Source organism: Mauremys mutica, chromosome 1, assembly GCF_020497125.1.
Source record: "Mauremys mutica isolate MM-2020 ecotype Southern chromosome 1, ASM2049712v1, whole genome shotgun sequence".
Lineage (NCBI taxonomy): Eukaryota > Metazoa > Chordata > Testudines > Geoemydidae > Mauremys > Mauremys mutica.
Window position 1 is genome coordinate 165,463,178 of NC_059072.1, and position 1,133,078 is coordinate 166,596,255.

General features: G+C 42.5%; 17 protein-coding genes and 3 long non-coding RNA genes across 60 annotated transcripts; 12 read left to right on the plus strand and 8 right to left on the minus strand.

Moving 5' to 3' along the window:
* The first annotated feature begins 4,184 nt into the window (after nucleotides 1–4,184).
* TBC1D23 (TBC1 domain family member 23) lies at nucleotides 4,185–56,487 on the plus strand. 2 transcript variants are annotated; one of them, XM_045001746.1, is made up of 19 exons: nucleotides 4,185–4,322; nucleotides 17,023–17,134; nucleotides 17,407–17,512; nucleotides 22,420–22,624; nucleotides 25,608–25,731; nucleotides 29,626–29,750; nucleotides 29,857–29,903; nucleotides 31,040–31,143; nucleotides 31,837–31,959; nucleotides 33,005–33,097; nucleotides 40,903–41,073; nucleotides 42,935–42,977; nucleotides 43,795–43,904; nucleotides 45,095–45,237; nucleotides 46,517–46,561; nucleotides 49,478–49,566; nucleotides 51,449–51,584; nucleotides 52,763–52,957; nucleotides 54,706–56,487. In XM_045001746.1, exons 1-19 carry the CDS (start codon nucleotides 4,288–4,290, stop codon nucleotides 54,785–54,787), a joined length of 2,088 nt encoding a protein of 695 aa, XP_044857681.1. In that variant the 5' UTR covers nucleotides 4,185–4,287; the 3' UTR covers nucleotides 54,788–56,487. The 2 variants fall into 2 exon arrangements, with proteins under 2 accessions (XP_044857681.1, XP_044857682.1); XM_045001747.1 differs by lacking the exon at nucleotides 46,517–46,561.
* Nucleotides 56,488–60,668: 4,181 nt separating this feature from the next.
* On the plus strand, nucleotides 60,669–82,494 carry NIT2 (nitrilase family member 2). Of its 4 annotated transcripts, none has more exons than XM_045001752.1 (12): nucleotides 60,834–60,921; nucleotides 61,761–61,826; nucleotides 65,019–65,068; nucleotides 65,205–65,323; nucleotides 69,162–69,282; nucleotides 69,425–69,513; nucleotides 72,141–72,234; nucleotides 73,751–73,825; nucleotides 76,008–76,086; nucleotides 76,945–77,043; nucleotides 79,566–79,621; nucleotides 81,522–82,494. In XM_045001752.1, exons 2-12 carry the CDS (start codon nucleotides 61,765–61,767, stop codon nucleotides 81,611–81,613), a joined length of 936 nt encoding a protein of 311 aa, XP_044857687.1. In that variant the 5' UTR covers nucleotides 60,834–60,921; nucleotides 61,761–61,764; the 3' UTR covers nucleotides 81,614–82,494. The 4 variants fall into 4 exon arrangements, with proteins under 4 accessions (XP_044857689.1, XP_044857687.1, XP_044857688.1 ...); XM_045001753.1 differs by having other exon boundaries at nucleotides 60,870–60,913; XM_045001754.1 differs by lacking the exons at nucleotides 60,834–60,921; nucleotides 61,761–61,826; nucleotides 65,019–65,068 and adding an exon at nucleotides 60,669–60,783.
* Nucleotides 82,495–83,237: 743 nt separating this feature from the next.
* TOMM70 (translocase of outer mitochondrial membrane 70) lies at nucleotides 83,238–115,155 on the minus strand. 3 transcript variants are annotated; one of them, XM_045001748.1, is made up of 12 exons: nucleotides 114,838–115,155; nucleotides 108,699–108,872; nucleotides 107,776–107,902; nucleotides 99,899–100,008; nucleotides 97,799–97,947; nucleotides 96,209–96,416; nucleotides 92,839–92,973; nucleotides 91,818–91,925; nucleotides 90,980–91,096; nucleotides 89,943–90,040; nucleotides 89,172–89,294; nucleotides 83,238–87,104 (listed from the first exon to the last, which is right to left on the minus strand). In XM_045001748.1, exons 1-12 carry the CDS (start codon nucleotides 115,105–115,107, stop codon nucleotides 86,951–86,953), a joined length of 1,773 nt encoding a protein of 590 aa, XP_044857683.1. In that variant the 5' UTR covers nucleotides 115,108–115,155; the 3' UTR covers nucleotides 83,238–86,950. The 3 variants fall into 3 exon arrangements, with proteins under 3 accessions (XP_044857683.1, XP_044857685.1, XP_044857684.1); XM_045001750.1 differs by lacking the exon at nucleotides 114,838–115,155 and adding an exon at nucleotides 114,251–114,399; XM_045001749.1 differs by lacking the exon at nucleotides 114,838–115,155 and adding an exon at nucleotides 110,509–110,529.
* A 29-nt stretch (nucleotides 115,156–115,184) lies between these two features.
* On the plus strand, nucleotides 115,185–156,067 carry LNP1 (leukemia NUP98 fusion partner 1). The gene is made up of 4 exons (XM_044992222.1): nucleotides 115,185–115,280; nucleotides 146,076–146,321; nucleotides 153,041–153,133; nucleotides 155,763–156,067. Exons 1-4 carry the CDS (start codon nucleotides 115,185–115,187, stop codon nucleotides 155,859–155,861), a joined length of 534 nt encoding a protein of 177 aa, XP_044848157.1. The 3' UTR covers nucleotides 155,862–156,067.
* A 21,048-nt stretch (nucleotides 156,068–177,115) lies between these two features.
* Nucleotides 177,116–198,255, plus strand: TMEM45A (transmembrane protein 45A). The gene is made up of 6 exons (XM_045002211.1): nucleotides 177,116–177,154; nucleotides 189,709–189,919; nucleotides 192,462–192,674; nucleotides 193,494–193,678; nucleotides 196,767–196,912; nucleotides 198,095–198,255. The coding sequence occupies exons 2-6, from the start codon at nucleotides 189,730–189,732 to the stop codon at nucleotides 198,186–198,188; spliced, it is 828 nt and encodes a 275-aa protein (XP_044858146.1). The 5' UTR covers nucleotides 177,116–177,154; nucleotides 189,709–189,729; the 3' UTR covers nucleotides 198,189–198,255.
* Nucleotides 198,256–211,024: 12,769 nt separating this feature from the next.
* LOC123361686 lies at nucleotides 211,025–243,484 on the plus strand. Its single transcript, XR_006576192.1, has 4 exons — nucleotides 211,025–211,120; nucleotides 225,199–225,303; nucleotides 242,393–242,512; nucleotides 243,441–243,484. It is a non-coding gene; the product is annotated as an uncharacterized LOC123361686 (long non-coding RNA).
* A 2,932-nt stretch (nucleotides 243,485–246,416) lies between these two features.
* ADGRG7 (adhesion G protein-coupled receptor G7) lies at nucleotides 246,417–276,133 on the plus strand. Its single transcript, XM_045001760.1, has 12 exons — nucleotides 246,417–246,552; nucleotides 247,439–247,495; nucleotides 248,341–248,459; nucleotides 248,559–248,669; nucleotides 255,551–255,711; nucleotides 261,736–261,888; nucleotides 264,985–265,097; nucleotides 267,025–267,353; nucleotides 268,475–268,556; nucleotides 269,757–269,918; nucleotides 271,493–271,649; nucleotides 275,595–276,133. Exons 1-12 carry the CDS (start codon nucleotides 246,542–246,544, stop codon nucleotides 275,826–275,828), a joined length of 1,689 nt encoding a protein of 562 aa, XP_044857695.1. The 5' UTR covers nucleotides 246,417–246,541; the 3' UTR covers nucleotides 275,829–276,133.
* Nucleotides 276,134–279,586: 3,453 nt separating this feature from the next.
* On the plus strand, nucleotides 279,587–318,012 carry TFG (trafficking from ER to golgi regulator). 2 transcript variants are annotated; one of them, XM_045001763.1, is made up of 9 exons: nucleotides 279,587–279,744; nucleotides 283,551–283,679; nucleotides 285,062–285,270; nucleotides 292,463–292,546; nucleotides 298,875–299,021; nucleotides 300,405–300,482; nucleotides 307,381–307,521; nucleotides 314,257–314,346; nucleotides 317,255–318,012. In XM_045001763.1, the coding sequence occupies exons 3-9, from the start codon at nucleotides 285,087–285,089 to the stop codon at nucleotides 317,605–317,607; spliced, it is 1,077 nt and encodes a 358-aa protein (XP_044857698.1). In that variant the 5' UTR covers nucleotides 279,587–279,744; nucleotides 283,551–283,679; nucleotides 285,062–285,086; the 3' UTR covers nucleotides 317,608–318,012. The 2 variants fall into 2 exon arrangements, with proteins under 2 accessions (XP_044857698.1, XP_044857696.1); XM_045001761.1 differs by having other exon boundaries at nucleotides 279,588–279,744; nucleotides 300,405–300,572.
* Nucleotides 318,013–318,707: 695 nt separating this feature from the next.
* Nucleotides 318,708–728,620, minus strand: LOC123361683 (ABI family member 3 binding protein). The gene is made up of 56 exons (XM_045001759.1): nucleotides 728,593–728,620; nucleotides 555,949–556,128; nucleotides 518,676–518,744; nucleotides 514,982–515,114; nucleotides 492,921–493,102; nucleotides 486,345–486,409; nucleotides 475,148–475,199; nucleotides 466,689–466,760; nucleotides 465,219–465,314; nucleotides 464,759–464,836; nucleotides 453,206–453,280; nucleotides 451,949–452,023; nucleotides 445,443–445,523; nucleotides 443,418–443,492; nucleotides 439,790–439,855; nucleotides 439,319–439,393; nucleotides 438,167–438,223; nucleotides 431,598–431,672; nucleotides 429,314–429,388; nucleotides 428,252–428,326; nucleotides 427,228–427,305; nucleotides 426,624–426,698; nucleotides 425,787–425,861; nucleotides 424,288–424,362; nucleotides 423,200–423,274; nucleotides 420,449–420,523; nucleotides 418,196–418,291; nucleotides 415,627–415,707; nucleotides 414,066–414,140; nucleotides 412,808–412,882; nucleotides 411,229–411,276; nucleotides 410,635–410,709; nucleotides 408,768–408,815; nucleotides 408,219–408,293; nucleotides 407,285–407,359; nucleotides 403,821–403,895; nucleotides 399,474–399,548; nucleotides 396,458–396,535; nucleotides 391,570–391,644; nucleotides 390,665–390,739; nucleotides 390,106–390,180; nucleotides 387,813–387,887; nucleotides 384,003–384,077; nucleotides 383,434–383,499; nucleotides 381,860–381,934; nucleotides 372,432–372,515; nucleotides 370,707–370,817; nucleotides 363,578–363,709; nucleotides 362,201–362,269; nucleotides 357,024–357,236; nucleotides 348,770–348,878; nucleotides 334,964–335,043; nucleotides 332,787–332,816; nucleotides 330,706–330,867; nucleotides 323,075–323,197; nucleotides 318,708–320,152 (listed from the first exon to the last, which is right to left on the minus strand). Exons 2-56 carry the CDS (start codon nucleotides 556,073–556,075, stop codon nucleotides 320,037–320,039), a joined length of 4,677 nt encoding a protein of 1,558 aa, XP_044857694.1. The 5' UTR covers nucleotides 556,076–556,128; nucleotides 728,593–728,620; the 3' UTR covers nucleotides 318,708–320,036.
* LOC123361688 lies at nucleotides 690,438–696,666 on the plus strand. Its single transcript, XR_006576194.1, has 3 exons — nucleotides 690,438–690,469; nucleotides 692,461–692,599; nucleotides 696,620–696,666. It is a non-coding gene; the product is annotated as an uncharacterized LOC123361688 (long non-coding RNA).
* Nucleotides 728,621–729,946: 1,326 nt separating the features above from the next.
* Nucleotides 729,947–736,411, minus strand: LOC123361687. The gene is made up of 3 exons (XR_006576193.1): nucleotides 736,353–736,411; nucleotides 731,854–732,045; nucleotides 729,947–730,599 (listed from the first exon to the last, which is right to left on the minus strand). It is a non-coding gene; the product is annotated as an uncharacterized LOC123361687 (long non-coding RNA).
* A 79,432-nt stretch (nucleotides 736,412–815,843) lies between these two features.
* On the minus strand, nucleotides 815,844–907,527 carry IMPG2 (interphotoreceptor matrix proteoglycan 2). The gene is made up of 20 exons (XM_044992612.1): nucleotides 907,515–907,527; nucleotides 904,804–905,064; nucleotides 886,712–886,878; nucleotides 867,422–867,453; nucleotides 867,296–867,319; nucleotides 851,264–851,313; nucleotides 850,689–850,780; nucleotides 847,492–847,653; nucleotides 844,405–844,463; nucleotides 841,433–841,450; nucleotides 839,014–839,258; nucleotides 837,929–838,014; nucleotides 832,392–832,708; nucleotides 830,207–831,941; nucleotides 828,972–829,191; nucleotides 827,058–827,268; nucleotides 823,743–823,931; nucleotides 822,586–822,784; nucleotides 820,930–821,009; nucleotides 815,844–818,609 (listed from the first exon to the last, which is right to left on the minus strand). The coding sequence occupies exons 1-20, from the start codon at nucleotides 907,525–907,527 to the stop codon at nucleotides 818,597–818,599; spliced, it is 4,173 nt and encodes a 1,390-aa protein (XP_044848547.1). The 3' UTR covers nucleotides 815,844–818,596.
* A 3,732-nt stretch (nucleotides 907,528–911,259) lies between these two features.
* Nucleotides 911,260–999,025, minus strand: SENP7 (SUMO specific peptidase 7). 13 transcript variants are annotated; one of them, XM_045001770.1, is made up of 24 exons: nucleotides 998,982–999,019; nucleotides 993,114–993,166; nucleotides 992,143–992,250; nucleotides 986,934–987,031; nucleotides 974,948–975,145; nucleotides 973,212–973,409; nucleotides 956,630–956,748; nucleotides 954,076–954,245; nucleotides 947,948–948,269; nucleotides 945,542–945,714; nucleotides 944,705–944,851; nucleotides 943,423–943,456; nucleotides 942,282–942,464; nucleotides 936,456–936,745; nucleotides 935,276–935,409; nucleotides 932,454–932,570; nucleotides 930,616–930,735; nucleotides 926,104–926,196; nucleotides 922,125–922,342; nucleotides 921,553–921,602; nucleotides 918,930–918,970; nucleotides 918,596–918,664; nucleotides 915,128–915,278; nucleotides 911,260–913,639 (listed from the first exon to the last, which is right to left on the minus strand). In XM_045001770.1, exons 2-24 carry the CDS (start codon nucleotides 993,153–993,155, stop codon nucleotides 913,502–913,504), a joined length of 3,213 nt encoding a protein of 1,070 aa, XP_044857705.1. In that variant the 5' UTR covers nucleotides 993,156–993,166; nucleotides 998,982–999,019; the 3' UTR covers nucleotides 911,260–913,501. The 13 variants fall into 13 exon arrangements, with proteins under 13 accessions (XP_044857705.1, XP_044857699.1, XP_044857702.1 ...); XM_045001764.1 differs by having other exon boundaries at nucleotides 935,276–935,412; XM_045001767.1 differs by lacking the exon at nucleotides 998,982–999,019 and adding an exon at nucleotides 998,742–998,808 and having other exon boundaries at nucleotides 935,276–935,412.
* LOC123361692 (putative protein FAM172B) lies at nucleotides 998,493–1,005,276 on the plus strand. 10 transcript variants are annotated; one of them, XM_045001786.1, is made up of 4 exons: nucleotides 998,493–999,264; nucleotides 999,881–999,976; nucleotides 1,000,609–1,000,674; nucleotides 1,002,916–1,004,347. In XM_045001786.1, exons 2-4 carry the CDS (start codon nucleotides 999,971–999,973, stop codon nucleotides 1,003,975–1,003,977), a joined length of 1,134 nt encoding a protein of 377 aa, XP_044857721.1. In that variant the 5' UTR covers nucleotides 998,493–999,264; nucleotides 999,881–999,970; the 3' UTR covers nucleotides 1,003,978–1,004,347. The 10 variants fall into 10 exon arrangements, with proteins under 10 accessions (XP_044857721.1, XP_044857719.1, XP_044857720.1 ...); XM_045001784.1 differs by having other exon boundaries at nucleotides 998,496–999,264; nucleotides 1,000,606–1,000,674; nucleotides 1,002,916–1,004,342; XM_045001785.1 differs by lacking the exon at nucleotides 998,493–999,264 and adding an exon at nucleotides 999,310–999,332 and having other exon boundaries at nucleotides 1,000,606–1,000,674; nucleotides 1,002,916–1,004,342.
* Nucleotides 1,005,277–1,005,542: 266 nt separating this feature from the next.
* TXNL4B (thioredoxin like 4B) lies at nucleotides 1,005,543–1,010,315 on the minus strand. 3 transcript variants are annotated; one of them, XM_045001791.1, is made up of 4 exons: nucleotides 1,010,172–1,010,315; nucleotides 1,007,987–1,008,155; nucleotides 1,006,338–1,006,489; nucleotides 1,005,543–1,005,827 (listed from the first exon to the last, which is right to left on the minus strand). In XM_045001791.1, exons 2-4 carry the CDS (start codon nucleotides 1,008,116–1,008,118, stop codon nucleotides 1,005,662–1,005,664), a joined length of 450 nt encoding a protein of 149 aa, XP_044857726.1. In that variant the 5' UTR covers nucleotides 1,008,119–1,008,155; nucleotides 1,010,172–1,010,315; the 3' UTR covers nucleotides 1,005,543–1,005,661. The 3 variants fall into 3 exon arrangements, with proteins under 3 accessions (XP_044857726.1, XP_044857727.1, XP_044857728.1); XM_045001792.1 differs by lacking the exon at nucleotides 1,010,172–1,010,315 and adding an exon at nucleotides 1,009,916–1,010,080; XM_045001793.1 differs by lacking the exon at nucleotides 1,010,172–1,010,315 and adding an exon at nucleotides 1,009,715–1,009,860.
* TRMT10C (tRNA methyltransferase 10C, mitochondrial RNase P subunit) lies at nucleotides 1,010,296–1,014,725 on the plus strand. 4 transcript variants are annotated; one of them, XM_045001778.1, is made up of 2 exons: nucleotides 1,010,296–1,010,439; nucleotides 1,012,610–1,014,725. In XM_045001778.1, the coding sequence occupies exon 2, from the start codon at nucleotides 1,012,641–1,012,643 to the stop codon at nucleotides 1,013,940–1,013,942; it is 1,302 nt and encodes a 433-aa protein (XP_044857713.1). In that variant the 5' UTR covers nucleotides 1,010,296–1,010,439; nucleotides 1,012,610–1,012,640; the 3' UTR covers nucleotides 1,013,943–1,014,725. The 4 variants fall into 4 exon arrangements, with proteins under 4 accessions (XP_044857713.1, XP_044857712.1, XP_044857715.1 ...); XM_045001777.1 differs by having other exon boundaries at nucleotides 1,010,302–1,010,481; XM_045001780.1 differs by lacking the exon at nucleotides 1,010,296–1,010,439 and adding an exon at nucleotides 1,010,756–1,010,773.
* A 1,978-nt stretch (nucleotides 1,014,726–1,016,703) lies between these two features.
* On the plus strand, nucleotides 1,016,704–1,032,222 carry LOC123361695 (PEST proteolytic signal containing nuclear protein). Of its 6 annotated transcripts, none has more exons than XM_045001795.1 (6): nucleotides 1,016,704–1,016,974; nucleotides 1,021,818–1,021,877; nucleotides 1,024,574–1,024,742; nucleotides 1,026,989–1,027,063; nucleotides 1,029,600–1,029,655; nucleotides 1,030,377–1,032,222. In XM_045001795.1, exons 1-6 carry the CDS (start codon nucleotides 1,016,886–1,016,888, stop codon nucleotides 1,030,501–1,030,503), a joined length of 576 nt encoding a protein of 191 aa, XP_044857730.1. In that variant the 5' UTR covers nucleotides 1,016,704–1,016,885; the 3' UTR covers nucleotides 1,030,504–1,032,222. The 6 variants fall into 6 exon arrangements, with proteins under 6 accessions (XP_044857730.1, XP_044857732.1, XP_044857729.1 ...); XM_045001794.1 differs by having other exon boundaries at nucleotides 1,016,706–1,016,974; nucleotides 1,024,522–1,024,742; XM_045001799.1 differs by lacking the exon at nucleotides 1,016,704–1,016,974 and adding an exon at nucleotides 1,017,110–1,017,247.
* A 9,081-nt stretch (nucleotides 1,032,223–1,041,303) lies between these two features.
* ZBTB11 (zinc finger and BTB domain containing 11) lies at nucleotides 1,041,304–1,078,928 on the minus strand. Its single transcript, XM_045001800.1, has 11 exons — nucleotides 1,078,144–1,078,928; nucleotides 1,073,965–1,074,200; nucleotides 1,069,172–1,069,403; nucleotides 1,067,156–1,067,988; nucleotides 1,062,048–1,062,227; nucleotides 1,061,399–1,061,635; nucleotides 1,060,224–1,060,368; nucleotides 1,056,179–1,056,296; nucleotides 1,048,767–1,048,925; nucleotides 1,044,568–1,044,743; nucleotides 1,041,304–1,042,106 (listed from the first exon to the last, which is right to left on the minus strand). Exons 1-11 carry the CDS (start codon nucleotides 1,078,451–1,078,453, stop codon nucleotides 1,041,589–1,041,591), a joined length of 3,144 nt encoding a protein of 1,047 aa, XP_044857735.1. The 5' UTR covers nucleotides 1,078,454–1,078,928; the 3' UTR covers nucleotides 1,041,304–1,041,588.
* Nucleotides 1,078,929–1,088,161: 9,233 nt separating this feature from the next.
* On the minus strand, nucleotides 1,088,162–1,093,603 carry RPL24 (ribosomal protein L24). The gene is made up of 6 exons (XM_045001805.1): nucleotides 1,093,477–1,093,603; nucleotides 1,093,285–1,093,360; nucleotides 1,091,920–1,092,030; nucleotides 1,089,619–1,089,755; nucleotides 1,088,918–1,088,981; nucleotides 1,088,162–1,088,292 (listed from the first exon to the last, which is right to left on the minus strand). The coding sequence occupies exons 1-6, from the start codon at nucleotides 1,093,479–1,093,481 to the stop codon at nucleotides 1,088,212–1,088,214; spliced, it is 474 nt and encodes a 157-aa protein (XP_044857740.1). The 5' UTR covers nucleotides 1,093,482–1,093,603; the 3' UTR covers nucleotides 1,088,162–1,088,211.
* Nucleotides 1,093,575–1,111,330, plus strand: CEP97 (centrosomal protein 97). Of its 3 annotated transcripts, none has more exons than XM_045001803.1 (11): nucleotides 1,093,575–1,093,875; nucleotides 1,095,746–1,095,888; nucleotides 1,098,423–1,098,581; nucleotides 1,099,038–1,099,139; nucleotides 1,100,077–1,100,190; nucleotides 1,101,275–1,101,441; nucleotides 1,102,208–1,102,372; nucleotides 1,102,693–1,102,826; nucleotides 1,103,386–1,104,166; nucleotides 1,105,697–1,105,772; nucleotides 1,106,736–1,111,330. In XM_045001803.1, the coding sequence occupies exons 1-11, from the start codon at nucleotides 1,093,824–1,093,826 to the stop codon at nucleotides 1,107,459–1,107,461; spliced, it is 2,619 nt and encodes an 872-aa protein (XP_044857738.1). In that variant the 5' UTR covers nucleotides 1,093,575–1,093,823; the 3' UTR covers nucleotides 1,107,462–1,111,330. The 3 variants fall into 3 exon arrangements, with proteins under 3 accessions (XP_044857738.1, XP_044857736.1, XP_044857739.1); XM_045001801.1 differs by lacking the exon at nucleotides 1,093,575–1,093,875 and adding an exon at nucleotides 1,094,287–1,094,458; XM_045001804.1 differs by lacking the exon at nucleotides 1,093,575–1,093,875 and adding an exon at nucleotides 1,095,231–1,095,279.
* The last annotated feature ends 21,748 nt before the right edge of the window (nucleotides 1,111,331–1,133,078 follow it).

Genomic DNA, 1,133,078 nt, shown 5'->3' on the forward strand with positions numbered 1-1,133,078 from the left:
AATGTAACTGGCTATGAAAAGTATTTTGAGACATTTACATTTACACAAAAGTTGCAATACATATATTGTTATGTAATAAATACTTTATAAAAATAAAAATCATATTTATGCAATAATTCAGTAGCAATTGCTTTGAAACTATTGTCTTCTCTCATGATATGTAATACTATTTGGTCCTTTATTTGAGTGTAAATCTTCAAATATCTTGGAAGCGTACAGAACAGCATAATCTTGCAATGTATTTACGATCTCTGGAATCAATTCAAAGCCCCATTGTTAGTAAAGGAAAAGTGGCCTCAGTCTGAAGATTTAACAATTCTACTTTAAGGCAGTGAAATATTAGCAACAGGTATTAATTAACATATTAATGAGAATTAAAGGCCTGGTCCAGCAAACACTTATGTATGGGCTTAACTTTACTACTGCAAGTAGTCTTGTTGATATCAGTGGAACTATTCACAGTAGTAAAGTTAAGTACATATGGGTTTTCAAGTTTGTGGCCAAAGATCATGCTAATAAACTCAAGGAAACATTGTTCACTTAGTCTGAGTGAAGCACAATGTTTATAAGCAGACCCTTCATTTTAAATAATAATATATGTATAGTCTATTGTTTGCAAAAGCAATTAAAGTACACAAATAACAAAAGAGCAGATAAATACAATGATCAGATGCAACAAATGAATATGCTGTAAAAAGAAGGTTTCAGAGTAGCAGCCGTGTTAGTCTGTATCCGCAAAAAGAACAGGAGTACTTGTAGCACCGTAGAGACTAATTAATTTATTTGAGCATAAGCTTTCGTGGGCTACAGCGAAGAAGTGGGCTGTAGCCCATGAAAGCTTATGCTCAAATAAATTTGTTAGTCTCTAAGGTGCTACAAGTACTCCTGATCTTTCTGTAAAAAGAAGCCACACACTTATCATCAGATCTATAATACATTTATATACATGGAATACATGAAATATAGCCTAAGGCAGGGGTTCTCAACCTTTTTCTTTCTGAGACCCCCCTCCCCCCGCCACACACACACATGTTGTAAAAACTCCATGGCCCACCTGTGCCACAAAAAGTGTTTTTCTGCATATAAAAGACAGGGCCAGCGTTAGGGGGTAGCAAGCAGGGCAACTGCCTGGGGCCCCAGCAAGTCTAATGCCAGCTTGGTAAATCCCCGGAAACCTGCTCATGCCCCTCAGGGGGCCTTGGGCCTGTGGTTGAGAACCACTGGCCCAAGGCAATAGTGTGAAAGAATATATATGTGTAGTTACCTTAAATAATCAGGGGATGGCACAATTGCTCCATAGAAATTAATCTAACCCTGTTCGTTAACACTCGGGGCCTGTTACCAAACTCTTTTTGTGGAGAGGAGAGAGAGTGTGTGCATTTCAAGGCTACAGGGGAATTACACGTAAGCTTAATCATTATTATTATGGAGGGCAAGTATTATGATATAATACAAGTAGCTCATTATGTAAGTTGCAATTTTAACCTCTGCACTGTGTATTGGAGTTATGTAAAAATGACTACAGATGGAGATAGGCACTTAATAGAAGTAAGTATAAATAATAAATCAGTCCATTAGATTAGAAGATACAAATAAAGTCATCTTTCACTTAAGTAAAACTTACCTGGGAAACGATATCTTCCTAAATTCAGACCCATTTTGTCTTCCTACATCTTTTGGAGGGGAATTTCTTTGGAACTATTTGTTTACATCTGTTATTTATAGAGTGTTTTTTCCTCATTCGTTCTTTTACTTTTATTTCTCTCCTGCCATTCTGCTCTTTCCATGACTACCACTGACCTCTGAATTCTGTAAATTACTTTTTGCATGTAATCACATCAAATCTGAGCTCTGAGTCTTCACCTTTTGAGGCACCACATATTCTTGGCCCTGCTTGCATCTCTGCTATCATATCCCTCTATTCCTCCAGGCTTTTTCTAATTCTCCTGCTTTACTGCCCCTTTGACACTCTTGGCTTTGTGGCTCTCACCATATTTCTTCTCCCTTATGTTTGGAACAGCCCCCCCCCCCCCCCACACACACACACACACTTTCTTGTTTAGCAAGGCAATTAACTGAACTAACAAAATCTAACTAGATAAACAAACTACACAAGTCTTTCAATCAGTGTGACTACTTAATGTATTTCTTTGGTATATGTTCAAAATAATTAAATAAGCAGATGACACAGAAGCAAACCATGAAGCAGAAGAACATGTAACCTGGAGAGATTAAATAGCAGGGGCTGCGGGGAACAAGTGGCTATTCGATCCTAATAAATGTAAAGTCTACACAGTAAGAAGAAATAAATAGCACAGATACAAAAATATTTTAACACCAAACAGCTGCACAATAATATAATATTAAAGTTAATTTATTTCCATCATTTTCATGCAATGAAGCCCTGTGGTTGAGGCACGGAAGGTAGAAGAACAGGATTGGAAGGGACAGTGTCCACAACAGGTCCTCTAGCTTAAAAATTGGTCCATGCTACTAGCAAGTATGGATACCTTCCAAGGAGCAGTTTAGGGGTCGAGGCTGCCTGATAAGACAACTGCTTAAATGTACAGAATCATAGAACATCAGGGTTGGAAGGGACCTTGGGAGGTCATGTAGTCCTACCCTCTGCTCAAAGCAGGACCAATCCCCAACTAAATCATACAGGTGGGGGTCAGGAGCATCTTTGACCCCTAAAAACCTGACAGCCAGGGGAACCAGGAAGAAATTACTTCCTTAAGAGAGACAGATGTCCATGTTGTAGGGGGAGACTGGAGGAGGATTTATGCCCTCCCTTGCAGAAAGCACCTGGCAGCCTGGAGGGAGGGTGTTGTATGTATTAGGAAGTAACATGATTCCTTCCCTCCAAAAAAAAAAGAAAAAAGGAGGGAATGCGTTGCATTGGAGCTCCACTGCTCCTCACCACTCCCTCTGGTTGCTGTCCTACAGCTGAGTGGCCTTTAGATACGCAACCAAGAGGAAGAGGAGAGATCAGAAAGTGGTCTCTGTATCCCCTCCACTCTCGGGCACTCAGCATGGGTGATCTATACCTCTTACCCTTAAATAGTGGAGAAAAAGGTCTGAACGTGGATGGGATATTCCTCTTCTGTCCCTCACAGGCAGCAGATCAAATGGCAATAGGTCACTTTGCATAAAATTATGATGGGATCATGGGTAGCTCAGTGCAGTGGTCCTTCGTAGCATTTTCCTCTACACAGCCTCCATCTCACTCACTAGAGGAGGAATACTCCTTTCCAGCCCCTACCCAGACTTCCAGATTCTTTCTTGGGGAAGTGACACACAGGTTTCTCTGGCCTCCATGTTTGTACATGGCAACTTTACAAGAAGTTACAGGGAAGCCTGAAGTTTCTCTGTAACACAAGAATAGGAGATTTTTTTTCTGCTGGTGCTCCTTTGTAAACTGTTGTGGGTTTTAAGTAAAGCAAAGTTGCCCATTCAGTTATTGTGCTTTTATTTCACACTTCCACATCACACATGCACACCTGTTGTTCTTGGGAAGGGTTTTTCATAGCCTCCAAATATCAGTTGTAGCACAGTTGCTGATCTCTGCTATGCACATGCGGTAGCTACAGTCCTGTGTTGACTTCAGGTAACTTTTGCTGCTTCCACCCCTGACTCCTCTTAATAACATTGCTCAGGGATTCTCAAATCTTTCCATCATGTGGATCATAATTTAGATTATTCTTGCGAATCAACTCCCCCCTCCTCCACTCGCATAACAGAGCCCTGTGAGTGACAACTACATCATTGGCTCACGAAAATATGTTTGTAACTGCGCTTAGAGCAACACTTTGCCTTTCCGAAGAAAACAAGGTAATCAACACACAGTCTCCTTCAGCTCTTCGGTTCAGCCCCCCGCCCCCTGCAACAAATCCCACACTGGGCCACGGGGTGGGGCAATGCTCCCCCCTCCCCAGCTCCCCATTACTATGATTTATGTTGATGGCGGTTGCACCGAGCTGCCCCCGCCCCGGAGCAGACCCTGCGCGCGCTGCCCGCACGCAGCGCTAAAGCTGAGGCGGCGCGTGGGCTCCAGCAGATGCCACCATATCCCGAGCCGCGCAGCGCCTTCCAACGCGTTCCAAAGGGGCGGGTCTAAAAGAAGCTCGCGTGCGTCACATCCCGACGACTCCCAAGTGCCTCACGTCACCGGCTGCCATCTCCGCGCTTTACGGCCAGCCTGGTCTTTACGACAGCGCCGCGGGATGTTTTCTCCGGCTGTCGAAAATAGACCGCGATTGACGGCAAAGCGAGGGCACGTCAACAGCTATGGCGGAAGGGGAAGAGGCGCTGCCGAGCGGCTGGTGAGCGAGCGAGCGCCCGTCACCCCCTCGCGCGAGCCCGGGGCCCGATCCCCTTCTCCGCCCCTGGCCGGGACAGGGGAGCCCCCGCGGCTGCGCCTCCCCCGGGCGGGGACGGGGGGAGCCGGCCCGGGGCAGCCTCGGCGGGGGCGGGGGGGGGCTCTTGTCTGGGCCGGCCCGGGGCAGCGGCAGCGGGTCCGCCCGGCTCCCGGGAGCTGGTGTCGCCCGGTGAAAAGGCTTTGCCCGGCGAGAGCCGCCGGCGCTGCCTTCGGGTTAGTTCCGTCTCCTCCTCCCCTGAGCGGGGGCCCATCTCACGGGCTTTCCCTCGCGATCCCCCTGGACAGGGCCGTGCCCCTGGAGAAGCCCCGAGGGAGGGAAAGCCCCGCCGCGCCTTCAGAGCCCGTCCCCTTGGGTGGCCTTAGGGATGGGAATCTGGGCAGCGGGCGCCCCGTAGCTTCTCCACGTGCCATGTTTGCTGCCTGCCTGGCTTCTCAGGGTCCCTTGAGACTAAATCTTGCTCCGTGCGGTGTTGAATACCAAGGTTAAACACTTGAACTATTTCCCTTCCTTTTTATTCCTCTCCTTGTATCTCTCTCTTGCATGTGACCTCTCTCCTCTGCTGCCTCCTTGCTCTTTGTCCCTTCCACGTACACACCTACAAACTTCCTTTGGTTCCCTTGTGTGCAGCCACCTATGCAGTTGCCCCACTCATTGTGATCTTCCAATTCCCAATCACCTGTTTTGGCCCACTTGTCTTACCGTCTGTGTATTTAGAGTCTACATTTAGTACAGTACTCTAGGTATGCTTTCTATTGATCAGTCTAGCTCTAACGTAAAGGAACTGTATTTGATGTGAATGTTGGTGTAACTAAGCCCTGGTCTACATGATCTAAAACATGAACAATGTAGTAAAGTTAACCTGACTCCCACTGTAGATGCAGCTAGGTCAGGGGTGGGCAAACTTTTTGGCCTGAGGGCCACATCTGGGTGGGAAAATTGTATGCAGGGCCATGAATGTAGGGCTAGGGCATGGGGTTGGGGTGTGAGAGGGAGTGCAGGACATGGGAGTGGGTGCGGTGTGCATGAAGGGACTCAGGGGAAAGGGTTGGGGTGCAGGAGGAGTGTGTGGTGTATGAGGGGGCTCAGGGCAGGGGGTTGGGGTGCAGGGAGGGGTGCAGAGTCTGGCATGGGACTCAGGCCAGGGGGTTGGGGGCTCAGGGCAGGGGGTTGAGGTGCTGGAGGGGTGCAGCGGGGGTTGGGGTGTGGCAGGGGGCTCAGGACAGGGGGTTGGGATGCAGGAGGGGTTCGGGGTGTGGGCTCCAGCCCAGCAACGCTTACCTTGAGCGGCTCCAGGGTGGCAGGGGTGCACAGCGGGGAACCGCAGTCAATGGGAGCTTCAGGGGAGGTACCCTCAGATGAGGGCAGCGCACAGAGTCCTTTGCCTCCCCCTCTTCCCCCAGGGGCCACAGGGACGTGGTGCTAGCTACTTCTGGGAGCAGCACGGGGCCAGGGCAGGCAGGGAGCCTGCCTTAGTCCCGCGGCGCCACAGGGGTGGCAATCTGGATCTGGCCCACGGGCCGTAGGTTGCCCACCCCTGCCCACCTCAAGTGAAGGAAAGCTGCACTTCCCCTGGGGGTGGATTTACTATACTGACAGAAAAAACCCTGCCATAGCTACTGCCTGCTACTGCAGCTGTGCCATTTGTAGTATAGACATCTAACTACTCAGTTTTGTTAATTTGCAATTGTAAACTGACTGCATTCTTCTGATTACAGAAAAGTTAATAAAGTACAGTGTTCATTAATTAAGAGTTATGAAGCACATTTTACAGGTAAAGCGCTGCATAAATGCTAAGTGTTGTCAATTCTAAATAAAGATCTACTCATGTGGATATATAATTATGCCCTAGAGCAGTGGTTCTCAACTGTTTCAGGGGTCTGCCAAGCAGGGCTGAGATTAGACTTGCTGGGGCCCAGGTAGAAAGCCAAACCGCCACAGCTTGGGGCTGAAGCCCAGGGCCCCAAGCCCTGCCACCTGCAGTTGAAGGTCCATCAATGGCTTTTAGCCAAGATGGACGGGGATACTGTCCCTAGCCTCTGTTTGTCAGAAGCTGGGCATGGGTGACAGGGGATGGATCACTTTGTGATTACCTGTTCTGTTCATTCGCTCTAGGGCACCTGGCATTGGCCACTGTGAGAAGACTGGATACTGGGCTAGGTGGACCTTTGATCTGACCCAGTATGGCCGTTCCTATAAAGCCAAAGCCTGAGCAACTTAGCTTCACAGGGCCCCTTGTGGCGTGGGGACCCAGGCAATTGCCCTGCTTGCTATCCCCTAACACTGGTCCTGGCTTTTATATGCAGAAAAACAGTTGTTGTGGCACAGGTGGGCTGTGGAGTTTTTATAGCATGTTGGGGGGAGAGGCTCAGAAAGAAAAAGGTTGAGAACCCCTGCACTAGAGCACCCACTTGCAAAACTGTTGGGCTTGGAACATTAAAGCATAATCCTTGAGATGAAATCTGAATCATGTTAAAGAATCTTTGAAAAAATACTCCAGTCCTACCAGTTCCAGTATTAATTGCTGAGAGTACATGCAACCTTCAAGATCTCAAAACATTGCTAAAACGCTTTTGAAAAAACTAAAATAGTGAGTTCTGCATGAGCAATGTTGGTTCTATACAGATTCACTGCAAAAATGTGAAGATTTTACCATGTGTGGCCTGTATTTATACCATGCTGAATAGTAACATTCAGTTGTAATTGGAATAAACTAAACAGGGATGGTATTATTTGAATGGGAGAGCTTCCCAGTGAAAACTTTGGCATTGTAGGGAGTTGTGGGGATGATTTTTCTTTCAGAATCGAAAACTACATTATGATGTCAAGTGTCACCGTGTTGCTAGCAGTGTATCTTTTGGGTGAGATGTAAAACTGAGATCCTGATTGTTTGACTACAGATGTCATGTTGTTGTTTTTTCTCTTTCAAGAATTTATGGTCTGGCCCAAATTTCAATTGATGTAATTACCCTTTTGCCTGTCCCCACTACATTCCATCTGCTTTTTAATTTAATTTATTGTGTTTTGTATATAATGTTTCAATGTGCTGTTAAGTACCTGCTTTGCTCAAGAGGTAGTTGTAATTTAAGGGGTGAATGAAGTGTTGTCTCTGGATAGTATGCAAAGAAATTTGGTATATTTCTTGATGTAAAACTCCATGTTAATGTAAGATTTGAGAGCATAACACTGTATTTGGCATTGCTGGTTGAAACATTCATATCAAGGTGTAGACACCGTTTTGTTTTCCTCTTCATCCCAACTGGTCCTGGATTCAGATCTCATGGGTAGATCTCCACTGGAGTCAGAGGCTCCATGTTGATGCAAGGATTCACCTATACAGATCTGATTACAGGATCAGAGCTTGTGATAATATCCTGAATTTGTAGGATCTAGCAACATTTAATGACACATACTGCCCTTAATCCTTTCACAAAACGTGTAGGTTTGTGCATATAGATCAGTGATGAGGCATGGCTCTTCGGACAAATGACCTGGATCAGTTAAAAGCCAGCAAAAAGTTGTAGATCCCGAAGATCCCAGATTGAATGCTTGATATGCTTTTTTTAAAATAAAAATGAAGAAAAATCACCTGTCACCAGATAGTATGCTTTAAAAATATCAACATGTTGTGGAGAGACGCTGGGGGAGAGGCGAGTCATTTTGTCTCACTAGTTCCAGAGAAGTTTAAGGACAAAATACTTGATTTCTACAAATACAGAGAAACTCAGTGAAACCAAGTCATTTGGATCCGAGCACAAGGAAAATTACACTTTTGTCATAGGAGAACATAGTAGAAAAAGTACCTTAAAACTATTTACTGAAGAAATTCTGTAGGAAACCTACAGCCTTCTGTGGTGTAATAGTCCAGTTTATTTTTCTCTTCAGTGGTTAATTGTAAATATCTGTTGGAATCCACAGTTCTTCCTTATTTCTTGAAGAACAGATTTATGAAAATTTGAGGCATGTTGGGTAAGAGAACTCTATTTTAGCTCATAAATGGAGGAAAACAATAAAATTGTTTTCTAACTTTAAAAGAAACAAATTGTAAATTTTAGAGTGATGTTTAGGGTATATAGTCAACAGATAATAACCAGAAGTCTTTGTTTTGATATTGGGATATACTTTGAAACAATGTGCTACATTGCTATGATCCACTTCATGGGAGTTTTATTTGTTTTGACTGGTTTTTTTTAGTAGGAAGTATTTATTTAATATGTGGTTGCAAAATAAGTCATTTTAGCTAATTTGCCACTTTTGGGTAAACATGATGTGTGAATTCAGCAATATCATTACTTTTGTTTGAGGCAAGAATAGTTGTCAACATCTAACCCTAAATGCATTGTGAAATAGACAATGAGTGGAAACACTTAAATGAAACAAATAGTTTGTGTTCCTTTTTTTTAGCATATTTTTGGTATGTCTCTTCTTGTGCGCATACACATTTTCTCATTGAAATTAAGTGTAATTTAAAAGTTTGAAACATCAGTTGAGAAGGAGATAAAATACATCCTGTTTAGTTTCCCTTACATCAGGATTACATTTAAAACTATAGTGATATGATGCAAACATAGTTATGAACCTAACAGTTGAGAAAATCTACTAGCAGGTGCTCAATATATTTACCCTCTTATTTAGTTTTCAAGCCTCACACAAGTGGATGCAACAGCATTTTTTTTGTTAAACAACATCAGCAGTTTAACAGTCTCAAGACCTACTTTAGCTGGAAAACCGAATGGTGCTTTCATTGTGGATGTAATCACTACTTATGCTTCCAAATTTCACCATTGGGTTCCTGAACCATAATTAAACTGTTTGAGACAGTGTAATGCGACATAAAATAGTATTGCAATGGTAAATAGTTTTTGATGCTCATGACACTACTTCCTAAATCTGCGAAACCTCAAGGTTAAATGTGATACTGTAACACATTTAGGGGGAAAATACCCTTTTTTGAGTTATTCAAAATGGTGCCGCATTTGGGGCATGTTTCACTGCACCTCTTTTTTAAAAGTTGAAGACCTTTTTTATTTACATCAATACAAAATAGCTTTTGTTGGAACTTTTCCATTCCAGTGAGAGGATCATTAATTAAAAACAGGAACCAGAGGGTAACTTAGGTTACAAAACATTTGGGGGTGGGGGGGAGAGAGATTTCTGGAGGGTAGAAAAATATATATAGATTGAAGTTTTTATAGTGGAAAGCTTTTCTTTAAAAAAGATTTGCAAGATATAATAGTATGAACCCTATTGCCTCTGACAGTTTGTTCTACTGTTGGTCACTCAGCCAGAAGGTTTTGTTTTGTTTTTTATTTACTGTATGTTAGTTTATGATGTGTATTATCAAATATTTTTTAACTGATGCAAAACATGACCTTAAGTGTGTACTCTTTTCAGCCAATTGGTATAGCTAGAAGTGGTTTCTGCAAGAAACATTTCATAAATCCAGCATTGCTGGTTTAACTTTTCCTCCTTAATTTGAATAGTGTGATGAGACTGAAATAAAAGAGCTAGAGACGCACGAGGTGTGTTATCTGGTTCTGTACATGACTTCATGGGACTCCACAAAATAACTTCTTTGATGAAAGTAAATTTGAACTGTATCTATTTTCTGTTCTGAGTGAGAGAGTACTATTTTCTTAATAGATCTCTGCTAGCAGCCCTGCTTGTGCTAGCATGGATCTCCATGCATATTCCCCATATCTCCTGTGACAACAGCAATGCCATATATGCTCCTGCTTTCTCCTTTTTCTGCCCATGTTCCTGATAATGCCAAGATGTAAAGCATTTAAAGGGGCAGGTTCCAATGCCATGGTGCCAGCAGATGAAACAGTGGTAGGGACTCAAAATTCAGGTCCTGTTTAGACTTGTTACATTTCTCAACTTATTTGTTTTTTTTTATTAATTGCTTTAAGGTTAAATTAAAAGTGACCAATAAGGTAGTAGGAGCTAGGTGTGTGCATGGATAGGATGGGAGTGTGACAGGGTGTACTGATGGCAGCCTTGTTTCTGTCCCCGGAAGTACAGGGAGCATGAATGTTAATCATACCTAACAAATACATGCTTACAGTACTGCTTGCTACCATGAAGATGGGCAGTATATTAAAGCAAATAATGAGTGGTATGATACTAGGCTGTCATCTAAGGAGGGTGGATACAAGTAATGAGAGCATCTTTTCAAGTATAGTAGCACAAACAGATCTACGAACAGTATATGGCTAAGCAATGTAGCAATCTGGGTGGAGATAATTGTTTATAAGGTTTGTACAGACTAATGAATGAGTGTGATGGTTTACCAGAAGGATATGTATTACTGATTGACTGTAAACAAGAATAGATGAAAGAATCTAATTTTGGATTAGCCTGTGGATGCCACATGGATTTAAGCTAAATAGGGGAGAAAAGTAACATAGTACACTTCTACCCCGATATAACGTGACCCAATATAACACAAATTCGGATATAACGCAGTAAAGCAGTGCTCCGGGGTGGGAGGTGGGGCTGCACACGCTAGCAGATCAAACCAAGTTCGATATAACGTGGTTTCAACTATAACACGGTAAGATTTTTTGTCTCCCAAGGACAGCATTATATCGGGGTAGAGGTGTAATTTCTTATTGTAAGATATCTAAGTGTCTTTCTCGGAATAAAAAATGTAAGCGGTACGTTTTCAAAGCATCATCCAAGTGATGGTCTTTGATCTACGCTAGCTGTGCAGCTGCATAAAGGGTTGCTGTACTGCCAAATATGTGAAAGTAATAGTTCCTCAGTAGTTTTGCCTCTCTGTTCAGCCTCTCCTCTGTCTGTGATCTGGTTCCAGAAATATTTTTCTGCTGTGTCTCTTTCCTGCTTGTTTACCTCACAACAGCTTCCAGTCTGATTTGGCAGCTTTGTCATGTGTATGCCAAGGTTATGGAGCTGCTTCCCAGGTGTGGAAGGGGCTGACTGCAACCTATACAGAAATATTAGGTCTGGTTTTACCATGCAGGTCCTATCAACATTATTTGAAAGTGCTCATCTTAACTCTCTGAAATTGAAAGGTTAAGAATGAAATATCTTTAATTTAGCTTTTACATTTTAATTGTGGTCTAATTTGGTGACTGTCTTCCTATTAAGAACTTTCCAGGAACTCAACGCACTCAGTAATTTATGTGAACTTCCATAAAGACTAACAGGAGTCAGGATTAGAGGTAGGTAGAGATGGAAAATGCCTACTAGATGCTTGAATTTATCCCACTACAAGAGCAAGATATAGTCCCAGATGCACTCAGGTAGAGATCATATTGATGTTATGCTTGATCTTGTATAAAAGGCCAAGAAAAAGTGCATTCGCGCGCGCTCTCTTTCTCTGTCTAGATATATAGAATCATTTGTATTGTGAGGAGCATGTGGATTCCTTTTGTTTAGACGTTTAGCTTAGTTTTATTTATGATGACCAAAAAAACCACCTTGTTTATCAGAAGTAGTGTGCTGTTTCGTCAAAGTTTCCTGAATGGTTTATATTCAGCATTACAAACTAATTCAGTAAACCACATGATTACTAGATACTTTCAATGTATTGTTATAATATTTACAAACTTAGACATGCAAAATTTGCATAACTAATTTGCTAAAAGAAAATAATTTTCAACCATAGACGTGATGAAATGTCACTACAGTGAAACCTGCCTTACATAACCAATCAGCCACCCAGGGCACTTGCTAAAATAGGTCCTTAATAAAAGTGAGTGTTTATGAACATTGAATTCAAATTGCACTAGAAATTGAGGAAGCTTCAGACTAGTTTCTGGTGGTTTTTAGAGATTAAAGGTAAAAAGCCTCAGCTTCCTTTGTTTATTCTAATTGGAAAAGTTGGGGAAAAGAAACTGTACTGCAAAGTAATGACTTATGTATCTCGTGAAAAGCAGCATTCTGTAACTGTGCTTCCCAATTCCATCCAAGGTAGTACTGGTGGGTAGGAAAGTTCTGCTTTTGTAATTATTCATTTAGTAATATTTATTGGTTGTCATTACCAAGCACCTTGGTGCCTTACATACATAAAATAAACATTACATAAAAAGTACAAGTCTTTAAACATAAAAGGACCAACAGAAGACTGACTTCTCTTCATCCCAACCTCCTCCCCAAGTTTTAAAAGCCTTGGTCAAACAAGTCTTGCTGTATATCCTGAAGTTTGCTGAACTTGGGTTCTAATAGACTGATGGGGGAGTGTATTTCAGAGGCAACGGCCCTCTACTGAGAGAGACCTGCTGTTAGCTGTAAAGAGGCTAATTCCAGGCATCAGCGATGGTATGCCTTGTGCAAGATAATTGGTTTTTCAGATAAATGGTCCAGCTACAATCAGGACGTTATAGACTGTAACCAAAACTTTGAATTGTACCCAGATAAAAGCAGAGAAGCCAGCACAGAATGTAAACCAAAGCTATTAAGGGCTCTTAGCTTGCCTTGTTCAAGAGATGAGATGCTGTATCCTTCCCAAAGGAGGTATAATAAATGTAGTTAGTAATGGACTGACTTTTGTGCAGGCCTTCACCAGTCATATGAAGGACAGGAGCCCAGCTCATTTGCAGTTTGCTCTTGTAGTTTCTTGCTGTAATATCACTTTCATAAGTAACATTAAAATCAGTCTGAATCTGATTGTTTTTTTTTATTTGGAGGAAAATCAAAACAAAACCGAAAGCTCCTATTAGCAATTGAGACTCTGCTCTCTTACCAAGCCATGATAAACTCAGTTGATTACATCACACACCATTCTGAACAGTTTTTGTAGGTGTGATAGAAGAAAAGAGTGTCTGATTGTCATAGCCACAGCAGAGTAATATAAACAACTTCTGTGTTGCAGTCCATCTAATGTAAGGTGATAACACCTCTGTAGTGATAAACCATGCTATCAGTTCAGTACTCTTCAAGGTCAGGCAGTAGACCAGTGCTATCCCTCTTTTTTGCTCTGCAGGGCACAAAGTACAGATGATGGAATTTCTGGGGAATGACTGTTTTAAGCTGGCATTATACTGTTGGGTATTTCCCCCCCTCCCCCGTGTGATTGTTTCCATTTACGTTATGGCAAAAGCCAATTTTGATACAAGTACAAATACACAGCTCTTTAATCTGTAAATACCAGGTATTGGTAGCTGCAGAATTAAAACTAGTGGGTCCATTAGAAATTCTCTTCCAGGTGTGTTTGTAATTAGTCTGCTTAATTATTTCCAGAATAGTTGTTCCGTAGGTATGTTCGTCTTTAATTACATTCTCTCCAATACATGTTGAAACATGGTTTATATATATTACAGCCTGAGGCTCTAGCTACACTATGACTTTTAACCAGTTAATTATGTAGCTGGTGGTAACCATGGTTTGTTTCCACACACATGGTTAATACTTGGATAGTAAACTGTAGCCGCTAACCATATTTTACCCATGCTATAGGCCTAATCTGGCACTTGATTGTCTCTCTAATCAGTTTGACAAACTAGAGCTTTACAATACCATGGGACCTCCTAATTGTGCCTGCTTAACAGGACTGGTGGCTTCTCCTTCATCTCACTCCTCTGTGCACCTGGATATCCCAGAGTGCAGTGCCCACATGCTGCTGTTTCTGATCTGTGTGTATGTCCTCCAGGTGCTTTATCTTCTAATATGGAAGAATGGGTTCGCTGCCCACATTTTCCAGAATGCGCTGGTACAAATATAGTTAGACAGTTTAGGGGTGTCTGAACAAACAGGATTGCATATTTTTGCCCAACTGTGTGTCGGTATGTGGACACCACTCAACCATGTTTGTCCTGTGTGTTAAGGAATGCTAATTTATTTTGCCTTGCTGGGTTAATGCCTAAATTGCAGGCATTAAAACCGTAGAGCATATTGTGCTGATGATAAACGCTGGGTAGTGCTGTGCTGTGTGTAATGTCTGGTGTTTGTCAAATGAAGTTTGACCCTGTGTTTGCCACCTGTCAAACTGGACTTCTGAACAGAACATTAATTTCAGCTAGGTACAGGTTATATTATTGTGCTAATAACAGATTGCACAAGAGGAAGCATATGAAAAAGAAATCAAGTGGCTAGTGTGGCCATTTTATAAATACATGAGAACCACAAAACACAGCCCTCACTAAATTTTTTAGTTGTTTTTATTTTATCTCTAGTTCTATATGGATCAGGCTTTCTAAAGTCTTAAAACACAGAAAGGATTTGTTCACCACTCAAATGAATTGAGGTTTGCAAATATTTTGGTTGTTTTATTTTCTCATTTGGTTTGTATTCATCAATGAGGATCTCTTCTATTTGGGAGATTATTCAAGTGAGCAGCTTGGCTTTCCTCATGTCTTTGTTAGATGGGAGTGAAAAGTTATAACTGAATTGCTCTAATGAATAATGTTATTAGCTATTTATTAAGGGTGTAAGTAGGAAGCATTATACTACAATAGATAAAACATTAAGCTTTGCAGCTACTGCTGGTTCTTTAGACTCCCCAATTTAGAATCATAACCCTCTCGACATAACCGTACTGGTAAGACGGTCATTTATTGCACAGCAATGAAGACAACTTTGCTGTCTCTCATCTAAAATCAGAAACTGCTCTAACATGAACATGCATAATAGCTTTGGGAAGGTGTGGGGGGGTTTCCTCTCCAACAAATATGTACCTGTAATCTATTTCAAGCGTTCTGGGGAGCTGCTTATTAAACTCTAATAACTTTTAATTACAGAGTAACTTGTAAGGGCAGGTATCTTGCCTGACCAAAGCCTTAGACTGTAAACTCTTTGTACGTGTACAGTGCCTAGAACAATGAAGTCCTGATCTGGTTTGGGGCTTCTAAACACTTCCGCTATACAAATAATAGATTAATAATAAAAAAAAAAAACTAGAAAAGTAAACCTCTTCTTACAAAGTCTTACTACATTTTCATCCAAACTGGGTGTGAATATGTTGGCTTTCACACAATCTACATATAAAATCTGATATAAAGCACTTATGCTTATAAGCCTATTGGAAAAAGACACAACCAATTGTGCAGGTACTTAACTTTAACATCTAGCATCCTGTGTAGTTTTCAATGGAACACATGGATGCTTAAAGTTAAACATGTGCATAAATGTTTACAGGTTTGGGTCTTTGCCTTTTTTTGAAATATAGAGATTAATCTTTAGAAAATCAGATTTTTGTGTGTGTGTCTTTTAAGAGACTAGAGTTGATATGTCTTGATCAAGGAATTCCATTGAGAGTGGGTAGTTAAACATTAAAAGTAGCATACTAAACTCAGCATCTGACTTGCTATATCCATTACAGGAATAGGAACTGTAGCTACTGAAGACCATGGGCAGATACATACCATAAGAAAAGTGCCCAAATATGAGGCATTTTATTGGGTCTGCTATAGAATGTTCTAATTTAATGTCAGCCAGTACCACAATTCTTCCTTATGAAACATACCTTTTTAAAGAACAGCAAAGTTCACTAAGTAGAACGTGGTGTGGCATCAGTAGTTACTAACAGATGGCTTGTACTGACAACTCTTTAGTACCCACATGTGCAAGTATATAAATTGATTCACAAGATATACATCTCTGTATTTTGGGGTAGAATCATTCTGTACTTAATATATGGCAAGTATGTCATGCTCCACTCACTCTGTAGACAAACTGTTTAACTGGCATTTCTGCTACTCCCTTGCACCTGCCATTTTGCCATCACTGTAACTTTACATGAAATTGTAGGAGGTAGCTCAGCAGGTGCATTCAGTCTGCAAGTGTGTGAAATGTTCAACTGCAGCCATCAAGAAGATATTTATCTGTTGAAAATACATGCAAAGTTTTCACTTTCTGAATAATCACCTGTTTTGTCTACATTTAAACATTTTTGGTGAGACATTAAAAAAATTCTTACAACTAGAATATCTTGAGTATTCCGTTATATGCTAACTTATTAGATTGCGGTATTAGTGTTAAAAGCTTTTTGATATTTCAATCCATCGATTTGTTGGGGTTTTTTTGTTTTCTTTCACGTTTGTCACACTAATTATGCCAGATAAAACTGAAGACTAGGTTAATTAATTGGCTAGCATCCCATGACATGAACGCATCTGAAAAAGGAAATACGGGTTAAGAGATAACTATTGATAAACTTCTGGAAAAATATTTTCCAGTATCTAGGTCATCTAATGATTTATTTAATGAGACATTACCACCTAATTTAGGTCTCGAATTTGCATTTGAATGTGTAATGTGTGGGTGAAAAAAATGCTTCCTTAGACTCTCTAACATATCAATGAAAATAGTGCAGCTCCTTAGGTTTAAACATTCTTCTGCAATGTTAGACCAATTTTGTAGTAATGTGCATGAGAATCAAAAAATGAAATAATTCATTTTCATTATTTAAGCTGAGTGGAATTCGAAGTCAAGCAGACCACACACACTGAAAAATAAATCAGGTTTTACAGTATTTGGTTTCAATAATCTAAGTTTTTATAAACAGGTCAGGAAACTTATTTTTAATTTTTTTGGGGGAAGGAGGAGGGGTTGATGGCATCCTCCAGCTTGGAGGGCTCTTTAGCAGATATCACATGTGTATACATACAGGATGATGCTGAATAGTCAAAACATTTTTTCTGTTTAAAGTACTTTTAAATGTATTTTTTTTAAAATTCTGTAGGGAAAAAGACCTTGAAGAAGCTCTAGAAGAAGGAGGTTGTGACCTTGAAACAGTAAGAAACATAATTCGAGGGAGACCACTGCCTGCTGATTCGAGAGCCAAAGTCTGGAAGGTAACTATGACTTTAAAGAAAGAGGATAATACTTGCAGATATATTTTTATTTGAAGCTGATGGCTTCAGTATCATGAATAATTATAAAATGATTACACACACCCCCAATTTGTGGGTGCATGTGTGCCATACAGAACTCTGAAATGTATGTTAATTCAGTTTTGAAATGTTTACTCTCCTTTGAGCTTAAATCTGTAGAGTTCATTGAGTGCAGTAACTAGATTTCTGTAGAGGTACAGCTAGTAATGCGTTGAAGAACTGTTTGTTTTCAGATTGCACTGAATGTTGTAGGAAAAGGGGACAGTCTGGCATCCTGGGATGGTTGTTTAGATCTACCAGAACAGAGCATAATTCACAAGGATTGCCAAGAGCTAATTGGTAAGTTTGATAACTACATTTCTGTAATGCCTGCTCTCTTAGCGTCATGTTGTTTAACATAATTACCTTCACTAGTATTTAAACTGTGAAGGGGATTTTAGATGGGGAAGGTAAAAGCTTAGCACAGAATAATAATTGAATATCTCTGATGTGCAAGCAGAACTTTATCTTTGAAAGGAAGACACGAAGGAAGTGCAAAGTATTATCTATTATGTGATAAACTGCATAATCCAAACACAATCCAATGGAAAAAGGGCTGTGATTGAGACTGTTGAAAAATGTAAATTACCACTTTCAGAAAAGTTGGTCTATTGCGTTTGATGTTTTTTATATAATGCCCTTCAGGTTTTGAACTTTGGGATGTGTTGCCAGCTTATGCCAAAGAGCGACACAGTGCCTCCTAACACAATGCTAAAACATTGAGTCAATGCTGACTCTCGGTTCATTTAATCATCAATACCACTTCCTATTATCCAATAATATTTTTATATTGTTTTTGTATTTATATATTTGCTATTGAGAAGAAAAAGCTGTTCCCTGTGTGAATTCCTCTTCCGTTTCACTTCTGAAAAAGATATCACTTAAGTAAATAGAAAAAAAAATCTAAACCCCCACTATTAATATTATTAAGTTACTTAGCTTTTCAGGAGTACAGTAAAATGGCACAATCAATTTTAATGTTGTATTGGACTATGGCACATTACATCTGTAAAGTCACTACTCCTTGTGGTTCCCCCCCCCTTTTTTTTCTCAGTCAGGCCAAAAGAAAACTTTAATACAACTAGTTTTGTGACTGTACTAAAGTAATAAATCTAATCAGTGTAACATGGTATTAAGGTTATATCTAAGACTTGCTTTTAAAGCAGGATTAAAAATCCACTATTTCACACTTTAGTGAGGTATTGCATCTGCACATTTATACAGCTCTTCAGATGACACTTGCATTTTCTTTTATATATTATAAAAAATATTTCTCAACTTTTGCGAAGGAACCCTTTTAAAATGCTTCCTTCGTAGATAATTTTTACCGTCAGTTATGGGTCATGGGGTCCCTGTGGCACAATAACTTGTCACCACAAACTTCATCTGGACACACTTATATTATAGCATCTTAAATATAGGTTGCCTTTCAATTTTTTTTAATTAAACACAGTCAATCATTCCCCTTTTTTTGTCATTACCCAATTCAGCTACATAAAAAGGAGATGACTGAACTTGGGGGGGGGGGGAGAGGAAGGGAATGTGTGAAAAGCCTGTTCAAAATTAAACTTTTATTTGTGACAACCTATGTTAAGATCTAGACTTACTATAAGCAAGTAAAATAATTAAAATGAAAAATATACTGAATCAATGCGCTCTCCTTATAAATTGTAAATGTTGAGTTAAAGGCTGCTTTTTTACATAGAATAAGTGTGAAAACATTTAATTTAGAGGTCAAGCTTTATAAATAGGTCATGATGTCAAGTTCTTCATTAAGTATCATTTCCACTCTTCACAGTGGAGTGAATGCTGGTATTTTTTTTCCAAATGTCAATACTTTCAGTCTCTGCAGGAGAGCTTTGCAGAAATACTTTTTCACTTTATGTATGCAACTCATTTCAGGTAATGGTCAATAAAAATTATTTTAAAATGTTAGTTTTTCACATTTTTAATTGAATTTGAAACAAGGCTTTGGAGCTGTGCTCTGGCTCCACTACAGCTCCAGGCAAAAACCTGCAGCTCCACTGCTCTGGAGCTGCTCTGCACTACAGCTCCGGGCTCTGCTCCAAAGCCCTGATTTGAATTTCCATTCAAATGCATCTTGACACAAATCGTGAATAAAAAGTTAATTACTTGTAAATAAGAAATACATTTTCTAACAATGAAAACGTAGAAATCTCAATAAATATGCTAAGCTACATATTTGCTGGAATAAATGGGTATGTTTATAGTATATCCCTCCTGGTTAGCAAAAATTACCACATCTAGTTTAAAAGCTTTATTTAGTTGTAAATAGTCAAATCAATATGTTTTAATGGTTATACCAGGGTTTCTCAAACAGAGGTCGCCGCTTCTGTAGGGAAAGCGCCAGGCGGGCCAGGCCGGTGTATTTACCTGCCCCATCCGCAGGTCCAGCCGATCGCGGCTCCCACTGGCCGCGGATCGCTGCTCTGGGCCAATGGGAGCCGCTGGAAGCGGCGCAGGCCGAGGGACGTACTGGCCGCCGCTTCCAGCAGATCCCATTGGCCCGGAGCAGCGATCCGCGGCCAGTGGGAGCTGCGATCAGCCGGATCTGCGGACAGGGCAGGTAAACACACTGGTCTGGCCTGCCAGGGGCTTTCCCTACAGAAGCAGCAACCCCTGTTTGAGAAACCCTGAGTTATACCAACTAGCAAGAATGAACCTCTCTTTAGGAAGATACCTAAAAAGTATAACTGGAAAACATGATTAAAATTGATAATTTAAATCAGTAAGTGAAAATCAAGGATTTCAACTCGTGGTTAAAAGTTGTGTTTTTAAATCAATCCACTCTGGATAGAACTGTCAAAGTCTGCCAGTTATATCCCTTTTCCAGGGCTGCCAGCTTGCCTACCTGATTTAACAGCTGTGCTTTTTGTATACACCACCATCACCTCGGACTTTGGGAAGGTAGTAACACAGGCTAATCAAGTGGCTTCCAGCCTAGATGCTTTCTTGTTCCTCAACCATGGTCTTTATCCATCCCAGGAGGGGAGACTTGCAACTTTATTGGGCTAACAAGCACAGCTTGCACCTCTACAGCAGAGGAGACATGTACTTTGTGTATGACAACTCTATAATTTTGCCATCAGAAGATCTGCTCTGATATTTTAATCTCTCTGAGATCAGAATTCGTGCTCTGTATGTAAGTGGGTTTTTGAGGAATTGGAGATATGCATTATGGATTAGTCTGTTGAATTAAAAATCCCTTTTGACTTGTGGAGCTGAGGAGACTGTGTTATGTGCTGAGTGCTCCAAATTGGAATAAAAGAGGGGCATTTAGCACATTTTAAATCTACCTCTTTTTGTTTCATGTAGGCTAGAAAATCCAGTCTCCTCTGTTCCCACTTCATTGTGACATCCCAGCTTGCTTTGAACATTTAGGCCAATGCCTTTTTCTTAAAACTAGGGCAGTCGATTAATCACAGTTAACTTTCACAATTAACTCAAAAAAATAAATCGCCATTAATCGCACTGTTAGACAATAGAAAACCAACTGAAATTTATTAAATATTTTGAATGTTTTTCTACATTTTCAAATATATCTATTTCAATTACAACACACAATTCAAAGCGTACAGTGCTCATTTTATGTTATTTTTATTACAAATATTTGCACTGTAAAATGATAAAAGAAATAGTATTTTTCAGTTCACCTCATACAAGTACTGAAGTGCAATCTCTTTATCATGAAAGTGCAACTTACAAATGTAGGGTTTTTTGTTACATAACTGCACTCAAAAACAAAACAGCGTAAAACTTTAGAGTCTACAATTGTAGTCCTCTGAGTCCTACTTCTTGTTTAGCCAATCATTGAAGAAACAAGTTTGTTTACATTTACGGGAGATAATGCTGCCCACTTCTTAATTACAATGTCACCTGAAAGTGAGAACAGGCATTCGCATGGGACTGTTGTAACCGGCGTCACAAGATATTTATGTGCAGATGCGCTAAAGATTCATATGCCTCTTCATGCTTCGGCCATCGTTCTAGAGGACATGCTTCCATGCTTATGACTCTTGTTAAAAAAATAAGGCATTAATTAAATTTGTGACTGAACTCCTTGGGGGAGAATTGTACGTCTCCTGCTCTGTTTTACCCGCATTCTGCCATATATTTCATGTTATAGTAGTCTCAGACAATGATCCAGCACATCTTATTTGTTTTAAGAACACTTTCGCTGCAAATTTGACAAAATGCAAAGATACCAATGTGAAATTTCTAAAGATAGCTACAGCACTCAACCCAAGATTTAAGAATCTGAAGTGCCTTCCAAAATCTGCAAGGGATGAGGTGTGAGGAGTATGCTTTCAGAAGTCTTACAAGAGCAACACTCTGATGCGGAAACTACAGAATGCGAACCACTAAAAAAGAAAATCAACCTCCTGCTGGTGGCATCTGACAACTCATGATGATGAAAATGAACATGTCGGCCTACACTGCTTTGAATGGTTATCAAGCAGAACCCATCATTAGCATGGACGCATGTCCTCTGGAATGGTGGTTGAAGCATGAAGGGCCATATGAATCTTTAGTGCATCTGGCATGTAAATATCTTGTGATACTGGCTACAACAGTGCCATGCGAATGCCTGTTCTCACTTTCAGGTGACACTGTAAACAAGAAGCAGGCAGCATTATCTTCTGCAAATGTAAACAAACTTGTTTGTCTGAGCAGTAGGGTGAACAAGAAGTAGGACTTATTGGACTCGTAGGCTCTAAAGTTTTACATTGTTTTATGTTTGAATGCAGTTATTTTTTGTACATAATTATACATTTTGTAAGTTCAACTTTCATAATAAAGAAATTGCACTACAATACTTGTTAGTATTTTTCAATTAACCTATTTCTTTCGTATTTTACAGTGCAAATATTTGTAATAAAAAATAATGAGCACGGTACACTTTGTATTCTGTGTTGTAATTGAAATCAGTATATTTGAAAATGTAGAAAACATCCAAAAATATTTAAATAAATGGTATTCTATTGTTGTGTAACAGCGTGATTAATTGCGATTAATTTTTTAAATCGCTTGACAGCCCTACTTAAAACCTGTTTTCACACCATCACTTAAAAACCTGATTCAAACTAATGTATCTGCAGTCAGTTACAGTTCTGTATATGAGTGTAACTGCCATATGAAACTATTCCGTAACTGCCTCTGAAGTATTTGTTATACTTTATTTCCAGAACAGCTGTCAGTGCCAGAAGAAGAGAAGTCAGTATTACTTTTGGATATTGAATCCGTTACTACCTTTTACTGTAAATCACGTAATGTTAAATACAGTTCCTGCCTCGGTTGGATACATCTATTGAAGCCACTGGTGCATCTTCGAATTCCACGCAGTGATTTGTACAACTGTTTTTATGCTATCATGAACAAGTATATTCCTAGGTAAAGTGTGTGTGTGTGAGAGAGAGAGAGAGAAAACGAACTACTGTTGCTGGCATCGAATGTGTAAATTTTTCAGAACTAGTTTCTCAAAAGATACATTATGGTGGTTTTGGCAAATGGTATAGAGATTTGTGCAGTAATAAAGGAGTAGCATTGTTTGTAGCAAAACTGCCACATTCCCTCACATTATTGTAAAATTGGAAGTGTACATGAAAATGTAACTAATGTAAATGCTACAGACATGTTAGATATGATTCCAGAAAATGACTACCAAAGTTTTCATGATTTAACTAATTCACATGTAACTGGCACGCATTCCCTAAACCTTTTAAAAAACACATTATCACCTCATGCAATATCGGAAGTACTTGTTTAGAAACTGTTCTGCCTATATGTTCTGTAAGATGAACTTTCTCTTCCCTTATTAGCATTTTGCATATCTATGATGCCTGCCTTCCAGTGACGTCAAAGCACTTCACAAACACTAAGTTTCTCAACATCCCCATAAAGGAAGTAGATACTATTGTCCCCATGTTATGGGTGGGTAAACCGAGGCACAGAAAGGTCTGATTTCCCAAGCTACACAGTAGGTAATCATCAATTTGGAAATAAAACTCAGGAATCCTTAAGCAGCACCTGCTGTTTTAACCACTACATTTACTCCCTCATATTAAAATTAATATTACTTGTACTACAGTAGTGCTTGTAGACTCCAAATGTGCAAACTGCTGTACATATACATACTAATGGACAGTCTCTGCTCAAAGATCTTAGTCTAGATGAGACAAAGGGTGTGAGAGGAAGTATTATTCCCATTTTACAAATGAGAAATGAAGAGATTTAAATAATGTGGCTAACATTTCGCACGCAGTCTGTAAGAGTTGGGAACAGAACCCAGATCTTTTGTGTTCAAGTCCAGTGTTTTAACTATAGGATTATCCTTATACTTTTTACTCACTCACTCACTTGTTAATAATTTACCTGTTGTTGATACTTACCTGCAATCCTAATTGTAAGCAGGTTGTTTTAACAGAACATTGACATCAGGTGGGGATATGTGCAGAAAGAGCAGATGAACTGTTAAACCATAGCCAGTTTCTCTTGAAAAGAGCTTATTTAACAAAGCAAGGGAAGGAAGACACTATGTATAAAATTAATAGAATTTTTCTTAGAGAATGATTTTCAAACCTTTGCTACATGTGGTACCTGTTCTCGAAAGTTTATTTATTTATTGTAATAATAAGGACGTTCTCTTCTCCCTGCAGCTAGCTATATTTCCCTCCTTATCCTGTAGAATAGTAATGATTCGAGTAGCTGGACAGAGTAAATTAACTGCTTACATGAAAATGTCAAGCCATTAATATTGACACATCTGTTTTTAATAAAGGGTTATTTCTTTACCCCTCACCAGAAGAAAATGAAAACAGATGAGCACACATTTATCACATCATGCAAAGATAGGCATTAGCACAAAATGTGTTTTAGTATATGATCTGAAATAGTGATAAACAACCTAGAAAGTTGGTGAATGGTTGATAGTAGAGTCTACAGGATTTCCCATCCTCATTTGATAATGCTGGCAGGTGTTAGGTTGAGAATTGTGTTTTCCCATGCTAACATTCCCTCTAGTGAGGGGTGAAAAACAGATTCCTCTTCAGGTGGTCAACTCTCTTCTTTCTTTGGCTAGAGAGTGATACTTAAATCAGCATCTCGAACACTTTTTTTTTTCTTTTTGTATCGTTCTGCCTTTTCATCCCTCCAGTGAGTGAGGAGGTAGGTATTTGAACTCGTTGCTCTTGAGAGGCAGTGAGTTGCATTTCAATTAGAGCAGTGGTTCTCAAACTTTTGTACTGGTGACCCCTTTCACATAGCAAACCTCTGAGTGCGACCCCCCCTTATAAATTAAAAATACTTTTTTAATATATTTTACGCTATTATAAATGCTAGAGGCAAAGCAGGGTTTGGGGTGGAGGTTGAAAGCTCACGACCCCCCCCCATGTAATAACCTTGTGACCCCCTGTGGAGGGGCCACCCCCAGTTTGAGAACCCCAAGAACTAGACATCTGGACAGGCCACTACAGTAGTAGGGAGCAATTTATTCAGCAGAGCAATTTAAGAAAAATCCTACTATGCCTGAAATGGAGTTTTTATTACAATTGTAAGCTAAAACTAATTCTCTAAATTCTGAAAGAGTTTTAGTCCATTTTGAATATTGGTAGCTGGTAAAGTGTGAGTGACTTGAACTCTTCTATTAACCATTCAGGTTTAAATTAATTTTTTAGACTAAATTGTTATGCAAAAAATAAGACAATGTAATGTCTTTCTTCATTTTTTTACCATTACACTGTTAACTGAATGGGAAAGCAGAAATATTTTAATAACTAAAATAACACATTAAATTGGTGGAATGTTTCACTTGAAACGTCAACATACAGTAATAGAATTGCTAACATAAGAGACACTCAAGTGAACTACATTGAGTGGGAGAGCTGTGTATTGAGTGGACTTAACTTACAAGAAAGATGTGTCTTTACTGTCTTCCAAATTTATTTTGTCCTACTCCATACCATAATTTGCCTCTCTCCCCTCCCCACTAGTTGCTTAATGTGAAATTTTTATTCAGGTGTACATGGAGATGTTTTAAAATCACTTTGGTCAGTTCTATTAGAATAGTTAACAATTTTCTCTGTTTAGATTGAGGCATACTCCTGCCCAAAGTGCCTTTCACAAAATAATGTTTAAACTTTATTTTGATATTTAAATGTAGTGGCTTAAATTGTTTAAAAATGTTAAAGTATTTGTTAATTCTCCGTACCATCTAATCAGCTTTGATGTGGCCAGTTGTATGAGTGAAGGGATTACATGTTTCCTCTTAATACACATGAAGTTATATTTTCTTCTTAGCTAAGAATTGCCAAAATAAGCCTAATGACTGGAGTATTAGAGTGTTTTCATAAACATTGTCTTGCTACTTGCTTTTTAGGGATTGTTTCCAGAAGGGAAGACCATTTCATCTATTTAGGCTTCTCCTCCAGTATCATGAGCCTGAACTCTGCTCCTTTCTTGATACTAAGAAGATGACACCGGACTCGTATGCACTCAACTGGGTAATAAAGTGAAAGTAGGGAAACATAATGAAAAATAAATTTCTGTAGAAACTTTTAAGTACAAACTGCTGAGCTATGGAATAGTGATGCAAAAGGAATTTGGAGGGTTTTTTTAATCACTTCCAAAGTGTTCTGAAATAGAGGAAGAACACAAAGGTGTATGTTTTTTAGTATGTCACTTTTATAGTCTCTAGCCTTTCCATTCCAAATAGAAGGTGAGATCTTGTGAACATTAGACTCTTACTGTAGAAATAAAACCTAAGCTATTGATACAAGGGATTGGAAGTGGTTCATATTAAGTATGAGTGGCGGTGTCTGAATTGACTGCTACTTCCAAAAGGTGGTTAAATAGTACTGCATACCACTTCCCCACATCAATACCGGATTTACAATGGCGCCAGGCCCACGGTCGAAAGGGGCCCTGGCCTGCTCTTCTCCGCCTCCCACTCTCTCCTGTGGGGTCAGATGCTTGATGCTGCCGGCTGCTGCAGCTCCGTGGCAGCCTCTGCTGGCAGCAGCCTGGCTCCTCCCCCACCTCCTTCCCCAGCATGCTACATTCCCGATTTTTTTTTTTTAATGGCAGGTTGCGGGTCCCGGCTGCCGCTGAGCCTGCTGCCGACCTAGGATTCTGTTCACTCAGCCGGCAGAGGGCTGAGCAGGGCCAGCAATGGGCCGGCTCCTGCCAGCTGGGGTCCCGGCCGCCAGCCCTGCTCAGCCCACTGATGATCTGGGGTTCCAGCTGCCAGCCCCGCTCAGCCTCCTGCCAGCCTGGGTGAACGGCAGGAGGCTGAGTGGAGTCGCCGGCTGGGACCCCGTCTGGCAGCTGAGTGAACAGAACCCCAGGCTGGCAGCAGGCTCAGCGGTGGCTGGGACCCGCAGCCTGCCTTAAAAAAAAATCAGCTCGCGTGCCACCTTTGGCACGTGTGCCGTAGGTTGAGGACCCTTGTTCTAGTGTATACTGTAGTTTATGGTAATTTTCACTATATGCGATTTTCCTCTTATGCGCTGACCTTAGAACCTAACCCCCGCATGTAAGATGTGACTCCACTGGATTCATTTTTTAAAATTTATAATAAGCAATGCTCGGGGGGGGGCACAAGGCGGAAGTTTCATTTAGGGTGCAAAATATCCTTGCACTGGCCCTGGATACTGTGTCATTTGATCCCCACAGTCTCCAACCTACCTGGGCAGTACAGCAGACATGGCCCTGCCCACTAGCTCCTCTCCACTCCCTAGCCCACCCACCACTTGCCTCCCCCCGCTTAAGGCTTAGCCCTCTTACTTTTAAAAATGATTGCTTGCCCCTCTCCCTCCCTCAGGTTTTTCTGGCAGCCCTGTTGCCAGGTGTCCAGTTTTAGACTGGAAACTCCAGTAGAAAATGGGACCTGAGCGTCCGGTTAGCAGTGCTGACTGGAAACTAAATGTCCGGTTATAGGAGTAACCACATTAGCCTCCGCTCCTTCCACTCCCAACACCCATCCCAGAGGGCTGGAAGAGAACCTGTCCTGCTGCTGTGGGAAGAGGGGCAGCTCAGTGCAGAGAGAGACAAAGAGAATGGGCTAGAACCTGGTAGGTACCCGCTCTGTGTGGGTGGGGGGGATCCTGTTTACCCTCTCGCCAGCCCTGCTGCCCTTGCAGTTTACCCCGACCCCTCCCTTGCTCCAGAGATCAACCCTAGCTTCTGCCCCACTGTGCTTTTACCCCCGACCCCTTTTACAATCATTCCCCAGGGGGCCCACAAATATGTTTGGTGCCGGGCCCACAAAAAGTTAATCCGGCCCTGCCCCACATATTCAGTTGTTTTGCATATGCACATTAGTTCAGAGATTATGGATTACAATAGGGCTAACTCTGTTTATAAATTCAAGTTGTTGTCTGTTTTTTTAAATTCCTCCCTCACGTAACTAAAATATTTGAATTGACAGAACTAATACTAAAATAATTCTTTACAGGATTGCAGCCCAAGACTATGTATCACTGTCTCTTAAAGAATTGGCTCCCCCCCCACCTTTAATTTGCTAATTAATATGACCTGGCACTTGTTTTGTAGTCACACATCATATTGAAGTCAACGTGAATGTGCATCAAAAGACTGGAAGATCAAACTCGAGAGTAGTGTAGGAAATCAAAATCCAAATTGTTTCTGGGACAATTTTCTTAAATTACATTTTGCAAGAGAAGTCTGTAAAATGTATATATAGTAAAGACACTGGTGGTGACCATGAAACATACACCCTGACTGCTAGGATCTATTTTTGCATTCTTGGGCTCTACCAAGTTTTTCAAAGGTTCTTCACTTCAAGCTAGAGGAATAAAAAACCATAAAACTGGGTATAAAGTAGCTCCTCTTTTAATTAGAGCTTTCTGTGCTGCTACCAACTTAATACTAAACTGCAGCAGGTAAAATCTAATATTCATATACACACACACACACACACAAATAAATAAAATCTAACTTTGGCCAGTCAACATCTAAAGCAGCAGTCAGATTTGGCTGTAGTCTGTCTAGTATATCTGAATATTACTCCCTAGTGAAAGTATGTTTCAATAACTATTATATAAAAGATGTCAAAATCAAATTTTAGGGGAAAAAACACATTTTAGCTCAGTGTTTTTTCCTTGGCTCCTTCAGAATTGTTGTTGCACTCAATATCCTACTTGTAGCTGTACTAGCTAAGAGGCTACTCTTAGATTTTCACCTTATTTTAAAAGGCTAAACTAGGATGACTTCTCTTTCTAATTTCTGTATATTATTATATTTTGAGGGATTGGGAGTGGGGATTCAAACACACAAAAGTTTGTAAGAAACACCATTTATATCTGTCAGTGCACCATTGTCCTTCAAAGAGAGACCGTTTTCAACAGAGCGTGACTGAAAATTGTTCAAACCTTCCGACCCTTATTACAATAGCAAATTGGGAGGTGTTAAATGCTCTCAAGATAGCTTTTAAAAGTAGGTGAAGTGCTATTGAAAGCCATGACTGTAGCCATCCCATCTGGGGCACAACAGAAGGCTCAGCAAGCCCCTAAATCAGCCATGTACTATGCCGTTCAGTTAAGTATCATTACAAATGTTGTCACATGGAAGGAAATTCACAGCTTGTTTTCTTTCATCCACTTTGCACTTTCTGTGTAGTGGAAAGGATGCATTTTTTAAAAGTATGTGTGCCCAAAGATTACTTTTTTTATAATGGTAATAAAACATGCCATTCCTGGCAGATAGATAGTAACTCAGTTGTCAGCTTAATGATTTAAAACTTAGGAGGTGTGTCTCACTGCCAAACTAGTGTGTGACCCTCTTTAAGTTGAAGTCTGGTTCAACTGTGAAAAGTGGCCATGAAAAAATGGTACCACCTTAATAAGTATTCACTGTTTCACAGTGTGTGTTCAAAGTCATGTCTGCTTGCTCTACTGACTAGGATAAGTTCTTTCACTACTTTTTGTTAAGATTAGCCCTGCAGAGCCAACAAAACAGTAGGGAATTAATTCTATTATGGCTTACGCTTCATCAGAATTATTAACTAAGTTAAATTTCAAAACCTGTATTGCTGAGGCAGATGAGCCAGAAATAAGCCCAGCCAAACTTTCAGATCACAAATTAAGTTTGCAGGGCTGGCAGTAAAAAAAACAAAAAACAAACAACAAAAACCCCTTCAGCTGTGAAGTGAGCATATGTAAAAATAGAGAAACCATCTGGATCCCCACTATGTAACTTTTTCAAAAGTAATTTTTAAGGGTAGAATTACTCTTCAGTGCACAGTGCAGATGTACAATTTCAAGTGACTTCAGTGTTTTTCTTTTAGCTAGCTTGTCTATCTGTTAGCAGTATTGTAGTCCTGCTAAAGTTGTTCCTGACTCTTTTGCTTTCTCTCACGCTATTCCCCAACTTTTCAGCTTGGAAGCCTCTTTTCATATTACTGCTCAGCTGAAGTCACTCAGGCAATATGGGATGGATACCTACAACAAGCAGATCCATTTTTTATTTATTTCTTAATGTTAATCATCCTTGTCAATGCAAAGTGAGTACATAGTTGTTAATATGAATTCGTTGGTCTCACAGCTTTGTCCATATTTGGTGTTTATTTTTACTGACTTAATCCATACTTGTGTTTCGACTATTTTCAGAGATGTTATTTTACAACAAGAATCAGACAGCAGAGAAGAAATGATAAGTACGTACTGCTCTTGTAATGCTGCTGCTAAAATAATCTTCCCCATTTGCCAGTCTGATTCCATCACTCCCTCAGCAAATCCCCTCACTAGCTGTTTCTTTTCATAATGTTCCTGATTGTCACCTTCAAATCTCTGCATTGCAACACTGTTTCTGCCCGTATTCTGCTTTCATTTCTTCCTTTGCTCCCCTGTCACTTTTTGCATCCTACCCATTCTTTTCTTGCGTTTCCCTTTCCTTCTCCCACACTTGGCAGCATGCCTTTCTTCATGTGCTTGAAACAACCTCTCTTTATTCATGATCCAGTCCCCTCACTAACTCTTTCTCTCAGATGCTGTATGCACCCATTTTTGTGTTTGTTCTTTCCCTCTTGTCTTCATTTATATGAATTAGACTGTAGGTTCCTTGGGTAGGGATCTCATCTATTATATTTCTAAAGTTGGGTTCACATCAATGAAAATGCTGGTCCATGAATTATTAAATCTTAAAAAAAAATGTTTTTAATAAATCCAGGAATACACAATAAAGTTGTTTTGGTTTTTTTGCCATATTGGCGTACACTGCTGAGTTGCACCCTTTCATCGTGATGGATGGATAAGTGTCCAATAGTCACTCAGATTTTTTGGTGCTTTCCCCAGATCTTCCTGAGCTCTCTCTTTACTAGATGAAGTATTGATTGAGGGCTAAACTCTAAATTTAGATAGAAATGCACTAAACATGAGCAATTCTGAGGTTGAAGCTCAGACATCTAGCAAATAACATGCATGTGTGTGGTGTGTTTCTGAGGTTCAGAAACATTTAAGGGGATAACAAATATTACATGCATTTTCTGGCTCCACCAGTCTGTAACTAATGAGATTTGAATAGCAGTCCCATCCCATCACTCAACAATAGAGGCAGCTTAAGAAGCCAGCGCTATATTCACAAATGTACTGGTAAATACCACATATTTTGAATATGTAACTTCCAAAACAACTATGTTCCTGAATGAGAGGATAAATTAACATGCAGGTTAGTTGAAAAAATTAATTGTGTTGTGCTTTATTAAAGAAAGTATATTTTACTGTTTGAAAAGGCCACATGCAATGTTTTATTTAAATATTTGAAGTATTAATTTCCATATGTTGCATGTTACAGGATTCCTAGAAACTTCCCCAGCCAGTTTGGATATAGAAGATATAGAAGACCTTTTCTCTTTGGCACAATATTATTATAGTAAAACTCCAGCTTCTTTCAGAAAGGTAATACCCAAGCAGTTGAGGAAATTACTTTATAACTTGGTGATTGATTTTTTTGAACACTGAGCAATTCAGACAGGCCAAACTGAGACAGTAGTTCTCTGGCAGGGATCAGATCGCAGTCTTGGATGGAATTTTGAGAAAGTGAGCAGAAAAAGCTATTGAGATGAAGGATAAATAGGACTCTTAGTATAGTGGATAGTCCTGCACTTCCTACTGTCACAAGTAGTCCCACTGACTCCAGTGCAACTAATAACTTGTAACTAGTATTCATGACTTGTGGCTTACTTGTGCTTTCTTCTGAGCATGGTGTACAGATGTTTTGTGGTAGATAAGTAATGGGGATAATCAAAGGGGCAGGATTTCCTCAACACCAACTTTTGTTTGTTGAGATGGAAAAAATGGGTTTTTTTAACCATGTTGACACAACCGTAGAGATATTGGGCCATCAAACTATTATTTTGACAAACTTGAATGAAAGGGAAGTCTGGCTATTTTATTGATTTTCAGAAATTCTCTGATGGGAAAAACTCATGTGACCAAGATATGGTTGACTCTTACTTTTAACTTGTCTATAGAGTCCAACGTACACCTGTAACATTGTAGAAGTAACAATCTTAGATTGGAGTCTGATTTTTTTTTAAAGTAGAATAACTGCAATTAATGTTAAAGGTATTTTGTGTCTTACCATAATAGAACAACCACAGTCTCTTTGGCAGCAGCTTGTTGGGACTCAAGGATGACGACACAGACTTGAGCCAAGCTCTCTGTCTAGCAGTTTCAGTATCTGAGATTCTTCAAGCAAATCAGCAACAAGGGGTCAGTAACTAGACGTACTACGTTACTGTTTTCCAAAAGGAGAGGCAAAATCTTTTATTTCCCCATCTAGGTGAAATATTTTCCAGGAGCTGAAAATACAAGTTACTGTTTGCTAATTTAGAAATAATTTCGGGCCTTGAGATTCTAGCTTCCTTGTAAAGGATTTCCTGGCCACAGTGCAGCCTTGCTATCAGAGGCAATGATTTTTCCCCCCATCAAAAATAGCAAGCCTTTCATGGGAGGTGAGGAGCCTAGTGTGACATTCCCTTAATTAGATATCCTGAAATAGGGATGCAGACTTAAAAACAACCAAACAAAACACACACTTGTGTGCACACACACTATTCCTGTGGAAGATCAACTGTGACTAAAATACTACTAAAAGAGAATCCTGCCTTTGGGTTGTAAAGTGTTAATTTGTGCTAAGGATCTAAGTATTTGTGTAATAGTTTGTAAGACAAATATACAAGCATGCAGAGACTTTATTCTCAATATTTTAGTATAATACATGGATAATGTTGTAGTTTAATGTAAGCCCAATGTTTTGTCTTTTAAAAGGTACCTGTCTTTTTAATAACAGCTTTCTGGCCTCAATTCAGTAAAGCATTGAACATATGCTTACATTTATCCCTTTTGAACTAAGCACTTAATCACATGCTTAGCTTTAATTTAATGTTGGTTCTCACTGTGCATTGTTGTGTGCTATTAATTAGGGGCTGCATTTCTTCCCAGTGATAGGTAAAATGATTTCATTGTGCATATAGCACTTGGAGTCTGTTGGAAATGAAAACTGCTATATTAATGTAAGATCACTGTTGGGGCATTCTTGGTGTTATTGCTATACTGCTCTAGCTGGGCACTCCCACACTGAACATAGATTTTTTGATAACTAGTAAGTCACATCAGGAGACCCATCCCTATAGCATAGGAGTTCTTACTAAAAAGTGATTGCATAACAAATCCATTTGAATGGTATGACTTTCCCATTTAATTATTTTAAACTTTAAATTAGTAAATCGCAACAGGTAAAATGTTTTTCTTTCAGGAAGGAGTAAGGTTCTTTGTAGTGGATTGTCGTCCTGCGGAACAATACAATGCTGGGCATTTATCAACAGCATTTCACCTTGACTCAGACTTGGTTAGTATGCTTTATGTTTTCAACAAAAGCTATTCTTTAACTTCCTTAGTTAAAACAAAACTGAGAGAGATGTGTCGAGTTTCACAAACCACTGGTTCTCAAATTCTAGTCAGTGGAGCACTTGGTGGTGGTCTTCAGTTTATACTCCCATGTTTCAGAAGTGAGCTTTTTCTAAAAGTCCTAGGGTTTTTTAAGTTTCCACCCATTTTGCCCCAGATATTTTCCCCTGAAATGTTATATTGGCAAATAGTATTCCTTAAAACTTAGTATATATTTTATCTAAAACTAAATGTGTATTTACATTGTTGAGTTTACTGCTTGTATAAGCCATCTTGCTGACAAATTTAATCTTTTGTGACACCAGGAGAAAGCCAACATAAGCAAAATCCTGGTGTCACAAAATTTCATCTTGCTTGGATGAGAACTCAGAATAATTGAGTAGGTGTCACTCTTCTTTGTCAGTACAAAAGCAAGACCACATTGTGGCTTTATGGGGCACTGTGCTGCTGGCTCTCATGGCACTATGAGAGAAGGTATGAGAGAAGCTGAAATGTTATACTGAGATCCTGTTAATTTAATTACAGATCCCACTGGAATTACTGTACAAGTATGGGTGTGAACTCTTTTTACACATTTTTGCCTTCTTGAAATTGTCTCTGCCATTTCAGTTGGGTGCCATAAAGTTATTCGCTTATTGTCTTAAACTGTCTTGAAGTGCAGTTTTTTCACCTCGGCAATGGCTGTTTTTTGTTGCTCAGTGAAGTGAATACCATAAATGTAGCTCAAAAAGTGCTTTTTGATCATTGTTCATTCTGATCACAGAAGTGGGTGACTAGGCAACAAAATGGTAGATGAAATGTAATGTTGCTATGTGCAAAGTAACATACATTGGCAAACTATCCCAACTATACATACAAAATGATAGGATCTAAACTAGTGTTACCACTCAAGAAAGAGATCTTAGGGTTTCTACTACTCTACACTACCAGAGTAGTTCGATTCTACTTAAATCGAATTTGTGGAACCGATATTACAAAGTCAAACGTGTGCATCCACACTAAGGACAGTAATTCGACTTTGTGAGTCCACACTAACGGGGCAAGCGTCGACATTGGAAGCAGTGCACTGTGGGCAGCTATCCCACAGTTCCCGCAGTCCCCGCTGCCCATTAGAATTCTGGGTCGAGCCCCCAATGCCTGCTGGGGGAAAAAATGTGTCGAGGGTGGTTTTGGGTAACTATCGTCATTCAACCGTCACTCCCGCCCGCCCTCCCTGAAAGCGCCGGCGGGCAATCAGTTGGCGCACTTTTCTGGTGAGTGACAGCGCGGATGCCACAGCACTGCGAGCATGGAGCCCGCTGCGATCATCGCTGCAGTTATGGCCGTTGTCAACTCCTCGCACCTTATCGTCCACCTTTTTCACAGTCAGATGCTGAGAAATCGGGCGAGGAGGCTACGGCAGCGCGGTGAGGACATGAAGTCTGAGAGTGGCACAGACGTCTCACAAAGCACGGGACCCCGCGCCGTGGACATCATGGTGGCAATGGGTCATGTTCATGCTGTGGAACGGTGATTCTGGGCCCGGGAAACAAGCACGGACTGGTTGGGACCACATAGTGCTGCAGGTCTGGGATGAATCACAGTGGCTGCGAAACTTTAGGATGCATAAGGGAACTTTCCTTGAACTGTGTGAGTTGCTGTCCCCTGCCCTGAAGCGCAAGGACACCTGGATGCGAGCAGCCCTGACTGTGCAGGAGCGAGTGGCCATAGCCCTCTGGAAACTTGCAACACCAGACAGCTACCGGTCAGTAGCGAACCACTTTGGCATGGGCAAATCTACCGTAGGGGTTGCTGTGATGCAAATATCCAACACAATCGTTGAGCTACTGCTCTCAAAGTAGTGACCCTGGGAAACGTTCAGGTCATCATAGATGGCTTCGCCGCGATGGGATTCCCAAACTGCGGTGGGGCTATAGATGGAACTCGCATCCCTATCCTGGGACCGGACCACCAGGCCAGCCAGTATATTAACCGAAAGGGCTACTTTTCAATGGTGCTGCAAGCACTGGTGGACCATAGGGGACTTTTTACCAACATCAACGTCGGATGGCCGGGCAAGGTTCATGACGCGCATGTTTTCAGGAACTCTGGTCTGTTTAGACGCCTGCAGGAAGGTATTTTCTTCCCGGACCACAAAATAACTGTTGGGGATGTGGAGATGCCTATAGTGATCCTCGGGGACCCAGCCTACCCGCTAATGCCCTGGCTCATGAAGCCCTATACAGGTGCCCTGGACAGTGACAAAGAACTCTTCAACTACCGGCTGAGCAAGTGCAGAATGGTGGTGGAGTGTGCTTTTGGACGTCTCAAGGGGAGATGGAGAAGCTTACTGACTCGCTCAGATCTCAGCGAAACCAATATCCCCATTGTTATTGCAGCTTGCTGTGTGCTCCACAATCTCTGTGAGAGCAAGGGGGAGACCTTTATGGCGGGATGGGAGGTTGAGGCAAATAGCCCGGCTGCTGATTACGCCCAGCCAGACAGCCGTGTGATTAGAAGAGCCCAGCGGGAAGTGATGTGCATCCGGGAGGCTTTGAAAGCTAGGTTCCTCAGTGAGCAGGGTAACCTGTGACTATTAAGTTTGTTTACAGAGAAGCTGAACCTGCCCCCGTTTCTTTGTCCAGCTAATGTTGACTATGCTCTGCAGTTACATACCCCGTTCACCCCGTTCCCCCCCTTCCAACGCACGCTTAAAAATAAAATACATGGAACTTTGTTAATTAACACCGTTTTCTTTATTACTGATTTCGCGGTAAAGGGTTGAAACTGGGACGCAGACTGTGGTGGGTAGGGTGTGTAGTGATGTAAAGACCGCTTCTAAACTCGAGGAATGACAGGCTCCTGCTCCTAGAGCGGTCCGCAGTGGCGGACTGATTGTTTCAACGGAGCCTGCCACCTCTCCTTTTCGGGACTCTGTGTGTGGGGGCTATGTGACTTTGTGGCGGAGGAGGACGGTTACAGATACCCTGCTGCGTGGCTCTGTGATCGAGGATAAGGACCGCTGCATAAGATCTCTAACCGCCCTCCCCCGCCACAAAGTCACATAGTCACAGAACATGAAAACCACCTCCCAGACTGACCAGGGTGCCTAGTGACTGCACTGTGTGTGTGACCTGCTGCTGAACCTGCCCCCGTGTCTGTACCCTGGTAAAGTTGACTGTCCTGTCCAATTACCAACCCCCTCCCCCCCCCCCTCAAACACAGTCTCCTCTAAAAGAACATGACGGAAACAGTAATTAACAGAAAAGTATTTTTTATTTTCAGCTAGACAGTTAGGGGATGAAACTGGGATGGGGGCTTGGGTGAGGAGGGAAGGAAAGGACTTATCAAAATTTTGGGAATGAGAGCCTGCTTGTAATTGAGCACTCTGCAGGGGTGGAGTGACAGTTTTCACGGCCCCTGCCACCCCTCCTTCTTGGTACTTTGGGTGAGGGGGTTATGGGACTTTATGGCGGGGGAGGGCGGTTAGAGAGAGACTGCAGTTGGGGCTCTGTCCTCCTGCCTCCGGTCCTGCAGAACATCCACAAGGCGCCGGAGCATGTCCGTTTGCTCCCTCATTAGTCCAAGCAGCGTTTGAGTCGCCTGCTGGTCTTCCTGCCGCCACCTGTCCTCCCGTTCGCTGTGTGAGCGCTGCTGCTGAGAGAGGGTCTCCCTCCACTGGCTCTGCTGGGCCGCCTCGGCTCTGGAGCAGGCCATCAGTTCCGCGAACATCTCGTCCTGAGTCTTTTTCTTTCGCTGCCTAATCTGCGCCAGCCTCTGTGAGGGGGATGCTGGGGTAGGTCAGGAGACAGTCGCAGCTGTGTGATGGGAAAAAGGGAGTGAATTCCTTACAAAGATAGATTTTTGCGAACAATGAACATAGTCTAGTCTGTCTCTGTGAACAAGACCATGCACAGCACCTATCTCATGCGCACTCAGGACAAGGTCGACTTTTCGGCCTTCGCATTCAGTGCCTGGGGTCTTGCAGTGGAGATCAGACAAGCGGAGCAGCACAGCAGAATTTGAGTAGCAGGCAGACATGGTAAGCCGTAGACTTTTGGCTGCTTAAAACGTAATTTATAGCAGTGCCCTCCTTTCACGGTCAAAGCAATGCTCCTAGCGTTGGCCTGTTCCTGCTGCCGGCAATCCAGAAAGCATGAACTCTGCCCCTGTCCCACCCCCTCGCGGCTGTCCCCGGGAAAGATCCCTGTATGCTGCCCCTGTCCCGCCTCCACCACGTGGCTGTAAACCGCCGGTTATAGTTATGTAAAGGAACTGGCAAGCAGTCCCAATACTAACATTCCCCTAATTCAAAGCAGGCCACCATGAGCGAGATCACCCTGCTGAGGATCAGTGACACAGATAAAGACCGCATGTTGCGTGAAAGCCATCAAAAACCAGGGCCCTATGCCGCCATGCTCGTCAGGGCAATGATACCAGACTACCTGATGATAGCCTGGCACGGAAAAGTGTGCTACCACGGAGGACGCAATAAGGCCGCTCTCCCCAGGAACCTCATGCGGAGGATTTTCAATTACCTCCAGGAGAGCTTCGTGGAGATCTCCCATGAGGATTTCTGTTCCATTCCCGTATATATTGACCTTCTTTTCGCATAGTTAATATTCCTGTTCTGTTAAAAATAAATGTTTACATGTTTAAAGCACTTACCAACTGATCCTTCCCCTGATTCAGGGTCCGGGATAACGGCTGGGGAGGGTTGGTTAGGGGATCTCCGTGAGGATGATGAAGAGATCCTGGCTGTCGGGGAAATCAGCGTTGTAAGCGCTGTCGACTGCCTCGTCCTCCTCATCTCCTTCCTCATCTTCCCCGTCCGCGAACATCTCCGAGGAACCGGCCGTCGACACTATCCCATCCTCAGAGTCCACGGTCAGTGGTCGGGTAGTGGTGGCGGCCGCACCTAGAATGGAATGCAGTTCCTCGTAGAAATGGCATGTCTGGGGCTGGGATCCCGAGCGTCCATTTGCCACTTTGGTCTTCTGGTAGCCTTGTCTCAGCTCCTTGATTTTTCACGCGGCAGTGCGTTGCATCCCGGCTGTATCCTCTCTCTGTCATGGCTTTGGATATCTTCTCGTAGATCTTCGCATTCTGTTTTTTGGAGCGCAGCTCCGAAAGCACAGACTCATCGCCCCACACAGCGATCAGATCCAAGACTTCCCGATCAGTCCATGCTGGGGCCCTCTTTCTATTCTGAGATTGCATGGACACCTCTGCTGGAGAGCTCTGCATCGTTGCCAGTGCTGCTGAGCTCGCCACGATGTCCAAACAGGAAGTGAGATTCAAACTGGCCAGACAGGAAAAGGAATTCAAATGTTCCTGGGGCTTTTCCTGTGTGGCTGGTCAGAGCATCCGAGCTCGGACTGCTGTCCAGAGCGTCAACAGAGTGGTGCACTGTGGGATAGCTCCCGGAGCTATTAGCGTCAAATTCCATCCACACCTACCCTAATTCGACATGGCCATGTCGAATTTAGCGCTACTCCCCTCTTCGGGGAGAAGTACAGAAATCGAACTAAAGAGACCTGTATGTCGAACTAAATAGCTTCGTTGTGCTAAATTCAACATAACCTCCTAGTGTAGACCAGGCCTTAGAGTGATCATGGATAGTTCTTCGAAAACATTTGCTCAATGTGCAGCAAGAGTCAAAAAAGCTAACAATGTTAGGAACCATTAGGAAAAGGATAGATAATGAAACAGAAAATATCATAATGCCACTATATAAATCCATGATATGCCCACACCTTGAATACTGTGTGCAGTTCTGGTCACCCCATCTCAAAAAAGATATGTTAGCATTGGAAAAAGTACAGAGAAGAGCAACAAAAATGATCTCTCCTTGTTTGGAACAGCATCCAAACAAGGAGAGATTAAAAAGACTGATACTGTTTAGCTTAGAAAAGAGACGACTTAGTGGGCATATGATAGTGGCCTCTAAAATCATGAAGGCTGTGGAGAAAGTGAATAGGGAGGTGTTTATCCCTTTGCATAGCACAAGAATCAGGAGTCACCCAATTATATTTATAGGCCGCAGGTTTAAAACAAACATAAGGAAATACTTCTTCCCTCAGTGCACAGTCAATCTGTGGAACTTTTGGGATGTTGTGAGGGCCAAAATTATAAATGGGTTAAAAAAAGAATTAGATACATTCATGGAAGATAGGTCTATCAGGGGCTATTAGCCAAGAGGGTCAGGGACACAACCCCATACTCTGGATGTTCCTAAACCTCTGATTGCCAGAAGCTGGGACTGAATGACAGAATATGCATCATTCAATAATTGTTCTGTTCTGTTCATTCCCTTTAAAGCTTCTGGCACTGGCCACTTTAGGAAGACAGGATACCAGATGGCCCACTGGTCTGACCCCTGTATGGCTGTTCTTATGTTGTTATGAGTGAAAGTTTTAATGTCTTTCATTTATATCACTAGTTTTCATGTTTCTGTAATATTGTTTTAATAATCAGAAGACAGTTAATACTGAATATTTAAATACAATTATTGTCTGTATAGTTAAGTTCTTTTTGCAAGTAAACCAATATTTATGTAGGAAAGAAATTTACATATTTTCCTCTTGATGCTTGTGGATAATAACTCCATTAGCCTTAATGGAATGTTTCTGTTCATTGAGGTAGAAATAGGCCCCTTTAACTGCTTAATGTTATAGAATAATACGTTTTATTAATCAAAATTATGTCCTTCAAACTGCTGTCCTCCCTTTTCAATGTACTGGACATATTAAAATTGTCAGGCATTTAAATTAGATATAAACTGGGATTAATTGCTGCAGTTTTACAGTTGACTGGCTATAATTGCCCTTACTTGAATAAATAAGACAAACTGTCATATAACTGATGAAAACACGTTCAATTAATAAAAATAACCTGTTGCAGTTCTATTTGTGTGTGGGGGGGTACATTGTGGAGGATTTAATGTAAGAAGCAGCATGTTCAAACAATTGCTGATTGAAAATAAAAGCTATTCAGGTAACCTTAATGCATTTTATTCACATGTACCAAGTACAGTACTTTCACCGGGGGAATAAGTATTTGACTCCATGTAATGGCTTTAATGGCAGGAAGTAGTGGGGTTTAACCAGTAATTAATAATTACAGCATTTGGCTGTAAGAGGATCCTGGTTCTAATTTAGGTTGAACTATTGACTTGCTGTGTCACCTTGATGTTAGATCTTTGTGCCTCATTATTCAGTCCAACTAGAAAACTGGACTTTAAAAAAAATAAAAAATCTTAAAACCTGTTGTGTAAGCTGAATTTTTCTGATGGTCTTAATTAAGTTTCCCTTCTTAAGCCCCTGCTCCTTGAGGGGGGGAGAAAAGTGTCATTGGGTTTGGGAAGTCCACTTTTCTTCCCCTTTTTGACAGGCTGCTCATGTTGTTGTTGGTATGATAAATCTGGCCTGTAATGTATTCTGGTCTGTAGTCTAGAGGCTAACACAGTTTTAGCTTTTGAAGTGAACTGAGAACCCTTTCATCCATCTGGATATCTTAAGCCTGTCAGTTTGTTAATAAAAGTCAAGAGTATTCTGAGGATTTTTACTCAAAAAGTCTTCTGTGTGGGTCTTTGTTAGCTAATATGACCTCTGGGACACAGACTGTCTTTAATTTGCCTTGTAAAGTGCTGAGCACACAGTGCTTAGCGAATAACAAATAAATGAGAACCCTGATGTCTTTGTGTGTGTGTGCTGACAAGTTGTATGCAAAGTAAATAGTTAACATTCTGTTTATTTTATTCTGTAGATGCTCCAGAACCCATCAGAGTTTGCACAGTCTGTAAAATCCTTGTTAGAAGCACAGAAGCAATCCATTGAGTCTGGCTCCATAGCTAGTGGGGAGCACCTCTGTTTCATGGGAAGTGGCAGGGAAGAGGAGGACATGTATATGAACATGGTGTTGGCACACTTTTTACAGGTACAGCTAGGATATTGGAATTATTGTTTGAACTGAAGAATTATGTTCTTTCACACATCAGTAAAAAGTGACAAAATAGACTTTCTTTACACATTAACTGTTCTTATAACTACAAATGTTTTGAGCAGTCATTTAATGACAACCAAAATTAGTTGTTCACTTCAACCCAGATCTTGCCTTCCTTTAAACAAATACACAGTAGAGGATCTTGGCATCAGGAAAATTCTGCAAGGGTGCACTTGCACAGTTCTCTCCATATTATTCTATGTCAAGGTAAGATTCATTCTTGCCCTTCCCTTCTGCTCTTTCTTCTCCTCCCCTGAGAAGATGCAGTGATCAGGCCTCCAGATACCTGGGATCCATCACAGAGCTAGGGACGTAGATATGGAGGTGTTATGCCTTCACCCGGTTTGACTTAGCCCTCCAGAATCCCTGGCTTAACTGGAACCACACTGTCAGAGTCCCTTCTCTACAGTCTGCTTCTAGGCTCTTATAAGGATTAGTCTCATATCTCAAGAAGCTCTGGAGGAAAGTTTAATGCAGTCTGAAGTTGAAGTATCTGACCTGAGCATTCCCCATAGAAATCCTCCAAAGCTATTGCCACCAGTTCTGTGATTTCACAGCTACCATGGAGCCAATCTGTAGAGATTCAGATAAGTGATTGGGGTTATAATGATATGGTTTGGAATAGTATTTAGGGATTATAAATTCGTGTTGCAATAATGCTTCAGAATGGCTGTAACTGTACCATCTCCAGTTCTCTGTAAAAGCTGTGCATCATGGGCCTCACTATGGTCATTCATACTTTCATTACATCCTGGCTAAAATTATTGTAATTAGCTCATACTTAATTTTCTTTTTAATTGATTCAGAAGCTGCCACAATTACAAAATTTTACTCCTGTAAAGAACATTTGTAATGCCAGCCTTTTGCAGTCTGTCATGAATTCAATTCAAAGTGTAGCTGATGGCATCTTCAGAAATCAAATTCCAAGGGAAATGACTTCTCTCTCCTACATCTCTCCAAAACTATTACGACTGAATACATACTGATCTTAATTTCTTTTGGTGTCCTAGAGGAGTGCCAAATGGAAGGTTTTTCCACTAGTCAGTTCACCTTAACAATTTTTACTTCCCTTTATACCAGCTTTTCTTTTTGGATTTTTCCTCCACCTCATCCCCCATTGTTGGTGAGTGTGTCTGACTTTTCTAGGCCATCCCTTTTTTAATGTAGGTATTGTTTTAATTTGTAGAGTGACTTAGATTCTTGAAGATGGAATTTACACAAGCTGAGATGTAATAAATATATTTTTAAAAAGCTTTTCAGAACCATGCCATTAGCTAAAAATAAAATAATGATTGGCCTTCATGGAGTCAGTTATGCATTGTGATAGCTGTGAAAACCATATATGGTACATACTGGGGCATTACGATGAAGAAGACGGAGCTGACTGCAACTTTGTGATGTGGAGGAAAGTCGAAAAGCAAGCAACAAATATATATATGCTCTGGTACTTGCAGCATGCTTCTCTGCAGAATCAGGGCCTGAGTATCCCAAATAGTAAACACTCACACATGCTTAACTTTACTCCATGAGTAGTCCCATTGGTTTCAGTAAGAGTATTCCAATGATTAAAGGTAAGCCCATGTACAAGCTTGTGCAGGAATAAGGCATTAGACCATAACTTTATCACTCTCATTTTTAAAAATAAGACTTCCTTGGTTCAAAGAAACTCCAAATTTATCAAGTAAAGTATGCTACGCATATGTCACACCCTTGGAATAGGGACCTATTTTTCTGCCTTAAGTTTGAAAATCCATGAGTGTCACAAATATGATTTCCAGTGTTTTTCTTGTTGCAGAAAAACAAGGAATATGTAAGCATTGCCAAAGGCGGATTCATGGGTAAGTTTTTGATTTAATAATGTCTTTTACATTCACTCTTGGCCTGACAAAGCTTTGAATATGTTTTTTAATGCTGTTAGGATTACTGTTGGTAGTTGTTTGGCAATCAGTTAAATGGATGGCAAACATAGTTTATTCACTAGCTTTTTGTCATGTGCTGTTTGAACACTGTGCAATTGCATGTTCATTCTTAATTAGCTTTACGATTGTCACAGTGTATCCTGAATTCTGAATTAATCATGAATGGCTGGGAAGCTTCCCTCCCAATATCTTTATCCTCCCTAGTGTTGTTTCTATGTATGTAAAAACAACTACAATGTTTCCTAATAATACTTGTTAACAGTGCTGTAATTTTTCACTACTTTGTTTTCTTAAACATCAGTAACTTGGTTCCCAATGCTGCAATTTACAATGCATGGGCAGACCACAATTGAAGTCAGTGAGGCTCTGCGTGAGTGTAGGGGTCCACTCATGTGCTAAATTGTAGGATCAGGCACTAACAGCTTATACTTTGACTAATAGCACTATTTTGACACGCTCTCCATCTGTTCAAAAATGAAGCTGCCAATTATTTCCTGGTGCTTCTATGTTTTACATAATGTTTTTTTTCTGTCTTTTATTTCATTACAATAAGTTTGTGTAGAGGCTCTGTAGTACTGAAAGGAGAAAGCAGTAGCAGGAGTAGCATTTGCACTCATCTGCGTTTTTGTAAATCATCTAGAGTAAATGTTGACATCAGCAGTCTGAAGTGAGACATGATCAAATGACTCATTCAAATGTGGCTCCGAACTTCTTTTAAAAATGCTCTTTCTAACAGCACTCCAGCAGCACTTAGCAGACATCAATGTGGAAGGACCTGAAAATGGATATGGCCACTGGATTGCTAGTACCTCAGGCTCAAGAAGTAGCATAAACTCCTCTGTTGATGTAAGTGTATTTATAGATCAGGTGGTACATTTGAAAATGACAAGAAGTAGTGATTTTTTTTGTGCGTATTCCGTAGTGCCTTTCTATTCTATAAACTCAAAGTGCATGTTTTTATTAATTTAGGCCCCAATCTTGCAATTGGATCTGTGTGGAGATTGTTGCGCTTGTGTGACACCTGTGTATATCTGATAGAAGGATCCGGGACATAATTTATTGCTCTGTCCAATAGATGTAGATAAGATGGGTCCTAGATGGCCTAAATCTACCCTTCTCTTACCTCAAGTCTACTCTGCAGAATGTATTGCTACAGATTATAATTGTTCTTAGATGTATATTTAATTGCAGATAACTATCTTATATCCTTCTGGAAGTAGCCAGAAGTCATCTTGCCTTAGAAGAGAGGATCTTTAGAGGAAATCTCACATTGGTTGCATTTCAATAAAATATATGGAATAGATACCATTCTTAGATCTTCCTCATTTTGGGGTATATACAATACATAAGGCTGAACATGGGATGATAAGAAATCCTTTTGGAATTTCTCAACCAGTTATTTACCAAGTCAGTGGCTGGTCCTTCCAAAACTGTTTCATAATCCCACATCAGGTCTATTACATATCTAATGCCACTTATTTCAGAAAGAGAGGTTGTTCAGGTCTAATGGGTTAGTGAAAGCCAGTAACAACATGACTTCAGTATGAGGTTGACCAGCCATCTCTAAGAAATGGTGCACTGGGAGGCTCCTTTATATATGCATCTGAGAGATCCATAGGGTATAGAAGCTACTTTCATGGCACTTCTAATTCCTTCCTTCCTTGGAATATTCCAAGAAACTTCCCTGAATCTTCTGTGCCCCTTCTAGTGGTAGGTAGAATATGGCTTTTAATTTTTATATACATTTACATTTTTACATGGTTAGAACTGTTTCCTCTCAGTGGATTTTCAGAGCATGGTTCTAAGTAATGGGGCTTGATAGCTTATTTTTTAAATGGTCTTTACTTTAGTCCTGTATGGCTGCCGTTCTTTTTAAATCCTATTTCCACGATAAACAATATTAATTGTCTATAGAACTTTCCTGTAAACAGTAGCAAGTGATCGTGCTCAGTATGTTGTAGCTTTCCATTCTTAACAAATTACTGATAGTAAAAATGTTGTGTTACAATTAATTCTTAGAGCACTTACTTTTATAGGGTGATTCTCCTAATGGTTCAAGTGATGGAAAAGGAGTCAAGTCCTTGGTAAATAAAATGACTGTTGCTTTGAAGACTAAATCTGTGAATGTGAAAGAAAAAGTTATTAGTTTTATTGAAAATACATCTACTCCTGTGGACAGGTGGGTTATTTATATGTGATTGTGATTATCAGTGATGAATGCCTCCCCATTTCAACTGGATGTTTTTGCAAGTATGAAGATTAGACTAAATAATAAGAATCAAGAGACGATAGCTTTCAATTTATCATCCTTTGAGTGTGTTTTATTTGTCTTCTCTCGCCCCTCCCCCCCCCTTTTTTTTGAATTTCCTTCACCAGCATTTGCAGTATATCATTGTCTTAAAGTGTGACTAGGTTGCTGGCTCATAATTCCAAGGCCAGCATCTGCACCCTCATCTCTGGATGATATTTCAGCAAATTGCCACTATATCACTGGACAGGTTTCTTTGTTGTAAACTTATTAAAGGCATTTAGAATGGGTTTTTCAAAGGTGTTTGTTAGACTCCCATTGACTTGAGTATGAGCAGAGTTAAATCAACACTGAATACTCTTGAAAATCCCACCCTAAATCTCTATCTTAAAGAGTTTTGCTCATTTCACATGCATTTGCTTAAAGGGGAGGAGCTGAAACAAAGAGAAATATAAAAAGTGCTTGTCCTGACTTCGTGGCTTGAACTCAGAACTGAGATCCATGAACTCCTGGATTCTAAGCACAGTTCTGGCATAGACTTCCCCTTTCAGCCAGAGAGGTTTTAAGAGTCTTGTTTCCCCAACAATAAAACAGAACCCGTTGTGAAATCAATATTCCTGTGACAGTTTTAGTTTTAAAGTAGAAGATGTTTTCTAAATATTTGTGACTAAGTCTAAATTTGGTAGCCTATTTTACAACTCTTCTTAAAAATTACTATAAGTCTTAATAGTTGCAAGGTTGTGAAAGATGGATGCTATTGAGTACCCTTTACAGCACTGAGATATATTTACTTATTAGTGGGGCTCAGGATGGCTGCTATAGTGAACAATGGTTCTCAAATCCTCACCTGCTTAATTTTTAGTTCAACTAAAAGGGTTGTTTACAGCTTGGTTTCTCTGTAGCAATGATGCGATTACCACTTACTTCTGCCCTAAACTATGCTGTATCTTGTAATAAAAATACCCTTTTGTTTCTGTTGCACTAAGCATTCAAATACGACTCATATATAAATCACATCTAATGTAGAAATGCCTCTTAAAAGAATTTCTTCTAAGCTTCCTGTGGTCCCTGGCTAGGTCTGGTGAAATATTTGTTGGGTTTGAGGATATGTAGGGGAAAATTGCTGATACAGAGCACTTCATTTTTTTTATACTAGGTTTTTTATTTTTTGTAATTATTTTGTTTTGTCCTCTGCCCCAATTTGCTATAGAATGTCTTTCAGTCTTCCCTGGCCAGACAGAGCAAGCATGGAGCGGTAAGCCAATGAGTAGACCAATCTGACTAAAAACACCTTTGTCCTTTTTAGCATGACTTCACAATGTAAGCATTGGTCACACTGACATCTCTGAAATTCTATATATCAACTTTAAAAAGCTATGCTTTGCATCAAAGTGTTAACTTTTTCAAGTGCTATTCTGCAGGTAGGGGAAGAAAAGGGCGATATTTGCAGTGCTTGCTTATTCTCTTGGCTTTTATTCAGTCTTTAAGTTTCCTTCCTTTTTATTTTAAACCTTTTTTTTTTAAATCAAGTCACTTCAGTTTTTATTAATTATTTGTTGTAGGGAATGGTGGCAGAAGCCTTTATTTAGCAGGCTTCGATTTTGAGCTTCAGAAGGAGAGACTTCAGCTTCAAAGGAGACCTATTACAAGCTGTTCAAAAAGTGTCTTTAGAGCTCAGGATGGTCTAAGACTGTTAACGCTCTCTTGGAATTTTGTGAGCAAATTTAAAAGTACTGCATGGTGGGTGAGGTAATATCTTATTGCACCAACTTCTGTTGGTGAGCGAGATGAGCTTTTGAGCTTTCACAGAACTTTTCTTCAGGTTAGCTGGAAATCTTCTCTCTCTCACCAACAGAAGTTGGTCCAATACAAAATATTACCTCACCCCACCTTCTCTCTCTAATGTCTGGGGACTGACATGTCTACAACAATACTGCGTATTCCAAGCACATTCTTAGCATGTAGTGATGGAATGTGTTAGTCAGAATGGAGATGCTCACACTGTGGGACCAGCAAACAGAGCCAGAAAAACGGGCATACCTCTCAACTGTCCCTCGTTTCATTCCCAGAGTTAACTATGTTCCACACAAATTTAGTATCCTTTCACTTTTAATGTTATGATTATTTCTGATGTAAATGTTGAAACTGTGGTTATAAAAAGTTACTTATGTGAAACGAAGGAATCCACAGCATTTCCTGCACAAAAAATACTTTGGTCTCCCTAATTTTTGGGTCTTTGTCACACATTGCGTCCCACATTTGAGTCTTGGCAGGTTGCACTGTATGGAAGTGGGTGCTGAAAAAGTCATAGATTTTTTTTTTTTTAAATCAGTTCTGTTTTTAAGGATTTTTTATTCACTTTTTTCTAGTAGATTTGCCCATTCTCTGAGAATGGGGGAACATCATGCTGGCTATTCTAGGTCATCCAACGTTACCAGAGAAGGGAGATGGTATAGGGTGAGCAAAAACAATAGTTACTCTTAAGGGTATCCTTGTAGTCCTTGGAAAGAAACAGAAATGTCCCAGTAAAACTGAGACACATGGTTATTTCAGGATTTATAAAGCTACTTAAAAAAAAATAAAAATAAAAACCTCTTAGGAAACATTAACATTAAACTATAAAATTGTTTCTTTGCAGCTTTTTAATGTTGTACTTAAGGTGATTTATAACTGACAGACCATCCTACCTTCTGTTTGTTATGAAGAAATATTGCTGCATTGAGTTTGTACTTGTCCCTTAAAGGAATATTGCTCCCCTACAGTCAAATCATTTTTTTTTCCACTGGAAAGTTGTATTGACAATATTAACTAGTTAGAACCAAGGATAAATTAATGTACTAAGACTAAGCTTTTCTTAAAATTCCAGCTGTATAAAGTGGAAAGAAACCTTTTTGTCTCATTAATTCAGTCAATTGTATCTTTACTAGCAAAAACTGTCTGATTTTCCAGGTTATCAACTGAATGGAATTAGATTAAATGATACCTGTACCACAAACTGGTCTCATTTAGCGCTGTTTAACAGTAATTCCTGTAGAGTTCCCCATTTCTAGTTTAATATGGTGCAAAATTTTATATAGTAGGCCTTTCTTTTTTGCTTTGGCTAACCTTACTCTGTTAATGCAAATATGACCTCTTTTAAACCCTAGCTATGAATTTCAATTAACACTATAAATATATAATCTTATTAAACATAACCTCCTCTTACCAAATCAGTAATCTACAGTATTCTTCCTCATTCTTTTTTCTTAAAATTCTATATGCACAAAAGTCTAGCTAAATAATAAAATAGAATCACTGCCCTCTTGGATTGTCAGTGTCATTGATGCTTATTGTCTTAAGTCACTAATGAGCACATTTTTATATTGCTTTTTTTGTATAGCATATTTGTTTTTTCTCAATTAACAATTAGTTTTTCCATGTTCTTTCTCATTCGGTAACTTCTAATCAAATAGTCCTAGAAGATGTAGCAACCTGTTAGACTTTCACGGATAGATAAATATCGGCTTTCTTCAATATAGTCCTAAAGGCACAGGTACCCGCTTGGACCCAGTTCAATAGATGTGCATAAATGAGTGTGCATCAATATATTCGCTCAAAACAGGAACAGAGCTTTATAGATGTTTAACTGAAGCAGATTTGTTTCCTTTTTGTATCTACACAGTGTTATCCTTTTGGGAAAATCTCTCCCAGAGTGACCCTCTTGCCAGTCCAGCGAACTGTCAAATATACTTCTTCATATTCTCCATCTTTTCCCTCCACCCCAATTTACAATCCTTCCAGAGCCATACAGAATGTTAAAATGTAATTCAGACAAACACTAGAGTGCTCTGCTGGGTATTTCAAAGCACCTCCTTAAATGTTTTGGAATTTTAGTATGTTTTTGCTGTTCGAGAGAACGGTTAGAAGCTGTATGCAAGATGCAGGACTACCTGGTTTTCAGTTACAGTGCTTTAAAGTGTTCAATCTGGCAAATAACCCCATGATCTGCTTTTACTAATCTGGTGCTTTCTGGGCCACTCCCAGCTTTCTTGTAGTAGACTTTGAGCCTGTGGATTCCTCTCTGGTTGCACAGATATGGTCACATTTCGCTATTGCATGCTGCTATAGGAAATGTTGTACCATTAGATCTGAAAATATTTTTCCTCCTCCTGCCCTCTTCCCATGCCAACAGACATGTTAGCAGCAGTGACCGATTGGGAAAACCCTACCGTGGTGTAAAACCGGTATTCAGCATTGGAGACGAAGAAGAATATGATACTGGTACAGTAGGAAACTCTATTCTTATTTGAAGTCCCCTTAATTTAGACACATACCATGACCTCTTTCCTATTTGACTGTCACAGGGTACCATTCTTGTCCATCATTAACTACAAATTAAATATTTTCTATTTACAAAAATATTTTAAAATAATGATTCTTGCTATTGATCAGATTAGAGGGGCTTAATGACCAAGCAAGAACAGGGCCCCATTGTGCTGGGCATTGTACAAACACAGAACAGTAGACAATCGCTACCCTGAAGAGTGGTTCTCCCCCCCCCCACCCCCCTTTAACTGCCAACTCTGCAAATTCACCTTGGGGATCTGACAGTCAAACTGCATTCTCTTTTTCACTCATTGTTCTAAAGGTCTTGCAAGCCGACATCTGTCATCACTTACACCCATGCAAAACTGTTAACCTCCACTGAGGTTAAACACTTTGGCCTGCAGTACCTTTTATAACTGGGGATAATGAGCAAGAAGAAAAAAATCCGATCTGATTGTCAGATCCTAGGTTGTCTGTTTGGCCAGCAGTTAGGCTGTGTGTATACTGCTCTGCAGTTTGGACTAGGGTGTGAATAGCAGTGCACACCGGAGTGCTGTGCTGTAACTCCTCTATGTGGACACTTCAGGCACAAACTAAAAGGTTTATAGTTCACATTAATGGCTATTCAACCAGGACTACATGCTCCTTAGATGCGTACCGACTGTATCACTGATTGATTGTCATTGAGTGCTGTAATCACATAGCTGCCATCAGGATGGGCACAAGCTTTTCCACTGTCAGTTCAGTAAATTCTGTCAGTGTGTTCTTGTCCCGCAGAAAAACCTCTTTCCACACGTAACTTTCACAAGTTGTTTGCAAATATTTCTGCCATTTCCATTTGAGGATGCGATGTTACTGACTAGGGTGTATACAATGGATATGATCAGGTAATTTAGGTCCACAATAAGGCTTTGTCTATAGTACTTACGTATTTTTTAATAAAAAGTGTTTAACAATTAGCTTTTTGGATTTTTTTAAATTTAACATTCTTTTTTTAAAACAAATACTGCAGTATGAGCAAAACCAACATTGCACAAATATATTGTGCTAGTGCAGAAGAACAAAAAAAGTGAAACTATTTTCAGTGCAGTTACACTGGATTTACAACGGTGTAATTGACAGGGGCGGCTCCAGGCCCCAGCATGCCAAGCGCTTACTTGGGGCGGCATGCCGCGGGAGGCGCTTTGCCGGTCGCCGGGAGGGCAGCAGGCGGCTCCGGTGGACCTCCCACAGGCATTCCTGCGGAGGGTCCGCTGGTCCCGCGGGTCCAGTGGAGCATCCACAGGCACGCCTGCGGGAGGTCCACCGGAGCCGCGGGACCAGCGGACCCTCTGCAGGCATGTCTCGGGAGGTCCACCGGAGCCACGGGACCGGCGACCGGCAGAGCGCCCCCCGCGGCGTGCCGCCCTGCTTGGGGCGACAAAATGCCTAGAGCCGCCCCTGGTAATTGAGAGCAGAATTTGTCCCATGGCTTCTAACTTCAGTGTCCCTTCTTAAAATATTACCTTTTTAGATGTGGATGTGCATAGCTACAACTCAGAATGTTTATTTCAAAGCAATTTAAACTAGAGCATGCAAAAATAGCTTTGAAAAGGGAGTAATTAAAAAAATGGAGGTGAGAACTCAAATGTGGATGCAAGATGGTTGGATTTAGTAGATAATGGGTTCCCGGCACTTTTGTGGTTTACATCAAACATACTGTTTGGAATTCTTCAGTGTTCTAATTGGGATATGAAACTTAATTATTTTTATTTTTAATAAGCAGAAACATTGTAAACATTGAAGAGTTGACAGATGTTCTGTCTGTGTAAAAGTTATTTTTTCCTCTTCCATATAGATGAAATTGATAGTGCCTCGATGTCGGATGATGACCGAAAAGAGGTAGTCAACATTCATACATGGATAAATAAACCAGATGTGAAGCATCATTTCCCCTGTAATGAAGTGAAAGAAAATGGACACATGTTTCCTAGGTACTAAAGTATTGTTTATTCTTGAGTATGAAGAGCTATATGAAAAAGCTAGTGGTGGTGTTATTGTGTCTGGATATTGTCTATAATGAACAATAAGCGTCTGAGCCACTAAGTAACTAAGAGCTGTAGTATTTATTATTTGTATTGTCACAGTGCCTAGGAGCCCTAATCATTGTGCTAGGTGCTGTACAAATATGCTCCTTGACTATTTCTACAGCATGTGTACAGAATTTTACTGCTAGAAATAATAGTACTAACTCCTTTGCAAAACAAGTTGTTTCAGAAAATACTCTCAATAAGTTTGGGTTTATTTTCAGCATCAGGGCCCCAAACGTCCAAAGTGTGGCTGCACTCTTTCCTTGTCAATATCCGCACAAGAATGTATTGCAGAGGCACTTCTACCTCTAAATCAGGACACAATTGCAGTGACCTTTTTATCTGGTCAGTAGGAGGTACTGGAGCATGATGCATAGTGCATCTTCCCGTAGTTGACCCGAAGCGTGTGACTGTAGGGACCTAACAAACTTGGGCTGTAGTGTAAAGCATGGTGTCCTTTGCTCAAAACATTAAGTTGCTTAAAGTTGTGTTTTGCTCTTATTTAGAGAGACAGACAGAAAACTATTTTATATTTTTATTAAAAAGAATCTGGTGGAAGATAAAACTTTAGAATTTGACCAGAGACTGCAGTCAGTGTTTCACTGTTGCATTTGATCATAGTTCCAAAGAACTAAACACTTACATCACTGGAAAAGCTCATCCAGGAAAAACAACAACATGCTTTTCTAAAAATTTTACCTAGGATGATAAAGCCCGAAAGCTGCAAATACTTGTGCATGTATGTAGGATGCAGGATCAGGACCTTTGAGTTGGCTCCCTGTGAGATATACATGTTAGCTATTAATTCCTGTGCAGTGTCAGTGTTCTTGACAAGCTATATGGTTTTGCTATGTGCTATTAAACAGCTGCCATGTTTGACTTCGGAAGTGCTTGCATTTCAGTTCTGAGAGAAGTTTGTAAAGTGTTTAGGAATTCTGAATTAAATGTGCTGCATAAATATAAAACTGTTGGCATTTGAAAACGTTGTGTTAGCTAGCTCAGAGTGAGAGTTATCTTTAATATTAAACTTTCTGTATATTTGACCTTTACTTCATTTGTTGGTAAATTTTCTCTTTTTAAAGTCATCTCTTAGTAACTGCAACACACATGTACTGTTTGAGGGAGATTCCATCACGAAGGGGATTGGCTTACATACAGTCTCGTCAGGCCCTAAACTCTGTAGTTAAAATTACATCCAAGAAGAAACACCCAGAACTAATCACCTTTAAATATGGAAACAGCAGTACTTCGGGCATAGAAATTTTGGCAGTTGAAAGGTAAGAATGTTTCTCAAATACGAACTGATCACAAAACAAAGGGCCTCATCCTGCAAGGTAGAGTGTGCCACTACTTCCTTTGATATCAGTTGATATCAGAGGCACTTGGCACTTCCGGAATCAGGCCCAAAGCTAACACTTTATTTTTAATAGCTGTAATGTCCTGACATGAATCAGGATAGACAGCAGATCTGCAGTCTCTCTCAAGGAATACTGAGTTTGTGGATTTTAGAGGGGAAAAAAGTACTTATTGTAGCCTGATTTGGTCTAATAATTTGTAAGATCATTTGTGTAGAGAAATGTCGTCTTCTCCACCCGTAACTCTGTATAAATGCCTCTGAAATAGTTTTTAAGTTAGCTTTTTATTTTTGAGATAACTCTTTTTGGTAACCATTTTACTGGAAAGTGTCCTCTTAGTAATGGGTCTATGTAAGAGGTTATATGCAAGTTTCTATCCTGCTACAAGAGCCCCAAATGTATCATCTGGAAAGGCAGCACTAAGATGTTGGTTTATCATTTTGAGAGAGGGCAGGGAGGGCTTAGCCTCCAAAGCAAGAGAAGTATTTTGGGCTTTGGGCTTGCTGCTTTTTTTCACTACAGTGTATAGTTTCTCTTAGATTTCTGTGCGCGTGTGTGTGTGAAACGCCAGTTTTTAAAGGCATTAAGGTGAAGGATTTTTTTTGTTTTTGTTTTAATAAAGAAGGCTCATGCTTAACAAACAGATGTTACCTGGTGATGTAAATAATGGATTCCAGATTCTTGAACGTCTGATTTTTCCCAACCATAAAGAGTCCGATCCAAAGTCTGTTGACTTCAGTGGACTTGGGATCAGACCCAAAATAATTGTCTTGAGAATAAAATTAACCTAAGGCTATCTGTAAAGTCTGTGTTCTACAAGACATGCAGTTGAGAGTTATAAATATATTTTAAAAACTGGTCCCTAGGGGATTGGACAGCTGAGAATTAAGTAATATGATATATAGCCTTTAACCTGAAGATTGCTGGTGAAAATCTGTTCTATATCAATTCTTATAGTGGACTCATCATTTTAATACAAAGCGCCTTCCAATAGTGCATTAAGTAACTTGACTAACATATGTCACAGGTTAGTTGTTCTCTCATCCTCTCCCTGGGAGAGAAGCATGTGCAGTGAAGCATCTTGTTTTGGAAGGGTTTTTTACCCAGATCAGTAGTGTCTAAAAGATATTATCATCTGATGCCTGTTTGGGTGTCCTGTGGGAAATGCATTTGGTGGTATTGGTCCAGTTCCCAGCAGTAAGTTGTCCATACCACAAAAAACGCCACCACACATGGCACTAATTCACTACTTCATTGGCAGTTTCCATATAGTGAGCAAGAACTGAATGGTAAGCATGGAAAACGAACTGTTCTCTTGTCCATAGAAGTCTCTCCAGATTAGGATTGGTATGCATTGATGGAGTAATGTATGGAGAAATCTTGCCCTGCTGTTGCCCATTCTGTACCTTTCTATGAATAAATCAAGGTCTTCAGTCCCCAGGGTTCTCAACCGAATACTTTTTCATCAGCATTGAATTCACATGAAGAAAATTTTCTTTTATTCCAACTGTGAAGGATATTACTGTTTACCCAATAGTTTTACATTTTAAAGGGGGATTTTCCCCAAATGTTACTGAGACAAAGCTAGAGGATGAATTCAGACATCAGTTTTTATGAGTGGCATGGAAAGTTGGCACAATGTATTAATGATGGTCCTTTCTCTTTTAAAGGTATTTGATTCCAAATGCAGGTGATGCTACCAAAGCCATAAAACAACAGATCATGAAAGTTCTGGACGCGTTGGAGAACTAATAACAAAAAACTTTTAAGATAATGATTTAAAAAGAAAAGAGGCAACCAAGATACTGTATGTGGACACAAAATGACTGCTTTCCAACTGAATACTAACCTAAGAGAACATCTCTGTTTGCTGATGGGAATGCCTGAGTAGCAGGCTTAAAATAGGGTAAATTATTAATTTCTCAGCAGGATTTCAATTTTTTTTTTAACAATTTTGTTTTTTGCAAAGGTTGTTTATTATAAAGGTCAGGTTTTTTTAAAAGCAGCTTTAATGTAGCAGTTCAGTTGTGTAGAACTATATGAAGGAAATGCAGCTCTTTCAGGTATGGAAAAATAGTTGAAGTGTCGTAAGTAAACTTGAGAATTAGAAGTCAAAAATGTCTAAAGCCTAATGCCTGTAAATTTGATTTTGCCTACTGGTAGTATCAAGTATTGTTATCAATTCTTAGGTTTGTAAACAGAAGAGACAAAAGCTCAGTAATACAACTTACTCCTCTCAAAATGATTGGAACCCAGTTCAATCAATCTTCAACTCCAGGGGATTGAAAAATGCAAACCATACTGTGGAGGGGGAAAAAAAGTTGTTGGTTTTTTTTTTTAAAAACCTAGTATACACTATCAGGTAAAATAATTTGAATGGTTAAATGACTGTTTTTAAATACTAGACTGAACTGTATACAATAAGAACAAAAATTACCATTTTGTAATTATGCAAATTAAATGTTTCCTGGGTTGAGGCAGTGTTACTATTGTAGTACAAATGTGTGAGTGCTTTTGAGCAAATGAAATTGGAATTCATGCTTCACATGACATATTACCAGGTGAAAGTGATTTGTCTGCCTCCATCAAAAGTGAAATATCTAATAAAATATATTATTTGGTTTGTCATTTCAAAGCCCTTCAGTTCAGCGCAGATGGATTTGTACTAACTTGAAGGTGTGTTCTGCCTCAAGACTAATGCACGCAAATAAAGCAAAGTGGTCAAAGCACTGAATATCTGTGATAACTATTTGTTACTTTCAAGGCCATATGGATTTTTCCTTTGAATAACATTTTACATTCTTTAATGCCAGAGAACTGACAACTATTCTAGCAGCTTTCAGATTTGATCTAAAATAGCTTTCACTAATCTGCAGCTTTCAGAACTGATCTAAATTTGGTTCTCAAGTTAGCAAGCCAATCCAGGAATGCACTTATGGCCATGGAATAGTTTCTGTGCATGCTGATGCTGAAATTAACAAAAACTTTGGAATGATGATTATGGGAATCAGCTGTACTGTGTGGAAACCACTTAGTATTTACAGTTAATAAAATGTAAAATTGATGTATCATAAAGAAATAAATGAAACTGACCTTTATAAAAATCAGCTATTTTAAGTTATTTTAGTAGGAATCAAGCTAAGGCACCTTAATTCTGGAACAAATTCCCTTTTTATAAATATCTGAATAAACACCAATAGAACTTGAACTATTGAAAGTATTTGCATGAAATTGCACCTGGCCCAATGCTCCTGTATTTATAGTTCTGCCCTGCAGCTGTTGTATTACATTCCCCCCTTCCTAGCCTTTGAAGAGCCTCTGACTCTGTGTCTACTTCAGCAATGAGATTTTTTTTTCATAATGTTAATGTAAAGATGTTTGTGTTACTGTTTATAACTACAATTGTAAATAAACCAGAACAATTTGAACATAACTTGTTCTAACAGAAGGCATTTAATTTTGCACTGTTTGATTTCTGTTGGCCTAACTATAGTTTTTCTAAAAGGTGTGTGTGTGTGTGTGTGTGAAATAGATACTTAAAGTGAGAAAAGTAGTTGGCTACAGTTCACAGGCAGCTGGTCTGAATTTTTTTTAAAGTGCTTATGTTTGCTTTTCATTTTGAAACACTTTCATAGGTCAAATGAAATATAACAGTAGAAAATAGACAAAGCTCCATTTTGTCAGTAATATACTTACAAATATATGGTTCACCTATCATTAAAATTCATTCTGTTAATTTTATTGGCTGACCATGGTCAACATTGCAGGGATCAGAGCTTATGTTTTGAACTTTGCTGTTTATAAATGAACAAATGGTAGAATAATTCAAAAGCTGATTACAAAGCATTCCTAATTCTGTCATATTTTTGTTACGAAAAATATTGACGGCATATTAATATATAACAATTTTTGCTCACTATTAGTGGGAGGAGGGGAAAAACAATTTTGCATTATATTACTGACTTGGGAAGTCAGGGTATAATTGTTTCACAAGTAGCTGAAGTATTTCTAATATCTTGAAGAATCCAGCTATTCGTAGTGAAAATCACATTCTATTTTAAAATAACAATTAGCCATGCTTATCTCAAACATAGGAGGAAGGTAATATACACTGCTTCGTTATCAACAATATATGTCCTTTTAGCTAACTGGTACAGTAACTCTGCATTAAAACTTACGTTTATCTCTGTAGGTTAAACATCACCAATATTATGGAATTCATAATTTATGCCACCAAAAGGGATGATAAAAAACTAACCATTTCTGAGATAATTCATAGGTTGCTTGCAGGCCTCTTATCCTACAGAATTATATAAGACAATCTATGAAAAACATTTTCAGTATTTGTTTATTTTTTTGTATCTCACAAAGTAATTATCCACAATTGGAGGAGGAGACTGTTTGCAATTCATATTACTAGGCTGCATTTTTTTAATATGAAGTAGCTACACAGCAGTTTTTTGCTAAACAACTAATCCAATTACAGTGTAGAGTGCACTATAAATAGGAAGGATATATTAGAAGATTCAGAATGTTACCTATTTATCTTCCCTCTCTATCTTCCTCTTATTTCTCTTTATTATTCATTAGAAGCTTACAGGGTCCTGAATTACTGGAAAAGATGTTTGTGTGTTGCCCTCAGTGTTTCTGGATGTAAAATGGAAGCTGCTACCTCTATTTTTGAGGAATTCTTTCTCTGTTTAATTTAACTCTTTGGATAATGGTCTAAGGTCTCCAGCCCAATCCTGAATGTCTACACCACAGTTAAACAGCCTCTTATCCCAAGCCCCATGAGCCAGAGTCAACTGACATGGGCCAGCTGTGGGATTTTAGTTGTAGAGTAGACATTAAGTATCAGAGGGGTAGCCGTGTTAGTCTGGATCTGTAAAAGCAGCAAAGAGTCCTGTGGCACCTTATAGACTAACAGACGTATTGGAGCATAAGCTTTCGTGAGTGAATACCCATTTCGTCGGATTCACCCACGAAAGCTCATGCTCCAATACTTCTGTTAGTCTATAAGGTGCCACAGGACTCTTTGCTGCTTTTAGAGTAGATATTGTAAGCACACGTTTCCATTTCTTAATTAAGAAACCAATGGGACTAATTATATGTAAACTGAAGCATGTGCATAAGTATTTGCATGATTGGGGCCTTTATTGCTAATTCTTAGTTCTAATGTCTTATCTGTGGAGATACCTTGTTAATTGCATTATCCTCTTTAGATTTAATAAGTTATTTCCTGCTCTTTCAGTTTAGCTTCTGTTATGAGCAAATACCATTCCACTACTGTAACCTGCTCCTCAACAGTATTGATTTTTACCAACTATGATTTTAAAATTTGTTTTCCGAAGTACTGAGACACACATGTAACTTACCTGTTTTAGTATAGAGATTCTATTAAATTGCATAGAGAATTTGCCCTTTAAAAATATTCCTTCTATGTACCACTAACTTGTGCTGTTGTGGAAAATAGTACCCAAAAAACAGCCTTCAAGCCTTGTGAGTTCAACTTTTAAAAGACTATTTTCAGTTTTTCTGGCATTGAAATATTACAAAACTATAACTTCCAAAACTTACTGAATTTTGGATCTATAGATTTGACTATTTTTAGTGTTTTTCTAGGAGTCTTCCTAACAGGTATGTTTCCCATGCCACCAAGCCTCCCACTTCTCTTTGCTGAGGCTCTCTCTCCAATATTTCTACTTCAAGCTCTTCAAGTCTGAGCTGTGGCACCATCTCTTTTTCATACCAGGTTGCCAACTCTGCTGAATTATGGGGTGCTTTTGTGAGCTGAATAAATGTCATGAGGATGAAAATCAAACATCTTTTCCATTTACACCATGTCTAGGTTAGCAGGAGTTAAAGGCATATTTGTACTTTAACATACTGCACCATACATGCCCCCATTCAAATGCATCTTTAGTAGGTTTGTAGTTTTTAGAGAAAGTGATAAGTACGAGAGTTAAGTAAATCATTATTTATGCAAAATAACTGTAGTGCATCTAAATATCTAAACAAGGGTGTTGCATACTTTTTAGTTGGTGTAGGCCAAGCTTATTGCACAGAATAGTGCTCCATGTATCATTAATAGTTTGTTCTTTAAAGAAATGGTAGGCAACAGACACCAACCTTTTAAGTGTTTGCTATAATTGGAACCTTGACTGAAATTATCCAGATGGAAGAAACACTTCTAACAAATATTAAGAATAAGAAATATGGAAATGAAGGGGCATGAGTCATGCAAAGTTGAACTCTGAGTGTTAAGGTCGACCAAAACAATCTAGTTGGCAGTCTGTAGAACCAAATCATTAGAAAACTATATTTAGGGGAAGTCCTTCTTTGTAAAGGAAGAATGGAATATGGTGATGTTTATGGACATCACTAGACATCACTGTTCACTAGAACCTGGCTATATAAGATCTGATCTCCAGTGAATAAGCCTTAACCAGTCCATGGTGGGTACCTGGAGCTGCAACTGTAAAGTCACAATACACAGACTATCACAGCAGAGAGCTAAGGGCCCAGATTCACAGCTACCATGCGTGAGGTGACTTTGGCCTGAGTTGTTTCCTCAGATCCTCATCTGCCTGATTGGTGTATTTTAAACATGAAGAGCAAGTAAATCAAGGAGTTTAATAGTTTTGGTGCACATTTGTTTAATTATATTAAAATAAACTGAAAGCCAAACTGTATTATATAAGAAAATAGCATTTTAAGCTTTCCATTCTCTTAAGTATCAGAGATGGTCATATGGACTCCCTTGTGGGGCCAGTGCTGCTTCCTCAGTTTTAGGGTGACCAGATAACTTCAAAATATCGGGACTGCCGCAGGGGAGCGCCTTTTCAATTCTTATACTCACTGCATCCGGGTCTTCGGCAGCGGATAATAAATCTTGCTGCCAAAGAAAGAAGTACCCGCCGCTGAAATGCAGCTGAAGACCTTCAGCGACTGAAGGACCCGCCTGCCGAAGACATGGATGTGCCAGGTAAGTGTAACAATTGAAAAGGCACTCCTCCGATCTCTCACCGCTGCCTAAGCAGAAAAAATAAAAACGGGCTGCTGTGCCCAAAACAAAATATCAGGACAAATGGCATCCTGACCATGCTTCGGTCAGGATGCAGGACAAACTGCTTAATAGCGGGACAGTCCCGATTTTATCAGGACTGCTAGTCACCCTACCCGTGCTTGGCTCTATCATAGCAGTGCTATGAGGGCCTGAACTAATCTCTCTCTGCCTTAGAGTCCCAAATGGCCAGGGATAGTTCTCTACACTCTGTCTGGAACATTTCAAAGTGCTTGTTACTCTACAGTGCCTCTTCTATGGCTACTTCCCATGTGGTTGATTTCATATTTGAAGGTGGGAATAGGCAGCAGTCCAGGCTGGCTGCAGGTTAGGGGTGTGAAGTGAGGTAGCTTCCAGGAGGTCAGTGTGTTGGGGGAGAGCATGCTGCTCTTGTCCTTGCCCTCGCGGAAGGATGTGCCTGCGCTCACAGGTGCCCTGCCCTGCCCTAACTCCCCAGCCCCATGAGGCGCACAGAACAGGGCAGCCTCACACCCCGCTTCTTTGCCCGCAACTTCTCCTGTCCAGAGCAGAGCACGTGGCTGCGCTCAACAGAACTACAATTCCCAGCAGGCCCATGTGCGGTCGCTTCCATTGCGCATGCGCCCTGCCCTCCCCCCGTGGGTCTGTCCGCTGAGGCCGCGTTGGCCGGGGGCTGAGATGCTGCCGGCGCGAGCAGCCATGGCCAGTGAGTGACTCTGCCTCGTGCGGCCTGGGGGCGGGCTGCGCCGCGCCGCGCCGCGCCGGAGTGCGCGTGCGCGGGGAGAGGGGGTCTCCCAGAGCAACTCCCACCCCGGAGGTGTCCGGGGGCTTCCAGCGTGAGCCTGTAATAGCCACTGCCCTTCCCCGCCCCCCGCCCCGCGGGCTGGGCTGCCGCTGGAGGGGGGTACATGTAAATCTGCCTGCTGCCCCCTGGCTCCTGCCCCCCATGGGGCTCCCTGCTCCCCCCACAGCCCCTCTGCCTGCTGCCCCCTGGCTCCTGCCCCCCATGGGGCTCCCTGCTCCCCCCACAGCCCCTCTGCCTGCTGCCCCCTGGCTCCTGCCCCCCATGGGGCTCCCTGCTCCCCCCCCAGCCCCTCTGCCTGCTGCCCCCTGGCTCCTGCCCCCCATGGGGCTCCCTGCTCCCCCCACCGCACCTCCCCCTCTGCCTGCTGCCCCCTGGCTCCTGCCCCCCGTGGGGCTCCCTGCTCCCCCCACAGCCCCTCTGCCTGCTGCCCCCTGGCTCCTGCCCCCCGTGGGGCTCCCTGCTCCCCCCACAGCACCTCCCCCCTCTGCCTGCTGCCCCCCAGCCTCCTTCCCCCCATGGGGCTCCCTGCTCCCCCCATAGCACCTCCCCCCTCTGCCTGCTGCCCCCCAACCTCCTTCCCCCTGGGGGCTCCTGGCTTCCTGCTTTCCCCATGGCACTTCCCCCCCCCCCCAGCCTGCTGCCCCCAACCTTCTTTCTCCTCCTTCCTCCCCGGCCATGTGGCTCCTGTTTTCCTACTCCAGCACCTGCCCCCTCTGTCTCCAGCCTGCCACCTTTGGTACTTTTTCCTCTCCTCTCCCCTGGTAGACCACAGTCAACTACGTGGTGGGAAGGGGAAAATGGGTCTGTGAGTCTATAGTCTACCTGAATCTTACTGTGTTCTCTTCCTTTCACACCAAGTTCTTATACTTTACTTTCAGTTGTATGGGATGTTGGATGCTGCGAAAGGCAGGTTCCCGACCTAGATCGTCTGATAATCTGATCAGGTGTGTTAGATGTTGATAATTTTAAGCCTTCAAACCATTTCACAGACTGTTAAACTAAGGTTTGTGAAATATTAAAGGCACACAGGATTAAGCAGGCTTGTGCATTCTGCACTTAGCAACAGCGGTAGAAGGTTATTGAGCGCTATATTGGTAGTTCTGAACATGATGTGTTTTCAAAGACTTGATCTCAAATTTGTTTAGCTTCTGATCTTTCATAAAGCTCAAGGATGCTTTGTAGTGATGCAAAGATGAAGTAGTGTTGGCTTTTGCCATCCGCTGAGCAGTCTGCGTGCCTGGAGACCTGAATCCATCCCTAATGATTTCTTGCGGTGTATTTTCTGTAAATGCCAGGACATACTAAAAGCAGACCTAGAAAATTAATATAATTCTCTGTCCTTCTATTAGTTTACCATCTAAAGATCTTAGTATGCTTAAGAACATTAATTTATTAAGTCTCATAACTCTTAGTGATGTGGGTAAGCTTTATTATCCCTGTTTCACAGTTTGGCATTTAAACACCATGCCAGGCTATTCAATTCTGCACTGTGCGCACTCTCTCTTGCGTGCTCTTGCTCTCTCTGTTATTCTGTCTGAATAATTGAGATTATGTTCAGGTATAAAGTCTGTTTTTATTTCAGTGAGCAAATTTTCTAAAATTGTTCTCTGAGTTTTCAGAGGAAGGGAGAGTTTAGAACACCACAAATTCTTGCCATTGTTAAACAGACTCTGAGATTGGATGCTTTCATGTCTGTTTAAAATTTCAGTGAAGTTTTATTTACTTAGTAAACCAAATATTAAAACAGTCTCCAGTGTGACTGTGGCATTGTGAGGATTTTATCATTTGCTTGACCTTTAGCACTCATGAGCTCGGCTACTAATGGGTGACTAAAGGTGGAAGAAGGTCTTTGACTGAAAATATGTTACATTACAAGCAGCACAGCTGCAGCTCTGCCATGGTAGCATAGACACTTTCTGCAATGACAGGGTTTTTCTGTTGCTGTAGTAAATCCACCCCCTCAAGAACTGGTAGTGAAGTCAATGAGTGGGTATGTCTATACTACAAGTGCTTCAGCGGCAGCACTGCCTGAGCTCTGCCACGGTAGCATAGACACTTACTATAGCAACAAAAGAGGTTTTTCCATTGCGGTAACAAATCCCCCTCTCCAAGAGACAGCAACTAGGTCAATGGAAGAGTTCTTGGTCAACCTCGCTGCATCTACAGTGGTGATTTGTTTGACCTAAGATTTAGTTGGGGATTGGTCCTGCTTTGAGCAGGGGTTTGGACTAGATACCTCCTGAGGTCCCTTCCAACCCTGATATTCTATGATTCTAAGTAAGGCCATCTCTACACTTACAAGCTTACAGTGGTACCGATATAGCTGTGCCGTGGTAAGAGCGCTTAAGTAGCCATGTTATGCTGATGAGAGAGACATGACATAACACGAGCTCAACGAGAGTGTCTCCTGCCGACATAGCACTGTGCACACATGTGCTTATTCTGGCAAAACTTATGTCACTCATGGGGGTGTTTTTCACCCCTGAGCGACAAAAGTTTTGCTGACATAAGCGCTCGTGTAGACATGGCCTATGTGGCGCAGGGGCCAGAGTGTTTTAGCTAGGTCAGCCTAAGTTTTAGGTGTAGACCAGGCCAGTATTTATACCAGGGCTCAGATCAGCGTAACTGTGTCTTTCAGGGGTGTGAATTTTTCACATTTCTGAGCAACGTAGCTAGGGTGACCTAAGTTTTAGGTGTAGACCAGGCCTGACTCTTCTTGGCCCAGTCCTCTCTTCTCTGGGACCAGTTTTTGCTCTCTCTCTCACCTTTGTGAAGTGAGGTTTATCTTTGCTCTTTCCTGACCCTGTACTTATCTCCCACAATGGAGGAGGTCGGGGACATTTTTCCACTATGGAGGGGGTATTTTTCTTCTCCTGGTTCTGGTCTGTTTCCTTGCAATGTTTGTGGGCATTTTTATTGTTGGTAGGCTGGACAAACGTTTTTCTGAAGCCTGGGTTGTTCTGACACTCAAGCTAATGGTAGAAGGAGTTCTAAAGGAAGCTAATGAACTCTGCATAACACGTGATTAAGGACTGGCTTTGCGGAGTGTCTGCTGGACTAGAAAAAAGCACAGTAAATAAAGTCGTCTAGCCCACATAATTCAGAGAACTCTGCCAAGGTAGCATGTAGTAGAAGTTCAAACAAGCACAGTTCTGCTTGCCCACTATACAAACTGACATTGCTGTGTAACTCCTGGGTCAATCTGTCTTGATAGGGGTATAACTGAATTGTAAATGTGTTATCTTTACTGTTAGATATGTTTTTGCATTCATTTTGCCAGGGATGAGAGGGGGGAAAGAGAGCCATTAATTTTGTGTAAGACTTTGTGTTTAGCCCAAAATAATGGTTCACTATCACTGTCCTGTGGTATGCAATGCGAGTTTAGCTGACGTGTTCCCAAAAGGTAATTCAGAGAAGGTAGGAGGTAGGTTGAGGGGGAAGAAGCAGACTCAGAAGAGACCAATGGTTGTGAAATGGATAGAAAAGACAAGAAAAACACCATTAGGATTGGTGTCTGGCCACTGTTAAATTGAAATAGACAAGGCAGGTGAGGTAATATCTTTTATTGGACCAACTTCTATTGGTGAGAGAGACAAGGTTTCAGACTCCACTGAGCTTTTCTTCAGGTCTGGGAAAGGTACTCCGTGTGTCAGAGCTTGTTACAGATTGTTACGCATGAGGAGTTAACACATGTTGCAAGAAACAATTGCCCACTTCATTATGAATGATTTATTGCGATATGTGTAACTTTACTGTACCTGAAGAAGAGCTCTGTGGAGCTTAAAAGCTTGTCTCTTTCACCAGCAGAAGTTGGTCCAATAAAAGATATTTCCTCACCCACCTTGTCTCTCTCATCCTGGGACTGACACAGCTATAGCAACACTGCAAACACTATTAAACTGTCGTTTTTGGACTCATGCACTTAAAAGCTCCCCATTCCTTATATAGGATTTTGCTTGAGAACTTGGACAGAGAGTGGTACAGTGTTGAGTGGGTTTCTTTCCTACAGGTCTGCCCACTTTGAATTAGCATTTGAGTTTATGATTGTTAAACTGACAGAAGTCTTGGTGCTGTGCAGCTCCTACCTATTGGAAGAGCTGGCTATCACTCACATGCATGTACTCCTCTTGGTACAGTGGTTCTCCAGAGGCAGCTGCAGGATCCTCCCTGCACTTATTTGGAAATGGTATGTGTAGTAATTAAGTACATATATAAGTATGCGTGCAAATTTTATTATTTGTTCAACTCCTTTTAAAAAGCTCTAATTTAGAAGTGTTTTAGCAAAGCTGCATTGACTAATTATTTGTCTTCTCTGTCTTTAGACTTCCGTCTAGCGCTAATCCAGCTTCATGTATCTGCTGTCAAATCAGATAATCTGAACAAAGCTTGTGGATTGATAAGAAAAGCAACAGCACAAGGAGCAAAAGTTGTGGCTCTGCCTGTGAGTATTGACCAAATCTCCTCAAACTACTATGCGGCACACACCCACAGAAATCTGTTTTCTTGGGCCAACCCTGCACCCAGCTATGTTGCTATGGGGTGTGAAAAATCCGCCCCCTTGAGCAACGTAGTTAAGGTGACCTAATCCCCAGTGTAGACAGAAGAATTCTCCCATCATTGTAGCTGCAGCCTCTCGGGGAGATGGATTAACTTCAGCAATAGGAGAACCCCTCCTGTCACTGTAGTGTCCACACTTAAGCACTATAGTGGTGCAGCTGCAGCGGCTTAAGTGTAAACATAGCCTTGTATTGGTCAAGTACTAATTTCTGTCTCATTCCTGGTATGCTAAGGTTCTCTGACATAATAGAGTTAAATAATAATGAGCCTTGTTAGGGGTTAATGTCACTTGTAAGAAACTTAAGCGTACAACGAGAGTTGGCTGGAACTAGCAGGTCTTCTTTACATGGGGCCAGATTCTGATCTCTGTTAAACTGATTTAAATCCAGAGTGACTCCATTAAATCAGTTTACTATGGATGGATAATGGTGTAGTCAAGATGAGAACCTGGGCCTTATTGTCCTTTTTCTTTTCTGTTTTTCTTTTTGTCACTCTGCTACTTCTGCTGGTGCACGCTCAGAATGAAGAAGTGAAACCAAATGGATTCAGATCTTTCCTGTGGCTCCTTAATTGCAGAATTTCCTGGCCCTAACATTTGTACAAAAAATGCCTTTTAAAACATGAAAGCTGTGTTTGCTCCCAGGAAGAATATACAGTTGAAAATAGGTTTTGAGACTTGCATCCAGCTAGTGAAATGTGTTCTGATCCAGATATTTCACCTTCCTATTCTTGAACTTTTTTTTTCTTATTGATCTAATGGCTTCTGATCTTTCTAATTTGTATCTTCTTACCTGTTCTTTTGCCTTCTTTTGTTCTCCTCCTAAGGCCATGTCTATATGTACAGCGCTGTATGTGTACAGCTGCGCCGCTGCAGCATGTCTGGTGAAGATGCTCGGAGCTGATGGGGGAGAACTCTTCTGTTGGCATAAAAAAACCCATCCCTTTGAGCGGCAGAAGCTATGTCAGTAGGAGAAGCTCTCCTACTGACAGCACTGTTCACACAAACGTTTACATCAGTGTAACTTATGTTGCTCGGGGGGTGGTTTATTCACACCCCTGATCGACATAAGTTATGCCCACGTAGGCTGTAGTATGGATATAGCCTAAGTGACTGCACTTGCAGAGGTGACTTTTCTAATGCATCTATGAGCTTTTTTCTCTTACAAGGCCTATTTGTTAATCCTCTGCTGTGCAATGCATGAGTCAACAGTACAAAGTTCTTGGCAGAGTGGACTCTAAATCTAACTTTTTAATTATTGGGAGAGTAAGTGTTACAGGCAAACTTCCCTGCTCAGTTGTGCCAAAGCAGCTCTCTCATAACAAATATGACCTTTGATTTTGCTGTATTTGGCCTCCTACATATGTGCAAATGCCAAGACCACCAGATGAACTTTTTTAAAATGAATATGTAAGAGAGCATAGCTCTCTGTGGGCTTGTCTTCCCGTACAGCGCTATAGCAGTGTAGCTACATTGGTGCAGCTGAACTGCTATAGCACTATATGTGAAAATGCTACTATGTCGACGGGAGAGCATCTTCTATCGACGTAGTTAATCCACCTCCCCGAAAGGCAGTAGCTGTGTCGATGGGAGAAGCTCTGCTGTCCACATACCGGTGTCTATATGCGGGGGTTAGGTCAATATCACTATGTTGCTCAAGTGTGTGGATTTTTTACAGTCCTGAGCAATATAGTTATACCGATATAGATCTGTAGTGTAGACCTGGTCTTAATTGCTCATCGGTTGTGACTGACAAGCTCAAAGCACTGTACTAATGTAAGTGAATTAAGCCTCACAGTACCGCTGGGAAGTAGGCAAGATGTATTATTCCACCCTGTTTGTTTGTTTAAACAGGTGGGGAAACTGGTACACAGAGAGGACTGTCTCAAGTTCACATAGTAATTCTGTGCAGAGCTGGGCAGGGAACTGATGGCTGACTCCCAGGCTCGTGCTTACACACACAGACCACTTTCATTAGTCCTACACCCCTTCTAGTGGACTTTAGTGCTGCATTGGGGTGTTTGCCACATGGCATACGTTTGACTTTGTGGGGAGAGGGACACTGTTCTCATTACACATTTACTACTTGTTAACTTTTTTCCCTTTCAGTCCTGAACAGAGAAATGTCAAGGCCAAAATCAAGTAATAATATTTATAAATAAATATTAAAAAATTAAATACAGCTGCAATTTTGTTACAGCATTGATTTATTGTTTAACTCCATAAACCTGTGCCATAGTCCCTGGTATAACTTTTCCCATTCTGATTGGTATGTAGTTCCTGTTACACTCAGCTCATCATGCTGGTGCTTTGATTCTTGTTGCCCTAGTAGCACTAGATGGGTTGATGATATTAATATAATAGAAAAGATCTGCTATCCAAGGAGGAGTCCGCAGTGAGGAAAAAAGGGGTTGGGTTGTATAACAATTAGTCCAGTGTTGACTCATTGGTTATAAGGCTGGAAGTGACCACTGTGATCATCTAGTCACCCAATTTGGAAAACACCGATCAGGAGTGGAGCATGGACAAACATTTGAATTGTTCTCAACTTTTTTTTTAAAAAGTTAGTCTTTAGAATCACAGATTGTTAAGGCCAAAAGAGACCATTATCTTCATCTAGTCTGACCATCAACATAGACATAGAACTTCACACAGTGATTCCTGCCTCAAGCTACGTAATGTGTGGATTTTCTAAGCTGATGACTTCAGCATTCATATATGTGACAAAATTTTAGAATGACGTTCCAATCTTTACTTGAGGAACTCAAGTGCTGGAGAATCTAGCACAATCCTTGGGAAGCTTTCCCAGTGATGAATTTACTCTAAGTGTTAAGAATTTGTACTTGTTTCCAATTTGAATTTTTCTAGTTTCAGTTGCGGGGAGGGACAGCTCAGTGGTTTGAGCATTGGCCTGCTAAACCCAGGGTTGTGAGTTCAATCCTTGAGGGGGCCACTTAGGGATCTGGGGCAAAATCAGTCTTGCTAGTGAAGGCAGGGGGCTGGACTCAATGACCTTTCAAGGTCCCTTCCAGTTCTAGGAGATTGGTATATCTCCAATTATTATTATTATTATTCCAGTCATTGGAAGTCAAAGGAGAGCAGAAACTTGATTCAGCTAACCAAAGGGTATATACCCCTCTCTCTGGCTGACAGTAAATCTTAGCGATGGATTAGGGATGGAAGACACAGCTTGCTGAGCAAATAATATTTAACAGATTGCTTTGGAAGGCCTAGAGGAAGGAAAAACACCTTAGAAAATAACTTGTGTTTGAAAAAGCACTCTTTAGATCATGGGCTATGCATAGCCACGAATTCCACAGTGCTGATGGGGTCTTCAACCATAACTTTTCAAACCAGCCTTTGGGGGGACCAGATAGCTCAGAGTAACAGGAGATGGATATTTCAACTCAAGGTTGCTGATTCAAATTGTTACCAGATTGATAAATAAGCAGAAATTGTTACCATCTGTTTGGCCTTTGTTAAATGAGCGGGTGGTATCTCCTCAGTTTCCAGTGCAAAATTGTTCACATTAAACGACTATCAGAGTTGGTGCCAATTGTTAGTCTTCCTCTGGCCTGTCTATTAGCTTATGAGTAACCTCGTAGGTTCTCAGCTATTATGTTGATGAGGGCCATTTAGGTACCTAGATAGAGAGGTTTCAAAGGCCACGCCTTCCAGTGGTGCTTTCAGATTTTAATTTTGTTTCTTTGTTTTCCACTTCTAGGAATGCTTTAACTCTCCCTATGGTACTAAATATTTTTGTGAATATGCAGAGAAAATCCCTGGAGAATCCACACAGAAGCTCTCAGAAGTTGCAAAAGAGTGTGGCATCTATCTCATTGGAGGTAGCTTTTTTGTTAGTGTTTGTCTTCTGAGTTTGAATCCAGGTCTTAGTTTGAGAGCAGCACAAGCATTGTTTCCTTATTTATGTAGCTGGATCATCACTATATGTAATTGTTGGAAATCTGTCTTCTCTTCCTAATAAAGGATCCATTCCAGAGGAGGATGCTGGGAAGTTGTATAACACATGTACTGTTTTTGGACCTGATGGTGCTATGTTGGCTAAGCACAGAAAGGTGAGAAAAGATAGTCATTTTGTTATCAGTGGATTTCTCTTGATGTGGGTGTGACTGATATTTGGCTGTGTTGTGCAGAAGTGATAGCTGCTTTCTTTTTAAGTCTACATCTAGGTTTCTAATAGGAACCCAACATCCACAGACTTCAAAATTGAATATGAGGAACAAAAGAGGTGGTAGTTATGAGAATATGTTGTGCTATAGTTTCGTTGTTATATATAATGTAGAATCGAAAAGAACTTTAAAGGGGAGGGGCAGATGAGGTAGGTGAGGGGCAGAAAGGTTAATTAGCTTGTCCAGTGTGCCATGGCAAATCAGTGTTAGAACTGGGGTTCACACTGAAGTCAATGGCAAAATTTCCATTGATTTCAGTTGGGTCAGGATTTTACCCTATGTCTCCTGCCTCTCATTCCATCGCTCTGTCTACAAACCCATGTTGTTACTATTTTTGCTGTTACTATAACAATTTGTTATAAATAACTTTTTGGATTAATTTAGCTTTTTTGTGTTCATAGAAGTTTGGATTTTTATGTTCTTATTCACTATTTGGTGAACAATTACAAAGAGTTTGTCAACAAATTTGATCTGCTGGGTTGTTCACAAGCTGTTTGCTTCCACTCTCTGCTGTCTGTGGTGAGCGATGGGTCACTCAAGTCATACTTGTGTATTGTCTGCTCCCTGATTGGATGGTAGAAACTTTCTATACAGGACAATAGCAAATAATAGATCCCCTTGCTTGCACACAAACACCCCAGCTCCCATGAGAATACACATGTTTGTCTGAAAAACACCGGTTGACCAAACACTTGTGTGAAGAATATTATTTTCTTATGAATAGTGAATAACAAGAGGCTTGTACTGGGCCATTATTTTATTATTATTTAATATTTATGTAACATAGCACCGAGGCCCATCTCAAGGTTGGACCAACCCCACTTTTGCTAGGTAGAAGCAGAGCCGGTTTAAGCTTTTTGAGGCAAAATCCCCAGTCCTGCAATCACTTGTGCATATGACTAGTCAGAATGAGTTTTTGGTGGAACTTCTTGACTGTGGAAAGTTACTTGCCTGGGTAAGTTTTGCAGGATTGGGGTTAAGACCATGTTATCAGAAAGATAATTATCTTTGAACTAAGGTCTCAGATTTTACTTACAACTTCAATGTTGGGGTAATTTAAGTGTCCCTTAATATGTACATATTCCTTTGGAAGGTAGCTCATCTAATCTAATCTAGTATAAATGAGTGAGGACAGAAACTAGTAAGGATAGTTAAATAGAGGAACAAGTTGCCTAGGGAGGTTATGGAATCCCCATCTTTGAAGATTTTTAAGAATAAGTTAGACATACACTTGTCAGGGATGGCCTAGGTCAGCGGTTCTCAAACTGTCGGTCGGGACCCCAAAGTGGGTCCCGACCGCCTTTGAATGAGGTTGCCAGGACTGGCTTAGACTTGCTGGGATCCGGGGCTGAAGCCTGAGTCCCCCTGTCCAGGGCCAAAGCCAAAGCCTGATGGCTCCCGCCCTGGGTGGTGGAGCTCAGGTTGCAGGCCCTCGGCCTGGGGCTGGAGCCCTTGAGCTTCAGCTTTGGCCCCCGTGTCTGGAGCGGTGGGGCTCAGGCTCCCTCCCCACCCATGGCAGTGGGGCTCCTGGGGTCATGTAGTAATTTTTGTTCTGAGAAGGGGGTCGTGGTGCAATGAAGTTTGAGAACCCCTGGCCTAGGTATAATTAATCCTGCCTCAGCATGGAGGGATGGACTAGATGGCCTGTTGTCCTTTCTAGCCCTACATTTCTATGATGAACAGAGTATATAAAATCCTCTTGCTATTTCTGAATGACTCTTTTCATGAACAAGTTCGAGAGCCCCAATAGGAGTTCTTTATTATTCGTTATGTCTTTAGCTAGTTTTACATACTTTCTATTACTGCATCACACCAAAGACTTTTCATTTTATCTAGTAAGCAGTATAAAAAATGGGCATATGGATTAACTGGTGCACATTATTTAAAAGGCACAGATATTTTTTCAAATAGTTTAGGCAACTTGTACACAAATCCAGGACAGACTTTTGAGCTAAAAAATCTTGCCACAGTCCCCAAATACTAATCACGTCTAAAAGAATATTTGATTGTGATTCTGATAAGGCACTGGTCTAAGATAATAAAAGGAGGTACGCAGGGGTCTTCCAGGGGGTACTTCAACTCCTCTAGATATTTGCCTAGTTTTACAACAGGCTACCTAAAAAGCACTAGCGAAGTCAGTACAAACTAAAATTTCATACAATGACTTGTTTATACTGCTCTATATACTATATGCTGAAATGTAAGTACAATATTTATATTCCAATTGATTTATTTTATAATTATATGGTAAACATGAGAAAATAAGCATTTTTTCAGTAATAGAGTGCTATGACACCTTTATAAGCAAGTAGATTTTAAGGGAGGTGAAGCTTGGGGGTACACAAGAGAAATCAGAATCCTGAAAGGGGTACAATCATCTGGAAAGTTTGAGAGAGACTGGGCTAGAGGATCCATAAGTTTAACATAGGCTCATACACAGTAGGGAGAAATCCTTGTTAATATCATTGTGCTGAATAATTTGTAAGGAGTGTCTTGGGTTATTTTTGAAACAGATTCATTTATTTGACATTAACGTTCCTGGGAAAATCCGGTTCCAGGAATCAGAAACTCTGAGCCCAGGGGACAGTTTCTCCATGTTTGATACTCGTGAGTATAAGAGAATCAGTTACATTTCTAATGGGCCCTAATAAAATGACAGCAAGCACCATCTTGACACTGACATAAATACTAGTACTATGGTGGAAAAAACAAAGCGTGCTACGCATTTGACAAACAGAGGAAGTTAGAGAGTGCAAAGCACCAAAGTCCTGTTATCAAGTGAAGGAGCCTATCTCATTGGGAGTCAGTGGCTCCTAAATCTCCCAGACACTTCTTGAAAAGTTTACCCATAGTCAAATCTATGATTTGAAAAGACAAAGACAGAGGGTGGTGGAAAGAGATGCAACATCCAAACAAAATGATCTGGGCAGCGATAGACCTGTATCATGTTGGTTCCATTCATTAAAGATGGTGGTTGTAAGTTTGTATAACTAGAAGTCTTATACTTTAGTCGAACAGAAGGGTGAGTTCTATTTTTGTAGGGCCTGCTTTGGAGTGTTACACATACCATGAGCTGTATTTATAAATAGCAGTGGTATCTCACAGGAGTGATGTTGGTTTTGTGGCGCCCTGGCATTGCTCTTGTGGTTTGGAGTTCTGGTTCCATAATTCCCAGTTGCCTGTTCACAGATCGTGCCTAGGCTACTGTAAGATTTCCTGTCAAACTAGAATGGAAAGAATGGGAAAAGCAATTACTGAAGCAGCTTTTTTGTGAGGGTTCAGTATTCCCATAGCACATGCTGGCAGTTTACAAAATTCGTTTGAACAATGGAATCATTTTATTTAGGTCATTTATGTGGGCCTCATTACACCCGAAAGTTGGCTTGGAAAAGAATAAACAAAGTGTTGAACTAGACCTGACAAATTATATCCTATGAGGATGGCATGGTAGTGGAGATTTAAAATTTTCAGCTAACATAGCAGAATGTCCCATGTGATTTGTTTTTATATCCACTCCCAAGACGACTTGCTCCCGTAAGTGACGCTTGCACTTGCTATAATCCCCACCAAAATTACCGTGTCCTATTAACTGAGCTCTCGCCAAATTAACAAATATCCCTTGGGCTGTGGTCATCTCCTTCTTGCAACACAATGGTTGTGTATCGGAGAAATCTCTTAGCAACAATTGTTATTATCTCAGTGCATGTAGTTTGTGGTTTTTCTTTCCCATCTGTGCGCTTCATTGAGAAGTTGATCAATAATTTTTGAGACGATACCTATAAAACCAAAGACATAACATGACAAGCTTTTAAAGGATATAGCTGCTTGATAAGGCAGTTGTGACAGGGACCTCTTTCTACTCCATAGAATAGCTAACAATATCCACATTTAAAAAAAGAAAATTCTCAGAGTGGTGCAGTTTCTTGGGTAACACTTGCTGAAATTCACTGCAGGTACAGTGGTTGCAGATAAGAAAGCACATGTCTAAAATCAGTGCTTGTTTCTTGTGGTGGAAAGTATTGTACAAGAGCTTTCACGATTGGTGGATGGAGACCTGAGATTCCCTTCCTGCATTCAGCATGACAGTGACTTCTGCTTTGTGTCTCTTCTGTTTTGGGAACAGCATACTGTAAAGTGGGACTGGGGATCTGCTATGACATCCGATTTGCTGAGCTTGCTCAAATCTACACACAGAAAGGTGAGGATGTGTTGCTAAGTAAACTTGTCCAGACTTTGTACAACAGGGACTTGCCATTAATTGAGAGGTGACCCATCCATACAGAACTGCTTCAGAAAAAGAGCGTCTTGCTTTTCAATCCACAGCTGCATACATGTGGTCAGACCCCATGATTATCCACAAACTGCATAGATAGCATCAGGAATAGAGCTCATGAGCTTCTGGTCCAAAAATACAGCTATCTGCTTGGCTAATCAAAGGAGCAGCGCCTCTCATTGAGACAGTAGGGAGGTGCTGGTCCTACATGACTAGATCAGAATATCAAAGACTGATGCATGCACCTGTTCCTGTGAGCCAGTGCACGAAAGTATTCCCTGTGGTTTACTTGGTATAAGTGCGTATACATACCCTTTGTGGAGGTTTTGCATATTCTAACCAGTTATGGATACTGATGTCTTTAAGTAAATACATTCAAAGGAATTTCTTCTCCTCCCCTCCCTCTCCCCCCGTTCCCTTAATCCCAGCCACGCAGTTTTTCTGCCCCTGCTGTGTGCCAGAATTGATTCCCAGGCACTCAGCTATTGGGGAGGATGGAAAGTTCCTGGCTTAGGGGAAGCAGGGCAAATCAGGACTTTACCTCCCCACATGCTGCAAACCACCCTCCAAAAGCCAGATTGGGGGAAGGGGAGTGAAAGGATTGCATGACTCATGACATAAAAGGGATGATGCAGATCTTCATAGCCTCTCTTCCCTTTCTTGTTGCATGCTTTGATGAGCAGTGAAATAGTTAATAACGTTGCCATTTTAAAATGTCAGTGTTGGGTTTCAGAATCATCGACCCGTTGAGATAAATCAGGCAGTTCACGTCTCCTGACTGTCGCTTTAGGCTGTCTGCAGAGTCCAAGCGCCTGATAATATTTGCTGCACAATGTGAAGGTTTTCTTCACAACCTTAAGGGGAAGAGAACTTAGATTCTGGAGCACAAGATGGCAGCTGTGACAGAAAGATACCAGTTCACTGAGTCACAGTGAACTGGACTAATTCCTCCCTGGCCTGTCTTTTGAAAGGAGTGTAGAGGAAATAGGTCACATGAAGAGGTGACTATAAAGAGGAATAGTCCTGGATCTTGAGGTTGCCAGGGAGGGGAGGCACTGAGTTAGTTGAGAGGACCCCGTACAGGAAATCTGAAGATGACCATATTCTATCCTTGGAGGAAGGCACATCTGTTATAACATCTGGGGCATGCTCCCGGAGAATGATAGACAGCAAGTCTGCTGCCAGGCAGCTATGACGAGCCAATACCTCCTACGCTTCCCCACGGTCACATGGCTTGTCCTGTCCTTAATTAGACTCATGCAACTTACAAACTTTAGACAATGTAGAAGTTAAAGGCCAGTGACCTACAAAGCATTTTAAAAATGAGAAAATACATCACTCCACGGTTACTGCAGCTGATGGAAGAATGTTGGGCCTTGTGCTACATACAGGAGAGGACTGGGTTTAACAACTCATGACAGCTGGGATCAGCCCTAGTAGTCCAGGTTTCTTAGTGCCTTCCCTCTGAGGGTCTCCAGATACTTTCAAAATATTGATTTGATTTAGCCTCACAACACACCTGAAAGGATGTATTGTCTACAGATGGGTTAACTGTACATTAACTTACTTGCCCAAGGCCACGCAGGAAGCCTTTAGCTAAGCTAGGACTAAAGCCCAGATTGCCTGTCGCTCAGACCATCCATCCCTGCCTGTAAATATAGCACTGAGCAGCATTGTTTTTGAGTGTCTAAACACCAGCTGCCCTCTTTTATTGGAGGGTGGGCCAAGTTTGGAAGGGACCTCAGGAGATCATCTAGTCCAACCCCCTGCTCGAAGCAGGACCAATCCCCAACTAAATCCCCAAATGGCCCCCCTCAAGGATTGAGCTCACAACTTTGGGTTTAGCAGGCCAATGCTCAAACCACTGAGCTATCCCTCCCCCTTAGTTTTAACAGCTAAGTACAAGTCAGCTTCGTGGTGATCAAAGTGTTCAGGTAGCCTGTGCTGGCTGTCTCCTAAAGCCACCACAATCTTTGACACAACTTACCTGATTGGGTGTATTTCAGCAGTGCAGGGATACTGCAGCTCTGAACTGCAATAACATGCTTCCTCCATGACAACTTCTTTTGTTATCTTATAATACCGAGGCATTTCTTTTTTAACCAAGGTTGCCAGCTGCTAGTGTATCCAGGGGCTTTTAATATGACAACTGGACCAGCCCACTGGGAACTGCTGCAAAGAGGACGGTAAGAACTAAGCAACAGCCTTTCCTTCCTCCGCCTGAAAGGGATTTTAGCTTGTTGAACTGACTCAGAATTTTATTTTTAAACTGTATTATTTAATACACAACTGGGCTTTGGTGTCAGGATAGAAAGAATCATGTAACTCCCTTATATCTTATAGGCCATACACAACACCAAATAATTCCCACCATCAATAGGAAAACTCTAATACTTCAGTCGTGATATAAACACCTTTGTGCCAATTTCTCCGATCCCAAGCTCTGAGAAAGCACTTTTCATCTGTACACCTCTGGGTGCTTTACACAGAGAGGTAACACACATGGGGTAGCTTGAGGCACTGAGAGGGAGAAGGGGGTTAATTCTAAGAGTTGCTCGTTGTGATTTTTCCCAAGATCATGCTGAGTCAGTGAAAGTCAAGAACAGAACCCAGATCTCCTGAATCCCGGCACTGCTTAGTCACTTAGTTGGCATGTTTGCTCCTGTGTTACTGTCTGGATCCTGAAATGTAGGCAGTGGTTGGGATTCAGACTGAGTGTGATTCAACCAGTCATCCCTATTGAGCAAAGGACTTAACTTGGCATTAATGGGAGCTTAAGTGCTTTGGACCATTAAATCTGGTCCACTTGGCATATAGAGATTTCTCCTTTCCTGAGTCTCTGGATTTTTGCCTTGCTGACCTTCACATTATTTATGGCTTTGGCTATTTTGAATCTCCTAAAATGCAGCAAGATGGAAAATCCAGATCACCTCTTTGGCATAATTTTTCCTTCCCTTCTGTTTGTTGTTTTTCTCAAATGCAGCTAATCTGCGGTGTATAAAGATGTGGACAGTAATTTTTTTCTTGTCCTTCTTTGAATACAGAGCGGTTGATAACCAAGTCTATGTGGCTACTGCATCTCCTGCTAGGGACGAGAAAGCATCTTACGTTGCCTGGGGACACAGCACTGTAGTAAACCCATGGTAAATGGAGAAGAATAATTGAATTTTTCTGCTAACCAAGCTTTAAGGGACACTGTCACACTTCTCTCTGAAAATGTTTCTACCTACTCTTAAAAGTATCACCTAAGATTCCTTTAACTGAAAATGACATACAGTTCTCTACTCTAGTTTTACAATTCACTTATGCTTCTGACAGCACCTTATGTATAGCCACTTTGCTCTTTTTGTGGGTTTTTCACATAGCAAGAAGAAACAGAACCTTAGATAAAATGTGGTTCAAAAAACACAGAAATTGTCTGAAGAATTCAGAGGTAGGTGTAGCAACTGGGATTACTTCACCACTTAAAAAAAAATAGGCTAGATTTCAAGTTGTTATAGTGTCCATCTAAGAAAATCTTCTTTCATTAGCTTAGTTCCTTAAGCTAATACCCAGCAGAATTGTGAAAAAGCCATTAAATGAGGAAAGTAAGAATATTTAACTTCCTGTGGGCTTGTGCATCCCCTTTCTAACAAAGGGAAAATATTACTTGGCTATCAGTTAAAGTGCAACAAAAAGACTAAAAAAAAAATAATTACTGCTCGGTAGAAATATTTTAAAGCTAAAGGGAAGCAAACCTTTTACTGCAATGTGATCAGGGCTGCTTGGACCAAACAAACTGGGTTTGGGTGAATGATCAATATCCAAATAACAAATGGGTTTAAAGTTTTCCTCTGAATATAATTGGAGTTGAAGTTGACGCTTTGAAAGCTTTTTACCTGGATTAAAAACTAATGCCAGTGTATTGAACCCTGCATCATCCACTCTCTAACTAGCTTGATATTTTTAATTTTGTTTAAAGATCAGACATAAAGATCCAGTTAAAAAACAATTGAGTATATACCATAGTCTTGGGAAGGATAAAACAATACATTCAAGTTGAGTTCTCATCACATTCCACAAGATATCTACTCATTTACATGACGCTTACCAGAATTATCTGCATGAGAGAGAGTATTAAAAACCAAACCAGCATTCAGAAAAGTCAGTGTATTATGTGGTTAATTGCAAAGCTGAATCACCTTGGGAGCTGTCTGCTAGAAACTCCTTAACTAGAGCTTTACAGGCTTTGGCATCATAATCGAAGAATAAAACGAACTTGATCTTTGAGACAGAATTAGCGGGGCATAGACCAGATAGGTCAGAGTGTATTCCATGAGTAGCAGTAATTTTCATCGATGAGCCTGAGTAGCTTTGGATAAATCAGGAAAAATATGTAACCAAGAACCTTTCTAGGCAATAATTACCTTTTTTCTTCCAAATAATTAACTCCATTCATGTTACTAATCAGTTAGAAAACTGCACTCGAAGTTCTCGTGTAAAGCTCAAACCTGTTTATCTGATTGTTGGTGCCTTTCACTTAGCAAAGAGTAATGCCATTGCAGTGAACAGCAGAGATGGTGAAAAAGAAGTGTGTAGGCTCAATAATGTTTGTTTGTTAATCCTGACTTTAAAATAGACCCCTCTATGCCTGCCTGATTCCTTGCAATAACACACAAGTAGAATCTGAGATGGGACGGACTTACTAGCTAGTCATCCTCCAGGATGGGCAGTATGCTGGAGAATATCTGATGCTAAACTGATTCTACAGATAAACTTTGCCTGTGCAGCAAAGACATTTTTTCTCCATATAAAGTAGTTTTAGATTTATAGATTCAGTGCTGGTTTGTCTACAGAGGATCACTTCTTAACAAGAGCTATATGCAGCCTTATGTCTACTAGAGAACTTGAACCTTTGAAATGTGAACTCTTTTTTACTTCAGGTTGAAGTGGTGCAATGCATTCATGCTAGCCGGCCTGGTTTGGTGCAGTACTCGCATGCATGCATCCATCCATCCATCCACTTCACTCTGTTGCAATAGTATGTTCTTCTAAGTACCTATCCTGCAGCTCCTTAAAGTGGTGGATTGTGGGAGATTGCTTAGGGTATTGTGCCATGTCCAGGAGGCTTCTGGGAGAGGGAGATCAAAAACCTGCTGTCTGCTCTGGCACTGTAGTGGTGCAGAATGACATAGTGAGGAATGCAGGAGTGCTGAGACCTGCTCAGGGCAAGTGTTAATCATCAAAGTGCTGATACAATTATGGAGGGGAATCTAATGAGGTGTAATCTTCATAAAGCAGTGCAATTCCAGAATGACTTCCAATGTGTGTATTATGCTCGCTGATTTTTAAACAAATCTTCTGATTCAATTTCTCAATCTTATTACTTAGATTCATTTTACATGTTTCTCCGTTAAAACCAAGTGCCCGTGGTATGCTAGAATCTGGAAGTGCCGTACGGTATGGGAAACATTCTACTTTTCAGGCTCCCTCAGTCCCAAGAGAACTTGTGGGTGTGACCATGACCTTGTGCTTAGATTAACTCTTAGATTGTATATTAGTGGGGGCAGGGACCATCTTTTTGTTCTGTGTTTGTACAACACCCAGCACAATGGGGTCTGGGCCCCCGGCGGGCTCTTAGGTGCTCCTGCAGTACAAATACTAAATATATATTTTCATTTTGCAGGGGGGAAGTCATAGCCAAAGCTGGCACTGAGGAAACCATTATCTACACAGATATAGGTAAGTCAGTAGTTTTTTGTTTTGTTTTGTTCTTCCCCACCAAAAAAAGAGGAAAAAAAGAAACTGGAGTCAGTGAGGCTAAACCACAGGTCCCCAAACTGTGGGGTGCACCCCCTAGGGGGGGAATGGGGAGCAGGGAGGGAGTGCCACCCCGCTCAGCTCCTGGCCCCGGCTGCTGACCCTGCACCCAGGATTTCAGCCTCAGCCCTCTTACTCCTGTCTGCATCCCCCCACTCAGAGAAGTGGCCCCACAGAATGCAGGGGTGTGTGTGGACATGGGGGACATGAGGTAAAAAGTTTGGGGACCACTAGGCTAAGCAGACCAAAACCCTCTGTAAGCTGGGCAAGTTTTATTTTCCTATTTTTAAAGACATTCTAGTGAAAGGAGAGAGCCTCATGGCCAGCCCTCAGCTTCAGAAACTGAAGGCTTCTAGTCATTCACAGAAACCAGTATAACATGGGTAGTAGCAATGCCAGACCCTGCAGATCTGCCACACCGACCTGGAAGGCTCTCCTCTAGGGGCATAGGGAGTTCAGTGTCCATGAGCCATTCAGTCCTTTGCCTCTCTGCCGAGACCGCCACCTATGGTGCCTAGCCTTCTCTGTGCCTGCTCCACAACTCGGCAGGCAATACAAGCACTCCCCAGTAGGCCTAAGTAGGCCCTGCTATTTTTCTGCAAGTTGGGGATAGGCACCCTCAGGCCATCTGACTGTCTCCCTGGAGCGTCCAGCCCTATTCCACTGGACACTCGCAGTATTCAGCTTTGCTACTTCCAAAGAAGCAGTGCACCCCAACTTATCAGTTACGCCTCCGCTCACCGCTCTGCTTAACCCACAGCACTTGTGTTTATAGTGAAAACAAGTAAAAAGTTTATTTAACGAAGTATAGTGTGGAGCACTGCGATTCAAGTGGCAGCAAGTTAGAAGTATTGGAAACAAATGGCTGCATAGAAAATCATAACACAGATTCTAGAACCTAGACTTACTTAACTGGAGACTTTCCTGTCTTTGAGAGAGCAAAGCTCACCCAAAGTCCTTCCAGCATTTTTACAGCCTGGGTTGGTTGTGATCTTCCATTTGTGATACAAACCACGCTGTCCATTTGCCGCCTCGGTGAAGGATCCAGCATGTCTGTTTGCACCCCAGACATATCAGAACAATCCATTGCCCTTACTGGTAAACTGGATTACTCTCTTCCCCCCCCCCCCCCAAACCTATTTTGTAAATTTCCTCCCTTGAAGATTTCAGTCTCTTGATTAGCATTTGGCTCAGTATGCAAACAGGCATCCAGTGTGAGACATACGTTGCTCAATACATACTTCACCAGCGGGAGGAACAAGCATCCGTTACCCACCACCTGGTTACCTGCCTTCTGAACATAATTTTTAATATAGACACAACTCCTTAAGTATTATCTGTCCATGCCTTTTGCAATGGTTATGATGGCTACTGGCTCTGAGTGAAAACCTTAGTGAATTATGCTGCATATATCTGATCCCGGGGAACCCGGTGAAACTGTCTGCATCCTGTGCCATCTGCCAGTTGGCACCAAGAGATTTTTGGGTCACAACGTCACTTGTGGCAATAGTTTTTGTGATCTAGCCATTGACCAGCCACAGAAATGCACAGGCCCAGATTGGTCAAACCCATTCAGACAAGTTCCTCTTCACATGACTTGTACAAGTCTCCTGCCTTGCATAAGCATCAGGCTCTGTGTTCATGCACGCAAGTCAGGGACACACAAATGTGTGCAGGTTTGAAAATCTCACTAATCCTTTTTCAGTTTCTCCAGCTCTGTACAGTCTTTCTCATGGATCTTTGCATACAAAGTGGTGCACATGCTTTTTTCCAAGCATCAGCTGGAGTTTGTCTAAACTATTTAACTTTTCACTTTTTACAGACCTGAAGAAGCTTGCAGAAGTCCGCCAGCAAATCCCCATTCATACTCAAAAGCGCGCAGATCTTTATAGCGTAGAGGCAAAGAGAGTGTGAGGCTTCATGCGTACAGCTCCATGCTCTTCAAAACTCAGATCAAGAGCCGCTCTTTTGACATTTGCTTATATCATCAGACAGAACAAGACAGTAAAATAATCATTTTCACAAGCTATTGCTGACCTAGCATCCGATCCCATACAGTTAAGCACAAGAGCACATGCTGATATAATTCTGAAATGAACCCTAAGTGAAGCTGAGTAGAGGTGGCTTGTGAGCTGGCTTTTATCTCCTTTCATACTTTAGCTATTTCATGGCACTTTACAAAGCCATGACTTAACTGCTGGGGCAGAGTTTTGCCTGCAGCTTTTGAACACTGAACCTTGTCTAGCTGAGGAGGAATGCTGGCCAGGACCCTGCACTTTCTGAAAAGTGCCATGAGACTTTTAGTTTCTACCCAAACGATTATTGAAGGTCTAGTATCTCGACTGTATTGGATAGAGTGAGTCCTGCCGTGAGGCTTGAACCCACTGCTGTGGGTCCAGAGGTACGGCTAACACCACCCCAATGACATACACCAAAGTTATATTTTCTGTATGCAGTGATGTAAAATCAAAGGTGTTTCTACTGTGCCTGTCACTGTCACATTTAGACATCAAATTAATGCCGACTTTTCTTCTGCCCTATGCATGCCAGCCCGGGCATAGAGGATGAATTCCTACTCCCATTTGCTGCTGCTCGCAGTTCTCTAGCACTTGCCTGTATTCCTGCCTCAGGTTCCCTCTGGAGCCTATTGCTGTCAACCCTTAACTGGCTGCAAAGGAGGGGGAGCTGGGCTAAGGCTGCCATTTTATGCAGGATCCTTGCAACTGTGTTCAGCATCAGTATCTACCAAGTTAATTTTTACACTGTTCTTTATATTAAACACACTATTATTCTTAGTTTGGTGCTTGTGTTTAATGCAACAAGAGGAGCTGGCATGGATTCTTCTGCAAGCTATAACCTAGTGGTGGTGGTACAGCATCCTTTTCACAGGCTCTAAGAAAATCCAGTTAAACAAGACTGTGGCTTGAGATGGCTCCTGGAATATTTTACCACTTTGCAATGTACAAATAAAGCACCAATCACTGGCCCTAATAGAGGCTGTGATCCTGCCACCCATCTGGGTCTGGAATTCCCCCCCTCATGGAGGGGATGACTGGATTTATTTTAAATTGCAGATCCTTAAAGCAAAACTACTTTGGTCCTACATCTGAGACATACTGAGCACCTGCAGCTCCCACTGAAGATTACTGCACAGGTGTTTGCTGTACTAGCCATCTGGGTAGAGATGAGGCCTATCAGCTGTAGAGGATCCTTCATTTCTTTACTGTTCCCCTCACTGAAATGAGGGACAAATTTTGGTAACATGCTTCATCATGACAAACTGGCAATTTAAGTGGCTAAAATACCTTTGCAATAAAACAATGTCTTTTCTGCTACCTCTGAGCCTAAGAGACATTGTTTTCCAATTTCCAGGGTTTACAGTTGCCTCTCTCTCAAAAAAAGCACCATAACAGTAGCTGCACTTTACAAGGCCCTTCTAATAGCAATCACAGCAGCTTGCTTCTCAAAGAAAAAGTCATTTCAGCACCTTGTTTTCATTAAGTAGACACACTGCATAAGAATTCCCCAAACCACACTATAAAACGAAATGAAAATGTATTAGTTGAAAAATATAAAAGATTTAGCAAACAATGTACCATTTTGAGTCTAGTTTAATATAAATTTCTGCAAGAAGCCATCCCCTGAGCCCCTCCTGTCTGCCACCCTCAGCATGATAACCCAGGTCAGCATATATGACTTATAAAACATCAGCTATTTGTTTCATTTTTAAACTACAGTGTCTGATAGAAGGATAAGGTTTGGGGTGGTTTTTTTTGCTTCCTGTGCAGCAGAATGTAAATTAAAGTTTATTTTTCATGTTTGGAGGATTTAAAAAAAAAAAGCAGGATTCTACATCGCCTGATTCTTAGTTTTGCAAATGTAAAGTGCAATCTACATCTGGTGGTAGGATAAAGAGAAAATTCACATCTAGGCAGGGACAATTTTCTTAGAGAGCCAAACTGGAATAACATTTCTCATTTTGACAAGAGGTCACAAAATGGTCATAGCTGAGGCTCACATATATAGCACTGTTATGAGCAGGTGGCAACCTTCTTACATCAGCTCTTGATGTGGCTCATTGATCTCCTTTTGAAATGGATGCAGTGCCATGTGTGGGGATTTGGGGTATTTTTGTTTTTTCACACAATCAAAAAAAAACCCTTCCCACACCATTCTTACACTATTTAATAGTTAAAGCTGTCACTAATGTTTTCTGTGCTGATGAAAGACAGATACTTTATTAAGGCGCTGTATTACATACATATGCATCAGAATTCTATAAATATAGAATATCACCAGCACTGCACCAGTATCAGCATATTCCCCAGAGTTCAGCTGCCAGGAAAAAGTAGTTTTAGGAATGACAGAAAAGAGGGAAATATCTTGCATTTAGACAGAAGGCAGGAAAGCTGGTATGAGCACTGTTGGGAGGTCTGGGCTGAGCTATCGCTACTGATTCAGCTGCTCTCACTCCTCAGTCCAATAGACTATATAGACTAGTTGTTGAATAGTTACAATTTAGTTTTGGAAGCCTGCCTTCGTTTTTCATCTTTGGAATCTGGGTTCAAATCCTGCTGATTTAAGTCCCAAATGAAGCATGATCTCTTCCTAATCTCCATTTATGCACCTTGTGAACTATTTGGCATGCCTCTCTAAGACTCTTTGTGCAAGAACTAGAATAGCAGGGATTTTACAAGATCAGGATTAAGCTACATGGCAGAAACATGTGGGGAAGCTGCTTCTCACAGTGCCTGGTGTACCAAGTCTGCAGTATCAGTGGCTCACTTTCCCTAGATTATGTTTTTAAATAAACTATGGAAAACACAGGAATTTTTAAAAGCTGGTTTACATTCCTGGCTTGAAGGCAATCCTTAGTGGTCATCCCTACAGCATGCTATTGCTGGGATTCTGAGCAGAAACTGCAGTGAAGGATGTGACTGCATACAGGTAAGTGGAATGCAGACTGCTCAGTTTCCTCACTACAGATTGGATGGCCTTTCCTCATGTTAAGTTCTTAACACTGTGCCTGAGCAAATGGCAGGAGTCACAGCTTGGGTTGTTTATTTATCCCACTCTTTTTTGGAGAAGACAAAAGGGAGTTTTGAATATTCATTAGTTAGAATCAGTTCCTCCTAGATTCACAGAAACCTTGTTTACACAAAACACAATTCTAGATTGGTACAACTTCCACTTAGCAGGTAAGTAATTTTCCACCAAAACCTGGCCTTATTATGTAAAAGAGAGAGATCTGAATGTAATATTTATTTGGTGACTTTACAGGTGATAAGTCATTTACAAAAAAAAATTACAGACAAATGCATCTTTCAGTGCAGTTTCAACTATCTGACGAGCAGGCAACAGTCCGTGATGTGGAATGCTAGTATTAGGCAGCACATGCTTTTTCCCCTTAATCTTTTGGAGGAGGAGGAGGAAAAATAACTGTCCGTTGTAGATAAGGCCATGCAAATAAAAACCCTGCTGGAGAACAGGATACAGTCAAGCTTATGAGTAGTTTCTGAGGATTTGGCATGTTTTTGTTTTTGATTAATAGAAATACAGATTGAAAATTTCATAAGCAGCCCTGTGCTCTTCTTTAATGCAGCGTCCTTTGAGACTGCTTGTGTCTTCAATCATCTTTCATTCCACACCCATACCACTGGTTCAGAAGCAACTGGTTCCTGAATCATGTAAATGGAAGGATTAAGCCAGTATGTCTCCAGGTCCTCCTCCACCCCCTTATTCAGAGCAATTGCTGGGAGGGAAGGGGAAAGACAGAGAGGCTGAGGTAAAAAAATACATCTTGCCCCATTAGATGCCAGAGCTAGCAGTTAGTTTTGCACTTGCTTAGCTCATTCCTTTAAGTGACACAGATTAGAAAGTCACCATAAATTTGCATGTAGTTTTGGGGTGGAGATAAGACCCAAAATTAAGGGTATGAAATTTGATGAGATGCAAGATAAACATCTGGAAGATATGAAGAGCTCCCTACCTCCCATGAAGCTAGTGGGAGGTAATCATGGACTGACTTTGGTTCCAAAGAGTAATGAGCAGCATCTACAGTCCCCTTTACAGTTCCTAGCCATAGGAAGACTTCGTTTATACTAGTGTTCTACGAAAAAGTCAATCAGAAGGAACGTGCTGTTCACTGAACAATTGTGTTATTTGTACAGAACATTTGTAGTTTTAGCAAATATGGGCTCTAAGTAACAAGAAAATTAAGATTCCAAATCTAGTACTGGGTAGTTCAGACAGCTTTGTTCATTTTCTCATCCAATCCTCTCGTGGAAATTTACAAACACTTGGCTAGAACAAGGATCTATGGATTTCTTGAGTTGAAATGTTAACACCGTATTATCTGTTACATCTAGGCCAAAACACTGAACTGTCCCAAGTTTGAACTCAGACACGACCGTACCTTGGCAGTCCCAGTCTCAGCAGAACATTCAGTTTCTTGAAAAATTCTCAGAAGCACTGGGAAGCTTTTTAACAATTTCTACTGGCATTAGAGTGAGGACAGCTGTAGAAGGAAAGGGCGTTTTCCTTTTCAGCAGAATGAAAGCTTTTTTTAAATAGCTCTCAAATATAGTACACAAGTGCTTTTTGGGGAGAGGGAAATGACGACCAAAGTAACCTCTTCATAGCTGCCACGGGACCATTTCTAAGTAGTTATGCAGAGGGTGGAAGAGGTTGTAAGGGAAGATTGTGCATGCTTGGATGTATTTACAGGTTTGTCTTCACATCTATTGGCTTTTAAAAAATCCCTACAATTAAATAGTTTAGTAAATTAAGTTTTGTTTTTGCAAAACTAAATTCAACCCATAGAAATTAACTGCATATAAAAGAAACCTATTTTACAGCACTATTAGCTATAAAATCAACAGGAAAACATGCTGTAAAATTCTATTTTGATAAAGCAAAAATCGTTCACATCATCATCACCCAAAAATTAAAGTTTTTATTTGCATGGCCAAAATATACTTTGTTCCCTTGCAACTTTGTTTTATTTCCCTTAACAGCTGGTAAGGTTTCCTGCATAGGGAACAAGTCACAGCACAGCATACTTCTTTCAACAGCCACTCCCACAACACCTAAACATTTAATAGATGTAACAAATGACAACACCACGAACGGGAAAAAACTAAGTTCCACCATTCAACATCGTTTGCAACAGTGTCTTCAAGGCTAGGTTGAAGTGGGCAACTTTACTTTAAAAGGTCATTCTCTCCCTCTTCCCCCCCCCCCATTGTTTCTTTACAATGTTGGCGGTTTCAGTCCATATTTCTTTGCAACTTCTGTCTGGGCATAAGCAGCATCACAGAGTGAGTAGAGGTGGGCCATCTCCATTTCAGATTTGGCCAGGTTAATAGCTTTGTTGAACATTTCAATGGCTTTATCCAGATTGCCTCTGAAATAAACCAGATCATCATCAAATTAAGACACTAAGTAACATTTTACATTTCTATAGAACCTTTATTCCCAGGGAGTTTACCAACCCATAGGTATTGCATCAGTGAAACGCAGCAGCACATTTGGTAACCAAAGGCAACACAGGGGAGGGAAACACTTGTCTTACAGGTCACGTTTTGAAGTTTTCAGACAAGAACTTTCCATGATTGATGCAAGAGAGCACAGATTTAACTAGCTTTGTTATTACTCAACTACATCATCTGGAGGAACAGCTTTCAGTGGACTCTATGACATGCCAAAAAGGGGGAAGTTTAGGGATTACACAGGCAACATGGGGATGCCAGGGAGAAGTTTTCAATCCGTGTTCTTGAGGAAATGGGCTCTGTCGCCCATAAAAGCAAATGTATTGAACTTGTAATGAAGTAGCCTAGTAGCGGCCTTCTAATCAAGATGGCAGCTCAAGTAATGCAGATTAATTATTCTGAACAAAACTGCTTGCAAATTATTCCCTGCAAAAAAAATACAACTGTCTGCTTTTTTGATGCCAGGTACATCATGGACTTTGACAGAATCTACACTGCCCAAAACACTTACTCCAGCGTGCTATTCTTTTGTCTTTACCAAGTCAGTTTGTGAACTTGGAAGAATTGCAAAGGGGATACAAACTCAAATAGCTGGAGGAAGGGATAATAGGTAAAATATTGTAAGAGGTCTTAACCAGTTGCCAGCTAACTGTCTATATCCATTCTAAGAGCAAAACTGGTTCACATTTTTCCAGCATAATGAATTTTCACAGTTGTAATACTAGTTGTTATAGCGCACTTTCTATCAGTAGATCTCAAAATACCACAAAGGAGGTCAGTATCATTATCCCCATTTTACAGATGGGGAAACCGAGGCACAGCCAGCCAGTGTGACTTGCCAGTGTCACCCAGCAGGCCAGTAGATCAGCTGGGACTAGAACACAGATCTCCTGACTCTCAATACAGCACCCTTACTACTAAAACACACTGATTCTTAGACACAGCTTAAAAGGGAGGGCAGAGGACGAGACTGATAGGCTTGGTCAGAGGGGAGACAAGGACTCTTCACTGAAACTCAACCAAAGCCGTGAGTATCTGGCTTAGCTGCCAAGTTTATGACTAGATATTCTGCAAGTGGTTTCAATCTGATTGCTCAGTTTTTAGTTAGACTATTTTGGAATTTCATGCAAATAGTCCCAGAGAGGTGAAACAACCCTCAACCTCTAAGGAGAGTTAGTCGGGGCCAGGGTGTCTGGAGCCTAGTCTGCTCAAACTTCTTGGGGAAAAGGGCATGGATTAAGGAGTCCTCTCCCATCAAGAGAGATTACTTGCAGAACTATGGTTTAACAGAAACACAGGGAATGCCTATTAGTCATGGATGTGAAATGAGTTTAAAGAGCAAGAAGGGACATGTAGATGGGTATTTAGTTCACTAATCAGAGCAGTCTTTTTTGCTTTTCATAGGCTTGGGTGTGGATTTTTTTTTTAAGATCATACCAAGGGGTGTACAGAGGTTATTTTTAAGAAACAACTTTCACCACATTACTACACCCCTAATTGACAAAATCCTATCACCTGAACTTCAGCTGATCTAGCTGCCCACCAAAAATTGTATAAAAGATGGCCCTTGTATTTAACTTGCTCCTCCCACACTCGACATGTAAGTGTTAAAGGCTGAATCATGACTGGAAAGCAATTCCTTGAATGCAGTGTGTGAAACCTGCACTATGCCAATTACAGAAAAGGGGTTACTCCAGACACTATTCTTATCTCATTAGCACAAACTCCTGGTGAACTGGGGGAATTTATGGGGCCACTAGATGGTGAAATGCCAGGGAGAAGGGAGGATTTTCCCCAAACGTTACACTAGGCAAGTCAGGACTCTTGGGTCCTGCCCCACGGCTTCCCATTGTTCGGAGCTACTCTCCAATACAAAGAAGTTTTCAAGAGTGGTAGAGAAACCTACTGGATTTCTATAATTCCAAAGATAACTTGACAGCTTTAGTCTCTGCAAATGAAAGCGTTATATTTAAAAAAGTTACCTTTGCACTTCAATCGTTCCCATAGTTTCATATGCAAAATCACATTTGTTATCAATTTCAATGGCCTTGCTTATGAGCTCCAAGCCTTTGTCTAGATCCTGCTTCCACTGAAGTTGAAGTAAACTGCAAAAAGACGCAACAGTTACAGACCAGACTTATTTCTATATATTCCATACATAGTCCTGCCTATCGTAGGGAAAGTGAATATCCCATATAAAAAACATAGTTCCTTTTGCAGAGTGGGCAATGATTTTCACTTCATATATGAAATGAAGACACTTAAGTCATTTAAATAACAGACTGTCAGCAGTTTAAGGACAACAAAGAGAAATTATCTCCTCTTCATGTGTACATAACTCTTTCCATTAGGAGGATCAACCACAAATTGTTTTTGTCCACATGAAGATTTGGAGCATAAAGCTCCAATTTAGAATGGTTACTGACTGCGTAAAGAAGTTTTAAGATTTGTAAACTAACATTCTTACACTGATATCAATTAGATGTTCTTTTCGGAATGCACGTTAATGGAAAACATACTGAAATTTCAGTTCCATTTACATTTTAGTTGAAAAAAAACAAAAAAATTATAATGCTATTTTTCCAACTTTGAAATTACTCAAGTATTTTCAGGGGAAGAGCAATTAGTCTTGGGTTGAACTTTTAAGGCAAATATACGTAATCAGGTGATGAGGCCTGAAAACAGTGACTTATTCAGAAATGCAGACAGTCCCTTAATGGTAACAGAGACAATAGTGACTCAATAATACATACCCTTTATGAACATACGTAGTAGCATTGTCTGGCTCAAGGTCAATACACTTATCGTACATTTCATCAGCCTTACCAAATTGCTGCTGATCTGTTAATGCCTGCACGGGAAGAGATACTTTTAAAAAAAATGAACAACACACTGAGCGAATCTAGAACTACTTAAAACTGCGTCGGTGCCATTCCCTCCCAACTTGGATGTCTCATTACAGATATGGGCAGGCACATACACAAGTTAATCACCATTGTTAATTTGCAAAAAAATCACTATTGTTGGTCTTTTGGTTCATCAACCCTTTCAGAAACATGTCATAGAGCAGGGGTAGGCAACCTATGGCACGTGTGCCGAAGGCGGCACGTGAGCTGATTTTCAGTGGCACTCACACTGCCTGGGTCCTGGCCACCTGTCCGGGGGGCTCTGCATTTTAATTTAATTTTAAATGAAGCTTCTTAAACATTTAAAAAAACTTTATTTACTTTACCTACAACAATAGTTTAGTTATATATTATAGACTTACAGAAAGAGACCTTCTAAAAACGTTAAAATGTATTACTGGCACGTGAAACCTTAAATTAGAGTGAATAAATGAAGACTCGGCACAGCACTTCTGAAAGGTTGCTGACCCCTGCCGTAGAGCTTTAACTGCACAGATTAGTGATCACAATGTGCGTAATGGCAGGTCCACAATGACCTGTTCTAATTATACTGCGAGTGAGGAACAATAAACCAGTGAGCACAAGTCTGAGGTTGTGAGCTATACCCCACCCTTAAGAATTCTTGTCTTCAGTAACTTCTGCTGCTGAAAACACACAAACATCGTAGGAACTCTATTCTGGTCCCCACCTGCATTACCCATCTGAAGTCAGAGTACCAGTGAATGCATTCAGATAACTTAAAGCCAACTGACTATTCATTCCAGTCATACTTTCTTACAATGGAAACCACATAAACAAGTGTACTTAACACAACTGTGCCAAATTCTATTTGCTTAGTGCACGTTATTTTTATATGAGTAAAACAGAATTAGTTTATGACAGACCTGAGCATAGAGCGCATAACCTTCAGCACACCTTGGAAATATTTTAATGACATCCTCAAAGCCTTTCATGGCTGCCTGAACTTGTAAAGGATTATTTCCAGTATAGGCTTGGCGATACTATTAAGGAACAGAGTAAAAACGTAAGAAAACAAAATAAGTAGCCAGGACAGGAAATCAGCCTCCTGAGAGAAAGAGAGAGAGTGTTACATTAAATCCAATATAATTACAAACAAATTACACAAAGTGGTATGCATGCCTGCATTCGGCTAAGTCAGCATCTGTAGGAGTTGGCCACACTTCCAACCATCCAGTGGCATGGACCTTGCATAAGATGGGGAGGCATGGTAGTCACCAGCAGCCTCCCTTCCTACTCCCATTATGCCAGCTCTCCCCTGCAAAGTCTCTAATATGAGTGGAATATCCACTTGCTTGAAATAGATACTTTCCCCTTCTAGAAGACTGTCTTGTTTTTTCCAGTTGCACTAGTAAAGAACAGCTGTATTTGATGTGATTAATAAGAAAAAAATTGTATTACTTTATTACAGGATGTTAATAAATGGTTACTTTAAAAAATATTGATATGATAAGATATGAGGTACTTGCCCAAATACAGAAAAATTGATAAGAATTGGCCAAATGAACAAATACTCCCAGGCTGACTAAAAAGTTTTCTGTATTAATTCTTGAATTTGATGTCAAAGGATTGCAAGATATATTGATGCATGATATTTCAAATTATTTAAAATGAAAATAGGAAACCAAAACATCAAAATAAACCTGGACAAGTTCAGTGAAAACTGCAAAAACACAGACACAAAAATTATAGGACAGCACTTACCAATGCAAAACATTTCTGTGCTTGTGCCAAGGCAGAATCTGGTCGTAATCGAATACATTCATCAAAGTCTTCCACAGCCTCTTCAACTTGGTCAAGAAGGATTTTCAGCTAAAGAGAGAGAATAAATCCTAATTCTGCGTTTAATCTGTGTTTTATATGCTTAAACAGGATTTCTGTGTTGTACTAGTTAGTGATATGAAGAGGTTGTTTGTTCAGTCTTACAATTGTAGCGTAAACCCTACATGATCTTCAGGAAAGTCCCTGGCACTGAATGTACCAAACAGCTGTCAAAGAATTGAACTTCGGCTTCATTCACAACTGTTCAAATATAAGCATACAGCCTATAGGTCTGCACCTCCTTTTTCTTATTTCTGATGCTGGTTATCTGCATTAATCCTTTGGCACAGATTTTGTGGGTTTTCATGTTGCACATGCTCTCTGCATTGTTTTCCAAAGCCACTTGACTTCACTTCATTTGATACTAATGGATTATCTGGAGGTTAACAATATAATCTTAGTTCTCTAAACTTGTGTTTTAAAATATCTTCTAAACACAAAATTAACCAAGTTCAAATTCTTCCTTTTCATTCACCCCAGGCATTTATTTTATGTTTCCTAAGTTACGTTGCGCAGAAGTTTCATTCCTCTCATAAGTAATAAAGAGCTGGGTTTCTCGTTTAGCATGATCAAGGTAAGCAATGCTAAATTATTTCAAATCCACATTCTGTATTAAACAAAAAAAAATGCGATCTAACTCGTGAACAGACCCATTTAGTCTTAGTGAGTTTTGCCTATGTATTTAACTATTACCATATATGTATGCACTAACTCCCTTCTATTTCTAGTGGATTTAATGTTATGGTGTAAGCTTATTATTGTCAGAATTCACAGTTTTTGCCATGCACTATATCAAGTGTGTATAACAATTTATTAATCTTTGTTCTGTATTTTTCCTTTAGTTCAAGCTAATCAAATATTTAAACTTAAAAAATTAGGTAAAACTCTGCAATACACCTCTTACCTGTCCTCTGTGGTGGTAAACATCTGCATTCTGAGGATCAATATCAGCAGCCATGTTAAAATCTTGAGTGGACAGCATAGGCTGTTGCTGCTGCATATACATACTACCTCGTTTGATCAGGGCATTAGCACGGAGCTATAAAAAAGTTCAAACATTTTTATTTTTAAATATCAGATGCTGGTCTTAAGATTTTTAGTTACAATAATGTTAACGGACAACTTTTCATTTAATTGGTCACTCCCATGATAAAACAGAAATTTGTTTTTCATTCATTCTAAGCAGTAGTAAATTGTGCTACATAAGTTTAAAAGCATTAATACAATTACGTGCAAGGGTCATTTCATACCAAGTCAACTCATGCTTCCTCCTTGACTTAATTTACTTCTTTTTGATATATGTCTTGTAAGTGTAAGGGACATATCTACCAAAATCAGCAGCCATTTTCATAGCAGTTTAGTGTGCAAAAACCAATTGAGCTACTGTCTTACTTATGATTAAGTTGTTCACCTTACCTTACTGACCTTACTGACCTCAAATCCTATCTGTTCTCTAATTTTCATCATTCAGCCCAGGCAAACCCTTCTTGTTTCTTCTTTATTTTCTAAATGGAGATTCTGTCCCTTAGTCATTCTGCATAGGATATTAGGAATTTACCAATCTGAGCTTCCTATTCTAAGGTCACTTTTTTTCTTCTCAGATGTAAACGGGTCGACAATTAGGAGGTGATTTAATAATCATGTGAATTATTTTTCTGTATTTATATTTTAATGTCTCCGACAGTTTACAAAGAAACTAAGATAACCACAAATACAGATAAGATGTGGCACTGAACATGATCCCATGATCTGCTTTTAGTTAGAGAGCCCAGCATGACCATTTCATAAGTTGTTACACCTATGGTATTAACACATGGTACTCACGTGACAAAAAAGACCTTTCCAAACTACTGAAGAGCTAATTGATACTTAGCTTTCTCGGGTAACGTCTTCACTCCACACTACTGGCAGTGGCAAGCAGTGTACCTGGAGCTACACGCTGCAGTGAAAAGCAAGCTGCATCCATACGGTGGTGTGTAGCTGCACGTCAGTGAAAGGTTCTGGCCAAGGGGAGGCAATGGGGAAAGGCTTCAGCAGCTCTCCACTGCCAGAGCCTTTCACTGCGATAGGGAAGGGCTCCAGCAACGGGGAGCATGCAGAGCCGTTCTCCACTGCCAGAGTCTTTACCTGCAGTGGGGAAGGGATTCAGCAGCGGGATGATACACTGCTAAAAATAGCAGTGCAGACAGGGAGGCCTGGCTTGGGTGAGTAGAGAGAGCTGTGTAAGAGTATGTAGTCTGGTATATCCCCACACCCTTCAGCCGTGTCTTTACTCTACTTGCATAAGTCAGGCCTCACTTTGAACACTGTTGTTTATACTTGTGCTTGGGAGGCTACCTGAATATTAATCTACAAGCTGCCAAAAAAAGCGTGCAGTGTGGATATACCTTTAAGGATGCCAATCACAATGCAATGAAAATATCCACCCATTGATAATAAGCACACTACAAATAATTAGGCAAAGTGGTGAACAAAGTAGGGCTGTCAAGTGATTAAAAAAAATAAATCGCAATTCATTGCACGATTTAAAATATTAATAGTGATGACTTGTGCTGTTAAACAATAATATATTTAAATATTTTTGGATGTTTTCCACATTTTCAAATGTATTGATTTCAATTACAACACAGAATACAAAGTGCACAGTGCTCGTTTTGTATTTATTTTTTATTATGAATATTTGCACTGTAAAAAACAATTATTTTTCAATTCACCTCAAAAGTACTGTAGTGCAATCTCTTTATCATGAAAGTTGAACTTAACAAGTGTATAATTATTCACAAAAAATAACTGTATTCAAAAACAAAACAATGTAAAATTTTAGAGCCTACAAATCCTATCAGTCCTACTTCTTGTTCAGCCAATTGCTCAGACAAATAAGTTTCTTTACATGTGGAGGAGATAATCTGCCCGCTTCTTGTTTACAATGAAAGTGAGAACAGGTGTTTGCATGACACTGTTGTAGCCGGCGTTGCAAGGTATTTACGTGTCAGATGAGCTAAAAATTCATATGTCCCTTCATGCTTCAACCACCGTTCCAGGAGACATGCGTCCATACTGATGATGGGTTCTACTCAATAAGTATCCAAAGCAGTACAGACCAATGCATGTTCATTTTCATCATCTGAGTCAGATGCCACCAGCAGAAGGCTGATTTTCCTTTTTAGTGGTTTGGATTCTGTAGTTTCCGCATGGGAGTGTTGCTCTTAAGAATTATGAAAGCATGCTCCACACCTCGTCCCTCTCAGATTTTGGAAGGAACTTCAGATTCTTAAACCTTGGGTCGAGTATTGCAGCTATCTTTAGAAATCTCACATTAGTACCTTCTTTGCGTTTTGTCAAATCTGCAGTGAAAGTGTTCTTAAAACGAACAACATTTGATGGGTCATCATCTGAGACTGCTATAACATGAAACATATGGCAGAATGTGGGTAAAACACAGAGCAGGAGACATAACTCTCCCCCAAGGAGTCCAGTCACAAATGTAATTAACACATTTTTAAAATTAGTGTCATCAGCATGCAAGCATGTCCTCTAGAACAGTGGCTGAAGTATAAAGGAGCATATGAATGTTTAGCATATCTGGCATGTAATTACCTTGCAATGCCGGCTACAAAAGTGCCATGCAAATGCCTGTTCTCACTTTCAGGTGACATTGTAAATAAGAAGCATGTACCATTATCTCCCATAAATGTAAACAAACTTGTTTGTCTTAGCAGTTGGCTGAAAACGAAGTAGAACTGAGTCAACTTGTAGGCTCAAAAGTTTTAAACCATTTTGTTTCTGAGTGCAGTTATATAGCAAAAAAAAAAAAATCTACATTTATAAGTTGCACTTTCACAATAAAGAGGTTGTGCTATAGTATAGAGGTGGATTGAAAAATACTATTTCTTTTATTATTTTTACAGTGCCAATATTTGTAATAAAAAATAATATAAAGTGAACATTGTACACTTTATATTCTGTTGTAATTGAAATCAATATATTTTAAAATGTAGGAAAAGAGCCAAAGATATTTAATAAATGTCAATTGGTATTATATTGTTTAACAGTGCAATTAAAACTGCGATTAATTGCGATTATTTTTTTTAATCGTAATTAATTTTGGGAGTTAATTGCATGAGTTAACTGCAATTAATCGACAGCCCTAGAAAAAAGCTAAAACAACTTCCATTAAATGGCCAGGGAATTTGAAAATACTGAACTGTTTTGCAAGCGTTCACACTTTTTCAGTAGAATCCATGCAAAGTAAAATCTGACTTAAGATTTCTTACCTTTACATTAGCATCTTCCATACTAATGACCTGATCTAGATCAGGTTTGGCAGCATTTGCATTGCCAATAAGCAGATAGAAAGTGGCTCGCAGCAGCAAAGCTTCTGCCATATATTTGCCTTTAACGTCAATTTCTTTTGTGCTCTCGCTGATGATTTTATCATAGTTTTCTTCTTCCATATACTGCTTTGCCTTTAAATATCCAGATCTGCAAATTAAGTGTAGAACAGTTAAAATACATTAAAAAAAAATTTCCATGTGAATGTTTCACTAGGAATTCAGATTTCTTGATCACAATAGATAGTGTAGCAAACTTGCTATCATTTCTAACAATTAGAGATATTGGCACCATGAGTAAAGTTACAAACATGGTTAAAAGGTTTCCTGGATGAGGGCGATTGTAAACAAATTAGTTTGGAGGAAAATGCAGGAGTTACATCAGTGGGGGAAAAGAGAATCCACTCCAGCCCTCAAAATTCACTTCTTTAGAAATAAGTTTGGCAGGGGATGATTTTTGGTCAAGGAACAACTGTCCTTACACTAGGACTCTGTTTGGCCCTAGTGCTATTATGAAGTCTTCTGCTTACGTCATCAGGCAATCATAACCTCTGCCTGAAACCTGGGAGAGTAGGCAGGGGATATAGATCAGGAAATAAAATATTAACAGTAGTGCTTTTTAACATTTTTTATAACCTCAGCTAAATTAACACATCAATTTTTATATTCTGAAGAGGATTTGGTGGAAAAAATCATACTTTAAACAGTGGTGTCTGCTCAACTGTGTGCCTTTGAATCAAAACATTTTCACAGAACTAAAAAAACCATTAACTAGTTTCCCCCAACTTGCTCTAGGAAGCTCATAATGCTACTTGCAATAGTTTCCTTATTGAGGGTGAAGATGTGATCCAACAATAACTCTAATGCAAAACAGTAAAGTAAGCAAGCACCCCTCATTACATTCAATATGCAAAATATGAGTACCCAGCATTTGTTTTTCTTGGTAAACAAGCATTTCATTTAGGTACATTTTAGATATTACCATTCTGCACAATATCAGATGGTGTTTATTAACTTGTTAAAAACTTTAGGTTTTTCGGCCTCCACTGTTTTAGTTCGAAGCTGCTGCTATGAAAGGTGCTAGTTTGTACAGCACACTCTTCCCCATCTTCTCCCCCCAGCATTATTACAGACAGCACCAAAGGAAAGAAGGGAAACACTCCTCCAATCCAGAGTCTCCCTTCCTCTAACAGCATTGTTGCAGCTATCCACTTCCTCCCATCCACCAAACCTTACTGCAGCACTGTTTATGTTCAGTGTCCCTTCTCACTGAGCCAGCTACCCACACCATTACTGCTGTTCCCTATGGAAATACAATGCTAAGAGAGCTAGTATTTAGGGTGGAGTCAACGCTACTCTAAGTCTGGAACTAATATTTCAGATCTAATTAAAATTTTATTTTTCTTTTTAAAAAGTTCCTATTTAGTAATTCTAAAATTTCCTACCTTGACACTATATTATATAATGTATAAAACAAAACAGTGCAGAATATCTGAGACTGCAACAAGTTTTACCAACAATCCCCATACTCACTTTTCTTTAACTTCTGAAGCCTCCCCCTCCTTGTCCTTATCTTCATCAGATTTCTCACCCTTAAGCAGAGGTTGGGAGATTATGTCATCTGTGAAAGAGCTGAAGTAAGATTTGATGAACTGTGGAGAGGGCATCAAAGGTTCACGGTTCTGAAATGGGACAGAAAATGTAACGTTCATGTTTTAAATACTGAGATCAGGTGGTAATGAAGATGTGGATGGGTTACTAGTGAAAAAATATATATTTTGCACTGAGAATTTCCTGTAAGCCTGGATCAGTACTCACATACTATAACACTCTGCCTTAAAAAGGCAGATGCATTTCCCCATCAAAAGGGAAAATGAAAGCAAAGATTAAATGAAGGAAGAAACAGGATATTTTCTCATAAGGTAGGAAATAGGGAATCCCTTTAATCCTGCTTGCTCTTAACACATTTGGGTAGACATACATTTCCTCCTTGTCCCTCCCACAAGAGAAGTTTGTTGATCCCTATGATGGAGGCTCTCTCTTGCTAGAGAACATACTCACTCTGCCTAGCGCTCTGCTCAGACATCGCTCATTTCACCTTTGATCTGACAACTACCAGGGGTGAGCTCCTTTGTATGTCAATACATAGTATCTTGTTCAAAGTGAGGGTAATACATAAGGGTTACAATTCACTCCTTCCTGATATAACAATTCAAATGCACTCACCTTAATTTCCCAAGTCCTAATTAGCTTCCAAGATAGTTTTGTCCATTTCAAACGGCTCTGAACTAAGACTGATAACCTTGTTCAAGATTATTCACTTACACATTATTTATTATCTTGGCTTCCCAGTCACAGAAACTCTTGGAAAATCTGAACCTTTAACCAAAATAAATTGTAGACGTGTGTCTTTCATCCAGTGTTCAACACTGAAACACACCACAAAATATGCAATCTGACTTAGATGCGTCTTCACTCCTCTACCTAGGCCCTCTACCCCATCTCCCAGACTCCCTTGCTCCTGGCTACAGGCATGGTTCTACAATCACAGTTTGTATCTAAACATCTCACAACCATTACTGTAATAATGAATACAGTGATACTCACAATACCCTTCTGAGATATTACCACCCCCAATTTACAGATGGGGAAGAGAAGCCAAGAATAAGTGACAGACTAGCCCAAAGATGATGCAGGTAATCTGCGATAGAGCTGAGAATCAATCCCAGATCTCCTGAGACAGAGTCCAGAACCGTAATAATAAAGCCATACTTCCTACTGCATCCCTTTCCCTCATGCTGCTGCTCCTCAGTTTTTAAACAAACTATCATTTCTTTATGCTTTAAAACCAAAAACTCTTCCTTGACCCATCTCCTTCTGCTTATTTTGCCCTGGCAGTATGGAAAGATTTCAGTTTCTAACTTGCTTTATTTAAAAAAATAAAAATAAAATAAAAATCAAGAACATGTACAAAACACCTTGCCAATGCCCTTTTACATTTTAAGTCCATTATTACATCGAGAACAGAACAATTGATCACAACCACTCTTCATCTTTCCAATTACCGTTGACTGCCTTGCCTAACTTGACAAGCACCATAATTAAACTGATAGCCTGCCATTTAACTGCACATTTGGTTGATAGAACAGCAGCAGAGAAATAGCCTTTGGTGACACTTACTGACAGCCCCTAAAGTAGTTCTCATTATACCTTAATTCTAGTAAAGCCCTGATTAAGACTGCACACCAGCTTAGTCAGGGGTGTCGCCTGTGCATAATAATAAATTAGGCTGAATTGTATGGGTTACTGTCTGAGATGAAACCACCAAACTGCTTTGCTCAAATCCACAATATGTAAAACGATGTATTCTAGAAGTTAAAAAGCATCCATTCCCCATTTCTTACAGGTTGTTGTTTTGTTTTTTTAATAAAAGGTTGTGACAGAGCTCAGTGGAGAACAGCATCAGTGAAGCCGCAGCTCAGGATGACAGAGTGCTTATCTCAATTTTAGTTGGTTAAAACAGTAGCTAATTAATAATCATTGACAAAGAAGCTGAACCATCATCAGTGCTTTTGTAATCCAAGCAACGTATCAGGCGGAAGCAGAACCTTTAAATTTGTATTACAGACATACCTTATATTTCTCTTTGGCCTTTTCTTTTCCAAGGAGTTTAAGAACTTTATCAGCTAACAACATGCTTTGCTGGTTTTGGAAACCTTCTAAAATACAGACCGCAGTGACATCTGGGAAAAACAACACAAAGGCAGGATTGTTAGTAATTACCAATGCAGTGGTCTTTAAAGTGCTACACAAACAGCTAACGTAATAAATCATTACCGAGGAAACAAAATCACCCATTCGCAGGCTGAAAGTTTTCACATGAAGTTTGCTACGTTCTCCAGAATATCAAGTTGTTTTTAAAAGACATGAGGCTATGTCTCCTTGTTGCAAAGAACTTTAATGAAGAAGATGGATGTAAGTAATTTTGTGGTATCTACGGCCAAACAGGCTTAAACCAATGTATCTAGAGGTCTGAACTTTCATTGTTTGCATGAACACTTTGAAGCTTATCTGAGAGAGTAATCCGCTATGTTCACGGAAACAAGCGCGCTAATGTGGAATTCCTGTTTGGTGACTAGGTCTCTTATTGCTCTCTAAGATCTCTAATTTTCTACCTCTTCAAGTTCCTATCCTTTCCTGCCCTGTATCCTGCACCTTCCCATCTGATCAGTGTTCTTTACAAGCTCCAACTCAAACTGCACAGCCTTCATCTATGCCTGGGGAAGAGGGCAAGTTTAAAAGGAAATCCCAACACTGTGCTACCTCCTGGCCAGCGTTAAGTCCAGGTTGTATCCACTTCCACCCATGCATGATGCTTCTGCAATACTACGAGCTGTGTGACAAGAAAATCATTGTTCTAAGGCTGCCCTGCAGACAGGTTAATACACCTGCATGGACCCATACAGTCACAAGGACTAACTGGACATAAAAGAATCTTTTCCCACAGTTCCTCAAGAAATGGGAGACAAATTGAGGGGACAACAAAAAAACCCTCAATATATGCATGCAATACTGACACAGGTTTTCCCATATACTTCTACTCAACTGTTCCCTCATGCAAATAGATATATTTGGGGGGGCGGGGGAAGTGGGGGCAGATGAGGAAGGGAGACAGTGAAATATTGGAAAAATGCCTACCACAAACCAGCACAAGTCTGGAATATAATTCCCATTGACTCAGCATGCAAGGTTATTAATTTGCAATGAACAGGACTTCTATTTCAAAAGTAGGGGGTCAATTTGACTCCTCGTAAAAACCAAGCTTTCCATCCTTGCCTTTCTCAGGGCTTGTCTATACTATTGTGTAAGTCGACCTAAGTTACGCTACTCCAGTTACATGTCTACACCACGCTGCGCTCTCCTGTCGACTTCCATTACTCTTCTCATAGTGGTACCCGTTACCAGAGTCGACCAGAGAGTGCTCTGCAATCGATTTAGCAGGGAAGACCCACTAAACCGACACCTGCTGCATCAATTGTCACAGTGCCAGTCTACTGTAGTTTCTATAATCCTGCATGGTTACAAGGAAAGTGTCCTCCACTAACCCATTATTTGTATAGTTATTCCTAAGTAACAGAAAGGCATCTCAGTAAAGAAAGCAACAAACAACTAAAGGTCCTTCTTTCCCTCAGCTTAAGGACCCTCTAATGAAACCAACTGATGATTTCCTTACTACACCCACCAAGTAATTTATAGCACTGTTTTTCATCCTCTCTTTGGGGATGAACATCAGTATGATTGAGAACAATTTCATTTTTCATGAACACACATCAGTAGGAATGAAGTGCAGACATGACCTAAGCAACGGTGCTAAAGGGACAACTTGAAATATTGTCAATTAGTGAAAAGATAGTTTCAGGAAATACATTTCAACAGACTTGCCAACTTATATTGTGGTTTGATTAAACGGCATGGAGGAAGACAATTAACACTGTATTCTCATTAAAAGATGATAGCAGACTTGCCCCTCATTTGAAACTGAAGACAATTTGAATCTCTGCTTAGAGTGAGGTGGGAGTTCTGGACATTATGTAGGGATATTAAAGAAAGTTTATATTAGACATGGTTTATATGAAAAATGACTTATTGTTAATTGATGCCTCATAACTAAAGGTTTATGTTAAAAGTAAATTTGTGATTCTAACCTGCAAGCCACCAGCTGTGTCTGTGTGAAGCCTGCTCAAAGAAATACTTTGTATAAAACTTGTTAAACATTAATTAACTCTAAGTAAGCCAAAACAGTAGCTGTTATAGTGTATAAATAGAGACCCCCACCCTCTGTAAGTTTTCATCTCAGGGCTTGGCTACACTTACAAGTTGCAGCGCTGGTGGAGGTTTTCCAGCGCTGCAACAACACCCCGTCCACACTTGCAGGGCACAACCAGCGCTGCAACTCCCTGGTTGCAGCGCTGGCTGAAAACCCATCCCGGCAGGGGTATAAGGAGTGCAGCGCTGGTGATCCAGCGCTGCCCAGCAGGTGTGGACACTCACCAGCGCTTTACCTGTCCTCCAGGGAATAAGGAGGTATCCCAGAATTCCTGTTCAGCCACTCTGCACATCAGTTTGCACTCTACTGCTCTTGGCTCAGGTGACCCGCCCTGTAAATGCCCCGGGAAATTTAAAAATCTCCTTCCTGTTTGCTGCAGCCAGGTGTGGAGTGCAATCAGTTTTAATCAGTTACAGGTGACCATGCCTCCACGCGGCAAACGAGCCCCAGCATGGAGCACTGGTGAATTGCAGGACCTCATCAGTGTTTGGGGTGAGGCATCTGTTCAGGCACAGCTGCGCTCCGGCCGTAGGAATTACGATATCTTTGAGCAGATATCAAGGGCCATGCTGGATCGGGGCCATGATCGGGACGCAGTACAATGCAGGGTGAAAATTAAAGAGCTGCGGAGTGCCTATTACAAAGCCCGAGAGGGGAATCGACGATCCGGAGCTGCTCCCACGACCTGCCGTTTTTACAGGGAGATGGATGAGATACTTGGGGGTGACCCCACTGCCAATCCCAGGATAACGATGGACACTTCTGAGCAGGCTGGGGGACAGGAGGAGGAGGCGGAGGAGGCGGCGGAGGCGGAGGCGTGGGGGGGGAGGAAACCGCGAGTGAAGCTCCTGGCATGGGGGAAGAAACCGCAGATTCCCTGGAGGCATGCAGCCAGGAGCTCTTCTCAAGCCAGGAGGAAAGCACCCAATCGCAGCAGCCAGCAGTTGCAGAAGGACAAGCAGAGGAGCGTGTTACCGGTAAGCGGCTTTTATTTTCTGGGTGAAATGTTTCTGGAGAGGAGGGGGGGTTATGGATGCATGCATGCCAGCCTCTAGATGTGGAATAGCCCGTTGATGTGGTCTATCACGTCGCGGTAATCTGCCTCAGTTATCTCAGCAAAAGCTTCATCCAGAGCGTGGGCAATATGCCTGCGCAGGTTTATAGGCAGAGCCACTGTGTCCCTTGTCCCAGTGACGGTGACGCGTCCGCGCCACTCTTCTGCCAGTGGTGGGGGGACCATTTCTGAACACAGGCAAGCCGCATAGGGTCCCGGGCGGAATCCACATTGCTCTAAAAGAGCCCCCCGCTGTTCCCTAGTGACTCGCAGTAGGGAAACATCTTCCAGGATTAAGTCCTGTGAAAAATGTTGGGAGACTCTTTAGTGAAGAGATAGGGAGATAAGATCACCCCTGCATCTGCATTTCACTCAAACCCTCTAGCACTCCAGATTACCCGAAGCAACCAGCTCCCCTCTATCACCCAAGCCCCACTTCTCCCCATATAAGCACTGCTCACTCACCATGTCGTGGCTTCTGTAGTGTTATGCGTGTGGGTAAAAGAATGCTTAAATAAGAACTCACTCCCTCAGTGTAACAATTCATGTCTGGAGATAGTGGATACAATGCTGCCCGTGTTAAATGTTGTCATTTCTGTTTCTACAGTGACCTTGACTACTGGACTGCCCAGATGTTCAACATCACAGAGGCTTCAAAATTTGAGAAAAAATCCCCGAAAGAGCAAAGAAGACATGCTGAAAACTGTTCTTAATCAGTCTGCTCGAGAGAGTAAGGACTTGAAGGATTGGCGAGAGAAAGAAAGCAGGACACGCAAGAGAAATGCAGTGGCCAAGAGGAAAACCACGGAGCGGCTGCTAAGCATCCTGGAGCGCCAAGCGGAGTCTATAGAGTCACTCGTTGCCATGCAAGCAGAGCACTACCGTGCTACTCCCCCACCCGCCCCGTCCTTTGTGCCTTGTGCCCCAATGTCAGCTCAAACCACCTTTCCCCAGCATCCAGGTTCTTACCACCACCAGCTGCCTCCAACACCTGTATGTTCCCCAACCAGCCCTGATACCTACCACCACCCTTACCCTCTGCATTCAACCCCCATCACCATGCAGTATATGAACCCTGAAGTGCAGGATTCATTAAACAGCAATCCAGACAGGGCATATGCAAACTTGTGACTGTACAGTTCACCAACCCACACCCCTGCCCTCTTGTGTTCATGAAATGTTGTGTGTCTGTCTGTCTGTCAAGGAAGTTTTTTTCTTTTCAATAAAACAATTCTTGGCTTTGAAAACAGTCTTTATTATAGCAGATAGTGAAAGATACCTTAGCCCAGTAAAGAAAGAGGCACTACAAATCATATTATTATTATGGATAATAGAATAACAGTGTAAGCAGTGCAATTCACTCCCATGCAAGGCAGCAAACATTATTGTTGGCTTTCAGCCTCAAATTCTTCCCTCAAGGCATCCCTAATCCTTGTAGCCCTGTGCTGGGCCTCTCTATTAGCCCTGCTCTCTGGCTGTGCATATTCAGCCTCCAGGACTTGAACCTCGGTGGTCCATGCCTCACTGAATGTTTCACCCTTCCCTTCACAAATATTATGGAGGGTACAGCAAGCGCATATAACCGCGGGGATGCTGCTTTCCCCCAAGTCTAGCTTCCCATACAAGCAACGCCAGCGGGCTTTTAAACGCCCAAAAGCACACTCCACAGTCATTCTGCACCGGCTCAGCCTGTAGTTGAACCGGTCCTTGCTCCTGTCAAGCTTCCCTGTATAGGGTTTCATGAGCCAAGGCAGTAACGGGTACGCGGGGTCTCCAAGGATCACAGTGGGCATTTCGACATCCCCTACTGTGATCTTCCTGTCTGGGAAAAAAGTCCCTGCCTGCATCTTCCTGAACAGGCCACTGTTCCGAAAGATGCGTGCATCATGCACCTTTCCAGGCCAGCCTGTGTAAATGTCAATGAAACGCCCGCGGTGATCCACAAGCGCCTGGAGAACCATAGAGAAATACCCCTTCCGATTAACGTACTCTGATGCCAGGTGGGGGGGGCCAGAATAGGAATATGCGTCCCATCTATCGCCCCTCCACAGTTAGGGAAACCCATGTGTGCAAAGCCATCCACAATGTCCTGCACGCTCCCCAGAGTCACGGTCTTTCTTAGCAGGATGCGATTAATTGCCTTGCAAACTTGCATCAAAACGATTCCCACGGTCGACTTTCCCACACCAAACTGGTTCCCGACCGACCGGTAGCTGTCTGGAGTTGCCAGCTTCCAGATTGCAATAGCCACTCGCTTTTCCACCGTCAGGGCAGCTCTCAATCTTGTGTCCTTGCGCCGCAGAGTGGGGGCGAGCTCAGCACACAGTCCCATGAAAGTGGCTTTTCTCATACGAAAGTTCTGCAGCCACTGCTCATCATCCCAGACTTCCATGACGATGTGATCCCACCACTCAGTGCTTGTTTCCCGAGCCCAAAAGCGGCGTTCAACGGTGCTGAGCATTTCCGTAAATGCCGCAAGCACTTTAGTGTCACACGCGGCAGGCAAATCCATATTGATATCATCGTCGGAATCCTCACTGTCACTTTGGAGCTGAAGGAATAGCTGGACTGCCAAACGTGTTGTGCTGGTGACACTCATCAGCAGAGTCCTCAGCAGATCGGGCTCCATTTGCCACAGAAATCGCGATTCACACAGAGAGTAACAGAAAGACACTCACAATGGCGCCAAACGCTGCTGGAAAGAGTGAATGCTGGGATGTGAAGCGATGCACCACGGGGCGCTGGCAAACAGGAAGCGGAATGACCCGCACACTTCCTTCCCCTTCCCACAATACTCAGCGCCAAAACGGCGCCAAAACGGGACGAGGTGCTCTGTGGGATAGCTGCCCACAATGCACCTCTCAATACAGCGCTGGAAAGTGCTGCAAGTGTGGCCACACTGCAGCGCTGGTAGCTGTCAGTGTGGCCACACTCCAGCGCTGGCCCTTCCACAGCTGCATGACCAGCGCTGTAACTCCCAGCGCTGCAACTTGTAAGTGTAGCCAAGCCCTCACTTTATCTTTGATTGTTAAAAGACAGGGAGTCTCACATAAATTGGTAACACCCCAAAGAGTAAAGAAACCAGTGAAATAGATGTGATTAAGATAGAGAATGTATGTGACTGAATGGTTAGGGAGTTACCAGTCTGAAGAATTCAGTGTTGGCTGAAGAAGGTGTCAAGTGGGATCAACCAGATGACCCACCACACCTCAAAGGAAGGAAAAACAAGCATCTGACAGAATGGAGCCAGCCATCTGCTGATTGATTTAGCAACAGCAGAATGAGGCAACTCCTATGAACTAACATAGGGAAAAATCCCTATAAAACTGGACTCTAAAGACTGAGGACTTTGAGTCTATGGTTCTGATACCAACCTCCAGGAGCATCAGATGCATCTGACACAGACTCGGCTCCATCCTCATGACCAAGGTACCTGGCCAGTAACTTGGCATGAGCAACATCTAGGCTGGTAACTATAACATCTATACAGAACCTGAATGAATGATTGTGTGGATGAATATGTGTGTGTGTGTGTATAAGGAATAAGTAGTAATGGAAACAAGTAGGAAAACATTGTCTTTTGTTTTGTTATGGTATTTACAATAAATGTGGCATCTTTGCCTTATCCCTCTTAATAAGATCCTGCTGGTTTTTATTATATTGGTACAACAAATGCTCATAACACCATCCAGTTTGGAAGGGCGACTCCACTTGCCAAATAAACTTGTGCAAAGGGCACTTGCTGCAATTACTTATACAACTTTATAGACATAAGAATATTTTCAGGAGTGTACCAAAGAGGCGGGTGCAAATATAGCCCTTTCAGAGGGATGCAGGGATAAGCAAAGATACAAAATCAACAGAAATATGTAATAGAACGTCTGCTAGATTCAGGGTGAATGTGTATCGTTAACCTTCTCCTCCTCCAATGTCTTAAACATACCCATAATAGGAAGGGCTGCGTTCTCAATAGGGGTTTGAGGCAGAGACCTTGAATGAAAAAACAAACTTTCCTATCTTCCTTTTCTTGTCATCTTAGTTGTTATAGGTAATGGTAGACAAAGTTTTGTAAGAGTTTTGGTTTTTTAAGTTGGTGTACCTTTGAACACTAGGCCACAAGATTTAAGGGAATTTAATAGCTATTTTGAGGATGTTTTCCCTACCATTATAATGCACTTCTCTCCTACCCCCCAAAAAGAATATAGGTTTCTAGACTAATTCTGCTCCTCCAGAATGGACAGGAAGGAATATTTTTTTGTTAGGGCATGAAATTAGAATGACTAACATCTTAATTAACAGTGTATGTTCCCTTATTTAGCTGGATCTTTCTTTAAAGCATAGGGTGTTTACTGAAACATGAGCATAACAAACAGCTGCAGTAAGAGCAACTAATTTCTCAGATCTAAACCAATTAATTGCTCATAGATTGAAAGATGCACCTAAGGTTAGAGAAATTTAACTGAAGAAAAAAAATTACATATAGTAGCTTTGAATTAATAGTTTTAAAGGAGTTACTGTGTATTCTACCACATTTGCAGAAATAGAACAAAGAGTTATATCATGTGCTCCAAAGTTTCATTCTCTTCAATATTAACTTCATTTCAAGTACATACACAGAAAAGTACCCACCTTCTAAACATTCCTTCTTATTATCTAGTTTCTCATACGCCTTTGCACGTCTGAAGAGAGCTTTCACATATTTAGGATTAAGCTCAACTGCCTTTGTGCAATCTTGTGCCACTTCTTTCCATTTTTGCTGCAGGTATAAGAACAGCCTAGTTAAAAAGGTACTACTCATTCAAAGGGCATTACAATAATAGCTAATTTCTCTCAATTTCAGAGCCCCAGGCAAGTGATTATAGTTGTAATTCTTATGACACTGGTTCCTCCTCCTGCATGTTTTTCAATTAGTCATGTAGGATCAGAATCTGTGGGAGCCACTAATAGAAGAGGACAAAGGAGATGGGAAAGGAATTTCAAGGGAACCAGGCAGTTAGGCAGCACATATAGGAGAAGACAATGAAATGGCAGGAAAGCAAGTGCAAAGGAGCAGAGGACTAGAACACAGGGACACAACAGATGAGATGAAAAGATGAAATCATGAGCAAAAGCATACCATGAGATTAACTTTTTGAAGGAGTTACTTCACAGGGATGTTATGCAATAGCACACAGAAGTAGAGGTCACGGGTCACTTGCTGGTTTAAACTAAAGTAAATGGTGGATTCTCTTTAACTTGAAGTCTTTAAAGCATGATTTGAGAACTTCATTATCTCAGCCAGAGGTTATGGGTCTATTACAGGAGGGGTGAGTGAGGTTCTGTGGCCTGCAATGTGCAGGAGGTCAAACTAGATGATCACAGTGGTCCCTTCTGACCTTAAAGTCTGAGTCGGGGGCTAGTGAATATTGAGGGTACAGGTGATGGGATTCTGCTTTCTACATGCAAGAAGGAAGGCAGCACTATTCTGGCATTTGCTGGAATTGGGGAGGCCAGAGGAAGAAGACATAGCACTTTTCGGAGTACAAGCACATTTTAAAGTTCAAGCGTCATACCAGTTGTTCATGTGCAGCAGCTCTGTTCTGGTAGAAAGTAGAAAGGTCAATGTTTTTCTCAGGGGGGCATAAACTGATGGCCTCTGTGTAGCACTGAATGGCTTGCTCATATTTTCCTGCTTTAAAATACTTGTTGCCTTTGTTCTTTGCTGCTTGGGCTCTATCAAGAGGGCTCTGAAAAAGAAAAAAAACAAGTGACTGGTCAGCCACACTTAGCCTGCAAAGTACAAAGAAGAGCTACAGAGTGAGTAATAAATAAATGTGGGGGGCTGACTCCCAATTGTCTCTCTGAACATCCTTCTTTGTGGTTTTCAGGCAGGACATAATGCACCCACCTTTTGCAAGTACATAACATGGCAGAAGAGCTTCTAAATGGACTTCCTGAAACACCATCAACAAACAGCATGTTTCTTCTTTATAAAGCTAGACAGGTTGGGGTTTTTTTTGGGGGGGGGGAAGAAGGGGTTTAGGCCACATGACTTATGAGCTACAGAAAAACAAGGAGACTGGTTTGTAAAAGCTATTTCTGTAGTTTAAATGATAGCATCAATGTGAAAAAAACAGAACAGCTCAAGAAGGAAATCTGTCCCTTACTAAAGTGCATACATTTCATTCACCTGTGCTGAATCAGTTCTATGTGAAACACACATTGACAAAGAATATGCTGTGAAAAGTCCTATTGATCAGGAGAAGCAAAACCTGTTTAGGAAAGCAAAGTTTAATCGCTTTATACACCGGGCAAGCTGTTAACCTCTTGAGAGCTTTAAGAAACCTGTTCATCTAACCTCAGGCTGAAAATGAGAACTGGCCTACCACCCTCTATTGTTTATGGCAGAAGAAAGAGATATGGCCTTCCCAAGATGGCCTGCTTCCTTACTATATTCCCCCTCTGGCTCTGCTCTGCCCGTTGAATCACACACATTTTGAGAGAACGCCACATGGCCAGTTAGGTATGTGATCTCTCCAAAATACAGAATAAGGTGTCCCTGACATTCCATGTTCATAAGGAGCCTGAGTTGGAGGCCAGTCTTTGTTTTCAGTCTCAGATCACATATGCCAGATAGAAACCAGCCCAGAATTTGTTACAGTTAAAAGGACAGCATCAACAACCCATACTGCTGACTTTCCCCTCCTACTACTGTTGTTACAATTAATACTTAGATCTGGTCTACACTTAAATTTAGGTTGACAGTTACAGCATTCAGGGGTGTGAAAAACTGACAGCCCTGAGCACCTAGCTAGGCCAACCTAACCCCTGGAGTAGACACAGCTAGGTTGATGGAAGAATGCTTCTGTCAACCTAACTACTGTTGCATGTGGCGGTGAGTTCCTACAACAGCAGAAAAACCTCTTCCGTTGCTATAGTCTGTGTCAACCGTATAGGGTTACAGCAGCACAGCTATGCCGCTGTAGCACCCACAGCGCAGACATGGCCTTAGACAACTTTAATAGGCTAAAATGAAAAACGTCTTTCATTTTACTGCACGGGCAACAGTCTAAGCTAGTCAGTTCCCCTTGTTGTTTGTGTGCATCTTTCACAACAATATGAAAATATTTTTAGTAATGGAAAAAAATATTTGTAAAACTGCAAAAATTGGCATGGAGGCCTTGGGGTAACTGTAGCACCTGATGCTATTCTAAACTTTTTTTAAATTGACTAGATCTCAAACTGATAGAGCACAATGATTAATAAGTGAAATCAAAAACACAGGTTAAGACACAAAGACTATCACAATTTATTTATTTAAAAGCTATCCTTTTGACGAGATATATGAGGTTTGAGATCCTTTGACAAGTCACCTTAATTTACCTTCATACCGCAAGGAAGAGAACTTTGAATTTCCTGATTTTGTTTTTGAAAGGAGGATTTACGTCTCAGCACTGTTCAAACTGACTGGCATAGAAAAATATTACTGTAAGTACACAGAAAACTTTAGAAAGTAACAAAAACAGAACAATGTCATTCACTTAGTCTCTGTAGAGATCATTATTTATCTCTTAAGCCCATTAACAAAAGTGCAGGACACTTCTGTATTGATTTCTGATTAAGTCTCTCCAATTGCCATGATATATTTGATAGTATATAAAGAAAAAGTGTGCAGTTCTACATAAGATTTTTTTTCCCCCCAATTAGTTATTCCCAGCAAAACAGGCAACGTTGTGCAATCACCTCGACAGCCTTCCCATTTTGCACGGCTTATATTTTATTAAAATTACATTCAAAAGATAATACCAATCTATTTTAAACTTGAAAATAAAGAGTAGACCACTGTCTTCAAACTCTTTGGTGATACGAGACATATAATACATTGGACTAAACAGTCATTTGGCCTGCACTCTGTAAAATGCCAGTGTTATATCTCTGGATCCCAAATAATGACTTGTCTGATGTTTTTTGTTGGCAGGGATTCCTAAATAACTGTTTGAAAAAGCAGGACTCCAGTTTCTTCATAATTATAGAAGTAACATTTGAGGTAATACAATCCTTCGTATGCTATGTGCATGGCTGGTAGTATTGCCTATAATAATCCTACCTAACTCATATAGTGCTTTTGATCAGTAAATCTTAAAGTGCTTTAACAAATGAAGTTATATTATTACTCCCATTTTACAGATAGAAAAACTGAGGCACTGGGAGGTGAAATGACTTGCTCCAGGTTATTCAACAGGCCAGTGGCTGAGCTGGAAACAGAACCCAGGTCTCCCAAGTCCCAGTCCAGTGCTCTAGCTACTAGGATACACTACCTTCCTATTCAGGTTGGCCATTTCCTATTATAAAAACCCTGTTTTCAGTTGCTTATAACTATCTATTTTACATTTCAGGTGTCTGCTTCAGGATTAAATTTTGAAATTTCAGCCAAAACAGTTCAGACACCTGATTTGAGTGTAGAGGGGACTCGAGGCAGACCATGGGGAAGAGAAAGGAATAGACTGGGACATGGCATATGGTGAGCCTGGGACTTCAGAGTGGAGGAAGACTGGGAACTAAAGGGAGATGGGGAGGCTGAAACTGGTTGGACTAGGATGAGGAGCTGTGGGGAGGAGAGAGACTTGGACTGGCTGTACAAGGAGACTGAGATGGGAAACCTGAGGAGAGGAGGCTGGGACTGGGTAGACAAGAAGAATAGGACTAGGAATTCAGAAGTAAAATCAGTAGTGCCAGAAAAGACAATTTTTCTTCTCAGAAATGTGAACTGGCCCATATGCGTGTTAACGCTGAAACTTAAAGAAGTCAATTAAAATGATTGGCAAAATAGTTAATGCTGACATTTAAGTCCATCCAGCAAATATAATAAACAGACGGGACAAGTGGGTTTGCCACTTAAAGTTTTGACATCTAAGACTTTAAAATGACTAAATATATTTGTCAATTATATCATCAGATCAGTAATCAAAAGGATCTATGACAAACAGTGCACCAAATGCATTTGTCAATTAGATTGACATTTCTCCTAAAGTGGTCATCAGTGAAATAGTTGTCATTTAACTAAAATCTAAGAACGGGTTTAAACCACTCATTGAGATAATGGGACAACTCAAAAGTGTTTTTCCACTGTCTGCAACAGTGTCTTGGTTTGAACATCTATATTTTTTTTCATAACAACAAGCTAGAAAGTTTATTTTTAAATGAAGGCTTAAGATCTACACTAGGGGAACTTTTATACTGATATAACTGCATCTACATTGGTGCTTTTACCAGCATAACTATGTTGGAGAAAACCCCACATTATCAACCAACATGGCAAAGCTTTCTAATGCAGACCTGTTTTCAGATGCTGGAGAGTCCTTTTGATGATGAAAATATTCTACAACAATCACAATGTAAACAAAAACAGTTATGGCTAATGTAAATAAATCAAAATTAACACTAAGAAACTTACAAAGTAGTCCACATCTTACATTTTGCTATAATTTAGAAGTCAATTTTCAAATGTCAAAATTCAGGAATTTGCTAGAGAAATAAAAAAAGTGCAATTTAAAAAAGATCACACCCAACCAACTCACTGATTTACTTGAAAATTCTCAACGTTTATTCTGCATACAGTCAATGTAAGTTTAGAGATCCTACCTACTCATACATATAGATTTAAACTTTGCTTTGAATGCAAATCTCAGTAACTGACTATGGATCAGATATGCTGCCTTCATATTTAAAGAAAATAAGATTTTGCTCCTGATCCTATGCTCATTTCTACTCTATTCTACCCAGCACTTCAGAATAAGATGAGTCCCCAAACCAGAGCCAACAGCTACAATTTCCCTTTGCATTTTAGTCTCAGAAGCAATTTGCATGTACGTATCTATTGTTTTAGAAACAAGGTACGTTTATGGAGCAAAAATGTATTTCCAAATCCAAATATTTATAGATAATTCATACTGCATGATGGGATTCTCTCAATCACACTCATTCATATTCCCTTCTCAAAACTTATGTATCAGCACTGGGAAGCAGCCAAATTTGTGTTTCATAACAAGCAACTCAAAAGACCAAATAAGTAAAGGAAACATGAACTAAACAAGCAAAGGGGTCCTGAAAACTAAAAGTTGACCATTTAAGTTAATAATCTAAACATGAAAGCTAGCTGTATACTGATACTAGGTAACACTGCCAAGTTAAGGCAGGATGATGCAGATACTCACACGCCACCCCCACCCCCGCCCGGCAAGAACATAAAGACCGCCACACCAGAATGGACACAGCAGTCCACCCCCAAAGTAAGGTGTCAATTCTCTTCTTATACCAGTGTAAACCCACCACTTTCAGCATGTTACTCCGCACTGACATCAGCAGGAGCGAGGCTAAATCCACACTACAAATTACTTCAGTATAAATTACGTCACTAAGGATTGTGAATAATCCACAGCCCTGAGCAATGTAAATTATACTGACCTAAGAGCCGGTGTGGACAGTGCTAAGTCAGTGAGAGAGCTTCTCCCACCGACAAAACTACTGCCTCTCACAGAGGCAGGAATTACTGTGGCTACAGCTACACTACAGCACTTACAGCAGCACAGCTGCCCGATTCAGCTGTGATGCTGTAGCACTTGTGGAGATAATCTTAGGGCTGGTCCACACTAAGAAGCGGGGTCGAACTAGGGTACGCAAATTCAGCTACGTGAATAGTGTAGCTGAATTCGAAGTACCCTAGTTCGAACTACTCACCCGTCCAGACGCCGCGCAATCGAAGTCCGCGGCTCCAAGGTCGACTCTGCCACCGCCTTTTGCAGTGGTGGAGTACCGGAGTTCGAACTATCGCTTCCGGAGTTCGAACTATCGCGTCCAGATTAGACGCGATAGTTCGAACTCCGAGAAGTCGAACTCACCGCGTCGACCCAGCTCGTAAGTGTAGACTAGCCCTAAGAGCCGATGGGAGAGGGCTTAATAACTCCTGTGTCTGCGATAGCTATAGTGCTATCTAGCTACACCATCACTTAGGTCATGTAACTTAGGCCTTGTCTATACTACAGGGGGGAGGGGAGACTGATCTAAGTTACACAATTTCAGCTCCATGAATAATGTAGCTGAAATTGACGTACTTATATTTACTTACCATGGGGCCCACAATTTGCGATGTTGACTGGGGACGCTCTCTTGTCAACTCCCCTTGCACTTCAGGTGGAAAACTGGAGTCGAGGGGAGAGCAATCGGCAGTCGATTTAGTAGGTCTTCCCTAGATCCCGCTCAATTGACCGCCGATGTACCGCTAAGTGTGGACAAGGCCTTACACCACTCAGGGGTGTGGATTATTCACACCCCTGAGCCATGTAAATTACACCGGAGTAACCTTTGCTGAAGACAAGGTCTAAACCGATGGCAGAGCTCCTGGGCGCTCAGAGGCCTTCACCTCAAGCGCTGCTGCAGCGCAAAGTCGCTCCCCCGCCCCGGGGGGCAGGTGTCAGGCTGGGCTGGCACCGACAGACACGCGGACTCGCCCACTCGCCCCTCGGGCCACGCGCTTTGCTCTGCCAAAAACCACGAGCGTGAAAACCGGTCCCGGGAGCGTGGCCAACTCCCAGGGCGGCGGCGGCTCCTCGCCCCGCCCCGCCCCGCCCCGGGCTGCCCGGCGGAGAGCGGGACTCGGCGCGGGGCTGGGGGGAGGGGGAAGCGCGGCGGCGACCCCGAGACACGCCCCCTCACCATCTCCTCGTGCCCGGGCCCGTCGGGCTGGCTGCCCCCGGGGGCGGCGGGGCCCGGGCTGGCCCTTCCCTCCGGCGTCTTCCTCTCGCTCGGCCCCTTCCCGCGCGCCGGGCGCCGCCGCCGGCCCCACAGGTAGAGCGCCCCGGCCCCGAGCAGCAGCGGCGCCCCCAGCGCCAGGGCCACCTGCCAGCGCGGCAGCCCCGAGCCCGAGCCCGAGCCGCCGCCCCCCGCCGCCGCCGCAGCGGCCTCCACGGGCTTCGAGGCGGCCATGATCCCCGCTCCGCTCGCAGCGCCAGCCGGGGGGAGGGCGGAGGCAGCCGAGAGAGGGGTCACCGGAAACCCGCGGCATGCCGGGAAGGGGTCAGGGGTCAGCACTTCCATGCGCCGCGCGCCCGGGCTCGCCGCAGACAAGGGGCGGCGGCGCCACCTGCCGGCGGAGCTGGGTAAGTGCGGTGCCAGCCCCTCCCCGCTCCCCCCCCCCGGGCTCAGCCACAGAAGCGGCGGCGGCGCCACCTGCCGGCGGTGAGGGGTAAGTGCAGCGGTTCCCTCCTAGGCGCTCAGCGGGGAGAGCAGGGAACCCCCGGCTGCTACTAGCGCGAGTGCCTCCTGCCGGGCGTGGGCGCTAACGCAGTGTGCCAGCCCCAGGCGTTCAACAATCAGAGCCTGGCCCCCAAACTTGGGAGGTTTCCTTAAAAACACAGGGTGCTGGGTCCTGTTTATTTGCCTTCTGTCTTGTGAGCCTTTAGGGTTCACGTCTCCAAGCTACTCTGCGCAGCCCTGAGCACTAGAAATGTACTGGATTGTTGTTGTTTATCAATGAAAGCAGGGGCGGCTCTTGAAATCACATGACACCAGGCGCTGGGGCTTTCAGGCAAATCCCAAATAGCACAAGATGTGTGATAAAATCACAAAAATTGGCAACCGTGTGCAATGAGACTGCAGTTGTATTGGGATAGATCCTGAAAGGTGCTGAGCGATTCCCACTCCTATTGAAGTCAAAGGGGGCATTTTTCACATCCTTAATTTTAACTCATATGAGATCAATGGGGCTGTTTAAATGATAAAAGTTAAGCATATGAGGTAACCCCAAATATTTAAAAAAATAATGATTCAGTCATCAAAATAATAGGATTGTCTTAAACAACAATAAATTGGGGTGGGGGTGAGGATGTTATTTGCCTTCTGGCTTTTGAGCCTTTAAGGACACTCTGATCACATTTTCAAACAATTCTCTACAACCGTGGAAGATGGAAACTGAGTTTTTCCTTAAATAAAAACTGTGATTCTCCTATATTTATATCATATTATATAACTCAGAGGTTCAGCCCTAATTTACGTCACTGGTGTGAGGTCCCTCAGATGTCTGAGAGCTCTACTCTGCCATGCCCTCTCCCCAGCCCCAATTACAACCAGCCCTGCCATACCCCTCCTTCTTCTTATGGCTGGGCCATGGCTGACATAGGAGACATGTTCTGGCATCTCCACCAGCTTTACAATAGCAGAGAGTTCCCTAGTTCATGAGGGAATTCTCCACTGGCTTTGCCAGCCATTTTATGGCAACTTTGCACTGCTTACCTAGCACAAAGACGTTTTAGCAAACTGGAGAAGCTGGCCCTCCAGTTTGTGCTCAGAGAAATCACTTACAAAATTGTTCCTAGCTTTTCTGCAGCCCCTTCCCCAACTATTTCCTATCTCCAAACAACAGAAAGAGAAGGAAAATTAATCACTGCAGCTATTTTTTTGCACAGGGCCGCCCGGGGGGGGGGGGGGCAACTGGGACAATTTGCCCTAGGCCCCACAGGGGCCCCCACGAGAGTTTTTTGGGGCCCCTGGAGCGGGGCCCTTCACTTGCTCCAGAGGCCCTGGAAAACTCTCACGGGGCCCCGGAGCTTCTTCCGCTCCCGGTCTTCGAAGCGGGACCCGCCGCCGAAGTGCAGCCGGGTCTTCGGCGGTAATTCGGCAGCAGGGGGTCCTTCCGTTCCGGGACACACCACCGAAGTGCCCCGAAGACCTGTGGCGGGGGCCCCCTGCTGCCGAATTACCGCCGAAGACCCGGCTGCACTTCAGCTGCGGGTCCTGCTTTGGCGGTAATTTGGCGGCAGGGGGCCCCTGCCGCAGGTCTTTGGGGCACTTCGGTGGCAGGTCCTGGAGTGGAAGGACCCCCCGCCGCCGAATTACCGCCGAAGCGGGGGCCCCCCGCTGCCGAAGACCCCAGGCCCCCAGAATCCTCTGGGCGGTCCTGTTTTTGCATGGCACCTTCTGTGACATACTGTACGCTGTGTTACCCCCTGTACCCACCTATTCAACACTGTTACATGATTATGATACATTTTGTACAAAATATGCCTTGTGAGGTATCATTTGGAAAGTTATAATCTGTTGAGCATTACTATCCTGTTGAAATGCATGTATCCTCTTTGTATATGAAGTTATGAGATTTTGCTATATATGTTGGTTACTGAAATAGGTTGAGAGTCTGGGAAATGCCCACAGATTAGCTCCTCAGAGATAACAAAAGAGTGACCAACACACAGCCAGGTGTTAAGCGACCATCACCAGCTATTCTTGAGCAGGGGAGTTTAAACAAAGACAGTTGCTCGAGCATGTATACTATCAGGGTGGCCTGATCCCATGACACAGAATAGATTTTTCTAGCACCTGGAGAAAAGTATAAATGAGGGACAGTGATATCACCACAGAGCTGCTTTCACCTCCCCCATCTCTACACCTGGAAGCAAGATTGTTTGGAAGACAAAGAGAAGTCTCCTTGAACTGGGGGGAAGGGATGAACCTAACCAGAAAGCTGTCTAGTTAATATGAACGGTGAACTGAAAACTGCCTGCAACATCCAGAGAAAAACTGTTTGATTGAAATCTTGCTTAGCCTGATAAAGTTTAGGATTTAGAATGCATGTTTATTTTTTATTTCTTATGTAACCAAGTCTGACCTTTATGCCTACCACTTATAATCACTTAACATCTATCTTTCTTTAGTTAATAAACTTATTTTGAGGTTTAATCTAAACTAGTGAGTTAGTTTAAAGCAGGGGTTCTCAAACTGGGGGTCGGGACCCCTGAGGGGGTCGTGAGGTTATTATGTGGGGGTTTGCGAGCTGTCAGCCTCCATCCCAAAGCCCGCTTTGCCTCCAGTGTTTATAATGGTGTTAAATATATAAAAAGGTGTTTTAATTTATAAGGGAGGGTCGCACTAAAAGCCTTGCTATGTGAAAGGGGTCACCAGTACAAAAGTTTGAGAATCAGTGGTTTAAAGTGCTTGGGGGATCTGCCCTGATTACAGAGGCTGGGGCATGTCCAGTACCCTTGAAGGAGTGGCAAACTAATAAATGGGCTTACATTGATTAAGATGCACATTTTTGGGGTGTAAGGCTGGGGTTGGGGAATTTGCTGGTGTCTCCCTATATACAGTTCATGTGGCTTGGGAGAGCCTTCATGCAATTTAGCTGGGTGTGCCTCTGCACGCTGATGGCTGAGTGAACAGAGCCTAGAGGGGTTTGCAATTCACTGGCATAGCAATGTAAGATACAGTCTGGGCAGGAGAGTTAAAGGGGACACAGGTTCTGCAGTCTGGATTGTACTCTGGGGCATGTCACGCCTTCCCCTGAGAAAGGTGCCATTGGTGCTGCCACTGACTTGAAAGGAGCACTCACCTGAAAAGAAAAGTTTGCTGCTGATGCTGTTGATTCTGCATGTTCGATGAAAGAACTCAGTGGAGGGAGAAAAGGAGGTTTGATTGTTACTGCTTCTTTCTTGTCTAAAACATTCAATGGAGGAAGAAAAACCTTTGTGGTCGAGAAGGAGGAGGAAAAGGAGGAAGAAGCTTCCTTGTCTGGAGCTCTTAATGGTGGGAGGGGAGCAGATGCCATAGATGATAATGAAGCTGGTGATTGCTTGCTTGACTCTCTCAGGGGTGGGAGATAACCTTTAGTCATGGATGATGATGGTACTTGCCTGCTTGGAGGTCTGACTGGAGGGAGTGGAGAGTTTGCCATTGCTGCCTCTGTTTGCTCACCTGGAGCACTCACCTAAGGGCAAATAGGAAAGTTTGGTCTGTTATTATTTTTTGCTCAGCTGTACTAAGCATTTTGCACCCTGCAGGTAACTTGTTGGCTTTCTTTATAGGTGGGAGAGAAATGAGATATTTAAAGAACTTTGATCATTATTCCAAATAAAAGTGCCAACGATTACAAAGATCAAAGAATGTTAAGGCTGCAAAGTGAAACACTTGAAAGTCAGGTGATACCAAAATGAAGGTTGCACATGCAACCGTTATTCTTCCCCCTTGTGCTGATGCGTTATGACACTTATTGACAGGATCACCATGACAGGGTATTACCCCTCTCTATTTTTCCCTGACCGGGCATTAACCACTGTTTCTTTTCTTCTCCATTCTTTTCTTTCCTACCAAAACATTGGCCAACATACTCATGCTTTGTCTTTCCCTTAGTGATTCTGTAGACAAGAAAACTGTCTGGACTTTCACTGAAAAGGAGTAGGTTCCCCATTAGAAGCTGGCACTAAACACCTTGAACCAAGTATGCACTGGCATATAGACATAAAAACAATACTAATTGCCAACTCATGGTGTGCTTGAGCAGCACAGAATTCACCGCTTACCTCCCCGCTCCCCAGTACATGCAGAGACATCCCTGTGGTAGGCAGAGAAGGATTTAGACTGATTTCTCCCTCCTCATAATGAGAAAAGCATATGCCTAAGACAGAGATGCCAAGGGTTGTCTGTCCTTATGAGAGAGATTTACAGCCCCAACGAGTGAGATTCAAGGCCAAAGACTGAGACTTTCCAGGTGGTGTGTTAGGTCATTGCTTAAGACAGGGACTCTCATATTTGGTCCTTGGTGACATCCAATAGTCCAGGTTTTTAATCCAGCCAGCACTTAATAGTTTGTTTTAAAATGTACACTGCTTAATATTGCATATAAAACACTTAAATATTCTAGTTCATATTAGTCTAGAGCACGTGAGAATTCAATGCAAACCAGTGGAGTTTAGTAAAAACAATTATTTGCTGGTTGGAGCAAAAACCTGGATGGTTGGAGATCCCTGCGGACCAGAATTAATAACCTCTGGTTTAGGCACAAAGTCAGTGGACAGAACAAGAGATATGTTAAAAAATTAACTGTTTTTATATAAATCTAACAAAAAAGCAAACATTATTTTGCATATCACCTTGTCTTAGGCCTGGTCTACACTGGGGGGTGGGGGGTTCGATCTAAGGTACGCAACTTCAGCTACGCGAATAGCGTAGCTGAAGTCGAAGTACCTTAGTTCAAATTACTTACCTGTCCTCACGGCGTGGGATCGACGTCCGCGGCTCCCCCGTCGACTCCGCCACCGCCGTTCGCGGTGATGGAGTTCCGGAGTCGACGGGAGCGCGTTCGGAGTTCGATATATCGCGTCTAAATGAGACGCGATATATCGAACTCTGAGAAATCGATTGCTACCCGCCGATATGGCGGGTAGTGAAGACGTACCCTTAGTGATCATCCATTTGGAAAACACTTTACAGTACAAATATTATTTGGTTTATATACTATTGCTGATATTATAACCATAGGAAACTCAAATACTTAGATTCCAAAATAAATTAATTAAAATAAAACATGACCAAACAATACATTAAATTAATGTAAAAATAAATAAAACAATTAAATTGAATTTAATTAATTTGAAGCTAACAAACCATAGAAAAATTCCACATTTCTTTTAATATCTAATTTGGTTTTGCATTTTATTCATGTGCTTTGTTATATTGCATGTGGCCTCCTTTGCTATTTTTATAACCTCTTTTGGTAGCTCAAACTTGAAACATGGCTCAGTATTTGCACCTTAGAGACTAACACATTTATTTGAGCATAAGCTTTTGTGGTGCCACAAGTACTCCTGTTCTTTTTGCGGATAACACGGCTGCTACTCTGAAACTTATTCTTTTGAACAAGACTGAACACATTCCCCACTTCCACATTTGAGTAGGGTAAAATTAAGATGTCTAGCAACCCTGGACAATAATGGGAAATTGAGAAGATCACTAGTGTTTTTGACATTTCTAAGATATGCCCATACAGTGTCCATCCTGTATTGCACAGTAGTGTTATCTGGGTCAGTCTGGAGTGCTGCCTCATCCCATCTTATGATCTTATGCATAAGATCACTTTTTGAATTTAAGATCAACCCAGGATCTACCCTGCCCCTTCCCCAAGGACCTGCCCCGCTAACTCCATTCCCCACTCCCTCCGTCGCTCACTTTCCCCCACCCTCACTCACTTTCACCGGGCTAGGGCAGGGAGTTGGGGTGTGGGAGGGGATGCAGGCTCTGGGCTGGGGCCAAGGGGTTCAGAGTATGGAAAGGGGGTCCGGGCTGAGCCTGGGGCAGGGGTGCAGGAGGGGTGCAGGCTCTGGGAAGGAGTTTGGGTGCAGGAGGGGGCTCCGAGCTGGGACAAGGGATTGGGGTGTGGGAGGGGGTGAGGGGGTGGGCTCTGGGAGGGAGTTTGGGTGCAGGAGGGGGCTCCAGGCTGGGGCAGGGGATTAGGGTGCGGGATCTGGGAGGGAGTTTGGGTGCAGGAGGGGCTCTGGACTGGGATACAGGAGGGGATGTGAGGTGTAGGCTCCGGCCGGGAGGCACTTACCACAGGGAGCTCCTGGTTGGTGGTGCAGTGGGGCTATGGCAGGCGCCCTGCCTGCCCTGACCCCTTGCCGCTCCCACCAGCACCGACTCTGCAGCTCCCATTGGCTGGGAACTGTGGCCAATGGGAGGTGAGGGGGCAGCACTTGTGGGCATGGGCAGCGCGCGGAGACCTTTCCCCAGGGCCGCAAATGCGGAGACCTCCTCCTGGGGACCACAAGCACTGCCCCCGCATTGGCCACAGTTCCTGGCCAATGGGAGTTTCGGAGTTGGGGGGAAGGGGGCAGCAGCAGCATGTGCAGCCACCTCTCCCTCCCACCCCAGGCCACAGAGACATGCCAGCCACTTCTGGGAGCGGCATGGGGCCAGGACAGGCAGGGAGCCTGCCATAGCCCCACTGCGCCACTGGACTTTTAGCGGCCAGAGATCAGGATCAACTGGAAGAGGCTCCAGGATGAACCAGTTGATCGCAATCTACCAGTTGGTGGTCACTGCCACATAAGCTAAGGGATATCTGATTTCTGCAACAACTGGTAATCAACAACTCCTGTTACAACTTCTCTATCTCAGGTGGAGAGAGATTGAACATGTGCTGATATCTGCCAACAAAGTGCTCAGTGTATTTAGAAGTGCAGTTTTCCTTCATATCAAAGTTCAGAAATGCTGCCATCTTTAACATTTCATCATTCAAAGATAGCTTCTCCCGTGCATACTTGGCACGGGCACAGAATGCTCTGGCTGCACAAAAGAACTTCTGTTTTGCAATCAGGGGTGCCATTTCAGATTGGGGGGGTGGGGGGTGCAACTTTAACTGTGATTCATGGGGCTACTTAGACACTTGAAAACTCTATATTTCTGGCATATAACTTAGCAATTAGCTGACAGGAACATTGTATCTAATTCCTATATACAAGAAAGAAAATTAAATAAATATTAGACCCCCTCAGCTCTAATACTAACATGTTCTGACATCTTGTGGTAAGTCACTTAAGGGACACTGGTTAGGTTTAAAATTTTAATGTATTTTCTTACTTTGTTACTAATTCTGTGGAGAGAGAGACCCCCATCAGGACTCCTGGGTTCTATCCCAGCTCTGGGAGGGGAGTGGGGTCTAGTCGGGTACAGTGCGGGGGAAGATACATCTAGGTTCTATATAAGAATATCAGAATGTCCATACTGGGTAAGACCAATGGTCCATCTAGCCCAGTATCCTTTCTTCCGACAGTGGCCAATACCAGATGCTTCACAGGGAATGAACAGAACAGGTAATCATCAAGTGATTCATCCCCTGTCGCCCATTCCCAGCTTCTGGCAAACAGAGGCTAGGGACATGCAGAACATGTTGTTGGATCCCTGCTCACCCTAGATAATAGTCATTGATAGACCTATCCTCAATTAACTTATCTAGTTCTTATTGGAACCCTGTTATATTTTTGGCTTTCACAACATCCCCTGGCAAAGAGTCTCACAGGTTGACTGTGAAGAAATACTTTCTTTTGTTTCTTTTAAATCTGCTGCCTATTAATTTCATTGGGTGACCTCTAGCTCTTATGTTATGTGAAGGAGTAAATAACACTTTTTTATTTACTTTCTCCACACCAATCATGATTTTATAGACCTCAACCATATCACCCCTTAGTCATCTCTTTTCCAAAGTCCCAGTCTTTCTAATCTCTCCTCATACGGAAGGTGTTCCATATCCTTAATCATTTCTCTGGCCTTCTCTGTACCTTTTCCAAGTCCAATATATCTTTTTTGAGCAGGGGCAACCAGATCTGCATTCAGTATTCAAGATGTGGGTGTACCATGGATTTATATAGAGGCAATATGATATTTTCTGTCTTATTATCTAACCTTTCTTAATGATTTCCAGCAGTCTGTTAGCTTTTTGACTGCCGCTGCATATTGAGCAGATGTTTTCAGAGAACTATCCACAATGATTCCAAGATCTCTTTCTTGACGTGTAACAGCTAATTCAGACCTCATCATTTTGTATGTGTAGTTGGGATTATGTTTTGCCATGTGCATTATTTTGTATTTATCAGCATTGAATTTCATCTGCCATTTTTTGGCTAGTCTCGCAGTTTTGTGAGATACCTTTGTAACTTTTCACAGTCTGCTTTGGACTTAACTGTCTGGAGTAATTTTGTATCATCTTCAAATTTTGCCACCTCACTTTTTACTGCTTTTCCCAGATCATTTATGAATATGTTGGACAGCACTGTTCCCAGTACAGACCCCGGATGGACACCACTATTTACATCTCTCCATTCTCATAATTTATCTTCATTTCCTATCTTTTAACTGGATTGCGTGGCAATGCTTTCAGGATCATCTAAGGATCCTTAATTTAATTTAATGACATGCCTTTTGTTATCTTAATCACCTGGCCTCTGTTTATAAACAAACTCCCTGCCCCAAAGGTGGAAGCTGGGAGCAGCACAGAACTCATCACTTATCACACTCAAGCTGTGTTGCAGTTACGAGTGCCGTCTGGGACTAGGGTGTGCGCTGTGAGCAGATCTCAAGTACGAAACTCGGGTGGGGGGCTAGAGCCTCTCCTGCCCCCCAAATGGCCCCCCTGTTTGCAAGAGGACTACTATCTTCCAACTTCTGTTTTGTGACCAAACCTACAAACAGACGTGTCTGGAAGCTGATTGTCAGAATTAGCAAAGCCTGCATCTATAAATGAGGCAGAATTTTTGACTACTTGTGCCTGAATAAGCTTTCAGAGAAGTTTTCTCACAGAAGTAGAAAGCACCCCATCTACCATGTATATACAAGGATCTTCCCTCTGCAGAAACTTGTTAGTGGTGCTAAACACTTGGAGGACGGTAGAACCCTGGGAAAACAACAAATAAACCTCTGTCATAGGATGCCTGAAAGCAGGGACGGCAGGTTTGTATAATTTTTGGTGGTGCCTGTGATGTTGCACTCCATATGTTTATGGAAATATTCTTATGACTGTGAATATAATGTAACTGGAATATGCTTTATGCAAAAGGTCTCTTGTAAGGTATCATTACAAAGCTTATAATCTACTGAGTGTGTTCAACCTATTTGTATGAATGTATCATTCTTGTATCTGAAGCTAGAAATATGAAGTATTACTCCGAAGTCCTATTGAAATTATGCAAAGTGTGGACTATTAATGGTGCCTTGGAATCTTGATGGCTCCCATTGACTAGGACAATTGGTTGTGAATGGCTCTGTTTACTTGCAAATCTTTCTGGGGATGTGCAGGCCAGCCCTGGAAGAATGGAGGCTGGGGTCTCATAGGATATGTAACCATGCCACATTATACTGGAGTCCATCTTAAAACAGGTGCTTTTCCATTTAGAAAGAGGGGTGGGGACCCAGAGAGAGACAAAAGATTCCTGCCTTGTGCCAAAGCTATAAAAAGGTGTGGAAAAGAACAAAGGGGGCTGCCAGTTATCACCTGAGCTGGAACTAACAATGACTGTACCAGGGCAAAGAATTGGGCCCAGACTAGGAAGGAGTCTAGTCTGTGAAAGAAGCTTATTGGAACATCTCTGAGGGGGAGATTTTATCTGTAAATAGTTTCTTAATGTATTGGGCTTAGACTTGCGTGTTTTTGCTTTATTTTGCTTGGTGAATTACTTTTTTCTGTCTTACTTGAAATCACTTAAATCCTACTTTTTATACTTAATAAAATCACTTTTGTTTATTAATTAACCCAGAGTAAGTGATTAATACCTGGGTGAGCAAACAGCTGTGCATATCTTTCTATCAGTGTTATAGAGGGTGGACAATTTATGAGTTTACCCTGTATAAGCTTTATACAGAGTAAAACGGATTTATTTGGGGTTTGGATCCCATTTGGAGCTGGGTGTCTGGGTGCTGGAGATAGGTGACAAGCTGAGCAGTTCTTTGGTTAAAGTCTGCAGCTTTGGGGTCGTGGACTAGACCTGGGTCTGTGTTGCAGCAGGCTAGCGTGTCTGGCTCAACAAGGCAGGGTTCTGGAGTCCCAAGCTAGCAGGGAAAATGGGCTTAGAGGTAATTCCAGCATGTCAGGTGACAGTCCCAAGGGGGTCTCTGTGACCGAACCCATAACAGTGCCCAGAATGGGTCCAAGTCCTGCTCCCACACACACACCTGCCTAAGGCTCTGGGAGCGAGTTTTGGTGCAGGAGGGGGTGCAGGCTCTGGGAGGAAGTTTGGGTGCAGGAGGGGTGCGGGCTCTGGGACAGAGTTTGGGTGCTGGGTGCAGGCTCTGGGCTGGAGTAGGGGGTTGGGGTGCAAGAGGGGGTTTGGGGTGCTGGATGCGGGCTCTGGGAGGGCGTTTGGGTGCTGGGTATGGGAAGGAGTTTGGGTGCTGGGTCCAGGCTCTGGGAAGGGGGTTGGGTGCGGGCTCTGGGAGGGATTTTGGGTGCTAGATGTAGGCTCTGGGCTGGGGCAGGGAATTTGGGTGCGGGAGGGAATAGGAGGTGTGGGTTCTGGGAGGGAGTTTGGATGCGGGTGGGGTGCAGGCTCTGGGAAGGGGATTGGGTGCTGGGTGTGGGCTCTGGGTTGGGATTTGGGATTGTGGGGCATGGGGCTGGGCCGGGGATGAGGCTCGCGAGGGCGGCAGGTGGGGCCGGGAGAGAGACCTGGCCCCGAACATTGGTGGAGCCAGGCCCCCAGAGCCCTGAATTTGCTGGAGCCCAGGCACTACGAGCCCATATAACTCGCTGCCCCTGCCTGAAAGCAAAACTTAAATCTCTTGAACCTTGCACAGCTATCATCAACAGACAAAAAGTAGCTTTTGAGAGCTGCATACTGCTGCAACAATCCGTTACTAGCTATTTCCAGGTTAAGCCATTGACTCTGAACATGCTTCAGACACTGTTTTCAACATCACAGAAGTGACAGAACTCCTCCAAGAATGACTTTCATTTTGTTCTTTTGTCAAAGGAATAGTAGCAATCAATACATACATCTTTAACATCAAATTCTGACACTTTAGAAAACTGTGTAGCACCAGCACAGCGGTATTGTGGATGATGTGGCATGGACATCCCATGAAATACACACATGCATTCTTACTTTGAAGCAGTGTCTTAATTGAATTATTCATATCCCGGTTTACACTGGCATTGTCTACACAGTTATCCCGTGGCATCTCATGCAATGTCATTCTCCCATCAATTTTGGAAAAGATTTCTTTTGCAGTGACTGTATGAATGCCAGTAGTGAGATGTAAGTCAAGTAACTGTGTTGTCACAAGGTGTTTCTGGATCTCTGTCAGTGGATTCATTTTTTCTAAGCTTGTGTCATATTGGAGCCATCAACAGAAAGAGAAAAGGCTTCAGTCTTTATTTGCCTCACAAGACACTTGGAAATAGGGAGTAATGGCACCATTCAACATACATGTTGACTCTGGTCTTACAGATGCATAATATTGGGCAATCTGGCTGTCAGAGAAGATATCTTTAAACAGGGGGCTCAGATTGGCTGCAGTTGCAAAAGGAATATTGTGCAATGCAAGCAGAGTTGTAACTTTCATTTTTGCATGTCACCTAGGGAAAAAACATTTCTATTTCGTACATAAACAAGGTGTAATAAAAAAATAATTGAATATTTTACCAAAGTTAAATAAAAAAATGGGAAATTAGTAGACAAAATACATCCAAACAGTATAACCAGATTTTCACAAGCATATATGTTAACAATATGATACACATAGTGAGTGGACTTTTTATGTGAAATAAAGATTGCAAGTTTGTGTCTGTGGAACATACAGTATTTTAATAATCCTGTTGCCTTGGATAAAGGCATCGGCTCAATGAATTAATGAATATTTAACCCTCATCAGAACACATTGAAAACTGTACAGAAAACCAAAAATCTTGGACTCAATAAAAATTAATTCATAAAAACAATCAAATCTTTCTGAAAGAACATTGAAAACAGAGTTTCTGACAAAGTACTAGGAATAAACTACCACCACCCCCCGCCCCATCAGCAAGCAAATTACTTCTGGGGAACTCAAGTGTCCTGAAGAGGATTATTATGATTAATAATAACAAGAACAATAATTAATAATAAATTAAAATAATTAATAACAGCAAATCATAATTATTAAACATATTTGACTTACTTTTACAATGAGGGGATTCGCCACAGGTACAAAAGGAATTTGTGGTTGTGGAGACATTGCTCTGCTATTTGCGTATTTCATTTTCCAGATGATGAGTTACATCTTTTTCTCCTTGATGGCCACAGGACAGCTCTGGGGTGACACAGCCCACATTTAAAAAGAGAAGTCTTGCCTGCTACTGGGACAATGAAGGGCCATGAATTCGTCCAGTGTGGTTTAAATTTTGAACTGTATTTTGAGAACCTGAAAACTTTCGATTAAGTTCTGCTTGTTTTTTGAGCGAACTCATATTTTTTTGACTGTCAAGTATTCACACACACAACGCTGCCACCTCTCTGTATAGTCTCCTCTCCTGTATAGAACAAAGGCCAGTAGTCTCCATGGTTACCACAGTACACAAGCTTGGAAAGCGGCTTTCCAAGCACTAAACCCTGTGCCTGAGGCCCCGGATGTATTGTTGTCTCTTTCAGGGCCTGAGTAAAAATATTTTAAATCTTTATATATTTACTCAAAATTAGTGAGATAAGCTTAGGGATGGATGTGAGACTGAGATACCATGCTAATGAATGAGACTTGACATGTCTGCTGAGAGATCCAAGTAGGCGAATAAATACGCTGATGGTATATAGCTCTTGAGTTTGAACGACTCACACTAAAAGTCCAATTCAGGAGGTTTGAGGTAGTTTGATATTTTTTTCCAGTAACCCATAGGCCTCATCAATACTAGGCCAAAAGGCACCGCTGCCAACTCTTGGTTGCCATCACTCACACTTGCGATGCCTTTGGAAGGCTTTGCATCCATACACTGAACCAGTGTAATCTATAACCCACATGTAGGTGGAAAGGCACAGATGTTGCACATACATTAACTCCTCTGTTCCTTCAAATTCTGTCTCAAAATAAAGTGCCTTATCTTTCTATCTAAGGCCCCCATCACCAAAGTATCTGAGCACCTCTTTAATGTATTCATCCTCACAACACTCCCGTGAGGTAGGGAAGTGCAATTATCCCCCTTGTACAGACAGGCAAATGAGACACAGACAGGATGAGTAACTTGCCCAAGGTCACATAGGATGTCTGTGGTGGAACAGTAAATCAAATCCATGTCTCCCAAGTCCTAGGCTAATGCCCTAAGCAGTGAACCATCTACCCACTCTGACTCAGAGTCCCACAGCAGTCTCTGCCCCTAATTCCCATTGGACAATTCCACAGGGAGTCTCTAGGGCCTGATTCTCCATTGTCCAGCATCTTGTGCAGCCCTTTACACCAGTGCAAAGGGAGTGTAAAATGCTACCAAATCAGAATGGTAGCTTGTGTTTTAAACCCACCTTGTGCTCAGTTTGAACTGCTGTAAATGACTACACAAGGCCCAGGCCAACACAGAATCAGGCCCACAGGGCCCAGCAATTGTTCTGCCCCATGTGGGGAGCCAGCTTTGGCCTTCAAACAGTTCTGTTGCCTCAGAGCTCCTTGCAATTCCTTTATTCCTATACACACCTCTAGGACAAGGGCATCCCATGGCAGATTTGCCTATGGCAAACATGTCCGCCAGCGACTGGTACTCAGTATTTGAAGACAGTGTGCTACACTCCCAGGTAGAGTGAGACTCTGGTTTTGGGCTGATCTCTTCATAGAAGGAGAAACTCACCCCAGAGCAGAAGGACCACACATGGTCCTTGCACCACTTGAGCAGGAGCCATTGTTTGTGCTCGGTAGGCTCAGTCCCCGCTTGCCAGGAGTGCAATGAACATCGGGACTGTGCTTGGCCCAGGGCTCAAATGGGCAGGTTATAATATATGGAGATGTACCATAGAACTGGAGGGGACCCTGAAAGGTCATCAAGTCCAGCCCCCTGCCTTCACTAACAGGACTGAGTACTGATTTTGCCCCAGATCCCTAAGTGACCCCCTTAAGGATTTTACAACCCTGGGTTTAGCAGGCCAATGCTCAAACCACTGAGCTATCCCTCCCCTCAGCTTTATGCCCTTGCCCTTCATTTCTTTGTGCACTGGAGCTGTGCTAGGCCCAGTCTAGCCCTGATTGTGGGAGATGAAGTGACCTTGGTGAAAGACAAGTGATCTGGCCTTAGACGCTTAGATTCTGTGAACCAATGTCACTCCATGTTGTCTGACGTTGCTCACCCACAATAGATGATAAAAAGATTTCTTGGGAGAGCCCTGCTTCCTGCCAGGCCGGGCATATTTTTTAATACCAGCTGGAAGAACAGAGCCAAAAGTTATTTCATAAAGTCAGTTAAGCCTCAATAAACAGCTGTGCCAGTTTCTGACCACTGTCAATACATCCATTCTCCTTCTCCAAATTACAAGCCTGTTTCACATCAGAGCGTGCACCTTCCAGGCATGTTTTTGTGGGCAACTCTCCATTGTTATTGACAGTTGATGCACTCAGTAGCAATGAATATGAATTAGGACACACATTTTCCTTGCCTCCCTCCAGGCTGTGTGACATTGGGCATCTCTGTAATGGAAAGATTAAAAGAAACCTCATTTAAAATAGATTACTAAGGATTGGCCTATATATAAGCAGTGCCTAGGGCTGCATTGGGTTGGATTGTTTTTTGGGTTTTTTTTGTTAATTTGGCAGGGAATGTTTGAAACTACAGCCCCTTTGTCTCTTGTTGACAGATCACTGTAGGACTATCTGCTTGACAGTCTGCTTTAACGTACATCTGTCCTGTCTGGTTGGGCGCTCCCCCCAGTTTGGAGTGTCTGTACATGGAATATGAAGAGGATGATGACATTTCCTTTGCAAAATGGATGAGCAGTTTCTGGGGTCACAGCTTGATTGATGAGAATGAGAAAGAGGGTAAAGGCTACAGGAAACGCCAGACGCGAGCCTTTAGTGAAAGGAGAGCCTCCCTTCCAGTAAGAAGTGTGTGTGTGTGTTGGGGGGAGGGTGGGGATAAGTGCCTCATCAAGGGTCTGATCTTGAGATACTGTGGTGATGAGTGTGATACACATTACGGAGTAAATGCAATTCCTGTTGGCTACATTGGGAGGTGTGGGTGGTCAGTATCTCTCAGCATCAGGCTTCTGGTACCTTTATAATGAAAAAAAGAAAATTAGCTCCATGCCAGAAAAACAATTAAGGTATCTCAACTGGATGAGCAAAATGTTTTCACTCCTTAAGAGTTTAAGCCATACGGGAAGTTAGGAGGCGTATATGGGCTGTGCTCACAGCATAAGGGAATGAATGTGCTTTAATTATTTATTGAATGAGGATGAGTTCTGTAAAAGATGATGAAGGGAGAGTGAGAGGGGTTTAGGGTTATTCCCTGACAGGTTTGGTTCTGGAAGGAAGGATTAGGTTATCTCAGGTTTCAGAGGAGTAGCCGTGTTAGTCTGTATCAGCAAAAACTACGAGAAGTCCTTGTGGCACCTCAGAGACCAACAAATTTATTTGGACATAAGTTTTTGTGGGCTAGAACCCACTTCATCAGATGCATGGAGGTATATATATTACAGCACATGAAAAGATGGGAGTTGCCTTACCAAGTGGGGGGGTCAGTGCTAACGAGGCCAATTCAATCAAGATAGAAGTGGCCTATTCCCAACAGTTGACAAGAAGGGGAGAATATCAACAGAGGGAAAATTACTTTGTGTAGTGCTAACGCGGCCAATTCAATCAGGGTGGATGTCACCCATTCCCAACAGTTGACAAGAAGGTATGAGTATCAACAGAGGGAAAATTACTTTTTGTAATGACCCAGCCACTCCCAGTCTTTATTCAGGCCTAATTTGATGGTGTCAAGTTTTCAAATTAATTCCAGTTCTGCAGTTTCTTGTTGAAGTCCCTAAGGTGCCACAAGGATTCCTCGTTGTTTTTAGGTTATCTCAGATTCTGCTCCAGCTTCAGTGAATGAGCTATTGTATAGATCCTTTGTTGTTTAAGATTTATTTTTAATGTAACTTTTTATGTAGAAATAAAATGACTAATTGTTAGAAAATGCATGACAGGAACGCAGCCAAGGATTAAGCCCATGTGGAAGGAGTATTCCAGAAAGATTTCTGTCCAGGACCCCCTACTTCACTGCTTTTGCTTAGCCATCTCACGTTCTTCTTCTTGTAGGGACCAAACCTGCTTTCCTTGCTTGGGCAAAACTCCCATTGACTTTAATGGGAGTCTTGCCTGAGTAATGAGTGCACAATTGCATTTACAAAAAAAAAAAAAAGACAGTAATTTCCTATACCACTGTAGTATCACTAGTGGAGGCTGACACACCTTTTTATAAGAGTGAGCCAGCATAATTATGTGGTACACAAATCTGTAGTATAATTATGTAAAATGTGTTCTCAATTTAAGGTCCTGATCCTGCAAAGCCTTAAGCACCTGAGTAACTTTGCACACATGAACAGTCCCATTGAATTCAAAGAGACTACTCTCATATGTAAAGTGATGTAGGTACCTATGTCTTTGCAGGATCAGGGTCTAATTCTGTAACTATTCTGAATCAGACAAATCTGAGCCTGCTGTCCTTGGCACCACATGCATAACTTCTCCTTGAGGTCAGACTAGATGATCATAATAGTAATCTTCTGGTCTTAAAATCTATGAATCATTGTAATGAAAGATGCTATATATAACTAAGCTTACTATTGTATTATGGAGATCCAGCTATTTTTGCAAGAAATTTTCTGCATTTACCCCTTGTGGAGACCATATTTAATCTACCCACGCTGAACCCTTGGTTCCTTTTCTCTGACATGTGGGTTTTTTCATTGTTAGAATAGGTTTGCTTTTTTAAAAACATTCTACCTTGGTACTTTAGTCAAGTTCAGGAGACAGGTTGAAGCTGCACCCCAGATTCACCAGTTTTGAACTGTCCAGTCAAGTTCATTCTTGGGCCAGATCCTGGGATGGATCTATGCTGAGTGACTTCTTCACCTTAGGGTGTGACCCAGAATGTATTTATAGAGCCATAGGTTTAACACACCCTTTCCTAGTACATAAAAAAGTTCATCAGTTTTGCTGACTGTGGGTAATGTCTCTCTCAGAACAGGTTTCAGAGTGGTAGCTGTGTTAGTCTGTATCAGCAAAAACAATGAGGAGTCCTTGTGGCACTTTAGAGACTAACAAATTTATTTGGGCATAGGAGTCACACGTCATACTTAGAGTTAAACATGTGCTTAAGTACTTTGCTGAATAGAGATGGTTTCCTGAATCAGAGGTGCCTGGAGTATTTTCTAGATCCCTGTGCTTTTGCAGTAAAGAGAGGGAAGACTGGGGTTTTCCCCAGAGGCCACGATAACTAATCAATGAGAGTTTTGCTGGTAACTTCAATGGGACTAGGAGTTGCCACTTCTATTAGTGTCCTTGGATAAATTCATTTTACTTCAGTGGAGTTACACCAGGGATACATTTCACCTGTTTTGTTTCTCAGTCTCAGGACTATATATATATATATATATATATATATATATATATATATATATATATAATTTGAGACTAGAAATTTCTGACCTAGAAACCTGACCAATTTGCAATGAACAGGGTTGAAAAATGAAGCCTCTGAGCTGTTTCTAAAAATGATCCAAACAGTGGCACTTGTAGTTTCTTAGAATCCTCTCCGTTAGCCATTTCATGCATTCACCATGTGCCATAATCTCCCATGGCAGACCTGCCATTACATGCACATGGTCACTTATGCAATGGGCAATACAAGATATCTATGTCTAGCCATGTATGGACAGAGATTTGTAAAACAACTCCCCCTGCTAACTGCTATAAGAAAATTAATAATAATTTTCACTTTTAATTTCAGGATCCTAGTATAATTTATAGACATGAAGGAGATGAACCTCACAACTTGTCTCTGATGTATTATCATTCCCATTTTGTAGCGAGGAAGTTGAGTCATGGGATAAGAGGGAAGGTCCTCTCATGGATTGGTAACTGGTTAAAAGATAGGAAACAAAGGGTAGGAATAAATGGTCAGTTTTCAGAATGGAGAGAGATAAATAGTGGTGTCCCCCAGGGGTCTGTACTGGGACCAGTCCTATTCAACATATTCATAAATGATCTGGAAAAAGGGGTAAACAGTGAGGTGGCAAAATTTGCAGATGATACAAAACTACTCAAGATAGTTAAGTCCCAGGCAGACTGCGAAGAGCTACAAAAGGATCTCTCAAAACTGGGTTACTGGGCAACAAAATGGCAGATGAAATTCAATGTTGATAAATGCAAAGTAATGCACATTGGAAAACATAATCCCAACTATACATATAAAATGATGGGGTCTTGAATACTGCACTACAGATGTGACCGCCACATCTCAAAAAAGATATATTGGAATTGGAAAAGTTTCAGAAAAAGGCAACAAAAATTATTAGGAGTATGGAACAGTTTCTGTATGAGGAGAGATTAATAAGACTGGGACTTTTCAGCTTGGAAAAGAGATGACTAAGCGGGGATATGATAGAGATCTATAAAATGACTGGTGTGGAGAAAGTAATAGGAAGTGTTATTTACGCCTCATGGCACAAGAACTAGGGGTCACCAAATGAAATTAATAGGCAGCAGATTTAAAACAATCAAAAAGAAGTATTTTTTCACACAACGCACAGTCAAACTGTGGAACTCCTTGCCAGAGGATGTTGTGAAGGCCAAGACTATAATAGGGTTCAAAAAAGATCTAGATAAGTTCATGGAGGATAGGTCCATCAATGGCTATTAGCCAGGATGGTCAGGATGGTGTCCCTAGCCTCTGTATGCCAGAAGCTGGGAATGGGCGACAGGGGATGGATCACTGGATGATTACCTGTTCTGTTCATTCCCTCTGGGGCACCTGGCATTGGCCGCTGTTGGAAGACAGGATACAAGGCTAGATGGACCTTTGGTCTGACCCAGTATGGCCATTCTTATGTTCTTATGAGCACATAGGGCTTAAGTATTCGGTGTCAATGAGTGGGTTATTAGCAGATCTGGGAACAGAACTCAGGAATCCTGGCTCCCACGCCCTGTTCTAACTATTAGGCATTACTATCTGACTAAAATCTATGCTGCCACTCCTTCTCAAAAAATCTTAGTTGGATACCATGGCATACTCTTGCCTGTACACATGAGACAGTGGTACACATGAGAACTGACATTGGAAATTCTAGAGATCTGTTTCAAATCCTTTGCTTAACTCAGTGACCACTGCAAACTTTAAATACAGTGACTTATGATGCCTTGCTGAAGTTCCTGAAATCAGCAGCTGCGATCTTTTTTTACACATTTTGCCATCATTTATCATCCATCATTAAATATAATCCAGCTCAGGCCAAATTCTTTTTGCCAAAGCATTTTATGCATGTGTGTCACATATGCAAAGAGAATTAGTCCCCTCAGTGCCAAACACAAATGAGACATGTTCCCTGTTCTGGGCATTTGAAAATTATAAAACTTTATCTCCTCAGGTTCTCTGAGTGAAAAACTGAGTTATGTGGAAGGCAGAAAAGGAAAGAGAGTTTATTTCCATATAAACATGTCCACTTTCCAATAGACATTGTTACTGTCAGTGATGAATTTGATAAGCAAGCACATAAGTGCAAGGGTAGAAATCATAGAAATGTAGGGCTGGAAAGGACTTCAAGAGGTCATCCACTCCTGTCAGGGTTCCCTCCCCACTCTGAACTCTAGGATACAGACGTGGGGACCCGCATGAAAGATCCCTTAAGCTTATTTCTACCAGCTTAGGTTAAAAACTCCCCAAGGTACAAATCCTTCCTTGTACCTTGGATTAGGTAACACTGCCACCACCAAGTGATTTAAACAAACATTTAGGGAGGGCCATTTGGAGCCCTACCTTCCCCAAATATCCCCCCAAGCTCCTACATCCCCTTTCCTGGGGAGGCTTGAGAATAATATCCTCACAAATTGGTACAGGTGAACACAGACCCAAACCCTTGGATCTTAAAACGATGAAAAAACAATCAGGTTCTTAAAAGAAGAATTTTAATTAAAGAAAGGGTAAAATAATTACCTCTGTAAAATCAGGATGGTAAGTACTTTACAGAATAACAAAAGACTCAAGAACACAGAGGATCTCCCCTCTAGGAGATCTTGCATCCGAAGAAGTGGGTATTCACCCACGAAAGCTCATGCTGCAAAAACATCTGTTAGTCTATAAGGTGCCACAGGATTCTTTGCTGCTTCCCCTCTAGGCAAAACCTTAAAGTTACAAATCCAGGGATAAACTTCCCTCTAGACAAGGAAAATCACAAGCCAAAATAAAAGTAAGCTAACACATTCACTTATTATTATTTACTAATTCTAAATGAGTTGGATTGCTTGCCTTCTTGATCTGTCTCTGGCAAGCACACAGAACAGACAGACCAAGAACAGACAAAACAAAGCCTTTTCCCCCTTCCCAGATTTGAAAGTATCTTGTCCCCTTATTGGTCCTTTTGGTCAGGTGCCAGCTAGGTCACCTGAGCATCTTACCTCTTTACAGGTAAAAGGATTTTGTGCCTCTGGCCAGGAGGGATTTTATAGTACTGTATACAGAAAGGTCGTTACCCTTCCCTTTATATTTATGACAATTCCACCTCCTTGCACCAAGGCAGGACTAAGTAAATCTAGACCATCCCTGACCATACCCTATTCTTAAAATCCTCCAATGGTGAACGCCCACAACCTCCCTTAGAAGCTTATTCCAGTACTTAACTATTATTATAGCTAGACATTTTTTCTAATATTTAACAAAAATTGCCTTGCTGCAGATTAAGCCAATTATTTCTTGTCCTATCTTCAGTGGACACAGAGAATAATGGATCATCATCATTTTTATAACAGCCCTTAACATATTTGAAGATGTTATCAGGTGGGTCTTCTTTTCTCAAGACTAAACATGTCCCGTTTATTTAACATTTTCTTACAGGTCAGGTTTGCTGAGTTGCTGCTGTTGAAATTACTGATACTTTATCTATGGCAGTGGTTCTCAGCCTGCAGGCTGAGGGCCGCTTGCACCCCAGTCAACACATAGTTGTGGCCCATATGACATCCTCAGGGCCGCACAGGTAGTATAAATAGTGTGTGGATGTGGCCCACATAACACATGGAGAGCTACATATGCGGCCCATAATGGAAAATAGGCTGAGAACCACTGATCTATGGAGAAGCAAAACCAAGTCAGAATGAAGGTTTGCCTATCACTACTCTATTAAAGAAGACAAACCTGATTCTAGGTTCAAACCATTTTCAGGCACAGAATGCTTGGTTATGAGGTTCTTCAAGGGAAAGAAAGGAATGGACAGATAGTTTTGGATTCTGAATGTCTGATGTGCTGGGGCCTACATGCTCCAAATCTACTGTGATTCTTGAGTAGGCCCCAACAAACAATCAACAGTAATGTTGGTACAGTGAAGAGCAACTCTGTTTATGGGAGCTGAGGGAGCTTAATGCTTCAGAGCATGAATAGTTTTCTTCAACAAAAATCTGTGGCTTATAAAAGGGAAAACATTTTATATTCTGAGCTATGCAGTCAGCATAAATCCTGCTTGTGATGGCTGGAGCTCTCTGGAGGCATCACCTAATGGATAGGCGGTCAGACCTTTAGTTGCTACATCTGTACTCTTTCCCCCATACCACCTCCATGCCTGGTGTCAATCTGTCTTCTTTTTGTTTGGGGTGCCATTGATCCTGGAATCACAGCAATATGATTATACAGATTGGTATTTAATATGGCCCTGTCTCAGTGATCTGCACTGAGGCCTACTCAGTGATCTTTAATGTGGCTTATTCAGTGATCTGCTCTCAGGATTTTTGAGGAAGACCTGTTCTTTAGCTGGAGCAATTGTCATGTCTAGAATGTGCTTTTCAGTCTGGCTTTTGCTTCAGACCTTGTTCTATAATTCCACACTGTGAATGCAAATTTAAAAAATGTGTTTATCAAAAAATAGAATATTTTCAAATACTACACAGAAAGAATGACAGAATATAATCCAGGATCTCAAAAGTTCTCCTGTTTTTGCCCAAATCTCCGAAGAATAGACTCTAAGAGATTTTCCAGTAATTGATGCACACGTTGACCCAGGAAATAGACTTGAAAGCTATAATTTTGTTCAATTTAACATAGTATGTTTACTTTCCCCCAAAACTTAATTGATTGCTTTGATGTACTTTTAAACCATAATACAATATGACTCAACAGTAAATACAGCCGTATTGACCTGTTTGAAACAGTTATGCTTCAAAGTAAAAATAGTTTGACCAGAATCATTACAGCTTTTCTCAAAAGTGATTGTATTGGTGCTTACTGAAGGAAGTTATGTTTGGAAATGAGAAATGAGAGTACAAGATGAATAGCCCTGGGAGCAAGGTGGTTCCATCTGTAGTAAAAATGTGTGGAAAAGGTAAAGATTTGCAGAATTCTACTGCAAAAGTGGGATGTACAAGTTAACAATTATCAGGACATAAAGTCACAAGAAAAATCTACATAACAAGATTCCAAGAATGTCACTCTGTGTGTCGCTCTGAAACCTGTTATGTCTATCAAATCAGTGTGAAATGATGGAAGCAGCTACCAGCATTTTTGTTCACAATATCACCAGGTTCAATCATCACCAGGATTCATGGTCTGTTAGCATCAAATTTTCAAGTTCTCAGCCATTTTGACTTAACAAATTACACCCTTGTGGTGTACAGCTCCAGTTAGGCATGAATCTAAGGCCTTGTCTACACTACAAGACTATTTCGAATCTACTTAAGTCGAATTTGTGGATTCGACCTTATGAAGTCGAATTTGTGTATCCACAGTAAATACACTAATTCGAATTTCTGAGTCCACAGTAACGGGGCTGGCGTCGACTTTGGAAGCGGTGCACTGTGGGAAGCTATCCCACAGTTCCCGCAGTCCCCGCTGCCCATTGGAATGCTGGGTAGAGCTCCCAATGCCTCCTGGGGGAAAAATGTATCGAGGGTGCTTTTGGGTAACTGTTGTCATTGAACCGTCAATCACGCCCTCCCTCCCTGAAAGCTCCAGCGGGAAATCTGTTCGCGCCCTTCTCTTGTCAGTTACAGCGCGTACGCCACAGCACTGAGAGCATGGAGCCCGCTGCGATCATCGCTGCACTTATGGCCGTTGTCAACTCCTCGCACCTTATCGTCCACCTCTTCCACAGTCAGCTGCTGAGAAATCGGGCGAGGAGGCTCCGTCAGCGCGGTGAGGACAGGAATTCACAGAGTGGCGCAGACCTCTCACAAAGCAGGGTACGCCGCACCGTGGAGATCATGGTGGCAATGGGTCAAGTTCATGGTGTGGAACGGCGATTCTGGGCCCGGGAAACAAGCACGGACTGGTGGGACCGCATAGTGCTGCAGGTCTGGTATGAATCACAGTGGCTGCGAAACTTCAGGATGCGTAAGGGCACTTTCCTTGAACTCTGTGACTTGCTGTCCCCTGCCCTGAAGCGCCAGGACACCCGGATGCGAGCAGCCCTGACTGTGCAGAAGCGAGTGGCCATAGCCCTCTGGAAACTTGCAACGCCAGACAGCTACCGGTCAGTAGCGAACCACTTTGGCGTGGGCAAATCTACCGTGGGGGTTGCTGTGATGCAAGTAGCCCACGCAATCGTTGAGCAACTTCTCTCAAAGGTAGTGACTCTCGGAAACGTCCAGGACATCATAGATGGCTTCGCCGCGATGGGATTCCCAAACTGCGGTGGGGCTATAGATGGGACTCACATCCCTATCCTGGTACCAGCCCACCAGGCCAGCGAGTACATTAACCGAAAGGGCTACTTTTCAATGGTGCTGCAAGCACTGGTAGACCATAGGGGACGTTTTACGAACATCTTCGTTGGGTGGGCGGGCAAGATTCATGACGCGCGTGTGTTCAGGAACTCTGGTCTGTTTAAATGCCTCCAGGCAGGTACTTTCTTCCCGGACCACAAAATAACGGTTGGGGATGTGCAGATGCCTACAGTGATCCTCGGGGACCCAGCCTACCCGCTAATGCCCTGGCTCATGAAGCCCTATACAGGCGCCTTGGACAGAGAGAAAGAACTCTTCAACTACCGGCTGAGCAAGTGCAGAATGGTGGTGGAGTGTGCTTTCGGACGTCTCAAGGGGAGATGGCGGAGCTTACTGACTCGCTCGGACATCAGCGAAAAGAATATCCCCGTAGTTATTGCTGCTTGCTGTGTGCTACACAATCTCTGTGAGAGCAAGGGCGAGACCTTTTTGTCCGGATGGGAGGTTGAGGCAAATCGCCTGGCTGCAGTTTACGCTCAGCCAGACACCCGTGCCGAGAGAATATCCCAGCGGGAAGCGCTGTGTATCCGGGAGGCTTTGAAAGCAAGTTTCCTCGGAGAGCAGGGTAACCTGTGACTCTCCACTTGCTTTCAAGAGAAACTGACCCTGGGCCTGTGTCTGTATGTGTCGATTTCGATCTGCGGTTACATACCCCGTTCTCCAAGTTTCCCCCACTTCCAAAGCACGTTTTAAAGCAAATTAATTGTTACACTCATTATTAATAAATCTTTGTTTTACTTTGCATTTCTGTTCAGGTGTTGAAACATGGACGCATACTGTGCTGGGCACGGTGTGCACTGATGTACAGACCGCTTGTTCCATAGAGGAATGACATCCTCCTGCTCCTACATAGGTCTCTGGGGTGGGGGACGGTTGCAAGTGGTTGTGCATCAAGGGGAGGGATTGCAGGAAGGGGTGGGTTTGCAGGAAGGGGCGAGTGGTGCCTTCTTTGGATAGGGGTTTGGATGACGGCAGTGGGCTGCGGGTTTGGGCGTAGGAAGGGGTGAGGGGTGTGGGGGAAGGGTGAGTATCTGTCCGTGGATGAGGGCTCTTGTTGGGGCTCAGGGCAGCGGAGAGGCTCGTTGCTACGGTGGAAGTGCATGGTAAGGGCAGCGTGCCTTAACATTAAGGGGGTGGCAGGCGCTAGGACCCTGGACAAGCATACACATCACAGAATGAGCCGGGGCAGCATACACCACACAGAGTGACCCTGGTGCCTACTGACTGCAGTGTGTGTGTGCCCTGCAGTTGATCATGCCCCCAAGTCTGTACCCTGGTAATGTAGGCTATACCGTGCAATTATAAATCCCCTCCCCCCCCATACACAAAAAAATCCTCTGACACGAAAGACGTGACCGAAACAGTGAATAACAGCAAACAGCTTTTAATAATCTAATACACAGTGGGGGGATGAAACTTGGATTTGGGACTGGGTGAGCCTGTAAGGGAAGCACTTCTACAAATTTATAGCGTGAGAGGTGTGTGGTACATTAGCGCTATGCAGTGGTGCAGTGACAGTTCTCACGGCCCCTACCGCCCCTCCGTCTTGTACTTTTGGGTGGGGGGGGCAGGACTTCTTGGCGGGGGAGGGCGGTTGCAGATACACTGCAGGGGGGCTCTGTCCTCCTGCCTGCGGTCCTGCAGAAGATCAACAAGGTGCCGGAGCGTGTCCGTTTGCTCCCTCATTAGCCCAAGCAGCGTTTGAGTCGCCTGCTGGTCTTCCTGCCGCCACCTGTCCTCCCGTTCGATGTGTGTGCGATGCTGTTGACATAGGGTCTCCCTCCACTGTCTCTGCTCTGCCGCCTCAGCTCTGGAGCAGGCCATCAGTTCCGCGAACATCTCGTCCCTAGTCTTTTTCTTTCGCCGCCTAATCTGCGCCAGCCTCTGCGAGGGGGATGCCGGGGCAGTCCGGGAAAGAGCCGAAGCTGTGTGATGGGAAAAGTAACTGATTTCCTTGAACAGATACATGTTTGCGAACAGTGAACACAGTCTAGTCAGTTTCTCTGAACAAGACCATACAGGGCAACAAGTCTCACGAGATCTCAGGACAAGTTCGAGATTTCGGAATACGCTCTCATTGGCTGCGGCATTGCACAGGAGAGCGGACAAGTGGGGAGAGACAGCTGAATCCGTCTAGCAGACAGTCCCGGTAAGCCTTACAGTACATTCTGCTTATCAGTTAATGGATAGCTGTGCCCTCCCGCTAAAGGCAATCTGGAAATCATATACTCTGACCCTTTTCCAGCCACTCCCGCCAGTGCACGGGAAAGATCAATGTATGCTTTTCCTATGTGGCCTACAACACGTGGCTGTTAAGCGAGGGTCATTGTTATGCAAAGTAAAAGTCAACCATTCACAACAGTAACAATACACTAATTGCCCTAATTAGATGCAGCATTTCATGAACGAGATCACCCTGATGCGGGTCCCTTGGAGTCACAAAGAGCGGATGCTAAGGGAAGCCCTGCAGAGACCAGGACCATATGCGGCCATGCTTGTGGAGGCGATGATTCCCATCTACATAAGGATGTCCTGGCGCGGAAGAGTGTGCTTCCACGGAGCACCCAACAAGGTACCTCTCCCCAGGAACCTCCTGCGGAGGCTTTTCGAGGACCTAAATGAGACCTTTCTTGAATTGTCCCTGGAGGATTATTGTTCAATCCCTATATGTGTGGACCTACTTTTCATATAGTTTTTCATTGAAAATTTTATATATAGTATTTCTATTTTTTTATACCTGTTTTATAAAAAATAAATGTTTACATGTTTCTAGCACTTACCGCCTGATCCTTCCCCTGATTCAGAGTCCGGGTTAACGGCCGGGGAGGGTTGGTAGGGGATCTCTGTGAGGGTGATGAAGAGATCCTGGCTGTCAGGGAAAGCGGTATTGTGTTCGCTGTCGCCTGCGCCGTCCTCCACAGACCCTTCCTCATCTTCCACATCGGCGAACATCGAGGAGGAACTGTCCAGGTTCACTATGCCATCCACTGAGTCCACGGTCACTGGTGGGGCAGTGGTGGCAGACCCACCTAGAATGGCATGCAGTGCCTCGTAGAAGCGGCATGTCTGGGGCTGGGCTCCGGAGCGTCCGTTTGCCGCTCTGACTTTTTGGTAGCCTTGTCTCAGGTCCTTGATTTTCACGCGGCACTGCATTGCATCCCGGCTGTATCCTTTCTCTATCATTGCTTTGGAGACCTTCTCGAAGGTCTTTGCATTCCGCTTGTTGGAGCGCAGCTCCGACAGCACAGACTCCTCGCCCCACACACCGATCAGATCCAGGACTTCCCGGTCTGTCCATGCTGGGGACCTCTTTCTATTCTTGGATTGGCCGGACTCCTCTGCTGGAGAGCTCTGCATCGTTGCAGGTGCTGCGGAGCTCGCCCCGATGTCCAGCCAGGACGTCAGATTCAAAGTGCCCAGACAGGAAAATGAATTCAAATTTTCCCGGGTCATTTCCTGTGTGGCTGGTCAGAGAATCCAAGCTCCGACTGCTGTCCAGAGCATCAACAGAGTGGTGCACTGTGGGATAGCTCCCGGAGCTACTAAGTTCGATTTGCATCCACACCTAGCCTAATTCGAGCTAGCCATGTCGAATTTAGCGTTACTCCACCTGTCGGGGTGGAGTACCGAATTCGAACTAAAGAGCCCTCTAGTTCGAATTAAATGGCTTCCTGGTGTGGACGGTTGAGCGGTTAGTTCGAATTAACGCTGCTAAATTCGATTTAAAGTCCTAGTGTAGACCAGGCCTATGACATGCCAAGAGTCTTAGACCATTGTGATATCAGAGGTAACTCAACCAATCACCACCCTTCCTCTACAGTTAATTTGCATGCAACAGTTTCATTAGTTGTATGAGGGAGACTGTACAGATGGTGGATTACATGGTCCAAAAGCCACACCTCTGTGTCCAACTGCCATGCGCACAATCCAACACAAATCTCCCCACACAACCTTCTGCCAGACACAAATCAATGCAATCACTCACACAACACAACCAGCATACACAATAATCCCAAACACACATAGCCCCTCACTGCAGCACATACAACTCATTTGCCACCTGCACAAATCTACACAACTTTCCCTGCACAACAACACAATCAGCACACACAATAACCCCAAACATCACTCTGAAGCCTAAAATGTGTTTTGGGTCAGTGTGAAACTATGGAAAGAACTACACATGGTTGAGAATATCACCAGGTTCTGTCATCACTGGGATTCACGGTCTGTTACTTTCCAATTTTTAAGGTCTCAGCCCTTTTGAGTTTGAAACACTGACTTTACTAATTACACCTGGGCTGCAGCATGGGATTATAATTACTGCCAGTGCGTGTAAATTAAAACAACCAATTAAAAAGTCAAAATCCATGTATATGGGACTGTCATATCTTGATGAAAAATGCATAGCTCTGTCTTGCTGCAAATATGGCAGTATCTGGGCCTGCACAAATGTGAATGTCAGTGAGATTATTTATTTATTTATTTATTTATTTTTAGTCCCTTGGAGTCTGAGCCAAGTCCACCCACTCCCTGTATTGTTAAAAATCCACTGAAACTGTTTCATGTCATGCTGATACACTGATTTCTGCAGGCAGACAGTTACTGCTCCCAAGAACAGCCATAATGTGCAATGGGCTTTCTGTAGTAAGGTGCGCTATTTGTCTAGGATACAGGGCATTGTAGTTTGTCTTTTCACAGACTCTTCCTGTGTTCTGATAGACCATACCAACATTTGTGGGTTTTATGGATATTTTCTGGGTCTTATGTTTGGGACCATTTTTATATTGGATGTCAGTGTGGCTGCTCCCAGTAGGTTTAGCTTTGCGCTACTACTGCTAATAAGAGAGACCTGAAGACCTTTGCAAATAATGGTACCATTATTAGTGCATCAGACCCAGAATGCAGAATTCAAAAATAGGGTGGGTGTAAGAAATCAGAGAGGTGAGGCTCATAGGTGCCATTGTGACTCCAAGAGCTAGAGTCATGTTACGGACAGTAGAAGGAGGTAAATCACTGGAGTAGTATTAGCCAGAGGCAGCAGACATCAGATGTAGGGCCTAATTTTAAGAGGCGCAGAACACCCAGAATACCAGATGTAGTCAATGGGAGCTGCAGGTGCTCAGCGTATAAGAAAATCAGGGTCCGAATGCCTTTGTGTATATGGGGAATAGGGGAGAGTGAGCTCCACAGGGGCCCTTGCTAGACCATAGCTCTGCAGCTGCTTACGAGCACACAGAGGAGTGGGAAAATCAGGCTATGGCCAAGGCCTCAGTCATGCCTCCTCTAGGGCAGACAGTGCTTCCAGCCTCACTGGTGTCCCCTCCTTGCTGGGTGCTGCGTGGGATCACTGTGTGGGAAAGGAAGACTGTGCATTAAGCCTGTGGCTAATGCATAAGCCCCATACAGAAAATATACCTCATATTTAATGCTCTTTCCCATCTTTTCTTAGAATATATTTCTAGACTGTGGGACAGATCCTCAGCTGGTATAGAATTATAGAAATGTAGGACTGGAAGGGACCTCGATAGATCATCTAGTCCAGTTCCCTGCACTGAGGCAGGACTTTCTTAAAAACCTCCCATGACAGACGTTCCACACCCTCCCTAGGTAATTTGTTCCAGTGCTCAACTACCCTTACACTTACGAAGTTTTAACCTAAATTTCCCTTGCTCCAATTTAAGCCTATTACTTCTTGTCCTGTCCTTAGTGGATAAGGAAAACAATTTATCTTCCTCCAATTTGTAACATTTTACATATCTGAAGACTCTTATGTCTCCCTTCAGTCTTTTCCAGAGTAAACAAACCCAATTTTTTCCTTGTAGATCATGCTTGCAAGACCTTTAATAGTTTTTGTTGCTCTCAGGTGTAGCTTCCTCGATGGAGCTACTCTGATTTATAGCAGCCGAGGATCTGGCTCCAACTTCAGAAAGACACTGTTGACTATTTCGAAGGCTATATAATACTTAGTACTTATGTATCACTTCAATCTCCTTTACAAACATTGAATTAATCCTCACAACATCCTTGTGAGGCAGATCAGTAAATGTTATCTTCTTTGGACAGCTGAGGAAACTGAGCTACAGAGAGTCCACATTTTTCAAACTTGGGTGCCTAAAGGTAAGGCACCTGAACTAAGGCTACATGCTAGCAGTTTGATTCCCAGTTCACACAGACATACTCGCGCAAGCTCCCATCAAGTCGGCGAACTAAAAATACTAGTATGGCGGCGGTAGCACAGGTTCAGGCAGGTTTGTGCCCATGGCGGCCAGCCTATGCCACCCTCGCTGCCCGTGCTACCACGGCTATACTATTGTTTTTAGCGTGCTAGCACAATGAGAGCTAACACGAGTATGTCTGCACGAGCTGGGAATCACTCCCCTAGCTCACGGATAAATGTAGCCACAGTGCCCTGATTTTTAGAGGTGCTGGGCAGCCACAATTGCAGCTGGAATCCATGGAAGCGGAGAGTGCTCAGCACCTCTAATAATTAGGCTACTTATTTGAATGCCTGAGGTTAGGTATCCACAATTGAAAAATTGGACTAAGGGGCAAATTCTGCTCCGGTCTCTGTGGAGGGTCCCTTGGCAGGGTGGTTCATGGCACAGGGCGGGCAGGCTACAAGAGGCAGTACAGCGTCCTTCATTCATTCTGTAGCAGAGTTTGATGTACAGAAAGGCTGCTCTGCTTTTATGTGTAGTACTGAACATTGACATCTTCTATTGCAGGCCAAGCTTTCGTCCATCCATATGACAAGACTTCATGCATCTACCAAAACCCCATCTTCAGGCCACTTGAGGGGCTGCAAGGAATTTCAAGAGGGCCAAGATGTTAAATGCCATTGTCACACGAAGGCATGCAAAATATCCTCACCAGATGGCTCGGGATCAACAAGTAGATCAAACTCGATCCAGGAATTTTCAGAATCCTTTGAGAAGCAACTGCATTTCAAAATCAAGCGCTCAGTTTCTCTGGTAGGTAACTACCATTACGGGTGCTTATTCCACATAAGAAACAATGAGCCAAATTCATCCCATTGACTTCAATGGGGATATACCAAGGATGCATTTGGATTAGTCTCTTAAATGAGGCAGTTTGTACAGTAGCACAAACAGGCTTAGTTTGATAATATATTATTAGCCTGAACACCCTTAATGTAGTGCAATTCTCTATACCAGTTGCTGGTGGGATTCCAAAATAAGGCAACTAGCTGGCCTGAACTGACCATGGTGGTAAGATTTTTTAAATGGATTCTCCAGCTGTGCCAATGAAGTGTTACAATATTAAAATCCTGCTGCTTTTTATAGCTGGACAGGTAGCTGCTCACCTTAGCTATGAAACTCTGCCCTCTTTCCCGTTGCTGCTGACCTATTTAACCATATAGAGTGTTGCTCGTAAGATGGCCCCTGAAGCATAGGCATTTTACTATATTTTCTATTTGCCTTGATGACACAACCAGTTACAATAGTTTCCGTCTTTTATAGTTCAGTTTCCTAGGATTTAACACATATTCTCCCATCTTAACTATTCATAAAAATGGAGAGAGAATAATACATTTTAGCATATTTTTATTTCAAGGCCTTTCATAACAGGAACACAGTCAACTCGAATCATGCTGCCTGAAAAGGTTTTACTTATTGTTGCAAGTGAAACTTAAGCTTACTAGAACTGAATAAACAGAGGGGGAAATATTTCTCCCTCATTTTCCAATTTGTTTTCTTTGCATTTAACAATACTTTGTGTGTAGTCATTTTCAGCTGTCTGTGTGAGTCTTTCATGCAGCAGCATGGGAGAGAAAATCTTCTTTACAAAAAGGAGATGTGATTGTAAAACCACAAAAAAATCAGTAGATGGACTCTGGAGCAGATCCAAAACCTGAAATGACTTTTAACTCTTGTTATTTTTTGTTTTGCTAGATTTCAAGTTGATTCTGGTCCAGCAAGGCATTTAAGCAGGTGTCTCAAGCATGAGACTTCAGTAGGACTACTCCCATCCATTACAATTCAGTGGGCCCACTCACATACTTCAGGGTTAGGCACCTGCTTATATAAGTTGCTGAATTCAGCCCCAAAGAGACGAGATTGCCTACCCCATCTCTTTCATAGATAAAAGCTATTTTAAAAGCACTGATTACATTTTCAAGTTGTGAACTCTTAGGGTCAGATCCTCATCTGGCATTAATTTGCAAAGCTCCATTAAAATAAATTTGGCCACACTGGTTTACACCAGCTGCTCTGTAGTTTTAAAAAAAGTTGTAAAATATCCTTTAATTTGATGATTTAATATAAAGTGGAGAATGGTACGTGGAGAAGAAAGGGCTGGCCGTTGGGAACAGATTCTGACTGGCTTTGAGTGGTGGGACAGAGAGGAGAGATATGTCATAAATGTCCTTCACTTTGCTTGTGCTCCTGGGCAGGAACCAGCCACAAAATCACAGTCTTTCAACTCCCTGAACACAAGGACTGCTCCAGGCTCACAAAGATGACAGTTATCATGAGGATGATAATTACAGTGAATAAGACTATTGTTTTAACTTTATGTGCCCCTTTGCAACCTCTTTTCCCCTTTAGGGACTGCTGAGCTCAGAATTTATTTCATTTAGGACCTTGCACTGTCCCTTTTGCTTTTCTCCACATAACTATTCTGGTTTATTTATTGTTTGTAAGAGTTGTCTATGGCTAGATAGTCTGTAAGTGCATGACACGGTTTGGATAAATGTACTGCATATAATACACAAAGTTCTCACTTCTGACTGTACTTTGGAAGGAAACCAGAATGTGTGTACATAACAGTAGTGTTTCCATGGGGTGTAACTGGGGTATACTTTGGTTCACCTTTCAGGCAGCCTGATCCTTCAAGGTGCTGTGTACATTCAAAGCCTCTTGAAGCCAGTGCAAGTTGAAGGTGTTCAGCACCTTGCAGTATTGGACGTTAGCTGTCAAAAATATGAGAGAGAATTTGAGAGTGCACTTGAACTTGGATTTCAAATTTAGCCATGGGAATTCCTATTTCTTTGAACATTATAAAAGTCCTTGAGGTGGCATTCAATCCATCCCTTACACTGCAACACAGGAAAGATACATGGGGAAGAGGCAATCCTATTCAACCTCATTCTTAGTGTATCGCTTTCCTCTTGAAAGTTGCATTGATGACAGCTAATAACCTTCAGCACCTGTGTTTGGGGAGGTCTTCAGAACCAACAGAGAACATCATCAAGGCACGTGGAGGCTTCATTACAATCTGGATCAAGTGAGAGAGTAGCAAGACAGAGGCTGGTCTGAAATCCCAGGGCTCCTCCTCCCTCATGGCCTTTCAGACGGGTGATCCCACCTGTAGGTGTGCAGCATATCAAGGTTATAGGGGAACACATGTTGCATCCTGCTGGGTTTTAGGGTGACTACTCTGGGGCCATGAGTTTGAGACAGTCATGTTAATGCTGATTTGGCACAGGTAGGTGACCAGCATTTTTATAATATCTTTTTGATTAAATAAATTATGAGCTTTTGTCACTCTTTTGGGTATTTATTTCTAATTTTCTCCATTCTATTTTCCTTTCAGCAACCTGAGGGCATGAAGGAGAGGAGAGAGCGAGCAAGGATGTGCATGTCCAAGAGCAGATCTCACAAGAAAGAGGGAGGGAAGAGGGAGCCAAAGAAAGAGCAGGAGGAAGAAGAAAGACCAGAGATTTCTGCTGGAAAACAAAGCTAATAGCTTCCATCCTAAGTAGGCATTAAAAAGACAGATTTCTATATTAAAGGTTACAGTGTATTGGAGCCATTTACTGAAAGAGTAAAGTGAGTTTTGTTTTGATTAGATGGAAGAGGCCGGTTAGCTAAAGTAAAGTAAACCCTAATTTTTAAAATAAAATTATTGCAGTGATACCTTTGAGGCTGTGTTTCTATTGTCCTCTTTTTACTTTCTCCATTAGAAGCATGAACTTGCTTTAAGGAGAGTGTGTGCCTAGTTGGATCAAGGTTTAAGTGAGCCCTGCATCATTTTAATCTGGATTTCAGTCAGATTTAGATTTTGCACAGCAGTGGACATGCTCATTTAAGAGGAGAATGCACACAGGTTGCAGACCCTTGCAAAATCGCATGTAACCCACTGCATTTAAATTTTTGTTAAAAACTGGAAATAGAGCCCAGACTTATCAAGAGGTTTGAGAAAGAAAAACGTCACACAAACTGCCAAGCACTGCACAGCTCTGGCTGTTGGTTTGGTTTGTCTTGTAAATTAAAATTTTCTTTTTTTAACCACCCCTCAAACATTTATTGAAGCAATAAAACAAAAGGGAATACACATCTTTCACTGAATATATCATTGGCTCTGTTTAAATCCAAGATCTTGCTGCTGCCCCACCTGTCCCTGCTATACCTCATTGCTTCATCCCACCACGTTTCCTTCCCCTTTCCCTCCATGTTACCCTTCACCTCATCTCTCCCCACCATGCCCCCAATGTCAATTTCCCCACCCGTGAACTAATGCACCCTCACACTTCTACCCCCATGCCTCACCATCTACCTCAATCTCTCTTGTGCTGGTCCTCCCCACCCCATTTATTGTCTCACTTATCCACTCCACAGTTCCTGTGAACCCTCATTGTCTCATTTCTGACCTTATCTCTCTTATGCCTCTGTAATCCAAAGACTTCCCCAATAAAACCAGACTAACCCTCACCAATCTGTGTTCTTCAGGGAGATTGCCAAGAGAGAACATTGCTCCCACAATCCAACAAAGCAGGAATGTTCAGTGGAAGGGTACCAGCCCTTTATCTTTTCCACTTGTTCCACTTCCATGATTAGGGTCTTTGCCAAATGAAGGGAGCTGGGCTCCTGGTCTGCCTTTTGTAAGTAGGGCTTAGAGAAGCCCCATCTCCCAAAGAATGAAGTTTCCCTGTACTCAGGGGAAAGTCCCAAGAAATATGGGCAAGATTTCCTTCTGGGCACAGGAAAAATCTGCCCAGGTGATGGGGCTTACCTCAGCAGAGGAAAAAAAGAACTAGATAAGTTCATGGAGGATAGGTCGACCAACGGCAATTAGCCAGGATGGCCAGGGATTGGAGTCCCTAGCCTCTGTTTGCCAGAAGCTGGGAATGGGCGACAGGGGATGGATCACTTGATGATTACATGTTCTGTTCATTTCTTCTGGGGCACCTGGCATTGGCCACTGTCGGAAGACAGGATACAAGGCTAGATGGACCTTTGGTCTGACCCAGTATGGCTGTTCTTATGTAACCCTTCCTTTTGTGGGAAGGGCTTTCCTAGGCTTTGCCTATAGAAAATAGGGACAGGATGACACTATTAGGGAAGATGGAAGGCTAATGACACTAGCGGCAAGACTCAAATTTTTTTTGGTTGTCTTGTGATTTTCCATGATTAGCAAAAATCTTGTCACTTTAAACCAAAGTAGAGTCTTAATTTTGAATTTCCAAACTTTTAAAAGTTTAGGTTATCTGTAAAATTTTTCAAAAACTTAGCTCCATCTTAATTTCATGTTTGTTTCTGAGTATAAAAAAGGTGATTGACCTGTAGTTAGTGTCTGTTAAATGTTTTTCCTTTGTATCAAATGTTATAAAATTAATAAACACAAATGAAAAAACTAAAGATGTACTCATTTACAGTTGTCATTAGTGGGTTCATTTCAGGTTCAAACTGGAATTCCACACAGTCCTTCTTTCATACAAAACTGCCATGCTGATGCAATTTTCTTTAACTAAAATTTAAAAATTACATTACACAACAATTTAGGCTAGAAGCTGAAAAAGCTACTGGGTGAGCTACGCTTTGGACCCCTTTGCAGTCCCTCTTGAGCAGTGGTTCTCAAACTTTTGTACTGGTGATGCTTTTCACATAGCAAGCCTCTGAGTGCGACCCCCCCCTTATAAATTTAAAACACTTTTTATATACTTAACACCATTATAAATGCTGGAGGCAAAGTGGGGTTTGGGATGGAGGCTGACATCTCGTGACTTCCCCTGTAATAACTTCGCAACCCCCTGAGGGGTCCTGACCCCCAGTTTGAGAACCTCTGCTCTTGAGTGTACCCCTCAGGTGGCAGGCTTCACCTCTCTCAGGGGTGGAAATCTGCAGTTCAGCCATTCTTAGACTGGTTCTCTGGGTTGCAGTCCCTCCTGTTTCCCAACCATGTTAACGTGACAAGGCCAGCTCTAGTTGGACCTGCAAGAAAATTCCTTCCAGGAGCATGAGACCAGTGACTGATTGAAATTATTCAAAACAGCTTCTTCTTCCAAACCAACGTATTGTTTATTTGGCCAAAGGCAAATGGCAATCAGAAAAAAGGTTAAAGGCCTATATGTCAGGTCCCAAAGCTTAATTATGAATTGCAAATTGAAGTAGATGTGGGAAGCTGATCTGGAAAAAAACAAGTCACTTGTTCCCTCAAAATGCTCATAAACAACTAATAGCGATGAACTAAGCTAGTTTTAAAGCAAAGGTCTCTATCACTGGAGTTAAAGGAGAACTAGCTAGCTGCAGGATTAGGTATTTTAGCTTCTCTTTGGGGCAGTCACTGAAGGGTGACATCACACGTGTCTGTGCACATTTTAAAGCCCGACACTTCCCCAACTGACTGGGGATGGGTAATGCTCTGTTAAAATAATCTCCTCTGCTGTGTTTCCTGACACCTGAGACTGACCGGTATACTCTCCTCTGGGAAGTGAATCCAGGGGTACACAGAGAAATTCTTCTGGAATAGGCATCTCAATAGCAGGATCCATCCATAATAAGATGATTTCTAAGAGGACTATCAAAACAGTTTACAGTGTCACTACCCACGCTTTTAGGTTTGTGAATGTTCAGCGTCACAGCAGAGTAAAAATACTCTGACGCTTCTGATGTATTGTTTAATCAAAGCATGATTTTGAGGATGGATCAAAGTTCAGCTACATATGTATATAATTAAATGTAACAGTTGACAAGGACAGCATGAAACCATTGATACATTTATTTATATACTAGTAACACATTCTAAGAAAAAGGGGGAAATCTGTAACAGAAATTCAAAACCAAACAACTCAGAGCCACTATATACATAAAAATAGAATATGAAATAAACACAGCAAAAGAAAAAGCTAATAGTAAATATGCAAACATACAAATAAATACATTTTGCATTTATTCTCAGATGTATGAAATAATACTGATGGATGCCCATGCCAGGCTTTGGGTGCTCTCAATGCACACATATTGCATACAGTCTCTAGATATATTCATATAGACTGCCTAAAATTATCCACTAAGAAAACCAGTCATAATCACAGGATATGCAATGATCCCATTATCCACCAAAGCCCTGGAAAACAGATAGGCCTTGTAGCATGTCCAGAAGAATATACATCCAGAGTTGGGTGGACTAAGCTGAGAAGTGAATTCCAGAGTCAAGGAACCTTCACAGAGACTCAGTTCCCTTTCTGTAACACTGTGGCCTTGTCTACACTACGGGGGGAGATCGATCTAAGTTACACAACTTCAGCTACGTGAATAAAGTAGCTGAAGTCGACGTACTTAGATTTACTTACCGTAGGGTCCACACTAAGCTATGTTGACAAGTAAACATCAGATGTAAAGCCACTCTTTGGTCTGCTAAGTTATCCGATACAATCTGGTAACTCAACCACAAGTAGTTCTGGGTTGGAGTCATCCTATGACTGACAGTGATTTATGTTCCTTTGAAGGATGAAGATTCGGATCCATGTGTTATTTGTCATGATGATCTTGAGACTGGCAGTATAATAGAACTTCACTGCATGCACAGCTTTCACAAAGAGGTACTGCAAGAAACTCGGGGGCGGGGGGCCCTATTTCCCATCAGTTACAGTTTACTTGGAAGAGGAAGGATTCCATAGATGACCTTCCATGACAGCAACTAGCCTTTGACTGAGCCCCTTATGCTGGTGGTTGAGATGGGGGGCGGGGGTATAGAAGCTGCTGCACTACTTGATGCTCCTCTTACATGGGATGAATTCCCCAGTGCCCAGCTAAGCTGCCTCCAGGACAGCTTTGTACTAGAGGAGAGTAACAAAAACTGCCCTAATGCGGGGCCGGATCAGAACCTCTGTATCCAGTGTGTATTTGTTCCTGATATCAATTGGTTGAAAAATAATTATAGCAAAAGAATGGAATCTGGGTGTTATATCCTTGGGGCAGCCGGTGTAAGAAGCAATCACTTGAGGCCAGAGAGCAGGCAGCTAACCAAAACCTCCATTTTATTTACAGATATACAGAGAGCTCACTCAGCCGATTGAAACCGGTTGAGCTAACCCATAATAATCTAACTCAGTTGCCATAGCAACAAAAACCATGACAACCAAATACACAACACTGGATATCTCTGCAGAATTGATACTGGGATAGGGATAAGAGGGTTTAACTTCTAGGCTCTAGTTCAAATCTGACCCAGGACAGAAGTGGCCAAGCATTGCTATAAATGTTGGATCTTAGTGTGAATGAGTTTGGTGGGTTTGGTACAATCTTCAGTGGACAGCTGATCACATGACAACAACCAGTAGCATAAATGGCACCCTTATTGGCACACTCAGCAAAGTGACCAAGGATCAAATTAGCCATAGAAAATGTATCATGTCCCTAGAAATGATCTCCCAGGGTGATGCTTTAGGCATAATGGTTGGGAAGCTTGATACTGCTGCTTATATTATACCTCTTCTGTGGATAAACACAGGACCTTAGTCTCAAGAACTGTCAATCTAGCACTAAATTAACTAACTAACTAACTAAAGAGAGAGAGAGAGAGAGATCTTATACTCCTGAAAAATTAAAATTGGGTCTGATCCTGATCCTATTGAAGTCATTTCAATGAAAGCAGAATTGAGTCCAATGACAGCATTCATGGAGGAACTCAGGGAGAATGGGTGAGATCGTGGAGGACCGGAGAAGGGGACCTGGGGAATTATAGACCAGTCAGTATAACTTCGATACCTGGAAAGATACTGGAAAAAATTATTAAACAAACCATTTGTAAACACCTAGAGGATAATATGGTTGCAAGGGATAGCCAACATGGATTTGTCAAGAATAAATCATGCCAAACAAACCTAATTTCCTTCTTTGATAGGGTTACTGGCCTAGTGGATGGGGGGAAGTAGTAGCCAGAATATATCTTGATTTTCATAATGCTTTTGACATAATCTCACCTGACATTCTCGTAAGTAAACTATGGAAATGTGATCTAGATGAAATTACTATAAGGTGGGTGAACAACTGGTTGAAAGACCATACTCAAAGAGTAGTTATTGATGGTTCACTGTCAAGCAGGGAGAATGTATCTAGTAGGGTCCTGCAGGGGTGAGTCCTGGGTCCAATGCTATTCAATATTTTCGTGAATGACTTGGATAATGGAGTGGATAATAATCTTATAAAATTTGCGAGATGACATCAAGTTGGGAGGAGTTGCATGCACTTTGGAGGACAAGATTAGAATTCAAAATGATCTTGAGAAATTGGAGAATTGGTCTCAAATCAAGTAGACAAAATTCAACAAAGTTAAGTGTAAAGTACTACACTTAGGAAGGAAAAATCAAATGCACAACTACAAAATGTGGAATAACTGGATAGGTGATACTGTTGAGGGTTATAGCAGATGTCAAACTGAACATGTGTCAACAATGTGATGCAGTTGCAAAAAAGGCTAATATCATTCTGGGGTGTAGTGACAGGAGTGTCATATGTAAGATATAGAAAATAATTGTCTCATTTTACTAGGCACTGGTGGGCCCTCAGCTGGAGTATTGTGTCCAAGTCTGTCTGTCACACTTTAGGAAAGATGTGCATAAATTGAAGAGAATCCAGCGGAGAGCAAGAAAAATGTTAAAAGATTTTAAAAACCTCACTTCTGAGGGAAGGTTTAAAAAACTGGGCATGTTTAGTTTTGAGAAAAGAAAACTGAGAGGGAATCCTGATAGCAGTCTGCAAATATGTAAGCGCTGTTGTAAAGAGGACAGTGATAAATTGTTCTCCATGTCCACTAAAGGTAGGACTTAATCTGCACCAAAAGAGATAGATATTAGGAAAAACTTTCTAACTATATGGATAGTTAAGCTCTGGAATAGGCTTCCGAAAGAGATTGTGGAATCCCCATCACTGGAGGTTTTTAAGAACAGGTTGGACAAACACCTGTCAAGGATGGTCTAGGCTTAGTTGGTCCTGCCTTATTGTAGGGGCTGGACTTGATAAATTCTTGAGGTCCCTTCCAGCCCTACATTCTATGATTCACTGAATACATGGGTTTTTATGCTGCATTTTAAAAAAAGGTTAGATCAAAGCTTTGGTCATATATGGGAATTTACCAATCATCCCTCTCAAAAATCCTGGTAGTTGACTGTCAGTGTAACAAGTTTGGATTGCTAACTTTCTTTTTCCCATATTCTTTTCCTCCAACAGTGTATCGAAAAGTGGCTGCTAAAGAAACCAACCTGCCCAACTTGTCGCATCCATGTGCTCATGTCAAAGTCTATTTTAGACCTTCATCAACCAGGATGAAAAGAGCTCAGAAGGACTCCATAGAGGACTCATTACAAAGCTCCATTTCACTTAGAGAAGAGAAAACAAAAAAGAATTGTCATTCCTTAGATCACAGGGTACAAGGTAGTTATAACAAGTATAGCTTTTTTTAATGTTAGAAATCAACTTTAAAGATCAAAAATGAATTAAATGAAAACCAACTAACACATTCTGCCTGTGCGTGCCACTACAACATGCCAATGTTTGTGGGAAAAGAGTGAAAAAATATTTGTTTTTACAATTGTACAGACAACTGTAAATAAAAATCACATATTTGCTACAAAAAGAAATAATTTAATGGTGAATTTCACTCATTTTTTGTTAAATGGCTGGATTATATGATTATGCAATAGAGGGAACCCTTTAATCCATAGCAAGAGAATTAAGTGACACACTGGCATGAAGTTAAAAATTAATTACAGTGCCACTGAGAGACTCTGGATTGACAGATATTACAATGAAAGCTGGAGCAGTGATGCTGTAGACTTCCCCTTGTCTCTAAACTTTCCCTACACTATTTTTAATCTCACTGTATTAATCCTATTCATTTTTGAGGTTCTAGGTTCCTATGCCTGTTATGAAAGTCAGTTGACTAGTTGGTTGATCAGATCAGAGCACCCTGGGCCTGTTGAAGGACTAATTTAAAAAAAAATTGCTTATGCAAAAGACACTTCAAGAAGACATATCAACAGAATGTAATTCCACTAGCAGTGGTTAAATTATGGCAGATGTAGTGATACAAAATGAGAAAGGGCAGGAAATGATTGCAACTATAATCATACACAATTCAAATCTAAAGCTGACTGTCATCTCATGTATCCCATAAAGTCAAATTATGCCCTTGAATGTGCATGCAGGAGTCTCACTGGTGTGGATGGGAGCAGCACATGTCACAGGGCAGAATTTGGCCTGTTGCTTAGGGATTGCAGCATATACTGAGTTGATCAAGGGGATATTGCTGGTATGTCTAGAAGTGCCCTCCATTTATATTCTCTAGTCACTAAATCATTATGTGATGCAATTCCCAAGCTGTACATCAAATTCCATAGACCAAATTCTTCCATATCATCACTGATAGATTAGAAATATGGCATTCCCCAAGAATCAGCCCTATTTTCCACGTTGTTTAATGTACTCTCTATATGAGGCCTTTTGGGAAGATTGTTTCTAGACGCAGGGCAGAACATCATCAGGAGACTGATAGTTTACATCTTGTCCCAGGGTCATTGCACATTTGGTCCCTACTCTGACAGAATCTTTGAAAGGGTGCAGAAATGGTGTCTGATCCTAGAGGTATCTTATTGAGAATAGGGAATATTTCTTTTTTGAGATAACAGGTTTTCTTCCACAAATACAGAAGAACCTCAGTTTTATGAATACCAATCATTTGAACAGCCAGTTATATGAACAATTTTTCCAGACAGGAAAAAAAATCACAAAACAAAAGTTATACTGATGACGAATAAGTCAACATCCCTTCACATTCCCACGCCCTCAGTGCATTAAACATCATTTTGCCATGGTTTGAAGGACAAGAAGAATGGGAGGCATGCACCACGCTGCAACTTATGCACCATACTTTTTGTAATCTTGAGATGTTCAATTTTATAAACGTTTTGATTTTATGAACTCTTCAGTCCCCAATTTGTTTGTAAAATAGGGGTTCTATTGTACATCTTCAGAAGCAGTTGTTTCTTAAAGCCTTCTGCCTTAGCAACACCTTTAAGAAAGAAGAACATTTTCCTACCTGACAATCTAAGTTGACTATCTGTTGTTTAGTAGATCTATCCATGATTTGTGTGAGAGGCTCACAGTACTTCTTGTCTTATCAGTCAGGTAGATGTACATTTGGAACTCTGATTTCACTCCACCATCATTTACAGAAAAACTTCATTGCTCATGTTCTCTGGTCAAAATATCCTCTCTTAAGAACTAAACACAACAGCTATTTTTTGTTGTTGATGTTGTTGTTCTCTAAAAATACAATAGTTGAAAATCAGAAAAGCTCTTCAGAAATTTCAAAACATCTCCATTTATGGAATATGAGAGTGAACTTCCACTCCCTTGGTTAGTCTGTTACCATTAATATATTTCAGAGAAAAACTCGGGAAATTAAGTTACACTGCACATTAGAACATTGATTCTGCAAACTCTTGGACACATGCTTAACTTTACTACCTTGAGTAGTTCCTGTGAGTAATTGTTTGCAGGATTGGGGCCTATGCTAATATTTTTTTCTGTCAAATAAAGTAACAAATATCTTAAGCGACAAATAGGAGAAAATGGGCATGTAATACAGTTAACTTTCTTAAAAGACATAATTTTAAAAAGAAATTAGCAAAGTGGAAATCAAAATAAAACAAAAATGGTGGAAAAAATTTGATAGTGCATCTTTACTTATTTCAGATAGTTTACAGAAGGAGTGTTAGTTGGAGCAGGGACTGAGTATCAGGAGTCATGGCTTTTATTCCTAGCTCTGCCACTCAGCTGAATGACTTTGGTCTGGTCATTTAATCTCTCTGGGCCTATTTAGACAATCTATAAAATGAGCACTAGTCATTACCTGTTATTCCAGGGCATTGCAAGGCTTAAAATTCCATCACCAAACTTTGTTAACCGGAAGACATGCTGAAAAAACTAAGCTGTTATAGCACCAGTGATAAAGGTCAAAGGGTGTTGCATCGGCTGGATTGTTTCATCACTGGTGATGTCATAAGACAATGAAGTTCATTCTTCTCTGTAGTATGGCTATATAAATTTTTCTCCCAGTAAAGAAATGTATTTCTTTTATATCGTTAGATGTAGAAAACCCAATTTGGTCCTTAGATGCAGAAATGCAACTTCAGAAGTAGTAGTTCCCAAAAAGTTGGTCTATCCCCTTTCCTTTTTACCCAAGTTGTGTCACTGAGCAGGTGCATCCATCTATAGTAGAGGGTCAACGTATGAGTGAACTGTAGACAAAGTGAATAACTACACTGCTTATGTCCTTGCTTTTTACAGTGAGCATTGGTGGGATATGCAGCCTAGCCACATTAACTTATAGTTAATGAATGTTTTTTGTTTTGTTTTGTTTTTTGGGGGGGGCAGAGATTTCTCAATTTTCTTAATAAATATCTACATTGACAATTATTCATATGGAACAGCTGTCAATATTGAAATAGATAGATAGATAAGATTAGATTAGATACCCCATACATCTCTCAAGCCCCCTCTCTGCTTTGCCTGCTGGGACCCCACACACTTGCACTACTACTCCAATTGCCTCCATGTTTCCCTGCATAATCCTGCTTCCCTTATCTTCCTAATTTTTCCACTTCAAAACATGCTCCCACCATAGGTCCTACCATTCCTCCTATTTCCCTACCACACTGTATTATTAAACTGCTGCTTACACCCCTGAATTTGGGTTACCGAATACAGTATTTTCCTATGTAACCCTGTGTACATGAATTGGTGTTGATACTTACTAACATAGAGACAGAGGGAAATGCTGAAACAATTAAATTAGCAAAGGGGGGTATATAGTAGAGAGAAGGAACTGTGTGGAGGGTGGACAGTAATATGCTGGCCATGTGCCTAACATACCCACCCTGTCAGCAGTGACTTTAATTCTGGAAAAGAAAGAGTTAAGTGAGTTAGCATTGATTCACTGTTGCAGAATAAACTGAGACTTGGCTAGACTGGCCTGCTTTCAGGAGATAATCTGTTGCAAACACCAGCTCTGTTTTGGTTGGGAGGAAGTTGAAGTGGGACTGAGCCTGGGGAGCAGGCTTGGCCGGAGAGATCCTGTGAGGAACCCAGGATCCCGGGGTGGCTTGTCTGTGGGAAATTATTCCAGTGAGGTCAGAATCAAGGAGAGGTAAATATGTGAGAGGTTGTGGTGTCCAGTGTGAACAGAGGAGAACCTTTGAGGAATGACTTTGGGTAGAGCTTGAAGACCCTGGAGTCTTGTTTGAAGTGTGGTGGGTGTGATGGGTTGGATCACAGAAAACCCCTTGGGAACTGCCAACTGATGTGCTGAGACTACTTCTGAGCCGTTTCCCCTGCCAGCCTGGGACTTCAGAACATTTCCTGGTTTGAGCCAGGCAAGCTAGCCTGCTGCAAACCCAGGCCCAGGTCTGAACAACGTCCCCCCAAATTACAGGCTTAACTGAAAACAGCTTAAGAAGTGTTCCTGTCTCCAACACTCAGATGCCCAACTCCCAATGGGGTCTAAACCCCAAATAAATCTGCTTTACCCTGTATGAAGCTTTTACAGGGTAAACTTATAAATTGTCCACCCTCTATGATGCTGATAGAGAGAAATGCACAGCTGTCCTCTCCCTCACCCCCGGTAGTAAGACATACTCTGGGTTAATTAATACATAAAAAATAACGTTATTAAATACAAGAAGTAGGATTTAAGTGGTTCCAAGTAATAACAGACAGAACAAAGTGAATTGCCAAGCAAAATACAATCAAACAGGCAAGCCTATGCCTAATACAGTAAGAAACTGAATACAGATAAAATCTCACCCTCAGAGATGTTCCAATAAACCTCTTTTACAGACTAGTCTCATTCTAGTCTGGGTCCAGCAATCACTCACAACCCTGTGGTTACTGTCCTTTGTTCCAGTTTCTTTCAGGAATCCTTTGGGGGTGGATTGGCTATCTCTTGAGCCAGATGAAGACAAAATGGAGGGGTCTCCCAGGGGTTTAAATAGACTTTCCCTTGTGGGTGGACACCCCTCCCTCCCCCTGTGTAGAATCCCAGCTACAAGATGGAGTTTTGGAGTCAAAGAAGCTGCCCAAATGCTTTTCTAAGGTAACTTAAAATCAAATAAGTACACAGCCAATATTCATAACTTTGAATACAAAAAGGATATGTGCATACAAATAGTATGAGTATATTCCGTAGATCATTACCTTTACAGAGATATGTTACATGGCATATGTAGCATAAAACATATTCCAGTTATGTCATAGGTACATTCATAAGCATATTTCATAAAGCATTATAGGGTGCAATGTCACACCCTCCTCCTGAACTTACTGCCAGAGGCTTGGACACTGTCCACGGCGGAGGCAGTATACCTAAAATTCCTCTTTTCTGGACAGGGCATCTGCTACCCAGTTCTCCTTTCCTTTAATATGCATAATCTTCATTTCAAATTCCTGCAGGACCAGGCTCCAGCGTAGCAGTTGGAGTTTGTGCCCTTAGTCTGGTGAAGCCATACCAAAGGTGAATGGTCAGTTAGAATTCTGAACCTCCTATTAAAGAGGTAAGGCCTTCGTTGTTTGACAGCCCACACAATGGCATAGCACTCCATCTCTATGACAGAGTAATTCTGTTCGGCAGGGGACAGCTTTTTGCTCAGGAAGGCAATGGGATGCTTCTTGCTGTCTTCCCCTGTCTGCATCAGCACAGCACCCACCCTGTGTCTGATGCTTCAGTACACAATTCGAAAGGCTTATCGAAGTCAGGGCTGGCCAGCACAAGCTCCGCAGACAGGAGTGCTTTTACCTTGTTGAAGCCTTCCTGGCATGCCTCTGACCAAATTGCCTTATTAGGTTGATGCTTTTTACATAAGTCTGTGATTGGGGATACAACATCATTGAACCCCTCTACAAACCTCCTGTAATAGTTTGCCAAGCCTATGAAGGATTGGACTTGCCTTTTAGCTGGGGTATGGGCCATGTTACAATGGCTTCCACCTTCAGAGGGTTGGGGGATATTTTACCCCCCCACACACCCAGGGTCCCAGATAAGGTACTTTGGCTGCCCCTATCTTGCACTTAGAGGGTTTTACAGTTAGCCCAGCTTCTTTGAGCTTCGATAGCACAACTTCCAGGTGCTCCTTGTGGTTACCCCAGGTGTTGCTGAATACAGCAATGTCATCTCTGTATGCCCTAGCATAATTCTCCAAACCATTTAACACTTCGTTGACCAGTCTCTGGAAGGTCGCACCAGCCTTTACCAGACCAAAAGGTAACACTGTAAATTCATAGAGCCCTATGCCAGTGAGAAAAGCTGTTTTTTGTTGTGCCTCCCCCGCCAAAGGGATCTGCCAGTAACCTTTGGTTAGATCAAAGGTACTAAGGTACTTGGCTTGGCTCAGCACATCCAGCATGTCATTAATTCTTGGCATGGGGGTATGCATCTGTTACAGTGACAGCACTGAGTTTTCTATAGTCTACACAAAATCTAATGGTGCCATCCCTTTTGGGGACCAAGACCACAGGGGAAGCCCATGCACTGTCAGAATCCTTAATCACCCCCAGGTCCAACATGCTTTGTATCTCAGCCTGAATTTGCTCCTTCACCTTGCCGGTGGCCCTAAAAGGCCTGGAAGGAGGAGGCTGAGCTCCTTTCATGAGGATTCTATGGGACAGCAAGTGTGTTCTCCCTGGTTTGTTGGAAAATACCTCACTGTACCTTAGCAGCATGGACAATGCTTCCTTCCTTTCGACTGGTGTCAGCTTATTACAGATTTTCATACTTTCCAGGGTTGACTCATCTTGGCATTCAGCCATCAGATCAGTGAGTGGGTGTGCCTCAGTTTTCCCTTTGATACAACAGGTCATGTTTACCCCGGCCATTCTACTGTGATAGTCTGTTTACATGTACCAATTGGGGCACAGCATCATCCAGGGGCTTTTGAACTTTATAAGTGTCCTCACTTGCCACTTCCACCACTTTAAAGGGCCCCTCACAGGAGTTTTGCATCTTGACCTTTTTTACAGGGCTGAATACCATGATCAAATCTCCTACGTCAAAAGTGCATTTACAAGTATTTTTATCATACCATGCCTTTTTGCTTGGCCTGACTGCTCTGGAGGTTGTTTTGGCCAATTTCCATCATGTCTTTCAACTCCCTCCTGAACCTCTGGACATACTTAGTCACGGGTTCCTCCTTCACCGTGTTGCATAGTTTGAAGCATCATCAATAGGCATCTTATTGAATATGTCCAGAGCTCTGCCTGTCAATTGTGTTATCAATGTGACCATCTTTTGATCTTCAGGGATAGCATAGAGGGTGCATAGTCTCTTAAAGGTGATGAAATATTTGGCAATATCGCTGGATTCATCATATTGTGGACATAGTCGCTCCCATTTGTGGATTTTTGGGGAAGTGGAGCCAGCAGCTGGAGGGTTTTGTCTCTTCCACTCCATAACAGCAAGTTCATGCTTCTGGGCCTCAATCTGGGCCTATATTTCTCTGTCTCTTAACTCCAGGGCTCTTTTATGGGCAGCCTCCTCCCTGGCTGCCTCTGCATTTATTTCCATTTGTTTTAATTCCATCAGTCTTTTATGTTCATTTTCCTTCTCAGCCATTTGCAACCTGTGCAGTTCAGCTTTTTCTGAGCCTCACTCTCACTCATGTTTCTGATTTTTCTGCCTCTATTCCCTTCCCTGAAATAAGCAAACAGAAAATAACAAACCAGTAACCACTTTGTCTGCTCTCTGTTCAGGCACCACACCCAAAACTCACTTAAAATCACTACCAATGTCTCAAAGCAATGAGCTTTGCAGATCCTGCCGACTACGCCACTGTGACAGGTTGGATCCCAGAAAATCCCTTGGGAACTGTCAACTGATATGTTGAGACTACTTCTGAGCCGTTTCTCCTGCCAGCTTGGGACTTCAGAACACTTCCTGGTTTGAGCCAGGCACGGTAACCTGCTGAAAACTCAGGCCCAGGTCTGAACAACGTCCCCCCCAAACTAAAGGCTTAACTGAAAATAGCCTAAGAAGTGTTCCTGTCTCCAACACTCAGATGCCCAACTCCCAATGGGGTCCAAACCCCAAATAAATCTGTTTTACCCTGTATAAAACTTATACAGGGTAAACTCATAAATTGTCCACCCTCTATAATACTGATCGAGAGATATGCACAGCTATTCCCCCCCACCCCCCACTCCCAGGTAGTAAGACATACTCTGGGTTAATTAATAAATAAAAAATAACATTATTAAATACAAGAAGTAGGGTTTAAGTGATTCCAAGTAATAACAGACAGAACAAAGTGAATTACCAAGCAAAATACAATCAAACAGGCAAGCCTATGCCTAATACAGTAAGAAACTGAATACAGATAAAATCTCACCCTCAGAGATGTTCCAATAAACCTCTTTTATAGACTAGTCTCCTTCTAGTCTGGGTCCAGCAATCACTCACACCCCTGTGGTTACTGTCTTTTGTTCCAGTTTCTTTCAGGTATCCTTTGGGGGTGGAGAGGCTGTCTCTTGAGCCAGATGAAGACAAAATGGAGGGGTCTCCCAGGGGTTTAAATAGACTGTCTCTTGTGGGTGGACACCCCTCCCTCCCCCTGTGTAGAATTCCAGCTATAAGATAAAGTTTTGTAGTCACATGGGCAAGTCACATGTCCATGCATGACTCAGAACTTACAGGTAGAAGCCATGGTTCACATGCTACCTTGAACGTTCTCATGTAGACTTCTTTTATGTGGATTGGAGCCTTCCAAGATCCATTGTCTGGTAAGTGCTTCTTGACTGGGCACTTAACTTGCCAATTCCTTTCTAAAGAAGCTGACCAAATGCCTTATTAAGGCTTTTTAAAATCAAACATGTATACAGCCAATATTCATAACTTCAAATACAACGACACATGAATATATTCAGTAGATCATAACTCTATAATTTCGTGATCACTTTCACCCAAGCTGCCTTCCACTTTCAAATTCTCAACCAGTTCCTCCCTATTTGTCAAAATCAAGTCTAGAACAGCCTCTCCCCTAGTAGCTGTCTCCAGCTTCTGAAATAAAAAAGTGTCTCCAATACATTCCAAGAACTTGTTAGATAATCTGTGCCCTGCAGTGTTATTTTCCCAACAGATGTCTGGGTAGTTGAAGTCCCCCATCACCACCAAGTCCTGCAGTGCTTTGGATGACTTTTTTTAGCTGTTTAAAAAAAGCCTCATCCACCTCTTCTTCCTGGTTAGGTGGTCTGTAGTAGACCCCTACCATGACATCACCCTTGGTTTTTATCCCTTTTATGCTTACCCAGAGACTTTCAACAAGTCTATCTCCTATTTCCATCTCAACCTCAGTCCAAGTGTATACATTTTTAACATATAAGGCAATATCTCCTCCCTTTTTTCCCTGTCTGTCCTTCCTGAGCAAGCTGTACCCTTCTATACCAATATTCCAGTCATGCGTATTATCACACCCAGTCTCTGTGATGCCAACTATGTCAGCCTGGACTCTGTGATGCCAACAACCTCAGCCTGGACCAATCTACACGGGAGGTCCACTTCCTAGACACCACGGTGCTAATAAGTGATGGTCACATTAACACCACCCTATACCGAAAACCTACCGACCGCTATGCCTACCTTCATGCCTCCAGCTTCCATCCCGGACACACCACAAGATCCATTGTCTACAGCCAAGCACTGAGGTACAACCGTATCTGCTCTAACCCCGCAGACAGAGACCAACACCTAGGACTCCACTGGCCATCACATATAGTCCCCAGCTAAAGCCCCTCCAACGCATCATCAGGGAGCATCCTGGACAATGATCCCACACTTTCACAGGCCTTGGGTGGCAGGCCAGTCCTCGCCCACAGACAACCTGCCAACCTGAAGCATATTCTCACCAGTAACTGCGCACCGCACCATAGTAACTCTAGCTCAGGAACCAATCCATGCAACAAACCTCGATGCCAACTCTGCCCACATATCTACACCAGCAACACCATCACAGGACCTAACCAGACCAGCCACACCATCACCGGTTCATTCACCTGCACATCCACCAATGTAATATACGCCATCATATGCCAGCAATGCCCTTCTGCTATGTACATCGGCCAAACTGGACAGTCTCTAAGGAAAAGGATAAATGGACACAAATCAGACATTAGGAATGGCAATATACAAAAACCTGTAGGAGAACACTTCAACCTCCCTGGCCACACAATAGCAGATCTTAAGGTGGCCATCCTGCAGCAAAAAAACTTTAGGACCAGACTTCTAAGAGAAACTGCTGAGCTTCAGTTCATTTGCAAATTTGACACCATCAGCTCAGGACTAAACAAAGACTGTGAATGGCTTGCCAACTACAGAACCAGTTTCTCCTCCCTTGGTCTTCACACCTCAACTGCTAGAACAGGGCCTCATCCTCCCTGATTGAACTAACCTCGTTATCTCTAGCTTGCTTCTTGCTTGCATATATATACCTGCCCCAGGAAATTTCCACTCTTGCATCTGACGAAGTGGGTATTCACCCACGAAAGCTCATGCTGCAAAATGTCTGTTAGTCTATAAGGTGCCACAGGATTCTTTGCTGCTTTTACAGAACCAGACTAACACGGCTACCCCTCTGATAGTTGTGTTTATTTACTAGCATTTTGGGTTCTTCCTGATTATTCCCCATACTTCTTGCATTAGTACACAGCCATCTAAGATACTGATTTGATTCCCACCCCCCCAGTTCTGTCTTGTCTCTCCTTTATCCCTGCTATAATAGCCCACATTCCAAACCGTCTCCATGTTCTTAACTTACCTGTGGGCTTTTTTCACCCGTCCCCTTCAAACCTAGTTTAAAGCCCTCGTCAGTAGGTTAGCCAGTCTGTATCCAAATCCAAATGCTCTTCCCCTTCCTCGATAGGTGGACCCCATCTCTGCTTAACAGTTCTTCTTCCGGAAACTGTGGTCAAGGAAGCTGATGCCCTCCTGGTGACACCATCCTCACAGCCAGGCATTCACCTCCAGGGTGTATCTGTCTCTGCCTGGGCCACGAAGAAGACACCACCTGTGAATTCATCTTGGCTTTGCCAAATTGTCATCATCAAACAAACACAACATTAACTAACATTTTGATACTTCAGAAATGTTTTGATTTCGCAGATCAAAATAACTTTTAATTTAAAAACTTTGTTTAATAATATTAAACAATCAGAAACAGTTAAAACAGGTGAAACTGAAATTTTTGATTTTGACAAAACCAAAAAATGACCCCAAACATTTTTTTTTCCCTTTTTGATTCCCCAAAAATTTTTATACATTGTTTTCAGGTGGACCTCACAAGATTTTATTTAAATCGCCAGTGAACTGAACCATCCATTATTTGCTCAGCTCTAGTGGCAGTGCCATGAGAAGCCTTTGCTGTACCTATGTATAGACATAGCGCTCTGTCCATCCCTGGCTGCCTGCACAGTTACAATCCTACTCTGGCCCTCCCCAAAAAGTATTTTTACTCTCTTTCTCTCTCTCTCTCTCTCTCTCTCACACACACACACACGGAACCTCCCTGATGTTCTCCAAATCCTGCTTTCTCTGTCTGGGTCCCTGCTTACACACATCTCATATTGTCTCTAGAACCCACCCCAATATCTCTGCTGGCCAGCCTGCTTTCCTGACTCACCAAAAGTATGTGCCGAGGACAGCTAGTGAGTCAGAGGTAAAGCTGGCTGGAAGAAACATTGATGAAAAGGAAATTGCATCACAAAAATAAGGTTAAAATAACATTAAGGTTGCAAAGTCAGGAAATGCCTAAACTGAAATCTCCTTGCAAACCTTAACACGGTCCCTTCGTATGTATTATAATACCATCTTTAATTACATGATCACATCCTATTTTTTCCCCCATACCACCCTGTCTCCAGTGCTTAGAGAACAAATTGGGTCTCTTGATTCAGTGTGTGGCTTCAGGCCTTATTTGCCATACTCCATCCAAATCCCACTCTGAATACAGAAATATTATTTTTTTCATGGTATGGTATTCTCAGCTGTAGTATCTGAGGGCTTCATAAGCATTAATTAATCTTCACAAAACCTTTGGGGTAAGGTGGTATCTCCATTTTTCTGAAGGGGAACTGAGTCACAGAAATTCAGATCAAAATTACCCATACATTTTGGAATACACCTAGGGCCAGACTCTTTTAAGATTATTTTGCATTTTATATCACTTTATAAGGTTGCAAGCCCAGCTCCAAATAATTTCAATTGGAGTCATGCGTACATATCACATCTGCAAATCTGACCCCCCAGGTGTCTTTTATTGGGCACTCAAAACAAGAACACACAAATTAGTGATCACCTGTGAACATTTTGGTTTAAGGGACTTGCCTACCATCACATAGGAAACTGGGTGCCAGCAGGAAGGGTTTTGATGGTACTGAAGAGAGAGAGTCTCCCTGCTCCCAGTTCTGGTGCCCAGCATCAGAGCAGCAGCTGGGAAGAGAAAGTCCTAATTCTGAATTATATCAATTTATGTTGTGTTACTGTAGCAAAAAATCCAGTGAAGTAAAGGCTGTATGACTAGGCTGTGATGATGGCAAACTGTCATGGGAGGCTAGGTTGTGTGGAGATCACTAAACTTTTTAATTTTGATCTAAATCAAATCTCAAGCATGAGAGAGAGAGAGCGACAGAACACCATTTTCACAATGTTGTACAATTTTTCTACTTCTAATAATTTGTATGCTTCTGACCCATGTGTAATAGAAACTACAGCAAACAGAAATAAAGTTCAAATTTGCCTTTGTTAAATTTCAGCATTTATATTGGCATTTCACTGAGAAAAATCTCACAAACAGGCACTCTGCTTCCTTTTTGTGTTTTTGTACACTGTCCAGGTAACACTCCTTTAAGCTGAAGTCTCATCATTACCAAACTGGACATTTTTATAGTGGGAAGTGACTGAGTAACTTGCTCTTCCATTTTATAATCCACACTTTTTTATTTTAAGGGCACTTGAGAAATGGAAATCTGATAGTTGGAATCACATGGAATTACTAGGATTTACCATACTGGAGAAGGTACATAGTCTGATTGCATAGTCATCCAATGAGGGAACAGAAACAGTATAATATGCTATCATAATCAGACCTAATCCATGCAGTTCAAATTCCGAATACTTGCACAGAACTCTTCATACCATGAAGTTAAAAATCACAAAAAAGCCAAACCAAAACAAAAGTCAGGCAAGTTTAAATAACCAGTTCACTGGAGGCATTCATTATAATGTTGTGAACATTCTGCAAGCAGAAAAAAGGTGAAATTCATCCACTAAATTATTCCCTACAAATTAGTCACTTGGCCTTAATAACCAGTTACATATTTTTACACTTTTTATTGTATTGTAGAGGATAATCTTGAACAAGTAGGAGTTGGACTAGACAACCTAACAAGTATTTTCCACCTATATAGTAGATTTTACATGCTTAAACTGTCTTGAAGGAATTTGTCCTTTGTAATTATTTAACAGAATATGTCTTACGTTACCCTGGAGTCTTCTTTTAAGTGAGAAAAATGTTAAACAATTTTTGTTGCTTCATTTAACCAAATATGATCATGATGAGTGTATAACCCATTCAGAGGTTGGCAGAAATGAGCTTACCTATCCCTCTGCTAGAGAAGGAAACATGGCTGTCTTCTGTGAGTACAGGATTTTGGGGTTGGGGGAGGTGTAGCAAGGTTGGACTAGCAACTGTGGGGAATTAATTCCCTGCCATCACACTATATAAGAGGAATGTGGGCACCCTGTGTTCTGGGGTTAGTTGTAACTGAGAGGAGAGCTAAGAAGGGTTGGGCCTCCTGAACCTGGCAGAAATTAGTTGTGCTTTAGACCTTTCTTTGGACTTGGCTAAAACAATCATGTTCCTGCTTTGGCTAAGGGAAGCCCTGTTGTCTCCTAGTCCTTAGACCTTAAAGTAGAGGTAGTCAACAGGCAGACCATGGGCCAAATCCAGATTTCCAGACGCTTTTGAACGGACCCCCAAACCTTTTTATTTACCTATTATTATCATTATTGTTATTTTTTTTACATTTTCCCTGGTATCTGGACCTTGACTATACCTTGACCAAGAAATCTGGACCTTGACAAAAAATAATTGTCTACCCCTGCCCTAAAGACACTACAGGATATTCTTGTTTACTTTTTGGTTTTTACAGTAACACATACCACAAGAGCATTCAGACTCCCCCTAGGGGTGCAGAATCCTTTGCTGCCTGGCTGGTCAGAGTATTCTCACAGGGGGAACACTTTGCTTAAAAGGAAAAGAAAAGAGGTGAGTGTATATAAGATGAAGATGGTGAATCCCAGAAGGGCAGAGATCACTGCTGCCAACACAAACACATCAGATAACTGGTAAACAGATGAGATAAGTGCACTCAGATTGAAGTAGTTTAGTCTGCCTGAAAATTCCCCAGCAGCAGAAATATATCCATTAGGCAGAGATGGGTATCATTACATGAGGAGCACTCTACTGTCGGTTTTAAAATAAACTGCTAAAGAAGTACCTTCTGACCAGAAAGCAGGTCTGGATGCCATGTTGTATCCTGCTGTCATGTACCCTCAACAGACTTGCCAACTTATATTGTGGTTTGATTAGATGGCCTGGGGGGAGACAATTAACACTGTATTCTCACTTATAGGGTGATACCGTTTATTAAATTCTGACTGCACATGGCAGACTTGCCCCTCATTTGAAACTGAGTACAACTTGGAACTCTGCTTAGAGTGAGGTGGGAGTTCTGATAAGTGATTATATCACTATGCAGTTTGGAAGGGCAACTCCACTTGCCATATAAACTTGTATAAAAGGCACCTTCAGCAACTACTTATACAATATTATATGTAAGCAAGCATATTAATAATAGTATACTAGAGAGGGGTGTGTGGATTTAGCCCTCTCAAAAGGATCCAGTGACAACCATCGTTTTCGGGGTGTAAGGACTTATTCTAGACAGTCCCATAAAACAGATTATTTAGTAAAAGAGGTGAGATTAGCATCATAGGCTATTCTGGGAGCTTTGGAGGAGAGGGACTGCCACTCCAGCTTGTGTGTCCCTGGCTCTAAGGAGGAACTTTTTAAAACACCTGTTTACCAGAACTTCCAGGTAAACACTTGCAAGGAGAAACTCTCTCTGTTTAAGGCTTTTGAACTGTGTTGATTATCTCTGCCAGCTGATATTGTGCAAATAGTGTAAGGTATCCTTTATATTGTAATGTATTATTATGCTGTTAACAGTCTTTTCAGTTTATAATAATTCCTGGGTTCTATTCCTGGCTCTGCCATAGATTTTCTGTGTGACTATGGATAAGTCACCTAATCTTTCTGTGTCTCAGTTTCCACCTCTGTAAAATGGGCACAATAACCCTTGCCTACTTTTGTAAAGATCTTTATGATCTAGAAAAGGCACTTCTATTATAAACAAAGTCACTTTTCTAACTAATTAACCAGAGTGAATAGGGGGATAGGAACAAAAGAATGGTGATACTAGGTCAGACCAATGGTCCATCGAGCCCAGTATCCTGTCTGGCAACAGTGGCCAATGCCAAGTGCTTCAGAGGGAATGAACAGAACAGATAATCATCAGGTGATCCATCCCGTTGTCCACTCGCTGTTTAGGCACATCCACAGCATGGGGTTGCATCCCGGACCATCTTGGCTAATAGCCATTGATGGATCTAGCCTCCATGAACTTATCTAAGGGTAACTCTATACTACCCGCCGAATGGGCGGGTAGTGTTCGATGTATCGGGGATCAATCTATCGCGTCTCGTGTGGACGCGATAAATCGATCCGCTAATCGACGCCCGTACTCCACCTTGGCAGGAGGAGTAAGCGGAGTCGACGGGGGAGCCGCAGCAGTCGACTTGCCACTGTGAGGATGGCCAGGTAAGTCGAACTAAGATACTTCGACTTTAGCTATGCGAATAGCGTAGCTGAAGTTGAGTATCTTAGTTCAACCCCCCTGCTAGTGTAGCCGAGCCCTAATTCTTTTTTGAGCCCTGTTATAATTTTGGCCTTCACAATGTACCCTGGCAATGAGTTCCACAGGTTGACTGGAGAGGTGACAATTGCAAGAAAGTGTCATTCTTGCACTATATTCTATTTTACTTTGGAAAAAAGCCAGCTGTGAAAAGAAAGAATCTCTTAGGGAATGTCTACACTACAAAATTATGTCGACCTAAGTTATGTTAACATACAGCCACCGCAGTAATTAAATAACTCTTGTATGTCCACACTGTGCTCCTAGTGTTGTTGGAGCACATCATCACCAGGAGCACTTGCACCAATCTAAATGTCAGTCGGACAGGCATTGTGGGATGATTTCTGAAAGGCAGCAACAGTTGTAAGCATCACAGTATCTACACTGACATAAGTACACCTCTACCCCGCTAAAACACGACCCAATATAACATGGGTTCGTGTATAGCGCAGTAGCAGCGAGGCTCCAGCAGTGCTTTAAAGGGTCTGGGGTTCCAGCTGCTACAGGGAGCCCTGGGCCCTTTAAATCACCGCTGGACCCCTGCTGCCGCTACCCTGGGGCTCTGGCAGCAGGGCTCAGGCAGCGCTTTAAAGGGTCCAGGGCTCCAGCTGCTGCGGGGAGCCCCGGGCCCTTTACATCCTGCTGGAGCCCTGCCGCCGCTACCCTGGGGCTGTGGCAGCAGGGCTCGCTGGTGATTTAAAGGGCCCGGGGCTCCCCACAGCGGCTGGAGCCCGGAGTTCTTTAAATTACCGCCAGAGCCCTGCCACCCCTTCCCCGATATAACGGGGTTTCAGCTATAACGCGATAGGGATTTTTGGCTCCCCACGACCGCGTTATAGCAGGGTAGCAGTGTACATCAAACTAAGCGCTATGCCTCTCACAGAGGTGGAGTTAGGGCAGGTCTACACTACAGCTGGGATCAATGCTCTGAGATCAATCCACCAGCAGTTGATTTAGCGGGTCTAATAAAGACCTGCCAAATTGACTGCAGATCACTCTCCAGTCTACCCCGGTACTTCACTCGACTCTCGATGAGAAGAGTAAGGTAAGTCGATGGGAGATTTTCTCCCGTTGACCTGCCCACGGTGTAGACCCCCGTGGTAACTCGACCTAAGGTATGTTGACTCCAGCTACATTATTCACGTAGCTGGAATTGTGTGGCATAGGTTGACTTACTGCGGTAGTGTAGACATAGCCTCGTTAAGCCGGTGTAGTGGGCAAGTTACGTCAGTGGGAGCAACATTTTAGTGTAGACACTTACAGAGTTAGGTTGACGTAAGCTGACTTGTGTTGACCTAATTGCATAGTGTAGACCAAGACTAGTAACTGAGCTGACCCCAGAACAGAGCTGCCCGAGGCACTTAAACTGTGCTAGGGGCTGCTAACCTGTGACTATTCAAATGAGTGCAAAGATGCAACCAGCAGTGAGAATTGCTGAGTCCTGCACAGAGATTTTCCTACACGGCCCCTAGATGTACACCCACCCTGAATTCCCCCCTCCCCCACTTTTGTGAAGTAGTTACATGCAGTGTTGCCAATTTAGTGATTGTTTGGAAATGTGAATTGAAATTGAAACATTAAAACACATTTTAAAAGCATATACAGTGTATGATAAAATGTGTATCTGAAAAAGTATAATAGATTTGAAAACTATGAACATAGACTAGCTTCCTTATACAACTGTTGTTTTTTATGACAATGTCAGTGCATTACTTTTGGTGACATTGGCCAACCTAATAATTTCAAATTATGATTTGTAAGCAAAGTCTAAATGAGCTCTCCCTGACAGCGAGTGATGAGCTGGGGGCTTCAGGACCAGATTGTATTTACATTCACATCTAATCTACCCAGGTATTCAGTAAACACAGCTGTGTTGCCCAAGTTATAGATTTTGGCTGGGATTGGGTTACAAATCATTTGAATGCAGGGGGGAGGGGTGGTGGTGGTAATGAAATGTTGTTATTGTATGAGTAAAGGGCAGTAGAACTGTACTTAGCCTGTGCTGATTGAGGGCATCAAGAGAGAGGGTGGGGACAGATGTTTTGCTTGATGATCTGCCCCTCTCTACTGTTTAAAGACAGAGCTGATTAGGCTCCATAGATAGTCTTTTGTTTTGCTAAGTGACCACTACAGCTGAAATCACTGATAATCAGGTCTAAATGCTTAGACCTGCTGTGGGATAGTGTTTCTGTGGAAGAGACAGCTCAGTCTGCATTAGCAGTGAGGTTTCCCCACTGAGAGCTCAGCTGAAATCACTGAGAACTGGTGGAACCTCAAGAAACCAACTTGCAGAGATCACAGTGGCAGGTGGCAGCAGAAGATGAAGGCGCAGGGCCATTGGCAACAGAGTGAGCGGTGGCACAACACAACAGTGGCCAGAAAGAACAGTAAGCAGGTGGAGGAATGAGCATGGTGCCTTCTTGCCCCGACCTGGGAGGTGAACTCATGTGAAAGCACCTCTGAACTCTGAGTCTCCACTGACAAAGGACAACACCGGTGAATGTTAATGAGGCTGTTAAGAATGTTGGCGACACAACACAGTTCATGTGAACAAACATGGCTGTGGCATCATACGTTCTATTTAAGCAAGAGATACCACACACTGCAAACTGGAGGCCAATGTTAAGTGCGTTGTCACTTGTTCATCCTGAAGTTGAACACTGGTTCCGAACAAGACCATCAAATGCTCACTATCTTTCTGCAAGAAACTCAACTGACTGGCTAGAAGCATGTGGTGCAACAGTGAAAGACTCAAGAGTTGAAAAACTGAAGAATTCTCTCACCACATTAAAAAAATTTGCATACATGGCTGATGAATGCACCAATGCAAATGGGTGTCAAGTATTAAGTAATTGTGTATGTTATCTTGATGCCAGTGGCAGGCCAGTAGATGCATTTCTAGATATTCAAGTTATAGAAGACACATCAGCTGCATCTGTGACAACCCACATCTTAGAAGAGTTAAATGCTTGTCAGTTGGACCCCAAACAGATGGCTGCTTGTGCATTTGATGGAGCTGCAAACTTCTCTGGAAGACATGGTGGAGTACAAGCTTTGCTCAGAGAAAAATGTAACACACTGCAGGGGCCCTCTACCCCAACTAGCGCTTGTACAAGCTGCAGACTCTTCAAAAGACATTAAAAAGCTATAAATTTAATGTCTTCATTATATTCTTTTTTCAGCAAGAGTCCAAAAAGACCGAATATCTTGGAAAATATAGAAGATACACTGGGACTGAAGTTCAAATTAGTCCAACCTGGGAAAACCCTCTGACTTTCTCATGAGGAATCCTTGGCTGTTGTCTTAAAATTACTCCAGATGTTATTACTGGCTTTGGAAAGTATCTACCAAGATGGGATGGATCTAAGTAGTGAGGCTGCTGGATTAATTTTGCTACTACTTTCAGAGAAGACTATTGCCGTTCTATCTCTTGTAAGTCTACTGTTGAAATCACTTGGGTCATTAAACAATGCCATCCATGCATCTGTTACAACACTAGTAGATCTTTGTCCAGCAATAGAAGCTACATTTGGATCAATCAGAGAGATATCCATTGAAAAAGTACTGGAAGAAGCAAAGACTTCAGTCTAGAAGTTGACTAATGAAGGCATTTATATTGAATCCTTAAGTGAAGAGGACAAGGGTTTGTTACGACAACTGAAAAAGTACAGAGACTTGATTCTTAAAAATCTACAGCAGCGACTTCTAGATTCTACTCAACCTCTACGTAGCTTTTACAGATCCCTGTCCTGTAAAACACTGACAGTAGAATGGAGTGAGGCACTACCAGCTATGAGGCTGCTGTGCGCTCAGGACAGAATAGAGAATTTGAATACAGAGTGGAATATCATACGAGGAATGAATGAAGATTTGACTTTAACTTATTTTTTATCATCACTAGTGGCTTGACCCGATCTTTGTGCTATGTTTCCTGGGATGAAAGACGTAGGAATTCATCTCTTGCTAGTCCCAGTCACAATAGCTACAGTTGAGCGTTCTTTTTCATCATTGAATAGAATTGTGTGTTCTGAAAGAAGTCGCCTTCTGCCGGATCATATGAATGAACTAATGAGCATATCAGTTGAAGGAATGGAAGTACGAGACACACAAGAAGCCACCAAAGATGAATGCACTGCATTCAGGAAGTTCATTAACAGAGCTGTGCAAAATTATAACAAGAAACCAAGAAGGATGTAGATCAGGGGTCGGCAACCTTTCAGAAGTAGTGTGCCGAGTCTTAATTTATTCACTCTCATTTAAGGTTTCGCGTGCCGGTAATACATTTTAATGTTTTTAGAAGGTCTCTTTCTATAAGTCTATAATGTATAATTAAACTATTGTTGTATATAAAGTAAATAAGGTTTTAAAAATGTTTAAGAAGCTTCATTTAAAATTAAATTAAAATGCGGACCGGTGGCCAGGACCTGGGCTAGGCAGTGTGAGTGCCACTGAAAATCAGCTCGCATGCCGCCTTCGGCACGCATGCCCTAGGTTGCCCACTCCTGATGTAGATGTAGTACTCCATCGGACGGGAGGCTTGAGTAGCCAACTTTAATTTGTGTGATGATTTTAAAACATGAATTAAATCTAATAAAATGGTCATGAAACATTTTTTTCAGTACAGCCCATACAGCTCACCTTCACCTTCATGGTCTCACCACTCATCAGCCCTGACACCCCCCCACCCTGGAAATTCGAACACCCCCCCTCCCCGTTTCAGTTCTCGGGGAAAACACTGCGAGTGGTTTGGAGGGGGGGCACCAAAACGCTGCTATGTCTTGGAGGGTGGCCCAGGCTATGCCCCCTTTTTGAGCCTCCTGCGGACATACCTATGAGTAAAATACAAATTAAAGAGATACAGGACTAGCGTCCGATTGAAACGCCCTGCAAAATCCAGCATCCCCCGAACAACTGCACAAGGTGTGAGCCTGCCAGTTTAAAGGACCGAGACGGGGGAGGGGGGCAGGGACAGAGCCGTAAGCCCGCAGTTTGGGATTGGCTCTCTGCACACATTCAAGAACCCAGAGAGGCGCCCCTGCCCAGACACTCTCCCCTCCCCGCCCCGCCGCTCAGTGCCACATCACTCCAGGCAGGCTCCGCCGTCCCCGCCCGCCCGCCCGGCTGCTGCAGAGGGCGGCTGGCCTGTCTCCTGCCCGCGGACCCGGCAGCCCAGAGACTGACTGCGCCTGGAGCCCGTCCGGAGGCGCTCAACCGGGGGGCGCTGCAGACAGGCCAGCGCTGGAGTTTAGCGCCCAGCGGTGCAGCCGGCGGAGGCACAGCTGGGCAGCTGCGCTGGGGGAGGGGCGGGGCGGGGGGGCCGCATCCTTTGCAGACGACAGTCGGAGGCGTTCGCTACGTGCGGCACAGAAGACGCGGGGAAAGGGGGTGTTAATGTTTCCCTCCCACTCAGAGATGGGAGGCGGCGGGGACTCGGCGCACAGCTGGACTGTAAAGGTGGCTGGAAGCAGCAGCCGCAGATTGGTCTCAGTTCAAGTTTAAACAGGCAAGAAAGCAGGAGGAAGAAATTGCAGAGAAACGGACCAAGCTAGGTAAGGGGTTGCTTAGTATATGTTAAAATGGTTTAAACTTTGTACTGACTGCGGGGAGGGAAGAAATCAGTCCGTGCCTCAAAGCAGATGCCGCCTGCCCCCTGCACCAGAGCCTCCGATTTAAAAGCAGTCGAGCGGCTGTAACGGTGTTCCCTGGTTGAGCCCCATTTCCTTCTCGGTGGGGAGGGGAGTTGCATCCAGCAACGTGTGCTCTCAGGCACTGCCTTCCTTACTCTAGACTAGTGTCTTGCATTCTCTCCCTTGTACAAACTCTTTAAAACAAGCCAGCCCTGACTAATCAGACTAGTGTGGGCCAGTGGTTAAAGCAAAGGACTAGGAGTTTTATTTCCTAGAGTCTTGGGTACTATTCCTGGCTCTGGGTAACTCCTCTGAGGGTTGCTCTGAGGACTAATCGACATCCCTAACTTTTGGTGCCACAAATACTCCTGTTCTTTTTGCGGATACAGACTTTTGTTGAGATCCTCTGCTGAAAGATGCGAAGTGCATAGCAGGAGAACTGAGGGATAGCAGAGCACCTTCCTTTATTACCTGTACAATGTGTCTGTTATAGGCAAGCGGTACTGACACTCTAGAGTACATTCAGATACTATATATCTCCTAACTTTTTATGGGATTAGATAATAATGCGCTCCATTTTAAACCCATACATATTCTAGACTATTCCACTCAAAGTGTGGATGACTTCTTACTTCAGTTACTATAAATCATTTACATCAGCAATTCTGAATCATGAAATAGAGACTGCTGAAAATGTTATGGATGTAAATGAAACAAATCCTGCTTAGTTTTAAACTGCTGGTACTGTTTACCTTTCTCCCTCCTTCTTGGGTCTTTCAGGCTGAGAGAAATCTGTGTTTCGTCTTCAGTTTCTAGCTGAAAGAATTGAATTGGAATTTAATAACCATCACTTATTAAATGTTAGAAACTCCCAAACTACCAGGCTCCCTATTTTACTTTATTCTGTTTAAAATCTCTGAGTAGCCCATGAAAGCTTATGCTCAAATCAATTTGTCAGTCTCTAAGGGCAGGTCTACACTAAGGGCGGGGGTCGAACTAGGGTACGCAAGTTCAGCTACGTGAATAGCGTAGCTGAATTCGAAGTACCCTAGTTCGAACTACTCACCCGTCCAGACGCCGTGGAATCGAAGTCCGCGGCTCCAAGGTCGACTCCGCCACCGCCTTTTGCAGTGGTGGAGTACCGGAGTCGACCGCGGCGCTTCCGGGAGACGCGATAGTTCGAACTCCGAGAAGTCGAACTCACCGCGTCGACCTGGCTGGTAAGTGTAGACTAGCCCTAAGGTGCCACAAGTACTCCTGTTCTTTTAGAGTGCTCCATGTTATTCCAGTTTTCAGAAATCACTCATTCTCCAACTCTCATAGTTCTACAACTTTACATGTTCACCAAATTGCGTATTCCAAATATTTTTTTACCTTTTTAGTAGGCAGTTATTAGAATTTTCAGCAGTTGGCAACTGAAATGCACAAGAAGCTAAAGTTTTAAAGCATTTATACCGCTGCATTTTTAAATCGGAGCTTGCGTGATCATTTTATATTTGCACACCTGCTACTTGTGATTTGTCTAGTGTTATAACGTTATTCTGATAGTATTATGATCTTGTGTAACTGTTTTTGTTCATCTGTTGAGTAATGGCACACACTTGAGAGTCACCATAAGTAGGTCACCATTGTAAATAAAAATGTGTTGGTGTTGCTTTTGAGGACACATTGATCATTCACACTAAAATCACCATTCCTAATCCAAATTAGAGCTGGATGAAATTTTGTCAGTGAATAGTTTATTTGCTGAAAAACATAGTTTTGGTTGACCTGAAACTAGTCAATACGTTGAGTTCACTGAATAGTTTTGACCAGACTGAAAAATCAAAATGTTTCAGTAACAGAAAAATGAAACATTTGATTGTGAGCCAACTCAATTTTTGTTTTACTTTGTGATTTGCTGCAAATATTAAAAAGTTGTTTTCAGTTTGACCCAAATGAAACTTTTTTCAATTCTTTGGAATTGCCAGCAAACTGAAAAATCCATTATTTACCCTGCTCTAATTCAAATGTCTTCTTACAACATTCAAACATTACTTCCCCATATTTACCCTCTGTGGGTAGAGTAGGTTAATATTAGAGATATTTTTTGTCTCTGGAGAATATGGGTGGAAACAAGGAGAATTACCATAGGGGTAGAATAGTAAATGGAGTGAATGATTGCAGCTATCTTTGGATAAACTTTCTTTTTGACTTACTGTTGGCTGTTTTCTGTCTTCTCTTGAATATTGTATCTTTCTGTGACTAGCCCATTTTTTCATTTACAGCAGCAAGTGGCCGGAGCAGTAGCACCAAAAGATTTAAAGGCTTTCTCCAGTTCATTAGTCTTAAGACACTGTTGAACCAGGATTTGTCAATGGCAAAACTCCTATTGATGTCAGTGGGGCCAGGTTATGGCCTATCTTCTGCTCCTTAGTCACCACAGAGCCATACCGTATTTTGTTATTGTTTCCTCTGTTCCCCTAAAAGCAACCCAGGGTCACACTTGTATTAGTTTTATTACAATGCTGCTGTTAGGTCAGATAGAAAAGAGATGGAGCTTATTCATACATGCACACATTCACTGCATTCATACCCCCATGCACCCACACACTTACACAGGCGGAGAGTTGCCGGAGACAGCATGGAGGCTGAGAAGCCAAAGCGTGGTAGATCTGGTGTGTCCGCCTGCGGTCACGAATCCAGGCTACTGAGCAGGTCAAGAAGCAGGGGCTTGTGTGCATGCCTTTTTCCTCTTATTTTGGAACTGGGCAGCTCCTGTCACATACACTGAGTTTCCTTTCTGTGTTCGTCACCGAGAAGCATTCCCAGACCAGTTCCTTTCATGCATACCAAGTTCTTCTTTTCTTTACAGCACTCCGTGATTGCCTTCTCAGGACAGATTATATTAGACACACCTGGCTCCTACCTCCGGGCTCCTTTCTCCTTGCAGTTCTCCTCTGTCCAGTCCCACATACACTCCCTTGTTCACACTCCCTTATCTTCCCCCACACTCTCCCTTGTTCACACTCTCTGTGTGTGATGGGATACTTCACAGCTTGGAAGTTCATACAAGTGGTAACTTGAAAAGGTTACAGAGCTTGTAAAGGTTACAAAACTTAAAAGGCTATGCTAACAATAACTAAAGTTACAAAGTCTGCAAAAAGGTTGCAGAACTTAATGATACAATTGCATTTGAGCGGAGGCTTTACATGACAGTTATAGCAGAGAGCAACAGAGATTATTATCCTTCTCCCTTCGTAGATGCTCACTGGACTGGGCAAAATTCTTGTGGCCTTAGTAATTTGCTCGGCAGACTTTCCATACGTAAGTAAGCAAACTCCATTAAAAGCTCTTAGTTTGTACTGTGCAAAGAAATGAGTGCTATACCCATTCTTTACCACAGGGCACAGTACAGTATAGGCCATGCTTAAGAGTCCAGGTCCACCTTTCCTTCCAACGGAAAAGAAGAAAAAGCTGTAGGTATGATCATAATAATGTTTTCATTAGTTAATCGGAGTGCCAGGCCAATTCTTGGTCACTCTTTTCTCTAGTTCAGGAATTGGGTTAATACTTCATTCAGGTAGCTGAGCCTGTATAATTCTTTTCACCTCACTTCTTCAGCACTAACTTTTTAACTAGGCTACGCCTGGACTAAGACATCTTATAAGTTTGTATTTCCCTATATTGTTGTGCCTGTTGCTTTCTCTACAGGGGCTCAGAGTCAAGACACGTCTAAAACTGGGGCCTGTTGAAGTGAATGATGATGCTTAGCTGTATCTTTGAGGAATATTTGGCCTATTACTTGTAGCCATTGGTTTGGTTGATCTATTAAGGCCTTATCCTGTGGCTATGCTTATGGGTAGCATTCTCACTGTCTTCAATAGGGTTTCTGCCTGCAGAGGGGTTGCAGCATTGGGCCCTCTTATGCTCTAGCCATCATTTTGGAGGATTTTTCATTTCCTACTAATGTTACCATCATTACCAAATGCCCATGTAGTCACTACAAGGTGAAATGTGCTCTGTTAAATGGGGACTATCCCTGCTTCTGGGGTTCATATGCCTGGGGTGCATTGGGCTTACTTACAGGACAAGTTTTCAAACTTAACAATACTGTTTGTGTGGTGTGCCCAGGCCTTCTTGCTCCATCTCTCTTCCCTGTCCCATATGGCTTTTTGCATTTCCACACAGTAGTGCCTGCCAGGGGCGGTATGCTCATTCAGCTGCATGAGGGTCAGCATGCAGAGCACACTGCATCTCTCAGGCCCTATCTTGAGGAGAAAACTTCCAACAGCAGAAAAACATGAGGCTCATGGAAGAGGGAGGGGAACAGGCTATGCCACTGGGCCTAGCCTCAGGTCACATGAGTGCTCCTCCTCTGCTCAGCCCAAGTGTTTTGCTGGATGCAGCTGGCCTGATGGCAATTAGCCATGTGGCAGTCTCCCGCTCTCCCATTACTCTGTGTTTGTTCAGTACCTAGCATAATGGGGTCCTGGTCCATAGCGGGAACTCGTAGGAGCTAACCTAATACAAATAAATAATAACAAGCCAGTATCACCAGCCTCAAGCATTCAAAACTCATGGGTCAGGCCCCTCAAAATTATGAGACTCAAACATACATTTTTGGTCTTTTAATTTGCCTTCTGTTTTCTCAGCAGTTAGTGTTCATATTTTTCAGCTTTTCTCCACAGCCATGAAAGTTAGAAACATTTTCTAAATTAAAGCTGAGATTCTCACATGAGCTTGGAAGCTGGGGCTTTAAGAAAAACACTAAGTATCGCCAGACTTGTTCTGTAATCACAAGAGTTAGCAACACCGCAGTGCAGTCTTCCATGAGGAATCTAGAGTACGTTTGGGGTGGCTTAGGTGTCTCCCATCTCTCTTGTTCCTAACCTCATTTGCTTTTAGCAGCAGAAGGTTACAGTAATCAGCTGTCATGAGCATCACTGGCTGCTCACTCTGCTCTCTGGCTAAATACGGCCAGCTGCTGTACTTTGTGGTGCGGCAGGGCCATCTCTGAGAATGTTGACAAGAACAGTAAAACAGGTTAAGGCCCCGTCTATCTTTGAGGTTAGTCCTGATTCAGTGGTAGTGACCAGCAAGCAGTTTAGCTGCTGTCCAGGGAAACCTGAAATGTAGACGAGGAAAGCTGCAAATTGTACAGGATGAGTTAATTTTGCTTGAAACAGGAAAAAGAAGAAATGGTGTAAATTATAGCTTTCTTTGTCTACTCCAGGTGCTGGACACAGATTGCTAAATTCCAAGTATTGACAAGGTAATGACATCTCATGCTCTATGTGTTATTGACTGTAGTGTGGGTCAGGAAGGAATTCATTTTTTCCACTTCTGCTTATATGTTTCCCATGTTGACTTTTCATCTTTCCCTGCAGCATCACATGTTGGCCAATCCTGGAGCAAGCATACTGGACTTGATGGTAAAAAAAGTTTGTAAAATACTAAGTGTGCAAGTATAAATTGGAATGAATCATCTGGTGAACTTGGAGATAACAAGAGTCATTATATTGTTTATTATAGCCCATAAATGTACTAAGTGCTTCAAAGATGGCTCCTGCTTCAGATCACAATCTAAATTGTAGATAGATCACAACCTCCAGGATGACAGACCGAAGGGACGGATGGGGTGAGGAAGCCACGGTTTATTGTAATGAGGTTACATGGGTACTCGGTTTATACGAGCCCACATGGTGTTTTATGAAGTAATTTTTAATAAACATTATATTCACTTGCTTGTATTGCCTGTCACAGATTTAAGTTTTCAGGAGAGATTTAAATGGGGAGGGTAGCAGCTTTGCAGGACAATGTCAGGAGAGTGTTCTGTGAAAAGAGGTCATCATGGGGGTAGGTTGGGCAGATGCTTGTGGGAGAAGTGGCTGGAGGGGACACCAAGGCTGGCACCATTGGAGTATCTACTTGCACACTTCATTCAGCTTGAACAATGAATATAAATATCAGTTTCACATTCTGGTTCTCATGTACTGGTATGATGCTGTAATGTTTAGGTTTCACAGGCTGCAGGGGAATCTTTAAATCCAAACACAGGTTTTAAAAACTTTCTACTTATCTTAACTTTGAAAAATCTTAATTTTGCAACCTGACATTATATCGTTTTGTTTTACGATAAGAGTCCTGTGACACCTTATAGACTAATAGACTTATTGGAGCATGAGCTTTCGTGGGTGAATACCCACTTCGTCGGATGCATGTAGTGGAAATTTCCAGGGGCAGGTATAAATATGCAGGAAAGAATCAGGCTAGAGATAACAAGGTTAGTTCAATCAGGGAGGATGAGGCCCTCTTCTAGCAGTTGAGGTGTGAACACCAAGGGAGGAAAAACTGCTTTTGTAGTTGGCTAGCCATTCACAGTCTTTGTTTAATCCTGCTGATGGTATCAAATTTGAAGTCTGGTCCTGAAGTTTTTTTGCTGCAGGATGGCTACCTTTAAATCTGCTATTGTGTGGCCAGGGAGGTTGAAGTGTTCTCCTACAGGTTTTTGTATATTGCCATTCCTAATATCTGATTTGTGTCCATTTATCCTTTTACGTTTCTCCTCCCTGGGTTTTCACACCTCAACTGCTAGAAGAGGGCCTCATCCTCCCTGATTGAACTAACCTCGTTATCTCTAGCCTGATTCTTGCTTGCACATATATACCTGCCCCTGGAAATTTCCACTACATGCATCTGAAGAAGTGGGTATTCACCCACGAAAGCTCATGCTCCAATACATCTGTTAGTCTATAAGGTGCCACAGGACTCTTTGCTGCTTTTACAGATCCAGACTAACACGGCTACCCCTCTGATACTTGTTTTATGATGCTATATTTGCCCTGATAAAACTGATTTAAGAGCTACCAATACTTCCTGGGAAAAATAACCATTTAGAGGCACCTTTGCCTTGTCATATCATAAATGTGTCTGATCAGAGATAGTTGCATGAAAAGTGGCTCTTTGTTCTGAAGAGTGTATCTATTCCAGCTGCTTATTCTAAGGTGCCTGTACCCTGCAAAATTAAGTATTCCGCGTTTGAAATCTTAATGCTCTCGCTTGTGTCAGACTCTACAGTAATTAGTTGTGATACTGCAAATAGAGAATTATGATTTCTGGTTAGGAATAAGATGGACCCACCGCTCAGTAGATGGAGGTCCTTCCTCCTCCAAAAACAGTGCTTCCCAGACCCTAAGAAATAGCCTGGACTGAAAGTTCAGAACATTTCAAGATTAGTCAGTTTCCTAATGGTTAATGGTGTGTGCGTGCACGTTTTTTTAAATGGTTGCAATTCCTTTGTTTTTGTCTTTCCTTTCAGAAAGAACCTGAAAGTGGACATATAAAATGTAATGCCTTTACTTCAGAACACTTTACAGACTAACTGTTAAAGGGCCACAGAAGTGCCAAGTGAAATATTAACTGTACAGGAGGTCTTTGTTGTGTTACAGCTACTTGTCACATTTTATTATTTAAATGAGCTTTCTTGACAGCTCCACTGTCTTGTTAGATCCATTCCTCTGAAACACTCATAATATTGTAAATTGGTTGCAAGGGAATTCTGTGGTTCATAAAACTGATTCTAATGCAGCCCAAATTATATGTTCTGTCATATTACTTCTCCCAAGATGGGCTTTGACTTCAAAGTCATCAGCTGAGATAACAAAGCCTTCTCTTCTCTTGCCATTTTGCTAGCATGTGCACCAGCAATGCTTGGTGTGTGAGCATGCATAGAATTCTAAGGAGTCATAGGATTATAGTGGCCAATGTGGCTTAGTATACTGTGTGTCCTTCTGTGGACTGTATGATCTCTGGTTGAGCAAGAGGTACTTATAATGCCACAGAGACTGTTCAGTGAAGTGACTTTAGTTGGTTTAGTGACAAGTAGGAAGACAGTTCTTCAGAGAGGGAACAGGGAACTGAAGTTGCTAGTACGAGACCAAAACCAGTTTGTCTGATGCAGGTATTGAGAAGAACTCAAAGTTAGCATTTTGTGGCACTTGGAAATAAGTTATTCTATGAAGGTCCAAGTGATCATTAGATTGTAGGACTAATCAGATTGCAGAGCAAAGCTCCTTCTAAATACAATAAAATATATTTAAAAAATCCAATAATATCCCACGAAATCACAAAGTTGAACTTGATCTTTACATTTTTGTTTCCTGTGATAATTTAGTGCTTAATGAAAGGTTCCAAATTGGCAAATTGATTGAAATCCTATATCTGCAGAGCAGCAGCTGCTCTGACAATGAGAGCGAATGGAAGAGAAGAAGCTTGTAGTGGAAGAGCTGGACATGCACAAGTCCATGGGTCCAGATTTAATGCATCCAAGGTTTCCTCCAGAGATGGTGTGGCTATATGGGAATAGGAGCAGATGCAGCAGGGACGGGTGAAGGTGGACTGAAGGGTTGAGGAGACTTGAAGTGAGGGGCCATCACTGAAGGATGAGGAGTTGATGAATTGGAGGCACTGAAAGGGGTAGGTGATAGATATTGCTATGCGATCTGAGCAGGGAATGAATGCTTTCCTTCTGCACAAAGGTGGTGCTGCTGGATTGCAGATCTTTCTTGTACCTAAATTGTAATTGGGGGAGATAATTTTTGTAATGCAAAGTACATGTTTTGAAAAAAGAAAAAAGGAAGACAACAAACTTCCCCATCCTCTTCAACTGGAAACTCACATGCTGAGACATGGGTATGGACTCACAGAGCTAACTGACTCGTGAAGAAGAGCAGTCTGAGCCCAATACTGGGAGATGAGCTCCTGAGTCCTAATTCTGGCACTGATGCTCTTGTGATGGCCTTGGGTAAGTCAGTTAGGCCAAAAATTTCAAGACTGTCTAGTGCTTTTGCCTGTCCAACTTGAGGCACCTTGGCCCTCACTTTCATGAGTATATAGCACCTCTCATTCCAACCAGACCCTGAGTGGAGACCATTACACACACACTTTGGTGGACAGGATTAGAATTCAAAATTATCTTGACAAATTGGAGAATTGGTCTGAATTCACCAAGATGAAGTTCAATAAAGACAAGTGCAAAGTATTTCACTTAGGAAGGCAAAATCAAGTGCACAGCTACAAAATGGGGGATAACTGAGTAGGTGGTAGTACTGCATTTGATACGAGATGTCATAAGCATCCCACAGTTATTTCCTGATATTAGTAGAGGGGAGGAAAAATTGTTATGGGTATCACTGTGGTAACTTGACAAATGCAGACTTTCTAATGGGGACTTCTGTACTGGACGTGCTTCTTTCATAAAGCTGCCTGGATGAATAGAAAAGGAGGGAGGCCTTAGAATGTCACTACTCTGCATCATTTTTAAAAGCATTTTTGGTTGACTGTCCTCTTTAGTGTAACATCCTCCGGGGTTTGATAAACACAGGAAATTACAAGGCATATGATGTAGCAAAGGAATGTGCAGGGAAGGAGAGCTACATGCATATATTGCATCCTCCAACTTGACAGTAGTTTGTATCCTGATCCAGTATAGGATATGTTGTCTCATTTTCTCATTATTTAAAAAAGGTATTTAATATAGTACTTCTAAAAATTACCAACAAGGCTTTGTGAATAAGCAGGCAGTGTGTTAGCTTCCCTGTGCAGTATGACTCAGTGCTGTCTGGGGGAGCATGGATCAGCGTTCACGTCACACTCCCTATCAATACTTGGCCCAGGCCGGGGAAGCTAATGATCCAACCAGCAGACCAAATTTGGTGGTGAATCCTGGTCACATGCTACTTGAGGCAAGTTGCCCATACTCTAAGGAGAAGTGCTGTCTGGCAAACCTATCCCTGGGACTTGTAACCAGTCCTGTGTACCATATTAGTGCGGTGTGAACAACTAGTCACTAGGGCAGTGGTCCCCAAACTTTTCACCTTGCGCCTCACCTTACCCCTGGCTGCCCCCTCCCCCAGAGCTGGGGCCGGGAGTGGGGCCATGGCTCGGGGGGTGGGGGGGAGAAGGGGATTGGGTTAGAGGGCTGAGACTGGGGCCACAGCTTGGGGCAGGGCTGGTAGCCAGGGCCCCGGGTGTGGGGCCGGTAGCCTGGTTCCCAGGTACAGGGCCGGGAGCAGAGCCTCAGGTGTGGGGCCAGGAGCAGAGCTATCAGCTGGGGCTGGCGACAGGAGTGGAGCTGGGTGGGGCTCCTTCCCTGCCTCCTGCAGAGGCTGGCCCGGCCCCAGCCACTTCTTTCTGAATGTTCCTCTGTGCCCCGCTATGGGGGCGTGTCTCACAGTTTGGAGACTTCTTCACTAGGGAATAGCCTGAGCGATGTTTTAACTCTGACTGGAGTTTAATTTAAGTCTTCAAAGGCAGAAATGAATGCATGAAACCATAGTGTTCTATTTACTGAATGGCTTGTTTCATATCCAGAGGCTATTGAATAAGAACTGACTCTTTCAAATCTGCTTCACTATAAGCATAATTTACCTGACTGCTCCCTACATCTATGAGCCCACATCCTTCCTCCCATCATGTGCTGTGACACCCAGCTGGCAGGGGTATGACATAACAAGCTGCATATATGTTGTAGCTGATGAGTATGGATTTTGGGGGGACCTGGGAGATACATATTTATAGGGGACACATCAATTTAAAGCACAATTCTGTTTGTTTGTTTGTTTTTTTACAAGTGACACCTGGCTGTATAACTCAAGGATCAGAGGTCATCTATCTTTATGTGTGCTTAGTTTGTTTACTTTGTGCATTTGACAGCACTTGTGTGTAGTCATTTTCTGCTTCCCCTATTTGGAAAAGTGTGGTTCCCCCCTTCTTACTTTGAAAGAGAAATGTGAATTGTAAATGGGTTATCTGGACATGTTTTAGGGCAGGAAATAACTTTTGCAATGTCAGTTTTCTTATTACCTTGCTTAACAGCTTATTCTTATCAGATATTATTGACTATGTACTATGCTGATCTGCATTTGAACCAGACATAGTGTAATTGTAACCTCCCTCTAAATGAGGGCTTCTTATGGATTTAATTTGCATCTTTAATCCAGTATCTTGCTTTGATGTATGGTGCAGGGTAAAGCTTTGCACCTGCAGAGAATGACGAATGTAGACTGAGTAAAACATTTCTAATTAATGGCATTCAGTGAGATCAAAACACACAGAGAGGGAAGATTTTTTTCCTTCACTCAGAGGAAAAAATATCATGTCTAAAACAAAGCAGCAGTACCATTCTGGTTAGCAGGCTTTGGACCAACCAAAGACTAACACTTTCCAGACAAGTGGAATCTTTAAAAGCTTGAAACACAAGCACCACACCCCAGAATTTCAGATTGTGTTGGTGCTGCAAAGAGTGTAAGACCAAACTAGCAAGGTGCTGCTGAATAGTGTAAAAGATGCATGCGTGAGTGTGGAGCTCTTGAATCAGAATCTCTTAACAGTACATCTCTCACTCCCAAACTTGAATGGTTAGGCATTGGTGCTTGTGATGATCTCTGCTGGGCAGATCAAGAAATGGACTTGCTTTGTCAGACAATGCCACATCTCCGTGTGATGATAGTTCAGTAATAACTATCTCACAGATCTTTCCTCTGTGTTAGACACATTTTTTTACTTAATTTGTGCACACTTCAATGGGATTTCTGTGTGGGTCGGGATTCCTTGGATTTGTTCTAGCCCAGGAGTTCTCTGATGCTCCCATAGGGTGGAACAAATGCTAGTAGGCTGGCTCGGGGATCTCTTCCCTTCCCATTTGTGATTATGTGGGTCTCCTCCTCTCCTGGTGCAACTGGGCAACATCCTTGTGGCATCTTCAGCCACTGCTTCCATGGAAAGGTAATATTGAAAAGGTATCTTATGTATTTTTAGCATGTAATGGAGTTTAGCAGTTGGAAACAAGAAGTAGAGCTGACACTACATGACCAGCCGACATTACATGGGCAGTCAATGAGTACTTTGTAGAGCACAGACCACAGCTGGAAAACGGCTGTACAAGGGTGTATTTAAGGAGAAGGGAAAGATTCTAGAGCCTTCATATTCTATTTATATCTGATTGACTGTATACGATGGGAATTCTATGATTATTATTGCGAAAGTGAAAAATCTAATCCATGTTTACTCCAAAATCTGCTGACCTGAATGGCACTGCTGTTTCAGCATTCACTAAGGGAGGATAGAGGTGGCAGAAAGGGGCTTTAAGAATTTATACTATCTATCTATTTATCTATCTTTCACTGAGCTCTTCTCCAGTATAATCTCAACACCTGGAATGTTGTGTTGTAACTTTTTTTGTCTTAGAGTGACCTGTCCTGGAAATCTTACAGTCCTTCTCATTTTGCAAAATTATGTAAACTTGTAAGACTCGGGCTGGGATTTTTAAAACAGCCTAAGGGAATTGGGCACCCAAATCCCACAGAATTTCAGTGGTATTTGAACAACTAACTCCTTTAGGATCCTTTGAAAATTGCAGCCTACGTATATCAAATTATAACGGATAGTCTTCCTAGAAATACCTTACTCAGTCAGCAATCTGTGTTTCTCTTCAGGTTTTTGCATTATAGAGAGACATGGGCAATTTCAAAGGTCATGCTCTCCCTGGGAGTTTTTTCCTCCTCTTTGGCTTGTGGTGGTCAGTGAAGTACCCACTAAAATATGTCTGTCGAAAGAACAAGAATGCTTGTTACCTTGGTTCCAGGGCAGGATTTCAGCACCTGGAATTTATTGAGGGGATCATCAAAGCAGTATTTGCTCTGATTGGTAAGTAAAGCTCTGATTTTAAAGAGACAGAATAAAAAGATGAGGGCCATGCTAGTTAATATTTTTATCTTTTAAAATTATCTATTTACTGTCAGTTTTATTATAGAGCTGGTTGTTGTTTAAAGAAAAAAAAAACTAAAGCCCATGAATTAATGTCATAACAGTGAGGGTGATTAACCATTAGAACAAACTACCAAGGGAAGTGGTGGATTCTCCACATCTTGATGTCTTCAGATCAAGACTGGAGGCCTTTCTAGAAAATATGCTTTAGTCAAACACAAGTTACTGGGCGCATACAGGGGTAACCGGGTGAAATTTAATGACCTGTGGAAGACATATATACCTAGACTAGATGATCTACTGGTCCCTTCTGGCCTTATAGTCTATGAGTAATTGGAGTCACATTCAGTCATTCCATAGTTAAACTTGTAACTTGTTAAACTTGTTTCCCGGCTAAAGCTGAATTTTGAAGCCCCTTTAAGATCCGCACACTCTCACACATATCAGTTTGCCAGTTCAGGAGTTGGGATAGAGCAGGGGTTGGCAACGTTTCAGAAGTGGGGTGCCGAGTCTTCATTTATTCACTCTAATTTAAGGTTTCGCGTGCCGGTAATACATGTTAACGTTTTTAGAAGGTCTCTTTCTATAAGTCTATAATACATAACTAAACTGTTGTTGTATGTAAAGTAAATAAGGTTTTAAAATGTTTAAGAAGCTTCATTTAAAATTAAATTAAAATGTGGAACCCCACGGACCCATGGCCAGGACCCGGGCAGTGTGAGTGCCACTGAAAATGAGCTTGTGTGCCGCCTTTGGCACACGTTCCATAGGTTGCCTACCCCCTGGGATAGAGGTTGTGATCCAAAGGTGTGGTCATTGACCTGGGGCTCTCATATGCAAACTGGCAACTGCAGGCAGGGTGGGCAGTGCTTGCCCTTTTTGAATGTACAGTACTACGTTATGATTTCTGCCCATTGCTTTAAATGGTTTTTGAGGGTAGCTCTGTGAGCGCTTCCCAGCTTTCAGATGTCACTGACTTCCACTGAATTATTAATATAACACACGAATGTAGAATGCTGTCTATCTGGTGACATTCAGAAGTGAAAATATCTACCTTTTTAAAAAAGAACCAAAGCTTTTGAGCAGCAGAATCACTACCTGAGATTGCCACTTCTCATTCTGTTATGGGATAGCTTAGAAACAAAGCAAAGTGAAAGCCAGACTGATGGCTTAGTGGACTAAGCAGCTGATTTGAAACCTTTGCCTCGTTCAAATCACAGCACAGTCTAATTTAGCAGTTTTCCGTTAGGAAGCAGGTAAATTGAGTATTTGGGAGCTCACTGTGTGTAGACTTAAGACTTAGATATTGAAATGGGGCCACAATGTTACATTTAGCTATTTGCTTTGTGGGGATAATAAAGATTCCATGGTATTTCTAATAAGACATGGGCTTTCTCCTCTTCAGCTCTGTCACAGTCTCCTTCCTGCTTGTCCCCACACTACTGACCTTCAGTTGGCTACTGCCCTCCACCCCAGAGATGGCTGCAGTTCAGTGATGCTGTATGATATGTACAATTATAAATTATCCCCTTACAGAAAAATTCTTTCAGATCCACCGTGAGATCTGTAGATCTGATATTATGTTGGAATGCAAAATACTAAATCAGTCCTTTCTTTTTTGCAGCAGCAATGTATTGTTTTACTATATTTTAATTTATCCCTCAATCCAAAGTGTGGACAGGAAAGACTGAGGGAGAAGGAATGAAAGCTCCAGTGTTGGAGTATATGGATGTGCATGGCACTGAAACAAATTTGGAAAAAATCTGCATTTGCTCTTTAATATAACAACTTGTATCCTGTAGGGGGATAGTGGGATCCATTATGCTACATACAATCTTCAGTTTAAAATATATATTTACATGTATAGAGTGTCTCAACACAAAGTGCTTCACAAACTACTGTGTACACTCAAAATACCACTCAAATGCAGCCTTCACTGGGATGGAGGGTTGTAGCTACATAACTGTTTTCGGAGGGAGGGGTGTCCAAAAAAAGCAGCTTAAATCCCTACTTTTAGCAAAAAGCCCCATTGGAGCTTTAATGCCCATACACAGCAGAGAGGAACTGCCGCCTTTAAGGTATCATAGGAAAGATACCCAGGAAGTCAACTAATTGGCATACCAATGTATGTACTGCAGAGGGGTGAAAGGCTAAGGTGTCCCTGCTGGGACTTGAACTTGTGGTTCTAATCCAAGGAGTGAAGAGATGTTAAATCCATTCTTAAGCCTCTGTATATCCAGAGAAAAAGATTGTTAAAGATTTAGTCAGATGATCACAGACAATAGTAAACATTTGATTAGAAAGCAGCATAAAGGGGTGATCTGCACTGTTAATGGCTGCATGATGCCAGGACAATAGCACGACTGGCCTGCTGCTGCTGAGTAAAGTACTGTCTTTACTGAATGGCTAAAGACTTAAAATCTGTCTGTACCCTAATTAAGCTCCAGGATAGCCAATGCTTCCCCTGTTATTTCATCTGCAGGTATGATAGCTGAGCAGTTTGTTCCTGATGGGCCTCATCTGAAGTTGTATAATTATGAGGAAAAACACTGGGATCACTTGATGAACTGGCAGCATGCCACCATGTATCTCTTCTACGGCGTCTCAGGGCTGGTTGACATTGTGGCTCATGGCACCAATGCATTGCCAGTGGCCTTGGATAGGATGATGCTTTCGTTAGCAGTTTTCATCGAAGGTGAGTTTACTTGTGTGTACGGAACCTGGAGGAAAATGAGAAGCCAATCAACTAAATATATTATTTATTATTATTAAAGTAGCAATTATTTGGACTGAAACTGAAGCCTAAGGGAGTTAAATTCCCAAATTTCAATAGGAGTTGGGCACTTAACTCCCTTAAGCTCCTTTGAAAAATCTCAGCCTTGATCCGCGTAGATTTTAACTAAGTGTAGGGAAAACAAAATGAGTCTATTATAGCATCACCTTTGTTCCGCTTTAGAGACAGTTTAGTAATATTTTATGTTAATCCCATTTTTAATTAAGGATTATAGGGCAAATCCCCTCCCTGTTTCCCAATCAGAGTAGTGGGCTGGGCTTTGGGGAGAGTCACAGGGGAAATGTGAGGAATCGACACCCTTTTCCTGCTGTCCCCCAAACTGTGGGGCAGCACCTGAGCTACTTTATGGAGCTGCACCCACCTCAGTGTTATATGGTGATCAGCCTATATAACTATAACCCGACTATAAAAGCATGTATGTATGTATGTACGATGACATGTCTCCTCCCTCCCTCCTTTTGTGTCTGCTTCCATATTATAGTACAAAGGGGCCTAATCCCAATTGGGGCCTCTGGGCGCTACCATAATATAAATATTATCTTTGTGCATTTCTAAGCTTAACTCACTATGGAATAAACATTTTAAAAGGTACTTGATACAAAGGGAACAGTTCACAGTTTCTAGTGGGAGATGAGGGGAACTGTTGGGTGTCATTAAAACAGATGCCTGGTATTGTACTGTTCTCTCTTAAAAGATTGATCAGTTCCTATGTTGTCACAGGTTTTCTCTTTTATTACCACATACATGGGCGAGACATGCTGGATTTTCATGTTCATCAGTTACTTTTAGTGGCTATCTTTGGAGCAGCTTTTTGCATATTTCTGGAAGTCTTCTTCCGCGGCAGCATTGTCCTTGAGATGCTCCGGACGAGTCTCTGCATTCTACAAGGTAGCTGGCTCTGGCAGGTGAGTCAATGTTTCCAGCTATTAGGAGTCCCTCCTTTGATTGTAATACTTGCTTTATCCCTTTGCTGCTTCTCCATTGGCATGCTGGTACTTCAGATGTGACCTACTATGCATTTACTCAGTGCCTTTTTCGCACAGATCTCAAAGCACTCATAAATAACGACTAATCCTGAATTTCCCTGCGAGGATATAGAAGTGCTTAGTACACATTTTTACAGTTGGGGAAGCCATTTTACCAGTACATCTGTTTTCCCAAGGCCAGATATTGACTCAATGAGTGAACTAAGAATAGAACCCAGGAATTCAGGATTCAGTCCTTTGCTGTAATGACTAGACATTCCCTAATGGAATGGAAAATATTGTATGAACTATGTAAACCAACAGTTACTTAGTGGCGCTACATAAATGCAATGTTTTTTACAGATAAAGTAAGTCCACAATTCAGAAAATCTGCAGGAAAATTAATAAGTAAATGCTCATCAAAGTGCAGTCAAGGTAGAAGATGAAGGAAAGGCCATGTGAACAATTCATTGGCATTGCTGTAAAGAAGAAGGAAAGGGAGGAGTATCTTGAATATGTTGGATTGGTCCCATCTCTCTTTTTCCTAAAAAACATCTCAAGTGATCAGTCTATATCCTGATTCATCACTCCAAGCACAGCTTGCCAGTTTCAAAGCTTTGGAAGTGGAACAGGTAAAACAAGTGCCCCAAACTTTAATCCTTCAGCAATATGGGCACTAACATCAGTCATGAGCATTACCTCATATAAGTCTAATAGACATTCCTATCACCATTTTGTCATTCCATACACTTAGCTGGTGTTTAGCAGACATACACCAATTAATTTGCTACTCTCAGGACAGTGTACTCCTGAGAGAAATGGTGGAAAATACTCATTGTATAACTCACTGCTGTCTAATAACAGAAGTAGGAATATCAGCAATCTTATGCTGGAGAACTGTGGTTGCTATAGTAACTTTTCTTTCCCTTATGTCTAGACTGGCTCTCCCCCCCCCCCTTTTTTTTTTTTAAACATCTTGGCCAGACATGGTGAATGAAAATGTATGGGGTTCTTTAGAAGAGCTAGACATTTAGCACCAAGTCAAATATTTAAACACTTGCACTAACAAAAAAAGAAACCTCTTCAATTGCAAACTTTTCCATAATTGAGCTCAAGAAAAATGTCCAGTGTCTCAGAACTCACTGCTGTATTTTGTTGTTCCATGAGTTTTCTCTCTGGACTAAAAAGTTTTACAACACAATAGTTAGACATAGTCATTTAGCTTTTCTTGTCTATCTTGTCCTCATTAAGACAGCTAACTGATTACAACACAAGGAATTAAATAGAAAAACAGAAGCGCTCTCAGATACAAGGGTGGCTTTTTGACACTTGCATGACAGACTTCAACTCTATGTGTGGATTGAATACCACATACTGGCTGCAGAGTGGCAAATTTGTAAAAGATGAGCAGCTTTCCTTTTGTATTGCCAATGCCCTGATTAATCAGATTCTCTGCATGTGAAGCAAAATACAGTCAGTCCACCTCAAATGCTCTCAGCCAGACTGTTGAGAACTGATGCTAGAGGGGACTAGATAGCAGGGCCGCCCAGAGGGGGGGGCAAGAGGGGCAATTTGCCCCAGGCCCCGAGCCCCACGGGGGCCCCCACAAGAGTTTTTCGGGGCCCCTGGAGCAGGAGCTTCTGCCGCTCCCAGTCTTCGCCGGCAGGGGGGTCCTTCCGCTCCGGGGCGGAAGGACCCCCCGCCGGCGAATTACCGCCGAAGACGGAGCGGGACCCGCCGGCGAAGTTCAGCCCGGTCTTCGGCGGTAATTCGGCGGCGGGGGACCCTTCCCTTCTGGGACCCGCGGCCGAAGTGCCCCGAAGACCGGCGGTAATTCGGCGGAGGGGGGCCCCGCCGCGGGTCTTCGGGGCACTTCGGCGGCGGGTCCAGGAACGGAAGGGCCCCCCGCTGCCGAAGACCCCGTTCCCCCGGAATCCTCTGGGCGGCCCTGCTAGATAGCCTAAGGAACCAGTACTGTTCAAGGGAAACCCTGGTTAAAAGTAACAGTCGCTAGCATCTGATTGCTGTTTGATGGCTTATGTGAAAATAGTTTGATCTCTTCTAGCTCCTAATGGACTGGTCTCCATGTCTCAAAAAGTCACCATCATAAGGGGCACTAGCTTGGATAAGTGTGTTAAATTTTTGTAATATTTTGGAAAGAAATCTCACTCGCCGTCTATAGAATACATACAGTTCTTATTAGTCTTTACTGATTTAATAAAAAGTGACACTGAAACTGTGCAAACGTGTAAGTTAAAGTCCCCTCTCTTGAAATGAATAAATAATTAAAATCCAACCATTATTGTTTGCAATCTAACCTGATTATTGCCCCCACCCCGCAACAGACTCTTATTAATAACCAGACTTTTGGAGAAGGGGGAATGCAATAAGGGCTAGTATTTGTGGGTAGGTGTGTAATAATAATTGGAGATATACCTATCTCCTAGAACTGGAAGGGACCTTGAAAGGTCATTGAGTCCAGCCCCCTGCCTTCACTAGCAGGACTAAGTACTGATTTTTGCCCCAGATCCCTAAGTGGCCCCCTCAAGGATTGAATTCACAACCCTAGATTTAGCAGACCAATGCTCAAACCACTGAGCTGTCCCTCCCCCCTAATCATTAACTCTGACAGTTTTCTGGCTGGTAGTGTTTCCCACTTTCAGAGCACAGAAGGAGAGCCGCTACTCAGTCCTCTCGTACCACACAAGCATGACTCTCACGGGATCAGTTGGGCTGGTGCAGAGTTCCCCTTCATGGGAGATAATACAGGGCTCTCTGGAATTGGCCCTGTATCTTTGATGGGATATATTCGTCTTTCAGCACTACAGTGCAGTTTTAGAAAGAATCTAATTTAAGTCTGATGCTGTAAAATTGTTTTGTTATAATGTTCTTAGATGTAATCTTCAATACACTTAAAAAAACAATCTGCAAACATTTGCCGTGTGACCTATGCCCGACATGTAATGCGTGGTATGGCTCAGAACAAATGTCAAATGAATGTTATTAAATACATTTAATTTAATTACAGATTGGTTTTGTACTTTATCCTCCAAATGGCAAACTGGAATGGAACCAGATGGATCACAATAATATGATGTTCTTGACAATGTGCTATTGCTGGCATTATGCCTTTGCTTTTCTCATACTTGCAGTGAATTACACTATTGTCAGCTGGTAAGTTAACTACAGAACTAAAACTTTGGAGAACCATGTGTCAGTTGTGCCGTGAGTGTAGGACTTTAGGTTCATGGGATAAAGTCCCCCCCCTCCCCGCAAGATAAAATAAAGATAGGCTTTGCTTATTCATGGCCATTACATCACTGATCATTCCACCGAAAGGGAAAATAAGTACTTTGTGAACAGAATGGTATTGCACCATTGTTAACTGGCATCTCATGTAAATTGAGCTACTTTTGACATTGTTTAGAATTGCATTACAAAAATCAGAGCTGGAAAATACCTCTAGAACAGTGGTTCTTAACCTTTCAAGACTACTGTACCCCTTTCAGGAGTCTGATTTGTCTTTGGCACCCCAAGTTTCACCTCCACTTAAAAACTACTTGCTTAAAAAATCATAAAAATACAAATGTGTCACAGCACACTATTGCTGAAAAACTGCTTACTTTCTCATTCTGTCTGTATGAAATTTTAGTTTGTATTGACTTTGCTTGTGCTTTTTCTGTAGCCTGTTGTAAAACTAGGCAAATATCTAGATGAGTTGATGCGAACCCCCAGGGGTATTGTACCCCTGGTTGAGAACCACTGTTCTGGATCGCTAAGAATCAAGATGGTGCAGTCCCTACAGCATGGTGACAGATAGTGCTTGTCTGTGCCAGTTTTAAATGGCTCAAGACAGGTGGCTATTGCCACTTCATTTGGAGGCTATTGCACAGACCAAATAGATTTCATTGTTAATATTTTCCCCTGACTAAATTTTCTTTTGGCCAGTTTTATCCCATTATTCCTAACTATAGCCATGTGCCTGGTCTCACAGTGTTTAATCTGACAAAACCCCCACTGAAGTCCTGATTTTCTGTGGAATGGTATATTGGAGGAATCAGGTTTGATCACTGTGACAGCAATGTCTAGTCCATCTACCTGTTGTATCATCTTCCTTGGTGTTTATACCCTTTTCCATTCTTGTAGGCAGTTATATCCCCGCTTGGTCATTCTTTGGCCATATTTAGTTCTTCCAGTTTTTCCTCATAAATCAGTCATTCTGGCTCCTTGATAATAAAAATGATTAACTTTGTGTCCCCTGTAACAATAACCAGATCAGCATATGACGTGTAGTTTAGTTTAGAATGTAAAATTATATGGCAAAACTCTTCTTTTCTTTCCCCTCATTGTCTCCAGGGTAGTTCGTTCAAAGATTAAACAGGCCCAGTCTGTGGAGATGGGATTACTGAAAACATCCGAACGAGATCACGAATCAGAAGACGAAATCTAGTTTTGTATAAATTCTGTTTTACCACTTTGCCTTCTTTACCATTAAGATAATTTTTACCTCATTTCTAGACTAGTTTACCATCTTGTTTGTTCTTCATATAACTCGCTATGCAAGTATCATCCATAAAGTACTGTATACTGCTACATAATTAGATTCTTATTTGCAGAGTGTATATTAATGTGGTGTTTCCATTAGTACATTGTTCATCACATGCTTTAGTGGAAAAATATTTTCCTATTAGATGAACTTAGATTGGATGGGGTGACATTGTCAAGTAAAAATCAATTCAGCCCATTAATAGCTGAGCAACATGTTCTCCTCCGTCTGTTGGAGAAACTGGTAAATTTCCATATATAAATATGTCAAAAAAGCTGAATTTGCTGAATTGCCAGGCATGTACATAAAATAATTGTACAGAACTTTAAAACAATGGAATAAGCACATTATTGATGGAGACCTACATCTGCATGTCAAGAATATCTTTGCTTGTAGTTTCAAATGAAATTGCAAAAAACTGCAAATTGCAAACCCATGTAGCATTTACCTGCACAGTCTATCCTTTGTTCATTACCACATGTGCGCTATCAAACTTCTGCAAGGAGATCAAGTAGGTGTAGAAATGACCACTGGGATTGCTCATCATGAGGGGAAGTTACTCATTGCAGTGATTTGACACTCCTATCACCCTGCGCTTTGACAAGCAGAACACTGACCCTACTTTACAGCCAGGGGCATTGGAACAATTTTTATAGTGGGGTTGCTGAAAGCCTTTGAACAAAACTGTAAACCCTGTATATGATGGAAACCATGTATGTGGTTGTTACTACTACTTCAAGCCAGGGGGTGCTGCTGCAGCCCCAGCACCCTTAGTTCCACACCCGTGTTTACAGCAAGTATAGCAACTTTCTATAGAGAGCCTGCTGTGTGTCAAACAGGGCAACATCAGGCGTCCAAGTTAATTCTGTACCCTAAATTCAGCTCCTTTCCCATACTGTAATCTAGTGGGATTTCAGTAAGGCACTGGGGCAGTCACATGACTGGATGCAGCGCACAAATCCACATGCTGTACTCAGCAATGGCAGCATATGTACTTGGATGCAGTCTGCAGCTGAGGGACCTGCTCTGTTCTCTCTGCACTCTCTTGGAGGATGTTGATCATTGTAGAATAGAGTGCTGTATGGACACACGCACACAGTGATCATTTAAAAATCAACTCCGCAGGCTACTTTGTGCATTTCTGAATGTATAGTAATTTGTAGTGTACAAATGATTCTGTGAGGTGCCAGGTTTCAACTCCTACTGCAGTAAGGATACATTCCAGTATGAATGGTAGGATTGGGAAATGAATAATACATGGCAAAGAACATTAGTGAGCCTTATTTCATGGAAGCATACTGCCCCCATGGGGTTCAATACTTGAAGTACATCTGTAACACAACTCATTCTTTAAAAAGCCTATAGTAGTAATAGGGCATGACTTGACATCTGCCATTCAGCAACAATTACTCCTGGGAGAATTCTGCACCAAAAAATTAAAAATTCTGTTCACAATATTTTAAAATTCTGCATATTTTGTCAAAATAATGCAATATAATCACTCTGGTTCCAATTATTTTGGTAATTTATTTAAACTACAATATAATGGATAGAGAATGAGAGTGGGGATTAAATCTCCTTGCCTAATAGTAATGTAGCTAGGTTTGACCCCTTATTTCAAGTCAATAAATATATGCAGCCATATGCTCAGTGTTACAACATAGGCAAGTGAGGGCAGGGGAATCAAACTCACAATTTATGTTGGCTACTAACCATGTCTGAAAGGACAGTAGCCAACAGTTCATAGAGCATTTTGTGATAGGAAATTTTTTCAGTACAAACATTTAGACCAGTTCTAATCACTAAAGCACCATCAGCATTTATAAGGCCATACTGTCTTTTACCCTAGGCACTCTGGCAATGTAAAGAAGCCTTAAAACTTTTACACCTGTTTTATACTCCTGGGGAAATTCACAAAGACAATGGGAACACTAAGCAGGCAGGCTGCTACATTCTGCTCTGCCTGAGGGGACAGAGCCTGCCCCATGCCTACCTCCTCAGAAACACCCCAAAGCCCTGCCCCTCCATGCTGAATGTGCTGCAATAGCGAGTGAGAGGGAGAGAGTCTCTCTCTCTCTCTCTCTCTCACTCACTCACACACATCCCCTCCCGGCAGTGATTTACATCTCTACCGGCTGCTTTGAGCACCCAAACTGACCTGCCTGCACTGCTGGGGAGGGGCACATAACTGGTCTTGTGGCTTCCCTTTGCTTCCCTGACAGAAGTCATTTTTCTGTGGAGAAGCAAAGAAATCTGCAGGGGACATGAATTCCGTGCACACTCAATGACGCAAAATTCCCCCAGGAGTAAACAATCCCTGTTATTGTAGGTTCCACTGCCAGAGAAGTGAGTACAGTAGGAATTCTGAAGGCAATGGACCACAGCAGCCATCAACTGTAGGGCAAAAAGAACAGGAGTACTTGTGGCACCTTAGAGACTAACAAATTTATTTCAACATAAGCTTTCGTGGGCTACAGCTCACTTCTTTGGATGCATAGAATGGAACACACAGACAGGAGATATTTATACATACAGAGAACATGAAAAGGTGAAAGTAGGCATACCGACTGGAAGAGTCCGATCAATTGACATGAGCTATGGTCAGCAGGAGAAAAAAACCCCACAAACCTTTGAAGTGATAATTGAGATGACCCATAGAAGGTGTGAGGAGAACTTAACATAGGGAAATAGAATCAATTAGTGTAATGACCCAACCATTCCCAGTCTCTGTTTAAACCTAAGTTAATTGTATCTAATTTGCATATTAATTCAAGTTCAGCAGTCTCTCTTTGGAGTCTGTTTTTGAAGTTTTTTTGTTGCAAAATTGCCACCTTCAAATCTGTCACTGAGTGGTTAGAGAGATTGAAGTGTTCTCCCACTGTTTTTTTAATGTTATGATTCCTGATGTCAGATTTGTGTCCATTTATTCTTTTGCATAGAGACTGTCCGGTTTGGCCAATGTACATGTACTCTTCCAGTTGGTATGCATACTTTCACCTTTTCATGTTCTCTGTATGTATAAATATCTCCTGTCTGTGTGTTCCATTCTATGCATCCGAAGAAGTGAGCTGTAGCCCACGAAAGCTTATACTGAAATAAATTTGTTAGTCTGTAAGGTGCCACAAGTACTCCTGATCTTTTTGCGGATACAGACTAACACGGCTGCTACTCTGAAAACTGTAGGGCAGTTACTCTGCAAAAGGAGCCTCTCATTTTCAGAATACATCCTTTTAAAATATTAATATTTATATATTATACTCATTGCATTTAAAAACAGGATGTTGCACAGTAACGTAATGTAAAAATTCCATCCCACTGGGACTGAAACTAGAGACATACTGTTTTTTTTCTCTTAGTGCTCTCATGTTTTCATCATACACTCCAAGGCAAGATCCCGGTTCTGCAGTCCTTATGTAAGCAGTCACACTCAGGATCTGGATCTAAATTTGTGTGCTTCATCTGAATTTATCCTTGTCCTTTCGATATAAAGCAGACAAAAGTATAGCTTAAATAAAGCTAATTGCAGTAAGACTATCACTCTAAAAATATAAAACTATTATTTAAAGTAGTTTATAGCTGTAAGGAAACCCAAGGATAAGGAGAAAAGCTCAAGACCCTTTACCTATAGCTACTTTACATTTAAATACACACAGATACATTACAGGCTAAATTTTTCAGGGAATCTTCCCTTCGGTTGGCAGTTCTTTAAAGGTTGGAGCTGGTCACTTTAGAATTTCTGGCTTTTCAGAGCTTTTCTGATATAAGCTACATTTTAAAATCTTTAACTCTGAACAAAATTTTAAAATGGTGCACATGTTAAATTGACTATAAAGCACTTTGCTCAGGTACAGCACAGGCAGCAGCAATGCAAGCTTTCTCATTTCCCTGCCACTAACAACACTTAGTACTGTAAAACTATTAATGTGCCTCAAGCCCTGACCTGAAGGGTCATGTAAGCAGGAGAAGAGAGCAGTAACTATCTGAGCACTGGAAATGTTAAAGGACGCAGTTTGCTTGGAGTATTTTTTTCAATATAAAGATTTTAGATGGCCACTTTGAATTACTTCTGGTCCCCACCAAGTATCTTGCTACTTGTCACTAGATCTGAGAATAATTATTGATTAATAATAAATATGAACCTGAATCAAAACCTTCGAACATAACACTCCCAAACTTTCCATCTAAGTTCTTACAATACCCATCACTGTGAGATGGTAAAGTTTAGATCCAGATCCAAACTTCACAGTTGGTATCCATTACTAAATAATCATTTGTTCTTCTGTAGTGCCTTTCATTGGAGGCTTTTGCAACTCTTTGCAATCCTTAATGAAGTCTGCTTCACAATACTCCTGTGAATGAGGTATCATTGCTCCTATTTTCTATATGGGCATTTCCATATCAGCAGGACTTAGTCGTACTGCAGTCCATGACATTACCTTCTCAGTGCAGCTGAAACTCAGAAGGAAGTGATACCTACCCCACTCTGCAAATCTAGGATTTTTGTGGCACTTGAAAGGCCACATTCTCCCATTAATTACACTAGTGGAGCCTCATGAAAATAATTTTTTTCTGCAGGCATAAATGAAGGCAGCTCCACTGAGTTCAAAGGAGTTTTGTCTGTTTACACCAACAGAAGATTTGGCTCAGTGTGTGTGGTTGCCACTGAACTGGAGACAATGACCATAATCAAAAAAGATGCCCATAGGGCAGCCTGGGGTTGAACTCAAGGTGCTAAACAGAGTTAAAAGCAGTGTTGCTGTGTCTTAATTGCTATTCTGCCTGGAGTTATCCAATGTGGATTAGCTAACCAAATGAAGAATACACTTGGGGGGTGGTGGGAGTGCGGGTGGGGGCGCAGTGTAGACATACCCTAAAAGTGGGTGCCTCACTGCTGCTTCTTTTCCTGTCTCAGTCCTAAAATTCTGACACTAAATTCTTGGAATTACCAGAGTTCATGTAATTAAACCCTGGCATAATTCCATCAGTGGTGATAGTGCCATAGGTTGTTGTGAGGGAAAAATCAGATATGATTCACAATCTGCTAAGAAGGAACATGTACAGCTCCCTGTGCTAGATTTAGTGAGTGACCCAAACAGTTGTCTGAGAATTGGATGACCAAGTTTGCTGGATACATTTTGTCTGTTTTGGGCAGATACAAATCTCTAGAAATGACACTTCCAGAATTCCAATTTAGAAGTTAGAAGCCAACACTTTTTGTGACTAATCCTATTATTTCTTTTATGCACAAAATACCTTCTTTTACTAAAGATGGCGTTACAAAGAGGCAAAATAAAAAAGGGTTTTAAAGTGTTCCGGATGTTCAATAATTTTCCCTCCAAGTTTTTCCTCCCCTATTTCATGTTGTCTTTACCAAATCTGTCTTGTAGGCAAGCTTCTTACTCTACTGTAAAGATGGAACGGAATCTATACCTTACCTCTCAACAAATACAAGCATTGGCATATGTTAGAATCTGAATCTTAATAACAAGGCTGACCTGAACTCTGTAATGGACCAAACCAAAACCCCAGAGCTGAATACACCCGCATCCCAAAACTTAAAATGTTCAAAATCCAGATCTGAATCGTTCAGCTCAGGCCCATCTCTACTCTAAAGCTAGTAATTTACTGGCTGCCCATGGTTCATTGTGAGTAGTTTTTAACACATAGGGCTTGATCCTACTAAGTGGTGAGAGACCTCAACATCCACTGACTTAAGGTGAGAATGATAACTATTATTTCAGTGATGCTTCTGTCTCCTTATCCCACAAATACTACAGTATAATGCCTACTTCGAATGATAAGAAAAATAAGAGACTAACTTCAATACATGCACAATTATTTGATGCCATGATTTAAATGTCTCAAATTTGGAGAAACATGAATTAGAAAAAACAGATGCTAAAGCCTCAAATTTTAAGACTTCTTGAATTTCTGTACAAATGTTTGGTATTAAAATCAAATACAAGTAAAAGCAAAGGGAAAATTGTATTATATTTACAGAATCTGTAATATAAAAAGATGCAGTCATTTTCTCAAACTGTGTAATATTGTTGTAATAACATAATGAAAGAAATCAAGCAGTATATTTTTAGGAGGAATCTTTAAGCAGAAAGATTCATTGGGTGTCTTCAAAGGCTGTTCCTGATTGGTTATGTTTTGAACACTACTCTCTGTTAATACTAAAGAAATATGACCTTTGGCACTCCTTTATCAATAGTTTCTCTTTGAATTCAGAGAAGGGATGGAAGTGTGCCAGGTTTACAAACATACCATTTAAAAAAGATAGTGCTTTAATGAAACCTTAAGTTATTGTTAAATATTCGTGCCTTTAAAAAAAACACAATAGTTAATAACAAACAAGACGTGCCTGTAATTTTATTTAAATAAAACTGATTTATGCATTGCTGAAGTCTGTCATCTCTTCAGTGGAAAGGCTTGACTGTGTAGGGGTGTGTGTAAGTGTGTGTTTTTACAAGTCTGATGCCCTCAGAGGACAGAGTTGACTGAGTGGCAACTTCCTGAATGCCAGTTCTGCCTTGATGTCCAGTTCACTTTCCTTGCCGTTCACAAGAATGAAAGAAGCCATTTTGGAGGCCGTGCCACGGGGTCTGTACAAAGCACAAATCCACAAGAGCTGAATACCATGTTAGAGTGGAAGGGCAGGCCATGTGCTCTCCTTTCCTGCTCGTACCATGCAGTCAGCCAGCAAGGCCACACTGCTGAAGGTCTTTCATCACGTGTTGGAACTGAGGATTCCTTTGCTACTGTGCTTCCAAGTATACACTTGGGCATTTCTCCTGTTATCATTGTCAAATACTTAGAATCATAGAACTGGAAGGAGCTCGAGAGGTTATCTAGTCCAGTCCCCTGCACTCGTGGCTGGACTAAGTATTACCTCTACCATCGCTGACAGGTGTTTGTCTAACCTGCTCTTAAAAATCTCCAATGATGGAGACTCCACAGCCTCCCTAGGCAATTTATTCCAGTGCTTAACCACTCTGATAGAAAGTTTTTTCTAATGTCCAACCTAAACATCCCTTGCTGCAATTTAAGCCCATTGCGTCTTGTCCTATCCTCAGAGGTTAAGAAAAATAGTTTTTCTCCTTCCTCCTTGTAACAATCTTTTATGTACTTGAAAACTATTATCATGTCCTCTCTCACTCTTCTCTTTTCCAGACTAAACAAACCCAGTTTTTTCAATGTTCCCTCATAGGTCATATTTTCTAGATCTTTAATCATTTTTGTTGTCCTTCTTTGAACTTTCTCCAATTTGACACCCAGAACTGGACACAATACTCCAGTTGAGCCTAATCAGTACGGAGTAGAGCAGAAAAATTACTTCTCGTGTTTTGCTTACAACACTCCTGCTAATACATCCCAGAACGATGTTTGCTTTTTTTTGCAACAGCGTTACACTTTTGACTCATAGTTAGCTTGTGATCCACTATGACCGCCAGATCCCTTTCTGCAGTACTGCTTCCTAGGCAGTCATTTTCCATTTTATATGTGTACAACTGATTGTTCCTTCCTAAGTGGAGTACTTTGCATTTGTCCTTATTGAATTTCATCCTATTTACTTCAGACCATTTCTCCAGTTTGTCCAGATCATTTTGAATTTTAATCCTATCCTCCAAAGCACTTGCGACCCCTCCCAGCTTGGTATCGTCCACAAACTTTACACCTGTACTCTGTATGCCATTATCTAAATCATTGATTAAAATATGGAACAGAACTGGACCCAGAACTGATCCCTGCAGGACCCCACTCATTATGTCCTTCCAGCATGACTGTGAACCACTGATAACTACTCTCTGGGAACGGTTTTCCAACCAGTTTTGTACCCACCTTATAGTAGCTCCATCTAGGTTGCATTTCCCTAGTTTGTTTATGAGAAGGTCATGCGAGACAGTATCAAAAGCTTTACTCAGGGCTTGGCTACACTTGCAAGTTGCAGCGCTGGTAGAGGCTTTCCAGCGCTGCAATTAGTAACCGTCCACACCTGCAAGGCACATCCAGCGCTGCAACTCCCTGGCTGCAGCGCTGGCTGTACACCTGGCCAGGTTGGGGTGTAGCGATTGCAGCGCTGGTGATCCAGCACTGCTCATCAAGTGTGGACACACACCAGCGCTTTTATTGGCCTCCAGGGAATAAGGAGATATCCCAGAATGCTTTTAACTAAATTACTCTCTTTGTTTTGTTATGCAGCCTCTCTTTGTTTTGTTGTGAACTCCGATCGGAGCTCTCCGTTGAACTGCTTATCTAAAAAACAAACACTGATCACAGCAAACAGGAGCTATCTGTACCTGGCTGTGAACGATCAAATGAGAGGCAAGCAGTTTGCTTGACAGAGAAACAGCGTTGGATGCAGGCTGTTTGCAATTAAGACTAAGGGTTCGCGAACATTTTGTGATTTTTCAATCCAGGGAAGCTAACACACAGTGTTGGCTCCAAAAATCCACTCTCTCTATCTTCCCTGCTCCCTGTCACAGTACACCACCCTCCACCCCCCTCTTTTGAAAAGCACGTTGTTGCCACTTGAATGCTGGGATAGCTGCCCATAATGCAGCACTCCCAACAGCGCTGTAAATGCTGCAAATGTGGCCACACACCAGCGCTGGTAGCTGTGAGTGTGGCTACACACCAGCGCTGGCCCTGCACAGCTGCACGACCAGCGCTGTAACTCCCAGCGCTGCAACTTTCAAGTGTAGCCAAGCCCTAAAGTCAAGATATACCACGTCTACTGTTTCCGCCCTATCCACAAGACTTGTTACCCTGTCAAAGAAAGCTATCAGGTTGGTTTGACACAATTTGTTTTTGACAAATCCATGCAGACAGTTACTTATCACCTTAATATCGTCTAGAAGTTTGCAAATTTATTGCTTAATTATTTGCTCCATTATCTTTCTGGGTACAGAAGTTAAGCTGATTGGTCTGTAATTCCCTGTAATGTTCTTATTTCCCTTTTTGGGCACTATATTTGCCCTTTTCCAGTCTTCTGGAATCTCTCCTGTCTTCCATTACTTTTCATAAATAATCACTAATGGCTCAGATAGCTCCTCAGTCAGCTCCTTGAGTATTCTAAGATGCATTTCATCAGGCCCTGATGACTTGAAGATATCTAACTTGTCTAAGTAATTTTTAACTTGTTCTTTCCGTATTTTAGCCTCTTCTGATTTACCTCGTTTTCACTGGCATTCACTACGTGAGATGTCCAATCACCACCAACCTTCTTGGTGAAAACTGAAACAAAGAAGTCATTAAGCACCTCTGCCAGTTCCACATTTTCTGTTATTATTTCTCTCCACCCCCATTGAGTAACAGGCCTACCCTGTCTTTGGTCTTCCTCTTGCTTCTAATGTATTTGTAGAATGTTTGCTTGTTACCCTTTATGTCTCTAGCTAGTTTGATCTTGTTTTGCATTTTGTTAAATCTGCCGTGAAAGTGTTCTTAAAACAAACATGTGCTGGGTCATCATCTGAGACAGCTGTAACATGAAATATATGCAGAATGGGGGTAAAACAGATCAGGAGACATACAATTCTCCTCCCAAGGAGTACAGTCACAAGTTTAATTGATGCATTATTTTTTTAATGAGCATCATCAGCATGGAAGCATGTCCTCTGGAATGGTGGCTGAAGCATGAAGGGGCATACAAATGTTTAGCAAATCTGGCATGTAAATACCTTGTAACACCGGCTACAAAAGTGCCATGAGAACCCTGTTCTCACTTTCAGGTGACATTATAAATAAGAAGCAGGCAGCAGTATCTCCCATCAATGTAAACAAACATGTTTGTCTTAGCCCAGAGACTTGGTGTTGGACCATTTAACTTTTACATAATTCTTACTGAATGCTCTAATCTGGTAGAGCTGTCCCCTCTAGGGGTTTCCCCTGCACTGTGTGGGTTCTCAGACCCTCTGACAGGAAGTACTTGGAGGGAGAAGGGGGAGGGATTCCACAAAAGGCCAAAAAATATAAAAATAAAAAATGGAGCCAGATGGCGAGAGCTGAAATTTAAATACTGTTACTGAAGCTGCTGCATCCAGATTATGATGGACCAACCACTTTTTGAGACCACTTATAGCCCTGGGGCGGGGGAACCCATCAGTCCCTGGGAAAATCCCCTTGAATGAGCTGCCTTTCCCCAATTCCTGGCCTCCTGAGGTAAGACAATGGGAGTTGCTCCACATACTGAGGAGCTTCTTCTTCCTCCCTCAGAGCATGGAGTAGGCAGAGTTCCTCTACAGATGCCCTCACCTGGCTCTCCAGCTCCTTTGCTCCAACTAGTCCAGGCAGCTCAGGGACCTGGGGGAGAGAGAGAGAGAGAGAGAGAGTGTGTGTATGTGTGTGCATGTGAGAGACAGCACGCAGAAACTCCTTCCTGCCATCCACGTGCTTAGGGGAAAGGTGAGAGATTTCCTGCTGCACCCACTCAACCTCACGCCGGGAACTGAGAGAGCAGCCAAGGAAGAAGCAGGAGCCCAGTGCTGATGGAGCTGCATCAGCAGCTGGGGAGAGGTGTATGTTTGGGACATGGGGTGTCTGCGAGGGCGTCTCTGATGACAGGGTTTTTGGTGGGTGGGAGAAGGACAAGATGAAATCAGTGTGTGTGGATGGAAAACAGCAATTAATTGGCGGCAACATTATTTGATGTGTATGGGGTGAATAAATTCCTATTTGGGGGTGGCAAAATTAATTGGCGGTGTTTGGCGGGGACATTGATTGATTGAGTGGGGAAGGATAAAGGCTTGTCTACATCATGCAGCTTTTAGCAACAAGGCTGTGTCGACACAGTCTTGTCGCTAAAAGTCAGCGTGTGTAAACGCTCTTTTTCGGCACTTTTGCCGACAAAATACTTCCAACCCCGCGAGTGGCGTTAGCTTTGTTGGCAGGAGAGCACTCTTGCTGACAAAGCCGCATTCACACTGCCACTTGCGTCAGCAAAACTTTTGTCTTTTGCGGGGGAGCTTTTTTAAGTACCCGTGAAAGACAAAAGTTTTGTTGACAACTTCACAGTGTAGACATACCCAGAGAGTGGAGAAGAGGAGAGAAAGGAAATGTCTTTTCTTCCCTCATCCCCTTCCACCTAATATCCACTTGCCACTCTCCCCCAGTCCACTTCTTGCCTCCATTTCCAGACTCTACCCATTTTTTCTTCCCAGGCCATTTTCCTTCCTTTCTTCTCCCCATTTTGTTATATGACAGAAGAGATGTAAAAGAGGCAGGTGGAGGAGACAGCACTCCCTACCTTCATCCAGGGCAGAGGAGCCAGGACTCCTCACAGCACCTACCATACTTACCCAAATTTTAGTTGTGATATTTGTTGATGATGTGATGTAACCTAGCCGGACCAAGTGAGAATGCCGTGATGGGCCCCGTTGGACTGGTAAGGACTGAGCCAAGGGAGGGCTGCAGAGAAGGACATGCCAACCGAGGGTACTGAAAGGGGCCCTGTTGGACTGTTAGAAGACTGACCCCAGGAAGGGCTGCAGGACACTGAGGACATTTTGGATTTTGCACACAGACTGCATGTGACTAGGCTGAAGGGCTGAGTCACCGAAAACCCTCCTGATGAGGGCAGCGGCCAACAGGGGGCACCATGAGCAGAGGAAATTGAGAAAACTGCAGGCACACATTCACTTGACTAGGGGGCGCTCCTGAGAGGTGAATTCACCCCATTACAGTATCAGCCTTGGAACTGCATTTATTTTTGTACGAATTTTAAGTTATTTTACAGATACAATTAAAAATACCATTTGAAAATAAGCAACCTTTATCTGCACAGTGCCTAAAATTATGTGTTCAGCTAATTTTGTTTTTTAAATTGTCACTGCTAAGGTGAAAACAAACTAAATTTATATTCTAGAAGGATATTATTATTTGATTGTATTGTACCACTTTAAATAATGAATGACAAAGCATAATATGGTAATAAAAGTAATAATGATAATGGCTGGCCAGGGCAGGTTAGGCATTTTAGAACTCACTACTCAAATAATTAAATTTAAGCATAAAAGAGAAATAAAATTCTGAAATGCACAGACCAGTCAAAAAATTAAAATAACAGTACTCTAATCCTTTCCGAACTTTGAAAGAATAAGATTACAGAGAATATATGTGCACTGTCCATTTCAACAGGAAGTACTAAGAAGTAAGAACAACAAGAAGAGGAAGAATATAAGGGCTAGTCTACACTGGCAACGCTTTAACGTGCCTTGTGTGGTCGCAGTGCACAGAGCTCTAAAAAAACCACCGCCACGAGGGGTGTAACTACCTGCCCTGGGAGTGCAGCTCCCAGCGCTGGTGCACTGTCTACACTGGTGCTTTACAACGCTGAAACTTGCTGCGCTCAGGGGGGTGTTTTTTCACACCCCTGAGCGAGAAAATTGCAGCGCTGTAAATTGCCAGCGTAGACAAGCCCTTAGTGTGTGTGTGTGTGAGAGAGAGAGATTACGTGCGTGTTTGTTGAAGGCAATGTGTGTGGGAGACTGCGTGTGAGGGAGACTGTGTGCACCTGAGTGTGTCAGCATGCTGTCTTTTTAAGCCAAGCAAACAGGAGCCTGAAAGCTTGCTCAGTGCAGCAGCAACTGCAGCTCCCACTCCTGACCCAGAGGCAGCAGCCCAGACAGGCTCCTTGTGTCCCCCCCCTCCCCCGTTCCAGCTCAGCAGAAACCGACATCAGCAGATTCAGAGGCAGACTCCCGGTCCACAAGCAGTGTGGCCAGCAGGCTCCATGGTGTGGGGAGTGGCAGAAGCAGCGTGGCTGCAGAGGGCTGTGGAGCAGGGCAGCAGCAGAGCAGTATCTTCCCTCCTGCTGCAAACTTCATTTGAATGTGGTATGAAACTGAAGGTGCACCCCCCACCCTCCCTAAATGGCACCCCTTTTTCCTTGTCCTTTTCTGTTTATCCAGCCTCCCCTTCCCTTCCCCTGCCTGTAACACAGGGAGTCCATATGACTTAATGCCAGGAAAACAGCAGAAAAGTGAAATGCTGCATCAGATGGAGAATGCTCGAAAGGTTTGCTTATATGACCCGATTTTGGCTGCAGGAGTGTTGTAGCCATGTCAGTCCCAGGATATTAGAGAGACAAGGTGGCTGAGGTAACATCTTTTATTGGACCAACTTCTGTTGGTGAGAGAGACAAGCTTTCTAGCTTACACGGAGCTCTTTTTTGGAAAAGGTGCTCAGATTGTCACAGCTAACTACAAGGTGGAACAAGTATCAGACCGCTAGCCGTGTTAGTCTGTATCCACAAAAACAAGGTACTGAAGAAGTGGGTTTTCTACCCACGAAAGCTTGTGCCCAAATAAATCTGTTACTCTTTAAGGTGCCACTTAACTCGTTGTTAAGGTGGAACGGATTGTTTAGCATAAGTAGTTAACAGATATTCAAAGGGACTATTCAAGGTAAAGTGGCCTGTTAACATCCCTGCAGTCATAGGACAAAAAAAAGGTGAGGATTAGTGGGTTACAGATTGTTGTAATAAGCCATAAATGAACTCACATAGAAAAATGATAAAAGACAAAAACACCATATCACCCCTGGGTGAACACTTTTCACAAAGCAATCACTTCATATCTGACCTCTCAGTCCTCATCCTCAAAGGAAACCTGCACATTTTCAGAAGACGAGCCTTGAAACTTAAATTCATAACTTTGTAGGACACTCAATCTAATGGTTTAAATAATGACACTAGATTTCTGCAGTGCTGTTGTAGCCATGTAGGTCCCAGGATATTAGAAAGACAAGGTGGGTGAGGTAAAATCTTTATTGGACCCACTTCTGTTGGGAAGAGAGACAAGCTTTCGAGCTTTTCAAAGAGCTCTGTAAGCTCAAAAGCTTGTCTCTCTCCCTAACAGAAGTTGTTCCAATAAATGATATTACCTTACCCACCTTATCTCTGGTTTTGCATGTCAAAACTTCCTTAAAATGGGACTGAGAGGGTTAAATTTTTAAACTTGAAAGTGAGAAAAATAGTTAATAGTTTATCCATCATAAGGAAGTGAATTGATAGTATTATTTTAGAGCGGGGCATGCTTAGTGCATACACAAGATGCCTTCGTTCCGCTGGGACAGGAGAGCGTTGATTGTGATTATTTTTGGGATAGTGACCGCAGTGCTTTGGATATTATGCATTTGGCAGCTTGTCCTCAGGTTTAAAACAGGTAATAAAAATATCTTTCTGCTTTATCCAGTTTACAAAAGGATATAATTAATACTGACTGAGTTCTTAGTGCCATCAGCTTCTTGAGCAGGAATGTCTCTTCTCATCATTGTTCTCATCATCCTGTGTTGGTCCCAGGATATTAGAGACACAAAGTGGGTGAGATAATACTTTTTATTGCTAGGATGACCATATGTCCTGTTTTGGCCAGGACAGTCCCTTTTTTTAAGCCCTGTCCTAGTGGCCCCAACTTTTTTTGGCAAAAGTGGGCATTTGTCCTGTTTGCTCTTGCCAACTGATCAAATGCCAACTTTTGCCAAAAAAGTGGGGTGTGGTGGGGTGTGAGCAGCGATGCCAGCCCCTTGTAGAGGGGGAGGCAGGGCTCATGGGGTGAGAGGGCAGGCGGGGTTCCAGTGACCCCAGCCACATGGGGGGTTAGGCAGGGTTCCAGCGATCCCAGCCTCATGGGGGTGGGTCCCTCGGGTGCGCGGCTTGGGCCAGATCCGTGCGGGGGGTGGGGGTGGGGGAGAGAGGTGTTATTTGCGTATCAAAGTAGTTTCTCTTTGGGTATTTGGGTGGCCCATTCCGTGATGCAATCTACTCAGGGGCACTGGAATGGGGGGGTGGGTCAAGGGGCCCTGCCCCTCCCACTTTTGAAAGCGGACGGGCCTGGCCCATCCACTTTTCGCCACTGGCCCAGGCCCCTGCGCCTCTCTTGACCCTGAGGCCCGACCCCCTGGCCAGGCCGGAAACTGGAGCCCACATTGGTAATAGTGGCCTGGGGAGCCATGGACCTTCCACCTGCTCGGGGTGAGGGGCCCAAGAGCAAGCCTGGGCAGATGGAGGGTCCGTGGCTCCCCACAGCTGCCTGAATGGCTCTTACCCTGGCCCGGCTGTGGCTCTTTGGCCCCACCCCCAAGCCATGTTGGCAGCCCGAGCTGGGTCCGGGTAAGAGCTGCACGGGTAGCTGTGGGGAGCCACAGACCCTGGCTTTTATATGCAGAAAAACAGTTGTGGCACTGATGGGCAATGGAGTTTTTATAGCATGTTAGGAGAGCCTCAGAAAGAAAAAGATTGAGAACCTCTGTTTTATTGGACCAACTTCTGTTGGTGAGAGAGAGAAGCTTACACAGAGCTCTTCTTTAGGTCTGGGAAATGTACTCACAGTGTCACAGCTAAACACATGGTGGAAAAGATTGTTTAGTGTAAGTAGTTAACACAGATTTAAGGGACCATTCAAAGTGAAGAGGCTTGTTAACACTTCTCCAGTCATGGGGTGCAGTGGTGAAGGGAGGAAAAAAAAAAGCTGGGGCGGTGTTAAGTGGGTTATAGATTACTGTATAAAGCCATAAATCCGGTGTTTCTTTTCAGTCCATGATTTAATGAATTATGAATTTAAGCTCCAAGGCTCATCTTTTGAAGGTGTGGTGCAGATTTCCTCTGAGGATGAGGATGGAAGAGTCAGATACAGAGTGATCACTTTATGAAGTATTCATCTCCTGGTGATACTGTGTTTTTGTCTATCATTTTTTCTGTGTTAGTTCAGTTGAGAGCAGACTAATTGTCTGGTTTCACCCACATAGTTGTTACTGGGGCATTTAGTGCACTGGACAAGGAATACCACATGTTGTGATAGGCATGCGTAGAACCCATGGATCTTGAAAGGTGTGCTGTTGAGGGTGTTGATCATGGTAGCAGTGGAGATGTGCCTATAGGTTTTGCATCTCTTGTTCTGGCAGGGCCTGGTGCTGCTCTGAGTTGGTGTGTCTTGGTGGGGGGAACTTGCTTCTGTGATGAGTAGAGCCCTGTGTGGATACAAAATTTATATCTATGGATGTGGTTATCCATGGATATAAAGCAGATATCCGTGGAGCTGCAGGACTCTACGAGGAACCGCAGCAGTGCAAGCAGCATCATGTTGGGCTACCGCTTGCAGGAGCCAGCACCCAGCCCGGCCAGCTCCTCCAGTGTGGCTGTACCACCCCCATCCCTCCCCACTGGGGTGGGCACCAGGCTCACCGGCAGCTGTCCCTGGTCATGCTAGTGTGTGCAAGCGGCTTCCATGCTCCCAGATGGGAGTCCCTTCCACTCAGCAGTCTGCATCTCCTGTATCCACACAGGGCTCTAGTGATGAGCTTGGCAAAGTTGGGGGGTTGTTTGAAGACCAGGAGAGGGGGGTCAGGAAAGATTTCTTTCAGGATATGGTCCCCGTCAAGTAATTGTTTAGTGATTTCCCCTATGGCAGTGGTTCTCAAACTTTTGTATTGGCGACCCCTTTCACACGGCAAGTCTCTGAGTGTGACTCCCCCTTATAAATGAAAAACACTTTTTTATATATTTAACACCATTATAAATGCTGGAGGCAAAGGAGGGTTTGGGGTGGAGGCTGACAGCTCACGATCCCCCATGTAATAACCTCGCCACTCTCTGAGGGGTTCCAACCCCCAGTTTGAGAACCCAGGCCCTATGGGTTCTTGTGGTAGGTGACACCCAGAGATGCCTGGTCAGAGGGGGTGTTACTTCTGTATTGAAGTAGTTTCTCTTCGAGTATTTGGGTGGCCCATTCCATGATGCAATCTACTCAGGGGCACTGGAATGAGGGGGGCCAAGAAGCCCTACCCCTCCCACTTTTGAAAGCGGACAGCCCTGGCCAGTCCACTTTTCGCCACTGGCCAGGCCCCCTGCCCCCTCTTCTTGCTCCCTGGCTAGGCTGGAAACTGGAACCCACATGGGTAAGAGTGGCCTGGGGAACCTGGGCAGCTGAGGGGAGCCGTGGAGTCTCCACCTGCCCGGGGTGAGCGGCCCAAGAGCAATCCTGGGCAGATGGAGGGTCCGTGGCCCCCCACAGCTACCTGAATGGCTCTTACCCTGGACCAGCTGTGGCTCTTCGGCCCCACCCCCAGGGCAGACTGGCAGCCAGAGCCGCGTCTGGGTAAGAGCTGCACCTGCACGGGTAGCTGTGGGGAGCCACAGACCCTCCACCTGTCCTGGGTGGGGGGGTCCAGGAATCAGGGATATAGTCTGGGGGCTGCTCTTGGGCCCCCCCACCCAGGGCACGTGGAGGGGCCCGGGTTCCCCAGCCCAGCTCCAGCAGCCGACTTGGCCACGGGGGTGGGGGAAAGAGAGTGGGAAGCGGTGGGGCCACTGTGGGTGCAGGTTCTTGTGCCCCTCCACTTTTAGGAAGAATCTGTCGCCCTTGGATCTGCTTCTCTGGTGGGGTGTCCTTGTCTGGTGAAGGTGGTTTTAAGTGTGTTAAGGTGTATATCCCGGACATTCTCCTCAGAGCGAATTCTGTGGAATCTGAGTGCCTGGCAGTAGCATTTTAAGTGCAGGCATACCTTCTGTCAGCAACAGAAGTGGTCCAAAAAAAGATATTACCTCATACACCTTGTGTTGTTGTCATAACATTTAAAGAGGTACTTTAAACTTTCTTTTAACTTTATTCATATGCAATGTTCACATACAGAGTATTTTGTTTGCAGTGCATTTACGCTATATTTAATTCCTATAAAATAGCCTTGCAGAATTATTAGGAAAGTTTCCAAGCCCTGAATGCTATTTAACTTAACTGTATTTCTGTCCTCTAAAAACAAACAAAAACAAACCCCCACCGTCAGCACCCCAAAAAACAACACACATGCCTTGGGCTAGTGGGCAAATAAAGTTTCATAAGGCTGCAGTAATATATAGTATACATATATATAAATAAAATTTATGCTTTGTAATAGCTATTTGTTACACTATTTGTTTTTCTATAAAATCGTCCATGAAATATTTTGATTTTGTTGACTATATAAGAATAAATAGATGCATGTCTACACACATACACGTGGGCACATGTGGCCAAGAAAATCAGGCCCATATGTGTATGTGTACTTATGCTTTTTGGTGCAAGCATGTTGTCTTGTACACTAACATTATGCAAAAAATAATGTGTGAACACCCATTCAAAAGTTGATACAAATAGAAAGAATCAGACATTGCTTGGTGCCTTAATAGAAAAGGACACAAATGTGATTTGCAGACACCAGCCTTTTAGGAAACCTATGCAAATGTTCAATAAGGAAATTTTCATGAGAATTACCCACTGGAATGTCAATGGGGAGAGGAAATGCCTAAGAACAAGAGCTGGCATGTAATTATATACCAGTTGATTAACCTTTGTCAAGTATTATCAGCCTTTATGAATTTAACTATTCTGTATTTCTTGGATGTCACTGGGGAAGCTGAAAGCACAACATAATAATTGCCTTCATTCATCAGGGTAAGGAACTCTTTTGTGTGCTTGTGGCTTTGTCTTATTTGGAATTCAGCATTTGTGGCCAGCAACTGGTGTAGCTGCACTAGTGCAAACCCCAAGTGTAGATAAGAAAAGCTGCAATTTGCATTGGTGCACCTAACTCCTGCTGGAAATTGGAGTAACCAATGCAAACCATGGCTTCTTTTTCCACTGCCTACACTTAGGGCTTGGCTACACTTGCAAGTTGCAGCGCTGGTAGAGGCTTTCCAGCGCTGCAATTAGTAACCGTCCACACCTGCAAGGCACATCCAGCGCTGCGTTGGGGTGTAGCGATTGCAGCGCTGGTGATCCAGCGCTGCTCATCAAGTGTGACACACACCAGCGCTTTTATTGGCCTCCAGGGAATAAGGAGATATCCCAGAATGCTTTTAACTAAATTACTCTCTTTGTTTTGTTATGCAGGGCCTCTCTTTGTTTTGCCGATCGGAGCTCCAACTGCCTAAAAAACAAACACTGATCACAGCAAACAGGAGCTATCTGTACCTGGCTGTGAACGATCAAATGAGAGGCAAGCAGTTTGCTTGACAGAGAAACAGCGTTGGATGCAGGCTGTTTGCAATTAAGACTATCGCATTTTTCAATCCAGGGAAGCTAACACACAGTGTTGGCTCCAAAAATCCACTCTCTCTATCTTTCCCGCTCCCTGTCACAGTACACCACAGGGAGTGAGTGAAACAGCGGGGAGTCCGTGGAGGCAAGACTAAGGGCTCGCAAACATTTTGTGATTTTTAAATCCAGAGCCCCCCCCAGCACCACACCAAGCCCCCACCCCCACTCTGAGCGCTGCGCCAAGCCCTCGCTCCCCCCAGCACCACACCAAGCCCCCACCCCCACTCTGAGCGCTGCGCCAAGCCCTCGCTCCCCCCCGAGCGCCGCGCAGCCGAAACAAAAAAAACCCAACCCTCCAGCACTGCCCTGACGAACCAAAAAAAACCCCCAAACAACGAGCGCCACCCCGCCCCAAGGTGCCGCCCCAAGCACGTGTTTGGTCAGCTGGTGCCTGGAGACGGCCCTGTTGCTATGGGACTTGGGCATGCTACATATAGTTTAGATCAGTAGTTCTCAACCAGGGCTCCAGAGCCCACTGGAGGGCTGGGAGCAGGTTTCAGGGGGCCCGCCAAGCAGGGCTGGCATTAGACTTGCTGGGGCCCAGGACAGAGAGCCGAAGCCCCACCGCCTGGGGCTGAAGCTCAGGGCTCTAAGCTCTGCCACCCTGGGCTGAAGCTGAAGCCTGAGCAACTTAGCTTCATGGGGCCCCCTGTGGCGTGGGGCCCCAGGCAACTGCCCTGCTTGCTACCCCCTAATGCTGGCCCTGACTTTTATATGCAGAAAAACAGCTGTGGCACAGATGGACTGTGAAATTTTTATAGCATTTATAAAGAAAAAGGTCGAGAATCCCTGGTTTAGATGGTCACTTTTAAAACCTTGTCTGGGAGTTTCAGTATTGCCAATACTCATGGAAGCGGATGTTTTTCTGAGAACTGCAGCTCATGAAACTGTGATTGTATGAGAATCTTAGCTTTCATTAAAAAGAAAAATTAAGATTCTAGGCATCATCAGTTAGGAGAAAAGGTTGAAAATGTGAACCCTAAAGGCTCAAAAGGCAAATCAAAAGAACCCCACATTTTTAAAATATTTTAAATTTCATGATTTTTAAGCCAATGTCATGATTTTGGGGACCTGTTTTATGATTTCTGAACACTTGGGCTTGGCAGTACTGGAGTATTTTTTGTCTGAAGAGGGTACTGGTTCCCTTCCCTCAAATAAAAGAGTTTAAAAAGAGAAATCCATGCAAAATGATGAATGTGGAGACAGAAAATTCTAATCACATGAACAGAGCAGCGAGGCAGGGTTGAAACCAGACAGCAACAAATACAGCTGTAGTCCCCATCTTGGATTTGGCAGAATTTGTGGGATTAAGATTTTGATGCAGAATTAAATATGTTTGAAAATTCTAAAGTAAGGCAGACACACTGTGCCAGCTTCTGCTCTTGGCTGCCTGGGTGACTCTGCAGCCAAAAAGGTCTGTGTTTGTGCAGAAGCTGACCTTTTGTCATCATGGCCTTGTGATTTTCTTGTTGTGTTTTAAAATGGGCTGATTTCAGGCTGGAGTGTCAGCCTTATCTTTTTTCATTCCTCTTTACAATTTATGACTAACACAGCCTCAGCTAGGCCTGCACTATGCACCCTAGATCTGTGTGCGGATCTACCCCCTGTTCCTGCCCCTTCTATGAATCTATGGAACCTCCCCCTACCACTGCACCTCAGAAAGACCCCTTAACAGGGTTGGGGTTCTATAGGCTGGGATAAACCAGGAATGGCTGAGTGGGGCTGGGATGAACAGGGATCCCTCAGGGGAATCTGTTCACAACTTCAATACAGCCTGAGGCTGCACTTCTGAGAAGAGCCTGTCTGGGTTCTTTGTCTACTCGAGTGGTGATTCTCAAACTTTTGTACTGGTGACCCCTTTCACATAGCAAGCCTCTGACTGCGACCCCCCCCCCACTTATAAATGAAAAACACTTTTTTATATATTTAACACCATTATAAATGCTGGAGGCAAAGCAGGGTTTGGGGTGGAGGCTGACAGCTCACGACCCTCCATGTAATAACCTCATGACCCCCTGAGGGGTTCTGACCCCCAGTTTGAGAATGCCTGTACTAGAACCTTGCTGCTTGGGAGCCAGGGAGAGCAAAAGGAGAAAATAAATGGAAAGGCAGAGCTCCCTGGTCTCCAGCAGGTGCCCTAAAATGTACAGATTCTGAAGGCTAACCCCACTGCTCATTGCATGATGTTGTGGGGGAATCAAGCTCCTCAGTGCCAATGAAATTATTCAGATCCTGGATAAGTTTTCCTTCCCTTCTGCAGGTTTTTCCATGGGAGAGGCAATCTGGATGTAATAGTTAACATGATGGCTAGTAGACGCACTACACAGATGCATTGAGTTGTACTAAAAAAAAAGACAGTGTTCCATATTCCTCATGGACATCTGGGTACGACACATCTGAGGGCTTGTCTACACAAATATTTTGTCCACGGCAAGCTGGATGTAAATCTGCCCCACACTAACCTGCCTCAGTAACTGTCCACATGGACAATTGATGGACATTAACAGTTTGTTATGTGTTAATGCACATCAGCAGGGTCAACATACACACTTACTCTGAGGCAGATTAGTGCAGGGTAGATTCACATCCAGCTTGCAGGGAACTAACTGTTTGTGTATGCAAGCCTTGAGTAAAACCAAATAGTAATATTAAATAACAACACATTAGTGTAACAGAGATAAGATCACAACAACAAAAATCAAGCAACACCTGTCAGTATTCCAAAAACAGAATTAACTCAAGCCATTTTGCACATCTCTTACATTTTATATTGTACTTTCAATGACAAATGGTATTATTTGGTAATGGTAATATATTAAGCTACTGATTTACTATAACAAGAAAATCAGAAATAGAAAATAGTGTGTGTGTACATGCTGGCCAAGTCTGCATTGTTGATGGAATTCTTAATTTTTGAATTTTCCAACTTCACAATTTTTAGCCTGTGCGATATTAACATTGTGTTAACAAGTTTTGCACTTTAGTTTCTTTAGTATTTTTAAGTAAAAGAGAGAGACTTGCCCAGGCTCCGTTATGTTAGTTGTAATTAGGCTATGACCTTGAGGGCCCATTTAGGCGAATGGGTTATAGGTTATATTTTGTTGCAGTTGTTGTATAGCCTAAGATAGTTTTCTATTAGTTGACAGTGTGACAGCTTTGTCTTTATAAAGAAAAAAAGGGCAGACATTTATTTTTAAAGAAATCTTAACGTTTTCAGAGCTTCACAGAATGGAACCAATACTGTGGAGCGTCCTGAAATTTCTGTGATCAGTGTTTTTTCTTCCATTCCTGATGTTGTCTCTCTCTCTTTTTTTTGTGGTAGGATTTTAATGAATAATTTGCATTCTCCTTCGGGCACACTGTCTCAGCAAGATCGTGAGAATGACAGTAGGCTCTTTGCCTGACTGGCCAGGCACTAGAAGAATATATGTTCATGTTATAAATGGGACATGGTTTTATTAGGTTTTGCTAAAAATGCAAGCATGATCAGAAGTGATACACTTGGCAATTCACAGAACGTGTTCTGAAGTGGTGCATTCAATAGCCTACTGAGTATAATATACTGATGTAGTATATGTATGTGTCCATGTATCTCACCAATGGCTAGCCTCTTCTGTCTACAATGTAATAAAAAAAAAGTTCCACCAAGCCTCAGAGCCCAGGTCCATTGATTCAGGCTTGTGGGGCTTGGGCAGCGGGGGCTAAAAATAACAGCATAACTGTTCTGCTTTGGGCTGGAGCTTGGGTTCTGAGAGTCACCCCCACTCGTGGAGTTCAGAGCCCAGGCTAGAGGTGGGAAAACTTTTTGGCCTGAGGGCCGCATCGGGTTTCGTAAATTGTATGGAGGGCCGGTTAGGGGAGGGGGTCATGGCCCAGCCCCCCCCCCCCCCTGCTCCCCTCGAGACTCCTGCCCCATCCAATCCTCCCTGTCCCCTGACTGCCCCCGGAACCCCTGCCCCTGACTGCCCCTCTGGGACCCCTGCTGCATCCACACACTCCCACTCTCTGTCCTCTGACTGCCCCTGGAACCCTGCCCCTGACTGCCCTCAGCTGCCCCATCCAACTCCCCCTCCTTCCTGACTGCCCCCCCCGGGATCCCTGCCCCCATTCAACCCCCTGTTCGTCCCCTCGACTGCCCCACCCCCTATCACACCCCCGCCCCCTGGCCACCCCCCCAAACTGCCCTGCCCTCTATCCAACCCCCCCTGCCCCCTTACTGTGCTGCCTGCAGCACCAGTGGCTGGCGGTGCTACAGCTGCGCCGCCTGACTGGAGCTGGGCCATGCTGCTGCTGCCACCGCACAGCACAGAGCACCGGGTCAGGCCAGGCTCTGCAGCTGTGTTGCCCCAGGAGCTCACAGCCCCACTGCCCAGAGCATTGTGCCGGCAGAGGAGCGAGCGAGCTGAGGCTGCGGGGGAGGAGAGACAGCAGGGGAGGGGCCAGGGGCTAGCCTCTCGGGCCAGGAGCTCGGGGGCCGGGCAGAACAGTCCCGTGGGCCCGATGTGGCCCATGGGCCATAGTTTGCCCAACTCTGCTCTAGCCCAAGCCTGAATGCCTACACTGCAGTGTTTAGCCCTGCAGTCCAAGCTCCACAAGCTGGCGTCAGATGACCCAGGCCAGCCGTGGCCATGCTGCAGTTCTTTTATTGCAATGTAGATGTATCAAGGGTATGTCTACATTTGAATTGGGAAGTGTGATTCGCACCATGTGTCAACATACCTGTGCTAGCTTGGCTTGAGCTAGCACCCAAGAATGCAGTGTCTCTGCAGCAGTGTGGGCAGCAGCTACCCATGCAGGAACCCAGGAGGCTGGGTGGCATTATATGCGGGGTGGCTAGCCTGAGCAGCCACCTGAGCTGCTGTGGGCACACTGCTGTTCTGAGGCACTACCTTCAGCAGAGCTAGTGCAGGTACATCTTCACAAGTTGGGAAGCACACCTCCCAGCTGAAATGTTGACATATCCTAAGACTGCAACAACTTGCTACTAACTCAGACCTGAAGGAATTACTCCTCTAGCTTAATGGTAGGCGATGGTGGTGCTATGGGTCCTCAGTTTGATTCCAGCTGATGCTCAAGGTAGCTTTACACATGTGGCCACTGTGTGTTTGTTACATGAGCATTCATCAAAGTGATTTTTCAATTGCTTTATCATGTTTATTACTGAGCAGAGCCTATTCCTCAGTGAGGGCTCTGTTCATGCCAGGTGTTGCACTCTCCATTTTCCTTGTGGCACTGTTCAAAATGTGTGTCTAGAATTGTTTTCACTGGAAAAAATTGGATTTTTCTTTTCCCAGTCTCTCATGACTCAAAGATAACTGCAGGGATTGTACTCAAATGCCTGAATAAAAAAATATCTCTCCTGCCAGAGACTAGGTGTGGGAATTTACAGCTCCAAAACTGAATGTGAAAATAAAGGGTATTCATGGAAAGTTTTACAGCCTCCACTATAGTAGGTACTACCAGGTGTTTGTGATAAAAAAAAAAAAAAGCTGATTCCCTATCTATGCCCTATACTTCCCTTTCATATACTCTGATGGACCTGATTACATTGTCCTGAAAGATACAAGTTAAAAAACAGGTGCAGCCATGCTAATTCCTGTTATATGACCTTGGTGGTAGAGCTTCCTGAGCTGCTCCTTTGGATTGCTCTTCTAGTTGCAGGTTAAAAGAAAACAGTGGGTTTAGTTCTGCTGTCAGTTACACCACTGTAAATCTAGAGTGATGCCACTGAAGTTAAGGGAGTTAACTTGAGATCTGGGCTCCAATCTAACATCTTTCAATTGATTTGAATGGGAGAGGGATTGGGTCTTTAGAGTCAGGGGCGGCTCCAGGCCCCAGCACGCCAAGCGCGTGCTTGGGGCGGCAAGCCGCGGGGGACGCTCTGCCGGTCACCGGGAGGGATGCAGGCGGCTCCGGTGGAGCATCCACAGGCATGCCTACGGGAGGTCCACCGGAGCCGCGGGACCAGCGGACCCTCCACAGGCACGTCTGCGGGAGGTCCACCGGAGCCACGGGACCGGCGACCGGCAGAGCGCCCCCCGCGGAGTGCCGCCATGCTTGGGGCGGCAAAATTCCTAGAGCCGCCCCTGTTTAGAGTGGTGCAATGGAGAGCAGATTTTGGCTCAGTGGGTTTAACCATTAGAAGAGACTGGAACTGATCAAATATTTTGTACAAACTGACTTATTAAAATCTTTCAGCCAAATTCTGCTTTCAGTTACACTGGTGTAAATTAGGAATATTTCCATTGCCTTAATTGGAATTACTCCAGATTTAAAGCAGAGTTTGACCCTGTATTGTTTAAATGCCATAATAATACCTAATTCTTACATAACATTTTTTTATCTATAGACCTTAAAGTGCTTTACAAAGGAGGTCAATATCATTATTCCCATTTTACGGATGGGGAAACTGAGGTATGGGGCGGTAAATTAATTGTCCAGCATCGCTCAGCAGGCCAGTGGCAAGGCCAGGAATAGAACTCCTGAGTCCCTGTAGCCAAGAGCTAGATATTATTACTTATCAATATTCTGGGACATTTGCTATTCCTTCCCACAATAGTTTTGCAAGTGGAATTCCTGTGGCTTTGGGGAAGTGCTTATTTCCACTAAACTCCATTTTGCTTTATTAAATGGAATGAATTTTTATTTTGAGCTTACATTGTATAACCAATATGTGGAAGAGTTTTTTCATATTCTTAGATGTACATGCTTTTCCAGAGTGCAGTTTATGTGAGTCTTTGGTCCTCATTGCAGATCCCAGAGGTTTCACATTAGGTTGTTGTACGTGTAATAGTGCTAATACTGGAAGGATACAGTAGTGTAGACACAACAACATAGTAGCGATACAACATATAAAGGATTAACATATAGCCACTTTCTTCTAATAAAATAACCTGTTCTGGTTAAGATATCCAGTTTAAATGGAGGGAAGAAGGACAAGAGCTGGAACTGGACAGGTCTCTCAAAACAGGCACACGCACAATGCAAAATCAGCACGACTGTGTAGTTCTATTTGGATTGGCCGCAGCCTCAGTGATGCTGGGTTTGCAGGCATATGTGCATTTTATAAATTACACACAGCACTCCCGGCTCAACTTAGAACTCTTCTTGGTGATTCTGGTCTGTGCGATTATCCCCTTGTCTGTAGTATTTCTAGGGCCCTTTACCACCATAGAATCAATGGCTCTCATCTTGCATGGAGCTCCATGTGGAATCTCATTGAAATCATCCAGGTTCTACATAGGTGCAGGAGTTCACCCATGCGGAGCTCCTTGAAGGATTGGGTCCTAAGCGGGTATGCATATACTGCAGCTGGGAGGGGTGATTTCCAGCCCAGGTAGACAGACTTGCACTAGCTCAGCTCAAGCTAGCATGCTAAAAATAAGTGTGGAGGTTGCAGCATAGGTGGTGGCTCAAGCTACACACCTGAGTCCAAGCCCACCTGACTCCCTGGGTCTGAGCGTGGGTGGCTAGCTTGAGCCTCCGCCAACGTTATTTCAACAGCCACACTGCTATTTTTAGCATGCCAGCTCAGGTGGAGCTAGCGCACATCTGTCTAGCCGTGCTGGGAATCACACCTACCTAAACGCCTAAGCCATAGACTTTCAGCTCCTCCGGTTGTGGAGGCTTTACAGAACAACCTTTGCCTAAGTTTTTAAGGGAGCCCAAAAGCAGAGATGGGATGCTTCTGCACCATACTTCTGCTGCTGATGGCAATATTTTGGCAGTTTGGGGATGGAAATGGGACATCTGTGTCGTATCTGTTGGAATGTGACTCACAGAATATAATGAAAGCATTGTGATGGCTCTTTCATTTGTCAACTTTTTTCTTTTTTAAACAGAAACCTCATCCCCATCCCCAGCCCCTCTGCTCTGTAACAAGGGAGAGTATAGAGATGGAGTCTGCTTTTGCCCAGAGGAATGGACAGGACAACATTGTGAGACAGGTGAGTATGAACAATGTTATTTTTATGAATCAGAGAAGCTGGGGGTGCTCTGCCTGCTACAGGATTGGATTCTTGGGCAATAATGTTATTCATGTACTAGCTGGGACTGTTTTATTTCAGCCATTTCTGTTGTGTTTTTAAAAGATGAGTATCAGAGTGACGCATTTAGTTTCATCCGACTAGGGCCTGTTTCTAGACAACTTAGGCTTCTGTTTGAACCACTGAACATCACAATGGCCTAAAACTCTGAATCAGATTGGAGGTGCTGATACCGCTTCGTGCAGGAGAGAGAGCCAGTTCCACGGCAAAAGTAATTGGCCAAGATGGGAGCCTATTTCTGGCTTGTATGGTGAAGGAGGCCAGTCTCTACCCTTGCATCTGTCTCCCCCCTGTCACCTGCACCCAGAGAATGGACTGATGGCTCAGTCTCAGCTTTCCAGCGTGCAAGGAATGTTTATGTTAAAGTTTTGGGAGCTTTTGGGCTATAACTCATGTCAAAATATCATCAGATTCACCAGCCCCTATTTTGTTGCTACTCATACATTTGTAGAAGGAGAGAGTAAATAAGGGGGTCTTGTTTCCTTGTGTTGAGTCAGAGTGTGCCTGAAACATACATCACCACAGAGTCTAGTAAACAAGAGTCTGAAGAATGCATACAGCTCTGGACATCCTGCAGCATGATCTGTCTTAAGTATTTGTAACAGGGTACACACTGCACCCCCCTGGATTCAGCCCCTTGGCCCCTTTCCTCCGTGAATCAGGGACACTTCAGTCGGGTGCAACACCCAGTCCATTCTCCCTGATTGGGGCTGGAGTGGAAGGAGCTGATTAAGGGCTTCTTCAGCAGCGCCCTGCCACAGTATTATACAATCTCTCTTCCCTTGTCATCTGTCCACCTCCCAAACATCAAAGAAACAAAACATCTGCAAAGCAGGGAAGTATCATTTCCATATTACAGATGAAACTGAGGCACACAGAGATTAAGTATCTCGCCCAAGGTCATGCAGGAAGTCTGTGGCACAACTGGGAGTTGAACTCAGGTCTTCCGAGTCCCAGTCCAATCCCTTAACCTATAAACATACAAATAAACATAAAATAAAACAATGGACCAGATTGTATTTCAGTTCCTGCTTCAATCATTTGCTGGTGGCCTCTCACTTATATCAAGCCACTTCTGAAGCTACCCATGAACTTGGTTATTTGAATGTAACTTATCATCTCTTTTGCTAAACAAAAGAAGACCACAAAACAAAACTGGATTTGCAAACATTATGCTTGTTAAAAGGACACAACCAGCTCTCATTTGGACCTAAATTTTCGTTTTGTAAAAACAAGTTGTTACAAAACCTAAAATGAGATAATTTCCCACTAATCTGTAATGCATATACACAAAGGCACAGAATTAAGCTTGCATGGCCAATAAATAAATCTGACATTTGCTGACTTTCAAGTTCTTGTCTTTGTGACCCAAATACCATTCTTCTCACATCGGGATTTTTTTAAATGTAAAATCCTAAGTTGCATTTTTTTAAAGAGTAAAAAGGTAAAAACAAATTACATCGTGTGTGACGCGTAGGTGCCTAGAGTAGCCCACCCTGAAAATGCCAAGGTCAGGGCAGGCTGCCAAAAGGAGAGCAGATTCTTTCTCAGAACTGGGGGTTAACACTGTAGTTAGGCTCACAACCACTCACAAACTGTGCTGCTGATCCCTCCTCTCCCCACTGGTTATCAGGAAGCAAGAAAAATAAAAGAAATCACAAAAGGCCCTTTATTGCACTCCAGTTCTCTGGCTCCCAATCAGCACATTGGTCCAGTACAGTAAGGAGTTATTAAAATAAACTCTGCTCACTATACAAAATTTTCTTCCAAACCCCAAAGAGCCAGCCACATTACCCCAGGTCAATATTAATTTGGATCTTACCCCAAATACCATGCTGCCAGCCAATCCTTTAGAATCTAAAACTAAAGGTTTATCAGAAAAGAAAAAAGAAAAGAACAAGAAGAGAAAAATGAACAAGAGAGGTGTTAAACGGTAAAAGCAGTCAGATACATAAATCAGAGTCCATATATCAGGTTCTTAGCAGTATTGGTGAGTTTGCTGGCTTGTAGAGTCCCTCTGGAACATAGCCAAAGCTCGGATAGGTCATTCAGTCCTTTGTTCAGGGCTTCAGTTTGTAGAGAAGTTACTCCAGACGTGAGAGGCAGGACTGAAGACAAAATGGAGAAGATGGAGCTGCCTTTTATATCCTTTGCCATGTGCCTTGTACTTCCTTTGTCCCAAACAAAACTCATAGCACATGGGCACTTGCAGTCCCCTGTCCACAGACATGACCCTACCCTACCCTACATGTCCTGCTGACTCAGTGTAATCCCTGCCTTCTCTCAATGGGTTCATTGTATAGCTGATTGCCTTTGATGGGCCATCAAGCATACTGGATAGTACTGATGCCAATCTGTCTGGGGGTGTCTCCCACAAACAGAGCACAAGTTTGAAATACAGATATATCACACATATTTGTAATTCACCATACAAAGACGATACAAACATATAGACAAGATTATCACACTTGGCAAATCACAAACGGAGCACAAGTTTGAAATACAGATATATCACACATATTTGTAATTCACCATACAAAGACGATACAAACATATAGACAAGATTATCACACTTGGCAAATCACAACACTTTCACTGACACCTTACACGGCATATCTGGTGAGATTCATTGCAATCTTATCATATTGATATCAATAATACCATAAAGTTTCTCACATTATTTCATACAGCTTCACACCCTCCCATGCAAAATTGATGCAGAAAGGGGTGCAGTGTTCTAGACAATGTTTAATGCATCACAGTAATTCTCATTCTTTATTATGTATTATTACAGCTTACAGTTCAACATCAGAATTGTCAGTGTATAACAGAAATGGTTTATTAAAATCAAGTTTTACTATAACAGGCTTTTTCTTAGTAAGGTTTATTGTGGACGTAACAATGTTACTGAATCCCTTCACCCATGGCAATAGTGGATTGTACTTTCATATCTTGCCTGGAGTTCTTGAAAATAGCTAATTTATCCCTACAAACTCTGGCCAGGTGTATCCTCTATGCAAACACCTATATGCAAATCCCCCTCCCTGCTAATCTCTGACAGCAAGGTAATTTGCATCTACTCAGACACTAGCTTTCAAATTCTCATCTGTTATCTATTCCAAGGCTGAATTCTGTCTTAAAAAGATACAATCATTTTCCCTAGCCCTAGAAGCAGGGTGCTGATGTCCTTCCATTACCAATCAGAATGGAATCAGATGTACTCAACTCCCCTTAGGGTATGTCTTCACTACCAGCCAGATCAGCGGGCAGCGATAGATCCAGCGGGGATTGATTTATCACGTCTAGTCTAGACACAATAAATTGACCCCCGAACGCTCTCCCGTCGACTCCTGTACTCTAGCTTGGCGAGAGGTGCAGGCAGAGTCGACGGGGGAGCGGTAGCAGTTGACTCACCGTAGTGAAGACACCACGGTGAGTAGATCTAAGTACTCGACTTCAGCTACGTTATTCACGTAGCTGAAGTTGCGTAACTTAGATCTGTCCCCCCCAGTGTAGACCAGGCCTAAGAGACTACAAGATATATCCAAAGCATGTAGGGGTGAGTGTTTGCCTGCTTCCCTCCTGCATCCTTCAGGGTTCAATCATAAGACTGTTCTGCTCTGTAGATTCAGCTACCCAGTTTCCCCTCTGAACCTGAGACACAAACTGTTCACCTAAAGAATCAGCAAGGGTGCATTCATGTTCCAGCAACATATTCTCCCCAATATGCTGGCCAAGGACAGCCACTTGGTTATAGGGCTGTTCAAACTCCCTAACAATTTTCACTCCATCTGGAACCTTCTCTAAGCTAGCCATGCTGGATCTTTCTAAAGCAAGGTCAGTGGATCCATACACAGCTGAATAAGGGTTACAGGTACTCCAGGGCTGTCTTTAGGATTTATGAGGCCCTATGCAGTATTATTAAACTGGTGCTGCTATGCCCGATGACAGCCCAAGCTGGGGGGGAGGGAGAAATGAGACAGCAAAGGATAACGAGATGCATCACAGTTCCCCGCAGAGACCCCCGTACCCTCTCCCTAATGCAGAATGGACATGCAGAAGGTACCTAATTAAAAGCACTAAACTTGGGAATAAAAAATGGAAGTTACAGGTTTTTTGATATGCCCTGAAGTTTGTCAGACATTTATTTGCAAAAATGTTGTAGTAAGGGTGAGTCAGCTGTCTTGCTGAATACAACATTAAATGTTATGGAATACATGATGCAGCTCTTCTCTGTTTTACATTTTCTTAATATTTCTAAGCTGATTTTATATTTTAAATGTACTCTTAAGCCTTCATAAAGTAATCATTCCAGATTACTACATATTTAACTCACTGAAACAAAGACATTATTTTAAATTAATCAGTCACAGAGGTTTAGTGTGTTCATAACAATGTTCACTGCTTTTAGAAAAAAGAACATTAATTTACTGTGTGTGATCTCCCTAACGAGAGACATGTTTATGAAATTTCACCAACTTTAAAAATGTTTCCAAAGATTTTAGGCATAACAAAGGATTTTATAACTTACTAAGGTACTGATTTTGCTGGAGGGTTCTCTTAAAACTAGTTAATCAGATAGACAGAAGTAAAGAAAGGGAAACTCTTTGGCCAGCTATCTGGAAGGAAAGGAGTGTTGTCCCTTGATAGGCTCTTTTCAATGTGTGGGGAGAGGGGGTGAAGGGGGAAAGGGATGGACAGAAAGGACAGGAAGACTTTGGAAGCAAGTTTTTTTTACTATAGTAATTAAAATGTTTATTTTAGATAAGGGTGATCTTTTGGAGGATTTATTTAAAAAACTATATGTCTGAAGATCCAAGTATTTAAGGCTAAAGATGATTGTGCATCAAGAAATCTATGCAAAGATTTTTTAGAGATGTGATTTTATAATCTTCACCAACTCACTAATTAAATATTTTTAAAGCAAATTTTAAACTAAGGTCCTGTAGACTGACATGTTCTGAGTAAATATTACGGTCATGCACAACTGTTTTTCTCAGTAAATTCAGAAACTGACAGTATATACCTGGGGTTTAGCAAATGCCTGTTAAATGGTTTAATTACCCCTTGAATAGCTCTCTAACAGTTGTGCTAATGGGTCTGGCAGGCCGGAATGCTTTTTCACTTTTAACTACTAGATCCCCTCCCAAGGAAGAGTCACCAGGCTGCAACAGCCAGCTGTGGGAGCCTGCAGGAAGGGTCAGAACAGTGATAGGAAGAGCTAGGATGGTGGACACTAAGACCCAATGGTGCCCCAAATTTTCAGGTGCCCTATGCAGATGTGAATGTTGTGTATGCCTAAGGACGGCCCTGAGGTACTCTCTTTCCCTCTGCAGCTTTTCTTACTGGCAACATGCAGGTTACCACACAGAAGCTTAGGGCCCATCATTCCCTCCTTGTCACAAGTTTCTACAATGGTAGTGGGTAACACAGTTAAATCACCTTCATGCTTCCCTTGTGCTCTGGTCATATCCACCTGATTAAACAGAGCTGTCATATCTTTACCCAGCAACGCACTAGCAACAGGCAAGATAGAAGTACCAGAATCGCCCAGTCCCTGGGAGTTAGTTGAGACTTTAACCAGATGTAACCTAGTTATAATGTCATTATCCCTAACAGAAGCAAGTTTAGGAACACTTTCTCCGTGGGTGACAGCTAAGTCCAGAACAAACTCTGGGACAACTGACAAATGCTCAACCAGCATAAGCTGAAAGGGTCCTTCTGTCTGCTCCACAAACAAAGGACTGGAGATACACCCTAATTCAGCAGGCACACTGCTATTTGCACCGGACAAACAATTGGAGAAACTCTCCATAGGCAAGTCATTGCCCCTAAAAGACACAGGTTTAGGAGCACTTCCTTCCTGGTCACAACTCTCCGCACTGGTAGCACGTAAAGCATAGGGATACTTACGTCCCACTAACATTGTTTTCCCACACCGCTGACTATACAAAGCCATCAGTTCACAAGTCTGCCTAGGCTCATCTACATTTTCTTTGCCAATCTCTCCCTTTAAACCTTCTCTTACACACCCCCACTGAAGTCTTTAAAAGAAAGGTTATCTGAGAATTTGACACTTTTAGCAATTGGAACATTTCTCTCAACATATAAACTGCAGTTTTTCACAGACAGTGGCTCATCATACTGAACCACTTTAAGCAAATTGCTTCTACACTGTTCAAGCTTACTTTTATAAGCTTCACTTGCCAACAATCTCCATTGTCGTCAGATGTCAACAGTGTGGTGCTCTGCTCTATCCAATGTTGATAACAGTCGGCTGTGTGCGTGTGTTCCCTCTGTGTGCTGTCCCGGCTCTTTGCAGATAGCTGACACAGCAGACCCTGAGAGAACCCCCAATGACCACAGACTCCAATAAGGTACAAAGGCACCTGGCCAGGTTTATTTCCAAATGAAACACAGTCTCTAGCTCCCCGAATCAGATGCCTATGGTTCTGCTAGTACATATGTGCTCCCTGACAACAGGGCCGCCCAGAGGATTCCGGGGGCCCGGGGTCTTCGGTGGCGGGGAGCCCCGCTTCGGCGGTAAGTAGGTGGCGGGGGGTCCATCCGTTCTGGGACCCGCTGCCAAAGTGCCCCAAAGACCCACAGCGGGGACCCCCCTCCATCAAATTACCGCCGAAGCGGGTCTCGCTTCGGAAGTGCAGCCCCCACCGCGGGTCTTCGGGGCACTTTGGCGGCGGGTCCCAGAACGGAAGGACCCCCCCGCCGCCGAATTACCGCTGAAGACCCGGCTGCACTCCGGCTGCGCTTCGGCGGTAATTCGGTGGCGGGGGGGTCCTTCTATCTCGGAGAGGAAGGACCCCCCGCCAGCGAAGACCGGGAGCGAAGAAGCTCCGGGGGCCCGGGCCCCACGAGAGTTTTCCGGGGCCCCCGGAGCGAGTGAAGGACCCCGCTCCAGGGCCCCCGAAAAACTCTCATGGGGGCCCCTGCTGGGCCTGGGGCCTGGGGTAAATTGCCCCACTTGCCCCCTCCTCTGGGCGGCCCTGCCTGACAATGGATGCAGCTCAGTAGATGGCGGGACTCTCCACTGCCCCCTAGGCTGGACAAAGACATCCACTCGGGGATGCATTCTTACACACAGGTACAAACAAGTTACATATCACTTCTGATGCACTGAGATACAATCCCCTTTACATATTAGGGTGCTGCCTCCCTTCTTGTACAGGTTGGTTCAAACAAACAAGTCTATCCATCATATTATCCTTTTGACTCTATCTTTAAGATGAGTCAGCCTGTTCCTTGCTATCTCTGTGGAATGTGTTCGTATTGGGATGTTCTGGTGCCATTGTTAGGTAAAATCTGTCAAGCAAGTCAATGGGCTACACCATTCACTTAAGAGAAAAAGCTCGGAGTCCAGCACCCGAGTTTGTGCCAGCACCGAGTCAATGTTTATACACAGAAAGGTAAACAACAAGTGATTACAGATCATAATGGTCATGCAATAATCAATTGAAGATTCTACAGGAATAAAACAGGTAAAATGTAAATAGAAAGAACAAAGGAAGGAGATGGCTATGGGAGGGGGTGTGTCATAGTAGTTCGCAAGAGGTCAGAGGCTTTTGATTAAAAGTTTCAGATATCTGGGGTTCTCAGATATCTGTCAGAGACCAGACAAAGCTATTCGTTGATCCCTTTTAATGGGCCGCTTGGCACACCATCCTTAGCTTAAGATAAGGAAAAGAATAAAAGCTCGGAGCAAGTTTATGAGGGAGGGGACACACTGTGGCAAGTTTTTTGGCCCCAACAATACCCACCAAGAGGTTTTAACCCACCCAAGTTTTATACCACAGACGCCAGTAAAACACTAAGTTGATTAACAGATTACATAATGGTCATGCATAATCAATGAAGGAGCATCTACAGGAGAAGAAAATAAAACGTTAAAATAAAAAACATAAAATGTGTCAGAATTGAGAAACAAAGGCCTATCTTGTTGGGAGGAGGATGTCGATGAGTCTTGTTGGTCAGGGGGAGGGGTCATGAGGTAGTTCGCAGGTCAGTGGTTGGATTAGTTAATTAATAGTCTTCAGATAGAGGACATCAAGTCCGGATTAAGTTTAAAATCATAGACTGGCTTGAACGTGGGAGTTCAGACTCAAACATTCTCCACTGCTACACCCCTTTGGGATGTTAAGGAGGGTGTCCAATATATTACCAAAAGCTACACCGACCATTTTTGGGGAGCCAAGGGCTACCGCATTTGGCAATGTACTAGCACTGGGCAACTCAAGAGTCGAAGGCCTTTGGCTGAAAAAAAAAAGTAGGAAAAGAATAAACTGACCCACATGAGTTTAACAAAACAAAATAACAAAAAAAGAGGGAGGGGGACACACTGGAATAACAGCAACACAGTATTTTATTAAGGATTTACTATGGCCCCAAAACAATACCCCCCCCCACCAAGAGGTTTTGAACCCACCCAAATTCAGGCAGCCAATTCCATAAGGCTCCCCACCAATCATAAGCGTGGCTGGCCATGAGGAGTAGTTCTTAGCCATTTCCCCCTTAGATGTTTGGTACGTTGAAAAGTGTTCAGGGTAGTGTCCCCCCCCCCCCCTTTACCCCCCCCAAAAACACAGCATTCTTCATAAGCAGAAAATAAACTAAAAAGGCATAATAAAAAACTACAGTTGTCAGAATAAAAGGTCCTCTTATTTTTTTTCGAGTCATTATAAGCCGCGCCTCCCGCCCCCTGATGTCTGAAAGAGGTAAGCTGGTCCCCCCCCCCCACTGGTCAGAGGCAGTGTCCCCCCCTCAGTGGTGGCACCAAGGGCTGCTTGGTCCCCCCGTCCCCTGTGGTCCACCCCCCTACGACTACACCCCACCCCGACGTGGGAGTGGTGGATCCAGGGATTTGCGTCCTTCCAGGAACACTGCAGTCTGGGTTGTTAAAAGAACCTGGTGTCGTCCCCCTATAAACCCCTCGGGCTGGAGGGCGTGACCACGAGACGAACTTTCCCCCCCCGCCCCCCCTCCCGCCCAGACGATGTTTTACCCCACCCCACAGTCCCCTGGTTGGAACGGTGGGTGGCCCCCCAACAACCCCCCCCCCCCCTTTCTTCAGCGGCACGGTCTGGGGGAAAACTGCGAGGCTTTCCAAAGGGTACCCCTTTACCGGAGGCGAGGCCTGTAGGTGACGAGAAACTGGCACGCGGTCATATGATCCCCTCCCATAGTGAAACATCAGCACGTGGTAGCGCCCCGCCTTTGAAAGGGGGGTGTCCATAGATTGCAGTTCAAATGGGGGATTCCACCCAATACACGGGTATGGCCGAGAGTACGAAGGTGAAACAGGACCAAGGGAAGTACCTGAGGGCACTATTAAAAACCCTGTTTCATGACAGTATTTAGCCAATGTAAGCTTAAGCTCCCATATTCTTCATACGTTCAACGTTTCCCGCTAGACTGGGGGTGGTAGGGTGTATGAAGGAGTGTGAAATGCCCAGTCCTTGTTCTAAACGGCCAAGGACATTACCAGTAAAAGTGGGTCCGCGATTCTGAATCAAGTATGAGAGGGATGCCCAAAAACGGGGTACAATGTCTTTAAGGAGGATCTTCGCCACTGTGGCAGCAGTACAATTAGCAGTAGGAAAAGCTTAGACCCATGACGTCAGAGGGCAAACCAAACACTAAGGAGGTGCTTTTTCCCAAAAGCCTTTGGGCATATCTGCAAAGTTTAATTTGAGAAGATGTTGAAATGGAACAGCAGGCGGCGGTCTTCCACCCTTAATTTTGTTAAGAGGCGGAGCAGGTCCATTTCGCTGACATGTGCTGCATGCTTTTCACTAGTTGACAGGCAGTAGGGGTTGAATGCCTTGGTAGCATACCAAAAGCGAGCGATGGTGTTCACAAGGGCGTGCGTGCCGTAGTGACCCCCCCCTTTATCATGGTGCCAGCAAACTGCCACGGGGTATGTGGAGCGAGGGAGGCAGGCTCGGCCATCCGGCATAAGGCCAGGTCCCTTTGACCAGAGTGGCTCCAGAGGCTTTCCCCACGACTGTAGTTCAGCAGCGGTACCAGTACAGGGTTAAAAGCATACTTGCTATCAGTAAAAATGGTAAACGGTCTTACCAGCGGCCAACTGGCAAGCTCGGGGCCAGGGCATAGAGTTCGGCGGCTTGGGCTCCCCAGTTGCCTGGGGCAGTGAGGAGGCCTCTTGAATGTCCCATTCAGAGGTGACTGCATAACCATTAACATAGAAGGAGCTTCCGTCCGAGAAGAGGATGCAATCAGGGTTGTCCAGTGGCACGTCAAACAGGTTTTGTTCTTTTATCTGTAAGATGCTCATTTGAACTACTTCCACACAGTTGTGATGATCCTGGAGGACTGGCTGGTCAGGAAGCAAGGTAGCTGGATTAAGGGGCCCACATCTTTCAAAAATTAGGTTAGTGTCTTCTAGGAGTTCGGACCTCTAGCTGCTGTGACGATGGGGACGAAAAGACTTGGGTCGTGCCCCTACGCAGAAGCGGCTGACAAGGCATGAGAGGTCCAGACCGTGGTAAAATGACCCAGGGTCAGCTCTTTGCCTTTGTGATCAGCAGGGCAGCTGCTGCCCAGAGTCCGGGTGCAGGATGGGGTTCCCTGAGCGACAGGGTCAATCTGCTGGGAGTAAAAAAGCAAGCAGAAAATGGTGGGCCCGGCTCAGCTGGGTAAGGACGCCACTAGCAATTCCGCCCCCTCTCGTGGACCAAAAAGGTGAAAAGGGTTTGCTGTAATTGGGGGGGCGGAGAGACATGGAGGAGGCCACACTGTCCCCCCCCCCCACTTGAGTAACTGAAAGGCTTGAATCGTGTCTGGGGACCACTGCAAAGGGTCAGGAGCAAGCGTTAGCAGTGAGTCGGTGGAGCGGTTTGCTCAACTCCCCACAGGACGGCAACCAAGGGCGACAGAAGCCAATTAATCCTAAGAAACCTATTGGAAGTTGTTTCTTGGTGTTTGGCAGAGGGCAGTTTTGGATAGTCTTTATGCGGACCTGGGTTCATTTTGTCTCCCCTCTGGGGTTAACAGGAAGCCCAGATATCGGAACCTTCTGTGAGACCGCACTGAATCTTGTTAGGGTCTACCTTGTGGCCTCTCTGGTGTGTAGGTATAATAAAAGTGCCTTACCATCGATGCAGAGGGCGGCTTCTTCGCGGTTACCTAGTTAGGATGTCATCTACGTATAGGACTAACGTGGATCCCCTGCCGACTGGTGAAGCCTTCCAATGATCGTTGGCGGAGGCATTGGCTATGAAAATCGTGGGGCTTGTCTCCTGTAGCCTTGAGGACGTCGTTGCCAGACATAACTTTGTCCCTCCCCAGGTGAAACCAAAGAGATATTGAGAGTCTGGGTGCACAGGTATGCTGAAAAAAAGGGCTGATTTTTAAGTCAATAACAGTGAACCACTCAGGCATCCCCAGGGAGATTTGGCTGATGATAGTAGCTGAATCAGGAACTACTGCATGAAGAGGGACACATACTGATTAATAACCCGTAGATCCTGTACAAAGCGCCAACGAATAGGGTCTCCGTCCTTTTTAGGAGGCTTTTTGACAGGCAGTAGTAAGGGGTATTACAGGGAGTGCGCTGAGGGCGGACTAGCTTTTTGTGCAATGAATCCCTCGACAATGGGGCGGATGCCACTCCCGGGCTTCCAGCGACAGGGGGTATTGGGGAACTGACGGGGGGGGGTCTAAGGAGGGGCTTCACTTGAAGCCTTACTGGCTCTGCCGAAAGGAGCAGGCCAACATCTGTGTCAAAGAAATTCCCCAGAGGGTTAAAGGCAAGTCAGTGAGGTCAGGGGAGAGAGAGGGGGGGGTTTCTCCCAATTACCCTGAGTTTAGGGCCGAATCTCCTAACACTGTCATCAATAATCCTACCCCTTCAGGAGTGGCAGGTTTAAAGTAGCCTCACGCTTACAGAGTAAATCCCCGGCCCATCAAAGGGATCGGACAAGCTGGGGAAAAAAGAAAACGGTGAGAAAAACATTTATCAGCATAAATAACATTTAGAGGCAAAGTTCGAGTCCCAGAGAATGTGGGTTTGCCTTCCACCCAGTTGGAGTTTTAACCTCAGAGGATAGCCAGGGAGAGGGGGCATGATTTTAAAAGAGAGAAAGTAGCTCCAGTATCAATGAGGAAACAGACAGGCAGTCCCCTGAGACTGAAAGGGTTAGATGAGGCTCTTTGCTGGGAGGGGAGAAAAGTTGAGGAAAGAGCCGGCTAAAGACATTAAGGAAATAAGACCATCACATTGTTTGCCTTCGCCCCCGGGGTAACCGTCATTGAGAGAAGGCTGAGTTTGCTGCACAGCTGCTGCTGTTGCCCGTAGTTGATCCAGGCCTGAGGAACGGGGCTGGGCTGGTGGTGCAGGGGTGTATTTGTCCCTGGTGTAAGTATCTGTCGCGGATGCGACCGGACCCTCTGGCGCAGCGTCCCCAGGGGCATTCACGTTTTAAGTGACCGGGCTGTCCGCACTGAAAACAATTTCCTGATGGCTGGGGTTGCCAGGAACCCTCTTCCCCGAGCACCCTGAAATTCCATGCCCCACGGCCACGGCTTCTGCCTCGAATACCACCGCGAATAAAAAAGAAAAGCTTAAAGCCATCAACTTAATATTCTTCCTTTTTCTCTTTCTTTTTACTACTTTCCCCTTTCTTTCTCCCATGCAAAACTCCTTCCGAGGTTGTGCCCCTCCAATTCCTCCATACCTCTTATCCCTCTGCAGAGATTCCAATTTGGAGTCCTGCAGATTCCCCTCTGCGCTCTCTGGAGAGAGTCCCCTTGCGGAGGAATAGGGGCAGGTGCAGTGGGACCAACTGACGAGTTTTAAAAACACGCCGTGGTTTACACCCTTCATCGAAATAACATGGAGGGGGTTCACTCTCGGGAGAATACCTGACTGCCATAATTTTTAAAGATTTTCCACAGCTCTGCTGCTGTGTCCCAACAAATCCTAGTTAACATAACTGTCCCGGATGGTCTTTTTCGATCTGGCTTCCTTACTCCTCTTAAGGCAGCCTGTTCGAAAGAGCCATACGTAAGGCCACCTCAATCTCCGGGTCGGCCAATACCGCGGTATACCCAGTCCCAATTCCTTACACACAGTGTGTACAACTTCCTCCTAGACATTCCTGTCTGTACTGGGAGTTTTCCTTCAATTCCATAACTTATTTACATTCCCCAGCGGACTCTCAAGAGGCACGCTAGTCCCTTGACCCATGGTGTCTGACAGGGAGCCCTCCAACTGGCGTTTATCCTGCTGTCCAGTACACGACCCCTCAATATTGAATTGGCTGGGGAGAAAATCTCCCGTGGCGCCTGCCAATTCGTATATGAGTGGTTGACCACTGGACAGAGGCACCGCACCAGAAGGAATCCCAGACGAGCCCCCAAATTGTTAGGTAAAAAGCAAGTCCTACTCACCTCTCCAGCACCCGAGTTTGTGCGGAGTTGGTATAGACAGGGCTCAGAAATCTGTCAGAGATCCAGACAACAATTCGTTGAATTCAACGGGCTCACACCATCCTTAGCTTAAGAGAAAAGCTTCGGAGTAAGTGTGGCAAGTTTATTAGGGGTGAGCATCAATGTTTATACACAGAAGTAAACAAAGTGATTAACAGATCATAATGGTCATGCATAATCAATGAAGATTCTACAGGATAAAACAGGTTAAAATGTAAATTAGAAAAGACAAAGGAGGAGATGGCTACTTGTTGGGAGGGGGAGGTGTCATGAGTAGTTCGCAGGTCAGAGCTTTTGATTAAAAGTTTCAGATAGAGACATCAAGTCTGGATTAAGTTTAAACTCATAAAAAGTTCAGACTCAACACCATCGTGGCACATGTTCATCCTATTAGTGCTCGATACCTTTTAGATATGTGTATATGTGCAATTAGCAGCTTTCTTCTTGACAACTTCTGTGAGCAGGGCCTGCCACTGGCTCACAGCTTACCTTTGCTTTATGTTAGCAAAGTCTTGACCATTACTTTAGTTCAGGCCTCATACTGGGCCTGATACAAGGCTTATGTTTCAGGGCCTCATTTTACTACATCCTTCTCCCACAAAAAATTTGTCCTTTCCTTCCTCAGTTAGGGCTTTAACCTGAACATCAACTTTAATCTGCTCTAGAGAAATATTTTCCTGAGCAATGAGTTCTTTCTGTGCTTCATCTAATTCCAGATTCACTAATTACAGATATTATGACACACATTCAGAAATTTCCTCAACATATAAACTGTTTTTCTGACTAGACAAACAGCTATTTTTCAGCAAAAAATTTGTGACGTGACGGTGTATGACTCTATGCTGTTGTGTGTGGTTAACCTGGTACATTATTTCCTACAGCATCACAACTAGCACCTGGCTAGTGAAACTAGCTAGTCTATTTTCATTGTCCAACCCCTCGCCCCCCAAATACGGGCAGCACAGATAGTGAAAAGTAAGGGTCTAATCCCTTACACTATCTTCTGTGGAGGTACAACAGCTGAGGATCTGGCCCATAATTTGTAACTTCACAATGTCCCTTTAATTGTTGTATGCAAGGAGACCAGAAGAAGAGCTGTGTGTGGCTCTAAAGCTTGTCTCTCTCACCAACAGAAGTTGGTCCAATACAAGTGTGACCATTGTCACTTGGAGAGGACAGACTGAGGTTGCTCAATCAGGGCAAACTGCAAAGAATGGGGCATTTGATCCCCAAAACTGGTGGCTATTCTAGTAATTAGATCCACCAAGCCAGCAACAAAAGAGTTTACTGGTTACCCAATACCTTACTGGTTACCCAGAAGCCAAATACACAGCTCCCTTAAAGCAACTGAGCCCTTGGCTCTCACCCAGACAGGCAAGTCAACTATGATGAGGATTATTGAAAATCTTGTTCATTATACATAAAGTTCTACCAATCCCAACGAATCGGACACTTTACCCAACTGGTCAATGAATATTTCAGATCTTACCCAAATACATGCTTACAGCCAATTCTTATTAACTAAACTAAGATTTATAAAAAAAAAGAAGAAAGAGTACAGGTATTGTGGTTAAAAGATCATTTTATGTACAGATATGAATAGAGTTCTTATGTAAGTTTCATAGTAGAACCATAGAATATCAGGGTTGGAAGGGACCTCAGGAGGTCATCTAGTCCAACCCCCTGCTCAAAGCAGGACCAATCCCCAACTAAATCATCCCAGCCAGGGCTTTGTCAAGCCTGACCTTAAAAACCTCTATGGAAGGAGATTCCACCACCTGCCTAGGTAACCCATTCCAGTGCTTCACCACCCTCCTAGTGAAAAAGTTTTTCCTAATATCCAACCTAAACCTCCCCGATTGCAACTTGAGACCATTACTCCTTGTTCTGTCATCTGCTACCACTGAGAACAGCCAAGCTTCATCCTCTTTGGAACCCCACTTCGGGTAATTGAAAGCAGCTATCAAATCCCCCCTCATTCTTCTGTTCTGCAGACTAAACAATCCCAGTTCCCTCAGCCTCTCCTCATAAGTCATGTGCTCCAGCCCCCTAATCATTTTTTTTGCTCTCCGCTAGACTCTTTCCAATTTTTCTACATCCTTCTTGTAGTGTGGGGCCCAAAACTGGACACAGTACTCCAGATGAGGCCTCACCAATGTCGAATAGAGGGGAATGATCATGTCCCTCGATCTGCTGGCAATGCCCCTACTTATACAGCCCAAAATGCCGTTAGTCTTCTTGGCAACAAGGGCACAGTGTTGACTCATATCCAGCTTCTCGTCCACTGTAACCCCTAGGTCCTTTTCTGCAGAACTGCTGCCTAGTCACTCGGTCCCTAGTTTGTAGCAGTGCATGGGATTCTTCCGTCCTAAGTGCAGGACTCTGCACTTGTCCTTGTTGAACCTCATCAGGTTTCTTTTGGCCTAATCCTCTAGTAGAGATGGTGAGCTGCTGAGTTGCAAAAAGTTCTTTCCAGAATCATTTTTTCAGGTTATAGTCCAAATAGGCAGTCCATATATAGAGTTTGTTCAAATTCTTCCATGAGAATTAGCAGGGTAATCCAGACTGGAGCTGGAGACTTCAGTCTTCCAACTCAGGTTTCCCCTGACCAAGTTTAAGATCTCAAGTACAGGATTGAGGCCCTAGAGTTCTTTTATATATCTCTGGCAGGCTGCGATAGCCTTTTGACAGTATAACAACACAGAAGGCGTTCCTTGAATGAAAAATAGGTAATGCACATGAATTGCTTTGAAGTAAAAATCCCTATTTCCTATGTATACACAGGTAAACTAGTAGTATTAATTAACATAAGGCAATTATCCATTCAAACTATCAAGGCATTCCATTATGGCACAGACAATTTAAACTGAAGACAATGTAAGTAATATTTCCTGCAATATCTTACATCTTTGATCTTAAGGTTAACTGAACCATACATAAGCATAATATAATATACTTACAACACAAAAGGGAGTTAGCATCCACAAGCTAATCTGGTTATGTGGTTAACGTCTAACAAGAGATAGGTAAACACATACAGTTACTATTTACCTCTTATTCTCGACAATACGGGTTCACATTTCAAAGCTCTAGTTTATCTAACATGGCTTTGTTAGCTATTTATAAGGAATGGCCCTAATTACTACTTTATATACTTTTCTAATATGTCTTTAAAGGTTGAATTTGGGTCATTTAGCCTGCTAGTTGCTTAACCCTTTCTGGCTCAGTGTCACAAAAAGACATTACCTCACCCACTTTGTCTCTGTAATTGTCCCTTTAAGGCAGTAGTTTTCAACCTTTTGTCATTTGTGGACCCCTACAAATTTTGAATGGAGGTGCAGACCCCTTTGAAAATCTTACAGTTTGCAGACCCCCAGGAGTCCATGGACCAAGGTTGAAAACCACTGCTTTAAGTCACAAGTCTAAAGTTATAATCACCTCCTTTCTAGCTTTATATTTTGTGTTCTTGAAAATTGCTCTACATAATGATAGTATTTAACCTGAATGTATTTTGTTCCCTACACAGCTAATTTCTGTGAAGATAGTACTTACGTAGTCAACTCTTCAAAAAAGTTTACTTTTACAAGAATTGTAGTAGACAGATTTGGCTATTCTGCAGAAAAATGTGAAAACAACACTGTAAATGGTAGGTGTTTCTTTCCTCTTCCCTCCTTCCCACTCGCCCCCCCCCCCCAAATGAATTTAAGGCTGGTGAAAGATGTCAGCTTATCAGACCAGGAGATGGAAGTCCTCTATTTAACCCCTGAATAGATACAGCCCTCCCCACACTGCGCTGCTACTATGTTTTGATGCTGATCCCTATGAAGGTGAAGATGTAATTTAGTCTCCATATGTCAATGTAAATAAATATAATTTTCTCTTCATGTCCTTGGTCTCCAAGATGGCCAACAAAAATGCTAGTCCTGAATGGTGAGTTTTGTGAGTGGGATACCTGGACACTTGGAACTGGACTGAGATCACTAACTCATATCACATAAACCACTGAGGTGGTGATTAAGTCAGCTACTACTGTGCAGAGAATTAATTTAATTGCACCATATGACAGAGAAATGTTTCAGGAAAAGTTATTAAAATATCATCCCTTTATTCTGATTGGATTGTGGGTATTTTGTAAGTAAAAAACAGGAGTAGGAAATGGGTCAGTTGAATATTATATAACACAGTGAGTTTACACTACATACAATGTCTGATGATCTGTAGGACATCTCTTTGTTCCGTAATATTTATATTGTTACTGCCTCCACTATATTTCTGCTGGTAACCTGTGACAAATTTTCAAACCTATTGTGGGGGGGAAATTACCTGCTTAAGGGGTAGGATTCTACAACCCTTACTTATGTAACTAATCCTTCCCCTATTTACATGAATAAACCCAATGACATCAATAGCACTACTTGTTTGAATAACGGTTACAAATATGAGTGAGAGTTACAGGATCAGGCCCTGAGAAGAAAATAATTTAAAAAATCATAAGGGTTAACGGGGATCTGCAAAGCATGCTGACATCATATGACTGTGAAAGGACTTTTTTTTTGTTTGTTTTTAAATTAAAGCTGGTACTCCAAAAGCAAGCCGGAAGTGCATCAAAATAGGAAGAACACCTACTCTAGATGATGTGACGTTTGTGAACTGCAGTATAAACCTGAAAACTCTAATGGATGAGGTACTCTTGTCGTTTAATATGTCATTTAAAGGGTTGCTACAACTACAGTGAAGGGGGGCTATAATGACCTTCATGATCTGAGTTTGGGATACGGATTCCAAATGCGGAGTTGGTTGAAACAAGAAACGGGCTAAAATCACCAGTACATTCTGGCTGCTTTGCTCTTCCCTAGCCCAGTGAGTATTTTCCCACTATTTAAGAACTAAACTTTTTATTACTGTAAAATGGTATGTCACAGATTTATAAAGATAGGTTCATTAGAAAATAGGATAAATAACAGATTTGTCTTCACCAATAAAACTGATATAAAATATAATGAAGCTTTCAACCTGTTCCAGGCCATCAGATATGATTCCATATTGCAATACAGCTGCACATACAGAAAATAAATAAAGGTGGGATTTTCAAAAGCACTCACTTTTGGCCTGTGACTTCCCATTTTATTTGAGTGGGAGCAGAGTTCAATGCTGAACACTTGAAAACTCCACCCTAAAATAAATTGGGAGAAAAGAGAGGAGAAGTAGCTTTATACATTGTCCCCTAGGTTCTCTCTTACGTTGGCATTCCAAAGTATAGGGGCTTTTTGCTAATTATTTTAAAACTCATGAGCCTGCAAACTTTTATGCCTTCTTAGAGTGTAGCTGTAGCTACTTTAAACCCCAATTTAAAACAAAACCAAACAAGAAAGCTACAATCCACGTAACTAGCAAAGGTGCCAATTCTTCATCATATTTATTTGCTCCCATGTACTGTCACCAACTCTGTCCTTGTTCTGTTTGATCTTTAGATCGTGAGCCTGTCAGGGCAGGGTTTGTCTCTCTTTTTCGGTACAGTGTCAGACTGTACAGCTACCATAATATAAATATTTACTACTACTACTAATAGTAATAGCATAGGCTCTGTATTTGTGTCTTCAGTTTAAATTGTCCTCCACAATATTTTTTAATTTTTGAAGTTAGACTGCCACCTAGTGAATTTTAAAGAAAACTCAGCATTTTTCAATTACAAATGATGATGGAAGATTTGGGAAAGCTATATCTGTAATGATCAGGCCCATAACCCAGACTGTTTGTTTCTCCTGTGCTCTCAATGCTCAGGTCTCTGAAAAAAATCGGGTCATAGGAGTCTCAAGTTGGGAGCCCCACGTTGGTGGATATTTCTGACCTTAATCTTTGTGTTTCAGTACCCCATCTGTAACATGGGGGTAATTTGAAAATAAACTAAGGATTTTGAAGCACTCAGATATAACAGCGATAGGTACCATGAGAAATTAATACTATATCCAGGCCAGAGTTTAAATAGTGTGCAGTAAATAAGGCATATGGGCACATGAATCCAATTATCCAGGTCAGCATTAAGCTGTCATAACTTTGAGATCATCCTCTCTTCCATCAGTCTCCTGTCTCCTTCACTACATCCTCTCCAGCTTCTGCAACACATGAAGCAGGGGTCCTGCAGACAACAGCCTCCTTTACTACATAAACCCGACTCACCCCCAGAGAAGGTCCAGCCCTTGAATGAGGCAGGGGTCCTGTGGCAAAAATAGTATGTGATCATGTAATTAAAGACTGTAACACAATGTAGACTGTGACACAGTTCCTCCTCTGCCTTGGTGGGTCCTGCGCTTATTGGCAGATTTGCTCACCTCAGTGATCTTCCCCACAGTCTGGGTCAACTTCTCCTGTGTCTGATCAGGAGTTGGGAGGTTTGGGGGGAACCCGGGCCCGTCCTCTACTCCGGGTTCCAGCCCAGGGCCCTGTGGATCGCAGCTGTCTATAGTGCCTCCTGTAACAGCTGCATGACAGCTACAACTCCCTTGGCTACTTCCCCATGGCCTCCTCCAAACACCTTCTTTATCCTCACCACAGGACCTTCCTCCTGGTGTCTGATAACGCTTGTACTCCTTAGTCCTCCTGTAGCACTCCCACTCCTTGCGCCTTTTGCTTCCAGCTCCTCACACGGGCTTCCTCTCCGCGGGCTTCTCCCCCCCCCCCCAACTGGAGTGAGCTCCTTTTTAAACCCAGGTGCCCTGATTAGCCTGCCTTGATTGGTTCTAGCAGGTTCCTGATTACTCTAGTGCAGCCCCTCTCTGGTCACTTAGGGAACAGAAAACTACTCATCCAGTGACTAGTATATTTGCCCTCTACCAGACTCCTGAATCCCACTGGTTTGGGTCTGTCACAATACCTACCCAGGGGTGGGAGTGGGGGTGCTAATTAAGGTTGCACGGGCAATGTTAATTCTGACATTTCCTATTTCAGCGCTTAATTTTGCAACCTTACTAATACCTTAATAATACTTAGAGAAGGACTAGGCTACTCTAGGTGTTTTCTTTGTTCTTCTGGTAGCTTCCTAAAGTCGTTTCAAGTCTAATTCTGTTTATGTAGCACACATTGTGAGTGGGAGGGGCTACAGAAGTCCATGGATTCAGAAGCTCAGGATAGGTCTACAATGATAAAAGACCCTGAAGTTCTCAGAACCTGGGCTCCAGCCCAAACCCAAACATCTCCTCAGTAATTTTACAGCGCCACAGCCGAATCCCCACCCACCCATCCCAAGTCAGCTAACCCAGGCCAGCCTTGGGTCTTTTATTGCAGTGTAAACGTACCCTTAGTCATCTAGACTTTATCTAGATTTTATTGTATTTCTGTGAGTGGGAGGAGTGACTGTGTATAGTGGGCCAAATTCTCTGCATACTGATGTAAGCTGGCACAGATCTATTGAGTTAATAGGAGCTGTGTCAGTTTATAGCAGCAAATAATTTGTCTGTGAACCTGCTATTCTTTTATTTCATCAGAGAATGGGTATAAAATTGGCCACTGTTTTCCCTCATATTTTCTTTTGTGATGTACCATTTTTTCTAACAGTTACGTACTGCAGATAACGTTTCGTCCATTGCCAATAATACCCAGATTCTTACTTCTGTGCCAGAGAAACTGACCACTGAGAACATCTCTACTGCTGCTGATATTGCAGGACAGATTCTGAAAAATGATTCTCAGGTGAGATTCACCAAGACTAAAAAAAGTATTTTGTTTTATGGCTTAATAGGATATAGTGTGATGTTTGGGACACTTCTCCGAGCCCCACAGAAAATCAGTCTTTTCAGTTTCACTTAATGAAAAACAACAACAAAACCCAAGTGTCTAATCTAGTTGCAATACACTGAGCTATTAAACAGTGGATCTGAGTTCAGATCTCAAGCATCTTAGTGGAGTGTCCCTATCTCAGTTTCTGGGACAACATGGAGGATTCACCTCTATCAATCACTTCAAATTTTGTACATTTGAAATTCAAATATGAGCATCAACTGAACCTGATGTCCTACATTAACCATTTTTTTTTGCCTATCTACATTTGAATAATGTGAGGTACTAACTTATGCATCTGTTGGCTCAAAGACTTTTTCGCCAGTAATAGCTCATTTTTATTTTAAATTTTTATTTAACAGGTTTATCACAATAGTCCTTAAGAGCCAACCACGAGTGGGGCCCCATTGTGCTAGGCGCTGCACAAGCCAGAGTAGTAAATGGTCCCTGTCCTGAAAAGATTACAATCTAAATAGACAGGATAGACATGACACACAAGGTGGGGGAAGGGGTATAACACATAAGCAAAATGTCACTGAATGTTATGTTAGTTCCACATTAGGAGTTTGTATGTTTGTTTGTTTTGAGGGAATTTATTTAGGAGGGGATCAGCTAAATGGAAAGAAAAGGGAAGGGATGGAAGGCAAGGCAGATAGGCTCAGGAGAAGAGGGTTACTTATTCTATTTCCTTTTGATTAAGGCAAGTGTTAACAAAATATTCTATCACAATACAGCATATTAAAAGAAGTGAGTTTGTATACCATTCCTACTGAATATTTCCCTCTTTTCTGTTTGTCAGGAAGCTACTGCTACAATGGCTGCAGTGGCTACAGTTAGCCAACTTTTGGATGCCAGAGTGAGTGAATTCAACTTTGCAGATGAGAACCTTACTAATACTACAGCAAAGTAATTACAATTTCTGTTTCTATTAAATTTGGTAAAACTAAACGTGTCTGCCCATTTAAGATTAAAAATGGAACACAGTGGGACAAATTAATCTCCAGGGTAACTCCACCGATTCAGAAGGTACCCCAGGGATGAATGAAGTTGGCCCAGTTTTCCTAATCTGGAGACAGTGAGGTCTAGAGTTGGACATGACAAATCAGGTTTCCTGCCTTCAGTTCCCAGCTTTGCCACTGATTTGCTGTGTCATCTTGGGTCAGTCAATTAACTAGTGCCTCGCTTTCCCTGTCTGTACAATGGGAATAGGAGTTCTTACCCTACCTCCTGGGGTGATGTGAAGCTTAATGAATATTAATAAACACTTAGAGGTTCTTGTATGAAAGGAATTATAGAAGTGTGAAGTATTATTATTACTAGTAGGATATCCAGAGAATGGAAAAGGAGAGTTACTAGCATGCTAGTAAGTTGTCTCCTTAAAGGAGCAGGTTTCTCAAAATATTAACACACTTAGAAAAAAATATCCCAGTTATCTAACTAACTATTAAATTGTAACAATATTCTAGATTTTCCCCCTCGATGCATAAAAGGCCAAATCCTAGTTCCACTGAAGTCAAAGGCAAATCTCCCATTGACTTCAACGGTAATGGGCTTTGACCCATTAGAATAAGAGATTTTTGGCCAAATTCTACCCTGTCCTACACTCTATGGAACAAATTTGAAGTTACTGAGGGAGGGCTCTATATTTTGATATATTTTACATTGGTAAAGACATTTACACCATTCCTTACTTCAATGCAGCCTCACACGGACACTGGAAAATTTCTCTTTGAATGGCTCTGCTGTTCAGCCCAATATTGCAGTTCAGCACATTTCATTCAAGACAAATTCAACTAAAGCTTGGTTCTCTGCAAAGACAGGTAAGCTTATTTGCTTTGTAGGAATTATAAGGACAATGATCAAACTTTTACAAATTCTAACAACTTATACAAATTCTTTGGTGACTTTTGCCTACACAGTATCAGGAAGTTTACTGTCTGAAAATATTAATGTATCTGAAAAAGTCCCTGACATTAAAGATGCCAGCAATTCAGAAGTTCAAATACTGATCAACATTACAAAGAACGACAGTAAGTACACTCTTCTCTTCCCCAAAATCTAGTGCTGGGCTAATTCTGCACAAAGGTGTTCTCATACTCCTCCTAAAATCTATGAAAAGATGTCATTTTTATGTACGTATATTAGGGCACATAACATAGAACAAGAAGTGTACATGACAAAGCTAATGGTGTGACCTTATTTGTGAATCACTGTTGACTTACCTGTAACATGGTCTGAGTTGTTTTTATGTTATAACTGTAATGAATGTATAGTTACATAGCTACAGAATCCAAAGTGAACCACTAAATCACACATCTCCATTAGAGGTTGGATTAAAAATTTCTGCTCCAAAACTATAGACTACTACCATGTAAGCTTAAAAAGAAAATTCCCTTTGGCTATCAAAGGATCTAGGTATATTTCCTCTTTGTATGCCAACCTACACACAACAGAGCAGCTCTGAATCATTCCTGTAGTACCAGGGCCAGCACCATGGTTTTTGCCACCCCAAGCAGCAAAAAGGGGAAAAAGAAAAAAAAAGCCACGATCGCGATCTGCAGCTCTTCCGCCGCTGCTTCAGTCTTCGGTGGCAATTCGGCAGCTAGTCCTTCACTCCAAGAGGGAGTGAGGGACCCGCCGCCAAAGTGCCGCTGAAGACCTGGACGTGCCGCCCCTCACCATTGGCCGCCCCAAGCAGCTGCTTGCTGGGCTGGTGCCTGGAGCCGGCCCTGTGTAGTACAGTAACTTCTCACTTAACATTGTAGTTATGTTCCTGAAAAATGCAACTTTAAGTGAAACGATGTTAAGCGAATCCAATCTCCCCATAAGAATTAATGTAAATAGAGGGGGTTAGGTTCCAGGGCAGCTTCCCCTACTCTGCAAGCACCAGGGGCCGGAGGCTCAACCCTTAGCCCACCCACTCCACTCCTTCCCCCAAGCCCCCACCCTTGACCCACTTCTCCCCCGCACCTCCTCTTCCTTTACTGCTGCATCCTGGCTCTTACCCCTTCCTCCCTTCTAAACACAGCAAGCCAGCTAGCTTGCCATGTTCAGGAGGCAGGGGAGGGAGCGGGGAGCCTGTGCGCAGAGTCCTCGCTCCTCCCCCTCCCTCCTGCCTCCAAAATGCCGCAAGCCAGCTGATTGCCCTGGGCAGGAGGTGGGGGGAGGAGGGGGAAGGTGCTGATCTGCGGAGTCTGCCAGCGGGTGGGAGGCACTGGGGTGGGGGTGGGGGGCGCGTAGGGAGGCTGCCAGCTGTGGAGAAAGCAGGCAGCCAAACAATGTAAGAGTGGAGCACCGCACAACTTTAAATGAGCATGTTCCCTAATTGATCAGCAACGTAACAACGAAACAACGTTAAGCCGGACGACTTTAAGTGACGCGTTACTGTATAGGGTAGTGGTGCAAACAAACAGACAATAAATATAAAATTACACCCAAACACTATGTTGAATGCAGGGGCGGCTCTAGGCACCAGCAAAGCAAGCACCTGCTTGGGGCAGCCCATTTGCAGGGGTGGCATGGGAGCAGAGAACCAACAGGGGGCTCTGGGAGCTGTAGTTCCTTGGTTAGCTCCCTGCCTATAGAGCCAGCCCTGGAGCAGGGAAAGAACTACATTTCCCAGCATTCCCTTGGCCACTACCAACTGGAAAGGAAGGAGGGGGGACCTCATGCGGCAGCGCGCTGTGAGTGCTGTGAATGGCAGGGAGACCATATTTTAACATTCAAAAAACAGGACACTCCAGGGGAAGGGAAGCCCCCCCTGCCACCATCCACTCCCTCCGACTGCCCCCCCAGAAACCCCAACCCATCCAGCCCCTCCCCCGCTCCCTGTCCCCTGATCACCCCCTCCCAGGACCCCTGCCCCTAACTGCCCCCCGGGACCCCACCCCCCTATCTAAGCCTCCCTTCTCCTTGTCCCCAACTGCCCCCTCCTGAGACCCCCCCAAATTCCCCCCAGGACCCCACCCCCTACCTGTCCCCTGACAAACCCCTGGGACTCCCATGCCTATCCAACCACTGCCTGTCCCCTGACTGCCCCCCCCGGAATCCCCTACCCCTTCTCCAACCCCCCTTCTCCCTGCCCCTGACTGCCCCCCCGAACCTCCGCCCCATCCAACCCCCCCTGCTCCCTGTCCCTTGACTGCCCCCCCCGAACTCCCTACCCCTTCTCCAACCCCCCAGCCCCCTTACCGTGCCACTCAGACCAGCGTGTCTGGCTCTGTGCAGCTCCAGACACGCTGCTGCATACATGCTGCTGTGCTCTCCCGCAGAGCCCATAGCACCCCCCCCACACACACACCCAGTGCCTTCAAGATTTGAACACCTCAAAATTCAGGAGTGCTCAAGCTCAGTTTGGGCAGCTGTTACTTCATTTATCCCAAATCAAATATACTGATCCACTGTAACTTGCTGTAGAAAAAGTAGGATAAAATTGAGCAAGAAATGCTTCCCAGTGGTTATTAGGACTGGAATTGCTATTTTCAACAGCTATTGCCTTTTTGTTTGTTTGTTTGTTTGTTTGTTTAAAAGGAAGACAGTGATATTACATTGGCAAATTCCCCATAGAAAGAAAGAGTGGAACAAAAGAATAATAAAGGCACCTCAACTTTTCCTCATTTACAGAGGACAGTCTTATAATATGCATCCAGATATCCTCCAATCACACAAGCTGAAAACTGTTCCACTTTACTGCAGCTCTGTAACCATATGGGAACCAATCCTGTCTGTGTTTTGTGCACATCCAAAATTCCTGCTGAATGACCCACCCTGGGAGCGAGTTACCAGTGATCCAGGGCTGCGGCGAAAGGAGGGTGCAGGTGGGGGGTCGGGGAGAGCCCAAGGCTGGGGCGGCAGGAGGTGTGTGTGGGGAGCATTGGTGGGGGGGAAGGGAGGAGCCCAGGGCTGGGGCGGCAGCAGGGTTGGGGGAGGGCACTGGTGCGGGGGAAAGGGGGAAGCCCAGCGCTGGGGCGGCAGGGGGTATGGGTGGGGTGGGGGGAGAGCCCAGGGCTGGGGCAGCAGGAGGGTGCAGGGGGGAGCGCAGGGCTGGGACGGGGGGCAGCCAAAATTTTTTTTTTCTTGGGGCGACAAAAAACCTAGAGCTGGCCCTGGTTAAATGAGCATTAATGTTGCAAAGTTGAGCATTCAGAGGTCACCTATGCAACCTTAATTTGGTCTTCTTGTGTGTATGCATTATGATACAGTCTATGATTGTAGTATATCATACTATTTTTTTCACAGAACCCCTGCCTCATTCAGTAGATAGGGTGGATCGTGCTCACTGAATGAGCAGCTATTCAATATTTTGTTTTTTTCCTCATTATTCAGTGTGTGGCCTGATGCCCTATTTACTACACACTATTATGCAAACCCTTCTCTGAGCAGTAATTTCCTCATGGGCTTTTTTATGATACTAGTCACTGTGGAATCTGCGTGCTTGAGAAATACTAATTTACTTTCACAATATGCCTGTGAGGTAAAGGGTTATTCTTTCCCCATTTTATAGATGGAGAATTGAGGCACAGAGAGATTACAGTCAAAATTTCCACTCATTTTTGGTGCCCAATTTTTGGTGCACAGGACCTGATTTTTCAGAGTAAATGGTATAATGCAGCAATTCGTGTGTTCAAAGTACAGTGCTGATTGACTATAATTTGCAGCTGTGAGTCCTCAGCACTACTGCAAATCAGATCCCAGAATCTCAGCTTGGGCACCAGAAAAAGAGGAACACGCAATTGGCTAAGTAGAAAAAATACCATTTTCTGAACAACTCTTTATATATAATATATTTGGCATATTAGGCCAAATTGTGCAATTGATGTTTAATGCAGTATGATTAATACAACAGTCTTCATCCCCTTCAGGGTATTTATATACCACCACCCCTCTCAAATAAATAAATAAAAATAATTACCTTTAAAACATCCAAAATGGTTCAAGAACTATTTGAGAAGTTTTGCAAATATGCAGTAGGTGATTGGTAGATACAGATAAGTATCGGTAATTATTTTCTGCTACAGATAAGTAATTAATTTCTGACATGAGGGAATCTCTAACTTCAGTTTGTCACTAGTCTGATTCTTTATTAAATTATAAGAAAACTTGTTAAATTTAGTTTATAAATGGAAATCAAAGAGGCTGTTTTGTTTTTGGTGTACTGCATCTTTAAATATTGAGTAGTCTGCTGGTCTCCTGCAGGGACAGTGGCCACTTCATGTTTCATTAAACTGGGAGTGACTCCTATATTTAAGTTGCCTAACATTTTCCTTTATAAAATTCCTTAAGACCTTTTTTTTTAAAAACAAGTTCTAACACCTCAATTGTTTGCAGCAGGCTTCTGAAATATGGCAATGGGAAATGCCTGGAGCTAGGGTAGTGTTTCTCAAACTGGGGTCGCTGCTTGTGTGGGGAAAGCCCCTGGCGGGCCGGGCTGGTTTGTTTACCTGCCCCATCCGCAAGTCCGGCTGATCATGGCCAATGGGGGCTGTGGGAAGCGGCAGCCACTAAGTCCCTTGGCCCACACTGCTTCCAGCACCTCCCATTGGCCTGGAGCAGCGAACTGCGGCCAGTGGGAGCCGTGATCGGCTGGACCTGTGGATGGGGCAGGTAAACAAACCGGCCCAGCCCACCAGGGGCTTTCCCTATACAAGCGGCGACCCCAATTTGAGAAACACTGAGCTAGAGAGAAATCTCTTTTCTTATTCCTGTGAAAATCTGTGCAGGTTTTGCTGAGGTACACATGTTTGAAAACTGACACTTCCCTTATGTTCCTCAGGGAAATTATGACAACTTGCCAAAATAATGATGATGTAAACATTCTAAAGTGCTAGGCCTCTGCTGCTACCAAAGCATCAGCATTAGCGCACACACGCAGTGCGTGGGAACACCTGGGCAGTGCTGGAGCAGCTGTAACTGTGGTATGGAAAGAGCCTAGGACAGCCCATTCCCTCCCTTGGGGATTATGTAGGTAATAGCAATAGAAGGCTGTTTTAGCCTGGTAGCTCCAGTAGTGTAGAAGTCTGTGCTGTGGTACAAGATAGTCAAGTTTCAAATGATGCATGATAGGGGGATTGTCACAGTCGCACATAAAAGCATGGTGTTTTGTTTCAAAGTCAAGCACTCAAAAGTTAGGAATGCCAGATAGACAATTTCCTGTGTAACCTTAATTTTTAATTCTATGCATGTTTATTATGGGATGGACTTTAATTTCATGATTACAATTTGATTAGTTCATGATTAATTTCATAATTACAAATCATTTTTTTCCACAGGATGCCTGCCTCATTCAGTGAACAGGAAGGATGCGCAAAAGGACAATATTAAAGTTGTCTTTATCAAACATAGATCTGTCATTTCCTAATTTTCAAGTGCTTGACTTTGTAACTTAAATAATAACATTCTTTTAACCGTTCTTAATGTAATTTCAGTTGCAGAATGTTACAGATTGAGCTACTGCGTTCTCCTTCACATGCAGACTTTATATTTGTTCTCTCTTTCCATGTTGTTTTCCTTTATCTGAATAAAATCATCTAGGCTTAAAAAAATACAACTTCTGCTCTGTTTGTGGTGGAAGAAAACAATAAACTCTGGAGAACTGGTTAAGATAGCTACTGTCTTTCCTCATCTTCATTACAAGTATACAGTTTTTTAAAAATAATTCCATTCTTAGAAGTTATTTTCACTGATGTCTATCTGTCTCTTAACTTCTGTAATGTCATATCTGCTTATTTGCTTATTCGTTGATTTGATAGTAGTAAAAGGTGCTGTACGAATAATTAAATAAACTGGAAGACTCTAAACCAATGTGATCTAATTACTTTGTAGCTCTTATTATTATTTTCACAGTCTCATTCACCCTAAGAGAGACAGTTCTGCTCCACCTTCCACATCCTAAAGGAGATGCAGTCTGCAGACTGATATATTAGCATTTTCCTCTTTGTTTGCAATATTTTTCTCTATTTTTGTCAATATTATGACTTTAATTTGTTGTTTAAGTTAATACATTATAAAAAGCCTTTTTGAAGTAGTCTTTTGTATGTAATTACCTAGGTTTTCTTAAATTGAAAAGGTAAATACAAAATTCTGCTATGTGCAACTGTAAAAACCCCCACCCTGAGCCTTCTGCACTGCAGCATAGACTGCAACAGGAGTTCTTGAGGTACAGGTTTAACTATATTAGCTGGCAGAAAGAGAAGGCTGTTATCCCAGAGGGGCAGGATGGACCACTGGGTGAATGTGCTGTATTGGGAGCAGAGGGATGGAGCTCAGCCTTTCTTAGCTCTTGGGTGAGCACCTGCTCCATGAGGTATCTCCAGAAGATGGGAATAAGCTGCTGGGGCCAGATGCTGTGCAGAGAAGGTGCATGGTGGGGGCAGAGCCATCTGTCCCAGTTCCTGTCCCATGTAGTGCATGACCCACTGAGGCCATGTGCTTGGTCTGAGGGAAAGAGGCCAGGATCTCTTCTGCCCCATCCTTGTAGCTGCTCTGGCAGCTTTCACGTATTCCCAGCACTGTGTCTGATTCTATTGCTGTGTCTTTGTCATCGTTGTGAACCTGGCAATTGGGAATGTTCATGCATGTAGTTATTTCTTGCAGACTGCCAAAATTGCTCTAGGGCATGCAACTTTGAGAAAGGAAACAGTGATTTTTTTTAACAATTAATGTCTCAGCAAAAGCTGACTAGAATCTCCTGGGACAGAGGAAAAGTTACTTCCTTAGCTCAAAGGGTTTCCCTGACAAATATTAAGGCATGCTGTGTATAATGGAGGTTTAAGAGCATCTCAAAGGATCTTTTACAATGGAAGTGTTAGTCAAGCTAAATATAGGAGTTGCTATCAGCTCCTCCTATAATAATCTGTTCCATTAGTATCTATGACCTACATCTCTTTTCTCCTTTTCTCTTTGCCCAATGTAGGTCCATCTGGAAATGAAAGTATTGGCTTTGTCTTGTATCAAAATGACAAATTTTTCCAATCAGAAAGTTACAAGACTCATTTTAATCATACTAAACAAATTATCTCTGGCCATGTTGCTAATGCAACAGTCAATGATGTTCAAATAGTCTTCAACCCAAAGGTGAGTCCTCTTATAAGTAGAATTGAGAGAAAGGGTGTTCTAGAGAATGTTACATAGAAAATGTTGCTGTTGCAGCATCAATTAATTACCATTTAAATTGCCATAGCACCTACTGGCCACAACCAAATTGGGCCCCCTTGTGGTAGGCACTATGCAAACATAGTAAATGATGGTCTCTATCCCCTCAATGTTGTAGCTGTATTCATAGAAGGTTTTACAGTTTTTAAAAGGCTCTAGGGCTTTGTTTACCTTTATTCTTTTTTTGTCTTCAAAAGGACAACATAATTCTATCATTGTTCAGTTATTGGCGTGGGAGGGAGGCCGCCCAGACAGAAGACGACTTGTCTACACTTAAAAGTTCAGCTGCTTTAACTATGCTGGTATAGTTAAAACGGCAAAGCTGAGTAATGTATATTGGTATCAAAGTGCTTATACTGGCATAGCCTTTTCCAATTAGGTAAAGTGAAATAAACTATACTTGTATAAAATGCCTTACACTGGTGGTGTTGGTAGTCCATCGGTAACAATGATGATGATATTACAAATCTCATCTCTGGCTATGCATATGACTCTGAAGTCCGAACCCTGATGCAGAGAATCAGCCGCACTGAGGGTATGGGAAGGCTGTACCCATGATGTTTGATGATGCAGCTCTATGGCATCTTTCACCTGCAGCCTGGAGATGATTGTGTCAATCCCGCTTGAAATTGTTGCATGCTGATCTTGTCAGAGACCGCCAGTGAGTCCTGTTCTGAGTCATTTGCTCAAGTTCTTTGGGGCTAATGCCAGCCCACTGGAGACTGCTCTTCAGGCTGTCTTTGAAGCACTTGTACAGATGACCCTTCTTTCTTTTGCCTGGCCTCAGCTCCTCATACAAGATCTGTTTTGGGAGAGGGTGGTCTTCCAGTCTGATGAGATGTCCAGTCCACCTAAGTTGCACTCTCAACAACTTTTCCTTGTTGCTGGTTATGTTTGCTCTCCCAAGGACCTTAATGATGGTCACTCTGTCATGCCAGCAAATGCTCATTATTGAGTGGAGGAAGCGAATGTAAAATTGCTCGAGCTGTTTAATATGCCGTCTATAGAGAGTCCATGTCTCAGAACTGTACAGGAGAGATGTTAGGACCACTACACTATAGAGCTTCGGTTTGGTAGAGATGGATGTTGTGTTGATTGAGGACTCTTGTTCAAAGTTCGCCAAGGGCTTGGCTAGCTTTACTATTCTAAAGATAATTTCCTTGTCAAGGGAACCATCACTGAAGATGGTACTGCACAGATACTTGAACTGATCCACATTTTTCAACTTTGTGCCTTGGATGGAGATGGCTGGCACTGGGGCATTGGAATGAGGTGCGTTGGAACAAAACCTCTGTCTTATCGAGACTAATGGTGAGGCCAAAGAGCTGGGATGCTTCAGAAAATCTGTCAGCGATTACCTGAAGGTCATTATGTCTGTGGCCCATCAGGGCAGTTATCTGCAAAGAGTGCTTCAATGAGAAGTCTCTCCGATGTCTTTGTCTTAGTGTTTAATCTTCGAAGATCAAAGAGGGAGCCATTGAGTCGGTAGTGGATGTATATCCCCTGAACCAAGCCCCTTGTGGCATGGTGGAGGATGCAAGTAAAGTACAAGGTGAACGCAGCCTTGCTTTACTCCATTCGAGATTTTGAATATCAGAAGAGTCATTGTTGGAGAGCACTTTCCCTATCATGTAATCATGGAACTGGTCCTTCTTGGGCAGCCCAGTTTATGCAGAAAAGCTCATAAGACCCTCGCTGTTGACGATATCAAAGGCTTTGGTCAAGTCGATGAAGACTGCATGCAGGTCCATGTTCTGCTCAGAACATTTTTCCTGGGCCTGCCTTACAACAAAAATAAGTCCATAGAGCTATGACCTGGTCTAAAGCCACACTGCATGTATGGCAAATTCTCCTGAGATATATTTGCAAAGAGTCTCTTCAGTAGAATGTGAGCAACTATTTGCCTTGCTGTACAGAAGAGAGTAATGCCTTTGTAGTTTCCACAGTCAGCTTTGCTGCCTTTGTTTTTGAACAGTGATACAATGGTAGTATCCTTGAAGTCTTGTGGCATTTCTTCTTCCTTCTAGATAATGCTTAAGATGTTCTGGAGCACCTCGATAGCCTTTGGGTCTGCTGCTTTGTACAGTTCTGTTGGGATTCCGTCCTTTTCGGATGCCTTGCCAGAGTTCAGTTGTTTAATGGTTTTTGTGACTTATTCAACAGATAGAGAGAGGTCTAGGTCCTCTTAGATATGTTTCTCAGGTAGTTGATCAGGGGCACATTGATAAGCTCTGTATACTAGCATAACTGCATCTACACTCAGCTTTTACTGGCATCACTATGTTAGCAAAAAAATCACATCCCTAACTGACATAGTTCGGCTGGTAAAACTTCTTAGGTATAGACCAGAGCCTAAATCAGAAATTTGAGAGGGACAAAAAAAGTCATTTCCCTACAGGAAATATAATATAATAAGAATATAATAAATTCTGGGAACAGGAAAAGGATAACATACCAAATGCAGCCCAACATGCCTATTCACTTTTGGGTGTTACCTGAATTCTACTTGCTTTTTTTTACCATATCCCTTAAACTCTGCCTTCTTCAGAGATAACTCCAGGTGCCTCTTGAAATACCTGCATGTTTTGCCTCAATTGTCTTCTCCCCAAACTTGTTCCATATGTTTATTACCTTTTGCATGCAGTAGTCTGTGTGAATTTCCTATTTGATCATGATTTCTGAATTTTTAGATTGCATTGGCACACTGTCTGGAGTGGCTCAGGACAATGAGTGTCTACCTCAGGGCAGACACCCCAAATTGGTGGTGTGTTCTGTAATTAGACTTCACCAACCCAGTACCAAATGTGAACTCCCAAAGTACTACACTAGTCTTCTAGTGGAGTCACAAAAAGTCCCTATAGACACTCCAGTCTATCTTGTCACCCAGGCAAGGTGGACTATGTGATAAATGGTCACTTACACCGAAAATCACAAAATACCAGGTTCCACTCAGTCCCCAGAGACCAGTCTCTCACCCAGGTCGATTTGCATCTCAGATCTCATACCAAAGACAAGACTGGTAGCCAATTCTATAGTAAACTAACTAAAGTCTTATTAGCTAGGAAAAACAAATAAGAGTTATTGAGACATTAAAGCAGGTAAAATATATGTACAGGTGAGTCACAGTCTATACCAGGGGTCTCAAACATGCGGCACGAAGTTATTTTCTGCGGCCCACGAGCTCCCCCCGACCTTCCCCTAGCATTTACCTAGAGCGGCTGTGGCCCGGCGTGCACCGGGGGCAGGGCAGGCTCCCTGCCTTCCTGCCTGCCCTGCCCCTGTGCTGCTCCGGGAAGTGGAAAGAACGTGGGGGAAGAGAAGCACAGGGGGGGGTGTTGATGTTGCTTCAGGCACCGCCCCCAGCAGCTCCCATTGGCCGTGGTTCCCCATTCCCGGCCAATGGGAGATGCTGGGGGTGGTGCCTCAAGCAACAGCAACACACACCCCTGTGCCCCTGCTCCCCCACGTTCCAGCTGCTTCCCCGAGCGGAGCGGTGTGGGGGCAGGATGGGCAGGCAGGCAGGAAGCCTGCCCTGCCCTCGGTGCATGCCAGGCCAGACCCTGACCCCTGACCCCCTTCTGCAGTTGAACCCCCTGCCATGAACCCCTTGCCGCACCTGGCACCCTCACCCCCTGCCACACCGCTCCTGCACCTCAACCCATTGCCCTGAGCCCCCTGCTGCACCCAGGGGTGGCTCTAGGAATTTTGCCGCCCCAAGCATGGCGGCGCGCCGCGGGGGGCGCGCTGGCGGTCGCCGGTCCCGCGGCTCCGGTGGACCTCCTGCAGACGTGCCTGCGGAGGGTCCACTGGTCCCACGGCTCCAGTGGAGCATCCGCAGGCATGCCTGCGGGAGGTCCACCGGAGCCGCCTGCTGCCCTCCCGGCAAAATGCCGCCCCAAGCACGCGCTTGGCGCGCTGGGGTCTGGAGCCGGCCCTGGCTGCACCCCAACCCCCTGCCGTACTCTGCACCCTGACCCCCTGCCCTGACCCCCTGGCACACCCCTCACCCCTCCTGCCCCCCCTGGGGGCAGGGAGGGGGGGAGTTGGGGTGTGGATTTCGGGGAAGGGGTTGGAATGGGAGCAGGGAAGGGGTGAGAAGAGGTGGGGCAGGGGCAGGACCTCATGGAAGGGGTGGAGTGGGGGTGGGGCCGAGGGCAGCGGTGGGGAAGTGTCAGTAATGCGGCCCTCAAGCCAATGTACTAGTCCTCATGTGGCCCTCGTGGTCATTTGAGTTTGAGACCCCTGGTCTATACTTCCAAATACTAGCAGAGATGTAGTAATCTGCCAGTTTCCCAAAAGTATCTCAGGGCTATCCAGAGTAACTCTGGGGATCTCTGTCTTCTCATTCAGTTATTCTGCCCTGTTAGAATCCAAATAGTCCAGAGATGAAGAATTCTTCTTTCTGTCCATACTTATGTCTTCTCACAGAAAACAAGCTGACATGGTCCCTACCCACATGGGCTCTTTCTTTGACTGGCTGAGAGAGAGGAATGCATTTAGAATCTTTGATCTCTGATCATCATACACAATGACCACTTGCCTACAAATACACAGGAATTAGTGCTTTCCAGTTAAAGTTCTTTATTTGCATTACACAAGGCTTCTTCAATGTAAATGTTTGGTATTACATTATAATAGAATACAAAACAATGAAAAAATGCATGCAGCATCCCATTAGTTTTCATGAAGTTTAAACACCAAATGCATTCTTATAGATTTAACAATCACTTTGATTTACACTTAAACACAAGTGAATTGGCCTGGCATCCAGCTATGCATTTTAAGCATTCAGTAAGGCCCGGGATGTTGGCGTGAGCTGGCACCTCGTCTGCCAACATCATATGCATTCTTTTCTGGAAGGTAACATTTGGCCTCTTCCTACAAGGCTTTCTTATCATGTGGCTGGGATTTGGAGGATCAAACCCATTAATGTGATGGATCAAGATTCACTATGAATGATCATAAAACTGGGTGGATTGGAAAATAAGTATCACTCATACTGATTACAGTGAATTAAACCCTATCTTTAGTTTCCGTTTGTTTTTTACAATACAGCTGCATGATACTTTCTTCCATGTGAGCATTTCAAAGTCCTCTGTATATATTTGAAGTCCATCTATCATACACAAATAATGCAAAGGGCTGTTTTAATTGCAAATTTCTACAGATGTTATGAAAATGTAAAATTGCATGCTTTATTAATTAAAAGTATTAAACAGTCATATTTGAAGGAGAGGAGTAGGATTGCCAGTGGAATGCAGAAGTTTCTACCTCTTGGTTATAGTGCAAACTCAATTCACTTTGGCAGCATTTGAGTGTTACTATTATCTGATGATTGCTGTTTGGCATATGTGAAACAAGCTGGCCTCTGTCCAATTCCCACTGGACATGTGTTTCTATCATAATTACCAAAACAATTTCAGCAAATTGGCAGCTTGTTGGCAGTCTCAACAATGATATAAATGTAGGGTGACCAGAAGTCCCGATTAAAATCCTGATATTTAGGTGTTTGTCCCACGTCCTGACCAATATTTGGTCGTGACGCAATTTGTCCTGATATTTTGCTCTGCCGGCAGCACTGGGTTTTTTTTGTTTTTGTTTTTCTCTGCTGGCAGAACTCGGTTTTTTTTTTTCTCCGCCGGCGGGACCCTCCCTCCCCCATGTGTCCCGATATTTCCTTCCTCTCATCTGGTCACCCTATGTAAATGGAGACTGAACTATCCTCTTACCCCTCAAATGGAAAGTTGAGGTGTATTGTCAGTTCATGAGGCCTAATTGTCTTCAACATAAGATCTCCCACGAAATTGACTGGAAACTCTGCAAGTGTCTCAGTATATGTGTCAGCTCTCCCTTCAGAAAGAGCAGTCTTTGCCAAACACAGTTTCATTGGTGTATCTTTGCAAAGTGTTTGTTACCAGTTTTTCTTCTTGTATTCCCGATCCACAGTTCAATAAATCGGAAATTCTGCTGCACGATTATGCATGTGTCTTTTGGGATTACAATGCAAATGACTGGGACACAAAAGGCTGCACAAAAGAAGGAAACAAATCAGAACTGAGATGCAGGTGTAATCACGCTACTAGTTTTGCAGTATTAATGGTAGGACATTGTTTTTTAACAGCAAATCATTTGTCTTTTCTTCTCTGTTGTTGGTGGCTTTATAATAGCAGAACCTAAGTATAAGGCCTGTTCCAAACATACAGGATGATGCAGTCCCTGACCCCAAAGAACTAATAATCTAAGAGGAACAACAGAAGAGTGGGGGAGGGAGAAAGAAAACCATACAATCAAGATTTTTAAAAGATCAGCTGTCCCCAATTTCCCCTTTATGTAGACATTGCTAGTTGACCAATTTCTTATAGGTATCATGGGAGAAGTGATGCTTGAGAGAGCATAGGGATTGACATATCAGACTAGTGTTTCACCTAGTCCGGTATCTTGTTCCTGACAGTGGCCAATACCAGATGAAAGGGAGGTGCATGAAAATTTTTAGTTGACAATTAAAGAATAACCTGCCATAAGGGAAATTTCTTCCTAACCACTTTTAGTTAAGTATCAGAGGGGTAGCTGTGTTAGTCCGGATCTGTAAAAGCAGCAAAGAGTCCTGTGGCACCTTATAGACTAACAGACGTATTGGAGCATGAGCTTTCGTGGGTGAATACCCACTTCGTCGGATGCATCCGATGTGGGTATTCACCCACAAAAGCTCATGCTGTAATACGGGGTAGGCAACCTATGGCACATGTGCCAAAGGCGGCACACGAGCTGATTGTCAGTGTCACTCACACTGCCCGGGTCCTGGCCACTGGTCTGGGGGACTCTGCATTTTAATTTAATTTTAAATTAAGCTTCTTAAACATTTTAGAAACCTTATTTACTTTACATACAACAATAGTTTAGTTATATATTATAGACTTATAGAAAGAGACCATCTAAAATGTTAAAATGTATGACTGGCACGCAAAACCTTAAATTAGAGTGAATAAATGAAGACTCGGCACACCACTTCTGAAAGGTTGCCGACCTCTGAGCTAATATGTCTGTTAGTCTATAAGGTGCCACAGGACTCTTTGCTGTTTTTACACTTTTAGTTAGAGGCTGGATTATGTCCTGAGGCATGAAGGTTTATATCCCTTCTAAAAAATAAAATAAAAATCCAACCTTATATAACTGAATTTTCTCATTACCCATATAAACGTCTAACCCTTTGGGGGAAGTCTACTAAGCTCTTAGCTTCGGTTATATCTCGTATTAATGAGTTCAATAGATTGATTTTTTTTTGTGGGAAAAAAATGAATGTCCCTTTGTTTTAATAACCAGAGAGTAATTAGGAATTAATGGCTTTTCTGTGTCATTCATTATTCTGTATATCTCTGTCATATCTTCTCTAAACAAAAGAGTTCCAGGGTGAAATCCTGGCCTCATGGAAGTCAATAATGGGAGTTTTGCGATCAGCTTTCAACAGGGCCAGGATTTTACCCCTAATCTTTTTAATTTTTCTTCATAGGCAAGTCTTTCCATGCCTCTAATAATTTTCATCACCCATCACTCAATTGCCTTTATGTACTATATCCTTTCTGAGATAAGATGACCAGAAATTAAAACCGTTTTGCCCTTAAGGGTGTAACTTTAAATTATATAATGGTATTATAATATTTTCAATGTTGTCTGTACCCAGGCACGCCGATGCAGGGGGGAAAGGGGCAATTGCCCAGAGGCCTGGGTGATTTAAAAGGACCCAGGGGCCCCCGGCAGCACAGCGGGGCTAAGGCAGGCTTCCTGCCCACCCTGCTCCATGCCGTGGCTGCTCCCGGAAGCAGCCAGCATGTCTCTGCAGCCCCTGGAGAGGGGGTCTCTGTGCAATGCTCCCGCTCCGTACCAGCTCCATGGCTCCCATTGCTGGAGGGGTGGTGCCTGCAGGCAGCGGTGTGCGGAGACCCTCTTGACCCCCCGCCTATGAGCCACTGCCAGAGGGGAGAGCTGGTACCTTTTGGGAGCCCACCAAAGTAAGCACTGACCCCCTGACCCTCTCCTTCACCCCAACCCATTGCCCCAGCCTTGAGCCCACACCATGCACCCCCTCCGCACCCAAACTCCCTCTCAAAGCCCAACCCCGCACCCCCCCCACCCAAACTCCTTTCCAGAGCCTGTCCCCTCTCCCTCACCCAAACTCCCTCCCAGAGCCCACACCCTGCACTCCCTCCTGCACCCAGTCTCCCTCCCAGAGCCCGTCCCCTCTCCCTCACCCAAACTCCCTCGCAGATCTCACACCCCACACGTCCTCCCACACCCAAACTCCCTCCCAGAGCCTGCATCCCGCACCCTCTCCTGCACTCCAACCCTCTGCCCCAGCTTGGTGAAAGTGAGTGAGGATGGGGGACAGCGAGCGATGGAAGGAGGGGGGATGGAGTGAGCAGGGGGCAGGGCCTCACAGAAGGGGTGGGATGGGGTGTGGTCTCAGGGAAGGGGCAGGACAGGGGCGGGCAAAGGTGTTTGGGTTTGCGCGATTAGATTGTTGGCAACCCCACCAGGTGGGCATGTGGAAGCCCTGGCTGTACCAGAAGAGCACGCCCAGCAGTGCAGCCAGCAGCTTGCTGGGCACCAGTCAGCACAGGCATAGCACTACCCAAATGTCAGGCAGACCGTGTCCACACGGGCGCAGCTTGTGTATGCATGGGGACCCATTGACTGTTCTGCCCTGGGGTCTGGAACTGCTGTCGGCAGGCCTGTCTGAAGCAGACATTATATATGCTAACATTTTGTTTGCTGCTTTTACTGTAACCATACAGAGGACAGGTTTTGATTTGCTGTCCATAATATTGCCCAGATTTTCCCCCCTACAGGTCACAATTAATTTAGAATCCAGAATTGTATATTAGTAATTCAAATTACTCAAATAAGTAATTCAAGGTATATTACATTTCTTAACAATGAATTTCATCTGCCATTGCGTTATACATTCACTTAGCATTGTTAGGTCCCTCTGAATTCCTGAAAAACTTCTCCAGTTTTGATTAATTTTGTGCGACCTGCAAATTTTGGCAGTGGCTAGTAGTAGCCATAACATTAAAAAACCACTATTATTCCCATGTGCAATTGTCCACATACATTTTAGAGAGAAAATTATTTCCCCCACAATATGCACACCCAACTAGCTGAATAACTTATTTATAATCAATAAAAAATATTTTCTAGAGCTTCAAGATCAATTACAAATACGCCAAACCTCTAGAGATTGTCTCAAACATTGGTACTGGAGTCTCCATTGTTGGTCTGGTTATTACCATTCTGTTTCAAATTCTCACCAGGTAAGAGAAAAGACATAAAATAGTCATTATCTGCAAAAATATTGTTATGCTTATTTAACATTATGCCACTCTGAATATGGCCTGAAAAAAGTGAGTGAAGTCACTTTATAATATAGATGGATACTCTTAATACCTTACTATTGCACAGTATCAACAATATGTTAAATATGTTGTAAGACTAAGGACGGTGCGGCTCCAGGCCCCAGCACGCCAAGCGCATGCCTGGGGCTGCAAGCCACTGGGGGCGCTTTGCCGGTCGCCGTGAGGGCGGCAGGCAGGCTGCCTTCGGCGGCTTGCCTGCGGAGGGTCCGCTGGTCCCGCGGCTTCGGTGGACCTCCCGCAGGAGGGAGGTCCGCCGAAGCTGCAGGACCAGCGGATCCTCCGCAGGCAAGCCGACAAAGGCAACCTGCCTGCCGTGCTTGGGGTGGCAAAATGCCTAGAGCCGCCCCTGACTAAGGACCAGTATTGTCTAGCGGTTAGAGCAACGGACTGGAAGTCATGAGACTTGGGTTGTCCTCTCTGTGTCACTCTCTTGCTGTGTGACCTTCAGCAAATCACGTAACCTTTCTCTGCTGTGGTTTCCTTTTTTAAAATATGAGGATAACAATGCAGTAAAATTAATTACAAAAAGTCATTATGACAACTTATATTTGAAAATACTTTAGATTCAAAGAGAAGTGGCACCACAGAGTTCTGAAGAGTATCTCACAGCCCAATCTGTGAGGTACTGAGCCCTTCCTATGAGATACTGAGTACTACCAACCCGCTTTGACTAACAAAAATTTACCCTAAGGTCCCAATCCTTCAAAGGGATCCACAGAAGCAGGCTCTGTCAGTAGGAGTCCATTTGGATTCTATGTAGTTTTGACTAATTTTACTTAATTATTTTGAAGACAATCAAAAGTAACAAATGACATTTCATTGTATAGACAATAGTATGATAGATACAGAGACTGATGCAGGATAGAAATTTATATTAGGAAAGATGGTTCTACGGGATTAAAAAGACTGAGAGACAATGCTAGAAGCTGCTGGTTTTAAGGTATTACTGCATGCAGGAGATAATATTTTCAAAACTTTAGTCTTAACACTCCAGTCCATACAGGCCAAATTCTGAAGTCCTTACTCAATGCAAAACTCTCATTGGCTTCCCTTGAATTTTTGCCTGATTAAAGACTAAGTAAAGACCTCAGGTTTTGACCCAATGTGTTTTGATACATGATGGAATGATGTATTTTGCTCTAAATGTGCAACGGCTTCTATAAAACTCCCCTGAGACATCAATGTATTAGTTAATATCATGTGATCTTTTCTCAGGCAATAGCCAAACTCCAACTCGCATAATGGCAGCTATCTTAGCTTAATGACAAAGTCTGTTTCTGGGAGTTGTTCTGATCTTGCTTACACTAGTGTAGTTCAGGTGTAATTCCACCAAAGTTAATGGAGTTATACCCATGCCAGGAAGGAGAGAATTTTTCACATGCATTTATAAAATATGTTGATGTTCCCAGCTCCTTGGACCTCTAAAAGTGTTTAGAAATATTTCTGTTACACTGTTTTCTCCCTCTTACACTGAAACTAACCAGCTTGGAAAGCAGCAGAAAAGTAAGGAAATGTGTCCCAAATATTGTAGTAAGGGCCCAGTCCTGCAAGGTGTTGAGTGCCCACAGTTCTCACTGAAGTCAAGGTGAATTTGATAGATAGGTGTGAAAATAAAAGTCATGTAGAACGCTTTGCCAAATGTTCATTGTCTTTTTTTGGCTTTGTAAATCTCAGTCAATCCAAGGTTTGTATTAAAAAAACTTTGCACACCCCCAGCTGACTTCTAACATGTTAAGAGATGCAGGAAAGGGGGAAATGTATCATAATTTCTTTTCTTGCTTTGCTACTTTTTTCTCAAATATGTATGGTGCTTACCAACCAATAGGAAAACACGAAAATTCTCAGTTACCTGGATGTTGGTGAATCTCTGCACATCAATGCTGATTTTCAACATCATCTTCATCTCTGGAATTGACAACCCAAATGCCAAGAATAATGTTGCTGTTTCCACCACCAACACCTTACTGGACTCAGACCGGGTAGATCCTCCTGAAAATGCCTCGTGTACGGCTGTGGCTGTCTTGCTGCACTATTTCTTGTTGGCAACATTTATGTGGACAGCGGTCAATTCTGCACATTTGTACTTATTGCTCCTTAAAACCCTGAGGCCCATTCCTGGACACTTCACTTTATTCATGTCAATAATTGGATGGGGTAAGAATTAGAGTCTTTTCAAAAGCCCTGCAGAGGGCTTTTCCAAATGTAAGTAGTGCATTCAGTGTAAGCTTTAAACATATTAACCCAATAGACAGAAAATGAAATACAGTCAGTTTTTTTGGTCAGCAATGTGGTTTAACAGGTAGCCTACAGTTACTTCTTATGTCCTTTTACTGATTCACCTGCAGTTTACTAGCTCAGTCTGCTGTCACTGCATTAATATGGAGATCAGTAGAATTATAGGATAAACATGGCATGTTCATTGTCACAGCAACTCCCATCTGCTGCATGCAACAAGAATTTTGGCAATAGTTAAGGGCTTCAAGAATATTTTATCACCTGAAACAAAATTGTTTCTGATAAATCATTCCATACTTGGAGGCAAATTCTGCCCTTGGAAGAGTATGTGAGATTCCCCTTGATTTCAATAGGAGCCATTCATCCATCCAAAAGCAAAAATTGGCTTGTATTATTTATTATGTACTACTTCTTAATAAACATTTAGCACATCTTCAGAGCATAGCAATAAGCAGCAATGCTGCAAGATTAAGGGGAACTACTGGGAGAACTGAGGGAGGCAGCGGGTACCCACTGAATAAGACAGGAGTCTCTGGGACTCAGCTTCATTCAGTACAGTATTTTAATAGTTGCATGAATATCTTAGTTGTCTTTGCCTCACTGAGTATGCAGCTGATGTGGGATACAGTTTTCTCGTGGCATCTACTAAATAGTTCTAGACTGTGAAAAGGGGCTAAGATTGCACAGTTGCTGTAAGAGAGCCAGCTGCAGCGCAGCAGAGGAGTTTGCTTTGCTGCCAGGATGTGGGGAGCTTCTAGAAGGCATGCTCAGGAACTGATGCTCCACAGGTAAACTCAGTAAGGTTTGGCCCTGAGCTTCCCATAGATAACTTCCCTACTCAATCCCAAATCCTGCCTTTTCTTCAAGGCCACTATTGCCCCTTAACTGAGTGCAGGACAGATAGAAAATGGGCCTTAACAAGCCTTGAGGGTTTTAGCAGGTAAGTTTCCCCCTTATTTGGGTATTTCTGCAGAAGGGGGTGATCTAGACCTGGGTAATTAAACAAATACACTACTGATCTCTCTCTCTATGTCTATTAGGAGTGCCTGCTGTAGTGGTTGCTATAACACTTGGAGCGACCTATAGAAAGGGCAAGCAATTAAACTACCGACAGGAAGAGTTGTAAGTAAATTAATGATTACACCACTTGTTTTATTGTATCTTTAATGCGCAGTAGCATTAATGCTACCCTGGATTTACTATGGTAGTAACTGTAACTAATTAATGAATCCAGTCCTGAACCTCTTAGTCCTTACCTAAGCAAAACTTCTGTTAAACTCAGCTGGAGTTTTGCCTAAATAAGGACTTCATGCTTTGGTCCTTTGTTCACAAATGCTGATTAAGGCACTGGCCAAAATTTGCCTTGAATGCTCATGCACAACTCCTCATTGACTTCAGTGGCAACTGGTGCATGCTCTCAGGCCCTTTGAAATTCAGACCACTTATTTAGGTGCCTAAATAGGGATTTAAGTGCTTAAATTTAGGCATGTACATTTTAAAATGTTGGCCTACATCACTAATGTCCACAATTACCCTATATTATTTGGTACCTGCTTTCTCTATGACTGCAGCCACACCATAACAGGCTGTCTTATTAAAATATACTGGGCTGGACACGGTCTGGAGTTGGCTCTAGTGGACCGTAAGTATGTAATCAGGTAGATTCTTTCAAGTGAGATGTAAAAACAAAACCCTTTCCACCTGGACCATTAAATATCCCATGGTGCTTTTCTCAGGATTTAGGGAGTATTAATATTCTTATCTGAGATTGTTAAACAAAAACACGACTGTTACATTGTAACCTCATCCTCCCTTCCTTGGTCTCACTTATCTGTTTCAGCTGCTGCCCCTTTCATCTTGCCATGAACATAGATTGTAAACTTTCTGGGGCAGGGGCTTTCTTTATACTACATGTATGTACAATCCCGAGTACAACGGGGCTCTCTGATCCTTGATTGAGGGTTTTGAGGCTTTATTCTAATACAGACATAATAATAATAATTAATAATAAACTCCCATGTCCTGGTCAGATTCCAGTTTGGATAATTACATTCTATCTCCCGCAAATTCTCCTGTGCAGTTTCAGTTTGCTAACATATTCTTCACTTCTCCTGGAGAGAAAAAAAAAATTAAAAATAGTTTTATTAGTGCTGAATGTCTACAGTGCCCCATTCTAGATATGGCTGCATTTCACTAGTGGGTGAGTGATGTCTATAAAGTCCTCTGGGATCTTTCAGGGCGAAAGGTGGTGTATTATGTTATGGTTATGCATTCTGAATATGTCTGCCAAATCTGCTGAAATGGTCTCTCTTTATGTTTAAGTTGCTGGCTTGCAGTCCTGGATGACAAAGGGGAAGTGAGCATAAAAAAGCCCATGATAGGGGCATTCCTTTTGGTAGTGGCAGTCATCCTTCTGTTTAACATTATCATCTTTGTCAAGATCACTGTCTTAGTTATGTGGAAGGAGAACACAAATCTGACAAGGTGAGGGGGTGGAAGAGAACTCAGAGCATTTAGAATATTAATATATGTTTTCTCTCATATGACATGGACTCAAACGTTTGACAGAAGGCTCTTTCATTTAAAAAAATATATTTTCAAAGAAATTAGAATATCAGAGTGCAATAGCCCTCACAATCTCATTGACTTAACATAGTGGGCCAAATTCTGCTCTGTGTTACACTGGTACAAGCTGAGAGAAGACTTTGGCCCTGTCTCTCTTTTGGCAGCAGTAGACTTTGCCCTTGGAAAATCTGATTCTTGGTCTCAAGTGTTACCTGCTGTCTTTCATAATTGTTCTTTCCTTTTTAAAAAAAATGTTCACTGATGATTTTGAGCATGACTTTCCTCCTTTGCAGCCCTTTTCCTTCGATGTTCATGAGGCTGAAATGTTCAAACTTGGGTAGGGTGACCAGATGTCCCAATTTTATAGGGACAGTTCCAATTTTTGGGTCTTTTTCTTATATAGGCTCCTATTACCCCTCACCCCTGTCCCGATTTTTCACACTTGCTGTCTGGTCACCCTAAACTTGTGTTGCAAAAGTTAGGCACTTTAACATGTTTTGGGCCCAATTCTCCTCAAAGTGCACTGGGCCTGATCCAAAGGGAGCCATTTCATTGACTTCAGTGGGCTTTGGATCATCCTTTAAACTAGTTTTATATGAGTGTTACTTCACTGATCTCAATGGATTAATTCCTGATTTACATCAGTATAAGTGGGAAAAGAATCAAAGCCACTGTCACAGCCCATTGAGAATTATGGGTGCTTATCACCCCAGGAGTCAAAAATCAGGCCACTTATTTGGAAGTCTAAAAATGTCTGATTTTACATAGCCAGATTTCAGAATGTTGACTGTAATATATAATGCTGAATTTGGATGTCACTGTTATTCTCATGTCAAATGATGTTATATTGGAAAGTCAGATTCACAGTTACTAAAGGAGAATATGCATTTATGTCAGTTTGAAAGAGAACTGTTACTTTTATTTAACCTGGAAAAGTGTTGCCTTCAACAAATGTTTACACCATTGTTTTAATTCCCCCTACCCCTATAATTTTTAGAGATGAATCAGAACCCAAAACACCCTGATAATGAAATATCCTCAGAGCTGAATCCAAACATCATGGGGGGGCCTATCTCTATAATAGGTAGAACTTTGTGGAAATTTGAATCAAAATAAGAATTCTTCTAATTTAGTCCCATTTCTAATAGTTTTCAACAATAATAGTTTATTTTTTATTTTATGTTATTTCATTATTCCTTCCTGCTTTCTGCTGCATTGGCAGCTTTTTCTCTCTCTGTATCTAGTAAGGTAAAGTACCTCCAGCAGTAATTGTTCTGCTGCTATTCTTATTAGTGCTTCAGAGCAGTGTAGGGAGATATCCCTTTTGATCTGCTCAGTTGAATTCTCTCTGTTCTGGACACAGCCTAGATTGCTACTGAATAATCCTTAAATGCAGGATACTAAATAAAATGGTTGAATAAACCAAGACAATGCTTTGCTTTATCCGTACATTTTTTAACATTTGGGAATGTTACTTTTTTCCCCTCTTCTAGCAATAAAAAGAAATCATTCACAACGAAGATATTTGGCACTTTATCTGTTGCTGTAGTGCTTGGAATCACCTGGATCCTGGGCTATATGATGCTAATAAATCAAGAGGAAACAAATTTTGTCTTCAGCATTTTGTTCTGCATTTTCAATGCCACCCAGGTACAGTATGTAGCTGTTTCAATACTGATGAATAAGACATTGAAAAAAATGCATCTCCTTTCCCTCCATAATCCAGTATCTTAGTAAACTGTTGGAATACCATGTTGCTTCATACAGAAATTCAGAATCTTTGTTTAAAAATGGCTGAGAGTTGACAAATATTATTCATAAAACTCTTCTGGTATTACTAGGTAATGTGCTATTTTATTCCATAGGACGTGTAAGGTCATCACTGAAAAGACTTGTCCATATGTAGTGGCTTCTCTCTGTACCAGACCATACAAAAAGGGATTGTGAGAGTGAATATTAGGAAAAACTTCATTAGCTGTGGAAATGTCAGCCAAGGGTTGGGGTTTGTCTTCATAGGAAGTTATACCAGTATAAGTAAGGCTAAGATTTAGTGATGGGTATTTTTAGTAAAAGTCATGGACAGGTCATGGGCAATAAACAAAAATTCATGGCCCCTGGCTTGTCTATGACTTTTACTATAAATATCCCTGATTTAATCTTAGCTGCTCGTGGGGTACTGATGCTCTGAGGGTCATGGGGGCCAGTGGCTGGCCCATGCTCTGGCAGTGGGGGCTGACTGCCCCTGGCCATCTGCTGCTCTGCGGCCCCTGGGGACCACTGCTCTGACAGCCTCCAGGGCGGCCCCCGGGACCGCTGTTGCTTTGGTGGCTCTTGGGGCCAGCCACACCGGCTGCTTCTGGTACGGAAGTCACGTAGGTCCCAGAAAATCACAGAATCCGTGACTTCCGTGACAGACTCTCACCTTTAAGCATAAGGTATGTATGGTGTGTGAATTAAAATCACTATATTTATATTGGTATAATTCCTCATGTGGACACACTTATTCCAGTAAATTTCCCAGAGTACAAAAGTCCTTATTAACTATTTCATTCTTCATGGAAGAAAGGAGAGGAAGTTGTCACAGATATGCACAATTTACTATGAATTAAATCTCATTTTTGGTGCCACAAGTGAGATGGCGTTTAGGAGAAGCCACCACATTTTTTCCCTCAGTCAGGAAGGAGCTTATGACAGCCAGTATGTATTTAAGCCCCAGTGAGAGGGAGTCTAGCTCAAGGGACATGATCACAACTTGACCATCTGCACTATCTAGCGTGAGCTGTTTCTCTTTCTGATGACTCCCATGGGCTAGTCTTACTTTGTGGCCAGAGCTGGGAAGTTCCGCCATCCCTCCCCCCCGCCATCTGACTCTTGAAAAGCACACAACAGGGCAGAAACTATTAATTAAAATTTCCCTCAGCTGTTTAGATTCTAAGCATGAAAAAAATTATTTGTTTCAGAATAATTAAAAATAAAACATCACACCCCTCTCCACTGGAGTTGAGTTCATTTTTAAACCATGCAGTCAACTGTCTAGCCCAAGAGTGGCCAACCTGTGGCTCTGGAGCCACATGCGGCTCTTCAGAAGTTAATATGTGGCTCCTTGTATAGGCACCGACTCCAGGGATGGAGCTACAGGTGCCAACTTTTACAATATGAGGGGGGCTAATTTAGCTACCACGAGTCAGGAAAAAGATCTTGGAGTCATCGTGGACAGTTCTCTGAAGATGTCCACGCAGTGTGCAGAGGCGGTCAAAAAAGCAAACAGGATGTTAGGAATCATTAAAAAGGGGATAGAGAATATGACTGAGACTATATTATTGCCCTTATATAAATCCATGGTACGCCCACATCTCGAATACTGTGTACAGATGTGGTCTCCTCACCTCAAAAAAGATATACTGGCACTAGAAAAGGTTCAGAAAAGGGCAACTAAAATGATTAGGGGTTTGGAGAGGGTCCCATATGAGGAAAGATTAAAGAGGCTAGGACTCTTCAGCTTGGAAAAGAGGAGACTAAGGGGGAATATCATAGAGGTATATAAAATCGTGAGTGATGTGGAGAAAGTGGATAAGGAAAAGTTATTTACTTATTCCCATAATACAAGAACTAGGGGTCACCAAATGAAATTAATAGGCAGCAGGTTTAAAACAAATAAAAGGAAGTTCTTCTTCACGCAGCACACAGTCAACTTGTGGAACTCCTTACCTGAGGAGGTTGTGAAGGCTAGGACTATAACAGCGTTTAAAAGAGAACTGGATACATTCATGGAGATTAAGTCCATTAATGGCTAATACCCAGGATGGGTAAGAATGGTGGCCCTAGCCTCTGTTTGTCAGAGGATGGAGATGGATGGCAGGAGAGAGATCACTTGATTATTGCCTGTTAGGTTCACTCCCTCTGGGGCACCTAGCATGGCCACTGTCGGTAGACAGATACTGGGCTAGATGGACCTTTGGTCTGACCTGGTACGGCCGTTCTTATGTTCTTATGTAATGTGCTGGGGGGTGCTCACTGCTCAACCCCTGGCTCTGCCATAGGCCCTGCCTCCACTCCCCTGAGCCTGCCATGCCCTCACTCCTTCCCCTCCCCCCCAGAGGCTCTTGCATTCCAGGAAACAGCTGATTGGGAGGTACAGGGAGGGAGGGGGAGGTGCTGATTGGCAGGGCTGCCAGTGGGTGGGAGGCGCTAGGAACTGTGGGGGGAAGGGACTACTGACATATTACGGTGGCTCTTTGGCAATGTACATTGGTAAATTCTGGCTCCCTCTCAGGCTCAGGTTGGCCACCCCTGGGCTAGCCCATCTGTTTCAATGGTTCTGCTCTCTGTGAGAGTAGTTTCCCTGAAAGCAACTATTGACTGTATGGCAAATAGATATTATATTATTATTATTTTATCATTTGTATTACAGTAGACACTAGGGAAGCCAATCCTGAATCAGGGTCCCATTGTGATAGACATTGTACAAACACATAACAGTGAGACTATCCTTCCTTGCACTGAAGATCTTACAATCTAAGGCCAGGTCTACACTAGACATTTTTGCTGGTATAGCAATGTTAGCAAGAAATGTGGGGTTTTTACAACATTTCTACACCAGCAAAAACCCTCTATTATGCCAACATAAAAGTGCTTTTGCCAATATAGCTTATTTTGCTCAGGGGAGTACAGTAGTATAAGCTGTATAAGTATAAGCAAAAGTCCTTTTTTGCTGATATAAGCTGTGTCTATACTAGGAGGGGTTTCCAATACTGCTATACCAGCAAATGTTTTAAATGTAGACTGCACCTAAGTAAAAATGATTGAAAGTAAAGTGAATGAGTTGACATAACCCAGAGGGATGCATCCCGAAGATGTGATATGTTTTTGCAATGGCTTAAAATTTTCAAGTCCTGTCTACCTCCAGTTTTAACTAATGACTGATGCAGACTGTCCTATTTGGTGCCATCCCATATTGTAGTATTGCTAGAAGACTCTCTTTTACCTATAGTATAGGGTCTTGTATAACATATACTTAAGCAGGCCTCACATTCCATCCAGTAGAGGGCAATACTGACAAATACATACAGCATTCTTGTAATACCATCCTGTATTTCAAGGCATTAATGTTATGGTTAATAATTATAGTGGTTAGGTGACTAGTCTAGGACTTGGGAGATCCAGGTTCAATTCTCTCCTCTACCACAGACTTCTTATTTGACTATGGACAAATCACTTAGTCTCTCTTCCCCATCTGTAAAGTAAGGGTAGGGTGACCAGATAGAAAGTGTGAAAAATCAGGACAGAGGTGGGGGGTAATAGGCGCCAATATAAGAAAGAGCCCTGAATATCAGGACTGTTCCTATAAAATCGGGACATCTCACCCTAAATAAGGGTAATAACATTTCCCTACCTTAAAGGGATGTTGAGAGGATAAATACACTGAAGACTGTGAAGTGCTTTAAGATCTACCGATGAAAAGTGCTCTGTAAGAAATAGGTATTATCATCATTGCAATTATTCTTCAAGTCACATAAAAAAGACAGTCAATTTTACTCTAAGCTTTAATTTCATTTCATTACTCTGATTAACTCTGAGCTTTCATTTAACCCACAGGGACTTCAGATCTGTATTCTATATACTTTCAGATCACCAATCTTCAAGAAAAAGGTTACTGAGCTGTTTTCCTTTGTCTCACTGCCGGATATACCGATTTACCTGCATTCAAAGTCTTACTATCTTTTAAAATTCCGTTCTAAAAAAAACACATATGAGAACTTCAAACCATCTGAGACCTTTTCAGAGGAAACCTCCTTTTCCAGCAATGATCAGACATCTACGAAGAATTAAAATGTAAAATTGCAGCTTTCTGAGTTTGTTCTAGATAGAGATCATTGGTGTTTTGAATGACATGACCACCATGCCTGGAACAAGCGCTGGGCACAGATCAGAAGACAGTAGGGCAGCTCCCAAAAATGTAAGGCAGGATAACAGCTGTGCAGAGCTTATATGTGACACTTTAATTGTACACAACTAAGAAGTTCTTACAAGGGAAGTTGAAGGTCATTACAATATTGCACAAAATAGAAGGACGTTTGTCTGACTTAGTCATGTCTGTCTGTTCTCCCAGATATATCTATTCCTGGCCTATTTAATATGCTCTGTCCAAAGGTAGTCCTCTTTTCCCTTTCATAAGTAATTCCTGTTTAACTAAAAAAACATAAGCAAAAAAATAAACAGTAGAGTTCTCATTAGCTCTGTTTCCATATTCTAAATCGCTATTTGACTGTCTTTTAGAAAAATATCTTTATTTTAGAGTTGCCTATTGAGCTTCCCAGCTAAAAGCTTTTTAGGATAAACTGCTGCTATAAATGCTATAAAATTATGTCTGACTCCATGTGGTAGAATGAGCAAATAAATTAGTGTGATGAAACTATTGCCATTTGTTGTGAGTATTTAATATGGTCAGTTTATAATGGAAGAAACTTAAAATCAAATGAGAAGCAGCACATGATGTCAAAGGGTCCTGGGGAGAAGTGTCTGGATGTTGATTGAAGTCAAGAATGGGGACAGCATGAACAGCAGATTATCCTTTAGGAAAGAAGCGTTGTCTAGTCTAGTGACCTGAGCAGAGGCTTGGGGGCCAGGAGCTCCAGTGTTCTAATTCTAGCTCTGACACTGAATCACTCTGTGACCTTGAGAAAAACTCAACTGTGCTATAGTCAGTTCCTTATCTGTAAAATGGGGTTGATAATAATATTGACCCTCCAATCCTATACAGTATGTTGGGGGAAGTCTGTGAGAATTAGATAGTTCCTGGATAAAAAGAGAATATCTTTTCCTGATTCAACAGGCCCTGATATAGAACATTGGTATGATTAGCCATTTCTGGTGTTAACAAAAGAATGCTTGTGGTAAAGGTTAAATAAAATTCTGACCTTAAACAATTTGTACATTTCTCTCCCTCTCCCCCCACCGCCTTCCCTCTTTTGGTTTTTAATGAAACTAAAATGAAACAAACATGATGGCATGGTTTGCAAACTCCAAAGCTGCCTTGTATCAGGTAGCAGTCTTGATCCAATATGACGACCTGAACCTTGGTGGGTAACCTTTGGGGATACACAGAACCATGCCTTGATGGAAGTCTTTAAAAAGACCAGTTTCAGAGTGGTAGCTGTGTTAGTTTATATCAGCAAAAAGAACGAGGAGTATTTGTGGCACCTTAGACACTAACACATTTATTTGAGCTTAAGCTTTCGTGGGCTAAAACCCACTTCATCAGATGCATGCAGTGGAAAATACAGTAGGAAGATATATATATACACACACACACAGAGAACATGAAAAAGTGGGGGTTGCCATACCAACTCTAATGAGACTAATCAATTAAGGTGGGCTATTATCAGCAGGAGAAAAAAAACTTTCGTAGTGATAATCAGGATGGCCCATTTCAAATAGTTGACAAGAAGGTGTGAGTAACAGTAGGGGAAAATTACCATGGGGAAATAGTTTTTAGTTTGTGTAATGACAAAAGACCATATACCTGTACACATCCTGTGACAGAAAATTCTGGAATAGATCTCAGTCAATAACAAAGAGAGGGGTCTTTTGGCCTGAAAACCTCTCCAGCCTCCAGAAAACCATAGTCTTGGTGGGAGGGAGAAGGTACACATCTCCTTTAGATTGGGGATCCTTTAAACAAAAGCAGTTATGTCAGATATGAAACTGGAACCCACTATCACTACTAGGAGGAAGGTGGTGAGGAGCACTTAAACTGCAAGGGAGTTGTCCATGTTGTACTATCATGCATACATTCTATCACACTCCCTGTGGACAAGACACTTTAATTTTCTGTGTATATGTTTCCCCAACTGTAAAAAGAGGTCCTTAATACCTAGTGTTGTAAATCCCTTTGATATCATTGGAAGAAGGGTGCTCTGTACAGCAAATTATTATCATTATTGCAGAAAATGTTTGTTTTTACTGAAAGCCATGTAAAGCACACTCATACAGTGATGATTGGTCTTTATGATGAGTGTAATACTACTGCTCAAGCTTTGTTCAAATTTATTTAACTTTTTTGGACAAAAGTGTAGTTATTCTATAGAATGACATCAGATAAGTTTTGCATTGTACATTTGATATTAGATTATTTAAATATACAAATAATTTCCCTCTCTTTATAGACCTCAAAAATTAACAAAAAACCCCAGAAGAATTGGCATGATTCCTTCTGTTCAAGGTATTGGCTTTGGTATTGATGCATACTGGACACATTGTAGCTAGAGACCTGAAGCGTTGAATGAAGTCTTGCAACAATTTGTATTGAACTTTTTGGACCCACAGTAGCACAATAACCATTTTCAACTCCCCTTGAAAGATGGCGGGGTGTGTGTGTGTGTCAATGTTTTTGAACCCCAAATTTAATCTTTTTTTAAATCTTTGCTTAGCAGCCTGTGTTTAAGCGCAATAGTTCAACTCTTATCTACACGTGGAACACAGTGATCTTATTAATGGTGCTGAACTTTGATATTCTCTACCATGTGGATGTTAAAGAGGTAAAGTTTCTTGCTGGTAACTAACAGGAAGTGGTGTGTCCATAAAAGCCACCAGTTTTGGGGGAAGGGCTGAATGATCTGACCAAAGGTATGAAAAATGAGGGAGGAAGAGAGTCTGACTAGAAGAGAGCAAGTGTGTATGTGTGTCTGGTGGTGTTGAACAGCAAAAGAGGTGTGACCTATGTTTGATATTGGAAATCTGTATTTTCTAACATTTTTTCAGGGGATGCCATTGGGACTACCAATCCTCTCTTATTAAGTAACATTTAGCAGGGGGTCACAAGGTTATTACCTGGGGGTCACAAGCTGTCAGCCTCCACCCCAAGCCCTGCTTCACCTCCAGCATTTATAATAGTGTTAAATATTTTAAAAAGTGGTTTTAATTCATAAGGGGGGGGGTCACACTCAGAGGCTTGATGTGTGAAAGGGGTCACCACTACAAAAGTTTGAGAACCACTGCTCTAGTGCCATGGAGCAGACTCAGACACACACCATGCATGCAAGGTCACACTTGCAGGATGTGTCCCATGCCAATCTAGGCATTACTGGGATGTCTGGTATTTCGGGAAAACGGGAGCGGCCACCCTAGCCCCTTCCCAGCCTTGGGCTTGCTGCCTCCTCTGCTGACCACCCCTCGGCCAGGTCCCAGTACCTCCCTCTCTGCCCCCCAAGCTCTCTCTTTGTGACAGGTTTGTACAGCGCCCAGCACAGAGGCCGCGACTCTCCACGTCGCTGTGGCACAATCAACGCCATGGGGCACCTCCCTTGCTACACAATCCCCGCCCCTGGGGCAGCTGGTGCGGCGCACGCGTGGAACCCGGCCTTGCTCGCTCTGCCTAAGGCGGCGGCGGCGGGGGGGGTTTCTCTTACCAGGCATGCGCACTCCTGCCCTAGCCGTCGCCGTGCCAGCGCACGCGCAAAGCTAAGGCCGGCTCTGCTGTGAACGGGCGCCTTAGGATTACTGACTGCGCATGCGCAACCTCCTACATCTGGCCTGGCCGGGTCTGCTCCGGCGCTTCGCTCCATCAGTGCGCACGCGCCGTTGGGCCGCCCTCAGCCTCCTTCGGGGCGAGTGCGCCTGCGCGACGGCCCGGCAGTGGCACCAGCCGAGATCCAGCCCTTCTGCCCTGCCACGTACGGGCGGCGGCGGCGGGATCGGGACCGGAGCCGGAGCCGCGGGCGCCACCGCACGCGCAGGAGAAGCCGGAGTAAGCGGCGGGGAGCGGGGCCAGCCGGCGCCGCCCGGGCTGAATGGGGGCGGGGGCGCGCGAGGGGACCCGGCTCGGGCCCCTCCCCCCTGGGGCGGGGGGAGACCCCGTAAAATATCCCCCCGGGGACTCGCCCCTCCCCCGCCTGGGGCCCCGGGCCGGGGGTGTTACTGCCCAGCTCTCCCCCCCCCCCCCGGGCCAGGGGCGCCTCGGGGCCCCTCCCCCCCCCCCCCCCAGCACAGCCCGAAGTAGCGCTCGGGGGCGAATGGCCTTGGCGGCGGCGGCGGCTGCTGGGATCGGCCCCGCTGGAGGAGGGGAAAGAGGAGCCAGCTGTGGCCCCCCGCCCCTCCCCGCCCCCAAATCCCTGTGAAGTTCACGCGCGTCTGGTCGGTTTTACTTCTCCAGAGCCCAGGAGCAGCTGTGGGGCTGGCCCCGTTCGTGGGGCGTGTCTACACGGGAGTAGTGCGCGGTGTCCCTGTCTGGCCTGAGTCACCACCTCGCGCTCATTGAGAATCAGACGCTCTTCGGCCTGGGCTACACTTAAATATTAGATCGACCCAGCTACCTCACTCAGGGTTGCAAAAAAATGTTGCACCCTGCATGACGCAGTTAGGGTCACCCCTAACCTCTGGTGTAGATGCGATGTTGCTCAGAAAGGTGGGTTAACTATAGCACTAGAAAAAATCCCTCCTTTTAATGTAGGAAGCGTCTATGCCATGGTGCTTTAGTGGCATAGTTGCAGTGCAATAGCTGTGCCACTGCATTGTAGACATTCCCTTACTCCATAATATGAATGGCCATACATGTAGTTAATAGGAAATAACTAATCTGCTTTTACCTCCCACCCCACCTTATTCCGGTTTAAATTTCACAGACAATGTAGACAATCCCATTTTCATTTTGCTCTTCTGTTGCCATCACTTATCTTTGTACTTCAGTGAGAAAAGGAGTGTTTTGTCTCCTAAAGCTTTGTTTAGTAGGGCTTAATGTTTCCCTGCTCCTAGCTCTGCTTCTGCTATATGAACCTGCAGGCAAATCAGAGGATTATGATATCGGTTTGCTATAGAAATGATTGTGAGGTCACAAATTTAGAATGGATTTAATTACCAGATGCATATGGAAGATGGCTATGAGGGAGGGAGAATTCTTAGTCATTAACAAATATGGTAAGAAATTATGGAGAAATACCAAGAAATTTTTGGTGAGAAATTACCTTATTCAAATGTGATGATTTTATCTTATTTAGAATGTTTGAATTTTTAAGACAAAGTAGAGATAAGTTATCACTATCAGAAGCATATCAGCATTCGTTCATTGGGTATCTTTGCTGGAAAGCTGTTTCAAAGTAAATCTGACATTCAGCTACATCATAGACACACAGAAAGAAAATAGTGTGAATGCTGTACATATCAACAGTAAAACCGCTTGCATAATTTTTTATAACAATTAAACAGATGCAATCGTTAGGATCTTTCTTTTAAATCCTATATAATTACCTCATGCAGAGTGGAGAAGAGTTGGACAACCAACTGCAGTTAGAAGCTTCTTGTTCTCTTTTTGTGTGAGACATATGAAGTGGATTTCCATGAGTAATCTTAGCAAATAAGCTAAATTTTCCCTAACAATGTATGCAGTGGTACACTCCATGTATCTGGAGGCCACTTTTAGCCCTAGTGTTCAACGCTATAGAGGAGTTTTCTTATGGTTGCTAGTAAGGTTAAAGTGTGATTCTCATGCCAGAGTACACTATGTACATACACATGCGCATATATAATTTAAAAAAAAGTTAATTTGAGATCAAATTTGTAATTTTATAATCCTCATCTCCACTTCCGGGTTGTGAACATGAGCCATTGGTGCTGCTCTGACATAATGAAGGAACGTTTTCAGAGCAGCATGAGGATTAGACAACTGGAGTCCCCACTACAAAGCTGAGTGCAGTGTGTGGAGTGACACTACCCTGGCCCCACCCCCTTTTCTCTATATATAAAGAAGACAGCATTGACTGAATAGAGGGGGCTGGGATCTGCAATCCCTCTGTCTCCTTGTGAGTCTAGACCAGGGTGGGCAAACTTTTTGGCCCAAGGGCCACATTGAGGTTGCAAAACTGTATGGAGGGTTGGGTAGAGAAGGCTGTGCCTTCCCCAAACAGCCTGGCCCCCACCCCCTATCCGGCCCCTCCCACTTCCTGCCCCCTGACTGTCCCCTCAGAACCCCTGACCCATCCAGCCCCACCTGCTCCTTGTTCCCCTTACTGCCCCCTCCTGGGACTCCCCCGCCCCTAACTGCCCCCTGGGACCCCACCCCCTATCAAACCCCCCTTCTCCCAGGCCCCTGACTGTCCTGACCCCTATCCACACCCCTGCCTCCTGACAGGCCCCCCAGGACCCTGGGCCTATCCAACCCCCCCGTTCCCTGTCTCCTGACCCCTCTCCACACCCCCATCCCCTGACAGGCCCCCCAGGATTCCCATACTTATCCAGGACTCATCTCCTGACCACCCCTTCCCCAGAACCTCTGCTCTATCTAACCACTCCCTGTCCACTGACTGCCCCCCGGGACCTCCCTGCCCCTTATCCAACTCCCCAACCCCTTTACCATGCCGCTCAGAGCAGCATGTCTAGCAGCCATGCCAGCTGGCTGGAGCTAGACACGCTGCTGCGCTGCCATGCAGGAGCGCGCAGCCCCGCCACCCATAGCGCTGCCTGTGCGGCGGCATGGCTGCGCAGGAGCGGGGACAGCAGGGGAGGGGCCGGGGGCTAGCCTCCTGGGCTGGGAGCTCAAGGGCCAGGCAGGACGGTCCCGCGAGCTGGATATGGCATGCGTGCTGTAGTTTGCCCACCTCTGGTCTAGACAGAGACAGCCAGAGAGGTGAGAGTTGGGTCTGCTGACAGTTGTCTTCAACTTCAGTTAGGGGAGTGAACAAAATGTCATTGAATTGGTTCATGTCTCATTACCTTTTCCTTGTCTCTGTAGCAGGAGTCGTTTACCTTTCACCTTTCTCTAGCAGCAGCACTATGGAGCTTTCAGTAGCTTCGTTCTACCCCTAGAACCCTTGCTTGTTTGTAGAAAGGGAGTTGTGAATCTGTCTCTTAGGGAAAGAGCCCATGAGCAGGGCTCCCTGCAGTAACCTACCAAAAGGGAATGAAGGTCTCCTGGTAGTGGGGCAGGAAGGCATTTCTCTCTTGCCCACCTTTCCCTTTGTCCCTTAGCTCTCTTTTCTAAAGAGCAATCTGCCTTTCAGTGGCTGTGGCTCTCTGGCCGTGATTGCCACTATATTTCCTCTTGTCCAGTTTGGTTCTTTTTCCTGTGGAAAAGTGACATTAGCATTTCTCTGCTCCAAAGAATCCCTGTCCTCGTGCTGTCCTGAGGACTTTCACTTAAAAATGTCAGAGCAGCTCCAGCCTCTAATCAGGAAGTTGAGGTCTGGGCTATGATACTGCAAAAGTCAATCTAAAATTTAAACTTAATTTTTTAAAATCTATTTTGGGATGTTGAGAAGATGGAGGTTACTAGAACAGATGTTTAAACAATGAATGTGTATTTTGGGTGATGACCCCTTTTATCATGTCTATTTTGAAAGTGAATATCTAGACTGTTAGCAATTGTCAAGCAAAATTACGAAAGCTAGTAAAATGTTATGGGTGAAATACAATCTTCACTGTTACTCAGAGTTTAAATATCAAATTGTTAAAGTAAATTCTTTCTGTTTCTTCCCTGTAATATGCCAAGTTGGATGATATGAAAAGCATATAGCTGCAGTGAAGACTCACAGTAAGTTATCTCTTCTTGGTTTTCTGATGCAGATTCCATGCCCTATCTATAATCGATCACTGATCAACATAGTTTCTGGCAGTGCATGGCAGGACATCTGAACGCCAGCTGGAAGTGAAGTGGGGAACCTGAAAAACAGTCTAGCACATCTGTAAGATAAGGTAATAATTACTGTTATAAAAAGATATTGGTGGCAAGGAAGATCTAGAGGTGATATGAATATGTCATAAAAACAGTTTTCATGGTACTTCTTTCCAATAACTTATGACATCTCACAAGCCCTGGAGCGTAAATTCCCCTGTTCAGAAAACATGAACAATGCCATAGCTGTAGTACAAGCTTCAGCACATTGCTCAGCGAGTGTCTCTCTCATCTGACCTGAAAGGCACTCTTAGTGCAGTGAAGAGGGCTGTATAATACAGTAGCACGCGTTTCAGTCAGTCATAATTTTCAAGCTGTATATTTTTATTGAAATTAAAAAAAAAAATTAACTCAAGTGTTAAAGTCCAGACTTTCATCGAAGTTACAACTTCTGATTTGGAGACTGCTCTCTTAATATAGGAATAGTTATAAGCTTCAGAACTGCATAAGAAAGCTCTCTATGTGTATTTAACTTCTCAACAAATCTGGGAATGTAAAAAAGGCTGAAAACAAAACTGAAATTTAAAAATAGCTTAAATGTGTTATTTTTTGCTTTAAAAAAAAAACCACATTGTGAAAAATGGTTTTGATGTAGTTTTCTCTCTTTATTGGTTGCATCCTAAAACGTGACACAGGCATTAGGGATCAGATGTACTGGTTTTGCAGGAAAACTTAAGTGTGATCTAGCCACTTATAATGAAACCAGTTTTTAGATGGCTCATTTCCTCTTTTTTGCATGCATCCAGAGTGACACACGTCCCAATTTGATCCTCCTACCAAACTCTTGTTCTGCCAAACCTCCTCCATTGTCCAAAACAATAACACGCATTGTTGCTTTGTATTTTATCTACATTACTTGTAGCTGTGAGATACCATATTTATGGGTTCCATAGAAATAGCTAAAGAGATGATCATACATGCCTTTTTTATTTATCAAGGCGAAGTGCTTTTGCAGTGTTCCTAGTCTCCACGAAATAAGTCTCTCTCTCAAATACAAACCCTAAATTATTTTACATGTAAATATATCTACTTGAAGGCATACATTATAACATGGTAAAAGCTACATTTTGAAAAAAAATATTTTCCCCCCTTAAGCTTTGTGGGCAGTAAAAAGCCTATATTTCATCTCAGAACTTTAAAATTTGGCTTAAAACACAGAGAAAAGATTGTTTTTAAATATCTCATTTTGTAAATCTCCATTTTGTGCTTGAACAGTTGTGAAATGGCTGAAAAATTAACAATTGAGAGAACATAGTTTTGCATAGAAAGCTGCTCTAGAGCATATTTTCACAACAATGTTTTTGAAATCCAGAAAGTTACAGAACTGTGTATTGTATAGGACTGGTGGTTGTGAAACAAACTATCTTCTAAAAGATGTTGTGTAAATGTTTTTTGTTAACAGGTCTATAGGAGATCTGAAGTCCACCATGAACGGACAGCTGGATTTAAGTGGGAAGCTGATTATTAAAGCTCAGCTGGGGGAGGATATTAGGAGAATTCCTATTCATAATGAGGACATCACCTATGATGAGCTAGTGCTGATGATGCAGAGAGTTTTCAGAGGAAAACTTCTGAGCAATGACGAAGTCACAATAAAGTATAAAGATGAAGGTAGGGTTTTCTTGTCTCTAATCAATACCATTATGTGAGACTGCAAACTGCCATAAAACTCACCTTTTGAAAATTGCTTCTGGATATTCCCATTCTTGGGATATATAAACTATTTATATTATGAGATTATTCCAATCTATAAAAGCTGTTTCTGTTGAGGCTATACTACGCATTTCTTCATATACCTGAAAAATTAGAGGGAGGTTACAAAAAGTTTCATGGATCCAACCTCCCGTAGTCTCTTCTTTGCCACAGTAAGGTGTTGACATTGGCATAGTATCCGTGCTCTCTACTCGTCTGACGTTTTTCCTGTCATCAGAGCTGTGGATAATTACAGAGGTAATCAACCTTAATTCAATCCGGTCTTTTGTGTAGGGATCATTTTTGATTTCTCTGTGGCACCTGCCTTTTGTTGGAAGAAAACCTTACGGCCTTTCAAAAAACAGTTCTAACAACTTTGAAAACGGCATCTTCTACCTTTGTCACCATGCAAACACCTTTATATATTAGAATTCTGGAGCATTAGCTAAACGTGAATTCTCCACAGGGAGAGGGGCCATGTCCTGTAAAACATAAGGAAACCCTCTGGACAGTTCCAGAGGAAAAACTTAGGAGGAATTAATTTCTTCCTAAGTACTTCCTCCTCAGCAGTGATTGAACCATTGAACATGGTGGTTGGACTCCATGGGAAAAGAGGTTACACAATTACAATATATCTAATGAATCCACAAAAGATTGATATAGCCTCAAAAATGAAAGTCTGGCACTTCAGTATTGAAGAAATCTGGTATATTTGGGAGGGGGGAGGTGGGAACCAACTGGATAGCACTGTATTTGAGTTCAGGATTGATAGTAAACTTACTTTTAATATTGTGTTTTGAGCTGAACCCCCTACTCGCAGGTACCTTTTGCCAGTGAATTAGTTGTGGAGATGTTTATGTTGCTAAGCTACTCCTCTGAAGATAATTTCAGTTTCCAATAATGTGACAACAGCACCATGCAATATAACAGTTGTTCTTAATTTAAGCTAGAACCATTTGTGAAGGGTTGTAAATGAAGATGGGGGTATTATATTCAGGGAAAATACTTTAACATGTAAATTCCATTTTGAAAAGAGGCATGCTTCAGTTTGTATTTTCCACTATATACACTGTAAATTTGATAATCCCTTTTTGAGATGTTGAACCAATAGGGACAGTAATTGTGCCACCTTGATTTAGTGGGGTGGAGGTCAGAGATCTTTCAGGATTTATACATACTGTCATGGCCACACACTACAAAAAAAGAGGGAGGGGGAGACCAGTAAAAGTGGATAATAGTACATGCTGTTTTGCTCATGTGAAAAGACTTTTCTTCTCTCAACAACTACGAAACTCTTCTCCCACGCTCACCAATTAATGAATCATAACAGCCCTTCCCACTCTCTAATTAATAAATACTGTGCTATTGCTCTTAAAGACACCATTTCCTGTTTTAAAATGGATAGAAATTTTTTATAATTTTTCATTTTATTTTTTGTGAATTTAGTGTTTTGTTTTATCCATTTTATCTCTGTGGGTGTGGGAAGGGTTGGGATCCTGCCACTGGGGGGAAGCGGGATGAGGGATTGCAGAGCAATCCCCCCTGCACTCATTCTGCAGAGGTGATTCCTGTCCCAAGGGGCTGGGCATTACCTTGCACATGGGGTTGCAGCATCACTCAAGTTTGGGCCGGTTGCCCCTCTGCCATGACAGAGAGATAACTGGGCCAAATTTGAGTGTGACCCTGTGTGCTAGGTCGTGAAGTCTGGATTGGGGAGCTGGGCTCAACCCTGCTGTAGCCAACTGTGGGGTGAGTTTTTCATTTTAGTTTATTTTGTGTTTGCAAAATAAACATGGGTTGCTAGTTACTGATAACCCAGAACCGTATGATGTTGCATTCATATGGATCAGTGTGCTAACAAAGCAAGCCCAGGAGGGGATACTAGGGGGGGTCAAGCTACAAATGACTGAATCAGACCAGAGAACACAGTAAGTTACTACTCAAGTATCTGCCCTAATGGAGGGAAAGTAAAATTGTGCTGTACTGTGGGGGGACTTCAGGTTGGGATACTGTTGTATAGTGGCCTCCTTCAGCATGCCCCACATGGCCTAAGATGGTGCCCTGACTCAGTTTCCCTCTCAACCTTTTTAGTTCAGGGCCCTCTGGAGTTGGTGTCAGGATTCAGGTAGGTTTCTTTGACAGGTAATAACTCTATTAGTTGTGTTTTCAAGGAACCAGGAGTCTACAGCCCTTTTCCTGGGGTAATGTACAATTCAGATCCATGCTGTTAGGACCTTCCTCTTGGAGCTGGGTACAACTAAAGCAGCCTCTTCCCCCTTGCTTCAGGAATCCACAGCTCTATCTCAGAGCATGTTTAGGATAAAAACATTTTCACTCCAGGATTGGGTTAGCTAATTAAACAGTTTCTCCTTCCTTTGGCTGGGTTAGAGTTCATTCCTTGGATCAGGAGTTTATCTCTCTCTTCTTGGGGCTAGACTAAAGGACAGTCTCTCTCATCTGGGATCAGGAGTCCTCAGCCAGCCTTCCCTGTTCATCTCAGTTGGCTGAAAGAGACAGAAGCACTGCTGTACCCTACACTACAGGCCTTCTTGTCCCAGGCCCTTAAAGAGAGCATAGCCTGGGTTTTCCCTGTCTGCTAATTCCCTTGGGACTGCTTCCTTTCTCTTGCTCTGTCTTCGGCCGATTCTAGGCCCTTTTTTTGGTTCCAGCCTTCCTGAAACAGGATTCTCTGCCCCCCTTTGTGCTTAAAGGCCAGTGTAGCCTGTTACAGAGGTATATGGTGGAGAGCTCATGAAGTCAGCAGTAAAACATGAATTTTGAAAAATTATAGATGATTGTCTAACACAAAAAGTATTGCACCCAACATGTCCAAAATAGAGTTGCCTCCTCATGATAGATAATGGGAAGTTGGTGGGTACATAGGGACCAGTGATCATGACCTGATCATATTCAATATTGGCAGAGGACAGTCTCAATTCGTAACAGATCAACTTGGTACTTCAAAAAGGCTAATCTCCCAAAGATGAGGAAAATTATGAGATAAATTGACTGGGAGGAAAAATTTAGATAGAAAAATGTGAATGAAAACTGGGAGTTTTTAAACAAGAGTTTAATAGATGGCCAAAATTCCAGTTTCACAAGAAAGAGTACAACTTTGGCAAAAAGCCTGTCTAGATTCAGTAGTGACGTTAAGGCAGAAATTTGGAAATAGAGATCAGTATAAATTAGAATTTATGAAGTGGAGAAAATTAATAAGGGAAGCTAAAGACATTAGGAGACAGGCCATGGTTGGCAGGACTAAGGACAATAGGGAGGTGTTTAAGTATACAAGGAACAAAAGAAATTCTAGCTATTGTATAGGTCCATTACCAGATAGAGAGGGTAAAATTGTTTGCAGAAAAGCTAGAAGTATTGATAAATATTTTTGTACTGAATTTGGAAAGAAACAGGATGATATATTCATATTAATAAGGATGACATACTTTCCAGTCCAATAGTAACTTAGGAGGATGTTAGATAATATCTACTAGTGATAAACATTTTTAAATCAGTAAGCCTGGATGATATGTACCCATGAGAGTAGTAAAAGAGTTCATCTCTGGCCTGCTGATAATTTTTAATAAATCTTGTAATACTGCGGAAATTGAAGAAGACTGGAAGAATGCTAATGTTATACCAGAATTAAAAAAGGGCAAGCAGGATGACCCAGGTAATTATAGGGTGGTTAGCCTGAGCTCAGCGTTGGGCAAAATAATGGAAAACCTGATCTGGGATTCAGCTGATAAAGAACTAAAGGATATGATTAACGCTAGTCTGCATGGTTTTATGGAATATAAATCTGGTCAAAGAAACCTGAGTTTATTCTTTGAGATTACCTTTATCAGTGAAACATATAACTATCACAAAAGGTGTGATTAAAATTTTACTATATAATATCAATAAAGCACATGTCAAATAGATCAAAAAGTAATTGTCAATGGGGAAATATCATTGAGTTGGGTTGCTTCTAGTGGAGACCTGTTGGGATTGGTGGTAGGCATGACTCAGCATTTTTTCATAATGACGTGGGAGTAAATGTGAAATCATTGCTGATAAAATTTGCATTTTAAACAAAGATTGGAGTGATAAATAATGATGAAAGGGCAGTCATACAGAGTAATCTGGATTGCAGGCTAAACTATCCCATTCAAACAATGCTTTTTATTGCAACCAAGTGCAAAGTTATACATCTAGGAACAAGGAATGCAGGCCATACCTACAGAATGGGGTATTGTATTCTGGAAAGCAGTGACTGAAAAAGATTTAGGATTCGTAGAGGACAAGCAACTGAACATGAGCTCCCAGTGTTTGGCGAAAAGGGCTAATGCAATCCTTGGATGAATGAACAGGAGAGGTAATGACTAGGCATAGGGAGGTGATTTTACCTCTCTATAGCATTGGTGAGACAGATACTGGAATGCTACCTACCGTTCTGCTTTCCACATTTTAAAAAATATGTTGAAGGATGTTGGAAAAGTGGAGATGATACAGAAATGGGCCATTCAGGGATTGTAGAAAGTGCCTTATAGTGAGGGACTCGGAGCTGTCTGTTTAGTTTATTAAAACGGCAGATGACTCTTTGACTACAGCAGTGGTCCCCAAAACGGGGAAAAAGCTACTGACGTGATTGTCTTGGGGCAGGTTATAATCACTAAGGGCTTAATCTGAGGTCTTGTGTCCTCACATCCTTTGGATGTTAGTAAAAGTTGAAAGCACTCAGCATTTCATAAAGATTTCCTAAAAGTTTGAGATCTGCTCAGGATTATCCTTGTAGTTGTGAAGGCAAATGAAGAGGTACAAACTCCCAACATCTGTCTTTAACAGAAGACACGTTCAGATCCTCCATGTTGAAATAAATGAGTCGGAGCTAAGGCGTTACACCAAACTTCTGGGTTTAGAGATGTCAGAAATGTTGTTCTAAGTCAGGGGTTCTCAAAATTTATTGCACTGTAAACCGCCCCTCCCCCCCCCGGACAACAAAAATTACTACATGACCCTAAAGGGGCAGGGCTAATGCCTGAGCCCCATCATCTTGGGCAGGGGGCCCAAAGCCCAAGCCCCACTGCCCAGGAGGTGTGGGGCAAAGCCTGAGCCCCAGCAAGTCTAATGCCAGCCTTGGTGATCCTGTAAAAACAGGTTTGCGACCCACTTTAGTGTCCTGACCCACATTTTGAGAACCGCTGTTCTAAGTGCATTGACCCATTCAGATCTTCCCATTACTTTCGTTGTGGAGATGCCTGGAATGTTAACCAGGCATTTCCTCAGGTAGCTTTTTGAAAGTCACTGTAGTGCCTTCTGTTAATGGTGCTGCTCTGAGTTGATCAGCTTCACACTCTGATGCTCAGAGAATGCAGTTTCTTGGATTATTTACACCTATCTAATTCTGGCCTCTTGACCCATTTTCTTCACTTATGACATTTTGTTTTTGCAATTAAACAGAATTGGGTTTGGTTTACACAGTCCCTGGTTATTGAGATTAAGGATTTTCTGCCCCAGAAAACAATCATGATAGACCTCTGAAGTTCTGGAGCACTGTTCTGAGCAATCTGAAATTGAATTAATCACTAGCTCAATGAGTATGTCTTAACTAACAATGTTAAATAGCTTCCACGGCAGCACTTTAACGTAGCTGTGTGGTCGTGGCATCAGCGACTATAAAAAACCCACCTCCATGAGGGGAGTAGCTACCAGCACTGGTGCACTGTGTAAACTGCCACTTTACAGTGCTGAAACGTGCAGTGCTCAGGGGTGTGCTTTTTCACACCCCTGAGCGAGAAAGTTGCAGCGCTGTAAAGTGGCAGTGTAGACAAGGCGTAATTCATCCACTCTCTGCGATTGTATATGGAATTTAAAATCCTTCCAAAAGTACGGTGTCTGAGTTCCACCTAAAAGAATTATTCTGCCAATTTCTCTTCCTTTTCCTTCATGCATATCTCGTTATGTGTTTAGTCTAAAACTCCTTTATTTACGGAATAAACCAGAGGTGGGAAAACTATGGCCTGTGGGCCACATCCGACTCGTGGGACCATTCTGCCTGGCCCTTAAGTTCCCGTCCAGGGAGTGTAGCCCCCGGCCCCTCCCTCACAGCCTCAGCTCGCTGTGCTGCCAGCGCTCTGGGCGGCGGGGCTGCAAGCTCCTGCCAGGCAGTGTGGAGGCATGGCTGGCTCCGGCCGGGCGTCATAGCTGCCAGTCCTGGTGCTCTGAGTGGCATGGTAAGGGGCCGGGGAGCAGGGGGGTTGGATAAGGGGCAGAAGGTCCCGAGGGGGGGGCAGTCAGGGGACAGGGAGCAGGGGGCGGTTGGATGGGGTGGAGGTTTCGGGGGGGGGACAGTCGGGGACGAGGAACAGGGGGGGTTGGATAGGAGGTGAGGTCCCAGGAGGGTTGCTGGGGGGTGTGTGTGTCCCTGGAGGGGGTGGTCAAGGGGACAAGGAGCAGTGCGGGTTTGGATGGATCGGAGGTTCTGAGGGGCGCAGTCGGGGTGGGAAGTGGGATAGGGGACTGTTTGGGGAGGCACAGCCTTCCCTACCTGGCCCTCTATACAGTTTCAGAACTGCGATGTGGCCCTCAGGCCAAAAAGTTTGCCCACCCCTGGAATAAAGAAAGCATATTTGAATATCCTTCTAGAGTGGATTGTTCCACAAACAAGTTGTCACTGTCGAGCATATTAAAATTAGAGTGGCTAAAAAAAAGTACCACCAAACTTACCTTAATGATTTCTTAAATGCTCTCTGATTAATATCTCTGTCTCATAATTTGGGTGGAAGGAATATTTTTCCTAATCTGATTTAAATTGCAAATTATAAATTACCTTTGGTCATGTCATTAAGACTTAAGAAAGGATGGGGTTATTTAAAAAAAAAGAAGGTGTTCTTAACTCTGTGCATTTTAAGCTTTTATATTAGCCCATAGTTGTATTTGTCATGTACTATGTTTGTAATGTAATATGTAACAATTTTTTTTCAAGTTGCTTTAAAACCACATTTAACAAGTTATGATTACAGTTTCTAGAAAGCAAACATCTTACTTTAAACGGTCATTTGAATTATAGATGGGCATTGGGCCTTTTTGTGTTACTGTTCAATATTAACTATTTTTAAAAAATTCTTTACAGATGGAGATCTTATAACAATTTTTGATAGCTCAGACCTTTCCTTTGCAATTCAGTGCAGTAGGATACTTAAACTGACATTGTTTGGTAAGTAGAGATGTTTTGGGGATTTTTTTTTTTTTTTTTAAATTCAGGCAATAGGCTCTCTTCTTTGTATGCTGGTGACATTTCCTTCCATGAAGGCTGTTTATAATGAAAAGGATGCCATACATTTAAAAATTCCCTTGCTGCCTGAAATAGCTTTCCCTACTGTTACAAGAGACATCTAAGCTTACAGAAACTGCCGGTTAGAAGGAGAAATATTTTTGCAGCTTTATTTCATTCATTTGGCAGAGCATTGTGTTTAGGGAATTTCATTGTTTTCCCCATATAGCCGTTCACTTTCCCTGGTTTGTGTGGGTCTTCCAGACAGCGATGTAGGACAGAGAAGCATTAGAAATAATAAAATGTGGTTATAAAACTACAAAAAGGGGGCATCAGACAGGTGTAATACAGAAAATTCTTAACTCATTTTCTTGTTTAAAAAATTGAATAGATTTCAAGTTGACTGTGTTCCTTTAAGGAGCTGTTTTTCAGCCAGTGACCACTATTCAGGCAACTAGTCGGCTTGAGATATAGTGCTCATACAGCAGTAAGCATTCTGTCAAGAGACATAATGAGTCCTTGAGCAGTACTGTGGTACTGGCTTTGGGCATTCTGTCCTTTTGTTAATGTGGAGCAGAAAGAGTGGAAATCTTTTCCATTTTGATTTGTGATAATTGTATTGTACCAGGAAATACAGTGGAAAATGAATTGAGCCCAGAAGGCAGCCACTCTGGTGCTGGCAATGCATATAGACCTTCTCTCTGCTTCCATTGTTAATAGGCCTTCTCCAGTGGTGTTTTAGGCTTAAATTAAGAGGAAAAACTGTGGGACTGCAAGCATATCTAAAGAGTGTGACTCCAGAGGGTATATTGACATAGGGATAAAAGACCTGCGGCACAGCCGTGGCTGGCCTGGATTGGTTGACTCGAGCTCGTGGGGTTTGGACTCGGACTGGAGCCTGATCTCTGGGACCCTTCACCCTCTGAGTTTTAGGGCTTGGGCTTCAGCCCGAGTCTGAATGTGTATACATCAATTGGTCAGCCCTGGAGTGTGCGCCCAAGTCAGATGACCAGGGCTTTTTTATCCCTGTGTAGACATACCGTAAGTGGACAGAAAAACATAGAGTTGTGGTGGAAATTTTTTTTGTTCAAAAAGTACATTTTAAAGATTGTTCAAGCAAACCATTTCTTACATGTAGGTTCTTATCACAGCCTTTTCTTCTTCGATTGATGGCACGTGTGTATTCCAAAATAGGTGTGCGTGCTCGCCACGTGCACTGGTGCTGGAAGTTTTTCCCCTAGCAGTACCCGTAGGGAGTGCCCTAGCGACCCGTGGAGTGGCGCCTCCATGGCATGGTATAAGGGCACTGCGCACTCACCACACTCTCAGTTCCTTCTTTCCATCAGAGAAGGTGCTTTGGAACTGCTCTGCTCCAGCTTTGCTGTAGCTCGTCCCCAAAACTGCTTGTTTGTTCAGTGTATGGTACCTGTAGTTAGTTAGTAGTTTAGTTAGTTTAGTTTAGCTAGAGCACCCGGGCCGGGGCATGCCCCGTGCCCTGGGTTTTAAGTCATGTGACACTTGTAGGCGATCTATGCCAGTGAGTGATCTGCACATGGACTGTTTATGCTGTTTGGGGGAATGCCATCTCAGCGATTGCTGCAAGATTTGCAAGTCAAGCCTCGGAGCAAGAGAGAAAGGGACATTAGGCTCCGGGCTATTCTGATGGAGTCGGTGCTGACTCCGGCTCTAGCGCGCCGCTCCAAGTCGGCACTAGGAACTATGATGTCAGTGCATGGAGACTCTTCGGCGCCATTGACTAGTCGGCACTGCTTCCCGTCCACGGGGCATGCCAAGAAGGTTAGGAAAAGGCCTTCTTCGCCGTGGCACCGGAGTAAACCTGGGACAGGCTAGGCCCATGTTGGGCAGTCCTCGATCCCCACCAGCCTCTAGGCCTCTGACTCAACTCGAGCGGAGTAGCCCAGCCCATTTGGAGCAGGCCTGTCCGGATGCCCTCCACACTGGAGGCCCTGCAGGCAGCCCAGGACGTTATGTCCATGCCAGTACCAGGAGCACCGCCGATGTCGGTCCCGAGCTCCAGAGGCAAGCTGCCACTGGGATCTCTGCAGTCACCCCCGGCTTGGTACTGGTCTCGGTTAAGGGAACGTTCCCAACGCCGTTCCCTGCCCAGCGACCGTTCAGGGCAAAGTCCACGTGGATAGCCCTCGATGCCCGTCAGGCTGTCTGGTTGGGTTCCGTCTGACCTAGAGTCTCTGCACCGCTCCGCTTCAAGCAGTGAACGCTGACAGGATCGAGGCAAACGACGCCAAAAGTCCTCATCTCGAAGGGGCTATTGCAGCTGGTCGCGGCACGAACGTCGACATCGTTCCCATTCGTCGTCCTGCTCCACCCCGCCACGGCGCTGCCTCCATAGCCCCAGGTGTTGGTCGCCGGCGTCTCACCATCGTGGGTCCACCTGCCAGAGCCGATCGTGGAGCAGCTGTTACCGATGGTACCGGTCCTCCACATCAGGATTGCGGTCCCGTGGTCAGCATCGCTCTTGGCACCACCACTCCTCCTGTTCCAGGGACAGCGGCAGGTCGTATGTCAGCCTGGCCTCCCTCTGTCGTCGTCCATCAATGGGCCAAGCCAGCCAGGCTGAACAGCCGGCTCCACCAGTGCCACAGCAGGTGCAGTGGCACCGGGCCCCGTGGCCGGCCTAATGGTACCAGTGGGAACTGTGGCCCCTGATTCAGCCCCCAGTGGTGGCCAGAGCCTCAGAAGGACCATCGGCCTCCCTTTCCAAACCCCCGAGGAAGGAGTCAGTGGGACGTACATCCTCCATACCGTGCCCTGAAACCGACCAAGTGGTGGACCCTCCAGTGCCGGTAGACGCACAAAGTACTGCGCTGGCCTCCTCACCCTCCCTAGATGAGGCAATTATGGCCCCTCCTTCCTCCATCCCGGAGGAGGATTTTAGGGCCCAACAAGAACTCTTAAAAAGGGTGGCATCAAGCCTCCACCTCTAAGCAGAGGAGATGGAGGAGCCCTCGGACTCCCTCTTTAATGTACTGTCCTCCTCGGCACTGGGCAGGGTGGTCTTGCCTCTCTGTGAAGGGGTGGTGAAAATTTCAAATGCCCTGTGGTAAACCCAGGCCTCGTTGGCCCCCACCTCTAAGAGAGTGGAACACAAGTATTTTGTACCCACCAAGGGATATGAATACTTATACACCCGCCCTGCTGCTAACTCCCTGATGGTCGAGTCGGTCAACCACAGGGAATGGCAAGGCCAACCAGCCCCTACCCCGAAAAATAAAGATTCAAGGAGGCTGGATTCATTTGGAAGAAAAATGTATTTGTCCTCGAGCTTCCAGTAATGGGTGTCGAACCACCAGGTTTCCGATGACAACAGCCAGAGCGTGCCTCCAGCTCTTGGGTCACATGTCTGTATGTGGTCCGTCACGCCAGACTCAGGATGAGGCCTCTCTTGTTCTGGTTAGCCTTGGAGTTCTCCCAGGCCATGGACAGGATGGACAAAGTCCTCACAGTGCCCGAGCCAGTGATCACCTCCCTATGGTGATGGTCCTCCCTGAGAAACATGCTTCAAGGGGTCCCATTCAGGGACAGGGTCCCATCGCTGGAACTGGTGTCTGACGCGTCGGACCTGGGATGGGGGGCCCACGTGGGGAACGTTCCGACCCAAGGTCTGTGGTTTGCTCAGGATCTGACCCTCCACATAAACGTCAAGGAGCTCAGGGTGGTACTGCTGGTGTGCTTGACCTTCCACTCGCATCTGGAGCGCCGGGTTGTCAGGGTTCTCCTGGACAACATGGCCTTGATGGTCTACATCAACAGACAAGGCAGGGCCTGATCCTCTGCCGCGAAGCCCTCAGACTGTGGGACTTGTGTGTAGCCTACAACATCTGCCTACAGGCCTTCCATCTGCTGGGCGCCTAGAATGCGCAGGCGAATCGCTTGAGCAGGGACTTCTCTCAGCACAAGTGGTCTCTCCACCTAGAAGTGGTGCACAGACTTTTCCAAGTGTGGGGAACTCTCCCGGTGGACCTGTTCGTGACGTGGCAAAACTGTCACTGTCCCCGGTTCTGCTCTGGACGGGGTGCTATCTCTGATGCCTTCCTCCTGTCTTGGTCAAGCCAGTTTCTCTGTGACTTCCCCCCGTTCCTGCTGATCGGCAAGGTCCTGGAAAAGATAAAGACAGACAAGGCCTGGGTCCTTCTGATTTGCCCCAGCAAGGCCCAGGCAGCATTGGTAAGGGACCCTCACGGGCCTGGCAGTAGCCCAACAGCAGTCGCCGTTGCCGTCCCGCTTGGACCTGCTCTTCCAGGACCAGGGCTGCCTCCTCCAGCTCAGCCTACCGGCACTCCACCTCACAGCGTGGCTGCTCAGTGGTTAGGTAGGAAGGAAAGGACGTGCTCGGAATGGGTTTAGTGCGTTCTAGAAAGCAGGTGGCCCTCCATGCGCCAAGCCTACTTGGCAAAGTGGTCTCGGTTTTCCAGATGGGCGGACGAGTGGGGCGTTTCCCCAGTGGCCGCCCTGATTCAGCTTATTCTGGACTACCTCCTTCACCTTAGAGCCCAGGGCCTGGCGCCCTCGTCACTCAAGGTGCACCTGGCGGCCATATCGGCCTTCCATCCGCCGGTGCAGGACCACACGGTATTCTCCCATGCTATGACTGGCCGATTCCTTAAGGGGTTGGATCGTCTATTCCCGTATGTTAGGCCCCCAGTCCCTCAGTGGGACCTAAACTCGGTGTTGGCCCGTCTCACGGGGCCCCGTTTGAGCTGCAAGCCACGTGCTCCTGGTCTCACCTCTCGTGAAAGGTGGCCTTCCTGGTTGCGATCACGTCGGCTAGGCAGGACTCCGAACTCGGGGACCTGACCTCCGAGCCCCTGTACATGGTGTTTCATAAAGATAAGGTCAAGCTTTGCCCACACCCTTTGTTCCTCCTGAAGGTGGTCTCTGCCTATCACATGGATCAGGACGTTTTTCTGCCGGTCCTCTGCCCCAGGCCCCATGTGTTCAGTGAGGAGCGCTGCCTCCACACGCTGGATGTGAGACGGGCTCTGGCTTTTTAGCTGGAGCAGACTAAGCTGTTCAGAAAGTCCTCGCAGCTGTTCATCGCCTTGGCCGAGCGCACGAAAGGTTGGCTGATCTCCACTCAGCGGCTCTCCAACTGGATCACCTCATGCATCTGTACCTGTTATGACCTGGCGGGAATCCCGCCACCACCAATTGTGAAGGCGCATGCGACTAGGGCGCAGGCCTCGTCGGCTGCCTTTTTGGCCCATGTCCCCATTCAGGACATTTGTAGGGTTGTCACTTGGTCTTCAGTTCACGTGTTCACCTTGCACTATGCGATTCTCTCTCTCTCTCTCAGACCAGGGAGAACACCAGGTTCGGCAGGGCCGTTCACCGTCCCGAGAGTTTGTGAACTCCTACCCACCTCCAATAGATGCAGCTTGGAATCATCTGTTGTGGAATACACATGAGCAATCACTCGAAGAAGAAAACAGTTACCTTTTCTGTAACTATTGTTCTTTGAGTTGTGTTGCTCTTGTCTATTCCACATCCCACCTTCCTTCCCCTCTGTCGGAGTTGTTTGGTAAAAAGGAACTGAGGGTGGGGGAGCGCACAGTGCCCCTTATATGGCACCATGGAGGTGCCACTCCACGGGTCGCTAGGGCACTTCCTGTGGGTACTGCGAGGGGGAAAAACTTCTGGCACCAGTGCATGTGATGAGCAGCACACCTATTGTGGAATAGACATGAGCAACACATCTCAAAGAACACCAGTTACGGAAAAGGTAACGCTCTGTTTTGCACAGACATTAGAATATGTTAGTTTGTATTTTGTAAACTGTTCCTGACTCTCTTAAGGGACACTGCCAACATAAACATGACTAAACATTTTTTTTACCTGCTGTTTACAATTAACACTTAAATTGCTGCAACTGAAAGATCAGAAAAAAATTGTTAACTGAAAAAGAATGAATTCTTTGTTGACCTAAGCATCTTGCAGGCTGGTGCATGCAAACATCTCCATACAGCTCTGGTAATACGCAATAAGGTGCCAAATTGGGTTGTGGTAAATGTGCATTTTGGACCAGTGTGAGATTATAGTCTGTTTTCACTCGTGACCTACAGTGCCTACAGTACACTTGATTTTTAAATTCCCTTCCACAAAAGAGAGACGGAGATGTTCTTTATGCTTGACATCTAGGAATACTGCTGTATAAGAAAGTTGTTTAACCTGTATCTGCACAAATAATTACTATGTTCCCTCAGAGTTCATTTCTTTAATTACTATTTTATAGTTAATGGGCAGCCAAGACCTCTAGAATCCAATCAGGTGAAATATCTCCGTCGAGAGCTGATAGAACTTCGCAACAAAGTGAATCGCTTGTTGGATTGTTTGGAACCACCTGCTGAACCAGGGCTTTCCACCAGCCTGCCTGAAAATGGTAGGTCGGGCATTTTTACTGTTAAAGATTTGTCTGAGTCAAGCTGTGTGCTCTTACATACAGTAAAAAGGGAGTCTTGCCTAATTCTCTCAGTCTGCAGACTGGTTCTCGGTTGCTGTTTTAGAAACTTAAATTGCTAGTGGCCTTAAGGTTACTTACTTACTTTAAGCCAAGCACAGTCTTTTAACAAGTAGGGGTATTGGACCACGTTAAGAAACAGTGACTGACTGTTTCCTAACTCATTACTTTGAAGATATCAAGTATTATCTTTCAGAGTACTCTTAAATTTTATTTAGATCATTTAAACTCCCCTGTAAGTTAGGGAAGTAGTAATATGCTTATTTTGCAGATGGGAGGAGAGTGTGGAGTGGAGGCTGGAAAGCTAATGGCTTTTACCCAGTCATTGCTTGGAACCAAGTTTGGAACTCAAGAATCCCTGGTTTAGTCCTTTGCTCAGTCTTTTAGATAACACTGCCTTTCTGATGCCTAAAAGATGTGATGTTTCTTAAATATGAAACAAAACAAATATTAATGTTAAGCAGCAGTTGTCAGGGTGTGTGGCATTTTATGTGGATTAATAGCCAGCTGGGAGAAGCTGATTTGAAGCATCAGCTACTAATCCCTAGAAAAGGATCTGAGCCTAAGTAGTTGCTTCATTTTTACTTAATAGCAGCAATGTGTCTGACATATGGATTTTCTGGGGGTACTGCAATTTCATTTTGATAAGTACAAAGAACTGTACCTTACTAGTCAGCTTAACTGAACCCTCCTTTGAGGAATATAATAATAATACCCAATCAGAGACACAATAATGACAACATTTAATATATGGAACTCTCCTGACTGTTTTCCCTCTGTTGGGCAGCTTCATTGGGGGTTCTCTGGTCGCTGTCCAATGCTGGGACAATTTAGAAAAGCAGGCACTTGCTGCAGGTTCGGGTAGAAGTCTTGGGATCTCAGTTTTTATTATTATTTGTATTACCATACAGCCTAGGAGCCCCAATCAGGAACCAGGAACTCACTATGCTTGGTGCTGTACAAATAGAACAAAAATGGGCCCTCCCCCAAAGAGCTTACTGTCCAAATAAGTTTGTGTACTATGACATTCTGCTTCAGAAGTGAGCTAGGACTGAACCAATTTCTATTGACCTCTATAGTGGGTATGTAGATAAGCTTCATTCTCCAGTTATTCTGATGTCAACTTCAAGTTGTGTGTGCAGCACTTAAAATTTACGGTGCAAGTTTTATTTATATAAATATATAATATGAGCAGCCATGGAACATTTAACTTCACTGTTTCCGTGTCATAGAATGGTACTTCAAATTGATAAGCCTTCTTAATTGGTGTACGTAACAGAAACAAATCTGTTGCTGTGTTAATAGATGCTGTTGATGGTAGTGAAGAAAAACCTGCTGCTACTGACTCTTCTGTCAAGCCATCTACTCAAGTTATAGCAGCAAGTATGTCTGCTTTTGATCCATTAAAAAATCAAGATGAAATCAGCAAAAATGTCATGTCAGCATTTGGGCTGACAGATGATCAGGTGTCGGGTAAGGATATATATTTTATTGAAAATAAAGCACAACAGATTTTAATTGTTGGCAGTTAAAAACTTCAGTCTTGTTATGAAATAAAGACTTCATAGTATGAATGTGCTAGTTACTATTTCCATTCAGTACTTTTGTTTTTACAGAGTTCCATCATATGGTAGTTTTAAACTGCCTGGGTTGAATCGGCTTACAAATTGTGATGCAATATAAATTTGTTACATATATTCCATCGTTTTTAGTTATGTGGAGAGCAAAAATAGCTTACAGTAGTTTAAAACAATCCGCTTACTATTAATAGAAAATTTGGGGCCTATACAAATAAGTGGGCACTGTATTTAAATCCAAGGATTTGCACCTGCTTATGCAAATTAAACTAAAGGCCTAAGGGGTTCAGTCTATTGATGTTACTTAAGTGAGAGATTTAAAAAAACAAACAAAAAACCCTCTTCCCTTTTTTTTTCCAGATAAACTTTTCTCTTCCACTTTCATTTATAGTGAGCTTTGAGTCAATTTCACTTTCAGAGTTTCACGCATTTGCACAAAAATGCAATGTAGAGTGGCAAGTACTGGTCAGAATTAAAAAAAACAAACAAACCCCAAACTTCCCGATTACTATTTTAAATAAACATTACTAATGATTATCCTTAATTTCTACCAGCACTAAATTTTGTTTAAAGGATATAACAAAAGAAGCAATAATTTGCCAATTTATTTGCTAAGTGTCATTGTTCATCATAGCATTGTTACTGAATTAAGTTTTACGGCACTGGTACCTTCAGAGCTAGTATCAGTGCAAAAGTAGGACAGTACAGGTACTAAATACTGACTACACTTGATCATCAGCTGCTTCAAACATGTCAGATGTTGTTGAAATTAATACATACAATGTCCTCTTAAATCCCCTATATGAAAACTAAGGTAACTTCAAACAACCACACAACAGCATTGAAATTTGAAATTAGGTTGTCAGTCTACAGGTTTGTTTTCTGTGTCTAGATTTTACAGCTCTGATGATAATTTATGTGGGATTATCCAAAGTGCTGAAATTGGAGTAAAAGAGATTAAGAGCCAAGGGGCAACCTTGGGGCCAGATCCTGTAAGGGCCACCACCTGCACTGAGTTTCAGTGATTTAACTGCAAGTTGTGGGACTCAGTTTAGGCTTTTTAATATGGAAATTCCTTGTTTTGTTGGCTCAAACATCTATTGCATTTAATGTGGATGCTCTAAATTCAAAACAGCTTAATATCTCCCATTTTTATATTTATTAAAGTGGCAAGAAAACCTTTGTCCATGCTCACTCAACCCTTTATAAACTGTAATTTGATATGAAGTAAAATTGGAATCAAATTCTTCTCCTTATGCCAAAAATTTTGCCAAACTAAGACCATCATTTCCTGTAAGCTTCCATTTTAGAACTGTTATTCATCACTTAACATATCCTTTTGTTAGGATTAATGAAATCCTTCAGCAAAAGGATTTTTTTAAGACTCCTGAACAAAGAAATGAGTGGAAATATTGACCATATTCATGTGCAGATGGCAGAGAACTCCATTATTTGTTAGAAACAAGAGTGGACAGATACTGTTAAAACCAGACCTTCACATTAAAACCATTAACAATATTCTATAAATGCTGGCATCCAGTAACTAATCATTGATTTTAAAATAATCATAAAAACGTTGGCAGTATTTCCATATAGTTGTAGATGCCTTATAGTAATTCATAAAGTCACTGATGCATACTGATGACTAGAAAACATGATCAATTGTTGCTATTTGCTGCTTGATCTTAAAGCGTATGTCCTTGGCACTTGCTTCTGCTGTGTTTGGCCAATGGGAATGTCTTGTAGAAGTCTATTTTTTTGGTCAGGAGCAAGAATCCCTCCCCTCCCCCCCACACGTTCTTGGGCATCTGGGTGAGGAGGCTGTGGAACTTGGAGGAGGGCAGTTGGTTACACACCTGCACCTCAACCATACGCTGGAGCATATCAGTTTGATCCACCAGTTGTCTCAGCATTGTGTCCTGCCTCCACTCATCACGCTGCCACCACCGCTCCTCTTGATCCCGTCACCTCTCATCTCATGCGTCCCTCCTGTCCTCGCATTCATTTTGTGCTTTCCTGGACGCTCACATTGTTTGCCTCTGTGCATTCTGCTGGGCTCTTTCAGTGTGGGAGGACTGCATGAGCTCAGAACATTTCATCGCGAGTGTGTTTGTTTTTTTTTCCGCCTTCTTATCTGCGCTAGCCTCTGGGACGGAGATGATCGTGGTAGTGTTGAAACATTTGCAGCTGCGGGAGGAAAAAAGGGAGAGTTGGGTTGACCATTTAAAATAGGTTGGCCATTTAAAAGGAGGGGCTGTGGTTTTCGGGTTAACGTGCTGCACAAACCCAACTAAACCCCCTCTGACATCCAATTCTCTGGGATGATCGCTTCACCCCTCCCCCCACCACGTGGCTAGCAGCGGGGATGATTTCTTTTCAGCCACAGGCACACAGCTCAGCAGGAATGGCTACCTCTTAATGTCCCCGTAATAAAATTCCCCTATTTCAACCAGGTAACCATGAATGATCTCACTCTCCTGAAGATAACACAGAGAGATGAACAGATGTTGTCTGATTGCATTCCAGTAGCTTTACTGGCTGCGAATACATCCCAAGTCTTCAGGGCAAATTAATCATTAAACACGCTTGCTTTTAAACCATGTATTATATTTACAAAGGTACACTCACCAGAGGGGCCGTCTCCGCCTTCAAGGTCCGGGAGCCCGGGTTGGCAGGGTAATGTCTCCAGGGTGATAAACAGTTCCTGGCTGTCAGGGAGAATGGTTTCTCCGCTTGCCTGCTGTGTGCTATCTTAAACCTCCTCCTCATCTTTCTCGTCCCCAAAATCCTCATCCCTGTTGCGTGAGACTCCCTTGCAGGAGTCCATGTACAGGGGTGGGGTAGTTGTAAGGGCACACCCTAGAATTGAATGCAGCTCATGATAGAAGTGGCATGTCTGGGGGTCTGACCCGGAGCGGCCATTTGCTGCTTTGGTTTTTTGGTAGGCTTGCCTGAGCTCCTTAAATTTCACGCGTCACTGCAGCGGGTCCCTGTTATAGCCTCTGTCCTTCATGCCCTTGGATATTTTTTTTCAAATATTTTGGAACGGAGTTCTGATAGCACAGATTTGTCTCCCCATACAGCAATCGGATGCAGTACCTCCTGTTTGGTCCATGCTGGAGCTCTTTTGTGATTCTGGGACTCCATGGTCACCTCTGCTGTGAGCTCTGCCTGGTCACCTGTGCTGATGAGCTTGCCATTTTGGCCAAACAGGAAATAAAATTCAAAAGTTCCTGGGGCTTTTCCTATCTACCTGGCCAGTGCATCTGAGTTGAGAGTGCTGTCCAGAGCGGTCACAATGGAGCACTCTGGGATAGCTCCCGGAGGCCAAAACCATCTAATTGCATCCACACTACCCCCAAATTCAACCCGGTGATGTTGATTTCAGCACTAATCCCCTCATTAATTACGTAAATTAAGCTGTCATGGGATAAAAGGGAAGGTCCTTTCATGGATTGAGAACTGGTTAAAGGACAGGGAACAAAGGGTAGGAATTAATGGTAAATTCTCAGAATGGAGAGGTGTAACTAGTGGTGTTCCCCAAGGGTCAGTCCTCGGACCAATCCTATTCAATTTATTCATAAATGATCTGGAGAAAGGGGTAAACAGTGAGGTGGCCAAGTTTGCAGATGATACTAAACTACTCAAGATAGTTAAGACCAAAGCAGATTGTGAAGAACTTCAAAAAGATCTCACAAAACTAAGTGATTGGGCAACAAAATGGCAAATGAAATTTAATGTGGATAAATGTAAAGTAATGCACATTGGAAAAAATAACCCCAACTATACATACAACATGATGGGGGCTAACTTAGCTACAACGAGTCAGGAAAAAGATCTTGGCGTCATCGTGGATAGTTCTCTGAAGATGTCCACGCAGTGTGCAGAGGCGGTCAAAAAAGCAAACAGGATGTTAGGAATCATTAAAAAGGGGATAGAGAATAAGACTGAGAATATATTATTGCCCTTATATAAATCCATGGTACGCTCACATCTCGAATACTGTGTACAGATGTGGTCTCCTCACCTCAAAAAAGATCTTCTAGCACTAGAAAAGGTTCAGAAAAGGGCAACTAAAATGATTAGGGGTTTAGAGAGGGTCCCATACGAGGAAAGATTAAAGAGGCTAGGACTCTTCAGCTTGGAAAAGAGAAGACTAAGGGGGGACATGATAGAGGTATATAAAATCATGAGTGATGTTGAGAAAGTGGATAAGGAAAAGTTATTTACTTATTCCCATAATACAAGAACTAGGGGTCACCAAATGAAATTAAGAGGCAGCAGGTTTAAAACAAATAAAAGGAAGTTCGTCTTCACGCAGCGCACAGTCAACTTGTGGAACTCCTTACCTGAGGAGGTTGTGAAGGCTAGGACTATAACAATGTTTAAAAGGGGACTGGATAAATTCATGGTGGCTAAGTCCATAAATGGCTATTAGCCAGAATGGGTAAGAATGGTGTCCCTAGCCTCTGTTCGTCAGAGGATGGAGATGGATGGCAGGAGAGAGATCACTTGATCATTGCCTGTTAGATTCACTCCCTCTGGGGCACCTGGCATTGGCCACTGTCGGTAGACAGATACTGGGCTAGATGGACCTTTGGTCTGACCCGGTACGGCCTCTCTTATGTTCTTATTATCAGGGAGAGGTACAGAAATTGATTTTAAGACCCCTTTAAGTCGACAAAAATGGCTTCGTCGTGTGAACGGGTGCAGGGTTAAATCGATCTAACTGCTAAATTCAACCTAAACTCGTAGTGTAGACCAGGGCTAAAAAATGATAATAGCTTAGATGTATCTCATGAACTGGCTTTATATGAACAACTGAAATGATTAACCTCTTTCCACTAATATAACTAGGTAAGGACTCTTCAGAGTTACTTTTCTGTCATCAGATAAAGGTGATACTATAGCATTACAAAGCCTTAATATTACCGTGCAGCTTTGCAAACTTCTGCTTGCTTGGCACACAACTCTTTGGTTAAACATCTTTATGAGAACAGGAGCCACTCATAATTAGGTTTGGAAGGATTAGATTTTTATCAGTAAATGTCAGTAAACACAGATTTCACTGTATACACACAAGCTGATTAAAAAAAATAGGCAAAGTAAGAAAAATGCTGGTTGAGTACTTTATTAGAGTCAAAATCCAGAGCTTTAGACTTTCTGAATTAGGCTAGTTACAAATGGACGAGGGAATGAATAGTTTAGAAAAATGATTTGATTTAAGGATGTTTATTTTGCATATTTTGACATGGGACAGTGACAATTTGTGATTTTAATGGTTTATAAATCTTTAACTTTTTGAAAGTCAGTGTCTACTGTCATTAAATTGTCTGACCCTCCTGTAATTGAATGGAACTGTGACAATATAAATAGATATCTACAAAAATTTAAAAATAAACATTGATATCAGTTGAAATTATAAAAAAAATCTGTCAAGTTTATTGATAATGTACCATGTTAGAACAATGTACTACATTTTTGCTATAATAGGCATAAAAATACACTATATTCTGGAAAAAATGAGCATGCAGTCTTTTCTGTATGTCTGTTGCACTTTGGCTCTCAAATTTGTTACTAAACTTTTGTATAACATAAATCATTTTAAAGTTACAAGTCACTTTTCTCTTGAGCAGCCTCGTGAGCTGGGTAGATGTTCCATGGGATAGGTTCTTACTGTTACTATAAAAATATTCATTATAAAATCCTTTGCTAGCCATATTGGAACAAATGTTAAAACATTATCTTTGAATGGTCTTATCGTGCTTTTTGTATAGATGGCAGGGAAGCTATCTTCTTAATAAAAATTAGAAAAATTTCCCTGCTCTTGCTGGAGGCAGTGGAAAAAAATGAAAGCTTCTGATGTATATAGGACTGGTAGAGCAAAAGACGTTCCCATTCCCAAAGCTGTGCTGATACCACTACATAAACAAGGAAGCCAGCAGAAAGGGACACCTTTGTTTCAAATTTGTAAAACAGTGGAATGTGAAAGTAAAACTGAAAAGTACTTATCACATTTGTGTCAGTGGAAGCATATTGTATGAGTGCCTTTAAGACACAACAGATATTTATGTTTTAGGCCCCAGTCCTGCAAACGCTTAGGCATGTGCTTAACTTTAAGCTCCTTAAGGAGTCCCTTTGAAGTTAGTGGAACTACTGGTGCATTGGGTTGGTAGGATTGGGGCATTAGTTTGCAGGCCTCAGATCAAAATGTACATAATTATACATTGTGGTTTTTTTCAGTTAGGTATTCCAGAGCGTTTTACAGCCTTAAAATATCCAGAATCTACCTAGTCTTTGACTTCAGGCTGTTCATTAGCATCCAAGTGACTATTTTCCCCCACTATTTTTCAAAATTGCCATGGCAGTTAATTATTTTCAAACAAAAACCCGCTGTATCCTGGCTGGGTGTAGAAACCCCAAAATACTGAAAACAAACCCCTCCCCCCATCTACCAATCAAATACATATTTACCCTAGGAAATTGTGGTAAATCACCCCAGCAGTTATTTTCCAAGTAGACTGGGTTTTGAATTTAGACTGCATATACTGTGCTGCGAAGTAGAGTTTAAACTTTTTCAAATGTAAAGCTGTGCAAAACTGGAAAGTACTTGACACAGAAAAGACATTATATTCAGTTTAAGATTATCAAATCTTTTTGCTTGTTTATTTCCCATGCTTACTATATTCTCTTGCTCCCCCCAGGACCACCCAGTGCCCCTGTAGAAGAACGTTCAGGAACACCTGATAGCATTGTTTCCTCCTCTTCTGCAGCCCACCCACCTGGGGTTCAGCCGCAGCAGCCAGCATATGCAGGAAGTCAGCCTCCAACCGGTCAGATGGAAGGTGAGCAGTAACTTACATCATGAAAATTGCAGTCAGACTTCAATAATTGAGGATTGTCATGTTTTACATTAAAAGGTTACATTAGAACTTTAAATTGCACATCTAATACTATATATATGACTAGGAATCTTCTAAGGAATATCAGACTCTAAAGGCCACAATTCCCCCCCATCAGAATATATTTTTTTAAAGATTCAATGTTAAAACAGTAGATGGTGCTGTAGCTTTGTCTTAAAAGCCAGATGGTACTGAAAAATAGAAAGGAACATTACTACAGTAATTACTGTAACACGTCAGTAGTAAAATTAGTGCAGATGTAAACGTCATTGTAAAAATTGACAGGAATGTTAGCTAGTCCAGATGTCAAACTTTACATTAGAACTGTTTGAAAGTCTAACTTGTACATGTTACTTTCTGTGCTGTATTTGTCACCTTTTACAGTAAATATGGGGGAATCTGTTAGAAATGCTGATCTGTATACTATAAAGTAAGCAATTATATACTACGTGCAAATTATGTCATTTAGTGCATGTTTCTTAGAGGACAGAGACAAATTTACTCTCCTGTCCAAAAATCCAGGCCAGCTCAGCTGTTAATGCACTAATATACATTGTATAATGCTATATGGTTCTGTCACAGATAGAGTATTGTAATGGCCTTCATAATGACCTGCCAATAATTCTCCCAGTGTCTGGTTCAGAATCATGTAGCCATTGTGATGGTTTGTAGTTGTTGTTGTTATCCTGCTAACTTTCTTCAAATGCCTTACTTAGATCTTACTTTAAAAATTCCATTTAAGATCTAGACTTTGGCATTCAAAGCCCTTTATTGTACCGTGTGCCCTTCTTTTTGTCATTTGTCACATGCTTGAAATCTCCATTATATTCAAGTTCTTTTGGTTCTACATTGTCACTTTCAAAAACACTAACATGCGTGTCATCCCTTTTGATGGAAATCTATGCCAGGAAGGACTTGCTGTGCTAACTCTGCTTTATTTTAAGATGCAGTGTAAAGATCTTTCGCTAATATTCTTAATTTGATTTTTTTTTAACTTGTGGGGCAGAATTTCATCCTTGTTTTGCTTTCTATCCTGTATATTGCAATCTACAGATCAGTGTTCAGCAGGTGAGTGTAGGTGATGAAGGTAACCCAATATCATGTGGCTAGCAAGGAAGATTTTAGGACTCAAATATGTAACATCTGTAAACTTGAAATTGGCTGATAAGAGCCAAGTGCTCATAATATAATTAGAAAATGTCACTTTGTGTGTGGATTGGAAACAATATAACAATATATTAATATATGCTGTTTATTAATATTAACCAAATAGTAACACTTTGTTGAGCTGCTGTCTAGGATTCAGTAACACCAAACATCTGAACACCTCTGCTTTGTTGCTTGCAGCCACATCCTTTTGTTTGATAATTCTGTTTGAGTAGTTGGCTCCTGGGACTTGTGCTGTAGATGCTGTTGGACACTAGCGATTTTAGGTCAGCCAGAAAATGTAACTGAAAAGTAAGCACTGTAACTCTAAGCTGCTAACAACTTCTTTTGTCAGCAGTTCCGTGGGAAAGGAAGTCAAATGGACAAAAACAAAGTGTGGGTTTTTACATGTTGACTTTAAAATAGAATTAAGTAACAAGGTAAAGGTTTTAAATTGCTAATACAGGTCTAGAACTGTTGTCATTTGTCAATGTCAAGTGAGTGAAAAATCACTCACTGACATGTTGGAGAGAGGCAGAAGACACAATGAAAACTCCACAACAAAGCCTGGGTTTTCCCACTATAGGTAATTGGTCATAGTGAGAATACCTTTTAAAACAATGTAGTGTGATTTAGAAGCATGTGCAACACACATTCTTGGTATCATTTACCAAAATTAAATTGAGACAAATACAAGGGTTTGTGTTCGTTAAACTACTCATACTTTTTTATATCTTTTTTTTTACAGACCTATATATATATTTCATTACATGTATAAGATTTAAAATAAAAAACTGGAATTTTCTATAAGTCCTTTCTTGCCTCTCTCAAATTCTGCTATTTCATTGAATGGAGGTGATTTTATTTTCTTCACATAATTTTATTTTCAAAATAGGATTCTAGGTAGTTTGGTCATTGGGAAGAGGTTAGAGATCACAGGTATTGCACTTTGGTCATCACACATATTAGTGTGTACTGTTGCTTATTCCTTGATGCATAAATAAGGAGCCTTGTCCACTTGCAAATAATGGTCACTTTCTTTATTGCTAATATTTATTTTATTTCCAATATAAATGTTAGATTGATGGGACTGAAAGCTTTGAATAGTGTTTTCTACTGTCAAAAACTGAGTTACTTTTATTTGGGGGTAGTGGTGTATTAGTTTCTTTCCAGCTGAGCATAGTAAGAATTCTTTTTCCTTTGTTTATGTTCTTGTTTTCTACAACAGGGCACTAAATGTTTCAAGTTGCAGACCAATTTGAAACATTGTTTCAATTTAAAACACCATCTCCGTTGTTATATCTCTAAATTGCTCCATCACAGTGGTACCCAACACGGTGCCCGCGGGCGCCATGGCGCCCACCGGGGCATTTATGTGCGCCCGCCTAGTGCCCAGCAAGGGAGAGAAGCTGTGGCCCTGTGTCTGCCGGGGACAGAGTGCTGTGGGCTCCAGTATTCTCTGTCCTCAGGGCTTCTCTCTGGATTCATATTTTATGTAATATTAAATATGATGTTTTTCATATTATTTAATGTACAAATACAAAATAAGTCTTGAAAAATTGTTGGCGCCCGCCACACTCTTCTGAAAACATGAATGTGCTACTGGCCACAAAAAGGTTGAGGACCACTGCCCTATCGCATTTATTTACCTCAGATTCATCAGTCTACATTGTCACATCCGCTGTTATTCTTGTACATCAAATGAACTCTAACATAGGATTCTTTTGGGTGCTGAGACTTATGAATGATTTTTGAGTTCCTGATTTCCAGTCATTCCTTGTTTTCTTACTGGAAATTTTCATGAAACATTTTGTTGATTTCAACTAAGATTCATTTAAACCAACTGTTTATGCAGACGTGGCAGCATTTTAGTGGTGGGTAAAGTGAATCATGCACTAATGGATTATAAGTTTATAAAGCACCTCAGGATCTTCCTGGCTGATAGGTGCTATACAAATAAGAGATTATCCATGTGCCAGGTGTAGTCTAAAGTAACGTGAAACAGTTGTCTCTGAACTTGAGAAAATCTATAACAAATGCAGGGACTGTTAAACGGTAGAATGCTTAACTTGTTAGTGTTTTCATTTATGCTGTGCAGCACTTCGCTTTGTATTATTCAGTGCACTTTGCTTTCAGGCTGGTCCTAGTAGAATGTTCATATAGCTTCAGGAATTGTATGTGCACACTAGGATCTTTACTTTTACTAGTTTCATTTGTGATTTGTAGAAACAAGACACCAGTAGCAAATTTCATAGTGAGATACTTCTTACGCAGCATTTTTTCTGGAGGTCAAATACTCCTTGCTGATTCCTCTCGAGTCCCCCATCCCTTTTAATCCAGTAAATTTTCTGTTGACAGAACAGGTGATAAGCATTCTCATACTTCTCACCAAGGTGCCTCAACCTTGGAGGGCCCACTCTAGAGGCAAGAACTTATTTTCCATGTCCATTCAATTCTTGGCTTCCGCAGCAGGTGCCAGTGGTTTCATTTCTGATATGGTCACTAGTAACTGTACAGACACAACCAGCTTCCTTCAAGTGACCTACCAAACAGCAGTCTGACAGGAAAGGCTTTCAGTAATAACATGTAGGGCTTGATCTGAAATGGTGATATAGGTGAGAGTCTCTCCAGTACCCTCATCAAATACCCTAGTTAGTTTCTTATCCTTTTACTTGTCTCACATTGTTCCCAACTAAATTTTTAAGTTTCTTGGACTGAGACAAGAAAAAATGCTTTTAAGTTCCTCAGATGTAACTTTTAATGATTGATGACAGGTTTAACTTATTTTTTCCCATTCCCCATCAGCATGAATGGTGTAGGAGCCTTTTCGGAGAATGGGATGGGGGAGAGGCCTCATCAGTGTCATGATGAGTGAGAAAGTATTTTAAGGGTCTCTAAGAGGGAATGTTGCTAAAGAAGAAGATAGAAGCTTTGTTCCTAATGGCAACTACCACAACATCAGGGAACATGACAGAACCACTTCCTTAAGCATCCCTCCCTAGATGAGCTTTTTACTTTGGCTTATGGCTCAGTTTCTAAAGGTCTCATTGTCTTTCTACTATCCCCTTTTTTTAAAAGATGGCCAGTATGTTCCTCTCTGTCGTTTCTCTTATGATTCTCTTCCCCTGCTCTGTGTATTATCTTACTTGATGTAATCCCAAGTGGAACTGGGAGCAACTCTCTGCATAAATTAGATGAAGAAATTAGACGAAGGTTTCTAACCATTAGAGGAGTGAAGTTCTGGAACAGCCTTCCAAGGGGAGTAGTGGGGGCAAAAGACATATCTGGCTTTAAGACTAAGCTTGATAAGTTTATGGAGGGGATGGTATGATGGGATAGCCTAATTTTGGCAATTAATTTTGCAATCGATCTTTGATTATCAGCAGGTAAGTATGCCCAGTGGTTTGTGATGGGATGTTAGATGGGATGGGATCTGAGTTACTGCAGAGAATTCTTTCCTGGGTGCTGGCTGGTGAGTCTTGCCCACATGCTCAGGGTTTAACTGATCGCCGTATTTGGGGTCGGGAAGGAATTTTCCTCCAGGAAAGATTGGCAGAGGCCCTGGAGATTTTTCGCCTTCCTCTGCAGCATAGGGCACGGGTCACTTGCTGGAGGATTCTCTGCACCTTGCGGTATTCAAACCACAATTTGAAGACTTCAATAACTCAGACATAGGTTAGGGGTTTGTTATAGAAGTGGATGGGTGGGATTCTGTGGCCTGCATTGTGCAGGAGGTCAGACTAGATAATCATAATGGTCCCTTCTGACCTTAAAGTCTGTCTATAAAGAATTTGGAAAGAGGTATTGTTCTTTTATTCACTCCCTTTCATTTAGCTAGTGCACACCTGCACTTAAGACCAAGAGTTTGGTTTTGGTGCAGAATTCAAACAACCTGATTTTTATTGATAACTGCGGGATGTGTGACATTTCTGAATATGGAGCACTTACTGTCTTAGACAAAGTGCCCTAGAAACAAGTGGTCACTGGCAGACTAATTCCACAGTGTTAACAAATGTCAGTGTAAAACCTTTTCTTAGGCTGTCAAACAAAGGAGGTAAAAACGAACACTTTATTTTCTTCCGATCAGTAAAAGTGAGAGCCTCCACTTTCTTTCTCTGTCCATTCCCTTGCTGAGATTTTTAGCTTGGTGTGAGATACCACAAAATAAGGAATGTAAATTGTTGTTTAAAACCTTTCCGACCCCTCTGCATGACATAGATTCAAGACCACTTGATAGGTTTGCTCCTTTTTCCCCATCCTCGGTCCAGAGATTAGCTTTTATTTTCCTTTTGGCAGCTTGAGACTCCCCTTTTGTTAAATGTGCACAAGACAGCAGATACTGGAGTTGTAAAATGTGAGGTTTTACTGTTGGATTTTTTTCTGTGGACTTTGCCTACAGAGTTGGAATGTAAATAGCATTGATCCTTTTGCATTTTTTTTTAAAAGTGGATGTATATAAAAATTTTATGTCGTTGCTGTTGGTGAGGGAGGAGGAGGCTTACAGACAGTTCTTGTGACTCTTGATCTAGTCTTCATGAGGAATAGCTCAAAAGATACAGAAATTAATCATTTCGCTTCTTCTGCAGTTTTCCTCAGATTTTTGCAGCAGAAATAATAAATGGTACACTAACATGTAGTGGACATAGTCCTGTCAGCTATGTCTGCCAAAGCTAAGCCAAACATGAGGTTTGGCAGCCACACTGTGGCTTCTTCTTTGCATAGTATTTGTGCAGTGGAGGAGGGTTGAAAAGTAGATCCCTCGAGCTCAACAGAGCACAGACCAAGGAAAGTCTGAATCAGTGTTCAATAGCAGATTTAAAAAAACAAAAACAAAACAGAAAAAGCAAACACTAAAGTGCAAAGTTAGCCTAAGAAAACTGAAATACAGCATTGAATTTAGCAAATAAAAATATTAAAGTGGAACTTCTGATCTTACGCGTATGGTTTTCTTTAAAAGTGTATACTCCTGGGCCTCTTGGAAAACTTGGCTTATAGCAAGCTGAATATGCTAAAGGATGTCTGGAATATGAGATTAGAGTGAATAATGTACCATTCTCCTTAGAATACTGCCCACAGAAAACGTGGTATAAACAGGCAGACAGTGGAGATTAAAGAGGAAAACACCCTAGTTTTTTTAAGCCCTATTTATTAAGATCCTTTATTAAACAATAAAAACATCACTAGCCCTGAGCTAAACCACTGTTCATTATGGCACATGATACTTGTTGCATCACAAGACCCTCCAAAACCCACAATCTGTTAAGAAAAAACTTTGCAGGTTAAATAAAACACACTTCTTATCACACCAATATTGTGGGATCTGTACAGACGAACACCTTGTAACTAACCCTTATGCAGAAGCATTCTACGATCTGTTGTTGTAATTCCGTGTTTTTAAAAATGTGCTATAGGATGGGCTCTGAGACCCAAATTGCTTCTTAGCCATTGGCCACCAGACCATTGTGTATGATGTCAGATTTTGGGCCTCAGGTACTGTGTTCCTTTACTAAAAAACGTGTTTTTAATATGTAGGCCAGATGTATCAACAGTACCAACAGGCTGGTTATCCTGCTCAGCAGCCACAAGTTCAGCCTCAGCAACAATATGGTGTGCAGTATCCAGGTAAGCAGCTGCTGTTTTCAAATTTCTGTGTAGGTACAGAATAGGATCACTTCATTTTTCTTAGTGCCAAAGTATTAATTTCACTTCAGCTGTACTTGAGTGCCAGTGCAAGGCGCTGAGCATCCTTAACTTCCATTGATGTCAGTGGGATTAGAGGGCATTCAGCAGCTCCTTAAAATACATTGCCCTTAATTTGTCAGTATTTCTGTTCGCCTAGCAATAACTGCAGATCTGTAAAGTTAATGCTGATGTTTGATTTCCTAACATTCAATGCTACTTGATACTGAACTAGAGAGGATTTTTCGGGGTTACCCAACAGACTTGCTTTGTTACAAAGACAAACAAATTGAAAGAAAATTGCCGTTAGACAGCTTCTTACCTCCTTACAATGTTTGTAGTTCTGTTGGAAAAAAAGATGAAATACTCCATTCTGATGCCTCTAGTAAGTGATGCCACCCAACCCAATAAATTGTACAAGAAAATGCTGCAGCCTCTCAATACCTTACAAATCAAATACAGCATCCAAACGGAGGCCTTTCCATTAGTTTACATTTGGTACGAATACTGGATTGTACCAGTTCTTCGGTATTTATCTAAACTGTCACCCAAAGGAAACTAGTATCGGCAGAATACTTTAATGCTGTGACCTTGTGCTACATGATTGAGGGGGTGAAACTGAATAAAAAGCTAGGCTTCTACATGGCCCCAAAATGAAAAAATATTAGGCTTGCTTTCAGTTCAGAGACATGGAAAAAGGGAACTTTGAATTTCCTTTTAAATTATACAATATCTAATTGATCCTAGTAATTCAGTTTATTCAGCTATTTAGTTATTGAGGCAGTAATCAATTAATAAAGTTATTTATTCATCCTTTCAGATACTGCAGAGTAACACTGCTCTGATCCCATAACCCTATGAAAAGTTTCATAAAGGCCAGTAGACAAATATCAGTATGAGCATCTCTGCCAGTTGTTTTTAAACTTACATTGCAGGAAATTGGTACAATATAAATTCAGAGTGTGCATGTCTTTAGTGTTTAATCACATACCAAGTTTTATCTCACTCAAAAAACGCAAACCTTTGCAGAACACATACACAAGGAATAGGAATTGTTTGTTTCTATATAGATGAAGCTGTTACATTTCTAAAACAGCATGTAGCAAAGTGCACTAATTTGAAGAGTTTAATTTACTTTCAAGAATAGACTGTTTATCCTTTGCATAACTGGTAAGCGAGCCTTGAAACTTGGTTTGGGTAAGAGCTTTGGAAACTTCAGACATGGAGGTTTGTTGTTCTCAATGTGTCATCTTGTTCCTCCTCTCAGCACTCTGCTAAGCTGTGGCTAACTGCTCTGTGTAGACACACACGCACCCCCCTCCTCACCCCCATGCAAAATTCATGATTTGAAGACAGTGTCAGACCTTCTGAAACCTAATTTCAGCAGAGGTAGGAGGATCTGTCTGATGCTTTCCAGTCTTGAGATTTGAATGGTTCTTCTGGTTTCCAAGCTAGTTTTACTCATCCTTAATAGTAACACGCTAGCAGACTTATCTGGTATTCTACTAGAAGAGTTTCTATGAAGGTTTGATATATAGTGGGAGTTCTACTTTCTCGAACTCCACAACTTTCTAAAAGTGTCAGTGAAACAAAACAAATTTGGAAACCTCAAACTGCAATGAACTATTTTTCTAAAGAGATTTATTTATTGGATTAATCTGCCAAGGTAGGGCTCCTCATAAATAAACTCTTCACAGATGGCAGTCAAGGTAGATCTATACACTTTCCCTCTGTAGCTTTCATTCCTTGATCCGCATCAGAGGGATTGGACTTGTTTTGAATATTCCTCCCTCCTTTCAAGCACCACTTTCCTCTAACAGTGGGTTATAGTTCCCATTCTCCTCTTCTGGCAGATAGGCTTGGCATAGTGCTGACTTTTGGTCATGCCAATGAAAATGGAACCTTTGAAAGGTTTGTTTCATGAGTAAATGTTGAGGCCAGTTTCAAGGTGAGTTCAAAATTTACTCCAATGCATTCTTCAATCCTTATTTTCTATCTTCAGGGCTGTGCGTTTTTAATAATTCTTATGTATCTGGTGTTTAATGCTGACAGGATTCCAGTCAATGGAGAGATTTCATTGCAAGTAGCTGCAGGTGTGTTTCATGACAGAGATAAAAGTAGCTATCACTTTATAGAAGGATTTTTGTTGTTTATATCGCCAGTCTGAGAAATTCCCAGGGAAGCTGCTTTTACACAAATAAATCACATTTGGGACATATTAAACTGATGCCAGCAACAGTTGTACCTTAAGTGCTGTTCTGCAAAGTGCTTTCACATTTGTAATCTTTGACTTCTCTTTAGCTAATGAATACTAAAAGTTGAGAACCAAACAAAACACTAGGCAGTGATTTAGGTGTGAATTCAGTGCAAGTATTCTGCACTGACTTATGATCTACTGACTGAAAGAATCAAAGTTAAAGCAGCTGTCCCAAATGAAACGTTGCTTTTCAGTGTACATTTGAGACCTTTAAATTCCTTCATAATGTGAAATTGAAGAGCCTGTATACTATCTTCCCCTTGTTTCTCAAATAGAAACCTTGGGAATAATTATCAGTATGAAACCTATAATCAAGGTTGTGTCTTTTGGTCGGAATTAAAAACTTTTTCCCGTTACTAGAGAATGTTCCATTTTAGTGCACCACAGATAGTTAGTGTTTATGTGACGGACAAGAAAAAGTTCATTACCATCCAGCTGTGTCTGTTGCATATATCAAATCTCAGGATTGTTTCTTGTGCTTATTCGCGATCACTCAAATACCTGTTTATAAGGAAATAATCACTGTCTCAAAGCAAATATGCTGCGTTATTCTCACCTGACTGTATTGCTTTGGTGTTTGTTTTGTCTTTCTAGCAAGCTACAGCCAGCAGCCTGCTCCTCAACAAGGACAGCAGTTCCCAGGATACAGTCAGCAGGCATCACAAGCTCCTGCTCCTGGCTTTCCTGCTCAGCCTCAGCAGCAGTACCAGGCAAGCTCCTACCCACCACAGAACTATACTACACAAGCCTCCCAGCCTGCTAATTATAACGTGGCCCCTGCTTCCCAAGCTGCAATGGCTCCAAGCCAGGCAGGCGCGTATCAACCAAGGCCAGGTTTCACACCACCCCCTGGCGTGACTCCCCCTCCAAGTGGCCCTAACCCTTATGCACGCAACCGTCCTCCCTTTGCTCAGGGCTATACTCAGCCAGGACCTGGCTACCGATAAGGAAGCTCAGCTGCTGAATGACGCGAGTAGCTATTAACTACTACATCCCAACAGATTCCAATATTTAAAATTGGTATTGATGTTCCGAAACAATGAGAAGTCAGCATTCTTTCAGTGTTGTTGGAACAAAAGACCAAATGAATCTTATTTCCTGCTTTAAAATATATCCGCTTCCTACTTAGATTTTGGTTTTTGGAAACACTTCCTAAATGTTTGTAAGGTGATTGAGATTCTAGCTTGCCTTGTCTGAAGGAAATTAAAATGCTAGTTGGAAATTTAGCCCACTTATCAGGCTTGTTTTTTATTAACATGATGTACTAAATTAGACCCACTCTGGAATTAAAACTAGGTATTATGTATAAATTGTAACATTCACATTGAACGCTAATAAAAATATTGAATCCAGTACTTGGTTTTTTTAATTATTAAGCACATTTCTTTCTACAGGCATATCTGTCACCCTATGACCTATTCTTGCCAGGCCATAAGGGAAAGTATAATTTTTTAAAAAAAGTAGTTACCTGTGACACATACACACTGCTTTTGCATATGTTACATTCAGGACTAACTCTTGTCACTGGTTACCAAATCGCATTAGTTTTCACTGCATTAATACAGCAGTGGCTTTAAACTGTCATTTGGTGGAAGCTTTGACTTGATAGCAATTTTTTGGTGTTAATGTTTCCAGGCCCACCAAGGAGTATAATTTTTTTTTTAAACGCAAACCTTTTTGCCAGCCGGAGAAACTTGGAGAGAGTAATTCTACAAACTTCATTCTGAGCCCAGAAAAAAACCAGTCAGTGCCTGTAACAAACCCCACAGGCGCAAACCCAATATCCCTCAATTACAAGGAAAAACAGTTTAAAGAGCTGTGCAAACCCAATGGAAATGTTTCAAGAAACCCTGACCCTTCAGGTTCTTCTTACTGTAGTGATGGTTCATTCAGAAAAGGATTGACAGAGTAGGTGAGACATGCTTGTAATGTAGCCTCTTCTGATGAGAAAAGGCTGCCGGTTTGGTGCTCCCTTTCACCCACCATTTTGTCTCAATGTACAACACTTGAGTAGAAAACCAGTCTATATAAAACAACTTTACATGAGTAAAAAATATTTTATTAGAGTACAGTGTACCTGCAATGTACTTTATAAGGCATTTTCTAGAAATGACATTTCTTTGGTGTTCCTTTTTAAAACAATGAATAAACACCCTGCTTAAAAAAAAATCTCTTTATTTAGTTCATAAATGTTCAAGCAATACAACATCTAGTATTTTGGGAAGGGAAGACAGGGTAAGTAGATTTTCAGTGGAACTACTATAAAGTAATTTTGAGAAAATTAATTTCATTCTACTTTGCCCCTTGTCTCACACTAACAATTCTTTAAAAAAGCTCTTTTTTTTTTTTTTTTTTACTAAAGCAAACCTGATTGTGCTTTAAAGACTGGTATTTCGAACATATCCTCCTACACCTCATTAAATTTTGTGGTGCTATACATTTGGCCTGCAAAGTAGTTCATCAAAACTTCAGAAAACTCACTGCAGTAGAAGCAGATTTGACTTCTGTTCCCCATGCACAATGCCTATCTGAAAGCCTGATTAAATAAAAATACTATTAAATTAGCTTTGGTGGTACTCCATGCCAAGTTGATCAGGTTCTATTTTAAGTAGCAACTGTGTTTAGGGACACTGCCTGGTCATGTGGTTAAACTTATAGGATGTGTTTCTACTATTGAGTTTCTTGGTGACAGAATCTACACTTCTGTCATAGATTTGAAGCTCTGCTTTTTAAAAAAAATTAGAATTGCTTTCTTGGTGCTAAAGCATTAAAATATAACAAGCTTTCTTCCAATTTTGGCAAGAGCACAAATTGTCTAGTTAGCTGTAAGGGGAAAAGCACTTCAATCTGAGAACTTATAAAGTACAGAAGTCAGTTTGAGAGCTTTCCCCATGTACTTAAATTATTGAATTAGACTTTACGGAATTACCTCGACAGGTAGCATAGGACACTATATATTTCAGTAACAATCAGAATGCATATCTAAAATTAATGTATACTGCAGTTTCATGATCAGCTTTGCCATAACTCTCCCTCAAAATATTTATTACAACATTGTGATAAATAATATACAAACTGTATCTTTTAAAATACCATATAAACTGTACCTTGATACCCACAATATAGGGAGCCAGCTTCCCCAGACCTTATCCTATGACATGTGCTTAGCTTGCTTTTTGGTAAAATGGAGTAACTATAGTAAGCAGCCTATGCTATTAAACACAAAGCAGTATTGTCATTAGAGTTTTATAAACTTTATACATAGGTAAACATGTTTAAATGACAGGAGGGCCATAAACATTTCCATCTCTGAACTTGTTGGGGGTAAGGGCAGGGTAGTGATAGACCTTCTTTCATTTCCAAGTTCATGTAGCAGCTACCATTTACCAGGTATTGAAGTTCCACACTCGTACCAATGAACGTAGGTAATATGGGTCTCTCCACCTATTTTTCCAAACTTGACAGGTTCTTGGCGAACTGCTCTGAAGAACCCTAATAAACAGTAAGGAAAGGCTTAGGACAGGGCGAGGAGAAAGACGCTACCTTCCAAAGGTGGCTCCTGATTCTCGGAGGGAGTTTATCTGACTTCAGAAGCTCAGTGGAAAGTTCAGCCCTTACCAACTGCTTGAATACTGTGAGCTGAATTTAGACGCATACCATAGCCAATAAGAGAAAATAGTTTGTCCAGCAGCACACAACAATAATCCATTCTGCACAAGTTGTGGGGAGAAGAGGAAACAACCCCTGCCACCCTGAGAAGGTGGGTGGCGGGGTGTGTGTGTGTGTGGGGGGGCGGCACAGCTTGCCTTCTCTGGGGCCTCCCTATCCCGAATGCACGTGGCGAATAGGCAGGAAGTGGAGCACGCACTCTCTCCCTGTTGCCACTGAAAGTGCTTGTGGGGGAGGAGGGGAGAATGTCTCAGATCCCTCCCTTTGAAGTCCTCAAGGCACACAGCAGCCATGTGCAGGGGTTGCTGTGCTGCCCAGCCCTATAATAGGCACGTCTGAACTGTATCCCAGATGCTGTGGGTTGTGCCAGTTTTGGGGCTCAGGAAGGAATTTCCCCCGGGGCAAGAATGACAAGGTGCTTGGTGTTTTTTCCACACACACACCCCCCTTTCCTTGCAGTATCCTGGAAGCCTGGTGTGAGGTTAATGAGGAGTAAGGACAGAGTTTAAAAGTTAAGAGTTTGGAATTTCATTGCAGCTGGCATCTACTGCCTGTGAAGGTGCCAGCGCCCAGAGGTAAACGCACCCAGGAGATTATTGGGGAATCCTATGAGCTGATGAGGAAGGCTTTCATATGTCATGTGTACCCTCAATTCCTCTTGCAGGGGGAGGACGAGAGGATTCTGAGTGGTCTGAACCCTAGTGGATAGACTGAAAAGGGCCAGCACAGAATCGTGGTTATTTGGCATCACACTGGAGCCAGAGAACTGCCTGCTGGGGGGGATAGTGTGCCAAAGTTAAAGTTGCAGCCTTCTACTTTAAAAAAGTGAGCATCTGCTGAGACTGGTTTTACTTTTGGAGAAGAATAGCCAGTAAGTGACTCTCTTGTAGTTATGTTAACATTGGGAAAAATCCCAGTTAGCTTTTAACATAGCAACTTCGAGTGAAATGCATACTGAACTTGTCTTGTGGAAACATATGTAAATATGATCTTTTGGAAGATTTAGCAGCTGAGGTATAAACTGTTAAGCTCAGTACCTGAGGGCAAACATTAATTCTGGTTGTGGTGTTTGAAAGCTTACCAGGTACTGTACTTGTGTATAAATGCTTTTAAAAACTAAATCTGGCATTTCTGAGCTTTACTGGCTTGACAATGCTGGTTTGAATACAAACCAACATTTATTTGCTCTCAGGAAGGCAACTGCAAGAGGTTCAGATTTATCCTTTTTGGACATGTTACATTATGGGGATTTAATTAGTATTTAGGGCTTAATATGTGCTTTTAATGTGCAAAGCACCTAACATACATTAAGGCCTGGTCTACACTCTGATTTTTGTGGTGGTATAAATACCTCAGTTAGGTATTTTTTTTAAAAACATAAATCAATAGCCATATGCAAGCCGTAGTGTGGATGCCTTATACTGGTATAGCTTATTCCACTTCCCTGTATAGGAAGGGTAATAAGGTATATGGGTAGGACTACATCCACCCCATGGTCTGTTGTTGTGCTTTAATCACCCTGGTATCCCTAAAGCAGTACCGGTACATCTTTTCTGTATAAACAAAGCCTAAGGCCAGGTCTACACTTGGAAGGCTTTGCCAGTGTAGCTAAACCAGAATACTATACCAGCAAAGCTCTCCTAAGTGTATCAAAAGTGCAGTTTGGCCAGTTTAACTGCATCTACACATGGGGCTTTTGCTGACACAGGCAGCTATGTCAGTGATGAATCACACCTCATCGTAGCTATGCTGGCAAAAGTCTGAGGTTTAGAGTCTCAACTCCTTGTGAGGTAGATATTGGTAACTAAGGCCTGATTATCGCCATTTTACAGATGATGAGAAATGTGGGGAAGAGAGATTAAGTGACTTGTCCACGGCCATGCCTCAAGTTTGAAGTTGTGATTAGAAACAGTTCAAGACATCTAGTCCTATTCGCAGCTGCCTCTCTGGAGTCTAGGCATCTGATTTGAATTGCAGTGTATGTACTGAATTACTGCAGTAGGAATTCCCCCCACAATTAATTTTTCCTTTCCAGTTTGTCCATTATCACTAACCAAAGCTACATAATGCACAACTCAGCTGATTTATAGCACTTTAAAACCAACCATGTCAGTGTGCCCATAAATCTACAAACTGGCAGGAAGGCTAAGGCAATGGTTTTCTTTAAAGGCTTTTAATGTGTAACACGGATGAAAAAAATCTGTTGGGAAGTTTAAATATGAGAGAGCTCTTACTATCTCCCACCATATTAGTGACAGTTCCCCTCTATCACAGCACTGTTCATCATCAAACCACACCGTGCTGCCCAAGAAGGAAATGCACAATATTAGCTCTGTAATGCAAAATTACAGATGAACTTGAGGCAGAGCACAGAATTCAGTGTCAGAGCCACAGTTAGAACTTGGGAGCTCCTGATTCTGTCCCTCTAAGTGAAGAGCATGTCAAAGGGCTTTCCTTTCCAGGATAAAAGGTTGCATCATTCTTACACCATCTAACTCCCAGGTGGCTGACAACTGTAGGCTGGCTAATCCTTAATGGTTTTGGGGGTGTGGGGTGGAATAGCATCTTGCCAGGCATGAAGGATAGTTTTGATCTGCTGGGAAGATAGACAGGGTGGATAGAGTCCCAAATTTAGCTAACTCAGACTGGGTATTAGCCTTAAAGCCATCAGCAGGAGAAAAATCAGACCCTGGGGTTGGGGGAGATTTTGAGAGTTTTGTTACAAGTACACTCTTCAGAACTTACCATCTTTGGTTGGTAGCTGGTCTGGGAAAACTCGCTGCCCTGTCCGTCCATCTAAAAATGAGTCCACAAATTGACAATGATCTTCTCCATGTCCCCTCTCATCTCCTATGTTGTAAAATTGTCCTGAAAATAGAAAGAAAATATCATGAGGAAAACCTTTTGAAGATCAACAACATCAAAGTTTTTGTTAGTTCCTTTGTAGTTGAGCAGGTTCTGAACTGAGTTCCAGGATTCATTGTGTCTCACTGTTAAGTCTGATGCTGCCCCAATTAAGCTCTAACTCTGTTTTGCAGCATTGTCCAAATGCCCAAACACAATGCCAATTAAACACTGTTGTTTGGCAAAAGCACAAGTTTCCATGTTTTTTTCCCCCCTGATAGGGGATATTTTATATAACATCAGTGCTGATCTGAGCCTGCTCCAGTTTGCCAGAAGCTGGGAATGGGTGACGGGATGGATCATTTGATGATTACCTGTTCTATTCATTCCCTCTGGGGCGGCACTGCCACTGTCGGAAGACTGGGCTAGATGGACCTTGGGTCTGACCCAGTATGTCCATTCTTAAGTTCTATTGAAAAAGCAATCCAAAATGACTCCAGAGAAATTCTTATGGGCCATATCTAACACATAGCAGGCCAGATTCTTCAAGCCTGCTCGCCCTTTTTGTGCTTACAATGTGTGTATAATTCACATTCTAGAGATGACTAAATAGCTAATATGTACCCACCCATGCATTAGGTGAGAAGCATGAGAAAAAACACCAAGCTAACTCTTATTGGACCTACAGAAAAAATATTTTCAGATAAACGTATCATTGCTTCATTAATGCTCTCCTACATGTTATTCTTAAAATGACTGATAACATAAAACATCCAAAGAGCTTAAGGGCTAAATCCTGGTTCCCTTAAACTCAATGATTAGGTTCAAGTTTACAGGTAAAATCCTCCCAAACAAGGACCAACAATTTATCAATGTCTTCCCAAATGAAAGATAAAACAAACAATCTTGCTGCATAAAAATAGATCTAAATGTTGACTCTGTGCAGAGAAAAGGCAGTAGACAAACAAAATCTCCCTTTGGAGGAAATGCCTTGCCAAAATGTTCATCTCTGGTCGACTAGTCTTTGTGCATGAAATTTTGCTGTTCCTTTTGAAATATACCAAAGAAGTCCACCACAGTAGCATTTAACTTCAGAAATTGGAACTACACAAAAATGAGGAAGCTAGTTAAATGGAAATTAAAAGGTACCGTCACAAAAGTGAAATGCCTGCAAGCTGCACAGAAACTTTTTAAAATCATCATAATAGAGGCTTAAATTAAATGTATACCCCAAATCAAAAAACATAGAACAAAAAGTGCCAACATGGCTAAACAACAAAGTAAAAGATTAGAGGCAAAAAGAAATCCTTTAACAATTGGAAGTTAAATCCTACTGAGGAAAATAGAAAGGAGCATAAACTCTGGAAAGTGAAGTATAAATAGGTAGACCAAAAAAGAATTTGAAGAGCAACTAGCCAAAGATTTAAAAAACTAACGACAATTTTTTTTAAGTGCCTCAGAAGCAGGAAGCCTGCTACACAATCAGTGGGACCACTGGACGCTCAAGGTACTAAAGGAGTTCTCAAGGAAGATTAGACCATTGCAGAGAAGCTAAATTAATTCTTTGTATGCACTGCAGAGGATGAGAGAGCGATTACCTTACCTGACCCATTTTTTTTAACGTGACAAAACTGAGGAACTGTTCCAGATTGAGATGTCAGTAGAGGAGGTTTTGGCACAAACTGATAAATTTAACAGTAATAAGTCACCAGGACTAGATGGTATATTCACCCAAGAATTCTAACTGTGGTATGTAACCTATCATTTAAATCAGCTTCTATTCAGATGACTGGAGGATGGCTAATGTGACACTAATTTTTAAAAAAGGCTCCACAGGTGATCTTGGCTATTACAGGCTGGTAAACCTAACTGCAGTACCAGGCACATTGTTTGAAACTATAATAAAGAACAGAATTATCAGACACACACATGAAAAAGATTTGTGGGAGAAGAGTCAACATAGCTTTTGTAAAAGGAAATCATGCCTCGCCAATCTATTACAATTCTTTGAGGGGGTCAAGAAACACGTAGACAAGGGTGATCCAGTGGAGATCGTGTACTTGGACTTTCAGAAGGCTTTTGACAAGGTCCCCCACCAAAGGCTCTTAAGCAAAGTAGGCAGTCATGAGATAAGAGGGAAGTCCTCTTATGGATCGGTAACTGCTTAAAAGACAGAAAACAAAGGGTAGGAATAAATGATCAGTTTTCAGAATGGAAAGAGGTAAATAGTGGTGTTCCCCCAGAGGTCTATACTGGGGCCAGTGCTGTTCAACATGTTTATACGTGATCTGGAAAAAATCAATAAACAGTGAGGTGGCAACATTTGCAGATGACACAAAATTACTCAAGATAGTTAAGTCCAGAGCAGACTCCAAAGAGTTACAAAGGGAACTCACAAAAGTGTGTGACTGGGCAACAAAATGACAGATGAAATTCAGTGTTGATAAATGAAAAATACAGCACATTGGAAAACACTACTATCTATACACACAAAATGATGGGGTCTACCTTAGCTGTCACCATTCAAGAAAGAGATCTTGGAGTCATTGTGGATAGTTCTCTGAAAATATCGACTCAGTGTGCAGCAGCAGTCAAAAAAGCTAATAAAAAGATTAAGAAGACTGGGACTTTTCAGCCTGGAGAAGAGAGGAGTAAGAGGGGATATGATAGAGTCTATAAAATCATGACAGGTGTGGAGAAAGTGAATAAGGAGTTGTTACTCCTTCGCATAAAACAAGAACTGGGGGGGGGAGAGTCACGCACTGAAATTAATAGGCAGCAGGTTTAAAACAAACAAAAGGAAGTATTTCTTCACATAACATACAGTCAAGCTGTGGAACTCTGCCAGGGGATGTTGTGAAGGCCAAAACTGTAGTGGGGTTCAAAAAAGCATTAGATAAGTTCATTGCGGATAGGTCCATCAATGGCTATTAGCCAAGATGGTCAGGGATGCAACCCCATGGTCTGGGTGTCCCTAAAACTCTGATTGCCAGAAGCTGGGAGTGGATGATAGGCTGGATCACTCAATGATTGCCTGTTTTGTTCATTCTCTCTGAAGCATCTGGCACTGGCCACTATCAGAAGACAGGATACTGGGCTAGGTGCACCACTGGTCTGACCCAGTGTGGCCATTCTTATGAAAGGCACTTATTATTGTTTTCGTTTTCAGCTGTATTTGTGCTTCTTCCATGGGAGAGTTGGTCTCCAGTGCTCATTAGGAGGGAGCTTCTCTTGGATAAATTTTCAAACTGAAATGAAGACTATTCAGGCAGCTCAAAGTTGCAGCTTCCAAAGGCCACATTTTAAAATTTAAATCTTTAATGATTTGAGCTGGCATTATTTGCTGGAATGCTTACATTGCAGTGCTAAGGAGGATTGTTAAATGAGATCAGAAGAGGCTGCTGTTTTATAATAACAGTATTGGCATGTTTAGAATAGAGCAGTTTTCCTCTGTAACAGATACCCACTTGTATTCAGTATTTGTATTACTAATACACAGTTGCTTTCAACTACTGCAACATAAAGACACACTCCAAAAAACTCCTTTATCACTCATCATCTTAAATGATTAAAAATGAAATAAATTGAATAAGTAATACAGGCCCCTAGCTTATAAAGAAATCTGTCCATGTGGCTTTCAGGAGGCCTCTGCATAGGTAGATCTTTTTTGCGGGATCTACTAACATGTCACCATGTATATTGCTCACCTTTCAGAATTTTCCTCAGCCTGGAGTTTCCCTTTCAGGCTTTCACACACTATCATGATGCTACAATATTTGAATGTGAACAAGATCAGTTTTCATTGGAAATTTTGTTTTTTAAATAGCGTGGAGAAAGTTGATATTGATGTTTGGTTTTGTAAAAGCTACCAGTACCTCTCTAATATATTTCAGAAGGGGAGAAAAGCAGAGGGAAACTAATAAATGAACAAAATGGAAACAAAGAAAGTGACTGACTGTGATAGTTTGAGGTATCATCTTTTGGAATGATCTGCATAACTCACTCAGGGCTCAGCTGGACAAATAATGGGATCATCCCAAATGTCTGCTAAGACTCCCCTTAACAGCACCTCATACCATATATTAGTTCTATATATATTGCGTGTTGGTATTATACATAGCATATGTTTTTATTTACATACACACACAATGAGAAATAACTGAAGCTTATTTCTTCAGCTACATTAGCATGGGCACTATGATACTATTTATCATAGTATGATGCATAAGATCAGTCCTGATTCAGCACAACAGTGAAAAGCATGTGATTAATTGCTCTGCCTAATCAGGAACACACGTGATGGATCCTATCAGAGAAATCTTAGATTGACAAAATCTAAATATAACAAACTATTTACTAGTAGCTATTCTGTAGTTATCTCTAGCACGTTTTTGTACTAGACCTTCAGTGTTCCTCGTCATGGATGGTCTTGCATAGTCTAGGTCTGGCTGTGCTCTGCTTTGCTCCTTGAGGATTTTGTAATAACACTCAATAAAAAGCCCACAACTCACTACCATCTCTCTTATATTACACACATGTGTGCACACACAGCCACGGAGGCAAAAATATCAAAAAAGGAAGGAGATGGTAGTCTCCAAGTAATGACTAGCTAATAGGGTGCATTTCCAACACGTAGATCTCCCAGTTGTTTATTGTAAAGAAAATGGACCCAAAATGTTAACATTTCTGCAACTGAGCATCTCATCTCCACAGATAAAGCTTTTTCTGTCTTGTGGCTAGCTCATCCTTCCCAGGTTTTAGTGGGTTTAAAAGGGGGTAAATGGGAAGGATTTTTGAGGGGAGAAATGTTGCATTTTCCTCCCCTCAAAATCTTAGGACCTGATCTAGAGATCACTGAAGATAACAGAACAGGATTGAGCCCCCAGGCATGCTCAGAATTTTATATCAGGACTTTCTTTACCGAAACATTTAAAAATCACTAAATTTCTTAATATAACTAAGCCTAGATAGGTTATTTTAGAATACACACTTCAAGATGGAAATCAGACCCTTGTGTGGCTGTTATATACAGTAACACAAGATGGTTCCTCAGTTTGCTGGACATTACAGGTTAAATCTGGCTCTAATACAGGTGGGCATAGTTCCATTGAATTCAATGGAGTTGTGCAGATCTACATCAGGGCTGAGTTTTGCCTTTGAACTGGAAATTTTTCCACTACAGTACAGAAGTCTTTGCCATGGGAAAAAATGTAACACAATGTTATATGTATTGGCTAAACATTCCAGTTCAACTGATCTGGTGTTGGTTAAACAATACAAGTGAGAGAGCCATACTTTGGAAGTGTAATTAATACAGTCTGGCTGTCTTGATGATTGTCCTGCCAAGTTAAATCACCATTCTTCCAGCAAGAGCAACAACAACACCACAATCAAACAGAAATAAGAAAATTGGCCATTGCTACATTAGATATTTGTTCTGAGACTGAAGCAGCTTTCAGTGCAGTGTTAATTCATCTGATTTAGGACTGTTACAGTCCTGCTAAATTAGCACTGCTATTTCTTCCACAGACTAGTGTTACGGTGTGCTGTGTCTTGCTGGCAGTTTTGTCATCTCATAGATTTTAAAGTCAGAAAGGACCTTTGTGATCATCTAGTTCGATGGCCTGCACAGGGCAGGCCACAGAATCCCACCCACCCACTCCTGTATTAGATCCCTAACCTCAGGCTGAGTTACTGAAGTCCTCAAATCAGGATTTAAAGACTTCAAGTTACAGAGAATCCACCATTTACACTAGTGTAAACCTGCAAGTGACCTGTGCTGCATGCTACAGAGGAAGGCAAAAAACCTACAGGGTCTTTGCCAAGCTGATCTGGGGAAAAATTCCTTCCTGACTCCAAATATAGCACAGTTGGTTTGTCTGATTACAGCTAGTACCATAGCAAAGAATGAACGATACTCGTTTTAAAATGGTCTGTCTTATTCACATAATTGTCAAGACACTCTTTACATAAGAGATATTAACTTAAAATTACCCACAGGGTTTTCCTTGTGTGTCTTGTGGGGTTGAAGGGAAGAGCCAGGCAGCATAGCTGCTTATTATTTTGGCATGGTCTGGCCAGCATTCCTATACGTTCTCTGCTCTCCTTCCTGCTCCATAATCTCAGCTATGGGCTTTATTCTGTGAGATGCTGGACTCAGAGGTACTGATTTCAGGAGGGGTGGAAGGGAATTAGCTGCTTGTGGGAGGTTTTCAGCACCTGACAAGTTTAGGCCCTAAAATCTGCATCTTTCAATGACTGTTTCTGTTTTTTGATATGACTGCATGTAGCAGACACATCAGCCTATTTTTTACCTTTGGGGATATTTCCCATAGGTTACACAGATCTGTGTTACTCTTCGTATTTTGGGCTCTGCAGTAGCACCCCTTGTCATTTAAACACCACAATGGTAGTGACTGAGATCTTGTCTACACTGGAGTTTTTTGCATTGGGGTAACTATACTGAAGCAAGGAGGAACCTAGCGATGGCCATGAAAGGCTCATAGATTTCTAAACACAACTTGCCCTGACTACATTAGGTACCAACGTCCACGTTTAAAAATCACCTCACCCACCATGTTTTAAAACACAACCTATTTTCCTAGTCTATACATGCCCCATGTCATCTACACCTACTTTTAGCAGCGTTACAGAGCAAGGTGGTAAAACTAGTGACATTTGTACTAGTTCTACTAATTGTAGCACCAATGGAGCTGCACCAACAGAAGTTTCATGATGAGAGGTCTCCCAAAAGCTCTGTATAGCTCTCGAGATGAGCGCACATGTGTATAAAGGCACAACAAACATTTGGGAATAAACCAAACCACTGGCAGACATAAAGAAACAAAACAGAGGCCAGCACTTACTAGATGGTTTCAATAACCTGAACGTAATGACCGAGGGGTAAGAAACTACGTCAAGAAGGCTGGTGTTAATAATGAAAGTGTGTATGTTGGGGGTGAGGGGGAATAGGGCTTTAAAAAAACCCAAAACAAATGGGCTTGATTTAAAATAAAAAAAGTGAAAGTAGGTGAGGAAAAGATTAGTGAGATACAAAGTCATGTGTATAAAATACATTAAAACAATCCCCATAAAATATCATCATTCAGAAAAGAGCCACAAGATCTTTACAGGCCAAACTGGATCCCAGCAGGAGAGTACTGTAATCCCTGCTCCATCTCATCTGCTCCTGTCATCTCTGTTTCTTATGGCATCCCATCTAATATTAGGCCCCAATTATGCATGAAGAACTGTGCAGACACAGTTTTTTAATGCAAGACTGACACCACAGAATGTAAGCTCTTCAGGACAGGAGAGGACAGTTATATTTTTACATGTTCTGTCAAGTGTCCAGCACTGTTTTGGGTACCATAATCCACATTTCCAAGGTAAGTAGCATATGCATGCCTGATCATCCTTTAAAACCATTCAGTCCAGGCCCAGGGATATGAAGAACCTAGATGACTGTGTGTATCGTGTAATTTGGGTCACAGCTATAAAAATACATTAACACTGCCTTGGGTTTCCCTTACCTGTAAGTGAATCACTGAGGTAAATCTTATATCTCAGGGAGTTACACAGTTGCACGCCTACAAACTTCTTGTACCAGGTCCTTTTGACGTATTGTTTCCCTTTGCACTCTGAATAGGAGTCGGAATTGAAAGGGACTTCAGTCCAGATGGCATCTTTTCCCACTGCAGGAGAAGAAGAAAGAGGGGAATTAATGATACTGCCATACAAAACTGGGCATAACAAACACATTCAAATGATTAGAGAAGACCAGAAACCCAAATGCAACAGGATCCCACTTGGAATATATTAACAGCACCAGTCACCTGCATTTTGAAGGATATTTTATGGAGTTTGTAAGCAGCAAAATATAGGAGCGGTGTGTCCCAGTCCCTGGCAGGCTGCACAGCTGGGCCTTCTTGGGCTCGCACTGAGGGCACTCCCACAGGTGTCAGGCCCCTCTCCACATTTCACCCACTCTCAGACCAGGATCTGGATTACAGCCTCCTACGTACTGACCATGAATAATTCAGCAAGTCCAGCTGGGATTGGTCCCTGCCAGGGTTTCTCTTTTGGGGGCCCCTGACAGTGATACAGAAAGAGCTTCTTCAAAACAAAGCGTCCTTTATTTTGTCCAGAAGGTACACTGTGCTTAGAGAAGTGGATTTTAAAATAACCAAGACCTACAAGCATATCTCCTTACCTAAGCTTAACTCCTCCATCCACTGCTTAGTGTGGTCTGGGTTATTCACCATCTCTGAGTTGGGACGAACAGCCTACACTGATTGCAGTCCTCTCCCTAGTCCCTGAATGTCTCAGACTGTCAGCCTTTTTGCTGACCAATCCTAGCCAAGCTCTCTCAGCTCACCCAATACCCGTGTCCTTTTTCTAGCATATTTAAGGGGTTAGGTCTCCTTTGACCTCAGGCTTAGTTTTAGGAAGAAAACAGCATCCTACCCTGGATGGAGCCAGCTAGGTAACTTCTCCCCACAATTGATGGCCTAGGAATTATTCTTTTAATTCTTTTGAAGCAGCCTCTTGGATCCACTGTCTTATCTTTACCATTCCTGGGTTCTAGAACACCGTTTTTACGAGTTAACTCTACGCACTCAGGCAGGCAGCAATACAAAAAATGACCAAGGAAACTGAGTCATAAGAAATATTACAAAAATGTTTCCAAGTTTTTCACACAGGGACCTGACTTTGGGGTTGGTTCTGACACTGGTGTAAATCTGGAATAACTCCACTGAAGTAAACAGGTACTCCAGATTTAGGCTGCTGTATCTCAGATCAAAATCTGGCCCTTTTATGTACAACGTTCATTGCGATGTCAGGGAGACAAATGTGTACTGAGATACAGTTACAACTTATAAAAGTGGGTAACATACGGTAGTAGTGGGGGAATTATGATTCCACAGCTTTTCTAACAGAGAGGGTACAAATGAGGGCACCGTTAACTTGCAGCAAACGACATGATAAACAAGACAAGATAATTTACACTGTGGAAAGGAAGAATATTTGCAAATTTTTAAAGGCAACTTCAGTACTAAATGCAAAATAGGCCCTCAGGCTGAAAGGGGTCCCTTCTGCTCTTTTAGAGCCTGTCCCAACTGCCACAAAGTCAACAGGAGCGCTACCACTGGCTTCAGGAGGAACTGGGTCAAAGTCTTTCACAGCTGACTATTTTTCAGGGCATACATTTCAGCACAATGACAGACAAATAGCGGACGCTGACTTGCATTCTGTTAAGTCGCTTACTAAGTGAAAAATAGCATATTCTTTTTACAGAGCTTTCTATTGATTTAACAACTGGGCTGAGAAAACACAAGCCGTCCATGGCTCATTTGTGTACATTGGTTCCAAGCCATCTTAGCTGCTGCGGGAATACCACATCACATTGATTGTGCTGTGCTCAGGTAAACATTTAGACTGGAAGGAATTCCTTACAAGTTACATAGATGGAAGAAGTGAAATCATGTGTGAATGCTGTTCTGTTCCATGGCATGGGTAGCTAGGACAGTACAACCACTCCTGGATAAACTGGTATGTTCTCTTACTTTAGAAAAATGTTCTGATTAGAGCATGCTATGCATAAAGGGCTTACTTGAAATTGGCTCGCTCACTCTTGGGTCCGCTGGGGAGAAAAACAAACACTCAATCAGACTTTGTAAAATAACCTCTCCTGATATTTCTACAGAAGCACATTGGAAAGTGATTTTCTATGGCTGACATAAACAATAATCTGTAAAATAGCAACAATTTTGGGAAGTTGAGTTCACTACATTTTTGTGTAAGTTAAAGAAATAAACTGCTCACGTAACTACACCTCTACCCTGATATGACGCTGTCCTCGGGAGCCAAAAAATCTTACCGCGTTATACGTGAAATCGTGTTATATCGAACTTGCTTTGATCTGCCGGAGTGCGCAGCCCTGCCCCCCCGGAGCACTGCTTTACTGCGTTATATCCAAATTCGTGTTATATAGGGTCGTGTTATATCGGGGTAGAGGTGTATTTCGAATTACCGCATCACTGAGCTTTTAAAAATGTTATTAATGGGTCACTACCAGTAAAATTTGGATTTGTTAAAAGAAATAAAAGATTACAAAGCTTATCATCAGTAAACATATTTCCATGGCATTTTAAAAATTTCAGTGTAGACCATTTATTATTATTTTAAAGAATTCCTCTGTAGTGCTTGCTGCCCAAATGCTGCAGCTTTACATTAGTGGATGAGAATGAGAAATGGAGACGCGTGGAAAGTGATTAGGAAAAAGTGAAACCGACCGGTTTATTTCCATTGTCCACACTGAGTGAAGGAAAAAAATAAACATCAGAAATCATGAAATTGCATTCAAATATAAATGGTTCTTTCAAGTTTAATAATCTAAGATACATTAGTAACATAAGAGGGTATCAATTTTTCTTAAAATATGTGGGACATATTCTGAATTCCTTACTCATTTTCCACTTACCTGTTACTCAGTCAAAACACCCATTAATTTCAGTGAGAAAGCACTGAAGGATTTGACTTAAACTGTTAAACCTGATAGTGTCCCTTTAAAGAGGCATGGTACACAGTAAGTGTCTACTAGTTCAGAGTACTATCAACAATAGGCAGCTGACTCTAAATACAAGAATAGCTCCTGCTTCTATTGCAGTCAATGACTATTTTGTAATTGGCTTCTAGAGAAGCTGGATCTTGGATGGATAGTGCAATGCCGTACTGAGTGATTCTTTCTGCTCCCCATAGCCAAATCAGGTGGGACTTTGCTTATTGTACCATTTTAAACACATGACAAAGCTACAAATAGCACTCTAAGTTGCAGATGCATTAGATAGACACATATTTTTGAGGGCCCTATACCAATCTGCTAAATGAATAATCCTTAATTTTAAAGAATATATTTCCTGTGCTCACATTGACCCCATTCCACTAAGCGTCAATCCAGTGGGTAAAACACTGGATTAGGACCCAGGACACCTAGATTCTATTCTCAGATCTGCCAGTGACCTGCTGGATGATTTTGGGCAAGTCACTTAATCTCTCTGTGCTTCTGTTTCTCTTCCTGCAACAAGTGTGTCTTGTTTATGTAGACTGTAACCTCATCAGCGCAGTGACTCACTCTCTCTCTCTAGATATCTATCTATTTACACACACATACAGTGCCTACCACAAAGGGACTCTGATCTCAGTTAAGCCCCGAGGCACTATTGTGATATAAACAACAGTAATAAAATTAAAACAATCCTATATTGCAGCCAGTGAGAAAAGCATGGGCAACAAAGCAAAATTGCAAAAGTGTGCCGTGTGTGTAAATTTGTTATGTATCACTGTGCGCAAAGGTCTGTCTGTTTGCAGAGCTATCTGATAGAGGGGTACAAACACAAACATGGATTTACTATAATAAAGCTTTGGATTTAAGATGCCACACTACCCATTACAAAAAAAATCCCTGGATCAGCGTAACCCTTTGTACACCTTCCATAGTTAAATCATAGCTCTGTCTTGTGTCCATAAAGGAGTATGGAAATTTGTCATTTACATATGGAGAGACAGAGGCACAGAGTAAGGTAAAGTGAAATGCCCAGGGCCGCCCAGCAGGTCAGTGGCAGAGCAGGAAGGAAATCCAGGTTTCCTGAGTTTGAGTCCAGTGCCCTATACAGGCTACACTGCATCCATTCTCAAAAACACTTAAGGGTCAAGTTTAGCTTGTCTTTTTGGCTGAACGCATTGTCATGGTTTTCACTGTTAAACTGATACATCTATTGAAGCTCTTACCTGATTCAGTAGAAAATAGGACCGTAGCGGTGCTTGGACCTTCACCACGAGGGTTTTTGGCTTTCACCCGGAAGTCATAACTGGAGAATAAAATTAGAAACAAACACACACTGTATTCTTGATTGTCATGGGCAAGCAAACCACCCAGGCAGACACCCTCTCTGATGCTACTGGCTTCCTGGACAAGCATAAAGTATCAAGTTTCTTACTCTGAAAACATTTAGACACGCTGCTCCTAAGAATGTAAGACCCCATAGCAACCCTGCATGCAGGTCCTGACTGTTTGTTTTAATGCTCCAGTGGTACCTTATCCTGTTTTTAATGCTGGCGGGGGAGCAGTTTAGGTGATAGGCTCTGCTACTGCAAGTAATGTATGTCTTTCAGGAGGTGGGGCTGGCGTGTTCAGCCAACCGAAAGATCCAACTGGCTGAATGCACCTCAGTGCGATATATAGTCCTTTAATAACAACAATGCACCTCACTTAGGGATGTCTCTTTCTTATCCTTCTCCACAGCAATATTTTATGGCGTAGTCCTAAACACCAATATTTCTTGAACTCTCCCCCTTCCACCCTCCCACCTGAGTGGGCTTGGTACTTCTGGGATGCAAAAAAACAGGACATGTGGGATGATCCTGAGCCCATAAAACTGGACAGCTGACAGCATGTACTGAGCTCTGTTACCGATTTCCTAGGACAGCTACCTCAAAAAAGGGACAATCCTGGGGGAACCTGGACAGGTGGCAACACTAGACAGAATGCAGGAAAAGTAAAACAAAGTAAAGAAGCAAGAATAATCCCAGTCACACTGTGCTGTTGACATTCCTCTTCCAGCTCTGTTGCCCGGATGGCTTTGCAGAAAGCAAAGACCTGCTCCCATCCCCACAACTCAAATCCAGGAGGCTGAACAATTGCTGCCAGTTCCCTATTGTTACCACCTGGGGAGAGCCCTGCTTCTCATTCCAATTTACCTTAACGATGCTCAGGGCCCCTGCCATTTGTGGCTTTCCTATTCTGCTGCTGTGCTGTGAGGAGAGGTGGCCAGAGTATTCCCATTTCCTTACAGCAGTAAGGCCCGTGGCTGCTACCTGGTGCCAAGTGGCTCCTGTACACCCCATACACGGCTGAGCCAAACGTGGCCACTCCACTCAATCCTGTTTCCCAAATCCCCTCCTCTCCTACACTGATGTCTTTTCATGTGTGATGCACCCATGCTAATGGATGCACTCTGACATACTGAACTAGCAACATGGGTAAGAATATCAATGTCAGTGCACAATGTGTTTTTCCCTCACCAACCACACAGCCAAGCACCGACCTAAAAACCACTCAGAATCGCCCTATTATAAGATACCATCACCTGCCTATATTAACAACTAAGCACAACTATAACGTACCCCCCACCCCCCATGGTGATCTGCCTGCCTCGGAGCAATGGAAAATTGCATGCTTTGCTGATATTGCTGTACAAAGGCTCCCACTCATGTTTTTCTCCTTTCTTTCCATTCCAGTTTCAGGTTATGTATCAGTTCCTTCCCTTGAACTGACGACTGTCAGCTTGTGCCTGTCATGCAAACGTGAAAGCTACCTCACTCACTGAGGCCTTTGAGACACATACAGCTCCTGTTGGTTTGGTTTTTTTTTTTGGTTTGGTTTTTAATTGATTGTAAGGAATGTAGTTGAGAAAAAGAGAAGATACAGAGGTAATTTCCCCCAAATCCTTCGTGGTTCACTTTCCAGCAGCAGCTTTCCAGGAGCTCTAGGCGGTGTGGGAAGTGTACAGAAAAACAGTAATTTATTCTTTTCCTTGTTATGATTATTTGTATTACAGTAGCGCCTAGAGGACTTATTCTGGGGTCACAGCAAGAAACAGCCCCTGCTTTGGAGGCTGTGAGAAACCCTGACACAAATAAGTAGTAGGCAACTGAGTACATTTTAAATTAGCAATTAACGCAAAACAATGGACACATTTTCAAAACAATGAGCAAGTATATTTAGGTTATTTTCTATTTTGAATGTTATATCGGACAATTAAATATTCCTGTTGATTCACAAAGAATCCCTTATTAATTGAAGGGGGTGCTTAGTGAATTTATCACAGTGCTATGAAATGGAGCTGCAAGAGACTGCTTTCCAAGCAGCAAATTTCCAAGAGATCAGATGATCAGAAGAGACAAAATTTAAAAACCATGCCACTATTCTCATGCGCTGGTTGCCAACACTTCATTTAAAAGTTCCCCACAAAGTGGCTGAATAGTTTAATACAAACTGTGGAATTTCCAACTGTTTCTTAGTCTCTGAAGACCTGAGCAGCATGCTGATTAACCTCAATAGGTTCTTTATGGCCAAATACCAAGGGACAATCTCCCACAGCTACTTGGTAGGATAATTTTTATTTCAACCAAGTTTAATGCATAAAGCTAACAATTGCCTCAATTTTTGTAAATCGTCACACAGAACAGAAATACCCGCAAGTGTTCTCATATAGGAAAATATTTTATAAATGAGGAGTCTACCTTTATAAGCATAACCATGGGTTCGTTATTTTTATTCTAAAAGCCTATCTAATCTAATTTAGATATTTATTGCATGCTCACCACTGTATTCAAGCTGCTTTAAGGTCACTTTAAACCAGCTATATGATGTTTACATGCAGAAAATCGACCTTTGTCTGGGCCATGTGGGGGGCTCCCTCCGGAGTTGTTGGTCCTTATCTTGTGCATGACCATGGCTAGGAGAGGAGTTGGAGGAAAAGTGTACAACAGATATGTATCCCATTTGAGGAGAAAAGCATTGCTGAGAGATCGAGATCCCGGTCCCGCTCTGGAGCAATGCTGAGAGATCGGGATCCCAGTTCCGCTCTGGAGCAGAAGTATGGGCATCTGGCATTTCAGTTTGTTGCAAAGAGGTTTACATGCAACAGCACAAGGTGGTGTTTTGGGGATTTTGTTGCCTACTTAACAAGCTGCATGATACAAGAACAGCTTAGATATGCTGAAACCTTGTCTATACACACACACGTGTACTAGGCCAAACTGGTGCAAACACTGATGTGGATCCTTATTATCTTTTAAGAGTTGCTTAAACCAGTGGTTCCCCAATTTTTTGGGCTCAGGACCCATCTGTAAATGTTTATGGCTTGTCACAGCCCAGTAAATAGTTTGGGGGTGGAGGTCCTGGGGTGGTTTCGATCGGATTCTGCCCCCTGGGTGGAGGGGGTTGGGTCCTGCCTGGCACTCACCCCACAGTGGTGGCTCCTGCAGCTCCTGTGCCATGGGGCTGGCTGGGCTTGGCTCTCAGCTCTGAACATTGCAACCTCTGGGCCTGCAGCGCTGCTCAGGTTTAGCCTCCTTCCCCTGACTGGATCAAATTTGTGTGAGTGGAGTTGTGACCTGGCTCATGGGGCCGCAGTGCCACTCACTCATATTTGGCCTACCTGGGCTCCCATCATCATGACAGCTGGGCCCTCAGCGGTTGCAGTGCCTGGAGCAAGGAGGCGAGCCCAGCCAGCCCCGTGGGACAGGAACTACAGGAGCTGCCACGTGACCCTTTGAAACATTCTGGTGACCCAATTTTGGGTCCCAACTCAGAGGTTGAGAAACCCTGGCTTAAACAGAACTAAGAATGTCCACATAGCCTTTTGCACCTGTGTAAAACAATACCTGAAGTAAACTGGTACAATTCTGCATGTCACCAAATCCCTTTGATTTATTCTTTTTAGATGAAAGGAAATGGCTACGTTGTGAGAGAATTAAGTGGACAAAGTAAAGAATGATGATGCACATTACTAAACCAATCTAAGTTTATAACTTAAAAGCTGCAAAAGTCTTTCCCCTTGATTTACAGTGCAGCCGTATGGTAATATCTGAAACCTATCCATATGTTTCATGAAAGGTTAGATATAAATAAAATACACCATTTTATATCTATTTTATTATTTGATGGGTCAAGTCCATGAAAATTCCCCATTAGAGCCAAACCTCACATTTTTCACTAGTTATACAATACATCATGGTTTGCTATTTAAGCCAACTGTGCTGATCTATATTTTAGAAGATACTGCAGTATTAATGGAATTATCAGTCACACTGATCCCAAGTATACCAAAACATTCTAGGTGGCCAATTTTAGTTTATGAAATTTAGATGATAAATATTTTATTTTATTCATATTTGATTTGTGGTACACTATTTTTTTTTACATGCTGCCGACTTTGAGCAGACAAGATAAAATCCTTTATATTTCAAATGGCAATAGAGCACTGGACAATTTTTTGACTAATAACTAATGCAGAAGCAGAAGTTTAACAAGAAGTTTAATTAACATAAATTAATTATTTGGATTACAATACCTCCTAGAGCTCCCATATATCCTAGGCACTGTAGAAACAGATATAAGCTCACAGCTACAAGGCTTAGAAGGATAGAATGCTCTGCTTCCCTCACAGGAGAAAGTGTAGCTTAGTTAATATAGTGTGTTGTGCTGCATTATTTGGAGTTTGTGTTCTGATTTTCTGAAGGACAATCGTTTGTTACTGTAACTGTAGTTATGAATGGGCACATGAATTGCGCAAGCTATGCCCCCAGAAAGTTAGTCACCGTGAATGGACGTATAGTGGACTCTGGTTGGGCTGGAAGCTGAGGAGCTCAATAAAAGGAGCTAAGGAGATCTATCTAGAATGCCTGATCCAGAAATTCCAAGCTCTGTATAGAGCTGACTCTGTGGAGTGCGACTAGGTTGGACAGGACAGCAACTGAGTAAGTGGAGAGGTCTTTCTGACCAGCTGAAAGATGGAGCAGAACCTGATGGTGTAGGCTTTGTTGAACTAAAGCAGACAGGAGAGCTGCCCCAACACCCAGTTGACTACCAACGAGTCTATCTGAATTCACAAGTGAGGGTTTAGATGGATACAGGTTGTTTTGTGAATAAGAGTTATGGGTGTCACCCAGCCAGGTAATTAATACCTAGGACTTTGGGGTTGGCCATACACCTGAAACACTGTTTGGGTTTTGTCAGTTTTGATTTTTTGTAGGTGCACACCTGGCAGAATGGTTACACACATAGGAAAGGACTACCCCTGCCCTGGAGCACTCAGTTTGAATAATAGAACCCATCAATTCTACAAGTTCCATAAATAACTAGAACAGAAGCTGAAGACTGTAAACATTTTAGAGGCAGTCCAAATGTCTCTTTCCCAGGTCTTGTGACAGGCATTTCAAAAAAATATCTAGGAAAGAATCATCTCTGCCTTCTCCTTCGGCTGGCTTCCAGCCAGGAGACACCACCAGTGGCAGCAGCACAAGGAGCAGCAGGAACCTTTGGGGCACAGGATAGTAACTACCTGACTGACAGCATATCGCACACTAGTAGGGAGAGGGAAAATGTTTGGCCAAGAATAAACAGTGAGAGAGAGGCATCAAACCATACTGTACTCTAAAGAACTCATATGGCGTTTTCATAAATGGCTGCATCGCCACATGTCAGTTTTTAAGGTTGCAGGTAAAAGATCTCAAAAGTGACTACTCTGTGTATATAAATAAAATGGATGTAAAAATGATCAAGTGATCTCTGCTACTTTATTGATTTCTACACAAGCCACAGGACAAAAAAAGCCAAAGGGATTAAGAGACTATGTAGGCCAGAGTTTAGCAAGATAAATAGGAAACTTATATAATGATTATCCCATACCTACATTTTAGCCAGTTTTGATGTTCATAAGAAGCTGTAGTCTATATACCATCTCATATATACTGCCAAAAACTCCTCAACTAACCAGTATAAACAGCAGCTTAAAGCAACCTTTGACTCCAGCCTCTGTCAGAATGTCATTCCATAGGCTCTGGAAAGAATAGGCCTCAGAAATCCATCCAAACCACAGAGGACAATAGAAGTACTTGTGCAGATTACATTTCTATTTATTTAATTACTGTACAGGCTATTTTTTCCATAGGAAATTGCTATCCCACATGAAACTTTGGCAAGCAAAGGAAATTCTATCATTTTCCAAATCATGCAAAAGGAGAAAAATGTAAGATCATAGAACTGAAAAGGTGAAATTAAACAGAGCTTTTCAGTGCAGTATTATCACTTGGACTGTCATCCTACCAGTGATGGATTAGCTACCGGACCCGGGCCCTACTCCCCGAGGGCAACAGCTCTGGGCAGGTGGGGGAAGCCCCTGTGACCCACAGCAGGAGAGCCAGGTGGGACAGAAGGCAGAAGGGGTGGGGAGGGGCCCCCACTTACTCTGGTCCAGGGACCCACAAAACTATAATCCGCCTCTGCATCCTACAATTTTCAAGCAGAAAAGGAGTCCTATGAAGTCCTCTTATTATCTAGTGCTATGTGCCTTCTGTCTTTCACTTACAAGTATGCACACTTAATATGCAAATTGGATTGTCAGCAGAACTAAAATAATATACAATACAAGGCCACTGCCTGCTTCCCACCTAGACTCACTGAGGCACAAGGCCCTTACGTGCCACTCTTCCTGAGACAAAAACTTCTTAATACAAATCTGTGCCAATAGGCTGGAGGGGTGACAGCCTAATTTAACTGCTACCTGAATTTCCCCTGAACCATTTGGCACATCTCTGATTCTAATCTGACAGCAATGCAATTGTAACATTTTACTTTAACTTTTGCAAAGTATATAATTTTGTATGTATAACTTTAACTTCTGCAAAGCTATATACTTTCTTACTGTTGCAAAGTTTCCTGGCCACTTATTGTGTGCTCTGTGAACGTATATTGCTTGCATTTATGGCTATGCAAGTTAAGGTAACAATATGGGTATTCAAATTTCATTCTTCAGAGATTAAATATAATCACCTGAGGCAAATGAGAGTAATTGTCCTTCCCAATGACAACATGGCTTAATTGGATAAGCATATTAATGGTGTTGGTGGGTTTATCTTCCTTTTAGGTGCTGGCTACTGCTCAGGGGAAGAGACTAGATGGACCAAAGAGCTAATCTGGCATTAAAAAAAATATCATTGCAGCTGTACTATAGTGCGCATGGGGCAGCAGAGCATACGGGGTACACAAAGCTCCTTCGGTAGCAAATGAAAAGAAGATCTCACAAGAGGTTAAAATAACTACAACATATTTCAAGTACATTAGACATAAGAGGCCAGAAGGGCCTCTATGGGCTGGTAGGGGATGATTTATAGACAGAAGAGGTTGACATTTCTGAAAATAAATCCTTTGCCTCAGAGTTCACAAAGAAAGACTGGGGGGGAGGCAGATGGGGGAAAACAGACTGTCCCTCTGCCCAGAGGAGGAAGGAAAACTACTAACGGAAATCAGGATGTCACCACAATAGATGACTGAAAAATTAGACTGAAGACTGACAAAATCCTAGGGCAGATATGAACCACGTAGAATTTTAAAGGAAATAGTAGAAAAGAGAAGACAACCATTAGCAGATAAATACTAAACTTCTTTGGAAGCAATGGACTGGAGACTAACTAATACAACATCTGTAATTAATATGCGGGCTATAAAAGATCCAGGAAAAGAAAAAAGCAGCAAGACTGATTTTAGCTATGGGAAAGATGTTGCTGACGAACAACACTACCACTGTAAAGCAAACACAATGGAGGAAAAGACAACTCATAATAAGAACATTTCAATTTTCGAGCTTCCAAAGGTTTATTAAAACAATGAAAGTGAGGAAAAATACTAAAAATTGTGAAAAAACCTTGACTGCATTCTTTTAAAGGAAGTCCTAGAAAGAACAGATTCACTAAGAAGAGATCGTGCCAGATAGGACTATTAAGAAGTCACTGACATATTTTAGTCAATTTAATGATGGTTTGTGACATAGCATCCTACAAAAGACTAAAAGCCTGGCTTTCAGAAGAGCTGAGCACCCAAGATTCTAATGGGAACAACTCTGAAAAATCAGGCTCCAAATTACAAGTTGAACTGTGTGAACCAATTCTCACTAGTAGGAAAGACTGGCTGGAAATCACATTCCAACTGCTTTAATCAAAACAACCATTTTTGTGGTTTTGCTTCAAATACTTTGGTTGTTTTCCAAAAGGAACAAATGTTGACTTTTCAGGTAACAGCAAGAACTGTTTTTGAGATATATATATATATATATTAAAAAAAAGGCAACATTTCCATCTGGTGGCAAATGAGTACATTAATGCTATTACTCATAGTGGTATTTTTCTCTGCTCAGAAGTGTTGGAAACTGTCACACTAGCACGTGTGTAAAATTAATTTCTCAGAGAAGCCACCACAAAAAATTTTAGCTTTCACTTGTGAAAAAGGGCAAAGTGAAGATTTATAAGATATAACTATCCACCAGCCTAATCAGCATAGTAGTTATGGGGACTCAAATCCTGAGAATTCTGCCTGAGTAAGAAAGGAGTAGAAACTGAGTAAGACATCAGGATCTGGCCCAGAGTGAGTTGAAAGAATGAGTTCAGATATTAAAATATAGAGGCTTTTATGAGTGAAAGCACATTGGGATGGAAAAGGTTAGAGAAGAACTTCTGTGTGTGCGTGGAAGAGGGCTTTATGGAATATGACCTGAATCTGAAACATCCATGGTTGGAAACTCAACAGGTGATTTTGTAGATGCGTATCTCAGAAAAAGGTGGATTAAGATGAGTATGAAAAGAGAGTGGCTGTGAAATGAGAGGGGGACAGAGAGTCATTAGAAAAGATGAGTGCAATACAAAGTGCAGAATAATTAATCATCATGTTTATGTAACTATTACACAGACTGCTCTACTAGGAGCACATGGGCAGAAAAGAAACTGATGCTATGAGAGAAAGTCTTCTGGGAAGCCCCAATCTATAAAATGGGTAGATTTACCTAACTAACCGGGGAGACTTAATTGTTTCTTAGGTGCTTTGAAATCTGTAGATGAAAACAGCTCTGGAAAAGCAAAGCATTTACAAGAATAAGCAGAATATTAGATCCGTAGTCAACACGTATTGTTTTAAATGAGGGGGTCATGCACCTAGGTAATTACTCCTTAGTGCTAACAACATGTAGTAGTTTTGAGAAATCACAACCTACCAAACACTGCACATTATGATTTGTACTTTCAGGTTATTTGCACTTTTACCAGTCTTCTAAGATACGTTATTTTTCCCTTATGCTGAAATTCTCCAAACATTATTTTTGACAGTTCTCCAGCTACAGAGGCCAAGGCACCAATCATCTAGGGAAATGTTTTTTAAATGACCAGTGACAAGTGCCAATTGTCAGGCATGTGTGACTATTAGAAAATGGAACAGACACAACACATCTGTGTCTTGAGCAAACACGTGGCATTACTGGGCGATCCAACAAAATGGAATAATATAAGAACATCAGCACATTTCATGCAGGCTGCTGAGCAGCTGACAGTGCCATGCATTTATTTAAAGGGTGTACCTTTTATGCAGTAAAACAGGTTTCAAACAGAACATTATGCTCTCATTTCATTGAGTCTGGATGCCTTGGAGTAGTCTGAATTCACACCAAACAAAAAGGCTGAGGTACAGATTACAAGGCAAGCAAAAGATGCTGTAGTTTGGACTGAAGTCCTTGCACCAATCATTGGGTGAATTAAGTAACTATAAACTCCTCGGTTATGAACTAAGTTACTGTGAATATTTTGTTTCTGAAGTTTATATTGCCAGGCACGTCTAGAGGAGAAAACAGCCAGCAGTGGCATTATTCCTATGAGTCAAAGCAAACAGATGCTTCAGCCTCTTAGCAAAAGGCCCTGTGTACATTACAAGGGAGACCATGCTAGCAACCACTAGGCTTAAATATGGTAGTCCGCAAGGTACCCCAACCAACGAGGACAGGTTTTTGTTTCTTTTAAGAACCCTCCAAATCAAATCATGCTGTACATTAAGATCCCATCTTACACAAAGCTAAACTGCCCACCTGAAGGAAGTCCATATTATGGCTTTATGGTACAGTTACAATATAATTCTTCAAAAAAACCCTTCCCACTGTGCAATGGTCAGGGAAACCATATTGCAACCGTGTTCATATATAGTTGTCATAGAGTGGATGGACTATAAATGTTTTATTTTAGCTCCTTCCAACAGAAAAAGAATGGACCGGATTTCTTTAGCAATCCATTATCACTGTTCCTTAACTGACCAGATTTTGGTTCAGTGACACAAAGCAACTCCTCAGCTTCTGTCCCTCTCTACCTGGACAAAGCCTGCTGCGATGTACAGAGTTCTTTGACCTTGGTGACTTGAGGAATGAGAGATTAGGAGTTGACCAGCCTTGCATCTTGACCACCAATATGGTCCCAAAATATGATTTTATAGGTGACCTAGAGGGGAAATTTCAGTGCAATGCATGGAGATTGTTACAACACACATTTCTAAGGCACTCCTCACTACAGTACCATGCAACAATATTGCTCCACTAGTATTAATGAAGTCACAAGGTTAAATCCTTGCTCACTACGATGAAAACATACTCTTTGGTGATCCATGAATTTTAGCAGATGAGCTTAAAAACCTAAAACACCTTCCCAGAGAATTTTAGTGCTCACAAACAGGGTGAATTTGGCATCTTAGGGGTCAAACTGTTCAATTTCATCCTTGGAATGAAAAAGGCAGAACAGCGGCAGCACAAGCTTCCACACGTTTCTAGAAAGACTAAAAAAGCAGAAGGCATTCTGTTCATGCTAACAAACTTATTGTCTTCTCACATTCCCATCTCTGTGCATCATTGCCTGCCATTCTCTGTGCATGAAATATCCGTCACATCTCAGTTCACCAGACTACTACTCTCCTTCCCTTCAGATCCCTCTTAAATGCTCACTTCCTCCACAATGCCCACAAGAAGTGAACAACTCTCCCCACAAAAAATTACTAGAAATTACTCTTCCTGTTGGACTTCCTAGTGAATTTATTATTATTTATTTATGTGTATTACACTAACACTTAAGAGGCTCCAACCCAGAATGAGGCCCTATTGTGCTAGGTATGCTAGCACCTAATAGGAGACAGTCTCTGCCCTAAAGAGTTTACACAACCTAAACAGAAAAGATAGACAAGAGTGGGAGGGGAAACAAAGGCACAGAGAAATGAAAAGTCCCATAACATGTCAATGGCAGAGCTAGTAATAGAACCCAGGTCACCCAGCTCCCAGTCCAGTGCCTTTTTCTTCTTCTTTTTCTTCAAGACTGTAAGTATTTTGGAGCAAGGGCTGCCTTCATGTTATATTTTGTACAGCCCCAGGCACTTGACAAATACCAATAATGTTATGCTGTATACTTTCCTAGAGGAAAATATGAATATTAATGGTATGTTTTTCCTGTTCAATTACAGGAGACATACTGAAGGTCACCATTTGAAGGAACAAGGAAACTGCTTTATTACTAAGGTACTATTTAATAGCCAGTGACATGCAGGACTAAATGGCTGCTGTTGGGTCTGTAATTCTGATCTAATCCTACTACGGGCATAAATTATCATGACTAAAAGGGTTGTAAAGGATCTCAGATGGAAGGAGTTTGGTTATGTGAGCTGCAATAATGATAGAAAAATCTTCACTTAATTTGTTACAGGTGGGAGTCTGAGTTGCCTTATGTATGCTGACAAATATAATAGTTTTGTATTAGCATTTACAATGGGAAAAACCTGACTCTCAGCTTCTGGCAAAGAGTTACAGATTCATAGATTCTAGTGCTGGAAGGGACCTACTCTTAACTATCTCCAGAGATGGAGATTCTACAAACTCCCTAGGCAATTTATTCCAGTGTTTAACCACCCTGACAGTTAGGAACTTTTTCCTAATGTCCAACCTAAACCTCCCTTGCTGCAGTTTAAGCCCATTGCTTCTTGTTCTATCCTTAGAGGCTAAGGTGAACAAGTTTTCTCCCTCCTCCTTATGACACCCTTTTAGATACCTGAAAACTGCTATCATGTCCCCTCTCAGTCTTCTCTTTTCCAAACTAAACAAACCCAGTTCTTTCAGCCTTCCTTCACAGGTCATGTTCTCAAGACCTTTAATTATTCTTGTTGCTCTTCTCTGGACCCTCTCCAATTTCTCCACATCTTTCTTGAAATGTGATGCCCAGAACCGGACACAATACTCCAGCTGAGGCCTAACCAGTGCAGAGTAGAGTGGAAGAATGACTTCTTGTGTCTTGCTCACAACACACCTGTTAATGCATCCCAGAATCATGTTTGCTTTTTTTTTTTTTTTGCAACAGTATCACACTGTTGACTCATATTTAGCTTGTGGTCCACTATAACCCTTAGATTCCTTTCTGCCGTACTCTTTCCTAGACAGTCTCTTCCCATTCTGTATGTGTGAAACTGATTGTTCCTTCCTAAGTGGAGCACTTTACATTTGTCTTCATTAAACTGCATCCTGTTTATCTCAGACCATTTCTCCAATTTGTCCAGATCATTTTGAATTATGACCCTAGCCTCCAAAACAGTTGCAATCTCAACCAGTTTGGTATCAAACTTACTACAGTACACCTCTACCCCAATATAACGGGACCCGATATAACATGAATTCGGATATAACGCGGTAAAGCAGTGCTCCGGGGAGGGGGCTGAGCACTCCGGTGGATCAAAAGAAGTTCGATATAACGCGGTAAGTTTTTTTGGCTCCCGAGGACAGCGTTATATCGGGGTAGAGGTGTATTTGTATTGTGACTGTAATGAAAACACGTTCTTTCTTTTACCCTTTACATCGCTTCTAAGGCCTGGTCTACACTACCACTGTAAATCAATCTAAGTTATGTTAGTTAAGTTGAGGGCTGGCTCCATGGCTTTTGCCGCCCCAAGCGGCGGAAAAAAAAAAAAAAGCCGTGATCGGCAGCAGCTCCACCGCGCCGCTTTTTCTTCGGTGGCAGGTCCTTCCCTCCACTGAATTGCCGCCGAAGAGCCTGACATGCCGCCCATTCCCCTTGGCCACCCCAAGCACCTGCTTGCTGAGCTGGTGCCTGGAGCTGGCCCTGGTTAAGTTACGTAAGCAAAGTAACTTAAGTCAACATACCTTAGATTGACTTACAGCGGTGTCCACACTATGCTATGTCAACGGGAGATGCTCTCCCGGCAACATAGCTTCCATCTCTCATTGAGGTGGATTACAGATGTTGATGGGAGAGTACTCTCCCATCAATTTAGCGTGTCTTCACCAGCCGGGAGCACCCTCTTACACCCCAAACTCCTCATGCCCACCCCAGAACCCGCACTTCCAGCCAGAGCCCTCACCGCCACCCCACAGCCCCGCCCCAGCCCAGAGCCCCCTCCCACATCCTGAACTCCTCATTTCTGGCCCCACCCCAGAGTCCACATCCCAACCCCAATTCTGTGAGCATTCATGGCCTGCCCTACAATTTCTATTCCCAGATGTGGCCCTCGGGCCAAAAAGTTTGCCCACCGCTGCTCTAGATTCTTGAAACCTGAATTCTATAGGATGGTTAAAAATATGGAAATGTTAGCACATTATTAAAGTCTAATACTCATGTTTCTACAAAATATATTAATTTTTTTCCCTATTAAATTCTACAGGATTATTTTTTCCATAAGAGGCAGTAGACCTTTAAAAATTCAACTGTGGATCTTTTTGCCAGGTCACTGAATATGTCACCTTTGCACTATACCCAGCTCGTGGAGTCTGAACCATCTGCAACATCCTTGGCATGAGATTACTTTCTCTGTTAAGTATATTTTAAAAAAAATCTGCTTCCCATCACAATTAGAATAAACTCCCTTTGTTCTTATATTTGTATCTTTTTCTTGAACTGGCATATTACTGACAGTCTAAATTAGCTGGATGAATTTGAGAAGTTCTCTTACTGCATTACCTTCTGTTAGGTTCCAGATTTTCCACTATACAGTGGGTTTGCTTTGTAGTTATAGTGATCTTCTCCGTTCCATTAGATGTTCCATTTACAGTTGATAAAACCACATAGTCTGAAAAGTTAAAAGAAACAGAAACTTTCCCTTTAATAAAAGCTCTAATTCCTCTATATTTTTCATTCCTCTCTTTTTTCTTGTCTGATTTCCTCCTTTGTGTGGATTTTCCATGTTATCTTCTTATAGGTCATAATGGTATCCCATATGAACTATTCTTTGTTTATAACCTGAGCCTATTAAAAAAAGATGGTTACTCACCTTCTTGTAATTGTTGTTCTTCAAGAGGTGTTGTTCATGTCCATTCCAATTAGGTGCGTGCGCACTGTGTGCACGGTCGTCATAAACTTTTTCTCTTAGCAGCTCCCATTGGGTTGGCCAGGGAGCCCCCTGGAGTGGCATACTGTTGGTGCTCAGTATATGACCCTGCCAACCCAACCTCCCTTTGGTTCCTTCTTGCCGGCTACTCTGACAGAGGGGAAGGAGGATGGGTATTGGAATGGAGGTGAACAACACATCTTGAAGAACAAACAGTTACAAGAAGATGAGTAACCATCTTTTCTTCTTCGAGTGATTGTTCACATTGATTATAATTAGGTGACTCCCAAGTTCTCCCACGGGGATGGGGTCGGAGTTAAGTCACTGACTGGAGCACTGCTATACTGAGAGCTGCATCGTCTATAGCATGCTGTGTGATGGCATAGTGGGTGGCAAAGGGATGCACCAAGGACCAGGTCACCGCTCTGCAGCTCTCTTGGTTGGGCACCTGGGCCAGGAAAGCGGTGAAAGAGGCCTGGGCTCTTCTTGAGTGGATGGTTATAGGTCATAGCAGGTACGGATACAGTCCATAATCCAGGAAGAGATGCGCTGTGAGGAGACCGGAAGTCCCTTCATCCAGTCTGCCACCACTACAAAAAGCTGGTTTGACTTTCTGAAAGGCTGTGTGCGCTCAGTGTAGAACACTAGTGCCCTCCGTGCATCTAATGAGTGAAACCTCTGCTCCTTGGGGTAGAAAACAGATAGAAAAATGTCTGGCTGAGGTGGAATTGGGATTCAACCTTGGGCAGGAAATCTGGGTACGGCCTGAGCTGTACCTTATCCTTGTGGAAGACCGTGTGTGTGTGTGTTGGGAGGGGGGTTTTGGAAATTAGTGCTTTTAGCTCTGACACCCTCCTGGCCGATGTGATGGCAACCAGAAAGGCTACCTTCCATTAGAGGGAACATGTAGCGAGCAGCTCGACTAGGGCTCCAATCAGCCTAGCTAGGACCAGATTGAGGTCCCAAGTCAGTACCAGTGGGCGAGACTGAGGGTATAGCCATTCCATGCCCTTAAGGAAACGGCCCACCAGAGGACTGGCAAAGACTGAACACCCTAACTCTCCAGGGTGGAATGCTGAGATGGCCGTGAAGTGCACCCTGATGAATGATCCAGCCAGGCCTAGCTGCTTCAAGTGCAGTAGATAGTCCAGAATGAATGGTATAGATGCCTGAAGTGGAGATACTTGACTGTGATTACACCAGCATGAGAACCGTTTCCATTTGGCCAGGTAGGTGGCCCTGGTGGAAGGTTTCCTGCTATCAAGAAGTATCTCCCTCACCAATTCTGTGCACTGGAGCGCCCTTGTGTTTAACCATGAAGCGTCTAGGCCATGAGATGGAGGGACTGGAGGTGTGGGTGAAGCAGTCAGCCATGGTCCTGTGTAATCAGATCAGGAAGGAGCAGCAGTGCGATGCGGGTGCTCACTGACAGCTCCGGAAGTGTTGTGTACCAATGTTAGCATGGCCACGCCGGAGCGAGCAGAATTACCTTTGCCATGTCCCTGTGGATATTGAGGAGAACCTTGGGGACAAGTGGTATCAGAGGAAAGGCATACAGTAGATGGTTCCCCCAGTGCATTATGAACGCATCCAAGACTGATCCTGGGCTGTGTTTTTGGAAGGAGCAAAATGCTGGACACTTTCTGTTGCTCCTGGTGGCACCTTTGGAAGATGGAGTGGATGATAGCCATCCGTAAGGACCACTCATGACTGAAGAACAACCTGCTGAGGTGGTCAGCAAGCTTGTTGCGTGCACCCAAGAGATAGGACGCCTCCAGGTGAATGGAGAGGGCTATACAAAACTCCCACAGGTGGAGTGCCTCCTGACAGAGAGGGGATGAGCAGGCACCACACTGCTTGTTTATGTAAAACATGGTGGTGGTGTTGTTGGTCAGCCTGCAACACACTGACCTTGCAATATGGTCTGGCAGGCTAGTCTCATCACTCTGAGTTCCTTCATATTGATGTTGAGGTGTGCCCCTCAACCAAGGTCTGACATGTTCGTTACTAAGGTCATGGATGGTTGAGGGGTGGTGAATAGGACTCCTTCGCAGACCATGCGAGGGTCCAACCACCATCCTAGCGTGTCTAGGACTTGTGACGGTACTGTTACTACCGAGTCTAGACTGTCTCAACCCAGGTGATAACCTGAAGTGAGCCATGCCTGGCATGCCTCATGACATAGCAGCATGTCCCAAGAGGCCGAGGCATGTTGTAGCGGTGGTGGGGGAGTATTGTCTGAGCATCTGAATGACGTGCAACAGCGTTTGGAATCTGGGCTCTGGCAGTATGGCTCTTACCTGAACAGTCTAGCACTGCCTCAATGAATTCTATTTGGGGGCGAGGGGGAGAGGGTGACAATGTTGATTTGTCTCTGGAAAGTCTGTCTGAATAACTGGACCTGGACTGGACTCCACTTGCTCCCTGGAGTGCCCTCACAGAAGTCAGTCGTCTAAATAGGGGTACATTTGCACCTGTCTCTTTCGGAGAAAAGCAGTGACCACTGACATACACTTGGTGAACACCCGGGGGGCTGTTGATAACCCGAATGGGAGCACCGTGAACTGATAATGTATGTGGTTGACAACGAACCTCAGGAAACGTCTTTGGGCCAGCCAAATGGCTATATGAAAGTATGCATCTTTCATGTCAAGGGCAGCGTACCAGTCCCCTGGATCCAGACAAGGAATAATTGTGCTCAGGGAGACTATGCAGAACTTTAACTTCACCATGAACTGATTGAGTCCTCGCAGGTCCAGGATGGGTCTGAGACCCCCCTTTGGCCTTGGAGATTAGGAAGTATCGGGAGTAGAATCCTTGTCCCTTAGCTCCCGAGGAACCTTCTTCACCGCTCCCATGGTGAGGAGCGCCTGCACCTCCTGGATAAGTTGTTGCTCGTGAGAGGGGTCCCTGGAGAGGGGTCCCTGAAGAGGGACGAGGAAGGAGGGTGGGAGGGAGGGGAGGAGCAGTATTGGAGAGAAAATCCCACTTCGACTGTATGACCCAGTGGTCCGACGTTATTTGGGACCACACATGGTAGAAGTGGGATAGACGGTTCAAAAAACGGGAGGAAGGATCCGTAATTGTGGCTGGTACGCTGTCCTCGGGCATCTCTCCAAAACCCTTGCTTGGGTCCTGACAATGGCTTGGTTGGGCCCTGCCCTTGGCCTGTGGGAGGGTTGGAAGGCCTATGCCTGGAATTCCTGCCCCTACGGCGGTATGTATCCTGCCTCGGGCGGGGTTGGTATTGCTTCTGCTGCTGCACAGGCTGAGGCTTGAACGGCTTTCTCTGGGTAGCAGGTGTGTGCATCCCCAGAGATTTCATCATTGCCCTAGAATCCTTAACACTGTGAAGTCTTGCGTCTGTCTGGTCTGTAAACAGCCCTGCACCCTCAAAGGGAAGGTCCTGCCGGGTCTGCTGAACTTTTGGTGGGAGCCCGGATACTTGGAGTCAAACTGTTCTCCTCATGACCACCCCTGAGGTGATGGTATGTGCAGCGAAGTCGGCCGAGTTGAGTGAGGCCTGCAGAGATGTCCTGGCAACTCCCTTCCCCTCCTCAACCAAAGCCGAGAACTCAGCTTTTGACTCAGTGGGGAGTAACTCCTTATATTTTGACATGGAGTCCCATGAGTTAAAATTATACCTGCTAAGGATAGCTTGCTGGTTAGCTATTCTCAGCTGTAGACCCCTGCAGCATAAACTTTCCTGCCGAAGAGGTCCATCCATTTGGCCTCTTTGGTCTTAGGAGCTGATGCCTGTTGTTCCTGACGCTCCTTCTCATTCACCATAGGGACTACCAGGAAGCAAGGGTATGGGTGGGAGAACAAGAATCCATAGCCCTTAGAGGAAACAAAATATTTTCTTTCCATACCCCTGGCAATGGGTGGAATGGAGGTTGGAGTCTTCCATAGAGCATTATAATTGTTGCCAATAGTCTTAATTACTGGCAACGCCACTCTGGAAGGACGTCCGGAGTAAGAATGTCCACCACCGGGTCCTCTGACTCAATGACTTCCTCCGCCTGCAGGCCCATATTACGGGAGATGCGGCGGAGTAGGTCCTGGTGGGCCCTGTGGTCAATGGGTGGAGGACCTGAAGCTGACGCCCCTGCCACCGCCTCATCAGGCAGAGACGAAGAGGAGGCCAGTGGTGGCACACGGTTGTCATGGACCACCATGTGCTCAGGTTGGTCCTGGGTAGCATTGGTGTCAAGTGGTGCAAGGTGGTCTAATGGGACCTGGGATGTGGGTGGATCTGGGGCTGTTTCCGTTGTGTCCTCTGTAGCATGTGGGGGTAGTCTGGATAATGCCACCTCTGTAGTACGAGGGGTGGTTCTGTCTGCAAGTGACTATGCCTGGTGATGCCCCAATGTAATGGACCTAGAAACCCTGGAAGGGGTACCCTGAGCCTGATGATAAGCCCAGGGGGTCCAGAAGAGCCCTTGTGCAGTAGGTGGCCACCGTGGTTGCCAGGACGAAGCCTACCGTGCTTGTCCGACCTACGCATATTGCACCGTGAATAGTAGGAGCCGGTCACAGAATCTGAGGATCTAGAGTGTGACAACCACTGCGGTGCCGAGGATCCCTGCGCTGGCGGTCAGTGCCAAGAAGAGGAAGTCGAGGATGGGTGCCGCGACGACCATGTAGATGATCGGCATCGGCTTTCCCCTGATTTAGATCAGTGCTGGGGAACAGCTCCTGTGGTCCGGTGGCGTATCATGGTGCAGGGCGATAGAGGGTGATTGCAACCGGTGGCGAAGACCCTGAGCATTGCATTCCCTGTGTCTTACTATCTTGTACTGTTGCCAGGGGTGAAGTAGATTGGGAATGATGCCGTGAATGGTGCCGGTCTGCTGAGGAAGAGGGCCTCATCATTGCCAGCATGCCTCTAGATGGCACCGTCTAGGCGGTGCCGGGGGCTTGTCTCTAACAGCAATGGGCTGAGGCACAATACTTTCTATGAGCTCCCTTGCTGCCTTGAAAGTATCTGGGGTGGAGAGGGGTTCCATCCTCCACCAAGCAGTGCCCTGCTGGAGAGTCGCCGGGTGCCGGACTCAACGTTGCTGACGGAGTTGATGGCACAGGATCTTGCTGTTTGGAAGTTAAGTCCTTCCTCTGGGGCAGCAAATTCTCCCCGGATGGTCTCACTCTCTGAGAAGAGCGCCCTCTGTTGGCCTTCTTATGGCACATGTGGGGCACTGGGGATGTTGACTGGTGCTGGGGTGCCGCACCGTGCTGCGGTGCTGGGGATCTTTGCTGTCAAGGATCTCTAGTACCAGAGTCCTTCCTTGGTACCAGTTCATGGACCGATGCTGGGGCGCTCCGCACTGAGTTCAGGACTTGGCAGTCAGGTGCCGCTGTACGGAGTGTGGCTTCCATTAATAGTTATCTGAAATGGAAGTCACGTTCCTTCCTAGTCCTGGGCTTGAAAGCCTTGCAGATCTTGCAGCGCTCGGGCTGATATGCCTCCCCTATACACCTCAACCATGAGTCGTGAGGGTCACTGTTGGGCATAGGTTTCTTGCATAGACCTTAAGATTTAAATACTTGGGCTTGAGGCATGCCCCGGAGCCCAAGGCAGAGAGAGGGGAGAATGACCCACTCACCAAAGCTATTGTACTAAACAATAAACTAAACAATAAAACAAAAGAAAAGCTGTGAAGAACTAAGAATGGCTAAGGAAAGACTTGCAGGCAAGCAAGCTAACACAGTTCTAATGCCGCCACGGACGGTAAAAAGGAACTGAAAGGGGGTTGGCAGGGTCATATATTGAGCACCATGAGGGTGCCACTCCAGGAGGCTCCCTGGCGACCCGACGGGAGCTGCTAAGGGAAAAAGTTTCCGATGACTGTGCATGCAGCATGCACACACCTAATTGGAATCGATGTGAACAATCACTTGAAGAAGAAGCTATGTTTAATGATCCAGTGTTATGGAGTCGTGAGTGTAATGGGATCTGGGTAGGCTGAGCTTGTTGAGACCCTTTTCCCGTCCCTCTAGTACATCCTTTCAAGTGAGACCCACGTCTCTACTTCTCTTTGTGGTGAGATCCCGCGATCCAACCACTGTCCAACTGGACAACTGTCTGGTTGCAACTGTCTGGTTACAACTGTCTGGTTGCCAACAGTGCTACTTAGCAGGCTCACTGGGCTCACCATCTGCAAGTTTCCCTCTGAGAGCCTGTGGTCAGCACACATTTTCTGTCAACACAGGAACAGCTTCTTCCAAACAAATGTGATTTATTCTGCCCAAAAGTTACGCAGTGCTTAGAGAGCTGGATTAAATAATGAGACCTACGTGTATGTTCCCTTATTTAAGATTAACCTCTCTAGCCACTGTTCTCATGCGTCTGGTTTATTCCCCATCTCGGAGCTGGGAGAAACAGCCTACACGGCTTGCAGGCTCAGCCTTCTCCCTCTATCTCTGACTCTCATACTGTCTGCTTTTTTACTGACACACCCAGGCATAAGATTATCACCCATCCTGAATTGGGCAGGACAATCCCCAAATGCAGAGTTCAAGTCCCGGTCCCAAGCTGAATGACTTTGGGACAGCATTTATCCAAAATTCCCCGTGACACTGCTCCACGCCTGCCAGAGGCACAGGGGTGGCACCAGCCTTTTCCCACTTGAGAGGCCTTTCTTCTCAAGCTAATATATATATTAACTTTATGTTATATGATATAAGCTTTTTACACCTCTACACTGATATAACGCGACCCGATATAACATGAATTCAGCTGTAACGTGGTAAAGCAGCGCTCTGGGGGGGCGGGGCTGCACACTCCGGCAGATCAAAGCAAGTTCGATATAACGCGGTTTCATCTATAATGCAGTAATATTTTTTGGCTCCCAAGGACAGCGTTATATCGGGGTAGAGGTGTTACATATCTATATCTATATCTAGATATATATTAGCTTTAGAAGGAGGGCAGGCCTCTCATCTCTTTCCCAAACACCAGACTGCAGACTATTTTATATCATTACATGTGTTCCTCTTGAAAGAAAAGACTGAATTTGCCTCTAGCTATACAGATCTGTAAAATGAGTATGACTAAGGGTCCACAGTAGACTTGTGAGTACATCAAGTCTAAGGGAGTCCTTCACTTAGCAATAATGACAATATGCAAGATCATCCATTAGACTAATGAAATACATTGTTTTTTTATGGGAAGGTGAACATGAATGCTAAGTTATCCTCACTATTTTTTAAATCTAAAAACCTGACTTGGGTTACAGATTTCCAAAGGAAAGATATAACTTCTGTAGGGCCTGATGATCCTGTAAGTATCTACTCTGGGGTGTGATGCTTATTACTGCGAGTAGAAGCCCATCGACTTTATTGGTTAGTCGTAAGGCTTTGCTGGATCAGGTCCTTAGACTGTAAACTCCTGAAGAGAAGAAACATGTCTGTATTATTGCTGTAAAATGCTATGCACACCTACAATACTGTGCTATACATAAGTGTTAAATAATAATGTTAAATAACTTGCTTTTCCCTTTTATTGTCAAACAGCTGAATTACCATTATTAGATCCTACCAGACTGTAGAGAATCCACTTACCTACAGTGCATCGAGGAGGCAGAAATAAATAATGGGAAGACACTTCTTATATAGGCCTGATTCTACATTGTCTTGCATCTTGTGTAGTCACTGACATCAGTACAGAGTGAGTCTGCAGAACTCCACAGTTCTGATCTGATAGCATTTTACACCCACCTTCTGCAATTGTCAACAGTTATACAAGATGCTAGGCAGTGAAGAGTCAGGCTCCCTTTATCTAAATGAAACTTTCATCTGTGGACACAAAACAACGACAAACAAAGTAAAAAGGAGTATACAGTGTTATATATTGAAGTAGTAGATGATAACTGAAATTAAACTTACAGGTAACGGTATCATTTTCCGGTTTTGTCCAGTTCAGTATGACAAAGCTTGGACAACCCTCGACTGTCACCACAGTGAGGTTGGAAGGAGGATTTTGTGGAGGGCTAGTAACATTTTCCTCTTCTCTGACCTTCTTTTCTTGGAAGTATTTGAGAGTCCTTGTAATAGAACATGGCTCACTGTCATTTTTTGGTATGTACTTGACGTGAGGGCCTAGGAGGAAAGCATCACCCAGTTAGTGCTCAGTAGGGCAGCAGAATGCAGCTACACTGAAAACAAGGCAAAACTTATTTAAGTGCATGAAGTAGGAAATCCTGCCTGACAAATCATGTCCAAAATCTAACACAAATGCCTTTCTGTGACGGTCACATCTACACTTGGTGTGCGCATTGTAGTCTCTGAGTATGTTTTAACTATTATTTTCCCATTTGTTGTATTTTATCTTCTCTAATGCCTACATGTGAGAGACAGAATAATAAACATCCCAACACCAACATGTTGGTGTGATTTTTGTACACCGGGAGCCTGTGCTCATTTCACCCATCTCTCATTTGCACGAGTGATGATGGCAGTGGGCACTCAAAACTGCAGGGACAGTGTTACATAGGAGTCAACAGGGTAAAGGCACAGCTAAATATTCTGAGCAAGTGAATTAGTTTCTATCACAAACTGGGAAAAGGACTGACTTTGGTTATCTATTTTTACAGTGTCTAGAAGAATGAAGCCCTGCTGCAACAAGGATTTGTCAAGAATAAATCTTGCCACACCCCCTAACTTCCTTCTCTGACACGGTTACTGCTCTAGTGGATGGTGGGGGAAGAAGGGAAGCTGTAGACATGATACATCTTGATTTTAATCAGGCTTTTGACGCAATCCCACATGACATTCTCATGAGAAAACTAGGGATATGTGGTCTAGATGAAAAACCTGGTTGAAAACCCATATTCAAAGAGTAGCTAATAATGGTTTGTTATCAAACTGGGAGTTTGTCTCTAGTGGAGTCCTACAGGGGTCTATCCTGGGTTTGGTACTATTCAATATTTTCATCAACAACTTGGATAAGGGAGTGGAGAGTAGGCGTATAAAATCTGTGAATGACACCAAGCTGGGAGGGGTTGCAGGCACTTTGGAAGAAAGGATTAGAATTCAAAACAACCTCGACAAATTGGAGAATTGCCCTAAACTCACCAAGATGAAATTCAATAAAGACAAGTGCAAAGTACTGCACTTAGGAAAGAAAAATCAAATGGGGACTAACTAGCTAGGCAGTGGTACTGCCAAAAAGGATCTGTGGGTTATAGTGGATCACAAATTGAATACGAGTCAACAATGTGATGCAGCTCTGAAAAAGGCTAATACCGTTTTGGGGTGTATTAACAGAAGTGTCATATGTAAGACATGGGAGGTAACTGTCTTGTTCTAGTCGAATCTGGTGATGCTCCAGCTGGAGTACTGTGTCCCGTTCTGGGCACCACATTTTACGTATGGACAAATTGAAGCCCAGAAGAGAAATGATAAAAGTTTAAGAAAACCTGACCTATGAGGAAAGTTAAAACTGGGCATGTTTAATGTTGAGAAAACAAGACCGAGGGGGGAGCTGATAAGAATCTTCGAATATGGCAAAGGATGTTACAAAGAAGACAGTGATCAATGGTTCTTCATATCCACTGAAGGCAGAAGTAGAAGCAATTGGCTTAATCTGTAACAAGGGAGATTTAGGTTAGACATTAGGCAAAGCTTTCTTACTATGAGGTTAGTTAAGCAGTGATATAAGTTACCAAGGGAATTTGTGGAATTTCCAATTTTTGAGGTTTTTAAGAACAGGTGGGAAAAACATTTGTCAAGGATGGTAGGTTTACTTGGTCCTGCCTCAGTGCACTGGGTTGGATTTGATGACCTCTCAAGGTCCCTTCCAGCCCTATATTTTATGGTTCTATGATCCTGTTTGCAGCTTCCAGCAGCTACTATAATACATAACAATCATTGTCTCGTTTCCACAAAAAGGGTAACAAGTTTAATGCAGGGCCTTGCACTCATTATCTGCCTGATCCTGCCATTTCTGAAGTCAAGTGGAAATTTCCATTGATTTCAATGGTGCAAGATCAAGCCCTGAAACCATCCTTAAAAGGCAAGAGTTTTGCATTCTGTAGTGACATTATAAAAGAAGATTAGTGAAGGTGATAAAGAGTGTATTAGCCTTAAAATGGAAACCTTTATTAGGTTAGAGAGATAAGAGTATTAATATGGCTTTAATTGCACATGCAACAGTTTCTATGCATAGACTGGAAAGAGGCAGGATTAGTCTGGGAGAGTAAATTCTTCCTCTGAGGAGATGGGAGCTATTACTGTAACTCTGCACTCCCATGCTTCAGGTTTCTTTTCGACACTCGATAGTGCCTCTCTATTTGAAAGAAAACGAACAATTTGTTTAAAAGACAATTATTACAGTGACTGACATATTTTCTTCTCAGCATAGTTTTTATGATCAGGCACACTGGCAGCAGTGGGGATTATCTGTAAGAATGGGTTTGTCCTGTAATACTTGGTAGGGTGAGTAATCCATAGGGTAAAGCTTGCCTTGAGGCACAGTGGTAATAAATAGTAAAAGCCTGTATGGGTGGGCTTGCAAGGCATATTAGGATATTCCATTATGATTTCAATAGAATATGAACAGCATGCATTAGCACAATTGCTGGCAAGTGGTTTCTGGCAGATTTGTTTCCTGTCCTCCAGTCAAGAATGATTAGGTAGTCTACACTGAAGTCCTTTCATCTGCCACCAAAATGTAACTGAAAAAAAAGCACTTAAAGTTTGAAAGCAGGAACTAAACAGGGTATTGTGATGGGTTGTGTACCACACACTGGTATGGATAAGTGTTAACTGGAGCTCGAGAGCTCAATTAAGGTACTTTGCTCCATCTGGAGGGTAGGTCAGTCCCAGTTACTAGAACCTTGTGTGGATACAAATTTATACCCGCAGATGCGGATATAAATTGGTATTCGCGGAACTGCAGGGATCTTCTGGAAACCGCAGTGGTGAAAGGAGCAGAACTTGGGGCTGCTACTCTCAGGAGCCAGCGCCCCGTGCTGACAGCTCCGGCATGGCCGAACCGCTCCCAGTCACCAGGCTCACCAGCAGCTGTCCCTGGTCATGCTCTTGTGTTCAAGCGGTGCACACTCCCCCAGACAGGAGATGCAGACAGCTATGTGGAAGGGATGGGGGTGGGGCTGCGGGTGGTACAACCATACTGGCGGAGCTGCCAGCGGGGCACTGGCTCCTGGGAGCAGTGGCCCCACGTTCTGCTCCTTTTGCTGTTGCAGTTCCTGGGAGAGCCCTGCGGTTCACTGGATACCGATTTATATCCACGGACATAAATTTGTATCCGTGCAGGGTTCTACCAATTACTGATGGGGGAGGAGATGGGGGTTAGTATAAAGACAGGAAGCTGTGGTAGAAAAGGGTTGCAAGAAAACAGGCAGGTACTCTGCAGTTATTCTCTGGTGGCTTGTCTACACTTAGAACACTACAGCGGCACAGCTAATAAAGGTAATAATTGGAGATATACCAATCTCCTAGAACTAGAAGGGACCTTGAAAGGTCATTGAGTCCAGCCCCCTGCCTTCACTAGCAGGACCAATTTTTGCCCCAGATCCCTAAGTGGCCCCCTCAAGGATTGAACTCACAACCCTGGGTTTAGTAGACCAATGCTCAAACCACTGAGCTATCCCTCCCCCCAGCTGTACTGCTTGAGGTTAGACACGACTTATGCTGATGGGAGGGAATCTCCTGCCAGCATTGGTAATCCACCTATACATCCTATTGTAGACCTGGCCTGGAATCAGAGAGTGGAAAGAGCCAGAGGAGGGCAGAATGGTGTTTAAGTTTCTACTTTTACTTTGGGATTTTGGTGAGGGGGATTCTGGCCCTGAAAGAAGGGTGAGCCCAGAGAGTTGCGGGGCTGAAGGCCTGAGAAAGGAAGAAGTCCAAGGAAAGAACAGCAAAGAGTTGGATGGAGGATTCCTTACTGCTGGTTACAGGGTCCCTGAGCTAGAACGAGGTGTAGTGGGACAGTCCAGGTTCCCTTACCAGCCACTGCTGAGCAGACATTAAGCCAGAGAAGGGGAGAGGGATGATGGAAAGTCCTGAGAAAAGGGACTGACAACCATGGGGCCCAGAGTTGGGTCTGAAGACCTGATAAATTGCTCGACTGTTCTGTTACCGTATGTAGCGGGGTGGCCACCCGCTCCTGCCCTAAAGGGCTTGAAATCAGCCCTGGGAGAGGGCTGGGACTGCGAGAGGGCTGCTGCTAGGAAAAGCAGCAATCCTCGGCTGATTGGGGAACCAGCCACAGATGTGGCCACACCCCAATCAGGGCCCAGCTGGCCCTTATAAGAGGGCAGTGGGCCAGGAGCGCACAGATATTCTCTCTCTAGATGTGGCGAGGGATGGGCCTGGCTGCTAGGAACTAAGTAGGGTACCAAGATTGGAGCAGGGCTGGGGGATGGCCAGAGCACCGGCCTAGAAACCCCCAAGGCTGCAGGCCCTTGTTAAAGGGCAAAGAAAGGTTCTGGGGTTGCAGAGGGCAGCCCAAGGGCAGGCAGAGGCACCAGGTACAAACCCCCCTTGCAAGTGATGAGTGGCAATTATACTGCAGTCCGCCCCAGTGAACAGGGGCTAGATGGTGACTGGCAGTAGCCACTGAGGCGAGGAGGGGATAGAGGGTGGGGATTCCCCGGGGAGGGGAGACCCAGATCTGTGGGGATACTGCCAGGGGGCAGCACCCCAGCCTGAAAGGAGCACCAGGATCCAGGAAGGACTCGGGCCCAGCAGCAAGAGGGACAGTGGCCTGCAGAGGGCACTCCAGAGGCTGGAGATGCTAATTCCCTGGACGACCAGCAGGAGGCGCTGCAGGAGTGAATCCTGCCCCGTTACACCGTAGAAGAGGTGGACTTAAATCATCACCTGGCTGAAGAGCCAAATCATGGGAAGAGATGGACCACCAGAAGACCAGAGTGGCTATTGGCAAGGAATGCCAGACTGGGAGAGAACTGCTACACCATTCCTGGTCATGAGGAGGTGCACTACTGATGAGTCCAACACTTCTACAGATATATATAGATGGGGAAATATATGAAAACTGACTTAATAACCAAGGAATGTAACCATTACAGTCATACCTGTGAACCGTTGTTTGCCCAGAGAATCAGTCTCTGATGTAGGATTCGAGCTGAAGACAGTTGTATTAACTGAGGAAGACACAGTCACAATAAAATTCTCATAAAAGCATCATGTTACAATATAAAAATGACAACACCTCATATTTCATCTGCCATTCTACATTACCTCTCCGTGGTGCATGCTTGCTGTCATTTTTGCTTTCTCCTAGTAGTCACCTGAATTTGGCTGTGATGGAAAATAAAAGCCTAGCTTCTCGGCCAAAACAAGGATAATCATTACCCAAATGACTGAGCTCATTATTGCTGTTGAATTCAGCCCATGCAGAATATCCACACTCCTTTTTAAAGCTCCAACAAAGCATCTTTTTGCATCACATTGACTCTCCACCCTTTAACTCATGGTCTGGCTCAGTCTCCATAAGCACATTAGACTATTACATTGATTCAGTAGAGCTTCCACAATCAAAATGGCAAACATGAGCCAAATTCTGTCTTCCCAGCATGCAACTCCCATTAAAATCAATAAAAGTGAAGTGCAAGTATGCTGGAAGCCAGTGGAAGTACATGAAAAAGCAGAATAGGACCCATGAAGTTAATATTTTATAATTAAATATTAATTATGGCAAACAAAATGGACCAAATTCTGCACTTAGACGCAAACCCTGCTTCCATCAAAGTATATGGCACCATGGCAGTCACAAGTGGGAAATCATTCAAAGGTATATTTCAGCCTGATAAATCTGAAGAGGTTTGAATAAATATTTTATATTACATTATATAAAATTAAGAAAAGCACTCTGCATCTGTCTCTTTTTAATCTCGGGTCCCTAAGTTATTGCAGCCTACACTAGTGCTTTATACAACTTTCCAAGTGAAGCAGCTCTTATTTTCCCAAACTCAGATGAGTTTAAAAACCAGATCTAGTGGCATGTACCCATCTCATATTACTTCTTATATGCAGGGGGGCTGGATTATCAGAGTAACTAGGCGGATATATACATCTTGTGGTTCCTCAACACAGTTCAAGTGGCCTCTATAGTAAGTATCAAAAGTGTGTGAGGCATATACAGACTTCTCAGAAGACAAAGGGCCTTATTCTGATCTCACATAGATGCAAATCAGGAGTAAGTCAGTTGAATTCAATGGCGTTACACTAGTGCAGAAGTGGTGTAAGTGAGATCAGAATCAGAACCAGTCCAAAGGACCTTATATTAAATAGATAACATAAACACAAGTGTTTGGGGAAGGGATGCAACAAAAATTTAAGTGACTGATACAATCAAGTAGCTGAATTGCATGGAACTTTAATACAGGAGCTCCCTGAACTTTAGATAAAAACAAACAAAGATAAAACAAAACTGCTCCTAACATGCTTACCATAGTCCTCTGGAGAAGCAGAAACTGTTGGCTTCTTTCTTGGCGTTTCCATCTTCAGAGATATGGTTGGTCCAGTAGATTTAGCTACAATAGTTGTGGGAGAAGGTGGAGCTCGTGACTTCAAGGCAATTCCTATGTGGAAGAAGGTACATGATGAGAGAGCTAAATTCAGTAACTGAGACTTGGACTCTTCCACTGTAATACTGTTTTTAAGTTCCTTTCACTTGCATACTCAACATGGTGGGCACATTACCAAGTCCATAGTATGAAGGAGGATTATGGATGTAAACAGAGACAGCCAGCAAGGGTTGTCCTAATTACAGCTGAATTTACACTGCTGAACAATGGAACCCTAAAAAGTTTGTTACAGTATTTCCTAGGGCAGTTCTAAATCCATTCAAGACAAACAGCATAACTTTCATTAGTTCTGCCCAACATTTTGTACAATCTATAGCACAATGGGCCCAGAAATTGGGTAGGCTGGTTTTATTCTGGGCTGGACAGACCCTTTTTATAGTAAGCAATATCGATCTTGAGAAGGCGTTGATGAATAGCGCTATTATTCTCCATTGAAAATAAATGACTAAATTACTTGCCATTTTTAATTATTTTAGATCATGGGATATTGTTTTTATTCTCTCCTGGTATCAGGGTGACCAGATGACAAAACTGAAATATTGAGACACGGGCAGGGGTGGTGAAGAAAAAAAAAAGCCGCCGGAGCTTCCCCCCCACCCCGCACCAGCTCGCCTCGTCTCCACCTCCCCCTGTAGGAGAAGGTGCCCAGCTGGTGCAATCCCGCGGGCGGCCCCAGAGTGGGAGCAGCAGGCCCCAGCCCCTCAGTCCTGCTCGGGTCCCACAGGGGATTGAACAGGGCTGCCACTGCCTCCACCCCGGGGTGGGGTTTCCCTACAGCCCGCCCTGTGGGGCGGTGCGCATGTGGCGAGAGATGAAGCCCCGTCGGAGTCCCTGCGCGGAAAGCTGCTGCCCCCCCCCATGGGCGAGTACAGGGAGCCGGTTCCCCAGGCCGGACCTGGGGATGCCCCTGCAGGTACTGCCCCGCCCTCCTGCTGCTGCGCTCGACCGGGCCCCTCCTGCAACTCCCGGCCCAGCCACTTCTGGGCTCCGTCGCCCCGGCCCCGCAGCAGCAGGGGCTGGTCCGCTCTGCCCCACCTGGGACACTCACCCCTGCAGCCTCTCTCCGCTCCACGCCCCCACGCTGCCCACCTGGGCCCTGCCTGCTCCGCACTGCCCCCGGACCCACCGCGCTGCCCCGCAGGCTGCAGGGCTGGAGCAGCCTCCATGCTGCGCTCCCAGCCCCAGTCATGGCCCATGTGCAATTTAGGGCTACCCAGGCTGCTGCGCACGGAGGGGCATCTCCGGGGCTGGGGGCGGGGATTTGGGGAGGGATCCAATGGGGGAAGGAGGGGTCGGAGTCGGGGCAGGGCGAGAGCCCCTCCGGGCTCCGCCTGTGCACTGGAGCAGAGGGCAAAATTGCTTGTTTGTCCCGTGTCCTGACTGAACATCGGTCAGGATGCGGGACAAACAAGCAAATATCGGGACAGTCCCGATAAAATTGGGACGTCTGGTCACCCTATCTGGTATCAATTAAATGATGAAGACAAGTATTTGAAGAGGTGGATGGTTTGTGGCAAAATATTTCTACAGTAGAACATCAGAGTTACAAACACCAGAATTACAAACTGACCAGTCAACCACACACCTCATTTGGAATCGGAAATACGCAACCATGCAGAAGCAGAGACCCTCCCACCCCCAAAAGGCAATACAGTACTGTGCTAAACGTAAACTACAAAAAAAAAAAAAGGGGAGGACAACATTTTTCTTCTGCATAGTAAAGTTTCAAATCTGTATTAAGTCAATGTTCAGTTGTAAACTTTTGAAAGAACAACCATAACGTTTTGTTCATAGTTACGAACATTTCAGAGTTATGAACAACCTCCATTCCCGATGTGTTTGTAACTCTGCGGTTCTACTGTAGTTTGTTTTAAAAAAGTAAGTGGAAGTCCAAAATTAAATTTGAAAAAGGTCAGATATTTTCTAACAAATATTGCATAGCAAATCTCAAAGAGTTCAAATACTATATAATTTAGGCCTGCTCCCTGCTTATCATGACACTAGAGATAGTCAATACTTTTCAAACAAAACATTTTTTGTTGATAAATGCAGATTTGCCAACACTGAAACATTTTGCAAATTCATATCAATTTTGCCAAATTTACAGTAAAAACAAAGAAACAAATCCCTCAAAAAGAAACATTTCACTTGTTTTGGTTCAAAATGATTACATTTAAAAACTTCCTATAATTTTATAGACACACTGTAACATTCTATACCTTGGGGGACATCCTGGAGCGCCCCAAATCCTCATTTTTATATAATCGTGATCTTACATATAAAGCATGCCTTGTAAGGTATCAGGGGAAAGGTTATGATCTACTAAAAGTCATTTCTCTATCCATATATGTATATCATTAATGCATATGAAGTTATGATAATTGTGTTGTATGGTTGTCACTAAAACATGCTGTAATCAGCCAGATATTAGCTCCCTTGAGGCAACAGCAAGGAAAGTAACCAACACCCGAGCAGGGTATCAATCCACCCATCAACAAGTATTGTTCAGCAAGGGAGCTACAATGCAATGACTCACCTGCATGAGGCCTCACCGGGGGAATTGTTCAACCTTGCCTGGAGACTTGGCAATGCACCTAGACATGCTTGGACTTGTGTTCCCCAAGCACATGGGACTGACACAGACACAGTGGCCACATGCTGTGCCTTTTTCCTGCCCCTACCTATGTTGCAAGCAACAAAGACACTGAGAAGAAGACTGAAGACTCCAACTGAGGGGACTGGCCCAGATTTTAAGGGTGAAATCTGTATACTATGGACTGCAATATCCAGTGGGGTGAGAAAAACTGCTTAGTCTAGCCCAGTTGTTGCCCAGTCTTATGGGGTTGAGAGTTTACACTGCGTGCTTATATTTTATTTCTTTTGGTAACTAACTCTGACTTTTTGCCTATCACTTAAAATCTACCTTTTATAGTCAATAAATTTGTTTAACTGTTTATCTTTACCAGTGAGTTTGTATGAAGTGTGTGGTAAATCTGCTCAGGTTTTGCAAAGGCTGGTGTATATGCACTTTCCATTGATGAAGTGGTGAGCCAATTAATAAATTTGCATTGACCATCTTGAGCAGTGTAAGACGGTATATTCCTGAGGTACGGTGCTGGGACCTGGAGAGATTTGGCTCTGATGCCTTTTTCTGTGTGGTTCATGAGTGGCTCTGGGAGTATTCATGCAATATAGCTGGGTGTGGGGTCTCCACGTGCAGTTGTGCTGAGTGATAACACCACCTGGAGGGGTTTGCTGCTGATCACTAGCAAGGCATTGTGAGAGACAGCCCAGGCTGGAGAGAGTTAAGGGGGCAAAGTGGTCCCACAGTCCCAGGCTGCACCCCAAGGATCCCATCATACACACATGAAAAAAATGCTCTAAATAGAAACCTAACTCTTCATTCAACCCAAAACAAAATTTACTTTGACTTTTCAATTTGCCAAAAATTAAATAAAAAAATTTCAATTTGATCTGAAACACAATTCATTTTTTATTTTTCTGAACTGCGAAATATCTGTTATTTGCCCAGCTCTGTATGATACACAAGAACATCGCTTCCAAACAGACAGTGGCTTTGGTCAATCAGATGTAAGGACAGAAATGGAAATTCCATTAAGGCTTTCATTCTTGCCATTAAATTTCAGGATGTTTATAGAAATCTCTTATTTCCTTTTTGGAGATTTTGAATGGCTAAGCAATAACTCCTCCCGTAATATTCAGCTTGTATATAAAATGTTACTAATAAGAATTTCCAATGGTGGTACAAGAAAGAACTATGGGAAAAAATTATGAAAGGGAAAATTGATGCATAATTAATTAAGGCTGTGGAATAGTCTCTGAAGAGAATTGGTGGAAGCTTCATGATTTGGGACATTTAAAACTAAACTGGACAAAACATTAGGAAATGTATGATCGAAGAAAATCCTGGCCCTGAAAGATGGACTGGATGAGCTAATTGGTTTATTCTATCTTTAAAGTCCAGGATTCTATGACAGTTACTAGCTAATATGTAAATTGGCCTTTAAGTTGTGGGAAAAGAGGATGAAAATATGAAACACTGGTAGATGTATCAGAGATTTAATGAAGAAAAGTGCAAATGTGGAGTAACTCTTGGATATCAAAGAAGTCTCTCCAGATTTACACTAGTGCATTGGTGCCCAAACTTTTCCTGTCATGCCCCCACTTACCAGCAATGGAATCTATCTGCGTTCTCCTCCATTACTGCACAATCAAGGCTTCCTCAGCAGAGGAGCTTGGGCTGAAGGGATAGGGGAGGAGCTGGGGCTGGAGGCAGAGAGGGAATGAGGGAAGAGCTGGGCTGGGGGTGGAGCATAGGGTGGATTGGAGCTGTGTATGGGGACGGAGCTGGGTTGAGCGCAGAGTGGGGCTGGGTGGCGCTCCCTCCCTGTGCCCTTTGTGGGGGCTGGCCAGGGCTCCACCATGTGGTCCACAAATGTTCCTCTGTTGCCCCCCCACCCCAGGAGGGCACACCCCACAGTTTGGGGACCACTGCACTAGTGTAACAATGAGCAGAACCTGGACCCAATTCATCCCTGGTCTGAGTCCATTAAATCAATGGAATCACGCCAAGGATGAAACTGCCCCAACATGCTCCAATTACAACATAAATTTAAAAATGTATTAATCAACAAACAGCATTAACTCACACCTGGAACTACTGCTATGTCAAGGGGGAAAATAGGCCCACAACATTTCATGTGCATTTGTTCTTGCGTGTGGTAAGAGGAGAAACAGGTAATGCAATAGTTTGACGCCACACCAACATTTCAATACTGGAGACCTGGGGCAAACTGGTTAATGTCTCCACAAAGTGAGTTCCTCTGCTGAACACAGTGCCCAGCGCACACCAGCTTGCACAACTGGCAATCTCTACCCTAGAATTAACATCAGAAGCCAAAAATTGAGGTGAATTAGAAGATCTGACTGGGATACATTTGCATCACATTTGCCTGCCTCTAGTCAGACCTAGCAGCCTTTCACACTCATGAGTACTTACATTCACACAAAAAGTAATATGCATGTATCAATACATCAGACCCTGGAAATAACAATGAAGGCAATATAGCTTGAACCATTCTTAATTTCTTTCTTTTATTTGTAAGCCAGTGACCTATTACAAACATAACCCAGGTTTCATTTAACACAATTTTGCAATAAGTCACAAAACCATAGAACTAAATCTAATGTTGTCCGTAGTAATGGATTTCATTTCAATAAAATCAAACTTTTAGAAAATGCAAATATTTGTGATATATGTTACAGTTTAACATAAGAAGTATTTCTGCCATTTGGTCTAAACAGAATTAGAGAATTGCAATACAGTTATTGGATGCAGGCTCAAGATTGTCTAATAATGCATAGTACAGGTGAGTCTCGTCTTACGCGCATTTAACATGCGCGAATTCAGCTTTGCGCAGTTGGCAAAAAAAAAAAAAAAGAGAGAAAAATAGCAATTTAAATACTGTACCTGTAGTGCGGGCGATTCCGCCTGCCATTACACTCAAGGTAATTTTGACTATACGCGATTTTCGCTTTATGCGCTGACAGTGGAACGTAACCCCAGCGTAAGATGAGACTCACCTGGATTAGTAAAAGCAGCAAAGAATCCTGTGGCACCTTATAGACTAACAGACGTTTTGGAGCATGAGCTTTCGTGGGATGCAAGTGGGTATGACTTGCATCCGACGAAGTGGGTATTCACCCACGAAAGCTCATGCTCCAAAACATCTGTTAGTCTATAAGGTGCCACAGGATTCTTTGCTGCTTTTACAGATCCAGACTAACACGGCTACCCCTCTGATACTTGTCACCTGGATTAGTATTCTTTTAGAATAATAAATCATGAAGTACAGTTTTGCTTGGAAGTAGTTGTATAAAGTTCAGTGACTATCTTCATATTTTGTTTAACTTTTATATTTTATTGTGGGTATGGGCCATCCTGATGGGTTTTTTTCTCCTGCTGATAATAGCCCACCTTAACTGATTACCCTTGTTATAGTTAGTATGGCAACACCCATTTTTCCATGTTTTCTGTGTATATATATTTTCCTACTGTATTTTCCATTGCATGCATCTGATGAAGTGGGTTTTAGCCCACAAAAGCTTATGCTCAAATACATTTGTTAGCCTCTAAGGTGCCACAAGTACTCCTGTTCTTTTTATATAAATAGGAATACTGGAATCACAAAAGTATTAATCATACTAGAACAGACAATCAGTCTTATGGGTCTGATTTCCTGCCTCCAGTAGTAGTAGTAAATAACTGAGCTGCAATTTTCAAAGACAGCAGAGGATTTAGCCACATTCTTTCCATTAATTTTCAATAGAAGATGTGTGGTTAAATCCACTGAACTGCTTTGCAAATCCCAACCCTGATTTTTTATGGGTCGAATTCCCCTGAAAATTCTGTAATGCTGCACATGTTGGACACCATTTTTCCCTTTCTGATTCTTACAGATAATCAGTTACAGATCTATCCTGAGGCATGATGTTTGATTACCGCTATCTGAGACATGCATGTGATAACTGTAAATGCTATTATTAGTCATAAAATTATCTACTGTAACTCTTTTAAAAGGAAATATTGACTTAACTTGCATCACTCCATTATGCTTTCAGCTGCACCAGTAGGACTGATTATACTGAAATCTGGTTAGAGAAGGAACTGGACTTATGTGTGAAGGCAAAAGAGCATTAGGCATGCTCATCTCAGGAGGGTAGCTTAGGTGCAAGTCATATTCAGCCTGCGCTTCATCAGATCCATCCTTTGTATGCATAAAACAGATATCCAAGGAAATTCAAGTGGGAACCTTGCAGAACTTGCCTTAGCTAACAAAAATGGACCTGATCCTGTGAAGTTCTGTCTGCGCTCAATTCCCACGGATATCAACAGGGGTTAAGGCTATTCAGCACATCACAGCAACCAAAAGCATTAAAACTGAAACTGAAAATGAAAAGGCTGAAATACCTGCACTCCCTGGTTTACCAGTCACTGTGTTTGGAGGCAACGGTTTTCTTCGCACCTGTGTGGGCTTGGCAGGAGCTAAGGGAGGATGCCGACGGCCAGGTGCTGTAGCTACTGTATAAATATTACAAGACAGTACTGTTAGCTATTTAACCACAAACCATGTAATCAGAAAGAGAAACAGGGCTAACAGCTTTATTTTGACTTCTCAAACAAAATTTTATGGCATGTGCTTCAGCATTCAGAATAGCAGAAGCACAGAAAGGGAGATCCTGAACGAAGTTACATATTGACCTTAAATTCTCTGCAGGAAAAGTGTATGCCTGCAGGATTAAACCATGCCTTCATCAAAGCAAGGCAGCCAAGACAGTCCATTTGAACCGCTCCTTTCTTTGACAGGTTATACAAATGCTTCAGAGATTCATTTAGTATACACAGTTACTTTTGTCAAGAAGAACATTCCTGTAGGCACAACTGGATATTTTTTCTTCCAAAGGATAACCACCAGCTGAGAACATTTGGAATTCTGCAAATTAAGTGTCCTATTCCCAAATCCCATCAATACTGTATATATTTTTTGTTACTACCTTGCATCATTGCTCATCACAAAGCTGGCGTCACCCAAAAATACTAAATGATTATTTTATTTTTAACAAATTTTAAGGAAGATTTAAATAGTTTAGTTATGGAACAGGTACAGCATGGGCAGTGCAAACTTCCCTACACTGAATGACCAATATGGCTCGATTTTGTAAGCCCTGTTTCTCTTTTTTTACCCAAGTAAATTAAGTGCCAGTGTTCTGTCTCGGGATTATGAACACACCAGTTTATAATTAATTTAGGAGGCTTTTCTTTGCACACATTCTTTGAAGTTTTAACATCAGACAGGATTCAAAAGGAAAAGCCTTTCAAAAATATCAGTAAGAGCATAAAAGTAAATTCATGCACAGCTTCAGAGAGATGCTAATTTTTTCTTCAGATTAAATGCTAGTGAACAAAAACGCCAAAGTAGCAGTTAGTATGGGTTCTTATAATGAAGGCAGAATGATACCATGTATATATTCCTTTGCATTAAAAGCATGCAATTCCTAATAAGCTAATAAGCCACAAAAAACCCATTAAAGCATGAACAGAGTGATTGTTTTATTATTTTGACAATATGAATGCTTTAAAAAAATGTAGAATGTTCATGGGAATTTAATTCTTGTGAAAACTGCCAAATTGACAGCCCTGGACAGATACAGCACATACAGAGGAAGTGCAAGCTTCCTCATACTGCCTTGCTAATTGTCCTCAATCTTAGCCTGTAGGGTGTATCCTTATGGGTTAGATGGTAATTTTGTCTCATTTAGACCCATTCCATCCTTGGGTCTCTCAACAAGAGTGCCAATCAGTACCAACTGTGATGGTGTTTTTGTAATGTGGCTTCTTGACCACACAGCTTCACCACATAGCTTGCCAAACAACCATCAGATGGTAACAACATTTGGTCCCCAGCAACCTGGGCTGGATATGAACTGATGATCTAGAAGTGCAAATTTCTTTATTCTATCACCAGTCTCCTGAGCCATGAGGACGTATTTTTCTGATGAGAAATGAGAGATCCTATTTTATCTACTTCAGTAGACATAGTGTTGTTTTGTTTTGTTTTTTGTCATCTAAAAAAGCAATTTTATCACTAACCTCATTTGTGAGGAACTGTGACATAGTCTTCATAATTAATCTTACCGGAATCTGGCTTTTTCCTTGTAATATTGGATTCCAGTGATATATTTGAGCCCATGAGAAAGTTGGTAAAATTCTGAACTGTTTCTTTGTCACATGCAAAATAAAAGAAAATAAAGTAAATGTATACATGACAAAACACACACACAAAACTCATTTTCAAACTCTAGCTAAAACAAACATGAGCCTCAGAACATACACCTATCATTCATTGTTGTTACATTTATTGAACCTCAAAGTGTGCTAGTTGCTTTCTAGTGCAAGAAAGAAGATATTGGCTCTGGCCCCAAAGAGATGGCAATCTGATTTTAGACATGGCGCAAAAAAGGGGGCAACAAGCGGTAGAAAGGAGTAGTGAGAGCAAGGGCTGGGTAACAGCAGTGAGATGCCATGGTTACTCAAGAAAAGCTAGGGCCCAACACGATAGAGAAAATGCTTGTTTCCTTTTTCAATACATAAATTAAATGTTCTGACTCTTGTAGAGGGCCAGCTCTTTTTTCCTCCTAGAAAAGACTGTCTGTTCATCCCCAATATGGAACCACTGGAGATACACTGAACCAAACACACACCATATTTGGACTACTGAAGGCAAAATGTGGGTAAAATTCAGTTTGTATATAAAGGACTGCCCTACTTACAAGAATTGTAAAGAGATTTAAAAAAACCCCAAAGTTGAGTGGCACTATAAAGATCAACATCAATATTCTTGGTACATAACTATTTTTGGAGTAACTGTTTTACATATTGACAATTAAGACACATGTAGACTAATCTTAATATGCATTCCCCTAACAAAATGAGGGTACATTTACATATCCCATTGGCTGCACAATGGCTAATGTTGGTAAAATGAGATAGAGGAGAGTCACTGCAATTTTGTCACATTTGTGGACAATCCATCTGAATAGTTCTCCTGAATGTGCTCAGTATGTTATGTTAAAAACAATTAATCACAACAAAGTTTTATCACAATTTACTTTCCAAATGACTCAGAACATTGTGTACTTAAACTTAATTTGGATAACATGTTGCTATCCACAGGGCCCTGAGCTGGAACCTGGAGTAGAGGGCAGGCCCGGGTTCCCCCCATCCCTCCAACTCCCTGTTTGATATAAGAGGCATTTACTTGGACTATGGGTCCCACCAGAGGAGAAGGTCCCTGGCCTGTCCCCTGACCCACTAGGTGGGTCAGCAGAGTGCGGGGATTGTTCTTCTCCCTTTCCCCATGCTGGACAGTGATGAGGTTAGCTGAGTGAACGGCAGATTTGAGCCACTACAAAAGTAGCGAAACTGAGGGCTGCTGTGAATCTGTGAGGTTAGCAAATCCGCCAATAAGCGCAGGACCCAACAAGGCAGAGGAGCAACTTTGTCACAATATATATAAAAAGTTAATGCAACATTATATTGGATAAATAAAATTCTATGCTTTCAGGCTAAAAAGACCCTTCTTCAGAACACTTGTTGTCAAGAACTAATATGATTATAAACATCTTCTGCTAATGTATATGGTATTTGGTAACAATGCATGAAACAATAACAAATCTAGTCTCAGCAAAAACCACTGCAATTTTCTCCACTGTCTAAGCTGTACCCACTACTTTAGGATGAAATTCATCTCTATGCAGAGGGGAAACACAAGGTCTATGTACCACTTAAGCACTTTTTTTTTGAAGGAGCAGAGGGAACTGGTGTGGAGGAAGCAGTGGCACTGGAATAGGGGTGTGGGGGCAGAGGTCATGAGGAATTGTAGGAGGAGCCTCTTTCTTCTGAGGAGAGAGAAGAGCAGCTGCCAGGAGAGTTAGGAGGAGAACAATATATTCATCTTCAGTGTATTTCATTAAGAATGACCCCACCTGACTTCAGTCCTCTACACTGAGTTACATTGCCACTCAATCACATACAGATCCACAAACTGGAAATGGCTCAAACCAAAACCCTGAATCCAATTGACTCTGAACTTCAGGAAGTTCAAAATCCAGATCTGGGTTTTGTGTTCTCAGGCCTGTTTTCCCTGCAAGTATAGAGCATGTTTACATCTGAGAGTGACTGAGTCAAATAGAATTCTTCTGGGTACTCCCACTGCTGCATGCCTCCATCCTTACCTCCCAAAAAGGATTTAGCGACTAAAAAAATACAATTTGACACTCAGTGTTGGTTAGTCATCCCTAATTTTCAATAAAAACTTGCAAGGCACGACTGGATGTGATCTATTCAGCCAATATCCATACTTTCCACTGGTTGGCTTTCCTGTTTAGTTTTTGAAAAATCCTGTCTCAATCCTCAAGTTCTCACCTGCTTTCTCATCTTCTGCCAGTGGGTTTCTGGGTAGTTTGAACTAAAAAAGCAACTTCACAATCTCAGAATTTCAATATTTGAGGTTAATAAAACTAACATTTACTGACAATATCTCCAAAGAAAACTCTTGTTCGTTGCCCAAACAGAAGGTAGATCTGTTACTCTCTTGACATTCTGCTGGTTCTCAGAGTGCTCATTACTTTCTGATTATATTAGATATCTTAAGTCATACTCACACACAGCATAATTTTACTCTTAGACAATTAACAAATGATGCATTTCATTTCCCAAATTAACTGATATATATACACACATTCCCCAGTATTTAAATTTCTGGCTGACCTATTGAACCTCCTGTAAATTATCATGATCATCCAGGAGTACTTGTGGCACCTTTGAGACTAACAAATTTATTTCAGCATAAACTTTCGTGGGTTACAGCTCACTTCTTCAGATGCATAGAATGGAACACACAGACAGGAGATATTTATACATACAGAGAACATGAAAAGGTGGAAGTACGCATACCAACTGGAAGAGTTCAATCAACTGAGATGAGCTATCGTCAGCAGGAGCTCATCTCAATTGATTGGACTCTTCCAGTTGGTATGCATACTTTCACCTTTTCATGTTCTCTGTATGTATAAATATCTCCTGTCTGTGTGTTCCATTCTATGCATCTGAAGAAGTGAGCTGTAGCCCACGAAAGCTTATGCTGAAATAAATTTGTTAGTCTCTAAGGTGCCACAAGTACTCCTGTTCTTTTTGCGGATACAGACTAACACGGCTGCTACTCTGAAACCTGTCATTATCATCCAGTAATCCTCACACCTAGGAAGGTATGATTTCTCTCAAATTCTGATTTAGTTATAAAAGGAGATGGGTTTGGACAATGCATATTCTTTAGATTTCAAAGCACTCTACAAAGGTGGCTCAGAATTATTACTCCCATTTTACAGATAGGGAAACTGGAGCTCTGAAGTGTAAAGCGACGCACCCAAGGTCACACAATGAATCAGTGACAGAGCTGGGATTAGAACCCGGGTCTCTTAATTCTTAGTCTGGTATCCTGTCACAAAACTGCATTGCCTCTCAAAGCCACCCCATATAACTGATGTGATTGCAGTCTACTTTCAGATTTATAACACTGAAATAATTCTTTACATGATCAAAGCAATGGATATATGTGAACTAACTCTCACACAGTAGAGGACTCAGAATGGTGCTACAGGTCAGGCACGAGATCCATTGACGGGTCTGTGTGCAGGCATCCCTAGAGGGTGCGGGGCCCAGGACAAATCAGTCCCCACCGGCTTGGAGGCCCCGCTCTGCATCGGCGACTGGGTAGAGTCCCGGTTGTGTGGGACAGCAGCCAAGACCCTGGTTGCATGGAGGGGGCTGCAGCATCCCCTGCACACCTAGTTCCCTTGCCTATGTCTTCCAGGACCAACTGCGCTGGGCAATTGCACCGGCCCATGGGGCCCCCCAAAGCGCGGGGCCTGGAGCGGTTGCCTCGATTTGCCCTACCCAAGGGATGGCTCTGTCTGTGTGAGTAAAGATCACACAGTTCAATATCTGTCTGAAACAGAAAAATATGCTGCACACCGTGAGACATAGGGGAAGTATGTTCTAGTTTACTATGCTATCCCAGAGCTAAATAATCAATACAATGTGTAGGCACATTGACAAAACCATTGAACTGCCCACTATGCCAAACACAGCTAAATTAGGCCATCTTGAAGAAAACAAGCCGATCTTATATGACAACTTAAATGATATTTAATTAGGCAGTATGGAAAAATAAATCCAGGGTTTCCAGGAGAAAGGCTAACAGAGCCACAACACTGATATGGTTGTTCTGTTTTCCCTGTTGCCTGATTAAATGGAGTTCAAAGTTGCAAGTCAGTGTGGTTTTGTTCATTACTTCAAGGATTTAGTGGTATTTGGACTACCCAACACCATGCTGTTTGTCATGGTATCTATCAGTCTAGTGTAATGGTTTATCAGGAGAATTTCTTCTCAGCACATTCACCCAAACTTTTGAATAGGGATGTGTGTGGCTGACAGTATTTGCGTGTGTGTTTATATTTTTCTCTGACTTTAATCATGCCTCCTGGAAACACTCATGCAGCCTGGAATAACACAATAGCTAGCAACCCCCACCCCAAAAGCAGAAATACCACAAGACCACCAAATCTCACTTCATTTTCATAACATAAATGGCTTTTGCCAGCGGATGGGGTGGGGTGAGTTTATGAAATGACTAACTAAACTACCTAAACACTTGAGTCCTGTAGAGCCTGAGCACACAGCTCTAGTTTTAAAGGTGGGGGGAAAAAGGGCAGCACATACAGTGAGTGGCTACTGTGACAGAAGCAGCCCATTCAGTTCCTGCACAAGGAGAATGCTACTTTGTAGGAGAGTTGTTGACAACAACAAATATACCATGCTAGTACATTGTGCAGTGCTTTAAATTGTCAGGATCAAATAAATATAAATGAGGCATTAAGAAAATCACTTTTTCCATTATGACACAAGCTTTGTAGGTTAAGACAAATAAGCAGGGAATCAAATTCAAAGAAAATTATAGAAAATGTTGCCTCACATTAGGAAAAGAATTCAAAAAAAGTTATTCAAAAGGATGCTGTCTGGGTCCCATTCCCACAGTCAGTTTAACACCTGGCACCAGAGCCAAGAATGCAACCAGCCAAAAGGCCGAAAAAAGCCAGCCAGGAAGCCAGCACAGTCTCATATGCTGCTGCTGGAAAAACACATTCCACAGGTTAGCATCTGGATCCTCCAGCTGCCAAGCACACTCTGCATGGGGCAACATATCTTGGCACTGATGCCACAAGTCAATGACAAAGAAGAACTGGAGCACAGTCCAAGAACACTACCAGCAAGGAAGGAGAAAGAAGAAGAGCCCAGCTGGTATTAGAATGACAGACTAGCCAGGGTTCTTCAGTAACTGCACTGTTGTTCAGGGGAGAAAAATTATGCAATGTCAAAAGGCTTTATAAAGTACTGTACAAGCCCTGCATTTAAACATCCAACATTTAGGCCCTGACTGGCACTACCAGAATAACTATCGTGGCCTAAATGTTGCACATTTAAATGCAGTGGCTTATAGAATACTTAAATAGTACTTTGAAAAGAGAGTTAATATAGCAAACTATATTAAATACATAAAACTGCTATATTTATATTACTGATTTAATTAGCTTTTGTCCATATTCATCTGAAGGACACAAAAGATGACCTCAGCTAAGGGCTAGATATTTAGAGGAGAAATGGAAAATTACAATAGGATCATAGAATCAATAAAAGGGAATTTAATGGGGGAATGTGCTCAACATCTTAGATGTCTATACACAAATGCAAGCAGCATGGGAAGTAAATAGGAAGAACTGGAAATCTTGGTACACCAGGTAAACTATGACTTAATTAGCATCACTGAGACTTGGTGGGGTAAATCTCATGACTGAAATATTGGTAAAGGGGTATAGTTTGTTCAGGAAGGACAGGCAGGGAGGAGGTGCTTGCATTATACATCGAGAATATATATTCTTGTTCTGAGGTCCACAAAAAACTGAGAGGCAGACTAGTTGAAAGTCTCTGTGTAAAGATAAAAGGGAAAGAAAAACAAGATGATGTCATGGTAGAGGTCTACCACAGACAACCAAATCAAGAGGAAGAGGTGGATGAGGCATTTCTAGAACGAATAGTAGTAATGGGGGACTTTAACTACCCAGACATCTGTTGGAAAAGTAATATGGCAAAACATAATTGCTGTTAAGTTCTTAGACTGTAGTGGGGACAACTTCTTGTTTCAGAAGGTGGAGGAAGTAACCAGGGGGTAGCATTTTAGATTTAATTTAACAAGGAGGGATCGGTACAAATCTGAAGGTAGAAAGCAATGTGGCTGAAAGTAATTATGAAATGATAGGTTTCATGTTTTTAAGGAAAGGAAAGAGTAAGAGCAGCATAATAAGGATAATGGACTTTAAAAAAGCAGACTTTAACAAACTCAGAGAACTGGTAGATAAGGTCCCATAGGAAGAAAATCTAAGGGAAAAAGGCATTCAGGAGAGCTGGCAGTTTCTAAAAGAGACAATACTAAGGGCCGAACTGCAAATTATCCTAATGCGAAGGAAAAAAGAAATAATAGGAGCCAAAATGGCTCCATCAGCAGCAATTTAATGACCTAAAATAAAAAAGGAATCCTACAAGATGTGGAAACATGGACAAATTGCTATGGATGAATACAAAAGAACAGCACAAGAATGTTGGGACAAAATCAAAAAGGCTAAGGCACGAAATGAGTCACACCTAACAAGGGACATAAAGCGCAATAAGAAGAGGTTCTATACATACTATTAGCAGCATGAAAAAAATGAAGAAAAGAGCAGGTTCATCACTTCGTTGGGAAGGAGAGCTAATAACAGATGACAGCAAGCAGCCTCTAAGGTGTTTAATCCTTAATTTGCTTCAATGTTCACTAAAGAGGTTAATTATGACCAGATGCCTAACATAATTGATAAGAACACGCAAGGAAGGAATACAAGCCAGATTAGGAAAAGAACAGGCTAAAGAATATTTAGATGAGTTATATGTATTTAAGTTGTCAGGATCTGATGAAATTTAACCCAGGGTATTTAAGAAACTAGCTGAACCAATCTAGGAATTGTTAGGAATTATCTCTGAGAACTCCTGGAGGTCAGGTGAGGTCCCAGAAGACTACAGAAGGGCAAACATAGTACCTATCTTTATAAAAGGGAGCAAAGAGGACCCAGGGAATTATAGACCAGTCAGCCAATGTCAATACCTGGAAGTTCTGCACTGCATCTGAGGGTGCTAAAGGAGTTGGCAGATGTGATTGCAGAGCCATTGGCCATTATCTTTGAAAACTCATGGTGGTAGGGGGAGGTCCCGGATGACTGGAAAAAGGCTAATGTAGTGCCCATCTTTTAAAATGGGAAGGAGGATCTGGGGAACTACAGGCCAGTCAGCCTCACCTCAGTCCCTGGAAAAATCATGGAGCAGGTCCTCAAAGAATCAATTCTGAAGCACTTAGAGGAGAGGAAAGTGATCAGGAACAATCAGCATGGATTCACCAAGGGCAAGTCATGTCTGACTAATCTAATTGCCTTCTATGACAAGATAACTGGCTCTGTGGATGAGGAGAAGGCAGTGGATGTGTTATGCCTTGATTTTGGAAAGCTTTTGATACGGTCTCCCAGAGTATTCTTGCCAGCAAGTTAAAAAAGTATGGGCTGGATGAATGGACTATAAGGTGGATAGAAAGCTGGCTACATCGTCGGGCTCAAAGGGTAGTGATCAATGGCTCCATGTCTAGTTGGCAGCCGGTATCAAGTGGAGTGCCTCAAGGGTCGGTCCTGAGGCCAGTTTTGTTCAATATCTTCATTAATGATCTGGACGATGGCATGGATTGCACCCTCAGCAAGTTTGCAGATGACACTAAACTAGGAGGAGTGGTAGATACGCTGGAGGGTAGGGATAGGATACAGAGGGACCTAGACAAATTAGAGGATTGGGCCAAAAGAAACCTGATGAGGTTCAACAAGGATAAGTGCAGAGTCCTGCACTTAGGACGGAAGAACCCCATGCACCGCTACAGACTAGGGACCGAGTGGCTAGGCAGCAGTTCTGCAGAAAAGGACCTAGGGGTTACAGTGGACGAGAAGCTGGATATGAGTCCAGAGTGTGCCCCATTGCCAAGAAGGCTAATGGCATTTTGGGCTGTATAAGTAGGGGCATTGCCAACAGATTGAGGGACGTGATCATTCCCCTCTATTCGGCATTGATGAGGCCTCATCTGGAGTACTGTGTCCAGTTTTGGGCCCCAAACTACAAGAAGGATGTGGAAAAATTGGAACGAGTCCAGCGGAGGACAACAAAAATGATTAGGGGGCTGGAGCACATGACTTACGAGGAGAGGCTGAGGGAACTGGGATTGTTTAGTCTGCAGAAGGGAAGAATGAGGGGGGATTTAATAGCTGCTTTCAACTACCTGAAAGGGGGTTCTAAAGAGGATGGATCTAGACTGTTCTCAGTGGTAGCAGATGACAGAACAAGGAGTAATGGTCTCAAGTTGCAGTGGGGGAGGTGTAGGTTGGATATTAGGAAAAACTTTTTCACTAGGAGGGTGGTGAAGCACTGGAATAGGTTACTTAGGGAGGTGGTGGAATCTCCTTCCTTAGAGGTTTTTAAGGTCAGGCTTGACAAAGCCCTGGCTGGGATGATTTAGTTGGGGATTGGTCCTGCTTTGAGCAGGGGGTTGGACTAGATGACCTCCTGAGGTCCCTTCCAACCCTGAGATTCTATGATTCTATGATACTGGAACAAATGATTAAATAATCAATTTGTTAAAACCCTTAGGTTAATAGGGTGATAAGTAACAGCTTTGTCAAGACCTATCACACCAAAACAATCTAATTTCCTTTTGGCCTAGTGGATGGAGGGAAGAAGTAGACATGATATATAGTAATTTTCGTAAGGCTTTTGACACAGTTCCACATGACATTTTCATACAGAAACTAGGGAAATGTGGTCTAAATTAAATTGCTATAAGGCAGGTGCACAAATGGTTGAAAAACTGTATTCAAATAGTAGCTAACCATTATCATCATCATCATCAGTGACATTTCCTTTCGAGTTACAAGAGGACATTCCAAGTACCAATTAAGACTGAAACAACGACAGTAATATGATTAAATGGCTGAGGGCAGTGGTGGTTCATGAAACTGTTTCCTCATCATACCCTTAGAACTTGATCCCAGCTTGGACCCCCACGACTGTAATTGTGGTTCTTGTTAACATCCAGTTAGCTCAATTTGAAGCTATAAATGGACCATATATAAAACAGTAGTGAATATATATATATATGCTTTTTATAGTGATGCTCAGTCATGATAGGCATAAACTAAGCACCATAACATGATCAGAAAACAGTAAATGAATTATAGTATTCCAGTGAGAGAATTCACTCTCATAACTAAGTAAAACTGGGTAAAACATGAATTCAGAGAAATCTAGATGGATTGAACAGGTACACTCCTGGCTTTTTACTGACGCACTCAAAAATATTGCAGAGAAAGCATATCTGTAAGTATTACCTGTTGGTGTCCCACCCCATCTCATCACTCCAGCAGTTTTTGTTCTACCAGGTCCTGGTGTTGTCTTGTTTAGTGCTGCAGAGACAATAATACTAAATTGCTCAGACAGTTTTTAATTAAAAAAAGAAAACACGGATAGCCAGGCCACTGCAAACTGAATTCCCTATTGGTTAGAGAGGAAATGATGTAATAATGGTATTGTGTCTCATGCATTTGATTTTTAAAAAAAACATGCTATTTTAGTCCCCAAATTGGGTCTTCAAAAACCATTTTATCTGAATGTATGCAAACATTTTTTAAAAACAGAAACTACCAAGAGGGTATGGTTGCAGAATCCACCAATTGCAGAATTTGATGGCACAATACAAGCTCTCATTGAACAAATAATAAACATTTATGTGAGCAAAGTCCCAACTGCTCTCACAAAACTGTGGAACATGTTGAAAATTGAAGTTCTAGGGTAATTTAAAAAAATTTAAAACCGAGATTTGTATTAAATTTAACATCAACAAGGACCACAGAAGAAATAATGTACTGTTTCTATTACTTATTTGCATATTTAATTAAATAAAAATTTTGGTCTTTGAATTTACTTGAAGATGCTGCAGAAATTTCAGTGAACCATATTGTGCCACTAATTCTTAAGCAAAACTCCGCATTTATTTATTTCAACAGTGAATTCTGCTTCAAAATCAGTGTTGTGAAATGGCTCAATGTGTCACAGAAGTTAGCATAATGCATTGCAGAAATTGAGAGTCTGACATGATATGTAAACTGAATTTATCAGAGAATATGGGAGCCCTGGTTACCAGGGCCGGCTCCAGACCCCAGCGCGACAAGCATGCGCGTGGGGTGGCATTTGCCGGCAGGGGCGGCAGATTGGGCCGGCGGACCTGCCGCAGTCATGCCTGCGGGAGGTCCACCGGAGCCCCAGGACGACCGGACCTGCCGCAGGCATGACTGCGGAGGGGGCGCTCCTCCCGCGGCTCCAGTGGACCTCCCGCAGGCATGACTGCAGACGGTTCGCTGATCGCGCGGCTCGGCTGGACCTCCTGCAGGCGTGCCTGCGGCAGCTCAACCGAAGCTGCCGGACTAGCCAACCGTCCACAGCTGCGGGAGGTTCAGCTGAGCCGCACGACTAGTGGACCCTCACCAGTCAAGCCAGCGGGAGGTCCGCTGCTACCGGGGCTCCGGGGCGTCTCCCGCGCATGACTGCTGTGGCGACCGAATATGTAGAGCCGGCCCTGCTGGTTACTACTGTTGGTTAAGAAGCATTATAAGGTACTTTCTAGATTATGCTATGCATTAGCTGTGTCAACAGCTTCTATACAAGTTGGAAATAATGAAACATTTTTTTCAAATGGAAAAAAAATTAGAAACCAGCTCTTTGAAAGTTTATCTGATTCAAAAAATTTCTCAATAAAATAGATAAAATCAGCAATGGAAAGACTACATCAATAGACCTACTCAACAGAAAAGAAAATACTAACTACTTCACAGCAATATTTAAAAGATACAGCTAAAAGTAAGCGAAGCTGATTAAATAAGGATATTTTAAAAGAATATTTAATTACCAGGTCTGGTCTGTGGCTTATCAAATATCTTGGGTCTTGCAGAAGTGAGACGCACTTTATGTGGGGCTGAAAGAGACACACTGAAGTTTAAGTGCCAGGGTTGTGAGGAATAGCAATGATCAAGGAAAACAGACCTGTCAGTGCATTGAAGTAAAATGAGCATGTACCAATTCTGTAATTTTCAACATATTAATTTAGCTGCACATTGAAAGCCTGTGCTAGTTTGTTTAGGACTCAGAAGTTAACTGTAGCCAGTCTGTAGAGTCTGGCTGGCTACATTCATGCTTAGTTTTAAGAGGAGAAGACATCAATTATTTTACACTCAGTTACACAATTGAGTATGGATAAAGAGTCAGTTCTGCAGGGTGTCTGTGGCCTTAAGAAATGTAATTAGCTTCTGTAAAAAAAACCAAAGAGTTAAGTATTCCAGATAAAGGTGTGAAAGTTTTCAGCATCACTCAAGAGACGACATCTGCAAGCAAAATGAAGACATTCAAAGCAATGAGAGCATGGGCTGGTGAAATGCAGTGACAGCATCAAGTTTAAAAATGTGAAGTGTTGGCCATTACCCAGGGTTGCCTCTGTTTTGCCAAATGGTTTTGATATTTTAGGTTTAATGGTTTCTGTATGAATCACATAGGAAGCTGTAAATGTAAAACAGAAATTAGTAACAGCTGAGATAGTTACTGTCATCTTACACCCAAAATACAGTCTAATAGTCTCTACAGTTCTTTGCACCATAAGCAGAGTTTGTCATTTGGCTGCTGAACTTAGTAGCCATTCTGTGTTAGCAACACCATATAATAGTTTTTGTAAGAGTCTAAATGAAGAATAAAATCTTATTCATATGAAACTACAGAGGAAACGTTTAAGCAGACAGAATGTCATTGCTCAACTTGGAAAAACTGTTAGAGGCTTAGATCAGATATCACATCTGAAAGATGGCTGAGTATATTAATACTTTGCACTTCTGTAACACTATCCATCTGAGAAACAAAACACAAAGAAGTAACATAAATGCATTAAACTTCATATGATCACTTTGAGGCAGATGATAGATTTTGATTAAAGATACTTTATTTCTGTACAAAGTAAATGCTCCATGGGGGAAATATCAACTTTCATGTTAGGAATATTCCCCCACAAGATTTGGTAAAAACAGACACATTTTCCTCATTTTTTTTTAAAAACAGCAACATTCCCTGCAAGTTTCATGTACTTGACTAAAAACATGGAATGAGATGAAATTCTGAAAATTGGTTTCTGAAAGTCCCTGTATTCATTGTCTGAAATATGCACTCAGCTATCTTTTTGTGTCTTCTCAATCAATAAGGTGGCCCTTATGCACACGTAACTCCCACTGAGGTTCACAGGAGCTATGTGTATGCAGGGCTATATAGTTACGAAAAAGGGAGAAGTCATGATTAATCTGGATAATTTGAATTATTTAAACTCTATCCCACAGAATGCCAATGAAAAGTATCACATGGTAAATAACGTCTTTCTCAGTCTTGTACAATAACTAGACTTCTTCAAGATGTGTAGTCCCTATTTCCACTCCACTGTGAGGTATGCATGCACTCCATCTGTCTGAGACCAGAAGATTTTTTGCCTGTGCCCTTCTCTGCCTCGTGCTCTGAACTGAGAACATAAGAGGCAGTGCAGACTGACTGCATCTCTAGTTCCTTCTCCACCATGAATCATGTGCAAAGGTACCAAAGCAGAGGGAAAGGAGGGCAGGTAGTGGAATACATATAAGGACAACATATCTCGAAGCACTCCAATTCCTAATTACCAGTAATTTCTCTTTCTTATTAGAGTGATAATCCCTATGTGTATTCCACTGTGGGTGACTGACAAGCAGTATTCATTGAGGAGGGTGCAGAGGACTTCTGTGGTACCAATGACTGGAAGACTGCTGTGCTGGAAGATGCATTAGTTGTTGAAACTTGTATCTGGATGTGTCTCTCATGAAGGTATGGACAGAACCCCATGTTGCTGCTTTACAGATTTCAGTAAGGGGACCATCACAAAATGAGGGTATCAAAGCAGCCTTGGCCCTAGTTGAGTGGGTTCGCACATCTGGGGGGAGGATGGCCGTTAACTCGCAACACAGCATAAGCAGCTTCGTATCCACTTTGAAAGTCTTTGGGAAAAGATCACTTCCTCTCTCAACCATTCTGCAAAGGACAAAGAGTCTAGGCAATATCTTCTTTGTAGGTAGAATGCGAGAGCCTGGTGGATATCTAGAGAATGAAGTATCATGTCCTCACTGGTGACATGTGGTTCTGGGAAGAAAACAGGTAAGTAAATTGTTTGATTCAGATGGAAATCCAGGGTTATTTTAGGAATAAATTTAGGGTGAAGTCTTAAAGAAACATTGCCCTTTTGGAAGATTGTATACAGCAGATCAGCCATAAGGACCCCCAGCTCACCTCATCTTCTAGCTGAGGTGATGGCACCCAGAAAGGCAACCTTTACAGATAGGTGGGCCAAACAGCATGAGGCCAGGGGGTTAAATGGAAGCCTTGTTAATGCTGAGAGGAACTGACTGAGGCTTCATCACAGGAGAGAAGGTTCTGACCTGACCGGAAGGTTCTGAAGCCCAGGTGACCATCCTGAACTTCAGTTTGCAGCACTGAGCTGTTTGCGATCTGAGTCTCCATCCCCCCCCTTTTTGGGGGGGGGGGATGAGAAAGTATTTTGAGTAAATACCCTTTGCCCAGTGTTGAGGGGGTACCAGCTTTATGGTTCCTGATGAAGATGTGATTCCACTTCTTGAATGAACAATCTCTTGTGAGAGTGGTTCCTGAAGAAAGGTAGAGAAGGGGTTTTGATGGGAGAGGGGAGATTAATTCTATAGTGTAGCCCGTCTGAATGATGTCAAGAATGCATGTGTCGGTCATTACCATCTGCCAAGCATGGGAGAAATAAGCTACATGGCCACCAAATTGTTTACAAGAAATCTAGGAGGACCGACATGGCATCTGGAATGATTTGCTCCTGTCAAAAGTGTTTCTTAGCAGCAGGTTGGCTTTGGATGGAGGAAGAGGGGAGAATGTTTGCTTGCTCTGCTGCACCCTCTGTCATTCCCATGGTGGTTCATAGCCCCTCTAAAGATAAAAGGGGTGAGGTGCCAGTCACTGCTTATACCATTGAGGCCTGTGGAATTTCCTCCATGGCACTGGAGTGTAGATCCCCAGAGAGCAGAGGGTTGCCTTTGAGTCCTTCAATGAGTGTAATGAATTATCAGCCTTCTCACTGAACAGACTGTTGTCTTCAAATGTAAAATCCTCCACTGTAGATTGGACTTCTCTGAGGACTGAAGCCATGACACTCTACACCTGACAATAGCCAACACCATCAATTGGAAGGCATGTCCGCTACATCAACTGATGCTGGGAGGAATGATCTGGTAATCAATTTACCTTCCTCAATGAGTACTTGGAACTGCACTCTATCCTACTGCAGGAGCTGGTTAGTAAATTCTGTGAACTTAGACATTTAGACATTAATGCCTGGCAATTTGCTATGCAGAAATGCAGGCTAGTTGAAGTAAAAATTTTCTCCCAAATAAGTTCAGAGATTTACCTTCCTTATCAGAAGGGGGTGGATCTTGGTTGATGTTGTCTGTATCTTTCAGTGACTGCTTGGACTATGAAGGAGTTTGGAGCAAGGTGTGTAAATAAAAATTCTGCTCCCTAGACTGATACAAAGTACTTCTTTTCTGTCCTTTTTGGAGCAGGGGAATATATGAGTGGGGTATGCCAGACTACCTTGGCAGGTTCTAAGATGGAGTCATTAATGAGGATTGCCACCAACTTGGTAGGCCCCAGGTTCCGCAGAAAGTTGAGGAGTTTATGAGGGGGGATCTGGAGTGCATCAGCAACCCTCCTTCATAGGTCTTGGAATTCCAGAGCACAAGGAGAAGGGTGCAGGTGCAGACTAATAGAAACTGCTAGCAAAAATTTTTTGGTTTCAGGAGATTGCACCCCACAGTGGAATATACATAGGGACCATCACTTGAAAAAGAAGAATCCTTGAGTTCCAAGTACAGAACTAAATGAGATTAGCACATTTTGTGCATTTACCAAGCCAAATCTTGCTCTTGGATGTGCATGCACAATTTTTTTTCTAATGGGAGCAGCACATGTCCATTCAAGGGCAGAATTTGGCTCAGTCTCTGAGTCTCCCCCTCCCTCTCCAAAAACACAAAATATGGTATTTGGGTTTCTGAGAAAAACCAAATTGTACATGGAATACAGTGTTCTAGGTAATAATGTATACACCATTTGACCTTAAAGTGCAAAGTGCAGTCATCCACTTCAGAGATTGTTAACGATCTCAAAACACTGAATTAAGAAAAACGAATCAGTTACCAGTTTTCAAGAGTGGATTTTCAGTTGTTAGAACAGTTTGGGGCTTGAACGAAATCTGGTATGTTTCATTTGGAACTGAAAGTGAAAACATCAGAACTTATTAAATGTACTTCATGTCTTCTTAAAATCAGATGCTACAAATTACATTCAATGAGGAGGAGGATTAAAACTCTGTTTGTGTAGTCCAGAAATGAAAAGGTTCAGTGCTGGAAACCTGGCTGAAAATCATGCTTTAATTGAAAATATAATCTTTCAAACTAGGAGGATACAAAGCATTAGTAAGACAGGCAACAGAAGATTAGAGGGTCATGGTAGAGCATTGCAGATGACGGACCAGCCTTGTGCGTGAGATGTGTGTTCCTAGAAAGGACAGCAAACAAACCAACTGGAAAATCAGAAGCAGTATTATGCATGAGCCCTGGAGCATGACCAACAAGTAAACAAAAGGGAGAGAAATGTGGAAACTTTAGCTATTGATTAAAGAATAATTTCAGTCATCTTCCAAAAGCAGAGGGGAAAGGTAATGAAAAAAACTGGCAAAAAGTTCTCATTGCCCAAAGTCACTTTGGACCCATCAATAACATGAACTGTTACAAGGTTAACTGATCTCAGATACACTGTTTTTGGAACAGTAGGAAATAAAATATCAGCGACACTTGGGATAGAAGCAAAGGCCAACTTAGTAGTATGCGGGGTCAGGATCAAAGACCAGGTTTTTCTTTTACAAGATAAAATAGCATTTTAATTAAACAATTGCCTGCTACAGAAAGTTCATTTTTCAAATACTTAAGTATTCACATGTATAGGGAAAATGCTTTTCCTATTATATGTTGTATATTTTAAATTTCCTCACCATCCTCTTCTCACATGCACGCTTCTTCGCAGTTGTGCTAACACTGATGTCCACTGATGCGATCACTGATAGCTCTAGTCAACTGATTCCTCCCGTAAGAGTGACTTTGGTTACTTATACGATGTCTTTCAAAATCATCCTTTAAAAAGTTAACCTTCTCTTTTATTAACTATCTGTTTCAATTTTTATTTGTGAGGTACAACAAAAAATGTACAATTATCTAAAAAACAGAGCTGTTGATTACATTCTCTCACAGTGCTAGAGGATTGAGAAAAAGGAAATGATTAAAAATATCATCATCAACTATGTCTGCCTCAAGAGCAAATATAATTGATAATTCAAAGACTAGGGTTGGGGCCACCACTTTGGAAAAATTAAGAACTCTGCTTCCTCCTGTCATTACTCACCATAAAAGTTTTCCTTATTTCCTTATTTTATAATCCAACTAAAAAATATTTGGAAGATTCCAAAAGTATTTGGATAACTTTCCCTCATTCTTGTGCACAAATACACAAAGTGTTGTATACAAAGGATTGTGGCCATAGGCTGAAGAACCAGGAGTCTCCTCTCTTATAACAGTACACCTGTATCATGTAATGCACCTATCACAATAGTATCTGAGTCACCACTAGTTTTTCCATCTCTCCTGTCGTTATTACTGATGAGAAGATTCTCTTCTCTTAGGGAAAATGCAGATCTACAAACTCAACCTTTTGTCTAGAATAAAGTGATCTAGAAAGTACCCAGTCACTGGCCAGATTCTTCCCTCAGTTAGATGCATGTAAATCTGAAGACACCTACTGAAGTCCATGGCATTATTCTAAGTTTGCACCTGTTTAACAGAGCAGAAAGTCTCTACTCTCTGCAAGTTCCAGAGAGGAACAGTTGTGTAAAGTCTTGCGAGCTTCAGAATACAATACAAGGCTTATCTTTTTTTTGGGCAGGCCTGAACTTGGTTGGTGTCACCGGACCCTTTTGGAGTATGATTCTGAGATCTGAGTTCAGAGGATAATTGAAAAGGTGAGGAAAGCCTTACCAATTCATGGTTCCCTTTCATACAATAATTTCCATAAGAAGAATGATGGCCGCGATATAAATGCATATATATCAAAGACACATCAAGGGGTTCTATGGGTTAAAAACAATCCCTGGATATTACTTAAATTCAACATGAAACGACCTTGAACAAATGGCTGACTTGTCACCTGCTTTCCACAAGGAGAGATTCAAGTCACGCTAGCCCTTTCAGTGTCCTCTTCTTTTACAATTCACTATTGTGTGCTCAATTAAATAAAATGATTGCAACATCTTTCAATATGCCATGTTTGTAAAATCATCAAGGCACTAATCAATGTCAGCATGTGTAGCTAAGCTAGTGCCACAATAACATTTTTAAAAATTGTAAGCCTCTATACTGAATTACAGAAATAATGCAATTACCAGGTTTAGTCTGCAGTACTTCTGGCCTGACAGATGTTTTGGGTTTGGATGGAATGAGTCGTGTTTCTTTTGGAGCTGAAAGAAAGGAGCAGGATTATTATTGTATTCTTCAGGAATCATAGTTCAATGCCATGTTTAGCCCACAGAAAATAAAAGTCTGCAATAAAGACAATAACAATTTCATGTTTTTCTGGAAGCTGCAATAAAATGACTGCTCAAAAGGAAGAAAATTAAGAGTGCTGCACTGTGGGATGACTTGATATAGTGATCAAAGTGGCCAAAATTCTGATACTCTGAGAAAATGGGACCACTCAGTTTTGACAGACAGATAAACAAATAGGTTAATGGGTGCTTCTGAGCAAGTTTGATAGTGGCAGAGAGATCATTTCTAAGACAGAGCTGTGAGTCTTCCATGGCAAAGGATGTGCATACATGTAGGAGAATGAAAGCGAATGAAATGTTGCAGCACAAAATAACTTTCTAGAACATTTTCTAGAAGAGTTTTCTTTGGTGAAAAGGGAAAAATACCAGTATCACAATTTCAGTAAAACTTCTTTACCCATTGTTGCCTTTGTCTGTTTAGAGGTGACAGAAGGTTTTGTTATGAGTGGCTGCGGGGATGTTTGATGTATTGCTGTTGGGGAAAAATGCAAAGAATCTTAGATACTAAAATAAAAAAGAATTGATGAACTTCGGTTTTGCACACAAGATAAAACAAAAACTGCAACGGAAATAGGTTGCATTTGGGTTATTACTGACTCCTTCCCCCCCCCAAAAGGGTCAATTTACAAACCACAGCGTAACACAATATCAGTTGTACTGACTGTTGACAGAAACAAATTGACTAAGATCTTCCTTGTAGCTTCTTGCTTTATATTTGTAAAAATATAAAATCAGTAGCAAGATAGATATAAAAGTATCCATTTTAAAATTGTTTTTGTTCTAATAAAATACTACTACTTAGCTCTTATATAGCACTTCTAATTGGTACATCTCAAAGCACTTTACAAAGGAGGTCATTATAATGATCTCTATATGGGTAGTAAGAGTAAGACACAGATAAGAGAAATGACTAGACAGTAATTAGAAAGGGTCTCATGTATGCAGCTACCCAAACTTTTTTTTAAAAAACAAAACAAAACAGTGAGTCTTCCAGTACTGAAACAATGACGTTTCATCACGTGCCATTCCTTGAAAATCCTTTGGGAATGAGAAATAGTGGCATGGGGTTCAGCCTCTCCTTTTTGGGACTATAAATCTGTCAGCTTTAAAGTATTTTTGGTTTTCATGTGCAGGGGTATACATTTTGCCATCGCGTACCCCAGTGCAACACAACTGACTTGAGCTGCACAGGAATAACTAAAGAGAAATTTGCTAAATGCTTCTGAAAAGCACAACAACTGAGGTTTGGCTAAACGAATGATTAAACCTCAATATACAGAATTACAAAAATGACTCAATTACCAGGTTTGGTCTGTGGCATTTCTGGCTTGATGGATGTTTTTGGTTTAGTAGGAATGAACAGTTTTTCACTTGAAGCTGAAATAAAAAAAAACATCCCTGGATTATAATTGCAAATTTCTTTAAGGAAACACAGTGATTGAAGCCTTCAAGGAAATGTGTGTCCAATAGGCTGTGAGGCAAATTATGAAGAGCAATGCTGAAAATCACTTAGTATGAATGCCCAAAAAGGAAGAAAAAATTATACTGCATTTTGTTTCAATAGTAATTGCTATGTATGAAGTGGGTGGCATTCCCAGTGTTATGAGAACATCCACCTTTGGATGAAACAAGAGAAAGTTGTTGACAAAAAGAGATACAGAACATGATAAAATGAAGGGGCTGCTCAAACTAGCCTGACAAAAGATAATTTATTCAGACACTACTGGCCAAATTCTCCTTCTCTACATGAAAGCCTGAGGACAGAATTTGACACTATGTTATCTTCCTGTTAGTCCCCCACTCCACCTAACTGGATCTATGGATCAGCTTCCCAATTCCAGCTTACAAAATTACTCAATTCTAAGTTGATCTCCATATCTTTCAGCCGAGAACTCTTGCCATGCGGCATATCCTCAACTGAAAACAAATATTAGTAGGATGCTTAGTATTTATGGCTAAATTTTTTTTAGTGGTAGTGGTGGGGTCTGTGATCCATATTGGTGTGAAAAACTTAGAAAAGTTATGGACAGGGACTATCATAATAGACCAATCACCACAGTGTGGACATTTGGGTGTTAAAGAAAATTCAAATAAAAAAATTATAAACCCACATGTTGAAGAACCTTTTCACCCCAGGTGTGGGATCTCAAGTAACCTAACATATATACCGTAATATTTGGTGAAGATGTAGATAGTTCACAAGTGGCTGCTAATGCATAGATCAAGTACTGATTCTTTTGCTCTTTCAGAGCAAAAATAGGACATTGCTTCAGTAAAATATTCACATAATAGAAAGAGCTTTAATTTTGGGAGTTACCGAGAAATAGTATAAACCAGTGATTAGGATCTACTGAGATGGAGAAAAAGTTGCACCAATTTAATTTGCAAAACATTGACTAAGACCTATCTACAAAGCTGAGGCCAGATGACTTAGAGTACTGATTAAGATAGTTGGAGCAATGCACTCTAATTAATACACCCTACTCTCAGAAGCATCCATCTTCTCACTATGACTGATAGATTATTTTCATTGTAAATTTTATTTCTGCCCATAAGCCCAAATAAAGAGTATCTACCTTAGATTCATTCAGAAACTCTCCTACTGGGACATGAATAATTAAAGTTCAGAATAAAAATGGTGTGGCTTATGTTCCACCCAACCTTTTCTGGAGAGGGCTGACTGGGAGCTAGTTGAGGTGATTGGAAAGATGGGTTTGAGAGCTGCTGTTTGGGACTGGGAAGAGATTGTAGGTGGTCCATTTTGATTTTTGTATGGTCTATGGTGGCGGTTGGAGTCCTACCGTTTTCTTTCAGCTGTCTTATATAAATTGTGTAAAAAGCTCAAAACCAAACATAGGTGCAGGAAACACCTTTCAATAAATACACTACCTTTTTAATAATGTGTTAATGAGTTGAATTTATGAGACACAATGAAGAGTGTTACATATTTGGATATCAGTTTCTGTACATCTGATATTACATTTCCAGCAACACGTGCCTGTTCAATAAGTCAAATCTCTTCTGACTGGAAAAGATGTGAAATCTCAACAAATTAGGAAATCTCCTTGATCTTAACAACTATCAAGGAAAAGAAACTGAGTGAAATATTGTAGGTGATGTCCTTATTAAAAGAGTTGGGTAAAACTGGTAAAAAAAACAAAAAAAAAACCAAAACAAAACCAGGAACACTTGTGTGACTTTTTTGAAAATTTGTTCCACATTTTGCCATCACTAAATTTCAATTTTCAAAAAATCTAGGCAGGTTTAAATTATGCATAGAAAGCCCAAGAAGAAGGAACAAGCCACTTTCCTGAAACATCTCACATGAAAAGACCATTTTAACATAAAAATTCATGCTTGTGTGCTTTTTAAAAGATGCCACTGTAGGATAACCACCTAGCTTTCAGCCCACTGCTTACCCAACTTAATCATGTGTTTATGAGGCAATATCACCTCCATCCTCTGTTTCAAAAATGTGATTTTTTAGAAAGTAGTTCTACAGTCACTGCAAATGTTCAGATAATGAAAAATATTTTCTATAAAATAATATTGAAAATTTTGGAAATTTAAATTGTTCCAATTCACTCAGACACAGGAAAACTTCATTAAAAAACCCACACGTAAACATTGCTTTATTTCACCAAATTCTACTCATTGAAAAAATCTGTTGAGATATTGGAAGTGTTTTTCCCAGAGTCCTGAGCAAAATTATTAATCATCTTCCTATTCCTTTCCTAAGATCCTCCTACTCAGCTGGAGTAGCTGGAAATGGCACTTAAGAGATTATGTATTTCAAAAGCAGGATTTAGCCATATAGACAGTCCTAGCTGTAAAAGAGCCATCCTTTTTTTTCCATTGTAGAGTTGAGGAGAGAGACAATGAACACACTGACTGGCAGGATGATCTCATGGAAGGATAATGCTCCTGGATTTCCATACCATATTACAGAACAGATAAAAATAACTTGTGAGACAACACTGTATGTTTTGAAGATTTAAACATTTTCTCCTAGAAAATTCATACTATGTGAAGAAAAAGATTCCCCAAGGTAGGTAGGCACCTTGAATTTGCTAGGTGATATGATTGGGGTGGAGGGAGCACTAAGAGGCTGACTGCCTCAAAGAAGGCCTTAGAGAGCTGAAATTTCTATTCCAATGGAAAAGTGAAGGCAAGACAGGAAAGATGATCTTATCAAACTAGAAAGGGAGAAAAAACAAAAACAAAAAACAAGGAGCATGAAGGGCAATCCAGTTCTAGGAAGTTGAGTGAAAAGGAAAATGGTAACTCGGAGTTACTAATTGTCTGGTTTCCAAAGTTGGGCTTGAAGTAATGGGAAGCCCAAGACACAATCAGATTCTAAGGGCTTGTCTACACAGTGCAGTAAAGCACATTCAAAAGTTGTGACTTGTATAATGCTCTAATGTGCTCTGCTCTAACTGCCCCATTTAGACCACGTTGGCTGGAACTAGAAGGTATATAGTTTGCATTAACATAGTCCTGTTTCAAAGGAGCTGACTGAAGATAAACAGAAAAGGCTTGTCCACATAAAGACTTGGTGCATGGCAAGTTGGGATAAGAACATAAGAATGACCATACTAGGTCGGACCAATGGTCAATCTAGCCCAGTAGCCTGTCTTCTGGGAATGAACAGAACAGGTAATCACCAAGGGATCCATCCCCTGTCACCCATTCCCAGCTTCTGGCAAACAAAGGCTAAGGACATCATCCCTGCCCATCCTGGCTAATAGCCATTGATGGACCTATCTTACATGAACTTCTCTAGTTCTTTTTTGATCCTTGTTATAGTCTTGGCCTTCACAACATCCTCTGGCAAAGAGTTCCACAGGTTGACTGTGCGTTGTGTGAAGAAATACTTCCTTTTGTTTTAAACTTGCTGCTTATTAATTTAATCTTGTGACCCCTAGTTCTTGTGTTATGAGGAGTGAATAATACTTCCTTATTTACTTTCCCATACCAGTCATGATTTTATAGACCTCCACCATATCACTCCCAGTCATCTCTTTTCCAAGTTGAAAAGTCCCAGTCTTATTAATCTCTCCTCATATGGAAGCTGTTCCATACCCCTAATCATTTTCGTTGTCCTTTTCTGTACCTTTTCCAGTTCCAATATATCTTTTTTGAGATGGGGCGATCACATCTGCACGCAATATTCAAATTGTGGGCATGCCATGGATTTATATAGAAGCAATATGATATTTTCTGTCTTCTTAGCTATCTCTTTCCGAATGATTCCCAACATTCTCAACATTTTTGACTACTGCTTCACATTGAGTGGATATTTTCAGAGAACTATCCACAGTGACTCCAAAATCTCTTTCTTGAGTGGTAACAGCTAATTTAGACCCCATCATTTTGTATGTATAGTTGGGATTATGTTTTTCAATGTGCACTACTTTGCATTTAGCAATACTGAATTTCATCTGCCATTTTGTTGCCCAGTCACTCACTTAACTCTTTGCAGTCTGCTTTGGACTTAACTATCCTGAAGAGTTGATCTCAATCTATGATATGCAAGCCTGCCACAAACTGTCACCAAGTAGACCCTGGTACCACGCACTAGACATTCTGTAGTGTGGGCACCACAGAACTTTTACAGCATGGTAGCAGAGTCCACATGGCCAATTAGTACGTGGAAGGTTAGTGCACTGTGGATTTACATCCCAACTTGTTGTACGCTAAGTCTCTGTGTGGACAAGCCCAAAGATTGAGAAGTATCTTACTCTGGGAAGACGTCTGAGAGGCAAGTCACCTATCCAAAAAGCTCATAAAAATCCTAAAAAGTACACTACACCCAGTTAGAGCTGATTGTACAGTTATCAAAGAACAATTATAGTATGTGGTCTTTCCCAAGTAAGATAGCAGAATGTACGACTGCTATTTTTCCAGAGACAAAGGAAACTGAAGCAGGATTCATTTTCTCCATTTGTTATAAATTAAAAAAATCAGATTGGGCTGAAGGGTGCTGCTGCTACAAAAAAGATTTGTTCATGTGAGGAAGCACAAACAACGTTGTTTGCTCAGGCCAAAGGACAAGCATGCACCTAGAAACAGAGGAAAGTTTGATGATTACATTTAATGGCATAAAATGAGCTTCTCCTTGGAATTTCTTCTCTGATGAGAATGAAAACAAACAAAACAAAGTGACTACCTATTGAATAAATATTATTACCCAGTGTTGCCTTTGCTCGTTCAAGAGAATGAGGAGTTGTAGCAGTGACTGGCTCTTGGAGGGATCGAATGGCTCCTGCTGGAAAAAATGTAGATTAATCCTGAGAGAGATGAAGGGACTCAATGAAGCTACACAATTTATACCAGATGAAGATCTGGCCCAGGATGTTTTAAAATAGCAGCAAGTATTTGCAATCAGAGACTTACAAGATATAAGTAGCTACTCTTAGGCTTTATTTAAAAGGAGTTTTGAGGTTTGTTTTGTTTTTTTAAAGAGAAAAACATTTAAACATGGTGGCACTATATGTTCATGCTGTTCCTTGTTTATTTGAAATTCTCTATAGTAGGCTCTCTTTACAGATATGTCTATGTGTGTATAAAGTAAGGATAGACTGGTCTAGGCAGCAAAATTCAGATTGAGATCCAGATTTCCCTGAAGGCTGAAAAGCAATTCGATCCAATGTTTTGGTTCAGGGCCCTGTTAGTACAAAGTAATCATACTGTGCACAGGGATGAAACAGGAGAACTCTTAACTGTGCCTGAACATGTGTATTAGTTTTCCGATGGTACAGTTAATAATATACTTAGCTTTGCAATGGTTGTTACAACAGTTTCTGATTAAGTATGGTTAAAGCCAGAGGTGACCAAAATTTTTCACAAGGAGGGTTTTCCCACAAAAAAATTATGGTTTTGTCAAAACTGAAATTTTTCACAGTAAAATATTGATTCTGATTAAAAATTTTGGTTTTCCTGCAGGGAATTTCTGAACAAAATTTTTAATTTTGACTTAAAATGTTTTGGTTTGGTTTTGTGGTTTAAAAAAACCCCCAAAACAAAATGGAACGTTTTAAGTCAGTTTGTCAATTTGAAATGAAAAATTTCATTTGGGGAGGTTTAGGCTGGATATTAGGAAAAACTTTTTCACTAGTAGGGTGGTGAAGAACTGGAATGGATTACCTAGGGAGGTAGTGGAATCTCCTTCCTTAGAGGTTTTTAAGGTCAGGCTTGACAAAGCCCTGGCTGGGATGATTTAGTTGGGTTTGGTCCTGCTTTGAGCAGGGGGTTGGACTAGATGACCTCCTGAGGTCCCTTCCAACCCTGAGATTCTATGATTCTATGATTTGACATAAATTTTTATTTTTATACCAAAAAAACCAAATAAACTGTCATTTTAAGTAAAAACAAAATACTTTTTTTCTTTTTGAAATGTTCATTAAAAAATTCATTTCAAATTGTTCAGACTTCTCATGGGAAAACTGAAATATTTCAATAGACAAATTCTGAAATAAAAAAATGTCATTTGAAATTTGTCACAGGAAAAATTTTGGTTTTTCAATTAGCTCTGGTTAAAATCCATGTGGACCATACAGAGGAGTCTAAGGAGAGGTAAGGATCAATGATGATGGTAGAAAGTTTGTGTTATATGACAAAGTATCAGAGTAAGAGATACATGTCAGCACAGTGTTAGTGTTTCTCATATTGATTACATTTCTATACACTCTCAGAAATTGCGCCAGCCTTAGAACCTTAACAATATGATTTCTCATGCTTTATCTATCTCATATGTTTATAAAATACCTCCAATCTGTAGTACTTTTAATAAACTCTTTTTTCTTTTAAATTTTACTCTTCAGCACAGGGTCTGCCTTTTGTACATTGACTAGAATATTCTGGGTCTTACTGTAATATAAATAATAAATTAGATACACAAAACAATGCAAGGAGAATGTTATGTAAGTTGTAAAGTTAGGAAATGCCAGATTCATGTGAACTTATTTGCTGCACCTTTGTTTGTCCATCCTGTGCTCTAAATCAGGCAGGGGTCCTATGGAACAAATAGTGATGATATAATTAAAGGTACTATCATAACAAATACACATAAGGGGGCAGCATTAAGGCTTCATGGGCAAGCATAAATCTGGCACTTTCTAACCTTTGGGTACTTGACTTTGCAAGTTAAATAACATTCTTTTAATGTATTTTTGTATGTAATTGTCTAGTTATTTTTTTCAAGAGGAAAAAGGTAAAAACAAATTCTAGTACGTGCAGCTGTGACAGCCTACCATCAACAGCAGGATTTGAACCCTGAATCTTCAGCACAGATTTCTATCATTTGAACTACAGCACTAACTACATTAGCTGGCATCCAGAGAAGGCTGTTATCCCAGAGAGGGTGGAATGGGTCACAGGCACTATATGCAGGTTCCAGGGTGGCTGAAGGGAGCCTGGCCTGGCCCAGTTCTCCTTGTTTCCTGCCCTCCCCACCTCCTGTCCAGGAGTTGGGGCAGCTCTTGCCTTATGTGGTGCCCCAAAGTAAGGGCGGGGGGCAGGGGTATAAAGGACACTGAGTTCCTGTGCTGGGCCTAAGCTGTGTGGTGAGTCCAGCTCAGCTCTCTCGCTACACTGACACACATCCCGCTGCTACAGCTGTTCTGGCAGGCTCCAGATGCTCCCAAAGCAGTGTGCTCTACTGCTGGTGCTTTGAGGGTGGTGTGAAGTGGACACTTTGAATTGTTTGTTTGCTTAGTTATTGTTTCAGCATGCTGCCAAAATTTTCCTGAGGAATGCAACTGACCAGAAAGAAATGATGATTTTTAACAGTTTATACCTCAGCTGAACCTGAAAGGACCTTGATGAGATAAGGGAACCACCACTTCCCTAGTCTAAGGCCTTTTTCTCTGCCAAATTCCCAAGGCATCCTGCAAACAGTGGAAGAGTGAAAGTTTCTTAAATATAAATTACAAGAATCTTTTATAATGGAACGTGTTAGGCAACTTAAATAAGGGGGTTGCTACCAGCTCCACCTGTAGGATATTAAAGCCCCTTTATTACACTGAAAACAACTGATTGTTTTCATCAGACTCACTACTTAATTGCAGTAAAATGGAGACTTTTTTAGCTATAATGATAAAATGTTAGTAGCATTTCTGCTGTTACCGTTTTTTCCCCCAACAGTCCATTGTAGAAGAGTTGCTAAAAATGTAAACTTAAGCATAATGAAATGCAAAATAATTTACCAGGTTTAGTGTGTGGCACATCTGGACTAGGTGATGTTTTAAGTTTGGAAGGAACCCGCTGAGTTTCTTTTGGAACTGAAAAAAAGAACCTCTTATAAATGTTTACCCTCTCCAGGAATCAGAGTCTAACAACAGGTGTAAAGCCACAGACACTGCAAGCCTTCTGCCTGCAACAAGGAAACAAAAATGTTATGGAGACAGTGAAGAAGGCTGAAAGTCATATGTGCACAGGCCTTGAAAAGAGAAATGATGGCCTGGCATGTGCAAGCATTTGAAAAATGATCAAACAAGCAAGGGACAGACGTTCTTGTCCTGTTTGGAGTCTAGCTGAATAAGGATTAAGACAAGAATTTATTAACACAGACAGACATGGCTGCAGGATGACTGAGATCTTTCCATTTGTATTTTAGAGTGAATATCTGCTGTGCCCCAGGCACTTCTCTTTGTGATATGCATGCTTAACTCCTGTAGATAGCAATGAAATGAGAAAGTACAAGAGAATGGAAGTGAGCTTTTCATGTGAAGAAAACAGAGTCGATAGAAATCCCGAGTTCCAAACAACAGAGGTTTTTTAGATCACAAAACAGAATAAAGTTTAACGAATCATTGAAGGATAGAATAATTCTCTTGAGACTGATCCATGCCTTTTCAATATTAATACACAATAAGTTCTCTTTTAGTTATCAGTAGGTATTTAATTAACACATCTTAACTCTAAAAAGTGGGCCAAGTGATGGATTGAGCACAGGTAGGAGCTGCAGGGAGTCAATAGTTGATCAGTACCTCTCAGGACTGGGAGAAATCTTTATAGTACACATTTTAAGAGTCAAATTCTGCCCTCAAATGCATGCTTGAACACAGGTGAGTCTTCCATATAGACATTCAGCATCAATGAGAGTTGTGCTCATATATGAAGGCATACATTGCTCCTTAAAGATTTTCCTATCTTTCCTTAGACAACTTTTGAGAAGCGTTAAAGAGAAAAAGTGACTCCAAATTTCCCTCAGAACACTCTTGTATAAAAAAAGCTTTTAGTATAAAATTAACACTGCTGATTTTTGTTCAGTTACAGTTGAAAAATTATCAGTCAAATGTGAACAGTGAAACAAAAATAGCTGTGATGGAAAACACACACTGCAAATTTATTTAGGTCACTAAGTTACTGTGAAGTGTTTTTATTTGGATTTTGCTTCTGGCAATGGCAGCGAGACTGGTAAACTTTCCACATAAAACCACCACCACCTAAAACACCAATCACATGGCAGAAGTACAGCCTTATGAAGGATTTGCAGTCACTTGGGCTTTGAGCAGCAGTACCTGGTAGTTTCTATGAAAGCCAAAATAATTGATGGAAGTATCTTGAATGGTGGCATTCTGTAAGCTCTGAATCCAGTTATAGTAAGCATTAATTGTTAGCTGTGTGCCTGGTATTGTACTAGTTCTTGAAGGAGCCATAAAGGAAAATGCAGAGATAAACAATAATTCACAAAGAAGCCTTAAACCTGGTGCCCTCTAGACATTCACCTTGTGTAAGGGGAATTGCTGGGTGCCATAGAGATGCCATAGCAGCTATATGTCACCCCTTCCTTGGGACCAGGAGCAGCTTAGGCATAAGTAAGAGAAGCCTGAACACTGTGGGTACAGGCTAAAACCATCTTTGCCACTCCCTCACCCGCCACAAATCCTCAGCTGGAATACAGAATCTTTATTTCCCAAACAACTGGAGTACTGCTTTTCATTTATTACTGCACTTATTTAGTTTTCTGCAATAGCTTGAATAAGTACTTTTATGAATAATATTGCTTTTAAAAAGTGCATTGATTTAACGTGAAACTTTCTAAAACTCTCAGCCATCTAATTACACAAAATAATGGAATTATTCACCAAGAAAAAATATTAGTTAGACAAGGTGAGTGAGGTCATATGTTTTATTGGACCAACATCTACTGGTGAGAGACAGAAGCTTTGGAGCTTATGCAGAGCTCTTCTTCAGGTCTGGGAAAGATATTCAGAGTGTCACAGCTAAATACAAGGTTGAACAGAGCGTGTAGCATATGTAGTTACATATTCTAAGTGACTGTTCAAGATGAAATGGCCTGTTAACACCTCTCTAGTCATCGGACAAAAAAGGGGGTTAGTCTGTTACAAATTGTACTGTCTTTATTTAGAACATGATTTTTAGTGTCCATCCAAAGCTCCAAAGCTCGTCCTTTGAAGGTGTTGTGCAAGTTTCTTTTGAGAATGAGGACCAATAGGTCAGATATGGAGTGATTGTTTTGTGAAAAGTTTTTGCGCATGAGTGTTACGGTGTTTTTGTCTCTCATCATTTTTCTGTGAAAGTTCATTCGAAAGCAGTGTGATTGTCTGGTTTCACCTACATAATTCTTACTGTGGCATTTAGTGCACTTGACAAGGTACACCAAATTCTGTGATAGGCATGTGTAGGACCCATGGATCTTGAAGTACTATTGTTGGAAGTATAGATCAGCACAGCAGTGGAGACATGTCTGCAGGTTTTGTATCTGTTGTTATGGCAGGGTCTGGACTTTCTCCTCAGAGCATATTCTGTGGTATCTTTGCTCCCCAATATGCCAGCTCTTCATAGGCCACATTGAGAAAGAATTTCTGGACAAATACACCACAAAAACAATGATATACCTGAGACACAATCAATAATATTTTCATCCTCTGGACAAGTGACCTAAACTCCCTCATGGATTTCCATCACAACTTCAACAACCACCAGCCATCCATCAAATTCTCTCTCAAACACTCCTGCACCAGCATCATATTCCTGGACACCATGATCATTTTCAACAATGGAACGCTACAGTCAGCTATATGCAAAAAACCCATGGATCACCACTCCTACCTTCACAGATCCAGTAATCACTCCAAATACACCAAGAAACCTATTATCTAGAGCCAGGTACTCACATATCACAGAATATGATCCAAGGAGAAAGTCCAGGATACACACCTAAACACACTTAAAACTGCCTTCGCCAAACAAGAGCACTCCGCCAGAGATGTAGATTGCATAATGGAACAGGCCACCCAAATACCTGGAGAAAACCTGCTTCAATATGCCCATCACATTCCCTGACCGCAAACTCCTGGTTGTCACCTGTCACCCTACACTGGAACCCATACAGGGTATCATTAAACAATTACATTACAATCCATATTCGACAGGGACCACATCCTGAAAGAAAATCTTTCCTGAACCCCCTCTTTTGGTGTTCAAACGACCCCCCCAACCTCATCATCAGAAACAAGCTCCACACAGACGAGGACACATCAATTAAAAGCAGCATAAGACCCTGCCATAAAAACAGATGCAAAACCTGAAGACATATCTCTACTGCTACGATGATCAGTGCTCTCCACAACACACCTTTCCAGATCCAGAGTCCTACACATGCCTATCACAACGGCAACGCACCAGTGCACCAAATGCCCCAACAAAAACTATGTGTATGAAACCAGAAAATCACTCCACTCTCAAATGAACTCTCATAGAAAAATGATAAAAGACAAAAACACCATATCACCCATGGCTGAACACTTTTCGTAAAGCAATCACTGTATATCTGACCTCTCAGTGGAGTGGTGTTAATGGGCCACTTCACTCTGAATGGTCCTTTGGAAAATGTGTTAACTTTTTATGCTAAACAATTCCATCTTGTATTTAGCTGTGACACTCTAAGTACATTTCTCAGACCTGAAGAAGAGCTCTGGTGTAAGCTCCAAAGCTTGTCTCTTTTATCAACAGAAATTGGTCCAATAAAAGATATTATCTCACCCACCTTGTCTCTCTAATATCCTGGGACCAACAGGGCTACAACAACACTGAGAAAAAAAAAATCTCATTTTCCTCCAAGTTCAGTTCTGTTTCAAGAAGTCTGTCAGTTTTATTCACGCCTGAAGTGAATCAGTGGAAAGTCTAACTTTAGGGGTGACCATCTGGGCTCCAGCTTTCCAGGTAGGAAATGTAACTTTTATTTTGATTTCCATGAATAGGTAGTTACTCAAAAAAGTGGAGTTTCTTACCTCTTTGAAAAGATAAGTCTCATAATTTAATTGATAGGCTCCCTAAAGTATGTTAACAAGTGTATGTAAACATTTTCATAACTTTACTGATAAAAATGGTCATTAAATCTCTGTAGTTTTCATCTGCAGGTGTAAAATGTGAGATAGCAGATGCTCACAAGCTGATGGCTGAGAAGTAGAGACTTGCTATGCTACTATGCTAACATGTTAGTTTAAAAAAATTCAGTCCTTTGAAGTACAATTGCTAAAAATAAAACCTTGACATTAAGGAACACAAAACAATGATATAATTACCAGATTTTGTTTGTGGTACATCTGGGCTGGGTGATGTTTTTGGTTTAGATGGGACACGTCGATTGTCTTTCGCGGCTGAAAGGATGCAGAGTTATACATTAAAACAGGTGTGCTGCCAGGGAGCTTTAATTTAAATTAAATTTCTTTCAGAAAATAATTCCAACAGAAAATTCCTGACCAGCGCTAATAATGTCCGATAGCCTGTCATTACAATACAGCATAGATCAGAGAAGAGGTCAGAGGTTGAAGTGACCCCTGCCTGCTCTGCAGATTGCGGCAGTGGAAGGACAGGTTACACCTTTGTTCCGCCCACTCTCAGCTGTGCCAACAGAGCTCTTGTGCAGCTGAAGATTCAGGGCTTGTCCAGCTGGGATAATGCACCCTACAGAAGGCAGGGGATTTCTAAAGCACTCGAATGCGTTGTGCATTAAGTGGTCTATGTAGGCCCTGCTGGTACCACTCAAGGTTCCCTAGTGTGTTTTAATACATATTAAAGCATAACACCTATTGATGTGCCCAGAAGATTCAGGGGGCCTGGGGCAAAGCAATTTCGGGGGCCCCTTCCATAAAATAAATTGCAATACTATACAATACGATATTCTCGTGGGGGGCCCTGCAGGGCCTGGTGCAAATTGCCCCACTTGCTCCGCACCCACAGGCGGCCCTGGGAAAATAAACCTTCTGCATCTCGGTACAAACCCAGTTTTGAGAAAACTTCTTTACAAGGTATCACTGGTTCTCAGCATCAGCTAGTGCTAAAAGACACTAAAGCTCATTAAAAGGGTTGGACAAATATTTTCCGTCAAAACTTTTTCTGGATCGAAAACTAGGGGGTTTTAAAAAGCAGAAAAAAATCATGGACAATGTCTGCTTTCCTTCAAAATTTGTTGTGGTTTTTTTAATTGAAAAGCTGAAATTAGTCTGCCAAAACTTGAATATAGTTTGGGGTTTCAGAAGTGTGTGGCCAAATATCTGCTGCTTGCTGTATTTGATTGTTTAAAGAAACAATAAAAAAATTCTGCTTAAAAAAAATCCAAAACTTTTGAACCACCTCAGCTTGTGACCAAACACCTGAGCCCATCCAGTCAGAGATTTTTCCAGGTTTCTGATACTCTGCTGGCTTCCTTGACTCTCATCTGTCTCCATAACTTTGGGTTCATTTAGATTAGAACATAAGAACGGCCATACTGGGTCAAACCAAAGGTCCATCCAGCCCAGTATCCTGTCTACCGACAATGGACAATGCCAAGTTCCCCAGAGGGAGTAAACCTAACAGGTAATGATCAAGTGATCTCTCTCCTGCCATCCATCTCCACCCTCTGACAAACAAAGGCTAGGGACACCATTCCTTACCCGTCCTGGCTAACAGTCATTAATGGACTTAACCTCCATGCATTTATCTGTTTCCTAGAGACTGGCTCCATGGGGTCCCTCACAAACTGGAGACGGTTACTGTGGGTTTGTCTTTAGTATAGCTTATGTACATACTCCACCAACTGAGCATTTGAGCTTGTTCCAGAATCTGGGATGAGCCTATTTTGTGAAAATGGAAATGCTCAAAATAGCACATGCATGTGAATGGACACAGGGTGCTAAAATTAAATTAATCCAGGGGTTCTCAAACTGGGGGTCAGGACTCCTCAGGGGGTCACGAGGTTATTACTGGGGGTCACGAGCTGTCAGCCTCCACCTCAAACCCCACTTTGCCTCCAGCACTTATAATAGTGTTAAATATATAAAAAAGTGTTTTTAATGTATAAGGGGGTGGGGTCGCACTCAGAGGTTTGCTATGTGAAAGGGGTCACCAGTATAAAAGTCTGAGAACCACTGAATTAACCCCTCTGAAGCCTCAGGGAATGCAGGGGAGGGGGAGGTATCCCTTGGTAGGGTTGGGAAGGATATTGCTCTTCTCATGTGATCCCTCCCCCAGTGGCTAATTTTAAATGAAGCTACCCTCCCCGAACATGAATCTCCCTATGGCACTGAAATTAAATGTAGACTATAATTTGGCATTTGAGAAGTGAAAGGGATGGTAGCCCTAATGGAAAAGCTAACAGCTTGGCTCTTCTGCAAGCCTCAAACTGCTGAATGAGCTTTAGGGTAGGGAAGGCTGTGCCTCCCAAACAGCCTGGCCCTGCCCCCTATCCGACCCCCAGCCACTTCCTGCCCCCTGACTGCCCGCCCCCCTCAGAATCCCTGACCCATCCTGCTCCTTGTTCGCTCACCGTCCCCCAGAGACCCCCCCAACCACCACCCCAGGACCCCACCCCTGCTCCCTGTCCCCTGACTGCCTCAACCCCTATCCACCCCCACGCTGAGTTCTGACAGACCCCCAGAACGCCCACAATCCAATCCCCCCATTCCCTGTCCCCTGACGGCCCCCCCAACCTCTGCACCCTCCCTATCCCCAGCACTCCCTGCCCCTTACCAACCCCCCCGGCCCTGGCCCCTTACTCCCGGTTCCCTCCAGTGCATCCAGGAGCTTCCCTCGACAGCTGCAGTGTGGCTCCGGCGGGGCCCCTGAGCTCCTCCCTGCTCAGAGTCGCGTGGTAAGGGGACAGGGCTGCGAGCTCCAGGCCGAGTGGAGGAAGCTGAGCTCGGCCCGGAGCTCGCAGCCCCCCCGACCACGCGGCTCGGAGCGGGGCGGAGCTCAGGCCCCGCCAGAGCCATGCTGCAGCGCTATCTAGGGATGCTCCTGGATGCGCTGAAGCTCTGGGAGAGGGACGGAGGCGGGAGCCTCGGCCGTTCTCGTGGGGGCTCCTGCGGAGCCCGGGCCTGGGGCAAATTGCCCCACTTGGCCCCTGCCCGGGCGGCCCTGTGTGCACCAGCAGGGTCTACATGGACCAGTTAATATGCTACACATTAGTGCGCTTTAGAAATCACACCACCCGTGGTGTGTGTGCATTGCCATATCCTGTACACAAGATCTCAGTCTCTACCTTTTGCTGTTGGTGCTGCTCTCATATGTTCCATTTTCTGTAAATCTTGCCCTCTTCACCCAGCCTTGCATAAAAATATCGCCAGACAAGCAACAGAAATCACCATTCGCCTTCAGATGCAAAACAATGTACAAGAGCAAAGTGGAGGGTTTTTTTTGGTACCTTTGTCTTTTGACACTAGATAAACAAATCCCTTGAAACTACAGACACCAGACAGTAGATAAACAATCTCTCTCCCAACCTATGGAAATTAAGGCTAAAGTCTTCTGTTGCATAAGGGCGCAAAAAACCCCGCATGAAGTAAAATGCTGTAAAAAAAATGACTGTATATTTCATTAACGTGCGTATATATCAGGTAGGGCAATCTTGGTCCATGACAGCTGTGGAGCGAGTATTAGTAATAGACTTCTGCTATTGCCACAAATGTACGTGTGCGCGCGCGCATGCGCGCCAACAATTAACAGTAGAAAAGTTGCAAAATCATAAGCGGCACAACACTGAAATATAAAATTAAGGTGCACTTACCAGGTTTGGTTGGTGGAACGTCTGGGATGGGTGATGTTTTAGGTTTGGAAGGCACACGCCGTGTCTCTTTTGGAGCTGAAAGAAAACAACTGGTTTATATGTTGTTAAAGCTTTCCCAAGCATCACAGTCTGACACCAGCCACAACACAAGACTGTATACATAGTGTGACAAAGTTCCTCCCCTGCCTTGGTGGGTCCTGCGCTTATTGGCGAATTTGCTCGCCTCACAGATTCACGGCAGCCCTCAGTTTGGCCACTTTTGCTAGTGGCTCAAACCTGCCGTTCACTCAGCTAACCTCATCACTGGTCTGCATGGGGAAAAGGAAGGAGAACAATTCCCTCAGTCTCTGCTGACCCACCTAGTGGGTTGGGGGACAGGCCAGGGACCTTCTCCTCTGGTGAGACCCATAGTCCAGGTCAACTCCTCCTGTATTCAATAGGGAGTTGGGGGGATGGGAGGAACCTGGGCCTGCCCTCTATTCCGGGTTCCAGCCCAGGGCCCTGTGGATCACAGCTGTCTACAGTGTTTCATGTAATACCTGTGTGACAGCTACAATTCCCTGGGCTACTTCCCCATTGCCTCTTCCCAACACCTTCTGTATCCTCACCCCAGGACCTTCCTCCCAATTCCAGATGGCATTTGTACTCCTCAGTCCTCCAGCAGCATGCCCTCTCACCCTCAGATCCTTCCGCACCCCTCACTGACTGAAGTGAGGTCCTTTTTAAACCAGGTGCCCTGATTAGCCTGTCTGCCTTAATTCCAAGTTCCTGATTGTTCTGGAACTGCCCCTTACCTTACCCAGGGAAAAGGGACCTGCTTAAACTGGGGCTAATATATCTGCCTTCTATCACTCTCCTGTAGCCATCTGACCCAACCCTGTCACAATAGTCATGCAGTACCTCAGTATGAGATAGAAAACACTGGTATATTTACCAGGTTTGGTTTGTGGCACATCTGGGCTCAGTGATGATTTAGGTTTTGAAGGAACACGCCGTGCCTCTTTTGGAGCTGAAATAAAGAACTTGAGCATTAAAATCATTATCCAGGAATCTGAGCCTCACACCATATACACCTGACCACAAATGAAAGTCAGGTGTTCAAAGGAATTTCAAAGAAAAAGTTGTGTTGTTGGACAGTATCTGTATTGAGATCAACGAAGCACGAGGTGGGATTACTCGCTGAGTTTGAGCCCAGGAAAAAAACAAGGGACATTAGAGAAATTGCAAACACAAACAAACATGGCTTCAGAAAGATGGAGTATTTCTGGATGCTCTAGAGAGCAAACAACTTAAATTAAACTACATTCCTGTAAAGGAAAATACACAAAGGTGGACATGAAAATGACAAAGGTACCTAGAAAAAAAGACTGTTTAATCATGAAAAGTGATGATAGATGAGCCTATTGAGCAAGAGCCTACCATGCCTACATCTCTAATGAGAAGGAAAAAGAAATATGATCATCCCCATAGTTAACATCATTACCTAATGGTGTCTTTGGTTGTTCAGTTCTAAATATAGCTGCTTCTGGGGCTGTATCAAAAACAAATAAAACATAAAAATAACAATGAAAATCAAAATAGAAGAGAATAATTCTATTTAAAGTCAACTTTATTTATGTCTAAATAACAACTATGCTTTCATTTGTCTGCCAGCAATTAGTCAATATTCAAGAACCATTATGCTCTAACAAATATAAACAGCCAAGGACAGAACCTAGTCCTTAAATGTGGGCTAATTTTTCCATCTTTTTTATGGTCTTTATAAAGAAAGATGATTGAAATTTATCTCAGTCATATACTCAGAAATTGGAGCCTGTGGTATGAAGCTCTTCCCTTATAAGTGCCTTTCATACGAAACTTGTATATAAAATTGGTGTTGGAGAGCCTCTTGCTTGTGGGTACCATATTATTAAAATATGTCATTATTTGTGCATTGTGTAATACAAACATCAAAGGCCACTCTTAAGTTATACCCCGTTCCAGTATTCATTTAAACATAAACCAGATTTTTTTATTGTTTTACTGCATAGACATGCAAACAATCGTATTCTACTCCACAAAAAATGCAACGGCATAAAAAAATTGGCTTCCCCTCCTCACTGTAACTGCTTGTTATGTGTGGTATTCAAAAAGGTTAAATATAAAACGTTTTCTTGATATCTTTGCACGCAATGCCAAGAAAATCAGAAAACAATGCTGAAACTGACAGAAGTCAGTTAAGAAATAACTTTCATTCTATTATTGATATTTGTAGTATTTATGATAAATTAATAACTGAAAATAATTCTAAAATGCATACACAGGATAATACAAACATCTCAGTTTTGTGATGGTAGTTAATACACCATTTTTCAGTATCAAACTGATATAAGAATAATGGAAAAAGGACCACAAGGGAAAAATATACTTAATTGAAGTTTTAATTAACTTATGTATCTAATTTATCAGGAGTTTTGTTTTAACTTGGAGATTGCAGCCAGCCTTTTGCAAACAGCTGCAATGATTATAAAAATCACTTAGTAGCAAGAGTTAGATTTTTCATACCAGGAGATGTTATCTATTTGGTGACAATTGTTTTTTAGAGTGGTAATGCAGCACAAAGAATCGATCCAAACATTTGGGTGGGCACGTTGATTAAAGTGATCATCAGTAAGTCATCTAAGTTTACCAACAGTTAGCACAGAATGGTGTCAACAGAAAATTACTAGTGTAACAAAACAGAGTGGTATTTTGGATACCACAATATAGTAATTATTGACTTTTTTGTTTTGTTTACACTATCCCCATTGAAATCAAGTTAATTGATTGTCTGTATAAATCCTGAATACAGTGTCTTGGAATACTGAATGATAATGTATTGATATTGTGAATCCAGTTAAACAAATATTAGTTATATGTTTGGTAATTTACTAGCTCTTAAAGAAAAGAGTGATAGAAGACATACAATAATGGTAAATACAAGAGAAGCTGTGCAACCTCTTTTCTGAAAGTGCAAAGCAGAGTTTGAAGAAATATACAAAAACATCTCTCACAGAACACTAATGCATTTTTTAAATTTGATTTTATTTAATGCTGAGTAAAATTTTCCTCTTAATTACACTACTATAAATCAGGAATAAATCAAATTCTCATGCACGTGTCTAAACATGAGCTATTATTATGCTACTGCATGATGATAAAAAGCTAGTCAATTTCTGCTATTGCCGTAAACGGCTAACAAACAAAACGCCCAACACATTGCAGCAGAGTTGTACCTTGTCATTATGATGCTGAGTGTATTTCAAATTACTATGATAATTAAACAGCTGCTTAGAGATAAACTTCTATAGGAAATATAGAAAATAATTTACCAGGTTTTGTCTGTGGCACATGAGGTTTGGGTGATGTTTTAGGCTTCAAAGGAACACGTCGTGTCTCTTTTGGAGCTGAAAGAGAGAACCTGGGTTACAAATTATTAAATTATCCGGGAATCAGAGTCTAATGACAAGTGTAACACACAGACATGGCACGTTTCAAGCCTGCAATGGAGAAACAAAATCATTTTATGGTAACAGGGAAGAGAAAGTCAGGTGTACAAAGGAGTTTAAAGAAAAATATGGCATTATGAGTGTATCTAGATTTGTTTAAGCAGGGAAGTGGAATTCCTGATCATTTTGAAGCCCAGCTTAAAAAAACAGTTGGAAAATAAATTGCAAGCACAGACAGACAGGACTATGATAAAGATGTTTCAGAACTGACAGCCTTATTGCCTTAAAAAGGAGATAATACACCTGTGTAGTAAACAAAATTCCTAAAAAGCCTTTTGTGTCAAAGGACAGACATATCTAGGAAAAAAAGAGGAATTTTAAGGAAAGAAACTGGTGATATGAGACGACAACTACAACGTGGGTTTCTGTGAAGAGAAGAAAAACAAACATGACTGATCATTAAACAAATTTCTTTACCTATTGTTGACCTTGCTGGTTCAATTCTAAGTGTAATATGTTCCAGGACTGCATCAGAAACAAAACAACAGAAAAAGCATGAGACTCTAAGCATGGCACACCCTTTCGAATGATCAAATGATCAAAGCAACTTCCTAGGTAAGCAATAAGTAAAAGATTATGCAAATCTGGTCTTTGCTAATGCCGTGGATAATCAAAATTACCCTGGGATATCTTATTCTGACTTTTAGAAATTGTGGTCAATTAACTTTGAAGACACTATTACCATAAATACATTGAACGAACTGGATGAAACAAACGCTCAGTTCTGAGATGGTAAAAATCAAAGAATCATAGAAGTTAGAGATAGAAGAGATCTAAGAGGTCATCCATTTCATGTCGCAGTTAACACAATACTCCACTCTACAGTGCATTAACCAGTCTAATTTTAAAAGTCCCAAGCAATTGTGCTTCTACCACTTCCTTTAGTAGACTATTCTACTATCTAATACATCTCATTCTCAGCAAGCCTTTCCTGATATTCACGCTAAATTTTCCCTTTCTCTTTTTTTACCTGCAGCTGGAAGAGTACAGCAATAAGATAAAATAAAATAAAAAATGTTAGCAGTGTGTATGCCCCTTTTGTATTTGCTTTCTTCAAACATTCAAGCTATTGTATCTCACTGCATGGAATTTCACAGAAACAAGTGTTCAGTTTGCATATTCATGAGAAGTGGTATAATCCAGTATGGGGTAGTACACAGCATGACTCAACAAGATGGCACAGTTCCTACGCCCCTACACCCCCAAGGTTTAGACTAGAAACAATTAAACAATTAAATCAGACCCAAAAGAAAATTATTTGCAACTACCAAACATCCATGTATGTATACACAAATATATTACGTGAGTGAAATGAGATAAAATTAGATTTAAACTCTCCACATAACTAATGTGACTTACACTAGACTAATTTTATTTTATTTATTTATTTGGGAATGATGTCTTTGGCAAAGTTGTGTGGTTCAGAAAGGTAAAGACTGTAAAATTTCCTAATTCTGCTAATCTACTACTTCTATCCTCAAGAGATTCAAACTTCCACCAGTGGCTAGTCACGTGGTTGAAGTTAAGCATGTATTTACAAAGCTTTACTGAATTGGGGACTACAAAATTACAGTCATCCACTAAGAAACACCAGGAGATTTGTGACCTATCACCATTAATCAAACCATCTCAATTTTCAAACACTGAGTATCAAGTATTCCTAGCAAAGTGATCATGATCAATCCACAGAATAGGAAAAAATACTGCAAAAAGGGAACTAATTTTGAATAAATTAAAAAACAAACAAACAATTTACTACAGATCATTTGCTATGAATTATTCAGTTGGCTCTAGTTATAGCCTATTAATCCTACTTGTATCACAGGAGCAATAAATAATTCCTCTCAACCTTTAGGAAATTTTACCAACCTTCAAATATTTACAACCTTCAAGTATCAGATGACAGAGTCTGTAACAAACTCCTGACAGCAAAGTAAAGGAAGCACATTAAATCAATGGGGTTTTGTTAGAACCAGTTGCATGAACAGGTAATTACCAGGTTTAGGATGTGGTAGTTCTGGCTCTGGGGACGTGTTAGGTTTGGAAGGAATGAACTGTGTTTCAGTTGGAGCTGAAAAAAAACAAAGAAAAAAACCCTACATTTCTAAACGTTTTAAGGAGTCACAGCCTGACTCTGGCACCATGTTTAAGCCATAAGAAGTGATACCTGCAATGTTGCCGACAACGAAAATTAAATTAAGTTGGTATATATTGTATTCAGCAATGACCGTGACTCTGAAAGGGGTAAGAAATACTCTTGTGTGGTAGGGCAATTTGAGAGCTTCTGACAATGGGGAAAACCCCTGCAAATGTTTGATTATAGGTGTTGACTTTAACAGCTATATTTGTGAGCCTAAGGACTACTCCCATAAGTGTGAGTGTGTTGAATTGAGCCCTGAGGTGACTGGATCAGTAAATTAGCGGCTAAATTCTGCCCTTGGATAAGCCGGTGGTGTTCCCAGTGACTGCAATAAGAGACGGATGCATGTATTTGAAGGCAGAATTTGGCTCTTAATCTTAAAAGAAAGTTGTATCAATTTTCCTCACATGGTCTTCTAAAAATTCATGTAGTTTAAATAATTTCTTGTCATAGATATAACCATAATCTATATTTGAAATGCTTTTGATTGAAAATTGGCATGTCTGAGTCTTCTATTGGTGGTGGTAATCTTGCTGAGAACTAAACAACACTATGGGAACTAAAACCTTAGACATCGTTATTTTTTCCTATCAACAAATGGCCAGACACTAAATCTGACAGTTATTCACCATTCTTTCTAATTTGCTTGTTATATATTCTAGGCTGTGCTGACTTCACTGTTCAAACTCCCCTGCAAGCTTTAAAGGTTAACTGAAAAATGGACCTTCACAAATACAAAGACATTTTGGTTTGGAGATCACCTCTGAAGGAGTAATTTTTTTTTAACTAAGAAAATACTAACCTACAAAATTCAAGTGTGTTTGAAAAGTCTAACATTAGAATAAAATTAATTAATCCTTATTCTTGGTGTAAAATATTTCCAAGATGGATCTAAGTTTCTTTCTCCTCTCCCAGTACAAGATTGAGATAAAAATGTAGTCCTTCTGACATAGACCCTAGACAGTAAAACTGGCGCCTTTATCTGCAATTTCTGTACAAGGTGCACTGTAAGAAGAAAAGTACAGTCTTCTGATCCACTACAGCTGATATTTTGCCATTAACTAGGGTAACACTGAGCCTCAATGTACCACATTTCAAAAATAAAGATATTTACCAGGTTTAGATTGAGGCATTTTAGGTTCAGAAGATGATTTGGGCTTCAAAGGTGTGAAATGTATTTCACTGGATTCTGAAACAAAAATTTGGTTTATAACTATCAGCATTTAAACATTAGGGTGTAAAAGTGTGTTTATCCCCAAAACACCATATGCCTGCAGTGAAGAAACAGCACTACAATGCAAAACTGGAAAATAACTATAATTAATATCAACAACCCATTAAGTAGAAAATTGCAACTGCAGGTTTAACAACCGAAGCTTATTGGACTTAAGAATAAAAGTAGCAGATAAACTCTTCGCTCACAGAAACTATCGAAGAGTTGGGATAAGATGATCTTCTGGAGCAAAATTATAGTTTCTAAATTGGAAGCTAAAAGCAAGGTGCCTATCATAAAATGTAAAGAAAAAACATCATGTGTCATTATATAATGCCTGCATCTGTAACTTTCACTCCACGCAGCTGAAGAAGTGGGTTTTTTACCCACGAAAGCTTATGCCCAAATAAATCCATTAGTCTTTAAGGTGCCACCGGACTCCTTGTTTTTTAAAGAAAAAACTGTTACACAACGTTGCCTTGGGCCACTCAAGGTCATTAGAAGAAATTTTACATGTAGCTTCTGGAGCAACTGGACTTTTTGCTGTTAGAATAAAAATGAATTTAAGTGAAGACTATTAAACTCCAAGTCAGCAAAGCACTTAAGCAGGTATGTAAGTGCGTTGTTGAATAGTGCCAGACTTAAATCCATGCCTAAGCACTTTGCTGAAAGTGGTTTTAGAGAGCAGAGGTTTCTCTTAAAAATAGATCAGTGTGCTTCCTTGAACATAATCTACACAGTTAAAGACAGGCAGTTTTAAAAGAAGAATACTTCCAATGAGACTTGACGTTCCAAAGATGTAGTGCAGCAGACACCACTCTCTTACTCTGGATGTGAGAATTTGTGTTTATTTTAAACACACACAAACACCCACCCCCACCCACCCACAAATTCATACTAAGAATTCCATTAAGTGCATATTCCCCAGTGCTATACATTCAATAAAAACTCAGTCACATCTCTGGCTAATTACATTCAAGCTTTCCACATCACTAGAATCATTATTTGTTTTCTTTTTAAACAGAAGCTTAGTTTCTGTAGCAAATTTTGCAACATCCAGAAAACTAGTTGGAACCCTAAATTTGAAAATGGAGTAATGCTCTGTATATGGAATGTACAATTCTCATTACAGAAATTGTGTTTCAATGCTTGCTGTCTTTTAAATATGTTTTTAAATGTGTATATGCTTAATAAAAGTTGGCTTTCTGAAATCTTTAAGCACAATTATTTCTTGTTTGAAAGAATCAGGTTTTTAACATGACATATATGTTATAAAATGTACACTGTTAAAACTTTAAGATGGTCGGGCAACCACTAAATGACTCAAAACAAACTCATTTATATAGTTTGCATTTCACGTGTGCCCAAAATCAAGGTTAACCTCTTTGCAGCAATGCCACTGAGTTTGGCTAAAAGGTTACTCCAAGTTCAAGTAGTGAATTACAGAAAATAGTTACTGTACCAGGTTTACTATGTGGCATTTCTGGCATGGCACTGGCAGATGCTTTAGGTTTGGAAGGAATGTGTTGTGGTTCATATGAAACTGAAAGAAAAAAAAGCCCAATTCATAACTGAATTACTGCATGCATCATTATTCAGACCACAGAAAGCATAGACTTGAAGCCTACTCTGGAACAACAATAACTTAAAAGACTCCAAAAAAATCAGGCTGTAGTTAACATGCATTTTTTTTGAAAAAAAAGGTGAGAGGGAAGTATTGCAGTTAAATGTTTAGAGTAGCTAGACAAAAACAGCAGGAATGCCTAGCCCTCTGCCAAAACAAGGAGTTCCCATCTCTATTATAAACTTATCTTGCCACCAACCAATCAGCACTCTCTTCATCCAAGTCCTGCACTCTTGTGGCAAGCTGGACCTAAATTCTGTGGCAAAGTTCCCGGATTCTGCGGCACTGTGGTGTTGCAGACAGGAAATTTTGTAGGAACTTCTTTTAAATTACAGAATTGATGGGTTTAATGAATTCAATATGAAAAAGACTAATACAGTCAGTACAGAAGTTGCCAAGTTATTTATTTTGAGATTAAATTCAAATTTTAGGCGGTCCACACTTTTTCAGTTTTGATACACCAAAGACATTGCTACTGACAATGCCAGGTAGGAAGCTGGAAATTTTGGCAACTGGGTAGGTGGCAATTAGGGTTTCTGGCAGCAGTGGAAGCATGGGAGGCAGTTTGTGATTGTGAGATGAGCACATTAGTCGGATGTTTCTACTAAATGAACATCAGTGAAATAGTTACAGTAGCCATTTAAGTGATCATATTCAAGTTCCAGTCATTGCCTAGCACGGCAAACTGGGCAGGCTGCACCTCTCAGAGTTGTTGCTTTAGGGTGTCTGCAGACTAAGGCCCTGTCTATATTGGGAATATCTGTATCAATACAGACCCTGAAGTAGCTATACTGTGTCAATGTAAAATGCATCCTGCACCAGTGTAACACATCTACACTGGCAGGTTGCACCATTCTAGCTACACCTTAACTATTTCCAATGTAAGCAGGGCCTCAGAAAGATGACACAGCATTGGTTTTACGTTCTCATAATTTTTCCAAGATTTTCTTCAAAACCATAAAGGCTAGAAACAAATTTCATTAATGTAACGAAAGGTTAGATTCTACAGAATCTACTGCCTGGGGTAGATTCTGCAGCTAACACCAAAGCTGAGAAATCACAGGATACACAGGGCACACATCTTAGTTAGTGTTTGTAAAATGGCTTAAAAATGTAAAGCACTAAGTATTATCTATCCCCAAACTAACTACGTCACTCTTATAGTGCTGCAATTGTCACAAGTGCCACTTGGGACATTTTGATGTATAGAGTCTTGACATGATGACAGCATTATTACTTGGGAAATAAAACCCCAATATCACCTCTGTTTAATTCCTGCAAGACGTTTAATTTGTTAAACTGAAATTAAAATAGAATAGAATAGAATAGAATAGAATAGAATAGAATAGAAATAGGCCTGAACTGAAAATCTGAATCCAAATCCAGATCCCAGGCCAAATATCATAGCTGAACTCTCTCTATATATAAAGGTCTGAATGTCCCCAGAATCTTGGGAGGTTTTGAATCCAAACCCAGAACTGGATTGGAATTTCAAAACTAGACCTCAAGAAAACAATTTAAAATACAAGCCCAGACAACCTGCAAACTTTCTGGTCTTTGAAATCTGGATTTGAATTGGTTCAGATACATTTGTATCGTGTAGTAAATTTTATTCCAGGCCTGCACACAAACGAAACCAATGATCTATAATGCACTAGGATTTCATTGTGTTTCCACTGGGAAAATACACCCCTGTCCAGAGGGCCTGCACCAGGTCTATATATAATTCAAGTAGCACTTAAACCCTAGTACAAAGATTTTAGTGGAACTTGAGAGGTATGTAAGGCCTTGCGTGGGTTTTTTGCACAACAGTGAATTTCATCTTTAATGCATAACTGTCATGAATGAGGTCTCCAGTCAACTAAAGGAAAATTGACTCCTTCTTGGGTAAAAAGTATCAGAATTGCTCAGCTTGATTTTATGATTCTTGCACTTAATTTGTTCATTACTCATGATGAGATATCACTGTTGCCTAATCTGAGGTATTGAGGACTATTTTTATTAATCATTTAGGATTCAATACTACTGCCATTGCACTCAATGGGATTTCTGCCACTTATTTAAATGGGAATAAGATTTCATGCTTAACAAGTACAAGAAAAAGCTCTTGGATACATCCTGGGCACATATGAACACAGAATGGGATTTCTTCATGATCATTTCCTAAGTCACAGCTTCAGTACAATGAAACCAAATTCCTACAAAGAAAAGCAAAAGGAAAGATGAACAGCAGAGGAGGAGATGACAGCACCAAACCAACTCGTATCTAAAAGCAAAGTGAAATTCAATGATTACTTATGAATATGGAAGCATGAAATGCCCTTTTAGAAGATGAAAAATTCCTCCTTGATGAAAAGGAAAAGCGAAGAGCTGACAATTCACTAAGGAAGAAGATTATCATCATTACCCATTGTAGATTTCGGATGTTCAAGAGTCTTAGTAGTAGCAGTAATAGAAGAAATCTTAATAGTGACTGGCACCGGAACAGGTTCCCTGGTTGCTGCTGGAGTAAAGGACATTATCTTGAGAGATATGAAGGCAGATCTACACCTTTTAAATGGCTGCCCAGTGTCTGATATGCGTACTTGGACATCAAGATTTTGGGACGAATACTCTACAGGATGAGAGTAACACTATCTTAACAGTGATGCTTTTGGGGAGATTTTTGTCCATTACTGATGCCCATGTACTATTCAAATGTGAACAATACGTTCCCCACCCACCCACTGGATCTTGTGCCTCAGCAGATTTTCAGTCTGGAACAGCTTAAGTGCATTGTGGGCTAAAACACAGCTGATCTCTTTATAATAGCCAAAAATATTTGGGAACCAATGCTTTAATGTAACAGGGTTCTATCATTTACTGTCAAAAAATTCTTCAAATGGAGCAGGATGGCAAGCTCTGCAGGAGACTGATGGGACAAGCAAAACCAGACTCTTCTCTTTCAGGCCCTTTTTAGTATATATTTTACAACTATCACATTTGTTTTGCTTCCCTTCAATTAGTTTAGTTCTGAATATTTGAAGCCAGCCAAAAGGAATATGTCGGTGGCAAACTAGATTAAAACACTGTAGGACTAAATCCTTCTTCCACCTCATCAAGTCTGAATAGCCAGACTTGGCATGGGGACCTGGGTGGAGAGTAATCCTTCAGCCCAGGAGTCTAAGTTACATCATTCTGCAGCAGCCACTGTTCCTTTCTGGAACATCATTTACCCTCATTAGTTACAAATCCAATACTAAACTGACTGAAATTGTTAGCTAGGAATATAATTGGAAGAAATCTAAGTCTATTTCAGGCCACTTGAAAAGTCTCATTTCAGATGTTGCATTAGTCGTTATCATCCCAGTTAAACTGGGAGTGTGTGCGCACACGCTTCAGTTTTATCACAGCTAGAATTTATCCAATTCTCGCCAATGCCAAATTTGCCATGAATCTTCACATAGAATTTCAGACACATCATAGTTTAATACTGTCCAGTTATAAATCAAGGGGCTAAAATATTTTTGTTACTATGCATCTTGCTCAAGTACTGATTCATACATATGTTTTCCACCCCCTTATGGTTGATCTACTTTTCTTAGATTAAATTGAGAGCTTTTTGGGACAGGGGCTGAACAGTACCCAGCCATCTATGGTGCTAGAAAACAAATAAATGGATAAATAAAAAATGATCATTTTCTTTTTAAATTGGTGAAAGGAAAGGAAAGGAATGAAAACTACAGAGCAGACCTATCCATTGATCTATGTGTTCTACTTTTAAGGCACATGTCACTCGTCCAAACACCCTACAACAGTTGAGAACCACTGAGCACGCCTACCCAAGGGACAGAGTTTCAAAACTGTTGAAAAGGAAAGGGACTTCAAGATAGAGCTGTCGGATTTATTTATTATGAATAATGTTCTTTAAAAATGTAGCCCCTTTTTTGATTCACAAGTTGTTCTTTAACCCATCTTCATTTTCTTCAAATGTATTCACCATTTCTAGGTATTCATTGAATACTTTTATTTATCCAAACTATCACACTTTGAGTCATTTGCTGACTCTCTCTTTTGATTCTATGCAGCATTTGGTTTATCACCTATGTCTCATGGCACAGCTTCTCCTTCCTGAATAGATGAAAAACCTTTTAAAACAGGAAGGAATAATGAATAATGAACTCCAACTATGATTTTTTGGACAAGTGATCTTTCCTTTCGAAATTGATGAAGCTTTCAAGATTTGCAAGCATACTCATCAAGATGAGGCAGTTATCTACAAACTTATCAATAATAATCGTTAAAGTTTGCCATACTTGATGCTTTTCTACCTGAAACTATTCATAAATCTTTATTTTAAACACTGTTTACCAACCTCTAGTTTAATGGGACAGTGTTCAGAGTTTTTTCTCCTTATTTATTAATTAGCTACTATATTTGGTCAGAGACTGATCTATGTAATAACACTGTAGTTACGCTAACGAAGCAAAATAGAGCAAAATAAAGGCTGGGAGAATAAAGGATTTAGTTTGCAAGACTGCTTACGATGCTAACAGATTTCTACAGCTTCCATGGACACGTGTCTCTCTCCCTTCGCCCCCCCCCCCAAAAAGGAGTCATGAGTCAGCATGGTTCAAACAATATGGAACAAAATGATAGTAGCAGAGCATACTGTAATTACCTGGTTTTGTCTTGGGTTCTTCTGGATGGAGAGAGACTTTAGGTTTGGAAGGAATTCGTTTTGTTTTACTGGGTGCTGAAAGGAAGAAAGAGGGGAGATTGTAATCCCAAAGTTTTGAGGAAAGGAGAGAGTACTTACCAGTAACTGTTGCTCTTCAGGAGTCACATCTGTACATTCACAATCGTGGGATGTGGAACCCAGGGCCGGCTCCAGACCCCAGCGCGCCAAGCGCACGCTTGGGGCGGCATTTTGCCGGCAGGGCGGCAGGCGGCTCCGGCGGACCTTCCGCAGTCATGCCTGCGGGAGGTCCACCAGAGCCGCGGGACCAGTGGACCTCCCGCAGGCATGACTGCGGAGGGTTCGCTGGTCCCGCGGCTCGGGTGGACCTCCCGCAGGCATGCCAGCGGATGCTCCACCGGAGCCGCGGGACCAGCGGAACCTCCGCAGGCACGTCTGCAAGAGGTCCCCCGGAGCTGCGGGACCGGCGACCGCCAGAGCGCCCCCCACGGCGTGCCGCCCTGCTTGGGGCGGCGGGATTCCTAGAGCAGCCCCTGGTGGAACCCCTGGCACTGAGCTGGAGAACAGCCTTGGAAAACCATGTCCACTGTGGTGTATGTTCATGTGATTGCTCAAGTGAGGGTGATGGCATCACCTACTCTATATAAGGAAGTGCATCCACCCAGCCAGATGCCTCAATTCCTTTTCCCAAACCGGAGACCTAATGTTATACTGAACTCTGAGGTAGAAGGGAAGGTGGTTGGGTAGTGTGAACACACAAAGGTAATTCTCAGAGAACAAAAATTACTGCAAAGTAACCTCTCTTTTCTCCTTTGAGGGCCTCTGCATATTCCCACTTGTGGCAGATTAGCAAACATGATGATGATGGGCAAGTTCTTAGATAAATGTTGTCTGTAATCTGCTCTCCCAAACTGGATATCAAAGAGCAATGCTAAATCCAATGAGTACTGTCTGGTGGAAGTGTGCCCTGAACTCCAAGTTGCTACTTTGTAAATCTCTGCCAGGAGAACCTATCTAAGGCACATCATGGATGCCATGGTGGCTATCATAAATCTTTAAACAAAGGGTACTTGTTTGCAATAATGCTCTATACAGCTCCTAATCCCAGGGTGAAACACTCTGTTTGGTAACAAGTTCTCCTCGACATCTCTCCCCTAGGCTAAAAACAACCTAGTAGAACTTCTAAACAGCTCAGTCTTTACCATGTAAAACCAGAATGTCCTTTTTATATTTTGAATATGGAGATGTGATCCCTAGGGGGCCTGGGGAAGAACACAGGGGGGAAAATGCATTGAGATAGGTGGTAATCTGAGACCATCTTTGGCATGAAGCTGTGATGGGACCTCCTGGTGACTTTGTCCTTGTGATCAAAGGTAGTGCTGAGACAAGAAAATAATAAGATAGACTAAGGAAAGATCTAGCCTGAAGGCACGAAGGTGAGTTCCATTTTCTCTCTGCTTTTGGGGGGAATGGAACTGAGGTGGTCGGGGGACTGCATTCTCTTCTACAGAATAGGGTGATGATGTAACCCTTGATTGTGATCTCTAGTACAGCCTCCCAATCAACACAGCTCTTGAAGGCAATTCCACAGCTCAATGCCAGGTCTGCCAAATCCCACAAGTGGTAATGCAGAAAGGTCTTGGGAGAACACAGGGTTTATACCAAAAAGTCACAAAAGAGAGTTTGTGCATGCCTAAGTCAATATGGGGCAACAGTGGCACAATGTAGATGCTCACAAATTGAATGGCACTGTATAAAATGACTATTCAGAAGGCAAAACAAATTTGTTATGTAGTTGGGTGCAAGGGAGAATGTGTCTCCTAAAAGCAGCTCACTTCAACTTCCTGCTCTTTTGTGAAACTGAAGAATGTTCTAGCATTAGCAAGAAGGAAAGCGATTAACATAGGTGAGCACAACGGCTGACTATGGCGGGATTAGCAGAAAGCACGCTTTTCATGTAGGCTACACATCTTTATTGCCCCAAATACTATAGAAGATTGTTTTCACAAAGAAGAATGAAGATGCACATCTTCAGTGGCTTGTAGAGCTGGTTGGAAAATAGAAAGTCATCGTTGTAGAAATTTTTGGTTTCCACTGAAATTTGTTTTTTATTACATTTTCAAATCGGCTCCAGGGCAACAGACAAACACCTTACCAGAAATAGGATAGAGCTTCAGGATTAGCAATGATAGCTTCAAATGGTTTTCAGGCACTTATGCAGTAACCTGACCTGGCTCTTTTGGAAGTCAGTGCCACAGTGCACAGAGTCTACATTAATTTGAGGCATCTTGAGTAGAAGCATTTGGACTTCAAGCCAAGACGACAACCATTGCTATTGCACAAGTCCTAATTTTTAGTCCATTTCTAGTGACACTGGGATACTAATGGGAGCTTGATCCATGGGCATCATGCCTCCTGGCTAAAGGCCAGATTGTGATCCTTTTACATTGAATAGTACCTTATCCCTCAAGTAGTCACATCTGAATAAGGGTATCCCTATGGAATAAATGCAGAATTCACAATAATCTATATAGAGAAGGGAAGTTGGGGCAAATCATTCCAAGTTCAGTGATGAATAGATAGTTATTCTCAGGATCCCATCTGGACTGATCAGTGAGAGTAGTAATAGAGAGATGATAGACTAGATACACTTGCACAAACATGCAACCATACCAATTTCTCTGTAGTTAAATGGAAAAACAAAGTGACCATGCACTGTGGAAACATTATTACCTAGTGTTGTCCTTGGCAGTTCGAGGGGGTTAGAAAATTTAGGTGTATTGCTTTCCAAATGAATTGCTTTTTCTGCTGATGAAAAAGAAAGAATTTAGAGATACATACATGGAAAGTAGCAGCATCTCTAGAAGAGATAGACAAAACTGTCTTAATAATACAAGAGTTAATTTTGAACAGTGCAAAAACCTTTCTAAGGAGTTGTAGTTATAACAAAAATGTTTTAAAAGTTGGCTCACAATAACTGATGCAATTCCAAGACTTAAATACCACTAAGTTAACAAGCTTCAGTGGGAATAATTTGTCTTGAAGTGGGTAATTTTTTAACTAGCAATACTGGAAAGAATTATAATAATGTTGCTTGGACTCTTACAATACTGTTTAAATAATGTCTTATTACGCTATAAAATTATGTATCTTTTTAGCTTTATGACTTCATTATAACCTGTGAATTTTTAAAATGTTTTCATGGCTTTATCTTTGTTCATGCAACTCCAGACAAGTCTGGGGATGTGTGTGATATTTTCTTTCCTTTGACCTACATCACAACCATGGTGTAAAAACAAGGTGCAGTTCAACTGATTTCATTTTGTATCCACCTGCTTATCTCCAGGCCTGAGTTTCACCCCTCACAGTTCTACAATTTTAGATAAGCCTCAACATATGCTAACTATCACTGCATCTGCACTCATCCTATAGCAACAGATGAAATGGTACAGATTGGTAACCTATCCTCAAAAGCAAAGCAAGAGACTTGATTAAGGGACTTTTAAATTTATGGGCCAACTGGGGTCCTGTTGAGCAAGCGTTGGCCAGTTCATGATTTCAAGTGGAAACCATGTAAAAACTTGATTCCAACCCCAAGCCCTGTGCAACTCGGTGATTTGAGCTAAGTTTTGCTTCAAGTTTTTTTTTTATTTTTCCAAGTTAACATTCCAAGTGTAACTCAAGGGATGTAATCCCACACTTTGCATAATCCTCCTGAGAACTGAATCTGCTGAATTTCACATAGAATGCCTTTAAAACAAAATACATTAAATTACCAAAAATTATAAATTATTATAATGCTTGGCATGGAATGTAATTACCATGTTTAGTTCGTTGCATTTTGGGTCTGGCAGATGGTTTAGGTGTAGAAGGAACAAACTTTGTTTCCCAGGGAGCTGAAAGAAACAGACTAGATTGTAAGATTTTTCTTTTAATTCTTTTCCTTAGAAATGGAATCACATTCCTCAAGCCGGTGGTGAAGCAGTGATACTTCAAAATGGCTTCTGGAAATAAAATCAGTTTTAAAAAAGGCCTCGGAAAACTGTAATGAAAACTTACTTGCCCAGGTACAAAAATGATTAATTTGCCCTTTACTATAATGATTGATAAATAATTAAAATATCTAATTGTGTTTTACTTGCTCATCAAAAAATTATTCTGGACAAACTAGGAAGTTGAATTTTGCAAGACAAGTCTAAAATATATAATATATATCATATTGTAAATATTTCTGAGTTACCAATCAATTTTATGCAACTGAGCAATTTTACTAGATGAAGTTTGAAAAGATAACATGAATTCTTAGAACTCTCAGCTATTCAAGAAGAGAAAGATTCTGGCACAGGTAGAAAGCCATGAAACGAACAACATGCAAAAGTGGGATTATCTCACAACTGCAGCCCCTGGATTCTATTTATAAAAAAGCAGCACTGATTGTAGGAATGGAGGAAATATTGGTAAGACTAACCAGTTCTGCAAACCCTAAACTGTCTTCTCATAATTGCAGGGGTTGTAACTGTAGTTAGCCAGTCTGAATGCTAGCCTAAGGCCTTATGCTGGGAGGCAAAGTCTGTGAAAGTTGAAGGTGACCAATCAGTACCTCAGAAGACATGACCATTAATTTTGCCTATTTTATAAAACAAGATAATGAGGCTGCTTCCAAGATAGATTCAGGAGGAAGAGCTTCATTGCCATAAACAGAGTGGCAATGCACTCCTATGAATAAGTATATGTGAATTCACTGAGAAGAGGTTTCCAAGCCTAAAGGACTATATGACAGATACCTAGAAGCAGGATAAAGACTAATGAATATTTCTAGTGCCACCAATAGATCTCCTTAGAGAATATTAGTTTTTTTTAATGTAAAGAAAAAATCCAAAACTTTCCTTTGAGAAAGTCTCCTTACCCACCTTTGCACTTAGCCTTTCAATAGTTACTTTTGACATACGCTGGAGGTGAGTGGGTGGTTGTCTTTTTGTGTGTGATCTCAACAATTCTCAAACAATGAAGGCAAATTATGTTTACAGAGATGCACATATGCCTCCTATTGAGTTTATTCAAGGGCAGATATTTTATCCTTCAATAACATTGATAAAAACCACTATTTAGAAAAGAAACTAAGCTCATGAATGTGAGTTCGGGTCTGTTCTTACAGTATTTCTCTCCTAACAATTCTCCTGTATAAAAGAAATAGATCCAGAAACAGAATGAAGTTGGCATGATTAGCAGTGATGGTATGAAATGGTCTTCAGTGATGGAATTCTAATGATGGATTGAACAGAAATACAGATTGACACACAGCTACTGAAACATTTGTTACCTAGTGTCGCCTTTGGCCTTTCAATAGTCTTTGAAGCTTTAGGTGTACTATGCTCCAAAAGTGGTGGCTTTTGAACTATAAAATAAAAAGAATCCAAGCATAATTGAATAGTACAATAAAGAACATCAGTAATAAGTTAAAGATGTGGGAGGTTTAAAAGAGCTCATCTAGTATTTCCTATATTCCCTTTTTTAATATAACATTAAGTATACAAAATAATAGAACATAGTTTGGATTGTTCAACATCTGGTAACGTATGATCACCAGTACTTGGATTGTGAAGGGGGCACTCCCCTCTTTTGATCTTGAATAGAACTCTGACAGGGATCCAACTGTTTCTGATCAAAGGAACAGAAAAGGAAAAAAATAGCACCACAAGACACTGGTAATGTCATCATGATCATACGGCAAAATACGGCACAGAACTATGGACCTTGTAAGGGGCTCCCCTTCTGTCAATCACAGCTATTTTCACTGAAAGGAAGCTCCCTCATCATGACATCCTGGAAGCAAATGAGTAGAATGTATGAGGTATCAACATTGTGCTGGGACTAGCGATGTGTTGTATGTCCCTCATAATTGTACACAGCAAGGCAGAAGTTAAAAATATAGTTAAAAACACAAGCAAAAAGTATTCCCAGATAGTAAGCTATGAAATTGTGAAAATTCTTTGCATTTTATCACCAAACTCATGTTCAGTAGTCTGATGATCTTGAGTCTTGCTCAGTATGGATCAGATGACTGTATTCTGTTTGCTTCCTTTGTAGCAACACCATAGGATATTTTTTAAAGTATCTTCCTGATATATTGAATTGTATAAATGGACTACTTAATTACCAGGTTTCACATGCTGCACTTCTGGAAGAGGAGATGGTTTCAGTTTAGAAGGAATAAGTGGTGCTTCATTTGGAGCTGAAAGAAAGAGCTTGGTTTATAACTAACTGCTTCAGGAATCATTTAAGAAACTGCATATGCCACAAGTTTGTAATGAAAAAGAAATAACTCAGTATGGAATGTGAAAGCCAGCTGAGGACATCAGCAGTCAAAAGGGAGTCAGGGATGGAGTATTAAATTGTTGTGCATTCATCAGAAATAAAGTCAATGTTCCAACGATGGCTACAAGTTTAACAATTAAAATCATAGACATGAGGGAGATAGATGATAAAAGGATGATGGAGCTCTCCATGCAAGTTTCATAGCTGATAGTTTTACTGCTTTAAGAATAGTATCACTAGCATCAACCACATTCCTACAGAGAAGTGAATCAAAAGGTGTTAGTGTCTTTGGTGACACAAGAAAAACAAGAATCTAGAAGTAGAATAAAGGTTAATGATTCAATGCATGAAATGATTTTATGGAAGAAATGCATTCATGTGGGATGGGATGTTCTCTGATTAAACAGACACGGTGTGACCATTCATTGTGAAAACAACAACATTACCCAACGTTTTTCTTGGCCATTCAAGAGGACTAGAAGTTTTAGGTGAGAAAGATTCCAGAGTGGGTTCACTTGTTGCTGCTGGAAGAAATGTTGACAGTTACAAGAGAGCAAAGAGCTTATGGAAGAAAAAAGTTGCTTCATGGGTAAAACAATTTTGTTCTACAAGAAAAACTGAAGTATTCCACTGATTCTTGGACATTATTTTCAGTTTACCAGTTTAGTATGTGTTAGAGATGAGCTCAGCTTTTTGAATCGCACTGTTATGGTAACCATAAATCATGGTATCTGTAAATGTGCAGAGATTTTGGATGTTTATTTAATTCCTTCCTGCCTTCACAAAAATAAATTTGGACTAAATTCTCACTAACTGAATCATTGCCAGGCATCAGATTTTAGATCCTCACATGGCTTACCTCGTTATTTTGAATTATGTTGCCGCACTTATTAAGATGACATGGAGTAACACAACGGAATAGAATAAAAAGGACATGTTGTGCTGCCAATTACTCAAATACTGACAACAGATGATATATGGTCCAGAAAGCTGACAACTGATCCAACTATTGTCACAGTTCTGGATAATCAGGTGTTCAATTAGTTAAATAACTTAATGCGCCTAGGATATGCTTTTCCTTCATATAAAAATTATAATAGTTTTACAGTACTTGTCTACAACTTTACCATCTACAACATAATGTTAATAGAGTGTTTTGAATAATTATTACAGAACACTATAGTACTTTTTAATATTTGTTTCATAGTGTTATCCAGGCAGCGTATCTTTCAAATTACTGACAGGAAAACTGACTGGTATGAGTTGCCACACACAACATAGCTGTGAGACAACACAAGTTAATGCCAGTTTCTCAATAGCAATACAATTTGGATGCTTGCTAAAAATTCAGCTCTAAGGGCCTGATCCAAAGTCCACTGAAATCAATTATAAGACTTCCATTTATCTCAATGGGGTTTATACCTGACCGTGAGCCACTGAATAGTAAAGACTGTTTAATAATTATTGTACCTGGTTTGAGATCTGTTCTATCAGGCTCATTGGATGTTGTGGGGTTTGAAAAAACAGGATGAGTATCATCGAAAGCTAAAAAAAGAAATGGGTAATAATGTTTATTTTTTTTAAATTTAGATTTTTATCTTCTGAGGTACTCAGTTAAAACTCAGTGGTCTAGCCAATCTAATGAGTGAGCATATCTTACACTAGCAATGGAGCAGTGCTAATAAGGAATGAGATCTAAAGGCCAGCAATTAAAATTACAGTTCAAATGGCAACACACACAATGCAGTGAAGGCTAATGTTTACTCAGGTGGTTCATTTCATAGGTCTTTAAGCACCCTGGAAAGTACAAAGACAAAAAAGATTCTGATGCAATCTTCTAGGATTCTATAAGCATCAGGTATTCAAGGAACAATGGCAATAATGTGTCTTTAGAGCTGGGCAAATATTGCAAAAAATATTTCTGCAAATGCTTGAATTCGCACCTTGTTAGTGCTTTGCTTTCTCTGGACATTCTGTGATGGAGTTTTACCAACACAAATGTTCATGGAAAGGAAGCAATATCATATTAATTATGTAACAAATTATATAACTAAGACACTTTGAATAGTGCATATTCACAGCGAAATGCCTGTGACCAATCCATAAAGTTAAAAAATAATAGCCATTGAATTTTGAACAATTTTTAATTAAGTGTGACCTGCTCATGGATACTCTACCAGCAGAAAAAGAAATGATTATTTACTCAGCTCTATGCATGATTCACCAGACTTCATCAGTTACATGAGAGTTAATAAACAAAAAAACAAACAAACAAGAACACGCCAGTAACTGCTCTTGACACTGACAAACAAAATTGCTCCAACAGGTGACAACCTTAGTAGTGAAACAGACTGGAAGTTGGTTCCTTAAAAATAAATAAATAAATAAATAAAGCTATGAGATTTATTGATGACAATCAGCATGAATTATTGGTATGGCAGATGACTAAAACAAGGAAGACTCCCAGAATTAGCTGTGATGACAAAACCAAAGAGTTTAATTAAAGAAAGAAACTGGATGTGTCATTATTACCCATTGTTGTTCCTAGCAAATGAGGTATTCTGGAAATTAGAGGCACAGATGTTTCCAGGTCAGGGCTATTTGTAACTGCAGGGAAAAAAAGGAAATAAAATCTGAGATGGTGTCAAGTATCAGAGGGGTAGCCGTGTTAGTCTGATTCTGTAGAAGCAGCAAAGAATCCTGTGGCACCTTATAGACTAACAGACGTTTTGCAGCATGAGCTTTCGTGGGTGAATACCCACTTCTTCTTGCATCCGAAGAAGTGGGTAGTCACCCACGAAAGCTCATGCTGCAAAACGTCTGTTAGTCTATAAGGTGCCACAGGATTCTTTGCTGCTTCTACAAAATCTGAGATGTGGCCTCATACAGTGTAGTGAGGGCTGTGTATGTGTGGAAAATAAGAGAGAGATTACATTACATTCCTTTGCAAGGGCCTAACAATGCTGTAGATGTTACATAAGCAGATTCAAGGGCCTTTTGGCACCCAGGTAAGAAACTCATTTAATAAAGTTTTGCAAAAATGTCATTATCTTAGTATATGCTGTAATTCTTTATAAATAGGTTCAGCAAAGTAGTGTGCAACTGTGTGCGCACATTTGCCTTCAACTATATCTAAAGCAACAGACTGGTTCCTTATGCTACACCTTTTCATAAAGGGCTAGAATAAGGTTTAGAATTTCTATACTAAACACTGCATCTTCCAGTTATAGGTGCCCCAGTGCAGCTCTTCATGAAATTACTTAGCACCGGTAATTTTCTATGTGCAGGTGTTTTTTTCTTTCATGCTGGACTCGTGTTCCTGGTATGAATTAATTCAGTTTAAAATCAATCACCACAAGCAGCATGTTTTATATTATAATTAACAAAAACTGACACATATAAGATGCCAAGGGATGCTGGAGAGCCCAGTGGCAATACAGCAAGGAAGTTCATAATAAACCACAGCTTAATAGTTCATGGTAAGGTTATGACCAATGTTTCTCCCTCAAACTTTTATTCTGTTCTGTTCAGGCTTTTATATTGTGCTCATTGCTGTAGTATCGGAGTACTTTCCTGTAGTGCATTAAGCAATGTGACCAAACATCTATCATGTGTTGTTTGTTTTCCAAAGGGAGAAATGTGTGGAGTGGAGTGTCTTGCTTTGCATATGCAAGTTCTGTCTAAGAAAACTAATTGCTGAATAAAGACAAAGTCGTCCCAGGGTAAACAATAATGTACCTCAACAACTTTTTAAAAGTTAATTTAGTGCTGGTTAAAGGCCTTTACTACATTTACAGGCCTTCACCATATTTTCAGATAGACAGTTAGGGAAACAGTTACAGTAGAAGGTGTGCAGGACAACCTACAAATCCCTCAAATCCCTTTTCCCTACACCATTCCCTACACAATGTCGTTTGGAAAGAGGATGGAATACTTCATATATAATACTTCAAAAGGAATCCCCTTTGTTTCAGAAAGCAAATGAAGGGAGTTGAAAGAGCCTTCCAACTCTGTTCCTCCTGGCAATGGTCTGGTATTCCATCCTCTTTCCAAAAGACATTGTCTCAGTCAGTATTTACAAACTGTATTGTTATCACTTAGTCTTGTTTGTAGGGTGTGAACCTCAGTCAAGGTACAAATATCTTTATTGCAAAAGATGTCTTTTCTACTGTACATTGTGTTGAGATCATCTCTTGCTTTTTGGTATCTCCACACAGTATTTCTACCTATCCTCCTTTCAGTGGAGGAGTGCACTTAGATTGCACTATCAGCTCTGATACAAAGCTAACCCCTAAAGCCTCTGAAAGGTCTGGATAAACCCTCAGACAGTCAACCTTTCTCTGAACCTTTTGACTGTTTATTCTACCTTTGCAGTACTGCAGTGGCCTAAGGCTTTTCCCCTCTATATGTAAGTCTCACTTCAAAACAGCTGGCAACATACTAATCCACATCTTTTCACCAATAATTTTGTATACCTGATACCTTTTACCCAAGAAAAGATCACAATCCCAAATGATCCTAACTCCACCCTGCTTTCCTTTCCTTCTAGCCCTATAGATCCTTTCCTGACCCCTCCCTTTGGTAAATACCTCCCTACACAGGCACAATGCCTTGCCAGGTTTTCCGCCTGAAACATGCATTGTCTCTAGCACAGAAATAGCTAGGATGGACTTGGGGGAAACAACGTGGAATGTGAAATCACACTGAAATCGGGCAGAGCTGAGTAAACAGTTGAAACCTTCAAAATGGAGACAGTAATAAATAACCTTTTTGGTACAAAATATCAAGCTTCAGAAATAATGCAACTATAATTTACCAGATTCTAGCACTGATATTTCTGAAATTTCAGATGTTTGGGGAGTGGAAGAAACATGCAGAAAGTCATATGAAGCTGGAAAACAAAACAAAAAAATGCCAGTTTATTAATTAAAAACACTGAGAACCATCATGGAACAACAGCATCTTCACTTAAAAATTGAAGACTGTTTCCAGCCTATACAGAAGTATTAGGAACTGAAGATCATCAGCAACTGAAACCTACATTGCTGTATAAGAATGATCTAATAAAGAACCATATTTATTTTCCCCAGACATGCATGAACACACATGATGCAAATGAGAGTGATTGCTGAAATCATAGTAAAAATACCACCGGAGATGTAAGAAAATATTATTGACAACGAGAAAGACAAAAATATAGATGAAAGATGACAAGACAGATGAAAGGAGATTAAACTTTGTAGACAAGCTGAATGACAGGCTGAGAATGACTTGTTGTCTAGTGAGCCATGCACAGGACGGAAGTCCTGATTCTGAAACAGACTTGCTCTAAAAAATGTACCCCTAGACAACTGCTGCAGAGAATAATCATGCACTGGCACATGGGAGGATGATTTACAAGATGTAAGCAGAGTTAGGATGAGCCCCACCCTGACATCTGGTGGTAAATTATGGGGAGTGCGGAAAGAAGTTTCGGTTATTTGCATTGGCACTCCCACCCCACTTAGCATACCACAAAGCAGCATGGGATGATTATTTTCACAGCTGTGGGACCCCCAATTTCGTTGTTATTGGGGCAGGAGCAATGAAATGTTGTCACCCTGATTGGGTAAATGGGGAACTACAAAATTGTCTTGTGATGGGGGGTTTCATTGTCAGCAGGATAGCGCTTGCTTGACGGGGGACATGGGTTCCAAAACCCATTGGAGAGAGAGAGGCTGGGGACAGGTATCTGTACTTGGTGGTGCAGGCTCCTTGTGTGAGCCAGAAGCACCAGTTCCACCTATGCTTCTCTCCACTGTGGAATGTCAGAGTTAATTTTTGATTCCCTTAAGAATCTAGATGCAGGTTACTGAGCTGAATTCACTGGTACTGGGGCTCCCCTACTATGAGCTGAAATCACTGAAGAGCTGGAATCACTGAAGAGCTGGACTTTGTGAGCTGAGAGCACTGTGCTAATGAGTGGAGCTGAAATCACTGAAGAGCTGGACTTGCTGAGCTGAGAGCACTGTGCTAATGAGTGGGGGAGCCTGAAGCAATACTGGCAGAGCGGAGTGGAGCAGTTTGTGCAGCCACTGGGTGAGTGGAGCTGAGCAGCTCGTGAGGACGGCTGGAGCGGATCACAGGACAGCTGGTGGACCAGAGCAGCTGGCAGAGTGGAGCAGCCCACAGAATAAGCGGAGCTGAGCTGTTTGCGGGGACGACTAGTGGAAGCAGAACCCCATGAAGAGGCAGGGCAGTTGGCCCCGAACCACGTAAGGTGCCCCTTTCTACCTAGGCTGGGGAGGGGAACCTCTGCAAAGAGACTCTTGAACTCTGGGGCTGCCTGACCCGGGACAGAGACTTTTGAATTGTGGGACTTTTGGGACTGTGGGTGATTTGGGGGGTTGCTGGACTCAAGGGCCCAGAGAGAAGGACACGGCCCAAGTTGCTGGGGTGGGTCTTTGCTCACGGTTTGACCTATGAACTCTAGTTAAGGTATTTTCCAAATTTAATGCTTGTTGTTTATCTTATGTAATTAAACCTTTTCTGCTACACCAAGAGTCTGTGCTTGCGAGAGGGGAAGTATTGCCTCCTTGAGGCGCCCAGGGGTGTGTGTAAGATTTTCCCAGGTCACTGGGTGGGGGCTCGAGCTGGTTTGCATTACGTGGTGGGGAACTGACCCCTATGTATTGAACCTGGCCCTTGCTGCTATCATTTCAGCCTAGCAGAGGGGTTACAATAGGTCCAATCCTTCAGTAATGTATTTGATCCTATGATTCTCTGTGGGCTTGGGAAATAACAAGCCACTCTGCCTTAGTTTTCTCATCTCTAAAATGGAAATGATAATCCTCACTGCACCTCTGTCAGGTAGTTAACTAGCTAATGCTTGTAGCTTTGTTGGCACAATAATGTAGTACTATGAAATATGTTATTAAAAGCTGTTAGACTTAGATCGGAGCTGTTAATGGGCATGTATGCAAGAGATGAAGGAAATTAATACCTATAAATGATATAATATTCTCCAGTCTCCATATATGTTTGTAGGAGAAAGGGATATTGTTCAGCATAAATGGATAACACAAAGTTAATATGTTCTTTGACAGTTTTAAATGTGATCTACAAAGAAAAATAATCAACCTGGTCTGTTCCCTTTTGTAAGAAGCCTGAAATGCTCCCTCCTCTAACATAATGAGCAAACAAATGTTCTACTTGTATTTTACCTGGCAAATAGGAATATCAAGTCTTGCCTTCCCTGTTTTTGCCTGAGGACTCTTGAGGGGACCAAAACTGCATGTGAGCTTTCTCATTACTTTCCTGAATGGCAAGGGGCGTTAAATCTTTAACAAAAGATCACAATCCCAACTGATCCTAACTCAGTGTTTGCCAAGAGTTTAAGTTAAATAGGTTTTAACAAAAACAAACCAACACCAGTTTTTTAAACTGGGAAAATAGTATTTCCCTAAACTGTTCAGGGTTCATTTCCAGGGTGCTAGTGGTATCATAACTAGAATAACTAGAATAATTCTCCTGCCATCCATACAACAGTTTTCCGGGGGAGGGGGGGGGGGAGTTTAAAAGACTTTCATTTCTAATGCTAAAATAAACAGGGGGAAAAAACCTCTTTTTTGGGGGCAGGAGGAAACCTTTCAGACCTTCTTCATATATTTTACAAACACCAGAAAAACCAAAACTTCTTTTGCAGCTAGCCTTTAATGAACAGACACAGAATCAAGGATGTAACTCTAATGTAAAGGCAGATATCACCAAGTGAATGGAATGGGACCTATAACTGAAAGCTGAAAACGATGACAAGACACACTACTTCCAGAAAAATCTTTCCCTTAGAATCCAATTGGCTGGCTGTTTTCTCTATCGAGGCAAGTTTCTAGTGTACTGTAATCCATGTAACCTTTAAATATAGTGACAGTACTATTGCCAGGGGAAGCTAATGACTAGCATACTCAGAGAACCCAGAGCTCTGAGGTTACCAAAGGAAAAGAAAGATGAAAGTAAACTTGTCTGTATGCTAGAATATAGGCAGGGAGAAAGCTGTGGACTATTTGGGTAAGTCTACACTGCAGAGTAAAACCGCAGCACTGCCTCTGAGACCGGGTCAATAAAAATAGCAGTGTAGACATTCCTGCTCAGGCTGGAGCCTGGGCTGAGACCCTCTCCTTTCCCAAGTACCAGACAGCACAGATGTACCCTCTGATGCTGCAAAACAGCAGATAAAAGTAATTGTGGTCTCAGACTTGGGCTGAAACTTAAGGTTTACAAGTGGCCATGGTAACAAGTTTTGTAAAGTTTATCATTGGTTGCTTAGCTCAATTAGTTAGAGCAAGGTATTAATAATGTCAGCAACCAGGTGGCAATCCCCACAATGGCTGCAGCTTTGAAAAAGAGACTGGTCTTGTGGTTAAGGCACAAAGAAAAAACAGAAGGGGCAAAGAACATCTGGGTTCAACTCTTTCCTATACCATAGACTTTCTGGGTGACCACAGAAAAAAACCCACTTAATCGCTCAGTGCCTCAGTTTCCCATCTATAAAATGGGAATAATATTTCCATTCTCCCACTTCTGGTCTGCCTTAGCTGTTTAGACTGTAAACTCTTCGGGGAACAAACTGTGTTTTATTATTTACACACACACACACACACACACACACACCAGCTACCATAATGTGGACCCAATGTCAGCAGGGTTCTCTATGTATTACTATAATACAAAAAAACATCCACAAGTCTGAGGAGGAACAGGGAGATGCCAATAGATCAGACCTCATCACTTCTAATGACATGAAACTGCACAAAATTCCCCCCCAAAACTAAAGAACAAAAAACCCACAATGTATCACTACTGTTTTTAATGGTTTCGCCAGCAAAGTGTTTTTCTGGGTTTGTGAAACAGCAACATGTTTTTCTTTTTTACATTAGGTAAAATGTAGTTTCTGTACATGGACAACTATCATTTTTCACAGTTGAATCCTCAGCAGGCAAATAATTAGTAGTTTAGCACAATTTCAACACAAATCTTTTAACTACCTCTTTCTTTTTACCTGAAGAAAGAGCTCTGTGTAGCTCATACGCTTGTCTCTTTCATCAACAGAAGTTGGTGCAATAAAAGATATTACCTCACCCACCTTGTCTCTCTGGTCCCAGGACCAACACAGCTACAACAATAGTACAAACTACATTTTTTACACTCATTTTCAAATCCTGCAAGATGGACACTCATTCCTACTTTTCATCTATGCAGAGAATTTTTGTAACTGGGTGGGCTGGACTAGTTGAAACAAACACTTAATGCAAACCACATGCAGGCTATATGTGTAAAACTTGACATCTTTAAACTATTTAATTTAATAGTCAACAAATGTTACTTATCCACAAAAGCCTCTCTATATCACAAAGACAAAAACATGATTAGGGAAGGAAATGCTCTTAAAAGTTATAATTAAGTTTCCATTCCATTCACACAAGGTCAACTGAAAAATAATGGTGTTGGTTATCAATGTTAATATGAAGCAAGTATGCTAAAGGGTGGCTGTTAACTACACTATAGTTAAATTTCCGTGTAAAAGTGCATTTTCAAAGTGCCGTAATATATTTAGGGCCTGATTAACCATTGCTTTACTACAGTTTTACACTGATGTAACTCCATGGAGTTATGATGGCATAAAACTGGAGTAACGTAGTAGTGAAGGAAGCCCATAGAAAGGAAGAGCTCAAGAATGGATAGGTAGGCTTAAAGAGTCAATATTTGATAGTAAAGCCTGATCATTTATTTACTAGCTCAGTGATCCGTTTTTTTGCCACTACCATCAAATTACATGAGGTTATTAAAAAATAGTTGCTAAACATCCCTTCTTCAGGGGAAAAATGGCAACGCTGGTGATTTAGTGCAGCACTCATCACCTTCTGGATCTGGTTTGAAAATGGAAGTCAACACCAGGAGCCTATAAAAAAGGAATCCGAACTCAGTAGGCTAGATGTTCCAAAGCAGTCTTGTAAATGCAAACAATTGCAAATGCTGACTACTACCTTCTAGTATCAAATAGTCTGATACCAAGTTCTCAATTAAGCATTGATATCATATTAGGATTTTGTCATTTGTTCAACTCCTCAAAACATGCAAACAGTTTTATATTTGGCTATCCATGTTTTATTTAAAATGAAAAATGCCAGACAGGATCACAGTTCCATCTTCTCCCCTACCCCCACTCTCTTACATGGTGCAAAATGTATGACCCAGTGTGGAAAGAGCATGTGTATGAGTCTCTGCCATGCAGAATCATTTAACAGTGGAAGTTAGAAGTCTGTGCCATTCTGTCAACATACAGAGAGGTTCATTACTGAGCCTCTAAGCCTTTAAGGTTAGAAACGTGTATATTTTACACTTATAAATGATTGTTCTCAATGAGAGGCATTGACTCCAATTGCCAACCGAAAAATAAATTAATTTAATAAAATATTAATTCCTTGGTTTAAAAGTCGTGCCTTGCCTGCTCCAAATTTTGAACAGGGCTCAATCCTGCAAGCTGATCAAATACTATGGTAATAAGCATGGCATAAAACCTTAAATACAGAGAAGTGATGAGTGCCCATAACTCTCACTGCAACTGTCAGGGTGGGTAGAGCTCTGCATCTTGCAGTAACAAGCCCTTTATGCCCTGCTCTTTATCAACCATCCACATTCCTAGAGACGCTCTAAGAGTGGAATTCTATAAAAAACAACAATCCCTAGATAAGAGTATTTAAAGACACTGTCATTCATTTGGTGCATTAAGGTCAAGAGAAGTGGTGGGCAGCACAAGATTACTTAATAAAAGATGATGAGCTCTTAGAGAACAATGGGCTGTAATCACTAGATATGGTTAGTGCCTTTTCTGAAGTTTTGGGTCTTGAAGGAAAAAATTGCATTTCTCACTGGGCTTAGAGAAAAACTAGAGTAGAGTTTCAGAGATCATAACAGAATGCTTTGTTGAGCACAGAAAACATATGCTATCAACTTAGTGACAAAGCAGTTGGTCAGCTGCTAAGTCTTCTTTTAAATTAAAAGTCAGTACATTCCACAGTGCAGTCTAATGGCAGCAACTTGAAATTGCCTCAAAAGTTGGATGGAATTCTCAGCTTTAAAAGGAAATAGAATATTCTGTTCACACACAGACAACAGACGTGCACAGTCAGAACCATAAGCATGGGTACAGCTGCACGCTACATGTGTTCAGTGTGTTCTGGAACAGATGACTGATTAAGAGATTTCATAATGTGTCTGAAAAAGGGAAATAAAAAAAGTGTAAAGCATAAGCTTTGACAGTATGAACGGGAGCTGAACTGAATTCTGTGATATAGAAATCTAAAAAAATACGATACTATACACTGAGAAAACATCATCCTCATTTACCAACTTCTGCTTTACTAGCTTCAGGTGTAACAGGTTTCGGAGTTGTTTGAATAGTTACTGTAAGAAAAAAAATAAATCATTTGAGACTGTCAGATTCTATTGTACATCTCACAAATAATTTCTTTATATAGTTGCCATTTTGTATTGCTATGTAGTAAAGAATGGGGCAGAATTGCAAATTACACTTTTTTTCAAATGCAAATGGCCTTGGAACTAAGGAAGTCATAATTAGTGACTTTATAGCCAACCTTACAGGTTATGTGGCATCAATTGTGATAGATTTATTTTCAAATAAAAGCTTTAGATCTGATTCTCCACTACTTTGCACTCTGTGCAGTCTTTTATCCCTGTACAAAGTTCATGTAACATACCAGTATGCAAATTTGTTAGCTTTTTAACCCCCTTTGCACTCATTTTTCACAGGGGAAGAGGGCTACACAAGGTAATTTAGTAGAGAATCAGGCCCTTACTCTGTATTCTACATTTTATTGATTTACATACTACTTTTATTATCAAATCACTTTCACAGCAGAAACAAGGCATGAGTTATCTGTGAGAAATAGCACCTTGCTACTGGAGTCAGGTAACTGGTCACTCTGAACAAAGGTTTCAAACCTAGGTGCTTAAAATTAACATGCAAATCTATATTGAGACTCCTAAAAAAGAAATGGCCTAATTTTCATAGGTGCTGAACGAATGTAGCTACCATGGATTTCAGTGGTATTTGTCGATGCTTAGCATTTCTTCAAATCAGGACACTTAAATGTAGGTGGTGAAAAATGGATTTAGATGTTAACTTTAGGTATCTACTGTAAGTCAGGTACAATTTTAAGGCATTAGGATTATATATTGTAATACTTTGTTATATCCATCTGTATATAATAGGTCAACAGCTACTGTACTTAAAATAGTACTGGATGGTCTTGCAAATCTAATAAAGGCATATGAGAAATTTCATCATAATGATCCAGGATTCTAAAGGTGTCATGCGAAATGTTGTAAATAAATATGCTACTTCATACAGCACATACATGTCAACAGTATTATTGTTCCCAAGGTGAGTCATACAGGGTAAATTAAACTAACCACTTGACTAAAAACACAGGGGTGTCTCTTCTCAATTTACCTGTCAAAAGAAAGAAATATAATTACCAGATTTGGTTGGTAGCTTTTCTGGGATACCAGATGGTTTGGATCTTGAAGAAACAAACTGTGTTTCATCAAAAGCTGAAAAGAGAATCTGAATTTAAAATGTTGAGGGACTTCAGAGCTGATGGGACAGCATGGCACTGAGCTACAGCCAGGTTGCACATTTCAAGATGATGCTGACACAGGGGAAAGCAAGATGGTGGATGGGCTGAAAGTCAGCTGTGAGATGATTGTGTAACATGAACAATGAGGTTGGTGACAATATGTCCTTTTAGCAGCCAGCCATTAAATCAGTTCAGAAAATGCTTTTCAGGTGATGATTATGAGGAAACAGTTGATACAGAAGGATCAAACAAAAAGTTTTGCATGTGGGATTTTGAAGCCAAAGTGTTTGAGCAAATCTTAAAACTGTCCTTAGCAGATAGAAGATATGCCAAGATGATGGAAAAAATAACTGAATCATATACGATTTACCCGTCACTGTCCCTGGGGTTTCCATGGAAGGAAAAGATGTAGATTTCAGGGCTGGTTTCTTGGTAGCTAAGAGCAAACATGAAAACAATCCTGAGATATTGGGGTAGGCATTCTTTGCACAAGTGGTACCAACTCATAGCTTTAAAACAGAAAAAACAAGTCCGTATTTGATTTGAGGATTTTTTGTGTTTGTTTGTTTGTTTGTTTTAAATCATTTGAGTTTTTGAGAAGATCTGAATTCCCTTGACATATTGGGGTTTATGAAAAAAATCCAAATATTTGATTTGGGCTCATTTTTACTGAGGATGACATAAATATATGTTAAAATTGGAACTAATAAACTAAACTGTTTTCTGTTTCATACAGTAGTTGTCTGCTTCCACATCTATTTTCAATCAGATTCTAAATGACTCATTTTATCAGCGGATATGATCCCATGTTACCACCCTGATCAGCAGAGAGGGGAATAGTGATCTTGGACATTATGCAAACAAATACCACATGATTCACAGCTGTTGGCAGCAGGACTTTTATTAATTGTATTTATACACAGTAAGAACCATGTGATATTTCCCAAAAGTATTGCACTAAACTGCAGGTGTATAAAAAAGCTGTCTTTTAAAAAGTTAAAATTCAAAGTAAATTGGCCATCCACAAAGTTTCTAAATTTAAAAGATGCCTCTCTGTGGTGTAATCCAAATACAAAAATAAATAAGAAAAAATATTCTGGGGAAAAGTAGGAAAAAATTTAGGTAAAACACAACTAAAGATATATTTACAGAAACTAAATTTTACTCTATTTGCTGATCTTATGAGAGATCGTACACATTCTTGATGCAATTAATATAAAACCCACTTACTAAAATATAACTTTTTTTTAAAAAAAGCAACATTTAAAAAAAGCATTTCAGAAGTTATTCACTCGAAACAATAAGTCAGATACTATGCAGAAAAGCAACATGGTATCATAGGCCTCGTAAGTGTACTGGCCTCTGAGAGTATGGGACTTTCTCCATTTATTTCAGGCAGAATGAAGCCAAAAATAATACACTTTAAGAAGAGATTCACAAGAATCATGCTCAAGGTTTGGAAAATTCGGGCTAAAGGACCTTGGTATTCAAATTCTATAGACTGGAACACAGTGTCAAGAGCTATAACAAAAGCATCCAAGCCCCAATCCTGCAAAGTTATTCCGGTGAAAAGCCCTCAGCAATCACATGGAATGGCACTGACTTCATCTGGTATGTCTACACTCAGGGGTGCTGGAACAATTTGCATAGTGGGGGTGCTGAGAACCACTGAACGAAGCTGTAAGCCCTGCATATGATGGAAACCAATTCAAGCCCAATTCTAGCATCTATGTTTACACTGTGATGAAAAATCCCATTGTACCAAGTCTCAGAGCCTGGATCAGCTGACTTGGGCTCCCAGGTTCGGGCTGTGGGGATAAGAATTGCCCAGGGCTCCAGTTCCAGCTTGAAAGGCTACACTGCAATTTTATCACCCTGCAGCTTGAGCCCAAGTCAGCCCATCTGGGCCAGCCTTAGCCACGGGTCTTTTTTTGCTGCGTAGATGTGCCCAATGAGATTCTGACTGTGTGGATCTCCCTCCCGAAACCAGGGCCCAAACCAGAATAATTAAATCACACTTCATGCTATGTGGTCTCATTGGAAGACCTCAAAAGTACAATTTAGAGCTAACCCGAAACAAATTATGTGAATGAAATGCTAGCTTTGCCTGTCTATCACTATTCCATGTTTTACCTTTATTTATGGAAAGCAGGTGTGGGATTAGATTATTAGTAGTATTATCCCTAATAATTTTGAGGTCAGTAGCTATATTTCAACAAACCAAGTTCTTAAATATTACTGAATATCCTCTCTCTTTAATACGGACTTTAATGGCTTTTCTAGGCGTACAACTAGTTCATGGGAAGATGGGGTGTAAATCTTCCTCGTGCTAGCCTTGCATGCACTAACTGTTCATATGGACCCTGAAGTTGCTCACTAAAGCTTTCCTATGCACTTTCATCTAGCCCACTTTGAAATGAGAATAGATCGAAGTGCACTAAAGAACTTTTAGGGCATGACAGCAGGGTCCACACATATGGTGCGCAGCACGCCAGTGTGAAGTAGATTTACACCCCAGCTTGCTGTGCACTAATTGCTCATCAAGATGAGCCCTAACTCTATCCTACTGGATCTCTTTCACTACAATAGAAATAGATGGCTATGTTCATTCCATAGGGAAGAGAGCTGCTGGCCTCAAGGCAAATGCTGTGAGAAATTATAATAAATCAGAAACAAATTCTAAAATCCTTATGAAATTTCAACTCAGTCCAAACTCACACTGAAGTCTATAGGAATTTACTTGAGTAAAAATGTCAATATTAGGGACTTCTTTTGCATGAACTGAAAAGTACATGCTCTAAATAAACTGCCACTATCACATGACAGGCTGCAGTAGGATTTAGTGCAAGAATTAATTGAATCAGTACTGTCCCAGGGGAAAGAATACCGCTTACCTCACCCAAGTGTTAACTAAGCCTGATCATACTTAAGCAATAACATTCAAGTTCACAGCATTACAATGGGGTCTTCTGAGTTCATCTTATCTATAAACTTGCGAGTTAGAATTTAGTTGTGAAATCAGTGAAGAAAAAATATGCTCTGGCACAAATTCAAAATAAAAGATTAAAATAATATAAGTCAAAACACCAATCAATAAATAAATATGTTGTAACTCTTGTTAATAATCATTAGACTTTTTCACTAAAATATTAGTAAGGTTCACTAGCTCACTACTCTAACACCTTAGCATGGGCAAGGGTAGTTTCCACTGGACTCAATGGGAACCACACAAATGCATCTATGGACAAAATTATGCCCTACTGCAATTATGGAAGGGTTGTCAAGTTCTCAAGCACAATGGAAGTGCTATGGCCTAAGGATCAAAAAATCAACTGTCGATTCTGGGTACCCAGCAGGAGACATATTAAAGGGGACTAATTATCAAAGGGTGAGCCCTCAACACTTTATGAAAATCAGGCCCTTTTAAAGTGTCCCAACAGTTGAAGCAACACAAATAACTATTCACATATGAAAATTTAGGCCATAGGTACATCTCTAAGAAAAAGAAGCTAATAACTTCACTAGACAAATCAACTATTTTACAAGTCATTACACAGTCCACAACTTTGCTGTTGGATGGAATGACAGTTCAGCTCTGAGATATAAGCCATTTCTGAAACTGAAGGGGCATTTACAAGGAAAATACTAAGCCCATGGAACAGATCTTTCACAAATATAAGTTTTTATAGCTCTACTAACTTAAATGGAACTGTGACAATTTATACAAGCTGAGGATATTCTCTATATCTTCACAATTATTATAAAAACATTTGTAAGTAAATCATTTTGAGCATCATGTCACTAAAATCAAAACAAGACTTATGTGGAGTCATAGTTTTGCAGTAGAAAAATTTCATGGCTGTAGCATTATAAATCATACAACCACATAATTGTATCTGAGGTATTAAAACCACAAAACCCAACTGGGCATAACACCAACAAATCTGACTCAAACAATATTTGTTTCGAAGCTCTCAACTTTAGAAATAAGCAATTACCAGGTTTTGTCTGTAGTATTTTTGGCGTATCAGATATTTTGGATCCAGAAGGAATCAGCTGCATTTCATTAGAAGCTATGATAAAAGAAATAACCAGGTCTTTATTTGCTATGGGTCATTGGGAAAACATGGCACAGAATTATTCCAGCACACAGAAAGTGCATGCCTGAAGCCAGCAATATAAGAATAGGCTGACCACTGAGATACAGTTTCATAAATAATGGAAAGAAACATTATGGAAGGACAGAAAGGAGACTGAAACATGAATATCCTCAGCTCTGTCCTGAACCATCATATGAAGAATCACCTGTCTAAGAAAGACAGAAATAAATATCCAACAATGAGGGTTTATCTGCTTTGTGGTTAAGCAAAGACAACCATGATTTAGTTCTCATAAAAGCATCCTCTAAAGCAGTGCAGCCAAACAAAGTTAACCTTGCCAAAGAAATTGCAAAGGAAAAAATGGGATTAAAATAAGCTGCAAACAAAACAAAACAAAAAATCACCATTACATAATGTTCCCCTGGGCTTCTGAAGTGCGGGAGGTGTTTTAGTGTTAGGAAATTCTGGAAGCCTGTTTGGAACTGCAAGGAGGGTGGGGGGAAAAAAGAAAGTACAAAATTGATGTTAGTCAGTAGAAATCTGAAGAAAAAAAAGTGTTTGTTAACACTTGCAGTTCTCTTTGTATAGTGTAACAGAGACAGAAACAAAAAGACCCTTGTCCCTACATTCCAGTGCTGGTGAATTCAATACAACCTTTTCTTTTATTACTCACCTGTATGCCTCCTAAGTACACAGTTGCATATATCATTCCATGTCTACTCATGTCTGCACCCCTCTCTGGAAAATGAGGCCAAATTTTCAAAAACTATCTCTGGACTTTTGTTCACAATTTTGCATAGATTTGTGTGTACAATACAGATAGTGAATTTAACATTTTGACATTTCTTAACGCAGAATTGTGACTGCAAGAAGATTGTGGATGCTGCTGCTAACAACAAAACAAAAATGAGAGCAATTGTTAATGGAGAAAACACACTTTGCAATACAAAATTTGTGACCATGATTTTGTATAGCACAATTTTTTTCTCCAGGAAAAACATAAAGACTTCATGCCACGTTAAACCATAGTGAGTCATGATAGTCCTACAAATGACATTTGAATTTTAAATGACAATTTGATGCCATCAGACAATCTTCCTTGAGTTTTTGATGTTTTGAGTATTTATACATTTAAATAATCAGTTTTGTAATATAACAACCTGTGTAACCTGTCACAACAGGAGACTAAAGAACATTTCTAATTTCACCTATGTAGATTTGCATTGCTTCTTGTTTTTGTGATTTTTTTTTCCAACGCTAAAAGTGAGGGCCATTAAAAATGGAGCACATGCCATTTTGGAGAGATGTCAGTAGCATAGCATCTCTTATTCTAAATATAGGGAGATACTCCTGTTACTGAAGGAATCCAGTGAGGTGAATTTATTATTTTAATGGTACCCACTGTGCATAATAATGTTACAGTACCTGTGGTTTACAGTGAAAATCTGTTTCCATGTTGTAAGTAATGTATTACCAAGGAGGATCTCCTTGAAGAAGGATCTTGAGAGAAAACCAAGGAGCTGGATGTTTCTCTTGTATCTCTACAGCAATATTACTAGTGCTACACCTGGTTACAGACATCAAGAGACATGCAGACAACCCAGAATTCAGTATAGGGCAGGACAGAATATTACTTTGAATACGAGAATACCTGTTATGCCTATCAAGAAAACTTTACCAGAGACTATCATCTCACACCACCAGCCATAGCACAGCTAGGCCTAGACAGCCTTCTGTACTACATTTTATCTGAGATATATACATTAGTAGCTATAAATGTAAAGTAATCCAGTAAAATTTAATTAAGATTTTCTTTGGAACAGCTTGCTTCTAAAGTGTTGTAGTAAAAGGTAAGAGAATTCTGGAGTGGAAAAAAGAAGCAAATACTATACATAGAAGCTAAGTAGTTGTTAAATTAGTTACCCAGTATGTTTTGAGTTTTTGACGGGTCAGGTTTAGGAATTGATTTTGTTTCTTCAAGTCCACTGTCAGTTTCACTGTGAGCTGGAAAAAAGAATCTAGACTTAATTTTGAATCAAGAACATAACAGCTGCCATATTGGGTCAGACCAATGATCCATCTAGCCTAATTTCCTGTCTTCCAATGCCAGGTGCTTCAGAGGGAATGAACAAAACAGGCAATCATCAAGTGATCCATCCCCTTTTGTCTACTCCAAGATCCTGGCAAGCACAGGCTAGGGACACTCAGTGCAGGGTGTTGCATCCCTGCCTATCCTGGCTAGTAGCCATTGATGGAGCTATCCTCCATGAACTTATCAGCTCTTTTTTGAACCCTGTTATAGTCTTGGCCTTTACAACATCCTCTGGCAAAGAGTTCCACAGGTTGACCGTGTGTTGTGTGAAGAAGTACTTGTTTTGTTTGTTTTAAACCTGCTGCCTATTAATTTCATTGGGTGACCCCTACTTCTTGTGTTATGTGAAGGAGTAAATAAAGTTTCCTTATTCATTTTCTTCATACCAGTCAAGATTTTATAGACCTCTATCATATCTTCCCCCCACTCCCAGTCATCTCTTTTTCAAGCTGAAAAGTCCCAGTCTTTTTAATCTCTCCTCATATGGAAGCTGCTCCATATCCCTAGTAGTTTTAGTTGCCCTTCTCTGTACCTTTTCCAATTCCAATATATCTTTTTTGCAATAGGGTGTCCAGATCTGCACACAGCATTCAAGATGTAGGTGTATCATGGATTTATATAGCAGCATTATGATATTTTCTGTCTTGTTACTATCCCTTTCCTAATGGTTCCTGACATTCTGTTAGCTTTTTTGACTGTCACTGCACATTGAGCAGATGTTTTCAGAGAACTATCCACAATGATTCCAAGATCTCTTTCTTGAGTGGCAACAACTAATTTAGACCCCATCATTTTGTATGTATAGTTGGGATTATGTTTGCCAGTGTGTATTACTTTACATATATCAACATTGAATTTCATTTGCCTTTTTGTTGTCCAATCACCCAGTTTTGTGAGGTCCTTTTGTAACTCTTCACGGTGTACTTTGAACTTAACTATCTTTAATAATTCAGAGCATCATCTGAAAATTTTGCCACCTCACTGTTTACCCCTTTTCCAGATCACTTATGGCTATGTTGAACAATACTGGTCCCAGTACATACCTCTGGGGGAACATCACTATTTACCTTTCTCCATTCTGAAAACTAACCATTTACTCCTACCCCTTGTTTCCTATTTTTTAACCATATACTGATCCACAAGAGGACCTTCCCACTTATCCCACGACTGCTTACTTCTTGTAAGATTGTAAGCTTAAAAGCAATCCTTGTAAGTTTTTTTTGTGAAGCAGCCAACAATCTATGCTATAGGATTAGAAAAACTTCTGCAGTAGCACTGCTCCACCATAATTAAAACTTGTAACTTTGATTTGAGAAGTGAAATCCTACATGGATACGATTTTGGATTTCTTTTGTGGCAGTTTTAGGAAAATAAACCCCCCCAAATAGTAAAATTGAGATCTGGAGCTCATGATGTGTCTCTGCAAAAGTTTGCCAAATTCAATACTTAAGCTGCTATAAACAAAATTTATAATACCACAGTGAGATTGATATATATATATATATATCAATAAAACAGTCCAGTATGGTTGGGGAAAGTGTTTATATATATATATATATATATATATATATATATATAAACACTTTCCCCAACCATACTGGACTGTTTTATTAGTCTAAAACTGAAATCTTATGATGGAAAGATTCACCTAGGTTATCCTCAACTCCTCCCTCTGTCCAGTAATAATATTATATTATACTTGTCAGCTGCTATTCATTACTAATATGTCTACTGAATTAAAGTAAAGCACTTGTAGCATATGGAGTATTTGTTCACCATAATTAACCTCAATTTCTACCCATATTTTATTGGGCTAGTGCACGACCACGTGCATCCAGTACTCCTGTTGACCTAAATAACTCTTTTGGGTGGGCAAGGACTGCAGGGCCAACTTATTAAGGACCAAATTCTAGCAGTTGTTTTGTCCAGCAATAGATGCCATCCAGAAAACTGATGCACAGCAAAGGCAGAAGTTTTCTATTTCATTCTGATTCATTCCACGTAACACTCTGTGCAACAAGAGCTGCAAAGGGACCTTTCAAGATAGAATCGAGCTGAGAGTCAACAGTGTTGCCAAATCGTATTTGGTGTTTTTCTTAAAGCTCCAGTTCATAGATTTTAAGGTCAGAATGGACCATTAAATCATAGACTCTCAGACTTTCAGGCTAGAAGGGACCATCATGATCATCTAAGTCTGACTTGCACATTGCAGGCCACAGAACCTGACCCATCCACTCCTGTAATAGGTCCACAACCCTAACCTCTGGCTGAGTTACTGAAGTCCTCAAATCTTGATTTAAAGATTTTATGTAAAGTTACAGAAAATTCAGCACTGACTATAGTTCAAACCAGCAAGTGAGCCAGGCCCCCTGCTGCAGAGGAAGGCCCCCTGCTGCAGAGGAAGGCAAACCTCTTCCCCCAGGGTCTCTGCCAAACTGACAAATATGGTGACCAGCTAGACCCTGAACATGTGGGTGAGACCCAGCAGCCAAACACCAGGAAAAGAATTCTCTGTAGAAACTCAGTGACCTCCAAATCTAGTGTCCCATCACTGGCCACTGGAGATATTTACTAATAGCAGTCACGGATAGAATATATGCCATTGTATTGTAGGCAACCTCATCATATAAGCCCCTCCATAAATTTACCAAGTTCAGTCTTGAAACAAGTTAGGTTTTTTTGCCACACTTCTCCCCTTGGAAGGCTGTTCCTGAACTTCACTCCTCTGATGATTAGAAACCTTCATTTAATTTCAAGACTAAACTTCTTAATGGCCAATTTCCACCCATTTGTTCTTGGGCCAATATTGGCGCTTAACTTAAATAACTCCTCCCCCTCCCTGGTATTTATCCCTCTGTTATAGAGAACAATCACATCTCCCCTCAGCCTTCGTTTTGTAAAGCTAAACAAGCAAAGCTCCTTAAGTCTTCTCTTGTAATGCAGGTTCTCCATTCCTCTGATCATCCTAGTAGCCTTTATCTGCACTTGTTCCAGTTTGAATTCTTCTTTCTTAAACATGGGAGACCAGAACTGCACACAGTATTCCAGATGAAGTCTCACCAGCACCTTGTGCAATGGTAACAACTCTTCCTTATCTCTACTGGAAATACCTTGGCACAAAATCAGAAAGGCTAAGGCACATAATGAGTTACATCTAACAAAAAAGGGACATAAAAGGCAATAAGAAGAAGTTCTTTAAATACATTAGGAGCAAAAGAAAAAACAAGGAAAATGTAGATCCTCTGCTTAGTGGGGAAGGAGAGCTAATAATTGATGATGTCAAGAAAGCAGATGTGTTTAATGCTTATTTTCACTTAAAAGGGTAAGAGGGTGACCAGATGCTCAACACAATTAATATTAACAATGGGAGAAGGAATGCAAGCCAAAATAGGAAAAGAATAGGTTAAAGAATAATTACACAAGTTAGAAGTATTCAAGTCTGCAGGGTCTAAGGAAATCCATCCTACGGTACTTAAGGAGCTAGCTGAAGCAATCTTGGAATCATTGGAAGTTATCTTTGAGAACTCATGGAGGATGGGTGAGGTCCTAGGGGACTGGAGTAAAGCAAATATAGTACCTATCTTTAAAAAGGGGAACAAAGTGGACATGGGGAATTATAGACCAGTCAGCCAATCTTCGATACCTGAAAAGATACTGGAACGAATTATTAAACAATCAATTTGTTAGCCCCTAGATGATAATAAAGAATAGCCACCATGGATTTGTCAAGAACAAATCATGCCAAACCAACCTAATTTCCTTCTGTGACAGGGTTACTGGACTAGTGGATAGTGGGGGAAGAAGTCAATGTGATAGATCTTGATCAATGAGGCTTTTGGCACAGTCCCACATCACGTTCTCATAAACGAAGTAGGGAAATGCACTCTAGGTGCAATTTTTATAAGGTGGGTGCACAACTGTTGAAAGACCATATTCAACAAGTAGTTATCAATAGTTTTCTGTCACACTAGGAAGGCGTACCTAGTGGGGTCACCCAGGGCCTTGTGATGGGTCTGGCACTAGTCAATATTTTCATTAATGACTTGGATAATGGAGTAGACAGTATTCTTATGAAATGTGCAGATGACAACAAGCTGGGAGGGGTCACAAGCACAGGATTAGAATTAAAATGACTTGACAAATTGGAGAATTGGTCTGAAATCAACAAGATGAAATTCAATAAAGATAAGTGCAAAATATTTCATTTAAGGAGGAAAAATCAAGATGGGGAATAACTGGCTACAGTGGATGACAAACTGAGTATGAATTAACAATGTAATGCAGTTGCAAAAAAGGCCAGTATCATTCAGGAGTGTATTCACAGAAGTGTTATATGTAAGACATGGGAGGTAATAGCACTGCTCTTCTCAACACTGGTGAGGCCTCAGCTGGAGTATTGTGTCCAGTTCTGGGTGCCACACTTCAGGAAAGATGTGGACAAATTGGAGAGCGTACAAAAATGATAAAAGGTTTAGAAAATCTAACCTATGAGGAAAGGTTAAAAAAACTGGGCATGTTCAGTCATCAAATATGTAAAGAGCTGTTATACAGATGACTAATCAATTGTTCTCCATGTTTACTGGAGGTAGGACAAGAAGTAATGGGCTTAATCTGCAGCAAGGGAGATTTAGGTTAAATAGTAGGAAAAACTTTCTAACTACAGTTAAACTTTGGAATAGGTTTCCAAAGGAGGTTGTGGAATCCCTGTTTTAAGAACAGGCTGGACAAACAGTTGTCAAAGGGGTTCTAGGTTTACTTGGCCCTGCCTCAGTGCAGGGAGCTACACTTGATAACCTCTCAAGGTCTTTTTCAGCCCTACATTTCTATGATTCTATGAAAAATCAATGTGTGCCTTATTTCTAATTTGAATTTGTCTGGCTTTGGCTTCTAGCCATTGGTTTTTGTTAATACTTTCTTTGCTAGATTAAAGAGTGCTTTAATTTCCAGTATTTTCTCGCCATAAAAGTACTCATATACAGTAATCAAGTCATCTCTCCAACTTCTTTTTGATAAATTAAAGAGTTCCTTATGTTCTGTGCCACTGTCCATTTAAAAGAAAATGAAGGTTTCATACAGAGCAGCTGCTCAGATGCCACAAGGGCCTCCGAAGCAGCAGCAACTGGAGGACTTCACTGAACAGCTGGTACCCACAGTAGAGCACTGAGGGCTAGTTTCAAAATACCCTTATTAGCTGCCACAGATAGAACTAAGGCATGTTGCAGTGGTTCACCTACTTTTTTTCAAATCTGGAGAAGTCACTGTACAGAGCTGTTTCCAGCTAGAACACAGACTCACAATAACAATTCATTTTGCATTGTAATGTGCTTCTGTTTTGTGGCCAGTGGTAAAGAACTAGAATTTGTCTCAGTATCACTGTCAGCAATGAGACAGCTGGAGAGATGATCTTTATTTACAGCACTTACAAAAGTTAAAACAACAATTTAGCCAATCAGAATTCATCATAGTGATCACTAATATGTATCAGACATTCTAAAAAATAAAAAAGTGTTTATTTCTGGCAGTTCAGGCTTCTGATTAGTGAAATACTGAATTTCTTCTTTTTCTGTTTTGAAGGGCCTGTAGATGCCGATCACCACCAGCACAAGGTGATCAGCATCTTCAGAAAATTTAATCTTACTCCTACAGATTTCAATCGGAGCAGGGCTGGGCCCTCAGTAAAACGGCAACCATCTTGGTGCTGAAAAGAGCATTAATTCTCTTCAGGGACAGCATTATACTACACTACATGTATAGATTTCCAGGAAGTGTCTTTATATTGTTTTATTTTCACTTGAAATAAATAAATGTATGCAGCAATATTATAAAGAGACTAAGAAGAACAATGGGTAAAAGATTGCCATAACAGCAGCAATTTGCATGTCATAATTTGGAGATATTACTTTATTTTTTTATTGAATCGTGAATTATTCAAGGCAATTTGAACATTTAAGTTTCAGTTTGTTTGTTTTTTAAAAAGGCACTACAAAGTATTAAAGTAAATTGCTAGATTTTCAAGTTATATTTATTAGGCCTATTACACATAATATTATGCAGCCTATTGCAAAAGCTTTTTTTAACAGGGCTGCCCAGAGGATTCAGGGGGCCTGGAACAAAGCAATTTCAGGGGCCCTTTCCATTAAAAAAAGTTGCAATACTATAGAATAATATAGTCTCATGGGGGCCCCTAGGGGCCTGGGGCAAATTGTCCCACTTGCTCCCCCCTCCCCCGTTGGGCGGCCCTGTTTTTTAATACCACATCTGTGAAAGAGAGATTTCATTAAGGCAGTCTTTGGTAGCCCTCACTCTACAACGAAAGTAGAATAAACATAGTACTTACCCAGTGTGTTCAATGGTAATTTGGTCGTAGGTGCTATGCTAGGTCGTGCGGATTCCAGTTCATTTTTACTGTGAGCTATGAGAAATAAGAGTGTTATTTTTTTTCTTTCAGTACACATTCACTTTACACTTTGTCCACAACACGCTAAGCATGCTGCAAGCCAGAACTGACCACACTGGTTTAACAGCTGTAACATCTCAACTGACATGGAGAAAGTAAATAAGGAAGTGTTATTTACTTCTTCTCATAACACAAGAATTAGGGGTCACCAAATGAAATTAATAAGCAGCAGGTTTAAAACAAACAAAAGGAAGTATTTCTTCACAAAACACACAGTCCACCTGTGGAACTCCTTGAGAGAGGATGTTGTGAAGGCCAAGTCTATGACAGGGTTCAAAAACCAACTAGATATGTTCATGGAGGATAGGTCCATCAATGGCTATTAGCCAGGATGGACAGGATGGGTGTTCCTAGCATCTGTTTGCCAGAAACTGGGGGATGGATCACTTGATGATTACCTGTTCTTTTCATTCCCTCTGGGGCACCTGGCATTGGCCACTGTTAGAAGACAGGATACTGAGCTAGATGGACCTTTTGTCTGACCCAGTACGGACGTTCTTATATTTCACCCCTGAGGCCCAAATAGTTATATGGCCATTATAAAAACTAAATGTTTGGATGTTTTCTGCTGTGGAATGGAAACCAATGCCACAAAACCAGATATTGCAACACATGCTGCTTCTTTAAGATCCAACTCAATTTCCACTGAAGTCAGCAGAAGTGTTGCAACTGACAAGTGGAAGATGGGCTGGATCCCTACAGAGAAACAAATCAAGCAAGTTAGCTTTCTGAAAGCTTGTGACAAAAAGTCATTGATGAGGGATAGAAAGACAATTTTTAAAAACAAACCACTGTACTTTTCTGTAGTACTTCAAAGGTTAGTATGTCATACGGTTCAAAAGTAATCATAAAAAAAGGACAAAACACACTCAGAATTCATCGAGGTGTTGTTTTTTTAAAGGGGTCAGCTGTTTTGCCTCTTCATGTAATATCTGAATCTGGAAGTCAAGTTAGCTGAACAATGTATATAATTAACTAAGGCATTTCAGGTTTGTGCACAATTAGAATAAAATAAAAGGCTATTTGATGTTTTTTTATTGCATGCAGCAGAGACTCAGGCCATTTTTGTAATAAAAGGAGTTCAGGGAGCAGTAAGCTTAAGGGTTAAAATTAACATGGAGAAAAAGATGGTTTTACCTGGAGATGCCTCTGATTTTTCTGAGGAAGCAGACATGGTAGGTTTAATGCTTTCCTGAACTGATTCAATGGTAGCTACAAAGCAAAAGGTTAACACAACTGAGTGAGATAAGGCTGCTTAATGTCATGGTATGCAAGGCAGCAAGAATGGGTTTAAGATTCAAAGGATTTATTAGTCATTAAATTCCTGGATAGTAAAACCTGATGTGGAATTACAGTGGTGGCGCTAAAGAAACTCTTTACACACTTTAGCAAGTTTTGCACCAAGATTTTAATGCATTTTCTATTATAGGTACAAGGCAAGTGCAGAGGACTACTGCAGACTGAAATAACCTGCCTATTTATCTTTGAAATAATGGCAAATATAGTTTCTTTTGAATAAACGTACATAATGAATTCCTGGATGCAGAGTTTGTTTGTGTTTTTTTTGTGTAACCCGTTTGCTAGAATTCCTCTTTGTGGCAGAAGGCATTGAGCAATAAAGAAGTTTAGTGGTCAGAGCAGGGGAGATTTATGTCCAGAAGCTTTTGTGATAACTCACTGTGAAACATGGGCAAGTTGCTAAACTGTTCTGTGCCTCAGTTATACTATCTGTAAAATAGTGATAAAAATATTTACCCACCTCAAGATGTTGCAAGTTTTAGTTAGCACTTTACAAACTTCACAAACACTCACTTTGTATGAAAAATGCCATCTAAGAGCAACGTATTATTATTATTCTCACTATGCTGAAGGTGTTCTTTTGGGTAATTAGACCAAGAACATTAGGAAAGGAGCCTTAAAGAGATTTATTCATATCAAACAGCATATCCACTTTGATAAATTGTCCTGACATAACACCACACCTAAAACACTCTGTAAACTTACAGAATTGATACATGTCTTTGAATGATGTCACAAGTTAATTCTCCCAAGTCCTAGAGCAAATGCAAAGATTCTGCTAACTGTTGGCTTGATCCACCTCCCATGGAAGTCCATGAAAAGATTCTCACTGACTTCAAGCGGAGTTCAATTTGGACTTATGAAGGAGAAGGTGGTGCTAGTTATTCAAAAAATGTGAAAGGGTGAGGAGACATAAGACAGCATTAAGAAATATGGGTTGTAGTGTTAAGAGAAAAAAATTCCAAAGTGGAAAATACTGAGAAATGAGGCATGGAAGACATCAGATCATAGAACAGTCTGTCTATGGCATCTGAGCCCTGGTCTACACTATGAGTTTAGGTCAAATTTAGCAGTGTTATATCGATTTAACCCTGCACCCGTCCACACAATGAAACCATTTTTGTCGACTTAAGGGCTCTTAAAATCGATTTCTGTACTCCTCCCCAACAAGGGGATTAGTGCTGAAATCAACATTGCCGGGTTGAATTTGGGGTAGTGTGGATGCAATTTGATGGTATTGGCCTCCAGGAGCTATCCCAGAGTGCTCCATTGTCACTGCTCTGGACAGCACTTTGAACTCAGATGCACTAGCCAGGTACACAGGAAAAGTCCTGGGAACTTTGAATTTTATTTCCTGTTTGGCCAGTGTGGTGAACTCAGCAGCACAGGTGACCATGCAGTCCCCCTAGAATGTTTCTACGCGCCCCCTATCATCTCCGCCCCTGAGGTTATCGCAGATTAGAAGGTGAAAAAAATGCACTCGCGATGACATGTTTTCCGAGCTCATGCAGTCCTCCCGCACAGCATAATACATGGAGGCATTCAATGGCACAGGCCAGGAAAGAATTGCTGTGTTTGCTTAACGGCAAAAGTATCAGGCCTCACTAGCGATCCTGCCTGAGCCAGGTCGCTGTGTCACATGCACTCCACGCTGTGTCAGCCTTGGGTGGGGGCATGACCGCTTTGTGAGCAGGAAGGCCATAGATATAGACATTGCATTAGATAGCTTCTGTAGCTAGAGAAAACATTCCTGTGCGTTCGGCAAAGTCTGTGGCGAAAAAAGAGAAGCCCTGTAGTGTAGTGGTTATCACGTTCACCTAACACATGAAAGCCCCTTAGTGTAGTGGTGATTGCGTTCCCCTAACATGCAAAACGTCCCCAGTTTGAAACCGGGCGGAAACAGGTCACTGTTCCTTTTTCTGACTCCCCTCCTGCATTTTTAGTCTTAGAACCTAAAGGGGCGTCTCCAGGCCCCAGCACGCCAAGCGCGTGCTTGGGGCGGCAAGCCGCGGGGGGTGCTCTGCCGGCGCCATGAGGGCAGCAGGCAGGCTGCCTCCAGCGGCTTGCCTGCGGAGGGTCCGCTGGTCCCGCGGCTTCGGCGGACCTCCCACAGGCATGCCTGCGGGAGGTCCGCTGAAGCTGCAGGACCAGCGGACCCTCCACAGGCAAACCGCTGGAGGCAGCCTGACTGCCGTGCTTGGGGCGGCAAAATCCCTAGAGCCGCCCCTGCTTAGAACAGACCGCACTGTGAAATTTTACTTTGAATTATATCAATTATGAGTTAAATAATATGGAAGCTCTCTCTAAGTTATAGTCCCAGGTTCCTTACCCTTTCAGCTGCTCTGATAAATTAACATTTTTGTTAGGGGCGGGAGAAAATTTTCATGAAGCCTTTTATAGGGACTAAATGCTATCTAGGACTCTGAAATAATTTTAACGTGGCCCATAGAGTGCAATCCTTCGTTCTGGATTTGTCATTCCAGAAGTTGAACTGCTCCTTACTACTGTCCAGGCTTCATAAGCCATGGGAGCAAGGGGCAGGTCTGCCAGCTGAGCAGGACCCCGGCTGGCAGGAGCCAGCAGACGGAGCCCCAGACCAGCAGCAGGCTGAGCCGCTCAGCCCACTGTTGGCCTGGGGTTCCGATCATCCAGGCAGGCAGCGGGCTGAGCGGGTCTGGCGGACAGGTCCCTGGAAAAAAGGCACAAAACGACTGTCTGTGTTGCTTTCACAGAAGGAGGGAGGGAGGGGGGCCTGATTACATGTACCCAAAACCACCCGCGACAAAGTTTTTGCCCCATCAGGCATTGGGCGCTTAACCCAGAATTCCAATGGGCCGCGGAGACTGCGGGAACTGTGGGATAGCTACCCACAATGCACCGCTTTGTAAGTCAATGCTAGCTAAGGTAGTGAGGACGCACTCCACTGACTTAATGCGCTTAGTGTGGACATACACAATAGACAGTATGAAATCGAATGCTAAAAAATCAACTTCTACAAAATCAACCTAATTTCGTAGTGTAGACATACCCTCAGACCAAAGGGGAAGAGAGATGCAAATGAGAAAATGGTGGGATGCCTGGCTGCCAAAAACACTGAAAAACCCTAACCCTTCTGGTACAATAGCATTTTTAGTTTTGATGACTAAAATCTGAACCAAAAATACAAACAAAAATCAAGGAGCTAACAAAATGGGTACTCAGCTACACAACTCAGTTATCCTGCTTATTGTTATATCCCATCCCTCACCCTTCATTTGTTCATTGTCTATTTAGATTACAAGATGTTTGGTGCAAGGATATTATCTTCACTGTACGTGTTTCCATAGCTTGTAAAACAATACACAATAAAAAGTCCATAAATGTAAAAAATAAATATAACCACCTCTAAGATGGATGACAGTAGTTAATATACAGCACACTGTACAATGTTGGGAAAAGGCAGTATTTTATATTTAGTACACATACATAAACATACATAGTCTATATATAAAGCATCAATATGACAGTATAGCACTGAAGGTGAAATGATGGATTTCTTGAACTGTGTTCTTATGACTTTTTTTTTTTTGGACACACACAATTTTCATGGTCAAGGAATTATATAAAGGATTACTTAACATTTTAACTATGACCTACCCCATACAGCAAGTTAGTTTCCTATGGTGTACTGTGCTTCAGAGAGCACTATAACTTTGTCCTATAACACAACAGCTTTTAATCATTGATGAAAGTAAGCATTTTATCACAGTCAATTTCAGCTTCACAAGAGAATACACAAAAGAAGCTAGACAAATATTTAGGTATTTTTTAAAAAGCTGCACACAAGGGACTCAGAACTGAAATTCTTGCTTGAATGCAAAATAATTCAAGTAAATATTAACTGTGCTAGACAGAAATGCCATACAAGGAACATTGGCATATCACTTCAAAGGATTTTTAAAAAAAAACTATAATGCTGGCAACATAGAGAAGTATACATTGTTGAACAAAAATAATGACACGAACAGAAGGTGGGACTACTTGACCCTTTGTGATGCTAGTGTTCTGAACTCGAAAGATATCTGAAAAGAATGATCACCACACAAAGAAAAAAATATGGAAGCAGCCCTCAAGGTGAACTATGAAAACATGAAAATACATAAAATATTTTAGTAAATAAATATAGAGAATGTAATGATAATAATAGAAAAGTTTTACAAGTCTTTATTTGGAGCAAATGAACATACAGTCAGCATTTGCCAGCAGTTAACATATAATTGTATTTGAAATACCACATTATCCTTCTATTCTTAAATTAGGAAATAACTGATAATTTCTGTGGTATTTGTTAGCAAATGATGGTTGATTTTTTTTTGAGTGGCACTACTGCACAGTACATAAGTATACACAACTGCTGGATGTAAACAGGAAAAAATATGAACAGAGGAAATGAAGCATTGGCATGTTTATGAGCTGCATGCCTATCTGCTTATGCAAGACAACATGCGTGAAAGCCATGCATAGGATTTGATTTAAAAGACAAAGGAATTTAAGTGGATGCAGCTGAGGTTGTTTGAGAGAGCGAGCGAGCTATTCTTTGAGTCACTAGGAAAGGTTGAATAAAGAATAGTGGAATATATTTACCATGATATAATAATTAGCAAAGATGCGTATCATCTGAAACCTCAGTAGCTGCACACAAGATGCATGACTTTTCGTACTCTGACTCAAAAACTGAGTATCTACAAAGTTGTGATACTTTTGGAACCCCTACCCCTCCCACTGAATTATAAAAACTGGAGGTATATGACACTGTTGTAAGAAGGGATCTTCATGTGATAGGAAGTTGTTGAAGATCTCATAATTTTTAAAGGACACAAGTGAAAATGATCTATCAATCAGCCTGTTAGATAGTGAGATGTGCATCTGATAAGCACATAAAAAAGATGTCGATAAGGATTTTATCCTATGATGCTCAAAATTGTCAGCACAAAATATATGCCATGGAAAGTTTAACTTTTTTAAAATTACCTGTTGAACTGATTATTTCAAAGTTAAATGACTGCTAAAGTATTCCAGTATTCAGAATGACAACAACAGTAAATAAAGTTAAAAAAAAAATCTGCTGTCACTTGGTTAAAAATAGAAATGGGCAAGTATTTTGTGACAAATAATTTGAGAATCTCTCACTTATTTTCTGTTCCTGGGTCATTTTTCATACAGATCAATTGTTCCTGAATGTATTTATTATTCAAAATTATTTATCAAATAATTTCTATGAATAATTCTGAATCTAGCTTGTTCACAAAAGTGCAGCCAGTTTTCAATTCTCTACATCTGAGATGTCTTGGTGGGAAACACAAGGCCACTTTTTTTTTTCCTGTTCCCTGATTCGATACACATAAATCTCAGGACCAAGTCTCCAGATCCAATAAATACGTATAGATTTGAGAAAGTAAATTTTCTTTAAATATTTGCAATATGCATTTATAAGTTATTTCTGCAATAACTCTGGCTATTGAACTCATTTACTAAAATATCTATGAAAAGTGAGTACAAAAAGGGACAAAACAGTAAAAACTAATTATTTTAAAAAGAATAGTCACTGAATATTTTTTATGCATCCAACTCTAGTTAAAATCAAGTGTTCAATATCCATACCCTGAACGGCTATGGTTAATGCCTATGTGCAGAGGTGTCCTACTTTTCCTTCCAGCTCTTTAGGATGAATATAAAGAATAACTGAAAAGCAGACTTCTCGGTCACAGTTCAGACTGGAATTTGGCAATAGTCTTACCTGGAGGTTGTAGAATAAGAAATCTGCAAACACTTTTAGAGACTAAAGGTAATAGTTTCATCCAGAAGACAGTTGGCAATCCTTACACATTTTTTCTGCATTACTACATCCTAAATTTCTTTTGTTCCCTACATACTCTCCAGGAGTACAAAAGTCTGGTGAACCACTCAATTTTGAATCTCCATATTGGACTGACTTGAGTTGTAGCTAGTCCCAGGAATTTATTGTCCATAATATTCAACATACTGTTATAGAAATTATTTGTTAAAAGTCCCACAAGATAAATTGAATTTTTAACTTCAATAAATGAGTCTGCTCTATTCTCAAGTCATTTACTGGGTCAGAAATTTTAAGTGAAGAATAGAAACTCTATGTCTTCATGAGAATAAAGATAGAGATCTTTAAAAAAATAATGAAAATTGAGCTAGTCTGATCAGTTGTAAAATGGTACCTCTTTGATGTTGTCTGGTATACAACAAGTACAGAGAGATTTAAGAGCCAAATTCTGTGCCTCTTACTCATGCAAGTACTTCCATACATTTGAAGTCAATCAGCAAGACAAGTGGGATTTGGCCATATATTCTGCTTCGTCAATAAGAACATATATTATGAACAAAGCAGAATAGTGACAAGACTATACACTAACTAAATTAAAACAAAGCAAAATCTTCTTCAAACAATTACTTTTCTAAACTTCTCAGTCATTTCAATGCTTCTGTCTTGCCTCTTTTGTAGCCCAGGTCCGCACCAATGAAGTCAATGGGAGTTTTGCAACTGACTTTAATGGGAGAAGAATCAGGTCCTTCTTCAGTTATAAAAACACACCAGATAATGTGAAAGAGGTATAGTTTTATTGTAATGCTGTGGGATCTTAGCGCGTAAATCCATACACAATAAAATGAAAATATATTCCCCATTATTTAACACTAGAAACACAATCCTGCCCAAGCCTTGATCCTGTGGGAGTGTACATACAAATTGTCATAGGTTTGTTCCCCACTTTGAACTTTAGCGTCCACAAGATGGGGACCTGCATGGACTCCTCTAAACTAAAATCCTAGCTTAGATCTGGTTCTTGCTGCCACCAGCCAGGTTTTTAGTGTCTGGCACACTCCCTGTTCCCCCAAACTTTCCCAGGGGAACACAGATCCAAACTCCTTGAATCTTAATACAAAGAGGGATTCCCTATCCCCCCTTCCCTTCCCCTGAAAATCCAAACAAGGGAAGAAATCGATTAAGTTCTAAAAAAGAAAAGGATTTTATTAAAAGAAAGAAAGAAAGTACACTATCTTTGTAACACCAGGATGAAAAATATACAGGGTCTAGCTATAAACCTGGAGAGGCTTCCCCGCCACCCTCCTTTCTCAGAATAATCAAAGTAACAGCAAACAGAAATAAAGATATTTCTCCAGCAAACACACAATTGCAAATGTAGAAATTAATTATAAGACTAAACCGCCTTTCTAATACTTACTATACTGAATAGAAGAAAATACTTCAGGAAAACTTGGAGATATGTCTGGCCTCTCTTAGATCCAAAAAGAGAACAAAGACCCCAACAAAGAACACAGACAAAGACTTCCCTCCACAGAGATTTGAAACTATCTTGTCCCCTGATTGGTCCTCTGGTCAGGTGTTCATCAGGTTACTGTTTGTTAACCCTTTACAGGTAAAAGAGACCTTAACCATCTGTTTATGACACAAATGCTAAAGGTTTTTTTGTTTGTTGGGTTTTTGGGTTTTTTTGTGGTTGTGATGCACGGAATATCTCCCATACATGCTGACAAATGGGATTGAATTTGTTAATTTTGCTACTTTCAGAAACATAACACAATTTTAATCTTATGTATTTTGAATTATTTTAAAAAGAAATTATCAGGTGATTATGGATGCGATTTTTGGTAATAATGATATTTCATCACCCATAATTGTAGGCAGAACATCTTGCTAAGTTAGACAACTGCACTGATGAAATTGGTTAAAAATTTAGGATCCAATGCTTTAACCCTTACCCACATAAATAAATGGTCTGATTCACTTTTGTAGGACCACTGGTGTAAGATTATGTCACTCACATAAGCGTTTTTCAAGATCAAGCTCTTATTTTTTAATTTCATTTTGCGTATATTCTATGTGAGTCAATGGGTATTGCAGTCATATTCTTTCTTCACCACCCCTTCACAGCCAAGTAAACAAATGGAGCACTACAAAGAGAGACAGTGTGACACAGACACAGTTCCAGACCGAGGTGGCCAAATGCTTTTACCAAGAGCATCATCAGCTCACTGGCAGTTCTCCCTTTGGACTTTGTCCCAAAACAGAAAATAGAAATTCAAGAACAGTTCTGTGTTCCAGATGAAAGATATGAAGGTGGCAACTAGTCCAGTGTACCAGACGGCATAGCGTACAGTAAACGCCTCACTTAAAGTCATTCCAGTTAATGTTCTTTCGTTGCTGATCAATTAGAGAACATGCTCGTTTAAAGTTACGCAATGCTCCCTTATAACGTTGTTTGGGAGCTGCCTGCTTTGTCCACTGCTTGTAGAAAGAGCAGCCTATTGGAGCTAGCTGGTGGGGGCTTGGAACCAGGGTGGACCGGTAGCCCCCCATCAGCTCCCCTAAGTTCCCTGTGCAGCAGCTGCCCAGCAGTTCAGTTGTCCCTTCTCCCAGTGCCATGTGCTGCTCCTGCCCTTGGCCTTGGAGCTTCTCCCAGGAGCCTCCTGCTTGCTGTGCAGGAGGGGTGGGGAGAAGAGGGGTGCTAATGTCAGGGTGACCCTCTTCCCCCCACTCCTGCTCCCCATTCCTGTACCCTATCTCCAAGAGCAGGGGGGGACAGGACAGGGCTCAGGATGGAGGGAGCTTGCTGGCAGCAGCTGCTGTCTCAACTTGCTGATCTACTTAAAAAGGCAATGTATTTAGAGTGGAGTCAGCATACTTAAAGGGGAACACCCAGCTCTCTCACTCACATAAAAAGCGTGTCTCTCTGTCTCTCTCTGCCATGCTGTCTCCCCTCCCTCCATTCGTGCTGCCTTGTAGAGTGTGAGGCTACCTTAACAACAATGTGTTAACCCTCAAGGGCTCAGCCGAGTGCTAGTTCATCATTTAGCAGTAAGGCATTCCCTGGGAAATATCCCTCCATCTTCCACCCTCTGACTTCACCACCTCAACCAAGCTTCACAATCATCATTGCTGTGTACAGTATTAAACTGTTTGCTTAAAACTTATAGTGTGTGTATGTGTGTGTATATATATAAAATATAGTCTTTTGTCTGTCGAAAAAACTTTCCCTGGAACCTAACCCCCTCATTTACATTAATTCTTACGAGGAAATTGGATTCACTTAACATACTTTCGATTAAAGTAGCTTTTTTCAGGAACATAACTACAACGTTAAGCGAGGAGTTACTGTATATTCTATTACAGGGAGCTAGAGCAGCAGCCACTGCAGGCTTTAAGCCCAGCAGCAGTCTGGGGAAAAGGGGCACACTTTCAGAAGCGAGCTTAATCAATCAATCCATCTGTAGAATACTACATTGCTACCACCTGCAGTTCTGATAGAGTAACAGCTGCAATTATTCCATTCTAATCTTTGACCTTACCACCCACCTCCATTACACTCACTCTAGCAATGGGTTACTGCTGAGGCTAGGTGAGAGCATTAATGTAGTGCACAGTATCCTCTATGGAAATATCAGCTCTGAAATGCTCTCAACTGATGTCACCCTGGAGCAGCACAAATCCTAAAACTGCTAATGAGTTCATATATACTGTCCTAGACATGTAAGAAGGAAGACATGATTTAATCAGGCTGCAACTTTATTTCCAACTGGTGGAGGATAGCCAGCAACCTTTCTCCACTTCATAGCTGGTCCCCAGCCCTTTACTGGGACCCCACAATCCTCCCTTCATATGAGAGTTAGGGAGCTGGGGAAGCTGGGGAAAGCGGGTTATCTCCTCACTGTACCAGACATTAGGAGCCCCAATATCACTCCCAGCTTCTTTAGGGCATGCCTTCCCTTAAATCCACTTCTGGTTTATCGGTGAACTGGACCCCCTCTGGAACGAGTATATGCACTGGATACCTGCCACCTGTTAAACTGCAAACTGAACTGTATCTCCTCACCAATCCACCAGGTCCCTACTGTGGGGAAGGCAAAAAAACCCCAACCCACCAAAACTGGCAGTGAGGGGAAAAATCCTTTTCAGTTTCCAAAAAGGTGACTAGCATAATGCCCACAGAACACCCAAACGCTCAGTCCTACACTAATCCCAGGGGCGGGAGAGACTGAGTTGCTAATCCAGCCTTCAGAGGGGGCTCAGACTGGAGGGACAGGGTTTATATATATTCTCCCCCTGGTAAACCAATGGTTACCTCAGCCCTACTGGCCCATCCAGATGATGCATTTCCCCACCTCTCAGGCACCTCCCCCCTCAAACCCCTACAAGTGGGGTCCATAATAGAGACAATACCCTGTTAAACCCCACCAATCCAGATAAAGGCCTCTCACATTTGAGCTTGTCAGGAGTTACACTCTGTGCAAAGGAGGCTGGTGAATGCTGAAATTTGGCAGATGAAATGGACATGTAAAGATGTCCTCAGTGCTGGTTTACAGCCATGAGTACTATTATGTTTTAAATGTCTTTACCAATTTACTAAAAAGCACCTTTGAAAATAAAAGCTTAAAGATTTTTTCAAATCCAGATGAGTTTCCACTATTAATGTTGCTTGTTTATATTTCTCTGCTTTGCCGATGAAGAGTTTCTTTCACTTTTAAGTTCTCTGTGCTGTAGTGATTGGGCTACAAATATAATGATAATTTCTAAAAATCTTTTCTGGGAAATTTTTAATAACTTTTATTGTTAGGTGGTTTTTTTTTACACAACACAGAAAGAAATAAAATAGGTATTGCACTTCTAATATATGCATGTAGACCAACAGACATTTGGACCAAAATTTTCAAACTTGGGTGCCTTAAAAGTTAAGCACCTGAATAAAAATGGACTGATTTTCAGAAGTGCTGGACACCTGCAACTGCCAATGAAGTCTGTGGGAGCTGTGTGTTCAGCACCTCCAAAAATCAGGCCACATTTTAAGGTGCTTAAACATGCCTTACTTTTAGCAGCTGAGTTTGAAAAATTTGGACTTAGAATTTAAGCAGTTTTAATTTTCTATAGCAAGTAATAAACAATTTAAAGTGACAAATTTAATATAAAATATGTTGTGTGGGGAAACCTCCTGTACTATGAAAAAGAATCCAGGAAACTTGGTTTTACTTTTGTTAAAAGTTTGTTTTCACAAAATCTAAATTGTGGGGCAAATTTGACTAGACTGTATCACTTTGCTTAATCAGTAGGAACAATTCTCAAAGCATCAACTAAATGATGCAGCCTGGAGCTTGCTCAGGAGATCACTTTCACATTATGGACTGTTTTCGGGGTTACTGTACTCTAGTTCTCATCTACCACCAAACTGATTTAGATATTGCCATGATCACAGCTGATTTCAACTGCAGCCCTCAAGAGAAATAAAGGCTGATTTTAATTTTTATGTTAATCTATCGTAGGACAAGGTGTAACACATCATTTATAAAAACCTAAAACAGATCTATAATTACCTGGGAAGGCCCGTGGGGAGATTTCTTGCACTTTTGGTGTTTTGGATTCAGCAGGCCATATTTGGGTTTCATTTGTAACTAAAAAGGCAGAAGTTAGACTGTAAATACCAGAGATACATCTGCTCTGCCTGTTTACATTTATTTCTACCCCCGCTCCAAAATGAACAAACACGTGAAATCAAATACCTTAGGGAACTGCTGAACTTGCTTTCACCACACACCCAATAACAGCATGTGACTAGCTCTCTGAAACCTGCATTGTTTTTTAAATATTTTTTCTTAGTATCTGGTGTTCAAAACCTTGCAAGATTGGACACCTACTTATCCACTTGACTAAACAAATGCTCAAAACAAAAGAAAAAAAAGAGGCTTTGCTTGAATGTACATTCTCACACCAAAATACACTCTTCTGATGATGCTCACCAACCATATTAACTTAATATAGGAGATGTCTACTTACCCAATATTTTCTTTGGTGTTTCAGCTATGCCCAATGTCTCAGGTTTAGGAAGTTTCTGTTGTGGTGTTTCATTGAGGCCTGGAATGATAAGGTGCACTACACATAAAGGTAAGTGAGCCATTCATTCAAAACATGGTGAGCTGTAATCTGCCCTGCAATACCTTCTGAGCCACTGAGAACTGAGCATGACTGTCAGAGGGAAGAATTTAGCTCTGTTCTGTCTAATCATTAATCCCATTTGCTGCTGCTCCTTCACTCCCCCCCGACCCCACCCCCACATTACCACTGTTCTAGTATCATTGGCCACGGGAACCAATTACATGTTAGAGTATATAGACATGGTATATTCAGCATTGCAATACACGTATTCTAACTGGACACATCTTGATTGCATTGCAGTCTTGTGATTAATGAGGATTTGTTTATGTGTGGTTAAAATACTAAAGCTCACAGAACGAAAGTTAGGCTAAACAAATTTCATGCCGTGTAAGATTCTTCCATACACCATTCCTGAGTTTAGTGGCATTACACTGGGGATAAATTTGTCTCCAGATATTTTAAGCAGAGTGGTTCCCAATCTTTACAGACAAGAGTACCCATTTACTATAGTAAGTTGGCACCATCTAGTGCCTGCTACCTGTGTGCTCTAACCTGATACACAAGCTCTACATCAGGCCAGACAACTGACGGGAATGAAGGAAGTTATGATGCACTGGGGCTTAGTACAGGTCTCAGTAAGACAGTGGAGTGGGGAAACTTAGTATGCCATTCACAAAGCCTGAAGTGCAGGGCCGGCTTTAGGAAGTCTGGGGCCCAATTTGAATAGTTTCGACAGGGCCCCGGCAGGGATGACTCACCCGGCAGCACTCCAGGTCTTCGCTCCGGGTCTTCCACGGCACTGAAGGACCCGCCTCCGAAGACCCTGAGCGAGTGAAGGACCCAACGCCAAAGTGCTACCGAAGACCTGGAGCACCGCTGGGTGAGTAAAAATTAAAAAGGTGCCTAAGTTAGGCGCTCTTTTTTAGGGCGCGGGGCCCTCTTAGGCCCGGGGCCCGATTCTGGGGAATTGGGGGAATTGGCCTAAAGTCGGCCTTGCTGAAGTATCAGTACAGGTATATGTTCCAGTAGTTGGAAACCTGTGACCTAGTGCACACCTGGAGGGGGCCCAGCATATGTTCACTTAACACCTCAAGATTATCTCTGCAAAATCACTTCTCTCCCTTCCCCTGCAATATGAAAGAACTGTTTTTGATAAAATAGTGGCAATAAGTCCTTTAAAATATTCTGACCATGGAATAGTCACTTTTATACTTCAGGTGCATCCTCCCCCTCACCATCATTATCATAAAATATAATAAAAAAAAATCTGAACCAGTCTCAAGAAAGAAAGAACTAGAAAGGACAGGAAATGTAAAGGATTTACACTGCTCTTTATCTATTGGCCAGAGAAGTAAGGAATGTCTTAGTCACCTAGTATTGCTCCTGCCACGGAAGGCCTGTCCGTGGTTTTAGGCAGCATCCGACGTGTGACATTTTGAATTACTGTGGAAACAGCAACAGTGCATTATCAGAGAAACTTACAAATTTTAAGTCAGGAAACAAAAAACACACACCAGAGGACTCTGAACATTCTGAAAGCCTGTTTATTCAGTTCAGTAGCTCAGAGATATCAGCTCCATATCTCCTTACATTATCGCAAACATATCTAAGGGTTTGCAAGATGTCTCTTTTCTAAACCACCCCTAACTGCAAACCTTTCCCATACACGCAATGTCATGCTTCATGCCATCAATGTTAGATTGATTTTCTTTACCAGGGGTTCTCAACCTTTTTCTTTCTGAGCCTCATCCCCCCCAACATGCTATAAAAAATTCATGGCCAGCATTAGGGGGTAGCAAGCAGGGCAATTGCTTGGGGCTCCATGACACAAGGGGCACCGTGAAGCTAAGTTGCTCAGGCTTCAGCTTCAGCCCCCGCACGATGGGGCTTTGGCTTTCTGCCTTGGGCCCCAGTGAGTCTAACACTGGCCTTCCTTGACAGACCTCCTGAAAACTGCTTGCGCCCATCCCCCCAGGGGGCTCCAGACCCCACGTTGAGAACTACTGCTGTATACTCAAGATATTATAGGACCAATATCAGGAATTGCAGAACTTGGGGCTAATGAGATTTACGGAAGCTTAAAAAATCCCTAGACAGTGTCTGCTATTTAATGAGACACTACAATATTAAACGATATGTCTGGCAGGAGACCACTACTATTAGTGTGCTCCTACTCCCCTCCCATCACCCCTGCCATTCACGTGACCCTGAAGATACACTGGAACATGTCTAATCAATGTTAGGAGTGGTAGTATTTTTAACAGGTAGAGCTGAGTGAATAATTCATAATTAATCATTTGAGACATTTCACGGCTTTTACCAGTTTTTTCTGTGAATATTTCTAAATCTGTATCCTATTTGCTAGCAGTTTCTTGCAAGTATTCAATTTTCTAAGTTCTAGTTTCTTTAATTAGACAATGCAGGTCTCATTGTATGTTTCTTTCACAAAGCCAGATAAGGATAATTCTAAGAATCAGGTTTTTGGTTCAAATACTCAATTACAAATTCAAAATTTGCTTGCTGCAAAATTTGCTTAAAATTTATTGTTACCGCAAATATTCCTTGCAGAATCCCCATGCACTAGAATATTCATGGAAAAGGGGTTTAAACACAGCCAAAGTGAATTTAAATAAAACATTCAAATTAATATTTAGGGTTTTGGTTTTTGTTGTATTTGATTAGCAATGGTAATAGATATTTTTAACTCAGTATGAAAACAAATATTTATAGGAACACAATAAAAAATGCCACACTGGAATAATGTTCTTTGCAGTCCTATATTCTGTCTGACAATAGCCAGTATCAGATGCTTCAGAGGAAGGTGTAAAATCATGCAATAGATATTCATACCATACCATGTTTATGCGGGAAATGTTGTTCTCTGCCTTGGATTCATTGATTGGTTTATACCCTGAAGAACTAGGTCTGATATCCCTATTTTATCTTGTGGCACCTTATAGACTAACAGACGTTTTGCAGCATGAGCTTTCGTGGGTGAATACCCACTTCTTCGGATGCAAGTCCACTGCTGCAAAACGTCTGTTAGTCTATAAGGTGCCACAGGATTCTTTGCTGCTTCTACAGAACCAGACTAACACGGCTACCCCTCTGATACTTGACACTATTTTATCTTGGCTGTTGTAACTGAATATTATGCTTTTACTATACAAACATCTAATCCTTTTTTAAACCCCCTTCTTATGTTTCATGTTGGGTGCATCATAAATATTAATTAATACAGAACTTTCAATATAAATTATTTACTTTAAAAGCTAAAAGTGGCATAACAGCATACAAGCATCTTCTAAGAAAAACACATGAAATATCTGCAGTTAAAATAGCCTAGATATAATGTGTAAGTAAAGACTGATCTTGTGCTTCAGGACATAAACCTCTGTCTGCACTGGCCAGCAGCTGAGGAAAATGCATGCTGCACACACACCCTTATGAGAGTGGAGCAGGTGTGGTTCATCTGCATGCTTGGGAGAACATTAAAAAGGTGCACCATGCACCATCATTATTATTTATTATTTGTATTACCACCGTGCCAAAGAGCCTAAGTTATGGACCAGGACTCCAGTGTACTAGGGACTGTACAAACACAGAACAGACAGCCCCAAAGAGCTTACAATCTAAAAGTATGTCTACACTTACGGTGGCATGTGGAGTACAGACACTGCATGCACAATTAGTATGGGTATAAACAGCACAGTAGATGGTGAGGCATGGCTTAGACAAGTGCCCTAAATGCCTGAATCACCAGGGTATGTGCCCTACATTGGCTCTCTGCAGGCCCAAGCAGTGCCTCCCACAACAGTGTCCTGCTGCCAGAACCTTTCTCCTCTGCTGGAGCCTTTCCCAGCACCGGAGGCCTTTCCTGCTGCAGCAAAAGGCTCCAGCAAAGAGGAAAGACTCTGGCAATGAGGAGGCAGGCGGAAAAGGCTCTGGCAGTGGATAGCTGCCAGAGCCATAACATGCTCCCTCCCTGCTGCTGAAACCTTTCACTGAGGCATGTAGCTACACACACTAGTGACAAGTGTGAATGCAGTCTGCCTTTTACTGTGGTGTGTGGCTACATGCGTAGTGCCTGTACCCTAAACACCACCGTATGTTTAGACATAGGCTATGTAACAATGCTTCCTGGAGCATCTTGCTTCCAAACCACATAAGCATGTGTTACTGAGCTCCCACTACGGCAGTACAATTCCACATCATCCCAAACTCAAGCCAGTGTCTAACTGACAAGTTTGAACCCAGAGCAAGGACATCATGTAATAAGTAAAATAAAGGGCTAAATCCTGACCACATGGCATGCACATGTATTCTAGTGATCTGAATGCAGGAATGGCAGCCAAAAACTACTGTGCTCTAAACTTGGTTCTGATACTGACTTCCGTCTGTGGCTTTGGGCTTAAATTTCTCTCTCTGCTTAAATTTAACCCATCTGTAAAATGAGGACAATACTATTAATCTATCTCTTAAAATCATTGATGAGGATTCATCAGTTAATGGGCCCAATCCAGCATTCCTATCACACTCAAAACTTCCACTGAGCTTAAATGTGCTAGGAACATAGGATGAGGCTCTGTGTTTATGAAGTGTTCTGAGGAGAGGATGGAAGAGGATAATGTATGGGCCTGAAAAAAAGCATCTGACACATCAGAAAAAGGCAGACAAATAAACAGTGACAAGTTTTTAAAGTGCTTGTACACAAATGCTAGAAATCTAACTAATAAGATGGGTGAACTAGAGTGCCTCATGTTAAAGGAGGATATTGATATAATAGGCATCACAGACACCTGGTGGAGTGGGGACAATCAATGAGACACAATCATTCCAGGGTACAAAATATATCGAAAGGACAGAACAGGTTGTGCTGGGGGGCGGGCACTATATGTGAAAGAAAATGTAGAATCAAATGAAGTAAAAATCTTAAATGAATCCACATTTTCCATAGAATCTCTATGGATAGTAATTTCATGCTCTAATAAGAATATAACAGCAGGGATCTATTATCGACCACCTGACCAGGACAGTGATAGTGACAATGAAATGCTAGGGGAGATTAAGAGAGGCTATCAAAATGAACTCAATAATAGTGGGGGATTTCAATTATCCCCATATTGACTGGGTACATGTCACCTCAGGATGAAATGCAGAGACAAAAGTTCTCGATACTTTAAATGACTGCTTCTTGGAGCCGCTGGTACAGGAACCCACAAGGGGAAAGGCAATTCTCGATTTAGTCCTGAGTGGAGCGCAGGATCTGGTCCAAGAGATAACTATAACAGGACCGCTTGGAAATAGTGACGATAATATAACAACATTTAACATTCCTGTGGTGGGAAGAACACCTCAACTGCCCAACACTGTGGCATTTAATTTCAGAAAGGGGAACTATGCAAAAATGAGGAGGTTAGTTAAACAGAAATTAAAAGGTACAATGACTATAGTGAAATCCCTGCAAGCTGCATGGACACTTTCAAAGACACCATAATAGAGGCTCAACTTAAATGTATACCCCAAATTAAAAAACACAGTAAAAGAACTAAAAAAGAGCCACTGTGGCTTAACAACCATGTAAAAGAAGCAGTGAGAGATAAAAAGGCATCTTTTAAAAAGTGGAAGTCAAATCCTAGTGAGGTAAATAGAAAGAAGCATAAACACTGCCAAATTAAGTGTAAAAATGTAATAAGAGAAGCCAAAAAGGAGTTTGAAGAACAGCTAGCCAAAAACTCAAAAGGTAATAAAATGTTTTTTAAGTATATCAGAAGTAGGAAGCCTGCTAAATAACCACTGGGGCCCCTGGACGATCGAGATACAAAAGGAGCACTTAAAGAGGATAAAGTAATTGCGGAGAAACTAAATGAATACTTTGTTTCAGTCTTCATGGCTGAGGATGTTAGGGAGATTCTCAAACCTGAGCCATTCTTTGTAGGGGACAAATCTGAGGAATTGTTACACATTGAAGTGTCACTAGAGGAGGTTTTTGAATTAATTGATAAACTTAACAGTAACAAGTAACCGGGACCAGATGCATTCACCCAAGAGTTCTGAAAGAACTCAAATGTGAAATTGTGGAACTATTAACTATGGTTTGTAACCTGACCTTTAAATTGGCTTCTGTACCCAGTGACTGGAAGATAGCTAATGTAACGCCAATATTTAAAAAAGGGCTCTAGAGGTGATCCTGACAATTACAGACTGGTAAGTTTAACGTCAACACCGGGCAAATTAGTTGAAACAATAGCAAAGAATAAAATTGTCAGACACATAGAAGAACATAAATTGTCAACATGGTTTCTGTAAAGGGAAATCATGTCTTACTAATCTATTAGAGTTCTCTGAAGGGGTCAACAACATGTGGACAAGGGGGATCCAGTGGACATAGTGTACTTAGTGGACACCAAATGAAATTAATGGGCATTAGGTTTAAAACAAATAAAAGGAAGTTCTTCTTCACACAGTGCACAGTCAACCTGTGGAACTCCTTGCCTGAGGAGGTTGTGAAGGCTAGGACTATAACAGGGTTTAAAAGAGAACTAGATAAATTCATGGAGGTTAAGTCCATTAATGGCTATTAGCCAGGATGGGTAAGGAATGGTGTCCCTAGCCTCTGTTTGTCAGAGGGTGGAGATGGATGGCAGGAGAGAGATCACTTGATCATTACCTGTTAGGTTCACTCCCTCTGGGACACCTGGTATTGGTCACTGTCAATAGACAGGATACTGGGCTGGATGGACCTTTGGTCTGACCCAGTACGGCCTTTCTTATGTTCTTATGAAAATGAAAAGGGCCAAATGTCCTATGGCTCATTTGTCAAAATAAACCTGAGATTTGTACTTAGTCCATGTATTGCCCTCTTTATATATTGGTTTGTTTAACATTTGTCTGACTTGGGGAGCTCCTGGCTAAAATGAAAAAGACAATCATTTTCAGAACATATTAAATAAGCTCCTGTATTTCTGTTTCTATGGAAATTAGCATTTTCAAATTTCCAAGAGCTGGTCCCTTAAAATATTTTTTGCATGCTTCAAATCCCAATGTATGGCGAGCATGTTGGTTTAAGTCTATTCACATATGGTATGTATTAATTAAATAAATCACACCCACTCCACAGTCTACTCTATTTTATGGACACGTGGAATTTTTATTTCTCTGAAATAAAAAAAAGGGACATTATTTAAACATCTGGAAAACAAGCGCAAGAAGCCATCTCTGAAAACAACTTCTTCTCCAGGAACACATATTGGAAATATAAAAGATTTGGAAGAAGTCATTTGGAACATATTTATTTTTCTAAATCCTTCTCAACTTAAAAACCATACAGGTAAAGCTAAATATTTGTACTTACAGAAAACTAAATTTAACAAGAAATATTATTTCACATTTGTCATAGGCATGCCATATAGGGGTTTTACTAATCTATAAAAGCCCAGATACTAAAGGCTTCCCAGGGGAGCGGAGACACACTGACATAGTGATGAAGACTCATCACGTTGGAACATTTAAAAATCCCTGCAGGTGACACCACTGAAAAGATAGCACAAAACTTTATATTTAAACGCTTGATGTTAGGATTTCTCACAAGTCATCTCCAGACCGATGAACTTCCCAGGACATCAAGATGTATGAGATTTTTAATCACAGAAAGCCTTATATAACATAGGACTACTGGATAACAAAAATGGGGTTTCCAATTTTAAACAACACTATTTCAAAGTTGCAGAAATAAAATCAACTATACAATAATTATGTTTTGTAAAAGTACAACTAAGGAAGGGGGAAAATCTCTCCCCCATTTTTTCTAGAAATGCAGTTGTGCAACCTTAGCATTTTCTTGGTAAATACATTTCCAGAGGCCAGTATTTCCTCTCTTCCACTTGAACTGTAGCTGGCTGTTGTTTATCAGTTTCTGCTGAGACTCTTCACTGAAGTCCTGATGGAAGACAGCACTGCCCATACCCAGATATGCTTTCATTTGCTACTTTCATTTCTTTCCTAAAAGCCTTCCCTCCATCTTTATTTTGGCCTAAAGCACACTGAAAGCATATGCATTTTTTAAAAAAGTTTCTAAACATCCTCTGCTCTGGAGCTGGATGTTAAAAATATTTGAGTTGTCCCCAACTCATTGTTAAATTTTAGGGAATACCTTTACTCATCTAAAACTCTAAAGAAGAACTCTGCCTGTTTCCCCCCGCCCCCCCCCCCCCCGACACACACACACAGACAATTCAGAAAAAGCTAACATCTGGGCTAATAACTTTTGTGTTTAGTGAATTACTTCTTGAAGAAATATTCTGAAAACTGTCATAATTGTGCTTGCACTTGTATGTGAATACTAAGCTAGGGCTGGATAAACTCAAGCCTCTTCATAAGAGTAGAAACATAATATCGACACTGACTCAACCTTGGTTATTTCTTCTATAGCTCTATATCTGTAACATTGCCCTTCTAAGCCTCCAGCAGTGTACAGGGCAGAGAATATGGCTGAGTGCGTATGACATACTGATTGTGGATTTTACTACAGCACTATGCAAGAAAACAGAATACAAAAGAAATGTACATTTTTTTGTGATCCACACTGACAACACATTAGGGGCCTCGAGGCTGCACCTATCTTGTAGAGTGTCGCCTACAATGTGCAGCGACTACAGGCTCTAGCATACAATGCTCATATTTAACTAACTAAAGGCTATTTAGATGAAAATGGGGCATTGATTGCTGGAACCTGCTGTCTCCAAGGGCTAGACCTCTAGATTCTGTATGAGGGAGGCTGCAGACCACATTTTAGAACATCATGGTCTGAAGTTGAATTCATGAATGGCATGTTATCTGCCTGAGTACACTATATACACAGTAGCAAAGAGTAGTCACATTGGCATGGATGCCTGGAGGGAAGGGGATTTGTAGTTTGAATAGAGTACACAGATTATATCCAGCTCAACAAATTCTGCATTGTAAGATTTAAAGTAACATTCAGAAAAGTAAAGCCTTAGCAATATCTAATTTTCAAAACACACAGAAGATGCCTATATAAAGAAAAGAAATAAAGACTGAAGGAGGACAGCAAATGGAGAAAACCCAAGACTAGGTACTGAGGGATGGAATACAATTTGAAGCTTATGAAGAACTGATCAGTGCATGATTCTCAGGGGCGGCTCCAGGCCCCAGCACACCAAGCACGTGCTTGGGGCGGCATGCCGCGGGGGGCGCTCTGTCAGTCGCCGGGATGGCGGCAGGCGGCTCCGGTGGTCCCGCGGCTTCGGTGGAGCATCCGCAGGCATGCCTGCGGGAGGTCCACCAGAGCACGGGACCGGCGACCGGCAGAGCGCCCCCCGCGGCGTGCCACCGTGCTTGGGGCGGTGAAATTACTGGAGCCATCCCTGATGATTCTGTACTGTAAATATTTCACTGTATAGTACAAATTTAACTCAAGTCATATATTGCTTCTTTTCATACCTGGCAGCTAGAGGATGCCAGGCAGAGAGAATGACAAACCTGGATACTTTTATCAGTATGTTTCACATGCTAACCTTAAAGACAGACACTAGCAGAAACTAGAATTGGTAGCAACTCAGCAAATGATTAAATGAAGTAGTTGTGTATGATGCAACAAAATAGCTCAGTTTAAAAATGAAGAGCAAACATAGTTAAACTACTTTTGTAATAAAAATTCACAGTTTTGATTGTGAAGTTCCACTGATTTTGGTACTAGACTCTGCATGTATTAATCATAGTAAATGTATTCTGTTTTTCATTTATTTTATACTTTTTTGTGAGATATCTGTGTTCAAGGGGGGAAAAACATGAAAAAACACACACGTTACCTTGTTTGATTATTGTAACAGGGACAAGTTTTGGACCATCTTTTAGTATGAGCTATAAAGAGAAAAAATATATAAGCATTAGGATCTGTGCCATAATAGTAATTGAATTTTTCTTTGTAATGAAAATATAAGGCTTCAATCCAGTGCCTCATTTGTCCCAAGTTAACAACGGACATGGCTCCGGCCCCAATCACTGAAGGTTACACTTCATTTTTGATGGCAAGAACTGTTATAAAGCATTTTGATCCCTTTCATTTGGCTACAGCCAGTTCTTTTGCTCCATTAATACAGAAAGTCTTACTGCTAAGGAATCCTCTAATTTTTGTTCTCTTTGAGACAAATCTCTCCATCTTAACAACCAGAGAAACCTTGACAATCAAACTGTGCAAAGTAATAACAACGAAACCTCCAAAACAGAAATAATCACCCAGTTGTGTATTTTGTTACTAACTTTCAACTCAGATCAAGGTTACTGAAAAGTTCACAAACCATTCTCATAAACCAGGACTATTTTATTGTTTTTAAATCCAGATCAGATGTTCACTTCTCATCCAATGTAAAGTATGGATGTAAAAGGCATTTGACTGGGGTTAGCATCTGTGGGCTTTATCAATGGCATCATCTTAATTTCGACAACTGATTTCTCAGGGTGATAATAGGCCAGTCACAAGGGGGCTCCAAATTGAAAGGAATTTATATGCTTTTTATATTTGTATTGCAAATATTTTTTGCCTTACACTGGTCTTTGATCCAGAAAGGTTTCCATCCACATACTAATCCTTTACAGACTTTTGAGCACCATGGAAATAAGCATCTTTAGCACATGAATTGGCCCTGCAAGAATGGAGAAAATTGCAGATCTTTATGTCATAAGTAAGCCCTGACCGTCCTTTGGCTCATGCAGGTACAGGAGCCAACATTTCAATAGTACAATGACTGGAAAGGGACCAGGCAGAAGTACTGCCAGATATGTACATATACTAACTGTAGCTATAAAATATAATCCTCTTTCAGTGAAGTCTGAGTTTAAAGGAGGAATAGAACTCAATATACAAATACTTCTTTTGGCTAAACATATAGCATATAAAGTCCTGCTTCCAGATGAGTGGGGATCAGTTAATGCTACTGGTTTATTCTGTACTTCATAATATCACTCATTTAAGCTTAAGTTTGTTTGTATCTTTGCTGTGGGAGAAAGCACGATATTTTGGCCTGCTTTGTCACCAGTACACTCAGATCTCCAGCTTCATGTTGTTAAATCTAGATGCTGCATTCTTTGTGTTTTCCAAGTGCCTCACAGCTTAGAAAATAGATGGAAGTAAACTAGCTTAGGTTGGAAGTAGAAAAGATGGAAATGGTGCGTATAGGCAGCGGGGAGCATCTGGAAGTCTTATGGAGAAAATTATGACTTAACTGGCATTATAGAGACTTGGTGGCACAACTCTCATGATTGGAGTACCAGCATTGAGGGATATAGCTTGTTCTGAAAGTATAGGTATGGCAAAAAAGGAGTAAGTGTTGTGCTGTATGTCAACAATGTAGTCACTTGCACCGAGGTCCAAAGAGGAAGTGAGCGACAGACCTGCTGAGAGTCTCTAGGTGTGGATAACAGGGAAAAGAACAGCAGTGATGTTATGGTGGGGATCTACTATTGACCACCAATTCAGGAAGAGGAAACGGATGAGTCATTCTACAAGGAGGTAACAAGATTAGCTAACACACATGAGCTAGTATTAATGAGGGATTTTAACTTCCCTGATATCTGTTGGAAGACTATTGCAGCAAAACATAATACGTCCTGCAAATCCTTAGTGTGAGTAGGAGATAAATTTTCTGATTCAGAAAGTTAAGGAAACAATTAGAAGGTCATCCATTTTGGACCTAGTTTTGACCAATAGGGATGAATTAATTGTGAATGTGAAGGCGGTCGGGACTTGGGAGGAAGTGATCATGATCTGACAGAATTCAAGATCCTATGGAAATAAGGACATGAGAACAGCAAAACAAGGACACTAGGCTTCAGAAAGGCAGATTTCAACGGACTCAGAGAAATACAAGGCAAGGTCCCATTGAAAGACCTATTAGGAAGAAAAGGAGTCAAAGGGGGTTGGCAGTTATTAAACAATGTAATACTAGAAGCTCAACATCAAGCTATTCTGACACAAAAGAAAGATACGAAGAGCCACAGGAGTCCAATGTGGCTGCACAAGGAGCTTTTTAGCCATCTAAAACCCAAAAGGGATACATACAGGAAATGGAAGGAGGGGCATGTCACCAAGTAAGTATATATGGGAATAGCGCAAGCATATAACAACAAAATTAGGAAACCCAAGGCAAAGAATGAGTTACATCTGGCAAAAAATATTAGAGACAGCAAGAAGGGGTTTTTCAAATATGGTCATACAGAAAAGAAAGATCAAGGATGGTATGGGTCCACTGCTCAATGGAGAAGGTGAGCTGGTAATGGAAGATGATAGGAAGATAGAGCTGCTCAATGCCTACTTTGCTTCAGTCTTCTCATAAAAGATAACATCTGACTGGACAACAAGCAAAGTTACCATAGATAATAAAGGGAAAGGGATGCAAATTGGAATAAGTAAAGAACATGTCAAAGATCTTCTGACCAATTTGAATGAATTCAAATTATCAGGGCTGGATGCTATTCACCTTAGATTACTGATAGAATTAGCTGAAGAAATCTCAGAGCCACTGGCAATAATATTTACAAACTCATGGATAACAGGAGAGGTCCTCAAAGACTGGAGAAGGGCTAACATACTGCCCATCTTTAAAAAAGGCGAAAAAGGGGAGCCAGGGAACTATAGACCAGTCAGCTTGACTTCGATACCTGGGAAGCTACTAAAGCAATGTATACAACATTCAATTTTCAAATACCTGGAGGATGAAGGGTAATCACTAGCAGCCAGCATGAATTTACTAAGAACAAATCATGCCAAACCAGCTTGATTTCCTTCTTTGTCTGATTTGGGGGATTTGGGGAATGTGGTGGACATAATACACCTGGACTTCAGCAAGGCTTTTGACACAGCCCCACATGACATTCTAATAAGTAAGCTGGAGAAATGCAAGAAGTGGATACATAGTTAGTTAAACAACCACAAAGTAACTATTAATGGAATGATATTAGATTGGAGGGAGGTCTCAAGTGGGGTTCCACAGGGATCTCATCTGGGTCCGGTATTGTTTAACATCTTTATTAATGACCTGGATGCAGGTATAGAGAGCATACTGATTAAGTTCGCAGATAACACAAAACTGGGGAAGGGAGTTGCCAATATTTTGGAGGATAGAGCTAAAATTCAGAGGGATCTTGATAAATTGGACAACTTGGCTACAGACAACAAAATGAAATTCAACAAAGACAGATGTAAGATGCTATATTTAGGGAGGAAAAGCCAAATGCACAAACACAGAATGGGGGAAAATTGGCTTAGCAGCAACCCCGCTAAGAAGGACCCAGGAGTTGTGGTGGATCATATCCTCAACATGAGTCAGCAATGTGATGCTGTTGCCAAAAAAAGCAAATGCAATTTTAGGTTGCATTAACAGAGGCATAGCATGCAAGTCACAGAAGGTGATAGTATCACTCTACTCAGTGCTGGTTAGGCCTTAGCTGTCCAGTTTTGGTCACCAATGTATAGAAAGGCTATAGAGAAACTGGAAAGGATCCAGAGGCAAGCGACAGAGACGATCAAAGAGATGGAATGCAAGCCGTATGAGCAAAGGCTGAAGGAACTGGGTATGTTTAGTTTGGAAAAGAAGAGATTAAGAGGGTTGGGGGGGGGATATGATAGCAGTCTTCAAATACTTCAAAGGCTGCTATAAAAGAGATGGAGAAAAGTTGTTGTCTTTTGCCACGGAGGACAGGACAAGAGGCAATGGGTTCAAACTACAGCACAGCAGATTTAGATTAAATCTCAGGAAAAGCTTCCTAACTGTAAGGTCAGTAGGACAATGGAACAGACTGCCTAGGGAGATTGTGGAAGCTCCTTCACTGGAGGCTGAATAAAGAATGGTTACCTACCTTTTCATAAGTGTTGTTCTTTGAGATGTGTTGCTCATGTCCATTCCATTCTAGCTGTGCATGTGCCCATGTGCACAGTTGTTGGGAGATTTCTGCCTTAGCGGTATCTGTAGGGCTGGCTGTGGTGCCCTCTGGAGAGCTGCACTCATGTGTTGGTATATCAGGCACCACCGGCCCTGCGCCCTCTCGGTTCCTTCTTGCCAGCAACTCTGACAGAGGGGCAGAAGGGTGGCTAATGGAATGGACATGAGCAATACAACGCAAAGAACTACAGTTACGAAAAACTAGGTAACCGTTTTTTCTTCTTTGAGTGCTTGATCACGTCGATTCCATTTTAGGTGACTCACAAGCAGTGTCCATGGAGGTGGGCTCGAAGTTCACAGCTTAGTGGCTTGTAGTACTGTCCTACCGAAGCCTGCATCGTCCCAAGCCTGCTGGGTCAGTGCAGAGTGCGACATAAAGGTATGGACAGAAAACCAGGTGGTCACTTTAAAGATGTCCTGGATTGGCACATGGGCTAGAAAGGCTGCTTAAAAAGCCTGCGCCCTAGTAGAGTGGGCGGTGACGATCGCTGTGGGGTGGCACCTTCGCTTAGCCATAGCAGAAGCAAATGCAGGCAGTGATCTAAGAAGAAATTATTTGAGTGGATATCGGGCAACCTTTCATCCTGTCGGTCACAGCGACAAATAATTGTTGACTTACGGAATGGCTTGGTCCTGTCAATGTAGAAGACCAGTGCCCTCTTGATGTCCAGAGCGCGTAGCCTATGCTCCTCCTCAAACTTATGTGGCTTTGGAAAGAAGAGCGGTATGTAAATGTCCTGGCTTTAAGGAAACTGAGAGACTAACTTGGGAAGAAAAGCCGGGTGCGGTCTCAGTTGGACCTTGTCCTTGTAGAAGACCATGTACGGTGGCTCCAAGGTGATCGCCTGACTCTTGGATACTCGGTGGGCCGACGTCACTGCGACCAGGAATGTGACCTCTCAGGAAAGGAGAAGGAGAGATCAGAAAGCCAGAAGCTTGAAGGGAGGGCCTGTAAGCTGCAGCAGCACTGAAGGCCCCATGATAGGCTGGGAGCCCCAGCCGCTGGCTGGGGTGGGAGGTGAGCCCCTGGCTGGGCTGGGAGGACCGACCACAGCAGTACCCCCATGAAGCCACAAAGCGGGTGCATGACCTGACACAAGTCCTTTTCCCATGGCCCCTCTGTCCTTCAGTGCTGAGCGACTCCGCTTCTTCGGCACCGGTGAGGGGGAGTGGTAGGGTGACCAGACAGCAAGTGTGAAAAATCAGGACGGGGGTGGGAGGTAATAGGAGCCTATATAAGAAAAAGACCCAACAATTGGGATTGTCCCTATAAAATTAGGACATCTGGTCACCCTAGAGCAATGCTGGGCTGAGTCCGGTGCCGGCGGTGCACTGCGCACCGAGGCAGATGTACTCAGCATGGGATCTGCGGTGGAGGGCTCCGATGCAGGGTGAAGAGCAGCCTTCATTAGTAGGCCCTCAAGCGGATATCCCACTCCTTCTGCGTCCAAGGGTGAAAGTTCTTGCAAATATGACACTTGTCCTTTCTGTGGCTCTCTCCCAGACACTTGAGACAACTGTTGTGGTAATCACTGATTGGCACTGGCCTGGCTGCATGTCGAACACAACTTGAAGTCTGGAAAGTGGGGCTTGCCCCGCTTGGGGCAAAGTCCCAACTGGGACTCTACTAACTAACTTAACAGTATAACTAACTACTATGAACTATATACAACCACCAACAGAACAAAGTCTATGAGGAAAACTGCTACTGCTCTTGTGATGCAAGACAAGGAACTCCAACCAACCATGATGGGCGGTAAGAAGGAACTGAGAGGGAACAGGGCCGGCAGTGCCTGATATACTGCCTCATGGGAGCACCGCTCTAGGGAGGGTGTTACAGCCAACCCTATGGATACTGCTAAAACAGAAATCTCCAACAACTGTGCATGTGGGCACGTGCACACCTAAAATGGAATCAACATGAGCAAGCACTTGAAAACCACCATCTGTCTTGGATGGTTTAGACACAACAAATTATGCATTCTGGTAGAGTGGTTAGACTAGATGACCCTTGTGGTCCCTTCTAACCCTATGATTCTACAGAAACTCTCTGGGACTGTTAATGTACCTTTCATTGGAACTGTATGTATGACTTACCAGTATGACTGACAATCTCAGGGTTACTTTGAATCTACTGAAGTTCCTGGAATCTGAAATATTTGCTGTGACAAGCAGAAAAAACTACTATTTTTGTCAGGAGACTGCAATGGTTCCACTCAGGTGACCATACAATATCATTTATACTATGTTTCCTAAACATCCTCTCTCTGTATAACATCCTCATGGATCATCTCAGTATCCAGAAGACAATCAATAGATGGAAAATGTGATAGAGGCTAGAGCAGCAGTGTTAGTCATCACATTTTAAGGCCAACCAGCTGTAAAGTACAGAATTTAAAATACCAATGCATAGCAGCTAGCAAGTAAACCTTTTTAAACTTATTCTCCACAATGCTGTGAACAAAGGTCAGCTTAGTGAGTCCAGCTGTTGTTACTATGAAACAGATTTGTATATTCCTGTGATTTTTTATTTTTAATTGACAAAAAACACTCAGATTTATATACTAAAATGACTGTAACCATGAGTCCAGAACCTTACACAAGAAAATAAACAATTTGCTATCACTGTTTGATTTTTAACTGTTGTTGTTCATTGATATGCCAGTCTCTAGTCAAGTCAAAATTGGGGCTTCATTGTGTTAGGCACTGTACCATATGCAAATCATGTTGAGCATGTAAAAGTCTGTGCCTTTAGCTGAAAAAAATTGATAACTGGTCTTTTATTGTTTTAATTTTGAACCCAAAGATAAAAGCATATTTTAAAGAATTAGAAATAAGTTTAAAAAAGTAAAGCAAGGATCCAAATCTGTGCCAGATAAGGTGGCATTTTTTTGTGGTGAGAGCACTTATCTACTAAAAAGTGGCCTGGGATCACCATTCTCATTTTAGACTGGCCACCAAACAGCTGTCACCCAGTAACAACTTTGATTCAATACCAACCTGGGGTGGACTCAAGGAGAAGTCTACATCATAGTCATTACTGAGGAACTCAAAAGATTTTCTTTGCTTAATGCTCAGTATTTTCCCATTACTAGTGAGCAAGGTTTACCACCAGCACCATTGCTATCGACATCTGGTCTTTCAGATGCTCACTTGCTAAAGTAGCTCTAAAGCTGCTAGTTGCATAACTTTGGGCCCAGCTTCTTCTGACATCTGGATCCCAACCCACTGTCATTTTCATTTAATCAGACCTCCCATTAAGAGCATTGTTTCCTGAAGGATCAGGGCTAAAATCCAGGTGGGCACTGACATAATTCCAGCATTATTTTAAATCAAATCTATTGTTGTCCCTTCTTCCACTACCACTGTTTCATCCTGACATGAGCATCCTCTCTCTGCTGAGTGGTAACAGATGTCCAGGTCCCCACAAGTCAGCTTCCCAACAGCGGGGAAATCAGTGACATAAAGTCTGGGTGTACTCTAAGTGTAACTTGTTTATTTAAACAGATTTCAGGTCTGGTGTCTCAGATAGTCTTTCAGAGTAACTTCAATACCCAGTTCTCAAAGAGCAACTCTACTCACGACCTGACTATAGTCAGAGACCAAGACAAGGAGCCGACTCTCCTGCTGCTTGAACATCCTCTCTTTAAGGACCTCTGCCTCTATACAGGACCATGCACAACAAAAACTAACAACACAACATGTTGTCCCAAGACTGAACATTTGCTCACATGCTAAGAAAGAGAACTTGGAAGACCACGTGTAACAGCTCCATCTGACAATGCCTGCCATAACAGATTCTCTCTCTCTTTCTCTCTGAATCTAAGATACCAAACCTTTATTTTGAGTTGACAACTATTGATGTATCTTTTACTTCAGGCATTTTAAAGGCATTTTTTCACCACAGTATTTAAGTGCCAAAGTGATACCTACTATTTATATAGAGCTTTACATTATCAAACCACTTTATAAACATGAACTAAATGATGCTCACACCTGTGAGTAAGACAAATATTATTATTCTCATTTTCCAGACTGAGAAAATAAAACAGAGAGCTTAGGCGCTCAGATACTACAGTGATGGAAGCATTTAAAAGAATGTACATAGATAAGAAATAGAAGTGACTAGCTCAAGGTGATACAAAAAGTTAGTGATGCAGCCACTGTCAGAAGAGAGGTCTCTTGATTTGTAGTCATATACCCAATGCACCTCTCATCTACTTTTGTCCAAGGTATAAAAGAGTTTATAAGCAGTACAGCTTTTAGCAGCTGCTGTTTACTTCTTTCTGATGTTCCTATATCCCAAAGCCAGGTAAAGTTAACATAAATTTTAAAATGGGAGACATTAGAACATCGTTACTTTCCTTATGGCAGCACTGGATTCAATCTGACTGGACAAGCCTTAAGAGAACAGTCATGTTTTCCTTTGGAGATAAATAAGTGATTGACGCTAAAAGCCCTTCCCTGTTGGGCAGAGAATCTAGAGGGAACTCCACATTGCAGCTTGACATTATATAACTCCTGGATTTTAATCAGCTAGAAGAGGAAGTTTTTTTTTCTACCTCTTCTTCCTCTCTTCTCTAGCCTCCACCACATTCCCTGCCCCTTGTTTATGAAGGGAAAAGGAATGACTGTCCCTACAATTATTTATTTATTTTCTTCCTTGTAACTGCTCCTCACCCAGCCCCAAAACTTAGCCAAACTTGCTGGGTCAACCTGCCAAAAGAAACAAAAGCTATTTTGTTGAAATGTTGGAAAGACAGAAGAATAACTATACACAATGACAGGGCTGCTATACATGAAATGCAGCAATAAAGCCTTTGAAAGGCAGAAAAATCAGAACCACTCCAAAATGAGACTATTGCCTCTGAACAAAATAAAAACAACTTTTGGCCTAACTCATTAGCAATCTGGCTTTGTAGAAATTGTGCGGTTACATCATTAAAACATACCCCACCTAATGAGTTGTATGACTGTTACTTCAGTTTCCACAGCAGAGAAACAATGTAAATGTGTGAGTGATGTAACTGATAGTTGATCAACATCCTTGTTTTGTACCTCTGGACTGGGAATGATGGTGTGTGCACATCAGTATTGAATATTTTCATTACAAATCAGTAGCGTGTCTCACAGCAGAGTGACCAGTACAATAACTCCTCACTTAAAGTCATCCCGGATAATGTTTTGTTGTTACGCTGCTGATCAATTAGGGAACATTCTCGTTTAAAGTTGTGTATTGCTCCCTTCTAACATCATTTGGCAGCCGCCTGCTTTGTCTAATGCTTGCAGCCCATTGCAGCTAACTGGTGGGGGCTTGGAATCAGGGTGGACCAGTAGCCCCCATTAGCTCCCCCTATCAGCTCCCCACTCCCCTAAGTTCCCTGTGCAGCAGCTGCCTGCAGTTCAGCTGTGTCCCTCCCCCCACTGCCATGTGCTGCTCCTGCCCTCTGCCTTGGAGCTGCTCCCAGGAGCCTCCTGCTTGCTGTGCGGAGGGGAGGCAAGGAAGAGGGGGGCTAATGTCAGGGTGTCCTCATCCCCCTGCTCCTGCACCCCGCTTACCCCATCTTCCATAGAGCAGGGGACACACACCAGGACTCAGGACAGAGGGAGCTGAGGGAGCTTGCAGCAGCTGCAGTCTCAGCAAGCTGATCTAATTAACAAGGCAGTATACTTAAAGGGGAAATGCACATATCTCCCTCCATTCCCGCTGCCATTGTAGAGTGTGTGAGTTAATCCTTGAGTGCTCAGCTAATTGCTGTTCATCATTTAGCAGTAAGGGAAATATCCCACCCTGTGACTCCTCCACCTCAACCAAGCTTCACAATCATCATCACTGTGTACCAGTTTTAAATTGTTTGTTTAAAACTTATAGTGTTTGTGTGTGTATATATAGTATAGTTTTTTGTCTGGTGAAAAAAAATTCCCTGGAACCTAACCCCCTCATTTACATTAATTCTTATGGGGAAATTGGATTAGCTTAACATCGTTTCACTTAAAGTCGCATTTTTCAGGAACATAACTACACCATTAAGTGAGTAGTTACTGTATTTGTAAAATAGGGGATATCACAGAATGTCACAGAAGACAGGGTATTGTTCAACAGTCTTGAGATGCAATGCTTACTTGACACTGTTTTAAAGGTACTAAAGCAGATTTAACTACAAGTTTTGCTCTTTTTTGTGCCTCATTTACATTTGTCTCTCAGACACATCATTTTTTTAAAAAAATCTTTTTATATGCATATCTATGAACATGCGACATCCACATTTGCTGGCTGCTTTCACAAAGGCCAAATAAAAGATATATGGAAAAATACTAAATACTGATTTTGATTCACATGAAAATTCTGCAAACACACTAGCAGAACAATTTTAACTCCTCATATCTAGACATCTGTAAAGATATTGGGATTTCCTAATTATCTAAATGAGAAAGCTATGAGTCCTTCCCAGCCACTCTGATCCTGTAACAATTATACACAAGCAACTTCCCATGTGAGAAGTCATATTGAATTATATGGGACAACTCACTTGAATATATGCTTGGAAGATCAGGCTATAAAACTCTAAACCCCTTACAGTATTTATAGAACACACAGATGGACAGATAAGCTCAATATCATATCAAAGGATACCCAAAAGAAGGCCCTGCACAACCCATCACAAAACAAATCCTTCCCCATATGCCTCAATTATACCCCCACCACTGCATGAAAAGCACAAGAAAATGTAGGTAGGCCTTGCAGGTCAGCAAACTCAAGCACTGTTGGACCAAGGGGGAAGCAAATTCCAAAGTCTAGAACTCACATACTGAAACTTTCAGTTCTGTCCCTTTTAAATCAGGGTGCTGTATGTCTCAGCAGTCAATGCACACATAAAAATTATGCGTATTTAAATACAGTGTTTGGATTTTAGATATCAAGTTTTGATTAAGAGGCTTTAATGATTTTCCAATATTACAATCCTGCTGCCACATTCTCCTCATCCCATTTACAGCACCTAAGGGAGAAGAAAAATCTGACATTACAAAACACAAGACTTCATTGCGAATATGATATTCTTTTTCATACCTGTGTTTGGATATTAGGTATGACCTTGTAGGTATTCTGGAGCTGTCCATTTTCTTTGTTTTTATCTGATTTAACAGGAAAGAAATAAACACAGAGAACTATTATTCACATTCTTCAAGATAAAGCAAAATAATAATTAAGTTTTTTCCAGATTATTTTTCAATGGCTATGAAGGTAGCAAGAATTGTGCCTTCTGTCAACCTACCATAGCTTATTTCACTCTTTCTGCAACTGGGTTTTAAAATTCGTATTGTTAATGATGAAAACAAGGTGTTCTTTTAATTATACCTGACTGGGTGTATGTACAGGAAGAGTGGAAGGAGGGAAAAGGGCAGGGTGAGCTGCTGGAATTTGCTATCATTAAGTATTTAAAATATTATTTATTGGTCGCTGGCTGACACTGTTCTGCTACTGTAAATACAGAGGAGAAACAATCCCTTTTCCTCAGGATCTCAGGGCCAGATTTTTAATGGTATTTAGGCACCTACTGGGATTTTCAAAAGCATCTAGATGATTAAATCCCACTGAAATCAGTGAGTGTTAGGCACTTAGATGCTTTTAATAATCTCAGCAGGCATGTATATTCCTTTAAAAATTTGGCCCTTAGGCCTGGTCTACACTAGGGTGGGGGGTTGAACTAAGGTACACAACTTCAGCTACTTAGTTCGAACTTCTTACCTGTCCAGACGCCGCAGGATCGAAGTCCGTGGCTCCCCCGTTGACTCCGCCACTGCCGTTCGCGGTGGTGGAGTTCCGGAGTCGACGGGAGCACTTTCGGAGTTCGAACTATCATGTCTAGATTAGACGTGATAGTTCGAACTCCGAGAAGTCGAACACTACGCGTTGACCCGGCAGGTAAGTATAGACCTACCCTTAGACTCCGAGGCCCTGTTCCTCCAAACAGTAACTGCGGCCCAAACTTTCCCCTACATGTATAGGCCCTTTGATGCTAATGAGCCTACATTGAGAATAAAGTTACATGTGATAATGTGTGTGATCAGTATTGGACCCCAAAGAGACGAACAATAGAAAACAACTTCAAACATGCAAAGCCATATAAATTAGGTCTGATCCTCAGAGAGCTACTGAGTTGAACAGTCTCACACAGTAGCAGTGCCCAGTCGGCCCGCACATGCACTCTACGCATCTTCATGCCCCATACTGTGGATATAAAGACCTGTATGAGCAAGCTTCTCTCAGGGCCTTCTCTACCACAAAGTCCTGCAAAGGAAACTCAGAAACATAGGCACTGACTTTTGGTTTTGCTGTGGGTGCCCCACACTGATTCCACCTCCCAGAGCCCACCCAGATCCGCCCCCTCCCCTGACGCTCCTTCCCTGAGCGCCTCCCACCTGCTGCTCGTTCCTTTCTGCCCCCTCCTGCCTTAAGGGCAGTGAGGGGGAGGTGGCAGAGAGGAGCGAGCGGTGGGGGAGCCCTGCTTAACAGTGAATGGGGGGACAGCCCCGCTCAACAGCTGATGGGGGTGCAGGGCCAGCTGGTGAATAGCTGATTGGCGGCCAGCCTCAGGGCAGCCAGAGCAGCAGCCCCAGCCAGTCCTGTGGGTGCTTCGCACTCCCTATTTTTTCTCTATGGGTTTTTGAGCCTCTGAGCACCCACAGAGCTAGCACCTATGCTCAGAAGCAGAGGGGAAGGATAGCTCTGCAAATTTCAGAGACTGGGACATCCTTGAGTAATGTCATAGAAGTAGACTGACATCTTGCACAATGGTCTAACAGTGTATAGGGAGGCTGAATGCTGACACACTCATAACACTAGATAATACACTCAGAGATCCACCCCAAGAATCTTTCAGGAGAGACTGTGGATCCTTTGGATCTGTCTGCAATTGAAACAAACAGTTGGGGAGACTTGCTGAATCTTTTGGTTGTTTCCAGATAGAAGATTAATGCCCTTCTGACACTGAAGGCATCGAAGACCGCTTCCTGCCTAGTCTGATGTGGTTTCAGGGGGAAAAAATGGAAGATGACTGGTTTGATTAATATGAAATTCAGAAGACACTTAAGGTTGAAATTTAGGATGTGGTCATAACAAGACTTTTTCCTTGAAAAACATCATAAAGGAGGTGATCTGCCATTAAAACCCCCATTAAAACTTTTTTTGGGGGGGGAAAGTGATGGCTATCAAGAAAGCTATTTTCATGAATAGGTGAAGCAACAAACATGTAGCTGAAGGCAATTAAGGATGAAGTTCAAGAACCATATAGGGGCAGGTTCCCTAATCTCTGGGAAAATATTCATCTGTCCTTTGAGGAACCTTGACATTTTGGGGTGAGCAAAAATTGAAAAACCTTCCATAGATGAGTGAAAGGCTGCTATAGCAGCCAAAGGAATCTTGAAGGAATTCATAACAAGACCTGATCTTTTAAATTCCATCAGGTAGTCCAGGACAGTGGAAAGAGGAGAGAGAACAGGAGAAACTTGTTGATAGGTACACCAATGGTGAAATCTCTTCCCTTTCTGAAGATAAGTACTTTGTGTAGATGCTTTCCTGCTATAGAACAATACTTGTTGAACAGGAAATCTCTATTCCCGAGAACCATCTAAGAACCACCTGGAATTACAGAAGTTCCAGTTTGAGATGAAGCGTCTGACCAGCATCGGGGGCAACAGGTAGCATCTGATCAGAAGTATCAGTGGTGGATGGGAAGTGAGCTAAATCTGGTTAGGATACCAAATCAGTTTCAACCAAGCCAGTGCAAATAAAATGACCTTGTCCTTGTCCTTCTTGATCTTGTTCAGTACCTTCAAGAACAACGATGTTGGTGAGTATGCATAAAAAAGGCCCTTGACCCATGAAATAAGGAAGGCATCTACTAGTAATTGAGGCTAGAATTCCCCTCTTAAACAATATTTTTCACCTTTTTGTTGATAGCATGGCAAAGAGATCCATTTCTGGAACACCCTCCAGGTTAGAAATATGCTGTTTAAGACTTGTGAGGCCAATTCCCATTTGTAATTCTGGGAGAAGTGCCCAGTGACGTTATAATCTGTGGTGTTCTGTTTACCCAGGAGGTAAGAAGATGAGATGATTATTTGGTTGGGTCTCCTCCAACTCCAGCGTTTTAATGCTTCGGCACATGCAAGGGAGAGTGTGCTCTGCCTTGACAATTAATGTAGATTGGGTATTGTCAAGGTCATGACCGTGACAGATTTGGCTCTGATCAGTGGAAGGAAATGAGAGCAAGCATTTCTGACTGCTCTCAATTCTAGAAGGTTGATGTGAAGAAGATGCTCTTGAGAAGACATTTGCCTTAGATGACGTGTGACCCTAGATGAGCTCCCCATACAAAGAGGGATGCATCTGATGTTATAACAATCGTAGGAGGAGGTTGAATGAAAGGAACTCCCTCACAGACTTTGGAGGGGTCCTTCCACCAAAAATCCAGAACCTGACAGAGAACAGACAACTGATTGTCTAGACTGCGTGTTCAGTATATAAACTGTCCTGAGCCATCCCTAGAAGCACTCAAGATGTAACCTGGCACATTGGGTTACAAAGGTACAAGATGATGTACGTCCTAATAGTTGGAGACAATTTCTCGCCAAGATTTGAGTACTTACCTGAACTACTGAAACCTGTTTTTTTAGGTTCACAAATCTGTCCATAAGTAAGCAAGCTCTGGCTATCGTGACATTAAGAAAAGCTCCTATGAAATCTATCCATTGTCCTGAGGTCAAAGTGGACTCCAAAGCAATGTATTTTTATTAGAACTTTCTTCCAAAAACATCATCTCACATATATTAAATGTTCACTCAACTTACATTTGGACCATTAACTATTTAAACTGCTTGATGGTAATTTGAGTCATGATTTCAAATGTATTGACAAAAATAACCTATGGTCATCGTTTTTAATAAACTTTACTTAAAAATATATTGGTCACTTGCAATTCCTTTTCCACCATCAACTATGAATTGAAAACTGGATTTGGCTAGTTAACTTTTCTCTGTCCCCAAAGGGTTATGTAGTCCCCAGAGTTTTGTTTTGATAGTAGTTAACTCAGCACATCACTGAAAAGGCTCCTACATGACTCGGGTTTCTTGCTATTATGGGGTTCTAGTCCGCAGAGAGCAACAGCAATGACAACTCCCTGATAATTAGCTGCTACAGTGGAGTCCATGGAGTATACGTTAGGATTTCTTTCCCTAAAACTCAAATCAAATACAACTTTTGATTAAAAAAATCCCAAACATCAGCCCCAAATCAGTCTCTGAAACCAAGTGCAAACGTCCGTCTCTCCCTGCATACAGGAAATGGTCAGTGGGTATAAAAGGAAGCTGCCCAAACATCATTCAGATATGTGCTATGTACAGTACAGCAAATTAAATAAATACTGTTGGTGGGCAAATATCAACACTCCAGACATTATAATGTGGAGTCTTTAGAGATACTGGGGACAGATACTGATCATGCTGAACTTCTACTGGCTTCAAATTGCTCACACATCTCTGAGTATTTGCCCATTAGCTCCTCTCTTTCATTAATAAAGATCCCACAGTGTTTGGGGATCCTTAGAAATTCAGCAGAAGCAGGCATCTGGGAATACCCTTGACATATGGGGTTCCCCAGGGTAATGCAGAGACGGAAGAAAGGCCCTCCCGTGCTCCCCCTCACAGCCCATGCTGTAGAGATGGGACTACTACAGGCTGCTGTAAGTTAGAAGAGTTTCTGGGGCTGCTTTAAATTATGCTGAGTCAGTACAGTCCCCATCCAGGATGGAAAGCCACCCCACATTTCCCGCCCCCGCCCTGTCCTGAGCCATGCCAAGCTTTAACTTGGCCACACTTTGAAATTGAAGCCCAATATTTTTCTGAATCTCATCCAAAAATTGGATTGAAAAAATCTTACATAAATAAGCTTTCTATTCTTCCTGTTTCCAGTTGAAATAGAAATACTGAGTACATATTGCCACGAATGTTCACGACATTCTCTCTTTACACAAACAGTACTTCAATCAGAAATTCACTTATATAAATGTTTGTGGAAAGTGAATTAAAAGGGGCTGTGAATGCCTGCAAAGCAGGTTTATTTAAACAAATGTTTGCAAAAAAATATTTTTTTTTCAAAATTTGACTTGCTTTCTTTTCCAGTATAAAATGAAAGCTATTGTGCAACAGATGTTCATATAATCAGCTGTGCAATTATTCATCAACTGGGATTTATTCAAATAAAGAGAAAATCTATTTGAAAACTTCCCTCAGATGTGCTTTTTGTTGGGAACTTGCATAGTCCAGTGAAATAAGATTTGGGAGAAGAGTCCTAGGTTGGTGGCTCAAAGCCTGCCCAAGTCAACAGAGAGTCGTTACTATTTGACAGTTGTTCACTATAAAACAGGCGTAACACCAACTCCCTACTTTACAGCGGTATTGCAAAAATAAATTAGTCAATGTTTGTGAGGCTTAAACATTACCGTGATGACAACCATTGAAAAGCCATGAAGAAATTAAAAAACAAAAAAACCCAAACCCTTTGTGTTCAGGGTTTGAATGGTGTGCAGTAAGTCATATTGCAACCCATCAAATGAAGGAGATCAAAAGAAATATTGAGCTACTTCCCTCATTTACTGAGTGCTATCCATCCTATGCACTGAGTTTGGCAGGGATCCTACAGAGAAAGCAGTAGGCCAGATTCCACAGAATGCTCCACAGTCCTTTTACACTGGTTCAGAGTCACAAGAGACTCAAAAGGGGGAGATTTAACCCTAGGGGAATACTCCCAGATCAGAGTGATACAAGGCTGCTTCAGTGGTAGAGCTGTTAGGGGATTTCTTGACTTGGTGTTTTTTCATCAGAAAAATTGCTGTCTCTATGAAAATCTGACTAAAGATACATTTGAGAGATACAGAGAAAGCACATGAGTGCACATACATAAGTGCACTTTGCAAAGTCGCTTCATTTGGCCAAATCAGAGTAAGTTTTCACCAGAGCACTGAAAGGATGTTTCACTGAAGGGAGAACTACTTGTGAGTCAGAATTCAACTTTATTATTACTACTACTATTTGTACTGCAATAGTGCCTAACAGCCCCAGTCAAAGACCAGGACCCCGTTATACCAGGTACTGTACAAACACAGAACAAAAACTCAGTCCCTGCCCAACTTACTACCAATTTGAAATCAATAAGTATAAAGAAGTACGAAAATACTCAGACTAGGAGCCTGCTCCTGCTCCAGCTGAAATAAATAGTGAAATTCCCATTAATGGCATACGGAGCAAGGCTGACTCCAGCCAACAGTGCAGCCGGACACGGGCAATACTTAAAATTGCTCCAGTCCCATCACTGTTCCAATTATGGTGACTTGCAACATTTTCTTATGTTGTTTGTAACTTGAATGGAAAATGTTTCAATTAGGTAGCTAACAGCCTTTTAAGCAGTATTTCAAGTTTTACAGATTCCTATAAAATATGCTATAGACAGAGCTGGAATTTATTCACATGACCGACTACCCAACATGCCAATGAACTGGTCTATAATAGATTACTTTAAAAGAATAAAAGAAAGTTTGCTGACAAATTAGATATTTGTAAGTTCAAGGAAATACTGCTAAGTACTTACTAAATAGGATGGTTTTATGATTGAAAATCTTGCTCCAAATCCCATCTTCTGTGTTGTCTTTCACTCCAAATTCATAAGGCGTGTTGGGCTTCAGATTCTCCACTACTGTCTCCGTAGTTGGACAAAGCTGAAAACCCCAATTCTTGCTTTTATCCTTTTCCCTGTAGCGAACTGTATAAAATCTGTTCAACAGAAATGAAAGAACAATTCTTCACAAAGAGGAAACCAATTCAAATGAATATTTTCTTAAAATAATGTATTCCACTCTTTCGTATATCTATATAATTTGGGATCAGAGAAGGTTTTCCTTGTGGGTTTCTAGAGAAAGTGGTATGAAATTTCTTGAAAATCTGGAAAGATTTTCTATACAAAAAGCCAGTTCTCTTGTTTTTCTAGCCCCTTTGAGTCACCAAAGCAGCACAAAGATGCTGGGAAAGCCACTGTATCTCCCAAGCTGGGGTAGAGCCAGCTTGGGCACTTTCTATGTAAACACCCTCCCGACCCTGCATCTCCCAGCAGAGGGGGTGCACTGGGAGTAGGAGTGAGTGTAGCTAGAGTGTTAATGTGCGTAACTATTCTCCTCTTTTGGACAAGCCCCTTTGTTGCTATAGCCAGCAGGCTTACTGTATACAGCCCCTGTGGTGCTCTCTAAAGGATGCCAGAACGAGGTGCGCTACTGGCCCTTGGAATCAGGGAGGCACAAGCAACTCCTCGCAATCCCTCTCTCCCCACAAGAAGATCCTGAGTGCAGCAGAGAATCTGGCCCTACGTATTTTTAAGAAAGATAAAGTATAGTAAATAAATAATAATTTAGGCTTACATATCTTTCATCCAAGGATCTCAGAGAGCTTGAATGTAAAGTTCAATATTATTGCACACACTTTACAAAAGGGGAAACTGAGGCATTACCTTCTGCAGTCTACAATTTAGTATGCAGGGAGGAAGGTAGGAGGAACTTTGAAATTAAAAACATATTCCAGTAGGATTTGCCAGATTCCCCCCTACCCAATCCACCATCCTGATGTTAATGAGTATGAGTCACCGTAATATAAACGATCAAAAATGTGGAACAAAACTCACATGGCCTGCCATAGCTTCTCATATTTAATATACACACTACATTACTGCCAAGGTTTGTGGGGGAATGCAAAGATATTTGGCAGCATTTTAACTGAAGTACTGCTGAAACTTGTTAGACATACCATAAATAAATAAGTTTAATTTCCTCATCTGTCTAACATTTTCATCAACAGAAAAGGCATACGTTCTGTCCAGTGGTATTTTTCTTCACTTAAAGAAAGACTTCAGAAGGAACTTAAGGACATATTAAAAATATTTTCCCTACATGACAAAGAATCACTCAGAAATCACTAAAAAAAAAGACAGACAGATCTGATTTTTTATTTAATTAAGGAGGTTTGATCCATAAATTGTGTATGAAGAAAGGTGGGAGGGAGATCACAGGAAGAAAGGAGCCTTAGGAAAACAATACAAATTGCTCTTTAATCTACTGCAAAAGTCTAAAGTAATTATATCCCGGTTAACTTTATTTCATAGGCCTAACATAACACAGCCAAGGCATGAACCCACCCATGCTAATTTTACAGCAGAGTGGTTGTAGCTGGGATTGTTGTAAAACAGGGGTCGGCAACCTTTCAGAAGTGGTGTACCAAGTCTTCATTTATTCACTCTAATTTAAGGTTTCGCGTGCCAGTAATATATTTTAATGTTTTTAGAAGGTCTCTTTCTATAAGTCTATAATATATAACTAAACTACTATTGTATGTAAAGTAAATAAAGTTTTTAAAATGTTAGAGAAACTTCATTTAAAATTAAAATGCAGAGCCCCCCGGAACAGTGGCCAGGAGCCGGGCAGCGTGAGTGCCACTGAAAATCAGCTTGCGTGCCGCCTTCGGCACACGTGCCATAGGTTGCCTACCCCTGTTGTAAAAGGTGGCTGCTGAACCCAGTGAACGTTCTATTTCATTACTAAAATACACCCAAAGGCAAGCTGCATTTCAAAGTTTTGTGAAGTTTCCTTCACAACTTTAAGGAGCTGGGTTGACTTTTTCTGTGTGTTTATCCTGCACACTTAATATTTTTTCAACAGATTTAAATGGGCTTGGGAATTTAGGTCTCCTGATGGCATGTCATATTACAAACCTTTGCAAACTGCCAGCTAGTTTCCTGTCTACAGCAGTGCTTCTCAAAGCAGGTGTGCTGCTTGTTCAGGGAAAGCCCCTAGTGGTCCGGGCCGGTTTGTTTACCTGCCGCATCCGCAGGTTCGGCTGATCGCAGCTCCCACTGGCCGCGGTTCGCCGCTCCAGGCCAATGGGGGCTGGAGGAAGGGCAGCCAGCACATCCCTCAGCCCGCGCCGCTTCCCACAGCCCCCATTGGCCTGGAGCGGCGAACCGCGGCCAGTGGGAGCCGCGATTGGCCAAACCCTGCGGATGTGGCAGGTAAACAAACCGGCCCGGACTGCCAAGGGCTTTCCCTGAACAAGCGGCGACCCGACTTTGAGAAGCACTAGTCTACAGGATGGCAAATTGTGGGCGGGATTCATGATAGGAGTGAGAGTTAGATACAGTTCACTGACAAGTTTAGCAACTAAAATATATTCCTATTTGTTGTACAAATACGATCATGACTGCTTGTGGTTATTAGATACCTTGACACTTTTTGTTAGACAAGAGGGGAAATCCCAGATCCTCATCAAATTCAAATTCTTAAATTCTCCTAAATTTCTCTTGCACTGGATACAGTATTATTCATGTCCACCCTGAAGAGGGATGGACGTACCTAACCGGATTGGTGCTAGGTCACAATGCCTGCAGTGTGGAGCTAGGTCCAGCCTCATGGGACGAGACATGCAGCTGTGGGGTGAGTGCTGGATGGGCTCGGTCTCCAAACCACTTTCAAGAGTTCACAGAAATAATTTAAAGCCATGCTTTCTGTGACCATCATATTAAAATCGTAGCCTTAGCTATAACAAACACTTCATATTGGGCTGTTGAGACATTTAATTTATGTTTGCACAGCACTTTGAAATCCCTGAATGAAAAACAGTAAGGATAAAGTAAAATTGTTTATGTATTTTCAAATTTTAGAAAGACCTAGTGATATTTATTTTCTATTCCCTGCAACTCATTTGCTGTCTTTTACTCCCACCATAGTTTATAGATCAAATGCTATTTTCATCTTTAGAACATTTAAAACACTAGTAGCTATCTATGGTACTCATATGATCCCCATCACCACAGTATCTAATACCTCATAATTTTTAACATAGGGTGACCAGATAGCAAGTGTGAAAAATCGGAATGGGAGTAGGGGGATAATAGGAGCCTATATAAGAAAAAGCCCCAAATATCGGGACTGTCCCTAAAAAATAGGGACATCTGGTCACCCTATCCTCGCAACACCTCTGTGAAGTAGGGAAGTGCTACTATCCTCATTTTACAGATGGGCCATAGAGAGACTAAGTGACTTGCCCAAGGTCACACAGGAAGGCAGTAGAAGAACAGGGAATTGAACCCAGTCTTATGGTAACACTCCAACCACTGGACCATCCTTTCTTCCTTTAACGGTACAGACAGAACACACAGCAAGTTAACTCACCAGAGGGGAGGAGACTCCTAATGGGTACACTGACTTGATTGCCCCACACACATTTTGGCCCAATGTGTTTAAAAGTAAAGGGAGGGGAGTCACTGCCAGAGAGGGTTGGAATAACTGTCCCTCACCAGTCCCTAGTGTTTTTGACTTAAGAAATTGGTTGACAAAGAAGGCCACCACTGCCATCTGCTGTTCTTGTGGCCTGGGGGCTTCCTTTTCACATATGATGTTCATGAAATCAGCCATCGGAACTGGAGAGAGAGTAGCAGTCAGATTAATAGGGTGGCTTCAAAGGAACTACCAGGCACAATCATTGCTCCCTTGTAGCAGCAGAAACTTTCTTAGAATGGGGGAAAGGATTTCCCACTTTTCTCCATCTCTGTTGGTCCTGTGCCCTTCACCCAGGAACCCTTGCTGCTTAAATTATTCCCTAGCCCCGACAGGATAGAGATGGCAGCCCCAGTATCAAAGATTTAATTGTCATTTTCATTTCTTTCCTTCATCTTTTTACCCCTCCCTCAACAATTTTTTTTGTTTTAGCTAAAATCAGGCAATCAGCAACCACAATTAAAAGGCACGTGTGCAATAAAATTAGACTTGTATGAATTTCCTTGTGCCACTGATATTCACACATGCATAGAGAAAACCTACAGCTTTTGCACTGGAATTTCCAACAGAAGTTAACAACCCAGATTGTGTCTTTTTGGAAAGATATGGGGAGACCACACTGCAGATCCACATGCTTAATTTGTAACGAAATTAAGTGGGGCTCAAGCAATTAGGTGCCAAGGCTCAAACAATTTTTTAAAATTCATAACTTAAACGGCAAGCCCAGAGGTGCCAGAGCTATCAGCTGCCAAGCCTAGAGGTGCTGGGGCTTAGCCCTGGTAAACCCTGGCACAGATTAAGCACTGGGTCCAGAGGGATTGATAGGATGAGGGGGTGTAATGGGGGGGTGTCCACAGGAAAGTGTGCGTGGAGTGCACCTACACCTGTGCAGCCACACAGATGAAGCGTTGCTGCCTATACACAGCCCCAACACCCCACGTTATTCCTACCCCTTAAGCAGGAACAATGGGCCAAAGAGTAGGTAATACATAGGGTACATACATAGAGAAATATATTACTGATTGTTTTGCAGCATGCCATTTCCCCTCCCCCACCACACACACACACACACTTCCCCTCACCCCCAATAGTAAGAATTTTGGGTTTGTATTTTAAATACATCCCTATGGAAATTCCCTCCTCCCTTCAAAATAAAAGATTCTTAGATTAATTGGGGTGGAGGGAACGCAATCAGTAAATCATTTTTTAAAAGGAAAAAAGTAGAAAGTTATCAGTATTTAACAGCTAAGTATATGCAGCAAACTTAACTACCGGCACACCTCAGTATTTCTCAGAGTAAAGCCGACCATCAGCCCTTGGTGGTGGGTGTATGTAAGAGAACACATGCTGCTGTCCCCAATACAAAGCAATCAGCAATGGATAATTCAAGCAAAACATTACTGTAGTTGTCTCAAATTCCTGACTCTTCCCTGTCTGAACCTGTAAAATATGAAGATAAGACTTCAACCACTGTTGCCAAGTCTGGTTTTATTTGTAATCAGCAAGAAGACATCCCCCATCCCCTTAATCAGGGCTTTCAAAAAGAGACATACTAGGTGAGAGTTTATTTCAGAGCAGGTTTGTTACTGTTTAAAAATCTGTCTATATTTGCCTGCCCACAGTTGCTAGATTCACAACTCTGGGATAAGTTTTTCATTTTTGGAGGGTGCATTTTATCATTAAATACTGTATTTTGTGTCCAGAAAATCCATTTCTGTTGCAGTCAACAGTGCTTAAAACATCTCAGGGTTCACTCATTTTGTATTCCACCTGAGTACTTTATGGCACTTCTGATGCTCCATAATAATGAATCTCTCATAGACAGTATTTTCGCAGGTCACGGGTTGCATCTAAATAGGGTACTTCAGCAGATCCCTGGGAGGGCAGGGGGCAAGGTAGAGGCATTTCACCCTCCACCTACACAGATATTCCATTCCATCAGAGAACAACTAAACCAGGCACCTAAAAATCCCAGCCACCGCAACAGTCCAAAATACAGAAGCTGTAAACAGAAGAGAAGTATTGTCGCAGTCAGTTGACAGCTTGATGATGCACAGACCTCACCAGGAAAACGAGCAGGGTAAAGAAAAAAATAACCTAAGAGCAAGCAGCAGCATGTTAGCCAGGTACATAGTCTCCAAGGCCAAAAAGGATCACTGTAATCATCTAATCCGACCTCCACTATAGCACAAGCCACAGAACTTCCCCAAAATAACTCCTTTTGAACTAGAACGTATCTTTGGACAAAACACCCAATCTTGATTTAATAACTGAGGTTACTCAAAGTGGGCTTCCTATACATAGGTGATTAAAAATCCAGGAAGTGATCATTCTTGAAATTCCCATCAGCAGGGTGATATTCTGCCCTGGGAAATATGCACACAACACCCACTGAAAGAGAAAAAGAAAGAAAAAAAAGAGAGAGCAAAAACCACCTCTTCATTCAAAGAAAATTTCTTGGGCCTGATTATCCTCTGCCTTGCAAACTGTGGAGTCATCTACACCTGTGAAAAGAGAGTGTAAAACATTTCCATTGTGATTAAAAGGCATTTTACATGTCTTTAGTACTCAATGAACACAGAATGTGAATGACTCCACAAGATGCAAAGCACTGGAGACTGAGGCCTCTATTATGTAATACTTAGCTTAGTCCCAGTCTTTATATACCTAATACATAAAATGACTGTGAGTAGCCAGCATTTCAAAAGAGTGCATGCTATACATCCAAGTGGTCTGAAATATGTTCCTTTTATCTAGAGACCCGCTTTTGCTTCTGCCAATACAAGCTTTGCAACTGTTTTGGGAAGCTGGAGTAGGCCCTTCATTCTGAGACATGCATACAAACCATTTTGATTCAGCCAGAAAGGCATTGTCTTTCCAATGCACCAATAGTCAATGAGTTCACTGCCAGTGCCCAATTAGAGAGACAAGATGGGTCAGGTAATTTATTGCATCAACTTCTGTTGGTGAGAGAAACAAGCTTTTGAACTTACACTGACCTCTTCTTCAGGTCTGGGCCATAAATTAGTGTAATATTAAACAAATGGAGGCCATTTCAGTGCCATTAAATTTCTGTTCAAAGAAACGTAGTCACATTTTGAAAACACACCACTGAATTATATCACATTTGTGCCTGATTTCTCTTAAACTAGCTGTTATTACATGCAATACCTACAATTTATATAACAAAGAGATTAGAGAAATTATTTTACTCTACTTTTATCTGACAAGGGTATGCATATAGTCTGTTCACTGTTTCCCCTGTATACTCGATCAGTTACAGTAGTCAGTTTTCTCTGACAGCGTTAGAGCCACGTGGTCTATATATGAGAGACAAAAACTATCAAAACAGTTCCCAATGTAACTCCCTATTTTCACATGGCCATAATATTCTAAAACATTCACCTTTTTGGCTAAAATTTTTAGCAAAATGACTTCAATTGTTTATAGTGTGAGTATGGCAAATAACACATTTTCCCCTGCTTAAACAAATGCTCAACATATTTTCCTCCAAAGCAACAACATAAAAGTAGCTGGACATTGAAACTTCAAACTCGGTGTGTTAATAGTCTCTATTGAGGAACTCTGCTGAGTATGACAATACAACAGTGGACTGAGTATCTTCAGTAGAAAATTAGAAAATTAAGTTGTTAGCTGCGCACTTAAAAACACTGTTAGATATTCACAGCTGGATGTGTTCAGCTATTTGGATTTAAGAAGTTTTACAAGCCCTGCTAGTAATGCTAGCAGAACCATTATGCTCCATGAGGCAACAAAATGCCCTGGATCTTTTTTCACTTCTCCCTCCCCCCTTCTTTAAATATCTACAGGAGGAAATTAAATGAGAGGAAAAAAATCTCTTGCAGATGCAACATTAAGATAATTAATAGCACAAACAAAAATTTAGGAAATGCAAATTTCTCAGAGTGTTTTACTCAGCCTTGGTGCATATAATACTTTCTATTCTATATTTCTGATCAAAGATCCAACTGTGTCTGTTGGGGACAGGTCTGTGCTGGGCATGGTGTGGAGCTGATCTGACATGCTAGGGGATGTTCAGGAAGTGTTGCACCACAGTAGAGACTCTCTCATGGACCTCCAGGGAGAGTAAATATATTGCTCACACAATGTGCTCCCCCTCCTTGAACAGCCAGCTCCACCACAGCCCATCCATAGCCTGAAATCTTGATGATGGTTTGTGTCTCCAGGAGCAGTAGACAGGAGCTGGGCCTTGCACTGCCCTGTCTACAAAGACTAGATGTGCTTAGCACTTGCATGGGGAGCACAAAAGGAAGGGAGAGGAAGACAGGTTTGACCTCCCCTTCTACTTCACAGAGTGCCCTCTTGTGTACCATAAAAATAGGGGATGTGACATGTGGCTGAGTTAACACTACTGGTGGAACCTTAACATTAGCACTTCCTGACTTTGGGTAATGTTTAACTGTGTAACCATAAAACTGCGTTAGCAGTTTTTTGCATTTAAGACATTAAATTAATACTATTGTCTACATACATCCCCACAGTTTTAAGGCGGTGACCAAAATTTTTCAATCACTTCGGGTAGATCACAGCCTTAGAGCTTGACCCTGCAAAGAGCTGAGTGCCACCTAAATGATGTTGAGCATCTTTGATCACTTCTCTGGGCATTGAGGGCACTGACAGCCTTGCAGGAGGCATTTAGCACCCTGATGGAGCAAGCCCTTAATCTGGTAAATTGTGAAAAGCGTTGGAGGAATATACAGTAATATGAAAGCAATACTAAGAACTGTCACAGATAAAGCTTCTGTCAATATGGATACAGTTTACAAACAAATATTCATTTTGTGACGTTGCACTCTACAAGATTTTATGAAAATATGCGTGTGGGGAGGAAGAGAGGCAGCCCTCTGGGAAAGCTTCTGTTAATTTCACTGGGAGAAAGTGAAATTGAGAAGACCCTTCCAGGCAGACACAGCCAGGGAGCCATTGTTTGGATTTTTGTTGACAGAATATTGAATTTTTTTCAGTAAAATTTAGATTTTCTTGTGGAAAATTTCAGTTTAGAAAAAAGGTAATTTTTAGTTGGAAAATCATTTCAATGAACAGTTCCCCACAAGCTCTACTTCTAAATGCTTTTTTCTTATAGAGGTTATTGGCTTTACTAGCCCTGCACCTGAGCAATGTCTGTGAATCACCTTTATCTCTATCGCAATTGTTCTATATGAATGCGACATCTTAACACTTAGTTTTAACATTGTATAGCTGTGAGATCTTAAACCTTGTAAGTTATCACACAGGACAGCAATTTTAGTTTGCTTACTGTAGAGTATACTATACTATATACAGTTGAATTTGAGCTCTGCTTGGAACTATAGAAACATATACTGTGTATTAAATCTTCTTCTTCGGCTATCCCTCAGTGCAAGGATGATGTCTGCCAAAGGGGTTCATTTGTGGGTTTTTAAGTGGCTGAGGAGCCCAATTCATGCCCTGCAGATTTTCCCACAGAAGTGACAGGTGTAATTTGGAGGAGACATAGTTGTTGGATGGATTGTTGTGGCATTTCTTTCCTCCTTTGTCACTTCTCTGTCTCATGAGCACATCTGTTCTCCTCAAAGTGAGCTGTTGCTTGGTGTAGTGCCACTGTGTCCTGTTCTGTGCCAAATCCTTCTAGTTTGTTGGGTTGATGCCTCCCAATATGTCTTTGAAGCATTTCTGCTGCCCTTCCTGACCCTTTCTTCCCTGATTTAACTGAGAGAAGAGTATTAATTTGTGGAGTACGAAGAGTAGTTTGTACAGGTGAGAGTTAGTTTTCCTTGGTTTTCCCAATGTTGAGAGAGAGACCCAGGCTGTGATAGGTATCTGCAAAAAGATTTAGGATACTTTGCAGGTCTGCCTCTGTGTGTGTGTGTGCAATGATGACGCAGTCATCTGCATACTGAAGATCAGTAATGCCAATTCTTGTGATCTTAGATTTTTTTTGGCGATGTCAGAGATTGAGGAGAGGTTTCAGAGTGGTAGCCGTGTTAGTCTGTATCAGCAAAAACAACGAGGAGTCTTTGTGGCACCTTAGAGACTAACAAATTTATTTGGGCAAAAGGTTTCATAAAGCTTATGCCCAAATAAATTTGTTAGAAATTGAGGAGTATCGTTCATACGATACTCAACCCCAATCCCATCAGGAAGGTGGTCATGGCTGAGAATCAGGATCACGGCATAGTAAATGGAGAAGAGTGGAGTTCCTCGGCAAGGGAGAGAAAGCAGTATAGTAGGATCCGGGCAACGATCTTCCCTGCAATGGAGAGGAGGGAAATACTTCTGTAGTTCCCGCACAAAGGTTTGTCCCCTTTCTTGAATATTGTAACAATGTTGGTATTCTTAAAGTCAGGGGAAATTTCTTCGTAGGTCCAGATTTTGTCGAGGAGTTGGCAAAGTTTGTGCTGGAGAACTGTTCCACCAGCTTTTAAAAACCTCATCTGAGAAGCTGTCTGGGCCAGGTGCCTTGTGATTTTTTTGTCTGGGTGATGGCATAATGGACTTCCTCAGGAGATGGGGGATCAGTAAGGTGTTCAAGTGCTGAGTGTTGTGGAATAGACTTGATGGTGTCTTCAGAGACTGTGGATTTGCAGTATACTAGGTTCTCAAAGTGCACCTTCCAGTGTTGTTTAATGGCTGCACTGTCCTTGAGGAGGGTGGAGCCTTCCTGGGAACGTAAGAGGGTTGGGCCTTTGGATCTTGGCCAATATACAGCTTTGGTTGCTTGAAAGAAGCTTCTCATGTCATCCTGGTCTACAAAACCTGGAATCTCAGAGGCCTTCTCTTGCCTCCATTTATTTTTGAAGTTATGCAGACTTCTTTGGACTTCAACACTGAGCAGGTGATAAATCTTGTGTCTTCATTGGTTAGAGGAATCATTTTGCTAGTTACAGAATGCCGTTCTTTTCTGTTGAATTAATGCTAGGATTTCCTCATTGTTTTCGTCAAACCAGTCTTGGTGCTGATGAGTGGAATACCCTTTAGTTTCAGCACATGCACTGTGAATGGCATTTTTAAGTTGATCCCAGTGCTCTCGAATGTTAATGATGTTATCAGGGAAGTTAGAGAGTTTCTTAGACAGGTGTTGCTGGAACGTCCCACAGCTGGCTTGGTCTTGAAGTGCTTTGATGCTGTACTGCTTTTGCTCAGACTTTGGGTATTTGCAGTGTGGTGGAGTGAGCAGCAGGTACATGATTGATCTTACTAACTGATGGTCTGTTCAACAGTGATCTGTGCTTCTCATGGCTCATGTTATATGGACACTGACATAATCCTGGGCTATGACTATAATATAGTCAAGGAGGTGCCAGTGTTTGGACCGAGGATGTTTCCAGGTGGTCTTAAATTTGTTACTCTGCCTAAAGATGGTATTTGCGATGAGCAGGTCATGCTCCACACATCTGTTGAGAAGAAGAATACCAGTGGGGTTTACATTTCCCACCCCTTCTTTGCCTAGTGTGCCACTTCAGAGTTGGAAATCCCATCTGACTCTGGCGTTGAAATCTCCCAGGAGGAGTTTGTCTGCCTTAGGTGTGGGTGTGAGGACTGCATCGAAAGCTCTATAAAACTGCTCCTTGCTGTCTTCCTCATCATCAAGTGTTAAGGCATATGCACTGATGACTGTGGCATATTGGTTGTTGCTGAGCTTGAGCCATGAAGAGTCATGAGATGCTTGTTGATCCCCATGGGAAATTCCAAAAGCTGACTGGCAATCTTATTTTTGATGGCAAAGCCAATCCCGTGAACGTGTCTCTCTTCGGGTGGCTTTCCTTTCCAAAAGAAGGTGTAGCCACCTCCATCCTCTTTTCATTGGCCCGGCAGGTCTCATTAAGAGCTGCAATGTCAATGTTGAGTCTGCCAATTCTCTGGCAATTATGGCAGTTCTTCTTTCTGGGCATTCACTGTGCTGAGAGTCCATAAGGGTGCGGACATTCCAGGTGGCGAAAGTCATTGCCTTATATCTCTTGTTTCAGCCACAGAGTTGACAGATCCCAGTGGATGTGGCCATCCAGTCGGAAGAGTGAGAGACAACCTATGTTTGGGGCACCTTTTCTAGCCCCTCCCCATTTGGGATAAGCAGAGGGGATCCTAAAAAGTCCTGCTAAAACATAGCCGCTGCTGCCGAAATGCACTTCTGTGTCATTTAAGCAGAAGACGACTGTCACATGGCTGCCACCTGCGTGCAGATTTGTGACTAAAGACTCCCAGAAATCACTGCTCCTGTCTTCACTGCCACACATCCATCGCCACAGGGCTTTGTGAGGGTGTGAGCCCTTTTGCAGATGCCTGCACATGAAGTCTTTTAATGTGGGAAAACTGGTGCTCATGCGATGACCACACAAGACTTGACAGGAGGAAAATCTGGCCTCCCCCTTGCTGCAGCCCTCATCTGCCTTCAGAGCTGCAAGTACTAAAAGGTCCTCTATATGCACCTGATCCACCGTTGGGGTCTTGTGAAGTTTGGACTGCGGTTAGTCAGGAGTCTAGCCTCAGACCCATTCACCAAGGGGGACCTTACCAGGAATATGAAATAGCCAGACAATGTAGCTCTGAGGGTCCCACGCAAGCCTCTCCACCATGACAAGGTTGCAGTCCATCAGAGAGGACTGTGTATTAAGGTCATGTGGAGAGCAGTGTTAATCACTAGTAGAAATAATGCGCCACTAGATCCATTAAAGCCAAAAAAAAAAAAGGATAATGTCAGGCAGTATGCTGTCTTTAGTCTTTTTAAATTTACTGTTCTATAAACATCCGGTTTGAAAACTGAAGCAGAAATCTGTTTCTTTGCATTTTATGTATACAAATTCCATTTTACAGGGCTGTTTGTAAATGTGCAATGCATTTGTTTTTATAAGGTAGCTCAAGATTGCTTATTTGCTGCCATTTATTATAGATTTGGGGGGGGAGAGAGAAAGAAACTAAACATATTTTAGTCAGCGTCCTTTTAAGTGCAATACTTTGTTAAAAATGGGGGACAAGGTAAATGGAACCTGTGACTCTGACACAGGCTTCAGCTAAGTAGTTAAATAACTCTTACAAGCACCTGGTCTTTGGGAGACATTTGGGGTATGTCTACACTTCAATATAATCCCAGAGTTAGCGGGACTTGAGTCGGCTGACCCTGGGTTAATGAACCAAGGGCTTAAGTATCTACACTGATTGTTAACCCTACGTTAAGAATTTTCTAATCTGGGCTCAAACCTGGGGCTCTTGTGTCCACACTACAGCACAGCCCTGAGTCAAACCAACCATATCCAAGACTCCATAGTTCCCTCTTTAAATGTGGTAGCTTTAGCTCTCTGACACTGGTGCACTGTGGGAAAACTTGACTGTCCACCCTGCATGTTGGAGGAAGTTTGAGCACCCCGCTAACAGTATTTTAATCTGTGCCCTCCCAGCTACCGGAGCCAGTAACATGGAGGAGGTGACTTTTGGAAAACTGCTCTTGCTTGCGCTTTCACGCCTGTGTCAGGAAATCGGCAGAGCATCCGTGAGACACTGGTGGAGTCTTGGGTGGTATTTTCTGAACCACCAAAGGCACCAGACAGAGCTTATGATGGAGGAGGAGGCGGCAGCAGCAGAGGCGGAGTACCATGCACGTATGGCAAACTTTAACTGGCTGATACTGCTCATGACACTCAGAACAGTCACTAATGCCCCCTACGTAGGTCGGCACTTCAGGAGCAGGGCCACAAGCACAGACTGGTCAGACCACATCATCATGCAGACCTGGGATAACCAGCAGCGGGTCCAAAGCATTTGCATGAAGAAAGGTGCATTTCTGGAGTTTTGTGAACAGCTTGCCCCGACCCTCCTGTGTAAAGAGACATGCAGCACTCTTGTCAGTCCAGAAGTGGGTTGCTATAATCCTCTGGAAGCTGGCTATCCCAGACTGCTACATGTCTGTTGCCAACCAGTTTGGTGTTGACAAGTCGACTGGGGTAAAGTGGTGGCAGAGGTTTCTGAGGCAATCAGGTGTGTGGTTTATCCCAGGGTCATAGGCATAAAAGATACTCCTGAAGTAACTGCTGGCTTTGAGTGTATGGGGTTTCCAAACTGCGATGGAGCCATTGACGGGACTCATGTGTCCACAGTTTGCCGTCCTAAAGGAGCACATGTCAACTTAAATCACAAAGGATACTACTCCATTGTTATTTAGTCCTTGTGGACCACAGGGGTTGATTTATGAATGTCAACATGGGCTGCACTGGAAACATTCACGATGCCTGTTTTTTTCACCAGTCAGGAATCTGTGTTCGTGGGCAGGCTGGGACACTACTCCCACCAAATGACATTGTCATAAATGGAGTTACTGTCACCACCGTTATCCTGAGTGACGTCGCATACCCCTCTTGCCTTCACTTATGAAACCATACCCTGCTTTCAGAGGCCCGGGCAAAAGACTGTTTAATTACACGCTCAGCAGGTGTTCAATGGTTGCTGAATGTGCTTTTGTCAGATTGAAGGACCGTTGGAGGGGTGTCTACAGACCCATTTGGATGCCAGTGTCATATCAGTGCTGTCTTCATTACTGTGGCTTGCTGTGCTCTTCACAATCTTTGGAAAAAATAACCCCAACTATACATACAATATGATGAGGGATAATTTAGCTACAACAAATCAGGAAAAAGATCTTGGAGTCATCGTGGATAGTTCTCTGAAGATGTCCACGCAGTGTGCAGAGGTGGCCAAAAAGCAAACAGGATGTTAGGAATCATAAAAAAGGGGATAGAGAATAAGGAGAATATATTATTGCCCTTATATAAATCGATGGTACGCCCACATCTCGAATACTGCGTACAGATGTGGTCTCCTCATCTCAAAAAAGATATTCTGGCACTAGAAAAGGTTCAGAGAAGGGCAACTAAAATGATTAGGGGTTTGGAACGGGTCCCATATGAGGAGAGATTAAAGAGGCTAGGACTCTTCAGCTTGGAAAAGAGGAGACTAAGGGGGGATATGATAGAGGTGTATAAAATCATGAGTGATGTGGAGAAAGTAGATAAGGAAAAGTTATTTACTTATTCCCATAATACAAGAACTAAGGGTCACCAAATGAAATTAATAGGCAGCAGGTTTAAAACAAATAAAAGGAAGTTCTTCTTCACGCAGCGCACAGTCAACTTGTGGAACTCCTTACCTGAGGAGGTTGTGAAGGCTAGGACTATAACAGCGTTTAAAAGAGAACATGGAGGTTAAATCCATTAATGGCTATTAGCCAGGATGGGGGGTAAGGAATGGTGTCCCTAGCCTCTGTTGTCAGAGGATGGAGATGGATGGCAGGAGAGAGATCACTTGATCATTACCTATTAGGTTCACTCCCTCTGGGGCACCTGGCATTGGCCACTGTCAGTAGACAGACTATTGGACTAGATGGACCTTTGGTCTGACCCAGTACGGCCGTTCTTATGTTCTTACATTCTAAGCCAGAGGTGAGCCATTTCTCCCTAATGGACCTATGACAGCAAGGGGCCATTGAATCAGTACCCTCAGCCAAAAAATGCACCTACCACAGCTGGAAACGGATGCACCCTGGCAACAGAAATCAGGGATGCTTTGTGCTCACTCATTATGGATTGGCATAGCCCAAAAGAAGGGGGGAATAGTACCTTTACAAGTACTTGTACTTGTGGGGATGGGGCTCACTGATTGGGGAGGAGGGGGGTCCAGTGCATAGTGAGGGGTGGAGGCCTGATTGAAATGTGCTTATGGATGACATGACCACTTATGAAATGGGGGGCGGGGGATGATTCACAGTATGGATTCATATAAGGAAGCGATTGAAGTATGGATAGATGTACTTAACTGTACAGAGGAATAGTGTTTGCTTACTAATTCTTAATTGTCCCTGATCATGTTTACCTTTATTTTTTTAAATACACATTGTATGATGAGATGCAGTGATCACAATAAACTTTCTTGATAACATAAAAAAAGGTTTTATAACCATATATTAGCAGTGGTGCAAGTAGAATTCATTTCTTACTGGTACGCAGCACTTATAGGAGGGATGCAAAGGGGGGCACCAGCTAAAGGGGGGGGGGACGTGACCTCACGCATGACTCCTCCCACCCCGCCCCCAGCCCAGGCCATCCATGCTTTCCCAGTCCCCTCCCCATGATCCATCCCACATTACCTGGGGTGGCGGCTCTGTCTTCCTCCTCCTGCACTGAAGACTTCTGAATGCAGGGCTCTCCAGAACCAGAGTGGCTAAAGACCCCATGCCGGCAGTTCCTCCGGTATGGCTGTACCACCCCCAACCCCGCTCCCCACCCCCGCAGCTCTGTCCTCCGTCCGGGCTTCTGTACAGACCCCAGACAGGAGACACAGGCACACAGCTGTGTGGAAGGGCTTGTGCCGGCGGCCCCACGTTCTGCTCCTCTTTTGTCTTTCTGATATGGAGTACTGGCTATAAATATCTTACTGGTATGGTGTACTGTACCGCCCTACTTGCACCACTGTATATTAGAAAAGTACAACATTCCCCCCCTGCCAGGCACGCCAGCCGCCATTACCACACCAAAAACAACAACAGAACCTTTCAGGGGAAAAAAACAACAAAAAAATGCATGAACAAGTGCAAACAAGTCAGCCATGTGCAAGACAGAAACTCACTACCATGGTATGTTCCCTGTTCTCCTTTCCCGGTTTGCTGCACACTTGGCAAGGGGGGAGGGTAGTCGAGACATCCACAGAGGAGGGAGGAAATACAGAGGATTACATGGAGTTAAGTTGCCCTGGCTAGCTACTCATGCGACCTGATTACATGGGCCACAGAGCCATGGAGTTTTCTAAGCTGTTTCTGGACTGAATCCCAGGGTACCACACAGGGGACACAGGCCGTGGTGTGTGCAATACTGCAGGGCTTGGTACTCTTGTGACCATTAGTGATATCAGCTCTCAAACAATTCTCTCTGTTGAACTCTGTCCTCCTCCCTTAGCTGCCATTCCTGTTCCAGGAAATACAAAGCAAGTGCCTGCTCTCATGCTGAAACCCTGTCCTCAAGCTGCACAGCCAGCTTCTGCCTTTCCTCTTGCCTCTAGCCACAAGTCCATCTTTGGTGGTGGATTTGCTTGTTGACTTTGTCCAGAACTTCAACCATAAGTTCATCACAAAAACACTTCCTCTTGTGTTACTATAGAAATTCTCCAGTCTCTACTTTGTTTTGCTGATCTTTACTCTGACTAAGCAAAAGTCACTCCACCCTGATATGGACTCTGAGCATGCTCAATCGAAACCTCAGGATTTCTAAAATGGTGCCCAGGCAAAGAGCCAAAAGTGTGTGTGTGTGTGTGTGTGTCAGGAGAATCACATTTCTGAGGTAAAGGACAACAGTGAGCATGTGCAAGACTGGTGGCTAGTGAGCATGTGCAATAAGGGGTGACAGAGAGGTCAGTTAACTGAGCAGCTAGCTGGAGATAGCCCACTCACACCAGTCAGAACTGGCTTTGAAGGTCAGAGTTGTTAATCAGAACTCTGAAGTAATGGTTGATACTGGGCATTTGTGAGGTAATTGCTTCTAAGAATAGAATTAGGTACCGTATATTCTCGTTCATTAGCCCGTTCGTTTATAAGCCGACCCCCCAAGATGGTTAGGTAAAAATAGCAAAAACAGTATGACCCTTTCATAAGCCAACCCTATATTTTAGGGGTTGGCAAACTTTAGCTCCTAGCCCGTCAGGGTATGCCGCTGGTGGGTCAGGATGTTTTGTTACCTGGAGCGTCTGCAGGCCTGGAGCCCCTCAGCTCTCTGTGGCTGCGGTTCACCGTTCCCAGACTATGGGAGCTGCCAGCTCCCTGTGGCTATAGTTCGCCGTTCCCAGGCAATGGGAGCTGCGGGACCGCTTCCGCAGCTCCTAGTGGCTGGGAATGGCGAACCACAGCCACAGGGAGCTGAGGGGCTCCATGCCTGCAGATGCTCCAGGTAAACAAAACGACAATGTATTAGATATTCAGTTCAATGATTCCATAGAGTTTAAAATCACCACATTTTGGTGTAGACCCATTTCTAAGCCAACCCCTGCTCTTTGATGCATCACTTTTTTCCCAAAAATATTCGGCTTATGAACTAGTATATATGGTATATTAGGAAAGAGCCACAATGCAGCATAAAAGGCCAACTGCTAGCAGGAAGTTTCAGAGTTGAAGTCCGAGTCAGAGAGAGAGGTGGTGGTTGGGATTCAATCAGGAGCAGATGAAGGAATGGGAAACGAGTGAGGAAAGCCAAAGGAAAGCTGCTGGAAAGAAGTCAGAAAAGTTGCTGCAGAGAGAGAGAGAGAGAGAGAGAGAAGAAAACCAGAACAGAACAAAGCTGGCTGACCAGGAGCTGAACAGCGATTAAAGAAAAATAATAAAGAATTTATAAAGTAGCAACAGTGATTTTAAACTGATACCAATGAATTTATAAAGTAAGCTTGCCAATTTTTAATATAGTTTTTAGTGTAGTATAGTTCAAGCTTACACATATTAAATATGTGTATGCTTGAAGTGTGTGTCTGTTTTAATTGTATCTTATGTAAAACTTAAATGCAAATTTAAGATCTGCTGTCAGTAAATTGTTACAAACTGGCCACTTGTAACTAATCGCTTTGCTTGGAATCATTTGAACTATATGCCATTGTAGTTTGAATGTTCTTTAGCTACCAGTAAAGGATTTGTGTCTGGAATTTTGCATTTTGTTTAAGGTTTTAAAATACACTGTATTAGGGATTATTAGTGACATTAATAAAAATATTTTGTTTTGGAAAAGAATACTGCCTGTGTCAATTACTTTATTAGTTTATTGGAAGGTTATATCTGTGTTCTTTAATGTTTCCTTAACAACCCTGGAAAGTTATATCTCCACAAGAATAGACTAGGGAGGAGAATAGGCAGGATATTATAGCAGAATCCCAAAATCAATTTTTCAGGGTAACACTTAGAATGGTCCATGAAAGTATGTTGGGCAGGCTGTGGAGATACTACAGCCAGTACTAACTGAGGGGTTGGATGAGGACAAGACACTGAGGGTTACTGTCTCACATACCTCAGTGTATGAGCACAGAAAAAATCTTCATGGAATTTCAAGGACATAAAATGCTACTTTTCCAAATTAAACATCACTAAGTTGTTAGACGGATGCTTCAGACCAGAGACGCTCTCTGGACGCAGCCTGGTAAATCACAACAAAAGAAATGGAGGACATGAAACTGTTCTTGTAGTGCCCGACTGGCAAAGGGAGATGTTATCCAAACTGCCAGGGGGAAATCTGCAACCGAAGTATGAATGGAATGGGCTGGGTAGCTCCCAAGGTGGCCATGGAAAATATGCCCTTCCCCAAAATTTGAGTACCTATCTGGAGTTCCTGCTTCAGGAAAAGTTTGCATCTATCAGCACCCAGGATTGGGTCAGAATTCATCAGAAAATCATCAGGATGCTGCATTAGCTTCCATATGGCTTAGCCAGTTATGACTGCACGCCAAAGCACAGAGTTCCATAGGCATCCCCCATACATCCCTGGCACATTTCTGGAAATTTTCAAACCCCAGTTGAATCTGGCACAAATGATTGTGTCACCTATGGACACATAGGCTACCTTTACCTGAAATGGACCACATTTCCACCTCTCCCTGCACTCACCCAGTTCACTGTTTTCAAGCGGCTCATTACACCGCTGAGTAGTTACAGATCGGCATACTTCCAGGTATTGCAATGTAAGGTTATTATTTTTAAGAAGCAGAAATACCCTAATGGGTACTTCCAGGAAAAAAATCACTTTCAAGGAGTTTTTACTGCTTGCACTTCCCGGTTGCCATTTTAAATTCCCTGTGGTGGAAGGTGGGGAGGGGTGGGGAGCCACACCACTGGGACACAATCCACCATTAGCAGATCCATGCTGCTAGCTGGGGCTTCTAATAACTTTTGCATTGGTTCATAGAATGGAAATTCCTCCCATTCATATATTAACAAACATAATGGAGCCAGAAACTTACCAGGCTCTATGGCAGCTTCTGTCCCATCTGTGTCTGCTGCAGACACCGCAGCAGGCTGTTCCTTTGGGTGGGTGGGTGGGTGAGCAGCAAACAGCTCCTCAGTTTGGCTGCAGGATGTGCTGTTGCTGGCTCCCACCAGTCCCCAACCTGTATTCTGGGGCCAGCAGGGCACCATCCTGGCTGATAGGGTCATCATGCACTACCACTGGGTCCAGGCTGCGAGCAGAGCCCAGCACCTGGTCAAATTCCTCATAAAACGGACATGATGTTGGCAAGTTGCCTGAGGTGCAGTTCTGGTCCCTTGTTTTCCTGTATTCAGTCTTGAAATGCTTAATCTGCTCCCTACACTGGTCACCAGTCCAGTATATTTGCAATGCTGCCAACTTCTTTGCTATTTGCTGATATGTGCGGCTGTTCCTGCTACTCTTACCAAAATCCACTGTTTTGCTGACCTCACACCAGAAATTTTCCAAAATCTGGTTGTGTTCCTGTGACCGTGAAGCAGAACACTTTGCAAAAGACTGCTTTTTGTCAGTATCCATTGCAAACACAGAAGGCTCTCTGATGGTGTGTTTGCACCTTGGTGGTCAGAAGATAATGGAAGGATTAAATACTGACTCACCAAGTTGCTGCACAACACCAATGGGAGTTGCTTCTGTTTCCCCTGGAGTCAATTGAAGATTCTTGGGATAGAGAAGACAAAGGAAGTTGGCCCATGTGATTGAGAGATACTTTTAGAGGACTCCCAGGATCTAAATTTGTGGGGGGGACCTGCACCTGCAAAGCAATAGGGTTCTAACCTTGGGTCCTGGCTTGACTTCGGCTCAGACCCTCCAACCCTACAGGGTCCTTGGATCTTAGGTCCAACCCAGAGTCTGAGCTTGGGTTTCCATTGCCGCGTAGACATATCCGTGGTGACTTGAGAAATGGATGTGTTACAAGTGAGTTTATTGCACCATAGGATGGAAAAAATACAGGCAGTCCTTGATTTTACGACGTTCGACTTATGACAAATAGCACTTATGACGTTACCGAATTGACACCCTGATTTGACTTACAAAGTTGGTTTCAGCTTTATGACACTCGGTCCTGCAATGGAGTGGATTGTAGTTCTGAGTTACAACGTTTCAACTTACGACACAATTTTCAGGAACCAATTGTGTCGTAACTCCAAGGACTGCCTGTAGATGTAAATATGCTTTGACTCCAGTAAATGGTGAGCAGATAGAAATAACTGACTAACTCTAAAACCTAGCAGAGGACTGCTAGGAAGCATGAATTTTAATGTCTGGGTCTAGGAGGATCCAAGAAAAATACCGTCAGTCACTGGGAGAAAGTAAGTGCGTGGACTGAAGGGTGCAGGGAACCATGTGTCATGCTTTTCCTAGTTGCTTGTAACTACAACCTCTTTCTCTCCTTCCAGTTGCAGAGTTTGTGCTATGGCTATGGTTGCTGCCCAGGCATATAGCAAGGGTATAATCCTTGGTCAAAAAGGTGTCACAAAATTAAAACATGGAAGAAAGGCTTAGAATCTTTTGTTAAATCAGTCAGTATTAGAGGTCACTAACAATGCGAAAGGATTTGCTCCTCTCCTGGAATTAAAAAGGCAACATTAAACCCACAGGGAGGAGCCATCCTTTTTTTTTTTTAAGCTGTGGGCAGAGTTGCATGAAGTTGGGCTAAATAAGTATAATTCTAATAATTCTAGCTTCTATGTATACTGCAATATAAATAAAATTCAAAAGATTAAATACAGGAAACAAAAAAAGTATAATTACAAAAGGATTGATTTGTTCTTTCTTCTGTCAGCGCTTCAGTGAAGACTAATTTTACTCACTTAACTGGTTTTACAGTACCATATTTCCATTGACTTCAGTTACTCCGGATTTATACCAGTGTAACTGAGATAAGACTCAGGTACTGTGGCTCTACAACATAAACGACCTGCAGTGAAATCACAAGATCAGCACTTTGGCATGTAAACACCTGCCTAAAGCAGAACTTTAGGCAAGAAAATGCTTGCTAATTGCTGATTTACACATACAGAAGAGAACCTTTGCTTCAGTGATGTCATGCTATTGGCAGAATCAGGGCCGGCTCTAGGTACCAGTGTTCCAAGAATGCGCTTGCAGCAGCACTTTTCAAGAGGCAGCACTTGCACTCGGGCCTTTTTTTTTTCTTTTCTTGCTTTGGCGGCCGGCGGCACACCGGCTTTTTTTGGGGGGGGGGGGGGGACCTGGAGCTGGCCCTGGGCAGAATTTGGTCAGCCACTTACCTTCACGCCGTTTTCTTTTAAATGTTAATAAAACATTGCATTATTTTCACTTAACCTGCTTTTTTGGTGTATTACCTGTCACTAGCACAGCTACTCATTGCAGTCCAGTCATGCTGTGGATTGACTAGGATGCCCCAGGACAGGTAAACAGAGGTCGGGGTCAAAGTGCCAATCACCAGCTGGAGAGGCTTTTGAGTCTTGGTCTTACCTGTATAAGAAACATACAGACAATTCTACTTACACTTAGATTTTCTCTATTCGGGGGGAGATATTTGTGGCTGGTTAAGAGAATGAAAGAATTATGATTTAATCTCTCCTCTAAATTCAAAGGGAAGGTATAATGCAAGTGAATTCAATCCCGACTTGAAGGGATCACCTCCGCACCCCCCACACATCCTTCTCTTTAAATATGAGAAGGAATATTCAATTTCAAAGTGAATATTTCTCCCTATATCCCTAGCAAGGATCATCAGTAATAATGAGTTATGTGCAGTAATGATTTCATGTTGACTGCAGTACTTTTCACCAGGTCTGAAATAAAACGAAACCTTACAAACTTATTTCACTTAAGATTGTTGACAAGTTTTGAGTGGTGCCTCTGTCTGGTGAGGTCTGTCCCTCACCAATCAAGCAATTTAACTCCTCATCTCTTACACAATACTTGAAATTTAGTTTTACTCTGAACACAGTGGTGCAATCATCCCTCTAGATCAGAGGTTCCCAAACTGTGGGGCGTGCATGCCCTTCTGGGGGGGGCACAAAGTGGTTATCAGGGTGATGTGGGGCTGCAGCCAGCCAGGTGTCCAGGCCTGCCCAGAGTAGCTGCAAAAAGAAAGCATGCAGGGAGTCCCGGGTGGTCAGGGAGAGGTGAGGGAGTGCAGCCCGGCTCCAGCCCAGCAGCAGCATGCTGCTCTTCCCCTCCTCTGCTCCCTGACTGCTGGGGGCTACCTGTGTGCTGTCCCCGCTGCTGCCTGCTCTAGCCCAGACACCTGGCCAGTCGGTGCCCATGTATTTTAAAAACTCTGGAGCCTGCAGGAGTGAGAGGTTCTGGCTGGGGAGGAGGGGAGGGAAGGCAAGGAACTCTAGTCTGCTTCACTCTGTACCCCCATGGGCTCCTCAGGGAATTGAGCCAGACATAGTTCCGCTGCTGCTGCCCTGGATAGCAGCTGCCTGCTCTGCTCCCCTCAGTGAATCACTTTCCGCCCTGGACAGGAGGTGGCCGGGACTGTTATGCGACTTCCATGGAGAAGAAGGATACAATAAAACAAAGATGAAGAACTTTTAAATAAAGTTTTAAAAGCTAATGCCTGAGGCTAGTGCAATGATCTAGAGGGTAGTGATCTGCATTGCCTGGCAAAAATCTTGGTTCAGTTCTCTGTTCATGCCTCTTGATCCTTAAATTGGAAGTGCTATTCAGCCATTGGTAGGAGTTCCTCACCTCTTTATCAATGATACCTCCAAAGGGTTAAGAAGTGGTTTTGTGCTCTAAGGGGATTTCCCAGTAAGTCCACAAGGAAGCGAGATTTGCTTTTCCAAGCAGTCTGCAGGTAGTTGGAAAACCCTGTAGTATGTGTGTTTTTACACTACATTGATTAGGAGCATATTCACAGAAAAAAAGTGGGATTTTTTTCCCATTTAGATGAAGTGTGCTGTGATGTAATGTACAACATTTAAAAAAGAAAGGCAAAACTCCAAACATTTGCCTGATGTGTAGGCTAGATTCCCCAGTCTCCCTGTATTCTTATAGGGTTTTTTTGGGGGGTTGTTTTCATAGTTCATTTATTTGTCAAACTTTTTGGCACATATTCTCTTTACAGTGAAATCACTTTCTAAATTTGCTTTCTGGGGAACCAAGGGTGACATGAACATGGAAATACAAGAAGAGAAAAGTCCGTTTTTCATCTGTAACTGTTGTGGGTTTAGATTAGATATAGATATAGATTAGATAGATAGATGTATTATATACTAAAGAGAAGCCTTGCTATATGTTGAAACAGACATTATCATTAATAGAAAAGCAATTTTAGATCATTCTTGGAGGTTTCTAACTTTGAAACTCAAACTCTGAACCTTCTACAGTAATTATAATTTCTCTTTGAGCTCTGTGAAGCTGGACTCCAGCTTTACAAGTATGCAGACTAGCTTCAGCCAATCCTGCAAATATTGGAGATGAAGTCTGGTATGCAGTGTCACAGAAGTGCAAGAGACCATGTGACCATCATAAAGACTCATTTCTTCCCTGAGGTCCACACAAGCACTAACTCACATCAGTCCAATGCCTTCTTCAACTTAACACTTGAAGAGAGAAGATAAAGGGGGAAAAAGTCTACATTAACTTCACCTTTCCTCATTGTCTCCCAGTACATTCTGCCCTTTCTATGTCTCTCTTTCAAGAGCAGGAGTGTCTTTAACTACTATTTGTCAAATAAACAAAGCTTTTGCAACAAGAGGACAAGCAGTAATGCTTGAAATTCGAGGATGTTATTTTATTTAAATTAGTTCTCACAACCCTAGTTAAAAAAATATTTGATTGTGACATTGCTGCGTGTGCCAATGTTAATTTAAGTTATGTAGTGATGATGTTAAGAATGAGAGAATGCAAGTTTCAGAACTAAGTTTCCCCAGAGATCAAGACTGCTTGCATCTGGAGTTGTGGCCTAGCCCATTATAGAGAAAGAGGTCAGCTGCAAAGTTTGGACCAGAATCCAAAGCTATGCATACTTGGCAGTGTTTGATCAGGAAGCTTGGTTCAGGTCCATCTCTAGTGGGAATGATCCAATTAAAATTCCCCATGATTGAAGCAGCTATTAAAATTAATAATCCTAAACCGTGGCTTTAGGCAGTTTATTTTTTTAAATACTGTACCTGAATAGCTGTTAAATAGCAATCTGTTATCAAGTATTTTCTATGTGCATCTAATGGAGAAAAATATTGCTTCATGCCTGCAAGGGCTCTGGCAAATATATTAGGCCCAAGAAAATACAGATCATTAAACAAGTTCCATCTGAAGATCTCAAGTACTTTAAAAACATTAATCAATTATTCTTCACCACACCCCTGTGAAGCAGAGAGTTAGCTCCATTTTAAGATTAGGAACTAAATTACTGAATGCTGAAATGACTTGCTAAAGGTCATACAGGAAATCTGTAGCAGAGGCCAGAAACAGAACTCAGATTTCTTTATTACCAGATCTGCAGCTTTAGCCAGAAGACCATCTTTTCCCTTAAGTACTGTGTATTAGTGAAGTTGGTGTCTCTCATAATATTATATATATAAATAAAGACCCTTTACTTCATCAATGGAATGCATTAAAATTTCTACGGGAGAAAGATTCCTAGCTGGCATTTTGGAGAGATTATAAAACATTAATCTCCTATCCAACCCAAGCCCAAGAATTCCAAAGATTATAAATCAGTACGTTTCAAGACAGGATCCATTACTTATAATTGTGTATCAACATTCCCACTAGCTACGTCAACTTTTCATATGCATTTTTGATCCCATATTCTAGAAAAAAGAAATATGTTAAATCTCAGTTTTCATAATGAGAATTTATTATAAAGAAGGACCTCCAAAAACTGCATCTAGGTTTCTTAATCAGAACATCCGTGAGTGAATACTGTGTAGATGTACATCCCTACATTTTTATTTTAATCACACAAATGTTGGATTTGGTCATTCACATCAGAAAATTTGATCCACACTAAATAAAAACAATATTCTGTCTTGATCTGACTGTATATAAAAAGACCTGGTAATGTTACATTACCTGAGCAGGTTTTCTTGTGACTTGGAACGGGTGCAGGTCGCACCGTAATCAAGTATCTTGGCTCAGCATCTGGAAATAACAATTTGGTAATTAGCTTAAATTCACAATTTGTTTTTTAAAAATGATCAATTAATTATTCCTGGTGAATAGTGGAATATTTAATTAAGATTTAACCATTTCTGTAATTTTTTTTCCAGTCTATGATTTATTCACCGGCAACCCAGAAACATTCTAGGCACTATTAGAGAGATTTTAAAAAAAGCAAAAGACACATCCCTACATGAAAAAAAAATTACAGTCTAAACAGACATCCCAAGAGAGAGAGGAAGCAGGGTACAAGGTGATGGGATACAAAGTTTTTAGCTACTCTACTAGGGCTACATGTTATTTGCTTACAGATGGAACCAGTGGGCAAAGTAAGGAGTGGTGATGACAGAAAGGGAAGCAGCAGGATGGGGCAGGGAATGGAGTAGAGGATGGAATCCAAAGGATTCTGAGCATAGGCACTGACTCTGTGGGTGCTACGGGGCTCCAGCACCCACGGGAAAAAAACAGGGGGTGCTCAGCACTCACTAGCCACATCTGTATGGCGGGGCCGCCGATCAGCTGTTTGGCAGCTGGAGAGAGGTGCTTGAGGGCAAGAAGAGGGAGAGTGAGGGCGGGGTGTCAGGGAAGAAGAGCGAGGGTGGAGCACCCACCGGGAAAAATAAAAGTCAATGCCTGTGATACTGAGGCTTGGGCTACACTACAGAGAGTTAGGTCGACATAAGACACCTTATGTCGACCTAACTATGTCAGTGTCTACATTACAGCCTTGCTCCTGCTGATGTAAGTGCCCTACTACACCAAAGACATAACTCCAGGCAAGTGTACATCGGCATACTTGAGTCAATCCAGCTGTGCCCCTGTGGCATGTCTGGTGAAGACACGCTATGCCAGCTGGAGAACGCTCTCCCATCAGCATAATTATTCAACCTCGGCAAGAAGCGTAAGCGATGTCAGCTGGAGACAAGCTATGTTGGTGGAATGGCATCTCCCACTGACATAGCGTTGGTGTGGACTATGTGAAAATTGTGATGCTCAGGGAATGGAGGGTGCCCTTTCACATCTCTAAGGGTACGTCTACACTACAAGACTATTTCGAATCTACTTAACTCGAATTTGTGGAATCGACCTTATGAAGTCGAATTTGTGTATCCACACTAAGTACACTAATTCGACTGTCTGAGTCCACAGTAACGGGGCCAGAGTCGACATTGGAAGCGGTGCACTGTGGGCAGCTATCCCACAGTTCCCGCACTCCCCGCTGCCCATTGGAATGCTGGGTAGAGCCCCCAATGCCTGCTGGGGGAAAAAATGTGTCGAGGGTGGTTTTGGGTAACTGTCATCATTGAACCGTCAATCACGCCCTCCCTCCCTGAAAGCGCCGGCGGGAAATCTGTTCGCGCCCTTCTCTGGTCGGTTACAGCGCGGACGCTACAGCACTGCGAGCATGGAGCCCGCTGCGATCATCGCTGCACTTATGGCCGTTGTCAACTCCTCGCACCTTATCGTCCACCTCTTCCACAGTCAGCTGCTGAGAAATCGGGCGAGGAGGCTCCGTCAGCGCGGTGAGGACAGGAAGTCACAGAGTGGCGCAGACCTCTCACAAAGCAGGGTACGCCACGCAGTGGAGATCATGGTGGCAATGGGTCAAGTTCATGGTGTGGAACGGCGATTCTGGGCCCGGGAAACAAGCACGGACTGGTGGGACCGCATAGTGCTGCAGGTCTGGTATGAATCACAGTGGCTGCGAAACTTCAGGATGCATAAGGGCACTTTCCTTGAACTGTGTGACTTGCTGGCCCCTGCCCTGAAGCGCCAGGACACCCGGATGCGAGCAGCCCTGACTGTGCAGAAGCGAGTGGCCATAGCCCTCTGGAAACTTGCAACGCCAGACAGCTACCGGTCAGTAGCGAACCACTTTGGCATGGGCAAATCTACCGTAGGGCTTGCTGTGATTCAAGTAGCCCACGCAATCGTTGAGCAACTGCTCTCAAAGGTAGTGACTCTAGGAAACGTCCAGGTCATCATAGATGGCTTCGGCGCGATGGGATTCCCAAACTGCGGTGGGGCTATAGATGGGACTCACATCCCTATCCTGGGACCAGCCCACCAGGCCAGCCAGTACATTAACCGAAAGGGCTACTTTTCTATGGTGCTGCAAGCACTGGTGGACCATAGGGGACGTTTTACCAACATCTACGTCGGGTGGCCGGGCAAGGTTCATGACGCGCGTGTGTTCAGGAACTCTGGTCTGTTTAAACGCCTCCAGGCAGGTAGTTTCTTCCCGGACCACAAAATAACGGTTGGGGATGTGCAGATGCCTACAGTGATCCTCGGGGACCCAGCCTACCCGCTAATGCCCTGGCTCATGAAGCCCTATACAGGCGCCTTGGACAGAGAGAAGGAACTCTTCAACTACCGGCTGAGCAAGTGCAGAATGGTGGTGGAGTGTGCTTTCGGACGTCTCAAGGGGAGATGGCGGAGCTTACTGACTCGCTCGGACCTCAGCGAAAAAAATATCCCCGTTGTTATTGCTGCTTGCTGTGTGCTCCACAATCTCTGTGAGAGCAAGGGGGAGACCTTTATGGCGGGATGGGAGGTTGAGGCAAATCGCCTGGCTGCTGATTACGCTCAGCCAGACAGCCGTGCCGATAGAAGATCCCAGCGGGAAGCGCTGTGCATCCGGGAGGCTTTGAAAGATAGGTTCCTCGGAGAGCAGGGTAACCTATGACTCTCCAGTTGATTTACAGAGAAGCTGAACCTGAGCCTGTTTCAGTGACTGTTGACTTTGATCTGCGGTTACATACCCCGTTCTCCAGGTTTCCCCCCTTCCAACACACGTTTTAAAATAAATTTAATGGAACACTGATTATTAACAAAGTTTTCTTTAATTATGAATTCCTGTTCAAGGGTTGAAACATGGACGCAGACTGTGGTGGGTACGGTGTGCACTGATGTACAGACCGCTTCTACACTAGAGGAATGACAGGCTCCTGCTCCTACAGCGGTCTCTGGGGGAGGACGGTTGCAGGTGGGTGTGCAGGAAGGGGTGGGTTTGCAGGAAGGGGTGAGGGGTGCCGTCTTTGGGACGGAGTTTGGATGCAGGCTCTGGGCTGGGGGTTAGGGCATAGGAAGGGGTGAGGGGTGTGTGGGAAGGGTGAGTATGTGTCTGTGGATGAGGGCTCTTGCTGGGGCTCAGGGCATCGGAGAGGCTCGTGGCTAGGGTGGAAGGGCATGGTAAGGGCAGCCTGCCTTGCCATTTGTGGATGGCAGGCGCTAGGACCCTGGGGCAGCATACACCTCACAGACTGACCCGGGGCAGCATACACCTCACAGACTGACCCTGGTGCCTAGTGACTGCAGTCTGTGTGTGTCCTGCTGTTGATCCTGCCCCCAAGTCTGTACCCTGGTAATGGAGGCTGTCCTATGCAATTAAAAAACCCCTCCCCCCCCTTCACACAAAGTCTTCTGACAAGGAAAACGTGACGGAAACAGTGAATAACAACAAACTACTGTTAATACTCAACTACACAGTGGGGGGATGAAACTTGGATTTGGGACTGGGTGATCCAGGAAGGGAAGCACTTCTCAAAATTTATGGCATGAGAGCTGTTTGGTACATGAGCGCTCTGCTGGGATGGAGTGACAGTTTTCACGGCCCCTAGCGCCCCTCCTTCTTGTGATTTTGGGTGAGGGGGGGACAGGACTTTGTGGCGGGGGAGGGCGGTTGCAGATACAGTTCAGGGGGGCTCTCTGCTCCTGCCTGCGGTCCTGCAGAACATCTACAAGGCGCCGGAGCGTGTCCGTTTGCTCCCTCATTAGCCCAAGCAGCGTTTGAGCCGCCTGCTGGTCTTCCTGCCGCCACCTGTCCTCCCGTTCGCTGTGTGAGCGCTGGTGCTGACATAGGGTCTCCCTCCACTGTCTCTGCTCGGCCGCCTCGGCTCTGGAGCAGGCCATCAGTTCCGAGAACATGTCGTCCCTAGTCTTTTTCTTTCGCCGCCTAATCTGCGCCAGCCTCTGTGAGGGGGATGCCGGGGCAGTTCGTGAAAGAGCCGCAGCTGTGTGATGGGAAAAAGGAAGTGATTTCCTTGAAAAGATACATGTTTGCGAACACTGAACACAGTCTACTCAGTTTCTGTGAACAAGACCATACAGGGCACCTAGTCTCACGAGCTCTCAGGACAAGTTCGAGATTTCGGAATACGCTTTCATTGGCTGCGGACTTGCACAGGAGATCGGACAAGCGGGGCGGTACAGCTGAATCCGTGTAGCAGCCAGGCCTGGTAAGCACTACACTATAGGCTGCTTAACAGTTAATGGATAGCTGTGCCCTCCCGCTGAAGGCAATCTGGAAAGCATAAAGTCTGACCCTGTTCCAGCCCCTCGCGGCTGTGCCCGGGAAAGATCACTGTATGCTTTTCCTCTGCGGCCTCCAACACGTGGCTGTTAAACGAAGGTCATTGCTATGCAAAGTAAAAGTCAAGCATTCACAATAGTAACAGTACACTAATTGCCCTAATTAGATGCAGCAGTCGCCGAACGAGATTACCCTGAGGCGGGTCACTCGGAGAGAGAGAGAGAGGATGCTGCTAGAATCCCTGCACAGACCAGGACCGTATGCTTCCATGCTGGTGGAGGCAATGATTCCGCTGTACGTTAGGATGGCCTGGCGCAGAAGAGTGTGCTTCCACGGAGCACCAAATAAGGCACCTCTCCCCAGGAACCTCCTGCGGAGACTTTTCGAGCTCCTCTATGAGAGCTTCGTGGAAGTGTCCCAGGAGGATTTCTGTTCCATCCCTATATGTGTGGACCTTCTTTTTATATAGTTTTATATGGAAAAGTTTTTATATAGTTTTTATACATTTTTTATTCCTGTTTTTTAAAAAATAAATGTTTCCATGTTTATAGCACTTACCGACTGATCCTTCCCCTGATTCTGAGTCCGGGTTAACGGCCGGGGAGGGTTGGTAGGGGATCTCTGTGAGGGTGATGAAGAGATCCTGGCTGTCGGGGAAAGCGGTATTGTAAGCGCTGTCGCCTGCGTCGTCCTCCACAAACCCTTCCTCATCTTCCCCATCGGCGAACATCGCCGAGGAACTGCCCGTCGACACTATGCCATCCTCAGAGTCCACGGTCACTGATGGGGCAGTGGTGGCAGACCCACCTAGAATGGCATGCAGTGCCTCGTAGAAGCGGCATGTCTGGGGCTGGGCTCCGGAGCGTCCATTTGCCGCTCTGACTTTTTGGTAGCCTTGTCTCAGGTCCTTGATTTTCACGCGGCACTGCGTTGTATCCCAGCTGTATCCTCTGAGTGCCATGGCTTTGGAGACCTTCTCGTAGGTCTTTGCATTCCGTTTGTTGGAGCGCAGCTCCGAAAGCACAGACTCATCGCCCCACACAGCGATCAGATCCAGGACTTCCCGGTCTGTCCATGCTGGGGACCTCTTTCTATTCTGGGATTGCATGGACTCCTCTGCTGGAGAGCTCTGCATCGTTGCAGGTGCTGCTGAGCTCGCCCCGATGTCCAACCAGGACATCAGATTCAAAGTGCCCAGACAGGAAAAGGAATTCAAATTTTCCCGGGTCGTTTCCTGTGTGGCTGGTCAGAGAATCCAAGCTTGGACTGCTGTCCAGAGCGTCAACAGAGTGGTGCACTGTGGGATAGCTCCTGGAGCTACTAAGTTCGATTTGCATCCACACATAGCCTAATTCGAGATAGCCATGTCGAATTTAGCGCTACTCCCCTCGTCGGGGTGGAGTACCGAATTCGAACTAAAGAGCCCTCTAGGTCGAATTAAACGGCTTCCTGGTGTGGACGGTTGAGCGGTTAATTCGAATTAACGCTGCTAAATTCGATTTAAAGTCCTAGTGTAGACCAGGCCTAATTGACATAAGTTAGATCAACTTAAGCGGTAGTGTAGACCTGCCCTCCACCTCCAAAAGAGGTGTAGAGCTTATGTTGGTGTAGTTAGGGCGACACAGGGTCTTAACCCCACTTTATTTTACAAGATCGATTTTAAATCAATTTTAGTTAACTGATGCAAATTTTCAGTGTACACAAAACCTCAATCAGGAATCAGAAATGTAGTGAAAATTAAACAGGAACTAACCCAAAACTTCATTCATCACACAGTTTGAAACAAATCATTTGTGATGTTTGAAAATTATTGAGAAAAAGTTATGGTACTGCCTTTATCCTTAAGTAAAAGATACATAGCCTCAATCTTAACCCCACTTTATTTTTTTAATATACAGTGCACCTTGTTATAATGGCTAAAGATGCTACATTTAAATAAAAAAAAACAAATCCCATAGCCATTAGCCCCCTAAATAAAATCAAAGGGTTTGAAACTGATGTAAATTTTGTTTTTAAACTGAGCCCTGCTAGAGTAGCATTACCATTTCATAAAGCTAGAGTTGCTAGTCAGAACTACAGCTGTTTTCAAGAGTCAGAGTCATTAGCTGGCTGGCTGGATTGATTGAGAACCAGCTTGTAAAATCTTTGGAAATATTGCTCTTCATAGGAAATAATGAAATGAAGCAAAATCAAGTCTTGCTGTTATTTTTATACTCAGGCTAACAAATTCTCAGTATGTTTGATACACCCTCAAAGAGCACAAACTCATGTTGTGAGGCTGCAGTTCAAGAGATGTTTCTGGCAGTGAAAGCCAGATAACTTCACCCCACAGCTTAGAATAATAAACTGTTTGATTAAAACAATGTTCAGAGGGGAGGAGTGTTAATAGTTTTGGGAAACTTATCTTCAGAAAAAGGAAGGAAAATAGAGATTTTCCTTACTCCTGAGACATCAAAGATCAGATAAACCAATCTTTCTACTCCTTTAAAACATTTAATGCCCCTTTCTGCTCTCAGATATGTCTGCACAACTCTAACAGAAATCATGGGTGTTGGGTAGGCATATCTGAGGGCAGAATTTGGCAACACAGTAAATTGATCTGGACTGTTTTACCTACAATTTTAAATATGGGTGTCAACATAAAAGTTATTGTGCTACTATAAGATACAATCATTATGCATTACAAAGCAGTACTGCAATTAAAAGAAACCAAAGAGAAGAACTTTCACTGGTGTTCTACATAAGTATAAAAGAAAGGGCCAGGGAAAACCTGTTTTTTTATTTGTTTATTTGTTTTTTAAGTGTGTGGGGAGGCGCAGACGGAATCTTAGACTACCACATCTGATGCCTTCTCTGTATTGGAAAAGTTGCTCGGATATTTAATTGATTTAATTAAATCAATACAGTTAAATAGGTGGAAACCCATAACATAGATGTACTTAAACTAGTTTAATGCTTGCTTTTAAATGGGTTCAGACTATATCTGAATTAAAAGAAACTGAATGCAGTAAAGTTAATCTGGTTTAACACCATCTGCATTAGGAATCTGAACTGATTTTACAAGATCGATTTTAAATCAATTTTAGTTAACTGATGCAAATTTTCAGTGTACACAAAACCTCAATCAGGAATCAGAAATGTAGTGAAAATTAAACAGGAACTAACCCAAAACTTCATTCATCACACAGTTTGAAACAAATCATTTGTGATGTTTGAAAATTATTGAGAAAAAGTTATGGTACTGCCTTTATCTAACAATCTCAAACTCTTTAAACCATTAGTTCCTTAAACACTACAACAGCCCTGTGAGGTAAGTATTATTAATATAAAATTTTACAGATGGGTAAACTCAGAGAAGAGAGATTAAGGCCTTACATTTTCAAAAGACTTCATTTTTGGTGCTCAATTCAAGATATTAAGTGCCTGGATTTTCCACCTATAGCTCCCACTGAAATCAATTGGAACTGTGAGGTTCTTAACACCCATGGGTTTCTCAAGTTGAGCAGCCAAAACAGGGGTGTCCAAAATTAGTGGGCACGTGACAATTTAAGCCTAAATGACTCGCCTAAGATCACGCAGTGTTGTCGTAGCCATACTGATCCCAGATTATCCGAGAGACAAGGTGGGTGAGGTAATATCTTTTATTGGACCAACTTCTGTTGGTGAGAGAGACAAATGTTCGAGCTACACAGAGTTCTTCTTCAGGTACTAAGAGTTCCTTTTCCCGGACCTGAAGAAGAGCTCTGTGTAGCTCAAAAGCTCGTCTCTCACAAACAGAGGTTGGTCCAATACAAGATGACTTTGCCTAAGATCACACAGTTAGTGGCTGAGCAAGACAAAGAACAGTAGTAGAATTTAAGGGGCTAATTTTAAACACCCCAAACCTTGAAAATACTGACTTGGTTTTCCTGTTCTCCCAACTCAATCCTCTACTGGAGGAGTGAGTGAGAGATCACATTGCCCTCTATCCCTGTACGAAGTGCCATGGAATCTTTAACGCCCACAAACTTGGTTTTAAGTCTTGTCTTACTTTGCATTGGCTCATGAAAAGCAAATGTTGCTCCTTGGAATGCACCACATCAGCATTTTTATTAATAAAAGGCCTACTGGCTGTCTGAAATGTATTATCAAGGCTGTTTAGATCTGCCAGTTTCCCCTGCTATTTCCTGAAGCAACCTGGGTTAATCCTGGGGGGTCTCCCATCCAAATACTGAGCAGAAAAAACACTCAATTTATGAGATTAGAGAAGAGTCTGGAATAGGATGTGCAGCATCACATAATAGATGTGGTTTACCATAATGAAGGGTTTATTCAAAAAGCATAAACTTCTTCCACCCACCTTCCCCCTACACACCAAAGATCATAAAATCTAATATTTATATACAGTTGTTGGTTTTATAATCTCTTTCTGTTCTATATTTGAAATCTGTTCTCAGAAAAAATGTGTTATGTTGGGCGTTGTTCACTCACCCTTCATGGAGGTTGGCAAGTACACTCCATGTGAAGAATAGAGCATAGCCACATTTTCCAATGAACTCATCATTTCCCTGATAACACTATTTTAAAAGGAAGCACTTTATTTTTCAAAAGGGATTTTTTTGTTATAATGGATAGGGCTAGGAACCAATTGTCTGACATTAGAGCCAAAATTACTAAAAAAATTTAAGTCAACATTGTATTTTATTATGTTAATCCTCATCAAGGTCAATGATTATGAAACTGGAACAATTTAAATCACACAGTAAAGTTCATGTTGCAGTCCTGACAACATTAAAATCCAGGTCTAAACTGTGCTAACAAAACATATTATAATATAGAAATATGCTTGGGAGAGGTTATGGAGCAGACCCAAACATTTTACTGCATATGTAAGAGTACAAGATCATAGTTTATTTTAATTTATTTGTATGTATGTGTACAGTGTCAATCAACATAGTATACAAGCACCGTTGTCGGCAATCTCTTGGAGTTCGAGGATGACTCGTCCAATAAAACGATGGCCAGTTATCGCTGGGGGCTCTGCAGGTGGCTAATGAGACCAATCTGGGATCCACAGATCTTGTCATAGTTGGCACAGACAGTTCCCAGTGGAAGGGGCAGATCTGGATTGTTAAATTGGGCTGCGGCACGTTCTTTCCTCCCTTTCCATTTCTCCATTTCCTGTTGTCTCCATTGGATTTCAAAATACTAGCATCCTTGCCACAAAGTCCTTTTCCATTTTGATCAATCAAGGGATTAGATTTTCCATGAAGATGTGCAATATTGACATAAATTCATGTTGGCTTTGAGGGTGTCTTTGAAGCGCTTTTTTTACCCACCCCTGGACTGTCGACCATGGCTCAGTTGTGAGAAAATTATCTGCTTCAGGAGTAGATTTTCTGGCATTCAAAGAACATGACTAGCCCGATGAAGTTGGCGGCGGATGATCATAGCTTCAATGCTGCAGATTCTGGCTTGGTGCGTCAGTCATCCCACTTGATTTGGAAGATCTTTCGGAAGCATTGTTGATGGTATCATTCAAGAACCTCGAGGTGTCTACTGTACATGACCCAGGTTTCAGCACTGTACAAGAGAGCAGGAACAACAATGTCCTGGTACATGAGAAGCTTGGTTTGATTCCTGATATCACAATCTTTGAAGACACATTTTCTCAAGCATCTGAAAACTGCACTGGTATATTGAGTCCTCAACGTTCTCCAGGGTCTCTTTATTGAGCTGCATTACAGGAGCAGGATCCTGGTGATTCTGAGCCTGTTGGTGGAGCAGTTTAGTTTTCTGGATGTTAAACATGAGGCTGAGTTAGGCCTCTGAAAAAGTGTTGATTGTTTTTTGAAGATCTTCTGAGTGAGTGCACTGGGCACAGTTATCCACATATTAGAGTTCAGCAACTGACTTAGTGATAGGCTTTGTCTTGGATCGAAAGTGATTGACATTGAAAAGCTTGCCATCCATTCTGTATTGGATGTCAAGCCTGGAGCTTGTCAGCAATGAGATGGAGGATGACAGCAAGGAAGCTGGAGAAAAGGCTTGGAGTGATGACACAGCCTTGCTTGACTCCTATCTTGACTAGGAGGGGGTCCGTTTTCAGATCCATTGCTGATGATCATCACAGACATGTTGCTGTGGAGGATTGGAAGGTGGCAACAAATTTTGGTAGGCATCCAAATTTAAGGAGAACTCTCCACAGAGCCTCACGACTGATGGAGTTGAATGCTTTCATGAGGCTGATGAAGACTATATACAGATGTTGATGTTGCTTGTGGCACTTTTCCTGAAGTTGGTGGGCAGTGAAGATCATGTTGATGGTACCTCGAGATGGTCTGAATCCACACTGTGAATCTGTGAGGATTTCCTTGGCCAAGGGAAGCAGCAGGTGAGGAGGATTCTGGCAAGAATCTTTCCAGAAATGGACACCAGGGCAATTCCTTGATACTTTCCGCAATCTGATTTGTCTCCTTCTTTGAAGATGATGATGATCATGGCACCCCTAAAATCAGCTGGGATTTCTTCTTCATTCCAAATCTTGACGATTAAGATGGAAGCTGATGAGCCAGTTCTTCTCCCTCTTCTTTGAAGATTTTAACCGGGATTCCATCAGGTTCAGATACCTTATTATTCTTCAGCCATTTGATGAAAGCCATCGAACAAGCACCACACATAAATTGATTAACTTAGCCTTAAAATACTCCTGTAAAGTAGGGAAGTATTATCCCATTTTGCAGATGAGGAAGCAGAAGTATAGAAAGGTAGGGTGACTTGCTCAGTTTCACACAGTGAGTCTACCGCAGAGCCAGGATTAGAAATTAGAGTTCTTGACTCCCAGTCCTGTGCTGTAATTTAATGTTTCTCCCATTTGAGTGAGAAGGTTATTGAGTCTTCATGTTGACTGAATCACTGGCTTCTGTGTTGCTGAAAAGCACTGTCACCTACCTAGTTATGCTCCCCTTGATGGACACTCACCAGACTGATTTGTTTAGATCTGAATACTAGGACCTGCATGCTGCTAATCCCACTGAGCCTGAGCAGCATCCAGGCTCTGTCTCTGGCCCTGGCCTCTCAGGGTATATCTACTGTGACAAAGTTCTGAGTCTGTATTGGTGGGTCATGCGCTTCTGGATGGATTAAGTGGCCTCAGAAACTCAATAAGGCCTCAGTGTGACTTCCCTTTCTCAGAGTAGTGGCAAGAGTCACAGCCTATTGAGTTACTTTCATCACCGGCCAGTATGGGAGATGGGAAGGGGGAATACCTCCCAGTCTCTGTTGCTCAGTAGGTGCAGTTCAGCCTCCTGCCTGGACCGAGTCCTGCTTCCCTTCTCCTCTTGGGGGAGGGGGAAACCTGGGCCCGCCCTCTACTCTTGGTTCCAGCCCAGGAACCCTAATGGTAGCAGCTGTTGGTGGCTTTCCCCTTCACCACTGACGCCACTTTGATTCCCTGGGCCACTTCCCCCGTGGTCCCCTCTTCCTAGCTTCATCCTTACCTCACGATTCAGCAATGCTTCCTCTCCTCCAGCTCCTTTCAACTCGGCCTCCTGGAGGGCACTGGAAGGAGAGCTTTTAAACAGTATAAGTGGGACTTTGATTGGTCCCAGCTGTCTCCATTAGCCCAACGGCCTTAACTGGTTAATTGGAGTCAGATGTCTTAATTGGTCTGGAATAGCCTTTGTTTGGCTCTCCAGGGAACAGGGACCTGCTCATTCTGAAGGCTAATATACCTGCCTTCCACCACTCTCTTATATTCTTCTGGTCTGAATCTGTCACACTACACAACAACTGAAGACATGTGCCTGGCCTGTGCCAGCTGATGCGGGCTCACAGGGCTCAGGTTGCAGGGCTGTTTCATTGCTATGTAGACTTCCAGGCTCGGGCTGGAGCCTAGACTCTGGAACCCTCCTACCTTGCAGGAAGTCTACATAACAATGAAATAGCCCCACAGCCCAAGCCCCGTGGGCCCAAGTTGGCTGGCACAGGCCAGTCACAGGTGTTTAGTTGCTCTGTAGAGATACCCTCAAGCTCAGTCCTGGGGTACAGATGCCCAGACTAGTATCCCTTCCTGGATGTCCAGCTGTCCTAGGCTCCAAGATCAGTGCTGAATCCCACAAATCTCCCCAGTAATTTAGTCACCCCTGGTTACATATTAACCCTTCAGGGACAGTTACAGCAATAAACTCAGAAGCTTTGCAAAGTAACTTAAACATATGATCACTGTATTCCTAGAAGAAAGCTTAGAGACTTACAAATCCAACCAAAACCAACAAAACCTGCATACAAAAACCCTCCCTCCGGTGTCCTCACTACTCCGAAAGCCCTTGGGGTTGTTGGTCAGTCCCTTCAGGATACCAGGACCCTTCTCTCCTCCTGTTCAGCCTTCATATTCTCTCTCTGTGCCCCTAAACAATTTCTCTAGCTCATTCAGGTTGGGTGGCGAAATGATTTCCCTAGCTCAGAGAGCATGTGTCTTCACAGCAGCTTCTAACATCCTCCTCCTTTGTTCTCCTTTTCCGTTGAGGAATTTCCATTATTCCAACATTCCCCCCCCCCCTCGAAGGCAACCTGGGATAACCACTTTCCTTGAGTTTAGCCAATCTCTTTAGCAAATCCATTGATTATCAGGGCAAAGACATCCCATGTTAACAACTACTTCTTCCTGTAGCTACTTCCAGACAGGGTGTGTGATACGTGACATGGTTCCTGTCAGCAAATGATTGATTCAATACACACTTATGGTTAGTTATACATAGAGGTCCTAGAATCAATCAGAATTAATAAATTTTATATAGATTTCACAAACCATCACACATACATATTGATGGGAATTGTTGTGATGATTTTTTGTGACATGGAAACCAACTGTTGGACTGAGACAACCAATTCACTTTCAGGGGCCAGTGAAGAATTGTCCATTGGCTATACTGAACATTAACATACTGCAAAAAAAAACCCTACTAACAGAGTAATACATCCCTTTTTGAGGCCTGCAGTTAAATAATCAATTTTTACTTATATACAGTAGAAGAATGGCTCAAAACCAACAAGCTAAATAGCAAGAACCCTAAAGGCTGCTCTCTTCTTCAAAGCCTACTTAACCCCAAATTCTCACAGGGAGGTATAAAGGATACCTATACATTTGCAAGAAAATGATTCATAACACATTTACAGTCTGTTCAATTACCTTGGAGATCTTCAGCATAGCTGAGCCAAATTTTGAAAGGAACTGAACACCTGTAACTCCCAAGTCAACTTCAATGGAGCTATGCCATTTTATGGCAGCTGAGAATCAGGCCCCTTATCCTTCACTGGACTTGAGACACAACTCTTGTCAGTACAACATTTCTTCTATATTAAGTTTAGGATCCAGCTTCAGCTGGATTGGGTTTTTTTGGTGGTTTTTTGGGTTTTTTTTAAACCACACCGGAAGCTACATCCAAGAATGGTAGATTTCTAGGAAGGGGATTGAATGAGAGAGAGTTTAATCTTCCAGTCATCCACCAGAATTTCATACTCCAATACTTAATAGCTAAATATGACATTTTAAAGCGGAGCTGGCTTGAAATCAACAATTGTTAGATCCAAACAAGCCTTTAATTTTGGCAGCTGAGCATGAAATGCTGTATATCCCTCTGTTCTTGTTTAACAGATAACTGATCAGAAAAACACTTCCTTTCCAGAATGCTAGAAAAATGCAACCTTAACTTGCATTCACTGGTCCTATTTCAGATGCAGAAATCCTGTTTTCAGAAGTCAATGGCTTTTGTTTGATTCCATTTAAACATCTCAAGTTTAAAGTATATTGACCTATGCAAAATTAAAGGCTCAACAAATCATGGAAAATATGTTAAATTCTGGTAAAATTGTCTAAAGAATTTCATTCAGTTTAGGGTGTACCCTGAGTTATATTTTATGGGTACTAATTTTTTTTTACTGAATTGAGTATGTTTTGCCATCTGCCCAAATGAAGACTGATTTGGAGACAGCCACTCTATGAGCTGATCGATCTATTTCACCAAGCAAATTTTCATGTAACAAAACCTCCAATCTTTAGAAAGACACTATTTTAAATAAAGGTTTGTCCAGGTGTTATTGAATAGCTCCTTGTCTCACGAACTCATGACAAGTTTCTATTGATTCAACAGGACAGAGGGAGTTGCTCAACTATTCTCCATTCTGGGACAATATAATCTTTTTTTTTACATAACTTCAATGTGTTTTATGGCTTTGGGGAAAAAAAAAGAAAAAATTTCTGGAACCTAGGTCCCTTGAAATATTAAAATTTTGCACATGGGCTTAAGACAAAGACCAAATCTAATAGTCTCATCTTCCCTTAACATCTTACTTATATTTGTTAAATGATCCAGTTCTTTCCAGCCATTAAAAACCAAGCACACACGAGTTAGGACATGACCTAAGTGCAGGATACTTTTATTTTCAAATTAATAGAAGAAAATTAGCAGGCCACAATATGTATTAAAACATTAAAATAGGAGTTAAGGTAGCATCAAACAAACACAGTCCAGGTGAAGTGGAGATTTGAAACAGCAAAGAAAGAGGAGACCAAGGTCTCTGACAGGTGCCAAGTTTTGTTCACTGCCAAGTTAAGTTTTCTACCTTCCTACTGTTTTGTTTCATGGAACAACTTTGGAAAAAATACTAAATACTCAATTTCAGCTTGTGTTTTGTCCCACATCCATGTTAATTATCTTTCTATTTAGGATGCCATATGAACTCTCACTTAACTTTAACGAAGTTCAGACTTCACAGAAGATAACTCAGATTCGTATGAAGATACAGGTTTTCAAATTGTGCCTGCAGTCCTCATCCATCACTATGTAAGTCGCCAGGGCCAGCTCCGGATCCAGGGTCTTTGCCGCCCCAAGCAGCGGGTGGTGGGGGGGGAAGGGGAGCCGCAATTGGCGACAGCTCCACCGCGCCGCTTCATTTTTCGATTCTTCGGCGGCAGGTCCTTCCCTCTGCCCCAGGCACCTGCTTGCTGCACTGGTGCCTGGAGCCGGCCCTGTAAGTCGCTGTCAGCTATGGCCCAGATTCAGCACCATTGATACCAAAGGACTTTTGTCACTGACTCAACAGGAGCAGGACTGAGCTCTGTTTTAGAAAATTCAGTATATATGTCTACTGTACTTGTTCCATTGTCCTGTAACTTACAATTAGGCAGTGTCTGTCTTGCCAATGAGGGTATGTTTACATTGCAATGAAAACCCATGGCACAGCCATAGCTGGCCTGGGTCTGTTGTCTAGGACTTGCAGGGCTCAGCCTGCAGGACTAAAAATTGCAGTGTAGATGTTCGGGCTTGGGCTGGAGAGAGGCGAGATTTCAGAACCTTGGCTCCAGCCTGAGACCAAACGTCTACAGTGCAATTTTAAAGTCCCACATGCCCAAGCCACCTCACCCAGGCTCTGGGACTTGGTGCCATGGGTTTTTTACTGCAGTATAGATGTACCCTGAGATACAAAACCAAGGACCTGTTCACTCATGATTGTTGAACATCCTGTGGCACTTTTCATAGAAGTAGAGGTGGATTAATTCCAGCTTGGGTAATTGCATTCTGCCTCCCTAAATTTCTCCTACACTCCTAATTACCTGCTACATAGGGCTGGTGTGGAATGGCTCTTGTGTTTCATCCACTACCTTTCAGTAGTATTTGAGTGATTCCTATACAGGCAGTTAATAAAGCACTGACTGGAGGATAATTTTGGATGAAAAGCTTCGTATAAATATATGCCACTGTTCTGAAAAGTAAGTTAAAGTATGGCCTAAATGTTTAAAACTTATTTTGTTCTTGATATTCAGTGCCAGCTGCTCTCCTTGCTAAAGCACAAATGATTCTCTTATTGCCAAATGGGCACCAAAACGCAGGGCTTTGGAGCGAAGCCTGGAGCTGGAGCGTGGAGCAGCTCCAGAGCAGTGGAGCTGCAGGTTTTTGCCTGGAGCTGGAGCGGAGCTGGAGCACAGTTCCAAAGCCCTGTCAAAATGGTTTTGCCTTTCAGTGGTACCTTTCACAGGCTTGTAGTACTGAACTATATTGTTCTCTGCTCTGCACACAATGGATAATGGAACTAGTGGACAATGCAAATAGCACTTGTAAAGCTATAATACTTCAGGGGAAAACAAAATCCAAATGTAGCAGTGCAGTTGCCAACCACGGTATGTTTAGAAGAGAGAATACCAATGCACCAGTTGACATTGCAACCAATTTTGCCACCCTCACTTGCCAATGATGTTCATAAACTAGATCACATTTATGCTGAAGCAGCCACATGCCATGTCCATTTGGTATGCCAACCCCAAGACCTATTAAACAGAACATGATATAGTACTGATAAGGGATTGATGTGAATATGGAGTAATTCCCCTGGAGTCAATTTACATCAGTGTAACAGAGTCTGGAATCCAGCCAAAGTCTTTAAAAATCAAATGTAGCATTAACATATACATCCATCTGCAAAATGAAAATATATATATAAACAACATGCAGCAGTCCTACAAGAACTTCCAGTAATTTTATGGAGAACATTAGGGATGTGATCAAAGAGTTAAAAATTTTGTCACTTTTCCCCAACATCCACTTAAGTCACTCTGTCTCCCAGCAAACCAACATCAATCTCATTAAGACTCAGTAGTGTTAATTTCAATCACACACCAACTACTACTACTCAGAGATTCTCTTTACTATGTGCACTTGCCAGACATCGTTAAAAATTGTAACATACAGACTCTGAAAATATTTGGAAAATCCCCTAAATATTCCAATATTAAAAGAACTAAACCAAAAACAAATAAAAAACAATGAGTGAAAAGGTATTCTTTACAGAAATTGAATATATAGTGAGAGACGATGATGTAAATATTTCTATAACAGTGAAAGATGAGTTCATACACATTCATCTGGTGTTGCACAATGGCCTGTCAAGCTGCCAATGTTGTTTTTCACTATTTTCAATCACTCTCTCAAAGAATCCTTAAAATGAATTCAGAATTAGAATATTTTAAGCATCTCTGTAGCAACAATGCCAGAGTCACAGCTACATCATATCATAAATAGCATGTTTCGTGGCCCTTATTAGAGTTTGAACTACAAGGTAATCAAGTGTGCAGAATTCATGTGAAAGTTCTAATGTAGAATATTATCTGTTCTGAATGTTGGTCCCTGCTACCTGATTTTTCTGACTTTTAAAAGATATAACTCTTAAATTTCCAGTGCTTACAGAATTAATAATAATTAACTTCTTATAGATATGCTTTTAAATTACTATTACATTAGCCAACATCTTCAAACTCCATTGCATTTTTTCTTCTTGTAGTGGTGTTTTGGTTTGGGGTTATTTATTTATTTATTTTAAGGAAAAAGCATGGTACATAAGAATGACAGACTGGACATTAAAGCCACGTTTAATGAGTGAGCATATTTGTGTTTAAAGAACTGACAAATTAATTGTTTGTTTGTGATGCTGGCAAACCAGGTGTCAGCTCTTGCCAAGGCTTTAGGCCTCAGCTACTCACTGATAAATTCATTGCTGGAAACCAGTCTGTTTCCCCTGTGTGTTGGTTAAGATGTGTATTGAACTTATAACAATGTGTTTAGTCTTTATGAAATGCTTGTAAATTGCCGCATGTATTAATCTCACAATTTCTTTATCACATGCTATAAGGTACTATTTAATTTTTTGTTTTATAAACTGTAAAAAATGCTTGCTCTGAATCTGTGAACCCAGTGAGGAGGGACTGTCTCCTGACCAACAAGAAGGCCTGTTCAAACAAAATGAGTCATTGTGGTACATCACAATACAAAGACTTTGTTAATTGCCCCTTCACAGCCATGGAGAGGCCGTGTGTAAAAGGGCTCATCCGATCAGCTTGAATTCTGGAAGAAGGAAATAAAAATAGCTGATGAGAAAAATTTTCCATCTCTTTTGCTGTTTGGACTCTCTCAAAGCCAGAGCTATGAAACAGAAACAGAGGTCCCCAGGGTCAACCTGGGTTAGCCCTAAAAGGCATTCAGAGCCCACAGATTACTACAACTCTGTCACCTTTAGAACCATAGATTAACTCATTTGGGTCTATATGTTTGCCTGCTTTAACCTTGTAATAATGCTCTCATTTCTTTTATCAGAGGGGTAGCCGTGTTAGTCTGGATCTGTAAAAGCAGCAAAGAGTCTTGTGGCACCTTATAGACTAACAGACGTTTTGGAGCATGAGCTTTTGTGGGTGAATACCCACTTCGTCGGATGCATGTAGTGGAAATTTCCAGGGGCAGGTATATATATGCAAGCAAGAATCAGACTAGAGATAACAAGGTTAGTTCAATCAGGGAGGATGAGGCCCTGTTCTAGCAGTTGAGGTGTGAAAACCAAGGGAGGAGAAACTGCTTTTGTAGTTGGCAAGCCATTCACAGTCTTTGTTTAATCCTGAGCTGATGGTGTCAAATTTGAAGTCTGGTCCTGAAGTTTTTTTGCTGCAGGATGGCTACCTTTAAATCTGCTATTGTGTGTCCAGGGAGGTTGAAGTGTTCTCCTACAGGTTTTTGTATATTGCCATTCCTAATATCTGATTTGTGTCCATTTATCCTTTTACGTTTCTCCTCCCTTGGTTTTCACACCTCAACTGCTAGAAGAGGGCCTCATCCTCCCTGATTGAACTAACTTCGTTATCTCTAGCCTAATTGTTGCTTGCATATATATACCTGCCCCTGGAAATTTCCACTACATGCATCCGACGAAGTGGGTATTCACCCACAAAAGCTCATGCTCCAAAACGTCTGTTAGTCTATAAGGTGCCACAAGACTCTTTGCTGCTCATTTCTTTTCTTACTTAATAAATTCCTAGATAATGTACTATAGGATTGGCTACAAGCATTGTCTTTGGTGTGAGATCTAAGGTACAAACTGACCTGGGGTAAGTGACTAGTCTCTTGGGACCAGGAGCAACCTGAATATTTTGTGATCTTTAGTATAAAATGACCATCTATCACTAAGTCCTCTTTGCCTAGGTAGCAAGATAGACTGGAATGCACAAGGGGACTGTCTGTGACTCCATGGTAATACTGTTATATTGCTTTAGAAGTTCACATTTGTTACTGGGGTGGTGAAATCTAATTATAGAACACACAACCAGTTTGGGGTCTCTGCCCTGCTCCTTGACAGTCTGTCCTGAAGTTGGCACTCTTGGTCCTGAGCCATTCCAGACAGCATAACAATGTTTACATGATAAGCCTACTTTATGCTCTCAGATTTGGTTTTCGGTCCCTGACACAGCCTCAGAGGACTGATCTAACTTGCTACCATCTACAACAGGGCCCATGTACACTACAATATAAGCCCAGGGCTTGAACTGAGGCTCATACATAACTCCCCTTCTGTCTACACACAGTTCACCTTGACCCAGGGCTTGGACCCAGGGTCCCAAAAGCTCATGGGGGTGGAGTGTCTGAGCCAGAGTTAAGTCAGGACCCAGGGTTCAAACCCTATTGCTTTGCAGTGTAGATGCAGCCCCATTGGGCTTGTGCTTTGGGTGTCCATCAAAATTATTCCACAACCCCACAGGTTGACTTTATTTGTCCTCTGGTGGACAATCAAGTTTTCCCCACACTGCACCACGAACAAAAGGGCTAGAGTGGATACATTTTGGGAGGGCAGTATGGAGTCTGGGGTATGGGTGGTTGGACTCAGTTCCAATAATGCAGTGTAGACACCCCCAGGTTGAGACCCAGAGTTCAACAATTCCTAACCTGGGGTCATAGGCACTGACTTTTGTTTTTGCCTGTTGGTGCTTTTAAAGAAGTGTGTGTGTTTGGTAGAAGGGGCTCTGCCAGTTTTGGGGGCAGGGGGAGGCTATTATCAGCATATTTATACACTTCTTTTATATTCTAGTTATTGATATGTGTCTATCATTGGTATCTTTACTATTTTAATAATGATTAAATTGTTATAAACTACGTAATTACATTATCATGAATTACAGTATATTAAAACCATTACAGTCACCTACTTCTTCACTAACGTCCCAGTTTTAAAGACATTGCGTCTCACTGTAGCTTTCTGGATAAGTGTCAGCAATCTTATTTACATCTAGTTCCTGGTGTATTCAGTTGCATCTGTCCCACTGATGACTGGAGATAATCTTTAAGTCTTCTGAAGCTGGAGAATGAATGTTCCACAGTTCAGGATAATACAGCACACTGAGAAGGATTCTTATAAAATTTGCAGTACTCTGGAAGTCCTATGCAGTGGAGTCACTGCAAATGACTCCAAGATCTCTTTCTTGACAGGTAACAGCTAATTTAGACCCCATCATTTTGTATGTATAGCTGGGATTATATTTTGCCACGTGCACTACTTTGCATTTAACATTTTGTTGCCAAGACATCCAGTTTCGTGAGATCCCTTTAACATTTTGCAGTCAGCTTTGGACTTAACTATCTTGACTATTTTTTATCATCTGCAAATTTTGTGACCTCACTGTTTACCCCTTTCCCCAGATCATTTATGAATATGTTGAACAGCCCAGATCCCAGTACAGCCCTCTGGGGGACACCACTATTTACTTCTCTCCATTCTGAAAATGGACCAGTTATTCCTACCCTTTGTTTTCTATCTTTTAACTGGAGTGCCTGGCAATGCTTTCAGGATCATCTAAAAATCGTTAGTTTAATTTAATGACAAGCCTTTTGTTATCTTAATCACCCTGACTCTGTTTATAAACAAACTCTCTGCCCCAATGGCAGAAGCTGTTCGCAGCACAGAACTTATCACATTCCACACTCAAGCTCCATCTGGGGCTAGGACAGGTCCTGTGAGCAGACCTCAGGTACAAAACTATGGCGCATGGGTGCTGAGCACCCCCTATTTTTTTCCATGGGTGCTTGAGCCCCAGAGAACCTATGGAGTCTGCACCTGTGCCTGGCGTTACAAATGAGTGTAGACACCCAAACCCTATGTTAATAAAGCCAAGGTCTGCTAACTCAAGTTCTACTAACTCTGGGCTTACATTGCAGAGTAGAAATAATCCATGGGGCCATTCCAGCAGTCAGGGAATCACCAGTACACAGTAGCACTCCAGCCATGACATCCTCCCTGCCAGCTACATCTCCAGCACATGCCCTACTCCAAAATATGACAGAGCCATCTGGTTCCATGGCAGCCAGATAGGTTCTTCAGATAATATGTGATTGCTTTCTACTTTTTTTTTTAAACATTGCCGCAACACAAAGCGGAGTGTCTAGCCCTAAGTATCTAGTATTTAAAGGGATGCTTTTCAAGGGTGAAATCCTGGCTCAGTTGAAGTCAGTGGGAGTTTTAATCTCTGAGGATTTCATTCCAGATATTTAGGCCCCCATATTTAGATTTTGTTAATAAAGTAAAGAGTTGTGGCTTTTATGGGGAATGAATAGATGCAAGAGAGAAGAGTTGCCAGAAAACTTAATATGGATTTCAAATATAATGGGAATAATTTGTTAAAATTTAAGAGTTTCCCTTCCAATATTTATTTAAATGTGTATCTATAATAAGATAATAAAAACACCTATCCAAATCTCAAGGCACTTTTAAGAATTCTTAAAGCACAGTAAAAGCTTCCCTTCCCCTCAAACCAGAATTTAAACCTTCAGCTAACAATTTGGACCAGTGATAATCCATAATACCTTAGGGCACTTCAGCCTATCTCTCTGCCCCCAGAAGCTTGGAAAACTAATACATACACTTTGGAGCATGCCTGAAAAGACAACAGACTTGTGCTAGTTTGAACCAACAATTCCAGTAAATATCCCCTCACGGCAAGCTGAAACAAGAACTTTCTGTTAGCACATAAGAATCAGAAAGTACAACTATAAGATAAGTAAAAGTCATTAATTATCTACTGTCAGGCTCTAATTTTCAAAGCGATGTCTGCCTAACTGCAAGCACGGTTTTGTATAACATCTCACTTGGATACAGAAACCCTTTCCTGAGGCGCACGGGCAAACTGGGTTTGTGAGCACATATATCTAAATGTCAGTGGCATGTATGCAACAGTGAAGGAACTCAGATGCTTCTGTGAGGAGAGGGTTTAAGGGAAAATATTCACATGACAGGAGGAGTAGGTATCAGCACACTATAGAAATCTGCCACAAGATTGCAAATCCCTATAATGTAACTTTTGCTATTTCATCTTCATCTTCAAAAGAACACATCAAAAGACAGCTATTGAGAGGCACCAAGTAGCACATATATGGCAATCTAACCTGAAAATCATGTTTATGTATTCCTGTGTGTGTTCTTGCCATTTACAGACTGCATCAATAATTTACCCTGAATTCTATTTTGCAGAAAAGTGATTATTGTATTTTCCAAAAAAAAAAAATCAAAATAAACTGCATGTTCAGACAACAAGTGTAAATAAAACCATGGACTGTAGACAATACAGTCCACAGTGTCATGTTCCTTAATTCCCATAAACTGTTTTCAACTAGAAGAGACCATACTTGATGAACTAATATATGAACAATCAGAAATTAAAGTTCAAACATCTGGGCACATGTCCATAAGTCCAGCATTTAATACAACATTTACCCTATCAGTTATTTGGATGGTAGATTAGAAGAGCAACAAAAATGATTAAAGGTGTAGAAAACATGACCTCTGAGGGAAGTTAAAAAAAACTGGTTTTGTTTAGTCTGGAGAAGAGAAGACTGAGAGGGGACATGATAACAAGGAGGAGGGAGAAAAATTGTTCTCTTTAACCTCTGAGGATAGGACAAGAAGCAATGGGCTTAAACTGCAGCAAGGACGGCTTAGGTTAAACATTAGGAAAAACTTCCTGTCAGGGTGGTTAAGCACTGGAATAAATTGCCTAGGGAGGGTGTAGAATCTCCATCATTGGAGATTTTTAAGAGCAGGTTAGACAAACACCTCTCAGGGATGGTAAGATAATACTAGTTCCTGCCTTGAGTACAGGGGACTGGACTAGATGACCTCTTGAGATCCCTTCCAGTCCTACAATTCTATGAATGTTATCCCTTTTAAGGATCCAAAATGTCATAAATGAAACAACTCTACAGAGTTGTGCAACCCCCTTCCAAATTCAGATTGAAGTTGGTCTGCAAATCTGTAAGATGGCCAGGGCCAAACAAACACATATGAAAGTGAAGTTCAAAAAGTTGTCAGAATACATTCTAGAACAAACGTTTTTCTCATTTCGTTTTTCTTCTGGGAGCCCATGGATCAGGTTTAGGTTCATGCCTGTTCACTAGAACCAGAGGTGGGACGAAAGCCTTGGCTCTGATGAAACAAAGAAACTCTGATATCAGAAAAACAAATTTCCCTTTCTAAAACTGGGCTATAATTTGTGAGCCATACTATAAAGTGAGACCATTGCCAATAACAGGGAAATTACAGAATGAGACGTATGACCTTTTCCAGAAATATATAAAGATTAGAACCCGGCTTGGATGCTACAACAGATTTCTGATCTCAGGAAAACATTTCCCTTGCAAAATGGAATCTCTTTATTACGTAGCCAAAATACTAAACAATAATGAGACAGTTAAAAATAACTGGAAGAATTATATAAGACATTTATGTACCAACTACTGCCTGCCAGAATCAGACAGATTCAGACTCAGAGAAAATGAGGTACATCTAAGGGCTTGTCTACACAGGAAGTTACTGTGTGGCAAGCCAGGGTATGAATCTACAATGCACTAGTTTGCCACGCAGTAACATCCCTTAGAGCTGGGTTCTGGCACAACTACTGAAGGACCACAGCACTCCTATATGGTAATCTTCTTTAATGTAAGTGATCATCCAAACTCTGTATTTTGAAAACCCAGTTCTATGATGAGAGCTTTGATGGAGAATTGGGTTCCCCAAGGGGTCTTTTTTTTTTAAACACAATTCCTTGACAACTAAGGGATTGTCCTCAAAGGGACCTTTTCTCTCTGGCAATCATCAGAAGTACTGACAGTGTAGAACCATAAGGGAGAAAGTTGGATACCTTCCCCTCCAGTGACATACTTGGAGGGGAAACAAAGTAGAGTCATCTGTGCCCTTCCTCACTCCTTCCTTTATAACTATTCCTTCCTCCCGCAACAATTTCTTCCCACTAGGCCAAGGGAAGGGGCTCATGGGCTCCCCTTCCCTTCACTGCTCCCTGACCAGGAGAAGGAACCCAGAACTCTCCTCCTTCCCCATGCTGCCTCCAGCAGTAGAGAAGGGACACTAGGCTCACCCTTAACCATGAGACCATCCTTTCTCTTCCTGCAATCCCTTGTCTCATTCGCCATACACCTCCAATTTCTGCAAGAAAAATGAGGCAGGCATCCTACATTCAATATCTTCATTCCCAGACCACAGTCCATTACATGCACTAAAATGAGTGATTGGTCCTGGAAAAAGGAGTATGTGATCATGTAATTAAAGACTATCATAATACATTTGCATTTGAGAATGAAATTAAGATTGCTAACTATAGGCATCACTACTTGTGCCACCTATGGCTGCAATACACTCTATTCCTGGGTTCCATTTCACAGACAAATGAGCCACCAAACGCTTAGCCTACACCTACACTGCAACTAAACACCCTCAGCTGGACCATGTCAGCGGACTTGGGCTTGTGGGGCTCTGGCTAAGGGGCTGTTTAATTATGGTGTAAACGTTCAGCCTGGGCTAGATCCCAAGTTGTGGGACCCTCCCAGAGCCCCAGCCCAAGCCCAAGCCCAAACATCTGTACCACAATTAAATAGCCCCATAGCCTGAGCCCTGTGAACCTGAGTCAGCTGACATGGGCTGGCAGTGAGTGTTTAGTTGCAGTGTAGACAAACACTTAGTGAACTAAAGCCAGAATCAAATGTTAAATACAAATACTCGGTTTTCACTAGAAACTCTGAATATATAACATGCTACTATAAAGATCTGAGGAAATAATTCATAATAAGTAATATGATTATTTTAGCCACTTTTAGTCATGGAATATCTGTAGTAAGATCAATATTTGTATTGACTGCAAATATTCAAAATTCAAGCTATGTTGCTTCCAATATTAGTGGTTTGGTCAGTTAAGTTACATGATATTGTCTCTGCTACTCAATTAGATGAGCTTACAAGTCCTCCAACACTTCCCAATGTTAATTTAAAATTTAATTTCCACAACTATCATGCATGTGACTGAAATTTGCCTTCTGTGAATTTTTTCCAATAAAATTTTCTCTCTCAAATGTTCACAAAAAATAAGTACAAGAGAGGCATTAACAACACAGCTAAAATGAATTCATTTTAAAAATTCAAACAAATATTCACTATTTTAAAATGTTATTTGCCCAGCTCTGCTAGTACATGAATACTGGCATGAAGAGCAAAATGCTTGGCAGGATTATGGCTAGTCCTTCAGCCTGAACAGAATAAAACGGGGATAATGAGGTAGCTTGTCCAAATTAAGAACATTCTGTACAAATGTAAGAACTTAACATATTAAATTAGAGCTGTGAGCTCAGGGCTGGTATATACAGTGCTGCCAAGTGTCCAGTCAGTAGGTGCTTGTAATGTATCTCCATTTATCATAACTGTGGTGGAATCACCCTTCCTCTATTTAACAGGAAACCTACATTCACCATTCATTAGCACCCTCCATAATGCCTCCCACACAGAAGTCTGAGACATTACCAATGGGCCTCCCTCATTCTCTCAACTGGCATGGTAAAGAAATTTTGGGAAAGTGTGGAAGACAATTAGATTGCAGATTGACTCTTGAAACCAAACTTTTTGCTTCTTATGCTTCTCAAAGCTTTAGCTGAACCCCCCCCCCCGCCACACACACACTTTTTGTTGAATTTATGTGAACAGTCATGAAATTTGAATTTGTGAATCTAGATTAATTATGACTTGATAAATCCCTCTATCCTCTTGAGAAATATACTCAATCTTTTTGCCACTGAACTCAGAATTCTATGCTTGCAACTAGAGCTAGATAAAAAGGAAAAGTGGGAAGAGGGGGGCATTTCTTTGCATTTTCACTGTTGAAATTTGAAAACAACATTTGTCATTGAAATTTGGAAATTTTAAAATTTTTGAGCCATTATGGAGCTGTTTGAAATATCTGAAATTAGGTTTTTGACAAAATAGAGCTGTTTGAAGAAAACAAAAAAAAAGTTACTACAGTATTTGCATCTAAACATAAATGCAGTGTTCATTTCCAAAACCACAAAAAACAGAAAATACAAAAACAAATAAAGGTGAGCACACCAAGTTGTTAAGATTGTGGAAAGAAGAACAATATGATTTTTACTGGTTTCTCCAACAGTAAGAATTTTTTCACATGGCTTTGTTACTCACACATATATGCATTGGAGATTGTGTGTGTGTCAATAGATTTATCTGTTCTGATATCTTTCAGACAACATTTAAAGTTAGATTCAGCCTTCGCTCAAAGCTAGCATCGAAGGATAGGTCTACACTAGAAAAGCTATACAGTACTGGCAAATCCTCTTAGTGAAGACGAAGGTTATACCAGAAAAAGAGTGCTTTTGTTGCTTTAGTTTATACTGGTTCAGCGAGCACAATACCAGCAAAAGCACTTTTATGCCAATATAATTACATATATATGGTGGCTTCTGGTAGTATCCAAGTGTCATAAGATATCAAGTTCCTAACTCAGGGATAGGCAACCTATGGCATGTGTGCCAAAGGCGTCACGCAAGCTGATTTTCAGTGGCACTCACACTGCCCGGGTCCTGGCCACCGGTCCGACGGGGTGGGGGGGGCGGCTCTGCATTTTAATTTAAATTTTAAATTAATTTTTTATACTTTACATACAAAAATAGTTTAGTTATATATTATTGACTTATAGAAAGAGACCTTCTAAAAATGTTAAAATGTATTACTGGCATGCAAAACCTTAAATTAGAGTGAATAAATGAAGACTCGGCACACCACTTCTGAAAGGCTGCCAACCCCTGCCCTAACTGATAGTGCTATACTGGCAAAGGTTTCTGTTCTAGACACGGCCTATGATCAATAATGAAGTGTTTTCAAACAAATGAGGACTTCACTACCTTTATGTTTGGGAACAGCAAACAAGACAAGACTCTAGTCTTACTAACCATTCTTTTCATATTCTCTTTCATATTAACAACTCGCTGCAGTTTTCCTACAATCTCCATGAAGCATCAGAATTTATCTAAGTTTAGTTTGTGGATCCGCTAGGCTCAATTCCAGCTCTGAACAGGCTTCCTGTGTGGCTTTTAGTAAGCCACTCAAATTTTTTTGTGCCTTAGGTCCCCAGCAGTAAAACTGGGATAGTAAATACTACTTCTCTGCAAAGCTTTGTCTCTCTCATCTGTGTAGCCTGTAAGCTGTTTAGGAGAGGCACTGTCCAGTGCCAACTATAATGGAGCCCTGATCTCTCCTCGTGTCTCTATGCACTATTAGATATAAAAAAAATAATTACAAGAGACACTGATAGCAACTTCCATTATTAAGGCTGTTTAAAACTTACCATTATAGTCCCCATGTTCAGTTGCTTAAGCATAAACAGTAGTCAGGACTCAGTGAATTAGTGTCCTGGCAAATTTTGCTGCCATGCAGTATAGTCTATTCATAAGTGAAACCTATTCCATGAGCTGGTGATCAGGAAGGCTGCAGAAGTGACACTGGACACTGACTGAACTGCTCTAGATTTCTCCATTTACTTATTTATAAGATGCCACAGGAGCCACAAGAGGCCTGAAGGACTGGGACGACTTTGTCCCATGTAGACCAATCTGGAGTTAAGAGATAAGAATGAAAGTCCAAATAGTCCCATGCCTGATTCTCTCTTAGCAAAGTGGATCTCGTACCTTTCAACAACTGCTCCAGTTTAGTAAATTACAGACAAACCTCAGCTGTGCAAGCCAAACGCCCACCACTTCTCATGCCATTGTGGATGCAAGTCTTACCTGATGGTGGGGCAGCCCACTCAGGTTAGAATGCCCACAGCCGAATATGAAGCAGGCAGAAAGGTAACGCACAAAGGTCACACATGGAGATACCATTGTTGATACAAGGGAGAAGTTGTCGAGGGTTCCAATAACAAATGCGCAAAGCACTAGGTTTTGTGAAGCAGTGTGTTAATACACTGCATTTTATACTCTTCTCCCTCACTCTGTTTAACAGCAGGCACAGTCACCTATCTTGGTATAGTCACTAAACACCAGATCTCTACAGTGCAGTAAACAAAGTGGGGGAAGGGGTGGGTGTTAAACATCTATTTTAATAAAACTTATGTTTAGTTAAGAAAACACAGTGGAGGTCATTGTAATGGAGAACATGAAATCTACAATAAAATGACAGACTATATAATCAGCTAGTTCATGGAATTGGCAATGGGAAACCAAAACAAAAGTTCACGAGGCCATGGATATTAACAAACAGAATATGAAATAGTGTTGACAACTGATCATGGGCCCTGGAGAACGCTGCAGAATTCCAGCCATATTTTTTTGAAAGGGCTGTCACAAGTTTTAGTTTTAATGATACTTTATGAACTGGTCCTAAAAAATATATTAGTTTCCAAAAACTATTGTTGTTTTCAGAATGGAAGATTCAAAATACATTTCCTCTCTACCCTCTTCAAGCAATATCTCAGCAGTAGTGCTGGAACACTTTTTATAGTGGTGGTGCTGAAGGTAGAAACCACGTATTTGGGTGGAGAGTAAAAGTATATGTATTAATGAGGCATGTTGGGGAAGTGATAAGAGAGGTCAGAGTGAAGGTTGCATGAACAACTTAACTGTGCATTCCCTAGTTTTCAGTTTTGCTCGACTCAATGATATGCAAGGGGTCGACATAGCACCAAGCAACCTTAACTGCATGTATTTTTTTGCCACTGAATATTTATTCATAATTTGCCCCTTAATATACTATGTGCATGTAACCCTCAGAGCACCCACTATTAATAACTAATGGTCTTTTGTTAGGGTGTGTGGTCTGGTTTGGATAAAAATAAAAAGCCAATTCAAAGCTTTCCCCAAAATTTAAATTGAACTCAATCTGAACTGGTTTTGGTGGTTTAAAATAAATTATTTTTCTCTTTCTAAAAATTCATTCCTATTTTCACATGTCTCTGCATTTGCTTGGTTCCATCTAGCAGAACCAAAATAAAGCGAGAAAGGGTGTCTTGTAATATTTCTAGCCTGACTAGGAAGAAATAGTAGAAATTTCACAAGGAAGCCTTTTCTTTCCCTACCCATTTTGCAGGCTCAATAGATTCAGATGAAATTCAAATAAAGCTGAGACCTTTGTATAAACATCTGTAAATTGAATATTTCTATCTAGGTACTTATACTGATGCCTCTTCCCATAGGATCTGAGCACGTTCCAGGGTGCTTTTGTTTCTAATCTCACCCACTTTGTCTCTCTAATATCTCATCTATTATTTAAGTTCAGAAAGTGTGTTCAGCGCTATATAAACCACATAGGAAAACACTGCCCGTACCCCAAGAACTTTACAATGTAAATAGTTTTAGGTGAGTCTTTGAACCAAACCACTATTATTCACCCTTCTCCCTGAGCTGATTCTGGATACACAGAGAGACATGGTGCTACAGAGGGTACAGCCAGCATACACACATTACAAGTTCAGGAAATCAATAAAACCCTTTGCTTTTGCATATGTCCTCTCTATAGTCCTGTCTGCTGGATTACTTTACACAATGGCTGGTTCAGTTATTTGATATTTTAACTGGAAAAGAAAGAAAAGGGAAAGAAAAATTCTTCATGTAAAGAATCACTGTAGTGAACTACAGAATATTTAGTGGTGGTATTATAGGTACCTGTCTCACACATTAATCCAAACTATGTATCTTGGCTGAAAATACTAGGAAAGGTCAACTTAAAATTCATGTAAAAGCAGCAAAGAATCCTGTGGCACCTTATAGACTAACAGACGTTTTGGAGCATGAGCTTTCGTGGGTGAATACCCACTTCTTCGGATGCATGTCAAAATTCATGGATTTTTTTTTTCCGACTGCAAATAAACATATGAAATTACATATGTTTTGGCCTGTCTGGCCCCACTGACTGCAATGTCAACTGTGTTATGAGGGTGGGAACTGTGGAAAGTATATGCCTATGTGTTGGGGGAGCACAGGTTTGTTATCTCATTATGAACTCATGGAAGTCATGGCTTATTTATACACCAAGTTTACATATTTTCCTTCATTAGCACTTCTGATTAATTAGCGAAGTCATTTCTTTTCTTTAATCCTCATTTAACTAAGTAGGGCCAGGAGGGGATTCCATTCCATATGCATATTTTTTAATTTACAAAAGTTCTTTAAATGGACAATGTTGGCATTGCCAAGGACAGAGCCAATATCACCTAGACATACAAGGTGGTACTGTCCTGTTTGTGGCAATCATATAGTTTATCTTTATTCCAAACTCTCTCTAATCTCACTTTTTCTTCCATATACAAACCAGTGTTGTGTTACCGTCATCCACGCCTTTATCACTTCAGGATCAGATTAGGGAAATACAACCTAAATGGGGCTACTATAAGGTGGATGCATAACCAATTGGAAAACCATTCCCAGAGAATAGTTATCAGTGGTTCATGGTCAAGCTGGAAGGGCATGTCGAGTGGGGTCCCACAGGGATCGATTGTGGGTCCAGTTCTGTTCAATATCTTCATCAGTGATTCAGATAACAGCATAGAGAATTTGTGGATAATATCAAACTGGGAGGGGTTGTAACTGCTTTGGAGGATAGGATTATAATTCAAAATGATTGTACAAACTGGAGAAATGGTCTGAAATAAATAGGATGAAATTCAATGAGGACAAAACGCAACATACTCCATTTAGGAAGTAACAATAAATTTGCACACATACAAAATGGGAAATAACTGTCCAGAAAGGAGAACTGTGGAAAGAAATCTGAGTGTTATAGTGGATCACAAGCTAAATCTGAGTCAACAGTTGTCAAAAAGCAAACATCATTCTGGGATGCATTAGCAGAAGTGTTGTAAGCTAGACACAAGAAGTCATTCTTCAGCTCTACTCCGTAATGATAAGGCCTCAGCTGAAGTATTGTGTCCAGTTCTGGGTGCCACATTTCAAGAAAGACGTGGACAAATTGTTATACCAATAGAATAAAAACCAGCAAGATCTTATTTAAGAGGGATAAGGCAAAGATGCCACATTTATGGTAAATATAATAATAAAGCAAAAGATAAAAGTAAACAACGTTGTTTGACTACTTATTCCTATTACTACTTATTCCTTATACACACATACACACACAGATATATATATCTATATCTATATATAGATATAGATATAGATATAGATATAGAGATAGATAGATAGATATTCATTCAAGTTCTGTATAGGTGTTATAGTTACCAGCCTAGAAGTTGCTCATGCCAAGTTACTGGCCAGATATGTTGGTCATGAGGATGGAGCCGAGTCTGTGTCAGATGCACCTGATGCTCCTGGAGGTTGGCAGCAGAACCAGAGACTCAAAGTCCTCAGTCTTTAGAGTCCATTTTTATAGGAATTAATTCCTATATTAGTCTATGGGAACTGTTTCATCCTGCTGTTGCTGACTTAATCAGCAGATGGCACATTCCGGGTGGCTCCACACTGTCCAAAGTTTGTGTTTCTCATTCTTCCAGGTGTTGGGGTGGATCCCAGTTTACCCTCCGGGGGTTGTCTGGTGGTCCACTTGACACATTCTTCGGCCGATGAATACTCCCTTTCTAGGCTGGCACCTCCCTAACCATTCATGTACATCAAGCATTCATCAACATACATTCCATATCTTAACCATATTTTAATTTACTGTCTCCACCACTTTCGGAGTGTGTGCTAATTCATTTGAGACTCCTGGCCCTTTAATCACAGAGGGTGGGGGTCTGTTCCTAGGAGCCATTGCTGTTACAATGAAGTGAAAGTCACTTAAGGGCTTATAGTGTTTGTTTACATTGTATCAATTACAGCTTAATGCTCACAGCGTTCACTTCAAGAACAAAGTCAATTAACTTGTTTGTAAGTTTTACATAGTAATAGAGTATCTTTCACAGGACAGATACAATCAATGGTTTCTGCAGACAGTAGCTTACAAGTTTTAACAGAAGACCGAAGAGATTTTTGTACTTGGTGAAACTGTTGGATTTTTAAAATGTGGGGGACAAATTATGGGGGGGTCACTGTCACTTGGGGGAATCACTGTTAGTACCTTTTTTAATATCCCTACAAAATTGGAGAAAGTCCAGAGGAGAGCAACAAAAATTATTAAAGGTCTAGAAAACATGACCTATGAGGAAAGTGGAAAAATGGGTTTGTTTAGTCTGGAGAAGAGAAGACTGAGGGGACATGATACCAGTTTTCAAGTATGTAGAAGGTTATTACAAGGAGGAGGAAGAAAAAAAAGAGGACAAGAAGCAATGGGCTTAAATTGCAACGAGTGTGGTTTAAATTGGACACTGGGAAAAACTTCCTAACTGTGAGGGTAGTTAAACACTGGAATAAATTGCTTATGGAGGTTATGGAATCTCTGTCATTGGAGGTTTTTAAGAACAGTTTAAACAAACTCCTGTCAGGAATGGTCTAATTATTATGTAGTCCTGCCTTAAGTGCAGGGGACTGGACTAAATGATTTCTCAAGGTCCATCCTTGTCCTACACTTCTATGATTCTGTTGCAATGTTTTCTACATAGGGCTATCCCTTAGCATTATTAGGAAGCTTGAACTGGTGCAGAATATGACTAGATTATTGATAAGTGGAGCAGCTTGTCAGGATGAAAATACAATGATGCTGTACAATCCACATTGCCTGCTATTGGCTTCTGGGAGCAATTTATGGTCTTGATCACTGTAGATTTAAAGCAACAAATGGCCTGTGACCTGCCTACTTGAGAGACCACTTCTCTCCCCATGCAATACTGCCATGGCTGCATCTAGCAGGAGACTTAAATTGAACCAGGTTGCTTTATATGAGCTATGACTGCACTTTGACTTTGGGATTCACTCTCTCAATTCTGTTCCAAAGCAGCCCGAATCAGCTGACCTTCATGGCAATCAGCAAGTCTCATCTGTTTTCCCAGCCCTGTGGGGAGGGGTGGAATACAGAGACAATGAGCTAAGATCTCAGGCAGAACAAGATATTGGTCTGTTTAGTTAGTTTGATTGTAAGTGACATTGTTAAAGACTTGGGCTGATTATCGTGGCTTTTGTTTTGCACAGTGTTGCAGGTGATTTTAATTGACAGCGCGTCTTGAGCTATAGATTGGCACATCTCTTTGTTTTTAGAACCTAAAATGAACAAATATCAGTTTAAATATTAAATATTAACATCTCATCCCAAGATTAAGTCACCTATGAGCCACCCAAGGGGGACAAAGGGACTTAAAGCTGCCCCGAAAGGGTTGATTGGGGATTCCCCAATCACAGGAAAATCTCTTGGCAGCATAAAATTGATACTGTCAGCTCTAGGCTACCTGCTCTCCCCACCTTCCTCACATGGAGTGTTCTGGATTCACTTTCCAACTGGCAGAACAGTCCCCAGAGGACCCTTCCAGCCAGCATAATAGCAGCCCTGTGGCTGCTCTAACTTATGACAGCAGCTAGCCTAAGAATCAAGGGGCTGTTTGCTGCCATCTTTGTCTCCTTTCCCTTCCACCTCCCACTCAAGTTGCACTGAGCATGAGATAAATACAACTTAGGATCTACCCTTAAGATAATGCTATATAATTATGTGGAAATTTGCAACCTGGTGTTCCATTCTAATGCAGTACAGAATACTTTTTTCATTCAAATAAACATCTCCATAAGGCATGTAAAATAACTCTTAATCTTTTTAACCTGAAATGCCCCTGAGTTAACAATTACCATAAATCTGTTATCTTTAAATGCAATCAATAAACACTGTGGACCTGAGGAGTACACCAATCGCCTATAGCAAATTCTGCAGCTGGTTTCTTTCTCGCTCTGTGTAAGAAAGCTGTTTGCCTAAAGTCACAGATGCTAGTGTTTAAAACTACAGCATATTGTATTTTACATTTCAGTTACATGACACAATTATATTTATCATATTTATTTCCCTTAACTTTTAAGTGGTGCATTGCCATTAAGAAGTTGTCTCACTGGATTATATTACAATGTAGAGAGCTTGAATCTGTCAATGAAATGTGTGTGTGGGGGGTTTAAAGGAAAGGTCCTCCCCAGTACTTTGGCATAACAAAACACACAGAAGGTAATTGACTTGGTGCTTTGTTGTGTCTAATATATAGCACATTTCATTCCATGCTATAAATGTCAATGGTTTTATCATCTTTTTTTAATCTTCACTGGAGCAGGATCTTGCTTGTGTAATAGCAACAGCTTCTACAGAATTCTAGGATACTGCTGGATACCCTGATTTACTGCACCACTCAAGTAAGCGGTGCTCTGAGAGCTTCATCTCGCTATAAGCCACTAATCTTACACATTAAAGCTATAGAAAATACAACTACTAAATGCAATGTATCCCAGCTGAAGTCTACCTTTGACACAGAGTCCATGGCTTCATATGATTTTACACACCACTGGGTAGCATCATTCCTATTAAATGGAAAAAAATTAGGAGAACTACAGAAGGCTGCATTGCTATTTTCACCCAAGGACCTCAGTACTTTACAAACATCAATTAAGCCTCAGCATTCCTGAAAGTTAATTACAGAAGGCATTATACCCCATTTGCAGACATAATACGAAGAGTCTAATTCAGACTTGTTAAACTCTGTGACTTCGGTGGAGCTGTGTAAGTGACTTTCCTGAACTCAAACTCTAAATCATTGATGGAATTAGAAAGAGATCTCAGGAGTTTGATTTCCAGCTATACAACAATCATGTCTTTGCTGCAGTGACCCCGAGAGAAAGGAATTCACACCCTTCAAAATCCAGTTGGCCCCCCCAGTCTTCTTACTTAAAACAAACAAACAAACAAAAAAAAACCCACTAGCATTCCCCTCCCTGCCATGCACATCCCCCTCCCCAAGGGGTTACTGTTATCACTGTAACTCACTCTGTTCTTTTCCCCCCCTCTTCTTCTGTTTTATTATGAAATCACTGTAAGCACCCAGAACCACATTAGCGGGGCACTTTAAGAATTTCTGTACAGTTATACCTTTTTCCCATAAACATACACCACCAAGTATTCTGATACTACAGTGACGGGGGAGATTTCAAGAACAAAAAGGACTATTATGATCACCTAGTCCAGTGGTGTCCACATTTTTCAACCAGAGGGTTGAACATCATTCAGAAAGGTCAAATGGCCACAAATAAATATTTTAATTGTTTTATGACTCAAGGCAACATTAGTCAGCATGCTCTCCTAGGCCTCCCATAGCCTCACCACAACACCGACATTAGGGCAGCCAGAGCCAGGTTGGACATACTTGATCTAATCTGAGCTGAATAAACACAAGCAATAGAACTTCATCAAGTAATTCCTGCTATAGTCCAATAATTTGCAGATGAACTAGAACAAATCTTTCAGAAAGCCATCCAATCTTGTTTTAAATACTCCAAGCGATGGAGAATTTGCCACATGCCTACCTAAGCTGTTGCATGCCTACCCTCTCTGTTCAAAATGGACATTTTATTTCCTGTTTAAATTTGCCTAACTTCAATGACAATATCATTGCAGTGCACTGAGGTCCTGGAACAAAAGACAGACAAAGTTTTTAGGTCTTTGGGCAGCTCCCAAATAAATAGGATAACTACCATCTACGCATATAAACAGTTTACTCCTTTGGAGGTTTGGAGCCTACAGGAAAATGAAGATTTTGTTTGTGTTGATATTATGAACAATTATAAAATATCATTTGGAAGAGCATATTACCACTCTGACTTAATACTGCTTAGTTATGTGCATGTTAAAAATCAGTCAGTTGTAGCCAAGATATGGTATTACTTTGAGAAAAGGCGGTATACATTTTCATTTCACTTTTTTACATTGTAAGCCACCTTTAGGTCTCACATCGTGATATCCAACCATAGCCCCGAACAACACATGATTAACAACAAGTAACCAAATGGCTCCAAATCAGAATGCTAGAAATCCCTCCAACATTGTTAAAACTTGTCTTCACATCAGAATTTTTTGGTTCAATCTCATCTTTAGTTAAGAATGAACAAACAATTTGTTAATAAGCAATGTTGTATATTTAACATTTGAGGGCCCTGTTAATGACTAGACTCCCATTCTTACCACATCTCACACACACACGGCTTATTGTCCAAACTCATCCCTCTTCTTGGGGTTTGGACTTTATTTACAATTTAAGTAATCAAGCCTTATGATAGTGCTGTATTTACAAATATAATCCTTAATTTTCAAGTTCACTTCCAAGCTGTTCTTAGAGTTTCTCTTTGCAGTACCGCCTCAGATGGTATCTTTAGGGGAGATAGCTTTTATACTTCTGAGTTAGAATTCATATGGCCCACTTTAGTTGTCATTGTGAGTCTCTGAACCCTATAACAGGGGCCTAAAGCCTGACTGGCACCTGACTCCCTGGTACCTTAGCCTGTCTCTGGTGACTGCAATTGTATCCAAAATAACCCTATCTAATCCATGCATACAACCAATACCAGAAAAAAAAACATTTCAGCAGTTAAAAAATATGTAAACCAAATAGCCAACCAACGTCAACATTTTCCAGAACCAGAAATACCTGTTTTCCTTAAATGATCTCCCAATTCCTCTGCCATCTGAAAACTTTGCCAAAATCCCTGTACAAAACAAACACACAACTCACTCCACCCTCCCTAAAAAAGAAAAAAAATTCCAAAAAACAGATTCCCATTCTTTTCATTCCAATCCCCTGTCCACTGACCAAAAGTAGCACTTAAAACCATAATGCCTTACCAACTTCCGTTACATAGGATTTTCCTTGTGAAGGCAGAGGGATATACTGGTTAGAGAAGCTGCTGCTTCCATATCCCAGGATGAAGCCTTGGAGTTTGGTGTCTGGACTTAGCCGAAGGTATTTCATGCAAATAGTATCATCAGTTGCGTTGATCTGGACTTTCAGGTTTTGTCTTTTAACTGGGGGAGAAAGAAAAAGAAGAGGTGAGGAGTTATCTTCTCATTCACTAAGAGAATAGAATACAAGGCAGCTCAACACGCTAGTGATAGGCAACAGTTGTTTAAAGGGGCAGTCTCCCTGAAAACTGCTCATTTCATAAAGCGAGCTAAACGTAATTTCAGGGACTGCACTTGCCTTTGAGCCCCCTACCAACTTTTGTGGGTTTTAAACTCACATTTTTCCTTTTAAATGCTCTCTCTCCTTTGTTGCTGTTTGAAAGACTCTCATGAACAACACTGGGATTTTGTCTACACAGCACCTAGGTAGACAGACATGCGTTATCACTGCTTGAGATAGCTATGTGAAAAATAGCAGTATGGCTGTGGTGACATAGGCTAGCTGCCCGAGTATAAGCCCAACAGACCCCAGGGTCCGTATTCGGGTGGCTATCCTGTGCTGCCACCCATGCTGCAATGGCCACACTGCTATTTTTGGCACGCTAGCTCAACCAAACCCAGCGCAAGTCTGTCTACCCAGGCTGAAAGGCATGCTCCCAGCTCCAGCATAGACATGCCCTAAAACTCATTACATACTAACCGCTGGGAAATGCATAAAGTAAACTAAAAATAAATCTTTTATTTTCAATAATTCTAGGTATCACTTATAAGAACCATACCCGAAAAATTTCCAACAGAAGTACATAAGTGTGATTTTTAAGTTCACCGTATTTCTTTAACAATGCACGGGAACACTACACAACTGTTCGAGGAAAATAATAACTACACCCAGTTGAAATTACAATCAGTTGTTGGGGTTTTTTGTTTGTTTGTGTTTTTTTGTTAATGTAAACAAAATGTAATTTTCTAGTCAGTATTAGGCCTGGACATCAGAACTAACGTGCTTATATTGGCCAAAATACCAGGAGATTTTTTTTTAAACTTTATTTTATTCTTTTCAGGGGAACAGAACATAAAATGAAAAACATCTTGAATAGCCATACAACAATTTAATTTATAGCAGCACAGAACATCATGTTATTGTCATAATATTATGACCTTCATAACAGAACAAGCAATTTTATAGACTATCAGCATGTTTCTATCATGGTGGGATGTAGCGGAGGTAGTATTTCAGTTCTCAGTACTCACCATTTCAGTTCACACGTCATTGTTATATTTCCATTAGTTCCAATCCCCATGTTCAGAAATGTGTTAGGCCCCTCTCCCAAAATTATGAGATTGGCTTAAAAATACATTTTAGATTTTTATTTATCTTTTGATTTCTGAGCCCTTGGGCTGTACTCAAGGCACATTTTCAACGATTATCTGTAACCATGGGGGATAAAAACTTACTTTAAAAAATGAAAGCAGAGATTCTCATGAAATCACTTCCCTCCAGTGGCTGGAGAGTCAAGGAAAAAAAACCCCAAAACACAAATATTGCCAGACTTGCAATAATATTGCAAGAGTTTGCAACACTCTATTTCTCCTTCCACCAAAAGGACAACCATGTGCTTTCAGTCTGAATGATGCATTTTAGATTCTGGAAAAAGCACAGATCCAGTGTTTTCCCAGGAATTGAAGTTGAGGGGGGAGTTCGAATTTACAGAGAGAGAGAGAGAGAGAGTGTGTGTGTGTGTGTGTGTGTGTCAGAGCCGATGAGGGGTGACACCATGAGGGTAAAGGTGGGCTCTATGGCACCATAGTAAAAACTGAAAAATGTTTCATGACCATTTTATTAGATTTAACTCATGTTCTAAAATCATCACACAAATTAAAGTTGGCTACTCAAGCCTTCTATGAAGCACTACGTCTACATCCTTCTTGGTTTCTTGTTATAATTTTGCACAACTCTGTTAATCAACTTCCTGAATGCAATGCATTCATCTTTGGCAGCTTCTTGTGTGTCTGATACTTCCATTCCTTCAATTGATATGCCCATGAGTTCATTCACATGATCAGGCAGAAGGTGACTTCTTTCAGAACACAAAATTCTATTCAATGATGAAAAAGGCTGGTAGTGCCTCACTCCACACAACTGTCAGTGTTTTATAGGACAGGGATCTGTAAAAGCTATGTAGAGGTTGAGTAGAATCTAGAAGTCAACTTCTGGACTTAAGTCTTTGCTTCTTCCAGTACTTTTTCAATGGATAGCTCTCTGATTGATCCTGTTGTAGCAGATGCCTGGATGACATTGTTTAATGACCCAAGTGGTTTCAACAGTAGACTTACAAGAGATAGAACGGCAATAGTCTTCTCTGAACGTAGTAGCAAAAGTAATCCACCAGCCTCACTACTTAGATCTGTCCCATCTTAGTAGATACTTTCCAAAGCCAGTAATAACAGCTGGAGTAATTTTAAGACAACAGCTAAGGATTGCTCGTGAGAAAGCCAGAGGGTTTTCCCACGTTGGACTAATTTGACCTTCAGTCCCAGTGTATCTTCTATATTTTCCAAGATATTCAGTCTTTTTGGACTCTTGCTGAAAAAAGAATATAATGAAGACATTAAATTTATAGCTTTTTAAATGTCTTTTGAAGAGTCTGCAGTTCGTACTAGTGCTAGTTGGAGTAGATAACCTCTGCAGTCTGTACAGAAGAGATTAGGGTTACACTTTTCTCTGAGCAAAGCTTGTACTCCACCATGTCTTCCACAGAAGTTTGCAGCTCCATCAAATGAACAAGTAGCCATCTGTTTGGGGACCAATTGACAAGCATTTAACTCTAAGATGTGGGTTGTCACAGATGCAGCCGATGTATCTTTTATAACTTGAATATCTAGAAATGCATCTACTGGCCTACCACTGATATCAAGATAACGTACACAATGACTTAATACTTGACACCCATTTGCATTGGTGCATTCATCAGCCATGAAAGCAAATTTTTTGAATGTGGTAAGAAAGTTCTTCACTTTTTCAACTGTTGAGTCGTTTAGCCAGTCAGTTGAGTTTCTTGCAGAAAGATAGTGAGCATTTGCCAGTCTTGTTCGGAACCAGTGTTCAACATCAAGATGAACAAGTGACAATGCACTTAACATTGGCCTCCAGTTTGTAGTGTCTGGTATCTCTTGCTTAAATAGAAAGTATGATGCCACAGCCATGTTTGTTTGCATGAACTGTGTTGTGTCTCCAGCATTCTTAACAGCCTCATTAACATTCACCAGTGTTGTCCTTGGTCAGTGGAGACTCAGAGTTCAGAGGTGCTTTCACATGAGTTCATCTCCCAGGTGGGGGCAAGAAGGCACCATGCTTGTTCCTCCACCTGCTTACTGTTCTCTCTGGCCACTGTTGTGTTGTGCCACCACTCACTCTGTTGCCAATGGCCCTGTGCCTTCACCTTCTGCTGCCACCTGCCACTGTGATCTCTGCAAGTTGGTCTCTTGAGGTTCTACCCAGTTCTCAGTGATTTCAGCTGAGCTCTCAGTGGGGGAACCTCACTGCTAGTGCAGCCTGGGCCTCTCTTCCACAGAAACACTGTCCCCACAGCAGGTTAGGCACTTAGACCTGATTATCAGTGATTTCAGCTGTAGTGGTCACTTAACAAAACAAAAGACTATCTATGGAGCCTAATCAGCTAATCAGACTATCTATGGAGCTTAAACAGTAGAGAGGGGTAGGTCAAATAGCACCTGTGACTCAGACAGACCATCAAGCAAAACACCTGTCCCCACCCTCTCTCTTCATGCCCTCAATCAGCACAGGCTAAGTACAGTTCTACTGCCCTTTACTCATACAATAAGAATAACATTTCATTACCACCACCACCACCACCCACCCACATTGAAGTGATTTGTAACCCAACCCCAGCCAGAATCTATCACTTGGGAAACACAGCTCTGTTTGCTGGATACCTAGGTAGATTAGGTGTGAATGTAAATACAGTCTGGTCCTGAAGCCTTTCCCCCCGACCCCCAGCTCATCACTCACTGTCAGGGAGAGCTCATTTAGACTTTGCTTACAAATCATAATTTGAAATTACTAGGTTCGTCAACATAACTGAAATGAATGCATTGACATTGTCATTAAAAACAACAACTGTATAAGGAAGCTAGTCTATGTTCATACTTTTAAAATCTATTATACTTTTATCATATACTTTATATGCTTTTAAAGAGCATATTAATGTTTCGGTTTCAATTCAAATTTCAAAACAATCACTAAATTGGCAACACTGCATGTAACCAGTTCACAAAACTGGGAGGGGTGTTGGAGAAATTCAGGGTGTGTGTATAGGGAAATCCCTGAACAGACCCAAACAAAGCCTCCTTCAGAGAGCACGGTGTGTATTTTCTCTGAACAAGTGGCAGCTTCTCTGAAAACAAAGTGACTGCAGTCTCTGAAATCAGGCAAATTTCTTAGAAATTTAAAGGTGCAGTACACAGAACATGAAGGCCTTTAGGGTCAATAAGCCATCTGAGGAAGAAGGTTTGCCCCCCCTTCCAGTACTCAGGCAAAACCAGTCATGGTTTTGTCCAGTATCAGGCAAGGGATGCCATTTTGAAGAGCATGCCAGCCCACTCCTACAAGCATTGTCACACACACTGCATCTGAGGTCATGTTTATGGAGGGATGCACTCTTCAATATGGCTTCCCCTATGCAGTGTGACCTTGCACACACCATGTGTGAGAAGTCATGCTGGCAAGGGCAGGTCTATGCCATTCCTGGAAGGCCTGGGATGTCCAGTATTCTGGGGATGTGGCAGTGGAAGAGTGACTTTCCAGACCAGAATCTCCAAGACTGATTATCTTGAGGAAAGGAGATCACAGCATCAACAATCAAACCTCTCCAGCTTCCAGTGTCCCCTGCATCCCGAAGATCCATTAAAGGAAGTGCGAGACTGCAGCAGAACATCCTAGTATGGATCTTTCCTGAATTTCCACCTCCTACTCTGCAAAAGTCAAGAAGGCTGCAAGAGCTTATCATTTTAAGTATCATATTTTTCACATACACACCTCTTTTTAGTCTTATTTTTAGTAGCATGGAGATGTCCAGGCCTTTTCTATTTATTTAAGTTGTGAAACTGTGGCTGTGTGCTTGCATGTATGTTTGAGCACCAAAAGACCCCATGTGCAAGGTGCTAGAAAGAGACGGTCCCCAGGTTTAAACAACTGTAACTATTGTTTCATAAAAGACATTTAATAAAGTGTGATCTGTGTCTTGAGACTTAGATTGTCACCTGTAATTTTTGGTAAATAAGAATTCTTATAATTATTCTTATTAAGAGTGTTCTATTAAAGTCTGCATGATAACATCTCTGTTGGGGGTTTGTTGGAGGGTAAAGGATTAACCTTCATACCGGAATCTTTATCATTGGCTCTGATGTTATGGTTCAGACATTAGATGATAACCTGATTTCAGTATTAAGCTTCTTAAGCAGACACAAATGATAAATTTACTTGATTTTGGTGAAATTTTATGGTTAGCATTTATACCCAAATGGACAATTTCTTAGACTCTTCTTTAGAATTTATATAAGGATGAATTATATTTTGGTATTCATTTGATAATTAATCTCAATATTGCCTTGGACTTCAATTTGCTTGATTTGATTCTGATTTGATAGAGTATTTTATTCTTACTATAGTATTATTAATAATCCCTTAGCCCTAGTGATATATTTTCTTGATTTTATTTTAGTTTAAGAGTTTTAGTAAAATTTATAAAGGAGAATCTCTACGGAGTTGAGGGCCAGGGGTGGATACCAACTGGTAAACTTAGAAGCCCGACCAGTTCCCCTTAATAAATCAATGGTTTTCTTATTGGGATGGCTGGAGATGGGATCATCACAAAAGTTCTCAGCTGAAATATACTGGCATAGCAGGACCCTCTAGAAGGAATGGACAGAGTGCGTGACGGACAGCCACAGAAGAATCACCTAAGATAAATGTTGCCAGCTGGCAGTGTTGGAGTGGTTCTTCAAGTGTCCCCTGCTGCTTTCCAGTAAGACCTAGCAGGGAGCCCTTGACCTGGCTGCATGTGTGGGACCAGGATAGTATATTGAGGAACAAAATGGCCATGCCAGTTGCTGAGTAAAAGGCAGCATTTTGGGGTTCCACACCTCTTCAGCTACTGGCAAATTTAGTCTAGAATTCCAGTTAAACCTTGGGTTTTGGCAGAGTACTCTTGCCTTTTCCTCACTTGCATTAGCTTTTGGCATGTATTAGTAAAAATCTGACCCTCAGTCTACAGATACAAACACTGTGTCTATTACATTGAGGTCATCACTAAAGGGAAGTTTCTCAGACTCATAGCTACCTGTGAAATATAATCCTTCTGTCCTCGCTTGCCAAAAAAATACAAATATTCACTGCAGTGGAAGATTATCAGTGGCTAAAAACAACATGACATACAAGGAAAAGAATTTCTTAACTAAAACTATCATAAAAGAAAATTTCTCCACATGTGATATTTGAAAACATTTTGGAGAGAGAATTCCCCATCCACAAGATTAGGACTTTTGAAAGGACAGTCCAATAAAAACAACTGTGTGTTAAAGGAACAGCTTAGTGGTAATACTTTGGAAAGAGTATACAGACCAGAAAAGTCTGAGGATGCCACCTGGAAGCACCATTTGTTTGGCTAGTTGAAAGAAATAAGCAGTCAGGAATAGGCAGCAGGAGCCAAGAGCAAGCAAGAAATATCACTGTTGAAATGTTTATCTGTAAATGTTTCTAACTGATACACACATATTTAAACTTTGAAAATTACTATTACAATCAAACATACTGTGCACTTGGACACAGATGCCATAAACTTTGGGGGAGCCTGTAGCAAGTTCTAGGAGGGCAGGGGACTATCTGACACATGGGATTCTTCCCTCTTGTTAATCCATGGAGTAGGTAGTTCCTTGAAGGCAGAGAGGATCATGAAGCACACTCCTTGTTCTTTCTCCACCCTGGCCTTCTCCCATTCTTAAGCCTCTTTACTAGTTGATATTCAGCTGTTAGAATAAGAGAGGCCCAATTTTCCATCTCAATGTCCCTGATGAGTATCTTACCAGGTTCTTTGTTTTAATCTGACCTCCTAGTGTAAGAGAGCCACAAAAAGGTGATATAAAAATATAAGGTATAATTATTAACTACTCTGGCAGCTTTTGTATTATTCCAGTACTAGTTCATATCTGTAAAGAGATAAGAAGCAAATATATCACTGAGCCATTTGACTAGTTTCACAAATGAAGCACTTTCTTTGAAAGGCACTGATGCCCTGGTTGGGCGTAGTATAATTTCTATGTTAAAAGCAAACTGGAGGCCCCTTAAAGCGTTTGCTTCCTAGAGAAGGAACCATGGAGAAGGAAAAGACATAGCAGTGCCTTTTGAGTGAGTTAGCAACTTTAATTAACTCTATATGTACCTCGTATGGCATGGTTTTATCAACCAAGAATGGGAGCTAGCATATTAGAGAAGAGGGAAAAAAATGTTATTCAAGGTCATTTAAAAAAGTATTTTCTTACTGTCTAGATTTCATATTCACTACAGCAGTATACTAATCTTAAATGGGAAGGTACTTCTATTGGACCTGTTGTTGATTCCTTGCGTCTTTTATGATCAGATATAAAAAAGCTTTATATATATATTAACTAATAAGCAATTCAACACTCCCATGAGGTAAGAGCTATATAGAAATCAAATTGAGCTCTACTGAAGGGCAGCTATCTCTAGGGTGGGGTGGAACCCGGGAGCAGAGCGCACTAATCATCTGATCAGGACAGAAATTGAAAATACTAAAATGTCGTCTTCTGGTCACATATCATCTATTTCATTACACTGATACAGATAGCTTTCAACGTACTTGCCTAGCTTTTTCTTGTGCATGTCTAACAGCAAAATGCTTAACTGTGTGAAGATTTAAATAAATTACAGAAAATATGAGGTGACATCTTTCCAAATGCCATTGTATACCATAAAGCCACATTTTGTGGTACTTGCTATATTTAGTCCTGGACTAGGGACAAACCAAACCAAACACGTTTAGACTCACTGGCTTTGACAGTTTTAGTTCAAATACAGTAAATACAGAGCTTGCCATTAAAAAAAAGTCAGCATTTGCCAATAATTACTACTCACTGGTATCTGTGATTACCAGAGTTTTCCTTCATACTTAGACTAGGAGATACCTGTGGTAACTCTGTGTGTGGCAATGGTTGGCACATGTTGACTTTTAATGACTTCCGCTACACACAGTATTGAGAACTGTAGGTGTACAAACGCATATCCCATTACAGTAGAAAGCTGGAATTCACATTTGTCTCTGGTTCTAGCAGCTTGTGGACTTTAAATCATATTCAGTTTAGTATCTTGCTTTTCTCCCCATCTCTACTTCAATTTAATATGCTTATAAAGTTCTCAGGAAGTACAGGAGACAAACCAATGCTTAGTTTATACATCTGTGTGAAATTCTCCTAATGCAAAAGGACTGTCCAATGCCTATCCACCACTTGAGTCCCATTTAAAGACCTAGCTTGCAGTCCTAAGTGGACTTAAGCAGTGGGCAGACTCTCTGAATGAAGGTGAATTTCACCCTCTTGGAATATCTATAAATTTCAGGTTTCAATGCAATGAAGCATTAACTCTAAGTAGCCATTTAAGACACACTGGATAATATATCAGAATTGAAGTAGGGGGAGAAAAAAAATAAGATCTCAATGGAATGAACTTGAGAAATGAGATCTTGAGATCTGTTGTTATGGAAAACTAAGTACAAACACTTTTGGGACCAGTGAATTTTTCCAAGCACTAGCCCAGGAAAATAATTATCTCTGGTAATTGAATGAATATTTATCACCCTTAAAACCTTGCCAGTTTTGTGTTAGATAAATATATAAAGGTTATCTTAATATTTCCTATATTTTACTCTACTTGCTGGAGTTGATAATTAAAAAATTACATCTGCAGAATTGTAGGTATCCAAGAAATTATCTAAGGCACCTGGGAAATGTTTAAGGGTGACCACAGTAGCCTGAAACAATTAAATAAATCCACAGAAGTCAAATTACAGGTGAATGCAAGAGAATATAAACTATTAACTCTCCCCTGACATTGCCTGCTCTTGTTTGAACCTATCCAGACACTACAGACACACTTGTTGCTGCTACCACTTATGAGATTTTAAAACTTCTTGATACTAGAACCAGTAGTGGATTAATGTCAAACAATTTGGAATTTGGGTTAATCTCAGGCAAGCGTTCAAAAGTTAAGATATTAATCCAAATCTCTAAATTTTGAGAAGGAAACCTCATGATACATAGACTCCACGAAATTTCACTGAAGACTCAGAGAAACCATTATGGTTGCAAGAATATTACTGCCTAGGGATGCGTGAAAAACAAGAATTCTGTTTTGCAAAAAATGTAGAGGTTTCTAAATTTGTTTTTGTTCTGCATCAGAAAACAAGACCTTTCTAATTTTGGAGGCAGAGGAGAAAGAGAAGGAGAACAAGATACCAACCCACCCCATAACAGTCAATAGTGTGGTTAAAGCATTCACCTAGGATATGGGCAGCCAAGGTTCAAGCCCCCGCCTGCCTGATTTAGAGCACAAACTTGAACCTGGGTCTCCCATATCCCAGTTAAGTGCCCCAACTACTGAGCTAGTAGATATTCTGGAGTGTCTCTCTCTTTTTTCTCTCATGCTCATTTTGACCTATATTTCCATCTTCGACCTGAGAAACTTCCTGACAAAAGTTTAGCTGAAACTGACTTCTTTCTCTGGAAAGTATCAAAGGGGTAGCCGTGTTAGTCTGGATCTGTAAAAGCAGCAAAGACTAACGTATTATAGACTAACGTCTGTTAGTCTATAAGGTTCCACAGTACTCTTTGCTGCTTTCTCTGGAAAGTTTCAGTTTCAATAAATCAGCATTTTTGGACAAAAAAATGGTTAGTTCAAAAAATCCCGAGCAGCTCTATACTGACTTGCTTTTCCTCTTGTTCTATTATGGTGGTTGCAAATTTGTGTAGATGTTATGCTATATGAAAAGGAAGATGACCATTTATATCATTGCTGCTACCACTATTATACAATTGCCACAAATCTTATACAAAGTATGTCATGTAAGGTATTGTTTGGAAAATTATACTCTGCTAAGTATAATAATCCTGTTTATATCATCTTTTTTTATAACTTCAAATACACTTTGCTATGTGTCTGTATCACAGATATGTTCTGTTCCTTGGTAACTCCCACCAAATTTACATTCAGACTAGCCATCACTGGTTGATGGGCCACCCATGTGGTGATGGGCATAGGCGTTGGGTTTTTCTTTTCCCCGGAGGTGCTCCACTCCCTGCTGTGCCCCTGGTAAACTCTCTAATTATAGAATAACCACCAGTTTGGTGTGTGTCTACCCCTGTTTCTCATCAGTCTGTCCTGAGTTGGCATTCTCAGCTGTGTCCCTCTCTTGGCACTGTGACAGACACTTACGGACGCACCTGCTTTTCTTTTTTCCACTCAGAGAATAAAAAACCTTGAACTACAAAACTGAGGGTTAAGACAGCTGTGCTTTATTACAACAAAGTCGGCGACATCACCAGAATTCCTCTTGCTTTAGGATTGAAGTTTTTGCTTATTTTACACAATTGTATAGGTTATAGGTGGCACTCTCTCCCAGAATGCTGAATAAAGGGAGCATGCCATTAAAAAATCTGCATCAGGACAGTCTATTTCTGTGCACGGTCTCACTTACTATATTCAAATAGTTTGCACCAGTGCATACATTTTCCAAATCTCATTCCATATGTCCCATCAGTCAGGATTTCAATAATATCACCTAACAAAGTGCATTATTTTTATTTTATTTATTTAGCTGTGCTGTCTCCTGTATCCAACCCAAGCTGTCTCCTAAACAAGAAGGAATGTTGGTTGGATTAAAGAACCACAGTTTAAAATGACAAATATTTAAAAATAGATTTGTTACTATGCAGAAAGATAAACAAGCCACATTAAAAGGGAGCTATAACTGTCTCACTCAACACTAATACAGATATACATCTCTCTTTATATAACAGTTGCCAACACACCCAGGCATAAAACACACACAATTGGTTTGTCAGCGGACAGTCAGCAAATTAAATGCTTTGAGCAATGAATTTAGGTGCCAGAAAGAACACATCCTGCACTACCACAACGAAAACGTACCGTTTCTTAAAAACATGATAAACAACATGCTAAAGCTGATGAACTGGAGACGCTGTACGTGCTTTTTCTCATTCACAATTATAGTCCCCGGAGGCACCAGTGTGTTGAAAATGAAATTAATGAAGAAAAAAGTCAATGTGTAAGTATAACATTCCTCAGCAAATGTGAGCTGTCATCATGCAGCATGCCAATTATTCATTACACGTTTACACAGGTGTATCTTGCAAAAAGATCTAGTCTAAGCCTGCTCAATCATTTGGTTCTAACATGCTGCTAGTCGTGCTAGGAGCAAAAATGAACTTTCACTTTGGTTTTGAAAGGTTTCAAAAGTTTTTGATCTCTTGTATAAAAGGGCAATTTTCTTTCCTTCACAGTCCTTTATATATTTACTTTAGGCATCCCCAACTGGGTAAGGTAATGTCTATAGTCCCTTTAACACTAATAAACTTTCCTTAGTATTCTCTGAATGGAATCTTTGTAGAAGTTACGGTTTTCCACCTCCAAAGGCTCACTTGAGTTGCAGAGGAAAGAGTCAGCTTTTCCATACATACCACTTGCCATCCAACCTCATTATGCAATCTCTGTTCAGACAATATTCCAACTGAGCTCAGTTTCTACAACTATACCTCTACCCTGCTATAACGCTGTCGTCGGGAGCCAAAAAAATCTTACCGCGTTATAGATGAAACCGAGTTATATCAAACTTGCTTTGATCCGTCAAAGTGCGCAGCCCTGCCCGCCCAGAGCACCACTTTACCGCATTATATCCAAATTCATGTTATATTGGGTCATGTTATATCAGGGTAGAGGTGTATCTAGAACATTTGTTAGCCTAGGGTCACCAGTTCTGGTTGGGTATATTCCTGGAGGTTTCATCACATGACAAACTTTAATTAAAGATTAATCTTTAATTCCTGGAGGGTTGCCTAGCTGCCACCGTGCCTCATGAACCAAGCGCACTAACAGTATGACTAACATCAGCTTTCTTGTCTACAAAACTTTCGCTTGCCCATGATATTTGAAGCTCTTTCCATCAGCAGAAAATGCAGGTTTTTGCATTGGCCTTTCTTTGCTGCTTGCTTTGTCTTGTGTCAACACATTACATAATTCAAGTGAAACGTATTTCACTTATACATTATCAATGGTACATGACACATGGAGAAAAAATAAGGTCTGGTATTTCAAGAGTTGATAGAAACATTGCTCAAGTGACCAACTAGTGACATGACCCCTTAATAAAACATTAGGTTGTCAAGCTAATTTGAACTCTCACATATTCTAGGAAAGTCTGTGATTTCAGTTTTTGAAAAGATATAGAAGGATAGGGTTTATTTCCCAGGGAAATACATCAGACCTCTCCCCTCACCACCAAATCTGAACAAAAGACAGCAAAGTTGGTTTCTCACCAGGGTGAGGAGGAGCATAAGTCACCAATCCTCTTAGTACTTAGTCTGCTGTAGGCAGGCACATACTTTTTGACCTTGGATTATTTTGTATAAAAACAAACTGAGGGATAGAAAACAGTCAAGTCAAAGCAGAAGGTTCATCTCAAAGTCAGAGTAACTTTGGTTGAAAAAACCAACTAATTAGGTTTTAATAAGGTAATTTCAAGGGATAACAACCATTGGCATCATTTGCTATGAGTCAAGAGGTCAGCTGCCTCCCACCCATCCCTCCCCCGCTTTTCATAAGTCTGTATGTTTTCCACTCCCTCCCTCTGCCCAAAGACTTCATGGATAAAACATAATCACATATAATGTTCTATATGCTAACACAACTTGCCGCCTTCCCCAGAATTTTTCTGAAATGACACTGCTGAGAGCAACTTAAAGGAATTTTGAACCTGATGTAAAAGCCTAGAATAAAATCTCTTCTCCTAATTCAACATTTCAGACTAACTTTCTTATGTTTGTTTTGATGGCAAGAATCTATTTCAGACAACATAACCATAATTCAACCCCTATGTTCTGAAAATACCAATAGAATAATGCTTCGCTGATTCTGATGGTAACGTAACAAGCTGGAGCTATCAGGGTGGACATTCTAACACTGTTTGACAAGTAATACTAGCATTGCTAATGTTGTACTGACTTCACTGCATAACACCAAACAGTTAAAGAAGCAAGAACCCCCCAACCCCCCAAAAAAGAGCTTCTTGCAGATTACTTTTCACACAAATACAATTAAATAAATGTATCCTTCCATTCTGGGCCCTGGCTTAATCAACATCCCTTAAAATTACTATTTTTTTCTTTTGAAATTGGAAAGTTTTTGGTGTTTTACACCAATTAGGAATCTCAAAGTTCTTTCTCCTGAGGAGTCCTTGTGGCAAGTCACCTACTACAAGACAGGCTCAACAAAGAAAATAACAGAACGCCACTAGCAGTCACCTACAGCCCCCAACTAAAACCTCTCCAGTGCATCATCAAGGATCTACAACCTATCCTGAAGGATGATCCCTCACTCTCACAGACCATGGGGGACAGGCCAGACCATGCCTACAGACAGCCCCCCAACCTGAAGCAAATGCTCACCAGCAACTACACACCACACAACAAAAACACCAACTCAGGAACCAAACTCTGCTACAAACCCCAATGCCAACTCTGTCCACATATCTATTCAAGGGACACCATCATAGGACCTAACCACATCAGCCACACCATTCGGGGCTTGTTCACCTGCACATCTACCAATGTGATATATGCCATCATGTGCCAGCAATGCCCCTCTGCCATGTACATTGGCCAAACCGGACAGTCTCTATGCAAATGGACACAAATCTGACATCAGGAATCATAACATTCAAAAACCAGTAGAAGAACACTTCAATCTCTCTAGTCACTCAATAACAGACCTTTGACAAGGTCCCTCACCAAAGGCTCTTACGTAAATTAAGATGTCATGGGATAAAAGGGAAGGTCCTTTCATGGATTGAGAACTGGTTAAAGGACAGGGAACAAAGGGTAGGAATTAATGGTAAATTCTCAGAATGGAGAGGGGTAACTAGTGGTGTTCCCCAGGGGTCAGTCCTAGGACCAATCCTATTCAATTTATTCATAAATGATCTGGAGAAAGGGGTAAACAGTGAGGTGGCAAAGTTTGCAGATGATACTAAACTACTCAAGATAGTTAAGACCAAAGCAGATTGTGAAGAACTTCAAAAAGATCTCACAAAACTAAGTGATTGGGCAACAAAATGGCAAATGAAATTTAATGTGGATAAATGTAAAGTAATGCACGTTGGAAAAAATAACCCCAACTATACATACAACATGATGGGGGCTAATTTAGCTACAACAAGTCAGGAAAAAGATCTTGGAGTCATCGTGAGAAGAGTAAGGGGGGATATGATAGACATCATGAGTGATGTCGAGAAAGTGGATAAGGAAAAGTTATTTACTTATTCCCATAATACAAGAACTAGGGGTCACCAAATGAAATTAATAGGCAGCAGGTTTAAAACAAATAAAAGGAAGTTCTTCTTCACGCAGCGCACAGTCAACTTGTGGAACTCCTTACCTGAGGAGGTTGTGAAGGCTAGGACTATAACAATGTTTAAAAGGGGACTGGATAAATTCATGGTGGCTAAGTCCATAAATGGCTATTAGCCAGGATGGGTAAGAAGGGTGTCCCTAGCCTCTGTTCGTCAGAGGATGGAGATGGATGGCAGGAGAGAGATCACTTGATCATTGCCTGTTAGGTTCCCTCCCTCTGGGGCACCTGGCATTGGCCACTGTCGGTAGACAGATACTGGGCTAGATGGACCTTTGGTCTGACCCGGTACGGCCTTTCTTATGTTCTTATATGTTCTTAATTCTTCAACAAAAGAAAAACTTCAAAAACAGACTCCAACATGAAGCTGCAGAACTGGAATTAATTTGCAAACTGGATACCATCAGATTAGGCCTGAATAAAGCCTGGGAGTGGTTGGGTCATTACAAAACCTAAACTTAATTTCCCCAATACTAATTTCTCCCTACTGTTACTCACACCTTCTTGTCAACTGTCTGTAATGGGCCACTCTCTTACCACTTCAAAAGTTATTTTTCCTCCCTTGGTAACCTGCTGTTAGCTGATTTATCTTGTTAGACTGACCTCACACTTGGTAAAGCAACCCCCATCTTTTCATGTATTAATACCTGCTCTGGTATTTTTCATTTCATGCATCCGATGAAGCGGGTTTTAGCCCACGAAAGCTTAAGCCCAAATAAATTTGTTAGTCTCTAAGGTGCCACAAGGACTTCTCGTTGTTTTTGCCGATACAGACTAACAAGGATACTACTCTGAAACCTTTCTCCTGAGGGACTGCACACAAGTGAAAATGTTATCAATTACAAAGCCCTCATTTTTGGAATGCTATGGTGAAGTTGTGGAAGTTGTGTATTACAGATCAAGCATACTAGAAGTAGGCAGAGGCTTGAAAAAAACTGGTATCCCAAAAGATTGGTTGAAACTTCACATCCAATACTGTCAAATTAGCTCCCAAAAAAGGACTGTGAGGCTGACACAGTTAATACTGGCTGATTTCTTAAGCAGAGGAAGTGAAAAAGATCTTTTCAACTGAGCAGTGTTGTGATATTTTTAACCTGATATGGTCAGCCCTGTTGCTGGGAACACATGGTAAGGATTTTACTTCGAACCAAGTCTAATTTAAGTTTTAGTTACTAGAAAGCATTTTATCTTTATTTCTCTTGTAACCACTTCTGATTTTAGTACCACTTTGGGCCAATGGACCTATAATATCTGAACTGTCTAGGAGAGGGTTGGATGTTGCAGAACACACATTATGGGGAAAACTAGGGTTGGATGTTGGGGAACACACATTTTGGGGAGTGCATTGAGGTCACCCTGCAAATAGTAACCAAGGCTGCTGGAAGCCAGAGCGTGGCTGGTGTGCTTCTGACAGGCTGCTGGGTCAGAGTTGCTGGTGGGGTCAGGACTGCAGCTATAGACAGACACTCAAGGTCTGACTTGCATGCTGTTTTGCTGATTGTGAACAACCCAGGTTGGGAGCTACAATAGCAAAACAGCAAGAGGCACCCAAAGTTGCAGGAGCCGATGGTCATGGTACATGTAGGTACCAATGACATAGGGAAGGATAGGGCGCACGTCCTGGAGGCTAAATGTAGGCTCCTAGGGAAGAAACTGAAATCCAGGAACTCTATGGTGGCATTCTCAGAAATGCTCCCAGTTCCACGCGCAGGGCAAGGTAGGCAGGCAGAGCTTCAGAGTCTCAATGCATGGATGAGACGATGGTGCAGAGAGGAGGGGTTTAGTTTCATTAGGAACTGGGGAAACTTTTGAGATGGGGGAGCCTATAGAGGAGAGATGGGCTCCACCTAAACCAAAGTGGACTGCTGGCACTTAACATTAAAAAGGTTGCAGAGCAGTTTTTAAACTAGGAGATGGGAGAAAGCTGACTGCTGCAGAGGAGCATGTGGATCGGACAGACACTTCTCTTAGATGACAGTCTATTGATAGAGATTCTCTAGGTTATAGTCAGGAGCAGAGGATGGAAGAAGATAACGTAAGGGCCAGATCAGATGAGAAACATTCACATAAAGAATCGGACACATCAGAAAAGGGCAGACAAATAAACAATGACAAATTTTTAAAGTGCTTGTACACAAATGCTAGAAGTCTAAATAATAAGATGGGTGAACCAGAGTGCCTTGTGATAAAGGAGGATATTGATATAATAGGCATCACAGAAACCTGATGGACTGAGGACAATCAATGGGACACAATCATTCCAGGGTACAAAATATATTGGAAGGTCAGAACAGGTCGTGCGTGGGGGGGGGGAGGGGGCGGGTAGTGGCACTATATGTGAAAGAAAATGTAGAATCAAATGAAGTAAAAATCTTAAGTGAATCCACATGTTCCATAGAATCTCTATGGATAGTAATTTCATGCTCTAATAAGAATATAACATTAGTTATCTATTATCGACCATCTGACCAGGACAGTGATAGTGATGATGAAATGCTAAGGGAAATTAGAGAGGCTATCAAAATTAAGAACTCAATAATAGGGGGGGATTTCAATTATCCCCATATTGACTGGGAACATGTCACCTCAGGACGAAATGCAGAGACAAAATTTCTCAATACTTTAAATGACTGCTTCTTGGAGCAGCTGTATGGGAACCCACAAGGGGAGAGGCAAAATGAGAGGATTAGTTAAACAAATTAAAAGGTGCAGTGACTAAAGTGAAATCCCTGCAAGCTGCATGGACGCTTTTTAAAGACACCATAATAGAGGCCCAACTTAAATGTATACCCCAAATTAAAAAACACAGTAAAGGAACTAAAAAGAGCCAACATGGCTTAAGAACCATGTAAAAGAAGCAGTGCGTGATAAAAAGACTTCCTTTAAAAAGTGGAAGTCAAATCCTAGTGAGGTAAATAGTAAGGAGCATAAACACTGCCAAATTAAGTGTAAAAACGGTAATAAGAAAAGCCAAAGAGGAGTTTGAAGAACAGCTAGCCAAAAACTCAAAAGGTAATAACAAAATGTTTGTTAAGTACATCAGAAGCAGGAAGCCTGATGAACAACCAGTGAGGCCCCTGGATGATCGGGATACAAAAGGAGTGCTTAAAGACGATAAAGTCATTGCGGAGAAACTAAATGTCTTCTTTGCTTCAGTCTTCCTGGCCAAGGATGTTAGGGAGATTCCCAAACCTGAGCAAGCTTTTGTAGGTGACAAATCTGAGGAACTGTCACAGATTAAAGCGTCACTAGAGGAGGTATTTTAATTAATTGATAAACTTAACATTAACAAGTCACCGGGACCAGATGGCATTCACCCAGGAGTTCTGAAAGAACTCAAATGTAAAGTTGCGGAACTATTAACTATGCTTTGTAACCTGTCCTTTAAATCGGCTTCTGTACCCGATGACTGGAAGATAGCTAATGTAATGCCAATATTTAAAAAGGGCTCTAGAGGTGATCCAGGCAATTACAGACCGGTAAGTCTAATGTCAGTACCGGGCAAATTAGTTGAAACAATAGTAAAGAATAAAATTGTCAGACATATAGAACATAAATTGTTGGGCAAAAGTCAACATGGTTTCTGTAAAGGGAAATCGTGTCTTACTAATCTATTAGAGTTCTTTGAAGGGGTCAACAAACATGTGGACAAGGGGGATCCAGTGGACATAGTGTACTTAGATTTCCAGAAAGCCTTTGACAAGGTTCCTCACCAAAGGCTCTTATGTAAATTAAGTTGTCATGGGATAAGAGGGAAGATCCTTTCGTGGATTGAGAACTGGTTAAAAGACAGGGAACAAAGGGTAGGAATAAATGGTAAATTCTCAGAATGGAGAGGGGTAACTAGTGGTATTCCCCAAGGGTCAGTCCTAGGACCAATCCTATTCAACTTATTCATAAATGAGCTGGAGAAAGGGGTAAACAGTGAGGTGGCAAAGTTTGCAGATGATACTAAACTGCTCAAGATAGTTAAGACCAAAGCAGACTGTGAAGAACTTCAAAAAGATCTCACAAAATTAAGTGATTGGGCAACAAAATGGCAAATGAAATTTAATGTGGATAAATGTAAAGTGATGCACGTTGGGAAAAATAACCCCATACGTACAATATGATGGGGCTAACTTAGCTACCACAAATCAGGAAAAAGATCTTGGAGTCATCGTGGATAGTTCTCTGAAGATGTCCACGCAGTGTGCAGAGGCGGTCAAAATATTAGGAATCATTAAAAAGGGAATAGAGAATAAGACAGAGAATATATTGTTGCCCTTATATAAATCGATGGTACGCCCACATCTTGAATACTGCGTATAGATATGGTCTCCTCATCTCAAAAAAGATATACTGGCACTAGAAAAGGTTCAGAGAAAAGCAACTAAAATGATTAGGGGTTTGGAGATGGTCCCATATGAGGAGAGATTTAAGAGGCTAGGACTTTTCAGCTTGGAAAAGAGGAGACTAAGGGAGGATATGATAGAGGTATATAAAATGATGAGTGATGTGGAGAAAGTAGATAAGGAAAAGTTATTTACTTATTCCTATAATGCAAGAACTAGGGGCCACCAAATGAAATTAATGGGCAGCAGTTTAAAACAAATAAAAGGAAGTAGTTCTTCACACAGCGCACAGTCAATTGTGGAACTCCTTGCCTGAGGAGGTTGTGAAGGCTAGGACTATAACAGTGTTTAAAAGAGTACTGGATAAATTCATGGAGGTTACGTCCATTAATGGCTATTAGCCAGGATGGGTAAGGAATGGTGTCTCTAGCCTCTGTTTGTCAGAGGGTGGAGATGGATGGCAGGAGAGAGATCACTTGATCATTACCTGTTAGGTTCACTCCCTCTGGGGCACCTGGCATTGGTCACTGTCGGTAGACAGGATACTGGGCGAGATGGACCTTTGGTCTGACCCAGTACCGCCATTCTTATGTTCCTATGGTATCTTTCCACCTGCCTGTGACATCAAGTAGCTGATCTCTCACTGGAAAAAAGTTATTGCTGCCACCTAACAATACTGAAGGAACATGGAAACTATTTTACTGAGCAATAATTATGGGTTGCTTTTAACAAACTTCCCCATTTCCAAAAATAGGCCATGTACAGGACATTCTGGTAAAAAAAAAAAAAAAAAAAAAAGGACAGCTGATCTGTCTTTAGAACTCCCAGGACTATAGCTGAACTAAGGATGCTTGGCTTGGGGTGGGATGGGCCGGAGCATGGGGGACCCACTGGAGAAAGAAAGTTCATATCATAGCTAAGGAGACTTCTTTACTTTCTATCCCTTCATTACTCTCCTTGAATCTCATCTGTATTATTCTATACAGCACTGATATTGAAAGCTAAAGGAAATAAAACATAAAGCTAACCTACCAGGGAGTCCTTTGATTCCTAAATGTATTAAATGAAAACAGCTAACCAAGATCTTTTGGGTACTAAAAGAGTTAAAGTTAAACATTATCTGTGGGTAATTGGTTACATACCCTAACTGATTGTGTATTTCAATCTTTGTCAAGCTTTTATTTACAAATATAGGCTTAAATTTCCAAACTCAGGTGTCTAGAGTCAATCTAATAATACCTGTTTCATGTATAGCTTATACAATGGCTGCAAATGTCATGTCAGCTCCACATTTTTTCTTTTTAAAATACTTTCAGTGGGTTTTTAGCAGATCTCAGAACATCTTACAAGGGAGTTAATAATCATTATCCCAGTTTTACAGATGGGGAAACAGGCAGAGCGAGCTGAAATAATTGATCAAGTCACCCAGCAGGCCAATAGCAGCGGTGGGGGGAGTAGAAACCGGTCTCGAGAGTCCCAATTCTGTGCTCTCGCCACTACAAAGATGGTATTCAAGTTTAAAAATTTGGTGATAAAATGTACCTAAAGATCAAGCAGAATAATTTAAGATTACTCTCACTGTATATTTGGATATTAAAACAAGCAGGAAGAGGATTTGAAAAAACCCTAAACTGAAATATTTCTTTTGCCCTTCGGGATTCAGTGCACAAAATTCTGACCTAGTGTAAGGAGGTGCATCTTCATTGACGTCAATATAATTTGAAGACTAAAAAAATCTGATACACATTTTTCAACCAATTAGGTTAAAACAGAAGTCTTTGCCCCTGGAATTTCTGAACACAAAGTAGAAGCTTTGCATTTTAAAAACACTAAAACTATTGAAGTTATACCTAATCCCCTAAAGAAAATGAACACCCTACTACAGAGTGATGACAGTGTTTTTCTCAAATGAAAAAAAAATTGTATGTACTTAACACACTAACTCTTAATACAAATGAAAAAAAATTGTATGTACTTAACACACTAACTCTTAATACTCAACTTTGAACATAATTCCCCAGTTGAGTTATTCTGACCCTGGATTTAAATAGAAATCTGCAGCTGCTGCAAACTTATTGAACATAATTAGAGGATCAGAGCTGCTGACTAAAATATAAAAGACAAATAAATAATGGACTAATTATGGATGCCAACAGCCTGATTTACACTTTTGGCTTGTTTTCATATTTGGTATACATTAGAGGTCATTTTACAAATCTGAAAAAACTTTTATGAGTATGGTGAACATCAGTACATAATATACAACATCTCATATATGCAGGTTTAAAAACATATTGCATGTAGCCACTTTTTTTACAAGGATAAATCACTTGTTTCTAACCATGGCAAGATTTCCGTCATTTAAAATGACATAATTCTGAAAACTTCATCTACACCAATGAAATGCAGTCAACTCCTGGGTGCAACACTGAATTGGTTCTTTAAAAAAGAAAAAAGTCTCAAAGTACAGTCAACGGGCTCTTCATTCTGTTCTAATTTACAACTACACAAATTCAGTCAATTCTGCCATCAGTATGAAAACAGAATAAAGTTAATGGGATCACTTAAGTGTATCTGAGGGCAGATTTTAGCCTATTTTAAAACTTAAAACCATAACACCAATATAACACTCTATAGCTAATCTTCATCAGTTGTCAAATCTTGTGACAAATATTTAACTACAATGTACAATCGTTCAAACACCAGTGATTAGAAAGAAATATTAATCTGATCTCACATAGGATCCTAAACAGTGCATCTCTCTCAACTGTTTAAATGTTAACAGCTGCACAATAGTTCATAATATGAAGACTACAACAGGGTGGACAGAGGTACAGTAGGGAGACTTTTTTCAGAGTAGCAGCCGTGTTAGTCTGTATCCGCAAAAAAAAAAAGGAGTACTTGTGGCACCTTAAAGACTAACAAATTTATTTTAGCATGAGCTTTCGTGAGCTAAAGCTCACTTCTTCGGATGCATAGAATGGAACACACAGACAGGAGATATTTATACATACAGAGAACATGAAAAGGTGGAAGTATGCATACCAACAGGCAGAGTCTAATCAATTGAGATGAGCTATCGTTAGCAGGAGGAAAAAAAACTTTTTGAAGTGATAATTAAGATGGCCCATAGAAGGTGTGAGGAGAACTTAACATAGGGAAATAGATTCAATTGGTGTAATTGGTGTAATTGGTGTAGGGAGACTGTGATTGCCCAGACTGAAATTCAGACAGGGCTTTGAGGTTAACACCTTTACTTTTACAAAAACAGCTATGGGGTTTTATAATGCTCACATTATCCATTTTAGGTTTCATCTGAAAAGTGGATTAAACAATAGTCAGCCTTGTCTTTAATTACTATATTTGCAATAAAAAAGGAACAGGAGACAGAGGGTGGTGGGAATATAAAAGCAGAAGGAAGAGAAACCTGCTCACAATTTTCTGAAATGATGTTTTCTAACTACTGCACTTGTTTTTAACCTTCACTTCGGTTGCTTTTTTCCCCAACGTTGTAATTCATTCCATAGGTTTACCATAATCTGCGTCTTGTAAACTGTCTTTCCACCCCTCAAAACAAAATTAATTATACATTTATTATTGTAGTACTCTGGAGACAACCAATAAGAGGGTCCTATTTTGTTAGGTACTGTACAAACATAGAATCAGAGACTGTTCCTGATCCAAAGAGTTTACAATCTAAATAGACAAAACAGAGAGTAGAGGAAAGGGATAGAAACACAAGCAGAATGAACAATATTGATGGCTGCAAATGTCATGTTAGTCCCATATTTTTCTTTTTAAAAAAATCCTTTCAGTGGGGTTACATTAGGAGGGGATTAGCTAGATGGAAAGAAAAGGGAGGGAGGGGCAGGAAGGGTTAGAGACGCTGAAGGAGGGGCAGGAGGAATTAGAGCAAACAGCCAGTCTGCACACAGGAGAGCATGTTCCGAGTGACAACTGCAGGGAACAGAAGTGCGTGTTGGTATGCTTGAATTGTTTTCTGAAGCTGCTGTGCCAGCTTCAATCTCTGGCTGGCTCCCATCAGGCACTTACTTTCCATGTGGCTGGGAGCAGAGGAAATGTCACATGGATTCTTGTGCCTTCAAGGTGGCAAGGGGGGTGGTCTCCCCTTGCACAGCTTAGGGTCTGGGAAATTCTTGTGAGGGACAGGTAGATGGCACTGGCTGGGCCCCATTTTACTCTTCCTTTAACCAATGCAACACCTTAACAGTGTCCTCAGCAGAGTTAAGGCAGAATAACTTCCCCATGGAATGCATGACAGTGTGATGTGACAATCTGGTGATTATAATCAATATAAAAGCTTATTAGGTCACTGTTAAGGTTTTGGGGCACAGTGCAAGTTTAATGAAGTTGTGGCACATATTGCTTTTAGGGGTCTGTTGGAGCCTTGTGGACTTCTGAAGTGTGTTCTCTGTAGTGCTGTACACAACAGAAAGGCGAAAAGGACTGCCTAAGTGTTTCCCTTCTAATTTCCATGCTTTTAAGGATTTGAGTGGATGGGGTGTGTCCTGCTGCAACCTTATCAACCACTAAACTTAGTTTCTGTTTGCCAGTATGGTTGCTCTGTGTATCTGGACAAACACAATACAGCGCTGCAGCTTTCTCACACCTGTAATAACCTCCTCCTGGCCACAACTTCCTGTCCCATGGCTGTCAACCTTCTGCACGGGTTCTATTGGCTCTCTCTCTAAAGAGACATTTACACTGCACTGTTACTGCAGCTTGGGTAGGCATACACATGCTAGCTTTAATCTAGAGAGCATGGCTAACATTAGCAGTGAAGATGTGGCTGCTCAGGTGGTACAAGCCTGCCTGTGCCCACGGGTACATATTGACAGCCTGTGCTGATGTCTGTAGCTTGCAGCTCAAATCCAAGACCACCTGACCCCCCACTTGGCCATCGCTGGTGCTACAACATCCATGTTGCTATTTTTAGTGTGCTAGCTCAAGTGGAGTCTGTCTACCCAGGCTGGGAAGCGTGATCCCAGCTGCAGTGCAGATGTACCCTGATATTGGAAAATTGACAGAGTGGCAGGCCTGGACAGCCTCCAAACTGCTTTATAATAAATCAGTTTGCTATTCATTTAGATTAAAAAGAAATAAAATCTCAGATAAACCTTATTTTAGGAGCTGCTCTTTCTATTAACACAGTATTTCAGAGAATTTTAGCTCCTAGTATGAAGCATCAAAGCCAAGCACACAATAGAACAACGGTTTGCATAGGTTACCTTGAAAAGTGAATAATAGTGTTGCGGTTCTAACAGCTATATATAATTATTACATTAAAAAAAAGAGAACATTAAGGTTGTAAAGTCAGGCATTCAAAGTTTGGAAAATGCCAGAATTAAGGCTGCATGTGTAGAAGCAACCTTAATTCTGGCATCTCCAAACTTTTGAGTGGTTGAGTCTGCAGTCCTTTATCTGAAGCCAAAATGGCCTCCCCCCCATAGGTCATCAGGATGATTGGTACCTTTTGGTCCACAGCACAGACATCTATCACTTGAGCTAACTGAATAACTGGTAGCAACAGCTCACAGTTATCTCTATGTGGACCAGCAACTACAGAGGAAGAGACATTTTGCCAATGTATGTCAAAGATGTTTGTTCACTATGGAAACTCAGAAATAATGGGTTCACTTTGAGATTCTGAAGGGAAGTGTGTTCTAGTGGTTATAAGCCAATCTTCCCTCTCCCTCCCCTCCACCCACAGCCTGTCTCCTGTTCCCCCGAAACCCTATGTCCACCCCCACTCCTGTCCCCCATCCGCTCCTATTTCCCCTGTTGCACTTATCATTCTATGCTTATCTCTGCATTGTCCCCCGCCAATCCTCAAATCTTTGCATTCATGTCAGGCCACATCTTTCATTGAGAACAGAGGAGAGACAGTCTCCCTTACATCAGTTCAGTAGCCAGGAGGAACAACTGTAAGGAAAATCCTGCTCAGCCGCAAAGCCCAGGATGCAAGCAGAGTCTTGTTGGCAGGGAGGAGCTGTGAGGTGGGTGGATCATGCTCATTACAGAAGGAATCTTGTAGAATTTAGCTACCAAACTCTAATATGCCTCTTCAGAGGACATACCGACTGCAACTTTTAGATGCTTGTAACTTGGCCAAATTTGGAGGGATTTTCACAAGTATGGAAGAAAGGAATGTGCCTGAAAACAGAGCACACCACTCCCAAATTCAAGTCTTTGCTCCAAAACATGGATGCACTAGAGTTTCTCAACAAAACAGGTGTAAGAATGTTTTTTTTAATGTGGGCATAATGTATTTTCCCCTTATCTCATTCTTGAAGTGACTGAACTGTTTTTGTTGAAATTTTACAAAAATTCAACCTGAGGCAGACACTGAGATTGGAGAAGTTCAGCATGAATGGTTAAAGTTTGATGAAGTTATGAGCAACTGAAAACAGGCAACCTTAGGCTACCAGCACCACCTGTAAAGCTTGCATGCAATCTTCAGTTTAAGTTTGTAACTAAACTCAATCGCAGTCACTTCTCCCCCCCACCCCCAGTTCATTTTCTATACATTTCCAGGATTCTTGGGGCAGCTTTCTTCCAGTGGATGAGATTCTCCTTAACTACACTGGTGTAAATCTGAAGTAAGCTCATTGATTTCAATGAACATGCAGTGTAAGAAAGGAGAATCTGCCATCTGTTTTCTTGGTATGCACTCCTTCATTACACATTTCATTAAAACCTTAAACGCACTTAGCCATTAAATTTTGGGTAAGAGTATCTGCTTTTCATTACTTCCTCTCCAGATTCCTCCCCAATGGCCTATATACAGCTGAAAGTTGTCCTATTAAACTGCAGCTTCCTGTAGTTCTGGGCTTCTTAAAGGCAGTGAGGGAGTGAAGGCTTGTGCATTCAGTTTGCAGTAATTCCACCAGCTATAAATCTGCATGAAGTCCTTATGAAAAGGAATTTGTTGTGCATATACAGTCATCTCTCTCTCACACTCTTGGGGTCACCAAAGCCATTTCTGAAGCCAAGTTTTCCCTCCTCCTACCACTTTCATTTGCAAGTCTCTTTTTAAATACTGCCCTATTTAGCCTTACTGGACTTATCTGAAGGAGCATTGTAACTAACATTCACATATCATAGGCAGAGAAACTGAGGCAGAGAGATGAAGGAACTAGGATTCAAACCCAGGAGTTTCTGGATTCCACTTTTGTGCTCTGACCACTAGACCTAGCTTCCATTCCACAACCACTCATTTGTTAACATAGCACAACAAGCAAAATCAAAAACAAGCAGGAAGGATTATTTGTTGGCAAAAAGCTGTATCTGTGGCTTTGGTGAAAAGGACAAATGGGAATTATCAACTTGTGGAAAGCTCTTTGGACAGAATTCTGATGACAACTTGTCTCTGACTTGCAGGCATTAGATGAGACATATCTTACCAAATCATCTTTATTGATCTCAAGGTATTTCACTTAATTCTTTTTCCAGAGTAGGAAAATGTATCCATGCTTTCCCAAAATTTTCCTTCTTTGAGTAATAAGGTCCACAGATCCATTTCAATGTGCACTTTAGCCCACTGGCAGCTGACAGGCAGAACCAGACCTGTCAGTCACTGGCAGCAGGGAAATGCACTGCCCCCTGAAGTTCCCTCCGGATGAGACAACTTTCACAGCCAGATTAATTCAGTTTTAACTTTCTTAAGTCATAGATTCTGTTAAATACATTTTGAGGAAAAAGCACAATAATTTTCCCTACCACAGAGCACAGGAAATTTCCCCAAGTTAAATAAACCAAAATCCCTGATTGTCAATTTCCACCTCTTTTCTGATCATCCATTTGTTTCTATGAATGGCCAGATTTGTGTACTCTATTACTTGAAGAAAGGAAATGTTCAGATAAGTGCAGATAAATGTTCCTATTCATCACGCTAAGGTCCACAGATTTGCTACAATAGGATTTTTGCAGCAGTGTGCTTCCAAACATGGGAAGCAGGATCATCCTTTAAATATGAATATCCAAAACAAGATACAATATATCTCCTCCATCTTTCCTTGGGCACTAAGCATGGAGAAGACTTTGGTCAAAAAGTTGTACTGACTGAAGTTTGGGTGATCAATATATAGAATGTGGTGATTTTATATATTGATGGCCATATGACTGCCAAGCAGATCTCGGACAGGAGACATGAATTCTCTACCCTGAAACTGCCAGTACTCCTAAAGACTAGACTTTAATAGCAGGAACAATATTTCTTGCATTTATTTGGGTAATGACTGTCATGACAGTTGTGAGGACTACCTGTCTGAATTAAAAGCACAATAGTTCATCTCAGCTGAGAAAACTCACCTGATTGGAGTTAGTAGCCACTGGGAGTTCTAGGGGGGAGGGATAGCTCAGTGGTTTGAGCAGTGGCCTGCTAAAACCAGGGTTGTGAGTGCAATCCTTGAGAGGACCACTTAGGGATCTGGGGCAAAATCAGTACTTGGTCCTGCTAGTGAAGGCAGGGGGCTGGACTCAATGACCTTTCAGGGTCCCTTCCAGCTCTATGAGAATTGCTCTTCTGACTTTACTCCCCACATGGAGAGGGGCCTGCTTGCCCTAGAGTTAGTCTTTTTTAAAACATTGTTGGCTCCTTTCCTGCCAGGGAAGGGGGGGGGAGAGGGAGGGCAATGAAATCCCATCCAGCCTGGGTTGTATTTTACCCAGTAGACAGGGCCGGTGCAAGGATGTTTCATGCCCGAGGTGAAACTTCCACCTTGCACCCCCCCCCCCGCACCTCCATCCTGAGGCACACCCCCCTTGCAGCAGCTCTCCCCCTCTGCCCTGAGGCACCACCCCCACCCCAGCTCACCCCTGCTCCACTTCCACCCCAAGCACGCTGTGGCTGCTTCACTTCTCCCGCCTCCCAGGCTTGCAGTGCCTAAGCTGATTGGCGCTGCAAGCCTGGGAGGCGGGAGAAGTGAAGCAGCCACAGCGTGCTCGGGGAGGAGGCGGAGCAGGGGTGAGCTGAGGCGGGGAGTTCCCCTGCATGCCGCTCCCCCCTTACTTACTGCAGGCGGCCCTCCCTGAGCTCCCCTGCCCTAGCTCCCTCCGCCTAAATGCCGGCAGCGACCGGGGCAGCTGAAGATCCGGCCACCGCGGTCGCTGCCGAAGAAAATAGCGCCCCCCAAATCCTAGCGCCCTAGGCGACTGCCTAAGTCGCCTAAATGGTTGCACCGGCCCTGCCAGTAGAGCTGGTCTCTCTAAACCTGTCGGGCTCCTTTCCAGCTGGGGGAAGGAGGCAAAGAAACTCTGCTAGCCTGAGCTGTGAGGAAAGCTGCCCTCTGCCCACTGAGCCCACCATCAAGATACTTGTTGTGGGTGAGGAGAGCAGAAGACTTGGCCTCAGGCTTTTCTCAGCCTAGCTCATTCTCTGAAGCTTGCAAGTCACCAGCTGCTGCAAACATCTCAGAAGGGGAAGCAGAGCTGTGGGGACAATCTCCTCATCAGGCAAACACAGCCCTAGTACACAGCTGGGGATTGTAACCCCTTGATGAGTCCTCTCCTCCAGAGAATCACTACAACTCTTCATTGGCCTGTAGATGCACCTCCTGAAGCCTATGTGTTTTTCTCCAATACTTCCACTATGCACTATTGCTCATAGTGGAGGAGTTACAATCCACATACTATTCATAAATCTGGATCTCCTAACTGCTGTCTGACATTTCAACATGCTGGACTCCCACAAAACCATTAGGATACTTCCATCAGATTAACTCGCATACAAAAGTTCTGGGAATCCTAGTATTCTATCTATTCAATAAATGTAGGCACTCCATGAAAATCTAATTGTGAAATGAGATAAACTCTAAAAGCAAATATAATGGCCAAAAACATATCAGTAAAATTACTGTAATCTGTAATGCTTGGGACCATTAGTTGAGAATGCTGTATTACTATTATGTCAATGTTTGGTTACCAGCAAAGAGCTAGTGATGCCTCCTGCACTAGTTTAAGAACACTCTGCATATAGCAGTGTGACAAAATGGCTGATGTTGTTATGGTGGGTCCTGTGCTTTTCTTGGTGTGGGGCTAAGATGCTGTGGTGTTTAGATGTGCTTGTAATTATTAGAACTGAGAGCACTGGCTGCTGGGAGTTTGAAAGGACAGGAAACAGGAAGGAAGGGGGAGGAGTTGAGGAGGCTGAGTGAGAGTTACAAAGTGTGCAGCACCCAGTCTGCACTGGATGATTTCACCGTAGAACCAACAAAACAAGACATTGCACTGGAACCAGGGCTTGAGAGACGGCCTGTCAGACCCAGAGGACCACCTGTCTGGACTAAAAACTATGTTACGTAGTATCTACAGTGTTTCCAGTGTAATATTTCTGCCAGTAGCATAGTGTCTTGTTTCCTATTTGTTCCTGTGGTTAAAACAACAATGTTTATTCTAATTGGGAGAGTTTCTTAAGAAAGGAGGGAATGTGGTGTTTAGATGTGCTTGTAATTATTAGAACTGGGAGCACTGGCTGTTGGGAGTCTGAAAGGACAGGAAACAGGAAGGAGGGGAGAGGAGTTGAGGACGCTGAGTGAAAGTTACAAAGTGTGCAGCAGCAGCTTGGTAAAGTGGTTTCCACTGTAAATAAGGTCCTGTTGAAGCTTGTTAGTACTTTGCCTGCTTGATACAACTGATGCCACCGATTGCCCCTGCTCTTGGGGTACTGGTAGGGGAGAGAAGTGGGGAAGGGTCTGGGTTTACTCCTCACTCTGAGCCCCAACCCCTCTCAACCCCCATGGGTTTGTTCCCTCTTCCCCCTTGGGTAGGGTTACCCTCACACATCCTGACTGCCTTAAGCAGGGGGTTTTATAAGGTTCCTGACATGGCCTTAATTGACTACAGGTGCTCCAATTAACCTGTAGCAACCCTCCCTATTCTACAGGGAACCATGCCTTAATTAGCCTAGAGCTTATATATCTCCCCTACACTACTCTCCCACTGCTGCCTGGCCCTCCTGAATCACAAGTAGGCACCTCTGAGAAACGTGAGGGTGCTCTTTAATAATTATTAATACTGAGTCTTAGCCTGTCAGTGGCATGGTGTTTTCTGTAATAATCGTTTTGCTTAAATGCTTCTGAATAGGAGACCACTGGGATAGAATCATAGACTTTAAGGTCAGAAAGGACCATTATGATCATTTAGTCTGACCTCCTGCACAATGCAGGCCACAGAATTTCACCCACCCACTCCTGTATCAAACCTGTGTCTGAGCCATTAAAGTCTTCAAATCATGGTTTAAAGACTTCAAGGTGCAGAGAATCTTCCAGCAAGTGACCCGTGCCCCACGCTGCAGAGGAAGGCGAAAAACCTCCAGGGCTTCTGCCAATCTGCCCTGGAGGAAAATTCCTTCCTGACCCCAAATATGGCAATCAGCTAAACCCTGAGCATGTGGGCAAGACGCACCAGCCAGACACCCAGGAAAGAATTCTCTGTAGTAACTCAGATCCCACCCCATCTAACATCCCATCACAAGCCATTGGGCATATTTACCGCTAGTAGTCAAAGACAAATTAATTGCCAGAATTAGGCTATCCCATTATACCATCCCTGCCATAAATTTATCAAGCTTAGTCTTGAAGCCAGATATGTCTTTTGCTCCTAGTACTCCCCTTGGAAGGCTGTTCCAGAGCTTCACTCCTCTGGATGGTTAGAAACCTTCATCTAATTTCAAATCTAAACTTCCTGATAGCCAGTTTATATCCATTTGTTCTTGTGTCCACATTGGTACTGAGCTTAAATCATTCCTTTCCCTCTCTGGTATTTATTCCTCTGATATATTTATAGAGAGCAATCATATCTCCCCTCAACCTTCTTTTGGTTAGGCTAAACAAGCCAAGCTCTTTCAGTCTCCTTTCATATGACAGGTTTTCCATTCCTCTGATCATCCTAATAGTCCTTCTCTGAACCTGTTCCAGTTTGAATTAATCCTTCTTAAACATGGGAAACCAGAACTGCACACAGTATTCCAAATGAGGTCTCACCAGTGCCTTGTATAATGGTACTAACACCGCCTTTTCTCTACTGGAAATATCTCACCTGATGCATCCCAAGACCGCATTCACTTTTTTCACAGCCATATCACATTGGCGGCTCATAATCATCCTGTGATCAACCAATACTCTGAGGTCCTTCTCCTCTGTTACTTCCAACTGATGCCTCCCCAGCTTATAATAATAGTTCTTGTTATTAATCCCTAACTGCATGACCTTGCACTTTTCACTATTAAATTTTATCCTATTACTATTACTCCAGTTTACAAGGTCATCCAGATCTTCCTATATGATATCCCGGTCCTTCTCTGTGTTAGCAATACCTCCCAGCTTTGTGTCATCCACAAACTTTATTAGCACATTCCCACTTTTTGTGCCAAGGTCAGTAATAAAAAGATTAAATAAGATTGGTTCCAAAACCGATCCCTGAGGAACTCCACTAGTAACCTCCCTCCAGCCTGACAATTCACCTTTCAGTACCATCCGTTGTAGTCTCTCCTTTAACCAGTTCCTTATCCACCTTCCTGCTCCGGGCAGGAAGTAAAAGGTCATTTCTAACTGTCCAGTTGCCTAACAGCTTCCAATTAGAGTTTGTTAAAATACAATGACAGCACTAGCAGCCTTAAGGGCTTTCGCCCAGTCTCCTGGATAGCTCCTAACTGGTTTGAATAGGGCTGGAGGGAGAGAATGTGTCCAGGACCTGTCTACACTTGGGAAAGAACCCAGGAAGACAAAGAGGTGTAGCTGATATATGAACATAGACTCTTTTAAGGGGGGCAGTCAGAGAGAGCCAGACTTGGAGAAATACTCTAACAAAGGAACGCACTGAGGTGTCTTATGAAGCTAAGTCTGCCTGGATTGCAAGTACAGGATGTCAGTACATTAGTAAAACAGATATATACAAGTTCTTTGTAATTTAAAATAATTTCTCGCTAATGCTTTGTTCCAAATGCTAAATAAAAATATTCTTAACAAGGCTATTCCTCAATCTCAGGAGTCAGATTCCCAAAGGGAGGTTCAAGCAGGTACCCAAACCAAGATGGGGTGATAAGCGTTAGGAACCCACAGATTAGTGTACCCAAGTTCTGGCCTAAGAATGGAAGAATTGTGAGATTCTGCCTTAAAACAGATAAAGGCAAGAGGCCTATCGCAGAGCCCAGAAGGCGGACAAAAGGTGCAGCTAACCTTATAGCCGTTTCAATACCATATATTTTTAAATATTTATTTTCCTTCATTCTTTATTACCCTAAGTACATATGTAAGCAGAAAGGCTGGATCTTAATTTCTTACAAATGCCCATGTCCTAGATATTAATGTCACAGGCACTTTAGAACTAATATAGATAAAATGAGATTAGACCAATATGATTGTCTCTCATCTGATGTCATGATGATTTCTCTGCCTAACAATGAAACAACCATATGTCAAACCACACTAAATATCTGAATTTTCCATGCAGACTGTCTTCATTACATCTGAAACACAATACAGGACTTTAAACAGTGCAAAGATTAATAGGTTTTGAAATGTACCTGGCCCTGATGTTTGTAATATACTGTATTGTAGCTTTAGAATGGATTCTCTATTTTTAAGTATCTAGCCATCTGATAAAGCAATTAAATCTCAGGAACATATGTAAAAGTGCTTAGGTCTTACTGTATTTCACATGCTGGTTGAACTCAATAAGAACAGTTCCCAGCAAACAGTAATTCAATTTTACTTTGTTAATTATCATAAATATTTCAATATTCCACAACTGAAATGCTATGATGCCCTAACTGAGGGTTGTAATCTAGTCCCTAAAATCTTTGGGGACCATCAATAAACCTTTCAGCTGCACATTCCCCTCCAATTTAGAAAGTTATAAAACACTGGCAAAAATTAGCCCCAATATATGATTCCAGGATTCCCAGATGAGCTTGAGGACTAATCACTTACAAAGACATATTTTCCTTTCCTCTTTGTTTGCTCAACATTTCCAACACAGCATCCATAATAAAGAGGTTTTGCTTAAGCTTTAACTCTCTAGCAAGTTGAACACGCTCACATGTGCATTATGCAAGTTGGATCCAGCTAAGCCCTTTCAATGTTGGCTCCAACCTCATATGATTTTCACAGCTGGAAATATTTACTCCATCTTGCATCATTAGAGAAGATGAATCCCAGGACTCTTATGACCTGGCCTCTTACAAAAGCAGCGGGTCTAAAACAATGACGCGTGACTCCGTTGTCCTTTTTCTGTGCTCCTTTAAGCTCTCTGACCTTGCAGAGCCCATACTACAATACCATAAGCTATAGTCCTAGGAAATGACTGAAGAAAGACTTGATAGACTTTCAATGAGCATTAGCCTCTGATTAAAGGACAAAAGAGCGTATTGCTCATGACAGAATTCAGTTGATGATTTTAGAGGTAATGTCCACTTCCAGATTTTGACAGGAATTTTAATTTCCTGCTCTATGGACACTTTGCAGCTATGATAATATAAGCATAGATGTAAAAAGAAATCCAAAACATGCAATGATGTACATGGTTAAAGAGCAGTGTTATATGCATTACAGAAAAGAAATTTCCTAAACAAATGAAACCACTTCCATTCTTATTTGATTTTGCATAACTTCTCTGACATCTTTTTTTTCTTCTTTCGTGACAAAATGTAAATGTTAAGATTTACTAACGTAAGTGTCTCTTTAATAAATCATACCAGATCCACTGAAGAGGACAATAACTCTGTGAACCAAGCATACTTTGGACAGTTTCATGTCTGCTGTTCTAGTTAGTCATAGAGCTAATCATGTATTTTCTTGTTTAATGCACACCTACAATACGTGCATCCCCTTAAATATAACATGGATTTACTGTACTATGTATGGATAACTTTGCTGTTGTGCATTTCGCTTGCACTATATAATTATTCACAGCTGAATTTCTGGTACTGTGCAAAACATATGTCTGACTCCATGCAGAGTATTAATAGTATGTGAAACCTCATACCTATGTCATCACTCATTTTGTAATCCATGGATCAGTACAAAATTAATTCCCATGAATATTGTTCCATAGTTTACAAGTATGTTATGTACATATCATTTTATGTCCATAAACTTGCAGCTCTCTTCTTCTACAATCTGAGATACATTTTTTCTGTATAATTTTAATTATTTGACAATATGTCTGAAATGTTAAACTTCACACAAGTGAGCAAATGCAACAGATCATGGACAAACTTGGGACACAGGGAAACAAACTCACAATGTCCAAGCTCCCTTTGATTGAAAATCAATGCAGACAAATGCATACATTTACTTTTGGTCTAACTGAGCTTCCATAATTTGTCTCAGTATTAATGCTGTAAATACCCCCCAACACACATGCACACACCACACCCCCATTCCCAATTAAGATTCTATCTACAGTATGCATCATCCACTATTGGTGGTTTTGTGAGCACTTCAGAGCTTCTGCAAAACGAGAGTTGACAGTTCTGATTCCCAAGAGCTCATTGTGTAAGACCAACAGTGTAATTGCTTTTACCAGGCATTAACTGATCACATCACTACAATAGTTTATTAGAGAAAAATTGGGAAGAAACATTTATTTAAAAAAACATACATTACAATACATTTACAGACAGAAAACTTGACTGTGGAATCATTACTGATACCAGAGTAGTTAATATTAAGGAAAATAAGCCCTCTGACTTCAATGGAACAACTAGTGTAAGAAAGAACCAATCACGTGAATAAGGGTTGCAAAACCTGGCCCAGATTAAGACATGTCCCCTGCCCAAAGAGTTTACAAAATTGAATGGCCTGAACCCACAAACTCCTAGTCATGCTAATTATCAGGAAATCTTCACATGAAAACAAAATAAAAATATTTTTGCACAATTTTTACCTCTCTGATATTAAAATGGTCCAATTTCTTGGAACTTTCTAAGTGCAATGGAAACAGCCCTCATGGGAACACTAACATAAGGCTATTCAAAGCTTTTGCTCTTGTGTGGGATTTCATTGAAAACTCAATCTAGTTCCACTGAAGTCAATGGCAAAATTAACTCTTTAGGACACCTTCTTTAAACTGCAAACTCAGCTGACCAATGGTGAAAGAGTCCTCTTCGTCACTGGGACAATATTATCTCTGCTAGACCTCTAAACTACCATCACCCTCTCTTTCTTTTCTGGACTGAGCTTTTTGCCTGCTTGGCCTCTGTGATAGACATAACAATTTCCTGCAATATCCTGGAAAAAAACTTACTGAATTAAGTTAAAGTTTATTAAAAGTTTAAGTATTTTAGAATTCATTGTATTAAAATGCAAATGTTTATGTATTATTTTGGATTTGTGTGCAACATTTCAGGGGCAGGGGAGACATGACTAATATAAAGACTGGTAACTGCTATAAGCTTTAAAGGACTATTTGAAACGTGTCAGACAAGAATTAATTTTTAAAATTAAGTTGGTTTCCCATGGACTCTCTGGGGGAGATGTATGTAAATGAACCCCCTTGGTTATGCAGGAACACAGCCTTTTGAAACTTCACCCTAGGGAGGGGACCTGTGTCTGCTGATGACCTCTTATGTGAGGACAAGATCAGAGGCCCACACTGTATAAATGAGTGCCGCTTAGATTCATGGGTATGCTTGTTTTGAGCTACCAGATGTTATGAACTTTTGAGCACAGGAAAACAATTTCCTTGGGAGGGTCTTTAGTACTGATCACCTGTAAGAGCCCTTGTGGGATTTTTGGGGGCGTGTGATCTCTGGTAAGCTTATTAGAATGTGTGTAGGTTCTTATTTGCATATGTGTAGGCTCCACAGCAACCTGTCCTGGGTCTGGTTCTACTCAATATCTTCATAAACGATTTGGATAATGGCACAGAGAGTACACTTATAAAGATTATGGACAATGCCAACCTGGGAAGGGTTACAAGTGGTTTGGAGGACAGGATTAGAATTCAAAATGATCTTGACAAAATGAAGGAAGGAATAATCAATTACATAAATGGAAAATGACTGCCTAGGAAGGAGTCCTGCAGGAAAGGATCTGGGATGTCAGTGTATCACAGCCCAAATATGAGTCAATAATGTAAGACTATTGCAAAAGAAGCAAACACTATTCTGAGATGTATTAGCAGGAGCGTTGTAAGCAAGACAAGAAATAATTACTCCACTCTAATCAGCACTGATTAGGCCTAACTTGAGTACTGTGTCCAGTTCTGGGCACCACATTACAGGAAGGATGTGGACAAAGTGGAGAAAGTCCAGAGGAGAGCATCAAAAATGTTTAAATGACTAGAAAAATGACATAAGAGGGAAGATTGGGAAAAAAATGGTTTATTTAGTCTGGAGAAGATAAGATTGATGGGGTGGGAACAAGATAACAGTACTCAAGTACAGAAAAGGCTGTTATAAAAAGGAGGGTGATAAATTGTTCTCCTTATCCACTGAGGACAGTACAAGAAGTAATAAGCTTAAATAGAAGCAAAGGAGATTTAGTTTAGACATTAGGGAAAACTTCCTAACTGTAAGGATAGTTAAACACTGGAATAAATTACTTGTGGAATCTCTGTCATGGGAGACTTTTAAGAACAGGTTAGACCAGGGGTCAGCAACCTTTCAGAAGTGGTGTGCCAAGTCTTAATTTATTCACTCCAATTTAAGGTTTCACGTGCCAGTAATACATTTTAACGTTTTTAGAAGGTCTCTTTCTATAAGTCTATAATATATAACTAAACTATTGTATGTAAAGTAAATAAGGCTTTTAAAATGTTTAAGAAGTTTCATTTAAAATTAAATTAAAATGCAGAGCCCTCCCGGACCGGTGGCCAGGACCCAGGCAGTGTGAGTGCCACTGAAAATCAGCTCGTGTGCCGCAGGTTGCCTACCCCTGGGTTAGACAAACACCTGTCTCTAGATAATACTTAGTCCTGGCTGAGTGCAGTGGACTGGACTAGATGACTTATCAAGGTCCCTTGCAGTCCTACACTTCTATGATTGTTTTAATACCTTTTCTCTGTAATGCTTTCACCTTCAGAACAGTTGTGTTTGCTTAGAAAAAGCTGTGTCATAATTTATACCTATGGGCAACTAAGCTGCTTATGGCCTCTGAGGAGACGGCAAAGCAGGCTTGCTTAGGCAGTCTAACTTGCTGGGGGAACTCCCAGCATAGGCAGGGAACTGTACATCCTTGAAAAATCCCAGTCAGGAGAGACAAAGATTCCTGGGTCTCTACTCAAGAGAGGTGATGGCTAAGGAGCCTGAAGTGGAGGTGTGTGGGGCGGGGGGGAATACACATGCAACTGCCCTGAACTGTGACAGCCTCATTCATGGCGAGCCTTAACCAGACATTTACTAAGGTGCTCTGCTACACTGTCTAGGTCAGACAAGACAGAGACAAAGCTGTAACCGGTATACTTAAGATACCACAACCCATACTTCCTCACTAACCCCCCAATGACCACATATATACATAGATTATACACATATGTTGGTGTGTATATTGTATGTATATGTTCTGATACCAAAAAAAAAGAACCCATTACTAACCTGTTCAGTAACTGTTTTTCTTTGAGATGTGTTGCACATGTCCATTCCACTCTTGGCGTCTGTGCTCCCAGCACACATCTGTTGGAAACTTTTCCCCTCAGCTGTACTCGTTGGGCGGCTCTAATGCCCTTTGCTGCGTCATGCCACTGTATGCAAGTACAAAGGGCAGAGCAGCCCCTAGCCCCTCTCAGTTCTTTCTTGCGAGAATTCTAATACAGAGCGGCAGGAGGGCATGTCGTGGAATGGGCATGTGCAACATATCTTTTAGAAAAACTGAACAGGTTGCTAACCGTTTTTTCGTCTTTGAGTGATAGCACATGTGCATTCTGTGATGGGTTCCCACCAGGATGACACCTGGAACTGGGGTACCACTGAGCCCTCTGACCCACCAGTGCTGGGCTCCCTCTCATACTGTGCTGCTGTGACAAGCTGCAGACCCACTCCTGGTCCTACACTTTCTCCAGCATTCACACAGGTAAGGACACACCAGGCTGTAGTTACATTCAGGCTCTCTGACCAGCCACTGCATGAACCAACAATAGAGAAGCTACAGCCAAGATAAACACCAGTTTCCCAGGCATGCACCCGCCCTCTGGAGTATAAAACCAAAATTATACCATCTTGCGTAAGCTCATAGAGTTAGCCTCTCCCTCAGTGTGGAGAAGAAATGCAACAGCCTCTCTGAGCTAAGATTTCCAAGCACTTCACTCCAGCTCACTGGTTTAGATTAAAACATAAAATACATTTATTAACCACAATAAAGAGATTTTAAGTGGTTATAAGTGATAGCAAACTGATCAAAGGAGATTACCTAGTAAATAAACAAAAACGCAAACTAAGCTTAACATACTAGAGAGTTTGTTAATTCAAATCCTATCTCTCATCTTGACTGATGATACAAGTGGGCTGCAGATTCTTAAGGCACAAGTTACACTTGCTTTGCAGCTTGGAATCCCCAGGTTTTCATAGTCAAGCTAAAAATTCCTTTAACCTGGGTCCAGCACTTCCCCCCAGTGCAGTCTTTGTTCCTATGGTGTTTCCAGAAGTCTTCTTGTGTGGGGAGTGAAGAACAACAGATGATGTCACTCCCGGCCTTATACAGCTTTAGCATATGGCAGGAACCCTTTGTCCCAAACTCAATTGTGGAAAAACACTGACATCCCAAGATGGAGTCCAGAGTCATGTGGCCTGGTCACATGCCCTTGCATACCTTGCTGAGTCATAGCAGCTGTTACTTACAGGCTGTCTGGAATGTTCACAGGAAGGTTAAGTTCTTCCAGGGTCAATTGTCTTTTCTGATGGTCCATCAGCACTGTCTGGCTTCTTCATTGTTGTACCAGAAAGGCTAGTGCCTTTGCCAGAAGCTGGGAATAGGTGCCAGGGGATGGATCACTTGATTACCTGTTCTGTTCATTCCCTCTGGGGCACCTGGCATTGGCCACTGTCAAAAGACAGGATACTGGGCTAGATGGACCTTTGGTCTGACCTAGTATGGTCGTTCTTATGAGTCTCTTCCACAGGTTGTTCCTCTGGTTCTAGGACCTCTTCTTTATGCTTGGTACTGGGCCCAGTACCACATACTGGAAACAGAGCAGCTCTCCCTTCCCATCTACATGAGGGCACTGAGTAGGCACAGTGAGGGGAAGATCTGGAAGCTGGGGGAAAACATCTTGGGTTCCAGAAAAGCCATTTATATGGGGCTAGACCCCAGAGACCTGGCCACATTCCCATTGTGGGGTCATGATAGTAGGAGGGATAGAAGATTTACAGGGGGACCAGCAGATCCTGCTTCAGCTATCCCTCCTTGGAGGCAAGCACCTGGTGATGGGCGGAACATCACCATCATCGCTGACTTCCCCACAGTACTTACAGCAGACTTCTTGGGAAGCAGGCAACTGTGGTATCATAGGATGTACTGCTGGAGCTGGTGCCAGACAGGGCAATGGTACTGAGGGATCAGGCTCCTTCTCTGATAGACACTGGCACTGAGAGGCAGGGCAAATTCTTGCTGCTGCAAACTCCTCTGAGGTAGGTGTCACTAAGATCATATCTTGTTGCAGTGCCAATTAAGTTGATGGTTCCACTTCTGGCACTAGGCTGGATGGTGCCCATTTTGGTGCCAGAGCCAACTGAAGCACTGACTTGGAGGAGGAGGGCTTAGATTTCAGATGCACTCGACTCAACTCCTTCTCTCCCCTCTTACCAGACTTGGAGGATGGAGATCTTCCCGTGGCCAGAACCTATGTAGATATCTTACATTGCTTCCTCAGCACCGGCAAGGGAGACTGGTGCCAGGACTCGGATAACGCTAGAGGCATGCTTCTCATTGAAGCTTCAGCACACAACACCGAGTCAAACCAGGATGGCTCTGATGGTGACCTGTGTGCTGCCCCCATTGGCAGGAATTTCAGCCTAGCTTCCCTATCTTTCTTTGTTTTAGGCTTGAATTCCCAGCAAATCTGGCATTGCCCAGCAAATCTGGCATTGGTCCTTTACGTGTGCTTCATCCAGGCACTTCGGACAACTACTGTGCGGGTCACTTACTGACATAGGCCTTGAGCAAGAAGCACCCAGCTTGACGTCTCATTGCCGGCAGCAGAACCCCACAACAGGGGAAAAACAACAAATTCAAAAAGCTTTTTTTAAAAACACAATTAAAACTTAAAACTGTAATAGTGATACTAACTACTAGACTAAGTATATCACATACAAAGCTGAGAGAAAACTGTTCTGGTAATGAACAGGGATTTCAACAACCATCATGAGCAATAAGAAAGAACTGAGAGGAGTTAGGGGCGGCTCTATCCTTTATACCTGAATGCAGTGGCAAGCGGCACCAGAGGGTGCTTGAGCCACCCAATGGGTACCAGACTGGGAAAAAGTTTCCAACAGCCATGCAGTGGGCACACAGACACCAAGAGTGGAATGTACACATGCAATCACGCAAAGAACAACTAAACTGATTAATAAAAAGAAAAGATTTGATGTCAAATATTTTTCTGCATGTTCACCTCTTGTTTATTTGTACACTATCTTAATTTATCCCTTCTTCATGTTTAGACTTGAACTCCAGCAAGGAGTGAATCAATCCTGCCAGAACACATTCAATTGCTTCAAGTGAGAATAACTTCCTGGAAGTTTTGTTTACTTCTTTGTATTTTTGAACTAACCACAATTTTCTGTTATCCAAACAATCTCTATACTTAATATCACAGAAGAGAAAATCTGTATGAACAATAAATATGATACGCTGGCAAGAACTGGACAAAAGAGAGAGGATTTTTCCCTAAGCAAGTTCAAAAACAACAACAAAAATGCTGTATTTCCCCAGATCCACTGCCAAACCTCTACACTTGGATAGTTCCCAAAGTATTAATTGTGTGAACTCAAACAGAGCATGCTCTTTTAAACTGCTGCCATTTATAGATCCACAAGGCAATAACTGCTGAATTGGGGTGGTGATGGGAGAAAGTTACAACTTCTTGCTGTTTTTTCTGAAGCATGTTTTCCTTGAATAGGTTTAGGGATATTGCAGAAACCTGAAAATACATAAAGTACACAAATATATCTAGGCACACAGTTCCGTGCCGTTTTAAGAATATATATTTCATAACATATGCTGAATTACCGCTTTCAATTTGAAGGCCAGAAGAGGGGGTTTGGGAATGATTTCTTTCAGGATGTGGTCCCATCAAGTATGAGTTGTAATTGTTTAATGGTACCCCATACGGGTTCCGACCACACATCACTAGTTGTCACCTATCATTAAACAATTACAACCCATACTCGATGGGGAGCGCATCTTGACAGAAATCTTTCCTGAACGCCCTCTTCTGGACTTCAAACCACCCCCCAACCTTTCCAAGCTCATCATCAGTGGCATGCTCCTAACATATCAGGGCACACCAACTCAAAGTGGCACCAGGCCCTGCCAGAACAACAGATGCAAAACCTGTAGAAATACCTCCACTCCTATGATGATCAGCACCCCCCCACAATTCATCTTTCAAGATCCAGGGATCCTTCATATGCCTTTCACAACATGTGGTGTACCTTATTCAGTGCACTAAATGCCCCAACAACAACTATGTGGGTGAAATCAGACAATCACTCCACACACACAGAAAACTGATAAAAGACAAAAACAGAATATCACCTGTAGGTGAACACTTTTCACAAAGCAATCTATCTAGATCTGACCTCTCAGTCCTCATCATCAAAGAAAACCTGCACAAAACCTTCAAAAGATGAGCCTGGGAGCTAAAATTAATAACTTTGATAAACACTAAAAATCACAGACTGAAACACTGGATTTATGGCTCACCACAACACTTTATAAATACACTAATCACCCCCAGCTTTGGGATTTTTTTTCCTCCAGTCCCCACTTCCCTCCCCCATGACTGGAGAGGTGTTAATGGGCCGCTTCATCTTGAATAGTCCCTTGAAATATGTGTTAACTACTTATGCTAAACAAGCTGTTCCACTTTGTATTTGATGACATTCTGAGTACATTTCCCAGACTGAAGAAGAGCTCTGTGTAAGCTGGAAAGCCTGTCTCTGTTACCAGCAGAAATTGGTCTAATAAAAGATATTACCTCACCCACCTTGCCTCTCTAATATCCTGGAACAAACATGGATACAACAACATGGCACACAGATTTTAATTATAGAATTCAACGAACATAGTAGTATTCTAAACCAATAATTACACTGGAACAGCATCCCTCCATTGTGGTGTTCCTTGGACACAGCAGCATCTTAGCTGGGGGTTTTTGCTTGTGGAATTACCTGTGTATAGACCTGCTGTTCTGATATCTTTGTTCAAGGTAAACAGCACTTGTGCACATATTATGGGTACAAGTAGACTAGGGAAATATTTTGGAGCCTCTGTGTCACTTATTTCCCTTCCAAAAAAGCTAAGTTATACTAAAGCCTTATAAAATGCTACAGCTCAGCAAAAAGGCAACAATATTTAACAAACTAGAAGCCAGGTCTTGGTTTTAAGATATTGCCATTACATTGTGGTGTGGGGAGAGGAGTAGGAAGGTGAAGGGTCAGTGAGGAGCCATGCTTCTGTAGGAACCTGAGGCATTCTGACTAAGCCAGAAATCCTCTATGGGCAGGAGCTCCACTTCCCTTTATACAAGTACAGCCAATACTCCCTTCCACTCTTGGGCAGACATGCTGTTTTTTCTGGAAGGAAGCAGCCCCTCTTCCCAAACCCCTTTTAGTAAAAATAGTACACCTCCAACAGCTTCAGCCAGGCACAGTGCCTAGGGTGACCAGACGTCCCGATTTTATCGGGACTGTCCCGATATTTACTTGTTTGTCGGTCTAGATGCGAATTGTCCCGATATTTTGCCCTCCGGAGCACAGGCGGAGGGGGCTCGCACCCTCCCGCCCTGACTCCACCCTGGCCCCACCCTGACTCTGCCCCTCCCTCCCCCAGTGGATCCCTCCCCAAATCCCCACCTGGCCCCACCTCTTCCCCAAGCACACCGCATTCCTCCTCCTCACCCCTCCCTCCCAGGCTTGCGCTAATCAGCTGTATGGCGGCGCAAGCGCTGGAGGGAGTGGGGAGAAGCAGGATGCAGCAGCCATCTCAGGGGAGGTAGAGGCAGAGCAAAGCTGAGATGGTGCGGGGGGGGGGCGGGGGCGGAGCTACCGGTGGAAGCTCAGCCCCCACCAATTTTTCCTATGCTCCGGTGGCTTTTTTTCCCCGCTTTTGTTTTTGTTTTTCCTTCCGCCGCCAGCTCTTGGGTTTTTTGTTTTGTTGTTGCTCTGCCGGCACCCCCCTTCCCCACCCCCGCGTCTCTCATCTGGTCACCCTAACAGTGCCTCAACTTCTCACTGGTATTTTACCCAGAGCCTGGGAAGGGCCTGGGTGAAGGCTACTTGGATGCTCTCTGTCTACTGTATGCATCTCTGCTGAGCCAGACACAATCTAGCCCTAGATGTTTGCAAATCTTTATCATTCATCCAGTGTGGTGAGTCAGGGCAAGTGAATGGTCCTTTAATTTTTTGTGACCAAAATTTAAATTGTGACTTAGCTCATCAGCAGTGCAAATATGTTTGATGGTTCATACTCTGCCCATCATAAAACCATCCCACATTTCTGCCTGAGCAGCCATGTTGCTCAGTTGGAATGGCACAGGGCTGATTTAGCATAAGTACTGCCAGGCAGGTTTTGTGTGCTTTAGGACATCTGTGCAGGGAAGGCTGGTCCAGCCCCTGGTCACATAAAGCTTGAATCATGCCACTGCTCTTAGTCATTTTCATCAGCACTATATTCACAGCAATGTAAACCAAATGTATTTCAAACTCAGCACACACTGTAATGTGTGCACTGTAAAGATGTGATTTCAATTTTTATACTGTTCAAAGCCCCAGAGAAAATATATTTTAGAGACACAAAAAAGATAGGTGGCTAAAGATTGAAGAATAATGCACAGAAGGAGCTATTTATTGCGAATCTGAAAATTAAACAAGACAGATAAGATCTCAAGGTTGTACAATACTAAGAGTATTTTAGAGGGATTTAATTACTATGCTACTGATCCAGAAATTTGAACTGTATGGGCAGATCTTTAATGGATCCACCCACATGCATCAGATTGCGGGATTATAGCCAATGCTATTGTAAAAAATGGGATTTTGGAATACCAGATTACCCTTGACCTGGGAATCCTGGTGTTCAATACTGGACTTTTTATGCTGCGATTTTAGGCCATACTTGACTAGCTGATTAAGTTAATTTTGGCAAAATAAGCTGTAAAATTGCCTGAGTTGTTGGGGCAGAGAGGGCTCTTTAAAGACAATACAGGAGGCAGTGAATTTGACTTGACATATTTGTTGACTGAACATTCCTAGAAATTTGGTTATGCTTTCTTTGGAATAAAGGATCTTACGGGGATTTCTTATAGAACCATAGTGCCATTTCTGTAGCATTAACATAGGGGAATTATTTTACACAAGTTTATTTTCCTTAACATTTTTCCTTGCAGCTATTAACAAAAAAAAAAAAAAAGGTAAGTGACCTAGTCTGAATTGCCTCTCCTTTATTACAATGGGTGTTAAAGCTTAAAGAATCTGTCTATTTTTAAAAGCAGTCTCTTGAAAGTACTTCTGTAAAATATGGGAAATTTATCTGTAACCCACTTGGTAATTTCCTCTTTTTGGGGGGGAGGAAGCGCTACTTTGATATGGCATTTTCATTATTTGTTCAAATAAATAGTGCTCAGGAGGATATTTTTCTCCTTCATTATAGTTTCTGGCCTTTTATCCTGTAGCTATCAAAGAAATGCTGCCCCCCCCCCAATATTTTAGGACTAACATTTGGCTATTCTGTTTTGACAACCATAGAATACACCATAATAAATCTCCATTGTTCTAATTGTTTGACACAAAAACATAAACACATGCTAAGTTTTAACCTGTGGTTAGGAACAAGTATTACACAACGTAACACAGCCAACACATTTAGAATGGGGAAAACTAACCTCATGCTCTTTTAAAAAGCGGAATGTAAGAAGTTGGGAAGAGTACTGTGAATACAGTGATCACTCTCCAAAAGCTGCCTTGTAAAAATAAATAAGGTTACTTCAGTATGTGCACTATTCCCTTATCCTCTTTTCTTACAACAACATATATTTCCAACAGTGCAAATACTGAGGTTATCTATGCTTTTAAGGGTGCCATCTGCATACCCTCTTCCAGTGCAGTACTACTATACTTTTCCTATCAGCTCCCTCTGCTGACAGTAACATGCATAGAAAATTATTGAACCAGGTGTCCTCAACAAGCCTGTCAACCTACCGCATAAGTCTATATCTTACCCTGTTCCCGTGTAGGTGGCATTTGCAAGGAGGGTGAAACAGGCTGTTTTGTGCCCTCCCTGCAAAGTAAGGACAGGCCAGAATTGTCAGAAGTGATTACCATTCAAGCACCAAGAATGCAGGTGTATACCCTGCAGTCAGAAACTCAGTAACCCAAAGCAAAATTTGTGCTGCTCTGGTTTAACGCAACCATAAGGTCATTCTAGTTTATAAAACTGAGTAACTTCAGATTCCTTTCAGCTCCAGTAAAAGAAAACATAGGAGGATACATGGAAACAGCCAGAGAAAGTGAGACTATAGGAAAGAGCAGAAGAAGAAAGAATAAGAATGATGACCATCTGATGCCAGGTTTGTGTTTACTGTCTGGTTACAGTCATCTGGGAAAGTGAAAGGATAAGGAAAAGCTGACCTGAATTTCCCTAACTATGGGGTTCCAACTTCTAACCAGACTGCCTTTCGCTGCACTCTGCAGGCAACATCTTGGCAGTGTCTGTTAAACACAGCGTCCGTGGTGCTCAAGAGAATTGATGTCTATGCACATCTGTGCTGTCCACAGAAAGTCCATCCAGAAAACTAAAACAACAAAATGCTTTTTACCAACACTATGGGCCTGCCGCAAAGCCCATTAACTTCAAAAGCATTTGGATCATGTCCTAAGAGAATAGGAGCCAGAGAAATATGGTTTTCAAGGAGATACAATCTTGTGGATTGTGCCCTGAAACTTTGTCTCCTGTTCTTAACTTGTTTAAGTCCTGATGCATTAGGATAGATTTTGCATTTTGCTCAGATTCACTCTGCTCTGTTTATTAAACTATTCTTCAGTGCCATGTCTTCTTTTGCACTCTGTCACTATCTATAGAAGAGAGGATGTTTCTGTTATATACTGCCACATAAATTGTACGCTTTCCTTAATTTAAGGAAAATTCAGGTAGCCCTACCTCATGTGAAGCCATTTCTCTTTTCTCATCTATTTAGCTGTATTTCCAAACCACACCTCCACACCCATTAGGTCAGATATGATGGTGTTGCACAGAAGTATAACAGTGGTGGAAGGTCTCCACATCAGAATATTTGTGAGAGAGGGGAAATGTGAGATCATAGAAAACTTCTGAACTTGGCTTAACTGTATAGAAGAAAAAATATGTTTCAATTCAAATTGCTCACCAAGATAGATTAGTAAATCAGGGAAAGCTTGACAATAAAGAGATCTGTAAGGTTATATAAGATGTAGTTAAACTCCTCAGTGTGTACCAGGTGGTTAATGCCTTCAAAACTCTTTGAAGATGAAAAGAGCTGCAGAATGTAAGTGCTAAGTATTGTAAGGAGAACTATTTGATAATTATATTCTTTTATCCACAGTTCTCTATATTTGGCAGAATCCACCTCTTCCTATCATATTATTGAAAATCTTAAATTTTCATTAAAAATTAAGTATCAGAGGGGTAGCCATGTTAATCTGGATCTGTAAAAAGCGACAAAGAAAGTGGGTATTCACCCACGAAAGCTTATGCTCCAATACTTCTGTTAGTCTATAAGGTGCAACAGGACTCTTTGTTGCTTATTAAAAATGAAGATTCTAGCTCTTGTGATTGTGATGAAAACCTTCCAAACACAGACTACATATAATTGATGTGGTGAGCTCTGCCTGACTCAACAGCCAGCCTAATTTAAAGCTGTGACCTACGCTATCCATCTGAATGGGATGTTCATTTTGAATTTCAATACGGGGGGACAGGTATGAACCACAGTGCCTTCACAGCAAAACACAAAATCCCCTTAGACTTAGCCTTCCTACGGTACTAGAGCCTGTCAAACCTTAATGTATTATGATATGGTCTTTAACCACATATTATTTGGACAAGAATGTGGTGAAGAGTTCCAAGAGAAAAGATGTTTTCTTCTATTCAAGGTACTGGACTGAGAACCAGGACAGTTGGGTTCTATTTCTAGCTTTTACAGAAATAATCATGTGGAACTTCTCAGTTACCCACTCTGTCACAGAGCTCTTACATGATGTTCGATAAGACTGTATTATAATACAGTGGTTCTCAACTAGTTGTACATGTACCCCTGAGGGCACTCAGAGGTCTTCCAGGTGGTACATCAACTCCTCTAGATAGCTGCCTAGTTTTACATCAGGCTACCTAAAAAGCACTAGCAAAGTCAGTACAAACTCAAATTTCATACAATGACTTGTTTATACTGCTCTATATACTAGACACTGTAAGTACAATATTTATATTCCAATTGATTTATTTTATAATTATATGGTAAAAATGAGAAAGTATGCAATTTGTCAGTAATAGTATATTGTGCCACTTTTTTGTATTTTTATGTCTAATGTTGTAAGCAAATAGTTTTTAAGTGAGGTGAAACTTGGGGTACACAAGACAAATCGGACTCCTGAAATGGGTACAGTAGTCTGGAAAGGTTAAGAGCCACTGTTATAGTGCATGTGCACACAAGGGCAGAATTAATCTGGCAACCTTATCTCTGGCATTTCCTTATTTTGAGTTCTTTACTCTGCAACTTTAAAGTTCTTTTAATGTCATGTTCTGTATGTAATTATTTAGGTTTCCAATGCATTCCTCCAGCATTGCACTAACTTTCAGAGATGAAATGCTTAAAGCAAGTGTTTGTTAGTAGGACAACTCAGGAATGGCAAAGAAAAATAAAACATTCACAGACATTTCTCATCATTTTAGTCAAACACATGCCTGTGGGGTGGCAGCACATAAGTATCCTGGAAGAGAGAGCCATGTGTATTCCAGCCTCATGAAAGGCATATTTGAATATGACAGTCTTTCCAAAGAAAGGCTCTGCAAATCACTGACAACCAAAGGGTTTATTGGCTGCCTTCCCTACAGCTGCAAAATTGTATTTCATCTTTGGACCATTGAAAGGAAATCCCATTGCATGAGGCCAGGGATCAGTACATTTCACCTCCTGGAGAGGAGACTCGAACTGGGATTCCACAGCAGCAGTAAGAATTAAAAGTTTTATACTGTGAATCTATCACAGGCTACCCCACTACGAGAAAATGAATTTGTCTGGAGCCTCTCTCAAGTAATACAAAACGGACTCTACTGTACTCTATACAGTAGAAGTGGCTCTGGAGCTCCACTTAAGTGTGCTGTGTGCAACTGAGACTGAACAACATATAAAAAAGTTTACATTTGTACTCCATGGAGTGATTTTACAAGACAACGTGGACCACCCTAATAATGAGACAGAACTCCCCCAAACCTCTCTTACTTTAGAAGTGCTTAAAATCTAATCATCATACCGCTCATTTATGGAAATGTACACAGTTCTAGTCAAACAGGAATGCTCTAACAAAGACATCTTTGAGTATTCCTAGATAAACAACCCAGGAACCAATGTACAGTATGTCCAACCCAATAAAAATAATCATCTGAAATGATATTTGCCAGGGTCAGAAACTGTATGTTTATACATTTGCAAAGGGAGAGCCCTTTCAAAGTCAATTAAACAACATGAACCTGGCATTTCCACCTGCAGCTTTAGTTCAAATGAAAAGTGGAACTGTTTTTTGCTTTATTACATTAGCAGAGCAAGAATGTGTCCAGAAATCACCTCCTGTGATTGCAGCATGAAAAGTGAAGCTCTAAGTTTTGCCAGAACTTTACTGTTAAACGTACTCATGGTTATCATCCCATCAAAGTGAGCAGAAAGTTAAATAATACTATCCACATAATGTGGGCATTGAAAAATCTCCATCCTCCGAAAGCAGACAGCACATATGTAAGTACTGTATAATCTTGGCATACTAATACCTTATGTCTGTGGATAGTAATTACTTTTTATTATTGTAAGGACACAAAAGTTCTAGTGTAAACTTACCCAGAAGGGGCGGATTTTGTGTGTGCGTGCACTCATGTGTGTGTGTGCAGGAACTAAGGGCTTAAAAATCTATTTGAACTGAGCTGTATTTTTATCTCAGTAATGAGAGAACACAATCTGTGTGTTGCTTCACTATTATCACAACACTCTTCAATTCCAGTGGGCTTGGGGAATCCAAAAAGCAAGACATTTTCAGAGGGAACATCTAGACAGAAAACTCCTGATATGTTTTTATCTTGGATGCAAGTTGCATCTTCCTCTCCTCCCAGCGCCCCTTTATTCCCCCACCTAAGGTATGTCATACTCTAGGGTGTCCTCAAGGACACTGCTTTGTGGCATAACATGGCTCTAAGCAACTAAATAATAAAAAAAAGTTACAGCTTCCCCTGTAAACTTTGCTGACTGCAGCAGTCTGCAGATATAAAATGCATCTACAAAGCACAGACAGGACTTATATAGGCATTTCTACAAAGTGGATGGCAGTACATGCAGCAATGTGCTACGAAATACTTCATAATCTAGATTTAGAAATATGGTTTTAATTTTACACTACATCTGTTGTTCTTGCAGCAATAAAATACTCACAAAATGCCAATGTTACACAGATCAAATTAACCAGGAAAAGGGGAGGGTCTCTTCCAATTCTGCAAAACTACTTCCAAAATCCAGCAGAGGGATATATAGATATATATAAACAAATATTCACGACATGGGTTTTTTTCATGTGGAGTGCAGAGTTTTGAAATGTAGTCTCTTAATAAATCCTATTTTTCTCTTGAAAGAATACATACAGACTTCCAGAGGTGAATTGCAATACTAATAAGGATGGATATAACTGAAAAGCATAGAACTTTTGTTCCAAAACAGGACTGAAATCCCCTGCCAACAACTTGGGGTGCACTCAACCCCATTTCCTTGAAGATTTTAGTGCCATAAACATACACAATATTGTCTAAACCATCATAAAAGCACTAGAATTAGTTCTCTTTGTTGCATGGCAATTCTTACTGGATTCACAAGCTACAATGGATATGTTTAGGTCTTTGCTTCAGTTAAGTTTAAGAGTTTTAAACAACTATCTCTTGTACCTGAATTTTGCCCTGCAGGCTGCCTTTCTCTTATATTTCTCTTTCAGATAGTCTTTAATCCTTCCTTACATACTGAAAGCAAATTTGTATTGCAAAAACACAGACATTTTCCAAAAAACACAAAGTTGTCATAGCTACTTGCCTCTTGGCAATTTCTGAGCATTTCCCAGGTTTAGTGCAATATGTCCACAGAAAAGTAGAAAGACCAGTCTTGATATCATGGTTACAAACCCAAACTCGCACAGTGAATGATGCTGATGGGTATCACAGAACAAGGTACTGCAGCTGTACTTAAGTGAACTGTTCTCTCAGTGGCAGAGGCAGCAAACTTTGACAGCAGCTTAGTTTACAGTGGGAGGAGAGAGAATGACATCATACCCTCCCACTGGAAAAGTAAGGAAATTTAGCTTTAAAATGATATTATCAGACTCCCGATTGCAATAGACTTCTGGTTTTTGTTATAGGGTCTTTCAGTCTCTCAGGCTTACAAAGGATCAACCTGTGATCATTTACACTTCATGCAAAGAAATCACACAGATGTCAAACTTCCATTAAAACTGCCCTGGAAAACCAGACAGGGAGACATACTATTACACTGCTTTGTCCAAAGGTGAACTGCAAATGTAAAATTAATTTTTTACATTACCCAGAATATTATTTTACCTTATTGATCTCAACATTTTTCTGACCCTAAGATCTTGTCCAACTTAGCACGATTTGGGGCCAGATTCTGCTGTCATTTGTAATCAGAATAAATATGGACTTAAATTGACCAGAATTTGACACACAGTATTTATAAAGTAAAGGATCTCTGTCTGTAAGACTAAATGCCACTGTCCATTTGTTTATTTTACTTTGTCCACTTTTAAAACATTTTACATTTTTGCCTTTAATACAAATTGTGAGAGTTACAGTTGAACCCTGTTATGTCGCCGGCCTAGGGGTTTGCCAAAAATAGTCCAGATAACCGATGATCGAGATAAACCCCTATCCACCCCCCCACCCCTGAATTCCCCTGCCCTCTCTCCAACACCCCCTCCCTGCCCCCTTACCGCGGTGCCTGCACGTGGCTGGATCCGGCGAAGCGGGACGGGGAAGCGGGGCCGGGCGTCCGGGGACGGGGAAGCGGGGCCGGGTAGCCAAAGAAGCGGGACCCGGTAAGCGGGCCGGGCAGCAGGCGAAGCGGGACCGGGTAAGCGGGGCCGGGCGGCAGGCGAAGCGGGGACCGGGTAAGCGGGGCCGGGCGGCAGGCGAAGCGGGACCGGGTAAGCGGGGCCGGGCGGCAGGCGAAGCGGGACCGGGTAAGCGGGGCCGGGCGGCAGGCGAAGCGGGGACCGGGTAAGCGGGGCCGGGCGGGCGGCAGGCGAAGCGGGGACCGGGTATGCGGGGCCGGGCGGGCAGGCGGCGAAGCGGGGACCAGCGAAGCGGGGCCGGGCGGACGGGCGGGCGGCGAAGCGGGGACCGGCGAAGCGGGGCCGGACGGACGGGCGGCCGGCGAAACGGGGACCGAGCGGGGACCAGGTATGCAGGGCCAGACGGACGGGCGGGCGGCGAAGCGGGGACCGGCGAAGCGGGGCCGGGCGGATGGGCGGGCGGCGAAACGGGGACCGGGTATGCGGGGCCGAGTGGGCGGGCGGGGACGGGCAGGGACCGGGTATGCGGGCCCGCGCGCCCGGAGAAGCGGAGCCGGGCGGACGGCGAAGCGGGGACCGGCGAAGCGGAGCCGGGCGGGCGGGCGGCTGGCGAAGCGGGGACCAGGTATGCGGGGCCGGGCGGGGACGGCGAGGGACCGGGTATGCGGGGCCGGGCGCGGGGGTCGGGCAGGGACCAGGTATGCGGGGCCGGGCGGGCGGGCGGCGAAGCGGGGCCGGGCGGGCGGGCGGGGACCGGGTATGCGGGGGCGGGCGGGCGGCGAAGCGGAGCCGGGCGGACGGGCGGCAAAGCGGGGACCGGCGAAGCGGAGCCGGGCGGGGGGGCGGCAGGCGAAGCGGGGACCAGGTATGCGGGGCCGGCCGGGCGGGCGGGGACGGGCAGGGACCGGGTATGCGGGGCCGGGCGGGCGGCGAAGCGGAGCCGGGCGGACGGGCGGGTGGCGAAGCGGGGACCGGCGAAGCGGAGCCGGGCGGGCGGGCGGCAGGCGAAGCAGGGACCAGGTATGCGGGGCCGGGCGGGGACGGGCAGGGACCGGGTATGCGGGGCCAGGCGGCTGGGGACACGGTGGGTCGGGGACGCGGGGAGCCGGGCGGCTGGGGACACGGGGAGCGGGCGGCTGGGGAACCGCGCGGCTGGAGAGCCGGGGAGCGGGCGGCTGGGGACACGGTGGGTCGGGGACGCGGGGAGCCGGGCTCGAGATATTAGGGTTCGGGGAATCGACATAAGGGATGAGAAACCCATAAGACAAAGAGGGAGTTTGGCGGTTCCACTTGTAAAACGTCGACTTAATAGGGTTGGCAAGTTAACCGAGGTCGAGATAAATGGGTTCGACTGTACTAGCAAGCTGCAAAGCTGAAGATAAGAGGAAGCTAAATTCCTGGCCGGGGGTGGGGGGAGGAGATCAGACAGTGGGTAGGTAAAGGCCAAATTCTGCTATCATTTATGCCAGTGTAAATCATAAGCAACTCCATGGAAATCAGTGGATTTATTCCAGGTTTAAACAGGTGTAACTAAGAGCTGAATTTGTCCCTAATAATTAATAAATTGGAGGGGGGGAGTGGCAGAGGTGAGGGATGAGGGGGAATTTCAAAGGGGGATTTCAAAAATGAGGAAGCTCATGAAAAATGCTCTAAGGTCAAATGAAAGGAAATTAAAATTATTAAACCCTCCCTAGAGTCTACTTAAGCATCCCATAAATGATTTCCTGATCTAGACGTTTACTTTAAAGCCTGGTCAGGCCCTTTTTGTTTGAATCCTGACATGAGGAAATCTTTTCTCAGTCCCATCATGCTACAATTCAGATAAAGTAGTAAACTGGAAGTTAATATTACAGATGGATCCAAACATCCTCATCCCCTGCACTTTGGGAAAATTCAGATCCTGAAAGTTTGAGCATCTCGCATAAGAAGTATGAAAATTAAAAAAAGATTCTTGCAGCAGATGAAACTTGGATGACACACAGAGGTGATACAGGTAGGCCTCAGAGACTGGGACTGGGCATTTCTCAATGCACTGACATCATCTGTTGGTAAAATGATCGACAAAGGAGTGGCACTGATATCACCCTTCGATGTAGCTGCTCATCTGATTGCTGGAATAAAGTATGTAAATGTTGTTTTAAGGGGTTAAAAATGAAAGGGGGAAAATGGTATTGTGTATAGTGGAGAAATGCTGACATTCCAATCCAGATTTTTAGTTGTAGTGATGTACAATAAAGGGAGAAAACAGAGCTGGATGCTCAGCAATATCTTGCCTTTTACTTTAAAAAAAAATCTAAATATATATGTGGGAAAATCCTCTGTGAAACGCATTCTAATTTAAACTATTCCAAATAAGGCACCAAAGGCCTGTCAGATGATGGGTTAGTATCTTAAGGGAAGCTACAGAAGATAATACTAAAATTAGGTTATGCAATGTGCTCTCTCTATAATGCTGCAGAAGCAGGAGTAGACAGCATCAACTTGCCTTGCAGACAGTCTGCCTTCCCTTTCACAATCACATGACACCCTTCTGGCCAACTATAGCAATTTATTATAAGGAAAATCAATATTAGAAAACTATGTACTTTAGTTATCTAATGCAACAGTGTTTTCCCCTCTCTTGTAAGAAATAATTGTACTCTTAATTTTCATTTAATCTTCTGCTCCTCACATGCTTCTCTGCTGCCCATTTCCCTTCCCCAATTCCTCAATACCTGCACGTCTCTGTCACTCAGTTTCCTTCTCTGCTGTACTTGCTGCTCAGCTATCTGGATTTCTTCTTGGCCATACTTCCAGGCTACCCAGTTCCTTCTCCCTTTGATCATTCCTGCAGCTAGCCACTCTGGTTATTCTAGGACTCCAAGGCTGGCTCCTGTTTCATTTCCTCCTTGTCTTCTGTAGCAGGTGCTCATAATACAGGCAGTTACAGTTTGGTAAGTAGGTGCAAGTTAAAAGGTGGTAAAGGTAAAAAGAAGGTAAAAAGAACCTACTTAGGGTTCTCTCTGGATGTACTTCAGTTCCTCAGATATGGTCCTTTGTGTCTGTGCTGTCCATACTCTGTATGATATTGTGCCTTCCTTTCCCAGAAGAACTGCTTTTCCTGGAAACATTTCTGTCACCAGAAAAAAACTCTGCCTTTCTCTTTCACACAAATCCTTACACTAGTTACTGGCCATTGCTTACAGCAGTGATGAGAAGTTAAACATGCAACTCTGTGTTCTGCAACAACATGTATCCTATATGGTTATGTACTTAATCAGAATCAGCATATGGTTCAATTCACAGAAATTTGACAGAACAAGGAGTAATGGTCTCAAGTTGCAATGGTCCCTTCTTTGAGCAGGGGGTTGGACTAGATGACCTCCTGAGGTCCCTTCCAACCCTCATATTCTATGATTCTATGAAACAGAAGAACTGGACTTTTCGACCATTCATGTGGAACATTATGCAAACCAAAGTGCCTTAGATTTTCCCTCATTTCCACAAACTTCATGTTATCCACCTGTAAACTCTTACTACTGTATCAGAAGCAAGAAGTTAACCTTGGAAGCTTTAGATAATAATAGTTTTGCACTCTGATGCCATTAAACGAATGCCTAGAAAGTGCATTACAAAGGCAGGATAAGTATTTCAGATGAGGAAAGTCAGATACAGGTCAAAGTCATGCAGTGAGTCAATTGAAGATCTCCTGACTCCTTCATCTGTCCTAACCCCTAGACCATGTTGCCTGAACAATAGTTAAGTACTTAAAAGTTCACCTGCTTACCTCAGTAGTGTCTAGTTTGGGTGCAGAACAAAGTATCTCTACTATAGACTCACTTTCTCTCTCATTCTGACATTTTTCAAACCAGTAAGTGCTGTGAAAATGGAGGTGCTGAAGAGGAATTAAACTTTTTCAAATATAAACAAATATAAACAAAGATTCTTGGTAAGATTTGGGCTAAAGTTCAAGATAGTTCTCATATTATCTAAACTAATTCATCCATCATCCCTCAATAGTGGAATCTCCTTCCTTAGAGGTTTTTAAGGTCAGGCTTGACAAAGCCCTGGCTGGGATGATTTAGTTGGGTTTGGTCCTTCTTTGAGCAGGGGGTTGGACTAGATGACCTCCTGAGGTCCCTTCCAACCCTGAGATTCTATGATTCTATGAATATTCCAGCAAACCAAATTCTAGGAGCTGACTCAGCTCTTTGTTGTTCTGAGTTAGATAAAGGGGATAGTTCTATATGTTCCATACTGTTTGAGACAGGAAGGGGGATTGTAAATGGATGCATAAAAACTGAGATCCAGTCTTCTGTGTGTGAATGTTGACCATCTCTTGACACTTTCTAAGAGTAGGGGCTTTCTTTCCATTTCTTTGCCTCAATTTTTCTTCCCCTCACGGCTGTTAAGAACGCGGTACATCGGTTGGCTTCCACTGTGTCCCCCCACGAGATGGCTGCACTTCAGTGGTGCTGTGTCTATTGTCTGTTCAGAGCCTTGGGAACTTTTGAGATAAAATGTACTACATAAATGCTAATTGTAATCATCGTTCCCTTGTGGGTGACTCAGTTATTGGACTCCTTATCATTCTTGTAAATCTGTCACAGGATCTTCTGAAAGCCTTGAGGAAAAGAGAGATGCCAAAAAACATTGACTCAGCTGTAATACTTAAAAAAAAAAGCAGCTTAATTCGCTCCTTCTGTGAGCGTTTCCTTATTCTCATCTTCCCCCCTTCCACTTTCTAAGTGTGTATATCTGCCCTGTTATACTATGAAGGATGTAAGGGTCTGCTTTTAACAATGTAGTATGGTAATCATCTCTTTGGACATATGTAGGGTAGGATGTGCCTCCTGTGTCATGCAAATGGTGGACAACGGCAATTTCATTGTCTTGCTCCCAAACTGAATTCCAGACCCTCAAGGTCAGTGGTGGGAGTCAGAAATCTGTTATTGCTATAAAGTTATTCATCCGCATCCAGTACTGTATTCCATGACCTCCTGCTGCAGTGAATTCCACAGGCTGACTACATGCTGAGTGAAACGTTTCCTTTAGTTCATCTAAATGCACCAATTAGCAGCATGCTCATGCCAATTCCTGGTACAGCAGCATGGGATTGCACTGGTGTGAGTTCAGAGATGATTTCTGAGGTTCCAAAAACACTGTATATTTAGTTGGAGGGTTCAGTCTCTGCAAGCTCCTCCTTGCTGAATCATGGCAGTAATAGGCAGTAATAGGCAAACTGCGTTTCATTCAATTCTTAAAGGTCAAGCTGGTAAGGGATCTTTCCCCCTTGAACCTGTGTAGCACTTGCAAGTCCTGAATATTGTTATTGGAGAGATCAGAGCCTTGGATGAAGGCTGGTTTCCTCCCTCTTAACAGCCTGGACTGTTGGTATTTCAGATAATTAGTTGGAAGAGAATGACAGGAGTCACTCCTGCTCTGTTCCCCCAATGTCTGCACTGTAGCACTCCTTCCAAACATACACCCTCTACAGAACTCTTTCCATCAAAATGCTTACTGACTTCTTGCAAACTTGGCTCAGTGAGTGACTATTTTGTGTTGAGGAATGGGTAGGAGCAGGGCACTCAAGGTGGAAAGTGTGGATGCTACAGGTGTAACTTCAGATATGAAGTCTGGAGTTTATTACCACACACAAAGACAGGATACAAAACTTCTGCTTTATGCCTGGCGGTAGGAAGCAACACAGCAGGTAGTGATGGTGGGGTTTTATGTTGCAAAGGAAAAGGGATGTCTGTCTTTAGTTTACTGCAGCAGCAACACACAGCTGTGGAGAGACATCAGTGTTGGACCACTAATGATTGATAATTCTGATTTATTTGCCAAGTGATAGATTTCTGTGCAACTTTCTGTCACACACATCATGTCATACCATATAACCAACATCAAAGCAATATAGTCAAACTTTCCTTCAATTATATTCATAAGACCTATTTATTATGCAGGGAATGGCTCCCTTTGCTTCTCTTTCCCATCACTTCCCAATCACTGGTTTCTACCAAATAGTACCAAATAGTTCTTAGCCAAAAAAATTGTATACAGCTTAATCCCTCTGATCCATCTCATTCAATATCACAGCTTTTACTTTCTTATTCTTTTATCAGCAGTGATCTATAATAAAGTTTTCTGTGCCTTTTTTTGTAACTATTGTCATTTGACTTTTGATTATTATTTCCTAATTCCCGTCAGAAAGCCAAGTTTTCCCTAACTAAATTTAGCTTTCAACACTAGATTGACACTAGAGAGCATCCTCAAGATATTTTTTACTCATTGGGGATTCTTCTGTCACCTAGAGAATCTTCCAAAAGATGGTAGATAATCAAGATTATATAGCACCGTTAGCTAGATAAAATCTGTTAAGCTTCCTAGAATCTCAGAAAGGGAAATTGTTAATGCCACTGACAGCTGTTTCACTAGCTTTTGCACAAATATATATAGACACATATACACCAAATACCGAAATTCCCCCCCAAATTTTACATATGCATTTTGTTTCCATTTTGTTCTGAACAGTCTGCAACTCAGAAATTCAATTTTTCACAAAATGTCCATTTTGGCCACTTTCAGATTAAAAACGTGATGTGTAACATCTAACAATGCAAAAACACAAACCACACTTAGGTGTTCGATGTTGCAACAGTATACAAGGGTTTTATAGATATTTTAATACCTGTTGAGCCTCATCTACCCACCCTTATCAATACAGTGTCGCTCTTTCAGGAAAGGTTTGGGAGACAAATGTGGAGGACAATAAACCAGTTGGGTCAGAAGTCTAGTAATGGAATGGAGCCATTCACTTCAAGGTCACCAAGTAGGACTGCAACTCAAGTTGGTAGTGACCAAAAACTGTTACCCTCTGCTGACTGTTCAGTGACCTATGTGGAAAACATCTGAAGTCCCATTTCCAATGGGCAAACATCCACACAATGAAAACCAAAACACAACTGCCACTAACTGCAACTTTTGATTGTTTTGTTTCAATATACGGTCTCCGGCACAGTCATCCAGGACAGGACTGAAGAAGGGGATGGAGGTTGAACTCCTCACTCCTTTATAGACTGGATCCTTTGTGTCAGAAATGAGGTATGTTGATGGGGCAACGTACAGAAACTTGCATGGCTGCTGGCCTGTGCTATACATATTCTCTGGATAAATAGAAAAGCTGAGTCTTCAGAGATGTCAGTTCAGTATCTTTCAATAAAGAAACCGTACAGTAAAATTCAAAGCTGACACATTTCATGATGCCTCACTGAAGTCAGTGGTACTGCATGAAATGTAAGTGAGCACTAAATCTGGCACACTCTAGGGATAGCAGGTGCAGAATTAAGCCACACGCATTCTCTCTCCCCAACTCAAAGGTTCTGACACTCAGCCAGGGGCAGCATTGAGAGAGGCTGGATTAAAACTAAAAATAAACCATATTGTTAACATTTATCAAGTGCAGTGATGAGTTCTCACAGACAGATGGGGAAAGACAACCCTTTTTTTTTTTTGGTTTTATAAAGGGTACTTATTCTCTGTGAAGATGTGACTCTTGGCCTAACTAACATCCTTCCATAAAGAAAATTATTTCCTTGGCCATGATGCAGAGATATGATGAATGTGTGCAAGGTCAAGAGAAATAATTCATGCACATTATCCTCCCATTATGAGTCACCTTGGCCTATAAAATATCTTCCACGGACTTTTCAGCTTAATGGACTGCATTGGGGTAGAATCAAGATCAATGGGCTTTATGTGGTTCAAAATGCTATAAATAATTTTGAAGCAGGGCCACCAGTCACTACTGAATACAGAATGTAAGCAGTTGGAACACAATATAAAGTGCCCCCTTTGCTTGAATGGGAATAAGTTTTTGCCCCAAACCCAAAAATTATACTCTCTCTAAAGTATGTAGCAGATGGAATAAAAATATTTTTGATTGTAACAGTTCATGTCTTTCAGTTTTCATTACCATCCTCTCTTTACTCAAGGGACAGCACAAATGTGTTACACTATACATATGCTTAAAATAACAGTTCATACATAGTTTGCCTGAAGCAAAACAAAACAGGGATCACATAAAAATTACACAAGTGCAAAAGCAACTTTTTAAAATGAAATATCCCAATATCCCAATCTCTGCACTAAAACTAATCTTGTCAAATATTTTTGCACAAACGCTCCAGAATCTACACATTCAAGACAAAACGTTATGTTATCTGCAGAGCAAAGGAATCTTGTTTAATATTAGATGTACAGTGAATCTAGATCAGGGGTGGGCAAACTTTTTGGCCCGATGGCCACATACAACTAATCCACGTACCTCAAGACACAGTTCCATCTGAAATTAAGAAAATTCATAGTTGCCAAGATTAGCAATATTTTTCCAGGGATAACTCTCCATATAATCTGAGTATTTGCCTCCGATCCCCAGGCCAGCAGCACCAGAGGAATGAGCACACATATTCTGGTGATTTGTAGACTATATTAATATCTCAATTGTGAGGGCTCCAGAACACATAAAACTTGCATACCCATCTGTTCGCTGTTAGAGAGATGAAGGTCTAAAGTTTCAGATGGCCTATACAAACAACAGATTTAATTATGGTCTTACATGTAAAATCCAATGTTTATTAAAGCTGTGGCAATTAACAAACCCTTACGTTTACAGGATTTTCATTTCTAGATTTCAAAATGATTTACTAACAACAAATTTATTACACCAATTAAATGCAACCACTTCTGGGGAGGAGGGCAACAGGCAAGCAGGCAGGCAAGCATTGCACAGTACACTTCACAACATATGAGGAAGAAAAACTTTGCCAAAGCCACTTGGAGAAAGTTTATTAGCTTACGATGATTAGACGAGTATTTGATTTTCCAGTTCTCATCTGAGAGTTTACAACAAGAGTCAATGTGAAACCATTTCAAGATTTTGATTCACTGAGTCATTAGCTTTGTCCATCTTCCCACACTATGAACAACCTGCTAATATGTTGGAAATATTTAATCCCTTGCAGAAGTAATAGCTTCTAGAGAGCTGCACAGATCTGGAAGATTTCTGAGGAGTTCTGACATCTGAGCCCTAGGAACAAACTAGGGTTCGGCCATACTCTTGGACATACTGAGTTATTCTCTGATGTGCACTATGTAAGCCTGGATTTTCCCAAGTTTAGCTTCCAAACCATATCTCTATTACATCTGGGTTGTACTGCACAGCCAACTCCACCAGGCCAGAATGCTGTACTATCTTGAAGAACCTTAAAACATTTTTATAAATAGACTCTTCAACTGATTAAACTCTACTTCAGTTTTAAAGCTAAATTGGAGCAGTGCTGAATATAGAACTTCTGAAGCACAGCAAAATGCCTGATTTGCTCATTTGCACATCACTACTTGTGATGATACCAAACTAACACTCAGATCTGAAAACCCTTGAATTTTGATATGGAAAGGATCAAAATCTAAACCCAGATCTGGACCTGAGGTTCTCTGTATATTAAAACAAGTCAAGATCCTGAATTAAAATTCCTCTAATTTTGCAGTGATTGAAATGTGGATCCATTATTGAAATGTGGATTCATACTGAGAAAGTAGGACAATAGGCTAGTTATCTGAGGTGCCTGTACATGAACGCAAGAAGCCTGGGAAACAAATAGGAAGAATTGGAAGTCCTGGCACAGTCAAGGAACTGTGATGTGATTGGAATAACAGAGACTTGGTGGGGTAACTCACATGACTGGAGAACTGTCATGGATGGGTATAAACTGTTCAGGAAGGACAGGCGGGGGAGAAAAGGTGAAGGTGCTGCACTGTATGTAAGACAGCAGTATGATTGCTCACAGCTTCAGGATGAAACTGGAGAAAAGCCTGTTGAGTGTCTTTGGGTTAAGTTTAGAGGAGAGAGCGACAAGGGTGACATCATGCTGGACATCTGCTATAGACCACCAGACCAAGAGGATGAGGAAGATGAGGCTTTCTTCAGACAACTAACAGAAGTTTCCAAATCACAGGCCCTGGTTCTCATGGGGGATTTCAATCTCCCTCACATCTGCTTGGAGAGCAATACAGCAGTGCACAGACAATCCAGGAAGTTTTTGGAGAGTGTTGGGGACAACCTCCTGGTGCAAGTGCTTGAGGAACCAACTTGGGGCCATGCTCCTCTTGACCTGCTGCTCACAAACAGGGAAAAAGTAGTAGGGAAAGTAGAATTGGGGGGCAACCTGGGCATCAGTGATCATGAGATGGTCGAGTTCAGGATCCTGACAAAAGGAAGAAAGGAGAGCAGCAGAATACAGACCCTGGACCTCAGACAAGCAACTTTGACTCCTTCAGGGAACTGATGGGCAGGATCCCCAGGGAGGCTAATATGAGGGGGCAAGGAGTCGAGGAGAGCTGGCTGCATTTTAAAGTAGCCTTATTGAGAGCACAGGAACAAACCATCCCGATGTGCACAAAGGAAAAACAGTTACTTACCTTCTCGTAAATGTTGTTCTTTGAGATGTGTTGTTCATGTCCATTCCAATCAGGTGCGCGCGCGCTGCGTGCATGACAGCTAAAAGATTTCCCCCCTAGCAGCGTCCATAGGGTCAGCCTGGGAGCCCCCTGGAGTCACATCTTCATCGCGCCCAATATAGGTCTCTGCCAACCTGACCCCCCCTCAGTTCCTTCTTGCCGGCTACTCTAACAGTGGGGTAGGAGGGTGGGTATTGGAATGGACATGAACAACACATCTTGAAGAACAAGAGTTACGAGAAGGTGAGTAACCGTTTTTTCTTCTTTGAGTGCTTGTTTGTGTCAATTCCAATCAGGTGACTCCCAAGTCCAAATTCAGGAGGCAGGGTCAGAGTTGTCTACTGATTGGAGCACCACTCTACCAAAGGCTGCATCATCTCAGGCCTACTAGGTGATTGCATAGTTTGCGGTAAAAGTGTGTATGGAGGACCATGTCGCCGCTCTGCATATTTCCTGGGTGGGAACCTGCACCAGGAACACCACTGAAGAGGCCTGAGCCCTGCTGGAGTGCACAGTGATCAGAGGAGCGGGCACCCCTGCCAGGTTGTAGCACTTACGTATGTAAGACGTGATTCATGATGAAATCCATTGAGAAGAAACGGAAAGACCTTTCATTCTGTCCGCCACAGCCACGAATAACTGGACAGACTTTCAGAACAGCATGGTTCTCTCAATATAGAAGGCTAGGGCTATGCAGACATCCAATGAGAGAAACTCGAGTGCGACTTAGTATAGAACACCGGGAGGAAGATGTCCTGGTCAATGTGAAATTGGGAGACAACCTTCAGGAGGAAAGCCGGGCGAGGCCTGAGCAGCACTTTGTCCTTATGGAACACAGTGTAAGGAGGCTCTGATGTTAAGGCTGGAGCTTAGACACCCTCCTGGCTGAGGTTATCACTACCAGAAATGCCACCTTGTATGAGAGAGAGAGAGCGTGCAGGGAGCACGTCGCCAGTGGTTCAAAAGGTGGACCCATCAGTTTGGAAAGGACCAGGTTGAGGTCCCAAACTGGGATTGATTGCCTGACCTGTGGATATAGCCTGTCAACCCCTTTAAGAAAATGACTGACCATAGGATTGGCAAATACCAACCGGCTGTCTGTACCTGGATGGAACACTGAAATGGAGGCCAGGTGAACCCTTTGGTGACATGGACAGACCTTGCTGCTTGAGATGGAGGTAATCCAATATAAGCGGGATAGCGGCGAGCGTCAGAGATGAATGATGCTGCACCACCCAGATTGAAAATCTCTTCCACTTGGCAAGATAGGTAGCCCTGCTGGAGGGTTTCCTACTGCCAAGGAGGACTTGTCCAACCCAGTTCGAGCAGGCAAATTCCATTGGGTTCAGCCATGGAGCTTCATGCCGTGAGGTGCAACAACTCAAGGTTTGGGTGCAGAAGGCATCCGTGATCCTGAGTTATTGAGTCTGGGAAGAGTGGCAAGGTGAGTGGGGCTTCCACGGACATTTCCAGGAGCGATATGTACCAGTGCTGGAGGGGCCAGGCTGGAGCTACGAGTATCACCAAAGCTTGTTCCCTCCATATTTTGACAAGTACTTCATGAATGAGCGGGAAGGGCGGGAACGTGTAAAGGAGACAGTCTCCCCACGGAAAGAGGAATATGTCTGCTAAGGAGCCTGGACTGTGGTTGCAGAAGGAACAAAACTGCTTGCACTTCCTGTTATATCTCATGGCGAACAGGTCCATCTGGGGAAAACCCCACTGATGGAAGATAGAATTCACAACATCTAGGCATAGAGACCACTCGTGGCCGTGGAATGACCTGCTGAGGTAGTCCGCCAACTTGTTCTGCACTCCGGTGAGGTACTATGCTTGCAGATATATCGAATGCTATACACAGAAGTCGCACAACATAAGAGCTTCCTGGCACAGGGGAGAGGCGTATGCGCCCCCTATTTGTTGATGCTTGGAAAGTCTGGCATGCCAGACGCACCACTCTCAGCTCTCTGACATTGATGTGGAGAGCCAGCTCTGCCTGCAACCAGAGGTCTTGTGTCCTGAGGTCTCTTCAATTTGCTCTCCAGCCCAAGTCTGATGCGTCCATCACCAACGAGAGAGTTGGCTGGGGGCTGGCGAAAGGGACTCCTGCACACACCACCTGTGGGTCGAGCCACCACCAAAGGGAGTCAAGGACCAGGTGAGGCAGAGTCACAACCCTGTCCAAACTGTCTTGAACCGGCCGACACACCAAGGCTAGCCACGACTGGAGCGGCCAGTGTTGCACCATAGGTGCATGTGGTCATGTGTCTGGGGAGTCTTGGGCAATTTCAGGCTGTGGTTATGGGAAACTGCCTGAGACTCCAAATAATGTTGCCCATGGCCCGGAACCTTGTTTCTAGCAGATACGCCCTGGCCTGGGTCGAGTCCAGAACCGCCTCTATGAACTCTATCCGCTGAACGGGGGATAGAGTCGACTTCCCCCTGTTTAGGAGAAGGCCCAGCTCATTGAACGGTGCTATGATGAATTCGACTTGTGCCTCCAATAGAGGCCTGGAGCGGCCCTTGATCAGCCAGTCATCAAGGTACAAGAACACCTGTACCTGGTGCCTGCGCAGAAATGTGGCCAAGATTGCCCTGCATTTGGTGAATACACGGGGCACCGCTGACAGACCAAACAGAAGGACTGTGAACCGGAAGTAGTGGTTGTTCACCACAACCCTGAGGTTTTTTCTGTGGGACAGAGTGATTGCTATATGAAAGTATGCGTCCTTCAAGTCGAGGGTGGTGTACCAGTCCCCTGGATCCAAGGAAGGGATGATGGATGCCAATGAAACCATGCGGAACTTGAGTTTCTTCATGAACTTGTTGACTTCTCACAGGTCTAGAATGGGCCTCAGCCCCCCTTTGGCTTTCGGTATTAGGAAATACTGGGAATAGAATCCTGAGGATTTCTGGGAATCCAGGAATTCTGCTCCTGAGGAACCTTTTCCACTGCCCCTAGTGAGAGGTGCAAGTGCACGTCCTGGATAAGGAGTTGCTTGTGAGAAGGGTCCCTGAAGAGGGATGGGGAAGGGGGGTGGAAGGGCGGAAGGGCCGAGAATTGGAGTGAATATCCCCCTTCTACCATGCAGCGCATCCAATGGTCTGATGTAATATGGGCCCACACAGGGTAGAAAGAGGATAGACAGGACAAAAAGGTAAGCCGGGGAGGATCCAGTCTCTGCACTGGTGCATTGCCCCCAAGCACACCTTCAAAAGCCTGCCTCTGGCCTGAGGAAGGTTTAGACTGTCCAGACCCCTGGCTGGAGGACGACTGAGGTCTCTTTCTTGAGTTCCTGTTCCTACTATTCAATCCTTCCTGTCTAACCTGAGGCTGATAATTCCTCAGGGGTGGGGGAGACCTGAAATGCCTCCTCTGGGTCACCGGCGTGTGGCAGCCCAAAGACTTCAGGGTGGCCTGAGAGACTTTGAGGCTATGCAGACAGGACTCAGCCTTTTCCAGAAACAGAGACTGACCCTCGAAGGGGAGATCCTGAATTGTCTGCTGCACCTCCTATGGCAGGCCGAGACCTGCAGCCAGGAACTCCTTCTCATGACCTCCCCTGAAGCCATGGTGCGAGAGGCTGTGTCCGCTGCATCCAAGGTCACCTGCAGAGACGCGCGGGAAATCAATTTGCCTTCCTCTACAAGCTCGGCATCGATACAGGGACAGATTGAGATGCCAACCGTGGTATTGTTGGAGGCACCAGTCCTGACCCTGACTGCGGCACCGGCCATGTCACCGACCGTGGCTTCGACCACGGCTCCGACCACAGCACCAACTGTGGTGCAGATGCTCCTTGCCCCACAGGACCCCAGGGAGTCCGGTGGGGAGTTAGTATACAAATGCTCATATCCTCGAGAGGGCACAAGGTACCTCCGATGGTGCCTTTTAGCCATCAGAGACAATGAGGACAGGGTCTGCCACAGAGTCTTAGTGGCATCGCTGATAGTTTAATCATCAGCAGCAGTGCAATACAGGACGGCCTGGTGGGGAGGGGAAGAGGATGGGTTGGACTCTTCCACCACCTCCTCAGTTTTGATATTAAGGTTCTGGACCACCCGTCTAAGCAGCTGCTGAAGGACCCTAGTGTCCTCAAAGGCCAGAGCAGTTGAGGAACCGCCACCACCTCATCCGGCGATGAGGAAGATGAGATGGTGGTTGGTACTGGGGTCTGTTCCCTGCCCTCGGCCCCCCTGGGGTCCTGTGGGGCAAGGAGCAGCTGCACCACAGTTGGTGCCGTGGTCGGAGCCGTGGTAGAAGCCGCGGTCGGTGACATGGCCGGTGCCGCAGTCAGGGTCAGGACTGGTGCCTCCAACAATGCCACGGTTGGCATCTCAACCTGTACCTGTATCAATGCCGAGGGTGGTGTGGCAACCGTTGCCCCCATCACTAGTGGTATGATCAGTGCCATGATCGTCAGCGCTGCCATCAGAACCGAGACCATTGACATTGATGCGTAGGTCCCCCACAGGGGTGCCCAGTGTGAAGGGTGTATAGTGACTGCCCAAAAGAAGCTGAGGCCACCGATGCCACTGTGGAGCCCTGGCTCTGGTGATAGGCCCAGGGTGTCCAGAAGAGCCACTGAAGAACCTGCTATTGGTCCAGCCATGGTGCTGGGTAGGGTTGTTGGTCCTGGCAGGAGCGGGATCTTCTGCTTCTACTAGAGCACGATGACTCCGTTTCTGACTCTGAGGTCTCAGACTGTGATGACCATGGAGGAGTGGAGCCACCTGGTGCTGGAGAGTGGTGCCAACTGGGGGACCAGAGTGGTTCACCCACACAGGCCACCAGTGCTGCAGGCTGATGCAACAGGGATGGTGGTCTTGTGGCCGACATCATCACCGGTTTGCCAAGGATTGTACGTGGTCTGGAACCGGTGCTGGCGATCTCTCTTGGCTAGGAGGTGAGGATGGCGCTGTAAGCACCAAAAGATCCACTGCCACCTCGAATGCCTCCGGCATGGAGGGTAGCTGTAGGTCTTCATAGCGGTGCGCCGGTGAGCGGTGTGGGTCCAGATGGGGGCTTGTTGGCCTACTGGTCTTTAGACCTGGCCGGAGACCACCCTCTGTCGGCCTTTGACATTTGTGGAGCAGCAGGGAGTGCTCACCGATATCTGGGGCCTATGGGCGGAGCTGTGGCAGTGCTGAGGGTCTCTAGCAGAGTCCTTCCTCAGCACCGGCTCGTGCCTGGATGATGCTGGAGCGCTGTGCTCTGAGGATGCTGCGCTCGAAGCCGGATCCGTCGTGTCCAGCTCCAACTGAGGTTGAAGTGCTGCCTCCAAAAGCAACACACAGAGGCGCTGCTCCCTGTATTTAAGAGTCCTGGGGCGAAAACTTCCACAGATTTTTCATCAGTATTTAAGATGCCCCTCACCGAGACACTTCAAGCACGAAGCGTGTGGGTCACTTTTCGACATCAACCTGCCACAGTCCAAGTACAGTTTAAAGCCCGGAGACCAAGGCATAACCCAGTGCCGGCGAAAAACATCGGGGGGAGGGGAAGGAACCCCCGAAGGAAAAAAACTACTACACTAACTATTTAACACTAACTATATACACAAACACTGCTAACCCACTCTTGCCAAGGCAAGAGCAACGGGGAGTTCCAGCTAGCCGTTACAAGCGGTAAGAAGGAACTGGGGGAGGGGAGAGGAGTGTCGGGTCAGCAGGGCCCTATATTGGGCGCCATGAAAGCACGACTCCCAGGGGCACCCAGGCCAACCCTACGAATTTCCCTGTGGGGGGGAATCTTCCAGCTGTTGTGCACACAATGCGTGCACACCTGATTGGAATTGACATGATCAAGCACTTGACAAATAATAGCAAATATGGCAGGCAACCAGCTTGGCTTATCAGAGAAATCTTTGGTGAGCTTAAACACAAAAACCTTTGGTGAGTTTACAAGAAGTTGAAACTTGGACAGATGACTAGGGAGGAGTATAAACAGCTGTTTCACAGCACAAGCCCTGGGAGGGAGGGGGGAGAAGCAGGACGCGGTGGCATGCTCAGGGGTGTAGGGAGAGGTGGAGTGGAGGTGAGCTGGGGTGGGGCAGGGAGCTGCCAGTGGGTGCTAAGCACCCACCAATTTTTCCCCATGGGTGCTCCAGCCCCAGAGCACCCATGGAGTCGGTGCCTATGAGTCTGAAGGCATGGCATTTAAGTTATGTTGGTGACTCTTCTTGTTGACTATTTTTCTGTTGCTATAATACATGCTTGCCTGGCCAACTCACACATATGGATGACATGTCAGGAACAGACTGAGAGCTCCAAATCTCTGGATGGGATGTACCTGGTCTCTGGGGTGGACAGAGCCAGAGTATTGTGGGTAAAAACATTTTAAACTGATCCATCAAATCAGGGAAGGGATTTCACCTCTGAGACTTAATTCCAAAAGTGGTTCTCTCTCATCTTAAAATGGCAGGGAATTTGTTAAATGCCTGCAACCAGCACTATGGAGTCTCAGGAGTCACAGAGCAGATCCATGAAACTCATGATATGACAACTTTATAAGACACTAACAATCCCGAAAACAGGATTATCTTAATCATTTTAGGAGATAAGAACAAACTTCTTTACATGCTCAAAAGCAAAGCTCCATTGACCACCTTTTGCAAGTCAGTTCATGAACTGTTTTAGCAACTGCCTCCAACAAGTCAGTCACTTCAGTCATTTCAGGTTGGTGTTAAAGTCAGAGGCAATAGCAGCAAAAGACAATATGAGAGGGAAGGAAAAGTGTCTAAAAGAAATATGAACAATAAATATAAAAGGGAATTAAACCTATTAAGGTATTTTACCCTCAACTCAATATCCTGAGTCAAGACTCTGGAGCATCCACACCGATGTAGGCTTGGTCTATACTAGCACTTTTGTCAGTAAAACTTTTGTCAGGGGTGTGAAAAAAAATCCACCACTGACCAACATAAGTTTCAACAACAAAAGTGCTGGTGCGAACAGTGCTCTCCTGGTGACACAGCTAATGCCTCTTGTTGGAGGTGGTTTAATTATGCTGGCAGGAGAGCTTGCTCCAGCCAACAAAGAGTGACGACACGGGAAAACTTACAGCAGCACAACTGTAGAGATACAGCTGTGCTGCCATAAAGTCCATAGTATAGACATATCCAAAGTGACAGGAGAAAGAGAACATGTGCTGAAGATATGGACTGGTGGCCAAAAATCAGAGAAAAAAGTAAGTGTCTGACAGAAAGGGAGAGGGTAACTGCTGATATTCCACAGCCAATATTTGCAGAAACTTAAAAATTCAGCTAATTTTTTTTTCGCAAAATAATTGACAAATGAAACATGACATGGAAATTCCTCATGCTTCGGTTATGCTTTCTCCACAGATGTTAGCTGCTTTTTACTGGAAACAGCAGTGTAAGACACAAATTTCCCAGAAAAATAGTTTTAAAATCTATGAATCTACTCAGAAGAGATTCATCTCAGCTTCATATGAGTCAGGGTGGACAATTTTTGGATAGCCCTTTGGGAGCTGTATCTGGATGCGAATAGACAAGAACTCTTGAAGCAACATGACAGCAAAGAAACTGAAGGTAGTTTCTGTCACGTGAATGGAAGGGGGAAAATGAGGAGAAACAGAGAATGAGGGCTAAAGGGATTCTCAAGAAGGCCTTGCAGAGAAACCAGCCAACAAACTGACACAGAATCAGTTTGGTTCCCAAATAGTATTCAGTCTCTATGGTCCAAAAGGGTTTTTCTAGTTTTCAAAACAAATGAAGCTGCCAGCTCTTACTCAATCTATCATCATAAAAAAAAGTAAATCATGTTTTGCAGCATCAACCGAAAAGGTGAAGAAGCAGAAAACTTCAGTCATTCAACAGAATTGCCTTTCAGAAGAGCTCCGGCTAGCTGCAAAGTAACTAACAGACTGGAAGATAAAATGTAAATAAGATGCGAATGCCACAAGCTTGGTAGCACAATCAGCTACTATAAATAATCATAACTGGCTATTTGGGGGGTTTTAAACATTTATAACAATTGGACAAGTTAACAAGGGTAGTTGGCTGTGTGACAACATAGCCCATTGTGCAGTCCAGAATAATTATACAGTGCCCTGAGAGCTGTTAATGGTGGAGGAGAGACCTTAATAGGTAAATTTTCATGCATCAATAATATTATCCCTTAATATTCATTATGGACATTTAAATTTTTATTTTTGCCTAGGATAATGTTTATAAAAGTAGGTTTTCCATGTTTACCCAAGATGTCTTTTCACTGTAAAAGCAGCAAAGAATCCTGTGGCACCTTATAGACTAACAGATGTTTTGCAGCATGAGCTTTCGTGGATGAATAACCACTTCGTCGGATGCATGTAGTGGAAATTTCCAGGGGCAGGTATATATATGCAAACAAGAAGCAAGCTAGAGATAATGAGGTTAGTTCAATCAGGGAGGATGAGGCCCTGTTCTAGCAGTTGAGGTCTGAAAACCAAGGGAGGAGAAACTGGTTCTGTAGTTGGCAAGCCATTCACAGTCTTTGTTTAATCCTGAGCTGATGGTGTCAGATTTGCAGATGAACTGAAGCTCAGCAGTTTCTCTTTGAAGTCTGGTCCTGAAGTTTTTTTGCTGCAGGACGGCCACCTTAAGATCTGCTATTGTGTGGCCAGGGAGGTTGAAGTGTTCTCCTACAGGTTTTTGTATATTGCCATTCCTAATATCTGATTTGTGTCCATTTATCCTTTTCCGTAGAGACTGTCCAGTTTGGCCGATGTACATAGCAGAGGGGCATTGCTGGCATATGATGGCGTATATTACATTGGTGGATGTGCAGGTGAATGAACCGGTGATGGTGTGGCTGATCTGGTTAGGTCCTGTGATGGTGTCGCTGGTGTAGATATGTGGGCAGAGTTGGCATCGAGGTTTGTTGCATGGATTGGTTCCTGAGCTAGAGTTACTATGGTGCGGTGTGCAGTTACTGGTGAGAATATGCTTCAGGTTGGCAGGTTGTCTGTGGGTGAGGACTGGCCTGCCACCCAAGGCCTGTGAAAGTGTGGGATCATTGTCCAGGATGGGTTGTAGATCCCTGATGATGCGTTGGAGGGGTTTTAGCTGGGGACTGTATGTGATGGCCAGTGGAGTTCTGTTGGTTTCTTTCTTGGGTTTGTCTTGCAGTAGGAGGCTTCTGGGTACACGTCTGGCTCTGTTGATCTGTTTCCTTATTTCCTCGTACGGGTACTGTAGTTTTGAGAATGCTTGGTGGAGATTTTGTAGGTGTTGGTCTCTGTCTGAGGGGTTAGAGCAGATGCGGTTGTACCTCAGTGCTTGGCTGTAGACAATGGATCTTGTGGTGTGTCCAGGATGGAAGCTGGAGGCATGAAGGTAGGCATAGCGGCTGGTAGGTTTTCGGTATAGGGTGGTGTTAATGTGACCATCACTTATTTGCACCATGGTGTCTAGGAAGTGGACCTCCTGTGTAGATTGGTCCAGGCTGAGGTTGATGGTGGGGTGGAAGCTGTTGAAATCATGGTGGAATTTTTCCAGAGTCTCCTTCCCATGGGTCCAGATGATGAAGATGTCATCAATGTAGCGTAGGTAGAGAAGGGGCGTGAGTGGACGGGAGCTAAGGAAGCGTTGTTCCAGGTCGGCCATAAAAATATTGGCATATTGTGGGGCCATGCGGGTGCCCATAGTGGTGCCACTGATCTGGAGATATATATTGTCATCAAATTTGAAATAGTTGTGTGTGAGGATAAAGGCACAGAGCTCAGCAACAGTTGTGCTGTGGCATCATCAGGGATACTGTTCCTGACAGCTTGTATTCCATCAGTGTGTGGGATGTTTGTGTAGAGAGCCTCTACATCCATGGTGGCTAGGATAGTGTTTTCTGGAAGGTCACCAATGCATTGTAGTTTCCTCAGGAAATCAGTGGTGTCACGGAGATAGCTGGGAGTGCTGGTGGCATAGGGTCTGAGTAGAGAGTCCACATATCCAGACAGTCCTTCAGTGAGAGTGCCAATGCCCGAGATGAAGGGGCGTCCAGGATTTCCAGGTTTGTGGATCTTGGGTAGTAGATAGAATAACCCTGGTCGGGGCTCTAAGGGTATGTTGATTTGTTCCGGTGTTAGTGTAGGGAGTATCCTGAGTAGATGGTGCAGTTTCTTAGTGTATTCCTCAGTGGGATCTGAGGGAAGTGGCCTGTAGAATTTGGTATTGGAGAGTTGTCTGGCGGCCTCCTTTTGGTAGTCAGACCTGTTCATGATGACAACAGCACCTCCTTTATCAGCCTCTTTGATTATAATGTCAGGATGGTTTCTGAGGCTGTGGATGGCATTGTGTTCTGTACGACTTAGGTTATGAGGCAAGCGATGTTGTTTTTCCGTAATTTCCGCCTGTGCACGTCGGCGGAAGCATTCAATGTATAGGTCCAGACTGTCATTTCGACCCCCAGGAGGAGTCCATGTACCTGTAGGAGAACACTTCAACCTCCCTGGCCACACAATAGCAGATCTTAAGGTGGCCATCCTACAGCAAAAAAACTTCAGGACCAGACTTCAAAGAGAAACTGCTGAGCTTCAGTTCATCTGCAAATTTGACACCATCAGCTCAGGATTAAACAAAGACTGTGAATGGATTGCCAACTACAGAACCAGTTTCTCCTCCCTTGGTTTTCAGACCTCAACCGCTAGAACAGGGCCTCATCCTCCCTGATTGAACTAACCTCATTATCTCTAGCTTGCTTCTTGCTTCAAATATATACCTGCCCCTGGAAATTTCCACTACTTGCATCCGACGAAGTGGGTATTCACCCACGAAAGCTCATGCTGCAAAACGTCTGTTAGTCTATAAGGTGCCACAGGATTCTTTGCTGCTTTAGAGATTCAGACTAACACGGCTACCCCTCTGATACTTTTCACTGTAGTCTATCATAAAGAGAAGGGGAAGTTACTCACCTTGCAGTAACTGAAGTTCTTTAAGATGTGTGTCCCTGTGGGTGCTTCACTCTAGGTGTCGGTGCGTCCCGGCGCCATTGATCAGAGATTTTCGGCAGCAGTGCCTGGTCAGGACGCAGGCGCTCAGTTAGTATCTCCCGTCTCGTTGGAATCTTCTTGAATGCCTGATGTCCCACACCCCCCTCAGTTCCTTCTCTACCATGGAGCGATTATACTAGTACTCCAAAGTAGAGAGGAGGAGGGTGGGGAGTGGAGCACCCACAGGGACACACATCTCGAAGAACTTCAGTTACTGCATGGTGAGTAACTTCCCCTTCTTCTTCGAGTGCTGTCCCTGTGGTTGCTCCACTCTAGGTGAATGTGTAGCAGTTCCCACTATGGTTGGTGGGACTTTCGAGATGCGGCAGTGAGTACTGTAGAGAGTACTGTATTGCCTACTATGGTGTCTGTTGTGGTAGCTTGTGTGATAGCATAGTGTTTGCAAACATGTGTTCAGAGGACCATGTAGCTGCTTTACAGATGTCAGAAATGGGTACATTATGTAGGAAGGCAACGGATGTCGACATCGGTCGAGTGGAATGAGTGAGTTCTAATGCCTTTGAGCAGCTGAATATTTTGAAAATGGTAAGAGGATCTCATGCAGTCAGAGATCCACTTGGACAGATGTTGTTTAGAGATAGCCATACCTTTCGATCTTTTGGTAATGGAGACAAAGTCATGGAGATTTACAAACTGGCTTTGTCCTATCTAAGTAAAAAGCAATTGCTTGCCTGACATTGAGAGTATGAAGGGTTGCCTCGTGTGGAGTCTTGTGAGGTTTGAGATAGAAAGTAAGTAAGTATATAGGTTGGTTAAGGTGGAAGGTGGATGCCACCTTAGGGAGAAATTTAAGATGTGGTCTCAGAGTGACTTTGTCTTTGGAGAAGTTTGTGTAGGGAGGATGGGCCATCAAGGCGCTTATTTCACCTACTCTCCTTGCTGATGTTATTGCAACTAATAAAGCTACCTTCATGGACATATGGAGAAGAGAGGATGTAGCCAAGGGCTTGAATGGAGGTTTCATGAGAACATGAAGAAAGAAGTTAAGAGTCCATGTAGCCGCCGTTGGGTAAATTTCAGGGTAGAGATTTTGCAGACCCATGAGAAATCGTTTTATGGTGGGGTGGGTAAAGAGTGAATAACCTTCTAACAGGTCTTGGAAGGTGGTACGTGCCGGCCAGGTGCACTTTGATGGAACTGAGCGAAAGTCCGTCCTGTTTTAGTTTCAGGAGATAGAATAGAATGTTTGGGAGGGTCACCATACTGGGCGTTAAGTGATTATGTGAGCACCAGAAGGTGAAATGCTTGCACATCTGCAGGTAGGTTTTACGAGTGGAGTCTTTTCTATTGTGCAGGAGGACATATCGGACTTACTTGGAACAGGCTAGTTCATGGGTTTGGAACCATGAAGGAACCAAGCTGTCAAGTGGAGCTTTTGGAGCTGGGGTGAAGAACCCGTCTGTTGTCCTGAGGAAGGAGATCTGGCCTGTTGGGGAGAGCCCATGGGTGACGGGAGGACATGTGGAGTAGGTAAGGATACCACATCTGTCTCGGCCAAGCCGGGTCAATAAGGATGACCCGGGCCTTGTCGTCTACAATCTTCTGAAGAACCCTGTGTAACAGAGGGATTGGTGGGAAGGCGTACAGGAGAGAGTTGTTCCACGGGATGAGGAACGTGTCTCCTAGGGATGCAGTCCCAAGTCCCGCTCTGGAGCAAAACAGGCGACATTTTCAATTCTGGGTTGTGGCAAAGAGATCTATTGATGGGGTCTTCCAGAGGGAGAAGAGCTGCCCTTGTCTGTTAATGTAGTACATACATGCTATGTTGTTTGTTAAGACCCAAATAGATTTGTTCTTTCTGAGGGGAAGAAAGTGAAGGCATGCTCACCTCACTGGTCTGAGGTTTAAGAGATTTATGTGTAGGTGTGTCTCTGATGCGGACCACCAACCTTGTGCCGTGTGTCCCCCGAGATGCGCTCCCCAATCGATCAGGGAAGCAGACGTGGGAGCATGAGCATTGGGGATCATTGCTGGAAGGAAACCCCCATGCAGAGGTTTTCTAGTCTTGTCCACCAATGTAGGGAAGCTATAATATTGGGAGGAGGAGTTAGCAGAGTCAGTAAGATGTGTCTGTTGGGTTTGAAATTGGAATTGTGCCAGCCCTGAAGACAACTCATGTGTACCCTGGCGTGCTGAACCCAGGGGCGGCTCCAGGCCCCAGCACGCCAAGCGCGTGCTTGGGGTGGCATGCCGCGGGGGGCGCTCTGCCAGTCGCCAGGAGGGCGGCAGGCAGGGTGCCTTCGGCGGCATGCCTGCGGAGGGTCCGCTGGTCCCACGGCTCTGGTGGACCTCCCACAGGCGTGCCTGCGGAGGGTCCGCTGGTCCCGCGGCTTCGGCTGCGGGAGGTCCACCAGAGCCGCAGGACCTGTGACCGGCAGAGCGGCAGGACCGGTGACCGGCAGACCCCCGTGGCATGCCGCCGTGCATGGGGCAGCGAAATGTCTAGAGCTGCCCCTGGCTGAACCACAAAGGTGGTGGCTGCCATGTGACCAAGGAGCTGTAGACAGATTCTTGCCTCTGTCCTGGGACGAATAGAGAACGTGCGTATGAGCTGTGTGATAGCGAGGAACCTGTGATATGAGAGTGAGGCCATGCTCTGGATTGAGTCGAGATGAGCTCCAATGAACTCAATCTGTTGTGCAGGTATCAGCGTGGGTTTTTGGATGTTTGTTTGGAGGCCTAGGCTGTAAAAGAGGGAGATGGCGAAACAGGTAGCTTGAAGTGTCTTGCCATAGGAATTGCCCTTGATGAGGCAATCATCTAGGTACAGGAAAAGTGTGATCCCATGTTTGTGGAGGTGAGCCATGACCACAGCTAGAGTCTTGGAAAAAACTCTCGGTGCTGTGGAGAGGCCGAAAGGAAGGACTCTGTATTGAAAATGGTCGTGACCGATTGTTAATCATAGGAAGTGTCTCTGAGCTGGATGACTTGATATATGAAAATAAGCGTCCTGTAGGTTGAGGGCTGTGAACCAGTCCCCTTGATCCAGTGCAGGAATTATTGTGCCCAGTGTGACCATCTTGAATTTTTGTATCCTCACAAATTTGTTCAATCGGCATAGGTCTAGTATAGACCTCCATCCCTCGGGTTTTTTCTGGGTCAGGAAGTAATGGGAGTAGAACCCTTTCCCTCGATGTTGCATCGGCACAGATTCCACTGCACCTTGCTGGAGAAGGTGAGCCACTTCTATGCGAAGAAGGTGCTCGTGAGAGGGGTCCCTGAAGAGTGACGGGGAAGGGGGAAAAGTAGGAGGATAGGATATGAATCGGATAGAGTAACCAGACTGAACTATTTCAAGGACCCTTTGGTCCCGTGTAATTTGCTGCCAGGCATGTTGGAAACTCTGGAGGCGGTGGGCAAGTAGGCGGTGGAATCAAGGGGTGGTGGCGCAGACCCTCGACCAATGTTTCAAAATTGTTTATTCCCGGACGGGTGGGAGGTAGTTGCTTGAGCTTGATTTTGTCTGCGCTTAGGGGGTCTAGTGCGATTCCTATTTACGTCATATGGTTTGGGTTGAGGCCGATAATATTGTTGTGTGCGCGGTCTTTGGTAGGGTTGGTATCGTTGTCTCCTGGGAAGAGATGGGTGAATGCCCAGGGTCCGCAGTGTCGCTCTAGAATCTTTCATGATGTGAAGTAGTTCATCGGGTTTTTTGGAAAACAGTTTGTCTTTATCAAAGGGGAAGTCCTCCACTTTGGTCTGCAGATCTTTAGGGATGCCAGATGCAGAAAGCCATGAAGATCTGCGCATAACCACTGCAGTTGCAGTAGTACGGGCTGCTGTGTCCACTGTGTCTAAAGAAGCTTGTAGGGCCATTCTGGAAATCAATTGGCCCTCGCTCAGAATTAATTTAAAGTCTGCTCTCCTATCCTCTGGAATGTAGGAGGCAAATTCAAAAAGTTTATTTAGTTATCAAAGTCGTAGCTGGCGAGGAATGCAAAGTAATTTGCAGTCCTGAATTGTAGAGTGGAGGACGTGTAAACCTTGCAACCCAAGACGTCAAGGCATGTAAGGCCCTTGTCTTGTGGGGTGGGCCGATATTGTGGCTGTTTCGTCCTTTGTGCAACTGCATCGATGATGAGACAGTTCGGTTGTGGGTGAAAAAATAGGAAGTCGGTGTCCTTAGCAGGAACATAGTATTTGCGTTTGGCCTTTCTGCAGGTTGGTAATAAAGAAGCTGGAGTTTGCCAGAGTGTGTCAGCTGGTTCCAGGAGTGCTTCATTTATAGGGAGCGTGATCTTTGAGGGCACAGAGGGTTGAAGGATTCTGAGGAGTTTGTGTTGTGTCTCCTGAACCTCTTCTAGGGGGATGTCCTGACTGAGTGCCACCTTCTTGAAAAGCAATTGAAATTGTTTACAGTCATCCACATTCTGTGGAGGCGGGGGGAGAGGGCTCCAGCTGGAGCAGATGGAGAATTAGGGTTCAGTGAGTCAGGATATGGTGCGTAGCTCACGTTCTCAGGAGGGGGTTCAGGTACTCTAGAAGTGGACGGAGCTGGAGATCAAGGCACAGAAGCAGGTAGTGGTTTCATGGAAGAGGTCTGAGGATGAGTGGTAGGAGGATGTGATCAAGGGTACCACTGAGGCCAAGGCATAGGGTAGGAGAACCCAGATGCCACCCACGCAGGGGACGAAGTAGGTAAACTGAGACTGGTGGCTGTGGACTGTAGCCTGAGGTGGAAGAGGTTACAGTGGAGGAGGAGATGCAGGTGGGGAGAAGTCCGCCTGCTGCTGAATATCGGGTTCGCTATCTGTGAAGGAAGCCAGTTCAGGTGGTGAGAACGGCTATTTCATGCACGGAGGGGGTCAGTGCCGACGTCCTTGTCGGCACCGGGGAAGAGCACACAGCCGGCACAGCGGCTATTTTTAGCACTGAGGCGCTCGGTGCCATGGAAACCTTCCCTGTATGGGAGGTCGGATTCCTGCCTCTGCAGTCTGTGGGAGCCGCAGTTGAGGCTTTAGAAAGAGCTGAGGTGCCTGCCTGTGGCGCTGTCAGCACAGAGGGTAAGGATCTCGTGGGAGACCCTTTACCTTTGTCAGCGTCTCTCCTGTGAGACTGCTGTGCTTCTTGCCTCTGCTCCAGAGAGGGTGAAGCAATGTTCCCAACTGGTTCAGATCCGGCTGGGGAGCGTGTGGGAGCGGGTTTAACTTTCCCCATCTCCAAAAGCGGCTGCAGGGATTTTTCCATTAGAAGCATTTTAAGCCGCAGGTCCCTGTCGCACCGAGGTCTTGACTTGAGGGTCATACAGTGGAGGCATTTTGCGGGGATGTGGGTTTCCCCGAGGCACTTCACACAATGTGAGTGTCCATCTGACCATGGCACGGAGTCCTGACAGGAAACACACTTTTTGAATCCTGAAGCCCCTGGCATTGTGAATTAGAAATGGCAGGGGACAGTGCAGGGCCGGCTCCAGAGCCCAGCGGGGAAGCACCCGCCTGGGGCGGCCCTTTCCCGGGGGGGCGGCAGGCTGGGCTGGCGGACCTGCCGCAGTCATGCCTGCGGGAGGTCCACCAGAGCCCCGGGAGCAGCGGACCTGCCGTAGGCATGACTGCGGAGGGGACGCTCAGCCGGCGGCTCGGCTGGACCTCCCGCAGGCATGCCTGCGGCAGCTCAACCGGAGCAGCCGGACAAGCGAACCGCCCGCAGCTGCGGGAGGTCCAGCCGAGCCGCGCGACCAGCGGACCCTCCGCCAGGGGCGGCTCTACAAATTTGGCCGCCCCAAGCAGTCATGCCCGGGAGGCACCCCCGAGCCGCGGGAGCAGCGGACCTCCCGCGGGCATGACTGCGGAGGGTCCGCTGGTCGCGCGGCTCGGCTGGACCTCCCGCGGCTGCAGACGGTTCGCTGGTCCGGCGGCTCCGGTTGAGCTGCCGCAATCATGCCTGCGGGAGGTCCAGCCGAGCCGCGGGACCAGCGAACCATCCGCAGTCATGCCTGCGGGAGGTCCACTGGAGCCGCCGGCCGAGCGTCCCCTCCGCAGTCATGCCTGCGGCAGGTCCGCTGCTCCCGGGGCTCCGGTGGACCTCCCGCAGGCATGACTGCGGCAGGTCCGCCGGCCCAGCCTGCCGCCCCCCCGGGAAAGGGCCGCCCCAGGCGGGTGCTTGCCCCGCTTGGCTCTGGAGCCGGCCCTGCCCTCCGCAGTCATGCCCGCAGGAGGTCTGCTGCTCCCGCGGCTCGGGGGCGCCTCCCGGGCATGACTGCTTGGGGCGGCCAAATTTGTAGAGTCGCCCCTGGGACAGTGTCTCAGCGGGAGAGAAGCCTGAAGTGAAAAGTTGTGGTTTTTTGTTGCTGTTTTTTTAAACTAAGTAACTAACTATGTAACTACACTAAAGGAAGGGAAACAACTAGGATGTAACTAATAAGTATTTCTGTATTCTTTGTTACTTTTTTCCTACAGAACCAGAGAAGAGGATCAGCACTGCTCTGAGTCCCATCTTCAGCCGGGGATGGTTGAGAAGGAACTGAGGGGGGTGCGGGATGCAGGCGCTCAGGAAGATTCCAACAAGAGGGGAGATACCAACTGAGTGCATGCATCCCAACCAGGCACTGCTACCGAAAATCTCCAATCAACAGCGCCGGGACGCACAGACACCTAGAGTGGAGCACCCACAGGGACAGCAATCAAAGAAAAACCTAATCACAGAAAAAAAATGAACTGGCACTGCTCCAATCCCTTAACCCATAAAATAATTAACTAAAGATTAAAACAAAAGCCAATCAATACTCCTTTTCTCCCATACACCAACCCCAAATAGTTAATAGATGAGCCTTGCACTGTGGCCTGAAGGTTAAGAATTCGAGGCTATTTCTGACCAAGAATGGGATATACATCCAAATCAAAAGCCATTACCCCAAAATGTTGCCTTTGAATCATCATATTATTATTAAACATTTGTATTCTAGTATTGCCTAAACTCTCCAATGAGATTGGACCCAATTATACTAGATGCTGTTCTAACATACTAAATAATGGTGTATGCTCCAAACAGTTTATAACTTAAAACCTTACAATTTTCAGCACGAGGTGGTTCCCTCCAGGTCAAATTAAACACACCTTTATGAGGCAGCATGACAGAAGCTTTTACTGTTGCTGCCAAGTGTTGTACCTGACATGTAGAAGAGAAGAGCTCATTCTAGTACTCTCCACCAGTAGTGTCATTTTCACACACACACGCACACACACTAACCTATTCAGGTGAGCAATATTTTAATATTCAGGTGAGCAATATTTTAATATTTGTTTTGGTCATACCAAAATAGTATGATGGGAGTCATATTAGGGAACCTGGATTGTTCCCCATCCTTGCAATTCTGTTGACCTTTGCTCTACTTTGTTGATATAGATGGCGGAAGCAGGACTGTCCAGTACTGAATCATGTTCCCTTGTACTAGGATGGAGAAGTTATCGGGGGGGGGGAGGGGTTGGTAAGGGCAGGTCCCTCTGTAAAACAGTACTTGGGGTCATTAAATTCATTGCATTAGTGTGAGTCTGACTTGTGAGTTGCCAAAATCCAGTGTGCTCCAACAAATTCCAATAAAAGTCTTGTCTGCTCCAGAACAAGATATTTCTTCTCCCCTACCAAGATATGTGCAGTTCTTACTGTGAAACTATTAAGGCCTTTTCATATCAGTCTCTTCTTCCTTCTCCCTTAACCAACTTAATATCTTGGCTCCCAGGAGACTGCAATGTTACATACTAGACCACTGCACCAGTAACAACAACAATTTTCAAGGGTTGAAGCTTATGTGACAAAACCCCATTTTTCAACAATCTATTGCTGTTGGTCTCATATACTGTGTTCCACTGCACACACCAAAGCAGTTAAATGTCACCATCTGAGGCCACGTCTGCACTACTGGCTAAATCGGCACTGTTGCAATCGATGCAGCGGTGTCAATTTAGCGGGTCTGGTGAAGACATACTAAGGCGATGGGAGCGTGCTCTCCCATCGATATCTGTACTCCACCTCCCCAAGAGGCGGAAGCTATGTTGACAGGAGAGCGTCTCCCATCGACATAGCACGGTGCAGACACCGCTGTAAGTCTACCTAAGTTACAGCAACTTCAGTTACATGATTTATATAACTGAACTAGTGTAATATAGATCGACTTACAGCGTTAGTGTAAACCAGACCCGAGTGACACTTCAGAGCCTCAGGACCAGCATGAACTGCAGTTGATGAAGTGGCAACACACAAAGGATCTCCTAGTATTACACAGGCCATGGGGCTTCCATGAAACATCCTAAATACTGCATGTAGTGAGGCTTATGGCACTTACGTCTTCTGATTTTTTTTTTCCATTTCATGAGTCCTGTTTCTATAACATAGCATTTCAACAATCTCTAAGTTCACCATTTTGTCTGAACAGGAGGGGGGAGGAAGGGGGAGGGGGGAGGAGGGGAGTCATTAAAATGTCTGAACTGCAAGTTATCACTGCAAAATTAAAGAACTACTCTAGTGTTTTTCAAAAATGTCAGAATCATTTAATTTTGTTTTAAGAAATAATTAAGCCCTTTGAGTGATTAACAAAATAAAGCAAACAAAAGCACACATAAGGAATTTTAAGAGTTCCAGTTTTATATAGAGGAAGTTTCCTTTCATCCCACTTTGTATCACTTCCTACCTTCCAATAAATAGGCAAAAGGAATTTTTTTAAGGACATCCACTGTGCTCCTGATTAATAGGTCTAATTCCAGGCATTTATACTATGCTCCTTACCCTAGTATTTGAATTTTCATGGGCATGGGCTAGTTGAGTAACAATTTCAGGAAAATCCAGAGTCCTAGCCCTGTGCTCCTCTTACAGAAAAATCCTACAGTAAACAATTTAGTAAATAATTTTGCCTAATTTTTGAACCATCCAATAAAATAATAGATAATTATAATCTTTCTTTAAATAATTATACAAAAGGACTCAAAATCTACATTCAGGCGTCATTAAATTCTAAAATAGAACCTCATTATTTTCTATTAAATTCTCTAGAATTTTTTCATGAGGAAGCATACAGTGAAGTTAACAGAGCATGGGTTAACATGTCTTCCACCAAATCTGCAGGGAGGAAGTTTATACTTGATATTTAAAAGAAAACAAGACTCAAATGTTACACAATATAATAAAGTCTACAGCCAACAACAGGACCATGAGAAAGAATTCACCAGGAGTCGGGACCATGGACGAGGGGGCAGGATTCACTCCTAAGACAGACAGAAACTGCCTTGCTCTCAATGGAGTGTTACATCTGATACTTCTTAGTGTTACATTTATGTTTGGCATTCTCAGGAGACTTTAGTCACTCCAACCCTAAAATTCTGTGCACTTCAAGTTGTGAGAGCAAGTAGGATAAATTTGTCTAGCGATTTGTCTAGGGATAGTATAAATCATGCATCAGATCCCAGAATAAAAGGAAAAGAGGAAGACCATTTGGATTCAAATGATGCTTAGATGGTTCCCCCTCGACTCAAGTGCCTTAAAAAATAAAAATTAAAAATAAAAATAAATAGTAGCGTGGTAATCCATGCTAGTGTGTCCCAAAAGGAAGGCTCACTGGCAAAATTACAGCAATCACTTTTTTGTATGTTCTTATTACAAGGACTTTCCACAGCAGACTTGGGCAAACAGTACCACACAGTAAACTTTTCAATGACTGAACAACCCACCAACTGAACTGAGTTGATCTTAAATGCTACACTAGAATAGCAACTTCTACACTAACATGTATTTGTGCAGGTATACACATGCATATCATCCAGGCTGCTGTGTGAACTTAACAGAAGAGATATACAAAGAGGTAGCTACAGAAATATTTATAAATCCTCATTGTGAAGAGAAGAAAGCATTACTAGAATCTTAGCCAATAAACAAGCATTTTGTTTATACACACGCACTATTACATTAGCCACTGGTGTTGCACTTTATTATAAATAGGTTATAAAAGCAGCAATTGTATTATTGAGTGAGATGATTCCAAACTTTTTTTTTCCCATGGCTTGGATCACTTTCCAGCTTTGGATCACTTTTGTGGCTCTTCTTTGAACCCTCTCCAATTTATCAACATCCTTCTTAAACTATGGACACCAAACTGGACAAAGTATTACAGTAGTGGTCACACCAGCACCAAATACAAAGGTAATTCAATCTTTCTACTCCTACTTTGATATTCCCTTGTTTACACAACCAAAAACCGCATTAGCCCTTTTGTCCACAGCATTACACTGGGAGTTCACGTTCAGCTGATTATCCATCACATCCCCAAGTCTTTTTCAGTCACTGCTTCCCAGGATAGCGTTCCCCATGTTTGGCCTACATTCTTTTTTCCTAGAGGACTAACTTTATATCTGGCCATACTAAAGCACATACTGTTGCTTGTACCAAGCTTACCAAGAGATCCAGACTACACTGTATAGGTGACCTGCCCTTTTCATTATTTACCACTTCCCCCAATCTTTGTGTCATTTACAAACTTATCAGTAATAATTTTATATTCTCTTCCAGATCATTGATATAAATGTTAAATAGAGTAGGGCCAAATCCCTGTAGGACCTCCCTAGAAATACACCTGCTCAGTGATGATTTCTCATTTACAATTACATTTTGAGGTCTGTCAGCCAACTTTTAATGTGTGCTGTGTTAGTTCTGTAATGTTCTAGTTTTTTTAAATATTACTATGATTTCTGTATTTTAAAACTTAGGTTTATGAGCTCTAAAGTAAATGTGAAAGAAAAATAGTATCAAATATTAAGGCATTTTGGAAAAATCAGAGCTAAAACTTTGGTACAACTTCAGGACCTTTAGGGAAGAATTCAATAACATATCAATGACAGTTTAAGGCCAAAGAGTTAATCATTAGAAAATATGTCAGATGCATGGTACTGTGCACAAAAAGAGTCTGTAGTATAGATGGGTCCAAGCAGCAAAATTCTTAGCAAATCTAGTCCTGGATCCAAATTGCCTTGAAGAGTTCAGGGGCTTTTGGCTCAAGAATTATGTTCAGTCCATTGTGCTAAAATGCCCCCAACAAAAATAAAGAGTTGCTCACAATCCCATTAATCATTACTTGTCTGATGGAGCCATTACAGTAACAAACAGTCATGGTCAAGTCTCAAAAGCTCTAAATTCACTGGTGATCAAACATCATTAAAATTATTTGATTCATGACATGGGAGGTGTTTCTGCACCATGCTGCTTTGGAAGCAGACCAATCCTATCAATCAGAGCCAGTGGAGGTGTTTCCACCTCTGAGAAACTGCCAGCTGCAACACTTCCATAGCTTATGAAAACTAACCACTGTATCAGGAAGGAACGTTAAGCATAAATAGAACAATCCTCCTGCAGAACAAGGAATTCAATGGCGGCTCCGGCCACGACACTGCAAATTTCTCTCACCAGGAAAAAAGGCATACCTATCTTAGCAGTGATATCGGGATACATTTTGACTGTGTACACTGAGCAACTGTTTAGCCTTATAGAATGGAGATATGGGCGGAGGGGTAGGAAATGAGGTAGAAAGAAATAAATGATGGGCTAGGAAACCCCTTGCTATTGGCCAGTTCTTCCACATCTGGGCTGCTATCCCTCTTACCATTTCACAGCCATTTTGCAGGGGTAGGCAAACTATGGCACGCATGCTGAAGGCAGCATGCGAGCTGATTTTCAGTGGCACTCACACTGCCCGGGTCCTGGCCATCAGTCCAGGGGGCTCTGCATTTTAATTTAATTTTAAATGAAATTTCTTCAACATTTTAAAAACCTTATTTACTTTACATACAACAATAGTTTAGTTATATATTATAGACTTAAAGAAAGAGATCTTCTAAAAATGTTAAAATGTATTACTGGCACGCAAAACCTTAAATTAGAGCGAATAAATGAAGACTCGGCACACCACTTCTGAAAGGTTGCCGACCCTTGGTGTAATGGAATGCTAAACTATATTATACTCTTCAGCCACTTGGTGTCTCTGTGTGCAGAATACCTTATGCACATGAACCTCAGCCATACCTGGCATTAAAGATCTTATGATGAATATATCTGGTGTGCATCTTCCTCAGATGCAAGCTCTGTAGCCCGTCCATATCTGGTACAAGGACTGTGATATGGTGTCAGGAGCAGGATTAGAGTCAGAGTAGCGATGAAACTGAAGGGAAACAGTAATGAACTTTGCAAGCAGAAGGAACAAAGCAACAAAGGTTGCAGGTTCTCATCAACATGCCACTATGCCCCAGAGAACTTCAGCTTTGACAAACCTTCACAATGGACAGACTGGAAGCAGCATTTTGCAAGATTTTGAATTGCAAACAAGCTTCACAAAGAAACTGGAAATATACAAAAGCAGCAAAGAGTCTTGTGGCACCTTATAGACTAACAGACATTTTGGAGCATGAGCTTTCGTGGGTGAGTACCCACTTCGTCGGATGCATGACATGGGTATTCACCCATGAAAGCTCATGCTCCAAAACGTCTGTTAGTCTATAAGGTGCCACAAGACTCTTTGCTGCTTTTACAGATCCAGACTAACATGGCTACCCCTCTGATACTGGAAATATACAGGTTTCTTCGTTAATTTATGCTATGAGGAAGCAGGTACAGCATATCTTTAAATCCTTTGATTTTAGTAAAAGTCCATCACAAAGATGACTATGCATCAAACATAGCCAGACCCTTTCATACTTTATACCTCAGAGAAATGTGGTTTATGAAAGAGCATGTTTTTACCAGAGAATTCAAAAACCAGGAGAAAATGTTGAACGTTGAAATGTTGAAAGAGCTCTGCATACATTGGCTGAAAACTCGGATTCTAGGAATGTAAAACATGAAAATATCTGAGACAGGCTGGTTATTGGTTAACAGATCACCTTTCATAGCAGCTACAGCTGAAGACAGATTTAACCCTACCCTCAACTTATACAGAAAGCAAAGCAGTCTGAAGTAGTAAAACAAACAGAACAAAAGGCAGGAGCAACTTGAAAAAGCTCAAACTAGCTTAGAAACTATAAACAGACACTTGAGTGTTAAAAGTCATCATCATAAAACCGTTGAGGCAATGAGAGAGAACTCCCAGGCTAGAAGGGACATATTTCAGCCTATATGCACAAGCCATCAGATCATACTTAGAACTACTTATTTGGAACCCCCAGATGTGTAAGCAGATCAGGAATGTTTAGAAAGACGCATTTAGGTTTATTTCTGTTTATTTCTTATGGCTAGTGGACTCCTCTGTGCTAACCCCGGATGTTTTTGTTTGCTTGTAACCTTTAAGCTGAACCCCCAAGAAAGCTATTTTGGGTGCTTAATTTTTGGAATTGCTCCTTTAAAATCTAGCAAAAGCCTAAGTTCCAGATGTATTTTTTTCTTTTTGTTTTTAATAAAATTTACTCTTTTTAAGAACAGGATTGAATTTTTGGTGCTCTAAGAGGTTTGTGCATATGTTGTTTAATTAGCTGGGGGCAACAGTGCACCTTCCTGGGTTGCAAGGGGTTTGCATTTGGGTGGTGGCAGCATCTATCCATCCAAGGTCAGAGAGAAGCTGTAACCTTGGGAGTTTAATATAAGCCTGGAGTGGCCAGTATTAATCAGCCTTGACATGGTGGCAAAGCACTGGGATCATTTTGAACATATGCACAAGCCTCTTAGGACACCAAAAATCCAATCCTGTTCTTAAAAAAGGTAAATTCACAATCACAATTGTGTTTGGTCTCCAACTAATTATTCTTAAAAAAACCCAGAAGCAGCCAAAGTGGGGGCAAAGATAAAATGAGGTCCTATGGGGCCACTCCTCTCCCCAGCATCCAGAACTGCCTTAGGGAGACCACCACACACCCTGGAGCACTAGGGCTCTAGTGGTGCTTCCTTTCCACCTCCCTCCACCATGTGGTCCTGGGGGAAAACTGCAGAGAGGAGCCAGGAAGAGACTCTTGCTGATAGGTGCAGAAGCAGCCAGTGCAGGGACCTTTGGCCCTCTGAACATTTAGAGAACTTGCTACAGTTTTGACTGGACATTCTCTACTCTGTACTGATCAGCTGTTTGCGCAGTTTCCCTCTCTCTTCCCTGTCCCCATAGCCTCATTCTCTTTTCTTTCCATTTAGCTTATCTGCTCCTAACTAATCCCCTCCCCTCACCAAAAATATTGTGGAACTAGCATGATGTTTGCTGTTATCATGTTGCTTGTTCCATTTGTCATATACTCCCTCCTCCATCCTGTGTCTGTTTTGCCTATTCAGGTCGTAAGCGCTTCAGGATAGGGACCATCTAATATTCTGGTTTTACAGTGTTTAAAAAAAAAATTGGAGATATACCTAACTACTAGAACTGAAAGGGACCTTGGAAGGTCATTGAGTCCAGCCTTCACTAGCAGGACCAAGTACTGATTTTTGCCCCAGATCCTTAAGTGGCCCCCTTAAGGATTGAACTCACAACCCTGAATTTAGCAGGCCAATACTCAAACCACTGAGCTATCCCTCCCCCCAATGTGTCTACCACAATGGGGCCTCATTCTTGGTTGCCTCTCACACACTAGCGTAATAAACCCGAGCAACAATAATATGTTAGTTTTTCCCAACATTTTAAACTTATTTGAGAATGAGGGTATGGCTACACTTACAAATCTGCAGCGCTGGTAGTTGCAGCGCTGGTCGTCCAGCTGTGCAGGGCCAGCGCTGGTGTGTGGCCACACTCACAGCTACCAGCGCTGCAGTGTGGCCACATTTGTAGCATTTGCAGCGCTGTTGGGAGTGATGAATTATGGGCAGCTATCCCAGCATTCAAGTGGCAGCAACGTGCTTTTCAAAAGAGGGGGGTGTGGGGCAGTGTGACAGGGACGGGGGGGGGAGAGAGAGAGAGTGGATTTTTGGAACCGACACTGGGCAAAACCAGAAAATTTTCCCACCCCCTTACTGTTAACTGCAAACAACCTGCATCCAACATACTCTTTCCCCCCTCTGCCCCCTCCCCCCGTTTCTCTCAAGCAAAGCAAACACTCAACCCCTGCAGGGGTTATCTCATTTCATTGTTGACAGTAGTTACAGATTAATGACAGCAAACAGGAGCTATGTTTGAAGCAGCTCCCGGTGCCGTGCACGGAGCCCGGAGCTCCGAATTGACAACAAAACAAAGAGAGGCTGCATAACAAAACAAAGGGAATAATTTAGTTAAAAGCATTCTGGGATACTCCTTATACCCTGGAGGCCAATAACAGCGCTGGTGAGTGTCCACACTTGATGACCAGCGCTGCAGAACCAGCGCTGCAACCCTTATACCCCAAGCAGACCTGGGTGTACGGCCAGCGCTGCAGCCAGGGAGTTGCAGCGCTGGTTGTGCCCTGCAAGTGTGGACAGGGTGTAATTGCAGCGCTGGAAAGCCTCTACCAGCGCTGCAACTTGCAAGTGTAGCCAAGCCCTGAGTCTGGGAAAAACACTTCCTCATTAAAAAATTCTAACCAGGTTTTTTAGAAGAGGAAAACAGCAAAAGGTTTAAGATTTACACTTGAAAAGTTGGTATAAATATACCTCTTAATGAGGACTAGTGCCTTTACAAAGCTCAGGGAGAAGGTTAAAAATAAAATGTAAGCACTTAATCTCTGGGGAAGGAACTGCATTTACTGTGCTGTACAAAGCCAGGCATATTTTGAATATAGCTGCTTGAAATGCTGTTGAAATTTCAAAATTAGACCCCAAAAAGGGGCAGGGGAGAGAGAACTGGGAAACATTTTTGAAAAAAAAAAGAAAAAGAAAAAGAAAAAAACCCACCGAAGTCATCCTGTTTTGCTTCCAGCTATGCAGCTGGTTGACAATTTCCAAATCTGAAGAAACAAATTAATTTTTTTGTGAAAAAGAAGGGATATATTTTTTCATGAAAATTTTTATGAAAAATGTTCCCATTTTCTGATCAGCTCTAATTCTAAACTCCAAAGAAGTCATTAAAAAAAAATTAAGTCTCCTCTGAGCATGCTCAGTCTGCATTTTTAGCTTACCTATTTCTAACATTAATGCCATTTTCTTTGCTCATCCTCACAAGCACTTACATACTACACACCAAAGATCCCGCAATTTTAGCTGCATTCTAAAACAGCACATAGATTGTAAGCTTTCATTATAAACATTATGTTGCTCTTTCTTTATTGCAAAGAAACAGCTATCAATATAGTGCTGCCATCTAAAAAAAAGAAAAAAGCCCTAAAGAAAACAGTCTCTATCCAAACAGCAGCAATAATGAAAAAAAATCATCCCTTTTATCCCCCTATTTACCTGATAGAGAGAGAAACTTGACAATTTAATTGGGACAGTTAACATGGTAACATTAAGCAGGCATTCTTTCCTTAAAACACCCTATGAAATTAAATGAAAAACAAACAAAACAAACAAAAAATCCCACACATCCTGCTAATGAAGCATTAGTTCCAAATCAGAAGTGCAAACATTAAGTTTCCAAAAGTAACATTAACTTGGTCACACTGCCCGTTATATTTTCTATTCCTGTTTAACTAGTATGTGCTACAGTATTTTATCTGTTATGTCATAAAATGTTTAGTGTGTGGAACATACAAGAGGATGTGCAATTCAGCCAAGGTAATGTTTGTGTTTAAACCTTAACTTCTACCTTTCCTTTCTATTTGTGATCTTACATGTGGTACTATGTTGAATTAACACATTTTGGGAAACATGATATATGCTTTATTCATTCACAAACTTTCCCAAGGATTTCATGCACAAGAGAATGCTGAATAATTAATTTCCTGAATTTGAAAAAGTTTTACAAGGGGATTGTGTGTTCTGAAGAGCCATTAAAACAAACACTTTCCCCAATATTTTACTTCCTCATATCTTACAGTATACATTTACAGTCCTGTGATAACCATGATAAAACAATTAATTTGTAGCTCTTTTGAATTTCCTTTACCACCAAAGAAACGTTATTATTGCTGCTACTAGATGTTTCACAGAACTGCAATTATACTTTACTCACAGTCTCATACAGACTATTAATACAACACATTTTCTGAGGGACAGTCCTCTCAACACCCATGCCAAACTCTTCCATTTGCCAATCAAATTAAAGCCTGTGTTTGGGTTACTAAATTCTTAAAACCAGGCCCCTCTCCCCAACCCTCAAAGAGAGCTAAACCAGGATCCTTTTCCCCAGTCCTCAAAGAGAGAGCTAAGCTAATGCTGTTCCATATACAATGAACAATTATATACTTTCAGTCCAAAATGACTTATTTTAAACAGAAAAAAAAAGAAAGCTCGAATGAAAATCTCCATGAGAGCAGTTAGTGTATGTCCCCTCTAATAGGCTGCCAGAACTCTGAAAACAAAATGGCTACCTGAGTTGAAAGAAGTTGTAAGGTGCAGTAATAACATATCACAGGCACCACAGGTCCATAGCTACATGTATGACTTATGTCAGATCAAGACTTCTCAAGATTGCGAGAAATTCTACAGAAATCTACAAAACAGAGACCACCATCTATATGTTAAACTGCACCACACCGCCAGTTGCAGTTCCCCAGCTTAATCTGACAACGACATCAAATTTAATTTTGATTCTCCTCATTTCCCCTTGTGACAGTCAAGAAAATGAAACCCCATTTTTTTATAAAAACAGCAGCTTCCCATACAAACTCTGATGCCAGTAAAAAGGAATCCTTCAGATGTTCTGAAGCACAAGAGATCTTGCCTTCTTTTTACTGGGAACTATGATGATCAAAATGGGGAGATGGAAGGGTGGCTCCAATCATTGGCATAGACAGAGCCATAGCTAGGTATTTTTGCACCTGAGGCAAGAATATAAAATTGCGCCCTCCCTCAGGGGTGGCTCTTTGGCAGCAATTTAGCGGCAGGTCCCTCAGTCCCTCTCGGAGGGAAGGGCCTGCCACCGAATTGCCGCCGAAGAATGGATGAAGTGGCGGCAGTATAGCCTGTGATTTTTGGGGGTCAACTCATGATTTTTGACTGTTTGGGCTGGTAATGTTGCTTCCAAGACGGTCTTTGGTTCCAGTAAAGTTCCAATCCAGAGTGGGACTCACAGGTTAAGAGAGGACGGAGGTGCTGGATATCAGCAGTGGCCACTAGGGATCAGCATGTGTCCTGAGAATGCTGGGAGTTCAGGCTTGCAGGGCAGGATCAGGGCTGGAAGGTTTGTAGAAATTTTGGTGGTGCCCAGAACCTGCCCCCACCCAAACTCCGTCCCCCCACCCACCCAAGGCTCTGGGAAGGAGTTTGAGTGAGAGAGGCGGTCTGGGGTGCAGGCCTTAGGCTGGGGCAGGGGATTAGGGTTCAGGCTCTGGTAGGGAGTTTGGGAATGGGAGGAGTGCAGAGGGATGGGGTGCAGGGGTGAGGGCTGAGAGTAGGGATGAGGGGTCGGGCTGGGAATGGGAATGGGAGGTTTGGGGTGTGGGAGTGGCTCAGGGCTGGGGGCGAGAGTAGGAGTGTGGGGGGGGTGAGGGCTCTGGCTGGGACTGGAGATAAGGTGTTTGGGGTGCTGGAGAGGCTCAGGGCTCAGGCAGAGGGTTGAGGGTGCGGTGAGGGGGTGAAAGCTCTGACTGGGGGTGTGGGCTCTGGGGTGGGGCAGGGCTGGGGATGAATTTGGGGTGCAGGCAGGCTGCTCTGGGACAGGGGCCAGAGAGGAGGACTCCTCCCAGCCCTTTCCCTGCCAGCAGCAGCAAGCTCTGGGGGAAGAACCCCCCTTTCCTGCCCCCCCAGCAGCACACTCACCCCCACCAATGTCACTGCATGTGCTCCTGGGGCCCCTCTCAGGTCCAGGAATCTCCCTCTCCTCCCCCGTAGTGGGTGCCGGAGGGTGCTGCGTGAGCCTCCTCCCCTGCTGTTGCCCCTGACTGTAGCCTCACTGGGGGTGAGGGATGGGGCTGCCTCCTTGCCCAGGTTTCAAACGTTGGCAGGCATGAACTCTCTTTGACCGTTGAAAACTCAAAGATCAAACTAAAACACAAATATATGCAGAAAGAGACAACTTTATAAGTAAACAATTACCACATTTAAGTCAGTCTAGGGTGAACAGATAGCAAGTGTGAAAAATCGGGCCGGGGGTGGGGGGTAATAGGAGCCTATATAAGCAAAAGACCCCAAAATAGGGCCTGTCCCTATAAAATCTGGACATCTGGTCACCCTAAGTCAGTCAAATGCTGCAAGAGAAAAATCACATAAATGAAACATTTATGGCCAAATTCATCCCTGATCTAACACCAATTAAATCAATTTGAACCTTCAATACCATTTTGTATTTAATTAGGCAGACCATTTCCAAATCAGAAATAAAGATTGCATTGGGAATAGCACTACCCCTTCCTTCTTAAGTGCTTGGTAACAGTAATCAAAACAATTGTAAAATAGCATTAGATTTCATCAGCTACAAAACAGAAAATGCATTAATGCAGTTTGTTTTCAATCTTCTTTGTGCTTGGAGCTGTCACAGACTCTCAATCCTAAGAGGTGTATAACAACAGACCAGATTAGAGAGCATGTAACCCAAGGAGCCTTGGTTGACTAGAAGTTTTGAATATAACTGTTTCTTGGAGTTTTTGAGGCTCCAGGGTTTAAATGCTATCCTTCCATATTTGTGCCTATGCTCGTATCTTCTAGTAGCCTCAAGACTGAGCACAGCTCTCTGCAGAGCCTCCAGTGGAAGTCCATGTCTCCCATTACCAGATATAAATGGCTCTTTTGGAGAGCCTACAGAAAGGGGATGTGGGAGTGAGAGTGATATCAGCGGGAGGTAATTTGCAAAGGAAATACATACAGCATGAAAATGTGGATTATTGGTAGCAGTTTGCAAAAAAAATACTGTATGTAAATTTGAGCAGGAAAATCCCTAATTATGGAAATCTTTTCTTACCAGCTTTCTCCCCCCACCCCATTTTAAAACATTAACATGATCTTGATCTTTTATATTTTAGAAATATCTAAAACTTGACACACGATGCCCAAACTGCCCTTTGCCATTGTTCTTTCTTCAGAAAAAAACTCCACACAATTAATATTGCCGTTTGTTTGGATATTATATTTCATAACTTTGCCAGTGACTAGTAGACTCAAAAATGAGGAGGGGAAGAAGGTCCAGCTCCATTAAGGATGGGCTTGAACCAGCTTTTACAGTTTTCAATACCTTATTCATAAAACTGTAAGATTATTGTGATACTTTTGGTTCAAAACTTGCAGCCCAGTTTATTAAAGCTGCAGTTTCATTTTTGCTGTGAGTGGCGTTGCGACCTGGCTCGCAATGACAATCAGATTTGTGGCAACTATAACAAGTTGTGGTGTGTGTTACAAGTTCAAGTTTCTGCAACAAAATAATGGCTGTGATTTTCTTACAGCCTTAATTTTTCTGCATATTTGTTTTATGATTAACATTCACACCCGGTTATTTTTTTCATTAGAAAGATTTTGAATAAGGCCAGCCAAAAAGGACATGACTCATTTAGTCTTACACACTATATTTTACAAGACTACAGTATTAACTATATCATTCCTAGTAATGCTTTATGTGACATGCACATGATCTGATTAAAGTGCAAGTACCATTCCCAAATTATTTGCAAAAGATGTCTCTTTGTTTCAGATGTACATAGCATGTTTCCAGCTGTAAACATTACAGGAAGGTAGAAAATGTTCTTTTATCACAGAACTATAGGTGTATCATTTAATATAATTCATTAACAAACTACTACACTATAACAGAGGTAAGGTTTCTAACCAACCTGTATCCTCACCTACAAACCTGACAAGAAGAAAATTGAAGTTCAAGACATTAGAAAACCTTATCTAGTCTGTAAATCTGAAAATAACACATGCTCCTCCATACAAATTTTAAATGTTAAAACAGCTTCTAAATCCACCGATACCAACACAGATTGCACCCTTAACTCTGACCACTGGTAGGTGGTATGAGGAGGAAAGATTTGTCTTTGTGTAGTATGGGTTGATGTATGTATGTGCTGTGCAGTATGCTTTTCTCCATTTACAACAGGCTGACTTATATTAGCTGGAGGGGAGCCTCCAAGACTCTGAAAGGATAGGTCTCAGCTGTACGTCCTTGCATTTTTTCCTATTTAATAAACACAGCACTCTCAGACCAGCTATGCCACTAGCCTATTCATCATTTTAAAGACACCATTTAGATACAATTAATTTCAATAAAACTATTTAAATACCATTTGTAGGATGCATAATGCTTACCACAGCACTGACCGACGGACTGGTCACTTGTTAGGAGGAACACTCCGGCTTTTGTCTCTCCCTAATTAAATGAAAAAATCAAATACTTTTCCACTGAGGTAAATGACAAAAATATGGTAGTATAGTCTTACATGTAAGTGAGTTTTCATAAATGTGAAACAAAATTCTAGCACTCAAAACTATTGGGAAAACAGCTAATGGGATAATTTTATTATTACAACTTCTTCCAAGAGAATTCCTGCTTTGTTCATGCTATATGGTTTTCCTGAGAAAATAGAGAAGGGACTTAAGTAAAATTTTTGGCATGTGCCCTCCTTCATGAATGAAATATAATCAAGTAGCATAACCTTCCCCCCCTACATGGGGTTACGTCTTGGGAGAAGCTTGGCATTTGCTTTTTATTGCCTCTGCCTTCTCTCTCTCTCTACACTACAGACCTATATCAGTATAACTATATCGCTCAGGGTGTGAAAAATCCAAACCTAACCCACCTCCATGTAGACAGCGCTATGTCGATGGGAGAGCGTCTCCTGTCGACATATCTACCGCCTGTTGGGGAGGTGGATTAACTACACTAAAAGGAGAAGTTCTCTCATGGGTATAGTAGAATCTTCACTAAAATGCTACAGCAGCACAGCTGCCCCACTGTAGTGCTGTACATGAAGGTGAGCCCTAAGAGTGGAAAGGTGCTTCGCTCCCCTTAGGATGGGGTAGGCTTGTTCTCTTAGTAAATCCATTCAATGTGTTTGACAGGGCAGGGAAACTGAAGGAAAACTACTTCACCACCTCTTTCTATAGCAACAGGACCAGAAACATTCCTCCCACACACTCCCAGGCCATTCACAGAAACAACGAGTGGCTCTAAAAGGATACACACCCAGCCCTACACACTGGTAGGTGTATTGTACTAACAAAGGCCTTCAGGACAGGAGTGAAGGACATACAATTTGGGTAGTGAAAGCCCAAAGGATTTATGCAGGCAGATTGTAAAGTTACAGATCTACTCCACGTTACTGAGGCTAAGGGTATGTCTACACTATGAAATTACTCCAATTTTACAGAATTTGATTTTTGGCAACAGATTGTATAAAGTTGAGTGCATGCGGCCACACTAAGCACATTAAATCGGCGCTGTGCGTCCATAGTACCAAGGCTAGCATCGACTTCCAGAGCGTTGCACTGTGGGTGGGTAACCCATAGTTCCTGCAGTCTCCCCCGCCCATTGGAATTCTGGGTTGAGATCCCAATGCCTAATGGGGTAAAAAAATATTGTTGCAGGTGGTTCTGGGTACATGTCATCAGGCCCCCCTCTCCCTCCCTTCCTCCGTGAAAGCAACGGCAGACAACCGTTTCATGCCTTTTTTCCCGGGTTACCTGTGCAGACGCCATACCATGGCAAGCATGGAGCTCGCACAGCTGACCGTCGCTGTATGTCTCCTGGGTGCTGGCAGACGTGGGACTGCATTGCTACACAGCAGCAGCTCATTGCCTTTTGGCAGCAGACGGTGCGTTAGGACTGAAAGCCATCGTCATCATACAGAGATGGGAGTGACTCAGCCAGGTCATTTCCCATCTTCTGCAGAGCGCCCAGGAGATGATGATGGCTGGCAGTCGTAATGCAGCATCTTCTGGCAAGCACCCAGGAGAGGACGATGGCTAGCAGTCATACTGCACCATCTGCTGCCAGCCTAAGATGTATAAGAGAGATGGAGTGGATCAAAACAAGAAATAGACCAGATTTGTTTTGTATTCATGTGCTCTCCCCCTCCCTCCGTGAAATCAACAGCCTGCTAAACCCAGGGTTTTGAGTTCAATCCTTGAGGGGTCCATTCTGTGTGACAGTTGTTTGTGTTTCTCCTTGATGCAAAGCCTCCGCCTTTGTGGATTTTAATTCCCTGTAAACCATGTCATCAGTCACCCCTCCCTCCATCAGAGCAATAGTACACAATCGTTTCACACCTTTTTTCAGTGCAGACACCATACCACAGCAAGCATGGAGCCCGCTCAGCTCAACGCAGCAGTCATGAACATTGTAAACACCTCGCGCATTATCATGCAGTTTATGCTGAACCAGAACCTGGAAAACCAGGCGAGGAGGAGGCGATGGCAGCGCGGCGACGAGAAAGATGAGGACATGGACACAGAATTCTCTCAAACCATGGGCCCCGGTGCTTTGGAGATCATGGTGCTAATGGGGCAGGTTCATGCCATGGAACGCTGATTCGAGGCCCGGGAAACAAGCACAGACTGGTGGGACCACATAGTGCTGCAGGTGTGGGACAATTCCCAGTGGCTGTGAAATTTTCACATGCATAAGGGCACTTTCATGGAACTTTGTGACTTGCTTTCCCCTGCCCTGAAGTGCCAGCATACCAAGATGAGAGCAGCCCTCACAGTTGAGAAGCAAGTGGCGATAGCCCCGTGGAAGCTTGCAACGCCAGACAGCTACCGGTCAGTCGGGAATCAAAACCTAATTCAAACTGGCAATGTCGATTTCAGCGCTACTCCCCGACGAGGGGAGGAGTACAGAAATCGATTTTAAGAGCCCTTTATGTTGAAGTAAGTGGTTTTGTTGTGTGGACAGGTGCAGAGTTAATTTGATTTAATGCTGCTAAATTCGACCTAAACTCATAGTGTAGACCAGGCCTAAGTCAACTTTAGTTACATTGGCGTTCATGAACCAGTGTAGGGATTAAACCCCTTTTGCATGTCCACATAACACTCCTTGTGACAGTGGAGCACGTTCCCAGTTGGTGCTCTAGCATCGACGAGAACCAGTGCACAATGGGTAGCTATCCCCACAGTGCAATTCACTGCCGTCTGCCACTGGGTGTTGTGGGAAGGGATCACAGTGCCTCATGGGGGTAGTATCAGCATCCCATGATGCAGTTTTCTCCTTCCCATCATTCCATGGGCTTCCAACTATGTTTCACATTGCTTTTCAACATCCTCTGTAAACTGCACACCTGCATGGCTCCTACATTGCTCTCCAGTACTGTGATGAGTGTTATGAACACAACATGGCTGATCCTGCAATATTTCATAAGTCACAAATCTGATAATGACACCGTGGTGTCTGCCCTGCTGTGCGCCATGGACAGAAACAATTCAAGATTGCTGTTGGCATTCACGGAGCAGCTGCACATGGTAGACCATCAGTTCTAGATGTGGAAAACAAGCACAGAGTGGTGGGATCGCATCATTATGCAGGTATGGGATCACAAGCAATGGTTGCAGAACTTTCAGATGTGCAAAGCCACCTTGCTGGAAGATGTCCAGAGCTCTCTCCTGCCCTCCAGCACGATGATACCAAAATGAGAGCTGCCTAATGGTGGAGAAGTGAGAGGCAATTGCTGTGTGGAAGCTGACAACTCCTGACTGCTACCAATCAGTCACAAAACAGTTTGGAGTGGGGAAGTCCACTGGGGGTGGGAGGAGGGAAGAGAGGGGATGCAGTGATGCAGAACCATTAATTGCATCCTGCTACAAAAGGATAGTGCTGCTGGGTAATATGCGTGAAATAGTGGATGGCTTTGAGGCAGTGGGGTTCCCTAATTGTGGTGAGGCAATAGATGGCATGTATATTCCCATTTTGGCCCCAGACCATCTTGCAATGGAGTACATCAACAGAAAGGGCTACTTTTCTATGGAATTGCAAGCTCTGGTTGATCACCAGGATCATTTCATGGACATCAATGTGGGGTGGTCTGGGAAAGTGCATGACGCACGTATCTTCAGGAACACTGGCCTGTACAGAAAGCTGCAAGCAGGGACTTCCTTTTTGGACCAGAAGATTCCAACTGGGGATGTGGAAATGTCAACAGTGATCTTTGGAGACCCAACCTACCCCTTGCTCCCGTGGCTTATGAAGTCTTATATTGGCAAACTTGACTGCAGCAAGGAGCACTTCAACAACAGGTTCAGCAGGTGCAGAATGACTGTTGAAACATGACTAAGTGGCCAAAGGGTCATCTCTTCTTCTGTCTACCTCTTCTTCTCTTCCCCTGTAGTGTCCCTTGGAGGATGATCTTGGATAGGACAGGTGATCTTGTTACATGGTTGTACTACTTCAGCTTGCGCTTCTTCATGGTTGTCAGGTCTTGATATGACCCAGCGCATTGGGTGATGATGTTGCGGACCTCTTCATTAGTGACATAGTCAAAGTAGGAAATGCCTAGGATTTAACAGAAGCATCTCATCTCTACTACCTGTATTTTCCATTCAAGTCTGCCGTAAGGGTCCATGTCTCTCACACACAGAAAAATTGAGATGGCCAATATGTGCAGCAGTTTCAGTTTGGACTCCAGGGAGATGTTCTTATTCCTCCAAATTGGCTTTAGCTTTGCCACTGCTGCTGTTGTTTGAGCAGTTCTTGCCCGAATTTCTGCCTTGGATCCTTCATCAGTAGTGACTGCCCCCAAATACTTGAACTGTTTCACCGTCTCCAGCTCTTGTCCACTGACAGTGATATGTGAACTGATCCCATCATGTTTGTTTGTCATCGGCTTGGTTTTCTCTGCACTGATTTCCATTCCATATTTTGCGGAGGTTTCATCCAATTGTTTCACAAGGGTTAGCAAGTTCATCTTTGCTGCCCGCCAGGCCATCAATGTCATCAGTGAACCGAAGCTTTGAGATTGTTCGCCCCCAATGCTGACTGTGCATATGTGATCTTCTAGGGCATTGGTCATTATGCGTTCCAAGTAGATGTGGGTGTGTGGGTGAAAGAAGGCGGCCAACAGTGGTGCGAAACACTCTCCTATTGTGCCTTGATGAGAACTGTACGCTGGCCTTGGCATACAGTTCTTTAATGGTAAGAATAAGCTTATCATCAACATTGCACTTCTTCATAGCTGCCCAGAGAGCTTCGTGCCATACTGTCAAATGCCTTCTTGAAGTCAACAAAGACGTGGTAGATGTCCTGCTGGTGTTTTAAGTACCTCTCACATAAACATGAAGGTTGAAAATCTGTTCTATGGTACTTCTTCCAGCACGAAAGCCAGCCTATGCTGAAGAAATGATTGTCTGCTTGTGGCTTCAATCTGTTTAATATGACTTTCAACATCACTTTGCTGGGATAGCTAATTAAGCTTATGGTCTGGTAAATCTGACACAATTGCAGGTTGCCTTTCTTTGGAGGGTCACTCACCAGTCTGACAAATCTTGTTGCAGATCTTGGTGAGTACATTATTATTTCTCCTCCGAATTTCATCAGTTCAGCTGGGATATTATCAATACCTGTAGCCTTTCCATTCTTGAGTGATTTCACAGCTGTCTCCACTTCTTCACATAGTATTGGAAAGTCATCCTCTGTTGAATCTGGGCTAAGATACTAGGCTCTCCATTTGTCTGGTGGTTGTATAGATCAGAGCAGTAGTTTATCCATCTATTGATGATGTCCCAGTCTTCTGTAAGATTATTCCCTTCTTTGTCTTGAATTGCATTAGCTTTGGTCCACCCCATGTAGGAGACACATTTCTCTTTCGATAAGAACATTTTTATTCAACAGCAATGCAAACATTTCTATGTTCTGCAAGGAACATGAAAATTAAGAGCAGATTTTCAAATGAGGCTCTCACAGTAGGTGTATGTCCAGCTGTCATCATGAAACATGTCCCTTGGGGTTGAGTGCATGGGGTAATGCAGTAGCCCGGGGAACATAGAAGGAATAGGGGAGGAACATGGAAGGCAGTTCGGTGTGGACTGAAAAGGGGAGAAGAGCATGGATGTGTTCTGCCTGCTGTTCAATCAGGGACCTCAGCATGTCTGTTTGGTCCTCGAGCAGCTGTGCAACTGCCTGTTTCCTATCCTGGCTATCCACTCACAGTTTCTGATTGACAGCCTCTCTCCATGCTCTCCGCTCACAATCTGAAGTATCGGAGGATTTCAGCCAAGCCCGAGTCATGTCTTCTTTACTCCTCCTGTTTCATCTCATCAGAAAGGGCTGCTCAGCAGGTGTGCAGGAGGAGATCTTCAAGGGCATATCTGAAGAAGCTAAAGAAACTATAGACAGAGGGCACTATTGGGAGTCCACTCACAGCCTTGATCCAAACAAGTGGAAACACCACTTTCTCATTTTCACTTGGCAGGCACGTAGCACAGTGGGAGCCTCAGGCATGGTGAAGGGAGTAGGGCAAGATGGGACAAAGGGGGATAGTGGGGTTTCAGAGGGGTTTCACAAGTGCCTAGGGCCATGATCTGAATATTGGCACCATTTTCCACAGGTGGGGGTAACAGAACCTGATATCTCGCTCCTGAGTGTAACAAGGGATACAGCTCCTGCACGCGTTTGGCTGCAGATCGGGTCCATATGCTGCTCGTCTGAATGCTGCTCTGGTGCCTACAGAAATAATTGCCAATTGGCAAGGCAAAGTTTCCTACCATGTGGGAAGAAACAAGGCAGCCTTCCCAAGAAACCTTCAGCAGAGGATTGCAGAGTAGCACCAGGAAAGTTTCCTAGAGATCTCTATGGAGGATTCCTGAGACATTCGAGTTTGCATAAAAAATTTTTTCCAGAGGGCCCCTTCTGCCTAGCTGCACAGTGGAATGAGAAGTAGATACAAACTTTGGCTGTGTAAGTTATTTCAATCCCTCTTCTACCCTGACTGAAAAAAAGCAGATCCCTAGCTCAAGTGTCCCTGAAGTATCAAAGCACAATGAGTACTTACCGAAGGTTCCCTCTCCTGCATCAAGCACACCACAGCTGGAGTGCTGGGACTGGCTAGACCCCTCCGGAGTTAAAAAGAGCTCGCCATGCCACCAAACGTCCCTGTTTCCTGTCCCCCATCCTCCCAAACTCCACTTTCTCATCCACCAAGTCGTCCTCAGGGTTCACTCCATTGGCCACTGTCTCCAACCCCAACACCCCAAAGTATCCACGGGTGGGATTGCCATAAAGGATGGCGAGCAGCTCCTTGTAAAAGCAGCGTGTCTTTGGCAATGCACCAGACTGGCCTGCCTTGCCTTCTGATATGCCTACCTCAGCTTCTTGATCTTTGCACGGCTCTGCCGCATGCTCCTATCAGCCCCTTTCCCTCCATGCCAACAATCTGCTCATAGGTATTGAAGTTCCTGTGGCTGGAGCGGAGTTGTGACTGCACAGCCTCCTCTCCCCACAGACCCAGCAGATCCATCAACTCCAGTGTATTCTAGACAGGAGCACATTTGCTGCAGGGAGCCAGCATAGTCAGCTGGGAAGATGCTATGTGAGATGTCCACACCGAGCAAACAGGAAGAGGAATTTCAAAATTTCCCAGGGCTTTATAGGGGGAGGGTGTATGCCTGTGTACCTGGCAGCAGGGCAGTGGCGTTCCAACAGTCGCAATGGGCATTGAGGGACACCTCCTGGAGACCACTTAGGGCTACGTAAGCAACACAGTGTCTACACGGACACTGTGTCACTCTAATTTCATCACCCTAAGTGCTACCCCTCTCATCAAGTTGGTTTTATTATGTTGGCATAGCAGGAGAGTTAAATCGGTGGGAGGAGCATGGCAGTGTGTACATCTCCACAGCAAGGTTGATGTAAGCTCCTTATATCAACAAAACAGTGTATTGTAGACATGGCCTGTATTGTAGACACCTGTGCAGTCCCCTTAGCCGTCATATAATTCAATCACGGATACCAGTGAAATCCCATTGCCTTCAACAAGGCTTTATATAAGTGTAATTGATTGGAATTTAGTAAGCAATTCTGCTTGTCCACAAAATGCAATAGATTCCAGCTCACTCTTAGCTGTGAAACTAAACAGTCTAAAATTAAAAAAAGACTACTATACTTTTCCCCTATGTGAATTATTCCCACAGAAAGGAGAAGTAACTAGAGAGTTTCCTTTGAGTTTTTCTGTTGCCCATGGTTACATGAAGGCGAAGTAATATTTGCACCAACGGAAGATAACAGAAATTTCATCCACAGATCCTTGCAATATGATGGAAGCGAAGAACCCTGTTTCTCTACACTGCTGCCTGGCCACAGTTCCTGACACCCCTGGACAGAACAGCCTCCATAGCAGTTTTCCCCCAAACATTTTAAAATGAAACCTGATGCCCTGGAGGACAATTAAGAGGTCATCTGTGCACTCTGGGATCCCCTTTACTACTCTCCCACCCAGGGAAAGGGTTGGCAGAGCAATAAGCATCATACTTTGGGAAAACACTGTCCTGTAAAATGCTGCCAGGATCATCATTGTTCCCTTAAAGCAGAGGTGGGCAAACTATGGCCCACAGGACCCTCCCGCCCGGCCCCTGAGCTCCTGGGCTGGGAGGTTCGCCCCTGGCCCCTCCCATGCTGTTCCCCTTCCCCCGCAGCCTCAGCTCACCCTGTCACTGGTGCAATGCTCTGGGCGGTGGCGCTGTGAGCTCCTGGGGCAGTGCAGCTGCAGAGCCGGGGCCTGACCTGGTGCTCCAGCCAGGCAGCGCAGCTGTAGAGCCACCAGCTACTGGTGCTCCATTCAGCACGGTAAGGGGGCAGGGAGTGGGGGGGGTTGGATAGAGGGCAGGGGAGTTCAGGGGGGTGGGCAGGGGGTGGGGAGCAGGTGGTTGAATGAGAGCAGGGGTCCCGGGGGAGCAGTCAGGAATGAGGGGGGGGGTTGGAGGGGGTGGCGAGGGGCAATCAGGGGCATAGGTTCCAGGGGTGGGGTGTCAGGGAACAAGGAGCTGGGGCAGGTGGATGAGCTGGGGTCCTGGGGGGGCCATGAGGGCAGGGGACTGGACTCGATGACCTCGCGAGGTCCCTTCCAGTCCTAGAGTCTATGAAAAAAATCTATGAATCAGGGAATGGGGGGGTTGGATGGGGCAGGAGTCCTGGGAGGCATATAAGGGTGGGGTCTGGGCCATGACCACCTCCCCTAACTGGCCCTCCATACAATTTCCAAAACCCGATGTGGCCCTCGGGTCAAAAAGTTTGCCCTCCCCTGCCTTAAGGGGTACTACACAACCTAAGGTGGAGGTGGAGCCATCCCTCCCCAGGTTGCATCTACAGAACGATTCTCCTCTGTTCACACAACATAGTGACAGCACATGTTCCTAAAGGACTAAAAAAGAAAAATATGATCAGTAGAGAAAGCTTACACTGTAAATAACTGAATTGCTATGTGGTTTTTAAAAAGGAAAGTGATGTTGGTCAAACACCATAAATATCTGATGGGAAATTAAGTTATTTCAATGTCATTTCAAACTGAGTTGTAAATTTATCTATTTTTTCTTAATTTCTGGAGAACGTGGTAAAGGGACACTGGCAGGTTAAAAAAATCACATTATTAAACTAAATTGCCTCACTTCTGTTCGTTGATTATTATAACCAAAAGGTGTATTTAAATTCTATTATTTTCCACTATGCATGCTGTTTTTCACATTTCTTAGTTTGGACTAGGGTTGGTTGCATCATATTTGCTTAATACAAACAACAAATTTTGGCTAAGTGAAGGCTATGTGAACTAGCCCTATCTTTTGGGTATCTATTCAGTATTCAAAAATATTTTAAGATTAGCACAAGCAAATAAATGTCAGTCTGACTTATTACATGAAGATTTTCATGTTGTTTTTTGGAGATACAATATCAATCACCCTGTAGGGTTCCTTCCCCACTCTGGAGTACAAATGTGGGGACCTGCATGAAATACTTCCTAAGCTTATTTTTACCAGCTTAGGTTAAACACTTTTCCAAGGCACAAATTTCACCTTGCCTTGAACAGTATGCTGCCACCACCAAGTAATTTAGACAAAGGATCAGGGAAGGGACCACTTGGAGTCCTATTCCCCCAAAATATTCCCCCAAGCCCTGCATCCCCTTTCCTGGGGAAGGCTTGAGAATAATATCCTCACCAATTGGTACAGGTGAACACAGACCCAAACCCTTGGATCTTAAGAACAATTAAAAAAAATCAATCAGGTTCTTAAAAGAAGAATTTTAATTAAAGAAAAGGTAAAAGAATCACCTCTGTAAAAATCAGGATGGTAAGTACTTTACAGAATAACAAAAGATTTAAAAAAAACACAGAGGATTTCCCTCTAGGCAAAACTTTAAAGTTCCAAAAACCGGGATAAACCTCCCTCTTAGCACAGGGAAAATTTACAAGCTAAAACAAAAGATAACCTAATGCATTTCTTTGCTATTACTTACTATTTCTGCAATATTAGATGCTTGGTTTAGATATGGCTTAGGGAGATGTATTTTCCCTGCCCTGGTTCCTTGTTGACTCCGTGAGACCCAGACAAAAAACCTTTCCCCCACAGATTTAAAAGTATCTTCTCACCTTATTGGTCCTTTTGGTAAGGTTATTGGAGCTTCTTAACCATTTACAGGTAAAAGAGGAATTAACCCTTTACAGAGTAAAGAGGGATTTTATGCTACCCTTAGCTGTATGTTTATAGCACACCCATATACTTGAGCGGCTGAAACACATTCAATCAAATCACTCAGATCAGTTTTGGAGCTTCACACAGAGTATGAATATTAAAGGCACTGAATATGGTTCAATTGAACCAAAGACCTAACACTCATTAAGTATTCCGGAGTCCTTCCTTCCCCTCTAGTATATGACCAGCTCTAGTTCTGACAATGAAACTAGACTAGTCAGTTTCACTTTTAATAGTTTCTAATTAGTCTCACTTTCAGGTTCTCTGGCAATTTGTGGATTGCAGACCCTGTTGTGAGGTTAATTAAATAACTTTCTACTGCAATTTAAAAATATATATATTTACATAAACATTTTTGCCGTGTACCTTTATTCTCATTATCTTGTTATTTATACAGGGGAACTGTAAGGATATTTTCAAATTAATCACGAAAACCACTCTATGAATGGGAAAAGACTTTTAAAAGGTTGACATTAGGATCAAGGGTCAATTATAAACCTCACCCTTTTTTGATGAGCTGGCCAGGCAAAAGTAGCTCCCTAATCTCTTTGGAGACATTTAAATTGCCCATGACTACTTTCATAACAGCTTGTAGCTCTCTTCACCAGCAAAGTCCACACAGCTGTACACATTGTGTATGGCTTCAAAAGAAATACAAACCTGGGCAAAAGCAATGGGGGAGGAAAGGTATGGAAGTTTGTGAAGTCTTTTTCATTTCTTTTCAGGGCCAAGATGGGAGAAGGGCACACAAACAGAACTTGACAAGTTGGAATTTTTTTTTAAAGGGAAAAGTTTCCAGGTCATATACAGCTTGGTATTTAGCACTGCTGAAGCGGGTGGGGAGATAGGGGAGAGAACACATCTGGGGAATTGTAATTTGCTTTTGGAGACATGCCAGTTGGATTAAGCTGTGGAGTCCTGACGAAAATCACACATAATCACTGAACAGCGAGGGTGTGACACCACATGAGTCGAACCAATCAGTACCAACGAGGGAAAACTTGACTAGTGGGGTTATAAATATTTCATCTTAATAAAAAGAATATTTAATGTTCACTGAGATTATATAGCTAGCAAGGGCCTGATCCCACAAAGAGGCTGAGCACTCTCTCCTGCTATTGATCTTGGGGGAATTGAGCATGCTCAGCATCTTGCAGGATTATCTCTAAAAATGCAGTAAAATGGAATTGCCAACTATACCTGAAGACCTTCTAATTTAGAGTAAGCCTATGAACTCTGTGCTATGCCCAATGCCCTAATGAATATTTACAGCAAGTCTATTTCCACAACTGATTCTGCCACATGTGGGCAATGTAGTATACTATGGTGTGTAATTAACTAAAAAAAATGTTTAGACCATTTTAGTTATTTTATTGTTCCAAACTTTCCAAAATGCATAAGTTTTATGAGTTGTAGCAAACAGCGACAACTGTACACGTCAGTATCATTTTAGTTATCCAACATGGATAGTCCTAAAACAAGTGTTTAGTAGAGCTGAGCTAATTTATAACAGGGCTTTGGAGCTGTGCTCTGGCTCCACTCCAGCTCCAGCTCCAGGCAAAAACCTGCAGCTCCACTGCTCCGGATCTGCTCCGCTCCAAAGCCCTGATTTATAATAAATAATCAAATGATGCAGAGCTTATGGAATTCAATAATTTTTGTATCTGAAGTTGTTCACTACATTGTTCATGATCACTGGCCCAATGTTAATAGCAAGCACAGTATTTGTTATGAATAAGGCTACGTTTTAGTCACGGGTATCTTTAGTAAAAGTCATGGACAGGTCATGCATTGGCAGTAAACAAAAATTCACAGCCTGTAACCTGTCCATTACTTTTACCAAAAATATCTGTGACTAAAATGTGGTCAGCGGGGCTGCGGGTGCTCTGGAGGGGCTGTCCGGGGGCAGCACAGGTGCTGAGTGGGGGGCTAGCAGGGCTCCCTACCTAGCTCCAAGTCCCTGCAGCTTCTAGGCGGCCGGGGGGCGCGGGGGGAACAAGCGCCGGCTGCCACAGATCCCACTGGCCGGGAACCACACCAATGGGAGCTGCAGGGGCAGGGCCTGTGGGCTCAGGCAGCGCACGGCGCGGAGCTCCCCCGGCCCCTCTGCCGCCTAGGAGTTGCAGGACCATGCCAGTGGGAACCGCCCACCCCAAGGTAAATGCCCCCCCGCACACCCAACCCCTGTGCCCCTAGCCCTAAGCCCCCTCCCACACACTCAAACTGCTGCTGTTGGCCCAGGGGCAGCCCCTGAACCAGCACCAGCCACTGCAAAAGTCACGGAGGTCACAGAAAGTCACGGAATCCGTGACAGACTCATAGCCTTAGCTATGAATATCAGTGTATGAATTTCAGTATCAGGTTGCATGAATCAGTTACTTAAGTCAAAAGTATCCTTTGTGTTTGGGTTTTGGATGACTTTTGGTTAGTTTCATAGCAAATGTCAATTTCAAAATAGTACACTCTAAAATACAACCCAAAGTTGCTTTTAGCAGAAAACTTGAATGGTCAGAATTAAAATTTTCTTTCCATAATGCAGTATTGATCTTATGTGGAAAAATCATAACGATGTATGGATGGATGACTAGAAATTGGCCAGAGGACTGGACAAAGAGAATTCTTCTGCCCTTAGTAAAGAAGGGAGACATAACCGAGTGCAGTAACACAACAAGCTGGTTGCAGAGAGTACTGAGGCACAGGTGATGAAATAGCAAATATCCCTCACATCACTGAAAAAGGTAGAGTAAAAGCACCCATTGATCACAAGCTTCACTGACAATTCAAAAGCATTTCAAACTGTCCAACAGGACTGTCTTTGGAGAATACTGGCAGACATGGGGATTCCAAAGCATCTCACTGAACTCATCCCAAGTCTCTACCAACAAAGACCATGGTGTGATTGACAGTAGGTGACAGTGAGTGGTTTTCCACTGAGCAGGATGTGAGACAAGGGTGTATTTTGTTCCCAAGCCTCTAATGCAGTGGTTCTCAACCAGACGTCCGCGGCCCCGTGGGGAGCCCCAGCACTCCCCTCTGGGCCCCCCCGTGGGGCTGAAGCCCTGATTTCTGCCCCCCCCCCCCCGCAGGGCTGAAGCCCCGATCCCCGGCACCCCCTGCAGAGCTGAAGCTGGGAGGCGCTGGGCTGAATCCCAGAGCCCCAAGCACTGGTGCTCCCTGTGGGACAAAAGCCCTGAGCCTACTGTGCACAGCTGGGGACATGGAGGGCATTGCCCCCCCCCAAACTGCTGTGCAACAGCACAACAGTCTCAGGAGCAGCTCCACACCACCATCCCTATCTCCTCTCCCCACCCTGGGGCCATGTCAGAGGTGGGAAGTCAGAGCCCAGCAGTGCAGGACAGCTGCTGTTCTGGCTGGTGCCATGGAGCAGGCAGTGGCAGCGTTCTCTCCTCTCCTGCCCCTGGTTGAAGCTGCTCTTCAGCTCCCAATCCCCTTTGCTCCTGCAGAGGCAGTTGGTAAGAGTCCTCCAGGTGGGGAGACCCAGCTCAGTGGTTGGCAGACCCCTCTGCGAACAGGGACCACAGGGGAACCCTCCCAGCACACAGCCCCTAATACCTCTCTCCCTGCACGCTGAACTACCCCCTCCCTGCACCCTAAGCTATTTTCAATTTTTTTGAGCTAAGTCCCTCACCTTTGAGTTATAAGTTTTGTCTGTGCACCCTCCACTCCCACCCCACAACCCAGACAGGCTAGGCAGCCTGCTGAGATCAGCCAGGGGGTGGAGGTGGTGCTCCCTCCCTGGACCCTGCAATGCGGAGCTGGCTTGAGCCCCGCTGGCCCCTGCCCCCCAAAATAGAAGTCAAACTATGCTTATGCCCAGGGCCTCTGCATGGAGGCTCCCCTCCACCCCCGCTGGGCTCTGGAGTTTTTATAGCATGTCGAGGGGGGCCTCAGAGAGAAAAAAGTTGAGAACCCCTGCTCTAATGTATACATACAATTTATTGAGACAAGCCTTGCAAGGTTTTGATAAAAGGGAAGGAACCTGGATCTCCATTGGTGGACACTATAATGATACTAGGAACTCTGGAGTAGGAACCAAATTTACCCATACTGCCGTATGAGGGGGAAATCATTTCACAGTGAGCCATATCAGCAGAAGCATGTTGCTACAGCACTTAGAGCTAGGTAGGCAAGCCAGCAACACCTGTCTGTACAGTCCTCAGCAACAAGTTAAATAAAAGTGTTTACTGTTACTTAAAGTCTCCAGTATCTTATGTTACAATAGCAAGCTGGCAATGGCTAGAGCAGTGGCTCCCAAACAGGTACAGGGGGTTCTCGGGGGAAAAATCCCTAATGGCGGACAGAGCTGTCCATAGGGACGCCGGGCAGCACGGGACCAGCAGTCCGGAACCTTGGGGACTTCCAAGAGCCAGGCAGATCACAGCAAGCGTATCTATCACACTGGAGAGATTTACACTTCAAGACTCCTTTTACAAAATAGAAAGGGAGGAGGATTTTTTTTTCTGTTTTTAAAATTAAATAGGCTGCTAGTGTTGTTTTTAAATTATTATGAAGAACAAGTTTAAGCTTTGTTGTAACATCATTGTTTGCCCGGACTGCTCGAGACCTGGATGCTTGTGTAGGCGGAATTCTGAGTTGGCTTCTTAAATACCTTCATGATGTTTCACATCTGATATTCCTTGATGAAACACAGGAGCCAGAGGTGCCGGGGGGGGGACGGGGGGGAGCAACAAGGGTCACGTGTTGCCCTTGCGTTGGTCTGCCCCCCCACGGGACCCTCCCCTTTTCCCCCCCATGGGCCCCCCAGGCCCCGGGGTGCACAGGGGCTTTGCCCCTGCACCCCTTTTTTCTACTAGCGCCTCTGATAGGAGCCTTGTCTTATAACAGGCTTAATCAAAAGTGATACAAGCTACAAAAGTGAGATCTTGGAAGAATGTTGTTGTTTTCATAATGTAATAAAAATACTGTAATGATAAATAATAATTAATAGTGCGTAATAAGCATGTCATAAAAACAAATTTTATATTGCCAAGATCACTGCTTTTATAATTTATGCTGAGGTAAGGGAGAAAATCCATGGAAATATTCTTTTTTAGGAGGGGGTTCACGAGACTTGAAATTTTAGTGAAAGGGGTTCGCAGGTTGTTAATGTTTGGGAACCACTGGGCTAGAGATAGACCTCTTTACCAACTTCAGATATGCTGATAATATGATGCTCTTTACTACAACCACCAATACAATGCAACAAATGTTGGAGCCTGCAAAAACTGTTAATAAGGACTATGGAGTATTCCTGAATGCAATGAAAATAAAATGCATGTACACTGACACAACTACCAAAAACAAGATGCAAGCAGACCTCAAAATTAATGGACAAGCTGTAGAGGCAATAAGTGAATTTAACTATCTGCAATAATATATGAAACAGCCTTCTGGTTGGATAAAGAAATTGCGAAAAGACTAGGGATGGCTCACTAAGCTATTGCGCCTCCCTTAAAAAGGCATGAAAAAAACATGGCATCTTGAAATGTATGAAGGTGAGACTCATGAAAAGCCTTTCCGTGGCAATTTATGGATTAGAACTGTATGAAGTTAATGATGCTGAAGTTTCTGAAACGTGGTTCTGGCAAAGACTCCTGTGCATCTCCTAGATGGGAAAAAAAAGACTACTTGCTGTGTTAGAAATATTACTGGAGAGAAACAGATTCTGATGCTGGAAAACACCTGATGCAAACCTTGAGTACTTTGGTCACATTAGGCATAGAGGTGGAAAAAACCTTGAGAAAGTTATTGTGGAAGGAATGATGGAGAGTCATCGTAGTAGGGGACAACCACCGAGGAGATGGATGGATGGATGGATGGATGTGTGTGGCAGATCACTGGGAGATCAGCTGGTGAGGGCTCAAAGTTATCAATGGATTGGGGAGGCTTTAGAAATTTTTGCTACGATGTCACCGATATTCTTACATGAATAACCGGATTTACTTTACTTTGACAGTTATTTATGCTAATAAAGTTCAACAACTAATGTCCTGAGAAAGTGGGTATGAAAGGGTAGCAAAAATGGTTTAATTTACATTTGTTTAGCAGTGAATCAGTATTAGCGGAATTTTTATTTTATTATTCATTCAGTTCCAGGATCAAATTTTCACAGTGACTTAGGAGCCTAAATTCCATTGACTTTCAAATGGGACTCATCGGTTTTTTCTTTGTTTCTTCATTATTAGTATTGTGTGTAAAATAATGAACCTCAAAAATAAACCATATAAAACACGACCTTGACATTGAATTTGGGGGTTTTCACCTTCCTCTGCAGTGTGTGGGTGCAGGACACTGCAAACACTATCTGGGTACATCTCACTTACTCATTTACCTGCCGTGGCAGGAACCTCAGACATTGATGCACTCTAGTCCCCCCCTATTCTCTGTCTGTGGCACACAGTAATCTAGTCTCTTGTGGGCTGTAATATTTTGGTCTCATTTCAGTTGTTGGGTTTAAGTGTGTGGGAGCTTGGTGGTATAGATGGTCTGTGATATACAGGAGGTCAGACTAGATGATCTAGTGGTGCTTTCTGGCCTTAAACTCTATAACTCTATGAAGCAAGAGTAAAGTTGGTTACACATTGTGCTCTAACGGGATACAACTCCGTTATTCTAAATGAACATCATTCACATGTGTTTATGAGGCTCCTGAGCTTGTTAAAAACACGTCATCTAAACCACACAAAGCTAAGATGGTCCACTTTACCAATACTTGAGAAATGTGATACATGTACAAAACATGTGCACACGTCCCAGATCCAGATTTATTCCTGGACAATGCTCTACTAGCATGACAAACTGGGATGTAAATCTGCAGTGCTCTAGCCTGCCAAGCACGAACTGGCTATGTGAGCCTTTGACTTACTGCATGGTAGCCTAAAGCAGTGGTTCTCAACCAGGGGTACATATACCCATAGGGGTAATGCAAAGGTCCTCCAGGGGGTACATCAACTCATCTAGATATTTGCCTAGTTTTACAACAGGCTACATAAAAAACACTAGCGAAGCCAGTACAAACTAAAATTTCATACGACTTGTTTATACTGTTCTATATACACTGTACACTGAAATCTAAGTACAATATTTATATCCCAATTGATTTATTTTAGAATTATATGGTAAAAATAAGAACATAAGCAATTTTTCAGTAATAGTGTGTTATGCCACTTTTTTGTATTTTTAAGTGAAGTGAAAGTTGGGGGTACACAAGACAAATCAGACTCTTGAAAGGGGTACAGTAGTCTGGAAAGGTTGAGACCCACTGGGCTAGAGAATTGTAGAGTTACACCCCTGCTTAACATGCACTAACTCTATAGACAAGCCCTTATTCTACCACTGGTGTGCTTTATTACTTTAGGCTAGTCAATTAATCTTTGCTTCAGTTTCTTCATCTGTAAAATAAGAACAATATAGCTCTTACCTCCCTCCCAGGGTTGTGCAAGTCTTCATGTTTGTAAAGGGCTTTGTCATTCTCATATGAAGGTCATCATAGTACAAATATAGTTCTACCAGTTTTTCCTTTTTCTTAAAGTTATCATATAGGGAGTCACCAGATGACTATTACAACTAGCCTTACAACATGAATGTGTATAGGTTGCCAGCTCTTGTGAAACGCTGTGTTAGCTATGGTGCACTTTATTTGGAACAGTGCACATAAAAAGTTTATTTACTGGCCGAATCTCCCTGACGTGACTCATTTCTTAGGTGAAGAGCCAGTGCCCACAGGATGTATTTACAAAGACACAAACACATCCCTAATATACAAAAGTTACTAAACACTTTTTCTACATTTCAAAGCCTGAATGAAAAGATGCATCGTGAATATCAGTAAACATGCCTTGTAAACAGATGTTTATAATCAAATGCATCTGCTTTTAATATAGTTTGACAATCACTTCAGAGGCACGCAGAAAAAAATAAGTTTTTACAAACCTGGAAAAAAGGTTTAGGGTTGATTGAGGTCAGTTCTTGTTTTAATCTATACTGATTCACCAATCCATGATGAAAATATATTGTTCGCAGCCTGCATATTCCTCCCAGCAAAATGAGCTCTCAAAGAACTTAAAGAAGAGTCAGGATTTAAAGGACAGTTGTGCAACTCAGAAGCTGTCACTGTATTTACAGTCACATTCCATAGCAGTATTGAGCATTAAAAAAAATGGAAAAAACAAACAAACATTTTTCTGAAGTGTCCTATGTGGCTGAGCATTAACTAGCATCTACTGTAGTGATTTTACAGTGTGTCCTATGCTCTTCCTACTAACACTCCAACTCTTTAGAGTTAATGGACTTTAAAATGAGAGACTTGCTTCAAAATTTTCACACTCATACTCTGCTTAGAACTTAGTGAAAATCAAATCACAATATTTGAAATGCCACTTACCATAACTTTGTTGGGGGCAAATTTTCAGGAAAGAAAAGGCATGATGAAAGAACATGGGAGATATCTGTATGATGATGACTATTGAGAGACCCACTGTTTGATGATGATTGAGTGGCAGCTTCATGGCGTACTAAGGGTTAACTCAGTCCCTAGGTGGCTCAGCAGGTCTGTAGGAAAGCCGATAACAGGTTGAGTTAACTCAGTCACCAGTGCTTAATTGCCAATATGTTGACCCAACTTCTGGAAGTCTACCTCTCATTCCCCAGTAGCATGCATAAATCCATTTGACCAGGTTCAAAGGTCCCAAGGCAGACAAAGGAACTTTGAAATGGATATATATATATATATAAAAAAAAAAGACTGCTGAGAAAGACATAGGGAAGAGGCAGCATCTGCAGGCAACCCATATTTGGGTTTTATATCTAATTCTAAGGCAAAATGCTAAACTTTAGGTAACGTGAACGTGTGTGTAGGGCTTTTTGTTGTTTTAACCCCTTTTCTCTCTGATTGCTATGTTCCTTTGGATCAATAAATAAATAAATACTCAGTGTTGCTGAATTTTCATACTGATCAGAGTTCCTACAGGGAAGTCTATACCAGGGTCCAAACCAGTTGGACCCACTGAGAAAATATGGTTGGTAAACTGGAGTTCTGTCACCTGGAAATCCAGTCTATAAAGTGGAGTGAATTGTGGGATTTTCCTCCAAGTGCAGATGGTGAGACTGTCATCTGAAAGTGGTCCCCATGAAGAGATACTGAGCGGGGTCAAAAGGTACAACCAACCCGGGAACTGTGACAGCACCCAAGAAGTATTTTGATACCATGTTTAAACTATTTTGAAATCTAAAAATATCAAAAATTGGTTCACTCCCTGTAGTGGGGCAGCTGCCCCACTCCTGGAGAGCAGGAATTGAAAGCAACCAAGCTAGGCTGATTGGGGAAGCAGCCACAGCTGTAGCCTGGTCAGTTAGGACCCAGCTGGCCCTAATAAGAGGGCTGTGGACCAGGAGCTAAAGGACTCTCTCTCCAGCCTTGGAGGGAGAAGGACCGGGCTGCCTGGGAGCTCAGGGTATGGGGAATGGAGCAGGGCTGGGGAAAGGCAGGAGGAGCTGGGGAGCTCTAGCCTGGTAAATCCCCAGGCTGTGGGCCTTGCTAAAAAGGGCCAAAACAGGTACTGGGGCTACAGAGGTGCTGGGAATAGGCAAAGGCAGCAGGTCCTGACTCTTTGTCAATGATGAGTGGCCATTACAGGCTGCAGTCTGTCCCAGTGAATGGGGACCAGATGGGACTGGCAGTAGTCACTGTGGCAAAGTGGGTTTAGAGGGTTGGGAGTTCCCCTAGGAGGGGAGACCCAGTGTGTGTGTGTACTGCAGTGGGCAGAACCCCAGGGAAAGGGGCACCGGGGTCCAGGAGGACATGGGGGCCTAAGGCAGGCGAGACACAGGCCTGCAGAGGGCGTTCTGGGCTGGACAAGAGCTAATTCCCAAGACAACCAGCAGGATGCGCTGCACTGGTGAGTCGTTGCTCACTACATTCCCTTTTCCAGGCATTGTTTTAAATATAAATTCCAAAGTCGTCTATACCCAAAGCGATATCCACACATGGTATGAAGTATACATAATTAATTCCACATACCTAATACATGTTGGCTCACACCCTGGACTGCAGTACACAGCTATCACCTCATAACAGTTCCCTGATTCTAGCAGCTTCTCTAAATTACACCAGGTGGTAAGAGACCACAAAGTTATCTGGGAGCTAGGACTTGCACTCCAACTGCACTGATTCCTGCCCCTGATCATGGCCCAGCAAAGAAAGAGTGGTGTAGTAGCCAACTAATGCTAGATCTATAACAGTAGAGGGCTATCTTTCTTTCTACACAGTGGAAGAATTCTCAGCTGGCAAGTTAAAGCACAAAGGGGTCGCATAAGCCAGGAGCACGTGACCCTTCCTTTTTTATATATATATTATATGCATTTTTAGATGGTTTATCTAGAAAATTGCATTATGCACCGAGCCCAAGCAGGAAGCTAATCTGTATGTAAGAATAATTCTATTTACAAATCTATTACTAATTCAACAAATCTGTGCATTCATGCATGAACATATCAGTTGGCAAAATGGGAGTTCCTAGCAAATTTGATCTTACATAAACAGTGCTCTTTTTCATTCCAACCAGGCTCAGGTTTCTACCGTTCTTAAATGCCATAATCCATATATAGCTATATAATATATTGTACAGATACACTATAATGTTTGAGGATCCATAATTAATTTGACTCATTTCCCATGTTTAGCAAAGCTCAACTGTTGGTGTTTTATGGAACCAGTTACAAATTGCTATCCTCTTGATAAATGCAGATAACAATATGACCTGCTTTCCTCTACTACCTCAGCATGGTTACTGCACATCAAGGGTGTGCAACTTGACTGTAATCTTTTCACCAAGGTTGCCAGTAAAGATCTACATTTCTCCATTACAATTTCCTGGTTGTACTCGTGGGTTGAGTGCCTTTGCTGGAAAGGGCCTTGAGACTGGGAAATCCCAACTCCCACATCCAGAGATTAAGCACTGACAGCATAATTGTGTTGCTGTACTACATCCAGGTGGGGAAGGAAAGAACCTTTTGGCAGAGATTGTGGACTTTCCAAAGATGAAGTTTCATAATTTCCTTTTTCCCCTTAAAATTCAATGCAGACTTACCAAGGCTGTTATGCTTGGAGGCTTTCCCACTGGTCTGAGGCAAGCGGGGGTAGTTCCAAGCTCATCCAGATCCAGTTCTGATAGTTTACTTCTACATAAAACACAATGACCTACTTCCTCAAATTTCTGTTTCTGAGATTTTTATGCTTTCTGAACCCTTTCCCTCCAGATCAGACTTTCCCCAGGCAGCCTTACAGAGCTATGTATGGAGAAAAAAAAAAACCCTCTGAAATCCTTGCTTCTGCTATGGGGAGACTGAGCCTCTGAGGAAGGTGATGACAGTTTGTTGGGAGAAATGTGTTCTAGGTGCCATTATGGTTCAGTATCATTTTACAGTGGATTATGGAAAGAGATTCCACTTCTGTTGGAAACCGGGTCTTTACATCTACAGAAGAAACAAAATAACCACTGCTACTGAATTCTGGCTTATGGTATGAACAGAACCCTCAGTTGGGATGAGAAAGCAGGGAGAGATACTATCATCAGTGACCTTGAGATGAGTTTGGTCTAATGGTTACATTAGGAGGCCTAGTTTCTTTTCAAGCTCTGCTGGTGACTCAGTCTGACTTTGGACAAGTCACTAAACTTGTGGGACTTGGTTTCCCATTCAGTAAAATGGATATTAATTACCTCTCACTGAGGTACTGCAATGCTTAAAGAAGTACACGCACTATAGAAAAGTAATGTACAGTATTGTAACCTCTTGGCTGCACAACAAATAATCAGGTAAAGCTTAACTAAGATGCTTTTATGCTATTACTATGCTGTGAAGACTCCCAAATGCAGTTTCTGATAAATAACTGCTTTAAAGTTGTAAGGGCTAGCTACAATTTAACTCTTGGACTATGGATATGTATCTCAGGCTTGCCTGGAATCTTAAATTTACTCCTCTCCCCCAGGGAAGAAGTGTATTGTTTAGGAACTCAGGGTCATTAAATGGAATTCTCCTTGCAGGCCAGGTGAAGCTTTAAAAAAAACCAATCCTCTAGAACTGGCTTTTTAAGAGACAAGATTATATATTTGCCATTGTTTCATAATTAATCTCTCCCTTTGCTGCTTTAGTTAATGGCTATGAAATTTACAGTGTTATTTATATTTTCTCAATTGTTTAATCAGCCCAATACATCTTCCACTTCAGTTGCACTCTCACTGCAGATGTGCTGCAGAAACAAAGTGAATACAGTCCGCTAAGTAACAAGAGAATAGTTTACATCACTTAAGAATGTAGCTCCCTTTTTTAGGGATGACAGGACAGGCTGGCTCCTTACTTGATAGAAAATGTCCATGTTTATAGTCCTGTTCCCAGGCTGCATATTGGGATATTTATTTTATCTAATGAGATGCTTTATAATGTTCTTCCATAGAACAAACATTTCCAAGTGGAAGGTTTCTGAACTTCATATTTGAATCTGAACATTTTCAGGGTATCACTGCCCAACAAAAGAAATAAGATTTTTTGGTCACTGGATCTACTCATTGTTTGCACAGAAAGTCAGTAGTATAACCTGTGATATCACAGTTGTCAGTTAAGAGGAAAATTGACTGTGAAATAGCCTGTATTTTTGTCTGGCTGGGTACCATCTAGGAGTTAGATCTATATAGTATATAAAAAAAAACAGGACACTTCATTTAAAAGATATAGTTTCTCCTGCAGAGTGGGGGATGGAGAAAGACTTGAGCTTTACTCCTGTGTTTTATGATGTATGGAGAACCCCCAAAGGAGTTACAGCATCATAACTCAGTTGTTGGGACTGGTGTATGCAGTAATATAGTTTTACATATTGTGACAAAGCTCCAAGTCTGTATTGGTGGGTCCCACGCTTCCTAGCGGATTCAGTGGCCTCAGAAGCCCACTAAGGCCCTCAATATGACCTCCCTTTCCCCGTATGGCGGCAAAGCTTACAGCTTATTGAGCTATTTTCATCACAGGCCAGTATGGGAGGTGTGAAGGTGGAATACTCACAGTCTCTGTTGTTCCTTAGAGCTCCATAGGCACCGTTTGGTCGCCTGCCTAGACCAAAGTCCGTTTCCCCTCTCAAAGGGATCTCTGTAGATCTTGCGGGGAGGAAGGGGGGAACCCGGGCCCGCCCTCTACTCCGGGTTCCAGCCCAGGGACCCTAATGATAGCAGCTGTTAGCGGCGGAGGAGAGGAGGAGAGGGTGGCAGGGCCAGTAGTAGGACTTGAGTGGGACTTGCCTCAGTGGGAGTTTGTTCCTTTCCCTGTTGTCCAGCCCTTGTCTTCCCTTGCCCTCCCGTCATTGCCCTCGCTCCCTGGCCCTGACCAAGCTGGCCAGCCCCCCAGTTCGGGGAGCTGGGAGCTTGTGGGGGGGAGATGCCGCAAGCGAGGAGCACGGGCCCAGCACCCCTCCCTCGTTGGCGAGTGGGAAGGGACCCCTTGTAAAACTATGAAGGGGGTCGCTGGTGCTGGGTGTTCCGTTGCCTTCCCTGCTGACGTTCATTGTTCGGAGTCGGACGAGGTCGCTGCAGTTGCGGAGGCGGGTAGTACCATCTCTCCTATGGACTCCCTCCCTGAGGGGGTTCCAGACAGTGCCCCTACTGCCCCATTGCCATCTGTGCCCCCTGTCGGCGCCGCAATGGCTACTGCCCCAGCCGCTGTCAAGGGGGAATCTGTAGCGGCGGGAGGGGACTTTGCCTCTATTTTCGCTGAGATCGAGGCCCTGGGCTTGACCCCAACCACTGAGGGAGTGGAGGCCTCCCTGTTGGAGGGCCTCGGTACGGATGATTGTTATCTGGCGCCCCTACTTCCCCTCCTCCCTCCGTCTCAGGTGGCTGCCCCTGTTTTGGCCTCTGCAATGCCCCCGGCCCTGACCACGTGCCTGGCCGCGACTGGTAATCTGGCTGATGCCGCCATGCCCATTGTGGCGGCGGCCAACGCTGAGCAGCCAGGCTCTGAGCCCATGGGTGCCCTGCCCCATGAGATGGGACCGCAGTTTTTGCCTCTCCTCAGCGTTGTAACTGTGGATGCCTCGTTTAGTGGGGCACCTGAGCCTAGCGCTGTGGAGGCACCCCACTCCTTTGCTGTCCCTTTAACTGCCATGTCAGGTCAAGGGGCACCATGTTCCGGTGGCTCTGCCGCTCAGGCCCTAGATTTTTGTCCCCGTTCCCTGCCCCGACCCTGCTCCCACCCTAGATCTGTGTCCTGTCCCTGTTCCAGCCCTAGTTCCTGTCCTTGACCTCTTTTCCCTCCCTCCTTCTGTTGCTGCCGCCCCCGAGGTTGCCTCATTTTCCTTTTATACGGGCCCTCAGGAGGCGGTTTTTGTTTTTCCTTCTTCCGGCCCATCTGGGGCTGCAGTTCTCCCTCTGCCATTGTCTTTGGGGCCGAGCGTTGCGTCAGGTGGCGCGGTGCTGGACGGACGGGCGCCGCGGAGGGGCATTGGTCCCTGCGTGCCCGTCTCTATAGGCCACGGGGCTGGCAGGGGGGTCCAATTGGGAGACGCCCCGGGGTCCGTGACCCCGGTCCCCGTTGCGCAGAGGAGCGAGACGCGCTCTTTCTTGGAGGGCACTCAAGGCTCCATGAACAGAGTGCATCTCGCTCTTCAGCGCTGGGGCAATTTCCATCTCGTTCTCCAGACCGTGAGGGCCATTATGGGGGAGGGCAAAGGGACCAGGAAGTGGGATGCTGCGGCTTACCAGCAGACCCGCAGCTTCCGTGACGCCCTGCTGGCTTTCAGGGTTGGTCACGGTTTGCTGCGGGATCCAATGGGTGCCGCTAGCACCCCAGACCGCGAGGATCCTCCCCAGCCCTCTTTATGTCGCCGTCTGTCTTTGCCACTTTGAACACCCGCGGCTGTAGGTTGGGTCTCCGCAGGAGCCAGGTGCTCTCCTTCCTTCGGGAAAGGGGGTACTCGGTTATTTTCCTGCAGGAGACCCACATGGACCTGGCAGCCGAAGCGAGCTGGTGGCTGGAGTGGGGGGATGGGGTCTATTATTTTATTCTTTCATTTATTCTGAATGAATATGCTGACTTGTTCGGGCACTGAATAAATAGGACAGTATTAACATATACAATCCAGATGTACATGAAATTAAGAGATCACATGCAGGCTATTCAGAGAAGTAACTGCTATTGTAAGCACCAAAGAATGTACCACAGTGTAATTTATTGTATAAAAGTCTGGTAAGTTTAGGCATGAGAAAATTGCTGCTCAATAAAAAGCTGAAGCTAGATGGAGAGAAGCAACTTAAGTTACCAAGAAAGACAAAAAGTGTTAATTTAATCACCCAGAGAAGCTGGTGATAACTGAAAGAGGGATGGAATGGTACACATAAAACTCAAAACATTTCACTTAGGTTAAAGTACTTGTGGCAAATTGCTGGTACTGTTATGCTGGGTCTCGCACTTTCTCTTCTTTGGGGAAGGTTCCGGGCGCCATTGCTTGCCTCTGAACCCGTATTTTTAATTACCCACACTACTGTCCTTGAGGAGTGGAGTGGAGAGGGAGGGACCTGGGCCCGCCCTCTTCTCCAGGTCCCAACCCAGGGGCCCTGAGGTTAGTGGTGATCCACTTGTACTGGTGGTTCCTTCCCCAGGGTTACTTCCCTCTCCTGCCCTTCAGCTTGTGGAGGGGCTTCTTGCCTTCCTTCTACACAAGCCAGGTGCCCCTTACCTAGGGTTTTTGGACTTCTCAGCCCACCGCAGCACTCTTCTAAACTTTCCTTTTGTCTCTCTTCAAAACTGTTCTCTGCTTCAACTCCTTCAAACCACTCTCTGCTCCAACCAAACCTTCCTGCTCCAACAACCCACACTGTCTGACCTGAAGCAGGGGTTTATATCATGTGACTCACTGCTGGTACTCTAATTGGCTTCAGGTGCTCTAATTGGCTTCAGGTGCTCTATAGCAATCTATAGCAAACCTTCCTCCCCTTGCAGGGAATAAGGCTCCCTGCTAACACTCTCCTGCTGCCCTCTGGCCATGCTGTATCACATACTAAACATCAGAGTTTCTGAAAACCACTGCCTGGTTTTCTGTGGTAAAGAACAGAGACAACAAGATGTTAGAGCCATTCAGCCATTTACGCTGACTATAATGCTTTCCTTTATTATGATTCAGGGGCAATCTACAATACTAAAGCTCAGCTAATCAACCAATCTCTAAACATGTGTTCAAGGTAATTTTAGTAACTACTGAAAAGCACTGGATGGACAGTGCACTGAAACTGAATTCCTCTAGTAACAGAGCAGGTACAGCAGAATCAGCACCAGCGCAGAGTTCCCTATCTTTGAGGATGAGAAGGCATTTCAGTCTTCAAGAATATTTAAATCCATGGCCTCTCCGCTGAAATTGCCACTGAGGTTGCCATTAATCAATTTTAACTAGGGTTTTGTGATGCAGACAGTTGTCTCGTGTGTGGGGAGGAAATAAGTCTAAGACCATCAATTAATGTCTGGATACAGACTGGCTAACATAGCGAGGAGGCCTTTAAATTGGTTTGAAGGGGGCAGGTGACCAAAGCCCACAGGTAAGTCAAAAACATGGAGACCTGGGAGAAGGGTTGGAATTTGGGGGGAGCATGGGTTGTTATAGCAGGAGTAAAGGAGAGACAAGCCAGAACAGAGGGATGGGAGAGCAAATCAAATCAGTATCTTAGCTGTCTGTATACTAATGCGAGAAGTATGGGGAATAAGCAGGAAGAACTCAAAATGCTAGTAAATATAATCAACTGACATAGTTGGCATCACAGAGACATGGTGGGTAATACGCAATACCGGTATACAAGAGTACAGCTTGCTCAGGAAGGACAGACTTATATAGTAAAAATGTATACACTTGCACTGACATTGAGATGGAAATAGGAGACAGACTTGTTGAAAGTCTCTGGGTAAGGATAAAAGGGGTAAAAAAATGAGTGATGTCATGGCAGGGGTCTACTACAGACCACCTAACCAGGAAGAAGAGGTGGATGAGGCTTTTTTAAACAACTAACTAAATCATCCAAAGCATAAGACTTGGTGGTGATGGGGGATTTCAACTACTCAGACATCTATTGGGAAAATAACACAGGAGGGCATAGATTATTCAACAAGTTCTTGGAATGTATTGGGAGACTTTTTTTTATTTCAGAAGGTGGAGAAAGCTACCAGGGGAGAGGCTGTTCTAGATTTGATTCTGACAAATAGGGACGAACTGGTTGAGAATTTGAAAGTGGAAGGCAGCTTGGGTGAAAGTGATCATGAAATGATAGTTCAAGATTCTAAGGAATGGTAGGAGGGAGAATAGCAAAATAAAGACAATGGATTTCAAGGCGCCAGACTTTTGCAAACTCAGGGAGTTGATAGGTAAGATCCCATGGGAAGCAAGTGTAAGAGGAAAAACAATAGACAGTTAGCAGTTTTTCAAAGAGACATTATTAAGGGCACAAGCAAACTATCCCACTGCATAGGAAAGATAGGAAGTATGGCAAGAGACCACCCTGGCTTAACCAGGAGATCTTCAATGATCTAAAAAATAAAAAAAAGAGTCCTACAAAAAGTGGAAACTAGGGCAAGTTACAAAGGATGAATATAAACAAATAACACAAGTATGTAGGGACAAAATTAGAAAGGCCAAGGCACAAAACAAGATCAAACTAGCTAGAGACCTAAAGGGTAACAAGGAAACATTCTACAAATACATGAGAAGCAAGAGGAAGATCAAGGACAGGGTAGGCCTGTTACTCAATCAGGGTGGGGGGAATAACAACAGAAAAGGTGGAAATGGCAGAGGTGCTTAATGACTTCTTTATTTCAGTTTTCACCAAGAAGGTTGGTGGTGATTGGACATCTAACACAGTGAATGTCAATGAAAATGAGGTAGGATCAGAGGCTAAAATAGGAATAGAACAAGTTAAAAATTACTTAGACAAATCAGATGTCTTCAAGTCACCAGGGCCTGATGAAATGCATCCTAGTACTCAAGGAGCTGATGGAGGAGATATGAGCCTTTAGCGATTAACTCTGAAATGTCATGGAAAACGGGAGTGATTCCAGAAGCCTGGAAAAGGGCAAATATAATGCCCATCTATAAAAAGGGAAATAAGGACAATCCGGGGAATTACAGACCAGTCAGCTTCACTTCTGTACTCGAAAAGATAATGGAGCAAATAATTAAGAAATCAATTTTCAAAACATCTAGAAGATAAAGTGATAAGTAACAGTCAGCATGGATTTGTTTAGAACAAATCATGTCGAACCAACCTGTTAGCTTTCTTTGACAGTGTAACAAGCCTTGTAGATGTGGGGGGAGTGATAAACGTGGTAGATCTTGACTTTAGCAATGCTTTTGATATGGTCTCACATGACCTTCTCATAAACAAACTAGGGAAATACAACCTAAATGGAGCTACTATAAGGTGGGTGCAAAACTGGTTGAAAAACCATTCCCAGAGAGTAATCATCAGTGGATCACAGTCATGCTGGAATAGGCTGACCAGAGAGCAGATGTGAAAAATCGGGACAGAGGGTGGGGGGTAATAGGAGCCTATATAAAAAAAAGACCCAAAAATCGGGACTGTCCCTATAAAATCGGGACATCTGGTCACCCTATGCTGGAAGGACATAACAGGTAGGGTCCCACAGGGATCAGTTCTGGGTCCAGTTCTGTTAAATATCTTCATCAATGATTTAGATAATGGCATACAAAGTACACTTGTAAAGTTTGCAGATGATACCAAGCTGTGAGTGGTTGCAAGTGCTTTGGAGGATATGATTAAAATTCAAATGATCTGGTCTGAAATGGTCTGAAGTAAATAGGATGAAATTCAGTAAAGACAAATGCAAAGTACCCCACTTAGGAAGGAACAATCAGGTGCACACATACAAAATGGGAAATGACTGCCTAGGAAGGAGTACTGCAGAAAGGGATCTGGGGGGTCATAGTGGACCACAAGCTAACTATGAATCAAGGGTGTAACACTGTTGCAAAAAAAAAAAAAAAAAAAAAAAAAAGTGAACATCATTCTGGGAGGTCTGAGCAGGAAGCAAGACACAAAATTAATTCTTCCGCTCTACTCCGCGCTGATCAGGCCTCAACTGGAGTAGTGTGTCCAGTTCTGGGAGCCACATTTCAGAAAAGATGTGGACAAATTGGAGAAAGTCCAGAGAAGAGCAACAAAAATGATTAAAGGTCTAGAAAACATGACCTATGAGGGAAAAGACTAGCCTGAAAGGGGACATAACAGTTTTCAAATACATAAAAGGTTGTTACAGGGAGGAGGGAGAAGAATTCTGAGCATAGGACAAGAAGCAATGGGCTTAAATTGTAGCAAAGGGAGGTTTAGGTTGGATATTAGGAAAAACTTCCTGTCAGGGTGGTTAAGCACTAGAATAAATTGCCTGGGGAAGTTGTGGAATCTCCATCATTGGAGATTTTTAAGAGCAAGTTAGACTGGGGTTGGCAGCCTTTCAGAAGTGGTGTGCCAAGTCTTCATTTATTCACTCTAATTCAAGGTTTCGCATGCCAGTAATACATTTTAACATTTTAAGAAGGTCTCTTTTTATAAGTCTATAATATATAACTAAACTATTGTTGTATGTAAAGTAAATAAGCTTTTTAAAATGTTTAAGAAGCTTCATTAAAAATTAAATTAAAATGCAGAGCCCACCGGACCAGTGGCCAGGACCAGGGCAGTGTGAGTGCCACTGAAAATCAGCTTGCGTGCCGCCTTTGGCACACATGCCATAGGTTGCCTACCCCCTGAGTTAGACAAACACCTCTCAGGAATGGTCTAGATAATACTTAGTCCTGTCAGGAGTGCAGGGGACTGGATTGGATGACCTCTTGAGGTCCCTTCCAGTCCTATTACACTGAGTTGGACAAATGGTAATGAAGTTTTGACATGTCACTACAAACCCGAGCTACATTCATGCTAACTCGGACGTACAACGCTCAACATCCTTTACCAAATTAACCAAAAAGCATTTTAAAGCAGCATTGTCACACTGTTCTTTAATTTTAATTTAAAGTATATACACCTCACTGACTGAGCAGTATATCTGAGCCAACCTCTCTTTCACCCTAATTGCTCCTATGCTAGTACCATGTTGGTTTAAGTGCAGAAGCAAAACCATGGCCCAAGATGACAGCCAACTCTTAAAAGTCCACACATTCCCAACTGCAAATGCAATGCATGCCTCATGATCAACACCCTTAAGTGAGTACATGATGTTCAAGGGCTCATAACTTCCTTAAAATAAACCCATTTTTCCCTCCAATCTAAGGGTACGTTTATACTTACCGCGCGGGTCGACGCAGCGAGTTCGACTTCTCGGAGTTCGAACTATCGCGTCTGATCTAGACGCGATAGTTCAAACTCCGGAAGCGCCGCGGTCGACTCCGGTACTCCACCGCGGCAGGAGGAGTTGGCGGAGTCGACCTTGGAGCCGCGGAGTTCGCTTCCGCGGCGTCTGGACGGGTAAGTCATTCGAACTAGGGTAGTTCGAATTCAGCTACGTTATTCACGTAGCTGAATTCGCGTACCCTAGTTCGACCCCGGGGCTGTGTGTAGACCAGGGCTAAGTCAAAACTCTAGTCTCAATGGGGACTCCACCCACACTATTTTTCAAATCTTGTTGCATGCTTAGTATTAATTCCTCCCTCCTCTGCACTTCACCCTCACTGAACTCAAGTGATTGAAAGGATTTTGATCTTTCTTTTTTTATTTTTTTGGGATATGTGAAAAGTTGCATCCCAAAGTGCAAATATTTGAGTATGTGAAAGCGGAGTCCTTGTAACTGGCCTACAAGCTGAAACACAGCAGATAAAACTGAGTACCCATTATGAAGAAAATTAACGTGAGCTGGAAATCCAAGAAATTAAACTACTGTATACATGTCATCCTAACATTTCATTAGATATTATCTTTGAAAAGTCATGGAAGACAGGAGAGATTCCAGATGACTGGAAAAGAGCAAATATAGTGCCAATTCCGTTAATTTTAAAATTTGATAAAGATGTACCTAAACACTCAGACTGCTTTGAAAATCTCAAGTCTTATTCTTAAAGGCTGTATATATTAGTGTAATTTAGTAATCAAACGATTAAATAGACTGCTTTATAAAGCAGACGGGGGCGGGAGGGTAGCTCAGTGGCTTGAGCATTGGCCTGCTAAACCCAGGGTTGTGAGTTCAATTCTTGAGGGGGCCACTTAGGGATCAGGGGCAAAAATTGGTCCTGCTAGTGAAGGCAGGGGGCTGGACTCAATGACCTTTCAAGGTCCCTTCCAGTTCTAGGAGATAGGTATATCTCCAATTATTTAAAAAAAAAAAAATCAAGTCAGGTACTTAGCTTCCATTAGATATAGTAATGTGATGCCATATGCAAGACTCGCACTCTGCTTCCAGCATTACATTGGACAGTCAGAGACCAGAATGAAACTTAATCAACTGGACCAACTCCAAATATTTTAAAATTTCCCCATGACATACTCATGTCAAAGCCAGACAAAGACTGCTTAAGAAAGGGGGGAGGGGAGGTAAGAGAAGCGAAGAGGTAAAATGTCAGGCTCGGGTTGAAAATGTTACAAATAAAGTAAGAAGTTGCAAAGAGAATCAGAGATGACCAGGGAACTCAAAGAGCTGCAGCACACCAAACCAGGTGCACAAATGAGCAGACTTCTCAAAGAGAGGTCAACTTCAGCCCTATTCTGTAGTACCAAAGATAATGAATAGTGGGATTGGGACACAGAAAAGAACCCTTTTGTAGTACCTCCACTTCGCAAAGGAGGAGTAGGGATGGGGCAGAGGGGAAATCACCAGGAAACAGTCATTATTCAGTTGGGTCACAGAGAATATGGGATGGCAGAGATAAAGCAGACTGTTCCTTCCATACAGACACACAGCCAACATTTTCACTCCTTCAAGAAGTGTGTGTAAGTTTACATGTTCAATAGGATTGTCTCTAAGAACTAAGTGATCAGCTGAGATTTTTTTCCTCTTTTTTGAAATTGTGAATTATCAGATTTTGTTTTTAAAATCAGATTTTTTGCATAGAGCTCTAAATTTGATATATGATAAAGTTTGTGTTGGGATTTGTGTACCGATTCTCAAAATAATCAGGCAATTATCACAACCACTATAGGACAGAGATCCAACAGCATGTGCTATCTACCAGTCTTCTCCTATTCAAACATTTTTTTCCCTTTGCCATAGGAACATGCAATCATTCCTTTCCATTACTGACACGGATTTTAATTCTAAAATTTTCTATTTTGTTAGAATCTTGCTATTGGTACTGCTACAAAACAGTTCATTCATGGATTGCAAAATCATCCTTTAAACCTTTATTAAGATGATTCTTCTTGATCATTCTTTGTTGCATGTATACTTGATCTGTTCAAATATCATTGACAGTGCTGATGTGTCTGACATGACCTAAATATGCTTCCACATTTTAGATAAATTCATCAATCCATCTCATGAAAACAAATACCAGATGGAAGAAGAGGAAGGTGGGAGAGGACAGACAGATCAAGCACATGATGTCAAATTCTGTCTAACAATCTAATTGGCTCCAATATGGCTGCACAGGGTGTAAACTGAAGAAAATGTGGATATAATATGCGCTAATAAGGGATGTTTTGACAATTTCAAAACTTTTTTTTGAGTCAAGAAACTGGTCTAAGCTTACCTTATCCTATAGTTTCAGTTTTGATGTTTCATCATTTTGCTGGAAAAACATCTAATTGAAAAATTCCCAACCAGCTCTAGATGCAAGACTGCAGCATAGTGGGTAGCTGAAAACAGATTTAACAAAGAACATGTTTTACAGAAACTTCACCCTGCTATGTCTTTGGTAGAACAATAAGATCCTGAAGAACAAAACAATCCATTACAAAAGACACAACATTTTTCTATTAGGAAAAGTGTATTGTTTCCCTACACAAACAACAAAGCATATACTTTTAGCTCAAAATGAAATAAGAATTTTTTTATTTTGATAACAAGAACGATAATAGACTAACAACAACAACAAGGGCTTCTTGAGACAGCAAGCTCTCTCTATTGCTGAGTTACTTTACATAGCAAAAGTGTTTACAAATGTAAACTGCTGTCTTGTTCGGGGTAGGTATCACAATCTCTTAGGTGTGTACACCACAGTAAGTAATTGGAAACTCCTGACAGCATGGCCTTCCAAAAATTAGTTACAAATGGAAATAATTTTGAATCAGACTGAGATTGAGTTTATTAAACATATTTCACTATATAATTGTATTTTGATTCATTAATGAATCAAGCAACTTTTGAAGTTTTGTTCTATATATAAGACAATAATTTTAGCCCTACCCCAGATTTTGAAATTAGAGTCAGTTTATATACTATTCTGCTTTTAAGTATACAAGGTATAGAGTCCACAGGGTGCAGTTTTGTTTGTTTTATATGATTCTGCATCTATTTTATATTGACATGGAAATGAACATCCGATGTGTTCAAAATACATGAGGTCATGCTAGCATTGCAGAAATTCAATAGCACATACATGTTTAAATTGAATTGAGTTAGGGTTGCTACAAGATTAAACAACTTGAATTTCCCAATTTTTAGGCCTTTATATTCCCAGTCATAGTGTTGACAGGATGGGAGTGTAGTAGAATGAGAGGGGGCCAAAAACCTCTACAAATTATCCCACCTAATAATGTTCCAATTTGACGTCCATGCTCTTGATTTTACTGGTGATGTAGATGTATGCCACACCTCATTGATAAAGGAGGATTCCCAGGTTTCAAATGGGCTAAAACACAAGTTTTGTAACTTGTCCACATTGAGGCCTTGTCTACAGTACCAAGCTTTGTCGCCAAAACTGCAGTTTGTCGACCCAAACATTGAGTGCATATGCACTCCAAGGTGACTTTTGTCAGGGAGAATGCCTGGTTTTGGCAACAATACATCCACCCTCATGAGAGATTTACATCTTTTTCCTCTACATTTTTGTCAACAAAGTGCAAGCGTAGACACCACGCTTCATTTCATCGGTTTAACTGGCCTCCAGGAAGTGTCCCACAATGCCCATCCTGACCACTCTGGTCAGCAGTTTGAACTCCACTGCCCTGCAGCCAGGTAAACAACAATCCGCCCCTCCCCCTTAGAAGCCCTGGGAATTTTTGGAATTCCATTTCCTGTTTGCTCGGCATGGAAAGGTCTCATCGCATCTTCCCAGGTGACCATGGCGGGTTATCACAGCAAACACTCTCCCATTTGGACCACTGCAGAGCTGCTGGATCTGCTCAGTATATGGGAGAGGAGGCTGGGGTTGAGTGGCAGGAATTGGGATACCTGCAGGCAGATTTCTTGAGCCTTGTGTGAAAAGGGGTATGATGGGGACACACTGCAGTGCAGAGCAAAGATAAAGGAGCTGAGGCAGGCGTACCATAAGGTGAGGAAGGCGAACTGTTGCTCAGGTGCTTCACCTAAGACCTTTTGGTTCTATAAGGAACTGGATGCTATCTTCAGTGGTGACTCCATCACCAAGAGCCCCGTGGATACTTCAGAGGGCAGGGAGGCGGCGCAAAGAGGACCCAACCTGGAGAATGACGTTATTGATGAAAAGGTGGAGTTAGATCAGGATGTGCAGCTCCCGGTGGGGCAGGCAGCCAGGAACTGTTCTCCCCTCCAGAGGTATCTAGCCAGTCCTGCGGCGAGCAAGAAGCAGATGAGACTCCTGGTAAGTGGCTGCAGCTTGTGTAGTGCGGAGGTGGGTTCAGGGTGTAGAAATGTGGGACACTGGCTATGTTTCTGTGAGCTGAACATTTCCCTGTGTAGTTAAATCGGTACGGCAGAACAGGGTGTGGATACACGCTGAGATCTCACACAGGAATCCTACAGAGAGATCTCCAGGAAAGTTTCCTGGAGGTACTCAATAATCCTCTGCCAAATGTTCCGTGGCAGAGCAGCTTTGTTCCTTCCCCCACTGTAGGAAACTTTCCCATGCCATTCAGCAATCACTTGTGCAGGGACCAAAGCGGTGCAAAGGCAAGCAACATAGGGAGCAGGACAGAAGCCACAAGCATGGAGTACCCTCATTTCCCTGCTTACCCTTAGCAATGAGAGGTCTGGTAGAATTACTCTCACCTGTGGAAAAGTGTGGGAGAATTTTAGCATTTGTTCCCTAAAATGCTGCAAAATGACCCTTGCAAAGAGTGTATGCCCTTTCCCCAGGTGGAGCGCTGCCACCCTCTCCCCCCATCCCACTCCCCTGCCAACACTCACTATGCTTTGGGTGTTCACAGAGATGTGTGCCTGGCGAGGGTCAGTGAGAAAGCGATGGCAATGTTGCAAAAGGTGTATTTAAACAGAAATGTTTCAATGCTGTGCATGAATTTAACAATCCTGTTTCTGTGCATTGTCCCCTGTGCTTCACCAGATGTGGCCTTCAGGAACACCCCACACACCCTGGCCGAGGATCTCCACCAGATAAGAAAGCACTTAAGATGCAGCAAAGAAGACATGTTCCGGGAAGTCCCTGCAGAGCTCCAATGCAGAAAAAAGGGAACAAAAGTAGTGCTGGGAAGCCAAACGGCAGGATAGAAAAGAGAATCACACACAGAGGGGTAGCCGTGTTAGTCTGGATCCGTAAAAAGCGACAAAGAATCCCGTGGCACCTTATAGACTAACAGAAGTATGGGAGCATAAGCTTTCGTGGGTGAATACCCACTTCATCAGACGTCTGTGGGCATTCACCCAAGAAAGCTTATGCTCCAATACTTCTGTTAGTCTATAAGGTGCCACAGGACTCTTTGTCGCTTTTTACGCTTGCTAAGAACGCTACTGAGCGGATGCTTAAAGTAATGGAGGAGCAAACGCAGATGCGGATGTCCTTAATAATGCTGCAGACTGAGCATATCCATGCTCAGCCTCCACTGCAGCACATTCAGAACTCTTTTCCATGCCCCACCCCCCAACTCCGCCAGCACATTCCTTTCCACCTTCTGGGACTTCTCTGTTCCCCCTCCACTCCACCTGCTTTGGACAACTTTCACAATGATAGCTGGACCTACACACAGCTGTGAAAGTCTGCCCTTCCCTGGTTCCTCCTTTCCTGCCAAGCATCTCTGTGTTTGTGTGTGCTGTTTCTTGTGCAATAAAAGCAAACTTTTATAATGGTAAATCATCTTTATTTTTTTTCTACAAGGTGAGATTGCAGGCGTTGCCAATACATGAGCAGGCATTTTAATCACTTTATTACAATGCCACCATTACCCCTTTGGAAAACTGTCATGCAACATTGAAGCAACTGAGAGATATGCGTTACTTGTGGTCATCATCAAAGTGCTGCCTCAAAGCCTCCCTGATTTGAATAGTCCCCCCCTGGACTCCTCTGCTCAAAATCAGCAGCCAAGCAGTCTGCCTCAGCACTGCCCCCCCACCCCCGAGCAAACCTTTCACCCTTAGCTTCACAGAGATTATTCATACAGTATGCAGCTATAACCTTAGGTATATTATCCTCAGTGAGGTCTAACCTGCCACAAAGGCATCACCAGAGTGCCTTTAATCTACCAAAGGCTCATTCAACTGTCATCCAGCAGCTATTGAGCCTGTTGTTGAACTGCTCCTTACTGCTTTCCAGGTGTCCCATGAGCCACAGCTGTAAGGGATATGCAGGGTCCCCCCCAGGATCACTATGGGCATTTCAACACCCCCTACTGTAATCTTCTAGTTAGGAAAGAAAGTCCCCGCTTGCAACTTTCTGTACAGGCCAGTGTTCCTGAAGATGTGTGCATCAAGCACCTTCCCAGACCACCCCACGTTGATGTCAGTGAAACGCTCACGGTGATCCACAAGCACCTGCACCACCATGGAGAAGTACCCCTTTCTATTGATATACTCTGTTGCAAGGTGGTCTGGTGCCAAAATTGGAATGTCTGTGCCATCCATCACCCCTCCACAGTTAGGGAAACCCATTTCTGCAAAGCCATCCACTATTTCACGCACCTTTCCCAGAATCATGGTCCTTCATAGAAGGATGCAATTTAGTGCCCTGCACCCTTGCATTAACACAGCCCCAACGGTCGACTTCCCCACTCCAAATTGATGCGCGACCGACTGGTAGCAGTCTGGAGTTACCAGCTTCCACACAGCAATTAACACGTGCTTCTCTACCGAAAGGGCAGGTCTCATTCTGGTGTCCTTGCACCGCAGGTCTGGGATAAGCTCCACACACAGTTCCAGGAAGGTGGCTTTCCGCATCCAAAAGTTCTGTAGCCACTGCTCGTCATTCCACATCTGCAGGACAATATGATCCCACCATTCAGTGCTTGCTTTTGGACACATGAAACAAACGGTCTACCCTACGCACCTACTCTGTGAATGCCAAAAGCAATCTAAAGTTGCTCCTATTCATATCAAGCAGAATGTCAGGTGTCTTCTTCAGTCAGGAATTTCACAGCTAACTGCACTGCCATCCACGATGTCTTCATGGACAGTTAACAGAGCATAGGAGAGCAGTGCGGGATACATCCCTTCTCACAAAGATGCCGGGGTGCACAGCAAAGAAGGGCCATTGAAAAAATGTCATTAAAGAAAGCTAGAAGCCCATGGAGTGCTGGGACAGAAAGCAATGCATCATGACATTTGGCACTGTCCCAAGATGTGCCACAATCTGCTCCATTGTCCCACAACACCCCTAACCAAGGACTGCCAGCTGTTAGTGGGGTGCCACAGAGAGAAGGAGAGTGGGGTCTAAAGAGACATTCATTTGTTGGACTTTCACATCACAAAGTGAGAAACAGAGGCAAAGGACACTGCCCAATGCACTGTGGGGTGGGTGTTTGCCTATGGTCACATGCTTTTGAATTGTGGTTGTGGTGTTTTTCCTAATGAATTAGCATTGGGTCCCATTTTCCCTTTTAAAGTTTTATTTTGTTGCACACAGACTCGTGCTTGCGAGAGGGGAAGTATTGCCTCTCAGGAGGTGCCCAGGGATGATGATTAATTTTCCCACATTACTGGGTGGGGGCTCAAGCCAGTTCTGTTTTCTGTTAAGAGAAACCCCTAGACCTTGAACCTGTTCCTTGCTGCTGCCGACTCCACTTCACAGAAGGGTTACATAAAGATGGGCCCAAACATCCCTCAACCTTGGGAGAAGTTTGGATACAGACCTAAACTTTGACACTCAAACAATCTTTAATTTTTAGTGCATATGAAATCATTTTTTTTCTTCTTGTGGAGCAGAGTTATGTGGTCAGATCCACACGTGCTTGCTTCTGTAGACTAATTTAGGTAAGATATGTTGTGGGCTCAAGCAGTTACATGAATGTATCTGGAATTCATTCCTTCTGCATTTCTGACAGCTTAGCCTAAAGGTGGTGTGATGTGACCACAACAGCATGTTTTCAACACAACCAATTTCTAGCATCTGAAGTCCATCTATTCTAGGTCAATTCAAGTGTACAAGTTATTCTATACCTGAAGTGCAAAACTTGATGAATACAAACTTCTGCACCCAAGAAACTGGATTTTGTAGGGAAATAGTTGTCAAATATTAGCCTTCAAGAAAGAGCTAAGTGGAATACAGTCTTGATTTATTAATTCCTCTTGACGAATGTAATAAAATTATATAAAACTGAAATCAGACTGGAGAGAACTGAAGTCAACAGGCACAGAAGATAGGTAGACAAGACCATATCAAAACAGATAATCTTCTTGTAGTCTGCCCTGTTACATGCTAAGGCACAAACAATGTCATCAAAATGGCATCCAAATATGGCTCCACAAAATCCCAGATTGAACAGCAATGGAAATAGTCTGCAAAAAGCAACTCCTGCCAGAGCCACTTTAAGAGGCGTAGCTCAACAAATTTGCCAATTGAACACTGAAGATATATTACAATCTAAAAGTGAATACCTAGCTCACATTATGCAAGACAACATGATCAATGTCATTGCCCTGTGAGAAACCCATATCAAAAGATATCATCCAAGAATCACACTGCAGTATTGCTGGCTATGATCTCGTTGTCTCCCTCCATCACTCAAAACACAGCCTTGCCACATACATCAAGCAAGGCATCAAGGATTATGACATGATAGATGCCAAGAGCAACACCAGAACCCTCACTATATCAATAAGAATCTCCAAGATAATGGTGGTCAATGTGTATAAACTTCTAAATATAGACTGGCCTTCTCCCCCATTATCCACAGCCTATCACCCAGCTATATATGTTGGTGATTTCAATAGCTAACATGATGTGGGGCTATAGCAGTAATGATAATGCAGGTGAGGCACTTGCAGAATGGTTATCAGATGAAGACGCATACCTTCTTTATGATGTAGAAGACAGAGGCACTTTTCATTCTGCCTGCTGGAACAGTCTACAATCCAGATCTCTGTTTCCTCACCAAAGACCAGTGTGGGTGAAGATTCTAGCTCTCCTGCTGTAGTGTCCGGTTTTCAGAAATTAGAAAGTTGGCAACCCTAGAACACCTCCAGATATTTTCTTGCCAACTTTCCAGACAGACAGCATCAACCTGCAATAATCCACATTGGGATTGAACTCCCAGTAATTGTGTCATCGTGCAGGAAATTCTGAGACAATATTCTTCAGTCATTCAGCAGAAATAGGAAGAAGGTCACCAATTTTGTGTGTGTGTGTGTGTGTGTTCAAGACCTTTAAATAGTAAAGAAATCTATAATGAAATAGATCTCTAAGATTAGTAATGAAAAAAGAATATTACGCTCAAGACCGCTGATGGGATTTTTATACGTACCAATTTAACTCTGCCCACAGAGATTGATAAAACTCACATTGACTTTAATGGGAGAAAGTTACGCCCATAGTGAGTATTTTAGAACATCCCACCCTAGAGATCTAGTTTTTTGAATTCCATACAGTGCATGGATGTTCGGATCAGGAATACTGATTCAAGACAAACTCTCCAAAACACTGCAAAGATAATTCTAGATCAGGGCTGGGCAAACTGTGGCCATCCAGCCCATCAGACCATTTAATCTGGCCCTTAGCTCCCGTCAGGGAGTCTGGTCGGGGGTTTGCCCCACTCCGGCATTCCAGCTGGGGAGTAGGGTTGGGGGCTTGTCCTGCTCCGCACGGCTCCCAGGAAGCAGCAGACATGACCCCCTCCAGCTCCTACATAGTACACAGAGGTGTGGCGAGGCGGCTCTGCACGCTGCCCCAGCAGCTCCCATTGGCCATGAATCTTGGAGCCGGTGGGGGGACATGCTTCCAGGAGCTGCTTGCAGTAAGCACCGCCCAGAGCCTGCACCCCTTAGTCCCCCATCCCAGTCCCAACCCCCTGCCACAGCTCTGATCCCCCTCCCGCCCTCAGAACCCCTCAATCCCAGCCCAGAGCCCTCTGAACCCCATTGGTCCCAGCCCGGAGCACACTCCTGCACCCCAAACCCCTCATCTCTGGCCCCACCCCAGAGCTCACACCCCTAGCCGGAGCCCTCACACCCCTCCCCCATACCCCAACTCCCTGCCTCAGCCCTGATCCCCCTCCCGCCCTCCAAACCCTTCAGTCCCAGCCTGGAGCCTCCTCCTGAACCCCAAACCTCTCATCAGAGCCCCACCCCAGAGCCCTCAACCCCCCACCCCAACCCAGAGCCCCCTCCCGCGCCCTTAACGCCTCATTTCTGGCCCCACTCCAGAGCCCACACCCCCAGCTGGAGCTCTCACACCCTCCCACACCCCTACCCCCAATTTCATGAGCATTCATGGCCCACCATACAATTTCCATACCCCGATGTGGCCTTCAGGCCAAAAAGTTTGCCCACCCCATTCTAGATCAACAATATAAGAATGGATTTCTCATCTAACACCAAGAGATGCATATGAGAAAATCAGGAAACAAAACTTTCCAAGACTCTGGAAGCCATTCACAAACTAGATAAGAACCAAACTCATACCACAAAGTCTATAAAATGAGACAGAGATAGTAGGCAGTAATATAGGGCAGTTTTTCCTCAGTGACGGGTCTGAAGACTGGCACTGGTTCCTGACACACTTTAGGAAGGCAGCAAGCCAGTCCCTGGTATCAGAAAGGCTGAGAAACACTGATATATGGTATATCATATTTAGAAATGTTCATCTTATAAGGAAAGCAATTTCCATTACTTTTTGTTTGAGCAAGGATGATTTTCAATAACTTTTTAAAATAAACGTTTGCATATTTGCTACTACCACCAAGATCTGCACCTATGGCGGTTCCACCCAGGCCCGCACCCTAGGCTTCAAGGCACATCGCAGCGGCCCTCATTCTCATTGCGGTGTAGCCCCTGCGGCTCTCATTGCCAGCGAAGGCCGGGTATGGGCCCGATGCTTCCCTTCGGAACAGCGCTTGCCTATCTGTTAGGACCAACTGACCCATGTTCAACTGCTGTTCACATGGAACCCTTCTCCACTTCGGCCTTCAAAGTTCTCGTTTGAATATTTGAATATTTTTAAAATAAAGACTCCCTTTGTTCTTCCCAGCCATGGTGTCAGCAAAACCATACAGCCTTAAATGATTCTCAGAAACTGATCTTAAAAATAATTTAGTATCAAGCAAAAACTGCCATAAGAACAAGACATTAAATCATGACCCTATAGACAAATTGAAGGACAAGGTAAAGGCAATAAATACACCAGAGCATATTCAGAGGTAAATGGAGTGTTTTATTCAATTTGTCAGCAAATTTTATGAGCTGGAGTGATTGTTTTCTCAGCTTCCTTTGCATGTAAACTAAGTCATCACTAACAGGCTACCTGGTACTGCTATGACATCTGGTGAAGAACTGTGCGTTAACCCTTTTGCTTTTACACAAAATGCAGGTCACAAAGAGCACAAGTAAGGGACTGGAAACAAAAAGGTGAACTGTAATTTCTGATGGTTTCTTAGCATTTGGCATCCAGATGCTCCAGTGCACAGAGATGAAGACAGAGAAGAAGCCAGCATAAATCATTTCATTCGGTAAGATAGATCTAGCTTGATAAGCATAAAACATCTATTATTGAGGAGGCTAGAGAGATTTTTTTTCAGTCTGATGTAAGGAGCAAAGGCCCAAAAGAAAAGCATTTAAAGGGTACTAATGTTGTAAAACTAAGAAAGCTGCATCATGTGGAGTAAGTCCACACCATTTTAAAGACAACAAGGGATATTAAGGAGCTCTTTATGGGAAAAAATAAAAAGAGCATTTCTAACTTCTTGTAAAATACTGCTGAGGCCATGGAGTTCTTGTCATTACAGCTGAAAACAATCTAACTTCTGCAAAGAATATTTAGCCAACCTAAAAAATGGTGCTGGAAGCACAAATTGTGTTTCTAGACCACACGCACTAATATACATAGCTGGTTCAACAAAACTGAGGAATTTCAACTTTAACTTCAGAATGTTTACAAGAAAAAAGCTTAGAAACCAAATAAAGACCTAAATTATAAATGGATGTTATTAATCCTAAATACGGGCACACGTTCCAGTGAAGTGGAAAGAGCCACACAGGGAGGAAAACATGGAATGAAAATGTGGGATATTGGAAACCAGAATATAGCGACATACTCTCCCCAAATGCAGAGAAAACGGATCAGGGAATAGGATTTAGGGGGAAAATTAAGAGATTGAAAACATTGTAAAACTGACCATGCGAAAAGATGTCTTGGCCACTGCAGAATGAGAACTCAGAGAGAAAGGGTCCAAAAGCAGAAGTCGGTGATCACACAAATCAAATGACGTAGACTAAGACCAGAGAGTTCAGTGGCACAGTGCAGAGAAGCCAGTAGTACTAACTAAAGATTGATAATAATGAATGAGTGCTGCATGCTCATGACTGCATGCAATACTTTGTAACAAATATCACATCCCTGAAGTAGAATAGGCAATCCAAATTTGTTAAGCCCCAGGTGAAGTCAGACATATCTTACAATACACGGATACCAAGATGATATCTGAAACAGATTCCCATGACTAAACCAGTTCTGAAGGCCAAAGAGTCTCCAGAAAAATAAGAGTGATCAGCTATACCTCTTACCAATGTTATGGCACCTGCCTTCCTCATATGCATATGTATAACTAGGTTTTGGATCCACTGTTGTAGTAATTTAGGCCTACCTAGCAAATCCACCCTAACTGTAAGGTCAACAGTTGGAGCACAGAATGCTCTAATAGCCTGTAATAATTTAAATGCTTATATAGAAGCAGAACACCAGTATGGAAAGGAGACAGAAAGGCTAGATTACTCCAGACAAAAAGGGCTTCTGAAGCAACTTAAGGTCTGTGACAGGACTGTGACCAATAAACCATGGGAGAATAGAATCAAATATCAATGGACCAAAATTGGTATGTCGGAAAATAGGCCTAATTCGTGAACAAAATAATGAGGAGGTAGCCTATTCCACCCATCACCTCCCCTGCCCCGGAGTTTTAAGAAGAGATACTTCTTAAACAGACTCTTGGAGGATTCCTTGGGGAGAGGCCAACCGGCCTCTGCTTCACTCCAGAGACTCTGTCCTTTGTTGGTGAGCCTTGACCATTGTAAAATCGAGATCAACTCACTGGTGAGAACACTTGATTCACCATTAGATCAGAGAAACACCAGCCTGATACACGAGTTCGTGCTCGGTCTTCCCTTCCCTCATGTGTTCTTTTCCTTCCCCGTCCCCATCTTCCTCCTGTCCTCCTTCTCTCAGATTTTCACCTGATCCTGAGACCAACTGCACAACACAACACTAGCATGACAGAAGATGGCTGTCATGTTCTAGGGTGCAATCCCAACCAATGAGAGGCGGTGTCACTACCTGCCTTTGTAACCCTGGGTGCCATGAATGCTCTGCTGCTGTGGCTCATAGCCTAGAAACCCATGGTCAGCGAACAAGTAGCACTGAGTGTATATGTGATAAGCAGCTCTGAAGCAGGCTGCTAGTTATCACACAGATGCTGTGTGTATACTTGAAACTTGATCAATAGACTATTGTTTTACTTTGCCTTTTTCCCCCCTCTAAAACATTTGTGTGAATGTAACACTTGAGAGAGATTATATGATTGACAACCCCGGAGATAGGCTGTAGAAACCTCCTTTAGTGAAGAGGCAAGTTCAGTTTCCAATTCTATTCAATTCTTGACTTCGTGGCAAAGGTGGCCTGTTGGGGGTCAAAATTAGTAACATTAGTGGTGGTTATTTATGCAGTATAGAAACCTGACCACTGGGAGTTGGACTGATACCATCAAACTTCACACAGGTTATAAAATAGCCACCTGTTAGTAACTGTCAGACAACTAATGTTTGTATAACACTACATAAATGTTAAGTATTATTGCTGACCTGAGCTGGATTTCAACATCTCAAGACACTGTAAATCAGGTTTTAAGGTTGGGGAGCCACTAATATAAGGAATCAGAAGGTTTCCTTCTAATTCTCAGGCATTAACTACATGCAAATTGCTGTGTTCTCAGGATATTGGACTCACAGGACATATTCACATCGCAACAGTTCTCATTAAAATGAAACAAGATTTAATTAACAATATATGAATGAAAGGAAATAAGGGTTCTTAACAGTTCTCCTTTCAGAGCTCCATCCACAATGTTAACAATCACAGTGCACAGTCCAGTATAAACAAATCCAGAAAAATAAGGCGGGGGGGGAGGATTTCCTCCATTTCAACTTGTAGAAAACACTGACTACACCCAAAAATTAAATTGATTAAGCACTGAAAGATTCAAGATGTGTGTTTTAACCAGTTAGCAGAGATCTATCCAGAAAGTGCACTGGCTGCTGAGCAAGACAAACTACAGCCTGAAGAGGAGCTCTGTGAAGCTCAAAAGCTTGTCTCTTTCACCTACAGAAGCTGATCCAGTAAAAGATACTACCTCACTCCCTTGTCTCTACAAAGAAACAAATCAGGATAAAAAGAAATGGAAAGAAAGCTTGTCGTTAGTTGATGAGCCAGTGTCCCTTTGGAGTCAGACGTTGTTTTCTTTGCTCTCACTCCTTTCTGAGAGACTGTAAACTTATCCATTCAGGATTTTTGTCTATTAAATTATTTTTTTCCAAGAGAACATAAGAAAGTTTAGCAATAGGAAAATGCAATACAGCCTGACAAGCCCGCCTCCCATCTGCAAGAGTAACAAGAAAGCTCAGTTGTTTTAGCACTGCTTTTTCTGAGCATATGAAAAGCCTATTACAACATTCTGTGCTTTTAAAGCAAGACTTAAAAGACGGGACACACAGTTACATAAACAAACAACCTAACAAACAGTGGAATAGTCTCTACATCAGTTTATAGTCATATCTCAGTGGCAGCGGAAGTGCAAGACACAGCATTGTCCCATGGACAGAGAAGAGTACTGGGTATGTGTACACTTACATTTTATTCCTCTCTCCACCACTGACTCATTCTGTAGCCCAGTCCAAAAAACACATGGGCCTGAAAATCACCTCACCATGATACCACTCAAAAAGCAAGCTATAAATCTCTGTGTAAGATTCAATTACAATTACTTAAAGTCAGAAAATGGCTTTGGAGATAGTTGAATGAAGCATGCTACGTAGATACTCTCTAGTACTCATTTCTTAGTGGTCTGGTAGTGTATAATCCTTACTGCAACTTCTTAAAAGCCCCAACCTACAGTAGCATGGAAAGTCAGAGGGTAACTGTTTAGGACTTAATTTCCACCAGTATTTCAAAGAGGCATCTATTTATCAAGACACCTAAGAACATGAATACAGTTGTTCCTATGGTTTCTTTGTGTGATCAACAGTTGCCATTGTCTTTGGGACTGCTTCTCTATGGCCCCAATTCTATTTTATTATACATTAGGACACTGGAGCTCTTACATTCAGGATTCAAGGTGGAGTTACTATATAGTTCAGTAATAATGGCTTCTTGAGATACCAGTAGATCATTCTAGAATTCAGTGGAGATCTTCCAAGGAAGCAGTGAAACCATACTGACAAAATCCTAGCAAAAGCTAACCTACTTTGACATTCTAACCCAGGCAATGGCACCAACCACGAAGGAGAGCAGGGGAAACCAGAAAGGAACATGAGAAAGAAGATCTCGAGATAATACAGTGTTCTCCTATCTTTCTTTTGCTTCTATCCATTTCTCTTCTCATCCCTGTTGTTCTTTGTGTTTCTAAACCTTGGTCAATAAATCTTTAACAAAATCAAGCAGGCTTTGTGTTCATGAGAAGTCACGAATGGCTTATTCACAGAGCTCAGATGAGAACAGTATGATGGTCATACTGTTTTAGGGCTTGTCGTCACTGCAACAGTTAAAATCGAGTTAGCACACCCAAGTTACTGCACTGCAGCTAGCCTAGCTCAAATGAGAACACCCACACTTCAAAAAACAGCACTGGAATTACAGACTGATTGGATTAGCAGAGCAATTGGATTAGCTGCTGCTGAGTTCTTGTAACTGAAACTGATGCATCCCCACTACAATAGCAGCTGGAACATCAACAGCACTCCCCAGTTAGAGATGTTTGCGTCTGGACATGTGCCTACTTAGGGTAACACTCAAGTTACAACACGAGCTTGCTAGCTGTGAAGACACATTCATAGACACAGCTTTGTTACAAACATTTTCCTAACTTGTGTATGTATAAAAATGTCCTTGCTTGGAGTAATGAGGTCCATGGATCCATGACACTGGATACTGTGCTGTATGCAGTCTCTGACAGTCTGATTTATTTGCCTCCACCAGAGGCAGGGAAGGTTTGGTTCCACTTCTGAGAAACCCTCAGATTTTGTCTGCCTCTCCAGCTGCAGGCAGACCATCTTCTCCCTGCCCCAGAGCAAATTTGAAGAAAAACAAAAGGGAGAAAACAGGATTGAAATATCCAGGCTGTCAGAGTCTGCCTTTATTGGCAGGGAGGAGCCCCTTTCTCCTCAGTCACTGAGACTCCTGCTCACTCATGCAGTGTGCCGCATGGCAGAAAAGGCTAAGAAGAGAGGGAAAGTTAGACACTGTTTTTCTGCACCTCCCCACAGATTAAGTGCCTGCATGGAGGTGTGGGCCTGTGCAGTGGAGACCCATGCCTCCCTCAAGTGCTCAGGCAATGGCAGGGTTTCCAGAAGCATCCCTCCCTGACCAGAAGAGCTCCCATGAGGCAGTGGCAGCATCTCAGCAGAAAACTGCCCCAGGGTTTGGCACAGGTTGTGGGCTTGGCACCAACAAGCGATGGCTTTGTCTTCCTCCTCCATCCCCCATGGAGGAGTGTAGAGTGAAGCACAATATCAGAGGGCCAAGGAAGCCTTCTACCCAACCACTGAAGCCCATGCTCACAGCCACATCTGTTGACCACAGAGCATCCGTCTCTCCCCTCCCAGTCACTGCTACAGTGGCAGGGTACCAGTGACAGAGATCAGGAGAGAGAGTATGGAGAGCCTGGTAAAGGGCCCTTAGTGCCAACCCCTCTCTCCGTTCCACAGCACATGCCCCACCCAATCCTGCAGTGGGTCAGTGCTACTCCTTGCCCCCAACGTCAGCCCAGCACAGTCTTCCAGTGCAGCAAGGAGGCCAAGAACTCCCTCTGACCCTCCAGGGTTGGAGCTTGGTGCCCCTGGGGTAGGCTCAGTCAGTCGGATGGGTCCCTGAGAACCCCCCTTCTGGACCCCTGTCCAGCACAAACCTCCCATCTGAAGCCCCTCTTTTTCTCAGGGCAAGAAAGCAGCTCCAAAGAGTAACCACAAGGTGCCTCCCCCATCTCCAGGGCACTCTCAGTCTAAAATGTCTTTCTCCTCTTCTGAGGAGGATTAAGGGCAGGCATCGGAAAGAGGTCTCAAACATTCAGATCTCTCCCATCTCCCCAACATCTCACACCCAACGCCCCCAATCCTCTTCATCTTCTGAAGAGCTGGATTCAGGGGATTCCTCTAGGAGGGACAAAAAGTGAAATCCGTTTCCCTCAAGCTGCATAAATCTGAGTCCTAAGAAAAAGAATTGGCACAGGGTCTGCTTGAAGTTTGGACTTATATTAACCACTGATTATTAGAATAAAAGACGGTTACTCACCTGTAGTAACTGTTGTTCTTTGAGATGTGTTGCTCCTATCCATTCTAGTTAGGTGTGCGCGCCGCGCGTGCACGGCATCTCGGAACTTTTTTACCCTAGCAACACCGGCGGGCCGGCTGGCGCCCCCTGGAGTGGCGCCGCTATGGCGCTAAATATATACCCCAGCCGGCCCGTCCGCTCCTCAGTTCCTTCTTGCCGGCTACTCCGACAGTGGGGAAGGAGGGCGGGTCTGGAATGGATAGGAGCAACACATCTCGAAGAACAACAGCTACTACAGGTGAGTAACCGTCTTTTCTTCTTCGAGTGATTGCTCCTATGCATTCCAGTTAGGTGATTCCCAAGCCTTACCTAGGCGGTGGGGTCGGAGTGAGACGTGGCGGAGTATAATACCGCGGAGCCGAAGGCTGCGTCGTCTCGAGACTGCTGCACCAACGCGTAATGGGAGGCGAAGGTGTGGACCGAAGACCAGGTGGCCGCTCGACAGATGTCCTGGATCGGAACGTTGGCCAGGAAGGCAACAGATGAGGCATGTGCCCTCGTCGAGTGTGCAGTGACGCGGCCTGGTGGTACGCGAGCCAGCTCATAGCAGGTCCTGATACACGCAGTGACCCAGGAGGAAATCCGCTGGGAGGATATCGGCTCTCCCTTTATGCGGTCAGCAACCGCTACGAACAGCTGGGGCGAACGCCGGAAGGGCTTAGTCCGCTCGATGTAGAAAGCGAGCGCTCTGCGGACGTCAAGGGTATGCAGCTGCTGTTCCCGAAGCGAGGCATGTGGCTTCGGGTAGAACACCGGGAGGAAGATCTCCTGGTTGAGATGGAAAGCTGACACTACCTTCGGGAGGAAGGCCGGATGAGGGCGAAGCTGCACCTTGTCCCCATGAAAGACCGTGTATGGCGGGTTGACCGTTAGAGCGCGAAGCTCAGAGACTCGTCTCGCTGATGTCATAGCGACGAGGAAGGCCGTCTTCCAAGAGAGGTATAGCAGGGAGCACGTGGCTAAGGGCTCGAATGGAGGACCCATCAGTTTGGCCAAGACGAGATTCAAATCCCAGGTCGGGGCCGGGCGCCGCACCGGCGGGTACAAGCGGTCCAGGTCTTTGAGGAAGTGGGAAACCATCGGGTTCGAGAAGATGGACCGCCCTTCCACGGAGGGAAGGAAGGCAGATACCGCTGCCAGGTGGACTCTCAAGGAGGAGACCGCCAGACCTTGCTCCTTAAGGTGCCAGAGGTAGTCCAGGATGGTAGGAACCGGGACCAGGAATGGATTAAGACCTCGATGATCACACCAGAGTGCAAATCTCTTCCACTTCGCTAGGTAAGTGGAGCGAGTGGAAGGCTTCCTGCTCTCGAGCAGGACTTGTCGAACTGCTGCCGAACAGCCTCTCTCCGCGAGGGTCAGCCACTCAGGTACCAAGCTGTCAGATGGAGGGACTGCAGGTTGGGATGGCGGAGTCTGCCGAAGTCCTGGGTGATGAGGTCCGGCCACAACAGGAGGGGGATGGGTTCTCGAACGGAGAGCTCGAGCAGCAGGGTGTACCAGTGCTACCTCGGCCAGGCCGGCGCGATCAGAATGACGTGAGCTCTGTCCCTCCGAAGCTTCAGGAGCACTCGGTGCACGAGCGGGAACGGAGGGAAGGCGTAGAGGAGGTGATCCGTCCAGGGGTAAAGGAAGGCATCCGACAGGGAGCCCGGCGAGCGACCCTGGAACGAGCAAAATAGGTGGCACTTCCTGTTCTCCTTGGAGGTGAATAGGTCTATGTGGGGAAACCCCCACCTCCGGAAGATTGTGTGGGCGACATCTGGACGGAGGGACCACTCGTGGGAGAGGAACGACCTGCTGAGATGGTCGGCCAGCGTGTTCTGCACTCCCGGAAGAAAGGATGCTTCCAGGTGAATCGAGTGGGTGACGCAGAAGTCCCACAGGAGCATCGCTTCCTTGCACAGGGGGGAGGAACGGGCTCTGCCCTGCTTGTTCACGTAAAACATCGCGGTGGTGTTGTCCGTGAACACTGTCGTACAACGGCCTTGCAGGTGGGTGCAGAAGGTGCGACAGGCCAGGCGGATGGCGCGCAGCTCGCGAACATTGATGTGGAGGGCGAGCTCCTGCGCCGACCACTGGCCCTGCGTGTGGAGATCGCCCAGGTGGGCTCCCCAACCGAGTGCTGAGGCATCCGTGGTCAGAGTGACGGACGGGCGAGGAGGGTGGAATGGAACTCCGGCACACACGACCTGTGGGTTGAGCCACCAGTTGAGAGACTCGAGGGTCGTCCTGGTGACCGTGACCACCATGTCGATGGGGTCTCGATGCGGCCGATACACCGACGCGAGCCAGGACTGGAACGGACGAAGGCGGAGCCGCGCATACTTGGTGACATACGTGCACGAAGCCATGTGGCCCAGGAGGCGGAGGCACAAGTGCACCGTCGTGGTAGGGAAGGCGACAAGGTCCCGGATGATGGAGACCATCATCTGGTGCCGAGCGCGAGGGAGACAGGCTCTGGCCACTGTGGAGTCGAGAACCGCTCCGATGAACTCCAGCCGCTGTGTCGGAATCAAAGTGGACTTCTCTGTGTTGATGAGAAGACCGAGCCGATGAAAGAGAGATATGATTTCTGACATCTGATCCATCACCAGTTGCCGGGACTGGCCTCGAACCAGCCAGTCGTCGAGATACGGGTAAACGTGCATCTGACGACGTCGGAGGGCTGCGGCGACTACCGCCATGCATTTGGTAAACACCCTCGGGGCGGTGGACAGTCCGAACGGCAAGACGGCGAACTGGTAGTGAGTGTGGTTGACCACAAACCGGAGGTAACGACGATGGGGAGGATAGATTGCGACATGGAAGTACGCGTCCTTCATGTCGAGGGCGGCAAACCAGTCTCCCGGATCCAGAGAGGGAATGATGGTCCCCAGGGTGACCATACGAAACTTGGGCTTGAGCAGGTACTTGTTCAGCTCGCGAAGGTCCAGGATAGGACGCAGCCCGCCTTTCGCCTTGGGGATGAGAAAATAACGGGAGTAAAATCCCCTGCCCCGTCTGTCCTGAGGCACTGCTTCTATGGCACCCACGCTCAACAGAGTCTGAACCTCCTGTAAGAGGACTTGCTCGTGAGAGGGGTCCCTGAAGAGGGACAGGGAGGGTGGGTGGGAAGGCAGGGGCGAAACAAATTGCAGGCGGTATCCCGACTGGACTGTTTGGAGCACCCAGTTGTCTGATGTTAATTGGGACCACGCCGAAAAGAAATGGGAAAGGCGGTTGTAAAACAGAGGGGAAGGATCCGGTAGGGAGAGTGATGGGCCGTCCTCGAGCGTCCCATCAAAAGGCCTGTTTGGCCCCCTGAGGGGCCTTCGAAGCAGCCTGGCCCTGGTTGCGGCGGTTGCCGGATGGACGACGACGATTTTGGGCCGGACGTCGGCTGTTGTAAGGGCGATACCGGGACTGGTAGGCCGGTCGGGAGGGCTGTGGACGGAATGGCCTACGCTGCGTCGCTGGCGTATGCATGCCTAACGTGCGTATCGCGATACGGCCGTCTTTTAAAGTTTGGATCCTAGAATCTGTCTTTTCAGAGAACAGCCCTTTAGTATCAAAGGGAAGGTCCTGTAACGTATATTGGACCTCCGGCGGCAGGGTGGAAGACTGCAGCCAGGCGATACGCCTCATTGTGACCCCGGAGGCCAAGGTCCTCGCACCCGAGTCCGCAGCGTCGAGGGCGGCTGAAATGGAGGATCTGGACGACCTCCGTCCCTCCTCCAACATGGCCGTGAACTCCTGTCGGGAGGCTGACGGCAGGAGCTCGGTAAATTTCGCCAGGGACGTCAGGATGTCGAAGACGTACCTGGCGAGGAGGACCATCTGGTTGGCAATCCTCATTTGCAGGCCTCCTGCAGAATAGACCTTTCGGCCTATCAGGTCCATACGCTTCGCGTCCTTTGACTTGGGCGCCGAAGCCGGTTGACCGTGCCGCTCCCTGTCATTAACCGACTGGACTACCAGGGAGTCCGGGGTCGGATGTATATACAAGTATTCATAGCCCGTGGGAGGGACAGAGTACTTTCGCTCAACACCACGGGCTGTAGGGGGCACGGACGCTGGCGTCTGCCAGATGGTGTTGGCGTTCTTCTGCACCGTCCGTACAAACGGAAGTGCAACGCGCACCGGCATGTCAGCCTCGACCACGTTGGTGATAGGGTCCTCGTCCTCGTGTACCTCCTCTATGGGCAAGGCCATCGCCGTTGCCACACGACGAAGGAGGTCCTGGTGAGCTCTCACATCAATGGGGGGAGGCTCCTTAGTCGCTGCACCGGCCACCGCCTCATCAGGCGAGGACGAGGAGGACAACCCCTGGACGACCGTCTCCGAAGAGGGGTCCGCCACCTGCCCGTCGGAGGGTGCGGGCTGTGCATGGCCTTGGGACTCCGATGCTACAGCATCCGCCGCCGGCGGCGAAGGGGCCGGTCTGGATACCGTCGCCTCTGGGACTCTGCGCTCTGACGCGGGGGGCCTTGGTGGAAAAGGCACCCCCTGGGCCTCCTACTGGGCCCATGGAACCCAAAAGCCCCACGGTTGTGCCCCTTGAGGATGGTCCCGTGGGGTGGGCGGCAGGAGTCCGTATCCGTCCGTGCCGGAAGCGACCGACTCGGGTCGAGAAGGCCATGGCGGTGCCGAAGCGCTCGCAGAGTGCGCTGCCGAAAGGGGCAGTCCGTCCCCGGATGGCAAAGAAGCGCGAGGTTGCTCTGGTCGGTACCGGGAAGGCGACCGGGAGTGACGTCCGCCACGGTGCCGGGAGCTCGACCGGTGCCGGGAGCTCGACCGAGACTGAGACCTCCGGTGCCGTGAACGCCCTCGCGAGTCACGGTGCCGGGAGCGGTGCCGGGGCGGCGATCTTCTACGGTGCCGACGGGATGGCGACCTGGACCTCGTGCGGCGTCGGGAGTAGGACCGGTACCGCGATGACGAGCGGCACCGGGACTGCGACCGACGTTTCGACAGCGATCGGTGCCGCGAAGGCGAGCGGTGCCGAGATCGCGACCGACATGATGGAGATCTGCCGCCGGACCGGGACCGGGACCGGGTGCGTCGTTCATGTCGCCTGTCCAGGGACGGTGGCCGGGTCATTCTAGCCGGCTTCCCCGCCGATACGACAGCCCGCACCGGCGGTGCCGGGGGCCGGAGGCCTGGTGCCTCTATGAGCTTGATCAGCTCTCGCGCGGAGGCGAATGTCTCCGGCGTTGACAGCAGCCGGGGCTCAACCTCGGACAGCACCGGGGAGCATGGCGGCGCCGGACTCGATGGGCCTTGCGGCGCCGGAGTCAAGGGTCCGGTGCACGGCTTGTGCACGGGCACCGCAGGGGCCGCCAGGAGCGCAGCCGCTTTCGCCGAGTCTTCAACGCGAGCCTGAGCCAGTGCCTTCGCTAGCCTCTGCTTCTTCGCGGGCGAAAGCAAGCGGTGCCGAGACTTCTTAACCACTTTCTGCGTCGGTGGTGCCGCGGAGGTGGAGCGGCTCGGTGCCGCCGGTGCGCTCTGCACCGAGGCAGTTCGCGGTGCCGGCGTGGACGGTGCCGGTGGCTGAAGCGACGCCTCCATCAAAATCTGCTTCAGGCGGATATCCCGCTCTTTCCGGGTCCGCGGTTTAAAAGTCGAGCAGATCGAACACTTGTCCGTTCTGTGCCCTTCGCCCAGGCAACGGAGACAGGCGTCGTGCGGGTCTCCGATGGGCATAGGCTTCTGGCACGCCGCGCAGGGCTTAAAGCCCGGTGCCTTGGGCATGAGCCCGCACCGGGTGAGGTAAAAAGGGGAAAAACCCCCCCTTTCACCTTATCTATATACACTAACTATCTATCTAAAACTGTAAAACTAACTATATACAAGAAAGATGTGAACGCTAGGGATCGTGGAGAACGAAGAGTACTCCACAGTTCCAACTGGCCGTCACGGGCGGTAAGAAGGAACTGAGGAGCGGACGGGCCGGCTGGGGTATATATTTAGCGCCATAGCGGCGCCACTCCAGGGGGCGCCAGCCGGCCCGCCGGTGTTGCTAGGGTAAAAAAGTTCCGAGATGCCGTGCACGTGCGGCGCGCACACCTAACTGGAATGCATAGGAGCAATCACTCGAAGAAGAACTAAACATTATGAGAAGCTGCATGTGACACTACTTCCCCATATTCTTCCTAGAGATATTGTTATTATATAAGTATGGCAAACACAGGCATCCAGCTTTACTGACAGAAAGACTCAAATCATTCCTTAGCAATAGATAGGAAAATCAGACTTACACTCTTTCTTCCTAAAATTCCCTCTGTTACAGCTGATGGCCCTTCTGTTCTGTCAATAAGTTGTTACACAACAAGCTGAAAGTAAAGGTGGCATGCTGAACTGCAGCCACTGCTGTTATCTCAGAAGCTGTGGTAGTGGCGGTTGCTGCCTGCAGGTTGTTATGGAAGCTGCGGTGACGGTTGTCTCAGAAGAAGGTGGTTTCTGCTGCCTAGCGGCTTCCGTAGCTAAAGGGTTCTCTAAAGCTGCTGCCCTCTGGAAGGTGGCTGCTGGTAGCTGTTCTGAAGGCCGTTGCCAAGGCAACCTCAGAGTTCTGCTGCTTCTTTTCCAGACTAGTCTTAGGATGCTGCTGCAGTTGTCCCAGCTGCTGTTCCTGCTGCTTGTTGAGGCATCTGATCTTCACAAACCCCAAAAATCCCACACATAAGTCTGCTGGCTGTTGGCCTTATATACTGGTTGCGCTCTCAAGGTCTGCTCATTAACATAATTTATGAGCCTGGCTCAGCCAATCAGCTTCCAGAAATTAGTATAACTCCTCTGTCTAGACCCTCCCCTTTTTATTAACATATTTGTATTTCCTGTCTAGCTCCTCCCTCTGACCTCATACCTATTTTTAGATAGGAAAAGCTCCTCCCCATACCATTTTGGATTCTAGACCTAAGCTCCTCCCCCAACACCATCTTGTTTGCTAGAACTTTCCACCTTCATCCCCATCTCCACCATTTTGATCCTCCATGTTGGATTTTCTAATTTTGAACTGTCATTATTTCTACTTAATTAAAGCCTGATCTTAAAACTAACTACTGTTTTATGTCCAAGTGTTCTGATACTGTCATCAGCTTAATTATGACAATTGGGAAAGGTAAAAATTTAATGATATTTAAACCCCTTCCGAGGTTTTTCTACAAGCCTTTATTTAAGGTGCTGCAAGGTACCTCAGAACATTTGGAGTGAAATCTCTCGTTACAACCCCTCCACCCTGCTTTCCCCTTCACTTTAAGAATATTATGTAATGCACAAACACAGCAATAATTATAAGAATGTTTGCCCCACTGAGATCCAATCTAGTCATTAAGCATTGCCAGCGAGCTTTGCGTTTACCAAATGCACATTCAACAGTCACCCTGCACTTGCTCAGCCAGTTGTTGAAACTTTCCTTGGTTCTGTCAAGGTGGCCAGTGTGTGGTTCCATGACCCAGAAGGTGTAGGCTGGGTCCCCTAGAATCACTATTGCCATTTCAACATCATTAACGTGAATGTGCCAATCAGGGAAGAATGTCCCTACTTGCAACCTTTGGAAGAGTCCTGTATGCTTGAAGATGTGACCATAATGCACCTATGCTGACCAGCCCACATTAATATCAGTAACCATACCTGGTGATCTACTACTGCTTGCATAACCATGAAAAATACCTTGCATACCATGAAAAATACCTTGCATGGCAAGGAGAGAGAGTGCCAGAACAGTGATATGCATCCAGTATACTGCTCCACCACAGTATAGGAAGCTCACTGCTTCAAATCCATCTACTATTTCCTGCACATTGCCAAGAGTCTCAGTCTTGTGCAGCAGAAGACATCTAATGGCCTTGTGCATTTGGATGACAAAAGCTCCCACTGTGGACTTCCCACTCCAAACTGGATAGCCCACTGACTGATTGCAATCTGAAACAGCAAGCTTTCAGAGCACAATTGCCTCTTGCTTTTCCACTGTCAATCCAACAATCATTCTGGTGTCCCTGAACTGGAGGACTGGGGAGAGCTCAGCACACAGATCCAGGAATGTAGCCTTCCATATCTGAAAGTTCCACCAGCCCAAATCTACATTTTGATGTGATTCCCACCACTTAATGCTCATTTCTTAGCCCCAGAAGCACCAATACACAATGTGGCGAAGCTCCATGAATTCCAGCAACACCCTGATATTTCTATGTACTGTGTCCATCATCCATTCCTCGGCCTCTCATCTTCATCTCCACACCAGCCACTGTAGCAGTAGTCACTGAATCTCTTTAGACACAGGAAAATCATGTGTCCTGTATTAGCAATGTTCAGGAGAATTGTAGTGAGCTGTGCAGGGATCCTGCTTCTTTCGGAGAGATGGCAGAGACCAAAAAGTGGCATAAGGAAATACTGGAACTTAAAAAATGGCATGAAAATTATGGGATGGAATAAGCACTATGAGACAGAAAAAGTGACACTGTGGGAACTTGAATCCTAGTTCCCCGAATTCCCTGGGCAAATTACTGGTATCCCACATAGCACTGCAAAAATGTCCTGGAAGAGAATGCGCCAGAGGCACACCGGGATACCTACCCATGGAACGCCGCATTTGCTAGTGATGAGGATGCACAGCTCAGATATAAGCAGCCAAGTGTGCACGTGCCTGATTAACACACACACGTTGGCAGTTGTAAGCCGACACAAGTTGAGTCGACCAACGACTGTGATGTATACACACAGCCTTAGTGGACATGCTCTAAAACAGCAGTTCTCAAACTGTGGGTCGGGACCCCAAAGTGGGTCGCCAGGGCTGGCGTTAGACTTGCTGAGGCCAAAGCCAGAGCACTCTCAGCACCCTGGGTCACAGGGCTCAGGTTACAGGCCTCCAGCCTGGGGCTGAAGCCTTTGGGCTTCTGATTTGCCCCTCCCCCAGGGTGGCAGGACTCAGGCTTTGCTTCCCCTCCCAGGGCATTGGGGCTTAGGCTTCGGTACCCCCTCCTGGGGTCATGTAGTAATTTTTGTTGTCAGATGGGGGTCGTGGTGCAATTACATTTGAAAACCCCTGCTCTAAAAGAATCAATTTTTTGCCTGACTTTTGTCTGTAGTTGGCTCTTTGCTATCACTTTCCCTGTCAGTGACTTGGATGCTCAGAAGACAGTAGATTTATCATCCCCCTACTGTGTTTGTACAGAAATAACTTCCCAGATGTTAACAGTTACTCTCTCTATTTGGCTCCCTCCTTCTTTTCCTTTGTTAACTTGCCTAAGCCCATCTTGTTACACCTGGTTCATGTGTGTCGATGGAAATATGCAGAAAATGCTGATAAATTATCACTGGCACCAGTGAGGCTCTCTTTAATCCTTGCAACTTTTACTTTGTATAATTACCAACTTACAGTACTGGCTGGTGCTGCAGTATGTGCTGCTTTTTGCACATACACTTCTTGACAGCTCCCAATGGTTGTTGTTCCTCCTACACAGAGAGAAGAAATTGTCTCCCCTGAAACTATCACAGCTCTAGATCAAAATTTTAAGTGTGATGCTGTAACCTTAACAGCAGTCATTGGAATAAATAGATCCTCACCCAACACATGATGGGGTGTGTCTGGGTAACCAAATTCAATCTCTAATTAGAATTCTTGTGTGTCAGACCTTTATTACAGGAGTGCTCCTAAGAGGCCTATGTTCATCAATTAAGGGCACTTTTGGAAGCGCCCTGTGCCTGACAAGCTGTTCAAAGAAGTGAGAAGGCCTTCCTGATGTCCCACCACCGTTGTCACTGTGCATACTACACCATCTAGAGTGCTGGAATGGCTGCAAAGATTGTTCCATCTGGCACACCGAAACATTAAGGCTCTTTAGTTAGTAGAGCATAGGATGACAGAAAAATAAAACTCAAGTTCAAATTTACCAAGTGCGCCAATGGTGCAATAACTACTGCTGGCTCTGCCTGGGAGCAGAGTGCCAAATGTAGACAGCAGAGTAGGAAGTACTCTTCTTAAGCCACTGAAAATCCCAACAGGCCCATATAAAAAGAGCCTCAGGGCACAGTAGGGTCAGTAGCTGCCTGGAGATCAAGGAGAGAAGACTGTGTCTGGAATAGGAGGGACTATAGCACCTTGGACAGAGCAGTAACCAGGGAAGAAGAGAAGGAGCTCTGGGCAGACTGCTGAGATTGAGGAGGGGACTGTGGCTGCAGGGAAGTGGCCCAGGGACATGCAGCAATAGGAGAGCCAAAGAAACGCAGTAAGTGACTGTGGTTTGGAGGGTCCCTGGGCTGGACTGGGACCCCCCCCACTGCTTGCCACTGGGGAAGCGGCAGGACTAGGCGCTCAACTCCCTCAGAAAGGGTAAATACAGACAGTGACATGGCCAGAGGTCCGAGCCACAAAGAGGATGCTGCAGTTCCTGAGGTGGCAAGAGGGGCTGCAGGCAGACGATGGAGACTGAATGATAGCATGCAGACGGTGGACAGGGGGATCGTCCTCGAGCTAATCCCCAAGCCGGCGAGCAGGAGGTGGTGAGTGACATGCACTGTGACAGACCATTTCTCAAAAGCCACCAAGAGGCAAAATTCACTAGTTCACTTCACTGCATGGACAACTCTGAAATCATTGAGACTTATGCACTTCTAAATTTTTATTGTGTTTAAAAGGTACCCAAGAGCCCGTCAAAGCCAGAGCTTATTTACTTTATCTTTTATAGATGTTTAACAGCTTAAAACAGTAGATGTTTAACAGTTCCCAGCAAGAAAGTTTCAAGGGACCGCAGGAGAACCCAGATAATGTGTACAGAAAATTTTTATAAAACATTTTATTGGAAGCCCTACATTCCTTTTTGAAGACTAAGTATAGTTCTGAGCCTGTAAAAATAGCCACAGTTAAATAGGAACACTCTGGGAAGAAAGAAAAGTAACAAAAAAATAAAGAATAGGATATATGTGAATTAGCAGCACACTGTGAAACTGGCATAGTTCAATTCTAGAATGCAAAATGCTTATTTGGGGTGGGGGACTGGAGAAGAGGACACACTACTGAGACACCATAACATGATTGACTTGTATATCAAAGAGAATGTGTAGGATAAAGACCCATTCTTAAAATAATGGAATCCATTTAACTGGCAGAGACCTCAGATGGAAACAAAAATGCATCAGTTAAACAATCATCCTTGTGATCCTTCGGAAACCCCATTTACCACTGAGCATACTAAGTGGCTTACTTCTATCTCAAAAAATATTCACTGAAGCAAACAATTTAAAGAGTTTTATAATGATCTGAATGGATATATAAATGCCAGATTTGATGTATTTAGCAGTCATAATAGCATAGGAAAGCAGATGGTCACCTCTACTATATTTAAACCTGTGTAACAGAATCTGTTCTCAAGTCTGTTTGCACACAAATTGACTTGAAACTTTGAGCGCTGCCAAGAGTAATTTTTTTAAACAAAAGTTTGAGCCCAGTTCTTTCAAACTATGTGTGAGGAGGACACACCTGTTTGTTCTTTAGAGAGAGACAGCAACAGTGATTTGTTTGAAAACTGGTACAGAGCTGACAGGAGCCTTTGTTTGATTTAACTCACCCTATGCCTTGCAGTTTTCTCGGAAGAGTATTACATCAGTCAGGATTACATTAGGGTAAGCAATATAGATAAGCCTCCTAACAGACTTGGGCTTGTGGCAAAAGTGAGATGTGCTCCTGTAGCCCTCACTGATGTTAAACTACAGTATATTCCAATCCTCCGTGGGGGCCAAATCCATTCCTGCAGTAACTCCAGTAACTTCTGTGATAAGTTTAGTTCAGAGTCCCTTTGGGAAATTGGTGGGTTTGCTGCCCAGGCTACTCAAGGCACCAGGTAACCAGAGGAGAAAGAAAGATGTCTGAGAGTACGTCTAAACTGCAATTAGACACCCGTGGCTGGCCCGTGCCAGCTGACTCAGATTCAGGCTAAGGGGCTGTTTAATGGTGGTGTAGACTTTCAGGCTCAGGCTTGAGCCTGAGCTCTGGGATCCTCCCTCCTTGCAGGGTCCTACAGCCCATGCCCCAGCCAAGCTCAAATGTCTACACCACCATTGAACAGCCCGTTAGCCTGAGATCTGTGAGCCTGAATCAGCTGGCATGGGCCAGCCATGGGTGTCTAATTGCAGCATAAACCTACCCTCAGAAAGCATATGCATATGATGCACAATGGGGGCTAGCATGTGTATTTCCAAGGCCAAGCCTTTATCAAATCCTACTATTACACCTTGGACCTCTGTTTCTAACTAGGCCAAGTATTCCTGAGCTTCAGCTGAGACCAAGAGCACAACTGGAAGTGCCAGAATACCATATGAAAGGTTCTTCCCCTATAATATGTCTGACCTGGCCAGATGCAGGAAACACTGGAAATCTCACAAGATACCCTGTTCTCCTGAGAATTCCCACCTGATTCTGCAGGCAAAAAAAATGTTTCAGTATTTTGGAGGATTACTCAGTTTTTCTGGGGCCTTATCCAAACCAAACCTCTGAACCAAGGTTGACCTATCACTGATCATTATACCAGATAAATATTATTTCCATTCACACAGCTGAACTTTAAAATTACTGTTACAACTGAGCAAGTAAACTGCAATGAAGAGTTTACTTAGCCTCACTTCTCTGCTAATGGAATATCTAACCCTATATCTGTGATTTCTATGAATGTATTAGTTTCTAAGATTTGTCCTATAGATATCTTTATTTGTCTATCTCTATATATTATATATTAAAAAAAAAGTCTTTCATCCTATGCGGTAATCAAATGCTTGAAAGCACTGTGACCGAACCGGTAGGTCACATGGTATTGTTTCTGCTCCCTAACTGGATGAACATGCACAAGACGTTTCAAGGATGAAGACTTACAACACATGAAGTTGGTTTCTGCAAGAAAATATTTGCACATGCAAATCTGTAATATATTTTCCATGAATGTTTTTGCTAGTAAGACTCAGTCTGTTTGCAGAAAGTGAACACAAAAGGCTAAAGTGAATTAGATTAGAAGTTTGGATGAACGTCATACAAAATATTTTTTTTTTAATTCCCTAGCTCTAGGTAGGATCTACCCATCCAAATATTTATCTCACTTTCATCACTATAGTTTTGAGCAGTATTAATATTAAAATTATGCTAGCACGCTTTACTGTTCTAAATCCACATACATACACAAGAAAACACTCCTTGCTCCAAAGGGCTTATGTAGATGTATATGTATGGCCGGACCTTAATACTAGTTCTTCTTACTATACAACTGTATTTTCAAGCCTGCTGGAAGACTCAGCCTAGGCAGATATTGCCTTAGAGATTAGAAGAAAAGCTTTAAAGTGCCTGAGCAGAAACAGAATACCATTATCATTATACATTAATACCACACCTTTTGATTTACACTGCTTATTGTAAACTTAAAAGAGACAGATCAATAATTTAAAGTGTTCATGAAAACTCAGCTACACATAAACATCAGATCTCTGCACTGCCAGTTCCTACAGCTTCAGCTAGCTCTCAGAACAGCGTGCCAGCAGAATGGTTTATGCATACATTCAGACAGACACTAACCAGACACTGTACGGATTCAAGTTGATGACAAAGATTAATTACACCAACCTGCTTAAAATAATACCCAGCAAGATAGCCACTTAATTTTCACTTGGGGAAAAAAAAAGATTAAAATGGGCCATCAGCGTATTGTATTCTATTAACAGTTGGGGTAGAACCTAAAGCCAGCTTGGAAGAGCACAATCATTACTAGCTATATGGGAAGAAAAATACAATAGGGGCATATGAGGTATTGCCCAAACAATACCGAGCAGCAGAACCACACAGTGTTTCTGGTTTTCCACAAAGCTAATGACCCTCATACAGAAAATTAAATTATAAAAATGATTTACATTCTTTAACTAAGTGTCCTATTTGTGGGAAGATTCATAGCTGAGAAAGGAGGGACATTTTTAATTACTATTGTTTGTACAGCTTCAATGATGTGCTCAGTGTTTTAGACAGGCAAGAAGAAATAATCTCTGTCCCAAAGAGTTTACAATCTAAGTAGATGACATGCAAATGAATGGGAGGAAAAAAAGATGAAAAAACAAGTAGTGAGATTTATCTGTGAAGTCTAGCACAAGTCTTGTTAATTCCACAACTGCATATGCACACAGGGTATACAATTCATAACTTAAGTTATGAATTACAGCTCCTAGAATTAATATTCTGGGAGCAAAGCATAATCAGTTCTGATTTTAGAGTACTGTACTGGCTAATGCAGTATGTTGCATTACTACCCTTTCCTGGACGAAACCTTCAAGCGTGTGCACCCATAGGAAACTGCCACCATCTGTTGGCAGCAGGCTACCTTATTAGTACATAGGGCAGTTTAGGTTGGACATTAGGAAAAAAAACTTCCTAACTGTCAGGGTGGTTAAGCACTGGAATAAATTGCCTAGGGAGGTTGTGGAATCTCCATCATTAGAGATTTTAAAAAGCAGTTTAGACAAACGTGTCAGGGATGGTCTAGATCAGTAGTTCCCAACTAGGGGTACGTGTACTCTTGCGGGTACATATAGGTCTTCCAGGGAGTACATAGTTTGACAACAGGTTACATAAAAAGCACTAGCGAAGTCAGTACAAACTACAATTTCATACAATGAAATGTTCATACTGCTCTATATACTATACACTGAAATGTAAGTACAATATTTATATTCCAATTGATATTATAATTAGATGGTAAAAATAAGAAAAAAATTTACTAATAGTATGCTGTGACACTTCAGTATTTTTATGTCTGATTTTGTAAGTTGTAATTTTTAACTGAGGTGAAAGTTGGGGATACGCAAGACAAATCAGACTCCTGAAAGGGGTACGGTCTCTCGAGGTCTTTCCAGTCCTGTGATTCTGTAGTTGTCTTTTTTCTTCCTGTTATGGGTTGATTTATATCAATAATATGGCATTCGTTTTTGTTTTATGATCACTGTAGTTAACTGGAATACTTAATATTATAAGTAGCCTTGAAAACTAGAGTAGTCAAACAATATTAAAAAGTTCTTAGTATGGTTCTACAAACGCACCTTTCTAAGGTACCTTGTGTTTTCTTTTTTTTTATAAAGCACAGGTTAAAATTATGCTGCTAGGTAGATAAGCAATTTTAACTTTTAAAAAAATGAAAAATGATGGAGTGATATCTTATTTTGAAAGGCTGTAGAGAACAGTAACACACTTGGAAAGTAACTACAACTACAATTTTGGAACAGTTCATAAATGCATACTATGTGTATGTAAGGCAATTATAAACAACTAAATCAATACAGCATAGGTCTGAGCCAATTTGGGTTGATGAGACTGAAAATAAATACAGATACTTGATCAAAGTAGCTAAGCTGCCAATCCACAAAAGTGTGAAAGACAGCTACTAGAGTGGAGAAAGGGAAGACAAAAGAGACTCAAAAATAGATTAAATACAGAATACAGAGAGAGAGAGAGAGAGAGAGAGAGAATTTCACCTTCTATGGAAGATTGATCAAAATGCTAAACATCTGACTATTGTACATAAAAATGAGGTCTCTGTCTTCTTTTACACAATAGGGAAATACCAAGGCCAGCACAATTCCAGCATTAGCCTATGTCCTGGCTATTAGCACAGCTATTAATTATGATGAAATCATGATACACAATCTCTCTGGTTCCTGTCTTGTCCAATTTAAAACTAAGGCTTGCCTGGCAGACAATGAAAACTATGTTCACATAAAATTGTTTTCTTGGAAGAGCCACCACCTGTTCAGATAATATCTGTAAGTTTGAGAGAGTTTAAGTGATACATAACTGTGTAATTTTATGAACAATACACCTCCATACATAGACATAGACACAAACACATCCATCTCCATCCTATTATGCTGTAAATGACAACTCCTTTCCTCTACTGACAATGTCATGGGAGCACCTCAGATCAGATGAGTTTTGCTTGGCTTCAAACTAAGTGCACACATCAAATATCCCCAAATTTTAACTAGGCACCAACTGGGAACAATCATATTCTAACTGGTTCCCCAACTCTGCTGCTTCATAGTGTAGACAGGGACCTTAATTTTGCTTTAATAATCTTAAAGCAGGGATGGGCAAACTTTTTGGCCCTAAGGCCACATCGGGGTTGGCAACTGTATGGAGGGCCAGGTAGGGAAGGCTGTGCCTCCCCAAACAGCCTGGCTCCCGCCCCCTCCCATTCCCACCCCCTGACTACCCCCCTCAGAACCCCTGACCCATCCAAACCCCCCGCCAGCTCCTTGTCCCCTGACCACCCCGATCCCTATCCATCCCCCCGACCCCTGACAGGCCCCCCAGAACCCACGACCCATCCAACCCCTCTGCTCCTTGTCCCCTGATCACCACCTCCTGGGACTGCCCCCCCCCCGCTCCTAACCGCCCCCCAGGACTCCCATGCCTATCCAACTGCCCCATTTCCTGTCTCCTGACCACCACCCCCCAGAACACATGACCCATCCAACCTCCCCTGCTCCTCGTCCCCTGACCACCCCCTAACCACCCCCCGGGACTCCCATGCCTATCCAACCACCCCTGTTCCCTGTCCCCTGACTGCCCCCTGGGACCCCCTGCCCCCCTTATCCAATCCCCGCTCCCTTACCATGCTGCTCAGAGCGGCAGGACTGGTTTATTGGAAAGCCTGGGAGGTGGGTGGGCGCAAGCCATGCTGCCCGTGCAGTGGGGGACAGCAGGGGAGGAGCCAGGGGCTAGCCTCCCCGGCCGGGAGCTCAAGGGCCGGGCAGGATGGTCCCGTGTGGCCCGCAGGCCATAGTTTGCCCATCTCTGTCTTAAAGCCTATAAGGAGGCAGACCTGTTGAAAGTCTCTAGGAAAGGATAAAAGAAATAAAAAACAAGGGTGATGTCATGGTAGGTGTCCACTATAGAGCACCTAACCAGGAAGAAGAGGTGAATAAGCCTTTTCTTAAACAACTAACACAATCAACCAAAGCACATGACTTGGTACTGATGGGGGATTTCAACTACTCAGACATCTGTTGGGGAAAAATGCAGCAGGGCACAGGTTATCCAAAAAGTTATTGGAATGCACTGGAGACCAATTTTCTATTACAGAAGTTAGGGAAAGCAATTAGGGGAGAGGCAATTCTAAATCTGATTCTGATGAACAGGGAGGAACTAGCTAAGAATTTAAAGGAAGAAGGCAGCTTGGGCGAAAGTGATCATGATTCTAAGGAACAGGAGGAAAGAAAAAAAAATTATTAAGAGCACAAGAGTGAACTATCCCAATGAGTATGAAAAATAGGAAGAATGAAAGAAAGGCTTAACCAGGAGATTGCTTGAAGCTCAAAAAAGTGGAAATTAAGTCAAATTATGAAGGATGAATATTTAAAAAAAAAACCCACCAGGAACATGAAAGGACAGGCAAAAAATTAAATTTAACTAGCTAGGTACATAAAACATAACAAGAAAACATTTTACAAATACACGAGAAGCAAGAGGAAGACCAAGAACAGGGAAGACCCAGTTCTCAATGAGGCAGGAAAGACAATAATTGAAAACGTACCAATGGCTAAAATATTAAATGCCTTTTTGTTTCAGTTGTCACCAAAAAGTTAGCAGTGATTGGACGACTAACACAGTGAACATCAGCGTAAATGGGATAGGATCTGAGGCTAAAATAGGGAAAGAACAAATTAAGAATTACTTAGACAAGTTATATGTTATCAAGTTGGCAGGGCCTGATGAAATACATCCTAGAATACTTAAGGAGCTGACTGAAGAGCTCTCTGAGCCATTAGCAATTATTTTGAGAACTCTTAGAGGACAGGAGAAATACCCAAGGACTGGAAAAGGGCAAATATAATTATCTATAAAAAGGGAAATAAGGATGACCCATGGAATTATAGGCTAGTCAGCTCAACTTCGGTACTCAGAAAGATAACAGAGAACGTAATCAAACAATTTGTAAGCACCTACAAAAAAGAAAGGTCATTATGTAGGGATATTAAAGAAGGTTTATATTAGACATGGTTTATATGAAAAATGACTTATTGTTAATTGATGCCTTATAACTAAAGGTTTATGTTAAAAGTAAATTTGTGATTCTAACCTGCAAGCCACCAGCTGTGTCTGTGTGAAGCCTGCTCAAAGAAATACTTTGTATAAAACTTGTTAAACATTAATTAACTCTAAGTAAGCCAAAACAGTAGCTGTTATAGTGTATAAATAGAGACCCCCCACCCTCTGTAAGTTTTCATCTCACTTTATCTTTGCTTGTTAAAAGACAGGGAGTCTCACATAAATTGGTAACACCCCAAAAAGTAAAGAGACAGTGAAATAAATGTGATTAAGATAGAGAACGTATGTGACTGAATGGTTAGGGAGTCACCAGCCTGAAGAATTCAGTGTCGGCTGAAGAAGGTGTCAAGTGGGATCAACCAGATGACCCCCGGAGGGCAAACTGGAATCCACCCACCACACCTCAAAGGAAGGAAAAACAAAAACATCTAATAACATGGAGCCAGCCATCTGCTGATTGATTTAGCAACAGCAGAATGAAGCAACTCCTATGAACTAACATAGGGAAAAATCCCTATAAAACTGGACTCTAAAGAATAAGGACTTTGAGTCTATGGTTCTGCTGCCAGTCTCCAGGAGCATCAGATGCATCTGACACAGACTTGGCTCCATCCTCATGACCAAGATACCTGGCCAGTAACTTGGCATGAGCAACATCTAGGCTGGTAACTATAACATCTATACAGAACCTGAATGAATGATTGTGTGGATGAGTGAGTGAGTGTGTGTGTGTGTGTGTGTGTGTGTGTGTGTGTGTATGTATATATAAGGAATAAGTAGTAATAGAAATAAGTAGGAAAACAACGTTGTTGACTATTGTCTTTTGTTTTGTTATGGTATTTACAATAAATGTGGCATCTTTGCCTTATCCCTCTTAATAAGATCCTGCTGGTTTTTATTATATTGGTATAACAATAAGTAACAGTCAACGTGGATTTGTCAAGAACAAATTATGTCAAACCAATCTAATATTCTTCTTTGACAGGGTAACAAGCCTTGTGAATGGGGGCGGGGAGTGATAAATGTGGTACCTTGACTTTAATAAGACTTTTGATACAGTCTCACATGATCATCTTATAAGCAAACTAGAGAAATAAAGCCAGGAAGAACCTACTATAAGGTAGGTACATAACTGGTCTGAAAACCATATCCAGAGAGTAGTTATCAGTGGTTCACAACTGAGCTGGAAAGGCATATCAAGTGGGGTTCCCCAAGGATCTGTTCTGTTTTATTCAATATCTTCATAAGTGATTTGGATAATGTTATGGAGAGCACACATATAAAGTTTGTGGATGATACCAAGCTGGGATGGATTGCAAGTGGTTTGGAGGACAGGATTAGAATTCAAAGTGATCTTGACAAACGGGAGAAATGGTCTGACACAAACACAATGAAATTCAATAAGGAAAAAATGCAAAGTATTATATTTAGGAAGGAATAACCATTTGCACACATACAAAATGGGAAATGACTGCCTTGAAAGGAGTACTGCAGAAAAGATTGGGGGGTTATAATGGATCACAGTCTAGATATGAGTCAACAATATAATACTGTTGTAAAAGGAAGCGAACATTATTCTGGGATGTATTAGGAAGAGTACTGTAAGCAAGACAGAAGTAGTAATTCTTCCACTCTACTCAGTGCTGATAAGGCCTTGAAGTACTGTGTCCAGTTCTGGGCACCACATTTCATTAAAAATGTGGACAAAGTGGAGAGAGTCCAGAGGAGAGCATCAAAAATGAAAGGTCTAGAAAACATGACCTACAGGAAAGATTAAAACAGATCCACTTTTTTCAATCTGGAGAAGACAGGGGGTGAGAGGGGGAAAGATGCACATGATAACAGTCTTCAAGCATGTATAGCGCTGTTATAGAAAGAAGGGTGATAAATTGTTCTCCCCAACCACTGGGGACAGGACAAGAAGCAATGGTCTTAAATTGCAGCAAAGGAGATTTAGATTAGACTTGGGGAATAAACTTCCTAACTATAAGGGTAATTAAGCACTGGAACAAATTATCTAGGGAGGTTGTGGCATCTGTCATTGGAGGTTTTTAAGAATACGTTAAACAAATACCTGTTAGGGATAGTCTAGATAATTTAGCCCTGCCTCAGTGGAGGAGAATGGACTAGATGATCAAGGTCCCTTCCAGTCTTACATATCTATGAAGGCCTCATCCCACAAGATGCTGAGGGGCCACGTCTTTCAGGATTGGGCCCTTAATGTATTAATTTTAAACACACAGCAATTGTATATTTTTGCAAATAATTTTTAAGAAATTAGTAATTTTGTAATGTGAAAGTTGAAGCAAAATGAGGAATAATGACAAGATTCTAAATACTCCATTGAAGAAAGAGGATTTCTCCTTCCATCCTTCCCCAGTAGGGAAGGAAATGAATTTGGGGTCCTTCATCTTTCCCCTTATAAGTTGATGTAATTTAAAATTAGTTGTACAAATTAACTAAGGTCCTCAGAGTCAGTCATTCATCATGTTGTGCTCACTAAGAACCACCATGCCCCTAATATATCATGGCAATGCAAAAGTTGAACATCTTGGGGTGAATGGAACCCCCTATACACCCCCCTATATTCCGCCAATATATGCACAGCAAAATTACCCAAAAAACTGTCTTGATATTACTGGATATTATTTATTTCAGTTTAAATGTTTTAAATGGATTTAGTTTCCTCTTAGCAATGAATAACGCCTACAACTGTTCTGTAAAAGAAATTAAGACACTAGAAAACATCATTGATATTGGACCTAACTTTGTTTTTTAGTGCTGTCTTCTAGTATTTGAAACAGACATCTTTTCACTTCAAATCACAGTACATAAATTCAAAAAATGTTCCCTCTTGGAAGGTCATTACTGGTTATGATTTAGGTAGTACATTAAAGCTGCTCCAGTAATATTTCCTGGGCTTGGCTTCTATATTTAACCCTCTGGTATTATAACTTGTGTTGTGGGGACTTTTCCCACTCAGTAGTTTTTCTTCAATCAAATCTAGCCAGAAAGATGATTAGCTGGAACCCAGTGGAGTGAGCGGGCCTGGGTTCCCTTACCAATTTCCTGAGAGACTTAAGAACAGACAGGGGGTTTCAGACCACCTGGGCACCATAAATTGATTGACAGCCCCACCAGACTGAGAAAACTCAGGTGCAACACTCCACATGGCTAGAGCGGGCCCCATTCCACCAACACACCAGCCCACAAGGCCCTCAGTTGAAAACTGAGAATAATATTCATAATAAATAGAGTGCTAAAGTATGAGCCAGGCTACTGCAGAGGCACAACCATCAATATTTCAAACATATATTCATATTTAATGACAAAAGTTTCCATTGACTACAGTACAAAAGCCCCAAAACATCTACATACAAAAACACCTTAAGAGGACCATAACAGAAGAATGATTCCTACATACTGAGGGGAAAAAAATACCATAAACCATATAATAATCAGGAGCAGGGAGAAAATAGATATTTAATTATTTTTATTTATTACTTGTGCTGAGATAGATCCCAAGGGCTACAATTACAAAACCACTGAAAGGCTCTGTGCAAAACATACAGGAACTCAGTCCCAGCCTCAAAGAACTTTTAATCTAAACAGAAATATGAAAGGACAGGAAAAAGGAAAAACAACAGAGCACAGTGGTCAGGATGGAAAAATGCACACATCTTCCTAGCGCACACTATAGCACTATAGGTCAGTGATTATTTCCATTATCTCAAATTCCATATTAGAATCATTTATCCTACCACTTCTTTCCCATCTTCCTGTTTTTCATGTTCCTTTTCAAATAAATTCCCTCTAAAAGGGTACCATCTCAGTACCCAGTATTAATCTTCTAATAAATATTTAACTTAGTCATCAATTTCCATCTAACATAAGCTTTGTATCTTAAACAATTTGGACTTGAAACGATTCTTCTTCAATTTCACTTCCTTGGACGAGTTATGGTAGCCCGCTCTTCCCTCAAGCACCAAAAGATTAGTACCTATCAGCCACAAGAAGCCCACATAGCTACAGAAGCCCAAGTTGTTTTAGTAGTCAGTGGGGTAAGGAAGCTTCTCCACATGCTGGAGTCACTCTGCAGCCCCAGGCATATGTCAATGAATCTGAGACATTTGGGTCACATTTTCTGTCTTTTGTATCCACGAGGACTAGGAACTGTATTTATTTTTTTTAAAAGAAAGCTGAGTATTATTTGAGCCCAGGAACCTGGGGAGCAGACACATGACCACAGTGTCCATGCCTTCAACCTGGCCTTGCACTTCTCTGCTCTTCAACCTGTGCTGTATTGTGGGATAGTGAGGTCTGCATCTGCTGTTGGGTAAACTGAGAGCAGCTGAGTCTGGATAATTGGTTCAAGAGTATGGAGTGAGAGGTGGAGAAGGCAGCCCACTGATTTAGTCATGAGTGTTAGGACAATTGTGAGGCAGATATTAGGACAATTCTCAGCAAGAGACTGGGGAAAAGAAAAATCAATCCTGATTTTCATGCTCTCTGTTGGGGAGGTAAGGTTGGAGCAGGAAAAGGAGCCTTTCAAAATCTCCTTAACCAATACATGGATCTCATCAGCTCTACTGTGGAATCAAACTGAGTCAATGTGTAAACAGCCCTCAGGGCCTGTTCCAGTAGTGTCAGCCTAGTTCTCACAGCTTACAAGGCACTAGGAGCATCAGGAACAAAAGCAGCACCTGGACATAAATATAACAGCAACCAGGCTGGATGGAAACCAACTAAGGAGGAGGGTCATGGAGTGATCGCAGACATAGGTCTCATAAAAATCAGAAAGAAAAGAGACTGAACATAAAATGGTGGACTAGCCACTGGGATGGTTGTTGGGACAGACAGTGAGGTGGGATGTGGCAGAAGCTGGGACTGGACCTACATGCCAGCACCTCTCTCACCAAAAAATGGGAAGGAGAAAAAAAGCTCCACAAAAAAATCCAGATTCAGTGACAGCAAAGGGAAAGAAAACAGGAGACACAAAGCACAGGAAGAACCAGAAATAAACAACTGTGCAGCTAACATGAGAGAGGGAAACTCAGACTTTTTCTGTTCCACTATTCCAGCCAACAGGGAGTGAAGAAAGAGACTGTGCAGTGTCAATTACTAAAAATGTTTCCATCCAACATGAGGGAGTCAGATTTCTGCCCAAATCTGGGACAATGGAAAGAGATGGCAAAGACAGCTTCACGGCTCTCCATGGCACTGTCACCCTACAGGCACAAAGCCCAGTCCTGTGAGGTCAGCACAACACCTGAGTGAAAGATGAAGGTTGTCCTCCCTTCTCAGAAGGGACTGGAGACTTCAGCACAGCAGGAGCAGAGAGTCTGGGTGCATCACCTCCTGGCTCAAATAAATGCTTATGAACAAATAAGTTCTTTTAGTGCAGAATGAGGTGGTGATGTGTATAAAAGTCTGTGTGTAAAGAAGACTGAGTGAAAAGAGAAGAACAAGTTCTGAGAAATCCCTACATCAGTGTAGCTATGAAGATGTGTTCCATTTCTCAGAGCTCGGAACATGGTGCCAGGTTACGGTTATACCCTGGAGACAATGGTCCAGGGGCTGGAATTGTGGATTTTTGGATTATTTTCCAATTAAATTGGGAGATCAGAAGAGTGATTCCACAAGGGAGGGGAATTTGCTTCTTGCAGCTTGGGTCACGGGTCAGTTTTGGCTCTCTTTCCCACTGAGGAAGGGATTTCAACCTTACTAATAATTTCCTTGACTTGACCAAGTCTGATATTTTTCTTTGCATCTCACAGAGGACTGGACAGTTCTCCTTATCTCCTGGAAACAGACAATTAAAGATCATTTTCCATCCAAGGAAACCTGAATTCTGTCCTTCCTAAGCCCTCAGGTGGAGAGAATTGGGGGTGGAAGGACTGACCCCTGTAAAGTCCAAGCCCACAGGTGCATTTGACAGAACAATCCTCATTCTCTCAAACCTAAAACAAGAGATTGCATATTAGATTAATGGGGTGAGGGCTGATCTCTATGGGATAAAACCCTCCTCTTCCCCAGGTATAATAAGTGTGGACTTCTCTCTGGGATTAGTTGCTTGACATTTGACCCTCTGGTGGCTGTTCAATCTGTACCAACAGGTCAACTCTAAGGGGGAAACAAGACATACCCCCTTACGGAGGATAGGCAGCACTCAGAGCAAGCGGCCATGCTGTGCACTACAAAGGAACTTGCCCTGTGATGTCCAGGTCACAGTAGGGGAGCAGCAGCTAGCTCTTTGTCTCAAAGGGCACCTTGACTTAATGCACTGAGTTGAAGAGGAGTGAAGAGGAAGAGTCAGGGAAGCAAATCCAACCAAATTCCACATTCAAGGTGGAAGTCAGTGTGTGATCTCAAATGTTTCCAGGCTCAATCCTCCTCTGGGGACCTTTGTCCAACTGCTCTGTGACGAAAAAGAAAAAAAATACAGCTCCCACTGAGTTTGCCAACCATCCCAATTAATCCCCTCATTTGGAGAGGCATAGCTGCAAAATGCAGAGAGTCACCCGCTGAAGCCTTGAAAATCTGCCCCCTTACTGAGTATGTGTGGGATGCTGGAACCCATGAGGTGAAAGGTCTTCATCTAGTTGGTAGAGCATTAGAACTTACATTATTTCTCAATAATTAATATCTTTCTATATAGGAATCATTCTAATTTGAAGGCACAACTTAAGAGGGAAGAGACAAAGTTGATTTTTCAACCTTGGCATTCAGTGACTCCTGACTTCTTCATTTTGTTATCTGACAGACAATTCTCCAAGTGATGGAATTCTAACATTTCAAAGTCCCAAGAGGAACTATTTCACATTCCACACTGACTTCATAGTCCATGGGTCGGAACAGCAACTGGGATCAGGTAAGGAGGAGTGTAGTGAGGTGGTGTGGCTCCCCTCTGCCCCGGAGAGGGTTGAGCCCCGGCCAGCACCTCTACAAGGAGAAGGAAGGGGTTTCCCCAGGTGAGGATTGTCCATTCCATCTCTGGAGTGCTTCAGGGCAAGAGGAGGTGGGAGTTGTTTTCTGTCAAGTTCTGGGCATCCCAGGTATATAGGTGCCATTACATCATCTCCAGAGCATTATGGTGTGTAGAGAGGCCAGGACTCCTATCCTATTCTTGGGCTGAGGATGCATGAAGGGCACATGCCCTCATGGTGCTGGCATATGTGTAATGAATCCATTACATCACTACAAAGGGCTCCACAGGGCATATGGAGACCAAAACTGGGTTCTCCAGCCCTAAGTGCATAAACATCTAGGCAACTCTGCGCGTCCAGGAGGTCATTACATTTCCCAGTCCCAACAAAGCAATTTTAAGTTTTATGTCAACCTCATGGTGTCCTAGGTTGAGTTTGGTAAACCCTCCTGGTAACATTTCCTCTGTTGCTGCTGGGATAGGGAAGGTTGGCTTGTGACTTGTCTCTCTCTTTTGACAGCAGCCGAAGAAGAGGCAATTAGAAAGAGAAGCCCCTGACATCTGCACAGCATCGCACATGTCTGAGGTCAAGTAAAAGGAAGACCAAGGAGGTTCTGTTTAACTCACTTATGGGGGAGAGTCAGAGGGGCACAAAGAGCCACTGTAACATGTGGCAGGAGAAGCATTGGGCCACAGAGATGACAAGTGAGGAGGCACAGCAGGAGAGAGTAGGATAGAAAAGGGAGATGCATGTTCTTTACAACCTAATCAAAATACAGAGAAGAACAAGTAAATGTCAAAGAATCTGTTCCCTTAATAGAGAGGCAGCTCTGGCAAACCATGCCCACCTCCTGTCTAGTGTCCAAAATTGGAGAACACATTCCTCCCTGTGCAAGGCAATGGCCTCCTACTTCCCAGAACAAGGAGAGCTTTGCCAGGCAGGATTCAAGCCTCAGATGTGTGTTTAAGGCTTTCAGGATTAAATTATACCCTGTTATTTGTTGCCTTTGATGCATGCTTGTTGAAGTTCATTTTAACTTGCTATGTTTGATGATGAGGGGGATTCTTGGTTTTAAAACAAGGTTTTTTGAACAGCAATAAGCAAATCAAAGTAAAACTTGGCTCATAAGACAGTCCACGATTCTCAACTCTACATGATCAGGTAAAGCACTAAATGGAAGAGCCCAAACACAAAAACATCACTCCAGGGGCACAAGAAAAACGTTCAGTAACAGTACAGATACCAGCAAACACATACAATCAGTGAACAGATGAGGTAGCATTCATTTCCACAAGAGCACGTATCTTCCTAAAATACCAGAAAGTACCTTGCACTCAGGAACAGACAAAAGCACAATATCTCTCTGGGTCTGTTTCATTCTGATTGCTAATAGTTCTTAGTTAAGGCTAACACTAAGGAAGCTATGGGTTGGAGCAGAGCAAATTATGGGAGTTTGACCCCTCTTCCCACAAGTCCCTTGTTCTTCAGGTGGTATCCCACAATCCGTTGTGGAAATCATCCAGAATGCAGCAGGTTTGGATCACTAACAGGAATTCTGTTACCCTTCCAGTGGCATCTGTGGGAAATCACTATGTATTCTAGAGAGTGTGGAGTCTCAAATTTATACCCCAGGCCACAGATCATAATTTAACATGGAATTTTCACCAGATGAGTTTGGCAACCCCGTTAAAGACTATTGCAGTGTACAAGACTGATTGGATAACACAGCTCTATCACCAACTAAAACTCAGGTTTGCTTAAAAAAAATGATTTGAGAATCTGAACTTATGCAGTTAAAATAAATTTTCCTTGCTGTCCTTCTGCCCTGTGTACACAGTTGCAGCATTTTTATTCAGTACTTTCCTAGCCATCCAAAGACCAAGCAACTGCAAATGAAAGTATGTGGTAGGATATGAAGAAACCAGCTCCCTAATAAAATGACTCCTTTTATATTCCATTGCTTTCAAACAAAGACTTATACCAGGCTGTTGATGTCCAGAGAAGTCATGCAAGACACAAATGTTAATCTGTTTATAACATAGTAATACTTGCGTAAATAGGCTAATTAAAATGTTTAAGTTTCTGTTCTAAGATATTTTAAGAGAACAATAAATTATAGTAACATAAATCTGGTTCTCTGTGGAAATTTGGGGACTACAGCAAGTGAAGTGAAAACACAACTATTAATAGAAAAAGATCTGAACATTGACAGTGACTTCACAAATAAGTTTGTAATAAACAATATTGTTTAATTCTGAGCCAAACCTTCCACTTACCCATTGGATTAGAGTTACAGGCCGGCAGAGGTCTTGGATGAAAAAGAAAATATGAAAGTGGGTTGTTTTTAGCTTTGCTGCTGAAATTGACACACCATATCAGTTGTGCTGGTTTTAAATACAAGTGTGAGTACACCTACTAGTTTAATACATTCCATTTAATAGCCAATAGCAGGTGATAAGTTTCAGTATCCATTGACCTGCACTGCATGCATGTATGAAGGGAGAAGCGGGATGTTTAGGGAATCCCAAAGTGATTTGATTTCAGTTGAACTGGCAAAAATATTATTTTTATATTTACCAGCCATAAGAAACATTTCACGCATCTAATACAGATTTAACATGGGTTTACTTGAACAGATAATCTTGCATTAATAGTAATGCTGCCCCTTCCATTTTAACACATGGGATTGTACCACTTTCTAGTTTAGCATCACTGCTGCCCCAAACCCTTCAGCCTACAATGATACAATGTGGACAAGCTGCCAAGCAGCTGCTTCTTCAGTGCCACAGAAATATTCTGAAATGTTGCCAATGGCAGTTTAGAGATAATCCTGGAGCCATGGTAGTAAGGAGCATAGAAAGTAGTTTCTTTAGAAGGGCTCATTTGAATATCTTTCCATGTTTTATATTTCCTTACATTTGAAGTTTTTTTGTTTAAATCTTTATTATTGTTTTTTGGATGGGGGGGTGTGTGTGAGAGAGAGAGAAAGGAGGCAGATTGCCAGCCCTGGAGACTAAAGTGCTTTATACTCAGGCCAGCATTTCCAGCTAAGGAACAGTCTAGGCCCCAGACCACTGGCCAACATTAGCCTTCTATTATTTTTACGGGAATAATCTAATAGTCCCATTTAGTTGCTGATGACTCGTGGCACAAGAGCATAAGGATCACAAGGGAAAGAGAGGAATAGGGCTGTATGCAGACATAAGCACTAGAAGCACATACTTAGGTACTGCTCTTGGAGTCACATGGTGATATCAGAATATCATGTTTTTTAAAAACAAGTTTAATGGTTGCAAGTAGCTTGAAAATGTGACCCCCGAATATCATCAACGTTGATCTCTACCTGGGCTGGCAGACTGCCTCCAGCAGAAGGAGAAAGCTGCCCACTCCTACTGCACACCTCACCAGAGCAAACTGACACCCCACTGTCCTAAGGGGCTCCAGCCCATACCAGGCCTCTGGAAGGGCACCCTATAGTTGCTTGGGTGGGAGTGGTAGCTACTGCCACTGATTAAGGAAAGTGGGAAAGGACTTCCTGGCTCTGCCAGGGAAAGAGGTGCCCTCCCCCGAGCAGCTTGGGGGTCATACTGCTTTTCACTTTCAGCATTGAGTTTAGGAAGCTAAGCATTTTCCAATGAGGTGGGGAGCCCTAGCCTCTGCAGTGTCTAGTTTTCTATGGAAAGTTGTGGGGAGAGGCTCCTCTTTCTCAAGCTGATTTGAGGTAGCAGGGTGATAGCAGCCTGCTATGGTGACTAAGGCACCACCATTTCCATGGGGGCAGCCTGAGTTCAGCCCCATTACAAACAATAAGACACAGCAGTTATCTTTGCTGGGGGCTGCCTCACTGTCACCTCCAATGTCTGCAGGGATGCAGCAGGCATGTTGCTTAAGGTTGTACGGAGCTTCAGTCCTATTGACAGCAATGGGAGACCGCAGCCATTTTGGACAAGGGCAAGACAGAAGGAAGAAAGTTATTAAAAACTATCAAACAAAATAACTAAACAGAAGCAAAAAACTCAACACTCACAAGTGGGTGTCACTAGAAAGGACAGCCAAGGAAGAGAGCATCCATTCTCCATTAGAACATCAACACAAGCAGGCTCCCTCCAGGGGAAGCAGCAGGGCCACCACAGATGGCCTTTCCACAGCTTCTAGAGGGTTCCTACCCTCCCTCAGCTTTTGCCACCAGCCCCAACCTCTCTTCATGATCTTCTCCCCTCCCCAACTTAAATGAGAGCTCTCCCTGCTTCATATCCCACCCCCCAGCAAGGAACCACTGCTAGAGTCCACACTAGGAAGCTTCCTTTCCCAACTGCAGCTGCAAACTCCCCACACAAAACAGGGGCCAGGGATTTACACCAACACTTCAGGACTGCCTCTGTTTGAAGCCCCAGATCAGTCCCTCTTCCCAACGTCCAGTTTCTCTCTCCCTGCTGCCCCTCAATCAATAGAAGCTTCCCCTTTAGTCCTTAGATGTTTATCAAATTCCCAAAATGTTGCACCACTTTAAAGACTTTTTTTTTAAGGTGACACACATATCTGACACAGAAGAGCTATGGCAAAGTGGAGGCGCTAACCCTGTATTTCCAGAAACTAAACCTACTGAAATAAAATCCATAGCCCTGCATTCTCTGGGCATCACTTCAGTAGCATCTCCTTTGCCAAACAGTGGGTCACATTAGCACCCTGGCAATTCCAGCTTCCAGAATAAACCCTTGTGCAACTTCGTTACTGGGCATTCAGCTGAAAAACTGATTTGGGCTTAACAACAACCCCCCAAATTAAAATGCATCTTTGAAATAAACTACAGTACTTAGCATTTGCACCCCTCACTTTATGAGCTCTCAATACACATATATGAAAGGTGAAAATGTGTCATTCTCTTCAAGAACAAGAAAAGAAGAACTAGTAGCAAACCCCAGAGTGTAGAATACTCACCAGCTGGAACAGAGCAAGCTGCACTAAGCACTTAAAACATGGCTGCTGTATGATTGTAGCTGCATGTTGGCTCTACTAGAGTTGAGGGGCCAGCTGCAGAAAGGCATGCTGGGGGAACAGGAGCACTCATACAGAAGAGTTGGTAGCTTTCAAGGGGAAGGTGTTGCTGTTGTTTGTGACAACTCAGTAAGTAACTTTTATTGTTCTACTTGTCCTGTAGGATGCTAAAGTATTTTCTAATCTGTATGTGCCTTGTATAATCGTGGGTTATAGTGAAATTCACCTATTAGGGGAAGCTGGGGGTTGTAATCTACTTTTGTACCTTATGTGGCAAAATAGGGAGGTAAGGAAAGTAATTTTTTTCCCCTCTCTATGAATACTGCAGATGGGAAAACTGTTAGGGGAAATAGCACAGAGTATTTTAAGTCTATGTAGGAAAAATAAGAAAGATTTTAGCAATGTTGCCAGCTCTTGTGGCGTTTTTGTTTCTTATGGTTTCTTGATTCATGTATTCAAACTCTTGAATTTTCTCTTATGCCAAATGGCTGCTATTTCCCAGGGTATTGAAGCTAAATGCTTGCTATTTTCTGGGGTCTTTGCCTACCCCTACTGAAGATAACTACAAACTCCCATTATTTTCATTGTGATTGAAGCCAGGTGGTGGTTGAGATGGTGTTTATTGCTTAGTGTCTAAGGGGCTGGACAAGAGCCTGTGGAATGTGGGGTAATTGAAGAATGTGGAAAGCAAGTGGTAGAAGGAGGTGGGTGCATGGGGCAAATGGATGCAATAGAGTACTGGAAAAGGAATAGATTCTGAATATTTTTAGGGAATGGGTTGTAGGAAGAGCATAGAGGGAGAATGGGAGTGTGATAGGAGACTATGAGAAGTAGTGGGGGTTAGTGATAAATAGGAGGGGAGCTCTCAGACCCCAGTTGATAAAAGGAGTGTTTTTCTGAGTATCTAGTGGGGAAGCCTCTGTTTTTGCATGTGCATTTCAGGTTGCATTTTGAGCAATATACTTTAGGATTTTTCAGCTTCTAACCCTAAAAAGCTCATACACCCAGCTCAGACATGTTTTTATGATATTAACATGGAGATTCAATAGATAACTCCTAGGGGACTCACTGAAAATAACTATCACTATGTAAATGGTACTGGCTATTTATTCAATAGATTGTAACAGCTCCTGCTAGAAGGGAAACACTTAAAAGTGGACTCTTTAAAAAAACAAATTAGACTGTAGAACATGAAGATTTTTATTTTATGCCCTGTAATAAGTTAATAGAACCACCACATGTTCAGTATTTTTACATACCAATTTACTTTTGATGATAGGAGTTCTAGGATGCTTAGGACTTTTTGAATCAATATTTTGTTTAAAAATTCTCTAAAGGGAGAGACCATTTTAAATCTGGATAGTATCACAGAATTTTGTTTTTATTCTTCTAATTAGTAGGGATAATACATATACTGTGGCAAAGGTAAATGCCCCAACACAGTAAATTCTTTCAGTTGTTATGCATTGTATATGTAATTATATTATAAATTAGTTTGATGGCATCATTTCCTTTGAGGGGAAACGTATCTTCTTTTCAACTGAATTATTGTTACTAGACAAAAGATCAAAAATCAGAAGGAAACTAAAATATTGCTGTAACCAGTCTTATGGTCCCGTCAAGGTTTTACTTGGCTGCTGGGGAGGGAAGATAGAAGTGTTCTATTACTCTGTAGCAATTCTTGTTTGCAATTTATAAACACCACTGACAGCCTGTGAAGATAGTCCAATCCAGTTGTTAAGTTAAAGTTGCAAGCTGCAGTACAAAGCAGGGGCCTCTTAAGATAAAGCTATAAATAGTTGTGATGGTGAAGGTTGGCAGGCCCACTGGCGATCCTCCTCAGAACCTCATCTGGAATTATTTTTGTCAGAACAAATGCAGACACAAATCAGGGACCCTCTTCTATGATGCCAAGGTATTTCAAAGGCCTCAGGTCAGTGGGTTTGGTTTCTGTAAAGAAAGTGTTGTAATACCCAGTATAAAACTGAAGCTCTGAATTTCCTGGCTTTCCTCACAACCGTGTTGTACTGTAATCTTCAAAAAGGAATGTGTGTGAAAGTTGCCATGCTGAAGAGATTAATGCTGGAGTTGGGAAGAATTCCAACCAGAATTCTTGGAAACTGTCCATTCTCTTCAAGAAGTTTAAATAAAAGATAACTCTCTTTCTCCCTTAAAAGTTGTGGTTGGAATTTTAAGCATAGTGCTTGTATTTTCTTGTATTTTCTCAACTGTATCTCAGTTAAATTCTTAAAACATTTTAATTCTTCCGTGTCTGCCCCTCTTTTTCTTTCCCTAGATGTGATCTGTTTTTCAAGCACAGTACCACCATTACATTTGGCTTTACACAAACCAACATGTGAACTACATGAATAAGTTACCTTCTTTCCATTTGGAAGAGTGGAACTCAGTTTCATAGACTGTCTTCAGGGTAGCATAAAGCTATTTATTTGAGCAGGACTCTATTTGGTTTGCCTACCAAGCATTTTAATTTTGGGCATGGTTACACATAGCAGCAGTAAAGTGCTGCTTTTTCTAAAGACTGTTTTTATCATGTTGTCATAGCAAAGAGGCTGTTGCTGTCTGAGGAGATCTGTATAGTGTAGCCTTTTTTTAAACCAATCCTGATGGTGATACCTTTGAAGCCTCCACTAAAACTTAGCTTTCAAGTTGTCTTCAGTCTGCCAGTTCTCATTATAGAATTTAAGAAGTGGCAATGCTAAAAACACACAAATCTACAAACTGCAAATAGTCATTCCACTCATGAATGGTGAATAAACTTATTGAATGCTACACCAAGTAAAATCAATATTGTGGTTTTGTGCATAAATGAACTAACATCAGTTGGACATACTACATCTGTTACATTTTTGATTCACAGTTTTTAAAAAAGTTATGTGCAATTATGTCCTTTACTTGCAAACACACACATAGAAAATTCATGTGCAAACAGATACATTATATGCACAAATGGCCAGCTTTGCACCTGTCCATTTGGATCTACTACTGCCTGCACAGAGCAAACTGAATGCCCAAATGTGTGCACATTGTTCTAAAAACCATGCCAAAATATAATAAGGTAGATTTAACACGTCTAGGAACACAGCAAGACACCAAATGAACTCTGCTAAAACCTCATGTTTGATCAAGCTAGCAGATTCAGAACAGTTTTTATGTGGCTGAATGGTAGACAGATGGCACACCTACCTTGCATAAAAGTCATAGGCTTTCAGACACAAGGTATCTAAATACAATTCAGGTGTGAAATGGGATTTGCTCAATTATTTTCCATCTTGTGAACAAAGCACCAGAGAGGGTAGTGGGAGACCTGGATTCTTGTCTCTCCTTGCTGTGGCTTCTGGCATGTCACTTAGCCTTGCTGTTCCTCAGTTCTTCCATCTGTATGTAAAATGGGAATATTTAATACTATATACTTTTGTAAAAGTGATTTCATAGTTTTCTGCTAAATAAATGTTACGCTTCTTCCCCTGTTTCATTATGGAAGTTACGCTATTTGACTTCATCTCAGTTTCTGAAATGTTTATTCCATGTAAAACTTTAAATGTTGCACGAAACAGAGCTTATACCTCCCAATACAATATCTTTTTAAGGTGGCCCCAATAGTTCAGGTGATTGCTTAAATTTGCACAATTTGGTTTTCATTCAGGATTGTACTAATAAACAGTAAAATATTGCAGTTGATTTGAAAGATACTGAAATGTTGTATTCTTCTTTGGATAGTGAAGTAATTATAGCATTTGGCCACCTTTCCATATACTGAAGCCATCAAGGATTCCCTTCAAAATGTCTTAGGAAAGATTTGCAGCTCTCATAACATCTTACAACTATTTTTCTATAATCCACATGGTGATGAAGTACTTGGAGAAAGTAAAAAACACATGCATATATGTTTGATTTATATTCCGAGATTTCTATTATATTACAAGAAGGGATCTAAGAGACAGTCTCAGACGTACTAATGAGAGATGGGAATTCCTGTTACTTGGCTCATTGCTCTAGGACAGCGGTTCTCAAACTGTGGGTTGGGACCCCAAAGGGGGTCACAACCCCATCTTAATGGGGGTCACTGTCTAAATGCTGATTTAGACTTGCTGGGGCCCAGGGACAAAGCTGGAGCCCAAGGACTTCAGCCCTGGGCAGCGAGGCTCAGGTTGGGCTTCGGCTTTGGTCCCCCCCGCCCCACACCTGAGGCAGGAGGGCTAGGGCAGGTTCGGGCTTCGGTCCCCACCCCTGGGGTCTTGTAGTAATTTTTATTGTCAGAAGGGGGTCATGGTGCAATGAAGTTTGAGAACCCCTCCTCTAAGATATTTGATGACTGAAAATATACCATATGTCATGAGAAATCACGTTTATCTTTAAAAAGAAAGATGTGTTGGTGGTCTCAGTCCGTTTACCAGTGGATAGGTGTCTGTAGTGGTTTCTTGGGCCGTACAGAATTGTAAGTCACCTTATTACCTCTCTGCCTTGGAAAAAGAGATTTGTCTGTGTTAAACTGAATGACAGCTCCCTGCCATCCCAGTTTGTTAGCTTTCCAAACAAACTCCTCAGAACTCTGCCAGCCCTTTGCCTTGCATATAACACTTGATGCCCCCAATTCCATGGCCCAATTCCAACACACACACCCATATGAGTGTTCCTCTGCAGTATCCAGTCCATCATTGGATGCTCACAGAAATAACCAAGTCAGCTGTCTCCAAAGAGACACTATACATACCAGCCTACTGGCTCAGCTGCGGATACACACTTCAATATTATAGCGCTTAGATGAATTTATAGTAAAACCAAGAGAGAGTTTTTATCAACAAAGAACAAACATGTAAGTGATACTAAGCAAGGATATTAGAAGTAGAAGGGTTACAAATTAAAACAAAACAAAAGTAGAACACACTTCTGAGAGACTAAACTTAACTTTAGCAAGCTACAATCCTTTAGGTAAAGCAGTTTTCTCACCCTCAAAGTCCTTTTGCAGCATTTGCTTATTTTCAGTGATTTAATTTAATTTAGCGTACAGGCTATATTTAGTTGCAAATCAACATGTTTTAAGGGTTACTAACCAATGAGAATTGACCATTCTTTAGGAAAATAACTAAAATGTACAAATGCAAAACCAAAATTAAAATCAATTATTTAAATTAAGTTTCCTATTTGCTGATTTAAAATCATGATTAAAATCGGTGATTTAAATCACTTTGATTTAAATGAATCCATCATGATTGTGAGAAGCCTCCACTGCTGCTGCCTTTATTGTATATTTTAATTGAATAAAGGGCTTTTGTTTCCAGAGTTGTCAGGCCAGCTCCTTCCATGAACACTAGTATCATGCTTTAAGTAGGTGCACACTAGGCTAATGGCTTAGCAGAGAATTCTTAGCACTATGTGGAGCCCTTTCAAGAATGTGTACCTTCAGTTGCTCTCAGAAATCAGTAGCACTGAGAATGCCATGTAATATTGTCCACTTCTGGGTGCAAGGAGATGTATCCCTACTCTCAAGCACCCACAGCTATCAAGAGCAGCATCGCATTGTTCAGTGAAGGATTATCTTTCTCAAGAAAGGCAAGCTATACTTCAGTCAAGAGTGAGGAAGAGGGTTTTAGTGGTAAAATAACTGGTAGACCAGCGTAAAAGGGAGGGTAGCAAGAAGATACATCCTCTAGATTTTTAATCATACTAACAAAGATTCTTGGATTGTTGTATGCAGTGTTGTTGTAGCTGAGTTGGTCTCAGGATATTACAGAGACAAGAAGGGTAAGGTAATACCTTTTTATTGGACCAACTTATGTTGTGTGTGTCTCTCTCTCACCAACAGAAAGAAGTTGATCCAATTAAAAATATTATCTCACCTGCCTTGTGTCTCAAGGATTCTGGGAGATAAAGTATTATACTAGGAATTTTATTCCTAGCTCTGCAACCAAAATGCTTTGTGACCTTTAGCAACTCACTTCACTTCTGTCTGTTTCCCCATTTGAAATGGGATTTATGATATTTTCCTTTGTAATGCACTTTTAAATCCCTATATAAGAGCAAAGTTGTTATTACTGCTAAAGAAGTCAAAGATCCTTTAGGAATGTAGTCCTCTACAGCAGTATATGGAAATACTTGGAAAATCCCTCCTCTTGAGGGGGGGGGGAAACCCACATTCCATTTCAGCACTTCTGAAGACAAGTAAAATGAGGGGGGGGGACCAAAATTATGAAATCTTTCATTGGAAAATATTATGATTGATGGTTTTCTTGGGGGGGCAGTCTTTTGTTGTGATAATAGGTTGAAGTGTGTTGTTTATAACTTATCAGCTTTCAAATCTCTTGCAGTCAAATATTGCTTCATCCACTTTTGTTAGGTCTCTGTCCCCATATATCTGATCAGCATCACTTGCTTGTATGCAAAATCACCTTTTTCTGTTGGGCAAAACCAAATAATGTCTGTTTTATTTCAGGGATCAGTTATCCTAGGAACAAGATAAATATTTATATCAGTTGTACTCTCAGTAACATCATACAACAGGGGAGGGCAAAGCTAGGGCCCGCGGGCTGGAACCAGCCCGTCAGGGTTTACAGTCTGGCCCGCAGGATTGCCAGCCCTGTGGTGCAGTGGGGCTAAGGTAGGATACCTGCCTGCCCTGGCCCCGTGCCGCTCCCGAAAGCGGCCGGCACCACATCCCTGCTGCCCTTGCCGGCAGGTACCACTCCCCCGCAGCTCCCATTGGCCACGGTTCCCTATTCCCGGCCAATGGGAGCTACGGGGGGCAGTGCTTACAGGCGACGGCAGCGCGCAGAACCTTCTGCCCCTCTCCCCTTCCCCTGGAGCCACTGCCGGATATAGTGGCCACTTCCAGGAGTGGCACAGGGCCAGGGCAGGCAGAGAGCCTGCCTTAGCCCCACTGTGTGCCTCTGCCATCCCTGAGCTGCTCAAGGTAAGGGGCACCGGGCTGGAGCCTGCACCCTGAAACTTTCCTGCACCCCAATCCCCTGCCCTGAGCCCCCTCCTGCACTCTGCACCCCCTCCTGCATCCCAACCTCCTGCCTTGAGCCCCTTGTTGCACCCCAACCCCCTTCCCTGAGCCCCCTCCCACACTCCACACCCTCTTCCCTGAGCCCTCAACCCCCTGCTTTGAGCCCCCTGCCGCACTCCTGTGCCCCAAACCCCTTCCCTGAGCCCCTTTGTACACTCCGCACCCCTCTCTGCACCACTACTGAGCCCCTTCCTGTACACTGCACCCCCCTACACACCCCAATCCCCTGCCTCAGCCTTACATTCATGGCCCTGCACACAATTTCCCCACCCAGATGTGGCCCTCGGGCCAAAAAGTTTGCCCATCCCTGTCATGCTACTTAACTTCCAATTAAGTCCATAGAACTATATGGATGTAATGAAGCAGAATGTGGCCCATTTGCTTAGACTCAGTCACCGTGTAATTATCCTGTCTACTATCCTCCAGATAATGCAGTGCATTTAATAATAGCTTCCTTTTCACATGAATCAGTCAATGGAGCAGTGCAGTATTTCCATCATAGTCTTATGTATATGTCAGAGGCCCTAAAGCTTCATAAAATCTAGTGTACAAAACAGAAGGATGAAGGCTTCCTGAACAGTTGCAAGGTTTGGGTCTTTCTTTTCTTGCCCTGCTCTTGGCTGCAAATATCTGGGCTGTGTGACAGGTATTTAATATCTGAGGAAAAGGAACTTACCTAAATACTTTCGAATCAGGCCTGTGTCCCAAGACCTACTTGGCCACAAAGAGTCTGTCTGAGAAAGTAAGATACATTATAAAACACATTGGTTACATATCTTTCATAAATCAGTTAGCTCCAGGATGTTTCTCTCTATTCCTTAGCCTGAGTACAGACTAGAGAATTATTTTAAAATTATTTGTTTTATTAACCATTATAGTATGTAAAAAACTAACAAGAAATTATAGAAAGTAAAATGAAGATGGCTAAATGATCATGTTTACAATATTTAAGAGAATTCAACATAGGGTGTTACATTTTATCAAGAGACAATACATTAATTCAGGGTGTTAATAGATTTGTTACAAAGGCAAACTTTTAGCCAGGTTCTGTACTATTCTAGGTGGATGATTTTTTTTTTTACCAACATGGGATTCTTAAAATATAGACTTTTTTTCATTTCCAATCAAGTTTGTATCCCAATAGAATTATTGGACTACCTGTAGCAGTTCAACCAGGCAATTCTAAATTTTAGAATCTAGACATGTTACTTATTGGAGATTGTCAGTTCAGCTCAAAATTACCTTGTCCAGGTGATACTCATAGCCAAGCATTGCCACTTATAGTCTCAAGATTATCACAAATTAATCTCCAGATATAACATGCAGGTAATGATTTTGAAATACCTCTTATTTCCCTGGCTTTTCACCACCACTGTAGGCTCTTATGCCATTTTAACCAAAGGTTCAATTAGTGGTAGCTTACAAGCCAATTCAAAGCTTCTTCCTCTTTTTGGGAAACTGTTGGTTTTCTTGACCACACAATCGGTGTGATTTCTAGGCTGAAATCTTGTTGAAATACTGTGGGTTACTACTAGTTAATTTATGCTGTAGGTCAGAACCATTTTCCTCTTACCAACAGTACCAGGCCTAGTATAAATAGTTTTTCCAGCCTCAGTGCTCTCAACTACTTATTCACTTACAATAGTTTCTAGACAACAAAGATGAAACTTGTTAGTGAAATTCAAGTGTGCATTTCTCCTCTTGGTGAAACTAATGTCAATGAGTCAGAAAGTAGTCCATTCCTCTGGCATATATTTGAAATATCAACCAGAATACAAGTTATCCCTTCTCATCACATCAAACAGGGTGTTTGCCTTGTGATTTCTTGCACCTTTGTCATTGAAAAATTCTAGTTCCTTTGTGCAAAATACCTCGTGCCTTACCAGTTTATACAAGACAACTTAGGACATACATAAACACCTGCTGATTTAGCTCTGGTCAACAATTTACTTCTGCAAAGTACTTTCTATGGTGCCCATCTGCAGTGTGGCCCTTTGGGCAAGTTTTGTACAATTCCATGCTTTCTCTGTCATCACTTTTAGCTGTCTACAGAAAGATTCATTATGAAGTTAGAACACTTTTTACATATCAGAGAGGTAGCCGTGTTAGTCTGGTTCTGTAAAAGCAGCAAAGAATCCTGTGGCACCTTATAGACTAACAGACGTTTTGCAGCATGAGCTTTCGTGGGTGAATGCCCACTTCGTCGGATGCAAGTGGGTATGACTTGCATCCGACGAAGTGGGCATTCACCCACGAAAGCTCATGCTGCAAAACGTCTGTTAGTCTATAAGGTGCCACAGGATTCTTTGCTATTTTTTACATAGTCTCTTCATGCTCCTTGGTGGCTCTATATGGCTGCAAAATATATTATTAAACAAATACAAAGTCTTTTGACTCATTTACTTGCTCCAAACTATTTACAGCACACTTTGTGGTCAGTTGGCAGAAAACTTCAGTCAAATCAAAGACAACTTGAAGGGATTTGTTACAAAATGTTCTAGATAGCTTTAATTTTATATATAGCTTCCTAAATCTCACTTGCAAGTTTTTAGATATCTTATAATATAAGGCATAATTACTAGATAAGGTATGTTATAGCTGAAGAAGAGCTCTACGTAAGCTTGAAAACTAGTCTCTCTCACCAACGGAGGTTGGTCCAATAAAAGATAGTACCTCACCCACTTTGTCTCTTTTAATAGCTTGATCTACTCTATTATGAATTTATAGGCAGTTTGTGGTTAAGCCTAACCAATTAGCTGTTCTTGTTACTCAATATGTCACTTTTTTTTTGTGAAAAAATAGCCTCTGCTATTTGACATGTCTTAAAGGCTTAAACCTAAGTTATGCCAAGGATTCTGGCCTGTGTGTGGCTATATATAACCTTATTATTTCCATATTTTCTGTGTCCTCACCTCACATGAGATATTATAGCATCATCATATAATCAGACATGTAGGGCTGATAGGGACCTCAAGAGGTAATATAGTCCATATGGCCGAGACAGGAACAAGTATACCTAGACCACCCCTGACAGGTGTTTGTCTAACCTGTTCTTAAAAACATCCAATACTGGGGATTCCACAGCCTCCTTTGGTAACTTGTTCCAGTTTCCAGTACTTATAGTTAAAAGCCTAATATCTAGCCTGAATCTCTTTTGCTGCAGATTAAACTGATTATTTTTTGTCCTATCTTCAGTGGACATGGAGAACAATTTATCACTGTCCTCTTTGTAATAGTTCTTAATCTTTTTGAAGACTGTTATCAAGTCTCCTCTGTCTTCTTTTTTTCAAGACTGAAATGTGCTCCAGCTTGTCTGCGTACTTCTTAAAGTGTGGCACCAAAAACTGGACCTAGTACTTCAACTACAGAATTATCAGGGCCGAGCAGAACAACTGCCTCTCGTGTCTTACAGATGACAGCCCTGTTAATACATCCCAGAATATTACTCTTCTTTGCAACTGCATCACATTGTCGGCTTACATTAAATTTGTGATCCACAATTACCCCAAAATTATTTTCTGCAGTACTTCCACCTACCCAGTTATTCCCCATTTTGTAGTTGTGCATTTGATTTTTTTTCTTTCCAAAGTGTAGAACTTTGCAGTTGTCTTTATTGAATTTCATCTTGTTGGATTCAGACCAGTTCTCCAATGTATCAAGGTCATTTTGAATTCTCATAGTTTCCTCCAAAGTGCTTGCAAACCCTTCCAGCTTGGCATCATCCACAGACCTTATCAGCATACTCTTTGGTCCATTATCCAAGTCATTAATGAAAACTGAATAGTACAGGATCCAGAACAGACCCATTCAGGACCCCACTAGATACATCCTCCCAGTTTGACAGTGAATCATTGATAACTACTCTTTGAGTACAGATTTTTAACTAGTTGTGCTCCCACCTTTATAGTAGTTTTAAACTAGATCATATTTCCCTAATTTGCTTATGAAATGTCATGTGGGACTGTGTCAAAAGCCTTATTAAAATCAAGGTATATCATGCCTACTGCTGCCCCATACCCCCATCCACTATGCCAGTAACTCTATCAGAGAAGGGAATTAGGTTGATTTGGAATGATTTGTTCTTGACAAATCCATGTTGGCTCTTATTTATCACCCTGTTATCCTCTTGATGCTCACAAATTGATCGTTTAATAATAGGTTCCAGTATCTTCCTAGGTATTGAAGTTAGGATGACTCGTTTACAATTTCCCATTTTTTTTCCCCATTTTTTGTTCCCTTTTTTTAAAGATGAGAACAAAAATACTACCTCTCCTGTTCTCTGGGACCTTGCTCACCTTCCATGAGTTCTTAAAGATAATTGCTAATGGTTCTGAGATTGCTTCAGCTTGTTCCTTAAGTGCCGTCTGATGAATGCTATCAGGCTGCATCTACTTGAATGCATCTTATTTAGGGTGACCGGATGTCCCGATTTTTATAGGGACAGTCCCGATTTTTGGGTCTTTTTCTTATATAGGCTCCTATTACCCCCTTTCTACCCCCCGCCCCCTGTCCTGATTTTTCACATTTGCTGTCTGGTCACCCTAATCTAACTTACCTAAATATTCTTTAACCTTCTTCTTTCCCTATTTTGGCTTGCATTCCTTCCCCCCTTGTTGTTAACATTTAATTGTGTTAAGCATCTGATCACAGTTAACCTCTTTAGCGATGACTGAAGAACAATAGGCTGCTCCAAGCTGGGAAGAAGTTGTGATTCCAAAAAGAGGCTACTCTCCAGTTTCTGAGCTATCTGAAAACTGGTAGTATTGGATCTCTCAGAAAAACCTGTTATCTAACTTCCAGCCCAGGCTTACAGACTCAGGAGACTTGGCTAATTCAGATAAGGTTCAGGAAAGCATCTGTACTCTTGGATGTTTATCCAAAATTGGGCTTTTCATTTGACCTTAGAGTGAGACCTGAATACAAGGAAAAAAGAACAACACTGACTCCAATCTTCATTAGACATACTGTGTTTTCCTTAGCTGCTCTAACATAGTCATTTGGAGTGTTGCTGGGTGTATCAAGAATGTATTGTTTTTGACTTCAAGAATACCAAGGTGAAACAAAAGCAGTGGCTATGAGAAAAACATGGCTTGAAAATTGTATTTCATTATTTTTTTTTAATGAAATAGGGAGCCAGGACTGTACACATGAGCCAATATGTTGTGCTGCTTTGTATGTCACCAGAACTGCAAATGCTTAGATGGTAACAAAACAACAAATCAGACAGTTTTAAAAAAGATTCTTTACACTTGTCAGAGCACCGGTAGATTTCAGTCAGAAATTCCAGCCAGTTGAAAGCATGTAATCTGAAAAACAGCTCACTGCAAATTCAAGCAAACAAGCTAATGCATCTTGAAACATTTATGTAAAAATCATGCCAGTGCATTAATTAATCTCTTGATTTCACCATTGTTCCTCAGTATCTATTGCATTCAACATATGCCTTTTCTAAGGAGGTCAGCACTGAAATTGGAAACAGCAGAACAGCCTGTGAGGACAACTTAATCCTGCCTGCAAGCAGCCTTCTTTGTAGTTGCCAAACACTACTGGAAAATCCTGATGTACCCCACTCAAATCAAGTGTTGTCATCTTTATTTGTGGAACGTATATTTATAGAGTGGGAATTGTGCCTTCTGGAAAGGAGACTAATGGCAGGTAGGTGGGAAGGGGGAGAACTGGCAGGAAAAGGACTTCTGGCTGGGAAGTAAAGAATAGGGAACTCTGTAGCACGTAAAGTTTTATTAAGAGACTATCCAACATGTGGCTTCTACTCAAAGCAGTGGGCTCTTGGTGGTTGTAATAATGTAAATAATTCAGCATAACATTTTGGAGGCCTGGTTATGACAGCTTCAACTGGGGTGTGGAGGTGACACATTCAGGTAGCAATGACTGGAGGCATTGTTCCCGCATAGGGGAGCGATGGACAGAATGCCTCCTGTGGACACCATGTGTAGCCCTGGTAACACTGAAAGGTGCATTATGTGTTCTCCCTAATGCAGGCCTCAAGGTAAGAGCAGGTGCACAAGAGTGACAGGGTTCCAGCCTATGAAGTATCAGGTCCAGTCCTTCAGTGAAGTACACAAAAATGGTAGTAAATGTAATCTGCAGACATAGAGCTGTGAAGCAGAAGAATACAGGAAGGCTGTCGCAGATGGCAGGCACTATTAGGGAATGGAAAGATTGTAGAGGGGCACACACAAGGTCTAAGGTAGACAAGAATAAATCCACAAAGGGTTTTAACAAGGCAATTTGTTAAATAGGATCTGAAAGGATTGGGGAACCAGTGCAGAGTTTCACCAGAATTCAGGTGGTGTGATTAACTCTCTTACCTGTGAGCAGTAAGGTAGCAGATGCATTCTGCACCTCAAAGTCTGGAATGTAGTGGCTTTGAGGATACCATAAAGAATTGCAGTTCCCTAGATGAAAGGAAATTAAGCCATACATTACAGCAAAGATTGAGTCAAGGCAGTGGCATGTACAGGCCCTGTTGCAGAAATGATAATGCAGAAGGTAAATGTGAGGAGGAGAGACTGTGCTAACGATACTGGGAATAGAGTCGAGACAAATGGTCAGCACAAGTCAAGAAGGGAGATGGAGAGGGTCATGTCTGAGGATGTTCTAGTTGCCCAAGGAGAATGATTGTTCCCTATAGAACTGGTCGTGTTATTAAAAATAGTGATAACTGATTGCCACTGAAACTTGTTGAAGCACTTTTAGGTCACTCAGGATATGTTTGTATGCAATTAGTGGTTTCTCAGTTTGTATGTTTCCAACCAAAAAGGAAATACCGAAGTTATCTAGTGATCTGAGCTGAAAGTTCAAGAAAAGGAGTGGTTTTAATTGCCTAATCTGTTTATAATTAAAAAGTTGTGATTCTGTTGGATTCTATTGTAGCAGCGTTCTGGTGTTCACTCTTTTTTTTAAGTCTTGTGTTTATACATACTACAGCCTTCTACAAGACTGAATCAGATTTGCTCAAAAGCTTAGCTCTCCCACTAGTGACTGACATATAGATTTATAGCTAATAAATATTGTACTTTAGCTCCAATAGCAGAAGTCTGGTCATGGGACTGAAGGATCTTAGTACTATTCTGCATTTTGCTTATTTGAAATTTAACAGACTGTGTTGGTATGTGCATGTATGGAAGTCCCAGATCAATTACAGGATGCCAGTCTGGTACCTTCTGACTAAACGTCCAAATGTTCTTTTGGTAAATACTGGACTTAAGTACAAAAATGAACCAAAGCTATTATGAGACTAGTGCACCGAACCCTGGCAAAGGATTGCATGTAATTTGCAAATAGTTGAGGAAAAGACATAAGAAATATTTTGGGTCTACCAAGCATGGAATCCTCACCCTAAATAAATGTTTAACAGAATAATAGTAATATTTCTAATGGATAATTGCACCCTGGTCATGTGGTGAACTCTCTAGTTCCTAGATCTGTAATTCTGCACAATGATACATAATTAGTTTATAAGGAAACGAAAGCTGAACTAAATGCCTTGCAGTCAGTTGACAAATTCCCCATGTCTGTATCCCAAAATGGTTTAGCAATCACCAGCTTATGTAAAATTGGACTATAAGACTTTTATAAATAAGAGAGAGAAAATTGGCCATCACAATACTGTTTGGAAAACTATCTTACAGTAAATGTCATTATCGTAGACAGAATCAGTAAATGAGCATCCCAGCTGGTATGATACTAAACAAAAGCAGCACATTGGGGTGGGATTTCCCCCCCCCCGCCCCCCCGTTTAGTTGTAATACTTAATACTAAATGTCAGGCAAAACAAACACAAGCGCAAACTAGTGAAGGTTTGCAGTTATGGCAATATTTTTGGGGCGCAAAATGTGTTGGATTTATTGAACTATCAGAGATCTCTTTGTAGATTCTGGAATTTATGCAGTTATGTTGCTGTTCCTCCACTTTTCTCCTCCCATTAAATTATGTTCTGTATCAGAGACTTCTGTACCTGGGTACTATGCAAATAGGAACATAGGTTATTAGAATTATTCTAATTCTTTCTCCTGTGTGGCTGTGAATGATTAAACCAGCAAAGCTTACACCATGATAAAACTTTACAGCTTTCTTTGAAAGCCATGATGATGATGATAGCAGATAAAATCATTCTTGAAGACTAAACATTCGCTGTATATAATGCTGTATAGTATTCTCAACAATTTGTAGAGGCCAAATCCTACACACTTGAACATTCACATCTTTATTTGAAACTTTTGAGTATGCGTGGAATGCAGTATCGAGTACAGGTTTAATTTTCTAGGCTAATAATAGATCCCTGTTTGGGCCTAAGAGCCTATGCTTGCTTGTGCTTTTAAAAGGTGACCTTATATGGTTATGGAAAAAAGTCAGCAAATGATTAAGTTGAATTACACACAAACGTACATCTGCAAGGGAGTAGACTTATTACAATGGCCTTCAATTACACGGTCAAATATTTCTCAAATATTGTCTTGTAACTTTTGTATGCATGGGAGTATGGTCTGCTTTAGTCAGCCATCATGTTTTGAGCTTTTTTTCAGCTTGCAGTACAATTTTTTTTTCTAGAGTGCAATTGAGGGGATGAGGCAGTTAACTATACAGCTAATTTACAGTAGCTGCAAATACATGGCACAAACTTTCACCATTACTTTTTGTATGCAGTGGTGGTGTAGCTGTGTCTGTCCCAGGATATTAGAGAGACTAGGTGGGTGAGGTAATATCTTTTATTGGACCAAATTCTGTTGGTAAGAAAATTGCTAGACACTAAAAATCATCTGTAGCCCTCTAACAACCCCCCCCCACACCCCAAGCGTTCCCCCTCCATCCTTTCCTCCCTACCGACTGGAGAAATGTTAATGGGCCACTTCACCTTGAATGGTCCCTTGTAATATGTGTTAGCTACTTATGCTAAACAATCTGTTCCACTCTTGTATTGAGCAGTGACACTTTTTGAGTTTCCCAGATCTGAAGACGAGCTCTGTGTAAGCTCTGAAGCTTGTTTCTTTTTCACCATGTCCCCGCCCCCTGGGATGCACCACCAAGAGCAGGTGGAGGGTCCGGGACTCCTCACAGAGGCCTGTGCTCCCTGGGTGGCTCTTACCACAGCCCAGCTTTGGATTCCGCCCTGGCCAGGGACAGGGCCTCGGGTGGCGGGAGGGGAGGAGACGGGGCAGGGTCCCATGGCGAGTTGGGGCTAACGCCCACCTCAGCCCCCCACCGGGAAGAAGCTGGCACTGCTAGCAGGGGCTGCGCTTCACAGCAGGAAAGCTGATCACCTTATCAGCTCCCCCACCACGAAGCGCAGCCTCTGCTGCACCTGCCCAAGGCTACTATGCTCCTGTTAAAAAGTGGTGAGGCATGGCTCCTCTGCCCCCCTCCATCCAGTCCCGCCTCCCCCAGTTCCAGCACCCCTGCAATGACCCCAAACAGCCTTCTCAAACCAAAATATAGTTTTAATCTTAACAGCAGGAACAAAGCATAACACACAAGAAAAGGATTTTGAAAGTTGTCTGCATTCTTCTTTAACCTTAACCACCTTCTACAGGGTGACGGCGGGGGTGGGAAGGAAGGCCTCCTAGCTTCTTCAGACACTCCAAAGGGTGTCTATAAATGTCAATCCCCCTCCGTCCCCTGAACAGTTCCCCAAAATGTGCCCCCTTCCGAGGGAGAGTGCATTTTAAATCTAATCAAACATGATTACTCTGCAATTTCTTAAACATGCACAGTTCTGCTTATGCTGTTAAACATTATCAAAACAGACTCTTAACATTCACAGCAGGATTCTGTCAGGCCTAAATATGCCTTTGCTCCCAACAGTATCCAAGACAGAATTCTTTACTTGCACATCACAATCTTAATGAGAAAACTAATAAAAAAAAAACCCCTTATTACATATGGATTGCGTGGTGCTCAAAAGGATTACTCAGTCCTATTGAGACTCAAGTGTTCTGGGAAAGGACTGTATCATCTTTGATTATTTCCCTGACACAATTCAAATTTTTACCCCAGAAGTGGAACTGTTTAATGAAAGAGAGTTTTCAGTATACGACCCCACACCCACACACTCTAAAATGTGGCTCTACTTTGCAGTTTGAACAAATGCAGAAACTCAAAGTAGATCTCATTCAAAACTCATGGTTTCAACTGATTTTTACATAAAAACCAAACAATACAAATTTGGGAAGATTTCAATTCAAATCTTCCCAGTTGCACTTGAGAGGTTGCACCTGATGGATCTTTTATTTATTTAATTTGGGAGTTAATTTACCAATATCTAACGCAGGGCTGCCAAGAGCGGGTTTGGGCCCCAGTGAAAAAAAATTTTTGGGCCCCCCAGCAAGGGCGGACGGGCTAAACAGGGCCGACAAAGCCGGGCCCTGGGCCCCCTTCCAGACCGCCGGGCCCCAGTAATTTGTACCGGCTTCTCCCCTCACCCCTCCTCATTGGCCCTGATCTAACATATGATAACTATTTTATGTTTATGGATTGGGGGTTCAATGGAAGCTTTCAAGTTTTGAGTAGACAGTAGTTACAGTCTTGAAGCTCTTCCAAATATGTTCTTGGTAGCTGTTGGATTAGAAATGGGCTGACATGGGCAAGCTTAGGCTTTGCAAGAGCAAGAATGGTATATATGCAGGTTCCATTTTGTCCAACCTACCAGAATTCATAGGATCAAAAGCTTTTGGTAGATAGGCATTCTAGGTTTTGTCACTTTTCTAACTGGAAGGTGATGCACAATAAAGAAATCAGCTGCTGCTCAGGTTGAGTAAACACAGTCTCTTTAAATGAGTATTATAAACTGCTACTAGCATGGGTGTGATTCATGAACAGGGCCGGCTTTAAGCCGATTCGCCCGATTCCTGGGAATTGGGCCCCGCGCCTAAGAGGGCCCCGCACCTTTGGCGCCTTTTTAATTTTTTTTTTTTACTTACTCCAGCTGCCGTCTCTCTGCTCCGGGGTCTTCTGTGGCCCCGCTCCCCTGACCAAAGCGCAGGCGGGAGAGCGGCTGCCCCACAGCCTCGCTCTCCCAGCTGCAGCTCCGGCCGGAGCGCGGCAAGCCCCGCGGCCCCGGCTGCAGCTCCAGCCGGAGCGCGGCAAGCCCGGCGGCCCCGCTCTCCCAGCTGGAGCTCCGGCCGGAGCGCGGCAAGCCCCGCAGCCCCGGCTGGAGTTCCGTCCGGAGCGCGGCAAGCCCCGCAGTCCCGGCTGGAGCTCTGTCCGGAGCGCGGCAAGCCCCGCGGCCCCGATCTCCCAGCTGCAGCTCCGGCCGGAGCGCGGCAAGCCCCGTGGCCCCGATCTCCCAGCTGCAGCTCCAGCCGGAGCGCGGCAAGCCCGGCGGCCCCGCTCTCCCAGCTGGAGCTCCGTCCGGAGTGCGGCAAGCCCCGCGGCCCCGGCTGGAGCTCCGTCCGGAGTGCGGCAAGCCCCGCGGCCCCGGCTGGAGCTCCGTCCGGAGTGCGGCAAGCCCCGCGGCCCCGGCTGGAGCTCCGTCCGGAGTGCGGCAAGCCCCGCGGCCCCGCTCTCCCATCTGGAGCTCCGGCCGGAGCGCGGCAAGCCCCGCAGCCCCGCTCTCCCAGCTGGAACTCTGGCTGGAGCGTGGCAAGCCCCGCGGCCCCGGCTGGAGCTTCGGCCGCAGTGCGGCAAGCCCTACCCTGCAGCCCCGCTCTCCCAGTTGGTGCCCTGGGGTAGCGGGGGGCTCCGGGGACTATTTAAAGGGCTGGGGCTCCAGGTGTCTCTGCCACCCCGGTCCTTTAAATAGCCGCCGGAGCCCCGGGTTGCCCCTATGCATTCATCAGGGCTCCCGCAGCTATTTAAAAGGTCTGAGGCGGGGTAGAAGCAGGGGAGCCCCGGGCCCTTTAAATAGCCCCCAGAGCCCTGGGATAGAGGGGGTCTTGGGGGCTATTTAAAGGGCCAGGGCTCCAGCTGCCTCTGCTGCAGCCCTTGCCTTGCCCTGCCTGCACCAGCTCTGCCCCCCCATGCCTGCAGCCAGCTCTGCACCCTGTGCCCACAGCCAGCCCCTGCCAAACCTCCTGCCCTGTCTCCAGCCAACCCCTGCCACACACCCCTGTGGCCCTGCCCAAAGCCGGCCAGCCCTTCACACACCCCTGCCCGCACCCAGCCCTGCACCCCCTGCTCTGTCTCCAGCCAACCCCTGCTGCACCCCCCTGCCTGAAGCCAGCCAGTCCCACAATCCTCTGTCTCCAGCCCTGCCAACCCCTGCTGCACTCCCCTGCGGCCCTGCCTGAAGCCAGCCAGCCCACCCCACACCCCCGTCTCCAGCCAGCCCCACACCCCTTGCCTTGCCTGCAGCCAGACCCTACCTCCAGTCAGCCCCTGCCCTGCCTCCAACCAGCCCCATGTCCACTGCTGCCCTGCAGTTCCCAAGGCAGTAACCCTGCATACCTGCTTCAATGAGGGAGAGCAGGGAGCAGCTGGGACCCACACATGTGCACACCCCCAGGGATTGGCGGTGACCCACACATGTGAAACTGCGTTCATTAATAACCAATCAACAGCATATATGAATCAATGTACATAATATATAATTTTATTATTTATATAGTTATGGAAAGTAAATAATAGAAGGAAGAAATGAAAGGCTTTTTTTTTTTCGTTATCCCTGCCAGGGCCCCGCCAAAAATGTTCGAATTGGGCCCCGCACTTCCTAAAGCCGGCCCTGTTCATGAAGGTGTGTGTTTTAAAGCCAAAAATGGTGGAGAAGTTCAAAATTGGGTAGCAACAGACTATGAATCCCAGAGATGATTCAATCTGGTGATATTCTAAACAAAAAGAGCCCTCAACCATGCTTGCAGCTGTTTCCATCGCTTTACGTTGATCCAACAGACATTTTAGGCTTCGGAGTGACAGTGTGTGAAAATCCTGGAATCTTATCATATAGATTAAAAATATTGAGGCTAAGAGACCATCAATAAACTTGTTGGAATCTTTATATGTGCATGGATGTACATTGTAGACAGTAAAATTGTAATAACTGTCTTGTGGCTAAAATTTTGGATTTTTTTTCAGATGCAGACTTCTAATGACCAATGTTATCAAGTTCAAACAAAGAAGAATAAATGGTCCCTGACAAGCTAACTCTTGCATGTTTGTTATCAGCTCATAAAGAACACTGATAACTAGGCCTTTAAAAATCTATGAAGTGTGTAGGAAATATTCTATTACTAGATATAAATAGTATTACACATAACAGTAGAATACCCAAAGCAAGTACAGTAAGTCCTCACTTAACATTGTAGTTATGTTCCTGAAAAATGCGACTTTAAGTGAAATGATGTTAAGCAAATCCAATTTCCCCATAAGAATTAATGTAAATAGGTGGGGGGGTTAGGTTCCAGGGAATTTTTTTTCCCAGACAAAAGGCATTATATACATTTTAAACAAGCAATTTAATACCGGTATAAGCTTTAAACAATTTTAAAGAAACAATTTAATACTACAATCATCACTGCTGAGTATGAAGCTTGGTTGAGGTGGTGGAGTCAGAGTGGAAGAGGATGGATTGTCCGGTTGCTGTTCTTGCAAGCACAGGCACTGACTTTGCTGGGGGCAGGGGACTCAACCCTCGGCCCATCCACTCCACCCCTTCCCCCAAGCTCCCACCTTTGACCCGCCTCTTCTTCCCCCCCCCCACCTCCTCCACCTTTACTTCGTACACTGCATCCTCGCTCCTCCCTCCCCTCCCTTCTGAACGCTGCAAGCCAGCTGATCAAGGGCAGGAGGGAGAGGGGAGGCATGCCGAGTCCTCTTTCCTCCCCCCTTTTCCTGCCCAGGGCAATCAGCTGGTTTACAGTGTTCAGGAGGGAGGGGGAGCCTGCATGCCGAGTCCTCACTTCTCCCCCCTCCCTCCTGCCTCCTAGACACCACAAGCCAGTTGATTGCTGCAGGCAGGAGGCGGGGGAGGAGGGGGAAGGCGCTGATCTGTGAGGTCTACCGGCAGGGTTGGGGGGGGTGTAGGGAGGCTGCCAGCTGTGGAGAAAGCAGGCAGCCAAACAATGCAAGATTGGAGCATTGCACAACTTTAAATGACCATGTTCCCTAATTGATCAGCAATGAAACAATGTTAACCGGGGCGACTTTAAGTGAGGAGTTACTGTAGTGAGTTTCCGAGTCTCAGTCCTCTTTAGGAATGACCTGTCTGTCTCTCTTTCACTCAGACATGCTCACACACACATACCCCTTTCTCTTTATAGTAAGAGGGGAACCATTTGCTTCCACACTTCAAAGGATCCTGTCTCCCTTTAACTCAGAAGGAGAGCTGAGGTCTCAGGCATACTTTCTTTATAAGTGCTGTTCAGTATAAAAGGTATTGAACATGAACATTTGAAATTTTGGGAGACTTCATTTTGCTGGTTTAACGTGTTCTTGGAATTGCTCTGTTTAAGTGGCTTCAGTCTGATATCTATATTTGCACCTACCCTCTGGGGTGCACAAGTCCTTGTTTGTGCAAACTGCATAGATATCAAACCCGGCTGTGTATATAAATGCTGTCAACATAGACAATGCTTTTTTTTTTTGGATGCTAAAGAAACTTTATGGAAACTTATTGATATAAAAGAATAACTCTTCCAACCATGTTGATATCTTAGAATTGAACCTTGATGGCCCAGTTAGTTTTAAAACTGTATGTGAGCTACAATAAAAACTTGGTATTTAGAAAACAATCTCTTGTAGTAGAGGAAATCTTGATCTGTGTCATCATGCACTCCCACTATGGTTTCAGTACGTCTCTTTAATAAGCAAGCAGTCGCACTGAGAGTGGAAATTTATTTTTAATTTCCTGAGACAATCTTACTTTTCTGGATAACTATACAATTAATATTACTTTTCAACGGACATCTAGAATTAGATAAAGCCTGAAGGCAGATAAGCAAGTTACAAGTACAGAATACTGGACCTGAATGTACTAAGCTAATACCGTTGTCAGAACAATTGAATACTTCAGATTCTCTTCCCATGTTGGTTCATCATCTTGGCCTGATTTTTTTTGAGGACAACAGCTCCATTACTGAACGAATCCTTATTAAAAGTTTTAGATCAAGTACTGGTGAAAGATATTGGAGTAACAGCTCTGAAAACTGAATTCCATTAGCTACAAAATAGAGCAATGGCAATGCAAAAGTACTTACTTTGCCCAGCTAATGACCAGTCTTAACAACTATTTTTTTCACTTCTAAAACTACGACCTCTGTTTCCTTGGCCACTGTGAAAGAGTTGCAGAAGGTGCAAATTGTGTTGGCAGTTTCTGAAGTGGATCATTGTCTGCTAAGGTCTGATTTATGGGGTCTCAGTCCAGGGACTAAACAGCCTGTCTGATAACCTGGTTGCTATTAATCTGGGTAGGTGGTGCTCCATATTGCAACCCCAAACTGCTATACTCTCTGGTTTCTGCTTCTAAAAGTTTATAGAGTAGTGCATTTCCTGACTGATATGGTCTCAGGAGTAAATGGATACAGTGAAATGGCAACGGAATGAAACAGTCCATTTCTTGTGGTGGTGATCCTGTGCATTGGGGAAATACTAGTGCCTGACTTGTTAGTCAGAGCTGGCACTTTCTGTAAATCTTTGGAAAACATTCTGCTATCTCTCCTCTTTTATCATTTAAGTTGTTATATGAAATGTGAGGGATTTTTGTTAAAATACTTAGCAATGCCATGGAATTGATTGCATTCCCCTACCTAATGGCTTTTGTAATAAACTAGATCAGTTTACAAGGTTGTTTCTTTTTAAAGCCAATCTCTAAGGGTATGTCTACACTACAAGAGTAGTTCAAATCAACTTAAGTCGAATTTGTAGAATCGACCTTACAAAGTCGAATTTGTGTGTCCACAGTAAGGACACTAATTCGACTTTGAGTCCACACTAACGGGGCAAGCGTCGACATTGGAAGCGGTGCACTGTGGGAAGCTATCCCACAGTTCCCGCACTCCCCGCTGCCCATTGGAATTCTGGGATTTCCCCCCAATGCATGCTGGGGGGAAAACTGTGTCGAGGCTGGTCTTGGGTAACTGTCAGCATTCCACCGTCACTCCCGCCGGCGGGAAATCAGTTCGCGCACTTTTCCTGTTAGTGACAGCGCGGACGCCACAGCACTCGAATGCGATCATGGAGCCCACTGCGATCATCGCTGCACTTATGGCCGTTGTCAACTCCTCGCACCTTATCGTCCACCTCTTCCACAGTCAGCTGCTGAGAAATCGGGCGAGGAGGCTCCGGCAGCGCGGTGAGGACAGGAAGTGTGAGAGTGGCACAGACCTCTCACAAAGCACGGGACCCCGCGCCATGGAGATCATGGTGGCAATGGGTCATGTTCATGCTATGGGACGGCGATTCTGGGCCCGGGAAACAAGCACGGACTGGTGGGACCGCATAGTGCTGCAGGTCTGGGATGAATCACAGTGGCTGCGCTCGGGTGTAGTACCGTAGGGCTTCACAGGCCCACTTCACAGCGAGGGCTTCCTTTTCGACCACCGCATAGTTCTTCTCTCGGGGGAACAGCTTCCGGCTGATGTAGAGAACCGGATGCTCCTCCCCCCTTACTTCCTGGGACAGGACAGCGCCGAGTCCCACTTCCGAGGCGTCCATTTGTAAAACAAAGGTCCGATGGAAATCCGGACTGTACAGGACCGGCTCGCTGCAGAGGCTCGTCTTGAGTATCCGAAAGGCCTCATCGCACTCGCGAGGGGCGGCAATCGTTGCGAACTGGGGAATAAACCGTCTGTAATACCCGGCCAGCCCCAGAAACTGACGCACCTGGCATTTCGTGGCCGGCGGGGGGCAGGTTGCGATGGCCTGGACCTTGCCAACAAGAGGTTTTACCTGCCCATGCCCGATAGTATACCCCAGGTACGTGGTCTCTTGCCAACCGATGCGACATTTCTTCGGGTTGGCTGTTAACCCGGCCTTCCTCAGGGACCTCAGGACGGCTGCGACCCTTTCTAAGTGGTTCTCCAACCGAGGACTGTAAATGACAACGTCATCTAAATAGGCGGCCGCGTAGTCCTGATGTGGCTGGAGGAGGCGGTCCATCAGGCGCTGAAACGTGGCCGGGGCCCCATGGAGGCCGAAGGGCATCCGGGTAAAATGGTACAGGCCCATGGGTGTGGCGAACGCAGTCTTCTCCCTGGAGGCTGGTTCCAGGGGGATCTGCCAGTACCCTTTACTTAGATCCAGGGTGGTGATATAGCAGGCTTCCCCTAAGCGGGCCAACAGCTCGTCTATCCGAGGCATGGGATAGGCATCGAACTTGGAGATGGCATTGACCCGCCTAAAGTCAATGCAGAACCGCTGTGAGCCATCGGGCTTCGGTACCAGCACTACGGGGCTCCGCCACTCACTCTGCGATGGCTCAATCACCCCCAAGTCCAGCATAGCGCGTACCTCCTCCTCAGTGACCCGCCTCCGATGATACGGCAAGGGCCGGGTCGTGCCCCGGATCACTATCCCCGGGCTCAGTCTGGATTCGATGATGTACCAAGGTGGTGGATCCCGGCTGAGCTGTGAAGGTGCGGGAGAAGGCGTGCAGGAGGCACCGGGTCTGCTTGAGTTGCTCCTCTGTTAAGGTCTCCCCAAGCTGGGGTTCCCCGAGGTCCTCGGTATGGGAGACCTGAGGTCCTAGCTCCGGTTCTGGCGGGTAAGGGTTAATCAGGAGACCTTCGCGTTCTCGCCAGGGCTTGAGGAGGTTGACATGGTACCGCTGGACCTTCTTTCTCCGGTCTGGCTGCCTAATTTCATAGGTAACCGGGCCCACCTTCTGGACCACCTCATATGGCCCTTGCCACCGGGCCAGAATCTTCGATTCACTGGAGGGAAGGAGTAGCAGCACCCGGTCGCCCGGTTGAAAGTCCCGAGTCTGGGCATCCCGGTTATAAGTCTGGGCCTGCGTATTTTGAGCAGCTTTCAAATTCTCCCGCGCCAGAGCCCCTGCCTGCTTAAGGCACTCTTGGAGCTGGAGTACGTATTTTAAGAGACCCTGGGCTGGTGATGGACCTCGTGAAGGAGACTTGGGAGCAAGCCCCAACAGGCCCCGAGGTTGCCGGCCGTACAGCAACTCAAAGGGTGAGAACTTAGTTGAGGACTGGGGGACTACTCGCACCGCCAGGAGCAGGGGTGGAAGGAGCTGGTCCCATCGGCGAAGATCATCCTGGGGGAACTTTCGCAACATCTCCTTCAGCGTCCGGTTGAACCGTTCAACCAACCCATCAGTTTGGGGGTGATAGACGGACGTTCGCAGTTGTTTTATCCCCAGGATGTCGCATACCTGCTGGAGCAGTCGTGATGTAAAGTTAGTCCCCTGGTCCATGAGGATCTCCCTGGGCAGGCCGACACGGGCGAAGACCTTCACCAGCTCAGCTGCGATGGTGCGCGCTGTGATGCTCCGGAGAGGGATTACTTCAGGGAACCTGGTCGCATAGTCCATGATGACTAATATATATTGGAACCCCGCACTGCTCTTAGGGAGAGGCCCCACCAGGTCCATGGCCACGCGTTCGAAGGGGGTCTCAATTAGAGGCATCGGGATGAGCGGTGCCTTGGGAGTTCGTGCGGGGGCAGCCAACTGGCATTCCGGGCAAGAGTTGCAATAATTCTTGACCTCTTGGTGTACCCCGGGCCAGAAGAAGCGCCCCAGGATTCGAGCCAGCGTCTTCTCGTGCCCGAGGTGCCCAGCCGCTGGGACGTCGTGGGCCAGTTTCATGACCGCCCGGCGGTGACACCGAGGCACAACGAGTTGTGTCCGGGTATCCCCTGTGCGGGGATCCCTCTCAATACGATACAGGCGCTCCTGCCGCAACTCAAAGTGCGGCCACTGTGCCGCCCGTTGTGGGTCGAGGACAGTCCCGTCTACGGTGGCTAGCTGGTCGTATACCCGTTTGAGTGCGGGGTCGGCCTGTTGATCCCGGCAGAAGTCCGTAGGCACCGTGGAATCTTCTCCCACTCCGGGGGAGGCCTCTTCAGGTCCCCCTGTCGGGTTGACGTGGCCAGGGGCTTCTGCCTCGTCCTCCTCGGTCTCTGGGGCCTCCCTTTCCAAGGCTGGCGTGACCAGCGGGCTGCCCCTGGCGTGGCGGCGTAGGACTGCTGGAAACTCGGGCCAGTCCCGACCCAGGATCACTGGGTATGCCAGCCGGGGAGCAAGTCCTACTACCATCAGCTGGGTGACTCCATCAAGGGTCAGCTGGGCCCTGGCACTTGGGTAGGGCTGTATGTCGCCATGTATACATTGCAGCTGAATCTTTCCCAAGCTGTGGTCAGCCGGCGGGCCTACGCTTTGGCAGACCAATGTCTGGCCACAGCCGGAATCGAGGAGGGCCACCGTCGGGTGCCCCTCAATGACCACGGGCACGGTGATCTTGGCTGCTTGCGAGCGCCGGGCGCGGCCTTCCCCTGAGTAAACTTGGCCAAAGGTGCACTCTAGTCCTGGGCAGTCCCGCTGTATATGGCCCGGCTCTCCACAGGAGAAACAGGGCCCCAGGTCTGCTCGTCCTGTCCGTGACCAGGCCCCGGTATTACCTCCAGGCAGGTTCCGGTAGCCCCCTCTTGCCGCGGGAATCGGGGTCCGAGTGGGCCTCCCGGAGGACGCTGCGGCCCGGGTCCGGACCTCGGCTCCCCAGGAGGGAGCTTGTACGTCTGTCGGGGTGGGCGCCCCCTTCTTCCCCGGGTTGGGGCGCTCCGTCCGGGGTGGGGCGGTCCGGCTAGCTGAACCCAGCGGGGCTTCAGCCGTGAGGAAGTCCTCCATTAATGTAACAGCGGCGGCCACTGTCGCCGGCCTGTGGCGGAGGACCGAGGCTCTTCCTCGCGGCAGGAGTATATGGGCAAACTGTTCCAGTATTACCTGCTCCATCAGCTCCTCTGACGTCCGACGTTCGGGCTGTAACCACCGCTTGCAGGCTTCCCGGAGCTCTTGGGCCACCATCCGAGGCCGAGCTCCCGGGACATAATTCAAGCTCCTAAATCGCTGTCGATATGTTTCTGGGCTCACATCCAGGGCATCCAGAATGGCGGCTTTCACCTGGTCGTAGTCCTGGGCTGTCTCCACAGACAGGCCTCGATAGACCGTCTGAGCAGTCCCCGTCAAATAGGGGGCCAGGATGGTAGCCCACTGGTCCTGGGCCCAGCCGGCGATGACAGCCACCCGCTCAAACGTCACGAGAAAGGCCTCGGGGTCGTCGCTGGGCCCCATCTTCGTCAGCCGTATCGGGGGGCTGGGCCGCGGGGCCCCGGCTGGGCCTTCCGGCCGGGGCTCCCCGGGTCGGGCCAGCACTGCCGCGAGCTGCTGAATACATTGCCTCTGGAAGTCCTGGTGCTGGATCACCAGGTCTTGCATGAGCTGCCGTTGTTGGGATCCTAGCTGCTCGACGAGCTGCTGCTGCTGTTGCTGGTGGGCGGCCTGCTGCTCTTGTTGCTGTCGCAGCTGGGCCGCCTGCTGTCGCTCCTGGCTCTCTGTCATGAGGGCCAGGAGCTGGGACAGGTCCATCTCCCTGGCGGGAGTTTTCTCTCCCGCGGCCCCCTTTTCACCGGCGTCTAGAGCTCGCGCCCACATCCTGGGCGAGACTCCTCGGAGAAGGCACCACGTGTAAGCGTCCGGTGCGGGGGCTCGGCCCTCTCAGGTGCGGCCGGGAGCCAGGCCGCCTCACTACACAGCGGCAATCAGCAGTCAGTCTCTGAAGGTCCAGGGGTTCCGCCCCTCAGGCAGGGGCTGAACAAAAGGCACACAGTCAATAAAGCCCAGCCCCTCAGTCAGGGCGGGCAGCAAACAGCAGTTCTAGGCTCAGGTCCTTACAGCAGGAGCTGAGCAGCAACAATAGTCAGTAAGCCCAAGCCCTAGGTCAGGGCGGGGCAACAACCAATAGTTCAAGGGGCTCAGGTCCTTGTCTCAGGAGCTGAGCAACAGCACTAGTTCAGGGGCTCAGGTCCTTGTCTCAGGAGCTGAGCAACAGCACTAGTTCAGGGGCTCAGGTCCTTGTATCAGGAGCTGAGCAGCAATCAGGCAAGTGCAGGCTTCTGTGCCTGCGCGCTGGTGTGAGGGGGAGACTGCCACCCGTGAGTGGGGTGGCAGGGGGGACACAGGCCCACCCACTCCACTGTGTCCCAGCCCGGGGCCCTATTAGCGGCTATCACTGCCGCTGGTTAGTGGGGTCCTGACCGCAACACACTGACATGGGCACCTCGGTGCCTACAGCCTGACAGGGGTCGGCTACCCACTCGGGTCGGGGTAGCGCTCGAACGGCTCCTCGGGGTACCAGGCTCGGGGCAGGCTCGGCCAGTCCTCCTCAGGGTACCGGGCTCGGGGCAGGCTTGGCCAGTCCTCCTCCGGATACCTGGCTCGGGAAGGCTCGGTCCAGCGGGAGCTCGGTCAGGAGCGTCTATCCTCTCCGGCCGCCGGGCAACAACTGAGCGTTGGGGCCGGGCCTTTATACTTCCTGTCCCACCCCTTGACTTCCGGGGGGCGGGGACAGGTGGCGGTGGCTCCGCCCACTGAGGTGGCTGTTCTGGTTCCTCCCTCTCAGGTGTGGCCGGGAGCCAGGCCCCCTCACTACACTGCGAAACTTCAGGATGCGTAAGGGCACTTTCCTTGAACTGTGTGACTTGCTGTCCCCTGCCCTGAAGCGCAAGGACACCTGCATGCGAGCAGCCCTGAGTGTGCAGAAGCGAGTGGCCATAGCCCTCTGGAAACTTGCCATGCCAGACAGCTACCGGTCAGTAGCGAAGCACTTTGGCGTGGGCAAATCTACCATGGGGGTTGCTGTGATGCAAGTAGCCAACGCAATCGTTGAGCTACTGCTCTCGAAGGTAGTGACCCTGGGAAACGTCCAGGTCATCATAGATGGCTTCGCCGCGATGGGATTCCCAAACTGCGGTGGGGCTATAGATGGGACTCGCTTCCCTATCCTGGGACCAGCCCACCAGGCCAGCCAGTATATTAACCGAAAGGGCTACTTTTCAATGGTGCTGCAAGCACTGGTGGACCATAGGGGACGCTTTACCAACATCAACGTCGGGTGGCCGGGCAAGGTTCATGACGCGCGTGTTTTCAGGAACTCTGGTCTGTTTAGACGCCTGCAGGAAGGTAGTTTCTTCCCGGACCACAAAATAACTGTTGGGGATGTGGAGATGCCTATAGTGATCCTCAGGGACCCAGCCTACCCGCTAATGCCCTGGCTCATGAAGCCCTATACAGGCGCCTTGAACAGCGACAAGGAACTCTTCAACTACCGGCTGAGCAAGTGCAGAATGGTGGTGGAGTGTGCTTTCGGACGTCTCAAGGGGAGATGGCGAAGCTTACTGACTTGCTCGGATCTCAGCGAAACCAATATCCCCATTGTTATTGCTGCTTGCTGTGTGCTCCACAATCTCTGTGAGAGCAAGGGGGAGACCTTTATGGCGGGATGGGAGGTTGAGGCAAATCGCCTGGCTGCTGATTACGCTCAGCCAGACACCCGTGCAATTAGAAGAGCCCAGCGGGAAGCGCTGTGCATCCGGGAGGCTTTGAAAGATAGATTCCTCAGGTTGCAGGGTAACCTGTGACTGTTCAGGTTCTTTACAGAGAAGCTGAACCTGCCCCTCTTTCAGTTACTGTTGACTTTCTTTTGCGGTTACATAGCTCATTCACCACGTTTCCCCCCTTCCAACACACGTTTAAAAATAAAGTTAATGGAATATTGTTAATTAACAACGTTTTCTTTACTAATGAATTCGCGTTAAAGGGTTGAAACAGGGACGCAGACTGTGGTGGGTAGGGTGTGCAGTGATGTACAGACCGCTTCTACACTCGAGGAATGACAGGCTCCTGCCCCTAGAGCGGTCTGCACTGCCGGACTGGTTGTTTCAACAAAGCCTGCCATCCCTCCTTTTCAGGACTCTATGTGCAGGGGCTATGTGGCCTTGTGGCGGGGGAGGACTGGGGGGAGGACGTTTACAGGTGGGTTTGAAGGAAGGGGTGAGGGGTGCAGGCTCTGGGCTGGGGGTGGGGGTGTAGGAAGGGGTGAGGGGTGTGTGGGAAGGGGGGGGATGAGGGCTCTGGTTGGGGCTGAGGGCTTGGGGCATTGGAGAGGCTCAGGGCTATGGTGGAAGGGCAGGGTAAGGGCAGCCTGCCTTGCCATTTGTGTATGGCAGGTGCTAGGACCCTGGGGCACCAGACAGCATTTCTGCGGGGAGCCGCTCTACTGTCAGGCAGGTGCGGGGCGGGGGGAGAGACCCAGCTCCAAATATAGCTGGAGCAGGGCACCTGCCGCCTATGCACAGAACATGAAAAACAGCTCCCAGACTGACCAGGGTGCCTAGTGACTGCACTGTGTGTGTGACCTGCTGTAGATCCTGCCCCCATGTCTGTACCCAGGTAATGGTGACCGTCCTATGCAATTACCAAACCCCTCCCCCCCTTCACACAAAGTCTTCTGTAAAGAAACATGACGGAAACAGTAATGAACAGCAAACTATTTTTAATAATCAACTACACAGTGAGGGGACGAAACTGGGATTTGGGCTTGGATGATCCAGGAAGCGAAGGACTTCTCAAAATTTAGCGAATGAGAGCTTTCTGGTACTTGAGCACTCTGCTGGGGTGGAGTGACAGTTTTCACGGCCCCTGGCGCACCTCCTTCTTGTTATTTTGGGTGAGGGGAGTATTGGACTTTGGCGGGGGAGGGCGGTTGCAGATACAGTGCAGGGGGGCTCTGTCCTCCTGCCTGCGGTCCTGCAGAACATCCACAAGGCACCTGAGCATGTCTGTTTGCTCCCTCATTAGTCCAAGCAGCGTTTGAGTCGCCTGCTGGTTCTCCAGACGCCATCTGTCCTCCCGTTCGCTGTGTGAGCGCTGCTGCTGAGAGAGGTTCTCCCTCCACTGGCTCTGCTGAGCCGCCTCCGCTCGGGAGCAGCCCATAAGTTCTGCGAACATCTCGTCCCGTGTCTTTTTCTTGCGCCGCCTAATCTGCGCCAGCCTCTGTGAGGGGCATGCTGGAGCAGGTCGGGATACAGTTGCAGCTGTGTGATGGGAAAAAGGGATTGACTTCCTTATAAAGATACAGTTTTGCAAAGAAGAAACATAGTCTAGTCAGTCTCTGTGAACAAGACCATGCACAGCACTCACTCAGGGAAAGTTCGAATTTTCGGAATTCGCTTTCATTGCCTGGGGGATTGCACTGCAGATCAAACAAGCGGGGCAGGACAGCAGAATCCATGGAGCAGCCAGGCATGGTAAGCCAAAAACTTTTGGCTGCTTAAAAGTCAATGTATACCACTGTCCTCTTGCTACAGGCAATCCTGAAAGCATAAACTCTGCCCCTGTTGCACCCCCTCGCGTCTGTTCCCTGGGAAAGATCCCTGTATGCTGCCACTCTGCAGCCTCCACCACGTGGCTGTAAAGTGACGCTCATTGTTATGCAAAGGAACAGTGAAGCACTCCCAATACTAATAGTACACAAATTACTGTAATTAAATGCAGGAGTCTCCGAGCGAGATCACCCTGAGGAGGGTCACTGAGGCAGATAGAGAGCGCATGCTGCGTGAAAGCCAGCACAAACCAGGGGCCTATGCTGCCATGCTCGTGGAGGCAATGCTCCCGGAGTACCTGATGATAGCCTGGCGCAGAAAAGTGTTCTACCACGGAGCACCCAATAAGGCAGCTCTCCCCAGGAACCTCATGCGGAGGCTTTTCGATTACCTGCAGGAGAGCTTCTCGGAAATCTCCCAAGAGGATTTCTGTTCCATCCCCATATATATTGACCTTCTTTTCAACTAGTAACTATTCCTGCTCCATTAAAAATAAATATTAACATGTTTAAAGCACTTACAGACTGATCCTTTCCCTGATTCAGGGTCCGGGGTAACGGCTGGGGAGGGTTGGTAGGGGATCTCAGTGAGGGTGATGAATAGATCCTGGCTGTTGGGGAAATCAGCGTTGTAAGCACTGTTGACTGCGTCGTCCTCCTCATCTTCCCCGTCCGCGAACATCTCCGAGGAACAGTCTGTCGACAGTATCCCATCCTCAGAGTCCACGCACGCTGGTGGGGCAGTGGTGGCAGACCCACCAAGAATGGCATGCAGTGCCTCGTAGAACCGGCATGTCTGGGGCTGGGCTCCGGGGCGTCCGTTTGCCGCTCTGATTTTTTGGTAGCCTTGTCTCAGCTCCTTGACTTTCACGCAACGCTGCGTTGTATCCCGGCTGTATCCTCTGAGTGCCATGGATTTGGAGACCTTCTCATAGGTCTTTGCATTCCGTTTGTTGGAGCGCAGCTCCGAAAGCACAGACTCCTCGCCCCACACAGCAATGAGATCCAAGACTTCCTGGTCAGTCCATGCTGGGGCCCTCTTTCTAGTCTGAGATTCCCTGGACTCCTCTGCTGGAGAGCTCTGCATCGTTGCCAGTGCTGCTGAGCTCGCCACAACGTCCACACAGGAAATGAGATTCAAACTGGCCAGACAGGAAAAGAAATTCAAATTTCCCCGGGGTTTTTCCTGTGTGGCTGGTCAGAGCATCCAAGCTCGGACTGCTGTCCAGAGCGTCAACAGAGTGGTGCTCTGTGGGATAGCTCCCGGAGCTACTAAGGTCGATTTGCATCCACACCTAGCCTAATTCGACATAACCATGTCAAATTTAGCGCTACTCCCCTTGTTGGGGAGAGTACAGAAGTCAAACTAAAGAGCCCTCTATGTTGAATTAAATAGCTTCGTGGTGTGGACGGGTGCACGGTTAATTCGAATTAACGCTGCTAAATTCAAATTAAAGTCCTAGTGTGGACCAGGCCTAAATACTATAGCCTAGAACCTTGAAAATCAAGCCGTGTTCTTTCTGGCTCATGTGCAGTGACTGTTAAGTTTCAGTTGCCAAATTAATAAAAAACCCTGTCAGATAACAACAATCAAATGCTAGAATAAAATCAGTCTCCAGTAACTATATTCTGATTCTGAATCCATCCTGTGCTGACAGATGTCACTTAGGGAACGAACAAGGCTTTGCCATGCTTGCCTATCGTGATGTTTGCCAGAATGGCTACCTTGTTGTGTTTATGTAACTCTGTTACAAGGATAGGTTGTTGGCCTATCACTCAACCCCCAACTTGGAGGATCATTAGACTGCATTTTGTCTGGTCCCTATCACTTGATCTGTTCTGGTAGGGCCACCCAAGCTGAAGTTTAATCTCCCACTGGCATAACTCACAGGGTCACTGGAGCACACAAGCCTTTCCATTGAATCAAGGAGCAGTCTCCAGGGAAGGAGTAACTGTACTGGCAAAGAGTAATAGGAAATTTTGTTTTTTGTCATCTTAGTAAACATAAGACCTAGGCACACGGGTTTTTGAAGGTAATGTACGTAGCTTTGTGGAAACTTGTGCGTAATGGATTATGTTTGCTGAGTATGGGCACATGGCCAGTTCAGTCACAATTAGCATTAATTAATAAGTTTTGCACATGCAAATATGTGCAGTTATGTAACCCACTGTCAAGTATGTTTATAAGTCTCCTCCTGTGCCTAGTTAAGTGAAGAATATAAGTCAGTTACAGTCCCAGCTATGCAGCCTTGGCTCTAGCTCAAGTTGTAGCAGATCACATTTGTAGCTCTGGAGGTCTCCAGTTCATTCCACAACTATGTAGGCCAAGATGATGGCCATCACAGTTACATGCACTCACTTGCTTTTTGCGAACCAGACTTTTGGTTGTTTAAGGTGCCTTTATAATCCATAAAAATATGGTTACTGGTGGCTTGATTTTTGGACTACAGCTGCACTTAAGGGGCAGTCCTGCTCTTGCATACATACATGCAGTTCCCATTCATATCAGCCAAAAGCAAAATATCAAAACTGCTAGAGCATCCGGTATCAGAATAGATTTCGTCCTTGAACTACTATTCCTGAATCCTCACTTTGTGTTTTTCAGAAAATCCTAATAATTTCTAGAAAGCCGAGATTGCAGACAGATGGCAGTTAAGTAGCGAGACCAAATCAGAGCTTAAGTAATAAAGATGCCTTTTTTCCATGCAAATGTGCTGAGCAGTTAAAAAGGAAAGGGATCTACAGGAGCTGTAGTTAACTTTCATTGCTATGAAATAAGACAAACCATCATGAATAAAATTAACAATTGGGGTTTTTTTTTAAATCCCTTCAAACTGTCCAATAGTGTGCTAACATAATGCTGTGGTAGGAAAGAAAGTGACCTTGTGGGCGGGAAATAAAACCCTCTCTGTGCGTAAGACTTCTTCCAAAGAAGCAATTCCCCAGGTTCCATGGTGTGAGGGGGGTAAAAATAAGAAGCCAAAAAGTAAACCTCTTTGCCAAATCCATGCATCATTCATTTGTCAGCTGCCTTTGCAGTTGAACCTGAAATATCTGAAGGCAGATAAACAATTTTATCCACTTACTTCCTCTGCCCCACCACCATTTCTGGGTATCATTCCCTGCCCACCATGCATTCAAGATTTATTCCTATGCCAGCTGAAAACAGTTTGGGTTCAAAACTGACACAGAACAGAACCTTTCTACCAGTGCTAAGAAGGGCGTGTGCAGGCAGTACAGTGAATGGGCAATGGCAACTGATACAGTTAAACTTGCGTGTTTCTCTGCAGGCACTCACTATAGAGGCCAGATATTTTGTTCAAATCCCGCCTTCAGTCTAAAAATCGCTAACCTTCTAATATTGTCACAGCACTCGTGGAGCTCCCCTTCAGGACACTCACAAGGCTGTTGTGTTTGGGTCTCACCATGCTGGAGTTGTGTATTCTTAAGCTTCCCTTAGTAAGGGTAGGCTCCACCACGGTCAGTCTTTGGCACACTTTTTGGGCATAGATTCTGTTTGTTACCACTTCATAGAACTGGGACACCCCACCCTACCCCAGCTCCTTAGGCACATTCCTTCCCAAAGTTCAAATCTTGTGGGGACTCTGGGTTATTGTTTACCTCTCCAGGGACATGAAGCAAACAAACACCAGATTTGAAAGTTTCATAACAAAACTTGTTTTTATCTTAGACAGCACAAGGGATATACAAATTTAGACAGAAACAATAAAACACCTATACACCATTCCCCACATCAGCTTCCTCTCCTCACTTGAGTGTTCTTTGGGATCTGGCCAGAGTACTGTAGGGAGTCCAGGATTCCCCTCCCATCCTGTTGCTTCTCCTCCAAATCATAGCGTAGTGTGTGTCCTGCAGCCAGTCTCTTTCTGTTGTGGTTGTTGTCCTCATACCTCCCCACCCCACAAATGGCCAGTGAGAGACCTTTTTCTTTTGTAACCTCAACCCTCCGTTGCCCCCATCCACAATATAATCAACCTTGTCAAATAACCAAAGTCCCCTCCCAGGTGGTCTCTTGCTTAGTTACCAGCCCACTTAAGCAGAACCAGTTTTCTTGGCTTGACCACCTTCTTTAGCGTATCCAGATAGATATATTCAAATGTCAGTGAGTCTTGATAGAATGTTTACACAACCCAGACATGCAGATCTGCCCTTAAAACAAAAACACAGTACAGATAATCACACTGGTTTAAGCATACAAAGAGCCCCATCCTCTTTGGAAACCTCCTTCAGGTAGCTGAAGGCTGCTATCAAATCCCCCCTTACTCTTCTCTTCTGCAGACTAAACAAGCCCAGTTCCCTAAGCCTCTCCTCATAAATCATGTGCTCCAGCCCTAATCATTTTCATTGCCCTCTGCTGGACTCTCTCCAATTTGTCCACATCCTTTCTGTAGTGGGGGTGGGGAGGGGAAGAGACCAAAACTGGATGCAGTACTCCAGATGTGGCCTCACCAGTGCCGAATAGAGGGGAATAATCACTTCCCTCGATCTGCTGGCAATGCTTCTACTAATGCAACCCAATATGCTGTTAGCCTTCTTGGCAACAAGGGCACACTGCTGACTCATATCCAGTTTCTCATCCACTGTAATCCCCAGGTCCTTTTCTGCAGAACTGCTGCTTAGCTATTTGAGTTCATAATCTCAAACAGAATTCATAAATTGTGCATAGAGAGATTCCCCAAATTGTCACAATTGTAGAAAAGGAAGAGAAGCTTGGTGGCCTACCTTCAGTCACTAGTCTAATAAATACTTTAAATATGCTACTGTACCCAGCTTCTCATCTCCAATACAATTTGAATCTCTTCCTGGTTTAGGCGTTTGTAAATCACCTATAATCTTGAAGGTGCAGGTTTGATAAACACAAATATCTAGAGAAGATGTGATACCAAATCACAATGGATCCTTGAGCTTATGGTAAATTCACTGACCTTTGCACTTTGGGGGCATTTCTGCATGTCAAAAGTAGAATGAGAATGCTTGGTTTAAGACATAGGCACGTCTAGGTACAGGCCTTGGGCCCTGGCTTTCAGAGTCTCCCATGATGGCATCTGAATCTAGGATTGATTTTTTTTTTAAACATTTTTAGGTGCCATAGCTACAAAGTAAAGATTGAAGACATGACTCAAGTGTAACTAATTCAAATTTTGTGCATCTGAGTCTGCAGACAGCTTAAAACAATCACCCTGAGAGGTGTGAATTGTCTCATGTTAGTGGGTTAATGCTGAAATGAGATGCTCAGGAGGGTATTGCTACCATGGTTCAAAGAGTGAGGGGGAGGCCATCAGCTCAGCAGGTGCCTATTTTGTATATAGCTCCTGCTACTGTCTCCTCAGGAGCGTTAGGACCTTGATGTGAGGGGGTTATGGAGAGGGCCAAGAAGGGATCCTCATGTGGAGGTATGTCTATGAAGCTGGGTTTCTGAAATCCTTTGAGTATAAAGACACCAATGAATTCAAATATGGCTAGTTCCCAGGATTAATAACAGTACTGCAGGAAGGCAAGAGTGGAATCCACTCTGGTTACAGAATCCAACCTTTTATCCTTGTTTCAGTACTTCACTATACACACAAGATTGCTTTAGACTTTTCCTTCATAATCTCATGTCTCCCTTAATTTATGTGACTGAATTAAAAATGGTATAATCTCTGCAGATGCTCCTCTAGAACATGCATATTTAGATTACATGGGAATGGTGGTATATTGAGCTGCTGTTGACACTTGTTTGGAATTGTCTTTATAATCTGGGGGGAGGGATAGCTCAGTGGTTTGAGCATTGGCCTACTAAACCTAGGGTTGTGAGTTCAATCCTTGAGGGGGCCACTTAGGGACTTGAGGCAAAAATTGGTCCTGCTAGTGAAGGCAGGGGGCTGGATTCAATGACCTTTCAAGGTCCCTTCCAGTTCTAGGAGATTGGTATATCTCCAATTATTACCTTTATTACCTAATTCCTTTCATTCACTGCCACCTATTCCAAAACAAAACTTATTTACACTTTGTACCAGCATGTATTTTTCTCATAGTATCAAACCTAACATGAGAATAAAAAATTTCAATATGGTACTGGTAAATTCATGAGTAATGATATTATCGGTAATCAATGTCTGCATCTTTCAGTAAACTTAGTATACTATCATTAAATCCATATTTGGATTTATATATAGGCCAGTGTTGATATATAATAAAGGGACAAAGTACAATATAGAATTGCATATCACTCAGTCACGTCCCTCAAGTATTAGCCTTTCTTTTGCCATTCCCATGCTCTTATTAACCCATTCTCACCACAAAGAATTAATCTGCTGCCCATTCATTGTCAAGATGACTCTGCATATGTTGTATCTTTCCCCGACCCACTATCTATCTGTTCTAGTTACGTTCTGCCCTGAAGAGTTGTTAGTCTCCCTGTTACTATTTTTGTACAGTGCCTACTGCAGTGGGATCTGGGACCTGATTTGGAACTTCAGGCAATACAAGAATACTTCTTTTTTTATTTTTAAACAATACAGAACAATGCAGCTGTGAAATTTGAATGTCCATAGGTATGTGTATGTCTTAAAGCAGAGGTTCTCAAACTGTGGTCAGTGAGCTCTATTCAGGTGGTCTGCGGATAGTTCCCTTTAAGGTGTGCACCTGGGCAGCCACACAAGAGAGAATGAAGGGCCACCCACCTAATTAGCAGAGCCACGCAGGCATGGCTCCACTAATTAGGTGCCTGGATCCTGGAGAAGCCTCACATTTAAGGTGAGGTGCTATATTTAAAAATTAGGTGAAGATTTTCTTTGTTCCAATGGAAGCCCATTAAAAATTAAGGTGAGGTGGGGAATAGGGGGTTGGAGGGGGGGCAGTGGGGTAAGAAGAGGGGGTGGGGGGAATTTTGGGATGTGCATGGCTGCAGTGGCCAGAGAAACAGGTGACTTTCCCCAGCTCCAGGGCTGCGGCTGCTGGGGAGAGAGGAGAAACCCCCTGCCTTCCCATCCCCAGTTCAGGGGCTGCTGGGGTTGGGGAAAGAGGGAGAGACCCCCTTTCTTCTACCAGAGGGGAAGGTCTCTGGGTTGTTTCCCAACTCACAGTGTGAATCTCTGAGGCGGGTAAATCTGTCAATAAGCGTAGGACCCACCAAGGTAGAGGAGGAACTTTGTCACAGCATTATGGAGCTAAGCGTACTTAAATCCTATTCAGAGAGATTTGGGACTAGCTTAAATTTTTCTTCACAATACTTATTCAACAGTTTTAACTTTTTTCTTTTCTATTTTTTTCCTGAAGATTTTTCTTTGTTCCAATGGAAGCCCAATATTTCCTTAGGTCTTACCATGAAGACATTAACATCTTCTGTTATGTGCCAGTGTTACCTTGTGTTTTTAATTTTTAGATTCTCAATTGGTTTGTGCACCATAATACCTTAATCTTATAAGTGACACTTGGGAATCATTACAGAAAGTTATAACATTTTCCTTGTGCACTTCTGTTCACACTGTAATAGGTCAAGAATATAGAAGTACACCAATTTCGATGCAGAAATTTCCTACCATCTCATTCTTCTCCTTCTAAACATCTCTTTCCTGAATTATTACATGCTTTTTTTCCCTCCCTTACCACCATTTGTTTTCCTGAGCTTACCTTCTAGTATTTCAGTTATTTGTTTTAAATGCCTGTGCTGAAAAAACATAGTTAACCAGAGTTGGCTGAATTAAGGAAAAACATGAAAGTGTTAGGGAGCTTTATGCTGCTTTTTTGCCTTAAGAAATAAGTGGTCTGTCTAGGTACCTGTTAGCATAGGCGCTGACTACTGGAGCAACCATGAGGGAAAAAAAAATAGTGGGTGCCCAGCACCCACTGGCAGGCCTCTCCTAGTGTGTAGACCAGCTTATACCAGCAAAACCCTCTAGCATGGATGAACTTATATTGATATAAATGTTCTTAAGTTGGTACAAGCAACTGGCATAAACCATATCAGAACAAGCATAGTTATACTGCTATACCTTCTATACGCTAGAGCTTTTAATGGCATAGCTACATCAGTAAAAATCACACCCCTTACTGAGATAGCTATGCCAGTAAAGCGTTTCAATGTAGATCAGGCCTGAGACAAGAGACAACATGTAGGTTTCGGCTGACAGGGAGCACAAGGAAACAATTATACAGTATTGGTCAGCATGATAGGTGGTGGTCCCAGCATGCTAGCTGCCTGAGTTAAGGTGTGTAATATGGGTTTAATTTTGTTGTATGCATCATAGCAAAGAACTTCAGAAGGCATTTGGGTTTCTTAGCAACCTTGAATACCTGTCATATCACAAGTATTTGTTTAGGTATTGTTGTACAGGTGATACCTCTTTTCTAAAAGAAACCTTCCTAGATGTTAGTTTTATTTTCACAGTATTGAAAACTGGCTTGATAACTCCAGTAAGCTTACATAAGACATGAACTTGGTCTGAAATTGCTTTTATACATCTGAACTGGATTGGACAAGTCTCTTATTGGAACAGCAACACTAGCAGATGTTTTCCCTTGTGCAGTTTCCAAAGACAACCACGTTGGTTGACACTTGCAAATAACGTAAACAAACCAATGATTCGGAGACATTGGCCATGTGATAATCTTAAACAAGCATGTTCCTGGCATCCTTTTTAAAGAAAAAAAAAAAACAAAACCCAAAAAAACCCCACAATGTAGTAATTTTAGTGATTTGCCATTAGTGATAAGCCACTTTGGTACAACAAAAATGTTTATTTTTCAGACATGCTGTCTGACATAAATAGAAGTTTCTTCTAGTTTAGTCATTTCTACTTTATTTTCCTGAGAAATAAAGCAGTAGGGTCTTATACTGAGCAGTTTACCTCACTCTGACAGAGCTGTGAATTTGAATGAAGGTAAACTTTTTTTCCTTATTTATTCTCAGTGTGGTGATGCCCAAGAGGCAGAGTTACCAGTGATCTAAATGTTTTTCCTCCTTTTTTTTTTAAACCAAGAGACAAATTATTTTTATATGTGCTGTGAGTAGATGACCCCACATCTGCCTAATTGGGATTTGTTGCATCTTTCTCTGAAGCATCTGGTGCTTGTTGCTGTCAAACTAGATAGATGGACTATGGGTCTGATCATTCCTGTATTTCTTTGACTTCAGTGGTAGCCTGAATCAGAGGGCAGTTTGGCTTTGGTAACGCTATTCTGGTTTAGAAGAGAAGATGCTCCAATTGAGAGCAGACAAGATTTTTGAAATAACACTCAGAGAAAATTTGATCTCATTTTTTTCAACATTATTCATTAAGATGTGGCAACTCTCAACTAAAGCCACCACCTCAAGAACTTTCACATGAATTAAATTCCAGATTGTGCCATTCTACATTTACAAAGGTGATTTCATACCTAGAGGGGGAAAAAAAACTAGGCCATTAAATATTGATGTCAGAGATTTCAATCTTATCCCAGTTCTCGGCAGGGCTGCTCGACCAATTTGTATAGTGGGGGTGCTGAGAGCCACTGAACCAAATTGTAAACCCTGTATATGATGGAAACCACTTCAAGCCAGAGGGGCTGCTGCACCCCCAGCACCTCTAGTTCCAGCACCTCTGGTTCTTGGGACAGACACTTGCAGTTATTGGTCTATCAGGGGTTTCCTCACTATAACCATGGCAACTTAATTTGGGGCCCAGGATAGAGAATGAAACTTTGCACGGAACCTGGTGTGTACCTCACAAGGCATCAGATTTACCCTGAGTTGTGGCATGTTCAGAGTGAGATTAAGAAAATCTCTCTGCAATAGCTTTCTGTGTCTGTGGGGGCAGACGGGTAAGGCAGCAGTGCATCCAAATGGCATAGGCAAGGGAGGAATGCAGATCAGCCTTTCTGCTTGTTTGCGTTTAAAGCTTGTCTCCTAAATAGCATTCGGGTACCACTGTGATGTGTGCAATATAAATAACTAGATTATTATTTTTAGGAAGTTTAGACAAAATACACAATGTCCCGATTTGCCCTTTCCAAATATGTACAAATACTACTGTAGCGCCCCTCTCCACCTGATTACCTCTTTTAATGGCAATCCGCTTGCATATTCTGATGGACAGGTCTGGGTTCTTTTGGATCCCGCCACCCACTCAGCAGGGTGAATCTTTTTTCTTTTTTGGTTATGAAATTAGTTGGCGGTGCCTCCGCCCCCTCGCTCCTTCCTGGTAGGGTCACCAGGGCAGCTTGGGTGGAAAATTCTAACTACAGAGGAATCCCCACTTATTTGCCAGATAGTTGGAGACTTCCAAGAAATAACACAACACAAAAAAAATATTCAACGCAACAATTATATTAAACAGGCAACAAACACAACATAACAGGGGAAACACTATTTTTAGGGTCACCGGTGTCCACACTTAAAATACCCGTGTCTGGATGTAACAAACGTAAAACTAGTGTCCTGTTGGTACGCGTACTTTGCTGAGGCCCTTGATGACCTATACAATTCTCTGCAGTGGTTTAGCAGTGTGGCTGACTGGGTTCAGTACAGCCCAAAAGACCCACAAGTGGGAGGAGGTGGTGAATCCCTCCACAGGTGTAATAAGCGGTAGATTATAAAACCCTCAAACCCTCACTCCCTGGCTTGAGGACACAGTTCAGGGAGTAGAGGGTCCCCAAAACAAATTCCCTGACTAACTAACTAAAGACGAGGCACTCACAAACTCCACAAATGATCTTCAGGGTTGAGGATGACGCTGGACGATTCCAGGGGCTGCTGTCCGCTGGCAGGGATCCTCCTCAGGTAGGAATCAGCCCTGGACTAGCAGCGCTGACCATGTGGGGACTGGTCTCACCAGGGGAGCTGGAGGCGAACCCAGCCTGGCTAGGGAAATTTTTCAGCAAGCGTAACAATTGGGAATCATCCGTGGGGGAGGAAAACCCAGCTGGGGGATCTGGTGTCAGGTCCCTAGAGGCCAGTTCTCAGGGGGAACCCTGCTTGCAGGCCTGGGACTCACCAGCTCCCCACACAGCCAGTTTGGCCTTTTTCCTGGCTCGCCCCAGCCTCCCTCAAAATGGCTTCTCCCTCTCCTCAACTCCCTGGGAGGGGCATCTCCACTCCCTGTTGGTTGCTGGGCAGACTCTGAGTTTGCCTTGGCTCCTCCTCCCTGAGCTGCCAGCAGACAGAGCTCCAGGAATCTATGTAATCTCCTTGGGGGTTACACTACTATTGTGCAAGAGCAACAGACTCGCTGAATAGGGACTTGGCAGCTTCATGAGTTTCGCAAATTCTAATCGTAATAGAAAAGGGCGGCCTCAAATATTTACAGAGGTTTCATGACAGTGGGGGCTGGGTGGGAAGACGGGGGTGGGGGGGAACTAATTCAAATTAAGGATCTGGCTGCTGCCATACGGTGGATAGTGAATTTCAGTTTTTGTACTGTGTACCTGCTGTGTCCGTCTTTCCAGGCTAAGTAAGATGGATGGATGAGGAAAAGCTTATAACGGTGGCCAATACAGGAACAGTTTATCCACAACAGTATTGGTGCGGACATTGTGAACTCTTGCTAGTTAGCATAGCTAGGTAAAGCTTGTCATTTTGAGCTGCTAATGATACTTGTGAGATTACCAAGAAACAGTTGCTGTTTGACCTTGGCTAAATCGCTTTACCTTTATTCCCGTTTGCCTAAATGTAAAATGGAGGTCTTAGAGCACTTATAAAAATGGTAAGTAATAAATATTATGGTAACAGGGGTCTGTCCAGGATATGCCACTGAGAGAAATGTATAAATAGGCAACCTCATGCCCAGTCACTCTGGTTCTCAAATGAGAAGGACTGAAGATTACTTGGTGATCCTTGTGTGTGTCATTTGGGGTATGCAAGAAAACTCTTACTACCTCCTTCTGTTCACTTTCACATGAATTGGTATTGTTTCATGCATGTGTTTTTTAGTGTTCTAGATGGTATACAGTATATCCCTGCAGTGAAGGCATTTAGTACTTGATATTGTTTGTTCCTCCCGTGATTGACCTAGGCCTTGTCTAAACACAAAAGTTGTACCATTTTAATTATATTGGTATAATTTAAATTGGTACACCCACCAGCCCTACCAATCCCACATGTGGATGCAGTTACACTGTTATAAGAGTACCTTACATCAGGGGTTCTCAATCTTTTTCTTTCTGAGGCCCCTCCCAACATGGTATCAAAACTCCATGGCCCTGCTATGCCACAGCTGTTTTTCTGCATATAGAAGCCAGGGCCGGTGTTAAGGGGTAGCAAGCCGGCCAGTTCCCCAGGGCCCCATGCCATAGGGGAGACCACAAACCTAAGTTGCTTAGGCTTTGGCTTCAGCCCTGGGTGGTGAGGCTTGGGGCCCCTGGCTGCAGTCCTGCACAGCGGGGCTTTGGCTTTCTGTCCTAGTCTACCACCAGCCATGCTTGGCGGAACCCCAGGGCCCTGGACCCCTGGTTGAGAACCACTGCCTTATTCCACTATAGCTTATTTCTGTATAGGACGAGGAATAAGCTATAACAGTACAAGGCACCTGTCACAGTGACTGGCCCCTGTAAGGGGAGATGGGCCCTGCCCCACCTGTGACTGATCAGTTGCCTCCCAGCTGGGGGTATGAGGTTAAGGGTCAGGTGATAGTCTGAAGAGCACTTAGTCTGAATAAAGGCCAGCAAGAGCTCAGTTTGAGCTGGAGAAGTGTAGGATGGCCTCTGCAGGAGTCCCCGGGTTAAAGCAAGGACCAGGAGAGGCTGAGAGGAGAAAGGCCTTTGGGGACTGCAACCCACTTTGGTCAGGAGAATAACTTAGTTTTTAATTATTTCATGAGTTTATACAGTAAATTGTGCCCTGGAACAGTCTCTGGCATGGCATTGCTCTCTCCTGGGCTGGTGAGACAACTCGGCAGCTTTGCAGCACCTTCCTGCTTGTATCAATGTGTCCATGCTAGGGATAGTACCAATATATTTATAGTAGGGGTGTGGGTTTTTTGTTTTTAAACTAACATAGTTAAGCCAGAACAAAACCTCTGTTGGGGCACATAGGGAGAAAAAAGAGTTGAGGGATAAGGAAGAGAGAACCATCTGAGAAAAGCACAATATAGAAGATTCAGCCTGAACCTTCATTGGTTCCTCAAATCAACTCCAAAATGCTGTCCAGTCTGGATAAAACTGCTTCCCTCTCCTACCTTTTGTTATTGCTTTCATCCTCTAAAAAAGAACTTGAAGACCTGGATTCCATTCCTAGTTCTGTTACAGGCTTGCTGTGTAACATTAAGGAAATGGAGACACTGAGGTTAAATGGAGTGCTATTGTCATTGGTTGCAAGGTCTTAGCTGAAAGGAGCTATGAAGTGTATATAATCGGTCTTCAGGGCAGTTCAGGTTAACATCCTGTGCACCAAGTAGAAACTTTATGTAATGTAGAAATTAGTAAAATGCAGTATGTTAAACTGAATTCTACAGCAATTGGCTTTTATGTCCTCCTCTTAGATGGTATGCAACCAATGAAATGAGTGTTTACATCTGAAGCTTAGCTAGATGCACAGTAGTGAAGTTGAGATGTTCCATAGTGTATGCCAGCCAAATTCCAGAAACCTGCCAGGTTGTTACACAAAGGCATTGCTTTAATTAGCTCTCAAACACCATTATTCATTGCCTAAACTTGTAAAAGTTGGTCAGCCACGCTGGCCCTGGGTAGTTTGTATAAAGGTTATGCTTCACTTTAATAGGTGTTTTTGTGCTGAGTGGTTTGTTTTTTTTAATAAATCTTCCTTAAAATCGCACAAGATCTAGTAATAAAACATGTGCTCTTATCTGTGATCCCTTCAAGTCTACCAGCATTTGCGTCCAATTCAACTTAAGTGTAATGTCTGGCAAGCTTTTGTAAGCTTAATATATGTTCTTAATAAAAAAAGAATTGGTATGGTTTGTTACATAATTAGTCTGTCATAGTGCACAGTGCTTTTTGTACTGTGCAGTGCTTTTCATCCCAGGATTGTGATGTATAATGTGTGGGTGAGTGCATGCATAGAGCTGCCTTCTGCTGGATATAATATCAAACCTTCACATGTCTGCTGCTTTCTAAGGCCAGAATTTTAAAAAATGCTCAGCACTCGCAGCTGGAGCGAGACATTCAAAACAGCTCAGCACCTTGGGTGTAGAGAGCCCTTGCAAATCTAGCCCCACAATGTTGTATGCTCCACTACCCTACTGGAGAATCTGTCTGTTCAAGTGGCAGAAACCTCTGGCTTGGCAGCTAAAGATCTTGTCATTTTTCTGCAATGCCAGGGGTGTGTGGTTCAGTGGCCAGCATTAAACCCTGTGTCTTTTTACCCTGGATTAATTTATAAAAGGCCTTTAAATCCTGCCTGTAACCTCTCTATATAGAGTATTTGGCTAATAAATGAATGACCATCTTAAACATTAAACTCAGATGGGAGGGAACTAACTATGTAACTAACAAAATGCAACCTTCACTTCATTCCTATTGCTACCCATTCCTTGTTTTGGGTATCTTCTATTTAGATGGCAAGCTCTTTCAAACATCTGTCTGAAAAGCTTCACTACTGGTGCTGTACAAAACATTTTAGTAACTGCACAATATCAAATGAGGCAGACAAGTATTATCTCCATATTACAGAGGAGAAAACTGAGACACGGCAGTTGTAAATTGTCAAGTGCCACACCGCAGCTCAGTGGTAGAGAATAGAACTCGGATGTTCCAATTCTAAGTTATCTTAAAGATTTTCCCTTCCCATAGCTTGGAGGGAGAAGAGAAGTTAGTTTCTTAGTTATCCTATTTCTGTGTAGAAGCAGTTATTTCCCTAAATTTGCCCCAACTTGAAATTTTATCTGGTTAAATGGCTTGACATTAAATATATAGTTCTCAACTTCACTATCACAAAGGGAAAAATAAACTTCAGCATGCACAAGACTGCAATGCACTTGCCTAGCTACTGCAGAAGCAACATCTGATGCCTGAGCTATTGGTTATAAATTAATTAGAATTCCCAATTAACATTTTATGATCTGGTAGGGGTCTACCTCAAGATCAGACCCAGACTTCTTAGAGTTCTCACTTTAATGAGGACCCTGGTGTGCGAGGGACAGACACACATTTAGGAAAGGCCTTCTGACCTTGTAATATTTTTATTAGCACAATTAACAAAATCCCAAACATTCCAACTTAGCAAAGTAGATAGAGAAAACAGAATGGTCAAAATGTCTGGCATTTAGAGCATTCATATACTCTCGTCACCTTTTGCAGAGACCTAGAACCAGGGAGACAGGTGGTCCACAAGTGGTCCTATTGCTGGCATGCCAAAAAGATCCCAATGGCTTAGACCAGAGGTAGGTAACCAATGGCACGTGTGCCAAAGGCGGCATGTGAGCAGATTTTCAGGGGCACTCACACTGCCCAAGTCCTGGCCACCATCTGGGGGGCTCTGCATTTTAATTTAATTTTAAATGAAGCTTCTTAAATATTTTAAAAACCTTATTTACTTTACATACAACAATAGTTTAGTTATATAATATAGACTTATAGAAAGAGATCTTCTAAAAACATTAAAATGTATGACTGGCATTAAATTAGAGTGAATAAATGAAGACTCGGCACACCACTTCTGAAAGGTTGCCGACCCCTGGCTTAGACTATGCTCAACCCTTTTATAGGGTTAGAGGGCCACCACAAATATTCATAAGGATGTTTGGCGGCTTCTGTCCTAAACTTCCTCCAGTGCTTCTCCTCTTATAGGTTATGAAGCCATTTACCGCAAACTTATTAGTGTGTGTGTGTTATATCTATATAGATATAGAGATATTGAGATAGATAGATAGATATAGATAGATATATCTATATCTATAATCTATATATATCTCAATCAAGAATGCTATGGTAACCAATTGTATATACATACATTAGATATATTTATATCTTAAAATATCCAAAGCTAGCATTGACTGGTATTCTGTATGACTAAACGGCTGATAGGTAAACCACTTATTACAATATTCTTTTATGATCTAAGGTTCCTCATGTTTACCTAGTAACATTAAGGGTGGCTAGGCCTTATGCTTTAATTTGGCTAAACAGTTGTCCTACAGGCTAGAGATCTGTAGGCTCACTGTGTTATTACCTTCAGTTTACCTATGCTTCCCTAGCAAATACCTGTACTGATGTGGTCTCAGATGTGCAGCCTAAGTGACCTAAAACGCTACGGCAAAGCGCTGACTGTGATGGTCTGATAAAGACTCAACGTGCTTTTACTGGCCTTTCTCAAATCTTGGGAGCTACAATGTCTGACTAGAACTTGCAGTGGGCTAGCTCAATAGGAGCCTGCCAACTCTGCTGCGGATATGGGCTCGGTTGGATTAACAACTGGTCTGGCTCTCTGGTGGCAAATGTGAGTGGATTTGGTGGTCTGTCAGTTTCCCAGCAAACATGTCATATGACATTAGTAAATCATTAATTCTTTGTTCAGTGTTAGAAGTCATTCTATCTCTCTGCTGGTCTACAGACTCTGCTTATAGCTTTCCTTGACCACCTCCTGCTTTTCCTGCTGTAGTTTGAAACAGGCAGTATACGTTCTTGTCAACTATCTGTGTGACAAATACAGTCACAACTGCCACTCTTATTGATTACTCATCAAGGATTAAGATTGATTTTTCTCCTTACTCCTAGCCCCATTGCCTCAGCCCTCAGGAGAAGAGCCAGAATGGCAGGACAGTAAGAGAGTAAGGAAGGGGGAATGCCCATCAATGCATATAGCGGACTACTCAAGAAAAACCTCTATTCAGCGTACAGCAGTGGGCACAACCAGTGGTAGGATGTCTAAAGCAGGGTTTGCCAAACTTCTGAAAGCTGAGTACCCTCCACCTCCCCTTCAGGAAAATTAGAACCAGTTGCAAGTTTACCATGTATTTTAAAGGCTTACCTATTTTAATTTAGCTCCTTTCTGTCCTCTGCCCCACCTTACCTCAAACACTGCAGAAATGCATAAAGAGCAATGAAAAATGATTGGAAGCATGGAAAATTTCCATATGAAGAATGGGGGAAATTAAGCCTGTTTTGAGAGGAGACAAGAAGGGATGGGATAGACGTACGCACAATTAATGAACAGTATAGAGAAGAGTAAGGAGTGGGCTTGCCTGCCCCTATATATGCAAACAAAAGCCCTTTCAATCCAACAAAGGCAGCAATTTCTTAAACTGTCCAGCTAACCTGTGGAACTCACTGCTAACATTAAGGCCAAAAGCTTAATGGAATTCCTAGAAGAATTGAACACTTGTGTGCATGGGAACATCCAATTAACTAGAAAAAAAAGATCAAAACCTTCAGGCTTTGGGCAGCCTCTAACTGGGGTTAGGATGAAACATTATTGTTCGCTTTAGGGTTTCTTGAATCTTCCTCTCAAACAGATAGTACTGGCCACTGTCATATGGGATACAGAACTGGATGGATCACAGGTCTGATATGGACGGCGACAGCACAAACTTTGATAGGAATTGCCATACCTACCCTGGTTTGTGGATAGATAAGTATTTCTGACTCTTCAACTGTCAAGGCATGATGCACAAATCCACTTTAAAATTCTTTAAAATGCAAAGAGTATTAATGCTAAGCCTAAGTGTGCAGGTGGGGGATTCAGAATAAAACCTTGTTGTTAGTTGCTGGGCAAGTGCTCCAGTTGATCTATTTCATTCATTCACTTTAAATTGATGATCACAGTATTTAATCCTTTTACTGACTGACTGTTAATTTGAGGAGGTTCTACAAAATGCCTTGCGGTTGTGAACCTCTGCTGCTCTCTGGTGGTGTGAAGCAAAGTAGATGAGACAAAGTGAGGATTCTCAGAAGGGAGTACCTTTACTGTGTAGGTGCTCAAGACAAAGTTGGGTCTGTTTTTCAAACATGCCAGTATTCACTGTCTTTCTGAGTATATAATGTTTCTGTTGGAAGGTCAGTGAGATCAGGTGTATTTATAATCTCTCCAGCACACTATATTTATTCATACTACAAACCAAATATTTTTCTCTCTTTTTATAGCAGTGTCCGAATGAGCAATATAACAAACATAACTAGAGCAATAGTGAATAGTGTCAGTTTTGGATAAGTATTCAGCATGATATAAATGGATGTACAGAATGTTACAGCCAAATTACAAAGCAGACCTCTTTCAAACAGGTGTACATTTAATCTAACAAACAGAAGCCTTCGTCCATTAGCCCTACGCATGCATGTATGTCCATCAATATAGGACATCATATGAAGTGTACAATTCCACAAATTAAAAGCTAGTTCAGCTGTGCTGACCCAATAGAAAATAATGAAGCCACCAGAGCAATGGGGCAAACTAATCCTAGTTTTCCCCAAAGTCCCATTCTCCCCAAATGCTCTGAGAGGGTAAGCAGAACTTTGAGGCAAGCAGCAAACCATCACAGTTCCAGGCTCAAGGTAGGGAACGAGATCCAAAATGTTGGGATCCTCACAGAAGACATCAAGCCAGCAGGAGATTCCTATTTAACTCAAGGGGTTCCTGCTCTAGTTTCTGTGGTGCTCTCAGCTGTGGTAGTATTTGTCATCAGATGTTCGGCTGTGTGTGTGTGTGTTTTCTGCTTGCTGCACTGGCTCTGGCCAGATAGCCTGTACAGCAGGCTTCGACTGAACTGCCCAATGACCACAAGACTTGGTTTAGTAGCGAAGGCGCCCAGCTAGGTTTATTGTTGATGAATCATGGTCCTAGCTCCCTGGATCAATGTCTATAGTTACACTAGCACATGTATGCCCGTGACAATGGACGCAGCTCAGTCAGTGGCAGGACTTTCTGCTGCCCCCTAAGCTAGAAGAAGGGTCAAGGAGAGGTATTCCAACTTTTATAGACAAACAACCTAGGATAAACAGCTTATGTATCACCTTACGCATTTCATGACATGTTTGTTACATTCCTTTGTACTTTCATTCCTGATGTTTCAGATAAAATATCACTATACATCACTTTTTTCTAATTATTTTATTGTGTGCTAGGTTGGGGTGTTCTTGTGCTGGCCTATTGGAATGTGTTTACGTATTCAACGTGTTTTAGCAATGCTAGCAATACTGGTGCCGAGTTCATGTACTGGACACTAGCTTGCAGGCAAGCATCTGCTTTTGACAGGGCCTGACTGTTGCAAATAGCATAACTTTTTTGCTGACTTTGATTCAGGCCTTGCACCAGGTCCATGCTTCAGGCTCTTTTGTTCTACTACAGTCAGGGTGGATTTGATTTTAAATCATGATTTAAATCACTAGTCAGGAAGACTCGATTTAGTCATGGATTTCTACATAAAAGTGCATTCTTGTTGGTTGGTATAACCTTAATACATATTCTTCATAACTCGGAGATAGATGTAGGTTTCATTTTTAGAAGGTACACACTATACATTTTTAAAGTGATTTATTCTGAAAGCTTTTCAGATTAGTTTTACAGCTATATCAGAAAACGAATGATTGTTTGGTTATTTCATTTACCAAAGGTAATTGAAGCAAATAGTTCACCTCCCAATGACTTCATAAATATCTCCAATTAAACAGGTTAATCATTAATATTTGGAAGGTTTCCTTGCCATGCTGTATTAGGAGAAGAACATCACCAGACAGACATTTAAATTGTTTTATTTAACTAAAACAACATTATGTATTCTGGATTTTTTTTCGTCAACAGCAAACATATAATATTTTAACAAAATAAGCATATGATTTTTTTAATTTAAACATTCAAGTTTTTTTAAATCAGGTTTTTGTTAAAATTGTTTAACTAAAATAGATAAATGAAATATTTAAAAAACAAAAACAAAAATTCAATTGACCATGTCAGCCAGGTAAACATGAGAAACTTAAAATATTGGCTTCTGCAGCTAACTCAGTCGTCTTTACCTTCATTTTCCTGTTTGTTCATAATCTGGAAAAGAAAAACAAGGTTTCCTGCTTTTTTCAGGTCCCAAATGATTTCTCAATTTGGAATGAATTAGTCCAAAGGAAGAAAATATTCTTTCTATACCGGCAGAAGAAGCTACTGCTGTTAAAAGTGAGATTATCGCTTCAACAGTCTCTGAATCCAGGTGCTTAAATGACTTCCTCCAGTTCACTGGTGTGACTTTCTTTAAAACATGATCAGCAAACATATATTTCTTGAATGGTTCTTATTCCCAAACTGGGTCTCTTTTATGGCCTGCTGCCATTATAGGTTTTCCCTTCTAGTGAGAGAATGGTATGGTAGATCCAGGGGTGGCTCTAGGCATTTTGCCACCCCAAGCATGGCAGGCGGGCCGCCTTTAGCGGCGTGCCTGCGGAGGGTCCGCTGGTCCCGCGGCTTCGGCCAACCTCCCGTAGGCACGCCTGCGGGAGGTCCTCCGAAGCCACGGGACCAGCAGACCCTCCGCAGGCAAGCCACCGAAGGCAGCCTGCCTGCCGCCCTCGCAGCACTGGCAGAGTGCCCCCAGTGGCTTGCTGCCCCAAGCACATGCTTGGCGTGCTGGGGCCTGGAGCCGCCCCTGGGTAGATTTCAAATCAATGAAGGCTACACTCAGAAAGACCTCAAGACTTCTGGAATATGCTGCTCAAACAGTTTCACTTTTGTTTCTACTGCCTGTCCCTCCCTTCTCACATTTATCTCCAGACTTCTTCTCCTTGTCCAGATTTATTCCACCCCCAACAATCTTCTATTCATTGAACTTTTTGAAACTTTGCACTTTTAGAGAGAGGTAAGGGATTGACTCTGTGTACACATTTGTAGAGGGACAACAGGGTTGAGGTCTGTTATCTCACCTCTATATATTTATTTATTTTAAAACATTTTTGCTGTTAACGAGCATGTTATCTCTGGAGACACAAATCTACAGTTTGAGAACTGCAAAACTAAGCATCTCTGATGGTATCTTCTAGACTGAGCACTGAGACCCATTGGGTAGATAGAAAGATTCATTTAAATAATCTATACAGAAGCCCCTGGAACCCCATAAGATTGGGTCTCTAATTCATGAACTATTAGAACTCATTTACAAAATGTACATGAATATATTGTCTCATACTCTAGAATTAGAATTTATAATCTCTATTCCATGATGAGATATCTTTGAGCTATAATGTATCTTAATTAAAACTATCTTTAGATAGGTTTTTTCCTCAAAAAGCATTTTATCAAAAAAATCTGATTTAAATTTAAAAAATCCATTTTTTTTTTAAACATTGAATTTTATCCACCCTGACTACAGTAGTGCATGGTGAGAGGTGATCTCTCAGGTAGTCACAGACTATATAAAACTTTGAGTGCTTTCTCATGTTGATTCCATTTTGGGTGTGTGCATGCCTGTGTGCACAGTTGCTGGAGATTTCTGCCTTAGTGGTACCCATAGGGCCGGCTGTGGCGCCTTCTGGAGTGGTGCTCCCATGTGGCAGTGTATCTGGCACCGCTGGCTTGAGCCTTCTCACTCCTTCTTACTGCCCGTGACGGTTGGTTGGAGCGCCTTGTCTTGCATCGCAAGAGCAGTAGCAGTTTTCCTCATAGACTTTGTTCTATTGGATGATGTATATAGTTAGAGTCCCAGGGCTTCGAGAATATGTATACTCATCCCCCTGCAGCTTCATTGGTCGTTTCTGCAATGAATGAGAGGGACAGACACGGCTACCCCAGGGAAAAATAAAGAGGCCAAAAAACTAAACTTGTTGGGCAAGAAAGTTGATTCCATGGCCAGCTTACAGTTTAGGATCTCTAACCACCAGGCCCTGCTGGGATGTTATAACTTTAACCTGTGAGGCTCCCTTAATAAGTTTATGGAGGCCCTCCCTTGGGACCAGGCCCAAGAGTTCACCACATCGGTGAGCGAAGGCATGGCAGTGGCCCGGGGAGTCCTGCATATGGCCTGGATGCAACGAACTCGGCTACCAGGGTGGTTGCATCAGCAGTAGCCATGAGGTGAAGCTCCTGGTTGCAGGCTTCTGGGCTGTCCCAGAAGATGCAGGCCCTCCCATTTGAGGGTTTGGGCCTCTTTTCTAAGCTGACTGACTCTAGGCTCCATGGGCTCAAGGATTCCCGAGCCACCCTCCGCTCCCTGGGTTTGCACACCCCTCAGCAGTCCAAGAAGGCATTCTGACCTTCACCGCTGCTGCCTTGTCCATCACAGTCTAGGTCCTGGAGGGGTTCCCAGGTCTGGCTCCTACAGGAAAAAGGATAAGGGGCCTAAGAGATGCTACCCATCTTCCTGCCTGGCTGCCCAACCTGACCCTCCCATAGGCCAAGAAGGCCAGAAGCAGTCATTGTGAGGGTGTGCTCAAGGACGGTGCCCCAACCAAAGTACTGGATCCAACCCTCCCTTTCCTCAACCGCTTCCAGTCGACCTGGTCCTGTGTCACCTTGGACTCCTGGGTGCTCGATTCAGTTTTGTTGGGCTACAGCCTGCAGTTTATAGATGACCATCCCCCTTCCCCATCCCTCTTCAGAGACCCTTCTCACCTCCAGCACCTGGGGTTTCCTCAACCGCTTCCAGTCGACCTGGTCCTGTGTCACCTTGGACTCCTGGGTGCTCGATTCAGTTTTGTTGGGCTACAGCCTGCAGTTTATAGATGACCATCCCCCTTCCCCATCCCTCTTCAGAGACCCTTCTCACCTCCAGCACCTGGGGGAAGTAAAAAAGGTTCTTCGGAACAGGGAAGGGAGAGGATTTTACTCCCGCTAATCCCAAAGGCAAAGGGGGGGCCTCAGGCCCATCCTAGACCTGCGTCACCTCAACAAGTCCCTACAGAAGTTGTGCATGGTCTCCCTGGCCTCCATCTCTCCCTCCCTCCTGGGAGACTGGTACACCACCCTCAATTTGAAGAATGAATACTTCCATATTTCCATCTTCCCAGGGTACTGGCACTTCCTTTGCTTCATGTGGGGCTGGTGCCATTTCCAGTTCACGGCGATGCCCTTTGGTCTCTCGTCAGCCCCTGAGAGTGTTCACAAAGTGTATAGCACCCATGGCCACTTAACCTGTGACATCAGGGAGTCCACATATACCTGTACCTCAGTGACTGGTTGATAAGGGGCTGGTCCCCAGATCAGGTGCGGTGACATCTCAACCTGGTATGTTCCACCTGTCAAGACCTGGGGTTGATGATAATTGAGAAAAAGTTAACCTTAATCCCAGTACAATGCATAGAATTCATCGAAGCGGTCCTCAACTCCACTCAGGCCAGGGCCTTCCTCGGTTCCAGGCCATGGTGGACCTCATCGCGGGCCCACCTGCTCACAACCGTCCACACATGCCTGAGGCTGCTGGGCCACATGGCAGCATGTACTTATGTGGTCCAGCACATATGACTCTGGCTCAGACCCCTGCAGGCGTGTCTGGCATTGTTCTACATCCCCAACCATCACAGCATGGACTGGGTGGTCAGGATCCCGGACAGTATATTGTCGTTCCTCCTCTGGTGGCAGGATCTCACGTTGGTGTTGGAAGGAGTTCCCTTCTTGGCCCCAGCCTTGTTGGTGACCCTTGTCTCTGATACCTTGGACCTGGGATGGGGAGCCCACCTGGGCGCTCTCAACACTCTCAGTTGTTGGTCCAGCAGCATTCGCTCACTGCATATCAATGTCAGAGAACTCAGGGTGGTTTGACTAGCCTGCCAACCCTTTCTACCTCAGATACAAGACAGGGTGGTTCAGATCCTGATGGACAACACAGCTACAGTCTTCTATATCAACATGCAGGGCAGAGCCAGGTCATCTGCCAGGAAGTCTCTGGCTCTGGGACTTCTGTCTGCAGCACAACATCCATCTTGTAGCTACTCACCTTCCAGGGACCAAGAACGCTTTGGTGGATCACCTCAGCAGGACGTTCTCATCTCTCCACGAGTGGTCCCTTCATCCAGAGGTGGTCAGTTCCATCTTCTGCAAGTAGGGAACTCTCTGGGTGGACCTGTTTGCATCCCAGCAGAACAGGATATGCCACATCTTCTGCTCAATCAGGGACAGAGGATCCCTGTCAGACGCCTTTCTGCTCCTGTGGTCAGGAGCTTTGATATGCGCCTTCCCTCCGGTGCCGTTGCTACCCAGGGTCCTCACGAAGATCAAACAAGAGAGGACGAGAGTCATCCTCATAGCACTGGCGTGGCCATGCCAACACTGGTTCAGCACTCTGCTGGACCTCTCGGTGGCAACACCATTCCAGCTAGCATTCAGGTCAGACCTGTTGTCCTAGTACCACGGCCATCTTTTGCATCCCAACCTGGCAGCATTACATCTGACAGCCTGGCTGCTGCGTGACTAAACATGCAGGAGCAGCATTGTTAGCTGAGGTTAGTGCATCTTGTTGGGAAGTAGCAAGCCCTCCACCAGAGCAACCTACCTGGTCAAGTGGAAACAGTTCACCTGATGGATTGCGGACAAAGGTGTTCGTCCCGAGTGGACTTCACTGCAGCTTAGTCTGGAGTATCTCCTGCATCTTAAGATCCAAGGTTTGCCCCTCTCATTGAGCAAGGTACATCTAGTGGCCATCTCAGTTTAAGGGCAGGTCAGTGTTTGCTCAGGATACAACAGCCAGATTCCTTAAGGGCCAAGAGCACCTCTACCCACAAGTCAGGGACCCCATCCCGCCATGGGATTTGAATTGTAACTCATGGGTCCTCCTTTTGAGCCTCTGGCTTCCTGCTCTCTCTCCTCCTCCTTTCCTCTAAGGTCGAGTTCCTGGTTGCAGTGACATTGGCCCACTGAGTATCCGAGATTCAGGCGATCACCTTGGAGCCACCATACATGGTCTTCTATAAGAACGAGGTCCAGCTAAGACTGCACCTGGCTTTTCTTCCCAAGTTATTCTCTGTTTCATTTGAGCCAGGACACTTACATACCAGCCTTCTTTTCAAAGCCACGTAAGTCAGAGGAGGAGCACAGGCTACATGCCCTGGACAGGACCAAACCGTTCCAGAAGTCAATGCAGTTATTTGTCGCTGTGGCCGATGAGATGAAAGGTTGCCCTGTATCCACTCCAGAACTTCTTCTTGGATCACTGCCTGCATTCGCTTCTGCTATGACCAAGCGAAGGTGCAATCCCTAGCAATCATCACCGCTCACTCTACCAGGGCACATGCCTCTTTGGGAGCCTTTCTGTCCTATGTGCCTATCCAGGACATCTGTAAAGTGGCCACCTGGTCGTCCATACCTTTACGTCCCACTACACACTGACACAGCAGGCCTGGGACGATGCTGGCTTCGGTAGGGGAGTACTACAAGCCGCTAAGCTGTGAACTCTGAGATCACTTCCGTGGATACTGCTTGTGAGTCACCTAAATTAGAATCGACATGAGCAAGCACTCAAAGAAAAATGGGTTACCTACCTTTTCATAACTGTTGTTCTTCGAGATGTGTTGCACATGTCCATTCCATTAGCCACCCTCCTGCCCCTCTGTCGGAGTTGCTGGCAAGAAGGAACCAAGAGATCGCAGGGCCAGTGGTGCCTGATATACCGACGCATGAGCACAGCTCTCCAGGGGCACCACAGCCAGCCCTACAGATACCACTAAGGCAGAAATCTCCAACAACTGCGCAAGTGGGCGCGTGCACACCTAGAATGGAATGAACATGAGCAACACATCTCGAACAACAGTTACAAAAAGGTAGGTAACCATTTTTTTTCAGTCAAAAGCAATAGACAGTGAGTGCAGATCATAACTCACTAGTATGATATGTCCCTGTCAAGATGTATTGCGTTAAAGCAGGCAGCTGCAGAAAGCTTCAATGCAAACTGCAACCCTGCACTGTGTGTGGTGGGTGGGTGTGTGTGTGACCTCACCACCGGGGACTATTTCTGCACTCCATGTAGAGTAGCTCATACTCCTGTTTCTCAGATGTGTAACTTAAGTTTTAATTAAATATCTGTAGTGAAACACACAAGATATGCAGAGTTTGGGACCGGAGGAAGAGAGGACTGAGTAAGTAAACTTTTGCGGGGAACATTTTATAGTATGTCTGGTGGCAAAATGTTTCATAGCCTGTCAAAAAGGCTAAGGCTGGTCAGCAGTGAGTGTATTGCTAAAAGCTAAGGGTGCACAAGATATCCTGCTAGAAGGCATGAGAAAAATTGTCTAAAACAATGGAGCGAGATCAAGGAGAATGACAATAGATGCAGGAAGATGATGTTGGACCAGGGTGATAACAGGTTGAGTGGCGAGGGGGGAAGGTTTGACGTGCTCACCCAGTGAACTTGCAGGTTAAGAGAAGGAAAGTGGGGTCAAGGATCCTCAAAAGCCATGTGGAGACATGGTCGTGTTGTAATGTGAGGAGAGTGATATTGTGGGTGGGGCTGCAGAGGGCAATGGAGAAAATAAGATCACTGGAGCAGGTGGAAGGATTGAGAAGGAGTTTCCTTGCCTGTTGTACATGCCTTCTTCATACAAAAGCATAGGTCTTTCAAAAGCATTTGCTCTTAATTCCTTATGTTATCTAGTAAAATAGCTGGAATTGCATCAATGTTTAATTGGGCTCCATCTTTAAAGAGAGAGAATGTAGGGATTACCAGACTGAATTAAATCTGTGGTTCATCTAGTCCAGTGTCCTGTCTCTGATACCAGTACCAGATGTTTCAGAGGAAGATGCAGGAAATCCACAGTGAGTAGAAGTGGGGGATAATCTGCCCTTCCTCCAAAGACTGCATTCTAATCCCTAATAGTTGGGGATTGGGTTTAAACCTGAAACATGAGCAATAAGAGCAAGAATCTGGTCTGCAGAATCTTTTAGTGAGGTGTAGAATAGGTGTAACTGAGCTCAGAATCTGGTGTTGCACTTGGAGCTTTGTTGTCAAAACATGTTGCATGTGAGAGGGTGAACTAGATTCTAGTCCTATCACTGTGTTGGTTCTGCATTCACATCTAATAAAAACTTCTTTGCAACTAAAGCAAGCAGGTAAACTTCCAGATACTCTCAAAGAGCAGATCTGTTGATGTAATAAGGTGGTATCTTTACTGCTTAGCTTTTTAGACTAGAACTGTACCAAGTCACTTCCTGGGTAGTTTGTGGTAACATTGAATCTCAGAATGAGTTAGAGAGCCTTCTCTCCAAAGGCAGACTGACACACACTTTTTAAGATTAATGAAGGTGGGCTGTAAAGCCAACGTGGCCAGTTGGCTAGAATCTAGAAAACGTGTTTTGAGGTTTATATAGTGCCTCTATACCCTCACATTAAAGAAATGTAGTAAACTAAAGTGACAGCCACAACCACACAGAAAGAATTACCTTCACAGAGGACATCCCCCCCCCCCATTCAACTGTGTGTGAGGGGGTGAACAAAGACAGACCCCCTGAAACCCAACACACTGACCTAGATCTTTAGGTATGGCTGAGCTCTGCAGGACCCAAGGTGATCCTGGGGATAGCTGGGACTCTGTTCGGCCCTTGGTGCTACTTCTAGTAGTCCTGAGACTGCTTTAATTAGTACCCACATGCAACAGCCCAGGGGGCCATTTGGCATCTGCAGACAGATGGAGCACAGTATACTCCAGCCATGCCCCAACCTGACCCTTGAGCTGGGGATTATAAAGAGGTGTAGAGCTGGCTATGCAGGCTCTATATACCCCTGGAGGATTACCTTAGGGAAGGGGAATCTTCAGCTAGCCACTTAGGCCAGTGAAGACTGCTTTACATTGCTAACACAGCAAAGACTTGACCAGTTGTCAGGATAGTCAGCTCTGCTATGTTGGACCAAGGAGGTGGGAATTGGAGGTGTGATGAGAGATGCCAGAGTAGAGGCATTCAGCTAAAATGCCCTGCCCTGGCTACTCTAGAGACTCATCTCAAGTGCCCAGCTAAGCTCAGTTGCTTCTTCAGAACACTGAAAGATGGCCTAACTCATGTACCCATGAGGCAGGGTTACTACCAATAGAATGACTTCAAGACATTGAGTGGTGGGTGAGCATTTAGCTAAATAAGCCAGTCATGATCTGGTTTAGAAGTGAACGTGTTCACTAGCATTGATGCTTTGCTTGTCTTAAAACAATTACCCTTGGATCATTGTTAAAATTCTTAGCTTTGTCCCAATTAATAGAGACAAGGTAGGTGAGGTAATATTTTTGGGGGGTCAACTTATATTGGTGGAAGTGACAAGATTCTGTGAAGCTCGTCCCTTTCACCAACATAAGTTGACCCAATAAATGACATTTACCTCACCTCCCGTGTGTCTCATATCCTGGGACCCACAGGGCTACAACAATGTTCCAAATAATTAGAACAAGTCTTTTTGCAAAAACTGTTATCTTGTCCCCATCTTTGAGATGGAAGCATTGGAAACTGATTTCAGAGCAAAATGGAAAAAATGAAAATTTCAACCCATAATTGTAATATAATCAAATGAATGAGGGGATTTAGACACACCTTCAGTTAATTTTAATGAAGCACTCTGCTCTACGAGCAAAACACATGAAGGAATAGTAAGTTTGGGGATTTTTTTAACCTAGGCACATCATTTACTGAAAAGTTGTATTTTAACTCCTGTGTTTTATAGTGCCTAGAATAATGGGGCCATTATCTTATCATCGTTGGGCATTTCTATCCAAATTAATAATCTAGATGATGATAGTTCCTTGCCCAGAACCTCCACTGTCAGAGCTACTATAGTCCATCACTGATCACAAAATGAATATGGAAGTTGGGATACAAAAGGCTCGTTGTCAGTCAGAGGCCTTCCCTACAATAGGAATTGTAGGAAAATCTCCAAGTAGTGTTCTAGCATTAGTGCGGCTACATTGGTTCTAATAACAATGGTCTAAATAGCATGATGGCAACAATGCCAGTGGGCAGTCTAGACTAGGGGTCTACCTTTGCTAGAACCACTGGGAGGCTTCTCCAAAATGTTCAGTGTAGGCAAGGTCAGATAAAACCGTCTCATTTGTCACCACTTGGTAGTGTAGACTGATTAAGTGCCCTCTTTTTCCCCCACTGCACTCAAAGGGTCTGAATATGATTGCTCCAAAGCCCAGTAATGCTGCTCCAATAGTTGGTTAGAAGGTAGAGTGAGGTTACTCAAAAGCAATGTGAGATGCTCTTCCCCTTGCTGCTTGGGGCAGGGCAGTGTCTTAGCAGCTGATCCTCCCCTCTCCTGGCCCAGGATGATAGAACTCCTGATCCCAGCATTGCATTGCCACATTGGGCTATCCCTGTGGAGTTCATATAACCAGCAGCAGCATCAGTGGAATTTGAGATGGGTAGCAGGGGCTGTATGTCAGCTTTTCTTTTTCTCCTCTACCTTAAAGGCTCTTGTGTTCTACAGTTGTCTGGCCATGATTAGGCTAGACGTTCATTTGAGCCTCATCAGCACAGATATAGTAATCTAGTTTGATTGCACGCAGCTCCACAAATAGGATCAGTAGATCCTCATTGCACTTAATAGAAGGAACAGCATATGGACAAACAGCAGGTCACAGGCTAGCGGAAAGTATGTACTACCAATGCCCTAAACTATTCTTGTTCCTAACACACGTGAATTATAGCATCAGACTGGGAAGCAAGCAGCTCCTGTTTTCACTTGATCATCTTTCAGCTACAGATCTGTTTTTTACTTGTACACACTTGTCATTACAAATCCCCAAGAAGCAGCAAAATTTATATTTAGTAAGAAAATGATTTTAAAAAATCCTAAATATTGTTGAAGATCCCAGTTAACAAAATACACGTTTGGACAATGCACTGCTTAGCAATTTTAAAAGTAAAATAAGTTTCTCCTTCACCTAGCTGCCAAAACCTGAGTTCCAGATTTTACATTTCCTCTGTCGCATAAAGGAGGACAGGAAATGCACTGTCATAAATTGTGCATCTGCAGCTTTCAGCAAGGGGGTTATTGCCACATCAGGATTTAGTCAATTCCATAGGCCAATTCACAACTGGGCAGATATTCTGGTTAATTAACAAAACAAGTACCTTTCTATATGGTACCAAAGAGGAAATGTAAAGCAGTGTAGCTCCTCTCCAGGGCAAAACAGAAAAACATCCAGTTTCCCCTCCACAAGCAGCTGAAAACTCACCTGGTATGTCTCAGTTCTCCACTCCTAGGTCCTCCTACCTGGTATTTTGGTGAAAAAGCAACTTCGCAAAAACTCTCAGCAGTTATTCCTTTCAGCAGCCATTGTCACCTGCAGTCTACCATCCCTTCAGAGACTGTAGTAAAGGATTGAGGCAGACACCTGGGGACTTTCCCTTGTCTCTGAAGCGGGATTTGACTTTCACCTCCCACTGTAGGGTGGGGTCTAGAGACTTTGTTGCACTCTCACAGACTGGCTGCATAGTCTATACTTTGACAGCAGAGAATACTCTGTTCAGAGTACTAGGGCCAGATTCTCCTCCCAGGTGTCTTCTGCCTGTGAAATGCCATTAGCTTCTGAGGGGTTATTCCCAATTTACACTCGTATGAGATGAAAATCTGTCCCTTAATGTATCTGAGCTGGTAAATTACTGATTGAAAAGAGAGGGACAGAATAAATTCCAAGTAATTTTGAATTGTTCAGAATGTCCAGAGGACCCAAGGGTGTAACTTGCTTTGATTCTGCTTTATTATCTCGGCATGCACTGGACTTAGTGTAAAACTAGGGTGGATTCTCTGGGGCCAGTTGTTGCCCTGATTGCTCTGAAATTCTGATGACATCCAAAGGTTCCTGACCAGGATAGTATAATAAGTGGGTGCTAGGATGTCTTCTAGTAGAGGCTGGGACCTTCACTATCCACAGGAATACTTTCTCAAAGCCACTGGGGCATTAAGTGGTGTAAATGAACTAAACAGGCACCATTTCTCGGGCTCACTCTGGAAAGTCTCGCATTTTCCTCTGGGAAGTTATAACGCTCATTCAAATCCCTCTTGAAAATTCTTTCTATGGCAATCTGGACACCGCAATCCAGACAGTTAATAGGGCGGAGAAACAGATACCTACAGCTCCCTGAACTTGTACCCTCAGCCTGTGCATGATGTGTCCAAACCATACTGTCCCTATTTAATTAAATTCCAGGTTCTTTTAAGGCACTGCATTCCCGTTTGGGAGGAAATTGTCACACGTTCGATGCTTAGCAGTAAAAGCAACGATAATAAAACCTTGTGTCCATTAAAAAGGTAGAGTTACCTTCTTTGAGAATCAAGGGCATTAGATAATTGACAAGTGTAACATAGATGCTCAGAGCATAAGTTACAGTGGAGACTTGTATATACTGTAGGTTACCTGTCTATGTAAATATGACCAAGGGTTGAGGACTCTTTCTATGGCCATATCCTGTGGTCCTTAAACAGATCTTATTTAGAGTATGTCAACACTGCAATTAAAAACCTGTGGCTGGTTCATGCCAGCTGACTCGGGCTAAGGGCCTGTTTAATTGCAGTGTAGATGTTTAGGCAGCAGTCCGAGCTCTGGGTCCTACAGTCTGGGCTGCTGTCCAAGCCCAAACATCTACACTCCAATTACACAGTCCCTTAGACCAAGCCCCACAAGCAGAGTCGGCTGGCGCAGGCTAGCCGCAGGTTTTTAATTGCTGGGTAGACATACCCACAGACAAAACTGTAAGGACTGTAGGAGTAGGCCTGGTCTCTGGCTGTATATACACTAAAACTTTCACAGAGATTATGCTTTAAAAACACTGAAACAGGTCTGTGAACACTCACATTTTATATAAAACTGTTTCAAAAAGGTTGAATGCGCCTGGAATGAGCAGACTGGATTCCAAACTTTTGAGACAGTGGAATTGCAGCCATTTAAACTACTTCTCACAAGTCTGGCCAATTCAAAGATGACAAAAGGGTAATACCTGTACATTGATCAGAGAACTTGGGCCTACCATATCTCAGCTAATTGCTATCCTTACTAAATCTTCCCTTCTGTCCCTTTGGTATATAAGTTGCTCATTTGGCACATCCACTGAATGCCAGATATGTGCAAACTAAGCTATGTTGCTTCCATTTTTTGACCAATTTACACTGCTGTTTGCCATGCTCAGTCTGTTCCTCAGGATTGGGTCCATAAACTGCCCTAGTTGCACTCATGCATTACAGTAGAGCATATGTTTTAACCTAAATTACTTTATAAATGCACTATGTGGCCAACATTATGATTGGTGCGGCAATTCTGAATTTGCTGACTTTGAGTCTATATATTCATTCAACCATAATGTCACATCGTTATAACTTTCTGTTCTGAATTTCCTTTTGCTCCTTCAGTGAAAACAGACCTAACCTAACTTTTATCCCAGGTCCCCGCCCCCATATGCCTGCCTGACGAGTTATCTATCCTTCTTGCAATGGAGGGAGGTGGGAAGCTGTGTTGAACCTAATATTGATGTGAACCCCTAAATCAGGGGTCTCACACTCAATTTACTTTAGGGCCAGTGCCAGTCCTCACATCCTCCCAGTGGACCAATAATGTCACTGAAGATGGTGTTCAGAAAAGAAAATGTTTATCTTTTGTATTTTTTATTTTGAATTTCTTAGAAATAATAAAACTGTCATACAGCTTTATACAGTTCTTCACCTGCCAGAGAGTTTTTAGTGTTTGCCAGACACCTGGCAACACTTCAGTTCTGTCAGTTTGTTGATGTTTGTCCTCAGTGACTGAGCAGTTGAAACCGTCAGGACTGCAGCAAGGTGTGCATCAGATAGTTGTGTTTGGTCTTTTGACTTGTTTATATTCATTGTGGGGGAAAAAAGTGACGCTGCCTCCATGGCTGACTCTGCCCAGCAACTAATGATTCTGCCTCCATGGCTGACTCTGCCCGGTGACTAGTGATGGTATCTCTGTCCCTTTCCCCCAAGCAATGGGCGGCGCCTGCAGCAGGTATTGCGGGCAGCATGGCTGTAATGCGTCTCTCCTCTGTGGGCCACAGTGGGGAGGTACTCGGGCTGCAGATGGCCTGCAGGCTGGGACTTTGAGACCCATGCCCTAAATTGTCCAAAGGGGGGATAAGATGGCAGAAAGGTCACCTTGACCCATAAGTATGTTATGTAAAATAGCTGAAAGAAAACACAGGGCAAAGCCAAAAGAATGATGTAAACTGAGCTCTTCCTGAACTAAAAACTGTTCACTAGGGTTTTTCAAGGGTCTTGCTTAGACTACATAATTGTGAGTACCAGACCAAAAGGCCCCCTAGCTGTGGGACTGACTTTGCTCAGTAAGAACATGTACAGATCCCGAGATGCTTCCTTTGATGGGACAGGGTGTCTACCCTTTTTGGACACCGCAGTGATAGTTATATGGTTAGGCACTTTGCCACCTATTTATTTTTTATATTTAAAAAAAAATCAGCCACAGATGTTAGAACTCAGGGATTTGCATTTGTGCCATTGGGCCTTCCCTTTCCTCATCCTCAGACAAAGGGAAACCAAATGAAAAGAACAAGATGTGAAGCTCCTACTACATCTCCACCACTTGTCATTCCCATTCACTTCCTTCTTCCTACTTCATTCCTGACTTCTTCGCTTTGCCATTTGCCTAACAAGAGCCCAGCTTAAACAGCCAGGAGAGGAAATAAAGAAAATTAATATTACAAACATTCTACTTTTAGTTTTTTAACCAGGTTTGTGTGTTTAATAAATGTTCACATGTTAAGGCAAGGAGGAGTTTTAAACAAGACCTTGGCAACAAATCCCCAAACCAAAAATACTATCCATTTTCTGCTGTGGCAGTAAAACTTCCATGTTAGCCCATCTAATATTCTCAAAACTTCTCCAGTCCTTGTAACAATGCCTGCGGGGCACTCCCTCAGTATCTGACTGCAAGCTTTTTACCTGTCTCTTAAGTCAGTTACCAGGTTACACAAGGTGCCCAGTGCACAAATGGTTTTTCTGCCCACTCAGTATGGGTTGTATCTGCTGATGGCCAGCTTCCCTCTGCTATGAGTAATGTGTTCCTGATGTTAAATTGGTGACCCTCTCTAGGAAAAGAACTTGCCTTCAATGATAAAAATATCTGACTTGATACCTTTGTGATAACTGGCGAAGACCCATCTGCCGAATATAGGCTGGCAGGGTGGGTGTTGCTTATGTCAATGTCTCGGGGGTCAAAAAAAAAAAAGAAAAACTTTAAATTTTTCAGGAAGTCAGAAGCATGTGAAAAGGGGGTTTAGGTTAAAAATATTTCCTTTACAGAAGGGATGTTTGTAATATCAGTGGGAGAGGTTGTTTTATTTTTAAAGGAGCTGGAGGTAAAGACAAATCTCCCATTTATTTTCTATGTTGTTGAAAGTATACTCCTCTCTCTTCCAAGCAGCAATGTCTGGCTGAAAAGTCATCAGCTGATTAACTGGTATTGAGATCAGTCCTTTCTGACACGTCTTTCAGTCTCACACTTGCTTTATCAGATGGCAGTCTGAAGGGAGGCAGCCTATATTTAACAAAGGCTTGCCCGCCAAATGGGATAAAGAGGCTCATCTGACGGGAAAGCTTAAACTTTTCCAGGGCTCTTGGGGAAGTGTTCCTGTAAGAAGGGGAAACCTTGCAATAGACTGTTTCCCAATCACACGTCAGAGACAAGGAGGAGAAATAAGGCTCTTAGATTAATGGATTAGTTTTGTTTACTCAGCAGTTATATGGGAATGTCACATCATACCATCTGTTCTCCTGTCTACCTTTTAAAGTACATAAAAACTGAAGTGAAGTTTGGCCAATTTTCTCCTGTATCCCATCTAGCCCCACTCATCTGCCAGCACTGGAGAGTAGGCACATGTGTAGGTGGAGTTTCAGGTTGCAGGTTTAAACCAAAGATCATTATTGACCCCACTCTCCAGGACTGATAGCACAGCTAAAAAGGTAAAATTACAAGGTTAAGTGTCTGGGCAGAAAGGAGAACAGCAAAGGTGAAAAGCATGAACTGTGGTATCATGCATGTTCTAGTACTGACAAGATCTTTCACATATTTCCTGCCTCTCCACGTTTTAAACCTTTTAAGACTAAATGTATTTTATTTATAGGCATCTTACAGCACTTGTATAAGCGCGTCTCAAATTTTAATTGTTTTTCAACAATCGTTATTATCCCCATATTATAGATGGAGAAACTGAAGAACACGGAGGACAAGTCTGATTTTTCAGAAACGCTGAGTGCTTATAGTTCCCAGTGATTTCATTTGGAGTTGCACATGCTCAGAATTCCTGAAAATCAGAAACTAAGTAACTTGTCCAAGATAACAAAAGAAACCTGTGGCAGAACTGGGAATGGAGTCCAGATCTTTTGATCTTAACTGCAAGAGTGTCCTTTATTCCCTTTTTGAAGTACAAGGATTTAAAGTGGGTTGCAAAACAAATTGTACAACACCAAGGACAACATCAGAATATACTAAAAATGAGAAGTAGTTGTATTTCTCAGTACTTTATCACAGGGAACTTTTAAAAATTGATTTCCATTTTCCCTCTTGTATTTTTCAGGAGCTAGCACACTCAATCAAAATTCAGAATGTTTCAGGAAAGCTGGATTCTTAAGTGAATAGCCACAAATTTTCCCAGTTCTTATTTGTGGAAAGTTCCCATGTTGCCCACCCCTTAGCCATTATCAGTTGGCCTTGTGGGAAAAATGTATCTTGACAACTGATTTGAAGGAGTACACGGTAGCCTCTTCACTGACTGGCTCAACTGAGGGCATTCTTTGCATGGGAGTGGTGAATCAGACAACTGAGCAATGGAAACTAGCATTACTAATGGACTACGGGGGGGGCGGGGTGATGAGGTAAAATGCAGAAGCAGATAAGCATATTCTCAGGGGAGTGGGGTGTGCTAACTTGAGCCTTGAAGGAATTCTGAGTGATGTGGTCAAAACTACAAGCCAGGAAAATTGTCTTAGTAGAACTGTATTGAACTTGAGGGGGTAAGATGAGTGTCAGGAGGCCAATGATGAGCAGCTTGGAGCAGTCAAGATGACTGTTAAGGGCCTTGATGAGTTTTTGGCTAGGAGGATAGGGAAGGCTGGGTCTTGAAAATATGGTGTACATAAGTAAATGCAAGATTTATACAAGGTCCATTAAGAGAGTCTGATAACACCATCCTCAGGCTTGTAACCATGGTGACAATTGTAGTAGTGGAGAAGAGGGGAGAAAAGAATAAGAGCTGACTTCCAGCCATATTGAATTTATTCCATGGCAGGTCGTAAATTAGGAGATGCCAAAGCGAGGCCAGGTTATAGGGTTGGATGGAGGGAGACGGAGCAGAAGTACATGAGTAAATTTGTGAGTCAAGGGCATAAAGGTATTTAAAACTATGGAAGTGGACAAAGATGGTGGGAGGGAGGGAGGCGAGGAGGGAGCTCTGTAAGACTCCTACTAAAAGAGAGAGAGGAGGACTTTGAGCTGCTGAAGGAACTTGCAGTGTATCTTCGGGCGAATATCCCTTTTTTAATTGTTTGTGAGCCTTCTGGAGACCCTGACTTCCTTCTGTGTCTTAGAAGTCGCCAGAACCCCATCAGAGCAGCTGTGTGTATGTGTAGGTAAGCTGTGCGTGTTGTATATAGTTATTTGAATACCTCTGTGCCTGTAGAGGTTCAGTTGCTGTGTAAAGAGCAAAGATACAATAGAACTGTCAGAGGTTGGAGAGGACAAATTTATGAAAGCCAAGGGAGGACCAGAAGCCAAAAGTAGCCAAGAAGCTTGAGGATGGAGAACAGGCCCTGGAATTTAGCCAAGAAAAGGTCATTAGACTTTAGTGAGAGCAGGTTGTGTAGAGGAGAGTGTCTAGGGTGGTGGTAGAGAAGAGGAACTCGAGCCAACAGGTGTACATGTGGCCTCTAATGAACTTCAAAGGAGACTGGGCAGTACTGGCAGCTGACATCAAGTGCCATTTCTATGAAAGGAAAATGAGAGCATGCTTGCCCTGTGAAAGAGAGAAACCCTAAGGAGAGTGGTAGTTTGAGAAAGGTAAAGGAGGTCAAGAGGTATGGTGGGGTCACTGGGGCAGGCAAAGTGAGTGCTGTGGGAAAAGAGGTCCCATTGTCATCCTGTCAAACTTTTTTTTCCTCTGAAAAAGTCATTAAGATCCTGTATGAAAAGGAATGGAGAGAATAGGAAGCAGTGAGGGTTATAGGAGAGAGTCAAACGTAGTGAATAAGCAGGCGAGGATGGAGGATGTGGGATTCAGTTTGGGTGTAGAAGTAGCGCAGATTGGTTTGGAAGATGGCAAAACTGAGAGGATGGCACAAACTTGCAGAGAAGGAAGTGTGTATAGTCACTGAATTTGTTTTTCTCCTTGGGCACTCCAACAGTGTGAGAGCAAAACAGCGGAAGTGAGTGCTGAGTGAGAAAGGATTGGAGGTTGGCTGAACCTTGAGGTAGAAGAGGGGCAGAAGTTTTAGAGAGCACAGTGAAATCATCAGTTGAGTGGGGGGAAGAAGAGTTGGAGGGTTTGCATGGCTGAAGAGTAGTGACTATTAATGAATTGGCAGTCATTCGAAGACTTTGTGGTGGGGTGAGAGAGTGGCCAGAGAGGGGGAGATCTGAAAATGAGGTATCAGAGGGGAGCTCAATGTAGATGAGGCTGAGTGAGTGACCACCATGGTAAGTGGGAAATGTGCAATCTGGAATGTAAAGTCAAACAAAGATGCCAGGGAAAGGACGGAAGGTGCGTGAAGGTCACTGACATGGAAGTTGATGTCCCCAAAGAAGAGGATGAGGGATTGTGATGAGGGGAGGGGGTCAGAGGAAGTTGAAACAGGAGGAATCAAACTCATACATGTTCTGTAGTCCTCACTCAATTAGTCCCATCGACTTCATTGGGAAATATGTGTGTGTTTCCTAATATAAACTGTATTGCTGTAAAGCCACCAAATTTTCTTCCTCTAAACAAAGTTTCCAGCCAATTAAGCAACGTTTGTCTTTAGATAAAGATGTGTTTCTGTGACTTATTTATCATCCCAATCACTACCAAACTAGACTCTTACTTATTCAAGGTCTGACTTTTTGGTGCTCTTATCATATCTGAATTGTTTCACACACATAAGATAATAAGGAAAACTTGAAATATAAAACTTAAATAATTTGTCTCCCATGTGTTTTATCGTGATATGTCAGCAAAACAGATGATGGAAAGGCTATGACTCTTCAGTTTTATAACTGAGGGGACAGTTACTTAAACTGATGATCCAAAATGATGTTAAGGTTGGCTTGACTGACTTGACCGTCCTCTATCACCATAAACAAAGAATGCTAGAAGTATTTTTTTTTAAAAACAACCTGAATTCCTAACACCTGGTATCCATCTGCTTTCAGTCTTGGAAATCAGCTTGAGTATAACCCAAACATCTTTCCAGTAAGGCTCAGATCCTTGTTAGTGTTAATTATCTTACCGATTTATGTTCAACCGTCTGTTTAAGAACAGATTAACAATTGCAACCAGAAGTAATTAGTAGCAAGTTTTCAGATCTTCTCACTCCAAGCAGAGTGGGGAGAAGGTTTTTTCTAATGAGTGATTTCTTGGTACAGGCTAGAGATGAACTAGGATGTGTGGTGGGAGGGGCTGTCTGGAATGCTTTTTCATGAGCATAACTATTCCAGCACAGGGCATGGATGCTCTGAAGTCACATAAAATTGTCAAGCCAAAATAGCTCCCAAGTGTTTTATAAGACGGTCTTTTTAAATTCAGCAGCTCAGAAACAGAGTAGTAATGGCTAGCTAGTGCATATGGTAATGCGCTTCAAAACTGTGCATGGTTATATGAAACTAGCTAAGATTACTTGCTGCTACTCTTTCCCTGATGGCAGTGTTGAAGCAATTAATGCCTGATCTTGTAATTCTTATTCATGCAAGTAGTCTAATCTAGTCCAATGGGGAAGGGAAGAAGGTGGGGAAAACCTCATGTTGTATGTCAGGCGGGGAGGACCTAAGCATGAGCCTTGTGCAGTCCACTCTATCTCTTTTGATCATTCACAATGAGTGGTGTGGTAAACTACTACATAAGTGTTCATAAGTGCAGGTCAGAGGCCAGCACTGTGGCCTTTTCAACTGCTTGGCCCTCTTTGTGTATGCACCCTGTGGGGGCTCGATAAGCTCTTGGCACTGCAGGGGGTCTCCGGTAGGCTGGCAGAAGGGGTTTAAACACCTCATGTACAAAGTCTTAGTTGTCTGTATAAGTTAATTTGTCTTTTCATACTTGGCATCCTCTTTTTGGGGGGGGAGGATTGGGATAGCTATTTATGTCAAGTCTGGTGAGCAAAACTATTAGTGAGCAAAATTGTATACTCTTTTGACTTAAAATTACTTTCATTATCCCATAACTAAGTAACTGAGTGCATTGTCCTCCCAACTATGTGAGCATCTGCAAGCTTGAGATAAAGCATAGAAAATAGATTCCTCCTTCCCCCCCTCCCTAAAAAGTGAGGAGTGGAGCTGGGAGACTGCTTTCCTTGAAGATTCTAGCACAGGGGTAGGCAACCTATGTCACGCACGCCAAAGGTGGCACGCGAACTGATTTTTCAGTGGCACTCACACTGCCCGGGTCCTGGCAACCGGTCTGGAGGGGGCTCTGCATTTTAATTTAATTTTCAATTAAGCTTCTTAAACATTTTTAAAAACCTTACTTACTTTACATACAACAATAGTTTAGTTACATATTATAGACTTGAGACCTTCTAAAAACGTTAAAATGTATGACTGGCACACGAAACCTTAAATTAGAGTGAATAAATGAAGACTCGGCACACCACTTCTGAAAGGTTGCCGACCCCTGTTCTAGCAAATGCATTTGCTGGCAGGAATCTTCACCGAAGCCAGATGGGTTTAAGTGACTAGTACAAGATGTGACTGCAGACTTGTAAAGTTAAGTGTTCATACCGAAAACCTGATTCTTAGTTAATCTTTGAGGAACAAACATACCATAATATGTAATGTAATCCCAAGTGTTGTGGACAAACATTGGACACTTTCAGTGAACTGCATGTGGAAGGCCAGACTCCTCCACCCTTACTCATGCTGAGGAGTATTTTAGTCCATTACTAGTCCCATAGAAATCAGTATGACTGGGGAGTACCTCAGTCCAAAAATAATGTGAATCAGGGTAGCAGAATTTCTTCTAGGGAAGCCACAGACTAAGAACTTCTTACAGAAATTATTTTACACCCACCACCACCAGTAAGCAAGTATGATGACAACAAGAAGTGGATGTAAATAACCGATTATTCACCTGGCTTTTATATACGTAACTTTTATTTGTCTCCTAATTATGAGTATTTTATAAGGGGGTTATAATGGAAGTCTGAGTGTAACCTTAATTAAAGCTTTCACTATAGGAAAAGCTATTCTAAACACTGTCATGCTTTTATAAAATACAACTTGTTTTTCCGTTCTGTTATGAGGTACATAGGGTCAATTTCTCTGCGTCTCTTAGGGGATATCTACACTGCAGAGTTAACTTGGGTGATTGGAGCCTGGGTGGGAGCATCCAGCCACACAACTCTGGTAGAACTTTGCAAAGTGTCCTCACTGGGTATGTCTACAGTGCAGTTGGGAGCGAGCCTCCCCACCTGCGTGGGTAAATTCACACTAGCTGGGCTCAGGCTAGGGCTTTAAAAATAGCAGTGGGGATGTTGCAGCTTGGAGGATCCCACGGGCTCTTGAGGGCCCAACTGAGTCTAAACTCAGGAGGTTAATCCAAGTCTCCACCAGAGCCGCAATGTCCACACTGTTATTTTCAAGGTGTTTAGCTTGAGTCCAGCTAACGTGAATCTGCCGACCCAGGCTGGGAGGCGTGCTTCCGACTGCAGTGTGGACACAGCCGCACTCCCCCATGTGTTATGGCTTCAGGAGACGTATCCCATTGTTCTTTGTGCTGCGGTAAACTGAGCCACTCTGATTCATTCCCAGTGACTTGAGAGAGAATTTCTGTCGTCCTTGGCATGCAGGGGAGTTGTGGGAAGGCTTTGAACAGCTATCAGCAGTTGAGTTGTTTTAGCTGCGCCCTCACTGCACAGTGGGTGGGACACCAACCCAAGTAAAAGCCTCATTTGGGCTTTAGTCTACAGCTCTAGACCAGTCAGCCAATCTGTAGTGAAAGAACCACTGAATTGTGCGTGGATGGGAGAGGGGTTAAGAGAACCCGAATAAGAGTCCAGATGAACTCTGCAGTGAAGACATATCCTTGGTTACACCAGTGCAAGCCCATGGTGTTACATTGGTGTAACCATGAAAGGAGAATCTGATCGTTTATCTGTTTTCAGGAGTCCATTATTGCTTCAGCCAGACCAGCTTTTTTTTTTTTTTAATCCTCCTCTCTGATGATTAAGAATTTGTTTTTCCCTTTCACTTAGGAATGTGATAAAAGAGTAGAGCCATGTAATGAGTGAATGGAGAGGACCCATTCCTTTCAACATGCATTACAAAGTGGGAATCTGAATGTGAAGGAGGGGGTCTTGCTGTTTGTAAAGCAAATGTACAGTAGGCTCTCAAGGACAAAGATTGGAGATTAAGATCTTAAAGATGGATAAGTGCCAAGCAAACCTTAAAATGTGTTAATCTTTTCTAACAGACAGACATGATGGCAGCTGAACCTTTGTGCTGCTGTCCATTAGGAACACTTAAGTGGTATTGGTTCTGCATTGTACTTTCTGTGATGCGTAACTCCTTTTGAAATGATAAATCAGAATTCACTGAATACTTTCTTTGTAGTTCAAATGCTGTAATATCAGGAGTGTACAGGAATTAGAAACAAGCGGAGGAATTGGTGTTCAGATCTGGATGCATATTAAGCTTAGACTAAATGTTGGGGTTTAAGGTTGAGGCCAAATCGGAACAATGGTTAAAAGTCAGTTTTGATCTGCTGAAATCTCATGAGCCGTTCTTCACTGAAATTAATGGAATTACACCAGGGATGAAAATGACCCAGGGTGTTTAACGGTTATTAACTGAAGGAATGCTGCACCTGGTGTATGTTTGGTGCTGGATGACTTTTCAGTGGGAGCTGGAAAAGTCCAGTACATGCACACAAAGAATATGAAGGATATCTACTGGGATTACATTAGACGCTGTTTGTAGGAAACCAAAATGATTAGTCTGGGGAAGCAGTGTGGTTGGTCTATGACAACAGGAACTGGGATCCATAACATAATACTTCTGGAAAGATTTTACTTAAACAAATCTATCTTGGTATTATCTAGCATCTCCTTATTCATACCCATGTTAGTGATACTGACCAAGGAGCCAATGGAGGCACAAATGGACAGTGAGACTTTTTAGACTCTGGAATACATTGTCAAACTTTTATCGGTCTCTCTTCAAAGTGTGGGTGGGTGTGGTGAAACAAGAACACCTACAGCTTTTCAACCAATAGGCTTGCAAAAGACACAAACAAATATATAATTTTAAAGAGACCAAACAAGTTATCTAGCAAGTGAGTGGAGTGGTCCAAAATCTCCTCTTACTCAATGTGCCAACCTAACTGAGGGAGGAACACGCACACGCACGCTGGAATTCTGTTGTCAGGCCAGCTAGATATGAAGGGTACGTCAGGCTATTTTAACATCAGCCATAAATTTTTCTTCAGCATTTTTTTTTAAACTAGCGATTAGTGGGCAGGTGTAGCAACTTGTGAGATGAGCTGCACACAGTTTTTGGCCAAAACTTTGTAGGGCAAAAAATGCCGATTTGGCAATGCCAAAATGTTTTGCCTATTCATGTCAGTTTCACCAGCCTGTTAGTGTTGTCCAAAAAAACCCCAAAATCTGACAAGTGCAAGCATTTTGTTCCAACATTTTAAAAACATTTCAATATTTCAATGTGAAGTGACTTTTTTCATTTTAAAGTTTTCTTCAATTTTATTTTTAACCAAAATTTAAAAAAATCTCAGTCTAAATGAGACCTTTCATTTTGGGTTGACTGAAACTTTGTTTGATCAAACACACTTTTTAAAAAAAATAATTCTGAACTACCGGTAAACCCAGAAAATCAGTTATTCACACAGCTGTATTTGAACTAAAACCTAAAAAAATTACATTTTTTGAATAAATTAGTTTATTTATTCCCTGGAAGAGTAAGTTTTTTTTTAAAATGAACCACTGAAACCAAATTTAAACAGTATTGTTGCATGTAAAACTTTTAACTGATATGCAAAGTGCAATTCAGTGGGATTCGGGCACTTAACCACTTTAGGGTTTCTTGACAACCAGTCTAAAAGATGACAATTGTGAAATCTTCTAGATTAGAAGAACTTTAAGGTAAAATCCTGTCACTAATGAAAAGAGACTGAGGCAACATAAAGGTCTTACTGTAGTTTTCAGTGCTGACAGGGGTTACAGCGTGATTAGTAGTTTGCAAGTTCAGTTTTTCTCATTTTTTACCTAGAGAGTTTGGGGGTGGGAGGAGGCAGCAGGATTTCAGCCTCTGGGGCCCATTTGGTCCTTGAACTCTCTACTGACAGTACCAACAGGATTTCCAATTATGATGATTTGGGGTATTTTTTGTGATGTGAACAGATGTTCACAGTAAACTGGGCTGGGACCACTAGTTCGTTTAGTATAAACTAGTAAATCACCAGATGGCAAAGACTTTCAGTCCTGCTGCTCTAGATGGATTTGAGCCAGTAATCAGGAGGTGAAAGGCACCATATGCTATTGTTAATCCCCTGAAGCATTCAGTACCCCTACAATAATTATTTTTCAACAAGCTTTTAATGCCACCATCTTTCTATTACAAATACCTGTGTGTCTTTATCCATGTAGGCAATGTTCAAATCAAGCAAGGCTCTATGAGAACACTGCTTTTCATCTCTGGGGCTCCTGTTTAAAATCTAGTATTGGTCAGTGGTGACCAAAAGTCCTTGCCATCTAATGGTGGATTGACGGCCTATGGAAATGAACTAGTGGCCTCAGGCCAGTTTCCAGTGGATAGGTGTCCACCACCACAACTGGTACCCTGAGTGGCAATCTCAGCACAGAGAAACATGATTGGGTAGGCATACCGGTCCAGAAGTGGTGCTTCCAGAAAAGGACTGAGTCATGTTAGTGTGACAGTGTGAGGGAAGGTTACATTGAAACTGTCTGTGCTATATTTGTTCTTGTGTGGCTCTTAGTACTGAATTCAGTGCTGCTGACTGAAGTCTTCCATGGATCTGTAGAAATAGTTTTTTAAAGAAACCCATCAGTCAACAAAAGACTGTTCTGAAAAAGAAGCAAAATAGATGTATTTGTAGCTCCAAAAACATTTTTGTGACAGTCCTTATCATGGAAAGATGCCAGTATTATAATAAGCAGCATGTTCCTTTAAATTGGTAGGTTCAGAAATCTAAGTTTAAGATTTTCAAATTAGCAGTCAAAATAATTTAGAGTAAAAGCAAGAAAAATGTAAGTGATGGAAAAACTTCCCAAGCCTATACTGATGAACAGGAGGCATTTATAATCATGACCATATGTTATTTAAAACGAAAAAACAACCTCTCTTTTATGAGGCAAAGATCATACGAGCTGTTAACATCTTGTGAAGCAGGGTCAGGCTCTGGAACTGTTAGCTTTCCTTAAATGTTTCCTATAGATATCTTCAGACTTCTGAAATGAACGAGACATTTTACAGAGCTTTCATTTATCTTTACCACTGAGTTTGAGCTTTATGGTGCTGTCCACACAAGGGACACTCTGGATACATTTCACAGCATTCCAAGCAGCGATTCAGCTCCGTCAGCCTCGGGAGCCCTACAGTATGCAGCCCACTGGCGGCAGCTGCCGCTGTTCTTAGCAGGTGTTCAGAACAGCAGCCCATCTATGCTAGGGCACCTAAACCGAACACTGGTGGCACTGAACCAAGGTTAACAAAGGTAGGAAATACAGCACAGAGACCCTTTGAACTCTGGAATCTTAGCAGTCACTTACCTATTTAACAGATACCTTTTATCAGGAGTTTGTCCTTTATTGCAATGTGGAAGCTAAAACACCTTACAACAGAAGGCGCATAAGGCACATGTTCTCACATGCGTTAGAAAATTCTGCATGAGCTAGAACATGGAACTGTAATAGTTCATATTTAGCCTAAGATACGTTGCCCCTACACCTGAAGTCCCTGCACAGTTCTTACCAGACAAAACTCCAAGGCCAGTGGGAGTTATACCAGAACAAGGATTCAGTCTCTTGCCTCATGTTCAGAATTCCAGTGTGTGGAGTCTGGGAAGAGCTTCAGATATTTTTGTATTGGTGATAATTGGATGCTTTAAGGGATTTTTATAATACCTCTAGACCAAATGGCATGAATTCAACCTACGTTGATAGTGACTGGCATTTATTTTTGCCTTTTTTTGGCCTATATAAAATAGATTGGTCTTGCTCCACTCTAAACTGGAATGATACCTACTCCACAGGCTGCCAGCACAGCTGGCTCCTTGTTGGTGCTCAGGAGAACCAATGAGTGACTCAGCCTAGAGACTAAACTATTCTCTCACCCACAGAGGTGGGTTCCTTCAAAACACAGTTGAACCTAGGGTTGCCACCTATCTGGGTTTTACCCAGACAGTCCGGTTTTTGGTGTCTCTGTCCATGTGCCAGTTAGAGTTGCTAGGTGCCTGGTTTCAACTGAAAAGTCTGGTTGAAAAGGGGACCTAGCAACCCTAAATGGTACCTGAACCAAAAGTCCAGTCACCATGAGATGGGAGGAGGCACCAGGTCATTAACCTGCATCAGCCCTTGCTCAGCCAGGGCCGCCACCTAGCTGCAGGCAAGCTCCTTGAGACAAATCCAGTGAGCTACAGGGGCAGGGCCGAGGCGGAAGAGGCGGAGCAGGGGCGGGGCCTCAGGGGTCCAGTTACCAGCAATTAGGAATGTGGCAACCCTAATTGAACCATGTAAGAAGAAGGAACTTGTAGTATCACTGTCCTGTGCTGCATCTGTAGAGAAATGTCAATAAGCTCTAAGACTGTCAACCTAGAAGTACAAAAGTTAGTTCTGTTTAGTTAGAAATATATCCATTCCCTCCCACCCACCCCCATCCCCCCAAAAAAGCCTTCTCCTAGTATAGGTCCATTTGTCTTAGATTGCCATAAAAATCATCATGAAAGCAATCCTATATTGTAGAGATCCTTAACTGTGCTTCTGATACAGTGCAACTTTGAACAAAACTCTCAAGCAAGCTCTCATAACATTTTTATGAAAGGAAAAATAGATAAGCTGTGATTGGACAGAGGAGAGAGACACACAAAGAGCTATTTTCTCAGTCTTTGAGTAAAGGAAGCATTGAAACAGCAGGAGCTGGAAAGTTTCTCATGACCAAGGATTTGTCAGAGTGACCTGATTCTGTGCATTTGTGAGGATGACTTGATTTTGTGTTTATATTTCAAGGAGTAGGATTTTACATGTTAATACAATGCTCTGTATAGTCTTGTTTGTCAGTGGTGCGATTATAAATAGAAATGCTTAATTATTAGAGCGGGTTAAGAAGGTAGACAACTAAGATTATTAAAACTGAAGGAATGTGTATATTCCTTTATTTTTTGGTAGCAGTGAGCCCAAATAGTGAAAAAACAGACTTTTCAAAGTTTTGGTTTCAAAATTCAATCTGAACCTGAACTCCTCCTTTTCTCTTTTCCACACATCCCCAAGATCTGACTCTACTCTGGTTCAGCTCTTTTTATAGAGCGGTTTGGTTTTAACTTCTATTTTCCTCCATGCACAGTTCATTGTAACAGAACAGATGTTTTTAAAGCACGTTTGCTAATATGGATCTGAAACTGCTCTTCCTCAGAACCAGATTGGCACATTCTAGAGAGCAGTTCCAGTCATGCAGTTTAGATATGGATCTGAACTTCCCCAAAGTTCAGAGGCATTTTGGGTCTGGTATTTCTGTTTTAGGAACACATTTACCTTTTGCCCTTTGCTCAGCAAGGACTGGGAAGGTAGTGTTGGATTTAGGGCAGCGAACTAATCTAGGCTCCATCTGTTCTGAAATGGACAACTCAGTTTCTGAGAAAAGTGGCTTCTGGCCAATCTAACGCAATACTAAATTTCTGGTTGCTATCACTGACACAAACTCCAGCCACATTTCTGGCTGTTGTCACTTTCCCTCTCTAACAAAGTCCCCCTGCCCCCATACAGAGATTTTTACCAAAGTGGGACAGACCCTAGCAGACCAGTTAGCCCCATCCTATCTCTGCTTGTATGACAGCCAGCAGAGAGGGATGAGCCTTTTTTTAAATTGAATTGTTCTACATTAGGGGCTTTAAAGTTAAACCCCTCTTAATATAGTTTCCCTAATAAGAAGGGAGAAAGTTCAAAGTGGTGGGGTTATGAGATAAGACTAATGCAGCTGAACTGATGCCATGTGCCTACTAAGTGACCCTAGTAAGGTGGGAAAGTCTAAGAACTGAAGCAATCCTTTAGAAAAGTAAAAGTGTAAGTATTGCTTGCATATTACCTGTATTTCTTTAGAAGGAGTTACATATTTTCCATGGAGGCAAGAGTACAGACTAGTATTGAAAATTGGACAGGTAAGCAGGACTCTTGAGTTCTATCCCTGCCTGTGTCACTTACTTGCTGTGCGACTTTGGACAAGTCTTCTGTTCCTTTGTTTACCCATCTGCACAACAGGTAGTCTACATGCCTACCTCGACAGTGTGGTTAATTTATCATTTATCAGAAGCTTTGAAAACTCAGTGTGAAAGAGGATGTGTAAATGCAAATTATTTTATTATGGAAATTTTCTTTGACTTGATGTTGCAATGTTAAATATTGCTTTAGTTTTTCACATTGACTACCATTGCACTCTAGCTTTTCGCTTTACTAAATTATCCATTTTGGGAGTTCAATAAGCCCAGAGAGGGATTTTGCTGCCCATTCATGGACAATGTCATCCAGCACAGCTGAGCAGTTTGTGTTTCAAAAGCTGCATGGAACATTGATTTCTTCCATTAGTGAACTTTTTGTGTAATTCAGTGCTGTTCCTAGAGTAGGCTATGTAATTACAAATTGGTCCTTAGTATTTCAAGACCCAATCAGACTGATCACTTAATAATACAGGAAATAAAATAAAGGCTGTTAGTTGACCATATGTTCGTTGTAGCCTCAGTGGAGACATCTGGAACGATTTAGTAGGTCATCAGATTCTTGTATTCAGTTCTCAGTCTGAGGTATTCTGCTTAAGTGGTTTTGCTCAGACACCTCTAAGCAGGTCCTCCTCAGAAGCCAAGAATGGCCCATTAAACATTGCAATCAGGAGGAGGAGCTGCAGGAATATTTGCAGTGGGCATAGACATAAAGTATTCCTGTGAGCTTTTGAAGATTAATTGGGAGTGGTTAATGGTCAATACGTGAAATAAATTGAGAACCCTTGACATGGGCTATTCATCAATTTACAGAGCAACAAGCGCTAAGCAGAAAAGCTGCAAAACCCAGTCAGGATTCAGGTCTAGCACGTTCCTTATCACTAATATCATAGGAGTCAATTTGACCTAACCACCTTCTCCTTCTTCATTCACCTGAACTAGACCCTCATGTAATGCCTTCCCTTTTGCAATATGCAGATATGCAATATGGTCACTAAGGGCCTGAAGGTGCCAAGTACTGCCTCTCAATAGGGTGACCAGATGTCCCGATTTTTGGGTCTTTTTCTTATATAGGCTCCTATTACACACACCCCCCCCACACACACACACCCCATCCCAATTTTTCACATTTGCTGTCTGGTCACCCTAATTCAATACTTGATGCTACTTTGAATTGAGCAGGGTATTGAGCTTAAATGCACATAGGACTACCAGCAACTTGTAAAGAATTGTTTGGAGTGCTCCCTTTCTCATCCTGTGAGGCAGAGTAAAGGGGAATGACTGACCAGTTAATACTGTGCACTTCATAAATCTTGTCTCCCTTCATTTAAGTTTACTCTTCCCCTTTCCAAGCTAAATAATCCCTCTTTAGAAAGTGAATTATTCTGCCTTCAGACTGTGGACTGATTCTCGACTCTGACAGCCATATCAGCAACTACTGTTTCTGTTCTTAGCAAGCATGCAAAGATGTTCACCCTTCAAAATCAGTAGGATCCTAGGGAAGCTATGGGGCTCTGGGTGTAGGCCCGAACACTTAGATGACTCCTGGTGGAACTGAAATTATCTGCTGAGTCTGCTCTCATTTAGTTGTGTGTATTGAATATTAAACCTAATGTCTGTCCATTAACTACCTCCAACCGTGATATAAGCACATGAGGCCAGACTCTCCAAAGACCAAATTCTGCCCTTGGATGCACAGATGAGGTTCCCACTGATGTCATTGCGAACATGATGAGCATGTCATGGGGGGCAGAAAATGTGGATGGTAAGCAGGAGATTGAATATTGCCAGGAAGTACATAAGATGAAGAGAAAATCATAGGAGCTCTGTAGGAACCCCATAATCCACTGTTCCACATCAGGTGCTTTTGACAGACTACTTAAAGAAGCACATGGAAGATGAAGTCAAAAACAATAATCTGCAGCTAAGTTTTACTGGAAGTTTTATGGAACCTTAACCAACCTCAAAACAGGCCTTTGTTTTTTAAAGGTGCCATAGAGGAACAGAGCTAAATTTGTTTTGAAACTATAGAAAACATTCCTGTTAATCATAAACCTCTTATCTTTATATCCATCTTCCCTTCTGACAGGAACAGAAGGAAATAATGGAGCTGCTCACTTACTGAACAAACTATTAGAAATGTAAAAAATACATCCAGCAAATGGTTACTGCCAGTCATACTAGGGAACTCATCCATTAACCCTTTACAGGGCTTGAGCCCCTTCCTTCTCTGTGAGGCCATTAATCATCTGCAATATGCTTTTCTGTAATCCTCTTTAAGCAAAGCTGAGTGAGTTTCCTTGTAGCTGTTTCTCTGACTGCACTGAGAGATGTATGTCCCTTTGCCTGGATGGGATGTACGTTCATTCCTGGATGATTCCCTCTTCCCTTATCCTCTTTCACCCATCCTTGTCCTCACTTTTCTACTTGATCTTTTCATCACTGTTTAAAATGTTGAACCTGATTCTAAATCCATTTGATACTCTTGCTGCTGCTGCCTCAGTTCAGAATTGTCAAGCTTTCCAGAGGGACGGTGTTTCCCCTTCTGTGCTTGGAGTAACCAGTTGCTGATGTTTAAAGATGGAATTAAAGTCAGTTAATTTAACTGAAGCAGAGGTGACCCTGTTCTAAATATCAACTATTGTGTCCCGCAGGCATCAAAAGCGTTACCAGCACTGTGTAGATCATTGCCATTATTCTAGACACGGGCTGGTCCTAGACCATACAGAAAGCATATTAGCCTGTGTGGTTAAGAGCCTGAGCTACAAAACTGGGTGACTGGACAACAAAATGGCAGATGAAATTCAGTGTTGATAAATGCAAAGTAATGCACACTGGAAAACATAATCCCAACTATACATATAAAATGATGGGTCTAAATTAGCTGTTACCACTCAAGAAAGAGATCTTGGCATCATTGTGGATGATTCTCTGAAAACATCCACTCAACGTGCAGCAGCAGTCAAAAAATCAAACAATGTTGGGAACCATTAAGGAGGAGATATTAATAAGACTGGGAAAAGAGACGACTAAGGGGGGATATGATAGAGGTCTACAAAATCTTAACTGGTGTGGAAAAAGTAAATAGGGAAGTTTATTTACTACTTCTCATAACACAAGAAGGTAGGGGTCACCAAATGAAATTAATAGGCAGCAGGTTTAAAACAAACAAAAGGAAGTATTTCTTCACACAACACAGTCAGTCTTTGAAACTCTCTGCCAGAGGATGTTGTGAAGGCCAAGACTACAACAGGGTTCAAAAAATAACTAGATACATTCATGGAGGATATGTCCATCAATGGCTATTAGCCAAGATTGACAGGGATGGTGTCCCTCGCCTCTGTTTGCCAGAAGCTGGGAATGGGCGACGGGATGGATCACTTGATGATTGCCTGTTCTGTTCATTCTCTTTGGCTCACCTGGCATTGGCCACTGTCGGAAGACAGGATAGTCAGCTATATGGACTTTTGGTCTGACCCAGTATGGCTGTTCTTATGTGCTGTTGTGGTAGGGCACAGTTTTTCCCCTTGACCTTAGCAGTAGGTGAGGTCCCTCTGCCTTAGAGGCTAAGAGCATCTTGGGGGATGTAGCTCTTAGCTAGGTGGTGGCACTTATGCAGGTGGTTGATGAAGAATCCCAAAGTGTGAGAGGTCCATTTTTGACTGAGGGTGGGAAGTAGGGGGATCTGCTATGGATTCTTTGGGGTTAAGGAGAATGAACTAGTGCTGGGGACACACTTTGTGGCTTGGCTGAGAAGTGCTTTTTCAGGTGGCCAGCATAGCAATGTAACTGTTTAGGATTGTCAAGAATGTAGAAAAATGGATGCTTGTGCTGGAGCTATGAAAGCTAAGATGGCTGTTAGTTGTGAGAGATTGAGGTCCTTGACTCTTGTGGCTATGGGCAATGGAAGTCAGGCAGGGAAAACGATGTCAAATGGAAACCTAGTGAAAGATGTCACTTTGGACCTGCTGCTTGTATCTGATATCTCAGTAGGATTGTATTCACTGAGAGCAAGTCTTTGGTTCATGTTTAATGCAAGATATTTGGATAAAAAACTCCATCCATCCATCCATTCATGATCTGATAAAGCTTCTGACTTCGCTTGTATAAAGAAGACCCAGCTAAATACCACGGCAGGACAAGTTTTACTGCAGATTGCCCTGTGAATCCAGTGCAGCTGAGACAACGGAGCATTGTCCGCAATCTGTTTTGCCAGTGTTTTTTCACAGTGTAGCTGGTCAAACATCAGGAAATTGGAATATCTCAGTGTGTCTGTCTCAAATCACAACACGAAGTAGAAATACCAAATGTTTTGCTGAATGAAAAATCTAGAAGAATTTCAGTTTGGATACATGGAAATTTTCTTTTGGCTTAAGTCTAAAATTAAACTGTGTCTACTTGAGCTGCCACAGTACTTCATGGGAGCTTGTGCCTTGTACCTCACTCTCCTCTGTGGGCTGGGGTCTCCGGCTGGGCTGAATCTCCCGTGAGGCACTGAATCAGTTCAAGCAGAGGGGAGACTGGGGTGCATTATGAAGGATGTAATCTGGCCTGGGGAACTCAGTCCATAGAGGAGAATGGAGACATGAGGGACTCAAACTACAGCTCCCAGGAGGCATCAGAGTATTACAGGCAGACACAAATTAATGCAGAGAGTGGACCTGAAATAATTAATTTTGGTTTGACATAACCAGATTGTTTGTTTGATTTTTGGTTAACCCAACCTAAAATAAAATATTTCATTGAGATTTTCCTGTGGAAAATTTTTGATTTTGTAGAAATAGCATTTTCCGTTGAAAAACAGTGATGGAAAATTCCTCATTAACACAAGCTTTACATATTATCTAAATGTAGGGTGTCTGTCTTAAAACTAGGTCAGATAGCATCATCTACTAGGCAAGTGCTGGATGGAATTGAGCTGGTCTACAGACAAACTTGCGGCACCGTGACGCCTGCACGTTAACTACTAACACTTTCACTATAGGAAACCCATTGTTATAGGTACTAGACAAACAAAGTCAGTGAGTCTCTCCAGGAGAGTTTACAGACTAAGATGTGATGCTATCACACAAACTTATGAATGTAGTGATGACTGGCACTTTTGGTGCATGTTTTGTTAGGTTTTTGATTGGATGAGTGAACAAGGTTCCTCAGTATTGTGGCAATGGAGGCACAGAACCTGTGTAGAGGATGAGCCACTTCAGTCTGCTTATAACTTCTTGGTTATAATCATAATCATGGCATTGGCAGGGTAGTTGCTTCTGCCCACTTACTGAAGCTGCATTTTTGGCTCATACCAGCCAAGAAATTTATAGTTGACCTGAAAAGGAATGTGAGTTGAAGTACAATCTTGAGCGTAGTGTCCTTTCTGTTTATGCTTTGGTATTTTTTTTACACAATTAATTTAGCCAATTGATTTATAAACTGATTAGGAAACATAGGTAAAGCCTGGGCTTTTGTAAAGTTGGGAGAAGAAACTTTTTTTTTTCATCAGCCTCCACTAGGACACTTCAGGACTCTAGTCAAGAGGATGGTTTGTTTAAATTCTTTGTGTTCTGATCTCAGTATTAATAGGAGGAGTCAGGAAGTTCTACTCTGGCCAGCATGTTGACTGCATTGAATCAGGCCCCTAATGACTGGAAAACATGGGATGCATCTATTGCCCAATAAGGAGAATCTGTTGTTAAAAGACTGGGATGAAGAAGCCCTTTCTTGATCATAATCACTGAAGTCTGCCACAGATGAGACTGTAGAGAATGTCTAAAAACCTAAGATGTAGCTGAATGAGTTTTCTGCAGACCAGTTTTAAAGCAAAGATTCTGCCATCAGTAAGTGGCCCCAAGTATATAGCGTGATGGAATTCCTGCAATCCCAGGTCTATCTAAGTGTGTGAGCAGGGGGGAGAGGGGCCCATTTGAGTATGCATCCGTGACTGTGATTTGTAGAGATTCTATGAACGCTAACAGTCACCTTGAGATGTAATAGTGGGAATCCATTGAGGCCTTTGGTGACCACAAACTAAGGTCCCAGTCAGCTTAATCCACACCCTTCAGTTTGTTGCGTCTGTAGCTGTTACATGATCCTTTGGGTATATCTACAGTGCTAGCACAAGTAGCAGTAAAGCTGTGGCTGCATGAGAGTCCATACTTGAGCTAGCTTTGATCCATCGCGCTGAGGTATGTTTACACCTCCTGGCTGCAGCATAGACATTCCATTTGTCTTTAAATTTCTATTAGTCTGACGTTTGCAGGGGAAGTTGACATTTTGTAAGGCAGCATTATACGGTTTAGCACACACTGATTTTTCATGGACTGCCTGATTCTGATTTGACTTTTACTAGTGTAAGTCTTCAGAAGTGTCTAGAATTACTAGTATAAATAGCTACCATTGTGAGACCAGAATGAACCAGCTGCTTTTTTGGTGGTCTGTGTTTAATTAAAATTATCATTCAGACTGGAACAAAAACAAGCTAGTCTGTGTGACAATATTCATATTACCATAGTATTTTATATATGTGATCCATAATATACCAGTTAGGTTTCTAAAAATTTACTTAGGCCAGGGACTTGGAGCTTTAGTATGTAAACTACATATTTTGCTACTAAATTTATATATTTTTGCAAATTTTAATCTCAGGTGCATACTCATCTATTAAAAGTAACAAAGAATCCTGTGGCACCTTATAGACTAACAGACGTTTTGCAGCATGAGCTTTCGTGGGTGAATACCCACTTCTTCTGAAGAAGTGGGTATTCACCCACGAAAGCTCATGCTGCAAAACGTCTGTTAGTCTATAAGGTGCCACAGGATTCTTTGTTGCTTTTACAGATCCAGACTAACACGGCTACCCCTCTGATACTACTCATCTATTAGCATTTAATATTATGAGAATATTTGTTTTTAAAGGTAACATTGGAAAAATCAGGTTTTTATTTATTTTCCTGTTTACTGGGTTTCAGAGTCCCAGCCTCAGAACTTTTAACCCAGTCTCCCAACCCTTTCTTTGTGACAGCTAATTAAATGGTTGAACTAAAAAGGAACAAACCATGTGTGTTAAGTGAATTTCCTACTGATGACAGAAGCTCTAATAGAAGCCCTGGAGACTTGGGCCTAGAGCTGGATGGAAATTTTCCAATGCAACAGTTTTGTCAGAAAACGGGTTTGTCAAAGCCAAATTGTCTGTGAAAACAAGTCGAGTTTTGACGTGATTTTAATTAAATCACAAAGGGTTCAGATGGAAACCTGCCTGGCAGGCTGCTAGGGCCCTGGGCTTCCCGAGTCGGTAGCAGTCTTGTCAAGCTCAGTCTCTGCTCCAGTTTGAGCCAGCCTCCCTGCTGCCGAGCCAGGAAACAGAAGGGCTGTCAGCTAGGATTGTGGATGTCCTGGGATGTGTGCCCATCGTACTGCCCTGGCTAGGGGACTCCAGGGCTTCCATGCTCCTGGGCCAGCTCGCCATCTGTATTGCCTGACTTCTGAACAGGGAAGACAGTGGGTGGAAGGGCTGCCCCAGAGTTGCAGACCTTAAGAGCTCCAGCAGCTGCTGAAATAGACATTCCTGTCACTTTCACTGCTGCTATTGAATACTACTGAATAGCTGTATGAAATCAACAAGAATGTCAATTGCTGTCAGCCCCAGCTTATCCTGGGGAGCATATTTTCTTGCAGAAACACCATCTGTTGGCGATTTCTGGTTTGTGAGGAGTTTAAAAAAAAATTTCATTCTGACTAAATTTGAAATTTCCCATAAATTGGAAATCACAAGTCTCAGCCAGCTCTACTTGTGCTGACTTGGGTTTTTGTTTTCTCTCTCCCCCGTCCCCCATCGAGGTGCTTACAGCCCACAGCTGCAGGGACACTGGCAGCTTTCTTCTGGTTGATTGAAGTTCTTGGTCTCTACCCTCTTTTCTAGACATAGGAGCAGGAGGCTGAAGAGCAGGCTCTGACCTCTCTGGGGACTGAAATCTGAGAGTTCTTATTTAATAGTATCTCAATAGTATAGTGGCTGACTCTGTAAATGATCAGATAGACAAAAGCTAGTCAAACTGTTAATTATGCCTTTTTACAGGATAACAAATGCCTGAACTCCTCTTGACTTATTTTAATGACTCATTTGTCAAACTGAATGAATAATTTTCAGACTTTGTTGTCACCTAAGAAACACTTTTGCTCTGATTTCTCACAAACCAGAAACTCCCAAAAGTTTTTGTTTGTTTGCTATTAAAGAACAAATCTGAAAGAGTTGTGCACTGCCCAGTATACATTTTCAGGCTAATATGGTGCCACAAATCACTGAGAACTATACTTGGCATTTTTATTAACAAATGAGTTTAACAGTTCATCAGATTTATTAAAAACCTGTTCCAAGTAGTGCAAAAGTTCACTTACAACTCTGTAAAATAAATGTCTTTGCCATTCCATCCCAATATTTCTTAGTCTCCACATCAATTTTAAAAACTGGTCAAGATTTTAAGGTGGCAGGAGTGCGTTAAGGGAATACAGACACATTCTTGAAACACAAACGTTTATTGCAGTGAAAATCAGACATTATATACAAAAAGAAAAATATTCCCTGTATGTACAATGAAATACCACGTTCAGTGTGACCAGGACCTCTTCTAGGCTACTGCTTATGGATGGGACCACTAGGCTAGTATTTAGCTTTTGCATCTTGAGCCCATCTCTAGTTAGATTTAGTTCCCCATCTCAACCCCCACCGATGCAATTTTGTTTGATTTACTATAGGGAAGAGATTAACAACCATGACATTTAGATCCAGTTTTAGGTTCAAATTTCAACCCCCCTACTCCTAAACTTTAGTACTGGTCAGATCCTGGATTCAGACATGTTGCTCATTTAACCTGAACTTGCACCTGGATTGTGAAGTAAGTTGCCAGTACAGCACAGAGGAAGGCATGAATCCTCAAGGTTGAAGTGAGTGGTTTATTCCCTGGGCACCATATTGAAAATGAACCTTTTTATAGCAGAATAAGTGTTGGGTTATAACTAAGAATGTGACCCTAACCTCAAAGAAACACTAAGATACCTTTGCATAGTACCCCTGCACTTTTAAGTTTAATTTTGCACCCATGCTGATTCTGCTACTCTTCTCAGCTAGACTAGATTACAGAGGCCCAAAACAGAAGGTGAGGATTGGGGTAACATAGGGATATCCCAGCTATGCTCCCTTTCCTTGCTCCAGCTGGTAGGGAAAGTGGTGCATCTTTGCAGTAGGGCCACGAAAGTCATCATTAAAAACCGATTATGCAGACAGTGCAGCACCCAGTGATATCACTACTCCACAGAATCTGGCTCATTGACTACAGCATTACTAAGCACCACTCAATTACTATTCATGGGCTGTTAAAAGTTGATTTCCAGCTTGACACTTAAGCCATGAGTCCTGACCTCTGGCATTGAAATTGAGGATAATTCACCAGTCTGGTGAAATGTTCTCCCACACCAGCTGAGGACAGCTAAAAACATTTGGAAGAAATGTTTTTCTTCACAGGAGTTCCCCCCCCCCAGCTGTCTAAGTTAGGAAGGTAAGTAGCTCTCACCATGACTAAACTGTACTATGCATTGGAAAAGGGGTGAGGAGGGGTTTCTTGGCACTGGTGGGCCTCTGGACTAACTTCATTGTTCAGTGGGTATTAAATCAGGTGGGAAAATGTTACTGTTTACTATTAAATACTAAAGATGTGAACATCCCTGAGCTTGGAATTCAAACCTGGATCCAGAGCCAAAGTTCATGCTGGCACCTTCCCTCTCAATAAGCCGTACCAAACCCATAGGAACTTTTGAGGGTTCAAAATACAGGTCCAAATTTGCATTGGCAGCACATCTTTCTATAAAATCTGGTCTTAAAAACAAATTATTTTTATTTCTAAGTAATTAAATCTGGAAAGCAGTTTAAAGGTTTAACATTAGGTTTCCCCTAAGCCAGAAGTGAGGTCACTTTTTTCCCCAGTAGAAGTTGCTGACCTGTGAAACTGGGGAGGCAAAACTATAAACTATATTGACAGGTAAATACTACAATATCTGACTCAAATGCAAAAGTAAACAGGGCCTGATTTTGAAATTGACTAGTGTATTATTCAAATATGTCAGCTGAATTTTAATTGGCTTTAGTTTGAATGATGGCTGTATACAATTCTAAGAAGAGAAATTCAATGCCAAGGGAATAAACAACGAGAATGGTGTGATAAGTCTTTTTGTAGCACAATTAAGCCCTTATGAAAATAACCAATCATAGGGAACAAAATAACTGTACAGTAAATACTGCATTCATTAACCTACAGAAGCAAAAAAAATAAAAGTTCTCTACATTTAAAATAATTTAGGATGATAGAGTTAGTAATGGAATATTCTAGAAATGTTCTGTAAACACAGGGAGGGGGTCTAGCCCTTGTTTGCCCCAGTCTGGAACTGGGAGAGAAGCAGAACAAACTTTCATTCTAGTACATTTTGTGGTAGTGACCAGTAAGTACTGCACCATCTCCCCAAGCTAACATGTGGCAGTTGAAAGCCAGCAACATTAATCGCTTTTAAGACAAAGAATTCAAAGAGACATCAGCTTGCAACTCTCATGACAAATCTCAACATTATGAAGTATGTGACTATTTATTTTAATCGGTGAGCAACAAACATGGGTAATTCAGCCAGCCATACAAAACAAATTTCTCTAGCTAGACAATACTACATTTTGTCTGGGATTAGTATTGGGCCATATCAAAATAATGCTAGGATCACTCAAACAGAACCAGTATCATCCTACAAACCTCTCACCTGCACCCCAAATATTTCCCCCACTAATCTTTTACTTTTGAAACCTCTAAACATCCACAGTGAGGGGGGAAAAACACCAGAGTAACATTAAAAATTTGTATTTCAGTTTAACTTTTTCTTTGCATACCAAGCAAAAAATCTTGAAGATTAGAAAATACATGCACAAATTTTCAATGTCCAGTTTAGGAACTGCTTTGTCCCTGATAAGTAAAAGTGAATTTTCATGACCTCTTGTGACCCATAACTGTACTCAGAAAAGCCAGAGATAAACATTCTTACAGTTAATCATTCATTTAGAAAACATCTGCATCCAACCAGCAGTGTTTAAGATCCATACAACATAAAGACTATACATAACTTTGCAGTTACATCTGTGCCCTGTTACTAGGGCAACAAGGTCATCTTCCACAAAACTTCTTCTGGTTTCAATTTTTTTTAAAGCAGCTTCCTGAAATGAAAAAAAAAACAGACAAGTAGTGATTACATTTTTCTCTAGGCTTTATTTCAAAGCTCATAATAGGGCAACCCTTCTTACTTTCCAGCTGTGGAAAATTTAAAAGATGTTCATTTTAAATACGGGCCATAGTTATTCCAAATTAAAGGAATTTCAGCATTTGAAATGCCTGACTTGTTGGTCCCACAACATTTTGCTTCTGTCGCTGACAGATCTTTACTTGTAAATATTTCAGGGGAATAGATTTAACTCCAATATTCTTAAATTACAGCTGTTTTAAACAAACATTCAGATAGCTAAAATAGCACTAAGGTAGAAATTCATAATCTATTAACTGCTTGCATCAGGTCATTGTAAGCCCTCTTGTGTGTTTAACTACACTAATTAGAAATCTGTCGTACCTTTATGAAGGTTAAGAACTCCTGCAGTAATAAGTTGAATTGCAAGTTTTAGGGTAGTAGTAGATTATCAGTGTAGTACTTGCCTTCCTGGAATTCCCTTAGTTTTAGCAGATTTTGTGTGTCTTATCTCCTAGTTTTTGTTGTGGACCAGAAAGTACTATTTAGAACACATTTATAGAAACCCTAAAATATGATGATTAAAATATATTTAGCATGAGTTAGAGACAGGAATCAGTAGGTTGCTCTATACTAGAATCAGCTGGAAGTAATCTAATAGAATTTCCAGTAGCAGGCCTTGAGTCCCCGAAGCTGTGGAGAGTAAGTTCCGATGTTAACATGACAGGTTTATAATTTTATGGGACCCACGATTCCAGATAATACTCTCTACCAGTGACTGAGTGTTTAGTTCATTACAGTGCTGAATCTGAAGAACTCAAGGACAACAAACTGGTAAGATTTGCTTGCCTGACAGTTTTCAAACTCCAATTTTGAAGAGAAACCACAGAATATCCTGAAAAGGCTCTGTTTGCCTGTGTTTTTTGAAACAGATTATTATTTCATGTCTCATGCCTCTCTGGTACCCATTTGCTGCTGTTGCCTGATCTACTTTTTTTCAGAAATGACTAATGTTTTTTGGATGCCCAACTTGACATCTTGGAGGAACTTAAATCTTGGCTGCTGCGCTCCCAAAATCACTAGCCAATCCTGAAAATTTAGGCTTCTGTGCAGATACAGGCAAGAGGCCTGCCTTCACCATTCCCTTTCCATGAAGAATCTCTGCCTCTAACAGTTGTTTTTCTGGGAGTCTCATCCTTTGACATATCTCAGGAAATTGCACTGGTCAGAGTAAAGTGCTCTCTCTGATCCATATATGCAGATCAAATGTACATTTGCAACAAACCAGTTCAATGGGCATTATGCACAATATGATCTGTGGTGTGGCTCAATAACTAGTATTTTACCCTGTGACCAGGGCCGCCGAGAGCAGGTTCGGGCCCTGGTGAAAAAAAAATTTTGGGCCCCCCAGCAAGGGCAGACTGGCTAAACGGCTGACAAAGCTGGGCGCCGGTAATTTGTACTGGCTTCCCCCTCTTCTTAGGAATAACAACCACCTTTTGAAGCTGTTTGTGTTTGTCAAGGACTATTCCCCATTAGATATAAGGTCTCACATATCCTGCTCTAGTACCCATGGCTACTTGCAGGGGGAATAGGCCAGTGTTCATCTGTTTTGAGTATATCGTTAGTTCAAGGGCCAAGTAATAAAGCAAGCTCTATTTACAATAAGACAATTAATAGATTGCTGGTTACTGCAAAGTACTTGGGTGAAACATTATGAACATAACACAGAGCTGGTTATGCCTAATATGAATATGGCTTTTGGATTACAGTATTAGTATCCCTTTTAATGTTGTCTATTTGCACCTTATAAGATGATGAATAATTAGAGTAACACAATCAGCTGCTAGCAAAACACTGGAAGAGTTCAGTGCCAATGATTAATGACACAATCTAAAAGGAATTAGGGCTAAATTAGTATTTTCATACCATGTACAGACTAAGTCTTGATCATGCCATCCTTATTCAGGTAAGATTCTCACTGAAATCAAGGGGAATCTAGCCTGAAAAGGGAGATTGGATCAAATCTAACTAGCTATGCCATCCGAATGGTGTATAGATCATCCTCCTCCTCCTCCCCACTTTTCAGATGACGAAACTGGGACAGAAGTGCCCAACATCCCCAGGTACATCAGCAACCAAACTGTACTTCCCATCTCTCCCGCCCCCCCGCCCCCCCACCCCCGCCCCCAGAACAGCCTGCCTTGCTTTAGAAAAAAGACTGTCACAGGAAATATAATAGAGACAAGCACATGGAAAACTGCCAGAATGTTATTCAGAGAACACATTTCACTTACATTTGATGTTGTCTAACAAACTCTGCAAACTGCCGATCTTTGGCATAAAGCTCTATAATCCGTATTCTGTCCTGGATTTCCTGTAATACAAGACACACACTAATATTACAAGAATCAAAATAAAGTGCACAGCTCTAAATACTAAAAAATAACACTGAAAAGTTGGACCACTTTTACTCTGCATTACAGCTGACTCGTATCCTTTCCTAGTAAAGGAACAAACACTGGAATTGGGCACATTTTGTAAATGATTGGGCATGTATAGCCTTCAGTTTAAATGACTTGCAGAAACACTTTAAAAGGGGATCCTAGTCATTATTTTCTTACTAAAATTGGAGCAACTCTTCAAAATTAGTGTATGTCTGCTAATATCGCTGGAAGCTATTAATACAATTTAGTAAAAGTTGAGAGATTATGAATGGAGAAAATCTTTTACCCTCAAAAGAGGCTACCCTTGCGTGTGTACGCAAACAGAATGTCCAGTAATGTGGGTCTGAGTCTCATCTTTACCAGTAACTATATAGACTTCAATGTAATTATTCATAATTCACAGCAGTGAGAGTGAGAGAATATTATGCCCTACATTGATAGAGACTATAGGAATGACAACTGTCATTTATACAATGCTTATGACAGCCATACAAACCACTGATATACTACTGAAAATACAGCTTAAAAAACCCCTTCATGGCTGTGGGTCATTGAAAGTATATTCCTTTAGATATGTTCTTTTAGACATGACAAAACAGCTCTTTCTAGGATGTGTGTATATATATACGCTTAAATTGGTCAACACTACTGGTAATCCAAGGTGATAAAAATGGCTGTAGCTTTGTAATTTTAGACTTCTAAAAGTTCTATACAGATTTAAAAACTGGGGGAAATTAAAGTAAAAATAATTTTACTCAAACATAGGAAATCAGTATTTCAGCTCAAGGCCTCAACAATGAAATCAGACTCCAGGATAACATCCTTTCTGGGACCCGCTGTCTCCCACATTTAATTTTAACTAGGACAACAGCACCTTTGAGATCTGCAGATGAATATTGTACAGAAGGGCATTAGTAGCATTTCCATCATAGAGCCCATTTCCCCATCTGTACAGTAGCGACAATGTGACTTGCTCAAGGCTTCAGGGCCAGATTGCTGGCACAAGTGAGACTAGAACCCTCATCTGCAGGCTCCCAGACCAGCATCATAGCTTCTGGCTACACTTCATCTGTCTACATATAAATGTGGAAATGGGCCAACACTCCCAAACTTGGCAGAAGATTCTATTAAGAACTATGCATTTAAAAGCATGTGTGCATCCTTGAAGGAGATTCTAGCTATTTGACAGCTCTGAAAGAAGGCACTGCTTCCTCCATGGATGGAACTGGCAGTCAAGACAAGTGGACAGGAATAGCTTTAACTGAAGCACCATCACTCTTCTCAGCCTTGGTGTCAGCAGAGTTTTTAAAACTGTGAAAACCAATCTGTTCAGCAGGGCAGATTAAAGACACTGAGTGGGGTGCAGCCACAAGTCTAGGATTTGCATTCTGAGCACAAGTGCTGGGAGGAGTTGTACAGTTACCAGCAGCTTTAAGATACTTCACAAGGCTCAGTCATAGTCCCACCACCTGGCACTGTGGGGAGCAAAGCTACAAAGTCACCCACCTCCTTTGTGAGCTCACTATTCTCGTAAATGTGCCTTATCTCTTCACTGCTGTAGTCTGTGGATGTCTCTGCACTGGTAGAGCTGTACGAGGTGAGCTGTGGGTATCTCCGATAGTAGTGGCTGTACCCAGTGGTATCACTCTCATACATAGGGTTGTACTTCACTGCATTCTCAATGGAGGAGAGGCTATCGCCCTGCCTGTGAGAGAGAAAAACAAGACAGAGGTCAACTATTGCAGTCTTTCAGAGTGCTCTTCAAAACATAGATCAAAAGATCTTCAGGGTATTTTAGAAAAGAGCTGTGGAGTTCAACTCATGTCCCTCTGGATTAGTGAGGGCATGGGAGAAGTGGGCTTGCTGTCTGTGTAGACTGCCACTGCCTCCTTTTGGGGGTAGGCTGCTAGCTCTCCTTAACAAAGGCCTCTGCTCAAAAAACAGTGTTTTGACAACCTTGTCAGCTAATGAGCTGCATCCAATTTCCATTTGTGAAGGGAGCTTCAGAGGCTGTGATGAGGTAACTTGGAAGTCCTGGGATTTCTTTGACCTCAGTCAATCTAGTTTCAGGCCTGAAAGTCAAAAAACCTATGCAGGAGGTGGCGATGATTTACCTCATCCTAGGAATGGATGAAGATCAGCTTTTCATGCTGTCTTTGCAGATGTGTCAACAGCACCAATCTCTAGCAGGAGCAGATAGGGTGTATGGCCGTGAGTGGTTACATTTCCTTCTCTACAAGAAATCCCACAGAGTGGTTTTTGGACAGTTGCTCACAGGATCTTTGGGTTTGCACATACAAATTCAGGGCAAACCCATCCCTCTTGTGCAGATGATGCAGTTAGAAGGGTAAGTGAGGTGATACAGGCTTTGGTTTCTGCAATATACTGATGACATCCAGCTCCATATCCTCTGCCTCATCTGACCTCACTGGTGCTTTGGATATACTTACCCAGTGTTTGCATGCAAATTGAGCTTGGAGGAAAGCTAGCTGGCTGAAGTTAAATCCTCACTTGTAGCAATGTTGGCAGGTTAGAAAATCAACTGGAAGGAGTGGTGGAGATTATGCCTGCAACCCTTGTTACTCAGATTTGTAATTTGGGGTTCGCATTAGAGCTATAGTTGCTGGCCAATAGTGCTTTAGAACTGTAGATGCTCTACATACCCTAATGAGTCCTCAGTGTCACTTTTTGAGTACTGGTCTCGAAGGGTCCTGGCCAGGAAGAAAATGACAGCAGATGCCACAAGAAGGAAGCCAGCCACCGAAGCAATTGCGATACCCACAACCAATGGCTCCGAGACATACTCTTCACAGTGCTCTCCTCTGTACCACCAGTTCTCACCTACACGACATCTGTAATCCCCCACACCAGCAAAAAAACCCAAGGAAACAAGAAAGTTAAATACTAATACCAAGCAATCAATGGGGAAAAAAAATCGGATACTTTACTACTATAGCAACCTTGAGCAATTACTAAGCATTAAACTTTCTGTTGCTAATATGTCCATTAAGGTTGTTTAAGAATTTTACGGGAGTGCCATTTAGCAAATATAGGGGGATATCTTTTGTAGGGAATTTTAAATGTTAATTATTATTTGACAAAAGTGTGGTATGGGTGTATATTACAGATGATCTCATTAAATCTATAATACACATCTGTGGTTAAAAGACAGCTTTAAACCATCCCTTTTTGTAGTTTTAAAATGCATATTTAATTTTTCTGATGTCGGTTGTTAATCTTATGTGAGTCAAGGTAATAACAAAATGTTTGTTAAGTACATCAGAAGCAGGAAGCCTGCTAAACAACCAGTGGGGCCCCTTGATGACTTGGTAACTTGGAAGTCCTGGGATTTCTTTGACCTCAGTCAAAGAAATCCCAAAATTCAAAAGGGAGCGCTTAAAGATGATAAAGTCATTGCGGAGAAACTAAATGGATTCTTTGCTTCAGTCTTCACGGCTGAGGATGTTAGGGAGATTCCCAAACCTGAGCTGGCTTTTGTAGGTGACAAATCTGAGGAACTGTCACAGATTGAAGTGTCACTAGAGGAGGTTTTGGAATTAATTGATAAACTCAACATTAACAAGTCACCGGGACCAGATGGCATTCACCCAAGAGTTCTGAAAGAACTCAAATGTGAAGTTGCGGAACTATTAACTAAGGTTTGTAACCTGTCCTTTAAATCGGCTTCGGTACCCAATGACTGGAAGTTAGCTAATGTAACCCCAATATTTAAAAAGGGCTCTAGGGGTGATCCCGGCAATTACAGACCGGTAAGTCTAACGTCGGTACCGGGCAAATTAGTTGAAACAATAGTAAAGAATAAAATTGTCAGACACATAGAAAAACAAACTCTTGAGCAATAGTCAACATGGTTTCTGTAAAGGGAAATCGTGTCTTACTAATCTATTAGAGTTCTTTGAAGGGGTCAACAAACATGTGGACAAGGGGGATCCGGTGGACATAGTGTACTTAGATTTCCAGAAAGCCTTTGACAAGGTCCCTCACCAAAGGCTCTTACGTAAATTAAGCTGTCATGGGATAAAAGGAAACGTCCTTTCATGGATTGAGAACTGGTTAAAGGACAGGGAACAAAGGGTAGGAATTAATGGTAAATTCTCAGAATGGAGAGGGGTAACTAGTGGTGTTCCCCAAGGGTCAGTCCTAGGACCAATCCTATTCAATTTATTCATAAATGATCTGGAGAAAGGGGTAAACAGTGAGGTGGCAAAGTTTGCAGATGATACTAAACTTCTCAAGATAGTTAAGACCAAAGCAGATTGTGAAGAACTTCAAAAAGATCTCACAAAACGGCAAATGAAATTTAATGTGGATAAATGTAAAGTAATGCACATTGGAAAAAATAACCCCAACTATACTGTACATACAACATGATGGGGGCTAATTTAGCTACAACGAGTCAGGAAAAAGATCTTGGAGTCATCGTGGACAGTTCTCTGAAGATGTCCACGCAGTGTGCAGAGGCGGTCAAAAAAGCAAACAGGATGTTAGGAATCATTAAAAAGGGGATAGAGAATAAGACTGAGAATATATTACTACCCTTATATAAATCCATGGTATGCCCACATCTCGAATACTGTGTACAGATGTGGTCTCCTCACCTCAAAAAAGATATTCTAGCACTAGAAAAGGTTCAGAAAAGAGCAACTAAAATGATTAGGGGTTTAGAGAGGGTCCCATATGAGGAAAGATTAAAGAGGCTAGGACTCTTCAGTTTGGAAAAGAGAAGACTAAGGGGGGATATGATAGAGGTATATAAAATCATGAGTGATGTTGAGAAAGTGGATAAGGAAACGTTATTTACTTATTCCCATAATACAAGAACTAGGGGTCACCAAATGAAATTAATAGGCAGCAGGTTTAAAACAAATAAAAGGAAGTTCTTCTTCACGCAGCGCACAGTCAACTTGTGGAACTCCTTACCTGAGGAGGTTGTGAAGGCTAGGACTATAACAATGTTTAAAAGGGGACTGGATAAATTCATGGTGGCTAAGTCCATAAATGGCTATTAGCCAGGATGGGTAAGAATGGTGTCCCTAGCCTCTGTTCGTCAGAGGATGGAGATGGATGGCAGGAGAGAGATCACTTGATCATTGCCTGTTAGGTTCACTCCCTCAGGGGCACCTGGCATTGGCCACTGTCGGTAGACAGATACTGGGCTAGATGGACCTTTGGTCTGACCCGGTATGGCCTTTCTTATGTTCTTAAGTATGGATCCTAATTCCTGAGATCTTAATACTTATTGCAGGTGATTTTTTTCTAGTCAAATAATAATTAGTATGTTAATTTCCTTTTTCTTGCATCAGAAAATTACATATTTGTAGCAAGAACACTGGAATTTGGTTGAGGAGCAAAAATCATGATAGTTCTCCTCATACAGTTGTATAAATCAGGGTAATTCCACTAAAGTACTTAGACTTGCACCAGAATGAGGCCGCAAGCCTCTGGTACCAAATATGTATTAAATATCTAGCCTTCATCATCCTATTGTTCATTTTGCTAGTTGCTCTCAATTACCTGGATAATGGTGTAGGTTATCATGCCAGCATAGACTGCCTGTCAGAGTAGGCCAGCGTCTTTCAAAAACTGAAAACATATGGCTCTGTTTGTTCTGGTCTTTGATCATTTGTACAGGATTTTTTCCCCCATCTTGATATTTGTTCATATTGGTTTCTCCTCAATTAGGAGTACCATTTTTAACTCAAGTATATTGGATTTGCCTTACAAATCTGAATTTTCTAAAAGAACCAACAAAGTGACCTTTTATGATGATTTGTAACATTTTGCCACATTAATACATCAAACAATGGATTGAGTGTTAATCATTTGGGACCTCTGTCATTACACTCAACATTATGCCGTTTTGTTGTTTCAGTTTTTTGGGGGATGGGGATATAGAATAGGGAAGCAAGGTTTGTACTTCCTGTTTCTGAAAGCCACTGAGATAAAGGATAACATACCTACATATGGCCCCTTGTCCTGGGATTATGTCGCACTTCCCATCATTTTGGCAAAAGTCTGGTTGCAGGTCACAGATGCTATTACAGGGCAATCCTTCAATGCTTAGATAGCCAGGATAACACACACACTCTGCCTCGCCACTCCAGCGATTTACTAAGCATTCGGAGAACTCGTTGCAAGCCTGGAACTTGCAAGGATCAGCTTGATCTCCTGAAAACAGAGAGAGACAGAGAATGTAGATAACAGATTGGATAGTTTTTAGCTACCTGGTCTGTTCTACATCAATGAGCATTGTTACCTACCATACTGAAAACCAACAATGGAGATCATTCAAGACTCCTGGTCATTCTTAGTACAAATATAGCATTTCTAATGCATAGATCTGAAAGAGCTTTGCCAAAGAGCATATGTGGTGTTAACCTCTTTGTACCCCACTTTCCCATCTATAATATAGGGATAAGTGACTTGCCCAAGGCTAGACAGTGAGTCAGTGGAAGAGCTGAGCACAGAACTTAGGTCTCCTGCCCCCCATTTTAGTTCTCTAGCCACTGGACTATGCTGCCTCTTTCATGCTTTCCATCATTGGAACTTTTGCTATTTCTCAAAGTTACTCTCTGCTTAAAATACAGCTGAACTCCAGCACTATCCATTATAGAAGAGCTGTATTACAGCCCTGGGGAGAGCGTAGTGAGGTTTGTATGTATCCTTACAGTACGCACAGTGTGCTAGACAATGTGTGCACACAGAGGAAGAACCTGCACTTCCTTTGACGCCTGATCTATCACCACATCCCACTGAATTCTGAACCATAAAATGATATTAATTATTAAGGACAGTTTAAAAATCAATATTGAAGATTTTCTAACCAAATTAGATCATCTCTCCCCCTCTCTGTTGGGAGACAAGCTACTTCAATGCAGTAATCACCATTTGCCAATACGTATCACAGTTATTTCCTGTTTTTAGTATAGGGAAAAATATTTCTCCGTTGCTAATCTATGCTAACTCTTGGCAAATGCTGATTCCTTAATTGCAAGCATTGTATTATGGTGAGGTATCTCCTGGAGATCATGTTTGCCCAATTATCTCTGGAAATAGAGGAAGACAAATATAGAAAACAGATTCTCCCCACCACCCCACCCCTTAACCAGAGGAATTGATTAAGGAAAGGTCTTTTTCACTGTTACTGAGATCAGACCCAGAATTCCAGAGTAAAAATTCACCATCTTTTGGGAATTAGATTAAAAATGCAAGAATGTCCAGAAGATTGACTCCAAGTTGGACTTCTATCTACAGTGATAAGTTATGTAATATTAGATAGTGACCTGAGGAGTCATGATAATTATCATGTTTGTTATAGTGAAACAGGAGCAGCTGCCTGGACATTAACCCTATCTACACAGTGTGTTAATGCCATGACTCAACATTGTGTTCCAACAGGAAGCAATTTCCCAGTATATTTACACCCTTGAATGAGTTATTTCTGGGAGGAAGGATCTTCCTGCCTAGGAAGAGTCCAGCCAAATGAGGGAGCCAGGAACACGAGTGTGCTGGAGTGGGAGGGAGGCTGGGAAAAACAGAGGCCAAATTCTATGTTCTAACCTTCCCTCTGCCTGCAACCACAGTGAAATTGGTGGAGTCGCATAGGATGCAAGTCAGCACCAAACATGGCCCCAAACTTCTCTAGGAGGCCGTAAAGTTCTGGTGGATGCTGGTCCCACTTTGCCTTAATCTGCCCCGCTGAACAGATTGGTTTTCACAGTTTTAAAAACTCTGCTGACACCAAGGCTGAGAAGAGTGATGGTGCTCTTCTCTAAGACACTGAGAAAGTCTGCTCAGTTTTTGAACCCCAAGCATATTTGATTTAGCAGACGCTACTCACTGCACTGGCAGCACTCCCACACTGTCATTACCTGATTCCACGTCCAGGGAGTACTTGTCAATGGCCAGGTTCATGGTCTGGTAGGCAGTGTTGCAGAAGTCTTCCAGAATTATATAGACCGCATTTGTGACATTACGAGGCACAGGTTTTTCAAACTTCATGCGGCTGTTCACCACAATACTGCCATTCCTGAAGTTCAGGATTTCGAGATTCTGGAAACCTGTTAGATTGGACTGGAGGTAGGGAACCAGCTGCAATGTAGGAAACACAATATCTGAACTGCTATATAAATACAATGACAGAAGATTTATTTCTGAATCTACTGTCTATGCCAATTGTAATGCTATTACATCACACACAGAGACTAGATATTTCATCCCAATCACATTCAAAAAAAGGTATCAAAACTTTTACCCAGCTAAGGCCTTACTGGCAGCTTATCAGGAGCCTGAGAGATTCGCATAATTTTCATAATATAGAGCAAATCACTGCACGCTTCCTGTTCTATAACAGAAGTGCATCCCACTGGATGCAGTGCTCCATCTTGATCCAAGCAAGCTCAGACTGCATAACAGGACTTATCTCTTGGGTATCACCCTTCATACATGTGGTTACTCCAGACAAACTATTTGATTTACAGTTTAAAATCTGATAATTACTCCTGTGGCATTCTGCTACCCATTGGCTATTTAAGAGATCAGTAAATCCATAGGCCGTTTAATTCACTGAGCTACAGATTTAATAAAATAGTTGTTCTAAATAAAAAGCATCTGAAAACAGGTGAGAGCATCCAGTAACATATCACTCTGCACTCCCAATTATTTTACCCATTGATAGAGCAAATGAAGACACTGTTTGGAAATGTGTGAACACAAGAGGCCAGTGGAGCCAACTAAAATACATGATTTACAGCAGCCAAGCATCTGTCCCACTATTACTAAGTATTTAAGAGACTTATTTTTGCCTTGGTAAATCTGTCCCACACACAAGTGAAATGTCAACATTTGAGACACTAATATTCAAATAAAAGCATTACATTTTCCAACCAAATTCTCCCACTACAGGATAAAAATAACATCCACTATCATAAATATGAGTTACTCTCAACCTGTGGGATGTACTAGGCTGCTGTAATTTTGTTGCAAACACTTTGTGTCTGTGTGTGTCTCTTTCCCCCCTTTACTCACATGCACTGTAAGAAAAGATTTTAACTTGGGGCTTATAGTAACTGCTAGTAACAGATATTAATTATAAAGTGAATCTTACCAGTTCTAAGAATCGTTGCTCCAGTGCCTTATATTCTGGGGAATTTTTATTGAATAGGTCCTCTGAAAACATCATGTTGGTAACACGGAGGCTAAAGAACACCACTAAAGCTCGTGAGGATGTGGTAGTGTTGCGATTTGCATGCGTGGGCCAAGCTACGCTGGCCATCTCTGTGGAGTGGACGTTAGTAGATATCTCCATGCGACTATCAGTCATACTTCTTTCTTCCAGGTTCATCTCATGAGGATACAACATTGTGCCCACGTGATCCAGCTCCACTGAAGTATCCTGTACTCTCGTAGTCATGTCCTCCCCCAATTTTGTTGAGCTAACAGTAGGCTGAGATACTGTATATTGTGTAGTAGGGAAACTGGACAGAGAACCAATAGGAGTCTTTGTTATAGTTACTGTTGCAAAAGAACCCACTGCCGTATTTAAGCTACTAGGGGTACTAGTGTCATGATCTGTACTAGACCGTCCAGTGAAATCCTCTAAACCAGTGGCCAGCTCCAGTAAATAAGGAGCTATGGTTGAAACTTCAACCCTGGTCGATGCTTCAGATTGCATGTCTTGATCTGCAGGTTTCTCAGATGCCCTTTCAGTGTTGTGAGTAGGCCAAATATTTATTGGTTTCACAGCAAGTGATCCAGAAGCTTGTTGAGTTGTCAAGTGCAAATCTGGAGTTTCCTGCTCCTCCATTAAAACATCAGTGATTATTTTTTCCATCATAGGAGTTGCTGTCAGGACTGTTTCTGGCTTGAGGAGCCCAGTCCATGAGGAATCCATGTCTTGGTGTCCTATTGTAACAGCTACACCTGACTGGACTATTGTGGATGGTTCTTCTGGCTTTGTCCCTTCCCTGTTTTGGTTTCCTACTGCTTCATAAATGATTTGATGATCCTCGCTGGAATCTTCAGCATGTTTTACATTGAATGTCCCTGTAGATGTAAGGAGATGACCTTCTATAGAGAGATCTTTTTCATGTGGTGAGATGGAGGTCTGTTCATCTGCCATATCTAAAGAAGAATAGTCCACTGAGGGCTCATATGCAATGGATGAAGAATAATCAGACATGCCTGATGCCTCTGATGTTTGCATGGACAGTTCCACATTCAAGGTTTCTAGTGTCCATAACATTGGCACCTGCTGAGTTGCCGTATCTGAAAGTCCAGGTACATTTGATTCAGAGTCATCAGTGAATTCCCCTCTTGCATTGGTCATGCCTCCATCCTCAGGATTTAATTTATCTAAAGAATCAATGATATAATCTAGGATCTGTTCCTCAGGAGTATCCTGTGCTCTGATTAACAGAGAATCATTTTTATCTTTCAGCCAGCTTTCAGGAAGATGGTAGAAAACTGGCTCTAATGTTGCTATGCCCCATGGCCATGCCTCTTGACCTGAAGCATCAAATGCTGATCCAGATCCATCCTCATACATAATTTCTCCTCCTGGATACAGATCGGGTTGCAGAGGGTTCACCTCTAAATATACTTCTCCGTCCTCCAGACTGTCATGGGATATAGAGTCTATGTCAATGGGCATGGCTTCTCTTGCCTTCTCTGTAGAGATCATCTCCTCTTTATTAGGCTCTGTTTCTGATGTAGAGGCCATTGTTGGTATAGAAGTTGGAGGAACCACAGAAGTGTCTGTGGATGGCATTTCTTTTGACGCAAGATGAGGGTGTAGACTGGAAGGCAAAAGAAAGCCTTCCGACACTCCAGCATCTTCAAACACAAAGTCAACAATTTTCATTTAGTTGCAGCTTATGCAATTTTAGCTTGTCAGACTCTATTTCTCTTATCTCCCCAAGGATCAGTAACTCTGTTTTTCCCCATTAAATACCTTGATCTCCTTACATGCCAAAGTTAGAAGTATCTGTTGTGGATTTATCTACTGCTGTATCCAGCTAAAACTACTTGGCAGTGTTTCTGTTAAATGGAATAACGGGGATCATACATACACCATTAATCTCTTTAGGGACAAACAGGCCTTATTAGTTGCTATAAACATTTAAATTTAGAAGTTGGTTCTTTTTAGTCACATGCACATTCTGAAGGTGAAACTGACTGAATACATAGGAGTTTCTAGGAAGTTGTTTTGGAGGGCCCTGGCTCCTGAGCACAAGGTGGTAACACTGTCACCCAGACTTCAACTTTTGTAAATGAAGTGAAGTAACTTACCATCTTCTGAAGAAGCAGGGATAGACAGCCATTCCTGAGAGTCCACAGGAGAGCCATTTTCTAATATTGATGGGGTGCCAGAATGAAGAATCTGGCCCCCTTCCTCTAGACTCATCCCACCAGGAGAAGAAGTGAGGACAGCCTTTGGTGTTGAATTCAAGTTGTTCTCAGAGTCCAGGTTTTCAGATCTTAACCAGATTTCATTGCCATTGGACTGTTCACTATCAATGGTGAAACCTGGTTTGGTGAAATCAAGTGGCAAGATATTGCTTGTAGTTGTTGCGTCTGCAGAGGGCCACTCAGCTAAAAGGGCATTATCCTGAAAGATAAATCCATAATAACCTATTATTGTATGACTTGTGTCTGCAATATGCTAACTAATACAATAATTAACTAGTAGCAGCTTCTGCTTGATGGGCTTCTGTTTCCCTGATTAGGGGATAACATGCAGTATCAAGAGGTTCCAAACTGCAAGGATTAGCAGTGGGTGCCTCTGTTAGGAAGTTATAGGGGCAGGGCTGCATACGCCTCATCATGCACGTGACCTACATTTTAAGTCAGCCCACGTTCATTCCAAAGGATAGGATCATATACAGATTCTTTAGAGGAGAACAGCAGCATTCTTTGAAAATGATATTCAATAGCAGTGGGATCCTGTGGATTAGAATGTGCACTACTTATGCCCATCTGTTTTCCTTTTATCAACTGAAAGAATTTACTGATGTGTTATAAATAAGGTTACGATTTTGTCACGGTTATTTTTAGTAAAAGTCAGGGACAGATCATGGGCAACAAACAAAAATTCATGGAAGCCCATGACCTCTCCCTGACTTACTAAAACTAATGGTGACAAAATGGGCCAGATGGGGGATGAGAGCCCAAGCCCTGCGGCAGGAGGGGTGAGGGCACCCGGCCATCAGTGGTAGATGAGAGCTGTGGGGGCCCCATGGCAGCTGGGAGCTCCAATCCCGCCATCCCAAAGCTGAAGTGGAAAACGTCACAGAAGTCTCTGGAAGTCACAGAATCAATGACTTCCATGACACACTCTTATCCTTAGTTACAAACCAGTAATATTCAATTAAATTTTTCACAGGTCAGATAAAGGAACTTGCGTATCTTGGCAGGCTAAAAGGCTCTCTCTAGGGTCACAGGGCTCTCTGGGTGTTTGCTCTCTAGGGAGCCTGCCAGCGATCGCAGACGTTCAAAAGTGCTGTGCTGGATTGTATTTATTTATCTCAAAATAAAAGGCTAAGCATGCCAGCATCTTGCAAAAAAAAAATAAGTATACAAATACACCACAGTGCTATTCATATTAATTCTATTAAAACTATTACATTAAAATTGGAAATTAAACTCATGAGAAATTAAATGAATGGACATCTAATTTCCCTTTCTTATAGCCTGATATTTTGACAGATGCTCTGTGGGGTTTTTCTTCTTTTTCTGAAAAACTACCGCGCTGGACGCAATCGAGTTAACTGATGAAAGCACGTCAATTAACGATTGCTTTATGTTACGTAAGCACCTGATTAAAAGTGTACCCCTGTAAATCAAAAAGTATCAACAAAATCTAGCTTCAGTGTGTTTAAATATAAATTAAAAGTTTAAAAATTAAGTACATAGCATGATAATAGAGGGAAAATAAATGGAAGTGCATCTGCCCAGCCCCCATGAGTTCTGCCTTCTAACTCTTTCATCTGCCCAGCACTCTAAACCCCCAATCTGCCTAGCCCCCACAATTAGTTCTTGCCTCTAGCCCCACCCTGCTCTCAGTCCTCCCCCTCTCCTCCCCTCCCCCCCATTATCTGTGGCCTTCCCAGCCTCATCTCTGCTCTTACTGGAATTCTTTGCCCAACCCTCACAGCCCAGGTTGGGGGGAGGCTGCAGCAGGGTCCCCCTCCCCCTTCTGAGGCATGGGGGGAAGGCTCCAGGGGTTCTTCACCTCCCTCTCCTTTCTCACGTTGGGTATTACAGGGCAGGAACAGGGAGTGGAGCTGCCCTGAGCTGCAAGGCTCTATCTTGACTCTCCTGTGAGTTGGGAGGGCTCCCCTCCTCCTCCCCCCACCCTTCCTACAAGAATAGGCTAGGCTGCTGAAGGGTGCTGAGGGCTGCTTCCCAGCAGGCATGAAGGATCAGCTGATGCTCAGTGGTGGGCCAAATGGGAGGTCCTCATGGGTTGGATGTGGCCCGTGGGCCACCAATTAAACAACAATGTTATGAGCGATCCATCGGCTGACTCAAGTGCCCCTGACTGTAGTATAGAAACCCAGCCGTCTCCTTGTAGTTCATAGACATATTTGGGTAACAACACACACTTTTTTTTAAAAGCCTGTTAAAACAGTGGACTCTATAAGAAGAGGAAGAATGCTTAGAACTTACATAGTGCTTTTCATCTCCAAACTGAGTGAAATGCAGAAAGTAAACAACCAACATACATGGTGAAAAGCAAATTTGATTTCAAAGCTTTTCTTTTTATTTCCTACACTATACTAGTGTGTGGGCATCATAACAATCATAATGTTTAGCACTTTTCATCCTCAAACATGAATCTGTCCACACAGTACCTCTGTGAGATAGGGTAAGTATTGCCTCCATTTAGCACATAGAGAAACCAATGCAGAGAGATTAACTTAACCAAGACCAAAGAGGGGGTCAGCATGTTATCTGTGACTAGAATTGAGGAGCCTGGCTTCCAGTCCTTGGCACAGAAAAATAAACCAGGCGGGCAATGTGCACACCAGTGCTCGTTCCTGTAGCACGAATACTCGTCAAAGACTCATTTAAGCTCAAATTGTCAATTTCAAATTGCATCTTTGGTTGTAAAACTTGCAATCTGTGATGTGTGGGCCTCTATCCTGCAGTGTAATTCACTAGTGCAGGCCCTTGGACTCCACCAAGGAGAGGGGTAGATGCTAGCAAATTACACTGCAGAACAGGTTAGTTATAGAATTCATCCAGTAAGGGAATAGAAACAATACCAGACGATTTATGTAATGAATCTATAGGTGTGTGATTGTGAACACTCACAATGGAGTCTTCACAGTCTATACCTAAGAATTATTCTGAAGTAATTTGCAAATGATGAATAAATCTGAGAATTTAATTCTCAGTGTTTGAACAATTTGTGAACAGACCAAAAAATGCAAATTTCACAGAATAAGCTGTTTTCTTGTGAATTATTTGTTCAGCTCTTTAACAAGTATTTGCCTTTCCTATTTTTATGACTAGCCGTTATTCCACTCCTGATATCTATGTAGGCTTGTTTTCATTTTAGCAATTGCAAGCTATCAATGAATTGAAAATTAATATACGAGTTATGTGCTTCACGAGCAAAAATCATCAATATATGTAAAACTATCAGGGTTTGTTTTGTTTTTTTCCAAGATTAGCAAAATAAGTATTAAAAAGAACAAATATAAAAACTGGTATCAATAACTTTTCAATGCAAAATTTTTAAATGTTAGCACACAGGTGCCAGGAACTGCACTTCATCATTTATTTAATGTGGAGAGGTGTTCCTATGACAACTAATGCGTTTCAAAGATTCTTGTTATGGTACAATGTCATATTAACAAGTTTAATATTAGAGTGGCAAGTTCTGTTTTTGCCAATATCATCTGAATGGCTTACTAATATGACAGAGCGCTGCAAAAACAAAAAAATACCAATTTTCCAGTTCTTGCTGCCAGAAAGACATTACATTCAATAATCCAGCCTATTACAACCACCACCTCTGGTTTAAATCTTATCTGCAGGATCTGAGAGAGATACAGTGATGGGGATTTGTAAAATTTAAAGAGAGGTGGATCTAGAGTTAATTGATATCTGCTACTGATCAGTTTGTGAAGTCAGGATAGTCCCACAAAAATATGATGAAATTAAAATAGAGTCCTTAAAATTTTAACTATTTCTACAGAGGGGCTAATGCAAAATATAGTAGGATTCTTTCTCACTGGCACTTAATTTCTCCTATATTGCTTTAGCTGTGAAGAACAGATATTGCAACTGAGCAATTAAAAAAAATTCAGCCTTGTTTTCTGTTTGTAAACTGTCCATAAGCAATTTGATTTTCTTATTGAAATTGTTTCCTAAATAATTTCTGTATTGTTCATTGCACATAGCAGCTTGCTGCAAGTATTCAATATCTAAAATTAAAGCTCTTGATTGGAAATGTAGGTCACATGCTATTGTTTCTATTTCTTGACTGGATAAACAGAGCTATTGGAAGCAGGTTTCTGGGTGCAAATACTTGCTTTTACAAGTTCATCATTCCCTTCCAGAAAATATTCTCAAAAATCCAATTAAAGTGAATTGCTGCAAACTTTCCTGTCAATAAATTCATTTGCTAGAATATCTGCAGAAAGTGAACACAGAAGAGATGTAAGCACAGCTAAAGTTATTTCTTTTATTAATGCATGTATGGTACATTTTTAAGCTATTCACTCGTCTCTAGTAAATATAGAAAACCATTATCTACAAATTAGCCAATACATTCATGCTGTTCACCATAATCAATCTGTTATGGCAATTCCATGTAAATTTCTAGGTTGCATACGTTTATTTCTTAAGTTTTTATTCAGCCAAAGATTCCCACTAAAGTCAGTGATACTACACACACATATTAATATATTGTATATTAATATAATGTACATCATAACATACACTCATATGAAGTCAATGGGAGTTTTACTTGAGTGAGGACTTCAGGGACTTGGCCTGACATTAGTTTTGTGAGTCTGGACACACTTATCTGCATAATGGGCCAGATAAAAACATAGATCGGATCACCACCAAATTCATGGATGTTCAGAAGCTGACTGAATTTTGTGGCTTAATTTGAGTTTATCTCGATACGTATATAGTCAGGTGTTGCCTTAAACGCCTTCGACTTTGGAGCAAGCTTGGATGAATAAAAATGAAACTACTGGCCTAGATTTCTTTTGCTGTTACTGAGATGTAGGTTTGTTTTTATAAAAACAGCACTGCACTTCTCAGTGATAGCAGTACAGCTGCAAAGGAGGAACAGGAGTTACATTTTAATCTAATCTCCTCCATGGCGAAATTTCCCCTCACATCTACCTCTTCTGTTCCAAGAAAAGGCTCAAATGATACTCTTCAGTTGTGAGGACCATTTCCCTAGCCATACATAATCAAAACATTACAAGAAACCAAAAGGGAATCCTAAAATGAAGAAGTAGTTAGACAGGCTATAACAAGTACACAGTACTGGCTTGTACTGAAAAGAACAGATCAGCTTCTATTGCAGGAGGCATGCCACTTTCCAAAGACCAAATATTTCCCAAAAGGAAGACTTTCAAAACAGAGCTCTCTCATCAGACTGTATGTCTCTATATTGTGTGTATTTCTGAGCATTCATTCTGTATTTCAGACATGGCAGAGAGCTGTGTTTTGGGATTCTGACTATACTTCCACCTTTTAGAGTTAAACTATTTGGTTGTGTTTGTAAGTATGCGGCTGGAATAATAATAATAATAATCAGAGTCATTAGAATGAGACTACAGTGCAGAAATGTACTTACAAGATCAATTTCTGGAGACTCAAGAACAACTGGATTTTCAGTAATCCTGGATGTGTCTTCAGGTGCAGGGGAGAGAACTTCTTTCACTGTGGAAATAAAAGATAAATTGGTTAAATCACAGTTCATATGGAGTGGTTATTGTAGTTTATATGATGCCAAGTGTGTTTTGTTGTCTTTTTTTTGCTGTCACATCTGGGGGTGCCTGAAAATAATTAAAAGCAGAGGATAAGAAAACATTCAGCATTTGAAGGTGCCCACTGTCCAATTTATCATCCCAATTTGCACTTAGAGAATCCTGTGAAAGGTTGCACTAGCACTGCACGGACGTTGTTTGTAGAAGCATCAGGGTACTCTGGATAAAACCCTCACTCATTTCTCCTCTCTCCATTTCATATTTGCTTCTAGGATCTTCTCAAAGTGCTCACCAGAGTGACTGAGAGTCTGCAATGCCCTTTATCAGTCACACTTAAAGCAAGGATAGAGGAAGGATAACAACCTAGATAGATAACCATTTCCACTGGCAACAGGGAGGACATGGAGAAGACAGCACTTACCAGGTACTGGTCTGTGCTGCCAGGTTCCAACTCAACACTACTAGGCTGAAATTCATCCTAGTACAGAGGGCCCTATGCATCACTTGAACTCCATTTAAGTGGCACATAGGGCCTTGTGCAGGCCTTCTGCACTGAGCTGAATTTCACTCTTACAGAATGTCATCAGCATCATCCTGCTGTAAGAGGATATACAATATCATACAAAGTATATATTTTGGGTGGAATTTGTATTTCCTTTTAGTTACTGACATATGATTGAAACCATCAATGCATACCTTAAAAATTATACATCACAATGTTAAATTAATTTAAGAGAGGCTAAAATGGTGGGTTAGGGATAGGATCCTACCACTATCGATCTGCTTTGATTTTGATAAAATCAGGAGAAAGGAGGAGCCCTGTGGACCATACCACTACATATAACTTCCTCCTTTTGAGAGAATAGCTCCTAATCCCCCACACCACATCCTTCATCTTTTTTAAACATAAATTCTGATTAACAGACCACAGCATTTCTTAAATAATACACACCATTAATGAGCTGGAGAGAGTCAGGGTCCAGGGTCAAAGAGATGTTTTCAATGAAAGAGTTCTTGTGAAGGATTTCAGCAATATAAGTTCTGAAGTCACCGATTGTGTAAACAACAGTTGGGTTATCCTCAAGTTCTATGAAGGAGTTGTCCTCCACTTTGTTGGAATGAAGGTTAATAAGGTCCCAGGTGGCATTGCTGATGGCTTCCCCAACAAATGTGACAGCGTAGTGGACCTCCACACCACTGTGGTTTTATAAAGAAAAACGGAATTTAGATCAGAGCTAAACAGTTGGCCAGCTATATCATGCATTCTGGTTGTTTGAGGAGCCAGGTCTCACACTTAGAAAAGATACAATAATTTAAAGGGGGTCTTTGGTAAAAATATATGTAATTATTTTTATGTTTATCTAACTCTGTAAAATGTATCACAGTTGTAGCAAAATCTTCAGAGAGAACGCCACCCAAACTGAAAATCTCATACTTCCAACACCGTGACAAGACTAAATATTTGGTTTTATGTCATAGTTATTAATAGGGCCAACCAATATCCAGAAGTGGAAATATTATATGTGAGGAGCCCAGGTTTTTACCAGATCTTATCAACCCCATGAATGACTTTGAGACATGGAATCAGCCTGGAAAAATGTAAACAAACAAATATAAAAATTTGAGAGTCCTTGATCATCTCTAGTGGACAGGTTGTGCAATTTAAACCTGCTTTAAATGGTGCTCTTGATAGATCTAAAGATGTGTTTATATTATAGGCCCAGGAAAGTGCCTGTTTATAAGAATGTAGTTGCTCTCATTTATTTTTTTATTAAGAAGCTTATATTTTGTAAATTTGTACAGCTGAATTATTTGTGCCAATTGTACTCTATTTTCTTCTCATGAGCACGCTTGGATTTACTTCCCCACAAGACAATGCAGTAATCAGAGTTACCATACACAGAGCGTAAGCACCAGGGAGCTTTAGTTAGTGTTTCACACTTTGACTGTACAAAGTGCACAGTGAGAAAATGGAGTTGTCTATGAAATACCAGGAAACCCTGCTCCAAAGATAGGTTTTCCTCCTGCCGTAGAGCTGGAATGCATTCCTAATCAATGGCTGAGCTTAGAGAGAGATGTAAGCACCAAATGAAGCTGCACTAAAACCACAACTCTGCTGGAGTTTTGCTGTTGCCACCTTGGCTGAATTTCACCCATTGTAGGCACATCATGGGCACTAAGTATCACTATGGGGAATGGAAACCGAGCACAACAATGAAAAGACAGGGCAAAAATCAGAACCCAATATGCTGGATGAGAATAATATCCGGATTCAGCCATGCTGTCAGTTGCAGCTATTAAGTGCAATTAATAACTACTGTCATCCACCTGAAATGGGCCCAAACATCTGTTCCTTGGAGCAGAGTTTCTCTGAATAGATTCTTTTGCATCCTTTCTTGCAGAAGTGCATGGGAGCAAGGGGATGGCTTTAACACTCGGCTGTTTTTACAGAATTTTTTTCTTTTCAATCCCTTCCTCTAAAATCAAATGCTGCTTCTCTATAAGATTGTTTACGGAAACCAGCTTTTATGTTAAGATGTGTATTAGAGGGAATTTATATTTGACCTTTAATGGATTAGGAGCCCACGGTTCACTGACTTTTGGGAACTTATCTGACAAAAACAGTATCAAAGAGAGCACTCTTTGAAGCCCATATTAATTGGAAATTACTTCAAAATTCTTCAAATAAATAAGGGCTTCAAAGAGTGCTCCCTCTTTGATTGCATTTTAGGAAATCTCTAACAAAAGATCAATAAACTCTGGGCTCCTAATCCATTAAAGGTCAAGTATTAACTCCCTCTAATGTGTATGTGTCTCTCTCTTTGATATATAGATAAACAAACATTCCCCAAACAGGCCCAGTCTGATCTCTCCTTCCAGTTGAAGAAGGTTGATTACAACTTCCACTCAGGTTCACATCCACACTGGCCTTCAAACAGCTAAATGGGGTTTGCTTGAGATGTACAATTGTATTTGGCTTTATACAGTAATAAAAAGGAGGTACGGTACATATCAGTGGCTCTAGGTGCCCCGTCACAAATTGCAATGCAAAAACAGTAAACACCAGTTAAGCTGTAGAGAGTCCTACAAAAAACATAGCTCACTAACGGATTCATGTTTAGGCAGAGTTTCCTGTGTGGCTCTTTCTGGTTACCAGTTAAATCAGAAAATTGGATTAGACGATCTGAGGCCTAAAACAGATCAGCTACTCGTAGTTTAAAGTAAATCTACAGCAAGGGATAAATTTTTACTGGATGTATCCTTAATTCTGGAGCCATAACCACACTGTCATAATAACTGGTAGTCTCATGCGATTAGCAAGCCGGTCTAAATTTACACTACAACAATAAATGTACATATGTTGCCTTTACCTGTCATCATCAGGAGACCTAAACATTAAAAAAGAAATAAATATGTTAAATGAGAAACAGTTTTGTCGTTCCATTTAAGTCTTCTAGTTCAGCGGTTCTCAAACTGGGGGTCGGGACTCCAAAGTGGGTCACGACCCCATTTTAATGCAGTTGCCAAGGCTGGAGTTAGACGTGCCTGGGGCTGAAGCCCAAGCTCCACCACCCAGGGCCAAAGCCAAAGTGCAAGGGCTTCCGCCCTGGGTGGTAAGGGTCAGGTTGCAGGCCCTCGCCCTGAGGCTGAATCCCCTGGGCTTTGGCCCCCCCACCTGGGACAGCAGCGCTCGGGCAGGCTTAGGTTTCGGTCCCCCCTCTTGGGGTCATATAGTATTTTTTGTTGTCAGAAGGGGGTCGCGGTGCAAGGAAGTTTCAGAACCCCCTGTTCTAGTTTACTCCTTACAGTGACAGCTCTGACATGATATAGAACAGGCAAATTTGAAAATAAATCAAATTAAATAGCTTACAAATAAATGTTGTTCTGCTATATAAGGGACCAAATTCTGGTTTCACTCAACTTAATGGGAGATTCACTACTGGCTTCAATGGGACTAAAAGTTGTTCTACTAAGTCAGTGCAGTCATACTAGCATATATCAGGGGGAAAAAAACAGGCACTTAGGGCTACTTTACAAACATGTTTACTTATCAGAAATTAGTAGGATATTCTTGCTGGAATATTTTGCCAGAACCAGCAAGGCCTTCTCCACAGGTGCCGCAGCACGTAGTGCACATGTAGCTACACGTCACAGTGAAAGGCAAACTGTCTACAGTGCAAAAAGAACAGGAGTACTTGTGGCACCTTAGAGACTAACAAATGTATTTGAGCATAGGCTTTCGTGGGCTACAGCCCACTTCATCAGATGCATGTAGTGGAAAATACAGTAGGAAGATTATATATACACATGCAGAGAACATGAAACAATGGGTGTTACCATCCACACTATAAGGAGAGTGATCAGTTAAGGTGAGCTACTATCAGCAGGAGAGAAAAAGAACTGTTTGTAGTGGTAATCAAAATGGCCCATTTCCAGCAATTGACAAGGAGATGTGAGGAACTGTAGGGGGTGGGAAATAAGCATGGGGAAATAGTTTTACGCTCATCCATTCCCAGTCTTTATTCAAACCTAATGTCTACAGTGCGGCATTAGCTACATGCAGCAGTGAAAGTCCCTGGCAGGGGAAAGTCCCTGGCAGCTCCCCCAAACCTTTCCCTGCTGCCTCCCCAGTGCCAGAGCCTCTCTCACTGCTGGAGCCTTTTGCTGCGATGGGGAAAGGCTCCAGCAGCAAGGAGGCAGTGGGACAGTGTAGACAGGGGAAGCATTGCTTGGGCATGTAAACAGACAGCTGTGTAGGCAGGGCATATACTCTAGGCTTCTGGCATGTCTTTACACACCTAAGCCGTGCACACTGCTGCTTATACCCATGCTAGGGGTGTGTGCAGTGTACGTACTCTGCATGCTGCTGGGGCTGATAGGAGGTATGAGAATGGCATTAATGGAGATGGAAGCCATTTCTCTATGGAACTGGTATGACATACGCTGAGACCGTGCAGGCTTTTCTACACTGCCACACCCGTGTGTTTTAATTCTGACTTCTGCTAAAAGTGAGAACTGAAAGAGCTGTTTCCATGCTCCTGCAAAGCTTAGTTTCCCTGGCAGAGACTGCGAACAAGGATGAATATTAGGGAGAATGTGATGTGGCCATTTATCAACTACAAACCATTTTATGAGACCACCACTTCATTTTACACACCTAAAGATCAACTAATAGTTGCCAATAATTAACAAACCATTGCACACTGGGCTAGATTTGAATTTGTCACTACACAAATGGGCAAATCCTACCAAAAACAGGCCCACAAATAACCTTTTGAATGTTTTATTATTTCATTCTGTAACAGTTTTTCTATGGCACTCATAACCATAGCATCTGAACTCCATCACAACTCCTTCCCCCCCCTAAAAGTATTATCCATGTACACACAAGGAACTGAGGCACAGAGAGAGTGAGTGACTTGCTCAGGTAATCACAACAAGTCTGTGGCAGAGCTGAGAACTGAACCCAGATTTCCTGATTCCCAATCTGGTGCTCGAAACACAAAAGTATCCTTTGTCCCTTGCCATTTTTGCTTCTGGTGAGTATTGTAGCAACTGAGTTTACTGGCAGGAATATTCAGAGAAACACTGACTTATAAATCAACTAGTGCAAAATGTTAATGGCAGATAAATTTCAGATTCATACTCCTGAGTATTCACATCAGAAACCTAATCCTAAAAATTATCCTCAATCCAATCAGGAAACAGAAACGTCATGTGACCTGTGCATCCAATCAAATCAGCTCAAATCTCAATTTCAAGCACTTGCTACAAATCACTTGGAAACAATCTTTACAAAAAAATGACTCTGTGAATCATTTTGAAGAACAAATAAATTGGAGAAACTCAGTCTTTTCACAGAATATTCATGAACAGAAAGACAGGCATAATACATCAAATAAACAGTTTGTTACAAATTATTCATCTAGTTCTCTTTGTGACGTAGAGGTGAAATGTTATATATTTCATTATTAACCTTCTGAGCCACCCAATCTTCCCTAATAGACTGAATAAAAAAATTAGGTATGCTCAAAGTTTTCCCAAGAGTGTTTGGAGTCCTCTGCATTTAATACTAACCTGTGTCAAATTATGAACATTTGAGAATCTTGGAGAATTATCAAATACATATCTTAAATGGCAAAAGATATGTTTATTGTATTTAAATCCCTAGGACAAAGAAGCAGGGGCAGACATCATGAGAGAGAGGCTTTAATTGACTTCAGTGCCAGAAGAAAGAACAGCTGATCAAATTTGACCTCTGTGTCAGTGATCAGTAAAAGCTGTGTAGGTCAATTATGAGCGCGCGAGTGTTAGGTTTGTACGCCTTTATAAATCTATTTACCTGAATTCCAGCACATGGATATTATTGTATCCAGGTAATTCTTCAAATGCATTTGCTACCTATTTGGGAAAAATAGATAAATATAATTTACAAAAAATAATACAGTTATTTTTTTTCCTATTGACTTATAGCATTAGATAGAAATGGAAAAAATGTTTAGGAAATATTTGCATTATATAAAATGATGAGTTATGTATTTATAATAGAAAAAGACATAGGACATCGTAGAATGTTTTATCTGTATATATAAAATGAGCTGAGATGGCATCTCTTTGTTGTTACAGAAACAGAAGGAAATTGTTAGTACACCCAGCACCGATAGGAAAGCTACAGACATTTGACTGTACACTGAGAAAAGGGAACTATAAATCTGCATGGTCACAATGGAACTCTCTGGCATCTTAATTCTGTAGTGGCCTTTCAACAGACATGCATGAGATTAAAACACAATCAGATTTTATATGAGCCCATTTAACTGAAGGTCTCCATGTCTCCTGACAGCACCCATACACTACTATCCTGCTTATCCAACTCAAATCTTTTTTTCCCCCAAAGGTTCTGACTGCCTCTAAAAAATTCTGGATTAAATGTAGGACAGATTAAGACAAAAGTCTTAGGCTCTAGGCCACATTGTAGCAGATCCCAAGATACAGCAACGAGTCAGCGTACCAGGTGCTAGTGCAGAATGCAGCCAATTGCTACTGGACTAGCTAGGCTGCTTTAACGGGGTGGAATTATCAGGGGTTCAGGCGTGGGACAATCCATTGGGTGAGGGTGCAGGGGAAATGTGCAGGTGGTAAAGTGCTGGTGTATCTGGGCCTAATTAACTAGGGGACTGTCCTGAAATAGTGGGCCACAAATAGGAGAAACCACCAGTAATTGTGTTCATGTTGGAACAGAAAATCCCTGTGATCTGTCATCCCAAGATTTTTTTACTCCCAGATTCCACTCCCCAGACCTGTTTTTAAATGGTCTCTGGTGAGACTTAAACTATCCCAAGTGCTGCTGATTTTCAAAGGCTTCTTTGTCCAAGCACAGAGAAAAATAGGCAGGGAATCAAAGGAACGGAGCATCCAGATGCCAGGCGATCCCTATTCCATCTGACATTTCTTCCACATACACTAGGGCACTATTTGGCCACACAGCTAGGAAAATTAAGACTCTGACCTAAACTGGCCATACATGACACCCTTTGGCTGAAGGATAGAGTACATCTATTTCCTGCCTCACTCAGAATCTGGCATAGAGTCAGCCCCAGTATAATGGATTCAACAGACTTTGCCAAGAAGAGCTCCAACTAATAAGACTGAAAAGGGAATAAAGCTAGAGAAAAGAATGCCATTATTGTTTGTTATTTTATAGCACCCAAAGTTGTGTTGGGTGTCTTACCTAATACAAAAGAAAGACATAGTCCCTGCTCCAAAGGGCTTATGGTCAAAATGTGGACATGTCAATGAGTATGGGTGAGAAACAGAGATGGGGCAAGGACGGTCCAGATTTACAGTGATATGATCACACAGCTGCTCAGTTTCAGTGCACACACATATCGGTGGCCCAGTAACTATTTTTTCCTTTTAAAAAAAATGATAAAAATACAGCTCTAGGACAGCAAATATTATGGACTCACTAGTTGTGAGAATTGCAGAAGAGGTGCATTTTCAGGAGGATTTAAGGCCTTGATTCAGCAGCTCTTCGTTATTCAGCAAAAAACTTTTGTGCTTAATTTCCATTTACTTCAATGGGATTTAAGCATGTGCTTGAGTACTTTGATGAATAGGAATAGATTTAGGCAGGTTCTTAAATGCTCTGCTGAGCTGGGGCCTAAGTGAGCAGCGAGTATGGGCTTGGTGGCTCAGGTTACAAATGATGTATTACATGTAAGGGGTGTCCACCTATTCAGAAAATGTCACTGCTCCCAGATGGTACCGAGTAGTGCTCTGTTGTTCTGTGACCTTCATAAACTTTCCTAATGTATCATTCACTCTCTTTGGAAGAATTCACTGCACTGAAGGTAGTTGCTTTTACAGTCATTTGAAGGTTCATTCCACTCGTTAAGATTATTGAAATTAAGCTGGGAAGTCTTTCTGCTTTAGCAGTTGGGACTCTCTGTTGTCCTTCTCACGTATTCTGGATCTTAAAACTGGCTAGGTTATACAGGAGCTCAAACCTGGCCAAAAATTTAGAGAGCTCTGAGGTGAATTTAGGCAGGCCATGCACTAATAAGGAAGCATTAAAATTTTAAACAGCCTTTCCAAGCCCTGAAGTTTTATTAAGATCAAATGGAATTCCCTCACGAGACAATGAGAATCTTGACACTTCTTGAAGTCCTGTCTCCACAGCCCTATCTGTGAGTCACTGAAATACTCAGGAAAAATAGGGTCAAACTTAGTCCTCAGATAAGCAGGTGTGTAAACTGGCAGAAGGATGCAACAGAACAAAATGTGGTTGCTATCAGCCAAGCCTTTTCTACTAAACAATAATGTTTTTATAATAATAAAGCAAAATGCATTAGTAAAAGCAGAAAAGGAAACAGAGAACTTCCCAACTCAGGCTTCAACGGAGTCCCTTTGCCCCGATGTATGGAGCCCAGCCTTCCCAAAAGCACCCTCCCATCTCTACCTGCAAAAAAGACAAATTATAGTCCTGTACAAAGAGATGGAGAAGCTCAGCTACTCACTACTACTGCAGGAGCTGTTGAGCCAGCATTCTCTCAGGCATTTCAGAAAGCATAATTTTGGGGAGTTCTAGTGTAAAGGGAAAATCCCACAGTGCTATGCTGACAAGATATGGTGAGTGTATGTCCCAGCATTCTCACTGAGTTAGAATCTGGATCTCAGGGCAGCAGCACTGGTTTACCATTCAAGGCAGAGCAGGCTGTTGTAGATCAGGACAGCAAGGATATTTGAGGCATCAGATTTGTAATGACTGGATAGTCAGGTGATGGGCATTTCCCAGCATGCCTCAGGCAGCAAAATCCCTAGCTAGCTCAGGAGAACCACAGAAGGGAAAGCTGTCCCTAACACGGTTTTCACATTCTATCATTGCTACCAGGAGTTTGTGGGGAAAAGATCAGAGAAGGTAAATTACCTGGGAAATAAACTGTTCTGAGAGTAGCTGATGCTGCATAGTGGATGGGTCACTCAATTCCTCAGTGTATTTCTCTCCCAAAATAAGGATGCTGAACTCAACCATCTGGTCAGGAACAGGTTTCATCAGCTTCCCATCCTCCTTCTTTATCTCATTGTTGATCTAGGAAAAAAGAAAACAATGGGATTTAGTGACCTGTATGATTTGCTCTTGGGTTATTTTTTATATGAAGATCAATCCCTGGGCCATTCTGCGCTATGTGGGTTTTATCTATGCAAAGGGCAGGAAACACACAAGTTTCATATCTGTTTATTGTGTCATTTTGGGGGCAAGTATCCCCACTTTTCTCTCGGTGAAATAGGATGGGATTCAGCTTCTCTAACCAAAGGATCTCATGAGATATGCATGGATATTGGGTGATCTGCAGAGGCCTCTGCAGAACTACCCAATTGTATCTCCTTTGATCTGGGGAGCTGCACTGTAATTTCTGAAGCAACCCTGGTGCCAATGGCTGATGCCTCAGAAGGCTGTGCAGCAGGGGAATTTGCGGGCATTACTGCTGATTCAGGAAGCAAGCAATATCCAGTCAAACCTCAACCTAAAATATGCAGGGTCAGCAGGGCAGTGTGCGATGAAGAACAGTTGCCTCTTAGCTCTGCTTCACTGTGATCCTACCTACCAGCCCCAGCCTACAAATTTTTGGTGTTGTAATGTCAGGCTTCCCACAGGGTCTCAGGGGGAACATGCCACAGGATCAGTGCTCCCTCCCTTTCATGCTCCTCAGCCCAGGTCTACTTAGACTTTAAGGCCAGAAGGGACCATCATGATCACCCAGACTGACCTGCCCATTGCAGGCCACAAGACTTCACGTACTCCTGTAACAAACCCTTAACCTCTGGCTCAGTTACTGAAGTCCTCAAATCGTGGTTTAAGATGTCAAGTTACAGAAAATGCACAGGTTATTCTAATTTAAACCTGCGAGTAACCCATGTCCCATGCTGCAGAAGAAGGTGAAACTCCTCCCCAGCCCCCCACAATCTCTGCCAATTTGACCCGGGGAAAATTCCTTACCAGCCCCAAATATGGGGATAAGTTAGACCTGAGCATGTGGGCAAGACCTTGCCAGCCAAACACCCGAGAAAGAATTCTCTATAGTAACTCAGAGCTCTTCCTCTCTGGTGTCCCATCACCAGCCATTGGGGATCTTTGCTGCTAGCAGTCGCAGATCAGTGATATACCATTGTAGTCTCATCTTACCATCCCTTCCATAAACTTATTAAGCTCAGTCTTGAAGCTAGTTAGGTTTTTTGCCCCTAGTGCTCCCCTTGGAAGGCTGTTCCAGAACTTCACTCCTATGATGGTTATAAACCTTCCTCTAATTTCAAGCCTAAACTTGCTGATGACCAGTTGATATCCACTTGTTCTTGTGTCCACATTGGTACTTATCTTAAATAACTCTTCTCCCTTCCTGGTATTTACACCTCTGATGTATTTATAGAGAGCAATCATATCTCCCTTCAGTCTTCGTTTAGTTAGGCTGAACAAGTCAAGCTCTTTGAGTCTCCTCTCCTAAGGTAGGTTTTCCAATCCTCTGATCATCCTCATACCCATCTCTGCACCTGTTCCAGCTTCAATTAATCTTTCTTACACACGGGAGACCAGAACTGCATCTAGATGAGGTTTCACCCAAGCCTTGAATAATGCTACCAACACTTCCCTGTCTCTACCAGAAGTACCTCGCCTGATGCATTAGCCTGCTGTGGCTCCCCTCTGCTGACAGAAACAAAATGGAGAATATTGCCGGATATTAAGTGATAATCACCAAGGGGGGATCCAGTGGATTTGGAGGCTTTTTTGTTTTTTATTTACAAACCTCTGGGATTACTTTTTTTGGGTTTGTATAACTTGAACATCTTTTTCCTGTTATTTAAACTGTTTTTTTCCCAAGGCAGATTAAAATAATAACAGAAAACCAAAAGAGACTTTTGTTTAAACTAAAGAGCAGCCTTTGCTATATCTGACATGAGGAACAGAAACCTTCCCCCACACACCTTCTTCTCCAAAAGCTTCACTGCCATCAGCGAGTGCCTTCTATACTGTTTAGAGCTTGTATTTATTTTTTAGTTCAATTCCTCCCCATCAACCCCTCCTATTCACAGGCTGCTGCTGGTTAAAGAAAAATAGAGGAAGAGAGAGAGAGAGATTTCGTTAACTGGCTTGGGGTGTGTGGCTCCCTAGTGCTCTACAATGTCCTCCCCCAGGGTAACAAAAAGATTGACAACACAGAGGATTTCCCCTCCAGGCAAAACTTTAAAGTTACAAAAACAGGAATAAACCTCCCTCTTAGCACAGGGAAAATTCACAAGCTACAACAAAAGATAACCTAACGCATTTCCTTACTATTACTTACTATTTCTGCAATATTAGATGCTTAGTTCAGATATGGCTTAAGGAGATGTATTTTCCCTTCCCTGGTTCCTTACTGACTCTGAGAGAACAAAGGAACACAAAAACAAAAACCTTCCCCCACAGATTTGAAAGTATCTTCTTCCCTTATTGGTTCTTTTGGTCAGGTGCCAACCAGGTTATCTGAGCTTCTTAACCCTTTACAGGTATCTAACTTTAGGTATTCACGTTTGGAGAGTTTTGCCTTAGATAGATACCAAGGTGATGGATGCTTATAAATACTACCATGTAAATGAAATCCATCTATTATATAGGGAGTAGGATTTTCAAAAGTACCAGAGTGACTCTGGAGCACAAGTCACATTGTCTTCTATTAGGAATTGTGCTCCTAAGTCATACAGGTGCTTTTGAAAATCTCACCCAGTGTCTAGTCCTGCAATACTAGCAAAACACACATTGACTTCTGGGTTGAGTCCATGTTTAGCATTGTGTGGAAGCTTCGCTATGAACCCTCTGTGACTGGGATAATCTCTTTCTGCAGTGAACTAACTAAACACTTTGCGTAATTCATCCCATTGGTTCAGACATTACCCTCATCAAGGCAGTGCTTTATCAAGTCCCTCCAGTAAATTCTAAGTCCTGCTGACCCTCAGTAATTACTATCTGTTGTTTGAAACTATTGGAAATCCTATGGCAGGATCAGAAAGGTGAAAGAGAGAGTGAGGCTGGATTAAGAAGCAATGCAAATGAAGGTAATAGCAGTTACGAAGGGCAAATGAAGAACTACTTACACTAGCATCTGAGTCTTCATTCTTGTTGAAGGTATAATCTGATGGACTCTCAATGGAGACCTCATGAGGGGGTGGGACATTGGCAGCTGCATCTAAGAATGAGAAGAAACTTTTTTTTAAATAATACAAACACCTACGCACACTTCCTGCTAGACTGTTCAACACACTAAAATATGTTTGCAATTATTCCTGCTCCCACCATCCTGAGATGGGGTAGAGAAAAAATAAATCAAATATGTTATTCAGGACTACTCCAAAATTTGGTCTGCCTAGCAAGGATGTGATAATTTTGAAAGTATAAAATCAAAGATATTAAAAAGTGTCCCAAGCCAATTTTAAAATTAGGATCTTTCAAGATGCATGCACGTTGGGCATTGACAGCATCATTATTTGTATTACAGTAGCATCTATAGGACCCAATCAGGATCAGCATGACCTAGAGATTAAAGAATCCACATCTAATTACCAGTCCCAAGCCATCAAGTTCCCCAAAGTGAATGTTGCAATACATTTAAAACATCAGTTTATACAAGCACTTAGATGGAGAGATAAATATAAGCAGATGAGAACAAGACCTCTTGATGTGGTAGCATCAGCAGCTGGAGAAGGTGTTGGAATTCCAGAGCTGAAAAACAAAATCAGAAACTGGATTAAAAATATGAAATTAAGGGTGAGAATGTGAGAGTTAGGTTGTTTTTTTTTTAATCTAGTTACGGTTCTATCACCCAGTTTTACCTGAGTATCTATTACCAAATCAAAAGGCCCATTTGCAGAATAAATTCTCCATGTATTACTTTACTGACAACTTCATAAAAAGCAGATTTTACATTTTAATTATCAGCAGCAATTCGGTAATGAGTCACTTGCATCTGCACAACACCTATCACACATCATCTTAGAAAGCTTAGCTACACAAACCTTGCTTTATATTATGGGCCAGTCCCCCTTGCCTTCCTCAGTCTCGTTGTGTATGTTTACACTGCAGCTGGGAGGGGTGAGTCCCAGCACTCCAGTTAGCATGCTAAAGACAGCAGTGAAAACATTGTGGCATAGGTGGTGGCTTGGACTAGACACCCAAACTTGGACCCAGGGGGGTCAGGAAGGCTTGGAATTAGGCAGCTAGCCTGAGCTGCCACGCACGTGTCTATTTTTAACGTGCTAGCTCAAGCAGAGCTAGTTCAAATCTGTTTACCTGCACTGGGAATCATACCTCCCAGCTGCAGTGTAGACGTACCTACTGACTTTAAAGCCAGATTTAGCCAAAGATGAGTGAATAAATATATCAGAAATCAAATTTTGACCTCAGTTGCACCTGCACAACCACACTACAGTCAGTTATGGTTGCAGGAGTCAAACTGTGCTCATACAGAGATGATACTGAGTTGCAGCCTCAGCAATATTGCCTGACGAGAATACAACTGTTCTAACTTTCGGAAGAGCAGAACACCCGAAGTTCCCATTGATTTGAAATGGAGCTATGGGTCCTTAGGAGTCCTGAAAATCAAGTGACGTCTTATGTTATTCAGACTTTGAGCCTGATCCTGCAAGATGCAAAGTGCCTCCGGAAAGAAGCTAAATTCCCTTCATACCAACTGACTTGATTTACAAAATTAATTGCATCTAGCCTTTTAATGTCTTTGCAGGAGAAACAAATGAGAACAGCACACAGAGACAATGTGAAGACACCAGCGACAGCCTGTGAGGATCTGCAAACTTAAAAAAATGCCTCTCACAAGGAAGTTAACACAGTGAGGCTTGGGAAACAGTGTCATGGTCTGCTCTTTTCTACCACAGCTGAGGAAATAAATAGATGATTGAAATAACGTTGCACATTTACTGTAGTTGAGTGCTGTAAAGTTCAAAGATGAAGATGTTGTCTATGCCCACAGGACTTAGAATCTAAGGTCTCAGCTTGCAAGATGAAGAATGCACCATTGATGTCAGGGTGATTTGAGAGTACTCAAAACCTTTCAGGTATAGACATTAGAGCCCAAAGAATGCCAAAACCCAAGAGGTGCTGAGCATTAGCCACTCCCACTAAAGTCAATGGGAACAAGTACAAGACACTCAGCACCTCTCCATTTTTGCTCCATTTCATACATCCGTTATACATAAGACTGACAAAAGAGCAAACTTTAGATAACCCATTGCAATTAGGGAGCTGGGGTGTGTGTGTGAGGGTTTGGTTTCTTTAATGCACCAATAAGTTATACAAATCAGCCAAAGATAGAGAAATTCTGCTGGAGACACCATGTTTCATTTAAAACACACTGAAGTTTATAACAAATCAGAACTGGATTAAAGTCATGCAGCAAAAAGGAAGTTGCTCATATGTCTTCTGTCCCAGTCATTTGCAGTCAAAATTATGTAAAATTAATCAGTTTCAGCTGAGTTTCATATTCAAATTACTAGCTGGGTTCAAAACCAAAACTTTGGTCAAACATGAAAAACAAAACCACCCCAAACAAAATGAGATGAAAATGTCTCAATGTGAAAGGGAACCAGCAAGTTTGGGTCCAATCCTGCAAGCTGCTGAATCTGTACTGGAGCTAATGAGAGTTTAGGGTATGCTCAGCATCTCACAGGACCAGGCCCTTAGTGAATACAACAATACTTGATTTGCAGGTAAGGAACTTTTTAGGATAAATACAGCAAATCTTTAAGATTGGGCTATAAGCTCTGAAGAGAGCTTCTAATTCAATGATCAATTTGGGAAAACCATGAGTGTTTATTGGATTGAAATATTTCTTTCAACTGAAGGGAGAAATCTTATTTCATTGGTTGTAATATTTGTGCCATAAAAAATGAACATTGCAACAGGAAGAGTTCATCCTGATATACTTCTAAGACATAAAACGCTACCTGAGACATTTTTTCTTGATCATCTTGCTGTTTACAATTTTCAGTTGAGAAAATTCCCTTCAACAAGAACATGCTAAGAGTTCAAAATTGTGAATTTTAATGCATTTTAATGTTTATTTTGAGAATATCCTTCCCCCCCATATTGGTTTTAACCCCAAAGATTCTACGACTTACTTGGGGCTTTATCCTGCAGTCTTTACTCAGGCAAAATTCCCCCTAAAGTCAGTGGTTGTTTTGCCCAAATAAAGACAAAAAATTGGACCTTAGATCACCCCTCAAAGAATGGCAGGACTCTACACTAAGGCCTGGTCTACACTGGTGGGGGGGTCGATGTAAGATACACAACTTCAGCTACGAGAATAGCGTAACTGATGTCGACGTATCTTATTTCGACTTACCTCCTGTCCTCACGGTGCGGGATCGATGGCCGCGGCTCGCCCATCGACTCCGCTTCCGCCTCTTGCCCTGGTGGAGTTCCGGAGTCGACGGGGAGCACGTTTGGGGATCAATTTATCGCGTCTAGATGAAACACGATAAATCGATCCCCAGTAGATTAATCACTACCCGCCGATCCGGCGGATAGTGTGGACGTACCCTAAGTCCCGATTCCATATAGGCCCTTAATCAGCAAGGTTCTTAAGAACATGAGTAGTACCAGTGAAGTCATTAAGACTCCTCACATCCTTTAAGTTTATGTTAAATATGTATATTGAAGTAGTTTGCTAACTTGAGGTCATAATGGACAACTGTAAAACCTGTGATTTTTCTCTATGCCAACCCTCTTCATTGTTCATCCATCTTTCAAACATTTGACAAGAAAAAAATTGAGTTCCGATGAGGTTTTTTTTTAAATCAGAACTATAATATACTCTCTAAATTTAGTGGAATCAGAACAATAGTGGGGCTCAAGTAGTTGAAAAAGAATTGGTCTTCTTTGCAGCAGCCTGCCTGGAACACCATTTCCCATTTGTTCTATTTAATACCATTTCCGTGGCTGGGGCATATGCTGCCACTCAACTGGGAATAGTCCTGTGAGTTTGGAGACAATGCTGAAACTTCACTCACACACACACACACACACACACACACACCCTGACTAAATGTTTCAAATTATGCATCTATACTCTAACTAAGCTGAACTTTATCAAGATCAAACATGTCCTTGTTGCCAATACTGCTGACCTTTGGGTCCTGAGAAGCCCCTGGGTCCACTCACACTAATAAAGGAGGAACTAGAAAGTGAAAAATCCTTGGCTTTCTTCCTTTAATTTTTAATGTGTCTAATCCTTTTCCTGGAGAAGATAACTTTGAAAACATAAAACTGATATGAACAGGTTGCTAATGTTAAAAAACACAAGCAGCTGGGCTTCACCTCTGCAGCAGGAGACTGGAATTACCTAAAGATACACACATGCGCACACACAAACATACACACAATGTTGTAAAATGAGTACATTGAGTTTGCTGTTTATCTCCAGGACTTATCTCACTAAAGCTTCCCAGTATCCTTAGGCCAGCTCTGTGCAGTTGTTGTGATAATGTTAGCCCAGAAAATGTTACGCTTGGGGAGTGGCAAAATAACTGTTTCTCATGTCTGTTCAGTAACATCCAGGCTGTCTTTGGATGGCACTTCTTAAAAAAATCCTGGTTAGAAAAGCAGAAAATATTGATTAAACAAGACTTCAAAATATTTTCCTGAGCAGTAAGCCAATGAGTCTCAGAAAAACCCTCAAAAGTGCAGGTTACTGACATGAGATACAGCTGTTTATATCTGCTTCCAAGTCCTGGTATCTGTCACCTGTTTTCAGCAGCAGGCAGAGGAACCATCCCCGCTAGCTACAAATATAGTAGACATTATCACTGACGTATCAGAGGGGTAGCCGTGTTAGTCTGGATCTGTAAAAGCAGCAAAGAGTCTTGTGGCACCTTATAGACTAACAGACGTTTTGCAGCATGAGCTTTCGTGGGTGAATACCCACTTCGTCGGATGCATTATCACTGAAATTATCATATTATAGAAATATTGTGAAATGTTTAAGGGGATCAAATCAATGCACAGTCCAGAGCTGTGGACACCAGCCAAGAAAGTGAGATGAAGTTTGTTGAAAGTAATATAGTCTGGTGATGAGAGCAGTAAGTACAGTCATTTGTGGATCTGTTGATTTTGACTGGTCTTTACATAAGGAAGAGTTGGACGGATGCCCAGACTAGAGATAACATTTCCTGGTAGTGTAGAAGAGGTGTTACTATAAATAGCCTGCAAGTAACAAAGGCAATGATTAAAGATCAAATACTCTTGTTCTTAATGTGGACAAAGTCCCAGTTCTATGTAATCTATGGATTTTAAAGGACTTAAGGTCAGATAATTTGCAACTTCTTTTTGATACATTTAGAATTTCAAGAAAATAAGTGGCAAGATTCCTGAGATCTGGAAAGCTGCACCTTGTTAGCATACGGAAACTATTCAAACAAAGGCTATAAGATAAGTGATGATTAGAGCTGAAAGAATAATATATCATGTAATTTAGTCAACAAATTTTGCTGCTTTTTCTGTTCATGCAATGTCAATGAACAAACTGTGACTTTCTTAATTGCAGTTGATAAATTTGAATCAATTTTGTTTATTTAGTTGCTTCCTATTCTAAATCTGAAATCAGAGCTATCTTGTTTCCTGGTCAAATGCTTCTAATCTATTCAGGTTCTGACTCCCACTGACTTCAAAGGGCATTAGAGCAAGTCCACAATCGGGTTTCTTTCTAAGGCACCTGTCTCTATAGCATCTAAATGTCATATTTCTGATGCAATGTTCACAGAAAGCAAATTTGAAATTAACTTTCCCAAAGTATTGGATGAACTGTGCAAACCAAAAATTCACTTATCACAAGTGTTCAAGATAGTGAAACTCATACACAAAAATTCATAGAAAGCAAAGACAAAAGTTTTGCATTTCCCACTGAAGCACAATCATGCCAGCATAGATTTAAAATAATATTCTGCTCATCTATAATGCTTTCCAGCCAGTGGTTCTCAAACTGTGGGTCGGGACCACAAAGTGGGTCACCACCCCATTTTAGTGGGGTTGCCAGGGCTGGCTTAGACTTGTACTCTTGAGGACATTCTGCACCAAAAAAATAAAAATTCTGCTCACAAAATTTTAAAATTCTGAAGATTTTATTTGTCAAATAAATGTGGAGGCTCCAGTAGGGCATTGGGGAGCACAGGCCACTGGCTGCACAAAGGTAGCAGATCACTGTGCAGCTTTCCCCCGGGACACAGACTCAGTGGTGAGACTACATCCAATCCTGACACAGTGGAAGGACCAGGCCTGCCCCAGAATCATCCCAGGGCCCTGCCCCTCCGTGCCAGGTGCACCAGGTGTGGGCAGGCAGGCTCAGCAAGGCAGGATCCAAGGGTGGAGGGGTTTAGTGTGGGGGGATCCAGGTGTGGGGTGAGAGGGGTCTGTGTGGGGAAATCTCGGTGTGGGCAGGTCAGTGGGGGATCCAGGTGCAAGGGGGATCTGGATTCACAGGGGATTGTGGGGTTCTGGGAGCAATAGTAATGGGACTCTGCAGAGGGGTCCAGGTGAAGATGGTTGGGGCTCAGCGGGGGTGGGGTGGGGATAGAGCTTGGCAGGGGGGTCTGGATGTGGGGGCTCTGGGGGGAGTCGGACTCAGTGGGGTGGGGATCCAGATGCAGCTGGTTGGGGCTCAGTGGGGTGGTCCAGGTGCAGGGGAAGTTGAGCCCATCAGGTGGGGTTTCTGAGTGCAGAGGGGGACGAGGCTCATCAGGAGGGTCTGGGCAGGGCTGGCTTTAGGCCGATTCCCCTGAATTGAGCCCCGTGCCTAAGAGGGCCCCGCACCTTAAAGAACAGCGCCTAACTTAGGCGCCTTTTTAATTTTTACCCGGCGGCACTCCAGGTCTTCAGCGGCACTTCAGCAGCGGGTCCTTCACTCGCCCTGGGTCTTCGGCGGCATTTTGCTGGTGGGTCCTTCAGTGCCGCGGAAGACCCGGAGCGCTGCCGGGTGAGTCATCCCTGCTGGAGCCCCGTCGAAATTATTTGAATCAGGCCCCATACTTCCTAATGCCGGCCCCGGGTCTGGGTATGACGGAGTTTGGCTGCCCGGGGGTTGGGCGGAGAGGGGAGCAGCTCCCTGTAGCTCCCTCTCCCTGCAGCTGAGGAGTTATGGGTGCAGGAAGTGGGTAGGAGACAGAGTTTGCAGAGCTTCCTGCAACTGGGAGAGAAATCGGGGGGTGAGTTTGACCCAGCCCCAAATGCCGTGCAGGGGAAGAGGAAGTCCCATCCTCTCCAGCCCAGCCAGGACTAGCAGCTGAGCCCAGCGCAGGGTAGGAACCACCAGCTGGGTCTTCCCCAGTCCCACCCTCTGCCGCATAGTGATTTACCTCTCTGCCAGCTGCCCTGGGCACCCGAAACATACTGCTGGGGAGGGTCAGATGACCACTCTTGCGGCTTTCCTTTAGTTACCCATCAGAAAGTCATTTTTCTGTGGGGAAGCAAAGAAATTTGTGGGGGACATAAATTCTGTGCATGCACAGTGGCGCCAGAATTCCCCCAGGAATAGACTTACTGGGGCCTGAGGCTGAAGCCCAAGCCCAAGCCCAAGCCCCACTGCCTGGGACCAAAGCCCAAGGGCTTCAGCCCTGGGCAGCGGGGCTCAGGTTATAGGCCTCCCTCCTGCCTGGGGCTGAAGCCCTTGTGCTTCAGCTTTGCCCTCCCCCCCTTCAGGGTGGTGGGGCTCAGGCTTTGCTCCCCACCCCACCCGGGGCAATGGGGCTCGAGCTGGCTCAGGCTTCAGGGCTCCCCATTCTAGGGTGATGTAGTAATTTTTGTGGTCAGAAGTGGATCACAATGCAATGAAGTTTGAGAATCCCTGCTCTAAACCCTTTACAAACCTTAATTAAGCCTCACATCAACCTCCTTTTACATAAAGAAAGCAGGAGCACAGAGAGGTGAAGTGACTTGCATATGGTGACAAGGAAAGTCAGTGGCAGAGCAAGGAAATAAGACTATTTTATTACTTTAATCCCCATGATTTCCTGGAAGATCATTTTTAGCTAATTTTCTGAAGTTTTTTAAGCTTTTTTTCTCAAGTGAGACCAAAAAAAATGCAGAGAATGCTACAGTATAAACTCTACTTTTATTTTTCAGTGGCCAACATTTCCAAATTGCAATTGCATAAAATTAGGCTTCTAAATGCTTACATAGGCACCTAAATAAAAGTGGCTTGTTCTTCCTCTCAGCAACAGCTTGTTCCAACTCTTGCTGCCACCTCCTCTCAACTCCAAGGAGTATGGGGGCAGATGGAGTCAACTGCTGCTGAGAGAAAAAAGCAGTTGGCAGGGAGTGGAAGAGGGGACTACACAGTCAGAGGGGGAAGTCTCTGGTTTTCAGGCACAGGGAAGCAACCACAAGGGGAGAAAACAGGAAGAATGTTGGAAGCAGCCATGGTGGTGGTAGTAGATGGGGAGGATGGCAGTAGCTCTTATTTGTAAAATGGTCACTGGCGGAAATTTTCAAATGACATCTAGGTACAGAGCCTGATATTTTCAACTACAGAAGTTCCCCAAATTGTAACTCTGACCTTTGTCCCCCTTGGTTAGAAATCATGTTGGTGCAAACCAAAGTTTATACTGGAGCAGCACATCTACACAAGGTGCATGCGCTCATGCAGCTCCACCAATGCACAAAAGGCCTTTCTCTGTTAAAATATAGCCAATTAAATCTCATTAAACACTAACTGGACAAGTCTCTTTCCAAGACTGGACAATTGATAAAATGAGGCCTAAACAGACTCTATAATGTCAAGATCAACTTCTATAGCAATAACAACCTACTTTATGCTAAATTTTTTAATTCAAGTGCCCAGGACCCAGACATGCATATTGACAAGCAGAGATTATTATAATAGGAAATAAATGGTATTGTTACACACACAATTTTCACTCATAACTGGCTGAAAACGCAAATCAGGGTCCAAGTATATCTCTGGTATGACCCTACTGAAATCAATGAAGTAACACCAGGGATGAATTTTGCCCAGTTAACTAATGCGGTTTTAGGAACAATGTTAACCAACCACATTGCATATGCAAATTTGTGTTTCCTGATTGATTTGCCAGTACTCAGTACTTATTTCTGGATTCCTAGCTTAAAATGTTAATTTAATAAAAATGGGTACTCGAGAAACTCCTGGCTACAGTGGAGATATTTCCAGATGCTTCTGATGAAGACATTCAGACTGTACATAACAATACATATATTGACTCAGTGTTTTAGTGACCATCAAATGTATATTGCCCTTCATGGTAAATATAGATGCAAATTCTCCTTTACCCTTTTTCAATCATTGGATCAATACATGCTGAAGTTCACGCAAACATGAAATTACTGGGACAAATTCTACCTTTAGTTATATTCAGGCAACCCTGTGACTTCAGTGGGAAGAATTTAGGCATTTGTTGGGCCATTGTGAACTTGAGAAAAGAACACATGACAAAAATGTAATTTCTGTTGTCCTACCTGCACAAGTGAAGACCTGGACCAGCATGGCTGAGCATTAAGCAAAATATACAAATATATAATGTATGTATGGAGAAGCAGGAAGGAGCACACAAAGAGAAGTTTAAAATGAAGGATGAGCAATGCTGCACTATGGTGCCTTGGCAGAAATAATTGGTTTCAGACCATATAGTTCTGTTACCTATAGTTCTTGATCCTAGGCAGTGATGGTAAGGTCCAAAGGCACAGTCCTGGGGGCATCCAAAAGCTGAACTGGGGCTAAAGAAAGCCCTTTGAAGCAAACAGTTCTCATGAAGAGCGTACCCCCAAGATAGGTTCTTTTTCTTTTATTGATACATTGTGTATTTATAGATCCCAAACCAGCAAAGCACCTAAACATGTATAGACCCACTGAAGTCATGAGATGCACATCCTTGAGTGCTTTGCTGGATCCAGGCCTCTAGTTAACAGCAAAGCAACACTTTGGGTCTGTCATATGATGGTGCATCTGTGATACCATTGATGTCTTTTGTGTCATTTTAAAAATAAATTAGTAGTTAAGATTTCTCTCTCTCTCTCTGGGTTTTTTTGCTTGTTTGATTGATTTAAGAATAATTATGTGTCCCATGTCCCCAGCTCTCTAATATGAAATAAAATGATCCCAATAGCTCTGTAATGGTCTCCGCTCAGGGTCTGGTTGGGAAGCGTTGCCTAGTGGTCACGGCCACAACCCTGGACTGCCAATGGGGTTGTGCAGAGGGGAGCCCAGGCCCTCCCCCTCTACTGGGCTCTGAGCCAGGGCCCTTTTAGCTACCAGTAACCTGGCCACCAAGACCACTTAAGGCTGTCCTCCCTGGGCCTCTTCCTCTCATCTCCCCTCTGGAAGATCCCTTAATAGAATTATCACAAATTTTCTGACTCATTTTGAACCTCAATTTTAAAAGGTAAGAAAAAAATGTGCATATTATGAACAATTAAATATATATGAATGAATGAATGATGTGTATATGGCTTATGGTTGTTGCACAAGTTATATATATATTTTGCAATTGTTCATAATATGCACTTTTTTTCTTTTTAAAATTATGAGGCTCAAAAGGAGTCCAAAAAATTTTGATCATTCTATTAAGGGTTGCTGATCTAGACAGCAAAAAAGCTGAACGAACTACTAAAAATAAAAATACTTTCACGTAAAAGAAAATAAACAATGTTTGAAAAGAAGAACAAAAGTTTCCATCCGAGTTTCAGTTTGGAAGGATTACATATTTTTGTGATGGTGTATGGGATTTAACCATGGGACTTCCCATTAATAAAGGTAGGAGTCATGCAGCTAAACACAGGGAAACAGCAATGGTGGAGTGTTAATGTTGAAAGGACTTGGGCATTTTTACACCATGGTTACATGATTGGGTGGACTCAAGTCCTATTTATTCTACAGTGTGAACCATTGCTACCACCATTGATGGTTAATCTTACATGCCTGCAAGCGGTAGTTTTACTGGAACCAACTTTCATCCTGGCATTACATAACTGTGTGTAGTACCAGACTGCGAGCTATTCCTGGAAATAAGTTATGCAACAACTTTTCTGTTCGCTCCACTAAACTACCCAAGCACTTAACAACTTGCTGAAACCAGTTTTTTTTCTACTCATATACCCTCACTTTTTTTGCAACTACAGGAGATTATACAAGGTGTCTTAGGAAATTGAGTAAACTTCAATTTTACAGCTTTGTTTAAAATTTTCTATTAAAGTATATTTTTTGTATTATTATTGAATGCTGTTGGAGTTAGACTTGTAGAAGATATTACTGTAGGATTAATGAGATTCTGATCTGAGCTCCACTTTTCTCCCAAAACATAAACATGAATGTAAAACCACAAACACAGGAGCTTTTTGTTTAGTGGAGGGAAGATTGATCAAATTCACAAAAATATAATACTGTTTTAGTTTCTTGTTCCCAGAACAATGCTTTGGAAGTCACAATCAGAAGAACAGGAACCAATAGAAAACCTCCTTACATTCTTTGCCATGAGTAAAAAAGACCAGATTGCAATTCAGGGGTCAATTCCCTGCTATGCTACAGATTTCCTATGTGACCCCAGGCAAGCCGCTTAATGTCTCAGCTTCCCATCTGTAAAATGGGGATAATAGTATTTCCCAAACTCAGAGGTGTTGTGAGATTAAAGACTGCAAGATGCTCTGATACAACAGTAATGAAGGCCGTGTAAGTATCAAGACAGATAGAGATCTGGGGTTAGGAAGGAATGTTCCTCCCCCAGGTTATATTGGCAGAGATGCTAGGGGGTTTCGCCTTCCTCTGCAGCATGGGGCACTGGTGAATTGCAGGTTTAAACTAGAGTAAATGGTGAATTCTCTGTAACTTGAAATCTTTAAACCATGATTTGAGAACTTGAGTATTTCAGCCAGAGGTTAGGGGGTCTATTACAGGAGGGGGTGGGTGAGGTTCTGTGACCTGCAATATGCAGGAAGTCAGACTAGATGATCATGATGGTCCCTTCTGTCCTTAAAGTCTATGAAGTTATGAGATCCTGGAGTAAAATAGAGCCAGGCACACTGAGCAGTTTATTAAAATACAGGATACTTGTTACACCACAGACCTTCAACCTAGACTACCCAGGTTGGTAAAGGAAGTGCACAGCCTATTCCTATACCAAAGATGATGTACATGGTGGGAGGGGGGGAGACAGTCATACAGGTTACAGAGGATGTCAGCCTGTCTGCTTCCCTTCTCCCCCCAGCCAAGAACAAAGTCCTATCAAAAGTCAACAGGGAGAATACTGTCACTTTTTCCCAAAGCTTCACGCAAAACGAGGTACTGCTTATGTCATAATGGCAGGAAGCTGCATCCAAAAATCAAGCACACAAGGCAAGAAACCAACCAAGCAAGCAAACCTCAGAGATATCCTGTCACATATGTCTGCCCAGAAACAGACTTAACACAGCAAATGTACATTTGTATCACAATGCAGGGACTTAGCAATATGATCCAGTAAAACTACATAGTGAACGCTCTATGGCTGCTCTGTAGGTTTACACTAGGTACACCTGACCTGAGGCGGGTTACTGGCCCCCCTATATGTATGAAAGTTAACTCAAAACATCTGCTGAGCCTGGGATCAATAGAGAGAAATGTGGGACAATAGCCAACAACACTGGGGCTGGTACCTCAGCCACAGCACAAGACCTTTGAGCAGAAAACATTATGGATAGGGCCCTTCCAAATTCACAGTCCATTTTGGTCCCTTTCAAGGTCATAGGATTTTAAAAATCATAAATTTCAAGATTTCAGCTATTTAAATCTGAAATTTCATGGTATTGTAACTGTAGGAATCCTGACCCAAAAGGGAGTTGTGGGGGAGGGTGGTCACAAGGTTATTGTAGGGGGTGTTGCTACACTTACTTCTGTGCTGCTGCTGGTGGCAGCACTGCCTTGAGAGCTGGAGAGTGGTGGCTGCAGGCCAGGAGCCAAGCTCTGAAGGCAGCTCCACCGCCAGCAGCAGCGCAGAAGTAACGATGGCATGGTATGGTATTTCCACCCTTATTTCTATGCGGCTGCTGGCAGGGAGCTGCCTTCAGATCTGGGCGCCCAGCCAAGAGCTGCCGCTCTCTAGCCACCCAGCTCCGAAGGCAGCGCAGAAGTAAGGGTGGCAATACCACTATGCCCCCTAAAATAACCTTGTGACCCCCCTGCAACTCCCCTTTGGGTCAGGACTCCCAATTTGAGAAACATTGGTCTCCCCCATGAAATCTGAAAGCACACAAAAGACCAGATTTCATAGAGGGAGACGAGATTTCATGGTCCGTGACGCGTTTTTCTTGGCCATGAATTTGGTAGGACCCTAGTTATGCACAAAGGACTTGCACAGAACAACAGTTCCCCTCCTCAGGCAAGATTGAGTCTGCCTGCTGACTACTTCTGAAGGCTGGAGAGGGTTGGGGAATCTGCTCTTCCTAAAGGACCACTAAGGACTCCCAAGATAACCACTTAGCTCCTGATGTGCAGAAGTCATCAGGAGAGCCAGCCAGCTTGTGCCTTCAGTGGGAGACACCAGTGGAGGCGTCCCATGTGTCTCTGCAGTGAGAAGTGATCAGCTCTTCTAGTTAGATGCTTATGGGAGCTGGATACAATGCTACCCTGCCTCTTCATCTGAGTGTCCACATCAAATGTCAGTGAGTGTCCAGGCTAAATCATGGCCCACTTTTCAGAGATCAACAGCAAAAGCCATTTTTTGTCTTGTGACCAACTGAAACCCAACCAACATTGGTTGAAAATATCTACATGATTAATACAATACAATATAATAGACATATGGAGAATGTGAAGAGAAATTGTGTGTTTTGAGATGGGATTGAATCACGAACCCCATTCCTAATTCCGGGGTTTTGTGTATTTTGAATATACTGAAGTACATTATAGTGAATCTCTTCCTGCTGACACCTGGTCCACAACAAATCTGTCTAAGACAAATTCCAAATGCAAATTCAAATATGTTCCCCTTCATGTTATCACCTAGTACAGTGGTTCCCAAACTTGTTCCACCGCTTGTGCAGAGAAAGCCCCTGGTGGCCTGGGCCGGTTTTTCTTTACCTGCTGCGTCCGCAGGTTCGGCCAATTGCGGCTCCCAGTGGCTGCGGTTTGCTGTTCCAGGCCAATGGGAGCTGCTGGAAGCAGTGGCCAGTGTGTCCCTCAGCCCGTGCGGCTTTCAGCAGCTCCCATTGGCCTGGAGCAGTGAACCGCGGCCACTGGGAGCCACGATCAGCCAAACCTGCTGGCACAGCAGGTAAACAAACCGGCCCAGGCCACCAGGGGCTTTCCCTACACAAGTGGCAGAACAAGTTTGGGAACCACTGACCTAGTAGTTAGTTAACTTAATTCTTACATCACATTTTTGTTCTGCCAGACTAAGTTTCAATACATTGCATCATCTCCAAATGCAAAGTAAACTACAAATTTGAGGGAGGGGTGGAATGTTGTAGAGTTAAAATGTTAAAAAAGAAAGTTAAATGAAGAAAGTGCAAAAGGAGAACACTCCACTGATTCCAATAAGAGACATGAGAAAGCCAACTCTAATTTTCTGCTGTGAACAGCCTCAGAGTAAAAACAGGAGTACCTGTGGCACCTTAGAGACTAACAAATGTATTTGAGCATAAGCTTTCGTGGGCTACAGCCCACTTCATCACATGCATGCAGTGGAAAATACAGTCGGAAGATATATATGCACACAGAGAGAACATGAAACAATGGGTGTTACCATACACACTCTAACGAGAGTGATCTGTTCAGGTGAGCTATTACCAGCAGGAGAGAAAAAAAGCTTTTTGTAGTGATAATCAAAATGGCCCATTTCCAGCAGTTGACAAGAAGGTGTGAGGAGCAGTGGGGGGAGGGGAAATAAACATGGGGAAATAGTTTTACTTTGTGTAATGGCCCATCCACTCCCAGTCCTTATTCAAGCCTAATTTAATGGTGTCCAGTTTGCAAATTAATTCCAATTCAGCAGTCTCTCATTGGAGTCTGTTTTTGGAGTTTTTTGTTGTAATATTGCGACTTTTAGGTCTGTAATCGAGTGGCCAGGGAGATTGAAGTGTTCTCCAACTGGTTTTTGAATGTTATAATTCTTGACGTCTGATTTGTGTCCATTTATTCTCAGAGTAATTTACACTGGGTTGACTGCAACATGTTTAGTACACCTACTTTAAAAGGGACACAGTAAATCCATCTGATGCGCTCAATTGTATTAGCTAGCCAGCTGGTTATCGGTCTCCTTTACTATGCCTGTGTCACAGAGTGCTACTTAAGGCAGCTGTTAGTGTAAAGTTCACATTAAACAAAACATTACGCACTCCTTTCTGCCCTCAGCAACAAGCAGTGTGAGGCAGAAGTCATCACCATGCATGGATTCGTGTATCCCAGGGCAGCATTTAACCCTATTTCATTAGTAGTTATTTCTAGTCCTGTCACATTTCTCTGCATTTAGTACAGTTTTGTAGAGCAATTATTATGAAGAGATTTTTAATTTCCTTTAAATCAAACCTTTCCATGCAGGTTATTTTTTCCCTAAAACGTCCAACCTTCAAATTGAGACAAATGCTATTACCTGATTCTGAACTCTTTCACGCAAGCGTAAATCAGAAGTAATTCCATTAACATAAGAGCTACACTGGGATAAAACTGATGTCAGTGAGAGAAAAATCAGGCCCACAAAGTTTAAGATGCCTCAAATAAATTAAATTGGCCAGAATATTTGTTTTACAAAAATGAAATCTTCAGTGGCACAAGGGAAAGCAGGATGGCAAGCAAATTCTGAACAGATGTACAGCTCCTGAAACATCACTGAAGTCAATTAATTTTATGGGGTGTATGTCAGAGCAGCCAAGTGCGCCGGGAGGGGGGGGTGGTTCTTTGAATGTAGAGACTTTCGTTTTTAGTTTAAGTCCTGCCATTATATTCACCTCTGTGTTATTACATTTTTATGTGTGATATTGTGGTTATGCCATCTTTATGAGAACAATTACCTTTGTTTTTTAAAAAGTCTTTTCAGTGACTCATTTCCCCATCATGTGCACTATTTATATTTACCATAAAAATGTCATTAGCATTACACAGAGTTTTAAGTGAGAGATCCCCCCATTAAAATCAACGGAAGCCATGCAGCTAATTTCTCTGTAATAACATACTTAGAGCACACCTCTTATGGCATTTTAAACATATATAAAAATATTAAACAGAACGTTAATGGATCCAATTATCAAGGGTGCCAGAGCCATCTCTAGAGTTCCAAGTCTCCCAACATGAAGGGCTCACCAAGTACAAATTGGCTGGGTCACTGGCCAGAGTACTATGCTACAAAAACAGGCCACACTGACATGGCTCATTCCCCAGTTCAGATCCCGCACTAATCTCTTCACCTCTGGTAAAGACTGTACATTTGCCTGGCTGGACACAACTAAGTATTGTGCTCATTCAAGCAAAAATACAGGCCCTTTACTAGGCAGGCTGAGATGCTCTGAATATGCCAACCATGCTGGGACACACTGCCTGTTGCTTTCACAAGTGATCTCCATACTACTTAAGTCCTTCTGAATCCTCTGCACTAGGGTGAATTTCACCCTTTATCACTTAAGACTAACAACAAAATCTGCAGTGTGTACACTAAATTAAGCAGGGTCTGACCACAAGCTTTAAAAAGTAAAAATGACTTACCCACAGGACCAATCGCTGCAGGCACTAGCGAGAAACCAGAACGAGAGAAAGAGTTACAAAATGTCACGACTCAGCTTTATAGCTGTTACCAGATAGTATAAAGTGCAGGGCAGTGTAAATACTCACCCGTCCATTGCTTCTTTCATATAGGACAGTTTCTGGGGAAAAAAAGAATATTCCAAGTAAGTTGAGGGAAGAATTAAAATGGAATTTATTTAATATCCAAAAATTTTCTCCCAGAAATATTTTAACATCGATAACATAGACAGCAAGTTGTATATTTATTATTAAAGCAACTGATGAAAATAAACTGGCCAAATTTTTCAAGAATGAATAGGGATTTTGGGTGCTCAACTTGAATCACCTTAAAGGGCACTGATTTTCAGATATATGGTCAGTGCTTTCTGAAAATCATGACCTTTTAAGCACTCTCAAGGACACAAAATTACTAGTCACTTTTGAAAATCTTGACCGGTATCTTTTCAACAATCTTGTAGGGATTTTTTTTAATATATACACACTGAATACAACAAAAGTGAATCCAAAACAACACACATTAGATTCAATCTCTGCTAAAGTACATTTATTACAAATAAAAATGATACAGGATCCAAACAAAATACTGTGCACCATCCACGCAAAGGACTGAGGTTTCCCAGCAATGGATTTAATATGGCTTTACCAATGCTACAGCATGACTACACAGAATGGATCCAATCCGAACTCTAACCAATCCAATCCTAGCTCTGTCCCCAATAAGCAGAGCTTAACATGGCGCTGAGTAACATGTTGGATACCAGAAATAACATTTTCTAGGTGTTAGCTTTACATTTGTAGGATCTTTCTACTAAATTACTTATTCACAAAAATATTAGGCAGACCAAATCTTTTCTAGTTTTTGTCAGTTTGTTTCACAGCCTTAGCCATTTCTTGTATTTAAATTGTGTTTATGGAATCTTTTAAAGTATCTCTGCGACCTTCTGTCATGCAAACATGAACATTGGTAGTATTTTAAAGGTACAAAGAACATTTTAAAGATGCAAAATTTGCCATTCTGCGGTTGGTGCAGTACATTAGGAACCTTGTGCAAAGAAAATTGAGTTTTTACTAATGTCACTATATACTGATCCGGTACATTTCATGTGTTTAAAAAGAGCCAGGTTTTGAAAAAGAAGAATTATAGTTCAGCCACAAAGACGTGACATCTCTAGAAACAGCTAAGGTAGAGAAAGGTTAGCTAGCTGTTTAAAAAGTCAAGTTGCACTAGGCCATTGCAGCTATTTTGCTCTCCTCCTCCACCCTGCCCTTCATTTCTTCCTAGGGTTCAGAAGCCCTTAAGTGGGACCATCTCTTTAATTCTCTGAGCTAGTGCCGAGGGAGAAGCAGGGTCACAGCTCCCACCTTCACTTCCTGAACCTTTTGTAGCACCATGGAATGGCAGGTGTACACTGAGGAAGAAGTACACGGGAGAAGCACAGCAGCTGCTAGCAAGGACAGCTTATACACTGCACACATGCCTCCCCATCACACCTACATAACTAATGCTAACTTCCTGTTCCTACATGGACCATGTGTGCACGCTGTGATGTGGGGAGAAGGTCTGAGATCAGATGACTCCGAACATTAACATTTCATAAATTCACAGAAAAAATAATTGTCAGTAGCCTATTAATAATCCCTCTCCCCATTCCAAGTGGCGAGGCAGCAGTTCTGCAGAAAAGAACCTAGGGATTACAGTGGACGAGAAGCTGGATATGAGTCAGTGTGCCCTTGTTGCCAAGAAAGCTAATGGCATTTTGGGCTGTATAAGTAGGGGTATTGCCAGCAGATAAAGGGACATGATCTTCCCCTCTATTTGGCATTGGTGAGGCCTCATCTGGAGTACTGTGTCCAGGTTTGGGCCCCACACTACAGGAAGGATGTGGAAAAACTGGAAAGAGTCCAGCGGAGGGCAACAAAAATTATTAGGGGGCTGGAGCACATGACTTATGAGGAGAGGCTGAGGGATTATTTAGTCTGCAAAGAGAAGAATAAGGGGGGGATTTGATAGCTGCTTTCAACTACCTGAAAGGGGGTTCCAAAGAGGATGGATCTAGACTGTTCTCAGTGGTACCAGGTGACAAAACAAGGAGTAATGGTCTCAAGTTGCAGTGGGGGAGGTTTAGGAATGGGTTACCTAGGGAGGTGGTGGAATTTCTTTCCTTAGAGGTTTTTAAGGTCAGGCTTGACAAAGCCCTGGCTGGGATGATTTAGTTGGAGACTGGTGCTGCTTTGAGCAGGGGGTTGGACTAGATGACCTCCTGAGGTCCCTTCCAACCCTGGTATTCTATTATTCTACGATTCTCTGATTTAATCGTTTATTATAAGGTGACACATGAATGCTGTATCGCAAAAATGTATTTTACCAAAATGCTTCTCTCTTTAGATCACTTGAACAGCTGACCTGGTCAAGGCCAGCAGGCTTAAAATAATACCTACCAGCAGTATTTTGATGTGATGGCACATGTACTATATGCTGTCACTCTGGATAGAGCAGATTATGTGCGCACACACACGCATACACACACAGACACACACTCTCTCTCTCTCTCTCTTTCTGATACAGGACTGTAAACAGTTGGCTTTCCCAACCTGCTCTAAAACATATTGCGTAGAGTCAAACACTCAACCCTCTCCTGTGATATGGCTTTATGAACAAAACATTTAGGGATAAGATAATGAAGATTAGTGCAAGCCCTCTCCACCCCCTCCCCATGCCCCCAAAGCTTAGCTGCTTACAGCAGTGTTTTTCAACCGGGCTCTGCGGACCCCTCAGGGTCCACAGACTATGTCTAAGGGGTCCACGAAAGATTTTCATTACCATAGAACAGTGGTTTTCAACCTGTGGTCTGCAGACCTCTGAGGGTCCAGAGCTTATGTCTAAGATTTCCAAAGGGGTCCGCACGTCCATTTGCATCTGAAGAAGTGAGGTTTTTTACCCACAAAAGCTTAATAAATCTGTTAGTCTTTAAGGTGACACTGGACTCCTTGTTACTTCTATTTGAAAATTTTTAGGGTTCTGCAAATGAAAAAAGGTTGAAAACCATTGGTGTAGAGAGACTGCCCAGCCCCATCCTATATCTTTGCTCCCTTTAATTTCTCTAGAAAGCCACTCACACTCCTCTTATATCCAGGTGGGGAAACAAGCCCCCTGCCTCAGTGAGTCAGCAGAACCCACTTAACTCTTTCCCAGCAGAATCAACACATGCTAACAAGGCGAAGCGTTTCAGAAAACCACTGCCAGCATGGTCAACACCCAACCCAATTGTGCAGCTAACACGCTGTTTAAGACACTATATGTGTTTTCTAAATTTAGAACAGTAAATAACTGCATCATGTCAGATACCGCTGTGTAGTAACTACTGGCAAATGATGACTTTTTAATAGTAATCTCTCAGTAGTTTTTCTGGGCTTGCCATTTCAAAAATCTTTTCTTCTTTACAAAATATAAATCATCATTAATGGCTCATAAATGTCAAAATCTAAAATTAGAATCATACCGTGCCATCCCCCACCTTCATGTTTACATTTTAAAATGTAATTTAAAGCCATTGACCTCTCATTCAATTTTGTAGCAAACTTGTGGAGCTTAATACTGCATGATTGGCTTTAAACTGGAATCTCAGTATGAAGCAGCTGGATTATCCCTTAATCCACCCTTGGTTAGGAGACCCACAGTAATACATACGGGAATATCGTCGTGTCATTACAAAGACATCTGCATATCTACATTTTTATTATAGAATACAGGCATTAAATAATTATTTTGGATCTGATCTTGTGGTCCTTATTTGGGCAAACCCTCCATTAGCTTCAATGGGAGGTTTGCCCAAGTAAGGATTGTAGATTGATGGCCTTAAATTAGGCTACAATATGCTCTGGATGGCTATTGTAAAAATAATAGATTGACCCAGTCAATAAATGAGTATATTCACTAATACATAAATTTTAAAATTAGTGAGTTCTACTCACGGAGTTTATTACTACACTTCTAGCACATCTACAAAAAAAAAAGCCTACATATTGCCTGTGTGGAGATCATTGATACCTTGTGACATTAAGGAGATAGATAAAATCTGAGATTTGATTGTAAATCCTAAGAAGAAATGACCTTCCAAATGATATATGGCCCAACCTTCAGCTCCTAAAAACCCATGGAAAGTTCAAGTACATTACTTCACAGAGTCATTTTGAAGGTCCACACATTATGTACAGAAAGTAAAGCATATCAAAGGGCCAAGAAAAATTGGTTGTAACAAAGATTATTGTCTCCTTAAGGGCAAGCAGAACACTTATGATGTTTGGAATACTTTGGGGAGGGGTAGCCTTTTAAAACAGAGATTGACAAAGGAGAGTGATCTCTTAATACAGATTTTACAGGGTATAACAGGAGTGGGCAAACTACGGCCCGTGGGCCGGATCCAGCTCACCAGCCATTTTAAACAGCCCTCAACCTCCTGCTGGGGATCAGGGTCTGGGGCTTGCCCCGCTCTGGTGCTCCAGCTAGGGAGCAGGGTCGGGGGCTGCTCCACATGGCTCCCGGAAGCAGTGGCATTGCCCCCCCTCCAGTTCCTACACACTCCAATGGCCCGGCTCCAATGGCCCCCTCCAGCGCTCCAATGGGAGTTGCAGGGGCAGTGCCTGCGGGCAGGGCAGCGCAAAGAGCTGCCTGGCCACGCCTCCTCATAGGAGCCAGAGAAGGGACATGCTGCTGCTTCCGGGAGCCGCTTGAGGTAAGCGCTGCCCAGAGCCTGCACTCCTGAGCCTCTCTCCACGCCCCATTTACCTCAGCCCTGATCCCCCTCCTGCCCTCCAACCCCTCAATCCCAACTCAGAGCACTGTCCTGCACCCCAAACCCTTCATCCCCAACCCCACCCCTGTGCCTGCACCCACAACTGGAGCCTGCACCCCTTCACGCACCCCAACCCCCTGCCCCAGCCCTGATCCCCCTCGCCCTCAGAACCCCTCGGTCCCAGCCTGGAGCACGCTCTCACACTGCAAAATCCTCATCCTCAGCCCCACCCCAGAGCCCGCACCCCCAGCTGGAGCCCTCACCCCCTGACCCCTTCCCTCACCCTGAACTCCTCATTTCTGGCCCCACCCTGGAACCCGCACCCCCAATCAGAGTCCTCACCCCCTCCCACACCTCAATCCCAATTTTGTGAGCATTCATGGCCCACCATACAATTTCTATTCCCAGATGTGGCCTACAGGCCAAAAAGTTTGCCAATCCCTGGTGTATAAGATAATGAGCAGTATTTCTAGGGACCAGTTCTGCAGCATTTAGCTGATTTGACTTCAAGAGTTTTGCCTTAATGAAGACTGTAGTACTGGGTTCCCAGTCAATTAAAAAGGCATGCCCATTATCAGAAGAAACCCTAATAAACCCCAATTTTAATGAGGAACAAGCAGAGTTGGAAGTATAGCTAGCTGGGAATTTTCTGTCAGAACAATTTGTTGATAAAAATGCAGTTTCTGCAAAATTGAAATCCACTTCTCCTCTCCCCCACCCCCAGGGAAAATTTCAATCTTACCCCCAAATTTTGATTTTCTGCCAGGAAAAAAAAATATTTTGCTTTGGGTCAGTTCAACCCAGATCAGAATATTTCATTTTGTTGAACTAACCTAAGCATTTCAAGTCAGTTCAATATTCAACTATTTCCTATTGTACACATTGCCTCATGGCAGTTTTAATTCTCCCCTGTGGACTGGCCTCCCTGTAGAAGGACATCTCCCCTAGTGTGATGCAGGCTCCCTTCTGACCAAGCTACCTATTTCAGAATGTCAATGTTCTTTTTCAGTTGAATCCATTGAAACAAAATACTGCAACATTTCTGAATCAAATTTTTTGGACTATTTACCTCTGCAAAGAACAAATATCTCCACTTTTCAGCCCTACTTGGGATTAAAACAAATGTTGAAATATCACAATCTCCTGCAGAACAGAAATTCCAAATTTCACTCTGCTTTAGGCATTCCAGGGCTCTAATTTTGGCCCCACTACTGACTGGTTGTGTAGCCTTTGGCAAGTCCCTTCACCTCTCTGCCTAGATTTTTCCATTTGCAAAATGGAGATAACACTACATATCTACTTATCTCATTGGGATGTTGTGAGGATTAAGTAGTTAATGTCCATACAGTCCTTTGAATACCTAAAGCATTACCCAAGTAGTGCAGTACTACAAAAGTAGTAATAATAATATCGGGGTAACAGAGGATGACTTTCACCCAGTGGGACTATCTTTGGCAAATGCAATGTGTCTTTTCTAAGTTAACCTGATGAAAAGATGCTCACATCAAAGATGCTCATGTTATTACACCATTCCTTTTGAAGTGTGGGCTGGATTTTGGCTCCCTTGCTCCAACGCCTTCTCTTACCAACTGTAATTAATCTTATACAATGTAATTGTGATAGACCCAGGCCAGTTGGGTACAGCAGAATAGCAGAAGGCAGATATACTGGCCACTGGATTAACAGTTTTCTGTTCCCGGACTGACCAGAGCAGGGGCTGCTCCAGGCTAATGAGAACACCTGACTCTAATTAACCTGTAACGAGTCAGGTGAGGCCATTCAGGTAATGTGACCACCTGACTCTAATTAAGGCCCTGCTGATACTATAAAAAGGGCTCACTCCAGTCAGGCAGAGGAGTCAGGGAGCCAGAGGAGAGGAAGTGCAGCTGAAGGGCTGGTTACTGAAGACACCCTCAAACCATCGTTAAAGGAGCCCTAAGGTAAGGGTGAAGAAGAGAGAAGCAGGAGAGCTTTGGGGAAGTGGCCCAGGGAAATGTAGCAACTCTGGCAGTGAAAGGTTGGCTGCCCACAACTGCTACCATTAGGGTCCCTGGGCTGGAACCCGGAGTAGAGGGCGGGCCCAGGTTCCCCCCCAACCCACCACTACAGGAACATCTCCTGGAAGGGGAAGTCAGGTCCCTGTCAGGACAGAAGGCCTAACAGAGACTGTGGGAATTCTCTCACCAACCTCCTTGCAGCCTATGATGAAAAGGGCTCAGTAGACTGTAACCCTGGCCCTAGAAAGCGAAGGGCTAGTGGAGGGTCACAGTGAGCCACTGAGGCTAGCATAAACCACCTAGAAGTGCAGGACCCACGGGAGCAAGGTCAGAGCTCTGCCACAACTGGTGTCAGAAGTGGGATCGTGATTGTTCACAGCGTGGCGGAACAAAGAGGGGTTTACTAAAAAAAAAAGTGCACTGGGGTTTTTGGTTGTGGGTTTTTTTGTTGTTGTTGTTTGTACCACCATGGAGGAGGTGGTGAGAGCACTGGTGCAAGCCACAGCGGACCAGCAGGAGGCAACCCGGGCTCAAGCGATGGCACAACAGGAGTCCATGAGGTTACAGCAGGAAACCAACCAATTATTAATGAGCCAGGCGACCCAAGATCGAGCCTTCCTGTGCGAGGTTGTGGACCAGCTGAAGATCCTCACCACCCAGGCCCAGGGGTCCAATGGGACGTGAACCCCGAGGGCCACCGGTTGTCTGCGAAAGATGACGGCAGACGATGACATAGAGGCGTATCTCCTCTCATTTGAAAGGACTGCACAGCGTGAGGCGTGGCCCCTGGAGCAGGGGGCCAGCATTCTCGCCCCTTTCTTGTGAGGAGAGGCCCAGAAGGCCTACTTTGATCTGCCCACTCAGGATGGCGCTGACTATTCCCGGCTGAGGGCAGAGATCCTAGCACGATCCGGGGTGACAGCAGCGGTACGGGCCCAGAGGTTCCAGGAGTGGAAATACAGGGAGAACAAACCTCCAAGGTCCCAACTATTCGACCTCATACACCTTGCTCGGAAGTGGTTACGGCCTGAGGCATGCAGCCCGGAGGAGATTTTAGAGACTTTGGTCATGGACCATTACATGCGGGGGCTGCCGCCAGATCTCCGCAAATGGGTCTGCCAGAACGATCCGTCCACCTATGACGAAATGATCACATTGGTGGAAAGATGGATAACAGCCAGGGAATTAACCCAACTACCCAAGGAAGGCCCCTCACAAAACAAACATTTGACCCCGACCATGGAGGGTCGGGCGGCCAATCCTCCAGGAAGTCCTAGGTGGAAGAAGAGGGAGGTCGAAAACCAGTCAGGAACCCAGAAGGAAGGGGAAGGGCTGAGTGGGGGGAACCCTGGGACTAAATCCCCTAACCCACGTGATAGGGGAATGACTAGAAGCAATTATTGGTGTTATGGGTGCGGAGAGTTGGGGCACATGTGAGAGGGTCAGAAACGACAGTAAGGGGATAAGCTGTTAGATATCACCCTCATGAGATACTAAATCCTACATTTGAACACTCAGTTCAGAATTTAGGCAACATAAATGTACATTTAACATATCTATGTGTCTATTTTAGCATGCTAATGGGGACTCGGACACCCTATTAAAGCATCTTGTGACATGTTGCTTACCTCACCAACTGCCTCCTCAGTTTCCCTCATTGTCAGGGTAGTTTATCCCTCTGACCAAACCAAAAAAGCTGCCACTCCTGGGAGTAATGGAAGCCAAAAAACAACTAAATCAACAGCCCTTTCAACAACAAGTTCAAGCCTTCACCACGTGGTCCAGGGGCTCACACAAAGAGTCCTTTACCAGATAAACAACTCTCCCCACTCTGGGATTCTTTGTTTTCCTTCCTGCCTTTTGGGCCTGTTCACACGTCTTCCTCAAACTTATACAGTCCTGCCTCCTTCCCTGACATGCCTTCCTACAGTTACCTGACTCCCTGAAACTACAATTCCCAGAATGCCATTTTCCTGGAACAAAATCTGTAGTTGTTGTGCCTGGCCTGTTGCCTGTTTTTCAGGGCTAGCACAGCATGTTACACATATCTACGTTTGAAAACTGTGCCCACAAAAAAATATTAAGATAGAGATATTGCAATGCCAGTTACATTTGCATTATATTCTGAACTCAAAGTGGGACTTAAACTCTGTTTTTTTTAATGTAAAACAGAGGTTGATCTATCCAAAATTTTCATCACAATCTCTGGATAAAGCTTGAATTTTGAAGAATATGCTTATAAAATTTGCAGATGACACCAAGCTGAGTGGGGTTGCAAGCACTTTGGAGGGCAGGATTGGAATTTAAAATGACCTTGATAAATTGGAGAATTGGTCTGAAATCAACAAGATGAAATTCAGTAAGTTAGATGCTTGGTACGGCCTGATGGAAACTGCCCTCGGGTACTTAAGGAACTAACTAAAGCAATCTCAGAACCATTAATGATTATCTTTGAGAACTCATGGAAGACAGGTGAAGTACCAGAGACTGGAGAAGAGCAATCATAGTACCTAGAACAAAGGGGACCCAGGGAATTATAGACCAGTCAGCCTAACTTTGATTCCTGGAAGGATACTGGAAAATTGTAGTTAGAGAGGAAGCAGCAGATGTGTTATATCTTGATTTTAGTAAGGATTTTGACAGTCCCACATGACATTCTCAGAAGTAAATGATGAAATTACTATGAGTGCACAACTGGTTGAAAAAATTTACTCAAAGAGTAGTTATTAATGGTTTGCAGTCAGACTGGAAGGACACATCTAGTGGGGTCCCCATAGGGATCTGTCTTGGTTTCAATGCTGTTCAGTATTTTCATTATCAACTTAGATAACGGAGTGAAAAAGATGCCTGAATTTTCTGAGGCGCTTAAAAAAAAAATCAATTGGTTAGTTTCAGTTTCAATAAAAACTGGCCACAAAATAAATTCACATTCTGAGTCCCATGATATTTTGGTCCCCTCTAGCCCCAAAATTACAAAAAATGCATACGTTATGAGAGGTTTGGGGGCTTTCGTCAGTTCTGTAGCCTGTTTTGTTTTTAAAAGAATGCAAAAATGGTCAGCACTATTCATCATATCTGAATCGTATGTGCTGGGAGAGCAGGAGGTTTACAACAACCAGGATCTTCTATGAAGTAGCTGTTGGCTTTTGACAGAGACCAGGAACTGCATGAACTTCCCAAACATGCATCACTTGACAAAACTGTGAAGTGAAGGGACAACAGAGGGGGACGTTTGGTCTGTTTGTGATGGAGGTGGATGGATGGAATTTGGGGAAAGGGATGCTGGAAAGCTGGTGTCCTTACTGGGGCATAGTTAAAGTTGAGGTGCATTTTTTGTGGTGGATGGTGGTTGTGCTAGTTGTGAGGTGTTCATTTCTGGGTGGGGTAATAAAGGGTGTGTACTGTGCCTTCCTTTTTAGGGTTTGTGCCAGGTACATTCCACAGAGATCACCGATACACAGCAGTGTTTTTGTGTACTGGTATTATATATACTTGCAGTGGACCTCATCAAAAGCCCAGTGGAGGGTTCTAAAGAAGAGATGCTGACAGCCCAGATGACAGTCCCCAAAATTAGGACTCTCTCAGTCAAGATTTAACATTAACAAGTCTTATGTACTAACAGAACTTAATACTTAGTCCTGCCTCAGTGCAGGGGACTGGACTAGATGACCTATTGAGGTCCCTTCCAGTCCTACATTTCTATGATTCCATGGCTGCTGATTAGTAACAAATGTTCTGAAATGTAAATAATGCAATTTTCCTGGCCTCTGCAAGTCTGTGGGGCCACCACACACACATGCCATGCCAGCCCATGCCATACTATTTTAAAATTCCTGTCAGCTACCTATATTCTTGCAACTAACAGTGTACTATTGATTTATTTTTAATTGGATGTTAAAATTGTCCACATTCCTAAATTGTTGTGCTTCATCATGAGTGTGAGCAGAGACTTCACACAGACACAAGTACAGTTAAGTACCAGGCTCCACACTTCATGGAAATCAGACTCACGCCTCCTGTCCCTCCAGGTTTCCTACTCTGAAAAAATCAGGGCCAGGCATAGACAGTTAATGATCATGTCTGGGAAGTCAAGGGCTTAAGAGATTCTCAGTCTGCTAATGAGGCATACACTATCCAGCTACTCTATCTCATCCCATCTCCTGGTCTCCCTTGCAAATCTCATCTTGCAAATACCCTCTTTGGCCTGCTTCCTGCCACTGGGCAGCAGTAACTTGGCAGCTGCACAGAAGTGCTCTCATTAATGCACGACCAGTCTCCCCTGTGCTCTGTGTCCTGCTCATCAATCTGCTTTAGCCTAGGTTTATAGGTGCAACATTCCACATCTGTGCTTTGCTGGATCAAGCCTAGTGTGTGTTATCGCAGGTCTGGCTCAGGGGTGGGAGTGGGAGGATGAGAGAATTACAGATGAAAGGGGAAGGAGAGAGACAGATTGGTTAACCGAGCAAAGTGTAAAGGCAACAAAATCCGCACCTCACTAGCCAAATGCCACTTCCAATTTCAGATAAGTGAACATTATCTGGATGTTACAGCAACAAGTTTGGTGCCCATTTCATTACTCCTGCATTTCTCCACAGTAGTCACACATCTACCCCTTTCCACACTTGCCATGACACAATGTTGGACCAACGAACAAAAAAAATGAAGACAGTTACTTACTGGTTGCTGGAGTTCTTTGAAATGCACTCTGCATATTCACAGTCCCAATCCACCTCTCTCTCTTATACAGAATCGTAACTGACAAATACACTAGACTGCATTAGCGGTCAAGGCCGCTTGGGGCGGCAGGCGGCTCTGGTGGACCTCCCGCAGGCATGCCTGCGGAGGGTCTGGTTGTCCGGCGGCTCCGGTGGACCTCCCGCAGACGTGCCTGCAGAGGGTCCACTGGTCCCGCAGCTCCGGTGGAGCATCCGCAGGCACATCTGCAGGAGGTCCACGGGAGCCGCGGGACCAGCGACCACCAGAGCGCCCCCCGCGGCGTGCCGCCCTGCTTGGGGCGGCGCAAATCCTAGAGCCACCCCTGTTAGCAGTGGAAGGACCTGAGGTGGCAACCAACACCATGCTCTCTTTTTTAGACACACCCTCAGGACATGCTCAAGGAATGGGGAGAAGGGGTGTGTGAATGCTCTAACTGGCACTGCTAACAGAAGGTTTCACTGTCCAAGCTGCACCGGTTGGTGCATCCCACGAGTGGGAATATGCAGAGGACACTCAAAGAACTGAAGGTCACAAAATATTTTATAAACATTATTTAAAACAAATTATTTCTTCTCCTGGAAGACCAATTTTTTTTAATCTAACCACCATATATTGATAGTCTGTATTCTTGTGACCAGAGCCAGTCATGTGATTCATGATATGATCATGGATGTAATATACCACTACTCATTCAGTGTCTGAGTCTGGAATGTGCAATCCTAACATGCCACAAAATATTAGACTTAGGTGATGGTTTGAAAAACTGATACTATACTGTATTCATGAGGCTAGAATTTTTGCACAGATTTCTAGTGTTTATTCTATAGTTTTTACATGGCCTTGTTTTGTTGTCAAGCATTGTAAAGTAATTGTGGATATAATTGACCGTACATCTATTTTGAATCTCATCTGGAAACATCTTTTTTCCCTTGCCTGTACTTTATTACATTTCTCTCCCTCTCTGTTCTTTTAACTCTGTAACTATATACTTAACACTTCTGCAAAGCATCTTAGGATACAATTTGTATGAAAAAAACCACTACAAAATATTGTATTAGTTGCACTGTATATGCTAGAGATGGGGGAGTCTCAAAATGTATGGATTTCAGTTCAGAAAAGCATCACAAAAGCCTATCCGTATTGCTTATCTGAACTCTCCGCATCTCTTAAATAAGTGAACTGTGGTTGGATATCTGACCAGTGTTGCAGCATTTCCAGTTCCAGTCCTAGCTAGAACATGGAAAAACAGGAGCTGAAAAATAATAGGATAACAGGACATTTCAGAGCCTTCAAAGAAGTTGCTCTGAAAGTGGGAAAAGGAGGTGGGAGATGAGACATCTGGAAAAGGGGAGAAAGAAGAAAAAGCGAGAATGGAAAGAAAGAACATAGGAATTGCCACGTGGGATCAGACCACTGATCGGTTCATCTAGTCCACCTTCCTATCTCTGGCAATGGCCAGCATTAGTTACTTCAAAGGAAGGAGCAAGAATCTCCATCAGGGACAATTACGGCAGCCCGCCCACAAAGGAAGTGCCTTCCTATCTTTTAGCTAGTACAGTAGAACCTCAGAGTTACGAACTGACCTGTCAACCACACACCTCATTTGGAACCAGAAGTAGACAATCAGGCAGCAGCAGAGACCAAAATAAATAAATAAATAAATAAAAAGTAAATACAGTACAGTGCTGTGTTAAATGTAAACTACTAAAAAAATGAAGGAAAATTAAAAAAAAGATTTGACAAAGTAAGGAAACTGTTTCTGTGCTTGCTTTATTTAAATTAAGATGGGTAAAGGCAACATTTTCCTTCTGCATAGTATAATTATAAAGCTGCATTAAGTCAATGTTCAGTTTTAAACTTTTGAAAGAACAACCATAACATTTTGTTCAGGGTTAGGAGCATTTCAGAGTTACAAACAACCTCCCTTCCCAATGTGTTTGTAACTCTGCGGTTGTACTCTAATTAGCTTCTGGCCTGAAACATGGGGGTTTCCAGAGCCTAGAAATGTTTTATAATACAAGCAAGGAGAGGAGGAGAGGGAAGTGTGTCATTTTTTCTGACCCGGTTCACTCAATCCTATACTATAGCTATAAAATAAAGAATGTTGTGAATTTTATAAGTGTTTAGTGGGCACAGTTACAACTTGGGTTGCCAAAAGTCCCTTATTACAAGAGACGTCCCTTATTTTTTCATCTCTGTACAATAAGATCGGGAGTTGCTGAGTGCTGCAAAAAGCAGCAAGAAATACCCCTGGTGAATCTAGGTAAGTACTGCTTATTTATTTATTATTATTATTTATTGAGATATGGAGTGGGGAAGGATGAAGGCTATTATAATATCAGGAGAGGAGTGGGTCGGGGGTGCTAAGAGAACAGTCCCTTATTTTTGAAATACAATGTTGGCAACTCTAATTCCAACCTAGTTTTAACCTTGAACCTAAATAGAAGTTAGTTCAGAGGCAGACTGCACATCTCCTGGTCTCCTAGGTGGATGGCATATAAGCATGCTCTAACAGTTAAAAGGAGAAACAAGGGAAGTACTGGCAATTAGCTCACCTCTAATCTTCTTAGTATAGGACTAGAGAGAGGCCTGATGTTAATTCAGTGATCCAGGTTCCTTTGCATGCGATTAGCAAATTATAGGGAAGTGAGGAATAAATGTAGAGGAGACACCACATCATCATCTTTTTAGAATAAAAAACAATACTCTGAAGATTCCAACTTACAGCGTTTATGTGAAATAAGAAATGTCACTTTTAAATGAGAAAAATGAGCCAGAAGGGTCGCAACAAGTGGCTAAACCAGCAGCTAATGCTTAGTTGTTTTGGTAATTTAAACAGCTAAAACAAATCTCCAGGACAATGTCAACTATTCAGTACAATAGAAGTCACCACAAAGTTTAAGCAGCCAACTTTGAATGTACAGCAACAAAGACAATGATGGCTTATTAGCAGCGTTGCAATTTTGGAGGAGTAAAAGTGTAATCCTCCGGTGGTAGATTTCGGTGACCACAGCTATATTTCCTCACTGCAAAAATGATCTGGTAAGAGAGTCAGTACAGCAGTGAACATGTGTAGTGGCAAATTCTGGCAATCCAGGAGCTCTAGGCCTTCCTACTGAAATATGGGGATATGACGTGGGGAAGGATGAAGGCTGTATAGAGAGCTCAATGGAATTCAACTACAAAAGGTTAGCAAGGACCTAACGGCAGATAATTTATTTAGAGTACAATGTGGATGGAATAGAGCTTTAGAAACTATATTGTAGGAAACTCTCCTGCTTTGGCAGAGGATGGATTAGATGAAATTTATTCCATTTCCAATTTTTATAATTCTATTAAAATTTGGAGGAAGAGGAGGAAAAGAAGACATTTAAAATGTTGCAGGCTCTCTAAGTAGCGGCATGGAGCTCCAGAGAAAACAAAATCTGACTGGAAGCCAGTTTTCGGCACACTGAATTGTGTATTTATTGAGCTGTGTGGTGGCACAGTCAAATACAGAAAGTGCCACTAAAGAACACAACAACGATCTTGGGGAAATCAGTTGACAAATTAGGGCCAGATCCAGAACTGGTGTAAGTCTGTATAGCTCTGTTGACTTCAATGGAACTATGCAGATTTAAACTATCTGAGAATCTGACATGTGGTGTGCAATATAAACCTGATCAAAAGCCCTTTGAAATGAATAGAAAAACTCCCATTGACTTCAATAGGCTTTGGGGCGCAGGGGGAAACTGCGGCCAATGGAAGCTGCAGGGGTGGCGCCTGTGGACAGGGCTGCACGCGGAGCCGCCTGGCTGTGCCTCCGTGTAGGAGCCGGAGTAGGGGGACATGCTACTGCTTCTGGGAGCTGCTTGAGGTAAGCGCTGCCCAGAGCCAGCATCCCTGAGCCACTACCCCCAGCACCCCAACCCGCTGCCCCAGCCTGATCCCCCTCAGTCCCAGTCCAGAGCCCCCTTCTGTACCCCAAACCCCTCATCCCCACCCCAGCCAGAGCCCTGACCCCCCTCCTCACCCTCCCCACTGCTGCCCGGAGCCCCCTCCTGCACCCCAAACTCTTAATTTCTGGCCCCACCCTGGAGCCCATACCCCCAGCCAGACCCCTCACCCCCTCCCACACCCCAACCCCAATTTCATGAGCATTCATGGCCTGCCATACAATTTCTATACCCAGATGTGGCCCTCGGGCCAAAACGTTTGCCCACCCCTGGGCTAAGTGGTTGAGACACAAGCAGATAGACCGCAGAATTACCAACGAAGTGTATGCTGCTTTGCTGTTTACTACAGTGCAAGACAGAAGAGATTCTTTCTGTTAAGCAACTGAGTATGTGGACCATTCACATGCTTCATCCTGCAAGCTGCTGAGCTCCTGTGAGATGGGGGGAGAGAGATAGCTCAGTGGTTTGAGCATTAGCCTGCTAAACCCAGGGTTGAGAATTCAAGCCTTGAGGGGGCCACTTAGGGATCTGGGGCAAAATCAGTACTTGGTCCTGCTAGTGAAGGCAGGAGGCTGGACTTGATGACCTTTCAGGGTCCCTTCCAGTTCTATGAGATAGGTATATCTCCATATATTATTATTATTTTATTATTATTATGCTGAACACCATCAGAGGAAGTCAAGGATTGGTATTAAGGTGCTCAGCATCTTACAGGAACAAGCTGTGACAGTTTGTACCCCTGTGTGCATCCCTTTCACAGGATTATGATATCTTTTGTATCAAGTATGCCTGGTGAGATGATATTTCAAAACTCTCAACCCTGGGTTTAGCAGGCTAATGCTCAAACCACTGAGCTATCTCTCCCCCCCCATCTCACAGGAGCTCAGAAAGAGGGTGTGACCAAAATAATCTACATTTTGACAAAGAAACAACTTGGGGTTCCCATCCACGCAGATTTTCTGTCACCAGAAGCCCAGCTGGAGATACTTCTCAAAGAAGAGGAAGAACTATAAGAAGGGAGAGCAAAAGCCCCAAATTATTCCTCCCCGTCTCTTTGCGGATGGCATCCACGACGGCTGAAGAACAAAGGGAGTGGCATTAGGGTGGGAGAAGGAAAGAAGTTCAGCCAGTAAGGCTGCTGAAGCATGTGGTGAGAGAGACCTTTGCTTTGAAATCACTCCGACTTTGTTCAGTTAGACATTACTTTTCCATTGCATTTTACTTTTATTTTTCTTGTAACCAATTCTGACTTTCATGCCTCATTACTTGTATTTAATTAAAATCTATCCTTTTGTGGTTAATCAACTTGTTTTATTGTTTTATCTAAGCCAGTGTGTTTGGGAAACTCCATTCGGGATAACAGGATTTGTGCATATCATTTTCTATTAATAAAATGATGGACTCTTTATAAGCTTGTATTGTCCAGAAAGAGAGAGCCGGGCAGTACAAGACGCACATTTCTGGGGGAAAGTGTTAGACTGGGAGTTTGCTGGTATCGTTCTGCAGTGTAATTCAAGAGTGACTGGCTATAGAACTCATATAGTGGAACTGGGAGTAATCTACATGCTGGAGGTTGTGTGAGAGCAGACCAGGAGTGGTTGCTCTCACAACATTGCAGTGTAAAAGGCACCCCAAGTTAGAGAACTGAAGGGACGCAGCTGTTTATCAGTCCAGATTGTAACCTGGGTATGTCACACAGCCTTATGAACATAAAAAATTCAAGACAAAGCCCATTAAGGGAGCAAATAATGGACAAGCATCACAAGAGAAAGCAAATTTCCACAAATATGCTAAGGGTTTCATACACAACTGCCATCATCATCTCAGCTGGAGAAAAGGACAAGAGAAACAGGACACAACCCAATGCTGTAGAAAGTCATCTAGGAGTCATGTAGACTTAGTCGGCCAATGACTCACGAAAGCCAGACTATCCATTCAAGGATGAAGCAGCAACAATTAAGAGGAAAAGTGTTCTTGAAAGTAAAGAGAATCATAAAGTGTATATCTATGCAGACTAAAGTCCTCGTGCTGCCTTAAAATGCATGCATTCTCTGAAAACCAATTGAAAATGGTAGGGTAGGGTTCCATGTTTGTTTTATCTCAATGATTTCCAGATCAAATGTTCAGGGGGAGCCATTTGGATGTATTGGGAAGGTAGAAGGCAGTGTGGAGCCATGTGGAAATTTCAGGGTGGAGCAAAGTAGTCCAAGAGCTCAGAAGTAAGTGGTAGAAGGCAGCAATGGGAACAGAAACACTGTGTGAGTGCATGCACGAGAGAGAGAATCATCCTTGTATAGGAGAATGGACAACAATTCAACCTAAATTAATTGCTGGACGTAAAGCACTTCATTCTTTAATGATTTCACATGTAATATTCAATACTCAATCCAAAACATTGACGCAACAGTGGGCATTAAGATGCATCAGAATGTGCCTGCCTTTATATGTAAAGGCTAGAAGACAACAACCTTCAACTCTCCACTGCCTATACCACTATAATTCTTTAGGTAGCTCAACAATAAACTCAAAAAATGTAAATAAAAAACTAAGTCCCTTACAATTTTCCATTAGAACTTTATTCATTATCTAGTTGCAAACTTTTCCAAGGATAGCTGCAACACTACCAAATTTCTTACATATTTATGAAGATTAACAACAGGACTTTACCAGCATCCACCTACAAAAACCAACACATGAGCACAGATAGAAGCACCATTAGCTGTAGTGCTGTTCAGGCTTATATCTCCTGTGGGTCAGTCACTAGCAAGTGGACCATGACAAATACTTGAGCTGATCTCATATTCTCACCAGCAGAGGAACACACACACTAACCAATACATTACACATCCTATAGGCTTGTGTTCCTAAGATTCCTCAAAGTCTACCCAACCATTAACTTACTCATCAGCACACACATCTCCAATCTTCAAAAGTAATGGAGATTTTTGCCTTTAAAAAGATCAGAGAATACACCATACATCTTAGAACAGCCTTCCTCATTAATGAAAAACTGTTCTGTATTAAAGAAAAATGGCCTCTTACATTCCACCATCAACTCCCTTCAAATAAGAAATATGTGCCTGAACTGCAAAACCATTAAAAATAAATATTGTTACAGAGGCAGATGTCGTATACATACAAACTTGCAATGGTTTAGTTAAACCAGTGCAAACCCTTGGGATGACATGCCAATTTGGTTTAAGAGTGGCTTATTTCAGGTTAGTTTAAAGCTGTGCCAAACTGATACAAGATAAAATAAGCCTGGTTTAAACCAAAATAACGATTGTTCACACAGGGGTTTGCACCAGTTTAGCTAAAGTGGTTTATAGTCACACCCTTTAGTTAAATCTGTGTAAACTCTCCATGTAGACAAGGCCACAGACTTTCTAGGCAGGATATTGAGTCTAATGTCTACAAACACACACATTTGCAAATCATACGCACGTGCGTGTCTGTGTAGCAAATACGTGGTGACCAGAATGTCAGTGTTGTCATTGTGCTGTTCAGCTTGGTAAGAGCAAGAATTCAACTGAGGCTCCTGCTCTGAAGCCCCAGGTGCCTACCATCTGAGCAGAAATAAAACCTCTATTCGCTGTAGACAGCCTATGATACACAGCTGAACAAGCCTGATTCCATCCAGTAGAAGGCAATGGTCCCACGTACACACTAGCCAGGTCATTGCAGTGAATGGCACTGAGGTACTCATTAAAGCAACATCCTCTGCATCATAATGCTCTCCCTCAAGGGAGCATAGTGCCTTATCTTCCTAACACAATACCTCTACATTAATAATCCAGGCACCACAAAACTCAGTCGTGTACTTTTTAAAAAATCCATCTTTTTCATTGTCATTTGCAGTCGCACACTGGAGCATAACAATCCATGCTGGTTTCCTGAAAAAGATTTGGTAACCAGACCCCATCCTACTGCACTTACCTTCTTAATCAGGCTCTGGTGCTCTTCAGACTGACTGAAGTTTGTGCCCATTTCAAATATGCTCATAGTTCCTTCCTCACACAAACTCATCCAGTACTGATACTCTTCATGTGCTGGAAGTCTGTCCCAGAATGTCTTGAAGACCTCCCAGACTGCTTCCTGGCACACTAGAGAAGCAGAAATACACAATATAAATACAAGGTGGAGGGTCTCTGTGGGTGTGGATAGCTATAGTTCTATTTTCTGAATAATATATATGACATCTGTCTGCCTATATGCAAGTGGGCAGGGCTTTAAGGCGATTCAGAATGGAAGATCTTATGTATTAAAAGGCACACATTGTTGCCTCCCTAATAGAGACTTCATATTTGTTCTTACTTTGCTTACCGTTCTCCTTAATCTAAAATAAAAGTCACATTGACATACTATGTTCTGGAAAATATAAACATCTCCAGTATTGCCAATTCCAAGTATTAAAAAAATCAAGAGTTAGACCCCAGAAACCATGAAATTGACTTAAAAAAATCATTTATTTGCCTTCTGGTTTTTGAAACACTAAGGTTCATATTTGCAAGCTTTCACTGCAACCAAGAGAGCTAGAAACTTAAATTAAAGCTGAGATTTGCATGTATTCACATGACTTCAGGAGCCAGGGCTTTAAGAAAAACACCAAGTTTCTCAAGAATAGGCAACACTGCATCTCACATGCTTCAGGGCCTCTTTAAGTAAAGAGGTAGAAAGTGAAGCAAATTGTCATATTCCCAAAACATGCACAGTCACTCCCATGACGTATTTTCCCCTCCAAAGTTCCAGAAAGAATGATACCTTTTCAGAAAAGCTGGTGGACATTTTCCTTCGAAAACAAGCCCTATCAAAAATGAATATTTGAACATTTTGTAAAAAAATAATTCAGTGCAAATTATTGATGAAGAAGTTAGTTTGGTTAATTATTTTGCATTTTTGCCTTTCAGTTTTTGCATCACCAATTTTGATTGATAGTTTAGTGTCATGGCAGAATTCCCCCCTCACACACCAAAAATTTCAATTTCAATAACAATTGCAAATTTAAAAATGAAAAAAAACTTTCAATAGAAAAAATTCTCCGGAAAATTAAAATTTGATCCATTTCTAACAGAATGAGCAGGCATGGTGTTAGTGGGTGGCACTTTGTTGCTGGAGGCAGTGCATACTGGAAAAGAGAGGGGAGGAAGGATGATCCAGTGGTTTGGGTGCTAATTTGGGACTCAGGGGACCCAGACTCAATTCCCTGATCTCCACAGTCTCAGGGGCGGCTCTAGCCATTTCGCCGCCCCAAGCACGGCGGCATGCCGCGGGGGGCGCTCTGCCGGTCGCCGGTCCCGCAGCTCCGGTGGACCTCCTGCAGGCGTGCCCGCGGATGCTCCACCGAAGCCGCGGGACCAGCGGACCCTCCGCAGGCACGCCTGCGGGAGGTCCACCGGAGCCACCTGCAGCCCTCCCGGCGACCAGCAGAGCGCCCCCCACGGAATGCCGCCCCAAGCATGCGCTTGGCGTGCTGGTGCCTGGAGCCGCCCCTGCACAGTCTTCCTGTGTGACTTGGGCAACTTACTTAGTCTCTCTAGTCCTCAGTTCCCCATCTGTGAAATGGACACAATGGCACTTCCCTACTTCACAGGGGTGTTGTAAGTATCATACATTAGAGATTGTGAGGAACTCTCGTACTATGGTAATGTAAGCCATTTAAGTACTAGTACAACAGAGGTTCAGATTACTTTAAGTCATGAAAAACTCCATAACTCTTTTCCCAAGAATATGTTAACCCCAGTGTCCTATCCAAATTCCTACTGGGATAATTACATTCTACCTTCATCTTTCATTTGCATTTTCTCACCCATAAACTATTGTTCTGCTAAACAGCTGCCATGTTGCACCCCAGAAGTAGCTGCATTTCAACTGTGGGTAAAGTTATCCCTTGTACACTGTGCTCCTAATTTTAACAAGTGAGCACCTAGATAGAAGATATATGTTAACTGAAGCATTGTGGTACCAAAGGTAAAGTGCAGCCAGCATTTAAATTTACCAGTATTATAGTTAGTTTGTACTGAAAAAGTTTCTAGCAGTTCAATTCTCAATACAATTCCTTTGAAGGCAATTGTGTGACTGACAAAATAAATATTGGAAGCTATCATTGTGTTAATGGCTACTGAAAAGCAGGGCTAGAATCATGAGATGAAAATGTGATGTGCTTAAAAAAAATAAAGAGCTATTCTAACATTACTGTATCTGTGTATTTCCAAAGGGCTGACTCTGAGCTGTAAGCTGAGAAGGTTTGTGACCACAAGGTTAAATTCTCTTCCTGTAAATTCTCTAATCTCTCTGTTTTCCACTCAGAGCAGTTGGTCACATAATGCTCATGCAAGAACCTCTCTTTGACCCAGGATAAATGGAGGAAAGAGATTTATGGGATTTTCCTCCACCAGCTATATACAGTAGTTTGGCAGAGGAATGCTTTGCTTTCAGGGAAAGTCTGACAGACTCAGCCAGACCCTATATTGAACTGACCTTGAATCTTTCTTAAGAAAGTCATTTTCTTCAAGCACCTTAAAACAAAACAAAAAAAAACCCACCCTCTCTGTGCTGCCAAGATCCAAAACTTGATCACAATTACCTCTGGGTGTCAGATGCTCTTTGGGTTAAACACATTGCACTGGTTTAACTAAGAATGTAAAAGGTCTGGTGTCTTTCAGAGACACTGTTGGGAAATTTTTATATGCATGTTATGTCTTGCCCCACATGCAGGGAATGGGCCTTTCCTGGATGTACTGGGCTTATAAATTATAATTTCATGAAACTGTTTCACAATTTAATGGTGCTCTTAGACATCTGACTGATCATGGAGTCCCAGATGGCACTGGTAGGCAAGTTGTCTGGTAAGACACTTTTAACTATTTCTCTCTGATGTGGAGCTTGCCAGTTATCCAGATCTTTGTGACTTCCAAGCTGGATTGCTGCAGTACACTCTACAGCAGGGGTCGGCAACCTTTCAGAAGTGGTGTGCTGAGTCTTCATTTATTCACTCTAATTTAAGGTTTTGCGTGCCAGTAATATATTTTAATGTTTTAGAAGGTCTCTTTCTATAAGTCTATAATATATAACTAAAATATTGTTGTATGTAAAGTAAATAAGTTTTTTTAAATGTTTAAGAAGCTTCATTTAAAATTAAATTAAAATGCAGAGCCCCCCGGACTGGTGGCCAGGACCCAGGCAGTGTGAGTGCCACTGAAAATCAGCTCGCGTGCCACCTTTGGCATGCGTGCCATAGGTTGCCTACTCCTGCTCTACAGAGAAGTAGTTTTGAAGATCACTCAGAAGCTACAGCTAGTGCAAAATAAAGTACTGTATATACTGTATATGCAGTGTTAGCTGCATGAAGTATATACCAATTTTCTGGTAGTTTCACTGACATCTTACCAGCTTCCAGGTTGATTACTTTGGTCTGTAGAGCACTATAAAAACTGGGTAATGACTACTGAAGACTGCCTCATATCTGGTGTGATGTCTATGCAAAAATCAGTCAATTTTTGCTTAGGTTGAAGGGCAAATTGTGAGAAGTGGAACTTAATTTTATCTATTAATAAGTAAAAGTGGCAAATGTACATATATATTTTGAAAAATGTATGTATTTGATTGTGTGTGTCACTTGCCTTCTTAGATAGCAAACTCTTTGGTAGGCAAAGACCATCATGGGGCCTGGATCCTGACTGGGACCTCTGAGCACTAACATAGTTCAAACCATCACCACTAACCTCTGCAATGTTTCTTCCCGCTCTCCCTCAGATGGGAGGGTTTAGGAAAGGCCTGAGATCAGCCTCAGATCCAGAACACTATTCTAATACCACAGGATAGAAGTAACTAATTGATTTCATTGGGACTTATTCGTATCCTATGGTGGAGTAAATGGCCCTCCCAGGTATCCAATGCAGTGTAGTATCTATCCTACTCCGATTCCAAATGATTGAGATGAGTTTTCAAACAGGCTGTAATTGTGACATGAAACAGATGGAAGTTGAAGTGCAAAGACACATCTCTTGCAAATCTTTGCAGAGGCTCTGTCTGACCCCACAAGGTTTTCAAACAGCAACAGACCAATTACTGGCTGCCCAGATGCAAGTAATAACTAGCGATAATAATCCCAGGCAGTTTTCTTTAACAGTCTTAAATATGTTTAATCTCATTTTTAAAATTAATTTGATCAACAGTATTTCCCCTGACTACAAGCTGCTGCAGCATGCACATTTGCTCCCAATCAGCTCCTGTTAGATTAGGGATTTGTTGTGTCTTCTTTCAATTAGAATTAGTCCTCCCCCCCACCAATCCTGAATCCCAATCTCACAGGTGCTGCGCCATCTGTGGGTTCTGATGCCATTAACCAACCTTAGCTGGAAAAATATGGTTAAGTTTTTTCCATGGAGGAGGGAAAGGGATGGGGAGTCAAATACTCCCCTCATTTACACCTAGTCACTTCCAATGAAACCAATGATATATGGGGGTAACTGTGGGGGGAGGAATTTAGCCTGTTGTTGAAAAACGCTATTGCATATCTTGATTTGTTATACATTAACTAATACTTATCTAACGAAGCAGAGAAGAGCCTCACATTACTGACACTATTTAGAAGCCGTAGGTCTGTTGACAAAAAATTATTTCTGGCTCCTAAATAGTCTGATGAGAATTCACCCATGTGACCCTGTGGATTTGGGGAGGGATAAAAGTCTTGGACAAACTTGTACTGTGATTTCCATTGGTGTTCATTCCAACACTACGACTGCATGTGCTGACTGCCAACCTAAACAAACTAGTCATTCTGCCATCCACGTTCCCACTGAGTAGTACCCTTATTCTGCGAATTACCCTATTTATTTCAATGGGTCAAATTGCGAAATAAAGGGCTACTTCCTAATTCCTGGTAACTGGACCCCCGAGGCCCCGCCCCCGCCTTGCCCCTCCCCAAAGGCCATGTCCCTTGCCCCTCCCCCCAAAAAGTACAAAATCATTTTATGTATAAGTATCCCTTCCTTAAAAGCAGCAAAGAATCCTGTGGCACGTTATAGACTAACAGAAGTTTTGCAGCATGAGCTTTCGTGGGTGAATACCCACTTCGTCTCTCTTGCATCCGACGAAGTGGGTATTCACCCACGAAAGCTCATGCTGCAAAACGTCTGTTAGTCTATAAGGTGCCACAGGATTCTTTGCTGCTTTTACAGAACCAGACTAACACGGCTGCCCCTCTGATACTATCCCTTCCTTCTGCCTTTCCCTTGCCTTATGTATTCTATACACTGCACAACTTAATGAAAACAAATTAAAATATAATAAAACCTAATAAACTACCCTTTTCAAATTCAAAGGTGATAAAAGCAAATGAGGTAGGAGACCAAAAAAGGAAAAAAAGGGTTTAGGAAAAGATAAAGATATGGCCAACAGTCTTCAAAATTAAAAATCCACCTTTAAAGCAAAAGACTTGGGCCCCGTCTACACTGCCAAGTTTCTGTGCAGTAAGGCAGCTTTCTGCGGTATAACTCCTGAGGTGTACACACTGCCAAGTCACTTAGTGCGCAGAAATTGCGCAGTTGCAGCACTTTAAAAAAAAAAAAACCAACAAGAGGTGTCAAGCTTTCTGCACTGGGGCTACAGCACTGCGGTGCCAAAGTAGACACCCTGGTCAATTACAGCACTGTGACTGGCCTTCGGGAGGTGTCCCACAATGCCTGTTCTCGCCTCTCTGGTCATCAGTTTGAACTCTACTGCCCTGCCCTCAGGTGACCAACCTTCATCCCCACCCCATAAATTCCTTTGGAATTATGAAAGTCCCCTTCCTGTTTGCTCAGTGACACATGCAGTGGTCTCAGTGCATCTTTCCAGGTTGCGATGCCTGCTCCATGCACCAGGCTTGGAGCAATGCCGAGCTGCTGGACCTCATCAGCATTCAGGGAGAGGGGGCAGTGCAGTCACAGCTGCACTCCAGTCGTAGAATTATGATACCTCTGGACAGATTTCATGATGCATGACAGAAAGAGCCATGACCGGGATACATTGCAATGCAGGAACTAAATGAAGGAGCTATGGAACGCCTACCACAAGGCACGGGAGGCAAACTGCCGCTCCAGTGCTGTGCCCACGTGCTGCCAGTTCTACAAAGAGCTGGACGCAATACTCAGCGGCAACCCCACCTCCACTGTGAAGACCACTATGGCTACTTCAGTGGCTAGCGTGCCAGTCGAGAGTGGACTGAGCCAAGAGGAGGAAATCTTGGACAAGGATGTGGAGGGGAACCCAGAGGCAGAGGATGACTTGGAGAAGGCTAGTCAGTCACAGCTGTTGGATGTTGGCAAAGTGCAAACAGGAGAGGAGGCCCCTGGTAAGTGGATTTGATTTTGAGAATCACTGAAGCGAGTTGTTGGGGGCAGGAGGGTTGCAGAAAGCAGGCTTCTCTCCCACTGCATGCCTATTGTGAGTGGTGGAACAGGCTGTTGATTGACTCCCTCACTTCACGGGAAGCTCCCTCAGAGATCTCCAGGAAGCTCTTGTGGAGATACTGGATAGTCGGCTGCTGCAGGTTCTTCAGCTGAGCTGCTTTGTTTCTTGCCCCATTAATGGTAACTTTCCCGTGCCACTGTGCCATCACAGTGGAGGTGAGGGGGCACCATTGCTGCACACAGGCGAGCTGCATAAGGGCAAGGGCAGAAACCACAGTCTTGAAGAAGACCCTCCCTTGATTTCCTGCTCACCCTCAGCAGCAAGATATCTTCCGTGATGATCACATCTTGTGGAAACTGTGGGAACAGGAATGATTATCAGGCTCCCCCTACAGAGCTGGCTCTCCCCAAGAGCCACATACCCAGTGTACAGCAGGGTCCGGGAAGAGTTATTTACCCTGCCCCTGCAGCTACTAACCATTTGCGGGGGGGGTCTTGTGGCTCTTATGTGCTTGCCTGGGGTCAGCCAGTTAGTGACAGGTATGTGAATAGTGGCTGTGTTTTAAAACACTGAATAAGTGGTCTCTGTGTTGCAAACAATACTGCTTCTGAAAATGTTGCATTTAAACTTCACAGAGATGACCTTGGGACCCCAGCCTCCCTCTTTGTTATGGGCAGCTGAATGGCTGAGCAGAATTAGAAAGCAGCCAAGAAGAACTAAGGAGGACTTTCTGTGTGAGGTCACGATGCACTCCGCCACCGAGAAACAAGAATTGAAGGAGTGGCGGGACAGCAAGATGAGGATCCGAAAGAAGAATGTGGCATGCCAGAAGGGCTCTTATACATTATGGAGCACCAAGCAGACATGCTCCAGGCGATACTAGCTCTTCAAACTGATCAGCTCAGCACCTACCCTCCCACGCAGCCACTGTCGCAAAACTCTTTCCCATGCTCCCCCAGACACCGCCAACACACTCTCATCATCGGCCGGGTCCAGCTTCCCATAGAGGCAGCACCAGCAGGCCTTTAAACTCCAAAAGCACACTTAACAGTCATTCTGCACTTGCTCAACCTGTTGTGGAACTGCTCCTTGCTGCTGTCAAGTTTCCCCATGTATGGCTTCATAAGCCACGGCATTAAGGAGTAGGTGGAGTCTCCCAGGATCACAGTGGGCATTTTGACTTCCCCTGCAGTGATCTTCTGGTCCAGGAAGAAAGTTCCTGCTTGCAGCTTCCTGAACAGGTCAGTGTTCCGAAAGATGCGTGTGTCATACACCTTTCCGGACCAGCCTGCGTTAATGTCTGTGAAACGCCCACAGTGATCCACAAGCACCTGGAGAACCACTGAGAAATACCCCTTGCAATTAATGTACTCGGTGGCTAGGTGGTCGTTTGGTTCCAGAATTGGTTCCATCTATCGCCCCTCCGCAGTTAGGGAAGACCATTTGTGCAAAGCCATCTACAACGTCAGGCACGTTGCCCAACGTCACAGTCTTTCGGAGCAGGATGAGATTAATGGCCCTGCAGACTTCCGACAACACAAGTCCAACAGTAGACTTTCCCCACTCCGAACTGGTTAGCCACCGATCAGTACCAGTCTGGAGTAGCCAGCTTCCACAGTGCAATCGCCACGTGCTTTTCCAATGATAGAGCAGCTCTCATTCTTGTGTCCTTGCACCGCAGGGTTGGGGTGAGCTCATCACACAGTCCCACGAAAGTGGCTTTCCTCATCCTAAAGTTCTGCAGCTACTGCTGGTCATCCCAGACATGCATCACGATGTGATCCCACCACTCAGTGCTTGTTTCCCAAGCCCAAACTGGCATTCCATTGGTCAGCATCTCCATGAATGCCACAAGCAATCTCGTGTCATAGCTAATACATGTGGGAAGATCAATGTTGCACTCCTCTTGCCTTTGTAGTTTAAGGAATAACTCCGCTGCCACTCGTGACATGTTGGTCAGAGAGAGCAGCATTCTAGTCAACAGTTCGAGATCCATTCCTGCAGCCCGAAGAGGCAGGGCGCGCAGTACACAAACTGTTGAAAGATGGCGCCAAAGCGGACGGAAGCACAGGGATTGCTGGGGTGCGAAGCAATGCATCATGGGTCATTGGGACAGGACCCTGGGTGCCCCACGACCCCTTCTGCCTTCCCACAACTCTTCGCAGCAGAAGAGGAAGAGATGCTCTGTGGGATAGCTGCCCAGAGTGCATCGTTCCAAATAGTGCTGCAAGTGCCGCAAATATGAACATGCTATTGCACAGACAGCTGGCAGTGTGGACACACGACAGCGATTTCCCTTCAATGTTCTCTGAGCGGTGCTGTAACTGCTGTCGCTGTAAGTCTGCCAGTGTAGACATACCCTTGGTGTTTTTCTAGCCATGTGGAGAAATGGACAAAAACCTAAGACCAACATTAAGGGCTTGAAGTAAATTGACAGGAGCCAGGCAATTCAGAATTAAGACTGAAGCTCCATCCTTAACCTGCCACATTGTGCTGAAGTGTTTCAGGGTTTGGAAACAGGAGATGATTTTGCATACCATATGGTTGGCTGTTTTCTGCTTAGACAAGCATCACAGGGCAATTTAACGACAGACTTAAGATCTTAACAGGGTGTTTTTCATGCGTTTTGACTAACTCAGACCATCCATGCCAGCATTGGCAAACAACAGTGACCTTCGGGGGGAGAAAAATACAGACACGCCTTTTAACTCTATTGAAATGCATTGAGCAAGGATTGTTTTTTGAGGTGTGAATTGAAAAAATGGCTAATATTTTGGCACAAAATATAGACCTGTCGCTCCTCAATAGGTGTATGCGGTATGTGTAAACCAGGTCGTTGTTATTTTACACAGCTGTTAAGACATATAGCTTTTGTTCTGATTTCCTTTTTTGTCTGTGAAAACCCTTTCTTGCTGTAGTATATGCAGGATGATGGCATGAGAGCTTCCCACATGTTTAGAGCCTTTACACTCTGTTAGACAAGCCCATGTGTTTTTCTGAAGAAGCCAGCTTCTGGTTCTAAAGGTAGCTGCACCGCTGTAAGGTCTCCTGTGTAGCCGCTCTCTGTGACAAGACCTATCCTGTCACTATAATGAAACCACCCACAATGAGTGGCGGTAGCTATTTTGGCAGGAGAGCGTCTCCCATCAACATAGTGCTGTCCACACCAGTGCTTCTGTTGGTATAACTTATGTCAATCAGGGGTGTGTTTTTGCACACCCCTGACCAACAAGAACTTTACTGACAAAAGTGCTAGTGTAGACATAGCCTTACCAAAGGTTTTGTCTCACTTATCGCTCTTTACTCAGGGCCACATTCTGCCCTCACATGTGCAAGCCCAACTCCAGATGGCTTCAGTGGGAGTTGCCCATGCATATCCTAGGGAAGAATTTGGTGCAAAACAAACAAGGGTCGTGATCAAGCAATTGAATTAATTCAGGTCTTCAACAGGGAGATGTTAACTGCCACTCAAACACCACTGATTAAATTGTAAACTGAACGGAGGAACATAATGAAAGAAGATAGCAGTAGTCAGTGTTTCTCAACCTTTTTGATACCAGGGACCGGCTTGCTGTCTTCCTAAACGGTTTAAGGGAGATCTCAGGGACCTGCACTGGTCCATGGTCCAGTCATTGAGAAACACTGCTCTAGGTTAAAAGATTCCAAGGCAAAAATTCGCTTACTCAATCAGAGGACTGAAGCTTTCCTCATTAAGTATTTAAATTAACATTTAATGAGGAAGGCTTCTCTTCTTGTTCACTTAGAGCCAAACAGAGACAAGATCTGAGGTGGGGTGAACCCAAATGCTTAGAAAAGGTATCAATCTAGTACACATTAGCAGAACATTCTGTTTTAATTTCTTTACGTTTACAAAAGGGTTCTCTCCCCCTCCCACCCGCTCTGGACACTGCATATCCTGTACAAATCTTGAACCAAATCCTAACAGGTGCCAAGCATCTGCAAATTCCCATAGAAATCAATGGAAACTGCATGTGCTGAGCACCTCTCAGAATTTAATCCTTTATGAAAAGCAGCCACCACTCATGCAATCACTCTGCAAAATACAGCATCACAACCCTTTGATATTGTCCTCTTCCTGTATGTTCCATCTGCCTAGGATACTGTATGGCCTACATTATCAGAGTATCTGAGCACCTCATAAACATTAATGTATTTATCCTCACACCACCACCGTGAGCTAGGGAAGTGCTATCATTGCCATTTTACAGAAGGGGAACCGAGGCTCAGAGAGATTGAGTGACTTGCCCGAGGTCCCACAAGAAGTCTGTGGCAGAACTGGGTACCGAATGCACTGCAAATCACAGTCCTGTGCCTTATCCCCAAGCTTCCTCCTTTCCATCCACATTCTCAAGACTTTCTGGGACGATATTATGCCATCATTCATATCAAAGTCCATTGTTGAAATCAAAGCCATTTTAGAGATTTGAATGCAAAAAGCAGCTGAGATGGCTGAACTTCTTAGATGTTGCCAACTTCAGTTGCCATGCCATATTTAAAATGTGAAGTAAAATAAAGAAAGAGAAGTCTGCTCATACACCAAGGCCATGAATGAAAAGTTTCGTCAAGAATGAAGTTCTGCAAGCGAGTTGTGAATCCCTGAAAAACCACTGTATCAACAGAAATGCTGATACAGCTTCAGATGCAGTGACGCTGCCAGAAACCATTCGAGTACACATGCTAGCCCTCAACACAAATGGAAAGAGCTCGCCCATCTGGCTAGATCCTGCAGTCTTCATTAGTCCTTGGCCCTGGAAAAACATTTACTGGACTTGTATGGGATTATACCTGGTGGTGTTTGCAGGATCAGCCCATGGAGGAGACAGGATTTCTGATCAACCCCCCTTAATCCTTAGCAGATGATACTGATTAAAAACCATCCCTAAATCAAGACCCAGTCTTTCAAGGCAGTTAAAAAAAGAGGCTAGAAGTTGTATGTGGGTGGAAAGGGAAGCTTATACTGGAAATGGCTTCCATCCATACCTGGTGATGGTAATTCAGAACTCTTGAAAGAGAGAGAAAATATTAAAATAATAACACTTTGCACTTCTATAGCACCCTTCAGCCAAAGAACTCAAAGCACTTTACAAACCTTAATGACTAAAGCCTTACACAATACTGCTAAGGAAGTATTACTCCCCCTATTTTACAGATGGGGAAACAGAGGTACTGAGAGGATGTGTGACTCTAGTAAATCACCCAGCAAATCAGTGGCAGAGCCAGGAATGGAAATCAGATAGCCTATCCCATCCTCTCTCTCAAAATGGAGGTCTTACATTTACATAGCATCTTTCATCCACAAGGAGTGGTGCTTCAAAAATCATTTAATGCACCACTGAACTACAGCCCAGCTAGAAGGGGGCTATACCCAGTTCGCTATACTAAAGGCAAAAGCAGGAATTTTTGCTCAGGACACTGGTGCAAACTCACACTCTAATGAATAAAAGTTCCATGGGCTCTTAATGCCCACGCAGAGCCGACAGGGCCTTGGTTTTAAAGGTTGTATCAGAAAGCCCTATACACAGTAAAACCATGTGAAACTCAATTGATCTATTGTGAAAGGAGGAAGCTGACACTACCAGGATTCTAACCTGTGGTGAAGGAGTGCAGGTGTTTCACACCTGATGCTTACACCACTGTGCATACGTGAATAATACTTAGCATTTTTACAATATGTTTCACCGGTAGAATTCAAAGCCTCTAACAAAGGCAGTTAAGTGTTACTATCTCCACTGAAGTTTTACATAGGGTGACCAGATGTCCCAATTTTACAGGGACAGTCCCGATTTTGGAGTCTTTTTCTCACATAGGCACCTATTACCCCCCACCTCCTGTCCCGATTTTTGACACTTGCTATCTGGTCAGCCTAGTTTTACATCCAGTTTGAGAGTGCACTGACATGGCCAGATCTTTTGGAGGGGAAAAAAGTCTTTGTTTAAAATTCCCTTCCCTGCAGGCTGCACTGTTCTTTTGAAAATAACCATTTAAGACTTCCATGTGATCCTCTGTCTGAAATCCTACGTTGAAACTTTGCCCGTAACATGCCCCTCACCCATCTGTATGGGACGCACTAATTCCCATGGAACTGTGTGGTTTTGGCTCTGGTTTTAGCATTTAGCTTTCTGAAGAGAAAGAGTCACTTAGCCTATTACATCTCACTTGATATGCAGGGATTTGTGAGGTTAACAGGAGGGACGACATATGACAGTATTGGACACCTAGCAGGGGGTGGGGGAGTAGCTTGCTGGTCATTTGTGTAAGTGGGCAGTGCTGGAGTTTTATCCCCATTTAATCCCATTAGTGCTTCTTAAGAGTTGAATCGTGTACAGTTGACTAGGCGTTCTGAATCGGGGAGGACAGTCTATTCTGAAGCAGCAGGATGTCGATATCTTCTCTTGTTGCTTCTGCAGAATTGCATGGCTCAGTCTGTAATGATGTGAGACCTTCAGGGTCATAGTAATTAAAACAATGATTGACACTTCTAAGGTACTTCTCATCCAAAGGTTTCATTAACGCTTGCCAAACAGATTATAATATAATGTATATGCACACACAGATCCCTTCCTCTGCTGCTGAAATGCATATGGGGTTGAACACGGCAACCTTTAGACAGCACACGGAAACAATTAAAGATAGAATTCACAACAGCAGCAGCACTAAGTCTTTAAACAGCACACAACCCACCTCCATACAGCACTGCAGTACAGAGAGAAAAATCTCTCTGGAGAAAATGGAGCTTTTTAGCTGCACATGCTAACACCTAAGATCTCAGATGAAGGAGAGGCTGAACCATTGCTTCCATCACAAACCCCAGAATGTGTTGTCTGTGTATTAAATCAGGCATGAAAATTTGCTTGGCTGGAAATAATGCAGAAAAGGGCTAAGCAGAGAAAATGATGCACTGATTTACTAAATTAGCCCCTTTAATTAAAATGCCTTTTATCAGCTTTGGCCACTCAGTAAGGTTGATTAGTTTTTTGTTTTTAAAGCTATTTCTGTTCACCTTTAGTTAAGGTTTGAGTAACAAGTTGAAACTTCAGCCTCTCTGTTAGGGTCTTTCAATCAAACATTACTGCCAGATCACATGAAACTTTCAGCAGCAGCAAAGAAGTTAATCTTAAAAGAGCGTGTGTTAATAATCCCACCATATACTCATACAGGGCCTGATCCTGTGATATGCCAAGTGCCTTTAACTCCCATGTCAGCACCTATTGCATTTTGATTTCACAAACACCCCTTTAACCACGGCTAGAAGCTCAGCAGTTGGCACAGGGCTGGCGCAAGGACGTTTCGCACCCTAGGCGAAACTTCCACCTTGCGCCCCCCCCTGCGCCCCCACCCGCTCCCCCCTCCGCCCTGAGGTGTCCGTGGCAGATCCCCCTCTCCGCCCTGAGGCGCCACCCTTATGGCAGATCCCCACCCGCCACCCTCCGCCCTGAGGCACCCCCCCCACCCCAACTCACCCCTGCTCCGCCCACGAGCACGAGCACCCCGTGGCTGCTTCACTTCTCCTGCCTCCCAGGCTTGCGGCACCAATCAGCTTTGGCGCCGCAAGCCTGGGAGGCGGGAGAAGTGAAGCGGCCATGGCGTGCTCAGGCAGGAGGCAGGGCAGGGGTGAGCTGGGACGGGGAGTTCTCCTGCGTGCCGCACCCCCCTTATTTGCTGTCGGAGGCCCTCCCCGTGCTCCTCTGCCCCAGCTTCCTCTGCCTAAATGCTGGTGGCGACCGGGGCAGCCAAAGATCCGGCCGCCACGGTCACTGCCGAAGAAAATGGTGCCCCCAAATGCCAGTGCCCCCCAAATGCTAGTGCCCTAGGCGACCGCCTAGGTCGCCTAAATGGTTGCACCAGCCCTGAGTTGGCAGGATTAAACCCAAACTGTGTATCCATATCAACTCTACAGGTATTCATAGATATCTATTAGACCATAAACCTAACTCTTCTGTTACATGTTCAGATATTACAGTGACAAACATGATATAAATGTCTAGATAGGCTGACTTCCATCTGTAAATACTCTTTTTTAAAAGAAGTCTCTTTATGACTATCACTACAAAGAGCACAGAGGGGTATAAAACACTAAGGAGTGTAGAGGCAGCAATAACCCTAGATTGGTCAGACAGTGCTGCTAATGAAAATAAATAAAAATGCTAACCCTATGCCAAGTAGTGGGCTGTTTTGCGATTTAGGTATGTGATTAGAGCAAGGGTAGGCAACCTATGGCATGTGTGCCGAAGGCAGCACACGAGCTGATTTTCAGAGGCACTCACGCTGCCCAGGTTCTGGTCACCAGTCTGGGAGGCTTTGCATTTTAATTTAATTTTAAATAAAGCTTCTTAAACATTTTAAAAACCTTATTTACTTTACATACAACAGTAGTTTAGTTATATATTATAGACTTCTAGAAAGAGACCTTCTAAAAATGTTAAAATGTATTACTGGCACGCAAAACCTTAAATTAGAGTGAATAAATGAAGACTCGGCACACCACTTCTGAAAGGTTGCCGACACCTGGATTAGAGTGACCACGGCACTGGAATGAGACACAGAAGACCCGGCATGTATTTCTGGCTCTGCCACTGACCTGCTAGCATGACCTTGAACCTAGCTTGCCTCTCCCATGCTGTGAATCCTTCCTTTTTAGACTGTCAGCTCCTTGGTCTCTTACTATGGAGAGGTACAGCACAGTTCAATGATGCCTGTAATCTTAGATGGACCTCTTGGTATTACTGGACTGCTAATAATAATAGATTTGAAAATGCAGACATAATTAAGTTTAGAGAATACTGATTTTCTGTATGACCTGTTCAGTATCTCTGAATTTTTCATGTTTCATCATATATTTTTAGTACCTCTTGTGTTGTTCTCTATGTGAATTACAGGAGGTCTAACACCAGGTGTCACATCATGCATTTGATTTGTAAGTAGAATTTCCCCATAAAAAGTAACGGGGAAGTTCTGTTTAAAAATCTCCATGGAGTGATCTAGTCACAAGAGATAAGCACTCAGCTTGTAGCCCATAACAAAGCAGAGGCAACCTCAGCAGCTCTCACAACCTCACAGAAGCCAGTAAAGCTGGAAGCCATAAGACTGCATTAGGCAAAAAAAAAGGAATCCTGGTTGGAAGATGCCTTTATAAAATTAAAAGAAATAGCTAAATATATTCCTGCCTGTTCCCTTCTAAAGTAGATACAGATAGAATGAGTATGACCTGGAAAACAGTCACGTCAGCATTAATGTTTTGACTATGGCTTAAAAATAATCAATGACGTGAGAATGACAATTGACTTCTTTCTCCATTGTAGCAGTATTGACTTTTATGGTGGTCCACATGCAACTAAAGAAGGACCTTTACTGGAATACCCCTTTAGATAAAAAATATAAGAGGAAAGAATATCAGGATGACTATGGTCACGCCCAGAACTCAGGGGACGGATATGGTGAGAAAGGAGGTGTTTTACAGGACTGACAAAACAACAATGGTTAAAACATACAGATATGAATATTCTGAAGAAACCCAGTAAAATGCTTCTAGAGGGATGTAATGGAAAGTTCATGAAGTTTGGCACACAGCTAACACAATCTTTAAAATTCCTCTTTCACACTAGGGCACAATTTAATATTCAAATAAGGCTCTGGCTCTACGGAGTATAAATGATTTCATTGTGTTCTCTGAATTTACCTCTTTCAATGTACCTTCCACTAGAAGGGCCTGTTGACTAGTGAAGTCAACAGGAGCTTTAACACTGACTCGAAGGAAGCAGAAGCATGCCTCTTGTGCACAATGGGCCTGATCCAAACCCATTTGGGGTCAGAGGAGAGACTCTCATTGACTTTGATGGGCTTTGGATCAGGATCCAGGTCTCTTCAACAATCAGGGTCCTGTCTTTAGTTGACTTGAGAGGCTCATATTGGGCTCAGATGAGCTTAGCTATAAAAGAAAATGAAGTCTTCAGTGGCTATGACCTCTGAAGTGGTCACTGTGAATTGATAATGAACTAGTAAGTTTCCCAGTTGTATACTTAGCAACTGGAGAGTGCTATGCAGAAACAGAGAAAATCAATGGATCAGATGGGAGCAATGCAAGAGGAGAGGGAGCTAAGGTGAAGAATGACTAGAGAGAGCTTCCACATACCTCTCGACAGTCCCTTCTTAAAGGGGGACAACTGTCATTTTAGACCCAGATTTAAATAACAGAAACCTGACATGATCCAGCCTAATTTGCTTGCGTTGGCAATGCCGTATCATGAATCTGGATAGAGTATTTCATTTATGCTGCAGAAGTCATCCCATTGTTCAACGCTTCCAGTGCTGGTTTTTTCATGCTGGAAGTTTGGCACACATTTAGGCCTCAGGAATTTTATTGAGCGGGAGTTTACATTACAGACTAGCACCACTACTGACTGTGTGTGAAAGGGATTCTGATTCCAATAGGGCTACACTACAGGAAGTCCTTCATCTGGCTACTACTTCAAAAATTGAGAGGGGGTAGGGATGTGAGACTGTTGAGCATAGAAAAATGAACGGTCCAGTAGCTAGAGAGCTAGCCTGGGACTGGGGAGACCCAGGATCCAATGCCTCTTCTGCCACAGACTGTGTGTGACTTAGGCAAACCACTTAGGACAGAATTTCCAGAAATGTCTAAGGCCTTGTCTACAGTGAAGTGCTGCAGCTGCACCACTGTAGCATTTTAAGTCAAGATATTGCCTACAGACATGAGGATTCTCCCGTCAGTTTGAGTTTTCCACTTCCTGAGAGGCAGGAGCTAGGTCGCTGGGGGAATTCGCCAGGCGTTAGCTTGGTTTAACTGTGTCGCTCAAGGGAATGGATTTTTCACACCCTGAGTGACATATAGATATACTAACCTAATTTCCCAGAGCGTAGACCAGGCCTATGTAACTTAGGAGCTTAACTTTCCCTACATGGGTAAGTAATACCAGTTATACTGTTATAACTTCCCATATGGACCCTTATCCAGAAAAAAAAGTGTCTGTTTTTTCCCAGTTAAGTTTAAACCCCTTTCAAAGCAACATTAATTCAATTGAAAAAGCCTCTCCTATTCTGGAATAAGAATGTCCACATAGGAAGTCATACTGGTATAGTTGTATTGGTTATTATGGAGGAGCTTTGATTGCGGGCACTGAGATATCTCCAAGATATAAATATAATAATAATAGGAGATATACCAATCTCCTAGACCTGGAAGGGACCTTGAAAGGTCATTGAGTTAAGCCCCCTGCCTTCACTAGCAGGACCAAGTACTGATTTTGCCCCAGATCCCTAAGTGGCCCCCTCAAGGATTGAACTCACAACCCTGGGTTTAGCAGGCCAATGGTCAAACCACTGAGCTATCCCTCCCCCGAATAATGTAAGTGTGGCTAGCAGGGGTTGTTAGCGCATACATAATTATTTTGAGTTATCAAGGAACAAAAGCAAAATTTCTCAGGTAAAGTACTTAACCTAGGGCCTCTTTGTATGATAAGTATTAATGTTTATAACAAATACCACACTTTTAAAATGAATTTTTAAAATCAATTATTTATTAAGCATGTAATGGTTTCATCCTTACTTACCGTAACACTGCTATAGAGCACTGTGTCAGCTTCCCTGCGCTCACTTACCTCGGAGTTTGAAGTATTTCAGATGGTTGGCAATGACCTGCTCACCAGTCTCATCTGGACAAATTTTAACTCCACTAGGAAACAGGATGGACCTCTTCCTTCGAAACAACACACGCCTGTTGAGGTGTTCCTTTCCTGTGAATTCAGTACGTTGTCTTGACTCAGGAGACAGGGAAGGATTTACTAATTGCCAGCCATTGGGTTGAGTTGTTGGTCTAGCATCCTTACCTTCGATTTCCTCTGCAGCGGAGTAAGTTTCTGCTGTAAAATTAAACCATATGCAAGACTCAGCTGACAGAGTTACACCATTCTATATATCCCAACACACTGCCCTGGATTTCTGGGCAGTACAGTTATAGTTGATATCCTGCAGTCCTTAACTTGGGCAAACCTCTAGCTGACTTCAGTGGCAGTTTTGACTAAGAACCACAGAATTTGGCCAAAAGGGATTTGGTTTTTCATTAGTCATTTTAAAAGGGTCCAATTCTCCTCTCAGATGCACTGGTACAAGTGGGCAGAGTAGCAGAGAATGAGCTGCATTTATCATAGGAAAGGTGTTTGTGATTTCCCCAGCTCCTCTGAATTTACGACGTTATCAAGAGAATGTATACCTTCTAGCTGAATTTTCATTTGTCTGGTTCATCATGCAATTAGTTTCACATGATCACTTGGAAAAAGTTTAAAATCAAGGAAAGCCCAGTGTTTTACCTCCTATCGGAGTGGTCTCAACTGAAAAACTGCTTATGAATTGGTATTTAAATGTGAATTTAGTGCTGGCATTGTGGAAAGTATTATATTGACCACCATAGAGACTCAAGTACTCCATTTACACACAACACAGGCAACAGCATAGGCCATAGCAGCAAAAGCCGGAGTTCTGTCTTTACAGCCCATTCAGTCCCTGGTCTCTCTCACGTTGCCAATTAAGGTCTAAATCTAGTTCCAAATAGGTAGGCGTCCTCGAAAAAGCTACCACTAGAGCTGGCAACTTTTTATGCCCAGTGGTTTTCTGACACACTACAAGTCGTCTACCCCAAATATTCTGTCCTGATGATGGCTGGCTGGACCTATCTTTATTTTAAAGAATTTTAACTGCTTTGCAGCATCTTGATAATGAACTATCAGCACTATCACCCCGATCCTGCAAACACCAATGCACATGTTTAACCTTGTATATATGAGTTGGCCCATTGAAGTCAGTGGAACTACCCCTCTGAAAAAACTGATGTGTGCTTAAGGGCTTGCTGATTCAGAGTCTAAATAAGGAAAGAGAATAATTAAGCTAAGGGGTAGAGATGCACTCTCTATTGCATGCTCCCTTTCTACACAAATCTTATTTGATCTTCATATCTCTGGATTGAATTGTGAAGCATGTTAACAGTCAGCCATTATATCTCCTTCCCCCATGTAGTTCAACACATGGCACAGTAAAGAAAGAAAGAAAAAGATTATCCTAAAGGCTTTAACTTGTTTTACTTTTATCTTTAATTAGCGCCCAAACACAAAAAGCCCACAACTTCATGGGGGCTGTGGGGTTGGAAGAGGCCTATCTAGTAGTAGCCACAGTCAGTGAAGTTCTCTATCATATAGTCAGATGACCCAAAACTACAAGTCCAAGGGGAATTCTACAAGTCCAGGAGAATATCGTTAGCAGACAAAGTGAGGTAGAGGAAGAATAATAAGGTATCAGAATAGTGGCGATAGAGTACTTTCAATCCAAAGTGCTGTTAAAACCACGGCCCTGACTCTGCACCATTAAAGTTAACAGGAACTTTGCTTTTCATTTCAATGTAGTAGGAGTAAGCCCCGTTTGCTGTACATACCCACCAAAATTCAGCCTTCTCTGGGGTGGAAAGCCACAGCCAGATTGTGCATAACCATGAGAAAGAAAAAAAATGTTGGCTAGGTTCACGGGGGTAAACCCCTATTCTTTCTAAACTACAAAACCATCTTAAACATCTATGCAAATCTGCAGGATCTCTGATATTAAGACCTTCCATTGTAAGTTATTAAGAAAAAGCAACAAATAAAAAACGGTTTCATTGGTATTTCATGCTGGTCAAAACCTGGAAAGGGTCACATATCAAAATTTAAGTCTGTAGCTACATCTACTCAGTTACCACAATGTAAATCTAGAATAACTCCGTGGAAGACAATGAAATTACTTCCGATTTACACTGTTATTAGAGAGCAGAACCTGGTCACATGTAGTTCTCCATATTATCATACTTTAGTTAAACTAAAGAGCTGTTTTCATGTTCATATAGTGCTATCATTAAACCATTGAAAACAAGGACATGAGAATGAAGATAAGAGTTGTATTACCTGTAAATACTTGAAGATCCCCTTCTATCAACACAAAAATCAAGACACCCAGATGGATTTTCCAAGGAAAGTTCAGCATATTTATTTTGGCTAAAAAGCAAAGGCAAGGGGGAAAAAATCCCTTTTTTAACACACAGTCAGGTGCCTTCCCTTCTCGAAAATTTACTGACGTCACATGTAATTGTCTTTGACAAAAGGATTATTATTATTAAACCACAACAAAAGTCAGCCAAAATGTCTCGGAGATTATTTTCTTTGCAAAGGAAGTACAGTATTCCACTTCATTTCAGAAATAACAAAAGGTTCTGAAAGCAAGCTCCTTGGAGTTAGCAGATGGATTGAGGAGACAATTTTTTAGTTTTAATCTGGCCAGCTAAGCTCTTTACCGGATCTTGTCATGTCGTTAACAAGGACAGTACCTTTCACACTTAATTACGCACGTTTTTCATTGGCTCTTCAATTTCCTTCCCTTTTACACATGCTAGCCAAACAACATCAATTCATGTTAAGAACAGTTCCTCAGTGGAAGGTCTTCGTCATTAACGTCTTTGCTTCTCCTCCACTTGTATTAGTTACAAATATTTGGGAAGCTTTAAAAGAACATGCTGATTGACTTAGATCCTCACCCCCCGCATAGGTAGCAATGAAGCAATGTGTCTTTACTCACTTCTTTGTTCAGGTGACAGAGCTAGTAAAGTACTGCTACATCGGATTATAACAGACCTTACTCTGTAATACCCCTGTCCTTAGCATAGCAGAACAGCAGCTTGCTCCCAGATTCTCTCCTCTCTTTTTAAACATTAACCAACCTATGAATAGTATAAACAAGGCATCTGTACAGACACCGAGTCTAAACAGCTGTTTGGTTAACAAGTCAGCAACTTTAAATGTAATAAGGAACTAGAGTAGAGCAAATTGGGATGCTGCCATAGCATGATGCATGGTACAATGAGAGACACCCAGCAACAGAAGCCGTCTCAGATTGCCTTCTGGGAGAAATGTGTCATGGAGTGGCAAGGTTCACTGTGAGAACTTACTAAATGGGCAAGACATCACCATCAATCCAAGTATCCTGACCACAATATCAATTGCTCCTAACACGTAAGCTCCCAAACTGTGGTCTGTGGAGCACTTGCTCATGGTCCAAAGAGAGTTGGCTGGTCCTACTGTGTTGGTTCTCCTTGTTTACAGCTTCTACACTGCACTAAAGCCACTAAAAAAAATTACATAAAGTTCCAAATGTTATTTTTTCATATAAGGAAATTGCTGTGATCATCACTAGGATGTTATCCAATCCTGAATGGAAGATCATCAGCATAATCGCAAATGGGAAGGGAATTGCCCATAAGACAATCTCATTGTTACATCGTCCACATTATGAACAAATTTGAGAAACCCTGTCCTAAGAACATAGTCTACAGGCAGAAAGGGACCAAGAACAACATATGGGGAGGGAAACAGATGGCTCCTACTAGGGATATGTGGACAACAAACACCAGACAACAAAAAATATAGGTTGGTTAGCCCTTCAAATCCTTATTTTTATCAGGGCTGAATGATTTTTGACCCAAATGAATGTTAGGATATTGTAGTAAGTTCTTATGGGTCAAATAAGTCACTTTTGCTTTTGACTGTTCCTTATGCTAAGTAACAGAGGGCATGATATTACAAAGCAGTGAGATTTTCCTCATATCTTCCTTTAAAAGTGCAGATTAGAAAATTTCAAATTATAGATTCCTGAGGATATTAGACATTTTCTCTTTTTGCGACAACACTGGTGTTTGTTGGCTCCCATAAATACCTTATCTACACAAGAAAATGATGTTCCCATTATCCACCACCGTACAGTTGGTCCTAGACGATCAACGCTACAAACGCTAATGCAGACAATGGCTCAGGTACTACCGCCACTATGACCATCCCAACAAAACCCAGTCTGAGCACATTTTTATGACACAGTGGTAAAAATGCCTGAGCACTGTCTATGTCTTAGAGCTTGCACTCTGACTGGAAAACAGGTACAAAGTTCTCTCGCACAGATACGGTGGCAGAGGGGCAAATTCTGAGTGGTGTTGAAGAGTGTCAGGTACAGCTTGACTATCTTTAGCCACAGCCTGCCTTAGAATTTCTGATGGCCATTTAAGCTCTAACACGTTTTTTATTTTCCTATTAACTATCTTTGTGTCACTGCTAAGAAGCAAGTATATTACTTGTGTTACAATTTTTCTGCAGGGCAACAGAAACCTGTCGAATGCATAATTTTAAACACATAGCATTAAAATAATTTCTTTATTGGTATTTGTTGTGCATACAGAAAACAAACAAATATATTTTCTGAATTAAACAGACCACAGAAACATAGAAAAGTTTCAACCACAATTTCTGCTGAGCGTAACAGGGAAGATCATTTATCAGAAAATAAACAATGCAAAATAAAGATATGTCCAAGGCAACATGTCAACGATTAACAGTTCTAAGACTTAGGTGTCTGTAGAATCCTCCTGTCTTTTCCCCTCTTCCATGGCTCAGATATCAAGCTTCTAAATTGTCTCTTGTGATTTGACTGCTAGGAGTCCGATTACACTTTATGCAACATCTTAATCATACGACACTCTCTCAGCAACATATTATTGTGCATTATTTGAGTAAGCACCAGCAACTCGGAAATAAAATAGTCAACTAAATTAATCTAACACTTCTAAATTTAATCTGCTCATAAGCTTTCCAGTGTAGTAGTCTTAGTCTTCCCTCCTCTTTGGAGCTGTTGATCTAGAGCACACATTTTACCTTGCTCAGTAATTTGAGTGAAACCATGATGCCATGAAACCATGATGCCTGCACTTATCCTTTCACATTATTTTCAACACCAGTATGGTTGTATAGTTTAAGAAAATTTTCTCAATCCCCGTGAGGCCTTTTCTTCTGACTCTAGGTTGCTGAGCTTAAATCTGGAAACAGGAGGATTTGGATCCCTCGTTGCCCAATGCAGCATCCCCCGCCTCTTCATTATCAAGCTAAGAGTGCTGTCTGCCTGATTTCCCCCATCTTTTTCACTTTTGGGGTGTAGCATGTGTCCACTAAAATGAGTTAATTTCAGGGTCAAGACCTAGAAGTTCAGTCTCAGATAAGATAGGTGAATTACTAGAGGTCTATGCCTTCCATTCCAATGAACAAATCCAGGAGCCCACAAACACTTTTTAAACCACACACTTGATGTATGAGTACCTCAATCCTTTGATGTTTACTGATGGCTAGTCATTTACACATTTTAATCAAGGATTTACTTCCTACAGCCTCTCAGATCTTCATCGTTGTTTCTGCTAGGTTGCTCTTGTGGTGAGTTTCTGGAATTGACCTTTCTGTGACTTGGTACCAAAGCATTCTCTTGGTACTCAAGCAATCTTCTGAAACCTGCTTTCACTGCTGGCCTGGCACTACCAGAGTCTGGCAACCTTCAGTTTAAATAGACCAATATTTTGTAAACTATAGGTTTTTAAATAGAGTAAAGCATCCTGATGCCAAAGTTATACACGCAGTTATAAACTTTGCTATGAACTGTAGCTTTTGAACTAGTGTTAAACTCTATGCCCTCAATCCCCTAGTCCACTATACTATGCTTGACACAGGCCCTGGAGGGTTAGGGAACACGTGGGCAAAGTTGGTTGTACCAGTTTGGCCCCTGATGCAAGTCAGAGCAGTCTCAGGGTGGTTCTAATTTATGTTGCCTTCAATGGCCTCCAAAGTGCCACTGCAGAAAGCAGGGATCTCCAGAGCTCAATGCTTTCTGGCCAGACCTGCCCCCCCCTCCCCCCCAACAGCGCATCCATCATGTAGGGAAGACAAAGGGGGAGGCAATATGGTTGGTTGAACCAGGTAGAAAACAGACTTGTTGGGGTCAATAATCTGGTTCAAAAAGAATTAAATGCTTTTCACTCAAGGAGTTGTGAACAACTAGAATAGCCGTGTTCAAAATTAATTAGATAAGTTACAGTACTCAAAAAAAACAAAACAAAACCAAAAAAACCCACATGGGTTAACAACAGATATGGTAGGTAAGTGACAAGTTGATAAAATACTCCAGCTTATATCAAACTCATTGGTTATAAAAAAAAGGGAACAATCAAGTTCAACAACTTTTAAAGATTTTTAATATCAAACATTGGCATTCTCAAAACACAGTTCCATCATCAATTTGTAAGGAAGGTCTCGATGTCATAAAAGTGATTTTAAAAGATTGCCCCTTCTTTTATGTTTAAAAATGTACAAACAAGCCGATCTAAAAGAGTACTATTTTATGATGAAAACCAATTTTACTGTAGTAAAAAAACCAATTTATAATACAACTTTACCAGGCTCATGAGAAAAAATACCCATCAAATGAAAAAGCTTAGTGTGACCATATACATTTATTTACTTAGCCTTTTATCCATGTCTACAATAAATACAAAAACTTACATCTATAATCATTCTGATGCTGTGGTTATGGTAAGGAAAGCAACACACGTTCATGGAGGCTAAGACTGATGCTCTTAACCCATGCAAATAAGAAATGAAGTTGCTATAGTTTAAGCTTGAAACGGTCAACTGCAAAACTAAAAAGGAAATGATGTTAAGCCCAGAAATGCATAAGGACTGCCCCCACTAAGCTGGCTGAAGATAGGCAGAAGATAATGACACTCAGCAAAGAAACTTGATTTAAAAATATTTTTCCTCACCCCGTAAAATCATCCAGCACTTCCTGGTTTGAGACAGAATGCATTTCTGTGCTGAGTGCACTCCTACAGTGAAGGTCAGATCCTCCCAATTATGTAAATTAAGTCAACTGAGTTGCACTGGTTTACACCAGCTGAGGATCTGGCCCTGAGCCTCGGTTCTAGGAGCATTCAACACATTTCTGGCCTTCCCTCCATTTTCATTTTAGTTCTGCAATTCACTTTCAGCGTTGAAGGCTCCAACTTTTTCTGGTTCTCAGCTGCAATGCTGCTTTAAAACATATGCTGGGGTGGGAGGGGAAGAAGTGTTGCTGATTAATTGAAATACAATTCTTTCAAAGGCAGCTCTGAAACATGTACTGACTTACCACAGAGAACATAAGAAAGCTCCTTTTCAACACAGCCACCTAACTCTCATTAGGGACCATGGGAGAAATACACATATATTAAAAGGTCATTAAACCTTTCTGTGACTAACGTCTCTTTGAAAAACTGGCTAAATATATATACACTCACTTGTTCTAGCTTATCAAATAAAGGTCCAGTTCAAACTCTTAAACATCCAAGTATCTTTACTCAATAGGATTCAATAGGACCAACTCCCATCAGTAAAGTTATGTACAGACCTAATTGTTTGCAGGAATGGACACTGTAATATGTATGCAGTTTCTTAAGACATATTACATATATGCATATAATGAGTCTTTTTGAGTGAAGGCATGTGCATATATTTCACATTAGAGCCCCTAAAACTAACATACTGGGCCAAACCTTGCTTGTCTTATACACATGCAAGTCATCCTATCAGAGTCAATAGGGCAACCCACAAGAGTAAGATGAGTAGGATTTAATTTACTGTCTTTGCAACCAGCATGTATTTATATTTTAAAATCAAGACCATTTTCTAAAAATTTGGTTAAGGAAAAAAAGGATTTAAAAATATAGAAGAAAGTCCACTTTTCACCTTGCGAGGCTTCAAGCTTCACCCTGGAGCAAATGTTTTCAACTCCTTTGAAAATAAGTTTTGTGATGGAAACACTTAAACAGTAATTTCCATTCTCAACAGACTGATCTCCTGTTGGGTGCAGGTTACTCTTGATTCAGTTTATTACAAAATATACCACAAAAGGCATCTCTAAAGAGATTCAGTACTATATTCTCAAACTAAAAAATACATAGTATTCATACTATACACGAGAATCGCAAAATGGGGAAACTTACAATAATAGGTCTGAGATATTATCAGTCGTCAAGTTAAACAAGGAGGCATCACATATGACACCTATATGCTTACTCCGCTCCCAGAGTTACATGAATGTAACAAATGGTGAGGAACACACTCCTTAGAATTAAAATATTTTCACATCTTTACGGCACATACCTGTATGCTGCTTCCAGATTCCAAGTGAAAATTCAATTAGCCAACAAATATTAATTTTAAATTACATATTTATACTTTATCTAAACCCTACACCCACCCCTCCCTTGCACCCTCTAACCATACAATTCAAATATAAAGCCTCAGAATAAATTTACAACAAATGAACAAAAATACTATGTGGCATTTTTTCTTTCTCATAAGGAAGAGTCTATATGCTCCTAAGCAGCTTTCCAGCAATTTTTTTGTAAATGTTTGTGCCAGGTTTGGCTGAACAGATTCATTAGCTGCTGCTGCCGCTTTGCTGTTGCAAGTGCAGTTGCAAGATCAGGTCTCGAATTTCTTCCCGTTTGCTCCTCACTACCCGACGAGGGAACCACCGCTCCAAGTGCATTGGTAGCTCAAAGTTAACAACAGGATCCTGGTGGCAAAAAAAGTACTTTTTAAAAGATATCTTTGCAACTTGCAGCTTTTTCACTAGACTTCCATGCACACTATTGCTGAGACTGGACAGCACTATCCTAGCTTACACGCTGTACAATGTTAAAGACTGGAAATGTACAATAAGGCATAAGCTACACAACTTAGCAGTTTGCCTCAGGAAACTGGATGAGACCCCTTTAAAGGGTCAGTTTTGGGAGATACATTCTGACATCTCTTGTGCCCAACACTCCCATAGGCAGAGAAAGGGAGGACGTTCCATCTGAAAGGATAGCATCTGTAGAACCATGGCCCTTTGGGAATGTATCGTAATGCATGGAGAGGGAGGAAACAACATTCTGCAATTAGCAAGGAGGGGGAAGATAGCAGGATAGGAGGGGAAAAAAGTGTGACACTGGGGGCGAGAGAAAGCACACATGTGCACTATTATGCACACTAGCTAATTAGTCACACGTGGCCCTGAAAATTGTATGTTGCAGGATGAAGTCTTCTAACAGAATAACAGTCCCACCTATCTCCCCTGCCAGATTGTCTGCTGGTGAAGAAATGACAAGCATGAAGAATGCCTTTACAGGGTTCAGCAGGACACCAGAGGGGAAGATTGCAGGTTAAGCCAGGAGCTCTTTCCCTGTGGCATCAGACAAGATGGCTGGGACAGAATACTTGCTCTGGCACTGGGACCTCTATACCACATTATGCTGGTGGAGAAGGAGAATGGAGGTGGGGGCAGAGAATGTGCTTGTCCTAAGTAAACCAGATGCTTGGATGCCACAAATCAGCTTCCACAAGCCCAGCCTGTGGGCAGATATGAGATTTTTTTAAATCAACTTCTTTGAATTACTTATTTAAATGATCACACATTTAATCATTCAGAGGAAGAAAAATGTGAAATCTAAACATTACGTTATAATGAAGAGAAAAGGTAAGAATCAGAGTACCTCACCAAGTGGCTAGAAAGTGAGCTGTTCAGAAAGATCAGTGCTGAACTTTGGCTCACATCTATGTAGGAGCTTATCATGCTCTTCTGCACAGAGAAATTTGCCCAGGGGCTGAGGACCCACACAAATCTGTCCATGCACAGGACTTTGATTCAGGGATGTAGAAAAGGGGCAGTACAAATATGCAAGGGTTCCCTCTTCCCCTGCCCCCACATGCCAAAAAAGCATGCTCTGCACAGACGTCAAATACACCAGCAACGTTGACAGTCTGAGGGTAGAAGCCACACTGGATCAAGTGGCCAGAAAACTCTACACAAGGGAGATAGAAGGGCAGTTGCCTATACTCCAGCTGCAAAGGAAACCAGAGGGGGCTGCCCTGCAGTCCTGCCCCCAGGTTAAGGGTAGATCTTCTCTCCCCTTCCTCAAGTGGAACAATATATTATGCCTCACCATTAGGCGTTCAGAGAGATTTGAGGATTTCACCCAGAAGAAGGTTATAAGCAGACATTTGTAATATTTCTATACTGTACCTGGAAGAAGGTTTCCACATACTGCAGTAAATATACCCCACAATCACTGCTGTTATCCTGTTTCGGGACTCTGGGACAGAAATCCATCATCGTTGATTTGCTGAATTCTCGGTGTGTTTTTCGTTTAGCTTCCCACTCTATTTCCAGGTACCTGAAATAAAACAGAGTAAGTTAAATACTCAAGACGTGGCCTCCTAAACGCTCCCCTTTTTTGGGGTATTGCCTGTTTTAGGACGGTACTGAGTAAACACCACCATTTTCTAACCAACTTGCTTCCACAACCTCTCACAAAAACTCATTTGAAAATGTACAGATAATTCCATGGTTCAGTACTGTGTTATACCCACACGTATATATCCATACCAAATAAATTACATCATGCATGAGATAGCCAAGATAAATTTTAATGGGAAGGTAATTCTGACGAGCCGTCTGTGCAGGGTTTCCTCCAGCCGTCAGAAAGACGCAACAGCACTTCTTAAACTTGAACACTTGAAGAAGCTACAGTTATCCTGCATGATTATTATGCAGGGTGTAAAGTTTGTGAATTCGGTTCATGTTGTCAATGATTCACACACACAAAAATAAATAAAAAGCATCTTGTTCATGCTAAGCAAACCATAAAACTAACGTCAGAATTTCAATTAGGAACAAACTGAACTACTTGCAATTAGATCACAGCAATTTCAACTCGACAGCGTACCCTATCTATGGTAAAGACTAAATGACAGTCTTCAGGAACCACCTTTGTAACATGATGATGCCAGGCATTCATTGGGCTTCAGGGACTGCTCTTACCATTCACTGGAATTTACAGGTGTTTGATTAGCCACCGGAAGGCTCCCCTATTGCCCTCTGACTGCAACAGCTACAGATTGAGCCAAATGTTCAAAACTGCCCACTAATTTTGGATTCCTTGAGACATGCTGGGTCTGATTTTCAGAAGTACCAACTACCAACAGCTTTTGCTGGACTTCAGTTAGAGCTGCAAGCATTCAATGCTTCTGAGGCCTCTCAGAAATGAACACCCAACACCCATACTGCTCCTGAAAAGGTAGACCACTGAGAAGTGCAAGGTACACACCCAACTAAATGTAAGGGCTTCAGAGTTCAAATGAAGCCCATTCCCTAGTTAACACAAAGATCTGTGCGCTCATATTTTCATTCAGTTTAGAGTTAATTTACCATGGGCACGACTGCCCTCTCCTATGGGAAAACCCGTTAGAAAAAGTGAGGGGGAAGAGAGGGGAAATCTGTAGAAAGAGAACTTCACCAGGTTCCCCTATTGGAGATTCCTCCAAATTCTAACATTGGGTGTGAATGTGAGGAGCTTTGCCTCCCCTGACTGGAAGAAGCCAGGGATGCAGCTCCCAAACCTCACAGATGCCAGACTCCATAGGAGACCTCTTGCACTAAACCAGGGGTTCTCAAACTGGGGGGTCGGGACCCCTCAGGGGTCATGAGGTTATTACATGGGGGGTCATGAGCCGTCAGCCTCCAACCCAAACCCTGCTTTGCCTCCAGCATTTATAATGGTGTTAAATATATAAACAAGTGTTTTTAATTTATAAGGGGGGGATTGCACTCAGAGGCTTGCTGTGTGGAAGGGGTCACCAGTACAAAAGTTTGAGAATCACAGCACTAAACCTACTTCCTGGTCCCCTGCAGCCCTCCTCTGGCTTACTGTCTCTATGCTCCAGTAGAAACATACTTAGAAGATTTGTCCTGTCAGCAGCAAGCAACCCTTGGACTTCCTTGAACAGGAAAATTCCATGCACAAAGGGAGCTACACTGCCAGACTTATTCCTGAACAGGAGTCTGACAGGATTGTAGGAGGATATTTGCTACACCACCTTCTCCCTCCACACACACAGATCCCTGGACCTAGGCAGAACTCTCTGCACAGCCCTCTGCATGTCCCAGGACAGGGAGAAGACCGAGAAGATAGTGTTGCAAAATTCACGGACCTTGGAGTGCTCTGAACACACTGTGTAACCAGGGATAGATTTACACATGGTGGATGTTCTCTGTATGCTATTCTCAGATTTGTACCTTCCCAAGGCCAGAAGGACCATTGTGATCATCTAGTCTGACCACCTGTGTACGGCAGGCCGTAAAACTACCCCAAAATAATGCCTAAAGAAAACATCCAATCTTGATTTATAAAGGGTCAGTGATGGAGAATCCACCACAACACTTCGTAAATTGTTGCAACAATTAATTACTGTTTTTAACCACCCGAACAATTTACCAGGGGTCATGATGGAGTCTCCATCACTGACCATTTTTATTAGATCTTCTGCATTTTGCTCTTTTCATTAAACACAATAAAAAACAAGAACCACATTCCAGTTGGCCCCAAGTACTTAATATTGTAATAGGGCACTGATTCAAAAAAGATTTTGTTGTATGCTATGTTAAAGTCATTTGCTCTATGCAACACTACTCAAAGAATCAAAGCGTCTTGTGGCACCTTATAGACTAACAGACGCTTTGGAGCATGAGCCTTCGTGGGTGAATACCCACTTCGTCAGATGCATGTGACGTGCATCCGACGAAGTGGGTATTCACCCACGAAAGCTCATGCTCCAAAGCGTCTGTTAGTCTATAAAGGTGCCACAAGACTCTTTACTGCTTTTACAGATCCAGACTAACACGGCTGCCCCTCTGATACTCAAAGAATGACGTTGCAATGCTTGGGGTTGAAAGGGCGACACCAAGGATTCTTCATCAAGTTTTCTTCCATACAGATAATTACAATAAGTGCTTTTGTTCTCACTGAGCTCAAGTTACTACTCCAACTCAAGACAACAACTTGAGAATATGATCATTTTAAAATTGTATACATTTATATTTCCCCTAAGTACTTTTATATATGGGCACTGAGTTTGCATACAACATTTCACCATTTATTCTTATTCTTTGTTCTTATTCTTGCTTTAGAAGACAGCTACTAATATTTTAATCTGACTAAAATAGTAATACCAAATTTTTAGCCACCTTCAATCAGGTTTCATATTTAATCTGTCTGCAAAAATGCAGTAACTGCATGCTATTGAAATGTTGTAATTGTACACTCACAAAACTGAAGGCTACTCTTTGAAAACTGGCCATTCAGAAAGAACACTTTCAGGTTTAAAAGAATTACACAACACCACCTTGGATAACTGAAATGAAGATTTATTTATTTATTTATTAAAGTCTAGCATACCTCTCACTTTTTTCCCTTTTTGCACTATATTTAGTTAGGATATTGAAGCAGGCCTGTAATTGTGTCAATCCTGCAGAGAGATGTTTACAACTGAACAACAGACGTTTGCATTGCAGGCTGTTTTGTTTTTAAATAAAACCTGGACACTTTTCTTAGGTTTGGCACATTTTTTTGAAAGAATGTAAGTCATACATTTTGGGTCTAAAATCTGCTTTGATAATGTCCCTGTCTAACACGAGAATAAAACTGTTACTTACTCTCTCAAGATTTGAACTGTGTTCTGCAGAGAACCTGCTTTCAAAGAATCCAAGATGAGTATACAAGGCCTGTTTGACAGCAAAAACAAAAATCAGCGTAATCTTTCATTAGGCATATTAGTTGAGTGCCAAAAAGAGGTTTTTATTTTGTGACTTAATTTCAGTGGTAATATGAGTAGAAAAGTCAAGGAATCAATGGGGAAACCTGAACAAAGCACCTTTAAAAGTAACCCTTATTATGTGTAAAGCTGAATCAAGTGCTCAGTGTTGCTGCCAAATTGCTGAATATGGAAACTTAAAGTGTTGTGACATTATTATGAAAGCATAAACCTACCTTTTACAAACTTTCTTTAATTTGCAATTACTTAAAGAGCTCTGAAAAACATAAAATACATTTTACAAGCTGTATCCAGAAAAAGCATAAAATGACTTTATATTTTTATTAGGTGACATCTGATGGGATAAATTAATATGTAACAAAGTGATCAAGAAACTGAAACTATGATATATTCAAAGCAATCAAATATTAATGCATTTCGCTGAGAGATAAACCAACAAGCGACTTCAACATGAACTTTGAAATGATAAATTTCTAACAGAGGACTCAAATAATATTTCTTGTTTTTAAAAAAAATCCTTTTTTTTAAAAAACACCAATGTTTTTGCTGCTCCCCTGTTGATGTTTACAGCGATCATTTCATAAAGAGAGAAATTGACTAGCTAAGTAGTATACTGGGGAATCAATAAAACCCCACAAAGTGCTGTCAAATGTACAAAGTAAACACTGAAAAAAAGAGAAACTTTAGAGAAACTTTTTTTTCACTAACTTCTTTTCTACTAATTTTAGGTACTATAACAGGGAAATCTTTTTCAAATTAGTGAGATTTTCAAGGTAACTACTTCCTTTTTAAATATTTTCTACTCTAACTGCCACCAACAAGAACTGGAGGTTACTTATCTGTAACTGGAGGTTCTTCGAGATGTGTGGTCCCTATCTGTATTCTACATATGGACATTTTTAGTAAGCAGTATCCTTTGGTCTGCACCTACGTAGTGGAACTCCTCATGTTCTGAGCCGAGGGCATAAAGGACAGCGTGGACCGATGCCTCTCCAGCTCTTTTTCTTACCATGAATCTAGAGATGGTCTATAGCAGCAGGAATGAAGGGCAGTAGTGGAATACAAATAGGGACCACGCATCTCAAAGAACTTTCAGCTACAGGTAAGTACCTCCGCAAATGGCAAATTCATTCCTCCCGAGTTCAGGGAGGAGCAGAGAGGCAGATGCTGCACTTGATGGTGATATGAGGCAGAGCTTGTGGCTGTGGATAGGAGAGACAGTTCTTGAACCCAGAAATTCTTGGCATAGTCCCTCTTTGTAGGAAGAAGCTCACTGGGGTGGGAAGTAACTAAACTAACTATAAAAACACTAAAATATTAGGCCATTAAACAATTTACAAATTGTATTCACAGGTTTACAGAAGAGGAAGGTCGAAGCAGACGTGGGATTCTGACTCAAGCCATGCAGCAGAAAGAAAGAACTGGAGAGGCATCAGTCCTCACTGGCCTTTACACCCTTGGTTCAGAGCACAAGGAATTCCACTGGATGTGTGCAGACCAACGGACACTGCTTACTAAAATTTTCTGGACTCAGGTGCATGGTGCACATGTACACTCATATGTGGAATATACAGAGGGACCATCACTTGAAGAAGCACTAAGGGTTAGATGGAGAGTTTACTCTCAAAGAGGGAGTGAATGGCCCAGAAGAAACTGTGGAAAGAACCGTGACTCAGACGCGCCTCTCTGGGTCATTTCTCCAGAGCTCCTGTTTCAGGTTTGGGAGACTATACTGCATCAGACCATTACTAGCCATACATTATATTACCGTCCCTTGCATCCAACCAGTTCTATTGGCTGGTGCCTGGGGGAGGTACACAGACATGACTCCTACTCCCTTCCCCTTTTCATCCACTTACTTTCAAGAGGGAGTACCAGGCGCTCAGCCTCTGCTTTCCATCTTGTGCCCAGACTCTAGTTCTGACCAAGTCCTATGCAGTCACATGGGGGCGGGGGGAGAATGGGAGGAGTTTACACCCTTTCAATCCTTTCTGCAGCTGCATTAGACTGAGCCACAATCTAGCCCATACCCTTTCTTAAAATCAACAAACATCTGCCTGCCTGCATTTTTCCCCCCTCATTTTGCTCTCCCTGCTAGTCCCAGAGGTGATAGTTTTGTAGAACCCAACCATCCTAAAGACACTTCTGATTCATGAAGAAGCTCATCTTCCATTACCCCCCTGTCAATTTTTAAAAGAACAAGCAGAGCCCAGCAGCTCAAGATTGGGCTCAGAAGATGCAGAATCAAGAAGCTATAGGGAAACATGTCTCAGATACTATGAAAGCAATAACCCAGCCTAAAAACATAACTGGTTCAGATACAGATTGTAAACCTTGCAAAACAGTCGTGCAAATTTACCAGCCCAGATAGAACACATACTCCTTTGCTCTTCGCTAGACATTGATAATGAAACAAATCATTATATTTTATTCAATGTTAAAAAAAAACTTGCTCTGTGAGAGTAAAATTTTACACGGTTGAGCTGTTAAATACATTAATGGAAATTAGTACCCTCCTCACATGTAATTTACTTCACTTGGAAGTCAACCTACTTTGCTAATGAAGAGCCTGATGGCAAATATGAAGTAGGATCGTAGGGGTCAGGTCAATTTTACAAAAATGTAATTTTATTTTAAAGCAGTGACATTCAAGTAGTCTAGTTATGCAAAGCAAAAATAAAACCCAAGCATGTCCTTGTCCAATACAGTCAACATACACTGCTACTTGTTATTGTTTACCTAAAGGGACATTAAGCAGATTTAGTGGCAATCTGACAGTGTCAGATTGCCACTAAAGACTTCACAGTTTCTTCCTTATCGGTACAAAAAAGTACTTACTTCATAATGATTTGACTCCAAGTTTGGAGACGAAGCATGATGATCTTTACCTAGTGTGAGACAGTAAATTGAAAACAAGAATTTTTTTCTATTTGTTGGCTGAAATATTTGCATCTCTTGATCAATGGCTCTATCTGCATTGTAAAGAAGACGGCATGAGCATAAGCTAGCTTTAGTTCCCTTTGGTACAAGCATGTCTGAATGGCTGAATATTGCTGAAGGACTTCACTAGGGTTCTGATCCAACTCGCACTGAAATCAATGAGAGATTTTTCATTGACTCTGATTGGAGTTTGACCAGGATCCTAGTATGGAAACCTCACTTAGGACTATATCATGCGCTGGATCTGCACATGCCACTTCCATTCATGTCTAAGAAAGTTGCACACAGGCATCAAGAACTCAATACAGCCCCTAATATATCAGGAAATTTTACTATATATGGTAACCTAAAAATCCACTACATCAGTCTTGCAAAGGATTCAGTTTTCTTTGATAAGTGCCTCATTAAAGCATTCAGGTATTACTGAAGCTAACTGTTTTCCATTATTTTCTCTTAAAAAACTCCACTACCTTCTGAGTGCAGATTGCTCTTTACATCCAGTTCTTCTTTATTCTTCCAGTTATCATTGAAGACCAGCACTGTGTTGGCTCTAACTGTTTCTCTCTTCTTTTCGGCCTGAAGTGGGGATTGCCGAGTCTGGGACTGCAGTGACCCCTGATTTGGACAGTCCTCATATACCACTTCTTCTAACCAAGGAAAGCAAATAACTGCAATGTACCAGTGAGACCTGCCATAGGGATGAGAGGAAAAATAAAAAAAAATAAAAAGAGGTCAGCAATTCAGTATTCAAGAGTCCTTTAAAAACTGTGGAAAGCCTTTGGTACTAGTGAGCTAATAGAACTAATGCATTGTTGCTCCACTGTAGTGTCTCTGAGTTCTGACCTTTATGATGCTCATTTAGAAGAGCACAATGATACACATATCCTCCTACTCATTTTCGCCTCTGCAGCAGGACACTGTTGCAAAGATAATTCTCACTTTCCTGGTTCTCAAGTACTTCTCCTATCTGGTTCTCAACACACACTCCCTGCAAACAAAATAAAACAAACAACCAAAACAAAAACCTCAAGGATCCCCTAATCAAATTATCAGTGCCAGGTATGAAAACATGGATATAGTCCACAATATATTCCACCAACCTGAACACATTTAGATGACCTCACTCTGCAGCTGCTCTTTTGTATACATAACTTCCACTGACGTCACTTATCAAGTTCAATGGGATCTCCATGGTGCGGGGCAGTGTAGAATCAGGCCCATATATTGATTCCGGTACTGCAGTACTATGTATTGTTCTACAGGGGACTGCTTACAGGAAAGTACCCAAGTTCATAGGGTATATAATGTCAACTAAAAAAAAAACCGCCTAAGAATAAAACCCTTTCTACAATAAAGACCGACAAAGCAAAGCTTACTGGAGGCAAGGAAATATCTTTCTTCAAACCAGATGCACATGAGATGCAAAATTTGGATAACTTTATTTTAACTAATTATATTTTCTGCACAACGAATAGGATTGCTCTTTATTTTACTTTTAAACTCAGACTCTATGTAATTATTTTCTTGCTGAACAACAAGCCAGTATCTGTACGTGGAAAGGCTTAACAATCCTGGGAGTGTTTGTACTGATCAACCAAAGCATTTCTAACCCTGGTACATAATGAGAGCACACCCTAAAACTATTTAGATTACTACGCCACTTCAATTATGACATTTTATTCAATCTTCTAAATTGGTAGAGTTAGAGACTAATCTGTTACACCACCGGAAATGTGGGCTCGACATCTAGATTGGGGTGGGCAAACTACGGCCCATGGGCCAGAGTCGTTTTAAGGTGGCCCGTGAGCTCCCGCTGGGGAGTGGGATCTGGACTTGCCCTGCTCCGGTGCTCCAGCCAGGGCGCTGGGTCGGGGGCTGCACCATGCAGCTCGGCCCCACTCTGGCGCTCCAGCCGGGGTGCTGGGTCAGGGGCCATTCTGGCTCTCCAACCAGGGTCCTGGGTGGTGGGCCTCACCACGTGGCTCGACCCCACTCCAGTGCTCTAGCTGGGGCACAGGGTCAGGGGCCACTCCACACGGCTCCCAGAAGCCGCAGCATGGACTCCTCCAGCTCCTACGCACTCCAGTGGCCACCTCCGGCACTCCAATGGGAGCTGCACGGGCGGTGCCTGTGGATGTGGCAGCGTGAAGAGCCACCTGGCTACACCTCCGTGTAGGAGCCGGAAAAGGGACATGCCACTGCTTCTGGGAGCTGCTTCAGGTAAGCGCCACTTGGAGCCTGTACTCCTGAGCCTCTCCCCACACCCGAACACTGTGCAGTCACATGGGGGCGGGGGGAGAATGGGAGGAGTTTACACCCTTTCAATCCTTTCTGCAGCTGCATTAGACTGAGCCACAATCTAGCCCATACCCTTTCTTAAAATCAACAAACATCTGCCTGCCTGCATTTTTTCCCCCTCATTTTGCTCTCCCTGCTAGTCCCAGAGGTGATAGTTTTGTAGAACCCAACCATCCTAAAGACACTTCTGATTCATGAAGAAGCTCATCTTCCATTACCCCCCTGTCAATTTTTAAAAGAACAAGCAGAGCCCAGCAGCTCAAGATTGGGCTCAGAAGATGCAGAATCAAGAAGCTATAGGGAAACATGTCTCAGATACTATGAAAGCAATAACCCAGCAATAACCCAGCCTAAAAACATACTCATTTTCGCCTCTGCAGCAGGACACTGTTGCAAAGATAATTCTCACTTTCCTGGTTCTCAAGTACTTCTCCTATCTGGTTCTCAACACACACTCCCTGCAAACAAAATAAAACAAACAACCAAAACAAAAACCTCAAGGATCCCCTAATCAAATTATCAGTGCCAGGTATGAAAACATGGATATAGTCCACAATATATTCCACCAACCTGAACACATTTAGATGACCTCACTCTGCAGCTGCTCTTTTGTATACATAACTTCCACTGACGTCACTTATCAAGTTCAATGGGATCTCCATGGTGCGGGGCAGTGTAGAATCAGGCCCATATATTGATTCTGGTACTGCAGTACTATGTATTGTTCTACAGGGGACTGCTTACAGGAAAGTACCCAAGTTCATAGGGTATATAATGTCAACTAAAAAAAAACCCGCCTAAGAATAAAACCCTTTCTACAATAAAGACCGACAAAGCAAAGCTTACTGGAGGCAAGGAAATATCTTTCTTCAAACCAGATGCACATGAGATGCAAAATTTGGAGAACTTTATTTTAACTAATTATATTTTCTGCACAACGAATAGGATTGCTCTTTATTTTACTTTTAAACTCAGACTCTATGTAATTATTTTCTTGCTGACCAACAAGAATCCTGGGAGTGTTTGTACTGATCAACCAAAGCATTTCTAACCCTGGTACATAATGAGAGCACACCCTAAAACTATTTAGATTACTGTTTAGATTACTACCCCACTTCAATTATGACATTTTATTCAATCTTCTAAATTGGTAGAGTTAGAGACTAATCTGTTACACCACCGGAAATGTGGGCTCGACATCTAGATTGGGGTGGGCAAACTACGGCCCATGGGCCAGAGTCGTTTTAAGGTGGCTCATGAGCTCCCGCTGGGGAGCGGGATCTGGACTTGCCCTGCTCCGGTGCTCCAGCCAGGGCGCTGGGTCGGGGGCTGCACCATGCAGCTCGGCCCCACTCTGGCGCTCCAGCTGGGGTGCTGGGTCAGGGGCCATTCTGGCTCTCCAACCAGGGTCCTGGGTGGTGGGCCTCACCACGTGGCTCGACCCCACTCCAGTGCTCTAGCTGGGGCACAGGGTCAGGGGCCACTCCACACGGCTCCCAGAAGCCGCAGCATGGACTCCTCCAGCTCCTACGCACTCCAGTGGCCACCTCCGGCACTGCAATGGGAGCTGCACAGGCGGTGCCTGTGGATGTGGCAGCGTGAAGAGCCACCTGGCCACACCTCCATGTAGGAGCCGGAAAAGGGACATGCCACTGCTTCTGGGAGCTGCTTCAGGTAAGCGCCACTTGGAGCCTGTACTCCTGAGCCTCTCCCCACACCCGAACACTGTGCCCCAGCCCTAATCCCCCTCCCGCTCCCCAAACTCCTTGATCCCAGCCAGAGCACCCTCTTGCACCACAAACCTCTCAACCTCAGCCCCACCCTAGAGCCCTCACCCCCTCCTTCATGCCAACTTTGTGAGCATTCATGACCCACCATACAATTTCTATTCCCCAAGTGGCCCTCAGGCCAAAAAGTTTGCCCACCCCTGATCTAGATAGACTGTATGGTGTTTAGTGCTTTAAATCTATCTAGGATCAGGAATCCCTAACTTTCTAGTGGCACTTATTTCTATTGCTGGTGGATCATAAAATATTGGACCATGGATATTTCAGTGCTCCCTTCAAGAATAAATTTCAAATCTTTGAAATTTTAAGATTCAGAAAATGGCCCCACAAAAAACTGTTTCAAAAGTGTGTGTGTCATACTTACTCCTCATTAACAGGCACAAAGATATAATCTTTATTAAAGATGTTTATATGTCGAGTCCACGTTCTTACTCTTTTATGTCTTCTTTGTGCCACTCTGTGAATACAAAAACAACAATTACCGTTGGTTTGTTTCTTTGGGTTTTTCTCCTGAAGGACTTAAGTTAATGAACATTGGCAACACTGATCGCAAGTTTTGCAATACGTGGTGTTCCTCATAAATCCACAGGTACTGGAGTCATGCAATTATGTGAGACTCTCAGCTGACATTGAAAAAATGTTCCCAGACTTCCCTGTTGCGGAGAAAATTTTGAACATGTGATCTCCCACCCTTACTGTATGCTCAAGGTCAAAACCCACAATGTAAATAAAATGAACCCTTAATATCTTTTTTAAGTGTCATGATTTTTGGGGCCAGACTCATGATTTCTGAATGCTTAGGGTTGGCAATACAGCTGTGTTAACTTAAAACCAAATCAAAGCAAATATTTTGGAATAATTACTTTTTCTGTGTCCGAAAAGAAGGGCTCTGCCAATTTAAACATCTTTAAAGGGAATGTATTTAAATGCACTGAACATTATTAATGTGCCCTCAAAAGTGGCAGGCTGGAAATTAGCTCTCCAATAAACTCGACCGCTTCCCACCTTAAACAAGTCCATTTTTTAAAAAAATCTCAAGAGCAGTTAGAGAGCGGAGATGCAGAGGCTGGCAAAACACCTCATCAAGAATCTATGAGAAGTCACTTACAGAACAGGTGGACTGATCTGTATACTGAGTAATTTTCTGAGTCTTTTCAGTTCAACTTATTTGAGCTAGGTTATCCATAGATTTTAAGGCCAGAAAGGACCTTTATGATCTTCTAATCTGACCTCCCGCATAACACAGGCAATAGAACCTCATCCACTAACTCCTGCACCAAGCAATTGCCCACGGAAGATGGTGATATTATGGGCTTCTGTAACAATTTCTAACCAAGGATCTTTAATGATTTACAAACAAACATCCATGAACTAAACTTCACAACACCCCTTTTGAAGACCAGTATTATTGACTAACTCCATTTTATAGAGGCGAAAATCTAAGCAACAGAATGCAAGTTCCTTGCCCAAGTTCACACATTGTGGAAGAGCCAGGAATAGAACACAGATCTTTCCTGGTTCTGTGCTTGAACTACTGGACTATACCTCCTCTCCAATTTACAGTCAAAAAATAGAGTTCCATTTTTAAGGGAGACTGTCAAAAAAAAATTCAGGTTTTCTAATTTAGCACGGGATGATGGGAAAACTACTGAATGATTTGTGAAGTGCTACATATTAGTCAACTGAGGCCTGGTCTACACTACGCGTTTAAACCAGTTTAAGGAGCGTAAAACCGATTTAACGCCACACCCATCCACACTAAGAGGCCCTTTATATCGATATAAAGGGCTCTTTAAACCGGTTTCTGTACTCCTCCCTAACGAGAGGAGTAGCGCTAGTATCGGAATTACCATATTGGATTAGGGTTAGTGTGGCCGCAGATCGACGGTATTGGCCTCCGGGTGGTATCCCACAGTGCACCACTGACCGCTCTGGACAGCAATCTGAACTCGGATGCAGTGGCCAGGTAGACAGGAAAAGTCCCGCGAACTTTTGAATATTTCCTGTTTGCCCAGCGTGGAGCTCCGATCAGCACGGGTGGCGATGCAGTCCGAAATCAAAATAAAAAAAGAGCTCCAGCATGGACCATGCGGATGTGATCACAGTAAGGGCAGGCAAATCTGTTCTATCAGCGCTCCGTGACAGAAGATGAAATTCAAAATCATTTTTAAAAAATCTCCACACAGATGCCATAGCAGGGACTCAGCGCACTGCTGCGTGACAAGCGTAACGGAAAGCCAAAGAATCAAATGGACGCTCATGGAGGGGGGACTGGAGCGGGGACTGGAGGACTCAAGCTATCCCACAGTTCTTGCAGTCTCCGAAAAGCATTTGCATTCTTGGCTGAGCTCCAAATGCTTCTAGGGTCAAACACAGTGTCCGCGGTGGTTCAGGGCATAGCTCGGCAATTTACGCACCCCCCCCACCCACCCCCAGAAGTGAAAGGGGAAACAATCCTCTCTTGACTCTTTTACATGTCACCCTATCTTTACTGAATGCTGCAGATAGACGCGATGCTGCAGCAGTCAACACCAACATCCTTACTCCCCCCCCCGCCATGGGTGGCTGATGGTGCAATATGGCTGATATCCATCATCATCATCAGCCTATTGGCACATGGGGCAGTGCAAAAGGACTGGTAACCATGCCGACTAGCATTCAGTGAGGTCAATCATGGGCGCCTGTGTAAAAAGCTCCTGATTTTTCCTGGTAGATGGTGCAATATGGCTGGTAACCGTCTTCATCATAGCAACAGGGGGCTGAGCTCCATCAGCCCCCACCCTTCATGTGTAAAGAAAAGATTCAATTGTCCCTGGACTAGCAGCGGGATGCTGGGCTCCTCTCCTCCACACTCCTTACTGTCCTGTCTGGACTATCATAGCAGCTGGAGGCTGCCTTCCCCTCATTTCTCACTAACAAGTCACTGTGTCTTATTCCTGCATTCTTTATTACTTCATCACACAAGTGGGGGGACACTGCTACGGTAGCCCGGGAAGGCTGGGGGAGAACGGAATCAACAGGTGGGGTTGTTGAAGGAGCACCCCCTGTGAATAGCATACAGCTCATAATTTCTGCGGGATCTGACACAGAGCAGCTGTGCTCTCTGGTTCTATGATACAGTGGTTCTCTAGTACACTTGCCCATATTCTAGGCAGGACTGATTCTATTTTTAGATACCATAAAGGAGGGATTGACTCAGGGAGTCATTCCCAATTTTGGCTTTTGCGCCCCTGGCTGATCTCAGCCAGGGGCACTTATGACAGCAGCAAATGGTGCAGTGTAAAAGGACTGGTAACCATGATCATCTTATTACCAATTTATGGTATGGTAGATGGTACAGTATGGCTGGTAACCATCTCTGCTGTCATGCAAAAGCAAAAGCATGCTGCTGTGTAGCGCTGCTGAATCGCCTCTGTCAGCGGCATCTAGTACACATACGGTGACAGTCACAAAAGGCAAAACAGGCTCCATGATTGCCATGCTATGGCATCTGCCAGGGCAATCCAGGGAAAAAAGCCGCGAAATGCTTGTCTGCCGTTGCTTTCCCAGAGGAAGGAGTGACTGATGACATTTACCCAGAACCACCCGCGACAATGATTTTTGCCCCATCAGGCACTGGGATCTCAACCCGGAAATTCCAAGGGGCAGGGGAGGCTGCGGGAACTATGGGATAGCTACGGAATAGCTACCCACAGCGCAACGCTCCAGAAGTCGACGCTAGCCTCGGACCGTGGATGCACACCACCGATTTAATGTGTTTAGTGTGGCCGCGCGCACTCAATTTTATACAATCTGTTTTGCTAAACCGGTTTATGTAAAATCGGAATAATCCCGTAGTGTAGACGTACCGAGTGAAATACACCCTGTTCCAGAAGCCATCTGTATTACAACCTAAACTGTGGCAGTGTCTGTGCAAAGGTATGGACAAAGTGCTGAGGAACAACTTTGCACCCCCTGCGTATTGCTGTGCTGACTCTGCACAGACCAACGTAAAGAGAAGGTTTGGGGGCAGATTAGGGGAGGGGCTATAGGATCCACTAATGTGTAGCTCAAAATGAGCACAGGAAGCATGCAGTGGGAAGGGGTCCTACTAAAATCCATAGGCAGGAATAGTACCTGTGAAGGGACTACACTGCAGTCTTCCAGTCACCCTAGGATCTGGAAAGGAAGTAAGTTACACAGCAACTTGGCTATTTTGTGCATGGGTATGTTAGGAGAGAGAAATTTCATCCTCAATAAACCAAGAGGGCAATTTCCTCAGCCAGGTACAGCAAATTTCAGAGAACTTGACTTCTCAGGAAAGAATCTGACTCCATATCAGAGAACTGCCCTTACACAACATGAAATCTTCTCTCGCAAAAAAACCATGTGATTACCATGTGACCTTACTAAATAAAGGGAGTAGCTATATGTGCTATGCTTAAAAAGAACAATGAAAAAACTGAGGTACATCCTGCCAAATTGTATGAATCTTCAACAGAGGGGTAATCAAACTAAGTGAAGGCATATTATATTCCAGACTCAGAAAAAATAATCTGGAGGAAAGCGAAAGCACTGTTCGTATTTATAATCAAATGTCCATCACAGACAAACTTTAATAAAATCCACCATTACCATCCTATGACTGCAAACCTAAACTGGGACTTGCAGCATATCTGGAAGATCTGAGAACACTCAGAATACTACATGCCAAAGGACACTTTATTGAAGATTATGAGTGATCCATAGAAAACATTCATAACAGGAGAACATTATATATTACTAATGTGTTTCTTCTCCCTTCTAATTAAAACCATGACTGTCAGTACTGGTCTGTTAATGTAACAAATCCTTTACTTGTAAACAGTGACATTACGGCATCTGCAAGTGAACTTACGACAGTTTGGGATCTTCTTCAGAGTTCTTTCCTGTCCTGGTCAGGCACTTATAGAAGAAGCTGCTAAAAATATGCGACCGCTCAGCAAGCTCCTTTGGTGCTTTCTCCAACAAGAGATATCTACCAAAGAAAGAACAAATGCAGCTTTTTACTTTATGTGGAAATTACCTGCCCCCCTCAACAACATAATCTTCATAAAAATATTCAGATACATCAGGGTTATCTTACATTTTGTAATCAGTTATCTTCATAGCTGCTAGCCATGTCAAAATTTTCTATCTAACCTATTTTAATTGTATATGGATGGTTATCATATTAGTATCTAAGTGCCAAACACAGTTATTAAGAGCACAGCTCCACTGAACCTACCCTCTCCCTGAGATTTGAGCTCCACAATCAATGCTTTCATATTTAAATAATTAAGTTTCTACTAAAATAAGCTTGAAAATATGAACCAACTGTCAAACAAGCCTGCAAAGAGTATGAAACAACAGGTTAAAGGTATGTATTGGCCCATTCATTACAACTTTATTATTCAACTTCATAGTTAATTCATTAAGTAAAACCCTTCAGTTTTTTAAATTAAAATTAAGCTGCTGCAGAATCCAGGTACCCTGCTGCAGAATTTATTTTTAGTTTATCACAGAATACTATTCTTCAGCAAAGCCCTATGTATCAAAATATTCACGTGGATGCTACACTTTGCTTCCCTCTCTCCCCCCCAAGGTTAGAAATTGTTGATTGCTATGCTCTCGCTTACACAGTTACTGCAGCAAGACTTTCGCAAAACAAACAAAGGTGAGTCTTGAACATGCTCTGCAGATGACCAGGATTCTGCTCAGGTTTGAGTCAGCACTTCAGGGTACTCCAGAAAAAATGGCAGAAGGCAATGTGGGCTTTGTAAAGTATTGCTCTATTTCAGGCAGCTCCTGAAAGGTGGCAGGATGCATAAAAGCCCACACTCCCACTAGCAATTCCTGAAAGCTGGAACCTCCAGCTGGGGTGCGGGCTATGGGGTGCAGGAGGGTGCTCTGGGCTGGGACCGAGAGGTTTGGAGGGTGAGAGAGGGATCAGGGCTGGGGCGGGGGGCACGATTCCTGGCCAATGGGAGCTGCGGAGCTGACGCTTGGGGCATAGGCAGCGTGCGGAGACCCCTGGCTGCTCCTATGCCTAGGAGCCGGAAGGGGGACATGCCGCTGCTTCCAAGAGTCATGAGGAGCCCTTATGCCCTGCTGTGCCACTGACAGGACTTTTAATGGCCTGGTCAGCAGTGCTGACCAGAGGTGCCACATCCCCTTTTCGACCAGACTTTCTGGCAGCAAATCAGGCACCTGGCAACCCTACTTCACTCACCATTAAAGTACACCGCTACCTCGATATAACGCCACCCGATATAACACGAATTTGGATATAACGCAGTAAAGCAGTGCTCGGGGGCGGGGGGGGGGGAGGGGGGGCCAGGGCTGTGCACTCCGGTGGATCAAAGCAAGTTCAATATAACACGGTTTCACCTATAATGCGGTAAGATTTTTTGGCTCCCAAGGTCAGTGTTATATTGAGGTAGAGGTGTACGTTCATTTCTGGAGTGGAAACACTGCAGCTATTCTGCTCTATCTAGAATATACAACAGTATCTTTGGGGAGAAGTGAAGAATGAAATCCAGCCAACTTTAACTGCAGGGGAATATAGCTGGGCTAAAAATAACAGCCAAATTAGAATTAAGCCAAGTCTTTGCTCTATTATAATCATCACAGACTGTTTAGAGATCACCATTTTAGGTTTCATTCAAAAATAGATTAACATCAAAATGATTCTTATTCCTCCCTTTTATTACTTACTTAAGATAGAAGTCAATGATGACATCATTGAGGAATTCTCCATACTCTAGACACTCTAGATCCTCTCTTGTGACACCCAGTCCTCCTTTTGTGGGAGGGGGAGGATAAACAATCAAACTAGAAAGCAAAAGTGATGTTATAACAAGATGAGCTGTGGTTTAACAAGTCACTTACAAAAAATTCCTAATGCCCATGAAATTATGGCTCAGAAGGTGATGAAATAATACGAGGGTGAATCATAGATGTACATTATCTAAGCAAAAATCTTTATGGACTGTTTTATGCTAGTTCAAGCAGATGTACTGACATGCTCCTAAGATATAAATGATTCTACTTGTCCAATTATCCTCACTCCCATCTCTTCACACAGCTACTATGAAGTTCACACTTAATGAAGACCTGACAAATCTCCACCTTTTCTTCACTGTTCGAGCCGGACACATTAACCACTGCTATGGATTCCAATATATGCATCCAAGATCTTCTGTGATCAGTACAAAGTGTGCAGCATTTGGCAGAAAATTACAAAGAACTTAAACTAATACATGTTTTGAAAGGGAATGATGAAATAATAGGAATAGGGAATGTGTCATTAGAATGACCACATCCATGGAAATGTTCTAAAGAATGAGAACACTTTTGCTCAATCTATGTACTTTCACAGTGACTCTAATTAAACACTTGGAATTATACTGGTAGTCTGTTCCTAACACTATCATACATGTGTAAAATTGAGTATTTGCACTACTACAGTAATATTTCACATGTGACACTGCAAAACCTGAGTCAATAATACATAGAAATGACTGAAACTGACAGTTTCCAAAAATCAGGGGAAAAGAAGTATCGGTATTCTGGTTTTGTATGCAACCAAAGCCATCTATAAAATCGTGTCCCTTATGTGTCCCATGTAAAAGCATATGGCAGGCAGATACACGTTTCTCAGATTTCAGCAGCTTTCTATAAAAGCCATTAGAACAGTGGCTTTCTAAACTCGCCATTAACCCAGATGTACAGTGCATGGTCAGTAACTTAGCACAGTTCTGAACTTGAAACATGTCTGTTATATCCTTGGGGGCAGTCGGTTTAGGAAGAAATCACTTGAGGCCAGACAGCAGACAGCTAACAAAACTACCATTTTATTTACAGACACAGAGCTCACCCAACCGGCCGAAACTGGCTGGGCTATCCCCATATAATCTAACTCAGTTGCCATAGCAACAAAAACCATGACAACCAAATACACAACAATTTCGCCATTACTCTCTCAAATAAATAAATAATAATAATAAGAGGATCTACATTTCTTCCACCTAAGGACATGGTACACTGATAGCCTAAGGATGTTATTTTAAAATAAATATTTGTTAAAAAGATTTGATAATTGACTGTATTAAGTGGGGAAAGATACAACAAGACAGATTCTCAGGTAATTTAAATCAGCACTGATATCATTTAGCTCTGAAGGTTTAGCTCTGCAGTTAACATTTACAATGTAAAAACTCAATTCCAGGGCAATACTCATGCTATCTGATTTGAACTGTGTACTGAGCATTTCCACTCTTAATCTCTCATACAAAAACAAAACAGTGTTAAACTTTCAGCTAAAATGGAGTGTGTGTAGGAATACTGGCCCATGTTAGAAGTAGGTGAACTATGGTTTCAAATTGAGTTGGGATATTAGCATGAGTTACAGGCTGAAAGCCTGTGAAGAAAAAGGATAAAATAATGAAAAAGAAGAGCTGTTGTGTTAAGACTTATAGTAACCCTTTGAAATACCAGTATTTAAGTATTGAATGTTATTTAAGGTTTGGACTAAAGAAATCAAAATAAAATACTGTTAACTGGGTTCTACATGCAATAAATTAATTGGTTATGTAAGAAACTACTTCATCTGGCCTTAGATAAAGTCCAATAATTTGCAATGACATCACTTGTTTGTTAAGGGCATAAGCGTAAACTCTTCAAAGTTCGTTGCTAATATCTGCCTGACAAAGTTTGAGCTAACCAATATGGGTTGAAGCACCCCAGGGTTAGCCCAAATTGAAGTATCTTAATTAAATGCCTGTGAATGTTTTGTTACTATTTGGATGTAGTAAATTGCTTATTATTTAGGATTTTTTAGGCATGTTTAAAGCAATTATATAAATACCATTTGGCCTTTGGATTTAATAAAGATATTTATGGTTGAATTAGTGCCATGGTAATAAACTGCATCAATATTAATAATTCCAACAGTGTGTAAAACATAGGGCCGTAAATGCAATTAACAAAAATCTGCCATTTAATATTTAGAGCAGACATAGATACAGTAGGAGCTTGGTTCTAGTTATCTTCTAATATATTGCTGCATACTGTTTTATAATTGCTGTATTGACTGACAAAAAAGATCTTGTGATAAATAATGTGGCTTAAGACACTCAGGGAGCTAAATAGCTCAAACATGACAGAAGGAACAGTGGTTTACAGTGAAACAGAACATTATTTAGAGCCAAATCCTGGTCCCATTGAAATCAATGGGGGTTTTACTGGGACAGGATTTAGCCCTTACTTCACATATTAACTTTTAGTGAAATGATCTTAACTTTAATGCATGGAGCACAGACCCGCTTCTCTCCCATTGGTGATGACAGCTGAGAGACTGAAGTAAAGTGCAGATCTGGTTAACTTACAGTAGAAATACTTCATAGCACCTTTCACCCAAAAATCTCAAAGTGATTTACAAACATCAAGTAAATCATTAATTTATTCCGGCTATTTACTTATGTAATTTGCAATCATGGGTTTTTATTTAACTGATAATTTAAATAAAGCATACATACTTCTGAACTGGTCCAGTTTCTCTTATTTCTTTCCACTCATCATCTGACTTAGATGACAGAGCAATGGAATAACAACCACCATTTTGCTTCTGCAACAGAGCATAACTTGGCTTGGTGACATTTGCTTTTGGTTCCTGCTGGTGGAGAGAAAAAGAAAAAAACCTAAACAAAAAAATCATCTTTATACACAAGTGAACACACAGCAAAGGCTAGACGTAAAACAAACCTAAGTACATTTTGCTATCTATAATAAATCTTCATTTATTATTCAATTAATTCATTATTCATTAAATCTTCGTATTTTGTCCCCTTTCTTTTCCTGCGAAAACCTACCTGCTGGCTAGCAAAAACAGAATTTAACACTTACATGCAACATAAGCGGTTCAGTGGTAAATGCACCCGGTAAATGAGCCACCAGTTCAGTGGTAAATGAGCCAAAGCACACATATAGACAACAAGAATAGGTGACACCTATATAGCACTTTTCTCTTCAAAATGGTTTACAAACATTAGTCAGCCATGTGAGTTGGGCAGTATTATCCCCACCTTTTTGAAAAAGAAATAGAAGCAGAAAGGATAAGGCTAGAATGTCAGAGGTGCTGAGTACCCCGTTGGCTTCAATGGGAGCTGCAGTTATTGGGCATATCAAGCCTTTAGTGACGTGGCAAAGGCTACAAAGCTATCACAAAAGCAGGGAGCAAAACAGATGAACTCTTGACTTCTAGTTTTGTACTCAGACCAACCCACCCTTCCTATACCAATATTGTTACTGAATAGAACAAATATGTCTGATTATAGAACTGACCAATCCCCCAAATGGCAGAACTTTCAGCTTCCAATTTTTCCCCTCTAAGAGAATATCAGGGCCTGACTGCGCAATAAACCTAGTGCCCTACAATGGCTTGCACACCTAGAAGCAGAAGGTGGGAATGGGATCCTTGTGCTTCTCTGAATGCAAGAAGCATGGTCTGGCTGGCTCTTGCACAGGTTTTGTACCATGGCAGAGGGCCCCTTGAACTCTCCTCCTGTGCATCCTAACAGGGGACAATCTAGCACTTAATGCAGAATGCAACTATTGCCTCATTGTGAAGGATAAACTAACAAACGTTATCGATTCTTAACTATGGATACAGATACTTTTATTTTCTGTGGGTAACTGAAAATGGCTTGATTTCTCTACCGGCAGTAAGCGACTTGACTCCAAGGAATCAGGTAGGGAGTTCACAAGAACTGGAGCGCTGTCCTTCTGAGTCTGCTGCTGAAATGAAGCCTGGCCACAATTCATAAAGGAGCTTTCCTCAGGTGACAAGTCCTTAAACAAAGGTAATGCCTGCTTCCAAGACAAGAAGTCAGAGAGATCTGGTGACCTGTTTTTCTTGCTCACTTCTGCAATCATCTCATTCAGCTTAATCTGTTCTCCTTCTGTGAGCGGTTGGAAGAGTTCAAGGAAAACAAATTCGCTAGATTTGGCTGTAAGAAGAAAAAAGGCAGAGCATTAACTGAGACTGACGAGACATGGCAGAACTTCAGCAATAGTTGCATGGACTATAATTGTCAGATCACAGCACTGATTTGTTGAAACAAGTTATTATTTACTTTTCAAAGGTTTTAAATTAAATTTAACAGGCACAAAACAGCCAAGCATAAAAAACCTAATAGTGCCTCCTTAAGGTTTCCTATTAAACAATAATGCCTCAAAATAATTTGGGCTGATAGTCACAACTGCCTACTGGATTAGACTTACAATTACCATTAATTTCAATGCATGTGAATTCCCTAAGCGATTTAGCCTTACTAGATCTAGGCATCATGAATGCCTAACTCAATTACAACCCGTACTTGATAGGGACTACATCCTGAAAGAAGTCTTTCCTGAGTCCCCTCTTCTGGCCTTCAAACAACTCCCCTACCCTCATCATCAGAAGCAAGCTACGCACAGACAGGACACACCAACTCAAAGCAGCACCAGACCTTGCCAGAACAAATGCAAAACCTGCAGACATATTTCCACTGTTAAGATGATCAACACCCCCCATAACACATCCTTCAAGATCCCTGGGTCCTGCACATGCCTATCACAACATGTGGTGTACACCTCATTCAGTACACTAAAAGCCCCAACAACACTTATGTGGGTGAAACCAGACAATCACTATGCTCTCAAATGAACTCACACAGGAAAATGATGAGAGACAAGAACACCGTATCACCTATAGGTGAATACTTTTCACGAAGCGATCACTCTATATCTGATCTTTCAGTCCTCATAGACAAAGGAAACCTACACACCACCTTCAAAAGTTGAGTTTGGGAGCTTAAATTCATAACTTTACTGGACACTAAAAATCATGAACTGAAGGGAGACACTGGATTTATGGCTTATTACAACAACTTATCCCACTAACAACCTCTACCCCCCATGGTGCTTCTCACCCCCCCATTTTTCCCCCACCCCCTCCATGACTGGAGGGATATTACTGGGCCATTTCACCTTGAATGGCCCCTTGATATATGTGTTAATGACTTATGCTAAACAATCAGTTCTGCCTTCTATTAGCTGTGACACTATGTTTTCTAGAAGAGCTCTGTGTAGCTCAAAAGCTTGTCTCTCTCACCAAGACATTGATCCAGTAAAAGACATTACCTCACCCACCTCGTCTCTGGCCTGGTCTACACTATGCGTTTAAACCGAATTTAGCAGCGTTAAACCGAATTAACCCTGCATCCGTCCACACAAGGAAGCCCTTTATATCGATATAAAGGGCTCTTTAAACCAATTTCTATACTCCTCCCTGACGAGGGGAGTAGCGCTGAAATCGGTATTGCCATGTCGGATTAGGGTTAGTGTGGCCACAATTCGACGGTATTGGCCTCCAGGTAGTATCCCACAGAGCACCATTGTGACTGCTCTGGAAAGCAATACAAACTCAGATGCACTGGCCAGGTAGACAGGAAAAGCCCCGTGAACTTTTGAATTTCATTTCCTGTTTGCCCAGCATGGAGCGCTGATCAGCACGGCTGGCCATGCAATCCCAAATCCAAAAAGAGCTCCAGCATGAACCATAGGGGAGATACTGGATCTGATCGCTATATGGGGAGACAAATCTGTTCTATCAGAGCTCCGTTACAGAAGACGAAATGACAAAGCATTTGAAAAAATCTCCAGGCTATGATAGACAGAGGCCACAGCAGGGACTCAGCACAGTGCTGCGTGACAAGCATAACGGAAAGCCAAAGAATCAAATGGACGCTCATGGAGGGAGGGAGGGGGTACTGAGGACTCCAGCTATCCCACAGTCCCCGCAGTCTCCAAAAAGCATTTGCATTCTTGGCTGAGCTCCCAATGCCTGAAGGGTCAAAAACATTTTCCCGGGTGTATGTCGTCAATTTATATCCTTCTCCCCCTCCCGAAAGGGAAAAAAATCGTTTCTTGCCTTTTTTCAATGTCACCCTATGTCTACTGCATGCTGCTGGTAGACGGGGTGCTGCAGCGCTGAACACCAGCATTCCCTTCCCAGTGGCAGATGGTGCAAAATGACTGGTAGCCATCGTCCTCATCAGCCCGTGAGTGCTCCTGGCTGGCCTCGGTGAGGTCGGCCGGGGGCGCCTGGGTAAAAATGGGAATGACTCCCAGTCATTCCCGGCAGACGGTACAAAAGGCTTGGTAACCGTCCTCATCATAGCAGCTGGAGGCTGAGCTCCATCAGCCCCCACCCTCCCCTTTCATGTCTAAAGAAGATTCTGTACTGCCTGGACTATCATAGCAGCTGAAGGCTGCGCTCCTCTCCCCCCCCACCCTTTAATGTCCTGCCTGGACTATCATAGCAGCTGGAGGTTGCCTCCCCCTCATTTTATCTCACTAAAAAGTCAGTGTTTCTTATTCCTGCATTCTTTATTACTTCATCACACAAATGGGGGGACACTGCCACGGTAGCCCAGGAGGGTTGGGGGAGGAGGGAAGCAACGGGTGGGGTTGTTGCAGGGGCACCCCCTAGAATGGCATGCAGCTCATCATTTCTGCGGGACCTCTGGGGCTCTGACCCGGAGCAGCTGTGCTCTCTGGTTCTCTAGTACACTTGCCCCATATTCTAGGCAGGACTGACTCTATTTTTAGACAAAACATAAAGAAGGGAATGACCCAGGGAGTCATTCCCATTTTTGTCCATGCGCCCCCGGCTGACCTCAGCGAGGCCAGCGGGGAGCACCCATGACAGCAGCAGACGGTACAAAAGGATTGATAACCGTCATCGCCAATTTCCAATTGCAAATGGTGCAAAATGACTGATAACCGTCATCTCATCGCCAATTTACAATGGCAGACGGTGCAATAGGGATGGTAACCATCTCTGCTACCTTGTAAAGGCAAATGAATGCTGCTGTGTAGCACTACAGTACCGTGTCTGTCAGCAGCATCCAGTACACATATGGTGACAGTGACAAAAGGCAAAACAGGCTCCATGGTTGCCATGCTATGGCGTCTGCCAGGGCAATCCGGGAAAAAGGGTGCAAAATGATTGTCTGCCGTTGCTTTCACGGAGGAAGGATTGAGTGACGACATTTACCCAGAATCACCCGCGACACTGTTTTTGCCCCATCAGGCATTGGGATCTCAACCCAGAATTCCAATGGGCGGGGGAGGCTGCGGGAACTATGGGATAGCTACGGGAAAGCTACCCACAGTGCAACGCTCCGGAAATCGACGCTAGCCTCAGTACATGGACGCACACCGCTGAATTAATGTGCTTAGTGTGGCCGCGTGCACTCAACTTTATACAATCTGTTTTACTAAACCGGTTTCTGTAAAATCGGAATAATCCCGTAGTGTAGACGTACCCTCTTTAAGGGTATGTCTACACTGCAATTAAAAATCCGTGGCTGGCCCGTGCCAGCTGACTCAGGCTCGGGGGATTTGGACTGCAGAGCTGTTTAACTGCAGTGTAGGCTTCTGGGCTTGGGCTGGAGCCTAAACTCTGGGACCCTCCCACCTCGCAGGGTCCTAGAGCCCTCTGGGTACCTCTACACATAGAACACTAGAGCGACGCAGCGGCACTGCTGCAGCTGCACTGCTGCAGCACTTCAGTGAACTCCTCCCGTCAGCATAGATAATCCACCTCCCTAAGAGGCGGTAGTTAGGTCGAGGGGAGAATTCTACTACTGTCTATGGCAGTGGTTAGCTCAGTTTAAAAAATGCATCACTCAGGAGTATGGATTTTTCACACCTCCAAGCAACATAGTTAAACCAACCTAATTCCTTAGCGTAGACAAGGCCTCACTCAATGTCTCCCTTTACAAAACTCCCATTCCATGCGTAAAAGCTAATGCTTACCCTAAATTCTCTCTTTAAATAGATGAAAGCACATTTATGGGTTAGAAGTACTACTGAATCTCAAGGACTACGGACACTATAGTTTTAATAATGGTCATGCAGTTGCTCATTTATGAGTCAAAATATTGTGGGCTCAGACCAGTCATGAGAGATTCTCCATGTCACTTCAATTATTGACTTTCATCCTGTTTCTTATTTTCTCTCTTTTAACAACAGTAATGTGGCTCATCATCTCCAAATCAGAGCTGGTACATCAGATAAATTATTCTCTCATTCCTGCCTAATATATAAGGTCTCTAAATGTATGAAGGAGAATTATATCCCCACATTATTTCTTACATGGCATTAGAGATATACTCAGTGCTTTACAAAACAAAGACAATCCCTGCGGAAAAGACTGTATAAACAAGTTAAATAATCTATCTGCATTTGACCTCTTGCGGAATTTTTCTATTTTATCCAACAAGACTGCACCACAGTGTTACATCACATTTTGGAAGAATCAATATATCTCCTGCTGTCTTCCAAGATATTCTTCTTGCACATTCACCACCAGGAGATAGAATCCCTGGAGAACACCATACCTGCTCTTAAAGAGATACTTATTATTGTCAGCCTGATTTCGAAAGCCATCTGTGATAGAGCAGAGAAACCTCCCACCAGCAGAAAAGGAGTTAAAGAGAACGTATAGGTCCAGCTAGCCCCCACATACCTACAGCCAATGACAGGTCTAGTGGGGGAAGGAGAAAGAGAACCTGGCTCAGTTCAGGATTGACCAGCAAAGAGAGGCAGGGGTAGCTTCAATACAAGCCTGACAGCCGTGACAGCTGCTGGGGGAGAAGCACTGTGTCCCTGAGACCAAGAGAGACTGTTGAGGAGACTGAGCACCATCTAGCACTGAGTGAAAGGTTATGATTTAACTGTAAAAGACATTGTGGGACTAGGACACTCCAGCTTTACATCTGCCCCCACTCAGAGGGACCTGATGCCACAAAAGGTCCACAAGGGGGTGCTACTTCAGCTGAGCCACTACAAATTGTTTGAACTAGAGGAGCCATACCCCAAACTGAAGGGACATAAGTAGGAAGTAGCTTAACGCAGCAGGCTTGGACTCTGCCAGGAGGACCCTGCCGATGTTGCTTCACACACGGCCCAGGACCCCCTACCACACTCCCTTACAGGCTGAGACCCAGGTGCAAGTGGAGGCTAGAAGTTTTCCAGTCTAAGGTGAGAACACCAGACACCTCTACCACCTGGTCAGAGAAGAAAGGGGCCAAAAGTCAGGTTGCTAATCAGTTGGCTGCCTGGCCTTCTGAGCACACTATCACACCATCCATATGCAGAATACAATGTTGCACAGTTCAAAGGGGCACATTTATTTCTGTACTTTTCACATGACTTCCCATCAACTTCACTGAGCTTTAGATTATGCCATTAATTTGTTGAAATTTTTAATTATATTAGGTTAATTTTACTTCCCCTTTTAAGGAAAGCCAACTAAACAGATAAATTTTGAGAAAGCAAAACTGACCACTTTTTACCTTTAAATAATTAATGGTCTCCTGTTTCTCAAACATTTAAAATCTGAAATAGCCACCAGATGGCATGCTTATATATAGCAAGCAAATTTTTTTCATAATGTCTTAAAGGGGCCAGTGAACAGCCCTATCATATACTCACATGGCTTGCTTAAAACAGACTTTTCTAATTGGGTTTCAATCTTTTCTACGTAGTCTGCAGACAGCCAAAGGAAAATGAAAGTGCTACTCCTTGAAGAGTGACAATCTTCATTATTCCCCCACAGGCCAAACTTTCTTAGGTGTATGGTATCCACTGACAACTCTATGTTCTTATTAGGAGCCACTGTAGGAAACAGGTTTAAAATAAGCAGATCTTACCACCGAGATGCACACACAAATATACTGCACATTAAGACACACAAAATAAAAGTCAAATGCCATTGTATCAGACTTGTGTAGCATGAGTAGTATGTGAAGACACCTACTTTTCTAAGACTGTAACTTTCTGTTTAGAGTGCAAAAGTTGTAATACGAAAGCACAACTGCACAAACTGGGTTTATAAAAGTTCTAACTCATTTTCCCTAAGAATAGCTGTAGTTATATTAATTCTCTATTAAATTTAAATTCAATTGTGTCAAAAACCCAACTCCCCTTCTTTCAGTCAATTCATCCGTCATCAATTAAAAATAGCAGAGTAACACTTTCCTATGAGTAGTGGTTATACGCTCATGTTATAATACTCTGAACAGTTGACTTAACATTAAAATACTGTAAAAGCGGCAAAGAGTTCTGTGGCACCTTATAGACTAAAACATATTGGAGCATGAGCTTTCGTGGGTGAATACCCACTTCTTCAGATGCATCATTAAAATACTGGTTTATATTTCCTTATCTTTAGTTGATAAGGAATTTCCTTTAACTCATAAGAGCATAACAAATGTATGTATGTGCTTAACTTCAAGTACGTGACTAGTCTCTTTTATTTCAGTGAAACTACAGTACTTGCTTTTAAAATTAAGCACATGCTGCTTAAGTGTGGGTAAGATCAAGGCCCAAGATAGAAGAGTGATGGGCTCATTATAAATATCACAGATGCTACTGAAACAGTTGAAAGCTACTAAGCTATTAATTACTGTATCATAAGAACTCCCTCCCTTTGGTCTAACTGCCATATTGAAAACAATTAAGGTGGGAAAGCGCTTGCAGAACAGTAAGTTATACAAAACGTTTTCATAGAAAATGTGTGTGTTTTGCACATGGTTTTGTTAAGAGGCGGCCATGATGCAATACAGTATCTTACCTTGAAATGGGATCGTAATAGATCTTGTAGTAAACTTAAAGGAAAAATTAAAACAGTAAAAATTAGTTTATTTTTCAACATTATTGCTCAAAACAATTAAACATCAAACATTTATTTTCTGTACATTCCTCTTTCTGCTCAGCTGAATAAGCTGAAAGAAAAAATATTTGATTTGAAAACTTTGGCAAAAATTTTTTGACCAGGGTGCCTAATGTTAGGCTCCTAAATCCATAATAAGGCATCTAAATAACTCCGATCTGATTTTCAGAGATGCATCAGCATCTCAAATCTCCATGGAGTCAATGGTAGCTAGCAAGAGGCCCAGCTCCCCTAAAAACCTGGTCACTTTTAAATAGGTGCCTAAATATGAATACAAGAGCCTAATGAAACTTAAAGTTGTTTTATACAAATAATGTAAGAACTTTTGTATTAGCAATCACATGGTGGTATAGTTCTGCATCTTAAACGCATCTTAGGGCAAGACGTCTTAAATCTACTGACAGAATTAAACTGTTAGGATAAAAATTTTAAATTCTGGCTGTTGATACTGATTCTATGGATGTCACAAATTATAGTTTGAATGATTTTGGCAAGTCTTTATTTCGTTAGACTTTTACAATACATTTTATTACGGTATGAGAATCTGTTTCACAGGGCACACTAGCAATGGGAACAGCTGAAATTATTACTAAGGAACGTCCTGAAGTACAAATCTATAAACCAGAATTGAAAAACGTGTCCAAACAAAAACTTGGATTTTTTTAATTGCAGTATGTACACTGAGTCTGGTCTGGGAGTTGCGGCAATCCCAACACCTCGTAACATACCTGGGCTATGGTTTAATCTGTTTCTTAGTTTATATTTTTTATAACAGGATATGTATGTTGCCCCCTCTGTCCATATTAAGATCTTGGTGCTGTTTTAATGCTCTTTGTTTTAAAACTACAATATAGAGTGCATCTCTTTAAGTGAGAAGTTTTGGAGCACACTGTCCATCTGGAATACAAACATTAAAGGTTACTTTGTTGTAAGGAATACATCAACAGCCTTCCAGCTACTGAATGGAACCCATCAGTACAACAGATAGGAGGTGATGAGTTACATGGACACTTCTTGATCAAAACAACTGGTAGGAAGGGGGCAGGTCTAATTTCAGAGTTATCGGTCGTCTTTTGGGACTTTTCATCCTTTTAAGTCTATTTATAATAAGTGGGACTTGGCAGAAGTTTTTATTTTATTTTTAAAGCCAAAGACCCATCACAGTAATTAGAAGTCAACTTACCGTAACACAACCTGTTGACATTCCTTTTATGTTTCCTATATACAGCGTAGTAATCTTAATATCTAATGCTGGCCCCATCTGTTTACTGGATGTGTTACAGGAAGGTAAGTCTGTGGAAGAGTTATCTTCAAGTGGTTCGGCTGAAACCTATACAATTAGAAATATCTTAATAGTGTGCTTGAAATGAGTTTTTAGCCCTAACCTCAAGATATTTTCCCCCTGCAGTTGTGAGAGTTTATATGAGTTATTTTTCATACAGGTTTTCCATATTACAAGATATATACGTTATTATTACTAAAGGAACCAGTTCTGGAGTTTATCCTCTCAGGGGGTGAGAGGCAACTCACTCTTCCTAGTTTGTGCCACTTCATCAAAATGTAACAGTGCTCTTTCAACTTCATCTCTTTGCAAACTGATCTAACCCAAAATAAGACCGATACAGTAGAGAAGCAGCAAATATCCCTTTTCCCACATCAAACCCACACAATCTAACTTAAAACCAACATTAATTGCATGTTGCAATACTTCATCTATAGGAAAAGACAGCAATGTCTCTTCTAACTCGATACAAGACTAAATGCAGGGATGCTCCAGAGTTAGACTGAGTACAGCAACACAAAACTCAGTGGTATAAAATTGGTCAGTGAGTTACTGAACTTGCTTTTACCATGAGTTTTAGATTCAAATCCCATTTTTAGGCATAAAGGAAATGAGCAGTTTTAGCCTACGTTATTGTAGCCGTGTCAGTCCCTGGATATTAGAGAGACAAGGTGGGTGTAGTAATATTGTTTATTGGACCATCTTGTGTTGGTGAGAGAGATAAACTTTCGAGCTTACACAAAGCTGCTCCTCATCTTCAGTTACATCTTGCAATAGCTCTTCTGCCAAAGGTAACTCAGGCTCTTGCTCTGTTTCTTTATTATCGGTTGTGTCATCATACACAGGCTGCAGATCCAGCTTTTCTGGATCTTTTGGTTCAGAAGATCCTTCATCGTCGCTGGAAAGAACAACTAAAGAGGAAAATGCATTTTTATAAGACTCAGATTTAAGAATAAATTGTAATTCCTATCAAATCACAGATTTTTGGTAAGAAAAAAAAGCTTGTCTGCAATTGACATTGGGGTTTAATTAAACCCCATTAAACAGGATGTTATGCTGACCTGGTAGACCTGGGGATGAACATGCACTACCACGTAAGCAATCAAGTTACATACATTCATACACACACAAACATATGTGTATGCATCTGTCGCTCTCATTGACTTGGAAGGGGCAGAGAAGACTGTGAAGAAACTCCTATAATGCAGACTGACCTCCGTTGCTCTGCACAACCCCTGCTGGCTAATTTAAGAGTGGCATTTACAGGCTCCTAAGAGTTCTACCCAGTCTTCAGCTAAAAGATGTTAATGTACAGCTGCAGGGATACTAGGGAGGCAGGAGAGTAAAACACTAAAAAAGGCACTGAATAAAATAAGCTTAGGTTTAATGCAAGACTATGATTCTGATTTAAATGATCACAAAATCAAGGAGATTCAAAATTAAGGTTGACATTATATCCTTTACTCACTCCAATATGATTTTTCTCACACACACACACACACACACACACACACACACACACACTTTCAACAAGATTACTGGCCTAGTAGATGGGTCAAAGCTGTAGATGTGATATATCTTGATTTCAGTAAGGTTTCCGACACTGTCCCACATGACATTCTCAGAAACAAACTAGCAAAATGTGGTCTAGATGAAAATACTATAAGGTGGGTGCATAACTGGCTCAAAAACCATACTTAAAGAGTAGTTATCAGTGGTTCGCTGTCAAACTGGGAGGATTTATTTAGTGGACCCTCCCAGGGTTCTGTTCTGCATCTGGCACTATTCGATATTTTCATTAATGATTTGGCTAATGGAGTGGAGAGTGTCCTTATAAAATCTGTGGATAATACCAACCTGGGAGGCATTGCAAGCTCTTTGGAGGAAAGGATTCGTATTCAAAATGACCTTGACAAATTGGAGAATTGGTGTGAAATTAACAAGATGAAAATAAATAAAGACAAGTGCAAAATACTACAGTTAGGAAGGAAAAATCAAATGAGGAATAACTGGCGAGGCATTAATACTGTTGAAAAGGATCTGGGTACAAGGGATCACAAACTTAGTACGAGCCAACAATGTGATGTAGTTGAGAAAGAGGCTAATATAATTCTGAGGTGTATTAACAGAAATGTCAAAGCTAAGACACAGGAAATAACTGTCTAGTTCTACACAGTACTCGTTAGGACATAGCTGAAGTATTGTGTCCAATGCTGGGCACCACACTTCAGGAAAAAAGTGGATAAACTAGACAGAGTCCAGAGGAGAGCTACAAAAAATAAGAGCTTTAGAAAACCTGACCTATGAGAAAAGGTTTAAAAACTGGGCATGCTTAATCTTGTGAAAAGAAGACTCATGGGGGACCTGATTATAATCTTCAACTATGTTAATGGCTGTAATAAAAAGGAAGGTGATCAATTGTTCTCCAAGTCCTCTGAAGGTAGGACAAGAAGCAATCAGCATAATCTGCATTAAGTGAGATTTAGGTAAAATAAAAATATTAAGAAGCTAAGATATTAAGGTAAAGATGTTAGGAAAATCTTTGAAACTATAAGGACAGTTAAATGTTGGAAGAGGCTTCCAAGGGCACTGAGAAATACCCATCATTGGAGGTTTTTATTAACAGGTTAGACAAACACCTCTCAGGGATGGTCTAGATGTATTTGGTCTTGCCTCTGTGCAGGGGGCTAGAGTAAGTGACCTGTCGAGGTCCCTTCCAGTCTTACTTGATATGATTTTATATTTATATAGAACCTTTTACCAAAGGATCTCAAAGCAATTTTCAGGCATTAATGAATTAAGCCACAACACATCTCCTTAAGGTAGGTAAATATTTCTCTAGTTTTAAAGATGAGAAACAAGCAGAGTAACTTGCCCAATGTCACACAATGAGTCAATTGCAGAACAAGGAACAGAACTCAGAAATTCTGTCTCCTCGTTGCTGTTCCTTAACTACAAGACCATCCATTCCAATAGTACACATCATGCACGGTTCTGAGATTTGTGCAATGCTTTAGTGATAGTGTGATCTCTGATCCATACATTCTACTCCAAGTATTTACATTGGTAAGTCATGCCTGCCTCTTCTAAGTTTCTAAAAAAACCAATAAATATAACTATTGCCTACATAGATACATTACATACTTGGTTCAGCTGAAACAAATGACTGATTGTCCTTGCAGATTCTGTTGCGCAACTTCCTCAGATACTCGGACATGTCCATCTTTGGTTTACCAGCAGTGCCAACTAGTGGGGAAATCCTCACATCCTCACTGGTGGCAGAATACTGCTTCTGCAATGAACTCCTGGGAGGAGCCTCTGAGCAGTGTTCCTTTGCACAGCTGAGAGCTGGTTCCAAATGGTCTTGGATGGATGTTTCTTTACATGCTGCCTCTACAACCAGGGAAATATTTTCCTGAATCAGGTCAGATCTGTGGCCCTGGGTTGAAATTATCCTTCGTTCTTTCTAGAAACAAAAATTCAAGATTTATTCTTTTCTGGAGTGCAAAATATACACTTATTTCCTGACTTTGCTGAGATGACTGAGCTCTGTGACAACTGACTTACACAGCTAGCAAGGTAAGAGAGACGTTGCTTAACATTTCAGATGGAGCTAAGTTTAGGACTCAGACTGGGGTTAATTCTTCTTCCCCCCATCTTATGACAATGCACAACATTTACCTGACATATAGTAAGCAGAGAACAACCTTTCTGACCATGATTACTTTTAAACTGAACAAGAAACCAGTGTCTAATCTTTTGGCAGCTGCCCCAGGGGCTGCCACAGATAAGCAATGAGCACTTCTAACTCCCATCAAAAACAGAGTTGGGGGTACTGAACAGGTCTCAGATTCAGCCAATTGGGAGTTCAGGGCCTGATCCAAAGCTCACTGTAGTCAATGGGAGTCTATTCATTGACTGCAAGGGGCTTTGGATTAAGTGTTTACAGAGCACCTATCACTGGAGCATTCAGGTGCCTGAACACAGGTGACTTGTATTGGACTCTGCTCTTACTTTCTGCAAGTTCAGTTTCTCAAACTTGAGTTCCCTTTACTCCTTTTTTTCCTTGTTTAACAACAGATTAGAATAAACTATTTATCATCTCCAGGACTCCAATAACCGACTTGCAGTTCATAATTTAAAAATATGTGAAGGTTATGGTTTATTCTCTTCTATCAGTGAAGGAAGCTATGCTACTGAATTTATGCTATAATTAGCTTAGTGCTTTGAAATAAATTTTCTCCTTTGAATCGTTCATTTGCAGTGTAATACTAATTAATGATTCCAAAGCACACTTTAAGCCATGGTTTAGCATTTTAGATTACAATAAAAAGGGTTAAAACTGAAATAAGTAAAAAAAAGGTAATTTTGGAAATGAAAAAAACAGTGAAAGAGGAAAATTAGTACACCAGTACGTTCTGCTACTTAAGCACCAATGCTGGAAACACTTACACAAGTAACTCTACATACCTGAGTAGTCACACAAGTTCAAACTGGACAATAAGAAGGTGATATTTAAAGTACATCAGAAACACAAAAAATCCTAAGAGTATTGGTCCATTATGAGACAAAAATGGGGGAACTAATAATAATGCAGAAAAGGCAAAAGTGTTCAATAAATATTTCTGCTCTGTATTTGGGGAAAAACAAATGATGTAATCATATCAGAACACTCTTTCCATTCCACTAATATCTAGTTAAATATCAGCTACTAAAAGTTAGACATTTTTTAAATCAGCAGTCTGGATAACTTGCATCTAAGAGTTAAAAGAGCTCGCTGCAGAGCTCACCGGACCATTAATGTTGATTTTCAATTAGTCTTGAACATGGGGGCAGTGCCAGTGGATTGGAAAAAAACTAAGGTTGTGTCAATGTTTAAAAACAGTAAACGGGATGACTCAGGTAATTACAGGCCTGCCACTCTGACATTCATCTCAGGCAAGATTATGGAGTGGCTGATACAGGACTCGATTAATAAAGAATTCAAGGTAATATAATTAATAGCAATCACCATGGGTTTATGGAAAACAGATCCTGTCAAACTAACTTGATAGCTTTTTTGATGAGATTACAAGTTTGACTGATAAAGACAGTAATACTGATTATAATATACTAGACTTCTGTAAGGCATTTGACTTGGTAACACATGACACTGATTAAAAAACTAGAATGATATAAAATCAATATGGCACTATGATGGGGTGCTCACCCCGCACCAGCCCTGAAGGGGTTAAGGTGGCCCCAAAAGGGCTAATTAACCTACACAGCTGCATCTCTTGGGAGGCCCAGAGATGTATACAGAGTAATTACTGATGAAGCCCAGCTGGGGGAGAAGCTGGGAAAGGATTATAAAGACAGGAAGTTAGTAGTAGCAGGAGGGCTGCCGGGAGAGAGACTGTAGTCATTCTCTAGGAGCAGAGAGCTAAGAAGGAGGAAACCCAGGGTGGAGAATAAATAGAGCCCTGTGGGGATACAAAATATATATCCACAGATGCAGATATCCGAGGATATAAATCAGTATCCGCGGAGCTGCAGGAATTGCATGGTGAAAGCAGCAGCATGTCAGGCCGCCTCTCCCAGGAGATAGCGCCCCACGCTGGCAGCTCCTCTGGCATGGCTGTTCTGCCCCCAGCCCTGCCCACAGGGTGAGGAGAACCAGGCTCACTGGCAGCTGTCCTTGGTGCTGCTAGTGTGCGCAAGCAGCTCGCACGCCTCCAGACAGGAGACGCAGAACGTTTTGCGAAGAGACTCCTGTCTGGAAGTCTATGAGCCGCTTGCACACACTAGGTGTTGGTGAGCCTGGCGCCGCCCCAGGGGGTGGGGTTGGGGGTGGTACACCCATGCTGGATTAGCCGCCGGTGTGGGTGGCTGGATCCTGGGAACAGTGGCCTGACATGCTGTTGCTTTCGCCACTGTGGTTCCCAGTAGAGCCCTGCAGCTCCACGGATACCGATTTATATCCGCGGATATAAATTTTGTATCCACGCCGGGCTCTAAGTCCTGGGATCCTAGCCCTGGCAGCAAGGTCAATCCCAGAGAAGTTGTGGGGAAAGACAGCCTGAGAAGTCCCGGTAGGAAGAAGCCCAGTGAAAACAACAGCAAGGACAGGGACTGTATAGACCTTGGCTGCTGTTCACAGGATTCCAGGGCTGGAACACAGTGTAAACAGAGGGCCTGGGTTCCTCTACCAGCAACAGGAAAGTGGCAGAGGACTGTTGGAGGTACCATCCAGACAGCTGGTCTGGTGAAAGTTTAATACCCTGGAAAGGGGCATTATATAGTGACTAGTTGGAGGGGTGGGTCATGAAGAGAGAACACTGTAAATTACGGGAAGAGGCATGACTACACCAATAGAGTCAAGCGTCAGAGGGGTAGCCGTGTTAGTCTGGATCTGTAAAAAGCGACAAAGAGTCCTGTGGCACCTTATAGACTAACAGACATATTGGAGCATGAGCTTTCGTGGGTGAATACCCACTTCGTCGGATGCATGTGGTGGAAATTTCCAGAGGTAGGTATAAATATGCAGGCAAGAATCAGTCTAGAGATAACGAGGTTAGTTCAATCAGGGAGGATAAGGCCCTCTTCTAGCAGTTGAGGTGTGAACACCAAGGGAGGAGAAACTGCTTTTGTAGTTGGCAAGCCATTCACAGTCTTTGTTTAATCCTGAGCTGATGGTGTCAAATTTGAAAATGAATTGAAGTTCAGCAGTTTCTCTTTGGAGTCTGGTCCTGAAGTTTTTTGCTGTCAGATGGCTACTTTTAAATCTGCTATTCTGTGTCCAGGGAGGTTGAACTGTTCTCCTACAGGTTTTTGTATATTGCCATTCCTAATATCTGACTTGTGTCCATTTATCCTTTTACGTAGGGATTGTCCAGTTTGGTTGATGTACATAGCAGAGAGGCATTGCTGGCATATGATGGCGTATATTACATTGGTGGACGTGCAGGTGAATGAACCAGTGATGTTGTGGCTGATCTGGTTAAGTTCTGTGATGGTGTCGCTGATGTAAATATATGTGGGCAGAGTTGGCATCGAGGTTTGTTGCATGAATTAGTTCCTGAATTAGAGTTACTATTGTGTGGTTGCTGATGAGACTATGCTTAAGGTTGGCAGGTTACCTGTGGGCGAGGACTGGTCTGCCTTCCAAGGCCTGTGAAAGCAAGGGATCATTGTCCAGGATGGGTTGTAGATCACTGATGATGCGTTGGAGAGGTTTTAGCTGAGGACTGTAGGTGATGGCCAGTGGAGTTCTGTTGGTTTCTTTCTTGGGCTTGTCTTGCCAACTCTGCCCATATATTTACACCAGCGACACCATCACAGGACATAACCAGATCAGCCACATCATCACCGGTGCTAGAAGAGGGCCTCATCCTCCCTGATTGAACTAATCTCGTTATCTCTAGACTGATTCTTGCCTGCATATTTATACCTGCCACTGGAAATTTCCACCACATGCATCTGACGAAGTGGGTATTCACTCACGAAAGCTTATGCTCCAATACTTCTGTTAGTCTATAACAGAGGTCGGCAACCTTTCAGAAGTGGTGTGCTGAGTCTTGATTTATTCACTCTAATTTAAGGTTTTGCGTGCCAGTAATACATTTTAATGTTTTAGAAGGTCTCTTTCTATAAGTCTATAATATATAACATGTAAATTACATACATAATTTACATGTATGTAAAGTAAATAAGGTTTTTAAAATGTTTAAGAAGCTTCATTTAAAATTAAATTAAAATGCAGAGCTCCCCGGACCGGTGGCCAGGACCCAGGCAGTGTGAGTGCCACTGAAAATCAGCTCGCGTGCCGCCTTTGGCACCCATGCCATAGGTTGCCTATCCCTGGTCATAAGGTGCCACAGGACTCTGTTGCTTTTTACACCAATGGAGTGACCATCAGCAGGGGGTGCCTAATGGGAAGAAAACTGCTATACCACACCTGGTCACAAGGAGGCGCTCTTACAGTGAGTGAACCCCATTACAGGCACACATTAGATGGACAAAAAACTGGCTAACTGATAGGTCTCAAAATGAGACTATAAACAAGAAATCATCATTCAGCACATGTATGTCTAATGTGGTGCCATAGGGATTAGTTCTTGGCCCTACCCTACAATATCATCATCAGTGAGGTGGAAGAAAACAAAAAGTCATCACTGATAAAGATTGCACACAACACAAAAATGGGGGGAGTGGCAAATAATGAACAGGACAGTTCACTGACAGAGTGATCTGAATTGCTTGGTAAGCTGGGTGTAAGCAAACAATACACATTTTAATAAGTCTAAGTGTCAATTTATACATGGTGGGAACAAAGAATGTAGGCCATACATATAGGATGAGTGACTATCTTGGAAAGTAGTGAGTAAGATTTGGGTGTGGTGGATAATCAACTGAACATGAGCTCCCAGTAGTCTGATGATGTGGCAAAAAGGGCTAATGAAATCCTTGTATGCATAAACAGGGGAATCTCAAGTAGGAGCACAGACATTATTTTACCTCTGTATCTGGCACTGGTGCGACCTTTGCTGGAATACTGTATCCAGTATTCTGGTGTTCATAATTCAAGATGGATATTGATAAACTGGAGAGAATTCAGAGAAGAGCAACCAGAATGATGAAAAGACTGGAAAACATGCCTTAAAGTGACAGAAGGATCTCAATCTTTTTAGCTAAACAACAAGAAGGTTAAAGGGGGCTCGATCACAGTTCATATATATCTACACGGGGAACAAATATTTGATAATGGGATCATCAATCTATCAGCTAAAGGTATAACACAATCCAATTGCTGAAAGTTGATGTTAAACAAGTTTAGACTGGAACCAAGCCATACATTTTTAACAGCGAGAAATTAACCATTGAACCTATTTAACATGGGTCATGGTGGATTCTCCATCATTGGCATTGTTTAAATCAAAAGTGGATTTTTAAAAAAAAAGATACATTCTAGGAATTATTTTGGGGAAGTTCTATGGTTTGTGTTATATAGAAGATCAGACTAGATGATCACAATTGTCCCTTCTGGCCCTGGAATCTAAAAATCACTCACATATGTAGAGTTACTCATGTAAATGTTGCAGGGTCAAGGTCTTAGTGTGTTGTTATAAGAGAATGGAAGGAGAGCTATCAAGATTCGATACATCACTACTTAGCCAACAGGTGGTACATAATGTCTTTTAAAGACAATTTACTAGCTGCTGCTATAATCTTTGGATTTAGTTGCTGCTATTAAAGTGAGAAAATACTGTAAACACAACAAAATTGTTACTTACATATGACGATGGTACTTTTCCAGGGGAACTTGCATTACATGGATCAGGAAAATGGCCACTAAATCTTCTTTTCCTCTTCTCAGAATTCAGACAACTTGCTTCCCTCAAACCAAAAGAGGTATAGTTCAAGGTTTTGCTTTCTTTATCTTGTTGATCGCTTTCCTTGTTTTCTACACCAAAGATTTTAATAAAAACAACAAAAAAGAAAAGTGACTTAATAGGGCACAATATGGTAACATTGCTATTAAAATTGATGGTAGTCATCCTTAAACACCTTCACTGTTTTCAAATTGTGGTCACAGTGACAAAAATTTAAAAAGTGCATCGATTATCATATTTGCATCCACACAAGATTTCTCTCTGTCTTTCTTGCATGTGTTTACTAGATAATTTCCCACCAGGGGAAATGGCAATACGCAATGAAAAATTATTTTAAATTCAAAACCAATCTGAAATCTGAATAAATCTCCAATCTACAGGAGCAAGAAAAGGATGTCACTGAACTCATAGCTCACCTCAGAGCAGGAATGTTATCCTCAGTACCTAAGCCAATTCTAGCCTTGGTAATTAACATTCTGCCTCCCTAAGTCCCTCGTGCAGTTTCAGATGGATACAGTATTCTGCCCGTCTTGTAAATATTGCTGAGAAATGTTAAAAAACTTGTGTAATCCACACACCTCCTAGGTGTGGTGCTCTGTCCCCTCTAGTGGCACCAAGACCACTTATAGATTAGTGAGTCTGCTACAGCCTTAGCTAAGGTCCATGTGGCTTTTAGCTCATGCAGTACAGGCTCATGCCTTTAACTTCAGAGGTCCAAAGTTCCATCCCACCTGACAACAACTGGGGTCCATCGGTGCTACATTTGTACATTACACCACCCACTTACCTGTCTTGCAGTAGTGAACAAAATCATTGTGTAGCATTTGTACAACAGTTAAGTTCATGTAACATTTTAATATCCTTTGAGACAAAGGCTTTGTATAAAGATGCGATATTATTGTTAGGGTTGTCAATTAATCGCAGTTAATGCATGCGATTAACACAAAACTAATTAACCAGATTAAAAAAGTTGCGATTAATTGCAGTTTTAATCACACTGTTAAACAATAATAGAATACCAATTTACATTATAAATATTTTTGATGTTTTTCTACATTTTCAAACATTGATTTCACTTACAAAGTTACAGAATATGAAGTGTACAGTGCTCACTTTATATTATTTTTTATTACAAATATTTGCACTGTAAAAAAGATAAGAAATATTCTTTTTCAATTCACCTTATACAAGTCCACTTAGTCCTACTTCTTGTTCAGCCAATCACTAAGACAAACAAGTTTATTTACATTTACAAGAGATAATGCGGCCCGCTTCTTATTTACAATGTTACCTGAAAGTGAGTACAGGCATTCGCATGGCACTGTTGTAACGAGCATTTCAAGGTATTTACATGCCAGATATGCTAAACATTCATATGAGCCTTCATGCTTCGACCTGTAGGGTCTAAAGCAAGGGTGGCCAACCTGAGTCTGAGAAGGAGCCAGAATTTACCAATGTACATTGCCAAAGAGCCACCGTAATATGTGAGCAGCCCCACATCAGCTCCCCACCGCTCCCAGCATCTCCTGCCCACCGGCAGCCCCGCCAATCAGCGCCTCTCCCACCCTTCCCCGCACATCCTGATCAGCTGTTTCATAGCATGCAGGAGGCTCAGAGGGAGAAGAGTGAGGCACAGCAGGCTCAGGAGAGAGGGTGGGAAGGGGTGGAGTGGGGGAAGGGCCTGTGGCAGAGCCAGGGGTTGAGCAGTGAGCACCCGCCGGCGCCTGTCGCTCCAGCCTCAAAGTCTATACAAGGAGCTGCATATTGACTTCTGAAGAGCCACATGTGGATCCAGAGCCACAGGCTGGCCACCCCTGGTCTAAAGTTTTACATTCTTTTGTTTCTGAGTGCAGGTATGTAACAAAAAATTCTATATTTGTAAATTGCACTTCAGTACTTGTATGAGGTGAACTGAAAAATATAATCTCTTATTTTTTACAGTGCAAATATTTGTAATAAAAATAACATCGTCAGCACTGTACACTTTATATTTTCTGTTGTAATTGAAATCAATATATCTGAAAACGTAGAAACATATCAAAAATATTTATAATAAACTTAAATTGGTATTCTATTAACAACAGTGCAATTAAAAATGCAATTAATCATGACTTTTTTAAATCTCACGATTAATTGCAATTATTTTTTTAATCGTTTGACAGCCCTAATTATAATAACTGAAGGTACAGCCTGAGGCTTCGCTCTCAATTTCCTTCTGTTTGTGAGTTTAAGTGATTGCCTTAACATTAAAAATTTAACTTTGGATATTTGATAGCATATGGATATTTTACCCACACACTTTTGACAAATTGTACATACCCTGTTCACAAAGCAAAACCTTTGTATTACCTTCTTTTTCTTACACTCTGCTTGTAAATCTAAGGCAAATATCTAGTTATTCAACCGTAATATCCAAATATTTGAATGCAAATCAATACTGATCTTCATCACCAACCTTTCTTCTGCTGGTCAAATCTTCTTACAGTAAACAGAGCATTATTGCTTTCTGCTTCTTTAGAAGGTTCAGACAATTTCAGAAGACTGTCATCTGTCTTCTTCTGGCGCCATTCATTCCTGTAAAAACAGCAACTATGAATTCTCCTTAATTCTGCAAGGGTACTGACTAACCCTCTTTATGGATATCAGAGTAGGATCAGACTACAGAATCCTGCTTCACTAGTAAGTGCTGTGAAGCACAGCAAAATACAATGCAGACATTCAGTTTCCTCCATGGAAATACACTACTAGACGTATTGACATTAGCAGTGTTGATCACTAGTGAAAAGGATGCTTCTAAGAAGGTGCACAACATGAGAATCTGATTCACTGGTAAAGGTTATTTAAGTATTGTCCTGCCAGTGCTGCCTGAGAAGCACTGTTGAGACAATGATCAGAAGCACTGACTGCAAAGAGAAAAGCCATAGTTAATTAAATATCTCCTTCCCTTTGTCATTAACATCAGGTATAGGGGCAATATAGCACATTTCAAATTATTTGAGACTTTAAATGGGCACAAAAGTATGAGTTGTTCCCAAGAGAAAAGGTTTTAAACAGAGTGTTCCAGCTAAAAGGGTCTTGAAAAGGATGTGCTTAGCACAGAAGGGCTGAAGGAAGATAAGGAAGATTACTGAAAACTGATAAAAGGAAAACTACGCGTCTTAGTCTGTGCCTATTTTTCAAGCTGTTGGTTTTATTTAAAAAATGAAAACAACAATAGCAGAACCAAGGCATTTACTCCCCTCTACAACTCTTTTTTTCTGTACAAAATGTACCAATAAATTGATGTCACACTTCAGTTTTGAGGGTCTGATCTTGTGAGCTGCTGACAGCCCTCAACTCCTATTGAAGTTAATGGGAGCTGACAAAGCTTAGTACTGTACCAAAAAACAGGAGACACCACCTAGCAGGATTGGGGCCTGCCAGATGTGGGTACTTAAATGCATTTCCGACACCAGCAAAAAAGGACGGTCATTTTGGACAATAAGCCATATTAATCTATTTTATATTTTCCATGTCAGTAGTCTGCTTCAACTTGAATTTTTTGGGAAAATTTCAGACAAAATAGTTCAGCCATTTCAGAGAATGAAGTGAGGGGAAAATATGTTCATTCGCCTATGTTAAAAAATTCTGGAGACCTATTCTTTAAAAAGCACTCCCTTGATTTAGAGCAGTGGCTTGAAATTTGGCATAAGAGTTGCCTTTGAGTCAAGTAAGTGCCTTTTGCTGTCCTTGTAAAAATTCACCCAAATCTGGCCAAGTTAGAAGACCACGAAAAATTATAGTTTGCACATGCTCAGTAGACACTTCTTAGATTCTAGCAGCTAAATTCCTCAAATTCCCTCTGCACCAGTCCAGGGCTGAGCAAGACTGTCTCTGCAACTGCAGCTCTGGATTGCTGCAGGCTGTGCCAGGTCAGGGTCCAGGTACCTGAACTGAGAACAGGGAAACTATTTCTCTGGCTACGTCTACACTGCACACCACGGGTGGCAGCATGTACGGGATGTGTAGCTACATGCCAGGCTGCATTCACTGCAGTGTGTAGCTACAAGTATCAGTGAAAAGCTCTGGCAAGGGGGAGGCAACGGGAAAGAGAGCTGGCAGTGGGGAGCTGCCAGTTACTTTTCCTGCTGCCTCCTAGCTACTGGAGTTTTTTTCTGTGGCAAGAAGTGGCTCAAGTAGCAAGGAGCTGCTGGAGCCTTTCCTCACTGCCTCCCTTCTGCCAGAGCCTTTTCCCATATTGTCCTCTGGCAGTAGGACCTTACACTGATAAAAACAGCATTGTAATTGGAGGAGGCATTGTTTGGGTGCACAGAGAGCTGTGTAGGGTATATACCCACCGGATTCAGGCATGTCTTTACTTTAATCACCTAAGCAGTGCTCCATTGTCAACACTTCTATTTATACCTGGGCCAGGGGGCAAACAGTGTATGTACTCTACATGCTGCTGTAAGAAGTGAGCAGTGTAGACGTACCCTCCCTGCTCTCAATGATCTTCCTCCTGGATGGCAGCATTGAGGAGGAAGCTCCAATTCGAATACAGATAGATGTGGACACAGTAGGTGTAGGGCAACATATTGGATGAGGAGCTGAGAGGTAGGGGAGAATTGGGATTTGCTCAAGAGGCTGGGACAAGAAGTCAGAGGAGACACAACTGGATGAGAGCCCAGAGAGGGTGACTGGGCCTAGGAGCGAACGGGAACAGGAAACATTGAGGTCGCAGGGGTCATGACTCGAGGAGTGGGGAGAGAAACATGAGATGAGGAAACGAAGTGGAGAGAACTGGGATGGGGAATCCAGAGAAGCAAGACATATTTCCTGGGCAAGGAGACTGGATCCGGCAAAGTGAGGAAAATGGGCCTGGGTCAAGGAGCCAGGGTGAGGAACAGACAGGACTGGAACAGGGACACGTTGGAGGAGAGGGGGCAAAAGAGGTCACTTGTGTGGAATGGGTAGAAGAATCTGTGCCCTCTGAAGAACACTGGCTCTAGAATGGAACCCAAGATTCCTGAACTTCCCGTCCTCAGCTGTTAGCAAATATCTGAGATACCCACAGGCAAAGTGTATATCTCATCCCCTCTAGTGTTGTGCCACAAAGAAGATAACAACTTACTACTGGTATCAGTTACTCCATCAGCTCAAGTGGCAGAAGTCTGCATGGTGGATCTAAAGGTTCTACCCCAGCTGATGAACCATACAGGTGTCAATATGATGCCACAATAGAACTTCTGTCTTTTCAGTTAGCTTTTTAAAAAGCCTATGAAATTATGTCCAGGTGCTACGTTAAAAGGATATTGATGTTACAATGTCAAACATTCAAAAGTTAGGGCCAATCTACACTAGAAGCGCTACAGCGGCACAGCTGAACCGATGCAGCTGCACCACTGTAGCATGTCTGATGAAGACGCTTTATGCTGACAGGAGAGAGCTCTCCCATCAGCATAATAAAACCACCTGCCCGAGAGGCAGTAGCTATGTCGGTGGGAGAAGCTCTCACACCAATATAGCATTGTCCAGACAGGCACTTAGGTAGGCGTAGCATGTGTTGCTCAGACAGGTGGCTTATTCACACTCAGGTTAATACCAGAGTTAAGGCTCCCTGTGCAATCTTAATTCACTCCCTTGTGCACATGCATTATACTATCCTTTCATTACATGATCACAATGTTTTTTTCCATAGGACCTCTGCCTCCTTTAGTGCACAGGATGGACCTGCTCTGGCAATGAATCAGGGCTGTGTAGTGAGGAACACTGCTGACTGGAGGATCATTGCTTCATTTTCTGTAGATGCTGGAAGGTGTGGAGTGAATGATGCAGTGCATTGCCAGAAAAGAGAGGAGGGTCTCACGGTTAAGGCAGTTGAATGCTGCCCTAGGGAATCGGATTCTATCCTTGGCTCTGCCACAGAGTTCCTATGTGATTCTAGTCAAGTGACTTAAACCAAAGCTTTTACAAGTGGTCATAAGTTGCACATTCCTCATTTTCTGGGTGCCTGACCAGAGATCTTGGGGTCTGATTTGCAGAATTGCTGAGCACTCACAGCTGCAAATGAAGTCAATGGGAGCTGTGCTTTGAACATATAAATTACTCTATAATGCTAAGTACTCTAAAAACATCTGATCCTAGTTGTCTCAAACTGGGCACACAGAGTTAGTAGATACTTTTGACCTTAATCGCTCCGTCTCTCTTCTCCATATCCGTAAAATGGGGATACCACTCCCTCATCTCACAGCTGTGTTGTGAAGATAATGTTTGTGAAGCACTTTCATACTATACCAATGACTGCCATAAAAAATCCCATGGAGAAAATAATTCTGACTTCAGAGCAGAATTGGAATAACATGCAGTAAGTAAGGCATGCGAGGGCTACACACTGAACTATCAGGATAAAACAAAATATTGAATAGCTGATCACTGAATAAGTACTGTACACTGAATGAAGCAGGGGGCCTGTGGAAAAAAATAGTATATCATATAATTGAAGACTATCATAATGCATACACATAAAAGGGCCAAATTAAGGTTGCACAGGCAACTTTAATTCTGGCATTTCCTAAACGTTTGAGTGCTTGACTTTCCCATCTTAAATAATGTTATTTTAACCTGTGTGGGTATGTAGTCTGCCTGTCATAGAATCATAGAATCATAGAATTCAAGATCAGAAGGGACCAATATGATCATCTAGTCTGACCTCCTGCAAGATGCAGGCCACATAAGCCGATCCCCCCACTCCTTTAGCAAGCGACCCCTGCCCCATGCTTCGGAGGAAGGCGAAAAACCTCCAGGGCCACAGCCAATCTACCCTGGAGGAAAATTCCTTCCCGACCCCAAATATGGCGGTCAGCTGAACCCCGAGCATGCGGGCAAGACTCTCCAGCCATACCCTCTGGAAAAAGGTTAAGAATATCATATCATTGACCCATGTACCATTTACCAGTGTGGCACTTAATTAACCTATTGACTAAGCCCGGTATCCTATCATACCATCTCCTCCATAAACTTATCTAGCTTAATCTTAAAGTCATGGAGGTCCTTCGCCCCCACTGTTTCCCTCGGTAGGCTGTTCCAGTATTGCACTCCCCTGATAGTTAGAAACCTTCGTCTAATTTCAAGCCTAAATTTCCTGACTGACAATTTATATCCGTTTGTCCTCGTGTCCACATTAGCACTGAGCTGAAATAATTCCTCTCCTTCCCTGGTATTTATCCCTCTGATATATTTAAAGAGTGCAATCATATCTCCTCTTATCCTTCTTTTGGTTAGGGAAAACAAACCGAGCTCCTCAAGTCTCCTTTCATACGACAGGCCTTCCATTCCTCGGACCATTCTAGTGGCCCTTCTTTGTACCCGTTCCAGTTTGAATTCATCCTTCTTAAACATGGGAGACCAAAACTGCACACAATACTCCAGATGAGGTCTCACCAACGCCTTATATAACGGGACTAGCACCTCCTTATCCCTACTAGAAATACCTCGCCTAATGCATCCCAAGACCGCATTTGCTTTTTTAACGGCCACATCACATTGCCTGCTCATAGTCATCCTACGATCAACCAGGACTCCTAGGTCCTTCTCCTCCTCCGTTACTTCCAACTGGTGCGTCCCTAGCTTATAACTAAAATTCTTGTTAGTCATCCCTAAATGCATAACCTTACACTTCTCACTATTGAATTTCATCCTGTTACTAATACTCCAGTTTACAAGGTCATCCAAATCTCCCTGGAGGATATCCCGATCCTTTTCCGAATTGGCAATACCTCCCAACTTGGTGTCGTCCGCAAACTTTATCAGCCCACTCCTACTCTTGGTTCCCAGGTCAGCAATAAATAGATTGAATAAAATCGGACCCAAAACCGAACCTTGAGGAACTCCACTGGTAACCCCCCTCCAACCCGACAGTTCCCCCTTCAATACTACCCTCTGCAGTCTCCCCTTTAACCAGCTCCTTATCCACCTCTGGATTTTCATTTCAATCCCCATCTTTTCCAATTTAACCAGTAATTCCTCATGCGGTACCGTATCAAACGCCTTACTGAAATCCAGATATATTAGATCCACCGCATTTCCCTTGTCTAAAAAATCTGTTACTTTCTCAAAGAAGGAGATCAGGTTGGTTTGGCACGATCTACCTTTCGTAAATCCATGCTGTAAACTATCCCAGTTGCCATCGGCCTCCTGCTCCGTAACCACTCTCTCTTTTAAAATTTTTTCCATGACTTTGCATACTACAGATGTTAAACTAACAGGCCTGTAGTTACCCGGGTCACTTTTTTTCCCCTTCTTGAATATAGGAACTACATTAGCTAATCTCCAGTCCAACAGTACAATCCCCGAATTTAGAGATTTATTAAAAATCATCGCTAACGGGCTAGCAATATCACTCGCTAATTCCCTTAATATTCTAGGGTGAAGATTATCCGGACCCCCCGATTTACTTCCGTTAAGCTGTTCAAGTTTGGTTTCCACCTCCGATACCGTAATGTCTACCCCCATATCCTCATTCCCATCGGTCCCTCTATCTGTCTGTCAATCGCTCAGAGTTTCCCATTTTAAGAGACCCTGCAAAAATCATCAGGAGTTTCTAGCATTTAGTTTAGTACCACTAATCAATCTTCCCCAGACATTTGACACATACCATCAATCAAACATTTCTTCAGGAATGTTTCAGGAAATATATATGCAAACACAAACATTTCCCCTTTACATAAATACAGATAAACTCAGTTCATCTTATTTTCACTGATAGTATAGTATTGATAGTGAATATTACTTTAAAAGGTGACCTGCATGGATATATGAATAATCAAACGGCTGTGAAAATGTGTGGAATCCTTCAAATAGTCAGGAGGGCTGGTATCCAACACAAACAACTTACTTTCCCCAGGTTTCTATACAGCTATGATCTGCCCAGGATCACCATGGTGATGGGTCACCTCTGGAGATGGTCTCAAGGTGTAAGGTAATTCAAAGGGGAGGATTCATGGGTTTGTTTTTGAACACACTGCAAAGCTGTCTCAAGGAATATTTTTAAAAGTATTCTTACACCCTGTGGAAAATAAATGAGATTCCTAATATAGTTTTAGAATTACAAATAAAACACAGTTACTTTCAAGGCAAATTGGTGGGTACTTATGGGACTGAGTTTCTCACTTCTTTTTCCTATTTACTAATTGTAAAATCTGATTAGCTAGTTGTTAGTAATAATTTTCCAAGTGTGGAATGCACTTAAAAATGAGATTTTCACACTGTTGGATGGGGATTAACACATGGAAAACAAACAAATTAGCAATTATCTATCTTTTATGTGAGTTCCAGAGACTCCATAATATGCTTGCAAATTTCCCACTCCTTCTGTCCCTCTTCCCAAATTCTTTTGTATAACAAATGCTAAAATGAGGGAACAGTTAATTGTTCAGCTCCGGGCTATCAGATGATCTGGGAATATTGCAAGTGGCTCACAAAAGGAACTCTGTGATTTGATGAATGCTGGGTGCCTCTGCAGCACCCATCAGGTCTCCAAGGGAATGTCTACACTGCACTCAGAGATGTGACTGACGCACGTATAGACATATCCAACCTAGCTTTGATCTAGCTAGCTTGAGTACTAATACCAGTCGCTGACTTCAGTGCAGGCTAGCTACTCCAGTAAGTACTCAGGGTCCAGGGTAGGTTTGTACAGCCCATGCTGAAGCATGTGATACTTCAGTGCTATTTGTGCTCTCATTGACTAAATTAAAGCTAGCTTGGGTATGTATTCAGAAGCTTCAGTCACAACTCTGACTGCAGTGTAGACATACTCTGAAGCAATTAAAAGGGCTCAACATCTAGAGCTATTTACTAATGTTTTCATCTTCTAGTCTAAATTTACTACTTTTAAAATTCCTACCTGGTTTTTTTAGCTGGCTGAAATGGGAATAAGACAAGACAGACAGCTGTGATCAGACTATGATTAGAAGAAATATGTTTTTGTGGAGTGCTGGGTATGTCTATGTAACACTATTGTAGATGAGTTATTAATTCATGTATAGTAAAACAGGAGGTTTGAGTTATTTTCCTTTAGTTCTTATCTGTATTTTCTTGTTGAGGTTACCTGCACATTTATAAACTTATTTTGTTATTTTAAATATTTGGTGAATAGATTTCCCATTCTTCATAAGAGTTTCAAATCTGTTTTTAGAATGGTAGGTGTGTGTGTTAACATCTGAAGTAATGATACTTACAACATTGACAGAGGTCTGACAAAAAGGTACCTCATACAAATTCTGAGATGCATCTTACTGTAAAAGCATCTTACTGATATGAAAGATTCAAGGTGACAACCTTAAGAGACAGGAAGACCATCCATTCCGGCAGGCAGATAGGCCAAGTCAGAAAAATCAAATTAAAAATATAGTATCATGAATGCAAACAGAAATGCAGGAAAGAATTGGGGAGGGGGGGCATTCTGTATTCAAATTTACACCAAAATTTTCCTTGTTAAATTCACACATGGTCACATCTATAATAGGAAACAGAACTCTGAATAAGGCTTTACACACACACACTGATGCATTCTGATTAAATAATAAGCCACTCTGGGTTTGCTCATCACCATGTGATGCCTCTCCACATAGGGATGGGCCACTGGAGCCATGTGATGGGCCTAGATATAGGGGTTGTTGTCGGGAGCTCAGCCTAACTCTCTCATCTTCCTTCACAGAGAGACTGTCCACTCATAGGGTTCCCAGTGCACAGGGAACTGCTGCAGCTGTGTCTCAAAAATGGGTTGCAAGAATATTTTATCATAGATATTATGAAACTAACATAAAGGTTGCTCCCAACTCCCCCTATAATACACACACACATTCAGTTACCTATGTAGTACCTTGTATAGACAACTGACAAGACGTTGCAGTTTAAATTACATGTCGGAACTGGAGTGAAAAGCATCACTAAACTGACACCAGAACCGCTAGATTACAAGGCTACTATATACACTGGGCTTAATTCTCCATTGCCTTGCACCTTAAAGCATTCACCCTGGACAGGTATCGAGACAAAATCAGTTATTTATACAGTATCAGTGTGGGGAAAGCTATGTATTCAGAAGGCAAGAAGTGATTTAATATGAGTACCTCAGTTTCTGCTTTTTTTCCCTGAGTGCTACAAGCAATTCTCTAATACCAAACCATTTGAAAAGTACTGATGTATTTTTCATCAAATGGGGCCTGATACTGCATCACCTACTCACATGAGAAATCCCATTAACTTCTCATGGGGTGCAGGATCAGGCTCTATCACCACTTGCAATGGACATCTCTGGCCTTTCTATATGCAGTGGATTAAAATTTCTCTTGACACTAAAAAATTATGCTTCCCTACTACAGACATTGGAGGGCAGATTTTCAGAAGATGGTATCAATTTCTACACCCACAATTTTAAGTCACTTGGACAAATATATATTTGATTATACCCACAAATCAGTTATTTACATGTGAATTAAATGGCAAGCATAATAACTGACTGCCCTGTGGAGGCACAAGAATGGAGAAGCCCAGCTAAGGCCTCCAACATGTATTATTATATAAATATTATAAATAAAAATATATATTTATTGGCTCTTTATATCCACCGTATAAAACTGGATACTTTTGCTATACCAAAGGCATGAGTCTCATTTATACTGAGGCCCTTATTCACTGCTCTGGTTATGTCAAGGGACCTTAATGAGGATGTACATATATTTGAACCCACTATAAAGGCCTTGTTACTCTGCCAGAGCTGTGTAAAGGGGCCTTTGTGTAAATGAAAATCAGGTCCCAAAGGTATCCTGTACAAAACTACCAGGTAGAGTTGGAACTAGAATCAAACAGAGCTTGTCTAGAACAGTAACTTCACGAGTAAGATGTTTCAGCATTGCTACTTTTACATCACACATTTTAGACAGACTTCTCAGGTTTGTAAGCAGTCTTATCAGCACTTACTCATCACCATTAAAAGTAACATTTGATCCCTGAAAATTGGTTTCTCCTATTAACATGCCTTATCAAACAGGTCCAACCTTTTTACTTAATGCCTGGGGTCAGAGAAGATTATTACAAAATAAACATGAGAAATTAATCCCTCAAGCAACAAAGAAACCCTGCTACAAAGCAAGCTGAGAGAACCAATTTCTGAAACACTGTTTCAGTGAATGTAACTGGCGAAGATATTGAAAAAACACGTTTACGATTGGCTTGAATAAACTAATTTTTAAACATAGAGCCACCTCCATTCCCGTCTAAAAACTTCAGTAGAGGGAGCCTGAAGTTCTTTCATCTCAGTTTAACACACTTCACCTGTGGCTCTGCATTGTCTTCACAAAGCATGCACTTGCTCATGCTTATTGTGACAGATATGGCAAATTCCTGCAATATCCTAGACAAACCTTACTGAATTAAGTTGAAATACCTTAAGCGTTCATTCTATTAAAAATGCAAATTTGATGTATTATTGTGGGATTGTATGTAATGTCTCTAGGGAGGAGACATGGTTAAGTAAATTCTGGGAAGTGTTATGAGAGCTTCAGAGGGTTACTTGAAACAAAATGACACTTTAAATTAAGCGGGTTTCCCAGGAAATCTTTAGGGAGAGGTGTATGCCAATGTACTGCCGTTAGTTATGAAAGTACCTACCTAGACTTTTGAAGGAGAAACACATTGTCTACAAATTACCTATTTCCAGATCAAAGACCCTGGCTCTATAAAGGAGGGACTACTCTTTTCATGGGTGTGCTTGTTTTGATCTAACAGCTATTATGAACTTGTGAACACAGAAAATCCCCTTGGTGGGGTCTGAAAAACTGTATACCTGCCAGAGCTCTTGTTAAAATTGGGGTGATCTCTGGTATTCTTATTAGCATGTGTATAGGTTCTTTTATTATTTTAATATGTTTTCTCTGTAATGTGTTCACCTTAAGAATAAACATGTATGTTTAGGAAAAGCTGTATGGTAACGTATACATATGGGCAATTACACTGCTTATAATCTTTCAAAAGAAGGCAAAGCAGCCCTGCTTAATCAGTCTAATTTGCTGGGGAATTCACAGTGTAGGCAGGGAACTGTGCAGCCTGGAAAAAAAAAAACGGAAGACAGACAGACAGACAGACACATCTTTGCCCAAGAGATCTGATAGCTGCACAGCTGGAAGCTTGAGAGTCGGTGCCCTTGCTGGACCACAAGGCGGGAAATACAGGTGCAGTTGCCCTGCCTACACTGTGAACTGTAAAACTTATCAGAACTGGTTACATAGTGCAAAGAAGCAACCAGCTGTTTCAAAACTGAAATGTCTGTACTGCCTTTTCTAATATATTGCTTAAAGTGAAACCTATACAGCAGCTGCTCCTTAAATATTTATCAGTGGGTAGAGAAAGTCCATGCTCACTATTCCAGATGTATAACTTACAGGTCGTCTCTCAGGGTACATCTACACTACGGGATTATTCCGATTTTACAGAAACAGTTTTTTAAAAACAGATTGTATAAAGTCAAGTGCACGCGGCCACACTAAGCACATTAATTCGGCGGTGTGCATCCATGTACCGAGGCTAGCGTCGATTTCCTGAGCGTTGCACTGTGGGTAGCTATCCCATAGTTCCTGCAGTCTCCCCCGCCCATTGGAATGCTGGGTTGAGATCCCAGTGCCTGACGGGGCAAATAACATTGTCACAGGTGCTTCTGGGTACAGTCTCACCCCTCCCTCCGTGAAAGCAGCAGCAGCCAACAGTTTCGCGCCTTTTTTCCTGGGTGAACTGTGCAGATGCCATTCCATGGCAAGCATGGACCCTGCTGAGCTCAAGACAGCAATCATGGACGTTTTAAACACCTTGCGCATTCTCGTGCAGTCAATGCTGAACTGGGACCTGCAAAGCCAGGCGAGGAGGCAGCGGCTACGGCAGCGCAGCGACGAGAGTGATGAGGCGGGCCCCTGCGCTTTGGAGATCCTGCTGGTAATGGGGCAGGTTCTAGCCATTGAACGCCGAGTTTGGGCCCGGGAAACAAGCACAGACTGGTGGGACTGCATAGTGTTGCAGGTGCGGGATGATTCCCAGTGGCTGCGAAACTTTCGCATGCATAAGGGCACTTTCATGGAACTTTGTGACTTGCTTTCCCCTGCCCTGAAGCACCAGAATACAAAGATGAGAGCAGACCTCACAGTTGAGAAGCAAGTGGAGATAGCCCTGTGGAAGCTTGCAACGCCAGACAGCTACCGGTCAGTTGGGAATCAATTTGGAGTGGGCAAATCTACTGTGGGGGCTGCTGTGATGCAAGTAGCCAAAGCAATCACTAAGCTGCTGCTACGAAGGGTTGAGACTCTGGGAAATGTGCAGGTCATAGTGGATGGCTTTGCTGCAATGGGATTCTCTAACTGTAGTGGGGCGATAGATGGAACCCATATCCCTATCTTGGCACCGGAGCACCAGGGCACCCAGTACGTAAACCGGAAGGGGTACTTTTCCATGGTGCTGCAAGCACTGGTGGATCACAAGGGACGTTTCACCAACATCCACGTGGGATGGCCGGGAAGGGTTCATGACGCTCGCGTCTTCAGGAACACTACTCTGTTTAAACAGCTGCAGCAAGGGAATTACTTGCCAGACCAGAAAATAACAGTTGGGGATGTTGAAATGCCTGTCGTTATCCTGGGGGACCCAGCCTACCCCTTGATGCCATGGCTCATGAAGCCATACACAGGCAGCCTGGACAGTGGTCAGGAGCTGTTCAACTACAGGCTGAGCAAGTGCAGAATGGTGGTAGAATGTGCATTTGGCTGTTTAAAGGTGCGCTGGCGCACATTACTGACTCGCTCAGACCTCAGCCAAACCAATGTCCCCATTATTATTGCTGCTTGCTGTGAGCTCCACAATCTCTGTGAGAGTAAAGGGGGAGACCTTTATGGCGGGGTGGGAGGCTGAGGCAAATCACCTGGCCGCTGATTACGCACAGCCAGACACCAGGGCGATTAGAAGAGCACACCAGGAAGCGGTGCGCATTAGAGAAGCTTTGAAAACCAGTTTCATCACTGGTCAGGGTACAGTGTGACTGTTGTGTTTCTCCTTGATGAAACCCCGCCCCCTTGATTGACTCATTCTCTGTAAGCCATCCCCCCACCCCCTGGATCACAGCTTGCTTTCTAAGGAAATAAAGTCACTCGCATTTAAAAATCATGTATTCTTTATTACTTAATTATAAAAAGAGGGAGAGAACTGACAAGGTAGCCCGAGTGGGGTTTCAGAGGAGAATAGTAGGGAAGGAAAAGGCCACTAAAAAAATTTCATAATAATACGAGCCTTTTGGTTGGGCTGTCCACTGGGGTGGACTGGGCGGGTGCACCGAGCCTACCCCCACGAGTTCTTACTCGTCTGGCGGGTGAGGAGGCTAAGGAACATGGTGAGGGGGGAGGATGGTTATACAGGGGCTGCAGCGGCACTCTGTGATCCTGCTGCCGTTCCTGAAGCTCCACCATACGCCGGAGCATGTCAGTTTGATCACGCAGCAGCCCCAGAGTTGCATCCCGCCACCGCTGATCTTCCTGCCGCCACCTCTCATCTCGAGCATCTCTCCTGTCCTCACGTTGGTCCCTGATGTCCTCATAGTCACTGGCATCTTTCCTGTACTTTGCTACCACCTCCTTCCACTCATTCAGATGAGCTCTTTCATTGCGGGTCACTTCCATGATTTCCGAAAACATTTCTTCTCGCGTCTTTTTTTTCCGCCGCCTTATCTGAGATAGCCTTCGGGACGGAGTAGGGAGGCTTGAAAAATTTGCAGCTGCATGAGGGAGGGGAAAAAGGGAGAGAAGTATTTTAAAAAGATACATTTTAGAGAACAATGGTCATACTCTTTCACGGTGAACAACACTATTCACCTTACATAGCACATGTGTCTTCACTACAAGGTCGCATTTTGCATCTTAATATTGAGTGCCTGCAGTTTTGGTGTTACCGTTCAGTGCTGCTTCTTTCCTGTTAACGTGCAGCAGCAGAAACCACCCCATGGCTGGCATCATGGAAGATCACTGCTAAACACCCCCCTTTCCCCCCACCCCCACAAACCGCGTGGCTGGTAGCAGGAAAGATCCCTGCTAGCCAAACGCGGAAAAGCTCAGCACCAATCGCGCACCCCCTTTCCCCCCTGCTTGGCTACCTGCAGGGAAGGATTTCTTTTAAGGCACAGGCAAACAGCCCAGTAGGAATGGCCATCTCTGTCCCCTTACTTAAATTCCTGAATTTCAACCAGATTACCATGAACGATATCACTCTCCTGAGGATAACCCAGCGAGATAAAGAACGGATGTTGCTTGAATGCCAGCAATCACCGGGACCATACGCAGCTAGGCTTTGTCATGCAATGATACCAGATTACTTGCTACATGCATGGCGTGGTCAAGTGTCCTACCATGGAGGACGGAATAAAGCAACGCTGCCCAGAAACCTTCTGCAAAGGCTTTTGGAGTACCTCCAGGAGAGCTTCATGGAGATGTCCCTGGAGGATTTCCACTCCATCCCCAGACATGTTAACAGACTTTTCCAGTAACTGTACTGGCTGCGAATGCATCCCAAGTCCTCAGGGCAAATTAATCATTAAAAAACGCTTGCTTTTAAACCATGTTTTATATTTACAAAGGTACACTCACCAGAGGTCCCTTCCATGGCTTCATTGTCTGGGATAGTGGCTTGGGAGGGCTGGGAGAGTACTTCTGTCAGGCTGAGAAAAAGCTCCTGGCTGTTGGGGAGAACGGAGTGCTGTGTGCTCTCTACCAGCTCGTCGTCCTCTTCCTCCTCATCTTCCCCATCCGCAGAATCCTCATCCATGGCTGCGATTATCACCTCCACCTTGGAATCCACGGACAGGGGTGGGGTAGTGGCGGCGGACCCCCTTAGAATTGCATGCAGCTCAGCGTAGAAGCGGCATGTTTTTGGCCCTGCCCTGGACCTTCCGTTTGCTTCTTTGGTTTTCTGGTAGACTTGTCTGAGCTCCTTAACTTTCACACGGCACTGTACTGAGTCCCTGGTGTGGCCTCTCTGCATCATGGCCTTGGAAATTTTTTCAAATGTTTTTTCATTTCGTCTTTTGGAACGGAGTTCTGTTAGCACGGAATCCTCACCCCATACAGCGATCAGATCCAGTACCTCCCGTGCAGTCCATGCTGGAGCTCTTTTTCGATTCTCAGGAGACTGCATTGTTACCTGTGCTGATGAGCTGTGCGTGGTCACCTGTGCTGGTGAGCTCTCCACGCTGGCCAAACAGGAAATGAAATTCAAAAGTTTGCGGGGCTTTTCCTGTCTACCTGGCCAGTGCATCCGAGTTCAGATGGCTTTCCAGAGCGGTCACGATGGTGCACTGTGGGATAGCTCCCAGAGGCCAATACCGTTGAATTGTGGCCACACTAACCCTAATCCGACATGGCAATACCGATTTGAGCGCTACTCCCCTCGTCGGGGAGGAGTATAGATATCGGTTTTAAGAGCCCTTTATATCGATATAAAGGGCTTCGTTGTGTGGATGGGTGCAGCGTTAAATTGGTTTAATGCTGCTAAATTCGGTATAAACGCATACTGTAGACCAGGCCTCAGTTCTAAATACAATGGACTATCTACACAATTTCACATACAGTCTGCTCACTATGAACACACGCAACTGTCATTCCAAATTTATATCCAGGCACAGCAGAATACAAATCCCACCATTTCCATGCTAAAGGTGCTGTTGTAAAACATGCATGAGCTGATTTATACGGCCAAGTATGTCACCTTCAAACTATGTGGTTAATATCCAACACACTCCGATTTTTCTTAAGTCTCATCCTGGGGTAAGTGGTAGCAAAGTGGTTTCAGAGTCAAATACTAGTTTGTCAAGCCTCGTCCGAGTCAGCACTTCACATTGTTTCTTGAAATGATCCTGGCTATAAAGAGACCGTGAAGACTGAAAAAAAAGAAGCGCCTCGATAAAGAAATAATAGGATGCATCTGCCTAATACCATTACATATATGCTGTAAGCTCAAATCAAGTGTTTGTACTGCATGCTAACTTGCAAAATGCTTGTGTTCGCATCAGGATTTTAAGGATGGGGAGGAGGGTCATTAGTGTAACTGCAGTGGCACTGCTGGCAGCTTGAGCTAGCCACACAAGTACATACTCAGGGGGTCACGTAAGGATGTATGCTGGTGGCTAGCCTGAGCTGTCGTCGCCACACTGCTATTTTCAGATGCTAACTTTTATGGAGCTAGTGTATTTATGTCTAGCTGAGCTGGGAATCGCACCTCCCAGCTGCTGTGTAGTCATAACCTTTTTTTCATTATTTCTCCCTTCTTTTTTATTTTTCTTTGTTCTTGATGCTGTTTTTCTTTTAAGCAGAGAGACGAGCACAGAAGAAGGAGAGACAGAATAGTTCACTTTGCAAATGCAGAATGAAACTTACATTATGTAATCCTAGTCAGCTTCATTTCTACAGCTAATTCCATACATAAAGCATTTCTGTTGTACTGAAGTCTATATAAACATGGAAATAGGAGAAATAGAAAGATAAAGCAATGAGAGGGGCAGTCCTTGCTGCACACTGATGATGGGGTTGAGACCAGTTGTGGATTTAGGAAGAACAAGACTAGCATATACAAGTGCTTTGAGCATATGTCAAAGAAAACCTAGAACCAAGATACCAAATATCACAGCAACAGGCAAGTGACATAATGATTAGTTTTGGACATCATTTCAAACCAACGTAGTCATATTAAAACCTTGTAATCATATCTAAACATAAAACATTGATCTTTTCCAAATCTAAGTTCTTTTATTAACAAAAGGTGACCAAGTAATGTCAGATGTAGCAAGAATGAGAATAATGTAATGTTAAAATGATCGGATGTTGAAAATACCGTATGTTAGTTTGCACTCAGGAAATTCAACTATTGCTTCAAGTCAGATTCTCATAAAAACAGTTTCACAGAAGTTATCTTTTTCATGACAAGTTATGTTGTTTCAGAAAGAATAAGGCTAGCAAAATCAATAATGAAGAACATACCTTTTAGATATAAAAGGGCTTTGGTGAGGAGGACTTAATATGTGACATGTCTGCAAGTTGGCAACAGATGATGAGGGTGGTTGACCTGATAGCAACTTGTCAGCATCAGAAAAATTAGCATCTGTTATAAGCTGTCTCTTTATGTATTTTCTTCCAATTTTCATCCTCAGGACATTCTTCAAAATAACTTTGGGTTGCCTGCCATACATATAACAATAAATGATAAATGCTGCACTGAAATCTAGATAAAGAAATGTTTGGTTGAATTCATGTAACTTAGTGGCTTGGTAACACCAAATATCATTACTACTAACAAAAGTACCATTTTGTTCAAGGTCCTTTACAGACATAAGACAAGATCTCTCCACCAAGAAGCTTACAATCTATGTCAGGCAGCTAACACAAAGAACAAAGACAACAGACCATGGGTAGGAAGTTGGGTAGTCAAGAGGAGACAAGGGGGAAAACCAACCTAACTTTAGCTCAGCGACAGTATGCTAGCATATTGTTGCATTTAGACTGCCTTTGACATCTCAACTGAGGATTTATCATTCTCTGTTCACATAAAATTTATCTTAGAATAACTTCCATGCAAAATCTCAACACTGAAAGAATTGCAGAGTGATCTTAAAAATTCTCCTAGGAACAGGAAGCCGCCAGTAAAACAAATCTTATTGTCCATCAGTCCGATTCACTCACACCTCTAGCCATCAGCTGGCAAACAGTATATATGTAAAGCATGTAACGGACTCTGTAATTAATTCTGGCCATTTGTCACAAATCCCAGGTGTCTCTCTGCCATATATCAGGCGATTGTGAGGCTGAGAAGAACATCTGCATAGGTCAGAAGAGATGAGCACCAAAATTAGGTCAATCAAAAACATCAAGAGATGACAAAATGCATTTTATCAGTGGTTCAAATGTACAAGACTATCAAAGTATTTAACATGTGTGATCACAGTCAATTTGCTGGTTCGTGTTGCTAATAGCTCTCTTCCCTCAAGCTCTGGTGTTTATGCTCTGCAGTTCCCATTGTGATTTCTTTCAGATGATTATGATGATGTACAGCCACAGCCTTTTCTGAATTTGCTATGAATGATGCTGTCTCTTAGCTATGCCCTGTAAACACCTCCCTCTGTCTTCTCTCTCTATAAATTGATCCACCTGGGTCACTTTCCAGCATAGCATGTTGTGGTGTCTGATGTCTTTCTTTCCACTCCTGTTCTGCTGAAAGGTACAAAGTCCTTCGCAAGGGAGCCTTGGTATTTGCAGAGCAGATGTCAATTTTCCAGAACTGGCACACAGGTGGTCTGTGATGAGAAGTATGACTTGGAAGAGAGTCAAAATCAGATCCAGAAGAACAATCAGAAAAGGAAAGAATTGTAGATTTCTTCTTCTAGGGGGACAGTTAGATGTGAATGTGTTTTCTTTTCACCAGAGTGATGAAAAACACCCATCTCAGAGAGTCCAATAAGCTGGACCAGAATTAATCAAGCTCTAGCCACCAACTCATCAGAAATCCCACAAGACTGTGGTTGGTACAGGCACACTCAAATTATATGATCCAAAGTGACAGTCACAAGAGTAAGGCTTGTGATCAAGACAACAGGTAACATCTACAATGTAAAAAGGAATAGTTTCCCATAAAAAACAATTGCAAGCAAATGATTATGATTTTTAGTCAAATGAAGCAAAGATCCAGGACGTTAAGACTTAATCAGTATTGAACAACGTACCTTTTGGATATAAAAAGGCTTTGGAGAGGAGGATTTAATATTTGCAATATCTCTAGGCTGGCAACGGATGATGAAGGTGGTCGATCTGATTGCAACTTGTCAACATCAGATAAATTAGCATCAGTTATAAGCTGGCTCTGTGTGTATTTTCTTCCTATTTCTGTCCTCAGGACATTCGTCAACATAACTTTGGGTTGCCTGCCATACAGACAATAAGACATAATAAATATAGTGCTGAAGTCTAGAGAAGGTACATGAATTCAACAAAGTTTCTTTAAGGACTCTGTAGTCCCTGCAATAACACTTTTCATCTTGACTAGAGATATATTTGCTCAGCTGATGACTTGCAAAACTGCTCTTTGTACAGATGGAGAGTCAAGACTGATTATCTTGGGTCACAGCATCCCTTCCAGGATTTTGCATTCTGGCATCAGTGACTAGCCCAAACACACGTGCATGTATGGGAGTAAATTTTTAGTGCAGCAAAATCTCCACACATGCGGTATCACCTCTATTAAAGTTCACAGAACTGGTGCTACCAGAGCCTCAAACTGCACTGAAACTGTAGATATGAGCATCCTCAAGACAGACTGTACCAAAGGGTGAAAACAGGGGGTTATACTGTGACAACACTTTAAGGACAATACAGCATTTAGCGGCTCATGCACCGATTCAAAATGAGGTTTTGCAAGAAAATTATGCTATTACCACAGCCAAATATTTTGTCAGATTATCACCTTGATTTTTATGTCCCAACATTAAAAGTTTCTGGTCATCTACATTTGAGAAATTGTATGTAATTATAAATTACAAGGTCAGTTGAAGTTACTATTAAAGTTGCTTACATGAGTTGTGCTACATGACAAAGTTTCTTGACACCATAAATGACTGTTTCCTGGGAGCAGCTAGTCCTAGAACCCACAGGAGGAGAAGCAATTCTTGATTTAGTCCTAAGTGGAGCACAGGATCTGAATATGGGTGAATATAGCTGAACCACTTGGTAATAGCAACCATAATATGATTAATTTGAAAGAACCCAGGCGGAGGGGTGGGGAGGGAATGCACCACAGCAGCTCACCTCAATAGCATTTAATTTCAGAAAAGGGAACTACACAAAAATGAGGAAGCTAGTTAAACAGAAATTAAAAGGTACAGACCCAAAAGTGAAATGCCCGAAAGCTGCATGGGAACTTTTTAAAGACACCATAATAGAAGCTCAAATTAAATGTATACCCCCCAAATAAAAAGACATACTGTAGTAAGAGGACCAAAAAAGTGCCACCATGACTAAAATTAAAAGAAGCCATTAGAGGCAAAAAAGGCATCCTTTAAAAACTGGAAGTTAAATCCTATTGAGGAAAATAGAAAGGAGCATAAATTCTGGTTTAAAAGTATAATTAGACAGGCCAAAAAAAAATTTGAAGAGCAACTAGGCAAAGACTTAAAAAGTAACAGCAAAATTTTTTTAAAGAACATCTGAAGCAGGAAGCCTGCTAAACAATCAGTGGGGCCACTGGACGATTAAGGTGCTAAAGGAGCACTCAAGGAAGATAAGGCCATTGTGGAGAAACTAAATTAATTCTGTGTATTAGTCTTCACTGCAGAGGATGTGCGAGAGATTCCCACACCTGAGACATTCTTTTTAGGTGACAAATATGAGCAACTGTCCCAGACTGAGGTGCCAGTGGTTTTGGAACAAATTGATAAATTAAACAGTAAGAAGTCTCCAGGCCCAGATGGTATTCACCCAAGAATTCTGAAGGAACTCAAATATGAAATTGCAGAAGTACTAACTGAGATATGTAACTTATCACTTAAATTAACCTCTATGCCAGATAACTGGCGGATAGCTAATGTAAGACCTTTTTTTTTTTTAAAAGGCTCCAGAGGAAATCGTGCACTTACAGGCCAGAAAGCCTAACTTCAGAACCAGGCAAATTGGTTGAAACTATAGAAAAGAACAGAATTACCAGACACAGAGATGAACATGATATGTTGGGGAAGAGTCAACATGGCTTTTGCAAAGGGAAATCATGCCTCACTAATCTACTACAATCTTTGAGGGGGTCAGCAAACATATGGACCTGAGTGATCCAATGGATATAGTCTACTTGGACTTTCAGAAAGCCTTGGATAACATCCCTAACCAAAGGCTCTTAAAGCAAAGTAAGCAGTCATGGGTAAGAGGGAAGGTCATGGATCAGTAACTGTTTAAATTATAGGAATAAATGGCCAGTTTCCACAATGGAGAGAGGTAAATAGTGGTGTTCCCCGGGTCTGTACTTGGACCAGTATTGTTCAACACAGGCATATATGATCTCGAAAAATGGGTAAACAGTGAGATGGCAAAATTTGCAGACGATACAAAACTATTCAAGATAGTTAAGTACAAAGAAGATTGTAAAGAGTTACAAAGGGATCTCACAAAACTGGGTTACTGGGCAACAAAATGACAAATGAAAATCAATATTGATAAATTCAAAGTAATGCACATTGGAAAACATAATCCCAACTATACAAACAAAATGATGGGGGTCTAAATTAGCTGTTATGACTCAAGAAATGGATCTTGGAGTCACTGTAGATAGTTCTCTGAAAACATCCACTCAATAAGCAGCAGCAGTCAAAAAAAGTTAATGGTAGGAGCCATTAGGAAAGGGATAAATAAGACAGAAAATATCATAATGCCTCTATATAAATCCATGGTATGCTCACATCTGGAATACTGTATGCAGATCCAGTCACCCCATCTCAAAAAAGATAGACTGGAATTGGAAAAGGTACAGAATAGGGCAATAAAAATGATCAGAGGTATGGAACAGCTTCTGTACGAGAGATTAAAAAGACTGGGACTTTTCAACTTGGAAAAGAGGTGACACAGAGGGGAATATAATCGAGGTCTATAAAATCTTGGAAGGAAGGAAGTACTTCTTCACACAACGCAGTCAACCTGTGGAACTCTTTGTCAGGGGATGTCGTTAAAGCCAACACTATAACAGGGATCAAAAAAGAACAAGATAAGTTCATGGAGGATAGGTCCATCAAAGGCTATTAGCCAGGATGGTCAGGGATGCAATGCCATGCTCTGAATGTCCCTAGTCTGTTTGCCAGAAGCTGGGAATGGATGACAGGGGATGGATCCCTTGATGACTGCCTGTTCTGTTCATTCCCTCTGAAGCACCTGGCATCAGCCACTATCGGAAGACAGGATACTTAGCTAGATGGACCATTGGTCTGACCCAGTATGGCCGTTCTTATGTGCTGCATTTGCTCTGCTAGATGAGACTGAAGTCTCTTTTGCACTGAATTGGTTCTGCAGCAAGGAATGCAAAACAGAAACTTCGCTTAAGCTGCTTTAGTGATATATTTGCTATATGATTTGTCATGAATAGATGGAACAATACATTATTTTTAAATGGATAACAGTTAAGCTTGATTGTACAAAGACGTTGATCTTGAGAGGATGGTGAAATACACATCCTGATCTTAAGAGACTTGCATGGCAGAAATTGCTTCCTATGGAGACTGTATATATAAAGTGCGAAAGATGAAGACTAAAGAATTATACATACTATGGGAGGAATTGCTTTTATATAAAGAGAAACAGCTTTGTGCATGTGAGAGGTATGTGGCAGGCAGATACTATGAGGCTGAGAGAAGGTGTGAACATAAGAACCCATACCGAGTCAGACCAAAGGTCCGTCTAGCCCAGTATCCTGTCTCTTGACAGTGGCCAATGCCAGGTGCTTCAGAGGGAATGAACAAAACAGGTAATCATCAAGTGATCCCTCCCCTGTTGCCCATTCCCAGCTTCTGGCAAACAGAGGCTCAGGCCACCATCCTGCTGATATAAAAAGAGCCTATGTATTTCCTCCCCCTGCTCCAAGATATGTGCTCTATATACCAGATGAGGATGCAGATAACCGACACTGCATTCGTAAACTTTAGCAGCAAACAAGCATCCACACTAATCTTGCAGACCAGGAGCAAGGAATCAGTTCCCAGGTAAGCTTGTCAGTAACCAATTACAGGAGTTAAGTCTTTGAGATAAAGCAGTCACTACTTCATCCAATCCTGACAAATATTTCAATGAAATGCTTACAATGCCAGGCTAACAGGAAAACATTACACAACTTTTTCAAGAAACACAGGTATTTCTACAAAAAAATTTCCAAAAGAACTAAGCGGACAAGAATCAAAAGCTTGAACAATAAAAGCGCCCATCCTATGTACTCCAGAGCAAGTGCTGCTAAATGGATGCCAGTGAAGTCTCGTTTCAGGTCCTGATACCTGCCTCTGAAAGAGTTGTATCCCTCCTGTAAAAAACTATTTTTAAAAGCCTCATATATGCTTTAAGGAAAAATTAAGTTAATTGATCTGGTACACAAATAGTAAAGTGAACTTTACAGCACAGATAGTAATAATCAATTGTGCTATTTCATCACAGGATCTGAAGTGGTTTATGACAATTAATAATGAAAGAGGGGTAAGTGGTTTGAAAATGGAATTAGGAATCGAGAACTCCCTCTGTGGCCTTGGGCAAGTTGCTTGACCATATTCAGTCTTATTTTACCCATAAGTAAAATAGGAATACAATGTACTTGCTTCACTGGGGTATTGTGAAGATTACTTAGTGGTTGTGGTGCATTCTAAGTATTAAACCACAGCACTCTTATTAAATTAGTATTTTCCCCGTTTTATAGACAAATAAACTAAGGCATAGGGAGGTTAAGTGAATTAATGAAGATCACACATGTTTGCTGGGAAGAAATGCTAGGAATCTTTGTTCCATCCTGCTGCTCACATCTCTATACCAGAGTCCCTCCTGAATAACAGCAAAACCCTACAAGATACACACCTGCTTAATGATGAGTCCACATGTATAATTACATTTTGAGACCTAACAATTATCCAGTTTTTAATCCATTTAACGTGTGCCATGTTGATTGCTACTTCTATAGAACAATAAAAAAGAATCCTGTGGCACCTTATAGACTAACAGACGTTTTGCAGCATGAGCTTTCGTGGGTCTGCTTGCATCCGAAGAAGTGGGTATTCACCCACGAAAGCTCATGCTGCAAAACGTCTGTTAGTCTATAAGGTGCCACAGGATTCTTTGCTACTTCTACAGAACCAGACTAACACGGCTACCTCTCTGATACTTTATTGTTCTAGTTCTCAATCAAAATGTCATGTAATACCAAATCAAATGCCCTACATAAGTCTAATTATATTAGATGAGCCAATCTTGTAAACTCAATTTCCCATAAATCTATGGTAATTGGTATTTATAATTACCCTCCTGAATTCTTTGTTAATCAAGTCCCATATCAGCATTCCATTATTTTGTCTTGGATCAGCTTATAATTACCCAGGTCGTCCCGCTTATCCTTTTTAAACATTGGCACAGTATTAGCTTTCTTCTAGTCTTCTGGAATTTCCCCAGTGTTCCAAGACTTATTGAAAAAACAACATTAAGAGCCCTGAAAGCTCCTTGGTCAGTTTTTAAAAAAAATGGATGCAAGTTATCTGGATCTGCTCATTTAAAAATGTCTAACTTTAGTAGCTACTCTCTAACAGCCTCCTGAGTTACTACTGGAATGGAAAGCATTTCATTATCATCATCAGACAAGACTACATTTTCTGGCTTTCTTCCCAAATACAATACAGAAATATGTATTGAACACTTCTGCCTTTTCTGCATAATTACTGACAATTCTGCCATTTCCATTTAACAATGGACCTATACCATTGTTAGGATTCCTTTTGTTCCTAATATACTTTAAAAACTGCTTACTGTCCTTAACTCTGCTAGCCATAGCTTTCTCCTTGTGTTTCATTGCTTCCTTTATCAAATTTCTACATTTCTAGCTACTAGTTTATATTCATTGCTATCAATTTCCCCTTTTTTCCATTTGTTTTATGTAAAATCTGCTTTCACTTTCTGTCATGGGTTGTACCTCAAGGGCTTCCCCATGGAGTGAGGGTGGGTCTCTCTCTCATCCCAGACATCCCTCTCTGGCTGTAGATGTCACTGTAGCACAGGTTTGGAGTGAAGGATGCAGTCTCCCAGCTGTAAATCTTAGCGAGACAGCTCCCCACCTTCTGGGTTTAACCGCACTCAAAAAAAAAAAAAGGAAAAGGCAAACAAAATAATCCTGCAAACTACACAACAGTCTGGGCTCACCCTGCTGTTCCTCACAAGGAAAAAAGCAAATAGTCTATATGAAGGAGGCTGGATTCCTATCTTCTTGGGTATCTGAGAAGCCCAGACTGAGCTTCCTGGGCTCTAATGAAAAGAAAAACAAAAGTTAAGTCTGTCTCTTTACCTCTCCAGAGGATCCAAGCAGCAGAGGATTTTCAGCAGCTTTCTGGGTAAGCAGCCTCTGTTCTGTGGGGCTACTTTAGCTCCACGTCCTTCTGAGTGCCACACTCAGCTGGGCTTGGTCCTCCCTTTTAAGGGGTCATTTCTCTCCATGTGCAACAGGCCAGGTGCACCAGGTCAGGGCTAACTGAGTCCAGAGGAGCTCTTTACCCCCACCCACTCCCGACCAGGGTGGGAACCTGTCCCAAACTTTTCCTTTAAGATAGGTCTTTTTTGGTGGTTGTTTGTGTTTCTTATTCCCTTCTTTCTCAATTATGGCATTTTGGGTATTTAGTAAAATATTCTTAAACAGTTCCCAATTGACATTTACACCTTTCTATTTAAATTCTTTCTTCAGCTGATTTGGCCCATAATTGTTATCAGCTTTATGAAACTGGCCCTTTAAAGAACCAAATATATATTACTACCTTGGACTTTATTCTGTTTGCACACAACAAATGTAATTAAGTCATAAATCACTTGCATCACTAAGCAATCACCAGTTCTGCAATCAATGTCTGTCTGTCACAATGAGGTCTAATACAGAATTCCCCTGGGTTGGAGCAACTTGTTGAGTTAGGAAATTGTCTTCTATAGTTTTTAGTCCCAGGACATGTTAGTATTGCCAGCATGCCGGAGGTCTGATGTATCACTCAGGAAATAGATAACGCCATTTTTGACATGGAGTGCTAGTCCACCTCCCCTTTTGCCCACTTCATCCTTCCTAAATTCCATTTATTTTAACATTTCAATTATAAGAATCTTCCCAACAGGTTTATATACCACCAACTAGGTCAAGATTATACTCTCTTAAATACGCAACTCCTCTAATTTATTATCCAGCCTGCTAGCACTGGTGAATATGCAATTAAAGAATTTCTTATTGTATCCCTTGATTAATTTTGTTCTCAACATCTCAATTTTCTGTACAAATCTTGCCTTAAAAAAAAAAATTCTTGAAAAGCATAAATTAACTTATGAACATTTGATGCCTCACTATATTACTAATCACTCTCTTATTAGCGTGTCTGCAATGAGTTTTTGGAAAAGTATTTAACCCTATGACTATGCACCTCTACCTCAAATATCAAGTGAAAGTAATTTGTGTAATGGATTCCAAAGGTATCTATTTTCTTTAAGTTTCCCAAAGTCACAATGGCCAGTTCAAGGTCTACTACAACACTCCAATAATGTTATCTGGCATCACAGAGAGAAGAAAGTAATCCCCACTGGAATATCAAATCACAACACAAGGGTTGCAATAACTCCAGTTTTTAAGTTGGATGTGGTGGAACAGAAAAGCTTCCTTGCCTGCCAGTTGCTCCCTTATATCTAATGTTAAAGAAGGATGCATTCTGGAGCATCAAAGCCAGTGCAGACATTTATGCCTTTGGAGAAGCAGGAAAGTTAAGTCAGAATTTCTGTGAAGCATACCTCTTACCTACAACAGTTTGCAGCATTCAATACAGTAACTCCTCACTTAAAGTCGGCCCAGTTAATGTTGTTTCATTGCTGATCAATTAGAGAACATGCTCGTTTAAAGTTGTGCAATGCTCCCTTATAATGTTGTTTGGCAGCCGCCTGCTTTGTCCACTGCTTGCAGGAAGAGCAGCCCGCTGGAGCTAGCTAGTGGGGGCTTGGAACCAGGTGGAAAGGTGGATCAGCAGCAACCCAGTCAGCTCCCCTAAGTTCCCTGTGCGGCAGCCGCCCAGCAGGCTATCAATTGCCCAGCAGTTCATCTGTCCCTCCCCGCACTGCCCTATGCTGCTCCTGCCTTCTGCCTTGGAGCTGCTTCTGGGAGCCTCCTGCTTGCTGTGCAGGGGGGGGGGGTGGTAGGGAAGAGGGGTTCTAATGTCAGGGTGTCCCCCTCCCCCCACTCCTGCCCCCCATCTCCACAGAGTGGGGAGGAGGTGGGGGGAGATAGGGCTCAGGAAGGAAGGAGCTTGCTGGCAGCAGCTGCTGTCTCAACTTGCTGATCTACTTAAAAAGGCAATGTATTTAGAGTGGGGTCAGCGTACTTAAAGGGGCAACACCAGTCTCTCACTCTCACATAAAAGGTGTGTGTGTGTGTCTCTCTCTGCCATGCTGTCTCCTCTCCCTCCATTCATGCTGCCTTGTAGAGTGTGAGGCTACATTAACAACGTGTTAACCCTTGAGGGCTCAGCTGAGTGCTAGTTCATCATTTAGCAGTAAGGCATTCCCTGGGAAATATCCCACCCTCTTGTACCCTCTAACTTCACCACCTCAACCAAGCTTCACAATCATCATTGCTGTATACAGTATTAAATTGTTTGTTTAAAACTGTGTGTGAGTGTGAGTGTGATGTCTTTTGTCAGGGGGAAAAAATTTCCCTGGAACCTACCCTCTGCCCATTTACATTAATTCTTCTGGGGAAATTGGATTTTCTTAACATCGTTTCACTTAAAGTAGCATTTTTCAGGAACATAACTACAACATTAAGTGAGTAGTTATTATACATAAATGCAGGGCTAACTGATCACCAAAGAAATCTTTGTGGTCACTTACACATTGAGTAAAAGGTGCAGAATCACCTGACATACTTTGGCATTAAGCATTTCCTTAAACTATAGCTGCTTCTTCAAAAGTTTGCACTTCTAGAACGTTTTCCTTCCAAGAAACTACTTCATAAATGAGTTTATTCTAAATACCAACCATGAGATAGAGAATTATCCTAATTCTGCAATCCGCAAACTAGAAATAACTGGAATTATCTAATTGTTTAAATTATGTAGATTTAATTGCACCATGAAATCAAAATACTTAATTTCTGTCACCAACACTGAATCTAAGAATTCTTAACATTTAGCTTTGTTAAATACTCTTATTCCTTCCGCATGTGATTTCTCAAACATGTTCTTTAACATACATAGCTATCCAGTTGCTACAGAGCAAATGTTTTCTATGCAATTCACTACTAACCTCTGAGGAAAACCAAAACATACCAATGACAAAAAAGGTTATCAGTATAAAGATTCTGTAAATCACACCACCTCACACATTCACTCACTTAAGAGGTCTGAGAACATGCTTGTATCTAACTTCTCAGTACTGCTAATCATGTTGGTTGGCTTTGTTTTCCTTTGACAGCTGACAAAAACAACTTATTTATGATCTGTCAGAGATCCCACAATGATGTATATATTTGAAAGGTGACCTGGAAACCAATTTGGGGGGAAAAAAAGCCACAAGAGCAGCAGGTGCTGAAATAATAATCTGTACTTAAAGAGTAACAGTCTTCATCTAAGGACATCAAAGAATTTAATTGGCACAGATTCACAGATAATAAAGCCACAAAGAACCACTGTGATCATCTAATCTAACCTCCTGCATAACACAGGCCAAAGAATGTCCTGACTTAGGCCACACTTACCAGGGATCTATGCTGCTGCGATCGATGCAGCGGGGATCGATTTAGCAGGTCCAGTGAAGACCAGCTAAATCAACTGCAGAGCGCTCTTCAGTTCACTCCAGTACTCCACCGGAACAAGAAGAGTAAGGCAAGTGGATGGGGGAGAGTCTCCCATTGACACAGCGCGGTGGTGACAGCAGAGCAAGTCAGCCTAAGCTACATTGACTCCAGCTATGTTATTCACGTAACTGGAGTGTAACTTAGGTCAACTTACCCCCATAGTGTAGACAAGGCCTCAATTACCTGTTAGATTTGTATTCCTAGTTTGATGTTGCCATCCAACTTTGTGAGAAATCTTATAACAAAGTAAAGCTTGTAATTAGGACTGTTAAGTAATTAAAAAAATTAATTGCAATTAACTGCGCTGTTAAACAGTAATAGAATACCATTTATTTAAATATTGTTGGATGTCTTCTACTTTTTCAAATAAATTGATTTAATTACAACACAGAATATGTGTACAGTGCTCACTTTATATGTGTTTATTACAAATACAGTATTTGCACTGTAAAAAAGAAATAGTATTTTTCAATTCACGTAATACAAGTACTGTAGTGCAGTCTCTTTATCATGAAAGTTAAACTTACAAATGTAGAATTATGAATAAAAACACAACAGCATTCAAAAACAAAACAACATAAAACTTTAGAGCCTACAAGTCCACTCAGTCCTACTTCAGCCAATCACTCAGACAAACAAGTTTGGTTACAATTTGCAGGAGATAATGCTGCCCACTTCTTGTTTACAATGTCGCCTGAAAGTGAGAACAGGCATTCGCATGACACTGTTGTAGCCAGCATCGCAAGATATTTACATGCCAGATGTGCTAAAGATTCATATGACCCTTCATGCTTCAACCACCATTCCACAGGACATGCGTCCATGCTGATGATGGGTTCTGCTCGATAACGATCCAAAGCAGAGCGGACCGACGCATGTTCATTTTCATCATCTGAGTCAGATGCCACCAGCAGAAGGTTGATTTTTTTTTTTTTGGTGGCTCAGGTTCTATAGTTTCTGCATCCAAGTGTTGCTCTTTTAAGATTTCTGAAAGCATGCTCCACACCTCAGCCCTCTCAGATTTTGGATGGCACTTCAGATTCTTAAACCTTGGGTCGAGTATTACAGCTATCTTTAGAAATCTAACATTAGTACTTTCTTTGTGCTTTGTCAAAACTGCTGTGAAAGTGTTCTGAAAACGAACATGTGCTGGTTCATCATCCGAGACTGATATAACATGAAATGTATGGCAGAACACAGGTAAAACAGAACAGGAGACATACAATTCTCCCCAAGGAGTTCAGTCACAAATTTAATTAATGCATTTTTTTTTTTTTAAAACGAGTATCATCAACATGAAAGCATGTCCCCTGGAATAGAGGCCGAAGCATGAAGAAGCATATGAATGTTTAGCATATCTGGTACGTAAGTATCTTGCAACGCCGGCTACAGCAGTGCCATTTGAATGTCTGTTCTCACTTTCAGGTGAAATTATTAATAAGAAGCAGGCAGCAGTATGTCCCGTAAATGTAAACAAACTTGTTTGTCTTAGCGATTGGCTGAACAAGAAGTAGGACTGAGTGCACTTGTAGGCTCTGAAGTTTTACACTGTTTTGCTTTTGAGTGCAGTTATGTAACAAAAAAAAAAATCTACATTTATAAGTTGCACTTTCACAATAGAGAGATTGCACTACAGTACTTGTAGGAGGTGAACTGAAAAATACTATTTCTTTTATCATTTTTACAGTGCAAATATTTGTAATAAAAATATAAAGTGAACACTGTACACTTTGTATTGTGTTGTAATTGAAATCAATATATTTGAAAATTTAGAAAAACATCAAAAAATATTTAATAAATGTCAGTTGGTATTCTATTGTTTAACAGTGTGATTAATTATGATTTTTTAAAATTGTGATTCATTTTTAATCGTGTGAGTTAACTACAAGTAATCGTCAGCCCTACTTATAATCTATTTATGAATTTATAATACCATACGATTACTACATAAACACATCCCTAGCCATTAATCTCAATATGGGCTTTCTAAACAGTTATGAAAGTAGCATTTGTATTCCCCTAATAATTGTGTAGAAAATAAGGATATCTGCGTTCAAGAAAGGTTTGTAACACTCAGAATAGGTAAAACACTATAATGTAAAATGAGCTAGTTTTGATGTGAGACATCTTACCCAATTGTTGGTCCTTCGCCAGTGAAGCTGGGTCTGTCAAAGTCCCTTTGTCTTTTCCACTGTGGATAAGGCGCTTGATTTCTTGCCCTTAATTTCCACTGCAATTTAAATAAAAGGTCTAATAATGAAGAAGTTTTAAAAATGAAATGACGGTTAATGTATGGGGAAGAGGTAAGGATAGGTGGAAGAGTGATGAGAAGGACAGAGCTTGAAAGAACATAACTGCTTACGTAGTATAAAAGGCCAGCAGCAAAGAAAACCAGACATTCAGTTAAAAGAATATAAAGTATTGAAACCACTATGATTTCCAGCATTTGTATGAATAGCACCAACCAGGTGTCAAATCTGCCCTTTCCCTAAGAAATTTGACTGTTTGTGCAGGACAACCGCATTATTAACTTTTACTTAAGAAAAGAGCACATGTGCTTTTGCAGTGGGTTTGTTCAATATCAATCATGAGCCAGTAAGATATCTGCCTGGCTTAATTCCCTTAACAAGTGACTTAATTTGATATATGTCAGTGATACTCAGACTGTGGCTCTCAAGCTGCAAGTGGCTCTTTAATGTGTCTCCTGCTGCTCTTTGCAGCACATGGTATTAAAACACTGTGTGATTTAATTATTAACCAGTCTAAGTTATTAACCAATCAGGATGCTTTTTACTACGCAATTAACCAATTAAGTTATCAACTTTCACCAAGTTATTAACTTATTTGCTCTGAGAATAATATATATAAAAACTAAAAGTTTCCCTGTCATTCATACTACTGTGGCTCTTTTGGATAATGCTGATCACTAAATTAGCTCCTGAACCACTGAAGTCTGAGTATCACTAATCTAAGTGAATCAACCAAATCTTCACTAAGATCTGAATGCTCTGTAATGTTAAAAACTATAGCTGTTAGACGGCCTCCATGATGGGTGGCATGGCAGAACCCTGTTTCACAACACAATGGTGAGACACAATTGTTACTAATGTCCTAAACCGTCAGTTCCTTTTTGACCAGTAATTAGTAACAAGAAACTATAGAAACACAATGAGTTCTCCAAAGCCAGAGACAGTCTTTATGTCCTTCCTGTCCCCTCCATTTTCGGGAGAGCTGAAGATATAAAGGAGCATATATCAGCTTTCAGAGAGAGAGAGAGAGAGAGAGAGAGAGAGAGAGAGAGAGAGACCGACCAGAACATATAATTTGATGCCAATGGATCAGCACGGTTGAAAGCACACAAGCAAACGGCCTCACTCACTTCTGCAGTAGAAGACTTTGATGGGGACACAAAGGGAAATCTGAAGATTTCACACACACACACGAATCAACTCAGTTTGGGTTGTGCCTCAAAGAAAGTATCCATCCCCACTCCAAAATCTTGAGGGCTTTCCTTATGCATAGTGGTGTGGATCATGTTGGATTGCCCCCAAAACTGTGAAAGGCTGGTGGCAAAAAACTGTTCTGCAGGCCCACCCAAAAATAGTAAGGCTGGGTCTGCCAACTACAGCAGATAACTCTGTCTCTACCACCATCAGGGAACAATGGGACATTATTTGTTGCCAGTGTAGTACAGATCTGTCTAATGGAATTCCACTGAAAGCTTCAAGGATGATCTCTCTCAAGGATGATATCTAATAAGGAAGAAAACTAGCAGGCAACACTAGGAAGTACATCTCCAAGATGGACATTGGCTCCTACATGCAGATGAAACATAAATCTGTTTAATCATGAGAGCTGAATTTAAAAAAAAGAAGAAACAACAAGCAAAAAAAACCTGAGAGATCAGAAGGGGCCAAACACAAATAAAGGACTTAAAACACAGAGCCCTCAGTAAATAAGTAGCAGGTAAGAAATGAGGCTGGTGGAAATGGATGCTGTAATAGCAGGAAGCCAAACTTTAATTATTTTAAAGGACACTCGGTCCAAGCAATTAATTTTGTTAAAGTGTAGGGAACTGATCTGCCAATCTCCCTAGCAGGAAGAGAGGTGATGTTGGCTACCACAGCTGACATGCTTCTGACTTAAGTCTTAACATAACTTAAGGTTCAATTCAGTTGATGACTAGTAATGCAAAATATGGTAGTCATGCAGCAGAGACTATGAATTAGTGTGCTTTAGCATGATCCAGTGGCTGGAGCACTAGACCGAAGGTCAAGAGACTTGAGTTCTATTCCCAGCTCCCGCACTGTGACCTGCCGTGTGATCTTAGACAACCCATTTTACAAATGCACCTCCATTTCTATCTGTAGAATGGGTTGATATTTACACAGCTTTGTAAAACATTTTGAAGTAATCTTGTGCATTGCACTCCCTTAAGGTTAAACAGTGTTATTATTAAAGGGAGCAAACACCCAAGTGACTGCAAGGCCCAGAATGAAGCTCTCAGATGTATAGGCTGAAAGGAGCATAGGGAAGCTGCAGAAAGCTAAGAGCTGTCCAGATTAGAAGCTGAGGTGTTTCTTAAAGGTGGAGCTAGATGGACATCAAGAAGGAGATAATCCAACACTCAAATTGCAATGACAGAGCAAGTCTTGCTACAGTTACTTTCCACAATAACTGTGAGGGTATTGGGAAGTGGAGCCGTGAGAGAGGGAGGTAGCTGGAGAATCACATGCCTTATTCCTAGCTTCTGAGCAGTGTTGAAGCTCCCCAGAGAAAAGTACTGAATGATGTTATGCACAGGGTAACAAGGATGTCAAAACCTAGGAGCAAGTAAATGCAGAGGTTATGCCAACAGCAACAGAGCTGAAGATAATGGGGATCCAGAAGCCATAAATACATACAAGAACAACAAACTGACAGAGCAGTGATGTTTAAAAATTAGTCCATAAGTGTATACATCTCTACCCCGATATAACACGACCCGATATAACACGAATTCTGATATAATGTGGTAAAGCAGCGCTCGGGGCAGGGCGGGCTGTGCGCTCTGGCAGATCAAAGCAAGTTCGATATAACACGGTTTCACCTATAACGCAGTAAGAATTTTTGGCTCCCGAGGACAGTGTTCTATTGGGGTAGAGGTGTATATACTGCAACCTCAGACTCAGTAGCACTCAAAATTACATAGTAAGTACAGAGCTCAAGGAGCCAAGGACGCTGATAAGAGTGTACCACAGAGTAACAAGGCAGTTTACTAGTGAAAAGCCTGTTGCTTCCGAGCACTCTGATCCCAGTTACACACAGGAACACAGATGAAGATCCTCTCCTCCCTCTTTCAAGATTTATTTTTAACTGCTACATAGATAAACATGTTAGCAATTAGAAGAAGGTTAGGTTTAGTACATTCAGCAAGTGGGGAATACTAAACCTCTTCATAGACAGATCCTTCCTGAACATACTCTTCTGACATGAAGCTTATAAAAAGCCAAGCAGCTGATTCTATAAGATTGTAGGTCACTTGAAGATAATCTGTATTTTGCACCAAACCAAACCCCCCCACCCCCGCCCCAGATTTAGCATACTTTGTTAGGAAATAGACAGTCACCACCTGATCACCTAAACTGTATGTTCCCTTGTGCCTTCCCCTCCATCTGTGTTGTCTTTAAGAGTGGAAAGAGCAGTTTTTTACAAGCACCTAATGGATTCAGGAGCAGTGACTTTCAATGGGACTTGTGCTCAAAAGTCCTTTATGTTCTTTTGAAAGCTTCAGCCTAAGCTCTTTGGGGCAGAGCCTATGCCATCATTTCTGTTTGCACAGCAGCTAGCATACTGTGGGCATGATCAGAAATGACGTTTCAGTGCTGAGTTAAAATACTACTTAATAGCACCACAACACACTCCTGACATCAAGCATCTTTATATCTCATTTAATGAATTTTGAAAGTAAATTACTTGGTAATTATTTGTTTCTACAAATGACGGAGAAGATTAAGACAGTCTTTAATAAGGAATCTTTTCAGCAAAAGAAGACTGTCTAGGCATGCATGAGTCTTAATATCAAAATTACAATGTTGCCAACTCTCACAATTTTATCTTAAGGCTCACACTATTTCATGTTTTTCTTTACGTCCCATCTCTGGGATTCCAGAATCTCAGTTTTCTTTTTTTTTTTAAAGTAAGTTTCTAATCCACATGGTTGCAGAGAAAAGCTTCACAACATGACATCAGTTTAACTCAGTGGTTCCCAAACTGGGGTTCGTGAACCCCTGGAGGTTTGCAAAATGTTACAGGGGGTTGTTGGGAAAAAATTCCCTAATGACGGACAGAGCTGTCCCTAGGGACTCTGGGCAGCACTGGGCCAGCAGCCCGGAGCCCCTGGACTTTTAAGAGCTAAGCAGATCAAAGCAACCATATCTATTACACCGAGGAGATTTAAACTTCAAGACTCCTTAGAAGAAATGAAAAGGGAGGTGGATATTTTTTGCTGTTTTTAAAATTAAATAGGCAGCTAGTATTGTTTTTTAAATTATTATGAAGAACAAGTTTAAGCTTTGTTGTAACGTGCGTTGTTTGCTTAGACTGCTTGAGACCCGAATGCTTGTGTATGAGGAACTCTTTGAGTTGACTTCTTAAATACCTTCATGCTGTTTCACATCTGATACTCCTGGATGAAACATAGGAGCCTTGTCTTATAACAGGTTTATTCAAAAAGATACAAGCTACAAAAGTGAGATCTTAGAAAAGTGTTACAATTTTCATAATGTAATAAAAATACTGTAATGATACATAATAATTAATAATAAATAGTGTGTAATAAGCATGTCATAAAAACAAATTTTATATTTCCAAGATCGATGCTTTTATAATTTATGCTCAGGTAAAGGAGAAAATCCCTGGAAATATTCATTTTTAGGAGGGGGTTCACGAGACTTGACATTTTTAATGAAAGGGGTTCACAGGTTGTGAAAGTTTGGGAACCTCTGGTTTAACCTGAAAACTCAGAAACCAGAAGACAAAATGAACCCCAAATATATATTTTTAAAAAAAAATATTTTTAAGATAATCTCAGGGGGAGGGGGGGTTGTTTCAAGCCAGGCTCATGAGTTTTGAACATGTGGGGCTGGCAATATTGCAATCAGGTCCTCATACTGCAACCTGAGCCTCTGTCTCGTTAATGACAGCCCCGCCCCACTCACCACTCCTGCAGCTGAGACCTTGTTTTGATAGATGGAAAACAGTGCTCAATTTCAGAACAAACAAGAAATGTATAATGTGTTCCTAACACGTTTCATTTTGAAAAGTTTCAAATAAAACAGATTTTAAGTAGCTTCTACTTACCTCTTGTAAAGGGCAGTCCCATTGGTGGGAGTCTGTGAGCCTTGACAAAGGGGACTGAATATGGACATCCTCTGACTTTGTGTTTGGTTTCTTCTTTGGTATGCGAAACTGGAAGTAGAGAATGTTAGTTTTACATTAATTATCAGTTAAAATTAAATGATTCAGCTCTCCCCTAGCACTGTGAAATCATGTATTTTCACCCTTCTCACCCCTTAGGCCAAGTTAAGAACATGGAAAAAGAGAAATACCGACTGTAACTTGAATCTGAAGGTAGTATTTATGGTTCCCTATTCCTGGTTTGTCTTTCCTATCACACTAGAAAATTAATGTTAAATCTTAATAGACTAGGCAGGGGGAAGTGGAGACAAAAACAAACAAACAAAAAATCCTGAGTTAAATTCATTAATTACTCCGTGCATATGCCTTCAGGATAAAAATAGATCCACCCTCCACTTGTAACTTTCTCTTCTTTTCTGATTCACTTACATCCAATTCTAATCTTAGCATGCCAGTTTCATGGAAAGATAAAGAGAAAACAGAAAGAATACAACTTTCAAAGAAATCAACCTACATTTTCTCAAAAGAAGAAGTTTTTAAAATCCCCTCTCAAGAACAATAAAACCCCAAAACAATACTTCTGAATTGACAACCAACATCTACATATCATAAAGGACCATTGGCTGGAAACCACTGCCACAGGGAGCTGAGGGGCTCCATGCCTGCAGACACTCCAAGTAAACAAAACGAAAATGTATTAGATATTCAATTCAATGATTCCATGGAGTTTAAAATCATCAAATTTTGGTGTAGACCAGTTTATAAGCCGACCCCCACTCTTTGATGCATCACTTTTTTACCAAAAATATTTGGCTTATGAACAAGTATATACAGTATATTTGCAATTTCTGGAATTTTTGCAAGTACATAATGCCAGGGCTGCAGAATTTTCTTATAAACAATACAAAACTTACTTTCACATGACTTGATGCAGAAGTTTTTCCATTTCCTTCCATAACTGTCGCTACTGTAAACAGATACAAAATCAACTTAGTAATTTGTACTTTACTTGTTCAGAGTTTATAAACATTAACCAATTAATTCTTTCAACACCCTTCGGACAGATGGAGGTAAGCATTCCTAGGACTTAAAATAACCTACTTGCCTCTAATGAGTTTAAAACTTTCCCTGCCCACTAGGTGGGGGAAAGTCAATTATATTAACTTCTCCAGAACCTGAGATTTCATTAAATACAAGTTTCTAGTCTTTAGAATTGCTAAATGTAAATTTATTCAGTGCAGTTTTCCTAAGTGCTCACCACTGCTGCAGCTTAGAGCCTTCTCAAGTTCAAAGACTTATTTTGATAGCTGCTATTCTGCAGCTCTGAAACTGATCAAAGTCAGGTGTATCATTCTGCTGTTGCATGCAATTGCTTTGAGCAACAGAAGAAACAGGCACTGCACTTAATCATTGCAGACACCTATATGCTGAAAGAAGCTCTGGGAGGACTAACAGAGAGAAAGCTCTTTCTCCTTTCTAGACACCTACTAACCAAGGCAGATACGAGACAGAGCACCACTCAGGCAGGGTTCAAGGACTGTGCCCAAGCAGGAATTCTAGCAGCTCGTTGGGAACTGGAGTTCTCACCAGCATTTGGGCCCAGACAGCAAGGCATCTCCTGTTATGAAATCTCCTCCTCTGGCTACAAGGTATATAAGCCTTTGAGTCCTGATTAACCCTATTTTACTGACTGTGAAAATGAGGCACAGAAAGCAACCTACCCCAGACTATGAGGGAGTTGAGTGACAGAACTAAGATTGTAACTCAAGAATTTCTGCCAGAAAGAACTTCTACAAAACTCTTCCTCATAGGGAAGAATATAGCTTGAGACCTCACTGAACTCAGTGGGAAATTATTCTTTTATACATATTCTACACATCTCCTGTATGACACCTTAATGACTTATATCCAGCATGAAGCCTCCCCACCAAAAAATTCTCCTCATCTAACCGGCTTTTTTTTTATGTGAGTTTGTCTGGCAAATGGCAGTTCTAATTGATGGGGAAACTACTCTGCTCACTAGAACTATAATATGAATTCCTCTCTATGAGAAGTGAGTTTATTTAAGACCCAGTTCTACTTAATAAATTAATTGCACTATAAGTCTATTGAGACCTTTCATATTCCATCTTTCCGTCTTTTAGAAGGGTATTACAATCTAAGAATTTTCTAATTGATTGTTGTTATTGTTGCTCATGTTTTCCTTGCGAGGACAATGTGGCCTAGTAGACTAAAAATAAAAATAGTAGCTCCACAACTTTAATGCCCACTCTGATATCTACTGTTTGGTCTTAGAAAAAGTCACTTAATCTGTATACCTCAGTTGCACCAGATACAAAATGGGAGGGACTGCAAAGATTAGTGCATCTAAAACTCTTGGGGGGATGTAAAGTATTATAGAGGCAATATGTGAAACAGACTTTTATGTTTTTAAAGGGTATTGAGTTCCTCACTAATAGAAGTATTTTTGCTTAATTTATTGAGCTGCTGCACAAATTGAAGAATTAGACCATGAACATATTGGGAAAACTCATGCCTAAAGTCCCAGAACAGCAAGATTCTTAAAGTTAAGTATGTATCTAAGTATGTGAATACTCCCATCGGGCCTACACAGGCTTAAAGTTAGGCACAGGCTTATGTACCTTGCTGAAATGGGAACTAATAGAGGAGCACTACTTTGTAGTTGAGGCACTGCACTGAAACTCTAATTCTCACCCAGACTCACTGCAAGACTTTGTCTACACACAAACTTGCACCAATTTAGGTGCTTTTAAACTTAGATAAACCACATTCTCATTTCAGTTTAAGAGTGGCTTCTGCTAATTCAGCTTGTCAATAAGGAATCTAACCTAATCTACACTGATATTACATACACAAAAATGATGTTAAAAGAACATTATTAAAGTTGCAAAGTTAAGCATTCAAAAGTTAAGAAATGTCCTTTTATGCATATTCTTTATGATACAGTCTTTAATTACATGATTTCCACAGGATACCTGACTCAGTGCACAAAACTGATGGCCCTCTATTCAATATTTTGTTTTCTCCTCACTATTCAATGTGGCCAGCCCATGCCTTATTTACTGCTCACATTCAGATCCTGCTCTGAAGATAGAATTATTAATTTTCTCATGGGCTTTTCTATAGAAGTCACAACAACAGCATCTGAGTGCTTCACAAACCTTATTTTCACAACACCCCTGTTTGATGGAGCAGTATTATCCCCATTCCATAGATGGGGAACAGAGGCACTGAGAGATTAAGGTAAAAAATATCCATTAATTATAGGTGCCGAATCAGGCTATGTCTTCACTAGAAGACAGCTATAGTGCTTCAGCGTATACTCTCACTAGAGTGACAGGAGGAGTTCTCCCGTCATTGTAGTTAATCCAACTCCCCAAGAGGCAGTAGCAAGGTTGGCAGAACAATTCTATCGACCTAGTGCTGTCTACACCAATGGCTAAGTTGACTTGGCTAAGTTGCTCAGCAGCATGAATTTTTCACACCCCTGAGGAATGTAGCTGGGTCAACCTAACTTTTTAGTACCTACCTGGCCTTAGAGAGACAAATTTTCAGAGTACTTTGCAATATAACACTTTGTATGTTCAAAATACTGTTTCCATTGACTTCAGCTGCAGCTGTGACTGCTCAGCACTCCTGCAAATCAGACCCCAGTCTCAAGTCGGGCACCCAAAAAAAGATGAACACACATATACTGAGATAAAGTACTCCTGAGGGAATTCTGCACCAATGCACATGCACAGAGTTTATGTCCCCTGCAGATTTCTTTGCTCCCTCCTCTTTGCTATCCCCACAACACCCAGACACCCCACTGCTGAGTCCTAACCACCTTCACCTGGACTCCCCTGTAGAGTCCCATTACCCTTGTATCCAGATCCCCCCTGCACCCCGATCCGCCACTGAGCCACCCACACCCAGACTGTCCCACACAGAACCCTCACAACCCACACCTGGATCCCCCTACACTAAGCCTCTCCACACTTGGATCCTGCCTTGCTGAGCCTGCCTGCTCAGACCTGGTGCACCTGGCACAGAGGGGAAGGGCACTGGGGTGTTTCTGAGGCGGACCCAGTCCTTGCGCTATGTCAGGGTTGTGTGCAGCCTCACCGCTGAGTCCATGTCCTCCCACAATCTCCCACCTCTATACAGCCAGTGGCCTGTGCTCCCCTGTGCCACGCTGGAGCCTCCACATTTATTTGACAAATAAAACGTGTGGTATTTTGCACAATTTTAAAATATTGTGCACAGAATCTTTAATTTTTTGGTGCAGAATGCCCTCAGGAATACTTGTGAAATGTTTGGTTTCAGTGACTTTCCCAGAATCACATAAGGACTCTTAGGCAGAGCCAGGGATAGAATTCAGTTTCCCAAGGCAGCATTGAACTGTCTTAACCATTAAATCATTGTGACCCAGGGACCTCCTGGTGCCAACTGTCTGAGGGCATAGGGGTACACAAAGATCCGGTATCTTCATACTAGTTTGTCAATGTGCGTCACAGAAGGTCTCTACTAACAGCCTGTGTCACACTGGTCGTCACAATCCTTGCAAAATGTATGTATGGATAATATGTAAGGAGTTATGTATATATACTGAAAATTATGTTCTTGAGAATTGTGACTTGTCACGAGGTAACAAACAAGGTTCTTTCAGGCAAATGATGTTTATCTGACCGGCTATATATAAATTGAGTATTGTATGATTCACAAAGGATGCCTATTTACACTCTGAGCCCAGTGCTAAGAAAGGAACTATAAAATCGTCAAAAGAGGGGATTTCCAGTCAGAAACAAACCTAGGCAATTTCATTTTCCAGTCCTCAAAGTTTGTAGTCCCAGTGAAAGTCTCTTTGTCCTGCCAACCCAGTTCCCTTTCCTATCTGATACGTCTCTCTCCTTCCCACCTGGCCTTGATTTACCCCCCATTTTCTCCCACCCCACTGTCTCCCAGTCCTAGTCTCCCTCCTCAGGCTCTTGGTCCAGTTTCATTGCTACCCCTGACCCAGTCTCTTTGCCCAGCCACTTACGTTGACCAGACAGCAAATGTGAAAAATCAGGGCGGGGGGTGTAATAGGAGCCTATATAAGAAAAGGACCCAAAAATCAGGACACCTGGTCACCCTACAGCCTCTCCAAGTTCTTCCCCCATACCCTGGTTCCTTGTCAGATCTGTCTGACCTTCCTTTCCCCGCTACCCCCCACTGGCTCCCCAATCCCATCTGTGAAGTGGGAATAATAAAACTTCTTCCTCTCACAGTGATGTCACAAGGATTAATGCACACATTTGCGAGGCACCCATGGGGGGGGGAGGGGACGGTAGCTCAGCATCACAGAAAGACTTAGCAGAGTTGCCAGCTTTCACCATATATTGAGCCCTTGCTCCCGGATTCATGAGAGTCTGGCTCTTATACCAGTATAACCATGTCCCTTAGAGGTGTGAGCTGGTGTTTAACTAGCACACCTCTACTAGCACCACCCTCACCCGGGCGGACGCGGTTCTCCCGGTGTTAAAGCACCTGACACCGGGCCAGCTCATCCCCCAGCACGTTTATAGCGTGTCACTGCGACCACGCTGGGCGGGTCGCGTCCCTGGCCCCACAGCACTGGGGTAGCTGATGCATCTCAGCTGGGGCCTGCAGACAAGGCTTTCGCTTTGCTGCTAAGAAGTAAACGCCTAACCCCCCCGATACAGAAAAGCCCGTGCCCGGGGGGGGGGGCCTCCAGCCCAGCCCCCGGGACCCCGCCCCCCACGGTGCGCTTTAAACCCGCCATGGGCAAGACAACCCGGGGCGGTCGCGGCGGACAGGGAGGGGCTCACAGGGCTCTCACCCCCCGGCCCTGCCGCCCCCCTCCAGGGACCGCGTCTCTGCCCCAAAGCCGGGGGGGGGATCGGCCCTGGAATGGCGCCAGGGTCCCCGGGGGGAGGCTGGGCTGGAGGGAGCAGGGGGCTAATGACCCGTGGCCTGGCCCCGCGCTGCCCCCCGCGGTTAGGGGTCCCCCCAGCTCACCCGGCCGGGCCGCGCCGCCTCCCAGCTCCGCTCGCCGCCGCCGCAGCTCCCCGCGGGTCCCCTCCGCCGGCGCCTGCGCAGCCTCCCCGGCTACTTCCGGGCCGGGGCCCGGGCCTGTCACCGCCCCCACCCAGTAGCCGCCGCCGCCGCTGCTGCCCCCTCCCGGGTCGGTGCGTGCAGGGTCCTCACAGAGACCCGCTGCCCTCGGTTGTGGGACCCTGCAACATCGCCCCACAAACCCCCAAACACCCCCCACGCCCCACCGGATTCCGCTCGCTCACTGCCCTACAGCCCCCCCCCCACCACCCTCTTGTTCCCCGGACCCTCCCCACAGCCCCACCGGATACCGTCTCCTCCCAGCTCCCACGAAACGCCGGGGCTCACCCCAGACCCTAGCTCCACCAGATTCCACCTCCTCCCATCACCCTACAGCCCCACCAAATACCGTCCTTTCTCAGCACCTGGTGGCCCCACCAGATCATGCCCTTTTCCCTCTCACACCACCCACTGAATACCACCTCCTCACATTGCTCCTGTACCCCGTCGTTGTTTCCCCGCAAGCTCGGCTTTACTCCTGTCTCACTGGTCTTTCTTTAGTGTCACAGCAATGGCCCCATGCTCTGTTCCCGTGTCCTTCAATTAACTACCGTATTTCCTTCAGAATCTAATCCTCTTTTCATTTTAATCCCCACTGTTACCAACGCACCGAAGAAATAAAAATTTTGTTTTGACTGGATTTCAAAAAACACCCCACATACCCTTAAATTTGCTCTCTGTCCTCAGGCTAACTATTGGGCCTTCCACTTTCATACAAGGTTCCCTATAAAAGCAACTAATTGTTATTTAATTTTACTGAAATGTGGGCTGAGGAGGCAGGTGGTATCAAGAACAAGTCTTCCAGTATAGGGAATTGAAACAACATGGGGAATTGATCAAGCAAACACACACCTAAATATACAACAGCTATCAAAAATTCTCACATCTTGCCCGGTTGAGACTGAATCCCTGATCCTGGTCAAGATCAAGAGAGGTTGTAATGAGGTTGGAATCAGATCTTAATTGTACTTGAATTCATAAAGTCTTATTTATCTGGTCCTCCAGTAGGATTGGTAAGTGCAGATACCTGCTTCTGTGTGGAGCTCTATTAAAGCCACTGGGGCTGTTTGGAGACACAGGTGTTCCCCCTTATGGATCAGTGTGCAGGATTGGGACCTAATAAATTGCATTTCTGGTGATAGCTTTCAGCAATTGCTCCTACTGTGAACTTTGTAAGTGTTAGTACAGATGAGATAGAAATATTTTCAGCACTGTTTCAGAAAGTGAAGTCACAAGCACCCTTTGATGTGGTATTGAAAATAGATTTTTCCTCTCTTTAGTAGTACTTAAAGCATTTTTGTATCAGGTCTGGGGAAGTACTTGCTGAAAACCAGTGTTGGCAACTCAACTCAGTATTGTAAAAAAGGCTTTAATCTTGACACTGTCGAGTATAGTCAAAGTCTGAGAATGATATTTTAGATCATAACTTACAGACTTTCAAACCCCAGGTGTATGACCTGACACAATAGCTTCTGACACCTTTTACAGCCCCCAAAGGAGGTACATAACAAATTAGTGAAGTTGAAAGCTTGAAATAACATAGGTTTCTTTTCTTTAAAAGAGTGAAGACTTCTCCAACCTCAGATTCAAGGTTTTGCTTCTCTGATAACTAAATTTACAAGAAGTGGTGAGATAAGTGGGTCTTGCTGGAATGGAGGTAAACTTGGATTTTAAACCTCATAAAAGACAGTATTTTTTTGTTGTTTGTTTTGGTCTTTTTTTTGTAGTAGTAGTAGTAGTGCTCCAAACATGCTAGGTGCTGTACAAACACAAGATGATAAAATCTCAGCCCAGCAGGCCTTACCGTTGAGACTTAGTACATCGGAGGAGAGTTAATTTTTCATTTGAATATATATTTTGACATGAATTTAGTATTTGTAAAAGGTACCAGATTGACAGCTCTGAATCCTGCACTCCTATTTATTTATATCCACAGAAGATGCAGCACAGACTGGAGTGCTTCACCTTTTTAAAGTTTAATTCTATCACTCAGGGACAAATACAGTGAGACTGCACTAATTGCCGTCTGAAGTCACTGCTTTTTAAATCTGGAGATGATACTGCTGCAAAAAAATCCCTCTTCCCAACTAATAGGGTTATAATTTATAATTTGCTTTTGATCAAAAAGTCTTAGGTATAAATGATTGTAAATTGCTTCAAAACTTTATAGTTGTACTTATTTTTTGGGGTAGGGGGCTTGTGGAGACATGTAGCCACAACGAAAAAGACTCATTTACTACATTTATGTACATTTACATTAATATATTACTGTTTCATCCATAACAGCAGAATCCCAAGACAGAGCTGAATGAAATCACCATAAGCCCTTCCCAGTGCCCTAAAGTAAACGTGGATGTAAGTATATGTTCCTAGTTAGATTTACAGGATTTAATCTGGTATCATATAAATGCTCTCTTTTTTGTGGACATTTAAAGAATAATAATGTATCTAGAATAAGCGAGGTGAGATGCTGTGTACTATTAGGCTATGATCTTGGGGATATTTTGGTTGGGTGGCAGTCTGCTAGTGAATAGCTTCTTCCTTTTCCCAGACTGTCATCACCTTACTCTGTGTAGTTTCTTACCCTGACATTTGCCTTCAACCACCTCCCACTATGTCGCTTTGAGGAACAGACATCCATATATGCAGCTCCTCCTATATTAAATGTTCTCTCCGCCACAGGAATTGTCCTCACTTCAGTGCTACATCCAACATACTGTGGTCCTTGTGTACTTCCCTTCCTGAAATACATATTCATTCTCTTATCTTCACCGACCTTCCCAAAGATTGGGAGAATCCTAGGTGACCATCTGAAGCTAATACTTGTTTGTTTAATAAACTAGTTAGTTTTAAATGCAAAACATGTTTTGATAAACTTATTTTTCTCCCCCTTATGTATTCAGCATATTTAAGATAGTTTTATTTAATGCAAAAAATTTAAAATGCTATTTTTATGCAGTTGTAATTGAATTCCAATTTTCCTCCAACTGCAGGTTGACAGAAATCACAAGTAAAAAAATAATTATAATCTAGTAAATAACAAATGTAATTTACCATTTTAAAATATAATAAAAATGTAGAAGTTAAGACTCTTAATAAATGTATGCTAAGCTATATAATTGCTTAAATAAATGTGTACAGATATAATGAATCTATTTGACTAGCAATAAGGAGTACCAAATTTAGTGTAAAGGCTACATTTATGTGCAAATCAATATGTTTTAATGTTCACCAGTCAATGAGAATCAACCTTTCTTTAGGAAAATAATTAAAAAATACAAATGCGAAACAAAATTAAGATCAATTATTTAAATCAAGGTATTCTGTTTGCTGATTGAAATCATAGTTAAAATTCGTGATTTATAGCATCATAGAAATGTAGCACTGAAAGAGACTTCAAGAGGTCATCTAGTCCATCCCTCCATGCTGACACAGGACCAAGTATACCTAGACCTGTGATACTCAGACATCAGTAGTTCAGAAGCCAAATTAGAGGTCAACATTATCCAAAAGAGCCACAGTAGTGTGAAGTCATTGTTCTATTTACTATATATATATACATACACACACACACTCTCACAGAAAAATGACTAAGTATTATTTTTATCAACTACAATTGATAAATAACACAGTAAAAGCATCCTGATTGGTTAATAACTTAGATTGGTTAATAATTAAATCACACAGTGTTTTGATATGTGTTTTGATATCATGTGCTGCAAAGAGCAGCAGGAGATGCATTAAAAAGCCACTTGCAGCTGGCGAGCCTCAGTCTGAGTACAATTGACCTAGAGCATCTTGACAGGTGTTTGTCTAACCTGTTCTTAAAAACCTCTCACTCTGACTTAAATCAATCCACCAGGCACCGTTTTATTCAAGTACCCTGGTTTAAGTCAAACCATTTATCAAATTTAAAATTACTGTACACAAACAGACAACACTAAAAGAAACTGTCTATGATTATGGGAGTTCTGTGCCAGCAGCTCTCCCTGCTGCTAGCACAGAACTCCTGTCAAAGCAGTATTGCAGCTGCATGAAGGGCTAGCTTTCACTCTCCCACCTACACTAAAGGGTTGTGGGGAGGAGACTGATAGAAAAATGGATAAAAATGTTAAGCTGTACACAAAGCCTAAACATATACCAAACTCTTGCTGCTGCAATTTTGATCAGTTACAATAGAGGGCAATCAAAAAAGTACACTGCCTAAAACAGAGGTTCTCAGGGTTTTTTTTAATTTTAAAAGATTAATCAAATCAATCTTAAAAGACAGATTTTCTTGTGGACCTTCTCCCTTCCCATTCATGATTGTGTGTATCACTTTATCTCCCATTCTTGATCCTATAACCTCCTTTTGGCAACTCTAGCAATTGTTTGTGGCAAAATAGAGTTAGGAAAGTACTGTGTGTTTTTAGCCTCTTTTAATGTAATTTAGCAATCAGAAGGCAGGGAGTAGCCAGCTTGGTGAAGACTAGCAAATATTCTGTGTCCCATGTGTAGTCCATATGCCACAATTTCAGAATCAGTGGCATGAGAAGTTATGTTTAAAAAAATAAACCAAGTTTACAGTTGTAATGGCATCATCTGTTTTATTTGTAGGTGTTGCAAATGGAGCAGGAGTTAAGCTTCAGGAAACTAGTAGAGAGTTCAGAGTGTCCAGAACAACTGAAATACGACTTCGCCAAAAATGGTGAACTGAAGCATCTAGATACCAATGAGCCCTTTGTCTTTAATTATTTCAAAAATGCACATGAGAGTAACCATAAACGCTATCAAGTTCTGGGGCAACTTATAACACAGTATGTTTATGAGCTCCTGGAAAGAGTCTGCAAGCTTCAGAAAGTCCACATCCCAACAGATGCTACAGAAGATGAACCCAGGAGTTTCTTTTTCATCAGCGAGAAAGCATTAACTAATTCCTCAAGCCTAATCGTGCTCCTACAAGACCGTGGAGTCTTTCGGGCTGGTCAATGGGGGCTAAAGACCATAATCCATGAGGGCCTGGACCATGGAACTCAAATACCATTCATTAAAACAGCCCTTCAGTGCTATGGAGGAGTGATTGTTTTAAATCCCAATGACAATTTCATTGATCTGAAGATGGAAGATGAGTGGTTAAGTTTATCTACCAAGGAAGAATCTTCCACTGTAAATTCCTCCTGGTGGATCCCAAAAAGGTGCAGCAGCAGCTCCGAAGAGCACACTATTTACATTTGGGATAATTTTATTTCAAAGAGCGCAGCCAAGAATGTGGCCTTCATTGCCCATGGCTATGGAGGTTTGGTTTTCATCAACCTGCTCATTCAGAGAACATGGGAAGTGATGAATAAAGTGTATTCTGTGGCACTTATTGACTCCATGCACCACACGTTACACCAGGTGAAAAATAATCCAGAAGTGCAAGAATGGATACAGAAACATTGCCGTGAATGGGTAACAAACAGTAAACCTCTAGATAGACCCACAGGTTCCCTTGTGAAAGTGGACTGTCCTACAGTCTCTGCTGGGACCGAAAAATACAGTTTAGCACCATCCTCCACCTTACAGGCCATTTTCAAGTACCTGAAGAGCACACTGAAAGCTAAGAACACAGTAACTTTATCTCGTTCTCCTATTGTAACAAGGAGCAGTAAAAATAAGAAGAGAAACAATACATGCTGAAGTTTTTCAGGACTCTTCTCTCTCTTTAAAACCACTCCATGGAAGCTTGAAACTGAAGCTGCCATGTTGGTTTCCTTGCACTGCAGAGTGATTTATGGCCATAAGGGTGGTATTGCATTTCTGATTTTAAATGTTGTTGAAAAACTAATTGGGAGAACAAATAAAGTTATCACCAAACATTAGAAAAGTTTGGTCTTTTCTTTTTGGAAGCTAATTCTTGCAATTTCAAAAAAATAATTCATGGGAGCTTTAAACTTGAGCTCTGCTGTTATTCCTGCACTTTAAAATGGTACATAGTAACGGTGTGAAGTTGAGCCAGAGTTTACCTGTGTTGATTCTGGAAGCTTATGTTGTGAAGTCTGTGCATATCTAAGCTAAGTAGATTTTGTCAGCAAAAAATCCGTAAATTTCACTGTAAAGGGCAATTTGGCATATGAGATTAATGCTAAAGACCCCACAAATCTAACATTAGCCTATCCACTCACCTGGCAATGCCCAGCAGTTCCTTATATATTCCCCAATATTTTTTCCAGTCTTGTTTTGGATGTCTCAAGCACAGGGGCTTCTACTGCTTCCCTTTAAAGACTAGTCTGTCATCTAAAGATTCTTCACTGAACCATACATTACCACCTTCCTCCAGTCAGAGAAATGAGATAATCTAAACATAATATACAGTGGACCAAATTTATTATCAGTGTCACTCCAATGAAACCAGTGAGATTACTCTAGTAATTAATTTGGCCTCATTTAACTCCTTTTCAGACTGAATTATTGCGGTGGAAATACTGCAGTGTAGTTACCTGGACGAATTAAAAAAAAATAGAAACTTGGCATAAAAAAAAGCAACCTGTAATTAAAAAATGACCATATATGAAAAATTACATTACTGTTTCTCCCCTTTCCTCGGCAGTCTCATTTCAAACTGGGGTTGGGAGCATAGAAAGAGCTCTTTACACCTCCATAGTCAGATTGTGCAAACTGATTGAATCTCGGCATGTTGGCAAGTAAAATAACCCCCATTATTTGTATAGTAAATGGAAACAAAATGGCTATTCTTGGCTCCTATTTGCATCAGTGGGAGTTAAGGATGCTCAAGTCCTTTCAAGATTGAGCGTTAAAATATGTCAGAACGTTAATGTTTAGTTGTGGCCTCAGTTTCCATTTTGGCCAGGATCTTTTGAGGGTATGGTTGTGCCTGAAGGATGAGTAATACTTTCCCTCTATCCTTTTGCTCAATGGTACACTTAACCACGCTCTGCTGCTGCTTCTAGGAATTCCCACTCCACTGCTAGCAATAAGAGACAGAATTATTTACTTACATAGGAAGGCGGTAGTTGGTGAAATATGCAAAATAGAAGGGTTATTTTAAAACAAAAATGAAAAAAAGTCAATTGTTTGCATACTGTTCCTACTGAGAATAGTATTAAGTGATCACAAAGCAGTACATGCTCATGCTTTAATGTGATTTGTTCACTCACCAATGTCACATTAGAGATACTTTCACTCTCAAAACACCATTTCATAACCATTAGATAGTGTGCATCTCAGAGAATAATTTATGTGACTCATATAAGTAAACATGTACCTTTATTTATAAGAAAGTGACAGAATGTCTGTCTTCAAAGGGTGACCAATATGATCTTCAAGATGAATTCACAAGTTTTGCTCATCTCAAATCAATATTTTAAATTCCTTGATAGAGAAGGTCGTATTTGGGAACATTTTTTGGATCAATAGGACTTCGTACAATGAGCTTTCCACGCATTGCTCCACGGTAAATCACTTCAATCAAATCTATGAAGTCTTGCTTTGTTTTAAAGCTTCCCACAAATTTAGTGTGATCTGGAGACCTATGTAGCAGATAAAGACAGTAGAAATGTAAATGTCCATTAAAGTGTATGAAACAAACTTTTTAAAGATATGAAAACTTATACAACAGAAAGGAGAATTTTGATTTAGTCATTCTTATGGCTTGAACCACTCTGGTATGGTATACATGAAGTAAAGAGACAAGGCAATATAGGAATTATTGTGACCAGACCTCAAAAACCTAGAAAAATGTGGTGGTATGACCAAGAATTTAACATGGCGAACAGAGTCAAGTGTGAGATTATACTGCACATCATCTGTGAAATGTATCAAAGAGGTTTTTTACACAGTACTAAACAAGAGGGTATTTCAAAATGGAAGGCGTAGTTCAGCATCTCTGCCCATTCATTACCCTGCCTTCTCTCTTTCAATATTCATGCAACTACTGACAAAGGAAAGTACAGTTTTCTCAAGCCAGCTAATAAGATAACACAGGCAGAGGCTATGCTAATGATGGTAAACAGAAGAGAACCTCATGCAAACTGACGTACCCATAATCCACTTTCATGTGCTGTCCATTGAAGAAAAAGACAGTAGATGGAATATAACTGATGTCAAAATACTGGGTGTACACTGGCACCTTGTTCACATCCACCAAGTAAATGGCTGCCATTTTACTTAAGTCATGAGATGTCTTTGCAAGCTTTAGAAATTGAGAAAGACATGATAAAAACAGATTTTAACATGAGTAGGCAAAACATGCCAAGTTTAAAAGCACAGCTGTAATTGCTAACCTTGTTTTTTAAATAAGGGAGAGTCAGAAGTAGTGAAAGACTGATCTTCATCTTTAACAAAATTATTTTATAATTAATTCATAATCGGGTTGCTGCTTTGAGCACATGCTTTTTTTCCAATATCAAGTTTTGGTCACTAAAGAATCAGTTGTGCAAGCATAAGGAAGCAAAGACCTCTCTCATGGCAATTCATTATCAGATGGAGAAATGTTTGTCTTATGAGAAGACACCATGGATATTTTAACATTACTGAATTTTAAATATAAATATTAGTCTATCTTGTTTCAAACATAAGCAGCATGGACTAGTGATCGTAGCATGAGACCTGGTAACAGAAATGCCTGATTTCTAAGATCACTTCTACCACTTATATGGCCAAGAGCAAATATTTAACTTCCCTTTGTGTGCATTCACACTGGGGAAAAAAATCAATCCTGTAATTCCTTGGCAGCAATGGTGGAAGCTGTATTATAGAAAGGGTATAGCTGTTTTCATTACTGTGTAGTCTAACTGCTCAGGTGAAAGAATCCGGAAGAAATCCTGGCTCCACTGAAGTCAATGGCAAAACTCCCACTGACTTCAGTGGGGCTAGGCTATAACGCCATGTCTTTATTCTCTCTGTGAGGTGCCCTGCACCCCTAATTGTACTATATGCAAATGCTATAAAGTTTATATTCACTTTTCAGTTTCAAAGTGCTTTGCAAACAATGATTAAGGCTATGATTTAGTCATAGGTATTTTTAGTAAAAGTTATGGACAGGTCACACATAATAAACAAAATTTAACAGCCTGTGTGTGACCTGTCCATGACTTATACTAAAAATACCTGTGTTTAAATGGGGGAGGGTCACGCTGGGTGTGGCGGGGGGGCGGTGCTCCTGGTTAGGGTGCCTGGGGCCAGCAGCTCCAGCTGCCAGAGGCCGCATACTGCAGCTGCTCCAGCTGTCTGTCTGAGGACTCTTGCCCGGGGTCATGGACACTCCAGCCAGCTGGCTGGGGACCACTGCCCAGGGCCGTGGACTGCTGCTGCTCTGGCTTGCCAGCCAGGGACTGCTGCCCAGGGTCGTGGACTGCAGTAGCTGGCCCTGGAGCCAGCTGCTTGGGTGGCCCTGGGGTCAACCACACTGGCCCCTGCAGAAGTCACGGAAAGTCATGGAATCTGTGACCTCTGTGACAGACACGGATCCCTAACAATGATTAATTTGTACCACACTCTTACGAAGGGAGTGAAGTATTCTCTAATTACTTCACTTTACATTTCATTACCAGTGCAGTAATAACTTAATAGTAACCTGGCTCCTTCTATATTATGTGATAGTATCACATGTCATTTCATTCTGTTGCACTAAATGTGTATGTAATGATTGGCATAGCATCAATAAAAGGTTTTTAAAAATTGCTCTTACAATATCATCCAATTGCAGACAAACAGGATCATCATCTTTCCCAAATCGAAGAACCAAAACTTTCTCTGCTACACTTTTTATTGCCTGATCCACTTCCTTTTTACTGGTCAGCTTGGGCAACAGGAAGCTCATCTTGATTGAAAATGGCTCCAGACATCAGACACTGTATCTAATTATTAAAAGAGAGAGAGACTGTCAAAATTAGTAAACCTGCCTCCATACCACACACAAAAAAAGTAGTTGATTAGATAATGAGCCCATCTTTAAGTGTTTGCTCAAGGCAGTCTAATCTATTAGGATTTCTTTTTTTAAGGGGCAAGAGAAAAACATACTGCTCCAAATACTAAAAATTAAATACTGTATCACTAAACAGTCCAGCATTCTGCAAAAGAAAGAACAGCTTACTTACATACCTATCTATTATATCAAAGGCTTCAGAGAGAGTTGCACACAGACTTAAAGATTATCAATTTTAAAAACAACATTTAAAAAAGGCCGTGTGAATTATTTAAATATGGGACTATTACCGAAGAAGGTGATATATGGGATATAAAGATGTGAGAGGAAAAAAAGGATAGTGTTGTGAGCAGCTGGAGAAAAAGTAGGTCCCTAAAGACAAGCGGGGAGCTATCAATTTACTGCAGTTCTATCTAGTTAGTTCAGTTATATCAAAAAGGTCTGGAAAGGTATAACACAAGGATCGGCAACCTTTGGCAAGCGGCCCGCCAGGGTAAGCACCCTGGTGGGCAGGACCAGTTTTTTTACCTGCCGTGTCCGCAGGTTTGGCCGATCGCATCTCCCATTGGCTGCGGTTTGCCGTCCCAGGCCAATGGAGGCGGTGGGAAGCGGCGCGGGCTGAGGGATGTGCTGGATGCCGCTTCCCACCGCCCCCAATGGCCTGGGACGGCGAACTGCGGCCAGTGGGAGATGCGATCGGCCAAACCTGCAGACACAGCAGGTAAAGAAAACCGTCCTAGCCGCGGGCCAAAGGTTGCCAATTCCTGGTATAACAGAAGACCTGTTGAAGAACATACATTGTTGACAGTAAATATAAGATATGATGCACTCAGAAAACCAAATCTTCTATGCCACAGCATGTCCACTTAGGGTGATCAGATGTACTGATATTGGGGGCTATGTTTTATATGGGCAACTATTACTACCCCTACCCCCAAAAAAGTGTCCCAATGTTTCACCCTTGCTATCTGGTCACCCTATGTGCACTTTACATGCACAGTCTAAATCAGTGGTCCCCAATCTTTATGGGAGGCTGTCAACTTTCACCAGATTGAGACCTCAGCTGTACCAGCCACCAAATAAAATGTTTGAGATCTGAGAGACACCTATTAGATCACTCAGTACAGCTCCCTGCCAAAGGACTGCCCCCTTCAGCACATTTTCTAGCACTTTGTCTAGTCTAAAATAACTTATGCAATGGAGTTGCAATCACTTCGTTTGGGAGACTGTTCTACACCACAGTACATCTCACTCTCCCAGGAACTTATTTCCCCAGATAATCAGCTCCAAATTTTTCTTTATCACATTATTATATCCCCATATACCACACTATGTAATTCCTCTACATCACAGATGTTTACACCGGTCAATATTTCTTTACTGTTATTGCATCTTCTTCAACCTCCTCCCTAGTCTTCATCTAGCCAAGCTCTAATATTTTGCTCTTTTAACCTCCTCCTCACGTCGGGCTTTCCAGATAATTTCTGTTACCCTGCTCTGGACTCCTTCCAGGTTGTCAATGTTGTTCTGGTACCGAGCAACGGATGGACTGACATCCCTGCTGCAGACACGGCAGAGCAAGGTGCTGCGTCCATTGTCCTGTGGAGCATGAAGCCTTTTGAGGAGAGAACTGAGCCTAGGGGCTCCTCGGAGCCATAGAAAGAGGATCTGATACGAACACCCTTCCCCCACCTTGGGACATGAGGCCCCTGCATCTGCAGCCTCGCTCAGTCACACGGACTTCTGGCCGCCAAGTGCCACTGCAAACTCCTGCCCATCCCCCGCCACCACTGGGCTCCCCCGTCTCGTCCCAGTGTGAGCCCTGGAACCTGCCCCGAGCTCCAGCTGCCCCCGCATGCAGGCAGCGCCGTAGGTCCCTGGGGGAAGGTAGGAACCTAGATTTGCAGCTGCAGAACCCTGAGGACCCGGACTGGGGGACACCGCGCACCTGAGGGGAAATGGAGGCATCGGACCCAAGGATCGAACCGCCACGCCCGTCTGTCGGACAGAACCATTCAGCGCGCACGCGCAGATCCTACCCCCTGATTGGCCAGAAACCGAAGCCAATCAGAGAGGCCGAAAAGCAGGCCAGCCCAGCGGCGCGGCTGCTGGAGCTTTTTCCCCTTCCGAGTGACGGGGAGGTGGGTCCGGTACTGAGACCCCTCCGGCTAGAAGCGGAAGCGCGGCGAGTCGGAGGGTTCTGGAGGTGGGACTGGGTAGGTCGGAGCGAGAGGCACGTGGGGAGCGGTGCCCTGCAGGTGCGTGTCCAGGGGCGGGCACAGGGCGCCGAGTTTCCAGACTCCCCGGGGTCCTGCAGCGGGAGGCCCCGCCCCATGGGGGCCCCCTGGCAGTGGGGGGAGGGTAGGCACCGACCCGACCTCTCGCCTGCTGCGGGGCGGCCTGTAAAGCAGCTGCTCCCGATACCGGTCCCGGTGTCACGCGTGGGGCGGGGGGAGGCCCTGTCTGGATCACTGGGCCCCGCATGCGTGCACGCCCTCCACCCATCTGTGCAGTAGGGATAATAATGTTCACTGGAGACTGAACGATAATGTATGAACAGTGCTTTGAAATGTAAAATGTATGTGTAATGGCTAAGCATTGTGGGTTAGTTTTAAAATCGTTTTAAAATCATTTACTTCTGCAGTTTTCAGTAGAAGGGACAAGCAAGTTCTTTAACTCAAATGATCACCTCATCACAGACCTTACAACTTGAGTTTCTGTACCTGTGTTATGGAAAACATAGCAGAATTATTTGTTCAACTAAGATAGTTTAGCTTCTGAGAGACCTAGCAGTAAAACTGTTTAAAAGAGGGGTGTGTTTCCTGTGTTTTTAAAATACAAAATAACATATTTTTCTGTGTTCCATACCCAGGTTCTTCTAAAGAGATATTTAGAGCTTTCAGCAAAAATGAATCAGTAGCAAATACACTCAGTACTGGACAAACCTAGAGATAACATGGCTTTATTGGAAAACTTGGGTCAAATCCTTACTTGATTTAAATAAGCACAGATCCATTTACTTCATTGGAGCTATGCCACATTAAATTACCTGAGTCTGGGCCTCATATGTTTTTTCTTTATGTGCATTCTCTCATGTGAATTTTTTATTTTAGTACCTTAATGTCATATTTGAAGTATATAATTTGTTAAAGACTCAGTGGTTTGTTTTTGTCCTGTTCCACAGAATGAAACATTTTTATTTCACTGTCCTGTAAATTGTACTATCTCTTTCTTTCAATGTTGATAATTCATATTAACAATTTTATTGTGAGTTGTCCATCAACTTTATATAGTCTGTCTTTTTCATTACATTAGTCAGTTAAATTTTGCTGCAGTCATAGCATCTCAAAATAGTGGCATATTTACAGAATATTTTGTTTTATTTGTTGCCTGTTTATACTTTTTTTTTTAAATTAAAGAAACTAGGTTTAACTTCTTTTTAAAATAAGGACACTTTAAGTTCCAGCTGGCATAGTAAATAAAGATTATAGGATAAATTTTTTTATGTGTAACTTATTTTTGCTTTTAATTTGTTTAGAGTTCAGTTTGAAAATATTAATTTGTTCATTGGCTCTACGTAGGGTTGGCCATGGGGAGAAAAGATAAGAAAAAACAGCTTAGTTACTTCTCTTTTAGGCCCAGTTATGCAAACACTTAAGCTTGTTTGCTTAACTTTACTTGTGTGATGACTCCTGTTGAAATTAATGGGACCACTCATATGAGTAAAGCTATATATGTGCTTTTCTGTTTACAGGATTGGGGCTTTAGGCTTAGATTTATTCACATGCATAACTTTACATATTGTGAGTAGTCACATTAGCTTCAATGACAGCAAAAAATTAAGCTCATAAGCCTGCAGAAGTTTGCCAAGGGCGCTTCCCTGCTTTACCGTTACATTTCAAAAAGATAAGCATTAGTGATGTGAAAATTTTCTGGAAAAACTACTCAAAAAGAAATCATCACCCACACTGTCACCCCACAAGTAGAATGAGTTGTAGTTCTGTGGTCTGCATCTATGAAAGCATTCACGGCATCTGTGTGCAATGGCATTCTTCCATCAGAAAGCTTCCTATCTACAAATGACATACAAGAGTGATTGAAGTGGGAGGGTTGAAACATATTTAAGTATTGTTTGACTTGACTTGGAATTATATGCGCAGCTGATTTAAGCAACCATGCTAACTGCTGTTTCCTCCAGTAGCAGCATCACCTTTATTTTCTTTTAGAGACATTAAAAATGTAAAAATCCAATTAGAATGTTGATATCAAGTGCTAAGAAGTAACTTCCTGTTCATCTGAGGAGTTCCGGTTAGAAGCAGATTGAGGTTTTTCTCACATCTGTAACTACTGATTTTGTTTTTCTTTCTTTTGTTACCATTTTTGCAGATAACTGCTTGGACACAACAGTCTCCTAAATATGAAGTTTTTTAATATGGTTCTGAGAAGCATTGTGAAACATTCTGTTTTTCCGTTTGCTATGCAGAATGGGACCAAAAAATATTTGTTTTTAACAGCTCCCCAGAGGTCATTTCCATGTAGAACACTGATTTTGTCTCCTGCCCTCAAGAAGCAGATTTCATCCAGCCCTACTGAGAAGCTAGATTTGGATGGGTGGAAAAATGTCATGAGATCTGGAATGCAAGAGGAAGTCAGTGAGACATCTGAGAGTGAGGAGGATTCCACTTTAGCTGCCACAAGGGAACTTGTGGAGATGTGGAGGCTAGCTGGCAAAACGGTTCCAGAAAATATCAGTGAAGAAGAGTTAAAGACCCTTATGGAATGTTCCACTAAGTCATCCAAAAAGAAGTATTTAAAATACTTAGCTGTCAAAGAAAAACTGAAGAAAGCTAGTAAAGTAAAGCAGGAAAAGCAAAAGGAAGCAAAGAAGGAAAGGCTGGAAAAGGCTAAAGAAAATGATACTGGTGAGCTGAAGAATACTTTCTTATTGCAGTTTTGGTCAAAGTCTATGGATAAGGTGTATAACTGGAGGGCTGCTCAGGCTATGATCTTTGGCCAGCCTCTAGTATTTGACATGGCTTATGAAAATTTCATGTCACGTAGAGAAATGGAGAACACAGTGAATCAGCTAATGGAGACCGAAGGGTGGAATCGAAGAGCTATTGATCCTTTTCATTTACATTTCTGTAATCTCAAAGTTGATGGCCCATATCATAAAGAATTTGCTAAGCGCTATGGGGAGGCATGGAACAATTTACTTGTGACTGTGACGGAACAGTCTCACACAGATGTCTTTCCAAAAGACAAGCTCATCTACTTAACTGCTGACTCTCCCAATGTAATGAAGACATTTGAGCATGATAAAATCTATATAGTTGGATCAATGGTTGACAGGAGTATACAGACCGGAATCTCTCTTGCACATGCAAAACGCTTGAAATTAACAACTGAACGTCTTCCACTCGAGAGGTACTTGAAGTGGGAAACTGGTGCCAAAAATCTCACATTGGACCAAATGATTCGTATTTTATTAACTTTAAAAGACACTGAAGATTGGATGGAGGCGCTGAAATTTGTTCCAAAAAGAAAATACGAAGCTTTTGTAGATACATCTTTATATTCAAAGCATAAAACTGATACAGGGCGAAGAACAAGGGTGTCTGAATTTAGCAATAGTCAGGAAAAGGTAAAGAAGCCCTTTGCAGAGAATTCCTTCAGGAAGCAAACACAGAAAAAATGGTGGGTAGCTGAAGAATCTTAAGGGAAAATTATACTGTTAATAGCCTTAAATTTCCATTTACTTCTGTGGGAATTTGATGAAAAACTGAAGGGTAAAAGAGTGACTAGAACTTCTGCCTGATATGAGTTTTTTATAACCTTTGTATTGCAGTTATTTAAACAGAAACTTGACAGGATTGGGGGGAGGGGGTGAGAGGTGGAGAATCCATGTGAAGAAAAGCTGTGATAATCAAATCTACAAATAGCACCATAAGAAAGAATGTAATTAAATTTAATAAAACTGGTGAATATATTCAACACCAAATGCTGTAATGCACTTGATTAGTTCATGGACTGAAATATGGTAAATATAGGAATTGTAAGAGGCTAGTTGGATATCAGTAATGTAAAGGATGTAATGCAAATGCCTCAGTAAATGTTTGCAAACCGTAGCCTTTCTGTCTGTTTACAAGTCTAATAATGTCTTGAATACTGATCTTAGAATGTAGCTAATTTGCCCATTGGCTTGTACCCTAGTGAATAAGTTGTGGTTTTGTTTTCCTAGAGTTTTCTTTGTTTTTTAGAAAGATCTCATGATGAGGATGCATGATTTATTCAAAGTATTTTAGTATCTGATTTGATGCCTTGCGAATGTAAACCTAAAACAATCAGACCTGTGGTTCTAAAATTTACTCACCTTGTGGAAGTGAGCTATGTGGGCCAATGTAAGACTTTTTAATATATGTTTTTGTCCTTTTATCATATGGATTTTCCAATCCTCTACAGCTTTTGAAAATAATAAACACTGATACTTGTAATACTCCTAGAGGCAGAGACTCTTTAAATGTGACAGTACTGTACTGAAAATACACAACACTTATCGGTTATGCACTGAGTTTAAATTACTGATGTAGGTGGAAATGACTGTTCAAACTGTAGAATAGTTTTTTCCCCCCACCTTTGAAAAAGCCTTTACATGTCACAGTCCTAGTTACCCTGTTCCTAAGAGCAGTGAGAATGGGACAATTTCCCTATCTTGCCTGCAAAAATTTAAACAGAAGTGTCATGACTTTAATGGGGGGCTGACTAGACTTTTTACACAGGAACAAGTTGAAAAGTTAAAGGTAGACTAGTTTACCTTCATATTTTAAACAGGATATCTTGCTAGATGTGACTGAAAAAAAATATTGCTGATCAAAAGAATCTAACACTGGACTATACAGTTATTCTCTTTTTCTTTCTGTGGCCCAAGGACTAAATATTTATCCACAGAAGAACAGTCATTGGGCCAGAGAGCAGGGGGAGACCTTTTTTTAAATACTTTCAAATTTACACACACACACACACCCTACCCTGCAGAAGAGCCATGTATAAGCTTGAAAGCTTGTCTTTCTCACCAACAAGAAGATGGTCCAATGAAAGATACCTCATCCACCTTGTCTCTTTAATATCCTGTGACCAACACAACTTCAGTACTGCAACCATCAACTTAAATGCACTTGTATCTAAAAGTGTATTTTTACAAATAATGTAAGATTTGATTCATCTTTTCCAGTTACAATAACTTCATTTTGTTTTCAGTGAGTTTACTGTGTGTAGGAAAGCATTTGATGTACAATCAACCTTTACTATTATCTATTCCCTTGGTTATCTTTTATACACTAACAGAAGAAAGAACCATTTTTAAAAAATAGGAAAATATGGTTTTAAAACCATAAACATTGGTGGGGTGATTAGCCTAAGTGTGGAACCACAAACTAGTTTTTAAAACTGAGTAGAGTTGAAGGTGATAGTCCTTTTAGTTTAGCTCCATATTTAAAAATGAGAACAGGAATAGAATATATACGAGCAGAAACGCTTCAATAGGCCCTAGGACATTATCATCAGGGATCAAATCTGGGATGTCTGGATTGTGGACCTTCTGCCTGAGCTAAAAGATTCAGTTGTCAGCCAGCTCATTAAACTGTATATATGGGTCAACCACCAGCAGTGGGGTCTGGGTGGAGTAGGGATGGAAGCTTGTCTCAAGCTTCAAAGATTCATCGAGAGGCAAGGTGGATGAGGTAATATGAAGATTGTCTTTGTAATATCCTGGGACTAATGTAGCTACAACACCCAACAACAATTCAGTTCTTCCTGTTTGCTATCCCTTGTTACAGTGTGATCCTGGCTGTGTCATTAGTAGCAGAGACTGAACCTGGGACATCTGGCTTTAAAGCTGGGAGCTGTTCCTGTCTGTCTGAGTGAAAGGACTCTCCTCTCTCAGGGCTCAGAGGTTCAGCATCAGATGGTGGGCCTGATCTCAAACCCATAGTCTGTCGATTGACTTCACTGGGCTTTGGGTCACTCAGTGGGTGCTCAGGCCAGGCCCAGCCTGACCTGTGTCTGTACCAAGTACAGGTGGATCTGTGGGTCCAGGAAGGGACTCCTGAGTCATGGCAGGACCCACATGTAAATCCGTGGTAGAGCTCAGCCTGGAATTGAGGGCTGAGGATGGTGCAGCAGCCAGGCTCCCCTGGGACGTGTATTTGCTCCACACTCTGCTGCCGTTATGTGGGGCACCGTGTGTGTCGCTCTGTCTGTCCCCACCTCCTAGCCCACTGGGGCAGAAAAACGTATGTTGAGGGGCATGACAGACTACCTCCTGTCCTGGCCCTTTAAATGTCCACTGCTAATCACCAACCATGCCCAAGTGGCACCCTGATTGGGTAGGCCGGAGCCATTCCTCCTGACCAATCAGAGAGCGGCTTATTGCCATCTTTGTTCCGCTGCGGCTCCGGCGTACGCAACGGAAGTCAGCTTGCCCCGAGTCTGGGAGCATCTGGCTGTTTAAGCGGAAGCGCTGCTGCCCTGAGACATGTGACGCGCGGACCGTTTCCGCCTTCGTCACTCCCAGCCTCAGGGGGCGAGTTCTTTCTAGAGGTTCTGAGGCCACCTCCACTCTATGGCAGGGAGGGAGCGGGAGAACTAAAGGAGGCTACTGCGCATGCTCAGAACCCGGGGGGAGGCGGTGGGGGAAAATGGCGGACAGCGAAGCGGGAGAGGAGAAGCCGCAGCAGCCGCAGGCAGACGGAGGTGAACACGCAGCGCCGCTCACCCCACACCCCCCCCCTCCCCCGCGCACGAGGGACCCGAGGGCGGGCAGGGGGAGGGGCCCGGGCGGGGTCCCCTGGGGGCGGAGGGCCCGGGGCGTGTCGGGGGAAAGGGCCCGGGGCGCGGTCTCCGGCTGCTCAGAGCCCGGCCGCCTGCCCCGCCGCTGGGCGCCCAGCCCGTGGGGCAGCCCCGGGGAGCCGCCTCTGGCTCCGGGCGGCTTCAGCGCGGCGGCCCGCGGGTGATTGGCCGCTTGGGGTGAGTCACGGGCCCGCCTTGGCTGGATGGCTTCGTCCCCAGCGGGGCGGATCCGGGCCGGGGCGTGGCGGCCCCCCTGGGCTGCAGCAGCAGCAGCGTGGGGGTGTCCCTGGCGCTGAGCGGGACCGACCCGCTGGGGCTTGGGGCTGGGCGGCAGGGGAGCTGGGACGTACATTATAGTGGGGATGTTGAGAGCTATTGCACCAAACTGTAAATCCTGTATGTGATGGGAACCACTTCAAGTCGGGGTGCTGTAGCCCCCACCTCCCCCCGTTGCCCCTAGTTCTAGCACCTATGCTGGGGAGGGGCACCGGGGAGCGGGGTCGTCCTCCTTTGATGTGTTTACACCAGCCTCGTGGAGATCCTGATCTCAGTAAATTTGGTACCCACATCTTTTAAATTGTCTCATGGCATAGGCTCTTGGGGCTTTTTTGCTACTCGAATCAGGAAAAATGGCAGTCTAGTCATTAACCCTGTGTGGTTTGTTGATCTTTAAAGTTAGTGGTCCTGATCCAGCAGTGCTTAGTTGGGTAAAGCTCTTGTCGTTCAGTGGGGATCTTGCCAGGATGAAGACTGCAGGATTGGGCTTAGTATTGTCAAGAAATGTCATTTTTTGGTCATATTCCCTGATTCTTTTTTTTCTATTTTTTTTAATTTTTTTCTAAGTTTGACATAAGGTATCCAGTAGATAAATTTGCATAAACAAATACATATATTTTGTTAGCAAACTGCCCAATGAGCAGCTGTACCATATATTGAGAGAAATAATGTATATTGTAGCTCCAAAGGATGTACAATACCTCTTAAGGATCAGCTTGTTTTTAAAAAATAAGTTTATATGGTGTATCTACAGTTCTCAGCAAACTATCATTTTCTTTATACACTACTTCAGACATTACTCTTTTTTTTTGTAGCAATTTACAAGATTTCTATTATATATAGTGAAAATGAGGTTAATGTTACTTGAGTCTGATATTAGCATCTACCAGCATATCATTTATTGTCCGTTGTCTTGGAAAGCTGAATGTCCCCCCCCCCCCCATCTTCCACCTGGTGGTAATGGTATCTTTGCCAAGCCAAAGGCTGACTCCTTCCTCCTTTTTTGGTTTAAATATAACTCATTGGGACTTCAGATGGGGCCACTCTTTGGCAATTAAATGAAGGCTTTAAACTAATTAAAACAGACTTGACAAGTGAGAATGACTTCATATAGGCACATACGTGCTGTCATTTTAGTCCTCTCTACAGATTATCTGTACAAAAACATTTGGTTTTGTGTAGCTCCTTAAACCTCAGTGCATTAGGAAACAGTAAATTAGATGCTAGTAATTCAGTGACGGAATAGTTTTGCAGACATTCAGTCTTCAGTGGCCCACAAACAACCTTGGCCAACCTCCCACTTCTAATTAAAATAATGTTCTACTGTCCAAGACACTGGAGTTATTCCTTGCTCTTTGGACTTAATTTTTTTCCTGAGTTGGAAGGCCTTCCAAAATGAATATAGGTGGGAAGTGCTCTTGTTCTGATGTGACTCTTAATAGTCCTACACTGTGGTCCAGAACTCTCAACCTTGCCCAGAGGCAAGAGATCTATTGGATGAGCAATGCAGAAACTTGAGAGCTATAAAATTAGCATTGTTGCTAGTCCTGTTTATTAGATGCACAACCTACACAGAAAAGAAAGTGAAGACTGCTCACTTATATGTCTTTGTTGACTTGCAAGTGAGTAATTCTTCCTTGAAGTAACACTCCTCTATCTAACTATGACCTAAATACAAAGCACAGGTCTGGGTAGTTATGAAAATAGCAGAGATGCTTGTAGGAGATAGAAAAGAGAGGTGGAATATGATCTGGCTCACATTAGAAAAAAGAATATGAAAGCACAAAACCCCAAATGCACTGTGGGGCTTAGAAAAAGGCTAAAAAATTCCACTTGAGAACAGTTCGTAAACCTACTTCAAGAACAGCTTTGCAAGGAGAAGACTACTATCACCTACAGAAACAGAGTACTTAAGGGAAATTTTCACTGGGCTGCTTTAAACATTTTTGTAGCTCATCATGCAAGTGGCATTTCTGAAGGAAAGTTCTTGCTGCTAGCAATCCGCTACTGGTCTTAAATGTAGCTAATAGAAGTAGCATTCACACCACCTCGACAGGCTGTCCTGGAAGCCAATTTTGGGAAAGAGAAGACTCGGTATCAAATTATGTTGAAAGTAAAAAGAGGACAAAAAGACTCATCTGCCCCTTGAATGCAGTAGTTAGAATTCAGCTTTTAGTTATCAGTATTCCAGGTTTGCCATTTATTTAATGGCTTTTAAAGATAATGATTTAGTTGTCCCATAAAAGCAAATATCTGGTCTGGGTAGAGTCTCTTTTTTGCCTCTTTAAAAGAGTAAGCTCATCTCCCTTTGTAAAAATCGTACTCTAGAAAGGCATAACTGATACATTTGATGAAACATGTTCCTACTGGGGGCTTTCCTTGTCTCTGTACTATACTTCCTTCTTATAGTGTTTGGAGACCTGGAAAGGTTTAAATGTAGCCTTAAAATACATAATTTGGCTTTCTATGGCTTAATAGGGAAGTGCTTAGAAATTCTTGCAGAAGGAAGACTTCAGAAATGCAGTACATCTGGCTTCTATAAGAAGAAATGTTAATTTCTTTAAAAATGTAATCTTGCTTAGCTCAGAGTGGCAGGGGAGTGAGAGGTACAAAGAATGGTGGTGATAGAGGCTAGTGATTGTCAGAAGGAGAAGGGTGGAAAAGAGAATAGGAGAATTTGGAGGATACACATAAGTGGCTTTAGGGTCCAGAAAATCATCTTCATACACTTTTCCTATTCAATACTAATGTTATGCATCACGTGTGTAATGTTACAGTGGTTCTAATCTTGAGATCTGTTTATTGTTTAACCTCACTGCATATAGAATTTTAGTGCAGCACTTGCATATAGAGGGCTTTATCTTGTTCCCCCTCTGATATTCAACACATACTGCTGCATCTCTGGAAAAATTGATTACTTTGCCTGGTTATGCAAGCTCATCTTCTGATTTCTGCAAGATTTTCAGTAGAATCAAGTCCTACATTCTTAACAAAGGGAGGTGCACACAATTTCAGACCAGGAACTAAGCTCTAAATCCATGTCTACTTGCCCTATTTATAGTTACCTGAAACTTATTACATATGGGCACCTGTGAGAAAGGTCTCTTGAAATGGTTGAGATTCCAGTTCACTTGTAATTTCCTTGCCAACAAACAATCTATACTGTTCCAGGAATAAATTCAGAGAATTGTCAGTCTTGGCTAAACTTCCAGTTCAGGTAATTAATTTTTGGTTAATCTTGAAATATTAATAAAACTATAATCTGACTTTGGCCACCTACTTAAATACTGCATTATCAATTCAAAAACATAATTGCCAGAAATTAAATTCTCAGCCAGTGTGAGAGCAGGCGTGTTGTACTCACTGATGCATAACTACATGTCTTTTTTCTTAGCTGTGTACTTCCCAGCACTCTTATTGAGGGTGTCCGATCTGCATAATCACTCTTCAGTTATTCCTCAGACTCTTCCACGAATACACACATCACTCTGTTTTGCTCCTGTAGTCAAAATTTACAACCTGCTTGCTAGCAATAAACACACTGCCTCAGTTTCTGTTCCTTTAGATAAAGCAAGAAAAATTCCAAAATGAGGGATGAAAGAGAATGAGTTGGCCAGACTGCTGGCTGTGAAAATGTCTTTTTTAAAAAAGCAATAATATAAAATCCTGCTGGCTCATTACACTCATTCCTTCCTTTTGTGATTCCCTAGCTTACAAACCAGCAAGGGTTTTCTCTCCAGAATAACCCATTTTTTAGTTTGTTTTGAGATTCCCAGACCTTCTCTTCCTTCCAGTTCAGTTTAGACAACTGAGTGTAGTTGCTAAAACTGGCTTCTGAATTTAAGCTTAATTAGATAGTGGAGCTGTATAGTAAACTTTGTGACAAGATGATCTTGTTGCTGTGATCAATATTACAGAGAAATATTTCAGCATTTTAAGAAAGGGTTATTTATGTTCCATTGGCAAGACAACATATTCCAAGTACAGTGGTATGTCTCTGCCTGAAACATTTTTGATTAAATATGCCCTATCCTAAACTACCATTTTCTAAAGTTAGGAATGAAAACTTTGGTTGATTACATGAAAGACTAGTCTTGCACTTAGAGCTGCTTTAAGGCACACTTAGAAAAATTGCTCTGTAATACTAGCATTAGAACTAGGAACATTGCTGTTCCTAAGTAACTTTTTCATGTCTCCTTCTTCCTCTTGATTCTGTCTCACTTGTCTGTAATGTTATTCTTTCCTTACCCTCCCCCCACCCCACTTTTATTTCTCTCTTCCTACCTCAAGTTGGGTAGCAACACAGACTAGCATTGCTCCTGGATAGTGAAACAAATTAGCATTGAGCTCCTAGTCAGTTTCACTGTCTATTATGCTCTGAAGGGTAAATAACTGTTCTAAGGTGTTTGCATCTAGTTATTGTTGTTTTGCTGACTGAAACAATGAGCTAACAATATATTTTGCTCCCCAGTCAAGAAACATCATGGACAAGCTGTTTGTATGACTTGGAAAACATGGCAGGAAATTATAGGTACAGTAACTCCTCACTTAAAGTCATCCGGTTAATGTTGTTTCATTGTTACATTGCTGATTAATTAGAGAACATGCTTGTTTAAAGTTGCACAATGCTCCCTTATAATGAATGTTGTTTGGCAGCTGCCTGCTTTGTCCACTGCTTGCAGAAAGAGCAGCTCGTTGGAGCTAGCTGGTGGGGGCTTGAAACCAGGGAGGACCAGCTGCCCCCCCCCGCCCCATCAGCTCCCCACTCCCCTAAGTTCCCTGTGTGGCAGCCACCCAGCAGGCTATCAGTTGCCATGTGCTGCTCGTGCTCTCTGCCTTGGAGCTACTCCCAGGAGCCTCCTGCTTGCTGTGTGGGTGGGAGGGGGGTAAGAGGGAGGCTGTCAGGGTGCCCCCCCTTGCTTACCCCATCTCTATGGGGGGGAGGCGGAAGAGAGGCCATGACAGGGCTCTGGACAGAGGGAGCTTGCTGGGAGCAGCTGCTGTCTCAACTTGCTGGTCTACTTAAAAAGGCAATGTACAGTGGAACCCCACTATAATGCAATGTTTGGGGTCCAAAAAATTCCATCGCGATAAATGCGGGGTCGCGGTATAGCGGGGTTTCAAGCCGGTCAGTTTAAGTCAGTGGTCCCCAACGTGGTACATTGATGTGCGCTGCCTAGTGCCCCTAGTGCCCAGCAGGGGAGAGAAGCCGTGGCCCCACGCCTGCCGGCAGGTGCGGGGCAACAACTTCTCTCCCCTGCTGGGCACTAGGCAGGGGCACATCAATGTCCTGGCGGGCGCCATAGCATTGGGAACCACTGGTATTAGGCCTTAAAGGGAAGCCAACTTATGATCGCGTTATATGTGATTTCACGATATGGCAGGGCACGTTATTACAAGGTTTGACTACTTAAAGTGGGGTCAGCATACTTAAAGGGGCAATGTGTCTCTCTCTCTCTCACACGGTGTGTGTCTCTATCTCTGTCTGCCATGTTGTCTCCCCTCCCTCCATTTGTGCTGCCTTGTTGAGTGTGAGGCTACATTAACAATGTGTTAACCCTTGAGGGCTCAGCCGAGTGCTAGTTCATCATTTAGCAGTAAGGCATTCCCTGGGAAATATCCCTCCCTCTTCCACCATCTGACTCCACCACCTCAACCAAGCTTCACAATCATCACTGCTGTTTAGTATTAAATTGTTTGTTTAACTTGTACTCTGTGTGTGTGTGTGTGTGTGTGTGTGTGTGTGTCTGTCTTTTGTCTGGTGAAAAATATTTCCCTGGAACCTAACCCCCCCCCCCATTTACATTAATTCTTATGGGGAAATTGGATTCACTTAACATTGTTTCGCTTAAAGTCACATTTTTCAGGAACATAACTGCAGCATTAAGTGAGGAGTTACTGTAGATGGAGGATGAGGATAGGTAGATAGGGCACCATGCATCAACACTTAGGAAAAATAGTGGTGCTGTATTATGGAGGCATCATATTTAAGATCTAAATATGTATTTAAAGACTTCTGTTTTAGTATACAAGAGTATGATTTCCCCTTTCACAGATTTCCCTGTTTCCCCAGCCCCTCTGTTTCTCCGAATTTTGTTTCTCTTTCCCCTAAGGTTACAATCTTGGTAATCATCCCCAGTTTTGAACTGCTGTTTTTTCCACATGGTTGCTGGTGGTTGCTAGTGAGCAGTGCAAGGCAGTCCCTTCGCTCAGGGTCTGAATTTGCTGCCTGTGTGGTGCTCCTGTCCCCTGCTTTCCCTTGTAGCAAGGGACTTAGTTGGGTCCCAAATATTATAATATTGTCCTCAGACCACTGATGTGAACTCCTTTCTTTTCTGTCCATTCTCCATCAGTTTTTCCTCTTCCTCCTGCTCTTGCAGTAGCAGAGGAGCAAGCTGTGCCCATGTGTACTGTTCCAGGAGCATAGTGAAACTTCCAAGTACCGTTTTTTCACTTGGTGTAGCTGAGGGAGCTCTGTATATGAGCACAGGTGTGATGGGAGTGTTTTGCTAGGTGGGTCATTTTTCACAGGAAAAGGGCATTTCCTATGAGTTTGTGCAAACCCAGGCATGATGCAAGCTTCTCAAAAGCACTTTGCTTCAGTTAACGGGTCTGGTGCTGATCTCCTCCAAAACAGAATCTGTCAGTTATATTGAATTGAGGGATGTAGACAAGCAGTGATTAGCAGTTAGGTTAAGACTACCAGTCTCAGCTACTTGTATGGTTTTAATGATCTGCCAAGGGAGCCTATAGACTGACATGGGCATTTTTTATGTAAATAAATCTAATATATCTAATCTTAAATTGTGTACACTAGGTTTGAAACTGGGACTCCAAATGTGAAATGTTAACTTGTGCAACCTAGGCTCCCAGAAGACTGTTTATAAAATTAAATGCAACTGTCTAGATAAACTTTGTCCCATATTAATAGTGATCTGATGCTTCAATGCTTTTTCAGACTTTTGTGTATAAAAGACCTTTTTGTACTACTTTAGTTAAGTGCTTGCAGTTTCTTTCACTGTTTGTCTTTACGTGCTGTCTGCTGTATATGCAGCAGTGGTGGAGACTGCTGGCACTGTAAGTACCCTCCCCATAACAATGCTTTGAGGTTGCTGCTCCCAACAATCTGCTCAGTAAAAATAGCTCATCTTGGTAAGTTGTTTCGACTTCACCAGGACCTGAAGAAGAGGCAGAAAAACCTGTGAAAACTAAGACTGTTTCTTCCAGTAATGGAGGGGAAAGTTCGAGTCGCAGTGCAGAGAAACGGGTAGCTGATGAAGAAGCTGAAGATTTCACCACAAAGCCTGCTCCTGCCAAAATGTCCAAGTTTGGATTTGCCATAGGCAGTCAGACAACAAAGAAGGCACCTGTGATATCCATCAAACTTGGAGCAAATGTAAGTTGTTTGAATGTTTGGTTTATTTTTAAAGGAAACATAAGACCAAGAGAGTATTTTATTCTTGAGGGAGTGACTTGGAGAGAAAGCTAATGAAACCTAATGTGAGTAGGTTGACTAAAAATATTGAAGTTGACATGTGGGGAAGTGTTGTTGCAGGGCCTATCCTTTTGTTCTAGGAAGTATTTTAAGGGTATAACACCAATGAGAATTGTTTAGAGTTGTCCAAGAGAGAGGAAGAGTAATGGGACAAAATTAACTCTAAATTGTCCTTGAATATATGAAATAATTCTCTAATAAGATCTAAGCCTGGAACAGCTTCCTGAAGGAGTGCTGGAAGCTTCAATGCTCAGGACTCTTATAACTAGATGTGGGGGGGAAAGCACTATATCTTGCACTGACACCTGTGGGTAGACTGTTAATTCTTTTGTCATCTTTAACTTCTAAGATATTACTTTTGCATTGGAAAATGTATCTTTCATTTTTGTTTCTTCTGTCACAAGACCAGTTAGTCTAATATATACAAATGCCTCTTTGGCGGCTTGATTTAAAGTTACTAGAATGTAATATGTGCTGAGATCAGTGTCTGTAGAATGTACAGGAGATGGGGTTCATTGCCATGCTACATTTCCAAGAATCCTAATCCTCTGTTGTCCAGGACAGATTTTATAATTCCTTCTCCCGCTTGTTTATGTGGATGTATTAAATTAAATTTAAGAGGTTTCCAGTTGATTAGCAATCAAATGGATCTTTACTTTTCCCATTGACTAATCTGCTTCATTGTTCACTATTCTGGGACAGGCAAGCATCTGCTTGTTTATAAATGTAATTTTTACACAGTTCTCAAATATCACAGCGAAGTGTGCATTATAAATCTGTAAATAGGTTTAGTTCAATCTCTATTCCTCAAGAACTCTGTAGGTGCAATGTCAGCATTTTACAAACCAGCAGAAGGTGAAAAGATTGCTCAATAGGATGTTTTTCTAAAGGCATGTTGCTTTCAAATCAGAAAAACAAAATAAAAAAAAACAGGTTAGAACATACACAATAAGGTAAACTCAGTCCTTGAAAAATTGACAAAGATGCCTTTTGAGCCACTAGCAAGTTCAGTTGGCTCATAGGATTTCTAGCTCACTGATTCAGCTACGTTTGCATCCAAATTTGGGATCATTATTTTTTCCCTGCCCTCTGGCCTATCCTAGTGGTCTGTGCTGATGCCTCTAGGGAAGATAAACTTCTTAGCAGTAATTGTTCCTTACAGGTAGGATAATGAATAGATTTACATACTGAACCTAATCCTGTCCCTCCCCAATACCCACTACTGTATGTATGACTACACAGTGTAAATGTATGCAGAATATCTCCTTAATACTATAGAAGTGAGTAAGCATTGTGCAGTAGAGCAGGATGATTCTATGTAAATAAAAGTTGTTACCAGCAGTTTAAATTTTCTCATCTTATTTTTCTTTGGAGTCATTAATTTTGATTCCTTTTGCATTATACAGAGTACAAAAATGTCTCAGATTTTGATGGCTGGATATGCTTTGAATAGAGGTGTCTGTTGGCAAGTGTAAATTTTTGCCAACAAAGACCCCCTGTGTGAAACTGTCTGATGTTACCGTCTGCTTCTGAATTGGAAACATTCATTAAAAAGCACTTGATTGTTCAATCAAGAAAAATACTAAGACCTATTAAAGTACAAAAAGACAAACATGCTCAGCCTCTTGCGGTTGACAGACTTAAATACTCCAGTGCGGCCTCAGGAATAAAATACTCCAGTGCGGCCTCAGGAATAAAGAACAGATGAGGATATGGCCAAATCCTGTGTGTGTTGTTTTTGAGACATAGTTGTCACAAGCTGCTCAGATTCTGATTTAATTTCCTATATCATGCACCAGTAGCCACATGGCCCTGTAATGTGCATGTTTGCAAGAAACTAATACTTGCTTGTAGGGAATTGAAACTTGGGAGGATCGGATGAGTTCATCAGAAAACATCTTGCCCAGATGGACAGATGCTCCCTTGACCCATTACTGGAAAACTTTTCTGTCTGGTTCAGAGAACTATCTTGACTTTTAGTTTAGCCAGTTAGAAATCAACCTATGCATGTCTTAAAAAAATTGCTTCAATTTCAGTGAAGATGTTTAATGAATTCCATTTTTAAAAAGTCTTGAAAGGTTAAATGGATCCTAGTCAAGTAAGCTGACTTGTCTGATTTCATTTGGTGTGTTTTCAATTTATTTCAGAAACCTAAAGAGCCTGCTCCCACCCTAGCTCCAAAAACTCTTTCTGTAGCAGCAGTTTTCAATGAAGATGATGATGTAAGTAAATACCACGTGATGGCTGACACTCACTAAAGAGGGGAACAGTGAGTGCTGGTTAGAGTTAGGCAGTGTGAGTAGGTATTCTGTAAGCTTCTCCACAAAAATGTGAATGTGTTATAATTTAGAACTGATCCAGTGTTTCCCTTAAACACATTGTTGGAATTTATTTATTATTATTATTATTTTATCAGTAATACAGAATACCACCACAAAACCAATTCAACCATAAATTCCTTTATTAAGTCTAAAGGTTGAATGGTGTTTATAGGGACACTTCAAATGGGCCATAAACGCCTAAGCAGTCATCACACCCATATAGTAACATGCAGTTATAAGCACTGGTCAGATACTTACAACAGGACTAGACCTGGGGTGCTTGGCTGGCTCCAACACCGGACAGCAGATACTAGCAATGAAATCGTTAATAATTTATCTTTTTAATTACATTATTTATCAGCACTTACATGACTTTAGCACTGCTCCGTACTAAAACCAGTTAGCACCATTCCCGATAATTGGGGTCTTTTCTTTAGACTTTTATAAGTTACCTTCCAGGACCAATCTTTCTAATTAAACCACATTCTTTCAAGGCTTTTCCACAACTGCTTAACCACCCACACTTTACACAAACTGCAACACATATACATAAAAATATATGAGCAGTTAACTGACAAAGGTCAATATGTGTGATAATTAGAAATGTTAATAAAATTTCACTAGAAAAGAGAACAATAATCTCATTTTCACTTATGCAACTTGAGCCCAGATCTCCAGATTGCCCTGCCAGAAACCAGTTCAAATTCTCAGTGCTGCTTTCTGTCTATGGGTTTTATAATGGGGGGCTAGAGTAACTGAAAAGAAATGATGCTCCCTTCAGTGAAGTGCAATAATGTGGTGGTAAACAATTCAGCTAATTGGGAAAGGGCATGGAGAGGTTTGGCCTCAGCTGAGTTGGCAGAAACACAAGACTTCAAGTGTGAGATGCAAAAAGAGTTTCCATTCCTCAGCAGGACCAGTGGGTCTCGGTAGTGTATTAAGGAAGAGGGGGTAGGGGACACATTTGAACAGGCATATTGGTCACACAAATTAAGACTTTAAAATGGAGTTAAGCAGACAGACAGGGCAATGTGGTTGCTTTAGAGCTGACTGTTTGTTCAAGAGGTCCTGACTCCTCAACACTTGTTTTCTGTAACTCACCAAGTGCTGTCAATGTTCCTTGAAGTGAGAGGGAGGAGGAAGGCAAATAGATACTCATTCTTTTTGTGGTTTTAATGTAATTGTCTTCCTCCTGTTGTGTACTGAATCTAAATACTGCTGAAACATTCAGGTATGGGCTACATCTACAGTGTAGTGAGCGACACAATACTTTATTTAATGTGTTCCATTTTAAGTTTAATAAAGATGGGTAATTTAGAATACTTGATGGTACAGTTACTCACTGATCTGTACCATGGCCATGTATTCCTTTGAGGCAAACCCTAGTATACCTAGTATTTTGCTTGAGTGACTACCATCGATAAGCCTGACTACCACACTTCTGATTCAGTTGCATCTGCCATGTTTCTCTGTGACAAAATACCATTTTATACATAGAGCTGGATACAAAAGTTGGCTTGGCTTGTAAAGAGATTAATGACAAAACTAAGTAGTTTATTTCTGCACACATTGCAAAAGTGCTTTTCAATTGCCAGTCTATTTCCCATCGAGCTCTCTTCCATGTGTGAAATGCTAAACAACCTGTTTAATACTTCGATTGCTAATGTGTTGCTATAGAAAAACTTTGGATGAATGATTGCTGCAGACCTTGTGAGCACAAAGGAGAAGGGAAAAGGGAAGGAAAATTGATAGGGTGGAGGTAGAAGAGGAGACACACATGAAAGAAGTCCTTAGGGTTGACATCAGTACCATTCGTCTCCCAAGATTTTCCTGATGTTAGTGAGGCATTGCTGCTTGTTGGAGCCCTACGCTTACAGAATGTTAAAAGGTCATGAGACAGCTTCTGGGGTGTCATTGCAACATATTATGATATAATGGGCAAGTCTGCCCTTGAAGGCAAATGGCTGAAGGTGATTAACTCATACCAAAACGGTAGCCAATGATAAGTCGTACTGCATGTTTGCTGGCATCTTACTGAATTTGAATATAAATATCTTTCTCTACAGTGGACACAACGAGGAGTCCTTGTGGCACCTTACAGACTAACACATTTATTTGGGCATAAGCTTTCAAAAGCTTATGCCCAAATGCATGTGTTGATCTCTAAGATGCCACAAGGACTCCTCATTGTTTTTGCTGATACTGACTAACATGGCTGCTACTCTGAAACCTCTCTCTACAGTGTGGATCTACTTATCACGTGCAATTTCTTTACTCGTGTTTATGGCTTTATAGACTAGAGGCAGTGTGTGCTCTAAAACATGTTGCTTTCCTGAGAGATTGTTAGCTCCATTCATGTCTGGCTTCTGAATGTTCACCAGAGAAGAATAAAATGTTTAACTATGCCCTAACATCCATGTTCTTTCTCTTTAACTAGAGTGAACCAGAAGAAATGCCTCCAGAAGCAAAGATGCGCATGAAGAATATTGGAAGGTTAGATCAGCTTTAACTTCCTTCTTCCAAAGGAGGGGTGGGAGGGAGTTGAATGGGTGGGGACGGTGGACCTTCTACAGCTCAGATTAAGTCCTGCATATGGTCCAGAAATGTAGGAAGAGCAAACAGGTTAGTGTAGCTTTAGTGTCACTTTCTGCAGAAATGAGATGTTACAACTGGAATTCCTCTCATGTTTCAGCTGTGGCAATGCAGGCCTGCAGATATGCTCCTATTTAAATACTTCCTTAGCTTTGCCAGAGTGGGAAGAGAGAGGTTCTACTTCCTCACACAGGATGGAAATTTGGGTGCAGTTTGTCATTGTTACTAAAACAAGAAGCAAACTACTTCTCTTCCTGGGTTTTTTTTTTTTTACTGTCCAACTCCAGATTTTCCCAGTCAGTGCAGCTTACCCCTCCTGTGTCCCTCTCCCCTCTCCCCCCCCCCCCCTCCTTTGCCTGGGTGTCTCAGGCTGATTTTGGAGGGATCAGTTCTGGGGACAGGTGACAACTTCTTGTAACAGACACCTATTCACTGGAAACCAAACTGAGGGAACTAAACTCATTTCACATAAGCCCCTGAAGAGCCATACCAACAGTTGTAACTTTTGGCCACTCCTGACACAAGCTGGATGTGAAATAGCAATGTGAAGCTGAAACTCCAGTCACACATCCAGTTCTCCCAACTATTAAACTAATCTCCACATCTAATTGTTATTTTTCAGAGATACACCAACCTCAGCAGGACCAAATTCTTTCAACAAAGGAAAGCATGGGTTTTCTGACAACCAGAAGTTGTGGGAACGGAACATAAAATCTCATCTTGGAAATGTCCCTGAGGATGATGACTAAATGATATCTGTTGAGATTTGGGTGTGGGGGTGGGAGGGAGGGCAGGGTGTGATATTAAAGGAACAGTTTCCTTTTTTAAGAATGGTCTGAGATTTACCTTTGGAGCCACTTTTTCTAAGGATTGAGTGGTACAATAATAACTGAGTTTGAAATTAGAGGTAATTTATGTTTTGTATACAGATTTCAAGGCATTTGCTAATTTTGTAGTTCTATGTGATTAGTTTCAAAAGGTTACAAATAATAAAGAAATTGGAAGTGGTACTTTTTTAATTTTTTGGGGGTCACAGCAACTCATACAACAAGGTGGACAAAAAAAAGGTTACTGTCTCTTTAATCAGGTTAATGTTGAATGCTACTGCACTCTGGCTTCTAGCTCCCTCTTTATATCAGATGAAACATTTGGATCCTAAGATCACTCTTACAGAGAGGGAGCAGTGCCTTGTGCTAGAAGTATTGTTAGGCTATTAATTTGAACATACATTTATACAGAGTAGAAATCTTAACCTGAATATTTTTCCTCCCCCTCTGGTCACTTTTTGTTCTTCACAAACTAAGAATTGTGTTGCTCTGAGTGCTATGGTAGCTTTAGCTCTAATCTTCCTTTGAAACTTTATGCAAAGTGTGTAATAGTCTATCTGTGATCTAGTTCATCCTAAGGAAGGGGTCTTAGCTGTATATTAGATACTGTCTCTAAAGACTATTCACTACAGCGTGCTCTTAGTCAGTAGTACAAGTAGTGCTTGTTAGCATTTCCTTGTGAATTAAATGAATAAGCAAATATTAAGATATCAATATAGAAAAGCCACCACCAAAAAGATGAAAGTATGTAATTTATTTAAACATCATATTTGGTTTAAACGTCTTCCTTTATTATGCCTAAAAGGAATAAAAGCCACACCAAAAATTCAGAAACTTAGTTTTTGTACTTATCAGCAGTAAGATGCACTTTTTATTTTGACATTTTTAAGTACTTCTCTAGATGCTATAAAATGTTGTGGCTTCAAAGAACACTATCAGGCTCAAAACATATTTTTGTTACCTGCACTACTAATATTTCTGACTAACAGTTCTTTTAAAAAAAAAATGCTTTTCACTAGGCTGTTAATTTTTTGCACCTAGTTTGAGCAATGACAGTAATTGGTCATCTTCATTTTCAGGATTTCATATACTAGTACAGTGCTCTGTTAGGATTTCAAACATGGTGAGGGTTGTCTAAATTCCATTAAGCTATTTTCACTTAATTTCAAAAATTGAGAACATTTGTGTCTTTAAAAAAAAAATAATCTAAAAATACTGCTTTTTTTGGGAGCCTAAACTACCTAATAGTGTCTGCTAGTAAAGTTATTCTTCATGTTTGCAATTGATTGTAAAACTTGTTTATTATTGAATATTCATGAACAGAATCCACCTTAACTACTCTTCCCTTTTAACTCCTTTCCATATGCTAAAGTGAGTATAGTTGGTGGAGAGGAAAGTGCAGCTTTATAGGTTAGAAAAGCACTGACCAATTAGACTCCTGAGTTAAGTTCTAAATTTTTTGTATTGTGTAGTCTTTTCATTTGAAGTCTTATGCAATTGAATACATGTATCTTTTATTTTCTTGAAAAGCTTTGTTATAAATGTAACAAAAAGTATACTTTTTTCATAGCAAAAATTGTTTTATAAAACTCATTGAAGGCTGAATGTAAGGACTTAAAAAAAAAAGTGGATTCTAAATTACTTTTGCCTCTTACCCCTCATTGAAGTTAGTGACAAACTCTTGTGTGCAGTGGAGACACAATGGGACACTTAAATTGTACCACCTACTTTATGCTTTTAATAGGTTTAATGCATGGTTACACTTGTCTAGAACAACTCCCCTGCTAAAGCAATGGAAATGTGCATGGAACTGCTACCTTCTTGATGTTGTTACCCCTGTTGACCTGAGTGGTTAGTCAATATTTGGGGTCTTGTGCATTGTGTTAGGAGAAATTGATGGTGCTGTTACTCTGGTGCAATCCTATTTGTTTACAAAGAATGTATATAAAATCCTGTTTCCCTGAACATGAGAGGAGACACTTTCTTTGCTCATGGTTGCAAGCCTCTTTCCAGCTATTACTTTATCCAAAAGCTTTTACCCAGCATCATGGAAGTTCTTCTGCCTGTCTCTAGGCTTCCTCCTTCTGCTTCCTCAAACAATTCCCAGTTTCCTGTATTTCTGTTCAGCCCTCCCCTCAAATCTCTTCGCCTACATAGCTCAGATTCCTACCTGGACTTGCTTGCGGCTTATGCGCAACCAGAAAGGCTGTTGCTTGTGTCTGTCAGCTACTGGAAGGTGTTTCATAATAGGCATGACTCAAACTTAGAGGGTTTAGGTTCAGTCTTTGGGCCACAGTATATGTTGGCATGAGGAGTAGTCAAAAGTTAAAGGTGGTGTATACTTAATAGCTTCTGTAGGTAGAGCTTATTGTGTACACCAGGATTTTCTTGCATCCCTCTATTCTCCCACCACCACCTATAGAAACATCCCCTCATCCTCCCCTTCATGGCAAAGGTTTCTCTTTCCCCTTACCCTATTCTTCCTACCACGCTCCTTTCCCTTAAAGCAGCTTTCTCTGTTGTCCTGATCAGGCTTATTCTCTCCTCCCCCACCCCCATCAACTACCTTTCTCCACCTGAGCCCTACTGTGAAAAGTGGGATAGTGCCTATCTTCCCCCACCTGGAGCAGGCTTTGATGTGGAAGGATGGATGGAAGCAACCTCTCTTCTCAACTCCCAGCAGAGAGAGCAGTTTTTTCTTCTTTGATGTAAGGTATCAACATATAATAGGGCAAAGTGTTAATAGGTGCCATCAACAGAAGACAGCAGCTCCATGTGTCCCCCATTTCCAGCTTTTGAGGGTGCAGTTGTCCTCCAAAATCAATAGGGTTATGGTCACTGATGCCTAGACCATTTATTGAAATTTTAGAATTTTTCAGATAGTGTTCAAAAGTTGTTACAGACAGAGAAAGGGGATGGAGCTTGGAGGGTCAGACCTTGTGAGGTCAACTAAAAAAATTTAAAGCAAGAAAAAAGGCTGCCATCAGCTTGTAGATTTTAATGGAGGTAGTTTACTTTGACAGCCCTTCACAGTTTGGTACTATTGGATACAACACAGGCCCAGTTGAATTCCATCTGTTTTGCCTAATAGCTTCTCCCACTTTAGTAAAATCTTTTATTTTCACATCCTAAAGAAAACTGACATTTACACTAACTTGGCACATACGGATTTGTTAGTATAGACTTTATCCTCCTACTATAGCTCTGAAGCAACCTCACTCTAGAAAAGGGTCAAGGAGGAGGCAGTTAAACCCCTTGTTTCACATTAGGTAAGAAATCTGTTTGTTTAAATGTAGCAGATAAGCAGTCTTCTGGTGTGAAAATGTATTAGGGAAATTGGTTGTTAGTATAGCATGCTGGGTGTAACAACTGATCTTCACTCAGGCTAAATGTGAAAAATTGAGCTCTTTCATGGAACCACTAGCTGAAATAATAGGAACAGTCACCCCAAAGATAGGGGTGCAGCCCACTGCTTTGTCTGATACTGCAGAGGCACTTGGCTAAAGCTCTACCTCTTAGAGCAATCCATGAGGGGTATGTCAGATTCAGAAAGATGTTCATTTCATGCAGCAGGGTGTCTCTTGCAAGAGATCCTGCTCTTTTAGCAGCTCTGTAAATAGACTCTGAGCAAGGTTCCTGTCATTAGTACTGGACAGGTCTATTACCCCTTCAGGCAGCTGTCCTCAATCTTCAGACTGACTTTGGCCCTGAATCGCAGTACTGCACTGAGATGGGCACCTACCAACTCTGCTCTAAGAGCAACTTCTACCACTGAACCTCTTCCCTGAATGGAAGGGATGAAAGGATGTCATGGGCCACAGGAAATTCTTCTTAACCTCTTCCCAGTTAACTACTAAGGATTTATTCTTCATCCTCACTGGATGAGGCAGTGGCATCCTCTCCACAACAACTTCCTGCTAGTAGACTCCTTTCAGGAATTACAAGGAAAGGTAGACATTATGGACATTGGATTATTGGTTGTAGAAGAGAATGCACATAAAATTGAGCATTCTGCATTCCAGTCTCCCAGCCTCTGTCTCCAACACTAACAACAGATACTAACTCCCTCAAAAAGGATTTCCAAATGAACAGGACCCCCTAAAGCTACTCAAAAGACAAAGATCCTTGACCTCTTAGGCAGAAAGGCCTATTTCTAGGTGTCTCTAGCTGCACATAGACAACTATCAAGCCATATTTACTAAATATGACTGCACTTGGATAGAATATCCCTATTCATTGACAAGCTTCCAGAGGAAGTGACGGTTGGCCTGAAAGCCATCATTTTGGCAGGACAAGTTAGCAGCTAGAACTTCCCTCCGAGCAGTCCTTGGAAACCTCTGATACAGCTGTCTATTGAATAGCCACATCCATCACCATGAGGAGGGCAGCTTTGTTACATCTGTTCAATTGAACAACCACTGAAGATCATCCTTCCAAGGGCCAGACCTATGGCACTCATGCACAGATGAACTATTATATAACCTAAGGAGTATAGGCAACAGTGGGGGCAATGGGTATTGATACACTTCCCAGGAGGAAAAAGCCATTTAGATACCAGGGCCATTTCTGACAACTTCCTCCTATCAGCAAAAGACATCTGTTGATTACTCATCTAAGAAGTCTTGCTGCTTCTGCAAGAGAGCCCCATCCCTCTCTACCGTCACAAGGTTTGATATTCAAGTCAAGAGCTGGGTGCCAATCCCACCATCCTTCTTCCAATCCCATTTTTTTCAGGCACGGGCTACGATTACCTCAGAACAACGGGCAATGGAGATTTATTACCAAAGCCTGCTCTATACAAGTCTAGTTCTTGCGCCCTACCCCACTTCGCTGTCCCTCTTCACAGATCCATCTCATGAAACAACTGAGGGAAGAAGTGGATTTCTTATGTCTATTAAGAACCACAGTTTTACCACCTCAGGACTTCAGAGGGAGGGGTTCCTATGCTTGCTAATTCCTTATATCCTAAAGAGAGAGGAAATGAGTCTACTGGACTTGAGATGACGTGAGCAACACTAGCCTCTATCAAGTCTTTAAAAGTTTAGCATTGATTTGCAGCTCTCAATCTTCAGGACACATTTACAGTGAGCTACAACCACTACCCATACAGAGTACCCTTTCAGCTCGTCTACAGTCCTGCCGAGAGTATTCACAAAGTGCCTGGCAGTTGCGGCTGCCCACCTGAGATGGTAAGGAATACGTATTTACCTGCAATTGGATGAATGGCTTCTGAGAGGGGAATCCCCCAAGGACGTTCCCAGTACCTTATCCACAGTGCTTATTTCATTCCTTTGGACTTGTGGAAGGAGCCACAGTCCAGGTCCTCACAATATAGCTGCACTATATTCTATCAAGAGGCAAAGCGTGCGCCCTCCCCCCCCCCCCCGGTCAGGAAGGAATCAAACTGTTAAAATGGTGTCATCATCTTGGTGCAACTCCCATGGCCCTTCACCTACTAGGAACAAAATTATCTAGCACAGAGGTTCTCAACCTTTTTTGAATTGTGCCTCACTTAAGTTGCTTTTTAAAAAAAAAATTGGATCCACTCTTCTACAATAGTGCCAACTTGCAATGCCCCTTTTACTCAAATTTGGCCTGGATCGTCTTGGCTTCCTAAAAAGACACCCAGGTTGAGAATCCTTCATCAAGCTGATTTCTTCAGCAGACAGTAGTTAGCCAACCATGAGTTAAGAACTCCATTCTCATACCTAAATTCTGCAGATGGGGTTACCCCCTGATTGGCTTGACACCACCACATGCCTACTCTATTCTGCCCCAAAGCAGACACTTACCCAGGATCCTTCACTCTTTTCCTGATCGCAAATACTTCTCTATGTATTTCCTCCTATCCTATCGCTGGATAACAATATCATAAGGAAGATAAGGCTGGATTATTTGTATTACTGTAGCACCTAGGAGCCCCAGTCATTGACCTGGACCCCATTGTGCTAGGTGCTGAACACACATCACAGAAAGACAGTCCCTGCCTTAAAAAGTTTACAGTCCAAGACAGGAGACATCAGTACAAGGAAACAATTCATAATTTCATATAGTCCAAGGGACCATTGTGGTCATCTAATCTGACCTCCTGTATAACTCAGGCTGTAGATATCCCCATAAATAAGTCCTAGAGTGCATCTTTTAGAAAAACATCCGATTTTATTTAAAAATAGTCAGTGATGGAGAATTCACCATGAGCCTTGGTAAGTCATTCCAGTGATTCCTCTCACAATGTGACAATATTGTCTAAATAGACAAGACAGACCCAGGAGGAGAGAAGGCATAAAATACACAAGCAGAGTGAACAATGTAATGGTGGTAAACATGTTAGTTCCACAATTTTTAAATTTATTTTGGGTGGGTTTGCTTAGGAGGGGATCAGCTAAATAGGGGAACAAAGGGGTTGTTTCATTTGCAAAGAGTCTACCTTGCTTTGTGCAGTACAAGTCTAAACATGAATGCATTTAATATCCATGTGTCATCAAATCCCACTGTAGGTGTTCTTTCAACTGCTGTTGTGCAAACAGTTGTATGAAAAGGCTACTGGCATCCTCATGTTAAGGTAATTTTAAAACTAGCAAGTTATATTGATTGTAATCTGTAACTCAGTGTTCTGCTACTCAACAAACAAACTACACCTTGATCTCTAAATGCTACTGCAATATAAATATTTATTAATAATAGAGAAACCATAAAAAAATGCAAGTCTATAGCAACTGTAAGTGTAAAGAAAACCAAAATATGAATTGCACATAAACTGATGCAGCAATGTCTGCCTGAGCCTGCAGGAAAACAAACAATGCAACAGGGAAGTGGGATCTCAATGGGGTGTTTGCTCTGTAGGTGATAATTGAAGTGTCAATCTTAACTAGTTCATCACTGATCATTTTAACAAAATGATACAACTGTTCACTATTGTTGGACATACCGGCATATCAAGATGAGAGGGAGTGTGCAGCTAATTGGGGTCAAGGATTAAGAGGACATGGAACAAAAGATTCAAACCTCCATTCACACACTTCCCCCCCCCCCCCCCAGCACATTCCAAATCAGAAGTAATCTCCGCTGCTGCTGAACAGATTGCTCCTCTCTGCCTCAGAACCAAAGCCCTTGAGTACTTGCTGGATAGCAAATTTCACTGCCATTATTGCATCTTTTCTGGGGGACAAGTTACCAACTGTGGAAACTTCCAGCTTTTAGCCAGACAACTTCTACAATTTCAGTTACTGGTCAAAACAAAAATTACCCACACACAGAATGTGTATCAACATACATAAGAAACTGGGAAATCAACTGGGTGTGAGTGAGCAGGCTGTGGTCCTGCTTCATAAATTATGTAGCAGAAAGCCTGGAATTAAGTAAAATATGCAAAGGTCTTGAGCATAAAGCAGTCCCCTTACTGCCCTCACCCTTCATTTGAAAGGGACCACCACATCATACTAAAAAGCCAGTGACCTCAAGGTCTTATGAGACTAATGCAGACACATGAGAAATTGCTATGATTAATGTTCTTCACATCTAACTCTCTAGGAAGGAGTTAATCTGGCCATCCAGAATTGTAAAACTGGAATTGTTCACTGCAGTCCGGTAATTGAGCCCCTTCAGTAGTTTGCAATTAAACATGAATTCCGTGGCCACATACCACAAAAAGTATAATTCTGGAGTGAGCTGTTCTGAAAAGAAAGTTGCTTAAAAATAATTAATGGCAAAGATCAGTTTATTTAATGACAGAAATGACCAGAACTTTATACATCTAACACCAACCAAAACAGCAGAATGTACAAACCAAAGACGTTTTAATTCACTGTGCCCAGGAATTTAGTAGGAATACTTCTGAAATAGATGGAGTTTCTCATGAGTTTTTATAAACAAAAAATCTAGCTTCAGCAATCAAATGCTCATGTTTATGGCCTGATTTCACATAAATTGTGCTAGGGTAGTAACCTCTCAAACTAGTAATTTAACAGGTATATTTAAAAAAAATAAATAAAGGCAACCTCACAAATCCAGGAACAGCAAGGCTAAATGATACTCCCCTACTTACTGTATGCCATTCTGAAAAAAATTAAGGCACAACTGTATGTATTAAGGAAGAGGTGCCATAGCCTTTAACTTTCATATTCCTGGCTTGATTTTTTGTTTATGTAACAACTTTTCTGTAATTTTATTGAGTGGCAGGTCATAAAGCCAATTAAAACAAATATTTTCATTCCTACAGAAGGCATTATACTTTTTTTCTTTTAAATTCAACAGACTCCTTTGTCTCCAGAGGAATGGACAAATAAAAGTGTCCAAGGATTAATTAAGATGCTAACAAGTATTGTGTTGTAAGGTAGTACACTGAATATACAACTGAAGTTCTAAACAATATTTACAAATAGTTATCCTGAACATGTTTCCTCACAACTTTATCAATATATACTTACGCATAAATTACTAGTACTCAGAAAATTTGGAAGTTTACCTAACAATCTATTAAAATCTTTTCACATTATAATGGCTATAAGAACTGTTACACTTACCTCTGTTTTTAGTTTATATTATGATGGACTGATCTTTCCTGGGTGCTTGTCCATAATGTTTTTGGGTATACAAGTGTTCAGGAAAATACAACAAGCACTATTTTTTCAAGTGAATGTTTTGTGCAATTTTACTCCATCGCAATATTTTGAGACTAGCACAATTATAAGAGGTTACAAGGTGTATGTGAATAATATGAAATCACCATCATGTTTGGTTCTCACCGAAGACATTTTGATCTTTGGAATACAGTAACCTACAGCTCAGTTCAGACCCAAGGCAGTAACTCAATGTAATTACATAAGCTGTTGAAAATCTTACTTTTTAAAAAGCAATAACTAATCTACATGCATGCAAAATACACAGAAGCGGTCTGTTTTACAGCCTATTAAATTGAGATATTTCAGCTAAGTGATGGAACATTACAGAAATGTTAATTCAAATGAGATAGACACCTTGTCAGGGATTTTGCCCCATATTTTGTTAATGTGTAAGGCAAGCCAGTTTCACAGGCTGCAGAAGAAAATTGTAATATTACCAAATTTGTTAAGTTTATCTAGCAGGGACCAGTGGTCTTACCCCTGTTGAATACTTTTGCAGTACAAGCTTTTATGCTATATCATTTCAGAACATGAACTCTAAACTACATCTACACTTCTGTTTTAGTCCCTGAACTACACTCTCAGTATGCATATTACAGAATGAGGGTAGATTATATCACCACACAGGCTGAAACTAATACAAGGATACTAATTCAAAGGTGGTCTCAGCTATCCTCATGTACATACGTGCTTAAGTCGTTCATTTTTCGCCTGTTGCGCGTATAGGATTGGATGACACTGTCTCTCTCATTCATTGCTATAGGTCTCTTGCCTTCAATCTGGAGCTGTATATTACTGAAAGATAATGAATTTCAAATATGCCAAACATACATGTTGCTTTAATACACATGAAAGTGGACTGGCAGGTCTCTCAATACACACACAACAGTATGGCCATGATACAATGATTTTATCAAGTATGAGAGATTGGCAGGGCTGGGAGAGACAGGGCTTCTGCTTCCAGCAAAAGCCAGGGGAATTATATATTCATTGAGAAAAATACTAGCAACTTCATTGCATAGGATTTCTTTAATATTAGAACAAATATTTCCACTTATTTTATTTTAACACATTAACCTACAGAGACTGAAAGTTCTTCCACAAAGATGAGGAGATGCACACGGTTAACAGCCTGCCTTACATGTGTTTTCATGTAGCTGTGGTGTAATAAGCCTTTGGAGATTTCCAGCATATTTGTCACAAATTTAGTTTTTAACATGATATTATGACATTCATATTATTCAATCCTAATGCTACTGTCTGTCCCATTTTGGAATTAACAACTCCCACCATCCCCGCTTCTCAATAACAATTCTCCATGATACAGTAGTTGGAAAACCAGATGATTTCTACAGTGTCCCATTCCCAAAGAACTGCACCCAATTACACTTAACTTTTTTCATGTGGAAATTTCCACATAAATTTAATATAAAATTAGAAGAGTTCTACATCCATCATTAGTTCTCCTGCCTTGGGTAAGTACAACAAAGCAGTGTAAAGCTTTGTTTACACAACTGAACAATTAGCAAAATAAATTAAACAGGGTTGCACATATCGGGCCAGACTAAACCCGTTATTCACACTGAAGAGCAGTTACTTATTTGTGTAGCCCTATTGATCCCATTGTATTTATGGAAGTAACTGCTCGCCAGTGACAGAGTTTTCTCCCTAGATTCCAATGGACCTCACTGAGTAAATTTGGTTACAGTTACATGGTTATGCAAGTCATTTTACAATGGTTTGCAGAATCCTTAAGTGTACTGACCTGCCACACAGTCCTGAGGAATTTAAGCTAATTTTGCAAAATTTCTGAAGCACACTTTGTAGATTTATACACAATTAGCACATCTACCTAAAGGCAAAAGACCCCATACCACAGGTTTTCAGCCCCTCACAAGGCAACACACACTCCACAGCAGTCCAACATCCCCTGATTTGGGGAGTGAAAGAAAAGAGGACAGAACCCATCACTTAAACTTCATTCACTGACCCTGATGAAATACATATTAAAACAAAGGCAAAATTCTACTGAAACAGCTGTACAATTCTAGCACAGCTTCTTTGTAAAAGTTCATAAAAAAATTTACAACATGATACTTACTGCCATTACACAGGAAATATTTTATTTTTAGACCTTTCTGTACTAATTGATTATGACTGATGCAGAAATCGGTCTTCCAAACTCTTGCTCAGTACTGAAGTATCTGCATTTTTACCTTTTTTTTTTAAATCAGTGCATTGTGCAATATCATTCTGCAGCCAAGAAACTCAATATAGGAGATTCAGTATCTGAAAGTCAGTATTACTGTAAGCCTCAAATACAGTTAATACTTAGCTTGTTACATGACAATACTGCACTCTTCTTGCTCTCTGTTAGAGATGGTGTTCACTCTGTTTCTGAAATGTGGGCCACTTCTACTTTTACAGTTTCAATGGCTTGTGTAACTTCAGCTATTTTCTGTCCTTGCTGTTGTGCCAATACGTAATTCACCACTTGCATGATGCTTTGGTCAGAAAGAGTGGATACTGATGTACATTCCTCAGTAGCTGCAACTGCTTCAATTGTTTCTCCTGCCACTACCACAGTCTCAATCTCCTCACTGCCAATGCTAATCTCGGTTTCTTGTTCTTGCATGTCTGCTGTTAAAATACTGATGGCATGTTCCACCTGGGTCCCCTGGTTATGAAACTGAAGGGTGTCCTTTTCCAGCATAATTTTGCAAGGTACATAATCCCTGTGGAACTTGGTCATATGCTTCCGTAGCGTCCGGGCATCTATGTAAGCTTCATTGCATACTGGACAGACATATGGTCGTTCTCCAGTATGTGTCCTCACATGACGCTTCAAGGAACGTGCATCAGCCCAGGCTACTCCGCAAGTCAGACATTCAAAAGGCTTAACACCTGATCACCAAAACAAGAGAAGGAAGCTTATTAGTTTATGTAAATCTGTGTAAATGAGAATGACAAATTCCAAGCACAAAAGACAACACTGTAATACAGTGGTTTTCAACCTGTGGTCCGCGGACCTCTGGGGGTCCACAGACTATGTCTAAGGAGTCAGCGAAAGGTTGTTGTTACCATAGAACAGTGGTTTTCAACCTACAGTCTGTGGACCCCTAGGAGTCCACAGACTATGTCTAAGATTTCCAAAGGGGTCCGTATCTCCATCTGAAATTTTTCAGGCGTCCGCCAATGAAAAAAGGTTGAAAACCACTGTTCTCATAGATAACCATGAGGTACAATTGCTAGTCACATATCACAGAGAAAATCTTATTTACAAATTTTGAGTGCATTATATAATATTTGAAGAGCGCTGCAAAACCCCTCAGCCCAGAGCAAGAGTCTACTAGAGGGAAGGATACACAACTATATCGGATATGTTAATCCAGATTGAGCTCTTGGAGGGAAGAGCCTCCTACTATACATTTGTAGTGGCCTTTGGGTCCTATTGTAATACAAATGAATAATATATTACAGGGGCTATTTTCACAAGTACTCAGCATGGCCTTGTTCTTTGAAGGCCAATGCTGAGTGGGTTAGGAAATCTCATCCTAGAAGTATAGCTGAACCTCATATATAGAGGTCAAGAGTTACAACATAATCATTACTAAATTGTGCTTTGCCCGTAAGTTACAGAACATCTGAAGAGGAGAGGCTGACAAAAACCTTGTGGCCCATCTAAACTATTCCATTGCTGGACAGGATTTTCCCTTAAAAGGATCTTACTTCTAGTCTGCTTTTGAACATCTCCAACAAATCATCTCCTAAACAAGTTATTTGATTTCAGAAAATGTTTTATGATATAGCTAAAGTTTCTTTTTATTTCATTCCATTCCATTATATATCATTCTGAAATGCCACCAGGAGATTAGGTTTTAAAGCTTCTCTCTGTGTTTATGGTGCTTCTGTTTCTTAAAACCATATTTTGTCTAACTATACATTTTCATTTAAATCTGTGAGGTAGAAGTAACAGGTTGGGTTAACTAGTAGAGAGGTCTCAAAGGTAATGAAATGGGCCTGGAAAGGCTACAATCTCCATTCATAGAGATGCAACAGACAGTTAATGGGGATCTGTGCAGGCATAGAAAAAGCCCTGAAACTTTACATAGGCACTTATATGGAGTGTATCTCCATATTGTGTGTATGGCCTTAGGAGTGCCTGAGGCACAGAGTCTCACTGTTACATCCATGTCTCCCATTCTGCCCTTCTGTTTGGTACCCTCTCTCCTCCAAAGGTACTGCCTGGCACCTTGCTAAACCAAATCCTACTCCACTGATTTTTGTTAATTTCTGCAAAGTTGTGTGTCCATCTTCCACTGAGCCTGAAATCCCTAGTTTGATATCGGCCACAAATTATTTCTTCCTCCAGACAGTGTGTATCAAAATTATTATGTATATTATATTATATTTTATATACACAATTATAAATTATATATAATATTGTGTGTGTGTGTATATATATATATATATATAAATAAATAAAATCACTATTTCCACTGACGTACAAAAGAAACAATCTGAGCGCTAACTTCCTATATTACCGCTGCTACAGATTTACAGCAGAAAATTATGGGATGTTATAGGTACTTCTTTTTTTAATGTAAACACTTAAATTTCTACCCCAGCAGTGAATGAGATTTTAGACTTATTATTAACAGTCCTTTATGGGTAAGATGTTTAGAAAAAGTGATTTTTGCCACAATATAGCAAACTGTGTGTAGAAGTACATAGTCAGACTATTCCATTATTCCAAGTCATTTGCTGAGTTTCCTTATGAAATGCTTATGCATACGCTGGAAACTTTTTAATTACAACCGTTCTGTTCATAGTGTCCCCAAAATGCTTAAAGGTTTTAGTTTGCACTGTAAACTAATGAACTGACAAATTTCAGTCCAAAAAAAGGAAACAATATTTTTAAGAGTTTGAGAGTGATTGGTTTCAAACACTTATACTCTTGCTTTTTTTTTTTTTTTTTTTTGAGGGGTACACTTATTTAAAAGTTGAATATTTTTATAATTTTTACATAATATTAATTCCTTGCCCCACACAAAAAACTTTAACCAAGTCTCTCAGAAACTCCTGAAAAATGTGTTTTTATAAAACCCTTCACAGAGTACTGAAAATACACCTTTTGTGTCTATTTGCATGACTAGTGCTATAAGGTTTTAGAAGGATTCTAATGTCTACTTTTGGAAGTCTCTAGAAACATGTTAAACAACAGGATGAGTGTAAACCTACTTTCTGTTGACTTAATGATCCATAACTTCCCTGTGGCTCCCCACTCATGGGGACCCTAAACATATTATTTGTTAAAATACTAGTATTTTTACAGAAAAGACACAATCGCTTATTTTCTGTGTACCCTCATGATTATTCATGTGTCGTCTGTATTCTCGCAGTTGGGTGAATTTTCTTCCACAGTGCTCACACACACGTTCCAGATTTTGCTTTGCTCTCCCTTTCTTCCCATGAGTGGCTTTCTTTACATGTCTTCTATACAAAGCTTTCTCGTAGAATTCTTTGCCACACACATTACATCTAAAATGTGAAAAGAATACCTGTTAGATACAGAAAACATGCTTGAAACCATTATCCCATGCCTACTTTAGGTTAAGCTTTTAAAATGCCTTTTAACTCAAATAGGGAAAGTTTAAAGGAATGCCAGTTTTATAATTAAAAATGTTAGATTTTGATGCTCCAATGTAAGAGAAATGGTTTCAGATTTTAAAATATTATTGTGCCGTGAGACTACACCCACATGCTTTCTTAATCCTTGACACAAGCTTCCACTCACCATTCCACATTAGCAAAACCACACAGATTAATAATCAAACATTTCTAACTGTGCCCAAAATATACTAATCCCCCTAAAGTTTCACATGCATTAATACTTGTAGCTCATATTGTTATCTTTGAGGATGCATCCTATGCAGGGATATGTGGAGAATGATGGAGGTGTGAGGGCAGAGGTAAAGTACCCCAAGTAACGAAGTTTGTTGTATTACCCATCTTCCCTCATACACTTTAGGGAATAGCCTACAGAGTCCTCTCAATGCTATTTTCTAGATGATATCTGAATTTGGAAGTACTGGCTACGTCAAACACTTTTATTTGTACATTATTAATGCAAAGAAAATGTTTTGACATAGTATGGCATATATTCTCTGTACTAATAAGTTTGCTTCCGGCCTTAGTGACCTAGTTTGTGCTATTTGCACATTAGGGGAAAATATGTTTTAAGAAATGCAAGTATTCAACCAATGAACATAACCACAACTCCTCCATGTACAATTATTAATTTGCCACCCACAGGAAAGGCCTAATGGACATGGACTAAAATGCTAACCATGTGCTGCATCTTTTATAAAAACCTAAACAAAGTTTACTGATGAACAGATGGAGCTCAGGATCCTGAAGTGTATGCTAGTGATGCCCAATAATTCTGATGTATCCCCATTTTGCTTCCTGAAAGCATTCCATGGGGAACTTTATCAGCCTTCAGTTTTCCCGGAAGATACTGAAGGGAACTAGATGTAGTTCCAGATTTATCTGTGTCAGTGATCCATCCTCTTCATTACTTACCGCTCTCTGAATCTGTGTTGTTTGCAAACATCTGCTTGATGATCATTTCCCATTTACAATTACATTTTGAGACATATCAGTTAGCACATTTAATGTGCCATGTTAATTCTGTATAGTTCTAGTTTCTTAATCAAAATATTGCGCAGAACTATGCCAAATTCCTTACAGATGTTTAAGTATATTACATCAACATTAGTATCTTCATAAATCAAAACTTGTAGGAATAAAGAGGTTATTTTACCTCTGTATTTGTTACTGGTGTGACCGCTGCTGGAATACTGTCTCCAGTTCTGTTGTCCACAATTCAAGAAGGATGTTGATAAATTGGAAAGGGATTGGAAGAGCCACGAGAACGATTAAAGGATTAGACAGCATGCCTTATAGTGATAGGCTATGTTTACACTACAAGCGCTACAGCAGAACAGCTGCAGCTATGCTGCTGTAGTGCAGACACTTCTACACTGACAGAAGGGGTGTTTCCATCAATGTAGTTAATACCAAGATGTGGTAGCTAGGTTGACAGTGGGGGTTAGGTAAACCTAACTACTGTGCTCAGGGAGTAAATTTTTTTTGACAGCCCTGAGCAACACAACTTCGTTGATCTAATATTTAAATGTAGACCAGACCACAGACTTGAGGAGCTTGCTCTATTTAGCTTAACAAAGTGAAGGTTAAGGGGTGACTTGAACACAGTCTACAAGTTCTTGACATGGGAGTAAATATTTGATAACAAGCTCTTCAAGGTATAACAAGGTCCAGTGGTTGGAAGCTGAAAGCTAGACAATTTCTCACTGGAAATAAGGCATAAATTTTTAACAGTGAGGGTAATCAACAACTGGAACAATTTGCCAAAGGTTGTGGTGGATTTTTAAATCAAAAGTGGATTTTTTCAAGAACATGAATTATTCTGGGGTAGTTCTATGGCCTGTGTTATGCAGGTCAGACTAGATGATCACAATGGTCTCTTCTGGCCTTAGAATTTAATCCCATCAGAAAACGATGAAGTTAGTTTGACAGGATCTATTTTCCATAAATCCATTTTGATTGACATTATACCACTGTCCTGTAATTTTTGATTATGAAATCATCTGACCTTTTCCCAAACACAGAAGATATTTATTGAACACTGCCTTTTCTGCGTTATTATTGAAAATTGTACTATTTCTATCTAGCAATGGACCAATACCATTATTAGGATTCCTTTTGTTCCTCATATATTTTAAAAACTCCTTATAGTCCTTAATTTTGCTGGCTATTGAGTTTTCCTTGTGACTTTTTGCTTCTCTTATCAATTTTCTACAATTTCTAGCAATTAATATAAATATGCTTTGCAGAATTTTACTTTTTTTTTCCAGAATTTCAACAAATATTGATGTTTATTTTTAAGCATTATTTTAGATTTTTATCTATTTAAATGTTCACAGTTGCGGGAAATTATTGGGGGGTGGGTCAGATAATTAAAGCTTTACAAACCATCAAAACACAAACTGTATATTTTGACCTGTCATGTTGACAATGTAAATATCCTTAAAATCCAAACCACACCTGTTTATACTATTAATTCACTAGTCTATCTGTCACAAGTCTAATTCAAAAGTCTAAATCACTGAATTTTGACTCTAGTAAGATCTCAAGCAGCATTTTTATTACATTGCCTATCTGTACATTTTGATTACCAACAGAAATATTTTTGTCAGTTTTTGTGTGTACAGCGAAATTAACATTTACCAACATATACTGATGAAAATGTAATCATTCAACGAGAGAGAGAGACACAACACACAAAACCAACGGAAAAAAGGGGAAGTTGATCGCTTCTAATTTATATTTAGGATTGGAAGGATTAATTTTTTTTAAATCAGTACATGTCTTAGAGGGGAAGTGAAACCAGATATGTGTCACTATATTTAATCTTTCCAAGCCTCCCTCTCCCCCACCTATATATATTGATCACACAACTGATCACACACTTGCTTAGTGACACAAATGATCATGACTTGACTACATTTGTTGTATGCAAACAGAATAAAGTTCAAGCCAGTAACACACACACACTGCTTTAAAAGTACCATTTTCACAAAGCTGATAAACAATAAGTCAAATCAGTTGGGGAAAGGAATTCTGCTCAAAAAGAAACAATTCCACAAGTGAGAGAGAAAGCTAGCTTTCTTACACAAGAAAGAGTGAGACAGCGCGAGCTGCTTTCACTTCCCTACTAAGCCACCCTGGTTTTTTTAAGCCAACTAACCTCTCTCTGTGAATTCCGGGATTGTTGTGTTTGGGGCAAAAACACTCTCTCCTGGCTAATTTGACTCATAATTTTTTCAGCTTTATTAAATTAGCTCTTTTAAAGCACTAAGTGTACGTTTGTGTGTGTGTATTACTGGCTTGCACTTCATTCTGTTTGCACACAACAAATGTAATCAAGTCACGATCACCTGTATCACGCAGCAACCACTAATTTTCAGTTGTGTGATCGATACCTTTACCTATCAAGATGAGGTCTAATATAGAATTCCCCCCCATGTTGGAAGCAACATTTGCTGAATTGGAAAATTGTCCTTTACCAGTTTTAAAAACTCCAAAGACATTTTACTACTGGCAGCCCAGGAACTCCAGCATGTCACTCAGATTGAAGTCCCCCAAGATCACGCAGCTTTTTCCCCCCTATATATTAAGGAGCCAGTTATTCTTTTCTCTAGTGTGATCTGGTGGTCTGTAGTAGACACCAACTAGCATCCCATCTTGTGCTTTATCTGCTAGGACACTGATCCATAAACATTTAAGATCTTCTTCTTCACTTGAGATCATATGTAGTTATTCTTTTATATCTGTTGCTGAAAGCTACATCCCTGTAACTATGGATAGCTCTTGGCAATGTCATTCAGAACCAGATCCTCACTGGTCTAATTAGAGCTGTGGGTCTGCAACACCTTAGTGTGCTCAGCTTACATCAGTTGTGAACTGACCCTCACTCACCTGTACGGATCTGTGACAGAATGGGACTTCACATGGGAATACCAATCTTTCTTCCAACTGTAACACTTCCCACAGAACTCACACTGGAATGGCTTCACACCAAGATGCTTGTTCATGTGCTGCCGGAGATCCCGAGCTTCATAGAAACTTTTTTCACATCTGTAACAATAAAGGTTTCCGACTCCCACATAAGACAGGATCATAATGAGATGAAGATAACTATGGAGGGAGATTGTTCAAAAATGAGGATCCTAGACCACGATTTCAATGGCACAAAAACACTGTACTTTATCATTTACATGTTGCCTAAAGCCCAGTACAGCTCTACCTCGATATAATGTGACCCGATTAACATGAATTCGGATATAATGCGGTAAAGCAGTGCTGGGGGGAGCGGGGAGAGCTGCACACTCTGGTGGATCAAAGCAAGTTCGATATAACGCAGTAAGATTTTTTGGCTCCTGAGGACAGCGTTATATCGAGGTAGAAGTGTATATATCAGTAATTTTAAAAGACTGGAAGACTTCATGAAGTAGACAAGGTTTACAGTATCAACAATTATATTAACTATGTAATCCTCTTCTACACTAAGGGAGATTAAAAAGAATAGCAGCTAATTTAAAGATCTGAAATTTATATTATGGGCTTCAGGCATATTTTCCTTTTATCGGTTATGGAAAGCTGATTTCCTTTAATTGCTCTGTTATAGGGAAAAAAAGTTTGTATAACTCCTATCCGGTACCCAAAAAGAGAGAGTTATGGAGAGTTAGGACATCACAAGTTACAGTATACAAAGTGTTGTTCTATAAACTAGAAAAGCTATGCTTATGAAGGATCTGGCATCTCTTTTTCTGGAACCACGGAGGATTAACTCGGAAAGCAGACATTAAATTGCTTTACTGTTCAGATTGCTCAAGCAAATTCAACACAACTGCTAGCTCTGCTTCTCAAAGACACTCCCCCCGCCAATCCCTCAACCCAAATTTCTCTAATACCTCCCCACATCCCTGCCCCCCCATAACAGCTCCATGGGAAGCCACAGTTCACCATCTCCTCTTTAGCAAGCCACAAGAATACGCATAATCAAGAAGGTGCTTCTTCTATAGCGGACTAATAAATTCTGCTTCTCAGGCATCTTTGCCCGAAAGCCTCCTCCTCTCCCTGACATAATGCCCCATTATCCAAGTCACTTAACAACAGGGAATATATAGAAAAGAGAGAAGCTCTTAGGCAAAGTTGTCAGAGAAGACGACCTTCTAGGGAGAAGGTGCCCTCTTCATCTGGCAAACCTCCTAGAGTGTACGAGAGGATCCCCAGATGTATAAAGGTTTGCCTGACTAAGACAAAAGCTCAGAAGAGAGGCTAGATGGAGATCTATCTGTCGAACTGAGCTGAGCTACAGAGCCAGCGAAGAACAGAAGTTTGTAACAAAATGCTGATGACTGTCAGCTTTAGTTGGTCAAGATCAATTCTTTTATGACAAACGTGGATTATACCATCCCCTCATACACACTTAGTAGAGGTCTTCATTGTGGAGGATGAAGCATTGTACCAATTCTGAAGGACTTGGGATATGTACATGTTTCTCAATCACCTAATATAGATAGTGCAGTATAGTCATGGATGAGAGAATGTAAACTGGTTTCAATTATTTCCCCTCCAAAAATACATATTTTCTCCCCTCCAGTATATTTAATTAGCCAATTTATAGTCCCCCTTTGGAAACCCAAAGGAAAAAAAAAATCAATTTCGGTAAATTTTACAAGCTATTAAAAAAAAACAATAAAATGCCAGGGAGTTAAAGTGAGTTCTTGTCTACAGTTAGGAAAAACTTATATGCTTATAAATATATACTTTTCAAAAAGTGTTACAAATATATATTAATTCTCATTAAAACCATGTCTGCAATGTAGGTAGTAAATAATTTTGCATGTGTATATAATAAAGGGAAGATTTTCAAAAGGCATAAACTGCAATTAGGTGCCAACTGTCATTTGTGCTTTTGAAAATAAATGTGAAAGAATCTCCTCAAAACAAAATCTTCTTGTTTGGGGGAGATTTTCAATCGTTTGTTCTAACGCACCAGGAATTTAAATATACCTGTGAACCTAAATGTATTAAGGGAACGGTATTTTTCAAGTGATTGCATTTGATTATTTCCAAGTTAGGACAATGCAACTCTCAGCTATGCAAGGGTAGCAAAGGAAGTTGTGGCTGCAAGGGTCGGGAGGCATCTGTCAGCTCTGAATTATCCCCTTCTGTGTATGTGCTGGGACCTCTGCAGGGATCTGGCCTCTTTCCTACCCCTTCATGTGGGCAGGGATCTGGGGTGAAGGGAATGAAGGTAACAAATTTAAATGCCAGTTGGGAGTGAATAGTGGTAGTGAAGAGCCCAGTTCAGCGTGCAGCTCAGAATACATAACCAAGGTCGCATATGGTCCTCCAGTAAACTGATGCCTGTGATATGTATACACAGCAGCATAGGGCAGGATATAATAAAGAGCAACTTCTTACATGTTTATGGCTTCTACAGTGCCAACTAATAGCTTAATGGGATGGAAACAGGGTGGACAAGGACACGCCCCCCCCAGTGTTATTTCACATGCTTAAAGTTACTGTTGCTACCATGTAATAAAACTGTCAAGGATTTGGGTCACAGACCATGGATGAGATTTCTCTCATGAGCCTTGTTAGCAGCTAGAGACACAAGGTGTGTGAGGAAATATCTTTCATTAGACATACTTCTGTTTGTGAGACACACAAGCTTTTGGGGTTATACAAGTTCTTCTTCACTGCAAACATTTCAAAGTGACAACTATCCCCACTCCACTATAACAAAATGTACAAAGAGGGGAAAAGCATTGACAAATCTCACAGCAACATTGAGACTTAATGGAAAGACCACTGGGCTAGGACTATTCCTAGCTCTGCCACTTGCCTCCTGGGTGATCTTGGGTAAATAACTTCACCCCTCTGAGACCCAGTTTCCTATCTGTAAAATGGGGCTACTCATGTAAAAGTTATTTGAGATCAACTGATGAAAAGCACTATATACAAGCTAAGTCTTTTGATTATTATCTAGCCACAGTAGCATATCAAATCTAGCGGGAACTAGAACAGTCTAAATGATCACTAACTTCTACTAACAAACATTCGTCTTCGTCTAAATACCTAGAAAATTAAATGGGAAAAAACTGTTAACCCAGAGTTATGGTTGCCCAGTGATAGCTCGTGTCCTGCCAGAATATTGAGCTCAGTAAAACTGAAACATCTGAAACCCAGGAAATTCAGAGTTAAGGTAAACACCCATAACACATGCACTCCCACCCTGCCTTTTCACTGTAATGGACAGGCATTACCTGCACTTGCTGTACGCTCAAACACTGAGCTCACTCCCCCCAGAGAGAATACCACGCTTATAAAATTTAATAACCTCTTCGTACCCTTTTATAACTCCTTCACACTTGTACACAAGATATCTAAACATACACTTTTCCCTACACATCATTAAATCCACAGACTACTCTCAGATCCCACCTCACTGCTGACAATACCCAGGGCAAGAAGACCTCAGTGCCCTACTACTGACATAGTCTACACAATTCTGTATTGAAATTATGCACATTGGAACCTCAGGATACACATGCACCTCCTTCCTTTGACAACACACATGGTGAGGGCATGTTGAGGGGACTCAGACCCATATCTACTCAGATCACAATCACAGCTCTAGGATGCTCCTCAATCTAATCCCAAGATCTCCTCATATCACAATCACAGATCTTGCAAGCCATTCCAACTTATTCCTCCACCATTCAATACACCTACACGTAACACAGAGAATGAAGTTGGAATGCATACAGATCATTTCCAGTAGCTATTGCAAGTTCAAGGAGGAAGAGTTAAGGTTACATGGGTGTTTACCTTAACTCTCTTGGAAATTTCTGTTTTGCCGAACTCAACGTTCAGGAAGGGCAAAAGCTATCACCAGGCAGCCTTAAATTTGAGTTAATGAAATGTTTTTCCATTTAATCATTATAATTGTTAATTGACTATATGCTAAGCACAGTGTACTCTGTACTGTATGAGGCTATTGCCTATTATTGTACATTATGTAAAGGCATGTGCCAATTTAACTGAAGCCTGGTCTACATTAGGCGTTTAAACCGGTTTTAGGAGCGTAAAACCGATTTAACGCCACACCCGTCCACACTGAGAGGCCCTTTATATCGATATAAAGGGCTCTTTAAACCGGTTTCTGTACTCCTCCCTAACGAGAGGAGTAGCGCTAGTATCGGTATTACCATATCGGATTAGGTTTAGTGTGGCCGCAAATCGACAGTATTGGCCTCCGGGCGGTATCCCATAGTGCACCACTGACCGCTCTGGACAGCAATCTGAACTCAGATGCAGTGGCCAGGTAGACAGGAAAAGCCCCGTGAACTTTTGAATATTTCCTGTTTGCCCAGCGTGGAGCTCCGATCAGCACAGGTGGTGATGCAGTCCGAAATCAAAATAAAAAAAGAGCTCCAGCATGGACCATGCGGATGTGATCGCAGTAAGGGCAAGCAAATCTGTTCTATCAGCGCTCCGTTACAGAAGACGAAATTCAAAATCATTTTTTAAAAATCTCCAGACAGGGACTCAGTGCACTGCTGCGTGACAAGCGTAACGGAAAGCCAAAGAATCAAATAGACGCTCATGGACTGGAGGACTCAAGCTATCCCACAGTTCCTGCAGTATCCGAAAAGCATTTGCATTCTTGGCTGAGCTCCAAATGCTTCTAGGGTCAAAAACAGTGTCCGCGGTGGTTCAGGGCATAGCTCGGCAATTTACGCACCCCCCCACCCACCCCCAGAAGTGAAAGGGAAAACAATCCTCTCTTGACTCTTTTACATGTCACCCTATCTTTACTGAATGCTGCAGATAGACGTGATGCTGCAGCACTCAACACCAACATCCTTGCTCCCCCCACCCCCCGCCATGGGTGGCTGATGGTGCAGTAAGACTGATATCCATCGTCATCATCAGCCTATTGGCACATGGGGCAGTGCAAAAGGACTGGTAACCATGCCGACTACCATCTGTTAGGTCTATCAAGGCTGCCTGGCCCTAATTTTTCCTGGTAGAGGGTGCAGTATGGCTGGTAACCGTCCTCATCATAGCAACAGGGGGCTGAGCTCCATCAGCCCCCACCCTTCATGTGTAAAGAAAAGATTCAATTGCCCCTGGACTAGCAGCGCGATGCTGGGCTCCTCTCCTCCACACTTCTTAATGTCCTGTCTGGACTATCATAGCAGCTGGAGGCTGCCTTCCACTCATTTCTCACTAACAAGTCACTGTGTCTTATTCCTGCATTCTTTATTACTTCATCACACAAGTGGGGGGACAATGCTACGGTAGCCCAGGAAGGCTGGGGGAAGAATGGAATCAACAGGTGGGGTTGTTGCAGGAGCACCCCCTGTGAATAGCATACAGCTCATAATTTCTGCTGGATCTGACACAGAGCAGCTGTGCTTTCTGGTTCTATGATACAGTGGTTCTCTAGTACACTTGCCCAAATTCTAGACAGGACTGATTCTATTTTTAGATACCATAAAGGAGGGATTGACTCAGGGAGTCATTCCCAATTTTGGCTTTTGCGCCCCTGGCTAAGAGCAGCCAGGGGCACTTATGACAGCAACAGATGGTGCAGTGCAAAAGGACTGGTAACCATGATCATCTTTTTACCAATTTATGGATTGGTAGATGGTACAGTATGGCTGGTAACCATCTCTGCTGTCATGCAAAAGCAAAAGCATGCTGCTGTGTAGCGCTGCTGAATCGCCTCTGTCAGCAGCATCTAGTACACATACGGTGACAGTCACAAAAGGCAAAACAGGCTCCATGATTGCCATGCTATGGCATCTGCCAGGGCAATCTAGGGGAAAAAGCCGTGAAATGCTTGTCTGCCGTTGCTTTCCCAGAGGAAGGAGTGACTGACGACATTTACCCAGAACCACCCGCGACAATGATTTTTGCCCCATCAGGCACTGGGATCTCAACCCGGAAATTCCAAGGGGCGGGGGAGGCTGCGGGAACTATGGGATAGCTACGGAATAGCTACCCACAGTGCAACGCTCCAGAAGTCGATGCTAGCCTCGGACCGTGGACGCACACCACCGATTTAATGTGTTTAGTGTGGCCGCGCGCACTCGATTTTATACAATCTGTTTTACAAAACCGGTTTATGCAAATTCGGAATAGTCCCGTAGTGTAGACGTACCCTGAGATTAGTTACGTAGTAAATAAGACCAGGAGCTGGCAGAAGACCCTTCATTGCTGAAGAGCTTACCACTCTCCCAGCTCTACCCAATACAGTTTTAAAACTGCTTTTGAAACTGTTAGAGAAAAGTGTAACACACTCATGGGGGAGGGAGGGGAAAAACAAAAAACCCAAACAACTTTATCTAAATCAAATCTGGGGTAAGGACAAGCATGATCAAGGTAATATTAATCAAGCCTTTCATCTCCAATATATAGAACCATAGGACTGGAAAAAACCTCGTGGCAGGACTAAGTATTATCTAGACCACCCCTGGCAATCATTTGTCTAACCTGCTCTTAAAAATCTCCAGTAATGTAGATTCCACAATACCCCTAGACAATTTATTCCAGTGCTTAACCAGTATGAGAGTTAGGAAGTTTTTCCTAACGTCCAATCTAAACTGCTCTTTGTGCAATTTTAGCTCATTGCTTCTTGTCCTATCCTCAGAGGTTAAAGAGAACATTTTTTCTCTCTCTCCCTTGTAACTTTTATGTCAGCGGTGCCCAAACTGGGGGCGGCACTCCACTAGGGGATTGCAGCAGGGCCCAGGCCTGCCCCAGCACAGAGCAGAGAGGGAGCACCATCCAGCCCCGCTCTGCCCCCAGCTCTGCTCCAGCCCTGCCCCCAGCTTGGGCCCCAACCGCATGCTCCCAGCCCCCGGCTCCTGGCCATGGGCCCCGAGCTCCCAGCCATGGACACAATACTCCAGTAGAGGCATTATCAGTGCGGAGTAAAGCGGAAGAATTACTTCTCGTGCCTTACTTACAACACTCCTGTTACTACATCCCAGAAGGATGTTTGCTTTTTTTGCAACAGTGTTACATTGTTCACTCATATTTAGCTTGTGATCTATTATGACTCCAGATACCTTTCTGCAATACTCCTTCCTAGACAGTCATTTCCCTTTTGCATGTGTGCAAACTGATTATTCCTTCCTAAGAGGAATACTTTGCATTTGTCCTTACATGAACTTCACAAGTGCATTTTCCACCCCAGTGCTTAACATATTTTATTCTAAATAATTCCATGTGACCAACTATAGCATGAGAGACAAATGAAACTATCTTTAATAATCCTAGGGACTTAAAGGTCAATTTATACTCACTGAGTACACTGATATCCACGAATTTCAGGCTTTGGCTGGTGTTTCTTTATGTGCTTACTAAGTCCTGAGGCTCTATGAAAAGACTTCCCACAAATGGAGCAAAGATACTTGGATTCTCCTATAAACAGAACAACAACAAAAATACTTTACAAGGCCAGGTCTCCCATCTGAGCCCCAACTCCCTGCAGTGCATTAAAGGTAGTATACAATTTTTACAGAATTAAACTGAAGTACTCAGAGCTTTATTACTACTGGAAGAGGGAAGTTTAATTATATACACTTGGAATCTAGCTGGGATTTTCAAGAATATTCTGTACATGCTGGTATAGGTCTTGGGATAATATTGCTGTATATATTTGAAGAAGAAGCTGAGTAGCAACTTTAAACTACTGTATCATAAGTTACTTTAAAAGGTTCAGACAAAAACCTCATAGCCTTTAATTATAATTTGTTCTTATCTTAACCCTGAGCAATCTTAAAAAACAAAAACAAACAAACAAAAATTTTTACTGCAGACGAAATATATTGCAAACAGTCAGAGCACGGCATCTGCATCAACGTTAGTAATAGTTCATCATACATGAATGGGGGGCATGGGAAGAGAAATCAGACCTTGGATCTATGGGAGGCTACCTTAACAGGAAATTCCCAGATCCTAAAAGGCTGTTCTTGAATACTAGACTACCAAAAGGATATTTGTAAGAGGGTATGTAGAAACCCTTCTATTTTCTGGAACTTAAAACTGCATTGTAAAGGAAAACAATCTTTTGTACCCAATTCTTGATACATCACACTCCAGGAAATAAAAATACACAGGACTTCAATACATTAAGCTACCTTAAAATACCTAAAATTTCACACTAAACTATTATACTGTCATATCTCACATTCTCTTTTCACCCTCAAGCTTTCTTATCAGTTCCTTATATCTGAGAACTCATTAATTTCACAAGTTCTTATACAAGTCCTCTATTCCTCAGTTAAGGGGATGGCTATTGCAACGTGCTGGCTCCCTGTGAAGTGAGGCTGGAGAGAACATTTAAATTGGGGCAAAAGCCTCAGAACACCAGTGGACTGAAGATGGCTTTTTTGAAAAGCCACGCAACTCCCAGATCATAAGTATAAAGTCACATGCAGACTGAAGCACTGTCGGAACATGGGGAAAACTAGTGTAAATCACAATGATTAGAGTGAAGTGCTAGAAAGTAATTTACATTTCAATTGAGCCACTGAATCACAACAAATGAATGCATTTAAGAAAAACAGAACATCTTTCTACACAAATACCAACCTAATTAGTGCAGCCACAAATAGTAAATGCTAGTTATCTTAGCATTTTTACAGTTACAACAAATCTAGGAAAATATTAAATCTAAGAGGATGCTTGAAATCCAAGAGGCAGGAAATTCAACTTAGTTTTCTCCCTCAAAAGGATAAATAGTAAGTGTAAAGCCTATTCCATCCTCTTTCCCAGGCTTTCCAGAAACTTCCCCATTTCTGATATGCAAAAGCTACGGGTATAAATACAAAAAGTGGACTGACCATGTCTCCCTATATTTAGATGGGTAGTTCAAGGCAAGGACCTGTTTTATTCTATGTCTGTAAAGAGGGCATCAAAAATAAAATAATAAATCTGTATATTTATTATTCTGTCTTAGAGTCCAAACAGAAATTCAAAATGAATGTAAACGTCTTTCTTGAATAGGTGTCCAATGAAAATAAAAACATTTTTACAAATTCCTTGGAGTGAAATCCCTGCAAGCTGCATGGACACTTTTCAAAAACACCACAATAGAGGCCCAACTTAAATGTATACCCCAAATTAAAAAACACAGTAAAGGAACTAAAAAGACCCACCGTGGCTTAACAATCATGTAAAAGAAGCAGTGAGAGATAAAAAGGCATCTTTTAAAAAGTGGAAGTCAAATCCTAGTGAGGTCAATAGAAAGGAGCATAAACACTGCCAAATTAAGTGTAAAAATATAAGAAGAAAAGCCAAAAAGGAGTTTGAAGAACAGCTAGCCAAAAACTGAAAACTCAGAAGCAGGAAGCCTGCTAAACGACCAGTGAGGCCCCTGGACGATTGATACACAAAAGGAGCGCTTAAAAACAATAAAGTTATTGTGGAGAAACTAAATGAATTCTTTGCTTCAGTCTTCATGGCTGAGGATGTTAAGGAGATTCCCAAACCTGAGCCGTCCTTTGTAGGTGACAAATCTGAGGAATTGTCACAGATTGAAGTGTCACTAGAGGTGGTTTTGGAATTAATTGATAAACTTAACATTAACAAGTCACCGGGACCGGATGGCATTCACCCAAGAGTTCTGAAAGAACTCAAATGTGAAACTGCGGAACTATTAACTATGGTTTGTAACCTGTCCTTTAAATCAGCTTCTGTACCCAATGACTGGAAGATAGCTAATGTAACGCCAATATTTAAAAAGGGCTCTAGAGGTGATCCCAGCAATTACAGACCGGTAAGTCTAATGTCGGTACCGGGCAAATTAGTTGAAACAATAGTAAAGAATAAAATTGTCAGACACATAGAAGAACATAAATTGTTGGGCAAAAGTCAATATGGTTTCTGTAAAAGGAAATCATGTCTTACTAATCTATTAGAGTTCTTTGAAGGGGTTGACAAACATGTGGACAAGGGGGATCCAGTGGACACAGCGTACTTAGATTTCAGGAAAGCCTTTGACAAGGTCCCTCACCAAAGGCTCTTACGTAAATTAAGCTGTCATGGGATAGCAGGGAAGATCCTTTCATGGACTGAGAACTGGTTAAAAGACAGGGAACAAAGAGTAGGAATTAATGGTAAATTTTCAGAATGGAGAGGAGTAACTAGTGGTGTTCCCCAAGGGTCAGTCCTAGGATCAATCCTATTCAATTTATTCATAAATGATCTGGAGAAAGGGGTAAACAGTGAAGTAGCAAAGCTTGCAGACAATACTAAACTGCTCAAGATAGTTAAGACCAAAGCAGAATGTGAAGAACTTCAAAAAGATCTCACAAAACTAAGTGACTGGGCAACAAAATAGCAAATGAAATTTAATGTGGATAAATGTAAAGTAATGCACATTGGAAAAAATAACCCCAACTATGCATACAATATGATGGGAGCTAATTTAGCTACAACTAATCAGGAAAGAGATCTTGGAGTCGTCGTGTATAGTTCTCTGAAGACATCCACGCAATGTGCAGCGGAAGTCAAAAAAGCAAACGAGATGTTAGGAATCATTAAAAAAGGGGCAGAGAATAAGAAGGAGAATATCTTATTGCCGTTATATAAATCCATGGTACGCCCACATCTTGAATACTGAGTACAGATGTTGTCGCATCTCAAAAAAGATATACTGGCATTAGAAAAAGTTCAGAGAAAGGCAACTAAAATGATTAGGGGTTTGGAACGGGTCCCATATGAGGAGAGATTAAAGAGGCAAGGACTTTTCAGCTTGGAAAAGAGGAGACTAAGGGAGGATATGCTAGCGGTATATAAAATCATGCGTGGTGTGGAGAAAGTGAATAAGGAAAAGTTATTTACTTGTTCCTACAAGACATGGGGCCATCAAATGAAATTAATGGGCAGCAGTTTAAAATAAATAAAAGGAAGTTGTTCTTCACACAGCGCACACTCAACCCGTGGAACTCCGTGCCTGAGGAGGTTGTGAAGGCTAGGACTATAACAGGGTTTAAAAGAGAACTGGATAAATTCATGGAGATTAAGTCCATTAATGGCTATTAGCCAGGATGGGTAAGGAATGGTGTCCCTAGCCTCTGTTTGTCAGAGGGTGGAGATGGATGGCAGGAGAGAGATCACTTGATCATTACCTGTTAGGTTCACTCCTTCTGGGGCACCTGGCATTGGCCACTGTCGGCAGCCAGGATGCTGGGCTGGATGGACCCTTGGTCTGACCCATTATGGCCATTCTTATGAACCTATCTACAGGGGTCAACAGAATTAATGGAATTAACTTTTATATTCCCCAAAGTATTTATCAACATACCATGGTTCTCATTACTCCCACTCTTGCCCACTGTTTACCTGTGTGAATGCTCATATGTTCCTGAAGACTCCGTTTTGTGACAAAAGACTTTTCACACAAGTCACATTTGAACTGCTTCTGTGTCTCATGGAGAGCCAAGTGCATTTTTAATCCATGCTTGTAGGTAAATGCCTTTCCACAGACCTATGAAGAAAAAACTCAATTGGATAAAGTATACAAGATCATATAAATCTTAAAATTTACAAGTCATTGAGACAAAGACAGTATTGCATCTCATCATAGATTTTTCAAAGCATAAACGTTACCTTCTTTTCAAATGTAATGTAAAAAAAAAAGTACGCTACTTGGGAAACCTAGCTGATCATGCCTGTGGCTTCATGTTGGCAGGAAAGCACTGTACAAACTGCAAAAAAAAATTCTGTCCTTAACATTCTGGTTATTTGGCCTTATTTCTTGTTGCAGAGGTCGCCATAGGCATATTTAGACAAAGGCCACTTTCCCAGATAAGTATGGAACATTGAGGTACACCTCTACCTTGATATAACGCTGTCCTCGGGAGCCAAAAAATCTTACTGCGTTATAGGTGAAACCACGTTATATCAAACGTGTTTTGATCCACCGGAGTGCGCAGCCCCCTTCCCCCCGGGCGATGCTTTACCGCGTTATATCCGAATTCATGTTATATCGGGATAGAGGTGTAGTTGTCATTCAAACCACCATCACACCATATGACATGTTTGTAACATGGCATGCTGTTCCATCTAAGCAGTCAGGCTGGGTTAGCATATCAAAGGGAGAACAAAGGAAAAACCAAAGACTAGTGCTAGTAAATCACTGGATGGGCACTCCTCCATTTGAATCAACACAGAACCAACTTCTGAGCCTGGGGCATTGTGCTGCTGGAGATATCATTTTTGGATACATCATAAAAACAGACATCCTGACCATTTGTAATGAAAAATCCCAAGACATCTTGGGAGAAGGGGCATTAACTCTAGTGTTTCCGCCAAATTCCAATTTGGGAAATTACATTCCCTCTAATTCTCCTTCAATCCCAAAATTATATTTAAATCAAAGTTCTTACATTAGTTTTCACAAAAGCACTGTGAAGTGATTAAGATTAACCTAGGTTGTAAGGTGCAGGGTAGTTACTAGTGAATCAAGAAGTCATTACAAATGTCTAAGACATCAGGAAAGGATGTATTTTCTTTACCTTGCATGCATGTGGCTTTACACCTGTATGTTTGAGCATATGTATTCTGAGAGCATAGAGCTTGGGTAGAGTTCTTCCACATATATCACATATAAACTCCCGCTTAGTTCTGCCTTTCACTGCTGACGCTCCTGTCTCTTCTATACTAGCAGTCGCAGTGCTCACTTCATTTTTTCGGGTATGTCGAACAAGGTGAGCACGTAGAGAGGCACCATACTGGAACTCTTTTTTACATAGCTAGGAAAGAAAATACATGGAGCTATAATGTGCATTATTTTCTTAAACCATTTCAAAACTGTTGAATTATCTTGTTAAAGAAACCTTTGCATAAAAGCTTCACATTTGTAAATAAACATGAAATCACAGTAATATGATTAGCTACTCTATAAATCCAGCTATTAAAACTATAAATATTCATTACATCTCAACTTTCAGGTAAGGTTCTTAATTTATTAGTTGTAAATATTAAAATAGTGGCAGAGGCAACTACTGGCAGAAAGAGATTTGCACTGGATCAGTTCCCAATAACATTCACTTCCAGATTTTTCTAAATCCATAAGATAAAAATAAATGTATGTGCTAACAGCAATCTTAAGAGCAATTACCAACTCAGAGGAATTTTTGAAAAATTTAAGACAGACAGACTTACCGGGCATTTGTAATCTTTAGTTCTTTCATGTTTCAGTGTATGCATTATAAGCGAATAACGCCTCTGAAAAACCATCCCACATTCAGTGCATTTGATCTGAGCTTCCACCTCATTGTTCTCTGTGGTATCTCTTTTGGGCTGCTTCATCTTCTTCCCTCTTTGCACTAACTTCATGGCAACCTAATTGGAAAACAATGATCGTTTCTAATAAAAAGTGCTATGTTCTGTCTTATACTTGCTTTTAAGCATCAACCTTCATTACTATATTACTTTTAATATTACTATATAAGAGCTAGATATTATTACACTGTCAGTAATTACTTTAGTGTTAACAAATTGCACTAAGTTTCTAGTAACCGTTTAAAATAAAACTGAACCTACGATACTGCAGATCATATGTTAAGAACAATGTTTTACCATAAACTGGATGCCACCTTAACATCTAGATTGAAGGATCAATATCTGAGTTTTTAGTGCATATGCCTGCTTTGAAGTAGTGATTATTACAAATCACAGATCTTTTATTTTAGGAAAACTAAGTGACAGTGAACACAGTTTCCTCCACTTCTTCAAGTGACCACCTTCTCCTGTGTTTCAGATTGAGTCATCTAAATTATGTTCTTCACTCAAGTTCCCTTCTCAGAGTTTTTTGTTTCCTTTTCTAAAAATACACCTCTACCTCGATATAACTCTGTCCTCGGGAAACAAAAAAACTTACCGCGTTATATCGAACTTGATTTGATCCGCCGGAGCGTGCAACCCCCACCCCCGAGTGCTGCTTTACTGCGTTATATCCAAATTCATGTTATATTGGGTGGCGTTATAACGGGGTAGACGTGTACAGATGGGCTAGTTTATTTTTACTATTCACGTAAAGAAAAGCTCTCAGTTTGAGAGATAGTAAGATACACAGGACAGCCCCTGAAATTATTCTTACTCTCACCCTCCCAGTAGTCATAAAGTATCAAGTCTAGGTAAGTATAACAAGTAAACTAGCTGAGAGACTGTCTCAGGACAAACTGTGCTCCGGTTTCTTTTCCTGAACTCTTTGCTGTTTGTGCAAATCCACATCCCTAGCTAAATATGGGGCACATTCCATGGCTGAGAGCATCTATCCTCCCAGTTCAATTTCAGCCTGAAGCAGATTAGCACAGTTATCTCAATGGTGCAAACCCCTTCATGTCCAAGTCTCTACTTTAGGAGTCAGCCCAGTGCAGCTACACTAAATACTAGCTACCAATTGCTAATCAGGGGCTATTACATTCTGTAGACAAGTCTCAGGAATGAAACCCCTGCACAGGCTGTGTCTTAAGAGAAAGTATGATTCAAGTCTATGTATTGCCTCTGGCTTTTGAGAAAGAGAACAGCAGTGTGGCAAAGGTAGAACCTCTACGAGTTTTTCAGCTGGTTAGTTTTTGGGTGAGGACAGATTGCTTGAGTCACAAACAGTTATATGAAATACATGTTTAATACTTATTAAGAATGCCTAGTATAACAGAACAGGCACTTTAAAAAAAATCAAATGCATAAACTGCTGGACAATAGTGGATGGATGGACTGTCAGAGGGTCAGAAAGAATTAAAAATATGGCAAGGCAATATGCTGATAATCTTCGGACAGCAAGAGACATATAGAATGGAAGAAGTTGAGTCTATGCCCGCTATGTGATGGTTCACAGGTCAGTAGGTCAGGTGTACAAAGACAGCCTGTAGTCCTTGACAAATGTATTTTGAGTAGTGAGGATATAGCAAATTGGAGCAAGGTGGGTGGAAAAACTAGTACTGTCAATTAATCACCGTTAACTCACGTGATTAACAAAAAAATTAATTGCAATTAATCGCAGTTTGATCCCATTGTTAGACAATAGAATAGCAATTAAAATGTATTAAATATTTTGGAGTTTTTCTACATTTTCAAATAAATTGATTTCAATTACAACACAGAATAAAAAGTGTACAGTGCTCACTTTATATTATTTTTATTACAAATATTTGCACTGTAAAAATGAAATAGTATTTTTCAATTCACTGCACTACAGTACCTGTATGAGATCTTTTTATCATGAAAGTGGAACTTACAAATGTAGATTTTTTTTTGTTACATAACTCAAAAACAATGTAAAACTTTAGAGCCTACAAGTCCACTCAGTCCTACTTCTTGTTCAGCCAATCACTCAGACAAACAAGTTTATTTATATTTACAGGAGATAATGCTGCCCATTTCTTATTTACGTCACCTGAAAGTGAGAACAGGTGTTCGCATTGCACTCTTGTAGCCGGCATTGCAAGGTATTTATGTGCTGGGTATGCTAAACATTCATGTATCCCTTCATGCTTTGGCCACCATTCCAGAGGACACTTCCATGCTGATGACGCTCGTTAAAAATATAATGTGTTAATTAAATTTGGGTCCTGAACTCCTGAATTGTGTCTCCTATTCTATTTTACCCCCATTCTGCCATATATTTCACGTTATAGCAATCTTGGATGATCACCCAGCACGTTGTTCATTTTAAGTACACTTTAGTTGCTTAACAACCTCTAATTGCTACCACCACAGTTATTCTACTAGCTCAAGTGGCAGAGGACTGGGCTGTGGATCTTAAGGTTTCAGTCCTACTGCTGACTCATGTGGGGGTGGATTATGGTTCCGTCTGATAGAATTTTTTTTTCAGTTTGCTCTTCTTAAACACTTAGGCACTCACGTACAAAAAAGTCTATATTAAAACTATGCTTAAAAAGCTGCAAATTAAAACACTGAAGTTAGAAAATACCAGAATTAAGCTTGCACATACAATCTTAATTTGGCCCCCTTGTGCATATGCATTTTTGATAGTATTTAATTAATTACATGATCACATACTGTTTTTTTCACAAGACCCATCTCATTCAGTCACAGGACAGACTGCTCAGAAAGAGAATCAGAGCTGTGTAGTGAACAAAACTGTTGTCTGTATGACTCCCCATTTGTTGCAGAAGTTGGAAGGGTTGAATACTGAACGTGGCATGGGACTGCAGGAAGAGAGAGGATGGTCTTATGATTAAGGCAACTGAATGTTGCCCAGGAGAACTGGAATCTATCCCTGCTTCTACCACAGTTTCTATGTGATGCTAGGTAAGTCACTTAAACCAAATGTGTCACGTTTTCACTGTCTCATTTTCTGGGTGCTTAACTTGACACAAATGGGGCCAGATTTGCAAAAGAGCTTAGCACTCACAATTGCAACTGAGAGAAGTGGGAACTATGCTTGAAAACTGAAAAGTCTGTTTCAACTGTTATATGGGAATAATACCACCACTTCACAGAGATGTGAAGATAAATTCATTAGTGTTTGTAAAACACTTAGATACTAGAGTGAGAGCTTCTATAAAGCAGCCCCAAGGGAAATTATTAATTCTGTCTCCAATGCAGCATTTAGATGGTGTGTGGTAAATAAGATCTTGGGATGCAAATTTTATTAAAAGAAATATTGAATTCAGTGAAAGCCGTCCATCCTGTGCCCTTAAAAAGAGGCAGTGGGTCCTTTGGGGGAAAAAAAATGCATGTGACTACGTAATTAAAGACTGTATCAAAATACACACACACAAAGGGGCTGAATTAAGGTTGCCCAAACAACCTTAACTTTGTCATTTCCTAATATGAGTGCTCAACTTTGCAACCTTAGATGTTCTTCACTCAATTTCTTATGTATTCTATAAGTAGAACTGTCTCAATCTGCAAGCTTAGTAGTGAGGTTGGCAATGCTCTGATTTAGGACCACATTTAAGGAACTATATACAGTGAGGTGACTAACAGTCTCAGACTTTTTCCCCCATAAAATATACTTTATTTTCAAGCCTCCAAAATTTGGAGACTTGTTGGTAAAATGGTCAGATACATTTAAATAGCTGGGTTTCCCCACCCACACATACACACTCCATCTAAAAATAATCTCAGTTTTGAAACTTTTAGGGAAGCACTCACACATTCAATTATGGCATAAAAAGGCACCAAAAATTACTCAAACTGAGCTGAATACTTTGAGCATATAAAATACCTATTTGCTGGAGCAACAGTAAATCTAAGACGAGGATTCACACAAGAAAATTTTTGGTGGCCTTAGAGTGCAGCCACCAACTCTTGCTGGTGGCCGCTCTGACAATTTTTCCTAAAACACTTAATTAACTTTAGGAAAAACAAATAAATATACATATATCCATGTCCAAATCATTGTAATTTATTTATGTAGGGGTTTTTACAGACTCAATAAAAAAAATAATGTACAACTGTCTCTATTCTTTACTGGACCTAAACAGAATAGAAACAAAAGAAGGTACTTTGAACGTTTTTCTCTTTTTTGTTGTTGTTTCTTTTGTTTTTAGACTTGCTAGCTAGTAAGTCTGCTCCTGTGAAAACTGGTATTTGTAGGTTTGTTAATATCGCTTTTCACAGCAGACTTACTCAGCCCTGGCAAGCCAGGGGACAAATTAAGCTCTGACTAGAGAGGTGTGTAAGGAGGCAGCAGGGGTCCATGGGCGATAGGGGGTGGAGGGTGAGTCCAGGGCCGGAGCCTGAAGGCCACGGCTTGGAGATGGAGCCCAAAGCCCTGTGACTGGAACCCGAAACCCCATGGCCAGATCCTGCCACCCAATGCCCCAGGGCTAAAGCCAAAAGCCCAAGCCCTATTGCCTCTGGGAAAGGGGGGAAACTCACACTGGCTGCCTGCTCCTCTGGTGTTCATGGCTCCAGAGGGGGGCAGGGCCCAACCCCTGCTGGTGGCCCCAGGGAAGGGGTGAATGCTTTGCCCTCCTCCCCCTCAATCACTGCCCAGGAGGCTGTAGCCGCAAAAAAAAAAAAAAAAAGTAATGGTGGCCGCATTTGAGAAACGCTGACTAAGAGCACCAGACTGCAAGAAATTTGGATATTGATTGTTTTCACACAAATATCTGTCACATGTATTAGCAATTATTTTTATCTGTACTAATGTTGTATTAACATTAATATTTATCTGTCCAAGGTGTTGCTTAGAAGTGAAATGAAAGTGGTCTTTTTACATTATTTTGAAAACAAAGGAGATTTTCTTCCACTGAAAACTAGATTATGGTACTAAGCAAAGATATTTCTCATACCTGCTGTATTGCTGATTTGGGGTTTGTCTTCCTATTCTGTAGCTTTTTCTCAATTCCCCTGTGCAATCTGATATATCCACCCTCACTAACAGAACGCTGACGAAGTTTGCTTTTATAAGTATCATCTTGGCTGCAAATGATTCTCTCAGGTTGTGATACTGGAGTGCCCTCTGCATTACATGGCCTGCCACGTTTTTGCGTAAGTGCTTCTAAAGACTCTTCGGAAGTGATTTCTGCATTTGCTGTGCTGCTCTCATTTTGATCAGTCTCAACTTCTGTTGGAGAGCATGTTTCCATGTCCTCTGCCACTGGAGGCTCAGACTGCATGACAGAAACAATGTTATTTGCAATGCTCTGTACCATTTCTATTTTTATTTCATTTCCAGTTGTTTCACTATAAACAGGCTGTACTGTAGGCTCTGAAAGACTATCAGTTATATCCCCTGTAGGCTCTGAAGTCTGAGGGTCAGACTGCAGTGCTATTGCCTCCTCTTGTCCAGTACTGGGAGATGCTCCATTCATAGTTGCTACTACTTCACTGTTTACCACTTCCGTAGATAAAGGCTGTTCAACACTATCCACAGGCTGCGTTTCAACTGCATTCTGCTCCGGTAAACTCTGTGTAGACTCTACAGTGTGAATATCTCCCTTTTGGTACACTGTGATTTGTTTGTCTTCCATCTGTTTGTGCACATTTTCACAGATTTCCAAGACCTCCGACATGAAGAGATGCCGGGCTAGCATGGCAACTTCTGCCATGCTACAGAAGTCAAAAGTTAACACTGAGGTATAAGCAAATTCCAGTAAAGGGAGGAAACTTGTCTTGCAAAAACCTGTATGGAGTAATACAAGAAGTGAGATTATAGAAAACAAATAGCGATCATCAAATTGTTCCAAGCTAATCCATAATGCCCCCCCACGTCCCAATTTGGATGGGTCTCTGCTTTAGAGTAATGTCTATCAGCTAGCTGATGCAGCAACTCCATATGGCTTCAATTAGTATCTCACTCATGAGCAGACATGTTCTCCCAGCATGGAAGTCTGCAGATTCAAACACACTACGATTACAATATTACATACAACTGAGGCAGTTTCTCAACTAAGTTTTTTATTAAACTGCTTCTAAATAAAGCTTGGTACTGCTACGCTTCTGAAACAGAAATCCTGGCCCTAAATTAATTGGTATCTTTTTGCTCCTCTTGCATTAAGGAAAAAGTGTAGGAGGAGTAAGATTAAAATGGATTTAGCAGAGGATGGGAGAAAGAGGAGAGAAAAGAGAGAGGAAAAAGTGAGAGGGGTTCAAGAGATTTATACTGAATAACTTAATTTAAAATGTGTATTTTTCCACCCACAATTATGAGAACCACTGAAACTTACCTTTGGGCAGCTTCTGGACTATCATGCTAAAAGTCAATTTGTTCATCCATCTAAACTACAGAAGGATAGGAATTGGAGAGGAAACAAGAAGAAAGGCCAGTACTAGTAGACCAACATACCAAGCATTCACCCATGTGCTATGTACAATAACTTTTGTCATGAAAACACTGTTTTTGAAGCTTTATTAATATTCTCCTGGCTTCAAGAGACTTGAAGGGTCAAGTTTTCTGCTTCCTATAGTTGTATAACATGCCACTTGACCAAAGGTGTTTGCTCGGGCAAAAGAACTCTTCCAGAAGATAATGAACATTCCTTTATATTTTCAGGCATTTGCCTGCTTTTAAAGTCAATAAACCAATACGAAGTATGAACACAGCTAAGCAGATTAAAAATAGTTATTCAAAGGCTACACAAGAATTACTGGCTGATATTCTATGGCCTGTGTTATGCATAAAGTCAGACTATATGATCACAATGCTTTTGTCTAGCATAAAGTCCAAAAACCCCAAAACATTTCTAAATCAAGAAGTGAGCTCAAATGCTCAGTCTCCTTATATATTCAGAAGCTACTACACCACATTCACTAAGCCTTACTTAACATTTTCTGCTTAAAATCTTTTGAAATTGGAGCCTATTTACCTGAAAGATCCACTACTGCTTCATGACTGGAGACAGCTCCCTTTTCGATGAAAAGCTCCCGGAAGTACTCACTGTTGGCTGCCAAGACAGATTTGTGCGCTTTATACTCTTCTCCTTCAATCAACAGAGTAACATCACAGAACTGATTGGAAAGCCTCTGCTGGTTCAGTTGGTTTAAAACTGACAGAGAATGTTTTGAAGAAGACTGCTTCACAAGGCCTTTACTATCAACCTGCCATAAACAAATCCATTACAAAGAGCTGCTTTACATTTATCTTTTTAAGCATTCATACTGAGCACTAGACATGTCTTCTTTTCTGGAAAAAAGACAGCGTGGATAAAAATCAATGATTTTTTAAAAAAATTTAAAAAATCAGATTTTTTTAATTTAAATCAGATTTTTTGATAAAATGTTTTTTGCGGAAAAAACTTATCTAAAGATAGTTTTAATTATGATACATTATAGCTCAAAGATATCATGGAATAGGGATTATAAATTCTAATTCTACAGTTGAGACAATATAGTCATGTAACATTTAAGAAAAGTTTTGTAAATGAGTTCCAATAGTTCATGGGTTAGGGACCTAATCTTATGGGGTTCCATTGGCTTCTGTACAGATTATTTAGGTTAATCTTTCTATTTTATCTACCCAATGGGACTCGGTGATCAGTCCAGAAGATATCATCAGAGATGCTTAGTTTTGCAGTTCTCAAACTCTGGATTTGTCTCTCCAGAGATAACATGCTTGTTAGCAGCAAAAATATTTTTAAATAAATAAACAATATATAGAGGTGAGAAATAACAGCCCTCAACTCTACTGTCCCTCTGCAAATTTGTGTACACAGAGACAATGCCTTACCTCTCTCTAAAAGTGCAAAGTTTCAAAAACTTCAGTTAATAGAATAGAAGACTGTTGGGGGTGAAATAGATCTGGACAAGGAGAAGAAGTCTGGAGATAAATGTGAGAAGCGAGGGACATATAATATTTTAATAAAACAAGCATATGTTTGCTGCTGAAGAAAAAAAATCCAGAATACTTAACGCTGTTTTAGTTAAATAAAACAATTTAAATGTCTTTCTCGTGATGTTCTCCTCCTAATACAGCATGGCAAGAAAATCCTCCAAATATTAATGATTAACCTGTTGAATTGGAGATAGTTCACCACCCAATGACTTCATAAATATCTGATTCAATTACCTTTGGTAAATGAAATAACCAAACAATCATTCATTTTCTGATATAGCTGTAAAACTAATCTGAAAAGTTTTCAAAATAAAACACAGTTTAAAAATGTATAGCGTGTACTTTCTAAAAATGAAACCTACATCTATCTTTGTGTTGCGAAGAATATGTACAGTAACTCCTCACTTAACGTCCTCTCATTTAATGTTTCAAAGTTACGTCGCTGCTCCATTAGGGAACATGCCTGTTTAAAGTTGTGCAATGCTCCCTTATAACGTCGTTTGGCTGCGTGCTTTGTCCAGTGCTTGGAAGAGCAGTGACTTTACAAGGGAGCACTGCACAAGTTCCTCTTCTCCGCCTCCTCTCCCTCCTTCCCAGCGCTTCCCCCGCTACCAAACAGCTGTTTGGCGGCGCTTAGGACTTTCTCGGAGGGAGGGGGAAGAGCAGGGATGCGGTGTGCTCTGGAGAGGAGGTGGAGTGAGGGTGGGAAGAGGTGGGCCTGGAGTGGAGCGGGGATGGGAAGAGGCGGGCCTGGAGCATCCCCCAGCAAAGTCGGCGCCTGTTCTTCGGGGGGGGGGGGAAGCTGCCGCTGCGCAAGGTGCTTCCTAGCGTCCTTGCCTGTAGTGGGCTGTGCCTCTGTGCGGTAAGCCAGGGGTACCTCCCAACCACAGTACAGTACTGTGCAGTATATAACTGCCCCAAAAAAATTTCATTGGAACCTAACCCCCCGTATTTACATTAAATCTCATGGGAAAACTGGATTTAACACTGTTTCACTTAAAGTTGTATTTTTCAGGAACATAATTACAACATTAGTAATAACCTGTTGAGTTATTACTGTATTAAGTTACTGTATTAAGAATGCACTTTTATGTAGAAAACCTATGATAAAAATCGAGTCCACCCCGAAAAAAAGATCAGCTTGTCTGAAAAAAGCAAGACTTTTAACAAATTGTTTCAATTTTCGAACAGTCCCTTTTAGACATTTATTTAAAATTATACTCGCACAATGCAAAACCAGACAAAATGAGAGAAAAAAAGAAAAATACATAGAAATCAAAAACCTGTGGAACTTTTTTTTTTTTTTAATTCCTACACACACACAATCATTTGTGAAACAAAAATGAAGAGTAAGAGTGACAGAAAAATAGATATTTGGACACTCATTTAGATCCAGTTTCTAAACAGTGCAATATGCTCTATTCTACTTGAACATTCAGTGAAATTTAATATCAGATCATATTGCACTAGTAAGAGCTATGATAAATAATAATTTGACCAAGGCCTGGTCAACACTACGAGTTTATCTCGAATTTAGCAGAATTAAATCAAATTAACCCTGCACCCGTCCACACAACGAAGCCCTTTATAGTGATATAAAGGGCTCTTAATACTGATATCTGTACTCCTCCCTGACGAGGGGAGTAGCGCTGAAATTGGTGTGGCCACAATTCGATGGTATTGGCCTCCGGGCGCTATCCCACAGTGCACCATTGTGACTGCTCTGGACAGCAATCTGAACTCGGAAGCACTGGCCAGGTAGACAGGAAAAGCCCCACGAACTTTTGAATTTAATTTCCCGTTTGCCCAGCGTGGAGCACCACAGGTGACCATGCAGTCCCAGAATCAAAAAAAGAGCTCCAGCATGGACCGTACGGGATATACTGAAGCTGATCTCTGTATGGGGAGATGAATCTGTTCTATCAGAACTCCGTTCCAAAAGACGAAATACCAAACCATGATGGACAGAGGCCACAACAGGGACTAAACACAGTGCTGCGTGAAACTTAAGGAGCTGAGACAAGTGTACCAGAAACCCAAAGAATCAAATGAACGCTCACGGAGGGAAGGGTGACTGACGACTGTAGCTATCCCACAGTTCCCTCACTCTCCGAAAACCATTTGAATTCTGGGCTGAGCTCCCAAAGCCTGAAGGGTCAAAAACATTGTCGCGGGTGGTTCAGTTTATATGTCATCAGCCCCCTCCCACCCCCATGAAAGCAAAGGGAAAAAATCATTTCTCGCCTTTTTTCCATGTCACTGTATGTCTACTGGATGCTGCTGGCAGACACAGTGCTGCAGTGCTACACAGCAGCATCCCCTTCCCTTCCCTTGCAGACGGTACAGTAGGACTGGTATCCGTCATCATCGTCCCGTGAGTGCTCATGGCTGGCTTCGGTGAGGTCAGCCAGGGGCAGCTGGGCAAAAATGGGAATGACTCCAGGTCATTTTCTTCTTTAAGTTTTGTCTAATGGAGATTCAGTCCCGCCTGGAATATCATGGCAGCTGGAGGCTTCTGCCTCAGGCTGCTCTCCTACCCCAGCCTACTCCTTGCTACCAGGGCTCACAATCAGATACTTAGACCTCTACATTTTGCTGCAAATAAAAAAAATTAAGCTGCCGTTTAGAACTGTCCCCCAACATACATATCCTGGGACATTTTGTATTTTACCAGTGTCAACCAAAGGCCCACACACAAATGGAGATTCAGTCCTGCCTGTGCTTCCATCCTAGTGCTTATCACAGATTCCCATTTTCAGCTATAGGCTGAACAAGTGCAGAATGATGGTTCACTCTACTTCGCTGTAAGCCAACCACCCTCCCATTTCCCCTTTGATCTCTGCTTGCAGAGGCAATAAAGTCAGTGTTGTTTCATATTCATGCATTCTTTATTATTTCATCACACAAATGGGGGGATAACTGCCACGGTAGCCCAGGAGGTGTGGGGAAGAAGGGAAGCAACAGGTGGGGTTGTTGCAGGGGCACCCCCTAGAATGGCATGCAGCTCATCATTTCTGCGGGATGTCTGGGGCTCTGACCCGGAGCGGCCGTTTGCCTCTCTGGTTCTTTAGTAGGCTTGCCTGATATTCTAGGCAGGACTGACTCTCCATTAGACAAAACTTAAAGAAGAGAATGACCTGGGAAGTCATTCCCATTTTTGTCCAGGCGCCCCCAACCGATCTCACCGAGGCCAGCCAGGAGCACCCATGACAGCAGCAGACGGTACAGTATGACTGGTAACTGTCTTTGTCAACTTGCAAAGCAGCAGATAGTACAGTAGGGCTGGTAACCGTCTCTGCTAACTTGCAAAGGCAAGGGGATGCTGCTGTGTAGCACTGCAGTACCGCATCTGTCAGCAGCATCCAGTAGACATACAGTGACAGTGAAAAAAGGCTGAACAGGCTCCATGGTTGCCATGCTATGGCGTCTGCCCGGGCAATCCAGGGAAAAGGGCGCGAAATGATTGTCTGACGTTGCTTTCACGGAGTGAGGATTGACTGACGACATTTACCCATAACCACCCATGACAAATTTTTGGCCCCATCAGGCATTGGGATCTCAACCCAGAATTCCAATGGGTGGGGGAGACTGCGGGAACTATGGGATAGCTACCCACAGTGAAACGCTCCGGAAGTCGACGCTAGCCTCAGTACATGGACGCACGCTGCCGAATTAATGTGCTTAGTGTGGCCGCGTGCGCTCGACTTTATATAATCTGTTTCCAAAAATCAATTTCTGTAAAATTGGAATAATCCCGTAGTGTAGACATACCCTAAGGCTGTTAAATTAACATCTTATAATTTTACAAGTAGGTAAAATGCTACTTACAAATACAAGCTCATGTTTTGCTATTGGTTTCTTTTTCACAGGTTTTGGTGATGCAGCTGGGACTGATGCAGTGTTACTTAATTCATCATCTGTTTCATTACTGTCTTCATGAGATCTTGTGTCCAGTCCTAGCTCCTCCAGCATTTCAGAAGGATCTGACAGGGATCTAGAACGATCTAGCTTTTCCTGGCACTTGCTACATTCTTTAATGTAATCTTTAACTTGCTTAAGAATACCTAAGGAAAAGTATTAATGAAAGCATCGTTAGTTGTTAGTCATCTATTTTACATAACACACATGAGAAAGGGCAATCTGCCATTTTACTGATGTATTACATCCATAGTATTGTGTATTTATTGGGAGAAATACGGCCAATCGTTTTTCTACACTTTCATTCTCCCATTTGCCTAGGTTTTCCCTATTTAACTAAATATACATGACTACCATTATTGTATCCCAGCTGTTATCAAGAGACTGAGATGTGCAACACTCTCCAGGATTGCCTGTCTTATTAGTTACTCAATAGATGCATAGCTTATAAACATACCTCATCACCATACTGAATCCCCTCTTTTCACACAGCCAAACTGGCTCTATGCATGTGGATCCATGTCCACATGGAGACTTGCTGAAATTAATGGGGCTCCATGTAAGTTTAGGGGGGTCTGGGTGTAAGATATTCCCAATACTTCAACACCTGCAGCTAAGATTAGGCACCTGAATTAACAGTATGTACTTAGATTTAAATGTCTTAGGGCAGCTCCCAAGGGATTCTCATTACTTAAGCTGACCTAGCTACATCGCTCAAGGCTCTGAAAAATGCTGTGCCCTGTGCGACAGTTAGGCTGATTTAGCACCCCCCCCCACTCTAGATGCAGCTAGGTTGACAGATGGACTCTTTTGTCGACCTAGCCACTGCCTTTAGAGGGGATGAATCTACTATGCAGTTGTACCACTGTAGCACTCGTAGTGTAAACATACTCACAGTCTTCAATTTAAATTAATTTATCCTGGTAGTGCAAAAAGAGAACCTGTGCCTGCTGATCTTCAGAAGATCATGATGCCAAACCCAACTGTTTATCACAGGCCCAAAACTTGGATAACTCAGAGTTAGGGTTGATGAGCAATCCCTCATACCCTTCCAGAATGTCAAATGTATGTACACTTAAGCCTGTGAACCAGGAAATACAGATTTCAGGCACATCCCAGTCCTGCCCCTCCAGAGCCAGCAATAGCCGCTGGAAATTAACTGTAAGAATGCTTCATCCAAAGCTGTCCCATAATAAACAGATACGAGAAGTGACTAAACATTATTATTTCTATGGTAGTACTACCTAGGAGACCTAGTCATGGACCAAAACCCCATTGTGCTAGGTACTGTACAAACACAGAAAAATAGATGGACCAAGGGTTAACGGTGACCAGAGATTCAACACAATTAATATTAATAACAAGGGGTGTAAGCCAAAATCGGGAAAGAACAGGTTAAAAACTATTTAGAGAAGTTGGATATATTTAAGCCAGAAGGGCTAGATGAAATTTATCCCAGAGTACTTAAGGAAGTAGTTGAAGCAATCTTGGAACAGTTGGTAATTATCTTCAAGAACTCATGGAGGATGGGAGAGATCCCAAAGGCAAACTGTAACAGGGTGGATAATGGAGTGGAGAGTATGCCTATAAAATCTGTGGACGATACCAAATTCGGAGAGGTTACAACCACTTTGGAGGACAGGATTAGAATTCAAAACAACCTTGACAAACTGGAGAATTGGTCTGAATTCAACAAGAGGAAATTCAATAAGACAAGTGCAAAGTAGTTTACTTAAGAAGGAAAAATCAAATGCGTAAATACAAAATGGGGAATAAATAGCTAGGTGGTAGTACTGCTGAAAAGAATCGGGGGATTACAGTGGATCACAAATTGAATATGAGACAATGTGCTGCAGTTGCAAAAAGGCTAATATTCTTAGGTGTATTTAGAGGAGTGTTATATGTAAGACAGGGCAGGGAACTGTCCTGGTCTCCTCAGCATTGGTGAGGTCTCAATTTGGAATACTGTGTCTGGTTCTGGGTGTCACACCTTAGGAAAGATGTGGACAAACTGGAGAGAGTCCAGAGAAGAGCAGCAAAAATGATAAAAGATTTAGAAAACCTGACCTATGAGGAAAGGTTAAAAAACTAGGCAAGTTGAGTCTTGAGGGAAGGATTATAAACCACCCCGATGCTGCTACCTATAAATGAAGAAATCTGTAAGAGGGTGTCCATGGACGTTGTGGGACCTTGGGTGATCCAAATGGGAAAGAAATACATATTAGCGGTGGCTGACTATGCTACTCTCTAACCCAAGGGTGGGCAAACTATGGCTCACGAGCAATTTTAAGCCAGCAAGTCAGCTCCCACTGGGGAGTGGGATTGGGGGCTGCACCACACGGCTCAGTCCCGCTCCAGAGCTCCTACTCCAAGATCTGTTTCTAGAGTGGTAACAGCTACTGTAGACTCCATCATTTTGTATGTACAGTTAGGATTATGTTTTCTAATGTGCATTACTCTGCATTTATCCATACTGAAGTTCATTTGCTATTGTGTTGCCTAGTAACCCAGTTTTATGAGATCCCTTTGTAACTCTTCACTGTCAGCTTTGGACTTAACTATCTTGAATAATTTGGTATTGTCTACAAACCTTGCCACCAGCACGATTTACCCTTTTTTCCAGATTATTTATGAATACGTTGAACAGTACGGGCCCCAGTGCAGCTCCTTGCAGGACCCTGCTCATTACTTCTCTCCACTGTGAAAACTAATATTTTATTCCTATCCTGTGTTTGCTTTCTTCCTTCCCTCTTACCCATCACTGTCTGCTTTAGTTAGGAGCCTTTGGTGAGGGACTTTGTCAAAAGCTTTCAGAAAGTCCAGGTACACTATATCCAGTGGACTCCCCCTTGTTCACATTTGCTGACCCCACCCCCCCGTCAAAGAACTCTAAGAGATTGGTGAGGCATCATTTCGCTTCACGAAAGCTTTTTTGACTCTTCCCCAACATAGCATGTACATCTATATGTCTGATGATTCTATTCTTCATTATAGTTTTAACCAATTAGCCCTGTACTGAAGTTAACCTTACTGGCCTGTAATTGCCAGGATCACCCCTAGAACATTCAAAAAAATTGGTGTTACATTACCTAGTCTCAGGTCATCTGGTGCAGAGGCTGATTTAAGTAACAGCTTATATACCAGTTAATTGTTCTGCAATATGTGAGTTCCTTCAGAACTCTTTGTGGAACAATATTGGGTTCGGCACCTATTACTATTTACCAATTTGTTCCAAAGCCTTCTTTATTGACACCTCAATCTAGGTCAATTCCTCAGATCAGTCACCTAAAAAGAATGACTCAGGCATGGGAATCTCCCTCTCATCCACGGCAGTGAAATCCAATGCAAAAATGTGTTTTCTGTCTCAGCTATGGCCTTGTCTTTCTTGAGTGTCCCTTTAATACCTCATCATCCATTGGCCCCACTGACTGACAAGAATCCTGCTTTTAACGGGGGGAGGGATTTCTCAGTGGTTTGAGCATTGGCCTGCTAAACCCAGGGTTGTGAGTTCAATCCTTGAGGGGGCCACTTAGGGATCTGGGGCAAAAATTGATCCTGCTAGTGAAGGCAGGGGGCTGAACTTGATGACCTTTCAAGGTCCCTTCCAGGTCTAGGAGATTGGTATATCTCCTATTATTATAATGTACTTAACATGCTGGTAAAGGTGTGGCCAATTCCTGGTCCCGCTGCCTGACAGATGCCCTGGGCTCTGTGACACACAGCTCACCAGGGCGCTGAGCCACTTGGGCTGGGGATCACCATTGGGGTCCGCACACCCTCCAGGGATTGGCGAGCTCCGGACCGGAGCCCCGCCCAGACACGCTGGCTGGCTCCCGCAGGCAGCGGCATGTCGCGCCCCACCTACCCCATTGGGCGGGCTCCACGTGCGGCGGCGGCAGCCGGCGAGCCGCTCAGGCCAGTCCGCAGGTGCGCGTCTCCCCTGCCCGTTATCCCGAGCGGGCTCAGCGCGCCGCTGCGAGAGATCGGCCCCGTCCGGGCGCCTCCCACCACGCGACCCCGCTCCCCACCTGCGGCGGCGGCGCGCTGGGGCTGAGCCCCGCCGCTCCCCCGGCCAGGGCCCCGCCTCACCTCGCCACCAGTATCGCTGCGAGAGCCCCTGCCAGGTCTGCAGGCGGGTGCGGTGGGCGCCGTCCGGGCCGAGGTGGGCGGCGCGGATGAGGCGGGCGCGGCGCTCGGCCTGCAGCACCACCTCGAGCTCGGCGAAGCGCTGCTGGTCGCGCTGCCGCCGCTGGTAGTAGAGGGTCCCGTCGCGCACCACGTAGCAGGCGGCCGCCTTGCGGATCTTGCGCTTGGCGTTCCCCTCCGTGCCGGGCGCGTAGGGCTCCCGCTCGTTGGTCAGGTAGCGCAGGATGGCCAGGTAGCTCTCCTCGCTGGACATGGCGCCGCCGGGCGGGGCGGGACCGGCTCCGCGGCCTCTGCCGGGGCCCCCTTTCCTCCGCGGGGCGTCTCAGCCGCTCCCCCCGGTAGGGGCAGCGGGCCCCCGGCTGCCCCTCCGCACCCAGCCCCTGGGGAGCTGCGGGGCGTCCCGGGCGCTCAGCGTGGGGGAGGTCCCTGGGGCGTCGCCCCAGGAGCTGGGGACCCGAGGCCAGGCACGGAGGGGCGCCCCAGCCCGGGGGGGGGGAACTACCGGGTGTCCGCGCGGCCGGGGGCCCGGCAGAGCATGCGCCGCTGGGGGGAGGGGGCGAGAGATGCCGATCCGCGGGTACGAGGCAACCTGGCCAGCGGTCGGGCAGGAGGAGGGAGGCGGAAGGTAGCGGCCCCCCTGGGCAGCGGGTCCGGAGGGAGCTGGGCCCGGGGGGGAACTGGAGTTTCCCAGCCAGCGGCGGCGGGAGGGAGGGAGAAGCTCGGGCAGCAGCAACGGAAAGACAAAATGGCTGCTGCACAAGCGGAAGTGAGGTCAGAAGCCCGAGCGCCGGGGCGGGGCTCAGGGAGGTAGCTGGGGCGGGGAGCTGCGAGAGCGCAACGTGTATTGCGGGGCGCCATCTTGGAATCGGTCGACAGCTAAAGGGCTGAGGTCGGGACGTCGCCATCTTAGAACAGGGCAAGGAGTTCGCTGCTGAGTTCCGGTGGCTACTGTTTTGGAACACAGCTAAAAGCACCGAACTGAGGTCGGCCTGCCGCCATCTTGAACTAGGGCAAAACGTCCCCTTAGCCGGAGAGGCTTAAATTAAGGGAGCAGCCATCTTGACATAGGGCAAAGCTAGTTCCGCCAAAACGCTAAACTCCCCTTTATAGGCTCGCTGAGTCCGTCACTGACTTTCCGGCTGTTAGGGGCGTGGCCCCACTTCGCTGACGGCTCTGCCCAATTCATTCCCCCCCAGCCCTGCCGCTTTGCTTGATTATTGTCAGAGCGGCTGAGATCATGAAAGGTTTCAGGGTAGCAGCCCATGGAAGCTTATACTCAAATAAATGTGTTAGTCTCTAAGGTGCCACAAGTACTCCTGTTCTTTTTAGCTCATGAGGTAGCGTTACCTGACGTCGCACCTAAAAGCGTCTCCTAGTGTGTTCAACCAGCACTAACCTTAAATGAGTGTTGCCAGCCAGCCCCAAGCAATGAAAAACATGAGTCAGGGGCCCCAGAAAAACAGACTTTAAAATCATGAGATTTTTAGAAAATACATATTGTGTTCTTTATATTTGTCTTTTGGCTGCTGAGCGTTTGCAACTGCAAGGGCTAGAAACTTTTTTAGAGAAAGCTACATTTTTTATGCACTCTCTTGATTCCACAAGCAGGAGCTTAAAAGCACCAAATATTAAAGTAATAGCAGTTGGCAATATTGCATGATGCTGAATGTGTGTACCATCCCAACACATTATTGTGTCCCATTGCTCACCATCACACCACAACCTTTTTTTTTAGTTTGTTCTGAAAGTGATTTCAGGTCCCATAACTATCCCACAAAGGAGCACTTGTAAACTGTAGGATCACCTCTGTTAATATAATCCCAGCGAAATTAAGAATTGGTGACAATCCTTGACCAGGATGAAGGGATTTATATTGTCAAATTATATTATATTATTGGTAGTGGAAAGTCCAGTAGACTCCATAATTGTCTGTGGATTTTTGTTAATTTCAGCAGGAGAACCAGTAGCCTCAGTAACTAGCAGACCAACTATTTTCATGTTATGTGGGGTTATCTACTCTAAAATAAAGTCTGCAAATTAAAACAAAGGGAGACAAGGAAAGTGCCCAGTTTCTTAAAATCATTTGTATCTATGAAAGCAGAATATATAGCCAGGATATATGGTCCTGATCTTTCAATTGGCTCTTCATTAATTGATCTTTTCTGCAGTCTGGATGCAAACTAAAGAATCAAGATCTTTGTAAGAAACTCATTCAGGTGGGATACTTATTCAAATATAGATCCTTTCCGCATTCCCAAAAATTGATTTGAAAGAGAAATTATTTGGTGAGTGGACGCTACAAATCAAACTATTATCTGCAATTCTGAAATATCCATAATTTTCGTGTGTATGTAAAGAAATATATGCTAACCCTTTAAGTATCCTTTAATGTCAAATAATATTTGTGTTAAAACATGTAGAATAGCACTTTAACTATTAGTATTGTTCTGATCAATATCAATAGAAATACCGGTATGTGAATTGTGGACCTCTGTACAATGACAACATTGGAAGCATGGACTTTTTAACTTAAAATTGCTGCAGGTAACATAATAGGTCCAAGTATAATATCTTAAAATTTATTTCCTCATTAAACTTGTTCACTTTCGAGCTAACCTATCCTCCAAATGAAAAGTGTACTTCTGACTCTATCCTGAGTGTGACAAGCAACAAAGAGCCCTGTGGCACCTTACAGACTGGAACCTCTACGCTTGGCAGTTCGTAGCCCTGGCACCTCTGGACTTGCTGCTTCCGTTATGAAAGTAAAAAAATAGTTTGAGCCCTGGCACCTCTTTCATTACAAATTAAGCACTGGGAAAAGCCTCCATCATGGAGTGCTTGTGTAGTATTTTAAACCATATATTCAAAGAGAAGTTTTCCAGGTGACTGCTCATTGGATGCCACATTTAGAAATTTTTTCCTTTGGAGGCACAGGGCATCCACCAATCATCTGGAATTTTTTTAATTCAACCTTAGATCCTATCTGGTGCAATCTTTCTGTAATTTTCACAGTTACTGTTTTCATATCTGTCAAAGACTTTAGTTACAGAATTAGCTTCGTCAAATCCTTTTAGGACCTGCCTCAAGTTCTCAGCAGCCAATTCATCAGATGTGTGGAATTTGTCTCCAGCTATCATTTGTATGAATTGTGGTTTCTTTGTTGCATGGGATCTTTCAGCTTGAGCTTCCAGCTGATGCCCAATTCAGCTTTGTCTGTTCTTCTCATTGTTCTGTCAGCACAGAAGGGGGACATAGGCACAGGTTCTATTTAAACATAATCTCAGCATCTTGCTAAGGACAGGGCTCTACAGAAAACAGTTTCTGGACTGGTAACTGCTGTGACCTCCCTTGCCAGACTTAAACTTGATCTTCTTGGTCATGTCACAAAATGTTTTGATGTCAGATTTCTTGAGTGGGCTGAAGAAGCTGTCTCTCTGATCAGGATTGCATACACCTTTCACAAATCTCTCCATTTGTTCTTCACCAATATCTGCTATTTTCAGTAGATATTCTTGTACATCTGATGTTGCATGCAGTCCAGTAGCTATATTGATAAGTACCCCAGGCCTGATTCAGGGTCAAATGGGTTTGTGATATTGTTAAAGACTTGTTTAGTAAGAACTGTAATGTGCTCTTCATCCCTCTTCAGTGCAAAGACAAGGACTTGTTTATGAACTTTGCTATGCGCATTGTGTGGAAGGTGGCAAAGACATGTGGTACAGGCCAGGCTATAACTTTTATTAATCAAATTACATCCAAAGTTCCTGACAGGGGACAGCCCCGCGCAGTAACTTGCACCCCATTGATCCTGTGTCAATTCTTGGGGGCTCTCACTGCAGGGGGAGCCAATCATCAAACTAGGAGGGTCTCAGGCCGCCTCCATTTGCCTGCTAGCATCGCTTCCCCTTTCAGGAGTTGAGATGAGAGGGGACCTCAACCCCCAGCTAGTACTGCCATCAAGTGCATTGGTGAGGTGGTGCCCCTGTGGTAGTGCTCTGGCTCACATTTGCCAATAGGGGGTTAGTCACAATGCCCCCATCTCTTAAGGAGGTGCCCTTGGGATGCCCACTATGTTACCTTTTTGGATCTGGAGCCTAAATCAGAGTTCTTGTACTAGGTACATGCCAAAAGTTCCAACAACTAAATGATTCTCTCATAAGTCCAACTGTGCCCTCTGGGACAGGGAGAATCCCAGCTGTCCAGTTGACCAAAAGCTGACCCCTAGGTTTTGCTGCAAGGAAGGCAAAAAAATAAAAAAACCTAACTAGCCCCCGCCAATCCGGTGGTATGGGAAAATATTCCTTCCCAGCCTCAAAGTGGCAACTAGCATAGCTTGCAGCAACCTAGATAAAGGAAGGAGGGAGGGTTGACTTCTGGAAACGAGAAAACAGGAAGTGGCACGGTGCACCTATCATGGCTCCAAGTCTCATGCCAAATCCCGAGAGACCATATGGCCCGAAACCTTGTGACAAATCCCACAAGCCCTCATGCCTACCCTGGAATCACTGTAGGAGCTGAAAATCTTGTTGAACCTAACTTGTCCTGTCGTCTCCCATCACAGGAGCCACCAAAACAGACTTCTCTCTAGGTTCGGGGCCAATTTGTCTTCACTACTATTTGTTAGGCACTTTTCTCTCATAGCTTTTGCATATTTATAATATGAAGCCATGTATTGTCATTTCTAACACTGCATAAGTATCACTGTTAAAAAACTAGTTTCTCTAAATATTTCAAAGGCTAGTACTACATGTATACAGGCAATAACAAAATAAAACCTTCTACCAGGCAGACTATATGCTACATAAATACAAAAGCTTACAAATGGAGAAGCATGCATTAAGAATTCATATACATTTATATCTGCTATCCAGTACAAACTATGGGCATGCAATTTACTGCTACTGGTGTACAGCTTTCAGTGTGAGACTAATCTGGTCAGCAAAATTCAGTTGAAAATATAGAAAACGGTTATAACAACGTGTGAGATACTTTGACAATTAAGAATATGCGATGTGAAAAGATTTAATGTTAGTATATTTGCCTTTGCAAAACCAGTAAAAAAATCTTTTAATATGTTGTCTTTTGGTAGCTTTGACCAAAACACACCACATTAAGGTGTTGAAATTAACTTAAACAGTAAAAAGAGTTTGCTGCAGTGTAAAAAAAAATGATACTTATTTTGGGTACCATTGTTTCACCTCACTTACCATCTTACCCACTTGGCAGCTTCCCGTACCTCATCTAAATGTACATAAAATAAGCTTTTGAATGATGTGTGTATATATTAAATTCGAATTGCAGCACACCTGAGTTATTTCTGAGTTTGTCTATAGCTGCAGGTTAAACCTGAGGCTTTCTACAGCAGAGAACTGAGCTAGTAGGATAGCACTGGTGTAAAATTCTAATAATGCAGCATGTTCACCCTAATTATGTTTCAGTTGCAGTTTTGCCCCCTGTTCACACTTCCATTGACTACATAAAATTGCAGTGTTATTTGGGTACCTATCTCAAAGTTTCCTTGATAAGTGGTTTCTGAAAGCCCAAAAGAACTGTGGAAAATGGTGAAACTTTGGTGAAGGATCCTTGCCTGAAAATGGAGGCCAAGATAAACACTCAACTCTCATTCTACTCAGAAAGGAAGGGGTCTGCTAGTGTTTTTCTTGACATGACTGCACTTAACTGGCAAATATGCAGAGAGCCAAACCAATAGTTTACTGCATTTTTGATGCAAGTCCATGCACCCCAAAGCAGCAGAACCCATAGAACTGGTGGGCTTTTACTAGTTGAAGTACTATTTTTGGCCTTAACCCAGTCAAGCCAGAGACTACTAGGATGACATCTTGCAGCCTAGGCTGAACAGGAGGCTGCATAACCAGGTCCCACATATTCGTGCTGACTTTTGCCATTCAACTGGTGTGGGGGGGATATCAACTTACTGTGAAAGTCAGGGAGCAATTTGGCAAGTTCATGATGGATGGTGTTGCTATGAAGAGAGCACATGGCAGTAAATACTAAATGAAGAAGTATGTAACCAGGGAATTTAAAGAATGGGAACTCCGCTGCTGCGAGAGTTATTGAATTGACACATGGGTGTTGTCAGAGCGGTACCGGTATGGTGCTCTGCTTTCTCCTTGTTGATATCACTCGGCTGCGTGCGTGAGTTCCTTCTGTGTGCTGCCCCAGCTCTGCAGGTAGCTGACACAGCAGACCCGACGAGAATCCCCAATAACCACAGAGTCCAGTAAGATGCAAAGCCACGTCGGCTAGGTTTATTGCGACCTCGGACACCCGTGCAGGGTCCCCGTAGATTACTTAGTCTACCGGGCGTACTGCGAGAGAGTGCCTCTTGGCAAGGACCCGGCTTAGTGGCAGGACTTTCCACTCCCCCTACGGCCGGACAAAGACACCGCCCCAAGGATGCATTCTTATACACAGATACAAACAAGTTACACATCACACCTGACATATTAAGGTACAACCTCTCTACGTAGCAAGTTACAACCCTTCTACGTATTAAGGCACCGCCTTCCACCTTGTACATGGTGGTTCGAACAAAACAACTCTATCCATCATTTTACCCTTTTGCCCCTGTCATTGGGATGGGTCGGCCTGTCCTTTCGTTATCTATGGAATGTTTTAGTATAATATGTTCTAATACTGTGTTTATTTTTTGGTATGCTAGGTGAATATGTATTTCTGCAGCATTAGCCCTTTTCGTGCCAGCTTCTGTGAACCAAGCCGGCCTCTGGCTCACAGCTTAACTTTGCTTTTTGTTAGCAAAGTCTTGTTCATTACTTCAGTTCAGGCCTCAGGCCTCATACTAGGCCTTTATCAGGACCTGCACTTACTACATTCCCCGCTTTTTGTCTTTTTATGGGGAGGATGTTTACCCATACAGATTTGGAAAGATGCTGATTCAATTACATGCAACAATGGCAGGATGGAGACAGAGTACTTTGGAGAAAGGGGAAAAAAAGAAAGATGTTGGTCATCCACAAAAGTTCAGCAACTAATGTAGTCATTATGTTGAAATAAAGGTGAAGTAGTCATTGAAATTACTTCAAGTCTCACTGTGTAATCTATGCCCAACAGACAAGCTGTTGTACCCAAAGCTCTTGTTATTAGTTCAGTCCATTCAGTGCTGTAATTAGAAGGCTCTGTGCAGTTTGAAATGATGGGAAACAGGGCAGACAGTGAACTAAATACCATCTTTGTATTACCCATCAGCTATTGTGGTAATGTTTCCCTGTTTATTTTTAAACACAAATTATGACCTTAAGCCTGCATTTCCATACTCTCCATTTTAAGTACAAAAAACTTCTGGCTTTTGTATTTTTAATACTACAACATGCTAATGAGAATTGATAGCCTTAAAAACAGCTTAATATAGCTTTTGGTTTGGGAATTGAAGTTGCCAACTAAATTTTAAGTATTCAATCCCAATAGCATGTGTTTTGATCATCCTTTCTGTATCCATGCAGGAAACATCTTGTAATTGGTAGAAATAGAGACTGAAGGTCTTAAGTTTTAAACTAGGACTGTTAATTATCAGTTAACTCATGCGATTAACTCAAAAAAACCCTGATATTAAAAAAAAAAGAATCAGAATTGCACTGTTAAACAATAGAATACAACTGAAATTTATTAAAATGTTTGGATGTTTTTCTACATTTTAAAAAATATTTATAGTACAACAGAATACAAAGTGTACAGTGCTCACTTTATATTCTTTTTGCTTACAAATATTTGCATTGTAAAAATAAAAGAATTAGTATTTTTCAATTCACCTTATAAGTACTTAGTGCAATCTCTTTATCATGAAAGTGTAACTTACAAATGTAATTTTGTTACATTACTCAAAAACAAAACAATATAAAAAACTTTAGAGCCTACAAGTCTACTCAATCCTACTTCCTAGCCAATTGCTAAGACAAACAAGTTTGTTTACATTTACGGGAGATACTGCTAACTTATTTACAATATCACCCGAAAGTGAGATCAGGCATTTGCATGGCACTTTTGTAGCTAGCGTGGTTAGCGAGCGTTGCAAGGTATTTACGTGCCATATATGCTAAACATTTGTATGCCCCTTCATGTTTTGGCCACCATTCCAGAGGACATGCTTCCATGCTGATGATGCTCATTAAAAAAATGTGTTAATTAAAATTTGTGACTGAATTTCTTTGGGAAGAATTGTGTCTCCTGTTCTGTTTTACTCACATTCTCCATATATTTCATGTTATAGCTGGATGAGGACCCAGCACATGTTCGTTTTAAGAACACTTTTGTCAAATCTGCTGTGAAACACAACGAAGGTACCAATGTGAGATTTCTAAGCATAGCTACAGCACTTGACCCAAAGTTTAAGAATCTGGAGTGCCTTCCAAAATCTGAGAGGGACGAGGCATGGCATATGCTTTCAGATGTCTTAAAAGAGCAACGCTCCGATGCAGAACCTGAACCACCAAAAAAGAAAAATCAACCTTCTGCTGGTGGCATCTGAATCAGATGATGAAAATGAACATGCATCAGTCTGCACTGCTTTGGATTGTTATCGAGCAGAACCAGTCATCAGCCTGGATGAATGTATTCTGGAATGGTGGGTGAAGCCTGAAGGGATATATGAACCTTTAGCACATCTGGCACAAATATCTTCCGATGCCGGCTACAAAAGTGACATGCGAATGCCTGTTCTCACTTTCAGGTGACATTGTAAACAAGACATGGACAGCATTATCTCCTGCAACTTGTAACCAAACTTGTTTGTCTGAGCGATTGGCTGAAGTAGGACTGAGTGGATTTGTAAGACCTAAAGTTTTACATTGTTTTCTTTGAGTGCAGTTATTTTTTGTACATAATTCTACATTTTTAAGTAGAACTTTCATTATAAAGATACTTTTTTTACAGTGCAAATATTTGTAATAAAAAAATAAAGTGAGCACTGTACACTTTGTATTCTGTGTTGTAACTGAAATCAATATATTTGAAAATGTAGAAAACAACCAAAAATATTTAAATAAATGGTATTGTATTATTGTTTAATAGTGCAATTAATCACAATTAATCACTTGACAGCCCTATTTTAAACCCTAGACCAGGGGTTCTCAAGGTTCTTACATGTGGGGTCACAAGCTGTCAGCCTCCACCCCAAACCCTGCTTTGCCTCCAGCATTTATAATGGTGTTAAGTGTTTTTAAATTTATAAGGAGGGGTCACACTCAGAGGCTTGCTATGTGAAAGGGGTCATCAGTACAAAAGTTTGAGAACCACTGCCCTAGATCCTCCCTAAAGGTCTCCATTATGCCACTCACCTCACACCATTTAAGTGGGGTTTATACTTAGTGTGGCGCTATTTTGACCCTCCAGCAGGCAGTCTCTTGAAAGAAATCAGCTTTACTCATACCACTGCACAGTGCGGACATAGCGTCCTATTTCAAAATCTAGAGGACCCTGCTTGTACTGTAGGGCAGATCCCTCTAGCAACTGCAATCACCACCAACACAGAAAGCAAAGTATAATTTCTAAGGGTATGTCCACACAGCAAAGACAGACCCAGGGCTGGCCGTGCCAGCTCTCTCAGGCTCAGGAGGCTCCAGCTGCGGGGCTGTTTCATTGCCTCGCAGGGTCCTATTGCATGGGCTCCAGCCTGAGCCCAGATGTCTACATAGCAATGAAACAGCTCTGCAGTCCAAGTCAGCTGGCACGGGTCAGCGGGTTGTTGTGTAGATACATCCTAAAAGTGCCTCAGTGGAATCCTGTATGTTTAACAGTTACACCCTGAACTGAGCCAGTTACTACTGTATGTAATTGTGGTTACATTTGATCCTGTTGCCTTCCAATAGCTAGGGTACATTTTTGTACAGGGAGTGGGCATATTTTCATTACCTAGTCTGCCGAAGCAGACTTTATCACTCTTTAAATAAGCCCATATATTTAAACTAATAAAACACTGCACAAGTTATGAAAGTCAGTCAGATGTTTATTTAATGCAACCAACTACTGTTTGACAAGTTAGCGCTTTCCACCAACACGAGGAGCAGAAACTTTCACTGGCTTCATAATCTTTTGTTTAGGTGCAGCCTTTGTGGGAGCCTGTAAAGAGACATTAAACATGATTGAGGGGGATGAAATTTAGTTCTCCAAACAAATGTTTCCATTTTTGACTTTGAAAAGTTCTGCCAAATAATCATTTAATTAGGACATTTATGTCAAGTCTACTAGAGATAAGACACCAAAGAACTGACTGGCACTGCATAACATTGTCAACACTATATATATGCTGCATTACCATTACTCACTTCAGCATGGCATTATCACAGTTTAAGCTCAAGTATTCGTGCTGCTAATTACATGGAGGACAAAGTAGATGCAATTGTTTCCCAAAATAGGCATACATCAACACATTAATACACAGTCACTTATGGAGCTATTGAACTAATTATCTAACCAAAGTCTTCTCTCAGAGGCTGTTCACAACTGATAAAATACTGCTATCTTATCAGGATTGCAAGCATAAGATTACTTTCAGATATTGTTCACCCTGAATAACCTGTGTTGAGCTTTAACACAAAGCCAAGGCAATGTGGTTTTCGATATCACAGAATGCTGAAGCTCAGAATTCTGCTAAAGGAAACCCCAATATATAGGAAACTACCATATATGATCGTATTTCAGGATGCAATTAGACAGCATCTATTCATTGCCGAATGGAGGTTACCTTTGTTGTAGAGGGTGTAGACTTCTTGGTTGCCTGCTTAGCCTTCTTGGCTTCTTTGGCAGCCCTGTTAATTTATAGCAAGAACTATAATGAACAAATTAACAGCTATTTATTTCTCCCACTCACTCAGATCACTCCCTTTCTAAAGCGAAGCAAGTTCTATTAAAATAGGTAAAATAATTTAAAAGTCCCCAAGAGACTAAAAAACTTAAAATTAAGATATGTTGGCTCTTCTGTCTTCAGCCACATGAAGCATCCCAAAAGGTTCACCAAGGTCCTTAGATTAGTTATAGAACAAGACACTTGAGTATCATGACAAACTACAGTTCCCATGTCCTGAACTGTATTTCCTCAGTATTTCAGAAATTATTTCCTCACCCACCTCGTCTCTCTATATTTCCACACAAATTTTAATTAAATATTAGTGAAATGGCAAGTCTCATTTAGATACCCTGACATCATACCCAAGTACTGGGATAATGCTAAATTTTTAAAAGCTCCAACAATATTAACAAATTTTATGTGCTTTAGTATTTTACAGTCCCAAGCAATTAGTAGATAATCTCTCTAAGTTTGTTTTCAACAGCCTGCAGCATGCAAAGCACAGAGCTCTTCCACAGCTTAGGGATTCATAAAGGAAATCATAATCCATAATTTTGGAAATACTAAGGAGATTGCTGCAACTGACTAGAGATTCTCACCTAATGGCTTGTTCCCGCTGGGCCTTTCGCACTTCAGGCTTCTGATTTCTCTTGGCCATTATTTCAGCCAAAGATGCACCAGTGATAGCCCTCTGGAACTTGACTGCACGGCGTGTGCGCTTCTTTTGTATTTCTTCCTAAAATGGGAGAGGTTTAAAATAGATTAGTGCTACAAAAAATTAAACAAAACAAAAAACCCACAAGAGGCAATTAACAAAGTGATTGCTGTGAAGTCCAAATTTAATCGCCAGCTACCAAACAGTAGTATACAGAATTATTGTGGTACCTCAGATACTTCAAACAGGAAATTACTCTGTCTTGGCAAATATTGACTAATGGTAACGACTATCTCCACTTTATGTGCAGACAAATGAATCCAACAGTATAACAGTCACTGAATTCACAGACCATTACAAAGTATAGAAAATAGCTAGCTAAAATTTAAACTTTTTAATCAGAAATTCCTTATGACTGACTAGAAACAGAATGCCAATTAGCTATATCCAGCTTATTCATTCTAATGGTCATGGAATGACCTTCCAAACATAAGATGAATCTTTAAGAAACACTACAAAACCTTCCTCTTTGACAAAAGCTTTCCCTGCATAACCAGAGTATCAGCTACACTGCTCCTCCAGACTTCTTTCCAAAGTCCTACATTCAAGAAAAACTTTCTATAACTCCAAAAGGAAGAACAATCAGAGATGCTCTTGGACTCCACAAGGGACTTCAACACTGCCATCCTATTTTAAGTGGCAGATGCTCAGCTATCACAGTGAAGAACAGCTGTACAAAACCATAAAACAGTTTTGTTGTTCCTCCTTGCCTGACATTCAGTGAAAAAAATTGAAATAAAAAGTGTGTCTTATTACAGGTTAACTGGGGCCCCAGGCTATTGCCCTGCTTGCTGGCCCTGGCTTTTATATGCAGAAAAATAGTTGTGGCAGATGGACCAAGGACTTTTTCTTTTTTTAGCGGGGGGTTGGGGAGGGAGGGCGGGGGAAGGAGCCTCAGAAAGAAAGAGGTTGATAACCAAGGGTTCTCAAACTGGGGGTCACAAGGTTATGACTTGGGGGGTTGTGAGCTGTCAGCCTCCACCCTAAACCCCACTTCGCCTCCAGCATTTATACGTGTTATAAATTAAAACCACTTTTTTTTATATATTTAAGGGGGGGGTCGCACTCAGAGGCTTGCTATGTGAAAGGGGTCACCAGTACAAAAGTTTGAGAACCACTGTTGTAGACATACCCCAATCATAGTTCTCTGAGCCAATCAAACCAAATGCTAGACACCCTCCTAACTTACCAGGATTTTACAGAACACTTTCCATTATATGACTAAGATCTTTAAAAGCCCATGCACCTGGAACATAAATAAGGCCACTGGAAATACAAACAGAAGAAATGCCACACTGTAGCCCTGACTAATATACATTTGTATCTCCAAAAATTTCAACTTCACAGCCAAAATTTTCAGACAGATGGGAGCATTTCTGACACCAGCTGTTTGCAAAGGTAACATTTTACCTTTTCATGTTCTCTGTATGTATAAATATCCCCTGTCTGTGTGTTCCATTCTATGCATCCGAAGAAGTGAGCTGCAGCTCACAAAAGCTCATGCTAAAATAAATTTGTTCGTCTTTAAGGTGCCACAAGTACTCCTGTTCTTTTTGCGGATACAGACTAACACGGCTGCTACTCTGAAACCTACCATTTTAAAACTAGTTTACCATACCACCACAAGCAGTGCATTTATAAAACTTCACTTTTAGAAAAACAAAACAATCCATAGGTGGTGTTTGATTATTTTAACCAGCACCCCACTGTTTACAGATCAATTTTTAAGTCATGAACCATTAGTCAGTCCCTAGCCCAGCATGGCCCTGACTGAGGCCTCAAGGCACTACTGAAACATATATTAGTCGTTTGTGCCCAACAAACGGCCACCTTTCAAATGTGAGCCAACATAATACTATCTCCCCAAGACTGCAGCCATGGTGTCAGATTAACCAGTCTTCATTTTAACGTGCTTGTCATTAGCAAAGCCGTGAGTTTAAGCATTGGAACTACATGGAGATAGTGTTTGTGTGTGTGACAATGTCTTCACAGTCATGAGGGCCTGAAAAACGTCTTTACAAACATGAAGGTTTACATTCTACAGAACTCAATGGTTTAGGCTCCCTTCGATGTCCAGAGAAACCTTTCACTTACCTGCTTGTCAATGGCAGCTAGATTGGTTAGAAACCATTCTTCACTTTAAAGTTTAAAGCAGTGTTAGTCACAACACATGAAGTATACTTACAGACTGCCCTTTCTTGTGTTTGCGCCTGTACAGAACAGTCCAGTTGATCTGACGGGGGTTTCTCTTGGAAAGAAATGCAGACTCGCATTTTGCATTCAAAAACTGGAAAACCTGGTAAGTAGAACATATATTTTTAAGGCAACTTTGTTGCTAGTAAAATACCAACAACTACAATTATATTTTCTGTTAGGTATCCTTTCCACCTCACAGATGCATTAAGCCTTCAACTTTTTTTTTTTATATAAAGTACAGCCTCTAAGGAAAAATTCAAATACACGTACCACATCATATTTAAAGCATATTTTGAGATTAAAATAAACTAAGATAAACATTGTTAATAATATTCTTCTATGGACCGTAGCATCCTAGTGCAAATTAAGACTAATTTCTAGGTTTATGTTTGATAATCTGCATGCTAGTCTTTTCATGGCAAAAACAACAAGAAAATGCTATACAATATTTGAAAGTAAAGAAATTCAAACTCCAACTTATATCCCTGCTTCCATCTAACCATCTGGGTGACCAATGAAAACAAACATTAAACACAAATGTCAAGACTTCAGTCAATAGTTATACCATGTCTGACTACTCCACTAAGTACAAACAATTTTCCAGTGCACAGGAACTGGAAGCATGCAGTTCTTTGATAAAACTAATGATTAATGCTTGAATAGTGATCCCTGCCCATGCAATAAGGAATGCCTAACATTAAAATTTCACCAAAATCCCTCCTCTCATAATGTTCACATGCCAAGCTATGCTTTCAACAGTAGGCAAGCCGATGTGGTACCAGTTGTGTAGTACAATCTATGCTTTAAAAAAAAAAAAGCCATCCCCACCTGGGAGGGAGAGATAATGCCAAGATAAAAAAAGTCAGTACATTTAGGCCAATGTTTGCTATGAGGTTCACTACAGTACTACTCAAGGCAAGTCAAACCTTACTGGCTACAGGGGAACAAAAGAGCTGCTGTCTCCAAAGGAGGAGCATCTGTCTGAAGGTTAATCTTAGCGACCCAGCCACAGCGAACTCCATTCCCCTCAGCGTATTGGCCCTGGCAGCACCAAGGGGGGAAATTAACGTTCCTGGGATTCAAAACTTTCTACAGGGCCCAGTGATTTCAGGCCTGAGGCTTAAAGCCCCCCCCTTTCCCAGCCACGCGGGAGCTACACTTTGCCCTCCGAACCTCAGGCGCCCGCAGCCCGCCAGACCCCTGGCCAGGGCCGCCGGGGTGCCAGGCCCCAGCGCGCAGCCTCACCCCATAGGGGAGCCGGGGCCGCCCGTCGCTTCCATTCAGCAGCCAGGCGGGGTTCGAGCCCTGACAGCCCGGCTCAGCCGGTGCCGCGCCCCCGCCCCCGGCCCCTCACCTTGCCGTCCGTGCGGGCGTAGCGCCGGCCGTGACCCGGGTAGATCTTGTAGCCGCTGAAGCTGCACAGCTCGACCCTGCGGGGCGGGGGAGAAAGCAGAGCGGGTTAGCGCCGCGCGGGAGCCCGGCCCCGGGGGGGGCTCGGCCGGGAGGATGGGGCCGGATGGTCCCGCCGCCGGTCGGCGGCACTTACTTCATGATGGCGCCGGCAGCGCCGAGGAGTCCAGCGGGCGAGAGAAAGGGAGGCTCATGGGAAACCGCCTTCTATACCCGGCGCAGAGCACGCTGGGACGCGCGTGCCGCGCAGTGCGTCACGGGAGGAAGCGACCCGGTTTCACTCCGAGAGGGACTTCACCTTCCCCTCCCCCCTCTAAAAAAAAAAACCCTCATTTAAAAATGGCCGTTGGGGGCGACGCGGGGCCTCTGGTCCAGGGGGTTCGCAGCTAAAATACCCAGAAATTATTTTTTTTCCCGCGGCTTAAAGCGGCCAATCAGCGCGCGCGGCGCCCGGTTGCCTGGTGTCGTTAGCAAGCGGGAAGTATGGCGGCGGCGAGGAACGAGGCGGCTACGTTGGCTGTGGGAGCCAGGGAAGGTATCGGGGGCACTGGGGACCGGCCGGGTGGGTTACCGGGATCCTGGGGGATCTTGGTAGTGGGGCTCAGGAGTTCATTTCGTGGCTTTTTCTCCCACCGTTTATTAGGTTGTTCGCGCGGTGCATTATGGGATATGTAGTTTTTTTCCGCGGCACGGCCTGGCTGTTAGCTCAGGGAGTGGACTACAAATCCCAGAGGGCTGTGCGCTCTCAACTCAACACTGCTCGTGAAAGGGGCGCAGAGGGATCAGCTAAAGAGGGTGGGGGGCTGCAGTCGCTCGTGGAGCCCTCGGCTCCGAGCCGGTTAATGGGGGTGCAGCTGGGGTAGCGGGAGGGGGGCTGGGCGAGTCGATCCCTTCTCCATTCAAGACATGGGGGGTGGGGGTGTTACCTGTCCTTTTCTCCCTTCCGCTCCCCACAAAACAGTGAGACCATGAGACAATAGCACTGGTTGCTATCCTCCTTCCCGCTGCCAGGGTAGACCCTCGCCCAGTGGTGCTGAAATCACCCCACGAGATGTGGCTGGTTTTCGGGTGTAGGGGAGGCTTTGCTGCAAGTAAGCAGCTGACATCCAGGCCCACAGGTATATGTAAATAACAACAAACAGTTCCTAAAATAGCCTGTTCACTCTTGGGGGCTTTCCTTTGTGAGTGAAAGAGCTTAAACAGAAGTTGTTTTATTTAAAAAAAAAAAGTAGGCCTTATTGCAAAGATAACCTTATAAATAAGAAATATACCATGTTGTCCTCCTGAATTTCCAGACAGCTTTTATGTCTCTATTGCTACCGTAGCTTTTTTAGGTAGCATTGCCACTGCTGCTGTTCAGAATTCTGTGGACAACTGTGAACTTAATAAAAGTAATGTGCGGTTAACTCTGATTCCGTTTGGGAAAGCGACCAGCTAAAACATTCTAACCAGTCTAGTATACATGCTCCCAGTTTAGGGGGTGGGGAGTGGGGAAAACCTTTCCAGCAACAAATGGGAAGATTTCTCTATGTTGGTACTTAAGGGGAAGGAGTTTTTTCTTTTAAAAGGCTTAAGTTGGTGTAAATAGACAACCTTCCAGATAAAAAACAATGCAGTGTCATTTTCCTGAATATGCAGACAGCCCCAGTACTTATGCAGCTCATAGCTTTCCCAAGCAGCAGGAGAATGAAAATAAGACAACTCTGGTCTGTTTTCTTACTGCTATTCAGAGTAGTGTAATGAATCTCTTCGACTTCCTATTAATGGGATTGCTCGCTGAGAAAGAATTACAAGTCTTTGTTAGCTCCTATTCCCACTAAATATAGTGATCCTCTTTTTGCAGTATTTCTCTTATGACTATTACAACAAAAGTGATCAGATTTTTTGAAAGACAAGAGGTGAATTTAATTTTTCATTACCAGAATCGTGGTAAAAGATGGTAAGTAGATTTGGTGACCGGGATGGAAAATTTTCACAGCATTTTTTCAAGGCTGAAGCATTATAATCTTGTTTGTAGAGCCATTATATCTACCTGTCAGTCTGAGATACTTATATGGCACACATTACTTTATTATCACAATCTTGAATGTTTTACCTACCTCTGCATACCTGTGAGGTAAAGAATTATTGCTGCTTTAGAAGGGTAACTGAGACACATAGAACCTAAGTGACTTGCCGAAAGTCACACAGGAAAGTCTGTGGTGGAATATGGACTCCCAAGTCTCAAGGTAGTGTCCTAATCACTGGGTCATCCTTCTCATTCAGTCTGAAATATTCATTTGACATAGCCTCAGAGATGCAAATGATAGAATTCAGTTATTTCTCTCTCATCATGAATATGTCTGTTTATATTCCTTGCGAATTGGCAGTGGACGGGCTCATACTTTTTTCTCCCTTTCTCCAAGGTTCGGTAGTTAATTGGTCAGGTCAGGGGTTGCAAAAGTTGGATCCAACATTACCCTGTGATGCTGACATTCATACTCTAATTCTGGATAAAAATCAAATAATTAAACTGGAACACCTGGAGAAATGCAAGAACTTAATGCAGGTCAGTATTATATGATTCAAGTTGGTCATGAAATAACTTAACCGCACTGTGCTTGTTAAAATATTTCTCTCACAACAGTTAATTAAATGAGTTCTAAAAGTTCCTTTTTCATAGTAAACTGACTGCGCAACTTTCTATATTTCTGAATGGAAGAGGTGATAACTAAAAATTAGAGACTTTTTTCAGTGCAGGTCTGCAGCTGATAGTAGCACAAATTGTTTCCCTGGTTACCTATATAATTCAGAGAAAATTTACTTCGTTGTCTTAAAATATATATATATGCTGGTGCCTGGTACTCAGATATTGAGTGAACTCAGTTCCTAATTAAGTCAAAAGTAATCTTAATTCTGGTATTTCTTTACTTTTGAGTGCTTGAATCAACCATAATAAAGTTCTTTTAACATAGATTTTCCATGTGTAATAAATAAGTATGTATATAGCACATTCCATCCTTGGATTTCAGAGCTGTTTACAAAAAGAGTATATCATTATCCTTATTTTACATGTGGTGTAGCTGAGGTGCTAGGAGGTTAAGTGACTCAAAAGGTCACACACAATGGCACAGCTAGATGTAGATGCCTATCTCATGACTGTTAGTGCTATGCCCTGTCACCAGACCATGCAGTCGTCCTTTCATTTGCACGCTCTTAAACAGGACCCTTCTCAGTTTGTCCTATGGTTCATCTTTGTTGGTCCATTTTGTCAAAAAAACTTTTTATTGGTGCTTAAAAAGAAAAATACTTACCAGTAGTTATAAAAGCATGAAAATAAACAATTATAAATTCCAATATCACTTTTAGGGCAATCCATCTAATAGCCAGGCCTTTGCAACATAAAATGTAAGACCATAGTCGTAAGTGAGTTCTGTGCTAATGTATGTAAACTTCCAAGTTACAAAATATACAACTGCTAAAATGAATTGACTGGCAAATAACCCCTGGAATAGGATATAAAAATTTATTAACACAAGGAGAGGTGAAGAAAAAAATAAATGTAAAACAGGATAAAATACAAGAAGCAAAAGTGCTAACTGTAAAATTAAATGGTTTTAGATTCTGACACTAATGCCTTGAGGGAGGGATAGCTCAGTGGTTTGAACATTGGCCTGCTAAACCCAGGGTTGGTTGTGAGTTCAATCCTTGAGAGGGGCCACTTAGGGATCTGGGGTAAAAATCTGTCTGGGGATTGGTCCTGCTTTGAGCAGAGGGTTGGACTAGATGACCTCCTGAGGGCCCTTCCAACCCTGATATTCTATGAGTCACTTAGGCCCTGATTGTGCAAATACTAATGTTCATGCTTAACTTTAGTCCCAGGAGTCTGTTGAAATGAATAGGGCTATTCATGGTAGTAAAGTTAAACACGTGCATACATGTTTGTAGGATCAGCGCATTGGTCTCCACAGGACAACTCTAACAAGTCCAAGTCCATCATTAACTATCATTGGATGTGTCTCCAGCCAGACATGAATAACAGTCTTTTTGAGTCCCCTTATTAGCTTCTAGAGGAGAATCTAAACTAATATATAAAAGGAGTCTTTCAAGCCCAGTGCTCACAATATTGGCTTAGGATAACATTGTTTTAATTTGTGCTTTGACCATTTATGTAGGAATTTATCATTCCTAAAGCCCATACATTACATTTGGGATGGACTAGTATTTAGATTTATTATACCTGCGTGGAGCTACAAATGCACCATGAGTTCACACAAGCAAATTTGAATTCAGGCTAAAATTGTAGTTGAAAAACATTGTAGTTAATCCTTTTCACAGCTGAACCACTGGTCCTATTGTATCAGAGTAACTATAACTAAGACATTATCGGTTTTACTACTTGGTGTTGACATATCAAAAATATGTGCAGATGATGAGGTCAGTTTCTCATGGCGCTTCATATTAAAACATACCGGTATATTGGTATCAGTACATGGTAACTTCACCATGGTTAAAGGGCAGTATGGATTCAAGTTTTCTGTGAGTTCTTGATTGTAGGATTAACATTTGCCTAGGTCTTAACCCTTGATGACAAATTCTTAAAGTAGAAAGTGGCCATTATAAGTGGTCTGTATTTAAAACGTAATTAAAAATTACTCTCTTTCTGGAGATAAAAACTATTTTTTGACAGTTGTGTAAAATATTTTTTTATCCTCCGCTATGGTGAGGATGAGCAAGTAGATTTTGATCCTGGAATAGTACATTTTCATGGTGACTTTGCAAAGCTGATTTAAAATACTGATTACCAGTTGCTAAATTCATTCCAGGTTTTAGTTCCTTTGGTTTCAGCAGGTAATAGCCCAGGAGAATTTGTCCCAGTTTTTTGTATGAGATTTTAAAAGAGTTTGATGAAGAAAGAGTCGGTATGGTTCTGCAGTTTGTCTTGTCCACGTTATTCTTTGTGTGAAAATGGAAAATCTAGATTGATGGTATTTTTGTTGGACTGGATACTTAACTGTTAAATCAGAGCAAGGTCTCTGATAGGTTGTGTTGTTCATACATTTTGATAGTAAAAATAAAACATTTCTTATATTCAACCTACAGCTGTCAGTAGCCAACAACCGACTTGTAAGAATGATGGGTGTGGCAAAACTGACTCAGCTCCGAGTACTAAACTTGCCTCACAACAGTATTGGTTATGTGGAGGGGCTGAAGGATCTGGTGCACTTGGAATGGCTAAACCTGGCAGGAAATAACCTTAAGGTGAAATATTTATTCTTTGTAAGTTTTCTGAAATCCTGTAGTTCAGAATGTAGTGGGTAAATTGGAAAATACTGAAAAAAATCACTACATAGTCTGATTCTGTTCCCATTAAAGTGAATGGGAATTTAATGGGAGCAAAAATGGATCATTTGTGTCTTTCCAGTCTCTGAAGTGGAGAAAGGCAGTATTTGTGTAAGGGATCTCCTAGGAAAACTGACATAAATAACTGAATCTTAAAATATAAAGGGATTTGGGTAATCTTTTGAAATGCAGGTCATATACTAAACTTAATAGTCTTGTTTTTAATATAGTTATATTAATAATATAGTTTTGAAATAGTACAGTTTGTCTAGTCTCATTAGCTTCAGAAAAGATTGCAGAATGTTGATATCAACTTTCATTTAATAGAAAAAGAAAGTCTTAGAGTAACTTATATGATTATTTCTCTTGTTATAGACCATAGATCAGATCAATAGCTGCTCATCTCTTCAACATCTTGATTTGTCAGACAACAATATACCTCAAATAGGAGATCTCTCCAAGCTTTTGTCTCTAAAGGTAAATGCTTCCTAACCTTTCTGTCTTTGGAATATTCTTGCAAAAACCAGTTGTTATAGTAACTGTAAGTAGATAGTATTTTTTATTATCCAACACTTTTTAAAGCATTTTAATTAATCACCATAATTGCTGTACTACGGAGGTATGTAAAAAATTATTATCCCATTTTAAAGATGAGGATATGGAGGCAGAGAATTTGTGATTCACTTGTGATCCATCTGTAATTTTGTCCCAGGCCACATAGTGAATTGGTATGAGTGTAATGATGAGAACTTAAGTTCCTGGCTCCCAGTTTTCTTCTCAGGCTATGTCTACACTATCACGGTAAGTCGACTTATGCTATGCAACTCCAGCTATGTAAATAACGTAGCTGGAGTCGATGTACCTTAGGTTGAGTTACTGTGGGGTCTACACTAGGTGTCGTCGACTTACCTTACTCTTCTCGTCGGGGGTAGAGTACAGGGGTCGACTGGAGAGCGATCTGCAGTCAATTTGGCAGGTCTTTACTAGACTCGCTAAATTGACCGTCAGTGGATCAATCTCAGAGTGTCGATCCCCGCAGTAGTATAGACCTGCCCTCAGAATAAACTCCTCCTCCTCCTCTTCAGGAGAGGACAAAGCAATTTCTGCTACTCCTTTAGCATTGAACTAGCTGCATAGGAAAAAGATACATTTCCAAATGTAATTTTAAAAATATCGGTAGTTAGAAACTTTAAAACTATACATTTTATGAAGGGAAATTTTGCTTTTAAATATGAGGTTATTTCAAGGTATTACTATTTTCCCCGACTATAACAACCAATAATCTGTTTGCAAACACTGGCAAATCTTTACATTGTCATTTCACTGTGTGTGTGTTCTGCAGCTATCACTGTTCACAAAATGCATGTTTTGACAAAAAAAGCATGCATTTCATTACAATATTTTTGTTTCATAGACTCTGCTGCTGCATGGAAATATTATAATCTCACTTCGTATGGCACCTGTTTGCCTACCTCAGAGTCTGACTATTCTCTCTTTGGCAGAAAATGAAATCAGAGACTTAAATGAGGTAAGAAATGTGGAATATTTATCCTCAAATTTTTACTTACAGTAAAAAAAGGATAGCTCTTTTGAGAGCAAAGCATCAAAAATGTAAGTAAAACCAGCTTTGCTTTCTCAAAATATGCTAGTCTACTGGGGTTTGTTTGTACTAATTTGTTTCTGTAGTAAAGAATCATGCAGTAAACAACTACACAAACCAGCTAATACTCTGGTTTGGATGTTTTCCTTAAAACCAAAAAGAAATGTGTGGGGATGGAAGTTTTAACTTTCAGCTGTCATTTTTCCCCTTCCTTGTTTAATTGCTCAAAGATACCCAAAGTCTAGTCCAAGGGCCAGATGTTGCCTACAAATTGATAAAATACATCTCCTGGCTTTCCTTCCTGTATCTGCAGAGTGAGAACAAATCTGATCAGTTGCTGACTTTGACAGCGAGAAATCCAACAAACAATTTCTGTTCTCAAAGGATAGGTTTGAAGTGCACACCCTGGACTCAAACTTCCCTAAAGTTTGTATTCGTAGTTTTGGTTTGGGCCCATTTCTGTTTCTCTGCCATGCAACAGATGGCAAATATTCTGGCTATAGTTGTTTATTATTATTATTTGTTTATTATTTTATTTTAAAATAAGTAGTTGCTCCTGCCAAGTTGTCAGAGTAGCCTTCGTGTTGGAGGGACCCATTAATTTGGTCAGATGTACATTCCTCCGTCCTTTTCCTTAGAATCACATGGTCCCAGTCCATCTTTTCTACTGATTGTCTTACCACTGTCAGGCCATTCTTCTCTCCTGTGCTGATACGGAATAACACAAATATCTAATCATGCCATACATACCCAGGCACTGAAAGGAAGTGATTCTTTCCAAAGGCCATGGGGGTTGCTGTGTTACAGGAAAGTGGATGGTTAGATGGCAGTGGTGTTCACAGTATTGTTAATACTTCTTTCTTTTTTTTGAAGTAGTGTATGTGTTGCAAGCAAAAGTCATCACATCTATAATGCTGGTACTCTGCCCAAGATAGCTAACCAATGGAAATACATTCCGTTTTCTAAACATGGAGTAGTTCTCTTCTGTCAACAAAGACATCCTTTGTTTCAGATTTCTTTCTTGGCTTCCTTTCCTGAATTGGAGCAGTTGTCAATTATGAACAACCCTTGTGTGATGGCCACACCTTCTATTCCTGGATTTGACTATCGGCCATATATTGTCAGCTGGTGTCTGAATCTTAAAGTTCTGGATGGATATGTGATTTCTCAGAAAGAGAGGTGAAATAATTTTTTTAATTGATCTTTTTAAATTGGTTAATATGTTTGAATAAAGTGAAGTAGTATTTTATTGTTGTGTGAGTGGAAATGTATCTCCAGATCAACTGCACTTATCCATTCTGTCTTTGTTTGTTTGCTACTATATGTTTCAGTGTAGAGGAAAAAATACTCAGTCTCTGCTTGTCATGATTCATTTCATTGTGAATAGATAGTGCACAAAATACAAGCTGTTCTGGACATGGTATGTTTCTACTTAGTATATTGCTGCTCCCTGACTGGATGAGCATAACTCTTATAAGGTTTACAGTGTGAATACTCACAATTTAAAATTCACTGTGTACTTTCTGTGAAGATTCTGCAATATATGCTTATAAAGTTTGTTTCAGTGAACCTTTCTGCTAATAAACTCATTCATTCATATGTTTATAAAATACAAAAAGGGGCATGAACACAGGTGAAGCAAATTCATTAAAAAAATTGAACAGAGAATGGATGGTGAAGAGCATTGCCAGCCCACGGGCTAGAATATCAGTTGCAGAATAGATCTTCTGCTTCACAGCCCCTTTTTTTGAGGGATTCATCATCCCTCAGCTCCTCTGAAGATCCCAGTCTCTCTGGCCTTTGTGCAGGAGACCATGCTTTGCATTTATATAGCAAAGGCACACAGTAAAAGAAAAGTTACAAAGAGAGCTTAGCAATAAGAAAATGACTTGTATACAACTATGATTTTATGTCAAGACAATGACTGTGCATTTTCTCCCCTCAGTTTGAAAGCTGAATGGCTTTACAGTCAAGGTAAAGGACGATCATATCGACCTGGCCAGCACGTTCAGTTAGTCCAGTATCTGGCCACTGTTTGTCCTCTTACCTCTACATTTGGTCTCCAGACTGAAGAGGATGCCAAACTGGAAAAAATACTGAGTAAGCAGAGGTGAGAACATTTTAGCTTGATCTTTCGATGGCACTTAATAAGTGCTATTCTATTCAACTGAGGGATTTTAAGGATGACCTAATTAATTTTGACAATTTAGGACCAGGTCCTGGAAGCCCTAACTGTCGTAAGTAAGGTGGCTTCAGTGAAGCTTCTTGTATGCGTATGGATTTGTACAATTAGCCCCTTGTTTTAGAATGGTCTTAACCAATTGTTTTTTCCACTGGTAGCTGGTAGCTATAGTTCCCTTCTGCACCACTAGTTTAATTCTTATTTTAAAAGAGAGTTTTTAAAATTACTTGGATTTTGTTTCTGTTTAGGCTCCACCAGAAGCAGTTGATGTACCAAAGCCAAAATGAAGGGCTGCCTACATCCTCTACTCCCAACAAAGTGGTGCCTGCTACGTATGAACACAACAGTCCAACCCAAGGGCCCCAGATAATTCTTGAAAGTGGTAAGATCCAAATCTGCCACTGTGATCTAATCTGAGTTGGTGATGGGAGCTACAGTTCACTGTGGAAATGAACAAAATAGCTGTATGCACACAAATAATTTTGTGAAGGGAAAATTAGCAATGTAGTCCTACTCTGGAACAGATCCTTCAGATTTTTATTGTATTTGTTTGGATTGTTTTTAACTTAAGTAATACAGGTATTGGTATACTTTGTTTTCTATTACCACGTTCATCATCATAAGTAACTAATAATTAATTCTGTTATGTGCCTACTACTTTTTGACTGTTCAGGCTAGTTAGACATTTCTTCTTGAGAGGGACGATTTCTTACTGTTTTGGTATAGTATACAGCACCCTGGTATATAGTGGATTTCCTTGGGTGCTACTGCAATATCTATGTTAAATAATCATATGATTGCCATTGTTAGCCCTTCAGATCCTATTACTACTCAGTAAATACTTGGGTTGATTTAAATAAATAAATACCAGTCGATTTTAAATAAATAACTTTATATATTTAAACACTGTGTAGTCTAAATTTGGCTTTCCGTTCATCTAGAACCTGTTATCCAAAGGAATTCTTGGGTTGGGCCAGGCTCCAGTGATGACCATTCCTATGCAGTTAAGAATGTCTTTCCAGCTTCAGTGCAAGCTGAAAGAAGCTGTCGCAAGGAGCTGTACCTGGAGGACATACAGACTGATGAGGACAAACTGAACTGCAGCCTTCTGTCCTCCGAGTCTACTTTTATGCCAGTTGCTTCAGGACTGTCTCCAGTATCTCCCACTACAGAATTAAGGCTTCATGGAATCAATTTGAACCTAGAAGATGATGATAATACAGTGATTGTATTTGTGAAAGAGGTCAATAAAGATGAGGATGATAACAAGCAGGAAAAGACTTCTTGGGTTACAAAAGAGTTTTCCATCAAAGCAGCAGAAACTGTGGAAACTCAAGAGGAAGATAATGAGGATGGAATATTGCCTTCCCCTAGTCCAGCAACAGTCACTGCTAACCCAACTGCTAATATTAATGACTGTTTAGCACCTTCTGTTGACCAAGATCTGTGCAGCGACCTCAAGCCACCATTAACGGATGATGAACCATTAATTAAAAATCTTTATATTGACCAAACTATAGAGAAAGATTCTACTGATGCATCAGCTGCTGTTGACCAAGATGCTGAACTTCAAAGAATGAACAAAGCGGCCATCAAGCTTCAGGCCTGCTGGCGGGGATTCCACACCAGAAACTACCATCCCAGAGCCAAGGAAGTGCGTTATGAAATTCGGCTAAGCAGAATGCAAGAGCATATTGTTTTCTTAACTGATGAAATAAGAAAGTAAGTCGAAAGTCTTATTTTATGTTCTTATTCGCAAAATTGAATTAATGTAATCAGAACAGAAAAAATAACTTCTAATGCATTTCAGAATGAGTATAAATGTATCTTGTCTTATGGAACTATTTGTATGACTGTAACTCTGTGCACAGTAGCTCTTGGTATGCTAACATAGAACTACTATGATCACAGCAGGAGTCAGCTTTCTCTTCTGTCTCCTTTATCAGCATGTATGCAACTCCCCTCTCTTCACTATAGTTCTATCTGCACGTGTTTAGTTAAAGGGAAATTTTCTCTCTTCTTCATCCTCACACTCTCAGGGCAATAGACTGTAATATATAAGCAAAATAAGATATTCTCTTAGAATTCAGCGAGAGCATGAATGGTTCTGAATGTGAAAGGTTGCATTCCAGGATCCTTGCTGAGATCACAGTAAATCGGTGTTGGGGGTATTTGGTTTTTTCATTTTTAATATGAGGGTCTTCTCTGAAAAGTGACTGTAACAAGGCATCATAGGAGTCTACATTTGTATGAGTTCATCTCAAAGTTGCTCAGTTTACAAGATTATTTTCTGTCAGCCCTGTAAACTGAACCTGGGATCTGAGTGAGGCTCTAGGATCATTCCATCTCATCACAAGTAATAAAGGTTCTGTGAGTCAAATTAAGCCCTCAGTGACACCTGTGAAATCCCATTGCTTTTGGATGATGCCTTTGGTTACATATGTGTAATCCATTAACCTATGGTTGGCTTTGAACAGGTGCATGCAGAACCTTTATTACTGATGTTGATGCACGAAAAGGGAAACATCTTAGCTTGGCTCTTGGAGCTCAGTTTGAGTAAGGGGGCTAGAAAAGCATTGACTAAAGTGAGCAAATTTTATACAGAACTAATGAGACACAATAAAATAGAACCTCATAATGCCACTTTCATAGTGTTACTTTACAGAAGAGAACCACACTTCACAGTCGTTTGTTTGTAATTACCCATATCTTAAAGCTGATGGGAAGCAAAATTGACCTTGCCTGGCCTGGTGGATCCCTTACAAGAAAGTTGTCGGCTAATAGCTGTATTGTCTGTCACTAGCAGTTTGAAAATGTGTGTAAATACCCACAGTGGGTTTCACTTTTTTCCATGATTGACCAAAGTGATGGATGTATCTGTGAAAAGAGTTCCACAGAAGGAAGTGAGAGCTCTCTGATGGGGAGTTCTATAGAAACAGGTAAACAGGTAAAACAGCATGAGGCCCCTATGACCTTCAGATACAGAGGATGTTCAGTGACCATGGAGAATGGAGTACGAAAAGCTTTAATAGTGAGCAGGATAGTAGTTTTCTCCAACAGTATTTGAAGTCTGTTCAACAGCTAAAAGATGCTGATAAGTCAAGTTGCAATATTTAAATGTTTGCTCTGTAGTATCTTTCAAGAATAGCCTCATATAAAATTATGCTTTTATACAAATGTACTGGTATTGTCAACCAAAAAAACAACTGCTTTATATCAATATTTAAAACGAAGTATCTTGGGTGTATGTAGATTAAAAAAAGAAAGAGAAGAAGAGAAGATTCAAAAACTTGTACAAGAGGAGGCTGTCAGATACCTTTGGAACCAGGTAAGCCTCTTTCTTTCTTTCTTTCTTTCTTTCTTTCTTTCTTTCTTTCTTTCTCTCTTCGTCTCTCATTTTCCTATTTATAGGTTAATTTAAAAAGTATGCTTCTAAATACATATTCTTTTTAAGTATGCAAAGTGTTGCTTATCCTTGCAAAACTGACCTTGCACGCTAGATGCATTACGGGAAGGTTATCTGCTAATTAGCTATAATGCCCGACATTAGCACTCTAGAAAAAGTATGCAGAACCATCTGCAAAATTAGAAACTTAAATATGTTTTAATAACTAAAAATAAAATCAGTTTGGAATAAAAGTAAGGAGAAAATACAGGAGAAGGTAAATGAGTCAAGTGGGAGCAAATAGGAAGCAAAACTGACTTGGCATGGTGGATCACTTACTAGAAAGTTCTGTTAATGGCTATATTGTCTGCCACTAGGCAGTTTGAAAATGTATGTAGAAACCCACAGTGGGTTTAATGAAAGAATAACTGACTATTGCCACAGTATTCTCTGAATGACTTGAGAAGATTATGAAACCATACTAGTTCTGAAGGCTACACGTTGTTCTTTAACTAAATTCTAAAGCTAAAAGGTTGATGCTACATCTTGTAGGTGGACCTCTTTCAAAGAGTTGAGTACTTCTGTAGTTGTAGTACCAAGATAGTGAAACCTTTATATTCTTTTAAAAATGTGTTGTCCCTTCTTAAAATTTTCCTCAATGATTTGGTTTTGTTTCTTTTTTTTTCCCCTTTCCCTTTTCTTGCCTCCCCTTTTCCTCCCCTCCTCTATTTAACAGTGGGAAATGAATCTTTCCCTTCTTTGAGGCAAAGCACACTTACTTTTTATGCAGTCCTTGTATCTTACATTGAATATTAGATTAACCTTCCAATTTACAAAACATTCCTAAAAAATAAAATGCCTTTATTTCCCTTATTTAATCATGATTTTTTTTTCTATGGTTTACAGGTTAGATCCCTTCAGCAGTGGCAACTTTCAGTGAACCAAAATCTTAGCACTTGGCAGCATGGTGTTTCTGCATCAAGTATTTTGTGTCCATCCAAACTATCTGTCCAGTCATCCGGGCTCAATCAAGAAACCTCTCCTGTTGGTAGTTCTAGCTGGTTGGCTTCAGCTACTGAAGCTCTTCATGAGAAAACTTTACCTGAGTTCCCAGACTCTGGCTTTCACTCCTCCATAACTGACCAAACTCACGTTAATGACTCTCGTGGCTCTGAAAAGAGTTCCACAGAAGGAAGTGAGAGCTCTCTGATTGGGAATTCTATAGAAACAGTCAAACAGTGTGGCGATCCTGTCTCAGAATGTATTTCAGATACAGAGGATGTCCAGGTAGACCATGAGGAATGGAGTAAAGCGAGCTCAAATAGTGAGCAGGACAGTAGTCTTCTCCAACAATACTTAATGTCAGTTCAGCAGCTAGAAGAGGCTGATGACAGGACAAGTTGCAGTGATGGGACAGAAAGGAGTGGGCCACAGACAGCTGCATCAGCAGAAAAACTGTATTCTTTGTCTGATGCTGTTTCTATAAATGTATCTCAAGACGTACCTTCACCTGCACAAAATGAAATTAAACAGACACCAGAAAGTTGCAAATTGAATTCAGGAGTAGTGGAGGGGAAGCAAACAGAATGTGATGCTTCATTTCAGGTGTTGCATGTTGGCATAGCTGTGTAATAGGCTTAGCTCCATGGAAAATTAGAGAATACAGTTAACTTTTTTTTTTGCCATTTATACAGAATTTGTATTCTTTTCATATATTCTATTCTGGATTCATAGACCCATGTTACCAGAAAGACTTAACTTTTAATAACATCTTGCTAAATCTTCTAATTGAATGTTGATGCTAACTATGCTAAACTGAAATGAGCAAAGTTCTCTTTGGTGGACATTACGCACTTTATTTCTTAATGACTCTTGTATCTTAACTGGTTTTCATAAAATATAATTCAAAGGATTATGATTTTTTCCTATTGGCTCAATTCAGCTAAAGTAGATGAGTTTTAGTAAGTTTTTATTTTTCCTAAAAGTCAGAGCTTGAGTTCATGTTCTGTAAAAAATAAGGAAACAGCATGGGGAAAGATAGAAATAGTCTTCATTCTTCCTCTATCTGTGCATGTATGGTATAAACTGACAGGAAAAAGGACAACAGAAATCACTTAATAGAGTTTCTGTGGACCCAAACTTGAGTATCTGTCAAGATTTTCAAAAGTAAGCGCTCTAAAACTAGAATCCTAAGTTACTGACAGGACAAGTTGCAAGTGATGGGGCTGTAGGCCAGAGACAGCTGCATCAGCAGAAAAACAAGATTCTTTTATGTCTTCTTTTTTTAAGACAATTGAAGCTCCTGAGTTCTCTGCACCTTTGAAAATAGGCCATTTATTTAGAAGCCTAAGTATGGACTTAGAGTCAAACTTTAAGGATGCATTTTTAAAACAAGTCTTGACCCTTGTCTCCCGTACGGCCCAATCGTGCTGTCCTTTCTCAGGTAAGACTCATGCTAGAGTCAGTGGCAGTATTTCATGAGCAAGGGCTCCAAAAGGACCTAGTGACATAAGCATATACAGTGTCCCTCTCTGCCAAGTGAACCACAGCAATGTGTGTAGGAACAAGATGAAAACATAGTTCTGGAGGGAGCCATACTGGTGTGGTTAAAGTGGGAGGCCTGATGACCTAATTAGAAGTACTGAACCTCCACAAGGATGGCCCTGTTATCTGCTGGTATCTCCAGTGTAAATATTAGGAGGAAATTCCATGAGTTGAAACTGTTTTCTGCCCCTGTGTTGTTTTTTTTCCCATGTAAAGGAGCATTAAACATTTGACACTAATTGGTTTTAAATATTAATTGTAAACCTGTGTGTGTCTGAATGTGCTGATTTAGTTTCGCTACACCTTCCTTTTAAACTCTGGGGAAGCAGTGACAGCAGATAAATTATAAATGGCAGTTAGGCATAATGCAAATCCCATTTTATCCTGTTATACCTCGTTCAGGGAAATAAAATAATCTTCAGTAAGACACAAAAGTAGTAATAGAAAATTATTGTGCCATGTAATCGAGAAAGGTCATCAGTAAAATAAAAAAAATCCGCAAATGCATTGTGAGGCAGAACCTCCAGTTCACTAGTATTGCATTTTGCAACATGAGAGATCGATGCTTTTTGAATGATTTGTGTGAATTTCTCTGAGGTCATTGCAACTAATCACGTGAACAAAGATAGTTTTCACAAGGTCAGCTATTGCTTCTTTAAATTTAGTGATTTTTCCAAACATGTCAAAATTTGTTAAATTCTGGAGATAATTATTTTTTAAAAGCCTTGATTCCCGGTCCCTATTAGGTCCTGAGGATGGAATTCACCCCTGTGCAGACAGCTGGCAGAAGGCCAGTGAACCACTTGAGTCCCCAAAATAGAGCTGAAGTGGAACTCAGGTAGTGTATGGGCCTTTTACCAGCACTGTGCACAGGCATGAAGTTCACCTTGAAAGAATAAAGCTTATCTTTATATATAGTACAATCTTCTTTTTTTTTTTTTTTCCCCAAAAGTCATAGAGGATGTTATATAAGTATTGGGTAATCCGGGAATTCTTGTTGTAATTAAGAAGCTAGGGCACTTAACTCTATTTTGAATAATGAGAATAATTAGATAATTGAGGTTGAAGTATATTAAATATACATCTTGCCACCTCATGCTAGTTAAAACATATCTGTAGCGTAATTGGGTTGGCATTTAGTTGATCTAAGGAGGTGTGAGGTCTTTACTTCCATTGAAATCAATGGCTGTTGGGGAGCTCTGCATCTTTCAGGATCGGGCCCTTAGGGGGGTTGGTGATTTTGTATCAATCTGGTGCGGAACTCTCATGTCTCTCTTTAAAGGGACTTGGAGTGTACCATTAAGTGTGAGAAGATTTATCTGCTGTATATGAAACAGTTGCCAAATCTTGAAAGGAATCACTAAGTGGTGATTGGGTGGAAGTGACAAGTTCTCTCTCTAGTGACAGAATGTCAGTATAATAGATTGTATGTTGAAAAATAGTTAGAGCTCTCTTAATTTCTTTGGATAAGAACAGTATCAGTTATTGAAGACTTTTAATTTTGCTATTTTATATAAAAGTGCCTCATTTACTGCCAGGAACTAAGCTGAGAAGAGTCAACGTATGTTGTGTAAGTGCCAAAAGGTAATACCGCCGTAAAACTAATTTTCCATGGAAGCCATAAAAGTTCATAGTATTCCCTGTAGTAGTGGGACTTGCAAACACAAATGCATGAAGACTTTTATTTTACCCAATATCTCTATCAACTTTTACTTGTAACCTGTACATCCAACTCTCTATATAACATCCAAAAATCTTTCATTTTGTGAAGATATAGCAAAATATATACCAACTTATAATATTCAGCTGTATCTTGTTACTTTTTCAAAAGCTTTGAAGCAGAAAATATCTCTTCTGTTATTGTGCAGTATATCTTGCATGTGTAGAAAACAAATTGCCTAAATTTACCATATATAAACGTTTATATATATATATATATGAGAGAGAGATTTGGATTAATAGCTTTTGCAGGATTAAAAGTAACTAGTTGTACATAAGCAAAAAAGTATTGTGTTGAGCAGCATGAAATAAAAGGCTAAATAATACCATAAATATGGAAAGGAAAAGAGATAACGAAAGATAGAGCAGAAAAATAGCAAATAAAAACATGATGTATGCTAAAATAGGCTTATCTGAGCTCACATATTCTCAAATAAGCAATTTTTGTAGTGGTGTCATACTTTAATGTATGGCTCAATAATTACTTTTTCTTAGAGGGAATAAAATTTTAAAGAGTAATTCAGTCAGTTCTGGGATATGTGTACCTCCAGTCCTAGTTGTGGTCTGTGTTGTTTTGGTTTCCTTACACTATTTCTACATTTTTATAATTGAAGAAGGCAGTTTATTTTGATTTCCACTTCATGTAATAAGTGATAGACTGTGAATGTTCACAGAGTAGAATTTGGATAAATGGAATTGAAAGGTAATCTTAAAATGCAGACCATTAAAAAATCTATTTAGAGAACAATGGATTTATATATTAAGTAAACTCCTTCTTTGGAAAGAAAGTTGGGGTAATTCTCCATCGGAGAAGACAGATAGATCACCATTTCGGTTTTCTTGTATGAAACTTACGTAATGATTACTATAGTGCATTCCTCGGGTATCTAGAATTGTAATTGAAGTCAATGGGAGTTGTGAGTATATAAGGAATTTAGAATCTGTTGCTCTAGATACTTTGGTGGTGACTAATCTGTCCTCCACACCCTCCCTCCTCGCTTTATGCTGTTTGGTAAACAAAATGAATGAGTGCTCTAAGAGGGAGAGCTTTTCAAAAGCATGAAGCAGTGGTTAATACTGCTCCCATTCACTTCAAAGGAAGCAGAATTAGGCTTACACTCAGGGGTGGCTCTAGGCATTTTGCCACCCCAAGCACGGCAGGCAGGCTGCCTTCGGTGGCTTGCCTACAGGAGGTCCCCAGTCCCGTGAATTCGGCGGCAGCCTGCAGGAGGTCCGCCGAAGCCGCGGGACCAGCGGACCCTCCGCAGGCATGCTGCCGAAAGCAGCCTGCCTGCCGCCATCGCGGCGACCGGCAGAGCGCCCCCCGCGGCTTGCCGCCCCAAGCACGTGCTTGGGGTGCTGGTGCCTGGAGCCGCCCCTGCTTACACTGAGTGCTCTAGCAAATCCCATCTTTATAGAAATGCTTTTCCCACAGTGCAGGGAAAACATTAAAATTACAAATTTGGTTTGATCATTCTAAAACACAAGTATCACTGAACAAATGGTTGTGGAAGCCCTTGATAGGTTAATTGGTGCAAGTGTAACAACTTTTATAGATTTATTTCTAGGAGACCCCTAACATGCATGCTACACCTAATAAGAAAATGTACTTATCAGCCAATGTGTGTGTGTGTGTGTAAATAAACTCGTTTTTATGAATAATGTAGAATGCCATTGAGTTTGCAAATTGTTCATGATTATATTATTTTAAAAGTATATTGACATTGTTATGACCTTTTTGTACATAATGTCTGTAGAACTCCAAGACTTATTTCCACTTGTGGCAGATTGTTTGGAGAACTGGCCAAACTCAAGAAATGGAAGATGTATTCCTCTGAGTCTACTTTGGTTCATTTTATTTGAGTTGAATGTATATCTAATTTGAAATGGAGATGCCTTGAATGAAAATGCAGTATATAGCTGATCAGTTCCTCTGCTTTTAACTAGTGGAAAGGAGACTTATTTCTATTTTCTATTTTTTTTTTCTTGAGATTTGTGCCACTCAATTAAGTAAACTTAAAGTATAGTGAAGCCTTTCAAAAAGTCTCCTTTTAATAATAGACCATTTTCTTACTGTAACTTTCTAGGAAGTGTTTCACACAACATATTTTTTCTGGTCCCATGGTTTGTCTTGGTGGCCATGACTTGTGCTATCTTAAATGTTCACGTCACTTCAGCAAAAAGTAAAACCCAAGACACTTAACTCTTATAAACTATTTAATAGTATTTACAATGAGAGGTGCTTTAACTGTGAATAAGTGCCATACCAAATCTTAACTTACAGAACTAATAGGTGTAAATAATTATATAGGAGACCACTTTATGGCTTCATTACATTATAAATACAGTGGGCTAAATTCACCCTTAGTGTAACTCCACTGAAGTCAATTTTGTTAAGTTTGAATCTTTCACAGTAGTATTCTACCTCTAAACTAGAGTCTTAAAAAACAATTAGGCCTTGATTTGTCTTTATACTTCTCACTATTTTCTGTGAAGAATTTTGAGTGGTTAAATTGGTACAATTCATATATTTTCTATGATTGTTTACACTTACGAATTTATTGGTTCTGATACTTTGTACCTCTGAGTTTTGATTTTTAAATAAATTATTTGTACATTTATTGGGTATGTTTGAGCTTGGTGCTAAGTTTATAGAAATATCATGTCTGACAGCCACTTTCTTTCAGTTAAGAGTTTTCTGTAGTGCCTTTAATCTGACTCTCTCTAAGGCCTTGTCTACACTACAAGACTATTTCGAATCAACTTAGTTCGAATTTGTGGATTCGACCTTATGAAGTCGAATTTGTGTATCCATACTAAATACACTAATTCGAATTTCTGAGTCCACATTCACGGGCCCAGCGTCGACTTTGGAAGCGGTGCACTGTGGGAAGCTATCCCACAGTTCCCGCAGTCCCCGCTGCCCATTGGAATGCTGGGTAGAGTCCCCAATGCCTGCTGGGGGGAGAAATGTGTCGAGGGTGGTTTTGGGTAAGTGTCATCATTGAACCGTCAATCACAACCTCCCTCCCTCCCTCCGTGAAAGCGCCTGCGGGCAATCTGTTCGTGCACTTTTCTGGTCAGTGACAGCGCGGACGCCACAGCATTGCAAGCACGGAGCCCGCAGCGATCATCGCCGTTTTCTCCTCCTCGCACTTTATCGTCCACCTCTTCCACAGTCAGCTGATGAGAAATTGGGCTACTTTTCAATGGTGCTGCAAGCACTGGGGGACCATAGGGGACGTTTTACAAACATCAACGTCGGGTGGCCGGGCAAGGTTCATGATGCGTGCGTTTTCAGGAACTGTGGGCTGCTCAGACGCCTGCAGGAAGGTAGTTTCTTCCCGGACCACGAAATAACTGTTGTGGATGTGCAGATGCCTATAGTCATCCTCGGGGACCCAGCCTGCCCGCTAATGCACTTGCTCATGAAGCCCTATACAGGCGCCTGGGACAGCGACAAGGAACTCTTCAAATACCAGCGAGCAGCGAGCAGCGTGACCTGTGACTGTTCAGTTTCTTTACAGAGAAGCTGAACCTGCCCCTGTTTCTTTACCCAGTTACTGTTGACTCTCCTCTTCGGTTACATACCCCGTTCACCCCGTTACCCCCACTTCCAGCACACGTGTAAAAATAAAATACATGTCCCATTATTACTTAACAAAGGTTTCTTTATTCATGACTTTTCGTGAAAGGGTTGAAACTGGGACGCAGGCTGTGCTGGGTAGGGTGTGCGGTGATGTAAAGACCGCCTCTAAACTCAAGGAATGACAGGCTCCTGCTCCTAGAGCGGTCCGCAGTGCCGGAAGGCTTCTTTCAACGAAGCCTGCCATCCCTCTTTATGGAATTCTGTGTGCGGGCGGATATGTGACCTTGTGGTGGAGGAGGACGGATACAGATTCCTCAGCTGCGTGACTCAGCGGTCCAGGACAAGGACCGCTGTATAAGATCTGTAACCACCCTCCCCCGCTGCAAAGTCACATCTCCCCCGCCCACACAGATCCTGGAAACCACCTCCAAAAACAGACCAGGTTGCCTACTGACTGCACCGTGTGTGTGACCCGCTGCTAATCCTGCCCCCGTGTCTGTACCCTGGGAAAGGTGACTGTCCTATGCAATTAACCACCCCCTTCCCCACGCCCCCCATTCGAACACAGTCTTCTTTGAAAAAACATAACAGAAACAGTAATTAACAGCAAATCATTTTTATTAATTAAGTAGACAGTTAGGGGATGGGACTGGGATTGGGACTACTGTGAGTCTGGAAGTGAAGGACTTCGGCAAATGTAGGGTATGAGAGCTTTTGGGTACTTGAGCACTGTGCTGTGGTGCAGTGACAGTATTCACGTCCCCGGCCGCCCCTCCTCCTGATTATTTTCGGTGAGGGGGGTATGGGACTTTGTGGCGGGGGAGGGCGGTTGCAGATACACTGCAGGGGGGCTCTGTCCTCCTGCGGTCCTGCAGAACATCCACAAGGCGCCTGAGCGTGTCCGTTTGCTCCCTCACTAGTCCAAGCATTGTTTCAGTCGCCTGCTTGTCTTCCTCACGCCACCTCTCCTCCCGTTCGCTGTGTGAGCGCTGGCCCAGAGAGACGGTCTCCCTCCACTGGCTCTGCTGGTCCGCCTCTGCTAGGTAGCAGCCCATACGTTCCTCGAACATCTTGTCCCTTGTCTTTTTCTTTCGCCGCCTAATCTTCGCCAGCCTCTGCGAGGGGGATGCTGTGGCAGGTCTGGAGACAGTGGAAGCTGTGAGATGGGAAACAGGGAGTGAATTCCTTGCAAAGATACATTTTTGCGAACAATTAACTGAGTTTAGGCTGTCTCTGTGAATTCTGGGTTGAGACTTCTGTGCCTGCTGGGGCAGAAATCATTTTCGCGGTGGATTCTGGGTAAATGTCGCCAGTCATTCCTTCCTCCGGGAAAGCAACGGCAGACAATCATTTCAAGCCCGTTTTCCCAGAATTGCCCTGGCATATGCCATAGCGTGGCAACCATGGACACTGTTTTGCCTTTTGTGTATGTCACCGTATGTGTACTAGATGCCGCTGACAGAGGCGGGCCAGCAGCGCTACACAGCAGCATGCTTTTGCTTTTGCATGACAGCAGAGATGGTTACCAGCCATATTGTACCATCAACCATACCATAAATTGGTAATAAGATGGTAATAAGATGGGCATGGTTACCTGTCCTTTTGCACTGCCCCATTTGGGGCTGTCATAAGTGCCCCTGGCCGAGCAGCCAGGGGCGCAAAAGCAAAAATTGGGAATGACTCCCTGAGTCAATCCCTCCTTTTTGGTATCTAAAAATAGAATCAGTCCTGCCTAGATTATGGGCAAGTGTACTAGAGAACCACTGTATCATAGAACCAGAGAGCACAGCTGCTCTGTGTCCGATCCTGCATAAATTATGAGCTGTATGCTATTCACAGGGGGTGCTCCTGCAACAACCCCAGCTGTTCATTCCGTTCTTACCCCAGCCTTCCTGGGCTACCATACCATTGTCCCCCCACTTGTGTGATGAAGTAATAAAGAATGCAGGAATAAGACACAGTGACTTGTTTGTGAGAAATGAGTGGAAGGAAGCCTCCAGCTGCAATGATAGTCCAGGCAGGACATTAAGGAGTGTGGATGAAGGAGCCCATCATCCCTCTGCTAGTCCAGGGGCAATTGAATCTTTTATTTACAATGAAGGGTGGGGGCTGATGGAGCTCAGCCCCCTGTTGCAATGATGAGGACGGTTACCAGCCATATTGCACCATCTGCCATGAAAAATTAGGGACAGGCGCCCTTGATCGACCTTACTGATGCTAGTTGGCATGGTTACCAGCCCTTTTGCACTGCCCCATGTGCCAATAGGCTGATGGTACAGAAAGATGGAAATCCGTCCTCATCATCAGCCATCCATAGCGTGGGGGAGCAAGGATGTTGGTGTTGAGTGCTGCACCATCGCGTCTATCTGCAGCATTCAGTAAAGATAGGGTGACATGTAAAAGAGTCAACAGAGGATTATTTTCACTTCTGGTGGTGGGTGGGGTGTGTGCGCAAATTGCCGAACTATGCCCTGACCCACCGCAGACACTGTGTTTGACCCTAGAAGCATTTGGAGCTCATCCAAGAATGCAAATACTTTTCGGAGACAGCAGGAACTGTGGGATACCTTGCGTCCTCATTCCCCCCTCCCTCCATGAGCGTCCATTATATTCTTTGGCTTTCCGTTACGCTCATCACGCAGCTGCGTGCTGAGTCTGTGCTATGCCGTCTGTCTGTAGATTTTTTAAAAATACTTTGGACCAGGCGTAACATTACAGTAATTACCCTAATTAGATGCAGGAGTCTCCGAGCGAGATCACCCTGAGGAGGGTCACTGAAGGAGATAGAGAGCGCATGCTGCGTGAAAGCTAGCACGAACCAGGGCCCGATGCAGCCGTGCTCGGGGAGGCAGTGCTCCCTGAGTACCTCATGAAAGCCTTGCACGGAAAACTGTGCTACCACGGAGCACCCAATAAGGCAGCTCTCCTCAGGAACCTCCTGCTGATGCTTTTTGATTAACGCAAGGAGAGCTTCGTGGAGATCTCCAAGGATGATTTCTGTTCTATCCCCATATCTAGAGAGACCTCCTTTTCACACAGTTAAGATTCCTGTTATATTAAGAATAAAAGTTAACATGGTTAAAGCACTTACCGACTGCTCCTTCCCCTGATTCAGGGTCCGGGTTAATGGCCGGGGAGGGTTGTTGGTGGATCTCCGTGACGGTGATGAATAGATCCTGGCTGTCGGGGAAACCAGCGTTGTAAGCGCTCTCGCCTTCCTCGTCCTCCACAAACCCTTCCTCATCTTCACCGTCCGCGAACATCACCGAGGAACTGGCCGTCGACACTGTCCCATCGTCAGAGTCCACGGTCACTGGTGGGGCAGTGGTGGCAGGCTCCGTAGCGTCCGTTTGCCGCTTTGATTTTTTGGTAGCCTTGTCTGGGGTCCTTGATTTTCACGCGGCGCTGCGTTGCATCCTGCCTGTATCCTCTGTGTCTCATGGCTTTGGAGACCTTCTCGTAGGTCTTTGCATTCCCTGTTTTGGAGCGCAGCTCCGAAAGCACAGACTCCTCGCCCCACACACTGATCAGATCAAAGAGTTCCCAGTCAGTCTATGCTGGGTCCCTCTTTCTATTCACAGATAACATGAACTCCTCTGCTGGAGAGCTCTGCATCGTTGCAGGTGCTGCGGAGCTCGCCCCGATGTCCAGCCAGGACGTCAGATTCAAAGTGCCCAGACAGGAAAATGAATTCAAATTTTCCCGGGTCATTTCCTGTGTGGCGGTCAGAGAATCCAAGCTCGGACTGCTGTCCAGAGCGTCAACAGAGTGGTGCACTGTGGGATAGCTCCCGGAGCTACTAAGTTCGATTTGCATCCACACCTAGCCTAATTCGAGCTAGCCATGTCGAATTTAGCGTTACTCCACCTGCCGGGGTGAAGTACCAAATTCGAACTAACGAGCCCTCTAGTTCGAATTAAATGGCTTCCTGGTGTGGACGGTTGAGCGGTTAGTTCGAATTAACGCTGCTAAATTCGAATTAAAGTCCTAGTGTAGACCAGGCCTAAGTGATTTACAAATATGAAAATCAGTAAGTCATAATAGTCAGTAAGGTAGGTATTGGATTTTATGCTTGGATGCAGAGAGATAAAGAGGTTAAGGGACCACCTTACCACTGATGAAAATTGGAGCAGGCCTGGGTCTTAAGTGACTTGCCTAAAATTATGAATCAAGTTGTTGACAGAGTCATGATTTTTGGGGTCCTGACTCCCAGGGTCCCCTGCTTCAAACTCTTTGTTTTTCAGGTTGTCTGATGATCAGATTAAGAGGGCTTGGTTTTGTGCAGAACACCTCTGTGATTTTTGGGCAGAGGATACAACAAATTTGTTCCTCCATTTTTAGATCTTCTTTTGCCTCACATATTGTTTGATGCCCCTGCACAGTCTTCTTTCCTCCCAAAGAACTAAGGCAATGGATGACATCCTGGGGGAAAAAAAGAACAGAGAGCTTAAAGCAAGTAGCTGCTGAGCTGAATTAATTTAGAAGTGCAGAGAGCCAAAGAATTGAAGCGACATGAGGCTTTGAAAAAAGCAAAGTGAATATAAAGTGTGAAACGGCCATTGCACAGGGGCAAACGGCAGTGGGGTGGTTAGTGCCCAGCCAAAGTTCTGGGGCACACAGCCAAGATTTCTTTGAAGTCCATCCTACCACCATTCTAGAAATAAATGTAATGAAAAGGAGCAAGATCAACTCTGACTAGGTTGAAGAGCCAGACTGGCAGTTGAAAAATTATAATTCCAGTGTGGAGTTTTCACTTAGTGCAGTTAAGGAACCATTTCTAAGCTCTAAGGGCTTGGCTACACTGGAGAGTTGCAGCTGTGAAAGTAGAATGAATATATTATAAAAATAAGAATGGATTAAAGAAATGTTGTATGTACCTTTAAGCAGAAATAAGAAATTTTGAAATACAGGTGCCAGGAAAAGAAACATAAGGCATAAACAAGGGTGCTAATGGTGAAACATTAACAGAAGATCGGTAATAGTTAGTAAGGAAATAAGATATGCATGTCTAGCCCAGGTAAACTTATCAGATTCTGCTTCCTTTGTTATCTTGTTAAGTGCTCGCCCTTTCATCTGTATAAATAAAATAGTTTGTGTCTTGCATGGTGCTCACATTATCTGGGTGTTATTAGCAGAGCGCTGTGCTAATAAAACAGAGTGGTCTGATAAACTGTGAGTCCTGAGTCTAACTTTGACAATTTGGAGGTTCCACTGAGATGGCAACCGTCTTCACTGGGGTTGTGTGATTCCTGACCATTTTTGTAGGACGACCGTGGCAGCCGGCACCTGGGCATTTGGCCCGAGCGGTCCTCCACTAGAATGGAAAGGGGCACGACCACAGTGAAGTCTACGCCATCGAACCTGTTGGTTCCCACCAGGGGCAGCTCTAGGATTTGCGCCGCCCCAAGCAGGGTGGCACACCGCGGGGGGCGCTCTGGCGTTCGCCGGTCCCGCGGCTCCGGTGGACCTCCCGCAGGCGTGCCTGCGAAGGGTCCGCTGGTCCCGCAGCTCCGGTGGACCTCCCGCAGGCACGCCTGTGAATACTTCACCGGAGCCGCGGGACCAGCGGACCCTCCGCAGGCATGCCTGCGGGAGGTCCTCTGGAGCCGCCTGCCGCCCTCCCGCGGGATGCCGCCCCAAGCACGTGCTTGGCGCGCTGGAGTCTAGAGCCGGCCCTGGTTCCCACTCTGTTCTGGTAGGAATCCCGGGATCTGACATCAGGAATCTGGTCAGGTAATTATTTCTGTGTTTTGTCCGGACTGAGGACTGTCCTGTCTCTGTGTCTATCCGTTCTCCTGTGGAGTGTTTGAGTCTGGGTGCCATTTCCGTCTGGGGATCGGCCGACCAAGGGGTTCTTGTCCCTGCGGTCTGAGTGAGTGGAATCTGCACAATCGCAGCCGCACCGCACTTTGGGTAAAACCCTTGGTGTGAAAGCAAGGGCAATTGAGGCAGTAGCCTGTGGGCTCCTTTTGTGTGTTGCACCGGGCATCGCTCTGACGAACCCAAATTTCCTTCTTGTGCGATTGGTGTGTGAAGTCCTCCTGTATGGGTAACCAGACGTCTAAGTCGGGACAGTTCCCTAAATGAACGCCGGCTCATTTATGTATTTTAGGATGGGTCCTGACTCTTGTAAAAAGGGTCCGGACTCCTGTAAATTTCTGGAAAAATGGTCTAGGCTAACTCAGGGGGATCCCAAAACTCAGTGGCCACTGTTAAAATCTTGGAACAAAGACCGAGTGGACATCTTAAAGGACAAATTCGGCCAACCTAAAACTAAATTGGCTAAAGGAGAGGTTAACTGTTTCATGCAGTGGTGGGAAGAGGCAAATCGTAGGTGGACAAAATCAAAACTCGCCTCTCTCAAATATTCAAATAATAAGTTAAAAGCTTTATTAAAAGCCTCCTCTCCCACCACCAGACCGAGCGCTCCCCTTTACCCCGTTCTCCAAACCCCGGATTGATCCAACCCCCTTAATACTCCCATCTCATTGTAAAAAGGACAAAAGTCCCCTTGTTCTGTTCCCCTTTGTTGTCTGCCTCAGAAACTGATTCTTTAGTGTTCCACTATCAATTCAGCAAGGGGGGGGGGGGCTCCTCAACTAGCACCCACCCACCCTTCTTGGTCCCTTTCCTTGAACATTTCTTTCAAAATTGTGAAGTGACCACAGTATCACTCACAAATGGTTCATTGGAAAAAAGCAGGATCGGGCCCAGAAAAGCAGGCAAGCAACAGATAAAGAAACTGAAAAACAGGTTGGAAGCCCTAAGGGCATAGTGTCAGGAGTAAGAAAAGCAGTAAGTGCAGGCACGAACCCCTGGAACAATACTTAAAATGGTGAAATCTGAGGTGATAAAGGTGTCATTTTGGGAGATAAACAAGTGATTTAAGGAAAGAGAGTGAAAAGTTAACTCTACAGAGGCTGGAGAGAATTATGCAGTTACACTTTGTGAAAATGTTAAAAAGGACCATGTTAAAGAGAGAGAATTCTTGGTTTCTTTGCAGCCAATCTGAAGGGAAAATGGGCCCTTTTCCAGAAGAATGCCTGTAAATAATCCAAATATATATACAGCTATGTAAAAACAAAGCAGTGTAAAGGAATGTTAAGGAAAAGAAAATGTGTATGTATCTATTTGTCTGTGAAAATATGTAAAGTTCTAAGAATCTAAACCAGCACATCTGGTTTGTAAAACTCCTGTTTTGTAGGTGTAAGATAAATTGGTTTTGTTTGTTTTTAATGCCACTAAAAATTCATTTGACTGGTTAATTCAAAGTTGCAAAACTGACAGACCTTTTTGCAAGACACGGGTAATTAGTGTTGTTTGGCTTTGGGATTTAGCATTTAACCCTTAAGGGGTAACTTGATTCTTTACAAAATTTAAAATGTTTTTAAATAAAGACCAAGTCATGGCTGCAATAGGGCAGTCAAAATCAAGAGAAATGGGAGAGATTCTAGAGTCTTTTTGTTTGGTTGGTTGTTTTTTTTTTTGTAACAATAGCTGATAAGAGCTGTAGTGAAAGAATAAAAAATTAACAGTGACCCTCTGAGGCAACAGCAGAGGTGAAGTGCACAAAACAAAAAGAAGCAATGTTAAAAACACTGAGCCTTAAAATGGCTCTGTGTAATCAGACTGTCACTTTGATAAGGGTACATGAAAACTCTGTAAGAACAAAATAAATAGTTACACCTTATGTAAAAATTGATATGGCTAATGTTTAAAAAAAAAGTTGTAGCATAGAAGGAATGTGCATTTTCCCTAGGACATGTGCAGTGTATATTGTAGAAAGGGGTAAAAGAAATGCAAATGAAACGTGCTACTGGAATTAAAATCCTACTAGGACTCCAAAAAGAGCCGCAATAGACTGTTTTTTCTTTTTCAGATCTCTGTGTGTTTTGTAAGCAGGAGTTGAAAGAAAGAATCAAAACTCTGGTGGAAGTTGATTGTGTCCCTTTTAAGACAGAGTCTCTGAGCTCTGCTGATGGCTTTGAATCCAAGCCTGTGTTGATGCAAATTACCTAACTGATAAAGGAAGGTGAAAACTGCCAGCACAAAAGAAATTGCCTAAATAAAAGACATGGTATAACAAGATCCCTTTAAGAGATTTGATGCTAAATGTTATTGTTAATATTAAACATTGAAATAAATTTAATGTTAGTAAGTACACCTGTAACAACGTATAGTGTGTATGATTTTTGGAAAAATCCTTGAAGGTAATATGATAATGATGCTTCTCAGCTATTACCTGTGAATAAACTTAAAGCTTAACACAGCAGGAAAAACATTACAAACTTGGTCTGCTATATAAGAAGAAAAACTTGAAGTACACCACCTCATGAATTTAATAACTAAACAGTGGAATAATTTTCCCATAACCCTTAAAAAGTAGAACCTATTAAAACCTGGCCTGCCGATAGAACAAAAAACACAGGAAAATATGGGGGTAATTCCTCTGTTTTGCCTGCAATCAGCAAGGGTATTTGTAAAAGAAAGGAATCTTTTAAGCTATAATCAATGCCACCCCAAAAGGGGTAGAAAAATGTTATTTTTGTCTTTCAGAAAATCAGAAAAAGCTAATACCAGCTGCAGAACAACCTATTACAAAAACAAATGAAAGTAAAAAAACATACTGCAATAGCTATGGAATGTACTGAAATGCTGATATTTAGAACATAAGATGTTTTGGGCAATATCAGAAAATATTAAGGTTTTGATGCATCTGTTAAAGCAAAGGAAAAATCATTGTTTGATACCTATCAATATAATAAATGCAGTATGTCTCCAATACGGTGAGACAAAATTTGTTAAGTGAAGAAATTGTTGTTAAAATGGCACACCAACAGGCTCTGGAAGCAAAGATATGGAAGGTTAGCGCACTCCCCAGATTGCACCTGGGATCTTTCTGGCTGTCCTGGACCTCAAGCCAGTGGGCTGGGGAGAAAGGAAAACTATTGGACACCAGAGGGTGTACCAAGTGGACTCCTCAAAGGTGGGTATGCTTAGCCATGCCTGTTGCTCCAAAGCCCTGTAGTAAAGACATCTCACTAGAATCCTGTATATGAAATAAAATTAATGAGACCACAGTACTGTATAATGGGCTCGGTGTGTGTGTTAATTCTTGGGGAAAAGTGTTTAAAAAGTGTTAGTAACCCACCAGAAGACAAATGTAAATGTAATATAAGTACTGTGTTTACCAATAATCACATTTACTATTTGCCACAACAACAACAAAAGAAAGTCTCAGCTTACTGTAAGCCCTGATTTAGCTGAGTTCTCTATCAATCTTGGCATTGAATGGCAAACAGTTACCAATCATCTGTTAAAAGGTAAAAAGGTAACATAGTTCAAACAAGGTGGAAAACGGGACCATTCATATTATACACGCAAATGGGGACATGTTAAGAATTGCCACTGCAGAAAAACATAACAGCTTACCATTGGTATAACATTTTCTGGATGGTCTCCCACAACTACTGGCATACTAATGTTACTACCCCTAATTGTTTTTGGTTTTAAATTGTATGTGCTTAATTGAAATGTTTAAAATGTGCTGGTGGATAAAACAAATGTATGCAAAGCTAAAGCCACAGACCCAAATCACCTCCCAGTATTTTCTATTACGTGGACTAAATAAGAAGTGACACTGGCGATTAATAATCTGTGTGTCAAAAGGGGGATATGTAGGAGCAGGATTTTATAATGTCCCATAAGAATTAAAGTAGAATTTGATTTCATCCTGCTAGCCACCCTTTTTGAATAGCAGAAAGGAATGACCCTCTGGGACTATAAGATTCTTTTTCCCATATGCATTACAAATTGGGCCCTCTCTAACTCTTTTTGTTTTAAGATTTAGGTAGTAAGAGACAGGATTCTCTACTGTGTCTATGTTAAGTAAATTAGAGAAACATTGAAGGCCTGGGTCTCAATATAAATTGTCTTGGTTATTAATTGTAAAACTTAGTAAGGTTTAATTTGCAATGCCTTTTTGCTCGATATAAAATACTACAGTTTGTATTCTCAATCTGTTTGTGTGAATGAGGAATGTATGCATCAGGAAAAGATAAGGTGTGAAGGCCATTGTTATAGCCAGAGTCAAGGAAGAAGTAGTAAAGAGACTTAAAGAACATCAAAGAATCATCAGGCACTGCTTACTAGCCAGACAGCTGTTAAACTGTCTGGCATCGCAGAGTGGATACATGCTTCACAGTGTAAGAATGCACCACCCCCAGCAAACCAATCATCACCTCAGGACCACGCAGAGTCAATTTTGACTCCAGAAGAAGATGTAGAGGAACAGCCTGCAATACCTTACAATCTACACTCTCGTAAGGGTTGCCGGAAGCAGACGACAACCTAAAGCAAGGCCCAAGAAGAAGCAGTAGTGAGCCTAGCACCTGGTAGACGTAAAACCGTGACTGCGGTTCCCTCAGTTGAGGTTGTCAGACCCAGAAGGGCCCTGCCTCCAACATGCGCCCCTGGTGGCGCCTGTTCCTCGGCTGCTGGTGTCTTAAGGTCTGGGGAGTCCACAATGACAATTCTTTTATCCAGCAGCAAGTGTGGATAGCTCAGACACTTATTATTTCTAAATGCTGGGTCTGCAGCCACATCCCAGCCCACTCTCAAACTGATGTTCCTGTCCTGGCTATCCCACTCAATTCCCCAGACCTCATTGGAGGACCTTGTCCGTTTAACACAATATGGAACAGCAATGACACCTGGGAAGAGGCTATTGGCAGTTCCTTTATCCCACTTGGGGGAGTAATACACCAGGCAAAAAGGCTTCTGAGGTTACAAGCAGTAGTTAAAATAATAGCAAATAAAACTGGAGAAAGTTTAAGAGCCCTGGCCAAAGAAACAGGGGCAATCCAACAGGTGGCCCTCCAAAACAGTCAGACATTGGACATAGTGCTGGTGGCCAAAGGAGGGACCCGTGCACTCATTGAAAAACAACGTTGTGTGTTTATACCTGACGATACCAATGAGCCACTTAGAACAAATCTAATATCTTCCCCATGAAGAGCCAAGTTCTTTATGGAAGTGGCTAAGTAACCTGTTCAATTTCTCTGGCATAGGAAACTGGTTGTTTCAGGGAGCCCTGACTATCCTGTTTGGAATCCTAATAATTTTTGTATGTTTTCAGTTAGTCTCCTGTTGTATCCAAAATCATGTAAGGCATGCCACCCAGGTGACTGCCCCAAAACAGAGTGCTAATATGATGATTTTGAATATCGCTGATAAACAAAGAGATAAAGAATGGTTAATATGTGGAACCCAGTAAAATGTTGGTCATGGCGAAAGCTTGACCAAAAGGAGGGATTGTGAAAGTAGAATGAATGGATTAAAGAAATGTTGTATGTACCTTTAAGCAGAAATAAGAAATGTTGAAATATAGGTGCCAGGAAAAGAAACATTAGGCATAAACAAGGGTGCTAATGGCGAAACATTAACAGAAGATCGGTAATAGTTAGTAAGGAAATAAGATATGCATGTCTAGCCCAGGTAAACTTATCAGATTCTGCTTCCTTTGTTATCTTGTTAAGTGCTTGCCCTTTTATCTGTATAAATAAGATAGTTTGTGTCTTGCATGGTGCTCACATTATCTGGGTGTTATTAGCAGAGCGCTGTGCTAATAAAACAGAGTGGTCTGACAAACTGTGAGTTCTGAGTCTAACTTTGACACAGTGCTGGTGGAGGCTTTACAACGCTGCAACTTAGTAACTGTCCACACCTGCAAGGCACATCCAGCACTGCAACTCCCTGGCTGCAGCGCTGGCTGTACACCTGGTCTGCTTGGGGTATAATGAGTGCAGCGCTGGTGATGCAGCGCGGCTCGTCAAGTGTGGCCACACAGCAGCGCTGTTGTTGGCCTCCAGGCTATTAGGAGATATCCCAGAATGCTTTTAACTAAATTACTCTCTTTGTTTTGTTGTGAATTCGGGGCTCCAGGAGCTGCTTATCTAAAAAAAACAAACACAGCTCTTGTTTGCTGTGATCAATCTGTAACTGACTGTGAACAATCAATTGAGATAACCCACTACCTTGCTGTGAATGAGGCAGGCAGGGGGATGAGTATTTGCTTGAGGAGAGAAACAGCGGGGGGAGGGGGAGAAAGGGAGTCCATTGGAGCAGCTGCTTACCTGGTCTGCAGGCTGTTTGCAGTTAAGAGTAAATGTGAGGGGTCGAGGAAATTTTCAGATTTTGCAAGGCAGGGAGCTGAAGTGTCGGCTCCAAAAATCCACTCTCTCTCTCTCTCTCTCCCCTGCTCCCTGTCACACTCCACCCCACCCCCCTCTTTTGAAAAGCACGTTGCTGCCACTTGAAGGCTGGGATAGCTGCCCATAAAGCACCACTCCCAACAGCACTGCAAATGCTGCAAATGTGGCCACACTGCAGCGCTGGTAGCTGTGAGTGTGGCTACACACCAGCGCTTTCCCTACACAGCTGTACAAACACAGCTGTAACTCCTAGCGCTGTACAGCTGTAAGCGTAGCCATACCCTAAGAGTGCTGTACTCTGGGTGGCACAGGAGCATTAGCAGAGAAGTGTCTCTTGATTCACTACTGCAGCCTTTAGTGATCAAGAACCTTCAGAGATGGGGATTTCAGTCCTCGAGCTAGGGAGCACAAGGTCCAGGAATGAGAATCATGCCAGGAAATCATCAAGAGGTACAGAATTACAGGGTAAATTAATCCCCCTCTAATACTATAGAATTGCCAGGTGGCTGCCATGCAATTAAAAAAAAAATTCTAAAGGTCATTTGGATTTTACCAAACCAGCCAACCCACCTCCTTCAAAATATTCTAGCAGCTCAGGACTGTGCAGAGCCATATAGAATTGCAGGTTGTTACAAAACCTCAGTTAAATAAAAAAATGTCATTCAAAATATTTGTGAAAATGTGAGGTTTTTGTTTTGTCTGCAGACTCTGTAGGAAAAATGATTCAGTCCTGACATCACAGCCCTTTTCTTAGCTCATGAGAGCCAGAAGGTGAAATGGATTAGAAATTAAAAGTTACACTGGTTGGTTTTAATTTCTATTGTCCGTTCTGCCTGAGATTAACAAAATAAAGAGCGTTGAGTGGTAAACATTTAGATCTTTAGATTAAAGTGAGAGAATTTTACATTAACATTTGTAAGGAAACTGGTTTTCATTTTTAAAATAAGATTATGCAGAAAGTGTCCTAACCAAATTATTATGGGGGACGGGAGGGAGGTCAGGGGAATTAGGCCAGATCCTTATCAGGTCTAAATAGGCATAGTTTCACTGGCTTCAAAACTCTTTCGATCATAATGGGCTTCAATGGAACTTTGCTAATTTACACCAGCCAAAGACCTGACCCTTTTGTCAATCCTGATACTCATGTTTTCAGTATTCCTAAAGCCTTTGCTGGGAGTCCCTGTTGGGTTCTTAGAATGTGTATGGGGTGAGTTTGAATGCCATATTTAATACAAGTAATGTGGCTTTAATACTGCAGCTGCTCAGTTCCAAAATCAGTCATGTCCATGTTTTGACTTTCATGTTTATAGAAGTGTGACATTTTAATCTTCAGCCACAGTAGGAAAACATAGGTGTGGCTATTTCAGAGAGACAATTCTATGACTAACTGCATGCAGAAAGTAGCTGCTGTAATCGTTGTGGATAGCAAACAACTCTTCAAACTTGCTGAGAGCAGTAGATTTTTCTTTTTCAAAGTCTCACTTTTCTGCTTTCTAAATATCTGGTAAATCAATAGAAACCTGAGCTAGGTTGCAAATTTCCTTCTCGTAGGCCTTCCTCTATAGCAGTGGCTCCCAAACTTTAACAACCCGCAAAGCCCTTTCACTAAAATAGTCCATGGATTTTCTCCCTTACCTCAGCATAAATTATAAAAGCAGTGATCTTGGCAATATAAAATTTGTGTTTATGACATTGTTGCCAGCACAGAATGCTCGAGGACAGCAACAGTGGTTCGTTGCCCGGTGTGCTTCGCTCCAATAAACACACCAAGGTGGAGAAGCAGGCAAAATTTATTTGAGATCTCAAATAAGGTGCAAGGGAGACACACACGTCTCAAATCAAGCACACACATACAAGTTGTTTCTCCCTTCTTATACCTGATTTCAGCTAGGCATTCTCATTACCGCCCACTATTCTCCCCCTTCCTCTAATCCCCTCCCATATAGTAGACACATTGTATAGCTAGCGATTACACTAAGCAGGTTAGATCAGCAAACAATTCATCTTGTTAGTAACTTTTCAAGGCTGTTAGCTTGTTTTACTTTCTTTGGCTGAGGGAGGCAGAATAACAAATCAGAAACAAGTAGGCCTCTTTATTATCTCCTGGTGCCAGTGTTGCACTGATAAGGAGCTGTTTACACATTCCATTCTTAATTCTGGCCTGTAAGGTCGATTAGGGTTCAAACATGGAAGTACTCTGGACAAACATAGCATTAACTTGGGTTCATTCAGGCCTGGTACAGAAAGGCTTCATTAACACTTTGGTTTTCCACCCTCCTGAGTTACCTAGGGCTATGCCTAATGACACCAACAACATGCTTATTACACACTATTCATTATTATTTATCATTACAGTATTTTTATTACATTATGAAAACACCAACACTCTTCCAAGATCTCACTTTTGTAGCTTGTATCACTTTTGATTAAGCCTGTTATAAGACAAGGCTCCTATCAGAGGTGCCAGTAGATAAAATGGTAGCAAGGGCAAAGGCCCTGGGGCCTGGTGGGCACTGTCAGAAAAGTGAGGGGGGCACAGAAAAAAGGGGAGGGACCTGTGCGGGGACACACCGATGGCACATGACCCTCGCCCCCACCCCCCATACTGGCACCTCTGGCTCCTGTGTTTCAGCAAGGAATATCAGAGGTGAAACAGCATGAAGGTATTTAAGAAGCCAAATCACAGAGTTCCTCCAACACAAGCATTCGGGTCTTGAGCAGACCAGGCAAACAATGCACATTACAACAAAGCTTAAACTTGTTCATAATAATTTAAAAACAACACTAGCAGCCTATTTAATTTTAAAAACAGCAAAAAATATCCACCTCCCTTTCTATTTTGTAAAATGAGGCTTGAAGTGTAAATCTTCAGTGTGATAGATACGCTTGCTTTGATCTGCTTAGCTCTTGGAAGTCCCCAAGGCTCCGGGGTGCTGGTGCCGTGCTGCCCGGCGTCCCTAGGGACAGCTCTGTCCGCCATTAGGGAATTTTTTCCTGACAACCCCCTGTAACATTTTGTGAACGGCCAGGGCAGGGGTGGCCAACCTGAGCCTGAGAAGGAGTGAGAATTTACCAACGTACATTGCCAAAGAGCCACAGTAATATGTCAGCAGCCTGCCATCGGCCCCCCATCGGCAGCCCCGTCGATCTGTGCCTCTCCCTCCCGCCCCGCACCTCCTGATCAGCTGTTTCATGGCATGCAGGAGGCTCTGGGGGAGGAGTGAGGGCACGGCAGGCTCAGGGGAGTGGGTGGGAAGGGGTGGAGTGGGGGCAGAGCCAGAAGTTGAGCAGTGAGCACCCCTGGCACATTGGAAAGTTGATGCCTGTAGCTCCATCCCCAGAGTTGGTGCCTATACAAGGTTCTGAAGAGCCGCATGTGGCTCCGGAGCCACAGGTTGGCCATCCCTGCCCCAGTGGTTCACGAACCCCAGTTTGAGAACCACTGCTCTATAGGGAAGCTCACATTAGTGTAACTACACAGATGTAAGTACTCCTATGTAGTTAGAACAGTGCACATCCCTAATGGTCCTTAGTTTACATATGTTACTGATCTGAAGGTGTATCTACATTAGAGATTTGCAAAGTGTAGCTACATCGATTTAGTTGCAATAGAGTGTGCACTCTGTAGGGCTCTGAATGACTTTGAGTATAAGGACAGTACTTCTTTTGTGTGGTTGGGGGAGACAGAATGTTGTGATTATCAAGAGCTCAGTGTGTAACAATGATAGGTAGCAGTTTTGTTGCTGTAAGGAAAAACCATGGATCTGCCAAGGAACAAGAAGACTCGGTTAATAAAATATAGTAAATTTTGTGCTATTTCTAATAAATAGATTCAATCCTTCTCTTTCCATTCCTTACTTCCCACCTATGCATTCTGTAAAGTGTCCTGTGATGCAGTGTATGAAGGGGCTAAGGAGCAGTTGTGAGACCATGTGACACCCCTCATCCCACCCCCCCACACACACGTGCACTCCAGGTGGAGGAAGGAGCCAGATACAGGCAAGTCTCATCTTATGCGGGAGTTCCGTTCTGCGATTAGCATGTAAAGCGAAAACCACGTGTAGTGAAGTACTCATTGAGTTGAATGGCAGGCGGAATTGCCCGTACTACAGATGCAGTTTTTATATTGTTGTTTTTCTTTTTTTCCCTGTTTTTGCCGAACGCGCAAAGCTGAATTCGGGCATGTTAAATGCGCCTAAGATGCGACTTGCCTGTAACTCAAAAGGGTGCAGACAGCATAGGAGGATAGACATCTCCTCAGAGCTCCTGAACAATGGCCGTCTTTTCCACCCTTCCTCTCAGGAGTGAGGAAAGGATAGAGACACCAAGAGCCCCAGCCTAAGGGTGAGCCACCCATCAGGGTTCAGAGGTGGGCTGCAGACCCTTCCTCTTGTGAGGATGTGGGATTCTTCGTATCACTTTGGACTTTGTTATCCTGGAAGGAGGTGAACCAAATTGGTGATCTGGCCTGAGGGCTGATTTGTCATCCACCCAAAGGCTAGTTGTCACATTATCAGAGAAGTTGCTGAAGAGAGGCACCTGGTGAAGTGGGGCCTGAATGTGGTGGACTGCCATTTCAGCACTTATATAGAAACAACATGGCATCCTTCACATGGCATGACCTCACAAGTATGCTGTGTGTCAAGTCATGCTGCATGAAGGATAACACTTTGTAAAGAAAAATGGCAAAGCAGGACTCTGTGCCCCATACTTGTAAGGTCATGCCAGCAGGTGTGGAGGCAAGCTGGCAGGGGCAGGAAAACCTGTATTTAAAAAAAAATCAGAACTGCACCCTGGAATGGATACCAGCAGTAAGTCCAACCTGCTATCGTATGCCCCGTTTACATGAATCAGCCTCTGATCATGAAAAAGCGCTCAGGGAGAGGGAGTCAGTACTTCCATGGGTGCCCTGCACAAAGCCAGGATCTATGCAAGGAAAATAGGAGAGCATGTACATGTGTGCAAAGTGGGGAGGTTAACATGCATCCTTACATACATGAGTTGTCCCAATTACTTATTTATTTGTAATGAGGTAGCATCAAAAAGCCCCAATTATGATCAAGGCTCTGTTGAGCATATCTATACAAATACATAAAATACAGGCCTTGTCCTAACATGTTCACAATCTAGTGACTAGTCGCATGAATAATAGTTGCAGGTTTGTGCTCTCTAACCTTACGTCCTCACTAGGCACCAAGACAGCCTCTTTATATTACATTTTTGGGGGAGAAACACACATAAAAATACATTCCTATAAATCCAATATTGTAGACAGTTTAGAATAAATTGATAAATGCTATAGGAATGATCATTGGGTAGTGAGATAATAGTGATAGCAAGCATTGTGCTTTAGTGTTATAATAGACTTTAATAAGTCATAAGAACATAAGAATGGCCATACTGGGTCAAACGAGAGGTCCATCTAGCTCTGTATCCAGTCTTCTGACAGTGGCAGTCTAGTGTTCAAAGGCTGAATGGGTAAAACAACTCACAAAAGCCACACAGCTTGAAAGATGCTTAATATTGATCCTTTGTGTCTCTCCATGTTGAATCATCAATGACTTATCACATTAGCCCCTATCCCTGATTTATCCTTCCTCATCTTTCATCTGCTGTGAAATCCGTGTCAAATCTTTCCCTAGACTCTCTTAGCTAAATCTCTAACACCAAACCTAAAGAGAATCTAACAAAATTTAACCGTAACAATAAGGATCTCTAATTTTGTGTAAAGTTCTATGTACAACTCCATTGCTATATAATAATAATTAGATCTTAAAATAGAGAACAAATATAGACCTCTTTTCAGATTAAATCAACAGGTATATCCTGTTCTATGCCCCATTCCACATTTCCTCATTGTCGGTGTGAGAGCTTTCTTTTCTGCGTCAGCATCCTGGTATCGCTACATCTTGCCAACTCTTCCTTTCAAAATTTAATCTCTATTCTCTATTGTCTCTCTTTATTTATTTATTTTTTTATGGTTTAACTGTATTAAAAGTGTTGCATTTCAGTCAGAATGTGTTCCAAAGTTGTGCTGCACTATTAACAAAACAAATGTTAATGCGTCCCTCAGTTTATTCTGATGTGGTTTCATATTGTAAACAGTGGTGAGCTGGAGCAGGTTCCCACAGGTTCCCAAGAACCGGTTGCTAAAATTAGACCTCCGTGGAGAACCGGTTGTTAAAGGGCCAGGGAGTGGGCAAAGAACTCTGGTCCGTGGGCTGGACCATCCTGTTGCTCCCAGGATTCCCAGCTGGGGAGGCTGATGCTCCCCCGGCCCTTCCCCTGCTTCTCCCAGCTGCAGCGTGGCCAGCCGCCGGCATCAGCTGGGCAGCTCAACTGAGCTCCGAAGTCGTCCTGCTGCCACTTTTTGAGAGGCCCGTCAAGGTGGGGGGGGGGGCCTGCTGCAAGCTCCAGTGCTGGCCGTAGGGGAGGGAAGGAGAGGGGGAAAGTGGGTCAATTGGCCCAGACCCTGCAGGTGTCCCTGGCCCCACAAGGATGTATCCCCCGGGCCCTCCCCTGCTTCCCCCCCTTAAATCAGAACTTTTTATAGGGAACCGGTTGTTAAGATTTTGGCAGCTCATCACTGATTGTAAGCTGAACATGCTTATTACAGGGGGAAAAAACTGGATGTGTGGAAATTTGATAAAAATTATTTTTTTGGGGGGAGAAAGAAGTGCTTGTTTACAATGTCACTTCAACAGGAAATGGATACTGAGGATAGCACAAAAGGGTGGTGGCTCTCAAATGTTCTCACACTAGGGTTCTCTTTTATAAGTCTCTCACAAGGCGACATTTTCAAAAAGTGTTCAGTGTCAGTTGCAGTCAGATTTTCAGAAGAGTTTAGCTCCCATTTAGGCACCTACATAAATGGTTGCTTTTAAAATAATTCCTCACATTGATTCTTATGGCCAAGTTTTGAAGTGTCAGAATGCCAGCTACTGAGTGCTGAACAGTTTTGGAGAATCTGGCCTGAATTGTGAATGCTGAGAACCTGAAACCGTGGCTTTGAGCTCTTTTGAAAATCTGACACAGAGACTTCAGCTCCTCCTTGGTTATTAAATGGGGCGGGGGGGGGGGGGAACCAAAACAATTGAATGAGACTACTAGGAAGATAGAAAAGTTAAAATATACTTGCCTTAAGAGGTCAAGTATCAGGGGGTAGCCGTGTTACTCTGTATCCAC

Coding starts and splice junctions, on each gene's coding strand:
- RPL24 (XM_045001805.1), bottom strand. Junction 1,089,756..1,091,919: donor AACACAAGAAAGGGCAGTCT/GTAAGTATACTT, acceptor CTCCCATTTTAG/GAAGAAATACAAAAGAAGCG. Junction 1,088,293..1,088,917: donor CTACACCCTCTACAACAAAG/GTAACCTCCATT, acceptor GTCTCTTTACAG/GCTCCCACAAAGGCTGCACC.
- LOC123361695 (XM_045001794.1), top strand. CDS start 1,016,920: ATGGCGGACAGCGAAGCGGGAGAGGAGAAGCCGCAGCAGCCGCAGGCA. Junction 1,021,878..1,024,521: donor AACATGGCAGGAAATTATAG/GTACAGTAACTC, acceptor CGACTTCACCAG/GACCTGAAGAAGAGGCAGAA. Junction 1,029,656..1,030,376: donor CGCATGAAGAATATTGGAAG/GTTAGATCAGCT, acceptor GTTATTTTTCAG/AGATACACCAACCTCAGCAG.
- TXNL4B (XM_045001791.1), bottom strand. CDS start 1,008,118: ATGAGCTTCCTGTTGCCCAAGCTGACCAGTAAAAAGGAAGTGGATCAG. Junction 1,006,490..1,007,986: donor GTCTGCAATTGGATGATATT/GTAAGAGCAATT, acceptor CAATTTCTAAAG/CTTGCAAAGACATCTCATGA. Junction 1,005,828..1,006,337: donor CACATGAAAGTGGATTATGG/GTACGTCAGTTT, acceptor TCTGCTACATAG/GTCTCCAGATCACACTAAAT.
- ZBTB11 (XM_045001800.1), bottom strand. CDS start 1,078,453: ATGTCCAGCGAGGAGAGCTACCTGGCCATCCTGCGCTACCTGACCAAC. Junction 1,074,201..1,078,143: donor GCAGCGATACTGGTGGCGAG/GTGAGGCGGGGC, acceptor ACTTTTCCTTAG/GTATTCTTAAGCAAGTTAAA. Junction 1,048,926..1,056,178: donor CGTGGATATCAGTGTACTCA/GTGAGTATAAAT, acceptor TTATTGTTACAG/ATGTGAAAAAAGTTTCTATG.
- TBC1D23 (XM_045001746.1), top strand. CDS start 4,288: ATGGCGGAAGGGGAAGAGGCGCTGCCGAGCGGCTG. Junction 31,144..31,836: donor CTCCAGCTTCTTTCAGAAAG/GTAATACCCAAG, acceptor TTACCATAATAG/AACAACCACAGTCTCTTTGG. Junction 46,562..49,477: donor GACAGAGCAAGCATGGAGCG/GTAAGCCAATGA, acceptor CCATGCCAACAG/ACATGTTAGCAGCAGTGACC.
- CEP97 (XM_045001801.1), top strand. CDS start 1,094,392: ATGTGGCTGGTTTTCGGGTGTAGGGGAGGCTTTGCTGCAAGTAAGCAG. Junction 1,101,442..1,102,207: donor GTGATTTCTCAGAAAGAGAG/GTGAAATAATTT, acceptor TTCTCCCCTCAG/TTTGAAAGCTGAATGGCTTT. Junction 1,102,373..1,102,692: donor AAAATACTGAGTAAGCAGAG/GTGAGAACATTT, acceptor GTTTCTGTTTAG/GCTCCACCAGAAGCAGTTGA.
- TFG (XM_045001761.1), top strand. CDS start 285,087: ATGAACGGACAGCTGGATTTAAGTGGGAAGCTGATTATTAAAGCTCAG. Junction 292,547..298,874: donor ACTTAAACTGACATTGTTTG/GTAAGTAGAGAT, acceptor ACTATTTTATAG/TTAATGGGCAGCCAAGACCT. Junction 300,573..307,380: donor GACAGATGATCAGGTGTCGG/GTAAGGATATAT, acceptor TGCTCCCCCCAG/GACCACCCAGTGCCCCTGTA.
- TRMT10C (XM_045001778.1), top strand. CDS start 1,012,641: ATGAAGTTTTTTAATATGGTTCTGAGAAGCATTGTGAAACATTCTGTT.
- LNP1 (XM_044992222.1), top strand. CDS start 115,185: ATGCCGGGAAGGGGTCAGGGGTCAGCACTTCCATGCGCCGCGCGCCCG. Junction 115,281..146,075: donor CCACCTGCCGGCGGAGCTGG/GTAAGTGCGGTG, acceptor CTTCTATTGCAG/GCCAAGCTTTCGTCCATCCA. Junction 146,322..153,040: donor TCAAGCGCTCAGTTTCTCTG/GTAGGTAACTAC, acceptor GTTCCTTTGAAG/GATGAAGATTCGGATCCATG.
- TOMM70 (XM_045001748.1), bottom strand. CDS start 115,107: ATGGCCGCCTCGAAGCCCGTGGAGGCCGCTGCGGCGGCGGCGGGGGGC. Junction 100,009..107,775: donor TAAGAAGGAATGTTTAGAAG/GTGGGTACTTTT, acceptor TGTTTTTCCCAG/ATGTCACTGCGGTCTGTATT. Junction 89,295..89,942: donor ACTACGTATGTTCATAAAGG/GTATGTATTATT, acceptor GTCTTTTTGCAG/TTTACTTCAACTTCAGTGGA.
- TMEM45A (XM_045002211.1), top strand. CDS start 189,730: ATGGGCAATTTCAAAGGTCATGCTCTCCCTGGGAGTTTTTTCCTCCTC. Junction 189,920..192,461: donor AGCAGTATTTGCTCTGATTG/GTAAGTAAAGCT, acceptor TTTCATCTGCAG/GTATGATAGCTGAGCAGTTT. Junction 196,913..198,094: donor AATTACACTATTGTCAGCTG/GTAAGTTAACTA, acceptor CATTGTCTCCAG/GGTAGTTCGTTCAAAGATTA.
- ADGRG7 (XM_045001760.1), top strand. Junction 247,496..248,340: donor GCCAACTTTTGGATGCCAGA/GTGAGTGAATTC, acceptor ACTTCAATGCAG/CCTCACACGGACACTGGAAA. Junction 255,712..261,735: donor AAATAGTCTTCAACCCAAAG/GTGAGTCCTCTT, acceptor CCCGATCCACAG/TTCAATAAATCGGAAATTCT.
- NIT2 (XM_045001752.1), top strand. CDS start 61,765: ATGGGATGTTGGATGCTGCGAAAGGCAGGTTCCCGACCTAGATCGTCT. Junction 65,069..65,204: donor CCTGCACTTATTTGGAAATG/GTATGTGTAGTA, acceptor CTCTGTCTTTAG/ACTTCCGTCTAGCGCTAATC. Junction 72,235..73,750: donor TTTCTCCATGTTTGATACTC/GTGAGTATAAGA, acceptor TTTTGGGAACAG/CATACTGTAAAGTGGGACTG.
- LOC123361683 (XM_045001759.1), bottom strand. CDS start 556,075: ATGAAATACCTTCGGCTAAGTCCAGACACCAAACTCCAAGGCTTCATC. Junction 439,856..443,417: donor AATACTACAGACAAAACCTG/GTAATTGCTTAT, acceptor GTTTGCTCTTAG/CTACCAAGAAACCAGCCCTG. Junction 390,740..391,569: donor AATGCCACAGACCAAACCTG/GTAATTGAGTCA, acceptor TTTCCCCAACAG/CAATACATCAAACATCCCCG.
- LOC123361692 (XM_045001784.1), top strand. Junction 1,000,675..1,002,915: donor GCCCTAAAGTAAACGTGGAT/GTAAGTATATGT, acceptor TTTTATTTGTAG/GTGTTGCAAATGGAGCAGGA.
- IMPG2 (XM_044992612.1), bottom strand. Junction 867,320..867,421: donor ATGAAAGAAGCAATGGACGG/GTGAGTATTTAC, acceptor GTTTCTCGCTAG/TGCCTGCAGCGATTGGTCCT. Junction 829,192..830,206: donor AGCAACGATTCTTAGAACTG/GTAAGATTCACT, acceptor CCTACATTGCAG/CTGGTTCCCTACCTCCAGTC.
- SENP7 (XM_045001764.1), bottom strand. CDS start 993,155: ATGGAAGGAAATGGAAAAACTTCTGCATCAAGTCATGTGAAA. Junction 944,852..945,541: donor AAGATGAGGAGCAGCTTTGT/GTAAGCTCGAAA, acceptor CTAATTGTATAG/GTTTCAGCCGAACCACTTGA. Junction 935,413..936,455: donor AGTCAAGTCGCTTACTGCCG/GTAGAGAAATCA, acceptor TCTCTCCACCAG/CAGGAACCAAAAGCAAATGT.